The sequence below is a fragment of the Macaca fascicularis genome, chromosome 15, assembly GCF_037993035.2.
Source record: "Macaca fascicularis isolate 582-1 chromosome 15, T2T-MFA8v1.1".
NCBI lineage: Eukaryota > Metazoa > Chordata > Mammalia > Primates > Cercopithecidae > Macaca > Macaca fascicularis.
The window spans coordinates 16,336,344-17,486,916 of NC_088389.1; the positions used below are offsets into that span (position 1 = coordinate 16,336,344).

Sequence of the window (1,150,573 nt, forward strand, 5' to 3'; positions counted from 1 at the left end):
CGAACCCTCTTCAGCTTACAGCAACAGCTCGCCACCCTCAGCTGTCAGATGTTCACAAGTGCCGTCACAGCAAGTCCCGAACATTGGACGTGTCAGTCAGGCCTGCTGTGGCAGCACTGACCCGGGCTGCAATTCCTTGGGTAGGAGAGACTCAAAGCTCTATTCAAAGTCAACCAACTTGAAACTCTGTCTTAAAATCTTCTGGGTCAGCTGATACAAGCTCCACCTGAGCTGCCTGTCCAGGGCATGAAGTCAGGTCATACATGAGTTTAGTTATTTATAGGGGAAAGGTAAAGATCGTATCTGTCCCTCTGGAAAGGCACTGGGATGTCATCCTCAATGTGTGGTGCCTAAATAGCTTCTAGCAGCTGCCTGCAATGGGCCCTCGGCACCCATCACATGGGAAATCGCAAACAGCTGGAGGAAGCACAAATTATAGCTACCAACAGGGAGAACCGAGATTCACTCATATTTTTGGAATCTTCATTTTGAAACCACTATCTTTATGATGGGTGCTATTAAATGCCATGAGAACAATGTCTGTTCTCATACAGTCTGTTTCTCATGCAGTGTGGTTCCATAAAAGGAAAAACTGGTTTTTAGAAACTAAATTTCTGATGATTATTACCAAGAAAAATGTTTTTTATAAATGAAGAAAACAGCTTCTCTGTAAGGAAAGTTCAGTACGAAACTTCTGTTGATATATTTCATCATCACCATATTTCAGGATCTATAAACAAGAAGTTTCAACTCTGCCTCCAGAGAGGCAGAACCAGTACAACAGAAAATAAAAATTTCAACTCTGAATGAGATACACACATAAACACAAAATCAACATATTAACATATCCAAGTAGGCTATGACCTTAGGTGATGTGAGCCGGGAAACGAAGACCTAAAGTGCTTGTCCTCCCCAAAAAGAGGACAGGTCATGAGTTCCTGCCTAGAAATGCCACGTGGATCTGTGGAACTCAGAGAAAAACTTACAGGCTAATTTGCAAGGCTGTATCAATGAACCATTTTTCCTAGGGTTAAAAACACTCTTTTGCTGGGCACAGTGGCTCACACCTGTAATCCCAGCACTTTGGGAAGCTGAGGCAGGCAGATCATGAAGTCAGGAGTTCGAGACCAGGCTGGCCAACATGGTGAAACCCCATCTCTACTAAAGATACAAAAAATTAGCCAGACGTGGTGGCACACACCTGTAATCCCAGCTACTTAGGAGGCTGAGTCAGGAGAATTGCTTGAACCTGGGAGGCAGAGGTTGCAGTGAGCTGAGATTGTGCCAATGTACTCCAGCCTGGGTGACAGGGCAAGACTTCGTCTTAAAAAAAAAAAAAACAAAAAACGCTCTTTTTCTGCCAGGTGTGGTAGCTCATGCCTGTAATCTCAGCACTTTGGGAGGCTGAGGCAGGCTGATCACGAGGTCAGGAGTTCGAGACCACCCTGACCAGCACAGTGAAATCCCATCCCTACTAAAAAAAATACAAAAAATTAGCTGGGCATGGTGACACACACCTGTAACCCCAGCTACTTGGGAGGCTGAGGCAGGAGAATTGCATGAACCCAGGAGGCAGAGTTTGCAGTGAGCCGAAATCACACCACTGCACTCCCGCCTGGGCGACAGAGCGAGACTCCGTCCCAAAACAAACAAAAAAACCCGTTCTTTTTCTAGACATATTTTTGGTTCATGTGCAGAGCTCTGGGGTCTGTAACACTATACTTACTTGTATACATCATTTTCGATAGGCAGCAGATCATAACTCATAGCCTGAAAAGTCAATTCGTGGAGCACAGGGGAGCTGGGGTCAAAGCCTCGATCCAGGATCAGAAGCTGGGAGCGTGCCTTGTCTGGGCCCTGGGGGAAAACAGGGAGATGCTTCACAAGCTACTCAGCCAACTCCGGCTTCTCCACCTAGTGAACCCCTCTTGCAAAGGAGGGCAGCAGGAAGCAAACTCTGAGGTGCAAAGCTATTAATGCAGCACAGAAGTCTACCACTGGACAAGATCACCAAAAACACCCTAAAAGACTCCAGTGTTTCCATTTCATAGCAAGCGCACTTAGAGGCAGATATGAAATGCTAGGAGCCGAAGTGAGTTTCTGTAGGAGTGTGCTGCCCAAGTTCAACTACAAATGGGGCAACCACCCTCCAGTGTGCCCGGGACTGAGCGGGTTCCCAGGACCTGGGACTTTCAGTTTTAAAATCAAGGTGGTGAGGAAACAGCTCTGTATCTTGATTGTAAGATGGTTACATGAATCTATCCATGTGTAAAACTGCACAAGACTGTACACAGAGCATGTGTAAAAACGAGGGAATGCTGAATGAGCTCTGAAGAGCGTGTCAGTGTTGGTTTTCTGGTTTGCTATTGTGCTTCTGTGGGTTTTCCAGGACGTGGGCCATTCAGAGCTGCAATCAGGAAAGCCCTGGCAAACAGAACAAGTTGGTCACCCTGGCCACGCTGAACACATGTAGATCGCCCTGCCCCAGGGGCTTCGGGCATTTCGCTGGAGGCCAGTCCCCGGGAAAAGCAGCACTGACATACACTCTGTGGCAACAGAACCAAGCTGTCTCTGGGACTGCCACACAAACACTGCGGTCCTTGGTAAGAAAACAACGTGGTCCAAGCCAGACTTACCTCCCCCATTGTTGGGTCATCAGCTTTATAGGCATCAAGCTTGTCCTGGATTAGCTGAGCCAGCAGGGCATTGTCCTTGTATTCCCTGACAAAGGAGGAGTGACAGAGCATGAACCACCCAGCACCATCGCCCCCGGGAAAGGAAGTCAAGCAGTGCAGGGGGTTAGGGGAGATGTGAGCATCATCTGTATTGTTGTTTTTACAATGAGAGTATAATTAGAAAGGAAAAGCAAAATAAAACACTTAGCTCAGTGCCTGGACCATAAATAAGTGATTTTCTTATTGCTTTTTTTCCAGAATTATCTAAGTGGAAACGTACATCTTTCCAAGCAGCTTCAGATAAACCACCGCACTTCCACTGGGGGCCCTGACCAGTCAGTCAACCTTTTGCCACGATCAGGCCCCCAGCCTGACTCCCGTGATTCTCACTTCCCTCAGTTCACATTCTCTTGGGTCTTGTATTGTTTTGTTTGTTGGAGAGTGACATTTCAGCTGGCATGGCCAGAACAATGTGAGAACCTTTGAACCTTTCCCCATGGTTGGGTCTGATGGCACTCCCTGGCCCCCACCTGACCTGATGCTGGGCCGGTGGCTGCCTGCCTCCTGGCCAGCGTCAGCACTGCAGCAGCCCTGCTACCAGCCTGAGCTCCTGCTGGTCAGTCAGGAGACGCCACCTAGGTCCCATTTCTTAACTGCCAGCCGGCTTTGTCATGAGTACTAACAGTGGAGGGAAGCCAGGCACTGGGACAGCAACCAAGAGGTGTTTTCCTATGGCCACAACTTCCAGCAGACAATGAGGTCACAGGATGGGTGAACCCATGATCCGTGGCAACACCAAGTTCTTGGTTAACCCAGCACAATGCCTTGGCAGCCTAAGCCCTTCCTGCCCTACTCCTAACCTGCTGGCAGTTACGAGTCTACCTCTGCACCCTCTCAGATTCTGTCCTTACCTGTCCACCCCATTCCCATCACTCTAAGACCAGGCCCTTTGTTCCTTCTGCAGTGGCCTCCTGTTTAGCCACCCCTTCTGGTTTTTCCTTGCCCTGACTCCTGCTCATATTCCAGCCTTCACTTTCCCAGAGTGCTGTGGTCACCCCCCTGTCCAAATCCCCCATAGGTTTCCAGTGATAACCACTGAAGGACATAATCCCAAACCTGACATCCGAGACCTCCAGAATTGGCTTCATCCCATGCCACTGCCCTACACATACACTGTGCTAGACTACCCGTCTTCCCCAAATGTGCCCCACATTTTCCCAACTCCAAGTTTTTGTTCATACCAAATGCAAGAGCCAACTGTACACACAAAATGCTGGCCCCTCTCTCCTCATGAGCCTATTGTCACCTGTGGTCTGCAGACTGGCTTCACCCTTGGCTCAAAGGGCCCTCTCCCCGCTGTGGTTGCCCCCAGCACTTGGCTTGTTCTGTCTCGCAGGGTCGAGCCTGCAGGGGTGCATCTCTCACGCACACCCGCGCTGGAAGGCAATCCCACCCATTCTCCCTGATCATGGGCCGGGTCTTCAGCTTCAGGTGCCCCAGCACTCAGCACACAGCAAGCAGGTGAGGAATGCGTGGCTTTATAAAATCTGAGGAACATGTCCTTTGGAGAATTACTCTGTTTGTGTTTTATCTTACTCTGAAACACCTTTAGTAAAGATAGTATTTGTCTTTAAAGATTAGAAAGACATTAAAAATGGTAGGCAGCCTGAGTTGCAATTACATAGAGGTTCACATTTTCGTTATTCAATAGTTGATTTGTGCTTTTTTCTGCATGTATTATTTTGCTATAGCATTTAGAAGATAACAAAACCATTGGAAGAATAATTTTAAGTGAGAGATGCTCAAATCCTGATCTTCTTGAGACAACTGTCAGAGGAACCTTAAGGCCGGAGGAGGAGTCCAGGCCAGCTCCTCGCTTGGGGGACACACAGGATGCCACTCTGGCAGAAAGGTGCGCTGTCTTACCCCCGATACCGCACAGCCGGGTACTCCTTCAGGGTGGCACACAGGGTCGCGATCTGCTCTGCCAGGCGCTCCAGTATAGGATTCTTCATCTGAGCCTTGTGGGGACTATAGAAGCTTTGGAAAGAGTCAGCAGAGTCCAAGGAATAGACCTGGGGAGGAGAAAAAGTATTAATACATATTGCGAACTATCGGAGTATTCTCCGACCCTGGCAGTGAGTCTATAGAATATGTTCCTGTTTCTTCCACAAATATGTGCTGGGTGCCTACCACGTGCCCATGTGCTAAAGACTTGGGAACTATTAGTGGCCAAAATATCCCTGTCCTCAAGGAGTTTGCAATGTAGTAGGAGAAAGCAGGCAATAAACATAATGAAAAGCGAATTGTGTGGTCCTGAGAAACTGGCAAGAATATGAGAAAATATCAGAGCAGGGGAGGATGTCTAGGAGGGCTGGACAGGGAGGACACCAGGACTCGCTGAGAAGGTGACGTCTGAGCAAGGGCTTGAAGGTGGGATGTTTATCACCAGCAGGGGACTTCCACATGCAGGGAACAGGTAGTGCCAAGGACCTCGGGCAGGTGTGTGTCTCGGGTGCCTGGAGAACAGTGACAAGGCCAGGAGGAGAGCAGAAGGGGTTAGTGTGAGACTACACTGGAAATTGTAAGCTTAGTTTCAATAAATAAGAGACAAGCCAGATACTGTGTGTGACTGCGGGCAAATAAAGGAGCTATTTATGGATTTAATAATACCTTATCTTCAGTAGTATGTTCTGAGTATTTGTCTTTTCTTTCTTTCTTTCTTTTTTTTTTTTTTTGAGATGGAGTCTCGCTCTGTTGCCCAGGCTAGAGTGCAGTGGCATGATCTCAGCTCATTGCAACCTCTGCTTCCCAGGTTCACACCATTCTCCTGCCTCAGCCTCCCAAGTAGCTGGGACTACAGGCATCCGCCACCACGCCCAGCTAATTTTTTTGTATTTTTAGTAGAGATAGAGTTTCACTGTGTTAGACAGAATGGTCTCAATCTCCTGACCTCATGATCCACCCATCTCGGCCTCCCAAAGTGCTGGGATTACAGGCGTGAGCCACCATGCCCGGCCATATTTGTCTTTTCTTTTTCCATTTCTTTTTTTTTGGAGTGTGCTAGAAGTTGAAGATTCTCTCTTAAATGACTGAGTCTTCCATTATCAGTATTCTCTTAAATTCTCATTTATATAAACTACCTTAACCTTTAAAAATGGTATATAAAAAGAGTTTATTACTTTATCAAAATTTCTGAAATATAATATTGTTGAATATGCTAAAGCTGGATTTTGTTCTGTCCACGTAGGGACGGAACACACAAAAGAAAAAAAAAATTCCTTTCCCCAAGCAGGTGACAGGCTTTAGGCCAAGTGAGAAGGAAGCCTGTTTTCAAATGTTCACACTACATCTTATGCATCTCTCTTTCTCTGAGAATAGGTCACTCTCTGGTGTCTCGAAGCTGATCTGTAAAGATCCAATATGCCACAATCATCTTTTAGCTCCATAAAATGCATCAAAGTCCTGTAGTTTTTGTTTCCTTGTTTGGTAAGAAAAGACATTTTAACAACTCTTAAAATACCAAGACAAGTTGTGTCTGTTCTCTCACAATCAGCTTCACCTTTATTTGTTTAATAATTTTGTTTGTTTCCAAGGGAGCACTTTATGGGCTTGGCATTTGGCACTTGAAGTGTTAACGGCTAATGACGGAGGCTGCCATCTGCTCTTTCAGCACATGACAAACTGAGGTTATCTCTACCTAAAAAACAGTCTCCTTCGCAGCAGATGGGATGCTTCTGCTCCCCTCCCTCGCTCTCCTTCCAAGCTCGTTTCTGATTGGCTACTCTGTGGTTATTCAAGGAGTCAGCCGACAAGAGTGAGCACTGAGAGCAAGGATGAAATGCACACAAAGAAAGGCACAAGGCTGATGCAAAGTCAGAAACAACTGGAGAGTAAGATGAGGGCAGGGGGCAGGCCCTATGGAATACTATTTCCATTCAGTAAACATTCACTTATAACCTGTTATTTGGCAATTCAGAGCATGGTACCTTCCCTCCCCCACTCTTTAGTAGGTCCCACCCCACCCTCTCAGAATAAGAGAGGATGCAGATTTCCTTCCCACCCCCTACTCAGGCTCACCTGGGATTCGTATGGGAGAAATGCAATATTGATTTCCGTCAGAGTTTTGATGACTTTGGCTGCTCGAGATTTTACCAGTTCATTAAACAGGGCATCTGGACAAGCTGCAAGCATGACAAAAGACAGTTAGTTGGCTTTCCTGTCCATTTGCTGGTTCATTTAATAGCTGCACACGTACAGTGGGCTCTTCATTTTATCAGGATTTTTTTTTTTTTTTTTGAGATGGAGTCTCACTCTGTCACCCAGGCTGGAGTGCAATGGCGTGATCTTGCTCACTGCAACCTCTACTTCCCGGGTTCAAGCAATTCTCCCACCTCAGCCTCCTGAGTAGTTGGGATTATAGGCACCTGCCATCATGTCCAGCTAATTTTTGTATTTTTGTAGAGACAGGGTTTCACCATGTTGGCCAGGCTGATCTTGAACTCCTCACCTCAGGTGATCCACCCACCTCAGCCTCCCAAAGTGCTGGGATTACAGGTGTGAGCCACCACACCTGGCTAAAATCATTCTTCTACTATATCCTTTCCACTTTCTCAGTGGTGAGTGCCGTGGGAGTTTATCCCTAGAGAGAAGATCTCTGGGTGAATTCTTACTGTTTTATACTCTGTAGATATCCAGGTCAATTCATCTCTCTCTGCATCTCTGCCAGAATCTGAGCATAAAATCCCCACAACATAAGAAAACTAATTCCACGGTAATGACGCAGGTTCTATTTAATACAAAGACTACTGGATTGGAATATCTTTGTAATTGAAAAATTGATGGAAACCTACTACAGCATACAGTGCTGACTGGAAGTCTACATAATGAAATGCCAAGCCTCAGGAAGGTCATTCTCAGCACCAAGCCTGTCAGTCCTGAGAAGAGGTGCTTGTGTGCTATTTTTCAGCAGGAAGGACTGCATGATCTAGTGGGTTTGTATTTGGTGCACTTATTTTTGTCTCTTATGCAATTTATCTTCTGAAGAGAAACTAGCAGATTGGGACAAGCATGGTAACAACCCATTTCTTCCCTCTTGACCTGCCTTAGTTTTGGCTCAGCCCAGCTGTGCAGAAATGCTAACCAGCCTGATGGGACTGGGGACAGCTCTCGGATGTACTCACAGTCAGTGAAGAAGACGTGTGCGGCCCGGTATTTAGCAGTCGGCGGGTCCTTAAAGTCACTGATGAGAGAGTGGACGGACTGTGGACAGGGGGAGAAAAGAGGGACCTGAATCCAATTCTAGAGCCAAATGGGACCTGTATCTGAACTGAGTTAAATCCAATGGCTTCAAGACACTTGCACAAAATCAGGAGATTTTTGATGCATAATTCTAACACTCATGTTTGGCCACAACCAAGTCCTGAGGACTTAAAATTAGTATTATTTCAGAGTTTAGATGAACAAAGGCCTTCTTAGCTCATTCTGGAATGACTGTATCAGTTCTTTGGAGCCATGTAATTAGTTGTTAGGAAGACACCCACAACAAAAGGAAACTGGGCAGAAACCTTCCAGGAGATTCACATTGATGACCTTTTGGCAATTTACTTGTATCTGTAGAAACTCATATGTAGGCCAGTTTTCAAAGTGGAAAGAAAGTGTGGAAATTGGAGGAAATTTATATAGCCTAAGACACCTAAGGCTGGCGTGGTGGCTCACGCCTGTAATCCCAACACTTTGGGAGGCCAAGGCAGGTGGATTGCTTGAGCTCAGGAGTTTGCCACTAGCCTGGGCAACATAGCAAGACCCCCATCTCTACCAAAAATTAGCTGGGCATGGTGGCGTGTGCCTGCAGTCCCAGCTATTTGGGAGGCTGAGGTGGGAGGATCACTTAAGCCCCAGAGGTCGGGGCTGTAGTGAACTCTGACCACACCACTGCACTCCAGCCTGGGTGATGGATGAGACCTGGCTCAAAAAAAAAGGCTGAGCGTGGTGGCTCACGCTTGTAATCCCAGCACTTTGGGAGACTGAGACAGGTGGATCACTTGAGGTCAGGAGTTTGAGACCAGCCTGGCCAACATGGTGAAACCCCGCCTCTACTAAAAATACAAAAATTAGCTGGGTGTGGCAGGGGGGCGCCTGTAATCCCAGCTACTCAGCAGGGTGAAGCAGGAGAATCTTGAACCCGGGAGGTGGAAGTTGCAGTGAGCTGAGATTGTGCCACTGCACTCCAGCCTGGGCAACAGAGTTAGACTCCGTCTCAAAAAACAAAACAAAAATGACAAAACAAAACAAAATCTGCCTAAGACAACTATTACCCAGAAGCAAGGAGTTGGACGTTGTTTGGAAGGTGATTTGAAGTAACCTCCAAAATTATAAGACAGGTAAATCTGAACAGTAACTGGATATTGATAAAATAAAATGAAAGCATAAAATACCAAAGTCTGGAGGTGGACTGCTAATTAGACAGAGTGGGTCCTACCTGAAGAGGGAGTGCCAGGGGGAAAACTAGAATGATGCAGGGCCATGGAACACAGGCTCTGGTTTTCTGCACAGCTGCTGTGTTTAAGAACGCTTAATACATCACTTCTCACTGCATAAACACCACCCTCTGCCCCACCCCACTGTGGATTGCATGCTTAAACAGAGCAGTGTGTTAAATGCGTGCTTAACCTAGAAATGTCAGACAGTCTGTGCCACATAAATCCCAAGCCAGTCCATCTAACCTTAGCCAGGGTCCTCCTCTGGTGGAAGGTTTACCTTCTCGGATGGAGTGATGAGATACACAGCCTCCAGGCTGGGGAGTGGCTCTCTGCGCTTGTTGATATCTTCCACAACTAGACAACAAAACAACCCACAGTGAATAAGAAAACATGATGGGTGACCATAAAACCAGAAGCAATATAGACAGGCTACCTTCAGACTGTTGCAGATAAATATCTACAGTTGGGGGGGGGAACAATCATTCACCCATTCCTTAAAGTTACCACATTCCTTGGGAGTGAATTCCATGGTCTCAACATGCCCAAGATGTTAGAATCTGAAATCCAGGCTGGGTATGGTGGCTCATGCCTGTAATCCCAGCACTTTGGGAGGCTGAGGGGGGCATATCACTTGAGGTCTGGAGTTCAAGACCAGCCTGGCCAACATGGTGAAACCTCATCTCTACTAAAAAACTACAAAAATTAGCCAGGCATGTTGGAATGTGCCTATAATTCCAATCACTCAGGAGGCTGAGGTGGGAGAATTGCTTGAACATAGGAGGTGGAGGTTGCAGTGAGCCAAGATCACTGCACTCCAGCCTGAGTGACAGAGTGAGACTCCATCTCAAAAACAAAAACAACAACAAAGGAAAATCTGAAATCGTATCACACTAGATAGTTCTCACTTCCTATTTCAGTTTAAGTAAATTCATTGATCTGTTCTGAGAGAAAATGGAAAATGCTATCTAATTCTGTCAAGAATGGGTCCTCTGCCTCTTCTTCCGCTTTGTCTCGTCTGCCCTAGATAATCCCAGTTCCTTTAGAATTTCCATGTTGGGTTTATTTACCAACAGCTGGATAGTTTCATTGCTCTCCTCTGCATATCAAATGAAGGCATTCCAACCACATCCTCTATACAAGATTGCTTCCTTCAATAGTGCAAAGATTAAACATTCTATTTGGTTAAAACAAACCATGGGCTTTGGTTTGCTTGTTTCCTCTACAGTTATGTCAGTGACTTCACCTGGAAAGAACAGCTTTTGGGAGAATCTTACCAATCACCTGGTAAGGTTTAAAATGTGTTATCTACTGTCTTCTGGCATGGAGGGAGCAAGGCAATTACACAGGTGCCATTCTTCCTGTGCAGATGATTTAAGTAGATAAAAGCACCACTTTAAAGGATTGTAACATTTATAAAGACTTGGAACATTTAAAGACTTTCACCCCAAATAATGTTCAAATTAATACCAAAATCCCCAAACATCTACTTTACCAGTGGTTATAGATTTTTTAATTTACTAGGCCACTAATACTTGCCCCCAAAATATTTCAGAGCTTCAACATAGGGTTGCTAACTTTTAAATTTTGCTAAGTAAGAACACTTTTTTCTTTTTTTCTTTTTGAGACAGTCTTGCTCTGTTGTCCAGGCTGGAGTTCAGGGGCACGATCTCAGCTCACTGCAACCTCCACCTCCCAGGTTCAAGCGATTCTCTGGCCTCAGCTTCCTGAGTAGCTGGGACTATAGGCACATGCCACCACGCTTGGCTAATTTTTGTATTTTTAGTAGAGATGGGGTTTCACTATGTTGGACAGGCTGGTCTCAAATTCCTGACCTTGTGAGCCGCCTGCCTCCACCTCCCAAAGTGCTGGGATTACAGGCGTGAGCCACTGCGCCCGGCCGTAAGGACATTTTTTTTTTTTTTGGAGACAGAGTCTCACTCTGTCGCCCAGGCTGGAGTGCAGTGGCCAGATCTCAGCTCACTGCAAGCTCCGCCTCCTGGGTTCACACCATTCTCCGGCCTCAGCCTCCCGATTAGCTGGGACTACAGGCGCCCGCCACCTCGCCCAGCTAGTTTTTTGTATTTTTTAGTAGAGACAGGGTTTCACCGTGTTAGCCAGGATGGTCTCGATCTCCTGACCTCATGATCCACCTGTCTCGGCCTCCCAAAGTGCTGGGATTACAGGCTTGAGCCACCATGCCCGGCCGCAGGATATTTTTAAAAAACCACTTTTGGGGGTAGGAGAGAGTCTGTGTATAGTGGAGCGCTCTGAATCCCCGTCTCCCACAGGAAGTCAATTAATGAATCGAGAGATAATAGAACAAACATTTATGTAGAAAAATCAAAAAGATGACCAGAATGAAGAGCGAGGCGGCTGTCTCTGGGATAATGGACCCCGAGGATGGGAGATGGGAGGACAGGGGGTTACTGCTCTTTTCTTAGATCCTTGTTAGCTCCATTTGGTGTTTTTCCCCTTTACTTTTGTGGGTTGTTTTGTTTGTTTTTGCTTTGATAGACGAAAAAAATAGTTTCAAAAATTCAATGAAGAAAATAACATCGTAAGCTCAAAATAGGGGCAAGCCTAGTCTTAAAAGTGACTTGGGGCAGGGCATGGTAGCTCACACCTGTAATCCCAGCACTTTGGGAGGCCAAGGTGAGCAGAAAACTTGAGGCCAGGAGTTGAAGACCAGTTTGGCCAACATGGTGAAACCCTGTCTCTACTAAAAAAAAAATATATATATATATATATATATATATATGTGTATGTGTGTATATATATAGTTGGGTGTGCTGGTGCCTGCTTGTAATCCCAGCTACTCAGGAGGCTCAGGCATGAGAATTGCCTGATCCCAGAGGCGGAGTTTGCAGTGAGCCAAGATTGCACCACTATACTCCATCCTGGGCAACAGAGTGAGATTCTGTCTCAAAAACAAACAAAAAACACACTGACTTAGATCACTAAATGACATAAAAGTCACATCAAAAATTGTGTATATGTGCCAAGTGCGGTGGCTCACACCTGTAATCCCACCACTTTGGGAGGCCAAAGCAGGTGGATCACTTAAGGTCAGGAGTTTGAGACAAGCCTGCCAAAATGGTGAAACCCTGTCTCTACTAAAAATACAAAAATTAGCTGGGCACAGTGGCAGGTGCCTGTAATCCCAGCTACTTGGGAAGCTGAGGCAGGAGAATCGCTTGAACCCAGGAGGCAGAGGTTGTGGTGAGATAAGACTGCACCATTGCCCTCCAGCCTGGGAGACAGCAAGACTAGGTCTCAAAAAAACAAAACAAAACAAAACAAAAAACTGTGTATGCCATTTACAGGACTATGCTTCTGCTGATACATACACTGGATCTGTTGTTTAAAAATGAAGGAATCACATCCATGTGCAACCAAAATGAATACAGACACATGTCTTATGCCCTTTAGAAATGTTGACTCAAAATGGATCACAGACCTAAATGTAAAATGCAAAATTATAAAACTCCTAGAGGATTACATAAAAGAAAAGCTAGGTGGCCTTGGATTTTGCAATGACTTTTTAGATATGACACCAAAGTGACAATCCATGAAAAAAAGAATTGATAAGCTGGACTTCATTAAAATTAAAAATTACTGCTCTGTGAAAGATGCCATCAAGAGAATGAAAAGACAAGTCACAGACTGAGGGCAAATATTTCCAAAAGATACATCTGATAAAGAACTGTTATCCAAAATATACGAAGATCCTTTAAAATTCAACAATAAGAAAACAAATAACCCAATTAAAAAATGGGCCAAAGACCTTACAGACACTGCACCAAAAAACAATATACAGATGGCAAATAAGCATGTGAAAAGATGCTCCATATCCCAGGTCATCAGGGAAATGCAAATTAAAACAATGATACTGTACCACTACACAGCTAGTAGAATGCTCAAAATCCAGAACACTGACAACTCCAAATGCTGGTAAGGATGTGGAGCAACAGGAATTCTCATTCACTATTGCTGGGAATGCAAAATGGTCAGCCACTTTGAAAACTGGTTTGACAGTATCTTACAAATCTAAACACACTCATCACGTGATCCAGCAATCGTACTCCTTGTTATTTACCAAAAGTTATAGCACACATTCCAAAGCGTGAACAAAACATAAACATACAAATAACTATAAGGCAAATGTCTAAATAAGCACCACCCCAGTTAACAAACAAAACCCAACCCAATCAGCACCACATAAGTGCCCTGGCTCCAGCTCACATTCCCCTCTGTCAACACCATTTCCTCTCTTCCCTGCAAACAGAATCATTATCCTCCTTTGAATGGTGAACTCTTCTCTTGAGGTTTTACCCCCTACATCTGCATTTTAAAACAACACAGCTGAGCCCTGCGGTCTGAACTCTGTGGAATGAAGGCTCACTATCAGTGGTCTTGCGTGTCTTGCTGTCTTTGCTCACCGTTGTGTTTATCAGATGCATTCATGTTACTGTGAGCGCTCGGGGCTCGCCCATTTTCATCCCTGTAGAGTGTTCTGCTGTGTAATTGCACCGCAACTGACTTAACCATTCTACACTTGATGTATGTTTTGGTTGTTTTCCACTTGGGGCACCTATGAGCAACACTGCACATGTATTCCTGCACATGTTTCCTAGGCACACATACCCGAGGTTGTCTAGGACACACACCTGACCACAGACTTGCTGGCTCACGGGACATGCCTACCTTCAACTTTTTTTTTTTTTTTTTGAGACGAAGTCTCGCTATGCCGCCCAGGCTGGAGTGCAGTGGCCGGATCTCAGCTCACTGCAAGCTCCGCCTCCCGGGTTTACACCATTCTCCTGCCTCAGCCTCCCGAGTAGCTGGAACTACAGGCGCCCGCCACCTCGCCCGGCTAGTTTTTTTTTTTGTATTTTGTAGTAGAGACGGGGTTTCACTGTATTAGCCAGGATGGTCTTGATCTCCTGACCTCATGATCCGCCCGTCTCGGCCTCCCAAAGTGCTGGGATTACAGGCTTGAGCCACCGTGCCCGGCCTACCTACCTTCAACTTTACTAGATACTGCCAAGTGCTCTTCAAAGGGGCAGACATTCCATCACATAGGAGTTTCCATTTTCCTACCTCCCCACCGTCACCTGGCACTCTCAGAGATTAAATATTCTAATATTTTGAATCTATATCGGCATCTCACACTCTGGTTTGAATTGCATTTCCCTGACCACCAATGACGGTGGACAATTTTCATAGATTGATTGGCCATTTGGATTTCGTCTTTTGTTAAGTGCCTGCTCGGAACTTTTTTCTTTTGGGTGGGTTGGCTTTTCTTTCTTGATTTAACCTTTCTTTTGGCATTCCTTTAACAGACATTGAATGAGCATCTAGCCCTGGATTTGGTGCTAGGGATTCAGTAATGAACAAGATAGCCTTGGGCCTCTCAGGAGCTTCTGGTCTTAGCACACAGGTTGCTGGAAGAATCTAAAATCAAAGGAGATAATAATGAATAGGAAAGAGCTAAGCCTGCCACAGAGAGAAGGCTCCAGTACTGCTCAAGCACAGAGAGCATGCTCACTTGTTATGCCCTCGGTCATGATGTCTGTCATCTTGCAGCAGGAGGACAGCATCCTCATGCTTAACTGATCCACCACCAGCACCTGCAAGGAAAAAGAACGGCATATTGGCTGCATGGCAACTGCTGTGGTTCTCGCTCAGCTTACCGCGTTAGACTCCAAAAGGGGCTCCAGAAGTGCAGAGTACAGAAGAAACCCTATTTCCTATGGACCAGAAGCCCAAGGGGATACATGCTCGCTTGTACCTCCCATACCCTAACTGTTGGAGTTAGAGTTTCCTCTCACTGACCTAATTTTATAAACTTAAAAAAAAAGTTTCTATTTCCCATAATAAAGTAAATACCCATTTTAAAAAGGAAAAAAAATCAGTCGGGCATGGTGGCTCATGTCGGTAATCCCAACATTTTGGGAGGCCGAGGTGAGTGGATCACTTGAGGTCAGGAGTTCGAGACCAGCCTGGCCAGGATGGTGAAACCCCGTCTCTACAAAAATACAAACATTAGCCAGGTGTGGTGTCTCACACCTGTAATCCCAGCTACTTGAGAGGCTGAGGCAGGAGAATCGTTTGAACCCAGGAAGCGGAGGTTGCAGGGAGCCGAGATCACGCCATTGCACTCCAGCCTGGGCAACAGCAAGACTCTGTCTCAAAAATAAATAAACAAATAAAGGAAAATATCATCTACAGCTCCAACATTCAGGGATAATCATATTAGTGAGTACTTTTTCAGGGCATACACTTGTGTTTAAGGGGAGAGTGAACACTACCGCCTGCACATGGGGTCTGGCACGTGGGGACTTAATGAAAGGCATCATCAGAACTGTGCCACTAACACACATGTCAGCTGGGACAGAGTGTACCTCAGCCTAGGCTGGAAGAACAAGAATGCTCCAGTCCTGGCCCAAAAGCTTCAGACCTGCAACTCTTCAGCTAACTTTTCTTATCTTCATTCAGCCCACAGTGGAGAAGAAGCTGGCAGTTAAAACAAGGCTATTTCTCCTCCCTTTTTGTAATGCTATAAACTGAGAAGGAGGCAATAGGAGGTAGACACATCAGGGCAGATAGTGTGGATGAGAAAGCTTTCTGCTGCAGTACAAGGGCCAATTAGTTTTTATTATACAAGGCAGCTTCCTCAAGATTGGTTTAAAATTCACATGTCTACAAGCCCGTCACTGATGGGAAGGGTAAGAGAGAAAAGAATGCTAAAGAGTTCCCATCGGGCCTGGCGCGGTGGCTCACGCCTGTAATCCCAGCACTTTGGGAGGCCGAGACGGGCGGATCACGAGGTCAGGAGATCGAGACCATCCTGGCTAACAGAGTGAAATGCCATCTCTACTAAAAATACAAAAATTAGCTGGGCGCGGTGGCGGGCACCTATAGTCCCAGCTACACGGGAGGCTGAGGCAGGAGAATGGCGAGAACCCGGGAGGCGCAGCTTGCAGTGAGTGGAGATCTGGCCACTGCACTCCAGCCTGGGCAACAGAGCGAGACTCCGTCTCAAAAAAAAAAAAAAAAAAAAGAGTTCCCATCGGATGGCCTCCCCTTGTGGGTGGTGAGGACAGATGTGATGGTTAAAACAAAGGCCCCTGGTGAGACTTCAAAATCCTCCCATACTAATCAGCTCTGTTGTTCCTAGGCCCAATGCACTTGAAACTGCATGGGCTTTTGACTGCAGGAAAACTTAAGGGCTTTCTTGGTTGGTATAAATCCTTCAGCAACATGCAAAAAAATCAAGTAAAACTGCACACTCTTCTGGCCAGTATAATTCTCAACCTCAGACAACCAAGTAGTCCTTAAAATGCTGACTTCATGCATAGGGGGCAGCAGGTGCCACTCCTGTACCACCCACTCCAGGAACCCGGCCCACTCTCAGTTAGATTGGTTTAAATACTTCTTTCAAGTACACTATAGTTTCCAGCACTGCTCTCAATGTTATATGAATAAACGAGCTTACTATTTTTGTCTTATACAGTTACAGTTCAATGAGGATAGACCAGACGAGGGCTTTGAGCCCAAACTGTGCATGGACTCCATGGAGATGCTTTAGAGCCACAAAGGGGCAAGAAGGCCTCTTCTTCCTCTCCCAGAGCCAGCAGAATTATACCTTCTTCTGCTTTACCTAATGGGTTCCAGGTAATGTTTTGTTTGAACAAAAGAGTCAGGCACTGCTAACTGCCTGACAAGGTGGCCTTTAAGATAAGCTCTATGACACACAGACCTCTTAACCAAGACCATATGAAATGTGAGGCAGAGCAGATCACCTTTCTCCAATCCAGGAGCATTCTGTACTCTCTGGACAGCAAAAGCCTTCATTCCTGCCTACAACTTTCCTCCAACTCCATCCCCTTCTGATTTTTCCATGTGAACTCACCTTAAGCCCATTAACTGTACTTTCTACTCACCTTCCATTCCCCCTTCTTCTTAACCTTCTTTATCACATCGTGCATAATCTCTAAAAAAAGAGAAAGAGAAAAAGAGAGAGAGGGAATTAATGTAATATCAAAGACTTCTACACACCTTAGGCTTTGTGTTTCTGAATCATGCAATTCACCAACTGGTTTACTGAGCCATAATCAACCCACCATAAAAATAGTTCTCAGCTGGGCACGGTGGCTCACACCTGTAATTGGTGCTAGGGATTCAGTGATGAACAAGACAGCACTTCGGATCACCCGAGGTCAGGAGTTCGAGACCAGCCTGGCCAACATGGGGGAAATCCTGTCGCTACTAAAAATACAAAAATTAGCCAGGCGTGGTGGCATATGCCTGTAATGCCAGCTACTCGGGAGGCTGAGGCAGGAGAATGGCTTGTGCCTGGGAGGCAGAGGTTGCAGTGAGCCGAGATCGCACCATTGCACTCCAGCCTGGGCGACAAAGCAAGACTCCGTCTCAAAAATTAAAAAAAAAAAAAAAAAGTTATCTTCCAGTCTCCTTAATTCAGTGGTTTTCAAACTTTTTGGTCTCATAACTTCTTTATACTCTTAATTATCGTATTGGAAATTAAACTGAGAAATTTTTAACAATATTAATTCATTTAAGATGATAATAAACTTGTATGTTAACATAAATAGCATTTTAATGAAAAATAAATATATTTGTCATAATAAAACATTTTTAGGGAGACGGCTGGCATTGTTTTACATTTCTGCAACCCTTCTTAATGTCTGGCCTCACAGACATTCTCCTGTCTACTTCTGGATTCTCCTAGCTGCTTCTGCAGCCAGTATGTACTGAAATGTATAACATCTGGGAAACTTCGCCGTGCCCCGTGAGAGAACGAAAATGAAAAGGTAAACCACATCTTGGTCTTAGTATGAAGATAGTTTTGACCTCATGAACCCCCAAAAGGGCTCAGATTTGAGAACCGCTACCTAAAGTTAAGTGGGTAAAAGGCGGTGACAATGCCTCAGGCCGCATGAGCCCCCCTCAAGCTCTAAAAACAGATGTGAGGAGCAGTTGTGAAGCCTTCCCAACCCTGAGCACATCTCCAGAGCACTCTCATCCCCAAATCACCATTTTGATAAGCCCCATTACCTAGAACACCACACACACACACACACCCCCTCCCCACACACACCCCGACCAGCTGTGGAGGCTCTATAGGAAAGTCCACTCTTGCTACTCTGTAAACCCGAGTAACACACGCCCAGAGCAACCTGAAGGGCAAGAGCTGTTGTCAGCACGTATGCTTCAAACAGTTAGACAATTATCTAGGGCTTAATGGTTCCTAAATCTGCTTTCGACTATCTTCAGTAATCACTGAATCATAGTAAACACACACACACACACACACACACACACACACACACACAGAGCAATAAACTTGGAAAACACAGAAAAGCATAAAGAAAAAATTCCAGCCAGGTACAGTGGCTCACACCTGTAATCCCAGCATGGTGGGAGGCCGAGGTGGGTGGATCACCTGAGGTCAGGAGTTCGAGACCAGCCTGACCAATATGGTGAAACCTCGTCTCTACTAAAAACACAAAAATTAGCTGTGCCTGGTGGTGTAGGCCTGTAATCCCAGCTACTTGGGAGGCTGAGGCAGGAGAGTCACTTGAACTAGGGAGTCAGAGGTTGCAATGAGCCAAGATCATGCCACTGCACTCCAACCTGGTGACAGAGCGAGATTCCATCTTAAAATAAAAAAGATTAGGAGAAAAAAAAAAAACAATCAGGCAGGGTGCGGTGGCTCACGCATGTAATCCCAGCACTTTGGGAGGCTGATGGGGGAGTATCACTTAAGGTCAGGAGTTCAAGACCAGCCTGGCCAACATGGTGAAACCCTGTCTCAACTAAAAATACAAAAAAATTAGCCAGACGTGCTGGTGCGCACCTGTAATCCCAGATACTCAGCAGGCTGAGGCACGAGAATCGCTTGTACCCAGGAGGCGGAGGTTGCAGTGAGCCGAGATCCAGCCACTGCACTCCAGCATGGATGACAGAGTGAGACTTCATCTCAAAAAAAAAAAAAAAAAAAATCGAAAAGAAGAATTATCTGTAATCATGTCAACTTGAAATGCATAATTAACATTTTAGTTTATTTCATACTAGTTTTTTCTATGCACTTTTACATAGTTAAGATCATGTTGGCCAGGTGTGGTGGCTTATGCTTGTAATCCCAGCACTTTGGGAGGCCAAGGCAGGCAAATCACTTGAGCCCAGGAGTCCAAGACCAGGTTGGACAACATGGTGAAATCCCATCTCTACAAAAAGTACAAAAATTAGCCAGTCATGGTGGCGTACACCTGTAGTCCTAGCTACTCAGGAGGCTGAGGCAGTGGGACTGCTTGAGCTAGAGGCAAAGTTGCAGTAACCCAAGATCACCCCACTGCACTCCAGTCTAGGTGACAGAGACTCTGACTCAAAAAAAAAATGCTGTAGATATATATATATATATATATATAATTTTATATTATGCTTTTTTCACTTAATGTACTCATTTCACCCATTTTAATAAAAATGCTTACTAGGATTTTAATGCCTGCATAATCTGTCCATGGTCAACAATATTCCCAATAGCCATTTAGACTACTTCACATGTTTCAGCGTAGTGAAAAACTGGAAACCAATATATCCATAATAGGGCAGTGGTTAAGTTAATTAGGTTACATTTGTACAATGGAATACCATGAACCCATTGGAAGTAATAATATGGGAAAAAAATATGTACTCATTCATTCAGACTTTCACTCAATAGGCCTTTGTTGAGTAACCGCTACTTGCCAGCCATTGTGCTAAGCCCTGGGAATGAACAAGATACTATGCTGCTCAGCTCCTGTGGAGCTGCTGCTCTAGGGAAGGAGGCAGTCACTAACTGAAAAGAGCAATTGCATCTTCTCATAAGTGCTCCAAAGTAAATAAATAAGGTGCTATGATTTTTTTTTTTTTTTTTTTGAGACAGAGTCTTGCTCTGTCGCCCAGGGTGGAGTGCAGTGGTGCAATCTCTGCTCACCGCAAGCTACGCCGCCTGGGTTCACGCCATTCTCCTGCCCCAGCCTCCCAAGTAGCTGGGACTACAGGCACCTGCCACCACGCCCAGCTAATTTTTTGTATTTTTAGTAGAGACAGGGTTTCACCGTGTTAGCCAGGATGGTCTCGATCTCCTGACCTCGTGATCTGCCCGCCTGGGCCTCCCAAAGTGCTGGGATTACAGGCGAGAGCCACCACGCCCGGCCAATAAGGTGCTATGATTTTTAAAAAGGGTGTGGGCAGCCTACTTAAATAGGGGGTCAGGCAAGGCCACTCTAAGCAAGTTGGACCTGACAAGAAAGACGTCAGTCAAGAACTAGGAAAAGGAGAAGGAACAGCACAAAGTCTTGTGGAAAAAGGAAAATGAGATTGACATTTTCTGGGAACTGAAGATGATATACACTGAGGTTGGAGGCCAGATCATACAGAGTCTCATAGTCTTTGGTAAGGAGTATGATTTTATATGAAAGGCATTGGAAAGTCATGGAAGGTAAGGATGTGACCTAATGTGCTACAGAGAGATAAGAAGCAGCGGGCAAGAACGGAAGCAGGGAGTGGAGTCAGGAGGCCTATCCAACAGTCCAGGCATGACAGTGGCAGAGGAGATGGTGAGAAGTGGGTAGATTGGATATACACTGTGGAGGTAAAACCAACAAGGCTAGCTGATACACTGGATGTGGCAGAAAAGAAAAGAAACACAGCTAACGCCCAGATTTTTGGTTTAAGACAAGAAAGTGATGTAGAGACATTCAGAGAGTTTTAGAGGGAGGAGAACTGGTCTGTAGGAGAACATCAGGAGTTCTATTTTAGTTGTTTTAAGATTGAGATGTCTAGACACATTCAAGGGAAGATGCTAAATAGGTAGCTAGAGTTAGCTCTTTGGCTTGGAAGCACAGCCTCAGCTGCAGTGAAACACTGGGGACTTATCAAATAGAGGCAGGAGGGAAGGCTGTAGAAAATGACTCTGACAGGAGCAGTGAGATGGACAGACACGGTCTTTGTGGACCTTGACAAGCATTTCAGTGAAATGGTAAGAATGAAGCCAGACTAAAATGGGAGAGGAGGAAGACAAGACAGACAACAACTCTTAAGAAGTTTTGCTTTGGCTGGGCGTGGTGGCTCATACCTATAATCCCAGCACTTTGGGAGGCCAAGGCAGGTGGATCACGAGGTCAGGAGTTCGAGACCAGCCTGACCAACATGGTGAGACCCTGTCTCTACCAAAAATACAAAAATTAGGTAGTAGGCCTGTAGTCCCAGCTACTTGGGAGGCAGAGGCAGCAGAATCACTTGAACCTGGGAGGCAGAGGTTGCAGTGAGCCAATTCTTGCCATTGCACTCTAGCCTGGTGACAGAGCAAGACTTTGTCTCAAAAAAAAAAAAAAAAAAATTAGCCAGGTGTGGTGCCGCGTGCCTGTAGTCCCAGCTACTAAGGAGGCTGAGGCAGGAGAATCGCCTGAACCTGGGAGGTGGAGGTTGCAGTGAGCTGAGATCACACCACTGCACTCCAGCCTGGGTGACAAAAAAAAAAAAAAAAAAAAAAGAAATTTTGCTTTACAAGGTAGCAGAGAAAAGGCATGAAAACTAACAGGGTAGACAAACACTTGGATGCAAGGGTAAGATTTGTTTGTTTTTAAAGATGGGAAAGATTATAGCATTTTTAGTGATGCTGGCAATAAGTCAAAAGGGAAGGGGAGACTGACGATGCAGGAGAGAGGATGGAGCAATGGAAGACTGAAGTCTCTGAAGAAGAGGAAGGAGCTGGAGCTGAGACACAAGAGGAAAGCCTGACCTGGGACAGGAGGCATCCTGTGTGAAGGAGAGGAAAGCCGCAGATGGGCTTGAAGACACAGTGGCAGAGGTGAGGGGTTTCCTTGTTGGAGATGAAGTCATTGGCTGAGTGGGGAAGGGGTGTTATATATGGAAGCTTTGAAGAAAGAAGGTATCACATATCTTCCCAGAGACTGGGAAAGCCAATTTACTATGGAAATGTTTTAGCATTTACAGACAGTACTAAGGACTAATTTGACGGTCATGACCGTGAATTTAAAGTTAAACCAGGCAGCTTAATAATGGTTTTTCCCAATAATGTTCGGCTGTCCAGGTGCAAGAAAGGCCAGTTTCAACTAAGGTTAGAGTTTTCATATATGAGTACAAAAGAGGAAGAAAATGCTCAAAATATATGGCTAAGGGGGAAAAAGCATGCTACAACTATTTTTAAAGCAGATATGCATAGGAAAATTAGAAAAACTCATACCAAAAGCTTATTTTTGTGCAATAAAGTTATAATTAATCTTTACTTGCCAATTTGTGCCTTCCAATGTTGTCCCAAGCTTTCTGCATAAGAAAAATGCTCTCAAAATAATGTGTCAGTGAACATCTTTGTGGCCAGGGCTTTTCTTAGCACAAATTATTCCATTAGGGTAGCTTTCTGAGTATGGAATAAATTGGTAAAACATCTACATGTTCTGGCCTCCTGATAAATTCTGCTGAATTACTTTCCAAAAGTATATCTCCCACCCTCACCAGTACTATGTGGCTCTCCAAATTAACATACTAACTGATAAAATATCTTGAGGTTTACTTATATTAATCTTTGCCACAATGACAGCAGAAAACAGTATATTTCACTCTCTATTTGAATGTATTATATTATTGAGGATGAATGTATTTTCTTGCCACTAAAAATTAATATAAATTCACTGAAAAAAATTAAGTCACCTTTTGATAGGGAAAGGCAGAGATACAATCAAAAACTAAAACCAAGTACTACAAGTGTTAAAAGACACACATAAATTACCGCTGCAGCTGCCACCGTTCCTAGGAAATTATTTCCTTTCCAAAGTTCTCAGGGCATATATTTGTCCTGGGTATTGTTAACAGCTGATTCTAATCCTGCCCTACATTTTTCTAATCCAATACCGAAAAGGAAACAAGGATTAGAGCTCGGTTTAGCATTAAATCAAGTAGCTTGGGCTACCTCCTCACAATCCCGGGCAATCGCATTTCATCTCCTTCCTAAGTCCTCTTCATGTGGAGAGAAACAATGAAGTCTTCTGAAGCGGGTCCAGCCAGGAGGTCTTACTTCCGCATACCAAACCATGTGTATCTATAGCCAAATGCCTGCTCCACCACCCATCTAGTCTACAGAGATGTGTTCAAAAGACTGGGGCAGCTTCAATTTCTCCATAATACTGAAGACCCTAGTGGACTCTGCTTCCCTCATGACCAAATGAGTAAGAAAGCAGGTTCCTTCTCAACCACATCCTCTAGGTCCTGGGTGACTCCCGACCTTGACAAATCTCTGCCATGTCCTGAGAAAAATGACCGGTGGTCTAAGATGATCTGGGACATCTTCAAATGCACCCAATATTTCAATTGGAGTCCCAAAATACAGGCTCCAGGGATCGCTAAAAGGACTGCGCAAGGCTTGCAGCTCCCTATGAAGCCCCACCCTCACAGCCTAGGAGGGACTCACAACTGCCCTCCAAGTGACACATGCCAGATGCCCGATGCCCTGAGCCCAGGGCACATGCAAACACCTGAAGTAGCATGACTAATATTAGATGAGTCAGAAGCTTAGGAGAAGAGAAGCCAAAGTCCTCAACACCACAGGTGATTCCAAGATTCCACACAGTAGCCCCAGAGCACCACACTGCCCAGGACAGAGGCACTGGGATCTACTTTCCCCAGGTTGGGAGAAGTTGCCTTCATGCTGCTGACGCCACTAAGAGAGTCCAACCTCAGCCCACAACTCCCCACCTCTTTTTACCAGTCCAGAGTACAGGGAATTTCCGGAGTTATTCTGGCTCAACAGTAGACGTTCTTCTAAAAGGCATCTTCTTGACTGAACTCCTGGGGTCTGAGGGGGTAATGCTGGCTGCTCAAGCAGAAGTCACCCCAAAAATGCCCAAGGAAGCGCTAAAGTTAGACCAGGGCTGACATCCAGGTTCAGGCATTTGCTGGCTGTGTGACCTTGGCACTTTTGTTTTTGAGAAGAGGTCTCCCTCTATCATCCAGGCTGGAGTGCAATGGCAAGATCTCGGCTCACTGCAACCTCTGCCTCCCGGGTTCAAGTGATTCTCCTGCCACAGCCTCCCTAGTAGCTGGGACTACAGGCACGCACCACCACACCCAACTAATTTTTGTGTTTTTTGTAGAGATGGGTTTTCGCCATGCTGGCAGGGCTGCCTTCAAACTCCTGACCTCAGGTGATCCACCTGCCTCAGCCTCCCAAAGTGCTGGGATTACAGGCTTGAGTTACTGAGCTACCACACCTTGCCAAGTTTAAAACATTTTAAGTTTCAGTTTTCTCATCTGCAAAATTAAAATTATAATACTCTAGTAGCCTGTTGTGAAGATTGAGATAAAATGCTTACTTAGTCCAGTGCCACATATGAGGCACTCTGCAAAAAGCACCTCTTGTGACATCACTATAAAAGCATATTATTCATACAGAGAAAGAAGAAAATTATGAAATATAACTTCCACCAATCAAGATTTTTAACATAATGTAAAAATCCTTAAGAAAACAACTGTGGCCGGGCACAGTGGCTCATGCCTGTAATCCCAGCACTTTGGGAGGCTGAGGTGGGCAGATCACTTGAGGTCAGAAGTTTGAGACCAGCCTGGCCAACATGGTGAAACCTCGTCTTTACTAAAAATACAAAAATTAGCCAGGCGTGGTAGTGGGTGACTGTAACCCCAGCTACTCAGAAGGCTGAGGCAGGAGAATCGCTTGAACTTGGGAGGTGGAGTTTGCAGTGAGCTGAGATCAAGGCACTGCACTCCAGCCTGCGCAACAGAGTGAGACTCCGTCTCAAGACAAAAAAAAAAAAAAAAAAAAGGAAACAAATGTTTAAAATAGTTTTTAAATAAGCATAAAGATATTCAGATAGCAAACTACATGGATATTTCACCAAAAATTTCAAAACTTCTCTGATCTGCAATAAACATGTGAAAACATTTTTGGAATACTGGCACTATCACACCAACGTATACAAATCCTAAATGAAAATATAAAGTTTGGCCCGGGCAACATGGCAAAACCCCATCTCTAGAAAAAATACAAAAATTATCTGGGTATGGTAGCTCACGCCTGTAGTCCCAAATACTCAGGAGGCTGAGGTGGGAGGGTCCCTTTGAGCCTGAAAGGCAGAGACTATAGCAAGCCAAGATCATGCTGCTGTACCACTCCAGCCTGGGCAACAGAGTGAGACCCTGTCTCAAATAGGAAGGACGGAAGGCAGGAAGGCAGGAAGGCAGGAAAGCAGGAAGGCAGGAAGGCAGGAAAGGAGGAAGGGAGGGAGGAAGGGAGGGAAAGAAAGGAAAGAAAGGAAAGAAAGGAAAAAGAAAGAAAGAAAGAAAATATAAAGTTGAACATAAGGACCCCTTTTCCCTTCTGAGAGGGCAGAGAGTGGCCCCTGGCTATCTGTGAGTTAATGCTCAAGCACAAGCAGAGGCCCACAGAAAGCCAAAGGCGTTTTAGTCACAACAGGGCATGCAGGTCTGTGTTTTAAAATTGTTATTATTTAACATGTATCCAAAAATTCAGTCAGATGAGCAAATAAAATGAGTTACAATATTGGTAATATTGATAAATATCTGCAGAAATCAAAATGATTAGCAACATTACAATATTTAGTAAGGCAGCAGATAAAAAATAAATACATGGCTGGGCGCGGTGGCTCATGTCTGTAATCTCAGCACTTTGGGAGGCCAAGGCGGGCGGATCACCTGAGGTCAGGAGTTCGAGACCAGCCTCAAAATGGAGAAACCCCGTCTCTACTAAAAATACAAAATTAGCCAGGCGTGGTGGTGCATGCCTGTAATCCCAGCTACTCGGGAGGCTGAGGCAGGAGAATTGCTTGAACCTGGGAGGTGGAGGTTGTGGTGAGCGGAGATCGCGCCATTGCACTCCAGCCTGGGCAATAAGAGCGAAACTCCATCTCAAATAAATAAATACATACATACATACATACATAAAAGTCAAGAGGACTTTTCAAACAGCAGCAATAACCAGATTATAGGAAGAGGGCTCACTCTTCACCAGTTTACACTGGGCTGGGACTCAGCCCCCAAAGGTTCACTCTGCTGCTGGAAATTCTGCTCTGGAACAACACGTCTGGGTAGTCTGTTCCTCTTTCCTGACAGCAAAGACAGCAACCAAGTTTTTTTGAATGCCTTGTGCGGGGCTGAAGGGTCTCCTTGATAAACAACTGCATCTTCCCAGGTGGAATAAGTTAATGTTCAACAAGATTGCAGGAAATGGCGCAAATACTTGAGAACAAGCCTTCCAAGTACTCTCAAGATTCCTTTCTTGGAAATATCATTTATACAAACACTATTGGTAACCTAATTATAAACCACTTTAACCTTTTGCCTTTACGTAGTTCCTTTTTTTTTTTTTTTTTTTTGAGATGGAGTTTCACTGCCCAGGCTGGAATGCAATGGCACTCACTGCAACCTCCACCTCCCAGGTTCAAGTGATTCTCCTGCCTCAGCCTCCTGAGTAGCTGGGATTACAGGCATGTGCCACCATACCCAGCTAATTTTGTATTTTTAGTAGAGAAGGGGTTTCTCCATGATGCTCAGGCTGGTCTCAAACTCCCGACCTCAGGTGATCTGCCCACCTCAGCCTCCCAAAGTGCTGGGATTACAGGTATGAGCCACCGCCCCCAGCCTATGTAGTTCTTAATAATATGAAAGTAGCACATTCTTGTAAAAAAAAAAAAAATCAAACGATATATAAATACACGGTGAAATTTCCCTCCCTACCCCTACTCTTGCAAGGAAAACAACCACAACCGGTTTCAGGTGTGCCCTTACAGATCCTTTCCTAGGCACATACACCCAGGTGTAGGGAGGTATGCACATGTACACAGCTCTTTGGGATATTACACATACATAAATTGTTCTGCAATTATATTTTCTACTCAATATATTATAGACTTTCTCTTGTATCATTTCACACAGACCTACCACATGCTTTTAAACTAGATAGCATTCCATAGTATGAACATACAATAATTTGCACAAATCTCCTTAAATGTATTCATAAGACAGTCTCTACTTGGAGGCCTAATGACTTATTCCAATCAAATTACTGAGGACTTTATTGTAAACATAAACACTAACACAGGAGGTGAGTAAAATTTTTTTATCTATGTCACCTTGTGGCCTGGGGAGGCGAAGTAATTTTCTTTCTTTTTTTTTTTTTTTTTTTTTTTTGAGACGGAGTCTGGCTCTGTGGCCCAGGCTGGAGTGCAGTGGCGCGATCTCAGCTCACTGCAAGCTCCAGCTCCCGGGTTCACGCCATTCTCCTGCCTCAGCCTCCCGAGTAGCTGGGACTACAGGCGCCTGCCACCACGCCCGGCTAATTTTTTGTATTTTTAGTAGAGATGGGGTTTCACCTTGTTAGCCAGGATGGTCTCGATCTCCTGACCTCATGATCCGCCCGTCTCGGCCTCCCAAAGTGCTGGGATTACAGGCTTGAGGCACCGCGCCCGGCCGGCGAAGTAATTTTCAACAATTCTTCTTTGGGGCTTGAAAACTTTAATGTTGGAAAGAACCTTAGAGATCAGCTAAGGCCACGTCCCAGGTCCCAGGTCCCAGGTCCCAATTTGGGGACTGAGATGCTCCCTGCAGAAGCCAGCCATCTGGAGTGGGTAAGCCACTAACTGGTCACTCTAGCATGAGCAGAAACTATTCTCTGGACCCCATCCGCATGTTCTTCCCACTGCACATGTCGTCTCTTTGGCGCTAGCATGGGCTAGACTCTGACACTGAACCCAGCTGTCCTTTGCTGTGCCATATTGCTATGATCACCTTGATAGAGTAAAGCAAAGGGATTCAAATGGGTTTTGGAGCCAGATGGTTAAAGTTCAAATCCCTGCTTCTCCACTCATTAGCTGTGCCATTGGGCAAGTTATTAAATCTCTGTATGTCAGTTTCTCCATCTGTAAAATGGGAAGGACCACTAATGTCTCATAGGGGTATCATGAGGATTAAATAAGTGACTGCCTGTACAGCATTTAGCTCAGTGTTTACAACAGTACTTAACCCTGTTGGTTATCACTGGCCCCATTATCACCTATTTTAAATAATATTTCTACCTTCCCAGTAAGGAAGAATCTAGTGATTTATTGTTCCTCCATGGGGTTTGTAATATGTTTCCTGTCTTCCTATTTTTTCTCTGCATACATTTTTCACATCTATTCCACAATATTTATTGAACACCTGCTATGTGGCAGACATCCTTCTAGGCATCAGAAAGACCATGATGAGCAAGCTAAACAAAATGCCTACACTCTGGTGTGGAAGGGAGAGACAGCCTATAAACACGAAGAAATAAACATCATCGCCTCAGAGAGTGCTCAAAGGAAATTTGACAGTTTAATGAACTTGCTGGGGGCTTGGAAGAAGGTCCACCATCTGATAATTCCCCTATTGCTAATTTTTTAACCAGTGTCTGATTGAGATATTACAACCTTAGCCAAAATATTTTTCAAAGCTCTTATTAAAGAAAAAACCTGGCCGGGCGCAGTGGCTCACACCTGTAATCCCAGCACTTTGAGAGGCCGAGGCAGGCGGATCACAAGGTCAGGAGTTCGAGACCAGCCTGGCCAGCATGGTGAAACCCTGTCTCTACTAAAAATACAAAAATTAGCTAGGCATGGTGGTGCATGCCTGTAGTCCCAGCTACTAGGGAGGCTGAGGCAAGAGAATCACTTGAACCCGGGAGGTGGAGGTTGCAGTGAGCCTAGATCATGCCATTGTACTCCAGCCTGGATGACAGAGTGAGACTCCGTCTCAATTAAAAAAAAAAAAGAAAAGAAAAAGAAAAAACTCAGCTGGGCACAGTGGCTCATGCCTGTAATCCCAGTACTTTGGGAGGCTGAGGCGGGCAGGTCACTTGAGGCCAGGAGCTCAAGACCAGCCTGGCCAACATGGTAAAACCCCGTATCTACTAAAAATACAAAAATTAGCCAGGTTTGGTGGCAGGTGCCTGTAATCCCAGCTACTAGGGAGGCTGAGGCAGGAAAATTGCTTGAACCTGGGAGGCGGAAGTTGCAGCAAGCCAAGATTGCACCACTGCACTCCAATCTGGGCAACAAAGCAAGACTCCTTCTCAAAATAAAGAAAAAACTCAATCATTAATTTACTCTCAATAACAAAAAAAAAAAAAAAAAACAAATGTCCATAATAATAGCAATATCTGAAATGTATTGAAGGTTGACTATATGGGAGATAGTTCCTTATGTGTTTTACATATATCATCTCATTTAAAGCTCCCAGCAGTCCTCAGAGGTTAAGAATTATATCACCTTCATTTTACAAAGTAAAACACTGAGGCTCAGAGAAATAAAGTATCTAGCAATTGCACAATAAAATGCACTAACCACTTGCAGCCTATAGAGGATACAAACAATATATAAATTAATTTCTTTACCTTAAAGAATTTACAGTCCAGTCTGAGAAAGAAGGCATTACACCTTCAGCACAGTAAGATAAAATGTTACTGGACCCTCATGCACTGCTGGTGAGAATATAAAATGGTACAGCTCCTGTGGAAAACAGGCTGGCAGTTCCTCAAATAACCAAACATAGAGATCCAGCAATTCTATTCCTAGATACATATCCTAAGGACATTAAAACGTATGTTGGCTGGGTGTGGTGGCTCATGCTTGTAATCCCATCACTTTGGGAGGCTGAGGCAGGTAGGTCACCTAAGATCAAGAGTTCAAGACCGGCCTGGCCAACATGGTGAAACCCTGTCTCTACTTAAAATACAAAAATTAGCCAAGTGTGGTGGCATGCACCTGTAATCTGAGCTACTCGGGGCACTGAGGTAAGAGAATTGCTTGAACCCGGAGGGCAGAGGTTGCAATGAGCCGAGATAGTACCACTGCACTCCAGCCTGGGCAACAGAGTGAGACCCTGCCTCAAAAAATAATAATAAATAAATGTTAAAAATAAATAAATAGGCCAGGTGGAGTGGCTCATGCTTGTATTCCCAGCACTTTGGGAGGCTGAGACGGGCAGATCATGAGGTCAGGAGATACAGACCATCCTGGCTAACACAGTGAAACCCCATCTCTACTAAAAATACAAAAAAATTAGCCAGGCGTGATGGCAGGCGTCTGTAGTCCCAGCTACTCGGGAGACTGAGGCAGGAGAATGGCAAGAACCTGGGAGGCGGAGCTTGCAGTTAGCCAAGATTGCACCACTGCACTCCAGCCCAGGTGACAGAGCGAGACTCCGTTTCAAAAAAACAAATAAATAAATAACTTATGTCTACACAAAGACTTGTATATGAATGTTCCTAGCAGCATTATTCATAATAACCAAAAAGTGGAAACAACTCAAACGCCCACTGACGGGTGAATGGATAAGTGCAGTATACAATGGAATATTATTCAGTCATAAAAAGGAGTGAAGTACAATAAATGTCGTCAGACCAAAGAACCTTTAAAACACACTAAGTAAAAGAAGACAGTAATGGTCGGGCGCGATGGCTCACGCCTGTAATCCCAGCACTTTGGGAGGCCGAGGCAGGCAGATCATGAGGTCAGGAGATCGAGACCATCCTGACTAACATGGTGAAACCCCGTCTCTACTAAAAATACAAAAAGTAGCCAGGCATGGTGGCGGGAACCTATAGTCCCAGCTACTCGGGAGGCTGAGGCAGGAGAATGGCGTGAATCCGGAAGGCGGAGCTTGCAGTGAACCGAGACTGCACCACTGCACTCCAGCCTGGGTGACAGAGCGAGACTCCTGACTCAAAAAAAAAAAAAAAAAAAAAAAGAAGGCAGTCATAAAGGACCACATATTGTGTAACGCCATTTAGATGCAATGTCCAGAACAGGCACAGCCATAGAAATTGAAAGATTAGTAGTTGCCTAGGCAGGAGAAATGGGGGTTTAGGGGTGACATATAAGGAATATGGAGTTTCCTTCTGGGGTAATTGAAAATGTTCTAAAATTGATTGTAATGATGGACACACTGTTCTATTAATAGACTAAAAGCCATTGAATTGTACACTTTAAATGGGTGAATGGTATGGTATGTGAATTATATCAATAAAGCTGTTTCTAAAATCATTAGAGAGTTTTAGATAAAAATTTAAAATTCAAACTCAAAAAACTGGCTGGGCACAATGGTTGTAATCCCAACACTTTAGGAAGCCAAAGTGGGAGGATCGCTTGAAGCCAGGAGTTAGAGACGAGTCTGGGCAACAAAGCAAGACCCTGTCTCTAAAAAAATTTTTTTAAAAACAAAAACAAAACAAATGCAGTTATGCTTAATATAAAATTGTTCCATAGCGCCTTCATTTGAAGACAGTAACTCTATCAACAGTTTGTTATCTAGAATAATTTACTATAATTTTATATCTAAATTGTATTTGTGGGAAGTGGGAGAGACCAAAATAGAGATCTCAAATTGTCAGCCTTAGGGCAAGCACTGGGTATCACTCCCTGTTGAATGACAACTAATTAGCCTGGTTATAGTCTGAGAACATTCCTATTTAGGTTTGATTTTTGGATAATGGGTAGTGAGAAAAAAGGGTAAGGGCTAATTGTTTGGAGTTGTCACAAGCTTTAAAACGTGTAGAGATGGGTTAACAATGATTTGATTACATCGGCCTACTGAGCACACCCAAAGATTGCATAAGACTCAAATGTCCAACGCTGTAACATACAAAACCTAGTTTACTGCCAATATCCGGGAGAGTGCCTGATGATAAATGCCTAGTATCCGAGAAACCAAATCCTAACCTCGGACCCATAAAGATACTGGGTAGGGTTACAGAAATGACTGTTTACTTTCTCTTTTAAGGGAGAGTCTCATTTTTTATCTTATATCCCTGTTTCATAAGGTTTGGAGCCAAAAAGTGAAGGAGCTAGAAAATCTCTAAGCAAAGCGTCATGAACCTTCGAAGTGATTAGTAAAAAACAAAAATCTCAGCCACAGCCAGGAGTAGTAGCTCATGCCTGTAATCCCAGCACTTTGGGAGGCAGAGGTGGGTGGATTACCTAAAGTCGGGGGTTCAAGACCAGTCTCATCAACATGGAGAAACCCTGTCTCTACTAAAAATACAAAAAATTAGCCGAGCGTGGTGGCACATGCCTGTAATCCCAGCTACTCAGGAGGCTGAGGCAGGAGAATCACTTGAACCCAGGAGGTGAAAGTTGTGGTGAACTGAGATCATGCCATTGCACTCCAGCCTGGGTAACAAGAGTGAAACTCTGTCTCAATTTAAAAAAAAAAAAAACCTCAGCCAGGCGCAGTGGCTCACGCCTGTAATCCCAGCACTTTAGGAGGCCGAGGCAGATAGATCACCTGAGGTCAGGAGTTTGAGACCAGCCTGACCAGCATGGTAAAACCCCATTTCTACTAAAAAAATACAAAATTAGCCGGGCATGGTAGCTCGTGCCTGTAATCCCAGCTACTTGGAAGGCTGAGGCAGAAGAATCACCTGAACCTGGGAGGCGGAGGTTGCAGTGAGCTGAGATCGTGCCACTGTACTCCAGCCTCGTCAACAAGAGTGAAACTCCATCTCCAAAAAAAAAAAAAAAAAAAAAAATCTCAAACAGGGGCTAGTGGAGATGAGAAATAGGAGTTCCTAGGTATATGTTAGAGGCAGCAGTCACCTCCCCTCAGTTCTAAAGGGAAATTATTTCTTCCTTATGTTGCCTGACACAATGTTCCTTTGGATAAAAGGAGCTGTGAAGTTACAAAATACACACAAATGGAAAAATCAATCAAAAATGGAAACCAAATAATTCATATCTTCTTAAAATCAACAGCTTATTATCATCAATACTATTGAGTTATGTTGATATTTTGAACCAAAAAGACCAAAGAAAGACAAAAATTGTGAAACAGTAACCTTCCAGGGAAGCAAACACTACTGTCACCATATAAAGCTCTGCTATGTAAGGACACCTTTAAAAGAAAGGACTGGAAAATGAGGACCATTTTTATATACCACAGTGATACTAGCATTCAGTTATTTGGGAAGCCTGGGCCAGGCACTATGGCTCACATCTGTAATCCCAGGACTTTGGGAAGCCGAGGCGGGCGGATCACTTGAGGTCAAGAGTTCAAGACCAGCCTGGCCAACATGGTGAAACCCCATCTCTACTAAAAATACAAAAAATTAGCTGGGTATGGTGGTGCACGCCTGTAGTCCTAGCTACTCAGGAGGCTGAGACAGGAGAATCACTTTAACCCAGGAGGCGGAGGTTGCAGCGAGCCGAGATTGTGCCATTACACTCCAGCCTGGGCAAGAGTGAGGCTTCATTTCAAAAAAAAAGATACATGACTACAGCTGACCAGGGAAAAACAAGAAACACGAAAGAAAGAAAAGACATTGCCCTTATACATTACCAACAGCAGCAGACCCCATCTCTTAATGCCCACTTGGCCTGTCAACCTGCATCTGTCCCTGTTTTTTTGTTTGTTTGTTTGAGACAGAGTCTCACTCTGTTGCCCAGGCTGGAGTGCAGTGGCACCATCTCGGCTCACTGCAACCTCCGCCTCCCAGGTTCAAGCAATTCTCCTGTCTCACCCTCCCAAGTAACTGGGATTACAGGCATCTGCCACCAAGCCCAGCTAATTTTTCTATTTTTAGTAGAGATGGGGTTTCTCCATATTGGTCATGCTGGTCTTGAACTCCTGACCTCAGATGATCCACCCGCCTCAGCCTCCCAAAGTGCTGGGATTACAGGCGTGAGCCACTGCGCCCCGCCACATCTGTGTCTCTGAAAAAAGCTTATGCTCCTACTACAGACTCTACGATGGCCGCAGGAATTCCTCCTTCAACTGCAGAAACCCAGAATATGTATCTTGATCTTGGCAGGAACCCAAGATGTGGCCAGCATCTTAAATTGGTAGATGCAGCATTTAATGGCTCCAAATCACATCTCTTGGCTTGAATGGGAGTTTCCCTAAGGACTTAAAGATGAGTCTAAAACTAGAGAGAGAGGAAAAGAACGGAGTGTTTCATACAATCCCAGAAACCCAGCAGCAGACGGGAGACATAAGATCACCTAGTCCAGTGGGGCCCAGTACAGTGGCTCACACCTGTAATCCCAGCACTTTGGGAGGCTGAGGTGGGTGGATCACCTGAGGTCAGGAGTTCGAGACCAGCCTGGCCAACATGGTGAAACCCTGTCTCTACTAAAAATACAAAAAATTAGCCGGGCATAGTGGTATGTGCCTGTAATCCCAGCTACTCAGGAGGCTAAGGCAGGAGAATCACTTGAATCAGGGACGTGGAGGTTGCAATGAGCCGAGGTCACGCCATTGCACTCCAGCCTGCCTGGGCAACAAGAGCAGAACCGCATCTCAAAAAAAAAAAGAAAAAAAAAATCACCTAGTCCAGTGGTTCTCAACAGGGAGTGATTTTGCCCCCCCAGGGGGAAAGTCAGCATTGTCTGGATACATTTTTTATTGTCATAACTAGGGGATACTATGGGAATCTACAACTAGAGGTGAGTAATGTTGCTAAACATCCCACAAGGCACAAGCTCATCTGGCCCAAAATGTCAATAGTGCCAAGTCTGAGAAATTCGGATGCAGCCTATCTTATAAAGAAACCGAATCCAGGAGAGATCACATGATTTATCCATGACAATGGTGGTGACAGTCATCTTATTCTTTTCTTTTTTGAAATGAGTCTCACCACGTTGCCCAGGCTGGCCTCAAATTCCTAGGCTCAAGCAATCCCCCTGCTTCAGCCTCCTGAGTAGCTGGGACTACAGGTACGTGTCACCATGTTCAGCTCTGTCTTATTTTCAAGTCCCAGATTCTGACCAGCCCAATCTGTTCTGCTCTAAGATTGAGCCTGCTTCAGGTCTACAGATCTGAGATATTAGGAAATGTTTAGTCCCGCGCAACATGACAAGGCCATAAGCTCACACTCCCTCTGGAACCCTCAGTTCAGCCGTGCTATAGATGTCAAACCCATGTAAGACAAAAGCCCCAGGGAAGCTTCCAGAAGGCAGGAAATGCCCCACCCACCCATCCACACACACAAAGGGCCAGTGTTAGGAGGGCTGCTTCCTTTCCCCAACCTGTGGAACTGGCTACAGTGAGATACCAGGAAAAGAAAACATCCTTTTGGGGTTGGGGCCAAAGATCGAGCACAGGAAGGAGGTGGAGCTCCAGGAAGAGAAGCCGCGAAAAATCCAAAAGAAACACAGGGTGCACTAATGCTCATGAATATGCAGGCTGTGCGATTTCTCAAGCAATTTCCATATTTTATAGTGAAGATTCTGCTTCTTACGGTATAAAATTGGTGTATTCATTCTGCAATGCCATGATTTGCTGTTTTTGAATTCCCCTGCTAGCCCATTTTCCACCTCATTCTGTTATCTCACATTACATCACATTTGAGCTCTTGGTTGATCATTTTATGTTAGAATGATGAATGGTTTTGTCTGTGCTGGTCTTCTTTACCGATATGCTACACTTGTCTTTTCTTCTCATAGAACATTTACAAAGTTTCCACATGATCTTTCTTCTTCCTTTCCACTGAAATCATCTAGACCAGAGGCTGGTCTCTCAGATCATCTATCTACTTGTATCAAAATCCCAGGCAGGGCAGTCTCTGACTCCCTTCCCTGTGCCCCTAAGGCATGATTTGAATATTCCCCTTGTGTGTCGGGATGAAGGTCTGTGCTGCCCGCCTTCTGCCAGGGGCTGAGTGGGTGGTGGAGAAATGACCGAAGCTTGTCTCTCTACACTGTGTAATTTAGTTAAAAGTTCTGGACCAAAGGTCTCTCCGGTGAGGATGTCTCCTGGGTCCGTGAGGGTCGGGATGCCTCCCGGCTCCGGGAGGGTGTATCCAGTCTGAAGGCATGACCTTAGGCCTCATCTGAGTTCCTGCTTCAAAGTGAGCTGAAGGCTAGTTCAGCATTAAATTCCTGGATTTGTGGCGTTCCAAAACTCTTTCTCTTAGGAGACTCTACTTCGTCTCAGTGAGAAAGAAAAAGAAGTGGCCAAAAGAGCCAGAGGCTCTGCTATGTTAAGAAACTTGGGGCTGGGCACAGTGGCTCATGCCTATAATCCCAGCACTTTGGGAGGCCGAGGCAGGAAAATCACCTGAGGCCGAGAGTTCGAGACTAGCCTGACCAACATGAAGAAACCCCGTCTCTATTAAAATTACAAATATTAGCCATGCATGGTGACGCATGCCTGTAATTCCAGCTACTTGCGAGTCTGAGACAGGAGAATCGCTTGAACCTGGGAGGCAGAGGTTGCAGTGAGCCAAGATCGTGCCATTGCACTCCAGCCTGGGCAACAAGAGCGAAACTCCATCTCAAAAAAAGAAAGAAAGAAACTTGGGTGTGGTGGTCCCCAGTCTCTGGCTGGTGGCTACTCCCCTCCTTCCTTCCTGGAATGCAGTTCTTACAAAAGATAAAGTTGTGTTTTTACATTCTGAGTCTGTTGTCTTATTTTCTACAATAGATGTGTGGTAACTGACTTAGCAGGTCCATGAAAGAGGACTCCTAATCCAGCAGTAGGGAGCAGTGAAAACCAACCAAATGTACACAGCAGAATCCTCAGAAGTTTCAGGAACTGGCAGCACCAGTTCCAGGTGCCTCTGGAACTTAAAAGAATGGGAGGGGCATAAAGCTTGTTGAGAAGCCACTGTCAGCCCACCTCATCCAGTCAGTTCCCAGAATTCTGGTAGCCAGACCTTTATCTCCCAGACAGCAGACAAAAGGAGACCTCTCTGGGGAATCAGAGACCAGGAAGAAAAATCTAAACATGCTGACACTGGGGGTTCCCCAACAAACAGCCCATCCAGATCAGGCCCATCCACAAGGTGAGAGCTCCCAATCAGTTTGTTTTTGTTTCTGTATTGAGACAGGGTCTCAGTCTGTCGCCCAGGCTGGAGTGTAGTGTTGCAGTCTCAGCTCACTGCAACCTCCGCCTCCTGGGTTCAAGCTATTCCCGTGCCTCAGCCTCCTGAGTAGCTGGGATTACAGGTGCCCACCATCACACCTGGCTAATTTTTTGTATTTTTACTAGTGACAGGATTTCAACATGTTGGCCAGGCTGGTCTTGAACTCCTGGCCTCAGGTGATCTGCCCACTTTGGCCTCCCAAAGCACTGGGATTACAGGTGTGAGCACCTGGCCTCGTGACTTTTTTTAAGGGATCTTCTTGCTAGTCAATTAGTGATCATAGAGGAATGAGCCAGTGTCGCCCCCCAGGTAATCCACCCTAAGATTATCTAAGGGAAAGCAAACTGGAAAACATTCTCAGTAGCCACACGATAGCCTCATCCTAAAATCCTGAAGCAGCACTTTGACCCACAATACAAGGAGGTCTGCAGATTAAGTGATTTTTAAGGGCTCTGCCTCACTGGAGTCTATTGTTTAAAGCCTATAGTGTGAAATCCTCCCAGAGCTGAGGGTGACTCTTGCTCACCACCAGTGTTTTGTTTTCCTCAAGTCCTTAGCAACTGGAACCATCAATACCAATGTGTCCAGAGACTGGGCAGGGGGCCTCCTCTCCAATGCTATCCTGGCCACACCAATGCTCAGAAGAAACTGACAGAAGAGATCAGGGAGTTTGGTTCACCTTGTCATACCCAGTATGGGGGTTCCAAAAACCATTTAAGCCTAAATGTTCTTCCTTTTTCCTCCCTTGGCTGCCAGAATGAAGGCTTCTACTGCCATAAAGGAGGCTCATGAGGCTCATCTGCGACTGGATTAGAACCAACTAGAGTCCTGAGCCACATCTAAGCATAGAGTAAGTAGCCTTTATGCCTCCACACACTCCTCATGGCTTATACTTGCCATTGCGACTCTACACTGGTGTGGAACATGAAGGTAATACTGTATCCCCAACAGCTACAGAGAAGAAAAAAATTGGCCAATGTGATCAAGCTAATAGACTAGTGCAATCTGACTTTCTACTCTGGGTCATGGTCTGGACTAGATGCTTCTAAGATCCTTTCCAGAACCAAGATTCTACAATTTGATGCCATCTTTTTATTATTATTATTTTTGAAATGGTATATTAGTCTATTCTTACGCTGCTATTAAGAAATACCTGAGACTGGGTAATTGATAAAGAAAAGAGGTTTCATTGACTCACAGTTCCGCATGGCTAGTGAGGCCTCAGGAAACTTACAATCATGGCAGAAGGCACCTCTTCACAGGGCAGCAGGAGACAGAATGAGTGCCAGCAGGAAAAATGCAAGACGCTTATAAAACCTTTGGACTCACTCATTACCTGAGAATAGTGTGAGGGAAACTGCCTCCATGATTCAATTACCTCTACCTGGTCTTGTCCTTGACATGTGGGGATTAGGGGAATTACAATTCAAGGTGTGATTTGGGTGGGGACACAGAACAAAACCATAGCAGACAGGGTCTTGCTCTGTCCCCCAGGATGGAGTGCAGTGGTGTGTCATGGCTCACTGCAACCTTGACCTCCTTGGCTCAAGTGATCCTCCCACCTCAGCCTCCTGAGTAGCTGGGACTATAGGCATGTGCCACCATGCCTGGCTAGTTTTTGTACTTTTTAATTTTTATTTATTTTTATTTTTTGGTAGAGACAGGGTCTCGCCACATTGCTCAGGCTGGTCTTGAACTCCTGGGCTCAAGCGATCCACCCACCTCGGCCTCCCAAAGTACTGGGATTACAGGCATGAGCCACCACACTCAGTCAATCTGATGCCATTTTACCACAGCATAAAGTCCAAATGCTCAGAGTTTTGCACGTTGACTAACTATAACCATTTCCTCATTTCCTCCTCAAAACAATCCTGAGCAATGAAGTTAACACAGGCAAGTGTTGTCTAAAACACAGGGGCAACACCACAGACAGGAAAACTCCTGAGAAGTTTCCAGCGGCCAAGCCTCCCAGCCTAGAGAGTGGGGGCTGTTCCTAAACTGGAGCCTCCTGGTGGCTGGCTCAGCTTGCACTTGCTCAATTTGAGGTTGGGTCCCACGAGTCACAAAATCATAGACATTGCTGTGAGCCTCGCCTTCCCCCTCAGACTCTCAGGCCTGCTGGCTGCTTTTCCTGTACCTGTTCTGTAAATGCCAGTGTCCCGCGGGGTGGGACCTCTGCCCCCTTCTCTCACTCTCCTGTACATCTGACCTGCCCACACTCTGGCACTGGGTGACTGCCAACGTCAAGCATGTCTGCCTGCTGCCTGTTAGCATCCCCCCTAAGTGGTCCACAGGACCTGCAGCCTGTGCCTACAAAACCTTATCTTCCCCCACAAACCTGTTTCTTCTCCGCCTCTCATCTCAGTGCACAGCATGACCTTCCAACCAGCCGCCCAAGCCAGAAAACTGGGACTCATTTCTGACTCCTCCTCTCCTCTTCCGGCACAGCCATCACCATGACCTGACCCTTCAGCACCCAAAGATGCCTTCAAGTTGGGGTCCCCCTCCCCACCCTGCTGCTCTCTCCCTGGCATAAATCACCATCCTCGCCATTACATCCCCACCCAGGACCAGCACCACAGCCTCCTCCCTCTCACTGCCTCCCGCCCACTCTGTACACAGCAACCAGACAGCATTCTGAACTCACTTCTAACCATGCCTCTCCCGGACTCAAAACCTTCGGTAGCTTCCCACAGCTGCTGGAATAAAGATAAACGACCTTACCAAGGCTAAGCAGGCCCTGGCACCTCCCCGACTGCTCTCCACACACTCCCCACAGCTCCAGGCCGCCAGAGTCTGTCTCATTTTCTTGCCAAACTTAGACCTTCCTCTCCCGAAGGCCCCACGGACTCCATCTCCTGCCTGGCTAACTCATCATCCTGCAGGTCTCACTCTGCCCTGCTCATGCCCAGGTCTTGCTGGGTGCTTCCCACATGCTCCAGCATCACCTATATTGCCCTGTCAGGGCACATTCCTGCTGCATCACCACTGCCTGTCTAAATCCCACAAGGACCCGGTCTACTTAAACACGACTATATCTGCCGCCTGTGTAGCACAGCTTCTGGCACACAGAGAGACGGCACAAATATTGGTTGGATGAATGAAAACAGTTGATCCCAGACCCTACTGAGCCATGCTGAAATGAAAACAGACTATAATTTACGGTCCTGGAGTTCTTGAACATCTCAGAAGAGCACCAAATAAGGGGTCGCTACTGGAGACTCAGATTCAAATCTGTATGAATTTGAATTCACACAGCCTGGCTCCAAAGATTTTTTTTTTTTAATTTTGTTTGTTTTTCTCCACTTTTCCTTATCTCCTTCTAAATTTTTTTCTTTCCAAGAATAAAACAGGTTTTCCTACTGTAATAAATACTTAATATCTCATTCACTTCCAATAAGGTTTGCTCTTAGACTAAATAATTAGTAGACATTAGCGAAAGGTAGAGGCTGGGCGTGGTGGCTAACACCTATAATCCCAGCACTTTGGGAGACCAAGGCAGGAGGATCATTTGAGATCAGGAGTTTGAGACCAGTCTGGCCAACATGGTGAAACACCGTCCCTACTGAAAATACAAAAATCAGCGAGGTGTTTTGCTGCACATTCAATGCGCTCTTTTTGGATAGTAGGTGGCGGGCGCCTGTAATCCCAGCTACTCAGAAGGCTGAGGCAGGAAAATCACTTGAACCCCAGAGGTGGAGGTTACAGTGAGCTGAGATCGCTTCACTGCACTACAGCCTGGGTGACAGAGCGAGACTCTATCTCAAAATAAATAAATAAAACAAAGTGAAAGAGATGGGTGGATGTTGAAAAGAAAAAAGTTTAAAGATCAAGGCGGGTGCTGTGGCGCATGCCTATAATCCCAGCACTTTGAGAGGCGGAGGCGGGCATGCTGCTTGAGCTTGGAAGTTCAAGACCATCCTGGGTGAAATGGTGAAACCCCAACTCTACAAAAAATATAAAAATTAAAAAAATAAAATCAACCAGGCATGGTGATGCATGCCTGTAGTCCCAACTACTTGGGAGGCTGAGGTTGGAGGATGGCTTGAGCCTGGGAGGTTGAGGCTGCAGTGAGCCAAGGTTATGCTACTGTACTCCAGCCTGAGTGACAGAGTGAGACTCCACATCAAAAAAAAAAAAAAAAAAAAAAAAGGTCAGGCATGGTGGCTCTCATGCCTGTGATCTCAGCACTTTGGGAGGCCGAGGTGGGCGGATTGCTCGAGCCCAAGAGTCCAAAATTAGCCTGGGCAAAATGTATTTTCTCTACAGGAAATACAAAAATCAGCCAGGTGTGGTTGCACACACCTGTAGTCCCAGCTAGAATCACTTGAGCCCAGGAGATCAAAGCTGCAGTGAGCTGTGATTTTGCCACTGCACTCCAGCCTGGGAGATAGAGCCAGACCTTATCTCCCACCAACACCCCCCACCCCCCAAAAAAAGAAAAGAAAAGAAAAAAGACATGGAAAAAGGTAAGTAAACCTCATACCTGCTGAAAGGAAAACAGTCTCAGTCACCTCACTCTAACTTTAGCTCTTGCAATAAGCCTCACAGAGAAGCAACTAATTGAGGCAATTAAAGAGGATCATACTAGGGATTCCCAAAGCACTTCCTGTATAGGCAAGCACAGGACTAGGGCTCAAGATTTATGGCTGTTACATTGGCAGTGATAACTATAAAATTTGGCCTGATCACTCCACTAAAGATATTTCATTAGCTGTCAAGCACCTGTTTGTCTCAGAGATGCTGTGTGCCAAAAAAGCCAGGGGGAAAACCTTTCACTGCACGTTCAGTAAGCCCTTTTTGGATACTAGAGGCAGATATGTGCTCTCTTACATTTGATGATGATACCTGAGTCCCAAACCACCACTTAGGGAAATTTTGCCCCAATTTAAACTACTTGTCACCGGTTATAAGAGTGACATCCACAAAGTAAATGGCAATAGCCAGGCACAGTGGCACACAAATATGTCCCAGCTACTCAGGGGGCTTGAGCCCAGAAGGCCAAGGTTGCAGTGAACTATGGATCATGCCACTGTACTCCAGCCTGGGTGACAGACTGAGACCTTGTCTCTAAAATAATAAAATCCAATATTCTTACCATTTCTTTTTTTCCTAATTTGTTATTTTTAATATTAGATATTAAAAATTATGAAGCAGGGCTGGGCACAGTGGCTCACACCTATAATCCTAGCACTTTGGGAAGTGGAGGCGGGTGGATCACTTGATGTTAGGAGTTCGAGACTAGCCTGACCGACATGGTGAAACCCCGTCTCTACTAAAAATACAAAAATTAGCTGGGCATGGTGGTGCATGCCTGTAACCCCAGCTACTCAGGAAGCTGAGGCAGGAGAATCGCTTGAACCCGGCTACTTGGGAGGCTGAAGCAGGAGAATCACTTGAACCCAGAAGGTGGAGCTGCAGTACGCTGAGATCACGCCACTGCACTCTGGCCTGGGCCACAGAAAGAGACTTCGTCTGAAAAATAAATAAACAAAAATAAAAACAAAAACTATGGAGCAGGGGAAAAAATCTATGGGATTCAACCAAAGCTGTATTCAGATGAAAATTCATATCCTCAGATGCTTTTAGTAGAAACCAAAACAAAATTAATAAATTATTCCAGCATTTTATTCAAGAAATTAGAATAACTACACACAATATAGAAGAAACTGATTTTGACGGGGCATGGTGGCTAATGTCTGTAATCCCAGCACTCTGGGAGGCCAAGGAGGGCAGATCATGAGGTCAGGAGATTGAGACCATCCTGGCTAACATGGTGAAACCCCGTCTCTACTAAAAATACAAAAAATTAGCTGGGTGTGGTGGTGGGCGCCTGTAGTCCCAGCTACTCAGGAGGCTGAGGCAGAATTGCTCGAACATGGGAGGCAGAGACTGCAGTGAGCCAAGATCATGCCACTGCACTCCAGCCTGGGCGACAGAACAAGACTGTCTCAAAAAAAATAAAATACATTGTATCCTTTAACTCTTTTAACACCATTCAGTTATTTATTAAGGTACTTTCTGCATTCTGCATTTGGTTATAGGTCTCTTTTTGTTTTTTATTTTTATTTTTTTGAGACAAAGTCTCGTTCTGTTGCCCAGGCTGGAATGCAGTGGTACCATCTCAGCTCACTGCAACCTCTGCCTCCTGGGTTCAAGCAATTCCCATGTCTCAGCCACAGGAGTAGCTGGGATTACAGGCATGTGCCACCACGCCCTGCTAATTTTTGTATTTTTAGTAGAGATGGGGTTTCACCATGTTGGTCAGGCTGGTCTTGAACTCCTGACCTCAAGTGATCCACTCGCCTTGGCCTTCCAAAGTGCTGGGATTACAAGCGTGAGCCACCGTGCCTGGCCTGTTATAGTTATTTGTTAAAAGGGTTTTTTTTTTTGGTTTTGGTTTTGTGTGTGTGTGTGTGTGTGTGTGTGTGTGAGACACAGAGTCTTGCTCTTGTCACCCAGGCTGTACAGTGGTACATCCTAGGCTCACTGCAACCTCCACCTCCCAGGCTCAAGCAATTCTCCCACCTCAGCCTCCCGAGTAGCTGGGACCGCTGGTGTGCACCACCATGCCTGGCTAATTTTTTTTTTTTTTTTTTTTTTTTTGCAAAGACGGGGTTTTGCCATGTTGCCCAGGCTGGTCCCAAACTCCTGGACTCAAACAGTCTGCCCACCTTGGCCTCCCAAAGTGCTGGGATTACAGGCGTGAGCTACCATACCTGGTCAAAAGTTTTGCTTCCTTGTTAAATTGTAAGTCATAAGTTCCTTGAAGGCAGGGATTATGTCTGGTTCCTTTTGCCATTCCTCATGGTGCCTAGACTAGTTTATTACAGATGGCAGGCAGGCAACAAATAGCTGTGGAATTAAATTGCACACGTATAACATCTTCTCAGGTCCCAGACCGTTACAGGTCTTTCCCAAATTTCTCAACATTATGTGTTTTTGAACCCAAAGCTGATATCCTGGTGGTACACACCAGCTTGGCTGATACTAAAATAGTGAAAGTCTTCCATACTTGTTGGTATGTAGTCGCTGCCTTAAGCCCCTCATCTCCCTGCTGCGGGGTTCTTTTTCCTGGGACCCACTGGATATTCCCATAACTCAGCAGCCAAGAAAGCAATACTGGCACAACCCAAGTCACCAAGGTTTTACTCCTGTGTAACAGCAACATCTGTTTGGACGAGTATTTTGTATTTTAAAATCACTTTTGCTTTTAGTTTTTGTTTGTTTGTTTGTTTTTGTTTTTGCTTTTTTTTGAGACAGAGTCTTGCTCTGTCACCCAGGCTGGACTGCAGTGCTGCAGTCTTGACTCCATGCAACATCCACCTCCCGGGTTCAAGTGATTCTCTACCTAAGCCTCCTGAGTAGCTGGGGCTACAGGCACGCACCACCACGCCCAGCTAATTTTTGTATTTTTAGTAGAGACAGGGTTTCACCATGTTGGCCAGGATGGTCTCGATCTCCCAACCTCAGATGATCCACCTGTCTCAGCCTCCCAAAGTGCTGGGATTACAGGTGTGAGCCACTGCACTCAGTCAGTCTCACCTTTGCTTTTATACCTATTCTACCTTCCTATATAGTTCCTAGGAAAATTGGTTTTTTTTCTTCCAAAACCACATCTAGGATATTTTCTTAAGATAATAGGCCAGGCATGGTGTCTCACACCTGTAATCCCAGCACTTCGGGAGGCTGAGGCAGGAGGATCCCTTGAGCCCAGGAGTTTGAACTAGTCTGGGCAACACAGCAAGACCCCATCTCTTAAAAAAATACAAAAATTAGCTAGGTGTGATGGTGTGCGCCTATAGTCCCAGCTGCTTGAGAGGCTGAAATGGGAGGATCACCTGAGCCCAGGAGGTCGAGGCTGCAGTGAACCATGATTTTGCCACTGTACTCCAGTCTAGGTGAAAGAGTGAGACTCTGTATCGGGAAAAAAAAAAAAAATTCCTAGTAAATCTGTTATCAGATAGTGATGATTTTTTTTTCCCCTAAACTGTCTCACAGTTGCATGGAGAAACTGTGACATGGACAGGTCACCCACAGAATTGTATTTAACTTTGAAGTAAAACAAATGCTCATATTTAAGCACCCTCCTCCCTGGAGACCCAGGCTGTGCAATTAAATATTGAAGTTCTCTTTCTCAATGTAAATGTTTTAAACTGACCCTCTTTTAAAAGGACTTCCTTGATGATGTGCATTTAAGCGATACTCCAGGGAAAGTTCAGGACAAAGGTGTCAACTGGGCTAATAGCTTACCTTTCAAGTTAGCTTGCTCTCTTTTTTAAAAACATCTAAAAACTTACTATTCAGATGTAATTCACATACGCTTTGCCATTTTATGTAACTTACTTTTTTGAGACAGGGTCTTGCTCTGTCATTCAGGATGGAGTGCAGTGGCATGATCTTGGCTCCCTGTAGCTGGTCAGAATACTTTCATCACCCAACAAGAAGCCCCGTACCTATTAGCGATCACTACCCATTCTGCCCTCCCCCAGCCCCTGGCAACCACTAATCTACCTTCTGTCTGTGGGTTTGCCAACTCTGAATACTTCATATAAATGGGACCCATTCTGCCCTCCCCCAGCCCCTGGCAACCACTAACCTACCTTCTGTCTCTGGGTTTGCCAACTCTGAACACTTCATATAAATGGGAGCATCCAGTACGTGGCCTTTGTACCTGGCTTCTTTCACTTAGCGTCATGTTTTCTTTCCTTTTTTTTTTTTTTTTTTTTTGAGATGGAGTTTTGCTCTTGTCGCCCAGGCTGGAGTGCAATTGCACAACCTTGGCTCAATGCAACCTCCAACTCCCAGGTTCAAGCGATTCTCCTGCCTCAGCCTCCCGGGTAACTGGGATTACAGGCATGCACCACCGCACCCGGCTAATATTTTGTATTTTTAGTAGAGATGGGGTTTCTCCAAGTTGGTCAGGCTGGTCTCGAACTCCTGACCTCAGGTGATTTGCCTGCCTCAGTCTCCCAAAGTGCTGGGATTACAGGCATGGGCCACCGTGCCTGGCCCTCTATGTGTAATTTTTGAGGCACTGCCAAACTAGTTAACATTTTTTTTACTTTTATTTTTAGATGGAGTTTCTCTCGTCACCCAGGATGGAGTGCAATGGTACGATCTCGGCTCACTGCCATCTCCCCATCCTGGGTTGAAGCAATTCTCCTGCCTCAACCTCCCGAGTAGCTGGGATTACAGGTGTGTGCCACTACGGCCAGCTAATTTTTGTATTATTAGTAGAGTCACCATGTCGGCCAGGTTGGTCTTGAACTCCTGACCTAAGGTGATCCACCTGCCTCGGCCTCCCAAAGTGTTGGGATTACAGACATGAGCCACTGCGCCCAGCCTAAAGTTACCACTTTAAAAAACAAAAAACAAAAAAACGGGGTCTCACTCCGTCTCCCAGGCTAGAGTGCAGTAGGGCGATCTTGGCTCACTGCAGCCTTGACTTCCTAGGCTCAAGCAATCCTCCTGAGTAGCTGGGACTACAGATGGGGGACACTATGCCTGGCTAATTTTTTTTTTTTTTTTTTTTTTGAGACAAGAGTCTCATTCTGTTGCCCAGGCTGGAGTGCAGTGGTACTATCTCGGTTCACTGCAACCTCTGCCTCCTGGGTTCAAGCAATCCTCCTGCCTCAGCCTCCCAAGTAGCTGGGATTACAGATGTGTGCCACCACACCCCGCTAATTTTTGTATTATTAGTAGAGACGGGGTTTCACCACATCAGCTAGGCTGGTCTCAAACTCCTGACCTCAGGTGATCCACCCACCACGGCCTCCCAAAGTGCTGGGATTACAGGCATGAGCCACCGCGCCTGGCAGGCTAATTTCTAAATTTTTTGTATAGACGAGGTCTCACTATTTTGCCCAGGCTGGTTTTGAACTCCTGGGCTCAAGTGAACCTCCCGCCTTGGCCTCCCAAAATGCTGGAATTATAGGCGTGAGCCTGGCCTAAGTTATCTCTTTTTACAAGTCAAATTTCTCTAGTACTTAAGGTCAAGCAGGATTTGCAGTACATTAAATCATTAGTAGAGGGAAAGTGCAAGTTTCAGTGTCTTGTTGGCAGAGCTGTGACTTACCCAGTGTCACCCATGAGTCAGGGGCAGAACTCGGAACAGAATCCAGAGGACCTGACTGCCACTTAGATCCTGTACATTTTTGGAAAAATTTAGGGAAAAAAACATTTTCAAGTATCAAAAATCAAGGAACAGAGGTTAAGAATACAGGCTTTATGTAACCTTAGCACTTTGGGAGGGTGAAGTGGGAGGGTCACTTGAGCTCAGGAGTTCGAGACAAGCCTGGGCAACATAGTGAGTCCTCATTCCTACTAAAAATTTTTTAAAAAATTGGCCAGGTGTGGTGGCTCATGACTGTAATCCCAGCACTTTTGGAGGCCAAGACAGGTGGATCATGAGGTCAAGAGATCGAGACCAGCCTGGCCAACATGGTGAAACCCTGTCTCTACTAAATATACAAAAAATTAGCTGGGTGTGGTGGCACACGCCTGTAGTCCCATTTACTCAGGAGGCTGAGGCAGGGGGATCACTTGAACCCGGGAGGCGGAGGTTGCGATAAGCCAAGATCGCACCACGCACTCTAGCCTGGTGACAGAGCAATATTCCATCTTAAAAAAAAAAAAAAAATTTGTTTTTAATTAACTAAGCATGATGGTGCGTGCCTGTAGTCCCAGCTACTTGGGATGCTGAGACAAGAGGATCGCTTGAGCCCAGGAGGTTGAGGTTGCAGTGAGCTATGATTGCACCACTGTGCTCCAGCCTGGGCGACAGAGACCTATCTCTGGAAAAAAAAAAAAAAAAAAAAAAAAAAGTACAGGCTCTGCAGCCTGTGAACCAGAACACAAATGTGAGAAGACAGGTGTCAAGGTTAAGACTGATGCTCCAGCCAAACCACCAGGGTCCAAATCCTGCATCTGCCTCTTCTCATCTGTGGGACTTAGAGCACATTCTTCACCTCTGACTTCAATGTTCTCATCCACAAAGTGCAAGAAATACACCTCCCTCACAGGGTAACTATAGACATTCAATGAGTTAGCATACACAAAGCACTTAGTTTGGTATTTGGCACTTGTTGATGCGAAATAAATGCTACTTATTAAAACATTATAACAGGGCTGGAGTGGTGGCTCACGTCTGTAATTCCAGCACCTTGGGAGGCCAAGGTGGGTGGATCATTTGATGTCAGGAGGTCAAGACTAGCCTCGCCAACATGGCGAAACCCCCTCTAAAAAAAAAAATATATATATATATATATATATATATATATATATACACACAAAAATTAGCCAGGCATGGTGGTACACACCTGTAATCCCAGCTACTCAGCAGGCAGAGGCAGGAAAATCACTTGAACCCGGGAGGCAGAGGTTGTTGCAGTGAGCCGAGATGGCGCCACTGCACTCCAGCCTGGGAGACAGAGCGATACTCTGTCTCAAAATAAATAAATGCATACATACAAACATTATAACAACAAACTGATAACCTTGGGGAATCATCCTAAACTCTCTAGCCTCCGTTTTCTCAGAGTAGAAGAAGACTAATGAGTATAACTCATGGGATCATTGTGAGGTTAATTAAATGACAACATACGATGTGCCTAGGACAGTGTCTGGCACCTAATAAGTGATCAATAGATTTAGTTTTTATTACAGTTTTTATTCTAAGCAAAGCAGTAATTTTTAGATTTAGATTCAAAGTTCAGACCAATTGATCATAATCTATAACCTGATAAATACTGAAGCCACTTCATAAGAGAGACTGAATTGACTTGGAAAGTGCAACTTTCAAAGATTTCTTTGCCCGTGTATTTATTTGGGGCGGGGGGGGGCTGGGGATTAGTGAGGGACATTGAGGAAAGAGGAATATCTGTCTTTCATAGGCTGGGTCTGACACCTCTGATCTCTCCTGCCAATTTGGCCCTAAAAGAGCTAGGTGGATGATGACTGAACTCACTTCTTGGGCTGCTGAGTACGGTGAGAGGATAGGAGGAGCCGCAGTCCTTAGACAAAGGCCCCTTCTACTCACTTCATCCCCTGGCAGAGAAAAGCAGGGGCAAGGGAACCTTAGAATTCAATCATCGGGGAAAATGTTGGAGGGGTGGCTATAGAGGGGATGATGAGAAAATGTGTTTCTTGACCAGTGATTCAGAATTTTTATGACTAGCTTTGGCTAGTTACATTATTAGAAAGTACATGGTCTGAAGCAGAGAGTTTCTGCTTGCCTGGAACATTAGGATGTCCCCCTTGTTCTAATACTAACCCATAATGAACCCAAATGGACAGGAACGTTTATAGCTATTTTTGTCAGCTGCAATTCTTCAGTCCCAGAGTCTGGGCCTTTTGTGTGTCTCCCTGGTGCTCCAGGATTGATGGCCTTCCTCCTACCCACCCTTCTAGTGGGTTACATGGGGCATCGAGGGGCAAAGTGGACTGGTCTAATGAAGAGCTCAGCCTTTTGGAGCCAGAGAAGCCTGAGTTTGAATTCCAGCCTTACCACTTGTGTGCACTGTTATGTGACTTTATCTGTACCTCAATTTCCTCATCTCTAAAATGGGGATAGTTTATATCTACTTAGGACTTTTTTTTTTTTTTTTTTTTGAGACGGAGTCTCGCTCTGTCGCCCAGGCTGGAGTGCAGTGGCCGGATCTCAGCTGACTGCAAGCTCCGCCTCCTGGGTTTACACAATTCTCCTGCCTCAGCCTTCCGAGTAGCTGGGACTACAGGCGCCCGCCACCTCGCCAGGCTAGCTTTTTGTATTTTTTTAGTAGATACGGGGTTTCATCTGTTAGCCAGGATGGTCTCGAGCTCCTGACCTCGTGATCCGCCCGTCTCGGCCTCCCAAAGTGCTGGGATTACAGGCTTGAGCCACCGCACCCGGCCAACTTAGGACATTTAGCATTAAGAATAGTATATTTGGCCGGGCGCGGTGGCTCACGCCTGTAATCCCAGCACTTTGGGAGGCCGAGGTAGGCAGACTGACTGAGCTCAGGAGTTCAAGACCAGTCTGGGCAACAAGATGAAACCCCGCCCCTACTAAAATACAAAAAATTAGCCGAGAGTGGCAGTGTGCGCCTATAGTCACAGCTACTCATGAGGCTGAGGCAGGAGAATTGTTTGAACCCGGTAGGCGGAGGTTGCAACAAGCCAAGATCGCACCACTGTACTCCAGCCTGGGCAACAGAGTGAGACTCTGTCTCACAAAAAAAAAAAAAAAAAGGAATAGTATACTTAAGTGACTAGGACAGTGCCTGGCACATCATAGGTTCTCAGTAGGTAGTCATTCTTGTCATGACTAGAGCCTGGCACAAGCTGGGGAACTTGGTGGTACTGAGCCAGAACCAGAGATGCATTCTCTGCTTTCCTGTTAATAAAAAATATTTTTAAAACCTTTAATTTTTACATTATAAAACTAGAACACACTATAAATTTTAGAGAAGAAAATCAAATAATACAGAAGTGTGTAAAGTGAAGGCATCTGGTTGCTGGTCTTGCTCTCCTCCCCGCTTTCCTACTGTGTCCTAGCCCAGTTCTGAAGCTCGTTTTCATTCTGGGGTAAGAGAGCCCCCAGGATGGCCTCCAGTGGTCCCTGGTTCCTGGTATTCATGCGCTTATATAGTCCCCTCCCACCTTGTGCCAGGGTTGGTCTGTGTGGATAGGGTATGGTAAAAGTGATGATGGCCCTTCTAAATTAGATTATAGCAACTGCGGTCTCCAGGTCTCCATCTCTTTTGGGTGGCTGGCTCTGGAGGAAGCCAGCTGGCCATGCTGTGAGCTGCCCCAGGCGAAGCCCCTGTGGCAAATAACTGAGGTATCCGGCCAACAGCCTGCTGGATAACTGAGGCCTGCCAACAACAGGAGTGCCATTGGAGGTGGATTCTTCAGTGCTGGTCTGGTCTTGAGATAGCTACAGCCCATTGATTTAACCTCCGGAGGGGCCCTGAGCCACAACCTCCCAGCCAGGTTGCTCTCCTCCCAGATCCTGACCCTCAGGGATGTCTGAGACAATAAATGACCATTGTTTTAAGCTGCTACGTTTTGGTGTAATTTGTTATGCAGCAATAGATAACTAACTGATGTCTTTTGTCTATTTTTATTTAGTTGTTTTTTTTTTTTTAACATTTAAGAAAGCTCTTTACAGATAGATAGATAAATAGATATTGGTCCTTTGTTATATGCTGTAGATGCTTTTCAAGCTTATTGGTCTTTTATATTGCTTTTTGGTGTTTTTACTGAATAGAAGTGTAGTCATATCTGTCAGTCTTTTCCTTAATGTTTTCTAATAATGTTTAGAAAGCTACTGCACAATAATATAAGGAAACGTACATCTGTTATGGTCTACTACCTTTATCATTTTATTTATTTAATCCCTATGGGACTTATTTTTGTGAACATGTGAAATACAGAAGTAAATTTATTTTCCCCACCAAAATGTAGCCAACTGCCTGAATATCGTATGTTGAGTTTTCTTTCCTTTGCTCACTGACTTAAAATGCCACCTTTGCCATATACGGGATTCTCGTCCCGACCTACTCTAGACTTCTTGTTCTATGTCATTGATCTTTTCATTTTCCCCCTTCATTTGGAAGTGCTACAATGTTTTGGTAACCGTAGCTTCACAGTATGTTTTGAATCTGGTAGGTGAAAATTCCCATTTTCTTTTTTTTCAAAAATTTCTTAGCTTCTCTTAGCTTAGCTTTTACCATTCCAGATGAATGTTAGAACTTCTGTAGGAATTTTATTAAATGTATAGGTTAATTTAGCAACAACTGATTTTTTTAATATTCTTCCATAAAGCAACATAGCATTCTTCTCCATTTATGAAGGTCTTGCTAATTTCCTATCAGACTTATTGCTAGAGTTTGTTGTGACAGCACTGTGCTAGATACTAGTTCTTGCCCCCAGCGAACTTATGGTCTTACAATTAGTACAAATCATTTATTAATTTCAATTGTGATAGGAATTACAAATGAATGGTCCAGAAAACGGTGAGTACAGGGAGGCCTGATGGGATTGGGGAGGTGAGAGGTTTCTCTACAGGGACATTTAAACTACTCCTTTTACTTCTGGATTACTAAGAGTTTTTGCTTTGTTTTTAAAAGCAGATTAACTTGTTTTTCAGTTGCTACTGAAAAGATTATATAGTTTTAAAATTTTCATTTCTTAATGTCATTCTAATATTGAACTATTGTGTTTCTGAAACAAGCTCTACTTGATCGTCAATTTTTTTTTTTTTATTGTATAATAGGTTCCTTTTTTTTTTTTTTTTGACACAGAGTTTGGCTCTTGTAGCCCAGACTGGAGTGCAGTGGCGCAATCTCAGCTCACTGCAACCTCTGCCTCCCGGTTCAAGCAATTCTCCTGCCTCAGCCTCTTTTAGAGAAAAGGGCAAGTCTAGAAACCCCATCCAAAATTAGAAGCCAGAATTAACCTGCATCACTGACAAAGGATTTCAACTTTTTTTTCCCCAAAATTTATACCTAATTGTTATAGGAATAGAACTCTATTAACATAATCCCCAATTATTTTCTTTTTTCTTTTTTTTTTTTTTTTGAGATGGAGTCTTGCTCTGTCGCCATGCTGGCATGCAATGGCACGATCTCGGCTCACTACAACCTCTGCCTCCCAGGTTCAAGCGAGGGTTCAGCCTCCTGAGTAGCTGGAATTACAGGCACCTGCCACCACACCCAGTTAATTTTTTATTTTTAGTAGAGACAGGGTTTCACTGTGTTGGTCAGGCTGGTCTCGAACTCCTGACCTCAGGTGACCTGCACGCCTCAGGCTCCCAAAGTCCTGAGATCCAGGCATGAGCCACTGCGCCTAGCCATATTCACCAATTTCATGTAAAATTGCTTTGTTATCTTTGTGTACAATGGGTTTGCTTTATTTTGGAAAGTAAATTCTGACCATGCTGCATATTAATTTTTTTTTACCTTTATGCTTGCTTCTAATTAAAGGTGGGGGAGGGGAATTATGGAGCCACTTGCATAAACAAGGGTTCCGGCAAAATGATGCAAAAACTTGATTTCTATAACACTTGGGGATTTTATCTTCAATGTGTAGTATTCAAATATACCATTTTATTTTACGTTTATATTTACAGAGATGGGGTCTCACTATGTTACCCAGGCTGATCTTGAATTCCTGGGCTTAAGCAATCCTCTCATTTCAGCCTCCCAAAGTACAAATATAACATTTTAAAGAATACAACCTGTAAGATTCTATTCCATATTTCACTACCCTTTAAAAGGATATTGGAAAGAAAATATATATACAGAATAATTAAGTTATTTTTTACTAATGCTACAAGGAAATGCCCACCAAGTTTTACAAAATTAACACTGATTGTGTCAAGTCACTTAACTGCTCCAAGTCTCCATTTCTTACTCATGGGTAAAAGGAGATGTTGACATTAGAGGATCCCTACGGGTCCTCGTAGCCCTAAACACCTGAGAACAAGTATCAGAATCTGTACTGCATGGGTACAACGCAGGTGTTATGATGAGCACCTTTAAAAATTTCGTTTTATTTGGGGCTCAGTTTTTATAACAATTTTCTTCTGATGTAATAGGTGAGGTAAGGTTTTACAACGAGATTTCTCAGTAGGAGTATTTTCTATATATCAATGAAAAGAATGGGGAGGGGAGATAAAACAGCTATGGTGCTCAACAAGAACACTACATGGCCAAAAGCATTCCACAGACAGCGAGCGCTATGATAGGAGAGAATCATTGGAAAGGAAACTAAATTTCCACCATTTTATTCTTTTTCCTTTCTTATCCTCTCCTACAGAGAAAAGCCCAGTTTTAATCTTCACTTAATCCCCAAAGAGACAGCAAAAGCCACAGCAATCCTTACACATTTTTTTGCTATAAAGAAATGGACAAATTATTGACAAGGGACTGTTTTTCCACACATATCACCAATCTGATTTACTACTGAGAACGCCGTTTTGTAAATGTCACCCACCATCAGCCCTCGCTCCGCTGCGGCCACCATTCGCCGCCACCCATTTTTAAAAATCCATTCATGTGGTGCCTTTCATCCAAACCCATAAACAACCATTTCCTCCCTGCCACCGTGGTCTGAGCTCCTGAAACGTTCGGCTACTGCAGGGCCGAGCCCCGCAAGCAGGGAGATTGCAGACTGCGGCGCTGGGCGGCGGACACCGAAGCTCTCCTCATCTCCCGAGTGGTTTCAGGGGTTCAGGACCCTGATAAGTCCCCACCCTGGAAGCCAAGCCCCGGGAAGGGGAGGAGTGAGGTGGCCCCGGCCCAGCAGAGCTCTCAGCCTCCGGAAAACAGGCGTCTCCTCCCCAGGCCGGGGACGGCCCAGTCTCCCAGGTGGGTCCCGCAGGCAGGGACCGCGGCGCGGCCCGGGGCGGGGGAGGAGGACGCAGGCCGGGATCTCGCCCGTCACGACTCACCCAGGAGGGTGGGGAGGAGGAGGGACTGCAGGAAACGGGAGCGGAGTCTGGGCGCTCAGGGAATAAAGACGAGGAAGGGGAGAGGGGACTGAGGGGAAGGTAACGGGGGTGAAGATGGGGGTGCGGGGCAGGATGACGGGCTGCAGGGGGTAGAGGCGAGATGAAGGAGAGGCACGCGTGTTGGGGGTGACAGAGGGGGAAGGGGGTGGGATGGGGAGAGGCGGGAAGGAGAGAGGTGGGGTTAGGTAGGGTAGGGGTGGGGGAAGGGGGAAGGATGGGGCGAGGGTAGAGAAATGAGGGTGAAGGGAAGAGCGGGAGGGAGGGATGGAGGGGAAGGAGGATGCAGGGAAAAGGGAAGACAGGGACGGCGAGGAAGGAGGATGGGAAGGGAGGAGGGCGGGCTGCAGGGGGAGGGTTTGGGTGAAACGTGAAGTGAGGGAGGGGAGAGCGGGGGAAGCCTTCCTCTAGCGCGGGCGGCGCCTGAATAACGGGACCCCGCGGGCCAGGAGCCTCGGGTCGGGGGCGCAGGGCGGGCAGCCCGCTTGGAGGCCCGGGCGCTGCGGGCAGGGGCCGCGCGGGGCTCCTCGGGAGCCGCAGTCCCCGCCTGCTGGAAGGACCCCGGCTCCACTTACTCTCTCCAACCACAGCTTTGAGGCCAATGGGGGCCATGGCGCTGCGCGAGTCTCCCGGCTCCGATCTCCTCCTCCCGCGACGCCTGCGGACCCCGCCGCCTCCTCAGGTGGGCGCGCTGGGCCGGTCGCAGCTCTCCACCCCGCAGCCGCGCTAGGGACCGACTGACGCGCGGACTGGGCGCGGGGGCGCGGCGCGAGCCAGAGCGAGGCTGCCCGGCCGCCGGCGCGCGCGGGGGCGGGGCAAGCCGGGGGCGGGGCCTCGCTCCGGCCGTCGGCGTCACCCACTCGCCTCCGCCAATCGCACTGCGGCCCGGGGACTCAGCCCCGCCCCCCGAGATGCGGCTGGGCGCGAGGCGGCGGCTGGCTGGTGCGGAGCCGCGCCCTCCCCCTCACCTCACGCGCCGCGCGCGCTCGGGGCGCGGGGTACCCAGGCCTCCTCTTTCCCCTCCTTGCTGGGATCCCTGGCCACAGGCTACCGACGCGCTCCATCTGCCTGAAACCCCGCTCGGGTCCTGTCTTTCCTCTTTCTTGGAGCTTCCGTTTTTTCCCTGCCCACGGAAAGAGCTTGGAGGCGAGATCTCTTACTAGCAGCGCCCACTCCCAGCGGCAGCGAAGCCAGGATGAATCCACCCACAATACCTCCCTCTCGCTGGGCACCTGCATCCGTGCATCCACCAACACTGAGTTCTTGTGTCAAACTCCGTGCCAAGCACCTCACGGGCATCATCTCATCAAATCCTCCAATCATTGGGCATTGCTTTTTGTTTTGTTTTGTTTATATTCCTCTTAGCTCATACCTATGGGCATTATTTTTAATCTCCATTTTCCGATGTAAAAACCAAGGCGCCGAGATACTGGAAATAGGACGAGACTTACCTTCAGGCAGCATCCGATAGCTAATGTTCAGTATTCTGTCTCTTTTACGTGTAAGCCGTTATTCTGTTCGCTGGAGCCACAACCAAGTACAAGGCAGAATCTCATCCTGCTTATAGGGCGCTCAGAGTTTAGAAGTTTCTAAGCCCCAAATCTGATACGAATATACTGTGGGACCGACTCTGGTCTCAGTATCTCCTTCCTGGAGTCCGTATTTACTAAAGCGGTCCCAGGTCAGTTTTTGCTCGACTTTCTTTGTTAATAGGAGATACTACTTTGCTTTTCTTTTCTTTTTCTTTTTTCTTTTTTTGAGACAGAGTCTCGCACTATCGCCCAGGCTGGAGTACAGTGGCATGATCTTGGCTCACTGCAACTTCCGCCTCCCAGGTTCAAGCGATTCTCCTGCCTCAGCCTCCGAGTAGCTGGGATTACAGGCGCCCGCCACCACCGCCCGGCCAATTTTTTGTATTTTTAGTAGAGACGGGGTTTCACTATGTTAGCCAGGCTGGTCTCAGATACTGCTTTTGAAATATGGGCAGGGCTTGCTTTTGGCTTCAAAGTAACACAAATTGAGCCAATTAAAAATTTTTTAAAAAGAGAGCTAGTAGTAGTAAAAACCAGTGAATATTCATTAAATATTTGGAATACATTTGAACTAGGTTTTTAATCTTCACATTATTAAGATGTGTAATAATATTTTACAGATGATGAGTTGAGATTCAGAGTGGATAAGTGCTTTATTAGTAAATGACAAAGGAAAGATCCAATTCTAGAATCTGAATTCTGAACCATTATTTTATACCGAGGGAAAAAAAAAAAACTGCTGAGGACTAAGGAGGAATTTTCCAAAGTCACAGAAGCTGAACCAGGACAAGAGGTCACATGTCCTACTTCAGTCACCAGCCCCAGGACAAGCAGATCTGACCATCTTCTCACCATCACCCCAAACTACCCCCAACAGAACCTTCTGATGGGTTCAGAGAGAGATAAGGTGTTAGTGTGTCAACTCTCTATGTCTGGGCCTTGCCTTTTGCCCAGGAAACATATTGATGGCCCCTGGGCACATTTGGAGGAGGAGATAGTGTGAAAATGTGGGGGGACCTAGGATGCACTGGTAATGCCACATGCTTCCTCCTTCACCAGCTGGCGCGTATTAGCAGAGACTCCACGGTGTCTGCATCTGCCATGAAAATATAAATTCGAAGCTGGAAAATTCCTTAGCAGCTAAGGAGTAGGAATGGCCAAGGGCTCCTCTTGTCACTCATCCAGTTGGTGGGTCAAGAAGCGTTTACTGAGTGCGGCCAAGGTCTGGGCCATGTGGTGTGGGTAAGAAGGAGACAACTTCTGCCCTCGAGAAGCTGGTATTCTAGCTGAGGTGACAGACAGGAAACAAGGTTTTACAGCATTGAGTAACTGTTCTGACAAGTGCTGAAGCAGATGGAGAAGGGACTGTGAGAGTGGATAGCAGGGCACCTTGCCCAGTGGACTGGCTGGGGTAAAGTCAGAGCTGGCTTCTTGAGATGGGAAAACGGTGGTAAGAGGGGCCTGGGAGAGTGTCTAGGCAGATATATGGTAGGTGCAAAGACCCAGTGGCAGAAAGGAGTTTGGCTCTTCCAGGAACAGAGAAGGGGCATCAGGACTAGAGAGAAGAAAGCCTGAGGGGTAGGGTGGGAGGAAGAGCCCCCAGGGGTAGGCCTGGATGCAGGAATCCAGGACTTCTTAGTGGCCTGGGATCCGTGTGCAGGGACCTTCTCAAAGGTCACAGCCAATAAAATATAGTAGCTTCTTATTTTCTGTACAAGGAAGGACAAAAAAAAAAAAAAAAAAAAAAAGCCTTTCCTGCAGATGTGTACCTGAGATGTTCACTGGGGATGACAAAAATCAGAACGGATTTTTTTTTTTTTTTTTTTTTTGAGACGGAGTCTCGCTCTGTCGCCCAGGCTGGAGTGCAGTGGCCGGATCTCAGCTCACTGCAAGCTCCGCCTCCCGGTTTCACGCCATTCTCCCGCCTCAGCCTCCCGAGTAGCTGGGACTACAGGCGCCCGCCACCTCGCCCGGCTAGTTTTTTGTATTTTTTAGTAGAGACGGGGTTTCACCGTGTTAGCCAGGATAGTCTCCATCTCCTGACCTCGTGATCCACCCGTCTCGGCCTCCCAAAGTGCTGGGATTACAGGCTTGAGCCACCGCGCCCGGCCCGGATGTTTTTTTAAAGTAGCATGATTGAAAGATAGAGCGGGCTGACAGACTGTGAATTCACCCAGGAATTCAGGTTGGGAGCGCTGATTTGGCACCCAAGACCTGGTTGGAGACCTCTTGACATCTTTGAGTCTTGGTTTCCCCATCTGTGAAACGGGGACAAATAAAACTTCCAGGCCTGTCTCCCAGGGTGACTCCCAGCCAGCAAAATGATCCACTTGAAAGGGCAAAATACGGCTGGGCGCGGTGGCTCACGCCCGTAATCCCAACACTTTGGGAGGCTGAGGCGGGCAGATCACGAAGTCAGGAGATCGAGACCATCCTGTCTAACACAGTGAAACCCCGTCTCTACTAAAACTACAAAAAATTAGCCGGGCGTGGTGGTGGGCGCCTATAGTCCCAGCTGCTAGGGAGGCTGAGGCAGGAGAATGGCGTGAACCCGGGAGGCGGAACTTGCAGTGAGCCGAGATGGCGCCACTGCACTCCAACCTGGGCTACAGAGCGAGACTCTGTCTCAAAAAAAAAAAAAAAAAAAAAAAGGCCGGGAGCGGTGGCTCAAGCCTGTAATCCCAGCACTTTGGGAGGCCGAGACGGGCGGATCACGAGGTCAGGAGATCGAGACCATCCTGGCTAACACAGTGAAACCCCGTCTCTACTAAAAATACAAAAAACTTAGCCGGGCGAGGTGGCGGGCGCCTGTAGTCCCAGCTACTCGGGAGGCTGAGGCAGGAGAATGGCGTGAACCCGGGAGGCGGAGCTTGCAGTGAGCTGAGATCCGGCCACTGCACTCCAGCCTGGGTGACAGAGCGAGACTCCGTCTCAAAAAAAATAAAATAAAATAAAATAAAAATAAAAAGAAAGAAAGAAAGAAAGAAAGGGTAAAATACTCCCTCAACTATCACACAATACTACTCTTTGCTCTGTATTCTTTATTTGCATTTACTGGGAGTTTGATACATGCCAGGCACTGTGCAAAAAAAGCTCTCATGAATTTTCACTGGATTCTCACTACTGCCCTATGAGGTTTGTGCTATTATTATCTCCACGTTCCTGGGGCGCAGAGAGATCAAGTCACTTGTCCAAGGTCACACAGCTCTAATCGCTAAGCCAGGACTCGCGCTCTGACTTCCTAATGACCAGGGGAGAACGTCCAGCGCCCAGACCTAAGGTAAGGTTTGGCTGTGTGGACAGCTCGTTGGAGAGTATCGGCAAAGAGAATCAGCACCCTCGGGAGTTTGGACCCAGGCGGGTCCGCCCCCGCGGCCCGGGCCCAGCGCCAGGGCCAGCCGGGGTAGGAGCCGCAGGATGCACAGGGATGGTCGGCGGCACCAGCCAGCGGGCGTGCAGGTGTGCCCGCAGCTGCGCATGCGCGGCCTGCAGCCTCTGCAGAGCCTGGTGCGGCCAGGCGCTGGGGTGGTAAGAGTCCTGTGATTTACGCACAGGTCACATGACGGCGGGGAGTGCTCCAGGTGGGCCGACCGCAGCAGAGAGGAGCAGGGGAGAGGCTGGCGATCAGGACAGATGGAGAGGGAGCGGCCTGGAGGGACCGAGAACGAGGAGACAGAAATAGCAATGGAGCCAACCAGCGGGGGAGAGGCCACCCCTCCACCGGACCTACTGAGTCCTTCACGCGGTATCACAGGCTTGGCCCCCCTCTACACACCTGGAGCCTGTTGCAGAGCCCTGGGGCCAGTCTGGGAGCTTGACAGCCTCGGGCTGCACCTCCCTCCCTTCTGCTTTTAAGCTGCATCATCAGCTGCAGTGTTCTGTGTTCACCCACATCCCCTCCTCTTGGCCTCTCGGCCATTTGATTTTAGGAGCAGTTTCTAAAGAATTCAACAAGATAATATTTATAAGGTACTTTATCCAGGACTGGGAACCTGGTAAGGCTCAAATGAATGTTAGTTATTAATATCCTTCTTAAAAATGACACATCATTAGGCTGAATTAAATCACTGCTAAATAGATAGGTATGGGTTATGGAGAGTTCAGTCTGCGTCCTGCTTATTTGCTGCTAGATTCATTGGCAAGAATGAAAAGTAATTGTTTCTGTCGCTGTCGCCTCCACCCCCACTACCATGCATACACCTACAAAGAGTGGCTGGGCCTGGACTACTTAAGTTTGAGACATCCTTGCCCTCGAGTGAACTAACAGTTTTTGAGTTTGAGGCCACACTGCAGTATCAAAAAGGCTTTGTTTTCAAAAGCCCAGGTGAGGGCCTCAACTTCAAGGGACCGCAGAGGCCAGGGTAATGTAATAGCACAGATGTAGCCAGCTGCAGAGCACATGACTTACCCAGAGGAATAGTGCTTGCTCAGCTCCAGTCAGTGGTTTCCCTGCAGCAACTGAGGGTCTAGAATGTAGAAATTACGCAACATCTCCCAATGCTTAGGTATTGCAATGGAATTTTTTTTTTTTTTTTTGAGTCAGAGTCTCACTCTGTCGCCCAGGCTGGAGTGCAGTAGTGTGATCTCTGCTCACTGCAAGCTCCGCCTCCCGGGTTCAACCGATTCTCCTGCCTCAGCCTCCTGAGTAGCTAGGATTACAGGTGTGTGCCACCTGGCTAATTTTTGTATTTTCAGTAGAGTCAGGGTTTCACCATGTTGGCTAGGCTGGTCTCAAACTCCTGACCTCAAGTGATCCTCCCCCCTCAGCTTCCCAATGTGCTGGGATTTCAGGCATGAGCCACTGCACCAGGCCAACAATGGATTTTTTTTTTAAACCTGTAACTCAGCCCCAGGAAATCCTGAGGACATATGCCCTGCATGTTAAAAGATGTTACCACACTGCCCAAACAAAACACATATGAGGACCACATTCATTCCCACACTGCCTGCATGCAAACTCTAAGGAACTGGAATACTTCTAGGCCGGGTGCAGTGGCTCACGCCTGTAATCCCAGCACTTTGGGAGGCCGAGGCGGGCAGATCACAAAGTCAGGAGATCGAGGCCATCCTGGCTAACACGGTGAAACCCCGTCTCTACTAAAAATACAAAAAACTAGCCAGGCGTGGTGGCGGGTGCCTGTAGTCCCAGCTACTCAGGAGGCTGAGGCAGGAGAATGGCGTGAACCTGGGAGGCGGAGCTTGCAGTGAGCCGAGATGGCGCCACTGCACTCCAGCCTGGGCAACAGAGTGAGACTCCGTCTCAAAAAAGAAAAAAGGAACTGGAATACTTCCTCCCAAAGTGAGAGGTCGGATTCCCCCAAGGGCAAGAAGAAGGAGCAGCAGATGCCCAGAGAGGCACTGATGCTCCCCCACTCATATAAAGTCCCCTGGTGAGCAGGGCTTTGGACTATGGGTGGGGATGGTGTAAATGGCTGGGCACCAAGCACTAGGACTTCAGCCTCTAGGGCCACAGAGGGGATCCTTCTGCTTAGCCAGGCTCTGGGGCAGCGCGTATTGCCAGTAGGGCCCTCCCCTTTTTCTTGGACTGGTAAACCCTGTAGTTGAAGCTTCTGAGAGCAGCTGATGTGGGCAGCTCAATTTTGCCCAGACTGTGTAAGCTCTTGAGTCCTGGTACAAGCCCAGGAACAAAGAGGAGCCACTGGAAAAAAAAAAGCCAGACATTAGAAGTCTCAGTGACCTTAGCCAGTGGGGGCTTAAAGCGGGTTTTATCCAATTAAAAAAGAAAGAAATATGGAATTTTTTACATCTTAGGTATCAGAGAAAAATTCATACCTTTTAACAGATTAAATCATTATCAAGCCTGGGCATGGTGGCTCATGCCTATAATCCCAGCACTTTGGGAGGCTGAGGCAGATGAGTTGCTTGAGCCCGGGAGTTTGAGACCAGCCTGGGCAACATGTTGAAATCCCGTCTTCACTAAAAATACAAAAATTGGCTGGGCATGGTGGTGCATGCATGTAATCCCAGCTAACTAGGGGCTAAGGTGTGAGGATCGCTTGAGCCCTGGAGGTCGAGGCTCCAATGAGCCAAGGTTGCACCGTGGTACTCCAGCCTGGGAGACAGAATGAGACCCTGTCTAAAAAATAAATAAATAAATAATTGTCAAATCCCAGAGCAAAGAGTTTTCATTCCAACTGGGGAAACTGTTTTGTTCATACATGTTTCGTTTCTGGCCATTTTGGCATTTCAACTGAGCCTGGAGGCTGAGAAGAGAGAGGGGTTCCAATTCAATTTTTATTTATTTATTTATTTATCTTTTGAGATGGAGTCTTGCTCTGTGGTCCAGGTTGGAGAGCAGTGGTGTGATCTCAGTTCACTGCAACCTCTGCCTCCTAGACTCAAGCAATTCTCATGCCTCAGCTACCCAAGTAGCTGGGATTATAGGCGTGCTCCATGACGCCTGGCTAATTTTTGTATTTTTAGTAGATAGGGGTTTCACTATGTTGGCGAGGCTGGTCTCGAACTCCTGACCTCAAGTGATCCACCCACTTCGGCCTCCCAAAGTGCTGTAATCACAGGTGTGAGCCACCACATCTGGCCCAAATCCAATTTTTTTAAAAACAGCATAAATAGGCCAGGTGAGGTGGCTCACGCCTGTAATCCCAGCACTTTGGGAGGCCGAGGCGGGTGGATCACCAGATCAGGAATTCGAGACCGGCTTGACCAATATGGTGAAACCCATCTCTACTAAAAATACAAAAATTACCTGGGCGTGGTGGTACAAGCCTGTAGTCCCAGTTGCTCGGAAGGCTGAGGCAGGAGACTCGCTTGAACCCTGGCGGCAGATGTTGCAGTGAGCTGAGATTGTGCCACTGCACGCCAGCCTGGGCAACAGAGTGAGACTCCATCTCAAACAAAAAACAAAAAACAAAAAACAATTAGCTTGGCTTGGTGACACATGCCTGTAATCCCAGCTACTTGGGAGACTGAGGCTGAAGAATCACTTGAACCTGGGTGGCAGAGGTTGCAGTGAGCTGAGATTGTGCCACTGCACTCCAGCCTGGGCAACAAAGCGAGACTCAGTCTAAAAAATATATATATTATTATTTATCAATTAAAAATAATAAATAAAACATTTTTTAAAAAGAATAGACCCATGCTTCCTAAACTATGCATAGAGGCACCCTTGTGTACTACACTACATTTACAGGAGCATGATAGAATATTTTAAATTTTTACTTTATTTTTTTTGAGACAGGATCTCACTCTGTTGCCCAGGCTTGAGTGCAATGGCATGATCATAGCTGACTGCAACCTCAAACTCCTGGGGTCAAGCAATCCTCTTACCTCAGCCTCCTGGGTAACTGGGACTACAGGTGCATGCCATCACACCCAGTTAATTTTTTTTTTTTTTTGAGATGGAGTCTCACTGTCACACAGGCTAGAGTGCAATGGCATGATCTCGGCTCACTGCAACCTCCACCTCCTGTGTTCAAGTGATTCTCCTGCCTCAGCCTCCTGAGTAGCTGGAATTACAGGCGCACACCACCACGCCCAGCTAATTTTTATATTTTTAGTAGAGATGGGGTTTTACCATGTTGGTCAGGCTGGCTTCAAACTCCTGACCTTGTGATCCACCCACCTTGGCCTCCCAAAGTGCTGGGATTACAGGCATGAGCCACCGCGCCTGGCCATTTTTTTGTATTTTTTATACAGACAGGGTCTCGTTATGTTGCCCAAGCTGGTCTTGGACTCCTGGCCTTAAGCAATCCTCCAGCCTTAGCCTCCCAAAGTGCTGAGCTTATGGGTGTGAGCCATTGTGCCCAGCCTATACATATATATATATATTTTTTTTTTTCTTTCTTTTTTCTGAGATGGAGTTTTTCTTTTTCACCCAGGCTGGAGTGAAGTGGTATGATCTCGGCTCACTGCAATCTCTGCCCCCGAGGTTCAAGCAATTCTCCTGCCTCAGCCTCTTGCATAGCTAGGATTACAGGTGCGTGCCACCACACCTGGCTAATTTTTGTATTTTAACTAGAGACAGGGTTTCACCATGTTGGCCAGGCTGGTCTCGAACTCTTGACCTCAGGTGATCCACCTGCTTCGGCCTCCCAAAGTGCAAGGATTATAGGCGTGAGCCACCATGCCCAGCCCAGCCAAATATTTCAAACTTTGGAGGGAAACATAATTATACTCATCTTTGGGTGAACAGTGTGAAAACAAATAGCTGGAACAGTACACAATTTCAGCCTTAAGCTCTACAACCTTGCCTTCTGTGGTACTATATCTTTACAATACTGGGTTTTCAGCAATCGATGTGATAATGTTACTGGAAAAGGAGTCTCAACTCGGACCCTAAGAGAGGGTTCTTGCATCTCACCAAGGAAGGAATCCAAGACATGTTGCAGAGTGCAATGAGAAGAGATAGTTTATTAAAAGCTACTCTGGGCTGGGCGTGGTGGCTCACACCTGTAATCCCAGCACTTAGGGAGACCAAGGTGGGCGGATCACTTAACGTCCGGAGTTTGAGACCAGCCTGGCCAACGTGGTGAAACCCTGTCTCTAATAAAAATACAAAAATTAGCTGGGCATGATGGCACATGCCTGTAATCCCAGGTACTTGAGAGGCTGAGGTAGGAGAATCGCTCGAACCCAGGAGATAGAGGTTGCAGTGAGTCAAGATAGCGCCATTGTACTCCAGCCTGGGCAGCAAGAGCGAGACTCCATCTCAAAAAAAAAAAAAAAAAGAAAGCTACTCTGTTACAGTCAGGAGGGTGTCCCGAGAAAGTAGGAGGAAGAATGCCCTGTCTTTGTTTAAGTTATTTCTCATAAGGGATCTTGTCTGTGTAAAAGCTAAGCCAAGTCTGTGTCTACGTGCGGGTGAGCAGACAGCATGACAAAATTTATTACTCTATTGATTTAAACTATCCTTAACATTTTAGCGTGTGAGTACATCAAAGCATAACTATAATTATCTTGAAAGCATATATTGTTATGAGTATTGGTACATCTAAACTATAAACATCCCATGACTATGGGTCATGACCAGCAAGAAATGTGCTTTGTTAGTTTCAGGATGGAGCTAAATTTAAAATGGTGTCACTCTGGCTCTCCTAGGCTCTCGCTTCCCTAACAATGAGAAGCAAATAACTCAACTGGCTCAGACCTGTAATCCCAGCACTTTGAGAGGCCGAGGTGTGAGAATCACTTGAGCTCAGGAGTTCGAGACCAGCCTGGGCAAAATGACGAAACCTCATCTTTACAAAAAATACAAAAATTAGCCAGGTGTGGTGGCACATGCCTGTAGTCCCAGCTACTTGGGAGTCTGCTAAGGTGGAATGATAGCGTGAGCCAGGGAGGTTGAGGCAGCAGTGAGCTGAGACCGCATCACTATACTCCAGCTTAAGCAACAGAGTGAGACTCTGTCTCAAAAAAAAAAGGAAAAAAAGGAAGAAGAAGAAGAAAACAAGAAAATAACAAACTACTCATGAAGATCAATGTGGAACACAAAATGAGAGTGTTGGCCAGGTGTGGTGGCTCACACTTGTAATCCCAGCACTTTGTGAGACCAAGGTAGGAGGATCGCTTGAGCCCAGAAGTTTGAGACCAGACTGGGCAACATGGCAAAATCCTGTCTCTGGTAAAAATACAAAAATACAAAAACTAGCTATTCACTGACCACTTGGGTGTAAAGAAAAATAATAATAATTAAAGAAATAATAATAATAATAGGCCAGGCTCGGTCAGGAGTTCAAGACCAGCCTGGCCAACGTGGTGAAACCCCGTCTCTACTAAAAATACAAAATTAGCCGGGTGTGGTGATGTGCACCTGTAGTCCCAGCTACTCAGGAGGCTGAGGCAGGAGAATCGCTTGAACCCGGGAGGCGGAGGTTACAGTGAGCCGAGATCGTGCCACTGCACTGTAGACTGGGTGACAAAGCAAGGCTCCATCTTGAAAAACTAATAATAATAACAAATAATAATAATAAAAGCTAGCTGAGTGTGGTGGTGTGTGCCTGTGGTCCCAGCTACTGGTAAGGCTGAGGTGGGAGAATCACTTGAGCTGGGAGTTTCAGGCTGCAATCAGCCATGATCTTGCCACTGCACTCCAGCCTGAGTGACAGAGTAAGACCCTGTCTCAAAAAGGAAGGAAGGAAGGAAAGAAGGAAGGGAGGGAGGGAGGAAGGGAGGGAGGGAGGGAGGGAGGGAGGGAGGGAGGAAGGAAGGAAGGAAGGAAGGAAGGAAGGAAGGAAGGAAGGAAGGAAGGAAGGAAGGAAAGAAAGAAAGAAAGGAGGGAGGGAGGGAAAGAAAAAGAAAGAGAAGGAAGGAAGGAAGGGAGGGAGGGAGAGAGGGAGGGAGGGAAGAAAGGGAGAGAAAGAATTGGTATCTGATGTGGTTCCAAGATTCCAAGAAAGTACACATATCCCATTAAGTAAGTAATCATGGTGTCTTACTCCATTTTGTGCTGCTAAACAGAATCCCATAGACTGGGTAATTTATAAAGAACAGAAATTTCTCATAGTTCTGGAGGCTGGGAAGTCCAAGATCAAGATACTGGCATCTGGTGAGGGCCTTCTTGCTGCATCGTCCCATGTAGAAGGGCAAAGAGAGGGCAAAGAAAAGGGAGAGAGAGAAAGGGAGAAGGAGAGGGGGAGGAAACAGAAGTTAGATAATTTTTTTTCTTTGTAGAGAAAGGATCTTGCTGTGTAGCCCAGGCTGGTCTCAAACTCCTGGCCTCAAGCAATCCTCCCACTTTGGCCTCTCAAAGGGCTGGAATTACAGGCATGAGCCATCATACCCAGCCCTGATTAGCTATTTCTTTTGACCTAGGACTGCTATGAAAAAAATCACTGAGACATAAAAGCTGCTATGTTTGGGTACCTCTGGCATAGGCAAAGACAGTGTAGTGTGGTGGCATTTAGCAATATTTACTGAGCACTTACTGTGTGCCAGTCATCAATCTAGGCACTGATGATACAGCAAGGAACAAAAGAGAAAAATCACTATGGATAAGAAGCTGATGTTCTAGAGGGAAAAACAGTAAATATCTCAGCGATGGGTTAGGATGTAAAACATAAGTAAAAATAAAAACAATAAAAAGTCAATAATAAACTGATTTATTCATTAGTCAGGGCATGGGCTGAGCATGATGGCTCATGCCTATAATCCCAACACTTCAGGATGCCAAGGTGGGAAGAGTGCTTGAGCCCAGGAGTTAGAGACCAGCCTGGGCAACACGACAACATGGCAAAACCCTGTCTCAACAAAAAATGTAAAAATTAGCCACGCATGGTGGCACATGCCTGTAGTCCCAGCTACTTGGGAGGCTGAGGTGGGAGGATCACTTAGCTCAAGGCTGCAGTGAGCCATGATGGTACCATTGCACTCCAGCCTAGGTGACAGAACAAGACTCTGTCCCTCTCTCTCTCTCAATATATATATACTCAAATGAGTATATATGTATATACTGAGGAATGAGGAAACAGCCATTTGTCCAGGGTCACACAGTCAATAAATGACAGGGCAGGAATTTCGACCCTGGTGTGTGGGAGATAAGGATGAAAGTGGAATGCAGTACTCTGTGGTATGGACTTCATTTCTCTCTCCATGAGAAACCACGAAAGGCTTTCAAATATAGAAGTGACATTTAGCCCAGGCATGGTGGTTCATACCTGTAATCCCAGCACTTTGGGATGCTTGTGAATAGCTACTGCACTCCAGCCTGGGCAACATAGTGAGACCCTGATCTAAAAAAAAATTAGATATTGTGCATGAAGCACTCAGCACATCAGAGTTCTCTGGAAGTGGTTGGTGTTATGGCTTTTTTTGTTTTGTTTTGTTTTGTTTTTGAGATGGAGTCTCAGTCTGTCGCCAGGCTAGAATGCAATGGCACAAACTCGGCTCGCTTGGCCCACTCTGCCCGCTGAGGTGGGCGGATCACCTGAGGCCAGGAGTTCAAGACCAGCCTGGCCAACATGGTGAAACCCCATGTCTACTAAAAATACAAAAAGTAGCTGGGCATGGTGTCAAGTGCTTATAATCCCAACTACTTGGGATGCTGAGACAGGAGAATTACTTGAACTCAAGAGGCAGAAGTTGCAGTGAGCCGAGATTGTGCCACTGCACTCCAGACCAGGTAACAGAGCGAGACTCCATCTCAAAAAAAAAAAAAAAAAGTTCGGGTGCGGTGGCTCACGCCTGTAATCTCAGCACATTGGGAGGTCGAGGCAGGCGGATCACAAGGTCAAGAGATCAAGACCATCCTGGCCAACATGGTGAAACCCCATCTCTAACTAAAAATACAAACATTAGTTGGATGTGGTGGCACGTGCCTGTAGTCCCAGCTACTTGGGAGGCTGAGGCAAGAGAATCACTTGAACCTGGGAGGCGGAGGTTTCAGTGAGCCGAGATCACGCCACTACACTCCAGCCTGGTGACAGAGGGAGACTCTGTCTCAAAAAAAAAAAAAAAAAAAAAAGTGACATTTATTTATTCATCTGTTTAACATTCAATAAATAGTTATCATATGCCTGTGTTAACAAACAAAAATAAAACACCAGTGTTTGTTCACCTGGCAAGTAGCCACAAGGACTTGGGTTTTGATTAATAGGAGTTTTATTACTTGGTACAAGTAAGGAGGGCACTGGGAGTATTCTCCAAAGCAGTATCTCCCCGAAGGAAAGTGACAGGAGGGTTTTAGGGGGTGACAGAGAGAGGAGAGGGTGCGTTATGGCGGGTAGAGGAGGGGTCCCAGTTGCGCAGAGTCAGTGTGTCATCACGCCAGCACATGAGGCTGGCATTAGGGTAATGAAGCTATAGCTCCTCTGGGGTGGAGACTTCAGTATTCTAATGAGGAAAGTTCACTTGAGTTCATCGATAAGTTGCCAGGGTCTGTCAAGCACTGGTTTAAACCAACAAGGTGGCCGATTTCTACAGGGTTTGGGGAGCAACAGGCGGCAGCGCTAAAGGCTGTAAAGCAGGCTGATTGCTCAAGTTGATTAAATTCCTAGAATCCCTGGGGTCCTCCTGCCTGCTTACACCCGCTGTGTGTCAGGCACTCCGCCTGTGCCAAGCACTCCAGGTTGAACTTACAGACATAATCGCGCCCTCGGGGACTTCCAGTAAGGCAGGACTGAGCACTCTGCCAGGGGTGCAACAGGGGATCTAGGAGGACAGATGGGGACACGCAGCCCAGCCTGGGACCTCGAAAGGACTCTTGGGGAAAGGCAAAGTTGAAACTTAAAGGCTGAGCTGGAATTTGCAGGTTGAGGAGGGGCGTGGGAAGCAGAGAATATTCTGAGCAGAGGCAACAGCGTGAGTGAAGGCCCAGTGACCTGTGATCTGGCATGTTCACGTTGGCACAGCCCACTTGGCGGCAGAGTGGAGGCTGGAACAGAGGTGGAGGGACGAGGGTGGGAGGCCCCTGGGAGGCTGGTGCAAGAGTTCAAGCTGGAGACTGTGGAGTCCTACCCTGGGGGCAGGAATGGGAGGGGCTGAACGTAATTGAGACGAATAAGAGTAACACCTCTTGGCCAGAGGCTGAGGCAGGAGAATCGCTTGAACCTGGGAGGTGGAAGTTGCAATGAGCGGAGATCGTGCCACTGCACTCCAGCCTGTGCGATAGATTATGATTGTGACACTGCACTCCAACCTGGGTGGCAGAGTGAGACCTTGTCTCAAAAAAAATAAATAAATAAAATTTAAAATAATAATAATGGCCATGTGTGGTGGCTCACACCTGTAATCCCAACACTTTGGGAGGCTGAGGCGAGTGGATCACTTGAGGTCAGGAGTTCGAGACCAGCCCTGCCAACATGGTGAAACTTCGTCTCTATGAGAAACACAAAAATTGGCAAGGTGTGGTGGTGCGTGCCTGTAATCCTAGCTACTCGGGAGGCTGAGGCAGGAGAATCGCTTGAACCGGGAGGTAGAGGTTGCGGCGAGTTGAGATCGTGCCATTGCACTCCAGCCTTGGTGACAGAGCGAGACTCCGTCTCCAAAAAATAAATAAATAAATACCTCAGCCACCCCAGTAGCTAGGATTACAGGCACGCGCCACCACGCCCAACTAATTTTTGTATTTTTAGTAGAGATGGGGTTTCACCATGTTGGCCAGGCTGGTCTCAAACTCCTAGCCTCAGGTGATCCACCCACCTCAGTCTCCCAAAGTGCTGGATTACAGGTGTGAGCCATCACGCCCAGCTGATAATTTTTAAATAATTCAAAGACTTGTCTGGGTCATGCAGGAGGTGGCTTGGCCAGATTTCTAGCTGAGGTTCATCTGACCCTACATCCATGCCCTTGCTACTGCTGCTCCCACCTTCCCATCAGGAAGCTATAGGACTTGGGTTACAGAGGATGAGGAAGTAGAAACCAGAGCTGGCTCTGAGCGGAGACAGATGTACTACTCCTTCCAAGGGCATGTTCCCTTCCAAGGCCCTGTACCTAATTCTGTATTTGGAGTTTTGTTTTGTTTTTGTTTGAGATGGACTCTCGCTCTCTCACCCAGACTGGAGTGCAGTGCTGCAATCTCTGCTCACTGCAACCTCCACCTCCTGGGTTCAAACGATCCTCCTGCCTCGGCCTCCCGAGTAACCGGGATTACAGGCGCGCCACCACGCCCTGCTGATTTTTGTATTCTTAGTAGAGATGGGTTTTTACCATGTTGCCCAGGCTGGTCTCCAACTCCTGACCTCAAGTGATCCATCCATTTCAGCCCCCCAAAGTGCTGGGATTACAGGCATGAGCCACCACGTCTGGCCTTGTTTTTCTTAAAGAGAGCCTTGGGCTACTGAAAGCTTTTCTAGGTCTTCTTTACAAGACACTGGTGCTGGGGGCGGGTGATGAGGACGCTCAGGGTGCCCTGTCATGAACTGGAGAAGGCAAAGTACTCCTGAGTCAGGATCTTACCCTGCCATGATGCTTCCTGGGTCTAATGATGGGCCGCCCGTCTTCCCAGCCACCCACGGAGCCAGGGAGGATCCCCGTTTTCTGGGGCCTGAAGCTTCAACAATTTGGATGGCTCACACCTGTAATTCCAAAGCTTTGAAAGGTCAAGGCGAGAGGATCACTGAGCTGCTACGACCTGCCTATATTTTGCTGTGAAAAGCAGAGGTGCCTCCCGCTAACTCAACATTAAACACAGGTTGTCTGCCTTGCCAGCCTCCTGCCTCCTCTCCGTGCCCCTCCTCCCTCCCTCCCTCTCCTTTTGTCTCCCCATCCCCGCTTTTCCCCACTCACCTCTCTCCCTGACAGCAGCGCCTCCCCGCCTCCACCCACAGAATCAGGGCCCAGAGCCCTCCCCACAGTCTGAGCAGGACTCCTAGTTTCGGGGGAGCCGGCAGTTTGAGCTCCGAGTCTGGCCCTGCCCTGTTGGTGACCGGGGCAGTCACTTCTCTCTGGACATCAGTTTCCCCATTTCCCATGCACACATAACCTGGGCCCTGGGCTCCTTGTCCTGAAGCACAGCGGGTGTCTCTAGCTCTCCCTAAGTCAGGAAGAAGGTAGAAAAAGGGGCTCATGCTGGGGCCCTGGCTCCCCTCCTCACCATCCACAGCAGCCCTGGCAGTATCTCAGGTGCCTGTCATTGGGTGAGCAGGGTAGGCAGGCTTCGGGTCTCTGGTCTGTTACTGCCCAGACCTTTGGAGCATTCCCATGCAGGGTCTCGCATGGGCCTCCCTCCCCACTTCACAGGGACTCCCCGCTCTGATGCTCTGTCTCCTTTTTTATTTTTTTATTTTTTTTGAGATGGAGTTTCTCTCTTGTTGCCCAGGCTGGAGTGCAATGGCGTGATCCCAGCTTACTGCAACCTCCGCCTCCCAGGTTTAAGCAATTCTCCTGTTTCAGCCTCCTGAGTAGCTGGGTTACAGGCATGCACCACCACACCCAGCTAACTTTGTATTTTTAGTGGAGATGGGGTTTCACCATGTTGATCAGGCTGGATGGTTTTGAACTCCTGACCTCAGGTGATCCACCTGCCTCCACCTCCCAAAGTGCTGGGATTACAGGCATGAGCCACCATGCCGGGCTGATGCTCTATCTCCTTAACCCTCAAATTCTTCCCTCACTTCCTTCCAGGCTATAACCCTTCCCCCACCTGTTAATACATCCCCTATGAATACATCCTACCCAAGTCCTGGGTACATGGAGGAGATGTTTAGGCAGGTGTTTAATACACAAAACAAAAATAAGGGCAGGGGAAAAAAAAGGAAAACCAAACGAAACAAAAATAGCAGCTATTTTGCTGAATGGATCCCCAACCATCTGAAAAGATCTGGGCGGGGCATGGTGGTTCACATCTGTAGTCCCAGCACTTTAGGAGGTCATGGTGGGAGGATTATTTGAGGCCAGGAGTTGGAGACCAGCCTGCACAATATAATGACATAGAGACCATGTCTCTACATAATAAAAATAAAAAATTGATGGGGCGTGGTGGTGTGAGCCTGTAGTCCCAGCTACTTGGGAGGCTGAGGCAGGAGGATTGCTTGAGCCCAGGAGTTTGGGGGCTCAGGGCTGCAGTGAGCTATGATGCCACTGCACTCCAGTCCAGGTACAGAGTGAGATATTGTCTTTTTTTTTTTTTTTTAAAAAGGGCCAGGCACAGTGGCTCACACCTGTAATCCCAGCACTTTGGGAGGTCGAGGCAGGTGGATCACCCAAGGTCAGGAGTTCAAGACCATCCAGCCTGATCAACATAGTGAAACCCCGTCTTTACTAAAAATACAAAAAGTATCCAGGCGTGGTGGCACAAACCCATAATCCCAGCTACTTGGGAGGCTGAGGTAGGAGAATCACTTGAACCTGGGAGGCGGAGGTTGCAGTAAGCTGAGATGGCGCCACTGCACTCCAGCCTGGGCAACAAAAGCAAAACTCCGCCTTAAAACAAACAAACAAACAAACAAACCAGCTTTAAGTCACAATTACACAACTTAAGCTAAACAAAATAAAAATGAAGACATCTGTTTGTGACATCCCACCCTGGAGCCTAAGGACACTGCTTCCTTCCAAGGCAACGAGTGCAGGAACCTGAGTTGTTTTGGCATATTTAGAAGCAGTTCTCCAGCCAGACACAGTGGCTCACGCCTGTAATCCCAACACACTGGGAGGCCAAGGCAGGCGGATTGCTTGAGCCCAGGAGCTTGAGACCAGCCTGGGAAACATGATGAAACCCTGGCTCTACAAAAACAAGACAAAATGAAAACTAGCCAGGCGTGACAGTGCTAGAGTCCCAGCTACTTAGGAGGCTGAGATGGGAGGGTCATTTCAGCCTGGGTATGTCGTAGCTGCAGTGAGCTATGATGAAGCCACTGCACTCTAGCCTGCATGGCAGAGCGAGACCCGGTCTCAAAAAGAACAAAAAAGAGAGAAAAGAAAAAGAAGCAGTTCTGTGCCCTGTTTCACTGAAAGGCTACAAACATAGCCTACCCCCACCCCCACCGCCCTGACACACCCCCAGTCTTTCTGCTGGCAGGTCCCATGGAGGAGGAGGACTGAAGGGCATTGTGTTTTATGTTCCGGGGTTATAGCTTACATTTTTTTCCCCTGGTGTTTTCTTCAGGTGTGTGTGTGTATATATGTGTGTGTGTGTGTGTATATGTATACATATATTATTTTATATACGTGTGTATATATATATACACACATACGTGTGTGTGTGTGTATATATATATATATATTTTTTTTTTTTTTTAAGCAGACCTCTTTACCCTGAAGATGAGTCTTGGGCCATTTGCTCTCTTGGTATGAGATTCCCTATTATCAATACTGCTGGCCCCAATTTCTTTTTTTTGAGACAGACTCTCACTCTGTCACCCACGCTAGAGTGCAGTGGTATGATGTCGGCTCACTGTGGCCTCTGCCTCCTGGGTTCTAGCGATTCTCCTGCCTCAGCCTCCTGAGTAGCTGAGACTACAGGCATGCACCACCACACCCAGCTAATTTTTGTATTTTTAGTGGAGATGAGGTTTCACCATGTTGGCCAGGCTGGTCTCAAACTCCTGACCTCAAGTGATCTGCCTGCCTCAGCCTCCCAAAGTGCTGGGATTACATGCATGAACCACCGAGCCGGGCCTGGCCCAACTTTTGACCGTCATTATGCTGAGTGTCTGTCTTTCTCTCTGAGAAACAGGATCAAGTCCTCTGATAGTGCTATGTCCATCAGCATTCCTAATTCCTGGGTTTTCCGCCCGACTGCAGGAGAAATCCTGCCATGATATAATTGGACCACAGTGGGGTTGGGTTCTATGCAGTTTTTTCCCTCACATTTTAATACACAAGTAATAATGGTATACCTGTGTTTTAAAAAATCTCAAAAAGGAGGCTGGGCATGGTGGCTCATGCCTGTAATCCCAGCACTTTGGGAGGCTGAGGTGGGCGGATCATGAGGTCAGGTGTTCGAGACCAGCCTGACCAATATGGTGAAACCCCATCTGTACTAAATATACAAAAATTAGCCGGGTGTGGTGATCCGTGCCTGTAATCCCAGCTACTCAGGAGGCTGAGGCAGGAAAATCGCTTGAACCTGGGAGGCAGAGGTTGCAGTGAGCCAAGATCATACCACTACACTCCAGCCTGGGCAACAAAGCAAGACTCTGTCTCAAAAAAAAAAAAGAAAAAAAAATCTCAAAAAGGAAATGAAAAGAATTCTTCATACTAAAACTTGTGGGACACAGTTAAAGCAGTACTCAGATGAAAATTGACAGCCTTAAATACTTTCATTTTTAATAAAAGACCAAAAATAAATGAACCTGCCAGGCGTGGTGGCTCACGCCTGTAATCCCAGCACTTTGGGAGGCCGAGGGGGGTGGATCATGAGGTCAGGAGATGGAGACCACGGTGAAACCCCGTCTCTACTAAATATACAAAAAATTAGCCAGGTGCGATGGCGTGCACCTGTAGTTCCAGCTGCTCGGGAGGCTGAGGCAAGAGAACGGCATGAACCTGGGAGGCGGAGCTTGCAGTGAGCCGAGATCGCACCACTGCACTCCAGCCTGGGTGACAGAGCAAGACTCCGTCTCAAAATAAATAAATAAATACATAAAAATAAATACATAAAAACAAATGAACCGAGTATTCGGCCTACGAAATTAGGAAAACAGCAATAAAATAAGAGGGAAAAATAAAATGAAGCCTGACATTAATGAAATAGAAAAAAGATACTAAAAGAATAAATAAATGGGCCAGGTGTTGTGGCTCATGCCTGTAATCCCAGCATTTTGGGAGACCAAGGTGGGTGGATCACTTGAGGTCAGAGTTCAAGACCAGCCTGGCCAACATGGCAAAACCCCGTCTCTACTAAAAATACTAAATTAGCCAGGTGTAATGATGCCTACACCTGTAATCCCAGCTACTCGGGAGGCTGATGCAGGAGAATCACTTGAACCCAGGAGGCAGAGGTTGCAGTTAGCCATGATTGTGCCATGCACTCCAGTCTGGGTGACAGAGTGGGACTCTGTCTCAGAACAAGAAAAAAGGTCAGGCGTGGTGGCTCACGCCTGTAATCCCAGAACTTTGGGAGGCCAAGGCAGGCAGATCACTCCAGGTCAGGAGTTCAAGACCAGCCTGACCAACATGATGAAACCTCTGACTCTACTAAAAATTCAAAAATTAATTGGATGTGGTGACTGGTGCCTGTAATCAAGCTTCTAGGGAGGCTGAGGCAGAAGAATCACTTGAACCCGGGAGGTGGAAGTTGCAATGAGCCAAGATAGTGCTACTACACTCCAACCTGGGTGACAGAGTGAAACTCCAGCTCAGAAAAAAAAAAAAAAAAAAGGAAAAGAAAGAAAAAAAAAGGATTGCGTAGATTCCCCCATCTCCCCCTTCCCCTATGAAGAAGGATGTTTAAGTGTCTGTACTACATGGGCTATTAGGTGGGCCTTCTGCAATTCCCCTGTGCTTTGCACATTAAATACAATTGTATGCTTTTCTCTCCCATTCATCTTTCTATCACAAGTTCACTTCAGCTAACTTTCACCCCTACAAGAACCATCACATGCCCAACGATGTGGCATGAATAATAAGGATGAATGAAGACTCAGGGCTGGGATGTTCCAGCTAGAAATGAAATTTGCGGAGAAAAACGGAGACCCAGAGAGGGAAAGAATCTTATCGGAGATCTCAGAATGACCATCTGTCACAGAAGGACCGTCCGGTCAGAAGAGAATCTACTTTAATTCCACAGACCTGGAAAACGAACCCAGCGGGAGACTATTTCCCAGAATCAGGCGCCACCTGCAGATTGTCAGGAGAAACAGCAGGAGCCTGAGGGCCAGGACTCGGGTGATGGAATCGTTTTCTTCCCCCCCCCTCCCCCGGCATCAGGCTCCGATATGGCTCAGCACAACACTGCTACTAATCTTGGTTTGGGTTAAAATTTTGACATTTTGTCCATCATGGAATTTTTTTGCATTAATTTTGATTTTTTTTTTCTTTTTGAGACGGAGTTTCGCTCTGCTGCCAGGATGGTGTGCAAATCGTGCAATTTCAGTTCACTGCACCTTCCACTTTGCAGGTTCAAGTGTTTCTCCTGCCTCAGCCTCCCCAGTAGCTGGGACTACAGGCACGTGCCACCACACCCAGCTAATCTTTGTATTTTTAGTAGAGACAGGGTTTCACCATGTTGGCCAGGATAGTCTCGATCTCTTGACCTCATGATCTGCCCACCTCAGTCTCCCAAAGTGCTGGGTTTACAGGCGTGAGTCACTGTGCCCGGCCTAATTTTGAATTTTAAACAATTATTTGTCTCGATTACTGAGGTTTTTGGTACCCCCTAAAATTTTACACCCTAAATTTTGAGTACTTCACTCACTTCCCATTCTGCAACTTGCCAAAACTTGGAATCTTCATCCCCCATCCCAGTACTGCCATCTCACCAGAGGACCTCACCTCTTCCATAAGAGTACAGACAAAAACACAAGCCCAGCTGCCGTCCTTCATCTCCCTCCCCGCCTCTACTCCCTCCTCTCTCCTTCCCCATCCCTCCCCTCCGTCCCTCCTTCTCTCCTCCCTCCCTTTCTCCCTTCCTTCCTTCCTTCCTGGCAGGCAGCTATGTTAAACATTCAGGTAGTGTATCTGCCCTTAGACAGCTGTTAAGTAAGGAGACACCTGCAAATGCAATAAAGAGTTACAAGGGCCGGGTGCAGTGGCTCACGCCTGTAATCCCAGCACTTTAGGAGGCCGAGGCGGGCGGATTACGAGGTCAGGAGATTGAGACCATCCTGGCTAACACAGTGAAACCCCGTCTCTACTAAAGAATACAAAAAATTAGCTGGGCTATAAAAAAAAAAAAAAAGCTGGCACCTATAGTCCCAGCTACTCGGGAGGCTGAGGCAGGAGAATGGCATGAACCCAGGAGGCGGAGGTTGCAGTGAGCCGAGATTGCACCACTGCACTCCAGCCTGGGTGACAGAGCAAGACTCCGTCTCAAAAAAAAAAAAAAAAAAAAAAGAGTTACAAGAGGTTTAAATGGCCAAGGGAAGAATTATATCTGGGATTATGGGAGGGAAAGAGCCTGGATGGGCTTCAGCCCAGTGCCCATGTATACCTGCTGCTTTATTCATGTTTGAAACACAGTAAGTTATCTAGCACTTGCTATGTGCCTGGACAGAGTGTTCTATAAGCATGAGCTCATCAGATCAACAGACACCCCCGTGATAGAGACACCACTTTTACCTTCATATACAAATGAGGAAACAGAGGTCAGAGATGTTAAGTCATTCACTCAAAGTCCCTCAGCTGGTAAGTGGCAGAGCAATGATTTAATCTGAGGTCTGCCTGACTCAAAGCCCATTGTCGTCATCATTAGGCCATATGCATTCCTTCAACAAATATTTCTACATGCCTACTATGTGCCAGGACCTGTTCTAGGTGCTGGGGATATGGCCATGAAGAAAATGGCTAAAGATTTATCTCCCATGCAGCATTCATTCTGGCAAGGGAGGACCAGCGATAAAAAACATAATTTCAGATAGAAGAAAAAGAGTTATGAAAAAAACAAAGCAGGCCGGGCATAGTGGCTCATGCCTGTAATCCCAGCACTTTGGGGAGGCCGAGGTGGGAGGATCACTTGAGGTCAGGAGTTCGAGACCAGCCTGGCCAATATGGTGAAACCCTATCTCTACTAAAAAAAATAAAACACACACACACACACACACACACACAAATTAGCCAGACATGGTGGCATGCACCTGTAATCCCAGCTACTCAGGAGGCTGAGTCAGGAGGATGGTTTGAGCCCAGGAGGTGGAGGTTGCAGTGAGCCAAGATTGTGCCACTGTACTCCAGCCTGGGTGACAGAGCTAAACTCTGTCTCATAAATAAATAAATAAATAAATAAATAAATAAATAAAGCAGGGGGTAATGGGAGAGAATAAGTGGGTGGTCAGGAAGGCTCTCTGAAGAGGGGCACTTAAGATGACACGTGAATACTAAGGAATCTGCCAAGTGGCTATTGAGAGGAGTGTTCCAGGCAGAGGGAACAGGGAGTGCAAAGGCCCTGGGGTAGGAGCAAGCTGGGCACGTTTGTGGAACCAACAGAAGGTTGATGTGGCTGGAACACAGTGAACAAAGAGGAGGGAGGGAGGCAAGGAGGTCTAGGGCCATGGCAGTCACACAGGGCTTAGTAGGCCATGAGGAGGTTAGATTTCATCCTGAAAGCAATGGGAAGCCATTGGAGGGATTTAAGCAGGAAGGTGATGGGATGTGATTAACGTTTGTAAAAGATCACTCTAGTCTACAGTTTTTCAACCTTAGTACTACTGACATTTTGGTCCAGATATTCTTGGTTGTCCAGGGGACTGTGCTGTATACTATAGGGTATCTAGCAGCATCCCTAGCCTCCACCCACTAGATGCCAGTAACACAACCACAGTTGTGACACCCAAAGTGTCTCCGGGCATACCAAATGTCCCCTGGAGGGAAAACTTGTCTCCAGCTGAGAGCCACTACTGTACTCATAAAAGTAAAGAAGGGCTGTGGAAGTGTTCCTGATTGATGGAGTCTACAAGACAGGACAACTAAATGCAATATCTAATCTTACACTAACTAGATCCTGCACTATGAGGGCATTATTGAGTCAATTACTAAAATAAGATTATGGGCTGCGCGCAGTGGTTCACACCTGTAATCCCGACACTTTCGGAGGTCAAGGTAGGAGAATCACTTGAGCCTAGGAGTTTGAGACCAGCCTGGCCAACATGGTGAAACCCCGTCTCTATTAAATATACAAAAATTAGCTGGGTGTGGTGGCACACACCTGTAATCCCAGTGACTCAGGAGGCTGAGGCAGGAGAATCGCTTGAACCCAGAAGGCAGAGGTTGCGGTGAGCCGAGATCGCGCCATTGCACTCCAGCCTGGGCGACAAAAGCGAAACTCCGTCTCAAAAAAAAAAAAAAAAAAATAGCTTGAGTTGATGGCATGTGCCTGTAATCCCAGTTACTTCGGAGACTCGGAGGCAGGAGAATCACTTGAACCTGGGAGGCGGAGGTTGCAATGAGCTGAGATCTCGCCACTGCACTCCCGCCTAGGCAACAGAGCGAGACTCAGCCTCAAAAAAAAAAAAAAAGAAAAGAAAAGAAATGAGAGGACAGAGGGGGCTCGAGGGTGAGCCCACACTAAACACCTAGGTGGGGATGCTGGTGACAGACATGGGGAGGTCTAGGGGAGAAGCAGGACCTGTCCCCATTTCACCCGGCCGGAGTCTGGAATTCCTGCCACAGCTGTGTCCAGCCACCACCAGAGGGCAATGGGGCCCTTGATGACCAAAGAGCCAGCCTGAATCCTGGAGCAGGGCAGGGGTGAACAATCCACCTGCAGGCCCAGGGAGCGGGTGGGGATCTGGGGGTGCCTCGGCGGCCTCTGAGCCACCAGGACGCTGTGCTCCTTGCAGCGCAATCTTGTGGGAGGGGAAGGGAAATAAATTAAATCCTAAAACCCTAGAATCTGAAAACTGTCACTGTAGCCATTCCAGTGTTTCCCTGAGGACAGAAGCAGACTCCGTAAGATGGTCCTGGGGTCCTAGGGCCTTGCTGCCGGCCCTCGCCTGCCTCCACTCGACCCCAGCACCCTGGAGAGGGACTGGGCTCCCTAAGAAGGCACTGTACACATGCACGCACGCATGCACGCACGCACGCACACACTCTCTTCAGCTGACGCTCTCTCCTCCCCCAGGCTTCCTACACATCCTTCAGGGGTCCTTCCTCTAAGACCCTTTCCTGACTCAGGCCCTGGGTCAGGGCTATTCCCCCTACTTCTCCCATCACACCCCTCTTTTCCTAAATGTTAGTAGTCAGTCTACCTGGCTGGCTCCTCAGCTCATCTGTGGCTCTGAAGGCTCAAAGAATATTTGTTGAATGAATGAAAGAATGAGTGAAGGCCTGGTGCTGTGGTTCATGCCTGTAATCATAGCACTCTGGGAGCCCGAGGCATGGGGATCGCTTGAGGCCAGGAGTTCGAGACCAGGCTGGGTAACATAGTGATACCCCATCTCTACAGAAATAAAAAGTAAAATTAGCTGGGTAGTGGTGTGCACCTGTAGTCCTAGCTACTCAGGAGGCTGGGAGCAGGAGGATCACTTGAGCCCAGGAGTTGAAGGTTACAGTGAGCTATGATTGCACCACTGCTCTCCAGCCTAGGGTACAGAGCAATACCCTGTCTCTAAAAACAAAAATAAGAAAAGAAACAGTGAGTGAATCTAAGATTGCAAGAAGAAAACACCTCAGGCCGGGCGCGGTGGCTCACGCCTGTAATCCCAGCACTTTGGGAGGCCGAGGCAGGCGGATCACGAGGTCAGGAGATCGAGACCATCCTGGCTAACGTGGTGAAACCTCGTCTCTACTAAAAGTACAAAAACTTAGCCGGGCGTGGTGGCGGGCACCTATAGTCCCAGCTACTCAGGAGGCTGAGGCAGGAGAATGGCATGAACATGGGAGGCGGAACTTGCAGTGAGCTGAGATCGTGCCACTGCACTCCAACCTGGGCAACAGTGCAAGACTCCAACTCAAAAAAAAAAAAAAGAATATCTCAGTTCATCAACCTGTGGTTTTGATGTCAGAGACCTGAGTTCAAGTGATGGCATTGCCACTTGTGAGCTGTGTGACCTTGGCAACTGTCTTAACCTTTCTAAGCTCCAATTGTCTCATCCAGTTACTATAGTTATCGAACAGTTTCAGTGATAAAATGCATGTCAATCTCTTTGCTCAAAATCTCCATATAGTATACGCTCAATAAAAGCAACACAGGGGCAGGGCACAGGGGCTCACGCCTGTAGTCCCAGTATTTTGAAAGACTGAGGTGGGAGGATTGTTTGAGCTCAGGAGTTCAAGACCAGCCTGGGCAACAAAGCGAGACCTCATCTCTATTTAAAAATGAAAATAAAAAACAAGAGGTTTTCATTGTGTGTGTGTGGTTACAAAAATGTAAGCTCTGTGTGTGTGTGTGTGTGTATGCAATAATATCTGTTTTTGCCGAAAAATAAAAATGTCTATATGGAAGGCTATATAATAAACCAATAACCAAATTATTGTTAGCTAATGCCAATGACTGAAATTGGAGGAATAAGGTAAAAATGTTTCTATTGTACTTTATAGATTTCTGTAGTTAGAATTCTTTTCTTTCTTTCTTTTTTTTTTTTTTTTTTTGATATAGTATCTCGCTCTGTTGCCAGGCTGGAGTGCAGTGGTGCGATTTCGGTTCACTGTAACCTCCGCCTCCTGGGTTCAAGCGATTCTCCCGCCTCAGCCTCCTGAGTAGCTGGGAGTACAGGTGCGTGCCACTACGCCTAGCTAATTTTTGTATTTTTAGTAGAGATGGGGTTTCACCGTGTTGGCCAGGCAGGTCTCGATCTCTTGACCTTGTGATCCATCTGCCTTGGCCTCCCAAAGTGCTGGGATTACAGGTGTGAGCCACCGCGCCCAGCCGATGTCTTAATGTCTAACATTAAGCATGTTTTACTTTTTTTTTTTTTTTAAAGATAGGATCTCACTGTCACCCAGGTTGGAGTGCAGTGGCGTGACCATGGCTCACAGCAGCCTTGAACTCCTGGGTTCAAGTAATTCTCCCACCTCAGCCTCCTGAGTAGCTGGGACTACAGGTGCCACCACACCAGGCTAATTTTTTTTTTTTTTTTAATATAGAGGTGGGATCTTGCCCAGGCTTGTGTTAAACACTGGCCTCTTCCCAAAACATTGGGATTACAAGCATGCACAGCATGTTTTACTTTTTAAATAAATAACAGAAAGCTTAAACTTTTTTTTTTTTTTTTTTTTTTTGAGACTGAGTCTTGCTCTTGCTCTGTTGCCCAGGCTGGAGTGCAGTGGCACGATCTCAGCTCAATGCAAGCTCCCAGGTTCACACCATTCTCTTGCCTCAGCCTCCGAAGTAGCTGGGACTACAGGCGCCTGCCACCACAGCCGGCTAATTTTTTGTATTTTTTTTAGTAAAGACGGGGATTCACCACGTTAGCCAGGATGGTCTCAATCCCCTGACCTCATGAACCACCTGCCTCGGCCTCCCAAAGTGCTGGGATTACAGGCGTGAGCCACCACGCCTGGCCCAGAAAGCTTAAGTTTTTTTTAAGTATAGTAAGTATATGAAACAACAGTCTACAACATTAGTCATTAGTCATAAGGGAAATGCAAAACAAAACCACCATGAAATGCCACTGCTCATCACCAGAAAGGTTAAAATTAAAGGTCTGACAATACGAAATGTTGGCAAGAATGTGGAGCAACCGGAACTCTCGTCCATTGTTTGTGAGGGTGTAAAGTGGTAGAAACATTTTGAAAAAGTGTTTGACAGTTTCTAGTAATAAGAACACTTCCTCTATGAACCAGAAATTCCACTCCTGGCTATTTACCCAGGATAATGAAAATATGTGTCCATAAAAAGACTTGTATACAAATGTTCATAGCGTCTTTATTTATAATAGCCAAAACTGGAAGTAAGCCAAGCATCCATCAGAAGGGGAATGGATAAACATCTTGTGGTGGAGCTGTACAGTGGAACACTAAACAGCAATAAAACAAATAAACTACGGATACACGCAACAACACGGGTCAATCACAGACACATAGTGTGATGCAAAAAAAAGCTAGACACAAAAAAAAAGATTGCATTGTTCTTTTTTTAAAATTTTTTTTGAGACGGAGTTTCGCTCTTGTTGCCCAGGCTGGAGTGCAATGGGGCAATCTTGGCTCACTTCAACCTCTGCCTCCCAGGGTCAAGTGATTCTCCTGCCTCAGCCTCCAGAGTAACTGGGATTACAGGCATGTGCCACCATGCCTGGCTAATTTTTGTATTTTTAGTAGAGGTGGGTTTTCACCATGTTGGCCAGGCTGGTCTCGAACTCTTGACCTCAGGTGATCCACCCACCTCAGCCTCCCAAAGTGCTGGGATTACAGGTATGAGCCACTGCACCTGGACTGTGTTGTTCTTTAATTCCATTTTTTTCCATAAGAAATCATATGCCAGGAGTTTAATTGCATTGATATGAAGTTATTGGCTGGGCATGGTGGCTGGTACCTATAATTCCAGCACTTTGGGAGGCCAAGGCAGGAGGATTGCTTGAGCCCAGGAGTTCAAGACTGGGCAACATAGTGAGACCCTGTCTGTACAAAAAATAAAAAAATTAGCAGGGCATGTTGGTGCATGACTGTAGTCCTAGCTACTCAGGAGGCTGAGAGGATGGGAGGATTGCTTGAGTCCGGCAGGACAGAGGTGGGAAGATCGCTCAAACTGGGGAGGCTGAGACTGCAGTGAACCATGATTGTGCCACTGCACTCCAACCTGGGTGACAGAGTGAGACCCTGTCTAAAAAAAATAATAATAATATGTATGAAATTCTATAAACTTAATATAAATGGAATTAAACTGACTTACTGTGATAAAAGTGAAAATAGCTGAAGTGATATGGCCTGAAACAGGAGAGCTTTCTGGGTCCTGGAAGTGTTTCATGTTTTGACCTAGGTGATGGTTATACACTTATACACACAGATTAAAACCTCGTCAAGCTATGCACAAATGTTTGCAGTGTTTTATTTGTTTTTTTTTCTGTTTATTTGTTTTTGAGATGGAGTTTTGCTCTTGTTGCTCAGGATGGAGTGCAGTGGCGTGATCTCAGCTCACCGCAACCTCCGCCTCCTGGGTTCAAGTGATTCTCCTGCCTCAGCCTTCCGAGTGCTGGGATTACAGGCATGCGCCACCATACCTGGCTAGTTTTGTATTTTTAGGAGAGATGGGGTTTCTCCATGTTGATCAGGCTGGTCTCGAACTCCCGACTTAGGTGATCCACCTGCCTCGGCCTCCCAAAGTGCTGGGATTACAGGCGTGAGCCACTGCCCCTGGCCATTGTTTTTGTTTTTGAAATGGCATCTTGCTCTGTTGCCCAGGCTGGAGTGCAGTGGCACTATCTCTGCTCACTGCAACTTCCACCTCCTGGATTCAAGCAATTCTCCTGCCTCTGGAGTAGCTGGGACTACAGGTGCACATCACCACGCCCAGCTAATTTTTGTCTTTTTAGTAGAGATAGGGTTTCGCCATGTTGGCCAGGCTGATCTCAAACTTCTGACCTCAAGTAATCTGCCGGCCCTGGCCTTCCAAAGTGCTGGGATTACAGGCACGAGCCACTGCGCCTAGCCATAATGACGAGTTTTTTTATTTTTTTTATTTTTTTTTATTTTTTTTTTTTTGAGACGGAGTCTCGCTCTGTCGCCCGGGCTGGAGTGCAGTGGCCGGATCTCAGCTCACTGCGAGCTCCGCCTCCAGGTTTACGCCATTCTCCTGCCTCAGCCTCCCGAGTAGCTGGGACTACAGGCGCCCGCCACCTCGCCCGGCTAGTTTTTTGTATTTTTTAGTAGAGACGGGGTTTCACGGTGTTAGCCAGGATGGTCTCCATCTCCATGACGAGTTTTTTTAAAAAGCTAAACAAAAAAGAGTAATACTATATTATTCAATTTCTATAAAATTCTAGAAAATAGCAGCTAATCTATAGTGATGGAAATCAGAACAGTGGGTGCCTGAGAGAGGGAGGGAGGGATTACATGGGGAGAGAGGGAGGGAGGGATTACATGGGGCGAGAGGAAACTTTTGGGGTGATGCATATATTCATTATCTTGACTGTGGTGATGGTTCTATGGATGGACACATCTGCCCCAAATCATCAAATTGTACTTTTTTTTTTTTTTTTGAGACGGAGTCTCGCTCTGTTGCCCAGGCTGGAGTGCAATGGCGCAATCTCTGCTCACTGCAACCTCCACCTCCCGGGTTCAAGAGATTCTCCTGCCTCAGCCTCCTGAGTAGCTGGGATTACAGGCACGTGTCATCATGCCTGGCTAATTTTTGTATTTTTAGTAAAGATGGGGTTTCACCATGTTGACCAGGCTGGTCTCGAACTCCCGACCTCAGGTGATCCACCTGCCTTGGCCTCCCAAAGTGTTGGGATTACAGGTATGAGCTACCGTACCTGGCCAAATTGTACATTTTGAATGCATGCAGGTTATCCGTCAGTTATACTTCCATAAAGCTGCCAAAACATATTTTTAAAACTCATTGCGACTGGTGCATTTGATATATGTAAATCAGGCTTCAACAAGCAGAAGAAAAAGAAAGGAAGAAGCTGTATTTGTACTACTGAGCCTGTTTCCCAGGCTGCACTTCTAGCCTTGCCCAGGCCCCACGGGATCCTTCTTCCTCACTCAGAGAACCCCCCAGAGAATTTCCACAAATCAGCGCCTGGTAGCCCGGCTGGTGCACCTGGCACACACAGCTACTTTCCCAGTGAATCTGTTCTGTCTCCGATGGCCTAATTCAAACACCTCCTCCTTCAGGAAGCCATCAGGCCTCGTGCCACACCCTCCTTGCTGGCTCAAACCTCTATCACGGCCCCATCCACCTTGTAACATCGGAATAGGAATGCAGTGCAGGCCAGGCTTGGGGGCACACACCTGTAATCCCAGCACTTTAGGAGGCTGAGGCAGGCAGATGGCTCGAGTCTAGGAGTTCAAGACCAGCCTGGGCAATTATATCTCTTAAAGAAAAAAAAAAAAAAAAAAGAATCGATGTAGACTCTTCCCATCTTTCACACTAGACACTGACAATCATCACGAGAGAGGGTAACTGCCATTTGATGAGTGGGCCAGGTGCCATCTGTGGATGTCCTCATTGCCAGCCTACAACAACCAGAAGAATGGAAATTACTGGCTCCGTTTTACAAAAAAGGATGCCCAGGCCGGGCGCGGTGGCTCAAGCCTGTAATCCCAGCACTTTGGGAGGCCAAGACGGGAGGATCACGAGGTCAGGAGATCGAGACCATCCTGGCTAACGCGGTGAAACCCCGTCTCTACTAAAAAAATACAAAAAACTAGCCGGGCGAGGTGGCGGGCACCTGTAGTCTCAGCTACTTGGGAGGCTGAGGCAGGAGAATGGCGTAAACCCGGGAAGCGGAGCTTGCAATGAGCTGAGATCTGGCCACTGCACTCCAGCCTGGGCGACAGCGCGAGACTCCATCTCAAAAAAAAAAAAAAAAAAAAAAAGGATGCCCAGAGTGGTGAGAGCCAATCTGAGGCCTCACAGCTGTAATGAAGTTGAGGAACTTCCACCCGCTACTGCTCACTCACCCCGAGGGTGGCCAGAAGCTTCCCTGGATGGGCAGAGAGGAAGGACTTTGCATCTTCAAAACTCTTCAGAGTTATGCAGAGATACCTGACAGGGAGGAAGGGGAGTTACTTTAAGGTAAAAGACATTCCCTTGAAGATTTCCAGAGCAGGACATCCTTAGAGAAAGTAGGTAGCACAGGTAGAAAACCAGGCTCGGCCGAGTGTGGTGGCTCACGCCTATAATCTCAGCAATTTGGGAGGCCAAGGCGGGTGGATCACTTGAGGCCAGGAGTTCAAGACCAGCCTGGCCAACATGGTGAAACCCCGTATCTACTAAAAATACAAAAATTACCTGAGTGTAGTGACATGTACCTGTGATCCCAGCTACTCGGGAGGCTGAGGCAGGAGAATCATTTGAACCCAGGAAGTGGAGGTTACAATGAGCTGAGATCGCACCACTGGACTCCAGCCGTGGCTCCATCTCAAACAAAAACAAAAGCAAACACAAAAACCCACTTAGAACACTGGGAAGAATTTCAGAAGGTCACGGTTGTTATGATCCTCTCCATGATGTAACTGGACAGCAGAGGGGTCTCAGGCCTGAATTTGGGAGTAGAGGGAATATTTCATCCCTTGGCAGGACCAGCCATCTTGACAGGACACCTAGCATCCCTGGATTTCAGACACTAAATGCCAATAACCCTCCCGCTGCCCCACACTCCCCCCTGCAACCCCCCTCTCACAAACATCGGACATAGCCTCCGTAGACACTTTTCTAAATGTCCCCTAGGAGGCGGCACCACCCCTGCCTCCTCACTCAGGGCTCCCTGCACAAATGCGTCGGGTGATGGGGGCTGAATCCAGCCCACACTGCACTTGCCAAGCCAGCTGGGGCCCTGGCACAAGACAGTCCCAGCCTGTTTTCACTGACTTTGCTAATTCTCACAGAGGCACCATGTGGGGTGGGAAGGCCCGGTCCTCGTAACCTCCCTGCTCCCAGGTCCCTGATCAGTCCTTAACACACAGTGGTCCTTGCTCACCTGCGGCCCAGCTCTGGGCTATCTCCATAGCATCCTTTGCCCTGCCTCCCTCCCATCTTCCTCTGGGCCTTCTCTCTGCTCCTACCCTGGGAACTGTCCTCTCAGGAGCGCAGGAGCCAGCTCTCAGCCCTCCTCTCCCGGGCACTCTCGGTACTCAGGAAATATGTTCTGAATTCAGGATTATCCTCGTTCTACTGAGAAGACCTGGAGGACAGAAATCAGCAAGACCTAAAGGGGAGAGGAAGGAGGGCCAGGCTGGGGCGGAGGGGCCCCACCCCGGAGCCCAGGAGCAGCCTCACCACAAGCTGAGTCACAGAAGGCTCAGAGGGCTGCGAGGGCCCAATCGGCACTGCCATCCTGCCCAGGCTCTGAGTCACCAGCTGGTGAGGGGCAGCTGCAGCCCAGCAGGAAACAAAGTCTAGCGTGGAAGAGGTGGGAGGGAGGTGATGGGGCCCGAAACCCCACTCGGCTCGCCTTAGAGGAACTGGGAGTGACTGTCCGGCACTGGCTCAGCAGCAAACAGCTTTCAAGGACGTGCTAGGAGTCAGGAACTGGGCCAGCTCCAGTCCCTTCCTTCTGGGGCTCTCACTTTGGAGGACGGGGTGGATGGGAGGTAAGATTTGTGCACAAGTGCCCAGGACACACAAGGCACACAGGGTTCTTTTTTTTTTTTTTTAGAGATGGGGTTTTGCTCTGTCACTCAGGCTGGCATGCAGCGGAATGATCATAGCTCAATGCAGCCTCAAACTCCTGGGCTCAAGGGATCCTTACTCCTTGACCTCCCAAAACATCAGAGGCTTGAGCCACTACAAGGGGTTCTTTTTCTTTTTCTTTTCTTTTTTTTCCTTTTTTTTTTTTTCAGACGGAGTTTCACTCTTGTCACCCAGGCTGGAGTGCAATGGCGAGATCTCGGCTCACTGCAACCTCTGCATCCCGGGTTCAAGTGATTCTCCTGCCTCAGCCTCCCGAGCAGCTGGGATGACAGGGGCCCACCACCATGCCCAGCTAATTTTTTTTGTATTTTTAGTAGAAACGATGTTTCACCATGTTGGCCAGGCTGGTCTTGAACTCCTGAGCTCAGATGATCCACTTGCCTCGGTCTCCCAAAGCGCTGGGATTACAGGCGTAAGCCACGGCGCCTGGCCGCTTTTTTTTTTTTTTTTTTTTGAGACCAAGTCTTGCTCTGTTGCCCAGGCTGGAGTGCAGTAGCTGGATCTCGGCTCACTGCATCCTCTGCCTCCCGGGTTCAAGGGATTCCTCATACCTCAGTCTCCTGGAAGGGATTTCAGGCACAGGCCACCACTCCCAGCTAAATTTTTTTTTTTTTTTTCAGATGGAGTCTTGCTCTGTCTCGCAGGCTGGAGTGCAATGGTGCGATCTCGGCTCACTGCAACCTCCTCCTCCCGGATTCAAGTGATTCTCCTGCTTCAGCCTCCCGAGTAGATGGGATTTCAAGCACCCACCACCACACCCAGCTAATTTTTTTTGTGTTTTTTAGTAGAGACAGAGTTTCACTGTGTTGGCCAGGGTGGTCTCGAATTCCTGACCTTGTGAGTCACCTGCCTCGGCCTCCCAAAGTGCTGAGATTATAAGCGTGAGCCACTGCAACTGGTCCAACTTTTTTTTTTCAATTAGCCAGGTGTAGTGGTACATGCCTGTAGTCCCGGCTACTCAGGAGGCTGGGTCGGGAGGATTGTTTGAGCCCAGGAGTTTGAGGCTGCAGTGAGCCATGATCAACCCACTGTACTCCAGCCTGGGTTACAGAGCAAGAGGTCTTATCCCTGAAAAAAATAAAAATAAAAATAAAAAAGATATAGCAGAGAAGCCCATTTTGTGTTTGAGAAAAAGCTGAACTTGTAGAATTGCATCTGGAGGATGGTGTGGGAAGTGTGGGGTACTGCAGCTCTAAAGCAGGCAGAGCTATGTATCGGTCTCATCCTCATCTCTTATTTTTTTTGGGGGGACAGGGGTGGACAGAGTCTTGCTCTGTCACCCAGGCTGGAGTACAGTGATGCAATCTTGGCTCACTGCAACCCCCGCCTCTCTGGTGCAAGTGATTCTTGTGCCTCAGCCTCCCGAGTAGCTGGGATTACAGACGTGCACCACCACGCCTGCCTAATTTTTGTATTTTTAGTAAAGATGAGGTTTCACCATGTTGGCCAGGCTGGTCTCAAACTATTGACCTCAGGTAATCTGTCCACCTCGGCTTCCCAAAATGTGTGAGCCACCACACCTGGCTTCATCTGTTACTTTAAAATAACAATAAATTATTTAAAAATAGAGGCTGGGCACGGTGCCTCACACCTGTAATCCCAGCACTTTGGGAGGCCGAGGCAGGTGGATCACGAGGTCAGGAGTTTGAGACTAGCCTGGTCAACATGGTGAAACCCCGTCTTTACTACAAATACAAAAATTAGCTGGACGTGGTGGCACGCGCCTGTAATCCCAGCTACTCAGGCGGCTGAGGCAGGAGAATCGCTTGAACCCAGGAGGCGGAGGTTGCAGTGAGCTGAGATGGCGCCACTGCACTGCAGCCTGGTGACAGAGCAAGACTCTTGTCTTGCAAAAAAAAAAAAAAAAAATAGAGATGAGGTCTTGCTGTGTTGCCCAGGCTGCTCTCAAACTCCTGGGCTCAAGTGATCTTCCTGCCTCAACCTTCCAAAGTGTTGGGATTACAGGCGTGAGCCACCGCGACTGGTCTCATCCTCATTTCTTACTTACACCTCATAGAGCCTCAGTTTCCTCTCCTGTAAAATGGGTGTCCCCCAAAAGCTGTGGTGACCATTCAGTGAGGCAGAAGCTACAAAGCACTGAACTGAACACAGGAGCCTGCAATGAATGGACGCTTCCGTTATCTTTATCATCCTGAAGTTATTTCTCACTCCCCGCCTGTCTGCTGGCACTTCAGTGGCCCCATGCCTGACTTCAGTGCTGTTGGATCCAACCACAGAATTGTGACCTGGGAAGGCGGTGAGGCACCTGCTTCCGGGAAGTCTGCAAGCAAAAGCTCTGCACAGTAGCAGAGGCCCAGATGCCCTGTAGAAAGGACTTTGTATCCCATGATGTGGCATGGCCACTGCAGGCATGAGCATGTTGGTACAGGTCTATGAACAAGCCTGTGAGGTCCCAAGGACCAGGTGGGTCCCTCACTGTCACATTCCCCTCCGGTGCCCAGAATGGTGTTCTGCACAACATACATGCTCCCTCGAGCTCCCATTACGACTGACACTAGTGATGTCATGTCGAAGGAGGACACTCCTGGTCCTCAGAGAGAAAGATCTATTTAATTTTATTTTTATTTATTTATTTTTTTGAGACGGAGTCTCGCTCTGTCGCCCAGGCTGGAGTGCAGTGGCCGGATCTCAGCTCACTGCAAGCTCCGCCTCCCGGGTTCACGCCATTCTCCTGCCTCAGCCTCCCGAGTAGCTGGGACTATAGGCGCCCACCACCTCGCCCGGCTAATTTTTTGTATTTTTTAGTAGAGATGGGGTTTCACCGTGTTAGCCAGGATGGTCTCGATCTCCTGACCTCGTGATCCGCCCATCTCGGCCTCCCAAAGTGCTGGGATTACAGGCTTGAGCCACCGCGCCCGGCCCGAGAAAGATCTATTTAAACAGATAATTGCACACACACAAAATCATGTTGAATGTGCTGCTTGCCATGAAGGAGGAGTTTAGGACACTGGGGAGGGGGTGATAATAATGGCAGGCCTGACCTAGTCAGCGGGGTGGGGTACAGAAATGTCCTCTCTGATGAAGGGTAATTATCTGAGGTTGAAGGCTGAATGCTGCTTGGTGGGGCAAGATGGGGGAAAAAAAAGATTCATGTTTCACACAGCCAGGCACGGTGGCTCACGCCTGTAATCCCAGCACTTTGGGAGCCAAGGCGGGGGGATCACCTGAACTCAGGAGTTTGAGACCAGCCTGATCAACATGGTGAAACCCCGTCTCTACTAAAAATACCAAAATTAGCCAGGCGTGGTGGCGGGTGCCTGTAATCCCAGCTACTCAGGAGGCTGAGGCAGGAGAATCGCTGGAGCCTGGGAGGCGGAGGTTGCAGTGAGCAGAGATTGCGCCACTGTACTCCAGCCTGGGTGACGGAGCAAGACTGTCTCAAATAATATAATAAAAAAAAAAAAAAAGAGGGCCTGGCACAGTGGCTCACGCCTGTAATCCCAGCACTTTGGGAAGCCAGGGTGGGTGGATCACAAGGTCAGGAGTTCAAGACCAGCCTGGCCAAGATGGTGAAACCTTGTCTCTACTAAAAATACCAAAATTAGCCAGGCATGGTGGTGGGAACCTGTAATCCCAGCTACTTGAGTGTCTGAGGCAGAGAATTGCTTGAACCCAGGAGGCCGAGGTTGCAGTGAGCTGAGATTGTGCCACTGCACTCCAGCCTGGGCGACAGAGCGGCTGGAGTGACAGAGAGAGACTCTCTCAAAAAAAGAATCCACGTTTCTTTTTTTTTTTTTTTTTTTTTTTGAGACGGAGTCTCGCTCTGTCGCCCAGGCTGGAGTGCAGTGGTGCGATCTTGGCTCACTGCAAGCTCCGCCTCCTGGGTTTACGCCATTCTCCTGCCTCAGCCTCCTGAGTAGCTGGGACTACAGGCGCCCGCCACCACGCCCGGCTAATTTTTTGTATTTTTAGTAGAGACGGGGTTTCACCGTGGTCTCGATCTCCTGACCTCGTGATCCGCCCGCCTCGGCCTCCCAAAGTGCTGGGATTACAGGCGTGAGCCACCGCGCCCGGCCAAGAATCCGCGTTTCATAAGCCCTGAGGTGGGATGGAGCAGGGCTAGTTTGAGGATGTGAAATCTCAGTGTGGCTAGAGAATGGGGAGGGGAAGCGGGGGGAGGGGCTGGCAGGGGCCCCCAGTGCCATGTCCAGAGTCTGAATTTCTCTCCAGGACAGTGGAAGCCACAGAAGGTTAGAAGTGAGGGAATTGGTAAGATCATATCTGTGTTTTATAACAATTCCTCTGGCTCCCAGTGAGGAATGCATGGGGGGCTGGAGGCAGCGAGGCCAGTTTCCTGGACTTGGGGTGGCAGTAGAGCTGGGGAGAGGTGACAGCTTGGCCACTGAAGGAGTGAGAGGGAGTTTAGCAGCCTGAGGCCAGCCGACAGACGGAACAGGCTATGAGCTTCGGACCTTTCTACCACCCAACAGTTAATAAAGAGAGGCAGTCTGGGCTGGGTGCCAGGGTCCCTTCTGCACAATGGGCCATGCCAACTGGGTAAACAGAGGTAGATACATGATATTCCTTAAAAACAAAATCCTGATTCATTCACACTCCTTGCTGTTTACTGGAGGTGTTTGTTTTTTTTCTCCTGGTCTATTTCAGGTTTGACAGGTTTGTGGGGAGAGCAGAGCTGGGACTCCGTGCCAACTGGGAGGGAGAGGGACTCAGGGGGAGAGAAAGGGCCCCTCCTTCTTCCTACAGGACTAGGAAGGGGTCTTGGGCTGGGCTCGTGAGGAATGCTTTTGGGCAAATCGCTTTCCTTTTCTGGGTCTCGGTCCAAGCTCTGGTTCTGACCGTCTGAACCCTCCCTTTCAAAGCCAAATATTATTATTCTTCGCCCTTGGCTCCCTGCTTCCAAATATGCTTGAGGGTGTGGTGGGGAGGGGAGGGGCGGGGCAGCTTTGCAGGGAGGCAGTGGGCAGAAGCCACTTCCAGAGAAAGGCCTGATGAATCAGGAGCTGTAGGTGGCATTCTCTGTTCAAGAGGGGCAGGCCCAGCAGGTGGGCAGGGAGAACCTTTCCTTTCTGCTCCAGATGCAGACTATTGCCACCCTCTGTCCACAGCCCTGGCATTTCCACCAGGTTCTGGGGCCTGAGCCAAGAAAAGGGGGTGGGAGCCCCTGGTGAATAGAGACAGTGTCCAGAGTCCTAGAAAAAGGACAGATATCTCCCCGTCTTGCAGATTTCAGAAATCCTTGCTATAGAAAGAGCTCTTACAAATCACTAAGAAAAAGATAGACATTCCCCCAGAAAAGCAGCCAGAGGATATCAATTTTAAAAACCACAAATAGCCAGGCTGGATGCAGTGGCTCATACCTGTAATCCCAGCACTTTGGGAGACCGAGGCAGGCAGATCACCTGAGGTCAGGAGTTAGAGACCAGCCTGGCCAACATGGCAAAACCCCATTTCTACTAGAAATACAAAAATTAACTGGGCATGGTGGCAGGTGCCTATAATCCCAGCTACTTGGGAAGCTGAGGCAGAAGAATTGCTTGAACCCAGGAGGTGGAGATTGCAGTGAGCAGAGATCGTGCCACCGTACTCTAGCCTGGGCAACAGAACAAGACCCTGTCTCAAAAAATAAATAAATAAATAAATAAAACCCACAAATGGCCACTAAATGTGTGAAAAGATTCTTCCATTTACTCACAACTAACAAGGGGACATCAAAATGGCCTCCAGCGTAAGGGCAGGAGTTTCCAGCATTTTAGAGTTGAGAAATTCTCTGATGTCAAACTTCCTGGAATCCTTCATAGTGCTGATGACGATGTTTGTTTTTCTTTCCTCAAAAAAAAAAAAAAGGGCAAATAACTTCATTCCTTCCCCACCCAAAGACTGTAACTTTTTTTATTACAAGAATTGATCTATTGACATATAGCAGAGAGAGTTGACTATGTTTAAAGAGCTTTACAACCTTTCCACAGTGAAAAAAAAAAATTCTGTTCTGTATGCTCAAGTTGTCTCCCCATCTGGGGTCCCACCAGTCCATGCCAGGGCCCATCCCTCCTTCCCTGCAGGAAGTCCTAGATCAGCCATCTGGCTTGGGCCCCACAAGGACTCACCTTGTTGCCTTTTGCTCACTCACACCTTTACCTGTCATGCCTTCTCTGTGCCTACCTGTTCCAGTGTGTTTGAACAAGGATTGCTGTATGCATACGATGGAATATATATATACATATGTACATACATATATATATACACACACACACATATGTACATACATACATATATAAAAAGAGGCAAGATCTCATTCTGTCACCCAGGCTGGAGTGCAGTGGCGAGATCATAGCTCGCTGCAGCCTCAAACTCCTGGGCTCAAGGTCTTCCTGCTTCGGCCTTCTAGTAGCTGGGACTACAAGCATGCATGACCATGCCCAGCTAATTTTTAAAAAAAATTATTTACTACGGGGTCTCGCTCTGTTGTCCATGCTGGTCTCAAACTCCTGGCCTCAAGCGATCCTCCTGCCTCAGCTTCCCAAAGTGCAGGCATTACGAGTGTGAGCCACCGTGCCCAGCCTGAATATCATTTAAAAAAAAAAAAATCATGGCAACAATTTATTCAACTATAAAATGGGCTTTATCGTTCCTACCCCAGAAGCTGTGAGGACGGTAGGAGGCAGAAATGCCCTTGGCGTGACACCTGTTCTGTGGTCCATCTCCATAAACGGCAGCTCTTCCTGAACGTTCTTCAAGCAGGCTCCTTCTTGCCAATCAGGTCCCAAGGTATCATCTCCTCTTCCTACCTAGACCACTTTCCTAGATGGCATCCCACCCCAACCCCACTGGTCATCCTATCCCATCTTAATGTTTATTACTCTCTGATGTCATTTTATTTATTTGTTGTATTTTCTTCCCCCAGCATAACACTATAACCTCTATGAAGACGAGGACCGTGACTTTCTTGCATACTGATATATCTCCAATACCTAGACTAGCACCCAACACATAGTAGGTGCTTTCATATTTATTTTTTCACTTTAAAATAAATGGTAGCTCACACCTGTAATCCCAGCACTTTGGGAGGCTTAGGCGGGAGGATCCCTTGAGCCCAGGAGTTGGAGACCAGCCTGGGCAGCATGGTGAGATCCCATCACTATGAAAAACATTTTTTAATTAGCTGGGTGGGGTAGCCCAAGGGTGAGCCTGGAGGATGCCTTGAGCCCAGGAGGCCAAGGCTGCACTGAGTCCATGTTCGCACCACTGCACTCCAGCTTGGGCAACAGAGAGAGACCTTGTCTCAAAAATAAAAATAAAATAAACTTTGTTGAAGTATAATTTTGATACAATAAAATGCATCCGTTTGATGCATCTGTACAGTTTGATAAATTTCGATAAATATGTACTGTTACCAACACCTCAGTCAAGACATAGGACCATTTTTATCCCCCTAAAGTTCCCTCCAGATTTTTTTGCCATCAATTCTCCTTCACCTCACCCCTAGACAAGGCAGTTTTTTTTGGTGTGAAATGAATGAATCTTAAATTGTCAGGGACTGGCCCCAGATTTGCGGAGAGCTATTCACGTAAGTGTATAGCACCTTACTGTTTACAATACCTTTCTCTCTCTTTCTTTCTTTCTCTCTTTCTCTCTCTCTCTCTCTCTTTCTTTTTAGACGGAGTCTCGCTCTGTTTACCCAGGCTGGAGTGCAGTGGCGCGATCTTGGCTCACTGCAACCTCCACCTCCCGGGTTCAAGCAATTCTTCTGCCTCAGCCTTCTGAGCAGCTGGGATTACAGGCACGTGCCACCATGCCCAGCTAACTTTTGCATTTTTAGTAGAGATGGGGTTTCACCATATTGGCCAGGCTGGTCTCGAACTCCTGATCTCGTGATCTGCCCTCCTCAGCCTCCCAAAGTGCCGAGATTACAGGCGTGAGTCACTGCACCTGGCCACCTTTCCACTTTCATCTCATGTGCCTCTCACATATGAAGCCATGGATGGTCAGATGGATTAGGTGACATATGACAGAAGGTCTCCAAAGCAAGAGGAGACCTTCTGGATGCTCAAGTTGCCTCCCTATCTGGGGTCCCAACCTGGGCCAGGGGCCTCACATGGTAGGGAGGCTGTGGGTGTTCCAGGCTTGGGTGCGCCCTGAAGGCTGGGGAAAGGTCGCTGTGGCCCCATCTCTACCCAATCTAGCCTAGGCCTCCAGCCCAGCCGAGAAGATGCCTCTGGTGCCCAGATGCCAGCTAGCTCCAGCTTGCTCCTCCCTGGGCAGAACAGATCCTACAGTTTGGGCTATGGGAAAAATGAAACGAGGTTATCAGCATCACTTGCTTCTGGTTGCGCAGAGAGAATCAGACACTGGGTGCCAGAAGACTTGACCTTTGGCCAGGTTCTCCCTCTGCCTCACTGTGTGCCCTTAGCAAGTCACTTTCTCTCTCTGGGCCTCAGTTTCCACCTCTATAAAAGGAAACTGGTGACCTCCGCCAGCATGACTTCAACTCCACCTGATGATGACTCTTTGACGCATGAATGCATCCCGTGCTTGAAAGGCCGGGCCCTTGCCCATGCTGTCCCCACTCCCTGGAATGCTGTTTCTCAATATCTGCTGTCAAAAGTCTTGTTTTTCAGCTTCCAGTTCTGTTCCTACCCTCTCTGTGATTTTCCTTAAAACAGAATGTTCTGCTCCTTCCTCAAGCTTCTCTAAGCTCTTGAGGGCAGGGACTATGAATAATAGGATGACACGTTCTGTTTATTGAGAGATGATGGACGCTGGTGCCAGACACTATGCTGGGCATTTTGTTATATCATTTAACCCTCCCCCAAAAAGCGTCATTCTCTTTTGACAGACGAGGTAGTTGAAGTTCAAAGAGGTAATGCCACTTGTCCAGGGTCACAGAGGGGAGGGCAGCTTGGGCTTCCTCCTCTTTTCACCCCCAGCATCTAGCAGAGGGTCTGACACACAGGTGTTGACCATCCGTTGCTGAATGACTGGTAAGTGACTGAATGCATGAATGAACGCCCGCATCACTTTAATCCATTTCAAACCTACCTCCTGTGGTGTGCACAGGCCTGAAGTACAGGTGCTCAGCAAATTTAACTGTTATCATCATCACTTCCTGCCTTATGCCACAGTTACACTAAGAGCTGTCCAATAACAGGGTGAAATGCATGAGAGAAGTGGTGAGTGCTTAGTTACCAGGGGTCAACAAGCAGAAAGTGGATGGCCTTGTCCAGGTGCAGATCAGGAGATCTGAGCACCAGCAGCCAAGGAAGGATTGAGATCTGGGGATTCCACTTGTTAACCTGACTGTCTCCCCTGCCAGCTTGGGATGTCCTGAAAGTGAAACACATTCCCCTGGCACTGCGACCCACCCATGCCCAGCCCCACAGGCTGGAGCATGTTGGTCTCCAGGCTTTGATTCCGGTAGTCTTTTGCAAACTGTAAAGTGCTACTGCTTTTTCCTTTTCTGATTTGCTCTGTCCCTCAAGCCGCCTCCCGCGTGAAATGCCCATATGCTGGGCCTGAGGCAAGCCCGCCTGGCACTGGGGCGGGGGTGCCTTCGGGCCAGAGCCTTCCCCACCCCCTTCCTATAGCCATTGTGCAAGACCGGCCGGCACACCTTCTGGGGCAGGTCGAATCAAGGCCAGGGAACTTCCTGAGCGCGGGCAGTGGCGGGCGGGACTGGGGGGGCAGGGGGCACTGTTCAGGGAAGAGGAGGGGGCGAACACCGAATTCCGGTCCGTAGGTCCAGGCGTCCCCTGCCAGTGCCCCACATCCTCCTCGGAGCCATTCTTTTCCCGCGCGGGCACGGTTGGGGAGGGGAGCGGGGTGACACTCAGGCTGGAGTCTCTCAGAGCACCCCCAGTTTTTCAGCTGCCCCCACCAGCCCCGTCTCTTTCTATGCTTAGGTACAGGGCGAGTACGCTCTCCGCGCGTCTCTCCGCGCGTCTCTCCGCGGTCTCCCTTTCTGGGACCTTCTCTTTGTCTCCGTCTCCAGGGCGGTCCCGGCGTCCCCGGCCCCTGTGCCCCGCCCGCCCGAGGCAGCGGAGGGGGCGGGGCATACGGGGCGGGCCCTGGAGGGGCTGGGTGGGGCGCAGGGGTATAGGACCGAGGGCGGGGCGGGGTGGGGCCCGGCGGGCGCAGGGGTGCAGGGCAGCGGGCGGGGAGGGGGCGGGGTTGCCCTGCGGGGGCGTGGCCTGGTGGGGCGGGGCAGGGCGCAGGGGTGCAGGGCCGAAGGCGGGGAGGGGGCCAAGGCTGCCAGCTGGTGGGACCGGGCCCGACCGGGAGCGGAGCCGGAGCGGAAGCCGCAGCCGGGCGTCGGGAGCGTCGGGAGCGGGGGAAGCAGGGCGGGCTGGGTTCCATGGCGCCAGCGGCGTCCGCCTGAGCAGCGCGGGCAACAGCAGAGGCGTCGGCCGGATCGGGCCGCGACTCCTCCTGGCCATGGGGGACGTGCTGTCCACACACCTGGACGACGCCCGGCGCCAGCACATCGCAGGTGAGGGTCGCGCCGCGCCACGCGCGCCCAGGGTCCCGCCAGAACCCCCGGACCACGCCCCCGCCCCGGCCAGCAGTCGGCGCCGGGGCCGGGATCTCGGGGGAGTCAGGCCGGGCGGGTGGGAGCCGCCAGGGAGCGCGCCCCGCGTCCGAGCTCGTTCCCTCCGAGCCTGGGCGCCCCTTCCCGCGCTCTTCTGAGCGCCACCTTTACCGGCTGAAGGGGACTCGGAACCCCTTCTCTCCCGAAACTCCTTCGGATCCCGGGCTTGGCTAACCCCAGCTCACAACCCCTGGCCGAGCTGGGGCAGGGGTCGCAGCCTGCCGCCCACCGTTGACTGTCCCCGCCCAGAAACGTTCCAAGCCCATGCGCTATCAGCTTTGGGATCTCCCTGACCCAGTCAGCGCGCGCTCACCTTCCTCCCCAGCCGTCCCGTCCCCAGCTCCGCTGGGCCCCAGCCCTGGTACACGTGGCGGAGGCTTCCTGAGGACGGGCCCATGAAGGCCCGGGACTGATCCTGGGGAGCGGGGCCAGGGATCGATAGGGCGCCCCGGAGGCGGTGGGGTTCCATGTTCTTTGGCGCAGACAGCAGGCTGCCCCTGTCAGCAGCAGGGGCCAGGGGACTGGTCACCAGAGTGGGGGGCCCTCAGGGCCAGTCGCCAGCCCCTTCAACCCCGTCCTTCAGCCAACCCTGCTCTCAGCCTATTACTGCACAGTGGCCACTTCTTCCAAGGACAGCTGTCCCCAAGGCTCCTGGGGAAGCCGGAGCTGCGGTGGAGGCCTGGGTTCCTTTTCCCTACAGACTCTGGAGAAGGCGGAGATAGGATGAGGATCTCGGCTGCCTGAGAAACTCTTCTCTGGCCGAGCTCTCCTGGCTGGTGGAGCTGCCCTGGGTGGAATCCCAGCATTTGCTTCCCAGACATCTGTCCTGTACACCTTGGTTTTCTCCTCTTTGAAATGGGGTCGGTGCTTTCTTTCTTATTAATGAGTTGTTGGGAGGCTTATGTGGAGTAACTCACATGGCTTGCTTAGCACAGAGCCTGGCATAGGAGAGGCACTTATACGTGGGGTGACGGTTCAGGTGGGTTGCCCCTCACTGTCTAGTGGGCCCTAAGCACCGCGTCTGCCTGCACTTATTTTTGTGTCCTGTAGAATTTCACCACCGTGTTCTCCACGGTCCCTTGAGAGCAAGAAGCCCTGAGAGCAGTGGCCAGGTGTCCTTTAACTCCATGTCTCCAGGGCCGCACCCATGCTGGGCACCAGAGAGGTGCTGGGGAGGTCTGCCAAGTGACTGTGGTCCTGGGCCAAGTCCTAAGGCCAGAGTCCCTCCCTTGTTCTAGGCCTGGGGCTGGCTGGACACAGGGGTGATTGGGGTGATGTGGAAATGAATCAGACCCTCTCTAGCCTCTCACCAGTGTGGAGTGAAGTCCTGGAAAGCCTCCTTGTCGACCAGGCCTGGACTCTGGGAGGAGGAAGGGCCAGGGCGGAGCCTTCCTGTCCCCTCCCTGTCACAGCAGCCTCCTGGGGCTCTGTAACAGTCCCTCCATTCAGGACCTCCTGTTGAGGCCCCTCGAGTGGCCTGGGTGGGGTGTGCCATGCGTTCCGTGGGGTTTTTCCTCTCCCCATACTCAGTGCTGGGCCTCCCTGCCTTCCTGTCTCCTGGGCTGAGAATTGCCAGCCCACCCGCTCTCCCCTGGCATGTTACAGGGGAGTGGACGGAGACCACAGAAGGTGAAGTGTCCTTTACTGGAGAGGGTTGGATTTGTTTTCTGGGTACCAGGCTGGGTGGGAGAAAGTTGTGCCCACTCAGAGCCTGCTGGTCTCTCTCTTCTCCACACTTCAGTGCTATTTATAACCCTCTTTAAACGCCTCGAATTCCTGGTCCAGACTCACCTGAGGAGAGTTCCTGATGTGGAGGGGTGGGGTGTCGGAAGGGGGCAGCCGGGAAGCCTCCCAGCCTCCTCCAGAGGAAGTGAACTGCCTTAGAAATCTCTGCTGGAAGGGAATGAGGGCGTGTATTTGCCATCTCCAGTGATCCAGGCACCTTCTTCACCCCACCCAAGGAGCAGTAGGTACTCTCAAAGCCGGCAATTAAAATTCCAGAGCCCTCCCTACCTGAGGCCTTGTTCTGTGCCCCAGTAGAAATGTCAGAATTAGAGACATCCCTTCCCATACTGCTCTGAGCTCCCGGGCCTGTTAGGGTTCCGAGGTTTGACCTGTAGCTTTGTGTCCGCCCCGAGCAGGTAAGCAGGTGAATGCCAGCCTGCCTGCAAGTCCTGGCAAAGGTCAGGCGTGCTCCCGGCCACGGTGCTGTTTTGCTGCCACGGCACCTTTCATCCTGGGATTTCAAAGCCCCCGGCAAGCAGAGGCTTGTCTCCACACCAGGAGCCCCGCGGGGCTGGTGGCAGGTTGACTCCCGCCTCCTTACACGGGGGAGTGTGCGGGGAGGAAGAAGCTCTAGCCCGGGAGCTGGGAGGCCTGAGGATCCTCGGGCAGGCCACTTCCTCTCCCTGGGTCTCAGTTTCCCTAGTTGTGAACCGAAGTGGGTGGGCTACTCGATGGCTGAAGTCCCTTTCAGCTCTGAGGGTCTAACAGTCCCAAATTTTCCCCACAAATCTCCCCCAGACTGAAGCCAGCTCAAGGTCCCAATATAACTTCTGCAACCTTGGAGTAACATTTTTTTTTTTTTTTTTTTTGAGACAGGGTCTTGCTCTGTCACCCAGGCTGGAGGGCAGTGGCATCATCATAGCTAACTGCAGCCTTGACCTCCTGGGCTCAAGTGATCCTCCCACCTCAGCCTCCCAAGTAGCTGGGACTACAGGCATGCGCCACCATGCCGAGCTAATTTGTGTGTGTGTGTGTGAGACAGGGTCTCCCTATGTTGTCCAGGCTGGTCTTGAACTCCTGGGCTCAAGCAATCCTCCTTTGAGATCAAGCAAGGCTCCTTTGGGAGCCTTGGCCTCCCAAAGTGCTAGGATTACAGGTGTGAGCTTCCCGCCCCTCAGCTAACATCTTTTTAGTTTTTTGGAGACAGAGTCTCACTCTCTCTCCCAGGTTGGAGTCCAGTGGCACAATCTCAGCCCACTGCAACCTCCACCTCCTGGGTTCAAGTGATTCTCCTGCCTCAGCCCTCTGTTACAGGTACGCACCACCATGCTCGACTGATTTTTGTATTTTTAGTGGAGATGGGGATTTCACCATACTGGTCAGGCTGGTCTTGAACTCCTGACCTCAGGTGATCTGCCCTTCTCAGCCTCCCAAAGTGCCAAGATTACAGGCGTGAACCACCACACCCAGTCAAAAATAACAGCTTTATTGAGGCATAATTCACCTACCATACAATTCACCCACCTAAAATGTACACTTCAGTGGTTTTTAGTATATTCACAGAATTGCACAACCATTGCCACCGTCAAAGTTGGAGCGTTTTCATCAGTTCTGAAAGAAATCCCTTACTCTTACTCCCTTAGTAGTTGCTCCTGTTTCCTCCTAGTCCCTCCCAACTCTAGGCAACCACTGAACATTTTGTCTAATTTCAAAAGTAATGTATGCCCAGGCCAGGTGTGGTGGCTCACGCCTGTAATCTCAGCACTTTGGGAGGCTGAGAAGGGTGAATTGCTTGAACTGGGGAGTTCAAGACCAGCCTGGGCAACATGGCAAAGCCCTGTCTCTAGTAAAAATACAAAACATTATCCGGGCATGGTCATGTGGTTCCAACTACACGGGAGGCTGAGGTGGAAGGATTGCCTGAGCAAAAGTAACACATGCACAAACAATTTAAGAGGGTAAAATAAAAAATGAAACTAGCCAGGAGAGGTGGCGGACGTCTGTAGTCCCAGCTACTCGGGAGACTGAGGCAGGAGAATGGCGTAAACCCGGGAGGCGGAGCTTGCAGTGAGCTAAGATCCGGCCACTGCACTCCAGCCTGGGTGACAGAGCGAGACTCCGTCTCAAAAAAAAAATTAAAATTAAAATTAAAAAATTAAAAAATTAAAATAAAAAATGAAAGCACCCTCCATCTTTCTGCCTTAAATGTCACTTCCCAGAAGTCACTTAAGTGTGGTGTGTCACCGTTTCCAAACCTACCTTTCTCTGTACATGCTCATAATAGCTTGGTTTATAAAAAGAGTTTTTTTTTTTTTTTTTTTTTGAGATGAAGTCTCACTTTGTCGCTCAGGCTGGAGTGCAGTGGCAAGATCTCAGCTCACTGCAACCTCCATCTCCCAGGTTCAAGCAGTTCTCCTGCCCCAGCCCCTTGAGTAGCTGGGATTACAGGCGTGCACCATCATGCCCAGCTAATTTTTGTATTTGTAGTAGAGACAGAGTTTCACCGTGTTGACCAGGCTGGTCTCCTGACCTCAGGTGATCCACCCACCTCGACCTCCCAAAGTGCTGGGATTACAGGTGTGAGCCACCACACCCGACTATAAAAAGAGACCTTGCTCTACGCTTCTGTGGTTTGATTTTTTTCACTTGGTAAACTGGTGGACATCTTTCTGTGTCAGAACACACAAGACTACCTCATTCTTCTCTTGGTGAGTTCGTTTCTGTGCATGGATGCTTCATTTACCCAGCCCCTTGTGAATGGACGTTTGGGTTGTCCAAGTATTTTGCTAGTATTCATAGTGCTGCTTGAACCTGCTGGTACAAACCTGGTAATGTTCCAGTATCAGAGAGGCCCTGAAATAAAACTCCTGGGTCACTTTTTTTTTTTTTTCTTTTTGAGACGGAGTCACGCTTTGTGGCCCAGGCTGGAGTGCAGTGGCATGATCTCGGCTCATTGCCACCTCTGCCTCCTAGGTTCAAGCAATTCTCCTGTCTCAGCCTCCTGAGTAGCTGGGACTACAGGCGCCCACCACCACGCCTGGCTAATTTTTGTATTTTTAGTAGAGACGGGGTTTCACCATATTGGTCGAGTTGGTCTCGAACTCTTGACCTCAGGTGATACACCCGCCTCTGCCTACCAAAGTGCTGGGATTACAGGCATGAGCCACCATGCCCGGCCTGGGTCACCTTTTGATAGATGGACACATAGCCTTTAAGAAGGCAGCAGACGTTTGACGCTCTTCTGCCAAGGTGGACCTTAGCATTGAGCATTTTTCTCCTTTTGACAACCAGATATGAGAAGGGTGTCTTAATTACTTATTGAGCCTTTTTCCAAAGTTATTTTAAAAACTTAACCTCTCTTCTGGTTGCGGTGACTCAAACGCCTATAATTCCAGCACTTTGGGAGACTGAGGCAGGCAGATCACCTGAAGTCAAGAGTTTGAGACTAGCCTGGCAAACATGATGAAACCCCGCCTCTACTAAAAATTTAGCCAGGCCTGGTGGTGCGTGCCTATAGTCCCAGCTACTTGGGAGGCTGAGGCACAAGAATCGCTTGAACCCGGGAGGCGGAGGTTGCAGTGAGACAAGATCGCGCCATTGCACTCCAGCCTGGGTGACAGAGTGAGACTCTTGTCTCAAAAAAAAAAAAAAAAAAAATCTACCTCTCAACATTTGGGAAGTGGCTGTAGGTGCCAAGAGTGAAGGGATGGAGGGGTTCCACCTTCTGCCACCCCTCACCCTGCTGTGCGGCTTCCTCATTGCTCCCCTGGACTTTGCAGAGAGACCAGGCTAGCCGGAAGCAGTGCCTGGGCCCGGGCTGCTGCCCTTAGCCAAGGTCTGGGTCAGCCCCTGGGGGTGAAGCATCTGAGGATGCTGGTGACTCTCTGTTGAGTCTTACGTAACATGCTTTTGTTGGCTTTGACCCTGCCTTCCCCTCCATCCAGCCTCCTCTAGTCCCCCCGACTCTGTTCCTTTCCCACTGCTGGGGCCTGAGTGCTGGCCTCGCCTACTCGGAGCTGCTCCAGCCTCCTCGGAGCCTCTAGTCCTTCCCACACACACTGCCGAAGAGACCTTTCTAAACCCACGCTGGGCCATGGCTGCCCTCCCTGCTGTCTGAGGAGTGAAGCAGAAAAACAGGAATAGGAACCACTCACCCGCCATCCCGCAATAACCGCTTCATCCTCTGGAAGTACTTCCCTTCTGTGGCGATCGTTACACTTTGCCGGGACCATGACTCAAGTTTGTGTCTCGCTTCTTTCACTACGTGATTTATAATAAACGTCTCTCCCAGGTCATTAAAACCTCCCTGGAAGCATCCCCAAAGGCTGCATTTTATTCTATTTGAAAGTGTCCCTCTGTCCTCAAATAGATAATCAGGCTCGGGGTGATAACCGTAAAGATTAGCAACGGTTTAACTGAGGACTTGCTATGTGCCAAGCCTTCCTTTGTCTGTGTTATCTCATTGAATCCGCACCTCAGTGGCAGGCCTGGACCGCGAGTAGTCCAAGGCCTTAGCTATTTAAACCACGTTCCGCTATGACTATGTCGTCCGTGGTGTCCAGATTGGGCAGGGGGACACTGTGAAAAAGGCCTCCTAGAGAGGTAAGCTTTTGGAGGTGGGGAAAGGAAGTGGGAGGAGGAACCAAGTGGGAATACAGCACCTTGTGTCAGACTCCCATAGGTTGCACAAATCTATCCCACCCGTCATTACTCAGTCTGAGACTCACAGCCTCTGACCAGCCCCGTTCTCCTTCCCTGCGCCCCGCCCCCCCTCCTTCCCTGCGGGCAGAGCTCATGACTCACTCCACCCCGGGCTCCTGCAAGCATCATCCTGCGGTTGCAGAAATTCCTGCACTGCTTTTTCCTTGCCCTGCCCCACCCCATCCACTTCTGTGCCGGAGGAAGAAGGGTGTTGTGTAGACGCTGCTGGGCAGAGGTTTAAGGAAGGAGTCGGGGCAGATACCTAGGTTTAAAACCGGTGAGGGTGGAGCAAAGCCATTCTCTTCTCCTGGTAGAATCTTAGGGCCTGAGTCATGGAAGGCTACAATCTTTTGATCTCACACATTTTAAAACTGGAAGAACAGGAAGTGTCCACCCCCTGGGACTGGTCCTGTTTTTTTGGAGCTGGGCTGCTTCTGACCCACGAAGGTGAAGGGGCCTGCCTGGTGACATAGTGGATGGTAAGCCTGAAGAAGCAGGGAGACCAGAGGTTTTGGGGAAGGCTTTCCAGTCAGACTGCTTGGGTTCGAGTCCTGGCTCTGCCACTCGATGGACTGGTGTCTGGGGGCAAGTCAGTCACCCTCTCTGAGCCTCACAGCCCTCCTTCCATGAGGATGATAGTTCTGGCATCTCGAGGTGTGAGGGTCAAGTCCCCTGGTCGGTGCAGAACAGTGTTGGTGGGAGGTGACAATACGTGAGTGATAGCTATTATGACTGTGACTTTATTGAGCTAACTTGACACCCAGGGAGATGTGTCTGGTCCGTCTGTGGCCTCTTGAATCCCCTTCTCCCTGCCATGTGTTCCAGGAAGTTGACATGACCCGCTCCCTTCCTAGGCAGCCCTAAATACGAGAACCTTCTTCCCTTCCAAGGTCAGAGGAGCACCAGCCTGTGGCCCTGGACACCTGGGGTATCCAGCGAGTTCTTGGAGGGCGGTGGGATGGGGCTGTGGTTCCAACAAGGTCAGTCACTCGGCAGCAGCATCCACTCTGTGTCTGGCATGTGGCAGTGCACAGAGGAAAAGGGTGGGAAGACGGACGGGAACGTGCTCCCTCCTTGCCCACCCATGTTTCAAGAACGAGGCTCGTAAGCCTCAAGCCTGGTCCCATTGACCACTTGCTGTGTGACTCTGGACCCAATGGCCGTGCCTCTCTGTGCCTTTTTTCCCCATCTGTGACCTCAAGGCCAGTATCTACTCTTGGGAATTCTCTGCCTCTGAAAACCCTTTTGTAGGGGCCTCAAGATGCCTTCCAAAGGCAGGGCTGGATGACTTCTATGTAGAAATAGATGTGCATGCCTGTGAGACCATCAAGGGGTGTGATGAGCTCTGGCCCCCGACACACATAGTCCTTATTTCTTTTTTTTTTTTTTTTTTTTTTGAGACGGAGTCTCGCTTTGTCGCCCAGGCTGGAGGGCAGTGGCGCGATCTCGGCTCACTGCAAGCTCCGCCTCCCGGGTTCACGCCATTCTCCTGCCTCAGCCTCCGAGTAGCTGGGACTACAGGCGCCCGCCACCTCGCCCGGCTAATTTTTTGTATTTTTAATAGAGACGGGGTTTCACCGTGTTAGCCAGGATGGTCTCGATCTCCCGACCTCGTGATCCACCTGCCTCAGCCTCCCAAAGTGCTGGGATTACAGGCGTGAGCCACCGCGCCCGGCCAGTTCTTGTTTCTTGTATTAATTCAATCAATAGTTATTGAATACCTACTGTGTGCCCGGCGCTGTGCCGGGCACCAGGGACACACAGCTGCACAATCACATGGTGTCTGCCTGCGTGTGCTTCCTGGCTGGCCGTCCCTCCTCAGGGCAAGCAGTTTTCCCAAAGGGAAAGGCCTTCCTTGGGAAGGTGTAAGAGAGACTGGCCTGGGGTGGGCCAGTCCTGCTGGGACTCAGGATGGGGAAGGTAGAGGGAACCACAAGGGCTGGTCTTAGAAAGGAGAGGCTTTTGTCCTGACGGTCCTGGGGAGGCCTTGGAGGCATTTTCAGGCAGAAGTGGCACCGGTGGGTCAACTGTGAGTGAGTGTGGATGGGAGGAGATGAACCCTGTGGTGAGAGGGACTGGACCTGCGTGGGTGGGGGTCAGGTGCAGTGAGGGACATGTGTGTACAGAGGGGTGGCGTGGCCAGGCCTCAGTGATGGTGCTGGGCAGGGCTGGGGCGAGCTGATGTCCGTGACTCTTGGCTACAGGGAAACCTGTCCAGATTCTGTAGGTTGTTTTATCAAGGCAGACCTCCAACCACTGGTCTTGCAGCCTCCGCTCCCACTCTTCCAGTAACAGGAAACTCACTCCCTTCCCAGGCAGCCCTGAAAATGAGAACCTTCTTCCCCTCCAAGGGCAGAGTAGAAAGAGGCCGGGAGTCGGAGGACCTGGTTTTGAGATGCTGTCAGGACTGCCCTGTCGTTTGGCAGCTGCCCTCCCTTCTCTGGACCTCAAATTCCTCATCTGTAAAGTGAGCACAACAGTATCCCAGGCCCCCGAGGCTGTTGTGTAGGGTCGGTGAGATGATGTGGCCGGAGCTCTTCGCGCTCAGGGAACATCAGCTCCTGGTTCATCCGCTGTTACCGTTATGTGTGGCTCACACAGGACATTGGCCAAGGGAGGCCCTCCTCTTGTAGACCGGAAGTGCTATGTGTTGGCGTGGGTGCTGGGTGGAGGGTCCACGTGCAGGGGTGGAGGCCCCAGGGGTAACTGGGCATCCAGGAGGCGAGGAAGAATGAACTGTGGTTTGCAAAGTGCAGACCTCATTTTCCCACCCGCCTGTCTGTGGCCAAGCCAACTGCAGCTGCCATCCGTCTTTCCCATGCCCCATGCTGAGCAGAACTATTTGCATCCAGCTGAATTTGTGAAGCTTAGCACCTTCTAGAAAAGGAGTCCCTTGGGAAGAAACCGCCCACCCACTCGTGCTCCACTCACCTGATTTATTCCACCTGCCAGGAGCCCCTGGTAGGTGTGGGCTAGGAGGCAGGCTCCCCAGGATGTGTGCCTGGCAACCTCTGGCAAGCCCTTTCTTCTCTCTGTGCCTCCTCCTCACTTTGCCTATCTGTGCAATGGGCATGCCCTTCCAGCTCTGACCTCTTGGGAACCTGTGGGCCTTGGGTTGCACTGAAGGCACTGAGCAGGTGCAGCACCTCCGTATTGTAGGAGGCCATCTTGCTGTTGAAGGAAGAGCTTGCTCTGAAAGCTGTCCTGTGCCTGACCTGAGCTGGGAACTGGGGACGAAGCAGTGACATGAGCCCTGATCTCGTGGAACTCATGCCAGCCAAGAAGGTTCCATCATGTTGGATGTGCTGTGGCTTATGTTACAAAGTCCGTGGATCTTTATGTTTCCCGGAGTGTATGTTTGTTTCAACACTCAGGCGGCCCATCTCAAGAGGCAGCGTGTCTGGTCTTGACCTGGTGGCAGTATGCTTCCGCCACTGGAAGCTATGTGGCCTTTGGCACACAACTCTCCTCCTTGGAGGTCCAGCTGCCGCTAAGATGGGACTGGTGGTCCCTGCCTTTGGGTTGGGTGAAGGTTCTGGGAGGTGCACTAAGCAGTTCCCGGCCTGTGCAGGGTGCCCAGTAAATGGCAGTTGCATTTTTGCTGAGTTCTTAGGGAAGCTGTGTGTCATTTGCCTGGCCTGTCAGAGATTTAAGGGGTGATTCAGGCATCTAGAGGAGGAGGGAGCTGACAATTGCACTTCTGTTTTGCTTTTTGTTTTTGCTTTTTTTGAGTGCAGTGTTCTCTGGGAGGTGAAGGGTAGAAAAGAGAGCTGGGTTTGAGCTTTGGGGCGGGCAGGCCTGGTGGGCTGGGGGAGGTATCTGCCTCTCACCCAGCCCTGCCTTGATTTTTGAGGTGCTGATGAGAAGTGTCTGCTTTTCTTTTTCAGGCCCAGACCCCTCCTCCTCCTAGCCCTGGAGGACCCCATGAGCTCCTCTAACCAATCCCCTCCTTTTTCTCATGCCTGAGTAAACTGAGACCCAGGAAGAGGAAGGGACATGCCTATGCTCTCAGGGGCACCAGAGCTTGGCTGGAACCCAGGGCCTTGACCCCAGCATGAAGCTTTTCCCTCTCCGACTTCTTACTTTGCCCCCCGCACCCGTGCAGGGCCCCAGATGGCAAGGGATGGCCAGGGAAGGAGTGATTGGGCCGGGTGGGGCTGCAGAACTTATAATTATGAAAACTGGGTAAACAAACAAGCTCTCTGGGAGAGAAGCAAGCCCTGTGGGGGCCTCACAGATGGGCCTGTGTCCGAGGAGCCAGCCCAGGCCTGTCTGTGCACAGACAGTGAGGGGCTGTGTTGGACTTAAAAAGCCAAAGCCACACGCCCCTCCCACCCCCACTCCTGTATTTCAGGCTGCCAGGAAAAGGGGAGGGGGAAAGGGGCAGCCCCTCCTTCCAAGGGGATAGGGGCTGACCCCTTAGGACTCTCCTGGGGTCAGCTCTCCTGGCCCGGCTTGGGGCAGTCACAGCTCACTGTGTGACCTCAAGGGGCGTCTCTCCTCTGGGCCTCAGTTCTCCATCTCTAGAGTAGAGGTGACCCCATCTCTCAAGGAGGGTGGCAGGATGGGGAAAGATTTGAGCCAACTGTTTGAATACACTGAGCCCTTTCTCTCACCCTGACCCGAGGCCAACTGGGATCTCAGAAACTCTTCATTTCTCTCTGGTCAGAGGCAGGGGCCCCTCTTGGAGCAGAGGAGTGACTTTCTCAGTGACCTGAGAGCCGGCCTGGTCCTGGGAGACCAAACCTCCAATCCCGGCCCGGCTAGAGCAGGCTGCCCAGCTCAGCTTTCCTGTCTTCCTGCTGAGACTGTGGCAGAATCTGAGAGGAGCTGTTTCTGGTGCCTGCCCTGCAGGCTGGGGGCTGGGTGGCTTGCCCTGCTTGGAGGCCCCCGGGTGGAGCCTGGCAGACTTCCTGTGCAATTGGGGCTGAGCCCCCGCCCTCCCTCCCCTCTTCCTGCAGTCCCCTGTGTGGTTTCTGGGAATCCAACTCTGTAGATGGGAGGCCAGTCCAGCTTCAGACCTCTGTGGCCTTGGGTGAACTCCTGCCTCTCCTCCAGGCCTCAGTTTCCCCCATGGTTCAATGGAGGGGTTGGATAAGAGCCTCTGGTAGTAGAGTGACCTTGCTACTAACCATGTGTCACCCTCCTTCAGACTGACCCTTCCAGGCTGCCCTGTGTCCTCAAGGTCAAGTCCAGACCCTGAAGTGCCCTCACAGACCAAGCCCTGCAGCCAGCAGCCCCACTCCTGGCAGGTGGGATCAGACTTTTCCTCTGAGCTCCCACAGCCCCTTGGCCACCTGTGTGTACCTGTAGCCCTTCTCACATGGTTGTGATTCTTTTTTGTTTTTGTTTTTGAGACAGGGTCTTGCACTGTTGCCCAGGCTGGAGTGCAGTATTGCAATCATAGCTTACTGCAGCCTCGACCCCTCGCTCAGGCTCCAGCAATCCTTCTGCCTCAGTCTCCCCAGTAGCTGGGATCCCAGGTGTGCACCATCACATGGGGCTAATTTATTTTTATATTTTGTATAGGCAGAGTCTTCGTGTGTTACCCAGGCTGGTCTCAAACTCCTGAGCTAAGCGATCCTCCTGCCTGGCCTCCCAAAGTGCTGGGATCACAGGTGTTTGAACCACCGTGCCCAGCCCATCCATGGTTGTGATTCTTTTTTTTGTTTGTTTGTTTGTTTTTTTTTTGAGACGTTGTCTTGCTCTGTCGCCCAGGCTGGAGTGCAGTAGCGCGATCTCGGCTCACCGTAAGTTCCACCTCCTGGGTTCATGCCATTCTCCTGCCTCAGCCTCCTGAGTAGCTGGGACTACAGGCGCCCGCCACCACACCCGGCTAATTTGTTTTCGTATTTTTAGTAGAGACAGGGTTTCGCCGTGTTAGCCAGGATGGTCTTGATTTCCTGACCTCATGATCCGCCTGCCTTGGCCTCCCAAAGTGCTGGTATTACAGGCATGAGCCACTGCGCCCTGCCCCATGGTTGTGATTCTAATTCCCATCTATGATACAAGTACCTGAGGGCTCACTCACCTTGGGCTCCCCTGAGGTAGACAGGTGGCCTCACAGCTCAGACTTGCTCCACCAGCAGCTGAACAAGTGCCACTAGGTCAGGTGCCGTGACACTTTATGCCTTAGTTTCATTAGCTGTAAAATGGGCGTGATAATACTTCTAACCCACTGGATTGTAAAGGTTATTAAAAAATTATGTGTGTAAAGCATAAGAAATGCTCAGGAGTCAATAACTGTAATGAACATTTATTAGTGCAAATTGTTTTAGTTCCCTAGCAGGAACGAATGAATGAATGAATGCCATCGCAAGGTCCTACAACCTGGGAGCATGGGGATCCCAAAGCTCCATGGATGAAGGGCCTGGTAGGTGCAGAATGTGTGTGTGTGTGGTTGGTGGGGGCTAGTTACAGAGGGAAAGGGAAGATGTGGGAGGGGTTTGGAGTGGTGACATCCCCCCTGCCCTTGTGGAAGGAGTGGTTTGGGCCCCTCTGTGTCTCAGACCCGCAGGCACGAAGCCGTGTGGCCATCCACAACTTCCTTCCTCCTGCCTGTGTTCCTCGAAGCGTGACTCACTGGCTTTGAGCCCTTCATTCTTGTCCTTGAGCCCCTAGGGTGAGGCGGGTAGAGTCCTTCTTGGATTGGCCGGCTCTCTCTCTGAGTTCCTCTCTATTCCTGGCCTTCTGCAGCTTCTGAGCGTGACAGGCAGGGATGGAGGGGTGGGGGTAGGGCGGGGTGGACACCTGGGCCCTGGTCCTGGTGACCCCCTGTGTGTCAGGCCTGGGGCGGGCACCCGCTGAGGGCCCACCCAGGGCTTGGATCTGAGCTGGTGCGGCTGAAACAGCCCAGTCAATCTCACCCTGGCCCTGCCCTTGTAGAGCTCCTGGCTGGTCAGGAGACACACTGAACAATTACCACTCAGTCATTAATTAAAATCATTACCAGAGGGCAAATTGCTATAAAGAAATGGCCACTCTTCCCTGGGAGCTCACGTGTCCCGGGATCTCCCCAGCAGTGCCTGTGGTTTGCTTTCCTGTCACAGAAGAGGAAACACAGCCCCCCGAGTGGGAAAGGGAGGAGGTTCAGCTCTGTGGCAAGTCCTGTGCCCACCTGGGGCCTCAGGATCTCATCACCCGTCTTAGATGTGTGCTGTTCAAGTGATCTGCCTGCCTTGGCCTCCCAAAGTGCTGGGATTACAGACGTGAGCTGCCACTCCTCACTCTAAGGTGTGCTGTTCAGGAGGCCCGGGGTCCGCCACTGGCCCCCCACGGTTCTGGGTGGGTGGGCTGGCATCGGGATTTTAGCCTGGGGACTGTGGAACTGCACTGAGAGCTGGGTTTGTTGTCCTGAATCCCTCCTTTGTGTGTCCCTAGACAGAACTATGGGGTCTGGAAACTGCTGTGACTAAAGTATTAGGACCTTCTAAAGGCTAGGCAGGAAATGGGGGCTGGCAAGGGTGGTCATCCCCCTCCCCAGTCCCACCACCAATATACAGGACAGCAAAAAAGTGGCCCAAAGCCCTGGGAGAAACCCACCCCCACATTTCACATCTAGAATATACCCCATTAGGTAACAAAATGGTTACATTACAGCATGGGGGATGTAATGGAAACAATGTATTAGCGGGCATTGTTCAATGACATAATATGTAGCCATTAAAAGTGATGATTCAGTTTTGTATGTCTGAAAGTGTGTATGTTTGTATAGGCATAGAACAAAATAAGGAAAGAAATTCACCAAAATTGAAATAGAGGTTATTTTGGGGTGGCAGGATAATGGATTATTTAAATTTTTTCATTCTCTCCTGATTTTTTTTGTTGTTGTTTTTTATTTTTTTATTTTTATTTTTTTATAGTGAGTGTATTAAATCAAAAAGAATAACCTGGCTGGATGCGGTGGTTCAGGCCTGTAATCCCAGCACTTTGGTGGCTCACGCCTGTAATCCTGGCACTTTGGGAGGCTGCGGTGGGCAGATCACCTGAGGTCAGGAGTTTGAGACCAGCCTGGCCAACATGGTGAAACCCTGTCTCTACTAAAAATACAAAAATTAGCTGGGCATGGGGGCACGCGCCTGTGGTCCCAGCTACTCAAGAGGCTGAGGCAGGAGGATTGCTTTAACCTGGCAGGCCGAGGTTGTGGTGAGCCAAGATTGTGCCATTGCACTCCAGCCTGGGTGACAGAGTGAGACCCTGTCTCAAAAAGCAAAAAAAAAAAAAAAAAAAAAAAAAGCCAACCCTATTGACTGTATGTAGTGGAACAATTTGATTCCTGTCTGACTTCAGAATCTAAGCCATACTGGCTTGACTGGAGCCCCAAGGGGTTGCAAGCACAGGACAGGCTCCAGAGAGGGGAAGACGGAAGGAAAAATTCTGGAAGAGGGGTGTTTGAGCTGAATATCCGAGGACAGGAGGGATTTTAGCCAGCAGAGTTGGGGTAAGCGTGAGTGGAGGGTGTGGCCTGGCATAGACCCTTGCTTATCCAAGGTGGGGAGCTGAGCATAACCTTGAGTGCCAGGCAAAGGGACTGGGAAGTGGGGAGTCCTTCTCATGAACACTTGTTAGCTGGACTTTAGAACGAGGACTCAATTTCTGTGACAAGGGCATGGACAGCAACAAACTTGTGTTAGGTAGGCTTTTTCTGTGTGCCTAGCCTCTGAGCCCCCAGTGGCTATGAGCAGATAGAATTGTGGTAGTTTAGCCCAGAGATGGCAGATGGATTCCACAAATGAGGAGTCTGTCTCCGTGATGAGTGCTGAAGGCCGGGCGTGGGTGGGGGCAGTGGGATGGTGAGGAGTGGTTGGGTACCATCCAACTGGGAAAGCCTATGGCCCATCAGACCTCCAGTCCAGAGGTGTCCCTGCTAATTAAAAACAATTAGCCAGGCATAGTGGCACAAGCCTATAGTCCCAGCTACTTGGGAGGCTGACGTGGGAGGATTGCTTGAGCCCATGAGGTTGAGGCTGCAATTAGCTGGATCACGCTACTGCTCTCCAGCCTGGGCAACAGAGCAAGATAGGGCTCCAGGCCAGACAGAGCTCCAGGTCCCCAGGGATGCTGGTACCTGGCACAGAACTTGGGTGGCCAAAGGCACGCGCTGCACGAGGCTGAGCATGAGGACTCCATTCTGCTGTGCTTAGGGCTTCCCTTCTGCCTGTCTCCATGAGGACCTCAGCTCTCTGCTTCTCCTTACCCATCTGTAGCATGGGGATGGTTGCAGCTACCTTTAAGAGGGTTGTTGTGAGCTTTATGCCAGGGCCACCCCTGGTACCTGGCACACAGCAAATACTCAGGAAGAATTTCTGTCCTTGGGGTTCAGTCCCCAGCCAGGGAACTCCTTCGCTACTGGAAGAGCCTCAGCAGCCTGAACTTGATGGCCAGGATGGTATTAGATCAGATTGCTTGGCAGTGAGCTCTGACCTCCCCCTCAGACCCACTGTGGCTCCCACCTGCCAGCATCTGCCAAAGGTCAGGTTCTTACAGGTCTGGAGGCTTGACCTTTCAACTTTGAGCTTCCCCAGTCTTCCCCCTTTATTATTTTCCCCCCTTTATTATTATTGTTCTTGTTACATAAGCAATATCTAGTGGTCAAAGAAAATTAGAAAATACAGATATTGGGAAGAAAATGAAAATCACCAATAATCCTACCACCCAGAAAAGACTTTCAGGCACCTTCCTGATACATAATTTGTTCTTCTACCTTAATAGTGGGTAGTGGGCCTCCTCCTTGTTGAATGGATATAAAATATTCCATTATGGCTGGGCGAGGTGGCTCATGCCTGTCATCCCAGCATTTTGGGAGGCTGAGACAGGCGGATCACCTGAGGTCAGGAGTTGGAGACCAGCCTGGCCAACATGGTGAAACCCTGTCTCTACTTAAAATACAAAAATTAGCTGGGTGTGGTGGTGCGTGCCTGTAATCTCAGCTACTCGGGAGGCTGAGGCAGGAGAATCACTTGAACCGGGGAGGCAGAGGTTGCGGTGAGCCAAGATCACGCCACTGTACTAAAGACTCTGTCTCAAAAAAAAAAAGAATATTCCATTACGCCTCAATAGTCTGTATTTTAACTTACTCAGCCAAAGCCTTATTGCCAGGCAGTTAGACTTTTTCTGTTTTTCTTTTTTTGTTTGTTTGTTTTTGAGATGGCATCTTGCTCTGTTGCCCAGGCTTGAGAGCAGTAGCACCATCATGGCCAACTGCAGCCTCAGTCTCCTGGGCTCAAGCAATCCTCCCACCTCAGCCTCCCAAGTAGCTGGGACTACAGGCTTGTGCCACCATGCCTGGCTAATTTTTTTTGTTTGTTTTTTTGAGATGGAGTCTCGCTCTGTCGCCCAGGCTGGAGTGCAGTGGTGCGATCTTGGCTCACTGCAAGCTCTGCCTCCCAGGTTCACGCCATTCTCCTACGTCAGCCTCCCAAGTAGCTGGGACTACAGGCATCTGCCACCACGCCCGGCTAATTTTTTTTTATTTTTATTACAGACAGGGTTTCACCGTGTTAGCCAGGATGGTCTCGATCTCTTGACCTCGTGATCCACCTGCCTGGGCCTCCCAAAGTGCTGGGATTACAGGCGTGAGCCACCATGCCTGGTCTAATTTTTTAAAAAAATTTTCTGTAGAGATGGATTCTAACTTTGTTGTCCAGACTGGTCTGAAACTCCTGGCCTCAAGTGATCCTCCTGCCTCAGCCTCCCAAACTGCTGGGATTACAGGCATGAGCCATGGCGTCCATCTCTATTTTTTCTTGTTGTAAACAATGCTGTGTTGGAAAGCTTAAATCAATTAATGGGATTAATCCATTGATTCCACATGGTTTGAGAGCCTTCTCTGGTCAGTGTCAGGCCGTGTGCTGGGACTGGGGGTGCTGGGTGGGGAGGCGGCCACGGTCCTTGCCCTCCTGGGGACCCCTCTCTGGGGAAGACAGACCCAGCATGGCACACCAGCAGAGGTGGGGGCTAGAACGTCTTTGGGAGCCAGGGAGCAGCCCCAATCCAGACCTGCAGAGTCATGGGAGGCCCAGCTGAGGACACCTGCAGCTGGTGACCTGAGGGTGGGGCAAGCCCTGCACCTGCTGCTGACCGAGCTCATGGAGGGGACCTCTCAGGTGAGCCACAAAGGATACAGGAGGAGAGAGTTACAGGCAGAGGGCAGCTCTGCAGAGGCCCAGAGTAGAGAGAGCATGGGCTTTGAGGGAACCAAAACTTCCCAGAGATCGGTGCTGTGGTTCTTGCCAGCCTGGCAGCAGCTCCCATGTGCATGACACTGTGGTAGTTTTTTTTTTTCCTTTCCTCCCCTTCCCCTTCCCCTTCCTTCCTTCTTTTCTTTTCTTTCTTTTCTTTTTTTTTTTTTTTGGAGTTTTGCTCTTGTTGTCCAGGCTGGAGTGCAGTGGCGCAATCTCAGCTCACTGCAACCTCTGCCTCCCGGGTTCTAGTGATTCTCCTGCTTCAGTCTCCCAAGTAGCTGAGACTACAGGCATGTGCCACCACGCCCAGCTAATTTTGTGTATATATATATTTATTTTTTAGACAGAGTCTCTCTCTATCGCCCAGGCTGGAGTGCAATGGCGCGATCACTGCTCACTGCAACCTCCGCCTCCCAGGTTCAAGTGATTCTCCTGCCTCAGCCTCCCGAGTAGCTGGGGTTACAGGCACCCACCACCATACCCGGCTAATTTTTGTTTTTTTAGTAGAGATGGGGTTTCACCATGTTGGCCAGGCTGGTCTCAAAATCCTGATCTCAGGTGATCTCAGGCCTGATCTCAGGCCTGTCTCGGCCTCCCAAAGTGCTGGGATTACAGGTGTGAGCCACGGCATCCTGCCAATTTTGTATTTTTAGTAGAGACGGGGTTTCACTATGTTGGCCAGGCTGATCTCGAACTTCTGTCCTCAGGTGACCCACCCACTTTGGCCTCCCAAAGTGTTGGGATTACAGGCATGAGCCACCGCACCCAGCCTGTAGTGTTTTTTCAAAGTGCTGTTCCATCTGTCCCTTTGTGGGGTGGGGATCACTGCTTCCCTTTTCTTAATGGGGACACAGAAGCAAAGTGATGGGTGTGCCCCAGGGGAGTGGCTGGCGGATCCAGGCCTTTCACTGGCTCAGCACACAGGGGACAGGGGGTTGAAGTGCAGGATCCGCCAGCTCTGGTTTCGCTGCTCTTTGCAGGTGCCGGATCATTTGACAGGATCCAAGCAGGGAGAGCACGCAGAGGATCTGAGCTTAGGTGACCGCCTTAGTTTCCATGACGGGGTGGTGACCTTTTCTGCTGCTGATGTGTGACCTTGACCTGGCCCAGCCCCAAACCCAGCCCCATCTTTGCAGGAAGGGTCCTGCTCTTGGGCCATACTGGGATTGGAGAGGCCCTGGTTTATATGGCCCTTGGGGGCTGGGAAGTGTCTGTCCCCAAGCTGGAGTTAACCTTTCTGGGAAAATGCCATCCTCCTCTGGTGTCTTAACATGCCCGGGAGACTGAACTGCAGAGCTCCGGTCTAATGTCACACAGTCAGGGGATAAAATATATATGTGCAAAGTGCTGTGCTAGGTGCTGGGCATACATTATGAGTGAGACAGACAGGGTCCCTGCCCTCCTAGGGCAAATGGAGATGGAACAATGAAGTACTAAAGCAAAGTTGTGCTAATGACTAACAGAGGGGTCTGACCTGTGTGAGTGAGCTGGCAATAGTCAGGGAAAGTGCTTTTCAGCACCCTAGGCTGGTGGCTGGGACTCAGGTCAGTTCCATCAAAGCTTAATGGTGGGCTCCTCTGGGACTCCCAATGTGTGGGGAAGGAGTGTTGTCCCATGTCCCAGGTGGAGGGCATTGGGGTGTTGAGGGTTCAGCACCATGGTGTCCAGTCCCTTCACGGTACGGGGAGGAGACAGGGAGCCAGGAAGGGTGAGGGGCTTGTCTAGGGTCACCCAGCAGCAGTCAGGTACCCGGACTCGGGGGCCCAGTGCTCTTAGCCCTGCATCACCACCCCATTTCACTGGCCAGTGATGGGGAGACATTGAGGCGGTCCCCACTCACCCTCAAGGGACTCCCCCGGGGAAGCGAACCAAGACCACAGAGCCTGTTGGCTGCACAGGGTATCTCAGGGAGCATAAATGGGTTCACGCAGGCACCTGAGAGAGAATGGGAGGCTGGCAGGGCTGGGAGGGGAGCCATTCTCCCACCTCCCCTTCTGGCCCCCTCGGAGCCTGAGGACACCTGCAGCTGGTGACCTGAGGGTAGGGCAAGCCCTGCACCTGCTGCTGGCCGAGCTTAGAGCACAGACCAAGGGAGTCTTGTTATTTGAATAAACTTTCCTTCTATCCGTCTAAAGCGTCCCTGGCATTCCAGCCTGGGATTGGGTTTCCACTGACGCAGCAGCAAGCACACGAGTGGATTTTCATATTGGCTCATCTTTCTTGTTCTCTTCTCCCCCTTCTTTCCCTCCCTGGCTTTGAGAAGGCGGAATCCCCCCTCCCCAGTCCCGCTTGCTGAGAGGACCCTGCGAGCCAGAAGCTGTGGGCATGATCCACACATATGTGGGCATATGTGTGTGCACATGTGTAAGTGTGCATATGTGTGTGAGTGGATGCACGTGTGTCAGTCATGCATGTGGGCATGCACATGTGTGAATATGCATGTGTGTGCATACACATGTGAGTGCATGCATGTGGGCGTGCATGTGAGTGTGCATGCATGTGGGTGTACACATGTGTGTGAGTGGTGGGTGAGCAGGGGTCACGAGGCAGTTTGGGAAGGACCTGACTTGGACTTAGGCAAAGGATATTAGCAGTAGAGGATGCTTGGCTAATGAGATGTGTGGGGTTTGTGTATCCGAGTTTAGTCCTTTTCCACTGGGGTTGGGCCACAGTGACTCGCACTTATCAGCTGTTAGTTCTTATTGGAACAGAAGCTGGCATTTACTGGGCTCTTCTGGGGAGTCAGGCAGGGTGACAAGTGCGTCTCACACATCTTGTTTAGTCCTCACAACAACTCTTGGAGGTGGGTGCTCTTTGACCCTCCACCCTCTGCTTGCACACCTGCAGTGATGAGGCACTCCCTACCTCCCAGGGTCCCCTCTCCTTCTGGGCATCTGAGACAGTTAAAAAGCCCTTGTTGGGATCCTGTCTGTCTTCTGTGCATGACTTGAGAATGGGCTCCCTTTGGCTAGGAGAATGGGCTCCACGCTAGGAGCGTGGCTATGGCTGGGCTTCCCCAGCATCTGTTTTCCAGGGAATTGTCCAACTCTAAGGTTTGGGGAGAGGAACGAAGTCCTCCCTCCTTTCCCCAAGCAGCCCCTGTGTGGTGCTCAGCCCATCACAGCTTCGCTCATCACATACCAAGCAAGTCCGAAACTTAATGTTGAAACCCTAGAGGTATTTTCATTAGCATCCATGTGGATGTCTTAGTCAATACAATAAGACAAGAGAAAAAAAGGGAGGTACAAATATAAGACAGCAGGAAAGCCCTCATGTGGTTCGGGAATTGGCGACAACAAAGCACTTTTGGTCTTTGGACTTCTCCACCCCCTAAGGCTGCCTACAGGAAGCAGAGCCTTGGAGAGACCAGGAGCTTGCCCAGGGCCACACATGAGTTGGCAGCAGAGCTGGACGAGGACTCAGGGCCCTTGATTTTCCCAACCAGCATCTCTGGTGACGGATGCAGCAGCTAAGGGAGAGGCGGCAAGGCGAGAGTGTCCTCCTTGCCAGTGTCGCGGAGCAGGGGGGCCATGGTCTGCTGAGGTTCTCAGGTGTGCGGTTTCTTTGGATGTTGGCTTTCAGAAGTCTTCATTGATATTTCTCGCTCCACTTCCCCTTTCTGATGAACTAACCTGAGGGATGAGGGTCCAGAAAGATTGAACCTCCAGCGTGTCATCTTCTAATCTCATGACCTGCCAGCTGAGGGACCAGGGAGCTGCTGTTCCGGTCGCCCTTTTCTGGTCCCCATTGCGTGGCGTGAAACGTGGGACAGAGAAGTACTGTAAGCACTAATGAGAGATGCCACTGGGCACCCTGACCTTTCATGGCCTGGCCACCAATGCTGGGACAGATGGAGCTCCTTCGAGAGGTTCCATCACTGCCATTGATAACACCAGACCACATTTGCCCAGGCTCTGTGGGTTTATTCATTTTATTGAATCCTTATGACACACCGCAAGATGGGGTAAGGTTGCTGGTTCTTTTTTTTTTTTGTTTTTTTTGAGGCGGAGTTTCGCTCTTGTTGCCCAGGCTGGAGTGCAATGGTGTGATCTCAGCTCACCGCAACCTCTGCCTCCAGGGTTCAAGCGATTCTCCCGCCTCAGCCTCCCGAGTAGCTGGGATTATAGGCATGCGCCACTGCGCCCAGCTAATTTTGCATTTTTAGTAGAGACAGGGTTTCTCCATGTTGGTCAGGCTGGTCTTGAACTCCTGACCTCAGGTGATCCGCCCACCTTGACCTTCCAAAGGGCTGGGATTACAGGCGTGAGCCACCATGCCTGGCAGGTTGCTGCTTTTTTCTGTTGTTGTATTTTTTGAGATGGAGTCTTGCTCTGTTGCCCAAGCTGGAGTGCAGTGGTATGATCTCAGCTCACTACAACCTCCGCTTCCTAGGTTCAAGCGATTCTCCTGCCTCAACCTCCTGAGTAGCTGGGATTACAGGCACGTGCCACCATGCCTAACTAATTTTTGTATTTTTAGTAGAGACGGGGTTTCACCATGTTGGCCAGGCTGGTCTCAAACTCCTGACCTTAGGTGACCTCCCAAAATGCTGGGATTACAGGCATGAGCCACCACACCTGGCCAGGTTGCTGTTACTCCCATGTTACAGCTGAGGAAACAGAGGTTCAGAGAGAATTGAGCCACATGTTGCTCAAAGTCCTATAGCCAGCAAAGGGTGGAGTTAGGATTTGAACTGAGATCTTGTTCCAGAATTGACACTGCACTGTTGAAGGGTCATTCTTGACCTAGGACGTGCTGATAAATCTTTGTGGAATGGATTAACTCTTTCATGCATGTTGGAATCTTGGCTTTTCCCAGGTCTTCTGCTCGGCACACACTCCCTTCCCAGTGTCCTACCTCCCCTAGCAGGGACTCTTTGTGTCTCAGCTGCTACCTCCCTCTGGGAGGCTTCCATGACCCTATAGGCTGGGTCAGTCGCCTTCCTGGGCTCCTGTGATCTCCTGTGCTTCTCCCAGCTGGGGCTCCCAGTAATTGTAGTTTTTGTTGACAATCTGCCTCCCTCATTAGGGTACTCTCTCCTGAGTACCCAATGGCCAGGATTGCTGAATGAATGAATGAGGGCAACGTGAACCCTTTCGTGCCCATCGTGATGAAGCCTCAGAGCCTCGCCTGATCTTGGTGACTCGCCCGACATCTGCCATTTTGTCTTGGCCTGCCCTGGCTGATGGAAGACATGGGATCTGGGCTGGGTCCTGTCCTCAGCCCTGCCCCAGTGGTTGTGACCTGTCTGATGGGGCAGGGTTGGGTGGTGACACTGGGGACATCTTGGGGGAAAGGCTCGACCACAGGCTCTTCCTGGATATCTCAAGGTCCAACTCCAGGCTGGACACTGAGGGGAACATTGGTGGTGGGTTCTCAAACAGGCCCAGGGCAGGGATCCAGGCTCGTGGCGGGGCACCTGCCAATGTGCACAAGCCACAGCAGAGCACCCTGGGTTCCCAGTCCAGCCTCCGCGCTGGACGTGGCTGAGAGAAGGGGTATGAGGAACAGCTGGGGACAGGCATGTGGATGCTCCTCTGGGGCCTGGGGCAATTTTGACAGGTGGCTGGCTAAGACTCAGGCTCCTGTGGGGGTGGTGAGGATGACAAGAAAGGAATGAAGGCCGGGGACATTGCGGAGAAAAAGTCAACAGCAATGGGTGACTCCGTGTGAGGGGAAAGGAGGGTTGTGTCTACCCAATTACTGTCATAGATCAGCCTCCGCCTCGGCCGGGGAGCCCTCAGGACAGCAGCCTTGGGTGCCCACCCCCCGGAGTGGGGTCCTGCTCTGGGTGGCGCTGCTGCTGGGGGCCTCGGCACCCCCTGGGCTGCCCTCCCCAGTGAGGATCTGTGTTCCCAGACGGCAGGGATGCCTCATCCTGGGCTCCCAGAACAAGCCGCCACTGTGGGCTGTGGGCTGTGGGCTGGGGCCGCTGCCAGGCAGGCGGGGTCAGGGGCAGGAGGGAATGAGAGGGCTTTTGTTTCTTTCTGTTTGTGTCAAGATGGGAATCGACTTCCTCCCACCCAGGCGGCCTCGAGGTGTAAAGGAAAGGGCAGCCCCACTGGGCGGGTTTTTGGTCACCCGTTTTTTGGGGGGCATTTCTGTGGGCCTCTGCCCCAGCCCCGCCCTCTCCTCCCAGCCCTCCTGCCTCAAAGCTCACCCTTCCCCACCAGACCTGTTGTGGCCCAGCCCTGGTTAAATATTTGCCAACCGAGAAGCGTTTTCAAGGCAGCCTTGTGAAAAACCCCGGCTGAATCCTGGCTCTGTTGGGCCTGCCCTGCCTCGGTGATGAGACCCAGACGGCCTGTGCCCTCAGACTGTGTCCCAGCCCACCGTGGCCTCCCTGCTGACCTGTTTGGTGCCTGAGACTGGGTGCCCTAACACTTGTTCATCAAGCCCCACCCCGGGCCTGGCCTGAGCCGGGTGCTGGGGAGACGGCGGAGGGCATTCTCAGTCCGGGGAACATCTCAGATGAGGCATTAACTGTGGTTGAGGGGAGTGCGGGGAACAGGCCAGTGGCTTTGGGAATGGAGGCCGGGGAGGCCGGGACTTGTCTGGAGGGAGGGTTCTGAGGAGGTGGCACTTGAGCCTGGGGAGGAGAAAGAGGAGTTGGCCAGGCACAAGGAGTGGACGCTAGGAGGGCACTCTAGACATGGGACCCCAAGGCCAGAGGCTGGATGTCCTCCATTGAGGAGGAAGCTGAGGGGCTGAGGTTGCGGTTTACTTGGGTTCGCTGGGTGTGAAAGCCCCGTTCACTTGTTTCTCCCCAAGCTGGTCCAGAGGAGCTGGGACACTCACAGGGCAATGGGATCCTGGGCAGCTTTTCCCCATTTCCCCAGCCTCAGTTTCCCTATATGTCCTAAAGATAGTTTGGACTTGATCTTGGAGGTCCCTTTCCGGGTCCAGTGGCCTGTTAGGGGTGTGTGGCTGGCCCATGAATGAGGCACAGAGCTAACTGTTACATGCATTAGCTCATGTTGCAATTATGATTATAATTATATGCAAATGGGGAACTGAAGAATAGTGTGATGGAGGAGAGGATGTGTGAGCAGGGCCTTGAAAGTCTGGCTAAGATTGTGAACTGTGGAATTGAAGGGAAGGGCGTTCCAGCCAGAGGGCGTAGCGTGGATGAAGATGTGGAGGTAGGAAATGCACAATGGAGGTGAGAGATGCCCAGGGTGTGGGGATGGGAAGGAGAGCAGGGCTGAAGTTACGGATCTTGGATGTGATTCTGTGTAACATGCTTGTGGGCTTCAGTGTGCCAGGCCTGTGGTGACAGATTAGTCCACAGTCCCTGGGGTCATCAGAACCCAGGGAGATCCTTTAGAAAGTGCTTCATGCAACCATCTTCCAGATCTTTCCACAGCCTGTGGAGTCTAGGTTCGGCCAGCCTGGGCTCACACCCCAGCTTGGATTTTGGCTCCCTGCTTGACAGCTGGCTGACCTGGGACAAGGCCCTGGACCTTCCAGCCTCTGTCTTGATGGCGGGTGATTCCCATACCACTTCCTGCAGCTGTTGTCTGGGTCTATGTCAAATGTCATGAGGTGTCCCCAGCCAGCGTGACACCCATTAGCTTCGGGGTAGGGGGGCTCCCTAACTGTTCTGTGCCTTTTTGTTCCTGGCGTGGTGACAGAGCCTTCCTCCCTGGGCCATTTGGAGAGTCGAGAATGATCTCACACTGGAAGACCCTAGCTGAGGGCTGGCTCATGCAGGGTCACACGGCTGTCATTGTCGGGCCTTGGCGTGCTGAGGGATGCTGTCTTTACAGGAAGAGGTTTCTCCTTGTTAATAACTGGCCTCGGGGCCAGGCACAGTAGCTCACACCTGTAACCCCAGCACTTTGGGAGGCTGAGGCGGGTGGATCACCTGAGGTCAGGAGTTCCAGGCCAGCCTGGCCAACATGGTGAAACCCCATCTCTACTAAAAATACAAAAATTAGCCGGGTGTTATGGTGGACACTTGTAATCCCAGCTACTGGGGAGGCTGAGACAGGAGAATTGCTTGAACCCGGGAGGCAGAGGTTGCAGTGAGCCAAGATCGTGCCACTGCACTCCAGCCTGGGCAACAGAGCCAGACTCCGTCTCAGAACAAAACAAAACAAAACAAAAGTGGCCTCAGGGAAGGGTGACCCAGCCAAGGGCCCCTTTAGGGCACCCGAGGCCGGCAGGGGGGGATATGTCAGCCACCTCCCCAAGGAAGGACAGCGCAGTGTACATTTCCTCATCCCCAGGACCCAGCCAAGGGCCTGCTCGGATGTAAGCCTCTGTTTCCGTGGTGAGGAATCTCCGGGGTGTCTGGGGGCTTATTGCTTAGTGGCATGGTGGCTCTCTTTTGGGGGTGGATCTGGCCTGAGATTGTCACTTCTGGCCTGTCGCTGTGGGCTTCCCTTCCTTTTCCACTGTGTGTCAGGCCCTGCCTCAGGAGCAGGGGTGCTGCCTGTGGGAGCCACAGGAGGAACGGACCTTTACTCACCAGGAGACCAGCGGTGGGCGGTGGGAATAGGCGGAGGGCTCCCACCCAGCCTGGGGCTTTCGAGGGGGAAGACACACGGTGGCGCACTGAGGAGTGAGCTTGGCGGAAGACTGTATTCCGGACATGGGGAGCAGCCTCTGCAAGACCCTAGACGACTCGGGCCTGCGGACATGGTGAGGAGTTCAGCTCCATCCCAGCGGCAGTAGGAGCTGTACCACTGGAAGGTTTCTGAGCCAGGAAGCTTTGGGCAACTCCCCTGTGGCCCCTGTGGCCCCTGTGTGTGGGAAGGATCAGAGGCAGCCAGGATGGAGTAGGCAGGACTTTGGTGGCTGCGGCAGGCACAGGACGGGAGTGGCCTGGCTGGGGGGCAGTGACTAGAGGCACAGGCTGGGTGGCCACTTGACTGGCCCCTGGGCGCTGGGGAGCCTACCTCACCCTGTTGGGCTTATGCTAGGGGGCAGGTCATGATGGGGGAGGGAATCCCATAGGCCCTGTTTCTCTCAGGCCCAGAAGGGGGGGTCCCAGGGATCTGCTGTTGCACCCCTTCTTCCAGGGGTGGCTCATGGAGGGACCCTGAATCCATCTCTTGCCTTCTCTGGTGTGGTTCCCCTTCTGGACAGGAATTGACTGGAGCGGGGACACTCAGCTGTCCTCCCCTTCCCTGGCCTGCTGGATTCTGGCTGCTGGCTCAGGCTCTTCTCGTGGATGGGCTGCTGGTCCCCCTCCTGCTGCTTGATGGAGCCTGTCATTACCCCTCCCACCCCCTGCTTCCCACCTGATTACAGGTCCTGAGCAGGAGCCCTGTGTCTGCCCTTTCCATGGAGGCCACCCACGGGCTGGTGCTGCGTGGAGGCCAGGGTGAGATGGTTTTACCCAAACGTCGGTTCCCTGTTCTGAGTTCATGTCATTTACAAGCTGTGTGTCCCTGGAGAATTCGCTTAACCTCTCTGAGCCTCAGTGTTCTCCTCTGGGAAGTGGGGACAGTGCATGAAATAATGAGTGTGCATGTGCGGTGCTGTGCTGGGCACAGAGGTGGTGCTGACAAGTGGCTGCTGCTATTGTGTGTTGATTGTGACAGTAGATGGGGGGCGAGTAGAAAGGCCCTGGGCGAGGCACTGGCCTATGCCAACCCAGCTCTGTTGGACGTGCTGTGTGGCCCTAGGAGAGTGTCACTACCTTTCTGGACCCCAGGCTCTCCCTGCTGTCCCAGGCACATGCTGGAGATGGTGATGCTTTGGACAACTCTGAGACCTGGGAAAATGGAGTCCCTGCCCCATCTCTGCCTCTGCTGGTCCCTGGGCTCTGGGGTGGGTGGGGTCGGCGCCCCCCTCCTTCCCCCCCTCCCCATGCTGGACCTGCTCCCCGTGCCCTGGGAACCAGGCGGGCAGGTTTGAGCCTGCCCCACCCTACAGGGTGCTGCTACCTGCCTGGTTTCAGTCAGCAAACCTCTCAGCCCTGAAACCCTGAAACCGGGCCAGGCCTCGTGGGTGAGGTGTGTCCCTGGAGCCCACTGGAGAGACCAGATGAGCCAGGGATGGGTCTGGCATGGCGCCCTGGTTTGGGCCAAACCAGGGCCTGCGCCGGCGTGCAGCCCCCGTGGTGGACATGAGCTGGATGTGGTCACAGCTGGAGATGACCTTCTTCCTCTTGGACCCACCATCCATGTGGAACAGGGTTTCAGGCTTAGGCACCAGGTCGGGACCAAGGTGCAGATCCTACCTCTGCCTCTTCTCAGCAGCGTGATTTGGCAGAGGAACCCAGTTCTCGGTCACCTGATCTGAAATGTTCTGCCAGTACCAATACCACCTGGCCCGAGGTTGAGCTGAAGAATCGGGGGCATGGGTCCAAGTAAAATGCTTAGCACGGGTGCGGTACACGGTGGCTTTGGGGAGCGTCATGAGAAGGCAAAGAAGGAACTCCTCAGCTTGGCATTTGAGGCCCTCCGGGATGCGCCTTTTTAGGTCGATTTTCTGAGAGCCCCTGTACTCCTTCTTCCATTCTCAGCTCCGCAAGCCCCTCTTCTGTAGCCTCAGTTCCCCCATCTGCACAGTTAGTCTGGTACCCTATCCCCCAGCTCCTCAAGCCTCCAGGCCACCCTGGGGCTTCCCCCGTTCTTGCCCAGCCTCACTATCTGCACAGGAAGTAGCGTGGTCCTTAACGTTGTCAGTTTGGAAAATCAGAGATTAATTAACGTTCTGGCTGCCTTGGCTGCTGTTGGCGCTGGTCCCAGGGTGGGCCAGGCTGCGTGCTCAGCCTGTTTCAAGGGCCTCACTGTGGGTTAGAGGAACCTTGACAAGAGGCATTTCTTAGGAGCCCCCATTGGTGACGTGCCCCCTTCTTGCCAGGGTAAAGGGCTTCACGCTCAGTAGCCTGTTTGTCCTGTCATAACCTAGATATGGCAGATACTGTTGTGCCATTTTGCAGAGGGGAAAATAAGGGCTCAGAGAGGGGAAGTGCCTTGGCCAAGGCCATACAGCTCATAGGTGGCAAAGCTGGGACTTGAACCCAGAGCCCGTGTGTCCATGTCGAAATGGTGCCTTGTTTGCAGGTGGTGGGGGTGCCTAGTCCTCCCCCTAGTCCTTCTGTCTGGCCCAAGGGGGCTGTGATCAGCTGCTGGTCAGAGCTGACTCACCAGCAGCTCGAAGGAGGTGCTGAGGCCAGCATCCTGGTCAGTTCCTGGGGCCAGGGCAGCACTGATTAGATTGTCGTTGAGATTTTTGGTCAGCTGAGCTGACAGGGACCCACCCTCCCATTTTAAAGGTAGGAAAATTAGGGCCCTATAAGGATGAAGCAGTAAGGCTCCAGTGGGTCTGGTGATTCTCCACCAGCTCCGATCCGACGGGGGCCAGTGGAGCTGGAAACCCTAGATCTCAGTCCCGGCTCTGACACCTGCCAGCTGTGGCCTCGGGAAAGTCACTTTGCCCTCTGAGCCTCGGTTTCCTCATCTGTAAAATGAGGAGAGTAAAGCTTTGTGTTGCCTCCTTCTTGGGATCAGGCAAGAACCCAGCAAGAGAATGGAAAACCAGGGCTTTGAAAACAGCACTGTGGGTCCTCATGAGGGGGAGGAATGAGAGGCTTTGTGGGGTGGGGATCTGTGCAGGCTTTGGTGGGAGACAAGGTCCAAAACCCACCTCTTTGCTTTCCAGGCTGTGTGTCTCTCTGAGCCTCACTTTCTTTCTTCCTTTCTTTTTTCTTTTTTTTGACTGACCCAAATTAGATCTTTATTGTCTTTTCCCACATATCTATCATTCCCAAAAGATCAGTCAGCTCGATCCTTAATTTTTCTTACTATGAAATATCTAATACACAGTTTTTGTATAAATTAGCCATTTTAAGTATATAGTGAATTCCAGATGTGATGACAACTCACAATTGCATTTCTTTCTTTCTTTTTTTTTTTTGAGATGGAGTCTCACTGTGTCTCCCAGGTTAGAGTACAATGGTGCAATCTCAGCTCACTGTAGCCCCTGCCTCCCGGGTTCAAGCAATTATCCTGCCTCAGTCTGCTGAGTAGCTTGGATTACAGGTATCCGCCACCACGCCTGGCTAATTTTTGTATTTTTAGTAGAGGTGCGGTTTCACCATGTTGGCCAGGCTGGTCTCGAACTCCTGACCTCAAGTGATCCACCTGCCTCGGCCTCCCAAAGTGCTGGGATTATAGGCGTGAGCCACCACGCCCAGCCACACAACTGCATTTCTTTTTTTTTTTTTCTTTGAGACGGAGTCTCGTTCTGTCGCCCAGGCTGGAGTACAGTGGTGCGATCTCAGCTCACTGCAACCTCTGCCTCTCAGATTCAAGTGATTCTCCTGCCTCAGCCTCCTGAGTAGCTGGGATTACAGGCGCGCATCACCACGCCCGGCTGCACGACTGTGTTTCTAAATAGCCATATGACACTGAGTGCTTCCCGGGTGACAGCCGCTGTGTTTAGCCCGAGTCTCACTTTTCTTCTCTGTCATATGGGATGCTAATACCTGTTGGGATTAAACAGGCTGTGGGCCATGTAGTAAGTTGTCGGTGGCTAGGCACCTATCCCTGGCAAACTCTGGGGATCCAGGGGCAGAGTTAGGAGGACTGGCTTGTGAGGGGGTCCTTCTCAGTCACCCTCAATAGCCCGATAGCGTGCAGCCCTGGGAGACAGGGTTCCAGTCATATAGGGAGCAGAGCCCCTCTAAGATCCAGAGCACCCCCTTATTCAACCAACTTGCTGAAAGGCTTGACTCTCAGCTCCACAACAAACCCACAAGTGTGTGTTGTGAGTTTTGCCCTAGACCTGCATCCCTAAAAGTGGCCTCTTCAGAGGTAGATGCAGCCCAGTACCCATGGAGACACCACGTGGAGACAGAGGCCTGGGATGGGAGTGGCTCCCTGAGGTCCCTGGGCACAGACCAGGACTCAATTCCACTCCCAGAATTCACACGCTGGCCTCTTGGGCTAAGAAGGGAACCAGGACCTCTACAGGCAGGCGCCTTTTGTGATAGCCTCTGCGAGGGGCCTCAACAGGTTTTGTGGACTGACAAGGTGGCCTTTCCTGAGCCGTTTAATTGTTCCGAGCCTCGGTTCATATAGCTGTAAAGTGGGGGTTGTAGTTCCCTGTAGTTCATACAGCTGTAAAGTGTTCCCTCGGTTCATACAGCTGTAAAGTGGGGGTGTAGTTCCCTGTACTCACCTCTGGGCCATTTGAAGAATGGTGTGTCTTGGGGCAAAGAACAGGTGGGCGCTGTGTCTGATGGGCGTGGGCTTACCTCCTGCTGGCAGAAGGCGAAAAGGGGGCAACCAATGGCTCCAGGCGCCAGCAGAGGCTGAGGGTTACGCCAGGGGATCCCAGCCACAGCCAGGTGGGACCCCCCATCACACAGGGCCCTGCTGTCCCCCTCAGCTCCCCCGTGTCTGTGATCTTTGTTTGTGGAAGCCCTCCCATCATCATCATCATTATTTTGTGATTCTTGTCCTGGTTCTTCAGAAAACAAATCTCTACTGGATTATTTCAAACTATAAACGTTATACTGCTAATAAACATTTCAAACAGTCTCTTATGACTGCTGTTCTCAGCTGAGCACTGTGGTGATTAGCAGTGACGTTTATGGAGGCCTGGAGCTGAGCACCTCAACGCTATCCGGTCCTGCAGACCTCAGAGCTCGGGAACGGCTTTGGAGAGGCCCATTTACAAATGAAGAATGTGAGGCTCTGAGATCTGGGCGCTTGCAGGGCTGGCATATGGCAGGGCGGGGACTCTGGCCCTGACTTCAAGCTCCTCACCAGGAGGCCGGGCACCTGGGGCCGCAGGGCAGGCTCCGTGAGTCCTGGCCCACTCCATCCTCTGCCTTCTCACCCAGCAGCACCTGGGGCTGAGTCAGTGCAGGGAGGCAGAATGGATGAGAAAACGTGGAAAGTGACGAAGCTGGCACACACCTTCAGACCGCCCCACCCCAGCCTCTCTGTAGCTCACAGAAGCGAGTGATCCTACCACCAGCTGGAGCCTAACAGTTCCTGGACCCAGGACCTGCGGGCCAGCCCTGCCTCTGCAGATGGGGGCACAGCCTGTTTCTTCTGTGCCCTCTAAGGGGAGGTAGGGGGCCCGTGGGGCCTTGTAGACAGTGGCCAAAGCCAGGACCAGGAGGGTGGCATGCAGCTGGCTATGGCTCGAACCTGATTGCCTCCGTCTGGCTGTGTGACCTCAGGTGAGCTGCTCACCCTCTCTGGCTCACATTCCCGTAACAGGGTGGTAAGTCTGAGTGTTGGAGACCCTGTCTAACATCTGCCCCAAATCCGTAGCGTGTGGTATCTCCAGAGGCTGTGGCAGGAAATGGGGAGTGCTGCTGTGGGCAAGTATGGAGAAAAGAGGGGTACCCGGGCTCAGGACCCTCACAGACACCCAGGCCGGTATGTGGAATGGGAATTTGGGTTGTAAAATCCTGAAGCGACAATGCCGGGGGAGAGCCACTGCAGGGAGCAAGAAGGAAAAGTGGGGTACTGGGTGGGGCCTGCCTGAGCTGCAGTTCCAGAGCTCAGCAGGTGAGGCCCTGGCCAGGCTGGGTCCTCTGGTTGAGCCCCCGCCAGGGCTGTGGTGCCCGCCTGGGTCCTCTTCCAGCAGGGTCCAGCCAGGAAGGCCCCTGCAAGCCTTTTGTCCAGGCTGGTCCCCTCCGAGTGCTGCTGGCCTTTTGGGTCCCTCTGGCCTCCACACCTGGAGCCCCTGGCACCCGAGTCCTCATCTTCTACGTCTCTGGGTTACTTCCTCTGTACAAAGCACGTGGCGGTTCCTTCCATGCTGGCTGAGGACATCTCTCAAGAATGTGCTCGGGGCTACTCCTGCCAAGAAGCTATCCGTGGCCCTGTTTCCCATGGTCCTCCCTTTCCAGCTCTCCCTTGGTTGCCACCCTTCTTCTGAGCGGGGCCGGCTTCCCGGTGCTGCCTGGGCGCCATCCTTAAGGTCCATAACCCCTTGCTAATGCCGTCCCCCTACCTCCAGCGTGGTGCTCCCTCAGTATCCCTCCGATGACTGCCCCACGGCCTTCCCTTGTTTGGACTTAGTAACTATTTGGCTGCTGGACCAACCCCCCCACTCTTCTTACCCTCGACGACATCTGCTTGTGCCAGGCCCGGTGCCCAGGATCCAGTGGTGAGCAAAAGGAGACCAGACCCCCCCCAGCAGAGTTCCCGGCCTCCCTACCTGACCTGTTTGGCGCCTGAGTTCTGAGAGCAAGCCTGGGTAGTGAGCGATTCTGGCTCCACCTGGGGCCAACGTGGCAAACCTAGAGGGAACTGCATCCTGGATCCCTGACCCTTGCCTGGGTCCCCTCAGCCCGAGGCCTGGGCCTGTGGGCAGCACTGCACTGGCCCAGAGACCTGACCTTCAGCCTTGACCTTCAGCTCCCAGCCTGACAGGCAGCGGGTCCCCACACTCCCATGTCTCCCTTCCTCAGAGCTTCCTGCAGCTTCCTCTCCGGTCCATAGCCCTGCCCAACTTGGGCCTCAATTGTCCCTCGATGGGACATGCTGGGCCTTCTCCTGGCTCAGTCTTGCCCTCTTTTGTCCTCCCCAGGCCAGCCCAGGGGCCTTTCTGAACCCAGCTCCTCCTTGCCTGGACTCCATATCTGGACTGTGCTGTCCGGGCAGCTGAGCATAGGCTGCGGTCCGGCAGACCTGGGTTCGAGTCCTCACAGCAATGGCAGCTCCCTCCAGGGCCTGGCTCCCTGAGGGCCACGGTGGCGGACTCCAGCCCTTTGGGATCTGTCTGCGGGCTGGGTGCACTGGGGCTGGCTGGGGGCCCTGGAGCCATGGCCAAAGGACGACCCCTGAGACCTGCAGGCCCAAGCCTGCCCATCCTGCCGGCCACATTGATAGAATGCCCATGGGGTGTGTGGCTTAACTCTTCATCCCTGAAATAGGAAAACAACAGCAGTGGCTCCCTGGGGTTCTCACGGAGGTTCTCTGGGTTCACAAATGTAAAACCTGCCGTAGCACGGTGGCCGTGCCGATGACAACTATGGCACCGATGTTATTGTCAGCTTCCATCCTGTTTTCCTGTTAACCCCAATGTGTGACTCTCTTCCACCGGCCCCCTCTCTGCCTCATCGTTTTTCAAAACAATTCCCATGGTCTCCAAGAGAGTTCTGGTTGTTTATGGTTTTTAAAAAATAGGCATTCAAAGCAAATTCCTCATTCGTTCTCCCCTTCCTACCCCCAAACTGGAATCTGGACGGACATGACCTCATTCCAGGAAACGGGAGCACAGGGAGGGACAGGGTCTGTGGAGAGGGGGTGGGGGCTGTCTCCCCACCCCCATCACCGAGGCAGGGCCCAGGATGTGGGCAGACACGCAGGAAGGTCAAGTGCCTGGGACCCTGGGTATGAGCTGTGAGGCACGGCGTGTGGCATGCCCTCTCAGCCCTCCTCCCAGGCCACCACCTCCTGGCGGGGACCCAGGACTGCATCCCAGCTCCACCACCCACTGGCTGTGTGACCTTATGCCAGTGACTTAACCTCTCAGGGCCTCAGTTACCTCCTCTGTAAAGTGGGGATAACAGTTTCTCCCTCACAGAGCTACAGAGAGGATGGAATGAAATGTTATCCTAACCAGGTGCCCTCGGTACCTGGAGACTGGCCACGGAAGGGGCAGGGTCCTGCCAGCTCCTCTTTTGAGAAAGGACCAGGGCTTTAAAACCTGGAATCCAAGACTGTCAGAGATGGCAGGGCTTGTCCATCATTAAATCCAGCCTCTCAGTGCATGGGGGGAAGCCGAGGCCCAGAGAGGGGAGCCACACAGCGGGCCAGCACAAATCCCAGTCGGGGCGCGAGCTGCAGCTTCTTAGGACAAGGGAGCCTCTCCCCTCATGGGTCTGAGACGCTCTCTGGGCCTCCTCCTTCATCTGAACATGGGAACGCCCAGGAGCACAGGTGCTGAGCCTGATGTGGCCTGGGCCTGCCCTCAAGGCCATAGCACTCACCTGTATTCAGAAACCACGCAGAAGACGGGCGCAAATGGCCAGTGAAAGCAGAAAGGTTGTTCACTTGGTAGAGGCGTTAATTTTAGACTGTTTATTTTTTTATTATGAAAGGAATCATGATTGTAAAATAATTCGAATGCTATAAAAAGGAATAAACAGAAAATGACGTTCACTCTGCACTCCCCACTCCCACACCAGAGGTCCTGCCTTCCCAGCCTGGCATGCTGCCTTCCAGACCTCCTCCACGCACCCAAGCCTAAGTAATCTATATGCACGAATAGGAGGCGTTTTGGTTTTGTTATGTGTGTGTTGAGACAGGGTCTTGCTCTGTCGTCCAGGCTGGAGTGCAGTGGCGTGATCATAGCTCACTCAGCCTCGACCTCCCTGGGCTTAAGTGACCTTCCCACCTCAGCCTCCTGAATAGCTGGGACTACAGGCACACGCCACCACACCTGACTAATTTTTTTTTTTTTTTTTTTAAGATAGAGTCTTTCTCTGTCGCCCAGGATGGGGTGCAGTGGTACGGTCTTGATTCACTGCAACCTCTGCCTCCCAGGTTCAAGTGATTCTCCTGCCTCAGCCTCCTGAGTAGCTGGGATTACAGGCGCCCGCCACCATGCCTGGCTAATTTTTCTGTTTTTAGTAGAGACGGGGTTTTGCCATGTTGGCCAGGCTGGTCTCGAACTCCTGACCTCAGGTGATCTGTCCACCTTGTCCTCCCAAAGTGCTGGGATCACAGGTGTGAACCACCGCGCCTGACCAAACTTTTGTATTTTTTGTAGAGATGGGGTCTTGCTGTTGCTCAGGCTGGTCTCAAACTCCTGGGTTCAAGCGAGCCACCTGCCTTAGTTTCCCAAAGTGCTGGGATTATAGGTATGAGCCACTGCACCTGGCCAGAAAGAGTTTTTTTTTTTAATGAGATGATAGTCAACAGGTGACTCTGTCACTTGCTTTCTTTCCTTAATGGAGTATGAGCCCTTTCCTTTTGTTGGCACCTATCCAGATAGGTCCCTCCATCTTTTTTTAAAAAAATTAATTTCATTTAATTTAATTTTGTTTTATTTTTATTTATTTATTTATTTTTTATGGAGTCTCGCTCTGTCGCCTAGGCTGGAGTGCAATGGCGCAATCTCGACTCACTGAAACCTCCACCTTCCACCCAACTTCCAGGTTCAAGCGATTCTCCTGCCTCAGCCTCCTGAGTAGCTGGGCTTATAGGTGCCTGCCACCATGGCCGGCTGATTTTTGTATTTTTAGTAGAGACCAGGTTTCGCCATGTTGGCCAGGCTGGTCTTCAACTCCTGACCTCCGGTGATCCACCCGCTTTGGCCTTGAAAAGTGCTGGGAGCCACCATGCCTGCCCCCCTCCATCTTTTTACTTTTTACTGTCCTGGGTGAACCCACGTATCCCTAGAGATTACATTCAGCTGCTCCCGCTATGGCCTCAGTGCATATTCGCTTTTGTGTCCTCCTGCGCATTGTTCTATGGGGTAGATTCTTAGAGGTGGGAGCATCCAAGAACAGGACACCCACCCTCTGAAATGGCTGTCCCCATTCCCAGCACCCCCAGCTCTGAGTGACACGGCCTGTTTGTGCATGTCCCCACCAGCGGGGACTAGAGGAAATGGAGTCTTGGTTCTACTTGCATTTGTTTGATTCTCTGTCTGTGGCCATTGCCCGCTTTTCCATCTGGAGGTTTACCCTTTCCAAGGCAGTTGGTTTTCACAGGAAACGCGGGGCTCTGGCCAGAAATGCAGCACAGATGAGCGCGAGGAGCCTGTGCAAACAATTCTACATGCGGGAACTTGGGGCTTTGCAGCCACTCCTGCCTAGGGGAAGGATCGCGATGCCTCAGCATCGCTGAGGACCTCACGCTCCTGTTTGTCCTTCTCTTCCAGAAAAAACCGGGAAGATCCTGACGGAGTTCCTCCAGTTCTATGAAGACCAGTATGGCGTGGCTCTCTTCAACAGCATGCGCCATGAGATCGAGGGCACGGGGCTGCCGCAGGCCCAGCTGCTCTGGCGCAAGGTGAGATGTGCTGGGAGGACTTGGGTGGGTTCTGCTCCTTCTTGCCATGTGGCTTCAAGGGAGTGACTTTACTTTTCTGGGCCTCAGTTTCCCATTGTTACTCTGATGGCCTCTAAGAGTCCCCCCAGCTTCTTTTTTTTAAAATTAATTATTATTTTTTCTTTTTTGAGACAGTCTCGCTTTGTCACTCAGGCTGGAGTGCCGTGGCGCGATCTCAGTTCACTGCAACCTCCGCCTCTCAGGTTCAAGGCATTCTGCTGCCTCAGCCTCCCGAGTAGCTGGGACTACAGGCATGCACCACCACACCCGGCTAAATTTTTGTATTTTTAGCAGAGACGAGGTTTCACCATGTTGGCCAGGCTGGTCTCAAACTCCTGACCTCAAGTCATCTGACCGCCTCAGGCTCCCAAAATGCTGGGATTACAGGCGGGTGTGAGCCACCATGTCCAGCTTATTAATTTTTTTTTTTTTTTTTTTTGAGATTGGGTCTTGCTGTTGCCCAGGCTGGAGTGCAGTGGCTCAGTCATGGCTCACTGCAGCCTCAACCTTCCTGGCTCAAGTGATCCTTCCACCTCAGTCTCTCCAGTTCCTGGGACTATAGGTGCACACCATCACTCTAGGCTAATTTTTGCATTTTTTGTAGAGATGGGGTTTTGCTGTGTTGCCCAGGCAGGTCTCAAACTCCTGGGCTCGAGTGATCCTCTAGCCTCAGCTCCCCAAAAGTGCTGGGATTACAGGCGTGAGCCACCATGCCTAGCCTCCTTCCCACTTCTCAATAGGTAGGTAACCCAGATCGTGTTGTTGAGACCCCTTCAGTCACCGTGGGTGACTCCTCCCAACTCACCTCCTCCACCATCAGAGCTGGGGCTCTAGAGTCTTGATAGTCTCCAATTCAAGGCAAGCTCTTCCACTAAGAGCCTCAGTTTACTCATCTGTCAAATGGGATGAGAACGTCTCCTTCACAGGGTGGTTGTGCCTGAAGCAGGGAAGGCGCTGTCACTGGCCTCATCATGATCTGCTATGATAGAGATAGTAGGATGCTGTTTGCTAAGGAAATATTTGTTGAGTGAGGGATTAGAAGCTTCCTGGCTCCAGCCTGAGGGTCAGTATGGGCCAGAGGATGCTGGCAAAGCCTTCTGGGAAGAGGAACCTGTGATTGACTCGGACATGGGGCTGGGGGCGGGACTCAAGAGATCCTCCCACCTTGGCCTCCCAAAGTGCTGGGATTACAGGCCTGAGCTGCCGCACCTGGCCAAGGCTGAGCCTTTAAGTGGCTCATTCAGGATGGCAGAGGCAGGGCCAGCCCAGGGCCCTTTCTGCTGTGACTGCAGCCCACCCGGTGGAGGGAGGTCAGGACCATGTGTCGGAGCTGCTCAGAGCATCACCTTTGCTTTTGGACCCAAAAAAGGTTGCCTCTTCCCCGGTGTCTTGGTAACCTCTTGACCCTGTGGCAGCAGAGCGGCAGAGGGGCCCGGCTGTGGCCTGGCCGGGGTGTCTGGCAGGTGCGTATCTGTGTGGTAGGTAAAGGAAAGAAAAGGAGGCCTTGGACGCAGCCCAGGTGAGTGGGGCCAGAATGGCTCCCCTGTCTGGAAAGAAATGTCATGGGCAGCCCAAGTCCCTGTAATCCAAGACAAGTGGGCTCTGGCTGAGGGCGTGAAGCATTTCCTCTGCGTGAGGCCTCATTTAAGTCTGGGGAGGCAGGAGTGCACATTTATTGTAGAAAAATAGCAACATGTGAGCAAGGAGAGTGAAATGAAACCACTCACCCACAATCCCTGAAAAGCAGTATTTTTGGTCTCATTTTGCCACTCAGGAAACCGATCATCACAATGCAGAGTTACGATAACATCATAATACTAGAAATAATAATATTAATCACCAGTGGTGATCAAAACAACAGTGGTTTTTATTAGAAACAATAATAGAATACAAATAAAATAAAGCGATAATAATGATAAAATAATAATACAATAGAAATAAGAATAATAAAACAGCAGTTGTCTTTTTGTTTTTTACTTTTTTGAGATGGAGTCTCACTCTGGTGCCTGGGCTGGAGTACAGTAGCACAATCTTGGCTCACTTCAACCTCCACCTCCCGGGTTCAAGCGATTCTCATACCTCAGCCTCCCCACTAGCTGGGATTACAGGCATCCACCACCACACCCGGCTAATTTTTTATATTTTTAGTAGAGACAGGGTTTCACCAAGTTGGCCAGGCTGGTCTGGAACTCCTGACCTTAGGTGATCCACCTGCCTCGGCCTCCCAGAGTGGTAGGATTACAGGCGTGTGAGCCACAGTGCCTGGCTAAAACAGCAGTTGTCTGGTGCCTGTACTGTTTGCTCAGTCTGCTGGCCCCACTCTGAGGGAGGGGCTATGATGATGCCCGCATCACAGATGTGGACATTGAGGCTCAGAGATGCGAAGCTGCTTGTCCAGGCTCTGGCAGTGGGTGGTGGTGCCGAGACAGGAGTCCTGGTTGTCTGACCTTGGGGCCTGTGCTCTCTCTGACCGAGGCACTGGAGAGCTTTGCAGAGTCTAGAATATTTTGCCTGGGCTGTCGAGTTCTCTTTCGCTTCCTGCAGGCCTTCCCATTGAACACGACTCTGCCATTTGAAAGTCTTAAAAATAAAACGCAAACCCACAGCCAGCCACCCATTGCGAGCTCCCCAGGATCTGGGGGTGGACTGGGTGGTGGGGGTTGTTGAGCCTGCCTGGGCCGTAAGCCTGCTTCTGCACAGCCTCCTGCTGGGACTGGCCCTGTCCCTGAGTGCCCGTCCCTGTGTCCTGGGGCTCCTGCCCTAAGCAGGGGTGAGACGAAAACCAGAGACCTTTTGCTAGGGTGTTATGAGAGCTCTGTCTGCTCTTTCTAGAAAAGACAGGGATTTGAGCTTGGTGTGGGCGGTTTATATATAGACCACTGGATATAGACCGCTAAGGGCAGCTCTGCGACTTGGGCAAAGCCCACTTTGTGTGGGGGTGGAGGGAGTGGTAGGGGAACCATTTTCTTTTCCTGTAAATATTTTTATCCCCGGTAGGAAGAAGCCTGCAGGTCCTATTGTGTGAGCACAATGGGCTCTCCTTTTCCACGAGCGTTTTGTGTTTCCCCTTGAAGAGTGGCAGGGAGGGAGCTGCGGACAGGGGGACACGGTGAAGGGGGCAGAGGGTCAAGAGGAGACCGGACTGCAGGGATGTGCCAGGGCAGAGCCAGGAAGTCAGGAAGGTGCAGGCACGATGGCAATCACCCTTTCCCCATAACTGCATCTGAGAAATGTTTCTTTTTGCAAAATGCACCTTATTTATTGTAGAACAAATAGAATTTGCAGAGGAACACTGTACTCCCCTGGGTTCCCTCCCATCCAAGATGAACCCTCTCCCATTGTGGCCTATCTCCTTCCAGAAGCTTCCTGGAGCTTGTCTGCTCAGGACACCTTGCACCTGGCCATAGCTTCCGCTTGGGCCCCCAACCCTGGTTTAAAGATCTCCCTTCTTCCCCATCCCCAGATAAGTCAGTCCCTGAGGATGGGAGGCCGTCAGAGACGCTGAGTCCTACCAGTAGTGGTCATGGTGGTCCTGTGTATTATGCACCTGCCTGTCAGGTGCCAACTCTTACTGTTCCCATTTTACAGATGAGGAAACCGATGCTCAAACTGACGAGACACGCTGTGAGTCAGCCAGAGCTAGGGCTTTGTAGGAAAGTCTGGGCGTTTCTGTAGCCCACGTAGGTCACCAACCTGCCAGGACGTAGGTCAGACATCAAACACCCCCAGACAGAGGCCTCCTCCATCCCCACCCAGATTTAGGGAGGCGTCTCATCAGCCATCAGAGCTGAGAGGCTCTCTGGAGCCACCTTGTTCAAGTTGTCATTGCCCTGAGGGGAAACAGAAGCCTAGAACCAGGGAGAGACTTGCCTAGGTACTGGGGCCCTCGCAGTCCTGGCCTGTAGGTGTGTCCCCTGTCCCTGGAGTGACCGTGGGGCGCCAGTGCCGCAGCTGTAGGTGGGTGGAGAGCAGCCATCTCCCCAGACCCTTCCAAGGTAGCTGTGACTGCCCAAGGCTGGGATGGAGAGGGAGGGCCTGGCTGTGACCGGGCCCTGCATCAGTGCCTGTCCTGGGTTCAAGTCCTGGCATCATCACCCTGCCTGGACCCTGGGTGAGCCCCTCCATGGCTCTGAGCCTCCTCATCTGCAGAATGGAAGAGATGCAGCCCGGCCTCAGAGGCCTTGGGAGGACTCGGGGAGATCCAAAATGGAGGATGTGCTAGGCAGGGGGTGCGCACACAGGCCCTGCTGGGCGGCCAGCTTCATGGGGAGCACCACCTCCCTGGACCTGGGCCTCACTCCCCGCCCCCTCCTGCCCACAGGTGCCATTGGACGAGCGCATCATCTTCTCGGGGAACCTCTTCCAGTACCAGGAGGACAGCAAGAAGTGGAGGAATCGCTTCAGCCTCGTGCCCCACAATTATGGGCTGGTGCTCTACGACAACAAAGTGGTGAGGCCTGGCCCGGGCGCCGCACTGAGCTCCATGCTTTCGCCATGTGTGCCCCTCCCCCACTCGGAAACTTAGGCCCCAGATGCCACCGGCACAGCCTGCACGCAGTCACCAGGGCCAGAGCACAACCTCCGCCCCTCCCCTCCCCCAAACCGTGGGCTGCCCTGGGTGCCCTCTCCAGATGGCAGCTCATTCTTCATCTCGGGAATATCGCTGACTCCTTCTGTCCCTTATAACCAACTGTCACTCACTCCTCCCCATCCCTCCTAATCTCTCTACAGTCCCTCTGGCTCCAGGGCGTTCCTCCTGCCACCTCCTTCCTCACTGGGCTTCCTGCCTCTCCTCCGACCCCTCCCATCCTCATAGGCACAGTGAGCTGTTAGAGGCACAATCTGGCCATTCCTTGCCCCGGCTTGCCCCTGCCCTACGGTGGGTAGGTGTCCAAGAAGGACATCCTATGGGAGCATTGTGCCTTATCTTTTCCCCGAGCCCTTGGGGAAGCCCTACCTGGTTGAGCCACAGACCTGATTTCTTCAATTGTTCATTTCTCCAGAGCAGCCAGAAGGACAGGCCTGTGCCCTGTATTTCAGGGAAGATCAATGTGACAGCAACATAAAGTCAAGAACAACCTCGTGCCCCAGAGTAGTGGTTCTCAACTGGTAGCACGTCCGAATCACCTGAAGGGCTTGCTGAAAGATGCGTTGCTGGGCTTTCCTCCAGAGTTTGGATCAGGTCTGGGGTGGAGCTAAGATTTGCATTTCTTTTTTTTTTTTTTTTGAGATGAAGTCTAGCTCTGTCACCAGGCTGGAGCGCAGTGGCGTCATCTTGGCTCCCTGCAACCTCCACCTCCCTGGTTCAAGTGATTCTCCTGCCTCAGCCTCCCGAGTAGCTGGGACTACAGGCGTGCACCACCATGCGCAGCTAATTTTTGTATTTTTAGTAGAGACTGGGTTTTACCATGTTGGCCAGGATGGTCTTGATCTCCTGACCTCATGATCTGCCCTCCTCAGCCTCCCAAAGTGCTGGGATTACAGGCGTGAGCCACCGTGCCCGGCCTGTAAAGATTTGCATTTCTAATAAATTCTAGGGTGGTGTTGAATATCAGCGACCATGTTTTGCAAATCAGCACCCTACAGTTCCTGAGCTACTTTCAGAAACTGTGTTGTATAGTGATACCTAGTGGCAGGGAGTAGCATGGTAGCCCTGCTGTATGAGCTATTCCATCAGAACTGCTTTCCCCACTGCTACTGGTATAAGTTTCTAGACCTAATTCTCCTCTAGAGGACACTTGTGTGGTGCTCAGAACCTAGGAAGTTGGTGGGGGTAGTTCAGGGTAATGGTCAAATACCCCAGGCTCCGGAGACAGATAGCCCTCGTTCATGTCCTAGGTCTGCTACTTCCCAGCTGTATGAAGTTGTGTTGTGGGTGATCCACCTTTTGGATTGGGAAAATTCTGTGAAGTGAAGCATGCAATACCCTTAGCACAGGGCCTGATATGTAAGAAATGCTCAACTAGTGGAGCTGCTGGGAACAGAGGTAATAGCAGCAGTAGCAACAGTAAGAACCACCACCTCGACCAAGCTTGCTGAGTCCTTGTGGTGTACCAGGCACTGCAGATTATCTCACTCGATCCTCACATGGCTCTGTGAGGCAGGAATGGTTATTACCCTGGTTTTGTTTTTATTTTAAAATGTTTTCCCCATCCTGAATATTCTTGATTCCCTGGTCTTATAGATGAAGAAGCTGAAGCTTAGGCATTTAAGGAACTTTATCCTCAGCATCACACAGACACTACCCAGTGAAGCCAGGAATTGAGCCCAGAGCCAGGGTCTAGGTTGCTATGGATGCCACACTGCTCCAGTCACCATGACAGTGACATTCTCCCCTCTGTTCCTCTCTTGCCTCCTCTTCTTCCTTCCCCTCTCCTCCCCACTTTGGGCCACACTGAGTAGGGCCTTGAAGCCAGGTGGGATTTGGGCTTGGCCACACCCTTAACCCTCAGGGACCATCTCTCTTGCCTCCCTCAGGCCTATGAGCGGCAGGTCCCACCACGAGCTGTCATCAACAGTGCAGGCTACAAAATCCTCACTTCTGTGGACCAATACCTGGAGCTCATTGGCAACTCCTTACCAGGTAAAGGAGCACCCACCCCAGGCCACGATGCCCTGCACAGGCCTCTGGAGCTGGCCAGGGTAGGGGTGGCCCTGAGCCCATTGTTTTCAGCCCCACGTTTGCAGAGAGACCAGCTAGGCTTAGAGCTGTGGATGGGGACCTCGCTGTCTGCCTTTCCCCTCTCCCTAAATCCTTGAGAACCTCCTGGGAGATGTTCAGTGACCTTCCCTCATAAACCTGTGGGTCAGCACTGTGTTAGTCAGGAGTTACTCTTTTTGGCATCCTGCTTTTGCTTCACTTTGGCTGAAATTCCCTAGAAGCCTTACGGAAACAACATTGGCCTCTCTGATGATCCCTGGGAACTAGAGGGCAGGGGACATGCCCGCCTGGGGGCAGGTTGTGCCCCAGGGACTTGAGAGTAGAGTCATGCCTCCATTCTGTGGTGATGGAGGGCTTGGGTGAGCAGCATTCCTGGATTCCAGTGTGACTCTGGCTTTGTTTCACTGTGTCTGCTCGGGCGAGTCACTCCTCCCTCTGAATCTCAGCCTCTTCAGCATCTACAAAGCACAGGCACTAAGAGGACTGCCCTCAGGGTGTTGTGTGGACCCTGAAGGGGCTATGTGCCCAGTACAGGCCAACCCAGAGCCAGGACAGAAAGAAGAACTGTTATTGTCATATCATTAACAACAGCGGCAGGGTCAAACCCAGGACCAGTTATCTCGCTGGATCTTACATATCCTTGAGAATGAAATTGAAGGAGGGAAAAATTCCTTTTGCTGTATTTTGTTCCTCCCCACATGCCTCCCTCCCCATGTGGACACTTAAGCCACACTTTGGCCTCCACAGCCGAAATTTGAAGGGAAACCCAATAAGGTAGTGTTTGACTCTTGAACCTGAGAGCTCTGATCTTGTGTTGTTTTTGCTTTACACAGTTTAAAACCTAACCCAAGACTGGAGTGGATGTGCCTTATTACCCACTCTAAGAAATGAGTCTACACAGATGCTGGACTCAGGCTTTGGGCTGAGGAGGACACAGCCAGAAAGAAGGCTGCTCCCATCCCCCTGGCTTGCTGGTCACCCTGGGACAGGCCGGCCTTCTCTGGGCCTGAGCCTGACCTCAGAGCTGATGCCAAGGGATCAGTTCTCTGCCATCCTCTGGTGGAGGGCAACCACAGAGGGCAGCTGCTCAGTGGGCACTGTTTCCACAGGGACCATGGCAAAGTCGGGCAGTGCCCCCATCCTCAAGTGCCCCACACAGTTCCCGCTCATCCTCTGGCATCCTTATGCGCGTCACTACTACTTCTGCATGATGACGGAAGCCGAGCAGGACAAGTGGCAGGCTGTGCTGCAGGACTGCATCCGGCACTGCAACAATGGTGAGCGGCCTGTGGGTGCAGGGGCGGTGGGAGGGAGAGGCAGGACCTGGGTTATTGCTGAATGGTGACACCTAGTGGCTGAGTATGGTGTGGCAACCCTGCTCTACCAGCTGTTCTAATTTCCCTTCTGCGGTTATAAGAAACCATGTAATACCACCCTTAATCTTCTTCCTTGATCAAAACAGTTTTGTGCTGCTCAGGAAAAAGGTAGGAAATTATTCACAGAGCCGTGTGGTTGTTGAGCCCTTGGACCCTGAGTCACAAAGTCACAATCCTGATTCTCCCATTTTCCAGCTATGTGACCTTAGGGAACTGATTTACCTCTTGGAGCCTCTGTAAAGTGGGGATAATGCCTTGTGTGTCTTAGGGGGTTTATGAGGATTCACAGAGTCTACCTCATGCTTGATAAAGATTTTTGTTGTTGTTATTATTATTATTATTATTTTACCACCAACCTGCAGGGTGATTTGGAAACTTCACTGCCTCCCTCAAGGCCTCATTGTTCTCATCTGTAAACTTATGGGGTGACTCTTCCAGCTCACTCATTTATTCAACAAATGTTTTTAGTATCTACTCTGAGGAGGCCTGGATTTAAGCACTGGAGGTGCAACAAGGGAGCAAGAAATATTCCATGCCCTCCTACGATTGGCAGTCTGGTAGGGGAGACAGATGATAGACAGATGAGGATGCCGGGGCAATGGCTTACGGCTGTGCTGGGTACTGGGTGGAGCCACCCTGGGAGCTGTGAGGGTGTGTGTGTGTGTGTTGAGGGAGGGGTTGATCAGGGCAGGCTCCCTTGAGGAGGTTATGGTTCAGCTTCAGCTGAGACCTGAAGGAGAAGTCCCAGACCTGAAGGAGGAGATGCAGCAGTGCCAGGTCACATAGAGGAGAGGGGAGGAGTGTTCACATCCTGCATAGAGGAGAGGGGAGGAGTGTTCCAGGCAGAGGTAGGCAGCCAGCATGAAGGGAGACCCACAGATGGTAGGGGTAGGCTGGGAGGAGGAACTGCGCGAGGCCCTGAAGCGGGGAGGGGTGACCTGAAATGGGGCTGGAGGGGGGCTTCTGGGGTCAGGTCTGGAAGAGCCTTGAAGGCCTCTAAGGAATTTGATCAGAAGAGCTGAGGATGGTCTTCCAAGGAGAGAGGGGTCCCTGGGGGTCTTTCTGCTCCTGGGGAAGGAATAACCCAGTCCTGGACACTGAACTGCTTCCTGGTGATCTGGCCTGAGGGAAGTTCCTGCCCCTGCTCCACCCTTGGGCGCAGTGCCACATGGTGCAGAGGTGGAAGTTTGCAGGGGACAGAGTGGGCGCCAGTGGCCTCTGGGCTGCTACCGCGGGACTCAGCTCACCCCACCCCTCCTGCCCGCCTCTCCAGAGCCACCTCTGCCCTGTCTGGAATCTGCCAAGCAGGAGGAACCAGGTCTTCAGTCAGGCCAGCCCCTGCCACCTGGGCCCAGCTGCCCACAAAGGGCCTCCTGTTCCCAGGACCCGGGAACTGTGGGCTGGGACTGGGTGGAGGCACTCAAGGCTCTGGCTGCCTGGCCCAGGGCCTCCTGCCTCCCCAGCCCCTGGCCTGGCGCCATCTCTCCAGGTTTCCAAGGCTAACAGCTGACCTGGCCTGGCAGGGTGGGTGACCTGGGCCAGATAGGGAAGGGGGTGGGCACAGAACAAGGTTGGGAAGGGCCACCTCAGTCCCCCATCTGTGCAGTGGGGATGATGATAAGCTTGAGCTCGAGAGATGATTGGGAAGAGCTGGTCTGGGTGGGGCACTTGGCCGTGAGCCTGGCACACACAGTGAGCACTTGGTGGGGAGGCCATGGGGGAGTTCTTGGGTCTAGGGTGCAGTGGACCGGAGGGAGGCCCAAGAGAGCTGCTGGGCCAAGGAATGAAGAGGTGTCCTGTGCCAGGAAGGTGTCCTGCCGAGTGGCCCCTTCTCCCCGGGGCGGGAGCTGACGAGGCTGGTTTCAGGCCTTCCTTCCACCCCACGGACTGTGAGAAAGTTCTCTGCTTCCTCCGTCTTGGAGGCTGGGCTTGGAATTTGTGGAGCCTGGAATTGCTCACTCCAGGGGCTGCCAGGAAGTGGGGGCTGGGGGGAAGGAGGCCAAGCTGGGCGGACACCAGCGGTCCCAGGGACCCCTTCACATCCTGCATTCCTGGAGCAGCTGGGGGTGGCAGGAGGCAGCTGGGGCACTGGCTGTGCTGGGTCCTCCGTGCTGGCCTGGGATGCAGAGGTCAAGGCTCCTTCCTGTCTGACCGTGGTCCCTCCCCCTCTGTCTGCTGCCTGGGAGTGAGGAATGCAGTTTCCTTTCTTGGAAGGTCTCCAGGTCTGGCTGGAGTCCGCTGGTCCTGGGTTCAGGCCCCGCTCTGCCATCCACTAGCTGAGTGGCCTTGAGCAGTAACTGCCTCTCTGAGCCTCCGTTCTTTCCCTGGGAAAAGTAGGGCACAGTGAGCTGAGGATTCAACGAGCTGATGTGTGTGCAGCCTCAGCCAGGCCTGGGGCCTCAGTTTCCCAAGACTGCCATAACAAATACCACAGACCGGGCAGCTACACAGCAGAAATCTGTTCTCTCCCAACTGGAGGTCTGAGTCGAGGTCAAGGTGTCAGCAGGGCTGGTTTCTCCGAGACCTCTCTCCTTGGCTGGTGGCCAGCTGCCTTCTCCGAGTCCTCACAGGGTCATTTCTCTGTGTGCCTGTGTTTTCTCTTCTCAAGAAGAAATGTACTTTTCCTTTTTTTTTTTCTTTTTTGAGACAGAGTCTTGCTCTGTCGCCCAGGCTGGAGTGCAATGGCACGATCTCGGCTCACTGCAGCCTCCGCCTCCCAGGTTCAAGTGATTCTCCTGCCTCAGCCTCCCGAGTAGCTGGGACTACAGGCGCCTGCCACCACACCCAGCTAATGTTTTTGTTTGTTTTTTTTTTTTTTTTTTGAGACGGAGTCTCGCTCTGTCGCCCAGGCTGGAGTGCAGTGGCGCAATCTCGGCTCACTGCAAGCTCCGCCTCCCGGGTTCACGCCATTCTCCTGCCTCAGCCTCCCGAGTAGCTGGGACTACAGGCGCCCGCCCCTGCGCCTGGCTAATTTTTTCTATTTTTAGTAGAGACGGGGTTTCACCATGGTCTAGATCTCCTGACCTTGTGATCCGCCCACCTCGGCCTCCCAAAGTGCTGGGATTACAGGCGTGAGCCACCACGCCCGGCCCCAGCTAATGTTTTTATAGCCAGAATGGTCTTGATCTCTTGACCTCGTGATCTGCCCACCTCGGCCTTCCAAAGTGCTGGGATTACAGGTGTGAGCCACCACGCCCAGCCAAGTGTACTTTTTTTTTGAGACAGAGTCTCGCTCTGTCGCCCAGGCTGGAGTGCAGTGGCGCATCTCGGCTCACTGCAAGCTCCGCCTCCCGGGTTCACGCCATTCTTCTGCCTCAGCCTCTCAAGTAGCTGGGACTACAGGCGCCCGCCACGGCACCCAGCTAATTTTTTGTATTTTTAGTAGAGACGGGATTTCACCGTGTGTTAGCCAGGGTGGTATTGATCTCCTGACCTCGTGATCCACCTACTTCAGCCTCCCAAAGTGCTGGGATTACAGGCGTGAGCCACCGCACCCGGCCAATGTACTATTCTTTTAAAGGCACTAGTTGTGTTGGATTTGGTCCCATCCTCATCCCCTCCATTTAACTTACTTCTTTAAGACCCTGGGACCAAGGGCGAGTGTGGTGGCTCAGGCCTGTAATCCTAGCACTTTGGGAGGCTGAGGTATGTGGATCTCTTGAGGTCAAGAGTTCGAGACCAACCTGGCCAACATAGTGAAACCCCATCTCTACTAAAAATACAAAAATTAGCCGGACATGGTGGCGGGAGCCTGTAATCCCAGCTACTCAGGAGCCTGAGGCAGGAGAATCACTTGAACCTGGGAGGCAGAGGCTGCAGTGAGCCAAGATTGCACCCCTGAACTCCAGCCTGGGTGACAGAGTGAGGCTCTTCTCAGAAAAAAAAAAAGACACTGGGTCCAAATACAATCATGTTCTGGGGTACTGGGGGTTAGGACTCCAGCATATGAATTTGGGGGTGTGGAGACACACTTCAGCCCCTAAGACCTGGGCTCATGGGAAGAGCTCAGGAGGGGTGACCCTGAAACTTGTCACACTTGGAGGCTGGGTGAGTCCCAAATGTCGGGGCTGGCTGGGCTCCCTCCCGCTGTCCTGGCCCTCCGCCTTACCTTCTCGCCATCTGGAAAGCAACCCCTGCCTGCACACCTGGCTTGGTACGTGCAGGATGAAAATTCTCTCTCCCTGTGGGAGAGCCAGCAGGTAACACACTGTCCAGCTTTTCCAGTCAAAACTTGGTTTCTAGGAACCATGCCCTTCTGAGCGGTGGGTGGGGCGTCTGGGGCACCTCCTCCCCTGGCCCAGGTGAGCAGCCCCCACCCAGGGCTCTGCATGCTGCTCCGGCTGGAACATCCCTGCCCTGCTCCTGTCACTCCTGCCTGACTTCAGGTCCCTGAAATGCAGGAGTGAGACTCCCACAGGCCCCCGTCCCCGTCCAGGCAGCTGTGCTGTAGGGATGAGGGCCGGACCTCCCCCTGCTCACTCCCTCCCGGCTCTGACAGGCAGTGATTTCTGTGGTCAGCTGGGTGTGGGGAGGGGAGGGACCCAGAGAGGGGCTTTTTCTCTGCCGGTGGTGACTCAACCTGTAGTCATGGCAGTGGGAGCCTTGGGTTTCTGATGCACAGGCTTCCGTTTCCCCTTCCTGGGCTCTGGGGATGCGGCGGCCAGAGGCATGCGGCCGGGGGCGGGGCCTGCCTGCTGCCTGGCTCGGCAGTGTTTAACCACCTTCTTACCCCAAGTCAGATTTTGCAACTTCCTGCCAGTTGCCTCCTCGGCATTGAATCGGGAGGTCCATGCCTCACTCGGGTTCACCTCACTGGCGTTTGGGTTGCTGACAGCACCAACAATGACAAAAATTCAGAAATGGTGCTTTTCTAGCTGTTATTAATAGTAAATCCTTCCATTCTTTTTTCTTTTTTTTTCTTTTTTTTGAGGCAGAGTCTCACTGTGTCGCCCAGGCTAGAGTGCAGTGGTGCAATCTCGGCTCACTGCAACCTCTGCCTCCTGGGTTCAAGCAATTCTTCAGTGGCAACCTCCCGAGTAGCTGGGATTACAGGCGCCTGCCACCACCTCCAGCTAATTTTTGTATTTTTAGTAGAGATGGGGTTTCGCCATTGGCCAGGCTGGTCTCGAACTCCTGACCTCAAGTGATTCCCCCACCTCAGCTTCCCAAAGTACTGGGATTGCAGGCGTGAGCCACCGCACCCGGCTTCCTTCTTTAACAAAGTTATTCAAGCATCTGTGCCAGGTACTGACCTGGACTCAGTGGTGAACAGGACAGAGGGACAGACCCTGGGCCCAGGGGGGCAGCCAGCTGGCTCCTCAGTTATTGATAAAAAGTGTGGCGCAGGGCAGTGCTGGGCCCTGATCTCCTGTCTCTACACTGTGGCCCTGAGAGCCCCGCAATGGACCTGTGAGACCATTGTTCCCATTGTTCGAAAGATGAAACAGGCTGTTTTGGGTTCAGTGATCTAGAACCAGGCTCGGCAACCTATGGCCTATGGGCCCAGATCAGCCAATGGCCTGTTTCTGTCAACAAAGTTTACTGGAGCAGAGGCTTGCTCGTTTGTTTCTGGATGGTCCGTGGCTGTTTTTGTGCTGTGACTGTAGAGGCGAGCGTTGCGGGAGGGGTTTTATGGCCTGCAGGGCTGAGAATATCTATAGCCTAGCCTGTTCCAGGCAAAGTTCGAAGGGCCCTGATCCAGCAGTCAGGGAGGAACCGGGGCTAGAACAAGGGTCTCTGGGTGCCTCTAGGGCCATTCTGGGTGGCTGCTCATGGGACGGGAGCTTCTAGTCCTGGCTCTGCCACTCCCTTCCCTGTGACCCTGGGTCCGTGGCCTGGCCTCCAACCGGTTGTCTCTTCATCTGTAAAGCAATAAGGCGAATGATAGTGCCCAGGTCTTGGGGTGGTTGGGAGGATTTCAGGAGCTAAAGAGGCACGGGGGGCTGTCTCATCGCTGTTGGTGGTGGGTCATGACTGCTCTTGTCTGTCAGATACAACCACGACTGCTCTAATGACGAGGGAAGTGGGGGTCCCAGCTGCCCCTCCTGAGGTGCATGCTGTGTGTGTGCGGAGGTGGGGGGGTTCTGGTCAGTTGTCAGTTGGTCTTGGTAGAGGCCACTGGGCCATCTGCTGACCTCCTCTCCCCCTCTGTCTCCTGGGCAGGAATCCCTGAGGACTCCAAGGTGGAGGGCCCCGCATTCACAGATGCCATCCGCATGTACCGACAGTCCAAGGAGCTGTACGGCACCTGGGAGATGCTGTGTGGGAACGAGGTGCAGGTGAGGCCAGACGGGCTGGTAGGGAAACCTCAGAAGTCACCCGAGGACCCAGTGGGGGTGGGGGGGGGCACAGGGCTGAGTAGAGAGATGAGGCTCTGGGGTGCTGCTGGTTTGGAAGGAGACGACATGCTCAGGTTTGGACAATTGCAGGGGCCGGTGCTGGTGGAGATACTCACTGTTTTATTCATCACTTACTGGGCATCTGAGTGCCTGGACGGGGCGCTGGGGTGCAGCTGGGAACAATGTGGACACATCCCTGGCCCTCAGGGAGCTCTCTGTCTAGCAGGAGAAACAGACATTTGGCAAATAAATGTACACTTCCATGTGCAGGCAAAGCAGGGAAAGAGTGTGGTAATCCAGGTAGGGAAGGCAGCCTGTGCAAAGGCCCTGGGGCTGGCCCCTGAGTCTGAGGATCCTACAGGATGCCCAGGCAGATCGGTTGGGACCTGTGGCGATGAAGCTCAGGAGAGAGGGCAGTGGGGACGGTGAAGCAATGGGCCAGTCGTGGAGGAGGTGGGGGCTGGAGCGGCCCGGCGTGTGGGAATGCGGAGAGAAACAGGCCATCTGAGCGCTCTCCAGCCCCTGGCCTGGCTTGTGCCTCCTCAACCTAGATCCTGAGCAACCTGGTGATGGAGGAGCTAGGCCCTGAGCTGAAGGCAGAGCTTGGCCCGCGGCTGAAGGGGAAACCGCAGGAGCGGCAGCGGCAATGGATCCAGGTGGGTAGGCCTGGGGCCCTGGAGCGGGGACGGCACCGGCAGCTGGCATGGTGCCCTCAGCCCTGGTGCCAATGCAGCTGCTCTGCCCACAGATCTCAGACGCCGTGTACCGCATGGTGTACGAGCAGGCCAAGGCGCGCTTCGAGGAGGTGCTGTCCAAGGTGCAGCAGATGCGGCCGGCCATGCAGGCTGTCATCCGAACCGACATGGACCAAATCATCACCTCCAAGGAGCACCTTGCCAGCAAGATCCGAGGTAGGCGGCCACCCCCATGCCCGACGGGCCCTCCAGGGCCCAAGGTGGACTTTCTTTTTATTTCGTGACCCATGTAAATTTCACAGCAGTGACTTGCTCAGTGATCATTTGTAAGAATTGGAGTCAAATCTGCACGGTGGTACTCCAGTCCCTGTGAGTTGTTCTGTGGCTATGATTTCTATAAACCCAGATCTTAAAGAGAAAAATTTTTGTTCAGGAGGTTCAAGCCTTCTTTTCATCTCTGACTCATCACAGATTTACCATGTGTCATTTTAAAGGACATTTACTTTCAGCAAGTGTAGCTTTCCTGGGTCGGTTTATTCTGTGTCACCCAGGCTGGAGTGCAGTGGTGCGATCTCCACTCACCACAACCTCCGCCTTCTGGGTTCAAGCAATTCTCCTGCCTCAGCCTCCTGAGTAGCTGGGATTACAGGCACACGCACGCCACCATGTCTGGCTAATTTTTGTACTTTTAGTAGTGATGGGGTTTCACCATGTTGGCCAGGCTGATCTCGAACTCCTGACCTCGTAATCTGCCCGCCTTGGCCTCCCAAAGTGCAGGGATTACAGGCGTGAGCCACCGCACCCGGCCTGTCCTCCTTTCTCTTCCCAGCTAGATGGGATCCTTTCACCGGCGCAGTCCCCATAGCACATCTGCAGAGCGCAGTTTTAGCAACTGTCATTTCCCCATGAGGCATTCTTTTAATTTAATTTAATTTAATTTAATTTAATTTAATTTGTTTTATTTTATTTTATTTGAGACAGCGTCTCACTCTGTCGCCCAGGCTGCGGTGCAATGGCATGACCTCAGCTCACTGCAGTCTCTACCTCCCGGGCTTAAACCATCCTCCCACTTTAGCCCCCCAAGTAGCTGGGACTTACAGGCACATGCCACCACGCCCAGCACATTTTTGTATTTTTTGTAGAGACAGGGTTTTGCCATGTTGCCCAGGCTGGTATCAAACTCCTGAGCTCAAGCAATCCCACCTTGGCCTCCCAAAGTGCTAGGATTACAGGTGTGAGCGACTGTGCCCAGCCCTTTTTATCATTGTTATTATTATCATTTTGACAAGCAGTCTTGCTCTGTTGCCCAGGCTAGAGCACAGGGGCACAATCTCGGCTCACTGCAACCTCGTTTCCCCGGTTCAAGCAGTTCTCCTGCCTCAGCCCTGCAAGTAGCTGGGATTACAGGCACCCGCCACTACGCCCGGCTAATTTTTGTATTTTTATTAGAGACAGGGTTTTGCCATGTTGGCCAGGCTGGTCTCGAACTCCTAACCTCAGGTGATCCACCTGCCTTGGCCTCCCAAAGTGCTGGGATTACAGGTGTGAGCCACTAGGCCCGGCCTGTTTTTTTAAGAGACACAGTCTCGCTCTGTCTTCCAGGTGGAGAGCAGTGGTGCAATCATGGTTCACTGTAGCCTCGACCTCCTGAGCTCAAGTAATCTTCCCACCTCAACCTCCTGCGTAGCTGGGACTACAGGTGCATGCCACCACGCCTGGCTAATTTTTAAATTGTTTGTAGAGAAGGGTCTTGGGTGGGCAAAACTGTCTCTTTTTAAAATTTTTTAAAGAGAGAGAGAGAAGGCGGGGTGGGGGGGTCTTACTGTGTTGCCCAGGCTGGTCTCAAACTCCTGGCCTCAGACAATCCTCCTGCCTCAGCCTCCTGCAGCACTGGGATTAGAGGCAGGAGCGGCTGCACCCGGCCTCCTGTGGGTTCTTGTTTACTACCCAGACCCTGAGTATTGGTTGAGAGCTGGATAGGACACAGACTTGACATTTCTTGTGAAACAAAGAACATTAGCTGGGCTGGGATGGGGGTGAAAATGCTGTGGTCAGAATGTTCTGGAGATGGTCCCCACCCACAAGGAAGAAGCCTTTTACATAATTATGCAGAGCCAGCCAACCGTTCCAGAGAGGATCGCCCCGTGTTTGTAAAAGCAGAGGCTCATTAAATCTACTAATGTAGTTTTCGTTGCTGTTGTTCTTTGTTCAAACGAAGAAGCAAGACCCACCCCAAAGGCGTTTTTTTGTCTATTTCTAGCTTAGCGGAACACTGCTGACACCTCTGGGCTGGCAGTTTTCTTATTTATTTTCAAGTTTAATTTTTGTGGGTACACAGTAGGTGTGCATATTTATGGGGTACATGAGATGTTTTGATCAGGCATGCAATGTGTAATAATCGCGTCCTGGAGAATGGAATATCCATCCCCTCAAGCATTTATCCTTTGTGTTACAAACAACCCAAGTATATTCATTTAGTTTAGTGGGTTTTTTTTGACACTGAGCCCCACTCTTGTTGCCCAGGCTGGAGTGCAGTGCTGTGATCCCGGCTCACTGCCACGCCTGCCTCCCAGGCTCAAGCGATTCTTCTGCCTCAGCCTCCCGAGTAGCTGGGATTACAGGCGCACGCCACCACGCCCAGCTAATTTTTGTCTTTTTAGTAGAGATGGAATTTCAACATGTTGGCCAGGCTGGTCTCAAACTCCTGACCTCAGGTGATCTTCCCTCCCCGGCCTCCCAAAGTGCTGGGATTACAGGTATGAGCCATCGCACCTGTGCAGCCTCTTTTGGTTATTTTTAAGTGTACAATTAAATTATTATTGATTATAGTCACCCTGTTGTGCTATCAAATACTAGGGTTTACTCATTCTGTAACCAGAAAGGGGTCCCGATCCAGACCCCGAGAGAGGGTTCTTGGATCTTTTTTTTTTTGAGGCGGAGTCTCACTCTGTCGTCCAGGCTGGAGTGCAGTGGCCGGATCTCAGCTCACTGCAAGCTCTGCCTCCCGGGTTTACGCCATTCTCCTGCCTCAGCCTCCCAAATAGCTGGGACGACAGGCACCCGCCTCCTCGCCCGGCTAGTTTTTTGTATTTTTTTAGTAGAGACAGGGTTTCACCGTGTTAGCCAGGATGGTCTCGATCTCCTGACCTCGTGATCTGCCCGTCTCGGCCTCCCGAAGTGCTGGGATTACAGGCTTGAGCCACCGCGCCCGGCATGTACCGCATTTTCTTTGTGCATTCATCTGTCATGGACACTTAGGTTGCTTCCAAATCTTGGTTATTGTGAACAGAGCCACAACAAACACAGGAGTGCAGATATCTCTGTGATGGGCCGATTTCCTTTCTCTGGGTATATACCCAGCAGCGGGATTGCTGGATCATATGGTAGCTCTATTAGTTTTTTGAGGAACCTCCAAACTGTTCTCCATAGTGGTTGTACTAATTTACATTCCCACTGTGAACCCTGAACATTTGAGACAGGTCTCAGTTAAATTAGAAAGTTGATTTTGCCAAGTTGGGGACAGGTACTCGTGATACAGCCTCAGGAGGTCCTGATGACATGTGCCCAGGGTGGTCAGAGCACAGCTTGGTTTTATGCATTTTAGGGAGAACTGAGACATCAATCAACATATGTAAAATGGGCTGGGTGCAGTGGCTCACGCTGTAATCTCAGCACTTTGGGAGGCCGAGGCGGGTGGATCACTTGAGGTCAGGAGTTCAAGACCAGCCTGGCCAACATGGTGAAACCCATCTCTACTAAAAATACAAAGCTTAGCTGGATGTGGTGGTGCATGCCTATAATCCCAGCTACTTGAGGAGGCTGAGGCATGAGAATCGCTTGAACCCAGGAGGCAGAGGCTGCGGTGAGCCGAGATCAAGCCACTACACTCCAGCCTGGTCAACAGAGTGACACCCTGTCTCAAAAAAAAAAAAAAAAAAAAAAAAGTAAAATGAACATTGGTTTGGTCTGGAAAGATGGGACAACTTGAAGGAAAAGCAGGACAATTCGATGCAGGCACGGGGCTTCCAGGTCATAGGAAGAAAAGAGACAAATAGTTGCATTCTTTTGAGTTGATGATTAGCCTCTCCAAAGGAGGGAAGCAGATATGCATTTATCTCAGTGAGCGGAGGGGTGACTTTGAATAGAACGGGAGGCGGGTTTACTGTAAGCAATTCCCAGCTTGACTTCGTAATTCTGGAGGCCTAAGATATTTTCCTTTCACACCACCAACAGCTTGTGGTGTGGTTCCCTTTTCTCCACATCCTCATCAGCATTTGTTATTGCTTGTCTTTTGGATAAAGCCATTTTAACTGGGGTGATGTGGCATCTCATTGTAGTTTTGATTTGCATTTCTCTGATCAGTGATGTCAAGTACCTTTTCATATGCCTGTTTTGTGTTGAGCACCTTTTCATATGCCTGTTTTGTGTTGAGCACCTTTTCATATGCCTGTTTGCCATTTATATGTCTTCTTTGGGGAAATGTGTATTCAAAGCTTTTGCCCATTTTAATTGGATTACTAGGATTTTTTTCCTATAGACTTGTTTGAGCTCCTTATGCATTCTGATGATTAATCTCTTGTCAGATGGCAGTTTTCTTAGTTTGTTGCCATAATGGTTTCAGAAAGATCAGGGTCCAATCTCAGAATCCCTTGTCATTTTTCCTGCATGGATTCCCATCTTTATCTACTATTTCTCTGGAATCATTCAGCTTGCTAATATTACCCCCAGTGGTTTTCTTCAAAAATAATATTGGCTCACACCTGTAATCCGAGCACTTTGGGAGGCCAAGGCAGGCGGATCATGAAGTCAGGAGATCAAGACCATTCTGGCTAACAACAGTGAAACCCCGTCTCTACTAAAAATACAAAAAATTAGCCGGGTGTGGTGGCGTGCGCCTGTAATCCCAGCTACTCGGGAGGCTGAGGCAGGAGAATGGCATGAACCTGGGAGGTGGAGCTTGCAGTGAGCCAAGATTGCGCCACCGTACTCCAGCCTGGGTGACAGAGCGAGACTCTGTCTCAAAAAAAAAAAAAAAAAAAAAAAAATTATATTGGCCAGGTGCAGGGGCTCATGCCTGTAATCCCAGCACTTGGGAGGCCAAGGCAGGATGATCGCTTGAGCCCAGGGAGTTTGAGACCAGCCTGGATAACACAGTGAGACCCTGCCTCTTAAAATACTACTACTACTACTACTACTACTAAAAGTACTGATGGGGGCCAAGTGCAGTGGGTCACGCCTGTAATCCTAGCACTTTGGGAGGCTAAGGTGGGCGTGTCACCCGAGATTGGGAGTTTGAGACCAGCCTGGCCAATATGGTAAAACCCTGTCTCTACTAAAAATACAAAAAATATTCACTGGGCCTGGTGGTGTGCACCTGTAGTCCCAGCTACTTGGGAGGCTGAGGCATAAGAATCACTTGAACCTGGGAGGCAATGGTTGCAGTGAGCTGAGATTGTGCCATTGCACTCCACACTGGGCGACAGCATGAGACTCTGTCTCAAAAATTAATAATAGTAATAGTATTGATGGGAAGAGAGAGTTGGGAGAGGGCTGAAAAATTACTTTTTGGGCACTGTGCTCACTGCTTGGGTGATGAGATCAATCCTGCCCATACCCATGGAACAAACCTGCAATGTACCCCTTGCATCTAAAATAAAAGTTGAAATAAAAATGATAATACTATTAGGAGGCTGAAGTGGGAGGATTGCTTGAGCCCAGGAGTTTGAGGCTGCAGAGAGCTTTGATTATTCCACTGCACTCCAGCCTGGGCAACAGAGTAAGACCCTGTCTCAAATAAAATAATAACAGGCTGGGCATGGTGGCTCACGCCTGTAATCCCAGCACTTTGGGAGGCTGAGGCGGGTGGATCACGAGGTGAGGAGTTCGAGACCAGCCTGACCAACGTGGTGAAACCCCATCTCTACTAAAAATAAAAAAATTAGCTGGGCGAGGTGGCGAGCGCCTGTAGTCCCAGCTACTCAGGAGGCTGAGGCAGGAGAATCGCTTGAACCCGGGAGGTGGAGGTTGCAGTGAGCTGAGACTGTGCCACTGCACTCCAGCCTGGGTGAACAGAGCAAGACTCCATCTAAAAAAAAAAATAATAGTAATACAGTAGCCTCCAGCACCTGGGCTCTGGGATGACTGAGAGGTGCTCCTTGGGGAGCCCCTGCTGACCTGGCTCCCTCGGGGCACAGCCTTCATCCTCCCCAAGGCCGAGGTGTGTGTGCGAAATCACGTCCAGCCCTACATCCCGTCCATCCTGGAGGCCCTGATGGTGCCCACCAGCCAGGGCTTCACCGAGGTGCGGGACGTCTTCTTCAAGGAGGTCACGGACATGAACCTGAACGTCATCAACGAGGGCGGCATTGACAAGCTGGGCGAGGTGAGGCCGGCACCGGCCCTGGGAGGGGGTCTCCTGAGAGTAGGTCTGGTCTGTCCCAGAGGACCCTGGCTGTGTGACTCGGGGCAGCCGTTCCCCTCCAAAGCCGTCCCTGTAGACGGGGAGGGGCTGCTGGGGACTAGGGACCAAGGCTGTGCGTGAGGCCAGAGCTGTTGGAGTCCTCATGGGGCCTGCAGTTAGAGGAAAGAGGGAACATTAGCTCCTGGCCATCAGCCTTTAGAAACCAAGAATGGTGCTAAAATAGAAAAGAATTTAACAGAGAAGAGAGGGAAGGAGGGAAACAAGGAGGGAAGGAGAGAAGGGGAGAGGGATGGACGGGCTTCGGGTGAACGATGAGATCAATAAGGCAGAATTCACAAGTCACACGCCGTCCACATGGAGACAGCCTTTGCTCTTACTTCAGTTATCTGGCTGTCGGGGTGGATGTCCTTCCACAGTCTCCATCTTGGGGTGGCTGCCTGGAGCCCACGTAGTTGTCAGATCGAATTTATCCTGTATGTTAGTTTCCTCCTTTACACTCTGAAATGGGGAGTCCACAGACCATAATAATCCCAGAATCTGAGACCTGGAGAGGACGTTGGAGAACATGAAAGCTCTCTCCCAACTTTGAAGCTGAGGAAACTGAGGCTCAGAGAGGGTAAATGACTTGCCCAAGGTCACCCAGCCCCTCAGAAGGGATGAGAGCCTTCTCCCAGCACCTAGGCTGCCTCTCCACAGTGCTGTGCCGCTGGACCGTGCCCTCCATGCCTTCAGAGCCTCATGCTTCTGTCCTGGGCGCTACTGGGTTTACCTTTGTGGCCACCACCACCAGGTGGCCATCCCTGGTAGCAGGCGCCAGCCCCAGGGCCTGGACGTTGAGGACCCAGGCAAAGTGTGTGGTTGGGGGGCTGCCTGGCCACAGAGTGGCCCCGCTCAGCCTCCGCGGCCTGCCCCCTGCAGTACATGGAGAAGCTGTCCCGGCTGGCATACCACCCCCTTAAGATGCAGAGCTGCTATGAGAAGATGGAGTCGCTGCGGCTGGACGGGCTGCAGCAGCGATTTGATGTGTCCAGCACGTCTGTGTTCAAGCAGCGAGCCCAGATCCACATGCGGGAGGTAGACCCGAGGCTACGACCCCCACTCCACACCCTGCCCACCGCCTTCCACAGGCCCCCTCGCCCAGGAGGGGTCCCCTCTGCTCTGTCCCGTCATGCCGTAGCCACGCTTGCCTGGCACACTCTTTCCTCCTCTGCTTGGAACATCTGTGCCTCCGCCCACCTGGCTAATTCTGACTCACTTCCCAGGTCTCAGCTTAGAGACCCCTTCCTCCAGGGAGCTCTCCTTGCTCCCCCAGGCCCCTTCCCATGTTTCCTGTTGCCTTGAGGCAGGGACTGGCCTGAGTGTGCAGCGCTGTGAGTGGGAGAATGAGTGAGTGGGCACAGACTGCTCGCCATGCCTCCCTGGCAGGCCTCGGGGTGGGGGGCTGGCTGAGGATGAGGACTCAGGAAGGGGCTGTGGTCACTCTGGGGGCTTCACATGTCTGCGGTGTGCCCCGCAGCAAATGCACAATGCTGTGTATACGTTCGAGACTCTCCTGCACCAGGAGCTGGGGAAGGGGCCCACCAAGGAGGAGCTGTGCAAGTCCATCCAGCGGGTCCTGGAGCGGGTGCTGAAGGTGAGCGGCCCCACGCCCTGCCCCGGACCGTCCTAGGTGAGGCCGAGCCCCAAGCCCCAAGCCCCATCCCCGGCCGCCACCAGGATTGCTGTCCCTGCAAGGAGGCGCCATGGTCCTCTTGTGCGGAGGAGGACTCGGAGGCTTGGGTCAGACCACTGGCCTCGTCCTACCCTCAGGGCCAGTGGAGCCCACTGACCTGCAGGCCCCTGACCCCCTCGTTCCCTGCAGAAATACGACTACGACAGCAGCTCTGTGCGGAAGAGGTTCTTCCGGGAGGCGCTGCTGCAGGTCAGCATCCCTTTCCTGCTCAAGAAGCTGGCCCCTACCTGCAAGTCGGTGAGCGGCCCCCACCTGCTCCAGCCGTTCGGGCCCTAAGTCGGGGGTGGAGCCCACAGACCTCCTCTACCCTTGGCCCTGACCTCTCATCTCTGCCACCCCACCTGGGCAGGAGCTGCCCCGGTTCCAGGAGCTGATCTTCGAGGACTTTGCCAAGTTCATCCTGGTGGAAAACACGTACGAGGAGGTGGTGCTGCAGACCGTCATGAAGGACATCCTGCAGGGTGGGTGCCGTCCCGGGGTGGGGACTGTTGCCAGGAGGATGCTGGGGGGCAGCTGAGAGGTGGTGGCAGCTGAGGGGGTCAGCTAAGGCACAAAGAAAAGGCCAGACTTGCATGTAGGGGCTGGGTGAAGCCCACCGTTGGCTGTGTGGCCCCAGGAGCGGACAGCCTTGCATCTCTGTGCTTTAGTTTCTTCTCGTGTCCTTGGCTTTGCTGGGAGGCTGGGATGAGTGATTAGATGGCATGTGGTCTGGGCCTGGAGTTAGCATCACAGCCTTGCTGCTTTTAGCAATGAGGCCTGGAATAAGTCACATCCCAATCACAGACCCCCATGGTGGGATGAGACGGGTCTCCTTTGAGCAGAGTCCAGCATGGGGGCGGCTGTGGGATCAGTGCTGTGTCCTGACCCTTCGCCTGTGGCCCTGCAGCTGTGAAGGAGGCCGCGGTGCAGAGGAAGCACAACCTGTACCGGGACAGCATGGTCATGCACAACAGCGACCCCAACCTGCACCTGCTGGCCGAGGGCGCCCCCATCGACTGGGGCGAGGAGTACAGCAACAGCGGTGGGGGCGGCAGCCCCAGCCCCAGCACCCCGGAGGCAGCCACCCTCTCGGAAAAGCGACGGCGCGCCAAGCAGGTGGTCTCTGTGGTCCAGGATGAGGAGGCGGGGCTGCCCTTTGAGGCTAGCCCTGAGTCACCGTCACCTGCGTCCCCGGACAGTGTCACTGAGATCCAAGGCCTGCTGGCCCAAGGTCTGCGGGCTGAGAGCCCCCCGCCAGCCAGCCCCCTACCCAACGGGGCACCTGCCGGGGAGACCCCCCAGCCCGAGGCCGCCCCCGAGGCCTCCTCGCCGCCTGCCTCACCCCTCCAGCATCTCCTGCCTGGAAAGGCTGTGGACCTTGGACCCCCCAAGCCCAGCGACCAGGAGACTGGAGAGCAGGTGTCCAGCCCCAGCAGCCACCCCGCCCTCCACACCACCACCGAGGACAGCGCAGGGGTGCAGACTGAGTTCTAGGCCAGTGGGTCCCTGGCTGCTGCACACGGCACGGGCCGCTCCCGTCTGGGCCCAGGCAGGCTTGGCTCTGAGGAGGATACCCTGGTCTGTGTTGTGCCTTGTAGGTGGAGGCGGGGCAGGGCTGTGTGGCACCACCAGGGAGCGGGCCCACCTGAGTCACTTTATTGGGTTCAGTCAACACTTTCTTGCTCCCTGTTTTCTCTTCTGTGGGATGATCTCAGATGCAGGGGCTGGTTTTGGGGGTTTTCCTGCTTGTGCCGAGGGCGGGACACTGCTGGGGGGCTGGAGAGCCCCTCCCTTCCTGTCCTTCTTCTGTGGCCTCCATCCCCTCATGGGTGCTGCCATCCTTCTTGGAGAGAGGGAGGTGAAAGCTGCTGTGAGGCCAGTGGGTTCCCGCCCACTCACCCAGGGGCTGGCTGGGCCAGGACACGAGAAGGGAGCGCAGTGGCCCCCGGCCCTGCTCCTTCCGCAATTAGGGGTGGACCCAGCCTCGCTTTCCCCACTGCTCTGGAGAGAAGGGGAAGGAGGCGGTCTTCAGGCTGGAGCCAGGCTGGGGGTGCTGCGGGGAGGGATGGGATTTAGGGGGTGCCTCCTGGGGTGGGTGGGCCTGGGGTGAAATTAGAGAGGCCCAGAACGTGCAGGTCTGCGGAGCGGAAGTGTCCTGAGTGAAGGAGGAGATCCCCATCCTGGGGGATGCTGGGAGGGAGTGAGTGAGTGAGATGGCTGAGTGAGGGTTATGGGGAGCCTGAGGTTTTATGGTCCTGTGTATCCCCTTCTCCTGGCCCCAGCCTGCCTCCTCCCGCCCGCCTGGTCTCCCTCTGGTCCCCGTCCCTCTGGTGCTTGGAGCGGGAGCGAGGGGTGTAGTGGAGCTGGGTTCTGTCTTCTGTGGGCCACCCTGAGGTCCTCAGTGGTTGTCTGGGGAGCCGGACGGGGATCCTAAGGGGTACAGGGTTGGGGGGCCCTCCCTGAGGGTCTGGGGTCAGGCTAGGGTTTGACCTGTGCTGCCTCTCAGTCACCAAGTCACCTCCCCCTGAAAATCCAGTCCCTCTTTGGATGTCCTTGTGAGTCACTCTGGGCCTGGCTGTCGTCCCTACTTAGCTTCTTGTTCCTGGGACAAAGGTCAAACCAGGATGGGCCCAGGCCTGGCATTCCCCACCCCAGGACCCCCAGACCTCCCCCACGGCTGCTTTGCTGGGGGCAGGGCAGAAATGGACTCCTTCAGGGTCCCCAAGGTGGGGTCCCGTCCCAGCCCTGCATCCTCCGTGCCCTAGACCTGCTCCCCAGAGGAGGGGCCTTGACCCACAGGACGTGTGGTGGTGCCTGGCACTCAGGGACCCCCAGCCCCCCAGCCCTGGTCTCTGGCGCATCTCTTCCCTCTTGTACCGAAGATCTGCGCCTCTAGTGCCTTTTGAGGGGTTCCCGTCATCCCTCTCTGATATTGTATTGAAAATATTATGCACACTGTTCATGCTTCTACTAATCAATAAACGCTTTATTTAAAGCCAGTTGCCTTGAGTGGTGCTGTGGGGGTAGGAGACAGGGAGGCCTGGGCTGGGGACTGTGTCTAGGCCCCCATATGGCTCGGCTTTCTGGGCTTCTCACTTGACTGCGTGCCTCTATGTCCATGATCTGAGTTCTTATTCCATTTTACAGAGGAGGAAACAGGCTCGGCGAGAAGGGACTTGTCCAAGGTGACCTGCTTTCTGGTGGCAGCTCAGGCAGCTTCCTCAGCCAGACCTGTGCCGGGTGCCCCTCAGGCAGCCTTGGGCGATGGTGAGGCCAAGAGGGACGGCAGCAGGCAGCAGCTTCAAGGCCATTCAGGGCCCTGGGGTGCCCACAGCAAGGTGGGCCCAGGCTTGGGCTGGATCCAAACAATGATGCCGGCTCCTTCAACACTCCCAGTCACACACTACTGTTTACCAAGCGCTCACTGTGGGCCAAGCGCTTTGTGTGCGGGAACAGGAGCCTCGAGAGAGCTCTAGAAAGTGGACACTGTCGTCACTACCATTTCACCAATGTGTAAACTGAGGCCTAGGAAGGTGGGGAACCTGGGCCGAGCTTATGTGGCACAGGAACACCCCTGAAGCCCCCGCAGCTGTTGGGGGTGGGTTGCCCCACCTGTGGGTAGGAACATGTCCTACTGGGTGGGGTGGCAGCCAGTCACCTTGGGGATGTTGGCTTCTCTGGTGCCAGCCTGTCCGTGGTGGCCTAGGGCTTGGGCCTGGGCCTCCCTTGGTCAACAAGGGCTGAGGTGCAAAACACAGGACTGCATGGCCCGAGACCAGGGATGCGGCTGTCCCTTGCTGTTGTCCGTGGCAGGTCACTGAGCCTCGAACTCCTCCATGAGGCCTCCCTGGGCCCTAGTGAGTGTAAGGAGATCTGCAAAGCACTGCGCTCCAGGAGGTAGCCCCGCCTGTCTCAGTCCCCCCCCTCTTGGCCAAGTTGAGCCCAGGAGGGTGCTGGGAGGAGGGGGAACTGTGGGTGGGAAAAGGCCACCCAGCACCTGCCCAGGAAACGACTCAGACGACAAAGGGTGTCCGCCCGCCCCATTCAGTGCACAGGACTGATGATCTCAGTGAGAGGGAAGCAGGCCCAGGCGTAGGGATTTTTCTGCCACCCCAGGACCTGAACGCTCCTGCCTGCTCCTGCGGGCACTGTACTTGGAGCAAGCACTCAGCGCCCCCTGGAGGCCACCAGCCGGTCAGGGCCGCATCACGTCCTGTGTTGAATGCATAGGGCAGCTGAGGGCAACTGGGGCCCAAACACTGGCTAGGACCACTGAGTAAGCTGGAGGCAGAGCCCAGGTGCTCCGAGCAGGCCTGCCACGAGCCCAAGGAAGAGGCTGCACCTGGCTCAACACCATCTGCCAGAAAACGTGTAATCAACGTGCACCCCTGCAGCGAGTGCAAGTGTATATGGCTCCTAGAATTTGCAGTGACCAAACCTGCACAACTGCACAGGTTTGAGGGTGAGGATGCTTCTGGGCCTCAAACCCCGCATCACCATGTCCCAGTTGCAAGGCCCTGGGCATTTACCCCTAATTAGCCTCAGCTGCCTCACTGGGATAATGAACGGAACACACAGGGCTCCTCTGCTCGTGGAGGCACAGGCCGCAGCCATCACGGGCCCTGGCTGCCTCTGGGCCCCGGTCTCTCCACCTGTGAAGGGGACGCTGGGATAACGCGACATTCAAGATGGCCCTACCTGACCTCTCCTTTGGACTGAGGTGGACTGAGGTGCGGCGCGCTCCTGCCTCCTTCCCCGAGAAGAGCTGCCCTCTGCCCTAGCCCCATCCCCAGACCTCGTCCCCTCCCCTCCCTGGGCTCCCATGAGGACCCAGCGATGACTCAGGCCAGCAGCACGCTGAAGACAGGTTTATTGACACTCCTGCTTCAGACTGAGCTACATGGGGTAAGGAGGGACAGATGTGGAGAGCAGGAGGGCCCCAGGGTGCTGGGGAGCAGCAGAGAGGGAGGCCCAGGGGTGCTGGTGCCACTGTGAGTACAGGCCTGCACCGCACGCCTTCCCAGGTCGGCCTCCGCTCACCTAGCCAGGCCCTCCTGCTCCCTTCCCACATGCAGAGTGGGACAGGACTGTGCATGGTCCCCAGATGAGGACCAAGCTCCTGCAGGGGCGGTGACCTTCAGTCAAGACAGCTGGGAGACAGCGGATCCGTGATTAGGCTGGGGCGCTGGCTCCCAGGCTTGGGAGGTGGTGCAGCGGCCTCTCCAGCCCAGCCCCCGGGACCATTTAGACCAGTGGTGTCATGGATTCGGAGCGCCTCTGCCTGGCCTAGACATGCTTGGAGCTCAGGGTGGGGGCTCCTGGGCGATGGGGAAGGGGCCCAGAGCAGGGGGGGGCCTCATACGTGTCTGGCTGGCACAAGGCTGAGCAGGAGCCCGGGCTCACAACAGCCGAGGCAGGGCCAGGACCAGGCCCAGGTGGGTGGGCAGGACTCAGCTGCTGTGGTAGATCCGGAGGCGCTGGACGATGTCCTGGCGGCACAGCGGGCAGGTGCGCAGTGGCTGGCAGCACTGCTGGCAGCAGCAGACGTGGCCACAGTTGAGGAAGATCATCTGGGCCTGGGGAGGGAGAGCGGGAGTATGTGGCAGGCCCTGCTGGGTTCCAGGAGTCCCAGGCGCCAGGCCCTTTTTTTTTTGAGACAGAGTCTCACTCTGTTGCCCGGGCTGGAGTGCAGTGGTGTGATCTCAGCTCACTGCAACCTTGGCCTCCCAGGTTTAAGTGATTCTTCTGCCTCAGCCTCCCAAGTAGCTGGGACTATAGGTGCGCACGACAACACCTGGCTAAATTTTTTGTATTTTTAGTAGAGACGGGGCTTCACCATGTTGGTGAGGCTGGTCTCGAACTCCTGACCCCAAGTGATCTGCCCGCCTGGGTCTCCCAAAGTGCTGGAATTACAGGCGTGAGCCACTGTGCCGGCCCCCTTCGTTATTCTTTAGCATCTTTACCATAAATACCTGATAGTGGGGCCTTTGGGCATTTGAACGCCACAGAAACAGAACAGGCACGGCGGAAAGGGGTAACCTAGTCCTTCTGTTAGCAGTTTGCTGTCTATTTCTCTATAGTTTGCAAAAAAATATAAATACCCATATAAATGCCCCAACTGTTTCTTTCTTAAATAAAACTGGGGATTACATTCCTGCCCTCTGGACAGGGGATGGAGGCCTGTTCAGCCGGCCCCTGCAGGAGGGCACGCAGGGTGTTCAGGCTTCTTCCTTGTTGATGCACTTGCCCAGGCCCTGAACTCCTCAGTCTACAAACGATCCCAACCCGGAGCAGCAGCCACTGACTCAGGACCACACTTTGCCTCAGCATCTCCTGCTTTCAGGAACTGATCCAAGCTCCGCTCAAAGCTGTCTGTAATGCCAAGGGCCGCAGAACAGGGATTATATTTGGAACCAACAGGTCCATCCATATCACGGCATGAGCTGGGTCAACTGGAGACCCTGGAATCATCAAACTGCAAACACGGCTGCTTTTCTAAGTAGGATCCCTCAGTGGAGGCAAAGAAGGATTTATATTTCATTCACCGCTCTGTGTAATTTTTACAATAAGTGTTAATGAATTTTTAAAAGATGATTTTTTTTTTTTGAGATGGAGTCTCGATCTGTCTGCCAGGCTGGAGTGCAGTGGTGGGATCTTGGCTCACTGCAATCTCTGCCTCCCAGGTTCAAGCGATTCTCCTGCCTCAGCCTCCCAAGTAGCTGGGATTACAGGTGTGCACCACCATGCCTGGCTGATTTTCGTATTTTTAGTAGAGATGGGGTTTTACCATGTTGGCCAGGCTGGCCTCAAACTAACCTCAGGTGATCCACCCGCCTTGGCCTCCCAAAGTGCTGGGATTACAGGCGTGAGCCACTGTGCCTGGCCAAAAGATGATTTTCTAAAGCTTCTGCAGGGTAAATCAATGTTGTTGATATTTCATGATTTGGGAAATTTTTTTCCTATTTATTAAGTAGGAACAAAAAGAAAAAAGATCTGGAAAATGATGTGAGTGCAGCTCATATTTGGGTCATGGGATCGGGGTCATTTTTATTTCCTGCATTCTTTCTAGGTGAGCACAGTCTACTTAGATAACTGGAGAAAACACGTTCAGAGACAACCCTATACCTGGAGAATTTGAGGAGGGTGGCCACAGGCAGGGCAGGCGGGTGGGGAGGGCCCCAGACTTACCTCCCGTTCCAGGCACACGACACACTCTGAGGCCTGCACCTCCAGCTCTGCAGGGGGAGCGGATGGCCTCACAGACTCAGGAGGCTCCTGGGGGGCTGTAGGGGTGAGGACCTCACCTGTTGGTGGTTTCAGCTCTGTGGGGACCAGATGGACAGACTGAGCCACGGTCATCTCCGCTGACCCCAACCCCTAGGGGCTCATCGTGGGCCTGCCTGTCCCCATAGTGAGTGAGCTGGAGGGTGGGGGAGCCTCTGCTCTCAGATCTGAGCGAAGTGCTCTCCTTGCCAACACGCTCTCTTCTTCTCTTCTCGGAGCCTCATCTCCCATCTGCAGAATGGGACTGAAGTTTCTCTCTGCAGGGATGGCCGCAGCGCCTGTTAAGTGGGTCCTCTGATCTCTAATGTCCCCGGGACCCTTCAGAGCCACCCTGCAAGTAGGGCTCGACACTTTCAGAGATGAGACATTTGAGGCTCGGGGGCGGGGAGTCACTCACCCAGGGCCACGCAGCCATCTGGTGGTGCAGCCACAGAGCCCTGGGGCAGGAGCTCTCAGTGAAGGGCCAGCTCTTGGCTTCTCACCTGGTTGCCCAGGAGACAGGATGGGCTGCTGCCCATCAGGTGACCCAGGGGAGCAGAATGAGAGGCCCCCCAACACTGCTCCCCTGCCCCCAGCCCCACAGAGTCCCCAGCATGCTGGCTGCTCTGCCCTGGAACCAGCATCCCCTGCTAGGACATCAGAAGCAGCCCTTACAAAATGCGAAGTCTCTTTTTTTTTTTTTGAGACAGAGTCTCGCTCTGTTGCCCAGGCTGGAGTGCAGTGGTGCGATCTTGGCTCACTGCTACCTCTGCCTCCCAGGTTCAAGCAATTCTCCTGCCTCAGCCTCCCGAGTAGCTGGGATTACAGGTGCCTGCCATCATGACAGGCTAATTTTTGTATTTTTAGTAGAGACGGGGTTTCACCATGTTGGCCAGGATGCTCCGTCTCCTGACCTTGTGATCTGCCCACCTCAGTCTCCCAAAGTGCTGGGATTACAGGCGTGAGCCACCACGCCCAGCCAAAACTAAAGATTTTTAAAAGGCTGTTACAACACTAGACCCTCTAAGGGTATCAGTGTTGCCCCCAAGCCATCAAATTTTTTTTTTTTTTGAGACGGAGTCTCGCTCTGTCGCCCAGGCTGGAGTGCAGTGGTGTGATCTCAGCTCACTGCAAGCTCCACCTCCCAGGTTCATACCATTCTCCTGCCTCAGCCTCCCAAGTAGCTGGGACTACAGGTGCCCGCCGCCACACCTGGCTAATTTTTTGCATTTTTAGTAGAGATGGGGTTTCACTGTATTAGCCAGGATGGTCTCGATCTCCTGACCTCGTGATCCACCCGCCTCGGCCTCCCAAAGTGCTGGGATTACAGGCGTGAGCCACCGCGCCTGGCCCCCAGGCTACCATTTTGAGGGAGCTCTCATATATATGTGTGTGTGTGTGTATGTATATATATATATATAATTTTTTTTTTTTTTTTCCAGACAGGGTCTTGCTCTGTCACCCAGGCTGGAGTGTAGTGTTATGATCACAGCTCACTGCAGCCTCAACCTCCCAGGCTCAAGCAATCCTCCCACCTCAGCCTCCAGAGTAGCTGGGATGACGCCTTGCTAATTTTTTGATTTTTTTGTTTTGTTTTGTTTTTGAGACAGTCTCACTCTTTCCCAGGCTGGAGTGCAGGGGCACAATCATGGCTCACTGCAGCCTCGACCTCCAAGCTCAAGCGATCCTCCCACCTTTGCCCCCCAAGTAGCTGGAACTAAGGTGTGCACCACTGCGCCCATCTAATTTTATTTTTTGTAGAGAAGTGGTTTCTCTCTCTGTTGCCCAGGCTGGTCTCAACTCCTGGGCTTGAGTGATCCTCCCGCGCAGGCCTCCCAAAGCGCTGGGATTACAGCCCTGAGCCACTGCGCCCGGCCTCTATATTTGTTTTTTTCTTTTTCTTTTTTGTTTTTTGAGACAGAGTTTCACTTTGTCACCCAGGCTGGAGTGCAATGGTGCGATCTTGGCTCACTGTAACTTCTGCATCCTGGGTTCAAGCGATTCTCCTGCCTCAGCCTCCCGAGCGCTGGGACTACAGGTGTGCGTCACCACGCGCGGTTACTTTTTGTATTTTTAGTAGAGATGGAGTTTCACCATGTTGGCCAGTCTGGTCTCAAACTCCTGACCTCAGGTGATCCGCCCGCCTCGGCCTCCCAAAGTGCTGGGATTACAGCCATGAGCCACTGCACCCGGCCCCAGCTTCTATATTTGATATAAAGTATACCGATTTCTGGGAGTAATAAGAGAATTGTTAGGAAATTGAGGGCTTCCCTTGCCTTCTGGAACTCGGGACAGATCCCACCATGGCCCCTTCCCCAATGGGCACAAGCAGGAAGCCCTGAGCAGCCCAGGCATCCACTCTCTGCATGTGGCCATAGATCCTCATGGCCTATCTGCTATAGAGAGGAAGAACCTGCTTGTTTGGTCCAAGGATGACTCAAACAGTGAGAAGCAGCCGGTCCTGAGGACCACTAGGCTCAGAGGCACTGCACTCCGCTCAGGGTGCAGGGCACCTGTTTGTGACTCCTGCTCACGTGAGGCCTGTCTGCCAGGGGTGACCCCAACTCCTGATGGAAATCTCTTCTGATCTCCAGTCTGAGAGCTGGAGGGTCAGGAACATCCAGAAGGGGTCTGTTCTGCACATAAGAAGTTTAATGACTTTTTGGGGGTTGAGTCAATGTCCCTGGAGTAAAAGTGGCTGCAAAACTGGTGCCTGAAGCTATCCTGGGGCTGCAGTCAGCCCAGCCCCTGGAGTCCCGGGGCCTCCCCACTGAGGTCCAGTCCAGAACTCCACCTTCGCCTCAGCTCCTTTGCCTCTTCCTTGGCTCTGGTTAAAAATGCCCTGCCCAGAGCCTCGCCCAGCCCAGCAGCACAAGCCTGCCCTCTCCTTCACTCCTGCCCTGGCCCCTCACCTCTTCCCCAGGGAGGCAGTCAAGCCCAGTGGTTCCACCATTTGCCAGCAGTGGGACCTGACGGGGGACATGCTAACCTCTCTCCACTTCAGTTTCCTCATCTTGAAAATCAGGACCACAACAGTGCCTCCTCGCGGGGTTGATCCGGAGGCTCCGCAACGCAGTTCATGCACAGCAGTGGGCAGGTGCCGGGCCCCCGGGTCGTGCTTAGCACATGGCAGACCCCAGACTCCACACCTGCCCGTTCTCCCCATGGCCCTCACGACCTGCCTTCGCCCCTTCACAGCCTGTTGTGGACATCTCTCCCTATCCACAGGTGTGCCTCAGGCCCAGCACTGGGCACACTGCAGGCCCTGGGGACACGCTATTTCTCCCTCTAGTCCAAAGTCCCTCAGTGTGTGGATCCCAGCATCTGTAGGGTGAACTGAGGGAAGGCTATGGGACAGGGAGCTGGGAGGGCCCCTCCACTGCTACGTGGAGGTCTCCTGTTCTCCCAATTTGGTGGCCAGTTTTTCCCATCCGTAAAACGGGCTCACTGATCCCTAAGCCTGCTCCTTGGGAGGGAACCTTACCGACCAGCAGGGGCTAGAACCAGCCCTCAGGACTCATCCTGAAATGTAAGCAAATGACTGTCCCCACCAGAGCCCACACATACGGCTGGGAGCCCTGCCCGGAAGAGGCCAGAGCTGTGCTGCTACCTGGCTGGATCCTGGCTGCATCCAGCAGTTCCTGGACTCTCCGGAGGATCTCATGCTGCAGGCCAGCTTCTGAGACGCCCACCTGTAACAGTTCAAGGAAGTGCAGACTGTGGCCTGGGCAGGAGCCTGCTAAATGGCATGAATTACCTGGCACAGGCCCAGGCCCACAGGACCGCTGGCACCTTCTGCTGGAAATGTGGAAGCCTTCCGGGGCCTGGTGGGGCCCAAGGTCAGGATGAAGCAGTGCGGCTCCATAGCTGTGAGGGCAACCTCCCCAGGCCTCAGCCCAATCAGTGTGGCAGGGGTTGGGGGGAAACTGAAGCCCAAAGGGAAACCAGCACTAGCAACAGCTACAGTTTAGCAACCGCTTCCCGGTGCCAGGCTTCACCTGCATACCTCAGCCACTTCCCCACCAGGTGGGGCAGGAGAGAAGCCTGGGAGGCCAAGACACAAGGCAGCAGCAGCACGTGAGCCCCACAGTCCCTCAGCCTCCAGACCCTGAGCGGCACAGCCTGTGACCCTCGGTGCCATCCAGTCCTTTCGGACCCTGGTGTCTACATCTGTCCAGGGAGGGGCAGGACAGTCTCATGGCAAAGAACACGAACTCTGGGGCTATACTGCTTGGAGTAGAGGCCTCACTCTGCTGTGTGACCTTGGGCCAAGTTATTATTATTATTATTATTTGAGACGGAGTCTCGCTCATTCGCCCAGGCTGGAGTGCAGTGGTACGATCTCGGCTCACTGCAAGCTCCGCCTCCCGGGTTCACGCCATTCTCCTGCCTCAGCCTCCTGAGTAGCTGGGACTACAGGCACCCGCTGCCACGCCCGGCTAATTTTTTGCATTTTTAGTAGAGACGGGGTTTCACCGTGTTAGCCAGGATGGTCTCAATCTCCTGACCTCGTGATCCGCCCGCCTCGGCCTCCCAAAAGTGCTGGGATTACAGGCGTGAGTCACCGCGCCCGGCCGGGCCAAGTTATTGCCTTACTGGGTCTCATCTGAAAGATGATAATGATATGTACCCCGCTAGGCTGTCGGAAGAATTCAGTGAGTTTGAATACAAAAAGTGCTTAAAATGGTGCCCAGCACATGCAGGTGCTACAAAGTTAGTTGGCACAGTGATGATCATTCTGTTTTGAAGAATAAGTGGATTAATGTGCTGTAAAGAGCTCAGCTTGTGCCCAGAAAGGAACAGGGGCTCAGGCAGTGCTGTGGCCACGACAGTCTGTGACACCATGGGGCAGGGCAGAGGCTGGATCGGATAATCCCCAAGGGCCTGTCTTGTCCCTCCAGTCTGAAGATCCAGTCTGAGCAGGTCAGCAGGACCCACCTCCCCATGATTTCCCAGTGAGACAGTGTGTAGGGCACACACAGGCGTCTGGGGCAGAAGGGCAGGGGTTCTGGCCATCTGGAAGCAAGGTGACCCTGGGCCATTAGGTAAGGACAGGCCTCACTGAGGACTACACAAGGAGCAGGTCAACCCCCGGCTGGTCAGGACAGTGGCCTTGCATGCCCCTCCTCTCCCTGCGGACGGCTGCTGCCTACCTTGGCCAGGTCCCCGGGGCTCATTTGGCTCAGCAGGTCCAGTGAGAGGCGGTGGTGCGCAAAGATGGGCAGGTAGTGCTCAGCCGACAGCTCCTCCAGGAGGGCCACCAGCTGGCGCTCCATGCCCTCTTCCTGCAAGAAACGTGTACCATGAGCGGGAAGGAAGAAAAGAACCCCGTTTACAACAGAAAATGAAGGGTTTGAATATACATAACCTAATACATAGAATGTACTCGGGATTTTTCCTACAAAAACTCATGTGTAGGCACACAGAGAAAGACAGGCCCAGGGGTTCACTGCCGCTCTGTCTGCAAACCTGAAAATAGTAAGCAACTTGAACATCCATCAAGAGGGGGCTGTTTCAACCGCCTCCCTCGCCCTGCAGGTGCTGGGCAGACAGTGGCTCCTGGCACAGGCTTTGCTCTACTGTGGGCTCAGTGGTCTCTGCCCCGCGCAGCAGTGACCAGCCTTGTCACCCCCCTCACCAGAATGAACACTCCCTCACTCTCACTTCTGTCTCCACTGGGGCTTGGCACAGGATCTGGCATGCTAGAGTCACCAGGAAGGTAACACGAGGCAGAGCATGGTGGAGGCACCACAGGCGCCTCTGGGAGGAGGTCCCCGGGGCTCCCTGGCCGGGGCAGGCACCAGCAGTCCTTACTTGCAGCTTCAAGGACGAGGGCTTCTGGTTCAAAAGCCGTTGATACTGAATCAGCCAGTAATTTTCCTGCCTGGTTTCACTTTTGGCTTCTAACTCCGTCTGCCAGGAATGAAGCAGGCAATGTTAGTTTCAAAACGGTAATAAAACCTGTAATAACAATGATGGTTGCCGGGCATGGTGGCTCATGCCTGTAATCCCAGCACTTTGGGAGGCCGAGGTGGGCGGATCACCGGAGGTCGGGAGTGAGACACCAACCTGACCAACACAGAGAAACCCCATCTCTACTAAAAATACAAAACTAGGCTGGGCGCAGTGGCTCACGCCTGTAATCCCAGCTCTTTGAGAGGCTGAGGCGGGAGGATCACGAGGTCAGGAGATCGAGACTATCCTGGCTAACATGGTGAAACCCCGTCTCTGCTAAAAAATACAAAAAAAAAAAAAAAAAAATTAGCCAGGTGTGATGGCAGGCACCTGTAGTCCCAGCTACTCGGGAGGCTGAGGCAGGAGAATGGCGTGAACCCGGGAGGCAGAGCTTGCAGTGAGCCAAGATTGCACCAAAACTACACTCCAGCCTGGGCGACAGAGCGAGACTCTGTCTCAAAAAAAAAAAAAAAAAAAAAAATTACAAAACTAGCAGGGCATGGTGGTGCATGCCTGTAATCCCAGTTACTCCGGAGATTGAGACAGGAGAATCTCTTGAGCCTGGGAGGCGGAGGTTGCAGTGAGCTGAGATCGCACCACTGCACTCTAGCTTGGGCAACGAGAACGAAACTCTGTCTCAAAAAAACAAAAACAAAAACAAAAACAAAAAAAACAATGATAGTTATGAACTATGCTCCTCTGAGCTGGTGGACAGCACTTGGTACTTTTTTATTTTATTTCATTTCATTTCAGTTCATTTCATTTTTGAGATGGGCTCTTACTCTGTCACCCAGGTTGAGCAGCTGGGACTACAGGTGTGCGCCACCACGCCTGGCTAATTATTGTATTTTTAGTAGAGACGGGGTTTTGCCATGTTGGCCAGGCTGGTGTCAAACTCCTGACCTCAAGTGATCCGCCCACCTCGGCCTCCCAAAGTGCTGGGATTACAGGCGTGAGCCACTGTGACCGGCTGCACTTAGTATTTTACAGAGAACTTTCCCACCCCGCTTATTGTCTATAGTTTAAACTATAGAAATGAGAAAAGCAGGAAGCATCACTCTCTCCAATTTACTGCTGAGACGATCTCAGAGAAGGTAGCTGACCTGCCCAACGCCACACACCTGGTTGGGGGAGCGCCTGAACCTGAGCTTCTGCCACCTGGTACCACACTCTGCCATTCCCTGTGGGAGGTACCCCCTCTGTCTGCCTGTGGGAGAGCAAGCATTACCCAGCCCGGGCTGCCTCCTGGGTGCCAGGCAAGGGGGATACAGGTGCGAAGGACACCTTCAGCTTCTAGAGTGGGCTTCACTGTCTGACAGAGCTGAAAAATGATCAATGTGCCATTGATCATGATTCTTTTTTTTTTTTTTTTTTTTTTTTTGAGACAGAGTCTCACTCTTGTCGCCCAGGCTGGAGTGCAATGGCATGATCTCGGCTCACCGCAACCTCCACCTCCCGGGCTCAAGTGATTCTCCTGCCTCAGCCCCCCAAGTAGCTGGGATTACAGGCATGTGCCACCACACCTTGCTAATTTTGTATTTTTAGTAGAGACGGGGTTTCTCCATGTTGGCCAGGCTGGTCCTGAACTCCCACCTTAGGTGATCCGCCTGCCTTGGCCTCCCAAAGTGCTGGGATTACAGGTGTGCGCCACCGTGCCCGGCCTGAACATGATTCTCTTATTCCGCCATTCGATAACTCTTCGCTGAATATTGCTCTAGGTGCTGGGAATACAGCAGTGAACAAACAATGCTGATAACGACCACAGTGACAACAGGTGTAGCTGACGTGTTCACAGTACCATGTGCCAGACCATGCTGTGCACCTAAAGATGCCATTCATTAATCCTCACAACTCTGTGAAGGAGATTCTACCTCCCAGGTGAGGGAACTGAGGTTCAGGGTGATGAGTAACCTGCCCAGGGTGGGGCCAGGAATCAGATCCAGGCCTGTCTTACTCCAGAGCCCATGCTCAGAACAACGGAGCTGCTCCGTGAGGGCTGGCGTGACTGGGGAATGGGATCAGCGCAGGCGTTTCCCAATCCCTGCTGGGCGTGACTGCCCTTTCGTGGCCCCCTGGACCTGGCCACGCCCACTGCTCCCTTCTGTCTGGGCTGCAGCCCCTCTCTTCCAGCGCCCAGGAGCTGGACGGGCTGTGTTCTGCTGGGACGGTGCTTCCCCCTTTGGTGGTGACCCCCAAGGCCTACAAGGGCAGGAGCACCAGCCACAGCTCCTGGCTGCTACGGCACAGCGCCAAGCCACCATCTGCAAAGTAACCTGATGCGTAGGAGATGGCAGCAGGGCACCGTGAGGAACAGGCAGCTTCCTCTGATGGGCACAGGCTTGCTCAGGCCTCCAGAAGAAGCTGGTCTCTTCTAAACCTGCACAGGGCCCGGCCTAGGACGCAGCTCAGAGGGCGTCTGGTGCATTCATGGTGACACAGGAACGACTCGTTCTTTTCCACCCCAGATGGTGGGCCTGGCCTCTGTCCTCATTGCTTGGGTTCCCACTGGGTCTAGAGGAGACACTCTTAAGGGGGCCTCTGCCACACTGAAAATGTGCCAGTGTCAAACCCATCAGGGGACAGGGGACGGCTGGGCCACTCCGACCAAAAACTTATCAAACGGCCTGCCCTGGACACAGCGAGTCCTGTCTGGAGTGAATGCTCATGGCTGTTCCCGAATACTTGACTACAAAGGCATTCAGACAGCATCACCTGGAAACGTTTAAAAACCAGAAGTAATCCACATACTCAACGATAGGGGCCAAGCACAGTCTTGAAAAAGGACATCAAGGAATAGTTTAATGACTTGAAAAGAATGTGCGGAAACAGGCTGCTCGAAAAGGGTGTGTACCATGGCACGTTTAAAAGGCACACACATGAATAGCTATCAAGATGCATCACAATGTTTGGAAAATATGTACCAAAACAGCAGGAGAGGCTGGGCATGGTGGCTCATGCCTGTAAAACCAGCACTTTTGGAGGCCAAGGCAGACAGATCATTTGAGCCCAGGAGTTGGAGACCAGCCTGGGCAACACAGCGAAACCCCATCTCTATGAAAAATAAAAAAAAATTAGCCAGGCATGGTGGCACATGCCTGTAGTCCCAGCTACTCGGGAGGCTGAGTGGGAGGATTGCTTGAGCCCAGGAAGTCAAGGCTGCAGGGAGCTGAGATTGCACCACTGCACTCCAACCTGGGCGACAGAGTGAGACCCTGTCTCAAACAAACAAACAAACAAACAACAAATGGCACGAGATAATGCTTGGAAATGCAATTATTTTCCTTTGTGCTTTCCAGTTTTTCTTTGATGAACAACTCTTACTTGAATAACAGGTGTTTCTAAAAATGGCAAGTCTGTTAAAGAAAAGTAAACGCGTGTGTGATGCCGAGCACAGAAGCCAAACACATACCAGGATTTCCCGGAGCTCTTCCTCTCGCTGCTGCTTCTCTTTGAGCAGCTGCTGGAGCAGGGAGCTGAGGGCCCAGCGCTGCTCCGAGATCATCTCCTGCAAACAAGACCACACCCCACACCACCGTGAGCTGGCGTCAGCGCAGGAGTCCCGCGGTGGCAGGATGGAGAAGGGCCTGGCCTCCTGCTCACCCGGTTCTCTGCCCAACGCCTCCAGGCTGAGCTGGGGGACAAAGCTAAGATGCCCTTCCCCTAAGCCTGCATCTCTCTTCCTTGTGGGGTTAAGTCAGGCATGGGATCCTGGTGACTGATGACAATGGGATGGTAAGAAACATCAAACAAAAGAAATGACAAGCCACCGGTGCCTGCCTTGGTCTCCCAGACAACAGAGCACAGGGGCAGAAGCAAATGGCGGGGAAGGGTGTGGGGCCCCACACAAATGGAGGTGCGTGCAAACCAGAGCCTGGGGTCCCTGCTCCACTCCCACACCTGCTCTTGGAAACCCCATGGGGGCCCCGACAGCCAGAGCCCTGCTGCACTCGTGGGCAGGGACTAGGGCACCCGCCAGGCACGACGGCTGCAGCTTCTCTGAGACAGCCCCAGTCCTCTCATCTCTGAAGATCATTTCAAGGCTCGCAAAGGGCTTTCCCTTGTTAGCTCAGCCTTCTCCGATGGCCTGATGGCACAGCCTGGGCCTGGAGGACCGCTGTCATCTTACGGAGTAGGGGAAGAAAGCCTAGAGGGGCAGACGCCTGCCTAAGGGCACACAGCACACCTGCGGTGCACCTGAGACCAGGGATCCAGACCCCAGACCCCTCACTGCACTGAGGAGTCCATGGGACAGCTTGAGACTTCTCCACTGAGAACAGACACAGGGACAGTGACAGACCGAAGGCTCTGCTCAAACTCTTGGCAGGGGCACATGTCCTCACACGGCACCCCATCCAGCCCTCTGTCTGCAGCTGGAGAGGCTGAGGTTCAGAGAGGGGAAGGGGCTGCCCCTCCTCCCCAACCTGCCAAGGTTGCACAGCAGGGTTGTGCCAGGCCACACCCAGCTCCCAGGCATCCAGTCCAGGAGGCCAGCTGCCAGTCCCTGCTGCCCTCTCATCTGTGTGGGCAGGACTCCCGGGCTGGAGCCCCAGAGATGCTGCCTGCAGGGAATTACACAGATGCGGCTGGGCCCTCTCCTCCAGACATCCCGGGACACCCAAAAGCTCCAGCCCTGGAGGATGCCCAGGGGCCTAAAGCACGGCCTACAGAGAGAGACAGGAGCTCAGCGGCGGGCCCGCAGCCAGCACAGGAAACGCAGTGATGGAGATGGAGTGGGGGAGCCTTGGCAATGAAACCCTCCTTCCTCTGACCCTCCTGCCTCGCAACAGGCTGAGCACCTCTAACCCTGGCCTGCGCTGGGCCTTCTGGGGCTGGGGGGTGTCCTCTGGTGTCATAGCCACAGAGGAGCTCTGCCCTCTGTCTGCTGGAGAAGCCCTTGACTCCTAGGGGCTGGGAGGGAGCACCAGGTGGGGGTCTCACCACGTGAAGGAGGGCAGGGGCAGGGAGCCCTACATACCTGGAGTGTCTCTGTGTCCAGGGACTTCCTCTTTAACTCCAGCTGTGTCAGCTGCAATAACTCAGTTTCTATTAACTTAATCTAAACAGAAGACGAGACAGGGTTTTTTTTTTAACTCACATTAACCACAGTTCAGTTTTGTGCTGCTACTCTCTGGTGACCAAGTGGGGTCTAAGAAGCCTTTCTAGGGGAGCTGGGGAGGCTCTGGAATGAGGGGAACCTGTAGGCCTGGGAACCTCATCAAGGAGCTTGAACAAGAATTTGTTCCTTCATGGCCTTGTGTTCCTGGGGTCATGAACGTGTTTGTCATGGCCAACACTGTTTACCAAGAGCCCAGCACAGGATCTGTCCTAGAGTGGGCACGGGATAAAGGCTTGTGCAGTGGAGAGGGGGCTTTCCTTGGGATTCAGGCCAGAGTAAGGCACAGACAGAACTATCACCCAGCCTCCTGCTGGTCAAGTTCTCTTGTCCCTCTCGTCGCTGCTGCAGGGGAGAGCAGAGGGTAATGGAAGTGACTGAGTAACAACGGTAACACTAGCTGGTATGTCTTGAGCACCTACTGTGTGTTAGGCCTGTGCTGCACACTTGATGTGTAATATTTCATAAATTCTCTGACTGTTAGGAGGTATTATTGCCTCTATTTTACAGACAACAAAGGCTCAGAGAGGTTAAGTCACTTGCCCAAGGACACAGAGCAGGTAAGTGAGAGATCCCTTTCTCTGGGATGCCCCAGCTCAGGGTTTGAAGGGCAACAGCTGACCTGGTGAAAACCATCTGCAGTGAGAATGTGGGGGCCCTTGCACACTCTCCAGGGTGTGTCTAGGGGATTTTAGCCCTGGGCGGCAGGGAAGGGGGAGGTCAGACCCCACAGCCAGTACTTCTCTATCCTGTGCCCATGACCCAGTGACCCTCATCCCTAAGTCCCTATGACACCACCAACCCCTGGTCAGAGGAATGAGCTTCATGTCCGGCAATGTAGAATTGAAATTAAAGAGGGAAATTAAAAAGGTAAATTGGTCCAAAAAAAAAAAAAAGAAAGAAAAATAGAGAAAGAAAAAACCATGCAAAAATGCAAACTTCAGTGTGCTGAACATGATGCAGGAGCGCTCCCATAGCCTGACGCTCACCTCAGCCCCAGCCCCAGCCCCAGCCCCACTCCGCGGGCGGTGGCCACCAGGCCACATAGGGGGGCTTGCCCAAGGACAGCCTGAAGGTCAGCAGCCGGCCTAGGGGGGATCCTGTCACGTAAGGGAGGGTCTATGAGGAGGACTTCCTCCTCCGGGGCCAAAGTCACTTTTCAGCAGGTGTCAGGACCACCGTGGCTCACAGCCCCACCTGCCCTCTTCTGGGGAAAATACCACATGCCCCCGAGACGCCTCTGTCGGTCTGAGCTGTAGGAGCGCCGGGGCCTGCACTGGCTGCTTTTCCTAGTGGGGAAGTCCTGCCGGGAGCACCGACAGCAGAGGCAGCCGGAGCAGTCAAAGCCACACGTCAGCACCGCCCTCCCTGGCCCAGGCGTGGTGGATACCCGAACAGGCCACGCTCACTGGCAAGACCCTCACCAGACCCCGGAATAGGAGGCCTCCAGGCACCCTCCCAGCAGCCCCAACACAAGGCTGGGAGCAAAGCGAGGTTCTGAGGGCAAGGCCTTGACCTCTTGCTGGGCTAGCAAGCCAAGGAGCTGGGGTTCAAACCTCAACTGCTGTGACCTGCCGCCCTGGAGGGCTACTCTGCAAGTCTCTGAGAGGGCAGGTCCAGGGACCACGGCCCCAGGGCTCACCTGGCTCCTGATCTGCCGATGCATCAGGTCCTTCTTCACTTGGAGTGCCTCGAACGCAGCCTTCTGCATCGCACTCTGCAACACAGACCACCAGCCCTCAGCAGGGGCGTGCCCACACCTTTCCCTGCAGCCCATCTCTGTGAAAAGCAAAAGCTGTGTCCAGAGCACCTGAATGGATGGGTTTTCTTCTGAGAGAGAGATTTCACCTCACTTGTGTAAACCTTAGGATGATATGAGGGGCTCGCTTCGGGCTGGCCTCTACTTGATGCACTTCCGGCATCACACCCTGAATTTCCACCACAGTGGACCGTGTGGGTGCTTTTACTGCCCCGTTTCACAGAAGGGGAAAGTGACACTGAGAGGCATGACTCAGCGGCGCTGGGACACGCACCAAGCCTATCCTGCTCCCGAGTCCCACTTAACCACGAGGCAGATGCCTCCTCTGAGAAATGGAGGATTTTCCTCAGACAAGCTCCACAGACACTAAGTCAAGCCATTTTAGAACAGAGATTGCAATTAGGAAGAAAGGAGCAGGGTGGGATGACAAACACGCAGAGGACAGGGGAGAAAGGGGAGGGAAGAAGGGAGGCAGTGGCGAGACTCCCACGAGGCTGCAGGAAAGAGCTGAACAGGCTCTTTTCAGCTCTGTAATCCCAGCACTTTGGGAGGCCGAGGCAGGAGGACTGCTTGAGCCCAGGAGTTTGAGACCAGCCTGGGCAACACAGGGAGACTCTGTCTCTACAAAAAATCAAAAAAATTAGCTGGGCATGGTGGCCCTATAGTCTCAGCTACTCAGGAGGCAAAGGTGGGAGGATTGTTTGAGCCCAGGCGTTTGAGGCTGCAGTGAACTGTGATCACATCACTTCACTCATCCTGGGCAACAGAGCAAGAACTTGTCTTTAAACAAAAGAGAAGAAAAAAAAGGAAAATAAAAAGCTAAACAGGCCAGGCGTGGTGTCTCATGACTGTAAACCCAGCACTTTGGGAGGCCAAGGCAGGTGGATCAGCTGTGGTCAGGAGTTCATTGAGACCAGCCTGGCCAATGTGGCAAAACCCTGTCTCTACTAAAAATACAAAAATTAGCTGGGTGTGGTGGTGGGTGCCTGTAATTCTAGCTACTTGGGAGGCTGAGGCAGGAGAATCGCTTGAACCTGGGAGACAGAGGTTGCAGTGAGCTGAGATCACACCACTGCACTCCAACCTGGGCAACAAGAGCGAAACTCCATCTCAAAAAAGGAAAACAAAAACACTAAACAGAGTAATATGGACACTGAAGGGAAGGAAGTCACGGGGCCCTTTGTTTCATCCACTCAAGGGCCCTGCCAGGCACCTCCCGAGCACCGCAGAGGTGGAAGAGCAGACAGCAGCACAGCAGGTCTAGACATGAGAAGAGGCCAGAGGTCCCACAGCGTCCTCTGTGGCCTGACCTCCATGGTGTGGTCACCATCACCTCCTGCCACTTAGGTCCTTCCAATGGAGCCTTCTACACAGGATGGAGGTGGGAGCCTCCCAGGGAGCAGGTGGAGGTGCTTCTCTGGATTTTAATGACCAGAAGACCATCCCCCGGGTCCCCCCTCGGCCTCTCTCTACCCCTCACCCTGATCACTTGTACACTTCTATGGTCACAAACCTCTGGGGTCCCACACGCTGTCTAGGAAGGGCTCTGTGTAGAGCTCAGCGCTCTGTCCTGGCTCCTGAACCTCCCTCCTGAGCCCCCGCCCTCAGGCCCTGGGCGAGGACCCACCTCCTGCAGGATCTGGCTGATGGCTTTGTTCTGATCCATTTGCTGCCACGACAGAATCTGCTGGAATCGTTCATCCATTTCGGCCATGCTGCCAGAAAGACAACAGATTCATTCATTCTTGGAATGTTTCCTGAGCACCTACTATGTGCCAGGCGCCTTGGAGGGGATCAAGATAACCCATTTCTTCACGGGACCACACTCATGGAGTACCTGCTGGGAGCCGGGCCCTGGGTGGGGCACAGACATCGAGTCTGTCTGAATCCCATGCCCTGGAGGGAAGGGGATCGAGTCGGGAGCTGGGAGAGAGACGCTTCCAGGTCCTCTCACCCAACCCTCCACCAGAATCCCCTCCACAGCACCCCCCGAAATGGATGCCTGGCCTCTGCCCAGCCACCTCCATGGGTGGGGAGCTCCTGACTCCCAAGGGTGGTGAGCCACCGAAGTGTGACAAAACTGTCCTTCCTGGCATTTTCACCCTGGGCAGGAAGCAGGGAGCAGCCCTTGATTTGGGCACAAGAACCTGCAGCCTCAAGTATGTCTGTGCTTTGGTACCATCTTGTTTTTTTTTTTTTTTTTTGAGATGGAGTCTTACTGTCACCCAGGCTGGAGTGCAGTGCAGTGGTATGATCTTGGCTCACTGCAGCCTCTACCTCCCAGGTTCAAGCAATTATCCTGCCTCAGCCTCCCAAGTAGCTGGGATTATAGGCGCCCACTGCCACGTTTGGCTATTTTTTTGTATTTTTAGTAGAGACGGGTTTTTACCATGTTGGCCAGGCTGGTCTCAAACTCCTGACCTCAGGTGATCCACCCACCTCGGCCTCCTAAAGTGCTGGGATTACAGGTGTGAGCCACTGCACCCAGCCACCATCTTGGTTTTGTTTATTTCATAATAGCAATTATTTTTTTTCCAGTGAGGTCCCTGCTTCACAACAATAGCAAGTATTTATTGGACCTTTATGCACTAGACATCATGCTCATTAACACTCATCAAATCCTCCACCAACTCTAGGGGTAGGTACTATGATTTATCTGATAAGGAATTTGAAGCCCAGGGAAGGAGACTCCCCTGAGACCTCACGGTTAGTAAGGAGAAGTGGGACCCGGATCCAGGTCTGTTTGACCCCTGTGCTTGCAACTCCTAAGCACAGTGTCATGTATAAGGAAACGGGCGAGAAATTCCCACATCTGCAGGGACCCAGAGGAGGCTGGCACAGTTCAGGTGCCCTGGAGGGTGGCAGCTGTGCCAGCCACCTGCATGGGAGGAGAAACAGGCATCCAGGGCTGCTGGCCTGTCCCTGTCTGGGGATCCTGAGCACGGACTGAGTTTTCCCCACTGGCTCTGCTGGGTGCCTGTGGAACCTCCAACAAACCCACAGTGCCACAGTGAGCACAGGGAGCCGGACCCCAGAGAGGCCATCAGCATGAAAGCAACCCCTTCGCTTATCCCTCCAGGGCATCCCACTCCCAACCGTGGGAGTCCTCGGACACTAACGAGTGTACCACAGTCAAGAACACACCCCTCCCCTCTGCTGGGCTCAAACAAATCCTGGCTCCACCACCTGCTGGCTGTGCTTCCTTGGGTGTGTTATACAGTTTCTCAGAACCTGAGTTGCAATTGTAAAATGGGGTTAATAACAATACAGTCCATCCTAGAATCAGTCAGCAAGTGCGGGTCATCGCTTAGCTGAGTGCCTGCCACACAGGGGGTGCACAAGAAATGGGAGTGACTGTTACTACTTTAACGCAGTCCAATGCTGAATCATGGATCCAGCTAGAAAACTCAAGAAGAGCAGCCATCACTTGCCCCTAATGGCAGATAGGAGGCTGGGGTGGACCAGGGCGGGAGGTTTAGTGCCCAGCTCTCATCCCACGGTCTTGGGCCCCAAGCCAGCTCCCCCAACTCCCTCACCTGGGACTCCTCTTCCTTACCTTACCTGGAACAGGCCTGCTGGACCAAGTTCTGCCTCTGAGATTCATAGGCCATCTGGATGAGCCGGTTCTTACAGCTCTCCGTCAGCATCTGCTGCATGGCGGCTGCGGGAACATGAGGTGGGGACAGCTGAGTGGGGTGGCTGTTCCTGGGGCACTTGGGCAGGGATGCAGCAGGGATTTCCACGGGAACTGAGGAAGAGGCCTCCTTGAGGCCTCACCTGGTTACCTACCTGAGAGTCACCTTAAAAAACCCTTTGTTCTTTTCTTTTTCTTTTTTCTTTTTGAGATAGAGTCTCATACTGTTGCCCAGGCTGGAGTGCAGTGGCGTGATCTCGGCTCACTGCAAGCTCTCCCTCCTGGGTTCACCCCATTGTCCTGCCTCAGCCTCCCGAGTAGCTGGGACTACAGGGGCCCACCACCACATCCAGCTAGTTTTTTGTATTACTAATAGAGACAGGGTTTCACCATGTTAGCCAGGATGGTCTTGATCTCTTGACCTCGTGATCCACCTGCCTCGGCCTCCCAAAGTGCTGGGATTACAGGTGTGAGCCACCGCGCCCCGCCTGTTCTTTTTAATTATAAAAGCAACATATGCTTGGAAGGCTAATTGTAAAACACTGAATAGCACATACATAAAATCATCTGTGATCTTGTCATCCAGAAATATTATTCCATTTTGATATATATCCTTCTCAATTTTTATGCGTTTAGGAATTTAAAATATTAAAATAGGCCAGGCGTGGTGGCCCATGCCTGCAATCCCGGGACTTTGGGAAGCCGAGGCAGGTGGATCACCTGAGGTCAGGAGTTCGAGACCAGCCTGGCCAAGATGGCAAAACTGTGTCTCTACTAAAAATACAAAAATTAGCTGGGCATGGTGGCAGGTGCCTGTAATCTCAGCTACTTGGGAGTCTGAGGCAGGAGAATTGCTTGAACCCAGGAGGCAGAGGTTGCAGCGAGCTGAGATCATGCCACTGCACTCCAGCATGGGCAACAGAGCGAGATCCTATCTCAAAAAAAAAAAAAAAAAAAAAAAAGAAAAATCAAAAAATTAAAATAAAAGAATTGAAAGAAAGGACTAGAATAGATATTTGTACACACAAATTTGTAGCATTATTCATAACAGTCAAAAAGTGGAAACAGCCCAAATACCCATTGATAGATGAATGGATAAAGAAAATGTAGAGACTGGACATGGCAGCTCACACCTGTAATCTAAGCACTTATGGGAGACCAAGGTGGGAGGACTGCTTGAGCCCAGGAGTTTGAGACCGGCCTGGGCAACAGAGTGAGACCCTATCTCTTAAAAAAAAAGAAAAAAATTAGCCAGGTGAGGTGTCGTGTGTCTGTAGTCCCAACTACTTGGGAAGCTGTAGTGGGAGGATTGCTTGAGCCCAGGAGGTGGAGGCTGCAGTGAGCGTGTTCGCACCACTGCACTCCAGCCTGGTGACAGAGCAAGGAAAAAAAAAAAAAGAAAGAAAGAAAATGTGGCATATACAGGCAATGCAACATTATTTAGTATTGAAAAGGAAGAACATTTTTCCCTGGTGGGCTTGTGTTTAGAAACAAAGAAATAGAAAAAAAAAAAGGGAAAGAAATTCAAACACACGCTACAACATGGACAAACCTGAGGACATTATGCTAAGTGAAATATGATAGACACAAAAGGAGAAATATTGTATGATTCCACATATAGGAGGTACCTATAACAGTCAAATCCATACACAGAAAGTAGAATGTTGATTCCCAGGGGCTGAGGGGAGGGGGGCATGGGGAGTTAGTGTTTACTACGGACAGTTTCAGTTGAGGAAGATGAAAAAGTTCTGGCGATGGGTGGTGCTGGCAGCTGTACAACAATAATGCCGCAGAACTAATCTATTTTAAAATGAAGGCCGGGCACAGTGGCTCACGCGTGTAATCCCAGCACTTCAGGAGGTTGACGCAGGCAGATCACTTGAGGTAAGGAGTTTAAGACCAGCCTGGCCAACGTGGCAAAACCCCGTCTCTACTAAAAATACAAAAATTAGCCTGGTGTGGCGGTGTGCGTCTGTGATCCCAGCTACTCAGAGGCTGAGGCAGAGAATCGCTTAAACCTGGGAGGCGGAGGTTGCAGTGAGCCAAGAGCACACCACTGTACTCCAGCCTGAGCGACAGGGCGAGGCTTTGTCTCAAAACATAAATAAAATAAAATAAAATAAAGTGATTAAGACAGTACATTTTACATGATGCATATTTTACAATTAAAAAAACGAAAATGGTATCATCCCACTTCCCACTTTTTATGAACACTCCCCATGATAACATGTTAATGGGATGCTAATACCAGAGCGCCACAGCACATGGATCACCAACATTTATTTAAATAATCCTCTATTTGGGAGCATTTGGACTTTCTTTTTGTTTTTTTGAGAAACAGTCTCGCTGTGTTACCCAGGCTGGAGTGCAGTAGCGTGATCACAGCTCACTGCAGCCTTGAACTCCTGGGCTCACGTGATCCTCCAGCCTTGGCTTCCTAAAGCACTGGGATTACAGGCATGAGCCCCCACACCTGGCCCATTTCCTCCATTTTGTAGCTCAGAAAACCAAGGCTTGGAAAAGTGGGGGGCAGTTATGTCCCTAAGGTCACATGGTGGGTGTCTGAATTGGGACTCTGAATCCATGTCTAGGCTGACCCCAGAGCCTGTGCTCTATGGCAGGACTTGACTGCCCCTCTCGAGGGCCAACACTCAGTGCCCTCCATGCATGGCCAACAGAGGGAGGGCCATCCACCCTGCCAGCCCGGCCAGCAGGCAGCGTGCTCACGAGCTCCCCATCCCGAAACTCACAGGCAACCTCACGTCGCCGCAGGTTCTCAGTCTCCTCCTGGGTTATGGACATCAACTGTTCCATTCTTATTCTAGAAAAAAATCCGTCCATTCATTCAGCAAATTTAACATTTCCAACAGGAAATCCCAGCAGCTGAACACCACCTCCTCCAGGAAGGCCTCCTTGATTTAGCAACCTACACCTGGATGAGCTCTCTGGATGCCTAACACATCACAAGCAACCCTTGGGGCCCTGTTCACCTTCAGCCTGTAGTTCGAGTATCTTGTGTAAAAAGATGGACACTCCCTTAGAAAATGGGCAAAAGAAGCAAATAGCCAATGCTGAAATTCAAGTGATCAATAAACATCTGGAAAGATGCTTAACATTACTGGTAACTAAAGAAAGTAAAACCTTTTCACCTACTAGGTTGGTTGAGATGAAGAAAACTGGTAACTGCTGGTGCTGGTGAAGGTGATGATGGTGGAGAAATGCGCACTTTCCTAGCCTGCTGAGAGGAGTGTCAACTGGCAGAATGTTTTTGGGACGGTAAGCTGGCACCTAGCAAAATGTCCTTTAAATATTTCCTTCAAAAATAGTCACATGGCCGGGTGCGGTGGCTCACACCTGTAATCTCAGCACTTTGGGAGCCTGAGGCGGGCGGATGACTTGAGGTCAGGAGTTTGAGACCAGCCTGGCCAACGTGGTGAAACCCCATCTCTACTAAAAATACAAAATCAGCCGGGCCTGGTGGCACTGCGCCTGTAGTCCCAGCTACTTGGGATGCTGAGGCAGAAGAATCGCTTGAACTAGGGAGTTGGAGGTTGCAGTGAGCCGAGATTGTGCCACTGCACTCCAGCCTGGGTGACAGAGTGAGACTCGGTCTCAAAAAAAAAAAAAAAAAAAAAGTTGCTGGGCGCAGCACTTTGGGAGGCCGAGGCGGGCGGATCATGAGGTCAGGAGATCGAGACCATCCTGGCTAACACGGTGAAACCCCGTCTCTACTAAAAATGCAAAAAAAAATTAGCCAGGCATGGCAGTGGGCGCCTGTAGTCCCAGATACTCAGGAGGCTGAGGCAGGAGAATGATGTGAACCTGGGAGGCGGAGCTTGCAGTGAGCTGAGACCGTGCCACTGCACTCCAGCCTGGGCGACGAAGCAAGACTCCATCTCAAAAAAAAAAGATATACGAAAAATTCTGCTTTAAATATAGCCTGTCACTTTTCCGTTAGCAATATGTTATGTTTTCCCTTAATGAGGAATGTTATTCAATAAGACATTTAATGGCTATAGGTTATTCCTCCATACATAATTTATGTAACTAAATAATTTTTCTTTCCAGAAATGTAGATTTCTTTTCTGAATTTTTTTTTTTTTTTTTTAACCTGGAACCACAGGCGTCTGCCACCACTCCTGGCTAAGTTTTGATTTTTAGTAGAGACAGGGTTTTGCCATGTTGGCCAGGATGGTCTCGAACTCCTGACCTCAAGTGATCTGCCCACCTCGGTCTCCCAAAGTGCTGGATTACAGACGTGAGCCACTGCGCCTGGCCTGAACTTTTTATACTAGGAATATAGTTGGACATTATAAATATAGCCTTATTCATGTCTCTGTTTTTCAGGAGTTTACATATGTTTTAATGAACTTGAAGGGAATGATTCTTTGTAATTAAATATCCTCTAAAGAGGTGAATCTCCTTATAGCTTTAGGGAAATGTCCTGGTACAATCCTCTGGAGAATCACAAGACATTCTCTCCTCAAAGCTGCCCTCCTTGGCTGGGCGCGGCGGCTCATGCCTGTAATCCCAGCACTTTGGGAGGCCAAGGAGGGCGGATCATGAGGTCAAGAGATCAAGATCATCCTGGCCACCATAGTGAAACCCCATCTCTACTAAAATACAAAAAATTAGCTGGGCGTGGTGGTGCACGCCTGTAGTCCCAGCTACTCGGGAGGCTAAGACAGGGGAATCGCTTGGACCTGGGCGGCGGGGGGTTGCATTGAGCTGAGATTGCGCCACTGCACTCCAGCCTGGCGACAGTGTAAGACTCCATCTAAAAACAAACAAACAAACAAACAAACAAACAAAAAAACAAACCCTGCCCTCCCCTGGAAGAACACTTACCTTTCATTTTCCAGCGATTTCAAAATCTCGGAGCTTTTCTTTTGTCTGTGGAGAAAATCATAAAAGGTCCTGGCAGTCCCCAGCAGGCCTGTTTCCTGTCTCACTGCCTGGGCTGTGCAGAGGGGCTTAGGAAATGGGCTGGGGGCCCCTTAGCTCCACCACCTAGGAGCTCTGGGTTCTCAGCCAGTTACTGAAACCACTCAAGTCCCAGGTTTCCTCACCTAAGAAATTAGAAGAATAAAAAACCCAGCCGGGCACGGTGGCTCACATCTGTAATCCCAGCACTTTGGGAGGCTGAAGTGGATAGATCACTTGAGGTCAGGAGTTCGAGACCAGCCTGGTCAACATGGAGAAACCCTGTCTCTACAAAAATTAGCCAGGCGTGGTGGCTGTGGTCTGAAGAGCAGAGCAGGAAATGGGATATCTGATAGCTGAGCCTGTAGTCCCAGCTCCTTGGGAGGCTAAGGCAAGAGAATCCCCTGAACCTGGGAGGAGGAAGTTGTAGTGAGCCGAGATCGCACCACTGCACTCCAGCCTCAGTGACAGAGTAAGACTCTGTCTCAAACAAAACAAAACAAAAACAACCCAGCTTCTTGGTGAATTTGTAGAGTTAATGAGAAAATAGATGTAACAAGCTGGCACATAAGAAGCACCCAACAAGTGACCGGTTTCCTGAACTCATGCAGGTACTGTGAAACTGACAGGTGATGGAGGAACAAGTGATTCAGGGTTAGAAAAAGGAGGCCTGGAAGCAGCAGGGCATATGGCTAGAGCCTGTTTCTGGAATGGTCCTGCAATGGACCCCCTCACTAGACTTCTTAGGCTTCTCTGGCACCATGTCTCCCCAGCCCCATCAAGATCTGCTCTCAGTAGCTCCTACCGTGCATAGAGTTTGTTAAGGCAAATCTCACTACAGGTGAATAGCTGACCTCAGTGCAATGGGTTACGTAGAACCTAAAATACTGGAGCAGATGTGATCCCAACTATCTTGTCGAACCCACTCACTTTATAGATGGGAAGCTTGGGACCCAGTGGGGAAGCACTTGCCTGAGGCCACAGGTCCAATCTGGTAGCAGTCTCATGCTAAGAAACCAGACTTTGTAATGCCTGGGTCAGATTCTTTTCTCTGTACGCTGGTGCCAGTTGAAGCACCCAGACTGGATCCTGACAAGGGAAGCCCGGGGCAAGAGCAGAGGTGGTGACGGAGAAACACACTCCTCCTGGCGCCTCAGGGGACTGCCTGGGGAAGGACTCTGGGGCTGGGGCCGAGGAGCAGAGCCCAACCTCTGATTCTCCTGCAGCAGCTTCTGGATCCGGCTGGAGATGTTCTGTTCTGTCTGCTTCAGCTGCTCCTGCAGCCGCTGCCGCTCTGCGTCGAGGTGGCGCTGGTGCTCACTCAGGCCCTGCTCCAGCCGGGACTGCTCCTGCAGCAGGGGGTGGGAGTCCTGAGCCCCTGGGACCCCCTCAGATGCTGTGAAGGGTACTGACTGGGGTTAGGAGGCTGTCTTTCCACCCCGCCTTGCCAGTCCTTTCTGTGTGGCCGCGGGCCAGCTCCTCCTGGCAGGCCTCAGAGTGTCCATCTGCACACGGGGAGGCTGGCCTGGGTGATCGGTAAGGGCCCTCCCAGGTGCTGGGGGACAGAAGGAAGTGACAGCTTCATCCCACTGCCTTTCCACACCCCAGGGACCTCGCCCCAAGCCAGGAGGCCACTGGCTGGGGGGTGCAGCCAGGCTGGACCCTAGCAGGCAGCTCACAAACCTCCTTGACCGTCTGAAGGATCTCATCCTTCTGGCTGCTGCTCTGCTGAAGGAGCTGGGCGTGCTCCCGCTGCCCCAGTTCCAGGCGCCGTTCGAACTCGAGTTTCTCCAGCATCTTCTGTTCCTGCAAGACACAGATCCTGGTGACTGTCAGCACAGGCCCTGGGGGAGTTAGGACACAGAAATAGGGAGAATCCACCCCTCAACACTGACAGTACAGGTTCCAGGTCTTCATGCTGAGCAACCCCCACTCCCCTCCTTCCAGGGCCCAACTGTAATAAAACAAGCCGTTAACAGGAAGAGGCTGGGCTCTAGAGCCTGGGGCTGGGCTCAATCCCTCTGAGCCTCAGTCTCTGCACCTGTCCCATGGATGCTCTACCACCCACCCGAGGCACGTGAGGATGCAGCAGACCGTGCGTGTAAGAGGAAGGCATTACTGTGACCTCTAATTCTGAGCTGGGAAGAAGTCATTTTCTCAAATATTTTCTGAGTTGCTTTGAGATCTTTAATGAGAAAAGAGTGACAGAAGGGTAAAGGCATTTTCTTACCTTCCTCTTCTCATAGTCTGAGAACCTGTTCTGGGAGGAAAAAAAGACAGTGGTCAAGAGAGGGTGGCAGCAGTGGTTCTCCCTGGCATGGGCACCAGGAACCCCTGGGCAGCCTGATGTTATACAGACTCTACAGACTCTGGCCCACCCCAGACTACTGCCTCAGAATGGTGGGGTCAGGGGATGAGGGGATCCGTATTGATCAAGGGCACCAGGTGGTCCCAATGGACACCTGATGAGAACCCCTGGGCTGCCACTGTGTGCGTGGCGCCATAGGAGGGGGGTCTTCAAGACAGTCCTGGGATGCAGCCCTGAGCAGAGATGGCGGTCTGAAGAGCAGAGCAGGAAATGGGATATCTGATGCCCATGGATGTCTGCGTAACACACCTACAGCACCCAGTTTCAGTCCACCAAAATATTCACAATGCGCAAAGGTGTGGGGACAACTTCATGCAGAATTATTCAGAAGAGCAAAAACACTGGAAATAACTCACACATCTATTAGCGTCTGTCCGTAAGTCATGGTGCATCCATATAGTGGACTATTTAACTGCCAACGGGGTGAATGTGTGTGATCCCTCACCTGTATGTAGCACGATTCTACTTTTGCAAAACCATCATCAAGAAAACTCAACTCTGAGCCTATGTGTGTATGTATTGAGTCAAAGGCCAGGAAAGGACAGTCATTAATCAGTCAAAGATGACTACCTCCAGGCAACGGGAGTGCAGGGTGGAAGGGCTGACATTCACTTGGTTTGTAATTGTCTGTATTGTTTAAATTTATTATAAGGAGCAGGTATATTGTTGGAGCAACATTTATTATAAGGAACAATTCTATTATTGATGTTTAATTAATTATTGATGTAATTAAACATCAATACATACATACACAAGAGTTAGGTTTTTTTTTTTGAGATGGAGTTTTGCTCTTGTTGCTCAAGCTGGAGTGCAGTGGCACAGTCTTGGCTCACTGCAACCTCCACCTCCTGGGTTCAAGTAATTCTCCTGCCTCAGCCTCCTAAGTAGCTGGGAAAACAGGCACCCACCATCACACCCGGCTGATTTTTTGTATTTTTAATAGAGACCAGACTGGCCAGCATGGTGAAACCCCATCTCTACTAACAAAAGGCAAAACTTATCCAGGCGTGGTGGCGGGCGCCTGTAATCCAAGCGACTCGGGAGGTTAAGGCAGGAGAATCACTTGAACCTGAGAGGCAGAGGTTGCAGTGAGCTGAGGTCATGCCACTGCACTCCAGCCTGGGCGACAGAGACTATCTCAAAAAGAAAAAAGAAAACAATTCCATTACCCTCGAAAATTCCCTCATGCCACTTCATCATCAAGTCTTCTTCCCACTCCAGCCACTGGCAACTACCTATCTGCTTCCTTTTTTTGTTTTGAGTTTTCTTTTTCTTTTTTGAGACAGGGTAGCTCTGTTACCCAGCGTGGGGTGCAGTGGTGTAATCTTGGCTCACTGCAAACTCCAACCTCCTGGGCTTAAGCCATCCTCCCACCTTAGCCTCCCTAGTAGCTGGGGCCACAGGCACGTGCCACCGTGCCTGGCTAATTTTTTTGTATTTTTCGTAGAGACAGGGTCTCGCCACATTGCCCAGGCTGGTGTTGATTGAGTTTTCTTTTTAAACATAAGAATGGAAATAGACTAGCCCATCCTGTTCTGCAATCTGCCCTTTTCACTAATCCATGCATCCCGGCGAGCCGAGGCTCAAATGCTCCATCTCATGGTGTGCACATGACCCAGGGGCAGCCCCTTCCCATTGACAAACATTTGGGGGGCATCCAATACTACAAATAAGGCTGCAATAAACACTCCTGCAAATGTCTCCTCGTGCAAGCATTTCTCTTGGGTATACATTGAGAAGCGGAACTTCTGGATCAGGGGCTGTGCCCATGAAAATTTTTTTTTTGAGACGGAGTCTTGCTTTGTCACCCAGGCTAGAGTGCAGTGGCCGGATCTCAGCTCACTGCAAGCTCCACCTCCCAGGTTCACGCCATTCTCCTGGCTCAGCCTCCCGCGTAGCTGGGACTACAGGCGCCCACCACCTCGCCCGGCTAGTTTTTTGTATGTTTTAGTAGAGACGGCGTTTCACCATGTTAGCCAGGATGGTCTCGATCTCCTGACCTCGTGATCCGCCTGTCTCGGCCTCCCAAAGTGCTGGGATTACAGGCTTGAGCCACCGCGCCCGGCCTGTGCCCATGAAAATTTTTGACATCTGGAGGGTGTGGTGGTTCACACTTGTAATCCCAGCACTTTGGGAGGCCGAGGTGGGCAGATCACTTGAGGTCAGGAGTTTGTGACCAGCCTGGCCAACATAGTGAAACCCTGTCTCTACTAAAAATACAAAATTAGCCAGGCATGGTGGTGCGTGCCTGTAATCCCAGCTACCTGGGAGGCTGAGGCTGGAGAATCGCTTGAATCCGGGAGGTGGAGGTTGCAGTGAGCCGAGATTGCACCACTGCACTCCAGCCTGGGCAACAGAGTGGGACTCCGTCTCAAAAAAAAAATTAAAATAAAAAAATTTTTTTTGACATCTACTGTCAAATTATCCTCCAAAGTAGTGATATCAATTTTCACTCCCAAGAGCAGTTTATGAGGACACCTGTTTCCCACTCTCTGGCCAACAGAAATTGTCATGTCAAAATGTGTGCCAGTCTTGAGGAAGGAAATGGTATTTCAATGTTGTTTTAACTTACATGCCTCTCCTCTGATTACCAGCAAAGTTGGCATTTTTAAATGTTTGTTGAGACAGAGTCTCACTCTGTCACCTGGATAGGCTGGAGTGCAGGGGCGCAATCTCGGCTCACTTCAACCGCTGCCTCCTGGATTCAAGTGATGCTTGTGCCTCAGCCTCCCGAGTAGCTGTGATTACATGTGCACGCCACCATGCCTGGCTAAGTTTTGCATTTTCAGTAGAGACAGAGTTTTACTACATTGACCAAGCTGGTCTCAAACTCCTGGCCTCAAGTGATCCACCTGCCTCGGCCTTCCAATATTTTTTTCTATTGGGATGGTTTTCTTCTTACTGATTGGAAAGAGTTCTTTCTACGTTCAATCTCTGAATCCTTTAGCAAGTGACTATGTTGCAAATATTTTCTGAGAACGTGAACTGGCACAATTTTCCCATACAGCCTTCTCCTCCCTCTCTAATTCTTGTTGAACTATAAAATAATAATAATAAAATCCCAAAAGCATTCCCAGCAGCAGTGGAAAACGGGAAAGGGTGGCATCTAGGAACCAGAGATTAAGAGTCACTGGAAGATATGAAGCCACATGCCTGGCAGCTGGCACTCCTGCCCGGTGATGGCCTCCCCTATCTACCAGCCAGCTGAGGACCCTGGATCGTGAGCCTTGGGGATGGGGGCAGAGGGTACACCCAAGCTAATGTGGCAAACCCTTTGGGCTTCCTCCTCCATGTCGTCCTGTGCTAGCTTATCGCCAGACCTGACAGGGCCAGCCCGTCACTGGTGCTCACACATGTGCCTGTCTGACTCCTCCACTAGACCCAGAGCATGGTGGGTGTGTGTTCCAGACAGTGAGTGGCATTTAGTTCAGAAGTATTTGCTGAGAGAGAGCAATGAATATTGCAGACACAATCCCTATTCTCACAAAGCTTCATCCAGCATGGGAGACAGACATGAGACAGATCATTTCCCAGAGTTCCTCATCAATTTAGCACTGTGATAAGTGCTACCAAGGAACTGTGCAGGGCACTCTGAGAACACACAACAGGAGACCCGACCTGGATTGGAGCTTCTCAGAGGATGTAATGTTTAAACTGAGAACTGAAGAAGGCTGAGCATGGTGGCTCATGCCTATAATCCCAGCACTTTGGGAGTCTGAGGCGGGAGGATCACTTGAGCCCGGGAGGTTGAGGCTGCAGTGAGCTATGATCGCACCACTGCACTCCAGCCTGGGCGACACAGCAAGACCCTGTCTCAAAAGAAGGGAAAAAAAAAAAAAAAAAAAAGAACTGAAGGATAAGACAAGTGAGTGGGGAGATTCCAGACAGAGGGAGCTGCTTACTCAAAGGCCCTGAAGAGGGAAGAATCGTGGTTATTTCAGGGAACAGAGAGCAGCAGGGCACAGCTTGTGCTTGGCAAGCTGGTGGGATGAGGCTGCCACAGCAGGCCTTGAAAAAGCAGTTCAACTCGTCGGGAGGCCAGTTCTAGTTCTATGGAGGAATCCCGGAGCTGCAGCTCTGAACCACACACCCACCTTCCATTCCCAGCTCCCTCAACACACACACACACGCGCACACACATGCACGCACATGCACACGCACACACATATGCGTGCAGCAGGCTGGCTTGTCTTACCTGCCACTCTAATTCCTCCCTTGAGAATCTGTCCGTGGGCCCATCGGGGCTGTCCCGAGAGTTCTCGGTTCCATCTCGCTCCAGAACAGGCAGCAAGTACTGGGAAGGGGGGTAGTATTCCAGCCCTGACTCTGTAAGAGAGGAGACACAAGCTGACCAGGAGGGAGGAGGCAGCTGAGGTACCCGGAGACACCCGCTCCCACTGCCAGGGCAGCTGGCCCCGCCCTGACTTAGCCACTGCTCTCCTCTTCCCTAGCCTGGGCGCTCTGTGGTTTTCACCGGTCCTAGCCCTGGGCCTGGAATGTGGCAGGTGCCCAGCAAATGTCAGCAGAGTGAGTCAATGGGTACTGGCTACACCTTCCACTCAAGTGAGAATGAGGTGATGAAAAAGCCTGAGATAAGAAGTGAAACCTGGGTCCTAGATCCAGCTCTACCAATAATTCCCTGAATGTGAGACCTTGGGCAAGATGCTTTCCTTTTCTGGCCGTGTATTGTTTTGCCTGTAAAATTCCAAAGGGTTCATACCTTAGACCCACTTCCTATTTGGCTGTTTGTCTTTTTCCCGTTGATTTGTAGGTGCTCTTTATATATTGTAGTTAATAACCTTACGTCTATAATATGTTGTAACTGTCTTCTTCTAGGTGATAACTGGTCTTCTAACTTTGATGATGGTGTCCTTCCGGGGTAAACAAGTTGTAAGTTTTGATGTACTCAAAGTTATCATTTTCTCCTCATGGGAAGGATACAGTCAGGTCACAAGAAATACTAAAAATGGGCAGAATACATATGAAAAATATTCACAGAATCAAGGAAGTGACATTAGAATAATAATGGGCTCTCTTGTTATCCGTCCAATTAGCAGAGTCTTTAAGATAATACTGCGTGTTATGCAGGTTGTGATGGGGGAAAAAGGTCCTCCCAGCCACTCCTCATGGGACGGACACAGGTGGGACCTCTTCCCAGGCACCCTGGGGTGCTCGTGCCCTCTCATCCACCCTAGGGGAAAGTGCACACAGTGACAGAGAGGTGTCGGTTCAAATGTTCAGAACAGCAGGAAACTGGAAATGCCCTCCGTGTTCACCACAGGGATGGCTACGAAGCTACTGGCACCACCACATGAAATCCTGTGACCAGTTTAAGGGGACATTCAAACCATATTATGAGACCAGAAAATACCCAAGACTTTTCTTGAGAGAAAAAAAAAGCAAGGCATAGAATCACATCATATGATATCTTTAATGGTTTCTTTAATGTCTATTTTTATTTTTATTTATTTATTTTCATTTTTTGAGATGGAGTCTTGCTCTGTCACCGGGCTGGAGTGTAGTGGTGTGATCTCTGCTCACTGTAACCTCCGTCTCCCGGGTTCAAGCGATTCTCCTGCCTCAGCCTCCCAAGTAGCTGGGATTATAGGCATGCGCTACCACGCCCAGTTAATTTTGCATTTTTAGTAGAGACAGGGTTTCGGCATGGTTGGTCAGGCTGGTCTCGAACTCCTGACCTCAGGAGATCTGCCCGTCTTGGTCTCCCAAAGTTATGGGATTACAGGCGTGAGCTACCACGCCCGGCCTCTTTAATGTTTTTAAAAAGGTCAAAAAACAAATTATATATATATACACACACACACACACACACACACACACACACACATATATATATATATATACTTCTACATAGTTTAGGTAAATTGAAAAATTATTTCTTGGCCAGGCATGGTGGCTCACGCCTGTAATCCCCGCACTTTGGGAGGCTGAGGCAGGTGGATCACGAAGTCAGGAGTTCAAGACCAGCCTGACCAACATTTAGTACAATATTTTTGTACTAAAAATACAAAAATTAGCTGCGTGGTGGCACACACCTGTAATCCCAGCTACTCAGGAGGCTGAGGCAGGAGAATCGCTTGAACTTGGGAGGCGGAGGTTGCAGTGAGCCAAGATTGTGCCACTGCACTCCAGCCTGGGTGACACCGAGACTCTGTCTCAAAAAAAAAAAAAAAAAATTTATTTCTTGCTGGGTGTGGTGGCTGACGCCTGTAATCCCAGCACTTTGGGAGGTCGAGGCGGGGGGATCACCTTAGGTCAAGAATACAAGACCAGCCTGGTGAACATGGCGAAACCCTGTCTCTACTAAAAATACAAAAATTAGCCAGGCATGGTGGCAGGCGCCTGTAATCCCAGCTACTCAGAAGGCTAAGATGGAAGGCTTCAACCCAGAGGGACGGAGGCTGCAGTGAGCCGAGATCTTGCCACTGCACTCCAGCCTGGGTGACAGAGCGAGACTCCATCTCAAAAAAAAAAAAAAGAAAGAAAAAAGAAAAATTACTTCTCAAGCTGTGTAGTAGGTATACATACGTTCACTCCTTTATTCTTTATGACTAGCATATATCTAAATATTGCATAATTTCATTTTTTTTTTTTTGAGAAGGAGTCTCACTCTATCACCCAGGCTGGAGAGCAGTGGTGTTCATTCCGCCTCCCTTGAACTCCACCTCCTGGGTTCAAGCAATTCTCCTGCCTTAGCCTCGTGAGTAGCTGGTGCCCACCACCGCGCATTTTTGTATCTTTAGTAGAGACGGGGTTTCATGTTGGCCACGCTGGTCTGGAACTCCTGACCTCAAGTGATCCACTCGCCTGGGCCTCCCAAAGTGCTGGGATTACAGGCATGAGCCACCGTGCTCAGTCAAAATCTCTCTCTTTTTTTTTTTTTGAGACAGAGTTTTGCTCTTGTTGCCCAGGCTGGAGTGCAATGGCGCATTCTCAGTTCACTGCAACCTCCACCTCCTGGGTTCAAGTGATTCTCCTGCCTCAGCCTCCTGAGTGGCTGAGATTACAGGCATGTGTCACCATGCTCAGCTAGTTTTTGTATTTTTAGTAGAGACGGGGTTTCTCCATGTTGGTCAGGCTGGTCTGGAACTCCCGACCTCAGGTGATCCACCCGCCTCGGCCTCCCAAAGTGCTGGGATTACAGGCGTGAGCCACCACGCCTGGCCCAAAATCCTTTTTTTTTTTTTGTTAAACACAAGGTCTCTCTCTGTCACCCGGGCTGGAGTGCAGTGGCGCGATCTTGGCTCACTGCAATCTCCGCTTCTTAGGCTCAAGCGAACCTCCCACCTAAGCCTCCTGAGCAGCTGGCGTTACAGGTGTGCCACCAAGCTGGGATAATTTTTGCATTTTTTATAGAGATGAAGTTTTGCCATGTTGCTCATGTTGAACTCCTGGGCTCCAGCGATCCACCCACCTTGGCCTCCCAAAATGTTGGGATTACAGGTGTGAGCCACCTTGTTCAGCCCCAAAACCGTTTTAAAGAAAATAAAGGCTTTGGTCTAGCTAACTCAGCCACTGGCCAGGGTGTACATTGGAATCACCTGTTGCTTGAAGACTCTGATTTGCATATGTGCGGGCTGGTGGCTATGACTGTAGCCAACCCTCTCCACTTTCTTTTAAAGTAAAATATAACATACATAAAGAAGACAGCACAAAATCTCTCTCTCTCTCTTTTTTAAGATTAGTCAAGTGCAGCGGTGAGAAGAGGGGAACGAGTAGAACAAGGACTTAAATCTGTAATTGACTGTGAGCAATCAATCGAGATAACTCATTGCCTTTGGGCCAACCGAGAGCACAGAATGCAGAGCTTGATGAATGTTTAAAGGTGAACACACTCTCATGACCAGGAACCAGTGCTGGTTCAAAGCTCTGTGGTGACTGACATGAGCACGTATTCCTTTGTGTCTGGCTCCTTGCACTCCACATTGTTTGTGAGACTCATCTAGGTTGTTGGAAGGAGCAGTGGCTCATTCTTTCCACTTGCTGTGTGGTATCCACACATGAGTATAAAACAGTCTAGTTATCCATTCTACTCCTGATGGACATTAAAGCTGTTTCCAGTTTGGACTGGTATAAATAGTGCTGCTAGGAACATTTTTGCACATGGCTTTTGGCATTTATTCATGTGCGTCTCTGTTGGGCATTGATATGGTCTGGCCCTGTGTCCCCGCCTAAATGTCTGACTTCTAATCCCCACGTGTTGGGGGCGGGACCTTGAGGGAGGTGATTAGATCATGGGGGCAGTTCCCCCATGCTGTTCTCATGGCGGTGGGTGAGTTCTCATGAGATCTGAGGGTTTTATAAGGCGATTCCCTCTTCACTTGGCACTCATTCTCTCTCCTGCTGCCCTGTGAAGAGGTACCTTCTGCCATGATTATAAGTTTCCTGAGGCCTCCCCGGCCATGTGAAACTGTGAGTAAATTAAACTTTTTTTTTTTTTTTTTGAGACGGAGTCTCGTTCTGTCGCCCAGGCTGGAGTACAGTGGCCGTATCTCAGCTCACTGCAAGCTCCGCCTCCCGGGTTTACGCCATTCTCCTGCCTCAGCCTCCCGAGTAGCTGGGACTACAGGCGCCCGCCACCTCGCCCGGCTAGTTTTTTGTATTTTTTTAGTAGAGATGGGGTTTCACCTAGTTAGCCAGGATGGTCTTAATCTCCTGACCTCATGATCCGCCCGTCTCGGCCTCCCAAAGTGCTGGGATTACAGGTGTGAGCCACCGCGTCAGGCCTATTTTTTGTTTTTTATTTTTGGTTGACTTGTTAGCAGGAAGTTTGTGTTTTTTTTTTCCATTGAAAACTTTTGGCCATTTTAGTGGGTGTGTCGAAGTAACTCTCTGCAGTTTTAATTTGCATTTTCCCATTGATTAAGATGATGTTGTGCACTTTTTTCAGATACTGTTCGTTATCTGTATCTCATCTCTCTCTCTTTTTTTTTCTTTTTGAGATAGAATTTTGCTCTGTCACCCAGACTGGAGCACAGTGGCACAATCTCAGCTCACTGCAACCTCCGCCTCCCAGGTTCAAGCGATTATCCTGCCTCAGCCTCCTAAGTAGCTGGGATTACAGGTGCCTGCCACCATGCCCAGTTAGTTTTTGTATTTTTAGTAGAGACGGAGTTTTACCATGTTGACCAGGCTGGTCTCAAACTCCTGACCTCAGGTTATCTGACCACCTCAGCCTCCCAAAGTGCTGGGATTACAGGTGCGAGCCACTGTGTGGACATTCTCTTGTAAAAATTCTTAGTCAAGTCTTTTGCTAATGTCTTCCTCGTGGATCTGTAGGATTTCTGTTTATAGTCCAGATCCCAGTCCTCTGTTGGATATATATGTATTGCAAATATAATCTCCAACTTTATGGCTTTGCTTTTCTTTCCCTAAATGGTATCTTTTGAGGAAGAGAAATTATATTTTAATCAAACCATTTTTTTTATTTGTTTGTTTTTGTTTTTGAGATAGGGTATCGCTCTGTTGGAGTCTTGCTCCAGGCTGGAGTGCAGTGGCATCATCACAGCTCAGGCTCAAGTGATCCTTCCACCTCACTCTCCCAAGTAGCTGGGAACACAGGCATACGCCACCACGCCTGGCTGATTTTTGTATTTTTTTTTTTTTTTGTAGAGACAGGGTTTCACCATGTTGCCTAAGCTGGTCTCAAACTCCTGGGCTCTAGATCCTCCTGCCTTGGCCTCCCATAGAGCTGGGATTACAGCGCAAGCCACCATGTCTGGCCTTAATTAAATCTAATGTACCAATCTTTTATAATGAGTACTGTCTGCCTCCTGTTTAAGGAAGAGGTTAAAGTTCATTTTTTCCACAGGGACATTCAGTTGATCCAGAATCAGCTATTGAAAAGACCATCCTTCCCCACTGTTTTGCAATGGCCACGATAAGTCAGGTTATCGTAGGCATGTGTGCATGTGTGTCTTGGTTGCGTTCTGAAAGTCCCACAGGTGACCAGAACCACTGAGAACTTCCGGCCTGACAGGGCATCCTGCTCTCCTCCCGCCTCCCGCCAGTGCCGGCTTCGGGTTTTAGCTCCTTCTGCTGTGCATCTCTCTCCTGGATGACCTGACAGCCTCCTAACTGGTCCCCTCCTGCACTCTTTCTTTCCTCCTCCAATCCCTTCTCCTCCCTGCAGCCTAATGACTGATTACATGCTCTCCCACTGGACACTGGGCCCGGGCACGGTCTTTGGCTTCCCCCATCTCTCTTCTCTCTGCTTCCTCACTCCAGCTACACTGGCCCTCTCTCTGTCAAACTTCCCATCAAGGCCCTTCCATATGCATCTGCTGGCGGAACAGCTTTCTGCTTTTTTCTAAATCTTAACCATGACTCCGTGTCAGTGGAGCCACACTCTCAAAGACAGGCCTTCCCCATGGCCCCAAAATATATCAGCCGCGCCACTGTACTCCCATAACCACAGTCTGAAACTCTTTCCCTGTCTAATCGCTTGTTTCGCCTGCTTCCGTTGCCAGACCTCGAACTCCAAACAGGTAGGCACTGTGGCCATTTCTTTCTGTCTCTGCTGTTCCCCAGCCTGGGCTGGCACAGGGTGGCCGTGGGGGTCATGGTTCCTCAGTAAGGGGAGGAGGCGGTGGCCTGGCTTTACCTTTGCAGAGGAACTGCAGGATGGCCGCGGTGCCGGCACCACACACCTCCCGCGGCGGGTAGACCATGGCCGAGGCATCGAGGCTCAGCATCTGCAGACACAAGGGGAACCCGCTTTACTGTGCAGTTCACTACCAGTGCAACCAGAGACCACACGATTTCCTTACCAATTTGTGTGTCCTCTGTCGCCTCCACCCAGCAGGCATGGCCTGAGAGCAGAGGTGACTGAGCTATCTTGTTACTTACAGCTGCATTCCTAGTGCCTGGGATGACTGCAGGCAGGCAGTGTGATACCCTACCTTGTTTTAACCGGAGTGACTCTCCTAGCAGAGAGAGAGCCGGACAGACTCCATTTCAGTTTCTTCACCTGCAGCCCCTTTTACCTCCCTCCCTTAAGGGCATAACTAGTGTAAACTGACTCAAAGCACATGTAGGAACGCACTTACTGATAAGATATAGAGGCAAGCTGCACCAGCAGCTCCTGGGGAGGCCCGCGCGGTGAATGACACACAAAGCCCCGGCATTTATCTCTCTGTGATAGTTTAAGCCCCTGCACCTGGAACTGCTTATTTTTTGTAACTGCTTTTGTAACCAATTAATTTTTTAACTTTTTGACAGTTCTGCTTCTGTAAAAATTGCTTCAGCTAAACTCCCTCCTCCCCTATTTAGACCATGGTATAAACACAAAACTAGCCCCTTCCTCAGGGCCAAGAGAATTTTCAGCGTTAGCCGCCTCTTGGTAGCTGGCTAATAAAGGACTCCTTAATTTGTCTCAAGTGTGGCGTTTCTCTATAACTCGCTTGGGTACAACAGAAGCAAGCACTTTTTTACATTTTTCTAAGACAAGTTCTCCCTCCCATCGCCCAGACTGGAGTGCAGTGGCATGACCACTGCAGTCTCGACCTCCCCAGGTTTAAGCGATCCTCCCACTTCAGCCTCCTGAGTAGCTGGGACTATATGCACGCAGCACCATGCCTAACTCTTGTATTTTTTTGTAGAGGTAAGGTCCTACTATGTTGCCCAGGCTGGTCTCAAAGTTTTGGACCCAAGCAATTCGCCCGCCTCCCAAAGTGCTGGAATTACAGTGTGAGTCATGCACCCGGCCTCTCAGTTCACTTTGGATAAATACATAAGTGAGTGAAAAAAAAGAAGTTATAGGATAGCATATAGCATATGATTCCACTGGCTGGGTGCAGTGGCTCATGCCTGTAATCCCAGCACTTTGGGAGGCCAAGGTGGGAGGATCACTTGAGCCCAGGAGTTCGAGACCAGCCTGGGCAACATAGCGAGACCCCAACTCTATTAAAAAAAAAAAATATATATATATGATTCTTCCTTTGTTAGATAATACATTCATACACTTTCACATTAATATTTTATAGAAAAAAATTGGAGGAATATATATCAAACTCAAAGTGGTTTCCTCGAAAAGGAGATTCTGGGTTACTATCTACATGAAATGCTACTATTATTATTATTATTTATTTATTTTTTTTTGTTCTGTCGCCCAGGCTGGAGTGTAGTGGCGCGATCTCCGCTCACTGCAAGCTCCGCCTCCCAGGTTCACGCCATTCTCCTGCCTCAACCTCCCGAGTAGCTGGGACTACAGGCGCCCGCCACCATGCCCGGCTAATTTTTTGTATTTTTTAGTAGAGACGGGGTATTATTATTATTTTTTGAAACAAAGTCTTGCTCTGTGGCCCAGGCTAGAGTGCAGTGGTATGATCTCGGCTCACTACAACCTCTGCCTTCCCGGTTCAAGCAATTCTCCTGCCTCAGCCTCCTGAGCAGCTGGAACTATAGGCGCGCACCACCACACCCAGCTAATTTTTGTTAAATTAGTAGAGATGGGGTTTCGCCATGTTGGCCAGGCTGGTCTTGAACTCCTGACCTCAAGTGATCCACCCACCTCGTCCTCCCAAAGTGCTAGGGTTACAAGCTTGAGCCACTATGCCTGGCAGAAATGTTTCTTAATATTTGCATTTTTTTTTTTTTTTACAATATACAGTATGAATTTTAAATTATGTAATGACAAATGTTTATTGGCGCACACAGGCAGATGCCTCCGTGTTTATGAAGCCCAGGAAGCAGGGGCCTCAGCTCACAGCCACAGAACTGCTCCGTCCGCGGTGTGAGTTGTGTTGGACCCAGCCCTCCCCCTGCCAAACTCTGACTTCCCATAGGCCCTCCGATCCCACCGAGTGCTGGCAGGCACTGATATCCTCTATGCCTGGGTATCAGGGGAGTTCTGGAAAAGGAGAAGGCCTGGGAAGCTCTGATTTTGCTGTAGCACAAGTGGCTGGGTGGGAAGGGTGGCTCAGGTGCCCCAGCCCCGGCCAGCCCAGCCCGCACACGGTGGGTGTTGAGTGAACGTGCTTTGCACGGGGGAGTGGGAGACTGCCCCAGGAAAGAGGAACTGACCGCCCAGATGCTGAGGGCCCAACAGCAGAAACCCCCATACCAGGAAGCAAATAAACCCCACATGGGTGCTCTTAGCCACCATCAGTAAAGCGAGGTGGCTTAAGGGCACAGACTCTGGGCTATACCAGGATGCTGGCTACAAGCCACGTGTGGCCATTTACGGTTACATTTTAATTAACTGAAAATAAATCTGATTTAAAGTTTGGGTCCATGGTTGGTTGCAGTCACCACATTTCAAGGGCCCAGCAGCTACAAGTAGCCAGGGTGGCCATGTTAGCTGCACAGATGATAGAGCATTCTCATAGTGGGCAGCAGGAGCAGTGACTGGACACTGCTGTGCCACAGACACCGCTGTGGCTTCAGATCCTGGCCCATCGCATGCTGGCCGTGTGTTTGCTTGATCAGGCCCCTTAGCGTCCCAGGGCTGTGGTCCCCTCATAGCCAAACAGGCAGTATTACTGACCTGGGGAGCTGTTTGGTAGGCGGTATGGGTGACACCTGAAGAAGATCTTGCCCACAGTATGGCCTGAACTCAGAATGGTTATCTCACCCTAAAAGGTTTGTCCGAGTTGCCACCAAGAAACTCAAAAGATTTTTTTTTTTATGGAATCAAAATAAAATGAAGTGTCTACGTTGGGTGCGGTGGCTCACGCCTGTAATCCCACCCACTTGGGAGGCAAGGCGGGAAGATTGCTTAAGCCCAAGACTTTGAGACCAGCCTGGGCAACATCGTGGGACCTCATCTCTATGAAAAATAAAAAAATTAGTCAAGTGTGATAGGGTACACCTGTGGTTCCAATTTCTTGGGAGGCTGAGGAGGAGGATCTCTTGAGCCCAGGAGTTTGAGGCTGCAGTGAGCTACGACTGAGTCACTGCACTTCAGCCTGGGTGACAGCATGAGGCCCTGTCTCAAAGAAAAAAAAAATTGAAGTGTCCAGAACTCCTACTAGATGTTGAGGATGGCTTCAGGATTGGGAACGTGCTCTGAGCTGTGTTGTCTAAAATGGTAGCCACCAAGGACCCATGGCTATTTAAATATAAATTAATTAAAATTCAACGAAATCAAACTTTTAGTTCCTGGCTGAACACACAAGCCACATTCCAGGTGCTCGATAGATACACATGGCCAGCGGCTGCTGCTCTAGACAGCACAGTCACTGAACATTTCCATCACTGCAGAAGGTTCCAGTGGGCAGCAGAGAGGACAAGCCATGTTGGCCCGTCTCCCCAGCCGGCCCTTCCTCAGGCAGGAGGGCCCCAGCTGCTAAGGTCAGTCCTTCCTGTGCTACCTCTGTGCTCACCCACACATTCTGACACAGAAGCCTCTGCTCGGCAGGCTGGGCTGGCTGAGAGTGGCGTCAACTCCAGGCCACTCCGGAATGCTGGCCAGACTGCGTGCCACCACGAATGGAGAAGTCCGCGTTCCAGAAGCCGAGTTGTTCAGAGGTGGGGAGCACAGGCATCAGCTTCAGATGGCCTGGTTTACAACCATCTCTGCTGTCAGTGACTGCGTGGCCCTTGGGCAAGTTTCTTAAACTGCCCGTGCCTCAGTTTCTTCATCTACAAAGTAGCACAATAGTATCTGCCTCACAAGAGTTCTGTGATGATTCATGGAGCGATTCCAGGTTATGCCCAGTCTTAGAAAGCCCCAGATGAAGGTGAGCCACCTCATCAGCACGACTGTGAGAGCCACTTTCCCTGAGCAGCGGCCCCTGTCAGTGTCTGTCATAGGCTGAACTGTGTCCCCCTCCCAAGTTCCTATGTGGAAATCCTAATCCCCCGTCCCTCAGAATGTGGCTGTATGTGGAGATAGCATCTTTAAAGAGGTAATTAAGTTAAAAGGGGGTCATTAGGCTGGGCCCTAATCCAATATGACTGGTGTGCTTCTAAGAGGAGGAAATTTGGACACGGACATGTACACAGGGAAGATGAAGTGAAGACACAGGGAGGGAAGACAGCACCTCCGAGCCAAGGAGAGAGGCCTCAGAAGTCACCAGCCCTGCCAACACCTTGAACTTGGACTTCTAGCCTGTAGAACTCCCCTGGCCTGGGTAATTCTGAACCCGCATCCCGACAGCTCCCTACCTCCTTTTCTCCCTCCCAGCTTTCTGGGCCCCGTGTCACACAGGCTCAGCAGCTTCCAACCACATGACTTCCCCGCCCCTCCCTGAGACAACCTGTGCTTCCCACCACCTGCCTCCTGCACCTGGGCTGCCCCTGTTATCCAGGTCTGCTCAGAATCTTTTTTTTTTTTTTTTTGGAGACGAAGTCTTGCTTTGTTGCCCAGGCTGGAGTGCAATGGTGCAATCTCGGCTCACTGCAATCGCCGCCTCCTGGGTTCAAGCAATTCTCCTGTCTCAGCCTCCCCCAAGTAGCTGGGATTACAGGTGTGTGCCACCATGCCTGGATAATTTTTTGTATTTTTAGTAGAGACAGGGTTTCACCATGTTGGCCAGGCTGGTCTCGAACTCCTAACCTCAAGTGATCCACCCACTTTGGCCTCCCAAAGTGCTAGGATTACAGGTGTGAGCCATGGCACCCAGCCCAGAAATCTTATTCCTCCTTCAAGGTCTGGCTTGAATATCACAACTTTTTTTTTTTTTCTCCTGTAACTTTTATTTTAAGTTCAGGAGTACATGTGTAGGATGTGCAGTTTTGTTACAAAGGTAAACATGTGCCATGGTGGTTTGCTGCACAGATCATCCCATCACCCAGGTACTAAGCCCAGCATTCATTAGCTTTTCTTCCTGATGCTCTCCCCACAACCCCGCTCTGACAGGCCTCAGTGTGTGTTGTTCCCCCACCGACAACTTTCTTAAAGTGTCAGCCTCTTCTGGATTCAGCTTTCTTTCTTCTTCTTTCTTAATGTACGTTTTTCTGCCTCTATTATGGCAGCAAAAGTCATATAATTACGAATGTTCACACATTGGCCTCTCTACAAGCTTCCAAGGACCATGCCTTGGGATCTCTGTGTGATCCTGGCACCGTGAGATCAGGGCAGGCACTCAGTAATGTGGGAGAGGGGAGGTGGGCAGGCCAGAGGGCACCCCAGGCAAAAACAGCTTCCCATTTACCTCCAGGGTTCGAACGTGAGCCAGCATCTGCGGTAACCTCTGGATCTCGTTTCCACTGATGTTGAGGGTACGCAGGCTTCGAAGCTCCCCCAGGGTGTCTGGAAGCTCCTTCAGCTTGTTGTCTGCGGAGACCCCAACAGCACAGCTCAACACCCCAAATCTCCATCACCAGCTTCCTGCCTGATGCCCGCTGGGAGCCACTCTGACCTCTGGGGCACACACCAGGTCCTAGGTCCTGAGGTTTCGTAGCATCAAGAAGGTGGAGTTCCGGTTCAAGTCCCCACTCCACCAATTACTAGCCACGAGACTTTAGACAACTGGCTTTGCCTCCCTGTGCCAGTTTTCTCACCTGGAAAATGGGGACAACACTGCTACCCAGCCTTATAAGAACATGGGGAGATTGGAGGTTCAGGTAGATGATGTGTGAGGTCCTCCGCACAGGGCCCCTCACGCTGTAATGACTGAGCAATGGGGCGCCACTGTTGTTCTCATTACTCATATGTTACAGTTGATAAATGGAGGCACTCTGTGCAGGAAGTGCTTAAGGACAGCGAGGAGAAGGCAGAGAGCTGGGTGTGGCGAGCAGAGCGCTCCTGCGGGTAAGGCACCTATGAGGTAGTCTTGGCTCTGTCACCATCCCACTGGGTGCTCTTGAGCTAGTCACATTCGATTTCCTGGGCCTTGTTTTCCTCATGTGTAAACTGGGGATGGTACCACCGCCCTCGGACTGCCCCGTGGACTCCTCGGGAGGCTTGTTGTGTCGCTGGAGATGGAAGCGCTGCTCAGAACCTTACTGCAGCCACACAGCCCTGGCTCCGAGGAGCCACAGGAACACTCCCGACAGCCTGTCTCTGGTTACCACGGAGACAGCTGACCCAGCAGGAGTCAGTCCATTTACAGCGACCCCTGGAGACTGGCTGCCTTCCCGCTCAATGGCTCCGGGGCAGGGCAGTTTGTGGATCCCGGCCAGGACTGCCCAGAGCTGATGGAGGGTCACACGGACACAGCTTCTTGGTCCCTACCTTTAACATTGAGAGTCTGGAGCTGGGTCAGGTTCCCAATGGAACGCGGGAGCTGCATCAGTTGATTCCTTTCCACGTTTAAGACCTAAGAAAAAGGAAGAGGTGGCCAGGCGCAGTGGCTCATGCCTGTAATCCCAGCACTTTGGGAGGCCGGTGGATCACAAGGTCAGGAGTTCAAGACCAGCCTGGCCAACATAGTGAAACCCCATCTGTACTGAAAATACAAAAATTAGCTGGGCATGGTGGCACACGCCTGTAGTCCCAGCTACTCGGGAGGCTGAGGCAGGAGAATCGCTTGAACCCGGGAGACAGAGGTTGCGGTGAGCTGAGATGGTGCCATTGCATCGCCTGGGCAACAGAGCGATACTCCATCTTAAAAAAAAAAAAAAAAAAACTAAAAAGGAAGAGGTGACATGAGAACCCACACACAGACCACAGTGATGACCCCTGCACCCCTCGCCCTGCCAGGTCAGGGCACCCAGGCACTATACACACAAGCCCTTGTCTCCCCCTGCCGGCCCTTGAGGAAGACAGAAATTCTTAAGTTTCTGCTGGAGATAGGAAAAAAACAAAGCTCAGGGTAGTGAAGTCATGTGCTCAGGACAGCACAGCCAGGCCTTGAACCGCTTCTGGCTGAGGTTCCAGCACTCATACCGACCACAAAATGCTCAGTAACTGTCCCACCATCAGGGAGGGAGGGAAAAGGGGACTACAGACTCCGGGATCTGGGGAGGCCGCACAGGAGGCTCTAGTTCCCCCAGCGTTAAGGAAAAGGAAACCTGGCTGCCCCAAGGCTTTGTGATCCACCCAAGGCCTCAGGCTGGTAGTGGTGCTGGGACTGAACCTGGGCTTGTTGGATTCCAAAGCTGTACTCCCTCCAGAAGGTAGCACCTTGAGGTGACCGAGGCCAACAGGATGAAACACTAAGTAACCATTAAAAATAGATGCAATAGGGGCTGGGCTCACGCCCAGCACTTTGGGAGGCTGAGGTGGGTGGATCACAAGGTCAGGAGATCGAGACTATCCTGGCCAACATGGTGAAACCCCGTCTCTACTAAAATACAAAAAATTAGCTGGGCGTGGTGGTATGTGCCTGTAATTCCAGCTACTCAGGAGGCTGAGGCAGGGGAATCGCTTGAACCCGGGAGGTAGAGATTGCAGTGAGCCGAGATCATGCCACTGTACTCCAGCCTGGTGACAGAGCGAGACTCCATCTCAGAAAATTACAAAAAAAAAGACGCAATGGAAAGCTAAGTAGCCATTAAAAATAATGAGAAGATGAATATTTTATGAACCAAAGGATGTTATGAGTTACTGTCAGGTATCCAAAAGCTCCAAATTAGTGAACGCAGCAATTCTATAAAAATACACCTACTGGCCAGGTGCAGTGGCTCACGCCTGTAATTCCAGCAATTTGGGAGGCCAAGGCGGGCGGATCACTTGAGGCCAGGAGTTTGAGGTCAGCCCGGCCAACATGGTGAAAACCTATCTCTACTGAAAAATACAAAAATTATCCAGGTGTGGTGGTGTGTGCCTGTAATTCCAGATACTCAGGAGGCTGAGGCAGAATCTCTTGAACCCGGGAGGCGGAGGTTGCAGGGAGTTGAGATGGTGCCACTGCACTCCAGCCTGGGTGACAGAGTGAGAAAAAAAAAAAATACATACAAAAAGTCCTACATCAAGGTATTTATTGCGGCTCAAAGTGGTAGCAATTGGTCAGGCGTGGTGGTTCACACCCATAATCCCAGCACTTTGGGAGGCCAAAGTGGGTGGATCACCTGAGGTCAGGAGTTCGAGACCAGCCAGGCCAACACGGCAAAACACCATCTCTACTAAAAATATAAAAACTAGCCGGGCGCGGTGGCACACTCCTGTAATCCCAGCTACTAGGGAGGCTGAGGGAGAAGAACCACTTGAACTCGGCAGGGAGAGGTTGCAATGAGCTGAGATGGCGCCACTGCACTCCAGCCTGGGCAATGCAGTGAGACACTGTCTCAAAAACAACAACAAAAACTAAAGAGCCAAGGGGAGGGTGGAGCTGGCACTGAGTGCAGCCTGCTTCCACTGGCTGGAGCCCAGCCAGAACATTCCAGGCTTGAGTGACTGCCTGGTCTCACTAGGGCCATCTGAGGTGGGTTTCTGTTTCCGCAGCCTTACCTGGAGGGCAGTCAGCTGCCCCAGATCGTCAGGAAGGGCTGTCAGCTGATTATCGTGGAGATCTAGAACCTGCAGAAGGAAGACCCCTGTGAGTCTCCAAGTGAGAAAGTCCCTTGGACTCCGGGCTCCAGAGCAGCGCGGAGGGGCTGGGGCCACCTCACACCCCCAGTGCAGAAACAGAGGGCCTGCCCCTCCTTTCCCACTCTGTGTGGATAATTCCCACCTCATTTTCCTTCTCAAACCATTTTACCACTTTCTTATTTTACGTATATTTATTTTTACCGTTGATTGAAAAACTATGCTATAAAACAGTATGCCTAGATACTAATATGTTAAAAAGAAACACCCCATTGTATAAATATATATTTGCATAGAAAAAAGACTTTCAAATATGCGATAAAATACTGATAGTGATACTCCACAGTGTAAAATTATAGATGTTTCCCCTTTTGCTTTTTTTTTTTTTTTTGAGACGGAGTCTGGCTCTGTCGCCCAGGCTGGAGTGCCGTGGCCGGATCTCGGCTCACTGCAAGCTCCGCCTCCCGGGTTTACGCCATTCTGCTGCCTCAGCCTCCCGAGTAGCTGGGACTACAGGCGCCCGCCACCTTGCCCGGCTAGTTTTTTGTATTTTTTAGTAGAGACGGGGTTTCACCGGGTTAGCCAGGATGGTCCTCGATCTCCTGACCTCGTGATCCGCCCATCTCGGCCTCCCAAAGTGCTGGGATTACAGGCTTGAGCCACCGTGCCTGGCCATTTCCCCCTTTGCTTAACTGTACTTGCTAATTACTATTTTATTTTATTTTATTTTAATCTTGAGACAGAGTCTCTGTCTGTCACCCAGGCTGGAGTGCAATGGCACGATCTCAGCTCACTGCAACCTCCACCTCCTGGGTTCAAGTGATTCTCGTGCCTCAACCTCCCAAGCAGCTGGGATTACAGGCATGTGCCACCATGCTCTGCTGGGATTTTTTGTATTTTTAGTAGAGATGGAACGCCATGTTGGCCAGGCTGGTCTCGAACTCCTGACCTCAAGTGACCCACCTGCCTTAGCCTCCCAAAGTGCTAGGATTACGGGTGTGAGCCACTACAACTGACCGCTAATTTTTTAAAAAGGAAAATGCACAAAAAAAGGCCTTGGAGAAATATTTATACATGTGCATACACAGGTACTCTCCACATCCATGGGTTCCATATCTACGGATTCAACCAAACTCAGGTCGAAAATACTAAAAAAAGACAAAAACAAAAACAAAAAAACCCCATCAGTAGTGAACACATACAGGCTTTTCTCTTGTCATTATTCCCTGAACAATATAGTATAACAGATTGGGCCTGTGCTGCAGGGCTCCTCTGAAGGTGCATACCACTCTCCCAAGCTCAGGTCTGTACAGAACAACCCTGGGCTCACACCGCCCACATCTTGTGAATGCCTCCCAGCCTGTCCAGGGAGGAGCTCACAGTCAGCAGGAAGTCCTTCCGGATCACCTGGGCGTCCCTCCTCTTCCTTCTTGCCTGGAAGTGTCAGTTTCCTCGCCCTCTGCTAGCTGACTCGCCATGAGTTTGTCATTTGGCTTTCCTCCTAGCATGTAAACTCCCTGGGGACAGGGCCTGTGGCTGGTCATCTTTGTCACCCTATCCCACACACAGCCCACAGGAGTATCCAATAAACCATGCTGATCAAATCCCAGATTGACAGGTAGATGAGGCCCCACTGACATACAAGAGGCGGCCCAAAGGGAGCAGGTGCTCAGCTGCCGCCTGGAACCCCATGCAGAGCCCCAACTGCCTGGGAGGAGGGCCCGGTACCTTGATGGTTGCCAGACTCAGGAGGCTGCAGGATTTGGGAAGCAGGGAAGTGAGGTGATTCGTGTGGACGATCAGCACCTGTGTGGAGAGATGTGCGGCCATGTTGGGCTGAGGAAGAGAAGCAGGCATGGCAGGCTAAGGGCATGGGAGCCAGCCCAGTGCCCTGCTACGCCCCGCCATCTTGCTCTCCCAGACACCACGACAGGAGCAGGGGATGCGGGTCAGGATCATGAACTCTCCCAATGGGGAATCTGATGCCCTTCCTTAAAATCTGGATCTTCAAGGGTGACAGAGACCTTAGAGGTCTAAACCTTCCATTCTGAGAAGGGATCCCCCTGCAGCCATTCTGATCATAACCTTCCCAGCACCAGCATCTTCACGTGGAAAATAGAGAATAATCAAGTGCCTGCCTCCCAGGGCTGCCATGATGTTAAATACAAGCTCATGTGCAAAACATCCAGAGCTGGCACACGGGCCAGGGCTCAGTCCAGGTCATCTACTCCTATTTTTCTTAGTCATCGACCACTGCCTAACACTTCCAGCACAGACTTGGGATGGTGGCTCACGCCTGTAATCCCAGCACTTTGACAGGCCAAGGTGGGTGATCACTTGAGGTCAGGAGTTCGAGACCAGCCTGACCAACATGGCAAAACCTCATCTCTACTAAAAATACAAAAAATAGTTGGGTGTGGCGGTGGGCACCTGTAATCCCAGCTACTCAGGAGGCTGAGGCGGGAGAATCGCTTGAACCCAGGAGGTGGAGGTTTCAGTAAGCTGAGATTGCGCCACCGCACTCCAGCCTGGGTGACGGAGCAGAGTGTCCATCTTAAAAAACAAACAAACAAACAAAAAAAACACTTCCAGCGCCAAGGAGCTTACTACTCTGTTAGCATGGAACGCTTGTTTTTTTTTTTTTTTCGTATTCTCATTTAGATACTTCACTTAGAGTGCTTCTGCCCATCTGCATTCAAAGCTGCAATGCTCTGCTGAAAAATCATTCATTCCCCTCAGAATCTCCCCTGCGTGACCAGAATAAAAGGGGTGAGTTTCTATTATTATGAACACCGGGGCTCATAAGCCTTTCCTATGTGGCAGGCATTACACTCAGTATATTTCTCTCTCTATCTAACTATCTACCACTCATTTAATTCTCACAGTACCTCGGGGAGGAGAACTATGAATGTCTTCATTTCACAGGTGAAGAAATGGAGAAGTAAGAGTTTAAGGAAGTTGCCCAAGTCACAAAGCCAGTGAGAGAAGGCAGAGTCAGAATGTGACACAGGAAGGTCCAACCCCAAAGCCTACTCTCCTCTCTGTGAAATCACCTGCTGCAGGCCAAAAGCGTAAGAAGCAGAGAGAAAGGAGGTGTCTACGCTGGGGAGACAGCGCCTCAAAGTCCCTTGTGGGTTCAAACAAGCAGACATGCAATAAGCAAGTCTCTGAAGATGAAGTTCCAGCTCACCTTCTTCTGCAGAACTTTGCATGTTGCAAAAGCTCCAAATGGAATCTAAGATAAGATAAAGAAAAGTAAGTGTCTCCCCTCCTGCCAGTGTTTAGCTTGTTCTCTGAGTGGCATTCACGTGAGGAAGAGACAGGCAGGAGGTGAACAAGGGCAGAACGCCACAGCAGGTGGCAGTGCTGAGCCCAGGGGCAAGGCTGGCGAGCAGCGGTGCTGGGGATGTGGCCAGGCCTTCCCCCAGTCAGCTAGCAGGAGACTGCCCTGCCCCACCCACCCTGTCCCCATTGTGAACCCCTTCAGGGGCTGGAGAATGCCAGGCCCTTCCAGCAACCTAGGAGTCTATGGGTACATTTTCTACCTAGACTTCTCGACTCTTGGCGACTATGTTATACTGAGGCCAAAGTACCATCTCAATTCTTTTGCACAAGAACAAAATCTAAGGAAACATCTCGTGACTAGAGGTTCTGGCCTTTCTAAAGCCCTAGTCCACCTCTGTCTTTCCTAGGGACATGTGATCCAAGAAAATGGGACAGATCCAATTCACAGCCCAACACCATGCTCAGTTTACCTCTGAGAGCTCACATTTAGAGATGTCGAGAATGTCATCTGCCCCAGCTTCTTTTGCCTAAGGATAAAAAGAAGTTTTAAAAAGTATTAAGACAAAACATCTTTGCAGAGTGGACAAGCCAGGCAAAGAACATACACGTAAGCAGCAGCAAAGGACCATAGACACTATCTGGTTCCACCGGTCCAGTGAACCAATGACGCCTGCTTTCCCGGAGCTTGAGGCCCAGAGGGATGAGGAACTGAAAAGCAATGACAGTGCGCTCAGTCTACAGGGGAGAAGCACCCTTGACAGGGGACCTCATCTGTTGGGTCTAAGTCAGCTATTTCTTCTGCAGGTGGCGGAGGGAGCATGGCTTGTCGGGGGCAGTGCGGAGGCCTACTCCTTGGGGACTGAGGAGGAGTTGGGATAGAGTTAGAGGAAACCCACTTTCCCTCACCAAACACATCTGGTACTCCAGGCGCTTCCGAGCCTCCTCACTGGGTTTCCGCTTCCGGAAGAAGAGTGGCATCCTTCCCTTTTCGCAGAGCGATCTGGAGGACCCTGGGGCACAGGAGAGAAGTTAGGAACTGGGGAATTTGTCACAGCCCCCAACACCCAGGACAGGTAGCGCCGTAACACAAAATATGCAGCTGGTCTGTTGGACCATGAGTTCCATGGAGGCAGCAGCTGCATCTTTCTAGTGAGTTCCATGGAGGCAGTGGCTGCGTCTTTCTAGTGAGTTCCAAGGGGGCAGGGGCTGTGTCTTTCTAGTGAGTTCAACAGGGACAGCGACTGCATGTTTCTAGTGAGTTCCACGGGGGCAGCGGCTGTGTCTTTCTAGTGAATTCCACGGGGGCAGGGGCTGCATCTTTCTAGTGAGTTCCATGGGGCAGGGGCTGTGTCTTTCTAGTGAGTTCCATGGGGTCAGGGGTCACATCTTTCTAGTGAGTTCCATGGGCGCAGGGGCTGTGTCTTTCTAGTGAGTTTCATGGAGGCAGGGGCCGTGTCTTTCTAGTGAGTTCCATGGTGCAGGGGCCGTGTCTTTTTTTTTTTTTTTTTTTGAGACGGAGTCACCCAGGCTGGAGTGCAGTGGCCAGATCTCAGCTCACTGCAAGCTCCGCCTCCCGAGTTTAGCCATTCTCCTGCCTCAGGCTCCCGAGTAGCTGGGACTACAGGCGCCCACCACCTCGCCCGGCTAGTTTTTTGTATTTTTTAGTAGAGACGGGGTTTCACCTTGTTAGCCAGGATGGTCTCGATCTCCTGACCTCGTGATCCGCCTGTCTCGGCCTCCCAAAGTGCTGGGATTACAGGCTTGAGCCACCGCGCCCGGCCGGGGCCGTGTCTTTCTAGTGAGTTCCATGGTGCAGGGGCTGTGTCTTTCTAGTGAGTTCCATGGGGTCAGGGGTCACATCTTTCTAATGAGTTCCATGGGCGCAGGGGCTGCGTCTTTCTAGTGAATTCCATGGGCGCAGGGGCTGTGTCTTTCTAGTGAGTTTCATGGAGGCAGGGGCCATGTCTTTCTAGTGAGTTCACTGGGGTCAGGAGTCACATCTATCTAGCAAGTTCCATGGGGCCAGGGGCTGCGTCTTTCTAGTACTGGTTCCATGGAGGCAGGGGCTGCGTCTTTCTAGTGATTTCCATGGGGCCAGGGGCTGTCTTCCTAATGAGTTCCATGGAGCCAGGGACTGCATCTTCCTAGTTCCACGGAGTTCCATGGGGGCAGGGGCCACGTCTTTCTAGTGAGTTCCATGGGGTCAGGGGCTGCATCTTTCTAGTGAGTTCCATGGGGTCAGCGGTTGCATCTTTCTAGTGAGTTCCATGGGGTCAGGGGTTGCATCTTTCTAGTGAGTTCCATGGGGTCAGGGGATGCGTCTTTCTAGTCCTTCTGTCAGTGTCCTGAGCCCACAACAGGTGCTCAGTACTCCTTGTTCTTTGTTGACTAAACATTAAGCAGCAGGATGAGGTGGAGACAAAGACAAGCCAGATGACCTGGGTTGGGGCCCATATTTGCCACCAACCCATAGTGAGGTCTTGGCATTATCCTTTTCCTGTTCTGGGGAAACTTAGAGAAGTTTCCTCAGGCGCTTTCCAAGGCTGTTCTTTGGGGACTCTAACAGACTCTGCCAATGAATCACTTCCAGCCCCCTAGACTGTCAGAGCGGGATCAGCAGGAACAAACTAGAGCCAGCCAGGACCTTGGGGAGCTCAACTACATCATGATCAAAGAGACCTCTGCGGTGAATACAAATTAAAAAGCAATCCTCAGCTTACCACCCTCAGTTATTATTCCATTTTATTCTCACCATATCCCTATTTAAAGTGAAGAAACAGGCCGGGTGTGGTGGCTCATGCCTGTAATCCCAGCTCTTTGGGAGGCCAAGACGGGTGGGTCACTTGAGCCTAGGAGTTCGAGACCAGCCTGGGTAACATGGTGAAACCCCGTCTCTACTAAAAATACACAAAGTAGCTGGGCGTGGTGACGTGCGCCTGTAGTCCCAGCTACTTGGAAGGCCGAGGCACGAGAATCACTTGAACCCAGGAGGCGGAGGTTGCAGTGAGCCGAGATCACGCCACTGCACTCCAGCCTGGGTGACAGAGGGAGACTCTGTCTCAGAAAATAATAATAAATAAATAAATAAATAAATAAATAAATAAATAAAGTGAAGAAGCAGATGCTTATTAAGTTCAGTGGCCTGGCTGTACAGCCTGGATTGCAGCCTGGAACCGTGGTCTCTCAAGTCCTGACCTGTGGGATTTGCCCGACTCCTTGGTGCTCACATAACTTGGCACACACGAAGTACACTGTCCTGAACTCAGAACCAGGTGCTCACTGCCTGCCCAGGGCCTGCACAGTGTCTGTAAATATCAGAGCAGGATAAGGGATGGCAATGAGCCAGGAAGCAATCACCCAGGGAAGTGCATGGTGAGCAGCACAGGCTTTGGGATGAAAGAGAACTGGATTTGAATCCGAGATCTGCCACCCATGACCGCTGAGGTCACCTTGGTTCACCTCTCAGAGCCTCAGTTTCCTCATCTGTAAAGTTTAAGTAACCATGCTATCAACACTGGCTTCTGTGAGGATCCAATGACTTCATATATGTCAAGCGCATAATACAGGACCTGGCACACGAGTGCTCAATAAATGTGAGCCACAAAGCACCCACATGCAAGCAGCATTGATTCAGGGCCCACTAGAGGAGCTAGGGAGAAGACAGCCCTGGGAGGAGATGCAGCTGAAGAAGACATACACCCAGTCCTCAGAGGGATGGGCAGAGATGGCAGCTCTGCACCCACAGGGGCGGGGCTGTCTGGGGAGGCAGCCAGGCCTGCAGAGCCAGCTCAGGACCTTCTTGTCACTCCACCTGCCTGCAAGGATGGGGAATGGTTTGAAAACAGCCCTCTCCCATCACTCCCTGATGACCAGCACTTACCCTTCTGCTCCCCAGTCACTAACCCTCCTGCACCCCCTTCCCGATGTGCAGCCCTCCCCCCGACTTCCTCCCAACCACCATCGCTCTCCCACCCCTCCCAGAAGATCAGCTCTTTCCAGGCTGCCCCACATGCCTGTCCCTCCCTTTCCGACGTCCAGCCTAGATGCGGGGGGAGGGCCACATCCATATTTCCTGGGGTGGGGTGGGCAGTGGCTGACCTGGCTTTACGGATGGAGGGGTCCCCCACGTTGGGAACCGCGGGTGCACCCGAGGGCAGGCTGATCACTCGGAGGGCTTGGTCACGGACTCGGGGCCGCAGACCACCCGGCACGGGCCGGGCGGAGCCGGAGTCTGGTCTCCTTCAAACGCAGGTGCTGGGGACAAACTCAGAATCTCAGAAAGTCACGCAGACCGGGATGACGAAGTCTGAGGCTCTAGGAACCGCGGACTCTCAGAATGAAAAGCGGGACTGGATTTCCACATAAATAGACTGTTTTGATAACTAAAGTGCACACACCAAGTGCTGGAGGGGGCAGGGGTCGCTGCGGTACTGGGGTCTCGGAATGGGACAACGGACCCCTCAGGGGAGGGGCGGGGCTCTGGGATTGGGTGTTGGGGACCGGGGTGACACTCACGATAAAGGAGTATGGGAAACAGCCAGGCCTGGGATCACGGGAGCAACCCCTCTTCTCAGACGTCTCCAGAGCGAACTGCCCGATCTCCCTTTCGGAATCTCTACCTTCAGCGCATCGCGGTGCCCAGCTCGCAAGCCGTCAGCCTCAGGCGCCTGCCCACAACAAACATGGCGACAAAAAAGCGTCTCTGGAAGGCTGGGCAGTGACGACAGTTCTCGCGATAACCGCGTTTTCCTCCCTATATCCGGCGTCGTCCGCGCGATTTCCGGCCTCTCGGCGTTCGGCTCGGAGGGGGCGAAGGTGCAACCTTCTTCGGTCGTCCCGAATCCGGGTTCATCCGACACCAGCCGCCTCCACCATGCCGCCGAAGTTCGACCCCAACGAGATCAAAGTCGGTGCGTGCTCTCGTTGTGGCCGGGGCTGCGGGATGGAGCATCCCTCGGCCCCGCCGCGCGTGCAAAGCTTTCTAATATGGGGCTCTTAAAGCCGCTGCCTCCTAGAGGCCTTCCCGGTGCTGCGCCGTCCTGGCCAAGCCTCAGTCTTTCTAGGCCTTAGCTTCTCCACGTGTAGGTGGGGAGGGAGGACCGAACCACCTGTGGCGGCTTGGGAGCCCGCAGGCCCTAGGGTAAGGCTTGTCTTCGGGCGTTTGGACCCACTGGCCTGGGTTCGCGGGCGACGGGGCTCTCTCCACGCCTCCGCGGTGTGAGGTTCGGAGCTGCCCACGCCCGAGGGAGGAGCGGGTGGCCGGCCTCACGCTCGGTGCTGTTTCGAGAAGAGGCAGAGGGTGATGTGTCCAGCCCCGGAAAGACGCTGGGAGGGCTGTGGCTCGGGGGCTCCCTCTGCAGAGACCCTAACCCTTCTTTTCCTCCAGTATACCTGAGGTGCACCGGAGGTGAAGTCGGTGCCACTTCTGCGCTGGCCCCCAAGATCGGCCCCCTGGGTCTGGTACGTCATCCCCGCCAAGGGGCTTGTTTTCACTTACAGAGCAGAGTTAAGCGCCGGCTCGTGGAGTCACGACTGTGCCAGAGGTGCCCTCGTGGCTTGGATTGTCACCCTCACTAGGCCTGAGCCACTGACTAGTACTAGGTACCTTAGGAAGGTCGTGCGTGAAACATCGAACCCGGTGCCTTTAAATTGTAATTAGCTCCATGTGTCTCCACTGTTGCTTTGGGGCACCTGAGGGGTGGGCCCAAGGGGGTTTTGAAGTTAGGAGTGGCTTAGTGACATTGGGCAGCCAATATCTGTATTTCCTCGTCAGGGAAGTGGGCATGGCATTGTTGGGAAGATTAAATGGGGTGTGGGTGAAGATCCAGTGAGTGTTAACAGCTGTGTTGTGGATGTAAACTTAGCAGTTAATGTGGCAGGCTGTGCCTTATGCCTGCTGAGCAACTGCTGGCTTCCCCGTTATTCTGTACTCTTGGATTTCCCTGAATTTCGTTAGGCCTTTATGTAATCCTTGCACAGCGGTCCCCTGTCCCAAATGCTCTTCCCCATTGGTCTTTCTTAACCTGTATCTTAACTACTCTTCCTTGGCCCTTAGCTCAGCTGGCACTTAAGGGACACTTAGCAAATAATCAGACGCCCATCCAGGCAGATGGACGTGGGTGGTCTGACATGGGAACCTAATATTTTGAAAGCTCCTTAGGTGATTCTAATGTGAGCAGGGCTGAAAATCCCCCTCCTTAAGCACATAGGCACTTAGGAGTGGTCTAGATTCCATTGTGGCCAAGTCTGCAGTTTACAGTCCTGGACAAGACAATCCCAACCCCCAATTTATGCTATGGTGATAGCTGTGCTGAAGGTGGGAAGGTGCCCTTAAGTACTTGAGATGTTGCCAAGTGAGAAGTGGTGGGCAGGTTTCAAGGCTGTAGTTCACATCTGGACACCATGTTGATTACATTCCTTTATTTCTAGTCTCCGAAAAAGGTTGGTGATGACATTGCCAAGGCAACGGGTGACTGGAAGGGCCTGAGGATTACAGTGAAACTGACCATTCAGAACAGACAGGCCCAGGTATTTACTTGTGCTTGGTTTTGGGATTGGAGGGTGGGGGGACAGAGGTAGCAACCCTCTGGGATTCCTGAATAGAGTATTTCTGCCACCATTGGTGAGCTGAGTGATTTTACCTTGTTGGGGAGGCTTTGTCAAGAGTATGGACCTAGGGCAGAGACTTGGACAGTGTGTGGCCATGATTTTTGAAAGCCAGCATGCTTTCAAAAGCAGTATTCATTGGAGGTGGAGTATTAACTCAAGAATCTCCTCTGCAGATTGAGGTGGTGCCTTCTGCCTCTGCCCTGATCATCAAAGCCCTCAAGGAACCACCAAGAGACAGAAAGAAACAGAAAAACAGTGAGTCATCTTTTCCCTAGTTTGGTTTTGGTAATGGTTTGTGAGATGTTTGATATATATGGCTGTTTTCCCTTGAAGGAAACCTGGGGTTGACATGGCTATTGGGTGTTGATACGGTTAAGGCTGCTAGAGCCAGGTAGTATCAAAAAGTGCCATATATGCTGGGTGGCTCACACCTGTGTAATCCCAGCACTCTGGGAGACTGAGGCAGGCGGATCACTTGAGGTCAGGAGTTTGAGACCAGCCTGGCCAACATGGTGAAACCCCCATCTCCACCAAAAAATACGAAAATTATCCTGGTGGTGCTCGCCTGTAGTCCTGGCTACTCTGATGACTGAGGCAGGAGAATCACTCGAACCCGAGAGGTGGAGGTGGTAGCAGTGAGCCAGATTCGTGCCACTGCACTCCAGCCTGGGTGACAGTGAGACACTGTCTCAAAAAAAAAAAAATGCCCACGTAGTCCGTGTGTGGGGCAGGCCCCAGTCAGTGCATGTAGGAGGAAGACGTCAGCAACAGTGACCTATAATCAGGAGAGCACATAGAGGCGGCAGGTACTGGGCAGTTTAACTGTCCCTGGCCATTTAAGCTTGTCATTTCTCATCTCTAAAACAGTTTCTGCCATGTCAGATTGTGAAGGCTTGGTTTTGCCCTCAGCCACCCGCCACTGCACCTGACCAGGTCTCTGTTGGCTGGTGCAATCCAGTGGTGAGCTGATAGTAAACCCCAGCTTAGGAAACAGGGTTGTTCTTCATGTGGATGACTCTGTGCCGAAAGCATGGGAACAGCCTAGAAATGAAATGAAGGACACATGGTCTGCTTTGGCTTCAGACTGTAACAGAGCTTTTGCTGTTTTCTCTTCTGCAGTTAAACACAGTGGGAATATCACTTTTGATGAGATCATCAACATTGCTCGACAGATGCGGCACCGATCCTTAGCCAGAGAACTCTCTGGTAAGAGCAGGACAACGTGTAACCGCTGTAACTGTAGTTGTGTTAACATTCTTCCCACTTAAAGGGTGCTCAGTGAGACCCAAGATGGGGTGCAGTTTTCTGAGACTGAAAGAATGGATGGCTCTTAAATTGGATGTGTTTAATCTGGGCATCAAGGACCCATGGAAGCTTTGCATTCAGGGTCATGGGACTAGATGGAGCTCTGCACTTTATTAGGGGAGCAGGAACCTCATTATTTCCATTGCCTGCTATGAACCCCTTGAGTATTCCCCAGTATGAGGATTATGAGAGACTGAGCCAGCACCTCCAGTGTCACCATTTCTTTACTAAAGGAACCATTAAAGAGATCCTGGGGACTGCCCAGTCTGTGGGCTGTAATGTTGATGGCCGCCACCCTCATGACATCATAGATGACATCAACAGTGGTGCTGTGGAATGCCCAGCCGTAAGTGACTTTTTTGCTTCATTTTCCATTGTTACAATAGGGGCAAAAGGGGGGCCACCCAATGTATTCACAGAGATAAGCTGGGAAGTTTTGGAAATGGTCACTGGTGGGGTTGGGATAATCCTTTTAAACTTTCCCTTTTACTGATAGACTTTTTTTCCTTTCCCACAGAGTTAAGCACAAAGGAAAGTATTTCAATAAAGGATCATTTGACAACTGGTGGATTTTTTGGTGTGGCGTCTTCCTTGAGGGAGCTAGCTCCTTTGTAGGGTAGTCAGTGGGGTCAAGGTGGCAGAGCCTGTGGAGAAGTAACAAGCACCTTATAGTGGGTAACAAAACTGCCCTGTATGGGCTGGGCTGCTTCAGAAAGGAAGCTTTTTATTTTTTTTTTGGAGATGGAGTTTCCGCTCTTGTTGCCCAGGCTGGAGAGCAATGGCGCGATCTCGGTTCACCACAACCTCTGCCTTCCATGTTCAAGCAATTCTCCAGCCTCAGCCTCCTGAGTAGGCTGGGATTACAGACACATGCTACCACGTCCGGCTAATTTTTATTTTTAGTAAAAACAAGGTTTTGCCATATTGGTCAGGCTGGTCTCGAACTCCTGACCTTGATCTGCCTGCCTTTGGCCTCCCAAAGTGTTGGGATTACAGGCGTGAGCCACCATGCCTGGCCAGGAAACACTTTTTATAGACTATAGTGAAGCTTTTCCTAAGAAATGCTCTAACACAAAACCTGAACACATGGGGAGTGTAGCTGTCCATTCCTGACCAACTGAAGTTACAGTGGGTTGGGGGCCCAGGACCCGTTTTGCTAGCCATTCCAGTGCACAGCCAGGGCTCAGAACCAGTGATGCAACAAATAAACCTGACCACTCTCCTGGACTAAGGATTAGTCCTGGACTAATCCTTTGGTTCTGTGAAAGTGAGGTTCACGTCATCTGTTTAACTGTAAACTGTTATTCTAACCTTTTCTCTGAGCTCAGGTGGCTTACAGTATTTGCTGTCTCACCTTGTCTCAAGTCTCATCTTCCCACAGTTGTTCCTTCTGATCAACTTTCTAGAGCCTGTGCTCATCACTCCCTTTTGTTTTAAGATGAACCTTGAAGCACGACCTGGGAGAGGATTCTGGGTACTGGAGTAAAGGGAAATGGTGGCCCAGAGAAATTGATTTCCCCTTTATGACTCATTTGTTTGCACATTAGTTTTCGCCAGTGGTCTCTAGGTCAGTGCTTTTATGTCACCCCAGGTTGGAGAACTACCTTAAGTGGAAAGGACTACCTGGACTCCCTGAGTTAGGGAGAGGATTCTATTTCGGATACAGTGGCTTTTGCCTGTAATCCCAGAACTTTGGGAGGCTGCGGCAGGAGCATTCCTTGAGGTCAGGAATTAAGACCAGCCTGGGCAACATAGCCAGACACTTTCTCCAAAAAGCTAGCTGGGTGTGGTGGCTTGTGTGCCTGGCTACTTGTGATGCTGAGGTGGTAGGGTGCGGAAGTGGAGACTTCAGCAAGCTATGGTTATACCACTGCACTCCAGCCTAGGCGAGAATGAGGGGCTGGCACAAAAGCATTCCAGTGTCCTAGAAGGGACTGCACCAAGTCACCAAGGAAACAGTAAATAAGACAGTAAGCAGGCCAAAGGCAAAAGTCTGGATTGCTAATAGGAGGGGAGCACTACTGTTCTCCATGAGGGAGAAAGGAGAATGAGGAGCCAGGGGCAGTTGATGACTCACCTGCCTGAGCCCAGCATGGCTGTCACACACCTGCCCATTCTGGGTGCTTCCTATTCTCCATGGAAAGGGATGTGCCTCCCAATTCATTAGCAGCACACTCTACCCTCAACACCAGTAACCTCTGGGTGGGCTCTTTTTTGTTGAGATGCAGTCTTGCTCTTGCCCAGGCTGGAGTGCAGTGTTGCAATCCTGGCCCACTGCAACCTCTGCCTCCTGGGTTCAAGTGATTTCTCCTGCTTCAGCCTCCTGAGTAGCTGGGATTACAGGCACGTGCCACCGCACCCCACAAGTTTTTGTATTTTTAGTGGAGATGGGGTTTCACCATGTTGGTCAGGCTGGTCTCAAACTCCTGACCTTGTGATCTGCCTGGGTGGGCTCTTTCTAACAGTAACAAGCTCTACAAAGGCTGGGCCTGGCTGTGCTTTTCTGAGTTTTGGAACATCAAGGAATGTTCCCCACCTCAAGGAGATTCTGGTATTTCATAGTTGGCTCTAGAATCCCTTTTCTCACTTGTATTTGTATTTACACCCCTTGCCCCAAATTTGATGGTTTTTCAATCATTTCTGGCCAATGCTCTGAGTTCTTTCACAACATTTCTCATTACTTCCAGGAGAAACTGCCAGCATTGCCCAAAGACTTGGCTTTGATGTAGGAGCCAAGTTCTTTACTCATTGATTTGGTCACTTACTCCGAATAAACTCAGGTTTCTGGAATGCTTACCAAATAAGGTGCTCTGGCCCACTGAATAAAGGCAAACCTGCAACTGAATGGAGCCCTGGATCTTTTGATGCTTGCAGAAAGGTGTTATAGAGCTGAGCGTCCACACACAGCATGTGAAATAGTGGCTATTTACTGAATTGCATGTGCCTCTGGGCTGCAGACTCTAAGTTAGATGTCTTCAGATGCTTTCGAGCCTTTAGCATTTCTCAGATCCTCACCCATCTGTCCTGAGTCGGCATGTCCAGGACTCTCCACTTCCACCATGTTCCTGGTTACTCTCCGGCATGGAGTCTCTGATGTCTGATGAAGGCAGAGCTGCACCGGAAGGCCTTCCCACACTCGCTGCATTCATAGGGTTTCACGCCTGTGTGGATTCTCTGATGCTGACTAAGGGATGAGCTCTGGTTAAACGCTTTACCACACTCGTTACACTCATAAGGTTTTTCTCCGGTGTGGATTATGTGATGTCGAATGAGGGCTGAGCTCTCACTGAAGAATTTCCCACATTCGTTACATTTATATGGCTTCTCCCCGGTGTGGGTCTTTTGGTGGATTATGAGATTCGTACTCTGGCTGAAGGCCTTCCCACACTCGCTGCACTTGTAGGGTTTCTCCCCGGTGTGAGTCCTCTGATGGTTTGTGAGGTTTGCGCTCTGGCTGAAGGCCTTCCCACACGCAGCACATCTGTAGGGCTTCTCCCCAGTGTGAATCCTCTGGTGCTGAATGAACGCTGCGCAGTAACTGAAGGCCTTCCCACACTCGCTGCACTTGTAGGGCTTCTCCCCAGTGTGAGTCCTCTGGTGGTTCGTGAGGTTTGCGCTGTGACGGAAGGCCTTCCCACAGTCGCTGCATTCATAGGGCTTCTCTCCGGTATGAATTCTCTGATGCTGAACAAGAGCTGAGCAGTCACTGAAGGCTTTCTCACACTCGCTGCATCTGTAGGGCTTTTCTCCGGTGTGAGTTCGCTGGTGTTTGGTGAGGTTGGCGTTCTGGCTGAAGGCTCTTCCACATTCACTGCACTTGTAAGGTTTCTCTCCAGTGTGAATCCTCTGGTGCTGAATGAGAGAGGAGCTCTGGCTGAAGGCCTTCCCACACTCATTGCACTCATAGGGCTTCTCTCCAGTGTGGCTCTTCTGATGCTGAGAAAGGGAAGAACAGTAACTGAAGGCTTTGCCACATTCATTACATGCATACGGTTTCGCTCTGTGAGGTTTCGTGATTTCCGAGTTCTTGAAGCGCTTGGTGTGCGTCTCACGTTTGCGAGGTCTTGCTTCCACGGGCACTCTCTGTTGCGGAGAGAGGACTGGTCTCAGGCTGAAGCTCTTCTCAAGCTCACTGGTCCTGTGGTCTGAATCCCCAGGGGGCATCTCTACATGTGGGTCTTGGAATGATTTTTCAGAAAGGGCTTGCTCTAGTGGTGATTCAGATACAATCTTCCAGCCTGAAAAAAAAAAAAAAAAGTGAGAAAAGCCGTTGTGTTCCCTTGGTGGAAGGAAAACCAAAGGCTGAAGGAGTCTGGCCAAGCTCTTACACACACAGGTTTGATGACTCACCTCCTTTCATAAGAGTGTAATGGAGCCTACTACCTACTGAATTCAAAGCCATCATAATGTTGTAGCGCAACGCATTACTCACGTTTGTGGTGATGCTAGTGTAAAAAAATCTACTGCATTGCCAGTCATATGAAAGTATAGCACATACAATTATGCACTGTACATAATACTTAATAAACAACTACGTTACCAGTTTACATATTTACTATACTTAATATATACTTTTAATTGAGACAGAGTCTCACTCAGGCTGGAGGGCGGTGGCATAGTCACAGCTCACTGCAGCCTCAGCCTCCTGGGCTCAAGCGATCCTGCTACCTCAGTCTCCTGAATAGCTGGAACTACAGGAGCACACCACCATCCCTGGGTAATTTTGATATTTTGGAGAGACAGGGTCTCCCCACATTGGCCAGGCTGGTCTCGAACTCCTGGACTTAAGTGACCCTCCCGCCTCGGCCTTCCAAAGTGCTGGGGATTAAAGGTGTGAGCCACTACATCCAGCCTATACTATGCTTTTAATAGTTATTTTACACTGTACTCCTTCCACTAAAAAAAAAAAAGTTATCTGTAAAACTGCCTCAGGCAGGTCCTTCAGGAGGTTTTCCAGAAGGTACTGTTATCTTAGAGATGACAGCTCCATGCTTGTTACTGCCCCTGAAGATCTTCCAGTTGGACAAGATATGGAGGTGTAGACAGTGATATGCATGATTCCATCAGGTCTGGGCTAATGTGTGAGTTTCTTAGTTTTTAACAAGAGTTTAAAAATAGTACTACACACACACACACACACACACACACACACACACATTTTGAGACAGGATCTCACTGTCGCCCAGGCTGGAGCACAGTGGCACGATCATGGCTCACTGCAGCCTCGACGCCCTGGGCTCAAGTGATCCTCCCACCTCAGCCTCTGAGCAGCTGGTACTACAGGCCTGTGCTACCACATCCAGCTAGTTTTTGTATTTTTTGTTGAGATAGGGTTTTGCCAAGTTGTCTGGGCTGGTCTCAAACTCCTGGGCTCAAGCGATCCTCCCACCTCAGCCTCCCAAAGAAAAATGTGTAAAGTAAACTTAGTGTAGCCTTAGTGCACAGTATTTCTAAAGTCCATGTACAGCAATGCCCTCAGCCTTCACATCCACCTACCACTCACTCACTCACCCAGAGTCCTGCAAGCTCCACTCATGGTAAGTGCCCTATACAGGTGTACTATTTTTTATCTTTTATACTGTATTTTTACCATACCTTTTATTTTTTTTTTTTTGAGATGGAGTTTCGCTCTTGTTGCCCAGGCCAGAATGCAATGGTGTGATCTTGGCTCACTGCAGCCTCTGCCTCCCGAGTTCAAGTGATTCTCCTGCCACAGCCTCCCAAGCAGCTGGGATTACAGGCATGCACCACCACGCCTGGCTAATTTTGTATTTTTAGTAGAGACAGGGTTTCACCATGTTGGCCAGGCTGATCTTGAACTCCTGACCTCAGGTGATCCACTCACCTCAGCCTCCCAAAGTGCTGGGATTACAGGCATGAGCCACCATGCCCAGCCTGATGTGGAGTTTCGCTCTTGTTGCCCAGGATGGAGTGCAATGGTGTGATCTCAGCTCACTGCAACCCCCACCTCCTGGGTTCAAGCAATTCTCCTGCCTCAGCCTCCCAAGTAGCTGGGATTACAAGCATGCGCCACCATGCCCGGCTAATTTTGCATTTTTAGTAGAGACAGGGTTTCAATATGTTGGTCAGGCTGATCTCGAACTCCTGACCTCAGGTGATCCACCCACCTCGGCCTCCCAAAGTGCTGAGATTACAGGTGTGAGCCACCACACCTGACCTTGAATTTCTATACACAGTCTTCAACCAGACTGCCTGGGTTCAAATCTGGGTTCCACCTCTTACGTGCTCTCTGATTTTGGGCAAACTGTAATCTTTTAAAACCTTGGATTTATCACCTGTGAAAGCAGCTCCCTCATACAATCACTGTGAGGATTAAATGAGTTAAGACACATAGAGGACCCAGAATGGTAGCTGAGACACAGTAAGTGCTATCTGCGTGGTTGTTACTCTGGACCTTCTCCTTATAAACCATCCTAAAGCATGAAGTAGGCTTCCCTCAGAACTGCAAGTGCACACCAATGCCCCCAGTCAACCAAGAGCACAGAGGCCCCCATTGCAGGCTGAGCGCATCTCCGTGTAACTTGGGAGTCCGATCATCTATGGGTTTGACAGTTTTTAAAAGCAGACCATCTATTTGCGTTTAAAAAAAAAAATCAAAAGAAGAGGAAGAGTGACAAGAAAAAAAGCCAAGGGAAGAAGGGGCAATTCAGAGGACCACGTGATGCTCAGAAACGGCCTGTCCCTCAGCTCACCTCTCTCGAGTGCTGGCTCCAGTAGAAGACTGATGACATCTCAGGCCTGACACACCCCAAACAGAGCTACTCATCTCCCTTTTAACCCAGCACCTTTGTTAATCTTCCTACTTACCCAACTGTTCAGGCCAAAACCTAGGGTCATCCTTAATGCCTCCTCCTCTACATCTCACATCCAATCCACCAGCAAGTCCTGTTGGCTTTAACACCGAAATATGTCCTGACCCCTCTCTTACAGGCCACCATCACCTCACATTCCCATGTCTGCAAGAGCTGCCTCCTAACTCACCTCCCCGCTCCCATGCCTGACCCCTGAATGTCCATTCTTCACACATACGCTGAATTCTTTTTCACCAGTGTCACTTGCCAAATGCTGAATCCTTTTAAAACATAAATCTCATCCCTTCCCTGCGTCAAAACTCTTTAATGGCTTATTTTCTTAGGTGACTAAAATCCAAACGCCTTACCATGGTTCCAGTGCCCCCGCACAATCTGTCCCCTGCACACCACTCTTCCTCGTGTTTACTAAGCTCTGGCCACACGGGTTTTCTAATCCTTAAGCAAGCTCATTCCCACATCAAGGTCTCAACATACGCTGTGGCCCAGAATGTTCCTCTCCTAGGTCTCCTCCACACAGCTGGCTCATCCCCTTCCTTCAGATCTCGGCTCCAATGTCATCTCCAAAGAGTCTTTCCTCTTCATCAGCTCTCCAACAGCTCCCTCCCCTCTATTCCCAACTCAGCCTTGTGCCCCAGTCACTGATCCCTTGTATTGCTTTATTTTCTTCACACAACTCATCACCATAAAAAGTAGATTAGTTACTGTTTGCTGTTTGTGTTCTTCACGAAGATGTAAGCAGAGGCTATGTCCTCATCCCCCGCTCAACAAAGGGGATACATTTTACCCATGGCAGCTAAAATGATGCCAGGTACATACCAAATGCTTAATGCACATTTGCTGATTGATGAATGATGCAATGAATCAGAATTAGTACAACTGGCCAGCAGGGTCTGGGAAAGTGTTAACACCCACCACAGAAGTCCCTAAAATGAGCAGCAGGGAGAATGGCACTTTCAACTCCTGGGTCTGCCACTTGGGAGGGGTAGGGTAGAATAACCCAGGGCCCAGACCCAGCTCTCAGAGGCACAGCGATGCCCAGGACATGCTGTGAGTTAGAGCAGAGGCCATGTTGAGCTCCTCTAATGGCCAGAGTGGAAACTTGCGCCCGACGACTTCTGTTCACTATCATATAGCTTACATAACTCTTCAGTAGGCAACTTTTTTCATATATGTGTTAATTGGTGAAAGAAGAAAGACTCTATCATCTACTTTTTCATATATGGAACCATGACTACATAATTCAGTGGTGTGCCTGGAATCCATGTAGTTAATGCATGGCAAGCAGGGATTTTGAGTATATGTCTTTCATACTCAATGAGGTATTATAAGATATACGTGTATATGCGTGTGTGCGTGTGTGTGTATTTCACCCACAGTTCCTGGCTCATAACTCCCATAGCCACTGCTACAGTCTTTTTTTTTTTTTTTTGAGACAGAGTCTCGCTTAGTCACCCAGGCTGGAGTGCAGTGGCACGATCTCGGCTCATGGCAGTCTCTGCCTCCCAGGTTCAAGCGATTCTTGTGCCTCAGCCTCCCAAGTAGCTGGGACTACAGGCGTAGGTCACCACACCCAGCTAATTTTTGTATTTTTAGTAGAGATGGGGTTTCCCCATGTTGGCCAGGCTGGTCTCAAACTCCTGTCCTCAGGTGATCTGCCCAACTCGGCCTCCCAAAGTGCTGGGATTACAGGTGTGAGCCACTGCGCCCGGCCATTGCTACAGTCTTCTGTTAAAACGTCAGAGCACTTTAGGGCTCAGAACAGACTCTCTCTCTCTCTGACCTCCCCCTGCCCAAGCAGGACTCTAGTCTGACTGTGGCCGTACGACCCTCATTCCAGAGATCCTGCCCCATACCCCGGAGGAAGGAATGCTGCACCGAGGCCAAGAAGAATCTGCACAGGAAGGCTCTGCCGGGTGTCCCCACTAGTCTACTTGTGTTCAATCAGGCCCTTTCTGTCCAATCTCATTACAACATGCTGTCCGTGCTTCAATCACGCCTATCCAGTGAATCAGAGGCCCAGGCAGGCAGGGTTTGGAGAGCTTCCAGAGAGCTGAACACGGGGAGGCTCCCGCAGGGCGGCTGTCCGGGGAAGGCATGAGAGCTCCCTGCACCTTCTCCATACCTCGTCCCATGCATCTCTTCATCTTCATCTTTTTTAAAATAAGTGCTTCCCCAAGTTCTGTGTCCTTTCTCTAACAAATCAATGTAATCCAAAGAGGGGTCGTGGGCACCCCAGTCTGAAGCTAGTGTAGTTCTGGAGGCCTGGACTTGCGACTGGTGGGAAGGGGCAGGGGCCACCTTGTGGGACTGAGCCCTCAACCCGTGGGATCTGATGCTATCTCCAGGTAGACGGTGTCTGCTACAAAATTAATTGCTTGCTTGGTGCGTGGGGGAAAACCCCAGCCCTCTCTGCTCACAGAAGTCTCCTACGTTGACTCCTGCTGTGGATAGGGGCAGAGGTTGTGGTTTTCCGCTCGGGGCACCCACACCCAGAGCTGCTTCTACTGCCCTACACTGCTGCCTCAGAGCACCTCCTCAGCGGAAATACCCCTTTCCAACTCCTGTTTCTAATGATGTGGTGATTTTAACCTTTGGGACCACTGTACTGGGGTGAACAGTGTCCCACAGCATGTCCACCTCAAAGTACAGAATGTGTCCGTGCTTGGAAACAAAGTCTTTGTAGATGTAATCAAGCTAAAATGAGGCCATACTGGATTAGGGTATATTAATGCCCTAAAATGAAGGAAATCCAGACACAGGAGAATGCCACATGAAGACAGGGACAGAGATTGCAGTGATGCAGCTAAAAGTCAACGAACACTGAAGATTGCTGGCAACCACCAGAAACTTGAAAGAGGCAAGGAAAGATCCTTCCCAGAGCCTGCAGAGGGAGCCCGGCCCCGCTGACACCTCGGTTTCAGACCTCTAGCCTCCAGAACTGTGAGCGAATCAACTGCTATTGTTTTAGTCCACCCAGTTTGTGGTTATTTTTTATGAGAGCCCAAAAAAACTAATACAGCAAGCTTTTCAGGGTCTTGAACCCCTCTGAGACTATCATGAACACTCTTCCCAGAAAAATGCAGTTGTTCCCCTCACCACTAAACACTGCTCTCCATTTCTGAAGCTCCACAGAGGACTTCAGTCCTCTGTGTAGACTGTATAGAACACAGAGATGCCCAGGCAGGGGGGCCTTGGGAGAAGAAGGCAGCAGGGCCAGGGAGGCTCCCTGCCACAGGCAGTGTCAACAAGCATGAGTGGTGCCGGGCATGCCACAAGGGTGAGGTATCATGCAACAGGCTGCTTAGAGGATGGTAAGATGGGAAGGAGAAGAGGCAGCTCCATGGAATCATGCAAAGAATGCTCCCGGGGCTTTGTGCCGATTGCCCTATCAGCAGCAATAACTTATAACTCAAGAAATAAAGCAACAAATAGACAGGTTGCATCTCATTTTTATTTATTTTTTTTAAGACAGAGTTTCACTCTTGTTGCCCAGGCTGGAGTACAATGGCATGATCTCGGCTCATTGCAACCTCCGCCTCCCAGGTTCAAGTGATTCTCCTGCCTCAGCCTCCTGGAGTAGCTGGCATTACATGCATCCGCCACCATGCCCAGCTAATTTTTTTGTATTTTTAGTTGAGATGGGGTTTCACCGTGTTGGCCAGGTTGGTCTTGAACTCCTAACCTCAGGTGATCCACCTGCCTCAGCCTCCCCGAGTGCTGGGATTACAGGCGTAAGCCACTGTGCCCGGCCCAGGCTGCATCTTTAGAAACATGTCAAATGTTGTCACCTCAAACTGGTTTAATTCATTTGTACCTTTGATGCCTTAAGTCTCAAACATCAAAAGTGACTGGGTCCCCAGGGAAAAACTGCTGAGGCCCTGCCAGAGGTGGCACCAGGGCAGAGGCTGAGAGAGATGAGGGGAGAGAGCTGCTGTGCATGGGTGGTAAGAGAGATGCACTGGAAACTATGGTCTCCTTTCCTTCTGTTTTCCCTGAGTTTCTTAGTATCGGCCCTTTGGAAAATTCTGGCATGGCCACGCAGTAAGAAAGGAGGAGCAGAATGAATTAAGGGGCCAGGCCGGGCGCGGTGGCTCAAGCCTGTAATCCCAGCACTTTGGGAGGCCGAGACGGGTGGATCACGAGGTCAGGAGATCGAGACCATCCTGGCTAACACGGTGAAACCCCGTCTCTACTAAAAAATACAAAAAACTAGCCGGGCGAGGTGGCGGGCGCCTGTAGTCCCAGCTACTCAGGAGGCTGAGACAGGAGAATGGCCCGAACCCGGGAAGCGGAGCTTGCAGTGAGCTGAGATCCGGCCACTACACTCCAGCCTGGGCGACAGAGCGAGACTCCGTCTCAAAAAAAAAAAAAAGAATTAAAAAAAAAAAAAAAAAAAGAATTAAGGGGCCAGATAGGGTGGCAGCAGGAGCTGTGACACCCAGTGGCATGCGTAAAGCTGGCACCTAGGATCCTCAGTGAGGGAGACCCCAAGCAAGGAATGTGCCAACAAAGATGACTCTTGCTTCCCAACAATAAGGAAGGATACTCTTTGGAGGCCAGGGACATCACATGTGCCCCCAAACACCTCCCAGCCCTGGGAGCCTCCGTAAGGATGAGGTGAGGAAGAGTGTGTTTTAGAGGCAGACAGAGCTTGCTTCAAATCCCAGCCTTGCCACTATCTAGCTGTGAAGCTTTGAACCAGTGAGCCAGCCTCTCTCAGCATCATTTCCTCATCTGTAGAATGGGGTGATAGTGCCTACCTCACAATTGTTATGATAATCAAATGCACTCATGTGTGATTTAAAGGGGCTTTTGCTCCCAAGACTCCCATTGGCTAAGTGCTTGCTCACATACCTGGAGAGGGACTTCGCACGTCTTCGCCCTCCAGCATCCATGTGCCTTCCCTTTGTTCCAACTGGGAGTTCATGCCAGGCTGGGAAACTGGAAGTCCTATTCAACGGGAAAAACAGGCTTTAGAAATTGTAAGTAAGTATGAACAGCCACCCAGAACTCAGGGGAGAGCAAGCAGCCCAGTCGGATTGTTCATTTCATTCAGACGGCAAATACTTACTGAGCACTTACTTGGTGCCCGCACCAGGGGCTACAGCAGTACATAAGAGAGATGGTGCCAAGGTCTTTTTAAACATCCTTTTAATGTGAGAGACAGGGTCTCACTGTGTTCCTCAGGCTGGTCTCAAGTGACTGTTCCGCCTTGGCCTCCCAAAATGCTGGGATTGCAGGTGAGAGCCACCTCACCCGGCCATGCCAAGGCTGTATAAAACATTTCTGGAAGGAGCTAGGAAACAGCCTCAAGGAGGGGTCAAGCCAGGGAGCTAAAGCTAAACTCACAAGTTCCCAATTTAGGAAGATGGAAACTTACTGAACATAGAGGAAATGACCTGAGGGTTACCCCATTCCTCCTGGGAAATGAGAGAATGGGGAGGTGCAGCCTTGGGGAAAGCAAAGGGAAACTGCCTATTTGCCAAGTGGGCATGCAGAGACCTTCCCCAAGAGAACAAGAGGAATAGACACCATCGCTCTGGTACATCACAGCTGTCAGAAGGCCCTACACACTGGAAAGCAAGTGCCATGGATTTTCAGAATTGAGTGAATCGAAATCTTAAACCATTTCCTTACCTAGTAGGACAAGGTTCCTGGACTTTTCTGGTATCCCCTCCTTGTACCTCTCCCTCGGAGTAGACACGAGGCACCTCCACCCTTCTTGTGCAAAAGCTACTGTCACACTGCTGAAGAATGTGGATCCCTGAAAAAACAAGCACATTTCATCTTGCCAGTGGCCTTAGGATCTAGGGTGATGGGGTGGTTAACGTTGGCGGTTTTGGGGGAGCTAGAAAAGTCTTCGAAAAGATTCAGGTCTCTGGGTAGTTGAAGAAAGTGGCCGGCTGCAGTGGCTCGCACCTGTAATCCCAGCACCTTGGGAAGCCAGGAGGCGAGGCAGGTGGATCACTTGAGGCTAGGAGTTCAAGACCAGCCTGGCCAATATGGTGAAACCCTGTCTCTAATAAAAATACAAAAATTAGCTGGGTGTGGTGGCAGGTGCCTGTAAGTCCCAGCTTCTCAGGAGGCTGAGGCAGGAGAATTGCTTGAACCCGGGAGGCAGAGCTTACAGTGAGCTGAGATCGTGCCACTGCACTCCAGCCTGTGTGACGCAGCGAGACTCCATCTCAAAAAAAAGAGAAAGCCTTTATTGATCACCAGCACTGCAGTGCCTAACACTAAGATAATCTGACATACACACACATACACACTCACACACACCACTGTCTCTTGTCTTCACACATTTATAATTCTAGTAGACTTTACGTATAAATAAAGTGTGTGTGTGCGTGTGAAGTAACTGGGCAAAAATTAATGGGTGCTTGGGACTTGAAGGGATAATACAGAAAGAGCAAAATTAGAATGTGAGTTGATACAGTGAAGAGTCAGGTGCAAATTATCAGAGAAATGTGAAAGATGAATTTTCAGAACATTTAACAAATATTTCTGTGAACGCAGATATCACCCAGTACAACAGGAGAGCCAAGTATGCACACAATCAAATGTAGCACGAGTCAAAGAAACAGACTAGTTGCCAGGAGAACAGAAAGGCGGGGAGGAAGGACCACAGAGTGAAGGCAATTACTGAGCTGGCCTTGAAGCAGAAGGTTTCCAGATGGAGCAAGAGAAGGTTATCCAAGGCAGGAGAGGCACCATGAGCAGAAGCATGGAGGCGAGACAGTCCTTGTGTGTTTAGGAAATGGCAGGCAGTTTGGGTGGGGGGATGAAGCGTGGCAGAAAGGTTGTTGAGGTCAGAATGTAAAAAGCCTTGAATCACTTGATAAATGTGATGCTTTTATGCCTCAGGCAACAGGGAGCTGCTGGAAGGCAACTGTGTCTTGAGATGGAGGCATGGAGAGGTGGTTTTAAGAACTTCAACAGTGTCAGTGTCAAGTTGAGAGAGGATCCTGCTTGAGGAGAGGGACTAGATGCAAAGCCAGAAATGAACTTTGTGAGAGAAGAGTTGAGAATGCATCAAAGATGTTTCCTGCTTGGAAGACCAGACAGATGACAGTGTCATCACAAAGAGAAGAAACATGGGAAGAAGGGGTCTGTTAGCAAGGGAACTAGTTTGTTTTGGGGCCCACAGAGTTTAAGGTGGCCATAGGAAATCCAGGTGCAGATGTTCTATCACAGGTGAAAACATGGATCTGGCGTTAGGAGACTCTGGGCAGGAGCTATAAGGCACGCAGATCAGGTGAAGCTGTTCACATAACAAAGCGGCACCTACTCCATGTAATGCATCCTCTGCTAGGTACAGGGCGTGGGGGCAGGGGGAGCCAGATGGAAAGCGAAGAAACGAATCAGGAGATAACACAGTATTAACCTAATGCAGAAATCGTCTCCTGGCCAGGCCTCACAGGAACCTCAAACCAACAAAACGCAACAGAGACACCCATCTTCACCTGCTGTTCCTCGTCTGTTCCCAGCTCAGGATATGGGGCCTTTGTTCACCTAGTTGGCCAAGCCAGCAACCTGGGTGTTATCCTCTCCTTTCGTGCGGCATCAATCCCTATTGATTCTTCCTCCTAATATCATGAGAATTCACCTGTTTATTTCCACTCCCCTACCACTGCCTTGCAAACCAGCAACAATTTCCATATTGGAACCAGTCTCCGGGCCTCTGATTTTACCTGCTCTTCAATCCATTCATCACACCGAGAGGTTTTTTCAATGGAACAAAGAGGGTCACCTTTTAAAATGAAGAAATATTTATGCAGGTGGATCACCTGAGGTCAGGAGTTCTAGACCACCCTGGCCAACATGGTGAAACCCCATCTCTATTAAAAATATAAAAAACTAAAAAATATTTAAAATCTTTGTGCAACTTTAAAATAATCAAGAAAGTAACATCCATTATAAAGATATAATGTCACGAACCAAATAACAAAGGAATATATAATACGTAAAGAAAAAGCTGCAGGAAATGCAAAGAGAAATTTAGAATATTAGGATTTTGAGAGATGTTAAAGTAACTCAGTCATTGACAGCCCAAAGTGAATAAACAACAAAAAGAATAAAGACATGGAAGATGCAACAATTTAATAAGGTTGAGCTGACAGAGCTATCAAACGCTATATCCTGCCATCAGACTGCGCTGGCATTTTGTGTTGACAAGAGACACAAACTCCATCCTCATAAAGCACAGACCAGCCACATAGGCAGATAAAGAAATCAAAATCATAATTTTGGAATATCTAAAAAAAATAAATACACAGCCAAAAACTTTCAACGTAAACAAGGAAGGAAGAAGGGGAGTTAAGGATTCAACTCGAGAAGTTAAAAAATGAATTTTTTTTTTTTTTGAGATGGAGTCTTGCTCTGTTGCCCAGGTTGGAGTGCAGTGGCGCGATCTCGGCTCACTACAAGCTCTGCCCCCTGGGTTTACGCCATTCTCCTGCCTCAGCCTCCCGTGTAGCTGGGACTATAGGCGCCCGCCACCATGCCCGGCTAATTTTTTTTGTTTTTTGTATTTTTAGTAGAGATGGGGTTTCACCGTGTTAGCCAGGATGGTCTCGATCTCCTGACCTCGTGATCCGCCTGAGGCCTCCCAAAGTGCTGGGATTACAGGCGTGAGCCACTGCGCCCGGCCAAAAAATGAATTTTAAAATAAACCTGAGGAAAGCAGAAGCAAAGGATTAATAAAGAAAAAATATATTAATAAAGAGCAGAACTGACAAGGAAATCCAAGAGCAAATTTTAAAAACGAAAATAAAGAGCTAATTACCTAGTCAAGAAAAAAGGACAGTTACTACTCTCATAGGACTATGTGAAAGAAACATGTGTTAGAGAGCAGGGCACTGGCACAAAAACAGACACACGGACCCAGAAAGGAGAACCTGGAAATAAAGCCGCACACCTCTAACCACCTGATCTTCAACAAAGTTGACAGAAACAAGCAACGGGAAAAAGACTCCCTACTCAATCAATGGTGCTGGGATAGCTGGCTAGCCATATGTAGAAGAGTGAAACTGGGCCCCTACCTTTCACCATCTACAAAAATTAACTCAAGATGGATTAAAGATTTAAATGTAGAACCTTCAACTGTAAAAACCATACAAGAAAACCAAGGAAATACCCTTCTCGACCTTGGCTCTGGCAAAGAATTCTTGGCTTAAGTCTTCAAAAGCAATTGCAACAAAAACGAAAACTGACAAGTGAGACCTTACTAAAGAGCTTCTATACAGCAAAAGAAAACTATCAGGGCCAGGCGCGGTGGCTGACACTTGTAATCTTAGCACTTTGGAAGGCCAAGGCAGGACGATCACCTGAGGTTAGGAATTTGAGACCAGCCTAGCCAAAAAGGTAAAACCCAGTCTCTACTAAAAATACAAAAATTAGCTGGGTCTGGTGGTAATCCCAGCTACTAAGGAGGCTGAGGCATGAGGATCGCTTGAGCCTGGGGGGTGGAAGTTGCAGTGAGCTGAGATTGTGCCACTGCACTCCAGACTGGGTGACGGGTGACAAAGTGAGACTCTGTCTCTTAAAAAAAAAAAAAAAAAAAAAACTATCAACAGACTCAACACACAACTGAAAGAATGGGAATAGATATTCAAAAATTTGCATCCGACAAAGGTCTAATCTCCAGAATCTATAGAACTTAAAAGCAACAAGCAAAAAACAACCACGTTAAAAAGCAGGAAAAGACATGAGCAGATACACTTAAAAGACATACAAGTGGCCAACAAACAGATGAAAAAATGCTCATCATCACTAACCACCAGAGAAATGTAAATTAAAACCACGACGAAATATTCTGTCACACCAGAAATAATGGCTACTATGAAAAAGTAAAACTTAACAGATGCCGGTGAGGCTGCAGAGAAAAGGGAAAGGTTGTAACTGCTGACGGGAAAGTTAACTAAATTAGTTCAGTCACTCCGGAAAAACAGTTTGGATAGTTCTCAAAAAACTTAAAACAGAGCTACCATTCCACCCGGCAATCCCATTACTGTGTAAATACTCAAAGGAAAAGAAGTCATTCTACCAAAAGACGCATGCACGCGCGTGTTCCTCATTGTGCTGTTCACAACAGCCAAGACATGGAGTCAACCCAGGTGCCCACCAGTGCTGGTCAAGATACAGAAAATTCCACGTGTGGAATAGGAAATACATGTGGAATACGATGCAGCCATAAAAAATGAAGTCATGTCCTTTGCAGTGACATGGACGCATCTGGAGTCCATTACCTTAAGTGAATTAATGCAGGAAGAGAAAACCAAATACTGCATGTTATCATTGATAAGTGGGGAAGCTAAACACCAAGTATATATGGACACAAAGATGGGAACAAAAACCACTGGGGACTACTAGAGGGAGGAGAGAGAAAAGGGGGCATCAGCTAAAAAACCTATGGGGTACTAGGCTCCCTACCTGAGTGATGGTATCATCTGTACCCCAAACCCTGGCATCACATAATACAACCATTTAACAAGCCTGCACACATACCCCTGAATCTAAACTAGTAAGGTGCAATTATTTAAGAAAAAAAAAAAAGAATGTGTTAGAAATGATTTGGTAAAATGTGCAGTGAAATGGGAGAACGTTCATCGAATTCTACTAAGTGAAACAGAAACATGACAGAGCAGAATAAACCCACTTTGAGAATATGAGCTGGGCACCGTGGCTCAAGCCTATAGTTCCAGCACTTTGGGAGGCTGAGGCGGGTGGATCACTTGAGGTCAGGAGTTCCAGGTCAGCCTGGTCAACATGGTGAAACCCCATCTCTACTAAAAATACAAAAATTAGCCAGGTGTGGTAGGGCGCACCTGTAATCCCAGCTACTTGGGAGGCCGAGGCAGGAGAATCGCTTGAACCTGGGAGGTGGAGGTTTCAGTGAGCCAAGATTGCACGACTGCACTCCAGCCTGGGCGACAGAGCAAGACTCCAAAAAAAAAAAAAAAAAAAAAAAGAAAAGAAAAGAGAGAATATGATGGAAAGGAAAGGACACAAATCAAAATGTTAGATGCTATCTTTTTGTGGGATTAAGAGTAATTTTTAACTTTTTGTGTTTTCTCTATTTTCCAGGTTTTCTGTGGTGAACATGAATTACTTTGTTCATTACAGAAAACTTGTAAAAAACAAAACAAAACAAAACCAACAAGCGGGTGATCGGGTGGGATGGCCCACACCTGTAATCCTAGCAGTTTGGGAGGCCAAGGCTGAAGGATGGCTTGAGTCCAGGAGTTCAAGACCAGACTGGGCAACATGGCAAAACCCTGACTCTACAAAACTTAAAAAAAAAATTAGTTGGGCATGGTGGCACGAGCCTGTGGTCCCAGCTACTTGGGAGGCTGAGGTAGGAGGATCGCTTGAGCTCAGGAGGTCGAGGCTGCAGTGAGTTGTGATTGCACCACTGCACTGCACCCTAAGTGACAGACTGAGGCCCTGTCTCAAAAAAAAATAAAACAGGCCAGGCGCGGTGGCTCAAACCTGTAATCCCAGCACTTTGGTAGGCCGAGGCGGGCAGATCACTTGAGGTCAGGAGCTCAAGACCAGCCTGGCCAACATGGTGAAACCCCATCTCTACTAAAAATACAAAAAAATTAGCTGGGTGTGGTGGTGCGTGCCTGTAATCCCAGCTAACCGGGAGCTGAGGCAAGAGAATCGCTTGAACCCAGGAGGTGGAGGATACAGTGAGCCGAGATCATGCCGCTGCACTCCAGCCTGGGTGATAGAGTGAGACTCAGTCTCAAAAAATAAAGAAAGAAAGAAAACAAACAAATGACAACAAAAAACAAGCCAACCCTACCATTAATATTAGGGGGGAAGAAAAGGATGCCTCCCAAAGTTAATTTCCTACTTACCCGGGGCCCAGCTGTGAGGAGACCAGCAGCCATTCCTTCCTCTCCTGTGTTTTCCTCTTGGGGAAGGGCAGGGTCTGGGGAAGGTAGTACTAAAGAAAGAGAAGAAAACGAAAAAGGTTAAAAGCAGTTTAGGAAGTCACCAATTCTCACTGTGAAGAGGGGACGTAGCAGGTACCAGGGCACGTGGGCTGAATCTGCAGACCTGCAGTGTGATGTAAATTTCTCCATTCCCTCCTACCTCAGAAATTCCATCAACTCAGGCATTAGAGTGTTAACAGACTCACAAGTATCCATGATCCGCCACTCAGCAGCAGTGTGAAAATCATGTAACCTCTCTAAGTCTCATTTTTCTCATCTGCAAAATGGGGATAATAATCCCTTGTAAGATTGCTGTGGAGATTAAAGGAACATACAGACAAAGCACTTGGCAAATGCCCAGCATTTAAGTATACAGCTTAAAGAGATTATCTATTACTTAGTTCTTTGAAGAAAGTGGCTCTGCAAATTTAAGGCATTTGCTTAAATGAAGAGGTCTGGGCAGAGAGTCTCACATCACACCATATATAAAAAGTAACTCAAAAAGAGATCAGAGACCTAAAGTTAAGTAGTAAAACTCTTGGCTGGGTGCGGTGGCTCACGCCTGTAATCCCAGCACTTTGGGAGGCTGATGTGGGCGGACTGCTTGAGCCCAGGAGTTCGAGACCAGCCTGGGAAACCTGGCGAGACCCCATCTCTGTTAAAAATACAAAAATTAGCCAGGCGTGGTAGTGCATGCCTATAGCCCTAGCTACTTGGGGGGCTGAGGTAAGAGGATCGCTTGAGCCAGGGAGGTCGAGGCTGTAGCAAGCTGTGATCATACCACTGCACTCCAGCCTGGTTGACAGAGACACTATTTAAAAAAAAAAAAAAAAAAAAAAAAAAAAAGGGTAGAACTCTTGGAAGAAACCATACATCTTTGAGAGTTTGGATTAGGCAATGAGTTCTTACATATGACACCAAAAGCACAAGCAGCAAAAGAAAAAATAGGTAAGTTGAATTTCTTCAAAATTAAAAACTTTGTGCTCCAACAGGCCCTGTCAAGAAAGTGAAGAGGCTGGAGCCCAAGAGTTCGAGATCAGCCTGGGCAACATGGTGAAACCCCGTCTCTACTAAAAATACAAAAATTAGCCATGGTAGTGCACGCCTGTAGGCCCAGCTACCTGGGGGGCTGAGGTGGAAAGATGGCTTGAGCCCAGGAGGCAGAGGTTGCAGTGACCCGAGATCACACCATTACGCTCCAGCCTGGACAACAAAGCAAGACTCTCCCTCAAAAAAAGAAAAAAAAAATTTAGTTATTGACTGGGTACGGTGGCTCACACTTCTAATCCCAGCACTTTGGGAGGCCGAAATGCTGGCTTAGCACATCACTTTCTGTGTGTGGTTTTTTTTTTTGAGACGGAGTTTCCCTCTTGTTGCCCAGGCTGGAGTGCAATGGCACAATCTCGGCTCACTGCAACCTCCAACTCCCAAGTTCAAGCGATTCTCCTACCTCAGCCTCCCGAGTAGCTGGGATTACAGGCATGCACCACCACGCCCGGCTAATTTTTTTTTTTTTTTTAAGTAGATGGGGTTTCACCACATTGGCCAGGCTGGTCTTGAACTCCTGACCTTAAGTGATCTGCTTGCCTAGGCCTCCCAAAGTGCTAGGATTACAGGTGTGAGCCACTGCGTCTGGCCCTACTAAATTCTTAAATGGGCAAAAGATCTGAATAGCTATTTCTCCAAGCAAGAGATACAAATAGCCACTCCACACATGAAACTCAACATCATTCGTCATTGGGGAAAAGCAAATGAAAACCACAATGAGAGAACACATCACACCTACTAACATGACTATAATAAACAAGATGGAGAATAACAAGTGTTGATGAGGATGTGAGGAAACTGGAAACCTCATACACTGCTGAGAATAGAAAATGATGCCGCCACAGTGGAAAAAGTTCAGCAGTTCCTATGAAAGTTAAACAGGGTTGTATGACACAGTAATTCCACTTCTAGGTATATGCCCAAGAGAAATAAAACATACACACATAAAACTTCACTGAAGAATGGATACACAAAATGTGATGTCTCCGTACAATGGAGTATTATTCTATCATAAAAAGGGATGAAGTACTGACACATGGTATAACCTGGATGAACCTTGAAAATGATGTGCTAAGCGAGACGCAAAAGGTCACATATTGGCGAGGCGCAGTGGCTCACGCCTGTAATCCCAGCACTTTGGAAGGCCGAGGCAGGTGGATTGCCTGAGGTCAGGAGTTCAAGACCAGCCTGGTCAACATAGTGAAATCCTGTCTCTACTAAAAATACAAAAAATTAGCTGGGTGTGGTGGCAGGTGCCTGTAATCCAACTACTCGGGAGGCTGAGGCAGGAGAATCACTTGAACCCGGCAGGCGGAGGCTGCAGTGAGCCGAGACTGCACCATTGCACTCCAGCCTGGGCAACAAGAGCAAAACTCCGTCTCAAAAAACAAAACAAAACAAAAAAGTCACATATTATGAGTCCACTTATTTAAAATGTCCTAGGCAAATCCATAGTGACAGAAAGTAGATTAGTGGTTGCCAGGAACTTGTGGAGAAATGAGGGACTGGGGAGTGACTGCTAAAGGCTACAGGGTTTCTTCTTCAGTTAACAAAAATGTTCTGGAATTAAATAGTGATGGCTGCAAAACTGTGAAAATACTAAAAATCACCAAATTGTTCACTTTAAAAGGATGAATATTACGGTATGTGAATGATATCTGAATAAAACAAATAAATAGATTTGGATTCCGATCTTAGGACAGACCTTTTCTTACTGAGAGTTATCTAACCTGACAGCACTTCCTTTCCTTTTTTGTAGTATGGGGAAGATGACCATCTGCTCTGCTTTCTCAGGTCTCTGGGGAAGACAAAACAAAATGCTGGATGTGAAATCGCACTCTCTACTCCTCAAGTGCAAGACCAAATATAAGGACCTCTTGGCCAGGAGCAGAGGCTCACGCCTGTAATCCCAGCACTTTGGGAGGGGGAAGCCAGTGGATCAATTGAGGTCGGGAGTTTGAGACCAGCTTGGCCAACATGGTGAAACCCCATCTCTACTAAAAATACAAAAATTAGCTGGACGTGGTGTCGGGCACCTGGAGTCCCATCTACTCAGGAGGCTGAGGCAGGAGAATCGCTTGAACCTGGGAGGCGGAAGTTGCAGTCAGCCGAGATTGCGCCACTGCACTCCAGCCTCAGCGACAGAGCGAGACTCCGTCTCAAAAACAAAACAAAACAAATCAAAAACAAATATAAGGACCGCTTGATCTTGGAGACAGCACCAAATTCTGGATGTAAAATTGCACGTGTAGAGTAACAGACCAAATACAGTTGATCTAGGGGGTGAACAGCACAGGTGTTGGTGGTTAAGACTTAAAAGAGGTTGCCTGCTTACACATTTGTTCTGTACCACATTCGGGGTGCTTTCAAAAGTGTTATTTCATTTGAGGATCACAATTCTCAGAGGTAAACAAAGTAGTTAACGTTATTTTGTCCTTTCTTCCATGGAGAAATACGGGTTAAGAGACCTGGCTGGTACCTCACAGCTTTCACAGGAACCTGTGCCTTCTAACTGCAAATTCCCCTGTCCTCCACAACTTCACAATCCTACTGGGCTGGCCTGCCCTCAAACTTTCCCGGGCTTCCAGGGATCCCTGGCCGCTTCGAGAAGGGCTAGAAGAAGAAAAGCGACAGAGGAATCCTCAGGAACCCACTTCTCCCTACTCTCCACTGTCATTGGTCCATCAGGCAGACTGGGGTACGTGGCACAATACTCAGAAATCACGCAGGTATGAGGTCCTCAAACTTTTTTGACCCCCGAATTCTTTACTCAAAAAAGGATTGTAGGGGCACATGTTCTCAGGATCTCCTGGGGCTGTGTCACGGGCAAAGAAAGAAAAAAGGATTGTCTCCAACTACCTGTAAGAGAGATAAAAAGAGTTCTGATCCGGCTCACACAGCGGCAGTCGTGGGCAAACGAAGCAGCAGCCGATCTCTTGACGATCGCTCCCTCTACCACTCCTCACCTCCTTCCTTCAGCATTTGAGTTCCACCTCGCGCCACAGCCTCCCAGCAGTTCTCTGGAAGTCAGGGTCTATCTAGAGCAGCCCCCACCCCGTTCTGCAGGGCTGCTCCGACGGCTCCCAGGCTGGACTCTTCCTCTCCAGCCACTCCCCGTAGAGGCACGGTTTGATCCTGCGGTGCTGGGTCGCGGGAGATCGGACTGGGCCTGCCCAGCTGGGTGTTCCACTCCGTCTCCAGAGTCACAGGTGGCTCGGCCTCAAGCAGAACCCGGTGAAAAAGCCGCTGCCGGCTTTCCGAAAACGACTGGCAACTGGCAACTGTCAACAATTGACCGGCAACCGCTAGAGCTCAAGAACCGCTATGCAGGTACTGCCCAACACCAGGTCCCGGCTCCGGCGCCAGAGGGACGCGCCTGAGTGGCGCCACTTCCGGTCATGCGCACACTCCCCGCGGCGGCCTCACCGGATTCCATTTCCCAGAAGTCACCGCGGGGCTCTGTTTCTGGCCAGTCTCTTTCATTCCTGCCGCCAGGTTTGTGATACACACGCGCTCAGGGATTGTACTTCCCAGAGACGCTTCCGCGTGTGCTTGCTCCCAGAATATATTATCCGTCGTGCTTTTTTGTTGCATACGTCTATAAAGTCCAGCAGAATCCAACGGTACCGAGCTTTGGAGACAGGAAGCGACTTAGCCGCGAGGGATCCTGGGAACGCTGGGTTTACGCAGGCGCCTGTCTTCGCTGGCTCTAGGCACCAGGTTTCCCCTCCGCGGTTCGCTGCGCGCGGTACGCCTGTCCCTGCTTGACCTTCCATTCAGGGCAGTCCCCAGCCACCCTCAGGGTCCTCTTGAGCCGTACTAAAAGTTTGGGAAGACTAAAGGAAACGAGATGTCCCTCAGTCTGAACAGGACAGCCGTGGGTGGGTGGCCTGGGGCCCTCCAAGTATGAAAACCTATGGGCCGGCGGAACCGCTTCAGTCATTTCAGGGGCAGTGTTTGATCAGCGCTTTTGCGGGAGGAGGTTCCTGAATACTGTGTCCCTTAAGGGCTTCCCTGTTGTAGGCTGGGGATGTTTCAGTGGGCTTTCCCTCGAGCCCATTGGAAATAACTTCTCAAGCAATTTTCCGATGATCAACTCCTTTTTATAGGCATTTTGTCCTTAAGGGGAGGGGACTGGGTTACCCAGGAAAGAAGTAAGTATGGGAATTCTAAGGCCCCTTTTCATTTTGTGGTTGTCTCTGTCCCTTTCAATCACAGCTGGTGGCATTTTTGCCAGTGTAAGTTTCTTAATTTTGTGGGTCTTCCTATGAATCTTACTGGGATTCGCTCCATCGGACAAGCCACAGTCACAAATGTCTTTGAGCTAGCCCTTCTCTACCTTGGGCAGCTGTAGTTTGGGGCTTACAGTTTTGTAAGAAGTCTGAAGTGGGTCTTGTCATGCACGTCCGTGTGAAGAGACCACCAGACAGGCTTTGTGTGAGCAATAAAGCTTTGGGGTGCAGGCGGGCTGAGTCCCAAAAGAGAGTGAGATAGGGGTGAGGCCGTTTTACAGGAATTGGATGGGTAGTGGAAAATTACAGTCAAAGGGGATTGTTCTCTGGCGGGCAGGGATGGGGGTTCGCAAGGTGCTCAGTGGGGAAGCTTTTGAGCTAAGAAAAGGAATTTCACAAGGTAATGTCATCAGTTAAGGCAGGAACAGGCCATTTTCACTTCTTTTGTGGTGGAATGTCATCAGGTACGGCAGGAACCGGTACGTGCAGGTCACAGGGGATATGATGGCTTAGCTTTGGCTCAGAGGCCTGACAGGTCTCACTGGGCTAAAATCAAGGTGTCGACAGTGCTGCATTCCTTCTGGAGGTTCCAGGGGAGAATCTTTTCTTGCCTTTTCCAACTTCCAGAGGCTGCCTGCATCCTTGACTCGCAGCCCCTTCTTCCAACTTCAAAGTAGCAACCTCAGCCAGAGTCAGTCCATTGCTGCCCTCTGTATGGTTCTCTCTCCTCTGCCCTCTTCCACTTTTAAGGACCCTCATGGTTAACACGGGGTTCACCCAGCTAGTTGAGGAGAATCTTTAAGGCCAGCTGATTAGCAACCTTAATTCTATTTGCAATTTTATTCCCTTTTGTCATGTAACCTAACATATTCAGAAGTTCCGGGGATTAGGACATGGATATCTTTGGGGGGTGGTATTCTGCAGACCACAGCGGGATTAGAAAACCAGATGAAAGTGAATGGATACCAGGAATTTAGGATCCAGCTGGCTGTGAGGCTGGCAGATGTATCCCAGACCTGTCAACTCTCAGGAAAGCTGCATTCAGAGTGCTTTTTGGATCACTGGGGAGATACCTGGCCTCACTCTAGACTCACGACCTTGGTGGTTTCAGGATTGAATCCGTGATCAGGAAATGTTCCCAGTGTTGCTGATGTACTCCTCCCATGCCTGAGAGTCCTGGATCCCGTCTCCTGAGGAGAGGAATTGGGCTCAAGTGACTAGAGAGAAGTTTCTTGTCAGAGAAATCTTGTTACCTTGAGGAGAGGAAGCATAACTAGACTGGGATGGATAGGACACTTAGGGAAGAGGAAGCGTTTCATATCCCTGGACCAGGAGGCCAGAATGAGGCAAACTTGCCCCTCTGTCTGGCCTCTTGTGTTAAGGAGGCCTGAGGTGGCAGAAGGAAGATAGGAGAAGAGCCCCCAAGGAAGCTCTGGCCAGCCTCAGGCTGTCTCCTTCCCACCCCGCCAATATAGCACATGTGGAGATAAGGGAGCACCCAGGAGCAAGTGCCACCTCTCCCCTCCCAACAGCAGCCAAAAGGGTCATGGCCCTGGATGCCCTAGCTTGGCCGTTGTGTGTCCTGAAGCACAGACACACTGCTTAAAAAGATTCTCCTGGTCATGGTGGCTCACACCTGTAATCGCAGCACTTTGAGAGGCCAAGGTGGGCGGATCACAAGGTCAGGAGTTCGAGACCAGCCTGACTAACATGGTGAAGCCCCGCACAAAAATTAGCTGGGCGTGGTGGCACGCACCTGTAATCCCAGCTACTCAGGGAGCCGGAGCAGGAGAATTGCTTGAACCTGGAGGCAGAGGTTGCAGTGAGCCAAGATCGCACCACTGCGCTCCAGCCTGGGTGACAAAGCAAGAATCCATCTCAAAAAAAAGTGATTCTCCTTTGTCTTGCCTCTCAGCTGTCATAAGCAATCAGTGTCCTGTCCCCTTAATAATGTGGTGGTTCTCAAAGTGGGATCCCCAGGCCAGCAGCAGCATCCCCCTTAAAAGTTGTTAGAAAAGCAAATTCTGGGGTCCCCCTCCATACCTATAAAACAAATTCTGAGGTCAGGGCTTAGCAGCCTCTGTTTTGACAGTCCTTCTAGTTGATACACTGTAAAGTTTGAGAATCACTGACTCAGAGGAAATGGCTTTGTGGAGAAAATAAGCTAGGCCCGGGTGCAGTGGCTCACACCTGTAATTCCAGCACCTTGGAAGGCTGAGGCAGGTGTATCACCTGAGGTCAGGAGTTTTAGACCAGCCTGGCCAACATGGTGAAAACCCATCTCTACTAAAAATTAAAAAAAATAGCTGGGCGTGGTGGCACACACCTGTAATCCCAGCTACTCAGGAGGCTGAGGCGGGACAATCACTTGAACCCGGGAGGCAGAGGTTGCAGTGAGTTGAGAGCTCACTGGGAGACAAAGTGAGACTGTCTCAAGAAAAAAAAAAAAAAAAAGGAAAGAAAATAAATGAGCCATAGGAAAGGCCACAAGACAGCTACTTCCTTCCACAAGCACATGCTGGAGCTCCCTGCCTCTCCTTTTGCTCAGAGCCACACTGCCTCTTAATGGCTTCAGGAGTCACACCAGCCTCCATCCTGCCACACAACCTTTGCACTTGCGGGGCTGTGACCAGCAGCACTCAGCAAGGCTGGCTGCTTCTCATGCATGATGTCTGAGCATACGTCTCAGGAGGGGCCCTCACTTAGTACCCTGTAGAGTGACAGCCCTTGCCGCTCCCGTGGTGACTTTTTATTTCCTTTTAGCATTTTCCACTTCCGAATAAGTTCACATCGATTCGTTTATTTATTTATTTTGTTCTTAATTTAGACATAGTGTCTTGCTCTGTCACCCACGCTGGAGTGCAGTGGCATGCCACTCATACAGCTCACTGCAACCTTGGACTTCTGAGCTCAAGCAGTCCTCCTGCCTCAGCCTTCTGAGTATCTGGGATTATGGGTGTGCACCACCACACCTGGCTAATTTTTTTTTTTTTTCTAAGACAGAGTTTCGCTCTTGTTGCCCAGGCTGGAGTGCAGTGGCACGATCTTGGCTCACTGCAACCTCCACCTCCCGGGTTCAAGCGATTCTTCTGCCTCAGCCTCCCAAGTAGCTGGGATTACAGGCGTGTGCCACCATGCCCAGCTAATTTTTTGTACTTTTAGTAGAGACGGGGTTTCTCCATGTTGGTCAGGCTGGTCTTGAACTCCCGACCTCAGGTGATCAGACCGCCTCGGCCTCCTAAAATGCTGGGATTACAGGTATAAACTACCATGCCCAGCCTATACATATGTATGTGTGTATAATATATATATACATATATATATATATTTTTTTTTTTTTTTGAGATGGAGTCTCACTCTGATGCCCAGGCTGGAGTGCAGTGGCGTGATCTCGGCTCACTGCAGTCTCCTGGGTTCAAGCGATTTTCCTGCCTCAGCCTCCCAAGTAGCTGGGATTACAGATGCACACCACCACACCCAGCTAGTTTTTGTATTTTTAGTAGAGATGGGGTCTTACCATGTTGGCTAGGCTGGTCTCGAACTCCTGATCTCAGGTGATCTGCCCACGTTGGCCTCCCAAAGTGCTGGGATTATAGGCATAAGCCAACACGCCAGGCCAGACCTGGCTAATTTTTTAAAAACTCCCAAAGCACTGGGCTGACAGGTGTGAGCTATGTGTTTACTTCGTTTGTTTGTTTTGTTACTTCTTATTGTCTGCCTCTCTTCAGAAGCTAATTCCCATTAGAGCAGGTGCTATATTCTTTGCCGCCACCATATCACCAGTGTCTACAACTGCCTGACACAGGGTAGGTAGTCAGATGCTGAAAGAGTGAATAAATGATGTTCCCCGAGGGCAGGCACAGGTTCTCCAAGTGCCTGTTTCAATACTCCTCCCATGCCACCACCCCTAGACCCAAGCTTGGCATTCCTTTTCCTGAGTGATCAGGAAGGCACAACCACTGTCCATGGCCTAGTGCGTGATGTCTGTAACTAAGAAAAAGGCTCCATCTTTGCCTCAGCTCTGAGGGGCGGGGCCTCAAAGATAAGGAGGACCCTACCCTTGTGTCGCTGGCCCTTCCTTTCAGCATGTCAGACGAATTTGTAATTTCAACCCCAGCCTTTACCTGCCTTAGCCATAGTTGCTAAGGCAACAATTGGGCCTCAATTTCCTGATAACCAGAGTCCACCAATGGCTGCCATCATCCTGTTATCTCCTGGCCAGCTATTTGTGGCACCATCTCAGCAGTGCCCCAGTCCGGCCAATGCAGAGGAAGTCACCAGGGAGGCTGGGAGGAGGAGCCTCAAGTTTTCCAGAAACTATACATAGCACCTGCTGTGTCACACCTCATATGTGCTGTTCCCTTCCTTTGGGTGCCTCTCTTGTCTCCTGGCCTGCTCTTCTGTCATCAAAGCTGGGCTCGAAGCCTTCTCTGGGAAGCCCCTGCGGATGCGTCAGGCACAATGATCCCTTCTATGCAAGCCCGCAGAGCCTTTCCTGTCTCACTGCTCAGTGACCGACCTGCCCTAAGTCCTTTTCTCCTAGAATTGCTTCCCGAAGACCAAGGAGGGTCTTGGTCATTTCATCTGGTGTTAAGCAAGGTGTGCCTCGGTCTCCCAGTGAGAGCCCGTGCATAGCAGGTGTTCCAACAGCAGGGCCTCTGGGACATCGACAGAATCCTAATGAGCCAGGGCCTGAGACCCATCATCTCGTGGGTGGTCAGGACAGCAGGACTGAGGCCGTGACTCAGCTACAGCAGAGGAAGCCGACCAGACCCTACTGGGCGTCTCCCCTAACACAGGGTCCCATGTGAGGCTGCAGGGCCCATGCCACCACCCCCAGTGTCCTTGAGGGCGAGCCGGGTTCCCCTTCCAGAGGCCATGAGTGCTTGTCACAGCAGCATGTTGGGAAATGGAGTCTGAGGGCCATGATCTGTGCTACCTCCGGGAGTGTGGTCTGGAGGGGACAGAGGAAAGAGGAGCAGAAGCAGCCAGAAACCGAGCAGAAAACCAGGCGCGGTGGCTCACGCCTGGAATCCCAGCACTTTGGGAGGCCGAGGCGGGCGGATCACCTGAGGTCAGGAGTTTGAGACCAGCCTGGCCAACACGGTGAAACCCGTCTCTACTAAAAATACAAAAAATTAGCTGGGCGTTGTGGTGCGCGCCTGTAATCCCAGCTACTCGGTTGGCTGAGGCAGGAGGATTGCTTGCATCATGGAGGCGGACGTTGCAGTGAGCCGAGATCATGCCACTGCACTCCAGCCTGGGCGACAGAGCGATACTCTGTCTCAAAACAAACAAACAAACAAACGAAACCAAGCAGAAGCAGGTTTCACCCCCTTCGCCTCATCCTGCTTTGTCCAGCAGGCTGAATGAGCTTTGGAGCCATAATCAATCACTCTCCACCCTGTTGGGGACCAGAGGCAGTGTCATCCTGCCCAGGCTACAAGGCAGCAGCAGAGAGCGTCACACCTCAGCTGGCGCGATTCTGCCCACAGCCCCAGGCTCAGTAGGTGCCAACCCCAATGGCCACTACAGGTTTGCTGGTTTAGCCCTGGGATCCCGCACACGCCCACCGGGAGGTAGCTGAGTGTGTCTCGCTCCAGCTGATGCACTTCCACCCCTGGTCCCTGCGGGGCGTCAGGTGCAAGTCTCTCCTCCGGTTTGCAGAGCCAAGTTACTCTGGGGCAGGCGCCGGGATGGTATAAGGGGATAGTGGGCGTCCGTGGTCCGTGCAGATTTCGGCCCTGGGCTGGGTAAAGCAACCTTATGCTGCACCTGTCCCCTGGGGCTGTTCCATCCGGTACTCCTCATAATCCTTTCCTGATGGCGCCAGGCTGGGCTTATGGGGCCCCTACAGGACAGTCAATGGGGGCTGGCTCTGGGTCCCCAAAGCATTTTGTGCTCTGATGGGAAGGCTTAAAGGGAAATGAAGGGACTTCTGAAGAGTATGAATCCCGTTATTGGCACCGATAAGTGGGTGCCGGTAGCAACAGCAGGTGGTGTGGGTGGGAGTTGCCAAGAGGGCGCGGTAGGAAATAGAATATAAGGAGAAAAATGACTGAAGATCTCAAATGTCCCTTTATTAACCCCCCTGGGGCCTCCCATCTGCCTAGCACAGCTCCCCACCTTCACCATGACCCCCTCAACCCACACTCTCACCAGTAACAACAGCGGCCATTGCGTGAGCACTTACGCCGTCCCATCCCCAGGTTCAGGTGCTTTACATAATTCTCACCTTTCATCCTCACAACAACTCCATGAGGGAGGTAGTGCCATGATGCCCATTTTACAGATGAAGAAACAGAGGCTGAGAGGGGTCACGTGACTTGTCCAGATCACACAGGCAGTGAGTGGAACAACTAGAATTGGAACTAAGCACACTGACTGTTACCCTCCATGCAGACTCCAGCAGAGGGCAGAGGAGAGAGGCTGAGGAAGAGTTTGAAGCCACAGTAACATGTTGCTTGCCCACGTGTTTACCATCTCTCTTGTAGTCTGGGGGTTGACACATCCTCCTGCCTTCCCTCTGTTTTTTTTTTTTTTTTTTTTTTTTTTTTGCAAACCTTGGTTTGCAGAGGCTGGAGAACAGCCAAGCCAGAGCTGGGAGCAGCCTCCGACCTGAAGCCCCAGTTGGAGAAGTCATCCAGGACAAAGACCAGTCTTCTGTGAGGTGACTGAGAGTGGGTGTCCCGAGCAGAGGCTGTAGTAGTTTAGGGAGGTTAGGCCACTTGCCCAAGCCCCGTGTGGCCTGAGGCATCAAGCAAAACAGCTGCCCCAGTCGTTAGACACCTAATGTGTGCATGAACCTGTCTCGGGTCCTCTTCCTTGGTCCACGGTGTGAACTCCCTGAGAACGGATTTGGAGATGAGGGAATAGGTCCCTCTCAGACACAGCCCATGTGTAACCTTCTGGGGTGTAATAGCTTTGACAACGTACACCCCTTGGCCAGCAATGACACCTCTAATGCTCTAATGTTCCCTCTTATGGAAGCTTCTGTTCAGTTAGGCACAGTCTCCTCTTTTTTTTTTTTTGAGACAGAGTCTTGCTGTGTTGCCAGGCTGGAGTGTAGTGGTGCGATCTTGGCTCACTGCAACCTCCACCTTCCAGGTTCAAGTGATTCTCCTACCTCAGCCTCCCGAGTAGCTGGGACTACAGCCACACGCCACCACGCCCAGCTAATTTTTTGTTTTTTGTAGAGCTGGGGTTTCACCATGTTGGCCAGAATGGTCTCAATCTCTTGACCTCGTGATCCACCTGCCTCGGCCTCCCAAAGTGCTGAGATTACAGGCATGAGCCAGCATACCCAGCTGGCACAGGTCTAACTCTAGTTATACCATCTCTATCTCCAACTCCATCATCTCCCTTTTCCCCACCATCACCATCACCTCTGTCTCCATCTCCGCTACTCATCTCCATCATCTCTCTTTTCTTATGTGCCATTGCTCTCTGCTCTCTCCTCTCTGATGCTGCTATTGTCTCTCTCATCTTCCTCTAAATTTATATAATAGCAAAATTAGCAATAAGCAGAAAACTGGAAACACTGTAAACGTGGAGCAATTGGAGTTAAGTTCTGATGTATTTAATATGGGGTTGACTTCAGTTCTGATATATTTATATGATGAAATAATCCTACATTCAACATATTTGAGTACCTGTCTTTGCCAGGCACCATGACTCCAAAGGCAAAGAAATACTAAGTAATTATTAAAAGGATGCAGAAAGTTTAGTTCAAGATGGTGAATTAAATTTATACATTTACCTCCTTTTCTCCCTTGCCAAATCCCACTGAAATGACATTCGAGATGTATAGAAATGAACACATCCATAACAGAGCATAGAATGGTAGAGAGGTGGGGGAGGGGGAAGGCTTATACCAGCTACTGCAGTTAAGCTACCTAGTTCTTTATTCCTAAATATGGACAACCAAAGCTCAGATATTTGAGATAAACTAGCAGCATAAAAGAGATGGCCCAATATAAATGAGCAGATCAACTGATCCCAGAGGAAATGAGAAAACACAAGACAACTTTGAAAAAGCTAAAGCATGTAAGTAGCTGTATTCCTCATAGTGAATGCCAGGTTTGGTGTGGTGGAGGATGTGAGCAGCTGGAACTCTCCTACACTGCTGGTGGGAATGCAGAATGGTGCAACCACTTTGGAAAACAGTTTGGCAGCTTCTTAAACAAACATACCACATGACCCGCGAGTCCACTCCACACAAAGACATGTATGCAAATATTTATAGTGGCTTTATTCATATAGCCCCAAGTTGGAAATAGCTGCACCACCATGCTGTTACATAGGCTGAAAGAGGTTTCCTCACTACACAAGGGTCCTCCATCATTAATGCCTCTTTAATAAAAACTCTTCTCAAAGCTGCTTTACTTCCAAAGGAAGCTAGAGTCATTCACTGCAAAGGCCATCAAAAGGCCTCACACTCCATTGCTTAAGGCAACAATTATGCTGATAAGACAGAAAAAGAAGCAGCCACTATTCCTACTTCTGTCCCCCATGGCCAGTTTTTCTCCTCATCATCATTCACTCCTACTTACTCTCCCACTGAAGTTTCCACCTATCAGTCCCTCCCCACTCAAGGCAAATGGTTCTTAGACCAAGGAAATACCTCCTTTCAGCCTCACAGTCTCATTCCATTCTGTCTTCCTTTCATAACGTCTTCCATGTGGGTTACAAGCCACTAGCCAGCCTCGTAGAACCTCTCATTTCCTTTAAGACATTTGCCCTGCATTTCACTCCATCTTTGGCTACCTTCCCCTTGTAAGCCGGACCGGGTGTGAGGAGGGGAGATGATAGAAGGATTACAGTGTTGGGGAGTGGAGGGTGAGGAAGAATTGGGACCTGGCTCAGCCTGGCAAGGAGCAGCCTAGGGAGGAGGGGAGAGGAGGATAGAATCCATAGAAAAGGAGGTTTTCTGACGATAGGTCCATAGAAAAGGAGGATTCAAAGGACTTAGAGCTTGAGGTGGAGACTGAAGGAACAGACAGAAGAGAAAGAAGAAAGATTTGGGACAAGTCACATTGGGAGCAGAGACTAGGGAGGGACTAATGTATAAAAGAATGCCTGGACGTCAGGCACCTCAGACCATTTGCCCATTTTACGACAAAAATTATCTAGATCTTGTAGGATGGAGAAATTGAAAGTGCTGTTTTCTGGCTATTTAGAACCATTATTGAGTTTGTATTGGGGCCAAGCGGTGTTGCAGAAGAAAATAAGATGTTTAGGTTTTAGGTCAGGCGAGAGTTGAAGAGGTTTTACGTTTTTGAGAACACAGGCTAAGGGAGAAGAAGGGGGAATGGAGGGTGGAAGGCTGCCCACAGTGAAGGAAGCAAGCCCAGAGAAAAGAGAGGGTAGAGACACGGAGGTAGGGGCGGGTACTTGCCACCCATGGAAAGGTGGTACTTGCCACCCGGGGGCGGGGGTGGTGCTTGCCACCAAGGTAAAGGATCAAGGCAGGCATCCCTGTGGTGATCAGACACCTCTAGAATGTGGGTGAATAATCAGGCATCCCTGCAGTGATTAAACACCAAGGGAAGACTCTTCCTGAGTCCGTGACCGGCACCGGCGTTTTTGGTTCATGGATAAAATGTGTCTCTGTCTCTACCGGAAAAGGAAAGGAACTGAAATTAAGGGAAGGGAGAGATTGAAGGGTAGCGCTGAAATTGAAAGGAGAATGAGGTTGAGGGATAATGAGAGAGATTGGAGAAGAGAGTAAAAAGAGGCCGCTTACCTGATTTAAAATTGTGAGGTGTTTCTTGGGCTGGTCTGAGGACCGGAGGTTGTAGGTGGATTTTTCTCATGGAGGAAAGAGCAGGAGGACAGGGGGTTGATCTCCCAAGGGAGGTCCTCCGATCTGAGTCACGGCACCAAATGTCACACGCATCCATGTGAAGAGACCACCAACAGGCTTTGTGTGAGCAATAAAGCTTTTTAATCACCTGGGTGCAGGAGGGCTGTGTCTGAAAAAGGAGTCAGCAAAAGGAGATAGGGGTGGGGCAGTTTTATGGGATTTGGGTGGGTAGTGGAAAATTATAGTCAAAGGGGGTTGTTCTCTTGCAGGCAGGGGCAGGGATCACGAGGTGCTCAGTGAAAGGAGCTTCTGAACCAGGAGAAGGAATTTCACAAGGTAATGTCATCAGTTAAGGCAGGAACTGACCATTTTCACTACTTTGGTGATTCTTCAGTTGCTTCAGGCTATCTGGATGTATACATGCAGGCTTGGGCTCAGAGGCCTGACAGTTACATGACTGTATACATTTGTCATAAATCATTAGATTTTATACTTACAATTATTGAATTTTAGTTAAGTAAATAATGCCTCAAAGCTGATTTTTTTTTTTGAGACAGAGTCATGCTCTGCTGCCCAGGCTGGAGTATAGTGGTGCGATCTCAGCTGACTGCAACCTCCTCCTTCCAGGTTCAAGCAATTCTACTGCCTTAGCCTCCCGAGTAGCTGGAATTAGAGGCGTGCACCACCACGCTTGACTAATTTTTGTATATTTAGTAGAGACAAGGATTTGCCATGTTAGCCAGGCTGGTCTTGAACTCCTGACCTCAAATGATCCACCCACCTTGGCCTCCCAAAGTGTTGGGATTGCAGGTGTGAGCCACTGTGCCCAGCCTAAAGCTGATATTTAAAAAGTGAAAATATGTATCCTTAGAGAAAGTCAAACAGGCAAGCCATTAAAAAGTGGAGCGCAGGATGCTACAAAAAAGGCACAGGTTTAGAAGATACCAAGGAAACCAGGAAAATTAAAAAAATAATAATGAAATAAAAAGGCACAGGGAATAAGACAGTATTAGAAATTACTGCCAAAACAGAGTGGCGATTTTCATATCAGACAGGGTCAGACCTCAGAACAAGGGGCAGTACCAGGGACGAAGAGGGCCATTTCCTAAAGATAATGGATAGGGCAATCAGGAGAACTGTAAAATCCTAAATGCACAGGTGCCTAAGAACAGAGCTCCAAAGTACCTGACAAAGGCCAACGAACTACAGAGCTGGACTATGCACATGCGGAGATGAGATTCCAACACCCTCTCAGTAATCGACAGAACTAGTGGATGGAAAACCTGGATTTAGAAGACGTGATAGTTAATTTTATGTGTCAACCTGACAGGTCAGTTATTATTCTGGGTGTTTCTGTAAAGGTGTTTGTGGATGAAATTAACATTTGAATCAGTAGACCCAGTGAAGTGGATTGCCCTCCTCAATGTAGGTGGGCCTCATCAATCCCTTGAAGGCCTGAATAGAATGAAAGTAAGGGGAGACGCTTCCTTACTATCTTGAGTGGGGATGAGAGTCTTTTCCTGCCTTCAGATTTGAACTGCGATATTGGTTCTTCCTGGATCTCCAGCCTGCTGGCCTTTGGATTGAAACTGCACCATCAGCTCTCCTGGGCCTCCAGCTGCTAACTCACCCTGCAGACCTTGTGACCTCCATAATCATGTGAACTGATTTCTTTTCTTTTCTTTTTTTTTTCTTCTTCTTTTTTTTTTTTTTTTTTTTGAGATGGAATCTCTGTTGCCCAGGCTGGAGTGCAGTGGTGCGATCTCGGCTCACTGCAGCCTCTGCTTCCCAAGTTCAAGCGATTCTCCTGCCTCAGCCTCCCAAGTAGCTGGGATTATAGGAGTGTGCCACCATGTCCAGCTAAATTTTTTGTATTTTTAGTAGAGACAGGGTTTCACCATGTTGGCCATGCTGGTCTCGAACTCCTGACCTCAAATGATCTGCCTGTCTTGGCCTTGTGCTGGGATTACAGGCGTGAGCCACCGTGCCTGGCCATTATGTGAGCTGATTTCTTTTTTTTTTTTTTTTTTTTTGAGACGGAGTCTCGCTCTGTTGCCCAGGCTGGAGTGCAGTGGCTGGATCTCAGCTCACTGCAAGCTCCGCCTCCCGGGTTTACGCCATTCTCCTGCCTCAGCCTCCCGAGTAGCTGGGACTACAGGCGCCCGCCACCTCGCCCGGCTAGTTTTTTGTATTTTTTAGTAGAGACGGGGTTTCACCGTGTTAGCCAGTATGGTCTCGATCTCCTGACCTCGTGATCCGCCCGTCTCGGCCTCCCAAAGTGCTGGGATTACAGGCTTGAGCCACCGCGCCTGGCCGTGAGCTGATTTCTTATTTCTCTCTGTATATATATCTGTATCTCTCTCTCTCTCTACTTACACATACACCCCCCTGCCCATACACACATACACCATTAGTTTAATCTTTGGAGAACCCTGGTTAATACAGAAGACCAGAAGCAGACTGTTAAACAACTTGACCTAAGTGACATTTATAGAACACTCCACCCAGCAACAGCGCAGTACATATTCTTTTCAATTGCACGTGGAACATTCACCAAGATAGGTCTCAATACATTGAAAAGGATCAAAATTACGTTAAAACATGATTAACAGAACATTTTGTAGAAGAGCTAGAGGATAAAGTAAAAAAAAATTCCTAGAATACAAAGACACTAAAAGAGTATATAAGTGAAAAATTGAGGGAGGATACTGTGCCCGGAAGTACAATGTCTACTAAAAGTTTCAGAAAGAGGAAACAGAGAAAATCAGGGGCTGGGATGCGGGAATGAAGAAGTAAGAGAACAAGTTCCCAGAAGAAAGTATCGAGATTCAAAATCTCGTGGTACCAGAGGCGTTTGAACCAGAGCAACTTCATCCTGAGTAGGGGCGGGGTAAAATGAGGCTGAGACCTACTGGAATGCATTGCCAGACGGTGAAGGCATTCTAAGTCACAGGATGAGATAGGAGGTCATCACAAGATACAGGTCCTAAAGACCTTGCCGATAAAACAGGATGCAGTAAAGACTTAGCTGCCCAAACCCACCCAAACCAAGATGTCGATGAGAGTGACCTCAGTCGTCCTCACTGCTACACTCCCACCAGCGCCATGACAGTTCACACATGCTATGGCAACATCAGGAAGTTACTTTATATGGTCTAAAAAAGGGTGGCATGAATAATCCGCCTCTTGTTTAGCATATAATCAAGAAATAACCATAAAAATGGGTAACCAGCAGCCCTCGGGGCTGCTCTGTCTATGGAGTAGCCTTTCTTTATTCCTTTACTGTGCTCATAAACTTGCTTTCACTTTACTCTATGGACTGGCCCTGTCTCTGCAAAAAAGAAAGAAAAAAAAGTGACAGTAAAATAAAGGCCTTTTAGGCATGCAGAAACTCACTCCCTTTGTACCTGTCCTGAAAAAATGACTGGTATCAGACATGGGAGCCCTGTGAAGGTGTAGCCCTGCAAATTGAAATGGAATCCAAAGAGCAAGGTGTGGAACCCAAGAAGCAGAGACATTAACCCAGGAATTCAATGAAAAGAAGACCTAAGATAACAGCTTTGCGGCAGGTCCCCCAAAACAAGAGGTCAGCAAGGAGAATTTGGCAATGGATTCCATGCAACAGCTAGCCTATTACAAAGAAGACCCCAGTCATATGGTGAAGAAAATGACGTGTTTCTTAAGAAGGAAAAAAAAAAAAAAAGACAAAAACTCTAGGAAAAAAAGAAATCTAATATGTCTTAAATGAGGTACAACCCCAAATCTGGCATTATTCTAATTAACTAATGTTGTATAAGAGAAAATCCATTTTATATTGTTACTTAGAATATTCCTTTTTGAGTAACACAGGCTGACTGACATAGGATTATGTCTTTAAGTCTATTTCATTAGGTTTACAGTAATGATGTTTCTATAACCATAATGTTGTGAACACTTCCTCCCCGCACTCATAAAGAAGGTCTGGGTTTTTTATATTACTAACCTAAAGCCATGTATCAGTGGCTTTGCTTGGCAAAGGATAATTTGGACCCAGAAAGCTTATTCTCAAGGCAGCTTTCAAAAAGTCAAGTGGCAGGGCAGTGCTGTTCACATTTTCATGTGCACCTCCCCATCCTCTCCCCCCACCTCCCCATCACGTCCCCTCACCTCCCATCATGTCCCCCCACCTCCCCATCATCTCACCCCACCTCTGCATCATCTCCCCCACCTCCCCATCATCTCCCCCACCTCTTCATCATCCCCCACCTCCTCATCTCTCCCCACCTCCCCATCACGTCCCCCCACCTCCCCATCACGTCCCCCCACCTCCCCATCATCCCCCACCTCATCATCTCCCCCACCTCCCCATCATCCCCCATCTCCTCATCATCTTCCCCCATCTCCCCATCACCTCCGCTAATCATCTCCCTCCACCTCCCCATCACCTCCCCCCACCTCCCCATTTATCCTTCATGCTTGCTTTGGCCCATGTTAAGCTTCAGTCTGAAGCTCCAGTTGGTGGCAAGAGGGCAGCCAGAGCTCCACATCCATAACCTCCAGGCACAAGGCTGGTGGAAAGAGAACATGTCTCGAATGATTTTCATTTTGCGTATGTATGTATGTATGTACGTACGTATGTATGTATGTATTTTTGAGACTGTCTCGTTCTGTCCCCCAGGCTGGAGTGCAGTGGCACGATCTTGGCTCACTGCTACCTCCGCCTCCTGGGTTCCAGGGATTCTCCCACCTTAGCCTCAGCGATTCTCCTGCCTCCTGAGTAGCTGGGATTACAGGTGTGCACCACCACACCCAGCTAATTTTGTATTTTTAGTAGAGACGAGGGTTTCACCGTGTTAGTCAGGCTGACTCCACCCACCCCGGCCTCCCAAAGTGTTGGGATTACAGGTGTGAGCCACCGTGCCCGGTTGCCCTTTGTATTTTACTTGTGTTGTTAAATGGTTTACAAAAGCACATACAATTTTATACCAGTCTGGAAAAAAAAAGTGCTTGACAAATTGCTACTATGACTTCACTGAGATGCAAAAAGCAATATGGTTCTCACCCGATCAGTGGACTGCCACGCAAGCACTGGCACTGCGGATGCCGAGGTGCGGCCATGGCCATGGGAAATGCCCCTGCACAGACAGGACTCTGCTTCTGGAAGGCCTGTGGGGAAACTGGATTTGCTACAGCTGAGAGTTGTCCAGAGTCCTGGGCATGGTTCCATACATTTCACTGAAATCAGAGTAGCTGCTGCATATCTTCTGGAACTGATCTGATCCGGCGCCTTGCTCTGCCTGGTCCATGCTGTACTTCGAGTCTCCTCGAAAACAGCCCCTGCTCTCTGCCCTCATTGTGTGACTTAATGGGAGATGCCAAGGTGGGCAGGCGCTGGGGCTGCAGGTCTGGGAATTGGACAAAGCAGCCGTGAGATGGGAAGAAGGGTCCCCTCTGCTTAGCGTTGCTAGACAGCATGAGTGTTGGAAGTGAGATCTTTCAAGATAGAACTGAAATTTTTTTTTTTTTGGTGGGGGGTTGGGGTCTTGTTCTGTCTCCCAGGCTGGAGTACAGTGGTGCAGCCTCAAATTCCTGGGCTCAAGAGATCCTCCCGCCTCAGCCTCCCAAAGCACTGGGATTACAGGTGTGAGCCACCGTGCCTGGCAGAACAAAATCTCAACAGAGATGTTATCTCTGGAAAGGGGTGGCTGTAAATAGTTTTATTTGTTTATCCAAGTAAATTGTTGTTTATCCAAATAAATGAGTATTTGTAAAGTGCCTAGGACAGTGCCGAGCAGCTGGTGAACAGCTATAAAAATGACATGAAATCTGTTTTTTAATTTCCCTACAATGAACACATATTAGCTAATTAATAACAAAATTATAAAAGACTTCTGGCTCTATTAGAGTCAACAGAACAAAAGGTTTTGTGGGTTTTTTTTTGTTTTTTTTCTATTTTTTTTAACTCAACAAGATTTGATGGCTGATGACCCAGGGAACTGAGCCCAAGGAAGGAGCCAGAAATGACTTGTCAGTGCCAAGGGTAAGCTTGGCTGACCATGAGCAAGTAAAGCCACAGGGTGTCCTGGGCAGCATCTAGTCCTGGAAGTGATGGGAATAAACCCTCTTCAAACTGAGCTTTGCACAAAGCCCAGAGACACTGACCTGATTTTCTGTGTCAATCTTTATTTGGCAAACAAAGTTCCTTCCCGATAAGGCAGCCGCGTGAGAGGAGCGACCGGGTGCCCAGCACCCAACCTCCAAAAGCACCTCTAGCCTGAAGACAAAGATCCCAGAGGCCCACCTCCCCTTGCACTGCTTTAGTGTTGCGCATGGAGGGCTGACTGCAGGTCTGCAAAGCTCTGAGGTGTGCCCGCGTCCGCAGAGCAGCAGCCGGAGCTGGAGCAGGAGGCGGGTGAGCCTCCTAGCCCCGGGTCGTGGGCTGGAGGGAGCATGCCAGAAAGGAAGAACCCTGCAGACCGAGGCTCCAGAGGGGCTGTGCTCCTGGATTCTGGCTCCCCTGGGGCAGGCGGGGGGGCTCTGGGCTTGGGTCCAGCTCGGAGTCACAGGCTTGCTCCATCCCCTAGTGAGTGGCTGTCATCGCCCCTCAAAATGGGCTGTGATTTGTTCCAGAGTCTTTCCTTTGGTTTCAGGGACACAGAACAAGGTGAAAAGGACACTGAAGATGCAGAAAGTGGAGGCAAGCCAGAAGGCTCCGTAGGGCCTGAGGACCTCCTGCAGAGAGATGAAAGGCCATGGGTGGACGTGGGGAGAGATCAGGAGGCCCCACGCAATCACTGAGGCAACTCCACCACCAGGGGGTCCAGTCCCCTGACCCCAGCCTGCCCTGCCCAAGGCCACAGCCATTTTGTCTCCACCCAGCTCTGGGACATGGAGGACGGTCTGGCATCCAGTCTGATGGCTTGGGCCGAGCACTGTCCAAGATACTGGGGTTGTATGGCTGGGGAAACTGAGGCTCACAGCAATGAAGTGACTGCCTCAAGGCCAGAGACCTGCTATCCAGTGACAGCTGGGCTCCGGCTCCAGGGTCCACAGACCCACCCTCCACCCTCAGCTTTGGCCCCACGGTGAGGCCCCCAGGCGGTTCTTTCATAGTGTGGTGGAAATGGGTGAGACAGGGCAGAGCGAGCATGGCCCCAGGAGCACATGGGGACTCCTGGGGCTACTGGCATGGAGGCAGGAGTGAGCCATCCCCTTCAGTCAGAGCCCATCCCCGCCACCCCCCACCGCTGTGGCCTCCCACATGGCAGAACTAAAAAGGTGCTTCTCAGCTCCTGGTCCTCTGGGACCTGGTGATCTCTCCCTCCTTGAAGGCCTTCTCTTGGCCTCTTGGACATTATCTCTCCTAACAGGACTGTTAGGTCCTTTGTCACCTCCTTCTTGGCTGCTTTTCCTCCTTCCTTTGCTGCCCATCCCCTCCCAGCTGCAGCAAGTAATCTCCACCCCCAGGCATCGGCCTGGCCCCACAACGTGCTCCCTGGGCAGCCCCGCCTAAGTGGGTCCCAGGCTCTGTGCAGACTCCAGGCTGGCCCCTCACTGACCCGCCCTACCACATCCTAACCCACCCCACCGGGGTTCATTCTCGCACCACTGCCACAGCCTTTCCCGCCCTCGTCATAAAGGGGACCGTGTCCATCTTGTTCATTGCTCTCCCTGGCGCCTTGAACGGGCCTGAACATGCCAGGAGACCTGGAGGGCACAAATGACTGAACAAACGACCAGATCATCTGCCCGAGAACTGTCTCTCTGTTGACTGGGAAGCCCCGGGACAGGGTCCACGCCTGTGCCAGTCCATCCGTGAGAAGGCAGCAGCAGGATGAACTGAGTTAATGCTCCCATCAGCCTTAACAGCAAGCTGCTGTTGCTCTCCTCCAGTTTCAGCTAAGGAAGCAGGCTCAGAGAAGGTAAGCGTCATACCCAAGGTCACACAGCAAGGAAGTAGCCAGGGTGGGGCTGCAGCCCAGTCCTGTCAACTCTTCCCACATAGACCTTAGGCTCAAGGCCCACGTTCCTGACGTTCACGAAGGGGAGAGGCCAGCTGTGTTGTCTGACTGCCAAGACAGGCGGAGGACTCCTGAGGGGTCACAGCCTGGATTCCCCATCTGGCCCAGCCCATCTGCCTCCACTTCTCCTTGCCCAAGATAGCCAGTGGCCCAGGCATGATAGGGCTCAGGCCGCCTGTAAGGGCCACGACCCTGGGTCTTCTGAGCAGTACAAGTGGTTTTAGAAAGTGCTGCTCAGCTGACTGCACAAATGGGGTGCCGGGGGAGCCCACACTCACCATGAGGCTGCTGAACTCCTTGGTCACGAGAAAGGCCATGAGCCAGTTGGTGAGGACACACATGCCTGTCGCCACACCCTTGACATGCAGAGGGAAGATCTCTGACATGAGCAGCCAGGGGATGGGCCCCCAGCCCACCGCAAAGCCTGTGGGAGCGAGACAGGCAAGACAGGCATCAGGGCCGGCAGGGCTGGGCTCCTCGGCTCGCCGCAGAGCCAGGAGACCCAGCTTCCCGGCCTGTGGGGCTGAGGGGTCCTGGATCCCAGTGTGGTCCCGCCAGCTCCATGCTCTTTCCTGCCAAGGCCTCTGAGATAGGGTCACAACGGGGCCTGCTCAAGGGCTGTTCAGGGGATTCAGTGAAAGGAAAGCAGAGGAGCCTAGTTCAGCATCTGCATGTGGTCAGAGCTATAAATGCAGAGCTTGGGATCTGTGAGACTAGAGGTGAGGCTGGGGAAGACCCCACCTGCTGGGAGCCGCCAGAGCAGAGCCGGGGGATCGCCTCCCACTCCTCGCCCAGCCTCCCACGGGCCCCCTTACCGGCGATGAAGAGGCACATGCTGCCCACGGCCAGCCAGGCCAGCCCCACGCTGGCATCAACAGGCTCTGCGGAGACAGGCGCCGACAGGGCCATGTGCGAGGAGTTGCCGGGCCCACCCTGCGTCAGCTTGAAGTAGGTGCCGAAGGCGCTCGTGCTGAACACCATGGCCACACCTGCAAGCGGGAGGGTGGCGGTGGGTGGGGCACCCGGGGAATGGCCCAGGGGGCAGCAGCATGGCCTGGATGCCTCTGAGAGGGGCGGGCTCGGCTCCCAGAGAGCGGCCAGCCTGGTGTTCTGGGACCTTGGCTCCAGGAGCCCTGACTGGGTGGCAGCCACCCCGCCTTGGACCTCAGCGATCTGCAAGAAGTTCCTGGAGCAGACCCTCTGGGCCGAGGAAACGGGAGGTACCGGCGCAGCAGCAGCAGCGGGTGACCCTCAGCCCCGACGGTTGTCTTTGCAGCAGCTGCTGGGTACCCATGTCCGTGGGCCGCAGCTCTTGCTGAAGGTCTCACGTGGATCACCTCCCACTCCTCACAATAGCGCTGAGGGAGGTGCTACCGTTACCCCCATTTCCCAGAGGGGGAGACTGAGGCTCAGAGAGGTAAAGTCACTTGTCCAAAACGACCCACAAGCTCCTGAGTCACTTCACCTTCCTGGCCCTCAGTGTTCCCATCATAAGCTGGGGCTGTGACGGTGCCTTCTGGTGGGTTCACCAGAGGTCAAAGGCGTGGTGTGGGAGTACCACTAGCATGGACAGGCCTCCAGTGAGCGCTTGGTGACGAGCTGCCGTCATATCATGGCCGCATTAGTCCACGACGTTTGTCATCACAAATGCTCCCTGTCCTCCTCCTGCAGTGTGGTGGCCTGGGCAAAGGCCCTCCAGCCCATGGCGGGGAGGCTGCTCCGGGGTGAGCCCTCACCTGACAAGACCAGGAGCAGCCTCCGCCCTGCTCTGTCCATGATGAGAGCCGCCACAGCTGTGAACAGCACCTGGATGACACCCACGACGACCGAGGCCAGGCTGCTGTCCTGGGGGAGATGGAGCCCAGGCAGGTCAGGCCGGTCAGCCGAGAGCTGGGTCCCTCCCTCTCCAGGCCTGTGCTGGGTGGCTGGGCCCTGGGCTCGGGGAGGAAGCTCCATCTCTGTGGGGGCTGGACGAAGCAGGCCAGGCAGGGGCCCCTTTACCTTGAACTTGGCCTCTTCAAAGATAGTCTCTGCATAGAACATGACAGCATTGACCCCCGACAGCTGCTGGAAGGCCATCAGGGAGACGCCGATGATGAAGGGCTTGTAGATGCCGGGCTGCCGCAGCAAGGCCGGGTGAAAGCTCTGCTCTGACGGAGACTGGCCATCAGGATTTCTCTCTCCCCTCCCGCGAGGGGCCCCCCTCTATGGCTCCACTGTCCTAAGACTTGGGGAGTGTGTCGGCTGCTCATCCCAGCGCCCCCTCTGTCCTCAGGTGTGCAGACAAGTCCCAGCCTCCCCATGTGTCAGGTGAGATGACCCTCACCTGCCCAGGGCACTTCCTGATAGGTGGGGGGAGCCACAAAGAGGTAATCTGGGCAAAGAGCAAGCTGGGCTGTCCTCATCCCTGCCATGACCAACACGTCCAGCACCTCCCTCAGGTCTGGACGTGGCCCTAGCTGAGCACCTCCTACGGCCCTCCCCACTGACCTTCCCTCCCCACTGACCCCGCCCTCCCCACTGACCTTCCCTCCCCACTGACCCCGCCCTCCTCACTGACCCCTCCCTCCTCACTGACCCCGCCCTCCCCACTGACCCCGCCCTCCTCACTAAGCCCCTCCTTCCTTCCCCCCACTGAGCCCCACCCACCACTGTGAAGCATGTGCTGACTCCCATGTCACAGGGGAAGAGCTAAGGCTTAGGTGAGGGGCAGCGTGGGAGCTTCAAACCCATGCCTGGGTGACTCTAGAACCCAGACTCTTAACCCTCTACCCTGCCCTACAACTCCCTTGTTAAATCCAAGTCCTCAGCTCTGCCTCTGTATCCCCCACCAGGCCTGGCCATTCTCTTCCTGAGACAGAAAGGGTCAAAGCTCGGCCTTTGCTGGTGACTTCGGAGGCTAGGGCCCAGCTCCGTGGGGTTCCAGCTGTCTTGGCGTGCTCTAAGACAGGAAGCACTGGGACTGTCTTCGCTGAGGGTGGAGGGTGGACAGGCACCTCCCTGTCCCCCCAAAGTGTGGCCTTGGGAACAGGCTGTGCTACCCTCCCGTGACTGCTGTCCCACTCCTGCCAGCTCTGCCTCCCATCCTCTCACCTGCTCGGCCCCAATGGGGGGGTCTTCCCAGCCCTGCTCGGAGCCCCACAGGAACCGCAGGGCGGCCATGGCCTCCTGGCGCCTGTGCTGAGTCAGCAGGAAGCGCGGGGTCTCGGGCATGACGCACATGAGCAGCAGCATGAGGGAGGGGGGCGCGCAGCCCAGCACAGCCAGCCAGCGCCACTCCAGCACCCAGCCTGCGGGAGGTTGTTGGGGGGGAGGCTGGTGTCAGAGCCAGGGTGAGCCAGCCTGGGCCTTGCCAGCCTCAAAGACTCAGCTTCAGAGATGGGGCCTTGCTGCCTCTGCACATCTGCCCTCGTGTTTCCTACTGACATTGCCATTATCACAGCTGTTCATGAAGGCACATGGCATGGGCCAACCACACCAGCTGTGGAAGCGATGGTGGGTATGACAACGCGGACAATACTAGGCTACATCTGTTCGGCGAAACATTTATGTAGCCACAGAACAAAGGATGAGGTGTTCGCTGCATGTCCACGTGGTATGATGTGGCACCATTTGTGGAAGAGGTGGCGGAGGGAGGATAAATATGCATATCCCTCGTATGAACAGACTCTGAAGGCTACCAAGAACCAGGCAATGGGGGCTCCCGCAGACAGGAAGGGGACAGAGGTGAGTAAGCTCTTCACTGGACATTCCCCACGCTGGCACTTGAGTGTTGGATCATTTGAATGCATTATTTATTCAAAGTATACGTGAAAGTAGAGAGGTGAGAGGGTTTTGCTGTCTTGATGTATGAAGAACAGCACAAGTGCAGAATTGCCTAGCTTTATATAAAGGTTAAAAGGTTCTCTTACAAAGGGGCCTTGGAATAAATGAGTCTAGGGCATTGTTGCTCTAATTATTAATTTTTCCGAAGCCTAAGGCTTACCCATCCCTGGTTCCTGGTGGAAAAATACCTTTAAGATAGTCATGATGTCCCTATTTTTCTTCTGTGCTGGGGGTGCAGACAATCATTCTATGAAGTCTAGTTGTTGGAACATGATTGCCCCAGTGTGAAGGAACGTGTCACCACCATGTCACTTTGTGGAGTTAACGAGTTCACCCACCCCAGTGGATCAAAACTCACAGAAACTGATCGGGAAAGGTCGGAGAAGCAACAAGCACATATTCAGATGAGCTGAAGATAGTGCCACGGGTGGGTGGACACCTCGTACCTGTCCCCAAAATGATGAATGTCAACGCCTGCACACAGTGGAGACTTCGGTTTGCTCAGGTCTCTCAAGGTAGCCAGATCGCTGGCAGGATTCTGAATTAGGGTAGTTAAGTGGGTAAAAACGAAAGACCAAAGACCTGTGTATCATCCGCCCCGAAGATCCAGAGGGCTTGTGCCCTGGGCCAGGCCATAGCCCGTCAGGCGTCCGAGGCCTCCTACCCCGATGATGCCCATGGTTCTTTTTTTTTTTTTTTTTTTTTTTTGAGACGGAGTCTTGCTCTGTTGCCCGGGCTGGAGTGCAGTGGCCGGATCTCAGCTCACTGCAAGCTCCGCCTCCCGGGTTCACGCCATTCTCCTGCCTCAGCCTCCCGAGTAGCTGGGACTACAGGCGCCCGCCACCTCGCCCGGCTAGATTTTTGTATTTTTTAGTAGAGACGGGGTTTCACCGTGTTAGCCAGGATGGTCTCGATCTCCTGACCTCGTGATCCACCCGTCTCGGCCTCCCAAAGTGCTGGGATTACAGGCTTGAGCCACCGCGCCCAGCCAGCCCATGGTTCTTAAGTCCTTCCTTGACAGTTCTCATTTGGAACCCACTGTTAGGCACTTTTCATGTGTCACTTAATTTAATGGACAGGTACTGGACTAGGTGAGGTTATGCCCATTTCAAGACAGAGAAACTGAGGCTTCCAGAGGTGGTGTGACTTGGCCAAGGTCATGCAGCACATAGGAGAGGCTATCCCCAAACCCAGGATGGTCAGATTTGAAGCCTGCCCTCATTTTTTTTTTTTTTTTGAGACAGAGTCTCACTGTGTCGCCCACACTGGAGTGCAGTGACATGATCTCAGCTCACTGAAACCTCAGCCTCCCAGGTTCAAGCAATTCCTGTGCCTCAGCCCCCAGGTAGCTGGGATTACAGGTGCCCACCACCACGCCCGGCTAATTTTTGTATTTTTAATAGAGATGGGGTTTCACCATATTGGCCAGGCTGATCTCGAACTCCTGACCTCAAGTGATCTGCCCGCCTTGGCCCCCCAAAGTGCTGGGATTACAGGCATGAGCCACAGGGTCTGGCCTCTAAAGCCTGGCCTCTTTCTTTTTTTTGAGACGGAGTCTCGCTCTGTCGCCCAGGCTGGAGTGCAGTGGCCGGATCTCAGCTCACTGCAAGCTCCGCCTCCCGGGTTTACGCCATTCTCCTGCCTCAGCCTCCCGAGTAGCTGGGACTACAGGCGCCCGCCACCTCGCCCGGCTAATTTTTTGTATTTTTTAGTAGAGACGGGGTTTCACCGTGTTAGCCAGGATGGTCTCGATCTCCTGACCTCGTGATCCGCCCGTCTCGGCCTCCCAAAGTGCTGGGATTACAGGCTTGAGCCACTGCGCCCGGCCTGCCTGGCCTCTTTCTAATGAGAACACACCTGCCTCCTGAAGCTTCTTCATGCTGGCCCAGCTTTGCCCCTCGGGGTCGCCAGGACCTGGCCTCCTTCACGTTGCAACTCGCCGACATGGTGAATCCAGTACTGACATTCTAAGGGGACTCGCTCAGCCCTTCAGACGCCTGGGCTGAAGATTCTTACAGGGACCCCCCACTTCTGGAGCCCTCTGGTTTGTCACTGCACAGTAAGGTACTGACCTAACCAGTCAGCCCTTCCCACACCCCTAGAGGGAGCTTCAGGAAAGATGAGGATATCACCTTCTCCAGCTCTCCTTGGAACTCAGTCATAAGACACACCTATTGGCCGGGCGCGGTGGCTCACACCTGAAATCCCAGAACTTTGGGAAGCTGAGGTGGGTGGATCACGAGGTCAGAAGATCAAGACCATCCTGGCTAACACAGCGAAACTCCGTTTCTACTAAAAATACAAAAAATTAGCTGGGCGTGGTGGCACGCACCTGTAATCCCACCTACTTGGGAAGCTGAGACAGGAGAATCGCTTGAACCCAGGAGATGGAGGTTGCAGTGAGCCGCCACTGCACTCCAGCCTGGGTGACAGAGCGAGACTCTGTCTCAAAAAAAAAAAAAAAAAAAAAAAAAGACTCACCTATCCCAAGGTCCCAGGAAGGTGATCTGGAGCCTGGCATGTTGGGCACTGGCTTTGTGACCTCAGACAAGTCCCTTGACCTCTCTGAACCTCTGTTTACACATCTGTAAAATGGCCACATGACCACAAACAGGAAGCAAGAGATAATGACAACTATACCTGCCAGGTATGCCAGGAGGATGCCGACGACGACCATCAGCTGCACACAAGAGCCGAGCAAGCCCCGGACTGCTGGGTAGGCGATTTCAGAGATGTAGACCTGCCAGCAACAAGACGAGGATTTAGGGCTGGGCACAGTGGCTCACTCCTGCAATCCCAGCACTTTGGGAGGCCGAGGCGGGCAGATCATCAGAGGTCAGGAGATCAAGACTGGCCTGACCAACAGGGAAAAACCCCATCTCTACTAAAAATACAAAATTAGCTGGGCCTGGTGGCATGCATCTGTAATCCCAGCTACTCAGGAGGCTGAAGGAGGAGAGTCACTTGAACCTGGGAGGTGGAGGTTGTGGTGAGCCAAGATCTCACCATTGCACTCCAGCCTGGGCAAAAAGAGCGAAACTCCGTCTTAAAAATAAACAAATAAATAAAAATTTAAAAAAAATTTAAAAATTTTAAAAATTAAAAAAACAAACAAACAAAAAAAACGATGAGGCTTTACTCAGGCTCCAAGAGTTCTTAAAACAGAAAGGTCTCAACCATTCAGAGCTGAGGAAAGTCCTTGCGGGGGGTTATGGCAGGTCCCGAGGCCCCTTAGTGGAACCTGCCCAGGTGAGCAGAGCCATCCCCAGGTCCTCACCACTGAAAGGTCTGTGGCAGGCGTTTAAAGGGGATTAAAGGTAACAGAGAGGGCTGCATGTGATGGCGAGGCAGTGGGCACAGAGCTTCTCAGGCCTTCATTTAATGGGCACAGACACCCTAGGTAAAACGTAGATTCCGATGCAGTAGGTCTAGGCAGGCAAAAGATTCCACCTTGCTAACCAGCTCCATGTGTGCCCACCCAGGATCCTAGCCCAGGGCCCACGCTTTGAGTGGTGGCCTTAGACCAGAAGCACGAACTCTCTGCCTCAGTCACTAGGCACTGCTTCCTCCTGAGCCCACAGGCCACCAGGCCCTCACCCATGCATCTAAGGTTATTCCATAGCTTAAGCCCTAACACAGGTGTGTTTCTGCCCAGTTAAAAAAACCACAGACGTAAAAGGTCCAGCTTCTTCCCCACCCTCTTCTGGTCCAGCTGCTGCTGCCAGTTAGCAAATGCTGGTGAAATGAGCACCCAGGGAGGGCCCTGAGTGGCTGCTTTCAACCTCACTTGGGTGAGATACTGTCCACGCCCATGGCTGGGGGCAGTTCATGGGTCACCAAGCTGTCAGGGTCCAGTCCTCCATAAGCCATGCCAGGGGCTGTCTACCCAAAGTCCCACTGAATCCTGACCACTACCTCAGGGACTAATGCCATAATCCCTGTTTTCCAGGGAAGGAAACTGAGGCCCAGGCAGACACTCTGCTCAGGTCAGTGGCAGAACCAGGATTTGACCCAGATGTTCGGGGCTCCCAAGTGGGCAGCCTGGGTCAGGAGGGGGAAAGGGGGAAGATGGGGAAGGAGGGGCTGGCCTGTGACAAAGAAAGGAGAACACAGGCCAGCAGCCTTTGCCCCAGGAGAAACCAGGACAGGAACTTCCTGCTAATTGCAGTCATTGACCCGAAGCCAGGGATGAAAACCATAATGTTGGGAGTGGGCTCCTATGGATCATCTGCAGGTCTGCAGAGCAAAAGATGGGCACGGCTAAGTGGGATAATCCTGGGTTCCAGCAACTGCTTCCCCTCTGACTAGCTGTGGACCCTGCCTGGGCAAAGGACTTCACCTTTCCGAGACTGCATGTCATGACCTCAGTGTAAAATGGAGAGAACAGCAGGATCCTTCCCAGGGTGGACGGGAGGGACCGCGAGATAACGCAGGGACTTCAAGCCTGGCACCTATAAGGTCCCGCCAGGGGAAGCCGCGCCCCTAGGACTGAGGAGCGGTTTGTCCACTCCTCCTCTGTCTCAGGCCGCGCGAGACAGGACACTCGCGAGACGGGACACTCACCGGGGCCACTAGGGAGGCAACACCGCAGGCCAGGCCGGTGAGGAGGCGGCCCCCCAGCAGCATCCACACGTCTTGGGCCGCGGTGATGACGGCAAAGCCGGCCACGAAGGGCACGGAGCACAGCAGGAGGCTCAGCTTGCGCCCGGCGCGGTCCACCAGCCAGCCGCCCAGCACTCCCCCTGCCGCAGCACCTAGGGTCACGATGGCCTGGGGGCGGGCGGAGGCTGAGGAGGGGGCGCCGAAGCCGCAGCCCATCCCTCCCCCCGCCCACGCCCCGCGGGCTCAGAGGGAAGGGGGCGACTCCAGGCAAATGAGCCGGGGCCCAGCGCCCGTCCCGAGGGGAGGGGTGGGGGACTGAGGGGTCCGGCGCTTGTCCCGAGGGGAAGGGTGGGGGACCAAAGAACTCGATGCCCGTCCCGAAAGGCCCGATGCCCGTCTCCTGGGGAAGGGCGGTGGCGGAGGGGCCCGATGCCTGTCCGGAGAGGAGGGCGCGGGGTCCCAGGGCTGGAGGGGCGAGTCCGGGGACTCACCCCGAACCAGGAGGCGGCAGCGTCGTCCAGGTGCGGGGCCGGGGGCGCGGCGCGCTGCAGACTCGGGATGGCCGGGGAGCTGTAGCCGAGCGCGAAGCCGAAGCTGAGTGGGCCCAGGGCAGCGGCGAAGGCGGCGAGGAAGACGCGGCGGCCGCGGGGCGCGCTGCGGTGACAGGACCGAGGGTGAGCTGAGCGGACGCGGAGGGGCGGGAGGGCGAGGCCGCGTCCGGGCCCGGGTTCCCCGGGGCTCACCTGCCGCCAGGCGGCCCCAGAAGCGGCTGGGTTTCCTCTGGGTCCTCGGGCGTCATGTCCGCGGCCAACGCCGATCGGCCAGCTCCGGCGCCTGAACCGCCACCGGCCCCGCGAGTGCGGTCGGCACCGGCCTCTCGCAGCCAATGGGCGGCGGGGGGCGGGGGGCGGTGCTGGGCGGGATCGGAATCGCAGAGCAGAAGCAGCCAATAGGAATGCAAGGCGGGATTAGCGAATGCGCTAGGACCCGCCCTCATATTAAAGTATACCAATGGAAGCATAACGCTGATTAGCAAAACGCGCTGGAACCGCCCCTAGGACGGAAAGGCCCTAGGTACAGGTGGGCGGAGTTTCCGTCTGGGAGCACACAATCACCCAATTGGATTGTAGTGGGAGCCCGTAAACGGGGCCAGAGAGCTGCCTCAGAACTGAGCTGGCCAATGAGGTTGGAGGGAGGAGTTTTTTTTCTGGCACCGCCTCTCAATCTAGCTTCAACCAATGAGGGTAGGGGCGGGGCGAAGGCGGAGCACGTGGGCCTCAGCCCGAGACTTCCCGCCCCCAACTCTGAGAAGCTGCAACTGTCCTGCCGGGTCCGGTTTGCAGTTCCTGCCCCGCGTTAATCGCTGCCCTGGGGCTTGTATTGGAGGTATCTGACCTCTGCCTGGGCCCAGCTCTGCAGGGGAGAGAGCCTCTAAGCAGACTGTCCTGGGCCGCCTCCCTCTCCTCTCGGACGCCGAGACTGGTCATACGCTCCCGCTAGGCTGCTGGCGGCGGAGGCGTGGCCCTGTGCACCGAAACCCATCTTCATGCTTCCCAGATTGCTGAAGGCTCGGGTCTCCAGGTGCTGAGGACCAGTGGTAGGCGGGGTACCCCACGCCCTATGTGTGACAGATCTGGGCTTCACTCCCCCTCTTAAGTGTCACTCACTTCACAGCGAGTCCTGACTCTTGAATCTTCATCTACCTGTCTCCGAATTTTGAGTTCCCTGTAGATTTTAATGCCGCCTTCTCCCCTTGTGCACCCAAGTCAAATGATGAGGCACTGTTGGATCTCACCAGTTGTACCCAATTCATACCCAACACTCTGGTTGCAGGCAGCTGCGGTGGAATGCTGGTGTAATTCTGGAAAGAGCCAGGGCATGGGAGTAAGAGGCTTGGCTTGTAATCCCTCTCTGGGCCTTGTGTTTCCTCATCTCTAAGTGGGGATGACCATTATCTTCCAGGAGAGTTGTGAAGCAAGGTAATGTATATAAGACATATGAAGCACTCAAAGGCTAACCGGTATGATGAAGATAGTCATTTGACATACTGCAGTCACCTGATGGTTCTAGCAAGCAACATTTTTCAATCCTGACCACAAGACTATCTTTAAAGACTTAGGCAACTGCCCTTCTGTACTCCCACAGCATCTAGTGCTTGATAACTCAAGTGCTTGACAACACAAAGCAGTGATAAATGCTGTGATAAGAATAACTCAAGCACTGTATTCTTATCACAGCATTTATCACTGCTTTGTGACCCCTGTTTACTTCTGTCCTTCCCCGATGGACATGACCTCCTCTGGAGAGGAGGCACGTGGTGTTTGCAGAGTGGATCAGGGCCTCAAACTCCCTGGGCAGACACTGCACTTAGATGATTTTCTGTGTGACTCAGCCAGTCAGGTACACAGAAAGCGTTGTGCAGGCAGGGTGCTCCTCACCCTGTGGCCGATGGCTTCCCTTCCCGTGAGTGTGCAGAACTCACTTGTTGGCCTTTGTAAACAAATAATGTTGCCAGAGCAGCCTCTTGCCCCCTTTTCATAGGCAAAGCACCATCAGCCTGATCAGTAGGGTCCACCTTTTGCCCTCGCTACATCCCTTCTCAGACCTGTGACTCTTGTCAAATTGTGGGTAGCTCTAATGCTGCTGATTTGGAAGAATGCTCTAAAATAGTCCGTGGATTTTTTTATGCTACGCTGTGAAGCAAGAAACTTCAGGGAAAAAAAAAAAAGGAAAAACACAGATACAAGCTCATAAAGCTTACAAATTAGTTGAACATGAAAAACACCAGCCAGATCCAGCTGACACAAGGCACTTAGCCTGGCTCTGCATGACAGACATGGGGAAAGCAAGGGCTCTGCAGTCAAAGAACTTGCAGGTTCAAACCATTGCCCCTTTTTGAGCCTGTTTCCTTATTTGAAAAGCAAGGATAATAAAACATAATTCATTAAACTGTTGGTGGGGTTGAGACAGTGTTTTTTCCCCCCTATATAGGAAAAGGGCATAAAAAACATGGAGGAAGAACAGGCATGCTAACTGCTGCAAAGAATATGAGCAGACACACGTGGCTATACACAGCCCCATCTGGGTATACCTAAATACCACTGGCTTCACTACTCTTGCCTCTTGCCTTCTGCCAAAAATGAACCAAGCAACCTTCTGCTTGGGTTATCATGCTGATCTGTTTGCACAAAAGACAGACAGGGGAGCTCTCCCCACAGTGTGCAAGGCCCACTAGGAGGTACGACCCAAACTTCTATAAAATCTGTCAGACCAAGGTCCTGTCAAACTCAGTTCTCCACACTCACAAAGAAGGCCTGCTGGCCGGGCGCGGTGGCTCACACCTGTAATCCCAGCACTTTGGGAGGCCAAGGAAGGCGGATCACGAGGTCAGGAGTTCGAGACCAGCCTGGCCAACATGGTGAAACCCCATCTCTACCAAAATACAAAAATTAGCTGGGCGTGGTGGTGCGCACCTGTAATCCCAGCTACTCAGGAGGCTGAGGCAGGAGAATCGCTTGAACCTGGGAGGTGGAGGTTGCAGTGAACTGAGATCGTGCCATTGTACTCCAGCCTGGGCAATAGAGTGAGAATCTGTCTAAAAAAAAAAAGGCCTGCAGAAGAACTCTTCTGAGCTGCTTTAACGGGGTAGGTAACAGGAATAATGTAAGTAGGAAAAGACAGAATAAAATTGAAATGGCTAGAATAAAGCCAAAGTAAAATACCTTCTTCACACAGATTAAAATATTTGCAAACAATGCTAATGAAACTGGATTTCCCCTTGGGTAGGTGGCTGAGATTTCACTTTCTTTCGCACTTGGCCCAGTCCACATTTCTTTCTGCTCACACTGGAGAAGGAGCCAGGAAAGGCAGATAAACTAAATTATTATCTTCATATCATTTATGTGAAAGAGTGAAGGGGACTCAACAAGAAGGAGGGGTTTGAGAATGCTTTCTTTTTTTTTTTTCTTTTCTTTTCTTTTTTTTTTTTTTGAGACAGGGTCTCCCTCTGTTGCCCAGGCAGGAGTACAGTGGTGCGATCTTAGCTCACTGCAGCCTTGAACTCCTGGGCTCAAGTGATCCTTCCACCTTGGCCTCCCAAAGCACTGGGATTACAATGAGAATACTTTTAACCACAAGGAGTAGCTGTTCTCTTGTTACATTATTGCAGAGTAACAATAAAACCACACAAAATAATCTGAAGACTTTTGACAAGCTCCTATGCCTTAATATTTTTCATGAGATGCAGGGAAGAAGGAGGAGCTTCTAAGATCTAACCATTCAGCTTTTCTCAAGTCTACAGGCAGGAATGCAGCTGGTTCCAATCACAGTGAACTGAAACAGCAACTGGGGCCAAAGGTGCAGAAAGAAAACTTACTTATAATAAAGTTAAAAAGCAATGACTTTTCTTTATAAAAGAAACACATTATGTGACATAAATCAAAACTCTAATGAAAAAATTTTCCATCTAAGTATATAAAATATGAGAAGGTTGCAGTAAATAAGAATGAATATTTTTGATTTATTCAAAGTTTCAATCTAAAACCTCAATGAAATCTACCACCTTTATTACAAGGGGACTGATGGTTCCTGAACAGAAAGAAACAAAGGTCAGGAAAGATGGCACCGGACATTGGAGAGGGAACTGGCCGAGTGTGTAGAAGGTTTGGTCCAATAGATCACTGACAGGCTAAAAGCCACATTTTGTTGAGAAATGACAGCAGAACTGTTTAAAGAGTATAAATCTCCATAAGAAAACTAAAGATGGCAAATGAGATTTGAACTCTGTTACTTCAAGTCAATAATGTCTTCATCGGAGAAAGCCGTGAGCTGGAAGGGGCTGCTGCTGGAGACTGGGCTGCTCTCTCTGTCTGCAACAGGGTCCTGGTCAGAGCTGGTTGAGTGCCCCTCAGGGTTGGCTTCGGAAGTAGAAGCACTTTCCAAGGAGCCTGATGGGATCCTAGAAGAGACAAGTCACTGTAAGAGGATCCGTGGGAGTATTGCGGAACTGGGACTATTTTTTTCTGGCAATTTCCTGTTCATCTGAGCTCATGAGCTTGGCTCCCCAAACCCTCACTGTTATGTGGTAGAGGTGGGGAAGTGCTGGAATGCCAGCCCCATCACCTCAGGGGTTTGTGAGGATTAAAGGCCGAGTGTGTGACACATGGAAGGTGTTTGTGAGGCATTATTTACCTACCTTTCTAAAGTGCAAACCTAGATAACGTCACCCTGCCTAAAACCCTCCCATGGGTGCCCAGGGCCAGAGGATCAGGCTGAAACTCATAACCAAGGTTCCAGGACTGGGCCTGTGACCCCTCCAGCCTTCCAGGGCACCCCGACTCCCTCTGTTTCCTCCAGCTTCTCAGGACTCTTCTCAATAGCTGCATATTAATTTGACCAAAATTAGTTTCCACTTCTCAGGGAGTTAATGCATTCCACAAATACTCATTGGCCTGCAAAAGCCCACCTGACCCAACTGCTGGCCACTCTCGGCCTCACACGGTTCCTGGCTCCGTTCTCTACGCTCAAGTCTGTCCACTCTTCCTCCTGCCTTTTAACTGGCCATGCTAGGCCTGCTGCAGGGCCCTTGCCCTGAGGTTGCTGCTGTCAGAAGGGCTGTTCCCCTAGCTTCTTACCATTCATTCCAAGCCCAGCCCGATGCTACTTCCTCAAAAAGCTTTCCTTGAACTCTCTCTCAGAGTAGACCTTCTACCTGCCAGCCCTGTCACTTCTTTTCCATTTCTTTATAGCACTAAGGGGCCTTGTCAGGTTATGACTTATGAGAGGAGGCTCAGCCTCCCCTGATGTTTGAGACCCTCCCTGCCCCAGGTGTGGGCTGGATGGCAACCCCTTGTTACACATCACCTGCCACGCTGGAATGCAGTAATTGTCTGGACCCTTGTTGGTCTTTGCCACTGGCCTGGGAACCCCTTGAAGGCACAGGTGGGGGCTTAGTCCTTTCCATATCTTAACACATTCTTGGGTGCTCCAAGAATGTATGTTGAGCGAATAAATGAAGCTTGGATATACAAACTTATCACTCTCCACACTGAAGCATGTGTGATGTTGCTTGAAGGACAACAGAGATCTTATAGGACAAATCAGTGTGACTTAATTACTCTTCACTGACATGTGATGCTGAGCTGGCATTCAGATAGGCTGGACTGTGTATGTGCTACCAGTACTGCATTCCTGCATAGACAGCACCTATTTCCCTGCAGTCTTACTGTTTTTTTTTTTTTTTTGAGACGGGGTCTTGCTCTGTTACCCAGGCTGGAGTGCAGTGGTGTGATCATGGCTCACGGCAGCCTTGACCTCCCAGAAGGAGGTGATCTTCCCACCTTAGCCTCCCAAGTAACTGGGACTACAGGCACACACCACCAGATCCAGCTAATTTTTTTTTTTTTTTTTGTAGAGATGGGTCTTGCCGTGTTGCCCAGGCTGGGATTGAACTCTTGGGCTCAAGTGACCTTCCCTTCTCAGCCTCCCAACGTGTTGGGATTACAGGCATAAGCCACCATGCCTAGCAGGCATTTTTATTTTAAAAACTCTCTGTCGATCTGGTGAGGAAAAAGTCTCTCTCCATATATATATGTGTGTGTGTGTATATATATATATATATATAATATAAATATATACATATATAAAATATAAGTCTTGCTCTGTTGCCCAGGCTGGAGTGCAGTGGCATGATTTTGGCTGACTGCAGCCTCCACCTCTCACATTGAAGCGATTCTGCCGCCTCAACCTCCCAAGCAGCTGGGACCACAGGGATGTGCCACCACACCTGGCTAATTTTTGTATTTTTAGTAGAGATGGGGTTTCACTGTGTTGGCCAGCCTAGTCTCGAACTCCTGACCTCGGGTGATCTGCTCGCCTCGGCCTCCCAAAGTGCTGGGATTAAAGGCATGAGCCACTGCGCCCGGCCTGGTCTCAATATATTTGAATGAGCATTTGACTGCTGGTATGTGTGCCCATTTGTCTAGATCCCTCCCCGGCAGGCCTGAGGGTCTGGGTACCCTCAGAGAGGAGCAGGCTGCTGGCCCTCTGCTGTAGCTGCCAAAGGGGCCACTAGTGGCATCATCAATCCACAGAAGGGGCCTCCTGGGCAGTGCTGTGACTCACAGGTCCACCACCCCGAGCAGGGGCCTCTCTGTCTCTTTACCTGTCACTGCTAGATGACCTCACTGCCCCTGGCTTGGGGCCTCCTTGGCTTTCTTCTAACCGCTTCCGGGGTTTTGATTTGGCCTTTGGCGCTCCTTCTGACTTGGGTCCACCTTCATCCGAGAGGCCTGGATTGAGAATCATAGGTCAGAGGGTCACTACCACAGGGCTGCCACGGAGACAGAAAAGACCCTTATTTTTTCTTGGTTGGGAACTGGTGCATTGTTGTGCTAGAGTCAGGAAGAAAGATGATAGAATATATATTTTCAAATTATTGGTTTTCTTGTTGGTAGGTTTTTATTTTCTGATTATAAAGTATACACACATTGCAAAAAAATTAGAGACTCAAAGAGCCTAATGAGGAGAGATCATCTACAGTCCTACCGCTGATAACCCTGTAATTCTCCAATTCAGAGGTTCCGTTTTGCAAAAGCTCAGTGGTTTGTAAACAGTGGTGGGCAGATCAAGCTTTGATATGGAAGACTGCGTTAAAAATAGCAATACATTTATTTTAAAAACACAGTGGAAGGCACCAACTTGACAAACCAATGGACTTTGTCAGTGTCAAGGCCTGCCCTGTCAGGTGGCCTGAATCCCCTCCTCCAGTTGTTTAGGAAATATCACCGCAGGGCAGGGATGTGCTCAGGCCACCTGTCATGCAGATCCCAATCTAAATTTTCAAACTTTCATTTTTCCTTATTTTGTCACTTTCATTTTTCCTTATTTTGTTTCCACAAATCTGAACAAAAAGGTTTCTAACAGTTTAACCTTTTCACACTTATCAGGGGCTTTATGTTTCTCTGGTTTGGCCTCTCATCTTTTTTTTTTTTTTTTAAAGACAGGGTGTCTCTCTGTCACCCAGGCTGGAGTGCAGTGGTGTCACCATGGCTCCCTGTAGCCTTGACCTCCTGGACTCAATTGATTCTCTTGCCTCAGCTTCTTGAGTAGCTGGGACTATAGGCGCATGTCACTATGGCTGACTAATTTTTTTGTATTTTTTGTAGAGATGGGGTTTCACCATTTTACCCAGGCTGGTCTTGAACTCCTGAACTCAAGTGATCTCCTGCCTCAGCCTCTCCCAAAATGCTGGGATAACAGGTGTGAACCCAGTGCCATATTTATACTGAGAGAAAAGAGCTCAACACGTATCTTTCATCTGTTCCATCCACAGACCTGCCCCCACTGTCTAGGGCTGGGAGAAGTAATAAGGGAACTGAACACACACGTGTAAAAACATGGTACATTTCCACTTTGGGATATACCAACATAAAATATTGCCTGAGGACTGTGGGATATAAATCCTTCTAGACACCTTTCTAGGAAATCATATATAGATTGGTACTTTTATTTTTAAAAATGGTATCAGACTAGACATAGTGTTTTATAAACTGCCCATTTCCCCCCTTCACATGGCTTGGGCAGCTTTCCACACCAATAAATATAGATTAACAACATCACTGTTGGTGGCTACACTATAGTGTATTCCTTGGTATAGATGTATTAGAACTTACTTATAAATCCCTTCTTAAAAGGAAAGTTTCCTTTTAAACTCATTGTTTTTGAGGACAATTCATATCCAAAGATAAAACCAGCTGGTCTGTTCACAGACAGTGGAAACCAGGATTGAGAACCATTACCCAGTAGTTCCCTGCGGGTCCTGCTTGCTATTTCTTTGATCTCCATGCGAGACAGGGACAAGGAGTGCGTGACAGGAATGGCAGCGAGGCCCACACTGATGGGAGTGGGTGGGGTGATGACCTTGGAGACTAAGGGCGACTTCAGAGGTCGCTCGATGCTTCTGCCCACGAGGTTTCTAAGTGGAATCTTGTACAGATTTTTTGATTGAATTTCACCTGAAATGTGATTTCAAAAAGAACATCAGAACTTTAAGAAAAGTTCATATTATTTACAAGAGAGTAATCTCTTGTTCCTTAACATAGCATGAAGGAAGACTTTATGTCAGACACTGATCTGTAATGTCCCACTGGGAGGGCTGGCCGGGAGCACTAATTTGAGGGTGCCTGATGGCTCTGCATTTTCTAAAGCATTTTCATGTGTAAATTAGGTAAAATGCACTCGTGACTGCACAGGAAAAAAGACTAGACAAGAAAAGCAAAAAGCTGCCCTGCTTGGGAAATTCTGTGCTTTCTCTTAACTGTGTGCAGTAAAGACGAGTGATGTGGTAAGAATTTATGAAAAGCGGTGTGTTCAAAGCAATGAGGCAACCACAGCAGAGGCCTCTGGGGTTTGCAGGCAAAGCCAGATAGGGTGAAAGACTGCATGTGCTAAGGAATGTGTAGGCTTGATGACTCTGTTCTTTTAGCTATCAAAACCCACTACTGTTAACAGCCCTGAAGGAAAAATAACTGCTGTTGCAAGTTGGAAACTCTATAGCCTTTAACTCCCTTCTTCCTGCTGAAACTTTTTTTTTTTTTTTTTTTTTTTTTTGAGAGGTCTTGTTCTGTTGCTCAGGCTGGAGTGCAATGATGCAGACATGCAATCATGACTTACTGCAGCCTTGACCTCCCAGGCTCAAGTGAACCTCCCACCTCAGCCTCCTGAGTAGCTGGGACCACAGGTGCATGCCATGACAGCCAGCTAATTTAATTTTAGTTTTTGTAGAGACAGGGTCTCACTCTGTTGCCCAGGCCAGAGTGCAGAAGTGCAATCCCGGCTCAATGCAGCCTTGACCTCCGGTGCTCAGGTGATCCTCCCAACTCAGCCTCCCAAGTAGCTGGGACTACAGGCACATGTTACCACGCCCAGCTAGTTTTTGTATTTTTTTTTTTTTTTTAGAGACAGGGTTTTGCCGTGTTGCCCAGCTGGTCTTAAACTCCTGGGCTCAAGCGATCCATCTGCCTCGGCCCGCCAAAGTGCTGGGATTACACGTGTGAGCCACAGTGCCTAGCCCAGTTTGTTTGTTTATTTATTTATTTTTACAATGGAGTTTCGTTGTTATCACAAGGTTTCTTAAGAACACAACCAATGTATTCAGACTGCAAGAGTTCTTTTTTTTTTTTTTTAGACGGAGTCTCACTCTGTTGCCCAGGCTGGAGTGCAATGGCACGATCTCGGCTCACGGCAACCTCCACCTCCCAGGTTCAAGCGATTCTCCTGCCTCAGCCTCCCGAGTAGCTGGGATTACAGGTGCCTGCCATCATGACAGGCTAATTTTTGTATTTTTAGTAGAGATGGGGTTTCACCATGTTGGTCAGGCTGGTGTTGAACTCCTGGCCTCAGGTGATCTGCCTGCCTCAGCTTCCCCAAGTGCTGGGATTATAGGCGTGAGCCACCACACTTGGCTGGTTTCTTTTTTTTAATGGCTTTACATAGTAACTTCTTTAAGCAGTAATCACATGTAGATATTAGACAATGAACTAGAGAAATTAGAGTGGATTACAGATATTAATCAAACAGTAAAACTTGGACATCACCTTCCCCCAGGGAAGAAGGAAATACTGGAGTATCTCGGCCCGGGGGTGTCTGAGGAGAATTGCCGGCACTGGCCCCCTTGGAGCTGCCTCCAGATGAGACCTCATTCACAGCTGCAGTTGCTGTGAAGTATATATCCGACTAGAAAGAAAGAGAGAGCATTACCGGGCTGCCTGGTGTTTTGGGCCTTGCATCCACTGGCCCTCCTGCCATCACTGCAAACCCTCCAACTGGTCCCCATCCTTGGAGCATGCAGAGAAGTGCGGGATGCCGGGGCGAGGGATGGAGGGAGCCTTCCGGAGGAAAGCCCAGCATGGCTAGTTACACTTTTCCGGAGTATTCCACTCCCCGCCACTTTTCCTCATCTATTTGTTGATCCACAATAGAAAATAGTCAATGTTCCACCACACATCTTCTGCAATCACAAACACAGCACACACTTCCCTCACAGGAATCTCAGGCACCTGGAGTGTTAGAATGGGAAAGATCTTAGGGATTCGGTTAGGCCCATTTGGCAGATGGGGAAACGGATTATTCATTCACTGATCCAGCAGATACTCAGGCACACCCGTGATGTGCCGGCGCTGGTGCTGACAGCAGTGGTGTGCTGGATGTGATTTATGAGATCCAATTTTCAGGAATTTTGCAAACTGGCTGTTAAACACACATGATTAGAAATAAAATTATACAAACCTAAATAAACAAAGGCCCTAAATATCCAAATTCAACCATTCCTAATTATTTGACTGTGCTTACTATTACATCTGCTCTGGAGTTATTGACACCAACAGTGTCTGTGGGGCTTGGGGGAGAGATACTGCACCATGGGGGATAACGCACGTCTCCCCAACACCACCTGCAGTGGCGTCTCACTGGAAGCTTGAAATCAATCATGGAGGGACTCTTTACACCATGGAATCCAGCGAGGACTATCAGTTCCACTTTGATTTGTTGTTTTGTTGATTGTCTATACTTACAGTGATGCAGAAAGTACTAGTAATGAACAAGAAATGTGGAAGTGTGTTTAGTCGGGTACAGAAGCTGAAAGAAGTTTCAGTTTAATGACTAAAAGTTGTATGAGGTTGAAAAATAGTTTTATAGCAGATTACCTATCAGATTAAAATTGCAAAAAAATGCGTGGATTGAGATATAACTCCAAGTGTAAAATAATGGTTGAAATGCAACTGTAGACTGGCTATGGATATAAGAATTCAGCAAATATTAACAAAAGCATTTTGTAAGAACCAATTGGCTAAGTGGATTTTTATGATAAACAGCATTTGTATATTTATTATTTGTAAATTGTAAGCTATTTACAATCAATGAATGTACACACATATAATACATACATGCGCATATGTACACACATCATACATATATGTACATATGTGCACACACATGTTTTCCAGAGCGCTGGGGGACCGAAGCACTGAGCACACCACTGGTGCTATGATAGTGAGTAAGACAGCATGGCCCCTGCTCTCACAGAACCATCAGGGCAGCAGCAAAGATGAACAAATAAGCAGTCACCTACCACCAAATGTGATGGATGTCAGGACCAGGGAAGGGAACAGGGGACACAGCGGGGGAGCCAGCCCAGTCTGGCAGGGCTGGGGAGGACTTTCTGGGCCTGACTCAGGGGAGGGGACTGGAACAAGAAGCCCCAGAGTATGTGCCAGTGACAGAAGACATCTTGGAAGGCGTCTTTGTTCCTGCATCCCTCCGTTTTGCCCTAGCTCTTGGTTATGAGGCATGGACTACTCCATGAGCCATGTTTCATAGGCTATGAATTCAAATTGAGGACAGAGGGTGGGAAAGGAAGAAAGATTGCAAGCTCTGACTTTTCTAGACTTGGACTGTCCTCCAGGGCAGCAGTGACGTGAATAACTGACCCAGTCTCTGATCAGGGATATCTCTTTTCAGCGAAGTGCTCCCCAGCGGCCACCAGCACTGACTGACTATTAACAAAGCTGAGGAGTGTTCTGAAAGCCCACGGAAATCACACACGAAAACCCAACAGATCAGTCTGGTTTCAGGCTTTCCATCTCGCGCTGGCATTCTGACACCGGTCTTCATCAGCCTAACTTGACAAGAGGCGGCTTCTGTGCTCGCCTGAAATCCCACAGTGCTGGGGCCCGCCAAACCCCTCAGAGAGAAAATCTCAGTCCTACTCACCCTGGAGGCCACGAGCTGCAGCTGTGGCACGACTGCGGTGTGGACCAGGTTCCCGTTCACCACCAGGCGGATCTCCATGGAGTCGGTGGTGAAGGCCAGGAGATACGGGAAAGCACAGACTGCAAGGGGACAGGAGTGTCACCTCCCAGTTGCTAGCTTGGTGGCTGCGGATGGGCTGTGACTGTCTCATAGTCACACTCACTTCTCTAGAAACTTCCATCTCTCATTCCTCTGGCTGCTTTTCTCCTTCCTTCACATGTGCACGTGGCCCTGATCCTAAGGTAGCCTTGGCTCCCAAGATAGCCTCCCCTCGGTTGCCACACTCCGCCTCCCAGGAGGTGCGCACCGTCACCATGCTTGCTGCCATTTTCCCCTATGGAAACCCCATTGCCTGATCTTCCAGTGAGGCAGCTCACCTGCCAAAGTCCTGTGGGGGAGTCCCTTCTGTTGTTCAGATACCAGCCTGACATTCTCTCTGCAGGCCCAGGCCATCCTGCCTGGGACACTTCCCTTTGGTCGCTCTTCAAGGCCCAGCCCTGGAGGAGCCCTCAGTGCTCCTCACTCCTCCCCTGTGCTCCTCCTGCTGCACGTCTGAGCAGGGGCTGCGTCTTATTCCTCACCGGCCCTCACAGTGTCCCTCAGGATCAATGGGTTTGCTGAGTTATTTGTTAAGGGCTGGCCCCTCTGCTTGAAATGATTTGAATGACACACTGGCTTCCAGGTGCTGTGCCTGCCCTGGCTGCCCTGTGGCACACCTCTTTCTTCCTGGCACTTTGTGTCGTTCCCTCCTTCAGGCTCTCTCTGCACTCTTTCCGTGGATGAGCTCATCTGCTCTCCTGGCTTTCCTGGTGACTCTGCCAACCACATCTATGCCTCTGGCCATGACTTTCAAGCCCCTCCAGTAACAGTTCAAAGCCTCCCTTTCCTGTCTACCAGATCTAATCTGTCATCAAGTCTGACTGGTCCTCCCAGGATCTTAGATCGGTCCCTCTGTCCTCCTCTGAAAATGCTGTCCTGTGCACCTACTAACACATAGCTTTACTGTGAGGACAGAAGAATGAACTGGAACATTCTTGGCTCTGATCTGACTCCCAAAACGCAATGGCCAGTTGTGGATCTTGAATCACAAACACAAAGCATCACTGCTCACGTCCTGACATTTTAGTGGCAGGCAGGTACCTGAGTTTCTATGAAACATATACCAAAGGTGCTAAAAGCACTGTGCTTCTCCCTGAGGTCAGCCAGCATTTTGAGGCTGGAGACTGTACACTTGAATTTTAGAAAAAGGAAAGTGAGGCCCAGAAATGAACTGAGGTGCTGAAACGATAACCAAGTACTGAAAAATGACATTTAATTGCTCTCAAATGCATACATGCTCAGGCACTGAGAGAAACTAGGAAGAACAGTAGAAGACAACAGTCCCAAAAGGGGAACAAAAAGAAAAAAAAATGACAAAGAAAAAGAACGCTCTGAATACTAATCATATGCATGTAATTTATGGCAATTTCGCAGTAAGCCAGTGATTTGCTTACATAGGATTTGCTTACAACAGTTCAGACATATCTATGAAGGGGGAAAGCGTTATGAGAAAGATTTTTCTTACCAATTGCACAGGGAGCCTGGTTCCAACAGAACTGGAAATCTGACGCAGAGGGTTGAACCAAAAAAGAGCCACCATTAAAGGGGCAAACCTTTTTATAGATGCAACTGTCTGCAATGAAAACAACAGCAACTCATTTTTGTTAGAGACAACACTTAAATGACTGCAATTAAATAAATGAAAAACAGGCAACAAGAATAGTATCCTATCTGCTAGTTCTTTATAAATAGCCAGTATGAATACTGCCAAGATGCTGGATACTTAGGGTCAAAGGCCTAAGTATCTGAACCGTCTAAGCCAGAATAATATTACTACTACAAGTAATAAGAGCTGCTGTTTTGGGAGAATTTACTATGTGCCAGGCACTGAGCTTGAAAGCCATTATCCCATTTAATCTGTAGAAAGTAGAAAGATTATCCCACTTAATCTTCACAAAGTAGATACCATTATTACACTCACTTTACAGATGAGAAAATTGAGGTTAGGAGAGGCGAAGTAGTTTGTCCAAAGTCTCACAAGTACTGTGTGGGGGAAGCAGGGTTTGGACACAGGTCTGCATGACTGCAGAGCCCATGTGCTTTATGCCTATGCCCTACTGTCTCCCACACTCGTGAACGGTCAAGAAAGGACACCTGACGGCAGCCCCTGGCTGGAGAATGCCCTCCTGCAAGGCGGATCACACCTTGAGCCTCATTCAGGACAAGGGTGGCGGGAGCCAGATACCCCCCGCAAACATTTTATTATTATTCAAGAGGACTTGAAGCCATATGCTTGTATCCTCTTGCTGAACCTCAACCAGTACTAGATTAAGACAAGGTTCATTCAAGTACATTGTTCCTGGCCTGCTGCAAGCTCTAAACACAGGTCCATGTGGTTCAGACCCTCTTAGAGTGAGAAAGTTCATGGAGAAACAAAGCCCCCATTTATTACAGAAGTTCATCACATTTTAAAAATTTAAATTAAAAAAAATTTTTTTTTAGAGACAGAGTCTTGTTCTGTCACACAGGCTGGAGTGCAGTGGTGTGATTACAGCTGATCGCAGCCTCCCCATCCCAGGCTAAAGTGAGCCTCCTACTTTAAATCCCCCAGTAGCTGGGAATACAGGTGCACACTGGCACATCCAGCTATTTTTTTTTTTTTTCAGTAGAGACAAGGTCTCGCTATGTTGCCTAGGCTGGTCCAACTCCTGAGCTCAAGCAATCCTCTCGCCTTGGCCTCCCAAACCATCATGTTTTAGCCATGCATTTCTTTCTCAATGAAAGACCGAGTTATTATTATTATTATTATTTTTGAGACGGAGTCTTGCTCTGTCGCCCAGACTTGAGTGCAGTGTCTAGATCTCAGCTCACTGCAACCTCCGCCTCCCAGGTTCAAGTGATTCTCCTACCTCAGCCTCCCAAGTAGCTGGGATTACAGGCACCCGCCACCATGCCCAGCTAGTTTTTGCATTTTTAGTAGAGGCAGGGTTTATCCATTTGGCCAGGCTGGTGTTGAACTCCTGAACCCTCAAGTGATCCACCTGCCTCGGCCTCCTAAAGTGCTGGGATTACAGGCGTGAGCCACTGTGCCCGGCCTGAATTTTTATTAACATCATGAAGAATGGATGTTAACAAATATCTGAATGTTAATTATTGACACACAACAACAGGGATGACTCACAGACATAATAATGAGTAAAAAAAAGAAAAGCTAGATATTTGAGTACATACTGTATAATTTCATTCGTTTAAATGTTTAAAGCTGTCTACAGAGGGTAGAGGTAAAGATGGTAGTGTTACTCTGAGAAGATAATGACATGTAAGAACAATATCTTGGATTAGCGTCCCCACCTACATTTTAGAATCACATTTCTAATTTCCAAAAAAAAAAGGAAGAAAACATGATATAATTAACAACTTGATGAGTCAGCAGATACAGAGTTTTGTTGCAATTGGGTCTTGGCTGCATTACTATGTTTACTGTTTGAAAAATAATGAAACCCGGACGGGCGCAGTGGCTCACGCCTGTAATCCCAGCACTTTGGGAGGCCAAGGCGGGCGGATCACAAGGTCAGGAGATCGAGACCATCCTGGCTAACACGGTGAAACCCCGTCTCTACTAAAAATACAAAAAACTAGCCGGGTGAGGTAGTGGGCACCTGTAGTCCCAGCTACTCGAGAGGCCGAGGCAGGAGAATGGCATGAACCTGGGAGGTGGAGCTTGCAGTGAGCCAAGATCATGCCACTGCACTCCAGCCTGGGCCATAGAGCAAGACTTCATCTCAAAAAAAAAAAAAAAAAAAAAAGAAAAATAATGAAACTATTTTAAATTATTAAAAATAACAGCTTTACTGAGATCATTTATAGATCACAAAATTCATCCATTAAAAATGCACAATTCGGGCAGGTGTGGTGGCTCTCACCTGTAATCCCAGCACTTTGAGAGGCTGAGGTGGGCAGATCACGAGGTCAGGAGTTCGAGACCATCCTGGCCAACATGGTGAAACCCTGTCTCTACTAAAAATACAAAAATTAGCTGGGCGCGGTGGCACGTGCCTTTAATCCCAGCTACTCAGGAGGCTGAGGCAGAAGAATTGCTTGAACCCGGGAGGTGGAGGTTGCAGTGAGCCGAGATCGCGCCACTGTACTCCAGCCAGGCGACAAAGCTAGACTCTGTCTCAAAAAAATACAATAAAAATAAAATAAAATAAAATGTACAATTCAGTGAATTTTAGTATATTTACAGAGTTGTCCAACATCACCATGATCTAATTTTAGAACTCTCATCACCCTAAAATGAAACCTCACTCTCCATTTCTTCCCCCTAGCCCTAGTCAACCACTTATTTGCTTCTGTATCTGTGGATCTGCCTTTTCCGGACATTTCATATAAATGGCATCATACAACACATGGCCTTTTGTGTCTGCACTGAGCATGATGTTTTTGAGGCTCATCCATGTGTCAGTGCATCATTCCTTTTTATGGCCAAATAATATTCCACTGTATGAATAGCCTACATTTTGTTGATCTACTTACCATTTGATGGGCATTTGGGTTGTTTCTACTTTTTGCTATTGTTAATAAAGATGCTATGAACATTCCTGTACAAGTCTGTGTGGATATATATTCATTTCTCTTGTATAGATTGCTGGTTTTATGTAAGTCACATGATTTTATTTTATTCAGAATGTTATTTACTGTTAAATACTTTGTATCTATATCTACATCTTCATGAGCTTCGTTATTTTTTTCTGTGTTTTGTTGTAGAATATTTGAGGAAAAAAGAAAAACATAAATAAGGAAATTTTAAAAATCATCTGCAACCCTATGTCCCAGAGAGAAATACTAATATATATATATGTATTTTTTTTACTTTTTTTTTTTTTTTTTGAGACAGAGTCTTGCTCTATCACCCAGGCTGGAGTACAGTGGCGCAATTTTGGCTCACTGCAGCCTGTGCCTCTTGGGTTCTGCCTCTTGGGTTCAAGCAATTCTCCTGTTCAGCCTCCTGAGTAGCTGGGTCTACAGGCGTGCCCCACCACACCTGGCTAATTTTTTTGTTTTTGGTAGAGATGAGGTTTCACCATGTTGGCCAGGCTGGTCTCGAACTCCTGACCTCAAGTGATTCACCCACCTTGGCCTCCCAAAGTGCTGGGATTACAAGTGTGAGCCATCGCACCCGGCCAGTACTGATAGCATTTTGGTACTTCTTCATGTATTTTTATTAAGAATGAATAAGCAACAGAAATGTCATAAAGAAAAACAGAATTGAACTTCAAAATATAATTTGCTTTCTTCACTATATTGTATATTTTCTTCTGTGCATTTTTCTTTTTTTTTTTTTTTGAGACGGAGTGTCGCTCTGTCGCCCTGGCTGGAGTGCAGTGGCATGATCTCAGCTCACGGTGAGCTCCGCCTCCCGGGTTTATGCCATTCTCCTGCCTCAGCCTCCCGAGTAGCTGGGACTACAGGCGCCTGCCACCTCGCCCGGCTAGTTTTTTGTATTTTTTAGTAGAGATGGGGTTTCACCATGTTAGCCAGGATGGTCTCGATCTCCTGACCTCGTGATCCGCCCGTCTCGGCCTCCCAAAGTGCTGGGATTACAGGCTTGGCCACCGCGCCTGGCCTTCTATGCATTTTTCAATAACGTAAGTTTAACTCACTGTATGGCATTTCAGTATCTGAATGTAACAAAACATCTTTACCAGTTTCCTCCTGTTTCCATTTAGTTTCCAAAGCTTTCTGCTTTATAAATGATGTTGTAACAGACAATCAAGAACTCATTATTCACAGTTTGCTGATTATGCCTTAAAATAATTGCCTGTGAGTACACAGGCTGTGTCCATTTAAAATCACATCCTGCCAACTTCTTCCCCAGAAGGCCGTACCATCTAGACCACTTCTAGCAGTGCAGAGAGAGGTGCCTGAATCCATGACTCTGACAGTCTCAGCCAGTCTGAGTGACCAAATCATTTCAGTGATAATTTGCATATTAAAATTCTCAGTGGGGCACCATTTTTCCCATGCCGTTAAAATAATTGGGAAGCCATTAGAATGAGGTGGTCCCAGTGCTGTGAGTTCCTACATAAGCAAACCAAAACCCAACTTAATGTAAAAGGTCATATTCTAGGAGCCAACCAGAAACCGTCAACTAACCTCTAACCCAGGACTTTCCACTGGAATGATCCAAGTAAAGCTACTGCTCCACTTCAGCAAATCAAATACTTTCTTTGCTTTGCTTCTGCATTCACCCTATAAAAGCCTCTCTTTGTTCCTTCGGGTTTGGAGCTGCCTGATTAATAAATCACTGTCATCTGGGCTCAGTGGCTCACTCCTGTAATCCCAGCACTTTGGGAGGCCAAGGCAGGCAGATCACTTGAGGTCAGGAGTTTGAGACCAGCCTGGCCACCATGGTGAAACCCCATCTCCACTAAAAATAGAAAAAAATTAGCCAGGCCTGGTGGTAGGTGCCTGTAATCCTAGCTACTTGGGAGGCGGAGGTGGGAGAATCACTTGAACCTGGGAGGCAGATATTGCAGTGAGCTGAGGTCGCGCCACTACACTCCAGCCTGGGCTATAAAGTGAGACTCCACCTCAAAAAAAAAAAAAAAAAAATGTGTGTATATATATATATATCACTGCTCAAATAAACTCTTAAAAATTGTAATGGGTCAAAATTTATCTTTTAACAATGCTTACTGGGTAACTGCATTTCTTTTTTTGTAAATTATCTGCTCATATCCTTCCCTCATATTTTAACGGGTGCTCATGCTTTTATCTTTTTTTTTTTTTGAGATGGAGTTTCACTCTTGTCGCCTAGGCTGAAATGCAATGGCATGATCTTGGCTCACCACAACCTCCGCCTCCTGAGTTCAAGTGATTCTCCTGCCTCAGCCTCCTGAGTAGCTGGGATTACAGGCATGGGCCACCATGCCCGGCTAGTTTTTACATTTTTAGTAGAAACGGGGTTTCTCCATGTTGGTCAGGCTGGTCTTGAACTCCCGACCTCAGGTGATCTGCCCGCTCAGCCTCCCAAAGTGTTAGGATTACAGGCGTGAGCCACGGTGCCCAGCCGCCTTTATCTTTTTGATATGTAAGATCTCTTTTCATATTAATGATTCTTTTTTTTTTTTTTTTTTTCCCTCTGTTGCCCAGGCTGGAGTAGAGTGGCATGATCTTGGCTCACTGCATCCTGTGTCTCCCCAGTTCAAGCGATTCTCCTGCCTTGGCCTCCTGAGTAGCTGGGATTACAAGCATGTGCCACAATGCCTGGCTAATTTTCTGTATTTTTAGTAGAGACCGGGTTTCACCACGTTGGCCAGAGTGGTCTTGAACTCCTGACCTCAAGTGATCTGTCCGCCTTCATTTCCCAAAGTGCGGGGATTACAGGCGTGAGCCACCGCACCCGGCCTATGCTAATGATATTGGCCCTTTTGGAAACTCACAGATAGTTTCTCCAGTTTGCTATTTCTCTTTTAATTTTATGGTTCTTTCTGGCATAGAAATTTTAAGTTTTGTGTAATCAATTATTTCAAACTTTGTTCATGGCTTCTGCATTTTTTTTTTTTTTGAGACGGAGTCTGGTTCTTTTGCCCAGGCTGGACTGGTGTGCAATGGCACAATCTCAGCTCACTGCAACCTCTGCCCCACTGGGTTCAAGCGATTCTCCTGCCTCAGTCTCCCAAGTAGCTGCGATTACAGGCACACGCCACCATGCCTGGCTAATTTTTGTATTTTTAGTAGAGATGGGGGGGGTCTTACCATGTTGGCCAGTCTGGTCTCAAACTCCTGACCTCAAGTGATCTGCCCACCTTAGCCTCTTAAAGTGCTGGGATTACAGGTGTGAGCCATCGCGCCCGGCTGGCTTCTGCTTCAATGTCGTCCTTAGAAAGGCTCTCTCCACCGCTAAGAGTTGGTACACAGTGGTTCATATTTTCTTTTATAAATTTCAGAAACTGACTTTTTATATTTCACTTTTAATTTATTTAGAACTAAAAACAGAGGCATATATTTACTTTCTCCAAAAGTTTGTCCAATTGTCCCAACGTTATTTTTTAAAAAATTCATCATGTCTCTACAGATTTGAAATGCTACTTTCATCGTGTACATTTTATATATACTTGAGTTTATTTCTGGACTTTATTCTGTTGTATTGAGTGGCTTATCTATTCTTGCACCGGCATCACAGTGTGCTAATTATTGTAGCTTTGCAATAAATTACAATTTTGAAGAAATAACCATCCTTCATGACAAATCTTTTTAAAAATTTTCTGGCAAATCATTCATCTAATCACTCAGCAGATATTTTGGAGTGCCTACTATGTGCCAGGCATAAAGAGAAAAGAATTGGGATTCTGTCTGGAATCACAGTAATTTACTTCATCTGAGGAGAAATATACATCTTTGCAAGATGAAATCTTCCAATTCAGTAGCATAGTATATTTGTCCATTTGTTCAAACTTTTTCTCAGATTCTGCAGTGATGTTGGATTGTCCTTGTCCCAAAATCCATGCGGGTTGGGACCCTTTTGTGGAGGCTAGTTTTTAAAAAACTATCCAATACCTTCTATACTTACTGACTCAATCAGATTTTCTGCCATTTTTTAGGACAATTTTAGGAATTTATTTTCAACTACAAAATTGTTCCTCTTACCTAGATTTCAAAACTTACCATATTTCATTGAATCTAGGATGTCACTGAATAAAAGATGTACCGTTTTTCTGGCAAAAGTAATAAGATATATCATTTAAAACGTCTCATCAAAAAAAAGAAAGAAAGAAAGAAAGAAAGCTGTCCACTATAATTATAAGATGCATGCTAAATTCAGAGATGTTAAAATGTTAAGAGGCCGGGTGCAGTGACTCATGCCTCTAATCCCAGCACTTTGGGAGGCCAAGGCAGGTGGATCACTTGAGGTTAGGAGTTTGAGACCAGCCTGGCTGACATGGTGAAATCCCGTCTTTACCAAAAATACAAAAATTATCCGGGCATGGTGGAGCGTGCTTGTAATCCCAGCCTACTTGGGAGGCTGAGGCATGAGAATTGCTTGAACCCAGGAAGCAGGGGTTGCAGTGAGCCAAGATCGCGCCACTGCACTCCAGCCTGGGTGACAGAGTGAGACTGTCCCTAAAACAAACTAACAAAAAAAAGATGTCATTGGAGGTTACAGTCATCAGAAGGCTTGACTTGGGTCTGCTTTCAAGATGGCACATTCACATGGTTCTTGGCAGAGGCCTTAGTTCCTCACCACAGGGACCTCTCCCTTGAGCTGCTTGAGTGTCCTCAGGACATGGCAGCTGGCTTCTCCAGAATGAGTGACACAAGAAACAATAAGGCAACTACAATGCCTTTGTTGATCTAGTCTCAGAGGTTGCATACCTTCACTGCTACCATATTCTGTTTGATAGACAGGAATCACTAAGTCCAGCCTGCCTACAAAGGAAGAGGAATGATCTCCACCTCTAGGGAAGAAGTATCAAAGAACTTGCAGACATATTTTAAAACCTCCACAATGGACATTTGTGTTGTTTTCAGTTTTGGGCTAATATAAATAATGCTACTATGAATATTTGGATACAAATCTTTGTGGGGACATACAAATGCTTTTTTTTTCCCCCCGAGACAGAGTTTGCTCTGTCACCCAGGCTGGGGTGCAGTGGCACAAGCTTGGCTCACTGCAACCTCTGCCTCCTAGGTTCAAGCAATTCTCCTGCCTCAGCCTCCCGAGTAGCTAGAATTACAGGCATCTGCCACCGCACCTGGCTAATTTTTTTTTGTATTTTTAGTAGGACAGGGTTTCACCATGTTGACCAGTCTGGTCTTGAACTCCTGACCTTAGGTGATCCACTTGCCTTGGCCTCCCAAATTGCTGAGATTACAGGTGTGAGCCACCGTGCCTGGCCTGTGCTTTCATTTCTTTTGCATCCATTCCTAGAAGTGGAACGGCTGGGCCATATGGCGAGTGAATGTTTAACTTTTTGAAGAACTGTTTTCCAAAGTGATTATACCAATTTACATTTCCACCAGCCGCACATGAGAAAGCCATTTTCTTCACATCCTCACCAACACTGATTACGAGCAATCGTTTTCATTTTAGCCATTTCATAGCTGTGTGATGGTATCTCATTGTAGTCTTTAAAATTTTTTTTTTTTTTTGTAGAGATGGAGTCTCACTATACTGCCCAGGCTAATCTTGAACTCTGGCCTCAAGTGATCCTCCCATCTCAGCCTCCCAAAGTGTTGGGATTACAGGCGTAAGCCACTTTGTCCAGCCCTCATTGTGGTTTTAATTTGCATTGCCCTAATAGCTACTGATATTGAACATCTTTTCATGTGCTTATTTACCATCCACAAATCTTCTTTGATGGAATATCTGATTAAGTGTTTTGCCCTCTTTTTAACTGGGTTATTTTCTTATTATTGAGAGTTCTTTATATTTTCCCTTTACAGTCCTGTATGAGATAGGTGATTTGCAAATATTTTCTCTCTGTGCCTTTTCATTCGCTTGTTTTTCAAAGAGGTTCTTACTTTTAATGAAGTTCAATTTATTAATTTTTTCTTTTATGGATTATACCTTTGGTGCGGTATCTAAGAAATTTTTGCCAATCCAAGCTCATAAATATCTTCTATGCTTTCTTGTAGAAGTTTTTATTAGGCTTTAGGTTTTTCCTGTAGTTTTATGATCCATTTTGAATGAATTTTTAAATATGATGTGAGGAGCCTTTCCTTTTTTTTTTTTTTGAGACAGGTTCACTCTTGTTGCCCAGGTTGGAGTGCAATGCCGCAATCTCAGCTCATTGCAACCTCCGCCTCCTGGGTTCAAGTGATTCTCCTGCCTCAGCCTCCCAAGTAGCTGGGATTACAGGCATGCGCCACCACGCCTGGCTAATTTTTGTATTTAGTAGAGGCGAGGTTTTACCATGTTGGTCAGGCTGCTCTCGAACTCCTGACCTCAGGTGATCCACCCACCTCAGCCTCCTAAAGTGCTGGGATTACAGGCATGAGCCGCCGCACCCAGCCTCTTTTTTTTTTGAGACAGAGCCTCACTGGCTGGAGTGCAGTAGCCTGATCTCGACTCACTGCAGTCTCCGCTCCTGGGTTCAGGTGATTCTTGTGCCTTGGTCTCCCAAGTAGCTGGGATTGCAGGTGTGCACCACCATGCCCAGCTAATTTTTTGTGATTTTAGTAGAGACAGGGTTTCACCATGTTGGCCAGACTCAAGTAATCTGCCCACCTCAACCTCCCAAAGTGTTGGGATTACAGGCGTCAGCCATCACGCCCAGCCAGGAGTCTTTCTAAACAGCAGCAAAATCAAAGTGGACAATATTTTTATTCACTCTTCCACCAAGAGGGAGACAGATCATGTCTTATCTCTGCAACCTGAAAGACCTCTTTTGTACTTTTAGGCTTTGATCTTCTTTTTTTAGAGACCAGGGTCTCACTATATTGCTCAGGCCGGTCTTGAACTCCTGGCCTCAAGAGATCCTCCCGCCTTAGCCTCTCAAAGTGCTGGGAAAACAAGTGTGAGCCACCGGACCCGGCCGATTTTATCTTTTTAAAAAGGCTGGGTGGGTGACAGTATAACAGCATCTAGGATAAAATCACTGTAAATAATCTTGAACTCAGCCACTCCAAGTTATAGCACCACTCACACATTTCACCTATGTTCCTAAGCTGTTGTTTTGGTTCCCAGAGTTCATGTAGGCCACCTGATCTCAACCTAATTCACTAAAACATCCACTCTGATGCTTGTACGCTACAGCAATAGCAATACTTGAGGCTTCTTTTCATTTGCTAGGAAGGTCCCTGGTTCCTCTGGTGGCTTGATCTTACTCACTTTAAAAGTATAATTCTCTGAGACTTGCAATCTATGGAGTATTTGTTTTTTCTTTCTTAGGATTTAGCTTCCCAACAAGAAGTACATTCTCTTTGTTCTAAGAAAGTAGCAAGTTTTGTTTCAGCCTGAATATTTCTTCTCTGGCTTTTGAATGACATCAGGCTCACCAATTATCTATTAGGTAACATACAACTTTCTATGCATATCCTCAAAGACAGTCTTCAAAATTTAATTCAGCTGTAATTTTGTTCTTCATAATAATGTGGTTATAGCTAGGTAGCCCCTGCATCTTCTGGAGTCCACCCCTGACTCCATGCTTCCACACTGGGAAGTATATTCAAATGTTAAAATTCCCAAAAGGCAATCAACACAGAAGGTTCTCTGCTTGCATTATCTGGGTACAGTTTAAAGTCTGAAGAAAACTAGCAGATCTAATAAAAAGCCAGTTTTGAACTGTTTCATTTTGTGTTTTTGTCTCTTAATTTGATAAACACATTCCAAAGCTGTTGCCACCAGTCTATGCAAAAACAAGTGTGTTGTTCCTTAGTGTGTCTCAGCATTCAGGTAAACATATATTGCACTATGTAGAGCTAAAATTTACAAAGTAAGACTCAGGGAAACTTAAGGGGTCCCAGAGTTCTTACATAATTTTAATTTACCAGCATAAAAACTACTATTGTCCCTAAAAAATATTGTGTACAAACCAGGTATCATTATGTGGACCACTGTTTTACAAATACAGATTAAGAATACATAGTAGACTAAAAACATATTATCTCCTATAGGAAACACTTCTCATATCCCCAGCCCCACAAACACCCACATTCTCCTACACATCTCCTATAGCACAGAGCACATTGCACCAATTTGTTTATGTGTCAAGAATCCTAGGATGGGGATGGGCAAGGATAGTGTCTTCCTCCTCTAAAATAATACCTGATATATTGTACTTCATTTATATATTCTAAATAAATGAGTGAATGCTTTGAAGAAAAATGAATGAATGAATGAATGAATGAATGAATGTGAGGTATGGATGAAAGTTTTTGGTTAGCCGGCCGTGGTGGCATGCGCCTGTAGTCCCAGCTACTCAGGAGGCTGAGGCAGGAGAATCTTTTGGACCCAGGAAGTGGAGGTTTCCGTGAGCCAAAATCGCACCACTGCACTTCAGCCTGGGCAACAAGAGCTAAACTCCGTCTCGAAAAAAAAAAGATTTTTTTGCATATGTCTATCCAATTATTCTGGTATCATTTGTTAAAAAAGACTCTCTGCCATTGAATTGCCTTTGCACCTTTGTCAAAAATCAATTTACCAAATACGTCTAAATCTATTTCTGGATCCTTTATTCTGTTCAATTGACAAATTTGTTTATGTAATTATATGTGATAACAAAATATATAACACATTATAATGATACAATGTTATTATGTTACTCACTTGATTAAAAAACATTTAAAATATCTTTGTTATGATGAAATAAAAAACTATGACATTGAAAATCTTGAATAAAGTCTTATGACACTTTTTCTGTAATAGCATTTTATATTCTACATAAAATTTGCCTTGAACCAAGGCACAGCTAGCAGGTAAATAGATGGGGAATGTATCCCTCAATCTTCAGCCTCTTCCTCAGAACAAGACTGGTGAGCTGCTCCTGTTGTCACCCAACACTGTGACGCACACAGCCTGCACCAGCTCCCTCCGTGCTTCCCACAGAATCAGGGTACACCTTCCCCTGTCTCCAGGAGTCTCTGGAAGTCACATAGGAATTTCCTATGTGAAGGAAGGCAGGGGGAGGCAGAGGCTGGCTTGGGGAAGGGGGTCCTCACTAGGGAAAGTGAGAGGATCGCATTAGGGTTTTAGGAAGCTGACTCCAGCAGCAGTGCAGAGGGGAGAGGTGGGTTGCTCTAAGACGGAGCCAAATTCCAAGAAATTCTGTGTGTGGTATACTGACCAGGTGAGGAGTGACTGGTCCATAAAAGATAGGCCATTTGGAATGAATCTGAGCTGTGTGGAAAGACAGCTTGGAGATGGGGAGTAAAGGAAGGGAGAAGTCAATTGTGCCAACTGTGTCTCTGGCTTGGCTGATGGGTGGAGGGTGATGCCCTTGCACTGGGGTGGGGCACATCAGAGCAGGAGCACGTGTGAGGAGGAAAGATCTTGAGTTCAGGGTGGACAGGCTGAGTCCGAGATGCCCTTGAGCTGCTGAAGTGGGCTGTATAGTAAGGAGTGCAATGCACTGGTACAGAGTTCAGCAGTGGGTCTGGACTGGAGAGAGCTGGGAGTCAGCAGCAGCACATTGGCGATCAAGCGTGCAGGGAAGAACGAGCATGCCAGATAGAAAGGCGAGGACAGGGCCCTCTGGAATGCCGGCGTTTAAGGGATGACTGGAGAAGAGACTGTGAAAGGCACAGCACTGAAACAAGATAGCCAGAGGGGCAGAAAGAAAGCAAGAGGTTGGGACAGAAGCTGGGAGAGAAGGAAGTCTGAAAAGGATAGTAGACAGCAAAGTCAGAAAGGTGGGGACAGAGAAGTCTCCTTGGGTAGATCTGCCTCTGATACGACTCTCTGACACAGGGCACAGGTTTGGCTCAGTCCAGCAAAGTTTATGGACACCAGCACTGTGCCAGCCGGGTCCTGGGGTCCGGGCCAGAGAGCTGGGCCATGGTCTGGCCTTCTGGGTGTTTGTGGTTCACTGAAGGGGGCTGTCCCCTTTTCTTTTCATGCCATCTGCTTCCTTGTTCCCTTCTCTCTGGGCAGCACACTTTCAACAGCATCCTGTCATACAGAATCCTGTACAGTGTAACAGTTCTTTTCTTAAACTCCTGATATCTCCCACTTCCGTGGGAGAGAGAGGTGTGGAAGCTGGAGCTTCAGATCAAGGCCTGTGCTGCGGGGCAGGAACAGGGGAGGTGACAGTGCCATCGGAAGCTCCAGGAACAAGCACCTCTCCCACCATGTCGAATCTTTTTGGAACGTCCTAGCCCATCGGGGCTTAGGGACTCCTTTGATGTGACCACTGTGCCTTGTAAAACAGTTATCTTAGTGTCTTACAGTTGTGTATCTGACACAGTGAATTAAGACAAAAAGCTAACCACAGTCAAGGGAGCCCTTACTTCCCGAGAGAACAAACGCTCCAGAGAGGACACCTTGGGCACCACGGCCACGGCCGCCTGTGGCTCTGATGCTGTCAGGTGTGGCCAATCCTCCCTCTTCCCACTGTGTCCTGATGGCTTCCACGGATGCAGGGACTTGCTCCAGCAATTCTCCCCCTTTCCCTGGCACCACTAGTCCTCCCTTCCCTATTGGAGCTTCCCCCATGGCCTTACAAACTTACTATTTATCCCACACTTCAGAAAAACAAAAAGACCCTTTGAACGCCCTTCCTGTAGCTATTACACCACGTCTCTTTTTCCCTTAAAGTGAGTCTCTGAACAATCATCTGTGCTCCCAGTCTTTCTCTTCTCCCACTGCCTCGCAACCCCTGTGAACAAGTGTCCCGTCCCCCCTGCTTTCCAGAGACACTCGCTCTTGTCTTACAACTGACCTCCACCTCGCTGGGTCCAAGGGTCCCTCTCAGACAGGCATTGCCGGCTCTGGTGGGGGCACAGGTGAGGATGCCCTCCTTCCTGCGGGCTCCTGGTAATCCCTGCCTTTCCGGGCACTCCTCAGTGTACTTTGCTGGTGCCTCTGTCTCTCCCTTCCCCTTGGTAATGTCTTTAGTTTCATGACTTTAAACATCATTTATATGCTAATGAAAGAGCTCCAGGCACAGCTGTTTCTTGAGAGCCTTGGACTTGCACATCCAGGTCACTGGGCATCTCCACAGGGGTACGGGAAGGCACTGACGGGTCCAGGCTGAACTCTTGAGCTTTTCCTCAAACTTGCTCTTGGCCGAGCTTTCCTCATTCAGGAAGCCGTCTTCTCCATTCCGCCAGCTGCTCAGGCTCCAAATTGCACTCTTCCTTTTTTTTCTGTCTTCCTCTCACATCCCAAATTTGATTCATCAGCAAATTAGCTTGGTTCTTTTTTTTTTTTTTTTTTTTTTTAACTGAACACCATTTAATAAAGAACCAGTAGTGTAAACAGGAAAGCTGCACGAAGATACCATGTTGCCGTGGAAGGCTGGTGCTTGCTGCTGGGAAGCTGAAGGCAGGGGAAGCAGCAGATTGGAGGGACGAGTACTAGATCTTGGTTCTTACATTTGAAATTTTTTTTTATTTTTTATTTTTTTTTTGACAGTCTTGCTCTGTCACCCAGGCTGGAGTGCAGTGGTGCAATCTCGGCTCACAGTAACCTCCACCTTCTGGGCTCAAGTGATTCTCCTGCCTCAGACACTCCAGTAGCTAGGACTACAAGCGCGCACCACCACTCCTGGCTGATTTTTGTATTTTTAGTAGAGACAGGGTTTCCACCTTGTTGGCTAGGCTGGTTTTGAACTCCTGACCTCAAATGATCTGCCCACCTTGGCCTCTCAAAGTGCTGGGATTACAGGCATGAGCACTGCGCTTGGTCTTTATATTTGAAATGTATTTCGGGGTGGGCGCTCACGCCTGTAATCCCAGCACTTTGGGAGGCTGAGGCAGGTAGATCACCTGAGGTCAGGACAAAATTGGCCGGGTGTGGTGACGCGTGCCTGTAATACAAAAATTGTCCGGGTGTGGTGACATGTGCCTGTAATACAAAAATTGGCCGGGTGTGGTGACACGTGCCTGTAATCCCAGCTACTCAGGAGGCTGAGACAGGAAAATCGCTTGAACTCGGGAGGCAGAGGTTGCAGTGAGCCAAGACTGCGCCACTGCACTCCAGCCTGGGCGACAGAGCTAGACTCTATCTGGAAAAAAAAAAAAAAAGAAAGAAATGCATTTCAGACCTGACCTTGTCAGCATCTCCACTGCTGTAGTTCTGGTCCTGCTGCTGTCCTCTCATCAGACATATGCAGTCGCCTTCTCCCCGGTCTCCCTGCCCCTACCCCTTCAGCAAATTCCCCACAGCAGCCAGAATGCTCCTCTTCAACCTTGTGGATCCTGTTGCCTCTTTGTTATTCAGGAGGCTGAGGCAGGAGAAACGCTTGAACCTGGGAGGCGGAGGTTGCAGTGAGCCGAGATCATGCCACTACACTCCAGCCTGGGCAACAAGAGTGAAACTCCACCTCAAAAAAAAAAAAAGGAAGAAAGTCTATGAAGGTTAAAAAACTGAGTTCTGAATAAATACTCTGATGATTCTGGAATAAATAGTGGAAAAATAAAATCTTGTCATGTCAGGCAATGTATTATGGGCTTTACTGGTATCATCCTGCTTAGTCCTCACAACAGTTGTGAGAAGCAGGTTTTGTATTCTTACTATTACTTATCTGGAAGTGAAGACTTAGTGAGGTTAAATATGATCGCATCAAAAACAAGGGGCACTTAGGCGAGCTTTTCTAGTTTTCCTGGCATGATTACCTTTAAAGTATCATGAGTAAACAAAAGAGTTCACCCTTAGCACTGAAATTACTTGCATTAAAGGTGAATGATTACTGGGTGCTAAGGGCAGAGCCAAGTTTTCTTTTTCTTTGTCTTTTTAAACAGTTAAAGATGGACTCTGGTAATAAAAATAGAGTTTTAATTATTTAAAAAACCCAACATTAGTAGCATATTGAACTATTTATACTATTTTTCCCCTAAAGTTTACTATGTGAATATATTTTTTCAAATAACACGTAACTGAAAGTTGCAATCTCCATTGTAAAATATTTTCAACTTTAACATATCTGAGATAAAAATTCCTCCACTTAAAATTTATTTTTAATTTTGCTTTGTTTTTTAATACAGAAAAAAACTTCAATGATACAAATCAGTTTCAAATTTTGGGGAGAGCATTATCATTCTACAGCACCTTGTTGAAAAGGGCCTTTATTGTTCAGGCATCTGTGATCAAGTCAAGAACACAGACTAAACAGGCAAATTTCACATGTGCTGTGTGTGTAGGAATGAGTTAGAGAAGTGACCTGGATGACCGTGGGGAGAGACAACTGGTTTTATTGGGGTTGTTCACCAGATGCCTCCCAATGTCTTGGGAAAAAGAAATATAGAAAACAAAAGCCAGATTTCCGACCCAAAGAAATGGGAGGAAGTGGCATGGTTTGGGGAAGACTGAGGCTATGGGAACCTCTGAGGTTACCAGGGCCTTGACCTTGGGATGTAAAGATACAGAGATGTCAAGATACTTCTGATGTAGCGGATCTATGAAAACAGACACACACTGATCCCATCCTGAGACGAAGTCAGAGCCTGAAGCCAGAAGATGAGTAAAGCCATGGGAAATGGAACTCCCGAGGAAGGGCTCTGTGAGACCCAGATGCAGCAGCCGCTGAGTGAGAAGCCCGGCCTGTTCCAGTCAGCACTGACAAGTCTGGCACAGAGCCCACGGCATCCACATTTGTTTCCATGCCCTCTTTTTGTTTGGGATTAATTCTCCCTCTCTAAAAACCTGCTCTATTTTTCTGTTCTTAACTTCTCTTCCACCTAAAATCCCTTCCAGCCTTTCACACGGTTAAAGGATTAAAAAAATCCAAATCAGTTTTTAAAACATTCTGCCACAAGTTATTCTCATAGATGTCTCAATAAAGTGAAAAGAGCATACTTTAAAAAGATGAATTTCTTACAGAAGTGACTTCTACCACGCAGTCCCAACCCCTCCTTGTCCCCATAAATCTGGAGACGCAGGGCACCGGCAGCAGTGGCGGCCTGGCCCACGGGGTGTGGGAGAGTGGCCCATTCCTGCTGCCTTAATGGGGCCCTTCTCATCACATGGGCCATTAAAGACCCGCTGTTCTGAGGAGGGTGCACAGCTCTGTGCATAAAATGTCCCCAAAGAGCAATTATTGTTGAAGAGGTTCAATCACCTTCTCCTAACTTATTCCCCATAAATCTCTAATTTTGAAAGATGATGTTTATAAAACAACCTTCTCTACTAATAATTAGCTTTCTTATATTTATTAATCAAAGATTAATCAAAACATCTGACCCAGCATCGTCACTCTAAATTGATAAAATCCTAGGCTGAAAAACATGTTTTATGTCTTGTTAGACTGGGCAGCTTTATCCAGGAAAATAGCTTACTTCTTTTCTTTTAGCCTTAAAAAATCCTTTTTATGAAAATGTATTATAATATTAGCTTTTGAAATGCTGAACATCCTTAAAGATACTATTTGATACCTTTGGTCTGCCCAACACCTACCCTGCCACCTAATCCAAACTAACCCAATTGAGGCCAGATACCCTGGGTTGAGGCTGATTTCATTAATACCTGAGAAACAGCAAAATATAGAATAGTGACAGTGGTTAGTTAAAATTGTGGGTGCTGGAGTCAAGACAGCACCAGATGCAAACCCTGGCCCTGCTGCTTAGTAGCCACAAGACCTTGAACGAGTTCACCTCTCGAGGCCTCAGTTGCCTCATCTCTAAACTGAGGATAATAACTGAGCCTGCTGCGGGCATTCATTGTGAGAATCAAGTGAGACAATGACCACAGCATACCGAGCACAGCACCTGGCACACAGTAAGGGCCCCCTAACTGGAAGCCACTGTTATCACCGGCGCATCCTGGAAATAGCACCACAAGCGCCAGTTCTTGCACTGTGTCACCAAGAGGCCTGGTGTGCAGAAGGTATTTTTCCGTTCCTTCCTGGAAGGCAATTACAAACCCACGAATGATACACTGAGTAAATCTAAGGACAATCTTTTTAAATTGCCCAGAAAAAAACCAGTCCATTTTAGCAAATAAAGATAAAAGCACATCCTTAACTTACAGTTGTAACACAACAGCAAACCAGCTTCTCCATCTTCGTACACATCAATAGCTGCAACAAAATTAACCTGCAATGATAATGGGCAACGGTAGTGGGCAGGCTGGATGCTGACCCTGTGAAAAGACTTTTTCAAGTTGTGAGCGTTTGCGGGGGCCGTGGCCCTCTGTGATGCAGGTGCCACGGGATCATGTCTGCCCCACCAGCACCCACAATGCACATCGGGGGCTGGGATTATAATACAATGGAGGTGAGAAAGAAAAGAAAAGAAAAAGGAAAGAAAAGTCTCTCCATTCTTTCTTCTCTGGGACTTTCTCATCATCTTTTCATAGCCGTTGAGAAGCTCTGTGTTTGGTATGTCTCCTCTCTCTATTGAAATGCCTCAGGTTTATATGTTGTGCTCCAGCTCCCAGAGCATTTTCACATGAGTTGTTCATTTCACTCTCACATTAACCCAGAAAGTACTAGGCTGGTGCAAAAGTAATTGCGGTTTTTGCCATTGGAAATAATGGCAAAAACCGCAATTACTTTTGTATCAACCTAATATTATTGGCATTATGGTATAATTATCATTTTACGGAAGATGAAAGTGAGGCTCAGGGTGAAGTCACTTAAGTCCCTTGGCTGGTACACGCCACAGCCCACATCTGAACTAAGATTCCGGTTCTCTTCCAACCTTACCGCTCTCGTACCTCCAGTGAGGCAATCCTTCTGCCTCCAACAGATAAAGCCTGTGCAACTTAAAATCGCCACGGCATGTCTTCACACTTCTATTCTTTCTCTGTTCTTCATGTCAAGAGAGGCAGCATGGTGCAATGAAAAGGGTGTCAGAACACCTAGTTCTGTGGTCTGGGGCAAACTCCTCTCTCTGGGCCTCAGTTTCTGCATTTGAGAGGAGGGCACTCAACCTGATGGCGTCCTTGGTCCTTCTTGATTTTCAAAACTCCAGCCCTCTAAGAGCCTCCTGCTCCTTTTACTTCCTCACTTGTATTCTCAACCCTTAGAGCCTGGCCTCCCGTGCTTCCAGGAAAACCACCCTCTGAGCTCAGCCAAGATCTCCCTCTCCCCAAGCGAAGGCCTGGGCCACTGCTCATCTGTCCATCCTGTCCTCTGCAGCCTCTGACGGGTGACATCTTCTGCCTCCTGCCCTCTCTCCCACCTCAGATTATTCTTCAATTTCTTGGCTCTTCTCTCCTTAGTAAAACCCCACTTTCATAGCTCCAAATTTCACTTTGTGCTCAAAACCCTAAACCACGGGCTCAGGCACACATTCTCCCCAGGGCTGCAGCCCCTAGACTATATCATTTGTTCTCAGATGCAACTGATTCCACATCCAAGTCATTAAAAGCAGGAGGTAGTGGGTTGGGGGTTGGGGGGTTGGAGGGGCACAGACTGGGCAGACAGACAGGAGATCAAGCCCTGTCTAGGCCAGTTACTGCCTCTGTGGTGTGTGGCAAATGGCTTAGCCTCTGGCCTTAGGTCTTTGTCTGTAAAGCAGGCATAATGAGAACACTGACCTTGCTGGATTGTAATGGGAATTCAGTGAGACAAGGCAGAGATTTTAGCACAGGGCCTCACGCATCATGAGCACTCAATGAAGGCTATTGGCTTTTTATCTTCCACATAACCAGCTTTCCTTCTAAACCTCCTCCTTTTTGTTAGCATATCTATTCTCAAAGTCTCAGAGCCATCTCCAACCCAAGTCCAGCAGCAGCCTCTTCACACACTTTCTCAGGTGTCTTTTTTGTGCCCCTGCTGCTGTTCTAGGCTAAGCCCTGACCTGCCCGCAGAAGCACCATGTTGTGGGCTCCTGCTGGCTCCCCTTTCCCAGCCCTTCCATCCACACTGTGCTCCTCCCACTGGCCCTGCACTGACTGACCCTCCTCTTCACTGGTGTCACCAGAACACAGCCTTCACCTCTAAATGGTCTCATTATGGTGCCAAGGCCCCAACTGGCCATCCTCAGTCAGTGCCACTGCCTGGGCTTGGGTGCCCCTTCCAATGGAACCCCCAGTTCTCTCCCATCTGTCATTATCTGGCACTGTACTCAGTGCCATTAGGATACAGAAAAGAATAAGGAATAAGGTGAGGTTCCACCCCTTAAGAAAAAAAAAAAACAGAAAAGCACATAAGTACACAAAACAAGGTATAATGGGGCAAATGCCTCAAGCAAAAGTTGCAGGAGCTCAGCGGGGAGTGACAGTGAGGACCAGTGGCCAAGAGCTCCAGCACTGGCATTGGAGAGAGCTGGGGGTTGTCAAACCCGAAATAATTCCCATGGCTCCTATCATGCCCCGTGTTTTAGGCTCTCTGCAGAGCGTGCCTCACCCTCTGGTGCTCTCTTGTCTGTTTTTCCCTGTGGCTCCCCTCCCCATGAGATCTAAGGCTCATGACGCAAAGGCCTGTCTGTGCTGCTCACTGCTGGCCCCTCAGCATCCAGATCAGGGTCTGGCGGGTGGCAGGCACAGAATAAACTCATCGGATGGACAAGGGAGTAAATGAAGTCCCAGCTCCATCACTTCAGAGGTGTGCACACTCACGCCGGTTGTTTCCCCTCTCGGACCTTCAGTTTCTTCATTTGTAACATGGTAGAAAATAAGAATATCTAGACCTACTGGCTTGAGGACTCCAGGAGGTAACTTATCTAAGCACCTGGCACAGGGCCTGGAGCTTGGTAAATGCTCATCTTGGCTGATATCATTATTTAGATAAGGAACCAGCACCAAAGGGTATATTACATGAAGGACAGTCCTTGAGTACCCTCTGACCCCAGAAAGGAACCTTCCTGGCTCCACCACTTTGACCTAGAATCACTTCCTCCTCAGACGCCCCTGTACATGTCAGTTTTACTTCACTATCTCAGCTAGAGGCTTCGTGCTGCACCCTGTCTGCTCTGCCAGACTGGGAGCTTCTCCACAGGAGGGGCCAAGTGCTACCAGCTTTGTGGCTGGACCTGCCATCCCCACCAGCTGTGGGAACACGGTCTCTGGAGTCAGCCAGCTGGGATCTAAGTCCTGCCTCTGCCACTTACTAGCTGTGTGCTCTGGGGTAAATAAGTGACTTCTTTCTGACTTCAGTTTCCTTTTCAATAAAAATGGAGAAATGGGCCAGCCGTGGTGGCTCACTCCTGTAATCCCAGTACTTTGGGAGGCCAAGGCGGGCCTGAGGTCAGGAGTTCGAGACAAGCCTGGCCAGCATGGCGAAACCCCGTCTCTACTAGGTGTGGTCACGGGCACCTATAATCCCAGCTACTTGGGAGGCTGAGGCAGGAGAATCTCTTGAACCTGGGAGGCGGAGGTTGCAGTGAGCGGAGATCGCGCCATTGCACTCCAGCCTGGGGGACAAGAGTGAAACTCTGTCTCAAAAAAAAGAAGAAATGAAGAGCCCCTCCAAGACATAATGCTTATGACATGCTCTGACCCAGGGCCTGGTACACAGAGGTGGCCATTCAATGGTGGCCACAATTATTATAATTATGGGAGGGTTGACTGCAGTGGGAAAGGTGGAACTAGACAGCCTTTCAGTTTAGAGATAAGGCCTGTGTGTGTGTTTGGGGTGGGGTGAGGGAGGGTAGTAGTGATGACAGGTATGGAGGAAGTTCACGCAGCCTTTTAGACCGAGATCTGTGCACAATGACCACAGATGCCAGGGGGTACTTGGCATCAAGTAAGTCTACCAAGGGGCTCCAACGCTGTGCTGACAGGCAGACAAACGTGGCAATATTCAGAGAGTTGGGCTTCAGGGCAGGTGGTGGCAGGCTTCAGCCCCGGGGCCAGGATTCAGGAACAGGCTTGGACTTAACCACTTCCTCCTCAGGCATGCCACAGCACTTTATTATTCAGACCTTTATTAACACTTATCACAATGAGACCTACTTTATGCTTTGATACAGGTGTCTGTCTCCACCTTGGGACAGGGGCCTGGCGGAGTTCTTGCTCCTAGAGATCCTGATATGACAGGTCTGGCGTAGGACATAGGCATTAAATCTTTATTTCATAAGTTTGATTAAAAATAAGTAGTTCTGGCTGGGCATGGTGGCTCACGCCGGTAATTCCAGTGCTTTGGTAGGCCAGGGAGGGAGAATTGAACTACGATTGCACCACTGCACTCCAGCCTGGGACAGAGCTAGACCCTGTCTCTCTCTCTCTTAAAAAAAAAGTAGTAAGTAGTTCATTTTATTGGTATTTTAAAATGATAACAAATAATATATGGTGGTTGTAAAGATTCAAAACACAGATTTGTAACAAGTGAAGTGGGAACTGTGCCTCCCCTAGCTGGCTCTGCCTTCAGCCCTCCCTGTGCTTCTGGGCTCAGCCCCCAGCTGAGAACCACCGGATTCTGGGCAGATGTCAAGATGAGGACCTGAGCCCTCCCATAAACCAGGGACCCAGATCCCATGACCACGCCTGCAGTTCCTCCCAGAGGAGCCCTTGGTTTTGGGAACGAGGTCAGTGCTGGTGGCTAGAGCAGCGGCAGTGGGTCACAGCAGGCCCACTGGTACAGTGAAGTTGACAGTGACTTTCAGAATGTTGCTTTAGTGCTTCTTAAACATTTCCTCTCTTGAGCTAGGATTGTAATAGAACCCGAGGTGGGTAGAAGCCTGAAATAGGGACCAAGTGGTCCTGCCTAAGAGAGGAGGAATGGCAGCAGGAAGCGAGGCCTGCCCAGTTAACACTGGTGCCCGCAGAGGCGGGCAGGCAGTAAGTGTAGACGGAATGGAGATGAAATTCCAATGACCCAGGCTGTGTCCCCACTGCCCTGGGTGCTGAGCTGCAGGAACATCTTGGTAAAAAGCTAGTCCTGTTCCCACAAGGCCTATTTCTAACCAGCTATTAGAAAACATATAGCTCATTATCTTCTTCATTTTCTTAGGGCTCATCTCCCCAGCCAGACAGTACACTCCCTGAAAGATGAGTGAGTGCATCGGACTAAGCACCTGTGCCTGCTGGGAGCCGTGCTGTCGCCATTCTACCACGGGAGGGCTGTGCATGCTGATCCTCTCAGAGCTAGGAACTAGGAAAGGTTTTTTTCTTTTTCCTTAAAATTTTTATTTTCTTGGCCAGGTGCAGTAGTTCACACCTGTAATCCTAGCACTTTGGGAGGTGGAGGCGGGAGGATCACAAGGTCAGGAGATTGAGACCATCCTGGCCAACATGGTGAAACCCTGTCTCTATTAAAAATACAAAACTTAGCTGGGCAGGGTGGCCGTGCCAGTAATTTCAGCTACTCGTGAAGCTGAGGCAGGAGAACCGCATGAACCAGGGAGTTGGAGGTTGCAGTGAGCCAAGATCGCACCACTGCACTCCAGCCTGGGCGACAGAATGAGACTCCGTCTCAGTAAATAAAATAAAAATATATTTTTTTTCTCTTAGGAAAAAACTTTGTATATTTGTCTTTTTTGTTTTTTTTGAGACAGAGTCTCACTCTGTCGCCCAGGCTGGAGTGCAGTGGCCGGATCTCAGCTCACTGCAAGCTCCGCCTCCCGGATTCACGCCATTCTCCTGCCTCAGCCTCCTGAGCAGCTGGGACTACAGGCGCCCGCCACCTCACCTGGCTAGTTTTTTGTATTTTTTAGCAGAGACGGGGTTTCACCGGGTTAGCCAGGATGGTCCCGATCTCCTGACCTCGTGATCTGCCCGTCTCAGCTTCCCAATGTATATTTGTCTTTTAAAAAGCACATTGAAGAAAGGACAGAAAACTTGAGAGTCATTCCTGACAGCCATCCAAAAAACAAAACACAGAAGTCATCAAAGAAAATGGTTCTTAACCCAATTTATCCAGGGTCTTTACAAATCATAGGAAAAAGAAATCCTATACTGAATTATAGGACATTAAATATAGGTAAATAATAAAAAGATCATATAAAAGAAATTTAATAAAATGATTTTTTCTCTATCGCTACCCTGATGAGTAAGTAAACTGCACAATTTTCAGCCACTTAAGCATGATTTATTTTAAAATAGAACTTGTCAGAAACTTTCTCTGAAATGAGGTGAGGACTTTTCCACTACCAAAAGCTGGCTAAGTCTTAAGAAACTAGTTGTCAGGAAAAGGACTGATTGAACAAGGACCTGCTGCACCACGGCATTTCTGCTTTGTTTGGCTGCTCACACAGCTTTGAGAAGGAAGAAGGGGGTGAGAACTTCTTTTTTTTTTTTTTTTTGAGACAGAGTCTCACTCTGTCGCCAGGCTAGAGTGCAGTGGCATAATCTCGGCTCACTGCAACCTCCGCCTCTTGGTTTCAAGTGATTCTCCTTCCTCAGCTTCCCGAGTAGCTGGGATTACAGGTGCGTGCCACCAGGCCTGGCTAATTTTTGTATATTTAGTAGAGATGGGGTTTCACCATGTTGGCCAGGCTGGTCTCGAACTCCTGACCTCAGGAGATCCGCCCACCTCGGCCTCCCAAAGTGCTGGGATTACAGGTGTGAGTCACTGCGCCTGGCCAAGGGGGTGAGAACTTTTAAAGGACAAACCAGGCAGGGCCCCTGTTCCTCAGAAGTCTGGGTGGGAAGACATGCTGGTCCAGGGATGCCCAGGCAGTGGGGGGTTGGGGGGTGAGGGGAGTGGGTGACATTCCTCTCAGCTTTAAATTAGGAAGTTTCAGGACCTACTCCTTCTCCTAGGTCTATATTAGTATCACCTGAGGGCAGACTTAAAAAATATTGGCTCCCAAGTACCACACACCTCCAGATTCTGATATAATTGGCTTGGCCTGGGGTCAGACACTGATCTTTTTAAAGCTCTCCAAGGGATGACAGCCAGGGCTGCAAAGCAATGAAATATACCAGGGATTCCCAACTTGGCTAAATATTAAAATTATCTGGGGACCATTTAAACATACCCAAACCCATGCCACACTTCAGACCCAGGAAATCCCTGGAGGAGCAACACAGGCAGTAGTAGCTTTTCAAATTTCTCAGATGACTCCAATTGCAGACAAGTCTGGTCACCACCAATATAGATAAGAGAAATGACAGACCACTCTGTGATCAATAACAGCTAAAGACAAGAAGGTCTCCTAATTACATCTAGATTTTTCTATTTCTGATTTTTCTGTTTCTTAAAATCTTGCTCTAATTAGGTCTTAAGTCTTCCTAAAATAGTAATTAGCAATTTTAATGAATATTTATATGGAGCATATTTCCAATTAATACAAACTGTAAAGCATAATTGGAAGAATTCCGCAGTCTCTTTGATTTAGCTGAACAGGACTGGAGGTAGCCTGTGGGTCCAGAAGCCCTCATTAGGAACTACAGTCTCCCTGGAGCTGACATCCCCATTCTGTGGTTTCCTCAGTACCTAGGCCAGAATACTGGCTTGCACTGCATGATGCAAACCTCAATGGCTCACTGACAGTGGGCCTTGTCCTGCCTCATAGAGATACATGGGCTGAAGAACTCTGTGATCTGCTAATGTCAGTGTCAGTGTTGAACGATCGCCAGTGACAGGCTGCCAGGCCTCAGGGTGGTGAGTGCTCACCACTGTCCAGTGAGCGCCAAGGTTTAAACCCCACACAGTCACCTTTAGAATATGAGTGCAGTTTTGGGTGGCCCTAAATTTTGTGCCACACTAGGACATCCTTGTTCTCTGTGTATCAGGCCAGGGGTGTAGACTCTTAGGGCAGATCTGCCCGCTTACTCTCTCCTAATGGGTTTCCACCCCTTCTTCCTTTCCTACTGGGCTTTTAAGGGGGTAGGGAGGGTGCTGTACCCACTCTGGCCACCCAGTCCCCAAAATGAGAGTCTGCAGTCCCTCAGAGGTCAAGCTTATTCTCCAAGTGCCCTCCCAGGAAAAATCATCTAACAAATGCTCTCACTTATTTAGTTATTATATTCAGTCAAAATTTTGACTCTTCATGTCTTTTTTTTTTTTTTTAATTTTAAATACAGACAAGGTCTTGCCATGTTGCCCAGACCGGTCTCGAACTCCTGGGCTCAGGCAATCCTCCTGCCTTGGCCTCCCAAAGTGCTGGGATTACAGGCGTGAGCCACTGTGCCTGGCCTCTTCATGTCTCTTTTATTTGGAAGGATGGAGTGGCAAGGAAAGATCTGAAAACTAAACAGGGCAGTCACATGATAATACATAGAACCATTCTGACCTATAAAAATGGCAACTTCACATAGCTCAGTCTAAATAGTGAATCACACAATACTGATGTGATGAATAGTACATAACTTTAAAGAAATCCAAATCATGGCATCTCAGGGTTAGAAGACACGACGATGATTAGTCTTTTCTGATTCCCACTTGTCCCCACAAACGCTGGCTTACCCTGTTGGCCTCCACGTGGTGGAGCCTGAAGGCTTCTCCTGTGCTCTCGTTCACCACATCAAACTGGTGTCGATAAGCCACACAGATGAGATTGTCACTCTCTTCAGCTGGCCCATCCACTAAGGTCATCACCACGGGAGAGTCGGACAGACAGATCTCCTGTGTGGTTGGTAAGGATACAAGAGACGGGTGAGAACAGAGCAGCCAGCTCCATGCCAAGCCCCACTGCCCATTCCCTCCTTTCAGAGACCACCTTCTCCAGGCTCCTGCAGAGCCTTGTGCTACAGGGAAGAAGGGACAAGAGAGGAAAGTGCCAGGGGTCACATCAGACATCTCCTTTCCATAACCTGTCCTCAAGACTCAGGCCTCTGTCTACTGGAAAGGGTCGAGGCCAGGAAACAATTTAACAAAATGGAATCAACAGTATGGTCTGCTTTATCCCTTACATTGTCTGGTCTTGTCCTGGGATTCAGTGATAGTATTAATAATTGCTAACTAATCTATTTGTGTACTTAACATGTGCTAGGCACTGTTCTCATTGAATCCTACTTATAAGGTAGGTACAGCTACTATTCTGTCTTAAAGGTGAGGAAACTGAGGCTTAGAAGTCAATCACAAAGTTTACACAGGGTAGAGTTAAGATATAAACTCAGGAAATGTCATTTCAGTGCTCATATTACATAAATGTATATGCTGCATGTAAATCTGCATTAAAATAGCTAATCACTATATGAAGAAAGCTAACACCTAACTAGAGCAAGATTTTAAGGTGTTTTAACTTAACTGTCATGCTGCTCTGTCCCCTGAAGTTGAACATTAGCAGAAATTCATAGGCATAATTCAAAAGGCTTTAACTCTAGGCAAAAAATAATTTCTCAGCTCACCAGTAGAAATACTCCATCTCAGTGGCCAATGTTAGATATATTCCATACCTTAATGTACCCTAGTCTTTAAAAGGTAAGAGATGGTGACGTCAGGGAGGGAACTTGAGCCTGGAGGAGGTTTCTCTCACAAGGCTCCCCTTCAATCTCCCAGCAAATCCTGCTGACTGAGGCAAGCAGGAAAGCATTGCCCACTGCTTCTTCCCATCTCTCCTGCTACCAAAGCCACCAACCTTTCTTGCCAGGATCCTGCACTGGTCTTGTTGCAGGCCTTCTTATTTCCACCCTTGGCCTCCTAAGCTCCCCTCTACCCAGAAGCCAGCACAATCTTTTCAAAACATGCCACTTCTCTGCTTCAAATCTTCCAATGGTTTCCCGTCTCACTCAGAGTCAAGGCCAAAGTCTTTGCAATGGCCTGAGGGCTCAAGAGCATATTTCCCCGTTCTCTCTGACCTGCCTGCCTTGTTCCCTCTGCTCTTGACTGTGCCTTCAATAGGACCTCAGGGCCCTTGCCTGGCTGCTCCCTCTGCCTAGAATATCCTTTCCCTAGATATCCTCATCACTCACTCCCATACTTCTTTTGGATCTCTGCTCAGAGGTAACCTATTCAGAGAGGGCTTCCTGGGACATTCTTTCTGAAACAGACGTTCCCAACTCCCTGCTCTATTATCCTTTGTTCCCTGGCCCTCCTCTATATTTAATTTTAGTACTTCTTTCTGCCAGCCATCATAGCTTTATTTGCTTATTTCTGTTAACTGTCAACTGGAAAGTAAACCCCATCAGAAGACTTTGTTTTGGTCATCGCTGTGTCCTTTGTACCTAGAACAGTACCCGTAGATATTCACTGGAATCAATGAGCTGTAGCTTTAGTCTTCTGGGGGAAACAAGAGCACCAGGGTGAGGGTTTTCCTAGTTGGCTACCAAACAGCGGAACAACCTCAGTGGGTAACAAACCCTGGGTGGAAGGACAGAGTCTGCCTCATGGCACCTTGACTGGGAGACAGATGGTTTAAAGAGCAAACCTACCCTGATGTACTGGAATTCTTCAACAGGTGACTCAGACAGGGGAGATAACAATGAGGTGCTGCTGACCCCGCTTGGCTTGTTGTGTTTTCTTGTGATCAGTAGTAGTTTATTCCGAATTGCGACCACAATCCTCAGCTCTCTGCTGTGGTGAGTGTTAACAGCATACAGGTGGCAGCCTGGGCAGAAGAAAGAAATGATGCCCTACATGTGACAGGCAGGTGTGGAAGCCCCTAGGCCTTGGTAATTTGGCAATACCTAGGAATCCTGGAAATTAAACATAACTCAGTGAATGGACTAAGAATATTTCTGATACCAGGCAAAACGGAGACTAGATATTAAAATTAGGTTGAGTTACAGGAAAATTAAGAAAATCCTATCCCCAGCCGGGTGCAATGGTTCACACCTATAATCCCAGCACTTAGAGAGGCCAAGGTGGGCGAATAACCTGAGGTCAGGAGTTCGAGACCAGACTGGCCAACTTGGTGGAACCCCATCTCTACTAAAAATACAAAAATTAGCTGGGCGTGATGGTGGGCGCCTGTAATCCCAGCTACTTAGGAGGCTGAGGCAGGAGAATCGCTTGAACCCAGGAGGCAGAGGTTGCAGTGAGCTGAGATCGTGCCATTGCACTCCAGCCTGGGCAACAAGAGTGAAACTCTGCCGAAAGGAAAGGAAAGGAAAGGAAAAAGGAAAAAGGAAAGGAAAGGAAGTCCTATTTCCTATATTCTAGAGTTTGTGAACTTAACTTCATACCTACTACATGGCATCAGTTAAAGTAATGAGAGCTCCAGGAACCAAACTCTAAACATTTCTTCAGTAACAGATTTGCTAACAGAGTTTAACGCATCTCTAGAACCTGTTATGCAAGGCCTAGCATTTCTTCTAGTCCTCAATGTGTTTGTCTAGCTTTCAAGCTTCTTATGGAAACAGTGATGCTATTTTTGTGATGTTTCCAAACAAAAAACAAACTAATAAGATCAAATTCCTACTCATTTTTATTTTCAGCAAAATGTGGGCAGCGTGAGGGGAAAAAAATGAATTGAATGGAATCTACCAATCTATCAAGTCACCTTTTGTTTTCTCCAACTTGTTTTCTCTGCAGTCAGACCTGCTCTTCCCAGTCTGCTTCCCCTCAAGGCCCTTTTGCAGAGCACTTAGCCTGAAGACAAAGAGGCGAGCATCTTTTCCTAGTGACATAAAAAGGGCAGAGGAGGAGATTAAATGGAAAAGTAAGGTGACCTGAAGGGCCTCCAAGGGCCGACTGTGTAGGAAAACTAGGACTGGAGATGTTCTGGAATTCGGGAGGCACCCGACACCACTTTTAACCGATGCAATTACGTATGCATCCCTTTCCTCCCCACCGCCCCCTGCCACGGCTTCCCTCCCCAGAGAACGAAGGGGCCACTGAGGGATCCCAAGCACTGGGCATCAGGAAAGGAAACAGCTGGCAGAGCCTATGCCGTCAGACCCCGGGGATCTGTGGTGTGGGCCACAGAAGACAACTGTTTTCCTTCCTCCACAGCATGCCACCCGGCAGGGGATACCACCTTTGTCTGCTCTGAGAACCAGAAGGTCCAGGGTCTCGAGCACGTGCATCTGCTTCACTGGCAGAGTTCTGTCAAACACGGACACTGATGGAAGGTCATCTGGAAAAGGAAACCTGGTTACCCATCACTGCAACCCAGCCCATGCTTTCCAGAACCCACCGAATGTGCCTGTGGGTAGTTTTGAACCCAGGTTCTCTCTAGGCAAGGAAGGAAGTCAGCTTCTAGGGCTTTCATAAGCTCTACACAATATGTTCAAGCACTATTCTCCTCCTAGCTCAGGAACAAGTACTGGCGCTTTCTTCCCATAGGCAATTCTATATTCTGAACTCTATATAGGGGGCATAGCAGCAGAAGCATGAGAACGCTATTTGTGTTCATCAAAGAAAAAGCAACATCTCTCAATACCATTTTTTACTAGGGTTGTACCAAAGGCCTGAACACCAAGTTAAAAAAAAAAAAAAGAGCAGCCATTTCTCTCAAGTATTTTCTTATTGTTATGTAATATTTGAAATTACATTATATCTTAGGTCATATTGTATACATCTCAAGAAAGCAAAATTTAAATTTCCTTTTGGATTTCAGATAAATACAAACACACTCTACCCTAACATGTCCTGTGTTTGTGAAAATAGTAGTTTGCCTATACATTTTCAGTATTTTTTCCCAAAGGAATAGGAAATCTCCTTTTTAGACAAAAACATAAATAAAGAGAAGTATCAACTAAATTGCCAAAATAGCAAGAAAAACGAATTGAAGTGGGAATGCTCAGGGAAATCTCCAGTAAATGGATGGTTCAAGACACTGCACTTCCACACAGGATTTGTTGTTGAGGTTACTCACTGGGAATCGAAGTTGCTAACAATTACTTTGCTCCTGGGGGCCCCGAGGACACAGGGGGCTAAAGGAATTACTAACGCTGTTCCATTCAGTTCCGAAAGCAAAAGGGTCTCTTCTGAGATGGATGGCAGAATCAGGGCAAGGCAGAGGTGTCCGGGATGGTGGAGACATTTGGGGCAGAAGTGGCTGGCCCAGTCTTCACCTGCATTTATTCTGCAAATGCTTTGCTGCAGGGTTGGATTTGTTTAAAATGTAGGAGCAAGGGGCTCTGAGGATCTTTTCTTTTCCAGAAATCTAAGTGTGGTTGGGAGTTCATCCCTTCATGGGTGGCATCCAGGAGGGAGCAGAGCTTTCACCATCAGGATTAACAACTATCCCCCGAGTGGGGGAAGGAGCTCCCACTCCTGTAGGCCTGTGAGGGCTCAGAGTTGTCAGAGCACAGACTAAGCTAAGCTTAGTAATATATCTAGGGCTTGTCTCTTGTTCCTCTTAAATATTGGGGTGAATGCAAATTTTACAATAGCTCATCAACCACTTTTCTGCCTCCTCTACCCTGGGCTTCCACAAAATGGAACTAATTCTCAGGGTCTTTGTACTTCCGTTGGGGCAGACTTAATTTTTCAAAACGTGGGATGATCACCCTAATACCCATCATCATAGTTGGCTAAATAACTACAATTATTCCATTTGTGGGAGAAGAGCAGTCACAGCAGGGACAGGTAACATACACTAAGGGCTTTCTCTATGCCAGACCCTAATGCTTAGGGTTTCATATGTTTAACTTAAATGTCCCGATGACCCTACTAGGTAGGAACTTACAATATTCCCATTGAACAAAGGAGGAGCCTGAGGCTTGGTGTTAATGGCTTGTCTGAGGTCACACCTCCAGCATGTGGAGCCCAAGCCTGTGCAAGGACAAAGCCATGCTTTTCACCAGTGTTGGAACATAAACTGGGATGTTGGAGCAGCCCCATATCCCAGTGGATAGAGATGCGGGCACAGCAGCAACAGCACTCCAAGGAATTAATAAATGACAGAGGCCTTTCATTTTACATAGGAACAGAGGTATACATTGTACAGCTGCTGAGCTATGTACAGAGTGAATTAGCACTTATTCTCCATCCAGTCTTTCTCAGATGGCTGAACAAGTTTGTGTACAACACAAGAAGGAAGTGGAGGCAAGGATCTGACAGAGTGACAGGTGGATTTAATGACTGACTGATGACAATGCTTTCCTTCCTGTAATCTCTTTATGAAGAACAATCTTTTAGAACCAGCTTTTCTGTTACTGCAAAACCAAAACACATGGTGAGAGCATATTTAATCAGTATTTAGTTTCCTTTCAAAGTAGGTTTTGCTAACTTAGGATACAAAAGATCTTGATTTTTAATAATGACCTTGAAAGGAGTAGACTCTCAAGGGATATATCTAATGAAATTAAGCAAAGGCTAATGGGATAGAGTGGAACTCAGTCTGAAACAAAATGGATGGACTCACTCATGGCAACAGTTCATAATATGATTAAATGTAGACAAGAAAAAGGTAAACAAAGAAATAAGAGAATTGTGGCTTAAAAGCACAATAAGAAATACAAAGAAGGCCCTGAAGATTATTCTTTTTTTTTTTTTTTAAGCAAAAACAAACAGAAGCATCATCGTACAATAAGGACATGAAAAAACTAATTCAAATCATAAATCTAAGCCAATGGTGGGTATAAACAGCTACACCCACCATCCTGTCGAAGATGACTTCCTTCAAATTTGGAAGGAAGAATTTCCTGGCAAATCACAATACTCCTTATATCTGACATTTCTATTAAATTTTGGATCCTTAAGATAAAAATTTCAGAAAGGAACTTGGTAATTTTGGTTTGGATTTTGCATTTAAAAAAATAGAGGCAACTCAAATAGAGTATTTCGGTTTTAGGCAAGCTTACGAATAGTCATTATGAAGCACGCTTTCTCTTTCCCAAAAGGGCAAAAGGGAAGGAGTGAACATTCTTTAAATCACAAAATTTTTCATAATTATTTGCCCAGGACTATATTTTTGGAAATCTGTGTTGGAGACATTGGTAGAGTTTAATATAATGTAGTTGGTTTAGTGGAAAGAGTCCTGGACTAACAATCACATCTGGGTACCAGTTCCAGATGTGCCACTAACCAGTTGTGAGATCTTGGTTAACTCGCATCATTTATTTAGGCCTCAGCTTGTTCATCCATAAAACTACAGACTGCACTAAACCTCTAAAGTCTGTTTTTTTAATTCCTTTTGATGTTGTTGTTGTTTCACTTTTGGTAAGATCTAAGGATTTTATTACTTTTTTTTTTTTTTTTTTGAGACGGAGTTTCACTCTTGTTGCCCAGGGTGGAGTGCAATGGTGCAATCTCGGCTCACTGCAACCTCCGCCTCCCGGGTACAAGCAATTCTCCTGTCTCAGCCTCCCGAGTAGCTGGGATTACAGGCATGCACCACCACACCCAGCTAATGTATTTTTAGTAGAGACAGGGTTTCTCCATGTTGGTCAGGCTGGTCTCAAACTCCTGACCTCAGGTGATCCGCCTGCCTCGGCCTCCCAAAGTGTTGGGATTACAGGCATAAGCCACCGAGCCTGGCCTACTCTTTTCTTTCTTCTTTTTTTTTTTTTTGAGACGGAGTCTAGCTCTGTCGCCCAGGCTGGAGTGCAGTGGTGCGATGTCGGCTCACTGCAAGCTCCGCCTCCCAGGTTCACGCCATTCTCCTGCCTCAGCCTCCCGAGTAGCTGGGACTGCAGGCGCCCACCACCACGCCCGGCTAATTTTTTGTATTTTTAGTAGAGATGGGGTTTCACCGTGTTAGTAAAGATAGTCTCGATCTCCTGACCTCGTGATCCACTCACCTCGGCCTCCCAAAGTGCTGGGATTACAGGCGTGAGCCACTGCGCCCGGCCTTTTTTTTTCCTTTCCTTTTCTGTTTTTTTTGAGACGGAGTCTCGCTCTGTCGCCCAGGCTGGAGTGCAGTGGTGTGATCTCGGCTCACTGCAAGCTCTGCCTCCCGGGTTCACGCCATTCTCCTGCCTCAGCCTCCTGAGTAGCTGGGACTACAGGCGCCTGCCGCCATGCCAGCTAATTTTTTGTATTTTTAGTAGAGACGGGGTTTCACCGTATTAGCCAGGATGGTCTTGATCTCCTGACCTTGTGATCCGCCCACCTCGGCCTCCCAATGTGCTGGGATTACAGGCGTGAGCCACCGCGCCTGGCCTACTTTTTTTTTTTTTTTTTTTTGAGATGGAGTCTCGCTCTGTCACCAGGCTGGAGTGCAGTGCTGCGATCTTGGTTCACTCCAACCTCCTCCTCCAGAGTTCAAGTGCTTCTCCTGCTTCAGCCTCCCAAGTAGCTGGGACTACAGGCACCCGCCACCACATCTGGCTAATTTTTGTATTGTTTTAGTTAGAGACGGGGTTTCACCACATTGGCCAGGCTGGTCTCAAACCCCTGATCTTATGATCCGCCCGCCTCAGCCTCCCAAAGTGCTGGGATTACAGGCGTGAGCCACTGCGCCCGGAAGGATTTTATTACCTCTTAGCAATCTCATAGAGACATAGTAAAGATAATAGCTGCCATTTAATAAGTTACTACTATGTGCCAACCACTATGTAAACACTTAATACAGATAACTTTAGCCCCTCCTTGTAGTTGTGATCATCATCCCATTTTGTTTCACCAATTTTCATCATTATAAACTATTTTCAGCATCTTAAAAAATTATCCCCAATTTAGAGAAACTCAAGGCTCATAGAGGGTGAGTTTTCTTTAAGATCACAGTTTCCAATCATTTTGTAATTTCAAAAATTATATACTGAATTTAAATTATAAATTTATGAATTTTAAATTATCTGCCTTTTGTTAAGTTCATTATAGATACAATGACTATGGGCACACAATTGAAACACGTATCAAACATGAGAGATGAGGTCAGAAACAGTTCCATTATGAAGCATGGCTCACATCTATCATACTTCAGAAGGCACCGGGCATGGGGCCCTGGCACACAGCAGGTGCTTGGTAAATGTGCCCAGTAAGTGCTGGAGGGAGGATGTATAGGTTGTACTGAAGGATGGGCAGATGCTCCAGTTTTAGGCCATTATGTCATTCTCACAGTGGCGGCTTTGGGATTCTCACAAAATGTCACTATGGTAACCAGAGACTGGGCAGCTGTTTCTGGGCAGTCCGAGGAAATGCCCTTTGAAGACATTGTCTCTGTGCCTATGGCTCCCTCTGAAGCCCAGGAGACAACCTGTTACTAGTGTTTAGCTCCTCTGTCATTCATTCAGGGTCTGGAATAATCTAAAGGGGACTCCTGATGGAAGGGACCCCACCGTCCTTGAGTCTACACCTGCTCTGAAGTTGCACCCTCTCTGGGTGACGGTGGCTCATCTGTGGTGACAGAGAACAGACTAACTCCCCGGGCAGGCTGATCTATCTGGCTGTCAGAATGTGTGATTTTATGTTGAGCTGAAATCTGTCTCCTTGTCAAAATCTTTTTGTTTCTATATCCATCAAAAATGAGTTATCTAAGGTTCTTATGGTTTGTTTTGGAAATCAGTACTTTTTGAATCAGAAATCTTTTTTTTTTTTTTTTTTTTTTTTAAGACTTCGAGAGAGAGAATGTCCCTGAGACAGTGGTTCTAAATAATGTGTCCTTGTTGATTTAAAGTAAAATGTTGGAGTGATAATAAGTATTGGCTGAAAAGGAGATTCTTTTCACAGGTTATTTGATATCCACAGTCCCATCATATATTTTGGGAAGAGAACCTATGGCCCACCCTCCAGCATGCTTGGCTCAGAGTATATTACTTCTTCTTGCCCTGAAAACAAGGGTTTAATTTCATAAGGAAATAAAACTTTGCTAAACTCTCTGCAGACCACACATTTATGGTCCAAAGGGAGTTGGTTGGTGGTCACTCATCTTAGAAGTACTACAAGTTATATGAAAAAGACATTTGTAGGAGCAGCTACTCACTAACCATCCACTAGCAAGACGCCAGCATCAGTGGAAACCAGCAAGGCCTGGCCCCAGGGATCTGCACACACGGCTTCGTGAGGGAAATTACTGCAGAAACACTGGGGCTCCCACGGCTGTGAGGCAATACAAGCATCGGAAGATAAGTGCACCAGAAAAAATACACTGCAGCCCACCAAACGGAAATGTACAGTACCACACCTGAAACAGTAACACAGATACCCCCGTGGGAGCGGAGTCACTCCAAACCCTGGGGTCTGGACTCAGTTACCTTTCTTAGGAAGAAAAGTCTTCTTTCAAATATGTATGCAATAGGAAAAGAGTGAATTCACAGGTTTCTGGCACCATAACCTGTCTCCAATATTATAATGTTTCTCAGGGGCAACTGATGCATTCATAACGGTTTCTAAGCAAGCATTTTGCTTTAACACCTGGGAGCTGGGCCAAATGGTGCCTCTGTTTTAGAGAATTCATATTAGTTTAATCATTAAAGGAAGTCCCACGTTATTCTATAAGAAAGTCAGATTCCTGTGTTGCTGATTCAGCAGATTAATAAAACATAAATGATGCTTTAAAAGGTTGATATTGTTTTCACGTGAAAATGCTTATTGATCCACATAAGATACAAAATCTTAAAGAAAAAATAACAGTTTGTAGAATGCAAGTGCTGTGAACAGAGCTACTCAGGTTTCCGCATGACATATCTATACCGAGTGAACTCTTCTTAGTTCATTTCCATCTCAGCCATAAAGGGGGAGCCTTAGAGCCACATGTGGATGTGTGGAGTAGGAGGCATTGTGTACCGTGATCTTAATCACACCAGAATTGTGGACATTTTCAACAGAATTCTTAACTTCCCTCCAAAGCATTGGATGAGCCTCAAAGAGCTTGTAGAGATTCTCAGGCCCAAGTTGAAGTCTTACATCTTCACTTTTACTCTCAATCAGGCATCAGGGCCCGATGTGTCCCACCTGGGGCTGTAGTAGAGCCTGTGTGTGCACGTGTAGGTGTGTTCTTAAGTACCCAGGCAAACGTGCACTCGCATACTCAAGGTAAAGCGAAGGGCAATGAGGACCACCTTTGAAAATAGCATTAGGGCTGGGGGTAAATACTGTGTGTTACTGCTCTCTTAGAAAAGGAAAGGATGCTCTCCCTTTAGGAAATGCACGGCCTCAAAAAGAATATTCTAATTGCTAAGATGGGACTTGTAATGTTCTAAAAAGATCCCCTAAAGAATGTGAAAACACTTTGTAAATGGAAAAAAGGCTAAACAAGTGCAGGTCATTGATTGAAATGGCATTTCCCCAAGAAAATTTCTGGCAATTCTGAATTTGTGACTTCACCAAGAGAACATAAAAAAAGCAAAGTTAATATAAATGTCAATAGGGAGAAAACACAGACATCAGCATTAGGTAACACCAAGACAGAACAACCAGTTCTTAGTAACAAAATGTTTTCTGCCCAGAGGACACAAGTTTGGAACACTAAGGCAGAAAGAAGTTCTTCCCCCATAAGATCCAAGGGCCCTACAGGATCCACAGAGGTGTCAAGGAGGTCTGTGAAACCCCCCAAATTATACTCAAATGCTGCATATATGTGCCATTTTAACCTTTTTTTTTTTTTTTTTTTTGAGACAAGGTCTTGCTCTGTCACCCAGGCTGGAGTGCAGTGGTGTGAACATGGCTCACTGCAGCCTTGACCTCCTGGGCTCAAGCGATCCTCCCGCCTCAGCCTCCTGAGTAGTTGGGACCATAGGCGTGCGCCACCATGCCTGGCTAATTTTTTTTGGAGACAGGGTCTCACCATGTTGCCCAGGGTGGTCTTCAATTCTGGGCTCAAGTAGTCCTCCTGCCTCAGCCTCCCAAAATGCTGGGATTACAGGCATGAACCACTGCACCTGGCCCCATTTTAATGGGCGGGTGCATGCAGGGTGTCTACTGCTTTTCACAGGTGCCAGTGACCATGTGAAGTCTGAGGAACTGTTGAATACTGGGGTGTGCAGTGTCAGCAGCAAACTCAGATCTGCCCCCACAGTTGCTCTGGTCTGAGGACAGACAGTGTTTGCCATTGCCCTGGACTCCCTTCCATGGGGAAGCCTTCATGTGGATTCCACCGGGTGACAATGTGGTCTCCAGGCCTTCATGTCTAAGTGCAGAGTCTTCCTGGGCTCTCTCTAAGAGCATGACCACAGCTCATGAAATGATGAGTGCTGAAGAGGTGGGCAAAGCCGGGTTCTTTGGGCACAGAACACTCTTGGGAGCAGCAGGGGACTCTGGTCTCTGCAAAGCCAACTGCACAGCAGCCCATGGGGCCTTGTGGAGCTGAGTTTCTCCGAGGGTGGTCTGTGGCCTGCGGGTGGGTTATAAGTACTGACCTCAACAATGGACGCTCACTCTCTGTTATTACCTGGTGAACAAGTTATGGTTCTACAGACTTCTGTTTTTAATATAAGCCTAAGAACTTATTGTTATTAAATCTTACTGGAATCTCGTATCTATAATGTGCTTGGAAACAGTACATTCCTACTGTGCACAGGAATAAGCAGACACTGGAACTGCTGCAGCCTTTGGGAAGGATGCTTTGCCAGTAGTCTTGTCTGAAGTTGGTTGTGGTTTTTAGGGTTAATTATATTTTGAGCTCATCATTTTCCTGAAACCAGACCTCAAAGCACGTAGGATCACATCATCTATATCTTTATCAGTAAGGTAAATGTATTCATAATTATTTTGCTTTTATAATGGGTGATGTGCTATAAATCTGTCCCATTTAACTTTTATGTATTCTGAATGGAGGTACTGTTCTACAATACAAAATCATATTCATAATATAATTTGTGTATTTTTTTCTGTTCTATTCTTGATGATCACTTAGTTTTTACCCCCATGGAAAGTGGAACAGCATGTAGATAAATAGCCAAAGAATTTTTTGGCTGGCTGAGTGAACTGTAGATTAAGCGGTGGTTTTTCAGCTGTGGTCTGCTAACCAACAGCATCAAGATCGCCTAGGAAGCCACTGGAGATGCAAACTTTTGGGTCCCACCCCAGACCTGCTCAACCAGAAACTCTGGGGGTGAATTCAATACACACTAAAGCTTGAGCAACACTGCCCAAGAGCCTTGCTGTTTAAAGCATGTCTGTGGTCAGCAGCACAGGAACCACGTGCAAGTTTGTTGGAAACATAGACTCTTAGCCCCACCCAGACCTACTGGATCAGAACATGCATTTGGTCAAGGTGTCCAGGTGATATGTATGCACATAAAGCTTGAGAGGCCCTGTGGGGCCTGGCCTGCCTGACCAGGTTGGTCCTCCAGCAGCTCTGCTCCATTGAAGCAGCGGAAGGCACGCACATACCATGGCAACACAGAGGCTCTCACTAAATGGCCACTCAGTTTTGTCTAGGGCTTTCCCTGAGGACTCTGCAATAGACATGCTCTTCTTCCTTCTGCTCCCAAACCTTTTTCCAAGAATCTCAATCATTTCATTAATGAAAATGGGAATTCACAGTTCAAATTGAAAGTATCATGAACTCACCTCTTTTTTACAGATCCCTGAAGCTGCCAAGCTTGATGGAGCATCCCCTCTTACAATGGATTTCAGTTTTAGTGCCTTACAGAACAGAGATCTCTATTAAAGCATACCAGGCGGCAAAAGTACAGCAGGATAAACAATTGTGATTTGACAAAAATTTAATAAAACAGGAGTAATTGCAGGCTAACATTTCAGGTTCCTCTACTGACTTGTTAATCAAGAATTGAAGTTAGCTGGACATAGTGAAGCCTTAATGACAGTGTCCCAACCCAAATTATCCAAATGCATTCTGTCATTTCAATTAATCAATATATCATTACTGTGATTTATAAACCAGGAGCATCGAAAAAATACAGATTCTCAGGTCCCGCCTCAAACTTGATGAATCAGAATCTCTGGAAATAAAGTCTGGGTATCTTTAAACAAGAACCAATGTTTGAGAACCTTGTAATAATGCACCTGTTTTGGGAAAAAGCTATCTTTGCCTCTAAGCTTCCCTTGATTACATGGCTTTCCTCTCTCCACCTGCCTTGCCCAACTTTCTACTTTTGGGCCAGAACTTTATTTGCAGCTGAGGGCACTCCTCCTTCTCCATGCTGTGATGTGCGATCGAGGCAGACAGCTGTGTCACCTCCCAGAACTGAGAAATACCAGTGTCACATGCGAGCAGGGCAAAAAGAGAGTGATTTTCTCCAATCTCTGGAATAAGGGGATGACTGGGCACCACCTAACTTGGTGGTGACTTGGATTGTTTCCAAGTCATAGGATTGCAATTCAAGTCTTCTGTCAGTGCCACTGCTAGTCTGTGCTTCCTCCTGCCAGTCATGGGTTCCAGAGGCATTTCCCAAATTGGTTCCTCACTCTTCAGAAAATCCCTAGGAGGCAGGCAAGTGGTCTATGCTCTGTGGAAGAGAGGGGGCCAGAGCTGGGGCCTGTGGCTACTTGCCTCAAGGCAGCAGCATTCCTACCTCTGCAGAGTGCTGCTCTCTCAGTGACGCCTGCAGAGAACTGCACCTACTCGGTTCTCAAAAATCTCACTCGTGGTTGCCACAACAATCCTAAGAGAAATTACAGAGCTCCTACAGCAGCAGGCAAACAAAGTCTTTGCACGTGGGCCATCTGGTTAGGATGGAACTCAAAACTACATGTCTCACAGAAAAGGTTTCAGAAGAAAACCCACCTGCCCTATTCTAACAAACTCTGCCTGGCGGGCCTCCTCTTTCTTCCGTGCTGACTTGGGCGACTCTGGTAAGACATCACTAAAAGATCGTCTATTAAGCATGTTCTAAAAAAGAAAAAAAAGTTATGAATTCCACAAACATTGTTAAGTCTCATCTTCTGGCTTCTCATAGTGCACAAAACTATTTATCCAAATGGTCCTACCTATTTCTACCTTCTGTTTCATTCACTCAATAAGCATTGATGGAGCACCTGCTGTGTACCAGGTCCATGGTAGATGCTAGATTCAGAGTCACTAGGTGGAAAGCCAGCATTGCGTGGGGGCTGAGGACATGGCTTTGAAATCAGCAGACCTGCAGCTCTATCACTTACTAACTTACTAATAGTGTGATCTGGGCCACCACATTGCACAGCTCTGGGATGCCAATCTTACACAGCAGCACCCCCTGGAACACAACCAACTGAATTCTATGAGAATGGTGCCCACAGAGCTGTGCAAATCTGTGGCCCTGTGAGTCGCCTTGAGCAAATCAGTTAATTTCTGAATCTCAGTGTCTTTGTGTGGTTAATACCTGGCTCCTAGGTGCGTTATGAGGTTTAAATGAGGTAATGCATGTAAGGTACCTCGCACAGTGCCTAGTGCATACTTAGTAATGTTAGTTCTCTTTAAAACTGTAGTCACTGAATGGGGTAAGCTCATTCAATCAGCAGGTACTGACTGAGCACCTAGTCCTCTGCCAGATTTTGGGAATGTGATAGACATGGTCTCTTGTGGAGCACAGGGTCTACTGGGAAGACAGATTGAGTAATGACATGTTTAGCACATGTGATCACTGCTACGAAGGGGAACTGTGGCAAGTATATGAAAACATTTAACAGGGGACCTGGCTTCAACTGGGGGGCTAGGGAAGGCTGGCTCAGGCAGTGATGCTTTAGCTGGGATATCATTACTCATCTTGAAGGACATCATTACTCATCTTGGTACCCTCTCTGTATCTTCCCTGACCTTAGGGAATTGACCTTAGGAATTAAGGTTTGCTCTTTAGGGTCCTGGGGTTAGCCTGGCCCAATCCTTGTGAGTAGTTGGGGTACACTGACCAGGCAGAAGTTAGGAAGTGCCTATGAAATGGTGCTGGTCAGCCGGGCACAGTGACTCATGCCAGTAATCCCAGCACTTTGGGAGGCTGAGGCGGGTGGATCACCTGAAGTCGGGAGTTTGAGACCAGCCTGACCACCATAGAGAAACCCTGTCTCTACTAAAAATACAAAAGATTAGTCCGGTGCAGTGGTGCATGCCTGTAACCCCAGCTACTTGGGAGGCTGAGGTAGGAGAATTGCTTGAACCTGGGAGGCTGAGGTTGTGGTGAGCCGAGATCGCACCATTGCCCTCCAGCCTGGGCAACAAGAGAGAAGCTCTGTCTCAAAAAAAAAAAAGAGCACATGTGCACCTGAAGTGATAGGAAGGTGTTGGGTCTCATCAGTGTGGCTATGCCTCAGGCCTATGAAGTGTCTGGGTCTTCAGTAAATGGGAATGCTTGTTTCAGTGACTGAATATGGGGCTGGCCAATAAAACTCCAAAAATAAAGCACCCTATCTCTTTCTACAATCCCACTTTTGCCTACCCATCAGCTCACGGGACTGGCAATGCTGAGTAGTATTACTAAGAACAGCCACCCCAAATAAAGCCGTCTTCAATGTTCCAGAGATTGCTGATTGATACCCAACCTCCCTGTCCCTGGTTTGCACCTTGATTTCCACAGGCCCTGGCTTTCTGGAAATCACATTCCTGTGATGGAAACCCCGTGTCCTTCCTTCTTGTGTAACAATGAGAGACTGTCAGCCCATGGTGGCCACAGCACAGTCCTGACAGCAAGGATCAAGGCGCCTCCTATGTTTTCTCACCAGGGCCTCATCGCTGAGTTGAAGACTGGTGTTCTCAACTCTGACCCCATAAGAAGGAAACACGACCATGGACCCAGAATTACCTTATGCAAATCTGGCATCAAATCCTGGTGTAAAGATCTAATCAACATATCCAGGGTACGCCGACGCTTCTGGGCAAATGTTGGGGTTTCCAAAGTGGCTTTTTCACCATTAATTACTAAAATAAATCAAGTTAAAAAGGGAATTACAAGATATCTCTTGCCACACACACAAAATTGAAACTATGCATGTCTGTTCCTTTCTTTAGTTCTGTGACTGGGAATTTTTTTGTTTGAGGTTTTTTTTTTTTTCTGCTTAGTACTTTGGAACAATCCATTTTAAAGCCTCATTTCGGCTGAATAAGGGAAAAGGTCAAGATTTTTGTTGAAATGCCATTTCCTGTAATCTCAGAGTTTTCAACCTTGCTGCTAAATCCACTTTGGAATTCCAAGACCCTCTGATCCCCGGCTGCCACCTGTCTTCTCAGTGCACCAACCCCTCCTGGTCCTTCCTGGCCCCACACTCCATCTCATCAACACACCCTCCCCATCACCTTGAATCTGCAATTCTTCTGCTATTTCTACTTTCAAATCGTCAATGTCAAATCAACCTAGCCCTTTGTTTCATTTCACCCCAAGTCTTTGATGACGCTGATGAAAGTCCCTCTGTTGACTAGCTCCACTTACATGCTGGGTCCCTAGCGCTGCTGAGTGATCTCTAATTGGTGGTTACAGGTCTTTAGTGGCTCCTTCCCTGCCACAGGCCCCCTACAGTGAATGCTCTCTTCCTGAGCCCCATGCTGCCAACACCCTTTCAGCTTCCAGTAGCTACACCCACTCTGTTGCTGACTCTGTTTCAGATCTGTTTCTTGCTCTCTGCATGATCCCCTGGACTTGAACACATGAGACTCACACAATTTCACATACAATTTCAGCTTTCTGGCTTGATTCGAAAACTCAAGAGTATCTGGCAACACTGGCCATGCCACATGCTCTGAAAGGACTCAGTTGGATGCAGTGAGTACACACTCTCAAGTGTGTCACAGCTTCCAGTGCTCCTGACTGTCCTCTGCTCAGTCCGCCTCCCTTGCTCATGCTCCCTGCCTGGCTCTCCAGCCATCTGAGTTGGGGACCTTGTTCTAGCATTTGAAATAATCAGTATAAACTCTGGAAAAGGACAGACAAAATCATCATCTGTTGCACATGGTTTGCAGTGTCTGCTGCCTCTAACGTGTCGAGGGAGACATCACCACGGACCCTGGTATAGGTTGGAGTATGGGAGGTAACAATGCTGGTGGTCCAGCTGGAAAGAGAGGGAGCCCAGCTGGAAAGCAGAGGGAGCCTCAGTAAAGGTGTCTTTCATGTCTCTGTTCTCCAGAAGAAAATTGTGGAATCATGCCAAGGTCTCTGTAAGGGAAGGGAGGGGTTTCCCATGGAAGAGAGGCTATCAAACAGCCTGGCCAGGACTTGGATGTTTCTGTGACTAGAACTGACACTTATGCTTGGCACTGTCTGTTTCTGTGCAGAAGAAGTCATGTTCGGGACTGTGAAGGAGTGACTGGGGAGACAGGAAGACAGAAGACAGACAACATGTGCCCGTCCCTTGCCCTGGCCTGAGGGACTGGTGTGGGCCAGTACTGGAGTAGGATTGAGACTGGAGGTTGGGGAATACTTGTCCATGGAGGACTCAGTGAGGCTTTGGACTCAGTCAATGCTTCCTTGAGGCCAGGTGACCAGGATGGACAGAGAGAAGAGAGGGGCACTCCAGATGTCTCAGAGCTGCATGACAACAGTGACAGACTTAGGCAAAGGCTGTAGTGGGGAGGAGTTGGGGGTGGCGACAGGAGGCAGCCAGCAAAGCAGCTGCAATACCCAGCATACCTGGCAGGAGGCTGGAAAGCAGTGTCTTCACAGAGGGCACAGACTGAGCAGCGCTGCCAGGACGTGGGGCTGGCAAACTGCAGCAGATGAACCTAAGTAACTTGTTTCTGATCATCAATGACACAGTCCCACCATGGGACTACCAGAAATAATTCCCAGGGGTGCCCTGAGGAGGGATGTGCAGAGCTCTTGTGCTTTAGGAGATGGGGCCTCAGAGTTGGGTATTTGGGTATCACCAGTAGAGTGAAAATATGTGCTCACCAGCAAGTGATGCCTGGCAGTCTGGGTCTACACACATTATGTTCTCATTCTGTGTCTCTCCCACACATGTGCATGGGTGCACATATACACTCACACAAGTGTGCACACACATTCCCCAACAACCCTCCCTATCCCTAAGCATATACCCACAACCACTCTTTCCCCCACCTACATCCCACTCTCTGACAGATACAGATACATATACAAGCAGAGATTCAGCAATGGCTGTACCAGAACACAGGGCAGAAAGGTGAATTTGAGGCCCGAGGGTCCTTAGTGGATGAGCATAGAGAAGCTTCAAGGCAGGTGGCAGGATGGAAGGTGGGGATGAAAACACAGGAGAAAACGCACCCAACACGACCAAAATACTAAACATATGTTGTGCAAAGAATTAACGGAACATGGAATGCTTAAACAATGACATTCCTTAAACACCATCCTGGGAGAATCTGAAGAAATGTATTCTGACAGAACAAACTGCAAAACCATTTCAAACCAGAAACTTACATTTCACTAGCAAAAAGTCCCTGAATTCCTGGTGATCTGTAAACACTGGTGGAGTTGGCAAGGGAGGGCCGAAGAGTGGTACGCTCTCTTCTGAAAATATTTTCAGCCTGTGTAGAGAATATTACAGAATTAGTTGGTTTTTCTTCAAAGATCATCACTTGATATGGTTTGGCTGTGTCCCCACCCAAATCTTCACTTGAATTGTATCTCCCAGAATTCCCACATGTCATGGGGGGGTGATCAGGGGGAGGTAATTGAATTATGGGGGCTGGTCTTTCCCGTGCTATTCTCATGATAGTGAATAAGTCTCATGAGATCTGATGGGCTTATCCGGGGTTTCTGCTTTTGTTTCCTCCTCATTTTCTCTTGCTGCCACCAGGTAAGAAGTGCCTTTCGCCTCCTGCCATGATTCTGAGGCCTCCCCAGCCATGTGGAACTGTAAGTACAATTAAACCTCTTTTTCTTCCCAGTCTTGGGTATATCTTTATCAGCAGTGTGAAAATGAACCAATACACCACTATTCTGTCCTTCCATTTGTCCAGCTGCATATAGGATGTGTCAGGAATATTTGTTCCATGCCCAGGAGTGCCTCCTCTGGTCTGCCAGAGCCGAGGCCACGTCCTCGCTTTCCCCTCTAGCTTAGTCAAGGTGCTTTGAGGGCAGAGACCAGGTCTTCCTGAATCCTTCACGGTCCAACCCATCAAGCCAGGTACCCAGGAAGAACAGCAATGGCCATCACTGAGCACCTGCTGCATACCAGGAAGCATATTTGGTATTTTAAGATACAGTATTGGCCGGGCGCGGTGGCTCAAGCCTGTAATCCCAGCACTTTGGGAGGCCAAGATGGGTAGATCACGGGGTCAGGAGATCGAGACCATCCTGGCTAACCCGGTGAAACCCCGTCTCTGCTAAAAAATACAAAAAACTAGCCGGGCGAGGTGGCGGGTGCCTGTAGTCCCAGCTACTCAGGAGGCTGAGGCAGGAGAATGGCGTGAACCCAGGAGGTGGAGCTTGCAGTGAGCCAAGATCTGGCCACTGCACTCCAGCCTGGGCGACAGAGCGAGACTCCGTCTCAAAAAAAAAAAAAAAAAAGATACAGTATTGCCTCTGACTGTCACTACACCTGCCAGGGTAGTGTCATTACCTTCACTCTACACAGAAAGCCTGAGGCTCTAAGAAGAGAAAACATTTTTTCCAAAGCCTCAAATAAATGATAGAGCTGGGATTCGAACCCAAATATATTTGGCTCGAAGTTCAGGTTCTTTTTACAACATAATACCTTTTAACAGATTAATATTTGAGAACAGAAGATAAGCAGGCAAGAAGGTAGACTAGGAAAGGATGAAGACCAAATATATCAAATCTCTTCCCATGGTAAAGTACCATAAAATATCAAACTAACCCTGACCCCTAGGTCTCCTGCATGGAACAACACCGGATGGAGTAAATGTTTCCTGAAGAGACGGTGGCCTTGAAGAAAGTTTTGTAAGGTGAGGGCACTCATATTAAATCAATCAAGAAACACGTATATCAAGAGTCTTATAAAAATCAATGCTAAATTAACAAGCATGAGAATCAGAACAAGCAATCGAGACAAAGTCATTACCTACCTGTAACTGTCATTTTGTTGATCGTACCTCACTAAGGCAAAAATATCTGTGGTGATGGTTAAGGGAACGAATCACAACACTGATGCTCACAACTGACAGCTTGTGCTCTGAAAATCCCTTGTGCAGAGTCATTCTCAACCAGCGCTTCTGTGCTAAGGGCACCTATCACTCTCAGGTTGGGAAAGAACCCATACTTCTTTCCAAGAGATAGCCCACGGAGACTTATGTGAGGGCACCATGAGTAGGTTCAACGTTTGCATGTGCGTCCTTTGGGGAAAAGGGTTAAATCTCCAAAGCTGTCAGAAAAGCAATAGAAATATAGCTATTAAACAACTAAGCAGTCGGCAAAGCAAAAAGAGCAGTTCCCTCGCCTGGAAGTACAAACAAGATCCCAATAGGAAATTAGTAATACATTTCATCTCACACATTTGGAAAGGGAAAGCAATTTAAATGTTTCCACTGTATACCTTCCCTTTCTCTCCTTTTGGGTTTGGGAGACAAAACAAAACAAGCCTGTTGTAGCTGGTGGCAGATTCTGAGCAGAATCTACTTAGCTTGTGCTGGGTTTGTGGAGTCTAAAATAGTAGGAAAGAATCCATCCAGCTTCTTTCTTTCTCCCACTCTTCTGCCTCCCCTTCCACCTCCACCCACCATCTCCCAACCCCTGCTTTCCTTAGCTAGGGTTATGGAGCCATCAATTCCTTAGTGTCTCCATTTCTAGGTTCCCTGGAATGAATCTGCCTTAATCATCTGCTTGCCCCTTTTCAGGGACAAATGTGCCAAGTCCCAAATCTAAAACATGTAACTCAGTGAAATTCTTAAAAAAAAATGACTACCTCTCAATCACCTGAACAGTCACCTCACCGTCGCTTCTGCTGTGAAGTTGGAGAAGTTTTCTGTTATACAAGAAGAACCACCTCTAGAAAGGGGAAATATTAGCCCTAAATCTCAGGGGACAGGGGCAGATACTACTCAGAAAGCAGGGATGAAAAGGGAAGAAAACTGTAACCAAGGTGCAAGTGCATATCATTTGCTTCCCTACCATCATGGAAGAAAGTTTGGAAACTGTTAACTTTTAAACACTTACTTCCATCCTCTATTTTTATGTCACAAGGAACGAGTCCAAGTCTCCAGATGCCATGAGTCACCGTGGGCCCGTCTCCAAACATGTTTACTTGGAGCCTCCAGGGAAATGAGTAACTCGACTAGAATTTATTCTGAAAATGCTGATTTGTTGCCTTTTGCTTATTATGTACAACTAGTAGAGCCACTAACTTTGGGTTTTGGTGTCATGGCCTGGGACCCAGAGTAACAGGGCCACAACTGAGTGTCTGCTGGGCGGGCCAAGCTCATGCCCCATGCCTGTCTGGCAGAGCTGAGCTCAGACACTGCAGGAGCTTCAGCTCCACTGCTGGACTTTGCCAGCAATATGAGCTGAACAGGGATTAGGGGAATCAGAGAAAAATACTATTAATTCTATCATTTCTCAAATTTCAAGAGATGGTTATACAACAGCTATTACCAGGGCTTAAATCAACAAGGAAAATGATTTTGGCCTTTTATCTTAACTTGCAAGTTTTTATGCCTAAAGCAGATTTCTCAGAGAATTCACTACCTATAATTCTTCTAAATCATTTATGACTGAAGAATAGCAGGAAGTTTTCCTCATTTTATAGACTACCTGAGGAAAGAGACCATATTTCAGGAGTCAAGAATTCCCTGAGAATTAATCCATCTACTACTGAAATGGAAGGAGAGAGGAAGGCGGAACTATACACAAAGCTTAGGAAAAATTCCCCAAAAGTGGGTCTAAATCTAGCATTACAAAACAAGTCCATGACAAGATTTGGTTTAAGCGTCATGGAAGTCCAATGAGGCTGAACCACAGCTTGCCACACTGGAGCATTTACAAAGGCCTAGGATACGTGTAAAGTGGGAACGGATCATGGAAGGCTTAAAGGCAGGAGAAGATTCCTCTCCTTCTTGGAACACAATGGTGACGATATCGTTTCCAATGTGGCGTTTCCTTTCCACCTGTAGTAAGCATAAATAACATCACTGAGAAAGACTCTCAAACATGGCACATTCACAGAGTTAAAAAACCATAACCCAACATAACAAACCACAGCCACTATGACAGAGCCCTGAACTTCAGATATCTTTGACTTCAGGCCTCCCATGTTTTGCCAGCCTAGGCCCTTGCTCTCCAACCCATCTCCTCTGTTCCTATCTCAGTGGCCAAGCTCTGGGGTGGGTCAGGAGTGTCTTAGATAGAGGTTTTTCCCAGCCTGGTACAGCCCATGTAGACACTCAGTGTTAACTTCCTGCAGTGACCTGAAAACAATACTTGTCAACCATCACACAGGACCCACTTATGATATGTCCTGGATAGTCTCATTTTGACAAGACACAAGGCACACTGAGAGAAGGCACAGAGAAGAGGTAACATCTATACAAAATAGTCTCTCAAGAGTCCATGTTGGATAGAAGAATGTTTGAATCAAAGATATTTTAAAAAAGAGAGACAAAAAAAGAGTCTATGAAACCGCACTCGCATACATACAAATACCTATACATGTTTACACATAAACACGCATGCACATTCTCTCTGATCCCTTATTTCTCTAAGGTGACAGCACCAGTGAGAACAGCTCTTCCTAAGATTTGTTGAAAGTTCCAATATAGACCGCCAAAAGCATCCCTAAATTGGCGGGTGCAGTTCAGCTCATATGTCAACCGGCATAGCCTCTAATTCTATGGAACACCCCTAAACTGGCAGCTGCAGTTCAGCTCATATGTTAACCGGCATAGCCTCTAATTCTATGGAATCATAACGGTGCCCTCTCTACATTCACATCACTATTTGATGGTTTGTATGTTCACATGTACCTGCTGCTTGTTCTCTTTGGAATATGGCAACATGGTGGAAACATGAAACATGATCTCATGCCCTTGGTACACAGTATAAACTGAATGTATCCCTGTGGTATCATCTGCAAAATATAAACATGCATTCAGTGAGCACAGAGGATTCAAGCCAAAAGGAAAGCATTTTCATTTGCAGACTAGGGAAATACTGTACACAGGACATTCTCAAAGATCATTCGGATTATCCACCCGCACGGAAGCAACAACCCTCCACTTGATGCAGCCCCTACATGGAAAGGCCTCTTCCTCTCTCCCTAAGCTCACTTGCTGTCTGATTCACGCCTTGCCTCAGAATGGAGGAGGTCATAAGAAGTCCAGGCTAAAGAGGAGAGTATTGAGCTTCCTTGCCTTGCAGTTGCTCTGAGAGGTACAGGATGAAATTAACACAAGATGACACAAACAATTACGTCCATAAACCAAAAGGAAGTGGTATTTGTGACAGAATTGTTTGTGATTAAAAGCAAAGGCTTTACAATTAGGCTGACTTGGATTCAATTTGTCATTGGCTATGTGGCTTTTGACAAGTTACCTCACTTCTCTTTGAGCCTCAGTTCCTTAATTTGAAAATGAGGACAAAAGTTGTATCTAACTCCTAGGGATATTGGGGAGACTCAATGAGATTATATTTGCAAAGTGCTTAGCAGAATGCCTGGCTGTATCAAGGGCTCAGTGGATGGTTGTAATGACCATAACAGAGAGGGTGAGGGTTGGCAGTGGGGGTATGAGTGGCAGGCACTGAAGAATTCACCGTGTGCACTCTACGTGTGTTCGAGTGAAGCTGGAGCCTGACAACTGGGGCCCAATCTCCCATCCCTGCATCTGTCAGTTAGGGCACACTTAGCTCTCCCAAATTCAGAATCCGTGATGCCATGCTGGGCTGGTGGGAAGATGAGCCTCCCAGAGGGTGAGGGTAGCTGGACTCGAAGCCTATCACCACTAGGCCAAAAGGGCCTCACACCCACTGCCTGACTTACCTCAAGGACTGACTGTGAAGATCAAATAAAGAAAAAAAAAAAAAAAAAAAAAAGAAATAAAGGGAAAAGCTAGCAAGGCTACACAAAAATGAGATGGGGAAAGAACTTCCAAACCTAAGCTTGTAATCTTACCTACCTTCCCCGACTCAGGCTCCCATCCTCAAAATGCTTCCTTTCAGGTGTTTCCAATCTCACTGCCGGTGCCAGCCCCACCCAGCTACCCAGGGCAGAAACCCTGAAGTGTCTTCAAGTACTGTCTCCTTTTTCATCCTCCACTTGCTAATTCTACCATGAAAATGGCTCTTGAATTAGTCCCCCTGTCTCCCTTCTGACCTGTAGCCCTCTCCCATGGCAACCCTATCTCTTGTTTGGACTGTTGCCACAGCCTCTGAGAGCAGGTTTCTCCTCTGCCTCCCCTGTCTGCTCAAAGGTACAGATCTAATCTCACCACTCCCCTACCTGAAACCCCTTAATGACAGAGAATAAAAGGCAGACTTATTAATATAACCTCAAAACTCCCTTCAGGATCACGCCCTCTCTCCTACTCCAGGCCATATTGCATCATTCTCAGTGCCTCATTCCCTCCAGCCATAAACAAATTCTCTTAGTTTCTAGAACACACCATGTTCTTTTCTGCCTCAAGGTCTTCACAGATGTTCTCTCTGCTTGGAATTCTCTTCTCCCCTTGAGACCCTCCAAGTACTCCGACTCGCCCCTCCCTCTGGTCACAAAAAGGCTCAGAGAAGCCTTCCCTAATCCCCTAGATTAGGCAAAATGCCCCACAGCACTCTGTACTTTTTCTTCTTAGTTGTCTTCTGTACTTAGTGCTAAACCATTTGATAATTATCTGCATAACATCTGCTGGATGTGCCCGGGACTGCAAGCTCCTAGAAAGGAAGACCCTATGTTGGTTTATCCACTTTTATATCCCCAGAGCCCAGCAGAGTCCTGGCACACAGATGGTGCTGAGCAGTAATATTCACGGGCAGACCAGGACTTCTCACACTGTCCAGGGCTGTGAGGGCTTATTTAGCTTTACAAAGCTCAGTGGAAGTGCCAAAGAGGTCTATGACTCCATGTTGAACAGGGTGTGGCACTCACCTCCCTCCAGTCTTCTCTCATCCATCCCTTCCCCCATCTCTGGTATAAGTTCAGACACGGGTCAGGCTAACTTACAAAAATTATACAAATTACAACAGAATAGATCAAGAGGCAGGCTTACTTTTGGTATCCAGACCGCCACGGTAGCCCGTCCAGCCCTTTAGAGTGATTGTGTCACCCAGAAGATTTAAAAATTTTTGAAAAGGCTCGCTTCCAATTTCTGCAGGAAGAGGTAGAGTATGAGGAAAGTATGGGCATCAACAAGTCCTCATTTTCTAACTATGCGCCGGAATCGCTGCAAAATTAACCAGGCTCTGCCAATTCAGGCGTGGTAAACAGTATGGGGAAGTCACATTTCCTTCCTCCTGAGGACCATGAGGAAGTCCCACAATTCCCAGGACTCCAAGGAAAGGAAAACTGCAGAATCAGATGAACCCAGCTTACTACTGCCAGCCTGGGACCACAGGTGCTTACTATTGCAAAACAAAAATGTTGACTGCTTGCATTCAGAATAAGCAGGTATTTAACAAGAAAACTGTTAAATATTAGGAAGATGACGCCATCTTATAATTCTTCCTCTCATCAAAATCACAGAAAAACCTTCCACTGCTCTTGGGTCTGTGCGGAACCAAATTCTCCAAATCCCACGTGCTCTTCTGTCTCTCCAGTGCAAACAGTGACTGGGTACAAACGAGCTGGTCAATAAATATTTGCCAAATGAATGAAACTGGGCAACGACCTCCCTACAAAATTCACGCTGAAATTGTGTAAAATTATCTCCTCGTATTAAGACTCCAACTCAACAGACAAGCTCCAACTGGCAAGAATGCAACAAGGCAGGACAGGGTCTCTGGCAGCAGAGAGCAGGAGGAGATCACTCACCATTGCTGAACATCTCATCATCAGTGAGCTGCCCATCTTTGGCAAAAAGAACCCCAAACTTGAAATTCACAGAGCCCTTAGGATAATAACAAAAGGTGTTACAGTTAATTTTATCATCACAGCATAAATAGCTCTGAGCTGTTCGTGACTTAGCACAATGGCAGTCACCAGGATGGACAGTCAGGGGATCCCTTCCTCCCATCCACCTGGGTTTTGACCAATGTTAACAGCAATCATTCCTTCATTTTTACAGGTATTTATAGCTTACAGATGAGACTGTATGCCTTTATGAATTAGTTCGTTTGTAATTTCATTACTAAGGGCATCTCTAGGATACCAGTTCTGTTCTGTGGCAAAACAGGGTTCCAACAAATGGCCACAGGAACTCATAGGCCTGGCACCATCTTCCATTCAACCCCTGAGCAACAGTTCAAATCCCAGTCAGTGAAGAAGAGTTCATTGTAATTCAAAGCTTAACATCATCTCAGGCTGATATATTGTGGACTCTTTTAGAAACAGAAATGAAAATTATAGGCAATTTATACTAAAAGCTCATTTTCCCCAATTCCTAAAGATACTCAATCTGAAGAAGTCACAAAACAGATGTGCAAAAAAAAAAAAAAAAAAAGCAGCAAGCAAGCCCAGGCCAAAAGCAAGCAGTAGCTGGTACAAATGTGCAATCTACCACCTCCAACTTTAAACTGAATTAATTCTGATCTGGTGGAAATGATAAATAGCAGCTTCCACAGGGAAGGGAGGAAGACAGAGGAACAGGGTCAGGGAGTGGTAAACAGGGACTCAATCACATGTTTTTTTTTTTTTTTTTTGAGACGGACTGGCTCTGTCGCCCAGGCTTGAGTACAGTGGCCGGATCTCAGCTCACTGCAAGCTCCACCTCCCGGGTTTACGCCATTCTCCTGCCTCAGCCTCCCGAGTAGCTGGGACTACAGGCGCCGCCACCACGCCTGGCTAGTTTTTTGTATTTTTTAGTAGAGAGGGGGTTTCACCAGGTTAGCCAGGATGGTCTCGATCTCCTGACCTCGTGATCCGCCCGTCTCGGCCTCCCAAAGTGCTAGGATTACAGGCTTGAGCCACCGCGCCCGGCCCTCAATTGTATTTTTAATGTTTTGTTTTTTTTTCCTTAAATTGGGTAGTGTTTTGTTTGTTTTTTTTCTTTTTTTTGAGATGGAGTCTCGCTCTGGGTGCAGTGGCGTGATCTCGGCTCACTGCAACCTCCACCTCCCTGGTTCAAGCTATTCACCTGCCTAAGCCTCCCGAGTAGCTGGGATTACAAGCGTATGCCACCATGCCCAGCCAGTAGTGGTTTTATAGGTCTTCATTATGTTATTCTCTATACTTTTTTTTGTACACCTGAAGTATTTCATAATAAACACAAAATAAAATGTTGGAAGAGAATCAACCTCTACAAGATTGGTTGACCCACCACTAGATGGAGAAATTCTTGGTGGTCAATTAAGGGTAGACAAGGGACAAAGATATTTAAAGCACACTGGCCAAAGGGTCAGAGATAGGAAGTCAAGGCAATTGCCAGGATTCAGGATAGCTGGATCTAGGAGTATTAAGAATCTGAAAATCCAAGTTCTTTTTTTTTTTTTTTTTGAGACAGAGTCTCACTTTGTCGCCCACGCTGGAGTGCAATGGAGCGATCTTCGGCTCCTTGCAAGCTCCGCCTCCCGAGTTCACGCCATTCTCCTGCCTCAGCCTCCGGAGTAGCTGGGACTACAGGTGCCTGCCACCACGCCTGGCTAATTTTTTGTATTTTTAGTAGAAGTGGGGTTTCACCGTGTTAGGCGGGATGGTCTCGATCTCCTGACCTGGTGATCTGCCTGCCTTGGCCTCCTAAAGTGCTGGGATTACAGGCATGAGCCACCGCGCCTGGCTGAAAATCCAAGTTCTAAGGCTGTGCATCCAAACATTTTTCTGTCCCCAACACACCTGAGATGCATACTCATCACTAACAGTGGTTTCCTATACAGGAAGAGAGAGGACACTCCCAAACTGACCCCTCCACCTGGAACTCTTCCACAGTTCTGGGGATGACCGGCTCTCTCCCATCATGCAGGTTTCAGCTCAAGTGTCAATTTCCAGAGCCGCCTTTCCTGATCTCCCCATATAAAGCCACCCTCCTTCCTGCTGTTATTCTCCATCAGAGCACCTTGTTTATTCTCCTCGAAGCACTATTTACACTCCGTAAATCTTTTATTGAACTTGTGTATCTGTCTGTTTCTGCCACTAGAACTTGAGTCCTGTGCAGGAGAAATCATACACTCTTTCCTTTCCATTGAATCCCCAGTGTTGACCACAGTACATTGGAAAAGATTAATAAATATTAATGACATAAGGGACTGTATGCATAATAAATGAGAAAAGAAATAAACTTTGTCAGAAACAACTTACTTTTCATACGATGTCTCCAAATGATCGCTGCTTCCTTACAAACTAGCTTTTGATAAATTTCTTAGAACGTTTTCAGGGACCTCTATTCACTTTAGGGTTTTATAGCTTGTCACTTTTCTTTCTCTGTTTTGGAAGTGATGACAGCAACCACATGTCGCAAGGGTCCCTTAAAAAGCTCCTACAGTAATTTGAGGTCTGACATATGACCCTCTTAGAATAATAGTGCAGGAACTACAGTAGTGGTTCTCTAACTTGACTAGGCATCAGAATCACCTGAAGGGCTTGTCAAAATAAAGATTGCTGGGTTCCACCCCAGGAGTTTTCAATTCAGGAGGTTTGGGATAGGGCCTGATAATTTGCATTTCTAACAAGTTCCCAGGTGATGCTGATACTGCTGGCCAAGGGGCCCCACGTTGAGAACCACTGGACTAGAGAAAAAAACAAGAGGCTGTCAGTAGGCCCAGAATCAGGTCCAGCTGAGCTGACAGCTAGCAAGTCAGAGCAGAAGGACTAGGTCAACGACCATAACTATGAGCCATAAACTGACAGCCTGCTAAAGCCAGGAAGGACCCTATAGTCCACTGAGTCCATGCTCCTATTTTAAGACAGGACAGGGAAGTTCAGGGAAGACAGGGACTTGCGCATGGCTGGAACTAAGTGAACAGTAAGACCAGAGCTGGAACTTGGGTCTTCCGACTTTTGATCCGGCATTCTTTCCAATATCATGGCATAACCTTCTCTGAAAAGTTTTGAGTGAAACTGAGATGTACAAGCAGAGCTGGGGCCTACTACCACCTGATCACTGGCCAATGCTTTTACAAGCTTTTATAGGGTTGCTCTGAGACTGGCACCATGCTGCCACATCCCTGCTGAGGACCTCTTCTGCTTCAGGGGGAGACTCCAGAAAGACTGGTGTTGCAAGGTCTTGTCAAGTCTTCATCACAAGTTATTAGGGTCAGACAACAGCAAAGTCTGTAAGGCATCAAGGGTTGCATGATGGGGGTCTTTTTAGTACCTGTGCACCCAAGGGTGTAGGATCTTCAAGGTAGGGAGATCATGTGTCCAAGTTTGCCAAGACAGCCCTGACTGTTATCTGTTTTATCTGTCGTCCTGATGTTGTTAGTAATTACTCTCAAAGGGTCCCAGTTGAAATTATAAATTATATGAATTCCTCCTGCTTCAGGTGGAGGAGATTCCAGAAAGACTGGAAGTACTTGTTAAGTATTGAACCTACTTTTAGAGCCTCATTTAGGTAATATGGTGTCCAGGACTTCCCAAATTATGTCCATGAGTAAAAGTTTTCACCTATCTCCAGAAATCAAGGTATGGCTCTTTATAATGAGTTATTTCATATTTTAGGAGGGGACAGTTTGATCGGGGCAAGTGGACTGTCACAGATAATATTTTAACCAGCTATTCAGAGCTCTTAAGGTCTCAAGGCCAGACCCGGGTCCCTGGAGGAAGGTGCTGCTGGAGGGAATCCACAGGCACTGGGTTTTCTCAGGATGTAAGTCTTGCTCAAACATTCAACATACAGATAAGGCCACATCTGTCATTTCTACCTGGATGGAATTTAAATATTCTAAGTTCTAAATTTTACAAGACAGAACTCAACCTGATTACAAACAAACATGCAGTCACATTCTTGGCAATCAGTAGTATGCTATGAATTATAGTTCTTCTGAGAAAAACAAACTATGAGGGGAAACTAAAGTCTCAATGATTCCAGCAGAATTTTTTGGAACTGAGAAATGATGGCCTTATTCAAAATGAGACACCCCTGTTTCCTTGTTACTCTTGTTTAGGCAATGTCTCCATATTTCTAGGGTTCCACATGTTCCTACACATCTCTCCTCTCTCCATGTGTATTACAGCTTGGGATACCCTGTTCTCTCATGAGGGTGCCTCTCTATGTAGCAAACAAAACATGGATTTCAGGACACTGACATCATTTTACCAAAGTGCTAACCATTCAGGAGCCTCACTAGTATTCTTTATTGGATTCCCTGCCCATCTTTGCAGCTAATAGTTTACCACTAGAATAGGCTGGAATTGGGATAAATGCTCCCAATTTTTTTTTTTTTTTTTTTTTTTTTTGAGACGGAGTCTCACTCTGTCACCCAGGCTGGAGTGCAGTGGCCGGATCTCAGCTCACTGCAAGCTCCGCCTCCCGGGTTCACGCCATTCTCCTGCCTCAGCCTCCCAAGTAGCTGGGACTACAGGCGCCCGCCACCACGCCCGGCTAGTTTTTTCGTATTTTTTTTAGTAGAGATGGGGTTTCACCGTGTTAGCCAGGATGGTCTCAATCTCCTGATCTTGTGATCCACCCGTCTTGGCCTCCCAAAGTGCCGGGATTACAGGCTTGAGCCACCGCGCCCGGCCAAATGCTCCCAATTTATACCAGTTGAGAAGCAGCAGGATTAAATAGAGTGCCTCGCCAAACAGCTCTCAGAGAAGCTCTGGAGGATCATGGCCATTGTTCACACTTCAAGAGGTCATGACAAGTGACTAGTGTCGCCTCAAGCTAATATCCCCTTAGTAAGGAAATAAAATTGAGAAATAAAGAGCTCAACAACTTATTTTTCAAAACTTGGGAGTTTCAAAAAAAGCAGAGGAGGATGCAATGAACAGTGAACAGGCGTTCTTTCAGGGGCTGGAAGTGGTGAGGTCAGGGCAGGGGGAGCGTTCACATTTCCTATCGGTACATTTTCTCTATTGTTTGTTTGTTACAACAAGCATGTGCATGCACTCAGTGGGTGCTCAATAAGTATCTGTAGATTAATGAACAGAGTAATTTTGACATATAAAAGCTATATATAATCCTAATTTTATATAAAATGTAACAAACATATATACCAAAATGTTAACAGCAGTCGTCTTTGTGACTGCAGGTGATTTTTTTCCTTTTATCTTTTGTGTATTTCTTTATTTTTAAAATTTTTACCAGAAATGTGATTATTTTAACTTTTTGCCTTTTACAAATTACACATGAAATCCATAAATTCTCCTGCAACAAACATGAACCTAAGATGGACAAAATATGGATAAAAATGTAGTCAGGCATGGTGGTATAAGCCTGTAGTTCCAGCTACTCAGGAGGCTGAGGCGGGAGGATCGCTTGAACCCAGGAGTTGGAAGTCAGCCTGGGCAATATAGCGAGACCCTCTCTTAAAAATAAAAAAAGCAGGCATCTCCCTTTGTCTGCTTTCTGCTGCATCCCACCCCAGTTCCACTATCCTGCTCAAAAGTAACTCCCACCAACAATTTGGGGTGCATCCTTTCAGCCCTTTCTTTGTATTTACATCTACATGTTCAAGAATCAGCTGAGGTGTCGCTGCCTCAGAGAAACCTTCTCTGTTCAATGTAAAAAACCTACCCCTCACTGCACACCCCACCACTGTGCATTACTTTCTTCACAGCTCTTGGGGTTACTGGTCTTACCATGTTTCTGTTTGTTTGTTTACTTGTGTAGCTTGTCTTACCCCACCAGACTGTGAGCTCCGTGAAGAAGGGACCTTGTCTTGCTCATTGATGTATCCCCAATGCCTCAAACAGTGCATGGTACATGCATGGTAGGTGCTCAATAAGTATGTGTTCAATGAATGAATGAATGAATACACATACAAATATCTGTTTATAAAAACATAATTGGGATTATATGTAAATAATGTCCCATAAGTTGCTTTTTTCAGTAAATACTATGTGGTGGAAATCTTTCCATGCCAATAAGTAAAGGTCTATGTCTTGGTCTATTTGGGCTGCTATAACAAAATACCATAGACTAGGTGGCTTAAAAACAACAGAAATTTATTTCTCACAGTTCTGGAGGCTGGGAGGTCCAAGATCAAGGCAGTAGCAGATTCAGTGTCTGGGGCGGGACCTATTCTGGGTTCACAGATGGCACCTTTTTGCTACATACCCACAAGGTGAAAGGGCGAACAAGCTCCCTTGTTTATAAGGGCACTAATCCCATTCATAAGGGCTCCCTGCTCATGACCTAATCACTTCCCAAGGCCCCACCTTCTAATACCACCACATCGGTAGTCAGGCTTTAACATACGAATTTTGGGGGGGACACAAGCATTCACACCATGGCACTCTATCTCAGTCTTTTTTGTGAGGGTGCATAGTGTATTATATATTAGTAAGTATATTTATGGGTTTTTGATATGTTTTGATACAGGCATGCAACGTGTAATAATCACATCATGGGGAATGGGGTATCCATCCTCTCAAGCATTTATCCTTTTGTGTTACTACCTTATTTTTTCTAATGGCATCATAATATTTCATAATGTATTCATTCAATCAATCAATCAATCAATCAACCACTTGTTCAACCAACAAATGTTTACTCTATACCTTCTATTTTTACTGTTCTAGGACCTTGGAACACAAAATTAAAGAAGTCTCTGCTCTCATGGTGCTTTTATTCTCATGGGGGAGACAGATAATAAGCACACAAATGAAAATACCAGCAGTAAGAAAAAGCAAAGGGGCTAAGGGTGAGAGGCAGGTGTACTGTTCTACACGGAGTGGTCAGGGAAGGTCTCTCTGAGCAGAGGTCCTGATTGAGTGAGGACATCTGGGGGACAAGCATCCCCAGCAGTGGGAACTGTAGGCTCTTTCTGAGGAGATGGAAGAATAAGGAATTCAGTATGGTCAGTGTTTTTCAGTAAACACTGGAGCTGACGACTGGAGAGGTAGAGGGGCCAGATCGTGCAGGCTCCAGCAGGCCAAGGTCAGGATCTAGGGCCTCCCTTTGAACAGGACAGGAGTTTTGAGCAGAGAGATGACCTGATTCTACATGTTTCAATAGGACAATTGGTTACTATCTAGAAACCAGAAGAGAGGGGGAGAGTGGAAGCCAGGAGAAGAGTTAGGAGACTCTGCAGGGCCCAGGCAAGAGAGGATGAGGTGGTATCCCCACACCAGAGTGGTTGTGGTAGAAGTGTTGAGAAGTGTTTGGATTAGGGATATTTTATGAAGAGATGTCACCAGGATGTGCTGATAGCTTAGATATAGGATAAGAGAGAAAGACATGGATTAAGGATTTTTCCAAGTTTGGCCTAAGCAACAAGACAAAAGATATTGCTATTTACTGAGAGGGATAAGATACATAAACCATAATTTATTTACTCTATTGCCTATTAATAATATTTTAGATATTTCCCTATGTTAGTTACATACTTAGAAAATCCAATATATTTATATTTTTAATGGCGGCAACAGGGAATGGCAACATGCAAATAAATTCAGCATTTTGTATATTAAGAGTATCCTAATAAAGCACAAATACCCTACTTTAATGAAAATTAAAAACTCATTACTCACCCTGATCATAAGCTTAACACAGTAAATGTTTCCAAGCAGATTTAAGTAGTTTGTTTTCATAGCTTTATAGCTAGATGCATAGAAAATTCTGAAATATACCTTAAAAATACATGCCAGTAAGGTCTTTCCATGCAATGTGTACCACTGTGCAAATCTACAGGGAGGTTTGGCTGAAAGCAGAGTCTGGGTTCACAGTGAAAGGAGAAGTATATTTACAAACACGGAGGCAGAGCAGGCGCAAATATTTCCATAGAAATACTCACCTCTTGTTCTTCAAGAACCAGCAAGTCCTGTCAAATAAAGTTTTAAAAGTTACATCCAGGCATGACAGTAATTATTTCATTTTCACTTGCTGTGAAAGCCAAGCTTCGGTTTTCTCACACTGACATTTTGAAAATAATTTTAAAAGTTGGTTATAGGAGCTTTGGGCGGGGAGGAACCAACAACTATGACAAAGGTGGGTGCCAAGAGTCTTGGATCTTTTTCCCCGGTAATACCATCTCGTAAGAGCAGCATGGAGCAGTAAACCTAAACAATCCTTTGAATCCCTGCTGTCGCATTCTTAACTGTGTTTGGGCACAAGTCATTTAATCTATTTGGGTCTCTGCTTCCTTCTCCATGGTCCAAGGATAGCATCGGTCTTAACCCCTGTGAAGATCACTGTCAGTGTGTGTAGAAGACCTGGTACACAACAGAGATTTAATCAACCTTAAAGTACTTTCCTTTTCATTCTCAGTCGCCCCATATAAAAGTTTGTAAACTTACTACAGGCAAGTCCCATCTTTTCCAGAACTTCTGAAAAAGTAGATTCTGGCTGATAAGCGGACACCAAAGCCAAGGCTCTGACAGGGACTCTGTGGCTGAGCGGAGGGGGAAGGAATGGCCCAGGTGAGTCATGGGGACAGTGCAGAGGCAACGAGGGTCAGGATGGAGGCAGGGAGGCTGGAGGGACCCTCACCCTCCTTCTGGCCCAGGACTCTCTGGGGAAGAGCTGTATCAACTGGAGATGTGGCAATTCTGAAAGAACTGTAAGAGGCACACAAACCTCCATTTTATTTAACAGAAAGCCTCTTTCATTCAGAACTCAGCCATCTTTATTATTTTATTCTTTTTTTGTTTTTTTAAAGAGACAGGGTCTGGCTCTGTCCCCCAGGCTGGAGCACAGTGGTGCAACCTTGGCTCATCGAGGCCTTGACCTCCCGAACTCAAGCAATCCCCCCACCTCAGCTTCCCAAGTAGCTGGGACTATGGGCGTGTACTATCATACCCAGCTATTTTTTTTGTATTATTTGTAGAGATGGGGTTCCACTATATTGCCCAGACTGGTCTCCAACTCCTGGGCTCAAGTGATCCTCCTGCCTCAGCCTCCCAAAGTGCTGGGATTACAAGCGTAAGCCACCACGCCTGGCTGTATTATTTCTGAATTCTGGGAAAAAATAAAATTATGTTATATGTTTTTTACATTGGGACTTTATGTTTGCATGTCACTGTATATGTCATTACAAAATTCTCTCTTTCCATGATCTTTCTCAACACCTTGTGGTTTTTATTAATTTTTTTATTTTTAGTTTTTATGGGTACATCAGTAGGTGTATATCTCTATCTCTCTCTCTCTCTCTCTCTCTCTCTCTCTCTATGGGGGGTGCAGTTTAATTGTTCCTGAATCAAAGATGGAGGAATTGGATCTCCAGTTAAGGTCATGTGGCCTGTAAGTGTCAGCTCTGAATTTCATGCCCAGTCCTTTTAACACCCAGGCTAGTGCTCCTTCCATGCTAACTTTGGTGAATAAGAAAAGGGTCACACCTCTCAGCTTCTCAATTGCCACTAGCCCTGCAAGCATTAGGACTGGGATGTTTTGCAACCAGTCCCTGGCCTGGCAATACAGGCTGCTCCTCAGTGGGCTAGGCTGAAGGAATCAGAGCCTTGCAACAGGAGTTCCGGTTGAGCTCAGGGCTAGAGTCTCAACACTCAGCTGTAGAGGCAGGAGGGATGTCATAGGCTGTCAGGTTACATTTATGTTGCAGTTTCTTTATTTTGGATTACGTTTGTTCAGAAGCGAATAGTCTTGCAATTTGCCCTGGTTTGCCAATGTCCCACTTAACATGATTCAGATTTTTAAAATATTCTTGTTCCTGAATTTGTGAGCATTGGAAGTCCCCTTTTTGCTGCTTTCTAGTGTGTAATTTTAGCCCAGAAGGTATAATTTTGGCTAGTAATGGTGTTTCTTAATACAGTCCTACTGGCATTGCTTTTGATGTATGCATGATTCTAATCATTAGTTTGAGGCTGACACTGATTTTTTTTCATATATATGAGATTTGGGAGAGTGATTTTACATACACTTTTTAAACCTAGAAATGTTTTAAAAATCAAATTAAGTTCTACCGGTTTTTATAAAATACCTGGTCATTTAGGAAACATCACAACTACTGGGAAACAAACTTGATGGGTAGGAGTGGGAAGAAACACACAGATACTCTGATTTCTCTATCCATTTAAAGCTAGCTTAATCACACATTGCTCCTGGATTTTGGTCAAGGAAAATGTCACTGCACTGGAGCCAGAAACAGACAAATAACATTTAAAAACAGCACCAGCCACCTTCCCTCTTTGTGGAAAGATGCCTTCTTTATAACACAATTGGTTTACTTTCTGTTTACTCTCTGGCTCCTACCATTTTTTAAGAACTCTTTCCTCTCTACCTAAAGCCTGTTGCTCAACTGTTCCTAAGAGAAATCTACAGAAATGTGATGACAGCCTTCACCCTGCATCTCTGAGCCTCACACACATGTGCAAATTCACACACACACGCACACTCACACACACAGAGGACAAGGGGAAAGTTCACAAACGGTTTCTTTTGTTAAGGGGAAAAGAGCCAAAACACAAATATAGGAAAGCATAAAAGTACCTTTTGTTTGGTAAAAACAGGCACAGAGTTTTGTGATATAAATAGGCAGAATGCTGCTATATCTTTTTTTTTTTTTTTTTTTTCTTTTCCTCTTCTAGAGAAATCAGACAGGGATGACTGAGCAGAGATGAGCTCTGCTGAGGGAACTGGCTCAGTAGCAAGAGGCAGAAAGAAGTGTCACAGAGCTGGCTCTGTGGGTTTGGGGGCTCAGTATCTGGGAAGCAGAGTTAGTGTGGGGGATAAGACTAAGGCTTAAAGAAGGATTAGGAATAATAACCTGTGTGAGTGAAGTCATAAGAGCACACGGGTACTCACATATTTATAATTCTAGTTTGTTTTAAAATTTGCTGTAAAGTATCACTTGTAATAAACCTGGATTGCTTAAAGACGCTTACAGTTTAACCTAACATACCCATTTTTGCCTGAGTTCTGTCTGAGGTTGAGGCTGGGTGTAAATACTATTTTAAAAATTACATCAAAACAAAAGATATGGGAATTCACAACTCTCTATATTTGGGGTAAGCCGAGAGTCAATAACCTTATTTTAAAAGCTAACCGTATTTTAAAGATATGCAAGCAAAAATTGTTCATGTTCCAATCAATCCTCCTCTTACTATTTACCTAAAAGCAAATTTGAACATGATGCTTCCTGCTTAAAGGTTCTACTGGCTCCCTGCTGCCTCCTGGATAGAATTCTAACCTGCCTCTTCAGCCTTTTCCCTTGTCACCCATCCCTGGCGTACCCAACTACTTCAATCTCAGCTTCACACATGACGGGCACACTATTAGTGACGGCTGTGTTTGTAAGTTTCAAAGCTAAATTGGTTATAACTACAAGACAAAAGTTTGGTTGACATTATTCTGATAAACCATCACCTAAATTATGACTAAATTTTTTTCACTCCCAAGGCAGACTGTTTTCCCTAAGAAAACAGGGATGGCTTTCTGATACCTTTTATCCTTGATGGTACCCAGTACAGTCTACTACATGAGTAAGAGCTCAATCAACCATGTTTTGATTTATTAATTTTTAAAAAATCTCTTTAATATTCCCTAACATTCCGGGCTGGGCGTGGTGGCTCACGGCCTGTAATCCCAGCACTTTGGGAGCCTGAGGTGGGTGGATCACCCGAGGTCAGGAGTTTGAGACCAGCCTGGCCAACATGGTAAAACTCTGTCTCTACTAAATTAGCTGGGCATGGAGGTGGGCACTTGTAATCCCAGCTACTTGAGAGGCTGAGGCAGGAGAATCATTTGAACCCGGGAGGTGGAAGTTGCGGTGAGCCGAGATCGCATCATTGCACTCCAGCCTGGGCCACAGAGCGAAACCCTGTCTCAAATTAAAAAAAAAATGTCTTTAACATTCCACACAATTCTATATTACTCAGTAAAAAGGGTGGCTTTTAAGCCAATAAGATTTTTCTGAATGTACACCCTGCTAGTCCGTGGACCGAGGACAACTCCGCGGTTCTCAGGAGTGGCTATGCATCAGAATCACTTGAGGAACTTCTGAAAAACACAGATACCCAGGCCCTACCCTACACCCATCAAATCAGAACCTTAGGTGTGAGGTTCTACCATGATGAGTTTTTTAAGTTGCACAGGTGATTTCGCTTTGTATCCTAGGCTAAGGATTACTGATGACCTGTCAGTTCTATTCTAACGCTGTAATCAATTTTGTATCATTATGAAGTATAAAATTTTCTGTTACCTTTTGTATTTCAGGATGAAAAATTTCCCTGGGGCCTTTCTCAAATTTGTCCAGATTCATGGCACTGAAATAGAATGGACAGGATGAGCTGCAGCATGCTGGAAACTTAAATAATATAGAGCAAGACTTGGTTCTTCAGAGAAGCTAAAAAGTAGCCTCTAGAAAAATCACAGCTGTTTTCCCTAAAGGGCCTGACACTCACTCAGAAGATACAAATCAACAAATGAGTGATCAATGAACAAACAGATGAAGGTAACCAACACCACATGTACTTGACTTATATAACTGGCTCCTGGTGACACTCATAAGAGAAGGAGAGAGAGATCAGGAACATCTGTTTCAGGTAACCTTGGCTGCTCTTCCAGATTCTTATTTTTATTTACTAAAAGTGATGAATGTAATTAAGCTTTAACTGAAATTTCTATGCCACATAGGGCAAAAGACCATCCTTAACAAGACTTTTTACAATGTTTTACTTTGGACAAGCAACGTAAATTCCCTTGAACCTAAGTTCCTATAGAGGTAAAACAAGGAGATTGAAATAGATGATCTCTAGAGTTCCTTTCAGCTAATATTCCAATATTTATAAGTGAAAATTAAAAATAATACCGAACTTCTAGAGTACTTACAACACACCAGACACTGTGATAAATGCTTTTCATGAATTGTCTCATTTAGTTCTTATGAGGCAAGTAATATTTTAGCCCCATTTTAAAGATGAGGAAATTGAAACTCAGAAGTTAAATAACAGGATAAAAATCTGGTAAAGAGCAGAGCCAGGACTTGAATCCAGGCTTATGTGACTCCATCGTATTTATACTTTAATTTCCTTTTAAGTTTTCGAGTTCTCATTCTTGTAACAAAAGAAGATAAAATCTTTTCTTCTGCTGGCAGCAACTATAGAATGTGTAGTTTGTCATATCTTTAAAATCTTGCTGTACCTTGCTCTGGCTATGAGGGTGTACTGAAAAGCTAAGCCTTGCTCATACAACTAAATGAAATTGTAACAAAACGAAAGGCCTAGTTTTTAAACAGAGAAGAAAGGAGCTAGAGTAAACTTCTTTTTAGAAAAAAGAATTCACAGAAATCTTAAACCGGTACAATTTAAGGTATTACTCTCCAAGCAAATTAAGATTTATAGTTTCTTGAAAGCAGCAGGATATTTCTGTGCTCAGGAAAAATGTTAGCCTCTTGGTGGAGAGGCTTAACTCAGGCTTTAGAACTGCTCAGAAGAAAAATCAGAAGGCACAGAGCAGACAGGAAGAGGTCTGCAATCTAGAGACCAAATTAAGCTTGAAAGTGTGATATAACGTTTTTCACTTCTTAATCTTGGTTCCTTTTTTTTTTTCCTTTTTGAGATGGAGTCTCACTCTGTCACCCAGGTGGGAGTGCAATGGAGTGGTCTCGGCTCACTGCAACCTCCACCTCCTGGGTTCAAGCAATTCTCTCACTTCAGCCTCCCGAGTAGCTGAGACTACAGGTGTGTACCACCCCACCTGGCTAATTTTTGTATTTTAGTAGAGACAGGTTTCATTATGTTGGTTAGGCTGGTCTCGAACTCCTGACCTCATGATCCCCCTGCCTCGGCCTCCCAAAGTGCTGGGATTACAGGTGTGCGCCACTGAGCCTGGCCTTGGTGCCTTTTAATCAGCCAGATGCAATCCCCAACAGATACAGTCAAGTTTGTCGCTGTAAGAGCCATTTTGGTAAGGATGAGTTGTGGCTATTACGTGTCACCTGGGAACACTGGAAACACATCTACCACCAGGTAGCTGCAGATGAATAGAGAGGAAATCACCAGGGCTATGAGGTAAGCTTTGTCCTTCACACAATAGGGCATTAGTGGTTAAACAGCCCAAGCTCTGAAGTCACAGGACTCCAGCTCTTGATTTACCAGCTCTGAGCTCTTCGTCAGATCCCTTCACCTCTCTGAGGCTCCAATTCCTGATAAGTGGAGTGGAGATAATAATAGATCTACTGTGTGGAGCTAGTTTAAAGACTGACTCAGAGAACATTCATAAAGCATTCAGCACAGTGCCTGACAAACAGAAGCTACCATTACTATGATGTAACATCTTAGCTGGTAACAAAGCCACAGGCTGGATCCAAGTGGTGGCAATCCCTAGGGGAGGCTGCCACCTAAGATAAGAGAGAGATGAGAGGGAGGTGGGAGGGTGGGGGCACAAGAGGCAGCTGAGCAGGCAGCAGCCAGATGTTCCATCCATTTAACGTTCTGTCTGGTGAAGAATAAGTACATTCTTTGCTGACATCTGGGTTTCTATTTCAAGGTGGAAAAAATGGAAGGAAAAATATTACTTGATTATCTTTATAAAACTAAAGTATCTGAGTGCGTGCAAGAAAAAAGAAGCTGGCAACTAATGTAGTATGGAGAGATGTCTAAGAGCAATGCTCAAAATCAGTTGGACCTGGACTCAGGCCTTGGTTCCACTACACACTTGCTTTGTGATCTTGGCGTTCTCTCTCTGAACCTCTATTTCCTCATCTATAAAATGGGCACAGTCATAGCACCTGCCCTACAGGGTTGTTGTGATGATGACATGAGGTGATGCATGTCATGCCAAGTGCTTAGCAAAATGTCTCACACACAGTCAAGGCTCAAGACAATGGAAAGTTAACATCAGAATGATTACAGGAAAAAACAGTGTATAAAGGGCTCCAAATCCACGCATAGGCTTTCTACCCATTAGAACTCACCTTAAGATGGACTTCACAGAAAGAGTTTTTGTGGGACTGTAGGGAAGGCATATTTTCTGGGTACCCTGGAAAAGTCCAAACATCAAATCAGTGACAAGTTCTACAACTTCCTTCTCCAAAAGAGCCCCTCTGGCCATTCAAAAGAAACCCATGCCCAGTCTTTCTCCTTTCTCCTCAAGGGGCATGTATATGAATAAACACATTCTATGACTGAAAACAATCTTGCTCAGGTTTGATAGCGACTTCCAGGCTGTCTCCACCCCAACATGTATGGATTTCAGCATGGCCTTCAACATACAGGTCTTCAGTGTCTTAGGTATTATGGAGAGCACCTGAGCCATCTGAACCAGATGAGAAGGGAATTTGTTTTTCTGGTTTTTTTTTTTTTTTTTTTTTCTGGAGACAGAGTCTGGCTCTGTCACTTAGGCTGGAATGCAGTGGTGCGCTCTCTGCTCACTGCAACCTCCGCCTCCTGGGTTCAAGTGATTCTCCTGCCTCAGCCTCCCAAGTAGCTGGGATTACAGGCATGTGCCACCACACCCGGCTAATTTTTAGTAGAGATGGGGTTTTGCCATGTTGGCCAGGCTGGTCTCAAACTCCTGACCTCAGGTGATCTGCCTGTCTCAGCCTCCCAAAGTGCCGCGATTACAGGCATGAGCCACTGTGCCTGGCTGGGAATTCGGTCTGTAAGCCAAGCATCAAATAAGCCTCAAAGACCATAAGACAACAGTCTCCACATGTTCAATGGGACCCAAAAATAATGTCTCCCAGTCAAAAACTTTTGGAACTAGAAATCTCCTGAATCTTTCAGAGAGGTTTTCATAATGCATGCTTTTATATTTATCTGTGTTTTCTTATTTAAAGTCTCTTTTCTCCTAAATGAGTACCAACTATGACTCATTCATAGGAATACTCAATGAATATATTTTGACTAAAAAGGGAAAGAAGAATTGCCTAACTGATTCAGTCTCACATCCACACCACCCGGAACAGATGAGTGCTATTCTCTTCCTAATCATCTAAGAAGAGGTGACATAGATTTAGAATCCACAAAGGCTTCACACTACACAGTTAGCAAACGGGATTATCATATACTGTACATTTAAAACTTTCTTCCTGATTTTGACTAGTAATAAAATTGTCATCACAAACGGCTAGAGGAGGGTAAGAATGTTTCTTTTAGGGAACAGGCAAAGAAATGTGATTTTTCTTGTGCTATTGGGATATACCTGCCAATTCATCTGTCCAAGCTCTGAACAATAGCAAGGGAGAGAAGTTCTTTGAACTTTCCAAGCCCACGGTCTCTTTGCATAAACAAAACTTTTATGCCTACACCCTCGGAGGCCTGCTACTCTCAGCCCTCTCCAGGCCAGGGAGGAGGATGTCTTTGGAGCGGAGGACGAGAAGCTGCACTAGAGAGAGCCCTTCTTATGGGTTCTCCATTAGCCATGGAAACTGGGCTGGGCTTTTCTTTTTGTAGTTTGTGTTACAGATATTAAATTTCTTTCCAATATTATAGAGGAATATCAAGATAGAAATGCATGTTTTCTGATTCTACAGATCCTTCCCACTGAAACCCGAGTTCTTCTGGGGCTTTGCTTTTTAACTGGCCCCAGCCTACACTGCATCCCCTGTCTAGGAGATTGTCTTGAATCTGCCCCTCTAGCTCAGATCCTACCTTGTCTACCTTTTCTTACCCAACACATCAAAGGCAGTTTTATTTTTATTTTTTTTTTGTAGTAGGCAGGGTCTCACTATGTTGCCCAGGCTGGTCTCAAACTCCTGGTCCCATGTAATCCTTCTGCTTTGACTTCCCAAAGTGCTGGAGTTATAGGCATGAGCCACCATGCCCAGCCCAAAGGCTTTAAAGAGAAGCCTTGGCTTTAAAGAGAAGCCAAGGGCAGCTCAGGGGAAATGTGTGGCACAGCAGAGGGCTCTAGTGCTGCACTGGGTGACAGTGACACCTTCGTGAGCTGCCTATGTGGGTGTGAAACCCAAGGCTCCTGGGATTGTGGGTTTGTGTTTTTCTTCACCACAAACTGGTAGAACTCTTCCTATCTCCTCCCTTTTGTAGCTTCCAGAGTCAATGTTCAAGAAAAATGGTTCTGTGTTCAGTGGAAATACCAAATGCTCAGATAGAGTCAAGTGCATGTACATATCAGGCAACACTCAGTGAGCACAGTTAAGATGCAGAAGTGTACGTCGAAGATTACCCTGTAACAGGTGTGTGTGTGCAGGTGTGTGTCTACATGGACGGATGTCTAGAAGCCTGTTGCAGTGATTATCTCTGAGTAGTTGAATTCTTTTCACTTGCTATATTGTTTGGATGGAATTTTTACAATAAATACAAATCATTTTTCATATTTTATTTGTGTGAGCCGTTTCTGTATATTTAGAAGAAACACAGTAGAGATATGCAAGACTGCATAGAGTTATATGTTTAGCTAGTTGTTTTCTCCTTCCTCCCTCCCTCTCCCTCTCCCTCTTCCTTTCTTTCCTTCCTTCCTTCCTTCTTTCCTTCTTTCCTTCCCTTCTTCCCTTCTTCTCTCTCTTTCCTTCCTTCTTTTTCTTTTCTCTTCCTCTCTCTCTGATTTTGTAGCAACAGGGTCTTGCTCTATTGCCCAGGCTGGAGTGCAGTGGTGCAATCATAGCTCACTGCAGCCTTGAACTCCTGGACTCAAGCCACCCTCCTGCCTTACCTTCCCAAGGAGCTGGGACTACAGGTGTAAGCCCCCATGCATGGCTAAGTTTTTATTTTATTTTTTGTAGAGACAGGGTTTTGCTATGTTGCCCAGGGTGGTCTTGAACTTCTGCGCTCAAGTGCTCCTTCCACCTTGACCTCCCAAAATGTTGGGATTACAGGCATGAGCCACTGTGCCGGGCCTAGCTAGTTTTATAACTGCTTTATAACCTAGAAGATATGTGCTGGCAGCTGGGAGTGCGAGGGCTGAGTCACATACTTCTGTGGACTTCCCATAGCCTCTAGCACTAGTTTTAGGCCAAGAGGGGCTTAATAACTGACCCCTTGTGCCAATGCTCACTTTTGATTTCTCAGTTCCTCCCTCCCTTCAGCACTTCCATCAACGACTGGGAACCCTCTTGCTGTCTTTGACACATAACTGAAGGCCAAGGGAAGAGGTGTTGGGTGAAGGCACTGGCACTTCTCATCATGCCCTACCCCTATGCTGCCTTCACAGCAGTCCTGGGGTTTAAATTCCACCTCCTTGACTTCTCTAATACCAGGTACGAGTAACCCTTGTTTGTCTCGCATTTGTTGCTATGTCTACCTGGAACACTCCCTGATTCCCCTTCTACTCGCCAAATGACTGGCTTCCTTCCATCCTTCAGGCTTCTGTTTGCTGGGCGCCGCCTCAGGAGGCTTTCCCTAAACTGTCTCATCTAAGCAGCGCTCCTGCAGCACGCTCTGTCATTCTCTGTCTTCAGAGTGCTTATCACAACTTATGTCATACAGACAGTATCTTTGGAAATTAAAATAAGCAAATGTTCCCCCTGTATTTGTCTCATTCTGTCTCCTCTCATACATGGCAGTCATCTCGGTGAGGATGTGATTGCTACTTCCTGGAGGAAGAAGATAGACATTGAGAAAGTCCACTCCAGGAAGGTGGAAGAAGAGGGAAACCTACCCTCTCCTGCCTTGAAGGGAGGGAGGGAGAGGGAGGGCGAAGGAGGGGTGGGAGGGAGGAAGGACCGGGGGAAGGAAGGAGAGAAGGGTGGAAGGAAGGAAGGCCGGCCAAGAGGTAGATGCCAGGGTCCTTGATGCCCCCATGCCAAGGACAGGCTTTGAAGGCATTGTGGGATGCTGTAAATCTGTCAAGGGAAGACCTGGAGGCACTTGAGAGCATTTGAATCAGAGGCCCCTTCCCGGGCATGGCCTTGCACAGGAATCTTAAGTCCAGGCAGCACCTGGTTTGAACTTGGTGAAGGGTAGCAACTCAGTGGCTGCAAGTGTTAATGACCAGAAGTATGACACACGCAGGCCTATGGCAACGGTCCTGCCTCCTCACATCTGACCTATGGTTCATAGAGGATGTGCCCCAGGAGGGGATGGAGAGCTTCTGAGAGATTCAGAGACTAGCGGAGACCTGGGATCAGGACAAGGAGTGACTTTACAACAAGAGGCAAATAGTTGGCACCATGGGTTTCAGGGGCAGATGCTTTCCAATGACCCAAAAGAGCCAGAGGAATCAATTATATTTCCGTGGTCAGGAGTTCAGAGGTTGGATTAGTCACTCCACAATGGAAATCAGACAGAACTCAGAGCGCCCATGTGGATCCATGGTTCTCCTCTGCGACCATTAGGTCTCATAAGCCCCCTCCCATGTGCACAAATACCAACCGCAAGAGGAGCAGGAGGTGGCAAAAAAATTGGAAAGGCTTGATTCTTTGCCCAAAAGAGACAGAGTCATCTCAAAGAAAATATTTAAACCAGAAGAGACTAGAATGCTGTAATTGGCAAGCATAAAATAAATAAGTTTTTTTTTTTTTTTTTTAAAGGCCAGGAAACAGTCTCCTGGTGCAGAAAATAAGGTGCTTTGGGCAAAGGCACTGTCAACTTCTCAGAGGTGAATCACAAGAAGACTATGAGGCATGCCCTGGAAGAAACTGGCACACAGTTCCCCATCACAGGGGTTATCTCCTGAAACTGATGCATAAATTTTGCATCAAGTACAAGCCACATACTTACTGTTTTTCTCCAAAGAATTGCACGGTATTGAGGAACACGTTGATTATTTTGGTCAGAAAGGGTCACAGACAAGAAGAAAGGACTCTTCTCTGCATCATTTCCAATGTAGTTCTGATGGACTGGAAAAGAAAGGTTTAGAGCAGTGAGAATGCAACTGATCCTGCCAGTCACAGATGGTAGAGGACACTGCAGGTGGTGTCCAGCCCTTCCCACATGCTCAGGGAACAGTAATCCCAAAGCCAGCTTGGGATGGACCTGATCTCTCTCGGGGGATCATGCATTCTTCTTCCCCTTGCTTGTGACTGGTTCAGGAATGAACATGTGATCAAATTCTGGCCAATGAGACGGGAGGAGAAATCTGCCACGGGGCTTTTAGAGAGGCTTCCTCACTTCTAAATACTGCCTTCTTCTTCCTCTGGACTGGTGGAGTCTAGAAGTGATGCCTGGAATTGCTGAAACCATCCTGTGACCCTGAACCTGGCCAGCCCAAGTGCCAAGTTGCCACACTAAGGATGCAGAAGCAGAAAAAGGGAAAAGGCCTGGGTCCTTGACATTACTGGGCCTCTGAATCCCCCAACCCCAGGGCTTGCCCTGCCTCTGGGTTTTTTGTTATATCCTTTACTATTTGTGCCAGTTTGAGTCAGGTTTTCTGTTACTGCACCTGAAGGCATCCAAACTCATGGCACCATTTTTCTCTAAAGTCCTCACTGCTCTGAGCACTACTTACAAGCATTTGGGAAGATGACGGCTTTCCTGCTGATTTCCTTTTTTTTTAAAATAAATGCTTCTATATCCCCCACACACCAATAAATTTTGCCTGGCCAAAAAAAGGAACTTCTTACAATAATACAGAGTCAGATTTCTTTAAAGGCATCATTTAGGTCTGCTCACTCTCATTTTGTCATTCAAGCATCATATCTACAAATGAATACATTAGCCTGAGAAAAAATTTCTCTAACTCATTTTGAATCCCAAAATAGTGATTATTCTTCCATTCCCCAAATCTTTTGTAATTAGCCACACTCCTGTTTTCCACCTTTCAGTATATTTTCACTTGAGCCCTTCACTTTAAATGTACATAGCTATTAATGACTGAGCTGTTAGTATGTGTCAGGCACTGGGCTTAGTGTTATTCCTGCATCTCACTGAAACTTCCATTCAGACCTATTAGATGTGCACTCGTAATATCTCCACTTTACAGAAAGGAAAACCGCGTCTCAGAGAAATGGAGAGTAGCCAGTGTAAGGTCCTTTGATTAATAATGGCAGGATCAGGATCCAAACCCATATCATGAGTGTCTTTGCCACTGTATCCCCATTGCTCTGCACATTGCCTGGCATGGAGTAGGTGATAAATACTTGTCATGGTTGAATGTATGAATGATGCCAGAGTCTACAGTCTAATGTCTCTCTAGTGCTATACAGGCCCTGGAGCTCAGGGAACCAGTTATCTCCCTCATTGCCTTGAACTAAGTATTCAAAACCCAATACAGACAGGGCAATTGCCTTGTTAAGTCTAAAGTTGTTTTTCCACCCTGGAAAATTCGTCTTCTCTCTCAAATCACTTTTTCAGATGAACTAATCTCCTTTAGCTCTCCAGGAATAAAAATGCCTGTCCATAAAAAAAGGAAACTATGAGCAAAAACTCTTAGGGCTGAGACTCTGAATTGGATCTTTTAATCTACAAAGCTTACTACTGACCTTGAAGTGAAATGCCCTGATGTTAGTGTTTCTAAAATGGCTAGTTTCACTCATATAGGATACCAGAAATTATACTAACACTAACTTCCATTTTGAATACCCTTTCTTCCCTACCACCACAATAGCATAATTACCTTGTCCCAAAAAATATTTGAAATACCATCTGGTGTGGTATTCCGGGTTCTCTAAGTGCACGTCTGTTCTTCGCCAAGTACCAGGCAGAGCAGTTGCATTCTGTAACGGAACAAAGTTGTGACATTAAGAGGCTTATTCAGAAAGAACACATGAAGCTGGCAATGAACCAGAGGCCAAAGAACCAGAAAAATCATTGTTAAAAGCATACGCCGAAGGGCTGTGGCTGCATGTTCTCATTCGAAAAGATACCCTGTCTAAATTCACATCGTGGAAGCATCCAGGAGGCCTTTGGGGTGTAGGAAAAATAACCAGTGAACCAGTGAGTTCAGCTGTTCCTAAAACGGGTACCAAGTACCTCTCCTTTCTGGGCTGAAAGTTCCACAATATTTGGGAGTTGGTGCCCCCTAGAAGAACCCCCTTCTTTTTGTTACCCCTGTAATAGGTACAATTCATCTAGAATCCATCCATGTTTTGGTATTTTTTTTGTTTTTTTTTTTTCCCCACGCATATACATATGTATTTTTCTTAATAACATGAAATTATATTGAATATATTTTGTGGCTTGCTTTGACAATAACTTTTTTACATGTCAATAAATATAATCCTATGTTATTGGCTCTATACCCTTTTATTTATATAGATATAACTAATAATACTGGACAATTAGGCTGCTTCCAATTTTTTTGTTATTGTAAATAACATTCATCATCTTCTAATTCCACGTTTGCATACTTACTTGTTCAATTATTTCTTTAGGATAATTCTTAGAAGTTAAATTGCTTTGTCAAAGGGTATGTACATTGTTGGGGGTCTGCAACACAATGCCAATCTGACATCTAGAAGGACTGACACAAAATTATAGTTCCACCAGCAATGGCTGAGGGTGCCATCTTCCCTATACTGTCAACATTGCCTCTTTACAATTTAATGGCAAAATGTAATCTCAACGTTGTTTTTATTTGTGTTTCTTTGTATACTTTTTTTTTTTTTTTTTGAGACGGAGTCTCACTCTGTTGCCCAGGCTGGAGTGCAGTCGTGCCATTTTGGCTCACTGCAACCTCCGCCTCCTGGGTTCAAGTGATTTGCCTGTCTCAGCCTCCTGAGTAGCAGGGATCACAGGCGAATGCCACCTTGCCCGGCTAATTTTTCTATTTTTAGTAGAGATGGAGTTTCACCATGTTGGCCAGGCTGGTCTCTACCTCCTGGCCTCAAGTGATCCTTGACCTCTCAAAGTGCTGGGATTACAGGCGTGAGCTACCACGCCTGGCCTGTATGCCATTTAGATTGTAGCTTTTCTTCATATTTTTATTGGTCATTTATAATTATTTTGTGGGTTACCTGTTTATGTCCTTTGCCAGTTTTCTGATTATTATATTCTTTTGTGAAATCTTTGAAACAGATTGCAAATAATTTCTTCTGATCAAATTTTTGCTTTTAAACTTGTTCTATGCTATTTTTGGCCACATAGATGTTTTAAAATGTTTGCATAAGCAAATTTTTCATTTTTTTTCCCTTTATGGCTTTTGCCTAATTAGTATCAAAAAGTCCTCCATCCCAGCATTAATGAAACTGTTTACCTCTATATTCTTTTAGATGTTTCATTTTTATAGTTCATTCCTTATCATTTATTTTGATGTATGCTCTGAGGTAAGGACCAATTTTCCCCAAATCATTTGTCAATTAACTCAGTTCTACTTATTGAACACTCTATCATTCTCAATCCTTATAAGGCATTAAATTACTGTTTACAATAAATGTCTGAAACTTGCATCGTATCGGCTGAGACTGTGTTAGATGTCAGTTTTCCTGCATGACTGATGTCACTCTATTGCAGCTTTGTTGACATCTCCATTGTGCCACATATGTAAGACAGACCACTGAAACATGCTCTCTGACTTTGACATGCCTCTAGCGATTTACTAGATGTCTGTGGTCAGTTTCTTTATCATGCTGAAGATGTTTCCTTCAATTAGAAGTTTACAAAGAGGCTTTTCTCAGGAACGAAAATTAAATTTACCAAAAGCTTTTTTCGGGGGCAACTATTGAGAGAACAGGTTAAATGGGGGGAATCATAGTATATAATGTAACGAATGAATCACGAATATAGTAATAGCTCTTCTGGCATTGAAAAGTTCTTAATTTCTGGAATGCACCCTACTAGGTCATAGTATATTATTCTTTTAATAGACTGCTTGACATTAACAAATGATTTATGTATCATATTTGTTTGTGTGATAGATCTATAGGCTTCCTTTCTATTTGTGTTTCTGTCATGCTTTCAGGGTTATGTTACCTTACAAAATGAAATGGGAAGCTGCTCTGGAAATACTGACATGCATTGAGAGAGTGCTAAATGCCAAGTATTAGGCTAAGTATTTTATATTCATTATCTCCAGAACCACCTATCAACCTTATGAGATAGATTCTCTTTTATCCCCCTACTTTCAGATGAGGAAATTGAGACTGAGAGAGTTTAAACATGTTGCCCAACGTTACAGAAATAATAAGTAGTGGAGCTGGAACCGAAACCGGTTCCAATTCCAGAGGTTTCTTCTTTTATCTTTTTTTATCTTAACCATTACGTCTTCTTCTGTGTCCTTTTTTATGTCCTGCCTTTTAAGCCTATTAAGGAGTAAAAACGTAGGTGAAAATTTTAGTATTATTTTGCTTTTATCATATTTTCTGGAATTTAAAAAAACTAGCTATTGCTACATACATATACATTTTTTTTTTTTTTTTTTTTTGAGGCGGAGTCTCGCTCTGTGGCCCGGGCTGGAGTGCAGTGGCCAGATCTCAGCTCACTGCAAGCTCCGCCTCCCGGGTTTACGCCATTCTCCTGCCTCAGCCTCCCAAGTAGCTGGGACTACAGGCGCCCGCCACCTCGCCCGGCTAGTTTTTTGTATTTTTTAGTAGAGACCGGGTTTCACCGGGTTAACCAGGATGGTCTTGATCTCCTGACCTCGTGATCCGCCCGACATATACATTTTTATTTGGAAATAATTTTAAATTTATATAAAAGCTGAAAGAATAAGAGCAGTGTAAAAAAGCATGTTTGCCTTTTACTTACCAGATTTGTCTACAGTTAATGTTTTACCCCACTGGCTCATTTGTTCACACCACCCCCCACATACAAACATACACACATATACAATATTTTTTCTGAACCATTTAAGATTCAGATGTAAAATAATAGCCTTCATCCCTAAATACTTCAATGTGTATTTCGCAAGAGTAGGGCTATGTTCTTACATAATCACAGTAGAGCTTTGTCAACTTTTCTAAGTTTAACATTGATACCATCTGTATTCCAATGTTGTCAATTGAGTCAACAATGTCATTTTAAGCATTTTCTCTCTTCAGTACAGGATCATTTCATTGTTTCTTTAGACTCCCTTCATCTGCAACATTTCCACAGACTCTTTGTCTTTATGACATTGACGTTTTTTTTGGCTGTCACTAGTTTTTTTTCTTTCCAATTTGTATTTTAGGTTGGAGGGGGTGCATGTGCAGGCTTGGTACATGGGCAAATTGTGTGTTGCAGTGGTTTGGTCAACAGATAATTTTGTCACCCAGGTAATCAGCATAACACCCAATACGTAATTTTTCAGTCCTTACCTTCCACCCCTGTAGGCCCCAGTGTCTATAGTTCCCTTCTTTGTGTCTGACATCGACATTTTTGAAGAATGCAGCATCTCCCCCCCTCATTCTGGGTTTGTCTGATGTTTCCCCAGTTAGATTCAGGGTAGGCAGACTTGGCTGGAATACCATGTAAGTGAGGTTTGTCCTCAGCTTATGATATTTCAAAATACCCATCTGTTCCTCAGTGTTGATGTTAATTTTGATCACCTATTCAAGATATCACCTCTTAGTTTTGACCTTTTGGTGAAAGCGTATCATTGGACTTTGTTCCTTGTAGGATTTTTGCATGATTCAGTATCAACGGTTATTTACTTTATAACCATGAACTACTGGCAGTCTTCAGGCCTTTCCACTATGCCACTGCAGGGCACGCAGCGATGGCATGACCCACCAGCCCGCCTCAGGCATCAGCTGACCAGACACAGGGGGAGTCCAGCCAAGGAAGCTGGCCTCAGCCAGACTCCACAGTAGTTGGTATCATGGTCCCATGGCCTCGGATCCTAGGAAGCTAGAGCAGAGCCTAGAGAGTAAACTCTTTTTTTAAAAATTTTTTTTATTTTTTGGATTTTAAAAAAACTTTTATTTCCTTGATACATTAAAAACTTGTTAGCCTTATTAGAAAATAAAGATTAAACAAAAATCACCTGTATTTTCAAATTAACATTTTCATGTATTGTTTCACAATTTTCATTTGCATATATAAAGATCATACTATGCATCCTATTTGGTATCACATTTTCCCACTATGATTATTAATAAATACGTATTTATATCATAACAACTCCATGTATTTACCACATAATCGCACATTATTGTGCTTGATCAGTTGCCTATCAGTTATTTTTCTTTGTTCTACTAAAAGCAACACTGTCATGAACGTCTTTCTCTCTCGCCTAGAGAGTAAACTCTTAAGCTGTCATCAGGACATTTAAACCTCTGGGGCCTCCAAGAGATGCGTGGATGGCACAGAGAAGTTTCTTTTAGGTAGCAGCAACAGATCTTAGTTCTGTGCTTCTCAAATTTGTTAAAATGTGCACTCTTGGGCCCATTATAAACTTCTTCCTTAAGATCTCTATGAATGGGGCACCAGTATCTGTTTTACAAGTGGTTCTGATGAAAACTGAACTTTGAGAAACAATGCTCTACGCCAGTTCTAAAAGAATCCAGCACAGAAAGGGGGGTATAAACTTGGATGGGGCAAAACAAATATAACTTTATTTTCCCTAACTTCGAACTAAAATTTAGTGTTTCATTCAGTTATGAATACATGCAAAAAAACTATAGAATGGACAGTCCTGGTAACCATGCTGACGAAAAAAAAAATCAAAGACATTTTCAAAATTCATTATAGTGATTGCAGATATCTCAAAATACTGTTTACACTCGTCACTCTTCAAAATTACAGTATTTATGAGGCCTGCTGCTAGATTTATTATTTAATGTATTTTAATTAATGTATTTATTTTTTACTGAGACGGAGTCTTGCTTTGTTGCCTAGGCTGGAGTGCAGTGGTGTGATCTTGGCTCACTGAAACCTCTGCTTCCGAGGTTCAAGCAATTCTACTACCTCAGCCTCCCGAGTAGACAGGATTACAGATGTGTGTCACCACACCAGCTAATTTTTTTTTTTTTTTTTTTGAGACAGAGTCTCGCTCTGTGACCCAGGCTGATCTCGGCTCACTGCAAGCTCTGCCTCCTGGGTTCACGTCATTCTCCTGCCTCAGCCTCCCAAGTAGCTGGGACTACAGGTGCCCACCACCACGCCCGGCTAATTTTTTGTATTTTTAGTAGAGATGGGGTTTCACCGTGTTAGCCAGGATGATCTCGATCTCCTAACCTCGTGATCCACCCACCTTGGCCTCCCAAAGTGCTGGGATTACAGGTGTGAGTCACTGCGCCTGGCCACACCTGACTAATTTTTGTATTTTTAGTAGAGACGGGGTTTCGGTCTCGAATTCCTGACCTCAAGTCATCCGTACACCTCAGCCTCCCAAAGTGCTGGGATTACAGGCATGAGCCACCACATCCAGCCTACTTAATGTATTTTAAAATCATATTTATTACTGTATCATAAATTAGGTTTCAAAAATCCTGTCGATAATTATTTCAATAAACTGTTTTCCTTCGTAATTCTATGTATTTAATTTCATGTCTTCTGAAAAGGGGTCTACAGGTTTTACCAGATTTCCAAAGGGATTCAAAGGCATGGAAAATGACCTACAAACTCTAGACTTCCAAAGCACTTGCATCTGTCTGCCTCCCAGAGATCAGAACACTGCCAAGTACCGAATGGAACACCACAGGGAGGCGCAAGGCGCCGCTCAGCATCTCAGAGGGAGAGATGGGACTCCAGAGGCAGTGGCATGCTGAGTACCAACTGTCAATGTGAGGAGTTTTCTTTAATGATGAAAATTCACTGGGCTGGGCATAGTGGCTCACGCCTATAATCCCAGCATTTTGAGAGGCCGAGTTCGGAGGATCACTTGAGGCCAGGAGCTCAAGACTAGCCTGGGTAACACAGTTAGATCCTGTCTTTACTAAAAAATAAAAAAATAAAAAGTAGCCAGGTATGGTGGTGTGTGCCTGTAGTCCCAGCTACTCAGAAGGCTGAGGTGGGAGGATCACTTGAACCCAGAAGGCTGAGGCTGCAGTGAACTATGATAGTGATACTGCACTCCAGCCTGGGCAACAGAACAAGATCCCGTTTCTAAAAAAAAAAAAAAAAAAAATTAAATTAAAAATTAAAATATATTAAAATAAAAGTTACCTATTTCACTTTCCTCTTCACTGAATACTTAACCAAAACACAGGGGAAATAACCCAACTCCAAAAATGTTGTGAGTCTCGCAGAGCAAGACACTTCCCATCCCTTGCTAAAACCACATTTGATGTGGTGTAAAGACAAAAATGCATGCAGGAACTGACAAAAGCAATGGAGACTAGGCAACAAAAAAACAACAAAAAAATCCTGCTTTTCCCGGGACCCTGAAGAAGAACTCTGAACACAAGCTCCAGGTTCTGATGATGTGTAGAACTAGTGGACAGTAAAGTGCACAAAGAAGTGTACAGCCGAAGATTTTTTTTTACATTTACACACCCTCATAACCATTACCTAGATCAATACAGAAAATATTTTCAGTATTCCAGAAGGCTCCCTTGTTCATTTCCCCAGTCATTACTCAAGCACATGCCAAAAGAGAACCACTGTCCTAACTTCTATCATGGTGGATTACCTGCTCTTGAGCGTTACAGAAATGAAATCATATGATGTGTATTCGAGTCAGGCTTTTTATCCTTTGTCATTTGGTCTGCGACATTCACCTGTGTCACTGGTGTGGCAGTGGTTCGCTCTTTCTCACAGCCATGTAGTAGTCCACCGGATGAATACCACAATTTATGCATTAATTCTTCCACTGATGGACATTTGAATTGTTTCTGGTTTTTGGCTATTAATAATAAAGCCACTGGACGGGCTCAGTGGCTCACAACTGTAATCCCAGCATTTTGGGAGGCCGAGGTGGGTGGATCTCCTGAGGTCAGGAGTTTGAGACCAGTCTGGCCAACAGAGCTAAACCCTGTCTATACAAAAAATACAAAAAATTAGCCGGGTATGGTGGCGCATGCCTGTAGTCCCAGCTACTTGGGAGGCTGAAGCACGAGAATCGCTGGAACCCGGGAGACAGAGGTTGCAGTGAGCCAAGATCACACCACTGTACCCCAGCCTGGGTGACAGAGCAAGACTCTGTCTCAAAAAAAAAAAAGAAAAAAAAAAAAAAGAATAAAGCCACTATGACCATTACTGTGTCTGTCTTTTGGTGGATACAAGCATTCATTTCTGTTGGGTATACATCCAGGGACACAGACGATGCGTGTGTTCAGTTTCAGTAGATACTGCCAAAAAAATTTCCCAAAGAGGATATACACACGCTAATTGAAACTCCCATTAGCAAGATATATGAGAGCTCTAGTTGTTCTACATTCTGTGACCAAACTTTTAGCTTTTTAGTCCTTGCATTTCTGGAGTGGGTGAAGTAGTACCTAATTGCGGTTTTAACCTACAATAAATCCTAATTTAAGTGTCATCTATTTTACAAAAGATCTTGGAGATACAGAAGCTCTGTTCCTCCAAGCAGTTTAAGTTGACAATGAAACAGGAACACATTATTTATTTGACATCAACTAGAAAGTTAGGAGAAAATAAGCTGATGAGTACATTTTCCAGATAACTGAAGTTTAACACTGCAAACACTCATGCTTATTTTATGACCTTTAGGTAAACATTTGTGAAAGGCTACAATGGAGGGAAATGAACTCACGTTGCTCCATGCTGAATTCATGCCTGTATATGCCCACAGAGACCCAAAAGTCCTGAATGATTTCTGCAAATCAGATCCAAAGCCCACCAAAGCTTCTCATTGCCTTCATTATCTTCCCCTACCTCCTGCTTATACTTGTGGGATGTGACGGAGGAAGACTGAATCTGGTCAGGATATTTTGAGGAGAATGTAATCAAAATCCATATATGACACCCTGATTTTATTTGAATGTTCTCAAATACTTGACTTTAAGCAGGGAATCCACAAAATACAGACACTCAGAATACAAATGATATCCACAGTTTTAAAATAATTCCTTTGATTTTTCATAGAGTCTATTTCAGAGTGAGTTCAATACATGAATGAAAGAAGTTACGCTGATTTTACTTCAGTTCCTAGGTTAAACTGCTGAGATAACATAGCAGTAGGGAAGATGGATTCTTTTAAAAAACAAACTAAAACTTTTTTAAAAATTACAAATGTAAGCATGAATATAAGCTGATTATAAAAATGTGAAACCACACAAAAATTAAAATCTTTTTCTTTCCCCCATCCTCCATGACCCAACCTGCTTCTTTTCCCTCTAACAACCGTGCTACCAGATTGATCTGAATAATCCAGAATCTTTTTATGCATTTACAAAGATGTGTTTACTTTATACATACATACACACATATCACACATTCACATACATATATACATACAAAAATATATACACATACATAAGCCTATATACACATATGCATAATTTGTTTTCATAAATGGGACAGTAGTGTAGCTATTACACTGAAAAATTTTTCCCCGCTAAAGAAAATATCTTCAGAATATTTCTGTGTCAGTACATATAAATCTATTTTGTTCTTTTTAACAACTACATAGATTCTTCTTTTAAAAAATTCAACACTTCAGTTGAATGAATACAGACTTGTAAAATATGTAAACGGTATATGAGGGCATCGAGTGGAAAGTTAAGGTCCTCCAGTTTCCATCCTGAGCTCCCATTTCCATTCTCCAGAAACGATTACTATTATATTCTTATGTGTCTTTTTAGAAATTTTCTTGCATCTTGACAAGCGTATTTACCATTTTTTGTTTTTAAGAAAAATGACATGATATTAAACAAGTCATTCTGGAACTTGCCTTTATGTCTAACACTGTATCTTAAACACTTTTTTTTTTGTGGTAGTACATATGTGTCTACTTCATTCTAATAGCTACTAACCATTTCATTGTGTAAATGGACCATAGTTTACATAATAATTCCTCTACTGAAAGAAACTGATGTTGTTTCCAGTTTTTTTCCTATTTTAAATAATGCTACAATATACATCCTAGCAATAGAAGGTCTTCCCAAGTGGTATACACATTTTTAATTATTGCTAATTGCCTTCCCAAAAGATTGTACTAATTTACATATCCTCCAACAGTGTATAAGAGAGTCCTCCCCATGCTAAGGAAGATAGATTTGTAAAAAGCTGAAAGATTGTCCCCTCTGCTGCACCATCTACTAATTGATACATACAAGTGAGCTGTAAGGGAGGTCCCCAGTGATCACCCAAGGGTCACACTCATTTTAATTAATAATTTGAATAAGCACACAGATGGCAAGACGAGCACATCTGAAGGTAAAATAAAGCTGCTCAGTGGGTTAGCTAACAGGACAGGTGACAGAATCAAGATGTCACCAAAAAATCTTGACAATTAGGAATTATGAGACACACTAATGAGATTAAATTCAATGTAGACAATGCAAGATCCTACACTTAGATACAAAATACAGATTACTCAAGGACAAGGTCAGGTGGTATAAGGAAGGATTCCCCTCCCTTTTTACCCTTAGGAAATTGAGGCACAGAGACACTGAATTGTAAACTAGAGAGTGGTAGAGCTGAGGTTTGAACCCAGGTTTGTTTGACTCCAAAACAGTCTTCATTATATCATAGTGCTGCTCCACAGCTAAACACCAGCACATGTGAAAAAGATGGGGGGTGGGCCAAGTAGCATATTGTAGGTTCATGAGTCATCAGGGTCCATAAAAAGAGGTAGAGTGTCTACAGCAAGGAAGGCGATGAGCCTGCTCCACTGTCACTATGTGGAGCATGCCCAGAGCCCTGTGTTCAGTTCTGAGCACTTCAGTCCAAAAGGTTCATTAACAACCTCACATGTGTCCAAAGAACAGCAATAAGGATGACAATGATGGAAGTGATCCTGTGTCTTAGGAGGAAAACAACAGATGTCTTATTGAAGAGGGCTCAGACTTCCACTCTGGGTCTATGGAGAACATAAATAGAAATTCTGAGTGGAAAATACAGATGATAGTTCCATGTGCCGCTTCAACTGGCAATAGCGGAGGGAACCACCTGGGTTTGTGAAATGGCTGCAGACATTTCTGAATCCAATGGGGCCAAGTGCAAAGAGACCTAAGGAACAGTGCCGAGTTAAGGCTGATTACCCGCTGTGAGTCCTTTATTGTGGAGTCTGTCCATTACCAATAGGCCACTGTAAGTATATGCCTAATGATGCTAAATGTAGACAATGGTTAGAGAAGAATTTTCCAAATGAATTTGCAAAACTTACGGTAGAAAATTCACCCAAAAAGGGCTGGGCTTGATGGCTCCCGCCTGTAATCCCAGCACTTTGGGAGGCCGAGGGGGACAGATCACTTGAGATCAGGAGTTCAAGACCAGCCTGGTCAACATGGTGAAACCCCGTCTCTACTAATGATACAAAAATTAGCCAACCATGGTGGCACATGCCTGTAGTCCCAGATACTCAGGAGGCTGAGGCAGGAGAATTGCTTGAACCTGGGAGGTGGAGGTTGCAGTGAGCCGAGATCCCACCACCGCACTCCAGTCTGGGCAAGAGTGAGACTATGTCTCAAAAAACAAAACAAAAAAGAAAATGCACCCAAACAAGAAGCTGGAATTAATGAGGGTCAAGGAACAGTAGGGGCAGAAGAGGAGAAGAAAATACAAAAGAGAGATGAAAGGTGTCAAATAAAACAAAGAAAAGAAGGCCATACCAGAAAAGGTTACACAGCCAAAATTCCCAAAGCAGAGAAGAAACATGTAACATGAATGTGTGGCCTCTAACTTTTGAAATTGATCTTAAAAAAGCACAGAGAATTTTTGCTCAAAAAATCTGTGGTGCCTCAGTAACAGAAAAGGAAGAAATTATCATTCATTCAGGGAGACTTTACAGATGATGTAATTGATGCTATTCAGGAAAACTGGCCAGAGGTAGATGATGACAGCATCAAAGATACTGCAGAAGAAATGGTTTCAAAAATTTGTCTGTTTTTAATGACCTGAGCTTAATCTTGATATGGCCAAAGGAGACAGGCCTTTAAAAAAATGTATATATGGCCGCGCATGATGGCTCATGCCTATAATCCCAGCACTTTGGGAAGCCAAGGCGGGTGGATCACCTGAGGTCAGGAGTTCAATACCAGCCCAGCCAATATGGTGAAACCCCATCTCTACCACAAATACAAAAAAATTGGCAGAGCGTGGTGGCTCACGCCTATAATCCCAGCACTTTGGGAGGCCGAGGCGGGCAGATCACGAGGTCAGGAGATCGAGACCATCCTGGCTACAGTGAAAACCGGTCTCTATTAAAAATACAAAAAATTAGCCGGGTGTGGTGGCTGGTGCCTGTAGTCCCAGTTACTTGGGAGGCTGAGGCAGGAGAATGGCGTGAACCCGGGAGGCAGAGCTTGCAGTGAGCAGAGATCGTGCCACTGCACTCCAGCCTGGGGGACACAGCAAGACTCCATCTCAAAAAATACAAAAACAAAAACAAAAAAATTAGCCGGGTGTGGTAGTTGGCACCTGTAATCCCAGCTACTCAGGAGGCTGAGGCAGGAGAATCGCTTGAACCTGGGAGGAGGAGGTTGCAGTGAGCCGAGACTGCACCATTGCACTCCATCCTGGGTGACAAAAGTGAAACTCTGTCTCAAAAAAAAAAAAAAAAAAAAAGATACATGTTCTACAGTAAAACTGCAGATTACCCTCGTCCTTGGCATTTTCACTGTTCTGTGCAAGGCTGCTTATTTTTTTATTGCCAAAGTCAGATAAACAGGGGAGACTGTCACACTTACGCATGTAAGAATTTAGTCAAATAAAAAATTTTGGTCATTTGGGACTGACTTTTCTCTTTTATTTTATTTTATTTTATTTTATTTTTTTGAGACGTAGTCTCACGCTGTTGCCCAGGCTGGAGTGCAGTGGCGCGATCTCAGCTCACTGCAAACTCTGCCTCCTGGGTTCACGCCATTCTCCTGCATCAGTCTCCCGAGTAGCTGGGACTGCAGGCACCTGCCACCACGCCCAGCTAACTTTTTTGCATTCTTAGTAGAGACAGGGTTTCATCGTATTAGCCAGGATGGTCTCAATCTCCTGACCCTGTGATCCGCCTGCCTCAGCCTCCCAAAGTGCTGGGATTACAGGCCTGGCCTGACTTTTCTCCTTCTCTCTTTTTACCTTTATTTTTGGAAAAGCTCTGTAGACTTTTTATGGGAAGCATTTCTGTTGACTATTTTACAGATATAAAGTTGAGTGATTCTTTTTTTAAAGAATTTGAATTTGGCTTCCTCACCAGTAATATATCTTCTTGCTTCTTTGATGTGATAGTCTTGAGATGGGTGAGACTCTAATACATTTGTGGCTGAATTTGCTTCATTGTTAGCAAGTTGACTCTGTGGGCACAATAACATACTGTCGGTAGGACTTTTTTGAGCTACTCTGGAGATTCTTTGGTAAATTATATTAAAAGCCTTAAAACCAAATGTACTGTTTGAACCAGTAAGCCACTTCTTTGATATTATTCTAAAGAAATAACCAGTCTCGCATAAAACTTATGGATGAAGGTGTTCATTACAATATTATTTATAGTATAAAAAATTACAAGTACAAAATGATAGAAATGAACAACTGGGAAATAAAGAAGTGATGGTGCATCATGTGGTAGAGTATCATGCGTATAGTTAAAAACCATATTTTCTAAGAAAACTTGGAAGCAGGCTGGGCATGGTGGCTCATGCCTGTAATCCTGGCACTTTGGGAGGCCAAGGTGGGTAGATCACCTGATGGCAGGAGTTTGATACCAGCTTGGCCAACATGGTGGAACCCCGTCTCTACTAAAAATACAAAAATTAGCTGGTCATGGTGGCAAGTGCCTGTAATCCCAGCTATTTGGGAGGCTGAGACAGGAGACTCACTTTAACCCAGAAGGCAGAGGTTGCAGTGAGCTGAGATTGCGCCATTGCACTCCAGCCTGGGCAACAAGAGCAAGACTCTGTCTCAAAAAAACAAAAACAAAAAAAAACAAAAACAAAAAAATAAAAACTTGGAAACATGTTTGGTGATACCAAGTTGGGGCAGACCCCAGATACATTTTAGACATTTATTACCATCACTATTTTGAGTGGAAGGTCATTCAGAGAGGCTAGAGGTTCTTATTCTGGCTATAAATTGTGTGAGTAATTCTACTAACCAAATAAAAACAATATACACCCACGCTCAGCAGATAGTTTGGGAAATAGCAATTGAAACATGTCTTTCTCACAAGAGAAACTGAACAGTTTTGATGAGTACATTAGATGAATTTAAACTCTAAGTCAGGTGCTGCAAATTGAAAAGAAGACTTACGTTTTAAATTGCTATAGACAGCTTTAAGAAGCGTAGAATCCATGAAGCCATTGTTTATTGCCATGTAAATTACAATCTTGAATGACTTTTTTAAAATAAAAAATGTGTAATAAAGATGTAAATTTTAAAAATGGGATTCTGCATTAACTGAATTTTACTAAACAGAATTACCTGGTGAAGCAAATTTATCCATCAAGATAATTCGGTATGTGTTATGTATGTATTCCGTTGGTGCTAGAAGATGTCTATGTGCCTATATCAACACATGTGACTTCATGTAAAGTTTCTTAATGTTCACAGTTCTTAGCAAATGCAGTTTTAATTCACAGATAGCCAGCAATGGATGTTGTTATACTACAGGAAAATGTAGGATTAAAATTGTCCTTGTGTTAAAGAAGTAAAAAAAAAGAAAATATAGCCTGGGCTCAAGTGGCTCACACCCGAAATCCCAAAACTTTCGGAGGCTGAGGCAGGTGAATCACTTGAGCCCAGGAGGTTACGACCAGCCTGGGCAACATGGCGAAATCCCATCTCTACAAAAAATGCAAAAACTGGCCAGGCGCGGTGGCTCGCGCCTGTAATCCCAGCACTTTGGAAGGCCCAGGAGGGCGGATCACAAGGTCAGGAGATCAAGAGCATCCTGGCTAACACGGTGAAACCCCATCTCTACTAAAAATACAAAAAAATTAGCTGGGCATGGTGGCAGGTGCCTGTAGTCCCAGCTACTTGGGAGGCTGACGCAGGAGAACGGTGTGAACCCGGGAGGCAGAGCTTGCAGTGAGCAGAGATCGCACCACTGCACTCCAGCCTGGGTGACAGACCGAGACTCTGTCTCAAAACAAAACAAAAAAACAAAAACAAAAAATACAAAAATTAGCCAGACGTGGTGGCCTGTGCCTATAGGCCCAGTTGCGCAGGAAGCTGAGGTTGGAGGATCACCTGAGCCATGGAGGTCAAGGCTTCATTGAGCCATCATTGCACTACTGCACTCCAGCCTGGGTGACAGAGGGAGACCCTGTCTCAAAAAAAAAAAAAAAAAAAGAAAAAGAAAATACAGTAGACAAGTGAATTATGTTCAATAAAAAGACCTTTCTAGCAATTAGAGATACTGAAAAATGGAATTAACTGCTTCAGGGGTGTGGTATAACGGGAATACGTATTTGGTCTTTGTTGCTGGTTCCTAGCACAGAGCTCCTGAGTGATAAGGGTGACAGAAGCATCTTTTGTTCTAAGGGGGGGACTCTCGGGGGTTCCTAGATAGCTGCAGGATTGGGGGTGGCTGCCAGAAAGACTAACCCTTGATTAGAAATTTGGAACTTTCAGCCCCATATCCCAACCTCCAGGATGAGAGAGGGTTTGAAGATTGAGTCAGTCATCCATGGCCAATGATGTAATTAATTATGCCTACCTGGCCAGTCGTGGTGGCTCATGCCTGTAATCCCAGCATTTTGGGAGGCTGAGGTGGGCAGATCACCTGAGGTCAGGAGTTTGAGACCAGCCTGGCCAACATGGTGAAACCCTGTCTCTACTAAAAATATAAAAAGTATCTGGATGCAGTGGTGGGTGCCTGTAATCCTGGCTACTTGGGAGGCTGAGGCAGGAGAATCACTTTTTTTTTTTTTTTTCTGAGACGGAGTCTTGCTCAGTCACTCAGGCTAGAGGGCGGTGGCGCCATCTCGGCTCACTGCAAGCTCCGCCTCCCGGGTTCACACCATTCTCCTGCCTCAGCCTCCCAAGTAGCTGGGACTACAGGTGCCCACCACTACGCCCGGCTAATTTTTTTGTAATTTTAGTAGAGACAGGGTTTCACCGTGTTAGCCAGGATGGTCTTGATCTCCTGACCTCGTGATCCGCCCGTCTCGGCCTCCCAAAGTGCTGGGATTACAGGCGTGAGCCACCGCGCCCGGCCAGGAGAATTATTTGAATCCAGGAGGCGGAGGTTGCAGTGAGCCAAGGTCGCGCCATTGCACTTCCGCCTGGGTGACTAGAACAAAACTCCATCTCAAAAAAAAAAAAAAAAAAAAAAAAAAAATCATGACTACCTGATGAAATCTCTGTACAAACCCCTAAATCATGAGGCTTAGGGAGCTTCCATGTTGGGGAACATATTGCAGTACTGAAAATAGGATACAACTGGAGAAGGTATGGAAGCTCCGTGCCACCACCCTCACACCATGACCTATGCATCTCTTCCATTTGGTTCTTCCTGAATTGTACTCTTTATAACAGACCAAACCCTGGTATTGGTCCATAGCCGCTTAGGAACTGGGCTACACAGCCGGAGGTGAGTTGTGGGTAAGCAAAGCTTCATCTATATTTGCAGCCACTCCCCATTGCTTATATTACCACCTGAGCTCCGCCTCCTGTGAGATCAGAAGCAGCATTAGATTCTCGCAGAAGCCTGAACCCTACTGTGAAATGCATATGCGAGGGATCTAGGTTGTGTGCTCCTTATGAGAATCCAATGCCTGATGATTTGTCACCGTTTCCTATAACTTCCAGATGGAACCATCTAGTTGCAGGAAAACAAGCTCAGGTCTCCCACTGATTCTACATGATGGCGAATTGTATAATTATTTCATTATATATTACAATGTAATGATAATAGAAGTAAAGTGCACAATAAGCGTAATGTGCTTGAATCATCCCGAAACTATCTCCCACTACCTGGTCCATGGAAAAACCGTCTTCCACAAAACTGATCCCTGGTGCCAAAAAGGTTAGGGACTGCTGCTTTATAATATATGAGTAATAGTAAAAAAAAAAGTGCTTTTATGAATTCTGTGAGTGATTTTAGGGAGTTATGGAAGCTGAGGAGGAGGCTGTGGTAACGGCTACCTGACTTTGTAGCCAAGTTGGTCAGAAATGTGGAATGTAGGTAACCTGGAGACCCAATGCTTGTGACTGGCTTCTGAAATGAGGAGTCTTGTGGGACTGAGCCCTTAAACCTGTGGAGTCTGACACTAACTCCAGGTAGTTGGTGTGAGAATTGAATTGTAGGACACTCAGTTGGTGTCAGAATTAATTAGTGTCAGGAGGAAAAAAATCCTATCAAGGAGGTATCTTCCTGCTGGAGATATACTCAAGCAGGAAGAGATCAGCTGACTGCTGGCAAAGCTGATGTAGGAACTCATGCATTGGAAAGGGGATTGGCCCAGATGAACTCTAAGGCAGGAAAGAACGGTCCATTCTGATGGATGCCAATCTGAAAACTGTTTACTAGCTCATGACAAGGTATACAAGAAACCTTTATAGTGTTCTGACATGCCTGTGGCATCAAAGTACATGCTCAGTGGATTCATCTCATGAAACAGTCCAGACCAGTCTGGATGACATCCAATTCCTTGATGAGTTGCATAAGGTAGGACCACATATTTAATTTCCTGCAACTGACCGGAAATTAAAAAGACAGTCTGAGAAGCACGGCTCAGAGGCTCAGCCTCATTGGTTGTCGCTGGTAAGGGCTTTCTGATGACCCCATCTTAACTAGGGCTCTTCCTATTTCTTTGCACCATGGTCCTCTGTTTTTGCCACAGCAGTTACCAAAATTTGCAATCCTTCTATGTGTTTCTATTCGTTACTGATGGCTCTCCCTGCCACCTGTAGGTCCCTGGGACCAGGGACCTCAGCAGGCTTATTCAATCCTGCATCCAGGGCTCAGCCTGTTTGGCACTAGGAAATGACCCTATGAATGCCAGCTGAATGAATGTTTTGTCATATTATATGAAAAGCACTCCTGATACAACTTATTTTTTGGTAATGGCAGGCTAGATTATTCAGATCTACCCCTCCCACTGAAAAAACTAAAAGTACTAGAAGAATATTAAAATCATCTCCTTGAAAGCACTGGAGGCCGGGCGCAGCATCTCATGCCTGTAATCGCAGCATGTTTGCAGGCCGAGGCTGGCGGATCATGAGGTCAGGAGTTCGAGACCAGCCTGGCCAACATGGTGAAATCCCGTCTCTACTAAAAATACAAAAATAAGCCGGGCATGGTGGCACGCACCTGTAATCCCAGCTACTCGGGAGACTGAGGCAGGAAAATTGCTTGAATCCAGGAGGCGGAGGTTGCAGTGAGCTGAGATAATGTCACTGCACTCCAGCCTGGGTGACAGAGCAAGACTCTGTCTTGGGGGGTAAAAAAAAGCACTGGAGTGCTTACCAAATAGTAAGAATTGCCAACTAAAACTGAAAGGCAAATGGGAACCTAGAGAGGTAAATGCATCATGAAAGTCTTTTTTGGCTTGAGGATGTTTGTCAATCCCAGCAAAATTGAATTTGGGTTTTGGTGACCTCATGGGGGACAAAGACTCAAATCCCAAGACACACTGGGGTAGGCAAGTCCAACAGGAACCCAGCCCCACATTACGCTAGGATCCCAAAGGGCTACACACTCAAGTAAGAGGGAATCAGAAGAAACCACCTCTACCACCAAAAACTACAAGGAAGTTGTGACAGCACCGAGCAGAGCTGAGCCGGGGACCACCTCTGAGCTGTGGTGGCCACACGCCAGCTTTCACATGTATCTGCAGCTGTAATAGAGCTGAGCGGGGGAGCGTCTCTGGGGTGTGGTAATCTGCAGCACTTGGGTAGTTTAAAAGGTCTCAAGCTGGGTATTTGGTTTAAAGGTATCTGGTAAAAGCAAACATAAGTCCTCCCTACCAAAAAGCAACTCATCTTAGGTCTCATATTATTCCAAAAAAGTAATATTCAGGAATAACAAATAGTACACGATCAGGCAGCCTAGCACACAGAGAAGCACATGACATGAGGAGCACAGGCCAGAGGAAAACAATTAAACAACAGCCACAAAAACTTTGCATTTCGGAATTCTCAGTCGCAGATGATAAAACCGTTACACTACGTTTAAAGAAATAAAAGACAAATTTGACATTATCTCAAGGGAACAGTAAACTATAAAAAGTGACCAAGCAACCTCGGATTAGGCAACGGTTTCTCAGACATAACAACAAAAGTGCAAGCAATGAAAGAAAAAAAATAGACAAACTAGACATGATCTAATCTTAAAGCTTTTGTGCTTCAAAGGACACAACCAAGAAAGTGGAAAGATAAAAACACAGAATGGAAGAAAATTTTTGCAAATCATATATCTGATAAGTGTCTAATTATCCAGACTATATAAAAAACTCTTACAATTGAATAATAAAAGCACAAATAACCCCAAAACAAAATTTGCAATTTGTTTGTTCATAGGTTTGAGAATTTTTAAGCAACGACATATAGTGAGTCCTTTACCGCACTAACAGCTTTAACTAATTCAGAGCAAGCCAGCTGTTTTTTTCCCTCTGGAAGTCAAGTGCCCATAAGGTCTTTTATCAGGCTAGGAAGTACCATTGGCCAGAAACTTCTAACTGAAGACCATCAATACAAAACAGCCAAGGTGCTCCAATGGAGCATCATGCTCAGTAGTTCTGGTGGAAATAAAACCTAAAAATGTATTTGATCCTTGATATTGTATTTCCAGAGAAGCAATCTGAGATAGGAATGTGTTTTGAACACAACAGACTGCAATGATTTGTGAAATCAGTAACTCCCCAAATTGTTCCCAAGACGTTGACTGAACTGCCCAAGGCCACACTGCTGGTGAGTTGTAGGGCCATGATTTGAACCCTGGGAAGACTGACTCTTAAGCCACTTCTGATCATGACCCAAGCACAGGTCATTTCTAACCCCTGACTGGGGCCCAGAACCTATCCTCTGGTGTACAGCAGGGCCAGGTGAGCAGTGTTTGACTGCCAAGTGTATGGTGATTACAGCACCACATGAATGCCCCACTGATGTCTTTCCTGGGAGGTGTGTATTTCCTCCAGACGCTGGACACGGAGGGGCCAGAGTTGTGCTTATATAGGGTGGCAAAGTCCAGTTTGCTTTGTCCATTTCAGGATGGGCTGAAGTTCTGCAAAATTTTGGTAACAGAAAGATGTCTCAAGGTATACAGCCTCCATGGGCTCTCAAAGTAGAAACTCAGCATGGTGACTGCTAGCTTTCCAAGCACTGGAGAGCAAGAACTCAATGCCTCTGTGCCTGGCTTAGCTCCTGAGAACCTTTGGCTGCCTCAGCTTGTGATGATGAGGCTATCTAGTCCCAGGGGCCAGGCCATTTGGGAAGGGCTGTTTCTAAGGTTCAGAAGCAAAATTTTCCATGAGTTCCTTCTATGTGGGTCGGCCGACATCATTCTGGACAAGAAGTATGTGGGTACCTATTCAGGGGTATTCAGCCCCAACTTGGCTAACATGTCAATGCCAAGGGTCAGGTGAATGTATATGGCTAAGGCCAAGGGTGAAAATGAGCAATCACGTCCCAAATGTTGTGGGCTTTTGAGTTAAATTCGTAGCTCTTCACCAAGAATTTGCATTAGGAGGTGGTCAGGAGAAAACCGGCAATGTGGCAGTGATGACAACAACAATAACCATCAATAGCATCATAACTAGCACTTCTGAATGCTTCCTATGTGCCAGGCATAGTGCTAGGAGTTTTACAAGCATAGCGCACTGAATTCTTGCAATAATCTTGAGACAGTTTCTAATTGACAGATGAAAAAAACAGGCTCAGGGAGGCTGGGGTCCTTGCCCAGGGTCAGGGTCAGGGAGCTAGAGCTATGATGAGCTACTGTGCAAAAAGGCAGCAGAGAAGAAAAAGGCTGGGGAGTTTTTGCCATACTCTGCAGTTTAAAGGGTAGACCCCGTGGGATAGAGACGGTAGTGGCAGTTTTAAAGAAAAAAAAAAAAAAAAAGAAAGTCAGGAGAGTGTCTGTGGCTTGCAGCAAGGAAGACCGAGAACCCAGAAAGTAGGTGTGGCCCAAGGAGTGGTAGGCAGTACCAGCCTCTTTTCCTGATGACATTTTGTCATTGCAGTAATTTTTGGCATCTCCCTCTTGGATCCTGGCACTGCTCGGAGGGCCGTGCCAAGCTGATCAGCCTGGCGGAGGAAGTACTGGGACTCGGGGCCATTCACAGAGGGTGGTAGAATTGTCTCTGGCCCCACTGCTGGCAGAACAACTTCCTGTGTCTACCTGGTTTTAACATAGATCTTTTAAAGGGTATGTGTCACCCTATGAATAGCACCTTCCATGCCAGAATACTGACATTTCCCTTCCACTGGCTTCAAGCACAGCTCTGAAAAGCTCTATTTACCTCCTCCAGAACTCTTTCACTGCTGTATCCCAGGCACTGCAATCATGTGCTTGGTGGCATCACAGGAAGTGGGGAGGCTTCCTTACCTCATCTGAAGAGCCATTTTCCACTCTGAATCTTCCAGCCCTTTGGATGGCTCCATCAGCATCACTGGAAATAAGCTAGGGGGGAAAAAGCATTCAATTAGGCAGTATTTACAATGTCTATCTGTATGTAGCTATCCTATAAGTAAGCCACATCTAAGGACACAGGCTGGAGTGCCCAGCCTAGAAGCTAACAGTTTTTTTAAAGCTCTATCAGCTAGGTACTCATACAGTGGCTCCCACTGTCCTTGGGAACCCAAGAGTAACAATGGCTAACCTGCAAGCATGGCAAACAAGAGCATCACATTTAAATTTGAACACATTCCAATACTGATGCTCCCAGCAAAAACAATCTTAATACACACCACATGTGGACAAGTGGCAGTTCACAGATGGCAAGACCGAAAGCCAGCTCTCAAGTTCAGCCGCCTTCACAGGAAAGCCTGAAGAACAATTAGTGGCTGGCAAGAACTCAAGGCTCTACTACCATGAGAGAAAGCGCCTGTGCTTCATTCAGTTTAATACAGTTTCCAAAAGGCCAATTAGTCCCTCCTCAGGCAGGCAGACTGTGTTTTAGCTCTGGCAAGGTGATGCTTGCAAATAGACAGCCTCCAAGGGGCCTGATGTTCGAAAGAGGTGAGTGAACAGACCGGGGCTTGGCACTTGAGTCCTAAAATTACTGACTCAAGATTAACTTATTTTCTCCTTCTAGATTTTCTCAGTAGTGACTCGGGAAAACAACACATCTTTTTTTTAGCCTTTAAATCTACCCACAATTTGCAACAAAGATCTGCCAACAGCAGACTCATCAGAACGCACCTGCCCTGAGGGGCACTTCTCACCTCTCTAACTCAGGGCTTGCTCAGCAAAACAGAAATGTTATTTCTCAGGAAAGATGGTTACCTCATATTTTCACTAGTGCTTAAGAGATACGATGGTATAAAAAATTAATATAAAAAATTTAGGTAAAAACTCCAATGAATTTTCTCAAGGAAAATTATTTAAAAGAGATTGATAAATCTTTCCTATGATAAATATAAAAACAGCATCTGGTATTTGTTGAAGGCCATGCATTCTTTTGCTCTTAATATGTATTATCTCATTTAATTCTCATAACACCACAAGGTAGGCATTATTATTATTCTCATTTATGAACAGGGAAACTGAGGCAGAGAAGGGTAAAACAACGGGCTACAGTCACTTAACTAGTTAGTACAGGTAGAACTGGGATGTGAACAGAAGCAGCCAGACCCCAGAAGCCCACTGTCCTCATCTAACCACCACCCTCCCTAACCATCCTCCAGAGAATGTCCGTGATTAGGTTCAGTTTTTATATCTCATCTTTCTCCTGCAAAATAATTTCTAAAAGCAAATGTTTGGATGACATCAGATCATTACACGATCGCTAAACTGAGGATGAGCCCAAGAGGCTGTGTAGTCATGAATTTCACCTTATCCAAACAGAGGTCTAGCCTTTGCCCTCAGCTTCTGGGAGGTGATCTCTAAGACCTGGGAATGACCTGCGTTAGTGTCTGATTACTTAGGGGCTCTGAGTCACACTGATTTATAGTGAGGGCTTTGGGTCACACAGTATCAGCTCTACCTCCAGAGGGGCTGAAGGCTCAGGTCGGCCATGTGGGTGGTCAGCCACATCTACGGGATCAAGCCCTGCTAAAATCTCTGGATACCACAACTCAGGTGAGCTTCTTTGAGGAGCAACATTCCACTCCGTGCTGATGTTGTCACACATCATTGGAAGGAGGAGTTAACAACTCCTGTCTACAACTCCATCAGGAGTGGACAACGGGAAGCTCTGCAATGGAACTCTTCTGAACTCTGTCCCACGCATCTCTTCCCTTGGCTGATTTTAATGTGTATTCTTTTGTTGCAATAAATCATAAATGAGCTTAACAGCTTTTAGTGAATTCTGTGAGTCCTTCTAGCAAACTATCAAACCTGAGAGTGGTCTTGGGGACTCCTGAACGCTGCAGTAGTTGGTGTCAGAAGTGAGAGTAATCTGGTGGACTGTCTCTAACTTTACAGAGGCCAATTTTAAAGTACAAGAGAAAGATAAATTTAGATATCATAGGATCACTGCCATTTTCACAGGGGAAGTATAGAGGATTCAGCATCAACAGCTTCTTTGTGGGTTTCTACTCACCGTTAAAATAGAGGGAAAAACAAGTAGATTTCAGGTAGAGTACTATTGGCATAGGCTGCCTTAAGGGCTTTGGGAGAAGCATTCTGAGATGACATCTGGACTTGGCAAGAAAAGAGCACTATGATCAATTAATAATGTCTGACATAGGTCTATAGAGACGTGAGACACACCCTCCCCTTACTTGTTACCCCTAAAATAGAGGTTGCTAGAGATAGTCCTGACTATAACTAGTCTCATCTAGGAGTCAAAGGCTTGAGAGAAGAGCTGATAGTCATTCATTCATATAAAAATATAAATTAAACACCATAAAAACACTATATTTTAGACACAGGCATATGCAGTAATGCTCTTTTTCATTTGTTGAGTTTAGAACAAGAAGTATACTGCTTGTCTTGCTTAAAAAGTTCAAGAACAAAAGGAAGAACAAATTTAACGATTTGATGGTAAAAAGAAATGTAGCTCCCTTTGAACTCATGAAATCCATAAAGACAGAGCTCATGCTAATGGGTTTGACTATCACCTTTACCATTTCCCCATCCCCATTCCCATCTTCATTTAAGTCACCAAGTCACCATCATCTGTCACCTGGATGACCACAACCACCTCCTACTGAGTCTAGACACCCATCTACCACTGCTCCTCTCCAAGCAGCTCCTCACACAGAAGCCTGCAGCCCGGGTGATTATGCAAACTGCAAATATGACTGTGTGCCACAATCCCACCTCTATTCCAGCACCCCCACTTCTTCCCACCAGAGGACACATGCTTGGGACTTCCTGGCTTGGAAGGCCCTCCTTTATCACCTTCCCTTAAAAAACCCTACTACTCATCCTTCAGTTCCACCAAAGTCCCCCTCCTTCTATATACCTTCCCTGACCCACTGCCTAGGAAGATGACCCTGTTGTCAGTTCTGGGGACACTCAGCAGAGTTGTGATTGACATTTCTCTGTGTGATTACTTGGTTCACACCTGTCTTTCCTCAGGCGCTCTCTCTGCTCTCCAGCAAACTTCAAAAAGACAGCAACTACATGTATTTGTTCTCACCACTGCATCTCCAGAGCTAAGCACGCCACCTGACATAGTATCCATCTCATTAAATATTCATAAATAAGAAATATGTGAATAGATGAATGCCAAATTTATATTGCAAATGGCCAAAGAGATATACAGGGGTAAGACCTATGCTGGCCCTGGAAACCAGAGAAAGTTCATTAATCATGCAAGAAATGTCAAAGGAATTCTACCAGCTCTATCATGAAGGAAAGGCCAAAGTGAAGGGCAGGCCAGATAACTGGAAGCACCACAGGCTGGGGAAAGTCGGTTGGGCAGTAACTTAATCAAACCATGCAGGTTCACACCAACACCCTGAGCTCATGCTGGCAGGACCTGCCTGAGGGGAAGTGGGTGGGAGGGCAGTAGGTGGGCAGGAGATCCTACTGGTCACACTCAGGGCCAGCACAGAGTGGCAGTCTCAGTGCCCCCCACCCCGGCTGGGTCACACAGGTTGCTAACTAAAGCAGAGGGGGCTGTGGTGGCTGGAGCCTGATGAAGACCAGAACATCAGCTGCCGTGAAAGGAGAAAGTGCCCCAGCAAACTAGGGAATGAAAAAACTAACACTTCAGGAAAAAAATTTTTTTAACACAATAGAGAAGCTGACTGTCAGGTAGCTGTCTCTGTCCATTTTCTTTCTATTATCTTCACAAACCTTTGATCTGGCCAATTACAACTATAAAAAATCTACATTTTCTTTTTTTGGGAGAAGATTTGGCTCAGGAATGACACAATCTCTATCAGAACCCATCTAAATGTCAAAACTGCACAACCTAGAAGCCCTCTCCCTCAATTCATTTAGATGGTACAGAGCTCCAGCTGCCATCAAAATCCACTCTCGCCATTTGTCACAGTGCAGAATCGTAGCTGGACACAAAGCTAGACTCCGTTGCCCTAGAGGTGGCCATTTGACTGAATTAGCTCCACTTAAAGGTGGGCCAAAGCCCACCTAGGTACATTTATGGACCCAGGCCCTTTAGGAGAGGGGAGGTACCTCTTCTATGCACTTTTTCCTTCTCCACTGGCTAGAACCCCAGTGATCAGAGGGATCCTGGAAATTCATGTTGAAGACAGCAGATTTTTCTTGAGCCTGAATGTGTGGTGCAGACCCACCACCCACTTAGAATTCCTGGCTGCATATGAGAGAGAAATAAACGTATTGTTTTTTTTACTGCATTGTGACATTCTAAGCCAACTAATATCCCCAATGAGGAAGAATCAAGAGAATAATCACTGATCCTATGATAAGTTCATAATATAAAATGTAAAAAGTGACCTGAAATATCAGAGAAAATGTTCTATGAAACAGATTTACTACAAAAAGTACAAGAATTTTTTGAAAATTTCTAATTATGTAATAATTTGGGAGCATATTGGATCTACAAAAATGGAACAATCTATAATCAGCTTTCAGATGAAAAGTGTAATTACTGAATTTCAAAATGTAGTGACCGTGGTGAACCAAAAACTAGATACTGAGAAGAAAATGCCCCTAAAGAGTAAATAAGAATATCAGTTTGAGATAAATAGAGGAAAACGATTATGAAAAACAGAGAACATATCTGGGAGAAAGTGTAAAGAATGGACTGGGGGGTTATGAAAGTGGTCCTTGGGCAGAGAACAGAACACAGGAATAAGCAAATTATCTCCTACACTAACCACCCCCTCTAGCAAGGTTCTCTACTAATGAGTGAGACCAAAACTAAAGGAGAGCTACTAGTGAAGGCAGATCAGCCTACATGGTGTGGAAAGAAAGAAGACAGCAAGGCAGTCCGAGATCTTACCCCTCCAGAGCCAGCAAAGAGGAGGGAGTTGTTCAGGTCTCCTCTCACACTGGAATGCATCCAGCCCTTTGTTATTCTTCTGGGAGAAGGGTCCAGAAAAGAGACTTTTGCCTGTGTGCTCAGACCTTTGTAAATAGAGCTCTGTCCACCCAGGAGTTTAGTAATTAGTAAGATGTTTTCTAATCTGATCAATCCAGATCTGCACTCCTGAAGGGTGGAGTGAGAGGGAGGGATACAATGAGAAAGTGGATAAAGAGGAGCCTGGAACTCCTCCTAAAGGTAAACAGAACAGCACAGATGTTTTAATAAATACGAATTGGTTACATTTCCCTACTAAAACAAAAAAGACTTGATTGGTAACCATAAATGAAATATATTAAATACAATAAAGCAATCATGAAAAACAAATGCAAAATAAAAAATATCCTAGGCAAATTGGGACAAAAAGAAAGTAAGGGAATAATAAAATCATAAAGTAGAACTTAGGAGAAAAAGACATCAAATAAAAAAGGTTATTTTATATGGATAATTAGAACCTCCCATCTCCAAAATATAACTATAAACATTTATGTAAATCAATAACATATAATTATAAAACGAAAACTATTATAACTAGAAAGAAGAGTTTATAAAATTATAGTTGTAATGAGAAATTTTAGTACCTTTCTCTCTGATAGGTCAAGGCAAAAACTTGTAAGTATTTATAGAGGAATCAAATAATAAATTTAATAAACATGATTTAATAGACATATACTGACTGTATCAAGGTACAAACAGAGAATACACACCTTTAAAAATATCTAGTTAACTTAAAAAAAACCAACCTAATATTGTAAAGAAAGAAAAGTGAGTTTCACTCTTGTTGCCAGTGGAATGGCGTGATCTCGACTCACTGCAACCTCTGCCTCCCGAGTAGCTGGGATTACAGGCATGCACCACCACGTCCAGCTAATTTTGTATTTTTAGTAGAGATGGGGTTTCTCCACGTTGGTCAGGCTGGTCTCAAACTCCCGACCTCAGGTGATGCGCCTGCCTTGGTCTCCAAAAGTGCCGAGGCATGAGCCATCACATCCGGCCCAGAAAAGCAAGAAAAAGGTCCACAGGACAATATAACATAAAAAACTTATAAATATTCTATAAAACTGTACAGGTCATTTTTAGCACAATGCAGTTGAATAAGAAATTAGTTATCAAAAGGATTTTAAAAACTGAAAATCAGAAAATATACATCTCAGCCTATTGTGCCTATTGTCCCAGCTACTTGGGAGGCTGAAGCAGGATCGCTTGAGACCAGGAGTTCAGTGATATAGTGTGCATGATCACACCTATCAACAGCAACTGTACTCCAGCCTGGGCAACACAGTGAGATCCCATCTCTTTAAATATATGCATATATAAATTCTTGAGTCAAATAGGAATAGTGAAATTAGATACTATTCAGACATGAACAACAATAAAAATAGTACATATCAAAACAGATAATGTGATAGGTGCTATATTTACAGAAAAATTCACATTTTCAATGCTTTTATTATTAAACAAAAAAGGATAAAAACAATGAACTAAGCATTAACCACTTGAAGATAAAAAAAAGAACAATGAAATAAACCCAGGGAAAGCAGGAGAAAGGAATCAATAAAAGATCCGAGCAGAAATTACAAAATTAGAAAGATAGTATAATTGACTAACATATCCAAGATATTCCAAGGCAAGTCTGATTTTAAAAAGCAAAGAATAAAGACAAATACGTATAGTGATAATAAAGAAAACAGAACCACTAAGAAGAAAGAGATTTCTAAAAGATTAAGAGAATGCTATATGAAACTATGCCAATATCATCAATAAGTTCAATGAAATGGAAAATTTTCCAGGAAAACAGACACAATGAAAATTATTTTAAGAAAGAAATCTGAGTAGACCAAAAGCTAGTTGCAAAACTGAAGATCTTGTCAGAATACTGCCCCACAAAGGCAGCCCTGGCTTCTGAGGAGGTGAAGGATCTGATGCCCCACACCAGAGCTACGCGAGAGCCACATGAGAGCCACAGAGTCACAGAAAAGTGGGGCAGTTTCCTTTGAGAAGAGGCACCAGATCTTTTGCATTCATTTTGACGGATCCATTTAGGAAAAGGGTATTAACATATATGTGTAACATCACTAATGCTAAGAAAAGAGGACAGGATTTTTTTTAACTTTATTTGGTCTTTCATCTCTGCTATGGTCATATACCAAATAATCAGATTCTGTGGAAGACCGTGCCCAGGAGGGAGAAAAAGGAAAAAAACACAAAAAACAAAAAAACAAAATTAAATGATCATTCGGCTAGGATCTGCCAGACTGTGAGTGATTCCTTCTGAGTTCTTGCACTGTCCAATACTGTGGCCGCCAGCCTTGTTTAAATTAAATTAAATTTTATTTTTTATTTTTTGAGACAGGGTCTTGCTCTGTCTCCCAAGCTGGGCTGTAGTGGCACAATTATGGCTCGCTGCAGCTTTGACCTCCTGGGCTCAAGCAATCTTCCTGTCTCAGCCTCCCAAGTAGCTGGGACCACAGGCACATGCCACCACGCCTGACTACTTTTTTATTTTTCGTAAAGACATGGTCTCGCTATGCTGGCCAGACTAGTCTCGAACTCTTAGTCTCAAGTGATCCTCCTGCTAAGGTCTCCCAAAGTGCTGGGATTACAGGCGTGAGCCACTGTGCCCAGCCTAGATTTAATTTTAATTAAAATAGAAAACATTCAGTTCCTGAGTGCACTAGTCACATTTCAAGTGCTCAGTGGCTATGTGTGACTACTACACTGGACAGCACAGATAAAAATATTTCCATAATTCCAGAAAGTTCTATTTGACAGGGTTGTGACATGCTGGACATTGATGCAGCTCTGGGTGACCAGAATCAAATTGGTTTGCCATTCAGTTAGTTAAACAGTGAAAATTCATGTGACTTAACATCCTGAGTACAGGCCTTGGTCTAATCTTGGTCTAACAGTTAGCAAAACTAACTGTTTCATTTAACACTGAACAGTGTTCAATATATTAGATGTTTTATCTCAGGAAAAAAAATAAGATCCAAGCAAGAATACTTGTTTGCAGAATTTAACAAATTAATTTTTTTAAAAATAGAAGGCATAAAATGTTACTCATTAACTATAAATAAAAACATTATTAGTTTCAAATTGTAAGCAATTATTATTAAATGAGGATCTTTCTTAGATTAATACAAATACGTAATTTTTCAAAAACAAAAAGCACTTCCTTGTCTATTTCACTGCTTTGTTTCATTGGGCTGGTGCTTGTTTCCGTTCTAAATCAGTGCTGGGATTCCCTATGATCTCTGTTCAGTATGCACTGTATACTCGGCATTCAGGTATATAAATCACAGGAACATTATTTTTACTTAGAAAAAAAACTAAAAAAGGTTATGTAAAGTACACCTTTAAGCATAATATGTAATATTTTCTCCTAGATCCCCTTTCTTTAAAATGAGTGGTTATGAGTATGGGTTTTGGGGTTCAACTGATCAGGTTCAAATATCAGTTCCATACTTGTTAGCCGTGTGACCTTGGGAAAATCACTTAATTTTTCCTCTCTAAATTTTAGTTTCCTTATGTCTAAAGTGGGGACAGTGACTGTACCTACTTCTAGGCTTGTGGTGAGGATTTAATAATGTAAAATATATAATTAGCCTAGAATAGTACTTGGACATAATAAGTGCTCAATAAATGTTATGATGCTATAATATATATTGTAGTAATATGATAGTGATTAATATAAAATGCTTTGATTAGCATGATTAAGCCACTTTAATGCTACATTTAAACTCTTGGAAGATCTGTTTAAATATTTGTCCATCTAGCAAACATTACTGCAACTATTTTTTTCAGGGCCTGTACTAACTGCCGGACAAAGATAAATCCAACATGATCCCTGCCCTAGAGGACTGCAAATCCTAGAGGGAGTGAGAAACACACATACATATAATCAGATAAATCACAATACAACCTGGTTAAATGCTATAACAACAGACAAAAGAACAGGGGACAGACACTGGAGATACCAACTCTGCCTGGGGGAACTGGGGAAGGTTGCATTGCTATAATGCAATTTATTCTGGAAGATGTAGACGACCTTTGAGAAATGATTTCCAACATAAGCAGGTTTATTTAAACTGCAAATACTGGTCAAGAAGGCAGATCCATTTGACCCTGCACATGCAAATTACAGACAGACACAGACACAGACACATTCCTGGTTTAGAAAGTACTACTATTCAGAAAGGAAGAAAGGAAAGTTTAAATGTCTGCATCAAAAAGAGGGGGTGAGAAAAGACAAAAACGTGGGTAGAATGAGCCATCCTCTCACTGCTGAGTGCTACCCTGGGGCCTGTCTCCTGGTCTCTTTTAGTCCACATCCGTGCCTGCAGGGAAAGGCAAGGGAGAAGGAGCCAGTGTGGGGACCAGAGTAGGGAGAAGGGGTGGTTTTTTTCCTCCTCCTCCCACTCTTCACCTTGATCCTATTCTGCCTGTGCCGGGGGACAGGGAGAAGATCTGGGTGACTGGGCAGCTGCGCAGCTGGGGTGCTGAGAGCACCAAGGTGCATATAGAACCAACCAGGTTGGTAAGCAGATTCCCCCGGCCAGAAGGATAAACGGTGGCTGGAGAGCCACCAAGGCCCTGGATCTGGACTCAGACTTTTTTTGTCATCCTTGTCCCTGGCCCCTGTCCTCAGCAAACTCAACACCCATCACTATGATTGATCTGACAACTTGAGTCATGTTCTTCTGCCTTTTCCAATCGAATACCTCCCAACTCCATGGCTTTGCCACCCACTCCTAACTCCAACAGTATCCTCTCCTTCCCACTGGCACAGCTGTGGCATCACAGGACCTACCTCATAACCTACTTGGGCTCTTTTTGGCACGGGTTCTATCCGGGAATCTGTGGTTAATCAGGCTGCACTTACCACCCCACAGATCTTGCATGCTGCTCATTCCTGCTCATGCCACCAAGTCAGGTCACTCGCTCACCCCCTGCCAACTGAACTCTCACTCTTCTTCTGTGTTCAAAGAAGAGTTCCCATCTGACCAGGCCTACAACATGCTCATGCTATATGACTACGGCTAGATCCTCACCACCATCCAATCTTTTGATCCATTATTTTTTTACTTCCCATCACATCACATCCTCCACCTTATCTGTCACAGGTTTCCACTGCAGAAACACCCGTTCTCCTAACAGACGATGTTTCTGCTATTTTACTGAGAAACGTGAAGCAATTCAGGATGAGCACTGTCATGTAGCTTTCCAGCTCAAAATATACCTGTCTTGGCTTTCTAATTAAAATCATATCTGAATAGTAGTCCCTGATACTCCACTTCCCAGTAAAAGACTTGTGAAAATTCACCACAAATTATGACAACTCCTTTGAATGTTAAGAAGGAATGATTGGCAATCCTATGTCCAAAATATCAGGATATTTTCTATTTACTATATGGCCAATGGAGAAGAATCAAGAAACATATTTGGTGACTGGCTTTGTTGCCTGGAACAGAACAAATCTGTGATAATTATGGAAGGTTGGAAGGCACTTTAATCTTCCCCACACCATCTCATTTTAGCTAAGAGACACTGGGTCTTTCAGAAGAGTAAGAATAAAACACTAGGAATCATGTTTTTACTGCATGGGCACTGCATTTTGAGGTAGCCTCACTCGTACAAGCACCTCTTTTTCACAACAAGGAAACACTGGGCAAGAAGGAGGGAGGGAGAGCGAGTCCATATTAGAGAATGCAGTTCTCATAAACCAAGTGTCCCAGGCAGGGAGCGAGACGTGGAGAGTCCTGAGGGCAGAGCATCCTGGGGAGTTCAGTTTCCCCAACATGCCAAGGGGCTGAGGGACATTTAACCTCTTCACAATCTACATTCTGTTTTTTTTTATCTAGATAGCTGGCATTTTATCAAGCTTATGTAAAGAGCTAAGCAAACATTACTTCAATACGCCTCTTTCAACCAGACTGCTATCGGTAGTTCCTAAGCTCCTGTCATGTATAAATTCTAGAGCCACTGGTTCAGAGCAGCAAAAAGCCAAGCATAGGAGAACATCCTATCTCACTCCAGCAGAGGCTTATAAGATAAACACCAACTAGACCCTGGAAACTGATCAAGGAACTTTGTATAATCTCCAGCCATCCAGTTGTTTAGCTCAGAGAAGCTACAGTCCCAAATGAACAATGACAGCTGAGAGCCAGTTATACATTCTGAATGTTGAAAAACAGAAGGTCTGAATAGCTCTTTGTTTTTGTTTGAATTAAAACAAAAATGAAAACAAACAAAAAAAATGGGGGCTATGAAAAAATGCTACACATAATCCTGAAAACTAAAAGAGGGAAGCATAGCTCTAACCATCTTTACTATGAAACCAAAATAAAATTTTAGAATAGCCATTGCTGTCCTCAGGGAGACAGAAGACATGAGCTCTTTGCAATAGTGTAGAAACCTTGTGCAAGTGGGTGAGATAAAAGAGGACGAAAAAATGCAAATGTAGGATTAAAATCTTCACTGGAGGAGGAAAACAAAATGTTAATTTGAGGGAACTAAAACAGTAATATCTCCATCATTTTAGATGCTGATTATAGAATGGAAAGGAACAAAACAAAGTGAAAATAAAAAGAACGAAAAGACAGTCACGGAGGACAGAGAAAAAGGTCTTTACTGTTTTAGGGGAAAAAATAAGCAATAATCAAATATACAATGGAAGAAAACATTCATCTTTGATTAAAGGACTGGGTCTAAGAATCCCAGAGGTGCAATGTTTTAAGGAAAATTAATGAAAACAGAAAGGTATGGAGAAATCATGGGAAACATGTAAAAAATGAAAGATGAGAAGAAAAAAAAATGTAAGAAAAACCCAGCCAGGAAAGGTCATGTGAAACTTTCTGAAACATTTCTTTCTGAAATTGAATTGGAACTGGCTGAGATTTCTCTTCAGAACACTAAAGGGCAAAAGGTAACTGTACTGGTTGATGTGTCCCCACCAAATTTAGGTCCACCTGGAACCTCAGAATATGACCTTATTTGCAAATGGGGACTCTGCAGATGTAATTTGTTGATATAAGGTCCTACCGGATTCCAGTAGGACTTAAATCCATGACTGATGTCTTTATAAGAGAAAAAGAGAGGGTCATTCAGATACAGAGACACAGAGAGAAGGTGATATGATAACGGAGGCAGAGACTGGAGTGATGCAGTTACAAGCCAAAGGGGGCTAAGGACTGCTGCAACCCCAGAAACTAGAAGGGGCAAGGAAGGATTCTTCCCCAGGGCCCTCAGAGGGAAGATGGCCCTGCTACATCTTCATTTTGAACTTCTAGCCTCCAGAACTGTAAGAGAATAGAATTTGGTTGTCTTAAGTGACCCAGCCACCAGTTTGTGATAAACTCTTACAGCAGGCCTAGGAAACGAACACAATAACAGTTCAAAATTTGTGAAGTTTTAAAGGAAAAAGGTGATGACCAGACACTTAAAAGCAGGTAAAGTTGTTTTTGTGAAAGCTATGAATCAGAGACATGCTCAGATATGTAATGATTAAGAAAAGATACCCTCATGTACAGCCTTAAAAACTTACCTGAAACTCCAGGACAAGGACACCTGCAACCATTGCTATTTATGATTGCTTTGGAGGTCATAGCCAATGCAATTACATATGAAGAAGAAAAAAGAGATTTGGATATAGGGAGATGAAGTCATTTACTGAAGACAACTTTATGCCTAAAAAGACTATTACTTTGTTTTTAAGTAAAGAAGCCCAGTAAAATACATAAACCCATTTTGTATACAAATTTAATTACTAAATCAATGTGTACTAAATGTTAATAGTGATTATTTGTAGGATTACATATGAATTTAATTTTCTTCTCTGTACTTTTCAGTATATTTCAAATTTTCTATAATGACTATGTATTCCTTTCATAATCAGAAAAATATATTAAAAAGTATATCAGCATCACATGCACATACACACACAAGTACTATGAAGTAACACAAAAAATTCAAGAAAAAAAGAATTTATTAGATAGATTTTTGGCAAAGCTGATCTTCTGGCTGATTTGTGGATGTCTGGCAATGAGCTAAGTACTGCTGGGGATACAATAAGAAAAGCACCATAATCTCTGCCTACTAGGACAGGTAAGAAATGCCCACAAATAATGACAATGTAAAATATGGCAGGTACCATAGAGAAATGCAAACAATTGTAGGGTTCTATACAGTGAAAGATGACTTTCCCATAGGGGAATCAGATAAGGCTGCATGGAAAAATGAGACTCAACAGAGGCATATTTTAAGAGGGCATTCTAGAATGATGAAAAGGTGTAAGGAAGTCTCAGGCCTGGGCAATGTTGGGTAAAGGTCCGTTTGCTGGATCATGGGCCACACGAGTTAAGTAAGGCTCAGAAATAGGTTGGAGCAAGACTTCAGAAAGCCTTGAATGTCAAGCTAAAGACTGCCTACTTTATTTCATAAGCAAAAAAGAGATGCTGAAGGTTTGCTGTTGTTATTACAGCAGGAATTTGTTTGTCTGAATGCATAAAGATGACGTTGCCAGAGCTGTACATTAGGGAAAGTACTCTTTACAGCATTAAGGAAATCAAAGCTCCCAGGATTAGGTTAATTACATCTGAGGACATGGACAAACTAGATGTAATCTTATCAAGAATTTGTTAAATTGAATTTTTGAGAAGTCAGGGAGAGCAAGAGAAAGTGCCAGAAGCTCAGGGAAAGAGGAAAAGATACCAATGTCACAGAAAAGAAGGTCTACATAGAAGCAAACATCCCTGTTCTTTTCTTACTTGTATTTCTTCAAGAGTCTAAATAAGAAACACATAAGGAATTAAAAGTCACTTTTAAAATGTAAGCTTGTAAAAAATGCACACTACTGAGCCCACTCCAGATATGCCAAATCAGAACATGGGTTTTAAACAAACTGCTCAAGTGATTTTTATGCATAATCAAGTTTGAGGGGCACTGGAGCGGCCTGTAACAGCAGCAAGATCATGGATCTTTCAAGCAAATACAGCCTATTGTGGATGGGGGTTGGGGGACACCCCCTACAACTTACCAGTTGTGTGACCTTGGACAAGTTAATTCACCTCTCTGAATCTCAGTGAACTCATCTGTAAGATGGGGATGATAACAGTACTCCCACCTCATTAGGTCATTGTGAAATGTAGTTTACACATGCAAAGCACTCAAAAGGCTGTCCAACACTGTCCAACACTGTCACGTACACAGTGACGTGAATAAAGAGCAACTGGCCGTGAAATCCATTGAGAATATAGAATAGAACCAATGGGATTTGGTAAGAGACCAGAACATGGCTCTGTGTGATTTCCTGGTTTCTGGAATCAGCAACTGAAAGGAAGATGGGGCCATTCACTCAGCGGTTGGGCACAAGAGAGACAGGGTGAGTTCAGCGTGGGGCATGTTGCAGTTTAGTCGCCTGTGGGTCATCCCACGAGAGATTGCCAGTGGGCATTTAGGCAAATGGGCCCATGCATAGAAATCTGTGGATAGAAATCTGGACTCAATATATGGATCTGGGAGGCACCAGTTTTAAGACAGGGAAAGATTACCCAGAAAGAGTTTGTAGAGTAAGAACAGTGCCTGAGGCAGAACCTGGAAGAGCACCAACATTTAAGGGCCAGGCAGAAAAGAAGGGATCCAAAAAAAAAAAAAAAAAAAAAAATGCTGAGAAGGTAAAGAAGGGAGGCAGGAGGAAAACCCGACAGTATGGAGATGTCAAGAGAGGAGAAAGTTAACAAGCCTACAGAGTTGTCACGTAAGATAAAGACTGACCTGCAATCCCAGCATCGCCTTGGGAGGCTAAGGTGGGAGGATCACTTGAGGCCAGGAGTCCGATATTAGCCTGGATAACATAGTGAGACCCCATCTATACAATCAATCAATCAATTCAAAGTGTTAAAAAAAAAAAAAAAAAAAAAGGCAGAGTTGAGGAATGCCAACTGGATGTGGTAGCAAGGAGATCTCTGGTGACCTTGGCAAGAGCAGTTTCAGTGGAGTGCAAGGAAGGGAAGCATCAAACGGAGAAAGTAAGAAGGGAAACTGTGGAACCATTATGAGGAGCAAAAAGAGAATTTAGAGAATGGCCGAAATGTACTCCCAAAGTAATTAAAAGGCCTTCACATCTATTATGCACACACAGTTTGAGATTATATTTTAAAAGACTGCAACACTATGATAACTACAATAGACCAATTAAAAAGTTGAGGCCAAAAAGCATACAATCCTTTTCTTACACATAAAAGAACCCAAAGTAACTGCTTTAATTACATGGGTAAAATGTTCAACATAAAAATATTGCTTATAGCTCAACTAACAGTGGCAGTGTGACACCACGAGCCAGCCATTTATGGTAAGCCAATCGTGGCAAGCTACGCTGGATTTTTTTGCATGACTTTCCCTAAATTTGATTAGTGAAATAAAAGGGAAGCAAATTTCAGAACCCACGGATGTTCCCCTCTTTAACAAACAGGGCCAAAAGCTGTTCTAACCTGTGGAATGGATATGTGCCCTAAGAAAACAGAAACTTGCCCTGAGACAGGAGAAAGCTGAAAGACAAGGGTTCCATCTTAAGGGCACCAAGAGAGAGGTTGATGAAGCCTCAAATTATCTTGGATCCTGCACCCCAGGGAAACTTGTTCCAAGTTGCCTGCCAAGGGGCAGTTAATAAGTTAAATAGGCTAGACTTTCCTCTGAGGGCCTAAAATAAGAGAGCTTTTTTTTTTTTTTTGAGAGTGAGTCTGCTCTGTCGTCCAGCCTGAAGTGCAGTGGTGAGATCTCAGCTCACTGCAATCTCTGCCTCCCGGGTTCAAGTGATTCTCCCACCTCAGCCTCCTGAGTAGCTGGGACGACAGGCGCGCGCCACCGTGCCTGGCTAATTTTTGTATTTTTAGTAGAGACGGGGTTTTACTGTGTTAGCCAGGATGGTCTCGATCTCCTGACCTCATGATCTGCCCGCCTCGGCCTCTCAAAGTGCTGGGATTACAGGCGTGAGCCACCGCGCCTGGCCACAAGGAGAGCTCTTAAAGTCCACAGCCCATGTGGGGAAAGGTTGGCAAAAACACCAAATTCCTCTTCAACAGCCCCAAAGAGGTAAAAGAGTGGTTTTCAAACTCTACGCATGTTCATGACACATGAACACTACAATTTTGAGGGAAGGCCTGCATAAGTTCAGAAGAAAACATAGGTTCTGAAAAAAGCAACTTTGAGAAAAGAAAATATATTCTATTGCTAAGAGCAGTACATAAAGGTATATTACATTCTATATTTTAATCAAGTTTAAAATTTATTCCTGTTACAACAGATGATGCCTATTGCTGAGCCTGGTCTTGCTTATCTGAAAGTTGAGGCGGGCACATGACAAGCCATGATGCAGGGCAGAGAATGATCCGGTACAAGTAAGGTGTGCAAGGCAACGGCTGTTACCAGACACCAAGAAAGTCTGCGTGTTTAGAAACGTAAGTGAATTTTGCCTCCTGAGTGTATGAAACCACAATCAAGGTAGAAAACTGCTCCACTCAATTTCCTTTGCTGAAGAGTTAACCAGGTAAGTGGTGTGTTCACAGTTTGTATTTCTGGTTATATGAAAAATAAACTATTATACATTGATCAAAATTTGGAAGTGTTTTTATGTACATCAGGGGACCATATCCCATCAGTTGAAGACTACTGGAGTCAAAGAACAGAGACTCCCAGGATACCAGCATAAGGCTGAGGAGCCTCAGATTGTGAGCCGAGCCAAGGTGGCTGCAGGAGAGCAGCACGGAGGTGCAGAGAGACTTGCCCTGAGGAGGAGAGCCTTGAGTGGCACAGGAATGGGAGACTCCTGTGGCCTCTAGGGAGAGCATGAGGAAGTCAGGACTCAGAAAGGAGGGAGTGGGGTGCCTGTAACTCTGGTTTTGAAACTGGAGAGCATGCTGATGTCTGGTATCACTGAGGTGGCTCTTCCCAAGGTTGATTTTGGCTGGGAAAATTTGGAGAAGTTGTCTGGTATTCTTATTACAGCATGTGTTCAGCTGGTGGATTTGTTACAGTTTGTGCCCCAGCTATGCATGTCATTAACACAGCACTCGGAGCTCAAGATGGTCACCAAATGGCTGGTCAGGTGGTGTTAATTCTCCCCAAGTTTTGTTGATCCTAGAAAAATAGGTCATAAAATCATACTGTATCAAAAAGTAGGGTAGGGAGGAGACAAGCGTCAAAGCTATTCTACAAACCAAAATTCTGTCAATGGAGGACAGAAGGATTATGCTGTTAAGGGCTAGATACAGAAATACTTTCATGTTTATGCTCTACTTTATTTTTTAGAAAGGATTTAAAAGCAGCTTACTTACATGTATCTTACTTAAAGGATAAAATGAGACACTGAGCACACTCAGAACAAGGAAAACTCAAGTGTAGGTAAATAAACTGAAAACAAAAGAATGGGATGAGGATGTATGTTATAAAGTCCTTTAAGACTGTTAGAGGTAAGCCACAAATGGAGTTCTGAGCTTCCTAGGAGCCAATGCAAAGAGGAAAAGCCCTTTCATTTACAGGATTCCCAATGCTTACAAGGTTAACAACAAACCAGCTTCTCAGGAGAAGCATGGCACTTTTTGGTCCTGAGAAAAATTTTTTCTCATAGGTCTTTTTAAAGGAGACTCTGTATATGACAACCATAAAATTCTTAGCAGCATCCTACAAGCAACACACCACCAAAATCTGTCTGGCTGCTTCCCACTCTGTCCATCAATGCAGGTTAAAGGCATAATGCCATGGTACAAGTCAAGAAAAGCAAGTCTGAGAGGGGCCAACAAAGCTAGGCTGAGTGTTTGTGGCTAACTTATGGTTGGGCTTGATCTAGGAATTAAATTTAAACCATTTAAGGCATGGGCGTATCTTTGGATAACTCCTTATGGACATTCTTAACAGCAAGGTTTTGTTAAGATTTGGACAAAAAACAGTTTGAAATTGTATGTTGGAATGGAAACCTAAAGCAGAGCTACTTTATGCTTTTGATTAAGGACAGCGGTATTTGTTCTAACGATCAACCTAATTTTCTTAGGAAACACTCTACACACAGCAGGGCTTTAAGAGCATGGGCTTGCAGGCGAAGAGATTAAGCGCAGGGGCTCTTGGAGGCAGACAGACCTGGGGTTAAATGTCACTCCTGCTCCTTCCTAGCTGTGGGACCGCTCTGATATCATCAGTTAAATGGGAATCCATTTAATATTCACAAATGTCTTCTGAGCATCCACAGTGTGTGGCCTAATCAAATAATGCCTACCTCATATGGTTTTTTGTGGGGATTAAATAAATAAATACATCTAAAGTATTCAACAGAGACTGGTACATGGTAAGCGTTGAATAAAATGTTAAAACGAATAATAAAAATAATAAAATAATAACCAGAATATAAGATTTCTGATTCCATTCTAATGTATAAAAAGTAACGATTAAGGTCTCAAAATTCTACATCATCAGAAAACGGTTACAATAATTTTGGCCTGAAAAAGTTTAAAAGTGAGCACTACCAATCACCAACAGGGGCAGTAAAAATATCAAAAAAGCACCAGCCATACATTTAAAACATGGTAACTTGTGGGTGAATGTTCTAAGATATATGTTGTATCTGGAGATATCCACAGAGTTGACTGGGAGGCCAAGGCAGGTGGATCACAAGGTCAGGAGATCAAGACCGTCCTGGCCAACATGGTGAAACCTGTCTCTACTAAAACTACAAAAATTAGCCAAGTGTGGTGGTGTGTGCCTTTAGTCCCAGCTACTCAGGAGGCTGACGCAGGAGAATCACTTGAACCTGGGAGGCGGAGGTTGCAGTGAGCCGAGATCGAGCCACTGTACTCCAGCCTAGGGGACAGAGCAAGAAGACTCCTTCTCTCTCTCTCTCTCTCTCTCTCTCTCTCTCTCTCTCTCTCTCTCACACACACACACACACACACACACACACACACACAAGGGTTGACCTGCTATGTCAGACACAGATACAAACCAGATAAATTTTAAAGAACATCTGTCAAAATTATGATTTTAGCTATAGAATGCTGAAGTCTTGATATTTTGATGTTCCTGAGGGAAATATGCTGGTACCCTCACTAATCTCTCAGTTTGGTAATACTAGATAGAATATAATTTCTCCCATAAAATGCCTTTGAAAGCAAAAACCCTACTTAACCTCGAGTAGAGCACAAAACTGAGTTGTGTTAGGGATGCTGGACAGGCAGTTAAATCACTCATTAGCAAAGCATCGTCTTTCTGTACAACAGTCCCACAGGTATAATTCCAATCCATGCCTGAACAAAAATACAATTTACTACATATCAGACTCCAAGAGTCCTCAGTCAAAACCTCAAATGTTAAAATCTGCAGATGCCAAGCAAGTTCATCATCAACCGTTCTTTTGGTAGTTATTAGACAGTATAGCCAGATACCTTTTGAGGCTACCCTGAGTTAATGACAATGAAATCACGCTATCTGTATAGAGAAGCACTGATATATTTATTTCCTATATAGCAGGGGAGCATGCATGCAGTTCATCTAAATGCAGGTTTGAGTCATTAAGAAACAAGCTTAAAAAGGAATGGACAATATACTACCCTGTTTTATCCTGACTTGAAATCACCAGCAGATCATTACTTACCCAGAAGTATTAAGATACGGGGTTTTATGAGAGTCAGCAGCTGGGCTGGGGAGGGGAGAGGTCTATATCCTGCCGATACCATTTATCATTGATACTGTATCAATTTCCTAGCCATCCAGTTTAAAGGCCAAAAAAAGGATCAATAAAAGCTACAAACAATCTTGTGCTTTTTCTGACAGATTTCAATATAAAGTGATGAAGAATGGTTGATGGTGTGATAGCTGTGTATTGCCCAGAATGCCGCCATGAGAGACAAGACTTGCAATTCATCAGGAAGAAAAATGGCATACGCTTTAGATGAAATGCACTGCGAGCTAATGAGTCTAAGTATATTGGTTGAGGGGGGAATCAAAGAGTCTTGTTTTCTCTTTCCTTTATTTACTTTTGATGAGTTAGGCCACTCTCTAATTTCAATCAAACTGGATCATTCACTCATTCAATCAATAGTAACTAAGTAGCTAATGCTAAGCATTGTGCTTGGTTCTAGAGATACAGTGGCAAATAAACATTATTCCTATTTTTTAGGGAGTTCATAATCTATACCTTTATTTATGGTATTTAAAAAAGTTCAGAGATAAGGGAGTCCATCAGCAGAGGAAGAAATTTTCACTAAGTGCCTTTAGTTTGAGCTTTTAAATTATCGCTATATGAAGGAATGTTAATGAACACATTTGGGAGTTGCAGCTCAGTTCATGCTTTTCTTTGAAACTGACTTGTCTATGTCATCTCCAGAGAAAATCTGCCCTGTCCACAAGCATTGCTGAGGGAATGGGCCTCAAAAGCCATGTTTATAGTCCATGACCCCACTACCCTGAGCACAAGTGTTTGAATCAGGGATAGATAACTGAACAAAGAGGAAACAATCCATAGTATTCTATTTGGAATTTGAAATTAGGATCCAAGAATGAAGAGACCACAGTGGCCAATAGAGCTGTAACCCATGTAAACCATGGGGACTGGGCGGGGGGCGGGGTGGGGCAGAAATCACTTCAGTAATAAAAAAAATGTATAAGAACATAGTATGTGCCAGGCCCTGTGCCAGGTTCTAGAAATAAAACAATGAAGAAGACAGAGTAGTAAGTGGTAAATGAAATGAATATGGATTGTGATAAGCACTGCTAAGAAAACAAATAGGATGTTGAGTTAGAGAATAGCAGAGAAGGGAACTAATGTTCATGGGATGGTCAGGGGAGGCCCCTCTGAGAAGATGGTATTTAAGCTGAGATCAGCCGTGAGAAGCCCCAAGACTCCATCAGTAAGAATGACTAGTAAGTACAGGGATCCTGGGATAGGAAAGAGCTCAGCATGTTCTAGAGACCAGGATAAAGGCCAGACATTTGAGGCACAGTGAGGAAGCGGCATGAAAGAAGGTGAAAGAGAAAGGCAGGGTAAGGATCACATAGGTTCTTGTAGGGCTTGGTACATGGTCTGACCTTGAATTACAATGAACAGCTGAAGAAACATTTTAAGAAGGAAAAGACATTGTGCTGTCAACATTTTAAAACATCATTCTGTCATAAGGACAGACATATGGACAAATGAGATAGAAGGGAAGCCCAGAAACTAACCCTCACATCTATAGTCAATTGATTTCTGACAAGGGTACCAGGCCATTCAATAGGGAAAGGACATTCTTTTCAACCAGTGGTGCTGGGAAAGCTGGATGTCCAGATGCATGAGAATGTAGCTGGACTCTTACCTCACACCACATAGAAAAAATGAACTCAAAATGGCTCAAAGACATAAATGTAACAGCTAAAACCATAAAAGTCTTAGAAGAAAACATAGGGGAGAATCTCCTGGACATTGAATTTGGCAATAATTTCTTGGATATAACACCAAAAGCATAGACAACACAATAAATAATAAATTTTATTTCATCAAAGGCACTGTCAACAGAGTAAAAAAAAAAAAAAAAAGCCACAGAATGGAAGAAAATTTTTGCAAATCATCCGATAAGGGACAAATAACCAGAATATAAAAATAACTCCTAAAAATTGACAGCAAAACAAAACAAAACAAAACAAAACAAAAACACAAAAACCCAATTCAAGAATGAACAAAGAATTTGAATAGTCATTACTCCAAAGAAGATATACAAATGGCCAGTAAGCACATGAAAAGATGCTCAACATCACTAATCACTAGGGAAATGCAAATCAAAGCCACAATGAGAAACCAGTTTGCACTATTACAATGACTATTATTTTAAAAATGGAAAATAACAGATGTTGGCAAGATTGTAGAGAAATTAGAAACTTTGTGCATTACTGGTGGAAATGTAAAATGGTACAGCCACGGTGGAAACAAGTTTGGCAGTTCCTCAAAAAGCTAAAAACAGAATCACCTTATGATCCAGCAATTCCATTCCTAGTTAATATACTCCAAAGAATCAAAAGCAGGATTCCAATAGGTATCTGTACACCATTATCATAGCAGCATTAATCTTAATAGCTAAAATGTAGAAACCACTCAAGTGTTCATTAACAGATGAATCAATAAACACGCTGGGTGCGGTGGCTCATGCCTGTAATTCCAGCACTTTGGGAGGCCAAGGCAGGAGGCTTGCTTGAGTACAGGATTTCAAGACCAGCCTGGATAACATAGAGAGACCTTGTCTCCACTAAAAATAAAAAAAATTAGCCAGGTGTGGTGGCATGCATCTGTAATACCAGCTACTTGGGAGGCTGAGGAAGGAGGATTACTTGAGTCCAAGAGGTCTAGGCTGCAGTGAGCCATGACTGTGCCACTGCACCCCAGCCTGGGTGACAAGGTGAGATCCTGTCTCACAAACAAACAAACAAAACAGATAAATGGATAAACAAAATGTGGTGTATCCATACAATGGAATATTATTCAGCTATAAAAAGGAATGAAATTCTGATACACACTATCACATGGATGAACCCTGAAAACATTATGCTAAGAGAAATAAAACCAGATACAAAAGAACAAATATTTCATGATTTCACTTACAGGAGGTATCTAGAATAGGCAAATTCACAGAGACAGAAAGTAGAATAGAGGTTACCTGGGGCTGGAAACCTCTGTTTTTAGCTTTTTGAGGAACTGCCAAATAGGAATACAGTGTTTAATTGATAAAGAGTTTCATTTTGGGATGACGGAAAACATTCTGAAAGTGCATAGCAGTGATGGTTGTACACCAAAGTAAATGTATTTAGTGCCCCCTGAACTGTACACTTAAAAATAGTTAAAATGGAAAAGTTTAGTTGTGTCTGTTTTACCACAATAAAAAATAAACTAAAAAAGAAAACACCACTTTGGCTGCTGGGAAAAGTGAGCTGGAGAGAGGCAACTGTGCCATCAGAGGAAGCTGTTCTGCAGAGAGGAGAATGATACTGACACAGATAAATGTAAAGACAAGAAAGCATATGGACCAGAGAGAAAGAAAATAGTGGCTTGCTGCCTTTCCATCACATGAGGCGCAGCTGCACTTCCCTTCCGTGAGATTCACCCATATCCTTTCAGTGAATTGCTTTATACTTGACCCAGAGTGAACAGATCTCTGTTCAGGAAACAATCCCTGGTTAAGGCAGGGACACAGCTGAGATCCAGATACAACACAGCCTGGGGACACAGTGTGAGGCTCCTGGTTTCTAAAGCGAAGGCTCCATGAGAGCAGAAAAATGGTTTTGCGTCTCTCCCCTCACTCTCAGTGACTTGCACAGTGCCTGACACATGGACGACCCTCAATAAATATGTGTTGAAAGAATGCTAAGTAGCTCTCCCACAAGTCTGTCAAGATCTGGGTTTCCACCTTCTCATCACCAAACTAAGGCAGGATGGAAACCTAGAGAACTAAGCCCTAAGTCTTCTCTCATTACTGATACGAATGGCCGAGCTTCATTCTTCACAAGACTTGTGACTTGTTCAAGGTCAGGAGAAGTTCATGCTAACATTTCAATTTTATATAATCTTAGGTGCCTTTCTGAAAAGTCTGAGTTCCAAGACGCCCAACACTTATTGGGTTCCCAACAATTTTCATCACACCAGGCGTAAGAAAAGTCAAACTCATTTTTTCATAAACCTATGACACATAATGGTTTATAATTTAATAATACTCTGTTGTTCAGAAGTGAGAGGAAACATCACTCTCCTTTTAAAACACTGCAGTCAGAATTTCAAGAGATCCTCAGATAACAAGAGTGGAGCTCTGCTCATTTCACTTTTCCCAACCTTTCCAACCACCAGCGCACGTCATTTTTAATATGGGAAAATGAGGAATGACCTAATTTTACAAAATTTACACAGATAATCATTTATCACTCTGTTGGCCTATCATATACCCATTAAAATATGACTCTTAAGACTATATGAGAAGACATTTAGAAAATACAGTATAAATGGAAAAAGAGGAATGCAAAATTAAATATAAAATTTCATTATAACAATGTAAAAATGAAGTTTGTAGCTATAAGGACTGGAAGGAACCAAAAGGAGATGAAAACAGTTGCTGCAAGGTAAGATTATACATGGAATTTTAAAATACATTTATATTTTATTTTATAATATTCTAAAAAGTCAACTACAAATACACATACACACAGTCATGGCCCCAGAGGAAAAACAAATGGATGTTTTTCCCAGTGAACAAATGGATTGAACAATGTTTGGTCGATTGGATACCTCATCAGGCCGAGGATAACTGATAACCTAGCTGAGGTCCTCTGGGGCAGAGCTTTTTAACGTGCGATCCTGGGACCAGCAATATCAGTATCAATCTGGGAACTTGTTAGAATTGCAAATTGTAGGTTAACCTCGGATCTACTGAATTTGAAACTCTGGGACTAGGGCCCAGCAATCTATGTTTTAATCAGCCTTCCAGAGAGTTCTGATGTCTGCTCAAGTTTGAGAACCACTGCTCTCAAGTACTTTTCCATTCTGATATTCTGTGATTTCCCCACATCTTTAAAGAGTCCATCTTTCACACCCATGTTATCTCTCTCAAGTAGTATCGTCACTGTTTATACGAGTTCCACATTACTTACTAGGCCAAGTCCAAAGTGTTCACCTGACAGTCAAGGCTCTACTTTTGCTGCTGAATTTTGTCTTTATGTCTGCAGCTAGTTAACATAAACTGTGCTTATGTGCTAAGTACTTTATGTACATGATCTCATTTAATCCTCATAACAACCCTCTAAGGTAGATAATAGAAATATCCCCATTTTATAGATGAGAAAACTGATGCCAAAGGAAGTCCAAGATCATACAATTAGTGAATGATGAAACAAGAATGACTTCAGAGCACATGTTCTTCAGCATTACTGAGGTTCAGAGAAGTAACCTAATTGGTCACAAAGATAAGTAATAGACCTGCTATAGGAACCTAGGCCTACCTGATTCCAAACCTTGCTTGCTTTGTAATCACAAAGCTCTTTGCTAGGCAGGACCATTTGCTCACTGTCTTGGAACATAGCATTGCCAGGAATCATGCTGTTGGCTCATACCCACTGTCTATCCTCTCTGCCACTAACCCACATCCCATAGCTCTCCGCAAGGTCTTCCATGGTGTGTCTCTGAGATCCCTGGCCAGAATGGGTGCTTTCTCCCTTCTCTGAACCCCTGTGGTGCTCTACATGCATCTTTTTCACAGTATCAATTCCTACTCTGACTTATAGCTATGTACCTGCTCCTTCGGGGGAGGTGGTGGTCTAAGTGGTGTGGTGTCACCAGTGACAGACAGAACAGGTGTTGACTGAATCAACTGAGGTATCTTTTATGTGGCTAAATTCATTCTTCACATATTTTACGTGTCTTATCTGCCCAGCCAGAGGAGAGTAAGCTCCTTAAGAACAAGGACCAAATCTTTTACTAATTTTATATTTTCAGCTCCAGGCTAGGTACAGTCAAGTCTATAATATATGCTTGAGTTCAAGTAGAACGCCACTGGTATACAACTCTGGTATAAATTTTTCTACTACTTAAACTCTGCAAGGATGCAGCTTATATTAATAGGGGAAAATTGGGTACTACACAAATAGATACAAGCAACTCATTTTTAATAAATAGAAATAGTAGACAACATCATTAATAGTGTTAAATAATAATCAATACAATTTTATGAGCACATTTCTCTTCTGAAAATTTGTTCAGATTTCCATGTAATTGGAAAAAAATCACATTCTATCTTTAAAAAATATTGAGACTATTATATGCTTTCATTATGGCTCTTTTAAAATGAAAACATACAATCTTTAAAAATCATAGCACAAACCCCAATGTCTCTCATTAAGGAAAATGTAGATATTTTCATTCCAAATATTGATCATCTATAATAGTTATTTATCTAGTCCAACAATATGCTTTTAACAGGAAAAAATAGCTCTCATAAATATTCTAACGCCTACCACATACCCAGAAAGCAAAGATACAGAAAATCAGAATATGTATTTCAATAATACTTAAACCTTGAAAACTAGATTTATAAACTTTTAGGAAAAAGATCATATATAAGTCAAATGCCACTTTTCTTAATTCATAAATTGTTTTATTTAATTATATACACAGAGAAAAATACCAAGCCATAACATATTTTTAACAAACTGGAAGACAAGATTAAAAGTATGTAACAATAAAAACAAATAAATAAAGATGATCAAATTATCATAGCCTTTGTGTAGTTATTTATTCCAATCCAATCCTTACACTGTACCCACATGGTCTAACAGTAAATATACAACAAAAGATCTGATGAGCTTGGCGATCGTCTCTAATCTAAATCAATGTACTACCACTGAACAGACAGCATAAACTTACCAGCTCCACAGATCCATAATGTTTCCTACTGAAATCCCCACGTCTACAGCCTAGGTCTTCCGAGACAGAGCTGGAACAAAAATGCTTCATCAGTATTATACATAGCGATCTGGCCACAAACCTTCTGCAAAAATCAACTACCATTTGCAAAAAGGGCTGCTATGGAAGAGACTTGCAGTGCCCCGGCTCCTCACTGCAGGGGAGCCTCCTTGCAACAGACACAGTCCCCAGCAGCCATTGCAGAGCCTGGCTTTCATGGAGCCCTCAATAAAAAGCAAATGCCAGAGTCATCCCTGGAAGTATAGGCAATGATTGAATTAAATATTTAGTCATTTGGAATCGATTGAAATTTCCAAGGCTACTGGTGGTTTATAATTTCATTTCTGTATAACCAGAGAGGAGAGAAGCCCTGCAGTAAACTTGAGGCAAGGGACAAAGCTGCTGAACCGGATCTTGCAATTATCTTTCGTTTAAGAGAGCCTCTTTGTCCCAAATATGCAACATAAAAATAACCAGCATTATTTAATGCTATATTTTAAGTAAGAGAAAGAAACTTCACAATCCTGGTAGGCTCCACCCCCTATCCCCCTTTAATTTAGGATTTTTATGTGGCAATATGAAAAAAGACCAGAACTAACAGAAAATCTAGTGTCCAAGTATTTTCAGCTTTTTACATAGCAGCAGCTACCCACCCCCAAAAAAGGCTTACATCAGATTTCAAAAATCACATGTTGTTGAAGAGCAATTAAAACAAGGGCAAAATTGTTACTACGTTTTCATCCTGAATGCACAGTTGCACACTCAAAAGGCACATATCTTATTAGTTAGTATATTTAGCACCCAAGCAATACTCATGAAACCACATGAGATCCACAAAATGTAAACAGTTTTAATAAGTTTGGTTCTAATATGTCATGCAAATAACTCTACGATAACATAGAAAATAAAATTATATAGGAATAACATGTTTACTAGATTCAAAATATTTGGGATCTAACATGCAAAGAAAGGTGCATTTAGTACCTTTTCATCCTTCCTTAAACGGTAGGTTACATTTTCTAAATTACAGCCCTCTTGGCACATGCAGAAAGAGACTGACTCTGATGTTTAGCAAGCAGAGAACTGACTTTCTGCCAGGACACTGTTTGACAGGCTCCAAGAAAGACAGCATGAGAGAAATGAGATTAGAGAGTCTAATGGTATTCTGCTTCCACCATCTCATAGAGATGGCTGAATTAATCTTATATGAGAAATTTAACCTTTTGTAGTCCTCTCTCTCTTAGCTGAAAATGGGCAACAAATCAATGTATGCAGTTTGAAAGAGTGTTCCAGAAATTACCCAGGCTACATTCTTGCTTTTAGTGATAAGATTTGCTACCCAAAAATCTCCATAAAAGAATAAAAACCTTCCCTCCATGGACCTCCATGGTCCCTCCAGTCTGTATTAAATATGTCCTCTATGCCCATTTTCTTAGCCCATTTTGAAAACCTTCCTGGAAGCTACTGCCATTGCCCTACATATCAGTCACCAAGCCCGCATTACTGGCCGCTCCAGTGAGAGGAGTGCTGGTGGACTTGGACAGAGATCGGGCACAGAGCGGATGCCCAATGGCTGTTGACTAAATGTTCTGTCTGCCCAGAGTTCAACCCGACGCTTCAATTTCAGCCAGGCCCACTAGGAAATCAACAACAGCAACAGCTTCTAACATGAATAGCCAAGAACACGAAAAAAGTGAGGATGTGGAGCACTGGGTCCTCCCTGTGCTGCCATCAGATCTGCTGAGGGGGTTCTGAGACATGGTGCCGATTCCCTAACTTTACCAGCAGCCAGACACAAACACATAACCCTACATCCTAGACCCACCACCTTCCTTAGATGCCTCACAGAAGGAAAACAATGTCCTATGAAAACAACCAGGGAGTGAGCTATAAAGAGAATGTCCACTGTGTGTTGCCCTCCCTTCCCCCTTATTACATTTCATTCAATATACCGCAGAGGGATGCTTGCTAATAGTGGGAACCAGGCTGACGTATATGGGCTGCATTTCTTGGGTTGTAGGAGGCACTCAAACCAGCCAGTTAAAAAGACCTAGCCACTTCCCTCTTCCCTTCCTACGCTCTCTGGCCTCTAGGCCTGCAGCACAAGGGTTATGAGTAGAGTGGCTCACCCAGAGGTCCAAGGGGAGCTTTGTTCTCCTCCCAAGGCCCAGTGTCTGGCCTACTGCCTGGCACATAGTGGACATGCAGTAAATGCTTATTGCATTAATGAAGGTATTTGTATATCTTTTGAATCATACTAGCTAAAGACTGACAGCACCTCTTCTACCAGGGCAGGCTGCCCACTGCCACCCCCACTAATGAGCCATTATTATTCCCTGCTGGTCATTATTCCCTCAGTCCAGAGTCCTGGCCTATAAGGCAGCCACCGTTATGTGCACGCCAAAACCTGTCCTCCTTTTGTCTTGGGCTTGGATTACATTTTCCAGTCCCTCTTGCAGGATGTGTGGCCATGTGACTGAGCTCTGGCCAAGACAACATAGGCTGAAGTGATGGATATGCATCACTTCCAGCACATCCTCTGAAATGTGCCTGATCTCCTAGCCTGTGGCCAGCTGGACGGAGAGGCTGTAGAGACCTGCAGGAGGGCAGAGCTTCAAGATGGAAAAACGTGGGTCTCTGACCACAGGGAAGGCACACCATGAAGAATGTCTGTATGGAAGGCTATACCACGAAAAACATCTGTACTAGAATATGATGTGAGCAAAATGCAAACATTTAGTTGTGTTAATCAGGTAGAATTTGAGTCTACCTGTTAAAGCTGCCATTTTACCTGAACTAATACAGAAGTGCCATAATAACAACAACCTAAAGTAGTAGGCAGGCAGCAGCCAGTGAGGAAACGGATCTCAGAGGCTGAAGAGATAGAAATCTGTATTAGATGGTAGCAAAATATTTGGTAAAACTTACACCTGCAGTCATTCAGAAGGTGGACCATGTACTCAGCGAGCCTGCAGCTCTAGGGAAAGTGGCTAGAAACAATCAGAGTGAAGCTGAGCACTGGCTCCTCTTGGCTGAACTTAACAAGGTTCTTCACAACGAAGAGACAGCCCAGGAAAGAACTGGAGGGGTTTCAAGCAAAGATAGACGAAAACAGAATGAATCGAGAGACCAAGGGCCTCATGGACTTGAGAAATCAGTTTCTGGATCCCAAACAATAACAGCTCTGGCCAAAGAAATATGGGTAGAAATGAGGGGCACCTCTACCAGACCCAGCCCATAAAAACTTCCCATGAAGGCCGGGTGCAGTGGCTCAAGCCTGTAATCCCAGCACTTTGGGAGGCCGAAGGTGGAGGATTACCTAAGGTCAGGAGTTCGAGACCAGCCTGACCAACATGGAGAAACCCTGTCTCTCCTAAAAAAAAAATACAAAATTAGCCAGGCATGGTGGTGCATGCCTGTAATCCCAGCTACTTGGGAGGCTGAAGCAGGAGAATCACTTGAACCAGGGAGGCGGAGGTTGTGGTGAGCTGAGATTGCACCATTGTACTCCAGCCTGGGCAACAAGAGCAAAACTCCGTCTCAAAAAAAAAACAACAAAAAACCAAAAACCAAAAAACCTTCCCATGAATAATCCTTGGTCTCTTTTCTTATCTGCTAGCTTCATAGAGAGGACTCTGGGGCGGAAGAGGGATACAGCCACAATATGAAGGCGTCTGGGTCTTAAATGACCACATAGAAGATTCTAACCAGGAGTAGCCTCACTGGACTCTGATATGAGTGAGCAATAACTTTTTATTGCCTTAAGTCACTAGGAGTCAGGGTTTACCTGTTACATTAGGTAATTTTATCTTAGTTGATACAGCTCTCCATAGGTAATAGAAAGTAGTGTAAGAATAAGGTCCACAAACAGGGTTTGTCAGAGGGCTGGTGGGCCAGGATGACTCTAGATCAGGGGTTGGCAAACTACAGCCCAATTCAGCCCACCACTTGTTTTTGAAAACAAAGTTTTATTGGAACATAGCCATGCCCAATGGTTATGAACTGTCTATGGTTGCTTTTGGATTATAATAGCCCCGAGTTGAATTGCTCCAACAGAGACCCATACGGCCCACAAAGCCCAAACTATTTACAAACTGACCCTTTAAAGAAAAAGTTTGCCAACCCCCATAGTATAGTCTCCTGAATCCCTACTGTTGGTTTTAGGCCTACCCAGAAACTGATTAGTGTGTCAGTGAAAAAAATTCTGACACCATGTCAGAGGACATGTTGCTCAGACTAGAGTCTGAGCTTTGCAAAAATGCAGATTCCCTGGCCCTATTCTGAGAGGTTGTAAGTCAGTTAATCTGTGATTTTAACAAGCAGCCAGGGGAATCCTGATGCAGGTGGTCCACAAACAATGCTTTGAAACATACTCCTTTTCCAGATGACTCAGGAATCCTGGGAAACCTGTTAACCATTCTGCAGCACTCTTTATAAGGAAGGACAAGGCCTTAATCCAGGTTTCTATCCACGGGAGGAGATGCAATGTAGTCCCTCAAAGCATGGACTTCAGTCACAGATATGGGTTCTCAACCTCTCCGGGCATTAGTTCCTTCATCTGTACAATGCAATTGAAAATATCATCTACTTAGCAGGGTTATAAAGAATAAACAAGAAAAAGCAGACAAGGTTCTAAGCACAATGTCTATTGCCCAGGCTTGAGTGCAGTGGTTTAATCATAGCTCACTGCAGGCTTGAACTCCTGGGTTCAAGCGATCCTCCTACCTTAGCCTCTTGAGTAGATGGGACTACATGCCTGGTTAATTTAAAAAAATTTTTTTGTAGAGATGGAGGTGGGGGGGTCTCACAATGTTTCTAGGGCTGGTCTCAAACTCTGGCCTCAAGTGATCCTCCCACCTCAGTTTCCCAAAGTGCTGGGATTACAGGTATGAGCCACCACATCCAGCCAGCTCTTATTAGTAATATGAATGCCTCTTGGGTTTTTAGAAAGTTGGCATAAGTGGTTACTAAATTTTAAAATAATTTTAAATAAAATGCTTTGCCTCTTATCCCTGAGTAGCAGTAAGGGAGACCCAGGGCCAAGCAGCAGGCTTCTCCGGGCAGCGCTGAGGGTGGCATCATGTTTCAGCACTACATCTCCTCCCTAAAAGCGTTGGCCTAGCAGTTTGACCTCACCTAGAAAATACCTGGGACCCACTGTTGCCACGACAGGGGGAAGAGACTTTGAAACCTGGCTAGAGGAAGTGACCTGAAGTACCAAAAAGAACTTCAAGTTTCCCACAGGCAACGTGGTCCAGGCTCTAAATATAAACCCTTCTGCTTTGGCAATTTAACGTGTGAGGATGCTGAATCACACTTCGCAGGCATGAACATAGCTGAGGACCTCCATGTTAAATCTCTAAATATGGCCTGGGATGAGAGCAAAGATTTCCAGCTCCACGTAGAAGCTAGACAGATTTCCATGATGTAAGTCACATTCCTGGAAAGCAGGACAACCTCCTCCAAAGAGTCAAGAGTTGTTAAAACGGATAAGGAAAGAAAAGGGAGTCAGCCAGCCCCCAAGGGGAAGCCAAACTCAGTGATCCGGGTCATCACTCAACTGACACTGAGATTAGTGCTGACCTCACAACAGACCCCACAAGGCCAGGCCTCAGCAGTGTCCAGGCCTGGTGGAAGAGTTAAGGCCAACAGCGACAAGGGAGACTCTTCTAGATCAGTAGAGAATTTGTAAGAAGTAACAGGCAGTTGTTCAGAAGCCTACCAACAGTCAGGAGCTCTAGGAAAAGGCCTCAGCCACTGCCCCACTATAGGCAGACAGTAAGAAACAGATGGAAGGGATTCTCCTTACTGAGGGACAGAGAAGCTAAACCATGTGCCAGACTGTAGGTTTAGGCTTGTAGGGAACCCAGGGCCTCCTAACAACAGGTGCTAGAATAGCTTCTTGCACAGAAGGGACCAGCTGTCTCTCCTCCTGAAGATAAGTAAAGTGCCACAGAAAAGCAGGGATGTGATGACATTAATTTCTTTTCTTTTTTTCTTTCGAGACAGGGTCTCACTCTGTTGCCCAGGCTGGAGTGCAGTGGCAGCATGCAGCTGACTGCAGGCTTGAACTCCCAGGTTCAAGCAAACCTCCCACCTTAGCCTCTCAAGTAGCTGGGACTACAGGCACGCACCACCACACCTGGCTAATTTTCGTATTTTTGTAGAGACAGGATTTCGCCATGCTGTCCAGGGTGCTCTCAAACTCCTGGCCTCAAGCAATCCATCTGCCTCGGCCTCCCAAAGTGTTGGGATTACAAGTGTGAGTCACCGCACCTGGCCCACATTAACTTCTAATAATGAAACGGAACAATTCTGTCCTCTTGAAGGCCTTTGAGACATAGGAAGTAGGAAGTAAGCAGAAAGATTTCCAAAGCAAAAGGGGACCCAGGAAATCAGGGCACTTTGATTCTTCTAACTCTCCAGACGGTTCCCTGCTCCCCTGTTGTGTTTCTGGGGGTACAATACCATGTGTTCCTCGTACCAGGATCTTAAGTTTACCATCCCTTAGCAAGATCCACCAACCATAAAGTGGTTAGATACTCCTGGATTTGAATTTCAGCTCCATCACACATGACCGCTGTGACCTCAGACAAGTTACTTATCCTCTCTGAGCCTGTTTCCTCATTGCAATGGGAGGTTAAAACAGTATCTGTCTCCATGGGAGGACTGAAAGAGATCATATGGCACACAGTAGTCACTAAATAAATGCTAGTTATTCTAATTGTCATGGATCTTACCTGTCTTGGCCATCACCATGCCCTGATGTACCTTATAGAGTTCCTGGTTCATAACAGGGCACTTGATAAATATTTGTTGAATAAAGGAATTCTGAATAAATTACTACATTTGCTCTACTTGAACACAGGTGGGTTCCTTTCCCTTTCTCTTCTCCCTGCACCCCCCACCAATTGCCAGTATACATTCTCAGACATGCTTTCAAGCACATTTGAAGTTATTGTTTACGTTTTTCAGTCATCTTTCTCATTCTACTTTTCTTTTCTCTAATTCTGGAAAGCACACCTCCTACAGAATCAGTGTGTCCACTAAGTTTCTGAGGCAGACATGTGCCCCTGAAATTTATGTGGTTCACTAACATTAATACAGTCTTGTGGCAATTCACTGCAAGATTCCTTTCAATAATGATCTCTATCAGTGCCTTTACCATTGTATCTCTAAAATAAAAAATAGTAACCATACCAAATGCTGGCAAGGAAATAGAGAAGCTGGACCAGTCATCCATGGCAGGTGGGACTATAAAATTTTAAGCTAAGCCTCTTCAGAAAACAGTTTGGCAGTTTCTTATAAGTGAAATATGCAATTACCATGTGACCCAGCAATTGCACTCTTGGGCATTTATCCCAGAAAAATGAAAATGTATGGTCAACACCCTGCACAAAAATGTTCAAAGCAGCTTTATTGATAACAGCCAAAAACTGGAAACCACCTAGATGTCCTTCAAAGGGCAAACAGTCAAACAAACTGTGGTACCTCCACACCACAGAATATTACTGAGCAATTAAAAGGAACAAACTACTGATGTATGCAACAACTTGGATGAATCTCCAGGGAATCATGCTGAATGGAAAATGTCAATCCCAAAAGGTTACAAATTGTATGATTCATTCTTGAAATGACTGAGTTATAGAGGGAGGTTGGAGGGAGGTGTGGTTATAAAAGGGCAACATAAGATAGCCTTTGGGGATGGAACTCTGTATTTGTCTGTGAATACAGGTAGATACAGGAACCTACACATGCAATTAAACTGCATGTAAAACTGGGCAAATCTAAACATCAGTGGAATGTCTCAATGTCAATTTCCTGCTTGCAATACAGTACCATAGTTACTATAGTTACACAAGACGCTGCCCCTGGGGGAAACCTGGTAAAGGGTACATGAGATGTCTCTATGTTATTTCTTACCACTGCATACGAATCTATAATTATCTCAAAATAAAAAGTTTAACTTAAAATACTGTATCTGAGTTTCACTCACTTAAAAAAAGGTTACTGAATACCTACAAGGTACCAGGCACTGTGCCAGGTGCTAAACCTGAGATATGTGGTCCCTGCTCTCATACAGCTTACAGTGCAGTGGGAAAGAAAGATACAAAGTACACAGGACTTCACAGGAACAAAAATATTGTGCAAGCAAAGCACAATATGTATATAGCAAATCTGGCAAACTGTAAAACAGCCTCTTTTTATCCCCTTCGTCAGTAGCATATGCAGTCTTCGGGTGTGGGTGCCCACAGCAGAAGCCGGGGAGGTCTGTCACACTCTTCTCAGCTCAAGACCCATCATCCAGAAACCTGGGAAACATTACCAACTAAGTGGTTCCTGTGAAGTACGATGCTTGCACACCTGCTCCCTCCTGTCTTAACTCTTCAGTGACAGTGACCTTGGCTTCTCTTTTCCTGTAAGGTCAAGACTTGAGGGTTTTCCAGCCCAGAGTATAATTTAGTTTGGGAAACATCACTCCACATGGGATCTATAAATGCATGACCAAATTGTATTAAATGGAAACTTAATATAAGGAAAATAACTCAGTAGACAACATATGTTGTGGCATACCTCCCTTAACCACCTGCAGATCTACTTCTTTGGGGAAATCCCTCGAAAGTCTGTCTCTCCAGGTTCATAAGGTTTCCCCACTGGGATTCACAAGATCTACCCCCAGCTGTGCCCAGACCCTGAAGGGATGCCTACTATTTGGAACAGGTGTTTCTGCACAGTCCCTAGGTAGCAAGATTCCTAGAGGACACCAAGGTCATTGTGATTTTGCTGCTCAGTGTGGTCTTTTGATATGAGCTAGTGAGAAATACAATGTCCCAGGATCCACCCCAGACCTAAGAAACAGAATCAGCATTCTAACAAGGTTTCCCTCGGATTCATATGCACATTGAAATCTGAGAAGCACTGATTCTAGCTCTTGGTTCTCAAACCTAGCTATGTATCAGAATCACCTGGAATTTTGTCTCTAACTTGTTTTATTATGAAATATTTCAAGATACAGAATAATGAAGAACAATATAATGAACATTACAGATATAAAACTCCTGTGTACCTCTCCCTGACCCCATTTTCATCTCTCCCTCCCCTGAAACAATCACTAATTGGGCTTATACTTCCTGCTCATAGTTTTATATTTATACTATGTACTTACTCATTTCCAATATACTGCATTGTTTAGCATGTTTTAAAAATTTACACAAGTAAATACTATATAGCATGCATATCTTCCTGCAACTAACTCCTCTGGCTGAACAATTTGCTCTTGAGATTTGTTCATGGTGATGCCTGTAGCTCTAACCCACCCACTTTAACTGCTATATGATACCCTGCTGCATCAATGTCCTCCATTCTCCTATTGTTGGACATTTTGGTTGTTTCCAATGTTTAAATAATGCTGTAAAGAACATCCTTTTACATGCCACCTTGAATACCAGTGCAATCATATCCCTAGATTCCATACCCGGGAGTGAAGCTGCAAGGTCATGATGTGTGCACTGTTATTTTTTCTACATAGTGTCACATTCGCTTTCCAAAGTGAGTGTGCCACTTTACCCTCTCATGAGCAGCATATGCATTCTAGTTGCTCCAGAGTCTCGCTAACACTTGGGATTGTCGGACATTAGTTTTTGCCAGTCTGAGGAATATGAAACGATGTCTCACTGAGGTATGGCTTTAATTTGCATTCCTCTGATAGCTCAAGAGCGTGAACATCTTCTTCTTTGCTTATTGGCCTTTTGGGCTATGTTTTCCATGGTTTGCCTCTTCCAAATCTTTTGCCCCCTCCTTTTTTGTATGTTGTTGGTGTTTTTCCAATTAATTGGTAGATTTTTTTTTTTTTTTCTGAGACAGAATCTCGCTCTGTCACCCATGCTGGAGTGCAGTGGCACGATCTTGGCTCATTGTAACCTCTGCCTCTCGGGTTCAAGTGATTCTCCTGCCTCAGCCTCCCAAGTGGCTGGGATTACAGGCACGTGCCACCACATCTGGTTAATTTTTGTATTTTTAATAGAGATGGGGTTTCACCATGTTGGCCAGGCTGATCTCAAACTCCTGATCTCAAGTGATCTGCCTGCCTCGGCCTCCCAAAGTGCTGGGATTACAGGCGTGAGAATTTGTAGATATTATTTGTATATTCTGAATACCAATCCTTTTTTGTTAACAAATTACCAACCTTTTTCTGTTACAACTTCCAGATAGTTGTTTTTCTTTTCAAATTTTGTTTCTGATATCTTTGATCAAGCATTAAGTTTTCAAATTCTAATGTAGACATTTTCAATCTTTTCGTTTATGGTCTTTGTTTTTCTGACTTAAGAAATCCTTCACCATCATGATTTCCTAAAGATAGTCTCTATTGTTCCAGGTAAAAGTTTTAAAGTTTGCTTTATAATTTTTTTCATCTAAATAAGTAAATGTCCAGTTCCTACCCTAGACCTCCTCAATCAGAATCTTCAGGAATGGGATCCAAGCACCTAAATTTTAAACTGAAATACATTTAATAGGTGATTCTGTTACAGTCACCCTAAGAGATGCTGATCAACTCATTTCCCACCCACTAGACGCCAATGAAAGGCATCTTCTCTACAAAATCCCAGGAAGCCATCTCATCTCTCTCTTTCACTGGGTTAGAAGAGACTTCAGAGACTTCCAAGTCCAGAGACTTAAGGACCTTCTAGTGTCTAATCTTTTATCTGCAATTGTGAAGCCTTTACCAGATACTTGAAAAATAGCCATCCAGTCTCTACTTGCACACTCTCAGTGATAAGAAACACCCCCACAACCCAGGTCCTCCCTTCTTCCTGTTAAACAGCTTTTTTCTATATTGAGTTGAAATCCATCACACCTTTATCTCCACCAGCTGGTCCTACACCTACATCCTTCATCTTTTCTTAACTTCTTCACCATCACTCCCACACCCCCAACCACCTGCCTAGTCTGGCACCACTCCCCGCTCAGCACTCCAGCCATACTGCCTTTCCCCTATTCCTTTCCATTTGTTGAGCTGCCCTTAGCTCCTAGAATGTCCCCTCCAAACTCCTCCTTCTTCCTGACTCTCCCTCCCAAACTAGGAATTACAAAGAGGGTATCTGATTAACACCCGCCTCCCCACCTACAATTTAAGCTTCACAATGGGTTCCCTGTTGGTTTTTTTCAGTACTGAGCCTAAACACCTAACATACTATCTGGTACAGACTTAGTATTTGGTAGGGTTTTGTTAAATGAAAGAATGAATGAATGCAAGCAAGTCGGCCAGTCCTTTGGGGCCATATAAAACAAGTTAAAATCACTTGTATAGGAAAGCCCTTCAAATATCTCAAATATCTGAGGAGAGCCATCATGTCCCCTCAGTTTTTTTCCTTCTGTAAAGGAGGCTGGGAGTAACAGGGGAGGGTGAGGCCAGCTATATTGGGGAAGTGTCTAAAGAAGGGACAGGGCAAATACATAGACCAGTTCATAACTTTCTGTAGGGTCAGGCCCATGAGACAATCCCTCGGCTCACAATTCCACTAACAGCTGAAGTGAACTGCCTTATACAGCATATTCATGAAATTCGTTTTTGAGTCAGACATAAAAATGCTATAAATATTGCCTCAGGTTCATCCAAAAAAATTCGTTTCAGGGGTTAATACGATGCCACTAATATAAGTGAACAAAGAAAATACTGTGGGAGCAATCACAGTGAATAAATTGTGACATGGCTCACTAGCTGTCAGTTCATGATGACATTCCCTATGTCTAGAGATTGATGTTTCTCAATACATAGGTAATGCAATTAAGAGGAACTGACTGACACCATAACATTAAAAAATCAATCAGTTACAACTGTCAAAATTCATCCCACTGTATATTTAAGATATCTGCATTTTATTGCATGTAAATTATAGCTTAACAAAAAATTCCAAAACAAAGATCATATACAGAAAATATAGAACTCTGCACTTAAACTTAAATAAATATCTACGTGTGTAGAGAAATTATATGTGCATAAATGTTGCTTGGTATCTACTTAGCCCTGTCTGACTCACCACTAACTCACTGCCTGATCTTAGGCAATAAACATCGCCTTCATGGACCTCAGTTCCTACAACTATATAATGGGGTTTGATGGTTTGATTAACGAGTTAACTCAACAAATACTTATCATCATAGTGCCTTCCCACTGGATTTAATGAAAAAAGACATATGAAGCACTTTCTGTGGTATCCAGCTTACACAATAAATATTTGAATAAACAGGCTGTGTATCCATGCTTCTCATCAACAGAGAAGAAAAAAGTTCTCTGTAGATGTCTAGGGGCAAGCCAGAATTTGCTGTAGTCTACAATTTTCTTGCTTTAGGAACATAACCATCAGGGAAGAAAAACTTTTCCTCTACCCTCTTAGTTTTCTCCCTGAGGCCTGCAAATTTAACTGGAAAAAGACAGATTGACAGAAGAAAAAGTATACAAGTTTTATGTTTAATTTTACATGCAGGGAGGTTCCACAGAAAACAAATAAAAATCCAAAAGGCACTTACACTGGGGGGCTTATACACTATTTTGACAGAGGGTGATAAATTGTGGAGAAGTGACTAGACAAAGGAAAAAGGGTTTGGGGTTTCTAGGGCTGGTAACTTGTTAGAAGGTATATGTGGGGGAAACTAATGGTAGTTAAAGGTTATTTAGTAGCATTTGTCTCATCTCTATCTCCATCTCTGGTGATAGGTGTTGTTCTCCTCTTGGTGCAGGCAAGGGGAGGGGGCATCTTCACAAGGGGAAATTTATGCCCTGCTTTTAGGCAGATAGAAAAAGGGCAGAGAGTTCTTCCTGTGTCTAATTTTTTTCAAATGCCTTCAGCTCAAAATAATCCTTCTGCCAAAGTGGTGTATTTTGGGGCGGCATATTCTGATCCCTTTCATTGCCAATACCAGTATGTGAGAAATTCTTAGTCTCAAACATAAAAATAAATGCTGTAGAACTGACATGAATTTTGCATTAAGGGATCGGGGGCACGGAGCTACTTTTCAAATGGTCTCTGTATTGTATTCCAAATTTCTGGACCAATTTAGGTCCACTCCATGTTATCTGTGCTCTGTTTTTCTTCAGACACATTCAGACCACGTAGTGGAAGAAAAGCAGCTTACTCTGTGCTTTTAAGGTCAAACTATATTTTTGAAAGATTTTCTAAAATGTTTACTTCACTAAGCTGCTCTGATTCTGAGATAGTCTCCTGAAAAAAAAAAAACTATGAAATCAATGGTGATTGAGAGTGATGAGGGAAGGGGGGATGTTCTTCACAGAAAGCAAAATAATAGATAAGCCAAACTTATGGAAACACAGGAAGCAAAAGTATTTGAACTAAGAACATTTATTACTATACGAGATGACAAGAAAACAACCAGCCTGTTTCTAAGGACAAAATTAGATTTATAAAAATGAGTGCTGGCTAAGGTGAATTTAGGGCAGGACAGCCCAAACAATTGCCTTTTGCCTCTTAAAAGCACTGATTAAAAATAGTAATACTATCTAATCCCTATTTATAGTGTGCCCTTATGGTGTGCTGTACTGTACTTTGAGATGAGGTTAGCACCAAAAATGGGTTACTGGTCCTTGAGGAATATGAAAGTTGAAAGAAGTGAAGACTGAAATAGTCAAAGGAATAGAATTCTTAGTAATGGCATAACCTCCTTGAGGAAAAATGATTACTTTTAGCAGTTATTCCTGCAGGGGATGCTGAGCTCAACAGTGAGCATGGCATCCAGAAAAGGGCCAGGACATCCTGGCAGGGAGTGAGACCATCCTCCTCCCTGTTCTTAGGGCACAAGGAGCAGCAACAAACGAGTTCTGTTCTGTGCTTGCAGTCTATGAGCAGCATCCTTAACTCTGTGTCACTTTGACTGGTGAAGATCCGCATCCCTCTCCCTTCTATTCAGTCCACCTCCCTCCCTGAAAATCTTGATCGTGCCTCAGTCTTCACATATTAGCTCTGTTCTAATGACTCTCCAAACCAAATCTCCAACTTGAATCTTTCTCCCCAACTGAAAACTCAGATTTCAAAATACTGGACATGGTTCCATGGATACCCCAGTAGCCCCCAAAAGATCATGTGCCCCTAATCAGACTTACTGCCACTCCTGCATTCCTGACTCTGTTAGCAAAAGGCTGCCCTTTTGCCAGTCACTCAGGCTGCAAAGTTCAGAGTCATCTCCCATGTCTTCTCTCACATCCCACATCGAATCAGTCACCAGGCCTGCTACTGCTCCCACCACCATGTTGCTTTTGAAACGTGTATGACTGTATCTATGTATTTGTATTTTATTATTTAAAGAGATAACACATTCAGTTGGTTCAAAACTCAGAGTATACAAGACTGTACAGGAAAACATCTCCCTATCTTCTGCCTCCCAGCCCCCCATTTCCTCTCCCCACAGGCAACCTTTATTTTTTCTTGTGTAACTCCCAGAGGTATTGTATGTATTTTTTAAAAAAAGAAATATATCTTCCCCTTTCCCCCTTTTTTACACAAATGGTAGCACACTACACACAATCCTACTCCTTGTTCTTTTCATTTAATGTATCTCAGCAATCCTTCTAAATCAGTAACAAAGAAGTTCTTGTATTCCTTCTATTTTTTAGATGGAGTTGCACTCTTGTTGCCCAGGTTGGAGCCCAATAGTGCGATCTCGGCTCCCTGCCACCTCTGCCTCCTGGGTTCAAGCGATTCTCCTGCCTCAGCCTCCTGAGTAGCTGGGATTACAGGCGTCCACCACTACGTCTGGCTAATTTTTTGTATTTTTAGTAGAGACAGGTTTTCTCCATATTGGCCAGGCTGGTCTCAAACTGCTGACCTCAGGTGATCTACCCACTTCGGCCTCCCAAAGTGCTGGGATTACAGGCGTGAGCCACCACACCTGGCCTCTTGTATTTTTTCTTATATTGAGTAGACATACCATATTTTACTTAACCAAGCCCCTAGTTAAAAGGTTTTCAATCTTTTCTATTACTAATGATGCTGCAATGCATAATCTTTTTTTTTTTTTAATTTTTATATATTTTTTAAGACAAGTTCTCTATCACCCAGGCAGAAGTGCAGTGACACAATCACGGCTCATTGCAGCCTCAACTTCCCAGGCTCAGGTGATCCTCCCACCTCAGCCTCCCAGGTAGCTGAGACCACAGGCACACACCACCATGCCCGGCTAATTTTCCTGCATCTTTGGTAGAGATGGGGTTTCACCATATTGCCCAGGCTGGTCTTGAACTCCTGGGCTCAAGTGGTCCACCCACCTCAGCCTCCCAAAGTGCTGGGATTACAGGTGTGAGCCACTGCACCCGAACCATAATCTTGTATATGCCATTTTGCACATGAGAATACTTGTAGAATTCCACCCTGTCATAGTTTCTTGCCCCTTCTCCCTTTTCCATTTTTACTTTCTTTAATTTAGCTCAGACCTTCACTGCTGCTGAGGTCTTCTAACTGGCATCTCTACTCTAGTACCCTTAACTTACACGCAACAAATAGTAAGCACTTTCTACATGCCAGGTACTCTATTAAGACAGGGAAGAAAAAGGGAATAAAAAAGAAAACCCAGCCCCAGCCCAAAAATCCTCACCTGTCTCATAGTTGTTGGAGCTTTGGGAACTTATTAATAAACTAACCCTTTCTTGTCTTTTTGGAATTAGCTGGGAATTAGTGACAGGAGTCAGGCAAATGAAAAACAAAATACTGGCCAGGTGCAGTGGCTCATTCCTGTAATCCAAGCACTTTGGGAGGCTGAGGCAGGCAGATCTCTTTGAGTTTAGGAGTTCAAGACCAGCCCGGACAACATGGCGAAACCATGTCTCTATCAAAAATACAAAAACATTAACTGGGCACGGTGGCACGCACCTGTGGTCCTAGCTACTCAGGAGGCTGAGGTGGGAGGATCACTTGAGCCCCGGAAGTGGAGGTTGCAGTGAACTGAGATCACACCACTGCACTCCAGCTTAGACAATGGAGTGAGACCCTGTCTCAAAAAAAGAAAAAAAAAAAAGAAAAGAAAAAAGAAAAAGAAAATAAGAAATTTCCTTGCTGTCAGTGGTCAGTATTTCATTGGCAAACAAAGCTGAGTCCAAAAGCCAAATGAGCTTTCTACTACTTCCCACAAGTTTAGACCCTGGGGCAACCCTCCTGTGGGAGAGTCTGATCTGCAGAGAGGCAGACACCTGCCAGGTCGGCTGCAAGGGAAATAGTCTCAGGACTGTCAAGCTCCAACAGGGGAATGGAAACAGATGGGCCCCCAGGCCTACCCACATAGAAACAGGAGGCGAGGTAACATACAAGCTCTGTGGGCAACCAGATCCCAAAAGGGAGAGAGGAAAGGAGGCAGGGGACGAGTCAGCCGCCCTTCCTTCCAACCTCTCTCTTCCATGGGAGTAAAGCAGAAGTTTCTTATGGAAACATAAGGGCAGGGGAATAGAATTCCTCCTAACAGTAAACTAAAAGCTACTTTCTGGCACTTGTTTTAAAACACAGTAGCCCTATACTTAGGAACAAACTAGGTATTTCAAAGCTTTTGAAAGCTATTAAAAAGGGTCTAAATACAAACTTCGCATGTTTTCACTTATTTGTGGAACTAAATATTAAAATAATTGAACTCACGGAGGTAGAGAGTAGGAGGAGGGCTTCCAGAGATTGGGAAGGGTAGTAGGGGACAGGGGCTAGTGGAAAGCGTTAATTAGTGAGTACAAAAAAAAATGGAAAGGATGAGTAAGACCTAGTATTTGCTAGCACAACAAGGTGACTGTAGTAAAAAATAATTTAATCATACATTTTAAAATAACTAAAAGAGTATAATTGGGTTATTTGTAACACAAAGAATAAATGCTTAAGGCGAGGGATACCCCAATTACTCTGATGTGATTATAACACATTGCATAACTGTATCAAAATATCTCATGTATCTCATAAATATATACACCTACTATGTACCCACGAAAACTAAAAATAATTTAAAAAATTAAAAACATATCGAAATAACAAAATTGCCTAATATTTGTATAATGCCTTGGTCACAAACTCAAACACATGGCAACTTTGCTCAAAAGATCAAAAAGTAAACTATGGACAGTAGAGGACAGGGAGGCTGGCAGGCAGCAAGAAGCATGGGGAAAGAGAGAATAGGAGGTGAAGGAATAGGAGATAACGATCTGACTTGACAGCATTGAGGCCCTGGATCTAATCAGCCCTGAAGCCAGATCTGTCTCTTTTCTTAGTTTGGGTTCCATGAACCCATACATTCTCTTTTTGGCCTAAGCTAATTTGAGTTGGGTTCCTGTCACTTACAACCAACAAACCCCTCACTAGTCCAGCCTGTAACTGGGCTCTTCAGTATACACAATAGTGAAACTAATTTTCTAAAGTAGACATCAAACCACCACTTGCCTGTCTCAAAAGCCATTCAGCACCTCCCAATGACCCCAGGATTCAGTACAACATCTTGCACAATATGTCCCTCAATTTGACTTTCCAGACTTTCACTACTTCACCACACAAGAGGCAAACCAGGGCAGCTGTTATTTCTCAAAAGTGTGCTGAAAGAGTGCCCCTGCTTTGTGCCTTTGCCATGTCAATCTCGCCATCGAGAATCCTCTCCTCCCCAATCCCTGCCTATTAAAATTGATGCAAAAAAAAAAAAAGGAAAGAAGAAAGGTCTACTCCTTTCTCAAGGTCCATTTGACCTTCTCTCCAAGAAGACTTTCCTAAGTGCCTCCTGTTCCCAAAGATGTTACTGTACCCTTCTTCAGCCGTGACTGCAATTTTTTTTTTTTTTTTTTTGGAGACAGAGTCTCACTGTGCTGCCCAGGCTGGAGTGCTGTGACGTAATCTCGGCTCACTGCAACCTCCACCTCCTGGGCTAAAGTGATTCTCCTGCCTCAGCCTCCCAAGCAGCTGGGACTACAGGCACGTGTCACCCCACCTGGCTGATTTTTTGTATTTTCAGTAGAGACGGGGTTTCACCTTGTTGGCCAGGCTGGTCTCAAACTCCTGACCTCAGGTGATCCACCCACCTTGGCCTCTCAAATTGCTGGGATTAAGGGCATGAGCCACCGCGCCTGGCCCCTGATGTCATTTTCTACATGACCTTTGCTTTATTCTATCTTATATTTTGTGCTTTCTCATCTCAGTGCCCTCTTATTGACAACACCAACTACTCAGCCCCCTGAGTTGAAGCTCTGAGCCTCACTTCCTCACCCCACAACTCATACGCTTACCAGATCCATTCTAATCTTTCTCAAAATACTTCCCAAATCAATCCCATCATTCCTGTTGCTCATCAGAACTCTTAACCTTCATATCTTCTGCTCTGATAGGTCTCCCTGCCACCAGCCTCATCCTACTGAAATCCAGTTGCCTACTGACGCCACTTATCTTTCCAACTTTCAAATCTGAGCATGCTAAGGCCCCGTCTAGAGAGTCAAGACCAATGGCTCCCACTCCCCAATGGGTTGATTTCTGTCTCCCTTCACAGGTTCATTGCCTACCACTCCCTAAGAAGCACCAACTTCAAAGTACGTCTTTGTGGTACTGTGGTACCTAGTGTAAGACCTTACTTGGTGCTTGGTCAACTTCATTGGTGTTCAGCACTGGACTGTTGTTATATACTTCACTGGACAGCACCGAGAAGCCCTGTGGACGCTGCCATCCCATAAATAATTTTCTCCTGACTGCACGCCTGAGTGCGCTGAGGTTAAGAGATGGGCACTGGACCAGACAGACCGAAGTCCAGTCCTTGTTCTGTCACTTCCAAGCTGTGCGTCCCAGAAAAGGCTGGGCCTCCGCACCCTTACCTGTAAAGTGGAGATAACAGCACCTATCTCATTGGGGTTTTGTGAACAAATGAGAAAATGCATTTAGGATGCTTGGGCAAGGTGCCTGGTACACAGGTGATCGATAAATATTTGTTCAATGAATGAGTTAATGAATAGGCAGCCCACAAAATGGTAGTGGTTCTTAAAGACACATCTTTCCAGGGAACCCACTCTCTGGCTGCTTGGAATTTGGTTTCAAGTCCGGCCCCTAAATCTGGGGTCCAGAGCAAGGCCTGACTCCACCCATTCCTACATGCAGCTGGGTGACATCAGCGGGTGAGGCCACTCAAGTCCAGAATCTGTTGCTGGGCTCCTTCCTAAGGACGGAGGTGTGCACACTACCTGGTCCTACCCGGCAGCAGCCGCAGTCCCGCAGCCCCCACCACCAAGCGCGTGGCAGCTTTGCCGTCCCTCCGGCCGCCAATCACCACGGCTCGGTCCCACCCTTAATCGGATTCACCAATAGAGCCGGAAGGCGGACCCTCGGGATGCTTCCGCTGTGCTCATAGGCTCTCCAGTGCTCCTGCCCACCCCTGTTACAAGTCATCCGCGCGGTGCACTGTGGCCCTTGCAGTCTGGAAAGGGGGCAGCGCGGGCAAGCTCCACTGCGGGGACAAGCTCCATTGCGGAGACAAGCTCCATTGCGGAGACAAGCTCCACTGCGGGGACTTTAACTCTTGCCCCGAGCTGCAGCGCTGAGGGTCCTGGGGTTACCTACAAACCCCCCAGACACAAATTCCTTCTCCTAATTAGTGATAAAGAGGGAAGACGGGCTACCCACCCGCCCCACCTTTGGAGCTGATGCCCTGGGTTCCCTCCCTTCCTCTGCAGTGCGCTGGGGCCACCAAGGACCCGCGAGACTGCCGGGTCCATCTTGCTCAGATAATTCAGTATCGCCTGAAATTTGAAGTTACCATTTCAGATCAAGGAGACATTCAATTATCTTATTCACCTGAGAGGCAGTTTCTGGAAGGTGTGGAAGCTCTGAAAAGCCAACAGTGACTCCTGGCTTCGCTAGTTTCCCTTAAGAATCCACCACAGAACTGACCATCACGATTTTATCTAAACAATGTGACCTGTTTACATTCCAAACTGCATCACTTCTTCAGTGCATGATGTCAATGGTGCCCATTGCTTGGCATATAAGGTGCTTCATAATTATTTTGTGTTCACTTATTTGTGGTTACATTTCTTAAAAGCAACGTTTCTTAACGTCTACTACACGTGAGAATCACCTGGGGAGCTTTGTAAAAATGCGAGTTCTTGTGTCCCACCCTAGACCTCAGAATTTTGGAGGGGCAGGGGGGACTTCCATGTTTTTAAAGCTACCCTGGGTAATTTTCACATGCAGCCCGGGTTAAGAACTACTGGTTTACTGTCTATCAACACAGCCTCATGCATGTGAGCCTTTGCTTTGTGGCATCCTCGGTTTAAAGAAGTCTTCTTCCCTCTCTCTTGCCTGATCAGTGCTCATTCTACAAGGCCAAGTTCAACTGTTACCCCTTCTCTTCCCTGTCCTCCAGCAGGTGATGGTTTCCTTTAGTACGTTATTCACGCTGCTTCTCCAGCATCACTGTCATGACCTGGTGACTTGTCTGTCTCCCTGGTTAAGTAGGGAGTTCCATGAGGGCAGACAAAGTATCTTCCTTCATCCACTTCAGATCCACTGAATCAGAATCTCAAGGGGCAGGTCTCAGGCATAAATGATTTTTAAAGTCCCATTGGTGATTCTGATCCATGTCCCTATCTAGGAACTCGCTTCACAAAAGCACTGGGTACAGTAAGTAAGCATAGAAATATTTATTGCATTGAACTGACGAAGTATCTCATTTGTTTTGAAGTCAATCATGTTGTTGCATCTGGCTGCCTTTGATTCCCCCTGGAAAGCTAAGCACCCCTCTCTTGTAGTATCATCTTTATTCATTTACTTATTCATTTATCCAAGTATTATCATACACCATAACAAAGGCCTGGGGATTCAGGAGTAAATATTAAAAATATATAAATATATATATGTATATATAAACACAGTTACCACCCTATAGGCCTTAGAGTCTACTGATGTATTGTCTATTCTAGTTATTAAAATTTATTTTGTATTACATTGGAATGTTTTTGCTTCCATATACTATTTATATTCAAAGGTAGGTAAAATGTCTTATTCTCTAATATCTCCAGTAGGTTGCTGTCACGTAGAAGGCATCCTGTAAATGTTTATTGAATCAAGGCAGCACATTTCATAGAGCTTATTACAATTTGTTAGTATTTATTTGTGTGATTATTTGACTAATGGCTATCTGTCCCATACGCTGCAAGCCCACTGATGACAAGAACTGAATCTATTTTGCTCATAATGTCTGACACAGGACCTGGATGGAGTAGGTGCTCAATGAATATTACTAAATACACAAATAAGAACAGAAATGCAGTCTCCCAACCAAACATTCACTCCTCTCTCCCTCCCCACTATCCCCTCAAAAGTAAAAAGTCTATTCTTCTTAAACATTAAGGGATTTCAAGCTGTAGTGAACATAAGCCCAAACTGAGATGATGCTTCTTTTACTTACTTACAGGTTGACCTGGGACTCTAGTTCAGGGTCTTTCGTTGGCCATGTCTGAAGGGGCTGAATGCCGAAGGAGAGAGACGACTTTGCTTTCCATAGAATGGTTTGTGCCATCTGACTCCCACAGGGCCCCTTCATTAACGGGTCCATCAGTGGGCTTGGAGGCTGGGCTGCTGTCCTGAAGCAGAAGAGTTAGGAAAGGCACTGAGACAGAGAAGAACGGCAGGCCAATCCCTGGCCTGCTTTACCCTCCTCCCGAAGGGCCGCCCCACTGGTAAGCAAGGAGGAGGGCGACACTGAAGCACCCTCAAGACCCAGGGGCCTCATCAAGACCGCATGTGACCTTACTGCATCAAGGAAGGCATTGGGCCATGGAACCATCCAAGTCCTGTTACATCCCTCAGCAATCAGTTAAGTCAGTGGAGTGTAAAGTAAAAGGAGGCCCAGTGAGCATTTGAATAATCACAGACTGTTTAGAGAAAGGCAGTATGAATTGGTAAGGGAAGCTATGTCTAGAATGCTTTCGGAGAATCACTAGTGGTAGGACCTCGTGGCCATCACTGGGGTAGTCCAGGAGCACTTGGTTTATCTCCTAATTGAAAAATCCAAGAAAAGCCATAAAGAGGGCCTAGACTGGCAACAACACTGGAGACAAGGACCAAAGCCCACCATTCAAGAGTAATAGCATATAGTATATATAAGCAGTAAATGCTTGCTGAATTAATAAATGGCTTGTTCATAGGAACAAACTGAGAAATGCATTCCTGAGATGTGTCTGCTCCTTTCTCCGACGATGCATCAAGGAAGGTGGAAAAGGCAGTTGTGGGATGATGGGGCTACTCTATTAGGAAATGTAGGCATCACGCTCTTTCTGACTGGAATTATTTTCTGAGCCAATTAGCTGGGCTCTTCACTCATCTATACCTCACCTGACAGACAAACAAGCCAGAAAAATCCAATTACTTGGAAATGGAAAAATAAAAAGCAATCTTATATAATACCTTGGTCAAGGGGACTGTTTATAATGTCTTTTTAAGAAACATGTGACATCTCTGGATCTCTGGCTGGAGTCCTGAGGGAAGGAAAGAGGCAGGGAGGGAGGGAGGGAAAGGAAGGAAGGAAGGGAGGGAGGGAGGGAGGAAAAAAAATGGCCTAATGGCTCAGACAGGTTTTACGCATGAGAAGGGAGTGCTGTGAGGCTGGAGACCAAGAAGAGCCACCCCACACAAGTTGGGGCTTTGGAATCAGACAGGCACTGGCCACTCTGACAGTTCTATAGTGGTGCCAATTAGACCCAAGGCTGCAGGCATATTAAAAAACAAACAACAACAAAACAGGCCGGTCATGGTGGCTCACACCTGTAATCCTAGCTATCTGGGAGGCTGAGGCAAAGGAATCACTTGAACCCGGGAGGGAGAGGTTGCAGTGAGCTGAGATCGCGCCACTGCACTCCAGCCTGGGTGACAGAGTGAGACTGTCTCAAACAAAACAAAACAAAACAAACAACCCAAAAAAGTCACTCTAATGACCTGTGCCTAATGCAGGAAGAGCTCAAGACTCACATAACCTCCTATCTATCGCCTTTGTCTTCTCTCTTGCCAGGTCTCTCTGGTATTCCTCTTATAAATGATGACCTGGCTTCCCCCATCGCCTTTCCTGGGCCCAGGAGGCCACATGCTGCATACCTGACCCAGACTTCTAGGTAATCACCGTAGGCTGGCTTCAGGCCACTTATCTTGGCAGCAACTAGACATCAAAGGCTCAAGTCACCCACTTATGACAAAGCACAAGAAACCAGGGTTCTGTTATGTTATCAGTTGTTCTTTACCCAAAGGAACCCCGAGTCTTCTAAAACCCAGTGTCACTAGAGTTTACAGCTACCTTAGTGATATACCAACAAATAAATAACAAATCAGGGCTTCGGGATGACAGACATTTTCTTTTTTCTTTCTTTTGAACCTTCCAGATTTATTTCAGTTACAAAGAGAATACTTGTATGCAAAAGATTTATTAAGCAGTGCCCGCAAAAGATACCGTTAAGGGAGTGGAGGAAGCAGGACAGGGAACGAGAAGAAACCCAGTGAGACTTCAGCTTCAGGCAGAACCCTGTGGAGGAACAGCTGCCATGTGACTGATGCTGTGCTGTCCGACTGGGTAGCCACTAGCCACTACTGAGCAACTGAAATGGGGGCATCCCAAGTGAAGTGTGTTACATGCTGGGTTTTGAAGACTTAGTACAAATAAAAATGAATTTAAAACATCTCATTAATTTTTCACACTGATTACATGTTGAATGATATAAATACATTGTTAGAATGATTTTTTTTAAGTAAAAAAATTTTTTTTGAGACAGGGTCTCACTCTGCCACCCAGGGTGGAGTGCAGTGGCATGATCAAAACTCACTATAGCTTTGACTTCCCAGGCTCAGGAGATACTCCTGCCTCAACCTCCCAAGTAGCTGGGACCACAGGTGTGCACCATCACATCTGGCTAATTTTTTAAAACATTATTTGTATAGACATGGGTCTCCCTATGTTGCCCACAGTGCTCTGAAACTCCTCAGCTCAAGTGATCCTCCCACACAAAGTGTTGGGATTACAAGCACGAGCGCCATGCCTAGCCCCTTATTAGAATGAATTTTTATGTGGCTACTAGAAAATGTAAAATCACATATGTAGCTTGCTTTATATTTTGGACACTGATGCTCAAGGTAACTGACATCTCAGAGTTGTCCCCATCTGAGACAAGCGGCGAGGCTTCCATTTCCTGCAGCCTCAGTCACTGGCTGAGGGCCGCAGGGTGGGAGTGAGGATGGGGTGATGTAAAGGCCCAAGTGAATCCTTCAAGCTGTCTACACATGTGGGATGCAGGGGTGCAAAGGCAGTTCACCTGCGAGCACCATTGTGAGTGCTGGAGGTCCATGGAACTCAGGATGGGAAAAAGAGCACAGATCTGTGCAGTAAAGGGACCTGAGGGCATCTAAGGGGACTGACTGACGAGGTCCATGACACCTCCCACCCCACTCCCTTTCCTCTTCAGTATCTCCCTGCCACTTCAGTAGTTTGGCTTCCTACCACTCTTTTCTCTATCTGCAAACTTTTATGCAATATATACGTTTGGACTATACAATGTTCCGTGACTTGCTTTTCTTTCTAAACTAGAGGTCTTGTACATCTTTCTACATCAGTAAATATACACGCATCCTTAATGTGGAATATTATAGAAAGAGACATCCTTACACATTGTTTACATTCTTTTAGCTTTTTAATCTTTAAATACTAAGATGATTTAATTATCTTACCATGTTCTTTTCTAGCCCTTTAATCTTTAAGATTTTATTAAAAATGTAAAAGCCTAGCTCTTTTAAACCTCTTCTCTCATTTATCTTTTTGCCATACTTTACTCTTAGAGTTCTTTTTTTGCACGTTCATCTAATTCTCTGACTTCTGAAACTGTTCAGATTTTGTCTCATCACTGTTAATTTTAATCCATTTACTCATTTCTTTTATCTTTTCTTGTCCTAACTTTCTAATTTTAAAAAATATGTTCCTCTTAACCTTCTGACATATTTTACCTTTATCTTCTCACTATTTAAAATATATAGCAGTTGAAGAACTTCTTGGAAAGAAGTGGAGTACCATTTGCATAGTAACTCCTTGGCACTCTTGGAAAAAAGCAAAAAATAGCTCAATATATAAAGACAACTTATTGAAACAAGAGAGTGGCCAAACTCCATGCTAGAACTCTGAGATCTGCTACATATGATTAAGTGTAGACAAACTGAAAGAGATCACTGAGAGCCTGTACTTCTCCTGTAATGTGAGGGAAATGACCTGGTGTGTCCTGAAGTCCTGGCCAGGCTTGATTTGGAGGGGTGAGGACTGGCAGCAAGGGTGGGATGGGGCAGAGGGTTTCCTCTTCTTTTTGTTTTTTTCACTGGCCCAGCTTTCTAATGAGAAAGGGTGACCTTCTGAGGACAGGCTGAAGAAGAGAAGGATAAGTATGTCTTAGGAGCCACTTAGATCTCTTGAAAGATATTAACGAAAAATACACATGAACCTGCCCAAAGAAAGGCCACAAGTCAGAGGAAATCACACTGACTCACCCAGACCCTCTGTAGAGGCAAGATCCTCTTTGGGGTAAAGGCTGGAAATTCAAGGGAAGCCCTGCCAGGGGGGTCAGATACAGCACAGGAACAGGGAATTGGGTGGACTGATGGGAAAATGTGGGACTGGTAAGAAGAGATGGCACATTCCTACTGCCTCTGTACCCTGCCTGCTTCCTGAGGCCAGACCTCAAGCTCAGGTTCTAAAAGAGAAGATCCAACCATTGCTCCGATAGAGTGGGAGGCAGTTGAGGTGGTTCCATGCACATTATTAGTGGGTGCACGACCCAGGAGAGCTGCTTCTAGTCAAAGATGAACATGCAAGACTACCGAGCACAGGACCTATGAGAAACGGCAGCACTGGGCAGATGCGGAGTACAGATCAGGAGGTTTCCACAGGGAGCAGATGAAAAATAAGACACCAAGAGAACACAGCTTCTCTCAAAACGTCAAATATTGCAATAGGCAGATTTCACAAGGCTCTAGGATAAATATCCCAGAATAAGGTAGGGAAAAGGATGATTCAGTGTGGAGGTGCTTTCTAGGGGCAGTGGACCTGTAGGAGAGGACATGGGGGTATCCCTGAGCAGCTCTCCTATGGAAAGTGTTTTTCTATGTATGTGGTTTCCTATTTGATAGAGGACAGCTCTGAGAAGCAGACAGTTTACAGTTTTCCCCTCCTATCTGTGACTCCCAAGCCCTAGGTGTGCCTTGAGTCTTAGTATTGTGAGTCCAAAGGGATGGGGGCAGAGAGAAACACAGCCTATTTCACAGTTAGGCCTCTCCTCAAGGACACAAAGAAGTAACAGCAGTCTAGAGAACTTGTCTGGGAGCTCCAGATTCGGCCCCTCTAGCTGTGGCAGCCACAGCCAAGCCTGATGAGGCCTAATTTATGAAGTCTCAAAGAGACCACACTTTGGGAGGCTGAGGTGGGTGGATCACGAGGTCAGGAGTTCGAGACCAGCCTGGCCAACATGGCGAAACCCCGCCTCTACTAAAGATACAAAAAATTAGCCAGGCATGGTGGCATGAGCTTGTAATCCCAGCTACTCGGGAGGCTGAGGCAGGAGAATCACTTCCTGGGAGGCAGAAGTTGCAGTGAGCTGAGATGACACCATTAAGCAATCTAGCCTGGGTGACAGGGTGAGACTCCATCCTCAAAAAAAAAAAAAAAAAAAAAAAAGACCATGGAAGAACATAACTATGCCCAAGAGGCATCTCAAATGCTAGTAGGGAGACCCCCTGAATGCAGCACAACAGCAAAAAGGACAAGATCTCAGTTTTGGCTCCTTCAACTTGGCAGCCACTTCACCACCCTGATCACTGACCTTCAGCCATATACCACAGGGAACATGGGAAGCTTCAGGGAGCTACACCTACTCAATTGCACCCTTAGTCTTAAACACGCCTTGTTCTGACTATTCACTGAAAACTCCCTTGACCCAGGCATAAATCATCATTCTTGCAGGTCTTCAAACCAATATCAGCTTTTGAGGTTGGAGTGATGCAGCCACCAAGTAAGCAGCAACCCCTGCAGAGCTGGTGCAATGGGAGGCTACAGTGAGCAGCTGGCTGTCAGTGGACGAATCAGGAGTGGACACCAGATTCTCTGTCGCCAAATCTAAACTGGCCCCCTCCCACACACACTCGTTATATGCTATAACCTCCTACTCCATAGTCCTCATCACTGTCGGAAGTCATCCTAGTTACGCGTTTGTTTACTGGGACATGGTCTTCTCCCTCCACTAGAATGTCAGCTCCATGAGGGGGCAGGAACCTCATCTGTTTTGTTCACGGTGTATCCCAAGCACTTAGCGCATAACGGTCTCCACAAATAGCTGCTGAATGAATACATGACTATGTGAATGCCAAAAGCATTAGAAAGATATTCATCTGGCATAGGGAGAACATGTCAGGTTGATCTGGCCTTTCTTGAATGAGGTCACTGCTGGCTTCAGTCAGGCGGATAGGAAACCTGCTCTACTGCTTTACCAGTCTCTGACAGGCAGCTGCTTTGCGAGGACTGTGACAAGTGCACAGGAGCAAAGACAATCCATCTGCAAAACATCAACCTGGGCTTGATCTATGGAACTGACACTGGGGAATACTTAGTGGCTGGCAGTGCTTCTAGAGATACTTTTTTTCTGGTCATAAAATGCAAGATAGATATTTATGTCCTTAACTTCTGTTTGTGCTGAAACTATGCAATCACTGACACTTATGGTTGGAAAGTCTACCTCAAGCAGCCAGCTGAGGCTGGATTGCCCATTTTTACCTCTTCACCCAATAAGGTGGTTCCTACATGGGCGTGCCAGCTACGCAACAGCACACCCATGTACAGGGAACTTTTGGCTAGTGTGTGACCAACTTTCCATCATATGTCTCATTTATTTTTGTTATGATTGGAGAAAAATACTGTCTGTGGCAGATTCTGTGGAATGACTTGCTCAACACCCACTTCAGTCCCCTTCCATTGTGCAAAAGTTGGAAAGCTAAAACTTAAATGTCCTCAACTCCTTTGCAGTTAGAGTTCTGGATGTGATTTAGATTCCACAAGTCAGATGCACTCATGAGAGACTCTGACTTGGAACTGAGTCAGTGGTGCAAAGGAGAGGATAAAAGCATCGTTTTGGTTTTGCAGACAGTGACAGGGGTATCATGGTTCTAGAGTCAGCAGCTTCTTGATTCTCCAGCTTTCTGAAGTAGCAGTGGTGGCTCTGGGGATCCAGGCAGAGTCGGCAGCAAGGGTCTGTAGTTAAGCCAAGGTGCCAGGAGCTCCTTGCTTCTTGATTGATCGGCTTCTTGACATGATGTGGCAGCTTCCTTTCCTGAAGATAGCAGAACAGAGTGGTCCTAGGAGCTCAGACTGCAGTCGGCTCTCCAGCCGTTTCAACAAACTTGTACACTCTTCATTCCCTGGATCAGTACAACAGCCCTTTCCGCTTATATTGGGTAGAGTGGATTCTGTTGTCTGCAACAGATTACTGACTGATATACCTTTTATAGTGTCTGTCAGATTGGATCGTGAGCTTACCAGTTTAAATGACCCTGTGCAGACTGTAGAGTAGGGCACAAATTTCTTCTTCTGGAGAAAGCAATGAATAACTTCCAGTGGGCAACAAAAAGAGACTGCATATTTTTACTGAAATATGTAGGAATGTTGTCTTTTAGAACAAAAGAGAGCCTGCTCAAAGCACTAGGTATTTCTGCTCAAGCAGCAAAGAAGTGTTGAGGAGCAACCAAAAGAATAGCACACTAGGGTCGTGTGGAGGCTCACACCTGTAATCCCAGCACTTTGGGAGGCTGAAGCAGGGTGAACTGAGGCCAGGAGTCCAAGACCAGCAGGGGCAATATAGTGAGACCTTGTCTACAAAAAGTTTAGTCCTAGTTACTCAGGAGGCTGAGGTGGGAGGATCAGGTGAGAGTATCACTTGAGCCCAGAAGTTCGAAGTTACAGGAGCTATGATCACGCCACTGTGCTCCAGACTGTCTGGTCTAGAGACAATAGATCTAGACACCCTGTTTCTAACAGCACACTAATTGAGGATACTTCTGAGGCCACTGTTACACTGAAGTGTGATTGTGCTATCACTGTTGCTCACCTGCTTAGCATTGTTTCGAGTCTTTTCAAGTTTGTTACCAAAAATTATATTCATAAGTGTGCAGAAAACATAAAATAGTTGAGAAATACTAGTCTAACTTACAGATGCTTTGACATTTCTGATAATAACATTTTTTACTGCGCCTTCTAGTAAGCCATCCTAGCTTGGGGCAGAACTAACTGCAGGAATGTACTTTCAGGTACTGAGTCCACCCAGTTTTAATATACCTCATAGCCACTGTAATTTCAGGTCTAGGCAAGGGCCAATGCTGAGTGGGCCTAATGTCTTTGTAAATGAAACCCTGTCAACTGTGGTAAGGCAGCTGTCATATCCTCCATGAATTTCCTTTTTCATGTAAAATGCTATTCTCCCATATTGATTTTTTCCCTTTTTGGATCACTTCCATCAGATATAAACATCATTATAAAACAAGAGCTAAAAAACCCAAACAAAAACAAATTTTCAACTCACACTCCCTCCACCTGTGCAAAGAGTTGACTATATGCGTTGTTTCCAATCATCTCCTCTCGTTATCTCTTGAAGCCAGTCCAGTGAGATTTTCACCCTCACTGTTCCAAAGAAACAGTTTTGTCAAAGGCTACCAATGGACCAATGATGCTAAACCCAGTGGTCAACTCTTAGTTCTTCATTTTGTTTGACCTATCGACATATGACACAGAAAATCATTCCCTCTGCTTTTCTTAAAAAACAAAACAAAACAAAACTATGAGAATCTTATTTCCCCCAAATAAAAAATGTCAATCACATTATGTATCCATGACACAATGGTTTCACATTCAGGTCTCAAGTCTACATTTCACTTGGGATTTATATGAACAGCTAATCAAAGTCTACCAAATCACAGGTTACCTTTCCTGACTAATAAAGTTTCTGTAGTGATTCTCTTTCCTAACATCTCCTGATATCCCTTTTTCCCACAAAATGTTTACGTTTCCCTATTTCACTGTGATTCACCGTCACATTAAAGAACAAAGCTAAACAAAACAAAAACTTTGGTGCATTCTTTCAAACATTTCCTACCTGAAGATCGATATCTGCTCTGTCCCAAGGCAGCCACCAACCACAGATGGCTATTCAGCACTTAAAATATAGCTAGCCTGAAGTGAGATGTACTGTAAGTATAAAATGCATACTAGATTTTGAAGACAGTATGGGAAAAAAGGAAACTTTCTCAATAATTTGGCCACTAGAAAATTTTAAATTACATATGCAATTCTGTACCCTGGCTATTGCCAGAAGCTGCTTGTTTCTCTACATTTAACACATATGTATATGCTAGGTATCTTTCCAAGTAGAAATACAAATTCACAGCAATCTTTCCAACAGATGATTCATATTATATTGATATACTTCTGATGGACTTAAAACTTTTATAAGTGCTATGGTCTAATGTCTGTGTCTCTCCAAAATTCCTATGTTGAAACTTAATCCCCAATGTGATAGTATTAAGAGGTGGGGCCTTTGGGAGGCGATTAGGACATGAGGGCTCAGCTCTCGTGAATATGTCCTTTGTGACCGTATAGCCGAATCCCAAGAGCTTATTCACCCCTTCTACCACATGAGGACACAAAAGGCGCTGTAACAGGCCCTCACCAGACACCAATCTGCCGGCACCTGGATCTTGGACTTTATAGCCTCCAGAAGTGTGCACAATACATTTCTGTTGTTTATAAAGTACTCAGTGTAAAGGATTTTGTTTTAGCAGCCCAGATGGACTAGGGCAACAAGCAATCCTACAGTGAATATCCTTCTTTGTAAATCTCTTTGGGCAGTCACACCTCATTGCTAACTCATACTTGCTTACTGTCCTCTAAGATCCTAGCTCTAGAGACAACCAGATGTGGGGTTTCTATTTTCCCACATCTCTACACTCTCTGCCTCTGTATATCTCTGCATGCTGCTGTAGAATTTCTCCTCCCAGAAAACCAGCCATGAGTCTCACTGCAAAGGACAAATCTTTTATAATTTTCCTACAGCACTGTTTGTCAGACTTCATCTCTCTTAAGATCTTTAACTCTGGAAACCAGACAACCAAGCATAATCTTTCATATTAACATTCTAAAGCAAAACTAATTTGACTATTGTCTTCCTCCAAAAAGGAAGCTGGTTTGCATTAATTTAAAATCTTAGTGAATAATAAAAGTTGTTTTTTCTCTGCTCTTAGAAGAACAGACATAATATGAAAATTAATTTTCTTCTGCTGGCCCTAAAAGCCCATTATGTCAGCCCAATACAAGACAGCTTTTAATAGTCTTTCCCAAGAAGACTGCTGTTTTTCCAAAAGAAAACTGACAGCAGCAGATTTATTTGTGATTAAATACTTAAGAGCCTGATACAAACAAAAAGAGTAATAACGTAACACAGAGGAATGAAGACTGTGAAAAAAGCTCACATTAAAATATCTGTTCACAAAGCTACCTGAAAAAAAGAAAGTCTGGAAAACTACAAGAAAAACAAACTCTAAGAGTCCCAAGAAACATAAGGAAGAAGAAAAGGAGGCACCCCAATGCATAATGGATAACTGCTCTTTTCTGAACTTATCTTGGCCTGGAAAGCAATATTCAGGAACAAGAAAGCATTTGTCTTGGCACCGAATCTGTTCTCACAAGGCGTGGGTTCTATGCATTACTAATAAGGAAACCACCATGTACAGAGCAATATTTGGGAAAGTAGAAAATGTTTTCCATTTGTAATTCAAAATCATCTGTCTATGGTAGGGCTCTGCACCCACAGTGGCTAAATTTAGCAAGCATAATTTAACCACGTAACTAAGGCGGTCTTTTACAACAAAAACTAAAAAAAATACAGAAACCCCAATTCTGTGACCCTGGGTGGCATCTGGGTATCCATATTTTGGAAAAGCATCCCAGATATAATGACTTTTTTTCTTCCAACCCAATATCCATTCTCTTCTTCTGGTAATAGCACTGTGGTTTTCCTTTGAGAAATCACTACCTCTTGGTCTCTGTGAATGGAAGATTTCAGCACGTGATCAGGCCCAGCCAATGAGCATGTTTCACCCCCTTCCAGCCAAAGCAATTGGTTCAAGGATGACAGTGGAACCCAAGAGAGCCAATGAATGTCAACTCAGGGACATATGCTAGAATTATTACTGTTATTGTTATTTTAAGAGACAGGGTTTCACTCTGTCACCCAGGCTGGAGTGCAGTGGCATGATCCTGGCTCACTGTAGCCTCAAGCTCCTACTCTAATGATCCTCTCATCTCAGGCCCCTGAGTAGCTGGGACTATAGGCATGCAACACCATGCCCAACTAATTTTTATTTTATTTTTTATTTTCTTTTGAGACAAGGTCTTGCTCTGTCACCCAGGCCAGAGTGCAGTGGTACATCATGACTCAGTGAAACCTCGACCTCCTGGACTCAAAAATTTTGGGATTACAGGCACAAGCCACCATGCCAAGTCATGTGCTAGAATTATTGAGAAAGCAGCCCTATATTTCTGCTGGGATCCTACATTGAAAGTAAATCTGGAGTAGTTAACTTTCTTTGACTCGATGAGGAAAGGCCTTGAGAATAAAGTCAACCCAGAAGACGAAGACTACTAATGTCATTATTTAAGCACCTGGAGCCATCTTTTCCCAATGCTTGGTGTCTACCCCAGCATTTTGCAATTGCGGGAACCAATAACTCTCCTTTGCTTGTCATTCATAGCTTTTGACAATATTAAGAAAAAATTTAACTACTGGTAAGGCACTGATATCAGCCAATCAGGAAAGATGCTAATGCCGGCTGGGCATGATGCTTCATGCCTGTAATCCCAGTGCTTGGAGAGGCCAAGGTGGAAGGATCACTCGAGCCTAGGAGTCCAAGGCCAGCCTGGGCAATACAGGAAGACCTCATCTCTACAAAAAAATGTAAAAATCAGCCAGGAGTAGTTGTGCATACCTGTAGTCCTAGCTACTCAGGAGGCCAAGGCAGGAGGATCAGTGAGCCCAGGAGTTCAAGGTTGCAGTGAGCTATGATCATGCCACTGTACTCCAGCCTGGGCAACAGAGTGAGACTCTGTCTCTTAAAAAGACAAAAAGAAAGGATGTTGATGCGTTACTACTCCTGCTTCAGTAGCTGAAGGAGAAGGGTTCAATGGTGATTACAACTGGATTAAGAGCCACCTGATGATTGAGGCTACACCTGAAATCAGCCTACGAACATTGGTACTGCAAGTGGCCATGAGAGCATCATGAGTGATGGGTGGCAAGAATAATGAGGCAAGCTTTGATTTCACTCTCAGGGAAAGATAATGCAGCTGCTCAATACTAAAAAGGCTTGCTTTACGAAGTAGTGGGCTCCTGGACCTTAGATGTAAGAAAGGGAAGCCGGATGATCAACTACAAAGGTTGTTGCAGGAAAGTTCTGGTATTACTCAGAGGGTTGGTTTTCAAAGTACTGTATGCCCCTGGGCCAGCAGTATGGCATTACTTATGAGCTTGTTAAAAACACAGATTTATGGAACCCACTGATGACCTTGTAAATCAGAACCTCTGGGGGTGGGGCCCAGACAACTGTGTTTTAAGAAGCCCTCCTCCTATGTATGTTCTGTTTGAGAACTGTATTAGCAATCTGACTCAGTTTTGTGAGCCCCATTCCACAGATTCCGACTAAGTAGATTTGGGGTGAGGCTTGAGAATTTGTATTTCTAACAAGTTCTTAGGGAATGCTGATGCTGCTGGTCCAGGGACTATACTTTGTCTGAGCAGCTGACCTAGGTGATGTCTAAAGTTCCATTCAAAGTTGAGATTCTTTGATCTTCAGGATTTACCTCACAAATTCAATCCTACTAATATATAACCCTGTTAGTGTGGTGGCTCATATGTGATTTGACCTCCATGAAATATTATAGCCAAAATGACTCAGCTCAGCAATAGAAAATAATTGAAAATAACTGGTTCATCAATTACTTGATCAGCACAAAGGGCAAAAGATAACAGATATATCTTAAAATATTGTTTGCCTGTATTAGCCTCCCTCACACAAAGTAGGTTTTCCTGTATGTTTCACATCTAAACACCCCTAAAAGTTTTGTTCAGCCAATCCTAGCCGTTTCCCTAGGTACCTATTGTCCTTCTCCTCACCCACTCTCTTCCTAAATCCGCAGCTCAAAAATGCAACAAAGCAAAGCGGAACCTTGTTCTGAGGGCAGGGGAGGAGGAAAAACTGAATAGGCAAAGCTGAAGTTTCAATCAGGCAAGGGGAGGAAAAGGTTGAGAAGAATTTTTATGTAAATTTCTTTTTTTCCTTTTTTTCAGACGGAGTTTCACTCTTGTTGCCCAGGCTGCAGTGCAATGGCATGATCTTGGCTCACCGTAACCTCTGCCTCCTGGGTTCATGCGATTCTCCTGCTTCAGCCTCCCGCGTAGCTGGGATTACAGGCACGCGCCACTACGCTCGGCTAATTTTGTATTTTTAGTAGAGATGAGGGTTCTCCATGTTGGTCAGGCTAGTCTCGAACTCCTGACCTCAGGTGATCTGCCTGTCTCGGCCTCCCAAAGTGCTGGGATTACAGGCATGAGCCACCAAACCCGGCTGAATGTCATTTTTGTCCAGAGCAGTTACCATTTACTAAAGCTTTGTGCCAGGTACTGTTTTTAGCACTTTGCATAAATTAGTTCATTTAAAGCTGACAGCAATACTTTGAGGCAGGTCATTTTATAAAGGAGTTAACCAAGGCTCAGAGGGGTTATACAACTTGTCCAAGTTCACATGTGGTGAGTGAAAAGACAGAAGCTTGAACCCAAGTCTTTCTCACTCCAAAGCCCTTGTTCTTTAACACTATCTGATGTGCCTTCCTACAAAATGATGGCAAACACATCTGGGGCAAGTGGTTTAAAAGCATAACTGTCTTATTCTACTGCCTCCAGGTTTCCCCGCTAGTCTCTCACTGCCCCTGCCTGGAGGCCTAATGCCTGGGTGCCCAAAGCCTGGGCTATTCCCTTTGCCTTTACATTCATCAGTTTGCTGTGTCTGCAGGCTAGTTAGTTACCAGAGCTGACATCAGATATTTAGCCAACAGAGTTGCCAAAGTGAAAATAAGGCCTTTCTTCTCCTGATGCCAACAAGATGCTTAGGTAAATATGGCTAAACCAGATTCTCAAAGGCCCTAAACATGAGGCATTTAAACTGCTAGGTGTGGTGACTCCAGCCTGTAACCCAGCACTTTGGGAAGCCGAGGAAGGAGGACAGCTTGAGGCCAGGATTTTGAGAGATCAGCCTGGGAAACAAAGTGAGATCAAGTCTCTACACAAAATTTTAAAAATTAGCTGGGCATGGTGGTGCTCACCTGTAGTCTCAGCTACTCGGGAGGCTGGGGTTGGAGAATTGCTTGAGTCCAGGAGTTCAAGGATGCAGTGAGCTTTGATTGTGCCACTGTGCTCCAGCCTGGGCAATAGAGTTAGACCTTGTCTCAAAAACAAATGAATAAATAAAATTGATATAACAGGAAATGAGAAGGAATTACGGACTCTGGGTAAGGGAGGCTAATCTGGTAACAGGCCCGCAATTGAGGCAGACGCTGTCGCCTCTGAAGAACCTGCAGAACTTTCTGAACATCCACAGGCCCAGTGCCACCCTGGACTTTCTGAATCAAAAGGCCTGGAGCAGGGGTACCCATATGCACCTGTATGGCTAAGACGGTCCACAGGTGATTCTGATGCACAGCCAAGGTTGTGAGGTAATTTGGATTAATGAATTAAGGAGGTAGTTTTTCGAAGCAACAAAAATAAGGGGTGGAGATATAGATGAACATTTATCTGTTTTAAATTAAGGAATTCACTTTTACTTAAGCATAAACAGGGTCAGGCACAGTAATTACAGACTCACGCCTGTAATCCCAGCACTTTGGGAGGCCCAGGTGGGTGGATCACTTGAGGTCAGGAGTTTGAGACCAGCCTGGCCATCATGGTGAAACTTCGTCTCCACTAAAAAATATAAAAGCCAAGTGTGGTGGCGTGTGCCTGTAATCCCAGCTACTCAAGGCTGAGGCAGAAGATTTGTTTCAACTTGGGAGATGGAGGTTGCAGTGAGCCGAGATTGAGCCACTGTACTCCAGCCTGGGTGACAGAGTGAGACTCTGCCTCAAAACAAAACAAAACAAAACAAAACAAAAACCAACAACAACAAACAACAAAAAAGCATAAACAGGAGGAAGATCTGACTAAATTTTAAAACAACCACCACAATTTAAAAAAGCTTTATCAGAAACATAAAGAAAATAAAAAGGCAAATAATAAACTGGAAAAAATATTTGCTACATATTTGACCCAAACAATTAATTTTCTTAATAAATAAATAAAAAGTGCTTCAATTCAATAAGGAAAGCATAAGCATTCCAAAGGAAAACGGACAAAGTGTATGCATCTATATTTCATAAAAATCAGTATAAATCATGGATAAATATAAGGAAAAGTTTCACCTCACTATGAAACAAAGAAATTCAAATTAAAACAAGGTACCACTTTGGCAAATATTTATAAATGATAATGCCTAGTATTGAGAGTGGGGAAAACAGGCACACCCATATGCCTCTGGGAGACTATAAATTGGTACAACTCTCTGGTGCGCAATTTAGTATTATGCTTCAAAAGGCTTTAAAATGTTCATTTTCTTTAAAACGCTTTAAAACGTTTCTTTAAAAGGCTTTAAAATGTTCAATAACTCCCATCACTTCTATAAATTTATGATGACGTCTTTACAAAAGTTGACCTCTTCATAGCTAAACAAATGCACATGGATTTACAGCATCTTTAGTAAGAGTGAAAAACTGTAAGTAAACTACATGTGTCCAGTAAATAAATGGTAACATATCCATATGACAGAACACCAGGCAGCAATTTAAAATAGATTTCAGAAAAGTTTAAGGATGTGTGGAAATCCTTACACGATATTAAGTGGAAAAGCAAGTTAAAACATTAATATAAATACACACACACATAGTTAAGAAAAAAGGCTAGTTAACACCTGGTGGTACTCTGGGTAAATACAAATTTAATTATCCTCTTTATATTTTTCTTGATTTTTCAGATTTCTTCTCACAAACACAAATTAGTTTTTTTTTTATTTTATTGAGATAGGGTCTTGCTGTGTTGCCCAGGCTGGGGTGTAGTGGTGCAATCACAGCTCACTGTAACCTCAAACTCCTGGGCTCAAGTGATCCTCCTGACTCAGCCTCTGGAGTAGCTGAGACTACAGGCATGCGCCACCACGCCTAATTTCTTTTAATTTTTGTAGAGATGGGGTTTCGCTATGTAGTCCAGGCTAGTCTTGAACTCCTGAGGTCAAGGATCCAAGCGATCCTCTTGCCTCAGCCTCCCAATGCACTGCGTATAGGTGTGAGCCACTATGCCCAGCCACAAATTAGTTTGTTGTTTTTCCATCTCACTCTGTCCCCCAGGCTGGAGTGCAGTGGCGCAATCTCAGCTCACTGTAACCTCTGCCTCGTGGGTTCAAGGGACTCTCCTACATCAGCCTCCCCAGTAGCTGGGATTACAGGCGCCCACCACCACACCCGGCTAATTTTTGTATTTTTAGTAGAGATGGGGTCTCACCATGTTAGCCATGCTGGTTTCAAACTCCTGACCTCAAATGATCCATCCGCCTCGGCCTCCCAAAGTACTGGGATTATAGGCGTGAGCCACTGCGCCTGGCCTGCAAGTTAATTTTATAGTCAGAAAAAATGATAATCATTTTTATCCTACAGCTAATAAGATAATGTCATGGAGAACCAAATCGAGAATAAGAAAACTCTGCAGGCTAGGAAATCATTAGTCTTTCAGGTGTAAGGTTATGAAGACAAAGGAGAGGGTAATAAAAGTGGGAATTCAAAGGAAAACATTTTCTAAACTGGCACTGCCCAATATGCTAGACTTTAGTACTAGGCGGTTATTTATATTAGTTAAAGCTAAATAAAATGTAAAATTCAGTTCCTTAGTTCAACTAGCCACATTACAAGTGCTCCATGGCCACAGGTGGCTAGAGGCTACCATAACAGACAGCATGGATTATAGGTTTCCATCACTGCGGAAAATTCCATGGGACAGCGCTGTTCCATGTATTCCACTTCAGGTCTGAGGGATCCAGCTTCCGGCTTGTCTCTTCAGCCTCATCCCTTGGTTCAGTTTCTCACATCCTTCATGCTCCAGCAACAAGCATGTAAGCACCATGAGGACAGAGATCACATCTGTCTGGTTCTCCAAGTCTAGTGGGGGAGACATACTACCTGGGTAACTACACACAGTGTTATGGGGGCTTGAAGACAGGTGCACAGATTATTAACACAGCAAAGAGCTCAATCTGGGGTTCAAGGAAGACTTCCGAAGGAGAAGGTGTGGGCGTATACAGAGAGGAAAGGAAAGAAAATTCTAGTGGAGAAAAGAGTGTGATATGAGTAAGGGCCCAGATGAGAAAGAGTGCAGCACAGAGGAGGAAGCACCAGCAGGTCAGACACTGACTCATACAACACACAGTTGATGTCCCATGGGCCAGGCCTGAGCCAGCTCTGGGCACCCAGCAGTGACCAGGACAGCTCTGTTCCCTGCCCCCGCAATGCTTATATGCCAGGCTCACCAGTACTGCTGGAGCGCCAAGGGTGGGGCAGGGAATGCCAACAACTGAGGATGGATGCTTTAAGGCCAAGTCAAGGGCCCCGCACCTCATCTTAAGCATCCTGGTTAGTTTGCTTTTTATCCTAGCAATGGAACCCTCTTATTGGCCTCAGTGCGGGTCAGAGTCCACATCCCTCTCTCTCTCTGTCCCCCACTCTGGTCCCTACCACTGCTGTGGGCGATGGGGAGCTCCTCAAGGGGTGTTGGCCGCGAAGGGCACAGTCACAGCTTTAGGGAGACCCCTCCCGCGGCCAGCTGGGGTGTGGATTTCAGAGGCGTCAGAACAGAGACTGGAAGTGTGGCTGAGAGGACGCTGGAGTCATCTCCAAGACCTGAGAAAATGGTAGGGCCAACTTGAGCGACGTCGAAGCAGGAGAATCCGTTCCAAATTCAGGGAATGCCAGGGAAGCTGAGGGAGGGCATGCGCCCGGGCGGCGGTCGTCCCGTGAGAGGCCCCGGGGCAAGAGCAGCCGAGGGGCGCCGGCGGCCCGGGCAGAGGCTGGCGTCGCGAGGGAGAGGGGCGCGGGGGCCGCGGGTGCCAGGGCCAGCCGGGGCGCGGAGGCAGCAGGTGTGCGGCTGCCAGGGCACGCGGGGCGCCGGAAGGAAGCCTCCAGTGGACAGAGGGGTGAGCTCCCGACCTTGCCCTTGAGCGTTTACCGGAGGTGGGCAGGGCACGTTCTCCTCAGCCCATGCCCCGCCGAAGCAGCGGGCGTGCGGGGCCTGCCACCGGACCCACGCTTCTGGACGCCGGACACCCGTTCCCTCACCTCCCGCGCGACGGCCCGGCCCCTCCCACAGTCCACGGCCGCTCAGCCCGGGCTCCGCGCCCGGTCTCCTCAGAGCCTCCGCCGACCCTTCCCACGCCGCGGCCTCGCCCCGCTGTCCCTTCACATCGCCATCCCCCCACGTGGCCAGCGCCCCGCCCGGCCGCACCCCTCCCAGGTCGCAGTACCTCGGGCTCTCGAAGCTGCACCCCCTGCGCCGCAGCGCCGCCCTCTTCTGCCGCAGGAGCGCAGCGGCCACCCCGCCGGGCTCCGGCTCCATCGCCCCGGGCGGGGGCCGCGGGCTCGGGCGCACTCGGGTGGGCTCGGGCCTCGGCCGGCCGCTCGGCTCGCACGCCGCAGCCCACGCCCCGCCCCACGCCCCTCGCTGGGCCCAGGCCCCGCCCCGGCCCCGCCCCGAACCACGGCCCAGCCCGCCTCGCGCCTCTTATCCTGGTTCAGGCCCCGCCCAAGCCCCGCCCCGAACCCCAGCCTGCCCGGACCCTCCGCGGGGCCCAAGCCCCGCCCCGCAATCACTCACCCTGGTCCTGGCCCCGCCCCGCGATCGCTCACCCTGGTCCCGGCCCCGCCCCGCACCCGCTCAGCCTGTTACAGGCCCCGCCCCGCGCCCGCTCAGCCTGTTACAGGCCCCGCCCCGGCCCCGCTCTCAACTCCTGCTCTGCTCGCCCCGCGCCCTCAGCCCGGAGCAGGCCCCGCCCACTCCCCGCCCACGCCCCGCCCCGCGCTCCGGTAACGCCCCTCCCGCGCCAGCTCCGCCGGCTTCTTGCCGCCGGCTTTCGGCACCTCTGCGGGGCCCACAGGCCCAAAACGCCCATCCTATCCTTGACTGTCCCGTCCACGACCCCAACCCTCCTGCTGCTTGCCCCTCAGCACAGACCCCGGCCCCGCCCACCTACCCCTGCACTACTGAGCTCGCGCAAGGCCCTCGCCCTTACCCCAAACCTCTGCTTTGTCGAGCGTCGTCCCTTGGAGTTCGGCTCCTCATCGCCTCAGCACCTCCTGGCCCTTTCTATTGTAGCTCCGCCCCTAGGGCCCTCCTTTCCCATGTCCCGCCCACAGGTATGGCTCCGCCCCCAGGAGCCCCGCCTTTTCCCTTCGAAGCTCCCACTGACTCGGTTCCCAGACCAGCTCCATCGCCTCCTCAGTTCTGCTCTGACAGGGCCTGCCACAGCCCCGCCCGGCCGCGAGGCCCCGCCCACACTCGGTGGCCCCGCCCAGCCACCCCTCTCCTTCTGCGCCCTTGTCCAGCCTGCCCGCAGGCTCCGCGCGGGGTAGATGCCCGCACCCGTGGCTAAAGCGGCGTTTCGCCGTCTGGTCTGCGTTGACTCCGGGATCCTGCCATCCATCCCCCTTGATGGATCGCAGGATCTGGTGGCCGTTTGTGGCGCCTGACGCCGTGAGGCTAAGGGGCTGGAGCTTTGCAGGATACCAGTTGTGGGTTCGAGTCTTGACTGTTTGTTTCTAACTGTGACGACCCCCAACCCCATCCTCACTTCCCTAAGTCAAATGCATTCTTCTCAGGGCCCTTGAACACTGCACTGTGACTGAGGGCAGCGACCCCATCTGGGTAAAGCTGGGGCCACCGTGCCGTCTAAATCAGGAGGAGGAGGTAAACTAGGGCTACCTCGGCAAGCGGGGTCTTGTCGTAGCTAGGGAGGTGTGGCTATGCTGGCCTGGAACTGGGATGGTGGAGCAGAGCCCGAGGACTGTGCTGGTGTGGGGGAACCTGTGCTTGGGGGACTGGCCACTGCAGCTTTGGAAGGCACTGGCTGGGAAACTGAGGCAGTCCGGGTCAGGGGATCACATCACCCCCTGGTGCACACTTCCTCAATGACTTCCAGGTTCTTTCTTGGTAAGGCCTGAACTTTGTGAGAGAATGAAGCGGCTGCCCAGATAGCACTGAGAGAAAGATGTAGAGGAGGCCTTTTTATTTCTCCTTCCAGCCCCTCTAGAGATGCCCCTGGACCTCCCCTCAGGTTTCCACGAGATAACCCTTTTAAGACAGCCCTCTTTTTTCTCCAAGCGAGGTATAGTGGAGTTCTGGGCTTTTGCCTAACATCATGAAGTCCTCCCAACATACCTTTTCAGACTTAAAATCCCATTACTCCCGCAAAACCTGTACTCAGTGAGATCGGGTTGCCTTTTTCTCAGCCTCACTCTGCTCCTTCTCATTTCTGTCTCCCTGTTGCCCCCACCCTTCATGTGTTCTGCAACCTCTGAACTGAATCTCCAAATACCCACTGCCCTCTAAAGCATCCTACGTCTCCTGCCTCTCTCCCTGGAGTGCCTGTCCCTTCCTGAGGATGCTGCTCCTGCATGGTTTTGATGCTCTGGTTACGTCCTAGCTGAGTTTTGGGCTCCCCATGCCTCCTTTGTGTCTATCTGAAACAGCAACTGTTTGCTAAGTGAATGTGTGTGACTTTAATAAACTGAGCAGTATTCATTGGAAAACACATTTAATTTCAAAGTAAACAAAGATGTTGTACATTAAAGTATTTAATTAGTGAAATAATTATTATCAATGTAACAAGCTGAAAAATACAGCAACTTGATACAAGACTGAGGTAACAAAATACTTCACCAAAAATCTAAAGAACCCCATGGAGGGCTGGTTGATGTTCAGTGGTTACTGCGGGTGAGACAATTCACAAGAATTAGAGAAAGTCCTTACACAACTGCATGCAGGGGTCTGCTGGAAAAAAAGACAGCCCAGGAGAGTGCAACAGATTTAACAGGAAACGAATTAAAATGTAGAAACTGATTTTCAACTTACTTCGAAGAGTACATAAGAAATTGAAAACTACTCTCGATGCAACATTTTGAATGCTAAGTGGAAAACCATGCATTTTGGCACGAAATTTATTAAAGATTATACCATACTAATTAATCACTATTATTTCATTAGTGAATAGTCACAGTCGTTCAGAAATGGATAAAGAGATTAATGGTTATAAAATGGACAGATGATCTCCTGTGTTGCTGCTGTAAGCGGGGTTTTGAGGCTGCCCAGGGGGTGTACACGCTTGTGCAGCATAGGGCTGCAAGGCAGTCTCAAGTCCATGGTACAAGTTCTCAACACCCAAGAAAATGCAGTTCTCGCTCACATTGTAGTTATATTTAACATTGAAATTAAAAACAGAAACCTATGGAGCAAATACTGTGACATTTCAACCCTACTCTCTCATTCCACCTTTGGAATCCTCGGCATGGCCAACTGCAGCTCTGTGCCTGGCTCTTCTGGGCCAACCAGCCTCTAGGATAGTGACTTCATCCTCACTGCAACTGAACTCGCAGATCAAGAGGCTATTCAGTCTGTTGAGCCTTTTGATGCCTTTCTGGAGCAATCTATGCACAGGATTTATACTCAGGGCTAGGAGAGAGGCAAAGTCTTGCCTAAGGAGATATGTGTGGTGGGGACTACTTGTTTGTTGAGTGGTCAGGTCCATGAGGGCAGGGATCAGATCTGACTTGTTCTTAGCACAGGCAGCACTTGCTAGTGATGCGAATGAATAAATGAATGAATGGGTGGTTTTGTGCAGAGAATCTGTTATTTCTAAAGGACTAGGAGTTTGTTTTTTAACATGAAACCACTTGATATGTAAAAATGATGTAAAGCTGATTTAAGTCATTTACGGGCTCACAAACCAGAAAGCTGTGTTTTTGGCAATGCTCCCCAGTGGTTACGGACATCAGCAGCGTCGGGGAAGGGCTCTGGGCCCCACCTGAGGAACAGAGCAGATGTTGCCTGCAAGTGGTTTCCTGTTTCATGGAGCATTTCCGCCTGTAAAATGGCATCCGAAAAGGTACACCTCTTGGGGCTTGGGAGGTGGGGGTAAGATGATACTGGCCATCTTGGTAAGAAAAAAAATGCACTATAAATTCAATTGGCAAAAGAGAGTGAGTTTCTTCCTAAACAGAATCTCTTCAAGTATCTACTTCCTCGGGTTCCACAGCCTTATAGGGAGGGAGGGGGCCAAAGTCTCTCACTGGGCACAGTTAGAACAAGATTTCTACTGCTCTCTACCAAATCAATCCTCCATCAATATGTCAGTTGCCAGAATGCACTTGACTGATCTTGAATGACAAAACATGTTCAACTGTCCTGGGGAGAGAAGTGAGTTGTTCTTGGGACCACAATGTTACCAGCTACCAACTCCACAGTTGTAGACAACTTTCTGTAACTTTCATTTTGGGATGCCATGATCCATTTGCTTAAAAAAATACAGCATATGCATGCAAGAAATAATCCCTTCAATGGCTTTATAAACATTTGTGCACTCTGGACAGTACAGGAGCAAAAACTAGAAATGCTTCCCTCCAGGGGGAGGGTCCACCCATGGACTTTCCCACCTTGTGACTGGTGCCTGGCCCTCTCTGTCTCAGGCTCACAGGGTTCAAACCAGCACTGGGAAGACAAGCAGCATTCAATGCCTATGTTTGGCCGAGCCGCTGCTTAGAGAGCTGAGTGTCTTCCAGCCTTATCTCCAGGACTCTTCCGGTGTGGTCAAGGCTCTTACTGCTTCTATAAGGCTTTTGCCAACAAAGTCTAAGGAGATTCTTCAAGATTCCGAGCTAAGAATGTTCTTGGGAGAGACGTGGAAACAGACTAAATTAGTGAGAAGACTAAACATTTTGAATTGTGATTGTGCTATTTCAAATTAGGCTGAGACATTTGTGAAAGAAAAGACAAACTCATAAGGGATATAAAATTACCTGTTTTTGTGGTGCCTGAAATTCTGAGGTTTTTGGATTGGCATCTATAATACTTCCATGTGTGAAAAACCCGGACAGTTTGCAGAATGGAAAAATCCAAGGAAAATAGGTAGTTGATGTTCCACATCTTGCACTTTCATCCAAACTTACGACTTTTTAGAAGGTAACAGGTAGAATCAGATTGAATGTAAGTTAAAGTGTTAACACTGCATGGTTCTGGTCAGAGGTGTCTGGAGTGTTTGGCATTGTCATTCAGCCTCTAGATGCTGATTTGAATAGTCATCGGGAGAATGAGGGGCAACATCCGCGTGGGTGTGCAAAGCACCCAGTGTCAAGGTTTGATGGCATCAACTTTATTACCTGGAGTTTCTCTTAGCAGGAAAGTATTCTAGTCTTTGCTCAAAAGGAAGACGAATTACTAAGCACAGTAAGGCTCAACTACAAAATGAGGCCCTGGTGACAATTACTTTCCTCACCAAGTCATTCAGATTTCTAGAGAAGTTGTCATTATTTGGTCAAAATACAGTGGTGGGTCTTTTGGTCGTTTTGAAACTGACCTATTACAGTTTATTGGTGTCGATGTTGTTCTGAAGCACCCAGCCCAGAAACTCTTGAGGGTAGCTTGATGCCCGATCAGTGTGAGCTCTGAATCCATGACAGCTGCAAGGACCCAGAAATTCAGTCTCTTCCGGAAAACTGTTTAACGGTTAACTTCTCAGAGTTAGGATATCCAAATTAAAGGGGAAGCGGGAAGAGAAGATATTGTGATAAAGAGTAATTTATTATTTTGAATAAAAATGTATTTGTGCAAAATAAGCACTTTAAAATGTGACAAAAGGTGACAGATAAGGACGTGGTTCATGTGAGGACCTCCTAACTGAATGCAGAGGTTGGACTGTTCACTCCCCAGGGCTTTGCTCTCTTGTCACACGGTCATCAACAATTGTGCCCTTGGACTTGGAAAATGGAAAACTTGCTGGTGACTGCGTTTGGGGCCAAGACTGGGGAAGCTTAAGGTCTCAGGGTCACTCAGCTTCCCTTCATGATCAGGAATCTTGGTGGGCCCCGCCCTGGCAGTGGAGGCAAAGGGGTGAGATGATGGGGGCACAGGCTTCACCCTGCGGGGAGGGAGAGGTTGGTGCCTCCTGGCTCCTGCACAGCTGATCACTATGAGCACGTCGGTTGGAGCTGCAACGTCACAACTTCCCATTCTGGCATGGTGGGAGGGGTGAGAAGAGGAGGGCCTCAGGCCCTGTTAGAAATGGGGAAGGGAGGAAGCAAGCAGGCCAGCAGCCCAGTCCACAGTCCTGAAGCCAGGTCCTGTCTCAGAAGGGCTGACAGCAAAGAGGCCTGGAAGGGACCCGGGGCCCCAGGAAGCAGGCCTTCCAGATGAATAGCACCCATAGGAACAGAAAACAAGACACAATTTAAGGCATTGTTTGTTTACAGTAAAAGAATGCAAGGGACCCTTAACACAGGAGGAATCTAGGCTCTCACTCTGACCTTCCTCGGTGGACAGGGCTATAACTTAAGGTTAAAGCAGGGCCTCAAAGCCAATGAAGTGTGTGATGTCACAAGTCTTGTGCCAAAATGCATGTTTCTTGAAGAGTTCACACTCGCTCACACACACACGTACAGCACGCACACGCAGAGGACGCTTCGGGGTTGTACAAAATCTGAGGCAGCCCTGTGGGCGAGCAACCCCACGCACTTGGGGTGTAAAAAGCCTGTTCCACAGCTGTTCCTCCTCTCGGGCCCCTCTCGCAGGTTAGTTAGCGCTGTCCACTCTGTGCAGTAGAAAGCACAGAGAACCCAACGTGGGCCGGGTGCTCTCTAGTCGCAGATGCAGGTGGTGGGCCCAGAGAGGGAGAGCGGGGTGTCCAGTCTGGGGTCTGACCACTGCCCCGAGAGGCGGTGCTGCAGAATGAGTGTCATGAGAGTCGCTGGGGACTGACAGGTGGATCCCGCACTGGTGGAGCCCTCTGGGATGGTGAGGCCACAGGCCGTGTCCCCTGAGTCTGGCTGTGAGTTTCCCAGCACCCTGGCTCACAGCCTGTGCCCAGGACTGCTCTTCACCACCAGGCCCAGCCTGGGTTCCCAGAAGCCTCTGAAGTCACGCCACGTCCTGCAGAGACTTACTCAAATGACATAAGGTTTGCAGGTACCTGGAAGAGAAAGCTCGGTCTCTTGTCAAAGTTTCGACCTCAGAGGACAAGGGGTGGTCCCTAGAGGAAGGGACAGGCCTTTCCCCGTGAGTCTGGGAATGAGCAGGTTGGGTAGGGAGAGGGCATGGCAATAACAATAGCCACCCCATGTGAAGTGGCAGCCGCGCACCAGGCACTGCTCGGAATCCACCGCATGCACTGTGTCCTCGAGTCCTCACTTCAACCCCACGGGGCAGGCACTGGCATCGTCCTCATTACAAAGACGAGGAAACTGGGGCTTAGAGAGGTTCAGTACACAGCAAGTAAGCAGCAGGGCTAAGAACCCAGAGCCCACGCTCTCAACCTGTCTCCTTCAGTGGAAATCAAACTGCGCTTGGGGCAGAGAGACAAATCCTGAAGGCCTGAGGTGTGTGCAGAGGATGGGTGGCGGGAGTTGGCAAAGGGAAGCACGGGAGAAAGAGTCAGTTCAGGGATATCAGAAACCCCAAGACCTTCCCATAGCTCTGTGCCCAGGACAAGATCCTAGCCCCCTTTACTGGCGGGACTACTAGCCCCAAGGTCAGAGTGTTTCTGCCAACCTCCAAAGCTGCCAACAGGCCCTCAGCCCCAGCCCTCCTCCATCGGCACTGCTGGGGGAGGATTTGATTAGAAATAATTTCATTTAAAAAAATCCATTTTGGTGTCAGTTTGGTCAAATGATGAATTAGGAAAAAAATGCCTCTCCATGTACCAGGTGACAGTTCTAAGAATGGTCATTAGCAGCACTGTTCACTACAGCAAAAAAGTAGAAAATCAGTCCTGGGATGCCCAACAGAAGAACTAATAACAATGAAATCAGTAAAAATAAATGAATGACTGCTACATGTGGTAACACAGATGAATCCTAGGAACATGTTATAGGAGAAAAGCAAGACACAAGAAAATGCATCGTTATGGTTCTATTTATAAGAAAGGTTTTTGTTTTGTTTTGTTTTGTTTTGAGACGGAGTCTCGCTCTGTCGCCCAGGCTGGACTGCAGTGGCCAGATCTCAGCTCACTGCAAGCTCCGCTTCCCTGGTTCATGCCATTCTCCTGCCTCAGCCTCCCGAGTAGCTGGGACGACAGGCGCCCACCACCTCGCCCAGCTAGTTTTTTGTATTTTTTAGTAGAGACAGGGTTTCACCGTGTTAGCCAGGATGGTCTCGATCTCCTGACCTTGTGATCTGCCTGTCTCGGCCTCCCAAAGTGCTGGGATTACAGGCTTGAGCCACCGCGCCCAGCCTATAAGAAAGTTTTAAAATGCACCCCAGACGATACATGAAGGAATCAAGTACGTGACCGGTAATTCTAAAGGAATAATCAGCAGACAAATCAGGAGAGCGGTTCTGGGGCACAGGTGGGAGGGCAACAAGCCAAAGTAGGAAGAGGCCATGGTGAGGGACAGCATTCCAAGGCCCTGGTGGCTCTGCTGTTAGGCACATGGTGGCAATAGGGTGTTTTATTGCTGTTGTTTATAGCTACACATATATTATAGATAAGGTTTAAGTGTATTCAATGTTAACAAAAACAAGTTGAGGACACGCAGTTCCACAGAATAGAAAATCAATCTAGTCACTGTGATTGTTCCACGTGAATAGATGCATTTCTGTCACACCCTTTCTTACACCCTCCTGGCATTCCATCACACGGATATACTGTGATTCACTTAAATCATCCTCGGCTGTTGAATATTTCAGTTGTTGTCAACTTTTTATTATTACATGTAGCATAGAGTGGGAATATTTGGTTGAAAGTAAATTAGAAATAAAAAGGGGGAAAAGGAGGAAGAAAAATCCCCTCCTCCAGGTCTGAAAATCAGACAAAAATCCTTAAAAATTGTAGCCTTGCCATGCTACACCACATTTGCCAATACACGAAACTGACCCATTAGTGCTCTGCGGGATCCGCCTGCGCTGCCTGCTGGGGCTGCTGTCATCCTCTGGCCGCTTCTCCAAAGAGGGACAATGGGTTTTGCTCAGGGTTACCACTGTGGCTCCTGGCTGGGGCCACCATGCTGCCCAGGCTTCAGGCACAGGGCCCTGCCTCCTTCCCCACACTGCCCTCCATGTGGTCCACCTTGGGACTGTCAGTTCCTGTTGGACCTGGAGCTGCTCTGGCTTCCTGTGTGTGGTAGGTGAGCTTCAGTGTGCTGTGCTCTTAGAGAGGGGTCCTCAGAGCTACTGAGGGACCCCAGACACACACGGTGTGACCAGCGTGGAAGAGGCCAGGATGCTCTTCCTCTCTTAATGCAATCTGAGGCGGCAGCAGCCTCGTTCAGGTCTTGGCACCTTGTCTCAAGGGATCACCTTGACATGGCTGCCGACCAAAACCCTTGTCTTCCCGTCATACGGATGGCCAATTACATTTATTCAATGTACAAACTATATATAAAGCTCTCTAGAAATGATAGAATTACCATTTCTTGTGTATCATCTTAGAACTTTTACACAGACGAGATCATCCTTTCCAAATGTTTTTACCCTGATCTGCCTCTTTCTAAAAACTATCAAGTGTTGCACAACAGGGACCCCCTGAGGGTCACAGAGGCTTCCAGGGTTTTGGTCCTATCAAGAACAATGCTGCAGTGAACATTCTTAAACACGCCTTTGAGCACATGTGTAAGCACATCCCGAGGACAAATCCCCCAAAGTCAGACGGGTGAGTCAAGGGAATCAACTGCAATTTATTTGGAACCTGTGGCACCTGTTTATTCTTGTATTGGTCTTGTCCTGTTTTAGTTGGTCAAGGACTAATTCTGAGAACTTGCTAATTCTGCTTTCTAGCTTCTCATCATCTATAATTTCAATCAGCTGCTCGTGTTTGTCCTCATCTGTGTTACAGATCCTGAATAGGACCGAGCTGAGCACAGAGCCCTAGGACCTGTCGCTGTCACTAGAGACCTCCCTCCAGCTTCCAGAACCACTTGGAGGGACCAAGAAGTCTGTGACTGTGCCTTGTGGCACCATGAAGTCCCCATCCCCCTGGACCCAAATGCCTGGTATGCACTTGCCTTTGCTGAGGTCCCCCAGACTTCAGAGCTGCTACCTGCAAGGAGGCTTGCTGAGTCTACTTCCCGGCACTACCCCCAACTGTCCTCCTTGAAGCGCCACCCTCTATGCCATGCGCCTAGCCCTCCCAAGATGGGCTAGGAGAGGACTCCTGCTTCCCCCACTCCTCCTCTGGCTGATCCCTGGGGAACACACACATGGACACTTAGGGACAGGAGCATCAGTGCTGCCCACCTGACCCCCAGGGAGCAGGAGGCTGCAGCTCGCTCCCATTTGCTGCTGAGGGCAAAGGCAGCCATTTCTCTCACAAGCCTGGACAGCGGGGGATGTGCTTCCGGTCTTTTGCTCAGCTGCAGGGGTTACCAGGGAAGTGGAGGCAGGACAGTCAGGAGGGCTCAGGGGCAACGAGTAGCGAATCAGGGGAGTCAGGCAGACTTGGGTTCAATCCCAGCTCCACTGCTCACTCATGTGGGACCTTAAGCGTGTGTCTGCCCCTTTCTGAGCCTCAGGATCCTCAGCATAAAATGGAGACAGTAAGAGAATCCACCTCACAGGGATGTTGGGAGAATTCAGCCAATTCCTGCACGTGAAGCATTTCATGTAATACCCTTGGTGGGATGGCTGGGGGCGACCAGGGGAGGGGGCCATACCACGAGCCAGGCTCAGTAGGCCAGAGGGGGCCTATGTCAATACAGAATCTACTGGTTCAAACACACTGAGAAGCTAGGGACCCCTTTCACCAGCAGCCTTGCCTGGCCCATGGCTGGCTGTCAGTAAGTTAGCTGCATTATTCCCAAGGGTTGTGGGGCAGGGAGGAGTGAGTGTGCAGTATTCCCATGAAGTCAGCTCTTGGCAGGGATGACCTAAATAGATGCTAGAACCTGATCCTGGGGTGATATCGCAGCTGCTCATAACTATCCCCCAGTGGGTGTTTCTGTGGCATTTCCTATTGTGGGAAAGACACAGGAACCAGATTCAAAGTTCTGGTCTGGAGCTGGGCTTAGTTCTAAGCTGAGCAAGGGGGCACCTTGTCTCAAGGGAAGATGCTGATCAGAAGAGGGTATCTGAGCGTGTGGCTAATGGGCTCTGAAAGAAGAGAACCCTGTTTTCTAAGGACCCTTAGTTCCAAGGGTGGGAGAGGATATTTCAGGTGACAAGCAGGATTTTGGTGACTTTACCTGAGGCCTGTTGCTTTTACATGCATCATCCAAATGCTTGTGCCACAGTATTGCATGAAATCGGGAACCAGTCTGAAACTTGTAAACATTGCCTGATGGATAGAGAAACCATGAGTTAAGAAGAGGGCCACGTAGGAGGGTCAGCTGGTGACTGTGGCATAAAGATAAATGTAAACACGGGTAACTAAACTAGGAAGGTCGGCCCAGGTAAGCTGGAACATGCAGAGAAAGCAGCCTCCAGGGCTCCCTCCAGTGGTCTCTTTGGACCATGGCTTTTAACCATTTTGGGGCCATGGTGCCTTTGGCTGTCTGGTTAAGCCTGCGGACCATCCTCAGAATAATGTTTCCAAATGTATAAAATACAAAGGAAATCGATAATACTCAAATATAGTTACTAAACTCCTAAAAAACAAACCAGTGGTATAATTCTACAGGTGCTTCTATATTAAAGCACTAAGAACAAGATCTAGTACAAGTCTGATACTGTACTGTAATTTCAAAGAGATAAGCGTAAGTGATATTTTGAAATGTCTGTAACAATATGTGATTTCTCTTGGAGATAAAATCACAGGTATTGCTAACATTTTTATTGTTGGATGCTTATACTCATAACTGAAGGAGTCAGAAGTCACTGAAAACAAAGATGCATTTTTTTCCACACCCAAGTTCACAGACCTCTTGAATTCTATCCATGGACCCTGGCCACCCCTTGTGTCACATTTCCTTAAGAAACCACTGCTAATGCGGTCCAGACTGTTGAGGGAGGAACAATGGTAACCAAACTCAGGACACACTGCCACATGTGTGCAACAAATGTGGCTTCAGTCACTTAGACACTGAGCAGAGAACTTGGCAATTTATCTCTTCCCCATTCCAGGATCCTGGAGGCTCCCTTTGTTTCTCTGCTTCTCAGCTAAGAACATTAGAGCCTGACACTCAAGCCATGGTCTCCCCACCAGCACCGCCATCTGCATCGCCCGGGAGCTTGCTGGAAATGCAGAATCTTGGTCTCTACCCCAGATCTGTTGAATCCAAATCTGAATTTTAACCAGATTCCCAGGTGATTTGTGTGCTCATGAACCCTACAGTAGAACATTCCTGTTAAGGTGTGAAAATGCGTGGGGATTTTCCAGCCCCAATCAGTTTGCCTGGTTGGAATCCAATTGACCCAGGCAATTTTGGAGTTTTGTCATGAGACACGGGTTACTGAGGAGACCCGCCATAGTCTGTTCCGAATGTCAATGAAGACAGGGCTACTCGACAGGATGGCATCCAGAATCTCTCCTTCTTCACAGCAGATCGTGAAGTGGGAACCAGGAGGAACTGGGAGACAGCTAGAGAAGGTTGGAGCTTTGGGAAGTTAAAAGGGGTCTTCTCTGAGTTGGCCTTGGATCTGGACACTGCCAGAGTCTCATGGCACAGGCATGTCAGGGATCCCTGAAATCTCCCCAGAGCCAAGACCCTTCCAGCCTCATGGCCCTGCTTCATCCAGCCTTACTATTTATTCCAAGACCGTGAGGCTACAGCTCCTGGAGTGATGGGCCCCAGCAGCCACAGGTAAGGCCGCAAAAAGGATTCCAGCACCCTGTGCCTCGTACCCTGCTCAAAGGACATGCCAACCACGATCTATGCAGCTTTTGTGGACTAGCATGGAGCCCACAAACATCAGAATCTAAAGCAAAGGGAAGGCAGCAGCCTCAAAAGCTCCTAATAACTTCAAAATGCACACTGAGCAGGAGAGAAAACGGGCAGAGAGCAGCTGCAGGCACCAGCTCTGGCCTGCTGCCTACCTTTGTCAGGGTTGTTCAGCTGGAAGATATCTGGGTGCTCGGGGTCATCAGGCAGCTGCACCATCCAGCCCACGATGGAAACCTTTTTGCCAGGTGTGGATTTATACTGGAGGAGAGCAACAACACAGCCGGAGACCCGGGCCCAGCCCTCCACTCCGCAAGGGAGGCCGACCTGGGTCAGGCAAGGCTCCCTCCCTCCCCTGCCACCTTCCCGCCTGCATCCTCCGCAGTTCACATAGATCCCTTTCCCACCACCATCCTCCACAGTTCACAGAGCTCCCTTCCCTACTAGAGGAAGTCCCAGTACTAGAGTCCTTTCAAGGGACTTACGTGTTTTCTGTCTGTGCCCCGCAAGGACTTGGCTCCGTAGTACAGGAGGGTGGATCCTGAGAGTATGACCCAGTACCTGGTCCACGAGGACAGCTACAGAGGAAGGAGAGGCTGAGTGATGCCACCAGGGGTCATGGGGGTAGAGGACCCCTGGCTGATTCCAGACCCAGCCATCCCATCAATGCTACTGCAGGCCCCATCTCTTCCCTGGCCCTCCACCACCCCCTGGCAATGCTAACTTCCACCTAGGACCAAGAGAGGAGGCATCTTCCCTCCCCTCTCTTGCTCCTTTACTCAGGGAGCCCTTCCTTTGTTCATTTTAAGGCAGTGTCGGGCATAATTCCTGAGAATTCAGCTCACTGCATGCCCACTGCAAGCCGGGCCTCTGCCACGCATGTGACTTTCTTGCTGAGACCTCTAGGAGTGAGCACTATTTACAGACGCGGAAGCCCCTGCTGCCCGGGTGGATGCGGCTCTGTACTTACCGCAGGCTTCCGCCCCTCCTTGAGCAGGGTTTTTCTTCTCAGAGGCCCCTCCATGGTGGGCACGGCTGCCGAATTCCCCAGAGAACAGATGCACGGGCCGGTGGGGCTGAGGAGAGACCACCGGTCAGACATCGCCCTGGAGGAGCTGAGGTCAAGCCCCCTCTCTCTCACTGGGGACCACAGGTGCCCCACTACCAAGTCCGAGATGTCCCAGCAGTCCAGACTCAACAGCACAGGGTAAGGCCCGGAGGGGAGGGCCAGGTGGTGACGCATATGAAGGGCCCACCGCCAAGGACTCCCACACCCGTCTCTCTGGGGTGGCAAAGCTCCAGGCTTGGTGACCAAGTTCCTCATAACCCAGGCCCCGATCAGCACCCCCAACCTATCCTGAGGGCTGCTTTTGTTGTGGCTGCAGCCTGGCCGCTCCCTGGGGCTGGTGTGGGCTCCTCCACACCTGAGGAGCTGGTGCCTGTGAAGCCCCAGCTCCAGCAGCCCTTCATTCTGGTGTTGGCAGGAGCCTCAGAGGAGCAGCGAGGAAGGGAAGAGGGTGTGGAGTGACAAGAGGGACACGAGCCCACACGCACCATTCCCCACACCTTTCCCAGGCTCTTCACTCATCCTCTCTCTTGGGGACTCAAGCATCACCTACAGATGAAGGTGTCCAAGGGCATGGCAGCCTACACCTCCCTCCTGAGCTCCAGATCTGCCCACGCCCCAGGAACGGCACCACCCTCTACTGGCTGCTTCAGCCAGAAAGCTGGGGTTTTCTTCTGTTTCGGATGCCCCTGTAACCTAATCGATCCCAAGGATGCACTGGGGATCAGGTACTAAACATGTCTGACCATCATCTTAGCCATCCCACTACACCGTAGGCCACCAGACTGTCCTTTGAGCCACTGCCCAGTGCGCTCCACTGGCCTTCCTGGGTCCACACTGGCCAGTGCCTCCACCCTCCCCGTCTCCTCTCCTCTCCTCCACCCACCCACAGCAAGCCCCTTTTATGGTTCCCTGTCGTTTTTAAGGTCTGAGCCACCATCCTCACCCCTGCTGGATGCTGGATGCGGCTCTGGCTCATCTCATGTCCCTGCCCTCTCTCATTCCTTCCAACATTCCCTCCCTTCCCTTCACTCGAATCATCCAGCCCTTCCTGCTTCACAGCCCACGCTGTCCCTTTGCTGGCAGCACTCTCATTGCCCCTCCACTTCCAATTATTTGGCGAATTCCTATCATTCTTCCAGTCTCTTTTTCAGGGAGGCCCTCCCTGAGCTCCCGAACCAAGTAAGCTCCCCCTCCTCTTCCTGAGTGCCCCTCACCTCCTCTGGGACAGCCAGTGCACCTGGCAGTAGCCTCACGGGGGCAAAGGCTGTGTCTCTTTCTTTCGGCAGCCTCTAGCACAGTGCTTGGCATCCAACACGCCATATAACAAGCTATGTGTCAAACAAATGAACACATGAACACATGGATACCTGTAGACACAGCTCCGGGTTCTGGGAGAGTTCCGAACTGGAACCCGCCAGTTGGGCCCCAGGGTGGCATAGAGACGTCCCCTGCTTCAGAGGAAAAGGGTTAAATTTTAGCAACAGCTTTGAAAGACCAGATGCTCCTGAAGGAGGCAAGAGCACCCCGGACTACATAATCAGTTAGCTCAGGAAGCCCCGCAGAGCAACCTCCCTCCCTCCCCAACTTCTCCCCAGCCTCCTCGGCCACACTGCAAGCACACCTGGAGCTGCCCGGCCAGTAAACACAGCAACCCTCAGAGTCTCCAAGTCTCCAGGTAATTCTTTCAACTTTTTATTGAGTGTTCACCCTTTTTCCAGTGTCAAGAGCATGACTAAAATCCAGGCACGCCCACTTGCCTCAGTTTGGGGCTGAGATGTTTCATAGCAAACACTGTACAGCCCCGACAATCCACGGCAAGTCCACATGAAAAGTGCACACAGAATTGTGGGCAGCCTTGCATGTCAGGCCTGGGGGCCATTCACCAGGACATAACTGGAGCCTTCTGTTTACAACATCCTCTCCACTGGACAGTCTCCTCTGCGGCTCCAGCCAGGCCCCTGCAAACTTGCTCTGTGACCTGCTGCAGCATCCGGGAGTCCATGCTCCAAGCTTGCTCCGTGGGCGGCCCTCTGGCTTTCCTCTCACCTGCACTCCTGGCAGTGAGCCTTTCCAGGGCAACGTGCAGCTGCCTGCTCTGCCTCTTTGCAGGGAGGCACCCTCTTTCTCCTTCAGCCTCTCCTGTCTTAGAAGACTCACGTCCCGTATCCACTTGATGTTCCAACCTTCTCCCCACCCTTGAGGCATGGCCTATTCTCTGACCACAGCTCTTCTTGCCCATTGGTCAGACAACAATGTAATCAACTTAATAAAGTCAGATGAGGCCCAGAGTTCCTTTGTAAGATCCCCTCAGTCCTCCATGGTCAGCCGTAGGTTGCTGCATGTTGCTCTGTGACACCAGCGCCTGTGGGTGGTGTGGGGCCGCCCTCACGCATTGCAGCAGGTACATCGGACCTGCCCAGGAGCCTTTGTCCTCCTCCCAGGAAGGAGCTCTTCTTGATGACCATCTCGGGTCCACTGTCCAGGGCCCAGGGCTGGTGGGAGTCTGATGGCTAGCTGGGATGGCTGCTCCAGGCCCCTGAGCCTCCTGCCCATCGGCTCCTCCTCTCTGGGTGGTGTACCATAGCATGTGCTTGGCCCCCCAGTTCTCTAACATAACAGGTGTCAGGGTGGTCATAGACTGACCCCACCACCACCCATACTGAGCTGTAGCACAGACAAGAGAGGCCCTGGTGTGCTAAACTACCAGGCCACTGGCCCGACGGCCACCTCCCTCTCAGAAAGAGGGGTGGAGTGCAGCGAGTGAATGTGACCCATGCAGATAACCATGAGTCTCTCATTCTGGACAAGTCAAACAGTCACCAACTTCACTGTTACCGACACCACATGCTGGGCACCTCGCAAGTGAGTGCACTAGCACGGCAGGTCACTGCACAAGCCCGTGCAGAAGCAGCACTGCTCAGGGGAACTGGCCACGGCTGCCTCTCGGGCTGCTCTTCTTCCAGCTGTACCCAGGGATTTCTTCTGAGCAGGGTCTGACAATGGACTTTCCTGCAGTGAGATCCTGTGTGGCTTTGTCTGCTACCCAGGGACGTGTCCTCCTCACCTGAGCTGAATTCCAGCTCTGAGCTGCCACCTGTTGGGAGCTGAGGATGGAGTCCACCTTCCCAGGGCCGGGCCCTCTGGCCCCTTGGCCACTTTTCTTCTCATGAGTCTTTTTCCTTGTTACCTGAGGAGAATGCAATGGCAGTGGACCATCCGCAGTTCCCACAGCACCTGAGACAGGGCACAGTGGCCAGCGCGGCTACTTTCTTCCCGTCATTCTCTCCCTTTGCGTGAGACAGTGCGTGGCTTCGTATTTCACAGATGTTTGAAGGAACTGACATCTGTTGATGCAGAGCTTGAAACAAGCATCTTCCAAGCAGGCCAGCCTCATAAGCAGCCTTTCCTCATGTCCTCCCTAAAGGAGTGAGGAGTGGACTGGTGGGGAGCACGAGGATACCAGGGGTCACTGGGGGGCTCTCGACAGACCAAGCAGTCACTAGGTAGCGAGCGCTCACGTGCTCACACGCTCTGATGCCCCTGCAACTTCATCGAGTGCACTCACACTGTCGCCAAAACTTTGTGTAAAGCACCCTTACCCTCCCCACAATGAGGAAACTGAGGCTCAGTGATGTGAACCTACTTGACCAAGGCATGAGTCTTGTAAGCTAGGACTTGAACCCAGGACTGTCTGACTCTGCAGCCCAAGTTCCTCACCACACTGTGAGATGCGGCCTTTTAGGATAGAGGGAGCGGCATCAGCGTCAGCACAGTGGGGGTCTGTCACAGGGACTGGGCCCACTGTGGCCTTTCAGGATAGAGGGAGAGGTGGCAGCGTCAGCACGGTGGGGTCTGTCACAGGGACTGGGCCCACTGTGGCCTTTCAGGATAGAGGGAGAGGTGGCAGCGGCAGCACGGTGGGGTCTGTCGCAGGGACAGACCACCGCGGCTCTTGCTGGCATTCTCTTCTCAGGATAGAGGGAGAAGTGGCAGCGGCAGCACGGTGGGGTCTGTCGCAGGGACTGGCCCACTATGGCCTTTCAGGATAGAGGGAGAAGTGGCAGCGGCAGCACGGTGGGGTCTGTCGCAGGGACTGGCCCACTGTGGCCTTTCAGGTTAGAGGGAGAAGTGGCAGCGGCAGCACGGTGGGGTCTGTCGCAGGGACTGGGCCACTGTGGGCTCTTGCTGGCATTCTCCTCTCAGAGGCTCCTCTACTTGTGGGTCCCCACCTGCAGTCACGCTGCCTGGGATTTGTCAGTGTCTGAGACTGAATGACCACAAGATTTTTAGGCTTGGGGACCTCCCAGGATGGGGCCACCTCCCAGGTCTCCTGGTCCCTTGGTGGCCCCAGTGGAGCGGTCTCCTGGCAGTTGCTGCCTGGCACTGAAGAGCAGCTGCCTCTTCTCAACGGCATACGTGCCAACTACATGCTTTCACACAAGAGCATGCCCAGCTCTGTGAGAGGGGCCCTGTTCTCAGTTTAAGATGAGGAAACCGAGGCTCAAGGAGGCATCACCTTGCTGGCCAGTCATTAGAGACAGAGACTCAAGTGTTCACAAAGGAAGGCTCATTTTCTGGTGCGAGTGGAGGGCCTGTGCCAGGGTGGCTGCTCCAGGCTGTGGAAGTCAGAGCCTGCTCTCTCTGGAGCCAGGGGGAGCGACCCCAGGCCTTGAAGAGCAGCATCAGTGTGACCTTTCTCCAGGCCAACCTTTAGGAACACAGAGTCGGGGTGGAAGTGGCCAGCCTTCCCTCTAGGTGAGCCCTCCAGAGTTGGAGGAGGACCTTGCTGGGCAGGGCAACTCTGGCTGCCTGGCAGGCCAGCATCAGCATAGAGCAGCTAGGATCTTCAGCCACTGGAACCAGAGAATCTGAAAGTGTCTGGAAATGTCCCTGCTTTGAGAAAATGTGTTATTTGAATGTTCAGGGCCAGAAAATGCAAAATGATTGGCTGGTGGTATCAGAGGAACCACAGAAATCATAGATTCTTCTTCTTTTTTTTTTTTTTTTGGTAACTGACGTAAGGGCTCATAGCCCAGAACCACAGACACCTTTCCCAATGTCATTCTGAGAACCTGTGGCTGAACACGGTGTCCTAGGAAGGCCATTTGACTGTCCCCTCTCAGGGATCTTAGGTGGAGTCAGAAGGAGGGCTGAAACAGGCAATTGAGGCTTGCCCAGACCAGGAGCCTGTGGGAACCTGGGTCTGGGGAAGACATCGACTGGCAACAATATAGAACACTTCAGTCCCAAGGGGTGTGCAAGGTGATGATGAGGAGGAGGATGGGGTCATGGGATGATGATAATGACAGGACAATGAGATGACGGGATGATGGTGATGGTGGTGGTGGTGACAGTGAAAGTGGGAGGATGGAATGAGGATGGTGATGGTGGTAACGGTGGTGGTGGTGGTGATGAGACAATGGGTGCCAGGCAATGTGCTAAGCAGGATTCGCTCAGCATCTCATTTACTCATATAACACTGTGAGGCAGGCACTATTATTATCTCCACCTTATAGATAAAGAACCTGATGCTTGGAGAGGTGGAGTCACTTGCCCAAGATCATGACACTGGGAAGAGGCAGAGTGGGTGGTGCTATTGAGGTGGAAGCGGCCAGGGCACTTCCTGGGCCAACAGCATCATGAGCATTCAGACTAGTCAAGCAGGTCTGAAAGGCCATCTTCACTCCATCATTTTCTAGGTACACGTTAGGTTGTAGGTATCCTGGGGATTTCTTTTTTTTTTTTTTTTTTGAGACGGAGTCTTGCTCTGTTGCCCAGGCTGGAGTGCAGTGGCACGATCTCAGCTCACTGCAAGCTCCGCCTCCCGGGTTCCCGCCATTCTCCTGCCTCAGCCTCCCAAGTAGCTGGGACTACAGGCGCCCGCCACCTCGCCCGGCTAGTTTTTTGTATTTTTTAGTAGAGATGGGGTTTCACCATGTCAGCCAGGATGGTCTCGATCTCCTGACCTCGTGATCTGCCCATCTGGGCCTCCCAAAGTGCTGGGATTACAGGCTTGAGCCACCGCGCCCAGCCAGGAAATTTCATTTTAGAAAGCCCTAAGTCCCTGTTTCTGGGCTAGGAGGTTGGAGAGCAGAAAATAATTATGTTGAGGCCTTGGTAATCTTGGTCTTAGTAGAAGTAGGGTCCTCCCCTGATATGGTTTGGCTGTGTCCTCACCCAAATCTCATCTTGAATTGTAGTCCCCATAATCTCCACGTGTCATGGGAGGGACCCAGTGGGAGGTAATTGAATCATGGGGGTGGTTACCCCCATGCTGCTGTTCTCATGATAGTGAGTTCTCACAAGATCTGATGGTTTTCTAAAGGGCTTTTCCCCCTTTTGCTCGGCACTTCTCCTCGCTGCCACCACGTGAAGGAGGTGTTTGCTTCCCCTTCCATCATGATTGTAAGTTTCCTGAGGCCCCTCCAGCCATGCTGAACTGTGAGTCAGTTAAATCTCTTTCCTTTATAAATTACCTAGTCTTGGGTATGACTTTATTAGCAGCCTGAGAACAGACTAATATACTTCCCCTAATCTTCTGTACACAGAGCCCTAGCCTCAAGTCCACAGAGCCTGGGTAGGAGTGCACATGTGGAAGGGCCCAGGCGATGCTATTGATCAGCAGTGTCCACCTGTGCCTGCAGACCCTGGATGGGAAGCCATCCAATTAGGTCATGGCCTATCCTGGCCACTTTATGATGCTTCACCCTCATCTTCAGGCAGGAAGCTACTACCCTGAATTCTGCTGGGCCCTGGGATGTCCCTTCTAGCAGCACTTTTTGAAGGACATTTGCTCTCTACGGGCCACCCACTCTTCTCTGGGCAATGTCCCTGATTCACTAAGTGGATCCCTAGGAACCACGTTTGTATTGTATGTCCCCATCCTTCTCACAGCTGAGTGGACAGGGCAACACCAGTGATCCAAGCCAGGTAAGCCAGATCTTCTCTCCTGGTGATTAGGAACCAGATCTGAGAGGCTGAAAGTGAGGCTCAGTGGCTGGGTGAAACTATCACATGTAAACTTGGGAGCTCTGAGGTATCATCCATCTTCCCCTCTGTGCACTGAGAAGTCCAGAAATCTTGTCTGAGAGAGAGTGGGGAGGGGTAAAGCAGATATGCACAGAGAAGAATGGACACAAGATGGAAGGAGCATCCTGCCCGCTTTCTAGGTGCTGACTCTGGAGGAATTGTAGTTATTGGACAGAGAAGCTGTGGGCAGAGATTTCTCAGCTACCCATGAAGCAGCAGCAGCTGCCTGGCAGGGCTTGAAAACAGAGTCAAGCAAAAGGCCCTGGAACCTCGAGGCCAGGGGTTCTCTGTGCACTATTCTTTCTGCAGACTTCTCTCAGTCTGCTGGCTGGAGCCTCAACTGCCAGACTCTAGTGTTTGGAGCTAAGGGAGTGAGGCAAGAGATCACATATTGGAGAGAAACCCAAATCAGAAGCTGGCAAATTGTCTAACTGGGCTGCCACCCAGAGGATATTTGGTGAAGAGAACCCTAGTGATCCCTTGAGGGGGGTCCTGGGACCTGAAGAGGCCGCAGGCTCTGAGTCATGCACCAAGCTGGGACAGGTGGCCCAGGACTCAGTGTCTCTGAGTCTCATGCAGGAGAGATAGGCCAAGCATACAGAGCACTGAAGCCAGGCACCAGGCAGCAGAATGAACCCGAGGAAACCAGACTCAGGGGAGGAATGAGAGCCTGGGATCCTGGCCTCAGCCCCAGGTGTAGGGGACAGTGAGGTCCTCTGCGGCAGCCACCCTGAGAATGGCCACTGGCATGTCTGCTGCAGCCAAGGGGACCCACCACCTGCAGGATTGCCTCCAGAGCCTGGCCTGCCTCTCCCAAAATACTGCAGAGTCTGGGGCTTGAGGGGCATCCTTGTGACCTGGCAAACCTGGGCATCTACCAGGGTCCTCTGATCTTCTCAAGGAAGGAAACAAGTGTCTTTTAAAACTCAGTTTTTGGGGCAGGAGGCTTGGTGCTCTGTCACCATGACTGCATTTCGCTGGTGCCTCCTTAAGGATGTCAGATGATCCCACCAGCTAAAATGAGCAGGTAAACCTCACATGGGCAGAAGCCGCATCACCCAACTCCCTGAACACCCTACAGCACCACCCCATAGCACTCTGGGGGGCAACTGTCTGCAGTGACCTCTTAGAGGGGCCCCCCTCCAGTCTAGTGTCATCCTGGAGGCCAGCAGGTGCTGGCAGAAATTTGCCATCATTCCGGTCCATCCCTCCCATGATCACTGAACTGCATTTGAGGACATTTTTCTTCCCCCTACCCAGCCCTAGACCCCCGGGTTGCTTTCTTGGTGGGAAGTAGTACCTATCGAGGGAAATTCATAAAAGTCCCCAACTCAGGCTGGGCACAGTGGCTCCTGCCTGTCATCCCATCACTTTGGAAGTGGGGATGGGAGGATCACTCGAGACCAGCTAGGAAATACAGTGAGACCCCATCTCTACTGAAAATTAAAATAAAAAAATTAGCCAGGCATGGTGGCGTGCACCTGTACCCAGCTACTTGGGAGGCAGACAGCAGGATCGCTTGAGCCTGGGAGATCAAGGCTGCAGTGAGCTATGGCAGTGCCACTGCACTCCAGCCTGGAAAACAGAAAGAGACCCTGTCTTAAAAAAAAAAAAGTCCCTAAATCCGTTCCTCAGATGTGGCAGCTCCACCTATATGCTAGATCTTTACTGCGCCTAGCCTCATCACAGGGCTGAGGAATGGAGGCTCAGAGATACTGAGAGCTACCCAAGGGCCTGGGAGGATCAGTGGTCCTAACTTCAGGTCCCCCTGCAAGGCTGGCTGTGCCTTTCACTGTGGAGGTCCACTGAGAACTCCAGAGAACAGGACCTGCCATGGGGCCCAGCTCTCCTGTACGAGACTCTTACAGACACCAAGCCCGGGGCCATCTGTCCCAGCCTGGTGCATGATTCACAGCCCACAGCCTCTTCAGGTCCCAGGTCCCGCCTTGAGGGCACTCTAGGGTCCTCTTCACTAAATGTCCTGGGCTGCTGCTTAACCATCCCCTCCTCCAGAAGCCACCTCTGAGCCCGGTGCCTGATGCAGGTCACCCTGTTGGATCCTGCACAACTGCTTCCCTAACAGGACTTATTTAAGACTCTGAGCTCTGACCCGTTCCCTCACCTCCTCCAGAGCAGGAAGAGGAGCAGGCTTTGTTCAGAGGGTTTTGCACTGTGCCCCCCAACCCTGCCCTAGCCTCACTTCCCTCTCACTACAGGGGCCTCCTCTCACCCTGGGCCTTCCGAGGACCCCCCATCCTCTACTCTTCCTACTACCTGTATTACAGCCTGTGCCTCACACGAGAAGGCCCTTCTACAGAGACGGGCGAGTCCGACCAGGGGAAATGGTGGCCAAGGTTTCATCATCAACTTTGTGGCACTTTCATATTTCAATTGTTAAAAACTGATCAGTAATCATTTCTGATTATGTCTTCTTTTGTACAGTTATATGTTAATTGTTTTTCTGGGTAGAAAAGAAACATTTACCCATCGTGGAAAATCTGAAGAACACAGGGAAAATAAACTCACTTAATAAACGTACAGCCCAGAAATACTCAGGATGAGTGAGACTCTATTTTCATATATACATACATGACCGCCACTACAATTTTGTTCGACTTTTTTAAAACACCTCATTTAAAATCCTTTAACTCGTAGGCTGATATTCTTGTTTTCATCTTAGTGCCAACACTTGCTTTCCCAACCAGGCAGAAAAAGGCATCTGTTCTCCGTTACTTCTGCTCCTGACTAAACGCTCCCTTCCGTGCTGGTTTCCGAGGGGCCTGAGGTTGGCTGGAGATTGTCCTGACAAGCCCACAACCCTCCGCTCCAGGTAACTGAATGTCCTGCGGCCACCTCCCTGCCTCCCTGGGAAAGCGCAGTGTGCTGGGAGCCCCCCTTCTCTCCTTGCCCCTACTCTCCCCAGCATGAGGTGAGGAAGACTGCTGACCAGGGACACTGGGTGGAGTCACAGAGAAGAGCAGGCCCACCCCTGCCCGTAGCTCTCTGGTTCCTGAGGGCCCTGGCACAGGACCACCCTCCTGTCCTCATGCTGGGCCCCGAGGGCAGGGGAGGGTCTTTAAGGCAGCCTGGGGGCTCAGAAGTGACTAACGAACACCTCCCTGCATCTCACTGCCCCTCCCCGGCCCCACAGGCCCTGTGACCTTGCCAAGGCTGACATGGGTGAGGAGACAGGAGGATGAAGAGTAGAAGAGGGTCCCTTTGCTCTTGCACCCTCGTTCTACAGTCCAGTAGGAAGAGGCCCATGCCCACCGAGGGCAGTACAGCAGCTCCACAGGCCTCAGTGGGCTCCAGCTCCTATGTGGAAGCTCTTTATGGCCGAACACTCTGGGGACCCACTGGGCATCTGCAGCCTGAACTCTGGCTACTACCCAAAAAGGAGACATCTACGCGTGTAAACTCAGAGAAGGGAAATTCACCAGACGGGCATGCAGGATCCCACCCTCCCACCCCTGGCCAGACAACAGAAACTCCTGCCTGCCTGCTGACAGCAGCATTCTTGGTGATGAAGGTGTGCCCTCAACCCACCGGAGGTGTGTGTGATGTGGAGAAACTGACCTGGGGTCTCCCTGCCTTTCATCTTGGTATCTGGCTCTATTTCTCTTCCTAGCTTGGGCAGGCTTATTACCAGGGCTGAGGGGCAGGGCACTGGTGGCAATCTTCAACAGAGCTGTTGAAGCTTCAGAGCTGTGGGGCGAAATGCTGTCTCCCCCACCATGGCCAAGCCTCTTCCTCTCCTCTCTCACGCCCTCATTTCCCTGAGTGGGGCCCAGGCCTCCCCTGCACCCTTGGCTCTGGCTCCACAGCCTCTGTCTGCTCGAGCAGTATGACCTGCAGAGAAAGCTGTGTTCTTACAGCATCTGCAGGGAACAGCTGGTGGGGTCTCCAAGGAGGGGAGGCTCTTTCAGGGCAGGTGCTGGCCTCTGCGCCCAGGCAGGCTGACACTCAGTCTTCTGAGGAAGAGGGAGTCTGCTCCCCATTAGAGTAGGAAGATTTGGCCTAGGGGAGAGCTGGGAGTGCAGGGAGGACCTGGAGGAGCTAAGCATGGGGCCCATGAAGGTCAGGAAGAGAGAAGACCCAGGAAAGAGCATGAAGGTGAGTAACTGAAAGAAAAGAGCCACAGGCAATGAAGATTTTCAAGCTACAAGAGGTAAATCTTCCGGCTGGGCGCGGTGGCTCAAGCCTGTAATCCCAGCACTTTGGGAGGCCGAGACGGGCGGATCACGAGGTCAGGAGATCGAGACCATCCTGGCGAACACGGTGAAACCCCGTCTCTACTAAAAAATACAAAAAACTAGCCGGGCGAGGTGGCGGGCGGCTGTAGTCCCAGCTACTCGGGAGGCTGAGGCAGGAGAATGGCGTGAACCCGGGAGGCGGAGCTTGCAGTGAGCTGAGATCCAGCCACTGCACTCCAGCCTGAGCAACAGAGCGAGACTCCGTCTCAAAAAAAAAAAAAAAAAAGAGGTAAATCTTCCCCTCCAACTCTCCCGAGGACTCTCCAGGAAGGTCCAGAATGCTCCTGTGCTTTTGCGAGTGTGGATTATTTCAGGGAATGTAAGAGGCAGTGCAGGTGGAGAGGGAGGTCGGTGGCCAAGGGGCAGCTGGCATCTGCTCATCAGGACTGCACGGGGCCCGGGTCTCGAACAGAGGAGACATCGCAGGCCCACTGGCATCCTCTAAAGCAGGTGGCCTCCTGCTCCCCTCAGCAAGGTGGGGCTGGGCCAAAAGTCATCCTCAGAGGATGAGAAACAGGGCATCCTCCCTGCAGGGCTGTTTCAAGGCTGCTGGAGGCAGAGCTGGGCATCTGCGCCAGCCATGAGACCAGTGCTTGGAAGAGATCCCCAAATCACTTATTCTAGACATTCAGATGGATAGTGATCTAAATGCTATGAAATGCTGTGGCCTATAGTGATCACGACAGCATTGCAAACAGCATCATCTCCCTGGGACAAGGAATTCTCCCTCACCATCCTCCTTCCTAGAAGCTCTGATCTCAGTCATGAGTACTTAGCAGTAACTATACCCACTGCACCCTCAGTAACTAGTGTGGTGTCTGGCAGGGAGCAGTTGCTTCATAGCTACTGAATGAATGAATGAGTGAATGAAGGAATGAGTGAGTGAAAGAAAGAAAGAATGAATGAATGAATGAACAGCAAGTCCAGGTCTAGCTGCTATTCAGGATCTGTGCCTCTGATTGCCATTTGATGTCTTCTCATTGGCCTGAGGCCAGGGGAGGTGCTGGCTTGCCTGAAAGCCATCTCCCTCAGGGTGTCCCCAGGAGTCCCCTGACTGGTGCTGAGAGTTCTGGAGTCTGCCCTTGTGCCTGTCTGGTTCTCCTCCCCACTGCTGGGGTGGCTCCCAGGGTGAAAGCTACTGGCCCATTTGCCTGAGCAACCCCGATAGGTGGGGAGGGAAAAGAGAGAGCCTCTGAGGGCTGGCATATCGTCACTCCCCCACCACCCCCCATCTTGGGTTTCACAGGCAGACAGATGGACTGACCAATATGGGGCAGTCCCCGTATCTGGCCAAGCTGTGGAGCAGTGATGAAGAGGTGGCTCACTGGTCAGGAGGCTGTTGGGTGTGGCTCAGCTCTGTCCACACCAGAGTGTGGAGCAGGTAAGTCATTTTACCTCTCTGAGCCTTGTTTTCCACATGTATAAAACGGAGACACTACGAATGGCTGTTGTGCAGGAGTGCTGAGGATTCGGTACATCCACGCACGCAAAGCACCAGGACAGTGCTTGGCACAGGCCATGCTCAACCAAGAACACTGAGCAGCAGACAGCCCCTCTGCCCTGGGAGGAGTTGCTAGGCAGCACTTATCTTCTCTCTGCTCAATTGATGATTATGGGGACTGAGGAGAGAAGCTTCAGTGCCAGAGGAGGAGTGTCTGTGCGCGTGTGTGCATGTGAGTGCTTATGCACACATGTATATGTGTGTGCACACAAATGTGTGAGAGTGTACATGCATGCATGCATATGTACATGTGTGACAGTGTGGTTATGTGAATGTGTACACAAGCTCATGTGTGAGCGTGTGCCTGTGTATGTGAGACTGCATGCGTAGGTGAGTGCAAGTGTACAGTGTGTGCATGGGTATATGTGAGTGTGTAGGGCGTGTATATGTGAGTATGCATGTGCATGTGTGTGTGTACGTCCAGGGCCCTGGATACTGGTGCATACCTGCCTTTCCTGGACATTCTGTGTCACTGGATGCTTCCAGCCTCCCCTCAGACCCTGAGTCGCCATGATGCCCTTCACCCCTGGTGGTGCCATGGCTGTGGGGGCACCCCCTTTACAGTGTCCCCCGCCTTCCTAGAGATCACCTGGCTCCTGGCACAGGAAAACACCAGTACATGGAGCTCTGCGATGGGAATTCCTGAGCAGGAGGCCTGGGGCCCTGACTGACAGGCTCTCCCAGGAGCCGAAGCTTGGGATCCTCAAGGGATCCTCAAGGGAGGCTGTGGCCACTTCCCTGTCACCAGTGCCTAGCAGGGTGGGGGTCAATAAATACCCAAGGCCTGAGGCCATTAGGCTGCAATATTCTCAGACCCCACCAGGCGGAGCCACATGCCCATCTCAAGACCAGGCCACTTCTTAGGCTTCCGGTTTCAAGAACCCACACTTTTGACCAAATCTACTCCCAGGCCTCCTGCAGCTGTGCCGGAGGAAGAGACTCCTGGATCAGAGGAGGTGTGGGGCTGCTCAAAGCATGGGGGCTGGGGCCCCGACACCCATCCTACTCTGCCATCCTCCCTCCTAGTCAGCCCTGCCCTGGCCAGGCTGCTGGAGGAGCCACAGAGCAGCCTCACCAAGGCCAGCATGGGGTGGGTGGGGCAGGGCCCGTCCCTGCCCGGGGCCTGTCTTCAGCTCCCTGGGCCCTGAGCACCGCCCCTGGGAGGGAGGCCATGCTGAGGCCACACTCACCTTTCCAGCCCTGAAGACATCTCTTCACTAAACTCTGAGCTCTCACTACTGCCTGGAAAAGGAACACAGGTCAATGAGCACAACAGCCTCACAGAAGAGGGGCCCGTCCTCCCGGGTCAGGCCCCTGAGCTCACAGAAGTGCCATAGAAACTGCTTCCTCACATTGGGAGCCTCGATGTACTCGAGTTTTTGCTGCTGCTTGTTCTAACTCTGCTCTGGGAGGGTCAAAGAACCACCCCATCCCACTGTTCCAGGCAGGTCCGCGACTACCTTCCCACTGCCCCCGAGGGCCGCAGCTAACTGCCCACTGGCCCGCTGGGGTCTGGGTCTTCAGGCTTTCTTCTGGGCCTGACCTGGCTCCACCACTGCCTCCCTTCTGGCCCACATGAAGCCAGGGCTAGAACAGGCCTCACCTGGTGAGGCCAAATGAGCACCTCTTCCTCTTCCACAAGGGTCAGGGCTTGACTAGACGCTGGTCACAGCGCAGGTACCTGGCATTAGACAGAAGCCTCAAGGGAGAGCCCCTGCACACCCCTGGCCAGTGGGGTCACAGAGAGGGGCTGGGTCCCACCGTTTTGCTACCTATTTCTCCTTCAGGCCTGTCCCTCTGGGCTGAATGGGTGACCCTGCTTCTCCCAGGCTCTCTAAGCCCTCTTGAAGGAGAGACTTTCTCCTGTCACCCAAGCATCCACGCGCAATGCTTCTGGACTGTCTCTCAGACCTCAGAGGCTCTGAGGTTCAGTGCTCTTTGCCTGAAAGAGCACCGAGGCCGAGCACTGGGAAAGCAGGAGGGAGGGGATCCCAGGCCCCTTGGCATCTGTCTGAGTAATGGCCCTCATCACAGAGGGGAGGACCAGCCCAGCTCCCAACAGGGCACATGCACACATGGCCACTTAATCAGGGCTTTTGGCCCCAAACAGAAAACCAGTTTCAATTCCCCAACTTGAGGAGCCGGGAACCAAACAACCTTGTGATCTCCTGTCTGGACGCTGGACAGCTCTGCATCTGACTCCGTTTTCTGTCTCAGGAAGAGCAAGGCCTGGACTCAGACACAGCTCAGAAAGTTTTCTGGACATAAAACAGCTGTTCTGCTGAGTGCTGTTGGGCCGGCATTCCCCAGAGGGCATTCCTCAGAACCCAGTCCCATTCCAAGGAAGAGGGTCCCATGACCAAAGAATGTGGACACTGTGGACTCTGATGCCTTCTTAGAGGACTCCTCCCACCCACCAGCACAGCCGCATCTCTGGGAAGAAATCTGCACACCTTTGCTCAGCCCAGCCTTTCCCCACGCATGACCTGGAACTCTTCTCCCAAGGCGCACCTCAGAACCCTGGACACATTGTCCTGAGCCGTCGTATAACCCTGATTGGCTCCAAACAGGATGACCTCCTCTGAGGACAGAGGCAGACACAGAACATGCTTGTCAGAATTCCAGGGCGTGGGAGACGGCGACCCCTGGACTCATATTGCCCACGCCCTCTGAGACTGACTTGCTTTCACAGGGACGTGGGAGTGATTCCTGCCTGTTTCTCCTGTCCCCTCCCGCCCCCTGCCCTGGGCCCTCTGCCCTGCAGTCCTCACAAAATCAACTCCCAGCTCGGCAACTGGTCTAACCACCAGCTGTGGGAGGACTCCCTGCTAAGGGAAGCTGACAGACACACAGACACACAGACCACAAAGGCATAGGCACACTGAAAGGCAACGGGCACCAGAGAGAGCACTGGCCTGATGGCAGTATTAACAGGATGGTGCCCACCTGTCTCAGCTGACCTGGGCACTGCAGGGGTACGGACCTACAACCAGAGCTCAACACCAGCCTGAGTCCTAATGTCAAGTTCTTCCTATCCCAGCCTCAGCAGCACAATTTCTGTCTCTTCTGTTGCCATAGCACCATGTCTGGCTGACACTCAGTGATGCAATTTCATCCCTGAACATCAGCTTTTCATCCTCCCTCCTTCTAGCTCCCATTGTGAAGACAAGTACGCAGTGAGAACCCTGTAGCCACCCAGCTACCCTCCCTGGCAGCCTCTCCTGCTTTGCCCTGCAGGGCCCTGTGGGTCATGATCCCTTAGGGACAGAAGCCTGACTGTGGTCCAGTCTGGTCTAGGGAGTTGCCAGCCAGTAGCAGCTGGTCTTAGGAAAGGGTTTGGCTGCTTTTTCTACCTGCCTGCCATGCCACCAGCAGGATGACGACAGATCCAGGGCTCTTCATGAAGCCCACGAGGCTAGGAGACAAGGGTTTCCCTGGCTCTGGGTGGTTCCTGCAGGCAGCCACCTCTGTAGGGAGGTGAGGGGCCACTGGGTCCCCCAGAATGATAGCGCCACTGGGCATGGCACAGTGACACAGAGACAGACACGGAGCACACACTGGGCCTACAGCCCACCAGCCTATCATGTGCAGGCCGGAGACGCTTACCTAGGGAGAGTCCATTGGTGACAGCAGAGGAGGAGGTCAGGGCCAGGCCCCTTCGGGGGCTGCGGGACTCTAGGACACTGTCGTCCAGTAGGTGCCTTGCTTTCTCCGATGGGAATGTCGCACTTTTACTCTCAACTACACTCAACTGACACATCATACTGGAAAACGGAAAGGAAGAAAGAAGGCAAAGCTCCTTATCTATGGAGTGACAGTGGTTACACCTGCCTGGGGGCCAGAGCAGATGGTGCAGCTGCAGGAAAAAGGCCTCCACCCAGAGCCATGGTGTAGCCCAGGCTCTGTCCTCTCTCATGCCATGACCTTGGGCAAGTCACATCCTTTCTCTGAGCCTCAGTTTCTCCATCCATCCAATGGGGATAACGATACTTGCCCTGCCTGTCTCCCAGGTGGCTATGAGGCTCGAGTGAGCAGATGCTGCTTCTGAGTGATGAGGCCGCACAGGTGAGTGGCAGTGGGCCTGTGGCCAGGATGTCTGCTCCTGGAGTCACACGCACCTGGTCCAGGCCCTTGCTCCAATGTTTTTCCACCATTGCAAGGAACTTCACCTTGTTGAACCTCATTAGACTCATTCTCAAAATATGTAATAATAGCACCCACCTCAGAGGCCTGCATGGGGACTCAGGGAGATCATGCTTGACAGGCATGTGCAGAGTGTCTAGCACAGAGGGCTGCTTAACACTCAGAGAGCAACTCTTTCTCCTCCAGCCTTGGAGCTCCTCCAGGACCTGCCTGGGCTGGGCTGAGGCTTGTGCCTTGGAAGTGGTAGATAGGTAGGTAGGTAGGTAGGTAGATAGGTAGGTAGGTAGGTAGGTAGATAGGTAGGTAGGGAAGGAGGAAGGGAGGGAGGGAGGGAAGAAGGAAGGAAAGGAAGGAAGGAGGAAGGGAGGGAGGGAGGGAAGAAGGGAGGAAAGGAAGGAAGAAAGGAAGGAAGGAAGGAAGGGACTCATCTGTTCGGAAGCCTCTGCCTAATGCCCTGGAGACACAGGAACAGTTGCCCCAGCCATGCCGAGGATTCACGCATGTCCCCCAGCTATTGGGCCCCACAGGGCTGATGAGCCAGCAGGTTCACTGCTCTGTAGGCAGATACCATGAGAAACTGAACACCGCCCTGGATGACAATCACTGGTGTCCACTGGACTTTGGGGTTTTTCCATGAGTCATTAACTGGGCTTGGGCAAATTCTCTGGAATGTCACTGCTACTTCCCTGCCCTTCCCTGCACCCTTCCTCCATCAGCTGCTGAGCCTGAGACACCTGTCAGCGGTGTGGAGTCAGTGCTGCCACAGTGCCCCTCAGCTCTTCCCAAGCTCACACCAGCCTCAGGAAAGTGCACTGGCCAGGATTCCAAGGGCTCTCATCAGCAACTCCCAGAACAGGGCAGGGGAGGGACCCAGTCAGCAAGTGTTTCCCTGCACTGTGCCCAGGCCCACGTGCAGGACGGTCTGAAGCCCGGGGGGAGGGCTTGCTCAGTCACCCACTTGTTGCCTAAGCTGTGGCTCTTCCTGTGTCTGGGGACTGGAGGTGTGGGGAGGCTGCCAGCAACAGACGTATCAGGACAGGTGGGCCTCCGGCTGAACCTCGCAGAACCAGAGCCAGCAGAGGGACCTGCAAACAGAGCAGAGAGAGCAACAACAGGGGTTATGATGGGAGGGTGAGGGGCTGCGCAGGCTGGGTTGGGGTGTGGAGGCGGTCCCCGGTTTGGAGTACGGCAACTGGCCCAGCTGTCACACATGGGGCAAGGTTCATAGGAGCCCTGTAGCTTCTTACTCATTAGATATCGATCCTTCACTCTCCATACAGTAATTGACTCCCAAGGCTGACAACCAACTCTCAGGATGGTCAACGTCCTGCTGTGCATGGCACCCCCTGGCCAAAGGGAGGGCACCATGGATGGACATGGGGATAAGCAGCCTAGTCTTGGCCCTGCTTCCCCATGGCATGACTTATCCAAGGACACCCAGCTGGTGAACAGAGGTGAGACTTCAAAGTGTGTCTTCTAGGCCGGGTGTGGTGGCTCATGCCTGCAATCCCAGCAATTTGGGAGGCCAAGGCAGGCAGACCACCTGAGGTCAGGTGTTCGAAACCAGCCTGGCCAACATGGTGAAACCTCGTCTCTACTAAAAATATAAACATCAGCCAGGTTTGGTGGCACACACCTGTAATCCCAGCTACACGGGAGGCTGAGGCAGAAGAATCACTTGAACCCGGGAGGTGGAGGTTGCAGTGAGCCGAGATTGTGCCACTGCACTCCAGCCTGGGCGAGAGAGTGAGACTCCGTCTCAAAAAAAAAAAAAAAAAAGGCCGGGCGCGGTGGCTCACGCCTGTAATCCCAGCACTTTGGGAGGCCGAGGCGGGCGGATCACAAGGTCAGGAGATCGAGACCATCCTGGCTAACACGGTGAAACCCCGTCTCTACTAAAAATGCAAAAAAATTAGCCGGGCGAGGCGGCGGGCGCCTGTAGTCCCAGCTACTCGGGAGGCTGAGGCAGGAGAATGGCGTGAACCTGGGAGGCGGAGCTTGCAGTGAGCCGAGATCACGTCACTGCACTCCAGCCTGGGCGACTAAGCGAGACTCTGTCTCAAAAAAAAAAAAAAAAAGTGTGTCTTCTAACACCAAGTCCATTTCCTTACCTCTGAGCTCTTATACAGCTACTTTCTGGTCTCTGTGTACTCATTAAAAACAAAGGGGCAAGAGCACAGCTAGACAGATAGGGTTCAGATCTTAGGTCTTTCATGTGCTACCTGGGACCATGGATAGGTTACTGAACTTATTCCTTGAGCCTCAGTTTCCTCATCTGAAAAGTGGGAATGATTCAACTCACCTTGCAGGTGGTCAGAAGAAGTCCATGAGGTAATGTTCGCAGACTTTCATAGTTTTTAGCCTTCATACTTAATTTATTATGGTAATTATTACCATGTCCTTCTCAACCCAGTCATGGGGCTAACAGGTCACCAGAGCCAGGGAGTTAGGGGTGCAAACCTCACTGCACTCAATACACAAAGACTGAGGCCGAATCCTTCATGCTGGCCACATCTTCAGCTATGTCTGGAGGAAGGTGACCCTGGCCACCGTGGCACTCTTTAGTTTGTCTGGCTTGCGAAGGGAGATCTTTGAGGTGACTCCAAAGGCTCGCCTAGCTCTGGCTATCTGGGCCAGGCACCAGGGGTGGTTGCTGCCAGCTGAGTGCTCACTTCCCATGAATTGCCTCCTCTGCCGTCCCTTCTCCTTCCCAACCCCAATCTGCACAGGCACCTTCTCCTTCATCTGCCCCCACCAATCCCTTTATTAGGCCTTAGCCAATTTTCTTATTCTCAATAACATTCCAACATGTCACTTCTTTCCTTAGTGCCCCCAGGCAACTCCAAGACCCCAAACCTTTCCAATGCTGCCACTCTTTACTTCAGTGACAACACTGGTTGTCAGGTGGGACCTCTCTCACAGCCACCCTTGCAGTGGCCACGCACACCTCCATTCACACTGGCCTTCCTGCCAGGCCGGGGCCCATCTCTTCTCTCAGGTCCTACCCATCTCCTCTGAGAATTCACTGCCTCACTTTCCCCTTCTCTCTCTGACTCCTTCCCCCAGCCTATAGGCAAGCTCTAGTCTCTCTTTTTCTGTGAGCCAAGGTCCTTCACTGGGTCTTTTCCCAGCAAATGGAGGTCTGCGCTCCTCTAGTCACTCAGCTCTGACTTCTGTACCTAATGACACGTCCACTGACCTCCTTCTTGCCAAACCAATGAAGGCTTGTCAGCATCTCCCAGAGCCCTTAGTACCTGGTGCTTGGGGTCACTCCTTCTCAACATGCCCTCCTTCCTTGGCGGGCGCTATGCCACACTCTCCTGCTTCTCCCTGTGCCTCTTCAGTCTCTGTCACCACCTCCTCTATGAGCTCCTCCTCCTCCTCTAACACCCTTCATGCTGGAGTTGTCTACACAGGCTTCCCTCTTCAGCTCCTGTTTTTTATTTGATTGGATAGCTGATGACTCTTAAATCTTGACTACAGTCCTCTTTTCTTCTTCTTTTTTTTTTTTTTTTTTTTTTTGAGAGGGGGTTTGGCCCTGTCACCCAGATTGGAGTGCAGTAACGCTATGACGGCTCACCGCAGCCTCAACCTCCCCGGCTCACCGGCTCAAGCAACCCTCTCACCTCAGCCTCCTGAGTAGCTGGGACCACAGGACGGTGCCACCAGGCCTGGCCCAGTCCTCTTTTCTGAGCCTGAGACCCATATATCCACCTCTTGGCACTATCCCTCCATCTGCCCTTTCTTAAGATGCACCAAGTGCAGAACAGCTGAGGCTGAGCCTGCAACTCCTTCTTCTGTTTCCAGCCTCGGCTGGAGGCATTGTGTGTTACCCAGTCGCCTGGCCTGGGATGGGAGCCTGCCCTCGGCTCCTCCCACACGGCAACGTGCCTCTTCTCTCCTCCCTTCCCTCCTCACTTGCTGCACAGGCACCAGGGCCTCCAGACTCTGCACAGCCCCTCCCTGCCCGCTTCTCTTGTCACTGACTGGTCTGGGCCCCCATATTTTATTGTCTTCCTGCCTCCAGTCTGATCTTCTAAAATCTAACCCAAGCACAGCTTCACAAGTATTTGAAAAACGTGAAGCTGACCATGTCACCGCCTTGCTTGAAACCATCCATGACATGGTGTTCAAAGTTCTTCCTGACCTGGCCATTTAAGCCAATCTTAAAATCCCGATGGAGGCCAGGCACAGTGGCTCATGCCTGTAATCCCAACACTTTGGGAGGCCAAGATGGGCAGATCACGAGGTCAGGAGATCAAGACCATCCTGGCTAACATGGTGAAACTCTGTCTCTACTAGAAATAAAAAAATTAGCCGGGCATGGTGGTGGGTGCCTGTAGTCCCAGCTACTTGGGAGGCTGAGGTAGGAGAATGGCGTGAATCCAGGAGGTGGAGATTGCAGTGAGCCCATATCACGCCACTGCACTCCAGCCTGGGCGACAGAGTGAGACTCCATCTCAAAGAAAAAAAAAAAAAAATCCTGATGCAAAAGAAAAGGAATAAAGTAGCCAAGACTATTCTGAAGAAAAACAGTGCAAGACTTGCCCTACTGGATGGCAGAACAAAACCTAAAGCAGTAGTATTTAAACAGTGTGGTACTAGGCATGGATGCAGACACAGTTCAGTGACTACAAACTGAGAGCCCGACCTGCTTCCTGATGGTGGTGGCATTACCAGTCAGTGGGGAAAGGAGGAACTTTTCAGGATGGGGGCAAAACCACTGGGTTTCATGCGGAAAAAGACAAAATTAGAGTCCTGCCTTATGTTAAGCAAGTGGATTAATGTGACAAATGTGAAACGCAAAACTACTGGGAAAAAAATAGGAGACAACCATTATAATCTTGCAGAAAGGGAAGAAAGAAAAAACACAAATCCTAAAGGAAAAGGTGAATAAATCTGACAACATTTAAATGTCTGTACCAAAACAACCAACCAAAAATGACATCAAAATCAGTGTTAAAAGGTGAGTCATAGTGTGGGAGAAGGTATGTGTCACCCCTAAACCAACACAGGATTAGCTTTCAGATATACAGAGAACTTCAAATATCTTTAAGAATGGGCAAACCACACAGAGAGAACAAGCAAAAGATATGAAAGGCATATCCAAGGAACAGAATCTCCAAATGGCCAGTAACAATAAGGAAAGACGCTTAACCCCACTGGTAATAATGGAAATGCAAATGAGAGCAAAAGGAGGTATCTATTTATTCCAACAGATGGTAAAAAACAATAAAAAATTTAGCTTGACAATGTATTGCATTGGCAGAGGTGGAGGAACAGGAACTCTAGTTTGGGGCTTATATGCAGGTAAAATATTTGGAAAGCAATGAGCAATGCTGAATAAAGGAAGATTCCCCGCCTTTTATACCTGGTGATTCTAATTTAGGTTTTTACTCTAGAGAAACTCTTGCATATATACATGGGGAGCCACATATACGAGGATGCTCAAGGTGGCATTGTGCGTCATTGCAAAAAAGCTGAAACAAGCTACATGCCCATCAGTAGGGAAATAGATACATGAGCTGTGGTTTATTTAGTCAACAAATTTTACAAAGAGAAGACGACACTGCATCTACAGGTATCAATATAGATAAATCGTAAAAACTTAAGTTTCAGCTTGGGCAATATAGTGAAATCCCATCTCTAAAAAAAAAATACAAAACCTAGCCCAGTATGGTGGTGTGCACCTGCAGTCGCAGCTACTCAGGAGGCTGAGGTGGGAGGACTGCTTGAACCCAGGAGGTGGAGGTTGAAGTGAGCTGATAACATGCCACTGCACTCCAGCCTGGACAACTGAGTGAGACCTTGTCTCAAAAAACAAACAAACAAACAAACAAACCCCAAAACTTATGTTAAGTAGAGAGAGTAAGTTGTAAAATAATGTTTATGGCATTATGCCACTTAGGTCAAATTTTTAAAACACACAAAACAACAGTATATATGTTTACACATAAGTATGCAGTAAAACGCAAAACCTGCACAAGAATAATGCAAATCAGCACAGCAGTTACCTGTAAGGAGGAAAGGGAAATGATGCAGGATGGGGGTAAGGGGCCTTCCCTCCATCTGTAGTATTATTACTTAAAGAAATATGTGGTGAACCTGGCAAAATGTTAACTGCTGCTAAATACGGATGGTGGGGACAATGGGTATTCCCTATGCATTAACTATTTCATTATTTAAAGTGAGACTACTTTAAAAATAGTGGTCACCTACTCTGTGCCAGGTGCTGTGCTGGAATCTCCATCTGCCCGTCCAGATTTGTCCTCCACCCTTCTCCACCCTGTGCCATGGACCAGCGGGCTGCACATGGGGCTAGGTCAGTGGGCTCCCTGGCTCCCTCTGGCTCCTCACTGGCTTAGGCTGATGGGGAGCAGGCTGGGGCACTGCCTCCTCTGGCTCCCTCCCGGCGGAGTCACTCCTGAGAGGTGGCAGTCTGTTTCTAACCCTGGGGTACTGAGCTGTCCTTTGGGGTCCCCATACTCTGCCCACATCTTTGTAAATACCCCATTCTGAAACTCTCTTCCAACCACCCAACTTGAGTGTGTCATTTGTGTTTGCCTTGACCCTGTAGTGCCTTCACATTTAGTCCACACAGCACTCCTCTGAGGTCTATATTATTAGCTTCAACTTGCAAGTAGAGTAGTAGAAGCTCAGTGGGTAGGCATCAAGCATGTGTCTAGGACCTGGCTGGCGATGGGGTTAGGTTCAAGTCTAGGCCTTGTGAGTGCATGGAGCAGACACCTGGGACCACCTGCCAGGCACCTTCTCAGGAAGCACATTCTCCTCCCACTGATGTAGACAGGGGAGGCAATGCCAGTCCAAAGCGGCCTTGCCTGTGGCCCCAGCTGATGGGTCTACGAGTGGACACCCTCCCCAGGACTTTTGGATTTGAGCCTAGAAAGCATTAGAGGACAATCTCTGTTTGATGAATGAGAAATAAGGATGGCCATGTTTCCCTGCTTGTGGTGAGGGAATCTGATCTGTGGTGACAGAAAAGGAAAGTAACCTCACTGAGTGAGGCCACAAAGCAAGGTGGAAGAGAGGTCTGTTTCAGTTGTTCCTGACACCCAGTGTATCCCTGGCCTGGCTGTTCAGCCCTCCTTGGTTTCTGTGAGCCAATGGTTCCTTTTTCTTTTTTTTTTTTGGAGACAGTCTTGCTCTGTCACCCAGGCTGGAGTGCAGTGGTGCCATCTTGGCTCTCTGCAACCTCCACCTCCTGCATTCAAGTGACTCTCATGCCTTAACCTCCCAAGTAGCTGGGATTACAGGCAAACGCCACAATGCCTGACTACATTTTTTTTTTTTTTTTTGTATTTTTAGTAGAGACAGGTTTCTTTAGTAGAGACGAGGTTTTGAGACCCTGTTGGCCAGGCTGGTCTCAAGCTCCTGGCCTCAAGTGATCCACTGATCTCAGGCTCCCAGCCGGAATTGCAGGCATGAGCCACTGCACCCAACCCAATGGTTCTTCTTTTGGTTGAAGTCAGCCAGTCTGTCTTTGTTGCTGCAGTTCAAAGAACCTTAACAAAGAGACCCCACCACCCGACACTGACTCTTGGCGCAGCTGCCTAAATAAATTAGCTTGATGGCAGGAGAGAGGGGAGGCTCTCTGAGGCCCCAGTTCCTGCTTTTCAGATGGCATCTCAAGAACAGGATCTGACAAACCAAGCCACAATAATGGAACTGGAGAGGTGTGACTCTAAAGCAAAGGTTCTTGGCCGAGACTTCACAAACCCAGGAGAGGTGTATGGAAGGCCTTTGAGGTGTACAGAGGACTGAAAGTGCAGCTAAGCTTTTGTATGTGTGCATTTTCCTGGCAAGGGATTCCATGTGGTCATCAGCTTCTCTGAGGCTTGGGAGGATCACGAGGTCAGGAGTTCAAGACCAGCCTGGTCAATATGGCGAAACCGTCTCTACTAAAAAATACAAAAAATCAGCCAGGCATGGTGGCACACGCCTATAGTCCCAGCTACTCAGAAGGCTGAGGCAGGAGAATCACCTGAACCCGGGAGATGGAGGTTGCAGTGAGCTGAGATTGCGCCACTGCACTCCAGCCTGGGTAACAAAGTGAGACTCCATCTCAAAAAAAAAAAAAAAAAAGAGGCTCTAATTCTTAACCAAAGAATGTATCAGAACCATCTGGACAGAGTGTTAGAAATGGAGTTTCTTGGGCCCACCCCTGGAGACTGATTTTGTGGGCCACAGGTGGGTCTGGGCATTGCCGTCAGCCAAAGCTCTCCAGGTGATGCGGCTGTGCAGCCCGGGGAAGAAACTCTGCTCGAAGCGCTGCAATGCAGGCAGGCTCTGTTCCGAAAGAAACATCTCGTGCAGTTGTCCCAGAGAGGAAAAGGAAGAATGAAAACCATCCTGCTTTGTTTTGGTTTTGCACATATTGCTCAAGAAACGAATCCATGTAGAGGGTGGATCTTGCCTTGTTTATCAGCAGCCGTGTGCAAGGGATTACAGTCTCACTGCCTGAGTCACTCTGGCTCCCACCCTGACTCAGAAAAGTGTTTTCTGAAGGTCAAATTGCATTGCTCCTCCCTTGTGGTTTGGAGTGGACTCCAAGGCTACCTGGTGTTGTGGTAGTAACAATCATGATGACAATTACAACCTAATGAGATGCACCCGGCGCCGTGCTCTGTACCTGTGCCACAACACTTGAGGTGGAAACTCTTAGTAGCCCCATTTTACAGATCCGAAAGTGGGGCTTACAGAGCTACAACACGCTGGAGGCAGGACTTGATCCCAGGTGTGCGGCACTCTTGTGGTGGCTGGGGAGGAAGGCTAACTGTTCAGAGGTCAGGTGCTGGTCAGAACACGAGGAGGGAGGAACACGGTGGCCGTATCTGAAGTGATCTAGTAAACAGGAGACACTTCCTCCAGGAAGTCTGTAGTGGGTAAGACCCAGTTACTACCCTTGAGGAAAGGAAGGTGATGGGAATTAGCATCTATTATGCACTGTGTGCCAGACTTGAGTAAACACTTCAAAGTCCTGTTCTTTGACTCCTATGAGGTTAGTAACTTTTATCACCGCCATTTTAAAGGAAGGCTCAGAGGCACTCTGCAGTCACACAGTTGGAAGCTCCAAGTCTCTTCTGGTAACTTCTTTTGGCCCTTCCTGTTCACTCCTGCCTGACTCCTTTTCCCATCTGTCTCCATGTGCTTCCTGCCTCTAGCTCCGATTCCCATGCTCAGTCTCTCCCAAACCCACTGGACTTGCCCTTGGTCTCTTCCATTCAATTCTTGACTCTCCCTGCAGGACTAGGCCTGGATCTGCCCCCTCTTCTTTCGGCTATGGATGGCCCTGGGAGGCATGCCTGGCCTCAGATGTCCCTTGACCCAACTGGAGGAAGGGTGGGGGGCCCAGCAGAAGAGCCTGCAGCTTCCCTGGGCGCCGTTTCAAAGCTGATGCTGCTCCCCCTGCTCTGGGTCTCAGCTCCTCCCCTCTTCTGCATTGTTGACCAACAGCCTGGGTCTGACGCGGAAGCAGAAGAATTCCCATTCAACTGGGCCCCAGGGATGGGGGGCCTCTCTGCCAGTAAATGACACCCTCTGCTACTGAAAGGCCTCATGTGCTTGCCCTGCCAAGCCTGGGGTGGCCACCACGTGACAGCACCAGGGACACGTGTCTTCTGGGACCGCTTGTGAGCTGGGTGGCTGGCAAGTTTGTTTCTCCATGTCTCGGGGCAGGGGCAAGGGTGTGGGTGGTCATAATGCACCAGGGCTCTGGGCTGGCTGAGCAGAGTACAGTTCCTGCTGCCAGCCCCGATATGGCACGGACAGCTGGAAAAACTGACCATGTGGCTTGACTATCTCAGAGGATTGCTCCGTTTTTCCTCAGCATAATTTTTCCATGAATAATCTTTAAAGCTCTTTAAGTGGCTGTTTCTTTAGCAGTTTTATTGGAACATATGAGAACTGACAGTCTCTGTGGGGAACAAGATATCATGTTGAAAAAAAATCTGGTTTTCATTACATTTCTTTCAAGAAAGCAACAGGCTGCCCAACAGACCACTCATTGATTGGAAGAGAAAGGAGCCCGGAGCCTCTGAACAATGGCCTTGGAGTGGACAGGATGATGAAGAGTGACGGCAAAGACTCAGGATCTGAAGGCACACAGGCCTGGGCCCCCACCTGTGTCTGCCACTTGCAGGCTAAGTGACCTTGGGCAAGTCACCTCACACCTCTGAACCTGAATTCTACATCTGCGAAACAGGAATGGTGACCCTGACTGACAGCCTCCCTGTGAGGAATAAACCATACAGCATCCCTCCCTCCTTCATGTGACCAACTTTTCCTGAGCCCTGACCTTGGGCCTGCCCCCGGGGCAGGAGCCGGAGATACTACACTGGATTAGAAAGATGAGTTTCTAGTCAAGTGTGGGAGAGAGAGAAGTAGCCAGGTCATTAGACCAGGAGAGACATCTACTTTTACATGAGAATAGTAACAATAAAAAATACGGTAAAGGCAACAACTATACCAATAATATAACTACAACAATAACGATGGTAATAATGACAGTAGCTAATGTTTACTGAGCATCTACAAAGTGCCAGGAACTGTGATAAATGCTTAGTACACCTGATCTTATTTAAGCCTCACATTAACACTGCCATGCAAGTACTGTTGCCATCTTACTTTTAGGATGTAGAACTGGACGAGGGAAGAGTTCAGGAACTTGCCCGGGTGAGCAGTCAGTGAACAGGATAGCCCTGAGCACGGTGCACGTGAGAACACAGAGGGGACCCCTGGAGGGTCTGATGTCCAGGCAGGTGCAAGAGCTCCAGCAGGAGCAGTGATGGATGCAGACAGAAGAGCATGTGCACAGACTCGGGGTGACAGAGAGCCGGGCCTTTGAAGAAGCCTGGAGTTCAATGAGGGGAAGGTGTAGAGATTTTTAGGAAGGGGCACTGATGCATTCAGATGTGTACCCTAGAAAGTTTGCTTTGGTTGGAGAGCAACTGGATGTTGCTTGACACCAAGACTTGACACCACAGGCTGGGGGTATGAAGGGAGGGGGACTTGAGGTGACCGTCAGTGGAGTGGTATCCTTGGTACTGTCAGGTTTTGGGGACATGATGAGAAGTTCATTTTGGGATTGATGTCTGGAGGCCACTGGGTAGATGAGGAAGACATGTGTTTGGGACGGGAAGCCTCGTTCCCACGGATTTCCAGCAGCATCCAAGTGGCCTGCCTGGGACAGCACTGCCCTATTGAAGCAGCCTGGCAGCCCTGCTGCCGCTCACAGAGTCACTTTCCAAGTATCGCACATCGGAAATTAATGGGAGGCAGCTGTGGCAGAAGGGAAACTACTCAGCTTGGAGTCACAAGACTTGGGTTCCAGTCCAGCCTCTGCCCCACGCTGAGCTGGGATCTCACAGTCAGGTCTCATCCTTCGGAGCCTACATTTTCTCATTGGAGAAGGGAGCTTGACAACTGTGCAACTGGGTGCTCTTGCAGGTGCACTCTGAGCCTCTGGTGCACAGGGTGACTTTTGCCTAATGTGAAGGGGGCTCAGTGTCCTCAGTGTCCCTCCTGCCCATGCTGAGAATCCGGTTCCCAAGGACTCAGGCCCTCTCCAGGTCTGCCAGACCCTGTGTCTTTCCAGGACACCGGGGCCCCTCTGCACAGAAAGTCTGTGTTGAAACCCTTCTCTGGCCAGGTTTCACAGTGGAGCCTGGGAGCTGGTCACTTTCACATTCACACACATTGTTTCTCATACATGCAGCTCTCACGAGTTCTCCCTGACAGCCAAGAGCTGTCTCACACATCACTCAGAGGGCTCAGTTCATTTCCTTTTCTTTTTTTTCTTGAGACAGGGTCTTACTCTGTCATCCAAGCTGGAGCGCAGTGGTACGATCATGGCTCCCTGCAGCCTCCACCTCCTGGGATCAAGCGATCTCGCCTAAGCCCTGAGGAGCTGGGGTTGTGGGCACGCGCCACCATGCCCAGATAATTTGTATACTTTTGTAGAGATGTAGTTTTGCCATGTTGCCCAGGCTGGTCTTAAATTCCTAGGCTCAAGCGATCCTCCTGCTTCAGCTTCCCAAAGTGCTGGGATTACAGGTGTGAGCCACTGCACCTGGTTGACCTTGATCATTTCTTTCTGCAAATGGCATCCAATCACCCATCCTAGGGCAGATTCCTAGGCCACGGGGAGCACGGAGCAGCAGATGCTGGGGCAGCGTGGAGCAGCACATGTTGGGGGAGCTGCTGGTACTCGTGAGGAGCTGGGCCGCATCCAGGCAGGGAGTTGGCCAGAGGTGGGTTTGAGTCTCACCTCTTCTGCTTGACCTTGACCTTGACGTGACAGATGGGAGACTCCAAGAACAAAGGAGATGTGAAATCCCAGAGTAATGGGCCACAACTGGCCTCCTATCCCTGGAGCTCCTCACAGAGGGCCTCTCCCGCCCATCCTTTCTGAAAATATAAACAGGCAGATAGAGTATGTTTCTGGAGAGAAGAGCATGTGCAGAGAGGGGCTACCCCTTGCCCTGGGACTCTTTTTCTACTCACACATAGTTGGGGGGAGTCTCCACAGACCCCTTGGGGAGGTTGAACTATGTCTCTAGCAGTCAGGAGACCCAAGGGAGCTGCTGTGCCTTACTCAGGCCTCACGAGGCCCAACGACTGTGCTAGAAGACAGTGGTGGCCACAGGCAGGTCTGCTGTGCTCACAGGTCTGTTAGAATGAGGCCTCCTATAGACCGAGGTGGCCCGTGTGAGGAAAGCTGGCCGAGTTGAGGGCTGGAGGGGACCCAAGCATCAGGAAGCTGGCAGTGGGCACCAGACTTTGTGGGAGGCATGGAAGGGGCTGCAGGGGTCCCCCAAATAGACTTGCATCTGCCTGGGTCAAGGGACTTGTGGAATCTCTGAAATACCCATGAAAGTGCCTGGGAGAAGAAGCAACAGCGATATCAGCTGCCAGCTAGAAGGCCCTGTGAAATGGTTTGCCCCCTCCAAATCTCATGTTGAAATGTGATTTCCAGTGTTGGAGGCAAGGCCTGGTGGGAGGTGACTGGATTGGGGGGCAGATCCCTCATGAATGGTTTAGCACCATCCCGTTGGTGATAAGTGAGTTCTCACTCAGTTCACGTGAGATCTGGTTGTTTAAAAATCTGGGACCTCCCCTCTCCTCACCCCTGGCTCTCTTGCTTCTGCTCTCACCATGTAACATGCTTGTTCATCCTTCACTTTCTGTAAGCTTCCTGAGGACCTCACCAGAAGCCAAGCAGATGTTGGTGCCAAGCTTGTAAAGCTTGCAGAACTGTGAGCCAATGAAACCTCTTTTTAAAATAAATTACTCAGCCTCAGGTATTTCTTTATGGTGATGCAAGAATGGCCTAACACAGAAAATAGGTACTAGGAGTAGGGTATGAATTAGTACATTTGCATTACTATAATGGGATACCCGAGGCTGGATAATTTACGAAGAAAAGAAGTTTAGGCTGGGCATGGTGACTCATGCCTGTAATCCCAGGACTTTGGGAGGCCAAGGTGGGCAGATCACCTGAGGTCAGGAGTTCAAGAGCAGCCTAGCCAACATAGTGAAACCCATCTCTACTAAAAATACAAAAATTAGCTGGGCATGTAATCCTAGGTACTCAGGAGGCTAAGGCAGGAGAATCACTCGAACTCAAGAGGCAGAGGTTGCAGTGAGCCCAGATCACGTCACTGCACTCCAGCCTGGGTGACAGAGCGAGACTCCGTCTTTAAAAAAAAAAAAAAAGAAAGAAAGAAAAGAGGTTTAACTGGCTCATGGTTCTACAGGCTGTAAGGAATTATGTTGCCAGCATCTGCTTCCAGTGAGGGCCTCAGGAAGCTAAGGCACAAGCCACCATGCCTGGCTAATTTTTTTTTTTTTTTTTAATTTTAACAGATGAGGTTTTGCCATTTGCTCAGGCCAGTCTCAAACTCTACTCTGGGCTCAAGCCATCTGCCTGCCTCAGCCTCCCAAAGTTCCAGGATTACAGGCGTGAACCACCACGCCTAGCCCCTAAACACAAGATTTGCAGGGGAAACATACTCTCTCTGCCCGTGTATATTTTCGGAATGGATGGGCGGGAGGGGCCCTGCATGAGGAGCTCCAGGGATAGGAGGCCAGTTGTGGCCCATTACTCTGGGATTTCACATCTCCTTTGTTCTTGGAGCCTCCCATCTCAGCAGCCTGTCACGTCAAGGTCAAGCAGAAGAGGCGAGACTCAAACTCACCTCTGGCCAACTCCCTGCCTGGATGTGGCCCATATCACCCTATGCTCCAATTACCACTGTATCCTCTCCCCCAGTTGCTGCAGGCCAAAGAGATGGAGAAAGGCCTAGGGAGGGAGAAGGGCCAAACATCCCTGCTCTCTTGCCACAAGCAGCCAGGCCTGAAGCACCCCAACTAGGCTGAGACAAGGAGATTAGACTTAATGTCAGATCAGGTTTTGAGTTCTGATTCTTACATGGAAGTTGCCTTCTGAGGACCAACTGGGGACAATGTGTGTCTCAAAAGTGACTGCAGGAAAGTCAAGGACATGCCAATGTAATGCTTACTTGCACTGTACGGATACATGGAGCTGCAGGGACAGAGCCCAGAGGCTGTCCAGAGCCTTGGACTTGGCAGCTGGTTCTGCCACTTCCTCAGTGCATGAGGCTGGGTGAGCCCCTGCATCTTCACCTGTAGAATGGGGATGACACTGGCCCCACTTCGCAGTGTCTGTGTCAGGGTCACTGAGTGAGTACATGAGAATACTTACGATGGTGCCCAGCAGAGAGTACATGCTCAGTGCAGCTCAGCTGCTATAACTGGTATTATGCAACTCCTGGAGTCTCTGTTTCCCTCCCGTGGAACAGCTGAGGTGCTGGCTTTAAAACCTATCCACAAAGTCTTTGATGCTGCTCCCATTCAGTGGTAGGGTCTACGTCCCTCTCCTTGGATCTGCAGGCCTTCGTGACTGCCCTGAGCAGCAGAGTGTGGCAGCAGTAAGGCTGCGTGACTTCTGAGGCTGGCTCATAAGGGCTCGGTGATGCAGGTTCTACCCTGCTCTCCTTGGCCATTTGCTCTGGGTGAAAGCCAGCTGCCCTGCAGGAGGCTGTTGATACTGAAGCTGCCACACTGTGAGTGGGAGGCCACAGGTAGGTGTTCCACGGCCCCCACTTGTAGCCCCAGCCCCATCTGGCAGCAAGCACTGAGCATGTGAGTGAAGATGGCTCCAGGTGACTCCAGCTCCAGCCCCAGCCCTGTTCAGCTTCCTGACCCACACAGTCTATGCATGTAATAAAATGGTTGTTTCATGCCCTTAGGTTCTGGGGTGGCTCGTGAGCGACAGCAGTACTGGTATGCTGGTGACTGCCCCAGCGGGAGCTCCCTCTGTCCCCCAACCAACTCCCCAATGTCTGGACGGCACCAGAGCCTGCTTGGGCGGCCGCGAGCTAACACTCTCAAGAGGTGAGTGTATGCCAGGCGCTGGACTAAGGGGACTTCCCCAGAGACCCTGTGAAGTATGTCTGTGTGAAGATTCCTATTCCTATTTCTCCAATAGGAAAACAGACTTAGGGGGATCAAACCAACGGCCCAAGGGCCTACAGCTAAGAACTGCTGGAGCCAGGCTCTGAACTGAGCTCTGCCTGACTCCAGAGGTGGTTTCTACCACCAGGCAATACAACAGGGAGACACACAGGTGTGTCAGAGAGCAGTCCTCACAGTGCGAGCACAGAAACCAGAGGCCAAGGCCGAAGATTTTCCTGGACTCGCGGTGCTGCCCAGGAATCTTCCGAGAAAACCTGTCAGTTGGTAAAGCCACGTGGAGGCGGGACTAACAAAATCTGGAAATGTCTTCACCAGTTCCAAAGTACACACAAACATTACTTGCCCTCTCTGGGGGTCAGCGTTCTTTATGATTTTTTTCTCTCCAGGAAAATATTAGTTCATTTATAGAAACTAAACATTACATGTGGAGGGAAAATGGAAAACGTGGCATTCTTGGCCTTTTTTTCTCCACAGACACAGAAACTGAGAAGGTTTCTCCATTTCCTTTCTCACAGCCTATTTGTTGGTATGGATCTGCCCACACATTCATTCTGCAGCGGTGGAAAGTGGGGGCCAGCTCTCTGTGGGGGGCAGGGACCATCCCAGAGACAAAGGGCAGCCTCAGCCCACAGACCATTTCGGACGTGAATCAAGGCCTCAGAGGGCGAGACCTGGGCCGCTGTCAATGCCAGGGCAGGTGGGCTGGGTAGAGGGGTAGAGGTGCGGGCGCTGCCTAGAAGAGGGCCAGAGAGACCGTCTGTCACATTGGTCTCGCCCCTACTGCCTCCTTTCAGTGTGCCCATCCTTGCCCCTGGCAGTTTTGCTGCCTGTTTCCCCCACTAAAATGTGAACTTTGGGGGGCAGGTTCTTGCCTTCTCTCACTGGGCACCTGGCTCACAGCAAGCCCTTGGCCCGGAAGTCTTGGGTGAATGAACGAATGAGCATGTCTTAAGGCCTCTCCTTGACAGGTGTGGGGGGATGTGCCTACTGGAAAGGGCACCGAGCTGAAGCCTAAACCCCCTCCTGAGGAGCCGGGGAAGCCTGCGTTCCTCCCATTCCTGGGACTGCAAGAGGCACATTCCTGTCCCTGAGTCTGGTCGGGCTCCTGCCACGCAGCTCAGTCTGGCTGCCAGGTCCAGAAAGGCCTCCCTGGAGCTGCCCCTCTGGCTCCACCTCCCCAGGACCCCAGGCTGCCCCACAGCTGCAGCAGCACCCGCTCTCTGTCTTATGAGGCTGCTAGTGGGAAGCTGGGACCCCCGAGTGTGTCTGAAGCCTTCCAGGCACTCCTCGATCCTCTGGTGATCAATGAAAACCTTCACATCCTGCTTCCAGGGCTGAAGCCAGGGATTTGGAAAATTGGTCGAAAACACTCCTATAAGCTGGGGCTCGCTCTGCTGTGGAAAACTGCCGGCATCAGCACTTCTCCCAAGGCTGTGCCGAGTCAGCAGCCGGCCCACTCTGGAGCTGCCTCCGAGGACCAGGTGCCTACAGGACCCTGTGAGGAGCTTGAAGAGTTGTGGCTGATGGAGGGATTTCTGTCCTGGGCTCTAGGAATTCTAGACTGGGCCCTTCCTCAGGGGGCTTTCAGTCTGGCAGGGCAGACAGACATAGGCAAATAAGCACACAGCTAACTGTGCCATCACTGCAGAGGGAAGCGCCACGGAGGGGCATGAGGGCCAGTTGCGGGAAGGAGCTGGGGCTAGCATGTGCCTGTAAAAACCAGATAGTAAATAGTTCAGGCTCTGCAGGCCACAGGGTCATTGTCCCAACCACTCAACTCTGCCACTGCTGCATGAAAACAGCCACAGGCAATATGTCAACCCACGAGGGGTGGCTGTGCCCATATGAAAACAGAGGGCGGATTTGTCCCCCAGTTTGCCAGGGCCTGGTTGTTACAGGGCCTGACCTGATCGGGGTGGGGGTGATAGTGGGGAGAAGGCTTCCCCGGGGCAGGGATGTTTAGATAAAAGCTGCAGGCTGATTCAGTGATGAATCACAGAATCAGGCAGAATCACAATATTGACAATTATGACAATCACATCACCACGATCAAGTTCCACCCACCACATGTGTTCTGTGCTGGGCACTGTGCTAACAACACAACCCTGTGAAGGAGGGAGACTTTATGTCCACTTTACAGATGGAGACACTGAGGCTTGGCAGTATGCTGAGTAGTCTGTTTGCACAATTCGGTTGCATTTTTTGCCCCGCCCACTTGCCACTTCTGGTCGGGGGAGGCTGCCCCCTGAGATGCATCTCCTGGACCCTTTGCCCCTAGCTTTCTACTGGATTTGGCCAAGGAAAGGCTCTGGCAGCAGACTGAGGGCTGGAGGAGAGAGAGGCCAGGGATTTCTCTCTGCTCCCTCCTGCTTCCCCCTCCCTGCCCACAGACCCTGCACAGCCAACCACCCTCCAGAACTCAGCCATCCCTGGGGTTGGTAACACTTCTTCCCCATGCCCTTCAGCCTAGGACTCCAACCTCCACAGGACCCTGGGCCGGCCCATGGGTGCCTCGCCATGCTTTACTGGTTCTGTTCATTAAAGTCTCTTCATGTGAACCATCTGGGGTCCATTCTGTCCCCTGCCAGGGCTCTGATGCTGGAGGTTGGCTGGCTTGCTGGTTTCTGCTCTCACATGGCTAATAAACAACAGAGCCAAGTAGAGGTGTGGGTGGATTGTGGGAAAGGAGGCTGTACCTGAGGAGGCTGGGCCAGGGCTGGCTCCTGGCTCCCCAGCTGACTTCCAGGACAATCAGGGGTCAAAAGAGGCCAGGAAATGCAGTGCCTCCTTTCCTGCCTCAGGGCCAAGTGAGTGACCCCATTCTTGAGGCCCCCAATTAGCACTTTTAGTTGTCTAAGACCAGCTCCAGGTCTGCAACCTCCTGGTCTTCTCCCTAACCTTAGCAGGGGGAGCCAGTGTTGCTCAGTGCAGACCTGGGCTGGGGGCTGGGGCTGAGGCTGAGGCGGAGGCAGGGCCCTGGGCTCTTCCTCAGGGAGGAGATAGTGGGGCAGATGGTGGTGAAATGAAGGGACCAGCTGGGTCAGATAGATGCCTGGAGGGGAAGAGGAAGCCTCTGTTGCCATTGCCCTGGCAGGAAGCAGCCTGCAGGCGTGCTGAATGGCTGGTGCTAGGGAGAGCCAGACTGGCAGATGAGGGCTTGGGCTGGAGGTGAGGCTGGAGGCACCAGGGAGGAGGGGGGCCCTCTGAGCCTCAGTCATGAGGCTGCAGCACCAGGACCCCCTCCATACTTGGACCAGTGTACACCAGAGGCCCACCCAGAGCTGCAGCCTGGCTCTTCATCCACCCATCTATCCACCCACCCACTCACCCATCCATCCTTCTCCTCCAAAAACCCTACGAAAATTGAGCATCTACAAAAGGCAGGCATGATGCCAGGTGTGAAGATTTAATGAGGAATGAGTCAGGCCCAGTGACCAGACAGAGAATAATGACAAGTTGTGGTGAGTGCCATAAAGAAGTCGAGAGCTGAAATAAAGGCCGCCCTGAGCCCAACAGGATGAGCAGCAGCAGACCACGAAAACGAGGGGAAGAATGTCTAAGGCTCGAGCGAGGGGCCCGGGGTGGAGAACTTCACAGAGGCCTTGCTCCTCTCAGGCAGAGGTGAGGCTAGGATGTGGCCTGTGGATGGCCAGAGCCACTAGGGAGAGGCAGAGTTGGCTCAGGCCAAGGTGAACACCACCCTGGGCCTGACCCTGGGCCCTCCCACCTCTCCCTGCTCAGTGGCTCCAGCATGGAATCAGGCAGCAAGAAGGGGCACTGGGAGGCGAGTGTTCCAGCGCTGTCTGAAGAGCAACAAGTGTGGCATGGAGACTTCTTGGCATTTAGAGAAGTCCAGGGATGTGGCTCATCCTGTACGGCTATTGAACTGAAGAGGCTGCAAAGGCCAAACAGGCCTCTTAGTCACACTAATTTGGAGGGGACTCAGAAGGACAGACCACCACTTCCATTTTGCTCCAGAATTCTGGCACTATCTCCCAAAGCAATAGGCTAGTCTTTGCTAGCATTCCTTCTGTAGCTCTAAACAACTGCTGTCTCCTACAGTCTTCTGATAGGAACCCTGCCCTGCTCCCTCCCCCTCCCCCACAGGTCAGGTGTAGGTGACTGAGCATCTAAAAGGAGCAATGCTGACCGAGGGGGAAGGTGTTCTAGAATGTCAGAGATGACAAAGTAGAGACAAGACCAGCACTAGGAGCCTTCCTTCTGGCCACCCTTGCTGGGGGCACCTGCCACATATGGAAGGCAATGGATTTGGAAGACTGCAAGAGATATTTTAATACTGGGCTTATGGAAACCCTGTGAACATCAAGTTTCCGCCAGGACTGTCTTGAGGTATAGATAACAGCATTTCCAGAGGCCTCGAGAATCAACCAGCATGTCTCTCTAAGATACCAGACCCGAGGGGTGCTGGAGGCAGGGTCCGGCTTGTACAGTGCAGCCAGGAGAGGCTGGAAAAGGCAAGCAGCCCGGAGTCCCCCCAGGAATCGGGGCAGAGCCTTACTGGGTGGGGCTCATGAGAGGCTGCCATACTGGCCCTATGGGCTCTGTGGTCCTGTGTCCACCAGGAGCTGTTACAGAGGTTGGCCTGGCACCAGAGAGTGAGGAGAGTGGCTTGAGCAGGTCAACGGGCTAGGGGAGGTGTGGCACCAGGTAGCAGCTTGCAACAGCCACCCCCTTACAAACACGGCACATCAGACTCTGAGCTGAGTGCCTTCGAAATAGTATTTTGTTTTTGACATTCCAGCGTTCCTCGGAGGAGGGTTTCATCATCCCATTTTATAGGTTTTTTTTTTTAAAAAAAAAAGAGGCCCAAAGGGGTAAGTCACTTGTCCAAGACTGCAGTGGCCTAGAACCCAGGGTGCTATGACCTACAGCACAAACCAGCGGGAGGAAGTGCTGTTGGGTTCCCCTCGATCCCTCACCCCGCTGACCTCTCCCTGGACTGCCGTGGAGATCAGCTCCTGTCACTGAGAGCCAGTTGGAATATGAGTAAAAGGTAACCATTAAATAATAACGATGAAGCAGCCAACACTGAGCGCACTTTCACAATGTTAGTGTGAGCAGAGCACTTTACAGGCAGGCATGAGCTTACTCAGGCATTACAACAACCCGAGAAGGTAAGTCCTCATATTATGTTCATTCTGTGGATGAGGCCGCTGAAGATTACAGGTAAAGCGACAAAGCCAGGAAACAGCGGAGCTCGGGCTTGACTGCAAAGCCTGGGCTCAAATCACTAGGGGACAGTGTATGTGTGTGTGTTTCACAAGTCTGATGAGCCACCTGCACCTGGTGACACCAAATATCCTGGGCATCCTCCACACCCCTCCAGGGCACACCCCTCCAAGCCTGGGCAGCAGCCCTGCTAAGGGTCCAGAGAGCCTGGAGAAGATGCTGGGGCTTTCTCTACCTTGTGTGTGCTCCCAACTTGGGGCTCTGATCCTGCCTCTCTTGGGGTTGTTCAAGCCCAGGCTCTAACACTCAGGATCTTCCAGGGAGCCCCGGCACAGGGGGGAAGCACACAAGTCCTGCATGATCAGGAGCCTGGGCAGACTGGTGCAGGAGGGCTGTGAACAGGGAGAGCTGAGTCTGCTAAGCTGCAAACTTCACTTGCCCTTGGGCTCCCCAGTCAAGGCCAACTCTGGCAGCCACAATTAGGCTATGAAGCGGGTTTGCTGCCACTCGAGGTAGCTACGATACCTGCAAGATCTTCCTTGGAAGAGACTAGTCTTGGAGAGCTGCTTCCTGGTTCGATTCTGAGCGACAGTCTGAAAACAAAGATTTTCATAAGATCAGATGGGCTCTGGTTTACCACACGGGAACCTATTTGGGGCTGGGAAAAGCTACTATAGTCACAGAAGCCAGGAATACTGTGAGATCTGCTCCAGATCACAGTCACTTCCCTCTGAGGTCTCCAGGGGGTTTCCACAGCCAAGAAACAATGGTTAAGAAAGACAAAGTGAAAAGGACTTGAGTATGTCCTACTGTCTACTGAGCACAGATGTGTTCACTCTGAACCAGCACATTTTCTAGATGAGGAAACTGAGGAGTGGTGAGGTTAAGCAGCTTCCCCAAATTCATAGGATTAGCAAGTGGCAGAGAAGGGGATCAAACCCAGGACTGTCTGACTCTGAACCAGAGTTAGTTTTTTTTTCTTTTTTTCTTTTTCTTTCTTTTTTTTTTTTTTTAGATGAAGTCTTGCTCTGTCGCCAGGCTGGAATGCAGTGGCGCAATCTAGGCTCACTGCACCCTCCGTCTCCTGGGTTCCAGTGATTCTCCCGCCTCAGCCTCCCAAGTAGCTGGCTGGGAATACAGGCATGCGTCCCTACCCCCAGGTAATTTTTCTATTTTTAGTAGAGACAGGGTTTCACCATGTTGGCAAGGATGGTCTCGATCTCTTGACCTTATGATCTGCCCGCCTCAGCCTCCCCTTTTTTGAGACAGAGTCTTGCTCTGTCACCCAGGCTAGACTGCAGTGGCAAGATCTCAGCTCACTGCAGCCTCTGCCTCCCAGGTTCAAGCGATACTCGTGCCTCAGCCTCCCGAGTAGGTGGGATTACAGGTGTGTGCCACCATGCCTGGCTAATTTTTGTATTTTTAGTAAAGACAGGGTTTCACCATGTTGGCCAGGCTGGTCTCGAACTCCTGAGCTCAAGTGACCAGCCTGCTTCAGCCTCCCAAAGTGTTGGGATTTACAGGCATGAGCCACCACACATGGCCTCTGAACTGCAATGTTTAATCATTACACTGCACTCCCTGTCATCAGATGCCCTTAGAAAGGGACAAGGCAATGGACATGCTATGAGGACTGGCCCTCCAATATATCTTTTTAAAGCACTGATTAAGAACTTCTGGGTTAAAATGACAGAGTGAGACTAGATACCAGACTCTCCCTCCCTCTCCTTCCAAAACCAACAAAAAATTATAAAAGCTTATGAGTAAAAGAACTCACCAGGTGCAACTAAACAAGGGTAGCGGAGTAATTTAAAGCCATGAACTTCAAAGAATTACAGTCAAGGAAAGAAAAAGAGGATTCTGAAACTGGACCAAGAGTTGCATCATGGCATGGCTCCTGTCAAGCCCAATGAGGGGTCTCACTGGGTCTGAGTGGGGGTCCTTATCATTCCCTCTGCTGAATGGCACCAGATGCTGATGAAATAGGTCGAGAGCACGGCAGCTCCTCTGATGGAAATGAAGGCTCCATGGGGCGTGATGGGAAACCTGAGGGTATCTCTAGGAATGGGATACAGCTCCCCAAAGAGGTGAAGGACACTCCAACATAGGCCTTTTGCCAGAACCCACATATGTGAAACAGACTGCTTGCTTACTGCCTCCACAGAGCCTGAGCCTTCTACTCCCCCAGGCTACAGAAAAGGAGAAAAACTAAAACCCCTGGACCTCCCAGCTAGCAGTAAGGGGTTCCCCTCTCACACACATGGGAGGAGGGCCAGACATCTCCCCCACCCTCATATGAGAGCCGTGGAACATCCAGACAGAGCCGCTCAAATGGGAGCCAGAAGAAAAGAAATAGTATGGCAATACAGCCAACATCCTCTTACAAAAGAAGGAAAGAACAGGTGAGCAGTGCCCAATGGCCCAACCAAGAACGCAGCCCCAGGAGCAGAGGAAATCCCCGCAAGTGCTTAGAGCAGTGGAACAACTTATTAAAAACACAAGTAAAACAAAACCTGAAAAATGAGACACTAAAACAAAACTTGAAAAATGAGATGAAAAAGGAGATTGAAGACCCAGGGGGAACAAATCCAGGACTGAAATAAGAGAGTGCTGAATGAATACCTAAGTAGAAACAGACAATCGCAGTGACAGCTGATGAACAAGGTGGAGATTGCTGCTGTTAGCAAGAAGCGAATGGATATGACGGGCAGAGAGCATCCAACACGGATTCCTGGAATCCCTGGAAGAGAGAAGCCACGAAATGGCACAGAAGTAGTCAAAGATATGAACAAAAGGAGTTTTTCTGCCATGAAGAAAGATGACGACACCATGGTCTGGGGAATCTGGTACAGAACCCTCTACTCTGAGGCATTCTCTTATGAAGCTTTTGAACTTTAAGGAATTCTTCACCTACCCGGCAGACAAGACCCTTAACAAGAGGAAAAAAACAAAATCAGCTGGGTTCATTCTCCACAGCATCACCCAGAGCCAGAGGCAATGGCACATGGCCTGCAGCACTGAGGGAGAGCAGCAAAGGAGGGCAGCCAGCAAGGCCAGCCCCAGTCCAATGCAGGCATTTCCCTGAGTATGCGGGCCCTGTGAGCACTTTTATTTTTTTGGTGGAGCATTGGTAGGGGGACCTACTTCCTGATGAAATGCAGCTAAATAAGGGACTGATTAAAATAAAGACTCCAGGAACGGAGAAGCTATGGGGAAACAACAGGTGGTAAAAACTGAATCTGTTTACAAATGGTAAACAGTAGGAATTCTGATTCCTGAACATGTTTATGTTATAGACTTGGATTATGTGGTAATAATAATATAACTAACAAAAAGTGGGAAGCTGGTGAAGTAGAGGTTAAGGAAGGGGGAGAGGGCTAATATTCTCATCTTTCATAACCAGAGTTGGCTGACACTGTTCACAATGGAAACCTAGTTAAAATAAAACTTATTGACTCACGCCTCCTAATGTTTTTCCTAACTTATTTTATTATTATTATTATTATTATTATTATTATTATTATTTTGAGATGGAGTCTCACTCTGTCATCCAGGCTGGAGTACAGTGGCACAATCTCAGCTCACTGCAACCTCTGCCTCCCAGGTTCAAGTGACTCTCTTGCCTCAGCCTCCTGAGTAGCTGGGATTACAGGTGTGCGCCACCATGCCCGACTAATTTTTGTATTTTTAGCAGAGACGGGGTTTCACCATGTTGGTCAGGCTGGTCTTGAACTCCGGACTTCAGGTGATCCACCCTCCTTGGCCTCCCAAAGTGCTGGGATTACAGGTATGAACAGGCATGAGCCACTGTGCCCGGCCCTCTTTTATTAACCTTAGAAGGCTCTTTTGGAAAATAATCTCTCTTTTGGTAAACAAATATTTATTTAAAGAGTAGCATTTTTTTTCACATTTCAGTTTTTTTCTGGTTAAATTAAAATGAAATTAAAGTTAGTATGTTAAATTAAAAATAGCCAGTGTAATAGAATCTAATTTTAATATTCTATCCTTCCATCCATCCATCTATCCATCCTTCCCTACATATATATACATTTTCTATGCATAGAAAAATGTCCAAAAGTATGTTTACTTAATGCTAATGGTCATGCTTTCTAAGTAATGGTAAATCGGGTAATTTTTCTTAAATAAAATAAAATAGAATAAAGGCTGTGGGAAATAAAGCACCGGTTGGACCTCTTGGCATAATATCTCCAAAGCGGATGGGGGAGAATGTCAGCAATGCAATGCCACCAATGTAATAACTAAGCCATTGCATCCTTGTGGGTGAGGAGCCAGCCTCCAGATGTGAGTTGGGCCACAGAGTGTGGGTCCTCAAGCAGAATCACAGGCTCTACCCATCTCTTGCCCCTTGGAGCCTGGACCTCCCTGGGAAGGAACTCCCTCAGTGGTCTGAGGGCCGGGGGTGAGAATGCAGGCTTCCTCCCTGGGTCTGTCCACTTTGACCACAACAAAGAGCCTTTGTAAAAAGCCAGGCTGACTGTTGTTTAGCATCAGGTGCTGGGGTGCTCAACGTCCTTCAGAGTAGAAGGAGTAATTACTCATGATTTGCAGCTTGTCCAAAGATTATCTCATGGTCAGAAGTATTTATAGGCCATTTTTCTCTCTAAAGCATATCAGTGTTAATGAAAAACCACTGTCTCCTTTATCACAATACCGGTGCGTAAATGGAAAATATTACCCCAGAAACTAAGTGGGAAAAATTTTGTACTGCAGGGCACTCTTTTCAGGAACAGCAAATGCTTTGTAAATAAATAAAATGAGCTTGCTTTGTGGCAAGCATAATTTTAATGGTAATCTCTGGCTTTCATCTATTGTTGTTACTATTATGTAACATCACATTTTCATATTATATTTTAACAAATTATTATATAAAACAACTAAAAGCATTATGTCTATGCTCCAAAAGAATCACCTAGGGAGCTTTGAAAAAACAAATGTTCGGGCCCCACCCGAGACACAGGGCTGGTTAGAGAGTTTCCCAGGTGACTCTGGTTCATAGCCCCGGCTGCAGACCACTCCTGTAAAGCTGACCAGTGGGCACTGCCTGAACATCCGTTCCCCTTAGGGTCTTTCCTGGTGAGTCAATTGTGGGTAATGTGGGGGTTGCTCTGTTCTCTACTTTTCACTAACTTAGATGAAGACCATGTAGTCTGGCTAATCAAATTCATGGACACAAAACTGGAAGAGATAAAAAATTTACTGGATAACAAGATTCCAGGGAATCATGGCATATTGGAAGCCATCATAAGATAAGATTTAAAAGAATACAGATGCTGCTCAACTTATGATGGGGACACATCCCAACAAACTCATCATAAGTTGAAAATATTACAAGTCAAAAATGCATTTAATACACTTAACCTACCGAACACCATAGCTTAGCCTAGCCTACCTTAAATGTGCCCAGAACACTTACATGAGCTTACAAAATCATCTAACACAAAGCCTATTTTATAAGGAAGTGTTGAATATCTCACGGCATTTATTAAATACCATGCTGAAAATGAAAAACAGACTGGCTGTATGGGTATTCAAAGTACAGTTTCTACCGAATGTGCGTTGCTTTCCTACCACTGTAAAGCTGAAAAACCATTAAGTTGAGCCATCCTAAGTCGGGGACCATCTGGGAACGTGAAGTTGACATTTAGGTGGTAAATGATTGATTACAAGATGGCTGGGACTTGCCTTAATACCAGGACATACGAAAAAGTACTGAGGTTCTTAGTCTCAAGCTGAAAATGAGCCAAGAGGACTTCCAAGCAGTATGGCAGACAGGGTTAACATGAAAAATCCTTCTTTTCCCTCCAAATACATAGAAATGCTGGATGAATTCCCAGATGCCACAGCGAAGAAAGCACTGAAAGCCTCAGCAGGGTTAGTGGAAGATGAGGCCAAAGGGCCCATGGGGTTGTTATGAGAACTGGGTCTACTCCACAGGGGCTCTACAGGGAAGGAGGTAGGGCCTTGAATACTGCAGAGAGCTGAGAGTTATAAAGAATTGTCTCATCCATGAAACAAGCTCTTGGAGATATGGCTAGAAGCTGTCTTGCCACCCAGCACTGTGGGTGGGGGAGTCACTTGTGAGAACCAGAGCACCAAGCCTGTGCCATTCACAGCTGTGGAGTCCAAGTTCATATTATCTGTGCCATGTGGGAAAGCCACACTGAGAAGTTAACACGACACCTTCCTCTGAACTGGGGGGCCTATGAGGATGGGGCAGAGATGGGTATGAGAGCTGTTCAGACATCACCACTGTGGGGCTGTGAGGTCGAAGATCACACTGCACGCATGTGCTTGTGTGTGCTGGGGCCTGGGTGCTACTGCCGTGGACGTTGATAAGCCCTGCAGGTGGCTACTCACTGGTCCCAACAAGGGCTAGGCCACTTGCAGGGACCTGAGTACTAAAGACAAAGGTGGGGCTGGGAGGCCTGACACAGGAGTAGGTGGGGACTTACTTGTAGTTGTCATCTTCCACAAACTTCTGGAGCTCTTCAATGTAGCGTACGGACTTCAGGTACTTCTGCACATGGGGCAGCGTGGTGAGGTGATCTGCAAAAGGTGGACCAAATCCAGAGACGTTAGACTCTCCCCTTCTTTAGGCCCCCAAATAAGAAGTATAGAAATCACTGATTTCAGATGCCCCTGGGATAGCGAGACTCATTCACTCTTCCAGCAGTTGCTGATGCTCTTTGGGGACTGGCCCTGTGCTGACTACTGGAACGTGGTGGTGGGGATCATCAGGCCTGGGTTCTGCCCTCAAGGAGTGCCCCCCAGATGACTAGGCCTTAGTCACCACACTCTGAGGTCACCATGTTTTTTTAGCCAGGAAGGAGGAGCTGTGCCTCCACTCAGATATCAGGGGCTGGGGAAAGATGGCTCTCTGGCCTCCAGAACAGACCAGAGCCAGGTGTCTGTGCCCTAAAACAGGTTTCCACTGGGGTAACTGGGCAAGCCTCCTATACCTACCCACCAGCTGTGTGACATGAATGCAAGAATGAATGAACAGACCCTGCCCAGCCAGGTGTGGAGGCCTAACCCAGAAGCTGGCCTAGACTGGAACTGCTGCATCCTAGGAAGAAAGGGAGGGGTCCAGGCACCTGAACATGCCTGTGCCAGGCTCTGCAGCAGGTAATTTTACAGGAGTCATCTTCGTTAACCTTCACACCTGCCTCATGTGGGAGAAACAATATCCCCATTGCACAGAGGAAGAAACTGTGGCAACCTGCACAGGTCGCATTGCTGGGAAGGGCAGAGCTGGGTTTGGACTCCAGGTGATGGGAGGCTTCTGCCACATGGTGTTGCCCATCTCTGGAGGGACTGGTGTCAGCTGCTCTCTGCAGACCTTCATAGTCACTGCACTCCTTCTGATAGGGCCACTGGGTGGGACAGAACAAGCCAAGAGGAGGAGAGGTGGAGGGAGTAGAGGAGGCCATGAAGAGGAGCAGAAAAGAGGGTGGGGAGGACCCTCGCTTTCTGGGGAGGTGCATCCAGGTGCGGCAGGAGCACCTGATGGCTCTGGCCCTTCATAGCGAGATTCTGAGCAGATCATTTTGTTTCTCTGAAGCCTCAGTGTCCTCTCTGTGAAGTGAGGATGACACCTGTTTCACAAAGCTGATGGTGGAGATGGCGCAGGTGAAGGTGAACAGTGGTGAGAGAGCATTTGCTGGGCTCTCGTGAAACGCCAGGGACTGTGCTAAGGGCTCTGCATGAATCCTATCTCCATTTTCACGCATGAGAAAACCTTCAAGGGGAGAAAGTGACTTTTCAAGAGGCAAAGCTAGAATAGGAACCGGAGTCCATCTGACCCTGAAGCCCATGTCTGCGGTTGCTCTGCTGGCCAGCGGGACAATAAGTGTCCATGTATTTGTGTTGGAAAGGGCCTGGGCCAGGCGAACCCTGCACTGGGAATACAGGTGCCTCCTACCCTTCCTGTCAGAGGAAAGCTGCCCTGAAGTGTGGGAACCCCCACCCTACCTGGGGATGCTGTGCAGGGGCTGGTGAGCAGGGCTCTTGCTTCGGTGAACCCACCCTGGCTTCCCCGTGACATTCCCAAACGGAGGCTGTGGATTTTCTCACACCCTATGCACAGCAGGTGAGGCCGGGTTCCTTCCTACCATCCCCCTTTGGTGCTTCCAGACTTTTACTCCTCTGCCGTCTCGTGAAAGCCTTGCTCCCCAGAGGCAGGTGCCTAGAGCCCCACACCCCATGCACCACACCCCCTTCACGGCTGACTGTGGCTGACTGGCCGCCTGCTCATCAGTGCTAATTCCCAGAAGACTTGAGCACCTGGCTCACAGTCAAGCTCCACACCCCAAGTCTGCCATCTTCTCGGGTAAAATCAATCCCCACATGGATGGCCCATCCAGCATTCTGGCATCATCTCCAGTGATTTTCTCCATCCCTCTTACACACCCACCATCATGGGCACACTGTGGATCTGGCCACGTGCAGCAGAGTGTGGCCAAGTCCCTTACTACATCGATTCCCTTCTCCTAGGCCCACAGCTAGATTATATTTCCTAGCCCCTGTCAGCAAAAGTGGCCTGCACTGGCCACTAAAACCCTGGCCCATAAAACCCACCCTTGTATTGTTCTCTCTCATCCTGCACCTGCCAGCTGGATGCAGTGGAGGATTCTGAGGCCATGGAGATGGCAGAGTCACAGAAGAAAGAAGACTGATCCCCGAATCTGCTTGGAGGAGAGCTGCCCAGAAAGCTCTTCATGAATGAATGACCCAGGAGCCAGAAAGACCTGGGCTCTGCCACTCACTAGACGTGAGATTGTGGATGGACAAGTGACTAAACTGTATTCAGTCTCAATTTCCTCACCTGTAATACAGAAATAGTAACACCTAGTTTGCACAGCTCTTGAAGATCAAACCTATGTATAAAAGGATCTAGTACATGTTTGATGCTCAAGATATTAAAAGGAAGAACTTTGTAATTCTTTTTCTGGTTTCTAGAGCTTTCTCACTGATAGGACCCAAATTTCAATGAGGCAAGATTTCACAATTCTAACAAGGGTACTAACCATAGCTGCAGGAAACTTGTAAATCAGCAATTATTCGAAGAATATTGTTCATCTGATTGGATCTTTGTTCGTTTTCCATGATGCTGCCTGAGGCAGGATATGCAGAATCAATGTAGATTAAATCCAGAAGATAGATTCCTAAAATTAAAGAAGATATTTCATGACGGAAGGAGCTTACCACAAACTAGAACCAAATAGCACAAAACAGTACTGATCTGCTAAAAAAATATAAAGGATGACTTACGGAAAACTGAGATAATCTTTGGACTTTAATTCTAATCCTGATTACTAATTTTTTCACACAGCACTGCCCAACTATAAATCAAACATCTGAGCAACAACCACAATGTATGCCGGCAAGATTTCAGCGTTTCTACTTCAAATACTCTCCAGCAATAAGGCTTTTACCTGCAACCCAACCAGAAAATAACAGGACATGAAAGGGCTGAGCACTTGTGTCTCTTACCAACTGCTGAAGTTTAATAGGTCTAAGGTGCCATGTCCAGGAGAACACCCATTTGGGCTGAATTCAGTTTTTCCTTTATTTGCCCAGCTGTCTGTCTATTTGTCTGTCTGTTCCCCCACCTCCACCTCACCATACATTAACTAAGAAACAAAAGAAAAAATTTAAAAAGTAACGGCTCTCAGTACAAAGGACTAAAGCTAGAGAATTTGGCCAATGGTGCTTAATAAGAAAATAAGATGTGAAATAAAAATACCGCTATGTTACAGAAATAGTAACATCTAGTTTGCACAGCTTTTGAAGATCAAACCTATGTCTAAAAGGATCTTAATAGGATCCATCACAGGCCAGTGATAAGCTGGGGGGATCTGAGGACAAACTGCATGGCTGGGGAAGGGGAAGGGCTGCTGGCTATGCAGCCACTACACAGTTCTTAGCTGGCTGACTAGCTGCAGGGCCGAGCTCCAGACCACCTGGAGATCTGCATGGGCCAAGGATGGAACATCCTTTCAGCTGCCCTCCATGAGCACCGCTATTGTGCCCACCACACTGGCAGAGTTGGGCAGGAGAAGTGACATAAAGCAGAATTCAAGGCAGAAAACATTAAGCAAAGCAAGGAAGAGGGCTTGCTCTAAAAAACAAAAGTCCAGGTGATCGAGAATATCCAATGGTTACAAATTTCTATGCATAAAGAAGTAACACATCAAATTATACATAGTAAAAAAAAAGTTAGAAATGAAAAGTGAGTTCAAGGAAAACACAACCACAGAGGGAGGCTTTGGTATATCTCTTCCAGAATTTATGTAAGTATATATGTATACATCATACACACACATATATATACACACATATATACATACATATATTGATGCAGTGATATAGTATTACAGTAACAAAGTTAACAAGCTTGGGGCAGAGCATGGTGGCTCATGCCTGTAATCCCACCACTTTGGGAGGCCGAGGTGAGTGGATTGCTTGAGCCTAGGAGCTCGGGACCAGCCTGGGCAACATGGCAAAACCCCATCTCTACCAAAAATGAAAAATTAGCTGGGCATGGTGGTGCATACCTGTAGTCCCAGCTATGTGGAAAGCTGACGCACGAGGATAGCTTGAGTCCAGGAGGAGGAGGCTGCAGTGAGCTGAGATCGTGCCATTGCACTCCAGCCTGGATGACAGAGCAAGACTCTGTCTCAAAAAACAAAACAAACAAACAAACAAACAAAAAAATAGGCCAGGCACGGTGGCTCACACCTGTAATCCCAACACTTTGGGAGGCCAAGGCAGGCAGATCACCTGAGGTCAGGAGTTCAAAGCCAGCTAACATGGTGAAAGCCCATCCCTACCAAAAATACAAAATTAGCCAGATGTGGCGGTGGGCGCCTATAATCCCAGCTACTCGGGAGGCTGAGGCAGGAGAATCACTTAAACTCAGGAGGCGGAGGCTGCAGTGAGCTGAGATCGTGCCATTGCACTCCAGCCTGGATGACAGAGCAAGACTCTGTCTCAAAAATAAAAAATAAAAAATAAAAAATAAAAAAAATAGGCCAGGCACGGTGGCTCACGCCTGTAATCCCAGCACTCTGGGAGGCCAAGGCAGGCAGATCACCTGAGGTCAGGAGTTCAAAACCAGCCTGGCTAACATGGTGAAAGCCCATCTACCAAAAATACAAAATTAGCCAGGTGTGGCAGTGGGCACCTATAATCCCAGCTACTCGGGAGGCTGAGGCAGGAGAATCACTTGAACCCAGGAGGCAGAGGTTGCAGTGAGCTGAGATCGGGCCATTGCACTCCAGCCTGGGCAACAGAGCAGGACTCTGTCTAAAAATAATAATAATAATAAGCTTAGTTTTCTATAAATGAAAATAGTTTTTTTCAGGTACCCATGGAGTACAAAACTTGATTAAAGAAAACAGTAAGTCCTAAAAAGTAAATGCTGTATTATCTATTTTCATTGACCTTACTACATCTAGGATTTAACAATAAATACAAGAAAACAAACAAACAAACAAAAAACTAACCATTTGAAAACACACATGCATGCACACACACTCATGTAACTCTTAGGTCAAAGAAAATATAAAAAATCTGTTTGAAGAATTTATTTGAAGACAATGACAAAGAGAATACTACATATCAAAACTTATAGGTTCTGACCAAACTGGCAATCAGGGAGAAATTTATAGCCTTAAAAATTTACTATTAAACAACTAAGAATTATTACAAACATTGGAATTAACTTGGTTAATTACATAAAAGTTGTGAGGGTTTGTGCATGGCTAGATGAGCGCTGCACTAAGAGTTATATGTTCATTATCTGATTTATTCTTCTAACAACCTATTTTACAGAGAAGGAAAAGGAAACTCAGAGAGGATGTGTAACTTGCTCAAGGTCATGCAGCTGGTAAATGATAGAGACAGGAGTCGAACCCAAGCCTGCCCCCTCCAGAGTACACACTTCCTGCCGTTACAGTGGAGCACTGGTGCTAGATACCATGAGTCATTCGTCTGCTTTTAAAATAGATGCACATTGTTACGGGAAACTGTTAAATCACAGAAACATATGCTGATGCTTCTCACAGGAGCCATTTCCACTTCCTTTCTTCCTGGCGGTACCATGTTTCCAAAATTTTAATAATTAGAAATAATTTCCCTTGTAGAGAAGCTCCAAGTTTGGTGAGTTTGAATCCACAGATTTATTCTCTCTCTTCACCTTGTTTTTCTTCTCCCCTCTTAAAAATGTAACTCAGTTACCACCCTGAAGCCTCCGCAACGGCAATCCTGAACATGCTATTACTGCTTCAACTACAACAAAAAGCATCCTCTAGTGCATGGCAGGGAGTGAAGAGATGTGGGACATGGGGCAGCTTTATTCCAGACGCAATGTGCAGACCTCGGTCCAGCTGGCTCAGAGTGGCAGAGTGAAAGCTCAGCCCAGGAGCAGAGAAACTGGAGAGTAGGATGGGGGGAAAGGAAACTTGCTCCCTGGGGATCAAATCCAAGACAGGAACTTCCCTCCTGTCTCATGGGATCCTGCCACCAACCCTGCTAAGTAGGAGGAGAAAACTAAGCTCAGAGAGATTAAGAAACCTGCCCAAGGCCTCACAGCAAGGGTGATGGAATTTGAACCCAGGTCTATCAGGCTGCTGCACCCATGTTCCCACCCACTGGTCATCAGAAACACAGAGGGAGTTGCCTTTTCTCGAGTAACACCCTCAACACGAAAGGTGCACCCTATGCTGCCCTGTGAGGACAGGTGCCGGGCACTGGGCCTCCTCTTGGGTTCCTGGAGGTGGATCGCTGAGTGGTGCTCTGCAAACTGAGGCCCACAGAGTTCATAATTCCCCTCTACAAAACATGCAGATGCTCACACCTGCCTATTCCTCAAGACCCAGGAGTGTGAGCCGAGGCCATACCTGCTGAGGACTGGGTAGAGCACCCCTCAAAAGGAAGCCTTCTGGCTCCAGTGATGTGGGGAGACCTTGAGCCTAGGCAATACCTGGAAAGAACCTCCATATAAATAGCCTTTTCACTCCCACAACAAAAACCACAGCACAAGCGGCAAGTCTCCTACAGTTAATGCTACACAAATCCACAGAAATCTTTTCAGTACTGTATTAGTCCACAACAGAGATACGTATAAGCCTAAACTATAATGAAATCATAAGAATAACCACCTTCCACTTGAACCGTGTCAGGCACAGTGCTGAGTCCTACATGGAGGTGGCACTCCCCACAACTGCGCTCAGACACTTGTTTGCATCAGGCCTAACGCCTCAAGGGCAGGAAGTGTGTCTTGCTCCAGGAGCTCAATCTCCACCATCTAGAACCGAGCACACAGGAGCTGCTTGGTAAATGCTGGCTGACAAAGGAATGCATGAGTGAAGGCATACTTTATTTAATCATACAATAACCTTACGAAGCACATGTTACCCTCGTTTTGTGGCTGAAGAGAGAGCCACCACCGTCAAGTGATGACAAAGAGAGCTAATGCTTACCGAGCACTTACTGGGTGCCAGGTCCTAAACTAAGAGCTTTGCCCAGATTATTGATTCATAAGAAAAATGCTGTTGTCAGGGAGGTTTCATTGTGATTTTATAAGGGAAGAAACTGAAGCTGAGAGTGGTTACACCGCTTGTCTGTGGCCACACAGCTGGGAAGTGGCAGAAGCAGGATTTGAGCACAGGTCTGTCCAGGTTGCCTATGGGCGGTTCTTCTTTTACTCCAGCCAGACCCTCATGTATGGCAGCCAGTGAGGCAAGACAGGGGTGCAGGTGAACCCAAGCTCTGGCTGTCCCTGCCTGATTTCCCCTATGGGGTCAACACTCTCCAAGAGGGCTCATGACTCTACTGTAGCTGCCTCCCCTGTGCCACCTACCACCTGCTACTCTCCACTTCCCTCACACCCACTGTGGTCAGTCTGGTCAGCCCCCAGGTCCCATCATCAGTGTCCCATCCAGTCCTGGGGGCCCTTCCAGCTCTGCCACATGACAAGCAGCTGTGGTATAAGTGAAGCACGGATCCGTGGGGCACGGATCCAGGAGACTCGGAACCCTGGCTCTGCCACTCACCAGCTGGGTGGCCTTAGGCGAGCCTTTTTACCTCCCAGGCCTCAGTTTCCTTGACTGTGAATAAGGGTAATAACAGTGGTTTACAGGAGTCTCCCAGTCCAGGGCCTGGACCACTGAAGTACATAAGAAGCTGAGCTGACCTTACGGCTGGCCCTATTTGAAGCAGCAGCATGGGAGGAACGAGCCCAGCTGGGTTTGCCACAACCATGGATGGCGCCCAAATGCCAACTGCATGGTGGCCACCCCTCAGTTGGACCAGTGCTTGGAGCTGTCACCTGGACTGGGACAGCACAGCTGGACATCTCACTTCCTATTCCTATATACACAGAGTTACTATAGCAGATGACACTGTGATGTTGGCCTTATGAAGATGGACAGTAATGGGATCAGCCATTGGCCCTGGCTGCCTTGGGGCTGGACAGTGCCAGGGACCAGGCAACGCTGAGAGGTGCAGACCTGTTAGGGGAAACGACCCTGACAGTAACAGCCACTGTCTACTCTAGGGAAGTTAGGTATTGCTTTTACCATGGCACCTTGGCAGTGACCCTGTACAGAAGGCACTCCTGTTCCCCACCATTTTACAGACTAGGAAACTGAAGCTTAGTGAAGTGACTTGGCCAAGATCACACAGCTTGCAAGTGAGAGAATCAGGATGTGAATTCAGGACTGCCTGACTCCAAAGATCTGGGACAGAGAGCAGTGCTAGGGGCTGGAGGCTGGGGGCTGGAAGTCATTGGCTGGCACAGGGATGAGGATTACAGGCACAGAGTTGGCGGTGTGAGGACCCCTGCTGTGGCCTGTCTTCCCCCAATCCCCAGGACACTGCTGGCAGCTGGCATCTGCCCCATGGCCATGCCCACCCGCAGACTGGACCTCCTCTGAGACAGATCCCAGACCATGCTTGGGCTCTGCTCCCTCCTTCCATGCCCCACACAGGGCCTGGTGACACTGCTGTAGCTGCCACATGAGGCAGACCCACAGGGCCGGAGTGAGCAGCTCTCAGCTCGCTCTGCTACCGAAGCCCTCCGCAGCTGGGCTGGCCTCAACACAGGGCAGGTGGCCAAACCTGCTTCCTGACGGTGAATACAGACTCCCCACCAGAGGTGTCCACAGGACACCCAGCCCCAAGGAGGGAGTGCCAGGCTGACAAAGGAGGTGCTCTTCTGAACAGACACCTTCTCTGAAGCTGAGGGACACCCATGCTTGATGGCCCAGAGCCTGCTTGAAGCTGGGCGCTCATGGCCTCCCCAAGCCAAAGCCCGCGGCTGGCACCAGGGCTTCCCACAAGCCCAGGGACTCACTGCTCCCTTGTTCTCCCATCGCCACCCCGTCTCACTTCCATCCCGAGTCTGGTTTTGGTTTTTCTCATACAGCTATCTTTTTAATAAGGAAAATTCTGCTGTGTTGAGGGGAAAAAAAACCCTCTACAGCATAAAAATGTGCCACATTTCCATCTTATACTTTCCATTTTTTCTCTCTCCCTTTTTCAAAGTTTGAGATGAAAGACTTTTTTCCATGTTCTCCTGCTCTGCCTTGAAAAGATCACTTTCAAACTTCAGTATTGAGGAGGGCTGGCATCCAGAACTATACTTGTGTGGTTTGATCACATAAACTGTCCTGATAAATTCCAAATGAAATAACAGAGCAGCAGCTCATTAGGGTGTGTGTGCTCTCTTTAAGAGAGTACAAAGCAATTCCATCTACTGCATGATGAGATCTCAGCAGGCGGCCCAGGCTCCCTGAGAAGATGGGGAAGACTGTGAGTATTAACTAGCACCTGCTAATTAATATCCATCAAGCAAAACAGGGCTTCAGAACAAATCCTCATTTAGAGAGTATTCGTTTGGTGAAAGCTGTTGGATGCTTACTGTCACTGAGACAGTTTCCTTGGTCTGCAGAAGGGGGCGGGCGCAGGCAGTCACATGGCAGGTGGTCAGAGGCCACGCTTTCTGGATGAGCACATGGCCTTGTGTATGACTTGGGGTTGTGGCTCATGAATCACAAAGGCACGTGGGCAAAGTCCTGCTGTCTGGACAGAATCCTGAAGTCCAGGGAAGCCAAATCACCTCCTGGCTCCCCAAGGTGAAATGAGGACACAACTATAGATCCCCTCATGCCCTGGGGATTGCCTGGTAATGTACAGGCACAAGGAGGTAACCCACTGTTTGCAAATGTTCCCCCAGAGTGCAATGGCTGGAATAGCATGTGCTGGGGTTCTGACTGGTAGTAAGAAGGGGCATGAGGGGAGGGCATGCATCTGGTTACTATTATTGGCCTTTTTTCTTGCTGGACACTGTGCTGAGTATATTATATGTGTTAGTTCATTTAACCCTTCAATGACAATTGGGAATAGAGACGAAACTGACACTTTTTTCTGCCTAACACCCACTCCCTATTTTGGAAACAGCCCTTGATTTCCTTTTGGGGAAACTGTACCTCCCACACTCATAACCCGTGTGCCTTTGGGGTGTCTGGAGCAATTCCACCCCCTTCTCTGTCCCAGGGGTAAAAACAAATTTTTAAAAATAATTATTTGGGAAAGAAAAAACACTTACCAAATAATTTAGAGATGAAAAAATAAGTTAAAATTAAAATATAAAAATTATCCACAATGATGCAAGGCCATGTAACTACTGAGAGAAAAGTCCACAGCCTCAAATGCTTATATTAGTAATTTAAAAACATTTAAAAAGTGAACTTAGTATTCATTATATAGAACTAGAAAATGAAAAAAGAAACGAGAAAACAATTTAAAATATAAAAGCATAAAAAATGAATTTTAAAAAAATCAACAGTCTAAGCAGAGTGATAAATCAAACTGAAAGTTGGTTCTTTGAGAAAATCAATGAAGTGGACAATCTTTGGTATGTATGATTGAGGGAAAAAAGGCACAGAAGAACAATATTAGGGATGAGAGAGGGGATATGATTTCAAATATGACGAGATGTTAAAATAGTGGTATGTGTAAATTTTTTTTTTTTTTTTTTTTTTTTTTTTGAGATGGAGTCTTGCTCTGTCGCCCAGGCTGGAGTGCAGTGGCCGGATCTCAGCTCACTGCAAGCTCCACCTTCTGGGTTCCCGCCATTCTCCTGCCTCAGCCTCCCGAGTAGCTGGGACTACAGGTGCCCGCCACCTCGCCTGGCTAGTTTTTTAATATTTTTTAGTAGAGACGGGGTTTCACTGTGTTAGCCAGGATGGTCTCGATCTCCTGACCTCGCGATTCACCTGTCTCGGCCTCCCAAAGTGCTAGGATTACAGGCTTGAGCCACTGCGCCCGGCCGGTATATGTAAATTTTACGGTAACATATTTGAAAATCTAGATGAAATGAATGCTCAGTAGGAAAATATATCTTCTCAAAGTTCTCAAGAAGAGGCAAAAAACTTTAATTTACTAATAAAGAGAAAAATATTAATAATGGAGAAAGATACTATTAGATCGGTGTAAAAGTAATTGCAGTTTTTGCCATTAAAAGTAATGGCAACCTAATATAATTAAATATAATTATAAATATAATTAAAATACAGTATCTAGATGATTTTAAGGAACTCACGCATAAAACCCTAAAAGAAAAACTTAATGTTACTTAAACTGTTCCAGAGCAGGAAAAATCAGAAATATCTGCAGTTCATTTTATGATTCCAGCATAACCATTACACCCAAACCTGACAGAGGTGGCATAAAAAAGAGACCAATCACATTAATAAATCAAGATGCAGAGATTCCAAACAAAACATTATCAAACGCACTGGCATGTCCTGATAAAGCACTGAGTTAGACATAGACTTCCTTAATGTGATAAAGGACACATACTAGAAAATTAAAACAATGTTCTTAATATGAAAATCCTATTAAATAGGAACAAATCAAGAATATCTGACACACTGCTGCTATCATTTAACACTATGCTGAATGCACTAGCCAATGTGATAAAGCAAGACAACAAACATGGAATAAATATTAAAGATGCACATCACAGTGTCGTTTTTGTAGGTGATATGATTAGTTATCACATTAGTGATATATTTAGACAATTTAGGATAATCAACTGAAAAACTATTAGAATAATGAAGTTAACTTCAAAATAAATATACATAAATCAATGTCATATAACAGTAATCATCAGCTAGAAAACACAATGGAAAAAAACGGCAATTTACAATAACAGCAAAACTATAAAACACCTGGGTTAGAAATCTGTAAGACCTATATGAATAAAACATATTTGGTAGAAAAATCATATGTAACATTTATTAAAATCAAGTTTACACATATCCTGGGCTTATTAATCCTTCTCTGAAGAACCCATTTTACTAAATAAAGGCACAATTCATAAGAATACAAACCTTTTATCTACATCTCTTTGTATTTGAGTTGTTGCAATGAGAAAGTAACACTTTGGTAGTTAAGGAAAACTAATTAAGTAAAAATAACTGAAGGATTGAAAGAAGATGTAAATAAGTAAGGAAATATATAATATTCTTAGATGGGAAGACACAACATTGCAAGGATGTCGATTATTGCCTAATTAACATATACATTTCATATCTGAAATGACTCCAAAGTTCACTTGGAAGAGGAAATGTATGAAAATAAACATTTTTAACAAGAAGAATGAAGAGAGGGGCTTGTTATAAAATGTGCTGTGATGCCCAGTCATTAGGCAGTATAGCATTGCTACAGAGTTAGACAAATAAACCATCAGCACACAGTAGGGAGCCCAGCAACACATACATAGAGATATAGAAATTTAGTGTACGATGAAGGTATATTTCCAATCAATGGGAAAAGGAACAATCCTTCAATAAATGATACTGAGACAAATGATTATTGATTTGGAAAAATATAAAGTTGGATATCTACTTCATTCCTAAAACAGAATAAATTACAGATAAAATTAGGGAGTTGAAATCTAAATAATACAAGTACTTGAATAAAATACAGGAGAATAATTTTATAATGCTGAGGTACACAAAGGCTGAAGTGTGACGTAAGACCCAAAACCATTAAAAAAAGACTGACACATTGGGGTCCATTTCTTAAAACCCACACACTTCTGCATGATCATATAAAACACCATACATGAAGCTGAAAGACAAATGTCAGAGTAGGAAAAATACTTGCAATTTATAAGACGGTCAATAGTCCTGATATATAAAGAGCTCCTACAATAAATGCAAATAGTGTTATAAAAGATGAGCAAATTGTGGAAGAGTATAAATGTAAATAAAAATGTGAAAGATTCCCAAGACTCAGTAATAATCAAGGAATTACAAACTAAAACAAGATTATTTTTCCCATTTATACTGACAAAGTTCATAAAAATTGATAATACTTAGTGTTGATGAGTGTGCGGAAAAAGTCACACTATACAAGAGTAACTATAGCATAAATTGATAGAAACTTTTGGGAGGAGAATTTGGATGTATCTATCAAAAATTTCAAATAATGTGGTTTTCTATGACCCAGTAATTCCACTTCTAGAAATTTACTCTACAGCAACACTACTACAAATTGGCAAACATTAATTAGAACTGTTTGTAATTTATAATTATACAAAAAATGCATGGTTTATATAAACTATTTCATATCCAAGTAGTGGAACATCACGCAGCTATGGTAAAGATAAAATATATTTCTAAGAACTGACATGTAAAGTTATCCATGATATGTTTTTTTAAGTGAAAAACATCAGGTATACCTATATCAACAGAGAGGTCACACACAGAGAATACATTGCTCAATCTGTTATCGATAGCCATCTTTGGGTGTGGAACTTCAGGATTATTTTCTGCTTTATACAATTTTATATTATTTTAACCTTTAGCTACAAATATGTACCACAGTTTTAGAAGTAAAAAAAAAAGGCAAGATATTTCTTTCTATTAAAGAAGCAAACACTTTTTTGGCAGGGAGAAGGAGAGCAATATGTTAAGCGCAAGAATTTCTGAGTGTTCTCAGCCCCTGGTTGGTCTTTAGGTTTAGATTTAAAGGCCACAGACATTGACTCCAACCTGTTAGTGCTTCCTATCCCCTCACTCATCTCCCTGCTTTTGGTCTCTTCATTTCCAGTCCAGTCTATACCCTGTGATCTTTCTCAAACCCTATTAGACTGTGCCCCTTACCCACTTAAAAATACCCAGGGGCTTTCCATCCCAACAGGCAATGTGAAAACTCCTTAGCACAGCATCCAAGGTCTCTGAGCTCTCCCCCACACTACCTTTCTAGCCTCTTCCTCCACTTCTCATGTAATGCCCCAAGTATGCCAGCCCCCTCCCTGCAGCCCCCTGATGTGCCCTCTGTCTCATGCCTCTGAGCCTCAGCAGAGGGGTTCCTCCCCTTGCCTCTGTGCCTCCTTCTCCTTCCTGGCTGCTAACTGGCTCCTCCTGGGCTCACAGGGCACACTGTCCTTTCCTCGATTACAGCATTTATCGAGGGCAAGGGCTGTGCCTTATCCATCTCTGCGTGCTCAAGGGCCCAGCACCAAGCCTAGCACAGAGGAGGGGCTCAGAAAATGGCTAGGGAAATGACTGGACCCCATGCTGAATCTTTATTTGAACATACACGACTCCCTTCAACCTGGCCTCTGAAATTCTATTGCTCAGTGGAAGGGTGGCTGTGGTTGCCAGGCACCCCACTCCACAGTCACTCTGTTAAGGCACAGCCCCACACTGTGGTATCTGTAAGCTAAATACTCATATTTCTCAGAGTGCTATAAAGGGCTTCCAGAGGAGCTAACGTCACTAAAAGGAAATGCAAGATGATTCCCCCAGTGAAAGCCTTAGAAACCTGCCTCTATATTGGGTAGAACCGAGGCTGCCCATGTGCCAAGGAAAACACTCTTGAGCTTGTCTTTCCAACCCTGGCTCAGAGATTTGCTACTGTGCACAGAAAGGCTCCCCGAACGTCCGAGGCCACCAGGATCCCGGCCAGAGAGTGAGATCACAGACAACCGCTTCAGTCGCCAAAGTATTTTCCACTTCCACCAATGCACTCGTGTATCTGTGACCACACTGTACCTAGTCTTTAAGTATAACAAAAATAATAACGGAGGCAGATGCAAAACTGTCAGCTTTATTCATTACTCAATGGAAACTGTCTAACAAAAGACAACATTCTAAACCTCAATCACCAATCCCTGCATTCTCTGGAAAACAAGCAACAGATTTTCAGAGGGTTAGCGAGATCAAAACTGATTTTCACTTTCTTAAAGCAAATTCTTTACTGATTTTGCTGAAATGAAATACTGAAAGGGTCAAGTTCCTTGGGCCCTTTGGAAGGAAAAAGGCATCTGACTGTGAATTTATTTGTGGTTTTCAGGCTCAGGTGTTTTGATCTCTCCCTGCCTTTCTCAACAGAGATGAGAGGATGTAAGTCCCCATGGGGAGGTCCCAGGCTTTCAGTGGGCAGAGGCTCCTTCTACTCCATGGCAGGAGCCATCTCTGTGGGCTCCATCCTTCTCCAGGACACCCTGTGGACACAAGGCACTTGGCCTGGCCAGATCCAGCTGGCCCAGCAGCAGCCCTGCCTCTTGCAGCCCTAATGCCCTGGTCAGGGTCTGTAGGCAGCGCTATTCCCACCAAGCCTGGAAGCCAAGCTCACCCAGGGCAGGCCAAGCACTCAGCCCTCAGCTCTGCCAGCAGCGGGTGATGGAATAGCCAGTGCTCTTATTAGTCTGGTTTTGTGTGGTGGGGTGGGATGGGAAGGTAGGGGAGAGCCTGGGCCATCACTGGCTGGGGTCAGCTTCAGATTGGAAGGCCCACCTACAACTACTCTCCTTGTATTGCCTCTCCTCTGCCCATGAGACTCAACTCCCTTGGAAAAGGACCCAAGAAACTTGACCCTCTGGACTTTGGTCTCCCGGTCACCTCCTTGAGACCCATCCTTCTGCTCTGCACCAATTGGTGCAGTGGTTCTCCGCACCAATTTTACTCAATTCTGACTTCCCCTTCTGCTGTACCAGCAGGCCTTGTGGCCAATGCTCCCCTCATTAGGACATTCTGGCTACATTGTCAGAGGATGCTCTACAGGGAACAGAGAGGCCAAAGTGGCAGGAAAGCATGTCTGCTGACCAATTAGAAGAAGCAAGGACCCTGAAGGAAGGTGGCAGGTCACTGTGGGGAGAGGAAGCTGCAAGGGCACAGGGTGATGTGCTTAGGGACCAGCTCACTCAGCGATGCGTGCCGCCATCATGAAAGGGTCTTAGCATTACAAATATTCACTGAGGGCCTCCCACATTCTAGACACAGTGGTATACAGGAGAACCAGACAGGCGCAGTCCCAGAACCCATGAGGCATACATACAGCCTGGCAGAAGAGGGACATTCAACAGAGGCATTAATTACACAAACAATTAAGGGCATGAAACTGCTTAAAAAAAAAAAAAGTAATCCTCTAGCATATATTCACTTGGGAGAATCATCCTCAGGTGCCAATGAGAGACCCCAAAGGAATCAAGAGACGAGTGAAACAAAAGCAGGTTGGCCACGTCTTTAGCATTCACAGAGTTCATTCATCTGCTCTCCCCCGGCCCTGGCTACTCTCCTCAACTCCAGAGATGTTAAGTAATCTGCCCAAAGTCACTCTATGACAATGGTAGGATTCCAGCCCAGATAGAACCCACACTCACATACACTATGTCATATGTCATGTTCACATGTAGCTCAACACATACACTGGAGGAAAGATACGAAAACTACGAAAGCCTGAGACATCTGTTTTCAAATCCTGGCATTGCCACTTATTGTTCAGTGTGATTCTGGGTGAGTTATTCAACTCCTGGAACCTTGCTTTCTTCATCTGGGAGATAGAGGTAGTACCTGTAACTTTCTCACAGGGGTGAAGAGGAAAAGAGATAACGCACGTGAAAGGGTTGCAGGCTATCTGGATAATGTTGGCCCTCAATGAAGTTACTTGAGAAAAAAATCCCTGAAGCTTTAGGAGGAGATGGGGTACAGACCAGTTTCTGGAAACCTTCCAGAAGAGACTAGGCAGCCCCTCACAGAGCTTCCCCTGACTTACCACTAAAAACCTCCTTACAAAGACTTACGGACAGACAGCCTTAGTGCTAGAATCTAAGAAATGTAATATACTATAGGGCAGATATACAGGACAGAAATTGAACAGATTTATACCTTATCTCTTGAAATCAAAATAATTCATATCTCCTGGGGCTTTTCCCAAGACACAGTGATTCAAGGCTATCACAACCAGAAAATTTGGGCCAATGACCAGAACACTCACTGCCTAGTAGCAGCTGACTGGAGGGGTTCTAGAATGTTCTGACTTACCCTTTGCCCCCCCATCTTCTCACATTCATTTGTAGATTGTTACTTCCAGAAAAGAACTGGAGTGTGTCCGGAGGGAAGCCCAAATGCCTTGCCTATTAATAAACCCCAAAGCTGAATAGATTTTTCTACATTCAAGGGCACATTCAGGGGAAAGAAAATCCAAAAAGGAGCACAGGAAGGAATACTTCCAAGTAATGGGTTTGAAGTGCATGTAGAAGAAGTAGAGGGATAAGGGAGACCACACCTCCCCAAACAGTCTATTCCAGGATCTGGAAGAAAGTTCAAACAACTTTTCTTTTGAATACAGTACAAGAAGACAAGGCTTCTGTGATAAGAGAGAACTGTCAGAGATGAAACTGCAGGTGCATGCGATAGAAAGAGAGATGTATGAGATATGAAAAAATCAAAGAATACTTAAAACATGGCAGAAGAATTTAAAAAGTAAACATCAGAGGTAATAAGGAGGGAGGCAGACACTGAGGAGATTTGCATCATGGATGTGGTGGGCAAGGTTGGCAAGCTCTCCCTCAGGGCCAATGAAAAGAGAAAGGGAAGAAGGGGAAGAAATAACATAAAGGGATACAGGGGCCTGAGAACAGAGAGATGACCCAGAGAAGGGTGTTATCCTGAATTCAAGTAGTTAACCAGAATGTATTTAGGGATAGAACTCAGAACAAAGAGACCTATCCCTAGACACATTCTGAGTTTATTGGGTTCCAGGAAAGAAATCTATCCCTAGACACATTCTGGCTAAATACTTGAATTAACAAAAACAAAAACAAAAACAAAAACAAAAAACTCTTGCAAAGACTCAGGCAAAACACAAAAAGCAAAAAATAAAAAATAAAAAATTAAAAAACCATAAAAGTAACCCTGACCCTCTTTATTTCCCTTTTCCCTCTGCTGTAATTGAATTATACACTCCACCAGACCAGCTATGATGCCGTATGGTAGCTGCTAGCCTTCCCACCAGCTTCCCTGTGGGAGGAGGAGCTTCTAGAAGGCAGGAAGGACTGTTTATCCATGAAATATTAGTAGACATCTGATGATATGTAAATTGCTTTGATTTTTTTTTAAGCACGATATTTTCCCCTAGGAATTATGGTACTTAGATATAAAGACCCAAAGAGATAGGATTTTGGATGCCATAAAATTCTAGTCAATGCACATTTTTTTCCATATAAATCTACGGGGCTGTTTCACCATCACAGACAGGCGGCGGCAGCAGCTGTCAACTTCTGAATTCACTCTTTTTTTTTTTTTTTTTTGAGACGGAGTCTCGCTCTGTTGCCAGGCTGCAATGCAGTGGCGCGATCTCTGCTCGCTGCAACCTCTGCCTCCTGGGTTCAAGCAATTCCCCTGCCTCAGCCTCCCAAGTAGCTGGGACTACAGGTGTGTGCCACCACGCCCGGCTAATTTTTTTTTTTTTTTGTATTTTAGTAGAGATGGGGTTTCACCGTGTTGGCCAGGATGGTCTGAATCTCCTGACCTCGTGATCTGCCCGCCTCAGCCTCCCAAAGTGCTGGGATTACAGGCGTGAGCCACTGCGCCCGGCCCTGAATTCACTCTTAATGGATCACACCCACTCTAGCCACACTCCCTCGTCAGCAGTCTGTGAAGCCCACAAACTCCTTCTGCAGATGCCACCCAAATCCCTGGGCCAGAAAGCAAGCACTCGGGTGGCTTTTACGGTTGCACCCGATCTGGTGAACTCTGAGGACGAATGCCTTTCTTTGGGGCTCTGTAGTGAGGCTGCCCTAGTAATCCAGTTGTAAGAGCCCAGGAAAGGGCATCTCTGTCGAGTCCAGCTTGAGATGGGGATGAGGATGCCTCATGCCAACTCCCTGAGCACGAGCATCTCAAATGCAGGAAACAGGAGCTTATACTTGGCCATGAAGGGCATACAAATGCCTACTCTGCACGGGCTGCACCTGGTGCAGCTGATGGCTGTGTGGGTGAGGTGAGGGGGTGGTAAAGTAGCCTAGGGATATCAGTGAGAAGGCCCATTTGGAGATTGGAAAGCCTATTGGAAAGCCTAAAGCAATGGTGAAAGAAGACTAATCTGCAAGTGTTCTCTTCAAAGGCTGCAATGGGTACTGGTCTGGGAAAAGGCCTGCTTCTCTCCTTCGGTGAGGGTTCCTGACAGTGATCTGGCCCCTGGTGACCCAGAGCTCACAAACAGGATCACCAGGAGAGGCGGGACTCAAATGAGGCTCCTGGGTCAAAGAAGCTGCCTCAGAGCATGGGGTGGGAGAACAGGAGCCTGCAGGCAAAAGAATGCTGGGAATGGTGACCATGGTCACAAGCTCTGGGCTGAGCAGAGCTTGTACAGTTTCATGGAGTCTTCATTTTGCAGAAGAGGAAAGGGAGGCTCAGAGAGGCTAAGTGGTTTGTTCAAGATCATACAGCGACTGTGTGGCAGAGCTGACACTGCACCCCGGGTCTCACTCTTGAGTCTGGGCCCTGATCCACGGTGTGGCTTCAGCTTGCCCTTCCCATCCTCACCTTATTTGACTGCATGTGAACGTGTGAAGCTACTGAGCCAGGGCAGGGGTGCTGCCATATGGGCTGACCTGAGCCATCTCCTCAGCTCATCTACCAAAAGTGCTCCAAGGAAAGCATCATGACCTTCTTCATCCAGGTGGGGAAACAGGCTCCGAATGGTAGGGTGAGTTTCCCAAGGTCTCTTGGCCCACAGGTGGAGGAGCCGAGGTTTGAATCCAGGTCTGGCTGGCCACAAACCCTGCTCCTTCAACCTCCCGGCCATGGCTGGGTAGACTCTAGGGGCCCACCTGTCAGCCATGAACCTCTGTTTTGTGTTCACACTGGGAGCTGAGTTGTGTGGTCCCCACTCTCTGTGATCCTTAATCCAGTCCTAGAGGGTCGGGGCACAGGCCCTGCCCTCAGAGGGGGCAGATGTCCTGATGGGCACTGGAAACATCTCCAGACCAGAATCGGACTTAGTTCCACGTGGATTACCACGAGCTCAGGAAGACAAGTCCGAATCATAGCTCATCAAACCTCACTGTACAGGCTTATGGTGCCCAGCTCCACTACGTTGCTGGGCTCAGGTCTCTAGAGCCAAATGCTTCCTTCAGTAAGATCCTGGTGTCAGCACCACGCCTACCATGGACCTCACAACAAAGCCTTCTGAGATTTCTCAGCTCCAACACTGGAAGACAACAATAAGACACCAATGTTGACCAGTGGATGAACTACACTCAGAACCAGGAGGCCTGCTGCACTCTGCAATAGCAGCAGCTGCTACAGGACCAAGCGATCCTCTGCAGGCCAGCCTGGACAGGGTGGGGCTCTAGAGCCAGGTGGTCTCGGTGGGTGGCGGGGAATGCTGCCATTGACTTGTGGCTTCAGGACAGTTCCTCGGCCAGAACAGTTCCTCTGGTCCTTAGTTTTGGCCTCTGTAGACAGGGGTGATTAACAACGGTGCCTCCTTCATGTGGAAGTGTAGACAGAATGAGGTGTACATGAGGTCACCGCTCAATAAAGGTTAGGGTGATGGTGAAGACATCAGTAGAAAGTGACAGGCCCAGACTACAGAGAAACAAGGACCCAGGCCTCAGTTTCCACTCCTCTCCATCGTGTTCTCCCTCCTCCAGCCCCACATTCTGTTCCATTCACAGTGAGGGCTGAAAAAGCATGTGACCGCCTTGAGAACAACTTGTTCCCTTGCCCTTGCCTCCTCACTGAACCTCTATCACAGCCGGAGGCGAAATGGGCTCTCTTGTTTGGGGAAGGGGATTCTCCATGGCCGGGAGCCCTCCCTACTCTCTGCGATAGCACAGGAGGTAGGGAGACTTGGTTTGAACATCCAGCCCGCTGGGTGTCCCTCGGTAAACAACCTCACCCTTCTGAGCCTCATCTCATGTGCTCTCACCTCACGTGTCCAGGCTGAGCATTAAATGAGGTCATATAAGCAAACCAACACAGTGCCTGGCACACAGCAGGTTTGTTCATTCATTCAGTCATTCATTCATTTGTTTATTCACCAAGTAGCTGCTCAGCACTTTCTCAGCTAAGCTCTGTGCTAGGCTCACAGGATACAACAGTGAGAAAAACCAGACACTCCCTACTCCCCTCATGGGCCTGACAATGGCCAAGCACTGAAGAAGTGCCTGTGTCCTTCCTGTCTTCCATGGGAGCCCCACATCCAGCACGACGGGTCCCCACCTGGGTGTGCAGAGAGAATCCCAGGCTGGGGGCTCACAGTTCGGGAGGCCAGCTGCAGTCCGGGCAGGGGTGGCAGCCTGGGAATTCTGCTTATCTTCTGGGAAACCACAACTTCTCATACACCAAACCCACAGGTACTGTGCTGCCTCCCACAAAATGTGCTTTATTTCTAAGACATGTGTGCCCAAAAAAGTATAATTATATATCAATAGTGCTACCAATTCCTGGTCTATGTGAAGGGACTCAGGGTTTTACATCTACTGAGGAGGAGTTTAGGGCAAAGTTAGGTTACAGACTTTCCTGTAAGTTCTAAAGGACTTGGGCAAGTTAATATATTTACTTTATCTGAATCTTAATTTCCATTTTTGCAAGATAAGCATAACTCCAACCTTGCAAGGCTGTTTTGAGAATCAGAGTTTTCATGTGAATGCCTTTAATACACCAATAGTAATGATAATGATAACATCACCACCAGTGACTAACATCTATTAGCATTACTGTGTGGCCAGCATCGTGCTAAGTGTTTCTCAGGCATTCATTCATTCTTTTATTCAATAAATATATATCGAGGGAATAGAAAACTCAGAAATAAAGCTGCACACCTACAACCATCTGATCCTCAGCACGGCTGACAAAACAAGCAATGAGAAAAGGACTCCCTACTCAATAAATGCTGCTGGGATAACTGGCTAACCATATGCGGACGGTTAAAGTTGGACCCCCACCTTTCACTGTACACAAAAATGAGCTCAAAATGTATCAAATATTTAAATGTAAGACACTAAACTATTAAAAATCCTAAAAGACAATCTAGGAAATACTCTTCTTGACGTCAGTCTTGGCAAATAATTTTTGGCTAAGTCCCCAAAAGCAAATGCAACAAAAACAAAAATAGACAAGTGGGACCTAATTAAACTAAAGAGCTTCTGCACAGCAAAGTAAACTATCAACAGATTAAACAGACAACCTACAGAATGGGTGATGATATTCATAAACTATGCATCTGGCAGAGGCCTAATAACCAATCTATAAGAAACCTAAACAAATCAATAAGCAAAAATCAAATAACCCGTTAAAAATGGGCAAAAGACATGAACAGACACTTCTCAAAAGAAGACATACAGGCAGCCAACAAACATGAAAAGCTGCTCAGCATCACTATTCATCAGAGAAATGCAACTCAAAACCACAGTAAGATACCATCTCACACCAGTCAGAATGGCTATTATTAAAAAGTTAAAACATCAACAGATGCTGGTCAGGCTGCAGAGAAAAGGGAACACATACACAGTTGGTGAGAATGTAAATTAGTCCAGTCACTGTGGAAAGCAGTCTGGAGATTTCTCAAAGAACTTAAAATAGAGCTACCATTCAACCCTACAATCCCAATACTGGGTATATGCCCAAAGGAAAATAAATCATTTCTATCAAAAAGACACATTCAGGCTGGGTATGGTGGCTCATGCCTGTAATCTCAGCACTTTGAGAGGCTGAGGCAGGAGGATCACTTGAGATCAGGAGTTTGAGACCAGCCAGGCCAACATGATGACATCCCATCTCTACTAAAAATGCAAAAATTGGGCATGGTGGTGGATGTCTGTCATCCCAGCTACTCAGGAGGCTAAGGCACAAGAATCGCTTGAATCCAGGAGGCCGAGGTTGCAGTGAGCTGAGATTGCACCACTGCAATCCAGCCTAGATGACAGAGTGAGACTCTGTCTCAAAAAAAAAAAAAAAAAAAGACACATGCACTCACATGTTCATCACTGCACTATCCACAGTAGCAAAAACATGGAATCAACCCAGGCACCCATCAATGGTACACTGGATAAAGAAAATGTACATATACACCATGGAATACTACACAGCCATAAAAATGAAATCGTGTCCTTCGAAGCAACATGGATATAGTTGGAGGCCATAATACCAAGCAAATTAACACAGGAACAGAAAACCAAATACCACATGTTCTCACTTAAAAGCAGGAGCTAAACGCGGGGTACACATGGACATAAATATAGGAACAACAGGCACTGTGGACTATTAGAGGCGGGAGGGAGGAGGGATGTGGGCTGAAAAACTACCTATTAGGTGGCACGCTCACTACCTGGGTGATGAGATTCATACCCCAAACCTCAGCATCATGCAATATTCCCAGGTAACAAATCTGTACCTGTACCCCTGTATCTAAAATAAAAGTTTGAAATTTAAAAAATAGATAACGTTATCGAGAGTCCACCATGTTCTCCATGCCGCAAATACTGCAGGAAACAAAACCAATATGGTTCCTGCTTTTGTGCAGCTTATTGCCTAGCAGAGGCGTCAGACAGTAAACAAATAACTGCATGAATAATTACTTAATTAAAATGAAATAATATGAACAACAGAGAGTATGTCCAGTCTTCCATTTATGTAAATGCCATTATATATATTTTCTAGATGAGCAAATGAAAGGTCAGAGAGGTTGGGAAGCTTGTCTCAAGCCACAGACCTGGTTTGTGGCAGGGCTAGGCCTCAAATCTCATTGAATAGGAATTATTTTGCCTAGAAGAGTATCAGAGTTCAAAAGCATCTACAGAGAGCTCCACATCTTCCGGGGCTCTACTTCTAGTCTAAGAGCTGCTCAGAGTAAAGGTGGAATTGGAGCAAAAGGCTTGCTGCGCCTCCATGCAGCCCTCCCCGGCCTGAGTCAGAAAGATGGAGGGCTTGGTTCCTTGGAGTTACTTAACCCTGGGAAAGAAGGCATCATGAGGAAGAATTCTAGGTCCTCCAACAGCTGATAAATGAGTTTAGGGAAGTAACTGCCCCATTTTTGAAAACATAAGGGTAGCAGGTATCACCAGCAGGTGACAACCCAACTGGGATACCTCAGAGGAACCCTGGGTGAAAAGATGCAGGTTGTCACAGGACCTGGAGGGTAGGTGTGCCCACCTGGCTCTGTCACTGACCAGCGCTGTGGCCTGGAGTTCCTCCTCTAAAAAACAGGGAGAATAAGAGCACCTCCCTTGGAGGGCCACTGTGAGGGTATACCTCACAGTGAGATAATACTGATGAAGTGCTTAACTCAGTGCCAGGCACGGAGCAGCTGTCCTCCTGTAGACACTGAAAGTCAAGCTGGTCCTCCCTCCAGCAAAGTGGATTTCAACAATGAAATACAACCCAGCTGGAGTGTCAGAGCCCAGCAACTCTATATCTTATCTTGCTTTATATACTGCAAGGTTATTTTTGCCTTACTCACAGATCACCTTCATGATGATTGCCAACATAGTATCTATATTATTATATTTTTTTATTGTGGCAAAGTACACCCACCACAAAATTTACCATTAGTGACATTTAGTACATTCATGCTGTTGTGTAACTATCATCTCTATTTCGTTCTGAAACATTTTCTTCACCTCAAAATGGAACGCTACACCCATTAAGCAAAATCACTCCCCATTCCCCCCTTTCCAGCCTAGGCTACCACTAATGTACTTTCTGTCTCTATGGACTTACTGATTCTGGACATTTCATAGAAATGAAATTGTACAACATGAGACCTTTTGTGTCTGGCTTATTTCATCTGGCATTTTCAAGGTTCATCAGTGTTGCAGCGTGGATCGGTACTTCGCTGCCCTTATGGCTGGATGGTATTCCGCTGTGTGCATGTACTACTTTTCGTTTATCTGTTCATCAGTTGGTGGACACTTCAGTTGTTTCCATGCTTTGGCTATTGTGAATAGTGTTGTTATGAACATTCATGTACAAGTTTTTGTTTGAACATGTGTTTTTTTCTTTTGGGTATAAACCCTGAGTAGAATTGCTGGGTCACACTACATGATTTTTTACTTAACTTTTTGAGGAAAATCATAAGTTTGATGTGTTAATCACATTAAGATAAATACTTCGCTATCGAAGTAAGGTTATCTACAATGCCATCTAAAATCATGAGGACCAAAAGTAGTGCATGCCCACACTCTGGGAAACTCAGATTTCACGTGTTCCCGCACGAATCGTCCATGAGGGCCACTGCTGGGGGAGTACGAGTCCAGGAGCTAATGCTGGGGTGGGGGGGATCCAGCGGTCACCTGATGGGTCAAAAGCACTGTTAGAGGGGGACAGCCAAGGCTCTGACCCAGGGAAGCAGCTCCATTTTCAGGCCTCAGGACTAAGCTTTCAGAACATGGGGTGGAGAGGAGAAAGGAGGTAGCAGAGAAGGAACAAGGCTGAGGGTTCTAGGCTTCAGCACCAACAACACAGATGACTTCACAGCAGAGGCTCAAGGAGGGGATCTGGGGGCTAGTCTCAGGTTGCCCGTCCCATAGCCTAATCCATCCTCTGCTGTGCTTGTGGCCAATTCTCCAGGTGCCCAGAAGGGGAGGGCAAGGGCAGAGCAAAGGGGCTTGCCTTCAGCTTTCTTCAGACATTCTCCAACGAGGAGTCCTGCCCCTACGTGGAGACCTCTGTCTTGGTAATTACGGAGTACCTAGAAAGAAGGGCTGTTTTCAGTGGGAACTCTTTCATCTCTGTCTTAAATTATACATCATGACTTAACGTTAACTCTGATGTCTTCTAGAATTCAAGTGAGACATAAACATACTCCCAGAAGCACAGAGTCTGCATTCATTACTGGGACCACCTTGACCAAATAAGAGGTGTCATCAAGTCTATTTATAGTTTAAACATCTCTCAACCGCCCTTTCTTAAAATCTGTTGAGGTAGTTTCCACATAAACAAGGAGGAATGTCTAGGCCCAATCATCATTCTTTCATTAGGGCTTCATGTTTGGAGGTAGGCAGATGTCAATCAAACCACAGCATGGGGCTACAGAGAAAAAGTATAGGAGCTCTGGGCAGAGCAATGGAGTGAACCGAGAGGTGTAAATTAATAAATAAAAGCCGCCATCTAAAATCCAGTTATCATGGAATTTAAAATAAGACCAGTGTGAAAGCTAGCAGGGTTGTGGTGAAATCGGGAAACCCATATGCTGCTGGAGCAGGGTGGCCTGGTTCAACCTTTTGGAAAAGTATCAGGGATTTCAAAGCCAGAATAATATTGGTATCTTTTGACTCAGCAGTTGCACTCCCAGGAACTTATTCTGAGGAAATAATTCTAAAAGAAGGGAAAACATGGTACACGGCAGGGTATTTATCGCAGGGAAATCTACGGTGGTTAAAAGCAAACAAACAAAAACTTGGAAACATTCTAATGTCAAACAATAGGGAAATAGCGAAGGAAATTAAAATAACTACTTAACAAAAATACGGAACCACAAAGTACTAGAATAGTAGAGTTTTAAGTGCTTTAAAAATTTTACAGTATTGTTATACAGTTTGTGCATTTTAAAAAAAGAGCTGATTAATCATTAAGATATAACTTTCTTCTAATGATTGATATTTACTGTCCAGATTTAATTATTTTCAGAGTAGCAACATAACCACATACATACATACACACACACAAATGTATATAATGTAAATATAAATAAAGAGTCAACAAGCTCAAAAACAGTGGTTTCCTCTCAAAACACCAGGCAATTAACTACACAATGCCTCTTCTCGGTTATTTAATTGGCTGCAAGTGAAATGTCTGTGGTCCTGCCGTGACTCCAGGGTCTTATTTGCAACCCAAGAGAACTGAGCTTGGAGGCCCTCCTGCGGAGGCAGTCATGGACCAGTTGACTCAACCTGACCTGCTTGGACACTCCATGGTGCTTCTCTGCTAGCCACTCTGGCTTCTGCTTCCCTCCAGATGCGCCCATCATGCCCACCCCTCCAACTGCCTCCAGAGTCCTCTTCATCCAAACAATTAGGTGGGATCACATAACCTGGCATTCTAGGCTGTCTGCAGTTTGACCCATCTCACAGACCACTCGCAGCACAGTGTGGCACTCACCAATGAACACACTGCAGTGTATGATCACCTCCCTTTTCTTAGACACTCTACTCATACTGTTGCAACCTGACACCAGGGCTTCCCATACATCTGCATATGAGGCTGGTCTGTAAGGATGGATCCCCTAATCCCCTCTTAGAGGCATTTCCTGCTCTCTATGATGTGATGAGGCATCTAGGGCTCTGACGGCAGGCCAGGAGTACCCACGGCCTTTGCTAGCCTGCCACTTGTATTTTCTCCCAGAATGTTCCAAATGAAGCAACTACCATTTAGAATGCTGCTCCTGTCATTATCAACAGACCTATGCAAGGTTGGATTTTACAAAGGACTGTGGAAAACACCAACTACTATAGTGGAATGGGGTTATGTATTCAATAATACAATTATTGAATACATACTATTATTGAATAATTTATTGAATACATAACCCCAAATGACAAATTCATATCAATGATTCATTTACATATAAAGTAAAACATGCAATAAAAATTTACATTTCAATTTTCTATGTTTAAAATATTTAACATGAAAGATACTTAAAAAACAACTTTAAAAATGTATTAGCAAAAGCCTGCCAATTGTCCTTACTTAGGAAAAAATATTATTTATTCTGAGATTATGCCCTGCTTACATTGTAGGCATTAAAAAGTTCCTTTCTCCAGGAAATGATAAGGATAGGTTTTTTTTTTTTTTCCAATTAAAAAAAAAATTGGCAACCCTGTGAGAGACTCTGAAGTTTCATTTTGAAGCTTCTCTTGCCCATGAAATCCAAAGTCTGGGACCCACTGGCCTGAGATCACACGTGGTTCTCTGGCAGCTGGTTCTTAGGCTGCTGGTTGGCATGGACTGTGCCTGAGTTGGAAACCCCTAAGGGTGCTTCTGAGCAAGGAAAGCGAGATGGCTAGGGAGGGAGGCAGCTTTGCATTACTGTTGGCTGGAGGACCTTTAAAACTTAAAATATTTGAAAGTTAAGTAGTCAGGAATTTCAGTTTGGCACAAAAATCTCAAACTTGAGTTTACTTCTTCCCTCTTTTTTGGTCAGAGTTTACGTCTTACTGTATGGCTGATCGCCTGAACCCCAATCTCACAAACAGCCACAACCCCTGGCATTCCCTGGCACCACCCAGCAAAGCCCTATCTCAGAAGGAGTCTCCCAGATGCTGCACCAGCTGTCCAGTGCTGCTGGAGGAAATCTCCACCACTGCAGAAAGGCCATCGCTCCACACCCTGGACAGCCCTCTCCACATCACCCACCTGGGTCCTCTCCTACTCCCTTTGGTGCCTGGTCTTTCCTAGCAGCTGCCTACCCCCAACTCCCTGCCGTTCAGCCCTGCAGGCACCTTGACTCCTAAATGAATGACCTCAGCTGCCTGCTCCTGCCCTCTTATTGATCTGCCAGGGTTTCCACCCTTCCATCTCTCCAGGGCCTGCCTCTGCAGCACGGCCAGGCTGTCCATCACCTCCATGTTCCACCCTCGCCCAAGTGTCTTCCAGCATGGACTCCATGGCTGCCCCACTCTGTTCTGCGTATCTTAAATGTCTCTACTAGATTTTTTTTTGGGGGGGGTTAAAACTTTTTTTTTTTCAATTAAAAGGGCATTTATGGTCATTCTAGAGAATATAGAAAGGTACAACGAGAAGTCTAACTGCCTGTAATCCCATCCCTGTGAAGTAACTGCTCTTAGGATTTAGGTGTGTCCTCCGCATAAACATACACAACTGTACAAGCTAATCACATGCTGCCATGTGGTCCTGGTGGAATGTTCTGCTGGTGGAAGACCCCAGGGGATTCATCCTTCAGTGGAAGTGGAAAGGATTCCAGTCCAGGTGGGCACCAAGGCACTGTTTTAAGTGCTGGGTGCCCCCAGAGGCCTTTCATGAAGATCTAAGGAGGTAGACAGGGGCTGTTGGCCCCCAGGTACATCCCGTCCAGGCCTTTCTTGACTGCAAATAATCAGAGCTATCATTTTACAGAGGTGCCTGGACGGCTCTGGGGTCTGGAAATGGACAGCCACAGCACGTCCATCTGATCCGTCAGCCAGAGACTGACCTGTTGCACTGCCTTCCAGGGTGCCCCAAAGTCAACTCTCAAGGCAGGAGAAAAAGTGGGAAAAGGAAAAGGACTGGCCTCCTTGGTAAAGAAGAATAGCTGGCCCTAACAGGATAGCCAAAGCTCCCTTTTTCTTTCCTCCCACAGTCTCACTGCTGTGATAAGGGTGACAACAATAATGATAATATACAAAAGCTGACCAGTGTTGAGAACTCCCTGGATGCCAAGCATTGTGACAAGCCATCAACACGTGTCATCTCCGCGTTTCCCAAAGGGTGCACACACGCCACTGAGCGGATGGTGGGTGGCACAGGAATAGGGATTTGTATCTATTGTTAACATGTATTAGAAAAACTACGGCACATCAAACCCCTGAACTCAGACTACGAATAAAATAGACTTCAAGAGAAAAACTGAGCAAGAAAGTTAATAGAAATGGCAAAGGTGGTCACAGATGCCTGAGGTCTGGGAAGACACTGTGTTACCTCACTGACTCCTCTCAGCAGCTGTTCTACCTACATGGAGGCCAAGGCACAGGGAGACCACCTACACCACATGCCTGACTGGTGGTGACCGGGATTAGGGCCCCGGCCTGTCTTGTCAGAGGTGGACCCCCACTGGCCCAGAGCCCTGCAAAGGAGGGTTCTGTTTCTCTTCCCCTTGCCCTTGATGCTGACACCCCCACCCCAGCTGCTATTCACAGAGCTCAAGGCAGATGCTCCAAGTGCTGGGTTATGCCACTGGTCATTGGGCATCCTCTCCTGACAAGCTTCCACTACCAGTCCTGTGTGGGCATCTCAGCTGGCACAGCTGGGCACAAAGTGGGTTGGGCTCATGAATATTTGTGCCACTGCTGAACAAGAGGCCCCATTCCTGAAGAGGAGAAGATGGGGGGGCCTGACCTGGGGAGTCTGCCTCGGACCTGGCACTCACAACTTCCTGAAGCCTCACTAGTCAGAATGAGCCGGGAATGGCAGGTCAGCAGCTTCCGGAGATGGGAACATGGGTGGCTTGTCAACTCATACCTCACTAGGTCTGCTGTGTGTCAGCACAGGACTACGTGACCCACCTTCTGGCCAAAGCTTCCTGTGAGGCAGGGCGAGCCCAGACAACACACTGTTGGCCCTGAGATCTGTCCCTGGCTTCCAGGAAGGATCGTCTTCCATCCCTTCTAAGGACAGAGCTGAGGTGCAGGGGCCAAATTACAGAGCAGCAAATGACAAGGAGAGATAGAAGAATCGGGTAAATCCCAAAGCAGGAATCCCCATCTCTGACAGGACCAGAACAGGAATGTGAAGAATTCTGATTCAGTGTGAACTAAAAATTACTGCTAATTAGAGAGCTATCTACCCCCCAGTAACGGTTACCCTAGTGTATTAATAATAAACTAGTGAGAATGGCTACTGTGAGCTGAGCTCCTGATGGATGTCACACCAGGCTTTTTCTGCATTAATGAGCTCCATGGAGTCCTCATGCAGCTCTCTGAGGCAGGCACTTCCTAGATGCGGGCACTGAGACTCGGGGACACCCGAGGTCACACAACTAGCCAGGGTGTGTGGAGATGTGGACCAAGACTCTCTGTCCTTCGGTGGCTGACCTCCACAGAATTCTGTGGCTCTACAGGGCTGATGACTGGCACCAAGGGCCTTTTCTTTGCAGGAGTTTCTTCTATAGAGTATGTGCAGCAATTGTGACCTTGTCTAACACCTATTCCCTGGAGTGGTGTGTGCCCAGGATGGTTCACGGTTCTGCCTCTTGCACTGTCACTGTGATTAGTGAAGCCCACTGACCCTCTGTTATCCAGACCCTGGGCACCCTGGAGCACTCCTCATTCTCACTGGTGGCTTGATGGCCACAGTGCTCAATAAACACTTACCAGGCTGAGCAGGACCTGGGGTTCTGGCCTCTCTTCCCAGCTCTTCCTTACTGACAATGCAGCCACGGACAAACTGCTGCCTTTCTCTGTGGCTTAGTTTCCTCACTGATAAGTGAGGGGGTTGGAACTCCCAGCTCTAACATTCAAGAACATTTTGATTCCAGAGATTGGAATGCTACACCACATAGAGCATACGTCTGTGGAAATGAACACATGTTCGCTACCCCGGGAAGGCCTCCTCATTCTTCAGCCATGGCCTAGAGCATCCCCGCAGAGCTGAGCCCTCCTGCCTTCTGACAGGGTTAGCTCGCCCATTGGAGGCTCTTACAGGCCCTTGGCCGCTCCTTTGTGATAATCAGTCACTTTGTAATTGAAGGACTCTAATCATACCGGTATTAGTGGTTTCCATTCTCTGAAGGCTACCTGTGAGCTCAACGGGTATTGTCTCCCTGAACCCCATTTACAGATGAGGGACCTGGGCTCAGAGATATTAAACAACTTGTTCAAGGTCAAATGGCCATATCCATCTAACCCCTTAGCCTCTACATGCTGCCTGCTCAACACATGCCCCCATCAGGCTGCAGGTCCAGCAGGGTCAGGGCCCACACCTGTTCTGCTCACACCATGTAGCTCCCCAGTGCCCAGCACAGGCTCTGCTCCACCTCAGTCATACTTCTTAAACGAAAGAAGGGGGAAAAAGATATATAAGTCAGAATCTTTCTGGTTTCCAGTGACAGAAACTCAACTGGTACCAGCTTCAAAAGGGAAAAGGACAGCAAGAACCCTGAAATGGCTCATGGGACCAGAGGCTGCAGCTCTATCCCAGGACAGCCCACTGGCAGGGTGGAGTGGGGGGTAGAGCTGGCAGCCTGCTGCCTGCACGTCTTGCTGTCACCACTCTTCATTGCTGCCCCTCTCAGGGAGTGACCTCCCCACAGTCACTCAGCCTCTCCATGTGGCCCAGGTCAGCCACAGGCATCTGTGGTGTCATCCTGACAGTTCTACAATCAGGGAAGGGAGATCCTCTCTCCCCTGGCTTCGGAAAAACCAAACAATCCAGGCAAGGACTCCAGCTGGCCTAGAGTGGGCCACTAGTCTGGTGGGTGGAGGGTGGAGGGACAGGATACACAGTGGCCCGGGTGGGGCACTAGTCTGAGGCCGTGGTTGGGGCAGCTGGGTCACATGCCCTTCTCTATAATCAGGTGGTAGATGGGCAAAAAGAACAGCCATTTCCTTAGGCAACCTTGTCAAACAGGCCATTATCTCAGTTACCCATGTATACTTTCAGCTTTTTGTCAAACTCAATTCCTATTAATTGTGGGGTAGTTAAAAATATACCCCTCTCCCAAGGCTGAGGTTAAAGTCTCTGACATGGGTCATTCCTGTGGTCATCTGTTCCCAGCCACCACTGAGGTTGCCTCTACACTTGAGACTCCTGGTTCCCATGTCTTGAGTCCCTGCTTCCTCCCTCCCGGGAGGATGACAAGAACAGAGCCTGTGGTGATGAGAATCTAGAGCAGTGTTAGCATCCACTGACTCCATGTAGCCAGAGGCAGAAAAGAGCTTGGGTTTGGAGTGAGCCAGACCTGAATCTAGTCCCTGACCCTTAATCACTAAGACAAAGGTATCCCACCCAGAAAACCAGGTATGCCTCAGGTCCTGTGTGATCACGATGAGGAGATGATGAAGGTGAGGTGATGGTGGGGAGAGCTTGCAAGTGGGGAGTGCCTCTGGGGGCCAGGGCTGAGCTCAGGACTACACGTGTTTGTACTCACTGTATCCTGATGACAACCCTAGGAGAAGACTGTTTTAATTGCTGTTCCATAGACCTTGACAGTGAGGCTCAGAGAGGCTGAAGAGCTCTCCCAAGGCACATAGTCCCATGCTGGGAGCTGGCACGCAAACTCCACTTCTGCAGTGAGTGGTGGAGCAGGAAGCCTCTGGGAGCCCCCAGCAGGGTCCCGGGAAGAGGGTGGGTGCTCCGCAATGCCCACAAGACTCTGGCTCAGCTCCTGCTTTCTTCTTTCCCACTCTCTCACTTCACCAAATCATCTGCTGCCATAGGCCTCCCCCTCCCTGGCTGGCAGTGCCGGCAGGTCTAATGCATTTGGGTCCCCCTTTGGGCTGCAGCCAGCTGGAGCTCAGCGGGTGCTTCTGCCCCTTACTGCCACTTCTCTCAGAGAGTGCAGAGACTTCTTGGGCAACCCTGGGCCTTTGGGCATTTGTGGAGGTTCAGGTGGCCAGACCACGGACTCACAACCTGGGGTCACTGGATGGCTGAGGTCGTTACTACTTTATTGAGGAATCCGGATCCACCAGGGGTAGAAACACAAAATGTTTTCATTCCTCCAACACCCACTCCCCAACTATGCTGTGCTGCCTCCCCTTTCCAATTTTGGGCAGCAAGTCCCTAAATGAAATCTGGGCCAGATTCTGTAACTTTGCAGTCACTTTCCATTATTAGAATAGTCTCATTTCAGGAATTAACACTTGGTTCTCTTTATCTGAAAATTTGACTGAAATGTAATTTAAAGTTCATCTTTGTTCTCCTTGCGTGCCCCTTTCCCACAGTTATGTACAGCTCTGGGAGCTGGGAGGAGGTAGGATAGAGTTCTGCTCTTTACCAAGTCCCCTTGCCTTTGTCTTTGTAAACTTCCTCCCCTACCCACTTCACAGACTCTAGCAGACCCTGGCCGGGGTCCACCCTCTCAAGCAAGATCTGCTCCCACAGGGGTTGTCCGTCAGTGGTGGGGAGGGCCCCTGGTCTGGTTCCCTCAGAGGTAGGTGGCTCCTGTCAAGCTGGTCCCCACAGAGGTGGTGATCTGGGTCTCCTAAGGTTGTCTTTGACTTTGTCCTGGCCCCTCCATTGTGCCAAAGGGCACTCAAGTCTTTCCTTGCCACAGGGGCACACGGCCCTGGCCCCTTCTCTGGGCTGGGTGTCCCTTGCTTGGTGCAGCGGCCACCTGGCTAGCCACAGCTCCAGCCCCTCTCCAGCCTCTGTGCCCCTTCACATGGGGCCACAGCAACTTCTTGGCTCCATGTGGGCCCACCTTGCAAGGGCCCCAGAGACTGGAATGAGAGGGTGGAACCCACTTCTTCCCAGATACTCAGGTCCTTCCAAGTCCTCATGACCCCATGGGTTTCTGCTTTCAGAAATCTCTATACTAGAAACAGGCACCGGTTTCTATGTTCAATGTGACCCAAACTCCAGGGGCTATGTGACAATCTCCCTCCCCAGAGAGGCAGAGAGGACTGAAAGGACACGGCCCCTCTTCTTCCACGCTCCTTGGTGGGCCAAAGGTCTATAGCTCATCACATTCAAGTGTCCCAGGCAGCAGGCCCACCTGTCTCATCTCAGCACTACACTTGCTGCAAGTCTAGGACCCTCTCTCTTCCCCACAGTGCCCATCTTGGACTCACTGGGCCGGAGATGGGGTGGAGAAGGAATTGAGCATGGGGGCTGGGCAGGGAGCCATTACTTTGGTTTTATTCTAACAGACATTATATGATTACTCTCAGTCGTTTAGAAGCTCTCAACAGTGAGCTATGAGTTTTTAAAAATAAAGGGGTAAGACGTTTATTTTTATTTAATATAAGCAGCATGCTTCACAGAAACTGTATACATTGCAACAGTAAAAAACAAAAACAAAAACAAAAACAAAACAGTCAGTTTAGGGAGCAAGACCTTGCTCTGTAACCCCGGCAAGATTCTTCTCTTTTCTAGGGCTCGGTTTCCTCATGTATCTAGTGCAGATTAGAATCATCACATCCATGGTGAGGAGTGATGGACAGGAAGAAACAAATTAACAAAGAGTTTCATATCATACTCAACTTCACAGTAGGCATGGCTGCTATTATTATTGATAGACATTTTCAAAACCCAGAGCTAAGAGGAGGTAATGACATGGGTCTTAGGTGGGGAGAGGATCCAGTCCACTGGCTCAGTATCCTCCAGGCTGCTCCCAGGTCTGGAGAGGAGCCTAGCACAGTGCCAGGCACACAGCAGGCCTATAACATGTATTTTGTTGAATGGGTAATGTCCTCCAAATTCCAGGATTCTATTTATCTGCTGTTTATCAGAAGTGTTCAGAATACAAATTTAAATTGCATTTAGTCTAGCAACCAAAAGAGACTGTGGGTCTTTAAAAAAAGAAAGGAGGAGAGACCCCCCTGTGTGTGGAGGGTGGGCAGCCTTCCCATCCTGGCCAGGCAGGAGCCGGCAGCTGTCTCCCGGCGCCTGCCGGAGCTGGATGGCGGCCGTGAATATTTTCTTTCTTACGTGAAGCTCCTCTCTGTGTGTGCTGAATCACAGCATTCACGGGGGGGAGCGAGGACAAGAGCATTTACTAAGTGGATACTGGGCATTCCCCGGAGCAGCCTGGGAGGCAGGGGCAGGGGACCAGGCCGGGCCAACACTCAGTCAGGAAAGGAGCATCTGACACCCACAGTGGGTGCTGGGGGGCCCAAAGATGAACACTCTGACCACAGAGACCAGGCCCAAAATAGGCCGAGCGTCTGGGGTGTCAGCTGGGATTTGCCCCTTCCAGCAAGTCACGGCTTAAGCATTCTGTTTACCAAACGTTTCTGCACACATAGAAACCAGGATAGTTTTGGTTCCACGTTAAAGAAAATGGTGAGGGTACCCCCAGGGTGAATTTTGAGGTGTTGGAAGCTTCTCTGACAATGCAGGAAGGAGGGCCAAACCTGGGGCTGCCCAGAGCGAGCCTGGCAGAGGAAGAAAGGCAAGGGTGAGCCGGTGGGTGAGTGGGTGGCAGGGTGGGGCTCGTCCCTACTGGGTCCACCCCACCCACAGCCCTGGCTGGCAGGTAGCAGAAAGGGGGTGATATATGCAGATGAAGGTGGCTCTGCAGAGGGGGATGCCACCTCGGCATGCTCTCAAGCTCGCTGAGTAAACAAAACCAGCTGAGCCTGTCAACTCAGTGAAGACTGAGCTGCGCTTCCAAGGGCTGCCAGGAAGAGGGGGTTTCCAGTGTCAGAAGCCTGAGGATCTTTCTTTCCCCACTTTCCCTCTCTGTTAAGCTGCCCTTCTCTCCCCTTGGGGGCTGGGGTTGAGGGTCGGGGGCACTGGGCAGGGCAGCCTCCCCGAGGTGCATGGTGCCTCCTCCTCCCATGCCCTCCTCATGGGGCCACGCCGCTCTCTCCACAGGCTCCTTCCCTGCCCCTTTGTGGGGGTGGGAGGGGAGAGAGTTAATGCTCACCATGTGCCAGCCACGCAGTTAAGCACCTGACATGTACACGTCCTCAATGGTCACGAGAACTCTATGAAGTTGGTGCTTTTTCATCCCTGCTTTGCAGATGAGGACAATTGAAGCATAGAGAAGTGACATGAATAAGGGCACACAGCTAGCATGCAGTGGGGCTGGGATTTGGACCTGAAAGTCTGGTTCCAGAGCCCACAGTCTACCTATTCCAGTACACTGGCCTTCCTGGAAGGGTCAGGATGAGGAGGAGAATGATGATAATGAAGAGAAAATTAAGTACTTACTATATGACAGGCGCTTTGGATATTTTGCGTCATTTAATTCTCATGGCAACCTTATGAAATATGGGTATTATTTTTATAATCCCCAATTTAGAAAAGGAGAAATGAGGCCCATGTTAAGTTACTTGCTCAGGGCCATTCAGCTGGGAAAGGCAGGCCCAGGGTTCAAACCCAGGTCCCTCTGACTCTAGTACTCAGCACTGCACCCTGCACTCATCTGTGACAGCAGTGCTGACTGAGCACCCGCTGGTGTGTGTCAAGCACCGTGCTGGGCACTGGAGACCCAAAGGCAATGAGGTGGCCGCTCCGCCCTTACAGCATGCTGGGGAGGGAAGAACACTAATCCCACCATCGTGTCAATAAACCTAAAATTCCAGGGCGAAGCAGAAGTATACCTAGTCTGAGCCGTGCTTCCGGTGTTTTGTTGTTATGGTGGTAGGTGATTCACAGAAGTAATTTCTGCAAGATGATTTATTACCTTTTTCCAATGTACCTTTTATTTCCTTTTCTGTATCAGGAAAGCAACTGGAAATCAGGGACATGTTAATGAAATCAGTCGAAGGATTTGTTTCACATTCAGACATCACAATGTGGCTTAAACGCTATACTTTCCTAGGGTCAATGACAGAAGAGGGAAAGGGCAAGACAGCGAGCTCCCAGGAAATGCCTGAAAAAAGCCAAACCACATTTTTCCTGCATGATACGTAACCAGCATCTGCACTCAGAAACAGCTCTCAGATGCAGGTCATGGTCACTGCCAGCCCAATCCTGACTCTCCTTCGTGGCAAACTCCTCTATCTCCAGGAGTGGTTCCCACAGCAAGGGCCTCATGTGAACTTGTTAGAAATGCAAATTCCCGGGACCCACCCCAGATTTACTGAATTAGAAACTCGGGGAGTGGGGCCCAGCAAACCTTTAACAAGCCCTCAGTTGATCTTGAAGCGCAAAAGCTTGAGAATCACTGACCTAGGACGGGCTGAAGTGGTGAGCACAAGGACCCGCCACTGACTGGGTGCCTGCTATGTGTATCTCAAGCACACACCTCCAGGAACTTTCACAATAGCTCTGGACATAAACAGGATGATCCTACAGATGAAGACATGAGGGTCGGGAACCTCCCTAAGTTGCCCAACCTCGCACTGCTGGGAAGCTGTAGAGACTGAAGTCTGTTAAGAGTGTGGACTCTGGGTCAAACAGCCCATATCTAAATCCTGACTTTGCTGTTTACTGGCTGGGTAGACGTAGACTCCCTCACCACTCTGAGCCTGAGCTACTGCATCAGTTAAAATGGAAGGCGGATGAAGAGAACTTCTCCTGAGAGGCTCCGTTTTTGAGGACTCAATGAAGTAATCCATGCAGGAGGCCTCCCCGGTGCCAGGCATGTGGTGAGTGTGTAACAGATGGCAGCTGTTGCCTATTACATAAGAACAGAGGTCTTGCAAGCCCCAAAGGCCTGTGAGTACCCAAAAGTGATGTGATCAAGTCCAGGCAGTGAGTCTCAGTTACTTTACTCACAGGAGAGCCCTTTACTAGTTTAGTGACCAGTTATTTTTATTTACAAATAACTCTTGTCAGATTTCTGGAATCTCAGCTGGGTGAGAAGCAACAAATCAGGAGAGGAATGAGAGGCTGCTAGGAAAGTCACAACAAACACGGCTGCCTGGGGCTTACAGGGCTCCTGTCAACAGTGCCCTCCACCCCCACAGCCCACAGTCAAGCTAGTCTATTCAAGACGACTGAGTCACCAAGGAGCTGCCAATAGTGTAATTAGCCAAGTTTATGGAGGCGAGTGCACATATGCATGTGTGGGTCTGTGCAGAAACATAACAAGAATGAATATAAATTTTAAAACACTGTATGTTTAAAGAGCTAACCCTGTAGCTTTCTAGTCAATTCAATTGTCTAACACGACTTGGTCCCCAGGGCCTGGAGAGCTGAGCCTTCTCCATCACATAGGCAGATAACTCAGAGGTTGAAAGGGCAGGCTTCTGGGTGCCAGGCTGGCCAAAGGTCAATACTGACTCATTGTGTGACCCTGGACAAGTCCATTAACTTGAGCCTCAGTTTCTTCATCTGAAAGCTGGGGAATAATAAAAGAACCTACCGTAGCTCACAGGGTTGTTGCGAGGATCAATAAGTGCTCAGTGAATATCATGAATTATTTTTGGATGTCAATACATGCACTGTCTTTCCATAAGCTTGCTTTCCACTATGTCAAAAGGACTCTTTTCTTTGGTTAAGCAGACTTCATATACCAGCTGCAGGCAAAGGAAAAGGCAGAGAAATACTTCTTTGGCTAAAGGACTATTAGTAGTGAGGCTCTATGGCAGTGGTTCTGGGGACACTGACAGATGTGCAAACCAAAATGGGACAACTTAAAGGAAAGATGTCCGGACCCAAGTGTGTGACCTTCAGAGGACCCAAGTGTATTAGAAACCCAAGATAACATGGCTTCAAATTACTAAAGGAAGAAAGCCAGCATTTACTGAGCACTAGGACATCTGTACTCACACTGACTCACTCTTTACTCCCGGCCATCTTGGGAAGATGATATTACTATTTCCAGTTCTTAAATGAGGAAACTGAGACTCGGGGAGGAGAGGTAAATTTCAGAAGTGGTGGAGGTGGAATTCAAACCCAAGCCTAGCTGACTCCTATCACTCGACCATGTCACCTATGGTCCAACAGGGAGGGAGCTGGTGACACACGTGTCCTCACTTGCTCTCTACCTTCTCACTTCCTGTGGGCACCTGCCACAGGCCAGCCCTAACCCAAATCCAGAAAGTAAGAGAGCCCACAGAGGCAATCCCCACAGCCCAGCCAGCGTCTGGGCACAGGGTACGGTACCAAAGAGCGGATCCCGGGAGCAGATGAAGAATACTGAGCAGAGAGGAAAAACAGGTCCCTGCCCCTCAGGGTTCCAGGCCTCAGAGCCAGGATTATCCGGCCCAGCCCAGGGAGGGAAGAGGAGGGTGGTGGGGTAGTCTGGAGGCTGGCAGGGCTGAAGCAAGCCTCCTGCACTGGCTGCCTTTACTCCCTGCAGGGCCTGTGTGGGTGCCCCTGAAACCCCCAATATCAGACCTACTAGTCAGAAAGCTCCTTGCCAGCAGCCCCTGTTGTCCAGTACCGGCACCTCTGTCTGGGGTGACCACACCCTGCTCTCATTCCTGGGAAGCTCACTCTATCAGGCTCTTGCCAGAAGCCCTCGTTTATCTAATCAGCTGCCTCCTTGGGTCCCAGGAAAGATTCACAAGGTCAGCAACAGCTACGCTGCTCTTTGGATTGGGAATTTTAGCAGGTATCTGTGTAAGGGGGTTGGAATCCTCCCCCACTGACTATAAAGCTGCCCTCAGTACCTTGTCTCCTGTTTGGGATATAGGTCCTGTCTGGTACAGACAATGTTCCAGAGGTGACAATATTTTTAAAAAATTTATATTGGATGGGAATTATTTTAAACAGCTTTGGAAAGTTTCTATGAATTTTTCGCTATGAAGAAACAAAACCAGCAAACGAAAATTAAATCTCTACTCTTGCCAGTCCTCAGTCTCCCCTCTTGGGGATGGGGCCATGCACCAGCTATGGTATGAGACAACCGGACACGCCTTAAAATACTGTTACGAGACAAAATGAAAACCAGTCAGCTAAAACTCTCAGCAAATTGTCTTTGGGCAAATTGACCTACAGCCCAACTCTGGTGCTCAGATGGAGCTTAATACGAATATGTGTTGGCTGTTAGGTGACATCCACACTTGAGGAGAGGTGCTGTCCTCACGGGTCCCCTGGCAAGTGAGTTCAGAAGTCACACGTGAGCTAACAACAGGCTCTCAAAGCTGCTTTGTACCCGAGCATGCATCTTGTTACTTTTGGATATACTTGTTTGGCCAGCATTTAACAGTCACAGTGTCCTCAAAGGGCTTTCTGTGGTGCCTGGATATCCTTTGTGACACTGGACAGTAGCACCACCTTAGAATCGTCCCACAAGTCCAAGTCTCCTAACCTCTCCTCACCAGAGCCAGGGAACATGTGGTTCCCCCGCCCGGCATGGTACAGAGAGTCACAGGACCTGACCACGCGCCTTCAAGAGAGGAGGGGACCAGCTGGCTCACACTCAGTCTAGTGGCAGCTGTTTTATTAAATCTGGACCGATGGAGGCTTCTGGCAGTTCCACAGGCTTCTTGATGCTTGGACACTCCCCTAGACCTTTCCAAGGCCAGTTGACCAGGAGAGGAGGGGCTCTGCCTTTTGGCTCCTCAGCCATAGGCCAACCTCACTGGGGCCTTGATGACTAAAACGGCCACACTTCCTTGAATCTCACAAGTCATCAACTGTAATGCATCGCATTCTAGTAAGAAAGAATAAGTACCGCCAATTAGACCATGACACACCACCGATGGTGAGAAGCATCTTGATTGGTCAGAGACCTTAAAACAAGAAGCAGCATGCTGGTATTAAACAAGAGCAACTTTCAGCACTGTTCACGAGAGCAAAGTCTTGGAACCAACCCAAATGTCCATCAATGATAGACTGGATAAAGAAAATGTGGCACATATACACTATGCAGCCATAAAAAAGGATGAGTTCATGTCCTTTGCAGGGACATGGATGAAACTGAAAACCATCATTCTCAGCAAAGTAACACAAGAAGAGAAAACCAAACACCACATGTTCTCACTCATAAGTGGGAGTTGAACAATGAGAACACATGGACATAGGGAGGGGAACATCACACACCGGGGCCTGTCGGAGGGTGGAGGGCTGGAGGAGGGAGAGCATCAGGAGAAATACCTAACGTAAATGACAAGTTGATGGGTGCAGCAAACCAACACGGCACATGTATACCTACGTAACAAACCTGCACGTTGTGCACATATACCCCAGAACTTCAAGTATAATAATAATAATAAAAACAAAAACAAGCGCAATTTTTTTTCAGGACAATTGTGTTCCTCCCAGCTTTGATGCAGATTTTAATCCCAGTCCCATTATTTCCTAGCTGTGTGGCCTGGTACAAGGAACCTCACTTTGCTAAGTCTCAATCTTTTTGTTAGTAAAACAGAATAGTAATATTTCACTCATAGGGTTTTAAATGAAGTGATACCTATAAAATGTTACGCTCAACATCTAGCACATCACAAGTAGCTACACACGGTGCTCCAACAAGGCTTGTGAGGACAGTACACCTCTTTCATCTTCTAGTGCTCAGGTGGTACACTGAGATGTACCAGCCTGGGATCCTGGGGTTGACGTTTCCCAACAGACTATGATCAGAAGCAGGGAGGACAGACAACTGGATGAAGGACGACCAACCAACAAGGCTTATGGCAGAGCACCAACAGCAGCAGGGGTACAGAAGGTTTTGGTGAGAAAACAAATTCAGCTGGGATATGGGGTTCCAGTTCTTGAAATGGAGGAGTAGATTGTTTTGAACAACTACTCTGGTCAATAACAATTACAAACTCTGGACCAAAAATAAAAAATAAAAAAATAAAAAAAAGACCTGCCTGAAATCACTGGAAAAGGAAAGCACACTAGAGCATTTCCCAGTTCATGGTGACACATGGAAGAATGAATCTGAAACAGAAAGCAGTAGTCTTACTGTCTAGGAAGATGGGAAAGGGGTTGGACTTTGAGGGTGGAAACTGAGTGGGGAAATGCCAGAAAAGACAGAACTACAGAAGGGGAAGCCCCAAAATTACTACACCAATTCCCCTCAAATCCTTAGCTAACTCCTAAACCGTATACACATAGAGAGACTCCAACGAGCATGACAGAAAGCAGGAGCAGAGAGGAAGGGGTCTCTGCAACTGCCTGGAGGCTGGAGTTTGGGGTTCAAGTCCTGCCAAGTCAAAGCAGCTTAGCAAATACTTAAGGCATTTGACTTAATCCCAGAAAGGTCATGCTTTACAAGTAAGCCTAGGACTAAAGAGTTATGCCCTAGCACTACTGGCAGAACCAAAATAAACCTATATAAACAAAGTATAAAAACCACGCCCCCGCAAGATCAGGTAATTTAACTGCCTGCTAGAACACAACACAACATTCTTTAGAGGAAGACAAGAAAATACAGAGTGTCTTTAATGTATCATCCACAATGTCCAGTATACAATAAAAAATTATAGACATGTGAAGAAGCAGGACAATATGACCCATAATCAAGAAAAAAAAAAAAAAAGGCAGTAAAATCAGACTCACTAATGAGCCAGATGTTGGAATTAGTAGGCAAGGATTTTTAAATGGCTATTATAAATATGCACAGGATTTTCAGAACATGAAAGACAGAATGAATCAGTGGATATGGAATCCCAGAAGAGAAATGGGAACTATAAAAATAAACTAAGTGAAAATTCTAGAACCAAACATAGTATCTGACATAAAATATTTTAGATGAAATTAACAGCAGATTAGATGCTGTAGAAAAAAGGTTAGCAAATGTGAAGACAGGAAGGAGAAGTGATCCAAACTGAAGCATGAGATGAGAAAAGATAAATAAACAAATGAAGCTTCAGTGACCTGTGGAAGAACAAGTGTGTAACTGGATTTCTAGAAGGAGAGGGGAGAGATAATTGAGCATAAAAAATATTCAAAGAAATAATGGCTAAAAATTCTCTCCACATCCCCAAATTTAGTAAAAACCATATAAGTCCAAGAAGCTCAGTGAACCCACATGGAATAAATGCAAAGAAAACCACACTTAGTCACCTCATGGTCAAACTGCTAAAAAATCAAAGATAACGAGAAAATCTTAAAAGAAACCAGAAAATAAAAGATCCATTATGGATACAGGAACAACAAGGAAGGCAGTTGACTTCTCATCAGAAACAATGTTGGTCAGAAGACAATGGAAAGACATTTTAAAGTACTGAAGGTAGCAGGGAGTTGGGGGTGGGGTGGGGTGGGGTACGGGAAAGAGTCAGTTTGGGATGTGTGAAGCTTCAAATACCGGTGGCACTCTGACAATGCAAGATACAGCAAAACTGCCCCCTCCCAAGTACACCCCTCTAGAACACAGTATACCTACATCCCCTGACCCACCACTCCTCATATATACACAGTCTCCCTGTAGACCATCCCACTGTTTCCAACAGAAAAAAAACTGTAACTGTCAGGAAGGTGGTAAGACATGAAATCATTCTTACTCACTGTGTCACTTACATGAAGAAACTTTGTATTCTACCACCACGTAAATGTCATGCATTTTTCATCCTGACAAAAACTATAAAAAGGAAAGGAAGATTCACTTCTTCTCAAATGCTTTAGTCACAGGACGCTTCTGTCTGATAGGCAAGTGGAAACGTGGGAACGGTGCTCCTCAAGGAGGTCACAGGGACACTGAGATCCAGGAGTCACCAAGTGAGAAGTGTGCTGGAGAGGATCAAGGGGGGAGTGGGGAGAAGTCTGAGGGCAGGAGCAGAAGCAACAGTAGCAATTTCCTGAGCAACCACTAAATGCTGTAGCCAGGCGCAGGGCCGAATGCTTTAGCCCCATCATCTTACTCAATCCTCACAGTAACCCCGGGAGTAGTAGTATCCCCTTTTTTTACAAGTGAGGAAACAAAGTTTCAGAGAGAATAAGAAAGTTGCCCAAGATTAGTGAGAGAGTTGGGATTTGAGCCCAGGTCTCTTAGACTTTGAGCCATGGTTCTTCATCCTCCTCCAGCCAGCAGTTCGTTTATTCACTCCTCTGCACCGGGCTACGCGAAAGGAGGGCTCTACATGGCCTGCACACACCCCTGCCTCAGGGTACTCACAGACCAGTGAAGGAAGTAACAGAAACTACAAGAGCTTTCTGTTGAGCCTTGTACTAAGCAGTGTGCGTTACACTTAACATATCACTTCTTCGTTTTCACAACAGCCCACAGCCCTGTGAGGGAGATCCTCATATCACCCCCATTTTGCAGATGAGGAAAGTGAGGGTCAGAGCAACCAAATGGTAGAACTAGAATCCGACTCCCGAGTTCCCCAGTGCCCAGTGCCACTAATTTTGACTGCCCGATGCCACCAGTGGGGCGGGAGGTGTGCAAAGACACCCTGGTTGCTCCTCCTCCACTGAGGGGATCCCAAGAACTTCGAATCGTGAAAACAACTTTCTTTTAGTAACCAAGGGGCTTGTGCTGGGCTTGTTCCCAGAGGGTGTGAAAGTCCTAGGACCTTTGTCTGTAGCTCACATTAATCCAATCTCCACTCAGTAACTAATGTAGCCTTTAAAAAATAAAACTAACAGTCTCAACACTGTCTTGCTCAAAACTTTTCAGTGGCTCCTTACTGTCTCTGGAATAAAGTACCACCTCTCTAACAAGACCCCATCTTCTCTCCTCTCCTCAGCCACAATGTACTTCTCTCAGCTCCTCTAAAGGGCTCCCTCCAACTGCTCTTGCCTGAGTCTGTCCCAGTTACTAATGCTGTGTAACAAATCACCACCGAAAGTGAGCAGCCGAAAACCACCATCTTATTATACCCATGGGGCCTGTGGGGCAGGAATCTGGAGATGAAACAGTGGAACGGCTGTCTCTGCTCCCCAGTGTGTGGGGCCTCAAAAGGAAGACTCTGCAGCTGACAGTGATGCAGCATCTGGGGTGACTCTCTGACTAGGGGCTAGGATCATCTACAGGCATCTTTCCTTGCTCACGTGTCTGCGGTTGGTGCTCCTGTCAGCTGGGACCTACACTGTGTGTGGCCTCTACACCGTGGCTGCTGGACTTCTTAGGCCCCAGCTTGGCTCGGGGCTTCAAAAGACAGTGCCCTGGTGAACAGGGCAGAGACTGCACTGCTTTTCCTTTCCCAGCCTCAGAAGTCAGGTGGTGCCACTTCCACCACATTCCTCTGGTCACAAGCAAGTCACAAACCCTCTTGGCTTCAAGGCGAGGAGCAGGGACCTCACTGCTCCGTGGGTGAAGTGTCAGGGTCTCCTTGGGGACTGGGAGAGATTGCTTGGGCCATCTCTGAAAGAAGAATCTGCCACAGGGTTGGGAGGGGTGCCTGGTGGTGGGGAGGATGCCTAGGAGCAGGGAAAGTCCCATTAAAGTTTTTCTCCCAGTTTGTTCCCAAACGTCATCACCACCATTATCACGAAAACCTTTTTAAAAAAGCAAAGATACCACCAATATTTCACATGTTCTTTTCCAAGCAGAGGGGCAAACTTGTACCCTGGGGCTCCCTTCCTGGTGCCTGCCATCCTCCTACTTTCTGTATCCCCGCAGGGTGCCCGGCAGCAGGCCTGTCCTCCCACACTGACCGTGCCTTCTCCCAGGCTGCCAGTGCCGACGCGTCTGGAGGATGCTTGCGTTGTGGGGTCCAGTGCCATCCTCTCCTTTCTTACTCTGATTCTGTCAACATTCACAGAGCTCCACCTATGCGGCTGGCTCCATGCTGAGGACTCTGCTGGAGTTCCAGTGTTTGTTCCTAGAACAACAGCCCAACAGGAGGTCACATTTTAATGAAAACACAGGCTAAAGAGGATCACAAAGCAGAGGTTTGGGAGCAGGAGACCCTTGATCCACTCATCTCCAGAGTCCTAAACTCAGTTCAAGGAGGTGTCCTTGACACTGTGCCAAGCTCCGTCCCACGTGACCTCACAGAGTCCTCGCTGCAGCGGTTGCAGGTAGATTACTAGTATTAATTATCTCATTTACTGATGCATGGAAGGGATGCCCAGAGAGGTGAAGTGAATTAATCAAAGTCACTCAGGTGTGAAGTGACAGCTTTCCTCCAGTGCTGCCTCCACCCTCAGCCTGTGGTATTTCCACCGTCCTAAGTAACTGCCTCCTGCTAACTTTGAGCAGCTCCGATGCCACAGCTTCTGTGTGGACAGCCTTGGACTCCCTTCCCCAGGGTTTAGAGATGAGAATGAGGCCTCCACGAAGGGCAGTTGATGGGGAGAGGCGCTCTGGGCTGAGCTGCCCCGCCCGCCAGCCTGGGGCTCAATGGGGCAGTGCCCAACGAAGCATCCAGGGGGAGGACCCGCTGCCTGCTGCTCGCACGCGGCTGCACGCACAGCTGGAGCGGATCTAAACCCATTCCCTGAGTCAAAGGGAAAGCGCTCCGCCTCGCAGCACGCGGGAGCTGCCTGAGCTTTGGGGAGAGGGCGGGCCAGGGAGCAGAGCTGGCCAGGCTGCCCGTGCCAAGGAAGGAGGGGGCCTGTCGAGGCCGCCAAAGCGGGCTGGGCGGGAGGGGCCAGGCCAGCTGGGGCTGGAGCTCGTGTGACATCACCAGGCGGCCCGCCTCTGTCTGGGGCTGAGGGGAGGCCCGGAGCCTTTCTGGGGCCTGGGGGATCCTCTTGCACTGGTGGGTGGAGAGAAGCGCCTGCAGCCAACCAGGGTCAGGCTGTGCTCACAGTTTCCTCTGGCGGCATGTAAAGGCTCCACAAAGGAGTTGGGAGTTCAAATGAGGCTGCTGCGGACGGCCTGAGGATAGACCCCAAGCCCTGGACCTGCCGAGCGTGGCACTGAGGCAGCAGCTGACGCCACTGTGAGGGAAAGCAGGTTGTGAGCAGCCCCGCAGGACCCCTGGCCAGTCCTGGCCCCAGCCTCTGCCGGAGCCCTCTGTGGAGGCAGAGCCAGTGGAGCCCAGTGAGGCAGGGCTGCTTGGCAGCCACTGGCCTGCAACTCAGGACCCCCTCCAGAGGCCATGGACAGGCTGCCCCGCTGACGGCCAGGGTGAAGCATGTGAGGAGCCGCCCCGGAGCCAAGCAGGAGGGAAGAGGTAAGGGGCCAGCTCTGCGGCCATGAGAGGCAGGGGCGAGAGGCAGCTGCTGGCCCCGTGGCTAGGGCTTCCAGAACCCTGACCCTCCAGCTGGGGGTGTGTGCAGCTGGATCTCAGAGGGTCACTCCCTGCTATCACTTGGAGCCAAACAAGGCATGTCCGGGGCAGAACCTGTGGACACTGAGTGGTGTTTGGGGGCACGTGATCATGGGCTGGCATCTTGAGGACTTCATGAGTAAGCCTCACTCTCCTCCTTTGGACAAAGAGCCTTTGGGGTGCCGGCCGGCAGCTCCCGGCATGGCAGGGCAGCTGGGAGTGTGCGTGTGTGTAGGTGTGTGCTTAGAGGGCAGCGGACTGAAGAGCTGCAGAAGGCAGGGGTGGCCCAAGGACTTGGGTAGTCACTTTGAGGCTTTGGATTCCTATGCCCCCAGGTCGGGACAATGTGAGGCAAAGGCAAGCGCTGTGCTGAGGCGCTGGGAGCCCCTGCTCAGAGTTACCGGAGCTGGGCTGCCTCTGCTCACACCCTCCAGCTGGCGAGGAGAGCAGAGGCACCCAGCACGGGAAGGGACGCATCACCCAGGGGCTGCTGCACTGGATGGTACCCCGGGTCTCCAACTGAATGGATGTGGCCAAGATATAGGGAGGATGCGGCTTCCCTGGTACACCGGCAAGGGGACAGCAGGGGCTCCACATACCAAGTCGCCTGAAAGCTCTAAGTATTAGATAACATTTCCAAACAAATTCTTCACTGATCCTTCCCTTCTCCTTCTGTGATGTGTGTCATGGGTCAGCTCTTGCCTCTGCTGTAGGATTATGAGAGCTCCCAGAGGCCAGTTAAGTTACTTGGAAAAGGATCTTCTTTCACCCCAGTCTCTGGGGAAAGTTGAGAATGCCACTTCCGAAGCCGGCCAAATGCTCCCCACATGTATTTTTCCAAATGGAGGCAGAGTAGGGTAGTGCTCATGAGCTGGCTTCAAATCCCAGTTCTTCTACCTACTAGCCAATGGCTCTGGCAGAACACGTAGCCTTTCTAAACCTCAGTTTTCTTATCTGAAACGGGATAATAGTGCCCAGGTGGTAACAATGGCCAGAGAACAACAGCTAACACTTATATTGCACTTACTCTATGTCAGACTCAACTTGTAGAATCCTCAGGACCACCCTATAGCACAGGCATTATTATTTATCCCCATGTTATAGGTGAAAAAACTGAGGTAAAGTAATGTGCCCACGGCTACATGGCTAGTAAGTGCCAGGACCAGGACTCGAACCCAGTGGTGTGGCTCCAGAGCCACTCAACCACACCCTACTGCTTTCTAGGAGAAAGCCAGGCACCCATGCCTAGGAAGGCCTTGGCTTAGTGCCTGGTGTGCAGCAAACCCTGAGCAAACCTTGGTCACTGATAGTTACAAACCACAACAATCAGGATTGGCACAGAGGGAAGGGAAGAGCAGAGACCTGAATTTTTTTTTTTTTTTTTTTTTTTTTTTTTTGAGGTGGAGTCTCGTTCTGTCACGCAGGCTGGAGCGCAGTGGCGCGATCTCGGCTCACTGCAAGCTCCGCCTCCTGGGTTCACACCATTCTCCTGCCCCAGCCTCCCGAGTAGCTGGGGCTACGGGTGCCTGCCACCACACCTGACTTATTTATTATTATTATTATCATTTTTGTATTTTTACTAGAGACGGGGTTTCACCATGTTAGCCAGGATGGTCTCAATCTCCTGACCTCGTGATCCATCCACCTCAGCCTCCCACAGTGCTGGGATTACAGGCGTGAGCAACTGCACCCGGCCAGAGACCCAAATTCTTTCCCTGTTCTGGACATATCCTGCTAGGGTTTTCAGAAAATCACACAAGACAGAGACAATACTGTGGCTACTACCATTGTCCACACTGGAGGGCTTTGCAGGAGCCTGAGGGGAGAGGGAGTTTTATGTCTGGGGTTTGGGTTTGGGGCCACCTGCAGCGTGCCTGCATCCCAGAAGTCCATACTAAGAAAAAGTGCAGACATATTAACAAAAGGATCCAATACCAACTTTACAGGAGGAAGGGCATCCTGCTTCCCACATGGGCACTGCCTGTCTGCCTATTGATTTCCCCACCAGAACCACAGAGGATAAGAAAATGCAGCTACCTTAGTGCTGTGGGAAGCTCACAAAACCAGGAGGATCCATAGTCAGGTCTGCCCCGGAGTTGCAGAGGAAGAGGCGAGGAATAGCCATCACCAAGTCTGGCACTATGGTGGCCATGTCTGGTGGATCTTACACCAGACAATACTGAAACATCTTAGCCCAGGAGCAGAGCTTCTGTCCTGCGGCCCCCTGAGGTTCCAGTGCTCTTGGAAGCATTTTGAAAAGGTGACATCAAGTATTTTGCTCTCTAGCACAAGGCCTCTGGGGCTACTGAAGCCACAGGTTTCCCTGCTACAGTCTGGAACCATGGTGGCTCACTGTCTTCTCTGGGTAGCTCAGGCTGAGCAGAGGCTCTGACTGACTTCATGAGCTTGGCAAAAAAAAAAAAAAAAAAAAAATGGGACTACTTACTACTAATGAGGCAGTCTGGGTGGAACAGACAAAAATGTGTAACGCACATGGTCCAGCAGGGGACTACATGTTATTGCTGAAGCTCACGGGCAGAGCAAATAAGCTGTTCCTCCATCTGGCCCTCCATCCCCCAGTGATTTAGGAAGTACCCACTGGGCTAAGTAAGGCATATACATTATGTCATGTCATCCTCATCACAACACTACATGGTAGGTTCTAGTTTTAGCATTCCATTTTACAGATGGGAAAATTAAGGCTCGAGAGGTTAACTTGCCCAAAGTCACACAGTTACGTGATTATGTGCAACTGGAACCCAGCACTGTCTAGCTCCAAAGTCCCTGACTTCCTCTCACTTCAGTGCCTCAAGATGCCTCAACTTCTCTTCTCCTCACTGTCACTGGGTCCCTGCCCAGTGTCCTCAGTGGCCACATCTGCTCTGGTTGCTGTTCTATCGAATGCTGAACCAAATCCTCTGAAAACCTTGGGCTTATCAACTTTAGAGCACCCCTTGCTCTTCATGGAAGCCTACCTCTGAGGCAAAATAGGCATGACTGTTACCCTTAGAGATGAGCCTCAGCACACTTATGAGGGTACCTGTGGTAATACGGTCAGGGACAAGAGGAACTGAGCTTCGAAACCAGGTTGGCTGACTTGTTCCACGTGCCTGGGTGCTCTGCGATACTGTCTCACCACATCAGCCCCAGGAAACTCCGTCCCCAGCTCAGTGGGCGCAGAGCCTCACTGGTCCATGTGACTGAGATACTATTGATGTGCTTTCTACATCCGTACTTGGAGGCTCCTTTAGGACTGAAGAATCAGAGCTCAGGTCATCGCCTACACTGGGCCACACCTGAGCAATTTCTGAAAAAACATCAGGGAGATGGCAACGGGTAGCTACAATAGAACAAACATAACAGACAGCAGCCCTGCCAAAGCAGGTACATTCAGCATCTGGCCTCTCTGAATCACAGCCCATTTAATCTGGAATGGTCTCAATTGACAGCAGGCAGATGGGGGAGGGGCTCTGCTTCATAGAGCCCACAGCCCAGCAGGACTGGGCAGACAGTAAATAATCACACACACACACACACAACTGTGTGAAAGCTGTAAAGAGGTGGCACAAGGAGCTAAGAGGGTCCTCTAGGTGGGTGGTGCTGCCCCACCTTACAGAAGTGGAAACTGGGGGTCAAGGTGCAGCACCTCTCCCATGGTCTCTCCACTCATGGGCCAAAAAGCGAAGATTGAAACCCAGACCTGTGCTGGTTCCACCCCAGCCTGCTGCCATCCTGGACCACCACACTGTGGCAATCTCAAGAAAGAATCAATTCATTGAATGGCATTTCTTTTTTGTGAATTTATATAAAACACCCCAAATAGAAGAGTTATTCAGCCACAGGCAGCTTGGAGTTTGTGGTGATACCCAGGTCATGTCAGAAGCCTCATTCTGGGGGTAGTTTCTATGACAAAGCTGTGTTCTTTCACATGGACTGTAAGCCATATGACTGAGTCAGTGTTGGGGGTTAAAACATTATGATGGCCTGTTACATGTACACATCAATCATGAGCCACATTTTGGTCCCAGGAATGTTAAAATGTTGGGTGTGGCAGGAGAATCACTTGAACCCAGGAGGCGGAGGTTGCAGTGAGCTGAGATCGCGCCACTGCACTCCAGTCTGGTGATAGAGTGAGGCTCCATCTCAAAAATAAAAAAATAAAATGTTGGGTGTGGGAAGCCAGGCCTCTCACAACTGAGCTATTGTGTCAGTCCATTCTCTGCTGAAATCAGCCTGTCTGGGGCCAGCAGCCCCAGAGCCTCAGCATCCCACTGCTGCCTAGTTGTCCAGACAGGCAGTACCAAGACCACCAAGGAAAAGCCCAGAATGGACTCTGTTCTTATCTTCAAGAGATGCCTGAGGACCTGCCCAGCTCCAAGAATCCTTAAAGTCCTGCCTGAGGTGGTCCCACTCCTACCTCCATGAGGGAGAGGTTGTGTCTGCTTCAGTTACTGCCGAATCTCTAATACTCACTCAGGGCCAGGCAGGAAAGATATCTGTGGAATGAATGAATCAATGAAGCAAGCCTCAGACCCAGGCTCTCAAGCAAGCAAGCTTCTCTACCCCAGGGTGCCACACCATTCCCCTCTCTGTTGTCCAGCCAAGGGCTTTTCTGGGGTTAGGTCAGGTGCCCCACAGCCCCCCAAGTTTCCCCATCTGGGCATGTATGTCTTTGCAAAACAAATGCCTAGTCTCTGTCTCACCTACTACCGTGGACCCCTTGAGGGTAAGGACCTCACCCACCTTGTTCCTGTTCTACCTCCAGCCCCTGGCACAGTGGCTGGAAGAGGAGAAATTATTGGGAAATACGTGATATGAATAAGTTCCTGTTTAGTAACCTAGGTGCCATCCTGGATACTGGGTATTCAGAAGAGGAATCTGCCCTGGCCCTGCTTTTTTTTTTTTTTTGAGACGGAGTCTCGCTCTGTCGCCCAGGCTGGAGTGCAGTGGCCGGATCTCAGCTCACTCCAAACTCTGCCTCCCGGGTTTACGCCATTCTCCTACCTCAGCCTCCCAAGTAGCTGGGATTACAGGCGCCCGCCACCTCGCCCGGCTAGTTTTTTGTATTTTTTAGTAGAGACGGGGTTTCATCGGGTTAGCCAGGATGGTCTCGATCTCCTGATCTCGTGATCCGCCCGTCTCAGCCTCCCAAAGTGCTGGGATTACAGGCTTGAGCCACCGCGCCCAGGCGGCCCTGCTCTTTTAAAGAAGCTGTAGTCAGGAGGGAGATAACCAGATGAGTACAATCTGAGTCTTGGGTGTTCGGTTGGAAGCAGCCACAGCTGCACTTGTGAGCTGAAGGAGGGAGGGAGGATCTCACTGAATGGATGGCTTCATGGTGAGGTCAATTTAGGAAGACAGGCAGGCATCAGCCAGGACAGTGGGGGAAGGTAGTCGAGGCAGGAAGCACAGCACGTGCAAAGGCAGGGAGGCATGACAACACAGGGTCTGTTTTTAAGCAGGACACTGACACGATCAGATGTGGGTGTCAGACAGACAGCCCTAGAGCTGCATGCAGCGTAGACTGCAGGGGAGAGAGCACCCAAAGGCAGGGAGGCCAATTAGGATTGTGCGGTTAAGAAACCTGGCCCTGGAGCAGACAAATCTGGTTCTGGGCCCAGCTCCACCACTTCGTAGCACCATGACCCTGGGCAAGTGACTTCATCCCTTACCTCTGTTTGCTCATCTGTGAAATGGGGATAGTCATAGCCCCTGCCTCAAAGAGCTACCGGGATCAGTGAGGCAGACACAAAAATTGGTTGTCCCAGTGTTTGAGGAACAAGTCCATCCAAACAGCCAAGGTGGCCCTGGTGCCAACTTCTCAACCAGGCCCAGAAAAGCAGCTCCAGGCAAGGCCTGGATTTCCCAAGAAAGCCACCCTGGGGCAGTGCTGTCCACCCAGCCCTTGACTTCTCCCTCTTGTCTAGGGCTTTCCCAGTTGTAGGGCTCCAGAGCACACTAGGCGCTGCCGGAAACGCAGCAGCCAACTCAGAAGCTGGACTCCGAAATGGCTTCTGCAGACTCTTCCCCGCCTCTGTTCTGTTGGCCGAGGCTCCTGGCACAGAGGGCTCGGTGCACAGACTTTGGGGGAATCTCAAAATGGTTCCCAAATAATGCACTGTGAAAAAGTAACAGCAGTGTCCTTGTCCCCCTGGCAAAGGCAACCAGCTCCCCCACTCCCTAACCACATCCCCCTCTACTCTATGATCTCATGGTGTGACCACAACCCGCCTCCTCCATGAACTGCTCCTGGAGCCAGCAACTCACCAATGGCAGGAGCACAGGAACCCAAAGCACCAGGCAGATTCAAACCCCCAATGCTACTCCTCCAGGCAAATCTCTTACCCTGCTTCTCTGACTCCTGACTCCCATCACCCATGACCAGGTAGTAGCAATACACAATGGCTGGCTGGATGGGAAGGCTAAATGGGTGGGTGATGGAGGGCTAGATGGATAATAGATAAATGATAATAGATCAATGGTTGTATGAAAGCTGAACTAGAAGGGTTTGGGAATTGGCTCCAGACTCCCCGGGTGCCTTCTGGTAGGGAACGATTCATAGCATCCTCAGCTGGGAGGGGAGGGCAGTTGGAGATCTGGTTATGCCCTCCCTGGCCTCCAGGCTGATGGTGAATCATCCAGGACAAACGATGCACAGTCCTTTCACCAGGTCCTCCAAGGTGAGGGTGTCACGGCTCATCCCAGATACCCATTTTGGGGTCGTAATTACCACTCGCATGATCAAGCAGCTCTTTCCAACATCCAACAAAACACACCCTTGTGCTGACCTGAAAACTATTTCTACTTAGTCAATAGTGAGTAAGACGCAAGCTGCATCTCAGCCATTAAACAAGCAAGCACCTTTTATTCATACTGGTTGAAGAGACAATCTTGATGCAAGTCAGGGTTTGGACCTAGCAGTTGACAGCTAAATCCCAGTTTTGATATTTACTTCCACGTGACCTTGAACAAGAGACCTAACCTTTCTAGACCTGGGTTTCCTCTACTGCCAAATGCAGACATAATGCCTTTCTCCTAGGTAATGGGACCATATAGTTTGTTGCTCAGTCAGGACAATATTGAGAGTGAAAAGGGGGTGCTATTAATAATTACATAAGACCGCGACCAGCCTGGCCAGTGTGGCAAAACCCCGTCTCTGCTAAAAATACAAAAATTAGCCAAGCGCGGTGATAGGCACCTGTAATCCTAGCTGCTCAGGAGGCTGAGGCAGGAGAACTGCTTGAAACTGGGAGGCAGAGGTTGCAGTGAGCCGAGATTGCCCCACTGCACTCCAGCCTGGGTGATGAGAGTGAAACTCCATCTCAATAATAATTACGTAAGACAACAGACCTCAACCGGGGCCAACCAGGAGGTATGGTCCCCTACTCATAGAGCTATTAAGAGCCAGTGAGATAGAGTGCAGGTGGGCACCCAAGTTCACAACAAACAAATGACAGCCATTATTACAATACTACCGGTCACGCGATCAGCTGGGCCTTTTCCTTCATCTGGATCCTTCCCACATCCTGGATTACCAATTGGTTTGGATACCTCCCTACCAGCACATCATACATTTCAACAGCTTTAGTAGGAACACCTGCTAGCTAATGTTGATGTTTTCATCTGTCTTCTGTCCTGATGATAGGTTCACAAACTTGATTCCTGCTCAGGTCCACCAGACTCACTCAAGCACAGCTCAGGCTTCTAGCTTCCCAGAACCCTGACTTCAGGGGCCAGCTGGCAGTTCCAGATTCCCTGACTGTCTTGGCAGAGGCCTGCTTCTCCAGCCTCCTGCAGTGCTGGGATGCCTCTTCTGGCGGGGACCCATAATTGGCCTTCATCTGTGATCACAGACCAATGGGCAGTGCGGACGGGAGGGCGGGTGGTAAGGGGCTGGTTCTGTAAGTCCTCCAGGCAGGACTACAACCTGGACTGATGATGAAACAACTCCTGAGATCCGGATTTAATTTGGAGGCTTCTCCGGGATTTGCAGGCCTAAGGATGGCAAGAGCACTCCTGTCGTCCTCCTGCCTAGAGGGTCAGAGAACAATCTCTTTTGGGTTTCCTGTCACTTTGGCACTTTGGTTTCTCTTTATTTATAGTACGGTATCTTTGGGGGTTATTCTGGGGTCTGTTAGTGGCTCTGCTACTTAGTAATTTGTGATTTGGGCAAATGACTCACGATCCTCAAATCTCAAGAGTTTCCTCAACTGCAAATAGGGATAAACGTCAGCTTTGCTGTTAGCCTTAAAAGCATCTTTGTGGGCATTAGAAAACTGCTGCAATATAAATATAAAAAACATAAAGACTATGAATGTGAGTTGTGCCCCCTTAAGTTGCACAGTGCACAAGTGGGGCCACCATGCATGGCGGCCCTCAAATAACAGGCCGCCTGCAGGGCTGTTGGGAGGATTAAGTGAGATAATGTATATAAAGTGCTTGAGCCATAGTGACAAGTAGTTGTTGTTATTCTTTTTATTACTGGAACTTTTCTCATTTCTAACCTTTGGGGTGAACTCAAAAGAGGATCCCAGGCCAGCAGCTTCTGCTACAGGGCAGAATACACAGCTCCATCTTATGAAAATGACAGCTCTTCGGCCAGGCATGGTGGCTCACGCCTGTAATCTCAGCACTTTGGGAGGCCGAGGTGGGCAGATCACAGGGTCAGGAGATCGAGACCATCCTGGCTAACACGGTGAAACCCCATCTCTACTAAAAATACAAAACAATTAGCCGGGCGTGCTGGTGGGTGCCTATAGTCCCAGCTACCTGAGAGGCTGAGGCAGGAGAATCCCTTGAATCCGGGAGGCGGAGCTTGCAGTGAGCTGAAATCGCACCACTGCACTCTAGCCTGGGCGACAGAGCAAGACTCGTTTCAAAAAAAAAAAAAAAAAAAATGACAGCTGTTCCCACAAAGCTGCTCCTTGCTTGGGCTGTAGCACCACAGTGGTGAGAGGGATGTGGACACATGATGTGTGGCCCCACCACATCAGGCCAAGCGGCGACACTCAGAGGCAGCCCACCGGAGACTGGGTGGGACCCAAGGCCTGGAGAGGCTGCCTCCCCGTGTGCAAAGGCTGTCACGTGGCACAGTCACACCAGCCTCACTTGTGGGGAAGGAAAACCCGTGCGTGATGGAAACTCCTCACAATACAATGTGGAAAAGCAATTTTAAGAATCGTTTTTATTTTAATTCTGAAGCCAAGGAAAACAGTTGGATTTGCTTTTCTTTGTTGGACACAGGAAAAAAGTGAGGAGCATCATTTTGATGGAGTTGAGTTCTTCTCCAGTCCTAAGATGGCTGGAATGCCGGGGTTGGGGCGGGGGGTGTTTTTTCCCTTGAGATGCAATTAGTTGAATAAATATCAAGAGAGCAAAAGTAAACAAACTTATTACTGCCCATTAAGAACCGCCAAACTGGCAAAAAACTGCTGGGGGGAAGGGAGGAATTGGGGTTGGAGTCTTGGACTCCAAGGAAAATAAATGACTCTGAGGCTCAAAGAGAAGCCCAAAGAGCATGGCCCTTGGTATCAGGCTGACCCAGGTCCTAGGCTCAGGCAGCTTTGGCTGTTATCTGCTGTGTTCTTGGGCAAGTCACCAAGTCTGTCCGGGTTGCAATGTCTCCGTTGATAAAACCGGGGTGAGTAACAACCCACTGGATTACCTGGGACAAAGTATGTCAGGCGCCCAGCACAGTGCCCTGTTCCCTCCCTTCATTCCTGTAATCCAATCAGTTCCGAGTCACCCCACTAAGCTCAGGCCCCACAGAGGTATAACAGGACTCAGAATCAACACAGTTTCAAGAGGTCCCACTGCTAGCAACGTGACCTCAAGTCAGCTACCCCCACACCTTTCTGAGCTTCAGTTTCCTTAGCCTAGAAATGGGCATAACACTAATAAGTCACTCTGAGTGTTGGAATGATTAAATGAGAGAATGTGGATGTGAAGGGCCTGGAAGCCCTAAAGCCCTGTGCAAGGCTTAGTCGAGGAGATGGTGTGAGTGCTTGGCACGCTGCCTGGCCTACGCTTAGCATCCTTACTGTTGTTGGTTTTGCTTCAGCTTTGTTGTTCCTGCTATCGTAATGCTAACGCATTATTCCAATCTCCTGCTTCTGATGTGCTTCCATGCTGCTCACCTAGTGTGCAAGGTGGGTTGGATCACCCCATTTCACAGAAGAAACTCGGCCTTTTAGGTCCCAAGTGCCATGGCAAGAACTCTGCCAGGGAGCCGTGAGAGCCCATGTTTGGGAGAGGATAGAACTCAACCATAAATCTCAAATCTGGAGGTCCAGGAAGGTTTGGAAACCAGCCTTGCCTTGCAGCCAGGTTGCCTCCTGGGCCTCTGGCAGTTTCTTGGCCACAGTGGAGCCCCACGCCCACACGGGCACAGAGAGGTGTTTGTCACCCACTGCCTCAGGTAAGCAGCCTGAAGAAGGCGGTGGCCCTGCAGACGTGCCCTAGCCCAGGGTCGGGGGCGGCTCCTCCCCATTGTTCTGGGGTGGGTGTGGCCACTAGCACAGGGGCAGCCAAAGCACTGTTGGAAACCAGGCAAACACTTCCAAACCCAGCTGGGTTTCCACTGACGTCACTGCAGCCCCACCTCCTAGCAGAGCCCAAACCAGAAGCTCCCGCACACCTTTCTCTGCCTGGCCTCAGAGAGGCCTGAGCGGGCCATAGGAATCACGCTTGGGCTTTGTCATTTAAGTGGAAAACAGCTCAGCAGGGCCCCAGAGAGCACAGGGTCTCTTGGAACTGCTCACTGGCTGGTACAAGGTGGAGCCCAGACGCAGGGTCCTCATTGGAGAAGCCCCCTAAGGGGTACAGGGAGGACAAAATCTGTAAGTCCTGTGTCATACTTGTTATTTTAGCATAGATTAATGTGAAATCAGAAAGTAGTGATGCTAATATCCAGACTAAATACATGTCTGTGTCATCGTTCAGAGTTAGCAGGTTCGAATCCATCAGACCAGGGTTGTTGAGCCCTGGTTCTGCCACCTTCTAGCTTTCTGATTTTGGGCAAGTCACTCAGCCTCATTGAGTCTCAGTTTCCTCATCTATAAAATGTAAACAGCAACAGTATCTACCTTAAAAGGAGATTATGAGAATACGGGAAAGTGGAAAACACTTGCAAAATGTTTAGTACAGGGTCAGGTATATAGTGGACCTCGGTCAATGGATGTTATTAACAAATACATACATAGGCCCTCCTCTGCACAGCTCTGACCTCCTCAGGCAGTCACTTGTCCGTGGGATCCCCGCCCCAGTCTATCCCTCTTTCCAGCACTCCCAGCTGCTCAGCATCTGTTGGCAGGCGTGGCTTGTCATTCCATCAACAAATATTTATTGAGCTCCTATGTATTTCAGGCCACGTGGTAGGCCCTGCACATGGAGCGGTGACCAACACAAATACCCTCTACCCTCATGGAGCTTGCATTCAAGGGAATGGGGCAGGGAGACAGCCTGTATCTGATGGTGATAAGGACACTGCAGGGGGAAAGTGGTGAGGTCACAATCTTCAATCAGCAGGGATGGTCTAACTGAGAAGGTGATACTTCAGCAAAGACTGAAAGAGGTGAGGGAACAATGAAGAACGGGGCCAGGACCAGCAAGTATAAAGGCCCTGAGTCCCAAGTGTGCTTAGAGCACTCAAGGGACAACCAAAAGGCCAACCAAGTGGCTGGAGGAGATGATCGAAGGGGAGAGGGGTCACAGACGAGACCAGGGAGGAAGTGGGGGCCAAATCATAGAGTGCCTTGGAGACCCACTAGCTTTTCCTCCAAGATGGTGAGCCACTGGGGGTTTTGAATAGAGGAGTGACCCCATTTGACTTTTTAAAAAGGACCACTTTGGCTACCAAGTTGAGGACAGAAGGTAGGATGAACAAGGCCGGGGCAGGGAAGCTAGTTAGGAAATTACTGCAAGAGTCCAGGTGAATGGCACAGGTGGGTTGCACCAGGTTGGTGGCAGGGAGGTGGGGAGACACAGGACTCTGAGAATATTTCTGGCAATGTAATTTGGCGGTGAATTAGATGTGGGGTATGAAAGAAAGAAAGGCGTCTAGGATGACTTCAAGGCTTTTGGCCAGAGCAACTAGAGTGGACATTTACTAACACAGGAAAAACTGGGATGAACAGGTTGGGTTGGAGGTATGGGGAAAAACGAGTTCATTTCTGGATGAGTTGAGATACCTAGCAGATAGTCAAGTGGAAATGTCAAAGCAGTAGCTGTATGTATGAGTCTAGAGTCCAGGGGAGAGTTCCAGAAATAAACACGAAGTAATCAGTACTTGAGGGTGATCACCAACCTGACCTCTGGATGAGATCACTAAGGTAAAGAAAATTCTGAGGACTGAGTTTTAGGTCCCCCTCAACAGTAAGAGAAAGGACAGGAATATGAGGATGGATGAACCAGCACAGGCTCTGAGGAGGAACAGCCAGCAAGACAGGAGGCAGGGTGGCGTTCAGGAAAGAAGGTCAAGAAGGGAGCCCAACTGTATTCCGCAGTGTGAGAGGGAAAATATTAATGAGGATCAAGAACTAGCCCTTCCGGCCAGGCGCGGTGGCTCAAGCCTGTAATCCCAGCACTTTGGGAGGCCGAGACGGGCGGATCACGAGGTCAGGAGATTGAGACCATCCTGGCTAACACGGTGAAACCCGTCTCTACTAAAAAATACAAAAAACTAGCCGGGCGAGGTGGTGGGTGCCTGTAGTCCCAGCTACTCGGGAGGCTGAGGCAGGAGAATGGTGTAAACCTGGGAGGCGGAGCTTGCAGTGAGCTGAGATCCGGCCACTGCACTCCAGCCCGGGCGACAGAGCGAGACTCCGTCTCAAAAAAAAAAAAAAAAAAAAAAGAACTAGCCCTTCCATCTGGCAAACAGAGGCCACTGGTGATCCTGTTTAGAGCAACCTAGAATGCAGGGGAGGAGGCAAAGTCTGATGAGGGTGGGCTCAAGAGAGACCAGGAAGAGAGGAACTTTCTGGAAATGGTGAGTGCAGGCAACTCTTTGGAGGCTTTGCTGAAAAGGGGAGCAGAGAAATGCGACAACAGCTGCAGAAGGGATATGAGGTCAAGAGAGGGTTTTCTTCAAGTTGAGAAAAATAACAGTACGATTATAGGAAAACCACGATGATGTTGGGGAGATGGTGAGGACTGCTGGAGCAAGGCCCTCGAGTGGGCAAGGGGAGGGATCTAGCACATGTCCTCCCCTCCCTCTTGGCCCATTTAACTCCTACTCATTCCTCAAGGGTCAGTGTAAAGGGCACTTTCTCAGGGAAGCATTCCTGACCCTCCGATTAGGTCAATTCCCTGTAATACCCCTTTACAGCATGTGACAGTTGTGCTTTCCGGCATTTGGGAACGGCATAATGACATGAAAGCCCCATGAGGGCAGGGGCTGGCTCCATCCTGTTGGTAGCTGTATCCCCAGCCACCAGCATGCTGTCCAGCACATCACAGGTGTTCAATGAACATCTGGTGAAGGGATGAATGGTCCAAGAATAGAAGTGAAGCAAAACTAGAGACACATTCTGTGTTCTGCTCTCTTCTAACTTAATCACGTCGCAGTGGTCAGGACTCTGCTGTCACTGGCTATTACAAATATTTGGATTCAGAAGAACTTGATTGTTTGTTCCTGTTTTGGCTCTGTAGCTTAGCTAACACAGTGACCAGAGCCACGTAACTGGACACATCCTTCCACTGACATTGTCCACTAAAACCTGAATGTATTCCATAACGTGTTGAACGATTCATTCATTTATCAAATATTTGCCCAAAGTGCAACATCCTGGGAATACAGGGTTGAATCAGACACAGGACGTGCCCTCTTGGAGTTAGAATCCAACAGAGAAGATCAAACAGAACTGCTATTCAGCACTGCTGTGATAGGTATTACAAGGGGAAAGTTCAGGGGGTGTGAAAGTATAGAATAGGTAGACTTAACAGTCTGAGAAGCCTAAGGTAGCAGAGGAGGGAGATCAGAAAACCCTTCCTCTGCCTCCCCTCCCCAGCTTGAAGCTGCTTGGATACGGTTCTCAGGCTGTAGGCCAGTACTTCAGCAAGGCGGCTGCGGGCGTTGGAGCTGGCTCTGGAAGTAGCAGGGCCAGGGCCTCCTGCCTTTAGATGCTCTGAGACCCTCCCTCTTCCCTTCTACCTCTGCTGGAGCCTGCCTGTCTCCTCTTGCTTCCAGAATGGCTGCCTGTTCTCTGACTTCAAGAGAATATAACCCAGCATCCTGAAGCTGAGTTTTTGGAAAGCTCTGCCTGCCTGGCAAGAAGGCTGGGATCACTGACAGCACAGGGCACTGACAGTGGTGGGACCGTCACTGATTCTCCCCTCTGTTTACTTTCAGGCTTTCATAGATTCTATTCACAAAGAATAACCACCATTTTGCAAGGACCATGAGGCCACTGTGCGTGACATGCTGGTGGCTCGGACTGCTGGCTGCCATGGGAGCTGCTGCAGGCCAGGAGGATGGTTTTGAGGGCACTGAGGAGGGCTCGCCAAGAGAGTTCATTTACCTAAACAGGTACAAGCGGGCGGGCGAGTCCCAGGACAAGTGCACCTACACCTTCATTGTGCCCCAGCAGCGGGTCACAGGTGCCATCTGCGTCAACTCCAAGGAGCCTGAGGTGCTTCTGGAGAACCGAGTGCATAAGCAGGAGCTGGAGCTGCTCAACAATGAGCTGCTCAAGCAGAAGCGGCAGATAGAGACGCTGCAGCAGCTGGTGGAGGTGGACGGCGGCATTGTGAGCGAGGTGAAGCTGCTGCGCAAGGAGAGCCGCAACATGAACTCGCGGGTCACGCAGCTCTACATGCAGCTCCTGCATGAGATCATCCGCAAGCGGGACAATGCGTTGGAGCTCTCCCAGCTGGAGAACAGGATCTTGAACCAGACAGCCGACATGCTGCAGCTGGCCAGCAAGTACAAGGACCTGGAGCACAAGTACCAGCACCTGGCCACACTAGCCCACAACCAATCGGAGATCATCGCACAGCTTGAGGAGCACTGCCAGAGGGTGCCCGCAGCCAGGCCCGTCCCCCAGCCACCCCCCGCTGCCCCGCCCCGGGTCTACCAGCCACCCACCTACAACCGCATCATCAACCAGATCTCTACCAACGAGATCCAGAGTGACCAGAACCTGAAGGTGCTGCCACCCCCTCTGCCCACTATGCCCACCCTCACCAGCCTCCCATCCTCCACAGACAAGCCATCGGGTAAGTCCTTCTGGGATCGTGTTCCATGTGGGTCTCAGAGCCAGGCACCAGGCTTCCCTTGGCTGTGACCACAAATGGGGGAAAAGCCACGGCCTGTTGAAGCCAGGCCAAAGACGTGCACAATCCCCCAGCAATCCCTTGGGCCGAGCTGCTGGAGCCAGTGGGGTGAGGGCGGGGACCACATTCCTTAGATGGATCCTCAAAGGCATTACCAAGAAATGGAGTTTCAGAACAGGGCAAACATTCTCTGGTTTCTGGCAGGAAAGAACCCAAGGCCTGTAGTTTTCTAGGCTCTGCATGTGATCCCGTGTGTTGGCAGATAGAAGAGAAGGTCTCTCCCGCAGCTCATGCACTGTGCCTGGCACAGGGCTGGCCCCCTGTAAATGCTCACCAAATAAACCATGGGCCAAAAGAAAAGAAAGTATTACCCACGTTAAGAATATGATAAATGCGGCCGGGCGCGGTGGCTCAAGCCTGTAATCCCAGCACTTTGGGAGGCCGAGACGGGCGGATCACTAGGTCAGGAGATCGAGACCATCCTGGTTAACACGGTGAAACCCCGTCTCTACTAAAAAAAAAAAAAAATACAAAACACTAGCCGGGCGAGGTGGCGGGCGCCTGTAGTCCCAGCTACTCGGGAGGCTGAGACAGGAGAATGGCCCGAACCGGGGAGGCGGAGCTTGCAGTGAGCTGAGATCCGGCCACTGCACTCCAGCCTGGGCGACAGAGCCAGACTCCGTCTCAAAAAAAAAAAAAAAAAAAAAAAAAAAGAATATGATAAATGCATTGTAGGGGCTGGGCATGGGAAGGAGTCCTTCCTAAAGCCCACACACTTCCTAGAGTCTGCTGCTGTCTAGAATTTTCAATGATGCTTCCATATGCTCTTACATACACGTTTCATCTTAAAATACAGCCATTCTCAAAATACCGTTATGGGGGAGGAATGGGGTTGCTGGCAGGTTTTAAAGCTTACCCAAGATACTGGCACTGGACATTTCCATGTAGGTTACATAATTAACTCCTGGAGCTCCTTATGGACAGGATGAGTAACTTGCTAATAGGCTTAGGGTGTTCAGGCTAGATTTGCATTCAGGTCTTTTCACTTTAAATATCCGGCTGACTCCTCTACGCTGTAGGACTCTAGGAATCCTCATTTCTGGAAGAAGCAGGCCAGAGGCTTCCCTCTCAGAATGTCAGCACACATCCAGTCCTCTGAAGCTCAGCGCCTTGTTCACCCAGAACACCTGAGCCTTCCCAGTGGGCTGCCACATGAGAACTATATTCATCTCTGCAAAAATGAACCATGTATCTGCTCCAAGTCAGTGCTTTCGGTACCACTTCATTGTATAAGCAGGGAGAGATTTTTACTGAAAATATCCTGCTTTACACTTATTTCACACTTTTAAAAATAACCTCCAGTACTGGGAATAGCAGCTTCTTGCTAATTCCAAAGAGGGGCTGAACCTGACTGCAGGAGGGTGGCCAGGGCAGAGGACAAGGGCAGCATTGTTTTCAGACGGGGCAGGGGAGGTGAGTTAAATGCAAGGTGAACATCCTCTGCAGCACCTAAAAGGAAAGACCTGGCCTGGCTGCAGGGTTGAGGGCAGGCGCTTTGGAGGAGACTGGCCTGGATTCAAATCCAGATTCCTCCACTGATTAGCTCTGGGACATTAGGCAAGTCACTTTGTCCTTCTGAGGCTCGGCTTCCTCATCTGTTAATTGAGGATAGATTAAAATAGTGCCTGTCACTTTAGGAAATGAAATACTACAAAAAAACATGTTTAGCACAATGTTGGGTCCACAGTAAACTACAAGTCTCCTTTGATCTAGGTCTTTTCATCTTAAAACAAGGAGACTGAAATAAACAGTCAGTCCCTTTTTTAGCTCTGGCGTTCCATCTGTACACGTGTCTGCTTTAAATCAGAAGCTCTGAAAGAGAGGGCAGGGTGTGTTAATTTGTCTTGATAGAATACCAAGAGGGTAAAACGTGCCCTTGGGCACCAAAGGCCCAGCTGAATGTTGTTATAACCCTGACTGGAGACAGGCTGGACTCAGTGGTTACTCAACAGATCTCCTCTGGCCTCTCCTCTGCCTAAGTGTCTCTGGTTTCTAACTCAAAACATTTCAGGACATTCCTGGGCTTGAACTAAGCTGGTAGATACATAGTATAGGAATAAAGACTTGGGTTTGCATCCATGCTCTTCCCCTTGGTTAGCTGTTCCCTCACGAGAAAGTTTTAACTCTTCTGAGCCTCAATTTTCTCCTCTGTAAAATGGGGACAAGGGTCATAACCTCACAGTGTTATGCTGTGGATACAATACAATCAAGCATGAAACATTATGTCATGTAGTGCAGCCAACATTTGCTGAGCCCCTACTGCATGCTGGTCACAGCACTAGACTTGGGGAAGCAGGTGACAACTATGGTCCCTGACCTCCAGGAGCTCAGTCTGGGGGAGGTGGCAGGTGCATGAATGCATCTGGGATCCATCCAATGCCCATGATTTCTAGTCCCTAAAATCAGCACATCAGATCTGACAACAGATTTCTCTGAGAGGGAGTATCTGTCAAGGCCAAAATTTCTAAAATCAGGAATGCAGTGAAAACTGGGCTGTCTGATCACTGTGGTGATACCCTGGTGTGCTAAGTGCCCTGGGGGACAGTAAGGTGGCATGACTAATTCTGCCTAGAGGGAAGGGAGAAGTTAGATAGAGGTGGCACTTCTTTGCTGCATCTTGAAGGATTTGTAAGATTTTACCAGGCAGACCTGGGAGTTGGGAACCCAAGTGACTAGTGGATCTCTGATGGAGATGAGTCTTTGCAAGGGCCCAGGGGCACCGTTCCACTCCTGGCACCTCAGATGGTTCAATCTCCTGCTTCTTTGTGTTCACAATCCAGCGTGGGCTGTGTGTATCCAAGGGTCCTGCACTCACCCATCTTTTTTCTCCCACTTAAGAAAGCATGCTGTCATGGGAGGGAATGGCAGTGATTTCATCACAGAGATAACTTGAATGCATTAGAATTTATCCTTTTTTGTTACGTACCAATGTTGGTACTTGCTCATTACTAGTAGATTTCTTGTGACCCATCTCACCACTGAGCTCCCACACAAGGCGCTGCCAGCTGGGATTGAGTGCCTAGCTGTGGAAGCTGAATGGGTAGACAGAGCCCAGGAAGACAGCAGCTGGGGGACGGCCCTGCCCTCTCCTGGTGTTGAGGACTAAACTGGGAGGAAAAAACAGATGGTCTCTCTGCAGAGAACAGTCAGGGCATCCAGTCAGCAGAGAACATTCTTATCAGGTCTGTTCAGAGGGCTTGGAGCAGGTTCTGATCCTGGAAGACAAAACACTCTTCTGTGCTCTCATCCAACAGATCCTTTGTTCTCAGGGACATCACTCGGCCAGAAACACCTTTGCAATTAAACACCTTTGCACCCGAGCCTTGGCAGCTTCCAAACCTTTCACTCAGCAACCTCGGAGCCATGTGCTCTTTTCTTCTTTGTCTGTCCACAGCATGCCCTTCCCAAGGGAGCCATGGTTGCTTATCTGAAGCTGTACTCACAAGCCTGTTCCCAGCCTTACTGAGACAGTAACAGGGTGGCCCCAGGTCAGAATGGCCTGCTGAGAGCCTGAGTGAGGAGGCACAGGCAGCTCCTGGCTTCCCTGCCCCCTGACCTGGGCTTTGTCCTGTGTCTCTCAGGTCTGGCCAGACCCGAAGGCATTTTAGTTAGGATGATGCTGTGATGAGGCCTGGGCCAAATGGCCCTGTCTGTGGTCCTCTGCCCCATGTATCCTGCTGCTGCTATTAAAGAGGAAAGCTACAGCGGTCATTCTCTAAGAGGCAAAGGACAGAGCAGGCACCTGGGTTCTGGTACTGTTTCTCAGACCACCCAAGGCAGAGCCACACGTGTGCCAGCCCCCCTGCGCAGTGCCATCCCAGAGACTGATCAGGGAGGAAACGAGAGTGCCAACAGCAGCTGCCACAGACGGGCTTTGTCAGAAACTAATCTTTAACGACCAAAAGGAGTGAGCACTTTTAGCTGTTTTCTCTCCTGAGAAAGAGAATACAACCAGTTCAGTTTATTTCTCAATGAGTGAAGAAGGGGCCATAAAACCATGAAATACTGGAACTGTTGGGGGCCTCTCAGATCCCCTAGCACGGCCTTCCTGTAACAGAGCCTGTTGGTGGCAGAGCAGAGATCGATCCTGGGACTTGTAACTTGCAGGATATTGAGGTTCACAGAGGTTAAGTAACTTAGCCAAGGGTACACAGCTAGTAAGTGGGTCGGCCAAGACTCAAACCAAAGTGTGTCTTAACTACTCTGGATATTGCACATTTCCACGGGAAGGCTGGAGGGGAACTGGTGTAAAAATCACCCTGTGAATGCTTGACTTGGCCCCAGCTGCCACAGGGAACTGACCTTCTGTCTCTACTTCCTGACCTTCTCTCTCTACTTCCTGGTGCCCTGTTCCAAACAGTTCCTTAAAATGAGCTCTGGGAACAGAGGTGGTAGATTTGTTATTAGAATGCTCATGGTTCTGATAACACAAAACACTGTTGCTACCAACCCACCACCATCGTGCTCCCCGTCCCCAGGCCCAGCAGGAACCAGCCGAGCTTTCCAGCAGAAAGCACAATGTGCACCCGACTCCCAGCAAATGGACCCAACTGAAGTCTACTTTTTAACTTTTATCCAATCTGGACATATCCTCTGGGGTTCCTTCTACTCAGCATTTCAGTGTATAGCTAAGTCTTTCAACATACAGCTAAGTGTGAAGCTTTGATTTCTTTAAATGTTAGCCCTGACTATATAAATATCAGTAGACATGACCTTCCCTTGGGGCCACATTAGGAGGCCCCCACATTGCTTCAGTGACAACAGTGCACAGGTGGAAGCCACCCCATCTCACAACAGATGGGCTATGGCCAGGATGGCATGGACAACTTGAACAAGAGTGTTTTCCTAGATAGATTTTCCACCTGTATTTTATTCCACCCTATAAGGTAGGAAATATGTACACGATTGTGATTCCCCAGCACAATGGTATGTTTTAAAACAGAGAAATATATGATGTTGTAGCTCCCATTCTTTCTGGAGGTCAAACAAGCAACCAGGTGAAAAGGTGTCAACCCATGCGTGGCTGGGTCAGCTCCAGCAGGCTGGGCGTCCAGGCCCAAGCACTGCAGAGAGGTGGAGAAGCACAGGGTGTGTGTGGTGATGGTGGTGAGTGAGGGTGACTCTGCCCATTCTGACTCAGCCTTCAAGGTCACAGGGGCTGAGGCAAAAGCCCACCCAGGACTCCTGCCTTCAGAGCATGTGCTATTTCCACTGTATAATATTTTCTTTTATTCTAAAAGGTTTGTTAAACATAAGATTCCAAATTTAGCACAAACTACATAATCCAGTGATTTCTCAAAGAGCATTCGTTGCTAGCTTCTTCCTAAACAAAATCTACTCTAGGAAGATGGCCCACCTGGATGATGGTTCCAGGAGGGCTAGCTCCCTTACTGCTTTGCTTTCTCTTCCTCTTCTTCTGGTACCTTTGGGAACTGATCACAAAGAGCCTTTTGAGTGTGATGGAAAGCTACCCCTCCATTCCTCAGGCAGTTTTCCAAAGATGACACTTGGCTAAATGCTCAGGGTATTTACAGTCATAGGAGATAAACTATCAACTTGTTACTGTTAAAAAAAAAAAAAACTCATGATCTGGGATCTTGATGCCTGAAAATCCCAAGATTGGTACTTGGCAAACTGAAAGAAATCTAGAAAACCCTAGAGATCAGGCATCTGTGGCCAGCTAAATGGTCATACAAATGGATTGCTGCGGTGAACTTGTATAGTACTAATCCTGAGATGCTGTCCCCCCCAGCCCCCACCCCCATAAAAAAAATAAAGTAGTATTAAGTTAGCCTCATACAAATGCTGGCACCATGCTCCTGGACTTCTCAGCCTCCATAACTGTGAGCCAAATAAACTTCCTTTCTTTATAAATTACCCAGTCTGTGCTATTCTGTTATAGCATCAGGAAATGGACTAGGTTCAGTCTTATAAAAGTGATGAAGTATACACTTTCAGTGGTTTACGCCCACATCAGTGAAGGATGCAGGCAGCAGAGACCTCTTGATGGGAACACTGGAGATGATCTTTCCTACTATCCCCGCATCACCACTGCCTCAACTTCGGCTCTCCCTGGCATGAATCTGGTCAAAGATTATGCTGAAAATCAGCCTGATGGTCCTCATCTTGTATCTCAAGATGAGCCTATGCAGCTACAGGGCCTGGACTATTTATGTGATCCTTTGCTTTTTAAAAAAAATAAGCTACTTTTTCCTGATATTTTTTAATACAATAAGTCAAAACTACTGTACATACAGAGAAAAACCATGCTAAGAGAATTTGTTTAAATTATAAATACAATAGCTCCTAAATGATGAAATTAAGTATCTTAGATGGTATGTCTAGAATAGGGTCCAAATGAACAAAAAATCTACTCATCTGGCACCATCCCAGGCATAATGTGCAGACAGACTACTACAAACTGTCCAGACTTTCCCACAAAGCAGGTTTCCTTTGCCAGGGTTTGGTCTGGATGTGGATTATCATCTGTTGTGGGGTCTCTGTTTCCAGATGGATTTATTATTATTGGTTCTCAGCTGGAAAGCACAGAATGAAGGTAGCAAAGGGGATGCAGCTCAGGATGGTGAAGGATGGAGGGTGAAGGATGGAGGGTTGAAAGATGGAGGGAGGCACACAGAGCATGTAGGGACTCATGGAGTGAGCCTGCAAGGGCTCCTGCCTGAAAGGAGCCCACAGTCTTACTGGGACACAGATCCCCACCAATCCTAATGTGGTGTGATAACTGCAGCACAGAAGGTGAACCTGAGTTCTAATCCCAGATCCTCCACTTTCCAGCCATGCGATCCTCTTGAGCCTTGGCTTTCTCACAGGTGCAGGGCCTTACGAGGATGAAATCAAACAGTGTGCAAAGCACCTGGCACATGAAAGGCTCTAGGTACATGATCATCACCATTCTTATTTTATTCCAGTAGAGATACATATACAAAGCATTTTGGGAACCCTGAAAAGGATTAAGTAGCTTTCCTGGGGTTGGGGAAGGCTTCCTGAAGGAGGTGATGAGGAAGGTAAGGGCCTTGCAGTGCTCTCAGAACCAGTGCCAGTGATAGTCAAGAAATCATGGAGACAAGGCTTGGTGCCAGACAAATGTCCTGTTTTCAGGAAAAGAAAAAGCATGTATACTAGAAATTACATACAACTGGCTTGTGGTCAAGCCCCAGTAAAACTATAGAAAAGAGTACACGAACGGTTCATGAGCATTTGGAAGATTAAAAGTCACCCATGAAAGCCGATGTAGGTTCTTGAAGAAGAAACCAACGAAGCTGATCCATTCTTTGGAAAGGGTTAATAGGCTGGCCAATTAACCAGGGACTGCTACCTGTCCAGTATCTGTGGACTGTAGTCATGGATCTGGTAAGTTCTTCTATGATATGCCTGCAGGACAGCACCACAGTCTCTGACAGAGCCATGGTCACTCTCATTAGTGTGCCTGCGGAAACTTGGGGCACTGCCCACCACTACATCAGAGACCTCCCTCACCCAGAAAGCCTTGGGTGCAACTGGCCACTGCCCCCAGGGAGCCAAGGTGAGCTGCTCACCTCTGCACACAGTGAGACCACCAAAGCCCCTTCCAAACTCTTTTTAAAGATGTCTTTAAAGCCGCTGTTTCTCCTCCTGCCCAGCGGCGCTGGTGGAAACCTAAGAGTGGCGCAATGCTTTGGACAGTGGCCTCTGGGAAGCAGCGCTACAATGTCTGTTTCTCCTGGGGTCAAACAAACAGAAACAGGACCTTTATAAGCCCTTTCTGGGCCCTAAGAGCTCTTATTTGAGAGGCCTCAGGCTGTACCACATGCATTGAAATGACCTACCTCACACATTTAATATAATTTTTACTGGAACAATTTTGAAAGGATTTAATACTTTTGCTTTTAAAATTATTTGGCTAAGAGTAACTCAATTAATTTATGGTTGGATCTAATTTCTCAGTAAACATCAAGCATGTTCAGGAATTCTTGGGAAGTGAAAAAAATCTAACCTACAAATTGTTTTCAAAAGTAATAACATTTTCATGAAGACAAAATTTAACAATTAATGAACTTGACAAGATGTTACACTTTGTAGAAATTTAATTACCACAATAAATTTTGATTTTGTAGTTTTCTTTTCATATTTTAGAGCCAGTAAGTTTTTTGAGGCCTCAAACATTTTCATCAACTCCTGAAACACTCATTGGCCCCAGGCACCATGCCCATTGCTTCAGGACTAAAGAGGACTGAAAGCAGGCACAAGCATTTGGACCTTTTCCCTGGAATGATCAGAAATGATATGTGTGATGTTAACTCTGAGGTTCTGCAGGAACTGAAATGCCTTTGGGACCATACAAGCTACTCCTATGTTTAGGTTATTGTTTTGTACTCTGGTTCACTGAAAAGCAGTGACTGACATAGAATATATATATATATATACGTCCATAACCAAAACCTTACTTTGCCAAGCCTCGGGATAAATGAGATTCGAAGATCCCCATACAACTGCTCCTCACTGTGGCCACCCCGCACACCCCATCCCCTGACCCTGTGTGTCTGTTCTCCTGCCCTCATGGGGTGCCCAGTGAGTCCTGATGCTGGCCTGGGTGGGACTCTCACCTAAGCAGGCCACGTGCCGTGGCACTCAGATGCATTCATTTGGGTAGGAAATTGCAGATCCAATTTCAACAGTTAGTCCTTTCTCCTGTTAGAAAAATGTTTCAGGGAGTGGTGAGAAGACTTTTTGGAGACAGACCATCAGTGAGAGTAAGTGAAAACAGCATACAGTTCTCATTAAAAGCAGACTGCATCTTAATGATAACACAGAAGCTTCTCCCTAGAGCCTGCATATGGACTCAAATATTCACGGGAGCAACTTCCCAGAACTAAGAGCCCCCCAGAACATTTCCCACAGGACTCAGGGTCCTCTGAGTAGCCTAAGGTGGTCAAATTCTGACACCTGGGGCTGGACTCGGGGATAAAGAGGACTGTCGGGCTGCTGGCCAGCCACGGGGTCCAGTTGTGCTGTGGGCAGGAAGGACTCTGCTCCTCCCCCCACACCTCAGGCGCGTCAGGGAGAAGACGCATCCCTCTTGCCCACAGAGGCCGCACTGCTTAGCTCCCAGCCTCAAGGTCAGATATTCACGGAGCCATGTTTTCCTAGTAGGAGGAGCACTGCACTGAGAGCTGATGCAGTTTGTGAGCCCATTTCTCCACTAGGGCCTGGACGGGTAAATCAGGCTGATGCTGGTCCGCCCCAGATCCACAGAAAGAGAACTGTAAATAGGATGTTATGCTTGCCTGGCCTAGGTGCCGGTTCTAACTCAGCTTGACCTGAAAGGCCCTGTGTTGGGGGTAGCAAGCACTGAATCAGCCATCAATCAAGTGGGTCCTCGTTTCCTGGGAGGCCATAGTCCTTGTGTGCCTAATCCCTGTCAAGAGCCCCAGGGAGGAGGAAGGAAGCACCCAAAGCTGATCACCTCCAACACTTACCAGGGTGTGGCAGTGGGGTCCGGGCTGAGACCTGTGTACTTGGTACTCCCCCACTTGCTGATGTCCCTCCTCTGGAGGCCTCCTGACCCCAGACCCTGTGTGCCTTCCCACCCTTGTTGCTTCTCCAGGGAACCACACAGACTCGGCTCAGCCACGGGGCCGCACTTCTCTTCACGTGGAACATTTGGCCACAGCTCCGCCAAGAATGTAAATGTGGTCTTTATAGAGATGAGGTCGGGGCATTCGCTCCACTCTGAGCCCAGGTGCTGCCGAGTTAGTGTTGGCCTGATGCTCTGGGCAGAGCTGCCCTCTCAGAAGGGGCGCCAAGTTAAACACCACTAGGTACTCTGCACTGGTCCAAAGGGAGCGCTTTGCCCACTGCACACTGAAAACTCAGTTTCATTGACAAAAAAGATTTCCATTCTTCACGTTAATATATCTTTGTGGCCTTCTGCACTGAAATTCTGACTTAAAAATATACGGAAAACATCTACTGGTAAATATCTTACATTTAGTCTTGTATTGAAAAGCAAACGTAGTAACGTGTGTGTGGAGGAGGAATGAGTTGGGGAGGTGAACAACTTCAAAAATGTCAGCTTTCATCTATCAAAGGAAACAGAAAGGGATAATCTTCACAGAGCACCTGCCCCAGCTGGCCCCCATGCTGGCCGCTCTTGTGTTCACGACATTCTCAGAACAGCTATGGTCTCCTCCCCATTTCACAGAAGAAGAAATTGAGGCTCAATGAGGACCCAGGCCAAAGTCACACTGTGCAGAGGTGAGGCCATCGACATTGGAGCCGAGGGCTCCTGACTCCAAGTGTGGAGTCCTCCTCCAGCCCTTGCGTCCTCAGCCAGGTCTTCCTCCATCGAGGCCTGACCCTTGCCTGGCCCCCTACGAGGGCATTGTTTATATGGAACCGATATAGATTTTTCACAGTATTATTTATATGTTACAGTTGTGGATTTCTCCTCAAAGTAGGATGCTTTGTCTCTGCTATTTCAAGGGAGCCACATAATTTTACTGCTGATAATTTTTCAATGTTAACTCTTTTTCTGACTAATTTTCATCCATCATTGATGTTTCTGACCTTTGCCACTGGTGCCTTTAATGTGTGAAAAGGAAATGTGTTTGAATGCAGGAGATTTCATAGAGGTCTACTAAGGGTTCTGAGGGAAATTGTGTTTGAATATGTGTTTTCGACAGAAGCTAATGGGGCCTGATTGTCATGTGAAATTCAGTGTACAGACACATACGCACATTTTCTGTAACAGCAGAAAATACTAAACACTTCGACACTATTTGATACCTACTCCATTATTCTAGAAAGCCTTAAAAGAATTACCATGTTTGCCTTTTTTAAAAAAAGAAAAACTTCTTCTACATCATAACAGACACTAGAATAGTTGAAAAATGGGCAAAGAACACCAAAAGGTAAATATGGAAGAAAAAACTCATTAAAGATTTTTAAAAGTTTTATACCTTGACAAAGAACTGTAAATTTTTATGTTTTATTTTGTCGCTGGCTGACTGGCAAAGATTAACATTAGTTCTAAGGACACAGAGCTAAGTCAGCCTGGGTCCCTGATTCTTGAGTTCGCTCTGGTTGGGGAAAAAGAAGAGTACTTTAGTGTGTGAGCTCTGGACACGCCCTGGGTGCATACAACTGCTGGGTCCCTTACCCACCAGGTAACCTCGAGGGGATCCCCTAATGACCACAGGGTCTGCTTTCCTACCTCATAGGAGTGTCAGGAGGGTCAGCTGTGGAAATACGTGCCTCGGACCATAGGAAATGCTCAGTACACACTGGCTATTAATATTACTAACTTCAGTCATGACTCTTAGAGCAAGGAGTTTATAACCTGGGACTTTGGGAATCTATTACCTTCTGAAACTATATACATAATTGTGTGAGTCTGTACATTTTTCTGAATAAAGAATCTAGAACCATCCCCAAATTCGTAAAGGGACTAGTAGCCCCAAAACATTTAAAAACACTTGCCTTTAAATAGAGCCCTTGGTGGAAATGCCAAAGGTAAAACTGAGATCACTGATGGCGCCCACAAAGGCAGCCCCAGCTGGAGCCACGAGGCCAACTGCCACTCCCCCAGCAGCCTCCACAGCCTCTCCCTACGTGGCGCCTCCTTCAAAGGCAGCCTTTACATCTGACAATTCTGCAGCAGTCCTGGCAGCTGTGCAGTAAGAGGCTGGGCTGCTCTCTCTCAGTGGGCGTTATTTTGCAGGCTTCTGCCGGATCTTCCGTCACCAGTATTCGCATCAAACGGCCTCTCCTGTGCTGCTGACTTGGTAAGGAGCTAGGAGGCCTCCCACGCCCACCGGCGCTCTGCTCCAGCTGTTGGGGACAGACTCCCATTCTCTGCCTCCGTCCCTGGGGCTTCAGCTGAACACAACCAAAACCTTTTTCTCCTTCACAAATGCTCTTTCTGGAGGTCTGGCCTCCCCTTCCCCAGGAAGGATACTGAGGGGGTGGTAGGGGAAAGGCGGGAAGTGGCACTGCCAAAGGAAGCAGCTGCTTGTGCCCCATCTGCTACCCAGGGGTGGGGAGTATTGGGTCCTGCCCCATCCTTTGGAGAAGAGGCCTGGCAAAAAGGTAAATGGGTGAGAAGTTTCTCCCTGGAAGATGAAGGGAGAAGCCCCCCGAGTTAACTGTCAGCACCCAAACCAATCTTTCTTCTCGGGGCAATACTGGGCAGTGGGAAGCAAGGAATGAGCGAGACAGCGCCTGGCTTCCCGTCAGGTTCTAGGTGGATGAATGCTCAAACACAAGGCTTCTTCCTGCAAGGCCTCAGGCAGAGCCCACCTGAGATGTCTAACAGAGACCAGAAACCTAAGTCTGTCTGGTTTATAACCATTACCTGTGAACTAGTTGAGCCCAAACACCAGCCAGGAAGGAATGTGAGAAGTGTGACCTGCACCAGAAAAGCTGAGTACACCTGTCACTGATGGGCACCTCCCTTCAACTCCCACAGAAAGAGAAAGGACAGGATCTACAGGAATTCAAGTGGGGAGGAGGTAGTGAGGTCAGCTCCTCCCTCGTTGGGCATCAGAGCAGCCCCACCCTGCCCTGAGCTTCCGCTGCCCAGCACCACATCTGCAGAGGCTGGGACTCAATACACAGTTGTTGAATAAACACACAAATTGATAGAACATATACAATGGTACTTTCTTAGCACTTTCGTCCTTAACCAGTCTCATTGTGGGGATTTTTTGTTTGTTTGTTTATTTTGAGACGGAGTCTCACTCTGTCGCCCAGGTTGGAGTGCAGTGGGGCCATCTTGGCTCACTGAAGCCTCTGCCTCCCGGATTCAAGCGGTTCTCCTGCCTCAGCCTCCCCGGTAGCTGGGACTACAGGTGCCTGCCACCACACCTGGCTAATTTTTTGTATTTTTAGTAGAGATGGGGTTTTACCATATTAGCCAGGATGGTCTCGATCTCCTGACCTTGTGATCCGCCTGCCTCGGCCTCCCAACGTGCTGGGATTATAGGTGTGAGCCACCGCACCCGGCCCTATGGGGAATATTTTGAAGAGACTGAAGCAAAACATGATTTTCTTTCTTTCAGCCATTTTCATCGAATGGCTAGGCCTTGAAGACCTTCTAAAAGTTCCTCAGATCAATGAGAAAGGCCCCAGACTGTCCAGACCCTTGGTGACTCAAGCTTGTACCTTCTTGCTGATGTGACCAACACTGGAACATAAGAAACTGCCTGGGGAGGGCAGAGTTGATGGGCAGGGGTGGTGAGGGCTGAAAGACCTGTGGTATAACACCCATTCCTTCTGACTGGGCTGCCCAAGCTCAGTGGAGTCACAAAGAATCACAGAACCCTCTGGTCTCAGTTTCAGAAGAGAGCCATGGATTGGGCTGTATCCTAGACATCATCCTTTAAGTTTATGAGCCTGCCAGGAAGACCTCAGAATGCATGAGGTCGAGCATCTGGCCCTCATTGAGCTTCCTTTGGAAAACACACAGATTGAGCTGAAAGGGAACCTGGCTCCCTAAAAAGACACTTGAAGAGCAGTGAGTGAATCCCAGGAATATCCCAAAGTCTCTGGCTACATGGCCAAATTCTGGGCATGGCCTAGGCCCCCGTGACTGTGGAAGTTCATTTAGTAAAAGCTGCAGCAGTCATCACGAAGCACTGTCACTGGAAGGGCAGATGTGGAGTCAGAATTGAAGGGGGCCAACTGCACTTGGCCCCCAGAAACAGTAATCCAGCGGAACCGAGTTTCCCTGCAGAAACAAAGCCATCAGAGCCTGCAGGCACTGACCGATGTTGCCACATTTAGTAGGTCCACATCTCTTTTTCCTAATACAATGAACCTGAAAAAGATCACCCCAGCAACTTCTCCCCAAATGATCTCAGTAATCCTGACAACGCTGTATGAGGGAAATCTGATCTCCCTTCTACAACTGGAAGAAACTGAGGGCTGGGAGAAGTGAAGAAGCCCAAAGTCACACTGTGAGGCGGGTGAGAGGAGAAAGTGAGCTTGGAGTGTGGGCATCCTGACCCCCGGTCCAAGGCTCTTGTCTTTATAATTATTTATCAAACTCGCAAAATAAAAATTGGTTACCTCAGACTGTGGGCCTATGGCTCACAGCTGGAGCCTCATCGGAGGTTGTGCCTGCTTGAGGTGCAGCTGGGGGTGTGGCCTGGTGACAGGCAGGTCTGTGATGTATATGCATGTCTGTGTCCCCAGGCCCATGGAGAGACTGCCTGCAGGCCCTGGAGGATGGCCACGACACCAGTTCCATCTACCTGGTGAAGCCGGAGAACACCAACCGCCTCATGCAGGTGTGGTGTGACCAGAGACACGACCCCGGGGGCTGGACTGTCATCCAGAGACGCCTGGATGGCTCTGTTAACTTCTTCAGGAACTGGGAGACGTACAAGGTGAGACCCGGCAGGGGCTGTCTGTGCTGCCCACAAGGTGACTGGCCCACCCTAAGAGAGGCCTGAGCGACCAGTAGAAGAGCCCACTCAGAGGTACATGCTGACCAAGTCCAGGCCAGTGCGGCCCCAACAGCACACATACCTGAGGCAAGAAGGATGCAGACAGGGCCACTGTGCAAACCCACCAGGAGTAGTGAGAACCAGCTCCTCCTCTGACTGCTGCTAGCAAGTGCTGCAGGATAAGAGTTAGTAGAGCAGACCACCACAGCCCCACAGGACAGGGTGAGAGTTTAGAAATGCTGGTATAGGGGCCCAGGAGTGGGGAGCATTTCATTCCCAACAGGGGTTTCCATGGAGAAAGACCTGCTCTCAAAGCCCAGAAGGGGCAAGTCCCAAAGGGCTCCCAGTCCCTGGGAGAATCCCCCAGAGAGTCCTGGTAGGGAACTGTGGCAATGTTCAAGTCCTAATTCCAGGCTCATCCTCTGGGCTCCCTGCTTCCCAGGGAGTTGAAATGCTCATCTGTGTAGCAGGGAAAGTTGCCAGGACTCAGACATACATGGTTCTTCACCCTCTAAACAGAGGTGGCACTAAGGAAGGCAAGAGTGGCTCGGTTTGCCAAGTGCCCAACCCATGCCAGCACCATGCTAAGGGCTTTCATGCGTTATTTTGTTTAATCTTGTATCAACCCCCTGAGGGAGGTTATGTTATGGACCCAGCTTACAGGTGAAAGTGTGGAGTAATTTGCTCAGGGTTGCAAAGCCAGCAATTGGCCCAGTAGTGACTGCAGCTGAGGCCTCTGACACTGAAGCTCACAAACTGCCTGAAGCCATGATGCCTTGCACACATGGCTCTGCCATGCCGGTGGATACCACTAGATTGTAGACCTAGAGGGGAGCCCCAGTGGATGGGACACATGCGTCACGGCTCACACCTGTCTGGTGCATTAGAGTTTACACGTGACCCTCACACACAGCCCATCTCCAGAGAAGGAGGTGAAGCTCCGTGAAGGTCAGGGATTTGTCTGAGGAATGCTTGCTGCGTGCCTACTGAGTGCCAGGCCCTCCACTTGCCCCAGCACACATGTTCCTGCAGCAAGCCTGTGGGGAAGGTAATGTAGCCTCCCTGACGTAAGAACGAGGAATCTGGGGTTCACGTGATGCCTGGCACAGGATAGGCACTCTACATATTTTGAATAATGTGTGAGTCACAGAGAGATTCAGTGGTAGAGTAGGGGTCTGAACCAGGTCTGCTTCATGCTCTGCTTGTTTCCCAGGCCCCTCTATCCAGGGCTGAGTGTCCGACAGCCAGGCCTGCTGGCTGCAGGCACTGTAGGCCCCACATTAACACTCTCCCGGGTTTTCCCCAGCAAGGGTTTGGGAACATTGATGGCGAATACTGGCTGGGCCTGGAGAACATTTACTGGCTGACGAACCAAGGCAACTACAAACTCCTGGTGACCATGGAGGACTGGTCCGGCCGCAAAGTCTTTGCAGAATACGCCAGCTTCCGCCTGGAACCTGAGAGCGAGTATTATAAGCTGCGGCTGGGGCGCTACCATGGCAATGCGGGTGACTCCTTTACATGGCACAATGGCAAGCAGTTCACCACCCTGGACAGAGATCACGATGTTTACACAGGTAGGAAAAGTGGAGTCAAACCCAGGTGCAGGGCAGGGAAAAGAGGTCAACCACAGCCAGAGCCCCTGACTCCAGGGCTTGGAAATGGGAAGATCCCAGGGTGATAAGCAGCTGGGCCAAGCTGCCTGACCCTGTTACCACCCCCTGAGGGTCCCTTCTCCTGCCCACAGGTCCCCTTTACAAAGCTGGGTCAGAGTGGCATTGACAAATTTTTAAAAATGGGGTGAGGAGACATAAAGAGGTATACAAATCACACGTACTAGGGCCAACTGGGGCCAATGCAGAAAGACATGTATTGGGCTGTGGCCTCACCACCTCTGTCCAAGGCACCTGGTATAGAGCTAACCAACTGCGCAGGCTCTGGGCCACACACCTGGGCTCCAGTGCTGGTCCCACCTCCTACCAGCCATGTGTCCTTGGGCATGCTGCTAAATCTCCCTGGGTCTCGGTTTCTGCATCTGAAAAGAAGGACAAGAACTACCTTGCAGGGTAGGGAGAAGGGTAAAGAGAATGTACCTAAAGTGCTTTGTCTAGGATTTGGCACACAGCGAGGGCCCCACACCAGCTGGCTTTCTTCATGGTCACTGTTACTGCATGTAATGCTAGGGCAGTGCTGAGAGAAAGCTATTAAGAGGAAAGCAGATAGGAGAGAGAAAGTGATTTGTCTAAGACCACATGCTTCAAATCTAGGTCTTTACTAAGAAGTCTTTATTAAACAAAAAAACAAGAGAAAAAACAGAAAATTAGAAGAAACATAGATATGGTCCGGCCCCGAGTCCAGATATCAGACTCCCACGTAGTTAATGTCTCCCCAGGGCCAACACCCAGTTTCTTGAGATGAAGCCCTCTCGGCCCTGCCACGCTCCTCACTGAGGCTGGCACCACCTGACGGCTGATGCCGCCCCCAGGCTCAGGCTGTCTGCTCTCATGGGCAAACCCAGTCCTCTCCTGCCTACGTTTCCTATGTGGTATTGGTCAGAAGGCTACTCCCTCCCACTTGAGAAGCGAGCTCACAAGACTGTCCTACAAATGGCTTGCACTTCAGGCAGGCCCTGAAACCTACACACTAAGGTGGAGGGGATCCTCCATGCCAGGTCCCCATGGCAGCCACATTCTGAAGGGTAATTCTCCCAACATCAGGGGACAGGAAGGACATGACTTGCCCATCCCTACATCACACAGATACCTTGTCCACCCACTGACACTGAACTGGCCCAGCCCGAAGGGGCCCTGGAGGAGGAGCAGGCCCTTGTTCTGAAGCAGTAGGGCTGCCGAGGCTTCTAGAAGAGCAGGGCAGGAGGATGACCTTCAGAGCTGGTCAGACCCTGGGACACGGGGCTGCTACAGCCTTTCTGGAGGGCTGCCTCCTTAGGGAGCGGAAAGTGTGTTCTATGATCCAAACTCAGATCTAGCCAGCAACAAAATCAGTGGCTGGCAAGTTCCTTGTCCCCGGAGGTGTGTGGGGCCTCCGCTGGCAAAGAGGAGGCTGGTTATGGTGTGCCCAAGGATCTCCCTGCTATACCAGTCCAACACTGCCACTTGGTCCCTGTGGCCTGGAATCATGACCCAGAAGGACCCCCAGAAAAACTCTGGGAAAACCTGGGCTGCAGCTCCCCCCTTGCTTTCTGCCTCAGACTGAGTGCGACCTCCTCACCTCATCCCATGGCCTCGGCCACCTGCTCTGTTGGGCCCTCCAACCCACAATCCTGACTGGAGCAGCCCCTCCCCTGAGTACAGGGTCCCCAAGCGAGGCCTAGTCAGGAAAGTGGGGACCCCCCTTCACTAAGAGCAATGCTGGCAGATAGTGGCCCCCTCTCCTCCTGCCACAGAGTGCACTGCCCCTGCATGCCCGCGCGCACCTTCCCACAGTTTTTACTGTTGTTCTGAACTGCTTGTCCTTGGCAGCAAAATTCAGCATGATGTGATAATGCCAAGAGTTTTATGGAAATACCTTTCCTTTGTGAAGTAATATAAAAAATTTTTTGGATGGAATACAAGCCAGGGAGGACTGGAGGAGCATTTCTTCTTAAACACTTCCTTTGTCATTCTATGAAGACTCCTGACCCAACCGTTTCAACTCTAAAAATTCCTAAAGAAAAGCTTTTCTCCCTCCCTGCCCACCTCAGGCCATCTCCATTTCCTATCAGAACACAAAGTGTGGAGTTCCCTTGGGGCCTCCTTTGCACCCAAGCCCTGGCTAAGTGTCAAGTACGCATCCTCATTCAATCCTCAGAGCCCTCCTGTGCAGCAGGCGTCATTTTTATTCTCATTTTACAGATGAGGATACAGTGGCTGGGAGAGGTTAAGTCACTTGTCTGAGATCACACAGCTAGTTAGTTATAAAGCTGAGCCTCAAAGGTAGGCCTGATGCATGGCCTCTCACCACCCATGGAGACGGGTCCACCTCCCAAGCGTTTCTGCTCCAGATGCCTCCCAGAGAGGGTTTTGCTGAAAGCCCTGAGCAAACTATGGACACAGGTAGAATGGCCTCCTCCCAGACACGCTCTCACTGCCTTCTCTCTTGCAGGAAACTGTGCCCACTACCAGAAGGGAGGCTGGTGGTATAACGCCTGTGCCCACTCCAACCTCAACGGGGTCTGGTACCGCGGGGGCCATTACCGGAGCCGCTACCAGGACGGAGTCTACTGGGCTGAGTTCCGAGGAGGCTCTTACTCACTCAAGAAAGTGGTTATGATGATCCGACCGAACCCCAACACCTTCCACTAAGCCAGCTCCCCCTCCTGACCTCTCATGGCCATTGCCAGGAGCCCACCCTGGTCACACTGGCCACAGCACAAAGAACAACTCCTCACCAGTTCATCCTGAGGCTGGGAGGACCGGGATGCTGGATTCTGTTTTCCGAAGTCACTGCAGCAGATGATGGAACTGAATCGATACAGTGTTTTCTATCCCTCCTACTTTCCTTCACACCAGACAGCCCCTCATGTCTCCAGGACAGGACAGGACTACAGACAACTCTTTAAATAAATTAAGTCTCTACAATAAAAACACAACTGCAAAATACCTTCATAATATACATGTGTATGAGCCTCCCTTGTGCACATATGTGTATACCACATATATATGCATTTAGATATACATCACATGTGATATATCTAGATCCATATATAGGGTTGCCTTACATACCTAAACACACATACATTCAGTTCTCAGATGTTGAAGCTGTCACCAGAAGCTTTGCTCTTAGGAGAAAAGCATTTCATTAGTGTTGTATTACTTGAGTCTAAGGGTAGATCACAGACTGTGGCTCAACGGAAAGGATCACCCTTGGCATCCGTGTGCCTGGATTCTTCCAGGATGTCTACAATGCTAACCTCTCACATAGAGGTTCCCAGCTTCTTCTCTTAAGAACCCCTTTTGGCACCTAATCAAATTTCAAAATCCCTCCCGCTCCATTTTCATACTTTTCCCCATTCTCAGGACTTTTCACCATCCATCACCCACTTATCCTTTATTTGACACCATTCATTAAGTGCCTTCTGTGTGTCGGTCCCTGGCCATTCACCGCAGTTCAAGGGCCCCTTTCTGCTCTGTTGTGCTCCTCGCCTACCTACTCCTTGCCTTTTCTGTCACACAGCCCCTTCTTTCTAGGCAAGATTCCTCAGCTTCTGAGTAGGAAACACTCTGGGCTCCAGGTTTCTGGTTGGGAAGGGAAGGCCAGGCCAAAAGCTCCACTGGTCACACAGATAATGTACTCGCAGTTTTGTATCTTCCATTCACACTTTAGCCTACATGTCATTTTAGTCTTCACACAAATAATAACCTATCTGGCCAGGAGATAATCGGTTGAACAGAAGTCATCAGATCATCACAGCCCCCAGCTGGCTACAGACCAGAGGTTCCACGCTCTCAGGCTGACTAGAGTCCGCATCTCATCTCCAAACTACACTTCCCTGGAGAACAAGTGCCACAAAAATGAAAATGGGCCACTTCTCAGGAGTTGCTGAATAATCAGGGGTCACCGGACCCCTCGGTTGATGCACTGCAGCATGGTGGCTTTCTGAGCCCTGTTGGCCACGAAGTGTCAGCCTCAGCACTCCCAGGACTATTGCCAAGGAGGGGCAAGGGATGAGTCAAGAAGGTGAGACCCTTCCCGGTGGGCACGTGGGCCAGGCTGTGTGAGATGTTGGATGTTTGGTACTGTCCATGTCTGGGTGTGTGCCTATTACCTCAGCATTTCTCACAAAGTGTACCATGTAGCATGTTTTGTGTATATAAAAGGGAGGGTTTTAAAAAATATATATTCCCAGATTATCCTTGTAATGACACGAATCTGCAATAAAAGCCATCAGTGCTATTTGGATGTATCTACACTCTGTGTTACTGCTTTAGAATGCCTTCTGGGGGTCTCCCATATCAGAGCCTCTTTAAGTAAAACCAGGAGGAGATTTGGCACCAGGACACACACCAGAATCATTTAAATCACACTCACCCTATCTCTGGTTACCACTTATACCCTCAGCCTCCCGAGTAGCTGGGACCACAGTAGTACCACAATAGTACTTCAGGCCAAGATGGCTCTCTGGAGCTCCACTTCCTCACATCCAGCTGTGTCCTGGATTTCTCCACCGGATGTCCTCCAAGCACCTTACAGGCAGTGCATTTAATGCCTGACACATCTTTCTTCTAGGTCTGGTCCCTTTTCACCAAATGGCACCAGGTACTCAATTGCTCAGATCAAAAACAAGGACCTCTCCCTTCCCCTGCCAAGGACAATCCATCCCTCCATGCCAAGCTATCTTGCCTGCCTTAGCATAGGGTCTCATCTCCTCTGCCTTCAACTACTGCACCAGGCTCCAGACCAGGACTCTCCATCTCCCTCATTCCAATCCAACTTCCACACTAGCCGCTAGAACTGTTTCCTTGTAAAACAAATCTGTGGGTTGGGAATTGGTTCTAGGCATGACAGGAAATCCCAAAAGTTAAAGGAAAAGACTAAAAGATACAACTTTTTTCAGAACTCCAATTTTCTGCTTTCCAAGAAACAAAACAAAAAATAAAACGTGACCAAGATTAAAAGGCAAATATCGAATAAGAGAAAAATATTTGAAACATATATAGCAAATACAGAATATTCATGCTATGCTAAAACCTCTTTCAAATCAAGAAAGATGCAAATCCTGTAACAGAAAACTTGGCAAAGTACATGTACACAGGAGAAGACTCACAAATGGCCAGTAAACAAGATGTCAACCTCAGTAGTAATCAGAGAGGTGCTCTAAGTGAAGGACAAACCATGACGTGTTGCCTCTCAGATTGGCAAAGATGAAAAAAATGCCAATATCTATGTTGACAAGGGAATGGACAGATGTGTGCACTATGGATGGACGTATAAATTGACTCCATATTGTTGAAGAGTAATTTGCCAGTGTATATAGCGAAATTGTAAATGCACTTATACCCAGGGCCCCAGCAATCCTTCTACCTAATGACCAAGTGACATAACCATATGATAGCTTTTTCTAGTAAAGCTGCAGTTAGAGAGAGATGCACTGATACGCACTGAAGCCTACCATGTGCTTAGAAACAGGCGTGTGTGGCCAGACACAGTGGCTCACGCCCGTAATCCCAACACTTTGGGAGGCCAAGGCGAGGGGATCATGAGGTCAGGAGATCGAGACCATCCTGGCTAACACAGTGAAACCCCGTCTCTACTAGAAATACAAAAAATTAGCCGGGCGTGATGGTGGGCGCCTGTAGTGCCAGCTACTGGGGAGGCTGAGGCAGGAGAATGGCGTGAACCTGGGAGGCGGAGCTTGCAGTGAGCCAAAATCGCACCACTGCACTCCAGCCTGGGATACAGCAAGATTGTGTCTCAAAAAAAAAAAAAAAAAAAAAAAAAAGAAAGAAAGAAAAGAAAAGAAAAAGAAACAGGCGCATACGCGCGCGCGTGTATGTGTGCACATGCGTGTGTGCATGTGTGTGTTTTACGTCACCTTCACAGAAGCTCTGTGAAGGAGGGATCATTATTCTCACTTTACAAAAGAGGCAAAAATGAGGCCTGAAGTCAGACTGCTGGTAAGAATGCCCAGCAGCAATTAATCCAGAAGGTGCTGGGTGTCAGGCACCAAGTAAGAGTTCTCAACTCCCTTCTCCTAAGCCCCTAGTCAGTTGTTGGGATCACAGTGGAATCTGAATGCTATTTGAGGAAAATATCTTAATCTTGGCCCAGGCTATCATCACCCCTCCACACACATCTGGAGTGGAGCGTGTGAGACATAGGGAACAAGAGCAAAGGAAAACAAGGCCCAACTTTACTGGTCACTGGTCTTGGCTCCAAAACCCCAAACAGAGAGCTCTGGAAAGCCATGCAGGACACTGCAGAGCCATCCTTTTTCTAAACTAGTTAGGATTCAAATGAAAGCAGGTCATGATACCAGCTATTTCTCCCAAACCCCATCTCAATACCCAAGCCTGAATCTTAATCAAACCACACCCAGGCTATATAGAAGGAGAGGAAGGAATCAGCTCATCAGAGATGTGGAGAAAATGAAAGGTGGGGGTCAGCTCACTAAGCTGGTGGAATGGAAGAAGAGCATGGGGCAGGAGGGCTCTGTCCAACCCTAGCCTGGGTACCCAGTGAACTGCTCTACCTGCCAGCAAAGACAGCCAGTCAGCATCCTGGGGACTTGCCAACCAGACCATCCTTTCCTATCCCATCAGTGACCTTTTAAGGCCTACAATCACAGGAGTCCTCCTATTACTAAGTTCTCCATGTGGCTGCATTGCATTTGCAGACCCAGAAGGAAGTCAACAAAGCCCAGACTTTCTCCTGCCCCAGGCAAACCCCTGCATCCCAGTTTTAGCCAATACCTTGGTCTCTTGGGTGACAAGGGGCACCCACCTGCTGGGCTTGTGTGGGGAACAGGGCCAGAAGACAGTGATGTTTTCTGAGCAAGCGACACTGAACAAGACCCTCTCCCCCAAATCTTGCCAATTTGAGCAAGACTGAAAGAGAAACCTTCGAATTACTGAAAACAATGGTAATGGGAGTGTACCATGCTCACAGTTCACACTCTTAGGGGGTTCAAGGTGTCCTCTCTGATTTCCCAAGATCCCCTTGTCTGTTTCACACAGACTTGTCAAGACTCTGATTATAGTAAGAGAAACCCACATGACCAGATTAAGTCAAAAATGGAAGCTTTTAAGTGTAACAACATGTTTAAAAGGTGCTCTTTCTGCCTCAATTTTATCTGAGACTTCAAAGGCTAAGGACAAGATAAAAGCTGCAAGATCATCCCTGCAAAGGGCATGGCCCCGCACTGGCTCTCCAGCATTAGCTGACGGCTTCCCTGACGCTGCGTGAGAAGTACAGAAAGAAGGTCCTGGGGAGGGGAGAGTGAGCTGTCCTTCACGTGTCCCCACCACCACAAGGAAGGTGGGTGTTTTCACCCACCTTCAGTCAAGTGAGAGGGACTTCAAGGGACCATTCCCACAGCCTGGCATGGGCCGGCATAAGCACTCCTGTCTGACTCAGGCCCAGGAACACAAAGAGCAGTGGGAAGAGCGGCCCGCGTTGAGAGCACAAGGCCAGCCCACCGAGGCACAAATTCAGGCTTCCTAGGACCAGCGGGCTGCCTGGATGGTGGGGGTGGGGGCAGGGCAGGAAGTACAGGAGCCAGGAAGGGAGCTATACATGACTCCATCAAAGCAGCTGAGTCAGAGGTGCCCAGGAGGGAAATTCTGAAGCAGCAGCAGCCAAGAGGGGGAAAGGCAGCACTGGGTTGCTTGCACAAGCATCTAGCAAACCCACAGTGCATGAGCTCTGAGTTACCAACAGCTATGAAAGATGGACCCTTCTCTCTCCCTTCTTCCTCCCCTGTTTCCACGGGCCAGAAACTTCAGTGAACAGGTTGGGGAGGCAGCGGGACTGGCCAGGATCCAGTGAAAAAGCTGACTGTGTGTCAGCTAGGTGCTGTGGCTCATGCCTCCCAGAACTTTGGGAGGTCAAGGTGGGAGGACTGCTTGAGCCCAGGAGTTTGAAACCAGCCTAGGCAACATGGTGAGAACCCCGTCTCTACCATAATTAATTAATTAATTAATTTAAAAATTAGCTTGGCATAACGGCATGTACCTGTGGTCCCAGTTACTCTGGAAACTGAGGTGAGAGGCTCACTTCAGCCCAGCAGGCAGAGGTTGTAGTGAGCCAAGATCATGCCACCATACTCCAGGCCTGGGCAAAAAAACCAGACCCTGTCTCAAAACAAACAAACAAACAAACAAACAAACAAGCAAACAAGCTGACCATCTGTCTTCCCCCACTCCAGACCTCCACAGCTGGTCAGCTTTAGGAGTCCAGACTGGCAATTCCTACACTGGACTGTCGGGAATGAGGAATTGTTACAATGGATTGGGCTGTTTCATGCCTAGCACCTGAAAGACCAAAGGACCCGCTAAGTTCTCAGCTTTGACTGGGAAAAGAAAAATCCACAGAGTAGGCTCAAAAGGACACGGGGAAAAATGAGGTTGGTTTCTTCTTACACCTGATTGAGTCCAGCTCATTTAATAAGCTGGTTACATAAGGACACGAGGTATCTCCCCAAGTCCACGGGCAGGGACACAGCTGGGCCTCACAAGGGCCAGGAACTAGAAATTGCCTGGAAAGCCTTCAAGATGCAAGGCAGCAACTTTCTCAGCTCCTCTCCCTTGCTCTTTGCTTTTCCCTTTCCTGCAGGGTCTCTTTCTTTGCTTCTCATCAAGCATCCATCTGTGGACTATTCTCTGCAGTTGTCCCGGCACATGGCACCAGACGGCATTTTTCAGTTTACGTCCCCCTGATCTGAGTGCCAGCACATCTACGTTCCAATGCTGGCTCCCAGATAGAGGATCCAATCGGCCCGGTTCGGGCTGAGTACCCACCCCAACTCTATGGGCTCTGACCGTGGAGCAGAGTTAGGTGGAAGGAACACTGCTGCTGGCGTGCAGTGCCAAGAGAGAAGCAGGGGAAGTAGGTTCCCAAAGAAGGAGGGGTCACAGGCTGGGTCTCTATCCAAAAAAGTGTCTAGACTACACTCCAGATGTTATTGGTCCCCATCCTCTCCAGGACCATAATTTGCCAACCAGACATGACTCATCAGATGGGATCCTATTCCCCAGCCCCTCCTGCTGCTGACCCCTGCACTATCCCAGAAATCACATCCAACCCTTCTAGGGCCAGGGGGCTAACTAACATGACACCTGGCTGTGCCCAGATGGGCTTCTTCCTGGGTATGCTGCCCTTCCTGGATATGCTGTGTTTCTCAATAGGGATACGGGGGCAACAGGGTTCTCACTGATAGAGTCTTCTTAGCTGTATTTTCATGTGGATAGCACTAATACTAGCCATCATCTATAGGGTGCTTTCCATGTGCCAGGCAGTATGCATGGCTCTTTAAATTCTCACAACAACTCTGTGAGGTGGATTCTATAATTACTCTCTCTTCAACATAATAGAAAACTTACATCAAAGAGGTAAGTGAGCAGCCCAAGTGCATGCAGCCTGACACTCAGAATGTAAACTCAACTCAGTCTGATTCCTGAGTTCCTGCCTCTACAGCATCGATCACTACACCCACGGAGGAAGTGAGATCACACTACAGCTCCTATGTCACCCCATATCACTCAGTAATACATCTGAGAATCATGGTGATAGGGAGCCTCCTGCCCATAGCAGTGGATATGTCAGGTGGCCAGCCAGCCTGCCTGTGCAGCAGCAGCAGCTTGATATCAGAAGGTCCCTAGATGTCAGAAAGCCTGTCCATAGCTGTCTGCCTAATTTATCTCAAACAATGGACGTGGAGTAACAAGGGGCAGTGCTGGAGAATGTTCTGCAGCTCCTTGGGCTACCAATCCTTTGCCAGGCTGCAGCTCTTTTTCTTCTTGCCATCTGTCCTACAGCCTACAGACTCATCAGCTCCCTGCTTTGCTACTCCAAACATCCTACTTGTGGATGCTCTGGCAGTCACCAGATGACCAAATCTATCTGGTTCAAGCCCTGGTCCTCATCATCTGGTAACTCGGTTCCAGTAGTGGTGGCTCATCTCCCATATCCATGCCTCCAGGCCTGGCGCTTGCTTACAGGTCTCTCTCAGACCTCAGAGTCAGGCCTGAACCAGCCCTAGTCTGGGATTCTGCCTCTGTGGACATGATGTTTCAATACCAGCCATCCCTGAGACATTCAAGTATCCCTGTCTCTCCTGAATGGCCATCCTGGGCCAGCTCAGCCCACACTAGGAGCCCAGACACAATCTCTCCCATCTGCACGGCATTCCCACAGCGCTGCCACATGCGGCACCTCCTAGGTGGGTGGGCCATCTGCCTGTCCCATGCTGTGCTTGCTGACGGTCATAATATTAATAAATCCAGCTCCATGGGCTGCTCAAGGGATGTTCCCTTCCCCACTGCTACAGCACATCCTGAAGCTGAAGGGCATCTCACAGTACCAGGAGAGGGCTTCCTGGATGAGGAAAGACAGGCCACATTTGCCCTGAGCCTCAGCAGAGCTGGGAATGGCCCAGAGCCTAGAAGGATAGTTAATGTGGAGGGAGTGGAATTAGAATTCCCTTCTGGGGCCATGTGATGACAGAGGCCTACGCCCCAGTCATCTCAACAAGGGAAAAGGATTAAAAGAAGCACACAGCCTTCTCCAAGCCTGGAATGTTGACCAATGCCCAGGCAAGTGTGCAGGGGATGGATTTAGGTCAGCCTCCTCTCCACAGGAACCCAACAGCAAGGCAGTCTTTCTTCATCAATCAGGGCAGTGCAGGCCTGTGCTGGGGACACAGGGAGAGGGAATAAGGACAGATATTCAGGAAGCAGAGGCAAGGGCAGAGGGTGGCTGATCAGCTGGCTGGGAGGCCTGAAGGCCTGGCTGCCTAATTTAGAGCCTAAGAGAATTGGTGGGCAGAGAAATATATATATATATATATATATATTTTAAAAGGCATCTTATGCCTATAATTTTAGCATAAATAAAACATGGTGGGTAATATCTAGTGTTGGTGAGAGTGGAAAAAATAGGCATACTCATATCCTGTTTATAGAAATATAACTGCAAGCATTTCAGAGGCCATTCCAGCAGCAGGCACTGTAAAGTTGCAGAGTTTCTGCCCCAGCAATTCCACTTCCAGCACTCAGTGTTTCAGAAGTACTCTAACAGGAGGGTAAAGACACACAGATAAGGATGCTCCCCACTGCACTACAGGCTGAGCATCCCTTATCCAAAATGCTTGGGACCAGAAATGTTACAGGTTTCAGATTTTTTCAGATTTTGGAATATATGCATTACACTTACCTGTTGAGCAAACCTAATTTGAAAATCTGAAATCCAAAATATTCCAATGAGGCTTTTCTTTGAGCGTCATGTTGACTCTCAAAATGTTTTAGATTTTGGATATTCAGATTAGGGATATTCAACTTGTATATGTAAAAGGAAAAAACTAGAAACAGTCTAAATATTTGTCAATTGGGACACAGCTAGACAAATGAGCACTCATCCAGGCGATATCCAACACGTTGCCCATGCATCTGTGGGTGCCAAAGAGCTACCAGAAAGAACAGGAGAGTTCTAGATTTGCTGCCACTGTACAATATCTATGACAGTTTATATGTGCAAACAACACATATAAAATGTTCCCACTTTGGTTAGAAAGCACAATATCATATGTGCCCCTCCACAGGCACATCTTTTTGTATTCGTGGATCAGAATGTCTGGAAGAACACACACCCATGGCAAACACTGGCTGCCTCTGGCAAGTGGGAGAAGAAGAATGGCACATTCACTTTTTACTTTATACACTTCTTTTCGGTGTGAATAATTTTTATGACAAGCAATGTATTACTTTTGTAATTTTTAAGTTTTTAAAAGAATGAGTGGGCACCAAATGCCTTTCTGGATGGTCACAAAAAAGGATATATCCTTGTTTCCCTTGAGTACTCAGGAGCCCACTGTACACTCCATCAGGGAACAACACAGGCTTCCTAAGGGTAACCTTCCAGGCCCTCTCAGACCCTAATCAGTCATTCCCAGGCACCCATCTTCCTTACAGAACTGCAAGAATTCATCACCTCTCAAAGCAGCAACCACACTCTCTAGCCTATCATATCCCCCCACCTCAAAACTAGCTTTCGAGAGGGGTCCAGTACGTCCTGCTGCCCTAGAGGCCAATGTTATAGTCCTTTACGTGTTGAGTTTTACAGCTGATTTTGTCCCAAAACAGACTGGTCAACAAAGCAATAAATGTGGGGTAGTGATAAAGGTTGTGCAATGTGTTCATTATCCATTGCTGTGTGACAAATTATTCTAAAACTAGGCCCCTTATAATAAACATTTATTATCTTGCAGTTTCTGTGGATTGGGAATTTGGGCATGTCTTAGCTAGGTGTCTCTGGCTCAAGGTCTCTGATGAGACTTCAGTCAAGCTGTTAGCTGGGGCTGCAGTCTCATCTGAAGGCTCACCTTTTAAGCAGAATCTTCTTCCAAACTCCCTCATGTGGTTGTTGGCAGGTCTCAATCCCATGCCACACGGGCCTCTCCACAAGACTACCAAACACAGAGCAGCTGGATTCCTCCAGGATGAATGATCCAAAAGAGAGCAAGAAAGGGCAAGCACTCAACATAACAGGGATAGTCTTTAATGATCTAATCTTGGAAGGGGCATCCCATTATTTCTGTCGTACTTGTTAGAAGCAAATCACTATGTTCTGCCTATACTTAAGGGGAAGAGATTATACAAGGATATGAATATTAGAGAACAGAAATCATTGGGGGCCATCTGAAAAGCTGTCTACTACATGAAATCTTAAGGTTCTCAGGGCCATTGTCCTAACTATTCCTCTCTGCAGCAATGCAAGGAGACATCCCAATGGCCCCAGGTTGGTCCTGCGGTTGCAGAAGCTCCCCAGTCTTTCCTTTGCGCCAGCCCTTTTCTTTATTAGGGCCAGCCCAGGTACAAGGGGACAGTCAGAATGTGTCAGTAGAAGACCAGTGTCCACTCAGTCCACTCTGTCCCCACCCATGAGTCAATGTGCTTCTCCAGGACCTCCCACCAGGAAGTCTCCCTGTTCCACACAGGAAGAGTCCCTAGAGGTGCTTTCCTTCTCAGCTGTGGATTTTCCCAGAGGTTAAAGGCCTGTTCTGGGGAACACAGGGCATATTCTGAGGTTAGCGGTTGGGGCACTGGAGTCAGACCTGGGTATAAGCACTGATCTCACCATTTACTAGTGTGTAAACTTTAACATGAATCTTGTTCATATTTTGCAGCTAGCAAATAAGAGAAACAAACGCCTCCCTCAAAGGAAGGAGTGTTGGGAGGACTGAATGAGATAATGCAGTACAATCACATAGCAAGACACTGAACGTGAGCTTTTGTAATTATTGCTAGTGTTAGTTTCTAACTCGAAATCCAAAAAACTAAAGGAAGTCAAAGAGGAATAGTCATCCTAATGAGTATAAAGACTCCTACCATGAAAACACTTTTTCTTGCACAAAATGGGCTTATGCTCATACCTCGTTTTGTAGAGTCAGACAAAACTTCTTGACCCAGAGAAAAGCTGACTGCAGATCCTCCCTTTGTCCCAGAAGGGACAAATGGGACAAGGTTCTCCTGCTTTGGGCAGCAAAGCATGCAGGAAACAAGCCTTTCCACCTAGTGCTCCTTTCTTGAACCCCACATGTTTTCCTTCCACTGTTTATTTCCATGGAGACGGAGATATTAAAAAGAGGATGTGTAAGTTAAGGCTGGGTGGAACCCCAGCAGTAAGCATGAGATCTTGAGTTAAACTTGGTATCCGCCTGGGATATGATTTTGGGTAAGTCATGAGTCAAGCTGTGTTTTTTTCTTCATTCATAAAATGGGGGTTTTAATAACATCCACTGGCCTTTTGTAAGAAATGAGAAAGACTACAGAGTCCCAGAAAAAGTGTGAATTTTAAGGTAACAAATCCTAAGATTGCAAAAGTAAAGGCAATCTCTTCCCTTCTGGAAGGGAGAGATTTGAAACAAAATGTAGCTAACCACTCTTCAAAATCATGGAAATAGTTTCCTTCATTTTGGATGGGATAGTGGCTTTGAGATCATTCTGTTGACTGGGAAGTATGTTTGAGCCTGGGGTCAAGGGAAGCTTTTCCTTGTTTGCTGGATCCCAGAGAGGGTTGAATGCCTAGATCTAGGGAAGGGGAGATTCGTTCAAAGACTTCCTGGGCTAGCGGTGGGGAGGGCAGGGAGTTGGCCCCTGTAGCACGTGGCCATCGGGGCAGAGTAGAAAAAGGAACGTGGCCTATGGCTCCATGGGCAGGCAGACCAGAATCCAGCCTTAAGCTTTGCTTCGTGGTCTGACAGATACCTCCTCTTCCAGATAAGGCAGGAGCCTGGTTCTACACAGGTCCAACTGGGAAAGGCAGGAGGGGACCAGCGGGAGGGCTCAGAAGTTTGGGGCCAGGCTGCTGGCTGAGGCTCAAGCAACAACCAGGATGGATCTGTGGAACAAATGCGTGCTCCTTGGGAACCGTGGAAACGTGGGGTGGGGAAATGAAAAAAAGGCTGGACTTCCTGCATGTGGAATGGAATTTTTTCAGTTGGGCACTAAAAGCTGGCCAACCTGGGGACAGTCAGTTAACATTATTGCTAATCCTGACAAGGGAAATACCGTGGTCCTAGGGTGGTGGCCCCCATCAAGGGGGCAACGGCCACCACTCAGATCCCTGTTCCGGGAAGCAGCAGCTCTGCCGCATCCTTGGCTTGATCCCACCCATGCTTGCTCTTTCCTCTCTGCTTTAAGGGGGCCCACACTTGAAATGCACAAATGGATTCTCAAAACCAGAGTACAAGGACATGCTATGTGTCTTCATCAGGTATAAGGGATATACTCACTGACAGCTGTTCTAGGTCTCTCCAAAGCTTTGCTCTAAAATGAACTGCTTTTAAAGAGCCTTCCCCCTCCCTGGAAATTTCTGAAATACAGTGACTCATCACAGGCTTCTACAGGATCCCCTAACTGGTCTTCACTCCTCCAGCCTGACCTCGAAGCCACTTGCTGCAGCCAAGGTAATGTGTGTTCAATGCAAATCCAACCCAGCGTGCCCTTGCTTAAAACCCTTTCATGGCTCCCTACTGCTCCTAGGTTGGTCAGAGCCTGGGCTCCCCACTCCCTCCCAACTCCCATGTCTAGGCCCTAAGCAATCTTCCCCTCCCTTCCACTGCAGCTGCTCCACATGACACCCTCCCCCTCATTCTCTACTCTCCAGCCAGTTTTTCTAACAAACATGTTTTTCCTCACTTTAGAGTTCTTGCACAAGCTGTCATCTTTGTGTAAAATGTTCACCTCCCCACCTCTTCACCCAGCTTATTCATCCTTCAGGACTCTACTTCCCTCCAGAAAGCCCTTCCTGGTTCCCCCAGAGTAGCCAGGGCCCCCTTGGTTTGCTCCTTTGCCTTTTCCTTCATAATGCTCAATTCACTTGCAGTTTCTTGTCCAGTGCTGGTGATCACAACTGGACTGTGAGCTCCACAAGGGCAGGGGTGGTGTCTGACTGGGGGGCTTTGGGGCATTTGAGTAAACACTTTTTTGAGCAATGATCACTTCTTTTCGAGAGCCCTTTAGTTTTCCAACAGTTTAGCCCTGTTTATTTTATATTTGGAAAAATTTGTCTTGATTTTAAACTTTAGAATTTATATTTGCAAATAAAGGCTTACTTTCTGAAAAATGGAAAGGTTTGCTTGTTTGAAGGGATAACTTACGTTCTAGACATTTACTTCACTTGTTAGAAGTCTGGGTAAATTTACTGAGAATGTCTCCAAATGTTTTCTTACTATCCAGAAGTGTTAGAATACCTAATTTTTGTTCCTTGAGAGATCATAATTTTCCACACTGCTATGGTTACTTTTAGAATCAGCTCTAAACCATTTAAGATCCATCACATTTCTAATTTAGTTATTTCCTGAAGGAAATAAGTAGTAAGAACACAACACCCCCTAAATCAATACAGCTATTTATAAGCAAATGATGTAGACATTCTTCAAAGCTCTTTGCTTGCTTTTGTTATCATTCCAATCTAACCGGGTATTTGCAAGGAGCTGCTATCAGATAAAATCAGCTGCAAATAATTGACCTATTTCTCAACACTATTTTCACACTTTGAAGTAATCTGCAAGAAACTTTTTGATTCAAAGAGTCTTATTTTATAAATGTAATACATTTTTCCCTCAGTATTTTTTAAAGTATGTTTCATCAGGTACACCCAAGTAGAGCCAACTGGCTCTACAATTTGCATTAAAAGGAGTCAGAATCACACCCACATGGTTAGTAACAAAGGCTAGCACTACATAAAGGCACCTTTACATGGAACAAAGAGACACATATGTGAATAGTCACAGGAGCCCAGTTAGCATATAGAATCTTCCACAGAGGGTTAAAAGAATTGTTACAAAAATAAAGCCCCTAATTGCTATTAGAGGCAAATAACTGCTGAAGCAGCATTCACGGTCTCAAGCAACAGAAGTAACAAAGCAGCTTGAAATATCAGGGACTGACCTACAGTTCCTCCCAGAAAACAGCCTCCTCTCACCCCAAGAGGGAAAAGATCTATAGTGAGGACTTTGCCAGAGAAAAAAACAAATGGTTTCAGATAGTTTTTCCTATGTTGTACTTTCCAGGAATTATATAACTATTCCTCTTTAAATAAACAAATCTGTCCCTGGGACAGGTTGGGTTTTCAAGAATACATAACCTGGATTTGGGTAGGGTATGTCCAAGGCAAGCAGACATGTATGCATGCAGGTGGAACTCCCAGCTGCCTCAGGAAGTCTTGCTTCATTCTTTTTTAAGCAAACTATGGCACCCCATCGTAAACTCTCATACACTATCCCAAGAACAGAGAGCAGGTGGCAGTCACCTCCTCTTCTCTCCCTCTGACTTGTATATGTCAGGATCATTCTGATGCAACATGAGAAATGTAATCCACCTGGTTTAAGGGGAGAGGAAAATAATCATAAGGCTGAAGGGATAAGACTACAGTAGTTCAGCTGGACTCGCTTAGAGTCAGAAGCAGGAAGAATGCAGAAGGATGGAGGCCTCCATGGAGCCTCTTGGGAAGCACCTGCCAGGAAGCAGCAGCTGAGATGAGGTGATCAAGGACATGCAGGGCTGCATCTGTCTAGAAACTGAGGGGCAAGAGGCCTGAGGGCTGGCACAGGCTGACCAACGCCCTTGGAAGCCCAAGACTGCACTGCTTTGTGGTCCCACAATAGAGAATGTCACAAGAAACAGTAGCGATAATTTATCCCCTTCACACAATGTCTGATGGGGGCCACCCACAAGTCATAAATAACCAGAGGACACAGGTGGTAACCACAAGGGTGTGTAGGAAAGTAATGACCTGAATAGGGTGGGGAGTCAGGAGAGGGCAGTGTCAAGAGCTTAGGGCTTATAGCCAGGCCATCTGGGCCCAGTCCTGGCTCTGTTACTTTCCAGTTATGTGACCTTAGGCAACCTCTCACTGCCTGCTTATTCACTGGGCTACTGTGAGCATTCAATGAAATGATGCATTCAAATGCCTAGCAAAGTGCTAGGCACAGAGAAAGCAAACAATGCACAGCAGCGCTCATGATCATCCTTATTCGAGAAAAGAGGCCATCCTTAATGACCCTGGAACACCTCTTCTAGTGGAACCCATGGGCTGCACTAGGCTACCCTCACGGTAATACTGTCACCCTGTCTCTCAATTGATGAGCCTCAGGTGTGGTGGGAATGGACTTGGGAGCTGTGCACAGCAACATGCCCTCCATCTGTAGACCTGAGATGGGGATTTGCCAGTAACCAAGTAGAAAGACACTGCAGTTTATGGTAAGCCAAAGAAGAAAACAAGGAAAGATGCAAAATCATGGGAAAAAGAAAGAAATAGAATTCAATCATATGGTATAAGGTGAAACAAATATGAAAGTGATATATTCCTCTACTAAAAGGCAAGGTTTCTCATGTACGGTCCAACTAAATGCTGTTTGCAAGAATCATGACTAAATCAAGGCAACTTAAAATATTAAACTATCGGCCAGGTACCATGGCACACGCCTGTAATCCCAGCACTTTGGGAGGCTGGGGCAGGCAGATCACCTGAGGTCAGGAGTTCGAGACCAGCCTGGCCAACATGGTGAAACCCCGTCTCTACCAAAAATACAAAACTTAGCGGGGCGTGGTGGTGGGCACCTGTAATCCCAGCTACTCGGAAGGCTGAGGCAGAACTGCTTGAACCCAGGAGGCAGGGGTTGCAGTGAGCCAAGACGGCACCACTGCACTCCAGCCTGGGCAACAAGGGTGAAACTGAGTCTCAAAAAAATAAAAAATAAAATAAAATAAAATATTAAAATCTAAACTATAGTCAAAGGTTATAAAATAAATGCAAATGAATCCACACTGAGATATCATCTTGGGCCAGCCACAATGGTTATTATTAAAAAGACAAAAAATACCATGCCGGCGAGGATATGGAGAAAAGGGAACTACACACTGTTGATGGGAATGTACGTTAGTACAGCCACTGCAGAAAACAGTATAGAGACTGCTTAAAAAACTAAAAATAGAGATACACAATCCAGCAATCCCACCTCTGGGTATTTATCCAAAGGAAAATAAATCATTATGTCAAAGGGATACCTGCACCTGCATGTTTACTGCAGCAGTATTCACCTCACCCAAGATACGGAATCAACCTAAGTGTTTATCAGCAGATAAATGGATAAAGAAAATGTAATATATATACATACACACACACACACACACACACACACACACAATGGTGTACTATTTGGCCATAAAAAGAATGAAATCGTGTCATTTGCAGCAACATGGATGCAGCTGGAGGTCACGATGTGAAGTGAAGTAAGCCAGGCACAGAAAGACAAGGATCACATGTTCTCACTCATATGTGCTAGCTAAAAAAGCTGATCTTATGGAGGCAGAGAGCAAAATGATAGATACCAGAGGGCGGGAAGGGTGTGTGGGTGGGAAGGAGGTATAAAGAGGGGTTGGTTAATGGGTACAAACACACAGTTAGAGAGAAGGTATAAGTTCCAATGTGCAATAGCTGAGTAGGGTGATAATGGTTAACAATGTATTGTGTATTTTGAAGTAGCTAAAAGAGAGGACGTGAAACATTCCCAACACACAGAAATGATGAATACCCAAGGTGCTGGATACCGCCTAATACCCTGACTTGATTATTATACATTCTATGCATGTAACAAAATACCACATATGCCCCTTAAATATGTAAAATATTATCTATCAATACAAATAATGTCTTCACCTAGCCAAAAAAAAAAAAAAAAGAAAAAAAGAAAAATAAGATGTCACACAATTAATATCAGACAATAGAAGTAAAAGCAAGTAACAAATGGAACCAAGATAACTTTGTATGGAGTACTTCACAATGAATCTATAACTGTTACAAACTTCTATATACTAAATATGTAAGGCAGAAACTACTAGAAATATAAGGGGACTGTAACATGTACTTCTTTCTGGATAGATCAAGTTGTCAAAAACTCATAATTTGAACATTACAACGCAATTATAAGATTAATTTGAGACACTGCACCTTCTTTTCCAGCATGCACCACGAAACATGTATAAAAACCGATGTTACATTAAGCCACAAAACGAATCTCAAAAATTAGAGAGGACTATGTTTTTAAAAACCTAAGCCATTCGTACAAGCATTATTCGTAATAGTCAAAGAATGGACACAATTCAAATGTTTATCAAATAAATGGATATCGGGAGGCCAAAGCGGGCAGACTGCCTGAGCTCAGGGATTTGAGACCAGCCTAGGCAACACGGCGAAACCCCGTCTCTACGAAAAATACAAAAAAATTAGCTGGATGTGGTGGTATGCACCTGTAGTACCAGCTACTTGGGGGGCTGAGGCGGGAGGATCGCTTGAACCCGGGAGTTCCAGGCTGTAGTGAGCCAAGATCATGCTACTGCACTCCAGCCTGGGCAAAAGAGCCAGACCCTGTCTAAAAAAACAAATGGATAAATAAAACATGGTACATCTGTACAGCGGAATATAATTTGGCAGTAAGAAGGAATGGGGCAACACGCTTGGGTCCGCTTCCACGCTGTGGAAGCCTTGTTCTTTCGCTCTTCACACTAAATCTTGCTGCTGCTCAAAAAAACAAACAAAAAAAACCAAACAAACAAACAAAAAAGAAAACATGGTGCTATGAGAAAGAAGTCAGTCATAAAGACAGCATATTGTATGATTCGATTTATATGAAATTTCTAGAACAGGAAAATGTGTGGAGACATAAAGTAGATTAATAGTTGCCTAAGGCTGAAGGTGGGAGAGGAGGGTTGGCTAGAGGGAAATGGGAATGACTGCTCATGGGCCTGAGGTTTCTTTATGGAGTGATAAAAATGCTTTAAAAATGACTGTGGTGATGTTTTGCACAACTGTGAATATTACTAAAAACCAGTAAATTGTACACTTTAAATGGATTATGTATTAATTATATTTCAATAAACTTTTAAAACTAAAAACAAAAGCCTAAGCCCTTGAAAACGAAAAAAACACTATCTTAAATAACATTTGCATAAAAGAAAAATTAAAACTATAGAGAGTATTTAAAGAATATCACTGACACCATTACACACCAAAACGTGTAGGATGCAACAAAAGCAGCAATTAGAGGAAAATTTATAGCCTTAACTGTTTTCTATGTTAAAGCGAAAAAAATAACATATACACAAATAAACCAATAATTCAACTCTAGTAGTTAACAGAAATGGCAAAACAACTTAAACTCAAGGAAAACAGGAGAGATGAATTATAAGAGACACACATGGAAAGTTCGTATTTCATTATGTTTAAGATGTCACCTTTTATCAGGTGTGTCTTTTTCTATGTATCACTAAGAAAAACTGCTGCCAATTAAACAATGTCACAATGCTTTGTTATCAATTGCAAGACGTATCCCAATTTCAGAAGTGTTAAAAGGTGGAAAGAAAAATGCACATCTTTGACTGATAAAATATAGTAAACTAAAAAGCAGAAAGACAGTATAACTGAAAACAAATCCAAAATTTCATCTTTGGAAAGACCAATAGACAAGGAGGTAAATTTTAAAAATTTAAAAAAGAAAGAAAACAAAAAATACAAAGTATTAGAAATACTGAACTATTACAAATACTAAGGCAAATATAACCTTATTTATACATATTTATATATAAATATATATATTTCTTTTAGTTTTTTTGTTATATTTTAGTATATTTTGTTATATATTTTTAGTTACATTTGCGTTAGTATTTAGTGTATATACACAGAGATTCAAATTTATAAGATAATACTGTATCATCAAAAAATTAAGAAAAAAACTCTATGCTAATAATATTGAAAATTTGGATCAAATGGACAATTTTCTACTAAAAAACAAATTTTCCAAGTTGGCTTTAAAAAAATTAAATATTTTAATTAATTTTTAATTAAAAGAATTAGAAAATCTAAGTAAACAATGCTCATGAAAGTAATTTTAAAACTGTCAAAAACGTAACTTCAAAAAATTGCACTAGATCCCCTGAAATATCAGGAGTCACTTCTATATAATCTTGGTTTCCCTTGTTATTAGAATTATTTTAGATCATAAAAGATCAAAAGATTTTTTTATAAAATTGGCATAACCCTGACATCCAAACTACAAGAAGTATTTTTCACCTATCAAATTGGCAAAGACAAAAAAGAAAGAAAGAAAAAGGAAAAAAAAAAAAAAAACTATGAAAAAGCATAGTATTTGTAACGTGGGAGAAACAGGCAATTTCATCCCCTTCTGACGAAAGTACAAATTGACACAACTTCTCTGGAGTGCATTTTGGAAATATACATGAAAAGGCATAAGTTTTTGCACACGTTTTGAAGCTGTGCACACTTCTAGGAATTTATCACAAGGTAATAATCATAACTACATGTGGAAAGCTTTTGCAATAAGGATATTCACTGAGACATTTTAATAGCAAAAATGTAGAAACACCTTACATCAGGGGTTCCCAACTCCCCGTTAGGAACTGGGCCACACAGCAAGAGGTGAGCGATGGGCTAGCAAGCATTACTGCCTGAGCTCCACCCCCATCAGATCAGTGGCAGCATTAGATTCTCATAGGAGCGCAAACTCCACTGTGAACTGCACATGTGAGGGATCCAGGTTGTGTGCTTCTTATCAGAGTAATTATCTGAGGTGGAACAGCGTCATCCTGAAACCACTCTCCTCAGCCCACTCTCCATCCGTGGAAAAACTGTCTTCCAGGAAACTGGTCCCTGGTGCCAAAAAGGTTGAGGGCTGCTGTCTTAAATGGTCAATATTGGAGAGCAGATTCGAGTTTGACAAATCCATCTGATGGGACTGAGTCATAGTACCGAAAAGTAGATAACATTTTAAAGATAAAAATAACATTTTTAGGATAGAGTAAACATACATATTTTAGATATGCCCAAATGAATAAGATATGAAGCAAACATCTTTAGGTGAGATAACAAAAGCTATTAACTGTTTTCTCTAATTCCTTACAATTAACATGCATTATTTTCGAACCAGAAAAATTAATAAGCATTACTATAATTGTATTTGTACAAATATGAAATATACTAATAATGCCCAGAGAACCAGAACAGAGGGTTTGTGCTTGACATGCCCCAGTTCAGGAGGATGTGGATGAACTAGTAAGAGTCTTATCACTGTCACTGAGACCCATCTGGGCTGCAGCCTGGGGAACCTTGGGGCCCACAGGTCTTCTATATAAAAAGCAGAACATCCTTTGTATATCACCCTAATCCAGGTTTCCATCCTTGGGAAGTATCAACAGCCTGTTCCAACCCAAGGAGCCAACCAATTGCCTCTTTATCTATGGGCCATGTCGCTTCCTGGAAATTTCTCAAGTAGAAACTGTAAAAACATCTTATTTGGCACAGAGTAGGCTTCTTAAAAAATAATAAGCCAATTCAAACTCCTACCTAGATAGGGAATACTTGGAACCATCTTCAGGCTTCGGATATATTCCCGAGTCCGCTTGTAATTATCTTCTTTTGACATCAGGTAGTCCAATTTCTCAAAGGTAGTCTTGTCTTTTCGATTCAAAAGCTAGAATGAGAAGAAAATATAGCAAAATAAATAAACCAGAAGAAGCTAAAGAGTGGATAACTGTGGATGAATGCTAAAAGGGAAAATCCTAAGTGGCACATCTATGGTGTGTCAAATCCTGGACAGAACTAAGGATTTTAAAAGGCTGTTTCATGCATATGAGGTAGAAGGCAGGACTCGACTCCAGAGGTGGGGCTTGGACACGGGACCAAATTGAGGACTAGCTAAACAGGGACGAGGCAGAAGCAGTTTTCTATGAGATACGCCCACCAGTGTGCCATGTCAGTTTACCACTGCCATAGCAACACCTGGATGTTACCACCCCTTTCCATGGCAATGGCCTGAAAGTTTTTCTAGAAATTTCTGCATAATCTGCACCTTGATTTGCATGTGATTAAAAACACATATAAATATGGCCTGCCTCTGAGCTGCTACTCTGGGCACACTGCCTATGGGGTAAGCCCCATACCACAAGGAGCAGTATCTCTGCTGCTGCTGCTGCTGTACACTGCCACTTCAATAAAAGCTGTTGTCTAATACCACAAGCTCGCCCTTGAATTCTCTCCTGGGCAAAGCCAAGAACCCTCCAGGGCTAAGCACCAATTTTAGGGTTTGCCTTCCCTGCATCACAGAGATGGAAAACTTCAATCTTGTCATCCTCACAGAATCTCACACTTGGAAGCTACCCCCCAAAGCTACCTGGCCCACTGTTCTACATGATGTCAGAATCCCCCAAATAACAGCAGCTTGTGGGTGCAGAGAGCCTACAACAGCAAGGTGCTAAGGTAGAAAAGCAAACTGCTCAGGGTCACCTGAAGACTTATTTCACAGCTATACCAGGTCTCTTTCCCTGCATCCACAGCTATTTGCTCTCCTCACCATCTCCATGGCTGAAAGTCCTAGTAAGTTCCACACAATTCACACGCCCATGTACACAAAGCCAAGCCATCGCTCGAATCCAGGCTACATCCTCCAGATCCCCCACAGCCAACTGTGTCATATTTACACTGGATGTGGTAATTTTAATCAAAAGACGACAACCTTCTTTTCTCTATGCAGTTATCGAAGGGGCAACTTAGTTAAGCAAATACAGAATGAACAGGTATCCAGAGTCAGAGGTTAGGGAAGCAAAACCCTTTGTGACTGAGATCTCTGGTATGTAAAGCTGGCCACCAGGGAAACAGTGGCTCAATGTGCATTTGAAGCCTTCTCAAAAGAAAGGAACAGAAACCAGAACTCCTGGCTTTCAAGACTTTATGCTAAGGACTCAGGCTGTGGTCAACCTGAAAGTCGCAAGTCAAGGCCCAGTGCCAGAAAATGGCAACATGGCTGACTGAACACGGCTTTAAGGAAAGAAGTCTAGGCAGAAAGGCCAGTCTTAAAAGGAGGAGCTGGGGGAGGGGTGGCTGAAGCAAAGTATGAGGCTGATGCTGGCAGCATCCCTGAGTCTAGCTGCCAGGGCCCAGTGCTTCCGGGATTGGAGGTCAGTGGCTAAGCCCAAGAGGATGAATAAACAGAAGCCCCAGGGTTGGAGTCCCTTTGGCCAAGGCGTTCAGACCTCGGTGGTCTGTGCAAGGACCGAGAACAAGAGACCCACCATGTTCATTAGACTGACGTAGGCCAGTGTTCAAAAGCCCCGTCGTGCAATGGAGAGGAGTGGGACAATAACTGCCTACCACCTGGGGAAGCCGTGCAGTTCCTGAGACCTGGGTCTGCAATTCCCAAACTCAGGCCATGTCTGGTGCATTAGGGAGCCCTAGGCTGCTTTGGGAAGGCCCTGCCTGGTTCTTTCATCTTCAGCCTCTGGGGCCACAGAGGATGCAGCCATGAGACAGCCCACCTGCACAGGAGCAGTGGTAGCTTACGAACTTCGGTAAGGAGAGGCAGAAGAATATGCTGAAAGGAAGGTTCTGATGCTGAAGAAGCTGAAGGATAAAAGTGAACTTTTCTTTTCCCACTGGGGAACTCAGGACGTATCAGTGTGGGGATGCTACACAGATGCTCAGGACAATGGCTGCTTAACTGGTTTGCTAAAATGGACAGGGAAAAACACCATCTTCTACTTGCTGTTTGTAAAACACTGTAATATATAATTCATCTAATCTTCACAAAGCCCAGTGGTAAAAATGGAGCAAGGACTTTACCTCCATTTCCAGTTCATAGTCACAAGTATTAATTTTTCCAAATATCTTCGGGGAACTTGATTCAACAGGAGAGAGATATAGTACAGCAATGTGGTAAGTAAACAGAGACTGATAACCCAGACAAATAATAAATGAGCTACTTGGGAGACTGAGGCAGGAAGATTGCTTAAGTCCAGGAGGTTGAGGCTGGAGTGAGTCTTTCTGTAGTGAGTCTTGATTGCATCACTGTACTCCAGCCTGGGGGAAAGAGCAAGACCCTGTCTCTAAAATAATAATAATTATTATTACAAATGAATTATAGGAAAAGGAAGTGTCAAGGAAAGCTATATAGAGAGGCAGCATTTGAAATGAACACTTAAGGATGAGAGATTTGTCAATGAACAATATATACTCAGACCAGAACCAGATACCTAGTGGAAAACAGCCCCGTTGTGGTTTGATTTTGTTTCTGTGGAGACAGAGTCTCACTCTGTCTCCCAGGCTGGAGTGGAGTGGTACAATCTCAGCTCACTGTAACCCCTGCCTCCTGGGGTCAAGCGATTATTCTGCCTCAGCCTCCCAAGTAGCTAGGATTACAGGCATGTGCCACCACGCCCAGCTAATTTTTGTATGTGTATATATATATATATATATTTTGAGACAGAGTCTTGCTCTGTCGCCCAGGCTGGAGTGCAGTGGCCGGATCTCAGCTCACTGCAAGCTCTGCCTCCCAGGTTTACGCCATTCTCCTGCCTCAGCCTCCTGAGTAGCTGGGACTACAGGTGCCCGCCACCTCGCCCGGCTAGTTTTTTTGTATTTTTTAGTAGAGACGGGGTTTCACCATGTTAGCCAGGATGGTTTCGATCTCCTGACCTCGTGATCCGCCTGTCTCGGCCTCCCAAAGCGCTGGGATTACAGGCTTGAGCCACCGCGCCTGGCCAATTTTTGTATTTTTAGTAGTGACCGGGTTTCACCATGTTGGCCAGGCTAGTCTCAAACTCCTGACCTTAGCTGATCCACCCGCCTTGGCCTCCCAAAGTGTTGGGATTACAGGCATGAGCCACATGACTGGCCAAAGAACTGCTCCATTGTTAAGCAAACCACTCACTTCCCTTACTCAGGAGGTCATTCTTTATTAATGCAACATAGAACCCCTTACTTCTTTGGCGATGGCAGCCATTAAACAAATCTGGATGTCCTCCTGACACACACTGTGGCTGGGCCAAGCTGGCTCCCAGGGCTCAGGCAACTGGTTCTCCAGTCTCAGCTGGGGGACTGCCCATGTCCCTTGCCATGCCCAGCCTACCTGCCCAGCCTGTCAAGTGCCTGTATGGACAGCACCTCAGAGGTGATCAGCCTATCTTCTATGCCTCATCCCCAACTTGCCCCACATACTCACACAGACATTCAAAAGCGCTAAATCTAGTTAATTTTACTCATCTGCTCCCTTCTGTGCCTACAAAAGAGACTCAGACAGTATCAGCTTTCTCAAGAATAGTGCATAGGTCACTAGAAGACATCAAAAAACCCTAAACATGTATTTCCCATGATGTATTTGAAAACTGAGAATTTCCTCTAGAAAAATACAGGAATTAGCCAGGAATTAGTAAGACACGGGAAACAGGAAATTGTGGATCCAATCCAGGAGTAGGAAAAGGAGATATGGGATGACCAATGAACAGTAGGCCTTAAGAACAACTGGTCCACATTGGATCAGCCCTAGAAGAGATGTCTCCAGAGAAAAAGTGGCTTGATTAAAAACCTGACATGATGGCACACAGAGGGGAGGGGATACACATATTATATGTAATAAAAAATAAACAAAATAATTTTAGGATTACTTAGATATCTGGTAGATAGGATAAGAAAAAGTGTTTTAAGGCACTTAGAAATTCCAGAAAAATGGGTAGGGCATGGTAGCTCACACCTGTAATTTCACTCCTTTGGGAGGCCAGGAGTTTGATACCAGCCTGGGCAACACAGCAAGATACCATCTCTACAAAAAAATTTTAAGGCCGGGCGCAGTTATTCACGCTGTAATCCCAGCAATTTGGGAGGCCGAGGCGGGCAGATCATGAGGTCAGAGTTTGAGACCAGCCTGACCAACATGTTGAAACCCTGTCTCTACTAAAAATACAAAGATTAGCCGGGTATGGTGGCGGGCACCTGTAATCCTGGCTACTCTGGAGGCTGAGGCGGGAGAATCACTTGAACCCGGGAGGCGGAGGTTGCAGTGAGCCGAGGTTGCGCCACTGCACTCTAGTCTAGGCAACAGAGTGAGACTCCGTCTCAAAAAAAAAAAAAAAAAAAAAAAGAAAATTAGCTGGGCATGGTGGTGCACACTTGTAGTCTCAGCTATTTGGGAGGCTGTGGCAGAAGGATTGCTTGAGCCCAGGAGTTCAAGGTTGCAGTGAGCTATGAGCTATTACAATCCAGCCTGGGCATCAGAAAGACCCAAAACAAAAACAAACAAACAAAACAAAACAAAAACAAAAACAAAACAAAACCAAAAAAAAAAAAAAATAATAACAAAATAAATCAATCCAGGGAAATGACAAAATATTCAAGGAAGGGCATATTATTCATAGTTTACTACTTGACTATATAGTGAGGCATACTTACTCATTCCTAATCATTAAAACACCAAATATTCATTTAACAAAAGTGATTTCGCTATAATGATGAATGTGTTTGAGGAACAAGGGAAGGTGGTTCAGGAAAACTAAACAAACATCTACCATACAAAGAAGTCACCAGATGCTGTCTAAAGCAGATGGGTCAAGAAACTGTAGCAAAAGCACACTGGTAAATATATGGCAGAAACTACTAGAAGAAGCCACTTAAACTGAAAGTGGTTGCCTCTGGGGAATAACGGGGGTGTGGAGAGATGAGTGGTGAGTGTTAATTGTTTCACTAAATCTTTCAGTACTTAGTGATTTTTAAAATTCATGTGTATGTAATGCTGATAATAACTTTTTTAGGTTTAATTTTTTTAATATAGGGTTTGTTTGCTCAGGAAATAACAGCATTTACTCACACGTTTTAAGCTTTCATTACAAGAACCATAAACTGCAAACCTCATCTGAATTTGAGGGTCCCTTAGATTTTAGAGTTTATGGGAAGCCTCAGGAAGAAACCATCAGAACTACATACGAGAAAGTAAATTGTCTGCTTACCCAGAGTCAAACAGATACTAAAACCATTTTTGTTCAAGAAAAGAGATAAGGAAGTAAGGTTAAGGAAAATTTCACTAAGTATAACTTCACTTCTAGTAAAGTTTAGAAGTCTTGGGGCACCCTGAGATTTTCTTCCATAATATTGATCATGATTGTGCTTGACTGTATGATTACATTTGTGTCTCCCTCCACAAATTATGGACTCCATGAGGAGGGTGACCATGCTGGCTACATCCACTCTACTGATCCCTGCATCTGGTATGATTCCTGACACAGAGGAAATGCTGCCAAAATACTTGCTACATAAAAGAATCATGAGAAAAATAACAACAACTGAAAAATCCAATTACTTGGAAAATTTTGAATATTCAAATAATTCCTGGGCAAAAGACCAAATAAAAGCCAAGATAATGGACTATTTACAAGCCATATATAATTAGAATACTGTACGTTAAACTGTGTGATGAGGCCAAAAGCACATTAGGAGGAAACTTTGTGGCTTTAAATTCATTTGTTATTAAACAAGAACTAATATAAATCAACTAAATATTCAACTCAACAAGCTAAGAAAATAGTGGGAAAATGGGAGAAAGAAATCAATGGGTAAAAGTAGAAACTGGCATGTTAAAAAACAAAACATCAAACTAAAAAAAGCTAAACATCAAACCTATAGAAATGATTACTAAACCTAAGAGCTAATTTTTATAAAATATCAATAAAATAGGTAAAATTTCTATTAAAATGCAAAAATATACAACATAGGACTGAGAAAGGGGCTATAACCACATATGCAAAATGAATTAATTTACAAGGTAAAAACAAAGTCCCTGCTTATTAATTTTGAATCACTTTCATGGTGCAAAGGATAAATGGGACTCACAAACCATGAGGTCAAAAGCTAGGAAGATCACAAATCTTGGAGAAATACCTGAAGAAGTGGATGGCTTCTGGAAATTTCCCATCATGCTCTGAGTATCTTGTATGTGGCACTTGTATTTGACTGATCACAAACCACCATTCCCCTTTCTAGTAAAGCAGTTCAAATCTGGAAGTTGTCTCCATGGAGGAGAAAAAAATTTCTCCACATTTTCTTTATGAAGACTTCGGTGTCTTGCTCCCTTGCCTCGAGAGAATATTTCTTGATACATGGAAATATTTATTAGCAAAGAGCCTGCTGCTCCAAATATGTTAAAATTGGCTTAAAATTCCATTTCAATTCCAGTGTCTACTGTTGATACGGAAAGAATTTTTAGTGTTGTGGATAATCTATGGACCAATGGATTCAGCAGACTAAGTACGGAATCAGTAAGGAAACGAACTGGAATTTTTAAAATAATTTTTTACTTCTTTAGATACAACATGCCCATTTCTGAAAAATAAAAAACTACAATGTCACATACCTAATATAAAATATTAGACGCAATAGAGACTACTGTATGTAACATGAGGAAAAATTGTAACTGAAATTTAGTGGTATTCTGGCTAGCTGTCCATGTTTATCTTTGACTAAAGCTATTTTAAACCCTGTATAGACAGAAGTTAATTTGTAGAAAATGTAGTAATGTAAATAATTCCTATTTACAGAAAGGCAAATAATGCCTCATAGAATGCTACTGATTATCACCTTCGGAATAGTGACTAATTTCATATCAATTTTTAAAGTGATTTTAGCCTTCCTTACCTGATTATAAAAGTGCAGTACTCTAGCTTCTCTTTTGATATGGTTGTAATATCTTACTGGTTCTCTCCTTAATCAATGAGTTAAATAAAATCTTTGACAAGTATTCATCTTATATGAGTCATGATTTTATCTTTTTAAAAAATCATCCTGGCCGGGCGCAGTGGCTCAAGCCTGTAATCCCAGCGCTTTGGGAGGCCAAGACGGGCGGATCACGAGGCCAGGAGATCGAGACCATCCTGGCTAACGCAGTGAAACCCCGTCTCTACTAAAAAATACAAAAAAATAGCCGGGCGAGGTGGCGGGCGCCTGTAGTCCCAGCTACTCGGGAGGCTGAGGCAGGAGAATGGCGTAAACCCGGGAGGCGGAGCTTGCAGTGAGCTGAGATCTGGCCACTACACTCCAGCCCGGGCGACAGCGCGAGACTCCCTCTCAAAAAAAAAAAAAAAAAAAAAAAAAAAAAATCATCCTTAAACAGTTACATGCACACATATATACATGTATCCAATCACATGCATATACACACACATACACAATCCTGTAGGACAATTTTCTCATTTATTTCTAATAATTTTTGTTAATTTTTTTATTCCACCCATGGCAACCCAGCAGATATTCCCACAAAGACCCAAGAATAGAGAGCCGGGAGGTTGAGTTTGATCCCCTAACATATGTTTGCCGAGGGCCCATTCAGGGTCCAGATCTGGTCTGGCAGTGGGCAGAGTCAGGTACCAAATACACATCTCATTTGTTCAACCTAGCTCAGCAAGGAAGGATCAGAAACACTACATAGGAGAGGGTTCTCTAGGGGAAGAACAAACCCTATTACCCAAAGAAGGAGCTGCAGGAAGAGACAGTCCTGAAAACAAATCTAGAGGGATTTCAACAAGCACAGATGGGGCTGGAGAGGCCCCAAGGCCGCAAAAGGCATCAGCGCGGGCCTGGAGGTGGACACACAAGGGTTGTTTAAGGAAACAGCAGTTTGGCTAAAGTGGAGGTAAGTGTTGCTTTGCATAAGACTAGAAGAGACAGGGGAGAGATGGAAACTCTCCTTTTGACAATGTGTGGCTTTGACTTGGGCATTTGGATGCCATAGACATGTGAACACCATTTTGACTGCTTATTCTACTTTTCCAGATACTTCAGCTCAACTTGCAAACAGGGGAACAATCACAAACTGCTAAGCATGAACAGTGAATGGAAAAGAATGAGTTGACTATGGCCATGTTTTAACAGAAAATTCCTCGGGCCAGCTCTCGCATCTCTTGCACACATGACTTGGGGCTCTGAGTTGCTGTGTTGCTGGTGGTAGCAGATGCACCGCTGGCCATAGCTGACAGGTTTATGGTTTGTTTTTTAGGGTCAGGAAGTAGGTATGAAATCTTTTGGTGCTTGCTGCCAATGTCGAAATGCCTCTATTATGTCCTCAGCATTCTGCAAGACACTCAGCACCCACCAGCTTACATCATGTGCCACATCCCCAGATGCAAGTTTCTCTCAGAAACACTCATGAGGACAGACCAATTCTCTCTCATTCTAGCTCAGTCTCTCTCCTTCACTCAGAGGCATCACTGAAATACAGGGTTGGAAGTCCACATGATGGTTAAAAACTGGCTGACAAAATATTCATTATCATAAAACTGAAGGTGAAATAAATGCTCAAATGGCAGATCAAAAAGAAAAACTGGCATCGGAATGGTTGTATCTGAGCACAATGCCGCTCTGGAGGAGTGATGGCACAGAGCCCCCATCCTAGCAAGGTGGATGAGGGGTTGAGGGAGAACACTAAAAACTATCTTTAACCAGGGATGTGAAAACCTTGAAACTATGTTTTGGAGAGATCGCTCCAGTAGCGGTGTGAGGGTGGCCCAGAGAGTGCAAGTCCCGAAGCAATGAGACCAGCTGAAAGAGGATGACAGTTCAGGCCATAAGTAAAAGGGCCTGTCATACAAGGATGGAAGCCTCTGCCAATCCATTCGAAAGAGTCAAAAATAATAACAACAACAGGTAATACCAAACCCTCAATATGAGCCAGGCATAGTTCTAAACATTTTTCCAGGTATTTACTCATTTAATCCTCACTGTTAGAGGTAGGCCCAGGGCTCAACTCAGGTGTCTGATTTAAGAGGCCATGCTCTCAATCTCCATGCCCCTCATTTCTTGGTCTGAGGTCCCCACACCAATGCAGATCATCAATGCCAATCATATGTAATATGTACTCAGATCCCTTCGCTGTGTAAGGTACAGGCTGGGGTGACAATTTCTCATAGATGAGTTTTTCCACTCATGCTCCCTTGGGGCTGTCCTAGGCTGGAGAGGGACTTTTTGATGCAGCCATACCTGACGTGTCTCTCTGATTTCTGTGGGTAGCTGAATTCCAGCCCCCATGTGTGTGCAGCCGGACTCTCCTCTCTGTGCAGGCATTACAACCCTAGCTCCCAGCTGCAAAGGCTTATACACAGCAGTTTCTCTGAACTCTGCTCACTGTTTTGACTCTGAGAGCACTTTATTTTTAACACATGGTGACTTCCCTTTCTTGGCTTCTAATTTAGCTTTGCTTGTTGGTTTTTTAATTTGGTTGTATTTTATCCAGAATTTGTGTTTGTGTGTTTGAAGCAGGAGACGGGGAGGGAGAGGCTTATTTCTCAGTCTACCATATTGCCTAAGAGCCTAAAACACAGTCTGTTAAGAGAGTCTTCTGGCACCCACCATCATCTTCCTGGAAACCAAAGTTTGATTTCAGACATGCCAAGTGCGAGCTGTCAAAGGAACATGCAAGCAGAGGGCTCTATGCAGCAGACAGCTAGAACAGGGTTCTAGGGTACAGGAGAGAGACCAGGGCTGTAACTGAAAAGCCAGCCATCACTGGGGTACAGCAGGTGACACTTGAAGCTCCCCAAGTGGATGAGACCACCAAGGGATAGCAAATGGATCAGGGAAGGTGGAGAGGTCACCGCCTTGCAGAAGATCCACATCCACAGAAACAAAAGGAGTCAAGAGGAAGAAAACTAAGCCAAGGGAAAAGAGATTTTTCAAGATGGGAGTTATGAATAGTGTCCAATGTTGTAGCAATGTCAAGGAAGATGAGGGTGCAAATGTCAGCAGATCTGACTGAGAACTTCTGAGAAGCAGTTCCAAGCCAGGCTACAAGGAATGATGAGGATGTGTGAGTGAAGGCTGCAAATGTTGGTTTCCTCTGCATCCATCTCCTTATTGCCTCACCTGACTCACCTCCCACCTGACCAAATGCTCAGAAATGCCTCCAAAAAGCAGCTCAGGCCTATCACCACCTTCTCAACAACATCAGAGGGTGGCTACCACTGCGGCACTGCGTCAGACAAAGGGGGGCAAAGGGCACTTCCTGGATGAAGGACTTTGAATTCCAAAGTATGTGAATGTCACACATCTGCTGTCCTGTGATATTTGCCAAGTGGCCTTAGTTCTCTTAGTACAAGGAGCGATTCTCTGAATTGCACAGCTCAATGACTGTGTCCCCAGATATCTAGGATTGACAGCCCCATTCCCAAGATCGTTCCCCTCCCAGGTCACCACCCTCCAGACCAGGCCTCCTGACCCATCGGCTATGATTTCCTGCCTTTCAAGAACTTCAGTTTTCACAATGCTGCGGCAAATGAGTCAAACTCTTTGGATCAATTCAGTAGGAAAGAGCGAATCACTCTGGGAACATGCACAGAGCAAGAAGAGCATGTACGTATGTGTGCACACATGTGGTGTGTGTGTGTTTACGCACATGCGCACACATGGCATGTCTAGCACCTGACTGTAATTACTGTAATGAGTGACTCATCCATACTCTAGGAATTCCATACCCCTAGATCACTCACAAAGCAGTCAGTCTCCTCTTGAGATCACTCTAATCAAAGAAAAGGTTTCATCAGCTTCTCAGTTGCTCAAGCCCAAAACCTAGGACTCACCCCTCATTCACTTCTCCTCATCTCGACATCTCATCCAGCACACAACCTGTCAGCTCTCCCCAGCATATCCGGTATGAGCCTGCTGTTCTAAAATCCCCAGCCACACCCTGATCCTGCCAACATCCCCTTGCTCCTGAATTCTGCCCTAACCTCCTGAGTAGGCCCCCAGTTTCCACTCTTGGTCCCCATCCCCCACCCAATTTGTTTTCCACAGTAGCAACAGTAATTAAAAACACAAAAACCAAAGAGCAACTGGAAGCCAGATTGTATCCGTCTCCTGTTTGAAATCCTTCACTGCGCTTGGAACAGAACCTAACTCCTCTCCTAGGCTTTCAGCCCAACATGATTGGCCCCGCTGCCCAGCCACTGCCTCGTACGTCCATCTCCTCCTGGCACGCTGAGCTCTGGTCACGCTGACCTCTGAGTTCCTTGTTCACATCAAGCTGATTCCTGTGCAGGGCTTTGCACCAGCCATCTCCTCTGCCTGGGATGCTCATCCCCTCATCTTGGCATGACTGGTTCCTTTTTGTCATTCAGGCCTTGACTGAAAATACATGGCTGAATGTACGTTACGCCTGTACTTCAGCATGACATTAGGGAAGTGAGGCCCTCCCTAATGCCACACTAAAGCAGACACTCGGTCATTCTCTGTCATGTATTCTGCATCGCTTTTCTTCCAATTTGACAGCTCCCTGCTGATCACTTCATGTATTCAATAAACATTTATTGATCACTTCTTCTGCCAGCCAGACTGGGCACGTTTATTCTCCCTGAGTAACATGAAAGCCCATGAGGACAGGGTCCTTGACTACGGCTTCAGAACCTGACATTTGAGAAATGTTTGATTTGCAGAATGAATAAGAGCCACACGGTGATGTGTACTCAGGAAATCAGAATTGGCTGCTACAACTTCCTGCTCAGGTTTCATGGCTTTAAGGGAGCCAATATTCCAAAGTCGTCACAGTGCTGGGGTAAATCATTCCCCATCTGCATTTTTCCAGGCCAGCTATGGTAGCCTTCCTGTTTGTGTATGCAGACAGCATTTATTAAGGGCCTACTGTGTACAGGCCTATGTTCAGTGTCAGTCTGTCCTGTCTAGCTCACCCAGCAGCTAGCACTTAGCAGCCACCCATGGAGAGGCCAACAGGACGCCCTGCCCTAGCTTAATGATCAATTCTCTGGAGGTCATCCATGATGTGGCCAAGTAACAGGTATCCTACCACACCTGTAACTCCCTTCCACCAGGTTTCCCAGATATTCAGGCTTTCAGTGCAACCCACAGGGACGGCACAGAGAGCTGGCCTGCCCTGTCCCCGAGCCCTGTGTGCTAGCTGCATTTCTCTAGCCCCATTTCCAAAGCAGTGTGTCTATTTGTCCCTGCCCTGTGCCCAGCCTGATTCTCTCACAGGTTCTTACCATTAGCAAGCCATCCAACACACCCGCCAAGAAGACGGACTGTGGATTCCAGCAGGACAAGGCTGTGTCATGCTGGTTCTGTCGCTCACTAGCTCTGGATCTTGAACAAGTCATTCTACCTCTTCAAACCTCAGTTTTCCTCCTCTGCCAAACAAAAACTATCACAGCACTGACCTTTGGGGATGTTACGGTTGGTTCCTCCAGTGCCACCTGCACCTCTCTACTCTGTGGCACATGAGGCCTCACCAGTTCCAACTCAAAGGACAAGTGAGCAGAGAGGAAACAGCTCTCTTTGGGCAACATTTCTATGGCAATCTCATACCAGAAATTAATAGCAAAAGAAAGATGCATTGCAACTCAGGACAACACATACAATTCAAACAACAAATGTATAGTGGCTGGGCACCAAGGATACAGAGAAAAATCAACATCATCAACGAGGCATGCAGTCAAAAGGGGGTGGCAGACCTATAAACAAAACTGCAGAGTCGGTGCATGCTCCACCCTGCGTGCTGTTATCAGACAGGTGCATCAAGAATACAGACAGTGGAGTCTGCCATTCCACTGGGGATGAGGGTGATTTGGATGAAATAAAAAGATGATGAGTTTGGCCCCCTCTGTTTCCTAAATGCTCTATGCCAACCGTAGTCCTTGGATTAACAAGACATGTCAGTGAGAGGGAAGAGTCTGATCTGAAACAAAGGCTGAATAGTGGGTTCACCAAGAACAAGCAGCTACCCCACAAGTGACCTTGGAGACCTCATGTTGTAATCCACACAGTGTGTTTCACCTCCTATCTCCCTGACACAATATTGTGGCAGTTGCCATTCTTATTTCCTAGGATGCTGCATCTACCCACCTTTTGCCCTGGTAAGTGGCTCTCTGTAACCAGGGAAACAGCCCTGGCTCAGCCCTTAGGACACAATAGGGAGGTTTCTCAGAATAGGAACAGGGACATGTTGTTGCCCTGAGTCTCCTGCTCTTTGGTGACATGTAATCTTAGCTCCCTGGCATCTTCCTCTTCCCCACCAGCTAAATGCCCACTGAGGTGCAAAGACAGGAGCCAACCAAGGGAAGCAGGGGAGCAACAGAAGCCATGGTATAAACAATCCAAGGAATGCGTGGCCAGAAGGCGTTTGCAAGGCAGCCTTCAAAGTCCTGCTGCAGCTCTCTGGCTCACTGGCTGCATGTCCCCTCCCTGACGGGCCCTCCTCTGACTGCTCTTTCTGCTGCTCGCCAGCAACCAGGTGCCAGGCCAACAGCAGCCACAGCCAAGACAGACCCAAATGCCCGGGAGGTACCGGTAGTCTACCAATCTTATTTTCCAAGTTCCTAATGCAATACTTATGGTACAAAAGGGAAAACAAAAACAAAAATTAAAAAAATAAGAGCCCTCTCTTATTTTGGGTGACAGGGGGTAGGCTGGAATTGTCTTTTTTGTTCAGTAGGGTATGGTGGTTAAGAGCATGGATTCTGGAGCCAGGCTGCTTAGGTGTGATCCCAGCCCTGCCACTTAGCTGTGGGACCCTGCATAAACCATTCTGTGTCTGTTTCCTCATCTATAAATGACAATAGTAACAGTGCCTATCTCAATGGGCAGCTGTCAGAACAAAATGGTTAATATACGTAAAGTGTTTAGGGGTCAGGTATAATGGCTGACACCTGTAATCCTAACAGTTTGGGAGGCTGAGGCAGGAGGACTGCTTGAGCCCAGAAGTTTGAGACCAACCTGGGCGACATAGCAAGTTATCATCTCTACAAAAAACTTAAAAATTAGTTGGATGTGGTGTGGCCTGTAGTCTCAATTACTCAGGAGGCTGAGGTGGAAGACTGCTTGAGCCCAAGAGGCTGAGGCTGCAGTAAGCTGTGTTCAGGCCACTGCACTCCAGCTGGGTGACAGAGTGAGACGACGGATGGACGGACAGACGGACGGAAGGAAGGAAAGAAGGAAGGAGAGAGAGAGAAAGAGAGAAAGAGAGAAAAAGAGAGAAAGAAAAAGAAAGAGAGAGAGAGAGAGAAAGAGAGAAAGTAAGAGAGAGAGAGAGAGAAAGAGTGAGCATTTAGGGCAGTGCCTGCCACATGTTTTTATCTTGGCATATGTGTGAGGAAGAATATGACCCAGATGGCCTGAAAGGGAGCTAGGTGAATATGCCCATGCCTTTGAATGGGTCCTGGGCGCAAATTCCATTCCAGGCTCCCCAAGGAAGTTTCCTCTCTCTCTCTCTCTCTCTCTCTCTCTCAATCTCTCTCTCTTTTTTAGAGATGGGGTCTTACTCTGTCACCCAAGCTGGAGGGTAGTGGCGTAATCATAACTCACTGCTGCCTTGAGTTCCTGGGCTCAAGGGATCTTCCTGACTCAGTCTCCTGCGTAGCTGTGACACAGGTGCACACTACCATGCCCAGCTAATTTTGTGAATTTTTGCAAAGATGAGGTCTTGCTACGTTGTCTAGGCTGGTCTTAAACTCCTGGCCTTAAGCGATCCTTCCACCCCCAGCTTCCCAAAGTACTAGGATTATAGGAGTGAGTCACTGCACCTGGCCTGGAGGTTTATTTTCATTACAGCAAAGAACCATCAACAGGAGTGAAGACCCAGCCACCTTGAGCAGGGCCTGTCAAGCCTAACAGAGTGGTCCTGGGTACTGCTGTGACCTGCTGCTGCCCACTGTCCTGGCAGTACACAGCATCCCCTGGAGGACATCATCGCTTCATCCATGGGCCTGGCCCTATCACTGAGTGGACCATATCTCTGTGCAAGACCCTTAGACACCCTAGCCCTCTGTGCTATCTCTGCCTCCACCAACTGTATAGCTTATAGGGATCATTGAGAGTTACAATATTGCTGACAGTAAAGTCTAGGCATTATGAGAAGATTCAAAAATCATCCCTCTGGGTCCTCACATAGCTCCCAGCAATCCAAGAAACAATAACAGCATCTAAGTGATGGAAAATTCATTTTAAAAAGAAATCTCCAAGCAACTTTTGAAAAAAAAGCCTTACTGGTCAGAATGACTTGGAATCACAGGGCTGGCAGCAACTGCTAAGACCGGTGGCTTCCAAACTTGCTTTTGACCTCCAAAGCCATTGCTCAGTCGAAATTCACCCAAAAGTCCAGTACATAAAACTGATACAAACAGAGCTGCTCTGGTGGAAATAGTGCCCGAACCGCCTGCTTGGCAGCATCTCTCCACAATCTCAGCCCCTGGTGGCGCCCAAGGCAACTCTAAGGAACCCCTGGGACTCCACGAAGCACTGATGGAAAACCAAGAATCTACGCCAACCTCCCCGAGTAGATACGAGAAAATGAGTCGCACAGAAGTCATGCTCTGAATGGCATCTGAATGCAAACCCAGTTTTCTGACACTGGGCTAAAACTTCTCTACTTTGCGAGGACTAGATCTATGGAAAACGGCAATTTAAAGAAACAAGGCTCATTTTCGATCACCTACAACATAATCCCTGAGTATTTTAAAGGCCCTTGAACCAGCCAAGTAGGAAACAGAGCCCAGCCCCACGAACTGGCAGAAAGAAGTTCGGAAATGAGTTGCAGAAGCACATCTGACAATTCCATACAGTTTCTGTCAGTTCCATGGGATATAAACAGGTCTCGAAAGGCTTGTGCTGTGTGGCTGTGAGAGACCCCAGATCAGGCAGGCCAGGAGGTGAATGCTAATGAGCTATGGAAATAGCAATTACTTCCCCCATGTCAGGCACTATGCCAAGAGAAGGAGGATAAAGAGGTCTGAGATATTTTTAAAGTATTTTTACAGCAGAAAAACTTTCCTACAGACTCAATTATGTAACTATCAGACTCCACCTCTGAGCTGAAATTATCCAGGGCCTTAGGAAAAAAACCCGTTTTTTCCTACACGGGGGTCACAGGTTTCTCCAGGGAAACTTAGCGGTATGGCTAGTGACCCAGGGCAGCTGCGAACCATCAGCCCAGAGACCTTCCCAAGGGCAGTTTGGAGCCTGCCAGAGGAAAATTCCAGCCAAGTGGAGGGCAGAAGTCACGCTGCTGACCCGGTCATCACACATGACATGGTGGTGTCCAAGAAGATCCACTCTGGGGGATTCTGACCCCAGCCACGTCAGCACCTTCATCATTCCCTGGTGCCAAAATGGGGATGGGGTCAGTGACGGAGTGAGGATGCCTACAGAACCGTCATCAACTCATCGTAACTCTGCCATTGACAAAGTATAGACAGTAAGAGAAAGGCTGGGGCTTGTGGAATAAAGAACTTCACCAATGAAATGATAGCCGAAATCAGATAGACTTAGGGAGATTAACTTACGGCCCAGGTTTTTGTCAGTCTGAAGATGGGAGCACTTTGTAATGCTGACACCACAGACATGAGAGAATGAAGGTTGTTGAGTTCTAGAAGTTTCTGAAAAAAAGATACGGAATAGATTATTTTGCTGCTATAAACAACAGAACAAAAACATGCTCAAGTGTTACCAAATGTCATATTTATGAAATTCAATTACACTTAAAAATATCTCATGTAGAAAACATAGTTCTAAGGAGTTCATAGAAACCATATGCTTTTTTTCTCTCAAATTGTCAAAAGGTGAGTCTGCATCTAAAACATGTGCAAAATTTCATAAGCTGACTAGTCTGGACAGAAACGTGGCACGGGGTAAGGTTTGATAATGTGCATTACGTCTTTTTTTAGACAAATCTGAATACTGTCCCAGCAGGCTTTTGTAAACTAAAACCCCGACTGTGCCAGCAGCATCAATGTGGGTCTTCTATGATTATCTTAACACCAGAAGGAGACAGAGGCCGAGGAAAGATGGTACCAATAATCTGCATAATCCCTCTCAGCTGGGAAGGCAGTGCTTGGGCTTCCCCATCACTTGACCATGTTCCTTTGAACCAGACCCCAAATTAGTGAGAACATTTGGATTCAATTCAGTCTCAGACAAGTTTCTTACCATGGAGGGAAACAGAATGAGACACAGCCGAGTGTAAGTGCAGAAAAATGCAACTGCTCTGTTCCTGGTTTTATGCTACCGGAAACTTGCTAACAGGATGGGGGTGCCGTTTCTCATTCTTGGGAGTCAGTGAAGTTTGGGTTATTAGGCAGGCTCTATGGAAACAGAAGACCTGGTTCCAATCCCAGCTCCCACTACTTGTGTGTCCTTCAGCAAGTTACCTAATCCTTCTGAGCCTTGCTGTCCTCATACTTAAAGTGTGGAAGGCAATCACGGCACTTCTGCCACATGAGACAGTGCATATCAACTGCCTAGACCAGTGGCTGGTCCCAGGGCAGGAGGCTCAGTACAATGTGAGTCTCAGCCTTGTCTTTTCCCACCCCTGTCACTTAAGTATTTCCAAGCTCAGGTGCCCCTTCCTCTAATATGTCTTTCCTGACCGTGTCCCCAAAGAAGTCCATGCATATCTGTAGCACACTGGATTGTACTTGCTTTGTACTTGCCTCTCTCTCACCCTGGGCTGTTTCCTGAGAGCAGGGACAAAGTTTTATCTACCACCGTGTCTCTCATACCCAGTACGGTGCCCAGCACATCGTAGGGGCCTAGTGAAATGCATAAAGAAAGGAAAAGCCCTTATACTTAGTCCTCACAGCTCTATTCCTGCTTGGAAATTTCTCTCTCACCACATGAGCTATTTCATTTCATACATCTCGTAACATTCTCTAATTGTTTCCTGTGTATAAGAATAGATTATCTAAGTGAGCTGAATTTCATTCCATGTATCTGCATTGCTACACCTGTCACAGAACTTCTTTTTAGAGCTGAAAGGGCTATGGAAAATTATCTAACCCACCCCTTTCATTTTATAGATGGGAAAACCAAGGCCCAGAGAAAGAAAGGGGCTTGCACAAGGAAAGACCCAGGGCACAGAGCCAGCATGACAGTCTGCCACACAGAAAATGGCAGAGATTAAGGAGGGATCACTTTGGATTCCATGGGTGGGCCCCATAAACACATTTCCAAACTGACAGCCCGGGAGGACTGGAACCACATCCTACTTTCTCTTGTGGCCCAGCACAGAACTGATTGACAACAACAAATATCTTAAGCCCAGCACCAGTTCCAAGTACTTCAGGAGAATGCACAGGAAGTAAATGTGGGCCGGGCGCGGTGGCTCACACCTGTAATCCCAGCGCTTTGGGAGGCCAAGGCAGGCGGATCACCAGGTCAGGAGATCGAGACCATCCTGGCTAACATGGTGAAACCCCATCTCCACTAAAAATACAAAAAATTAGCCGGGTGTGGTGGCGGACGCCTGTAGTCCCAGATACTCGGGAGGCTAAGGCAGGAGAATGGTGTGAACCCGGAAGGCCAAGCTCACGCCACTGCACTCCAGCCTGGGCAACAGAGCAAGACTCTGTCTCAAAAAAAAAAAAAAAAAAAAAAAAAGGAAGTAAATGTGGCCATTGCTCTTAACATAAATAGATGATGCACTTAACCTGCCCATGAGGCCAGCAGAGCAGCTTCCCTGAAGGCACAGAGGCATGACTCCGATTCCTGCCCTGCCACTGACTGGCCATGGGGGCGGCCCTGAGCATGGACACTTCACCTCTCTAAGCTCTCCTTCCTCTGCAAATGGAATTATAATCATATGAGCACTGAACATGACCAGGTCAGTAAAGCAGCTGACCATAGCATGGTGCCTGGCTCATAAGGGTCCTCTGTAAAGGGCAGCTTTCCTAGGACCTGGATGGGAAGACAACACATGCATACATGAAGCAAGAAGCGAAACACCCAGCACAATGCTGCAGCCGAGAGTCAGGCAAGCCTGAGTGGTTGAAACCAGTGTATAGGGAGGAGCTGCTGGGCATGAGTGGTCCAGGAAGGCCCACGGGATGGCACAGCATTCCTAGAGATAAGGGAAGAGGAGGGAAAAGGTGATGCCCAACAAGGACAGAACCTATCAGGCCAGGGGGCAGGAGGTGGGGATGGGGGGCTGCAGGGTCATCTGGCCCAGACCTGAAGCTCAGTGGGAGGTGGGTGGGGTCTGCTGACTGCTGACAATATTGTGCAGGATGTGATGATATCACAAGCATTGAGCATTGACGCTAACTAAAATCTATCAACCCCCAGAACTGGCTAAATCTAAAGTAGGAGAATGAATGGATTCCAGGGACAGCCTCTGGGTCCTGCCTTGTGGAGAGACTGTGAAAGCCCAGGTAAGGAGAAGGGCTGGCTGCCAACATTATAGGGTATGGGGGCATGCTGCCAATTTGCACACAAGGTGCTAGGGGGCTGGTGAGCACCCAGGCAGGTCTAACAGCTGGCTCTGCCTAGGGAAGTCAAGCCACAGCACCCTGTTTGAACTGTGCCCAGCAGGCCCACAGCAAAGCAGCTCCCAAAGTACTGAGGAAACATATTTTTAGGGAGGAGGTGTGAGAGAAAAGGGAAAGGAAGGAAAAATAATAATAAAAAGCTTACCTTGGCTATTTTCACAAAATGGCTGAGGATTTCTGCCCTTATTTTTAAAGTCTGTGCTGTTAGAATTTCTCGTACAACCCAAAAACTGACCTGTAGAGTCAAATACACACACACACACACACACACACCAGAAAAGTTGTTAATTGCTGGACCAGCCATGTCACCCATGCCCACCACTGTTCCGGGATTTCCAAGAGGTCAGGAGACTGGGAGAGGACAGCCGGGGTCACGTGAGTTAAAGAGTTCCTCTACAGCACCCAACCCTGCAAACGGGCCGTGTTTTCAGCGTCCTGTCTCCAGCGCACGCTGCAGTGGCCAAGGGAAAGCAGCACTTTCCTCATCATCCGGGGAGAGCTGGGCCTCCGTGACACAAGTCTCGAGAAGAGCTGCTGGGAAGCCTGAGATGAATCAGACTGAATTCCTGCTCAGAAGGATCCCAGTTGTGGGGAGATCATGGATGATGGGTGGATGGAGGGACAGACGGACACATAGCCAAAGGGACATATACATTGGCAGGACCACTTGTGAGGTCCATATCCCCAGCCAGCCCTACGATGAGGAGGATTCATCAATATTTGCACAATTTTAACAAATTTAATTTTTCAGGAGAGGCCCATCCCATAACGTAAATGATATGGAAGTGGAAGTATCTCTTTCTAAGTTCCATAAAGCAATGCAGGTTACAGGGCATGTTTTCCTGGAGACAGCATGCACCAAAAAGGGTATGCTGGTAGCTTTGGTTCAGAAACCCATTCGTGCTTGACCTCTCACATACTGCAACAGCCCGAACCCCTGTGTCTGATGGTGGAACAGGAAAGTCATCTACCAGAGTGGAGCTGACTCACATGGCACCTCAATGCAACGGAAGAAACTCATGCCAAGAAATGCTGGGAAGTGGCTAGCTCTTCCTGTTTATGTTTCACTTCTGTAACAACAGTTCTATGTGAAACACAGATGCCCAAGAGTGCAATGACAGCACTACAAAGAAAGGTGGAGAGCCAGGCAAAGCACGGGGCACAGGGAGAATTAAAAGGAAGGCAAGGCATCTAAAACCCCTAAACTTTACAGGGGAAAATATAGTTAAGGATATTCTAGAGCTAATAAAACAAGCTTACTGCTGCAATAAAATGTATTATCGTTATTGAAATACAGTCACCTTTCAAACAGAAAGCAAAGAAAGAGAAACCAAGATTCAACAATGTGCTTTTTATGTTAAGCAGGAGTATTATAGAAATGTTTTCTCAGTGTAATTATCTGTGGTTGCCTCCAGGACATGACTGGGTTTCCACAGAATCATTTTTTCCAAGGAATTGCCCACAATTAAGTTCAGACTCAATATTTACTAGCCAGGTGCAGAAAAAAGTTTTTCTAAATACAAAATGGAGTGCCCATAAACCTTACATTTTGATGCCACATTATCACACTCAAGCGTGATAGTTTACATGTATAATTTAACAGATTCCTGCATGTCAGAGAATCATATGTTTAAGGCATATTATGGAACACGGAAGCACTGACTCTGGAGCTGCAGCACACATTGTGCAGAGGCAACTCTGAGTCAACAACTCGATTCAGCAGAGTTCCATGAAGCCCCTTCTGTGTGCGGGTTCCAGGCACTGGGAGTCCAGACCTTCCTGAAATTGAGGTGACCAAAGGAGGAGGCAGAATCCTTAAGGAATCACTATATTAGAAGGCAGCTGGTAATCATGGCCATGGAAGAAGTTCAAACAGTAAACCAAAGTATGAGAGAGCTAATAATGATAGAGGAAGGCTTCTCGAAGAAGACAGGCCTTGAAAGATGGGTAGACTTTAAACAAGAGAAGACTGAAGTGTGGCTATATGTTCCATGACCAGGGGTGGCTAGGTAGTGTTGCAGGAGTACTGTGGGTGGGGGTCATGAATGAGGATGAGGGTGGGGAGGGAGAAAAAGACCAGACTGGGTGTGTGGTGGGGAGGGTAGGACTGGTGCAACAAGGTGAGAGGAAGGAGCTAAAACACTATTCTACACAGGGACTTTCAGAGGCTTCTGAGCAGGGTGATAGATGAGATCCTTTGGAAGGATAGAGACACCCATTAGAAAACTGATGCAATGGTCTCAGTGAGATATGAGGAGGTCTGAGCCAGGGCCATGCCAAAGGAGATGGAAAGAAGAGGGAGATAAGGAAGACATTAAAAAGGTAGAATCAGCATAGTTTTAAAAACTTTTTATTTTATTCTCTTTTCTAATGACTGAAGAAAAGAAAACTTAAGCTTTTAACTTCAGAAGTTTGATGCAGAAAACAAGGAAAACAGAGATAAGTACAAAAAGAAAGAAATTTCAGTCTCACATATAGATCAACATTATAAACACTGTGGTATGTGTCCTTCTGGTCTTTATTTTCTTTTTTTTTTCTTTTTTTTGAGAGGGCGTCTCGCTCTGTCACCGAGGCTGGAGTGCAGTGGTACGATCTCCACTCACTGCAACCTCCGCCACCTGGGTTCAAAGGATTCTCCTGCCTCAGCCTCCTTAGTGGCTGGGATTACAGGCATGCACCACCACACCTGGCTAATTTTTGTATTTTTAGTAGAGATGGGGTTTCACCATATTGGCCAAGCTGATCTTGAACTCCTGACCTCAGGTGATCTGCCTGCCTCGGCCTCCCAAAGTGCTGGGATTACAGGCATGAGCCACTGTACCCGACCATCTTCTTTTTCTCTATATAGAACATGTTTGTCTTTTAAAACTAAACTGCTGTATATTAATTATATATCACAAGAATTTTTATAAGTGAATATTCCTCTACAATTTTTAGCAGCTTCCAAGTATTTCATCATAGAGAAGTATCATCATTTTCTTAAATAAACCTCTACTGTTGAATAGGTTATTTCTAATTTTGTTGTAATAATGCTGAGATGAACATCTTTATACATATGTTTGTACACTTTTTATTGAGGTCCTCAGATAAATTCCTGTAAAGTGGAGTGAATAAAAGTGTGTGTACCTGTTTTCAAGAGTATATGTACGGCCGGGCGCGGTGGCTCAAGCCTGTAATCCCAGCACTTTGGGAGGCCGAGACGGGCGGATCACGAGGTCAGGAGATCGAGACCATCCTGGCTGACACGGTGAAACCCTGTCTCTACTAAAAAAAATACAAAAACTTAGCCGGGCGAGGTGGCGGGCGCCTGTAGTCCCAGCTACTCGGGAGGCTGAGGCAGGAGAATGGCGTAAACCCGGGAGGCGGAGCTTGCAGTGAGCTGAGATCCGGCCAGTGCACTCCAGCCTGGGCGACAGAGCGAGACTCCGTCTCAAAAAAAAAAAAAAAAAAAAAAAAAAAAAGAGTATATGTAAAAAAACACGGCCTCCAAAAGGTCTATTTGTTTACTCCTCAACACGTTGAAGCAGATCCATGTTGCCATACACAGGCCAATACCAGTTACTATCATTTTTTTTTTAACTAATTCAGTGGAAAAAAATGGTATTTCACAGTTTCAATTTCACATTTCTTTCATGACTCTTCAGGTGTTTTTTGTTTGTTTGTTTGTTTTGCTTTTTCTCAGTTAACATTTTTTGTTCCAACCACTTATAGGTCATTTGTACTATTTGCCTTCTGAATTGCCTATGCAGGTCCTTATGGAGAACTATCTTTCTACTGGGACATCTTTCCTTCCAACCTCAAACTCCTGGGCTCAAGTATCCTCCCACCTCAGCCTGTCAAGTAGCTGAGACTACAGGCACACATCACCACACCTGGTTTTTGTTGTTGTTGTTGTTGTTGTTGTTTGTATGGATGGGGTCTTACTATGTCACCCAAGCAGGTTTTTTTCTTATTATTGATTGACAAAAACTCTTTGTGTAGCAAATAAAAATACATGTTGTGAGTCATATATTGTACCAAGAGCATGTAGACATTGGTACTCTTATATACTGTTTGGAGGAATGGAAATCAGTAACATTTTGAAGAACAACTTGAACATATCTTTCAAGATGTTTAAGGTATAGTCTCCCTAGAATATTTACCTTATAAAAATACAGAAATATAGGCCGGGCGCGGTGGCTCAAGCCTATAATCCCAGCACTTTGGGAGGCCGAGACGGGCGGATCACGGGGTCAGGAGATCGAGACCACCCTGGCTAACACGGTGAAACCCCGTCTCTACTAAAAAATACATAAAACTAGCCGGGCGAGGTGGCAGGCGCCTGTAGTCCCAGCTACTTGGGAGGCTGAGGCGGGAGAATGGCGTAAACCCGGGAGGCGGAGCTTGCAGTGAGCTGAGATCCGGCCACTGCACTCCAGCCTGGGGGACAGAGCGAGACTCCGTCTCAAAAAAAAAAAAAAAAAAAAAATACAGAAATATAGAAACACATACATACAAGCTTTCATTGAAGCACTATCTACAATTTTTAAAAGCCCATTGATAGCGAATTGGTTATGCAATTTACACTACCACCTCAAACTCTGAAAGGAAGTCACTAAGCTCAGCCAATATTTAATGAGTGGGAAGTTACATTCTACCTTCTTGAGGTCTAATTTACATAGATTATTTGAAATTCTTCTGCATGAGAGATTTGCCGATTCTCTCGCATTTATTTCTATCAGTATAGACTTGTGAATATTTATTTTACACTTTGGGTTACAACTCAATACTGTTATTACATGCTGCTCAAGTTGTTCCAGCTTTGGCCTTCGAGAGTTCTTTCAGTTGGCTCCTGCATCCCTTTGACATAACCCCTGTATTGTTTTTGTTAGTTTGAGCACTTCCTTACCTTCTGGCAATACAATATGCAACAGGCTCATATTCTATATTTCTTGCCTTAGTCTTAAAATTAGTCATTTCTCCAAGGAACATTGGTTCCTTTTACCAAGTAACAGTATTAGAAACCAAGATTAGCACAAGACAGGTATGAAGTATGCTTGTTGCTACTGGGGTATCATCGTTTCTGGGTCCTCTCAGCTGGCAGAGTCAAGAAATGTGTGTGTGTGTGTGTGTGTGTGTGTGTGTGTGTGTGTGTGTGTGTACTAACCCATGCCCATACACATATCTATAAAGATTTCTATATGTAACCATCTACATCTGCATTAAGTTACACATGAGTTCATACTGATGTCTCCAACTGTAACCCATTACCACATGGATCGTTCTAGCCTCCTCACACTTAGCTTATCTGTAATTTCCCACTCCAATAATGAGATTGGTTCCCACCATCTGCCACTCATTTCCTTATACTCTCTAATATTCACCAATTTCTTATATAGTTTGATTCCAGTATACAAGGATAATGGTTTCAGAATTGTTACCCGTCCCCCTAGGGAAACAACTTTATCAAATAGAGTATGATGCTTATACGTAGTTCCTTTGTCTTTAGTCTTATAGGCTCCATTCTATTACCGATTTACTTAGGTCAGCAATGTTTTCTCTCCCCCTCCTTAATGAGGTTGTTCACACATTTATAATAGATTCTTTTGTTACATTCTGCTGTATCATTTTATAACATTATCTGTAACAACATGTAACATTTTGTTACATGTTGTTACATTATAAGATTCCTCAAGTTGAATTTAAAAACTTTGTATATATTAAGGTTTCAGGGGGCTGGGCTAGGTGGCTCACACCTGTAATTCCAGCACTTTTGGGAGGCCGAGGTGGGTGGATCACGAGGTCAGGAGATCGAGACCACCCTGGCTAACACGGTAAAACTCCATTATCTACTAAAAGCACAAAAAAAAATTAGCCAGGCGTGGTTGGGGTTGCCTGTAATCCCAGCTACTCGGGAGGCTGAGGCAGGAGAATGGCATGAACCCGGGAGGTGGAACTTGCAGTGAGCCGAGATCGCACCACTGTACTCCAGAATGGGTGACAGAGCGAGACTCCGCCAAAAAAAAAAAAAAAGTTTCCTCTTGGTGCTATAAAGTTCACAAATGCACTATGTCATGTATCCATCATGATAATATCATATAGTTTCACTGCCTTAAAAAAACAAACAAACAAACAAAAACCCAGGCTTCTCCTATTTAGCCCTCTCCCCTTTCCAAAGCCCTGACAAACACTGATTTGTTTATCATCATCTCTATAGCTTTACCTTTTCCAGAATGTCAAAAAAGGAAATATAAATGTAAAAGTATAATTATGTTGATAACTTGATTGATTTGTTGCTAGCAAGAACATCTTCTTTGCTCTGTAATAAACCAACAATAATGATTCAGGAGGAGGAAGAAAAGAGAAAAGGAATCCTCCATATGTAACCTTTCAAGACTGGCTTTTTTTACTTAGCAATATGCACTTAAGATTCATCCAAAACATAAAGATGAGAACAACAGACACTGGGGACTATGAGAGGAAGGAGAGAGAGGGGGCAAAGGCTCAGAAACTACCTATTGGGTACTATGCTCACTACCTGGGTGACAAGATCATTCATACCCCAAAACCTCAGCATCATGCAATACACTCATGTAACAAAGCTGCACATGTACCCCAAATGTAAAATAAAAGCTGAAATTTTTTTTTTTTTTTTTTTTTTAATATTCGGGCTGGGCATGGTGGCTCACGCCTGTAATCCCACACTTTGGGAGGCTGAGGCAGGCGGATCACCTGAGGTCAGGAGTCCCAGACCAGCCTGACCAACATGGAGAAACCCCATCTGTATTAAAAATACAAAATTAGCCGAGTATGGTGGCGTATGCCTATAATCCCAGCTACTCAGGAGGCTGGGGCAGGAGAATCGCTTGAACCCAGGAGGTGGAGGATGTGGTGAGCTGAGATCACGTCCCTGCACTCCAGCCTGGGGAACAAGAGCTAAACTCTGTCTCAAAAAAAGAAAAAAAAAAATGTTCATCCATGTCTTTATGTGACTTGATAGCTCATTCTCTCTTTTTTGGATGAATACTATTCCATTGTATGGATTTACCATGGTTCATTATCCATTTACCTTACCTACTGAAGGATGGTATCTTGGTTACTTCTGATTTTCAACAACTATGAATAAAGGTGCTATAAACATTTGTGTGCTGTTTTTTGTGTGTGGATATAAGTTTTCAGATCAGCTAGGTAAATACTTAGGAGTGCAGTTGCTGGACTGAGTGTCTCATTTTGCATTCCCACCAGCTATGAGTAAGTTTGTGTTGCTTCAGATCTTTGACGGCAACTGATGTTATCAGGGTTTTTTGCTTGTTTTATTTAGACATTCTAATAGGTATGTAGTGTTTTGTATTTCCCTAATGATAAATAATGTTGAGCATCTTGTCATATGTTTATTTGCCATCTGCATATCTTTGGTGAGGTTTCTTCGGATCTTTTGATCATTTTTTAATTGGGCTGTTTTCTTATTGTTGAGTTTCAAGAGTATATTTTGGATACAAGACCTTTATCAGATATGTGTTTTGCAAATATTTTCTCCCAATCTGTGTTAAGTCTTTTAATTCTCTTTACCATGTGTTTTGCAGAGTGAAAAAATTTAATTTTCATAAAGTCCCAACTTTCTTTTTCTTTCATGAACTGTGCTTTTGGTGTTTTATCTGATAACTCATTAATAAATCCAAGGTCGTGCAGGTTTTCTTCTATGTTTTCTCCTAAAAGTTTCACAGTTTTGTCTTTTACATTTAGGCCTATGATCCATTTTCAATTAATTTTTAGGAAAGGTCTAAGGTCTGTGTCTAGGTTCATTTTTTTTTTTACATATACACACAAATATTTAAATTCTTCCAGCACCACTTGTCCTTTCTCCAAGATCAGCTGACCATATTTCTGTAGGTCTATTTATTGGCTCCATCGACCTATGTACGGGATCAATTCTGTCACCAATACCATGCTGTCTTGATAACTGTAGCTTTACAGTAAGTGCTGAAATCAGGTAGAGTGAGTCCTCCAATTTTGTTCTTTTTCAGTATTGTGCCGATATTTGATATTTGTAAAACAGCTTTCTAGGACTTTGATTGGGATTGCACTGAATCTATTGATCAAGTTGGGAAGAACTGACATCTTAACACTATTGAGTCTTCCAATCCATGAAGATGGAATATTTCTCTATTTATTTAGCTCTAGTTTGATTTCTTTTATCAGTTTTTGAGGTTTCCACATTAACAGAACCTGTACATATTTTGTTAGAGGTATACCTGTTTTTTGTGTGTGTTTTTGTTGTTGTTGTTGCTGTTTTGGTGATATTGTAAATGGTATCGTTTGTTAACTTCAAATTGCAGTTCCTCATTGCTGGTCTAGATGAAATCAACTGACTTTTGCATACTGGCCTGTGTCTTGCAACTCTGCTTACTCACTTCTTAGTTCAAGGAGTATTTTTGGAGATTTCTTTGGAATTTTCTACCTAGATAATCATGTCACCTATGTATAAAGGTCGTTTTACTTCTTCCTTTCCAATCTGTATACATTTTATTTATTTATTTTCTTGTCTTACTGCACTAGCCAGGACTTGCAGTAAGACGTTGCACAGAATGGGTAAGAGAGCACATCCTTGCCTTGTTCCCAATCTTAGGGGGAAAGTATTCAGTGTCTTACCATTATGCGTGATGTTGGTTGAAGGACTTTTGTAGATGTTCTTTATCAAGTTGAAGAAGTTCTGTTCTATTCCTAATTGGCTGAGTTTTTTTTTTTTTTTTTAAATTATGAATGAGTACCGGACTTTGTCAGATGCTTTTTCAGGTCAAATGATATAATAATACGATTTTTCTACCCTAGCCTATTTTACAGTGGGCTACATTAATTGATTTCCAATTGCTGAAGGAGCCAAACATACCTGGAGTATATCCCCAGTGGGTCATGATGCTAATAAATCTTTAATACACATAAGCTATTATTAACACAATTATTGTTATGGTGGTATAGGTAGCACTGGCATTTAGTTACTGAGGACTATGATATCTGAGAAATGCCACAGTGGAATTATAAAAAAAACAGAATAGCTATGGACACAACTTTATTCAGTTAACCAACCATGAATAAAAATAATCAAAGAATAAAACAAAGAAAAACAACAAGAAAAATCCAAGTTTAAGAATACTATTATTTCTTAAGAAAAATCTACTTTTGCCACAAATTTCTCATAAGCCCATTCACAGTTTTCTTAGAAACCAAGAGTTTGAAAGAATCTCCGAGGTCCCACCTATTCCCTGCCCTGACAGCTGGATGGGCTGTAAAGCTGTAAAGCTTTACAGTAGTAAAGCCCTTGTCTGGTCTCTGCCTGAGCCTTCATGGTTAAGAAACTTCCTTATATTAGGAGAAGGCCAACTGCCTCCCCATTTCCATCCCTTGGGCCCTGAACTTATTGACCAGGCCCCATAGATTATGTGTAATCCCGCTTCCCCATTAAGAACTCCTCAATTGCTTGAAAACCTTGATGTCGTTCTCCCTGAGTCTTCTCACTCACAGATCCTCCACTTATCCCCGTATAACATGTTTTCTTTCCCCTACTCTTCTAGTCGCTGTAATACTTACGCCACTCCTGTGTGATAATTCCCACCCTCACCCCTCATGTGAGGCACCCAGAACCAGACTTAACTGTCCAAGAGTGACCTGGATAAAGCTGAGAAAAGCAAGATTACTACACACATATTAGAATGCCTAAAACACAAAATAGCTGACAATATCAATTGCTGGCAAGGATTGAAGCCACACACTCATTCATTGCTGGTGAGAATACAAAATGGGACAGACACAACCTAGCTTGTGCTCCTAGGCATATACCCAGCTGATTTGAAAACCTGGCCAGGTGCAGTGGCTCACGCCTGGAATCCCAGTACTTTGGGAGGCCGAGGTGGGCAGATCACGAGGTCAGGAGTTCGACACCAACCTGGTGAACACGATGAAACCCCATCTCTACTAAAAATACAAAAATTAGCTGGGTGTGGTGGCATGCACCTGTAATCCTAGCTATTTCAGAAGCTGAGGTAGGAGAATTGCTTAAATCCGGGAGGCGGAGGTTGCAGTGATCCGAGATCACACCACTGCACTCCAGCCTGGGCGACACAGCAAGACTCTGCCTCGGGGAAAAAAAAGAAAGAAAGAAAACTTTAGTACACACACACACACACAAATGTTTGTAGCAGCTTTATTCATAGTTGTCAAAACTGGAAGTAACTAAGTAACCGAGATGTCCTTCAGTAGGTGAATGGATGAACAAACCATGCATACAATGGAATACACACATACAAAAGAGCTGTCAAGACATATAAAGTAAATTCATCCATGTTAACTACATATCGCTAAGTGAAAAGCGTCCGTGTGAAAAGGCTACACGTTTATGATTCCATGGTAGAGATGGTAAACAGATCAGGATCTGGATTGCTATCTTCCTCTCCATACCAATCCTGCCCCCTTCTTCCTTGGGCAACTTCAACATCACTGCAAATGACCCTGGCCTCGGATCCCTTGAGCACTTCAACTTTAGCAACTAGACCTCCCTACCACCTGAGTCGCCTCCTTCTTCTTGACTTCCCAGATCTGCTCTACGTCAGAAAACTTCAGTTCCGTCTGGGGCCACAAGCTTTAAATATTCTAGTCCTTACTCTCTCCTTGACCCCCACTGCGTCAGACCTTTCCTCTCACCATGTACGGGATTCCCTGGCAGCCCTTTTCCTTGGAATCCTTTTCCTCTTAAGCAGAACAATCCCCTATCATTTGTCACTTCAGCCTTTTTTTCTTTTGAGACAAGAGTGTCACTGTGTCGCCCAGGCTGGAGTGCAGTGGTACAATCTCGGCTCACTGCAACCTCTGCAAGTGATTCTCCTGCCTCAGCCTCCCAAGTAGCTTGGACTGCAGGTGTGCACCACCACGCCCAGCTAATATTTGTATTTTTAGTAGAGATGGGGTTTCGCCATGTAGGCCAGGTTGGTCTTGAACTTCTGACTTCAGACGATCCACCACCTGCCTTGGCCTCCCAAAGTGCTGGGATTCCAGGTGTGAGCCACCACGCCTGGCCTACTTCAGCCTTTTCTTTGCCACTAGCTAAACTTCCCTTGCATCTTGATCCTTCCAAAAAATCTGCTTTGCCAACCCCTAAGGGGATGGGTCTAACCATCTGCTCTTCCGTGCACCTACTCCTAGGCTGAGAAGTGCAACCAGAGAAAACCATCTACTACCCACATGCACTGGGGCCACTTAGAAAACTACAATGTCTATTTCATCCGGGCCACCATCACTGCCCGAGTCTTGCTGTATTTCCAGCGCCAACTCTCTCTCCTTTCCTGTGAAGCAGCTTTTTTCAAGTTTTCCCCAAACTCATCAATCTTCTCACCCCACTCCTTCCCCGTTTCCCTCCCATTTCACTGATGAAGAAACGCCATCACTCTCCTTGTACTGCACCAACAAATGGGTCTACATCTGCCCCTTTCCTTTCTGCTCACTCAGCTCTTACACTGAAAAGGCACCCAGGTCTTGGCTTCTTCCACCTTTTCTGAGACTCTCTTTCCTCATCTTTAACTTTTCCAGGTCCACTGGCTCCTTCACATCCCTAAGGTTCTGCTCACTTCAAATAACAAAAAAAAACCATGCAACCACCTCCCAGGACTTCTTTGACTCCACTCTCCAGCCACTCCCTTCTCAACTCCCCTTGGAGCCAGTGTTGTAAGAAACACTTACACCTGCTCTCTTCGTTGCCTCACATCTACCACTCAACCTGCTACATCCCTGCAAAACTGCCCTTGCTGCTAAATTCAAAGGACTCTTTTTTAGCCCTGTCTTGGATGACTCATTCTGTAGCATTCCCTCATTTCTGAAACACTGATTTCCAGACACTGCCCTTTCCATATCACCAAGTGTTCTGCTCCCAGGATGCTCTCTCTCTGCCTTCTGTGTGGCCTCCTCTCCTCCGCCCATCCCTTAAATGTCAGCAATCCTCAGGTACTCACTTGGGCCTCTGTTTCTCCTTGGATGATTTCACTGACCCGGGGCCTTCAAATGCAGATGACTCCAACATTTGCATCTCCAGGTTGGACCTTTCCCCGACTTCCAGACTCAAATATCCAATGACCTCCTGCATGCTTCATTCCACATGTCCAAACCTAACTCATCTCTAACTCTCAAAACTGCTCCTCCTTTGTGTTCATTGTCTCAAGGATGGGACTGCCCAAATACCCAAAGAGGACCCTCTTTTACTCTTCTCTGTCATTTCCCTCCATATCCAATCAATCACCAAGAGCTGTCGTTTTGTCTTCTAATATTTTCTTGTGCCCAGCCAGTTTACATCTCCAATCCCTCACACAGATTGAAGGAACAGACCCCACTCTGGCCTCCCTTGCTCCTGCACATGCCTCTCCTCTGGTTTCCCCATCCTAGCATGGACTCCCCTGGACTGGAATCGCCTCCATCATGTTTGCCTCCTACACTCAACTATGAGCTGACAATGGCAAGGGTGACAACTTGTTTACTGTTGACCCCCGAACCAGCACAGAGCCTAGTACATATCCAGTCAATGACTACTGAATAAGCAAATGAATATAACTAGAGTAATGAGAGTCACATAAAAGGGAGCATTACACAATGAGGAAAGAATAACTGTTTAGAGATAGCATTTGGAAGACAGGAGAAAGGTAACATTGTCTCCCAGTCCTGTGGTAAATTAGGTTTGGCAAAGCAGAAGGTTCTATTAGAAAAGTGTTCAGAAAAAAACCAGGAGGCCCCTTAAGCAGATGAATTCACCAGCTATGTAAATTTGAGCAAGTTGTTTCACTTTGCAGAGCCTCTGTTTCTTTATCCATGAAATAACTGTAAAATAGCATGTATGATAGCACGGGTAAAATGCTTAGCATAGTATCCGACTCAATAAGTTCAGCATAAGTGCTCAATACATGTTTTAAAAATAGTGAGTAGGCTCGTGAGCCTGGGAGTTCAGAGGGCAGACAGGACTTGAGAGTGACAAGGTATCAACAGAATGGACTGGGGAGAAAGCTCAGAGCAGACTGGAAGAGCACAAGAGAAAAGAAGGTCTATGATAACTAACTGTCTTCCTTTCTGGCCCTCATTCTTAGCTTCTTCCTTCCAGAACTCCCTGATTTTCCTTGAGGAAATACCCCTTCTCCATTCTCAGTCCATGTGGTCTAGGCCTACCACCTCTCCTCCATAGGAAGGCCTGTTTCCAAGACCTGGCCAATCAGACCTTCATGTCTTCCTGGTCAGAGTGATTAGATCATAACAAACAAGATGGGTCACAAGCCAGGGCAATCTGAGCCACTGAGTCTCAATTCCAGGGCATCAGATAGAGCTACTGAAAAAGCAGCAGGTCTTTTCTCCTGAGGTTGCCCTTGGAATATGATACAAGCCTGGAATTGTTGCTAGCCATCCTGCAACCACAGGGGGAAGCTACCTGAGGTGGAACCAGCTCAGAGGAAAGCAGAACCTGGAGGTGGAGAGAGCAAGACCGAGTTCAGACAGTACTGTCCCCGCTGCCTAGATTCAGCAATATTTGAAGTCAGTATCTCCCTAGACTTAGTTATTATATATAAGCCATGAAGCTCTCTTTTGTGCTTACCTGAGTTTGAGCTGGGGTTTCAGTCATTAGGAACTATAAAATGTGTCCATGAGAAAAGTTGGGAACATTTGGCCCTGTCCAATCTCCATGAATATAAAAAGGTCCTGAGACCCAAAGAGAGGAGGGGCCTTAAAGCAAGTTAGCAGCACAGCCTAGACTAGAACCACGTTTCTCCCAATTCCCTCTTCACCTTTTCCAAAAATTTCAGCATCTTTGTGATACAAGCCCAACCTTGCACTTAGGCCCAAGCCTGCTGGTTTGGTCTTAACCTTCCTTTCAGCTTATAGCTCCCACTACTCTGCCTCTTTGTTTAACCTTACGTGGAATGTTTACTAAGTGTCAAGTACTGGGCTAACCCATTTATATTCATGATTCTTGTTTAGTCTTCAAAAACCACTTGAAATGATTCTTCCTGTTTTATAAATGAGGCCTATGAGGCTGAGAGAGGCCAAAAGCCAACCCAAGATCATACGGCTACTGAGTTGTCGCGATAAGACTCACACCCAGGCCTGCTGGATTCCCTGAGACACAGATTCTCAGCCTATTGTCCACAGACCCATAAATGTCCACACATAAACTTCAGGAAGGCAGTGAACACCCTAAAATTAAATGCAAATTTGTATATCTGTGCAGTTTTCTGGGGCAACATTCATATGTGATACTGTCAGATTCTCAAAAGAACCCAAGACCCAAAAAAGATTGAGAACTTCTGTGCTACACGGTGTATTCCTTGGGGCTGTGACATAGGCCTGGCTCATAAAAGACCTTTAGTGAACTTGGCCAAACTCTTCCATCTCCACCATTCTATGAGCAAATCCCAAGGGACTCAGATCCCATGGAGAAGCAGGCAAGCACTAGCCACCGGGTTTCTGTTTGGCCACAAGAAGCCTCAAATCCCCTGGCAACCTCCTCCCAATCAGCTGATCTTAATATTTCTCTTTTCTTCTCCCAAAACAGTTGGATGCTTACTACGTGCCAGACATTGTGCTAAAGCTCTTCATATTCCATTTATTCTTCATAACAACTGTGCAAGGAGAGCACTACTATTATTCTCAGTTACAGAAAAGAAAGCTGGGGCTCAGACAGGTAAGTGACCTGCTTTCTTTTATTTGGAGTCTAATGAGTCTTGTTCTTACACATAAAAGCTCTGCAAGGAAGGGACGCCAACAAGTTCATCCCAAAGAAGGCAGCCCCAGTGGCTGACCAGGCCTGGCCTCTGGCCAGTTTTCAAACCAGAGCTACCAGGGCTATGTCCAGGAGCTGCTGGCTCTCTGACTGGCTGATGGGCCAGCAGGAAGACCATTTCCCAGAGCATTGTTTGAAAAAAAATGTGACTTTGCTTCTGGCTCATTTCATCACTTGGTCTGAGCTGGACACAACACAATTGTTCACAGAACAAGCTACACCGCCTTTGCCAAGTTGACCTGGCATCCGCGTGCAAAGCAGATTACATCAGAGCCCCCAGCTGCCCCTCCTCTGGGAGCTCTGTGGCTGGTCAGAGGTAGGGACTGAGTTGGCTCCCAGTCAAATAGTTTTAAGGAAACTATGAATCCCCTGACAAAATTCTCACACTTTTTTTTTTTTTTTTTAAGACTGAGCTCAGTTGAAAAGAGACGATTTTTCAAAACAAAGAAAAAAGAAGCATAAGACTTTGGAAATTCTCTTTTCAAAACAAACAGTGTGCAGCTCCTACTCCAGATGCACCTAGGTCTTTCTTGGTTCCTACTATATCTCATCAAATAATAATAATGCTAATTCCAGCCTCAATCTTCAAACTACAAGCTGGTGCCTCTCTGAGGATCCCGCTGGCCTTGCGGTGGAAGGTCAAGGGTGGAGAAGCCTGGAGAGGATTGAGCAACAGTGATGCACAAGATCAAGCATTTCCGAGAGAGAAGGCCCAGCTGGAGAGAGGGCCCAAAGGGAATCCAGGCCCCATCACCCAGAGGGCCAGTCATACATACTAGCAACCTCTAGGCCACTGGCCTCATTTGAAACCAGAAAAATAAGAAGGAAGGAAATCTGTCAACAGTACAATTTGGGGCTTTGGTTTGTGTGCCTTCTCCTGAGGATCATGCAGGTCTGGCTGAGAAATAAGACACCCTACCTCCCTCAGTTGATCCAAGTCTCCAATCATCATTCCAGATCTTCATCCCTGGAGCACAGGTTCTGGTCAGACCAAGTCAGTTTAAAGTAGCGCAGGGCCAGGGATCAGGCCATCAGGAATTCAAGAAAACTCAATTTAAAAGTACTTCCTGAGCACCTCATATATTCGTTCCATACATAGTTAATGAGGGTCTATGATAGACCTGACGTTGGGCAAGGTGGTGGGTAATGAACAAGATAGACATGCTCATGGGGCTCCCAGGCCGGCAAGGAAGGTGGAGACTACAGAGTGATACAACATGAGGACAAACTAATAAAGGACCACACGGAGTATAGGGTACAACGTGGGGATGTGTGACCTCATACGGTCTGGGGATTCAGGGAAGACTCTCCAAAGAAATGATATTCAGGCTGACATCTGATTGGAAGCTGAACAGGGAGGAAGGAAGCTGAACAGGGAGGAAGGATTCTGCGCTGTGAAGACTGCACATAGGGGTCTGACAGGACAGAGATAAGATATATCAGGTAAGAAAAGAAAGGCCAGGAGGATGGAAAAGAGATGAGGCTGAAGGGGTGGACGGAAACAAGATCCACTATGCCAAACCCTGCAAAGCATATTAAGGTACTTGAACCTTAGCTTAACTGAAACTGGAAGTCACTGAAGTGATTTAAGCATAGGAAAGGTATGTTCAGTTCCACCTGCTCTGTGCAAACAGACTACAATGGCACAAAACTGGATAAAGGTAGGGGACTCAGGAAGAGAAGGTGGATCTGGGGCCAGGTGCCTGGAAGACAGCCTTGGGGGGGTTCGCAGCCTATAGGGGACAGTAGCAGATTACTCTCTGGATAGGCACATGCAAGGGGTGTTGCTTACCTGGTTAAACCTCCGGGTAAAGGCCACAACGTTAGGGGCAAGACTGTGTTTCTCCTTCTTACTCCATCCACAGCTGGCTAGTTCCTAGGAAGCACAGAATGAATTTCAACAGTGATTCTAGTTGGGATGCAAAAACACCAGGGGCATCAAATGGGAACATGAGCATGCATGAAGGTGGGAAGGAGCTGACACCTTGGCTGTTCCCATCTTCACCAGGAGGGAGAGGAGGGCTGGGTTTGTAGGTGACGGTGCATCCTGGGACTACCAGAAGTGAGGATAAGTGGAATACTTTTCTCCACAACTCTGGCCATGTTTCCTAGGATTTCTGTGCCAAAAGAAATCCATTGCCACTCTGCCAGCTTCTCTAAGACCAGAAGTCCTTCTTACAATGCAAAGTGTCTGAGGGGGCACAGAAATGTTTTAACCAGCAGAACTCAACCCCGCATAGTTGTGATGCCAGGGCTTCATTAAAATATCTCAGATTTCACTGGCCACATGACATCATACATTCCTGGTGTGAGGAAAGTCCCAGTCCAAGCCCACTGCAATCAAAGAAGCTTCTGGTATGACCTCAGATTCTGTCCTGTAGTTGGCCCCTCCAATCCCTCATATAACCAAAAGCATGCAGAAGGAAAGGTTCCCTTTAATATCTTGTTCGGGGGCCTTGTCTCTTTTTTTCTGCTAGGTTTAGCATTATAATTTGAAGAATTGAATTATCTAGATTTTATTTATCAGTAAGTCTGGCTCTTAGCCAAGGGATGAAAGCTGGACACAATAGGAGCAATCTAATGGGATTACTTGGTGCTACAAAAAAAGGACCAAGGAGAAGCCATCATCCAAACGCCCAGCATTCTCAGTGTGTGCCTTGTGGAGCCCTGACAGAGATTGGAGGAAAGGTAGCAAAGGCTGCAGATTCTGAAGTTCTCCACCTATAAGTTACAAGACCGCTTTTTAAATCCTACCAGGCCTCAGTATTACTAATAGCACTGGTTTTTTGCCATTTACCTAGAGTTTTTGTAAGATCTTTAGTGAGAGGCAGCTGCCCAGCAGCTGCAATAGGTATAGATCAGGGGTCTCCTAGGAAAGCAGGGAGGGGAGCAGTAGGAACAGCCCAGGACAAAACTGGCTGCCAGCAGTCACTTCTGAAGGTCCACGCCTGTCAAACACACCTTAGGACCTGACAATCAGCCATAGAAAGGGGCTTGGTGGGAGCCTGGCTAAAGGTAACAGCAGCTCCTAGTAACAAGATGAATGCCCTGGACATGGGAACACAGAGGAACCGGCCAGGGGCCGAGACGCCTCCTCCTGGTGCCTCACTTCTGTCCTTAAGGTCACCCACACAAGAGAACACAAATAACCTGGAGCCTGCCATGTCCTTCACACCCTCACAACTTAGACTCAAGTTAATAGCAATGACAACAGAATTCACTGGTGCTACCATTTAGCAAGAATTCCCCACACAGCAGGCGCTGGACAGGGCACCTCACCTATGTCATCTCATGTAATTCTCGCCACACCCATTTTAATAAAGAGGTTTCTTTCTCTTGGATGAATATTGTGACTCTACTTCTTTTCAAAAGCAGAGATGAATCTCTTTAAGTTGTAGAAGTTCCAGCTGTTTACTATGATTCTCCTAGTTCTGACGACATATATTCGCACTTGGTTTCTTTTTCTAATTTTTATTTTTGTAGAGATGGGGGTCTCACTGTGTTGCCCAGGCTGGTCTCAAATTCCTGGCCTTAAGCGATCCTCTTGCTTCGGCCTCCAAAAGGGCTGGGATTACGAGCATGAGCCACTGCACCCGGCCTATGTTCGGTTTCAAATGTATGTTTGACCTACCTCAGTTACATGTACTATCTCCCTCTCTTTAAAACACATACTTGAATCACTTTGCAAATATATGTTATTATTGCCCTTTTAAAGTTTGTTTGTGAAGACAAAGGCCTTTCTCCCCAGTGGATCACAAAGCCGGTCCTGGAAAAGTATAGGTTTTATAATAAAATATAAAACCTTACTCATAAAACTGATGTTTCAGGACTGAGGCATGGTTGTTGCCCAATTTCTAGCTGATAACTGCTCCCTTTGTATTTTTCCTAAATTTTTGAATAAATAGCAGAAGTCGTGTGTGTGTGTTTGCACGCACGCATGCACGCAAGCATGTGCATGCATGAATTTAATTCAGACTCTGTGGTCTTATTTCCACACTGTAATAACTTCAGACAACACCCGGAAAGGGAGAAGAGTGGATCCCAGGGTCAGATACTGGCTGGCCATACACCAGCTGCACGATGCTTATCTTCTCAGAACTTCTAGTTTCTCATCTTAAAGTGGGAATGATACTATACTTATCTGTGAAGCTCACTATAACAATTAAATGAGATTAAGACATGCAAAGCACCTAGCATGTGACAGGTACTTGATAAAGGTCACCTGCCTTCCTCTTCCCAGGGAGGTTAAGCAACTTCCCTGCTGTTAAGCAACAAGGCGGTATTCAGACTCAGCTTGAATGCCAAACGTCTTCTTTTTCCCACACCGTACTCTCTTTACTGTCTTGAATTATTAACAAAATCTATTATTATTTCTCTTTCATTTTGCTGATATTATGCAGGCAAGAATCAAAGTTGGTACTTAATACATCTTCTCTAAATTTACTTGGTTTGAACATTTCTAAGACCCTAATTCAAAAACTCTTTGTGGAGTTATTGGGTTTTGACAATTTCCTAAGGAACCTTTTGCACTGGAATGCATGTAACATTTAAAATTAATTAATTAAAATTAACACATCAGCAGAGTAAAACATTATGTTTGAGAAGTACTTTGATAAAATGGAAGGAGTAAAGGATTTTGAGCCAAATATCTCACTCTGAATCCCAGATCTTGTCACTTATTTCCTGGGAAACTCCAGACAAATCACCTCTCTTGGCATCAGGTCCTCCAGTACTAAATAGGAAGATGCTGTAGCTAACCCCACAGAATTGTGATGGAGACTGAAGAAGGCAGAGCCTGACAAGGGAGGTGACATGCGGGGCACAGGGCCTGGCTGACAGCAGATGCTCAAGCAGCCTCTGTTGAATGAATGAAGCATGAGCACTCCTCAGTGTGAAGACCCCCCAAATTCAGCGCAGAAGATTTATCAGCGTCAAAAGAAATAAGACCATTCTATCTGTGCTAAAACAAGTACTGGGCCTTACCGCTTTGGCACAGTTCCTCTTCTGTGTTTGGCCTTACAGGATTACAAGAGATTCCATCTGTGTTAAGTGGGTTTAGGAAAATGTGAAGTAATAGAACAAAACTCTTCCAGTCACTGATGCCTAAAAAAGGTCCACACTGTGGAACTTATTTGAGTGTAATTTAGTTAAAATTGACCAGAGGAGACAAGGCTGATTCTAGAAGGGAGACCAGGGTTTGAGATGAGCCCAGTACAGCCCTGGTAGCTCTGTGTCTGTAGTGAGCCACTGAGCTGCCCAGGGAAGTTCGCACAGCCCTTCCCATGGGCGCTGAGGCCCACATCTTGCCCAGGCGGTCCCAGGCCCTGACTTCGTGGCTGAGCTGACTGAATGTGAGGGGACTAAGAGCTTGTGCAGTCCTTTGCCAGGTGCTGCTGAGACCTTCCTCCTGTCACCACGGTGTTCCTCAGGCTCATCAGGGAAAAATAGACACTATGAGAGGAAAACTTCCTGCCACCAAACTTAAACATCCTTGCATCCTCTCCCTCCTTCTGGCTTTAATGAAAGAGGGGCTTCTTTCGCTGTCTTGCTGCCCCATCCCATTCCTCTGCCTTCTCAGAGACCTTATTCTGATGCTCTCTGTCATCCCTGTACCTTCCACCTCTTCCTCTCCAATTTCTCCTTCCTGCTAGCATTTTAACATGCATTAAGCTTCTCCAATTAATATTAATAACAATAAAAAACTCCTCTCCCAGACCCCGTCCCCTCCAGCTCCTGCTACTTTTCTCCCTCGCAAGAGAACGACTTAAACTCATTCCCCTCTCCTACCTGCCTTCCCTGCTCCTGCTCCCCTGTAACTGTTCCTTCCCCTAAGACAACTTCCCAACTAGGAAATCAGTGCCCCTTCACCGGCCGCTCTTGGCCCCGGCCGTATTTGTTGTCCTCTGTCTTGCCTCTGCTCACTGCATTCTCCTGTTGCTTCCCCACCTTTCGGGCCCCTCATTCTTAGTCTTATTTTCCGGCTGCTCTTTTCTTTTCTGACACAGTCTCCACCTCAACTTGTCTAAGGTCATCTTCTACATTCTTCTATATTTCTCCCTAGAAGATCACACATACCGACTGTTGTGGTTTCAACTACATGTCTGTGTCCAGCCTAAGTTTCTCTCCTGAGCTCCCGTCCAGGATAGCCAGGTACCTCCTGGCCATACCTTCTTTGTCATCCCCAGACAACTGAAAATCAGTGGGCCCAGAACCAAAAGGGTATCCTGACCAGCTGCCTTAAATAAAAAACACATAACAACAAAAAATTCATTTAGACATTCACTCTGACAATCAAAGAAGAATGTTTATCACAAAGACACTGTGGAAATAATCCCCAACTGTGCAAAAACAACTTAAGTCTTAATACCCCCACCTGTAAACACTCCTAGGTGAAAGCAAGAATCAACACTGGTTTCAGCTGCCCCTGCAAAGCTGCTCTGGGCCACACCACCATGAGGCTCACTCCACTAGCTGCCGGTTTTGTGCTTAGAGGTCTGGGAGTCAGATGCCTTGAGGTGGGCTGAGAAAGGCCCAACCCTCACCATGTCTGGAGTCCACCAGGTAAGGCCTTGGGAGAAGAGACCTGGGGAGTGGTAACAAGTCCTCTCTGAAGACCCCCACAGCATCTAGGCCATCAGGCCATAGGAAGCTGGCGTCAGCACATGGCCCTTCCACGTGTGCCTAACTCTCACTGCAGTCATCTCCAAATCACATTCATCAAACGTGTCCACATGGAAAACGCATTGCCTCAAGGGCGAGTCACTACAACAGACTCAGGATCACTGCCAGGCTGGCACCAGCCAACAGCACATCACCACTGGGCTCAATGGCTTTCTTCTTCCTCCTCCCTCCATTTTTCTCCCATTCTTCCCATCCCACCCTCTCACAGGAAGGGAGAAAAAAAAAAAAACAGAAAAGACCTCCCAGATTTGCTTTTATAAATCATCTTCAGAAGAACCGGTGGGACAATTATACACCTAGCCAAAGGAGTTCTAAAACACCCTAGGAGATGGGTGACCCTAGGAGATAGGTGACCCTAGGACACAGGTGACCCTGGGAGATGGGTGACCCTGGGAGACGGGTGACCCTAGGAGACGGGTGACCCTGGGAGATGGGTGACCCTAGGAGATAGGTGACCCTGGGAGATAGGTGACCCTAGGAGACAGGTGACCCTAGGAGATAGGTGACCCAGTAAGACAGTCAGGGAGACAGTGCCAGTTTTGGGGACCTGACCAGAGTGGGTCTGACTGGGGAGTAAGGTATTCAGGGCCTAGACTCTTGTGACAGAGTTAAGAATGGGCTAAGGAGATGGGCAAATTAATAGAGAGTGGCTAGCGTGTCCTTCAGGGACGTCCATGCCTTATCACCCACAAGGAGTCTACATTCTTCTCTATCTATAGTTCACCCCGGGACTGCTGTGGCAGCAGCAAAGGTGCATGATGTCCACACCTTCCTCGTGTGAAAGTCGGGGGTCTAGAGGCCCAAGCAGGAGTAACCGAATTCCATGAAAGCTCCCCACCTGGGATCTGGCAGAAGGGCTGGCTCTGGTCTCAGGAGTGAGCTCTGAGGGCACAAGGGTCACAAAAAAGAGGCCACAGCATATAGTAGTTAAGGACTTACATGGACCAAGGCTGATTCCCTGGCTGTGTGACCCTGGACAAGTCACTTAAACTCTCAGTGCCTGACTTTCTGCATCTGAAAAATGGCATTAATAATAGCACCTCCTTTGTAAGGTAGTTATAGGAATTAAATGGGCCAATATTTGCAAAGTGCTTAGAAAAAAAATGACACATTGTAATGTGCTTATTAAATTAAATAATGCTCACAGGGAAAGGCAGCACTGAGCAGTGGGTGCAGGGGTTGAAAATCCAGGCCAGGAGAGCCCCTGGAATCAGACGGAGGAGGCACACAGGACAGCAGTCCCTGGACACTAGGACTCCAATGGTGCCAGGATGAGAGCCAAGGCCTAGCCAGAGGGAAGCACCAGCAAGATTTATTGAGCACCTACATTGTGCCAGGACGTGTGCTACACACTCCACAGAGACCATCTCATTTTATCCTCACAGAACCCTCACAGTGGATACGACTGCTCTGACCTCCAATTTCTAAATGAAAAAATATGTAACAAGCAGGTAAATTAATTTATCCAGACCACACAGGTAGTGGATGGTAGAAGTGATGGGAGCCCATTCTCACCATAGCCAGAACAGAGCTGCAGGCCACAGCCAGGGCTCCAGCAGGCTCCCAGCCTAGAGGAGAACTGGGTGACATGAAGGAATAGACCAAAGCAGAACCTGGGCAGGCTTCTGAGAGCACCACACCTGAGTCAGGGCCAGCCCAGGAATCAGGCTGCCATGGCCAGAATAGGGCACAGTGCCTCTGGCAACACAGGCAGGGCTTAAAAGACAAAAGGGATAGTAGGATCCAGAGTCAAAATGTCCACAGACACACAGGGAGCTCCTCCGGGAGTGGAGACTTAGGGATATATAGAATCAGTGTTTACTGACTGTTAAAATGGCCTGCTAGACTCTGGGCTAGGGGACTTACATGCCGTAACTTACTGAATCCACAAACAAGACGATGTGATAGGTACCACTCGATGGATGAGACTATGAGACTCAGAGAGACTGCCACATGTCTAAGGTCACACGGCTAGTAAGTGCTGGAACTGGGATTCAAACCTCAGCCTGATTCCAGAGCTCACACTCTACATGGCGTCAGAAAAGTGAGAACTCAGAACAATCTGAGACTACAAAGCAAGCTAAGGGAAGCAAAGAAGCTTCTTGGTTCTTTTAGGCAGCAAATGCGCCATAGTTTATGGATATGCTAACTGGGGAGAATACTCATCTGGTCTGTTTCAGGGAAGACCCATCCACTGGTGGGTGGGGGGTCACATCCACTACCACTAGTTCTCCCCTCGGTAAAATCTGCAGTTCCAGCAGATCCTAATAGTTATTAACAAAATATAATGCTTGTATTTGTATATATTTCACTGTAAACACAATCAAATATCATCTTTTTCTATAACCCTTAATGAGACCATGAATCAAATACGTGAGAGAACAATAAAGTCAGTCCATTATTAAAAACAGGTTTCAAAAGCGAGAAGCTGATTCCATCATCTGTGTCTGTGACAAACCCAAAACCACCTAAAATTGGTGCCATATTAAGTTCAAAATCAGTGGCATGTTCAAATGACACCTGACATACACATTTGCCTAACATCACTCCCAAAACCCCTCTGACAAAGCACAGAAGTAAAAGATAAACCTAAACTAGGAATGAGAACAGAGTGGATGGCACTACTACCCTCATCAAATGAGAGATTTCAACACATTACTGGAGATCAGCATGGATTTTGATTAAATGAAAACAGAAAGTCTCAAGCTAGACTATGTCAGGAAGGGGCTACAGAGGTGGTGAAGTCAGGCTGCCTTGGGGGACCTCAGAGAGGCTCCTGGCTCAGAGTCATTAAGGAACAATAAACGGGGGACAAATGAAAGGTCAGTGTACTGGACACTGTCTCAGCCAGCACCCCCACCTGCTGCCTGCTAGCATCCACCTCCAGGCAAAAAGCAGGATGGGAGAATTAAAGGCTTCCATGCTGGAACCCCCAGAATAAAGGTCGCCTCCTTTTGCTGACAAAAAACTGCACCCTGTGTGCCAGTCCCCACCCTGTCATCCTGCAGTGCGGGCAACCTGCTGTTTCTTGTCCAGGCCACTTGGCTCTCCCAGGCAGACTCCCCTCAGGAGAAAAGCCGGGGGGAAAAATCACAACACCTACAAGCCACCAGTCATATGAGTTAAGCCAACAGAACAGAAGGAAAACCAAGGTAATAAATGACAATGACTTTGGAAGAAACAGAGACAAAAACTTAGAAAAAACCCTCTAATGTACTTAGACACTGTTAAGAAAATGAAATGCAACAGACTGAAAAAACATTTTGTAAAACAAATATCTGATAGAAAAAAAACTTGTATATAAAATATAAAGAACTGTTATAACTCAACAATAAGAAGACAAACAACCCAATTGTGATGGTTAATACTGAGTGTCAACTTGATTGGATTGAAGGATGCAAAGTACTGATCCTGGGTGTGTCTGTGAGGGTGTTGCCAAAGGAGATTCACATTTGAGTCAGTGGGCTGGGAAAGGCAGACCCACCCTTAAACTGGGTGGGCACCATGTAATCAGCTGCCAATGCGGCTAAAATATAAAGCAGGCAGAAAAAATGTGAAAAGACTAGACTGGCCCACCCTCCCAGCCTACATCTCTCTCCCATGCTGGATGCTTCCTGCCCTCAAACATCGAACTCCAAGTTCTTCAGTTTTGGGACTCGGACTGGCTCTCCTTGCTCCTCAGCTTGCAGACAGCCTATTGTAGGACCCTGTGATCATGTGAGTTAATACTTAATAAACTCCCCTTTGTATATATATCCTATTAGTTCTGTCTCTCTAGAGAATACACCAATGTTTTTTAAAAAGTAAACCACATCTGTAATCCCAGCACTTTGGGAGGTAGAGGCAGGAGGATTGCTTGAGCCCAAGAGTTTAAAACCAGCCTGGGCAATATAGTGCAACCCTGTCTCTACAGAAAATTAGAAAAAAAAAAAAAAAAAAAAAAAACACTTAGCCAGGCATGGTGGTGCTTGCCTGTAGTCTCAGCTACTCAAGAGGCTGAGGCAGGAGGATTGCTTGAGCCCAGGAGTTCGAGGCTGCAGTGAGCCATGATCATACCACTACACTCCAGCCTGGATGACAGAACGAAGACTGTCTCCCCCCAAAAAAAAAAAAAAATTAAACAAAAGACACTTTACCAGGTGGATGCATGGACGGCAAGCAAACACAGGGGAAGGTGCTCTATGTCATTAGTCAGTAAGGAAATGCAAATTAACAACAATGGACACCACATCTAGTTCAATCATTGCAAAAAGCACACACGAGTGACAATACCAGGTGCTGTGGAGGATCAGAACAGCCATTTAAGAAAGCAGGTGGGCAGTTTCCCATCAGGTTAGGCACACACTTATCAACTGCCCTAGCAATCCCACTGGTAGGCCCAGCAATCCCACTGGGTAGGTATTTACCCAATACCAATATATGTCCACAAAACTTGTATGTGCATGTTTATGGCAACTTCATTCTCTATTTCCCCAGACTAGAAACAACCTGGATTTCCAACAGCTGGTGAGGGGATGAACAAATCATGGTACAGCCATATAATCCAATACTACTCAGCAATAAAAACAGGAATGAGAGTGACATACACATCAGTGTACATGAGTGTCAACAGTTTTATACTAAGTGAAAGAAATCACACAAGAAAGTACTATGATTTGACTCACATGACATTCTGGAAAAGGTAAACACGACAGAGACAGAAATTAGATCCTTGGTTGCCAAGGACTGGGAACAGGAGGCAAACTGGCTACAAAGGGTCACGGAGAACTTTTGGGGTTGATAGACAAGGTCTCCACATGAGAACACTCATTCTTCAAAATCACCAAACTGTTCACTAAAATGGGTGATTTTTACTGGATGTAATTATACCTCAATAAATATGACTAAGGAAAAAAAAAGAGTCCAACCACAGACAATTGCAAAGGAAGTCCTATAATAACAGCTGTGCAAAAGACTAGAGAACAACTAGTTCAAATTGGAGCAGGACAAAGGGCACCTGAAGGGAAGCCTCTGGGGAAATATAAAAGCAATTAAAAATATAACAGAAATCAAAATATAATACATACCCAGTATCAAGCAATCAATGGATTAAAAGAAAAGAAAAATCTACAGGTCTTGTGAGGCATATTCTCTTTTGAATGGCCCAGGGTTACTAGGGCATGAAACACAATCCTGGCATAGTACATGGCTTGACTACGTGTAACAGTTACGTAGCCGTAATAATAAGTGTTGTTTGATGGTTTTCAGCTTTAAGAGTTCACCTAAGGAAAAGTGTGATGAGTTTGGTGAAGCTCATTAATGAGGCAATGTGAAAGTGTAATCAACAGAAGGTGGGCAGTAGAGAACTGGAGGGAAAGCATAGGAAGTGAGCGGTCACAAGATACCATACAAAGCTGGTGAAACAAGAAATTCAGGCTTTGGTGTGCCAAATAAAATTCCAAAAGTAATCAGTAGAAAAAACAGTTTAGAGTTTACCTTTGGGGAGGGGACTGAGGTAAAGGTTTTTCTTCATCAGCTTTCCTGTACTATTCGATTATCATGTACAAGATTACTTTGAAAAATATAATTTTTAGTAGATGACATTACACATTGTAAACCTCATAAAAATAAAATTTTGGAGTAAATACTCTAAAATATGCCAAATTTTTATAAAATCATAACCTGCTTATAACCTATCAGTGTCAACATTTATAAATAACAAGCAGTTTTCACATGACCACTAGGTGCTTCTGTACTTTTCCTTTTTTTTTTTTTTTTTTTTGAGACAGAGTCTCGCTCTGTCACCCGGGCTGGAGGGCAGTGGCGTGATCTCAGCTTACTGCAACCTCCGCCTCCCAGGTTCAAGCAATTCTTCTGCCTCAGCTTCCCGAGTAGCTGGGATTATAGGCGCTCGCCACCATGCCTGGCTAATTTTTGTATTTTTAGTAGAGACGGGGTTTTGCCATGTTGGCCAGGCTAGTCTCCAAATCCTGACGTCAGATGATCCGCCCACCTCAGCCTTCCAAAGTGCTGGGATTACAGACGTGAGCAACCGTGCCCAGCCCTGTTTCTGTACTTTTTGATGGAGTAATCATGTGAAAATCATGACCAGCTGGACCTTAGGGAAACACACCTGTCCTATAGGAGAGCTGTTAAGGCTAGAATCAAGTGCACACAGGTCCCCTGGTAGCAGAGGGAGGGAGTGTTCGCACTGAGGGAGTCAGAAAAGCTCATGGCTGGTGGGGAACTCACTGCCAGGCACTGTCACAAGCCCTCCCTGGAACAAGACCAGCTGCAGTGAAACATGAAAGAAAAACAGGAAGGAGAGAAAGACAAAAAGAGCAAGGAAGTGAGGAAAGAGGAAGAAAAATTGAAGAAAAGAAGGGAGGAGGAGGAGGAATAAAGGGATTAAGGGCAAGTGGGAAAGGAAGGAGAGAGAGCCATTTAAGTGCCAGGACTGTGCTGGAAAGTTCCACGGTGAGTCAGACCACATCTTGAGCTTCATGTCTGCTCAAAGTGGGGAAAGACAGGAACATAAATTACCACAATTCAAGGCCACAAAGGACAACTGGACTTTCTTGCTTTATTTCCCAAGGTTGCAGTCCTAATAGACACTGCCTAGGTCCAAGCCTTCCGGGAACTGCCAGAGGACTGAGGTATCTTTAGTTCTCTCTTGGATGATGATGATGGTGGTGATGATGATGATGATGATGATGATGATGATGGTGGTGTTTGAAGAAGGGAAAGGGTTGATACGAAAGGATAAAGGAGAAAGGAAGAGAAAAAGGAAGAGACAACAGTGATTGGCAGTTTATAAAGCACATCTACATTCATTTATTCATCAAAATTAAAGTATGTTTTAGGAAATGCAGCAGTGAACAAACAAACATGCTCTTACTTTCATGGTGCTTACCTTCTACAGACGGAGAGAGATTTTATAGAAATCATAGTAAGTCAGATGATAAATCCTGTGAAAAAGTATGAATGAGGATGAAGGTAGGAATATTTGGAGGGGAAGCTTCAGCAGGTCTGTGTGATAAGCTGGCATGGAGTAGAGACAGGAATGAGGTGAGGAAGCAGGCTCTGCAGGTATCTAGGGAAGGAGGGTCCCAGGCAGAAGGAAATGAAGTGCATGAGTCAAAACCCTGAGTCAGGAACACCATGGGATATCTGAGAACAGCAAGGTAGCCCATGGCTGGAGCAGAAGGAGCCTGGGGAGGAGTGGGAGGAGAAACAGTGAGACAGGACAGGGGTGGGAGGCCAGGTCCCAGCCTTAAGGGGAGGCGAAGAGTGGAATTTTTTTTTTATTTTTTCTGCGCGGGATGGGAAAACGTAGGGACTGGGCAGACGTGGCTCCCCAAACCCTCATATGGAGTGTTTGGCAGGCTGTATTGCACTGATGCCATGAGGGAGAGCATGGCAGAGAGGGCCCAAAACCTTTAAGCACCTTCTATACTAGAATCAAGTTTGGTAACTGCATGGGATATTTGCATTTTCTTATGTGAGAGCAATTCACTTTGGTAATTTGAAATAAATACCTGCTAAGGGCTGTGTGTATGGAGAAAGAGAGGAGGCAGGATGGGCCATGGAAAATGAACATGAGGGCCTCCTAAGGCCCCAGAACCCCTGGCTAGACAAACCACAAGAGGGCGAAAGGATCACTGTGGAAAAAATGGTGCCTCCAGTGAAGTCGGTATACACATGTATGTACTCACTGAATAAGCAGAAGTAATTCATCTTTCTCAGCTTTCAGGTCATACTAGTTTCTATAGAATAACAACTCATTTACAGTCACTACTGTTTCATCAAATCCTCAAGCTACCATCTGCTTGGAAAACATGTAGACTTAGGGTCAGGAAGACGATGCAAATTTCCCAAAACCTTCCCTCTCCAGCCCTAGTACTACGTAGCTCTGCACAATTAGAACCAGCTGTCAATGCAGGGCAGCAGCCAACTGCAACCCTGCGAGCAGTCTCCCATCCACGTGACAGAGAAAGAGCCCAATTAGCGACTGAGAGCAGCCGCCAGCAGCTCTGCTCACAAGATTAACAAAACAGGGCTAGGCCCACAGGGCCACATGTTCATTCCACTCTTACACCGGGAACTATGTTCAATTCCCTTTCTCCATATTCTTTGGAAATGTTTTTTTCCCAAATACATCATTCAGATGTTCTCTTTAAAAAAAAACAAAAACAAACAAACAAAAAAAACTTTGCTTTTTTTTTTTTTTTACTAGGGACCTAATACATGTTCATTATAGAAAACCCGCACAATACAGAAAGTCCAACGAAGAACTTTTTTAAAAAATCTGAATGCCTCCTTTTTTTTTTTTTTGAGACAGAGTCTCCCTCTGTTGCCCAGGCTGGAGTGCAATGGTGCGATCTCGGCTCACTACAACCTCCGCCTCCGGGGTTCAAGCAATTCTCCTGCCTCAGCCTCCTGAGTAACTGGGATTACAGGTGCCCACCACCATGCCCAGCTAATTTTTGTATTTTTAGTAGACATGGGGTTTCACCATGTTGGCCAGGCTGGTCTCGAACTCTCGACCTCAAGTGATCCACTTGCCTCGGCCTCGCAAAGTGCTGGGATTACAACCGTGAACCACCAAGCCTGGCTGGTAGGGTCTTATTATATTGCTTAGGCTAGTCTTAAACTCCTGGGCTCAAGCAATCCTCCTGCCTGAATCTCCCAAGCAGCTGGAACTATAGGTTACAACACCCCTATGAGATAGATACCATTATTGCCCCATTTTACAGATGAAGAAACAGAGGCAAAGCTGGAGAAGTTCAACAATTTGCTCAAATCCTCATATGTTTTCAATATGAGAGCCAGGACTAAACCCAGGCCTGTGGCCTCTGGAGCCTGGACCCTCAGCCACAGAGCACATCCATGGCCAGGACGGTGGCTATGCCCACACTCACAGGTGCAGGGGCACACACACGCACACACACTCGCTCTCAACTGAGTTCATACTGTAGCTATAGTTTTATAATCTGCTTTTGTCCTTAATATATTACAAACATTTTCTCACATCTGCCCACCCTTCCTTTTTAGAATTCCTGCGATATACACACATGACATCTCCTAGAAACAATTCATCACATTCATCTTCCTTTGTTTCTGCTCTGAGTTTCAGAAGAAAATTGTACTTTGTCCCTGAATTTATTACTTTGGTTTTCTGCAATCTCTAACTTGTTGCTCACTTTTCCCATTGCAATTCATGTTTCTCAGCACAGCTCAATCTTTCTTAATGTTGATCCTCATGTGCTGCAGGGTCATCCTGACCATTGCTGGGAACACAAAATGAAATTTCTGGAAGTACCTTCTTCACAGGAAGGTGCAGGCTCTAACCTAATCTTTGCACTGCCTTCTATTTCTGACTAACTGAAACTTTTCTATATTTGATGAATATGCTAAAAACCCTGCAAGAAATGAAAAAAGTTAAACCAAAGATTCCAGGACCACATGGCTTTACCAGTGAGTTCTCTCTGACTTTTGAAGAATACATAATACTTACAGCAAATAATTTATACCAGGGCACAAAAAGTGATGGAAAAAAATCCCCAAACTTAACAAGTTTGGCTAAGAAATATAGGAATCAGCTAGTGTTAATAATCAAACAAGCATATTGATAATTCCAAGATAAAAAAGTGATATGATCCTCCCAATAGATACTGAAATGGTAACTGGCAAAATGTAACATTCATTTGAGATTTTAAAAAAGAGAAAAACAATTTAGAAGCTTAGTAGTATCTGTCTCAAACCAACAGCCCTCATTATACGATTGAGAGAAACACTACAGGAATTTGAATTGAAATTATAAACAACCAAACCCCCTTAACACACATTTACCTGTGTAACAAACCTGCATGCCCTGCACATGCACCCTTCAACTTAAAATCAAAGTTGAAAAGAAATAACAGCCTCAACCTGGAAACACAAATGTCAAGCAGCAGAATGGACAGACAAGTTGTAGTACATTTATACAACAGAATATTAGTAAGCAATAAAAAATAATGAACAGCAGCCGGATGTGGTGGCTCACACCTGTAATCCCAGCATTTTGGGAGGCCGAGGTGGGTGGATCACGAGGTCAGGAGATCGAGACCATCCTGGCTAACATGGTGAAACCCTGTCTCTACTAAAAATACAAAAAATTAGCCGGGCATGGTGGCAGGCACCTGTAGTCACAGCTACTCGGGAGGCTGAGAAAGAATGGCATGAACCCGGGAGGCGGAGCTTGCAGTGAGCCAAGATTGCGCCACTGCACTCCAGCCTGGGTGACACAGCGAGACTCCATCTCAAAAATAAAATAAAATAAAATAAAATAAAATAAAATAAAATAAAATAAAATAAATAATGAACAGTAAATGCATGCAACAACGGAAAAAAGAGTAACAACAGCCTTTCTAAAAGGCTACAGCCTTTCTCATCTAGGTTTCTTATCTGAACCACAGAGCACAGAAAATGATTTGAGTGACTGTTTAACTCTCCTGAGATGGTACATTCATTACATACAATGGACCTTCAGGCACTAGGTTAATTCTCTCATGAAATCCTGGTTGAGAAAGGCCTCTGAGGCTATAACCCAGCGATGTCCAATAGAAATATAATGTAATCCACACATTTTAAATTCTCAAATGCCATGTTTTGAAAAAGGAAAAAGAAATGAGTAAAATTAATGTTGATAATTTATTTTATTTAACTCAATATAGTCATGTACTGCAGAATGACGTCTTGGTCAACAACGGACCACATATACAACAGTGGTCCCATAAGATTATAATGGAGCTAAAAATTCCTATCACCTAGTGATGCTGTAGTCATAGAAAGGTTGTAACACAACTCAGTACTCAAGTGTTTGTGGTGATGCTGGTGTAAACAAATCTACTGTGCTACCAGCCATACAAAGGTACAGCACATACAATTATATACGGTACATAATACTTGATAATAAATGACTGTTACTGGTTTATGTATTTGCTATACTTTTCATTGTTATTATTATTATTTTTTGAGAAGGAGTCTCACTGTCACCCAGGCTGGAGTGCAGCAGCACGAACTCAGCTCACTGCAACCTCCACCTCCCAGGTTCAAGCGATTCTTGTGCCTCAGCCTCTGAGTAGCTGGGACTCCAGGCACATGCCACCACGCTCAGCTAATTTCTGCATTTTCAGTACAGATGGGGTTTCACCGTGTTCGCCAGGCTGGTATCTCCTGACCTCAAGTGATCCACCTGCCTTGGCCTCCCAAAGTGTTGGGATTACAGGCGTGAGCCACTGCGCCCAGCCCACTGTTAATTTTAGAATGTACTTCTTCTTTTTTTTTTTTTTAAGTTAACTATAAAATAGCCTCAGGCAGGTCCTTCCAGAAGAAGGCATTATTTTGTTTGCTTGGTTGGTTTGGGTTTTTGTTTTTGTTTTTATTTTTTTTTGAGACAGAGTCTTGTTTTCACTCAGGCTGGAGTGCAATGGCACAATCTTGGGTCACTGCAACCTCCGCCTCCCAGGTTCAAGTAATTATCCTGCCTCAGCCTCCCGAATAGCTGGGATTACAGGCGCACCAACATGCCCAGCTAAGTTTTTGTATTTTTTAGTAGAGACGGGGTTTCACCATGTTGGTCAGGCTGGTCTCAAACTCCTGACCTCAGGTGATCCACCCGGCTTGGCCTCCCAAAGTGCTGGGATTACAGGTGTGAGCCACCGCGCCCAGCCAGAGGAAGACATTATTATAGGAGATGACAGCTCCATGTGTATTACCATCCCTGAAAACCTTCCAGTGGGACAAGATGTGGAGGTGGAAGACAGTGAAATTTACGATTCTGACCCTGAGTAGGCCTAGGCTAATAATGTGTGTGTCTGTGTCTTAGTTCTTAATAAAAAAGATGAAAAAGTAGAAAAAATAATTTTAAAAATACAAAAAATCTTACAGAATAAGGATATTAAAAAAGAAAATATTTTTGTACAGCTGAACAACGTGTAAGCTAAGTGTTATTACAGAAGAGTAAAAAAGATTTTTTTTAAGTTTGTAAAGTAAAAAAGTTACAGTACGCTAAGGTTAATTTATTATTGAAGAAAATTTTTTACAGATTTCGTATAGCCTACATATACAGCATTTATAAAGTCTACAGTTGTGTATTACAGTAATGTCCTAGGCCTGCACATTCACTCACCACTGACCCTCCCAGAACAACTTCTAGTCTTGGAAGCTCTATCCATGGTAAATGTCCTACATAGGTATACCATTTTTATCTTTTACATTATATTTTTATTGCACCTTTTCTATGTTTAACTATGTTTAGCTACACAGATACTTACTACTGTATTACACTTGCCTACATTACTCAGTGTACTCATTCTGTACAGGTTTGTAGCCCAGGAGCAAGAGGCTATGCCTTATCACCTACATGTATAGTAGGCTATGCCATCTAGGTTTGTGTAAGTACACGATATGGTGTTCACACAAGGGCAAAATCGTCTAATGATGCATTTCTCAGGATGCATCTCATCTTTAAGTGACACATGACTGTATATCCAAGATACTATCTTTTCAAAATGTAATCAATAGAAAATGTAACAAATTATTAAGGAGATACTTTCCTTTTTTGTAGTAAGTCTTTGAAATCTGGTCTTTATTTAATATTTACAGAACATCTCAATTTGAAGTAATGACATTTCAAATGCTCAACAGCCACATGCAGCCACCATATTAAGACAACACAGCTCTAACTGATGTAAAAAGACATGACACTGAAATATAAGGCATACTTCTTGAAAAGGAGGGATCAAGGTAGGAGAACCAAAGACAAACCATGAAGCCCCATCAATAAGGGCTGGAGTGAGGTTGGAGTCAAGGCAGGGAGCTAAGAACCAGAGGGCAAGGTCAGCCCAGGACAAGTAGGAAGACTGAACAGATGATGAGACTGCATATGACTGACCTAGGTTGTTTGTATCTCCACTGTCTGAAGTCTGTCCCCACCTCCATGCCTCACCCCTGCAAAAGGAGGTAGGGCTTGTCATTAATGGGTTAAGTAGATACAGCTGCAACTGTTAGAGGCCTTGGGTTATAGGTAGAATGAAATAAATACAAAAAAAGACTACAAGACACAGGCAGCTCACGTTGGCAATTTTATATTTTTATGAGGACTTCCTAAATCAGGAGTTCTGGGTTCTAATCTGAGATGTGTCCTAAACCCCCTCTGTGACTTAAAGTCAGCCCATCCCACTGCAGGAGTTCAGGTTTCTCTCTGTAAAATATAGCAGCACTGGATAGTCTTTGAGATCCTCCCAGGTCTCCCATTCTGTGAGCCTCAGAGAAGGAGGAGCCATATATCTGGCATTACATAAAAACGTTATTAAGTAAGACCTGCCCCTGGAGACTAAGCAACTGCAGCACTTTCCTTTCTCTCAGTGTTTCGAGGGCAAATGGAGAGGTTGAGTCTGAGAGAGACAGTCCAGAAGGGGTGGGGGCTTCTAGGCACTGCACTGTTGTACAGGGATAAATTGGACAAGACAATCTGGTGTGGCAGGAGACAGGAAACAGTGGGGTGGCAGGGAATGAGGGAGGCTGGGAACAGATGGGAGCAGATGAACAGAAAAAAAATGCAAATGGAAAACTCAGGTTCCAGAAAAAGAGACAGCAAGAAGAGAGAAGGAAAAAGGAGAAGAGAAGAAAGGGAAGAAAGGAAAGGATGAAAGAAAGAAAAGAAAAAAGGAGGAGAAGAAAGAGAAAGGCATTCAGGGGCAGAAGGGTTGAATCCCAGGTGAGTCAGGTGCATCTTTTGGAGGTAGAAACGTGGTGTGAGAAGTGCCTGCACATGGAGCAGGGCAGGGAGGGAGGGATGTGATGTCCAGGGCAGGAGAAGAACTTGGGGATAAGAGGGGAACAAATGAGTGGCATACATGAAGTGTCCCACATGTTTTCCATGTTCCCAAGAAAAAGCTGTCTCTGAAGGTTTGCAGGTCAGGAGCAGACACGACCAGACGGTCAGATACCAAAGAGGCAACCTAGGCCATCTTACACCTGGGACCCATCTAGGGGAGGCTGAGACCCAAACCGTGTAGCCCCACATCTCACCAGGCAGGACGAGAATGCATCAGGACCACACTGAGATAACCAACCGCCAGGTCCCCCAGCTCCTCCTCACTTTGAGAGGTGAACAGGGTCCTTCAAGATCTGTTCCCAGTCCTGTTCCCAGGCTGAGAATAATAATACTAAATAAGAACATCAGCTAACAGTTTGCTTACTGTATGTCAGGCACTAGGCAAAATACTTTTCTCACATTATGCCCCTTAATTTTTTAACAATGAGACCTTAAGGAAGGGCTATTATTGCCCCCAGGTTACGCATAACTAAGATTGAGATTCAGAGAGGATAATTAACTTGCCTAAAGTCATTGTAACAAATAAGTGACAAAGTGGAATTCATATCCAGGTCTGCACTCCAAAGTCCAGGCTCTTAACCACAGTGCTGTCAGCCTGGGCAGTCACTGTTACCATGATTTTCTACCAACATTTTTAATAATATTGACTATCTACAAAGTGAATGGCACCACATGGGTTATAAAAGGAATAAAAAGACAGGAAAGGAAGAGAACTATAAGTTACTGCATCTTTCCTACATTCTAGGTACTATATAATGGGGCTTAAATCTACTTTATTTAAGTCTCAAAACCAGAACATAAAGTAGATTTTAGTATTTCATTTGATGGATGACAAGACTGTGGCTCACAGAGATTAAATAACTATGCAAGTTTAGCTAGGTAGTAAATGGCAGACTCCAGAGCCTGACCTCTTAACAAGCAAAGGTCCCAGGTATGATGTAAGGTAACCACACAGGAGACCAGAGAGTAGACAGACATCACTTAGAAAAGGCTGATGAGGTGGGGGATGGGGGCTGTAAAAAATGATGTGCCTAGAGGATGCACAGGGACTGAAGGCTGTCTCAGCTCTAGGGTCACACCCCCAACCCCCAGGGCTCCCCGCAGTGTTGGGCCGGATTCAGTATGGAGCAAGGCAGACTGCAAGAGGGACCACAGGGTAAGTCTCCATTCATCAAGATAATAATTTCCATTCAACATTTCACAGCCAAAGAGTCTTCTCCCCAATCCCAGTAACTCGCTTTTTGATCACAAGCAGCCTGAAGTCTCTAGACAGAGTAGGATTCCTGGAAACAACGCCAGAATTTGATACATTCCAGCAATGGCTATGCAGTGGAACGGGGTGCTGGGCTGTTCTGGCATTTGTACTGTCTGATGTTGGCTACAGATGACTAGTGTGCACACAAACCAAGAGGAATGGCTCTTTCAGGAAAGTTCCCTCTTCTAAAAGGCTCAAAGGAAAAACAACTTTCCAATGCTTGATCTATACAGGGATACTTAAAAGTATGAAGACACCTTTTGGACATTTGAGCCACTAGCCTTCAATGGTGTGAAACCCCTTTTTTAAGGCTGGAAGCAAGACCATGGCAGTGTTCCCAACCTCAGGCCCAGACTGTTGTTTGCCTTAGCTCCCCAGCTCTGTCATCAGCATCCTTTAATCAGTAATGCCCGTCAGTCCTCGTGGAGTGCCTCCTCTGTGACCAGCACTGTGCAAAGCTTGGGAGGACACAGCAGTGACAAGGCACGCTTGGCTTCCAGTGGAGAAGACAGACATCAATTATGAACATGTTGCTAAATGCATAAGGACAAGTTCAGAGTGCAGTCAGGGAGTATAAGAAGGGCTGGCTTAGCTGAAGTAGGGGGACTAGCATGCCAGGCAGAGAGCAGAAAACACACAGGCCCGGAGGTAGGTTCAAGGACCTGTGGGGAGGCCAGAGGAGGTGAATCAGAGAGTGAGTCAGGAGGCCAGAGGAGGGCTGGGAGGAAAGGATAAGTCATTCCTACCTGCACGCCTCCCTTAGAGATGTGGAATCACCCAGAGGCACTGGGGAAACCACTGGAGATGTTGAAGAGGCTCAGTGATGTGGACAGAGATTTAAAACCACAGAGTGGGCAACAGAGTGGGATGGGGCACACATGGGTGTAGAGATGCCCGCTGGAAATTAAGTGCCAAAGTTGAGAGGTAGCACTGGGGACAGACAGGTGGAAGAAGGGGAGATAGGGAGTAGGCACTGACTGGGAGCAGAGATTGTGGGAGAGAGAGGGGGCGTCAATGACAGACACCATGCTTCTGGCCTGACCGGGTGGGCAGGCATGTCATTCCAGGGGTGGGTACCACAGCGGGATTCTGGGGAAAGTATCAAGCTTGGATTGGGGCATGCTGTGACTATGGCACCTGTAGGACTTTGGTTTCCACCTGTTCAGCTTCTTGAAGGAAGCACAGCTCCCAAAGAACACTTGCTCTGCCAGTGCCCACAGAACCAAGGCCACAGTGAACACAGACCACTCTATTCTCCAGTCTTACTTCCCACAAAGCCCTTCACCTTTGCTTTAGATCAAACTAATCTGCTCACTGGTCCCTGTACGTGGCCACTTTCTTCCCAACTGCCTTACCTGTGTTCAAGCTGTTCCTGGTACCAGAAATGCCATTTCTCCCTATCTTGTGTCCAAATTATACCAATTCTCCAGACCACAATGGGAGCTCCACCAGGATGCTTTGTGTGTTGTCCTAGCTGGAAGAATTGGCTCCCCTCCCAGAGAGCACTTTGTCCTCTTTAGTGAGCCCCTTGCAATTATTTAGGTAAATCTCTTACCTTTCCCATTAGACCAGGGATTCCTCATTCATCTTCGAGTTCCCTGAAATACCAGGCAGGGGGTCTCACACATGGTATGTGCCTGGTCAGTAGGTGCTGAACAACTGAGTGATTGATAGGCATGAAATCACCATCCCAAGCAGACCCCAGGAATGCCTAAGCCAGCACCACATGAAGATCATTTGGAAGAATTATCCTCTAATTACATTCAGATCTACAATTCCACTCAGAAACCTCAGACATCTGGCCCCTTGCACACCAGCCTTCCCCCAGATGCCACTCAGCCTCCAAGGGCTGCCTTAGTCTCGGCTTCAGCACATGTGCAGCTGAGACAGCTCAGCCCGTCCTGACCACCTCCACATCGGAACAGCAGCGGCTTTGGGGCTTCCACGGTCTCACAATCACCTCGTGGTGTCACCCGGGTCTGAAATGGACCAAGGGGGCTACAGTCAGGGGCTGACCATAGCCCAAGCCCTGGGTGCTCCAGGTCCAAGAGGAGGGAAGGGTGGCCGAGACACAGGGCTGTTCTCTGTAAAGCGGGCAGGCTCAGGGGGAGATGGTACAAAATCTGCTGCCCAGGGAAGTATCTGGGCATAACATTTTGAGGGGCTTTCCCTGCTTAAAAAGTTTATCTGTAATTCAAAAGGGGGAAATAAACAAAAGAAACAAGAGATGACTACTTATTTTATGAAGTTTTATCTAAGAACTTCATATTTTCTACTGAAGAAAAAGCCAGTCTGAATATAAGATTCACACCCTCAATACCTACACTCAGAAGAAAGAAACAATCTCCAGCCATAAATTAGAACTTTGCTTTAAACTCTCATTTCCCAAGAGAGTCGGGGTTTCAGGGCCCTCCACACCCTGCAATTGGGCCCTGACTGTCTGCCCGTCTAGTCGGAAGGCAAACAACACAGGCTATTTGTAATGACAAGTAAACACTAATGAATTTCGGAGCATGTCTGGTGCTTGCATTTATGGATCATAAAATAATCTGGCTTCTTCCTGCCCCATGCTGACCTGCCAATGAGGCAAACCCAAGTATTTACAGGCAGGCAGGGGCTGCCAGGACCACTCTGCAAGACGGGGGACAGGGGATGGGAGGAGGAACTGCCTATTAATCTTCCTCTTACATACAAATCAATTTTTATGCTCGGATTTTCAGCCTAAATCTTGGCATGTAAAATCCTATGATCCTATAAAAGTATTTATTTTTTAAACTTCTTAGGGTGGGAGGGAGAGTCAACCTGTCTCAGTCAAATATAGGTACAAACCTAGTTAGAAGTTACTAAGATGGCTATTAAAATATCAGCCAGATATAAATAAAGCTTTTAAAATGCACTTTTTCTAGTTAGACATATAATTTGTCTAATATACCCTACTGAATTCTAAGAGTCCCAAGGAAGTGCACTTCCATAAAAAATGGGCTCTTGGCCAGGCACAGTGGCTCACGCCTGTAATCCCAGCACTATGGGAGTCTGAGGCGGACAGATCACCTGAGGTCAGGAGTTTGAGACTGGCCTGGCCAACATGGTAAAACTCCATCTCCACTAAAAATACAAAAAATTATCCAGGCATGGTGGCGGGCACCTGTAATCCCAGCTACTTGGGAGGCAGAGGCAGGAGAATCTCTTGAACCCAGGAGGCAGTGGTTCCAGTGAGGCAAGGTCACGCCACTGCACTCCAGCCTGGACAACAAGAGCAAAACTCCATCTCAAAAAATAATACTACTAATAATAATAATAAAATAAATAAAGAAATAAGGCAGGCTGGGGGTGATGGGCTCTCAGTCTAAGAACACCCTATGCATCTCCAGCCACCAGGGCAAACCCCCTCATTGCCCAGCCAAGATACAGCCCCTGGCCTAGCCACAGAGATGAAGTAGCTCTAGGACTCCTTCCAGCCCAGAGGAGGTCTCGGGGAGCCTCCACAGAACCCAAAAGACCCAGATGGGGCACGGACATATGGGACTCTCCAGAGGCAGACTTTATCCCACAAAGAGTCAGCACATCAGAGACCTAAGGAAGAGTTACAAAAATGCAGAAGGAGCTCTCTCATAAGGGGAATCTTTCTTAACCCCAAAGAGCTATGTAAAGCTTACTTCCTAATGGCCAAGTGTCCCCACATCTGACCCAAGTCATGTACAACTAAAGGCTGCACTAACATGGATGATCTTGAGGCCATCAATTAGCAGGAGCCATCACTCATTCCCTGACTCCTCCGTGGGCTGCCAGCCCACCAGCCCTGCTGCCCTGTTCTTGGCCTCTGCTCAGAAGCCAGCACAATATGAACAAGAAAGGCACTGATGAAAGCAGATAGGACTCTCAGAGCCAGAAGGGCCCCAAGAGGCAAATGATATATTAGGACAAGTGGACGTTGATGGACAATGGCGCCCATTCCTGGCATCTTGAGAGTGCTTGGCTCTCAACCATTCCCACATCTCTGGGAATGGTACCTTGCCCTTAACCCCAGCCAGGGGTGGAATCCAGGCAGTTATTTTGAATGACATGAATCTGAACCCTCCAGGCAATTAATAAATTCCTTGTGTACGAATTTGGAAGCTAGATGGAGGGAGAAAAAGTGAATCAGTCCCTGAGAAAAAGGGACTCAGGAGCTGTAGGGCAGCCACCTTAATACAGGCCGAGGAAGTCAGGGGAGGCAGGAGAAAGGGATGAAGAAGGACAAAGAGGAGAGAGATGAACAAGTAGAGCCTGGCCAGACGTCCAGGCTCTGGCTCCAGCCTCTCCCCACCTCTAGCCTCCATGACACTGCCCTGTGAGGATGGCTAAATTCCTTGTTTGGTCAAGTTGGCTTGCCAGACTCACCTGGTCTCCCACTGTTCTACTCTCACAGCCCTTCAGCATGGTGGCCCAATGAAGGAAAGGGAAAGCTCCTCTCTTGGGGAAAATGGAAACAAACAAGAAAGCACGGACCTCCTCAGAAGAGTCAGGAGCCAAGAAACATAGACCCAAGGGCACAGTTTCCAATTCTGTGGAATTCTATCTCTGTCGACATTCCTGGTGTGCAACTTTGCTTCCCTGCCTTCCTCCAGGGAAGTTAGCAGTTAAACATCAACAAACCCAGGACTGTGGGCTTAACCTTCAAGAAAGTGGGAAGGGCAGAGGCTAAGACAGTATTCCATCTCACAGGTATGCTGGGGACATTTTTTCTAAGGCATAAAGTAGATGGTGGTAGCTTTAAAGAAGAGAAACACCAGCCTAGACTCTTAGGCTCAGAGATTCAAAAAAGTGAGGCAAATTGCCCAAGGCCACAGAACAGTGACTGGGAAGGCCCAAGATTCAACCTAGATAGGCCAAAATCCAGGCTCACAACCCCTTCAGCAGATTTCACCCACCGACTCATCTCCTAGGGCCTAGATCAAAGAAACATAAATAAAGATATCTGTGACCATTAACAATGAAATCAGATCCTTTCCCTGCTAAACGGGCTACTTATACCCACAAACTTCAAGGAAAGGTGGTCCTGTTAGGTGGAGGGTGCTTTGACCTGCTGGTCCCCTTGATTGATTGGAGGATGTGTGTTGGGCCACAGGCGCTGGGGAATCTGAACTGCTCTGTACAGTAAAGGGAGATGGATGACCCCAGGGACAATCCATGATAAAGGATGAGCGGGGAACAAAGAGTCATCCAGGGGGAAGCTGGAAGAGGTGGGATGAGCTAAACGGCCCACAATGATGAGGTATCCAATGTGTATGTTAGAAACAGCGATGCCTACAGTGCCTGTTAAAGCTGACAGTGCAGCTCCCAAATTTTCCTTTCAGTGAAGTCTGTGTGGCTCCCTAATGTTCTATATGACAGATTCTTTGAGAAGAACTTGCAAAAGTGTCTCTACATCACTGTGGTGCAGTGAAAAATGGTACATGTGACAAAAATAAGCCTCTAGGAACTTGCATGGATCTTGAAAGCAAAAAGCCGTTCTAAAGCCATAGAATTGGGATTCAAGATTCAAGAATATACTCCTCAGAGAGACATCTGAGTGACGATTATAACAGCAAATGAAGGCCGAAGGAAAAGAGGAAGAGAAGAAATAGCAGCAGCGGCCATTTCCTGAGCATTATGTTCTACCCAGGATCTCAATTCGTTACACATGGACTCTCCCAGTAATCCGATGAAGTGAGTACTACTGCTTTCACCATTTTACAGACGAGATAATAAAGAGTTTGAGATGTTAAGCCCAGATTTACATATCTGGTTGTGGTAGAGCAGGATCTCAAACCCAGCTCCGTCTGTACCATAACTCATGCTCCTAACCGGGATGTCACCAGTCTCCCCAAAGACAAGGTGCTTGAGCTTCCTTTCTGACTCTTCCCTTCCTTTCTGGAGGGTTCTAGGCAACCAGGGGATCTAATCCAAGACATTCAACTTCACCCCATCCCGCTTTTCCCACAGCTGCCTCTTGTTTCCCTGGTCCTGCTGAGGTCCCAATCCCCAGAAGCACTTCAGCCACTACTGAGGTTCTGGTGGCAAGCCAGTCCCGACCAGATCCCTCCACAAGCCTAGAGGTCCTCCTACAGACAGGGCCAGCGGCAGCTGCTTCTAAGAACCTAGAGTTCTGCCAGAAGGCATGAAGATTAGCTCCATGGAATAGCCCAGCTATTTGAGCAAGAAGTGTACAAGCCACAGAGTCATGCTGCTGGCACAGGACACCTCATGCAGGTGTCACACAGGCACTTCCAACTCAACATGTGCAAAACCAAATTCTGCACATACCCGCCTCACCCCCACATCATCTGGTTTTTTTGACCAGTCTCCCAGTTGCCCAGGCCAGAAACTTGGGAGATATTGTTGACTCCTCCCTCTCTCACAACATCCACATCCACCTTAGCAGCAAGGCCTGCAGAGTACAGCACCTAGACATTCCTGCATCTACATGGGTCACCCTCGTCCACTGCATTATCCTCACACAGACCACATCGTCTTTCACCTAGACCACAGGACAGTCTCTGAACTGCTCTCCCTCACAGGTCTGTTCTCCACAGAGCAGCCAGAGCAATCCTTGTGAGCCATGCAAATCTAATCAAAGCTCTCCCCTGCAGGAAACGCTCCAATGTCTTATTGCTATCAACGGACAATCCACACTGCCCGACCTGTCAGACAAGGGTCTTCGGCCCTGACCCCTGGCTGGTTCTCTGGTTCATCTGCGACTGGCCTCACTGTGGCGTGACCCAGCCATGCTGAAATGTGTTCTTTCAGTTCTCTGCCCTCCCTGTCTTGCCTTCTCTTGCCTCAGGCCTTAGTACATGCTGCTCCCTCTGCCTGAAAAACTCCTTCTCCCCTTTACCAGCTCATTCCTCAAGTCTTGGCTTATATACTATTATTCAGACAAGCTTTCCTGAGCCCCGCACTGTACCCCAGACAAAGCTGGATGCTCCTTCTATATGCTTGTATGGCACGTGTAATTCCTCTGACAGCCCCTACTGTTCTTTATTAAATTGCTCCTCGAGTCATGTCTTCCTTCCATAGACTAGAAGCAATGTGCAGGAATGGGACCTGACAATCTAATATGTGCATTTATGTGCATCTGGTGCCTAAGAAGCACTCGGTCATAGAAGGTGTTGAATAACTAATTGTTGACCAAATGAGTGTTATCCTGTATCAACTAGCTGGAAGTAAAGTGTTTGGAAAAAGTAAGCTTTTCAGAAACTGGAGCTTTAACTCTTCAAGTACAGCAACTTTATTCTCAATGAAAAATTACAAAGCAAATACTATGTGCCCAGAACTATGCCAAGCATATGGGAGACAAAGACACACAGATGCGGTCCCTGCTCTTGGGTCTCAGGAGCCTCTGGTATTCCTAATAACAGTTACAAGCTCCCTCCCCAATAAAATGTAAATAACCAAGGCATGAGAAATGTTGTACACAATTTATCTTAAAGTAAAATTTTAAAAATCTTTTCAGAGATTATTTTCTCTCCCCTCCTCTTTTTCTCTCTCCTCTCTCCCTTTCATGCACAAAAGTTAGTACCAACACCCTAAAAAGAATCAAAAGAAATCCAAATTGTGCCAATAAGATTAAAATGAAAATTATAACAGAAAGTATGCTGTACCCTGGCACAAGAGAAGCAGTTACCAGGGGTGTGGATATGTGGACTCTGGAGCCAGACCACCTAGGTTTATATCTAACTCCACCACTAAGCAGCCCTATTACCTTGGGCAGTTTTATTCACCTCTCTGGGCCTCAGTCTCTTCATTTGAAAATGAAGATAATAAAACTGCCTTCCTTATATTAATCTTGGAAATATGCAATGGGTTAATTCATGGAAAGTTATTAGAATAGTGCCTGTCACATAACAAGCATTCAATAAACAAAGTTCTAATGATTACTATTATTGAATGTAACACTGGAATTGTGAAACACTCCTTGACATTTGGTCAACCTGACTTTTTAAAATTTACGTACCAACGTAAAATTTACATACCAACGAATGCTTGAAAACCCAGACTCCCAAAGGAAAGCAGTGGTATACTAAATCACCACTCCCAAAGCCTATTGACAAGAGTTAGTGAATGTCAGATGTCAAAGAATGCCACCATTCTCCAAGGGTTTAACAGCTGGATCAACACTGCATCCTTTTTTTTTTTTCTCAAGTCCCTGAGGAAAACAACGTCAAGGTTTCCTTCACGAATGGCTTGTTCCCAAAGAAGGACCGTGAATCCATACTCTGTTTTCATGTTTTGCTGAGCAGAAGTTAACCTCAAAAGCAGACAGTAGGAGTGGTGACAGTGGGCATCCTTGTCTTGTTCCTGTTCTTCAGGGGAATGCTTCCAGCTCTTGCCCATTCAGTATGATGTTGACAGTGGATCTGTCATAGATGGCTATTATTACTTTGAGGTATGTTCCTTTGATGCCTAATTTGTTGAGGGTTTTTAGCATGAAGAGATGTTGGATTTTATCGAAAGCTGTATTTACATCTACTGGTCTCTGCAGATTTCTGCTGCTGAAAACTCAGCATGACTCTGTCACTCCCAGGCTGCACAAACATTTCTTCCAGCAGGAGAAGGTTTGCAGACTTGTCCACCCACGTCTCCTCTTGTACAAGGCAGAGTGGCTAAAAATGCCCACTCTTCAGCAACATCTATAATGGTGAATTGAAAGGTTTACCTCACTCACATGGCCAAAAATATCTGATTAAGTAAGCCAAGTCATGAATGAATTCCTCCTTCTCTCTTTTGTGAGTTTTCCTTTCCTTTCAAAGAAAAAAAAAAAAAAAAGGAGAACTTCATTCTGAAGCTCAGTCAAGTACTTCAAGCCTTATCCTTTGGAGAGCCAGTGAACTCCTGTGTAGTCGAAGCAGCTTTCTGTTCTGCTCCATTTCATAAAAAATCCTCCTGAGAAGGCAGTGACTCAAGGCCTGGCTCTGATGAAATCACAGGCTGTCAAAGCAGGCTTTCAGGACCATTGCATTCTTTGACATCAATGCATGCTGACATAGAAAGTCCCAGCCACAGTGACAGGTGGGCCTTCTTGCTTCATGAAACCTACAAAACCAGAAGTATTGCCAGAGAGAGCAGATGCTTCATCTGTGCACAGATAGCCTTGACATTCCTTTCGGTCAAAATTTAGCTTGGCAAAGGAACTGTCTGCCATTTTGAAAACTTTGAAATTTCTCAAAGGGTTTGCAGTATAACAATTCTTCTTGGATGGTGACAATACGCAGGTACAGATGTCAATAGGAGCTGTGTTGCACTAAAACTATCACTAGCAGTTCATGCAAGAGGTTTTTTTGTTTGTTTTTCGTTTTGAGACAGAGTCTTGCTCTGCCACCCAGGATGGAGTGCAGTGGCGTGATCTCAGCTCACTGCAACCTCCGCCTCCCGGGTTCACGCCATTCTCCTGCCTCAGCCTCCCTAGTAGCTGCGACTACAGGCGCCCACCACCACGCCTGGCTAACTTTTTGTATTTTTAGTAGAGACAGGGTTTCATCGTGTTAGCCAGGATGGTCTCAATCTCCTGACTTCGTGATCCGCCCGCCTCGGCCTCCCAAAGTGTTGGGATTACAGGGGTGAGCCACCGCGCCTGGCCGCAATGAGTTTTAAGAGAAATGGCACTGCTGCCAATTCTTTCCATGACCTGCTTCAAAACACCAGAAGACAGGTGAGCTACTCTAGAAATCACATCACTTGACACAGGAACTGCTTAATCTCCTTCCTCTGCTCCAGGCCACAACTTAGCTCAGGCATGTTTAAGTTATGCAGCATCACCAAGTTCTCTCCTGCCACAGTGACTTCTTTTGCTTGGCAATGCAATAAGCAATTTTGAAGGGTATTCCAAAACAAGGCTTTTGTATTAGGGTAAATCTGAGTTTTCAAAAATTTTCAGTCTTTTCTTTTCTTTCTTTTTTTTTTTTTTAATGGGGGTTGTCTTCTTTTTTTTTTTTTTTAATTTATTTATTATTATTATACTTTAAGTTGTAGGGTACATGTGCATAACGTGCAGGTTTGTTACATATGTATACTTGTGCCTTGTTGGTGTGCTGTACCCATCAACTCGTCATTTACATCAGGTATAACTCCCAATGCAATCCCTCCCGCCTCCCCCCTCCCCCCTCTCCATGATAGGCCCCGGTGTGTGATGTTCCTCTTCCTGAGTCCAAGTGATCTCATTGTTCAGTTCCCACCTATGAGTGAGAACATGCGGTGTTTGGTTTTCTGTTCTTGTGATAGTTTGCTAAGAATGATGGTTTCCAGCTGCATCCATGTCCCTACAAAGGACACAAACTCATCCTTTTTTATCGCTGCATAGTATTCCATGGTGTATATGTGCCACATTTTCTTAATCCAATCTGTCACTGATGGACATTTGGGTTGATTCCAAGTCTTTGCTATTGTGAATAGTGCCGCAATAAACATACGTGTGCATGTGTCTTTATAGCAGCATAATTTATAATCCTTTGGGTATATACCCAGTAATGGGATGGCTGGGTCATATGGTACATCTAGTTCTAGATCCTTGAGGAATCGCCATACTGTTTTCCATAATGGTTGAACTAGTTTACAATCCCACCAACAGTGTAAAAGCGTTCCTATTTCTCCACATCCTCTCCAGCACCTGTTGTTTCCTGACTTTTTAATGATCACCATTCTAACTGGTGTGAGATGGTATCTCATTGTGGTTTTGATTTGCATTTCTCTGATGGCCAGTGATGATGAGCATTTTTTCATGTGTCTGTTGGCCCTATGAATGTCTTCTTTTGAGAAATGTCTGTTCATATCCTTTGCCCACTTTTTGATGGGGTTGTTTGTTTTTTTCTTGTAAATTTGTTTGAGTTCTTTGTAGGTTCTGGATATTAGCCCTTTGTCAGATGAGTAGATTGCAAAAATTTTCTCCCATTCTGTAGGTTGCCTGTTCACTTTGATGGTAGTTTCTTTTGCTGCGCAGAAGCTCTTTAGTTTAATTAGATCCCATATGTCAATTTTGGCTTTTGCTGCTGTTGCTTTTGGTGTTTTAGACATGAAGTCTTTGCCCATGCCTATGTCCTGAATGGTACTACCTAGGTTTTCCTCTAGGATTTTTATGGTATTAGGTCTAACATTTAAGTCTCTAATCCATCTTGAATTAATTTTCATATAAGGAGTAAGGAAAGGATCCAGTTTCAGCTTTCTACTTATGGCTAGCCAATTTTCCCAGCACCATTTATTAAATAGGGAATCCTTTCCCCATTTCTTGTTTCTCTCAGGTTTGTCAAAGATCAGATGGCTGTAGATGTGTGGTATTATTTCTGAGGACTCTATTCTGTTCCATTGGTCTATATCTCTGTTTTGGTACCAGTACCATGCTGTTTTGGTGACTGTAGCCTTGTAGTATAGTTTGAAGTCAGGTAGCGTGATGCCTCCAGCTTTGTTCTTTTGACTTAGGATTGTCTTGGAGATGCGGGCTCTTTTTTGGTTCCATATGAACTTTAAAGCAGTTTTTTCCAATTCTGTGAAGAAACTCGTTGGTAGCTTGATGGGGATGGCATTGAATCTATAAATTACCTTGGGCAGTATGGCCATTTTCATGATATTGATTCTTCCTATCCATGAGCATGGTATGTTCTTCCATTTGTTTGTGTCCTCTTTGATTTCACTGAGCAGTGGTTTGTAGTCCTCCGTGAAGAGGTCCTTTACATCCCTTGTAAGTTGGATTCCTAGGTATTTTATTCTCTTTGAAGCAATTGTGAATGGAAGTTCATTCCTGATTTGGCTCTCTGTTTGTCTGTTACTGGTGTATAAGAATGCTTGTGATTTTTGCACATTAATTTTGTATCCTGAGACTTTGCTGAAGTTGCTTATCAGCTTAAGGAGATTTTGGGCTGAGACAATGGGGTTTTCTAAATATACAATCATGTCATCTGCAAACAGGGACAATTTGACTTCTTCTTTTCCTAACTGAATACCCTTGATTTCTTTCTCTTGCCTAATTGCCCTAGCCAGAACTTCCAACACTATGTTGAATAGGAGTGGTGAGAGAGGGCATCCCTGTCTTGTGCCAGTTTTCAAAGGGAATTTTTCCAGTTTTTGCCCATTCAGTATGATATTGGCTGTGGGTTTGTCATAGATAGCTCTTATTATTTTGAGGTACGTTCCATCAATACCGAATTTATTGAGCGTTTTTAGCATGAAGGGCTGTTGAATTTTGTCAAAAGCCTTTTCTGCATCTATTGAGATAATCATGTGGTTCTTGTCTTTGGTTCTGTTTATATGCTGGATTATGTTTATTGATTTGCGAATGTTGAACCAGCCTTGCATCCCAGGGATGAATCCCACTTGATCATGGTGGATAAGCTTTTTGATGTGTTGCTGAATCCGGTTTGCCAGTACTTTATTGAGGATTTTTGCATTGATGTTCATCAGGGATATTGGTCTAAAATTCTCTTTTTTTGTTGTGTCTCTGCCAGGCTTTGGTAACAGGATGATGTTGGCCTCATAAAATGAGTTAGGGAGGATTCCCTCTTTTTCTATTGATTGGAATAGTTTCAGAAGGAATGGTACCAACTCCTCCTTGTACCTCTGGTAGAATTCGGCTGTGAATCCATCTGGTCCTGGACTTTTTTTGGTTGGTAGGCTATTAATTATTGCCTCAATTTCAGAGCCTGCTATTGGTCTATTCAGGGATTCAACTTCTTCCTGGTTTAGTCTTGGAAGAGTGTAAGTGTCCAGGAAATTATCCATTTCTTCTAGATTTTCCAGTTTATTTGCGTAGAGATGTTTATAGTAAGTGTTATAGAGGTGTTATAGTAGGTGTTATAGAGGTGTTTATAGTAAGCCTTCTTCTCATAAATAAGGGCCCCTCTCCCTTATGTATATTCTGGAGGTGGATGCTCCTTCCTGTTTGCAGATGTCATGCAACATTGACAAGAAGCCTATCATTGCAGGCTAAATGTCTGCTTACGAAAGTAAAACTAGAGATTATGGAAGCTTCACAATATATTTTTTTCACTGACATTTTCAACTTAAGCTAAGATCAAATAAACACAAAAAGATGTGTATAATCATAAAGGTAAGTTACAGTTTCATAAATTCCTTTCAAATGGAACATATTCCAGATACTATAGCAGTAAACATAACATAGTGACATGAAAACTGCAATTACCCAGACATACGTAGTAGCACCTCATGCCATCCCAATGCTTTAGAGTAGAATAATGCCTTAATATAATTTAAGAAAAATAATTTGTTTCCACAGAAGATAGTTTTCAAAATAAAAAAAGAGACTTGGCTAGGTGCAATGGCTCATGCCTGTAATGCCAGCACTTTGGGAAGCCAAGGCGAGTGGATCACCTGAGGTCAGGAGTTTGAGACCAGCCTGGCCAATATGGCAAAACCCTGTCTCCACTAAAAATACAAAAATTGGCCAGGCGTGGTGGCAGGCGCCTATAATCCCAGCTGCTCAGGAGGCTGAGGCAGGAGAATCACTTGAACCTGGGAGGCAAAGACTGCAGTGAGCTGAGATCACACCATTGCACTCTAGCCTGGGCAACAAGAGCAAAACTCTGAAAGAAAAGAAAAAGAAAAGGAAAAGGAAAAGAAGGAGGGAAGGAAGGAAGGGAGGGAGGGAGGGAGGGAGGGAGGGAGGGAGGGAGGGAGGGAGGGAAAGGAAGGAAGGAAGGAAGGAAGGAAGGAAGGAAGGAAGGAAGGAAGGAAGGAAGGAAGGGAAAGGAAGGAAGGGAAAGGAAGGAAGGGAGGGAGGAGGGAGGGAGGGAGGGAAAGGAAGGGGAAGGAAGGAAGGAAGGAAGAAGGGAGGGAGGGGTGCAGGGAGAAAGGGAGGGAAGGAAGGAGCAAAACTCCATCTCAAAAAAAGAAGGAAAGGAAAGGAAAGGAAAGGAAAGGAAGAAAGAAACTTTGACTCTGTCTATGGCAAAGTAACTGATACTAACTATAAAAATTGGATAGAGTAACTACAATAACAAAAGCACAGCAATTTAAAGATAGAGAGCAACCAAAGAAGCCAGGATTTGGGGGCTCAAGATGCCAGAAAGAGGATAAATGTGCTGAGGTGAACTCTGCATTTGGTACTGTTTCGTCTTCTGACAACACAAAGTGCTGACAGAGATGCTGGACAACTGAAACTCTCACAGAGTGCCAATAGGAATGTGAAATGATACAATCACTTTTTACCTAGGTGATGGGCTGATAGGTGCAGCAAACCACCATGGCACACATTACCTATGTAACAAACCTGCATGTCCTGCATATGTATCCCACAACTTAAAATTTTTAAAAATAATATTTAAAAAACAAAGAAAGCAAGCAGTTTGGCAGTATCTATTAAGCTAAATATACACATATCTTATGAGCCAGCAATTTCATTCACACATATTGCATCCAAGAAAAATGAGAGCTTATGTCTAACAAAAGGCACGTTCAAGGATGTTTGTGGCATCACTATTCATAATAGCTCCAAACCAGAAACCCAAAATATCCATCACCATTGAAAAAGATAAATAAAATATGATCTACTCACACAATGAATGGAATACTACACAAAAATGAAAAAGGAAAAACTCCTGCTACACACAAAAACATGATAAATCTCACATATATAATGTTAAGTGAAAGAAGCCAGACAAAATGTACACAGTTTATGATTCTATTTATATAAAGTTCAAAAACAGACAAAACTACCTATGGTGATAGAACCGTGGTTACATTTGTACATAGCTGATGACTTGGAGGGGGCATGAGGTAGGCTTCTGGGGTGCTGGTAAGTTTTATATCTTGATCCAGATGGTGGCTACGTTGTTTGCTTTGCAAAAATACACTGAGTTATACCCTTAAGATTTGTGTACCTGATTATATGCACTTTTAAAAATTTATTTAAAAGATAACAGACTTTAACAGATTATCATTTAATGCAAATGTAATAACAATATAGAGATTACAGCATATTTATTTTTATTTATTTTATTTATTATTTATTATTTTTGAGACAGAGTCTCGCCCTGTCGCCCAGGCTGGAGTGCAATGGCGCGATCTTGGCTCACTGCAACCTCCGCCTCCAGGGTTCAAGCTTCAACCTCCCAAGTAGCTGGGATTATACATGTATGCCTCCATGCCCGGCTAACTTTTGTATTTTTAGTAGAGACAGGGTTTCACTATGTTGGCCAGGCTAGTCTCAAACTCCTGACCTCGTGATCCACCCGCCTTGGCCTCCCAAAGTGCTGGGATTACGGGTGTGAACCACTGTGCCTGGCCCGATTATTGCATATTTAGAAGAAAAATGTATGACAACAATACTGCAAAGAATAGGAGGGAGGTAAATAGACATACACTGTTGTAAATGTCTTAAATTATACATAAAATGGTATATTATCACTTGAAAGTAGGTTATGATAAGTTTAAAATATACACTAAAAACCCTAAACCAACCACTAAAAGAAATTATATTTTGTAAGCCAATAAAGAGGTTAAGGTGGAACCATGAAGTGTGCTCAATCAATTAAAAAGAAGTCACACCATGGAATACTATGCAGCCATAAAAAAGGATGAGTTTGTGTCCTTTGTAGGGACATGGATGCAGCTGGAAACCATCATTCTTAGCAAACTATCACAAGAACAGAAAACCAAACACCGCATGTTCTCACTCATAGGTGGGAACTGAACAATGAGATCACTTGGACTCAGGAAGGGGAACATCACACACCGGGGCCTATCATGGGGAGGGGGGAGGGGGGAGGGATTGCATTCGGAGTTATACCTGATGTAAATGACGAGTTGATGGGTGCTGACGAGTTGATGGGTGTAGCACAGCAACATGGCACAAGTATACATATGTAACAAACCTGCACGTTATGCCCATGTACCCTAGAACTTAAAGTATAATAATAATAAAAAATAAATTAAAAAAAAAAAAAAAGAAGTCAGAAAAAGAAGGAAAGGAGAACAAAAAAACAGTGTGAAGTTACTTTTTTTTTTTTTTGAGAGAAAGTCTTGCTCTGTCACCCAGGCTTGAGTGTAGTGGCGCAATCATGGCTCACTGAAGCCTCAACCTCCTGGGTTCAAGGGATCCTCCCACCTCAGCCTCCTTGTAGCTGGGACTATAGGCATGCACCACCATGCCCAGTTAAGTTTTGTTTTGTTTTGTTTCGTAGAGACAGAGTCTCACTATGTTAGGCTCAAGCAACCCTCCTACCTCAGCCTCCCAAAGTGTTGGGATTATAGGTGTGAGCCACCACACCTGGCCTGAACTTACTTTTTTCTCAAGTTCACACCAAACATTTACCAAGACTGACCATATTCTTAGCCACTAATCTTAATAAATTTAAATTAAGTCATACAAAGTATGTTCTCTAACTACAATGGAATTAGAAATCAATAGCAGAGGCTGGGCACAGTGGATCACCTGAGGTACGGAGTTCGAGACCAGCCTGACCAACATGGTGAAACCCCGTCTCTACTAAAAATACAAAAAAAAATTAGCCAGAGGTGGTGGTGCATGCCTGTAACTCAGCTACTCAGGAGGCTGACACAGGAGAATCGATTGAACCTGGGAGGCAAAGGTTGCAATGAGCTGAGATCATGCCATTGCACTCCAGCCTGGGCAACAAGAGCAAAACTCTGTCTCAGAGAAAGGAAAAGAAGGGAAAGGGAAAGGAAAAGGGAAGAGAGATGAGACGAGACGAGATGAGACAAGACAAGACAATAAATCAATAGAATATACCTAGCGATTCCTCAAATATTTGGAAACTAATAACACATCTTTAATAGTTCATGGGTCAAAAAGTAATCAAAAGGAAAATTAGAAAGTTTTTAATTTAATGGAAATGAAGGCACAAAATATCAAAATGTGTGGGAGCAAACCTAGAGCAGCACTTAGAAGAAAATTTATAGCATTAGATAACTACAGTAGAAATGAAGAAAGTGCTCAAATCATTGACTTCAGCTTCTACTTTAAGAAACTATAAAAGAAAAGAAAATTAAACCCAAAGCAAGCAGAAGAAAGAATATGAAAAGAAATCAATGGATCAGAAAACAGAATAGCCATAGAAAAAATAATGAAACCAAAAGCTCTCCTTGAGATCAATAAAATTAGTAAATTTTAGCTGGACTGATCAGGGGGAAAAAAAGCAAAGAGATACAAATTACCAATACAAGGAATGAGAGCAGGCGACATCATGACAGATCCTACAGATATTAAAAGAATAATAAGGGAATATTATGAACAACTTCATGGGAATAAATTTAACAACTTAGATAAAATGCACAGGCTCATTGAAAAACACAACCAAAACTCACTAAAAAAGAAAAAGATAACCTGAATAGTTAGAGAAATTAAACTTGTGGTTTAAAAGCTTTCCACAATGATCTAGCAATCACTTTCATTGGTATTTACCCAAATGGGTTGAAAACTTGTGTTCACAGAGAAATCTGCCCATGAATCTTTATAGAAGCTTTATTCATAATTGCCAAAACTTGGAAGCAATCAAGATATTCCTCAGTAGGTGAATGGATAAACTGTGGTATATGCAAACAATAAATTATTATTCAGCACTAAAAAGAAATGAGCTATCAAGCCATGAAAAGACATAAAGAAAACATAAATGCTTATTACTAAATGAAAGAAGCCAAACTGAAAAGGCTACATACTATATGATTCTAACTATAAGACATTCTGGAAAAGGTAAAACTATGGAGATAGTAAAAAGACCAGTGGTGCCAAGGGTTAAGAGAGAGGAAGAGATGAATAGGTGGTGCACAGAGGATTTTTAGACTAGTAAAACTATTCTGTACGACACTATAATGGTAGATGCATGTGATTATATATTTGTGAAAACTGAAAAATGTACAACACCATGAATTAACTCTAATGAAAACTATGGACCTTGGGTGATGATGCTGTATCAGTGTTGGGCCATCAATTTTCACAAATCCACCACTCTGGGGGAGGATGCCAATAGTGGGGGAGGCTGTGCATGCATGGGGTCAGGAGATATATGGGAATTTTCTGTACTTTCCGCTCAATTTTGCTAGAAACATAAAACTGTTCTTAAAAATAAAATCTATTTAAAAGAAAAAAAAACTTTCCACAGAGAAAACTCCAGATCTAGGTGGCTCTACTGGTAATATCTACCAAATATTTAATAAAGACTCATACTAATTCTATACAAACTCTTCTAGAAAACTGAAAAGGAAGGAATACTTCTCAACTCATTTTGTGAGGGCAGTATTATGCTGATACCAAAACCAGACAAAACCTTCACAGGAAAAGAAAAATATGGATCAACATTCCCCATTATGAACACAGATGCAGAAATTCTAAACAAAATTTTAACAAATCAAATTCAACAATATAAAAAAAGATAATTAATTCATCATGACCAAGTGAGGTTTACCACAGGAATACAAGGTTGGTTTAATATTCAAAAATTAATCAATGTAATTCTCTACAGTAACAGACTAAAAAAGAAAAAACATGTGATTATCTCAATAGATGCAGGAAAAGCATTTGATAAAACTCAAATATCCATTCCAGATTAAACTCTTAGTAAATGAGGAATACAAGGAAATTTCCTCAACCTGATAAAAAGGCATCTATGAAAAACCTACTGCTAACATACATCATCCTTAATGAGTAAAGACCACTTTTCTTCTAAGATCAGTACCACGCCAAGGATATCTGCTCTCTTCACTTCTGCCCAACATTGTACTAGAGGCTATAGCCCATGCAACAAGGCAAGAAAAAGAAACAATAGCATCCAGTTCAGAAAGAAACAAGACTGTCATTATTCACAGAGACATCATCATCTGGGTAGAAAATCCCACATATATTTGGCAAAAGATGTATAAGGCCTATACAATGCAAACTATGTAACATTACTAAATTAGAGAAGATCTACATACATGAGGTGATATACTGTGCTATGGGTCCTTAGTGTTATGAGTCCTTAATACATGGAGTTACATTGTGTTTCATGGTTCAGGTGATGCAGTATCATTAAAATGTCAATCCTCCCCAAATGGATCTACAGATTCAACACAATGACCATCAAAATCCCAGCAGACTTCTTTGGTAAAACTTAAGTTGATCCTAAAGTGCATATGGAAATGCCAAGGATTAGAATAGTCAGAACAATTTTGAAACAGAATAACAAACTTTAAGGACATACACTACCTAATTTCAAGAACAGTAGAAGGAGTGGAAGAGGAGGAAGGGATTGCAAAGAGGTATGAAAAAACTTTTGGGGTGATGGATATGTTCATTATATTGAGATGGCGATGGTTTTACAGATACATACATATCAAACTGTTGACTTTAGTATGCACAGTTTATCATATGTAAATTATACCTCAATAATGCTGAAAATAATCTCATGCTATCCTCGTGTCTTTTTACAGACATAGAAACTGAGACTCAGAGAGGCTAAGTGACTTGACCATGGTCACAAAGATAGAAACCCAGGTCCTTCTTACTCCAGAGCCCAAGCTCTTAAGCTTTAAGCCATGCAAGTAGAAATGCTTTTCTACACACTTGTCATTCATCAAACAAGTATTGACAAGTATTGATCCTGTCATGTACCAGACACTGCTTACTCACTGCTTGCCATAAGGGATATAGCAATGACAGATGAGGTCCTACCCTTGGCAAGCTTTACATACTGCTGAGCCCAGAGCCCTTCTCAGCTTGACTTATTAGCACTGCCTATTGCTTTTCTCCTTATCACATCCCTGACTTCTCTCAAAAATTAAGAAACAATTTGTGACTTTCTGCCATGTACCAGGCTCATTCTAGGCCCCCTCTTACACAATCTTCTTAACTATCATAACACTATGAGATGGGAATCATTTCCACTTTACAGAGAAGAAAACGGAGACACAGAAAGATAAGGGAACTTGCCTATGATCACACAGCTACAGAGTAGCAGAGCCAAGTTTCAAATGCAGACCTTCCTGCCTCCAAAACTTATGATCCTCTCAGTACCCCAAACTTCCTGGGATCATGCAGTTGTTCCCATGACAAGAGTTCAAACAAACCCTCTTTTCCTTGCAGACAAAAAAATCCCAACCAGGCGCCAAGTCCCCAAGGATGAAAACAGCTGTTCACCAAAGGCTCTGTTTTGTGTTATTAATTCACTTAAAAGGAAATTTGGTTTCTAACCAACACTAATGTCATATCCATGCTCAAGAAGGAGGAAAAAAAAATGAGTTTCAAAGTTGCAAAGAGTTGGATCAAATGTGCTGCTGGCCTGTGTGTGTAGCCAGTTCAGACTCCTGCCCCAGTAGCCTCTCCCCACCCTTCAGGCAGGTCTTTTCCTGCGGCTCAGAGAGGAACTCCAGCCCCTACTCTTATCTCCACCATGAAATGAACAGAGTTGAGGGAATTCCTTTTCTACTCTGTTTCCATTGTGACAAGAAATTGTTAAAACAGACCAATTCCCAGAAAATGTGCAAATAATAAATGTGAACTCAGAGCGGTAACAAATTAGACAGCTGTTTAGCCTTTGGGTGCTAAGTAACAACAGCTCTAATGAGTCGTATGCTGGGAGTCATCCTTTCTATGTCTCAGCCCCAACTTGTGGACACCAAGACTGCCCCTACTACCTAATCCAGTTTTTTGAACAAAGAAAGGCAGATAGCATACAAGTGGAAAGGATTCAAGGGATTTCAGTATTATTACTATTGCTACATCCTAAATGTATTCGACAAATAATAAACAACATCAGGCACTGCATTAGGTCACAGGAGTCAGGGATGAAGAGTACTGGCATGATCTCTGCATTCCTGGAGTTCACAAACCAGGAGGGAGACAAACTTTGAACTCATAATTCAAACTTTTAAAAGTCGTAATATCTCAGTACAATGGTGAAAAGTGCCATATGTAAGAAGTGCCACGTGTATGAGGCAGCTATGAGAGGGAACATGAGAAGAAGGAGCACTACCTCGGAGCTCTGACTGCTCGTCATCTCCCGGAGGCAAAGCAGAGCATTCCAGGCAGAAGGCACAACCTGTGCAGAAGTGCTCAGACAGGAGTGAACACCAGGGAGGCTGTGGTGTACACACAAAGTGGTGAACTGGAGCAGGAGAGTCAGGAGGTCTGCTGCTGGCCTATTTCACAGAACCTGGGAGGCTGCATGAAGGTGGGGCTGCATGAAGGGGGATCTGCATCCTAGAAGCAGTGGGGAGCCACAGAGGGCTCTAAACAGGGCAGGCACATGGTCAGACTTTGGCTTTAGAAAGATGTCTCTGGTTCCAAAGAGGAGGCTGGGGGATGGAACTTAATGTGGGGAGACATGAAAAGGCTGCTGCCATCATTCAGAGGAGGGGTGGCAGTAGATTGGACTAGGGTAGTGTAGCAGAGAGAAATGGTCTGAGAAAACTGCCCAGCATGTGACCTGAGAGAGGGGTTTTAATGATGTCAGTGAAACCGATCTCCACTTTACAAACGACTGCCTGCTGGCCACGTTATTCCCTCTTCGAGGGCCAAACACTGTGATTCCAAGGAGCAGCAAAGACACACAGGGTTTGTCCAACGTCCAACACTGACCTCGGCTTTCTGGAATGCCTGCTTCTTCAGAGCAGGCAAACAGCATCCAGACAAAAGGCCAGAGGGTCAGGTTCCTGGACCCACAGGCAGTGTTTTCCTGAACTGCAACGTGTCATGTGGCCTGGAGGAAACTGTGGACTTCTGCAGGGAGCCTTCCATGCCGGCAGGCCAGCCTTTCTGTAAACCAGAAAGGGACCCAACAGATGCTGGTCAAGTCAAGCTCAAGCAAGGTCTCAAGCTCCAGCCTGATACAGGGAAGGGTGAAATCAAATCCCTCTAGAGTAAGTGTCCCACAGGAACATGTCTTTTATCTGAAGAATACCTCCTTTGTCCCAAAACATTTCTGTTAATGCTGCTCTCACCTCCTCATTCTAACCAGAACTGCCTTTTCCTTAAAACACACTTCAGAGGAACTTAGCAGGTTCCCTCCAGGGCCACAGACAATGAGGAAGAGGGAGAGGACCAGCAGGCCTACCCAGACCACCCCTGGCCTGCCTTCCACTAACACTGAGCACCTGGTCTGTGCCTCAAACCTAGGAGTAGATACTGGGGATGTTCTGGTTCCTCGCCTCCAAGGTCCACAGTCCAGACCCACAGCTTGTCTTCTGGGAGGCCCAAGCTGGGTCCTGACACCTCTACTTCCCCTCCATGCTGCTGTCTGCTCTCCCACTATGATGCTCCCTTGCCTGTAGCTCTGGCTTGAGTCTTCCCCTCCTCCCATTCTCCTGCTGTCACCTCCACACACTTCACTAAACTTCTCACTTCTGGGTGCCCCCATGCCTCAATCTCCTCTGTGCTCCACAAAGGCACCGCCATCACACCTTCAAGCACGGAGCCGCCCCACCTCAAAGACCCTGAACTCTGAAATCCTCCTCCCTCCATTATTTCCTGGCTTCCCTCCCCTTCCCCTAACCAAATCTGTGCTTTGCCCTCTTCTTGACTTTTGGTCCTTCAGTGATGATGATGATGATGATGATGATGATAAGATGGGGTCTTGCTATGTCGCCCAGGCTGGCCTCAAACTCCTAGGCTCAAGTGGTCCTCCCACCTTGGCCTTCTGAGTCCTTCAGCCTTCTTTCAGGCCATCAGCTGTCTCTGGCCCTTCTGGCCTCCCTCCCTCCAAGCAAAACATTGCTGATCACCCTGCTTGACTTAACTAGGCCTCCTCCTACCTCTAGAGCCACTTTCTCTGCATCCTTCCTTGCCCCCTGTTCTTCCTTCTGCTCCCTAAGTAGACAGCCCACTTTTCTTCAGGCACACCTACAGCCTGCTTCCTCTCATCTTGGCCCTCGCAGCAGCCGCACAACCAGTGTAACATCAGGCCCTGCCCTTCTCTCCAGTGTGACCACCTTGCCTCATGCAGACCACGGCAAAATCCTCCTAACTAGTATCCCTGACTACAGTTGGTTCTGTCTCAGTTGAAATGAACGTCCTAAAACACAAATCTGTTCATGGTGTGCCCCTTTTAAAATCCTTCAGAGGGCTGGGTATGGTGGCATACACCTGTAGTCCCAGCTACTTGGGAGGCTAAGGTGGGGGGATTGCTTCAGCCCAGGAGTTTGAGGCTGCAGTGAGCTATGATCATGCCATTGTACTTTTAGCCTGGGCAACATAGACAGACTTTGTCTCTATTTTTTGTTTTTTTAAATATCTCAGTGAATGCCCAGTGCTAACAAGATAAAGCTCAAACTCCTTAGTCAGGCACATCTAAGCCTCCCTTCCAAGCCTCATTGCCCTCTCCTGCCAACTCAAACTGCCTGGCCCAACCTGGCTCTCTTGACACGTGTCCATGCTCCTCAAAGATGCCAGGCCTTGTATGTGAAGGTTTCAGTGCAAGGCCCCTGAATCTCTCGTCCCCCCGCCCCACCCGCCAGGCTCGAGGCTCTTTCTTTCTTGCCACCTCCTTTGCTGCTGACCTCACCGTTGCAATGTCCTTGTATTTCCTGGCCACTCATCCTCTGGATTTTGGTCCTGATCTTGCAGGAGAGACCTAGATATACTTCTTACTTCATGACAGACTTCCACTGTTCTCCAAACACCCACATGCAACTGAATCTTTCTGCTTTTGCAATGCTCTTGGCCACCCCATTCTCCTGGCTTCCTTATTCAAACATCCCCTTCTGTGGGACACGCTCCTTGCCTTCCGCCCATCCCCACCCTCACTCTCTCCTTGATATGCTAGCCCCCCAACCCCTGAATACTTCTTGATTACTATTTATTTACACATCTGCCTGACTCAGGTTGGATTGTGCTGAGGTCCCCTTCATCACCTCTCCAGCATTTAGCACAGTAGATTGATGAATGAGTGAAGGCACGGCTGACTACTGGGAAATGTGACAGTGGGGATGGAACAATGTTGGCAGGGGCAGTGAGAAGACTGGAAAAAACACGGCCACTTAGGAAAGCTTTCCACCTCACTGAAATTGGTACCCACTGCCCAATGCCCCAGCTGCCAGTCGGCAAGGGAATGAAACACTGACTTCTGGTAAGCCTTTGGCGTGTACCAACATCCCTGGCAATGATGCCCTGGCAGAGCACAGAACTGAGGGAAGAGCAGGTTCTCTTTTTCTTCTCTCAAGAACACCAGGCACCAAAAGCTAAGCACATCACTTGTCTTTTCAAAGACATTTTGCCTGAAATTCCCTTTCCAACTGCCCCAACTCCCCAAATCACCAATAAGATATGATCTCTTTCAGCCTTCAAGGCCTAGTGATAATGTCCCAACCCCAGGACTGAGTGAGTTTCCCACATGATGTTTGCAGGGCCCCTAGGGCACCATGGTGTATGTCTTGTTCTAGACCTCAGTCTCCCAGCTATCCAGGGCACCAGGATATGGACCTAGGTCTGAAGGATTCCAGGTACCATGCTCTTAAATACCCTGCCACTCAGGTATCACCTCCTCTGGGGCACTGGCTCCTGCACAGGCATCACTGAATATTCTGAGCAGCAACCTCCCATCTATAACCCACATTGCCTATTCAAACTATACATTGGTGAAATGATAGCCACGCGTAACTAGGAACTTGCTTGGTACAGGCACCGTACTAAGTTCTTACATGCCCATTGTAAGGTAAAAGCTATGATTTCCGCCCCCCGCCAAATTTACACATGAGAAAATTGAGGCATAAAGAAAATACATGACTTGTCCTAAGTCTCCAAGCTAGAGGGGTGAGGCTGGGACTCAACCTCGGCTTCATCAGATCAAAGTTCATGCTCTTCAAGCTGTGTGGCTTTAACAGACCCAGCAGCTCAGCTGTGACAGAACCCTGGGTTGAATAAAGCACAGGCTGTGCCCATTTTCAGCACATTCTAAGAACAGCAGTTCCCCCTTGGTGCTGCTCCATGTTAAAACTAATGACAAAAAGAGTTCTGACATTTAGACCAGTCTCTGAGAACTGCTGTGCCTTCAATTCCATAGGCTGGGAACTGGGCATACTGACAGATTTGGCAAGGAGTTCTGGTAGAGACAAAACACCACCCTGAAAACATACCCTTTTAGAAGGCTGCTGCCACCAGGACCTTCAGACAGACCTCCTTTACAATGCAGCCCCTGCTCCGAGCCCTTGCAGCCAGGAATCCACCCAGGAATCCATCCTGCAACCCAATCCACCACAGTGGCAATGCGGCTCTAGGCCACAACTTGTAAGTTCAACACAGCTATGAGATATTATTGCTACAAAGCTGTATCTGCACTAATACACCAATTTTTGATAAACTTGGTCACTCGTTAGAGTCACCAGGGGACAGGGTAGTTATGGTTCCGTATTTGTAACTTCCATTTTCCTTAGTCTCTGCCAATCCTTAACTCACCGTCTGCCTGGCTTCCTCTAAGCCCTGAAATGATGTTCTTTGTGGTCCCCCTTGCAGAAACCAGCAGAAGTCATGAAAAGCCACAGCTCCACTCTCAGTTATCAACTGCATTTGGAAACATGAATCTTCAAAAGGCTGAGCTCACCAGGAAATACCCTTGCTTTGTGGGAAGTGGTTACACCGCAAAACAGACACCCTGGTAATACCGCTCCTTTGATTGGCACCCCCCCCCCCCGCTTGGCAGTGTGCCTCAACACAGCCAGATAATGTTCTCCTGTGGCGCTTCCCCTATTCAGGCATCCATTCACACTCCACTCATTCAACAAATATTTACTATGTACTGTGTTCCAGGTACTGGGATTATGACAGGGTATCTCAGTATGCAGACCCTCTAGAACCAAGTTAGCATAACCCTCCTTTTCTGTCCTGGTGCTTCCAAAGACCTTTAAGGGAAAAGTCCAGCGAGGAGGCCTACTTGGGTATATAAGTAGTAGGAAAGAGAGGAGACAAGAAGTAAAAGAACTAACTGCAAGAAAATGTTAAACTTTGACCAGCAGTCTACTGATTAGTAGTAATACTGGTATGATCATTTTTTAATTATTTTACATATATATGATGGGATAATATAAAAAAGTAACTAATGTTGCTAGGAACCAAAATTGTCATTGTAAAATAAAATATATAAATATCAAGGGAATTAAGTAACAACTCTATAATCTTAGATTTGAATTGGAAAGATCAGTATTATATTTTTACGAGATAATGTAGTATAACGAACAATCCTCAAATCTCAGATGCTTACAACAACATTTATTTCATGCTCATAGGTCTGTAGATGATGCAGCTCAGCTCAGCTCTGCCGGGTTGGCTTTGGCTTGTCTCAGGGTGGAATCTAGACTTCGAGTCAGTTCAGGTCAATTGTAATGTCCTCATTTGGGGACTGAAGATAAACAAGCAACAGTTACTGGTACAGCATGGAGAAGGGAAGTTCCAAGACAGCTGGCCGAGGGTTGCCATGCCTCTCACCAGCTCAGCTCAGATCTGTACACTGCCATGCTGCCCACATTCCATGGGCAAAACCGAGTCCAGGGCCAAGCCCAAAGTCAATAGGGTGGAGAGATATACACCACCCACAGTGAAGGTATGACAAGGTGTAAGGAGAGAAGGAAGAATTATGGAGAAATAATATCATCTACCCTAACTATGAACTCATGACTTCTTCCTTTTAAAAAATAACTATTTACTACTTTTGTCCATGGCAAAGGCCTAAAAGCAATGGCAACCCAGTAATACTGAGTAGTCTTCACCCAGATTATGGTTTCTAAATAATATTCCCCACTAAAAGAAACCCCCTGAAGGAATGCCTAATTCCAGGTCTGCAACAGAAAACATGCAACATAACCCTGGGGATCTTGTTGGGCCAAAAAGTACGGGAAGCGATCAAAAATGAACGGGATCATGTTAAAAAGACACAGGAGCCAACATAAAAGGGATCCTACTGGTCAAAGACAGGACAATTGGTATACCAAAAATAATGGTGACTATAACTGACTGAAACACACAGGATGTATAATAAACATCCACGAGTTCATTATGATGGAGGAGAGAGACTGCTCACCAAAAACAAAAACAAAGCAGTTACACACTCACAAGTCACCATTAAAGGTAAGCGGGGCACCAGCTGCTTACTCGAAAATTGATAATTAAAAGGAAAGAATTAAATATGTACAAGTAGCCCTAGCTGATGAGGAAACATTCTTCTTAAGAATTTCAGCTATAAGAGTCAGGTGTGGCAGCTCATGCCTGTAATCTCAGCTACTGGGGAGGCTGAGGCAGGATAACTGCTTGAGGCCAGGAGTCCAAGACCAGCCTGGGCAACACAGTGATATCATGTCTCTTCAAATTTTTTTTTTAAATTAGCCAAGCATGGTGGCACACATATGTAGTCCTAGATACTCAGGAGGCTGAGGCAGAGGATGGCTTAAGCCCACGAGTTTGAGGCTGCAGAGAGCTATGTCCACACCACTGCATTAGAGCCTAGGTGACATAGCAAGACTCTGTCTCTGAAAAAGAAAAAAAAAAAGAGAGAGAGAAAAGTCGCCATTTTGCTAGGCCGAATAAAATACTCAATTCAGGCAAAGATCATTGACAGACAAAATAATTAGGTAAAAGGCAGATTGTGAACTTTACAATGAAGGAATAAAACAGTCACCACCTGAACTCATCAATAAATCTTCACATGCCAAAGAGCAAAACAACTGGATGTCTCCTGATGTGATATGTGATACCAAGTACCCAGCACCACCTAGGACACATTCTTTCCAAAAAGACTGACCCAAAATCCAATCAAGCCTCTTGGGTTAACTTCTAATTGAAAGAAAATAGGCGACAAGTGAACAAGTTAAGCCACCAAGAGGAAGCAGAATATTTACAATTTAGAATATTACACAGTGCAACTTTCAGTAAGTTAAGCGCATGAGGGAGGAGAGGGAGGATGGACTACACTAGAATCAAAAGGAATTTGAGAAACATAACAACCAACCAAATGCAACGTGCAGGCCCTGGAATTGTCACTGCTGTTAGTGAGTTTTGTTTGTTTCTGAGACAACTGGGGAAATTTGAAATTCCCCCAATTTGATCCTAAAGAATTATTGCTAATTTTGTTAGGTGTGAAAATGCTATTATGATTATGGTAGAAAATAACTTTTTAAAGAGCTACATCTGAAGTTTGAAGGAGGGAAATAATAGGATGTTAGGCATTTGCTTTCTAAGATTTCCAGGAATAAATAAAAAAAGAAAAAAAGAGGTAAATGAAGCAAATATGGCAATTGTTGGATCTAGGTAACAGGTATACAAAGGTTCATTTTACCACTCTGCCTATATAAATCCAGTATGTGTGTATACATATCTATTCGAAATTGTTAACAATAAGAAATGTTTAAAAAGAATAGGGCTGGGCGCATGGCTCACGCCTGTAATTACAGCACTTTGGGGGGCCAAGGCGGGCGGATCACCTGAGGTCAGGAGTTCGAGACCAGCCTGGCCAACATGGTGAAATCCTGTCTCTACTAAAAACACAAAAATTAGCCAGGTGTGATGGGGGGTTCTTGTAATCCCAGCTACTTGAGAAGCTGAGGCAGGAGAACTGTTTGAACCCGGGAGGAGAAGGTCGCAGTGAGCCGAGATCACGCCACTGCACTCCAGCCTGGGCAACAAGAGTGAAACTCCATCTCAAAAAAAAAAAAAAAAAAAAAAGAAGAAGAAGAAGAAGAAGAAATATTTTAAAAGAATACGAAGGACAGGAAGGGGAACTGAGAGGCAGGAAGATAGGAGAACAGCAGGGCAGGGGACTGAGGCAGGAAGGCATGTATCCTAGGGCAAGCCAGAGACTGGCACAAAGGGACACTGGTGGGTGACAACCATAGTCACAGCCGCCACAACAACAACAACAATAGTAATAACAGCAGTAAACTCTGAACTCCTACTGCCAGGGTCCACACCTTGCTCCCATTACATACCCACTCCCATTACCACCCAGCTCAGGCAGTTACATTACCTCTTTGTGCCTAAGTTTCTACATCTATAAATGAAATAATAATTGCACCTGCCAGGGTAAATTGAGGATTAAATGACGTAACACATATAAAGTCTTTAACCACTCAACAAAATGCCTGGTATGCACTACACATTCAAAAATGGTTGATGTTGTTTTACTAGGTGCCAGCCTCTGTGCTAAGTACTCTATATGCATTATCTCATTTCCTTCTCCAAATAACCCTATGAGGGATGTACTCTTACTATGCCCACTCTATGAACAGGGAAACCAAAACTCAGAGAGGTAACATGACTTACTCAAGGTCACATAGCTGGGGCACTGGCAAAGGCAAAATTGTGAAAGTTCCGGAGACTACCTGTATTTGACCTTCTGACCTGAGGCCTGTGGTAAGCAGTCTCCAAGGGGTCCCCCATTTCCTACTTGCTGGTGTCCAGCTGTTGTATAGTGCCCCCCTTGGTGAAGAGGGCTGATCTGTGATACTAATAGAATACCTGTGAAAATGACAGTATGTGAATTCTGAGCCAGGTCATGAAAGTCATTGTTGGCTCCTGTCTTGTTCTCTTGGGTCACTCATTCTAGGAGAAGTCAACTGCCATGCCATGAGGACACTCAGTGGCTCTATGAACAGTTCCACATGGCAAGGAATGGAGGATTCCTGCCAAGAGCCAGGCATTGTGCATGAGCCACCTTGGGAGCAGACTTTCCACCCCCAGTCAAGCCTTCAGATGACTACAGTCCCAGCCAACATCTTGACTACAACCTCCTGAGAGACCCTAAGCCAGGACCACCCAGCTAAGCCACTCTTGGATTCTTCACCCACAGAGACTGAGACAGATAAATGCTTATTATTTTAAGCTGCTAAGTGTGGGAGTGATTTGTTACATAGCAATAGAGGACTAATACAGTAATCATGGACTAAGTTATAATACTTAACATGTCTGAGCTTTAGCTTCCTCATATATAAAACAAAGACAATAACAGCAGGTACATCATAAGATTGTGATGAGGATTAAATGAGACCCTACATCTAAGGAGCCTAGCCTAGAGCCCGCACACAGTAAATGCTCAGGAAAACGTAAACGGCCCACGCTACCCAGCAACAGTCCACATCAGCACCCACCTCTTTTCAAACCTGTGCACAGTGAGCCACTGGGCCTTCAGGGCTTAGGTCAGAGGGCTAGGGAGCCAAACAAGGACACAGAGGCAAGGGTCTGCATGGGCAAGGGTGTTGCCCACCACTCTATCACTGGGAGCTGCCCTCCAGATAAGCACCAGAAACTCAAGGACCCCCATGGCAGGGAGGGCTTTAGAAGCCTTTATGTTTAAATCTCCCCCACTCCTCCACCAATGCAAGTCTCCTTGGCCACACTCTCTGTGCATGCTAATCCCACTACCTGGAACATTCTTCTTCCAGAACCAGCCCTAATACCATCCAAAAGTATCCAGGTCTCACCATAACTCCTTATAGCTTGTTCAAAGCGTTTCAGATCTCCAAGGACAAAAATCATGTCCCTCAGGAACCTTCTTTTTTCAAGCTAAATACCCCCAGCTCCTCATTAATAAGCACAGAGTTGGCAAACAGCATGATGGGAAAGCAGAAACCTGAGCCAGGGTGGAAAAATGACCAGCTAGGAAGTGGCTGATGCCTTCCAGGACAACTCCAGAAGTCCAAATCACCGTATCTAAACCCAGCCAGGATCAATTCTCCAGTTGTGAAGGATCTGAACAGCCTAGGAAGAACTCATAAACTATATTGCTTACAAAGTGGAGGCCTGGTAAGATGGCTGTTTCCACATCAAAAGAGGTAAGAGCCCACTGTGCAGTGCAGGAGTCGGGCTACACCCACATGCAACAGGGGCTGAGAGTTTGAGCTCTAGGCTCAGGGCTCAGACAGGCCTAGTTCAAGTCCTGGCCACAGGGTCCATGGTTAATGTTCTTCTTCTTATCTCTGTGGGCTGAATTAAGGGTAATCTTAGTTACTAGGCAAGAAAAAATCTTTAGAAAATTAGGATTTCACAAAGCAAATTTCTGTCAGTCTTACAATCACTATATAAGACAACTAGAAATTTGAAAATTAGGATTTCACAAAGCAAACTGCTATCGGTCTCAAAATCACTACATCCCTGGTTCTCATCCAACTGGAACCCTCGAGGGTGCCCAGTCAAAAGCAGATTCCTGAGTCCCATTCTAAACCTAAGCATTTAGAATCTCTAAGGATGAAGCCTAGGCATTTGTAATTTTTAAAAAATAATTCCCAAGTGGATTCTGATGCACAGCCAGGGTTGAAAGGCACTGGTCTACAAGTTTCCTGATCTCCTGGGAGCCTAGGTCACTCACAGCACCCATCTTGCTCTCAGACACTGGCCTCTGCATACTTACAATTGTACTTTATTCATGCCCTTCCAACTCTGGGGTGGTCCAGCCACAACATGGCAAGCATCCCCAAGAGGAAAATTTTCAGTTTTCAGTCTGCTAACAATAACAACATCAGCAAAAAAGCTGGGGCAGCTCCCAGGGTGCTTCCTTTGACCACAGTTTTGACAATGAGGAACAAACTCTTCCATTTTTAGCTAACACATTATAGATTCAAAATGTTCAAGTTTGGGGTTTCTCCAGATACCTCAAAGCAACTAGTTCTGAATCCTCACTCCGCCTCAGAATTACCTGGGAAACTTTTACAAAATAGGGCTGATTAGGTTTCAGACTCCCATCAAGAGATTCAAGTTCAGACTCAATGGTCTGTGGGGGATTGTGGGGGAGGGGGCTCTGGGTACCCCCATGTTTCCAAGACTGTCCAGGTGATTCTGATGTGCAGCCACAATTAAGAACCACCGCTACAAGCTACAGTCTTGAAAACAAAACATCTCCACTCTAATGTCTTGTCACAACTTGAACTAAGATATGTATTGATGAGGTACCTTCCAAACTGCAGCGCCCTGAGGAAAAGTATTGGTCTGGCCTTGGTTATGCCTTTGAAGAGGAAGAAGCCCCCACCCACTTCCCTCCTTCCAGCAGCCTGGCAATGATCCCAGTCTCCTGGGCACATGCAGGTTCAGGGCTCACAGCAGGTGGGCTGTCCTCCTTGATGTTCGGATGAAGAAGAAAGCCCTAAATGTCTAAACTGCTCCAGATCAGAGCTAAGCAGAGAACATAATCAGAAATAGCTTCAGTTGAGAACCAAGGCAACCATCACACACCTATTCTACCAAAAGGCTCCAAGAGGCAGTGATTTGATGTTGTTTTTTTATTAGAAAGAATGGATCATACCACATTAGAACAAAACAGAAAAAGAATGGAAGTCAGTCAATTCAAAAAAAGCAAACGAAGCTCTGTTCCCCAACCCTAATGAACACAACACACACAGACACAAGCACACACACAATAATACAATAATACAAATAACTGCCACGTCTTCACATAAATGCTGAACAAAGCTAGTGGTACTAGTTTCCTCCTACTTTTCAGTACGCTACGTGCCAGCTCTCAGAAGGCTTGAACACTGTGCCTTTGTGTTAAGATATGCTCTTTGTCAAAGTCTAAACAGTCACAGTTCTGTAAGAAGAAATGCATTAAGGGTATTCTGGAATTCACACCCTAGTTGCAGCACTTTTTGATCTATCTCCGCAACCACACACCTCTCCTCTGAGGTCTGAACCTCACTCACAAGGCTGGGTCCCTCAGTGTTTGCCCATGTTGACCACATACTCTTGGCCTTAGGTGAATGGACCAGCACTGGACACACGCTATGCTGGCCTGGACTGAAATCTGCTGGTCCCAGTCTGGGGCGGTGACTTAAATGGAGATTATGTAAACGTGGGCCCTTTCGAAAGGCCAAATCAGGTCAAATCAGACAAGAAAGCAGGAGAGAGAAGGAGAGGTAAAAGCAGAGCAGGAAGTAGGCACTGCCTGTGTCCTGGTGGCTCTCTGGGCGCCTGAACTCACTCCATGAATTCTGTAAAGTGCCCCTTTATCCTTGTAATAAATTCCTCTTCAGCCTATTCAGCTGCCTCTTTTTTTTTTTTTTTTTTGAGACAGAGTCTCGCTCTTTTGCCCAGTCTGGAGTGCAATGGCACGATTATGGCTCACTGCAACCTTCACCTCCCGGGTTCAAGCAATTCTCCTGCCTCAGTCTCCCTATTCAACCACTTTGAAATGGATTTTTGTTTACCTGATCTCACACGCGCACACACATACACACACCCTGGGTAAAATAACCAAAACCTTGTTATCAATTGCCAAACATTTCCAGGAATTTTTTTAATACCAAAATCAACTGTTTACCCTTTATTGAATATGCTGTTTCTAAAAATGTACATATGCTTTTTTTTTTTTTTTTTTTTTGGACACTATTTTGCTCAGGCTGGTCTCAAACCCCTGGTCTCAAGCGATCCTCCTACCTAGGCCTCCCAAAGTGCTGGGATTACAGGTGTGAGCCACCACACCTGACCAATATATGCTTTCAATGTAAATATGTACATGTTTGCTACGGCAACTGGTTTCAAAAACAAAAACAAGGCAACCACCAGAATTTGGGATCAACAAAAAGAGAACTTTCTAGAAAAATGTTCCCTGACATCACTTCTTGAAAGTAAACATTTTCAGCAGGAGGAGCCCAGGAAAAGGAATGAGGGTGTCAAGACCTGACTCTCAGGTGTGGAGTCCTGTGGGTACCAACTGCTCCCAGCCCTGCCAGAGTAGCCCAGACAGGAGACATTCTCTGGAAAATCCAAATACTGGGCTCAAAAACATGAGCACCATCAAGAATAGAATGAGGTTTAAGTAGATAACATGCATTTATAGAGCCCTCAAGAGAGAAACTGAGAAACGGAGTCACTCTAACAGTGGCTGACTAAATCCTCGCTGCCCACCCACAGCATTAATAGAAGAGTATAAAGACAAAGTACAGACCTCCGGCTGGATAGCTTTAAACACAGGTATATCCATTAAAGTAATCTGGCTCTGCAACAAAAGAGAATCAATTTTAGAAAATACTGTGCATCAAAGATAACGGTCATGTTACTTTATACAGAGTCATATATATTCATAAAAATTATACTTTCCGCTTTGAGATAAAAAACAAGACAGAATACAGTAAAAAATTGGATACATTTCTGAAATGCCTCTCCTATCCCTTCCCCCTCTTCATAAATCCTGATCCACACCCTTCTTTCTTGAATGTGAGATGAACTTTCAATTTAGGAATTGATAAAAGCTGTTTGGAGGGTGGGCGTGGGAGAAAAGGGAACAGTTTGATTTGGAAATTTTCATACTATTTGAATGTTTATTTCAAGCATGAACTACTTTTGTAATTTTTAAAAGTTGTAGAAACAATATTCAAAATCAGAATGCTAAACAGAAACACTATTACTATAAATTCATTTTAAGGTTGTGGCTTATAGAAATTATATTTTTCTTCTGAAGTCACTGATACTGCCCCTAAATTATATGGTAGAGTGCTATTCAAGATGCACCCACAGACCAGCACGGGACCACAAACTGTTTATTCCACCAGCCCACAATGAGAGAAGTACAGAAGCTGAGAGCAAGCATTTGGAACTTGCATAGCAATTTTTTACATGACCATGACATTTCCATTATATATATTTTAAGTATCTGTCCTCAAATTATTGGAAATGGAAAAAACTAGTACTTCATCACAGCCAGCTTTAAGAGGCAGCAATGTCATCAATAGAGAAGACACACATCAGGTTAAAAGCCTGTGCCCATCATAAGAACCTCATCTGGTGACAGTAAGAGGAAGCATCATGCTGACCATTTTTCAGACCAAGGCATGAACTGAACTGACTTCACATGATCCACCGACCTCCGTGTCACATGGGATGCCAATGTCAGTTAAGAGATGTCTCTGTGAAATGCCAGGGAGAGGAGAGCTGAAGGCCTTTGGATGCCTGTAATGTGAGAAGACACTCTGTCCATTGAACACAGGCCATCCAGGATGACATGATACAGGGAACAAATGGCCTTTGGAGTCTACAGGGCTTGGGTGTATGTCTGGACACTGTCACTAAATGGCAATGTTCTCTTTGACACACAATCTCTCTCAGTCAGGTACCACATCTAGAAAATGACAATAATCCCTATTTTATGGGATCTTGGTGAAAATTCAAGACAAGAGGTAGCATTCCTGGCACCTGACAGATGCTCAGTAAATACATAAGAGAGTGTGTTTATGTGTGTATATCTGAGTGTGTGTGTGTGAGTATATGGTGTGTGTGTGACTGTGAGTGTAAGTGTGTAAATGTGTATGTGTGAGCGTGTACATGTGTGCGTATGAGTATGTGTGTGACAGAGAGAGAGTGTGTGTGTGTGTGTGTGTGTGTGTGTGTGTGTGTGAAAACGGAAGCCACACAGATGGGCGCATGTACTGGCATGTGAACTTACGGTTCCTGACCAATACATAAGCTAGCAAATAAGGGACCATTAATTTGGTTGAATATGCATGCACTGAGGTTGCTCTAAAGAACATGTTAAAAATCCACTGAGCCAGTAAAATCCCTTGTATTAAGAATATATTGGAGAAAAATGGCAAATACACTCGAAGTGGTCCAAGGTCACTGGGTTCCTGAGAAGCACGGGATACAGGCCAAAGCAGACCATCCTTAGGCAGAGTGGAGAGGAAAACATGCAGCTGGCTTCAGTGGAGAGCCTCTTTGTCCTCTCCCAGGAGCTAGCGTTCCCCATGGAAACAGGGGTGAAATGCTGCCACTAATGGAAGCCTGGCTGCGAGGTGGGAGACAGGACCAGGAATAAGGAAGCACTGGAGCAGAATCTGAGCTCTTCTGCCTCCGGGTTCCACCCAACACCTCTTGATGTCAAGGGGACTCTTGACATCAGCATAATGTATCTGGCCCTCATAATCTGAGTGTTGAGTGGCTAGGAAGCCCTGAAGGCCTATAGGTCTATGTTTGGCCTAGAGCTACATGGCGCAAAGCTATGTCCTGAGCAGTGCAAACAGACTGGCATTTCTTCTGCCAGAGCTATCAAGATTGTTAGCCAAGTGCTTTTCATATTTGGATTAAGTCTGCCATCCTAGGGAACAGAAAGGCCTTGTAAAGACAGGAGATTTGAACTGAAAGCTCAGAGGACCTTGGAAATCTCCCCTGCAGTTCAAGTTAACACCCTATCCGGGAGAACCGGCAGGATGTTTGCAATGTCATTTAGGAAAAGAACCAAAAGTCTGCTAATGTGAAAATGAGAAAACTTCCTTTCCATCCTGCCACCAGTGCTAGGGTTTGCTACTGAATTTCCAGATGATTTATTAAAGCAGTGACCTGACATTTCACATTTTTCAGATAGTCCAAGTTTCAAATATTCTGCTCTCTGCTCAGACCATAAGTCAGAAAATGTGTTCAGGTGTTTTATTCAAAACAAACAACAACAGAGGTCACCAGACTTAGACTAGCTAGTCCAAATACATAATGAGGTTTCAGAAGAATCTCTCCTACTTCTATCCTTTCGGTTCTGATTAAAGAAGACAGTGTCTAGAGCAAGGATATTTTGATATAAGATACTTATAAAGATCATCAGATTATCAATTTCATGCCATTTTACTACAAAGCCAAACATATGTTAAAGAGGTTGCTGATGAGTAATCCTTCCCCGGAAGATTGAACCCTCAAGGCCACTCAGTTTTACCAAAAAGGGGTGGGAAGTATGGGTAGGGGGTGTGGTAAGAGGTGAGGTCAGGTCCTGTCACACTTCATAGCCAGCTCTCAGGACCACCTCAGGGCCCTGTCCCTCCCTCAGGAGAGGTACTTTGGTTTCCTGGAGAGAAAAGGCATTTTCTAGGGGCATGTTACAGACTCAACAGAAACATGAGACAAGGAGCCTCCCACTCTTGCTTCCAAGCAGCAAATCCGGCCAGTAGTGGGGCTGAGCGAGAACACTCATAAGTCTCTTAATGCCCTATCCCTATTTCGAGAAATAAAGCGTTAACACAGGATGTTCAGTCAAGCCAGTCACCTGGCAATGGCTTCCTTAAGCCTAGTCCCTTCTCCCATCTCCTACTTCCTCCTAGTCCAGGGCCCTCTAAAAACCCAGGCTTTTAAGGGAAATGCCCGATCTCCACACATCGTTTCTGTAGAGATGAACACCGCAGAGTGGAGCGATCTACTGGAGCACTTCACAACGTGACTCTAACAGAACAGTGCTATTATGTGGATAAATGAAAGCTACTTGGTTAGCCAAAAAGGGAAAAAAAAAGTTTTTTGCACATGTTAAATGTAGTATTTCTCCTAACAGTGGCTGACTAAATCCTCTCTTCCCAGCCTCAGCCTTAGTGTAAGGGTCTTCCAGACCCCAAATAAACAACCAAAAAAAAACCTGTTGCCTTTACCCCACTCCACCAAGGCACGGCCAGGAGGGCTCACAGAACAAAGAGTAATCAGCTCCAAACATCCATTCCTGCTTTGACTCACAGAACCACAGAAAGCCCGTGTCTGGCAATTTTAGAAAAGAGTCGGGGATGGGTCTAGGAACTGTTCTGTTCCTTTTGAAAATTAATCTAGCAGTAACTTATTTAAAGCTTTTTAAACTTTTTATTTTTAAAAAATGTCAAACTAGGCTGGGCACAGTGATTCACACCTGTAATTTCAGCACTTTGGGAGGCCGAGGCTGGCGGATCACTTGAGGTCAGGAGTTCGAGACCAGCCTGGCCAACGTGGTGAAACCTGGTCTCTAATATAACATACAAAAACTAGCTGGGCATGGTGGTGCATGCCTATAATCCCAGCTGCTCAGGAGGCTGAGGCAGGAGAATTGCTTGAACCCAGGAAGAGGAGGTTGCAGTGAGCCAAAATCGCACCACTACACTCCAGCCTGGGAGTGAGATTCTGTCTCAAAAAAATTTTTTTAAAAACTTAAAAAAAAGTCAAATCTACAAAAAAAGTCACAAAGACAAACACTGTATGACTCCACTTACATGAGGTAACTAGAAGAGTCAAAATCACAGAGACAGAAAGTAGAATAGTGGTTGCTGGGGGTTGGGAGGAGGGGGAATAGGGAGTTGTTTAATGGATACAGAGTTTCCATTTTGCAAGATGAGAACAGTTTTGGAGATTGGTTGCGTAACACTGTGATTGTACTTAACACTGCTGAATTGTATAATGAAAAATAGTTAAGATAGTAAATTTTATATCATGTATATTTTACCACAATCAAAACGAAAAAAGAACCACCCCAGAAGTTCTTCAATGTGCCTTGTCCCAATCACAAGTCTCTCTCCCACCAAAAGTAACCATTATTCTGACTTTCTTCAAGTTTTTCAAATAATTTAATCACTCAAGTATATATACCTACACATCACGGGGTAGTCCTGTCCACTTTTTAAAAATCTGAAGAGGTGCTATCTACCTGCCTACCTATCTGTCTATTTTAGAGACAGGGTCTTACTTGCTGTCCAGGCTTGGGTGCAGTGGTGTGATTACAGCTAGCGAGCTAACCTCAAACTTCCGGGTCCCAGTGATCACTCCTGCCTCAGCCTCCTGAGAAGCTAAAACTACAGGTATAAGCCACCACGCCCAGCTAACTTTAAAAAATTTTTTTTGTAGAGATGGAGTCTAGCTCTGTGGCCCAGGCTGATCTCTAACTCCTGGCCTCAAACAACAATCCTCCCACCACCTCCTCCCAAAGCACTGGGATTACAGATGTAAGCCACCATGCCCAACCTGATATGTACTTTTTTTTTTTTTTTTTGAGATAGTCTTGCTCTGTCACCCAGGTTGGAGTGCAATGGCGCAATCTCGGCTCACTGCAACCTCCACCTCCCGGGTTCAAGTGATTCTCCTACCTCAGCCTCCTGAGTAGCTGGGACTACAGGTGTGCGCCACCATGCCTGGCTAATTTTTGTATTTTTAGTAGAGACAGGGTTTCACCGTATTGGCCAGGCTGGTGTCAAACTCCTGACCTTGTGATCCACCCACCTCGGCCTCCCAAAGTGTTGGGATCACAGGCGTGAGCCACCACACCAGCTGATATGTACTTTTAAAATCTCTTTTAATCTACAAATATTCTCTCCATCCCTTTATATTCCTTGTAATATATCTGCTGAAGAATCCAAGCCATTTGACCTACACAGTTCTCCACACTTATGGAGCAGGTCAACGTGTTCTTCCTTTCTTGGTGTGTCTGCAAATCAGCAGCTGGACTCAGGGACTTCATCAGACACAGGTTCATCCCTTTGGCAAGACCGCAGGTGGCAGCATACTGCTTCATCAGGAGGCACACGATGGCTCTCCTTTCGTAATGTTAGTGGCTATTGATGCTCACTGCTTAGATATTTTCATTCACTGGGGTTACAAAATTATGATATTCCAGTTCTTTCATTTCTTTTCCTTTTATTAACTGAACCAATTTAATAGACACTTTCCCTCATCTACTGTTTGGTTATCCAGTGTAGTTAGTTCAAAAGTAAAAGGCAGAACAAATGCTTGATTCTTTCCTTATATTTATCAGTTTTTAAGATGATAAACTGCCCTCCTATTATCATCCAAAGGTGACCCATTGCTTGATGAGTTTCAATCATTTGCAATTATTATCCTTTTGAAGCTCAAATTGTGCCATGATGGGGCAATAGGAGCTACTTCTAGCTAGCTCTTGAGTCCTTTTGCCACGGACCCTCCTATTCCTTTACAGCTTCCTCACTGGGTACTGGGAAGATGTACCAGGCTCATCTTGAACATGTCCTTTCCTAGACTTGGAATCAACCAGTTCTCCAGAAGCCATGGGTTCTTTTAGTACGAAATGCTATTTCAAGACCACAGTGCAGAATTCATACTAATATTTCCAATTCAAAGTCAGGACATTTTTTAAAACTTACTTAACCTCTTCTGTATTATATCTGTATCTCCTTTCTTCTATTTTGAAAATCTTGGTCTCAAGGACACAGAGTATATACTAAGATTCCAGCATCCCATAAGTTTTCATTTACTTTATCCTACAGTCATACTATATCTACCATCTGGGCACACATTCATTACAAACTATACCCTCTACCTTTAACCCTCATTCAGTCTTAATTCCACAAGTAATTGCATGTTTACTGCTCTCTACCTGTCTTTATAGCAATGGTTCTGTAACTATGTCTAAGACTCATTCTCTCATAGACTCCTCAGGAAGGGCTCAGGGGAATAAGATTCTGGGGCCTTGCACGTTCACAACAGTTTGTTTGTGTCCTTTATACTTTAAAGTCAGTTTTGCTGGATATATTATAAATTCTTTGGCTCACTTTTTTTTCTTTCCTTATTTAATTATGTAGTTCTATTTCCTTTTGGCAAAAACATGTTTCTGTCAAAAAAGACTGATGGTAATCTAATCATTTCCTGTATACGTCATTTGCCGTTTTTGCCTACATGCCCAAATAATTTTTTTTCCTTTAAAATCCAGTACTTTGTAAAGAATACGTCTTTACAAATGTAAAGTACTGACCATTTGGGGTTGACATTCTCGGCTTCACAGTGTGCTCTTTCAACATGCAGTTTCAAATCTTTATTTATTTTTTTTTAAATTTCATGAACATTTTCCTAAATTTTAGTTTTAATTATTTGTGAAGTTCCCTTGCCTTTTTGTTCCCTGCTTTCAGGAATTCCTATTATCTGTATGTTGGATGTTCTTTGCCTATCATGAATATTTGTCACTTTTCCCCAAAGTCTTATTCTTTCTTCATTTATTTTCATGTGAAAAAGTTTCTTCCCTTAGGCATTTTCTGTTATGTTTATGTGTTCCTGTGTTCCTTCTAGTTCAAACTTCATTTCCAACAGAATTCTTTTATTTTTAAGTCTTTCCTAAGTTCTGTCATCTCATTTCTGAGATTTTCGTATTTCTGGTTTATGTTCTTCATGCATGATCTTAACATCTCTTAGCTCATTTTAAAATAAACAGTTACAGGTTTTGTCTGTTTTTTGGCAAGTTCTCATTGTCTATAGGGATTCTCGTCTCTTTTTTTGTATAATAACTTTGAATGAGATTTGACAGCAATAATTTCCTGTTGCTTATTTTTATGCAAAATTAGTTTTCCTGAGCTTTTAGAGGGCAATATGGTTCAGAGTACCTTTTCTAACTTCACACAGCTGTGTTTTAGTTTGCTTTCATGTAGTGCTCAACACCACGGCCACTATTTCTTGAGATTTTCTCTCTCTCTCTGACACACACACACACACACACACACACACACACAGACTCTTAGATCATCTTTTGCCACAACTATCTCTATCCTTTCTGATCATTTTGACTCCACTCCATACTGAATTTCTTAGGTATGCAGCATCATTCTAGAAGGGACCCCCTAGTTGCCCAGTTTCAAGAGGTCATAATGGCTATTCCACAGATCATTTCTACTTACCCATTATTTGAATAGTCAAAATCCCTGCCAATTTCAACTGCTATTCCCACCCTGATGCACTGAACTTTCTAGCAAATATCTATTGGCAACTTTGGGGTTCTCCTATTCTCAAGTCTATCAAATACCCCAGTGCTTATTCTGCTTTCTCCTCTACAGACGCTGATACCCTGAAGGTCTTGTGGATGTTGGTGGTATACATTGTGTATATATATACCACTTGTATTTTGGGGGTGATGAGGATAACTTGTCACCTAGGTTTACTACAATTTTGTTCCCGGGTTTCAGGGTTTGCTATCTAGTTGTTCCGAACGTTCATAGTGGGGCAGTGGGGGAATGCGGATTAAGAGAGAATTTAAAAATACGCTACTGCCACCACCATCTTCCCAGAATCAAATAATTCTTTCAGTGGATTTTCATGTCTGGGTTTTTTCTTTCACTAGACAGGAAACTAAAATGCCAGTTGGTCTGGTTCAATTCTAACACCTAGGCACTCCAGTGCTTTCCCAGAGGCCAAAGACTCCAGAGACCTGGTTTCACATGTAAGCTAAAGACACACTAGCTCCAGCAGAGACAGCCAAAGTTTTAGCACTGCATTCTCAAAAAGTATTCACCATCCTTCCCTACAGTCTTCCCAGTCTCAGAAAGGCAGCCTGAAGCAAGCCAAGCAATACCCTACGACTGAGGCTAGAAAACCAGGCTCTGAGTCTCACCAAGGAGTCCTGTTAGGCAATGTTTTCCTATGATGCAGTCTAACTCTCTGCCATTCCACAGAGTAAACAGCTATAAAGGGATTTTTAAGCCTCATTATTGCTTTTTTCATGAAGCTAAAAAACATGACTCTTAAAAGTACAAGTAAACATACATAAATAGAACATAGAAGCTAGGCCATCAGACTGCGAGATCCATGAAGTCCTGTAAAGGAGAGACAATACAGCTTTGTGGCTAACAGTACAGACTCTAGTGTTACACTGTCCAATATGGTAGCCACTACCCACATGTGGCTACTGAGCATTTGAAATGTTGCTAGCACTATAAAGTAAAAACTATACATTGGAGCCAGGTACAGTGGCACAAGCCTATAGTCTGAGCTATTTGGGAGGCTGAGGCAGGAAGACGACTTGAGCCCAGCAGTTCAAGGCACTGCACTGTGGTGTAACTGCACCTGTGAATAGCCACTGCACTCTAGCCTGGGCAACAGAGTGAGACCTTGTTTCTCACATATACACATGTTGGATTTTGAAGACTTAGTTTGAAAAAAAAAAGAATATGAAGTATCTTAATAATTTTATGTTGCTTGTATTTTGAAATGGTAATATTTTTGGATATATATGGTTAAATAAAACATATTATCAGAAGTAATTTCACTTCTTTTATTTTTTAATGTAGTTACTAGAAAATTTTTTTTTCTTTTTTGAGACGGAGTTTTGCTCTTGTTGCCCAGGCTGGAGTACAATGGCGCAATCTCAGCTCACCGCAACCTCCGCTTCCCGGGTTCAAGCAATTCTCCTGCCTCAGCCTCCCAAGTAGCTGGGATTACAGGCATGCACCATCACATCCAGTTAATTTTGTATTTTTAGTAGAGACGGGGTTTCTCCATGTTGATCAAACTGGTCTCGAACTCCTGACCTCAGGTGATCCACCCGCCTCAGTCTGCCAAGGTGCTGGGATTACAGGCATGAGCCACCATACCCGGCCGATTACTAGAAAATTTTAAATTGCATACGGAGCTTACATTGTATTTCTATTGGAAATCACTGGTCTACAGTGCCAGACAGCCCTGGTTTAATCCCAGCTATGCCATGTACTACCTGTGTGAAGAGACAACTTTCTTCTCCAAGTGTTGACTGACTTACCAGTAAATTGGGAATAATAATTATATCTAATTTGTAAGGCTGTTATGAATTAGATAAAGCATGTAAAACATTTAGCACAAGACCTAGACATAATCAGTGTTCAAAAATAAGAGATGTTCTTAATATTACTTCCTAGCATTATATGGGTAATTAGGAGATGAGAGTTTCAGACCTGGCTCTGCCAATACCTTGCTATATAATCCATGTAAGAAAATTAATCTGTCGGATCCTTACTTTATCAGAAAATTGGGAGCTAACGATATGCCTCATTGAGTTGTTGTAAGAATTGAACTCTTCGCCAGGTGCGGTGGCTCATGCCTGTAATCCCAGCACTGTGGGAGGCCAAGGCGAACAGATCATGAGACCAGGAGATTGAGACCATCCTGACCAACATGGTGAAACCCTATCTCTACTAAAAATGCAAAAATTAGCTGGGCGTGGTGGTATGTGCCTGTAATCCCAGCTACTCAGGAGGCTGAGGCAGGATAATCACTTGAACCTAGGAGGCGGAGGTTTCAGTGAGCCAAGATCCCGCCATTGCACTCCAGCCTGGTGACAGAGCGAGACTCCATCTCAAAAAAAAAAAAAAAAAAAAAAGAATTGAACTCTTTCAGGCAATACATATTTACTGAGCACCTACTATGAGCCAGTAATTTTTTGGGCACTGGGAAAAAATGCAGTGAACAAGTCAGATAAGTTCCCGTCCTTAGAAAGTTTATATTCCAGTGGAAGAGATATGAAATAAAAACTTATTATCATATAGGCCGGCAGTGGTGGCTCACGCCTGCAATCCCAGCACTTTGGGAGGCTGACGTGGAGTCCAAGAACTGAAGACCAGCCACAGCAACACAGTGAGATCTCATGTCTACTAAAAATCAAAAAAATTAGCAGGGCATGTTGGTGTGCACCTGTAGCCCCAGCACTTTGGGAGGCTGAGGCAGGAGGATCACTCGAGCCAGGGAGATTGAGGCTGTAGTGAGCTGTGACTGTACCACTGCACTCCAGCCTGAGTGATGAAATGAGATGCTGTCTTGAAAAAAAAAATAAATTATTATTCTATAATGTAATGCTGGGTAGTAATAAGAATTATGAAGAAAAACAGAGCAGAGTTAAGGAGAAAGATAATGATGGAAAGATGCTACTTTAGCTCAGTGGAAGTCCTGAGGACAGACATTGGAACACAGAGTGAGCAGACAACTAAGGAAAAGCCATGAAGACTGAAAAAAGGACAGAGGATGCAGGTGAGCCTGGGGAAGAAAGATAGTGGGAGAGCTTGGAGTTGGGGGCAGAAGAGGAGGCTTGGCCGGACCACAGAGAGTACTGGAGGCCTCAGGAGGAACTCCGGGTCTCATTCTAGTAGGAGGGAGCCACTAGAGAGTCTGAAGGTTTTAAAATGATCCCTTAGACACACTGAAGGAGATGATGCATGTGCCAGGCTCAGTGTGGCCTGGCACAAAGTAAACATAGAAGCAGCCAATGATGGCAGAGCAATGACATGGGGCCCAGCTACTTCCCTTGGCACCCAGGAGGACAAGAAACTTCTTTTACCAAAGAGGGTAGAGAGGACGTGGGTATGGGTTGGAAACACTTCCAGGGTTCTGGAGAGAAGTTCAACGCTTGGACAACACTCACAATCAGATTTGAGGTCACCCCAGAGTCAATATTCTCTCTCTACCATCAAGGTACAAAAGGAGGAAAACAAGTCATGGCAAAACAAGGAGCCAACACTGCTCCACCACAAGGGACTGTCCCTTAGTTAGACCAGGATCAACACACTGTTTGAAAATACATCTTTTTTTAATTTATATTTTTTTAATTGCCCAAATAATATTGTTTATCATTATAGAAAATGGTTATTATAAAAATGTAGAAAGTATACATAAACAAATAGAAAAATTTAATTCTAATTACCTGGAATCTATGACCAAATACTACAGTAAATAATATGTTTGGCTATATAGATCCAGATATTTATGAATATGTAAACAAAAAATCTAGACCTCATGCAAATACATGTCATATGTGTGTTATACATGCTTTTTTTTTTCTTTTTTTTTTGTGAGACAGGGTCTTACTCTGTCACCTAGACTGGAATGTAGTTGCATGATCACAGCTCACTGCAGCTTCAACTTCCCAGGCTCAAGCAATCCTCTCACCTCAGTCTCCTGAGTAGCTGGGACTACAAGTGTGTGCCACCACACCTGGCTTATTTTTTTATTTCCAATTTTTGGAGAGGCAGTCTCCCTCTGTTGCCCAGGCTGGTCTCGAACTTCTGGGCTCAAGCCATCCTCCTACCTCAGCCTCCCATAGTGCTGGGATTATAGGCGTGAGCCAAATCGCCCAGCCTGTACATGCATTTTTAAAATTGCATGTTCTCCACAAACTGTGCTTTAGTCTGCTCCTTTCATTTATATATATATAGCATACAGCGTTCCAGGGCAGTTAATTTCAGGACAGCACCCTTTTTAATGCTGCATTGTATTTCATAAAGGGTGGTACATACTTTACTCAACACAACCCTCTTGTTGGGCATATAGAACGTTTCCAATCTGAGCCAAAAGCCTAAGTGGTGGCTCCCTCTAGTGCCCTGTTGTGGTGCCCAGCCACCCACACCAGCTCTGTTTCACTTACAGCAAACTCCTCTGGGGTCACTTTCAAGACATCGAAGACAACGGCATCATAGCTCTTGCTGGCATAGTCGCAGCTCTGGCCCTCCAGAGAGTCCGAGCTGCTGCTGCCCTGTAGAGAGCAGGGAGAGATGGTGTTAACTGAATGATCTGACTTGGAATCACTGCCTCCCAAACCTCCTTGGAATTGAGGATGGGAGAGCAATAGAATAGTACAATAAAAACAGCTTCTATTGATTAGAGCTTTACCCCAGTCCAGGCACCGTGTTAAGCACTGCATGTGTATTTTCTTCTCATGTGTGCCCTATGAATACACATTATTATTGTTCCCATTTTATAGATAAGGAAGTAGAGGCAATGTTACTTCTCCAAGGTATCTCAGCTATGAAAGGGAAAGCCAGAAAGTAAACTTACTTTTGTATCTATCTGACCCCAAAACACATACCTTCAGTTGCCACACCCTAACTTTCTCTGGCCAGTGTTTTACTGGTGGGGTAAAAAATTTCAGCCCAATCTTCCTTGAGGGAGAACAGGACTGCATGTCTTAGGAGGCCTGAGGAGACAATCTGCTTCATGATGTCTTTTTTTTTTTTTTTTTTTTTTTTTTGAGACGGAGTCTCGCTCTGTCGCCCAGGCTGGAGTGCAGTGGCGCAATCTCGGCTCACTGCAAGCTCCGCCTCCCGGGTTCACGCCATTCTCCGGCCTCAGCCTCCCGAGTAGCTGGGACTACAGGCGCCCGCCACTGCGCCCGGCTAATTTTTTCTATTTTTAGTAGAGACGGGGTTTCACCATGGTCTCGATCTCCTGACCTTGTGATCCGCCCGCCTCGGCCTTCCAAAGTGCTGGGATTACAGGCGTGAGCCACCGCGCCCGGCCCTTCCATGATGTCTTTCGAACATTACCTGGTTTTACCTCTCTTTTTCCTAGTTGAAGTCACTGCAGGAAATTGTTACACAAAATGTGAAAGTAGCTCTCAAGGCTTATTTATCATGCAGGCCACTTGGAATTCAAAGCCTGCTTGCTAATGAGCTGAGAGGTAACCAACTGGCTTTAGAGGCCGGTGTGAAAGTTATATTTAGTAGAGTCCTTTGTGCTAAGGACACTCTGCCTCCTGCATGTATATGAAGGGAGTCTCCCATAAAAAGGCAAGTTAAAACTCCTCAAATGTGGCTGATTTCATGAATCTCAACACTGGGGATCCCAGAAAGTTGAATATACTTTCTCTTTAATTTAACTTCATCAAGCTTAATCAAGCTTACTGCCCAAAAATTGTGCCCTGTTCATAAACGATTTTATTAGTCTCAGCTCACAAAGGAGGATTTTGTGGTTTCCATTAACCTCAACATCTTGGACTGGGATTTAGAGAATATGCTTTTATTAATTCTTCTTTATTTCACTCTTTCCAAAATGGCTATATCTGGAAAAACTCTGTAATCTTCCTGAAAACTAGAGTGTTTTTAGGCCAGTGAGGGAAACCAGTAGTCAACAACTGGAAATGTAAGGTTTAAAAGAGGAGCAGGAACTTAAACCTGTAGATTTCGATAGGCCTGTGTCATCAAAAGATTTTAAAATGAGTCTACTATACCAAAAACTCTTAAAATGATCTTAAGAAGCAGGATACCATAGTGGTTAAGAGCTCTGAGGTCAGATAGGCCTGATTAAAATGCCAGCTCCACACCAGTTGCTATCTGAACTCAGACAAATAACTTCGTTTTACAGAGTCAGTTATCATCTGTAAAATGGTGATATTAAACCTACTTCCCAGGGCTATAGTACGGGTTATATAAAATAAAGCTTAAAAAGTAACTGGCAGAATCTGCCTCCACTCCCAGGAGAGCTGACTCAAGGGGACTCGGGTGAGCTCAGGCATGGCTATTTTTTTTTTTTTTTTGAGTGGGAGTCTTGCTCTGTCGCCCAGGCAAGAGTGCTGTGGTGTGATCTCGGCTCACTGCAACCTCCACATGCCGGGTTCCAGTGATCCTCCTGCCTCAGTCTCCCAAGTAGCTGGGATTACAGGCACCCGCCACCACGCCTGGCTAATTTTTGTAATTTTAGTAGGGACGGGTTTCGCCATGTTGGCAGGCTGGACTCACACTACTGACCTCAGGTGATCCACCCACCTCGGCCTCCCAAAGTGCTGGGATTACAAGCGTGAGCCACCACACCTGGCCCAGGCATGACTATTTTTAAAGTTCCACAGTGACAGGACAGTCTCCCCTGAGGAGAACCTATGCAGAATGAACTTTGGAAAAGTTACAAAGACTTCTGCTGATGCTGCTGGAATTGGCAGTCTACTACATCTCCCAGTCTTATACGGAGATCCTGAGCAGACAATTCTGTACAAACTGTTCTGTACTTCTACACCCACCTTCCAGAAAGCAGAATATATCAGGGTGACAGGATGGATTTTCTTTTGGATGGTATAATGTCATGGTTAGGAGCACCAGCTCGAGAGTCAGGGTTTGAATCCCCACCCACCTGGCAGCTGTGTGATTCCAAGCCAGCTTGTTCACCTGTCTGTGCCTTAGCTTCCTCATCTATAAACTGGGGATAAAATAATAATATATACCTGATGGGGTTATTGTGAATATTAAATTAGACAATGCCCATGGAACATGCAAAAAAGTGCCTGGTATATAGTAAGCAACAAATTATGGGGCTATATGTGTGTAAATGTATCACTCAGTCATTAAAATTTATTGAGCACTTCAGTTATACATGTATTCATCCATTTGCTCATTCAATTATTCAATAAATATTTACTGAGTACTTACCTTGTGCTGGATACACATATATGTACATATACACAGCAAATATGTGTGAATGTGTATAACGTGTATACACATATATACACACTTATATATACACACACACACACACATACACATATACACACACAGACCAGAGAAGAAAGAAGCGTCACTCTAGATGGAAATAGAAGTCTGATTCCTCTAGTTACAAAAAGGAATCCATTCCCAGGATTTCAGGTATTATAACTTTCCAGTGACACACCATTGTATCTGCCCCAAACACACACAATCATACAAGGGGACATGTTCAATCAAAAGCTGCCCCAAGTACATCATTGGTGATGACGATGAGGGTAATGACAATTGGTGCTGCAGTAGCAGCTTTACTTAAACCTATTCCGATTTCAGGACCAGAGATCAAAACACCGAATTTTTTTGAAAGGTTCATAAGAAATGAACTGATTCCTGGCCGGGCGCGGTGGCTCAAGCGTGTAATCCCAGCACTTTGGGAGGCCGAGACGGGCGGATCACGAGGTCAGGAGATCGAGACCATCCTGGCTAACACGGTGAAACCCCGTCTCTACTAAAAAATACAAAAACTAGCCAGGCGAGGTGGCGGGCGCCTGTAGTCCCAGCTACTCGGGAGGCTGAGGCAGGAGAATGACGTAAACCCGGGAGGCGGAGCTTGCAGTGAGCTGAGATCCGGCCACTGCACTCCAGCCTGGATGACAGAGCCAGACTCCATCTCAAAAAAAAAAAAAAAAAAAAAAAAAAAGAAATGAACTGATTCCTGTGACTTTTTGGCTGGTTACCCAGGATCACTTCAAAAGCCCAGCATAACGAGGAGGGCCTTGTGGGTTTAAACCCTGGTATGGCCTGCCAATCTGTCAGAGGAGGAGGCGTTTCACACACAATAGGGTGGTGGCATCCTGGGCCTCAAATGGCACCCACTCTTCCTGCATGCTTCTGTGCCATGACTGAGCGTGGAAAGCAAACTCCCAAACCCCACGGCAGGGGCCCTAGCCCAGGCCACTGCAGACCACCAGTCCTTACAGCCATTTCCTACTGAGCAAGGTAAATAAGAACCCAGGGCCAGTTGGAATGACTTCTGTCTGACTTCATTCCGGAATGTGTGTGACTTATTTATAATCAGCAGCGGCTTTTCCTGGGAAAGGTCTGATCCCTTCTTGCCACCAAAATGGAATGTGGCACTTGCTACGACTGGACTGGGCAGGTATTTGTTTTTCTTTGAAGAGAACGACTTCAGAAAACATGCTGATCCTTAGGACTGACTGCCTCCCAAATCTCACGCCTGGCGTGGCCAGGGGCCTTAGGAGTGCTAAGAATGGTGGTATTCATAGTGCCCTACTGCCTTGCTGTCCAAGCCTCAGCTGGGGCCTGGGTTAGCTGAAAGGAGACCCCTCTACCCACTGTCCCAATTCTTGCAGCCTCAGTACCTGTGGAGTGGCAGAGGTGACCAACACGCTAGCCATCAGACCATTCCTCTTGTACATAGTCTCCAGGCCACAGGGAGCTTCAGGGCAGTCTCTGCAGGTAACATAACCTGTCTGGAGAAGTCCTGCAAGGCAAAGGGGCTCATAAAAACCAGTCTTCAAAACAAATTTATCCCCATCCCCAGGCGAAATTTGTACCAGACTTGAGCAGATCATCTGAGGAGACCTTTAAAGAAAGGTCAACAGCTAGCAGCTTTCAGGCGAACTATGGCCCACAGACACAGTTTGATGGGCTTGTATAGGGTATTGGTATTTTTAAAATTAATTACCAATATTTAAAAATTGGAAGATTTCACATAGAACTCTGGATTTCTGACTTTTCTGGCAATACTGGGCCCATTTTCCTGCATGGTGACCATCAGCCAGCTGAGTGGCAGCTGCCCCTTGGATTGGAGCAGGGCCTTTTAGTCCCCACTTGGCTTGTGCAACCATTTCAGTACGTGCCTGGCCCTTGCAGGCACTAGAGTTTGTGATCTTTGTCTTACTCATTTTGAGACAGGGTCTCGCTCTGTCACCCAGACTGGAGTGCAGTGGATCAATCACAGCTCACTGCAGCCTCAACCTCCTGGGCTCAGGTGATCCTTCCACCTCAGTCTCCCAAGTCGCTAGGACTACAGGCATGTGCCATCATGTCCCACTAATTTTTTTGTGAAGGTGGGGTCTTGCTATGTTGTATGTTGCCTAGCTGGTCTCAAACTCCTGGGCTCAAGCAAACCTCCCACCTCGGCCTCCCAAAGTGCTAGGATTACAGGTGTGAGCCACCGCATCCAGCCTTGATTTTTCTTTTAAAACAAAGGCAGGGTGAAGAAGACAAGCAAATTCTTCTGTGTTCCCCTGGCACCACACTTCTTCATCAATAATAACCTGGGTAATAGCTAACCCCATATAGTACTATATGCCATGCTTGGCATACATTAACTCATCTAACCCAAAAATCCTGAAGTAGGTCCTATCATTACACCCTATTACATGTGGGGAAACTGAGGCAGCAGGGGAGGCAGATAGCTCATTATTTGATGGCTTTGTTCATGCCACCCTATCACCCTGTCATCATTCAAGACCCTGCTCAAACATCCCTTCTTCTGGCTATCATGCCTGAACAACCCAAAGCAGAGCCAGTGTTCTGTCACCCAAGTGCACACACCTATAACACAGCATTTACCACATCACTGAACACAGAAAGCTGTGGCCACTGACAGCTTTTTAGTGGCAAGTGACCAGGAGAGTAGGGAGGGGGTGGGGAGGAAGGCAAGGAGAAGACAAAGACTGGAACCAACTGCAGTTATCCAGGCAAGAGGTAAGGAAGGGCCCCTGAGCTGAGGCTGAGGCAGTCAAGTCAGAGAGGAGCCAGACTGAGAGACGGGAAGGACTGAGACTCCCCAGGCACTGAAGTGGAGGGGAGGCAGAAGTACCAGCTGAGGATGAGACGGTTTTTGGCATGAGGTACCAGAAGGATGGTGTGTCCTTCTTCAAGGAAGGAACAGAGGTGACATAGCAGATTTGGGGGAAAGATGATGAATTTGATTTGGGAAATGCCGAATCTGTGATGCGTATGTGAAAATCAGTCCTGGAGGGCAAGATCTAGCCCAAAGGTCACTGCGAAAGATGATTTGCCTGGATAACTGCAGTTGGCTCCAGTCTTTGGAGGTAGCTCAAAAAGAAGAAAAAGTCAGCCTGATGATATTGACTCCATCTGCAACCCTCCCAGGTCCCTCAGTCACAGGGCCTGGCACACAGCAGTATGCTGTCAAAGAAACAGGGGCGGCCGGGCACAGTGGCTCTGTAATCCCAGCACTTTGAGAGGCCAAAGAGGGCGGATTACTTCAGGTCAGGAGTTCGATACCAGCCTGGTCAACATGGTGAAACCCCGTCTTTACTAAAAACACAAAAATCAGCTGGGCGTGGTGGCAGGCGCCTGTAGTCCCAGCTACTCAGGAGGCTGAGGCAAGAGAATCGCTTGAACCCAGGAGGTGGAGGTTGCAGTGAGCCGAGATCGGGCCACTGCACTCCAGCCTGGCGACATAGCAAGATTCTGTCTCAAAAAAAAAAAAAAAAAGAAAAGAGAAAAAAAGAAACAGGGGCAAGCAACCAAAAAGGAACGTCCAAATGACCCTGGTTCTCTCCTGGTACATCTCCAGTGCTGACAATGGCTCTTCTCTCATCCCTCAAAGCTGCTCCAATACAATATAACCACTTCAGTTATCCCCTCCTCAGTTCTATCCTGTGAGCCCTCTACCTTCCCATTCTTCCCAAGAACACTCAGAAGAACTAGCCCGCCCTATAAACAACATTTGGGAATCAACTGGGAGAAAGCTGACTATGGTTCTTAGAGGGTACCACTGACTTGCTGTCAATTCTCCTAAGTATGATAACAGCGCAGAGGTTAAGTAGGAAAAAGTCTTTATCCTTTGTGAGGTGTGTGTCAACATACAGAAGTAAAGTGAGTTTAAAACTTAGGTTCAAATGGGTCAGGAAAATACACGTGAGTAGAGATAAGGCAAATACAGCAGCATGATAACGATGGCTGAATCTAGACAAGAGGGTATAGAGGAGTTCATCGTATCAGTCTCTGCACTTTTCCAAGTGCTTGATAATTTTCATAGTAAAAAAAAAAAAAAAAAGAGCTGGTCAGGTAAAGTTTTTCCTTAGAGAAACAGCTGAGCTGGAGAGGCCAAAGTCCTCTTTTATGAGCAAGGAGAGGAGACAGGCTGAGAAGTCTCATTTGTTAGTCATTTTTGTCCTGAGAGAAGCCATGTTCGCCGTCACCAAGAACCACAGATCCACAGCTACTGCAGGTTGAAAAAGCAGCTCCACAAAAGATTTGAACAGACATTTCACAAAAGAAGATATATGGGCCAGGCACAGTGGCTCACACATGTAATCCCAGTACCTTGGGAGGCCGAAGCGGGCAGACCACCTGAGGTCGGGAGTTTGAGACCAGCCTGGTCAACATGATGAAACTCCATCCCTATTTAAAAGACAAAAATCAGTCGGGTCGGGTGGCACATGCCTGTAATCCCAGCTACTTAGGAAGCTGAGGCAGGGAAATCACCTGAACCCAGGAAGCAGAGGTTGCGGTAAGCAGAGATTGCACCTTACACTCCGGCTTGAGCAACAGAGTGAGACTCCATCTCAAAAAAAAAAGAAGAAGAAGATACAGGAATGACTAATAAGAGAAATGCCATCAGGGAAACACAAATGAAACCATAATGAGATACCACATCATACCTACCAGGATGGCTATAATTAAAAACAAAAGAAAACAACAACAACAGGCCATAATGAGTATTGGCAAAAATATGCAGAGACGGGACCCTCATGCACTGCTGGTGGGAAGGCAGAATGGCACAGCCGCTTTGAAAGATTGTTTGGTATTTTCTTAAAAAGTTAAATATAAATTTACCACATGACCCAGTAATTCTACTCCTAGGTATCTACCTAAAAAAAGAAAACATATGTCCACACAAAGACATGAACACGAATGCTTACAGCACCATTATTCATAAAAGCCAAAAGCTACAAACCCTCCAAATGTTCATCACCTGGTAAACAGACAGAAAATTCAATCGACACATCCGCAGGATGGAGCACTACCCAGCAAAACAGAGAGGTGACACACTGCTACAGTCACCACACCAACAAACCTTAAAACACATGCTCAGGGAAAGAAGGCAGATGTAAAGGAATGTACTATGATTCCATTTTTAGGAAATGTCCAGAAAAGGCAAATTTAGAGCGACAAAAGTGCACATCACTGGTGGGCCGGGGGCAGGGGCGGAACTGACTACACAAGGACACAGGAGTTTCTGAGGGATGGAAATGTTCTAAAACCGGATCGTGGTGGCAGTTAGCTCTACAAATTCACTAAAAATCATAGAATTATACCATTAGAAGGGGTAGGTTTTATGAAATATAAATTATACTACAACAAAAGAAGTACCTTCAGCTGTTTCATGAGGGTGATCTGAACTTACATGTTTAATTCTTCTCTCCCCTATTCCCCTTGAAATATATATATATATATTTGTTTTGTTTTGTTTTGGTTTTTTAAGAGACAGCTCTGTTTCCCAGTTTGGAGTGCAGTGGTGCAATCATAGCTCAATGCAACCTCAAACTCCTGGGCTGAAGGGATCCTCAGCCTCCCGTGCAGTTGGGACTACAGGCACGTGCCACCATGCCCAGCTACCTTTTTCTATTTTTTGTAGAAATGAAGTCTCACTACATTGTCCAGGCTAGTCTTGAACTCCTGGCCTCAAGGGATCCTCCCACCTTCGCCTCCCAAAGCGCTGGAATTATAGATAGGCATGAGTCACCACACTTAGCCAGGATACTATTAATAAGCAAACAACTTTGAGGAATGTCTAGTGCAGAAGAGATGGCACGGAGGGGAGGGAAACAGCCCCTGGAGGCAAGGAGAGGCTCCCAGGATGGAGTGGCTGGAACCCTCCAATAGAAACTCCCCTGAAAAACCCATACACTTCAAAATGGGAAACCAAAGACTGAGACTAAACATAAATCCAGCTCAAGATTCAAAGGCAGTATAAGGCTGACCAACTCAGCCTGTCTGTGCTAAGCCAAAACAAACCAGCTGGTATGGATGGAACCTGTTCAGATCAGTTCAAACAGGATTAAAGTGATTCAATCCAGGCCTAACAGAGAGTCACCACAGGAGACCAAATGGAAGACAGCCAGCTCGATCCTCTTTGAGTGGATCCAGCCTGTCTCAGGCCCAGGCTGACATGGGCTTGGCTGCTTTCTGGGTGTGCCTGGCACTCTGTAGCTCTTCCCAAGGGGAGCACAGACACGGAGCTCAGTCTGCTCAGCCTGGCCCAAACGAGAGGCCTTGCTCTCCCTGCTTTCCTAACAACTGAATTCTCAAGTCTCAAAGCCTTCAACACAGTTCTCAGACCCTCTTCTGTCACTGGCCATCAGTGCACACCCTCTGCCCATCTGAAGGGCACCACCATGCTACTCACTTCTTCAGCATCACTGGGTGGCTCCGCTCCACACACCAACACCAGCACTAACAGTGAGTGCAGGTGCTGTGCAAGGCATCGGGCTAAGCATCACGTGATTAGCTCATTTAATTGTCACAGCCGCCCCATGAGGTCAAGACAACTTAGACTTCAGGGAAATGGAAGCACAGTGAGGTAATGTGACTTGCTGCGAGTTAGTGGCAGGACTGGGAGGTTCAAACCCTGGTCAGTCAATGCCAAGGCTTGGACTCTTCACCATCCCTGATACTGCCTCTTATAAGAGTCCAAGTGAGCACTGGATGAGGAAATGTGTTTAAAATGCTCCATCAGGGCCAGACATAGGGCAAGCACTCAATCAAGATTATCAGTTACTATTGGTGTCAGTGTTATCCTACAATTTTCTATTCATTTATACCTATTCTTTTTCCTACAACAAACAAAAAATTAAGTGTTTGCAAAAGAACAGTATCATGCTTTGTAAAACCATGGGCTTCCACTGCTGGGAAGGGGATCACCAGCAATGGGTTCCAGGCTCCCCAGGGAGCATAGCTGAGTCCAGGGGTCCAAGTACAGGAGTCCTCTCAACCTGCCTACCCTCCCGCGGTGGCCCAAACCCACCTACAGATGAAGTGTGGCAGCCATAGTGTGTTACCCATTATGCTTTCTATGGGAGATCTGACCTAGAAGGAAAGACAGAGCACGTGTTTCCAATCTGACTCTGGCATGTCTCGTCCCTGACAAAAATGGCCGATTTTATAGGCAGCAACTCTCAGACAAGTGATACTTCACATGCTAGGAAAGCACAGGATCAAGTATAACAGAATGTCCTTTCCAAGGCTCAGAGAAACCCCCACCCACCCAACTTCAGTCCCTGAGGCCTGGCTGAACCCCCAGTTCTGTATCAGGGAGCAGACTCCCATTGAGGGGGTCAGCCTGGCCTAGCCCCTCCCTGAGAACTGCTTCCCTACCCAGAGTGGGCTCTGAAGATAGGGAACTGTGCGTCCTCAGCCAGACTGACTAGACTAGGGTGCCCCCTGGTTCTCCCAAGAACTCAGGACCCCGAGATACTAGTCTCTGCTGGTCAACTAAGCTAAGGTGCCACACCCGCAGGAGTAGACGGTGGCCCCATGCAGGGACAGTCTGGTCAGAGGGAAGAAAGCAGGGGGAGGAAGCAGATGCACAGGCAGGAACTGAAGAAAGAGCCTGTGTCTGAAAGAAAAGGAGAGCAGCCCAGGGCCCTGCGATAAATGCCTCTCTGTCAGCACCAGGCAGTTAAGAGTAGATTTCCACAACACCTTGACCAAGGCTCGTTCCTAAACATCAAGTTTATGCCAATCCACAGGAAACCTGACCCTGAAAATGCATTGGCTCACTGGAAAGGGGAAGACACACACTATTCATTCACTCACTGTGCCCCTACCTCATGCTAGGCACTGTCCTAACCGACAGTTCCTAATGATGTTGTGTCTTAGACCCTTTTGGCAGTCTGGTGAAGCCTCTGGGCTCCTTCTCATAGAAATGTTTTAAAATGCACAAAATTATACAAAAAAAAATTTAAATATACATATTAAATTATTTTAAAATAATTCGTTATGTAGTAATATATGTATTTACATAAGGGAATATGTATCTTTATTACTGTATTCAATAACAAGAACTATTGGGGAGTCTAATAAGTACCATAATTTCAAAGTAGTTATGAGCACAGATGTTCTGGATTGCTCACAAATGTTATGACATGAAAATACCTGTAGGCCGGGCACGGTGGCTCATGCCTGAAATCCCAGCACTTTGGGAGGCCAAGGCGGGCGGATCACAAGGTCAGGAGATCGAGAACATCCTGGCTAACACAGTGAAACCCCATCTCCACTAAAAATACAAAAAATCAGCCGGGCGTCATGGCGGGCACCTGTAGTCCCAGCTACTCGGGAGGTTGAGGCAGGAGAATGGCGTGAACCTGGGAGGCAGAGCTTGCAGTGAGCCGAGATCGCGTCACTGCACTCCAGCCTGGGTGACAGAGGAAGACTCCGTCTCAAAAAAAAAAAAGAAAATATGTGTGATTTCTATTGGTGACCAAGTCCTAGGTACTATTAATATTACTATGGTTCATTGTCTATATTAATAAATGAGAGAAATGCTAAATTTCAGTTCAAAGTTAATGAATGTCATTTTTTCCACCCAAATTCATAGATACTCAAGAACCTCTGTCCCAGGCATTGGGCACACAAGGTGGGCAGGCACAGAAGGTCCCTGCTGCCACGGAACTTACATTCTAGGAAGGGAGTCAGAAAATTCAAGTAACAAAGAAGGTAACTTAAGATACTGATAAATGCCATAAAGAAATGAAATAGGGTGGAAGATGATACTTGCCGGGATGGTCAACGAAGGACTCTCTAAGGATGCGATATATGAGCTGAAACCTTAGGAAGGAGGCAGCCATACAAACCAGTGGGAATATGAGTATTCTTTGCAGAGGGAGCAGCAAGTGCAAAGGCTATGAGATGCACATGAGCCTAGCAGGTTTATTATGGAGGGAGAAGGCCGTGGCTGGAGCTGAGTCACCTGGAAGCAGTGGACAGACAGGCTGGGGCCAGGGCATGAATGGCCTTTTAGGCCATGGTGAGGAGCTGGGGTTTCATTTGGAGTATACTGGAGGGTATGCTAGAGAGGTTTTTCCTTTTTGAGACACAGTCTCACTCTGTTACCCAGGTCCCAGGCTGGAGTGCAGTGGCACCATCTTGGCTCACTGCAATATCCACCTCCCAGGTTCAAGCGATTCTCCTGCCTCAGCCTCCCCAGTAGCTGGGATTACAGGCACTAGGATTATAGATGCCCACTACCACACCTGGCTAATTTTTGTATTTTTAGTAGAGATAGGGTTTCGCCACATTGACCAGGTTGGAGTTGATCTCCTGACCTCAAGTGATCCACCTGCTTTGGCCTCCCAAAGTGCTGGGATTACAGGCATGAGCCACCACACCCGGCTGTGCTAGAGAGTGTTGAGCAGGGAAGTGACATGATCTGATCGGCACTGTTTTGGAAGATCACTTTGGCTACCTTGTGGAGAACTACACTGGAAAGGCCAAAACCGGAGGCAGTTAAGTCAGTTAGGAGGTAACAGACAGCAGCAGCTTGGATTCATGGGGAATGGATCCAGGAGATGTTTTGGAGGTTACACAGACAAGACCTACTGACGGACGACATGCAGGGGGAAAAGAAGAGAGAGGAATCAAGGATGTCTTCTAAGTTTGAGGCTGTTACGAATGAGTAGATGGGGGCCTAACTGCCACACACTGCTTCTTAGTTCATTCATGTGTTTATTCAACACCCACCCACCAGGTGGTTCACTGGAGCACAAAGTCGTCGGTGACCAATGCCTTTGGGGGTCAAAGACGACATTGCTGAGTAGAACCACTGAGCTGGGTCTTAAAGGATGAATGAGAGGTAAAGTGTGGGCTGAGTGTGGTGGGCGCTGGGCATGTGTGTATGCACAGGGGAACAAAGGGACAGGTGCAATACCAGCATGCTGGGGCATGAGTGGCAGGTGTCCTCTCCCACCTTTCCCAGTCCCGTGTCCATCACAGATTAAATGAGCTCTGGGGACACAGCAGCAAATAAGACGGGCAGGACTCCCCATGGAGTTTATGTTTTCACAGATGGAACTACCACCACAATATAGCAACAGCATCTTGCCTCCTGTTCACTCCCTCATCCATTCAGCAAACTCTGTAAAATTTTCCCAAGCCCTGCTCTGTGCAGGGGAGTCACACAAGCCCTGGGCCTCTAGGAGCTCATACACAGTCTGATCACTGTCATTGCAACAATTTATTTGACACTTACTTTGTGTCAGGTGAAAGGATTTATATACATTAAGACCCATTTTACAGATGAGGCAACTGAGGCTCAGAGAGATAAATTAAACTATAGGGGCTGTATTTTTATACATCTACATCAGCTGTGTCACCTACTACACAGGGAGGTAGCCTGGCATAACGGTGGGAGCACCAGCTTTTTTAGTTTAGGCAAATTAGTCAGCATTGCACCAAAAACCCCATTCTTTCTGCCTGCCTTCTGCCTCTCTCACCTCTTACACATACACACACACACACACACACACGCACGTGTACATGCACACACATACTCTTGCTGCTAATTCCTCCCTGGAAACCAAAACACTGCAGGAGAAAAAGTGATTCTCATGATGTAACTTCTTAAGAACGTGGCAGTTGTATCAGAACCACAGTACAATCCCACATCTCTTTTTTCTGCTTATGACAGAATCTGGTCTTGTGTGGGGGGGACTCCTGAAGAGGGAAAGGAAAATCCCATATGCAACCTTGGTTTCCTTCCAATCTTCCAGAATTCTCCTTTAACGTTTCAGGTTCAGGAAACCAAGAAAATAACACGAGACAGTCCAATGCAGACCACTCCTGAGAAGGCATAATAATCACTTTTTCCTAAGCTGAAGGAGGTTGTTTCAAAGAAAATACACACATCCAGTAATGTTCAATTACAAGAAAGTGATTTCTTCCAAATGTTTCAGACAAGTATGAAAATGGATCCCAAACACCATTTCCGAGCCCACTTCCACATTGTGGACGTGCAACTCTCCCACGACTCCGCAGCCGCCTGCTCCTCCCTTCTGTGTTATGCACAGAAGCTAGACAAAGACAAATAGGAAAGTAACAAAGAAGGATTTTGCCACAACCCCTCCAACAATTGTTTGGCCCACTCCACGAACAGTAAGTGTACACGTGTGCACACAGGCATATGCACGCGCACACACTCACTCACTCAGCCACAGCACATCAGATTTTGTATTGCCAAAAGGTTTCCCACTAGGGCACCCATTACTCTGGGTCTGGACCTCCTGCCAGGAGTTCAAGAAAGTCCTCCTTGTGCAGGGATGGCCATGATGTTATCTCTACCTCCTCCCAACCCTCTCCAAACTCTCCAAGCCGCCTTTCCTGGCAAATAGCAGCATCTGGAGACTTTCAAAGAGAGCCTGGCCACGTAAGCATATGTCAGACTGGAACAGCCGTCACTCACTCCAGTGTTTACCGGCTCCCTCCTCGACTCCTTTCAAACTACACCACTCAGCATCCAACATCTGGCCTCTCTCCCAAGAAAGGAGAGATAGTGAGCTGAGGAGGCACCACTGAGTCCAAAGTGCCATGTGGGGCTGGGCCTCCAGGGAGGAGAGAAGTCAGCAGTGCTCAGTAAAGAGGGCTGGCTTTAGAGACAGGGTCCTCCACAGGTTCCAGGAACAAGGGATAGAACTTGGGGGATTGAGCAAGCATGGAGAGAAGGGCCGGGAAGAGCGTCTTCTTGGGGAAGGAAAGCACCTATGTTTACGGAGCTGAAGTAGGGACCGGCACAAACAGGCAGCCATCCTGTGACAGGCGTTCTCAAGCCTGTATGCTGTATGTCCTGTATGTCCCAGGCTCTGTATGCTGAAGCTGAGGAGGCAGAAGGGGAGAAAACCCATCCTTGGCCTCAGGAAATGTACAGTTCAGCCCAGGGATGCCTAACCTTCTCAAGGATGAGGGCTTTCTGAATTTTTATTTTTATTTATTTTATTTTTTTAATGTTTTTTGAGATGGACTCTCACTCTGTTGCCCAGGCTGGAGTGCAGTGGCGCGATCTCAGCTCACTGCAATCTCTGCCTCCCAGGTTCAAGTGATTCTCCTGCCTCAGCCTCCCGAGCAGCTGGGACTACAGGTGAGCAACACCATGCCCGGCTAATTTTTTGTAATTTTAGTAGAGACAGGGTTTCACCATATTGGCCAGGCTGGTCTTGAACTCCAGGCCTCAAGTGATCTGCCCGCCTCGGCCTCCCAAAGTGTTGGGATTATAGGCGTCAATTTTTAAAAGAAAAGTAATTAATTCATGTGCATGGTAGAATTATGTAAACCAGGTAAAAAGGTATAAAATATAAAAGGAAAGTCTGCTCTTCGCAAAGACCCTAGGCCCTGTCCCCAAGGTTAACACAATTCACAGTGTTGGGCAGCATCTTAACGCACACACCCACATAGATATACTGATGTGTGTGGATATAAAGGCATATAAATATAGATGGAAACACACTTTAGAGACCCGCCTTTCAACACTAAAAAAAAAAACAACGTAGTTCTCTTTTTGACATCTGTTAAGGAAAAAAACCTGCTGTAACAAAAAGCTATGTATGATAAATTCACCAACACTCTGGTTTAACAATCACTGCAGTAGATACATATATTTAAATAACAGTAGGGGCTATGCACAGCACCTGTCCTTCATTCTACAGACATGGCTCAGAGCACACCTGGATTTGGGGAGGCCTTAAAATCACCTGTAGCTCAACCCCCACCCCCACCAGGGTAACAAGCTGCAGTGCAGGCTTGACAGGAGCGCAAAACAAGGCAGCTACAGAGCAAGTCAAAGAAGCCAGGTTCCTCCCCGTGGCTTAGGGGACAGAGAACCAGGATCTGAACACTCACCTTTCACTTACTTTGTGCCCTTGGCCAGCTGCTTGACCTGGCCAACATCCACTTTCCTCCTCTGGGGAGAATCATGGTACAGGCTGTGCATCCCTTATTTGAAATGCTTGGGACCAGAAGTGTTTCAGATTTCTGATTTTTTGGATTTTGGAATATTTGTGTTATCTTACCAACTGAGCATCCCAAATCCCCAAATCCAAAATCCGAAATGCTCCAATGAGCATTTCCTTTGAGCATCATGTCAGCACTCAAAAAGTCTCAGATTTTGAAGCATTTTTATTTCAGATTTTCAGAGTTGGGATGCTCATCATGTACCCACTCCTGTACCTACCTCACAGAAGGCTGAAAGGATTAATAAGATGATGTATGTAGAAGTGGCTGGTGCAGAGGCTGGCAGGTAGCGTGGATTCAAGAAATGACAGCTATTGTTTCTGGTAACACCCTCTACCACCACTTCACCTTCCAGGGCAGGAGTGAGCACAGACAATGCTCTCTTAGCCTAAGACCACAAGAAATCAATTTGAAGGTGAGGCAATGAAACAAATGTGAATGAGGAAAATGCATTTCTCTGAAGACCAGGAAAGGGTTCTCTGGTTGGCCGGAGAGTTTTCTTTTAGTCCCTCTATGAAAGGCTGGCTAGAGCGTCCCCATCTCCCACATAAGCATCTACAATCTACTCTGGCAATGGAAGGTTCTCCCCTTCCAAAACAAGGTGCCTGCAGAAGACAGGTGAAGGAGGAAACAATCCTCCCCTGCAGCCACCAGCTGGCAAGACCTGCTTTCTTCCATAGGGAAAGGAGGCACACTTTAGGAAAGTGGGAGGCCACGGGTATTTGTGGGGGTGGGCTTAAAGGGAACATCGAGAAATGAGGGTGAAAGGGAAAGTGAAGAAATGAGGATGATCTACCTCAGACATACCAGATACCCACAAAAGCCCTGGGTGCATCGTTCTGGAAGCCTGAGTAGTGAAGTTTCCCCTTTTGTGTATTAGGAATCACAGTGCACAGTAGCCAGGCCAGGAACTCAACCCCTCATTTCCTTTCCCCAACTCTGTAAAGCCCTCATTCTTTTTTTTTTTTTTTGAGACGGAGTCTTGCTCTGTCACCCAGGCTGGAGTGCAGTGGCCGGATCTCAGCTCACTGCAAGCTCCGCCTCCCGGGTTTACGCCATTCTCCTGCCTCAGCCTCCCGAGTAGCTGGGACTACAGGCGCCCGCCACCGCGCCCGGCTAGTTTTTTTTTTTGTATTTTTAGTAGAGACGGGGTTTCACCGTGTTAGCCAGGATGGTCTCGATCTCCTGACCTCGTGATCCGCCCGCCTCGGCCTCCCAAAGTGCTGGGATTACAGGCTTGAGCCACCGCGCCCGGCCTTTTTTTTTTTTTTTTTTTGAGACAGATTCTTGCTCCACCACCCAGGCTGGAGTGCAGTGACGCAATCTCAGCTCACTGCAACCTCTGTCTCCCAGCCTCCCAAGTAGCTGGGATTACAGGTGTGTGCCACCATGCCCAGGTAATTTTTGTATTTTTGTATTTTTACTTTTTGAGACGGAGTCTCGCTTTGTCGCCCAGGCTGGAATGCAGTGGCGCGATCTCGGCTCACTGCAAGCTCCGCCTCCCAGGTTCACGCCATTCTCCTGCCTCAGCCTCCCGAGTAGCTGGGACTACATGTGCCCGCCACCACGTCCGGCTAATTTTTTTTGTATTTTCAGTAGAGATGGGGTTTCACGGTGTTAGCCAGGATGGTCTCAATCTCTTGACCTCATGCTCCACCCGCCTCAGCCTCCCAAAGTGCTGGGATTACAGGTGTGAGCCACCGCGCCCGGCCAGTAATTTTTGTATTTTTAGTAGAGACAGGTTTTCGCCATGTTGGCCAGGATGGTCTCGAACTCCTGACCTCAGGTGATCTGCCAATCTCAACCTCCCAAGTGAGGCATGAGCCACCATGCCTGGCCAAACCCTCAGTCTTAATCAGAGTCCAGGGAACATTTGCTTTGAGTATTGGCAGGCAATATTGTCTGGAACTAAAAGGGGTAGTGTCTCTGTCCTGGGCCATCATGGACAGAGAATGTTCCTCTCTGTGGAACACGGCCAGGTCTCACCACCTCCAATCCCTCTATCTTGATCCAAGCCACCAAAACTTCCCATCTACTGTGAAAGTCTCTTATGCAGTCTCCCTGCTGCACCCCTGTCCCTTTCTTCATGGCTTACTCTTAATAGAGTAATTGCAAAAGCTAAGTCATAACTTGCAGAACAATACACTAAAAAAAAACACATTTTCCTGTATCTAAAGCATACCCAGCTGGAGAAAAACAAAATGCATCTTCCCCTTCTCCAAACGGAAGCTGAAGAAATACCCTGACTGATAAGAGAAGATGATGTCTGCCCCAAGCAGTGACCTTATCACACAGAAGCAGAAAGCAGGAACTGCAGGAAGAATTCAGTCCACGGTACAAGGTACTGCAGAACCACTTGGGATGGGACCTGAGAACAGGCCTGAGGATACAATGGCAAGAGCACCCTGTGTGCAGTGTCAGGGAAGGACCGACGCACAACGGGACCTCATGGTCCTGACTCTACCAGGGCCAAGTACAGCAGAAATGGGAAGGCAAGAGATGAGGGCAGCAGATTGAGGCTGGGGTCTTGAGGGGCCTGAGGAAGACATCCAAGCACATCCTCAGACTCAAAGAGTTAGCAGAGGGCAAAATATTAAAAATGCAAGAGACGGCCGAGGTCAGTGGCTCACGCCTGTAATCCCAGCACTTTGGGAGGCTGAGGCGGGCAAATCATGAGGTCAGGAGTTCGAGATCTGCCTGGCTAACATGGCGAAACCCCATCTCTACTAAAAATACAAAAACTTAGCTGGGCATAGTGGTGAGCGCCTGTAGTTGCAGCTACTCAGGAGGCTGGGGCAGGAGAATGGCTTGAACCCAGGAGGCAGAGGTTGCAGTAAGCCGAGATTGTTCCACTGCATTCCAGCCTGGCTGACAGAGTGAGACTCCATCTCAAAAAAAAAAAAAAAAAAAGCAAGAGAAAGAGAGGACACCTGACAAAGACAGTCTCAGAGAAGTGTCAGACCCTGTTAGCTGCTTCCCTTACTACTGGAGGAAGGAGTACAGTGGCCCACTCATGCCTCACCTGGAGGAGGGCTGCAGTGGGGAGCCTCCTGGACTGCCTGCTGTGGACAGGAAGACTCACGTCCACAGGGAGTGCCAGCCAGGCCAGGCACCTACACCAACACCTGCAGGGCTGGATGAGACTCTTTCATTCTGTAGGACTGATAAATAGAATCACCAAAACTAGACTCTAAATTTCATCCACCAAGGCTCAGCTGAGACCTTCTGGACAGACTAAGGAAATGTCACAGACCAGAGGAAACTGATGAGACTCAATGGCTGAATGCACTGAGGGACCCTAAACTGGATCCTGAAACAGAAAAGGGACACTGTGGGGAAAACTGGTGAAATGTGAAAAAGGTCTGTAGTTCAGTAAACAGTGTGGTACCTATGTTAATTTCATAATAGCACTGTGGTTATGTAAGCTCTGTACTGTTTTGCAGCTTTTCTATAAATCTAAAATAATCTCAAAATAAAAAGTAAAAAAAAAAATTTAAGGATTCTATAGTCTCGTATCCTATCCCACCCTCCCTCCCAATACTTCCGTTCCCACAATCTCCCTTAGGAATAGGTCTAAAAACAGGGGTCTCAATATTTCCTGTGAAAAACCATTATTGGAGGACTGCAGCCCTGGGTATTGACATTCAGGCATTTTACACCTGTTACGTGTGTGCCAAACAGAATCCATCTAAGGTGGACTGTGGAGGCATGTAGGGAGCAGGGGATCTCAACCTCCTTTTCCCTCCCTCCTAGATCCTGCCAAAGGCAGAAGCATTACTGGTCTGGCTGGTACCAGGCCAGGTCAGGATAGGACCATATCCATTAGTGTCACTGAGTGCCAAAAGATCATCACCTATTCAAGGCCTTCTCTTCTCTCCACTGCTGTTGAGAGGTGTGTGGTAAACTGGGGCCCCTGGTTGAGCTCGGCCCTCCCTGTCTCCTGTGTGCATGCCTAAGGGTGCCCACCAGGCCTGCATGTCCCATACACTGCTGCCGGCTGGCGGATGGTACAGGACCCAGACCCAGATCAAGCTCGGGCAAGTGGGAGGCCCCCATGGGCTGCGAGCCCATTACCTGCTCCAACCCAGCTTTGACCAGAGGGCCCTGTGTTGGGGTGCCAGGCTCATAATGAGGGTCTCTGAGTTCTCCTTGGCTGCTGTTTCTTCTGTGATGAGGTACCTCAGAAACCTTGAGGCAAGGGGTAGGTTGGAAGAATAGGATACCCACATTACATTATTGGGCCTTGTTGACAAATAGCAGAGTCCTGGCTCTAAGCCCTCATTTTCATAATGAACAGCCTGGTCCTTCCCTTAAAATAAGAAGGAAGTTGTCTACAGAGACAGGCAGGGTGGGCAAGGTCTGGTTGGAAAATGGGGAGTGAAAGCGGCCCAGGCAGCAGGAGGAGAAAGACTTCAGGAGTGAAGGGCATACCCCAGGTGACAGGAAAACGGAAAACCTGTGCCCAGTTTCAAAGGCTCTTCAGGGTCAGCCCACATTCCATGGAGAGCACTGCAGGGTTAATGGTGTGGGCTGGAGGTGCCAGAAGGGCACAGGGACAGGTGACACTTTCACATCAACCTCAACTAATAGACTTGGAAGATGATGAGATGAGTCCACACATTTGCCTTCCACTCTCCAGGTCCTGTTTCAAGGACCAAACAAATAAAACATAAGGCTGGCACGGTGGCTCACGCCTGTAATCCCAGCACTTTGGGAGGCCAAGGAGGGCAGATCACTTGAGGTCAGGAGTTCACAATCAGCCTGGCCAATATGGCAAAACCCTGTCTCTACTAAAAATATAAAAAGTAGCCATGCGTGGTGGTGCATGCCTGTGATCCCAGCTACTCGGGAGGCTGAGGCAGAAGAATCGCTTGAATCCAGGAGGTGGAGGTTGCAGTGAGCTGAGATTGTGCCACTGCACTCCAGCCTGGGCAACAGAGTGAGTGAGACTCCATCTCAAAAATAAAAAAGGAAAAAAATCTGCTGCAGCATTAAAATACAGAAAAGGATGACATCAATGAACTATAAATTATGCAGAATGTCTAGATTTCAAGCAAATGGAAGTGGATTAAAGAGAAATCTATGAATGATATCTATCCAGCCATAAAATCAACAATTTCCTCTGTACAAACAACAATCGGCTAGAAAGTGTAATGGTCCAAGAGCCCACTAACAAAAGAGAAAAATATCCAGAAATAAACTTTAAAAGAAATGTACAAAAATCATTTAAAGGAAATTATAAAACCTTACTAAAAGACAAAAAAAAAAAAAAAAGACTTAAAGGAGAGACATTTCACTCCCTTGAATAAGGAGACAGTATTGTAAAGCCATCAATTCCACCCAATCAATCTATAAATAAAATGCAAGTTCACTCCATATCCTAAGGGGATTCATTCTGGAACTCAACAAATTGATTTAAAATTTCATCTGGAAGAATAACTAAAAACAGCTAAGACATTTTCAAAAAAGAACTACAGTGAGAAGGGTCTTATCCTGCCAGGAAGCCACAGTCAGTGATAAATGGCACAGAAACAGAGGAACAGATTCGCAGGACAGGACACAGTCCAGAACACAGGATCCAGTATATGTGAGGAGTAACATAGAACCAACAGGCATTTCAAACAGTGGAGAAGACAGATTCTTCAACAGATATTGATGAAACAATCTACTATTCATTTGGAAAAAGGAGGAATTTGTTTAAAATCTTACTCAATATCACATATGAGGATAAACTTGAGATGGATTCAAGACTTAAACAACAACAAAAAAATGAAAAATACTAAAGCAAACACAGATCAAATTTTTAAGATAATTTGGAGGTAAAGAAGTCCTCTCTAAGAGTACAAAAGCCAGAAAACTACTGGCAGATTTGGCTACATTAAAATTAAAACTTCTATACAGGAAAAGACATCAAGAAAAAAATGAAAGGCAGTCAATAAACTGGGAAAAGGGTGTTTGTGATGTCACATGACAGATGATGAATTAACATCCTTAATATAGGATGGCTCAACACTCGGAAGATGGGTGGACCTGAAGAGGGGGTTTGTTCTCTCTAAACCTCAGCTTTCTCATCAGGTGAAAGAGAGAAACTAAGAGCAGCATCTTTCTTACAGGGCTGGTGTGAGGATTAACATGAGCTATTTTTTCTAAAGCACTAAGCCCAGAGTTTGAACAAAGCAAGGAAATCATCAGATAGACAACCAGAGAGTATGTTCCAGGAAAGCTACTGACTGTAACACTCGCTACAAAAAGGCTAGGAAATCGCTTGAAAACCACATAAATGTGCTCCAGTACAGGCAGTTAGAACCTCCATTCAATGGGATACTAAGCGGCGGATAAAAAGGTGAGGGAGATCAATACTTCCTGACAGAGAGCAATGTCCATAAACTCAGGGCACACCCACTCTCATGCTTTCATTCCATAAATACTTGCTGAAAAGCTAGTATATATCAGGCACTGTCCTAGGTGCTAGGGATAGAGCAGTGAAGAAAAAACCCAAAACCCCCAGTATATTGTAGTGGGGGAAACAGACAAGAAGTAAATCATTCAGTAAAAGATAAGGTTTGCCAGCTGGTGGCAAGTGATAAAGAAAAAAGTAAAGCAGAGAAAAGCAGGCAGAGTGGGAGACAGGTCATAATTTTCTTTTTTTATAACACTTTTTATTTGTAATTTTTGCAGGTACATAGCAGGTGCATATATTTATGGGGTATATGGGATATTTTGATATAGGTATACAATGTGTAATAATCACATCAGGGTAAATGGGTTATCTGTCACCTCAAGCACTTATCTTTTCTGTTACAAACAATTCAATTATACTCCTTTTGTTCTTTCAAAATGTATAGTTAAATTATTATTGACTACAATCACCCTGTCGTGTTATCAAATACTAGATCTTATTCAATTTTCTTTCTATTCTTTGTATCCATTAATCATCCCTCCTTCCCTGACAAACCCCCCCCCCCGCCCCCGCTACTAGACAAGGTCATAATTTTAAAGGTGGGGGGTTATATGAGAAGTTCTCACTGAGAAAATGACACTTGAACATGTTTTAAAATCTTTATAACACATGTGAACACACACATAGAAGTACAGAAGGATATTCACTAAACTGTTAATATCACTGCTTCTTAAAGGCATTATTGTATGGCACTTTTACTTTCTATTTTTGTACACTTCAATATTTTCTGGTTTCTTTTGAAATAAGTATGGAAAACATTTATGAGCGACACAGTGTTTAGGGGAAAAAACTGAAAATGAACTTCCACAGACAAGGATGGCTTGGAGCCAGGTATTAAAGACAGCTGTTCCCAGGTTCGGGTCTGGTGCCTGGTGCTGCAGCACCACCTGGTGGCCAATCACCTAACTACTCAATTTCATACAATCATGTCCAGGAAGCAAGACACAAGATGCACTTTTGTACACAACAGCATAAAAATATACCTGCCCGACGGATCACGAGGTCAGGAGATCAAGATCATCCTGGCTAACACGGTGAAATCCCATCTCTACTAAAAATACAAAAAAATTAGCCAGGCATGGTGGCGGGCGCCTGTAGTCCGAGCTACTAGGTAGGCTGAGGCAGAATGGCATGAACCTGGGAGGCAGAGCTTGCAGTGAGCCGAGATCGCACCACTGCACTCCAGCCTGGGCGACAGAGCCAGACTCCATCTCGAAAAAAAAAAAAATTATATATATATACACCTGCCCGATGGACAGGGACTGGAAGAAATGTGCACAAACACAAACGCTATTCAGTATGCTAGCGTGGCAGGTGGCAGAATCATAGCAGAATTTACGTGGCTTGGATTTTCAAGCATAGGTTTATAATGATGCTTCATTTCTTTATTTCTAACTGTGCAATGGAACAGTCCAACAGGACATCTGAATGTGCTCACTCACTCAACAGAAGTGGAGTGAGAGGCGGACAGGGCAGCACAGATTCATAACCCAGACTATTTGCACAAGGTAAAGAAGTGTGACAGGACCTCAGGGCACAGGTTGCTTGGAAAAGGAGGGGTCAGCCTCCATGGGAGTGCCTGGGAGATAAGATCCCAGAACACTGGCTTATATGAGGAGCCACACCCCTGCACTCAAATAATTAATCATTAATAGCTTGTACACAGATGACTGAACTAGTACCTCCTCGCCAAAGCCTAGAGGCAAATGAAATGTATCCCATAGGTGAGCAGGAAGTGACTTAGATCACACTGAGGACTCTACATAGAATACTGTTTCCTTCCCCTCCACCCAACAGGCCCCCAGCCTGGGTCCATGGCCTTCCTCTGCAGGCTCTCTGCTCAAACCTCTGCAATGCTTGTCACTCTGACTTGCCATTGCGGCTGCTCCCTGCTCAACCATAAGAGCTCTGTAAGGCGAGAGTCATGTCTATCCCATTCACCCTCTGTGTCTATCTCACTCACCCTCAGAGAGCGACAGGACTTGGAAGTCCAACTGTCCTGGGTTTGAATTCTGCTCTGCCATATACCACCAATGTGGCAAGTGTCTCTCGACTTCTATTTCCCCCTCTGTAAAGTGGGGATACAGGATTGTACTCATCTCATGTGGCTGTGGTAAGGATTCATCAATAGCAACAGCTGGCACTCAGGAGCACTGGGGGTACCAGGCACCTGTCTAAGTGCTCTATATGTGTTAAGTTCCTTAACTGAAGCCATCTCTGTGCAATAAGTGTTGACCACAGTGCCTGGCAGGGATAAGTGCTCAAATACTGTTATTTCTTCCCCAGTTTCCAGCACAGTGCCCAGCATAGTCTATTGTGTTCTCAATAAAAATGAATGAATACTTCCCCAGCCTATTATGGAAAAGAGAAAGGTCAGAGTGAGACTGTGATGCTCAAGCCAGCCCATGAGCACCCAAGCTGCCTGGTTCTGCTGCCCCAAAAGGCTCAAGGATGGTACAAAGGGACTGGAAGGAGAGAAGGTGCCTTGACAGACACAAGCGACCCTGCAGGACTGGGGAGCAAAGAGAATCACAGAGCCCATCGGGGGAGCATGTTCTGTGCTGAAGTGCAGACCCTCTGCCAGCCTCTCCCACTTCCAGCCCTTAGAAGTAGCTCCCCTGTAGGTACAGCCCAGCCAAGGAAGGAGAGATTTGTGGATACCACAAAGGTCCCAGAAGGTCATTCGGGCACATCCCTGGCCGCACCCAGCCTGCTTCTTTCACCACCACCAGCAAAAACAGGGGCTAGATCCTCTCCCTAAAGCCCTCCTCCCTCCTCTACTCCTGGCTCTTTCCTACTCTTCCATTCTCATTTAAATGTCACTTCCTGTGGGAAATCTCCTGTGATGCCCTAGGTAGGTCCTTCTCCTACAGCTTTTAGGGCATCTAGACTTCTCCATAACACTCAAAACTTTTGTCGTGAAGTGTGTGTTCATCTTCCTCACTGGACTGTCACAGCTATGGCCACCCACAGCTTCCATGACTCGCAAACCCTTTTCTGAGCAAGCCTACTTTGAAAACATATCCTTATTGCTGTAGCCAAACCCACTAGCAGTGTACAAAGAAGAAGCCATCAACCCACCCTTCCCTGTATGCCCTCCCCCTTCCACCCACCTCACTTTGAGCCGCCAAGAGCACATTCCTCCATGCCTTTCTGCCTGGCAACACGTAACCACGCAGGGCTCATGCCAGAGACCAGGGTCATGCCCTCCATGCCTCTGGGCCCAGACAAATCATGTCAATGGTGAAGCTGCAGGTTTAACAGAATAGAGACAGACAGGGCCTACGGCTACTACACCACCTAAAACCTTGCATTTTCAAAAGGTGTAGAGCATTCAACTGGCCAAAGCAAGCATCAGAGAGGGAGACTAGACAGAGCTCCTCAGGTAGGGTAGCAGAGTTTTTACACCTAATGATATATCCTGGCTTTTTCTCACGCCAATTTATAGAGAGCTTTCCAACACTGCTGACGGGGGCTCCCCTACTTTTCACCTTTGCCACTATAAACAATGATGCAGAAAATGGCATTTATGTACCACTTTTTGCATCGTTGTTTTATTTCTGCAGAAGAGATTCACAGAAGTATGCTGCTGGATTGCCAGACACAGGTATTTCAATGTTAGATATTCTCAGATCATGTTCCCCAAAAGTTGAACAATTCAGACTCCTACCAGTAATGTAAAGGAGCATCTACTTCCCCCATTCACTTGCTAACACTGGTTTTATCCATCTTTGTAACTTTTCTGCCATTGAACCTATTGTTATAACTTGCATCCTGGTAGTGATTATCTTTTGAGGCCAAGTTCCTATCTTTCTCCTTGTCTTCTTTAGCTCCCATCTTTAGCCAAGCACCCCAGGTTCCCTTGCAGCTCAGTGTGTCCAAGCTCTACTCAAGAAGATGCACATGTTAAAGCTATGTAAAACTTCCGAGAAGTGTCTCAGAAAGGAAGGGGCACATCCTTCTCCTTATCTCCTCTGAATCCTGGAATGCGGGTGTGATGACTGGAGCTCAAGCAACTACACTGGGTCAGGAGTCAATCTGCTATGGATGGAAGAGTGGCAAGATATAAGGAACATGGGTCCATGATGTCTTTGATCCCACTATACCAACTCTAGACTGCCCATCTTTTTATTTTTTTTATTTTTTTTTTTTGAGACAGAGTCTCGCTCTGTCACCCAGGCTGGAGTGCAGTGGCGAGATCTCAGCTCACTGCAAGTTCCACCTCCCGGGTTCAAGCCATTCTCCTGCCTCAGCCTCCCAAGTAGTTGGAACTACAGGTACCCGCTACCAAGCCTGGCTAACTTTTTTATATTTTTAGTAGAGACGGGGTTTCACCGTATTAGCCAGGATGGTCTCGATCTCCTGACCTCCTGATCCGCCCGCCTCGGCCTCCCAAAGTACTGGGATTACAGGCGTGAGCCACTGCACCTGGCCTAGACTGCCCATCTTTTTACTTTTTTATGTGATGGTGTAAACCCAGCGTCGTTCAGGCGTTATTACATGCAACCAAATCTAGTCCTAATATAAGTTCTGATCTCTAATAGTCAAAATTGAACCCTTATCTCTCCTTCTGTAACACAATGAATAGCTATGTGGCCATGTTCTGTGTGCCCTATGTTTAAATGCACTTGTTTCCCCACTCTCTCATCCTTCCTCCCAAAGCCTTAGGTATTGTAGAAATGGTTTAGAATTTTTATTCGCAAACTATTATCATGTTTTCCCTTACAATAGATCTCCTTTATTTTTAGAACTCTTCATAATTTAATAATAGAAATTCCAACTCACCGCAGTTTAATCCATTGAGATTAAACTACATGCACTAAAAGATGTGCTATTCCAGCCGGACGCAGTGGCTCACGCCTGTAATCCCAGCACTTTGAGAGGCCGAGGTGGGCAGATCACCTGAGGTCAGGAGTTCGAGATCAGCCTGGCCAACATGGTGAAACCCCATCTCTACTAAAAATACAAAAATTAGCTGGGTGTGGTGGTGCATGCCTGTAATCCCAGCTACTCGGGAGGCTGAGGCAGGAGAATCACTTGAACTATTCGGGAGATGGAGGTTTCGGTGAGCTGGTATCATGCCACTGCACTCCAGCCTGGGCAACAGAGCAAGACTACATCTCAAAAACAAAACAAAACAAAACAAAACAAAAAAACAAAAACAAAAACAAGTGCCATTCCTGTTTCCTGCACTCCTTCCTTCCCTGTCTCCACATCTCTACTCCACTTCCATTGTCCTTGGGTTAGAGAACCTCACGGGATATTTTCCTCGGTTACATTTAATAAACGTTTTGTGCCCTCACATGTTTGAAAATGGCTTTCTTTTGCAATGGCACCTCACTGACATCTTGGCTAGGTATATAGAGAACTTCAGGCCCTCTCCCTTTAATAGTCTGGAGACACCAGCACACTGTCTTCCAGCCTCCAGAGTTGCACAGGGGAAGCCCAAGAGAGCCTAATTCTCTTTCCTTTGGGAAAAAAAAATAATAATATATAAATATGTTCTTGCTACCTCTAAGTACCTCACATTTTCATTATTCCCATTTCTTGTCATTATTACTCTGGATTATGAAATATTTTTCCTTTGACATTCCAAACTACTAATTTCAGTTCTTCATTGACTTTTAGTTCCGGAAAGCCTCTCATATACTTTAATCTCCTCTCTTTGGGAGTTCTCTCCTTGTAAAGTTCTTATGCAGTCATTCCATTCATCCTGCCTCAAAAGCGCCACTGCTGCAAGTATGAAGCTTGGCTTCCTTCTCTCCCTTCCATGGCCAAGAGTCCTTAAATGCAATGTCACTTGCCTGTCAGTGAGTGCAAGTTCTCTATCCCCTGTTCACAACAGACTGCTCGAGCCCCTGCTGCCTTAGCATGCCTGAGGCTCGGGATGACTGGTCAGCTGTCATCCAGGTGGGCCCAGGTGAAATGGGTTAGCAGACTGTGGTCTTCCTAAGAGAAATGGAAACAGATTCTCTGCTCTTTGGTTCCTGTGGTGACAACGGGGGGAGGCAGTCCTCCCCTAGCTGAATGGACTCGGGCCAATTCAGCCCAGATTCCTTGGGACTGGCAGGATTCCAGCAGCCCCTCCAAAAGCATAGGCAGCAAGGGGCAGCTGAGTGCTTCTAATGGAATCCAACTCTAATCAGACAGTGGAGAGAGCTCCACTTCTAGAGCCAGAGACGGACCTTGACTCCAGTCCAACGCTGTCACTTCCTCGCTGTGTGACTTCACAGAAATTACTCATCTCTGAATCTCACCTCTGAGATTACTCCTTTGTTTAAAGCAGGGAGCATACGAGAAAACCAAGACTGGTTGTTTCTAGTATCCTCCTTAGGAGAACCAATCTACTGACATATAAAGTTTTGGGAATGTGCTTCTTCAAAGTACTATATGAGTTACTTACAGTGTTTTAATCATGCAATATCAAAGAAGACCGGGCCCCTGTGCAGAAACGCATCAGAAACTTTACCTTCTGCCTCTTTTGTAAAAACAGGTTGAGAGAAGAGTGAGGCTACCAGAAGAATCTGAGAAATATTATAATATTTCAGCTTTTAACATTTGTTGTGGCTGTTCCTACCTAAACTGAAGCACCTAGGATTCTTCCAGGCAAACACTCTCTTCCTCTTCCCATATTCTCTCGTTAGCTCAAGACCTGAGTGCCATGGGAACACAGGGGACAGATGCTGGGAGCCATAACAGATTCCATGCTGATTTCAGTCTAGTAACATTTATTGAGCATCTCCTGTGTGTAAGGCATTGAGCAAGACACAGACCTTGCCTTAAAAGAGCTTCAAGTCTAGTCGAGGAGATAAGGTAGGAGGGACAGAATAGATCAAAGCAGCACGATGCAATGCAGAATGTGGCCAGGGCCACAGTGCCATGAGGGTTTAAGGAAAGGAGAGCTCCTGCGAACTGGGGAGAGCAGAAAAGCATTCTTAGAAGAGGTGCCAAAGGAGGTGGGCAGAATCTCAGGGGGCAAGAATGGTCCGCAGCGCTGGGGAGGGGAGGTCAACCAGTTCGTAGTTCCTTAAAGACAAGGCTCAAGTCTTCTTTGTCTTCACATTCCTTTACCCCATTCTCCCACGGCCAAACGTAACTCACACAATCAGCTGGCCCTTTTCTGATTAAGGGTCTGAAGCAAGGACAGCTCCAAGTGAGGAAGCGAGGTGAACTGGAAAGAGAGAGGAGGGGGGCTTCTGGATAGGTACAGGGAGCTGACTGAGGTTGACAGGAGGTTGCCCAAGTAAGCCCAGCTGTTGGGGGAACAGACACCAATGGGAACACAAGGGTGACAGCATGACAGGGTAGCAAAAAGAGGTGTGCACAAGGAGAAGTCAGAGAGAGAAAGACAGTTAAAAAAAACCCTCGACAGGAGAAGCAACAGAGAAAACCCCAGAGCTTCATGTGGTGAAGAAGCCCCTAACACATCCCCTGTTGTGTGGCTCGCGGAGGCTGCCCGAAGTCCTGAAATACACTCTGCAGCGCCTCAGTCCCATAGGGCTCCACTTGGCAGGAGGTTTCTCTGACTACAGCACCACCCAGCTCCCCTGTATCCAGTATATACCTGTGGGTGCCCACACGGCACGACCGTCTACTCAAGATGGTACACTTCACTGTGGTCAGCGCACTGGCTTACCAGGAATACATGCTGGGCTTCATAACCCCCAATCAATAGGACATACCTTCCCAGCACGTCTCTTTCCAAACAGTAGCCACTACAAAAGTAGGGGAAATAATTCAATTTACATTGATGTTCCACATGGTTAAGACTTGTCTTTCAAAGCTCAGTCATTTGGACCAGTTACAGTGCTATAAATTCTGACTTCAATCTATTCTTTGAAATGTTAAAATACTTTTGCCATGCATCCATATTTGATATCATCGTTAGCCAACCAGGTGGCAAATCCTCTCCTAAAATCATGGAATTCATCCTATTTGGTCACTATTTTCCTTTCCCATCATGCTTTGGATACATGCTGTGGTAAATAAGCATGTAAGGTGTGCATGGGGAATGAACCCCAAAGAAAAACTGGCTCTGTGGGAAAATGCATTCCAACAGGCCAAAAACCAAGCCCAGGCCTTGGGCACACCCAGCAAGAAGGGACCTCAGGAATGCCTGGACACAAACGTTCCTGCCCCAGGAGCATGTTGCTGTGTGAAAAGAGTATAAAGGCAAGGGAGGGTGGGCATGGCGCGCCGGCCATGCAGGCACATGCAAGCATTGTACACGACGTGCTACGAGCTCAGTGGCCACTGGCTCATCTTGTCTCCCATGGCAGCTGTTCCAAAGCACTCCCTCACCTACCCCACACCTTACTCCACATGTGTGCACAGCCAGGGCAGGCTGGGAGGTGGCAGCCTCACCACCTCCCACACTGACAGAAGGTGACTTCTGCTCCCTCAGGACCCTCCTCTAACCTGGTCTTCCCCTCCCACCTCTGAGAAAGGCATCCACTGAGAGCCAGGGCTGGTGGCAGGCCCTGGACTTGGGGTCCAGTCCCAGCTGCCAGTCAGGCAGTCAGCCCCTTCTCTTGTCTCTGCCACTCCCTTGGTTCTTCTCTTTGCCTAAGAACATCTTCAGAACAGCTTTGACCCTTGAACCCCAGGCTACTTTCCCATCAGACACTCACCCGCTCAGTAACCCCTGCCCGAAGGCTGGGGTCACACTGGAGCCTCTGGGGTCCCAGAACCTCCTGTTGCTAATTGTTGAGAATAGTGGCCTAAGGCTCTCCCACCTCATGGCAGCTTTAACCTGCTCACCAGCCCTCTTTCTGGAGTCGTCCCTCCAGCCCTGATGATGCCCCGTCCCTCTTTCTCCTCCCATTTCCTTAGCCTCGTTGGTCTCCGGCCTCCCCTGCTGGCTCCTTTCTTCTATTTGGATGCCACACCAGCGCTGCCTTCCTTTCGTCCTCTCACCAAGCTTCCTCTTCATTCTACTCAGCCCTCCGGCTGGTTTCCAGGCCCCTGCCCCTTCGTCAGCTTCACCACCACCCTCCCCTGCCCCACATTTCATGATTCTACAACAAGGAAAGCAACCCTAACACAGGCCACCATCTGAATGGCATGAGGCTCACCCACTCACCCAGCTGCATCCACAGCCCGGCCTTGGCTCAGACTGCCCCCTCTTGTGGCAGCAAGCCTTGGCTCACCAAACTTTATGATCCTTCATGACCAACAGTTAAAAAAAAATTAAGTAAAGCACCTCTAACATGTGTATATGTATTTGTAAATTAATTATATGTTCTAATGCTTCCACATTTTTGTTTTATAAAAATGTTTTTATAACATTTATTTTATAAAAATGTTTTTATAACATTTATTTTATAAAAATGTTTCATAACATTTTGTTTTATAATGTACATTATATAATGTACTTTATATAAATGGACTCATACGGTCTATAACCTTTTCTATCTGCACGACCATTATGTGAAATTCATCAGATTGGCAGGGCGCGGTGGCTCAAACCTGTAATCCCAGCACTTTGGGAGGCCGAGATGGGCGGATCACGAGGTCAGGAGATCGAGACCATCCTGGCTAACACGGTGAAACCCCGTCTCCATTAAAATATACAAAAAACTAGCCGCGCGAGGTGGCGGCCGCCTGTAGTCCCAGCTACTCGGGAGGCTGAGGCAGGAGAATGGCGTGAACCCAGGAAGCGGAGCTTGCAGTGAGCTGAGATCCGGCCACTGCACTCCAGCCTGTGCAACAGAGCCAGACTCCGTCTCAAAAAAAAAAAAAAAAAAAAAAGAAATTCATCGGATTGTTTTCATGGGCTTGTACATTAACTCTGACTACAGTATTCCATCATGGGCGTGTACCACGTGTATTATCCCTTCCACTACCAATGGACACTGGGATTGTTTCCAGTTTGAGCTATTACAGATGGTGCTGCTAGAAGCCAGCCTGAGCATGCCTTCTGGTACACATCCATATGCATTTCTTTGTGTCTGTCTCAAAGCTGGGTTGGTACCAAGGAGTGGAACTGCTGGGTCATCAGGTATGTATCTGTTCAGCTTTGATAGATGATGTCAATTTTCCAAAGTGGCTAGACCAATTTATACTCCCATCAGCAGTATGAAAGCTGATCACTCCACAACCTCACCAACATAATATTGTCTTTTTCTCCCTTCATTTTTGCCATTCTAGTAAGAAAGATACCACAAAGTACCGCAATCCCTTTTCAAAATGAGGAGAGTGAGACTAAGTGCTTCTCTCAAGCTCACAAACCCAACGTAAGTTGGAAGAGGCACCCAGGTCTTCTGACTCCGAATATGCTAAGGTTTCCACCATGGCCAAATATTGTTTCCAATGTAACAGCCTAACAACAGAAGAATTCCGAAGCACTAGTAAAAAAAAAACATGTTTGTGGACTATGCTAATCCCAACACATTGCTCCCGACAGGAGAGAGAGAATGTAGTGTCTATCAGCTGAACTTTGAGGCAGACACACAAAAAAATGTCTGGACACATACACCCCAGGTATTGACAATGAGATGATGGCCGTTTCTTTCTTTTCTGCCTTTCTTATTTTTGTACAATTAAAATTTAATAAAAATTATTTTTTAAAATTCAGATATAATTTATCTATATTCATCTATAGAATTCAGTGATTTTTAGCATATTCACTAAGTTGCACAACCATTGCCACTATCTAATTCCAGAACATTTTGATCACCCTACAAAGAAATCCTGTGCCCAACCCATCAGCAGTTACTCCCCACTCCCTCTGCCACGAGGCCCAGCAAGTACGAATCTACTTTCTGTCTCTTTGGGTTTGCCTCTTCTACACGTTTCATATAGCCGGAATCATACGGTACGTGGACTTGCGTCTTGCTTCTTTCACTTAGAATGTTTTCCAGGTTTATCCATACTAGGCATGAAACAGTAGTTTATTCTTTTTTATGACTGAATAATACTCCTTTATATGTACATGCCACATTTTGTTTCTCTGTTCATTAACTGGTAGATATTTGGGTTGTTTCCATTTTTGGCAATTACTAATAATGTTGCTATGACGCTGCTCACTAGTAGTCATCCTCCCTTTCTTCTTTTAGGTAGCCATGGCTTCCCAGAGTGTAGATTACCTTTCCTGGCTTCCCTTACTGCTAGTTGTGGCCGTAAGACCAAGATTAAATGAATGAGATGGAAGAGGTATCATGCCAAATTTCTGGACAGTAGCCCTCAAAGGCTGGAATGCATATGGAAAGGCTAGAGTTCTTGCAGCCATTTTAGGCCATGAAGTCACTTTGGATTTAGAAGCAACCTGGGTCTCTGACTATGCAGGCTCCATACCTACTCTGGCCTAATTACCTTCTGACTTCTTGCAAATAAGAAACTTCTAACTTGTTTATGTCTTTGTTATTTTGCATTTTCTCTCACTCATAGCACAACCTAAAGTGGCTCTCTCACAAGAGAGTGATAAGAGTTAAATGAGAACATATAATACAGATAGCCTTTTTTTTTTTTTTTTTTTGAGACGGAGTCTTGCTCTGTTGCCCAGGCTGGACTGCAGTGGCCGGATCTCAGCTCACTGCAAGCTCCGCCTCCCGGGTTTACGCCATTCTCCTGCCTCAGCCTCCCGAGCAGCTGGGACTACAGGCGCCCGCCACCTCACCCGGCTAGATTTTTGTATTTTTTAGTAGAGACGGGGTTTCACCGTGTTAGCCAGGATGGTCTCGATCTCCTGACCTCGTGATCCGCCCGTCTTGGCCTCCCAAAGTGCTGGGATTACAGGCTTGAGCCACTGCACCCGGCCAGATAGCCATTTTTATATTCCCTCAACAAAGAGTTTAGCACTGCTTTCATATAGTAGGCAACTCAAACATTTGTAGAAATGAATAAGAATCTGGAAAAATAAAGGCAATTTCACTCATTTAAAAAACTATCTTGTCCAGGAGCAGCAGCTTACGCCTGTAATGCCAGCACTTTGGGAGCTGCGGTGGGCAGATCACTTGAGGCCAGGAGTTCAAGACCAGCTTGGCCAACTCCATCTCCACTAAAAATGAAACCCCATTTCTACTAAAAATATTTTTTAATTAGCTGGGTGTGGTGGCACAGGCCTGTAATCCTAGCTACTCGCGAGGCTGAAGCATGAGAATCGTCTGAACCTGGGATGTGGAGGTTGCAGTGAGCCAAGACTGTGCCACTATACTTCAGGCTGGGCAACAGAGCAAGACCCTGTTTCAAAAAAATTAAAAATAAATAAATACCTTCTTTTTTTACCAACTTATTTTTTCCAGGTAAACATCATTAATTTTTTCAAGCTTTATAAAATATCTCATAGGAATTGCCTTAAATCTTTGCCAACATTTGGAGATATAATATTGTCACTATTACTATATTTAAACTTCTTTAGAAAGAGCCAGGAACTGATTAATTGATTTCATCTTACCCATTCAATACATATTTAATATGAGGCTCCTCTGTAACAAGCCTAATTATAACCATGGGGCTTTAGAGTTAAAAAATAAAAAGATAAAATAAAATAAATAAATAAACAAACATTAGGTAAAGAATCCCGGCAGCCAGGCTCAATGGCTTATGCCTATAATCCCAGATTCTCAGAAGGCTGAGGCAGAGGAGCACTTGAGGCCAGGAGTTCAAGAACCTGGGCAACACTGCAAAAGCCCATCTCTAAACAAAAACATTTTTTAAGCTAGGAGTGGTGGTGCACACCTATAGTCCCAACTACTTAGGAGGCTGAGGTGGAAGGATCACTTGAACCAAGGAGTTTAAGACTTCAGTGAGCTATCATTGCACTACTGCACCCCAGCCTGGGCAACAGAGCAAGACTCCATCTCCGAAAAAATAAAAATAAATCCCTGATGCCACTTCCCCACAATGTCTATCCACTAAAATACTCAGGGAAGTAGAAGCGGCAATAAAAATCTGTATCAGCCAGGCACAGTGGCTCACACCTGTAATCCCAGCACTTTGGGAGGCCATGGCAGGCATTATTACCTGAGGTAGGGAGTTTGAGACCAGCCTGACCAACACGGAGAAACCCCATCTCTACTAAAACAAACAAACAAAAAAATACAAAATTAGCCAGGCGTGGTGGCACATGCCTGTAATCCCAGCTACTCAGGAGGCTGAGGCAGGAGAATCGCTTGAACGTGGGAGGCGGAGGTTGCGGTGAGCTAAGATCACGCCATTGCACTCCAGCCTGGGCAATAAGAGCGAAACTCCGTCTCAAAGAAAAAGAAAAAAGAAATTTAAAAGAGAAAATTTCTATCATCACTAAGGACTAAGGTTACTTTGTCCTCATCATCTCCAGGTATTGATTCAGAATCTCTTGCCTTTCTTCTTCGCAGCCAGTAAGACGACTTTGATCATGCTTAATAGTTCCTGGACCTTGTACCTTTCATTTTCTATCATGTCATGTTTTTATGATTCTCCACTGCTATCCTTATCCTCTCGGTGTTCCAGTAATTTTGCCAGTGGATCTGGTTTTCCCTCTCATGTTGCTAATCTCATACTGAACTTGTTACTGTTGATGTTCTTTATTTCAAACATTTATCATATAGGTTAGATTTGGTCTAATGGAGGTATTTACAGAGGTACCCACATGATGGTCATCATCACTATCATCACCATTTATTGAACCATTACTCTGTGACAGGTACTGTGCTAAGCACCTCATCCATAGAAATACACCACCAAATCCATGCAATAATTCTCTAATGAATTATTAGAGAGAAAGTAAGAAAACTGAGGCCCAAAGAGGTTAGGTAACATATCCAAGAACTGACAGCCAGTAAGAGTATCCTTGGCCAGGCGCAGTGGCTCACATCTGTAATCTCAGCACTTTGGGAAGCCGAGGTAGGCGGATCACCTGAGGTCAGGAATTTGTGACCAGCCTGGTAAACACAGTGAAACCCTGTCTCTACTAAAAATACAAAAATCAGGCTGGCACGGTGGCGGCCACCTGTAATCCCAGCTACTTGGAAGGCTGAGGCAGGAGAATTGCTTGAAGCTAGGTGGTGGAGGTTGCAGTGAGCCGAGATTGTGCCACCGCACTCCAGCCTGGGCAACAAAAGCGAGACTCCATCTCCAAAAAAAATAAAAAATAAAAATTCCTCACTGGTAGTATTTGTGCAAAGGCAGGATTTGAACACAGCTCAGTCTGCCTCTTATTCTGAAACATTTCTTTATGTTCTATAGGAGCTGAATAGCTCCTATATGTTCTGTACTGGTACACATATCCCATCATCCTGCCGCTACTTTCTATCCATCTGTTCCCTTCTCTTTGCCCAGCATTTGGGTTTCTCAGCTCAACCAGTATTAATTCCTTTTCTTCTTCCTCTCCTAAGAAGGAAAAAGCATCACACCACGGCAGTCAGTCCTGGTATTAAGGACTCCCCCTCAAGTTAACCCTGATCCTTCTCACTACTCCTCAGCTGTGGCTTTCAGCATCAGCGTCAGCGACAACTGGGTCTGTGCCTCTGTCCTACACTCAAAGGTCTTAGGGTTGAGGGTAATACTAACAACACACACAGTGGATCACAGATCAGTTTCCCACCGGATCTCTCAGATTGAAGGCTCTTCACCTGGTTCTGTAAGCTAAGCTCAATCAGGCATTTAGGCTTATCGGGGGGACAGACTTCCACTTTTACCACTTTAGGATATCACCCCCCATACCACCACCAGCAATCTGAGTAGATCCCAAGTACTCTAACTCTCAGACTCCACCCATAAGTTCCAGAAATTCTATAACAGGCTTTTCCCTGCTACCCAAGCACAGGATATAGAGTGGACCAGGGATGCACCCCAACCCCAAGTCACAGATACCTACCCACATATCACGTTAGTCTAATCTGAATGGTTTAATCATCTTCTCAGACTCCAGCTGTTCCGATCAGCTGCCTTTCCTAGGACCTAGACACACATTCCTGAAGTTGCAGATATATCTGGAACCTCGCAATGTCAGATGGGGGAGGGTGCAACTCTCTGGCTTCAGGGGACAGAGATTTTAGTCCCAAGGACCAGCAATAGAAGGCACAAGAGAATTGCTTGAGAAGGCTGCTAGGAGGCGATGAAGGGTGTAGAGACTGTCTGCAGCAAAAAGCCTCTTTCAGAGTCTTCTGCACACGACAACAAAGGTAACTGAAGCATAACCTCTCATGGGAGACTGGCTCTGACACTAGTGTAAACAAATGTTGACGGCAGGCATGGAAGGCTCAGTTCTAGGAGGCAGGGCAATAATTCCCTAATGAATTACTAAGGAGAAAAATGAGAAAACTGAAGCCCTGCAGGGAAAGAAGTGGAAGTTGGTGCCCTCACCACCAGTTTCCACACCATCATTCTTCCGGTCTTTCTTCCTAGCTGCCCATTCCTCCTCTTGCTTCTTCCCTGACTTCCACTTCCACCTCTCATGCTGATGCTCCCCAGCAATTCAGCCAGGACTCTCATCCACAACCACACAGCCTTCCTGAGCGATCCCATCCTCTCCTACAATACAACTTCAGGGGCCAGCTACCCAAGAATGACCCCAAGTATCTCCTGGGGCATCGGAACCATCTGTGAAAGCCCTGAAACATAAGACTACCAGCCTCCCTCCCCGCAAACACTACAGAGGACTCTGATGCTCTACAGTGTGAGAACCACTGTTCCAGCCTAGATCTCTCTCCCTCAGCCGCAGATGAGCAGGCCAGTTGCGAAGTGGGCGGGTCCACCAAGCGATTCCACAGTCATTCCAAACTCAAAATGGCCCAAACCAAATTCACAACCTTCCCCTACCAACCCGGTATTCCTTTCACGTTTTATAGCTCAGTGACTGGTCCTACCATCTCATGGCACCAAGTGAGAAACTCTGACATCGCCCTTCCTCCCATCTACCAAGTAGGAGAGGCCTCTACATCAGTTTCTTTTGAGCCTGCCTTCGCCTCCCCATCCACCTAGCCAGGACCCCATCATCGCACTCCTGAATTCCTATAATAACCCTCACTCAGCTCCCAATCTCTAGGCCCCTTTCACACCATCGTCCTCCACACTGCCACCAGGACTACAAGTGACAATCCTTCTCTCCTCTTACAGCTTCAGTGATTCTCCACTGACCACAAGACAACACCTACGCTCCTAGGCACTGCCTGCAAGTCCCTCTGAGAACTGACCCCAAACCACCTCTCCAACCAGCTCCTCCTCCCTCCATCCTCCACCACAAACCTCACGCTCCAGCAACACCACACTGCCCACCACCCCTGAAGCACATCATACTCCTTCCTGCTTCTGCACCTTTGTACAATCTGTTTCCTCTGCCTGTATCCTGCTTCACCTGGAAAAATGAAAATCTTTAAGAGTCTGTGAGTCTTACTCAGTCCCATGAGCTTCCATTTCCACTACTCTACTTCCCAAGACACGGTATTATCATTATGTATTTACTTCCATCTGTCAAGTCTTGGTGCTCCTGAGGGCAGGGTCTGCAGTGTCAAGCCCTATTACATGCTTAGTAAATGTTTACTTAATGACTGAAAACCACTAATGAGGTCCAAGTATTCTTCCACACCTTCAAGAAGCAAAGGAAGCAACCAATCTCTAAAGCAATAAAAATAAGGCCAACTGCTATCTTGGAAACCACAGGTAATGTTTCAGTAATAGATGCTTTTGGTGACAGCTGAGGAGTTATGAAAAATGAGTCAGCAACTACATAATTTGTCCATTATTTCTGGCACAGTCCAAGGAAACAAGGCCATGACCAGAACACCGGTCCCTCCCTTGCTCTCAGTGCTTTAGCCATGCTGGCTCCCCAGCACATCTGGAGTCCACCATGCCCTTTTTCCAGCTAGGATGATGGCAGATGCAACCGTCACCTCCCCACCTGGCTAGCTTCAATTCACTTTCAGGTGTCAGCTTAAAGGCCCCTTCCTCTAGTAAGCTGTCTCTGACTCCCCTAGCAGGAAAGCCATTCAATATATGGTCTCTTAGCACCTTATACTCCTCTTTTGCAGACATCAGTGCTATAATTATTATATATATTTTTTAAGAGATAGGGTCTATGTTGCCCAGGCTGGTCTCATTACATTGCCCAAGCTAGACTCAACTCTTAGACTCAAGCAATCTTCCTGCCTTAGCCTTCTGAGTAGCTGGGACTATAGGTCCCAGCTACTGTGCACTGTAATTTTTTATTTATTTATTTATTTTTTTTTTTGAGACAGAGTCTCACTCTGTCTCCCAGGGCCTGAGTGCAATGGTGCCATCTCAGCTCACTGCAACTTCTGCCTCCAGGTTCCAGTGATTCTCCTGCCTAGGCCTCCCAAGTAGCTGGGATTAAAGGCGCGTGCCACCATGCCCGGCTAATCTTTTGTATTTTTAGTAAAGAGGGGGTTTCACCATGTTGGCCAGGCTGGTTTTGAACTCCTGACCTCGAGTGATCTGCCTGCCTTGGCCTCCCAAAGTGCTGGGATTACAGGCATGAGCCACCACACCCAGCCCCTATATTTACTTTTTTATGTACTTGTTATTATTTTTGTTATTTAACCTTGCTACTAGACTGTACGCTAAAGTACAGCAAGGACCAGATCTTTTTATTTATTTATTTATTTATTTATTTATTTTATTTTATTTATTTATTTTATTTTATTTTTTTTTTTTTTGAGACAGAGTCTTGCTCTGTCGCCCAGGCTGGAGTGCAATGGTGCGATCTCAGCTCACCTCAACCTCTGCCTCCCAGGTTCAAGCGATTCTCCTGCCTCAGCCACCTCAGTAGCTGGGATTACAGGCATGCGCCACCATGCCCAGCTAATTTTTTGTACTTTTAGTAGAGACGGGGTTTCTCCATGTTAGTCAGGCTAGTCTTGAACTCCCGACCTCAGGTGATCCACCCACCTCAGCCTCCCAAAGTGCCGGGATTACAGGCATGAGCCACCACGCCCGGCCTGTCTTTTTTTTTTTTTTTTTTTTTTTTTTTTTTTAACCACTGTGGCCTCACACTTGGCATAGCACTGGCACTCAGCAGACCCTGGACAAGAACTGGATGGATGGATGGACAGATGGCCAGATGGGCTGGTAGGCAAGTAGTAGTTATGGAGGACAGGAAAGAATAACGAATAAGGTTACCTTCAGTTATTGGTACAATCCTTGATAATCATCCAGCTCTCTTTGTTCTGACTTAAGCCTCATAACACAATCTCAGATATTAAAACTGGGGCTTCCCTACTGAAAAGGGATGCATACACACCAAAGATATTCCTGTTTACATGGAAAGTGGGAGTCTTAAAGCAAATGGACACATTTGGCATTCTGACTTCATATTCATTGATCTTTCTATATACCAGGTTGCTTCTCTGTTCCACAAGTACTACTGATTATAGAATCTCAGTCCTTAAGAACCCCCCGGGGCCGGGCGCGGTGGCTCAAGCCTGTAATCCCAGCACTTTGGGAGGCCGAGATGGGCGGATCACGAGGTCAGGAGATCGAGACCATCCTGGCTAACACGGTGAAACCCCGTCTCTACTAAGAAATACAAAAAAACTAGCCGGGCGAGGTGGCGGGCGCCTGTAGTCCCAGCTACTCGGGAGGCTGAGGCCGGAGAATGGCGTGAACCCGGGAGGCGGAGCTTGCAGTGAGCTGAGATCCGGCCACTGCACTCCAGCCTGGGCTACAGAGCGAGACTCCGTCTCAAAAAAAAAAAAAAAAAAAAAAGAACCCCCCGAAATCATGATCGTGTTAACAGACCACAACAGACACTGTCTTTTCTTAACTAGCCACCAACACTGGACTAGATATTGGAGCTGTGTGCTAAGTCAAGTTTACGTCCTGTTCCCACACAGTCACGCTGCAGATTCAACAAAGGCCCCTGAAGCAGACACTTTCATCTGAGATAAATGCTTCACCATGGGCATGGTTTATTAGCAGCAGTACAGGAACTGCAGGCAGCTGTTGAGAAACTGTCACATGCATATGGACGTGTTCGAGTTCATGGGCTTCGTCAGGTGGGGAATCAGGGCACCTGAGTATGAAACTCTAGCAAAGCCTCCACCCTCATCTGGAAAGTAGAAAGAGTGGACTCAATGCTTGGTAACCATCAGGACACACGGACACTATATGTGATAAGCACAAAGGCCATAGTGATGCTCATTGCCAAAGTGTCCCATGGCAGATATAGCTAGAGACACATTAAAGAAATAAACTAACTGAAACAACAAGTATCTTCTGAAAACAGCAAAGGATGCTACATATCAATCAGCAAGTAACTTCTAATCTTATCAAAAAAGCTTGTCAGCCAGGTGTAGTGATACTCGGGAGCTACTTGGGAGGCTGAGGCAGGAGGATCGCTTGAGGCCATGAGTTGAAGGCTGTAGTGTGCTATAATCGCACCTGTGAATAGCCACTTTGCTCCAGCCCAGGTGACTCAGCAAGACTGTGTCTCCTTTAAAAAAAAAAAAAAGCTTCTCAACAAGAACACAAATTATAACCCTAGTTACAAGCTAATTATCACAGGTACCAATAATTACTATACTTCAGTCATTTACAGGAAAGTTCAGTATTTTCTGCCCCATAAGCATGAAACAAGACCTTAAACCCATCATTCCAGATTCAACTCAACTCCTCAAACTCAATCACCAGGAAACCGAAACATCTAAAACCAAGGAAACTATCACAACCACCTTTTTCCAATGAAGCCCTGTTGCCTTATCTCACCTGTGACTTCTACAATGAGTGTATCAGAAGCCACACCGTGAGGCAGCCAGGAGCATGAGAAGAGGCATTTGAGGCATTAGGACCCTCAGCTTCTCCCATAGCTACATCTTGGGCAATGTGTTTAACCTCTCTAAGCTTCCGTTTTCTTCTATGCACTTCAAAACCTGCCCTACCTACCTGCAGAATCAACGTACGGCTGGAATAAAAAGTGTGAAGAGAACTTTTTAAGTGTTGTAAAGTGTTGAGATTCTGTATAACGGATGGAACCTCAGATCTAACAACCTTCTCATTTTATAGATTCAGATCAGTCACTGGGAGCCCACTATTTACTCCATTTGTTCACCCAGTAAACATTTATGGAGCATCTACCACAGGCCGGATGCCAGGCTGGGCACTGAGGACCTGCTGGTGGGCAAAACAGCCACAGCCCATGACCTGATGGGACTGCACTGCACCAAGGGAGATCCTCAGACATATCCAGCAATTACCCTAGAAAGCATATTCTTACACCTCACAGGCCATGCTAATGATTTGGTCTTTTTTCTGACAAAAATTAGAAGCCACTGGAGGCTTTTAAGCAAAGGGAATGGCATACGCAGACCATTCTGGCTGCCTTGCACCAGCCTGGGGTAGGCCCTGAATATGCAAGAACAAATGCGGACTCTTACTCTGTAAAGTCTAGAGAACGGTCATGAGGGAGTCACCGGTGAGCACAATTGTACTGTATGCTACGGCAGGGCACACAGTGAGAGAGCTGTGGGAGCCCAGCAGGAGAGCAATCTATAAATGCCAGTGGACTGAAAGTGTTAGAGATATGGTGCCTAGAAAGAAAAAATAAACAGCTGCACAGAGGACTAATCCTCTCTGTAATTCCACATAACGAACTTTATTGCCAGAGAAAGACAGCAAATTGTCTTGAATCTATTAACTTGTTTTCCATAAATATTTAATTATTCAGAAATAGGCCAAAAGCACAAACTTTCCTTGCCCTAGTTATCAGGCTTATACAACAGTGTGTGATAATTACTGTATCCAATAAATATGGACTTAAATATACTCCCTATTCTTCCTTTCATCTCAGATGATTTTAAAAGAACCTATGGCTGTCAAGGCCAAACATTTAAATTTTCTTCTGATTACTCAAAAATTGACTTAACCTTAAAATATATTTAAATTCTGAAGAGGGAAAGTATCATGTTGCATTATTAGTTTATATTTAAGACCAATCATTTACGTGGAATAACAGAATGATTAAACAGAAAGAACTTGAGAAGCCAGCCCCCAGTTCCTAAACGGGCCTGAGACAAAGGCACCCAGAATGGCTCTGTCCTCTCCTTCACCAGTACCCTATGTCTTTGTGGGAGCTGAGGCTTGCACCTGCAACCCCAATGCAGAAAGAGTTCTGCCCGCCACCCTAGACACGCTTGCCAGCTCCCCATCACCAAGTACATGTGTATTTTAACACATTGCTTGCGCAGTAACTCACATAACTTCCATAGGTAATACATTCATACCCTGAGAAAAGCATCCTAAAAATCGTATAACCCTGGGTGAAAAGAGGACACTATTCTAGCTCCCATTTCCTGGGCGCTCACAATGTGCAAGCCCTCTGCTAAGCCCTATTCTGTAGCGTCTCCCTGAAACCCTGTATGAACCACACAAAGGCACATACTATCTCACCTCTTGTATTGATGAGGAAACAGAGGTAGAGTCATTTGCTCAAAGCCACAAGGGTTGTGAGTGATGGAGTCAGGACACAAACCCACATCTGTTTATGTCCCAACTTCAGAGTCTGTGTTTTAAGCACTGCCCTATCTGCCTCTCTGACGCTCAGGAGATCAATCTCCTGCAAAGAAAAACATGACAGATTTGAAAGCTCTACAGAAAAAACAAGGAATGATTTGCTGTTCTGGGTCTTCAGGTCTCTGCGCTCGTCAGCAAGCACAGGCGAGACAAGTACAACTCATGCCTCTCCTTGGGGAAAAGTCACAGAACTGATCAGTGCAGGTACTTGGACAAAGAAAAGGTGTTCACGATGATGATGGGTGAAATGTACCTTTCAGAAGAGCTCATGCAGGAAGTGGGGAGGAAATACTTATAGACAAGCCTATAGACCTGGAGCCATAGTATCACCTGCAGGGCTGGTGAGGAAGGTCCTGAGGACTCCTTGAGCACTTGATGACTTCAGAGTTGATTATTCAGGCGACTTGACCTTCACATTCAATACCTAACTTTCGCCATGACCACGACACTATCACTAGGACCCTGAGGAAACAGCTCAAGAGGCGCTTTTTGGTTCTCCCACAGCACCATGTATAATTACAATAGTGAGCACTCTGTAAGCATTAGCTTCCTGGCAGGCACTGTGCTAAACACTGCACTGCATTCACTGAAATCTTCAACAGTCCTAAGTTAGGTAATACTGCTATCCCCACTTCACCAAATCAGTAAACCAAGACTCAGAGCTGGGAAGACACCTACCCATGGTCACACAGGTTGTCTCTGACAGAGGCAGGATTTGAACCCAGGTCTGCCTGGCTCCGAGCCTGAAACTGCTTGGCTGCTTCACGAGCAGTTCTCTGTTATGGCCAATCGCCTTCAGTCACCTTCTGTTTGTGGGTGACTTCTCCACTGACTGTGAGATCCCAAAGGGCAGGGGCAAAGCTTCATCTGCATGTGTCCAGCATCCAGCACAAGGTTTAGCCCAAAGCAAGAGCCCAGCAAGGCAGGTTAATGAATGCCCACCTGAAGAAAGTCAAGTGTACTCTCTGCTATGAAAGGAGGCCCAGAAACACTCCTCACAGAAGCCAATCCAACCAACTCTTCCCCCGAGTTAAAATCTATGAGCCACCTACTCAGTTCCTTTGGCCTGCTCCTCCACAACCCCAGCCCAAGGCAAGGGAGAGCAGTCATACTTCTGCGGAAAGGAGAGTTTCAGCAAGCATGAGCAGCTCATTCCAGACTTGTCCATTTTTCTGCTTCCTCATCTTGACTTTCAGCATCTGCAACAAATATTTCTTTCTTCCCATCCCTAAGACTTTTTAGGTCAAGTATCATCAGCCATACCCAAAGCCTACAGCTAGCATATAGCACAGCACATGCCTGTCTCAGAGTCAGCACTCAAATATTTGGGGAGTGAAGAAGTATAGTCCAAGGAATGGGTTTCACAGAGACCTGGTGACATATAAATAAGAATCTGCTACCATTTAGTAGTACAATTTGTCTGAGCATAGGTCCATCACACTGTTCAACAAGAGCCTACCCTGTGCCAAGCTCTGGGGACCCAGAAGCAAAGAAAGCAGGAGACTTTCCTTGTGCAGAGTAGAGACACAGGCAAAAAGTCACATATGCGATAACATGACGTGTGCTCTGATCCAGGTACACACAGAAGGAAAGTCAAGGTAGTACAAATAGGAGGGTGCCTGGAAAAATTAAGTAGGTTTCACAAAGGAGTGAAAATTTGAGCTGAGGAGGCATTCCCAAATCACCCCAGGGAGAAGTCACTGTTCCCTGCCTCTGTGACCTCACACAATGCTCACCTCCCACCACCTGGCCCACTATACTGTTTGGTAATCAATGGCTTGTGTGCCAATCTCCACACACAGCATGTGAGCACCTCAAAGGCAAGGACTTTAGGTATTCTCCACGGCTCACCTTTAACTGTCCAGTAAATATCTGCTCACAAAGAATAGAATCTATTTCAGATTATTAATAACATAGCAGCTCATCCTTCTTAAGCACCTACTATGACCTGCTATTGCTGTATGTACTTTGCATTGCATGATCTCACTTCCTCTGCACAAAAACCCCCAAAGACAGATCCTATTATCATTATCTATTTTACAGATATGGAAACTGAGATGCAGAGAGATTAGGTAAATTGTTCCAAGTCACATAGCCAGTAAGTGACAGAGCTGGACTTTGAATCAAGGCCTGCATGGAAAATCAGTTCTCAATTACCAGTGAACAAATCCCTTTTCCTTTCTCTTTCTGTACTCTGCCTTGCATCCAGATACATGGATTGCCCTTTAATCTACTGTTCACTGGGACTAAGGCCACTTTTTTTCCTAGGACAAAGGATGTCTCTTGTTAGGCTTCTAAACAATGACTGCTAACTAATACTGAGTAAACATCATTGAGGAGTGGGGGGTGGAGGTACAAAATTGTGCTTATAGCAGTCAAAAACATTTATTAAGAAGGAACTGTACATACTAACTGACACATTTTCCACTGTTAGAACAACGTCAAAGTAAATCAAGTGAATACATGAAGCAACAATGAGTATGTATAGAATGCTATTCTTTGCGTAAGAGAAAGAATATATAATAAACAAGAAACTGGTAACAGTGGCTGCCTCTAGGGAAAAGGACTAGGAACTGTCAACTTGAGGCAAGACAGACAGTTACTTTACAATTTATTCCCCCACTTGCCTTTAAAAATTCCATGTGTGGGCCTGGCACGGTGCCTCACACCTGTAATCCCAGCACTTTGGGAGGCCAAGGCGGGCAGATCACCTGAGGTCCAGAATTCGAGATCAGCCTGACCAACATGCAGAAACCCCATCTCTACTAAAAACACAAAATTAGCCGGGCACAGTGCCTCACGCTTGTAATCTCAGCACTCTAGGAGGCCGAGGCGGGCGGATCACAAGGTCAGGAGATCGAGACCATCCTGGCTAATACAGTGAAACCCCATCTCTACCAAAAAATACAAAAAATTAGCCGGGCGTAGTGGTGGGCGCCTGTAGTCCCAGCTACTCAGGAGGCTGAGGCAGGAGAATAGCGTGAACCTGGAAGGCAGAGCTTGCTGTGAGCCGAGATCGCGCCACTGCACTCCAGCCTGCTGGGGTGACAAAGCAAGACTCTGTCTCAAAAAAAAAAAAAATCCACGTGTGATTTTTTTACTTGCTCAAAATATAAAATAAAAACTATATTTGCTAGACGTGGTGGCTCACACCGGTAATTTCAGCACTTTGGGAGGCCGATGGGAGGATCACTTGATCCCAGGAGTTCAAGACCAGCCTGGGCAACATAGTGAGACTCCCATCTCTACAAAAAATTTAAAAATTAGCCAGGTGTTGTGGCTCAGTACTTGGGAGGCTACGGTGGGAGGATCATTTGAGCCTGGGAGGTCAAGCCTGCAGTGAGCCCATGACTGTGCCATTGCACTCCAATCTGGGTAACTGAGGGAGACCCTGTCTCTTAAAAAAAAAAAAAAAAATTTTAAACTATATTCAAAGAAATCATTTATTACTGGGCCTTTCCCAAATGCCTACACACATACGACTGCAATCATGAAGAATTATGTATGTTTATGAACAAAAATTGAATGAACTTAATGTGTGATGAAATGGAACCATGCAACAACTGTTGTCTTTTATGTTGAAGTTCTCTAATTTTACTAATGTTACAATATTTTTGTGCAATAAATAAAGTGTATGTTAAAGGTACAGATACCATATGCATAAAAGCAGCAGGGACAACTTGCCACACCTTCTTTGCAGTTAAAGTCCTTCATCTGTTCTTTCAACAAGCATTCAGTGAGCACCTACTGTGTGCCAGGCAAGGTGCTAGACAGACGTTTTTAAAAGAAGAACTAAACAACAGGTCATTGGTTTCCTCCCTCCTGCCTTTGAAGAAAATATGACTAACCAGAAGGCCAGATCTAGAAGAACTCTTGGTGATCACATAGTCTAACACCCTCCTCACTCAGCTAAGAAACCCAAGGTCTGGAGACAGGAGGGGATTTGTTCAAGGTTATATAAGAAATAGAGGCCTCAGAATTCCCTGTCCTGCTCTCCTTGCATGTTACATGCTGTTCTGAGCGGCTTGTGTTGAAAGATGGGCAGGCAGTGAGAGACAGGACAGGACCCTAACCGGGTGGATCAGGTGCCTTCTCCCCTCCTGTCTCATTTATTCTTCATAACAACCTCACAAGGTGGGCATGGTTATCCTTGCTTTACAAATAAAGAAACCAAAGCTCTGTGAAGCTAAGGAAGTAGTGCTGGTTCACTCAGCAGGAGGTGGCAGCCTGCGGTTTCAAACAGACCTGACTGACTTCCAAGTCACAGCTCTTACCCTCCATACTGAAAAGGAAAATCCATTTCAAGAGGAGAGCCATATCAGAGCGCCTCAGATGCAGTATTTTTCATTAATGAAGTCTTTCTCTAGACTCTGAATGCTGCTAATCCCCTCACTATTCAACACATGTTCTAACTCTTCTTTGCCACCAAGTTTGAGCTTTCCTTCTAACCCAAAAAGCATGACGGTCACTCAGATAGCAGCAATCTCTGAGAGCCATTAACACCATTTCTGCCAAGACAGAGTGGGAGAACTCTCACATGCTGCTTCTACGTCCTCTGGGACCTGCCACACAAGCACAGGCACCAGTAAGGGCCTAATCCCCTCAATGCTACTGGGTCACCACTGCAACAACTAGTGGTAATGAGGGAGTCCAGCACCATGGTTTCTGGCCCCTAAAAGTCCCACACTTCTATAGTGGGGGAAAAAAAATGCAGGTTAGTAGAGAAGTATCCACCTACCTTCGCTTCTGTCCATGCAATGAAGGTAGGAGGGAGGCATTACAGTTTGGACTGGTCAACTACCAGCAAGCAGAGGCACTGGGCTTCGAAAGGTCACATACATGGGTATATAACACTCTTCTGAAATTCAGAAAGAGCCCTGTCATCTTGCTTCCTTCTCCCTGCCCCTGTGGGTACACAGTGGAGTCAGGCATTGCCTTCTTTCAGGGGTCTTCTTTTTGGGATTTCTGTGTGTTTTGAGACGGAGGAGTCTCACTCCATCGCCCAGGGTGGAGTGCAGTGACACGATCTCAGCTCACTGCAACCTCCACCTCCCAGGTTCAAGCAATTCTCCTGCCTCAGCCTCCTGAGTAGCTGAGATTACAGGTGCCCACCACCATGCCCGGCTAATTTTTGTATTTTTTTGTAGAAACGGGGTTTCACCATGTTGGCCAGGCTGGTCTCAGACTCCTGACCTCAAATGATCCACCCTCCTTGGCCTCCCAAAGTGCTGGGATTACAAGCGTGACCCACTGCACCCGACCCTCTTGGAATATGGTAAAATCGGGGTCTGTACTTGGATGGGAGCAGAGGGACTTCCATAGCCTCAGGCCTGAGCTTTATGCTCCAGCTCAGAGTCCTCACCGGGGTTGGGGTCTAAAGGTCAGCAAACAAATGTTCTTCTGCTTCCACTTGCCACTGCTCCCTGCGTTGCAGCAGCTCCGTCAGAGGCCTCGCAGGAGAAGCAGTCACGATCTAAGACACAGCTGAGTCTTTTGGGAACTCCCAAAAAAAACCGCATCCCAAACTGCGAAAAGAAAGTGGTCTAGTCTCACCTCTTAACTAGAAACAAACCCTCTCTTCTTTAGACTCTCCAGTCCCTGAATCCAACCTGCCCATCGGCATAAGAAAAGGGAAACTCAACTTTATCCAGCGATTTGCTCAGTAGGCACTGTTTCATCCTATCCTCACCAGGCCCCTGGGAGACGCACAGGCAGGTACTAACATGCTCATTTTGCAACGGAGGAAACAGGTGAAAAACTCTCCCAGGTAGCATAGCCAAAAGCTTCTGAATTCTCATCCCTGCTCTCCCCTCTTACCAGGCTGCCATTTCAGTCTTTCTGAGACGCACTGCTGAGATCTACAGCAGCTTCTGGTACCAGTAGCTAGCAAGCCAGGACCCCTCCAAGCCTCACACTACTCTTCAAGCACACACATGTTTCAACAGCCTATCATCCAATGACAGCCAACCCCCCCGGCTCCCGCATCCTAGCATGCCCCTTTAACAGCAACAGGAAAGCCCCTGAGGTGCGAAAAACAGCGCGCCCCACTTAGGGCGCGGCGTAGCATAGGGGAGGCAGCCGGCCGGTAACCAGGACAGCTGAGCTCCAAGCCCGAGTCAGCAGTGGCACAGGCAGGCCCGGACGGTCCTTCTAGCGGCATTTCCGGATGCCCCCAGAATCCGCAGGGAGCCCAAAGCCCCCGTGCCCACCCCCCTGGACAGCGGAGACGGCGGCCTTTCCTTCGCGGGCGACCACCCACCCTCGCCCGCTCCTCACCTGGGGCCCTGCTTCCGCACCGCAGTCACCCGGGCCCCGCCCCCCGCCGCAGCAGGTCCCTGGACCCCGCCCCCCGCACCTGTGCTTTCCCCAGGTCCGGCGCGCTGGCCGCACCCCGCAGCCCCGCCCACGGCAGCCCCGCCGGCCCCGCCCCCCGCACCTGCAGCCGCGGCGCCCCGCCCAACTGCCTCCCCGGCCCCGCCCCCCGCGCCCGCGCCTCTTCCCCGCCATCCTTCACGCTCCCGGGGACCAGCGCGCCCCCGGCCCCGGACCCCAGAACCCCCGGATCCCGGCCAGGCCCCGGCGCCGGGCACCCGCAGGCACGGCCCGGCCCCGCCTCCCGAATCGAGGCCCCTCCCCGGCTCCGGCGGCCCTCGGGGTCCCGCCCCCCGCACCTGCAGCTCCCTCAGGCCCGGCCTCAGGGCCCGCCCCGTCCCGCCCCGCCGGCCGCGCCTCTCACCGCCGCTCTCCCCGCCGCCGCAGTCCCGGCCGGTCACCTTGACGCGGGCCGCAGTGGCAGCCGCCGCTTCCTCATGGCCCTGGGAGCGGCCCAGCGGCAGCGGCGCCTTCGCTTGGAGGCCGGGGCCGCGCCGAGCCGGGCCGGGGCCGGGCCGGGCGCAGCTGGAGCGCGGGCAGTCGGGGGAGCGGAGCCGGTGCCCAGCCGCAGTAGGAACCGTCCGCTCCAGGGCCTGAGCGGCGGGCCGCTCATCCAATCGGCGCGCGGCGCCAGAACAGCCCCCCAACCAGCTCGTTGCAGGGGTGGAGACACGCAAATCGGCCGGCTGGTCGTGCCACTGCGCAGCCGCTGCATCCGCGGTCCTCCCGGGCCTCGGCCTCCGCGCTCATCTGCAGACGCCCTCTCCGCCTGCAGGGATGCTGCGCTGCCAGCACACTCTGCCCGCCGCCCGCCACCCGCCACGCCCATCTCCTGCCTAGAAATAGCCGCGCATCTCATTCCCCACACGGCCGTCCAGGCCTCAACCACTATCCCCCCTAAATCCCTACCTGGGATTTATCGTTTTCAACAAAAATGGTTTTTTGAGCGAGACATCGCCTTAGTGCCCATTCTTCACAGCTGGGAGGTAGGCACAGAGCCCAGAACGTCAGAGCCAGAAGAAACCTCGGAGATCCTGGGGTCTCATACATTTTACAGCTGGGCAAAGTTAGGCCCAACGAGGTGAAGGGACTTGCCCAAGACCACACAGGCGCAAAGCTGGGGAATGAGCCCGGATCCTGTCTCCCTGCTCCCACATCCTTTACTCTGTGCCAGGCATGATGAGGTGAGCACAGAGGTTAAGTCATTTGGCTAAAGTCGCAGGGATAATAAGTTGCAAAGACAATTGAAGCCAGGTCTGTGAAGCCCTGGAAATCTAGCACCACAGCAAAACTCTTTTCTGCCTCCCACAGAGAGAAGGTACTATGACCTGCCCTACTCCGAAAGATTATTGAACAAATAGAACGTCATTTTGACAATCTTCAAAGTAATTTTGCAGTAATATGAATGAATATGGAAAGATTGGTTACTATGCTTCCCAAAGCTTATGAAAGGAAAAAAGAAACAAAAAAGAAAATAGAGTCAGTAGAAGTTAAACCACCTGTGCCTTAAGGTGACGTTTTTGCTATTTTGTATTAAGAGAAGTTTCTGCTGTTTTGTATTAAGAAAACGGTAATCATCAAAGAAGGTACTTAATTATTTTGCATAAAGAGAGCAAGAGCCTGGTGAGGTGACTCACGCCTGTAATCGCAACAATTTGGGAAGCCAAAGCGAGAGGATTGCTTGAGTTCAGAAGTGTGAGACCAGCCTGGGCAACATGGCCAGACTCTGTCTCTAATAACGATACAAAAATTAGCGAGGCGTGGTGGCGCAAGCTGTAGTCCCAGCTACTCAGGAGAGTGAGGTGGGAGATCATTTGAGCCCGGAAGGTCAAGGCTGCAGTGAGCCTCAAGTGATGGCGCCACTGCACTCCAGGCTGGATGACAGAGCGAGACCCTGTCTCAAAAAAGAGAGAGATACCATCCTGGCTAACATGGTGAAACCCCGCCTCTACTAAAAATACAAAAAATTAGGCGGGCGTGGTGCGGTCGCCTGTAGTCCCAGCTGCTCAGGAGGCTGAGGCAGGAGAATGGCGTGAACCCGGGAGGCGGAGCTTGCAGTGAGCTGAGATCGCGCCACTGCACTCCGGCCTGGGCGACAGAGAGAGACTCCATCTCAAAAAAAAAAGAGAGAGAGAGAGAGAGAGAACAAGAGACAGTGTAGTGCAATGGTTCTGCCCTGGCTCTGCCACCAGCAAGCTGTGTGCATGTGAGCAAGTTACTTAGCATATCTATGTGCCTCCGGTTTTTTTTTTTTTTTTTGGTTTTTTTTTGGGGGGGGTTGTTTTTTATTGTTTTTTGTTTTTTGTTTTCAGATGGAGTCTTGCTCTGTTGCCCAGGCTGGAGTGCAGTGACACGATCTTGGCTCACTGTAACCTCTGCCTCCCAGGTTCAAGCAATTCTCCTGCCTTAGCCTCCCGAGTAGCTGGGATTACAGACGCCAGACACACCACGCTCAGCTAATTTTTGTATTTTGGTAGAGATAGGGTTTCACCATGTTAGCCAGGTTGGTCGCGAACTCCTGACCTCAGATAATCTGCCTGCCTCGGCCTCCCAAAGTGCTGGGATTATAGGCATGAGCCACCGCGCCCCACCTGCCTCGGTTTCTTTATTGAAAGATGAGAATGATAAAAGTAGCCATCTCTTTAGACAGGCTGTTGGCAGGAATTAATGAGATGATACATGGAAGAGGGCCTGGCACCTAACAGGACCTCAATAAACATTGGCTACTATTATATTTACCTGTGTGACTTGGGGCAAGCACAGAAGTGTGTGCAATATACGCTTGCTAAATGGCATCTATACTTTTATTATGCTTATGCATACTTTCTAAGTTTTCTTCAATGAACACAGATTATTTTGTGATATATAAGAAGTTATTGTAAACTCAATTTTAAGATGAGAAAAGGTCATTTAATCTTGATTCTTGATGCTTCCAGAAGGATGTATTCATTCTTTCTACAAATATCTAATGGTTCTCTGCTATGTGCCAAGTGCTACTATAAATGCTGAGAAAACAGCAGTGAATAAAAGAGACAAAAATTCTTGTCCTCGTGGAGTTGACATTCTAGTGGGGTAAGACAGCTATTAAAAATCAATATTTACAGTAGCAGGCTAGATAGAGAAAAGTGCTATGGGAGTAAAATGAAGCAGAGAAGAAGGGAGTTCAGTGTTAAAGATGACAGAAAAGCTTAGATGGTGATAAGCAAGAAACAATAGGTTTCTTAAAGCAATAAAGCCAAGCGCAGTCTGAGAAAGAGAAAGAGAAGGATCTGAATAGTCATTTCTCCAAAGAAGATACACAGTAGTCAATAAGCACATGAAAAAGTGCTCAATATCATTAGCCATTAGGGAAATGCAAATCAAAACCACAAGGAGATACCACTTCACACCCATTAGGATGGCTATGACAAATAAGGTAGACAATAACAAGTGTTGGTGAGAAGGTAAAGAGAATAGAACCCTTGGCTGGGCATGGTGGCTCACGCCTATAATCCCAGCACTTTGGGAGGCCAATGCGGGTGGATCACCTGAGGTCAGGAGTTCAAGACCAGCCTGGTCAACATGGTGAAACCCCCATCTCTACTAAAAATACAAAAAAAACTTAGCTGGGTGTGGTGGCAGGCAGCTGTAATCCCAGCAACCCTCCCTGTAATTCCAGGGAGGCTGAGGCAAGAAAATCGCTTGAACCCAGGAGGTGGAGTTTGCAGTGAGCTGAGATTGCACCATTGCACTCCAGCCTGGGGGACAATAGTGAAACTCCGTCTCAAATAAAAAAAAAAGAGAGAGAATGGAACTCTTATACACTGCTGGTGGAAATATAAAATGGTACAACCACTTTAGAAAACATAAAGTTAGCATATCTGACTCAATATTCCACTCCTACATATCACCCAAGAAAAAATGGAGACAATATGTCCCCACAAAAACTTGTACACAGATGTTCATGGCAGCATTATTCACAATATCAAAAAATGTAAATAACCCAAACATCTATCAAGTGATGAATAGATAAATAAAATATGGTTTGTCTATACAATGGAATGTAAAAGGAAATGAAGTACTGATACATGCTATGACATGGATGAACCTTGAAAATATGCTAAGCGAAAGAAGCTAGACCACATATTATACAATCCCTTTTATATGAAATGTCCATAAGCAAATATGTAGAGATGGAAGGTAGACAAAGTGGCTGTCTAAGGCTGAAGGAGAGGAGGATTTAGGGGCAACAAATTAGGAGTTTCTTTGGAAGAGGATGAAAGTGTTCTAAAATTAATTGTGGTGATGGTTGTAAAACTCTGAATATACTAAAAGCCATTGAATTATACTCTTGCTTTTTATTTTTTTTTTATTTTTTATTTTTTTGAAAATAACAGTCTCACTCTGTTGCCCAGGCTGGAGTGCAGTGGCATGATCTCAGCTCACTGCAGCTTCCAGCTCCTGGGTTTAAGCAATTCTCCTGCCTCAGCCTCCTGAGTAGCTGGGACTACAGGCATACGCCACAATACCTGGCTAATTTCTGTATTTTTAGTAGAGACGGGGTGTCACCTTGTTGGCAGTCTTGTCCTGAACTCCTGACCTCAAGTGATCTGCCCATCTTGGCCTCCCAAAATGCTGGCATTACAGGCATGAGCCACCATGTCTGGCCGAATTATGCTCTCTAATTGGGTTAATTATATCTCAATAAAGCTGTTCTTTTGTTTGTTTGTTTGTTTGTTTGTTTGTTTTGAGACAGAGTCTCGCTCTGTTGCCCAGTCTGGAGTGAGGTGGCACAATCTTGGCTCACTGCAACCTCTGCCTCCCAGGTTCAAGTGATTCTCCTGCGTCAGCCTCCCAAGTAGCTAGGACTACAGGCGCATGCCACCATGCCCAGCTAATTTTTTGTATTTTTAGTAGAGACAGGGCCAGGATGGTCTTGATCTCCTGACCTCGTGATCCACCCACCTCGGCCTCCTAAAGTACTGGGATTACAAGTGTGAGCCACCACACCTGTCCAATATAGCTATGTTTTAAAGTTATTGTTGGTCAGGTGCGGTGGCTCACACCTGTAATTCCAGCACTTTGGGAGGCCGAGGCAGGCAGATCACCTGAGGTCAGAAGTTTGAAACCAGCCTGGCCAACATGGTAAAACCCCGTCTCTACTAAAAATACAAAAATTAGCTGGGTACAGTGGTATGCGCCTGTAGTCCCAGCTACTTGGGAGGCTGAAGCAGGAGAATCACTTGAACCCAGGAGGTGGAGGCTGCGGTGAGCTAAGATCATACCACTGCACTCTAGCCTGGGCAGTACGGCAAGACTTCATCTCAAAAAAATGAATAAAGTAATTAATTAAATAAAGTTATTGTAAAGTCTGGTCAATCCCATCATTCCCATGCTTAAATATGTGTAACAGGATGTGGAGAGGATCCTAGCTGTGCCCACTAGAGTTCACTGTCAAAGTGTGATGTGCTGGTGAAATGGGCACATTCTTAGTATCTGATGTGTTTGAGTCATTCTCAAGAGGGAAAGGAACTTTTGAGCCACAGGAGGAAAGGAGGATTGGAGAAATCACCAAGGGTCAATCCTCAACCCAGCTGTCTTCGTACAGACTTATACTTCATGGAGAGCCAAACTTGGGATGGTTATAACACCGAAGTGTTATAAGGATTAGAGATGCTGACCCATAAGGAAGGTGTGGCAGACAGACTCTAAGGTGCCCCCATAATGCCCACCTCATGATGTCCCTGCCCTTGCGTGGGCAGGACCTGACTTGCTCCTAGCCAATAGAATGAGCCAAAGGCTTTAGGATGTATGTGATTGCATTACAGAAAACCATAACCCATCTTGCTAGGAGACGCTCTTGCTGGCCTTGAAGATCGCCATGGTGAGAGCTGCCCTATAGAGAAGACCATGCAGCAAGGAACGGAGGGCAGCCTCCAGCCACCAGCCGGCAAGAAACTGGGGACCTTTGGCCAGGCACGGTGTCTCACGCCTGTAATCTCAGCACTTTAGGAGGCCGAGGTGGGCAGATCATGAGGTCAAAAGTTCAAGACCAGCCTGACCAACATGGTGAAACCCCATCTCTACTAAAAATACAAAAATAAGCCGGGTGTGGTGGCGCACACCTGTAATCCCAGCTACTCAGGAGGCTGAGGCAGGAGAATCACTTGAACCCAGGAGGCAGAGGTTGCAGTGAGCCGAGATCGTGCCATTGCACTCCAGCCTAGGCAACAGAGTGAGACTCCATCTCAAAGAAAAAAAAAGGAAGGAAGGGAGGGAGGGAGGGAGGGAGGAAGGAAGGAAGGAAGGAAGGAAGGAAGGAGGGAGGAAGGAAGGAGGAAGGAAGGATGAAGGAAGGGAGGGAGGGAGGGAGGGAAGGAAAAAAGAAACTGGGGCCCTCAGCCCAGCAGCCTGAAAGGAACAGAATGCTGCCAATAATCGCATGAGCTCAGAAGCAGATCCTTCACCTGTTGAGCCTCAGATGCGACTGCAGTCACAGCCAACACCTTGATTATAGCCTGTGAGACTCTGAAGAAGAGGGTCTAGCAAAACTGTCCCTGACCTATAGAAACACTGAGATAATAAATGTGTGTTATTTTAAGCTGCCACATTTGGGATAAAATTGTTACACAGCAAAAGAACTAATACAGGCCACAACCCACTCTTTTCTGTTGCCTAAGAGGTAGCTCCTGCTCAGAGGCATCGACACCGAAGTGTTATAAGGATTCTGGAATAAAGTATCCTCCAGATCCTGGCGGCTGGTATCTCTGGGGGCATCAGAAGACAGAAAATAGGGTGCAGGAAAGAGCACTGTCATTAGGGACACAGATGCTTTTCCTGTGCAAAAAGGTACAATGGTGAGGTGCCACCAAGGGGCGTCAGGGAAAGCAGCCATCAATAACGGGAAACAGGAAGGAGGTGGAAGAATAGGGACTGAGAGTGAAATTTTGAATTTGGTCAGTTCTAGGAAACAATCTTGGCTTTTCCACTTCCCATCTATGTGGCCTTGGACAAGTATCCAAAGCTCTTTATGCCTCTGTTTTCTCATTTCTGAGAAGATAATATCCAGAGCACCTATCTTGCAGGGTGCTCCTGAGGAAAAGTGAGTTCATCCTGTCGTGACCATGAGAATGCACCTGGCAGACTTCCAACTATAGGGAGGTTATCTGACCAAGGGTTCAGCTTCTGCACCCTGAAATCCATCAAAGCATTGGCACCAAAGCCATGTTACCCGTGGGCTGCACCCAACGACTGACCATGGCAGGAATACTAAGGCAGGCCTGTCCCCGGGTGACAATGGGAGTCCTCTGGTGATAGATAATCTTTGGCTCAAAGACAGCCCGACAGCCTTGCTGACCCTTTGTTGGACTGTGTGTGGTAGTATGGAATGCTTCCACACACCCCCTTCCCTCTCTTCTTTACTTGAGGTCAGACTTGATTCACAGTCTGATGGCTCTCTCAACCTGTCCCAGCTCCCCGCCCATTTCCCCCTGATAAAATCCTTGCATGGTTTTTGTTTTTCTGAGACAGCATCTCACTCTGTCTCCCTGACTAGAGTGCAGTGGTGCGATCTCGGCTCAGTGCAACCTCCGCCTCTCGGTTCAAGTGATTCTCCTCCCTCAGCCTCCTGAATAGCTGGGATGACAGGCACACGCCACCACACCTGGCTAATTTTTGTATTTTTAGTAGAGATGGGGTTTCCCCATATTGGCCAGGCTGGTCTCGAACTCCTGACCTCGTGATCTGCCCGCCTTGGCCTCCCAAAGTGTCAGGATTACAGGCGTGAGCCACCACACCCGGCCAATCCTTGCATGTTTAATTCTGTTGTGGCACCTGCTTCTTAGTGAACCTGGACAGACACAAGAAGCACCAGGAATAGGCAGCGAAAATAGGTGGTGAGATGTGGATTTGGGATGATTTACCCACTGCTCAATAGGTACAGAGAATACCCTCCTGCTGGAGCACAGATAGTCCCTGGAACAAGGTGGTGGCTCACGTGCTAAAGATTTCACTGACAGCAACCTGGGAAAATAGCCCCATGGAGGAGAATGCTGTGCTGGGCACATATTTTCCAGAGTCTGAAAAATATGGGGAGAACAATGTGGACAAAGACAGAAGAAGTTAGTTGACTGGCTGTGTTGGAGAAGGATAAGGAGAGACTGAGAGCTGTTCAGGGGCAGTTAAGGGCTAAGCATGAGAGCCAGAGAGCTGGATGGTAGCTTATAAAAAGGCTCTTATCACCTGTGGTGGTGGAGGACAGACACAATTGAGTTGCAGGCTGAAGAGGCTCAGAGATGTTTGAATATTCAGGCAAGGAAGGTCTATTGTGTGAAGGTCAGGATCCCCTGGTGGGGTAAACCAAAGATTCTAAAACATGGGATAAGGACATCTGGATGGATATCCCTGAGGATGTTGACTCCACGAGATAAACCCCAGGCCTCTCTGGGCTTCCCAAGCTGAGTTAGGACTGGAGCTATTGCTGTGCTGGAAGATGCTACAGAGGCTCTTCTGCCACAGGTGACACATGCCCCCGTGGGTGGTACCCCTGCTTCCACTCCTGGCTGCCAGGCTGGAAACTAGGATTAAATCCCAAAGTAACCTGGCTGGGGATAGACTGGACCAAACAAGGGAGAACAGAGATCCCCTCCCTAGATTGCAAAAATTAACCGGTTTGTACTGGCACAAGCCAGGGGAGTACCCCTGAGATTGGATTTGGCGGGTACTCAATCAAGGAAGCTGGAATGTAAGATTGGATAAGCAAGAAACCATTCACTTAGGGACACTTTCTCCCGACAAGGGATGTATTTATTTATTTATTTATTTGAGACAGGAGTCTCACTCTGTTGCCCAGGCTGGAGTGCAGTGCTACAATCTCAGCTTACTGTAACCTCTGCCTCCTGGGTTCAAGCGATTCTCCTGTCTCAGCCTACTGAGTGGCTGGGACTACAGGCGCACACCTCCACACCCAGCTGATTTTTTTTTTTTAAGAGATGGGTTTTCACCATGTTGGACAGGCTGGTCTCGAACTCCTGATCTCAAGTGATCCACCCACCTCAGCCTCCCAAAGTGCTAGGATTACAGGCGTGAGCCACCGTGCCCGGCCAGGACAAGGGATTTAATACCCCAGTGAGGAATACAGCTACTGGGGTGGCTCTCAGAAGCCTGGCGAAAACAATGGCCAATTCTCAGTGAAGTGGAAATTCTCTACCATCTTCCTCTACCCTGGCAGATGGCAGAAGTGGGCATGCTGAAACAGACATACGGTTGGTCCTCATTATTCATGGATTCCAGTTCCATATTTGTGAATTAGCCTGCTCACTACAATTTATTTGTATCCCAGAATGAATACTCGCAGCACTTTTGTGGTCATTCATGGACATGCACAGAGCAGTAAAAATTTGAGTCAGTCGATATATACATTCCCGGCTGAGGTCAAACAACACTCTGTCTTCTTGTTCCAACTCTTGTGCTATAAATAAATATCCTTTCTCCATCTATTTAGTGCTATATTTTTCATATTTTTTTGCTTTTTCTGGGTGATTGCACTGATTAAACTGGCCCCGGGTATAGCGCTGAAATGCTCTCTGGTGTTCCTGAGCATGAGCCGGCTATAGTGGGACCTTACTGAGAACATATATGAGTTAGATAAAGCTTCATTCAGGCATAAGTTATAGTGCTGCTGGGTGTGAGTTTCATGTGTGTCTGTGTGTTTTTGTTTGTTTGTTTGCTTGTTTATTTGAGACCAAGTCTCACTCTGTAGCCCAGGTTGGACTGCACTGATGCGATCTCAGCTCACTGCAGCCTCCACCTCCTGGGTTCCAGTGATTCTCCTGCCTCAGCCTCCCAGGTAGCTGGGATTACAGGCACCTGCCACCGCGCCCGGCTAATTTTTGTATTTTTAGTAGAGATGGGGTTTCACCATGTTGGCCAGGGTGGTCACAAACTCCTGACCTCAAGTGATCCGCCCATCTCAGCCTCCCAAAGTGCTAGGATTACAGGCATGAGCCACCACGCCCAGCCGAGTTTAATGTTAACAAATCAACAGTGTATATTAACAAGGTATCTCTAAACAGAAACACATAAAATATCATTATATATTGATACATATATATATATATTTTTTTTGAGATGGAGTTTTACTCTTGTAGCCCAGACTGGAGCACAATGGTGAAATCTGGCTCACTGCAACCTCTGCCTCCCAGGTTCAAGCAATTCTCCTGCCTCAACCTCCCAAGTAGTTAGGATTACAGGCATGCACCACCACTCCCAGCTAATTTTTGTATTTTTAGTAGAGACGGGGTTTCACCATGTTGGTCAGACTGGTCTCCAACTCCTGACCTCGTGATCTGCCCGCCTCAGCCTCCCAAAGTGTTGGGATTACAGACATGAGCCACCGCGCCCAGCCACACCATTTCCACTTGATGATGGATTGCGGCTGCCCACGCTCAACCTTACAGCTTGGTGGATCAGATAATACTCAATGCATGATGAGCAGCTCAGTCACATAGTCACCCACCGTTCCCGCATCAGGTGTTCAATTTCAACAAGGGCTCAGTAGCAAGACATGAGATGTTTCTCAAAAGGAGAAACTTGTCTACAGACAAGGGTATGACTTTGCGGAGGTCTGTATCCTCCTATTGGGGCTTGGTAGAGGCTCCATGGAGCACTCCTATTAACCATATGCACATGGAGCATCAAAGAATCTACTTAGTCATAAGGCCCAAGTGGCAGAAAACCTGGTACTGCAGTCTGGATTTCTCCAGACCTTTCTCTTGCTATAGGTCCCACTCAAAACCAGCAGCTCAACAGGTTACTGGTAACTGGGTCAGAGCAGCTCACTCAAATAGAATATATGTTGTATCCAAAATCCAAAAAGTCTCACCAAGCATTGTGTTTCTTTTTAATGACAAGCAGTGTATGGTGAAACATCTTATTTCACATTAGGAGGAATATCCCAACATTCTCCCAAACCACTGGACCCTCAGGAGCTTCATTGAGGTAGTGGGCCCCTGAATCTTTGGGGGGTTTATTTCCCACTCTTTGGCTCACATGTGTCTAAGATATCTAAGGTACTTGCTATTTCCTGCCCTGTAATCCAATTGTAGAGGAATGGCTCCTCCATGGCACTCTGGCAACATGCACTTATCCACAGAGGCCATGCATTAAAAGCTTGAATTGCGGCCGGGCGCAGTGGCTCACGCCTGTAATCCCAGCACTTTGGGAGGCTGAGGTGGGTGGATCATGAGGTCAGGCGATCGGGACCAGCCTGGACAACATGGTGAAACCCCGTCTTTACTAAAATACAAAAAATTAGCCAGGTGTGGTGGCACACGCCTGTAGTCCCAGCTACTTGGGAGGCTGAGGCAGGGGAATTGCTTGAACCCAGGAGGCAGAGGTTTCAGTGAGCTGAGATCATGGCACTGCACTCCAGCCCGGCAACAGAGCAAGACTCTGTCTCAAAAAAAAAAAAAAAAAAAAAAAAAAAAAGCTGGAATGGCAGCTTACCTAAGTCCTGGAAGAATGCCTTGAAATCCTCTTGGAACATAAGATGGAAAGCTTGTGAGGACTCACCTTCCTATCTTCCATAGGCTATCATGAGATAGTTTCTCATTGCTCCCAGGTTCTGATGAGGTATGAGACTTCCCAGATCAACCCCTCAGAATAGATTGAGCTACACAATCAGTCCTGCAAACTGCTTAGCTGCAGCCTACTATCAGCTTCTTAGTCGCCAAAGATGTTGGCTCCCCATGAGCTATTCTTTTTGCTGTCTGAGTAATAAACAATCTAAAAGTGGCTTATTGTAACTTTGTCAGTTATCAATCACACCTTGGTCTTGACCTTGCTTTATCCTGTATGCTTGACACCAATACACATGATTTATCAATGTAGTCCACCAGTGTGACGTTCTACGGGATATCAAGACAATCAAGATCTCCGTGGACTAGATTATGAAAGAGGGCAAGAGAGTTGAGAAAGCCCTGAGGAGAGATGAAAAAGGTATATAGTTGACTATGTTAGGTTAAAGCAAATTACTTCTGGTGGTCCCTGCAATTTTGCATAAACAAAAAGGACTTTTTGGCCAGGCGCGCTGGCTCATGCCTATAATCCCAGCACTTTGGGAGCCCGAGGCAGGCAGATCACGAGGTCAGGAGTTTGAGACCAGCCTGACCAACAAGGTGACACCCTGTCTCTACTAAAATTACAAAAATTAGCCAGGCGTGGTGGCAGGCACCTGCAATCCCAGCTACTCAGGAGGCTGAGGCAGGAGAATCGCTTGAACCTGGGAGGTGGAGGTGGCAGTGAGCCAAGATCGTGCCACTGCACTCCAGCCTGGATGACAGAGTGAGACTCCGTCTCAAAAAAAAAAAAAAAAAAAAGAAGAAAAAGGACATTTTTCTAAATCGGTATCTGCATACCAAGTACCAAGGACTATGCTGATTTGCTGCAATAGATTCCATATCTGGGATAGTAGCTGCAATGAAAGTAACCATCTTGAGACACTGCAACATAATAAAAAATATATATTTGGCCTTCATCCCTGGTTCCTGGCAGAGAGCTCCTAAAATCTTTGTAATTTCCTGAGTAACAGAGGTGAGAGGAGCATCTTCTGTTATTCATAATAAGCTCCTTTCAACCATACCTGTGTTTATGCTAATGAGATGACTCTTGGTGGGCCCCTAGATAGCATCGGGGTTGGGGTTGGGCACTAATTGCCTGGGGAACCAACCTTGTAATTAGCGGGTTGGAACTTTCAACCCTGACCCCCAACTCTCAGACAGGAGAGAAGGGCTGGAGATTGACTTCAATCACCAGTGGCCAATGATGTAATCCATCATGCCTATGTAATAAAGCCTCTATAAAGTCCCCTAAACTGTGGGCTTCAGAGAGGTTCTAGGTTGAACACATCAAGGTGCTGGGAGGGTGGTGTGCCCACAGAGAGCAGGCCTTCCTGTGGCAGGACAGTTCTCCTTGACAATCACATAAACAGGCCTCCATGACAGTCACACAGACAGGCTGCATAGCCCTCCAGTTACTCAGACAAATTTCCACAGAGCTGCCTTAACATTGAGCAAATAATTAAACCTAGAGAAATCGGTGCCGGCCGGGCACGGTGGCTCAAGCCTGTAATCCCAGCACTTTGGGAGGCCGAGACGGGCGGATCACGAGGTCAGGAGATCGAGACCATCCTGGCGAACACGGTGAAACCCCGTCTCTACTAAAAAAAAAAAAATACAAAAAACTAGCCGGGCGAGGTGGCGGGCGCCTGTAGTCCCAGCTACACAGGAGGCTGAGGCAGGAGAATGGCGTAAACCCGGCAGGCGGAGCTTGCAGTGAGCTGAGATCCGGCCACTGCGCTCCAGCCCCGGCGACAGAGCGAGACTCCGTCTCAAAAAAAAAAAAAAAAAGAGAAATCGGTGCCCAGATATCAAAGCTAGATATGAAACATATGGTCAGTAGGAGCCTTGCAGGGGCTTCTCCCTAACTTGGAGCAAGCCAAAATAACGGAGACAGCCTTCCATTCCTAGTGCCAGGACCCATCTTAGGTCAATGAAATCTGAGACGAGTCAAGGTAACAGAGGCAACTGTGTGACTAGATTTATTGGACCGTCTAAGGCAGCTCTCTGGACCAAGCTGTTAATGAGATAAGATAGAAATAATCACTCCGGTACCACAGTAGACAGGCCTTGAAGGTACTGGTGACTCTTAATTGGACTTAGCAAGCATTCTTCTTGGCCTCTGACCTTCTAATTGAAACAAAATTAGTTATCTATAGTCTTAGGCAAATGTTATGCTGCACATAGGCACATAACCCCAACCTGTATAAGAACTAAGAAAATCGTAATACTTTGAGTTGGTCTGGTGGAATTATCTCCAGCGTTCTCCCTGTATCCAGTTACAGCAATAACTTCCCTTCTTTCTTAGTTTGTCTGCTTCTTGTTATTGTGTCACAAGAAAATGCAGCTGGACCCGGCTCGGTTCCAGGAACATTCATTCCCACATGCCTCATCCCATTCTCCTCCATTTGGCTGTCCCTGAGTTGTATACTTTATATTAAGGCAGTATTAGTAAGCAAAGTGCCTTTCTGAGTTCTGTGAGCTATTCTAGTAAATCATTAAACATAAGAACGGGATTGTGGGAATCTCCAATTGCTAGCTGATTGGTCAGGGGTATGGGAGGCCCAGACTTGTGACGGACATGTGAAGTAGGGGCAGTATTGTGGGACTGTGCCCTTAACCTGTGGGGTCTGCATTAACTCCAAGTAGTTAGTATTGGAACAGAATCAAATCACTTTACACCCAGCTGGTGTCTAGAAAGTTGGAGAATTGGTTGTCAGTATGGAAAAAACAAACAAACAAACAAAAAAAAACCATGCATTTGGTGTCAGAAGTATGAGTAGAAATAGACCACAGTACATCTAATCCACAGATATTCTCCAAGATCATGCCTTTTGTACAGTTCAAACAGGTAATTTAAATGGGAATGAGACAGGAATTACCACCCCTATGTATTTCAAGTCTTTAATGTCATCATTCTCTGCAATTCTCTCTGGGAAAATGATACTACTTTTGGTTAAGTATCCTAGTAAAGGGCCGGGCACGGTGGCTCAAGCCTGTAATCCTAGCACTTTGGGAGGCCAAGACAGGCGGATCATGAGGTCAGGAGATTGAGACCATCCTGGCTAACACGGTGAAACCCCGTCTCTACTAAAAAATAAAAAAAATCTAGCCAGGCGAGGTGGCAGGCACCTGTAGTCCCAGCTACTTGGGAGGCTGAGGCAGGAGAATGGCATAAACCTGGGAGGCGGAGCTTGCAGTGAGCCGAGATCCTGCCACTGCACTCCAGCCTGGGTGACAGAGCGAGACTCCATCTCAAAAAAAAAAAAAAAACTATCCTAGTAAAGAAGAGAAATTCCAAGGGCTTCTGGTGGGCTCTACCTACCATTAACAATCTTCATTCCACAGATCAGGGAGTCAATGTGGATTATTGAGTATGTCTATTCCAATCATACAGTCAAGAACTGCGGAAATGACCATAGGTGGTCGATGGATCTGCCGGGCCCACAGTGGGACAGACTTTGGCCAAAACTCCATTTTTTTTTTTTTTTTTACCTACTCACCATAAGCCCCTAGTTTGTGACACGTGGACTACAGTGGTATTTTGTGTTCGCAGAAATTATCATCATCTAATTAGACCCTGCAACAGACTAAATGTTTATGTTCCCCCAAAATTCATCTGCTGAAATCTTTTTTTCTTTTTGTGACAGAGTCTCACTCTGTCACCCAGACTGGAGTACAGTGGCGCAATCTCAGCTCACTGCAACCTCTGCTTCCTGGGTTCAAGTGATTCTCTTGCCTTAGCCTCCTGAATAGCTGGCCTTACAGGCGTGCACCACCACGCCCAGCTAATTTTTGTATTTTTAGTAGAGACGGGGTTTCACCATGTTGGCCAGGCTAGTCTCAAACTCCTGAACTCAAGTGATCTGCCTGTCTCGGCCTCCCAAAGTGCTGGGATTACAGGTGTGAGCCACCTCCCCTGGCCCTTTTTTTTTTTTGGAGGGGGGTTGCAGACAGAGTCTCAGTCTATCGCCCTGGAGTGCAGTGGTGCAATCTTTGCTCACTGCAACCTCTGCCTCCAGGGTTCAAGTGATCCTCATGCTTCAGCCTCCCAAGTAGCTGGGATTACAGGCACATGCCACCAAGCCCATCTAATTTTCATACTTTTAGTAGAGATGGGGTTTCTCCATGTTGGCCAGGCTGGACTCAAACTCCTGACCTCAAGTAATTCGCCTGCCTCAACCTCCCAAAGTGCTGGGATTACAGGCATGAGCCATCGCGCCTGGCCTCATAAGCTGAAATTTTTTTTTTTTTTTTTTTTGGAGACGGAGTCTTGCTCTGTCACCCAGGCTGGAGTGCTAGAGTGCAGTGGCATGATCTCCGCTCACTGCAACCTCTGCCTCCCGGGTTCAGGTGATTTTCCTGCCTCAGCTTCCTGACTAGCTGGGACTACAGGCGCACGCCACCATAACTGGCTTTTTCTTTGCATTTTAGCAGAGATGGGGTTTCACCATGTTGCCCAGGCTTGTCTCAAACTCCTGAGCTCAGGCAATCTGCCCGCCTCGGCCTCCCAAAGTGCTAGGATTACAGGCATGAGCCACCAAACCCCCAAGGTAATGGCATTTGGAAGGCCTTTGGCAGGTGATGAGGTCATGAGGGCCCTGCCCTCACGAATGGGATTAGTGCCATTATAAAAGAGATCCCCAGAGAGATGCCTTGCCTCTTTCATCATGTAAAGCTATAGTGACAAGACGGCTGTCTCTGAGGAACAGGCCCTCACCCAACACTGACTCTGCCAACACCTTGATCTTGGACTTCCCAGCCTCCAGAACGGTGAGAAATAAATATCTATTGTTTATAAGCCGCCCAATCTATGGTATTTTGTTATAGCAGCCCGAACAGACCAAGACAGAGCCAGTATCTAGCACTCCTCAAAAGACACACAGTCACTTTAGTAAATAGTTACAGGTACCTTGGGTGCCAGCACTGGAGAATCCTTTCTCAAGGAAACCTGATCCCCTTTCCACTATGGGGCTCTAGGGCTATGAACTGGCTTCAGTCCACCTAGGTGAAAAGTTACAACTTCCTATTATGGGCACTTAAGTTGAGTTTCTTTTTTTGAGATGGAGTCTCGCTCTGTCGCCAGGCTGGAGTACAGTGGTGCCATCTCAGCTTACTGCAACCTCCGCCTCCCAGTTCAAGCGATTCTCCTGCCTCAGCCTCCTGAGTAGCTGGGACTACAGGCTCGTACCACTATGCCCAGCTAATTTTTGTATTTTTAGTGGAGACGGGGTTTCACCATGTTGGCCAGGATGGTTTTGATCTTTTGACCTTGTGATCCACCTGCCTCGGCCTCCCAAAGTGCTGGGATTAGAGGCGTGAGCCACCGCACCCGACCAAGTCGAGTGTCTACAATTAGAAATATTTTCTGTTATAATGATGAATCAAATAATATTTCAATAAGCTACCTGTTTCATCCCTGGGGATGCCATGATTAATTAATCACCCATGAGATTCCCTACAGGTCATAACATTCTGATTGCCACTGTGTTCTTGTTGCCCATGGTGGTCCTTATGTCCACCTTGTCTGGTATTTTTTTTTTTTTTTGAAATGGAGTCTTCCTCTGTCGCCCAGGCTGGAGCACAGTGGTGCAATCTCAGCTCACTGCAACCTCTGCCTCCCAGATTCAAGTGATTCTACTGCCTCAGCCTCCCGAGCAGCTGGGACTACAGGCGTGCACCACCACTCCTGGCTAATTTGTGTGTGTGTGTGTGTTTTTTTTTTTTGTTTTGTTTTTGTTTTTTTTTTTTTGAGATGGAGTCTCACCCTGTCCCCCAGGCTGGAGTGCAATGGCGCAATCTCAGCTCACTGCAACCTCCACCTCCCAGGTTCAAGGTATTCTCCTGCCTCAGCCTCCTGAGTAGCTGGGATTACAGGCACCACCACTACGCCCGGCTAATTTTTGTATTTTTAGTAGAGATGGGGTTTCACCATATTAGCCAGGCTGGTCTCAAACTCCTGATCTCAGGTGATCCACCTGCCTCAGCCTCCCAAAGTGCTGAGATTACAGGTATGAGCCACCACGTCCAGCATTTTTTGTTTTTGTTTTTCTTTTTCCTTTTGTATTTTTAGTAAAGATGGGGTTTTACCATGTTGACCAGACTGGTCTCGAACTCCTGACCTCAGGTGATCCACCCACCTCAACTTCCCAAAGTGCTGGGTTTACAGGTGTGAACCACCGCGCCCGGCCTCTGCCTCGTTTTTAAGGGCTGCCTGCCACTTGACTTTTGTCACCATGAGTCCCATCATCCTCAGTGAATCCAAGTTTCAGCCAAGTAACCTGGCAAACTGTGCCACTTCTAGCTGCACGAGCTGGCACAGTGAATCCAGGCTGTCCGGTCAGGGCACCCATATACATAAATTCAGCCCTGGGCCGGGCACAGTGGCTCAAGCCTGTAATCCCAGCACTTTGGGAGGCCGAGACGGGCGGATCATGAGGTCAAGAGATCGAGACCATCCTGGCTAACACGGTGAAACCCCGTCTCTACTAAAAAATACAAAAAACTTGCCGGGCAAGGTGGCGGGCGCCTGTAGTCCCAGCTACTCGGGAGGCTGAGGCAGGAGAATGGCGTAAACCCAGGAGGCGGAGCTTGCAGTGAGCTGAGATCCGGCCATTGCACTCCAGCCTGGGTGACAGAGCGAGACTCCGTCTCAAAAAAAAATAAAATAAATAAATAAAATAAAATAAAATAAAATAAATTCAGCCCTGTCCAGTGTTCCATTCTGTCCTCCTTGGTCTAACCACTGCCAAACACACTCCTTAGGTTTTTGTGATATAAATGGCAAAATTATTTCAATACACGGCAAGATCATTTTGTAGTATTTACTACCTCCTTCCAGGTCACACTTTGTATTCTGAAGCATGCTGAAATCTGATGCTAGATACAATTGTAGGGGTGATGAAGCGGTAGATGGAGTGGGTCTTGGAGAGAATGGACACCTCCATACAAGGCCACTGTCCCAGGTGAGATGATTGCTGGCCTTCAAGCAAGGAAGGGATTTTCCTCTCAGACATGAGAAAACAAACCGTGTCCCTCGCACAGAAGGGAGGGAGGCTCACAGACATTCAGGGGTTTGGGGATTCTCAGATGTATCTGAGTCTGCCTGGATGCCCCACTCAGGCTCTCAGGATTCCAGTCTTTCTGAATCAATGCCCTACATTTTTCATGAGACATGTGGCAAGGCTGTGAGTTCAACTAATATTTTAATCCTGCAGCCCACAAAGTTTGGGTCTGGTTTTCACTGAGGTTGACCCACACCTCAAGAAAGAAGAGATGCACTCAGATCCATCATAAAAGCCGTGGATTCTCTAACCATGACTCGAGCCTGAAGCTTCCCATTTTCTTTCTGTAAGTGCTCTAGTGCAGTCAGAGAAAGCCATTCCTTTCTCAGCCCTTGAAGTTCGTATTCCTGCCTATCGGTAAAAGTGGCAGCCACATTTCATCAACATCAACTTCAGAGGATCATTTCATGAGTCACGATGCTGCTATATGCTGTGCGTTTCCAACTTGTGCTTTCCCATTGGCAAGTGAGGCAGCAGTGCATTCAAGACTAGGAGAACAACCAAACCTGTCCCAGAGTCCCATCCTGGAGAGACCAGCCAGAGCCTAGGCAAGAGAAAGAAATCAGCCAGGTGTGGCCGGGCACCGTGGCTCACACCTGTAATCCCAGAGTTTTGGGAGGATGAGGCGGGCGGATCACGAGGTCAGGAGATCAAGACCATCCTGGCTAACATGGTGAAACCCCGTCTCTACTAAAAATACAAAAAATTAGCCAGGTGTGGTGGTGGGTGCCTGTAGTCCCAGCTACTTGGGAGGCTGAGGCAGGAGAATGGCGTGAACCTGGGACGCGGAGCTTGCAGTGAGCTGAGATCGCGCCACTGCACTCCAGCCTGGGCGACAGAGCGAGACTCCATCTCAAAAAAAAAAAAAAAGGCTGAAGGCTGGTTTGCGTCGACATGGCGGTTTCCCTGAGTGTCTTGCTGGGGGGGCGCGTTTGCGCTGCCGTCGCTCGCTGTGGGTTCGCGACCCGGGGGGTGGCGGGCCCAGGCCCTATCGGCCGGGAGCCGGACCCCGATTCCGACTGGGAGCCGGAGGAACGGGAGCTGCAGGAGGTGGAGAGGTACCGGCTTCTCCTCGGGCCCTCAGCTTGAAGCTGGGCCTCGCGCCCCGGCGCCCCAGGCTGCGCCCCCTTGGCGCCGAGTGTCCTGCCGCTGCTTGCGCGGCGGCCCTCGTTTCCTCTTACCCGTTGTTAGTCGCGCAGCGTGAGGCGTTCAGCTCCCCAGGGACCACTGGTCCCTTCATTAGTGACGTATTTCATCATTAGTTTAGAGAGTTCGGCATGCTTACAGGCAGTTATTGTTCTAGGTGTTAGCTTTCTGGGTGTACAGAGCAGCTCTAAGCCGGCAACACGGCCCGGTTGCCCTTGCGATCAAAGAGAAGAGGGCTGGGCGCTCCATGATTTAGCCTGAGGCTCTTCAAACATCCATTCTGCTTCCACGCATGGCTTGTGCCATTGGTTCTCTTCCCCCAGCACCCTGAAAGGACAGAAAAAAGCAATCCGATTCCAGAAAATTCGGAGGCAAATGGAGGCGCCTGGTGCCCCGCCCAGAACCCTGACTCGGGAAGCCATGGAGCAGAGCCGGTATTTACGGGAGGAATTTCCAGAGTCCTGGTCGGTTCCCAAGTTGGCTGAAGGCTTTAATGTCAGCACTGATGTGATCCGAAGAGTTTTAAAAAGCAAGTTTGTACCCACATTGGAGCAGAAGCTGAAGCAGGATCAAAAAGTCCTTAAGAAAGCTGGGCTTGCCCACTCTCTCCAGCAGCTCCGGGGCGCTGGAGATACCTCAAAGCTGCTCCCTGCAGGCCACTCTGTATCAGGCTCTTTGCTTATGCCAGGGCATGAAGCCTCATCCAAAGACGCGAATCACAGCACAGCTTTGAAAGTGATAGAGTCAGACAGTCACAGGACACATATACCAAGGAGATGGAAGGGAAGAAATAAAGAAATCCAGCACCTGGAGGAGAGCTTTGTGCCTGTTGCTGTACCCCTAGGTCATCCAAGAGAGCTACAGAAGTACTCCAGTGATTCTGAGAGCACCAGAAGAACTGGCAGTGGTGCATTGTCAAGTGATCAGAAGCTGGAGGAGTTGAAGGCAGAGGAGCCGGGTAACTTCAGCAGCAAAGTAGTGCAGAGGGGCCGAGAGTTCTTTGACAGCAACGGGAACTTCCTGTACAGAATTTGAGTCGGGGCTTGGCTTGTGGAGACGCCTTGTGAAACACAGCTGGGCAAGGAATATATATGGAACAGCCTGGATTTCTACATATGGAGAAGCCACCTTAGAATAGGAAGAAGTGTTGAGCCTGGACTGTGGGAGGAAAAAACTGCGTGGATAGATTCAGACTTCCTGTAGTAGTGCCCCCAATCTGACCTCTGTTGATCTTCAGTACTCACTCTTCTTGCTTGGACACTCTGTATGTTGAAAACCAGCCATGTTGCATGTGTTGTTACAATTTTCTGTGATACTTGCAATTTATATTTGAGAGGAAGTGGAAAGTTTGCCTTCTGACCTCATTTCCTTCTTGATCAGTGAACACTAACATTTTTGGGACAACTTAGTCAATTGTTTTGCTTACAAGCAAAATAAAGTAAAATGTAGCAGTCAAAAAAAAAAAAAAAAAGAAAAGAAAAGAAAGAAAGAAAGAAAAAGAAATCAGCCAGGTGTGGTGTCTCATACCTGTAATCCCAGCACTTTGGGAGGCCAAAGTGGGTAGACTGCTTGAGCCCAGGAGTTGAAAACCAGTCTGGGCAACATAACAAGACCCCATCTCTACAAAAAATACAAAAATTAGCCAGGTGTGGTGGTGTGCACCTGTAGTCCCAGCTATTCGAGAGGGCAGGCTGGGAGGATTGATTGAGCCCTGGAGGGTGAGGCGGCGGTAAGGTGGCACTGAGCCATGATTGCACCACTGCACTCCAGCCTGGGCGACAGAGTGAGACCTTTTCTCAAAAAAGAAAAAAAGAAAAAAAAAAAAAGAAACCAAAAACAGAAATTGCACCGGTGACTTCAGCAGAGATAACTTAAGAAATGGGTTAAAACTGGACTGGCAGTCTAAGAAAAAATGAAAAGGGATCACTAGACTGTGAGAGGCAATAACTGTGGAAGGAAGCTACCCTCCCTTGGGCTGGGTGAATAAAAGGCAAGGGTTTGGGGTTACTAGGATTTAGAGGTTCGAAGAAGGGACCCAGCTTAATACTGGGAAAATAGGTTATACTTCTCTCCCAGTATTGCCATATTAATATATTTTTCTTTTTAAAATCAACTTTATTAGGGTATAATTAAAATAAAATATTCCCACTTTAAATGTATAGTTTGCTGAGTGTTTTTTGTTTTGTTTTGTTTTGTTTTGAGACAGAGTTTTGCTCTGTTACCTAGGCTGGAGTGTAGTGGTGCAATCTCAGCTCACTGCAACCTGCACCTCCTGGGTTCAAGCAATTCTCTTGCCTCAGCCTCCCGAGTAGCTGTGATTACAGGCATGCACCACCACGCCCAGCTAATTTTTGTATTTTTAGTAGAGACGGGGTTTTGCCATGTTGGCCAGGCTGGTCTTGAACTCCTGACCTCAAGTGATCCACCCACCTCCTGAAGTGCTGGGATTACAAGCATGAGCCACTGCTCCAGGCCCACCACCAGTCATTTTTTAAATCTAAGTGACAACTGAGGCTGTGAGCTGTTCAGGGGCAGGGACCATAAAGACTTTATGTCTGTGGCCTAGGGCCTTAGCAAGCACCAAGCACTGCATTTTAGTGGGGCTAAAGACAGACTCTTTATACAAGCCTAACTATCCAAGTGGACTCAGATAAATTTGAGAAGCCTGGACCCCTGAATCTCTCAGAGCTTCCTTCCCTTCTGTGGGAGGGATGCAGCTTGCCCTCCCATGTCTGAGAGAAAAAGCCTTTCCTTGCTCGAAGACCAGTAATAATATCATCTGGGTCTAGAGAGAGGCACAATCCAAAAACACAACTACAAAGGAAGTCAGACTGTCTTCTGAAACTCCAACTTTAAAACCAAGTGAAGCAAGCAGAATTATGATACGCAAAGACACCTTAAAGAGACAAGTTGGCCAGGAGCAGTGGCTCATGCCTGTAATCCCAGCAGTTTGGGAGGCCAAGGCAGGGGGATCACTTGAGCCCAGGAGTTCAAGACCAACCTGGGCAACACAGTGAGACCCCATCTCTACAAAAAAAAAAAAAAAAACATTAACCAGGTGTGGTGACACCCACCTTTAGTCCCAGCTACTTGGGAGGCTGAGGGAGATCGCTTGAGCCTGGGAGGTCAAGGATGCTGTGAGATGTGATCACAGACCACTATACTCCAGTCTGGGTGACAGAGTGAGACCCTGTCTCATTAAAAAAAAAAAAAAACAGACAAGTTGACCCTCAGGCTAAGAAAACTTGACTGTCCTCTGAAAAAGAAAAAGATAACCACTCTAACGGAGGAGTGGATTCTTTAGAAGGCAGGTTGCGGCCGGGCGCGGTGGCTCACGCCTGTAATCCCAGCACTTTGGGAGGACGAGGTGGGCAGATCACGAGGTCAGGAGATCGAGACCATCCTGGCTAACACGGTGAAAACCTGTCTCTACTAAAGATACAAAAAACAAAATTAGCCAGGCATGGTGGCGGGCGCCTGTAGTCCCAGCCACTCAGGAGGTTGAGGTGAGAGAATGGTGTGAACCTGGGAGGCGGAGCTTGCAGTGAACCAAGATCGCACCACTGCATTCCAGCCTGGGCAACAGAGCGAGACTGTCTCCAAAAAAAAAAAAAAAAAAAGAAGGCAGGCAGGTTGCTTGGTCACAGAAGCATTGTAAAAGGGTCATCAAGGTTCACGTTGGAAATGCAGAGCTGAACACCAGGAACGGGCCCTCCGTGTGTGTGTCATCTCAGGCCACTCTCCTGTGCTCCAGCCACTTTAGCCTTTTTCATTTCCTTGTATATGTCAGGATTCTTCCAGCCTCAAGTCCCTTGCACGTGCTGTTCCCTCTGTTTGAAATGCTTTTCCTTCCCTGCCACCCCCCTTACCTAGTAACTTACCATCAGGTTTCTTTCAAGTGTCACTTCCTGTGGCTCCCACATGGGGTCAGATCCTCCTGTCATAGGCTCTCCTGGTTCCCTCCACCTTTTCTTCATTGCATTTTGTGATTATGTGCTATTCTGGCCATGTGATTCATGTGACTGATGTTTCTCCACTGCTAAACTCAAAGCTTCCATGACGGCCAGGCTGTCAGCTTTGCTCTCTACTGTATCCCTAATGCTTAGCACAGGTTTGGGACATGACTGACAATATATATAGGGCAAGCTATGAAGCCACATCCCACTTCACACCACCTCAATGTTGTACAACCCTGCCCAACTGAATCTCCAGAAGTCTCAGTTTCCGCTTCTGTAAAATGAATAGAATAACAGTATCTACCTCACAGAGTTGTTCTGAGGACGCAAGGAAATAATGCATGAAAAGTGCTTAGTATATTGTTTGGCCAGGCACAGTGACTCATGCCTGTAATCCCAGCGTTTTGGGAGGCCAAGGCAGGTAGATCACTTGAGGTCAGGAGTTCAAGACCAGGCTAGACAACATAGTGAAACCCTCTCTCTACTAAAAATACAAAAATTAGCTGGGCATAGTGGTGGCGTTATCCCAGCTACTTGGGAGGCTGAGGCAGGAGATTCAATTGAACCCAGGAGGTGGAGGTTGCAGTGAGCCGAGATCACACCACTGTACTTCAGCCTGGGCAACAGAGCGAGACTCCATCTCAAAACAAACAAACAAACAAACAAACAAACTGCTCAGTGCCCATTAAATGTCTAATAAATGGTAGCCATTCATGTTAGTACTACTAGAAGTGGCTGAAAAGAATGTGGTAAATATGTCTGATTTTTGCATTCCACTAGGTCTCTGAAATTTAACACGGTGGCATTCTAATTCTATATGTCAGTTTTACACGTAGTGACTATAAGTCAGTGACAGATTCAGATCCACTTTCCCTGTGTCTCAAAGATAGATTTCTAGGTCTACAAGGCTGAGGACTAGCCCCAGACCCTGATGAAGTTCCCAAGGCCATCTACCTTGGAGATCCAATTTATTGACCTGCCCTTGATACAAATGGCATTCTCTGCAGCAATATTCTTTTAACTTAGACATTTCTACAGTAGACACTCTGTAAGTGTTCACTGAATTGAGTTCTACTGCCTCCCCATGGTCACAGGGTAAAATCCAAATTTCTCAGCTTGAAATAAAATACACCTTAATATCTGGCTCTAGCCACCCTACCCACCCTCATTTCCTAATTGCCAGCATTTACAAAGTGTTCACTAAATTTTATCTCATGAAATATACTATCTCATTATCTCATTCAATAAAAATAGATATCTATATGCCGGACGCAGTGGCTCACACCTGTAATGCCAGCACTTTGGGAGGCCAAGGCAGGCAGATCATCTGAGGTCACGAGTTTGAGACCAGCCCAGCCAACGATGTGAAACCCCGTCTCTACTAAAAATACAAACATTAGCCAGGTGTGGTGGTGCGCGCCTGTAATCCCAGCTACTCAGGAGGGTGAGGCAGTAGAATTGCTTGAACCCGGGAGGAAGAGGTTGCAGTGAGTCAAGATCACTCCACTGCACTCCAGCCTGGACAACAGAGCGAGACTCGGTCTCCAAAAGAAAAAAAAGTGATACCTATAGGTATCAAATATAGAGACCATTATTTATACATTATGTAATGTAACAGCATATCTTGCATATACATATGTATACTTTATTTTATTTATTTATTTTAATTTTTTTGAGACGGAGTCTCACTCTCACCAGGCTGGAGCACAGTGGTGTGATCTCGGCTCACTGCAACCTCTGACTCCCCGGTTCAAGCGATTCTCCTGCCTCAGCCTCCCGAGTAGCTGGGACTACAGGCGTGCACCACCACGCCTGGCTAATTTTTGTATTTTCACCATGTTGGCCAGGCTGGTCTTGAAATCCTGACCTCAAGTAATGCATGCACCTTGACCTCCCAAAGTGCTGGGATCACAGGCGTAAGCCACTGTGCCTGACCACATGTGTATACTTTGACTTAAATAGTCTCACACAACACAAGTTCTTTTTTAAGTTGCTTTTCCACACTCAACAATGCGTCATGGATATTTCCCCATGCCATAGAGGTTTATTTACACATGTATAAGTCATTTTATTATCATTATTATTAATTATAGAGATGGGGTCTTGCTTTGTTGCCCAGGCTGGTCTCAAACTCCTGGGTTCAAGTGATCCTCCAACTTTGGTCTCACAGAGTGCTGGGGTTACAGACACGAGCCACGCGCCGAGCTTACAACATTATTTTTAATGATTCCCTAGTATAGCATTGTAGGAATGTACCAGATTTATAGATAGACATTATAGTGGCTTCCAGCTTTTCAATATTTTTTTTTTTTTTTTTTTTGAGACGGAGTCTTGCTCTGTCACCCAGGCTGGAGTGCAGTGGCCGGATCTCAGCTCACTGCAAGCTCCTCCTCTCAGGTTCATGCCATTCTCCTGCCTCAGCCTCCCGAGTAGCTGGGACTACAGGCACCCGCCACTTCGCCCGGCTAGTTTTTTGTATTTTTTTAGTAGAGACGGGGTTTCACCGTATTAGCCAGGATGGTCTCGATCTCCTGACCTCATGATCCGCCCGTCTCGGCCTCCCAAAGTGCTGAGATTACACGCTTGAGCCACCGCGCCCGGCCGCTTTTCAATATTATAATCAACACTAGGATGAATAAATTTGTACATCTTCAGTTACTTAGAGTATCTCCTAGATTGAATTCTTAAAAGTAGTACTGCTATATCAAGGGAGTGATACATTTACAATTTTGAAACATGATATGAAATTACCTTCCAGAACTTGTTATACCAGCTTATGTTTCCAACAGCAGGATATGAACGTCCCATTTTCCCCTACCCTTGTCAATGCTGGGTATTGCCAACTGAATGGGTAGGAAAGTCGGCTTTCATTGTTGCTTTAATTGTTTTCTAGTGAGGTAAAACATCTTTACCGTGGATTATATTTATTAGCCTTCAGTATTTCTTTTGTGGATTGCTTCATGTTCTTTCCCCTTTTAAATGGGAGTATTCATCTTTTTTCTTATTAATTTTATAAGCTCTTTGTTCTATATGTTGCAAAGTTTTTTTTGTCTTAAATGTATAGTTTACATTTCAATTATGTGGGGGTTTTTTTGTTTTGCTTTTACTAAACACATTTTACATTGTATATAGTGAAATCTATTTTTCCCCTTAGGATTTCTTCTTTTTGGTCTTCTCCTTAATAATATCTTCCCTACTGCAAAACCAAGTAAATCTTCAACTCCTTAAAAAAAAAAAAAAAACTAGGCTGGGAACAGTGGCTCACGCCTGTAATCCTAGCACTTTGGGAGGCTGAGGTGGGCAGATCACAAGGTTAAGAATTCGAGACCAACCTGGCCAATACGGTGAAACTCCATCTCTACTAAAAATACAAAAAAAAAAAAAAAAAATTAGACAGGCATGGTGGTGCCTGTAGTCCCAGCTACTCAGGAGGCTGAGGCAGGAGAATCGCTTGAACTGGGGAGGTGGAGGTTGCAGTGAGCCGAGATCATGCCACTGCACTCCAGCCTGGGCGACAGAGCAAGATGCCATCTCCAAAAAATAAAAATAAAAAATAGGCGGGGCGCAGTGGCTCACCGCTGTAATCCCAGCAATTTGGGAGGCCGAGGCAGGTGGATCACGAGGTCAGGAGATCAAGACCATCCTGGCCAACACGGTGAGACCCTGTCTCTACTAAAAATACAAAAATTAGCCTGATGTGGTGGTGCACTCCTATAGTCCCAGCTATTTGGGAAGCTGAGGCAGGAGAACTGCTCGAACCCGGGAGGTGGAGGTTGCAGTGAGCCGAGATCGTGCCACTGCACTCCAGCCTGGTGACAGAGCAAGACTCCATCTCAAAAAATAAATGAAAATAAATAAATAAATAAATAAATAAATGAAATGTTTTAAAAAACTAGTTTATGGTTTTATTTTTCTATAATTAACGGTTTAATTCACCAGAATTTTGTTTCACGGTCCTGTTCTTTCTTCACCTAGCTGGGCCTCCTCCCTCAGACTAGGACTCTTCTGGTCCCTCCTCCATCCAGCAGGATATAAGTTCTAAAGGGACCTCCAGATTAGCCCCAGGCAATCTCAGGCCTAGGCTGAGGCCTCCACTTCCAGGAGGTATGCACTGGTTCTCCCTTTGTTCTGCCCTCCAGGACCCAAGCGAGTGACAGTCGTTGTGCCAGGGCAAGTCCCAGGTACAGAATACCCTGTTCCTGAATCCTCTGCCCTCTTTAGATCTCTCAGGGTTGCCAGGCCTTTGCCAGCCCTGTGGGGGCCGTTGATGAGGTTCTGCGGGCCTTATCTTCCACACAGAGCCACCAGGAAGGGAACCACTCAACCCTTTCCATCTGGGCCAGACCATTCTATTCAGATAATGCCTGACACTTCACAGGGGTGCTGGCCTGGGAACCACTTCCACGAGTACAATCACAGAGAGTTGTGGCTTTATCTTCATGGTGGAAGGCTCTAACACTCACAAGGCCTGCAGATGGCCATGCCCTGACTACGGTCGGAAGTGGGGTCTTTCAACAGAGCCTGGTGGCAGGAGGTTCCTGGAGGCCCGTTCTGGGGGAAAGTCAGGGCGGGGGGGCGGGGGGGGGGGCGGGCAACACAGTGGAAGAAAAGAAGGGAACTAGTAGTTTAGCTATGGAACCTAATAGCATTCCCATTTTACCACCAGCCTGACCAGGGCACAGGAGAGAGACAGGGCAAGAAGGAGAGAGAGAGACCAGAACCTGGAAAAGCCACTGTGATGAAAGGGCAAAGAGGAGGGTGAGACTAGCAACCGTCCCAAGCGCCTTCCCTCTGCAAAGGTGATACCCAAGCAAGGCAGGAAACCCTTTTCTCAGCTGAGGTGGCACCAAAGCCTGGGAGCTGAGGCCCAGCTCCTTGAGGAAGCCCGAGCACCCTGGAGAGCAGGCAGAATCAGTGATCAAAGCGAGAGGAAGCTCTCAAAGGGAATGGATGGCATGAGAGGCCTGGGGGAAATTCGGATGCAAGACGCTCAGAGCCCAGATCTCTGAAAGTAAAGGTGATGGCTGGCTTCTGATTCTCACCTGAATATCTGGAGAGGGAAGGGGAGAGAGGGAATGGGCTGAAGAGGAAAAAAAGAGGATTTAGAAAAAACCCTGAAGACAGTACCCGTCCCCAGATGTGTGATGAACAGATCATCTGGCAGGGACAGGCTAGTTAAAATAACAGTCACATAAACGTAATTTGCTTGCCAAAGAAGTGTTCCTCCAAGTTATGGGTTCCACCACCTCGGTTCCAAGAAAATTCTGTTGGAAACAGGTCCCTAAACTGGAGGGGGTTGGGCAGAGACAAAGGGCAGATCTGTCCCCACAGCCTGGACTCCAGGGAAAAGGCGATAGCCCAGAGACACATTTTGCCTAGGGAAGCCCAAAGAAATGGCTAGACAGACAGACTGGATTTTGTCACTGAAGGCTTTTTTTTTTTTTTTTTTTAAAGACAGAGTCTTGCTCCGTCGCCAGACTGGAGTACAGGGGCACAATCTCGGCTCACTGCAACCTCCGCCTCCCAGGTTCAAGCGATTTTCCTGCCTCAGCCTCCTTAGTAGCTGGGACCACAGGCGCCCGCCACCACGCCCGGCTAATTTTTGTATTACTAGAGACAGGGTTTCACCATGTTGGCCAGGATGATCTTGATCTCTTGATCTCATGATCCGCCTGCCTCGGCCTCCAAAAGCACTGGGATTACAGGCGTGAGCCACCATGCCCAGCCATCACTGAAGATTTAAAACACGCTGTGGTCCCATGGAGTAGAACAGAGAGCAGAGGTGCAAGCTCCAGGGAGGCAGATTTGGGGCTCATCCAAAACTGTCAAATTTGCAGAGTCCCTTGGGAGGCAGCTGGTTTCCGAAACTGGAGATTACGTACGTGGAGGACTGTAGGAGCCCCAGTACTGGCAGGCCAGGTAGTAACTCACCTGTGAGGTCCTTTTCCCACCGTTAGGAAACTGCAAGGTCTTCCCCTTCTACTTCCAGCACTCTGGAAAAGGGAACAGAATTCAAAAGGATCTTCACTCTCACTGGTACACCTAAAATGCACACATAGGCTGTGCACTTTGGGAGGCTGAGATAGGAGGATCACTGAGACAGGAGTTCAAGACCAGCCTAGGCAACATGGCAAAACCCTGTCTCTACAAAAAATTAAAACATTAGCGAGGCAGGGTGGTCCGTGCCCATACTCCCAGCTACTTGGGAGGCTGAGGTGGGAGGATCAATTGAGCCAGGGAGGTCAAGGCTGCAGTGAGCCACAATCATGCCACTGCACTCCAGCCTGAATGATAGAGTGAGATCTTGTCTCAAAAAATAAAACACACACACACACACACACACACACACACATGCAGGCACCAGTGAGTGCTAGAACAGTGAGGTTTATTGTATATCTTTGGCCAGGCAATGCACAGCAACCACACAGCACGGGCTCCACACATGATCCCAAGTTGATGTGGTCTGTAATGCCTTTCCTTCACCGTCACCTCTCTGCCATTTCTTTTGTGTTCTGAAGTTGTAAGCCCTATATGCTGACAAAAGATGTGCAAGGTAGGTCTGCTGTGAAAAACTGAAGGAAGGCCGGGAGCGGTGGCTCACGCCTGTAATCCCAGCACTTTGGGAGGCTGAGACGGGCGGATCACGAGGTCAGGAGATAGAGACCATCCTGGCTAACACGGTGAAACCCCGTCTCTACTAAAAAATACAAAAAACTAGCCGGGCGAGGTGGCGGCTGCCTGTAGTCCCAGCTACTCGGGACGCTGAGGCAGGAGAATGGCGTGAACCCGGGAGGCGGAGCTTGCAGTGAGCTGAGATCCGGCCACTGCACTCCAGCCTGGGTGACAGAGCGAGACTCTGTCTCAAAAAAAAAAAAAAAAAAAAGAAAAGAAAAACCGAAGGAAAACATCATAGAAGATGTTGAGTAAGTGCCATTCAGCCAGGAAGGTGGCTCACACCTATAATCCCAACACTTTGGGAGGCCAAGGCAGGAGGATCACTTGAGCCCAGGAGTTTGAGACCAGCTTGGGCAACAAAGTAAGACCCCATTTCTACGAAAATAAAAAATCAGTCAGGCATGGTGGCGTGTACCTGTAGTCTCAGCAACTCAAGAGGATAACGTGGGAGGATCGCTTCAGTCCTGGAGGTCAAGGTTGCAGAGAGCTTTGACCATGCTACTGCAGTCCAGCCCAGGTGACAGAGCAAGACTCTGTCTCAGGACAAAAAAAAAGAAAAAAAAAAAAAAAGCCACTGAGGATTGAAGAGCTTTGAAGGAAATGGTCCAGGAAACAGAGGTGAAGACTAGAAGACAACTGGGGATTAGTGGTTGTTCTGTGACATTATAAAGAATGTTCGTAAACACCCCTGAAGCCACCCAGGCTTGGCCAACAATTGTAGGAATTATAATTGGAAGAAACCAGAGTAAGGATGGGTCTGACATCAGGACAAATGAAAGATGAGCCAATGACTGCCAATGGCCTTTGCCAGCAATGCAGTTCAATGTGGTCTACACAACATCTGCTCTGACTCAGTGCGTTGGCCTCAGTTGATGCTCCTATTTCCAGGACTCCACCCCCTTGGGATAATCCTCGAACCCTGCTGGAGGAGAAGCTCACCCGTTTCTTGATGTTGGGCTATTTTTCCAGCCTTACGGAGTAAGCAAATTCATCAGAAGCCACTGCCTGACATCTCAGAGTCACCAGAGTCAAACTGGGGCTAACGAAGGCAAGTGGCTTGCTAAAAGTCACGGTCAAAGGCAAGGATGAAAGCCAGACCTTCAGTTATGCTAGCCCATGCACTTTCTCCATCATTCCCTTGCCTCCCTCAGGAATCCCCGGGTCCCCAGCTAGCAGGTGAAGCCGGTTCCTGTACAGACCTTTCCTCCTGTGCCCCATCTCACCACCCATCTCACCCCAGAGGCCTGGTGAGAATTCGCTTAACAGCAGCCCTTACTTATGGGTAAGGAGCAGGTCACCTCGCAGTCCCACAGGAGCTGAGGTCAATCTTGCCTGCATCCCAGCCAGGCTGCCTTGTGCGACCCTTCGGGAGACACGCATTAGCTCATTCACTCAACAAACACCGCCGAGTGCCTACTGTGGTGCCGGGTCCTGTGCTAAGGATACTCGAGGGAGAGAAAAGAGTTTATAAACCCTGCTGTCAGGGAGCCTCCAGGTTAGAGGGAGAAATACTAACTGAATCATCTCGCTAATGAATATCCAATTACAAACTGAAATAGGTGCTCCAGAGAGCAGGAACACAGTTCAACAAGTGCTATGTTAGAGAGGCCGGACCTGGAGGGCTGCTGGCGGGAAGAGGGGGCCCTGGGCTGGTACCTGGAGGAGGAGGGGGAGTTAACTGGCTTAGTGGAGACATGAGCCTGTGCAACCCCACACTTTGTGGACAACTGAGCAAGGCACATTCTCTGCAGGCGCGAGGGGAAGGCATTCACCAGCGATTCGTTCTGGGGGCGCCTGGGTGCAGACCAAGGCCGACAATGCAGTCGCCACACAAGAGGTCAGAAATACACTCGCTTCTTTCTCTTCTTCTCAGCACGATAGTGGCACAAGAGCTTCTTAGGAAACCCTAACCTTTCAAAAACAGTGATTACAGAAACTATGACACTGCAGATGTTTGTCAGAGCCAGTGACACTCACCAAAGCTCAGGGGGCCCATGCAGAGGGAGACCACAGCACATGTGCTCTAGCAGCATTTTTATTTACAAACAGCAATGTCCATTGACTTTATTTATACCATAAAAAAGCCATTTACAAGCAAGAAACAAGAATTCAGAACAAAATTAAGCAGCACTGAAATATTCATGTCACAAATCTAAAACAAAGTGAATACAAGAGTAAAATATCATTTGAATAAATAGTCTTAAATTCATGCTATAAAATAATCCTTAATGGCAAGTTACTAGTTGATACAGCATCCGCTTAGCTAGCTTCATTTACTTCATATGGTGATGAAGTGTGGAGTTGTGAGGTTACCAGTTTATATTGCAAGATAATGACACTGTGTTAAGTCATTCAAATTGCTCAACCATTTATAACGGAAAAAAATGTTAGCCCTACTAATAAAAGTGGTGAGAGAGATGGTTTTCACATTAGGAAAATGGTCATTCTCAAACAAACCAGGTAAGTTTACCTCTTACAATAGTCAGGGCAGCAACCAAAGGCTTGGGCAGCAAGTCCAAAGGTTGAATTCACAGCATACTTGTCACTGAGGGGCAGCAAGAGGTCTGTGGACTGAATCTGCTACAAGGAGAGCCAGGCAAGGCTGACTCCAGGACTTGATCAAGAACTACAATAGCCCTGTCTGTGCCAGACCCAGGGAGGAAACCAGAGAAAGCAGGTTCCCTTCTGGGCCGAGAAGTCAAGCACTGGGCAGAAACAGTGGGAACACTCTGGCACTTACTGAAAAAGACGCATGTGACATGTGACAACCATTACAAATTTGGAACAATGTGAATGACTTTTCTGAACTTTTAGTTCAGTTGCACTGAGTAATATGAAATCTATGATTTATGAACTAGATAGTTTCATATAAAGAATTTACATAATTCCCCAATACTTTCATATATAAAATTTAATAAATAACCCTGACCAGTCTAGAAGCACCATTCAAGGGGCATGTGCCCTTGGAAAATAGTTTAGGTGTTGCATATTTGAGTCCCTTTCAGTGGAGGCTTCACAGGAAACCATTACAGAATTTAACAATAACGAGGACAACAACAACAAAAATCACAGTAACTAAGAGAAAAAGTTGATAAAATAAAATACATTGATCTCTTTAAAGTAAAGCTCATTCACATAGATGATATTCCCCCCAGCCCTTGTTTTGTGTTCCTGCAAATTTTTCCTAGAGTCTAGGCTGTAAGAACAAAAATAAAAACAAAACCACACACAAAATATGCAGGCCTATATATGGTCTGGGCTAAGGGAAAAACAAAGAGTTGGTTATATTTGCTAGCATTAGAAAAGACATTTACTCATGCTCTGGAAGATTTAAAAATTATCAATTTCGTTCTACAGTATATTCTGCTCAACAGTGAACCGACAGTATCCTTTCTGCTGTTAAGAAAAAACAAAAAAACAAAAACACCTAAACTAAAAAAAAAAAACCACAACTGCCAAGGCAGAGCCAATTGGTTGGGAGGCTTTTTCCACTGACCAAAAAATTAACTTGTCTCCATATACTGTATTTACAAATATAATTTCTAAATGTATTTACAGCTTTAGTAGAAATTAGAGGGTAGAGAACTGATTAGAATGAAAATAACTGTTGAAAACCACAAACATTAGTAAAAGTATAAAATTCTTTGTCTTCACAGTTTGTAATAACGGGCTAAGTATCTCTAGAAAAGGACGCTGTCACTGTCTTCACATTGTCTAATAGTGAAAAGGTAGCTCAAGAAGAGACTCAATTATGAACAAGCCTATATGAATTCAGGATATATTTTACCGTAAAAGATTTCTTCACATATCACTTTATCTTAATTGATTTCTGCATCTGTTATAAATGAAACACCTAACCTAAAACTGTACAGAAATAGGGACTTTGCTTTCCAAAAAGAGTTGCTCTAAGGAGTTACACAGCGTACTTCGTCTGCGGAGACGTGAAGTGAACTTCAGGGAGAGAATGTTTCGGTTCTGTGGTCATGTTAATCCTCCTGACACATCCTCATGCGGCAAGGCACAATTAATTGCTGCTGCCCGATCTGAATGGAGTTAATCTCTCACCAGTCACGCCCCTGGGAAGCATGACAGTGCGAACGCTCAGAGAGGCTACACAGCTCCGTGCTGGCCTAGGCGCTGCCTCCCTCGAAGCCCTGCGGAACTTTACAGTACTGTGTTATGGCTTGAGAATTCATTCTTAACACTGCGAGCAGTGGAAAGGGTAAAGTGTTAGCAACACGAATGGGAGCAAGTAGAACTTGCAAAATGTGGAATCATGATTCTTAGAGAGAAACTCAATCAATTTTCTGCCCCTTAACAGTCCCATTACAATGTTTGAACCTGAACTGTACAATCAAAGCAATGGATATTTTTGTCAAAGACAATTTTGGATAAGTCACTCTTTGGTAAACTCAAACCAGTTAAACAGATTCACAAATACAAAGAACTCCATGTAAATAAGGTTAAGACGGACAATGCCAAGAGCCAGGACGCTGGAGGTGCCCGCACCAGGTGCCCTCCCTCCTCACTGTCTCTCATACCACGGAATGCTCTGGAGACCTCGCTGAAGGCCCCAAGCCTGAGTGAAAAGGAGGTTCCTTCCCTGAGCTTGACCTCTTATGTCCTTGGATTTGGGCATTTCTTGTCACAAACTTAATTGGTATCACAACACAAATTTTTTGCATTCAATTAAAAAAAAAATCAAAACCAAACTTATTCATGTAAGGAAAAAAAAAATCACAAACATTTACCTGAAACCCCAGAACATATTTAAGTGGGTAAACACTTGGGGTCCAGCCTCCCCTTGAGGCACGCGGCTTTAACAGGAGTTGAACAAGTGCTTCAGGGAGAGAACAAACCCCTACTTAGGCAGTTTGACGAGGAAAAAGGCATACTATATACCCGATTTAGCAAAGGCCGCTCCTCGGGAGCAGCGGGATTAGAGTGTAATCTGTAGGGAGTTAACACTGATGTGTAGCGCAGCAGTTCACACGTGAACAGATCCTGTGTGCTAAAGAGATGCGACTGCACAGCTGCCACCCCTGGGGGCTATTACACACAAAGGGCTTGAATGACTTTTTTTTCTCAAAACAAAAAACAAAAACAAAAACAAAATAACAATCCACCATTGGTATTTTAAGAGCCAAAAAAGCACAGAAAACCAGCAAACATCAAATTCTGTATTCCTTTAACTTCTAGCCTCTGAGGCTGGTCCTTTGTTCGTTTTTCTTTTAGGTGGCTACACTGTTCTCCTACGGAGGTGCACTGGTTGTGCATCTCAGACCCCAGGTTCTCAGCCAGATACCAGAACGCTGACATCCCACAGGCAGCCTGCAGCACAAACTCACCACCAAACCGCCTATAAAATTACTCTCTGCCAGAGTTTACAGTACCGAAGCAATCTTGTAAAGCCTGTTTGTGTACGTGAACACAATACAGAACTGAAGACATTTCCGAAAGTACTAATAAAACATTATTCAAATAGGACTCAGGTATCTTTTCATACAGTAATGTGTTTGCCAGCACATGCTTTTGAGGTCTCTTTTCAAGCTACGAACTCAAGAGAGGAAAACAATTATAATTCATTATTACCATTAGATTTCACATTTTCTACAACTATACTGACCTAAAAAGACACTTAACAAAAATAGCACCACATGACAAAAAATGGTGACACACAGATTTGGTGACACACAGAATATCTTAGAGGGCTTTTAAACTGTTGGTTCTTTAAGCAGGAAACACTGAGAGAGTGGGGGAGCCACTGAGGCTCTCATTAGCACACACAATACTAAGATAGATATATTGCTTGCAATTCCCATAGAGTATAGCTTTACAAAAAGTACAAATTCTAAGTTCTGCAGTTTCCCTGGGAACTGCATGTAGAAAAAGTTGCTGTGCACCTGAACTGGCTGTTTGAAAAGAGAAAGAAAAAAAAGAAAAAAAAAAAAAAAAACCACAACACTGCTTGGAGAATTTTGTAGAGAGAACTACAAATCCCTTTCCTTAAGTGCGAGTGAGTACTAACTCATGATAGAGAGTGATTCGATTTAGTTACCTGGTATGTATGTTTCTACAGTACGGAATGAAGGTAGATTTGTAGGCCAGTAAAAACCTTGAAAACCACTGCTCCTTTGGGGTTGGCTAATATAACACTACACTATGTAAAAAGGTCAGCACCACAGGTCATCCAGCTTACCTGCTGGACAACTAACAAAAATTCCAAACGGTTTCCAACTAGAGTTGAAGAAATTTTATGGCATTTGGTTTATGTATTTGTTATGAAGCAGAGCTGTGAACACTGTGATTTGCTTTGCTTGCTTTTGGACACAATGATTAATATAAACCTACTAACATTCTTTTGTAAGGGAAATGAAGGGGCAAAACCCTAACATATTAGGTAGGGATGAGACAGACTCAGAAGCCCTGTTCACATTGTATTAAATTATATATTCCTCTTACATTCACCTCAACCAGAATAAACTCAAATTTGAGAATGTATATATACTATATATATAATAATAGTTTTATTATATATATATATAAATTGTCTAACTACCCCCTAAAAGGAATTTTAAATTAGAAAAGGTTACCCATTTGCATCAGCTGACGGCATCCTAATCTCCCTCCACGGAAGTGCACTGCTGCCAGCGCACACAATGAGACAGAGTATGCCTCTTGGCAGAGAATGGAGGGTCAACCAGTTGGCATAGCTAAATCACTGGCAGGTTTTGGATTAAGAGTTCAGCCAAAGAGGAATACTGTCAGCCTGTGTTTTCCCTGGATGCGTTGCCCTTCATGCTTTGAGCTCCTTCGGGGAGGGAGGGCAGGGGAAAGGATAAACACAACGAAGTGTTCCATCCAGAAACTTTAGAAAAACTGCCAAGAGACCAAGAGATTTCCAGATGGTTGGGAAAACCAAAGATTACAACAAAGCAAATCACAAATATGCATTGATTAATGTGCTTTGTTTGGGTGCACTTCTTTACCATCTTAATCGGGAGCATCAGACACTGTGTGAATTTCCATCCGGGAATCTAAGCCCATCTCTGAGGCTGACGCGTCATTTTCCAGTTTCTGTTCCACGTACACATCTGTTCTCTCGGGGGACTCAATGCGACTCCTGACTTCAGCGACGCCCGGGTGGTTTTTCCGCAGGTGCTGGTTGAGGGTACCTTGGAATGGAAAGCACTTGCCGCAGATCTCACAGCGGAATGGTTTATCATCTGTGTGGCCCCGGATGTGGTACTCCAGCTGGTCCTTCCGTGTGTACTTCTTCCCGCAGAACTTGCACACAAAGGGGGTGATTCCCATATGGAGTCGCATGTGCCTGTCAAGGCTTCCTTTCTGGTTGAAGGACTTTCCACAGTAAATACAGATCAACCTCTCATTGTACGGGTACCAATGCCCTCTCGCACTCCTCTCCCGGGGGCTGCTCTCATACCCGGGGTTGTTCATCATGGCTTCACTGTCAGAGCCCTGCACCAGGCCCTGCAGGTCACTGTGCAGGTGGACAGACAAGGCCCGCTTCTGGCGGGCACGCCCTCCTCGGAAACAGCTCAGCATGGACCTGGATGGGCTGGAATTACTCAAACTTCCAAAAGCTTCTGAAACATTGGTTGGCTGTGAGGCTGCTTGGGAATAGGAGTATGCGTGCTGGAGCACAGAACCATAGGAGCCCACATTCACTGCCACAACTTGTTCCCCATCAACCATCTCAGTGTGGTACCCATCATCACCCAGGGAGGAGCTGTCGGAACAGCTGGGCCGGTCGGACTTCTCCATCTTCACTTTCACCTCGGTGATCTGGCTCTCCCTCACCAACAGGTCTCCTTGCTCATGGTCCCCCTCTATCTGAATCTCATACTCAGAAACGCTCCCACTGCTCCCACGGTCTGAGTGCCCCTCCTCCTGTAAGCGGCTGCGCAGAGCTTTGCTGGGGGTCGTCTCCATCCGGAGGTCACTGCTTGCGGTGGGCTGCCGTCCCTGAGAGCAATATGGAGGAGAAATCTCCACTGGGTTGGCAAAGAAGCTGCTGTCTTTGACACCGTTCCGACTCTCGGGATTCTCTTCAGCACCGACGGTAACAGAGTCAACATCTCCAACGCTGATTTTAGAATGGATGCTCTCTAGGATCTGCGTGCACTTGTCAATGACACACTGCATCTGAAGAAAGCTGGCTGCAGTCAGAAAACTGACAACATCCTTCAGCTGCAAGGACATTCTTCCAGTGTAACAAAAAGAAAGCAACTGCTCAAACACATTGGGATTTTTAATCACTGATATTGACAAGCCACTCATGGTACTCAACGCTGAATGGTCCCGGAAATATGGGGAGCTGGCAGCAAGGACTGCTTTGTGGGCTCGGAATGGCTGACCCTGAATGTGTACAATGATGTCACATAGTTTCCCCTGCAGGCGGAGTTCGTTTAGCTGGCTCAGAACGGTGCTGCTGTACTCGGGCACATCAAACTGAATAAAACTGCTGCTGTCCATTTCTACTGACATGAAGCGTACTCTGCGGAGAGAGAGAGTTGGCATCATTCACCAGTGACTCCTCACTAAGTACAAGTGGCATAAACACAAGCTTACAACGACAATACCATTGTGGCTATCAAACCTCCTAAAATCTACCTGAAGCATTCTTCCCCTTGTTTTAGTCTTGCACGTTTTGGTTACTTCACCAAAAGCCAAATAAACTAATGATCAATTAGCCTAGTGTCACCGTTGCCTAACATTCATCTTGATCAAAAGTAAAATATTTTACACAGAGTAGGACTATTTTGGCTCTGAGAAATCGGTATTCTTTTAGGACAAATATTTCCCCATTTCAAGTACTTTTGAGGGTTTGAAGTACTTTGTGAAAAATAACTAAATTCAGGCCAGGCGCAGTGGCTTACACCTGTAATCCCAGCACTTTGGGAGGCCAAGGCAGGCAGATCACTTGAGGTCAGGAGTTTGAGACCAACCTGGCCAACATGGTGAAACTCCATCTCTACTAAAAATACAAAAATTAGCCTGGTGTGGTCAGGCGCGGTGGCTCACGCCTGTAATCCCAGCACTTTGGGAGGTTGAGGCAGGTGGATCACAAGGTCAGGAGGTCGAGACCATGGTGAAACCCTGTCTCCACTAAAAATACAAAAAAAAAAAAAATTAGCCGGGCACGGTGGCGGGTGCCTGTAGTCCCAGCTACTTGGGAGGCTGAGGCAGGAGAATGGCGTGAACCCGGGAGGCAGAGCTTGCAGTGAGCCAAGATTGCACTACTGCACTCCAGCCTGGGCGACAGAGCGAGAGTCCGTCTCAAAAAAAAAAAGAAAAAAAAAAAAAGAAAAAAAAATTAGCCTGGTGTGTTGTTGTGCACCTGTAATCCCAGCTACTAGGGAGGCTGCAGCAGGAGAATCACTTGACCCCAGAAGGCGGAGGTTGCAGTGAGCCAAAAGCACACCACTGTACCCCAGCCTAGGTGACAGAATGAGACTCCTTCTCAAAAACAAAAAAAAAACCAAACAAACAAAAACAAAACTAAATTCATCTAAAAATGTTCTGTCTTACTTGTGTATTTCTGATTGGTATTTTTCAACTATGCAGCACACTGGATACAATAAATGGAGCCAAACCCTTTTCAGTATTACTGTCTTGATTTGTGTGTTTGCCCTTCAGCTGTGTACACCTTTATATCTCTTTTGGGTTGGGTTGGTTTGGCTGAGACTTAGTATGCTCAGTCTCCTTCAGTGCAGTATTATTAATATTATTATTACTTTTTTGTTTTTTTTTTTGAGATAGAATCTTGCTCTGTCACACAGGCTGGAGTGCAATGGCATGATCTTGGCTCACTGCAACATCCGCCTCCTGGGTTCAAGTGATTCTCCTGCCTCAGCCTTCTGAGTAGCTGAGACTACAGGCACCCGCCACCACACCCAGCTAGTTTTTGTATTTTTAGTAGAGATGGGGTTTCACCATGTTGGCCAGGCTGGTCTCGAACTCCTGATCTCAAGTGATCTGCCCGCCACAACCTCCCAAAGTGCTGAGATAACAGGCATGAGCCACCGCACTCGGCCAAGACAGTATTTTTAAACAGTAGTTATTTTAGACAACAGGAATGAAAGGGTGACGGACACATCAAAAGGTGTGTGCCACAGCTGTGGTACACCTACAACAGATTTCCTTCCTGTGGCCTAAACATGTGCAGCACCAGACTGCTCAGAACTACTTAAGTATATATAGTCCAGGCTCCATCCTCTCACCCAAACACAACAAAACCAGATCTAACAATTATATTTTAAAACCTGACCAACAGAAATGTAAATACCTCCTAAGTATTAGATCAGAAAAAAATCTAAATGGAATAAAACTACTTAGACAATGAGAAAACACATAAAATCTGGCTTCAGGAGTGAAGTTTACTCATGTCTTCAACTTACTTGAGAATGTATCTCCAAAAAAGAGATGGACAAATACATGATAAAGCAAACACAGTAAAAAGTTAACAATTGTAGAGTCTACATGGTGGATATTTGGGCACTTATTGTGAAATTCTCTCACCTTTTCTGTTTGAAGTTTTTCAAAATGAAATGTTGGGAGTTTTGAAAAAAAAAAAAAGCTGTAACAGGAAAAGTCAGTGCCTTAAGAGTTTTAATCATTAAACAATCAATACTAAAAATAAGTGAAATGGCTGAACTCAGGAGGTCAGAAAAGGAAAAACAAATGATGCCCAAAGACAGTAGGAAAATAACTAATACAGAAAAACAGCACATAATCACAGAGGGAATTTTTAAATTTCAAGACAAGACAACATGCAACTAAATCTAAGACTCTCACAGGAAAGGATCAGTTAAATGTGCCTAGATCATGTCCGAACTTTTTTTTAAATCACATCAAAATTTGAGTTAAAACATTTTAGTCAAAGAGGAATACTGCGCCCTTATTTATCCTAGATTTATGATTGAAATCAATTTGAAATCTGTATGAAATGAACATATTTTTAGGATAACATAAATTGGCAGAACTAAATAAGAAACAGAAGTGCCAAGGCACAAATGATCTTCAGGCCGTTCACACTGTTCTAGATGCATGTAAAAACATTTAAAGCATCTCAGTTCATATGGCACAAATCTGATAGCAGAAGATGACAAATAGCAGAAAGAAGAAAACTGTCTACTTCATCTAAATAAATAGATTTTAAAGTCCTAACAGAAATGCTAGCAAATACAACCTATTAAAATAATATATTATGACCAAGAACAGCTGTTTCACAAATGTAAGGATGGCTACATGTTCAGAAATAAATAGACGAATATAATTTGCAACATCAATAAGTCAAGGAGAAAAACCCATATGACCAAATCAATATTATGTCAAAAATGCATGTGACAGAAAGTTAAATGCCCTTTCAGAGTAAGGGGAAAATACTCAATAGGCTAGAAACAGAACAATAGTTTCTTAATATAATAAAGTGTATCCACTACAAACCAATGGCAACATTATCCTTAAAAAGGAAACACTGCGTATGTTGGTATACTTAATAGGGAAAAGGAAGGAAGGAAGGAAGGAAGGAAGGAAGGAAGGAAGGAAGGAAGGAAGGAAGGAAGGAGGAAGGGAGGGAAGGAAGGAAGGAGGGAGGAAAGGAAGGAAGGAAGGAAGGAAAGAAGGAAGGTAGGAAGGAAGGAAGAAAGGGGAAGGGGAAGGGGGAGAAAAAAGGGAACGGAAGGAAGGAAGGGAGGGAGGGAGGGGGGGAGGGAGGGAGGGAAAGAAAAAAAGGAAACATGATGTGTGCATTTCCCAAAATGTATTTAGTAGAACCCAAGCCCAAGAGCTGGCCCCAATATCCTCACCTCCTAGGGATTAAAACACACATTAGCATAATATCCTATCTGAAAAGTCCTATAGACAGGAATCCTGCTTAACTCAGCAGTTCGCAAACTCATTTAATGGTGGAACTGTTCTCTCAAGGTACACATATTAATATTTCCCAAGAATGAGTGTTCCCTGGAGCACACTTCGGTAAACACTTTAGTAAAGTCATTCCCATCAGTGCCTGGGAAGATATACAAGGTTATCTGCCATCATGATTCTTACTTAACATTATTTTAGAACTTCTAGCCAAAGCAACAAGACAAGGGAACATTAAGGCAAGCAGCCATTAAAAAAGAGACAAAATGACTATTACGTGCAGATGTAACACGCAGATTATTTACACAGAAGCCCCAAGAGAATCACTTGGAAAATATTAGAATCGGCATCTACTAAGTGGAGGGTTTCAAAAAATTACACATAAAAAACAGGTAAGATAATGACAATAAGGTGCAACCAACAATATAGCAACAGGAACTAGAAAATACCTAGGGGTGGGGGAAGATAAGCAAAAAACAGGGTCAACAAGAAAAATACAACTCACTTTAATACGGACAAAAGCCTGTATAAATGAAGAGAGGGAACATGGTTCTGGCGGGATGATTCGATACTGTAAAGAGAGACACTCTACCCCCAAAATTAATTTATAAATATAACATAGCCTGATGAAATCTTTTCTTAGAAACCTGACAAAATGATTTTAAAATTCATCTAGAACACTGTGGTCCAACATAAATATAAGACACTGCATGTGTAATTTAATGTTTTCTAGTAGTTACATTTTTTAAAAGTTAAAAAAATAAATTGTAGTAATATGTTATATCACCCAACACATCATTGCAGCATGTAATCAATATTAGAAAGCTGAGACATTGACATTCTTTTCACACTAGGTCTCTGAACTCTGATGTGTATGTTACACACAGCATGGCTCGGTTTGGACTAACCACATTCCATGTGCTCAATAGTCGCATGTGGTCAGTGGCCACCAAACTGGATAGTGCAGATCTGGAATACTAAAGAAATGTTAGAAATAGACAAATACAACCGAACTTACAGATGTCAAAATGTATGACTGGGCTATAAGTCATCGGCTAAGTATGTATTAAGTGTCAGGCACCAGGGATCCATCGGAGTTTTAATTTTCTCATCATAAATCATGATAAAAGCTCTGAGATCTTTCACGATGGGGGAGTGGTCAGAGAAGCCTACATGAACAACTGCTATTTTAAATAAGAACTAAAGGACAAGTAAAGGTTAGTCAGATACATGTGGTATCAGGGTGCTGCAGGGAACCTGTCCAGACAGAAGGAATCACACGTACAAAGGGTTGGGGAGGAAGGACATGCTGGAAGTGTGTACACAGCTGGAACAAGGCGCAAGGGGCAGGACAGAAGCCACATGAGGTTGTCAAGGTAGAAATCAGACTGAGATGGCCTCATGGGCCATTTCAAGCAAGTAAAAAGGGGAGAATTACTGAGATAAATGCTGCTTAGAGAATTTGAATTAATAATAAATTTAGATACTTCTTCACAGCATACCCCAAAATAACCTCTAGAGGTTTTTCTAAGCACACAAAGATACCAGAAGAAGAAATGCAGATTTAACTACAGAAGAAATACAACTTTTATATGTCTAAAAAATACTTTTTAGCAAAAAAAAAAAGAGGTAGAAAACAATAAAAAATACTTAAAACATAAACAGCAGGCTCTCACAAATCAATAAAAGCCAAATGGAACAACTGAAAAAAGCGACTATAAACAGACGCTTTTAAAAAGAAATTAAAATAGCCTTTAGACGTAGAGAAAAAATGCTTAGGCCGGGCACGGTGGCTCACATCTGTAATCTCAGCACTTTGGGAGGCCGAGGCGGGTGAATCATCTGAGGTCAGGAGTTCGAGACAAGCCTGGCCAACCTGGTGCAACCCTGTCTCTACTAAAAATAAAAAAATTAGCTGGGCGTGGTGGCAGGCACCTGTAATCCAAGGTACTCGGGAGGCTGAGGCAGGAGAAATGCTTGAACCCTGGAGGTGGAGGTTGCAGTGAGCTGAGATCGCACCATTGTACTCCAGCCTGGGTGACGGAGCGAGACTCCGTCTCAAAAAAAGAAACGAAAAAAAAAATGCTTAACAACTTTATCAGTAAAGCAACATCAATATGAGGCCAGGCACAGTGGTTCACGCATGTAATCCCAGCACTTCGGGAGGCCAAATTGGGCATATTGCTTGAGCTCAGGAGTTTGAGACCAGCCTGGCCAACATGGTGAAACCCAGTAAATACTAAAAATACAAGAATTAGTAGGGCAAAGCGGTGGGCACCTGTAGTCCCAGGTACTTGGGGGGCTGAGGTGGGAGGATGGCTTGAGTCCCGGAGGCCAAGGTTACAATGAGCTGAGATTGTGCCACTACCCTCCAGCCTGGGTGATAGAGTGAGCCACTATCTCAAAAATAAATAAATGCATAAACATGAGACAAAATACTTCTTTCTCAAATTGGCAAAACTTATAAAAATGCAACTCAGCTGGCACCTAACAAATAGTCAAATGTTACCTATTCATCATAGCATTCTCATGACATGGGGTGTATAAATAGTGACTTTTGGAATGCAAGGACAAAAGGAAGGTGGGTTCGGGCTTTTCAAAGGTGTGGACTGCAGGGCGAAAACCAGTACAGAAAGGAATGCAACAGAGCATTTCTGAAATAGAATGTACAACTGAAAACGGCTTCCCAATGAGGCTTCCTTCTCTGTGTGGTTTTTTCTTATCTGCTTTGTAGAAGAAAGGTGGAGAACAACACTTGAAAGATAATCACTGAGAAAAGTGGAACGCCACGATTAACACCTAAGAAAGGGATTCCATTTTTCCGCAATATGAGAAAGGAAGTGCTTTGCTCTCCTCTCCCTTACATTAACACTTCCTTTCCACAGTGACAATGAGATTCAAAGATTCCCCCCAGAGCTGCTAACAAGCCACACTCTTGAACAAGAAGCTTCTAAATGACTGGCACATAGTGAACTTACAGTTAATTTCAGTCTGAGCCATATGACCAGACTAAAGGGAGAGAAACTCATCATCGATCACAAGTTCTACACCCCATGTGTGGATTTGTCAGGTCCAGTGATCCCAGGATAGAGGAGGTCAGAGCCTCTTATGTAGGCACACTTCAAGTTCAAATGTGATCCTCTATCCTTCTGTACTGGCAGTTTTGCAACATGGGCTACTCACTGGTTTCTTGAAGGTCTTGATTTTCTCCCCTGTGTGGAATGTCAGTGGGTCTACACCTAAGTTAGATCAATTTTGAATTATATTTTTTTCTTAGAGACAGGATCTCACTCTGTCACCCAGGCTGGAGTACAGTGGCACAATCTTGGCTCACTGCAGCCTCAACCTCCTGGGCCCAAGCTATCCTCCCACCTCAGCCTCCTGAGTAGCTAGGACTATAGGCACACACCACCATACCCGGCTTTTAAAAAACTTTTTTGTAGGCCGGGCACAGTGGCTCACACCTGTAATCCCAGCACTTTGGGAGGCCGAGGCAGGTGGAGCACCTCAGGTCGGGAGGTTGAGACCAGCCTGGCCAACATGGCGAAACCCTGTCTCTACTAAAAATACAAAAAAAGAATTAGGCGGGCATGGTGGCCGGCGCCTGTAATCTCAGCTACTCTGGAGGCTGAGAATCGATTGAACCTGGGAGGTGGCGGTTGCAGTGAGCCAAGATCATGCCATTGCACTCCAGCCTGGGCAACAAGAGCAACACTCCGTCTCAAATAAATAAATAAATAAATAAATAAATTTGTAGAGACAGGGTCTCACTACATTACCCAGGCTGGTCTCGAATTCTTGGCCTCACTCCGTCTCAAATTAATTAATTAATTAATTTATAGAGACAGGGTCTTACTATGTTACCCAGGCTGGTCTCGAATTCTTGGCCTCAAGGGATCCTCCCACCTTAGCATCCCAATGTGCTGGAATTACAGACATGAGCCACTGCACCTGGTCAATTTTTAATTAATTTTATCTTTAAAATAAAATATATGCATATGGTAGAACTTCAGATCATAGAACAGAAATAATAAAACTTTCCCCCAGCCCCTCTTCCCAAAGATAATCACTGGTAGGAGTTTTGGGGTATTCTTTCAGAGAAAATTCAAAACATCTATCAGCATAAACTGTTCTATACCCTACTTTAAAGAAATGTATTTAATATATCTTAAAATCTTTCCGCCTTAATCTCAGCACTTTGGGAGGCCGAGGTGGGTGGATCACGTGGTCAAGAGATCAAGACTACTAAAAATACAAAAATTAGCTGGGTGTGGTACGGCACGCCTGTAATCCCAGCTACTAGGGAGGCTGATGAAGGAGAATTGCTTGAACCTGGGAGGCGGAGGTTGCAGTGAGCCAAGATAGCACCACTGCACTCCAGCCTGGCGACAGAGCAAGACTCTGTCTCAAAAAAAAAAAAAAAAAAAAAAGAAAAAGAAAAAGAATCTTTCCACAGCAGCACATACACATTGACCTATTTTTTTCTAACTTCATAGTATTCCATTGATGGCTATATCACAACGTACTTAACCAGTACCCAGCTGATACTAAGATAGCCATTACAAACACAGACTGTCACCCCACAACACACACACACACCCCTCAGTTACATCTGGCTTTCTTATGTAAGTAAATCTGTAGTCTCAACTTCTAGCAGAATTGTGGTAAATTTTTCATTTCAGTTGATAATGCCAAATTACCCTCTAAGAGGCAGCAGCAATTATCCATTCACAGGGAAGGGCCTGCTCCCCCATAACTGTCAGCAATGGGTATCGAACCGTTTCACTTTTTCAGCCAAACTGATAGGTGAAAGATGTACCTCATTGTTTTGATGTGCTTTTTTTTTTTTTTTTTTGAGACAGAGTCTCACTCTGTCGCCCAGGCTGGAGTGCAGTGGTGCAACCTCTGCTCAAGGCAACCTCCGCCTCCTAAGCTCAAGCGATTCTCCTGCCTCAGTCTCCCTAATAGCTCAGACCACAGGTGTAAGCCATCACACCTGGCTAATTTTGGTATTTTTAGTAGAGACAAGGTTTCACCATGTTGGCCAGGCTGTTCTTGAACTCCTGACCTCAGGTGATCCACCCACCTCGGCCTCCCAAAGTGCTGGGATTACAGGCATGAGCCACTGTGCCCGGCTGCATTTGTTTAATTATAAATGAGGTTGATATCTTTTCTCATGTTTAATGGCAATTTGTCTAAGTTTGTCTTTGAACAGCCTACTCATATCCTTTGCCCTTATTTGCCTTTTTTATTGATTTGTCAGAGCTCTTCGCAAATTAAGGAAATTAGCCTTTTGTCATATGTGCTGCAAGTATTAGATTTAATTGCAATCACTAAATGGCACACTGACTGGGAATTTAAATTATTTTTCATACATTTATAGGAAATATTCACTCAACATCAATCTCTTACATACAGAAAACCAAAGGGAATTCAAAGATGAATAAAAGTCCCAGTCTTGCAGTTTGATAGAGGATTAATGCAGATTCCTCACCACTCAGAGAGAGATGGGAATGGAATTCATTTTTGATAATGCAGAGTAGTGATTTATATGTTTTTCATTTAGATTAAGTTTGCAGCTGCCTCAGAAAACAATAATGAATTTGATTATTCCACTCACTAAAACCATCAGAACCAGAATTCTTTAATTCAGAAGATTAATCATAGGTGCTTCTGTCACATTATTCTAGGCAAAAAACCACACCCAAATTAGACATTTACATTGCTATTATTTTAATTTAAAAAACAAGCACATACAAGCTGAATTTACTTTCAGTATCATTAATACATATTTTAACAAAATTTTGTTTTTGTTTGTAAAAACTATACTCTGGGAAAAAAATGTGAAATACTTCTTTTAAAAAATACACATGGATAGAACTTTGTTGAAACGGTTTTTTGGGAAGTTCAAAATTGTCACCTTCTCAACTTCTTCACAGGTCTCTTCGGTTCACTCAATCGATGGAAAGACAATCTTTCTGCTCTTTCAATTTCTTTAATTTCTTACTTCTGAATTCTTACTTTCTTACGAAGAAAGAGAATAATTTCACACCTGTGGAATAGCTTTCACCTCACACACAGCTTCTGCCGTGATCACATAAGGCCACCACTGGTCTCCCAGGTAGCTTCTGGGAAGGACCACCTCTGATGTGGGCAGGACCGACATTCTCCTACTTCCACGCACCCAGCTGCCCCCACACCAGCCTGGGCAACTATAAAAGGGGATGACTGCCCCTGCTGCCACACCCCTCAGCCTTCCCCCTTTACTTGGCAGAGTCACTCCACCACCATCATCATCCGTGACCAGCTTTTACTGAATGTGATACATGCCAGGCATGTCGTAAAGGCTTAGGATGCAGTATGTCTCTGAATCCTCCCAACCTGTCCCTTAAGGCAGGTACTACTGCCCCCATTTTAAAGATGAGGAAACCAAGCAGCTGACTTTCCCAGGACCCTTCGGGGGTATGCGCATCCAGGCCCCCACACAACAACCCTTTATTCCTAGCAAGCTTGCCCCACGTTACATTCCTGCCCTAAGATGGTGTCAAGGAAAGGGATGGAGATGGGGCGGGGGGTGTAAGTGGGCACACATCCTCCCTACTGCTGCCCAGAATACAGAAGGGCAAATGAGGGCATTTTAGTAATATACATCAAGATGATATCTGCATATTCACTGTGACCAAGCAATTTCAGCCGTAGGAATTCAGTGAAGCACCCTCTTTGTAGAGCAAAATCTCCCTCTTTTCTAGACCAGAATCACCGGCAGAGGTAAGGGTTATGAGGAGAAAAATGTTCCAGGCGGGCCCCTGCGGCCACCGGGTATCACGCCCTCCATATTCACAGCTTTGATCCCCCTTTCCTCCTCAGAGCCCTGGACCCTGGCTCATTCTACTTGCTTTAAATAAAAAGCTATCTTTACATGCAAAAGCCTCAATTAATTAGAAACCACAGATCTAGGGCTCAAGTAAACCGGTCCTTTTGGTGTTTGAAGGTGAAAGTCACAGAGAGCAGATGCTGCCAAGAAGACACAGGGTTCAGCCCAAGTTCAACAGAATTCAAAGCAGCATTGAGCCCAGCGCCCTGAAAGCAAGAGCAAACTGTGAGGGGCCCTCCAGGACTGACCAAGCAGTGACGAAGCCAAGTCTGAAAGCACCAGAGAACGGCAGACAGGGAAGCCAACTGCAAAGGGGAGCGCAGCTGAAGGCGAGCAGCTTTGGGAGAAATGAACACACACTGCGGAGTGACAGCCGGCTGGGCAACCAGAGCAGGAGGCCACTCACACAGTGAGGCACTGTGGGTACAAGCCACAGAGAGAGCGGCACTGCCTGGAAATGACCGCACGAGCCATCCTGGGACACTCCTCCCACAGACCTGAAGTCCAAAGCCAAAGCGAGGGCTCTGGAAATAAGCATGCATGGCTGCGCTGAAAAGAAAATTAAGGTCTGATGCGAGACCATATGACGACAGGCTTGGTAAGTAATGCTGCTTGACATCTTCGCAAGATCCCACTCAAAAAAGCTACAGAATCCATCACTGCGCCCATGCATCAGGACAGCAAAAGGCTGCTCTGCAACAACACACAAGGGAGAGATAACCCCAATCCAGGTTAACGCATTTTACCCAAAGGGGCTTAAGAACAAAAAGCCACTTGAAAAAGACAGGAAAAGCAAGTGACCATCATGTCACATTCATGGCTGATGCTGAGAAGGGTGAACAGAAACCAGTGACTCAAGCCCCTGCTCTTCCATTCAGCTCCTCGCCCTCACTGAGTTAATAAAAGAGGCAAAAAGGCAGTAACTGCCCTTATATGTAATATTAGAGGGTCATATAAAATACCATGACCCACCAATGGCAAACACAGCTCCTCTGAACTTTCAAAGGTGTCACATGTTAACCAATTTCGTATAAAGCACCAAGGAATGTGTGGAGGATCTTATTACTTTCTCTTTAATGCCATTCTATTCCTATGCCAGTATTTTAAAAAGATTTATCACGAAAAAAAAAAAATGAAAGAAAACATGGGTGAATTTATTTATAATTCTGACATAAAGGCCCTTCCAAGCATGACATAAATCTCAGATGCCACAAAGGCAAAGACAAATACATTCGACAACATAAAAGTATATGACAAAAAAAATACCCCTTCTCCCCAAAAGCCAAAAGATAAATGATATACTGAAGAAAAATATATGCATATTTGACAAAGAACTACTTTCCAAATTCCTTAATTTATAAATCAAATTAGGTGACATACACAAAAAAACCCTATGGGAGAATGGGCAAAGGATACAAACAGTTCAAGAAAAAAAAGAAAAATGACAAAAAAAGAAGCAAAGATGCTAAAATTTACTTCTGATTAAAGACGTTTGAAATACAAAAAGAAAAAATAATGAGATACCATTTTTAACCCATCAGCTTTGCACACAGTTTAAAAGAGCTGGCAAGTGTAGTCCTGAGGAATGAATAATTTGGTAATATCTATCAAAATTTAAAAGGCATTTACCATTTGGTCCACAAATAACGGGGAGGAATTAAGCCTACTAATATATAGGACTTACAAAAGTATAGCAGGAGATATATAATGAAAATAACCACTAAGAATTTTTCTTTGCTATAGCAAAAAAAAAAAAAAAAAAAAAAAAAGAACCCCCAAAGGACACTGGTTTCAAAAAATATAATCGACAATGAAATACTATGCAACTATTAAGACTGGGTAGATGTATATGCCTTGATATGGAAAGAGCACTAAGATTTGGCCAAAAACAGCAAGATGTAGACTAATATGTATGCATATATATCACTCCCTTCATGTACATTTTGTAAAGGAATTATATTATGTTGCTTGCTGTATCCATTCTGAAAGGAACCACGTGGTACTATTAATGGTGGTCACTGTGAGGAAGGACTAAGGACTAAGGAGAGGGAAGGGAAACAGACTTTATACCTTTGCATTTCAAAAATCAAATAACTGTATTATTCTCACTAGTTTTTTTTAAGACATGTAGGTTAGTACCTACAAATATATAATTTTTTAAACCACAGAATCTAGAGGAGAAAGATGGGCTGCAAATGGATAATTATTATATCAAGCAGACAGTTATAGAGGCAGAAACAAAGAACTACAAGGAACAATACAAGGCTGATTACTCTTGACCAAAAAGATTTTTAAAAAATCAAAATAGAACAAAGGAAAACTTCATGGAGGAAGATATTTTTGAACAAGGCCTTGCATTTCAAAGGGAAAAGAAAGAACACTCCAGACAGAAGGAAAAGCAGGAACAGGGCACACGGGAAAGCAGACAGACGGCGTCTGGGGTAGAGCAGGCAGCGTGCGGTGGCCCCGGCTCAGGGACAAGGAAGGCCACAGAAGGAGAAGGCCACAGTCGGAAGGTGGAGGGTCTTGAATACTCAGAGAACAGAATTCTGGCGGCAGAACCCGGAGACTGAGGCATGATGTCTACTTGGAGGCCACGTAGCTCAGCCAGGACAAGCTGGACTCAGGTTTTCCACAGGGTCCTGGGAAACATGGGGCTGCAGCTAGAGAGAAACATTAGACCCGAAGATACTGATTTGGGAGTGACCATGTACTGACTGAGGATTGTTGTGGTAAGATGAGGTTACTCAGGGAGAAAAAAAAAAAAGAGAGAAGGCTGAGAATAGAAAGGGTGTTTGCTCCTAGAAAAGAGGAATGGAAACAGCACCCGATGAAAGGGGTAACCTCCTCACCTAGCCCTCTCCTCAAGCCTTTCCATTGACTAGTTTTGTTTTTGTTTTTGTTTGTTTTGAGACAGAGTCTTGCTCTGTGCCCAGGCTGGAGGGCAGTGGTGCGATCTTGGCTCACTGCAGGTTCAGGTGATTCTCATGCCTCAGTCTCCTGAGTAGCTGGGATTACAGACATGTGCTACCCCGTTCAACTAATTTTTGTGTCTTTAGTAGAGATAGGGTTTCACCATGTTGACCAGTCTGGTCTCTAACTCCTGGCCTGAAGGGATCCGCCTGCCTCAGCCTCCCAAAGTGCTAGGATTACAGGCATGAGCTACTGCGCCCAGCCCCATTGACTAGTATCTTTAAGTAAAATTCGGCACCACATATTCTGTTAAGCTGTGAGGAAACTAAACAATGGAAAACTAATGACATCCTCTCACACTGCTGACCCATTCTGCAGAGAACCTAAAAATAAGAAGGGACTCTCAGATGCCATCTAGGCGAAACACCCACCCGGGCCTTAAAATCTCTACAACTTCCTTGGATAAAGCCTTGCAACTGTCTCCATATATCAACAACCAGAACAAAAGTAAAAATGTAAAAGCTGAACAATGAGAAACGTGCCGATTCTGTGCGACTCCTCGCTTCTGAGCTTCCACTCCTGGCGGTGAGCTCTCTGAGGGCAGGGACTGCGTGCCCAAAGCCCAGCACTGTGTCTGGGGCAGAGAGGCTCTCAGTACATGTCAGCTAAAACAAGCTAGTGGCTCAAGATCCATGGACTGCCACTACAGCCGCACCCTCAGCTCTGAACTTTTCCTTCTGGAGACCCCAGAGATGCAGGATAGTCTCTGCCAACGGCAAAATCTAGCAAGGTGGCTTATTCCAACCTAACCCATAAACACTCTAATTTGCTCCACAAGATGCTACACTTTGTTTAAAAATATCCAGTTACACTTCCAAGAAAAGAAAGGAAAGTTACAAATTTGGAAGTTGTTTAAGGCACCAGGAGGTACCCATTATTCTCAATCAAGATGCTCATGATTCCAAACCCAGATTTGCACCTGCTGGCTTCAGTCACTTGCTGATACCTGAGACACAGCTCAAACTAGGCTTTCTCTGGCAGGCACTGGAAACCTGAAGATCCCTAATTTTCACTTTCATACGAAGTCATTAAAAAGACCACAGATTGAAGCACTGCAGACAAAAGTCATGGTAACAGAAGTAACAATTATTAAAAATAACTTTTCTAGGTATTTCTGCCTGGGTCTAGATTAAAACCAAAATTGAGCTGTCATGAGCTACAATCGAATCTTTTAGAAAGCAGGAGTCAAATAACACCAGGGCTGCGTGAAACATTCTGGTGCTACTGAAACCCAATGCAAGAAAAAAAAATAAATAAAATGGCATTCTGTGATGGATATTCATGAAGCACTCATCCTAATTTAAAAGAAAACAAGTTTAGAGTTCTTACTGCATTAATTCATGTGAGCCTGAAAGAACATTTTTATCCAAACTGTTACATTTCCTACCAAGGCGTTAACATTCTCCAGGTCTGCTCAGATACACTAATTCCAAGAGGGTGCGATTTGTCTTTTAGTCAATGCAAAACATCATCAGAAGCTTCTTCTGAGCTTTCCAAGCAGGAGAGGAATGGCCTCTTTAATTTTACTAACAATGACAAGGACTAAGCGTCAATAGGCTCCTACTGTATACAGTATGGTAAGTAAGCTCTTAGACTAAGAGACACTAAGAGGCTGCAGTTATCCCCATTCTACAGATGAGGAAGCAAACTCAGAGAAGCTGAGAAACTTACCCAAGGTCACTCAGCTAATGACTGGCTGAGCCAGGATTTGGACCAAGATTTGTCAGTCTCAGACTCAGAACTATTATCTCTTACAAGATTTTAATCCAGGCATATTGATGAGATGTAGGATTTTTATTGGTGCTGGATTCTTACTGATTGTCTCCAAGTAGAAAGAGAATTCTCACTGAAGGATGTTCCACCACACAGACAAAGTCAGGCTGGGTCTGACACTGTGACGATTAAGGGGTCACAATATGTTGTACCTCAAGTGGTCTGCAGCCATTGCTTTGCAAAATGTCCATGATTTTTACTTCTGTCAGTGAAGTAGGCAAAAAGATGTTTCATATTTTAATCATTAATTGAGAGGATTTGTTTCAGATAAAAGAATAAGCTTTCTTAAGGCAAAGAATTCAAAAATATTAAGGCACAGCATCTTATCTGCTTACTGCTAGCTAGCATTTCAGGGGCACTGGCCCTGGAAAATACATTAAGTCCTGCCTCTTATGACAAAAGGATTAGAAAAGCTCACCTGGACTTGCATCCTTCCATGAGGTTTTCCTTGCCATCAACATCAACCAGAAAATAACCATTAGAAATTTAACTGCGTTCAGTTGATGACCTTCACTAAGCTAAATTCAGCAGTTTGTCAGCTACAAAACATTAAACAGACACAATTAAGAAGTTTGAAAGACATTAAGCAGAATTTAAACTACAGTAACATGAACATTAATGGGAATAAAACATAAAGATGGCATTCTAGATTCATGATACTGACATTTTAGACAAGTGCTGCAAAAGGCAGGCAAAAGTGGGGGGACACAGAGATGCAGAAATCCCAAACTCGGTGGATACACCGTTCAGCAGCTGATCACTTCTCCACCTTGATAAATGTACACCCAATAATGGCAATAACAATAATGAAAATGTACTAAGCAGTTACTAAGTGCTGCCCATTTTTCTACTTCATATAGAAGTTCATATACCATTTTCGTTTACAGTTCACAGTCACCCTATGAAATGGATTTTATTATCCTCCACACCGCAAATAAGAAACGGAGGCTCAGAGGCATTAAATTGCTCATCTTCACAGAGCTGGGAAGTAGACTTGCCAGGATTCAAACCCATGATTCCAAAGCTGCTGTTCTTTCCCCACAGTCTCCGAATGAAGAATCACATGACTTTTCTCTTTTCCCATGATCAGAGGGGAACGTTTTAAAGTTTCAAAGATTCGTTTTGTGCTTTCTACACCCTAAGAGGGCAAGCTGAAAACATCCACCTTGAATGGTAGCATTACATATAACAGAAAGTTGACAAAAACAGATTCTCCTTAAAAAAAAAAAAAAAAAAGGTAAATTACAAAACAAAACAACAAGTTGTTTACCAACAAAAATCAGGAAGTATTTGAGTACCTATTATAGAAGTCCAGCCCCAGCATTAGACACCATAAGGGCTCCGAAAGGAGTATTAAGACACAATGCCCTTAAAAAATCTCCCACTCCGGCTGGGACAAGAACAAGTTCAACAGCCAAGGAACAAGTGCTGAATCCGAGTGCCACAAAGCCATGGGGGCAGGGAAGTCAGGGAACACCCACTGGAGGAAGTGTATCTTCAGCAGGGGCTTGAAGGAAGTGAAATGGAGAATTTGCACAGAGAAAAAGGAGGTCAGAGCTTCAGAAGGGGGAACAACAGAAGCAAAACCCAAGAAACCGTAACTAACTCAGTTCTGCAGGGGAGAGACATGGAGACGCAGAGAACTGCGTTCAGGTAGGTGGGGTGGGGCCAAACCACGGAGAGTCTTGAAAAGACGGGGTGGGCGGTGGCTGGACACACCGTGGCAGGCAAGAGGCCACTACTCAGCTTTGAACAGTGGTATAACTGCCATGGCCTCTTAACTGATCTCCTGGCCTCTAGCTTCTTCACCAATGCCTTCAGTAGTTTCAACTTTGACCTAGTGTTCGAGTTCTTTGAGGAACTAGCCGCGGCCCACCTCTCCTCCTACTTCCCTCCTATATGAACCCTTCTCTGCCAGGAGACTGGTCTATTCACGAACTCCATAGGATCACTGGGCCTGATTCCTCTTTTCCTATCCGAATGCTACTCATCCGTTAACACCGGCTCAAATCCCGCCTCCTCACTAAGCCCTCCCTAACCACTCGGCCTACAGTGACCTCCATCTCTCCTTCTTAATTCTACAGCACACAGCCTTGTCTCATCAAAATTACCTTCTCATAGGTAATGTCTCAGCACCCTGTGTAAAGCTGCTTGGAGACTGTAAGTGTGCCTTCTACTCCTTTCCCACCACATGGAACAGCATCTTGACATTTAATAAGCAAGCAAGCACTCAACTATTTTTTGACTTCCTATAGTAAGTTTGGCTTTAGCATAAAGGAAGGATGGGGGAGGGGGGAACCTCTGGAGTCAGAGACCAGCTAAGAAGCTGTTGCAATAATCCAGATGTGAAGCAAAGAAGGCCTGGACTAGGGAACAAAGAGAAAATGGGCAAATATAAACAACAAGAAATTCTGCATGCAAAAACTCGGCGGAATGTGATTTACTCCTGCTAGGGACAAAAGCAAGGGATGAATGAGGATTAAGGTGAGGTTTAGAAAACGCTTCTTGAAATCATTTTAAAGCCTGTCTGAAACGAAATGCAGTAAGTGGCTTAAAAAGTCCACACTGACAAAGTCTTCAGCGAAACTGCCCAGTATCTTGAACCAGGGACAGCCCTTCCAATTTGAGACATACACGGAATGGCAGAGCCAGAAGGGTTCTTAGAGAGTTAAATGAAACCCTCAATGATCACATGGGGAAACTGAGTCCCAGCATGGAAAGGACTTGCGGAACGCCTCCAGACAGAGACTCCCAGATGAGTGCCGCCCTGAAAGCACAGCCACTTGGCCTAGAAGGGCACTGTTTACACCCCCGGTCAGCCCCAGCCCAGCCCTCCGCAATGGCAGGACCAACTGAGCGCGAGTGACCATGGAGACGTCTGGGGCCAAGCGCAACCCGTCGCCGCCGCCTGTTTACCTGGAGAAAGGCTGTGGCGTGAGGCAGTGGCTCCGTGGCAGCCACCCGAAGGGCCGACCCCCTGCCCGGCCGGCTCTCCAGGGAACTCAACCATCTGACCTCCCTCCCCGTACAAAAGGGAGCGCCCCCAGGGCTAGGGGCCCGGAAGCTGGGGATCCCAAGACGCCCCGGGTGGAGGCTGGGGAGCCCAGGGCAGCTGCCCGAGCGCGACCCTCGGCCGGGCCAGCGGCGCCCGGACTAAAGACCGAGCACAGTTGGCCCCTCGGGGGCGCGCGCCTGACCCCAGCAGGTGCCCGGGCCTCCGGACCGCGCCCGGCCTCAGCTCCCGCCCGCGCCGGCCGCCAGCCCGCGGGACTGACCAGGCGCGAAAGCTCCCGCCCCGCCGCACCCAGAGGGAGCCGGACAGCGGCCCGGGGACTGCCCCCCGCCCCGCCGGCCCCGCCCGCGCCTAGTCCGCTGCTCGCCGCCCCCGGCCAGCGTGCCTCACCTGCGCAGAGCGCCGCGCTCACATCGCCCGCCCGCGGCGCCCCCTCCGCCGCCGCCGGCGCCAGGCCCGTCCCCGCCGCTCCGGCTGCCGCCCCAGCCCGCGCCCCCCGCCCCCGGAAGCGCTTCCCGGCCCCGCCCCCTGGGCGCCCGCGCTTCCGGGCAGGCGCCGACCCGGGTGGCGGCGCTGCGAGGCGGACCTCTCGCCAGGGGCTGGGATCCTGAGTCCTGCCCGGTTGTCGTCCCAAAGCCTCTCCGTGGGCGAGCGGCAGCCTTGGTCTGGACCCCGGAGTTCCGACTCCGGGGAGCGGCGTCGGCTCTGCCTTCCGCCCGCGCTCTCCTCGGCGCCCCCTGCTGGCGGGAGGAGGGCGGCGCAGTGGGGCGCGTTTCAGGGGCTCCCGGAATCGAAGGGGTGGGAGAGAGCCCAGGGCCCTCGACCCCCCAGCCCAGCCCTCTCTTCCAAGACCCTCGCTCCTGCAGCTCTTCAGGCTCTTGCCACGCACCGGAGCTGCACCTGGCAGGGCAGCTGAAGGCAGCAAGGTGCAGTGGTTAGCAGCAGGGCTCTGGGGAACTGCCATAGGGGGTCTCTTAACTTACGACCTTGGGCCAGTTTTCTCTCAAAACGGAGGTGGCTCCCGCCTGTAATCCCAGCACTTTGGGAGGGCGAGGCGGGAGGATCAGTTGATCCTAGGAGTTTGAGACCAGCCTGGGCAACATGGGGAGGCCCCATCTAAATTTTTAAAACTTAGCCAGGCGTGGTGGCACATGCCTGTAGTTCCAGCTGCTGGGGAGGTTGAGGTGGGATGGTCGCTTGAGTCCGGGAGGTCCAGGCTGCGGTGAGCCATGATCGTGTCACTGTACTTCAGCAGTGGTGAAAGAGCAAGAGCCTGTCTCAAAAACAAAACAAAACGGCGGTGAAAATTCCCAGCTCACTGTTATAAAACCCATTTCACAGAGCATGCCTCAAAAAATGTGCATTTCCAGACCCTTGGGAACACCCCAGTCTTCAAACCGTTGGGTGGGAGTGGGAACCTCACCCAGCATTTTCCTCTCAGCTTTAGATCAATGTAACAGCCTTTGAAGAGCTTCCCGTTGCATTTTGGTGCACTCAGTAGTTGTGGCAGAGGTTTATTTTCCTTTTTCTGGCTTTGTAATAAAAATAAACTAGGAGGCAAAGATACCAGCTCCTATTCAGGATAGAAAGCTGCTGAGACGTCCTGATGTTACTTCATCCTTTGCAAGCAGGAACTGTCTCGCCAGGATCCATCCAGTGGTCATCCTCCAATAACAACAGCTACCCCTTGTCAAACACACCATGCAGGGCACTGTGTAGACACTTGACAGCCATGACCTCATTTAACACAACCTAAGGAGGTGGCGATCTATTCCCGTTTTAATCCAAGAGGGAACTGAGGCTCAGAGAGGTTGAGTGACTTATCCAAAGTCACACAGCTAGTAAATGGCAGACTTGGGATGAACTCCCTTGTCTCTCTGCCTTCTTATAGCAACAGAACATCCAAGCATAAGATTTTAGGCAACCCGCCTACAACTGCAGGCACCTGGGCAGACAGGTAGTCTCGCTCTTGAATTGCTAGTGCACTTAAGTTGTTTTCTTGACATCTGTCCCCAAGGGTGAAATATGTGTGCACCCAGGGCACAGGAATACATCATCTTGTCAGGTCAGGTTTACTCCGGACTACTGAGCTGAATCTTTTTTTTTTTTTTTTTTTTTTTGAGACAGAGTCTCACTGTTTCCCAGGCTGGAGTGCAGTGGCTCCAACTCGGCTCACTGCAAGCTCTGCCCCCCGGGTTCACGCCATCCTCCTGTCTCAGCCTCCAGAGTAGCTGGGACTACAGGCGCCCGCCACCACGCCCGGCTCATTTTTTGTATTTTTAGTAGAGACGGAGTTTCACCGTGTTAGCCAGGATGGTCTTGATCTCCTGATCTCGTGATCCGCCCGCCTGGGTCTCCCAAAGTGCTGCGATTACAGGCGTGAGCCACCGCGCCCGGCGAGCTGGTTCTTATGCCCAGAGTTTTTCCTACAGATCAGCCTTGGGCCTCATCATTTTAACTGATTTTTGCTAAATTTGTTGGTAAGAGGGTCTTCTTGACTGTGATACAGTGTTTGCATGTCATTAAGGACTGTAAAGACTAAAATAGAGGCCAGGCGCCGTGGGTCACGCCTGTAATCCCAGTATTTTGGGAGACCCAGGCGGGCGGATCACGAACTCAGGAGTTCGAGACCAGCCTGGCCAACACGGTGAAGTCCAGTCTCTACTAAAAATAAAAAAAATTAGCCGGGCGTGGCGGCACGCGCCTGTAATTCCAGCTACTCGGGAGGCTGAGGCAGGAGAATCGCTTGAACCGGGGAGGTGGAGGTTGCAGTGAGCCGAGATCTCACTATTGCAATCTAGCCAGGGTGACTGTGGGAGACTCCGACTCAAAAAAAAAAAAAAAAAAAAGACTAAAATAGTTCCTGAGTTTTTGACCCTCCACTGCCAAGTGTCTCAAAGTTGTTGGCCATCCGTCTGTCCTTTGGGTGCTGGGTATTTCCCCCTCATAGTTTATATTTACTCTCCCACCTAACTGGGTTACCAAACTCATCATTTATATATTTTTCTAGCCCCTGCTTTTTTTGTTCTTGTTGTTTAGCTGATTGTCATGGTCTCTACTAATTTTAGTTAAAAAACTGTCACTCCTCCACAGTTGAGGTGCATATGTGTTTCTGTTTTCCCATAATCTTTGTGGCAGTTTTGAATGATTTAACCCGTTAGCTCCCTTGAAATCAAGAAGTCTACGGAGCGATGCACGAGTCTCATTTTAATTTATTCCACAGTTATCCATTTTCCCCAGCAGCACTTATGAAATGTTCAAATTCACATTTTGTTGAAGTTTGGGGTTACCCTTCAATCCAGGCGGGGTTTTCTAGCCGGGCGGCAGAGTGATTCATGCCTGTAATCCCAAGCACTTTGGAAGGTTGAGGCAGGAGGATCACTTGAGCCCAGGAGTTTGAGACCAGCCTGGGCAATATAGTGAAACCTCATCACTACAAAAAAAGAAAAAATAAAATAAAAGCTGAGTGTGGTGCCATGTGCCTGTGGTCTCAGCTACTTGGGAGGCCGAGGTGGAGGATCTCGTGAGCCCTGGAGGTCAAGGCTGCAGTGAGCCGTGATCACCAGTCTGCACTCCAACCTGAGCATCAGTGTAAGACCGTGTCTCTTAAAAAAAAAAAAAAAGGTGTGGGGCTTCCCATCGTGGGGGTCAGCCTATGTGGGGGTGATGGCTGATAGCTTACCAATACTTGTGTTCTGCCTTCTCTTCTTCCACAGCACATGGTGAAAACACATCTCCAGCCTCCTCACCATTGTCAAGTGTTAATTGAGGTAGCCTGTGAGGTGCTTGGCATGTGTGAGTCTGCCGTAAAAGTGAATTCCCTTCCCATTCTTTCCTCTTCTCCCCCTCCTTGGACAGATGCGGCCTGAATCTCCGCTTCTCATTTATTCCAGATTCCTGAGCACTTGGAGAGCCAAGAGAGCCAGGTTACAACTGGTCCCAGCTTCTCCTTCTGGCCTCCACCAGGGACGCTTTCTGTCGGAAGTCCGGCTGCAGGACTTGGCTCTGGTCCACCTGGCAATCCTCAGAGTTTGGCAAAACCTGTTGACTGTTGGCACCTGTTAGTCTTTATACACACATGTAACTCATGTGTCTCCCTTAAACAAAATATTATATGAATTATTTGGGGTTTCCTCATTCTTCCTCCTCTCACCAGGACCCACTAATGTGTCCCTTCCACCTACCTCACTACCTGAACAGTACCGTCGAAGGGGAAGCCCGTCTCTCCAAACAGTCCCAAGATGTCCACTGACTTCCAGATCATTCCAGTAGGTCAGGGTTCCTTCCACCTGGCCACCTCTGCAGAGGAGAGTGAACATTCCTCCTGGCTCAGGGAGGGCACTTCCTTGGAGAACCCTCTGACACTCACCATCTTTGCAGTGGGGACCAGGTGGTTGGTTGACCCCTCAGAGCTTCTCTTCTTCACGTGTTAGATGATGGTGAGGCTGAGGGGTGTGATTTGAAGAGCTTCCTTTCCATAATCAAGACCGGGCAGTAGAGAATCCTGTGGCTAAGCAATGAGGCGGATCTGGGTCTAAACCCCAGCTCAGCCGCACAAGACCTCTGTGACCTGAGATGAGGCAAGACATTTGACCCTACTGAGCCTTGACCTCCTCGTCTATGTAGCAACGGGGATGGTACTTACCTCAGTGGGCAAATAAGATAATAATTTAATGTTTTCAGAATGACATACTCAATAAATATTTTTGATCAGCAAGAAAGCAAGGGAAGGCCGGGGGCAGTGGCTCATGCTTGTAATTCCAGCACTTTGGGAGGCCGAGGTGGGAGGATTGCTTGAGCACAGGAGCTCAAGACTAGCCTGGGCAACATGGCAAGACCCCTTCTCTACAAAAATTAGCCAGGCATGGTGGTGAGCACCTGCGGTCTTAGCTACTCTGGGATGCTGAGGTGGGAGGTGGGAAGATCACCTGAGCCTGGGAGATTGAGGCTGCAGTAAGCTGTGATGGCACTGCTGCATTCCAGCTTGGGCAACAGGGTAAGACCCTGTCTCAAAAAAAAAAAAAAAAAAAAAGAAAGAAAAGAAAAGAAAGGAAAAAGGAAAGGAGGAAGGGAAGGAAAGAAAAGAGAAAGGATGGTCTCAAGAGCCGCCACCCATTTCCATGAGGCCACTCCTCACTTCCTGGAGAGATGGCTTGCCCTCTACTCTCCGCCTGTCTCCCCTGTTCAGCTTCCATGTGGGTCCTGCCTCTCTCTGACCTGAGTCCTGCTGACACCCACTGGGCCCAGGTGCTGCCTCCGAAGTTCCTCCCCTCTGTAATTTTCTTCCTGGTCTACTCCCTCGTGGTTTCCTGCTGGTTCTCCAGCACTTTGCAACTGACTCTCCTGGCACTCTGCACTTCTTTGTAGTAATCACAATGGTAATTAATTACTTGTACAATTATGTGTTTAATAGCTGTGTCTCCTACCACTAGCCAGTAAACTCCATGAAGATGAGAACTTGTCTGACTTCTTTCCTGCCATTTCTTCAGTGCTTGATACTTAATAAATATTTGTTGGATTAACAGATAATGAGAGGCTACCTGTTTTTCTTCTAAGTCTATGTTCCCTGAGGGCAAGGACTGCTTTATCGTTCCATTTTCCCTGCACCTTACAGAGAACCTGGTACTGAGCGGGCAACACTGTTTGCTGAATGAAGTGAGTGAATGAATGAATGAATGAATGAATGAATGAAGTGAATGAATGAATGAAGTGAATGAATGAATGAAGTGAATGAGTGAATGAATGGAGTGAAAGAATGAATGAAGTGAATGAATGAATGAGAGACTGAAGCCCATTTCTCTTCCCCTTTTACCTGTATCACACTTAAGACTGGTTCTCCCCTCACTGTAAATGCTTTCTTGGTCCTAACCAGCCCCTACCTGGAAGCTTCCCTTGACACATAACGATAATAGGTAAGAAGAGAGAGAGATGCCTTCCACATTTGTAGGGAATCCTCATTAGAAAAACAGGATTTTCAGGCTCGGTGCGGTGGCTCATGTCTGTAATTCCAGCACTTTGGGAGGCCAAGTGGGGCAGATCACAAGATCAGGAGATTGAGACCATCCAGGTAACACAGTGAAACCCCATCTCTACTAAAAATACAAAAATTAGCCGGGCGTGGTGGCGGGCGCCTGTAGTCCCAGCTACTCAGGAAGCTGAGGCAGGAGAATTGTTTGAACCTGGGAGACGGAGGTTGCAGTGACCCGAGATCGCACCATTGCACTCCAGCCTGGGTGACAGAGCAAGACTCCGTCTCAAAAAAAAAAAAAAAAAAAAGAAAGAAAGAAAAAAAAGAAAAATAGGATTTTCAAGAAATCTGCATGGACCTCTCCACCCCAGTTCCTGCAGAGGACACACTTACGCGGTCAAAAAGGGTGCCTTCAACAGGACCCACTTTTTCAACACAGGGCAATTTCCTCTCAGTTTTCATCAGAGCCATTAATTGCAAAGTTTCACAACCACACTCGCAGTATTGTGGTGGGCAGTGCTGTGTGCTGGTTAAGAGGGTGGAGGGGTCTTTAAAGTTGCCGTGGGTGCATCACTTAATCTTTTCTACTTTTTCTTACTCATCTGAAAACAGGGACTAATGTCACTGAATTTCTGTTCTGGAATCAGAGGACAAGTTACAAGCAATGCATCTATTTAATATGGTTGTGTTTTTTGCCCCAAAGGCCGTCATTACTTCCAGAGTATAGCTCCGAATCAATGGCATTCTTGAAAGCTATGTCTCAGGGTGGACTGATGTAACTCACATTGCATTTTCTCACAGGCAGTCAGAAAAGTGACGACATCTTCAAAGATCTAGCCTGGTTTAAAGCGGTGACTTTGTGCTGTAGGTGTTAGAAACCAGGCAGAAACCTGCTGAGCACACCCTGGATTTCAGTGAAGGAAGCCAACCGCACGTGAACAGCATTCACGCCGCCACATGTGTTTAATCTAAAGCCAACATCCTGTCCATCAAACATGAGACCAGAAACACTGCTCGCCTTCGCTCAGAAGTCAGAGGGCTTTGCAGGATGACTTTGATGACCAAGGCTTTTTAAATAAAGATACCTGGGAAGATGTAACCTTTTCCCTCTAAGTAAATTTCCCTAGAGCAAATAGTTCCACTGACCTTAGACATGACTTCAGGGCTCTCCTCAGAGCTGAGAGCTATTTAAAAATAAAAGTTACGGAATCTGATTGCTTGAAGACCTCACTAAAGATTTCAAATGTGAGGATCTGGAGGGTAGGAGGGGAGGGAGTCTCTCTTTAATCTCTTTCCTTTTTCTTTTTTTTTTTTTTTCCTTCTGCTAGTCCTTTATTCCCTTCCTCCTTACAAGAGAATCAGAATGGAGAGGAACCCTTTGGGGATAAAAATCCCAGGGGGCTATGAGATCATTGTCCCAAGCACTGTGGAGGAGGGAGAGTCTGTCTTTGCTTTTTTTCTTTTAATAAACTTTAATGAGGTATGATGAGTCTTGACCAATGTACACATTTGTTCACTGTCACCATGACCTTGCTTTTTTTTCTTTTTTGAGACAGAGTCTCACTCTGTTCCCCAGGCTGGAGTGCAGTGGTGCAATCTCAGCTCACTGCAACCTCTGCCTCCCAGGTTCAAGCAATTCTCACGCCTCAGCCTCCCAAATAACTGGGATTACAGGCATGCGCTACCATGCCCGGTTAATCTTTGTATTTTTAGTAGAGACGGGGTTTCACCATGTTGGCCAAGCTGGTCTCAAACTCCTGACCTCAGGTGATCCGCTCACTTTGGCCTCCCAAAGTGCTGGGATTACAGGTGTGAGTCACCGTGCCTGGCTGACCTTGCTTTTTTGATTTTTGCCTTTCTTCCTGGCTGAGCGTGAACAGAGTACTCAGCATCTGTTTTAACTCTGCTTCCTAGAGTCCCCATGCATCCTTGCCTTGCTTGTTCAGGCTGTGAAATAGTCAATGAAGGAGTCCCAATCAGGTGAGATCACCATGCTGCACGCAGACCCTGCTGCGCAAGGGAGGCCTACGGTGCCAGGGAGAGCCTGTCATGAAAACTACTGTTGCATGCTTATTCATTCAACAAATATTTATTGAACTCTTACTAAGGGCCAAGCATTGCTCTAGAAGGAATGTGGATATAGAAGTAGACAGGGGAGGGTGGTGCAGTGGCTCATGCCTGTAAATCCTAGCACTTTGGGAGGCCAAGGCAGGCGGATCACCTGAGGTCAAGAGTTCGAGACCAGCCTGGCCAACGTGGTGAAACCCCATCCCTACTAAAAATGCAAAAATTAACCGGGCATGGTAGCGCATGCCTGTAATCTCAGCAACTTGGGAGGCTGAGGCAGGAGAATCGCTTGAACACGAGAGGCGGAGGTTGTAGCGAGCAGAGATCGCGCCATTGCACTCCAGACTAGGCAACACAGCAAGACTCCGTCTCACCAAAAAAAAAAAAAAAAAAAAAAAAAAAAGAACTAGACAGGGGAAAGACTCCATGCTCTTAAGCTTACATGCTATCTCATGCTTTCATGGGAAGGAAAGGCATAGAGTAACCGTGTGTGATATGCTAGATGGTGAGAAGGGGTGTGGGAAAAATGAACTGGGAAAGGGGAACACGGGAGAAGAAATACATTGCCAATGAGGGTGTTTTAATACTAGTTTGAATTCTTACTTTTCTTCTAGTCTTGCCCTACTCTATGAAACAAGAGGAGGCTCACGGATGTCAGGGGAGCAGGGATCCCTGGTACCATTACCTGCCTTCCTCACCATCTTCCTCTCTGCTGATGTTGAGCTGGGGTTTACTTGAGCCCTGTTTACTTGCCCTGCTCTGATCAGTCCCCTTCTGCTGGCTCCGCTGGAATCTGCTCCTCATCAGCTCCTGGGTGCCCTTTGTCTCCCGGTCCCAGCTCGTCAGTCCTGCTCCCCATCCCTGGCCTGAGTTTCACTGGCCTTGTTTTCACATTGAGTGCTTCTGCTGTTACTGGGCAGTTGATTTCTTTCACTGCATTTCCAAGATTGGGCACACGTGGTAAAAACCATGGGACTTTGGGCAAGTTAATCAGACTCTCTGAACCTCAGGTTTCTGCTCTGTAAAAATGGGCATCATCACAGTACCTGTCCCAGCTGGTTGTTAGAAGAATCCCAGGAGATAGCAGAGGTCAAGGGTCTGCAGAACCTTGCCCTTAGTTGGTGGTGGGTCAATAGGAGCTGTTGGCATATGAGGGGCAGAGCAGATGGTAGCAATGCAGGGGACAGTGAGGGAGCAGCATGGTGTGGAGGTGCCTCCTGGCTTTGTTTCCCCCTGCCCTCCTTCAAGCCTCCCCCTCCCCCACTCCACCCCTGACTTGCTGTCATTCTGGGCTCCCCTTTCATCATGGAGCTTAGCTCTGTGGAATCTTTGCCTCTGGCCACTCAATGAGAAAACTCTTCAACTGATCTGCTCCCTCCCTCCCTCCCACCTCATAGCCTGAAGAGCTGTCTCTGTTCAAAGGGGAGGATGTCTTCCTTGTCAATCAAGACTCCAGAAGACTGTGGTATCTTGGCTCTTCCTTTATTTCTAATTCCCTGGCTTGCAAGACACCGTTTTTCTCCCTGAGAGTAAGTAGCTTTTAGAACTTCCAGAAACCTTGGTGCTCACTGCCAAACTAGTCAGTAGGTTAAATTCATCCAGAGGACTTTTTTTTTTTGCAGAAAGAATCTCAGTATCTGTGCTTCAATCCCTCCTCCTGGCTGGAACCAAAGCAGGTTTTAATTTCCAAGCCCAGAGAAGCCTGGCTTAGCTGACAAAAATATACTAAAAGACTTTCCCTAATACCTGCCTCCAGGACTCACAGGACATTCGGATACATGGGTAACCTGCACCCATTCTCTTCAACAGAACTTTCAGACCTGAAGTCTAGTTAGGGGTGGTTCAACTTCTGGTCAAGCAATAAATTAAGGACACAGTTTCCATTGCCAAAACTCACGGAACAAAGAAGATCCTTAACTTTTCTGAGCTTCTGTTTCCTCATCTATAGAATGGAGATAATTGTTTGATCCCACAGGGTTGTTGGGAGTAGCCCTAGGAGATGATTGTACAGTGCTTTACGAAGTGCCTAGTGTGTGATAAACATGCAATAGACAGTAGTTCTTACATCCAGGTTGGAGTTTTATTTTCCTGCAGCTTCTCTATCACGCCCAACTTACCTGGGAACTATCACACTGAGCCTGGACATCTGCTGTCAGGCATAAGCAGCTTAACAACAGGGACCTTGTCTTGCTCTCTCGTGGTTCTTAGGAGTTACCAGCATCTCCCATTGTCACGGGCATCCTGCGATTTGAGGGCAGGGACTGTCTTATTTCCCACTGTGGTCCCTGAGCGTAGCACCAAGCTGGGCACAGGCAAGTGTTCAATAAATGTTTTAAAATAAGGAACAAAGGAAGGACAAAAAGAGGTCAGGCTCCCACTAGGATGAGATGGCTTGGAACCAGGGAACACAGATTCGTGGCACCCTCCGGATTAGGCAGCATTCCAACCACCCTGCCTGTAGGCAGACCATCTCCCACCACGCCAGCCTTCCTGGGTCCTTATGCCAATATCATCTCAAAACTGCTGCTCACCCTGCGTTTCCATACAGTTGAAAAACAGGCAGAGTCCACTTGTAAGAGAACCAACGGTGAAGCACCAGGGGGGCTGGGTGTAACTGACCCCGTTCTCTCTCCCCGTGGGAGAGTCACCTGCAACAACCTCTCCTCCATCATCACTCTTGTACCCACAGTATGTTCCAGAAACCCACTTGTGGGACAGCGATTCTTTTTATTTTTTATTTTTATTTTTTTGAGATCGAGTCTCGCTCTGTCCCCCAGGCTGGAGTGCAGTGGCACGATCTCGGCTCACTGCAAGCTCCGCCTCCCGGGTTCATGCCATTCTCCTGCCTCAGCCTCCCGAGTAGCTAGGACTACAGGCACCCAACACCACGCTGATTTTTTGTAGTTTTAGTAGAGACGGGGTTTCACCATGTTAGCCAGGATGGTCTTGAGACCAACCTGGACAACAAAGGGAGACCCTGTCTCTACAAAATAACATTAAAAAATGTTTGCTAGATATAGTGGCATGTGTTTGTGGTCCCAGCTACTCAGGAGGCTGAGGTGGGAGGATTGCTTGAGTTCAGGAGGTCAAGCCTTGGCCTCCCAAAGTGCTGGGATTACAGGAGTGAGCCACCGTGCCCGGCCTGGACAGCGATTCTTTTCAGTGAAATGGATGGAGCATTTCTTCATGTTTGCTGATATCTTAGCTTTAGATTCCTCTACCAGTTAACCTTCTTCAGCAGAGGCCGGGCGCAGTGGCTCACGCCTGTAATCCCAGCACTTTGGGAAGCCAAGGAGGGCAGATCACGAGGTCAGGAGTTCGAGATCAGCCTGGCCAACATGGTGAAACCCCGTTTCTACTAAAAATACAAAAACTAGCCGGGTATGGTGGTGCATGCCTGTAATCCTAGCTACTCTGGAGGCTGAGGCAGGAGAATTGCTTGAACCTGGGAGGCGGAGGTTGCAGTGAGCTGAGATGGCACCATTGCACTCCAGCCTGAATGACAGTGAGACTCTCAGAAAACAAACAAACCAAAAATCTTCTTCAGCAGAAAGGCCTTGAATTCTAAATCACACTCCAAAGACAGTCAGATCATAGCCTTCTTGATCAGGAGGCTATGGAGGCCCAGAAACTCATGAGAAAGAATTTAAAGCAAAATTGTACACGTGGCCTTTTCTTTGCTCATTACGGTTTAAGCCATATCGTTTTGCCCATGCAGCTCCCCAGATACCTATGGTTACTTGCTTGTGTCATGTTCCTGTAGACAGGAATGCTATGGTTAGCAGGATGAAGATTGTGTACAACTATCTTAATCATAGCTGGAACTGTCTGCTGTGGAGTATGACACTCTAATGGAACTTGAGCTGTGACTTGGGGGGCCACCCCCTTTAAAGGACAAATGAATTCAGAACGAGTGTGGGGAATTCCAATCACAGGCAACACGGACAAAGTTCAGAAACATAACATTGAGAAAAATGAAGCCAGATGCAACAGCATTTGCTGAATGATTTTTTTTTTGAGTTGAGGTCTCACTCGGTTGCTGGAGTGAAGTGGTGCAATCACTGCTCACTGAAGCCTTGGCTTCCTGAGCTCAAGCGATCCTCCCACCTCAGCCTCCTGAGTAGCTGGGACTACAAACACACACCACTATATCTAGCAAACTTTTTTTAAATGTTATTTTGTAGAGACAGGGTCTCCCTTTGTTGTCCAGGTTGGTCTCAAACTCTTGGGCTCAAGCAATCCTCCCACCTCAGCCTGCCCAAATGCTGGGATTACAGATGTGACCCACCGCACCTGGCCACTACAATCCCATTTATATTGAGTTCAAAGACAGGTGAAACTACTCTATAGTGCTACTAGTCAGGATAGGTTACCCTTGGAAAGAAGAAGGAGGGAAATTTTGAGCTTCATGTTTTTTGATCTAGATACTTGGTGACATGGGCACATTCATTTTGTGAAAATTCATTGAGTTGTACATTTATGATTTGTGCTTTTATGCTTGATCATACTTCAGTTACTAAAAAAAAAAAGTGAATGTGGCCAGCAGGAAATCCTGAGGTCCATAACTGAATCACACAATGATAATGCAAGCTTTTGTGTAAATTTCTTTAAGTTTAAACTAACAGCGCGATGGAAAGAATGGTGCATTCAGTCCAGTTCTCTTGTGTCCATAGGGGTCATTAAACTCTACCAAGAGAAAACCTTCCTTTTCTAGTGAATAAGGGGTGGGGGGGAGGGGGAATGCTTATCCAGGGTCTCTTCCTTGGATCACTGTCTGTGCAAGTTCCGTATCATTACCCCCGATGGAGGCCAGGGGTCAGTAGCTGCTGGAAAGTGCAGCTGTTACAGGAGAAAATCTGTAAGAGCATGTAACAATTTTGCCTGGAGCGGATAAGGGTCATATTTGGGGAGGGGCTGCCAACCACAAAGGAGGCTGCCCTTCCACCCGGCAGAATCCCCCCAGCCCCCAACTCTGATCACAGGACAAGCTGCCTCCTAGGCATTTGGTAGAATAACAAGTTGGCTTTCATCCTGCCCAAGGTAGAGGGAGGCAATCTGGGGTCCAGACTTCTGAAAGGGAGGTTTGTGACCCTGATAAGATGACTCAAAGAACAAGAGACTGTTTTTAAAGTCAGCCAAGCCAGTCATTTCTCTAAGTTCCAAAAGCAAATCCAGCCTGAATGACCATGGGCCTCCATTTGCAGAGGGTGCAAAGACCAGGACGCGCAGAAGCAGCTCGGCTAGGGGTGCAGTATAGGGTGGCTGATGGACGGCCCGGTCAGACAACTTTAGCTTGTGAACAGTGATCAGTTCCTGATCCCAGGTGCCGCACGCCAGCTGTGACAGATGCTCACGGGCCAGGCTGGTGGAGGAGCTGCAGGAGCTTCTTTGTGGCTCAGCACATTTTAGTCCCCAAGAGGGGAGAAACTTGAATGTGACAAAGCTGACCTGCGACACCCAGTAATTTCTTTTTCTTTTCTTTTTTTTTTTTTTTTTGAGACAGAATCTCGCTCTGTTGCCCAGGCTGGAGTGCAGTGGCGCGATCTCAGCTCACTGCAAGCTCCGCCTCCCGGGTTCACGCCATTCTCCTCAGCTTCCCAAGTAGCTGGGACTACAGGTGCCTGTCACCACGCTTGGCTAATTTTTTATTTTTATTTTTAGTAGAGACAGGGTTTCACCGTGTTAGCCAGGATGGTCTCGACCTCCTCACCTCATGATCCACTTACCTCGGCCTCCCAAAGTGCTGGGACTACAGGCGTGAGCCACGGCGCCCGGCCAACACCTAGTAATTTCTGAAGCGGGTCCTGCCTGGCTTGGGAGTGGCTGGTAATGAAACATCTGTATTTACTGGATGATTGAATTTACAAGAGGCAACACAACCAGTAAGGGTGCAGTTTCGTACATTTGTAGCTCTCACCAGAAGAGGAATTGGGTATCTCTGGATCTCAGGGAGTATTTTGATCTCCCCATTCTCTCACCCTGCTAGTGCCACTCCCAAGCCTGCCTCAAGACCATAGGAGCCTGCTGTGACCTCAAATGAACAAGCACCAGTTGGGGGCCAGGCCCTAGGCTGTAAGGAAACAGAAGTAAGCTGATCTCGCAGCCCTGTGGTCCTCACAGAACTAGAAATGTGCTCTAAATGATGCCTGTGTGCAGGACACAACCTAAGCTTTATGGGGTTCTAAGGAAGGACAGATGATGCTGGGCTAGAAGGGCAGAAGTTTCTTAGAGGAGTTGGCATTAGAAATAGCCTTGCCAGCCGGGCACGGTGGCTCAAGCCTGTAATCCCAGCGCTTTGGGAGGCCGAGATGGGCGGATCACGAGGTCAGGAGATCAAGACCATCCTGGCTAACCCGGTGAAACCCCGTCTCTACTAAAAAAAAAAAACAAAAACAAAACTAGCCGGGCGAGGTGGCGGGCACCTGTAGTCCCAGCTACTCGGGAGGCTGAGGCAGGAGAATGGCGTAAACCCGGGAGGCAGAGCTTGCAGTGAGCTGAGATCCGGCCACTGCACTCCAGCCTGGGCGACAGAGCGAGACTCCGCCTCAAAAAAAAAAAAAAAAAAGAAAGAAAGAGAAATAGCCTTGCCTAGGCTGGGCACGGTAGCTCATGCCTGTCATCCCAGCACTTTGGGAGGCCAAGGCAGGTGGATTGCTAGAAGCCAGGAGTTTGAGACCAGCCTGGCCAACACGGCGAAACCCCATCTCTACTAAAAATACAAAAAAATTAGCCGGCTGTGGTGGCATGCGTCTGTAGTCCCAGCTACTTGGGAAGAGACACAAGAGTCACTTGAACCCAGGAGGTGGAGGTTGCAGCGAGCAAAGATGGTGCCACTGCACTCCAGCCTGGGAGACAGAGCAAGACCCTGTCAAAAAATAAAAAATAGGCCAGGCATCGTGGCTCATGCCTGTAATCCCAGCACTCTGGGAGGCCGAGGCCGGTGGATCACCTGAGGTCAGGAGTTGGAGAACAACCTGGCCAACATGGTGAAACCCTGTCTCTACTAAAAATATGAAAAATTAACCAGGTGTCATGGCACATACCTGTAGTCCCAGCTACTCAGGAAGCTGAGGCAGGAGAATCTTGTGAATCTGGATGGTGGAGGTTGCAGTGAGCCGAGATCATGCCACTGCACTCCAGCCTGGGCAGCAGAGCGAGACTCCATCTCAAAAAAAAAAAAAAAAAAAAAAAAAAAAAAAGCTTTGCCTAACTGGTAGGATTCTAGCAGGAGGAGAGAGGGCAAAGGGGGTATCCCAAAGGGTACAGCATTAGCAATGCCTACCTCCGGACACAGGGGAACGTTCAAGGAATATGACATTTGGCTGCAGAGTAGAGTAAGTAGGATGCAGAAGTGGGGAAGGAAACAAACCAGAAAGAAAGTCCAAGCCTATGGTCTGGACTAGGCATAGGTCTACAGTACGTATGCTTTGGCAGGAACTGGGAAACCCGTGGAGGTTTCTGAGCAGCCTGGCGGCATGAGGTTTTTGAAAAGTGAGGCGGATAGGAATGTGTAGGATGACGTGGAGCGGGGAGGCCAGGCTGCAGCAATCATCCAGGTGAGAGACAATGAGGATAGACGGGGACAGCCACCTTCCAGGTATGAAGGACTGGACCTCTGAAGTATGTGTGTGGGATGGGGTTCTTGACATTCCCTGCCAGCTGCGCTTCCCTACGTGAGCCTCATGGAAAGGAGGACATGAGCATGGCTCATCCTGAGGATGCTGGTGGAGCAATGCTTGGGTTATATGAAAGGAATTGCTCCTTGGAGTTTCGCTGGCATACATGACTAGAAGGTTGGGTGACCACTGCCAGAGGCAAAAGTCCCATGGAAGAAAACCAGATTTAGGAGCCTCTGCAGTGCTTGTTCTCAGATGGCCCTACTTAGGCTAACAACAGCCCCCCATTAGGCTACTAGGAGTTGGGTTTGCCTCATTTCATCACTGACTTTGAATTTGACCTACCTGGGCTCCTGGTGGCTCCTCCCTCCAGGCACCTGTTCCACACCCAGGAGACCATATTGGTAAGCCTATTATTAGCCACTCAGCCCACGTAGGGAAGGCAGCGCACACACCACGTCCTAGATCCTATCATTCAGGCTAATCTTCCTGGCAGCTCTGATGAGCTCCTATGAAATCAAGTCCACTGCTCCTCAGCCTGGAATGTGCAGCCCTTCGTGACCTGGTGCAGCAATGCGGTGTCATCATCGTGAGCTGGGATGCTAGTGTCAGACGACCTAGTTCAGAATTCCAGCTCCATCACTTAACCTGTCTCAGCCTGTTTCCCCACACCTGTCAAGCTGGGTTGTAGTATGGACCTAATGATATTACACATCTGGAAGGTAGCACAGAGCCTGGCATAAGTAAATGCTTGCAAGTTGATATCCATTACTATGGTACCAATCTGGCCCCCAACCTACATTTCCTACTCTCTTTCCGCAGCTACCTCCACGCTTTCCCACCTCCATGCCTTTCTTCACACTTTGGTGTTGGTGGTGGATGCCCTCTTCTTCACTCCAATCCACATTTCCCAAGGTCAGAATTCCACCCATTCATTCTTCCTGCATCTTTCCTAGGTATTCTGTTCCTACATGAGAGTGCGTGGTACTTCTCATTAGCATTGGAGAGGGACCACTCTTATCTGTCTTTAGAATGTGAACTCCAGGACAGCAGGGATTTAAAAAATCTATTTTATTTACTGCTGTATCTCCAGTGCTTAGAACAGCACATAGTATTAGGCTCTTATGGTTTTCTGAAAGCATGACTCTGCCTACTAGATGGATAGTGCTGTTTGAGTGTCTGATTTATTCTACAGCTTCCATGCTGCCCTTGTGAAGTCGACGTGCTGAACTATGGCAGGTGAAACATAAGAAAAAGGTTCTGCTCAAAAAGGGGAATGGCAAAAGCCTAGGAGGCAGAAATAGAAATCTTTGATGGGGAAGTTTTGCCCCTTTTCAAAGTCAGGTGATAAGTTATGAGTTAACTGAAAGCGCCCAGCAAAGGAGATGTGATTGAAGGTAGCTACACAGCTATTCCAAGAAGTGGCCTTAACTTTGGTCTTGTCCTGCAGATCAATTAAGCTCAGTAGCTTGGACCACATTCACAGTTAAGAGTGTCCCAGTTAGGCCGGGAACAGTGGCTCATGCCTGTAATCCCAGCACTTTGGGAGGCTGAGGTGGGTGGATCACGAGGTCAGGGGTTCGAGACCAGCCTGGCCAACATGGTGAAACCACATCTCTACAAAAAATACAAAAATTAGCCAGGCATGGTGGCGCATGCCTGTAATCCCAGCTACTAGGGAGGCTGAGGCAGGAGAATCACTTGAACCCGGGAAGCGGAGGTTGCACTGAGCTGATATCACGTTACTGAACTCCAGTCTGGGCAACAGAATGAGACTCTGTCTAAAAAAAAAAAAAAAAAAGAAAGAAAAAAGAGTGTCCTAGTTACCAAGCACAGTTAGCTTTGTTTGAGAATTGTTCTCTTTAAGTTGATGGTTAAATTTTATTTACAGGTCTGGAGTCTTAAGGTTTAGCCAATTATGAGACACAGACAGCAAAGGACCTATCTCCTTTGTGTACTGGAGTGATTTTCACAACCCCTGAAGACAGGGAATCGCCATTGTAGACCCAGCCCAGAGTCAAAGCTGACGGTCAATAAATATTTGGTAAATAAAGGAGTGAATGACTAAGCCAAAGAACAGACTCTGGAAGGATATAAAGCTACTTTTGAGGTCTCCCATATATTTGCACTACTACTGATCAATTGTACATTTTTTTGAAGAACAAATATAAATGCATTAAGCATTACTGAATTCATAATAGTTTTGTGATTTTGAATTTTTCTTGACCAACTATTATGTGGTGGAGGGGACACTCTGCAAAATTTTCTAATGTCCAAAACAGGCCGGGTGCGGTGGCTCAAGCCTGTAATCCCAGCACTTTGGGAGGCTGAGGTGGGTGGATTGTCTGAGCTCACGAGTTCGAGACCAGCCTGGGCAACATGGTGAAACCCGTCTCTACTAAAAATACAAAAAAAAAAAAAAAAAAAAGCCAGGCATGGTTGTGCGCACCTGTAATCCCAGCCACTCGGGAGGCTGAGGCATGAGAACTGCTTCAACCCGGGAGGCAGAGGTTGCAGTGAGCCGAGATCATGCCACTGCACTCCAGCCTGGGCAACAGAGTGAGACTCCATCTCATTAATAAATAAATAAATAGATAGATAAATAAAAATCCATCATTCTACAGTACTTGAAAAGACTGGAAACAGTTGTCCTAAGATGCTTCTGAAGCCCCTGCCAGCAGAACTGCATGGCATCTTCTTGGCAGAGCTCCTTGTGTGAGTCACAGACTTCACTCCTGCCCTTTCTAACTTTGGGTGGTCTGAACAGGCTCACACCATACTCTTCAGAGCTGATTCACACGAAACAGTTTTTTATTACGTATAACCTCCTAAGTTATCTAGCCCACATTCTGTGTTTCCTGACTACAACGTGCTACTGTTAGTTGAAGCTCAGATTGGTGAAATCACAATCTGAAAGTTGTCCAAAAGCAACTTTCGGTCCTTAATCGATTGCCACAAATTTCAGTATTAGATGAAGCACCAAATAACATGTAACCATCTGCTTTAGATTGTGCCAAAACCTCACTGAAAATATGCCCTTCTAGAACAAGCTTCCCAGCAAAAATTAACAAAATTAGTCACTTTTTACAACTATAGGTCTGGTATATTTAATCGAGAATGTGTCAATTCCATTTGTTCTACCTCCAAAGCTAGTTGCCAACTGTCATTCTCTTGACACACACTGACTCTACCAGAAACCCTTTTCTGATCAATCCCACTGCCTTCTTCTGCCTGACTTACATAAACCAGTGACCAGTATTTCAGCTAAGTGTCTCCTGAGATATAAAATCTTTCATTTGGGTTAGAAAAGAAGACCCATACTTATCTCAGAATTCTCAGCTAACAGGCAATTTTGGCAACACTTAGGTGACATTCAGTTGGAAGAGGGCACTTTGTAAGATTGTCGTGTGCCTGTACTTCCTAAGATCTTGGAAGCAAAAAGTCCATGGCTATAACTGGTAGATAAAAGACTCAAGAGTGAATCTGCATTCATTTAAAAAAAAAAAAAAAAAAAAAATTCAGCAGTATTGATTGAGTGTGGATCACGACTGTGCCAGGAACGGGCAGACAATGAAGTCATAGTTCCTGTTTCAGAGGAGCCCGCTGTCTAGCAGGGGGCATGTGGGTGTGTGTGGCAGGGAGGGGAGTGAAGAACGGATGGTATATACAAAATTACAAAGTGACAAGTGCCACAGCAGACCTAAGTTCAAAATGAAATGGGGCCAGGCATGCTGGTTCACCCCTGTAATCCCAGCACTTTGGGAGGCCGAGGCAGGTGGATCACTTGAGGTCAGGAGTTCTAAGACCAGCCTGGCCAACATGGTGAGATGTTGTCTCCACTAAAACTACAAAAATTAGCCAGGCGTGGTGGGAGGCGTCTGTAGTCCCAGCTACTCGGGAGGCCAGGGTAGCGGAATCGCTGGAATGCAGGTGATGGAGGTAGCAGTGAGCCAAGATCATGCACTCCAGCCTGGGGGACAGAGGGAGACTCCATCTCAAAAAAAAAAACCAAAAAAACCTGAATCCCAGCACTTTGGGAGGCCAAGGCGGGTGGATCACAAGGTCAGGAGATCGAGACCATAGTGGCTAACACAGTGAAACCCCATCTCCACTAAAAATACAAAAAATTAGCCAGGAGTGGCGGCAGGCGCCTGTAGTCCCAGCTACTCAGGAGGCTGAGGCAGGAGAATGGCGTGAACCCGGGAGGCGGAGGTCGCAGTGAGCCGAGATTGCACCACTGCACTCTAGCCTGTGCAACAGAGCGAGACTCCGTTTCAAAAAAAAAAAAAAATTGAAATGGGATCACTGAGTGGTAAGCAGCTGGGTGGGATGCTCAGGGAAGGTGTCACGGCAATAATTTTTGCAGAGTCTACAACAATAGAAAGGAGCTCACCCAGGACGGGAAAAGTCAGAGGGGAGTGAATAGAAAAGAGGAGGAGGGAATATTCAAGACAGAATCATCATGCAAGAGCCAAGAGAAGCCTTAGGAGAGTAGCCAGGTCCCAAGTGGGGAGCAGAGGAACAGAACCAACAAGAGGGCTGATGTCAGATCTGGAAGGGTCTTGGAGGCCAAGCTGAGGAACTGAGATCCTGTCAGGCAGACCTCACGTGGGAGACGATGGCATCAGATCTGCTTAGGAGGCGGCCTTGGAGCAGTCAAGGGCAGACGACTACATGTGGAAGGGAGGCTGCTGTGAGGGAGTGGCTGTGCCGGAGCAAATAGGAACAGGGCAGGCCCGCCTGGGGCCCAACGACCCGGAGATAAGCAGGTTCTGCTGGTGTTGAGACCCACAGTCTCTTGGAGATAAACACTGGGGCAATGGTCAGGGGCCCAGATAAGCCCTTGGCCTTTGGAACCCCTCTCTAGGGCACCAGCAGGCAGAGTGGGGTTTCCTCTGATGTTCTGGGCCCTTGGGCCGGCAGTCACAAGATAGCAACAGGGTACATGTAGCTCAGTGGGGCCCAGGACACCGGCTGCCTGGGTTTCTTACATCTGTGAAAGTCAGTGTTCTCCTGTTAGGTAGGGACAGCAATGGCACCTACCTGGCAGGGCTGGTGTCAGGGTGAAGGTTGAATCCATGGAAAGCATTTAGAACACTGCAGAACACAGTGGGCCCCGGGGAAACGTAAATGCTAGCAAGGAGTGAGTGCTTGGCCACTGTGGCACGTGAGATTAAAACTGCTCTGGATGGTGAGGAGGGGTCAGTGCTCCCTTTCCCCGCCCATTCCTTGGAGTAGGCCTTGATGAAGCTTTTCTACTAGTTTGAAAATCACTGGACTTTGCATTCCTGGGGTTAATTTCTACATGTATTTCCTAAACCCGAGGGTTCAAGTAGGGTTGGTTAGCTGCTGGTGCCAGGCCTAGAGCACAGTCTGGGGGTGGAGTCTCTCTTTCTCCTCAGAGAACACAGTGCAAGAGCCTGAGGGGGATCCGGCGAGTCACCCGCCACCTAAAGGCTTCAGTAGGACAGCCTGGTCTAGGTTCTTTTTTTTTTTTGAGACGGAGTCTTGCTCTGTTGCCCAGGCTGGAGTGCAGTGGCTGGATCTCAGCTCACTGCAAGCTCCGCCTCCCGGGTTTACGCCATTCTCCTGCCTCAGCCTCCTGAACAGCTGGGACTACAGGCGCCCACCACCTCGCCCGGCTAGTTTTTTTGTATTTTTTAGTAGAGACGGGGTTTCACCGGGTTAGCCAGGATGGTCTCGATCTCCTGACCTTGTGATCTGCCCGTCTCGGCCTCCCAAAGTGCTGGGATTACAGGCTTGAGCCACCGTGCCCGGCCCTGGTCTAGGTTCTTGCTCCCCAGCATCAGAAGCTGGGCTTGGTGCCCTGAGAGGGACAATTGTCTGCATCTCATTCCAGACATAGACATCCCTGCTGGCCCAGGAGTAAGGCCTTACACAGGGGTTCCCCTGAAGAAGAAAAACACCTCGCCAACAGAATAGGAAGCTGTCAGCCTTTCCCACTACACGAGGCCTGGAAGGAAATTCTCCTTCATGGTTCTGTTATAAATGAGTTAATCCAAGTTACGTTCTTAACACATGTTAAGCATGCAGTGCATCTTCACTTAGAGCTGTTATTTTTACTCCATAATCCCAATTTTTCTTATATCTATTAAAGTCGGCATGGTGTTTAGTGAGTTGAGTGGGTGTTCAGAGTCCAATAAATATATAGAATTGCAGTAAAAAAAAATTCTCTCCAAGAAAAATTCTCTTATATTCTTCATATTATGAATAGACAAAAGAGATTCACACAATATGACACACTGTATGTGAAGCAAAAGAGTCCTTTCTAGTTTGGCTGAAGGTCACTTTGCTGTCATGTTAAAGCCCAGAATTTCTAGCTAAGCCAGATCCTGCAGGAATTCTAGCAGCATTTACAGCATTGGCATCCATCTATCCTGAGTGGAATGCTGTGCAGTTGAGGATCTTTCCCGAGAATCCTAGGAAGTGAGATTTTATCACAGCATTGCTAATCCCAAATTAACAAGACGGTGGCAGTTCTAGAGGCAGCCTTTAGCTTCCATTAACAAAGGTTAGCTGTTGCACTAAGCAGACCAGAATACTCTGGGGAGTAACATAGTATCTTATTAAGTTATAAATACATTTAATGGCTTTCGTATTGGTTTCTTATTTTGGAATGAGGAAAAAAAATAGATCTCATAATCACCGTAGTCTAAGTAAAAAGCCACTTTAAAAAAAATGTGTATTTACCTACAATATTGTTTATGAATTATCTTTTTTTTATAGAGCCCACAAAGTCCCTCAAAGGACAGCGGTAACTCTTCCAACTACTTGCAAGGCTAAGTTTTGGTTTATTTGGAAGAAATTAAAACTAGTACAAGATTTTAAAATCAATTTTTTTTTTTTGAGACAGAGTATCTGTCGCCCAGGCTGGAGTGCAGTGGTGCAATCTCAGCTCACTGCAACCTCTACCTCCTGGGAGAAGCGATTCTCTTGCCCCAGCCTCCTGAGTAGCTGGGATTACAGGCATGTGCCATCACACCCGGCTAATTTTGTATTTTTAGTAGAGATGGGGTTTCACCATGTTGGCCAGGCTGGTCTCGAACTCCTGACCTCAGGTGATCTGCCCGCCTCAGCCTCCCAAAGTGCTGGGACTCCAAGTGTGAGCCACTGCACCCAGCAAATTGTTTGGGTTTGATTCAAACAAGTCAAACCAGTTCAGAAAAAGTCCCCAAGACTCCTCTCCCCACCAGTACTTCACTTTGTTTCCCTGTTAAAGGAAAAAAATGTTATTTGCACCCAACGTCACTCACTGAACTTTAAATGTAGAGCATTTTCTTAAAAAGAACTTAAGAGTTGGAACCAAGGGTACAGAGTTCTTATCCTTCACTTACCTGCACTGAGAAAGTACATTTTTTTTTTTTTTTTTTTTTTTTTTTGAGACGGAGTCTCGCTCTGTCGCCCAGGCTGGAGTGCAGTGGCCGGATCTCAGCTCACTGCAAGCTCCGCCTCCCGGGTTCCCGCCATTCTCCTGCCTCAGCCTCCCGAGTAGCTGGGACCACAGGCGCCCGCCACCTCGCCCGGCTAGTTTTTTTGTATTTTTAGTAGAGACGGGGTTTCACCGTGTTCGCCAGGATGGTCTCGATCTCCTGACCTCGTGATCCGCCCGTCTCGGCCTCCCAAAGTGCTGGGATTACAGGCTTGAGCCACCGCGCCCGGCCGAGAAAGTACATATTTTATATCATTTACGGAATAACAGACTGTTACAGCAAGTTCAAGCTTAACTCATTTCGAATGACCTGCTAACTGGTCCACCGACTGGGCAAATTCTAGAGCCCTGAACCCTCCAAGATGCCCAGGGATGGGGACTGTCTCAAGGACCGCTTCGGTGGTTTGGTGGGAAGTTGGCAGTCCCTGCGCTGACTGTGACGGAATCAAAATAACCGCACAGGTGTGAAATGCTCCATGTGGGTGACACCCCTCACATCCCACCCACTTCTGTTCCCAAGCACAAAGGAACCACTCCATCTTCTTTCTCCTCACAAGAACCGCAGCGCTGCTCTCCTTCAACCCCACCGGCCTCCACCCCGGGGAGAGGCACGTGCCGTGGGGACACCTGCTTCCCAGGTGTGCACGGCTGGTACCCAGCGCCTCGGCGGGGTCCTCTGCAGGGCTGAAAGTGGGGGTCACAGAGATCACCATGCTGCAGGGACTGAGCTACTTGTCCTTGGTCAGGATGGACAAGCCCTGCCTCAAATAAAGGCTGGAAGTGTTTTTTTCTGGATGACTTCTTCCCCATACAGAGAATGGTTAATCTAGCTGAGGCAATCTGGAGTTGGCTTCCAAATCAGCAATGGGGAGGGGGAAGAACCTCACAACAAACAGTGGTAACAGAAGGTTTGTGTGGGAAGGTGGTTGAGTTTGGTCTAAAACAAGCAGTGTCTCTGGTAATGAACTGTTGTTAGGAAATACCCGGCGCTTGCAGCCTTTGAAAGAGCACCACTGCTGCTTCTAGAGGGCAGGGTTGTCGGGGTAGGAGAGGGCAAAGTGAAGGGAAGCGAAGACCCAACGAACACTAAAGTGCGTGGAGGTGACAGAGCAGTGGAGATACCCACCGCCAAGCGTGCCAGCCGCGGATCACACAGAGAAGCCCAGCTCCGCTCCGGGCGCTAGACCACCTTTGGTATCTTACCTATCTTTTCTGAATCAGTTGGCTCACTGGTAAAATGAGGACACCTAAGCTATCAGCCAGGGTCCTGGCAGGAGACAGACGGTACACTCAGATGGAGTGACCAAGGAGAGTTTCACAAAAGGACTATTTACAAAGGGTGTGGGCAGGGTTAAGAGACTCCATTGAGGACAGTGACGTACCCGAGGCCTGGCAAAAGCAGGGAGTGAGGACTGAGACTGGCTTGAGGGGACGAGGAGAGGGTGTGGCTACTAAACCCCACAAGCTGCCTGACAGGACTTGTGGGCCTTGGCAGAGGAGCCCAGCCACCGCCAACCCACAGCTGGCGGGAGGGAGTCGGGAATGAATTCCCTGACTTCCCTGTCCTCTCATCTGCCAGGCTCCATCCAGAGTGTCTCTGGATCCTGACCAGAAGCCAGGACAGGTCCCCAGTGGCCAACCTCCTGGAGAGAAGCGCACAGCAGGAAGGGGACCCAAAGGGACCCACAGAGAGCCTCTAGCACACCTCAAGTACCCGATGGGGCCAGTGGGGGTCTAAAATATTACTATAAATGCCTGCCTGGCAGTCACTCACTGCCCATTGGATCAGATTATTTGGCGTTTACTTACCAAAAGGCCACCATATAACTGTATTCTCAGGTGGCAAAACCCAGAGTCAAATAAGATGTGGTCATCTACTCATAGTGAAAAACAAAACTTTTACAAAGTTGACAGATAACATTTATTAAAACATGTCATACAAAAGGGCATGATCTCTTCTATAAGAAGAAAATATTAAACATTAACATTCAATTAAGTAAAACCATGCTGTACACTGAAGACAGCAATATATAAAGACAAAACTATTCAACTTTTGCAACATAGGCATAACATTTCACAAAATATCAATAAGATATGCACCTAATGATAATCTGTTTATCATCAAATGGTTTTGTGGCCTAAGAGTCACCTGACTTGCATAAATAAAGTACTTTTCTGGACGAAACATTGGGAACCTCATAAAAGGAAAGAAGGCAGCAGCAACTAACATGACACAGGCTTCAAGCAAAAATTAAAAAAAAAAAAAAAAAAGTCACATTTGCAAAATGTGTTCCAGCATCTTCCCATAGGGTACTATCAGTAGAGATTTGAAATAAGAAACTTGTACCTTTAAATATGTAAGTAGCAAAGAAAAAACTCCAGACAAACCCTGGTTTCACTGAACAAAGTTAGTCACCCACTAAAGCAACCTAAATCACAAAATTGGCGGCACGGGAGGGATTGGGGATAACGTGATGCTGGTTTCCAGCATCCCCAAGTTATCAGAGAACTTCCAAAAGCAAAAACCTGGCCTCGCTGTGATGGCACCCTCTCCACGCCCACCCAGGAGGCCGCAGCACATCCTCTTCCCCAGGGAAAGCATGGCTTTGCAGCTTCTGCTCTGTCTCAACTTCACTTCCACAGCAGCTCGGGGGTGTGTGAGCCTCTCAAGGAGGGAGCCCCAGAGGCTAAGCAGCTTTCCCCAGTGGTTAGAAGCCAGCCTTAGGGTCAGGTTAGTTCAGCAAATGCCCACTAGAATGGAGGGGATCCTTTTGGGCAAGCTTTTAAAGTCGTGGCCAAAAGGGACCAGAGGAAGAGGAGACCTAGAAATCAGAATCAACAGGCTGGGGCCCTGGAGCGCCTGCAGGCAAGTTACACAGCCCTGCAGGGTAAGTTACCGCAGTCCTTCCTTAGTTAACGGTGACAGGCACTTCACCATGTGGATTACTATCATGTGTGTATCTAAAGGTAAAAGCATGGTATAAGTATGTTTTTTTTTGTTGTTGTTGTTGTTTTGAGACGGAGTCTCACTCTGTTGCCAGGCTGGAGTGCGGTGGTGCAATCTTGGCTCACTGAAACCTCCGCCTCCCGAGTTCAAGTGATTCTCCTGCCTCAGCCTCCCGAGTAGCTGGGATTACAGGTGCGTGCCACCACGCCCGGCTAATTTTTGTGTTTTTAGTAGAGATGGGCTTTCACCATGTTGGTCAGGCTGGTAATGAACCCCTGATCCACCCACCTCGGCCTCCCAAAGTGCTGGGATTATAGGCGTGAGCCACCGCGCCTGGCCCCAAGTATGAATATTAAATACCACTGGTGGTGCCTTGAAGCCCTTTCCCACGGGGATTGAAGAAAAACCACAGTTAAGACTCAAAGTAGGGGACAAATAGCTTGGTTGTAGGCCACTGACGTGATCCCTGAAAGATTATTTGAACAATGTTACCCATAACTACCCAAACTCATTAGGAAGGATAAAGATTTTCTAAAGCTATACTGAGGTGAAGAGAAGAGACTATTCCTCCAACCCAAGGTAAAAACCAGAGTTTACAAAAATTCACTTTTAATATTCAAATGAAAGCAATCCTCTTCTCCTGCCTCTCTGAACATGGCCAGCATTTCAGACACCCTACCACCTCACAGGCTCTGGCTGCCTGATAAAAAAATCCCAATTTTTACCAAAACCTCAAATACCACAACAAACTTAAAAGAACAGATGTGAGCAACTTATTTAAGTTCTACGTTTAGTAGCTGATGGACGCATAAGGCTTTCAAGAAGACACTCTTCTCTTCACAACATATTAAAAAGTCCTAGCACAACCGACTGCTTCCAAAACTACCACCCAAGCGTGCCACCACTCTCGGCTGAACAGAACTCTTCCTCATGACGAGGGCACTACGCTGACTTCAGCAGAACTGAAGGACCACAACTCTCCCGGGAGAGCTGTATTTTCACTTCTCAGACTCTTCTCCCACAGTGTCCTAATGATCATGTGAGTAGTACAATGAGAAACAGCACACCAAACCTTCCAAACAGGCAGGAAACGCTCTGCTAACACCATGGGAGAGGGTGATCAGTTGTTGGCAGAACAGAATGGCATCACCACTTTAGTACTGAAACTGGTAATAATAGAACAATTTCTCCTCAAATATAATGGCTAGGATCATACCTAAACCCCACTGGCCTCTACCATGAGAAAAAGGAGACATTAGGCTTGATTGTACAGTCCCCTCTGTATACATGTGTCAGGTACACAGAGAAAAGACTGCTAACCAGTAACGTTTCAATACTAAGAGAAGCTATTAATGTGGTAAACAACCAAGAGGTAATATCTAGTTTCTAGGTTTAAAAAAAAAAACTATATATATATATATTTATAATAAAGTTTTAAATACAAAGTGCTTTTTATATATCGAGAATGATACAGTGTTGTGAATAAATCCCTGTTTGTAATCTTGCTTACAAGAGTTAACTGGTAAATAAGTATTTTCCTTCCTCTTTCCAGACAAATGTTTAATGAGTAAACACCTTGGTGTTAGGAGCTTGAGAATCAGAGGCCATTGCCAGCAATGTCTATTACATTACAGCAAAGCCAAACTTTTCAAATAAAATGTCACCCCAAATCCAAGAAAAGTTATTTTTATTTTAAGGAAAAACGTTTTTATTTAGAAGTAAATAACCGAGTACGTTTATGGAAAAGATGACATAGTAGTAGCACCCTGTCCTACCCTGGTGATAACCTCAGGTACATTACACAGCTTAAAAGCATGTGTAATATACCTTTCTTTTTAACCTAAACCATCTAGCTGATGGGCAGAAAAGGTCTCAGAATAGCTGCTGGTTTTTTTGTCGTGTTTTTTTTTTTCTGGTCGGCATAGCTTTGTGGACTTGTAAGTTTAAGCAGCTTTATCTATAATTTGGGAGCATGATTCTGTAGACTACTTTGCTAAACTTAGGACTCCTTTTAAAAGCACATTCTGGCGCTCATAAAGAACTGGCAGTATTAGCTCAGTGTACCCCCTAAAGAGTATCTCCCCCACCTTGAAAGAGTGTATTTTCAAGATTCTCCTTGGGCACGTTTTTTCCCCTTAAGTATAATCACTCATAGAATCCGGCCTATCTGCCCTCTCACTCTGGTTGGTGGAGTGTCACCTTAGCACTCTATGAACTGCCGAAGTTCACAGGGAACTCTCAGCCACAACTTGGGGCTCCTTCCCACTAAGTGTGGTCATGGACCACCCTCTTTGTAAAGCACCATAATCTAAGACAGAGCAGGGGCTGCAGCGGCCCGTGGTACCATGGTCAGTCACAGCAGCTTGGTGTCTACCAGCCACAGAGCAGACCCCACTGCATGGAGGCTACAATTAACCAAACAGGATTTGGGAAAGCAAACCAATGAGAAATACCTATCTCTGGCACCCTAGAGAATTACAATCAGATACAAATGTCCAAACTCAAATGTTAGAACTAAAATACAAAACACTGCCTTATCAAGAGTCTGAAACACCTTGTGACAGTAGTGGCATCTTACAGAAACTGACAAGGGCACTATGTCAGCCTTGTACCGTAAGTTATCTGTTTCATATTTAGAACGTCATTCTCTTAGCATCTCCATAGTTTTAGTGAAAATATCCTTTAGAAAGAATAAAACCAGACAACAGAGCTCTGTTAACCAATTTCTCATCCTAGGAATCACATTAGTTGTAGCTTTTACATAAGTAGCACTTCCTTCAGGGAAATAGCTATCAAAACAAATCCACATTACCTAAGTATCTATAGCAAGAGCAAAATAAAATTTCAGCATGACCTTGTAGTAATGAGTGATCCAAAGCTGCTGCCACCCGAAACGGAACTGGTGGGTGGAGTCCAGTTCCAAGTGCAGGTGTATCTGTCCACCTGTTTCAATCACAACCGGTCAGAAGGTTTCCCTTGCCAGCTGGGCGGTGGGTTAACTCACCCCATTACCCATTCCAGGCCAGGACTGGAACACACAAATTTGAGGAATTAGATTTTTTTAATTGGCCTACTTAGAGCTGGTCTTTCAGAAATATCTTCCTTTTTTTTTTTTAAGCTTCTCTCATAATAGCAAGTAGCACGCATCATCTGTGCCCAGATTTGCATTAATTACCATAGTTTATTTTTGTGCATGCCACTCAAGGGCCAGATCCTATTTTTAGTTAGCCTCAGTTGTATTCTGCTCAGCCTTTGCAGCTTCATAGGACTTGGTACAAGAAGTCACATGCCGGTGGAAACTGTCCCTCCACATAAACCTCTTTGCACAGATATTACACTCATACGGCTTTATGCCCGTGTGAATTTTCATGTGGCCCACGAGGTGGTGCTTCATTTTGAATTTCTTACCGCAGACGCCACAGCCGTAAGGCCGCAGACCGAGGTGCATGCTCATGTGCCGATCTCTCTGACTCTTGTGAGTGAAACTCTTCCCACACTGACAAGGATACAGCTTGTCGGTGGCTGAGAATCCTAAGTGGGAAGCTTCTTCTTTAATCCCTGTTACCATTTCAATATTCTCACTGTAGCCTGCTGCGAGGGCAGCCTCCTGTCTGTGCCCAATGAGGTTCCCGTCCGACCTCTCTCCGGAAAACTCTTCCATGGAAGAGCCATAGAAATCCACCTGCTCATCATAATTGCTTTCATCAGCCTGTTCATCAAACTCGGCTTCCACTTTCTTCTCCCCGATGTGGAAGTCCTCCTCCACTCCCGAAGGCTGGACGGTGTGCTCGGTCTGCACGGTGTTGATGGACTCTGTGACCTGATGCTCGTCGTAGGCCGCGTGCACGTCCATGCCCTCGCAAGCCTGTTCTAAGCGCTCGGGCTTCACGTGGATCCAGCGTTTGTGAGCCATGATGCTGGGCTTGCTGTACATGGGCCGGGTGTAGTGGAACTCGGCGCTGTCGCTGGCGCCCTCCTCCCCATCCTGGCTCGCCATTTCCGTGCTCAGGCGGTCATGCTCTGTGGACGAGTTGCTGGGCAGGTATTCGTGCTCGGTGAGCTGGGATGACAGCTCGTCTTTGGTGCTCTCCTCTTCATTTTCACCATCCCTCAGTTCTTGGGCTTTGGGAAAATCAGTATGACCCCCCGAGCCCAGCTCAAAGCTCTCTACCAGGCCATTGTAACTACTGCTGCTTGGTGACTGGTGGTCACTGCCATGATTTAGCTTCTGACAAAGGACTGTAGGGTTTCCCTCTAAAACTTCAGTGCATTTGTCTACCACATGCCACATCTGGAGGAAGCTTGCCGCTGTCAAGTAACTAACAATTTCTGGAGCGGGCATTACTAGACGTCCTGTATAGCTGGACAGGAGAATGTTCTCAAACACTCTTGGGTTCATCACATCAGGCAAAACAATTCTCCTGCTGTTTTTCAGGAGTACCTGGTCACAAAAGTAGGGTGAACTGGCAGCGAGAACGGCTTTGTGTGCCCGGAAAATGTGGCCTTGGACAACAATGGAGACGTCACATAATTGTCCTTGCTGGCGCTGCTGGTTCAGTTTCTGTAGGATGGTGCTGGAAAAATCAGGAAATTCTACCCGAAAAGAGTTTGCTCCAGGCTCCATTTCATCACAAATCTTGTTCGGTGCTACAAGAAAAAGAAAAATTAGTACTAATTCCAGCCCAAAGATAAATGTATTTTATCCCCTTCTCCATCCTTAAGACAAGTTCCAAAGTTCCACAAGGTCCTCTAGCCTATGGGCCCCCCGGGATTCAATCCCTAGGGTAAAGCTTGCAGGTGCAAGTTTGCCAAAGGCAGGACTCACCACCGCTCCTTGTGGAACTCCTGATTTTGGCTCTGTGTCTGTGGGTAAGAGGACGGAATCCAGTGACAGGATTTGTAAGCTATACAAATCTCCCAAGTAAAACCAAGTACTGTAAATATTTACAGTTAAAACAAACGATACCCATTCAAATTATACATATATATATATATATATATTTTAATGAAATGGGGTCTTGCTTTGTTGCCCAGGCCGGAGTGCAGTGGCACAATCATAGCTCACTGCAGCCTTGAACTCTTGGGTAATCAAGCAATCTCCTGCCTCAGCCTCCTGAGCAGCTGGGACTATACGTACATGCCACCATGCCCAGCTAGTTTTTTTTTTTTTTTGAGACGGAGTTTCGCTCTTGTTGCCCAGGCCGGAGTGCAATGGCGTGATCTCGGCTCATTGCCACCTCCACCTTCCGTTTTTGAGCAATTCTCCTGTCTCAGCCTCCCGAGTAGCTGGGATTACAGGCGCCCACCACTACACCTGGTTAAATTTTTTTTTTTTTTTGCATTTTTAGTAGAGATGGGGTCTCACTATGTTGGCCAGGCTGGTCTCAAACTCCTGACCTCATGATCCGCCCACCTTGGCCTCCCAAAGTGCTGGGATTACAGGTGTGAGCCACCGCGCCTGGCTGCCCAGCTAGTTTTTTAAAAAAATTAATTAATTTTTTTTTTTTTTGTAGAGACAGGTGTCTCACTTTGTTGCCCAGGTTCGTCTTGAACTTCTGGCTTCAAGTGATCCACCTGCCTCAGCCTCCTAAAGTGTTGGGATTACAGGCATGAGCCACTGCTCCTGGCAGAATTTTTTTTAAAGAGATGAGGTCTCACTCTTTTACCCAGGCTGGAGTGTAGTGGCACCATCATAGCTACTGCAGTCTCGAACTCCTGGGCTCAAGTGATCCTTTCACCTCAGCCTCCTGTGTAGCTGGGACTATGGGTATACACCACTGTGCCCATCTCAAAATGACAGAACTTTTAAGCCTCAGATTTAACTGCTATTTGACAGGTTGTGGTGAGGGTGGGAGAACAGAATAGAGGGAACAAGGAAAAGCATATGCAAAGGCTCTGAGGCAGGAATGCATTTGGCAATTGCAAGGAACTGAAAGGAGACCATTAGACTAGAGTACATTAAGGGAGTGAGGGGCCCGGGGGCTGGAGCAGTGAGGACAGGACAATTGCACCTTTGGTCTTTCACCACTAAAGGGGCACAGTCACTCAGGCCCTGAGCTTTCTCCAGCTGCTGCCAGCATTTTAGCTAAGGGCTTCTGAGGATATGAAACTGAATGAAACTGCAAGGTGAGCTATTTTCTTATCTGGTGATCTCCAAACTGTCTAAAGAGTTATAGACCAAACACGATAGTTAAGTAGTCCCTGCTACCGAACAGAGTCCATCAGAAGACAAAGTTATAACAAAGAATAAGGCATTGCCTGTGTTGCTACGGTAAATATATTCTGTGGGGTAAGTCAAACATTAGAAATAATTCCTAACAATGGCACACAAGATGAGCTGTGCTAGAGATCCTGCCCATACTCTGTAATTCCCCAAAATTCTGTAATTAAAGCAAAAAAACCACCCAAACGATTTATCACTGCTATATGTCACCTTGCTCTGATACTATATCCAAAGATTGCTAAATTATCAAGTTTTCTTTTTTTTTTTTTGAGACAGGGTCTCACTCTTGTCACTCACGCTGGAGTACAGTGGCGTGATCACAGCTCACTGCAGTCTCAAACTCCTGGGCTCAGGTGATCCTCCCATCTCAGCCTCCTGAGTAGCTGGGACTTCAGGCGTGCACCACCATACCTGGCAAATTTTTGTATTTTTTGCAGAGACAGGGTTTCGCCACGTTGCCCAGGCTGGTCTCAAATTCCTGAACTCAAGCGATCTGCCCACTTGGCCTTCCAAAGTGCTGGAATGACAGGCGTGAGCCACAGTGCCCAGCCCCAAGTTTTCTAAGTATAAACAGAGCCAGACAACCCAGACAAAGACTGAAAGCCATCTTCGAGGGATAGGGAGAGATGACGAGAAGAAATGAAGGTTTCTTGAGTAATTATGATTTGCTAGGGACTGTATACCTTTTTTCACTTAATCTTTATAATTTACTCTGCAAATGTAGGGCTTGATTGTGTGAAGTTCAGCTATTTTAAGAAATTTTCCCAAGGTTAAAAGCTAGTTTTTATTACGTTGAGCTGTGAATCCAGGTCTGGATGACTCTGAAGTCTCTGTGACTTTTCCTATCACATCACTCTGCCTCCTCTAAGATGCCAAAAATGCCAGATTAGGCACTAATAATTTTAAAAGACAGCATTTTTAGAGTGAAGTATTACAGTTTTATACATCTTAAAACATTTCGTAGTAATTTAAAACAAAAATACATCGTGAAATAAATGATTTAGGTATTCGTAATTTCAAAAAGAAAAGTTGACTATATAAATGAGTAGACTAAAAGTATGTAAATTCTGGAAACTACATCTGGGTGAACAGATTCTCTGCTAGATCTCACCACTGTAGAATTTTGTTTTTAGCTATTTGAAAAAGGGGGTGTGGGATAACACATGCACATGTAAAAAAAAATTTATAGAAAGGTGTAAAAAAAATCTCTCCATCATTTATTCCTAGTCTCCCCCAAAGGAAATCACCATTAAACTCCTGTTTATATTTCTAGAAACTTCTCTGTGCATATATCAGAATAAATCATATACATCCTTTAAAAATCCCTACTCAACTGGGTTCATTACCTACATTTTATTCTACACTTAGCTTTTGTCACTTAATATATCTTGGAGATCTTCCCACATTAGTACAAGAAGAGCTAACTCATTCTGTTTAATGGCCACATAGCTTTCTATTATATGGATGTATCGTAATTTAAGCAGTTCTCCTCTTACAGAATTTCAGTTGGCAGGGGTTTTAAAATCACAAGCAATGCTATAATAGGTATTTCTGCATAACTATCTTGCATACCTTTGGAAATATCCATAGCTTAATTTCTACCAGTGGAACTGCTGGTTTAAAAGGCTGTGCATTTGACATAGCCTTGAACTCTTGGGTCATCAAGCAATCCTTCTGCCTCAGCCTCTCCAGTAGCTGGGACTATAGGCATGCTACCACGCCTGGCTAATGTTTTTAAAAAATTTTCTGATACATATTACCAAACTACTTGCCAGAAAGGCTGCACCAAGTCACACCCTCACCAATAATCAACACTCTTACCAAGACTGGATATCATTTAACAAGAAAAATAAAGCCTGCCTATCTTCTAAGTGACATGATTCATTCCTGCATTTCCTTAATTACGAATGAGGCTGGCACTCTGTACTTAGTTTACTGGTCATTTGTTGTTTTCTCTTATAAAATCAGTCACATCCTTGATGCAAATAAATTGGGCAATTAATCTTATTGATCTGTAGGGCTTTTTGTAAATTCAGGAAGTTAACTTTATCCTATGTTGTGATTTTTTTTCAGTTAGCTGATTTTACAGATTTTTTTGCCAAGATGAAATTTACATAAAATAACTACTCTTTGCTTTTACTCTTTGCTCCAGGGTTTGTGTCAGACATAGGAGGGCATTTACACCTCCAAATTTATTATTATTATTATTATTTCGAGATGGAGTCTTGCTCTGTCGCCCGGGCTGGAGTGCAGTGGCCGATTCTCAGCTCACTGCAAGCTCCGCCTCCCGGGTTTACACCATTCTCCTGCCACTGCGCCCCGCCCAAATTTATTATTTATTATTATTTTTTAGAGATGGGGTCTCACTGTGTTGCCCAGGCTGGTCTGAAACTCCTGGGCTCAAGCAATCCTCCTGCCTCAGCCTCCCAAAGTGCTGGGATTACTGGCCCAAAATTATTTTTGAAAATAAAAATGAAGGCTGGGTGCGGTGGCTCACACCTGTAACCCTAGCAGTTTGGGAGGCTGAGGCAGGCGGATCACGAGGTCAGGAGATTGAGACCATCCTGGCTAATACGGTGAAGTCCCGTCTCTACTAAAACTACAAAAAAATAGCCGGGCGTGGTGGCAGGCACCTGTAGTCCCAGCTACTCGGGAGGCTGAGGCAGGAGAATGGCGTGAACTTGGGAGGCAGAGCTTGCAGTGAGCCGAGATGGTGCCACTGCACTCCAGCCTGGGCGACTGAGCGAGACTCCGTCTCAAAAAATAAATAAATAAATAAATAAACAAATAATAAAACCTTTAATACATGGGAGTTTATTTTGGCATGAAGAATAAGGTTGGGACCTAGCCCCTTTTTCTCCAAAATGGCTAGCCTATTTTTCTAACACTATTTGTCAAATAACCTATGCTTTCTTCATAAAGTGCAGGTATCTGTTGTGGAATTTTTGTTTGTTTGTTTGTTTTGAGATGGAGTTTCACTCTTGTTGCCTAGGCTGGAGTGCAATGGTGCGATCTCAGCTCACCACAACCTCCGCCTCCCAGGTTCAAGCGATTCTTCTGCCTCAGCCTCCCAAGTAGCTGGGATTACAGGCATGTGCCACCATGCCCGACTGATTTTGTATTTTTTTGTTTAGTAGAGACAGGGTTTCACCATGTTGGTTAGGCTGATCTCCAACTCCCGACCTCAGGTGATCCACCCGCCTCAGCCTCCCAAAGTGCTGGGATTACAGGCGTGAGCCAGCTCTCCTGGCCTCTGTTGTGGAATTCTAAATGACTGAGAATAAGACATTTAAAATCCGTTCTAAAAAAATAAATGCCACAAGGGAGGTTATGGAAAATGGTGGAGTCAGAAGCTCCATGGGTCGGTCCCTCCACCAATACAATCAGGAAGCTGAAAAAATGATCAAAATCACGATTTCAGGACTCTGGAAGCAGATTAGACACTCACAGCAATCAAGAGAGTGCTGGATGAAGGCAGGCTGCTGAAGCTCAGGAGAGACCAGTGTGCATAAATCCCCATTCCGCAGCCCTGCCACACGCAGCCTGCAGGAAGGTGGCCTGTGTTCCCACAGCAGCTGGCTCATACAAGGAGTGGGGGGTGGAGGAAGGACCTTGTCCTCCAAAAATGTGCGGTTGTGCATTTTGTCCAGTCTGGCAAACTTGCTCAGCTTTGTTTTGGCCCCCTCAGGCTGCAGTGGTTTCCCTGGTGGCACCTATCACAAGATTTAAGACACCTACACCTACATCTGTACACTCACATACACAGATCCAGACAGTTAAGAAAATCTTCCAGGTCACAGGCTGGCTGCATGGATAAGAGAAAAAAAAACTCAAGCAACTACATACAACAAGGAATAGAGACTTCACAAAATAGGGAAAGTCATTGTACAAACAGAAACTGTAACCTCACCAAGTCACAAAAGCAATCCCTGAGGCGGCGTAGAATCTGATTTCCAGAGTTACCACAATATCATACTCCAAAATGTCCAATTCTCAACAAGAAAGTAAAAACATACACACAAAAAGGAATATACAGTGCACTCACAGGAAAAAGAATCAGAAACACTGTCACTGAGGAAACACCAACACTAGAATCACACGTCGCAGAGGTTAAATCCACTGTTCTAAATATGCTCAAAGAACAAAAGAAAATGATGAATAAGGAAAATCAGGATAACAATGTCAATAAGGAGACAGAAACCATAAAAAGGGGCCAGGAGGCCAGGCACGGTGGCTCACGCCTATAATCTCAGAACTCTGGGAGGCCGAGGCGGGCGGATCACGAGGTCAGGAGATGGAGACCATCCTGGCTAACACGGTGAAACCCCGTCTCTACTAAAAAAATATAAAAAATTAGCCGGGCATGGTGGTGGGAAACTGTAGTCCCAGCTACTCGGGAGGCTAAGGCAGGAGAATGGCTTGAACCCTGGAGGTGGAACTTGCAGTGAGCTGAGAACATGCCACTGCACTCCAGCCTAGGTGACAAAGCGTTACTCCATCTCAAAAAAAAAAGCGGGGGGCGCCAGGAGTAGTGGTGGCTCACGCCTGTAATCCCAGCACTTTGGAAGGTCAAGGTGGGCAGATCACTTGGGGTCAGAAGTTCGAGACCAGCCTGGCCAACATGGTGAAACTCCATCTCTACTAAAAATGTAAAAATTGGCCGGGCGTGGGCCGGATGTGGTGGCTCACGCCTGCAATCCCAGCACTTTGGGAGGCCGAGATGGGCAGATCACCTGAGGTCAGGAGTTCCAGACTAGCCTTCAACAAATACAAAAATAAGCTGGGCGTGGTGGCGGGTGCCTGTAATCCCAGCTATTCAGGAGGCTGAGGCAAGAGAACTGCTTGAACCCGGGAGGTGGAGGTTGCAATAAGCCAAGATTGTTCCATTGCACTCCAGCCTGGGTGACAAGAGCAAACCTTCGTCTCAAAAAAAAAAAAAAAAAACCATGGCTGGGCATTGTGGTATAAGCCTGTAGTCCCAGCTACTCAGGAGGCTGAGGCATGAGTATCGCTTGAACCTGGGAGGTGGAGGTTACAGTGAGCCAAGATCACGCCACTGCACTTCAGCCTGAGCGACAGAGTGATGCTCTGTCTCAAAAAAAAAAAAAAAAAGAAAAAAAGAAAAGAAATTATAAAAAGGAACCAAATGGAAAAAGCTGGAGCTGAAAGGTACAACAATGCATTATGGGCTGGACTGCATTTCCCCGCTGCCCGTCAGTTCACACACTGAAGCTGTAATGCCCTGCACCTCAGAATCTGGCTATATTTACAAGTAGAGCCTTTAGGAGGTGATTAACCTAAATGAGGCCATTTAGATGCACCCTAACACAGTATGATGGGTGTCCCAATAAGGTGAGATTTGGACACACAGAGACACTAGGGATGCACAAAGAAAACACTCTGTATGGGCCCAGTGAGAAGGAGTCATCCGCAAGCTGAGGAAGAAGGCCAGAGAAGAACCCAAACCTGCTAACATCTTGATTGCAGACTGCCCACTTCCAGAACTGTGAGAAAATACATTTCCATTGCTTAAGCCACCCAGCCTGTAGTATTTTGTTACAGTAGTCGTGGCAAACTAATACAAGCTGAAATTACATGTTCATAAGAGGGGGTTCAATGGCATGCTTGAGCAGGCAGAAGGAAAAAAAAAATTAACAAACTCAAAGATAAGGTAAATAAAATTCAGTTGAAGAGTAGAAAGAAAGAAGAATGAAGCAAAATGAGCTGGGCACAGTCACTCATGCCTGTAATCCCAGCACTCTGGGAGGCTGAGGTGGGAGGATCGCTTGAGTCCAGCAGTTCGAGACCAGCCTGGGCAACATAGTGAGAACCTGTCTCGACCAAAAATACAACAGCCAGGCATGGTGGCATGCATCTGTAGTCCCAGCTACACAAGAGGCTGAGGTGGGAGGATCGCTTGAGGACAGGAGGTTGAGGCTGCAGTGAGCCATGTTCATGTCACTATACTCCAGCCTACATGACACAGTGAGACTCTGTCTCAACAACAACCACCACCACCACAACAAAAGAAAAATGAACAGAACCTGAGGTGCCTGTGGGACACCATCATACATATCATGAGAGTTTCAGAAGTAGAGGCACAGAAAACGGCTGAAAAACAATGGGAAAAAATACATAATGGTCAAACACGTCTAAAAACTGATAAAAGATTTGAATCTACACATCCAAGAAGCTCAACAAACTCTAGGCAGGATAAAATACATTACAGTCAAATTGTAGAAACAGCCAAAGCCAAAGAGAATCTTGAAAGCTGCAAGAGAGAAGCTCCTAGTCAAGTAAAAGAGATCCTCACTAAAATTAACAGCTAATTTTTCATCAGAAACCATAAGCAGAAACCATATGGAGGCCATAGGCAGTAGGACAATCTATTTAAAGCGCTTAAAAAAAAAAAATCTGTCAATTAAGATCTGGCAAAAGTATCTTTTCAAGAATGAAGGAGAAACTAAGACATTCCCAGAGAAACAAAAGCTAAGGATGTTCGCTACCTGTAGACTTGCTCTACAAGAAATGCTAAAGCGGTCCTTCAGGCTGAGATAAAAGAACGGCTAAACAGAAATTCAAAGCCACATAAAAAAGCTAAGATTGCTGGTAAAGGTTAACTACTCAGGTAAATATGTAAGTCACCACTGGTTGGGCTCAGTAGCTCATGCCTATAATCCCACCACTTTCGAAGGCCAAGGCAGGTGGATCATTTGAGTCAGAAGTTATGATCAACCTGGTCAACACGGTGAAATCCCATTTCTACTAAAAAAAAAAAAAGCAAAAATTAGCCAGGTGTGGTGGCATGCACCTGTAATACCAGTTACTCGGGAGGCTGAAGCAGTAGAATCACTCCAACCCAGGAGGTGGAGGTTGCAGTGAGTGGAGATCGCACCACTGCACTCCAGCCTGGGCAACAGAGTGAGAATCTGTCTCAGAAAAAAAAAAAAAGCCATCATTGCTGTACTTTCGGTTTATAATTCTTTTGTTTCTATATTATTTAAAAGGCTAACGAATGCATAAAACAATAATTATAAATCTATGTTAATATACGTATTATACAATGTATAAAAATGTAATCAGTGACAATGACAACATGAAGGTGAAGGGACAGGAGATATACTGTGCTGTGACTGTACTAAACCTAAGTTGGTATTATTCAAGGTAAGTTGTTAAAAGTTTAAAATGTTAATTGCAAACCCCAAAGTAACTACTAAGAAAATAATGAAAAACATACACAAAAAGAAGAGAATCAAAATGGTTTACTGCCAAACAAACCCAAAACCTCTAAATAATAAAAAATATGATGAGGGCAATAATGGAAGAATTGAGGAATAAAAAACGTGTAAGACATACAGAAAACAAATATCTAAATTGTAAAGTGAATCTTTCCTTGTCAGTAACTGGATTAAAAAACGACTCATCTACGTGCAGTCTACAAGAGACTCACTTTAGCTGCCCAGGTGAGCACGAGACTCACTTTGGATATAATGACACAAAGAGGTTGAAAGTAAAAGGATGAAAGAAAATATTCCATGTAATCGCAACAAAAAAATGGTCTGAGATGGCTATATTATTAGAAATGATCGATTTTAAGTCAAAAAAGGTTACAAGAGACAATTATATGTTGAGTAAAAAGGTTCAATTCTATCAAGAAAATATAACAATTATAAACATATACACACCTAACAATATAACTCTAAAATACACGAAGTAAAAGTGGATAAAACTGAAGGAAGAAATAGACAGTTCTATAACAATAGGTGGAGACTCCAATACCCCACTTTCAAGAATACACAGAAAAAAGCAGACGGAAGATCTATAAGGAAACAGAAGACTTGAACAACATTATAAACCAGTTAAGCCTACTATAAAGACATATACAGGCATACCTCAGAGATATTGTTGGTTCAGTTCAAGAACACCGCAATAAAGCAAACAGCATAATAAAGTGAGACACACAAATTTTGGTATCCCAGTGCATATAAAACTTACGCTTACACCTTGCTGTAGTCTGTTAAGTGTGCAATAGCATTATGTCTAAAAAAAACAATGTACTCACCTTAATTTAAAAATACTTTATTGGCTGGGCGTGGTGGCTCACACCTGTAATCCCAGCACTTTGGGAGGCCAAGGCGGGCGGATCACGAGGTCAGGAGATGGAGACCATCCTGGCTAACACGGTGATACCTCGTCTCTACTAAAAGATACAAAAAAAATTAGCCAGGTGTGGTGGCAGGCGCCTGTAGTCCCAGCTACTTGGGAGGCTGAGGCAGGAGAATGGCGTGAACCCTGGAGGCAGAGGTTGCAGTGAGCCAAGATCGCACCACTGCACTCCAGCCTGGGCGACAGAGCCAGACTCTGTCTCAAAAAAAAAAAAAAAAAAGAAATTTATTGCTAAAAAATGCTAACAATCATCTGAGCCTTCAGCCAGTTGCAATCCTTTTGCTGGTGGAGAGTCTTACCTTGAGTGGATGGCTGCTGACTGATCAGGGTGGTGACTGCTGAAGGGTAGGGTGGTTGTAGTAATTTCTTTCTTTTTTGTTTCCCAAGATAGGGTCTCGCTCTGTTGCCCAGGATGAAATGCAGTGGTGTGATCATGGCTCACTGCAGCCCTGACCTCCTAGGCTCAAGCAACTCTCCTGCCTCTGCCCCCCAAGGAGCTGGACTACAGGCGTGTGTCACCATGTTCAGCTAATTTATGTATTTTTTGTAGACAGGGTCTCACCATGTTGCCCAGGATGGTCTTGAGCTACTGGGCTCAAGCAATCCGCCTGCCTCAGCCTGCCAAAGTGCTGGAACTATAAGCATGAGCCACCATGCCTGGCCTGCCAATTTCTTAAAATAAGACAACAGTGAAGTTTGCCACATCAATTGACTGTTTCTCAAAAGATTTCTCTGTAGCATGCAATGCTGTTTGATGACATTTTGCCCACAGAACTTCTTTCACAAAATTTGAGTCAATCTTTTTAAATCCTGCTGATGCTTTATCAATAAAGTTTATATTCCAAATCGGGATGTCCAATTTTTTTGGCTTCTCTGAGTCACAGTGGAAGAACTGGACCGCACATAAAACACACTAACACTAACCATAGCAGATGAGCTTTAAAAAAAAAAAAAAAAAAAAAAAAAAAAAAAACTCGGCCAGGCATGGTGGCTCATGCCTGTAATCCCAGCATTTTGGGAGGCCAAAGTGGGTGGAGCACCTGAGGTCAGGGGTTCGAGACCAGCCTGGTCAACATGGTGAAACCCCATCTCTACTAAAAATACAAAAATTAGCTGGGTGTGGTGGTGGACGATTGTAATCGCTTGGGAGGCTGAGATAGGAGAATTGCTTGAACCCGGGAGACGGAGGTTGCAGTGAGCCAAGATCGTGCCATTGCACTCCAGCCTGGGCGACAAGAGAGAAACTCCGTCTCAAAAAAAAAAAAAACAAAAACAAAAACAAAAAAACTCATGTTTTAGGAAAGGTTACAAATTTGCGTTGGGTCACATTCAAAGCCGTCCTGGGCCACAGGTTGGAAAAGCTTACTCTAAATCCTTTGTTGTCAATAATGTTCACACCATCTTCACCAGAAGTAGAGTGTATTTCAATAAATCACTTTCTTTGCTCATCCCTAAGGAGCAACTTCTCATCCACTCAAGTTTTATCATGCCTTTGCAATAATTCAGTCCCACCTTCAGGCTCCACTTCTAATTCTATTTCTCTTGCTATTTCTACTATACCTCCAATTAATTCCTCCACTCAAGTCTTGAGCCCCTCAAAGTCATCCACGAGGGCTGGAATCAACTTCTGTTAATGTTGATATTTTGATTTCCTCCCACCAATCACGAATGTTCTTAATGGCATCTAGAAGAGTGACTCCTTTCCAAAACATTTTCTTTTTTTTGTTTGTTTCTCTTTCTTTCTCTCTTTCTCTTTCTTTCAACAGAGTCTTGCTCTGTCGCCCAGGCTGGAGTGCAGTGGCACAATCCCAGCTCACTGCAACCTCTGCCTCCCGCCTTCAAGCGATTCTCCTGCCTCAGTCTCCTGAGTAGCTGGGATTACAGGCATGTGACACCATGCCATTACACTAATTTTTGTATTTTTTTAGTAGAGACAGGGTTTCACCATGTTGGCTAGGCTGGTCTCAAATTCCTGACCTCAAGTGATTCACCCGCCTTGGCCTCCCAAAGTGCTGGGAGTTACAGGTGTGAGCTACCGCGCTGCCTCCAAAACATTTTCAATTTACTTTGCCCAGAGATCCATCAGAGCGTCAGAGGAATCACTATGGTGTGACTGTGGCTCACTGCAGCCTTGACTCTCTGGTTCAGGTGATCCTCCTACCTCTGCCTCCTGGGTAGGTGGGAATACAAGTGCATGACACCATGCTTTGCTAATTTTTTGCATTTTCTGTATTGACAGGGTTTTGCATGCTGCTCAGGTTGGTCTTGGACCCCGAGGCTTAAGCAATCTGCCTGCCTTGGCCTCCCAAAGTGCTAGGATTACAGGTGTAAGCTGCTGCACCTGGCTCAAAATGTATTTCTTAAATAATAAGATTTGAAAATTGAAATTACTCCTTGGTCCAGGGGCTACAGAATGGATGTTGTATTAGCAGGCATGAAAACAATACTAATGTCCTTGTACATCTTCATCAGAGCTCTTGGGTGACCAAGCGCTTCTCAATGAGCAGTAATGTTTTACAAAGAATATTTTTCTGAGCAGTAGGTCTCAACAGTGGGCTTAAAATATTCAGTAAAGCATTCTGTAAACAGGCTGTCTTCAAGCTTTCACTGTGCCATCTAGAGAGCACAAGCAGAGTATACTTAGCATAATTCTTAAGGGCCCTAGGACTTTGGGAATGGTACCTGAGCAGTGGCCTCAACGTAAAGTTACCAGCTGCATTAACCCCTAACAAGAGAATTATAGCCTGTCTTTTGAAGCCAGGTGTTGTCTTCTCCTCTCTAGCTCTGGAAGTTATAGATGGCATCTCCTTCCAATAGAAGGCTTTTTCATCTACATTGAAAAATCTGTTGCTTAGTGCAGCCATCTTTACCAATTATCTTAGCTAGATTTTCTAGATAGCTTGCTATAGTTTCTACATCAGCACTTGCTGCTTCACCTTGCACTTTTACTTTATGGAGACACTTCTTTCCTTAAATCTCATAAACCAACCTCTGCTAGCTTCAAACTTTTCTTCTGCAGTTTCCTCACCTCTCTCACAGCCTTCAGAGAAATGAAGAGAATTAGGGTCTTGTTCTGAAGGCTGTGGCTTAAAGGAATGCTGTGGTTGGCATGATCTTCCATCCAGACCACTAAAACTTTCTCCATATCAGCATTAAGGCTGCCGCTTTCTTATCATTCACGAGTTCATTAGAGTAGCATTTTCAATTTCCTTCAAGAACTTTTCCTTTGCATTCACAGTTTGGTTATTTAGAACAAGAAGTCTAACTTTTGGCCTCTGTTTGCTTTTGACATGCCTTCCTCACTAAGCTTAGTCATTTCTAGCTTTTGATTTCAAGTAAGAAGCATATGACTCTTCCTTTGACTTAAACACCAGGTCATTGTAGGTTTATTAATTGGCCTAATTTCAAGATGGTTGTGTCTATGTTCAAGATGGTTGTGTCTCAGGTAACAGGGAGGCCTGAAGAGAAGGGGAAAGATGGGGGAATGGTGGCTCAGTGGAGTAGTCAGAGCACATATTTATTGTCTAAGTTTGTTGTCCCTTATGGGTGTAGTTCACGGTGCCTCAAAACAATTACAATAGTAACATCAAAAAATCACTGATCAAAGATTACCGTAACAGATAAAATAATAATGAAAAGGTTTGAAATATTGCAAGAACTGCCAAAATATGACACAAAAACACAAAGTAAACATGTGCAACAGGAAAAATGATGCTGATAGACTTCCTTAATGCAGGGTTGCCACAGACTATCAATTTGTAAAAAAAATGCAGTATCTGCGAAGCACAGAACAAGGTATGCCTGTATATGACGTGTCAACCACCAAGTGCACATAGGACATTCTCCAGGATAGATCATGTGTTGGACCATAAAACAAGTCTCAATACACTTAAAAAGACTGAGTCTTTTTTAAAATACAAAGCATTTTTCTAACCACAATGAAATGAAAGTAGCAATCAGTAAGAGAGAAAACTGAAAAACTAATAAATATGTGGAAATTAAACAATACCCTTAAAGACCTATCACTATTAAGGGCATTGACTCTCTCAATAAAGAGATCCTAACCTGATGGCTTCACTGTTAAATTCTAACAACATTTAAAGAAGAACTGACACCAATCCTTCTCAAACTTTTCTAAAACACTGAAGAGGAGGGACCACTTCCCAATTTATTCTATTAGGTCAGGAGTACCCTCTGATATGAAAGCCAGACAAAAACACTATACAAAAACTATAGACCAATATCCCTATGGACACTGGAGTAAATATCAACAAAATACTACCAAACCAAATTAAGCAGCATATTAAAAGAATTATACACTACCAGCAAGTGGGATTTCTTCCTGGAATGCAAGGATAGTTCAACATACGAAATCAATGAATGTAACACAAATTAACAGAATAAAGGAAAAAAAAAAAACCACGTAAAACACATATCATCTTAACTGATAATCGAAAAAGCATCTGACAAAATTCAGCACCCTTTTGTGACAAAAACACTCAAGAAGTTGGGCATGGTGGCTCACGCCTGTAACCCTAACACTTTGGAAGGCCGAGGTGGGCGGATTGCTTGGGCTCAGGAGTTTGAGACCAGGCTGAGCAGTATGGTAAAACCCTGTCTCTACACAACTGCCACGTGTGGTGGTTCTCATCTGTAATCCCAGTTACTTGGGAGGATCACTTGAGGTCAGAAGTTTGAGTCCAGACTGGATGACACAGCAAGACCTTGTTTCTAAAAATAAATAAATATGTATTTTGTAATTAGCCAGGCATAGTGGTGCACAGCTGTAGTCCCAGCTATTTGGGAGACTGAGGCAAGAGGATCATTTGAGCCCAAGAGTTTTAGGCTAAAGTGAGCTGTGATCATACCACTGTAGTCCAGCCTGGGTGACAGAGGGAGATTCTGTCCAAAAAGGGAAAAAAAAGAAAAGAAAAAGAACTACAAAACACTGCTGAAAGAAATTAAAGACACAAATAAACAGACATCCCATGTTGTTTATGGATTGGAAGACATAATATTGCTAAGATAACAATACTATCCAAAGCAATACACAGATTCAAACCAAGCCCTATCAAAAATCCTTGCCCTTAACTTTGGGTGAATATGGCATTTATCCATATTCTCTGAGCTGCAACATGCTAAACTTCTACAGGTTTTTCCATTACAAACTCATACGCAATTGTGACCTATACTGAGAGTATAGCTGTTGTTTCAGTTATTTAGATGATGTCATAGAAGTAATTAATTAGCTCACTAAAAAACCTCATGGAACATTATATTCAATGTACTATGGGGGACTTCAAAGACAATCAAGAAATGTCACAGCCCAGCCGGGCATGGTGGCTCATGCCTGTAATCCCAGCACTTTGGGAGGCTGAGGTGGGCAGATCACCTGAGTCCAGGAATTCAAGACCAGCCTGGGCAACACAGCAAGACCCCATCTCTACAAATATACAAAAATTAGCCAGGCATGGTGGCATGCACCTGACACACTAGTTACTCAGGAGGCTGAAGAGGGGAAATCTTTTGAGCAGGGGAGGTCGAGGCTGCAGTGAGCTGTGACTGCCACCACTGCACTCCAGAGAAAGATTCTGTCTCAAAAAAAAAAAAAAGATATAGTGGAAAAGGGGCCAAGTTGAAGGGAAACTCTGGCCTGAAACTCCACTTCTTATTCCAGGCAATTCTGACAGGATCAGTAACACTCTTTCACGTGGGGCCCAGAGCTAAAAGCCAGGGACAGACAGGTCCTGCAGATTGGCAAAACTCAGAGGTGGGTGGTATTAGAATACCAAAGGTTGCACATATTGCCTTGGCAGAAGGAAAAAAATATTAACATAAGGGGGTGGGGCTCAGTAGCCCCAAGAAAAGAGATAAAGGCATAGCCATCATTTGCCAGCTGGGCCAAAGACAACAGAGGGTCCTGGCATACCAATTTCACCAACTGCAAAGAAAGTACACAGAGCTCAAGCTCCCCTGAGAGTGCCTAAGGCCTAAGGCCTACCCCTTCAGCCCCACTCAGCTAATCCCAGATGTCAATGTGGTTCAGCCCTACGTCTAGCTTAAGAACTAAGAGCTGATTCTAACAATATTCAGGTATACAGCAAGGGACCCAAAAGCAAATTTCAGACCTGAACAGAAATTCAGGTTTCCCTCTCAAGAATTAAACAAAATAAAACCAACACGGGGTCTGTGGATATATTCCAGAATAGCAAAAAGGAAAAAATGGCAAGAAATAGACAAAGAGCACATTTTAAACAATTTTTAAAATGTGTTTCACAAACTTCATGAAAACAGTCTCTGAGTAAAGTATAAGGAAGATGAGACAAAATGGCAGAACGATATGAAAAAAAGGGTGGCCTGAATTAATGATAGGGTGTCATGAAACTAATATAGAGCAGAAATTTACACAGGCGACAAGAAGCAGAATTACAACAGTAAAAAAAACGGAATCGATAATGTGGAAGGCACTTTGGGGACCTTCTACTAAAATACAGGAAAAGGATAAAAAAATGAAAACAGCGAGAGAGAAGATGATAAAGCAGGAGAACAGAGAAGACAGATCAATGTACAGCCCGTTAATGTCCTTGAGAGAAAGAACCAAACAGAGAACGTGAAATAATAAAAAATAAACTTAATTGAAAAAAACGGCCCTGAGTGGAAAACCTTGAGTATTCAGAAAAGCCTTATCTCAGTAGTGGGGACAAATTAATTCCAGACAAAATGCAGTTCTGGTCCTGCCAAACAAAGCTTAAAAACAAGCCTCAGAAGGATCAAACTGTTTCCAACTTAATTATGTTCCAGAATGAAACTTGAGAACATTTACATAATACAAAAATATCCAGCACCGAACAAGGTAAAACTCATATCTGACATCAAATTTAAAAATCACCAGGCATGCCAAGAACTAGGAAAATATAACCCAGGATACTGAGGTGGGGGTGGGAACCAATCAACAGAAACAGATCCAGAAATGACAAGAGATTTATACAACTGGTAGACAATTCTACATTCTATATTTTCAAGAAGGTAGAGAAAAGATTAAGCATGTTAGGCAGAGAGAGGGAAACTACTGCAAAATAAAAGAGAGACCCAAATAAAACATCTAGAGATTTAAAAAACACACAAACATACATTGGGATGAGAATAACAACAGAATTAACACTGCAGAACATTAGTGAACTTGAAAACATGGCAACAAAAACCTACCCAAAATAAAACACAGAGGGAGAAAAAGGCAAATAAAAAGGGAATAGAGCATCAGCGAGCTGTGAGACAACTTCCAGATGCCTAACGCAGACATGGTTGTGGTGGGGAAGGCAAAAAGTTTTATGTGATAAGCTATGAGACACATGAAAACAATATATATATATATGTATATGTTTTATATATTGAAAACTATATATATAAAAACAATACACACACACACATTTTACACGTATGTGAAAACAATAGCCAAAACTTTTTCAAATTTGATGAAAACTACAAATGCACAGACCTAAACAGCTCAACGAACTCCAAGCACAAGAAACATGAAAAAAACTACAGCAAGGCACATCATAACCAAATCACTTAAAATCAGTGGAGAAAATCCTAAAAGCAGCCAGAGAAAAAAAGACCCCTTTAGTACAGAGAACCTCAGAAGCAATGCAAGCCAGGAGACAGGAGACCAGCATTTTTAAAGTACTGAAATTAAGGTGGGGAGGGGTGGAAAGGCCTGTCAACTTAGAATTCTATACCCATGAAAATATCTTCCAAATGAAGGGAAATTTATTTTTTTCTTTATTATTATTATTATTTTTTTAGACAGAGTCTCGCCCTACCGCCCAGGCTGGAGTGCAGTGGCGCGATCTCGGCTCACTGCAAGCTCTGCCTCCTGGGTTCATGCCATTCTCCTGCCTCAGCCTCCCAAGTAGCTAGGACTACAGGCAACCGCCACCACGCCTGGCTAATTTTTTGTATTTTTAGTAGAGACAGGGTTTCACCGTGTTAGCCAGGATGGTCTCGATCTCCTGACCTAGTGATCCGCCCACCTCGGTATCGCAAAGTGCTGGGATTAAAGGCGTGAGGCACTACGCCCGGCCCAAAATACTTTTTCAGACATAGAAAAGTTGAAAGAACTTATCACCAAAAAGGTCAAAAGTAAAAAAAAAAAAAAAGTCACCTGATCACATGAAAACAAAAGTCAAGCAACACAATACTAATATCAAAGTAAATTTCAATGCAAAAATCATCAGATAGGATGAAAGTTTATTGTTAACTGATGAATCCTATAATTCACAATGAAGTTTATTCTGTGAACATTTACGTGTCAAAGTACAATGTTAGAAAATAAGGCAATGGTAACAGAAATGTAATTGTAGCAGGAAATAAAAGTATCCCTCTTTAATTCTTAATAAATCAAGTAGGCAAAGGATAAGAATCTATAGATTTAGACAGCTATCAATAAAGCTAATTTAATGCAATACCTATATACTCTATAAATAATAATACTCCTTCTTTCCTAATGTCTGCAGGACGTTTATAAAAATGATAATATACGTGGCTACAGAGAAAATCAATAAAGCAGAAATGCACAGGGCACATTTGATTACATGTGACTATACAATGGATTACATAATATGATAAAACTAGAAATGTTAAAAGTAGAGGAGGAGAAGAGGACCAGGGAATAGGGTAGGAGAAAATTCATAAATTTTATACAAAACTCTGGTATCAAAACTAGCCAACAACAAAAAACCCTACAAGCCAATCTCATTTATTAGCATAGAAAGAAAAATTATAAATCACATGGCATTCTGGTTTGTATAGTTCAATCTCTTGTGGGTTTGGTACATTATAAGGATGATATGTTGAAGAAACTGAGTTATTGGTCCCATCACAGTAAGGGCAAGATCCTAGACTATGGTGAAATTACCATCAGAAAGGCATTTCATTTCTCCCTTGGCTCTCTTCCACTCAAGACTAACTCTGGTGACACACACATCATTACCTGTGCTTCCTTCTACGAGTGACAATGAGTGATGGGAGACAAATCTGGAAAAAGCCGAATGAGAAGTCTGCATTGGGCAGCATTGAAAACTTTTAAGTGACATGTTGTGAGGCATGGTTAAGGAAGGCTGATCTGCTCAAGGACTAAAGCAGGATAAAGTCTGAAGCAGAAATTAATTATAAGATTTCAACAAGTATAGTCTAGGTAATAATAAAAGTAACAGTGGGGCCGGGCACGGTGGCTCACACCTGTAATCCCAGCACTTTGGGAGGCTGAGGCGGGTAGATCACTCAAGATTTCAGGAGTCCCAGACCAGCTTGGCCAACATGGTGAAACCCTGTCTCTACTAAAAATACAAAGTTAGCCAGGCATGGTGGCACACACCTGTAATCCCAGCTACTCGGGAGGCTGAGACGGCAGAACTGCTTGAACCTGGGAGGCGGAGGTTGCAGTAAGCCAAGATCATGCCACTGCACTCTAGCCTGGACAACAAGAGCGAAACGACGTCTCAAAAAAAAAAAAGCAACAGTGCGTATGGAAAAGGGGTGGCATTGATGAGACTGACAGAACTGGTCAACAGGAAGATACAGCAGTAGCACAAGGTGTAAATGATACCATCAAGAAAGTGAACAGACAACCCACAGAATGGGAGAAACTATTTGCAGATTATGTGACTAATGAGTGACTTGCATCCAGAATACCTAAAGAACTCTTATGACTCAATAATAAAAAGATACATAACCCAACTGAAAAATAGATAAAGGATTTGAAGAGACATTTCTCCACAGAAGATATACAAATAACCAATAAGCATATGAAAACCGCTCAACATCATTAGTAATTAGAAAAATGCAAATCAAAACTACAAAACACCCCTTCTCACTCACTAAGATGGCTGTGAAAAGTAAGACAGACAGTAACAAGTGTCGGCGAGGATGTGTAGGGATTAGAACCCCCATACATTGCTGGTGGGCGTGTAAAATGGTACAGCTACTGTGGAACAGTGTGACAGCACCTCGGGAAGTTAAACATAGTTACCACGTAATCCAACAGTTCTCCTAGGTACATACCCAAGAAAAATGAAAACATATGTCTACGCAAAAACTTGTACATGAATGTTCATAACTGCATTACTCTTAAAAATCAAAAAGTGAAAACCATCATAAGTTCCATCAACTTATGAATGGATAAATAAATGGGATATATCCTTAGAATAGAATATTTGGCAATAAAAAAGAATGAAATACTTATAGATGTGACAACACGGCTGGCACTTGAAAACGTTACGCTAAATGAAAGAGGTCGGACACAAAAGGTCATATCGTGTATGGCTCCATTTACATGAAATGTCCAGAATAGACAAATCCATAGAGACAGAAAGTAGATTCGTGGCTGGGGGTAGAAGAAATGGGGAGCGACTGCTAATTGGGTTTCTTTGAGGGGAGACAAAAGTTCTAAAATTAGATTGTGGTGATGGGTATACAAATCTGTGAAAATACTAAAAAAAAAAACCCTCTTTATTGCTTATGAATTATGTCTCTATAACGTTGTTTAAAAAAGAGTAATGTGGCCAGGCGCAGCGGCTCATGCCTGTAATCCCAGTACTTTGGGAGGCTGAGGCGGGTGGATTACAAGGTCAGGAGTTGGAGACTAGCCTGACCAACAATGGTGAAACACCGTCTCTACTGAAAACACAAAAATTAGCCGGGCGTGGTGGTGGGCACCTGTAGTCCCAGCTACTCGGGAGGTGAGGCAGAAGAATCACTTGAACCCAGGAGGTGGAGGCTGGAGTGAGCCGAGATTGCCCCACTGCACTCCAGCCTGGGCGACAGAATGAGACTCCGTCTAAAAAAAATAGAAATAAGGCCAGGCGTGGTGGCTCACGCCTGTTATCCCAGCACTTTGGGAGGCCAAGGCGGGGGGATCACGAGGTCAGGAGATCGAGATCATCCTGACTAACACGGTGAAAGCCCGTCTCTACTAAAAATACAAAAACTTAGCCAGGCATGGTGGTGGGCACCTGTAGTCCCAGCTACTCGGGAGGCTGAGGCAGGAGAATGGCATGAACCCGGGAGGTGGAGCTTGCAGAGAGCCGAGATTGTGCCACTGCACTCCAGCCTGGCGACAGAGCGAGACTCAGTCTCAATAACAAATAAATAAATAAATAAATAAAACAAAGAGTAATGCAAGGCAAACTGATGTACCAATGCTGACTTTGAAGTTTCATGACTGAGTGACTAGGAAAATGTCATCATTAATAGGAAATAACAGCAACTACTATTTATGATACACATATACAAATAAACTGCTTCATACAGACATTGTACAAAGTCTATGCAAAGCACTTTAGATGTTCTGTCTCACTTAATCTTCACAGCAACCCACTCAATAGGTATTTTTTACTTCCATTGTACAGAATTGGAGATAGACAAAAAAGCTAAGCAACTTAAGGTCATGTAACTGGTAAGGAGTAAAGTTGAGATTTAAATCCAAAGCACTTGTTCAGGCCCACTATAGTTTAAGAGGTAGAAAGAAAAGGTGAATATAATTTTTTCTTTTTTTTTTTTTTGAGATGGAGTCTCCTCTGTCGCCCAGGCTAAAGGGCAGTGGCTCCACTTCGGCTCACTGCAACCTCCGCCTCCCAGATTCAAGCAATTCTCCTGCCTCAGCCTCCTGAGTAGCTGGGACCATGGGTGTGTGACACCACGCCCCGCTAATTTTTGTACTTTCAGTAGAGATGGGATTTCACCATGTTGGCCAGGCTGGTCTCGAACTCCTGACCCTCAGGTGATCCGCCCACCTCAGCCTCCCAAAGTGCTGGGATTACAGGTGTGAACCACTGTGCCTGGCTGTGAATATCACTATAGTTTGAGAGTATGGAAAGTAAACATGAATATCATTTTCACAAATAATCTAAATAATCTTATTATATACAATGCATTCATAAACTTTAGCATACTGACCATCCTTAGACTTAAGATGGCCCAGGCCAGGCACGGTGGCTCACACCTGTAATCCCAGCACTTTGGGAGGCCGAGGCAGGCAGATCACCAGGTCAAGAGATGGAGACCATCCTGTCCAACACAGTGAAACCCCGTCTCTACTAAAAATACAAAGAAATTAGCTGGGCGTGGTGGCCAGTGCCTGTAGTCCCAGCTACTTGGGAGGCTGAGGCAGGAGAATCGCTTGAACCCAGGAGGCAGAGGTTGCAGTGAGCCGAGATCGCACCACGCACTCCAGCCTGGGCAACATAGCGAGACTCCATCTCAAAAAAAGAAAAAAAAGACGGCTGGGCACGGTGGCTCATGCCTGTAATCCCAGTACTGTGGGAGCATGAGGTGGTGGATCACCTGTGGTCAGGACTTTGAGACCGGCCTGACCAACAAGGCGAAACCCTGTCTCTACTAAAAATACAAAATTAGCCAGGCATGCTGGCAGATGCCTGTAATTCCAGCTACTCTGGAGGCTGAGGCAGAGAATTGCTTAAACCTGGGAGGTGGAGGCTGCAGTGAGCTGAGATCCTGCCACTGCACTCCAGCCTGGGCGACAGAGCCAGACTCTATCTCAAAAAAAAAAAAAAAAAAAAAAAAAAGATATCAGCAGTTTTATGTCACTTTGCACATGTATTTTATTTTTTTTAATCCAATAGCAATAGTTCTAAAACAAACACATCAATCCCAGCCTGTTCCACTCTGCTTCTTAAAAGCTATTTGGCTTTTTAAAAGCAGATGAAGGGCAACATACTGAAGAAATCTTGAACTAGATGACCTTCAGATTCCCTCCAACTTTGATGAGTTTAATAGCAGCCACTATTTATTATTCAGCTGAGGAACTCTAAGTCAAATTTTATACGTGATTTAAACACCAATTAAACATCCTAAAAACACAGATGACAGCAATATAATAGGAAAGCAGACCCACCAGTTACTTATTGTGAAGTCCTTCAGAGATTTCTTTAATCAGAGCATATGGTAATTTGCAGGCTTACTATAGAAAGCACATTTAAACATAGTAAATGTTGCTTCAGTAAATTTAAAGCCTGGCACAAATGTACAAAAATACCAATTCCCTATGCCTACTCTTTACATTAGTGAAATGCTTTAGAGTTCACAGAGCGCACTATGTAAACCTACATTGTGCAACACTCCCGTATCATTGCATCCTTTTGAAAGATGAGTAAACCGAAGCTCAAATTAAAAGACCTGCCCATGGTTACACACCTCAGAAATGGCATGTCAGGATTCAAACAGCAGCAAAACTCCAAATCTAACATTTTTCTAAGTTAAAAAAAAAATCACTTGGCAGAAAAATTTATCTGACATTAAATGTTCTATCAGTGCAAAGTATGTCATTGGTGGGCCTTAGAATGCGTAATATCTCTTCAGAAGAGAAGAAAGAATCTTCTGGTCTAGAGGAATTAAATATCTTAACAAAATACATTATTAGTTTTGCTAAAAGAGAAATGATTACAGTAAGTAATTTTTAACAATGGTATTATGAGCAAGTTTATAGCTTACCTAATGCAAAGCTGTATTCCTGGGATAAAGTTTCTTATGCCATGGCCATCAAAAAGCAATATGAATAGAATGAGGAAGAAGAACCCATTTCAGTTTTGCTTCAAATTAAAATCACATTGACTTCTGGAAGGAAGAGTAACAGTGAAAATGTAAAAAAGATGCTATGTACATGTATATTTGCTAATAAACACTGGAGATGTACATTAGTGGCAGAAAGAAAAGTAATAAAGACTGGCATTTTTGGTTATATTAAATTCATTCTGCAACTTTGTAGCTCCTGCCTTTGCATTTTTTTTAAAAAATAAACTTATTTTGTAATAATTTTAAATTTTCAAAACAATTGAAAAGACAGTGCATAATTCCCGTATACCTCTCATCCATTACTGTGGCATATTTATTAAAATTAGAAAACCAACATGATCAATGACTATGTAATTTTGCAGAATTAACATATCCTTTGGAAGAGCGCTATTGGTCTCCTGACCATTGTCAATCAGTATTCTTCTATTTTTTTCCTAATTAGAACACTTTGGCCAAATAACTTAGTAAAATCTATTTTAAGATGTGTTTTAAAAAAACAAGCCACCTGCTTTATGAAGTTTGATTCATGACTCCCTTCAATTTTAAGCCACGGCTGAATGTTTTACTTAAAAATTTCCAGGACAAACATTCCATTATAGCAAATTCTCTGAGATTCAAAAGAGAAGGTAATGTTCTAGAAACTAACCCTCCATTCATCAGTCATCCTTCCATCAAATTTCAATAAAGCCAAGGAAATGTTTTTAACTGTGCCCTCATGTGCATTAGAATTCAGGATAAGAAGTTGAAATCAAGAAAGCAGAAGGCAGAAACAGCACTCATTTCACAAAATTAACAACGTATCGACAAATTTTAAAAAATCTTATGTCCTCAATATGTTACAAGTAAGACAAAAGCCCCTATTCTAACTGCAAATATAAACAGAGTGAAAAGGAAAAGTTCAGGTCCAGCACAGTGGCTTACACCTGTAATCCCGACACTTTGGCAGGCCAAGGCAGGTGGATCATTTGAAGTCAGGAGTTTGAGACCAGCCTGGCCAACATGGTGAAATCCTGTCTCTACTAAAAATACAAAAATTAGCTGTGTATGGTGGCAGGCGCCTGTAATCCCAGCTACTTGGGAGGCTGAGGCAGGAGAATCGCTTGAACCTGGGAGGTGGAGGTTGCAGTGAGCAGAGACTGCACCACTGCACTCTAGCCTGGGTGACAAGGCGAGACTCCATCACAAAAAAAAAAAGAAAAAGAAAAAAGAAATGGAAAAGTTCACGAAAATGATACTATTCAATTAATTTTCAGACATGCATTTTTTCACATTTTAAAATTCCTGAAATCAGCATGTGATCACCAGGTGGCAGTTTTAATAGTTGTCACAGCCTGAGGCAATGACAGCGAACTGCTGAGGTCCTCATCAATGTTCTTGATGACACAAAGGATGACACGCTAGAAAAAATATGGACACACTCTGAACTGAAAAGTATAAAGAGTAGAACCTGGAATGTTAACTTTAATGAATACTTTAACCAATTTATTCTTATTTTTCCTTTGTATATACATGCATTAGCATAGGCATTGATACCATTTTTTAGTGTCTAAGTTTAAAAGTGTTTTCAATAATAAAAAGTCTAAACGATAAGAGCGCATTAAGCCATAGTTTAATTAGCAGGGTTTCTCTCTTCCTTAGTGGTACATGAAATAATCAACAGCATCTAGCATTCAATGAAATAAACTAGTAATTCAGTTGCGATATCTTATTAGAAAGTTTAATAAACTACCTTAAAGGCAAAGAGCTTAAATAAGAGATTTTAAAAAACAAAAAACCCACAAAGGCATCCCCCATAAGAAAACTCAAGAAATAACACATAATTTTGCATTATAATAAAAGGGCTATTTTTCAACCTTATGAGTTTTCTTCCTGTGAAGAGTATAATTATCAAGTATCCTACTTATGAGCAGATTCTTGCACTGATTCCAAGAAAGGCAGAGGGAAGAGAGCCAGGGCAGAAAGTAAGTAGAAAGCTTGAGGAAGATTTTAACCATATCCATTTAACTAAACTTTTCTAAGAACCTCAGCTGTACCCACTGCTGTAAAGAGAGTAGGAATCAATAAACCCAGGTTCAACTAAATGTTCCTAACAACTACAGAATGAATTTTGAAAAATTACACGTAAAAGGAGCTTATTGGGCCGGGCGCGGTGGCTCAAGCCTGTAATCCCAGCACTTTGGGAGGCCGAGACGGGCGGATCACGAGGTCAGGAGATCGAGACCATCCTGGCTAACACGGTGAAACCCCGTCTCTACTAAAAAATACAAAAAACTAGCCAGGCGAGGTGGTGGGCGCCTGTAGTCCCAGCTACTCGGGAGGCTGAGGCAGGAGAATGGTGTAAACCCGGGAGGCGGAGCTTGCAGTGAGCTGAGATCCGGCCACTGCACTCCAGCCTGGGTGACAGAGCAAGACTCCGTCTCAAAAAAAAAAAAAAAAAAAAGGAGCTTATTGGTTTCAGGAGTCTCCAATGAATACTGTTTTTGTTTTTTTTGTATTGTATAAAATATACATAAAACTTTAAGACTTAACAATTTTAAGCATTCTTAAGAGTCCAATTCAGTGAAGTACATTCACAATATTGTGCAATCATCACAACCCATTTTCAGACTTTATTCATCATCCCCCAAAACTCTGTTCTGTATCCATTAAGCACTAACTCCTCTCTCCAGCCCCTGGTAAACTATTCTACTTTCCGTCTCTTAATTGGTTTATTCTAGGTACTTCATTTAAGTGCTCTCAAACAATATTTGTCCTTTTGTGTACGGTTTATTTCTCCCGTGGTACTTTTGTAAAGCAAATAATAAATCCCCGATTATTAGGTTTCTTACAATTTAACCGAAAATGCTGACACAGTCTCTGAACTAAGCATGCAGCTCTCCCAGAAACTCTGCTACTGTTCCAGTAGCCCCAAAGATCTCAGTCTGATCCTTCTTTAGCCTGTAGACAGGCCAGTTAAACAGCTGTAACTCAAAGAGCAGGCTCCAGAGATCCCTGGAGACCATCCCGTGGTTAAGTGGATGGAGTGAAGGGATTTGGGAAGCTGTGCAGGCCTGAAAAACCACAGGCGAGAAAAGGCTAGGACTCATCAAGCTGCTCTGGCCCCAAAATGGGCCTCCTGTCTCCCTGACAGACTCTCCTGCACTCTGACACTTATGTTGGGCGGCACCTGTCAGAGCTGAGGCCAAACTGCGGTCGAATCACTGAGAGTGTCACCAGTGCAGGGAGCTTCACGGGGTCATGAGTCACCTTCCATGGCTCAGAGGTCTGGGCAGCCCTGCCCTACCCAGACAAACTCAGCTAGGAAACAGAAACAAGAGGAAAAAAAAAAGTTGGAAGAAAGAGAGAAAAACAGACAGATGGCCAAAAAGCTAGACTGACAGGCCCTGAATTAGAGTAAGGGCTGAGTGGCAGAGACAGGGTGAACAGACACAGAAGCAAGGTGGAGACAGATATGAAACAGGATCCATATACCCCGAGAAAGACAAAGTGGAGAGAAATATCAGGTTGACAGGGACCTAGCTGAAAGACAAAAAGGACAGGTTACAACAGGTGACAGAGACAGCAACCGGGGTGAAACAGAAGGGAAAAGAAGATCAGAGAAGTCCAGGCGCAGTCTTTCTGCCAGCTCGGCTCTTCAGGCTTCACGCATTGGTGGCTCGAACCCGAGGCCGTCAAGCCGCGCCCACCCTACGCCCCGAAAGGCCAGCGGACGGACGGGGGCAGGATCTCTAAGCGCTGTGGCCGGCGGAGCTCCGCTGCCGCGAGGGTGACCTTGGGCGAGAAGCTGCCCCAAAGGCCTTGGTATCGCGGTCTGCGCGCCGTGTGGGCAGGAGACTGCGGGATTCGGAGCTGGGGCGCCGGGACCCCAACCTTCCGCGCGGGGCTTTAGCATGCCGGTCCACGGAATGGGCCTGGCGGGGCAAGCGGCGCGTGCGTCGGGGCCTGCAGAGGAGCCCTTAACTCCCCCACCAACTTCTCCTCCCTTAGCCTTGCCGCCCGTGGTCCTGGCCACTCAGTACCTGCCAAGGGCTCAGCGCTCACATCCCCCGTCCAAGGGATCCTCTCCGCCGCCGGCGCAGGCCTGTTCTAGCCTTCGCTGCCGCAACAGATTCAGCCTGTGCCTCAGCCCCCGGAAACGCTTCCCGGTCCCGCCCCCCGAAATTGACAGTGCTTCCGGGGGTGCGCCAGAGAGAAAGAGGAGTGCGCATGCGGGATTCACTGTCTGAGCTGGGCGTCCGGAGAGAGCGCATAGGTAGCGGGCGCCTGCGCAGTACAGTCTGGAGCGGGTCAATCAATTTTAGGGACTGACTAAGCTGTTGAAAATAGGGGAGCAGATACCGAGTTCTAAACCTTCTTGAAACCTTGACATAGGCCAGGCGCGGTAGCCCACGCCTGTAATCCCAGCACTTTGGGAGGCCGAGGCGGGAAGATCGCTTGAGGCTGGAGTTCGAAACCATCCCGGCCAACATGGTGAAATCCTGTCTCTACAAAACATGCAAAAATTGCTGAGTGTGGTTACTGGCGCCTGTAGTCCCAGCTATTTGGGAAGCTGAGACAGGAGAATTGTCTGAACCCGGGAGGCAGAGGTTGCAGTGAGGCGAGATCATGCCACTGCACTCCTGCCTGGGCACAGAGCAAGACTCTTAACAACAACAACAAAACAAAAACACCTTGACCTTCTCCGTCTCTTCTCTAAACAAACAAACGAAAACCTTGACCTCAGTTTGCCTGGCGGAGATTATCTCCAAATCCATTTCTGCCTCCACAGCACCCATCCAGCTTTTTGGCATGTAGTAGATGTTCAGTAAACGTTCAATGAAAGGACCAGTGCCTTTCCGTGGGCTGCGTTGTGCTGGGCACTGGGGTCACACAGATGGTGGGACAGAAACGATCTCTCTAGCTTCCAGTTCTCCCACTCCTTCCCCAAACCCTCCATCCTTCTCACCCCTTTCTTCCCCCTTGCCCCACCACGTTAGTGTAGAAGAGAGATAGGTCTTATAGCAGTGGGACTCTTACCTTTGGACCCGTTTATAGACCAAGTGCCCTCTTTGTGGAAGAGCTAATTTATACCTGAAATCCAGGCAGCTGAAGAGATGTGGTCATAATGCCTTCTGGATTTAGGGTGGATGTTCTCCTGGGCTAGACATGCCCTTTTGATATTGTCTGTCTTAGTTTAAGCTGATTGGCTTCCCAGCTATTATGCCTGTCTTGCTTGTTGTTGGGCCCTAGGACACAGGAGTGTAGCTTTTCTAGAGAGAATTCTACCAAAAAAAAAAAAAAAAAAAAAAAGAAAAGAAAAAAGAAAAGAAAAGAAAAAATTTCTAGAAAGCGAAATGAAAGAAAACAAATATGGAAGCACAGAAATGGGAATGGATGCAGAACAGCTTGTCAAAGATTCTACTTAAAACATGTATGCTCCAGCCCCCCCGCCTTTTTTTTTTTTTTTGAGACAAAGTCTTGCTCTGTTGCCCAGGCTGGAGTGCGGTGGCGCAATCTCGGCTCACTGCAACCTCCGCCTCCCAGGTTCAAACAATTCTCCTGCCTCAGCCTCCCGAGTAGCTGAGACTACAGGTGCCCGCCACCACGCCCGGCTAATTTTTGTATTTTTAGTAGAGACAGGGTTTCACCATCTTGGCCAGGCTGGTCTCAAACTCCTGACCTCATGATCCACCCACCTTGGCCTCCCAAAGTGCTGGGATTACAGGCATGAGCAACTGCGCCTAGCCTAGTTGAGTATACTCTTTAAGTGTTTTGCCACTTTTATTCCTGCCTCTAAGCAGACCTGAAGTTTGGAAGTTCAACTGCCATCATGTGCCTATGAAGTGGTAAGTAAATGCTAAGGCTGGCAAAGCAGGAAGATTGAGAGAACCTAGGTCCCATATGACATTAGGCCACAGTGCCAGCTTTGGACACCCTTAAGTGTTTTGTTGCATGAGACAAATAAACTTCTTACTTGGACTTTATTTCTGGCAATATTGAGGACTATATATTTCCAAATATTACTGCAACAAAATAGATAAAATTGCTAGAAGAAATATTTAGAATACCCTCTTAAACGCATGGATACACTTGCAAAAAAAAAAGTCAGGAAAATTATCTGAAGCTAGGAGGAAAACAAGAACACAGGCCTGGGAAGTCAAACAATTGATGTTCAGAAATTACGCAGAGGTAAAGTCTGCATCTGTTCTGATCCATTGGTGCATGCCCTGTACTGACAAATATTTTCAAAATTATCTCTGGAGATAGGTAAACACCGATACTGCTACCAACTATAGGAGCATTCACCTGGGTCCAGACAGGATTAAAGCCAAATTGCAACATCAGGTTGGGACTCAAGAAGAAATATGTCCTCAGGTGAAGGATAAACTACAGGGGAAAAAATCTGCCATACAGAGGTAGGCAGCAGTTAAAAGCTGTCTCTCTGTGCCTTGGTTCTGAGCAGAAGGGGAAATCATTCCCCTGGAGGATTCATGGCTAAAACAGTCTGACTATCACATGGCCACACAATTTGCATAGTTCAAAAGCCCACAATCTGAACATTTTAATTTGAAATGAACCTGGGGAGGTGGTGCCTACAGTATTTGGCCAAAACACAAATCTCTGAAAGAACTTGCTGGCAACCCAGGCTTCAAAGAATTCCCACAGATAGGGTTCTAAATAAATATGAACTCACAACCGGAAACCACAAACCCCCTAAGGAAATAAGCAGAGAAGACAAGCAGTAGAGGTGGATCCACACCAGCTTTAGATATTTGATATTTTAGAACCACAATATAAAACAAGCATGCTTAGAAAAACAAAGGGGCTAAAAGCACAAGTATCAAGAAACTCTTGAAAAATTGCCAGGCAGCTGGGCATGGCAGCTCATGCCTATAATCCCAGCACTTTGGGAGGCTGAGGCGGGCAGATCACCTGAGGTCAGGAGTTCAAGGCCAGCCTGGCCAACATGGCGAAACCCCATCTCTACTGAAAATACAAAAAAAAAAAAAAAAAAAAAAAAAAAAAAAAGAAAGAAAGAAAAAAAATGGCCGGGTGTAGTGGCTCGTGCCTGTAATCCCAGCACTTTGGGAGGCTGAGGTGGGCCGATCACCTGAGGTCAGGAGTTCGAGACCAGCCTGGTCAACATGATGAAACCCTGTCTCTACTAAAAATACAAAAATTAGCTGGGTGTAGTGGTGCGTGCCTGTAATCCCAGCTACCCAGGAGGCTGAAGTAGAAGAATCTCTGGAACCTGGGGCGGGGGCAGAGGCTGCAGCAAGCTGAGATTGTGCCACTGAACTCCAGTCTGGCGACAGAGCAAGACTCCATCTCAAAACAAAACAAAACAAAAACAAAAAAATTAGCCAAGCGTGGTGGTGGGCGACTGTAATCCCAGCAACTTGGGAGGATGAAGTGGAAACATGAGATTAAAAAAAAAAAAAAAATCTAGTTATACACTACTTAAAACACAAACCTAAAGAAAATTTGAGGTCAGGCATGGTGGCTCCCACCTGTAATCCTAGTACTTTGTGTCATGCGCATCTGTGTGAAGAGACCACCAAACAGGCTTTGTATGAGCAAGAAAGCTTTTTAATCACCTGGGTGCAGGCGGGCTGAGTCCGAAAAGAGAGTCAGCAAGGGAGGTAAGGGTGGGGCTGTTTTATAGGATTTGGGTAGGTAAAAGAAAATTCCAGTCAAAGGGGGTTTGTTCTCTGGCGGGCAGGAGTGGGGGTCACAAGGTGCTCAGTAGGGGAGCTTTCTGAGCCAGGATGAGCCAGAAAAAGGAATTTCACAAGGTAATGTCATTGCTTAAGACAAGGACTGGCCATTTTCACTTCTTTTGTGGTGGAATGTCATCAGTGAAGGCAGGGCAGGGCATTTTCACTTCTTTTGTGATTCTTCAGTTACTTCAGGCCATCTGGGCATATACGTGCAAGTCACAGTGGATGTGGATGTGCAAGTCACAGGGGATGCGATGGCTTGGCTTGGGCTCAGAGGCCTGATACTTTGGGAAGCAGGTGGATCACTTGAGCCCAGGTGTTTAAGACTAGCCAAGGCAACATGGTGAAACCCCATCTCTACAAAAAATGGTGTGGTTGTACGCACCTGTAATCCCAGCTACTTGGGAGACTGAGGTGGAAGGATCACCTGAGCCCAGGAGGTTGAGGCTGCAGTGGGCCATGACCATGCCACTGCACTCGAGCCTCGGCAACAGAGTGAGACCCATCTCAAAAAAGTAGAAAAAAAGAAAGAAAAGGAAAAAAAGAAAAATTGGGGTAAAGGAATGGCAAAAGAGATTCTGTGCTGGTTAAATTATATTAACATCTGATAAATAAGGATGGTTGTGGCAGCTTATACCCCTAATCCCAGCTCTTTGGAAGGCCTAGCTGAGAGGATCACTTAAGGCCAGGAGTTTGAAACCAGCCTGGGCAATATAGTGAGACCCTGTCTCTATAAAATTAAAAAATTTCAGCCTGAGCAACATAATGAGATGCTCTCTCTTCAAGAAATAAAAATATTAGCCAAGTGTGGTGGCACACATCTGTGGTCTCAGCTACTTGAGAGACTGAGGTGGGAGGATTACTTGAGCCCAGGAGATCAAGGCCACAGGGTGCCATGATTGCACCACTGCATTCCAGCTTGGGCAATAGAGTAAGACCCTATCTCAAAAAAAAAAAAAAAAAAAAAAAAAAAGCCAGTGTGGTGACACCTGTAGTCCAGGTACTCAGAAGGCTGAGGCAGGAGAATCGCTTGAGCCCAGGAGTTTGAGGCTGCAGTGAGTTATGTTCACGTCACTGCACTCCATCCAGCCTGGGCAACAGAGCGAGATTCAGTCTCAAAAACCAAAAAACACTGGATAAATAGACTCTAAAACAAAAAGCATTTCTAGAAATATGTGGTAGCTTATATTGTTGTTTTCAATAATTTGGTGGCCATCCCTGTGAGAGGCTTTACTTCCCATCCCATGGATGTCAGGCTTGGTCACTGAAATGTGAGTGGAGGTTATGTGTGCACTCTGGAGCACAGCTTTCAGAACCATTGCTCTCTCCCTCTGCCACAAGAAGAGTGTGTCCCGGGTGGGACTAATTATTCTTCCTGCCTGGGTCCCCGGTTGAAGAGAATATAGAATAAAGAATGGAGACTGGGCGCGGTGGCTCATGCCTGTAATCCCAGCACTTTGGGAGGCCAAGACGGGCGGATCACGAGGTCAGGAGATTGAGACCATCCTGGCTAACATGGTGAAACCCTGTCTCTACTAAAAAACACAAAAAAATTAGCTAGGTGTGGTGGAGGGCGCCTGTAGTCCCAGCTGCTCGGGAGACTGAGGCAGGAGAATGGCTTGAACCTGGGAGGCGGAGCTTGCAGTGAGCCAAGATCGCGCCACTGCACTCCAGCCTGGGCGACCAGCGAGACTCCGTCTCAAAAAAAAAAAAAAAATAGAATGGATAGTGCCACAAATGACATACAAAAGTCATATAACGTGAGAAATTAACCGTTTGTAAGCTGCAGAAATTTTTTTTTTTTTTTTTTTTTTTTGAGACGGAGTCTCGCTCTGCTGCCCAGGCTGGAGTGCAGTGGCCAGATCTCAGCTCACTGCAGGCTCCGCCTCCCGGGTTCACGCCATTCTCCTGCCTCAGCCTCCCCAGTAGCTGGGACTACAGGCGCCCGCCACCTCGCCCGGCTAGTTTTTTGTATTTTTTAGTAGAGACGGGGTTTCACCGTGTCAGCCAGGATGGTCTCGATCTCCTGACCTCGTGATCCGCCCGCCTCGGCCTCCCAAAGTGCTGGGATTACAGGCTTGAGCCTCCGCGCCCGGCCTATTATTATTTTTTGAGACGGAGTTTCGCTCTTGTTGCCAGGCTGGAGTGCAGTGGCGCAATCTTGGCTCACCACAACCTCCGCCTTCTGGGTTCAAGCGATTCTCCTGCCTCAGCCTCCCAGGTAGCTGGAATTACAGGCGTGCGCCACAACACCCAGCTAATTTTGTACTTTAGTAGAGATGGGGTTTCTCCATGTTGGTCGGGCTGGTCTCAAACTCCTGACCTCAGGTGATCCGCCTGCCTCAGCCTCCCAAACTGCTGGAATTACAGGCATGAGTCACTGTGTGCGGCCTCACTAATATATTATAAAACATACATCAGCCGGGCGCGGTGGCTCAAGCCTGTAATCCCAGCACTTTGGGAGGCCGAGACGGGCGGATCACGAGGTCGGGAGATCGAGACCATCCTGGTTAACACGGTGAAACCCCGTCTCTACTAAAAAATACAAAAAACTAGCCGGGCGAGGTGGCGGGCGCCTGTAGTCCCAGCTACTCGGGAGGCTGAGGCAGGAGAATGGTGTGAACCCGGGAGGCGGAGCTTGCAGTGAGCTGAGATCCGGCCACTGCACTCCAGCCTGGGTGACAGAGCGAGACAGCCTGGGTGACAGAGGGTCAAAAAAAAAATAAAATAAAATAAAATAAATAAATAAATAAATAAATAAAACATACATCATTTCCAGGTGGGCACTTTAAGAGCGAGTGAATGATTCATGCTATCATGCTGTTACTATGGCCTAACTTGGCAAAAGATGAGTAATACAAATAGGTGATTTATAATGAGAAAAGGTTAAGCTCACCAGGAGTACATAATACTTCTAAATCGTATCCATATAAAAATACAGCTTCAGGCTGGGTGCAGTGGCTCACTCCTGTAATCCCAGCACTTTAGGAGGCCGAGGTGGGTGGATCACATGAGGTGAGGAGTTTAAGATCAGCCTGGTCAATGTGGCAAAACTCCGTCTCTACTAAAAATACAAAAATTAGCCAAGCATGGTGGTGCACGCCTGTAATCCCAGCTACTTGGGAGGCTAAGGTAGGAGAATCACTCGAACCCAGGAGATGGAGGTTGCAGTGAGCTGATATCGTGCCATTGCACTCCAGCCTGGGCAACAAGAGTGAAACTATGTCTCATATATATATATATATATATATAATATATATATAGCTTCAAACTATCATTTAAATATTGATACAACTATAAGAAGAAATAGACAAATTCACTCTCATATGGAGATTATGCAACTCATTAGTTGCTATGGTTTCAGTGTATGTGTCCCTTCAATATTTGCATGTTGAAACCTAATCTCCAAGGTGATAATATTAGAAGGTGGGGCCCTTGGGAAGGTGATTTGTCATGAGGGACCCACCCTCATGAATGGGATTAATGACCTTATAAAAGAACTGCATGGAAGCTGTTCACCCTGTTTTGCCCTTTCTGCCCCTTCCATCCCTCCCACCATGTGAGGACACCACTGTCCTCCTCTCTTTCAGGGTGAAACCTCTCAGCTTTCAGGGTGCCATCTTGGAAGTCGAGGGTGGGCCCTCACCAGACACAAAACATGCTGGCACCTTGATCAATAACTGGCTCATGGTTATGAACCTTCCAGCTTCCATAACTGTGAGCAATAAATGAATGCTATTTTATAAATTACCCAGTCTCAGGTATTTTGTTACAGCAGCACAAACAGACTGAGAGAGGATATAGGTAGAACTCTGCACAGAAGAACTGGATAATGTACATCATTTTATTATATGACATGTTTAGAACCATTATAAAAATTGTGTGGTAGGCCATAAAGCAACCCCCCAAAAATTTCAAAGAAATAAAATCACCTGGGTTATGTCTCTTACCTCAGTGGAATTCAGTAAGGAATTGACAACAAAATAATACAAAATATTCCCTATTTGGACACTTAACAACACACATGAAAATAAGTAACAGGTAAAGAATTAAAAAAGAAAGAAAAAGAGAGAGAGAGAGCGAGAAAGCAAGCAAGCAAGGAAGGAAATAAGTAACAGGTGGCTGGACACGGTGGCTCATGCCTGTAATCCCAGCACTTTGGGAGGCCGAGGTGGGTGGATCACCAGGTCAGGTTTGAGACCAGCTTGGCCAATATGGTGAAACCCCGTCTCTAATAAAAATACACAAATTAGCCGGGCATGGTGGTTCACACCTGTAATTCCAGCTACTCGGGAGACTAAGGCAGGAGAATTACTTGAACCCAGGAGGCAGAGGTTGCAGTGAGTCAAAATCACGCCATGGAACTCCAGCCTGAGCAACAGAGCAAGACTCTGTCTAGGGGGAAAAGAAAGAAAGAAAGAAAAATAAGTAACAGGTTAAAAAAGAGATCCTAATGAAAATTTTAAAATATTTATAATTGAATGATTATAAAAACACTACCTTCCAAATCTGTGTTGTCAGCAAAAAAAGTTTTAAGGGGGAAATTTATATCCAACAATTCTGATAAAAGAAGAAAGGTCTAAGTTAATGAGTTAATCACTTTAAAGGTTAGAAAAAGGAAGCAAAGTAAACTCAAGGAAAGTGAAAGGAAAGACATAGGAAATGAAAAGGTAAGTTTGTATATTAATTAGAAAACAGAGATACAGGCTGGGCGCGGTGGCTCAAGCCTGTAATCCCAGCACTTTGGGAGGCCCAGATGGGCGGATCACGAGGTCAGGAGATCGAGACCATCCTGGCTAACACGGTAAAACCCCGTCTCTACTAAAATATACAAAAAACTAGCTGGGCGAGGTGGCGGGCACCTGTATACCCAGCTACTCAGGAGGCTGAGGCAGGAGAATGGCGTAAACCCGGGAGGCGGAGTTTGCAGTGAGCTGAGATCTGGCCACTGCACTCCAGCCTGGGTGACAGAGCGAGACTCTGTCTCAAAAAAAAAAAAAAAAGAATGCAGAGATACAATAAGGAAGACCAATAAAGCCCAAAGTTAGGTTTCTGAATTGACTAATAAAACTGATCTCAGGCAAGACTGATAAGATATATATAACATAGAGAAAGATTTATGGAGATATCTTTGAGATATATATATCATAGATCATAGCGAGTATCTCTCAAAGATATCTCTGGAAATCTCTCTGTATGTATTATCTACCTAGAGAAGAGAGAATAAACAAACCTCCTATTTAAGCCACTGTTTTGGGGATTTTCTTTTGTTTGCAGACAGATGTTTTCAACTGATAAACCAATCAGTTTGAGAGCAGACTGTAGAGGCAAGAGGCAAGTGCAGAGTTAGCTATTGTTAAATAATAACTGCAAACTTAGTGGATTAAAAGGATAATAATTTGTCCTTCTTCAGCTTTAAACTGCATCTCTGGTGGAGCTTGGTTTTTCTGTCTGCAGGATGGGGGCCAAGTCTGCTCCACGTGTATTCATTTAGGCAGGTCCAGGCTAAAGGGACAGCAGCTACCCGGGAAAAGCTCGTCTCATGATGATGTCAAAGGTGCTAAAGCGAAAGCCCTACCCTGCAAGCACATTTTAAGCCTTCATGGATATCTTATTTGCTAATATTCTATTGGCCGATGCAAGTCACATGATAGCCCAAAGTCAAGGGCAGGAAGTGCACTTCACCTCTAGAGGGAGAAACTAAAACATCATATGAAAACAGACATGTACACAGGGAGGGGTGAGGGATTGGGAACAATAAACCAATTGACCAGAGTCGCCATCTTACAATTAATTGTTCAAATTCCTCCCGCATGAAAAGCACATTCACCTCAATCCCAAGACCTTCCGAAATCTTATCGAGACTTAAAATCCTCATAAGGATCAAAGTTCAGAGTCTTGTGATCTACATCGGATCCAGATGTGGCTCCTCTGGGTTCTAAAACATCTGTGAACTAGAAAGACAATTATCTGCCTTCTCACCCTCACACCCAACACACAGTGATGGAATAGGAATAAGATAACTGCAATAAACACTCTCATTTGAAAATAGTTGGCCGGGCGCGGTGGCTCAAGCCTGTAATCCCAGCACTTTGGGAGGCCAAGGCGGGCGGATCATGAGGTCAAGAGATCGAGACCATCCTGGCTAACACGGTGAAACCCCGTCTCTACTAAAAATACAAGAGAATTAGCTGGGCGTGGTGGCGGGCGCCTGTAGTCCCAGCTACTGGGGAGGTTGAGGCAGGAGAATGGCGTGAACCCGGGGGGCGGAGCTTGCAGTGAGCCGAGATCGTGCCACTGCACTCCAGCCTGGAGCACAGAGCAAGACTCCGTCTCAAAAAAAAAAAAAAAAAAAAGAAAAAAAGAAAATAGTTAAGAATGGGAGGCACATAGCAGTCAGTCACTGGTCAACAGCAATTCCAAACTCCCAGTGGACAAATATTGCCAGGTCTCACTATGCTAGGATTAAGGCCCTTGATTTCTCCTTGAGAGTAGCTCCTCAGTCAATTCTCTACAGCTGTTGTTGCAACAACTCCCTTGCTTAATTCTGAAGCATGTCTTGAAGATAGCATTGAAAAATATGCACTTTTTTTTGGTGGCTGATCAGCTTTCTCAGGTTGCTACATTCCCAGAGAGGGTTGGGGAGATCTCGACTGGGCGCGGTGGCTCATGCCTGTAATCCCAGCACTTTGGGAGGCCAAGGTGGGTGGATCACGAGGTCAGGAGTTCGAGACCAGCCTGGCCAATATGATGACACCCTGTCTCTACTAAAAATACAAAAATTAGCCAGGCATGATGGTGTGCGCCTGTAGTCCAGCTACTCAGGCGGCTGAGGCAAAAGAATCGCTTAAATCTGGGAGGTGGAGGTTGTGGTGAGCCGAGATTGTGCAACTGCACTCCAGCCTAGGTGACAGAGTGAGACTCCCTCTCAAAAAACAAAACAAAACAAAACAAAACAAAAAAAAACCACAGGAAGAAAGTTGGAGAGATCTCTGCCTCTTTCCATCCAGACTGATGGCACTTTTGCTAGTACATAGCCCTTAAAGACATTATAGATTTTCTATGTATTTGATTCCAGTCAACTTCATAAGACAAAGGTATACTTTCTCAACTTGTACCTCTTTCTATAGACTCAATGTACTTACTGGCACGTTAGGGGTGTTAAAATTTTGTGGGACCATACCCTTAATACCTCTTAATCTTTCTAGAAGACTTTTTGTCAGCTGAAAGAATCCATGCCCTTGATTTGATTTTTGTCCCCAAATTGTATTTTGATATAAGAATCTTTCACTGTCTGGAGAGGTTGGACGTTAGAAATCTTTATTTTTCCAACCTAGCAATTTCTGGACTCCATGTTCTCCCTAATTATTGCTTGTGAAATTGGCCATTATTTTTTCTGGGCACATCTCCTTCTTATAGTAGTGTTTTTTTCAAATTTATCTAACGTAAAGAAAGTCCTACTTTTTTTTTTTTTTTTTTGAGACAGAGTCTCTCTCTCTCGCCCAGGCTGGAATGCAGTGGCATGATCTTGGCTCACTGCAACCTCTGTTTCCCGGGTTCAAGCAATTCTCCTGCGTCATCCTCCTGAGTAGCTGGGACTACAGGCCGCGCCACCATGCCCAGCCAATTTTTATATTTTTAGTAGAGACGGGGTTTCTCCGTGTTGGTCAGGCTGGTCTCAAACTCCTGACCTCAGGTGATCCACCTGCCTCGTCCTCCCAAAGTGCTGGGATTACAGGCCTGAGCCACCGCGGCCAGCCAAGAAAGTCCTACTTTTGACATTTTGCCTCTAAATGTCTTCTCCCAACTCTAAAACATTTTTCTCATTCAAATCTTCATACACAGGAATTTTACTAAATGTTTCCCACTACTTAACACAGGCTGCCTTTTCCTGTTTCCTGTAAGTTTTCTCACCACTTTCCAGCCCCCTGTAAATATTTCCTTGTTGCTTATTGCCTGGTCCCAAACCCAATGCCTCATATTTGAGGTTTTTATTATGGCAGGCTCCCAGTTTCAGCACCGATGACTGCGTCCACCTGTTGTTATTACAAAACAATCTACCGCAAAGCTCAGTGGCTTACAACAGTAATTACTTATTCTCATTCGTGTGTCTGCCGATCAGTTACGGGCTGGCTGGTTTAAGCTGGGCTCAACTGGGCAGCTCTGCTTCAGGCTGTGGGACCAGCTGGACACCTCAGGAGTTGTGTGGGGAGCTACTGGGAGAGACACCCTTTTGTTGGATGGTGTGGGAGGATGCAAGGTCAGGAACTGTTGCAGCCATTTTATTTCTCCTGGAGTTGCAGGAGCCTGTGTGAGGGGGCTGGAAATGAAGTTGACAGCAAGAAAGACATAAAACACAGGTAGAGAAAAGTCAGTGTCTTTTTTTTTTTTTTTTTTTTTTTTTTTGAGACAGAGTCTCGCTCTGTCGCCCAGGCTGGAGTGCAGTGGCGCGATCTCAGCTCACTGTAAGCTCCGCCTCCCGAGTTCACGCCATTCTCCTGCCTCAGCCTCCCTAGTAGCTGGGACTACAGGCGCCCACCACCATGCCCCGCTAATTTTTGTATTTTTTTGTAGAGACGGGGTTTCACCGTGTTAGCCAGGATGGTCTTGATCTCCTGACCTCGTGATCCACCCGTCTCGGCCTCCCAAAGTGCTGAGATTATAGGCGTGAGCCACCGCGCCCGGCCAAGTCAGTGTCTTGGTGAGAATCTGGATCCAGCTTCACCTGACCAGACCCAGGTGAACCAACACATTCCCTTCATTGCTCATCACTTTGCGATTTTGTTTTTGTTTTCGTTTCTTTACCACCAAGACAGTCTTAACTGATCCACAGGCTGTGAGGTGGTTGCTCTGGGGAGTGGTCGGAGGACTCATCCGCTCTTTCTTCCAGGGTTCTGGCTTTTGGGGCATGCGTGCACATGTCTGGGTAGACGTTCTAAGCTGCACGGAACAGAAATGGAGTCAGGCTGATTACAGTAGAAAAGGAATTCACTAAAGGAATCTGATCCCCAAGAGGACTGGAAAATGGAGCTCTGTGACTATGCAGCCAAGCCACACCCACAATCAGGCCACAGAACTGGGGTGGCCAGAACACCGCTGCCACCACCATGGCCGCCGCTGTTGCCACTGTGGTTGCTGTTGCCACCTGGATCCCCGATCCCCTCCAGCCTGCACTGCACTGCCCCTGCTACTTTGGAAGCAGATCTTGCTGCCACCACTGCCCTCATGTGCCACTAGCTGCCGAGTCAGAGTCCTCTGGTTGGCTGAGCCTGGCCCAGCGTCTGCTCCCTGGCTGCAAGCGAGGCTGAGGAAGCAACAAACTGGCCCTTTGGGCTTCTACAGTGGGACGTAGCTTCCACCTCTCTCCAAGTTTCGGAGAATGGGGGATTCCTCAAACACAGGATGGGGTGTCATGCTAGGGAGGAAAACACTCAATACAGGGCATGAGGGATTGAGATCAAATCGAGACAATGGCTTTAGCTTTATTCCTGGTAGATCTAAATTGGAGAATGCAGCTAGAACCTGGGGCCAAAATGGGGCTACCGACTCTTCCCTGCCCCCTCCCAGAACTGAACTTCTTTTCTATTTTCTTTTCTTTGTTCATTTTTCGAGACAGAGTCTTATTCTGTCACCCAGGCTAGGGCGCAATGGCACAATCATGGCTCACTGTAGCCTTGACCTCCCTGGCTCAGGTGATCCTCCCACCTCAACCCCTTGAGTAGCTAGGTGTGCCACCACCTGCCCAGCTAGTTTTTTGTAGAAACAAAAATACAAACATGGGGTTTCCCTGTGCTACCCAGGCTGGTCTCAAACTCCTGGACTCAAGTGATCCATCCACCTTGGCCTCCCAAAGTGCTGAGATTACAGGGGTGAGCCACCATGCCCAGCCTCCAGAACAGAATTTCTCTCCTGGCTGTAGGAGAGCCTTCCTCCTGGAGCAGGGATGCTCTGCCTTGCTGAGATACTGCTTGATATCGGGAGCAGAAACAAGGGACAAGTTGTCCATGAGGGCAAATGCAGGGGAGGCTGGTGTCCGAGCTGTCACCTGTCCTCTGCCTCCCCACACAGAGGGACATAGGGGTAGGATTCTCTAATGCTATTTCCATTTGGGGTAGAAAGTCCCATCCATTTCCCAAAGAGGAAACAGCACAAAAACACGGTGTGGTGGGATGAGAGGGGGCATGAGGGGGTCAACGGGAGGCAAGCTTACGCAGGAGGCAAAGTCAGTGATGCAAATGAGAATAGTAGACATTTGCATATTAACTGTATAAGGATGCATATTCTTTTTTTTTTCGAGACAGAGTCTTGCTCTGTTGCCCAGGCTGGAGTACAGGGGTGTGATCCCAGCTCACTGCAACCTCTGCCTCCCAGGTTCAGGCGATTCTTCTGCCTCAGCCTCCCGAGTAGCTGGGACTACAGGCGCCTGCCACCACACCTGGCTAATTTTTTGTATTTTTAGTAGAGATGGGGTTTCACTATGTTAGCCAGGATGGTGTCGATCTCCTGACCTCATTATCTGCCCGCCTCAGCCTCCCACAGTGCTGGGGTTACAGGCGTGAGCCACTCTGCCAGCCAGGATGCATATTCTTAACATCCACACAAAGCTATGCACTCTCATTTGTCCTTAGATATTGACTCCTCTATATGGATTTTTTTTGTCCTGCCATTTTTTTTTTTTTTTTTTTTGAGACGGTGTCTTACTCCATTGTCCAGGCTGGGGTGTAGTGGTGCAATCTCAGCTCACTGCAACCTCCTCCTCCCAGGTTCCAGTGATTATCCTGCTTCAGCCTCCCAAGTAGGCTGCTTCACCATGCCTGGATAATTTTTAGTAGAGATGGGGTTTCACCATGTTGGCCAGACTGGTCTCAAACTCCTGACCTCAAGTGATCCACCCACCTCGGCCTCCCAAAGTGCTGGGATTACAGGTGTGAGCCACCATGCCTGGCCATCCTGCCACTTCTGAAGGACATGTGACAGGCTAGCTGTCTTCCATTTGGCTCTTCCCTCAGATCCTCTCTGCCTCCCCACCCCAAGTCTGTGTCTGGGGGGCTAATTCATATGGACTCTTGTGTCTGCTAACTTCCAGCTGGTGTGGCCCCAGGGATCCCCACAGGAGATTGAAGGGAAGGAGGAGTACATTTAAAAAATTATTTTCCGGGCTCCCTTCCCGTGAAGTCCCTATGGGCTGGCCACAGCCCTTGACCCAGCCTCAGTTCTGTCAGTAGCTCTCTCTCTCTCCAGGTCCCCTCTCTGCACCCCTTCAAATTTAGGGTGGTAACAGTCCCCAGTGTTCCTAGCCGCAGGGTACTAAATCATGCCTTCCGTGTTGCTTTTCTTAATCCCTGTTCATACCTGTGTAAATAACCTCATTGCTAAACTGTCCTCAATTACTCAGCTTGAGTGTGTCATCTGTTTCCTGCTGGTACTGGAATGATATCTATGGAGTCTGGAAACACTTCTCCACCCAAAGAAAAAACAACAGCTCACATGCACCAGCAAATAGGACTTCAGTGCGTCTCAGATTCCTGAATGTGAGGGAGGCGGTAGGGAAGGGTAGAGAGTGTGACAAACAGAAGGCACGTGACCACTCATACTCCAGCCTTTTGTTGCCATGACAATGACAGCCCAGTGTTGCCCGTTCTTCCCATTTTTTCAAGAGTAGCAAAACATCAAGACTTTTAAAGTAGTACCTCTTGAATTTTTTTTTTCTTTTTGAGACAAGATCTCACTCTCTCACCCAGACAGGAGTGCAGTGGCACGATCTCGGCTTACCGCAAGCTCTGCCTCCTAGGCTCAAGCAATTTGCCTGCCTCAGCTTCCCAATTAGCTGTGATTACAGGCACACGCCACCATGCCCAGCCTGTACCTCCTGATTTTTAAATGTTGGCTCAGGCTGGGCATGGTGGTTCACGCATGTAATTCCAGCACTTTGAGAGGCCGAGGTGGGCGGATCACCTGAGGTCAGAAGTTTGAGTCCAGCCTGGCCAACATGGTGAAACCTCGTTTCTACTAAAAATACAAAAATTAGCTGGGCATGGTGGCACATGCCTATAATGCCAGCTACTTGGAAGGCTGAGGCAAGAGAATCACTTGAACCGGGGAGGCAGAGATTGCAGTGAGCCGAGATTGTGCCACTGCACTAAAAAAACAAACAAACAAACAAAAAACAAAGGTTGGCTCAAATTTTTTGAAATCTTGGTGTGAGCCAGGCAAACAATGCGGTGGCTGAACTTGGCCCTGGATCACATTTTCAGTCTCTGTTCTCAGCGTACAGTGTCCTGCCAAGCCCCAAACCCTCTATGGTGCAGAGAGCCTATGGGAAGGACCATAGTGACAGGCCATCAGTGAGACCCTCAGGACCTAGTGGTGGGAGCGGAGAGGCCTGGCCATGCCGCCTCCTCCACAGGTGCTCCATGGTGTAGCCGCAAGCTCCAGTTCCTGCAACGCTGCTCCGCAGCCTGCAGCCTCGCTGTGCTTGTCTGGTCCATCATGTCTAATACGGGTGTCAGCAGAAAGTAAACTAATCTGCTAGGCTGTAATTTGCAAACAAAACATTTTGTGGCAGTAACTAAACACAGCATTATGTTTTAATTGGGTTTTTTAAATGTTTTAAAAATTATTTTATTGTGCAGAAGCTGGTATCCAAAGAGCTATAACTCCTTAACTAACAGTATGCTAATGTAATACCCTCTAGTCTAGAGGTTCTTGACAGCTGGGGCATTTGTCTTGATGCCCTTAAACCTATGTACTTTCAGAGTCAAAGCACTACACTGCCTTCCCACCACTTGAATAGGGAACCCCAGTACCACCTTCTGCTGCATTTTGTCCTGGCTTTGAAAGAGAAACAAAGCTATTCATCTTTACTTTATTGTACTTATTCATTTGTTTGTTTGTGTATGTATGTATGCATGCATGTATGTATTTCTTTGTTTAATGAACACTTGTGTACTGCTATCTATGCCTTTTGCAAATATTAGCCCAGTGAATTCTCTTACAATCCCTCGAGGGAGGTGCTATTCTTAGCTCTCTTTTTACAGATCAACAAATTGAGGCACAGAGAGGTGAAGTAACTTCCTGAAGGTCACACAGCTGGTAAGTGATGGCGATGAGGGTCTGGCTCCTGAATCCACAGTCTGAGCTACCTCGCTGTACTGGCTCATCTTTCTGCCTCCAGCCCAGTTCCTGAAGCCCCCAGCCCACCCATCTTCCTGTCCTCTTTCCTGCCACTGCTCTCTCATCCTCCAGACATTCACTCATTCCTTTGTTTTATGAACATCAAGTGTCTGCTGTGCACCAGCCCCTAGGCTAAATGCTGGGAACCCCACATTGAGCTGTTCTGACATGGTTCTTGACAGATGGGGCCCACAATCTAGGAAGGGAAATAGCCTGATGCCCAGGTACCTCCATCCCTTGAAACAAAAGGAGTATAGTCAGCCCCAGGACTGCCTATGAGCACCTGTATTAGAAAAGGATGCCCCAAGTGGGCCGGGCCCAGTGGCTCACACCTGTAATCCCAGCCCTTTGGGAGGCTGAGGCGGGCAGACACAAGGTCAGGAGATCAAGACCATCTTGGCTAACATGGTGAAACCCCATCTCTACTAAAAATACAAAAAATTAGCTGGGCGTGGTAGCAGGCACCTGTAGTCCCAGCTACTCAGGAGGCTGAGGCAGGAGAATGGCGTGAACCCGGGAGGTGAAGCTTGCAGTGAGCTGAGATCGCGCCACTGCACTCCAGCCTGGGCGACTAGCAAGACTCTGTCTCAAAAAAAAAAAAAAAAAAAAAAATTAGTTCATTTGTGTCTTGTATTGTTGAATCATAATATTTCTTTACATATTCTGGATACTAGACTCATATATATGATGTGCAGACATTTTCACTTTCCCAATACTGTCCTTTGAAGCACAAATTTTAAGTTTTGATGAAGTCCGATTTATCCATTTTTCCTTGGGCTGGTTGTGCTTTGATGTTATATATGAGAAGCTATTACCTAATCCAGAGTCACAAAGATTTTATATCTACATTTTCCCCCTAAAAGTTGTATAGTTTTAGTCCTTACATTTAGATATTTGATCAATTTTGAGTAAATTTTTGTTTACAGTGTGAGGTAGGGGTCTAACTTCATTCTTTTGCACGTGGATACGCAGTTGTCCCAGCACCGTTTGTTGAAAAATTTAAACTTTCTCCCATTGAATCGTTGTGGTACCCCTGTTGACAATCTATTGACCGTAAATATATGGGCTTATTTCTGGAATCTCAATTCTATCCCATTGAACTGTTATCTATCTTTATCCTAGTAACAGAAGGGTTTTAAATAGAGGAGTGACACACCTACTTTGTATTTTAAGACTGAAGTGGGAGAGATCTGTAAGGAAGCTACAGCAGTTGTCCATGTGAAAGATGTTTAAGGTGGTGGCTGTGGAGACTTAGAGGAAAGGGCAGATTTGAAGGCCATTTAAGAGAAAGAACTAACTGGTCTTGCTGAATAGTGAATGTGCGAGTGAGGGGAAGTTGTCCAGGACAACACCCTGATTTTTGGCATTGGTAACTGGGTCAACTATCATAGTGGCACTATCATATACCCACTGCAGGGGAACATAGGATAAGAAGACCAGGTTCAGGGGAGGAGGCTGAGTTGAGTTTGGGACATGCTAAGTTTGAGGAGCTAGTGGAATATCCCAATGGCCATGTTCAGGAGGTGTTTTTGTGTGAGATTCCGGAGCAGACCAGGCTAGAACCGGAGATGTGAGGCTCATCCGCACATAGGTGGCTGGAGAGGCAGAGGACTGCAGGAGCGTCAGAGAGGATTGACCACATGAACCCTGATTAAGAAAGAAAGAAGGGCCAGGTGTGGTGGCTCACTCCTATAATCCCAGCACTTTGGGAGGTCAAGGCAGTCAGATCACTCGAGGTCAGGAGTTCGAGACCAGCCTGACCAACATGGCGAAACCCCATCTCTATTAAAATTACAAAAATTAGCTGGGCATGGTGGCGGGCACCTGTAATCCCAGCTACTCGGGAGGCTGAGGCAGGAGAATCATTTGAACCTGGGAGGCAGGGAGGCTAAGGCAGGAGAATCATTTGAACCTGGGAGGCAGGGAGGCTAAGGCAGGAGAATCATTTGAACCGGGGAGGCAGAGGTTGCTGTGAGCTCAGATCGTGCCACTGCACTCCAGCCTGGGTAACAGAGTGAGACCCTGTCTCACAAAAAAAAAAAAAAAAAAAAAAAAAAAAATTAAAATTAAAACAGAAAAAGAAAGAAGAGGGGCTTAGGATGAAGAACAGGAGCCTCTCATTTACCATGGGATCTTTAATTCCTGATCCCAGGTCCTCCTAGGCCCTGGTGGCATTTCTAATTTTCAGTGTTAGAAACATCAAATTCTCACTTTAGGGCATTAGCCAATCCAAGTAGGTTTCCGCTTTTTTTTTTTTTTTTCCCCAACTGGAACATTCTAACTGCTTTGGCTAGCCTACCTCCCGGTTCTCCACTTCACCCTGATGTGGCATTCGGTGAGGCCAGATTCTGGCATTACAGAGGGGAAGATGTAACTGGGCCCACTTCTAAGGCCTAAGAGACAAGGATGAAGGCTGGCAGGGAGTGGCCTGTGTCTGAACAGCCTTCTTGCAGAACTGCTGGCTTGGGGTGCTGGGATAGTCTAAGTGGTGATAAGGGGAATTGCAGTGGAGGAGCCAGTGTGACTCTCTCACTTTCCAACCCTCCCACTCTCTCCTACCTGAAGAAGGAGGGGCAGCTTCCTGATTGGTATTCTATGCCCTCGATGGTCTGCTTCTACCCCCCTCTCTGGGAACTCCTCCCACCCGTCTCCTTCACCTTCCAGCCTCCACACCACAAGCCTCCCGCCCCAATACCACAGACCCCTATCACACTGAACTTCTGTTTCCAGAAGGGGTGCTGTATTACTCCATTTTCACACTGCTGATAAAGACATACCCAAGACGGGGAAGAAAAAGAAGTTTAATTGGACTTACAGTTCCACATGGCTGGGGAGACCTCAGAATCACTGTGGGAGGCGAAAGGCACTTCTTACATGGCGGTGGCAAGAGTAAACGAGGAAGAAGCAAAAGCGGAAAGCCCTGATAAAACACATCAGATCTCATGAGACTTATTCACAATCACGAGACTAGCATGGGAAAGACCAGCCTGTATGAGTCAATTACCTCCCCCTGGGTCCCTCCCGAAACGTGTGGGAATTCTGGGAGGTACAATTCAAGTTGAGATTTGGGTGGGGACACAGCCAAACCATATCAGGTGCTGTAACACAGTAGGCTCTGGAACTGGCCTGTTTGGGATCAAATCCCAACCCCACATCCTGTAATTTGTATACCCTTGGGAAAATGACTGAATCTCTGAGCCTCAGTTTCCTCAGCTGTAAAATGGGGTCATCACACTGGCCTCAGAGGAATGTTGTGGAGACTCAATGAGAATGCAAAGAAGCCCTTAGCACAGTGCCCAGTGTCTACAATGAGCTCTGTAAACATCAGGAGGGGAGGAGGAAACGTGGGCTGGGGACAGAGGAGCTGCCACGGTTCCGATAGCTCTCCAGTTCTTGGTTCCAGACCCTCCGGGACGCCTGCAGGGAGTGAGTGTTGCTGCATATGGCGGAGGTGGAGGTCCATTTCATGTTTTCCACATGGGTACTCAATTTTGTCCCAAAATTACTTATCGAAGACTCTCTCTGTCCCCCACTGCTCTGTGGGCCACCTCGGCCATGGATCATGTGCCCGTGTGTTTGAGGGTCTGCTTCTGGCTTCTACCTTCCCCTCTGTTGGTCTTTGTGTCTGTCCTTGTGCTGAAACCACACTGTTTTAATTACTAGAGCGTTGTGATAAGGATGGCCTGACCCCTGCTACCTGTTGCCCTTGAGAACCTCTCAGCTATTCTTTTTTTTTTTTTTTTTTTTTTTTTTTTGAGACAGAGTCTCGCTCTGTTGCCCAGGCTGGAGTGCAGTCGTCGGATCTCAGCTCACTGCAAGCTCTGCCTCCCGGGTTCACACCATTCTCCTGCCTCAGCCTCCCGAGTAGCTGGGACTACAGGCGCCTGCCACCTCACCCGGCTAGTTTTATGTATTTTTTAGTAGAGACGGGGTTTCACCGGGTTAGCCAGGATGGTCTCGATCTCCTGACCTCGTGATCCACCCGTCTCGGCCTCCCAAAGTGCTGGGATTACAGGCTTGAGCCACCGCGCCCGGCAACCTCTCAGCTATTCTTAGCCAGATAATTTTTAAAAAAAAGTATGCCAAGTCTCATCACTCCCAGGCTAGTCTCCTCTGATGGCTTATTAAAAGGAACTAATGCTGGGAATTTGACAAGGCCTTAGGAAGGGCTGGAATAAGGCCCATGTTGCTGCTGGAAGCCAGGCAGTATTCTTTCTCCTTGCCCAAGCAGCTTTTCTCTCCCTAACCTGCCCTTACTCTCAAGTCTTTTTTATATCAATTAACCTAGACCCTCTAGCTTGTTTACGTGAGATTTGCCATTCACCCAGAATCCCCACAAGAGAAGGGTGGCCAGGAGCTGAACCAGCAAGCAAGACTCCTCCTTTCCCAGAGCAAGGGTGTGGAAGGGGAAGGTGGCTTCTCAAACATCAATCATTTTCTCTCTGGACACCGTCCATTACTAAAAAGAAATAAAACGGTGCTCTGGCTGGGTGTGGTGGCTCACACGTGTAATCCCAGCACTTTGGGAGGCCGAGGAGGGCAGATCACTTGAGGTCAGGAGTTCGAGACCAGCCTGGTCAACATGGCGAAACCCCGTCTCTATTAAAAATACAAATTAGCTGTGGTGGTGCACACCTGTAGTCCCAGCTGCTCAGGAGGCTGAGGCAGGAGAATTGCTTGAACCTGGGAGGCGGAGGTTGCAGTGAGCCGAGATCGTGCCATTGCACTCCAGCCTGGGCGACAGAGCAAAACTCTGTCTCGAAACAAAAAACTGTGCTTCACTGGCCCTGATTCTTCAGTCCCCCTGCATGTGTGCCCTTTGCCATGTAACTTCGTGGTCTTTCCCACCAAAGGTGGAGAATGCTCCCACCCTTGACTGCTCTTGGCCAGTGAGATGTGGTGGAAGAGGTGTGGGCCTCATTTTAGTGACTATCACCTCCAGGTGTCCAGTTTTGCAGAAATGTGAGCCATGAATACTTCTTGGGCTCTATTTCCAGCTTCAATCTCCACATCCATCCACTATCTCCACTCCTGTCTCCTCTGCCCTTGTTCAGGGCCCCTCCCCCAACCCCATCCTCTCTCACCTGACTACAGCGGCTTCCAAAATGGGCTCCCTGACTCCAGCCTTCCCCCACCCTGCTCCCTAAACTGCGATGCGCACCGTACAGCCCGAGCGGTTATTTTATTTTATTTTATTTATTTATTTTTTTTGAGACGGAGTCTCGCTCTGTCGCCCAGGCTGGAGTGCAGTGGCCAGATCTCAGCTCACTGCAAGCTCCGCCTCCCGGGTTTACGCCATTCTCCTGCCTCAGCCTCCCGAGTAGCTGGGACTACAGGCGCCCGCCACCTCGCCCGGCTAGTTTTTTGTATGTTTTAGTAGAGACGAGGTTTCACCGTGTTAGCCAGGATGGTCGCGATCTCCTGACCTCAAGATCCGCCTGTCTCGGCCTCCGAAAGTGCTGGGATTACAGGCTTGAGCCACCGCGCCAGGCCGCGGTTATTTTAAAAACACAAATCTGCTCATGTTCCTCCCTACCTCTCATCTCTCCATGGTGCCCCATGCTGTAAAGCTGCAGGTTCAAATCCAGTAGCCTCGGAACTTCTGCTGCAGTCTTGTCTTGGGCCCTCCCCATTCTCACTCCTTTCTCCTCACACTGGCTTTCCTTTTTCTTTACTTTTTTCTCTCTTTTTTGACATGGAGTCTCACTCTGTTGCCCAGGCTGGAGTGCAGTGGTGTGATCTCGGCTTACTGCAACCTCCGCCTCCCGGGTTCAAGCAATTCTCCTGCCTCAGCCTTCCAAGTATCTGGGATTACAGGCACCTGCCACCACGCACAGCTAATTTTTGTATTTTTAGTAGAGACGGAATTTCACCATGTTGGTCAGGCTGGTCCCGAACTCTTGACCTCAAGTGATCCGCCTGCCTTGGCCTCCTAAAGTACTGGGATTACAGGCGTGAGCCACTGTGCCTGGCCCCCTCATACTGGCCTTCTTTCCATGTTTAGTTTCTGGAAGATGTCAAGCATCCTCCTACCTTACAGCCCTTTCACCTGCTATTCCTTTTGTCTGGGATCCTCGCCCTCGTTTCATCTTTTTGAGGAGATACTCCTCTTCAGCTTTTCAAGTCTTGCTCCACATGCCACTGCCTCTGGAATGCTTCCCTGGCCCCCCCATATCTCAGTTTGGGGCCCTTCCTCTTTGCTTCCAGAACACTCTGCCATTGCCTTAGCACCGGTCTTTTTTTATTCATTCCACAAATATTTATTTTGCACCTACCATGTGCCAGGCCCAGTGCGATGGTGAACAAAATGATGTGCTCTCTGCCTGCTTGTAATTTACATTCTAGTTGCGAAGGCAATTTTTTTTTAATGGGTGAAAATAAAAACAGTTGTTTCAAGTGACAATACATTCAATGAAGAAAACGAAACAATGGACTGGGCTAGAAAATAGCAGGGCGGGTGTACCTTAGAGAAGGTGGTCAGGAAATACCTCTGTAAGGCATTCCCATTACATGGAGAACTTTTTTTTTTTTTTTTTTTTTTTGAGACAGAGTCTTGCTCTGTCGCCCAGGCTGGAGTATAGTGGCGCGATCTTGGCTCACTGCAAGCTCTGCCTCCTGGGTTCACACCATTCTCCTGCCTCAGCCTCCCAAGTAGCTGGGACTACAGGCTCCCGCCACCATGCCCGGCTATTTTTTTTTTATTTTTATTTTTTGAATTTTTAGTAGAGATGGGGGTTTCATTGTGTTAGCCAGGATGGTCTTGATCTCCTGACCTCATGATCCGTCTGCCTCGGCCTCCCAAAGTGCTGGGATTACAGGCGTGAGCCACTGCGCCTGGCCAACATGGAGAACTATTAATTAGAGGAGAAATAAAGGGAGCAGCACTCCAGGCAGAGGAACAGCCTCTCAAGGAGCTAAAGTCAGAAATAACTTGGTTGGCCGAGCATGGTGGCTCACGCCTGTAATCCCAGCACTTCGGGAGGCCGAGGCGGGTGGATCACTTGAGGTCAGGAGTTCAAGACCAGCCTGGCCAACATGGTGAAAACCCATCTCTACTAAAAATATAAAAATTAGCCAGGTGTGGTGGTGCTTGCCTGTAATCCCAGCTACTCGGGAGGCTGAGGCAGGAGAATTGCTTGGACCTAGGAGGCAGAGGTTCCAGTGAGCCGAGATTGTGCCACTGTACTCTAGTTTGGGTGACAGAGTGAGACTCCATCTCAAAAAAAAAAAAAAAAAAAAAAGAAGAAATAACTTGGTGTATTTGAGGAACTGAGACTCATGTGGCTGGACTGTGGGGGATGGAGAGAAGGGGAGAGGAGCACTAGAGGAGGCTGGTGAGAGCCCTAGCCTCGTCTAGGTTGTAGACAGCCTTTTTTCAATGGCAAGGAGATTAGAATTTATTTGAAAGACAATGGGAGTCATCAAAGGCTTCAAGCAAGGAATTGATCTGATTTTCATCTTAAGATCAGATTGGCCATTGTGGGAAGAACAGATTGTGGAGGGCAAGGGGTGGCTTGGAGATTCTGGTGGGATGCTTCTGCAAAAGGCCAGGGAGTGGGACTTGAACTGAGGGGCTCAGGCAGGCTGGCACTGAGAGGGTAACGATGATGGGCCAAGGATGGGCATCCACGGTGTGCTTTGGAGGTGGGACGGATAGGCTTTGCAGAAGGATTGACTATGGGCATGAAGGAAGGGGAGTGATCAAGGGAATCCTCTGGCTTTGGGGTTCTCTCACAGCCTGAGCGTTTTCATCTGTCAAATGAGCACAGCAGCAAGATCACAGCACCCGCAGCGAGATAGCAAATGTCAGTGATGTAGGCCAGGGCTTGGCACACAGTGAATGCAGGTGAGGGGCCTCCCTGATCCCCAGACCCCCATGATACCCAGGCCCCCATGAGCCCCAGGTACACCCGGGTTATCATGCTGCGGTAGGTCCCCAAATATCCGAGTCTGTGTCCGATTTCTCCCTAGACCCCGGGAGAATGACTGAGTGAACAATTAAAAAGCCGAAACTGTGTTTTTGGAATGTTTCTGGAAGCTCCAGGCCTGATTGTCCTGGAACCCCTCCTCTCTCTCCCTGCTCAGAACTCAAAATTGGTCTCTAGCTGGCCTCCGGGGAAGCGGCAGTTCAGCGCACGGCCAGCAGATGTCGCTGAAAGCTAAGGGAAGACGCCCCCTCCCCCGGGCCTCCTCCCGTCCCCTCCCGTTTGCCAACTCCAGCTCCCAGGCTGCCCTTCCAGCAGGGGCGAGGCGCTCTCGGCTGTCTCCTGGGAACCCAGGCCCATTTTGTAGAAGCAGAAAGAAAGCCCGAGACCCTGCTGGGATCCCTGGTTGGGGCCTTACACCTCGGAGACCTCCCCGATCTCCATTCCCTGGCCTCCCTCCCAGTGTAAATAGGGCACAAGGGTCCCAAGTGAGAGGAGATTTTCCTCGGAAGAGCCACTTCATCTGTGAACAAGGAACTATGAAACCTCTTAGAGCAGCCTGTGACCTCCCCGTCCATCCTGTGTAAAATATGAAATAAGAGTTTTAATTACCAAGCTTGGAAGGCAGCCGACGTGTTTAATATTTGATTCTCCGATGCTTGTGCTCCAGCCGTGCCGGCACTGACAGAATCAGGGTTTCCCTTGGGTTGGCGCTAAATGTGCTTGGAGAAGGGCCAGGCAGCCCGTTTCCCCATCACCTGGGAGCCTCTTGTAGCCCGGCCTGGACCCAGGCTTGCCCTGGTCCTCCCACTCCCTGAGGGACCCCTGCTAAGGGAACCTGGTCTCCCACCCTAAGGCCAGGACCTGGAGCTCTATGAAGGCATCTAGTAGTGGACTCAGCCCAGCTCCTGGCAGGGGGTGGAAGTCAATGAAGTCAGGCAGTGAGAACAAATAGAGGGGCCAGACCCGTAGACTTGTTTTTGTTTGTTTGTTTGTTTGTTTGTTTGTTTTGAGATGGAGTCTCACCCTGTCACCCAGGCTGTAGTGCAATGGTGCAATTTCGGCTACTGTAACCTCCACCTCCCGGGTTCAAATGATTCTCCTGCCTCAGCCTCCTGAGCAGCTGGGATTACAGGCAACTGCCACCATGCCTGGCTAATTTTTGTATTTTTAGTAGAGACTAAAAATGGCCAGGCTGGTCTTGAACTCCTGACCTTGTGACTTGCCCACCTCCCAAAGTGCTGGGATTACAGGCATGGGCCACTTCACCCGGCCTTTTGTTTTTTTGTTTTTGCCTTTTGTTTTGAGACGGAGTCTTGGTCTGTCACCCAGGCTGGAGTGCAGTGGCACCATCTTGGCTCACTGCAGCCTCTGCCTCCCAGGTTCAAGCACTTCTCCTGCCTCAGCCTCCCCAGTAGCTGAGATTACAGGTAAGCACTACCATGCTTGGCTAATCTTTGTATTTTTAGTAGAGATGGGGTTTCACCATGTTGGCCAGGCTGGTCTTGAACTCCTGACCTCAAGTGATCCACCCACCTTGGCCTCCCAAAGTGCTAGGATTATAGGCATAAGCCACCGTGCCCGGCCCAAACCTGGGTTTGAATTCTGTTTTCCTGCAAGCTACTCAGCCTCTCTGGAAATCACTTTTATTATTCATAAGGTAGAGAAGGTACCTCCTATGTTATGGGTTGTTAATGGTAATAGATTGCCACTTTCGAGGCTCAGTACGTGCCTGGAGGCCTGCTAAGCTCTTTGCATATACTAAGTGCTTGTCATTCAAGCTCTGCCAGGTGGCTAAGATGAGATTTGAACCCAGTACATTCTGACTCCAGAGCTTATGACTCTGAAAGCCTATATGCAAAAGCACTAGGGATTTGGAGCTTGAAGGGGACAGGGCCACCCAGTCTCAGGCCTTAGTTTGTCCTACACTGCAGCCCCTCCTCCTGTCTCATAGACAACCAAGAAGATTGCAAACGGGGGCTCAGGACAGGAGCCCAAACCAAATCAACCACTTTCCTGTTTATTGTTGCACGTTTCTACTTCCTGAAGAGAGGTGGTGAGCAAGCAAACTGCATTTGATTTTGTGTGTGTGTGTGTGTGTGTGTTTTGTTGTTGTTGTTTGGAGACAGGGTCTCACTTTGTCACCCAGGTTGGAGTGCAGTGACATGATCTTGGCTTACTGCAGCCTCGACCTCCTGGGCTCAAGTGATCCTCCTGTGTCAGCCCTCCAAGCCAAATAGCTGGGATACAGGTGCGTGCCACTATGCACAGCTAATTTTTTGTATTTTTTGTAGAGACAGGGTTTTGCGATGTTGTCCAGGCTGATGCATTTGCTTTTTGATGAGTTGATTGCCACCTTCAGTGTGAGTAGCGTTTGAGGGGCCATCTTGGGACTAGCCACGCACCTTGGTTTGTCTTTAGACCTACGCACCATCCCTTTTCCAGCTGGCTATAGCCAAGTTAATGCCCGTGTCACCTCCCTAACAGAGCACAGTTCATGGATGTTATGATGGGGCATGAGGAGGTGCATCAGCAGTTGGAGTCACTTGTGTTAAAATATAACCAAGGCTGGGCGCGGTGGCTCACACCTGTAATCCCAGCACTTTAGGATGCTGAGGTGGGCAGATCATGAGGTCAGGAGATTGAGACCATCCTGGCTAACACGGTGAAACCCCATCTCTACTAAAAACACAAAAAATTAGCCGAGTCTGGTGGCACGTGCCTGTAGTCCCAGCTACTTGGGAGGCTGAGGCAGGAGAATCGCTTGAACCTGGGAGGCAGATGTTGCAGTGAGCTGAGATCGCGCCACTGCACTCCAGCCTGGGTGACGGAGAGAGACTCCATCTCAAAAAAAAGAAAAGATAACCAAGGCCTGGCGTGGTGGACCTCGCCTGTAATCCCAGCACTTTAGGAGGCCAAGGTGGGCAGATCACAAGATCAGGAGATCAAGACCAGCCTGGCCAACAGGGTGAAACCCCTGTCTCTACTAAAAAAGTATAAGATTAGCCGGGCATGGTGGTACGTGCCTGTAATCCCCGCTATTTGGGAGGCTGAGGCAGGAGAATTACTTGAACCCGGGAGGTGGAGGTTGCAGTGAGCTGAGATCGTGCCACTGCACTCCAGTCTGGGCGACAGAGCAAGACTCTGTCTCAAAAAAAAAAAAAAAAGAAAAAGAAAAAGAAAGAGAGAGAGAGGTGATGAGAAGCTCATTTGATCCTCATCAGATAGGCTCATGCTGGTGAAGACACGGGGACGCAGGAACTCTGGTCCTGGAAGGAGAGTGAACTGGTGCGGCCATTGTTGAGAGTTCGCAACCCATGCCCAGGTAATTCCATTTCCAGGAACATGCTCCAGAGCAGCTTGCACACAGGCAGACAAAGACACTTGCTTGAGGATATTCCTCCTGAAAGCATTTATTTTTGCTGGCCAAGGGATGGAAACAACTGAGTGTCCACTCGTAAAAGAATGGGTAGGTTACTGATAACATAGGCAAATAATGAAACCCCATGCCGCAGCTCCATGGAATAAATGAGAATGATGTGCTTTAGCTCTAGAAGATGGTAAAAATGGAATGCCAAACAAGAAGTCCTGCAAATCCTACCTATGAATGCTGCAATATATGATTTCATGGACACGCACACACACTGACGACAGAAGAATGTTTGCCTGTGGGAGAGGGGAGAGAGACGGGAGTGGGTGTGAGAAAGTGGGTGGAAGAATCGAAAACAAAAGAAACACACCCGAGGACCCACGTGTGGTCTCTCGTGATTGTGAGCTGAGCTGATGGTCGTGATTGACCTAGTTCCGAGCATCTGAGGTCCAAAGCGACAAAGAAAAAAAGTGGGGGGGGGGGGGGCGAGGACTTCGATGAGCTTTTTATAAGGCTCAGAAATGGTTGGATGTTTGGGGATTTTCCAAACTAGGCCAACAAATACGTCATTAAACTGTATCGGAATTGGTTACTGGGATCCTGCTGGGCCAGGCGCATTCCAGGTGTGTAGTGTGGCTGTCTCACTGTATCCTCACAGCCCCACCTTGAGGTGTCACATCCCCATTTCACAGGAGGCTCAGAGAGGTGGGGTGAGCTTCCCCAGGCCACCGACTTGCAGTGTCAGCCCGGCCTCTGCCATCTGCCTCCCAGCCCAACCAGGTCATCCTGGCACACTGTAGGGTTCTGAAAATACATTTCTCCGGGATGGCCTGGAGGTGGTGCTGCTGCAGCTGGTCCAGGACAGGTGAGCAGCCTGAGCCTGCGAGATGGGGTGGAGACAGATCTTCAGGGAATGTTGGAGTGTCCCCCTAGGCTTGGGCGGGGCCCTGCTCCCCAGTTCTGGGGGCAACAGAGATGCAGGAAGAAGATCCAGGCATTCATTCCCAGCCAGGAGAACTTCTCCCTGGAATTCAGAAGCCTGTGGTCCATTCTTCGCCCTCCCCCAGCTCCCAGGAGAGGGACTGAACATCCTCCAGGAAGGAGACCAAAGACCCGGGCTCTGGCCAGGTGCATTGGCTCATCCCTGTAATCCCAGCACTTTGGGAGGCCAAGGCTGGTGGATCACAAGCTCAGGAGTTCGAGACCAGCCTGGCCAATATGGTGAAACCTCCGTCTCTACTAAAAATACAAAAATTAGCTGAGCGTGGTAGTGGGCGCCTGTAGGGAGGCTGAGGCGGGAGAATCTCTTGAACCCTGGAGGTGGAGGTTGAAGTGAGCCAAGATTGCACTACTACACTCCAGCCTGGGTGACAGAGGGAGATTCTGTCTCAAAAAACAAACAAACAAACAAAAAAACCTGGGCTCCATGAAGATAGCTCAGGGTCAGGATTCCAGGAATGTGTGCACAAAAACCTGGGTCTGCATGTGACAGGAACCCCCCCCAATCCTGTCTTGTCTTGTCTTGTCTTGTCTTGACTTCTCTTCTCTTCTCTTCTCTTCTCTTCTCTTCTCTTCTCTTCTCTTCTCTTCTCTTCTTTCTTTCTTTCTTTCTTTCTTTCTTTCTTTCTTTCTTTCTTTCTTTCTTTCTTTCTTTCTTTCTCTCTCTCTCTCTCTCTCTTTTTCTTTCTTTCTTTCTTTCTTTCTTTCTTTCTTTCTTTCTTTCTTTCTTTCTTTCTTTCTTTCTTTCTTTCTTTCTTTCTTTCTCCTTCCTTCCCTCCTATTTCTTGTTTTGAGATGGAATCTTGCTCTGTCACCCAGGCTGGAGTGCAGTGGCTTGATCTCGGCTCATTGCAACCTCTGCTTCCTGGATTCAAGCGATTCTCCTACCTCAGCCTCCCGTGTAGCTGGGATTAGAGGTGTGTGCCACAATGCCCGGTTAATTTTTTTTTGTACTTTTAGTAGAGACAGGGTTTCACTATGTTGGCCAGGCTGGTCTTGAACTCTTGACCTCAAGTGATCCACCCGCCTCGGCATCCTAAAGTGCTTGGATTACAGGCATGAGGCACCATGCCCAGCCCAGACCAAGTGTTTTTCCTGCTGCTTATCTCTCCGAAAAAGAGCTGGCCCTGGCAAGAAACAGATGCCCTGCACAGGGACACATCTGCCTCGCAGGCACTGAAAGGGAGGGAAAGCTGGCAGTGGGGTGGGGGCAAGTCAGCTGCATCTGTTTCTTCTGTGATGGGGCAAGGGGAAGGCACAGTCAGCTGCTCTTCCAGCATCCCACTGGCACAGCCTGAGACAAAGGCGTGGGTGCAGGCAGTTTACTTGGGATGTGATTCTAGGATGAAGGGTGACAGGGAAAGAAGAATGAGGGAAGGAAGGAGAAAAAGTCGGGGCAAGGATGCCTCACTGAGTTCGCAGCTTCTATAGCAGGGGCTCCACTCCTCCAGGGCTGCCGTGAAGGGTATAGACGCCTCCAAGAATGATCTGCCAAGAGGATGGGCAGGGGGATGTCCTGGGGCACCCACTCCCTGCATTTCCAGGTCTCACTGGAATACAGGCTGAGCACACAGCCATGGTGTTGCAGCAAGGGAGAGACACATGGAGTTTGCTAGAGGTGACATTGTTAGCATGGAGGAGTCTGCGCTTGTGTGGAACTGTCCACAGCAGCTGCAGCTGAAGTCCAGGACAAGTGGAGAGGATGGGACACAGGACCCTGGCGTCCCAGAAATGTGCCTCGATGCTCCCTCCACCTCAGGGTCAGGAACTATTACTGCAGCCCTTCCCTCCTAGAGCGCAGGACTCTCTCCTGAGCCTCCAGTCTGCAGACACAATTGGTCCATTGATCGACATTTGGCTCTCCAGATGCCTCACAGTTTCCTCAAACCGAGAGACCAAAACCAAACTCAGGACCTTCATGTCAAACCAGCCTCCCTTCTAATTATCCATCCCAGCATCCACTCAGGTGCCTAAGTGGACAAGCTGAGACCCACCCTTGAATTCTCTGCCTCTGTCATGCTCCACCTCTAGTCACCAATTCCTGTGAATTCCATTCACCTGCCTGTTTTTCTCTTCCTCCAGCCTGCCCATCCTTCCTTCCTTCCCTCTTTCCCTCCTTCCCTCCTTCCTTCCTTCCTTCCCTCCTTCTCTCCCTCCCTCCTTCCTTTTGTCCTTCCCTATCAAATTAGCCCAGATTAAAAAGAACAAAGCTCGCTGGGTGCAGTGGCTCATGCCTGCACACCTGTAATCCTGGCATTTTGGGAGGCCGAGGTGGGAGTTTGAGACCAGCCTGGCTAACATGGTGAAACCCCATCTCTACTAAAAATACAAAAATTAGTTAGGCATGGTGGTGGGGGCCTATAATCCCAGCTACTTGGGAGGCTGAGGCAGGAGAATCGCTTGAACTTGGGAGCTGGAGGTTGCAGTGAGCCAAGATTGTGCCACTGCACTCCAGCCTGGGTGACAGGGCGAGACTCCATCTCAAAAAAACAAAACAAAACAAAAAAAAAACCAAAAAACCTTTTGGAAGCAAACATAGCAGGATACATCAGTAGTCACAAATGGTGTTACCTTTTAGCCTAGTTAATCCACTTCAAAGAATCTATCCTGAGAAAATAAAGATATTCACGGCAGCAGTGTTTATCCTAGCAAAAACAAAATAAGGCAAGACAACTAACGACAATAGCAAAAAGTTGGCCACAACCTAGACGTGAATGCTTCGGTAATGGTTAATTTCTCCGCGGTCCACCTTCTTCATGCTAGGCATCCTTCAGGGCTATTGTTCTCTGGGCATCTGCCCTGTGGTATCTTTGCTTCTCGTGCTACCTGCTGTCTGCTAAGGTAACCCTGGAAAGAGGGCGTGGGAGGTAATTAAGATTAGATTAGGTCATGAGGGTAGGGCCCTTATTACAGGATTAATGCCTTATAAAAACAGGAAGAGGCTGGGCGCGGTGGCTCACGCCTGTAATCCCAGCACTTTGGGAGGCTGAGGCGGGTGGATCACCTGAGGTCAGGAGTTGGAGACCAGCCTGGCCAACATGGTAAAATCCCACCTCTACTAAAAATACAAAAATTAGCTGGGCGTGGTGGTGCACACCTCTAATCCCAGCTATTTGGGAGGCTGAGGCGGGAGAATGGCTTGAATCCAGGAGGCAAAGGTTGCAGTGAGCCGAGATGGTGCCACGGCACTCCAGCCTGGTTGACAGAGTGAGACTCCATCTCAAAAAACAAACAACAAACAAACAAAACAGGAGGAGATACTGGATGTCTCTCTCCTCTCTGCCACGTGAGGGCACAGTGAGAAGACAGCTGTCTGCAAGAGGAATTGGACCCTCACCAGACACCTGATCTTGGACTTCCCAGCTCCATAACTGTAAGAAATAAATGTTGTGGCCAGGCACGGTGGCTCACCCCTGTAATCCCAGCACTGTGGGAGGCTGAGACGGGCGGATCACCAGGTCAGGAGATCGAGACCACCCTGGCTAACACGGTGAAACCCCGTCTCTACTAAAAATACAAAAATTAGCCGGGCGTGGTGGCGGGCGCCTGTAGTCCCAGCTACATGGGAGGCTGAGGCAGGAGAATGGCATGAACCCGGGAGGCGGAGCTTGCAGTGAGTGGAGATGGTGCCACTGCACTCCAGCCTGGGCGACAGAGCGAGACTCTGTCTCAAAAAAAAAAAAAAAAGGAAAGAAAGAAATGTTGTTTAAGTCCTCCAGTCTATGGTAATTTGTTACAGCAGCCTGAGCTGAGACACTTTCAAAGCTCCCCCCTTCTATACCAAACCTTACCCCTTAGTTCTAATGGAATAAGATTTGGCATAGAAGGGCAGAGTTTGATGCATTCTAATTGCTTAATTAATTTCTCTCATCCAAGAGAATTTAAATTAAAATTAAATTTTCTCCTTAAAGGAAGAATAGTGAAAAAAAGGGTGAGAGACGCCATGCTAAACTAGGGTGACACAGCGGCTACCGAGTCAGACATGGTCCCTCACTCTGCAGAGCCCACATGGTGGCAGGGAAGGCAAACATTACATTATTACATGATGACTAAGTGAAAGTAGCCAGACCCAAAAGGCCGTATACTATAGAGTTCACTTATATGGTATCCTGTAAAAGGCAAAATTATAATTACAGAAATCAGAACTGTGGTTCCAGGAGCTGAGTTCTGAGGGGTGAGCAGAGATTGCTATTGTCACATAGTGAATGTTGGCAGAGGGCAAAAGTGCCTACCAAGAGGCTGTTGAAATAGTCCAGGTAGGCCGGGCGCAGTGGCTCACGCCTGTAATCCCAGCACTTTGGGAGGCCGAGGCGGGCGGATCACAAGGTCAGGAGATCGAGACCACGGTGGAAACCCCGTCTCTACTAAAAATACAAAAAATTAGCCGGGCGCGGTTGTGGGCGCCTGTAGTCCCAGCTACTCGGGAGGCTGAGGCAGGAGAATGGCGTGAACCCGGGAGGCGGAGCTTGCAGTGAGCCGAGATCGCGCAACTGCCCTCCAGCCTGGGCGACAGAGCGAGACTCCGTCTCAAAAAAAAAAAAATAGTCCAGGTAAAATAGGACAGTTCCTTAAACTAGGGTAACAGTAGTGGAGATGGACAAATGTGGACAGAGTCTAGAAATATTTGGGAACTAAAATCAACTGGACTTGGTGGCCAGTTGGACACATGAGATGGGGAGAGCCAGGGGGCCGGGGGCCTCTGGCTTCTGGCTTGGCCAACCGGTTGTATGGTGGCATCTTCTGAAATAGAGAACCCCTGGAGAAGGGTCAGGTTAGTCGGGGGAGACCCTGTGTTCATTTTCTCCAAGTGGAATTTGAAAGTATCTAGGAAGAGAACAAGTGTGGTTAAGGAGGCACCATCATGCTTCTCTCCATCCAGAGGAAAGTTCCTGAACCCCAGACCATATCTAATGGGATCAGGGATGAACCAGCTGGGCTGGGGAGAGCCAGTTCAGCAACCTGAGGTTTGAAATGAAACACAGATGGAAGGAGAGGAGATGGACATAGGGACCACAGGACAGAGATTCTTTCCCTGAAGGACACATGCTCGTGTTGCTGACACCTCAGCATGGCCCCGGTTCCTGCCCACTCTGGAGTCTGGCTGTTCAGTTTTTCCTTGGATTCTGTGAGATAATCTAACATTCTCCCAAAAGTCCCTGTTTTTGATTAAACTAACCTGAATGAGTTTCTACTCTTTGCAACTTCTTTTTTTTTTTTTTTTTTGAGACCGAGTCTCGCTCTGTCGCCCAGGCTGGAGTGCAGTGGCCGGATCTCGGCTCACTGCAAGCTCCGCCTCCTGGGTTTACGCCATTCTCCTGCCTCAGACTCCCAACTCTTTGCAACTTCTAAGACCACCACAGAGACCAAACATGGCTGTTTGATTTCTGTGCCCTTTTTGAAAGCTCTCTTGGTCTATTTGCCAGATCGTCCACTAGCATTTTAATTAGCTTTATGGTATTTAATTTTGTAAGGCAAGCCCCCCATTATGCTCCTTTTTTTTTTTTTTTTTTTTTTTGAGATGGAGTCTCGCTCTGTCGCCCAGGCTGGAGTGCAGTGGCCGGATCTCAGCTCACTGCAAGCTCCATCTCCCGGGTTCACGCCATTCTCCTGCCTCAGCCTCCCGAGTAGCTGGGACTACAGGCGCCCGCCACCTCGCCCGGCTAGTTTTTTGTATTTTTTTAGTAGAGACGGGGTTTCACCGTGTTAGCCAGGATGGTCTCGATCTCCCGACCTCGTGATCCGCCCGTCTCGGCCTCCCAAAGTACTGGGATTACAGGCTTGAGCCACCACGCCCGGCCCCATTATGCTCCTTTTACTTCCCGAATTTCTTGACTATTCTGTGCAATCATTGCACCAAATGAACTATAGAATCAGTCTCTCAAGATAAAAAAATTCATGTGGAGATTTTCACTGAAATCACATCAAATTTATAGATTATTTGAGGGAGCATTGACACTTTTACAATACAGTTCAAGAACAAGATCAGTTTCTCCACTGATTCAAATCTTTTTTTAATGCTTTTCATTCAACTCCCGAGTATATCTTTGCACATTATTTTGCTAAGCGTGTTCTTTTTTTGTTCCCCTGATGCATTCGAACGTGTTATTGCCGGCGTAGAGAACAGGCATTGATCTTGATATATTTATCACCTTGTGTCAGCTTCTACAGTCAATGCTGTGATTAGTTCTTATAGGTTTTCAGTTTCTTTCGACTTCTCAGGGTGAGCAAACACATTATCTATAAATAACGAGAATTTTGTTTCTGCCATGCCATGGGTTATCTTATTCACGTGACTGGCACCTCTAGAATAAAGGCAAGTGACAGTTGTGATAGCAGACACTTTTGAAATGTTGCTGCCTTGAATAGAAAGACCCTAATGTGATATTTCCAAAACTGTCATCTGAAGAACACAGATCAGAGGATGCTAATAGTTGTATTGAGGATGAAAAGTGTTCTGGGTCCAAATAACTTTAGAATATACCAGGTTAAACAAAGACAAATTTGTTTCTTTACTTTAATAGTAATCAGAAAATCTGACATTGACTTGCCTCGTGGATGTGGAAGAAGGAGATATACTAAGTAGCATGTCTTGAACTAATTTGACCACTGACATTTACATGCTGCGCCCTTCTTGTTCAACATCTCCTGTTAAGTAGTGTTCTACAGGGCAGTACTGGAACTGCTGTTCTAAGAATTCACCGCGAAGTATGATGTTTGCTGTGATTTCTGGAAAAAGAGTTGTTGGGTAAATAGACAAGTACTTTCTATAGTGGTAAGACTATTTTCTTCAATTCCTGGTTTATTGAGAGTTTTTTTTTTTTTAATTAGAAATAGAAGTTAATTTGCTCAAATGGTTGTTAAATGTCTATGGAAACGGTCAACAATTTTCCTCTTCTATTGAGTGACTGATTTTTTTTGGAGACTGGCTCTTGCTCTGTCGCCCAGGCTGGAGTGCAGTGGTACATTCTCTGCTCACTGCAACCTCTGCCTCCCAGGTTCAAGCGATTCTTCTGCGTCAGCCTCCTGAGTGGCTGGGATTACAGGTGCGTGCCACCATGCCCAGATAATTTTTTTTGTATTTTAGTAGAGATGGGGTTTCACCATGTTGCCCAGGCTGGTCTTGAACTCCTGACCTCAAGCCACCCACCTGTCTCGGCCTCCCAAAGTGCTGGGATCATAGGCATGAGGCACCATACCCGGCCAATTTTCCTTTTAAATTAGTATAGTGAAACTCCACCATAATGCATTCTATGTGGTTTAAAATATCCCGCAGGATCAAAGAATCACATGTGGTGGAGTAAGCCCCAGCAGTCAGCAGGCCCCACACTCCCAGGGTCTGTCTGGTTGTGGCATCTCATGTGCCCCTGCTTCAGCAGCAGATTGCTGTCTCCTGGTGGTTGTTTGCAGCTATAACTTAAATATCCATGGGGAAGATTCTAAGCTGGGCTGGCTAAGACTTCTAGGATAGGAGCGGCGATTCCACAATCCCCTAGGTTATTTGGTACTAATTTTGTCAAACCAATATACGGAGATTGGCTTGGAAGAATCCCAGGAACACAGGGACTCACCTTCTGGTCCCTGCTCCCGGAATCTGAGCTTCCTGTCCTGTCTTGCCTTCCTCTCCATATCCCTCCACTCTCCCCACTCAGAAATGGAGAAATTTAGTTGATTCCGGTTTGAGAACTTGGGCTGTGGGTGAAGAACTCAAGCCAACTTCCAATGGCATCATCAAGGGGCTTAGTAATTATTTATTTATTTATTTATTTATTTATTATTGTTATTTTATTTTTCATTTTTTTCTGAGACGGAGTCTCGCTCTGTTCTGTTGCCCAGGCTGGAGTGCAGTGGCACAATCTCGGCTCACTGCAACCTCTGCCTCCCAGGTTCAAGTGAGTCTCCTGCCTTAGTCTCCCGAGTAGCTGGGATTACAGGCGTGAACTACCACACACTGATCATTATTTATTTATTTATTTATTTATTTATTTATTTATTTATTTTGTAGAGACAGGGGTTTGCCATGTTGGCTAGGCTGGTCTCACACTCTTGACGTCAAGTGATCTGCCTGCCTCAGGCTCCCAAAATTCTGGGATTACAGGTGTGAGCCACCACGCCTGGCCTTGAAATTATTTTTTAAATGAATACTTAGTTGAATGCTGTGTATCAAATACTTAACTAAATTCTTCAAATGAATAATTTAAATTGACTCCTCCCATCCCTCTGAATTAGGTATTATTATTTCCATTTTATAAACTAGAAGACAACCAGAGAGGTTACATCACTTACCCAGGTTACCCAGCTAGTTCCTAGTGAGTAGTGAAGTCAGGTTCAAAACCTGGCAGTTTACGTCCAAAACCCATGTTCTGGAGTGAAACCAACTCTACCCTTTGCTTCCAGGAATAAATTTGATAATAGTGTGCTACCCTTTTTACTCGATTCTGTTTGCTCACATGTTTTTTAGAATTTTTGCAGGTAGGTGACATTTTTCAACAAAGTTTTCTTTTTTTGTGCTTTGTTTTGTTTTGGTGTCAGGATTATCCAAGATTCATAAAACAAATTGAAAATTTTCCATATATTTTAATGCTTTTTAGTACTTCGAAAACATTTTAAGGAATTTAGGCAATATCTGTTTGTCAAATGTTTGCTACTTCACCTGTAAAACCATCTGGCCTGGGGCCTTTAACAATTACCTTAAACTTGTTACATTATTAATCATTTCTGGTTTCTCACTATTGAGTCCATTTGAGTCATTTATATTTTGCTGAAGTAATTATTCTCTCTACCTAGAGAAGTTCAGATTTATTAGAATAATAAAACATAGTTTTAGCTTATGATTTAAAAAACTCTCTGTATCTTTTTCTCTCTTTTAAAGATCTAATCTTAGGGTTGGGTGCTATGGCTCATGTCTGTAATCCCAGTGCTTTGGGAGGCTGAGGCAGGAGGATCACTTGAGGCCAAAAGTTTGAGACCAGCTTGGGCAGCAGAGTGAGACCCCGTCTCTACAAAAGGAAAGAAAAAAGAAAAGAAAAGAAAACAAAAGAAGAAAAGGGAAAAAAGATCTCATCTTCCTCGTGATGTATTTTTGTGTTTTATTTCTTTTCATTTCTTCATCAGAATTATAAAAAACGTAATAGTAGTAGAAGTAGAGAAATATCATAGCAAATATTTATAAAGTGTTTGCTCTGTGCCAAGCACTGTTCTAAGCTATACTAACACAATTTTCATAACAACTTTATGAGTTAGGGGCTACTATTATCTAATTTTACAAATGAAGGAATTGAATCACAAAATTAGTAAGTGCTTTGTCTAAGAGTACACAGCTAATAAATGTGGAGCTGGGATTTAAACCTAGGCAATTTCTACTTTTATGTTTCTACTTTTATATTAATTTATGCTTTCTATTTTTAAATTTTTCTTCTTCTAATTTTTTGAGACAAATGCTTGGTTTCTTTATTTGTAATCTTTTTTCTTTGTTAATAAAATTATTTAAGGTCATAGAGTAAGTATGAATAAAAATAACCCATGGGCTCTGATATTATTGATCTTTAGAAAGAACCAGCTTTGGCTGGGTGCGGTAGCTCATGCCTGTAATCTCAGCACTTTGGGAGGCCAAGGTGGGCGGATCACGAGGTCAGGAGATCGAGACCATCCTGGCTAACACGGTGAAACCCCGTCTCTACTAAAAATAAAAAAATTAGCTGGGCATGGTGGCAGGCGCCTGCAGTCCCAGCTACTCGGGAGACTGAGGCAAGAGAATGGTGTGAATCCGGGAGGCGGAGCTTGCAGTGAGCCGAGATGGCGCCACTGCACTCCAGCCTGGGTGACAGAGCGAGATGCCGTCTAAAAAAAAAAAAGAAAGAACGAAACGAACCAGCTTTTAATTTTAATTAATTAATTAATTTATTTGAGACGGAGTCTCACTCTGTCGCCCAGGCTGGAGTGCAGTGGCGTGATCTCTGCTCACTGCAACCTCTGCCTCTCAGGTTCAAGCAATTCTCTGCCTCAGCCTCCCAAGTAGCTGGGATTACAGGCACCTGCCACCATGCCTGGCTGATTTTTTTGTATTTTTAGTAGGGACGGGGTTTCACCATCTTGGCCTGGCTGGTCTTGAACTCCTGATCTCGTGATCCACCAACCTCGGCCTCCCGAAGTCTTGGGATTACAGGCTTGAGCCACTGCGCCCAGCCCAGCTTTTTATTTTATTGATTATCTCTATTGCTTTTCTGTTCTTGATTTCATTGATTTATGCTCATAATAATTTTCTTCCTTTTTTGTTTTGAGTTTAATTTGGTCTTTTTCTAATCTTTCAAGATGGAAGCCTATATATTTCATTTGATACCTTTCTCTCTTTTTTTGAGACAGGGTCTTTCTCTGTCACCTAGGTTGGAGTGCAGTAGCCTGATCACAGCTCACTATAGCCTCGACTTCCCTGGACACAGGCTCCTGCCCCAGCCTCCCGAGTAGCTGGGATCACAGGTGCGTGCTACCACGCCCAGCTAATTTTTGTATTTTTTTGTACAGGTGGACTTTTGCTATGTTGCCCAGGTTGGTCTCAAACTCTTGGGCTCAAGCAATTTGTCCACCTTTGCCTTTCAAAGTACTAAGATTACAGGCATGAGCCATGGTACCCAGTCTACTACCTTTCTTTAGTTTTCTAATATGAGCACTTAATGCTATGAATTTCCCTCTAGGCAATGTTTTAGCTGCATCTCACAACTTTTTGTATTGTAATAAAACACATATACATCAGAAGAGAAGGTAAGAAATTTTTAAAAACACACACATAGCTTAAGATCTATAGTATTAACAAATTTTTAAATATACATAAAACAGTACAATATTGCTAACCATTGTTGGATAACATATCTGGAACTTTTTCATCTTGCGTGACTGAAACTCTATACCCATTGCACAGCAGCTCCCTATTTCGCCTTTCCCACAGTCCCTGGCAACCACAATTTTCCCACAAAATTTTGTATGTAGTATTTTTATTTTCACTAAATTCAAAATATTTTCTTTTTTTGAGATGGAGTCTTGCTCTGTCCCCCAGGTTGGAGTGCAGTGGCGCAGTCTCGATCTTGGCTCACTGCAACCTCTACCTCCCGGGTTCAAGCAATTCTCCTGCCTCAGCCTCCCAAATAGCTGGGATTACATAGGCGTGCCACCATGCCCGCTAATTTTTGTATTTTCAGTAGAGACAGGGTTTCGCCATGTTGGCCAGGCTGGTCTCAAACTCCTGACCTCAAGTGATCCTCCTGGCATAAGGCCTCCCAAAATGCTGAGATTACAGGTGTGAGCCATTGTGCCTGGCCCAAAACATTTCCTAAATTTCCCTTGAGACTTTCTTTTTGAGCCAGGGGTTACTTAGAAGTATGTTATTTAATTCTAAAATATTTGAGGATTTTAAAAGATAGCTTCCTGTTATTGGTTTTTGGTGTAATTATTTTATGGTCAGAGGACATTATATTCTCTCTATTCTTTTACAAGTGTTAAGGTTTGTTTTATAGCCCAGAATGCAGTTTATCTAGATGAATGTTTTACTCACACTTGAAAGAATGTATGTGCTGCTCTTGTTGAATGGAGTGTTCTATAAATATCAGTTAGGGCGCATTGGTTGAGACTGATGTTCAGATCCTCCATATCCCTGCTAATTTTTGTTTATTTTTTCTGTTGGAGTGTTTAACTCACCAATTGTAATAGTGGATTTCTCTATTTCTCATTTTAGTTCTCTCAGTTTTTGCTTCGTGCTTCTCGAAGCTCTGTTGTTACATGTGTAAACCTTTAGGATTTTTATATCTTCTCGGTGAATTAACCTTTTTTTTTTTTTTTTTTTTGAGACAGAGTCTGGCTCTGTCGCCCAGGCTGGAGGGCAGTGGCTGGATCTCAGCTCACTGCAAGCTCCGCCTCCCGGGTTTTCGCCATTCTCCTGCCTCAGCCTCCCGAGTAGCTGGGACTACAGGCGTCCGCCATCTCACCCGGCTAGTTTTTTGTATTTTTTAGTAGAGATGGGGTTTCACCATGTTAGCCAGGATGGTCTTGATCTCCTGACCTCGTGATCCACCCGTCTCAGCCTCCCAAAGTGCTGGGATTACAGGCTTGAGCCACCGCGCCCGGCCTTTTTTTTTTTGAGACAGTCTTGCTCTGTCACCGAGGCTGGAATGCAATGGTACCATCTCGCCTCACTGCAACCTCCCACCTCATGGGTTCAAGAGATTCTCTTGCCTCAGCCTCTTGAGTAGCTGGGATTACAGGCACATGCCACCACACCTGGCTAATTTTTTCATTTTAAGTAGAGACAAGGTTTCACCATGTTGGCCAGGCTGGTCTTGAACTCCTGGGCTCAAGAGATCCACCCACTCCGACCTCCCAAAGTGTTGGAATTACAGGCATGAGCCACACACCTAGCCTTAACCTTTTTATTATTATGTAATATCTCTCTTTGTCCCTGGTAATATTGCTTGTTTTGAAGTCTACTTTGTCTGATATTAATATAGCCACTCCAGCTGTCTTTTGATCGGTATTTACATGGTTTAACCTTTTCTATCGTTTTACTTTTAATCTATCTATGTAATTATATTAAGGTGGGTTTGATGTAGAGAGCATGTAGTTGGGTCTTGTGTAAATGTGTGTATGTGTGTGTTCAATCCAATCTGATAATGTGTCTTTTTTTTTTTAGATAGTCTTGTTCTATCACCCAGGCTGGAGTGCAGTGGCACGATCTCGGCTCACAGCAACTTCCACCTCCTGGATTCAAGCGATTCTTGTGCCTCAGCCTCCCAAGTAGATGGGATTACAGGCACGCATGACTATGCTTGACTAATTTTTGTATTTTTAGTAGAGATTCAGTTTCGCCATATTGGCCAAGCTGGACTTGAACTCCTGGCCTCAAGCGATCCACCCACTTCAGTCTCTCAAAGTGCTGGGATTACAGGCATAAGCCACTGCACCCAGCCAGTATTGTCTTTTAATTGGTGTGTTTAGACCAGTCTTCTGGCTTTTGCAATAGCACAGGTGACTAAAACTCTAGGAGAATCTATTGTATAGCTCCACATGGCTTTGGCCATCCTCAGGGTAATGCAGAGAGAGAAAAGAAAGAGAAAAAGCAAGGGCGATTCCCCCCTCACACACCCTATTCCTGGTTCATCTGGCAAGAAAGATGGGTTTTCTTTGGGGGTTTTGGGTGTCTGTGCCACCACCCCTGCCACCATAGTGTAGCTTTCTGAGTGGTTCACCCTTAGGACAGATCGAAAGAGAGAAAAGAGAAAAAAAGATACTATATACTCTGTAACTCACAAGAGGCTGCTTTTTCAATTCTCCGTTCAGGAAGATGGGTTTCTCTTGGAGGTTTTGTTGCCTGCGCCTGCTACACAGTTCCAGATTTGGGCCACCCTCGGGTCAAAGCTGGATGATAAAAGAGGAACACAACCCTGGAAACTCACCCCATTAGGGTCTTTCTTCAAGTTTTTGCCCCTCTTGCCAATCTACTTGTTATTTCCTGAATCCTCAGGCAGTGCTTTTTGTATTTTGTCCAGATCTTTTAGTTGGCAGTCAGTGGGACAGAGAGGCTGTGGTGACGCGCACTGCCTTGGCCAGCATCAGAACTCCAGTGTAGAATTCACAAATTGAATTGGTGTGTGACATAGTTACATATGCTTAAGCTATTACTGCGTACTTCTAAGTTGTTATTTATTTATTTATTTATTTATTTATTTATTTATTTATTTTTGAGACGGAGTCTCGCTCCGTTGCACAGGCTGGAGTGCAGTGGCAAAATCTCAGCTCACTGCAACCTCTGCCTCCTGGGTTCAAGCGATTCTCCTGCCTCAGCCTCCCGAGTAGCTGGGATTACAGGTGCATGACACCACACCAGGCTAATTTTTGTTATTTTTAGTAGAGACAGGGTTTCACCATGTTGGTCAGGCTGGTCTCAAACTCCTGACCTCAGGTGACCCACCCGCCTTGGCCTCCCAAAGCGCTGGGATTGCAGGTGTGAGCCACTGTGCCTAGCCTTTTTTTTTTTTTTTTTTGAGATGGAATCTCACTCTGTCGCCCAGGCTGAAGTGCGGTGGCGCGATCTTGGCTCACTGCAACCTCCGCCTCCCGTGTTCAAGCGATTCTCGTGCTTCATCCTCCCAGTAGCTGAGACTACAGGCGCCTGCCACCAGGCCCAGCTAATTTTTTGTATTTTTAGTAGAGATAGGATTTCACCAGTTGGTCAGGCTGGTCTCAAACTCCTGACCTCAGGTGATCTGCCCGCCTTGGCCTCCCAAAGTGCTGGAATTGCAGGCGTGAGCCACTGTGCCTGGCCCTAAATTGTTCTTTAAAATGGCATGCCAATTTACATTACACTAAAGCTCTAAAAAATCTTCTCTTGATTTCCTTACCAACAACTGATATCCAACTTTCTATTTTTTCCCCAATCTATTGGGTGAAGAGAAATAGTATCTTGTTGATTTGATTTCATGTTCTATGTTTGCTAGTGAAGTTGGAGCATCTTTTTATATATTTTCAGCCATTTATATATCCTCATTTGTAACAAAAAAAAAAAAAAAAAAAAAAAAAAGTCCCTTTCAATCCTTTGCCCATTTTTCTATTTGGTCATTTGTCTTTTTATTATTGATTTGTTGAAATTGCCTATGTAGTTTCTACTCTTTGGAATTTATCAGGGTTTACTTTGAGACTCATTACTTAATCAATTTGCTTATATGTTCTGTGAGCATTGGAAAAAAAGGAATTCCCTGTTCAAATTCTACCTAGATATATTAAAACAATCTTGTTAATTTTGTTATTTAGATTGTCTTTATGATTTAAAAAATATCTGACCTGTTAAATTTTGAGTCAGGTGTTTTAAAATCTCCCACTCTGCATGCTTTTGTAAAATTCTCCTAGTTTTTCAATTTTTGCTTTTTGTTTGAGATGGAGTTTTGCTCTTGTTGCCCAGGCTGGAGTGCAATGGCACGATCTCAGCCCACTGCAACCTCTGCTTCCTGGGCTCAAGGGGTCTTCCTGCCTCAGCCTCCCCAGTAGCTGGGATTACAGGCATGCGCCACCACGCCTGGCTAATTTTGTATTTTTAGTAGAGACTGGGTTTCTCCATGTTAGTCAGGCTGGTCTCAAACTCCCAACCTTGGATGACCCGGCCACCTCAGCCTCCCTAAGTGCTGGGATTACAGGCATGAGCCACCACGCCCGACCTCAATTTTTGCTTTTTGTTTTATATATTCTTTTCAGTATTTCTGCCCATGTATCTGTCTGATTCAGATTCATGGTTAATCAGCCACTCAGTGATTGAGCAGAAAGTCTGGGTCCTGTGAGGTGGCTCATGCCTATAATCCCAATGATTTGGGAGGAGGAGGCAGGAGGATCGCTTAGGCCTAGGAGTTCAAGATCCTGTCTCTACAAAAAAAAAAAAAAAAAAGAGAGAGAAAGAAAAAGAAAAAAAAAATAGGAGTAGTGGCTTGCATTTGTAGTCCCAGCTACTCAGGAAGCTGAGTAGGAGGATACTTGAGCCCAGGAGGTTGAGGCTGCAGTGAGCCGTGTTCATGCCACTGCACTTCAGCCTGGGAGTCAGAGTTAGACCCTGTCTCAAAAACAAAAAACAAAAGCACGAACTCTGGTGATAGGGTACATGGGTTCAAATCTTGGTTCTTCCCCTTACAAAATATGTAGGGATAGTGTAATTACTTAATCTTTCTAAGCTTTAGTTTCCTCATCTGTTAAATGGGGCAAAAAAGATAGCATTTACCTCACATAATTGTTATGAGATTAAATGAAATTATGTAAGTGTTCAACAAATGGCGATATTTTCTTGATGACTGGATATTTTATCAATACAAGTATAAAAAAAAAAAATCTCAGCCAGGCATGGTGGTTCACGGCTGTAATCCCAGCACTTTGGGAGGATGAGGCGGGTGGATCACCTGAGGTCAGGAGTTCGAGACCAGCCTGGCCAACATGGTGAAACCCTGTCTATACTAAGATATAAAAATTAGCCAGGTGTGTTAGTGTGCACCTGTAATCCCAGTTACTCAGGAGGCTGAGGCAGGAGAATTGCTTGAACCCAGGAGGCAGAGGTTGCAGTGAGCTGAGTTTATGCCACTGCACTCCTGCCTGGGCGACAGAGCGAGACTCCGTCTCAAAAAAAAAAAAAAAAAAAAAAAAAAAAAAAAAAAAAATTCCCTCAGTTCTATTTAATGCTTTCCTTCCCTTGAATTACACTTTTCAAAATATGAACACTGCCACACACTCTTTCTTCTATTTGGATTTCCCTGGAATATATTTATTTTAGATTTTTCATAATTATTTAACTTTGGAAGGAATCCCTTGTAAAGCTTAATTGAGGTAGGCAGTCTCCAAAAGATGGCCACCATAAATCCTTCCTGTGCCTATCTCGTGCCTGATGGATCTGCCCGTTAGGAGGTGGGGTCTGTTTCTCCTCTCCTCCAATACAGGTGGCCTTGTGTCTTGCCTTGACCAATAGCAAACAGAGGAAGTGGCATGACGTCAGTTCTAGACCTGGCCTTCAAGCAGTCAGGTGACTTCAGGTTGTGTTGGGGAAACCAGCCGCCATACTTTAACTAAACTGTGAGGAATATTAAACTGTGAGGCAGGCTAGACAGAGAGGCCACAGTGCAGGAGCACAGAGGCACCGAGTGAGTAAAACCTTGGACTGCTCAGCCCAGCCACCCGCAGGATGGAGCTTAATGAGTGAGCCCAGCCCATGCCCTGTGCAACAAAAGACGCCCGCCAAGCCATGCTGGCATCCCAGAGCTACAGAATCATGAGAAATAACAGTTCATTGTTGTTTTAAGTTTGGGGGTGGTTTGTTTACTCATCGGGAAATAACTGGAAGTAGTTTTTCTGTTTTATTTAATCTGAGAATCTTTGTTTTTTAATAGGAGAATTTAACATTAAAAATTTTTTTCAGTTAATAATTGATCTTTTGGGGTTTTCCTTCCGGATGCAACAGTATGATCTTGTTTTTGACACCTTGGGTTACGTTTCTGTTTCTTTCACTGTAGTGTGGTTTCCATTTTTTTTTCCTTATTAGTTTGTACTGTAGTGCCTTGCTCTTTCTTCTTTTTCTGTCCCCCTTTTTGGGTAACTATATATGCTTTTCTACTAGTTTTTTTGATATAAAAAATTAACATTTAAAATTATGGTTCTATCAATGTCAAAAGTTAAGTGGTGCCTATAACCTCTCTCTTGCTCTTCAAATAAGAGTTGTCCTTTACAGGCCGGGCATGGTGGCTCGCACCTGTAATCCCAGCTCTTTGAGAGGCTGAGGCGGGTGGATCACCTGAGGTCAGGAGTTCGAGACCAGCCAGGTCAACATGGTCATACCCCGTCTCTACCGAAAATACAAAAATTAGCCGGGCATGTTGGCGTGTGCCTGTAATCCCAGCTACTTTGGAGGCTGAGGCAGGAGAATTGCTTAAACTTGGGTGGCGCAGGTTGCAGTGAGCCGAGATTTCACCACTGCACTCCAGCCTGGGCGACAGAGTGAGAATCTGGCTCAAAAAAAAAAAAAAAAAAAAAAGGAGAGTTGTCCTTTACAATGTCTTAATGCCTCTTTCCTTATCATCCACGCTTCAAAAGCATTATTAAATTAACAATAAGATAAATTACACATTATTATTAATTGTTCGTGCCTCTTATATTTCAATAATCCTTTTTGAAAGACTGCATAAAATTCCACAACCACGTTGTCAGCCATTAAAATAAACTATCGGCTTCACAGTTTTGATTTCTTGCTCATGTTTCTTGTAGACCAAATTTTTAAAAATACCTTATTTTGACTAGATACTTCTTGAAGTAACTTTTTCAGAAAGGATATATTGGTGGTACAGGTCTGAACTGCTTTTGTCTTTTATGAACATTATTCTGACTGGGTATGGAATTCTAGCATCAAATAAAAAAATAAAAAGAATTCTAGCATCAAAATCCTTTTAGTTCCAGAACTCTGTAGAAGATGTCTTCTCTCTCACACTTAGTATGGTAAATTTGATATCCGCTGCCAATTTTTTATTCCTTTCCTTGTCAATAGCCTGTTTTGTGTATCTGTTTTGTCTATCACCCACTAAAGAGGGTGAACTACACGCAGCATTACTAAAAAGCAGCCCTTAGAAAATTCATATCTTGTGCCCCTCTCAAGAGGGCTTGGTGGTGGCATTCAGCCATGGGTCCCTAGAGGTCAGGGAGGAGATTTAAAATATTTAATAAGCAGTAGGGCAGCGGCACTGAAGCTGAACATCAGGGCAGTGCAGTGCCGCCAGGATGCCGCGCAAGTGTGGCATCTCAACCCTGGCTGGCAGCCTCCTTTGAGCTGCTGTCCCCTGGCACGGTCCCCTTGTCTGGCTGCCTTCTCTGTAGTTCTTCTCTTCCCTGACTGACCCCTCTGTATTTACAGAATCCTGGTTTCTAATGTGCAAGTTTCTATGATTAAAATGCAGCAGCCACTGTTTTGCTGCTGTTACTCCTCTCTCTTTCCCATTAAAAAATCATTGCAGTTACAGAAGAAATACGTTAACAGACGTGCAAAAAATGAAAAGTGATTCCTTGAGCTCACTCCAAGGTAAGCACTGTTTAGTAGTTTAGTATGTCCTTTAAGAACTTTCGATGGGATGCAGTAGCACACAACTCTAATCCCAGCGCTTTGGGAGGCCAAGGCAGGTGGATCGCTTGAGCTCAGGAATTTGAGACCAACTTGGCAACATGGCAAAACCCCATCTCTACAAAAATTCAAAAATGAGCTGGGTGTGGTGGTGCACGCCTGTAGCCCCAACTACTCAGGAGGCTGAGGTGGGAGGATTGCTTGAACCCAGGAAGTGGAGATTGCAGTGAGCTGAGATCAGACTTTGTCTCAAAAAAAAAAAAAAGAACTTTGTCGATGCACACAACACTCACTTTTTTTCTTTTCCAAAATCGGAATCATACTAATTCTCAAGTTCTATAAATGTGTTGTTAATTGAGTCATATTGTGGACATTTTGCTAAGTGCACATTCATATCTACCTCGGTATCTCCCCCGCTCCCCCCCCCTTTTTTTTTTTTTGAGACAGAGTGTCACTCTGTTGCCCAGGCTGGAGTGCAGTGGTGCGATCTGAGCTCATTGCAGCCTCCACCTCCTGGGTTCAAGTGATTCTCCTGCCTCAGCCTCCCGAGTAGCTGGGATTAACAGGCATGTGCCACCACACCTGGCTAATTTTTGTATATTTAGTAGAGATGGGGTTTCACCATGTTGGCCAGGCTGGTCTCAAACTCCCGACCTCGTGATCCGCCCACCTCAGCCTCCCCAAGTGCTGGGATTACAGGTGTGAGGCAGCGTGCCTGGCCTACCTCACCCTTTTAAAACCTGAGTACTATTCCGTTTGTGTTTAAAATGCCACTGTCTAACAGAAATGTAATGTGAGTCTCACATGTAATTTTAATTTTCTCATAGCCATGTTGAAAAAAATTCAATGAAACAAGTGGAATTAATTTTAATAATATATTTTACTTAACTTAATGTGTCCAATATATTACAATTACAACATGTAAACAATATACAATTATGAACAACATAATTTACATTCTTTCAGAATATTAAGTCTTTGAAATCTAGCATGTATTTTACACTTACAGCGCATCTCAATTTAGAATAGCTATTTTTTTTTCTTAAGGAATGGGATCTTGCTCTGTTGCCTAGGCTAGCACGTAGTGACACAATTATAGCTCACTGCAGCCTCAAACTCCTGGGCTCAAGTGATCCTCCTGCCTCAATTCCCCAAGTAACTGGGATTACAGGGTACCTGACTAATTTTTTTTTTTAATTTTTTTTGTAGAGATGGTGTCTCACTTTGTTACCCAGGCTGGTCTCCAACTCTTGGCTTCAACCAATCTTCTCACCTTGGCCTCCCAAAGTGCTGAGATTACAGGCGTGAGCCGCCATGCTTGGCCCTGGACTAACCACACTTTAAGTGCTCAGTAGCCATATATGGCCTGTGGCCACTATACTAGGTGACATAGGCATCAACCGTAACTTATTTACCTGTGGGCCTGCTGATGGAAATAAAGGTTGCTTCCAATTTTTGCTATTCTAAGCAATGCCACAGTAAACATTCTTATGCTTATCACATTATACATGCATGTGATTATTTCTTTTTTTTTTTTTTTTTGAGACGGAGTCTCGCTCTGTAGCCCAGGCTGGAGTGCAGTGGCTGGATCTCAGCTCACTGCAAGCTCTGCCTCCCGGATTTATGCCATTCTCCTGCCTCAGCCTCTCAAGTAGCTGGGACTACAGGCGCCGCCACCTCGCCCGGCTAGTTTTTTGTATTTTTTAGTAGAGATGGGATTTCACCAGGTTAGCCAGGATGGTCTCAATCTCCTGACCTCGTGATCCGCCCGTCTCGGCCTCCCAAAGTGCTGGGATTACAGGCTTGAGCCACCGCACCCGGCCGCATGTGATTATTTCTTTAAGATAGATTTATAGAGATGAAGCTTCTAGGTCAGAGAGCGTCTGCATTTTATAGTGTCGTAGATATAGCCAAATTACTCTCTCATAAGGCTAAACCAATTTATGCTTTCACCAGCAGTACATAAGAATGATGGTTTCCCCACACTCCGCCAAATTGGAGGGCATTTCTTTTAAACAGTTGGTTATCTGTACACTGGTGCAATGTGTTGCATCACAGAGCGGGAGATTCATTTTCAAAGCTGCATTTTCCCCAGCTGGTTACCATTATTGGTCAGATAGAGAATGTGTTGGGCTGTGTAGATGACAGAAAACCCAACACACGTTGGCTCAAACAAATAACTTATTTTCTCATGTAAAAATATGGAGAGAGGTGGCTGCTTACGGTGGTTGATCTTCAACCTCTCCTTATCCCTTCAAAGCTCTTTCTCTCTTTTGGCCAGGTGCGGTGGCTCATGCCTGTGATCCCAGCACTTTGAGAGGCCGAGGCGGGCGGATTACCTGAGATCAGGAGCTTGAGACCAGCCTGGCCAACATGGGGAATCCCTGTTTCTACTAGAAATGCAAAAATTAGCCAGGTGTGGTGGCGGGCGCCTGTAATCCCAGCTACTCAGGAGGCTGAGGCAGGAGAACGGCTTGAACCCAGGAGGCAGAGGTTGCAGGGAGCCAAGATCAAAAACAAAACAAAACAAAACAAAAAACAAAAAAAACCTTTTCTCTCTTTCTAACTCAGTGTTCTTAGCAGGTGGGCCTCTCTCTCCTCATGACTGTCAACTTGCACTCACTTTTTTTAGGGTCACAAGGTAGCTGTCCACTCCAGACAGCATGTCTCTGTCCCTGGGAGGGTGGAGGAAAGGCAGATGACACCAGCTGCTTCTTACTCGGAAGCCACCTGGAATACTCACATTTCATTGTCAAAACTGGATCTCATGGCTATCCCCATTGCAAAAGAGCCTGGGAAAAAGAGTAACAGCTTTCTGGCCTATAGTGGATGGTGGCAAGGGTAAGTGAGATTGGCAATGGCTGATTGATTGGACAAAAACAGTGTGCTATACCATCTACCCCAATTATAGGTCTGAGGCCTTCATGTAAAGAATCCCATGGTTGAATTTAGGGCCACAGTCCTTGTTCTGGTCATAGCCCCTGGCTGCACTCATCAGCCTGACACCACCATGCCTGCCTTCTCATTGTAGTCTGCTTCAAAACACAAATTTCAGGGATCCTTCTGGGTCCCGCTTGTGGCTGGAGAAGAGGAGCTCCTAGGAAGAGTGCTTAGGCAAGGTGCAGTGGCTGACACCTGCAATCCCAGCATTTTGTGAGGCTGAGGCAGGTGGATTGCTTGAGCTCAGGAGTTTGAGACCAGCCCAAGGGCAACATAAGGAGACCCTGTTTCTATTAAAAAAAAAAAAAAAAAAAGGCCGGGCACGGTGGCTCAAGCCTGTAATCCCAGCACTTTGGGAGGCCGAGACGGGCGGATCACGAGGTCAGGAGATCAAGACCATCGTGGCCAACACGGTGAAACCCCGTCTCTACTAAAAAAATACAAAAAACTAGCCAGGCGAGGTGGCGGGCGCCTGTAGTCCCAGCTACTCGGGAGGCTGAGGCAGGAGAATGGCATAAACCCAGGAGGCGGAGCTTGCAGTGAGCTGAGATCCGGCCACTGCCCTCCAGCCTGGGCGACAGAGCAAGACTCCGTCTCAAAAAACAAAAACAACAACAACAACAAAAAAAGACAGAAGAAGAAGAAAAATTAGCTGGGTGTGGTGGCACACACCTGTAGTCTCAGCTGCTCAGGAGGCTGAGGTGGGAGGATCAACTGAGCACTGGAGGACAAGGCTGCAGTGAGTCAAGATTGTGTCACTGCACTCCAGCCTGGGCAACAGCAAGATTCTGTCTCAAAAAAGAGTAAAAGGGCCTGGTGCGGTGGCTCATGCCTGTAATCCCAGCACTTCGGGAGGCCGAGGTGGGCAGATCATGAAGTCAAGAGACGGAGACCATCCTGGCCAATATGGTGAAACCCATCTCTACTAAAAATACAAAAATTAGTCTGGGCGTAGTGGCTCACGCTTGTAATTCCAGTACTTCAGAAGGCCAAGGCAGGAGGATCACCTGAGGTTGGGAGTTCGAGACCACCCTGACTAACATGGAGAAACCCCATCTCTACTAAAAATACAAAAAATTAGCCAGGCATGTTGGTGCATACCTGTAATCCCAGCTATTCAGGAAGCTGAGGCAGGAGAATCACTTGAACCCGGGAGGCAGAGGTTGTGGTGAGCTGAGATCACACCATTGCACTCCAGCCTGGGCAACAAGAGTGAAATTCTATCTTTAAAAAAAAAAAAAAAAAAAAAAAAAACGGCTGGGCGTGGTGGCTCAAGCCTGTAATCCCAGCACTTTGGGAGGCCGAGGCGGGCGGATCACGGGGTCAGGAGATCGAGACCATCCTGGCTAACATGGTGAAACCTCATCTCTACTAAAAAAAAAACAAAAAACTAGCCAGGCGAGGTGGCGGGCACCTGTAGTCCCAGCTACTCGGGAGGCTGAGGCAGGAGAATGGCGGGAACCCGGGAGGCGGAGTTTGCAGTGAGTGGAGATCGCGCCACTGCACTCCAGCCTAGGCGACAGAGAGACTGTGTCTCAAAAAAAAAAAAAAAAAAAAAGAGAGAAATACAAAAATTAGCTGGGCATGGTGGCATGCACCTGTAGTCCCAGCTACTTGGGAGGCTGAGGCAGGAGAATCACTTGAACCTGGGAGGCAGAGGTTGCAGTGAGCTGAGTGAGATCTTGCCACTGCACTCCAGCCTGGGCAATAGAGCAAGACTCCATCTCAAAAAAAAAAAAGGAAAGAAAGAAAGGAAAGAGAAAGAAAAAAAGAAAGAAAGAAAGGGAAGAAAGGAAGAAAGGAAGAGAGAAAGAAAGAAAGAAAGAAAGGAAGAAAGAAAGAAAGAAAGAAAAAGAAAGAAAGAAAGAAAAGAAAGAGAAAAAAGAAAAAAAAAAAAGAAAGCAAGAAAGCTCACAATAGGCAGCTTCTGACTTGGTTCCTAATGACCTCACATTCTGATGTTCACGCCCTTGGGTGTTCACCTCCCCTTGGGAGTGACCTGCTTCTAAAGAATATGAGATGGCAAAAGTGATGAGATGTCATGCCTGGAATTAGGTCACAAAATACTTGGCTTGCTGCCATCCCCTCTCTGTTGCCTTCTCAGCTCGGGTGCTTTGTGATGCCAGCTGTCATGTGGGAAAGGCATGTAAGGTGGGACTGAGGGTGCCTCTGGCCAACGTCCCACGAGGAACTGAATTCTGCCAACAGCCACATAAGTGAGTTTGGAAGCAGATCCTTCTCCAGTTAGCCTTGGGATGACCGCAGCCCAAGCCAACACCTTAATTGCAGCCTCTGAGAGACCTCGGAGCAGAGGACCCAGCTAAGCTGCACCTTGTAGGAGTCCAGACCTGCTACAAGCCATGATATAACAAATGCTTTTGTTTCAGCCCCCTATGTTTTGGGGCAATTTGTCACGCAGCAGCAGAGAACTAATCCAGTGCTGCTGGAAAACCGTCTCCTTGGGAGCAACCAACTGCTTTCTCGGTATCATTTTCCTGCCCTTTAAAAATTCACTCATCTCACACAACTTTAGGGCAAGGGTAATTGTAATCAAGAGGAAAAAGTAATTTACAGACATTCAGAGGACAGAGAGGTGTTGTGCAAACCTGTCCCATCTTCTCACATTTTCTGATGAGTTTCTTGGGACTTCATCTCAGGAGAGAGGCCAGGGATGGAGCTCCCCTTGTTGCCAGGAGGACTCCTACATCCATGAGGAATACTCCTGACTTTTCTCTGCATCCCTCACTGATTCTGCCCCAAGGCAGGTGAGACTTGACTGTGCATTTGGGAGTAGGAACTGAGCCTGCACCTCCCAACCCCTGTGGGGGCTCTGCTGACCCATTGGCCTGCCTGCTGGGAGGGTGCCTGCTGCCTGTTCGTGACAGGGGTACTGCAGGCAGCCCCAGAAGCCTCTGCCCATCCCTGTGAGTGGAAGGGGCAAATTCAGTCCAGGAGGAGCGTGAGGAAGCCCATTGGGTGGCTCACGGAGCCATGCTCTCCAATCCGCTTCGTCAGTCACCCAGACCGTATTTCACCTGTCTCTGTGACTTCTTTCCCATTGCTTCCAAGCTCAGAGGGAAAGAGAGTTTTATTGGTTGTCTCTACCCCCAAATATCAATAGGTGTATCCAACATCACTGAGTTTTTAAATTTTTTATTTTTATTACAAAAATTTTTTTGAGATGGTCTTGCTCTGTTGCCCAGGCTAGAGTGCAGTGGCACCATTTCCACTCACTGCAAACTCCACCTCCAGAGTTCAAGTGATTCTCCTGCTTCAGCCTCCTGAGTAGCCAGGATTATAAGCGTGCACCACCACGCCGGGCTAATTTTTGTATTTTTAGTAGAGATGGGGTTTCATCATGTTGGCCAGGCTTCTGACCTCAAGTGATCTGCACACCTCGGCCTCCCAAAGTGCTGGGATTACAGGCATGAGCCACTGCACCCGGCCCCAAATCACTGAGTTTTTAATTGAAGATATGAAGCAAGTTTTGATAGAAAGAAAGAATCAGGCCGCTGGGGCACAGTAGGTGGAGGTGCGAGGGGGGTGTGTCTCCTTTGTGCCTTCGTGTCCCTGGGTTGTCCCTGACACAGGGGTGCCTGTGAGCGAGTGGGTGTGTGTGTCTGTGTCTACAGCTGCCCGTCTCTCTTCTATACCAAGGACAGGGACTCCTGGGTCCTCTTCTGGTTCTGGCTTCTCTCTGGGTGGGTGGGTCTCCCCAGAGCCTGGGGAAGGTTTTGACTCGACACAGCGTCCCTTCCCTCAGAGGCCCAGGGCCCCGCAGAGCAGGCCCTGCTCTTCCAAAACACCTGCCGGCCAGCACCCACCGGAACTGCGGTGCAGGGTTTGGAGTGGGCCCCCCAAGCTGCTCCTGCCCCTGCTGCTTCCCGGCATCCCCCATGTTCAATGTGTGATTTTTTACGATCGATCTTATATCCGGCACAATCAGATTTATGGCTCCTGCATCTTATGAAATTACACAGATGTTGCTGCTCTGCTTCTCTCCAGGACAGTAAAAGGCAATAACGTTCTTGCAGATTTCGACAGCAGGCAATTCAATAAAGGGCCATGTATATTTTATAAGTACAATAAAGACGAGGCTCTGTGCCCGCACTGCGGCCCGCCAGGGCCCGGCACTGCATTGGCCGCCACCCGCACCCCACCTTTGCTGTCTGCTTGTCGATCAGGCCTCTCCCCCCTCCGTCACACAGGGGACCAGGGAGATTTATCCTTTTTCTGATCCATTACTTAAGTTTGGCTCCAGGGACCCTGCAATGGGGGCTGTTTAAAATTTAAAGGTGTTTGTGGAACTTAATACTTTCCTCCCCCTGATTTGCACTATAAAATTTTATCTATATTTTTGTTGCCCCATAAAACGTTTCTATCTTATCAGGACAGCTTGTCCTTTTACGGGCAAAACCATAAATACCTGATGAGGTGAGGGTTGGTGGAAGGTCTCACAGAGGAGTCCCGTGGGGAGGCAAGAGAAGAGAACTCTTCCCAGGTCTGCCCCCGACACCCTGGGTGGCCCATGGTGAGCCGCCATCCCTCCCTTAGACTCTGTTTCTTCACCTGTGAAATGAGGAGCACCATAGCATCCACTACACAGGTGCTGGACCCGCTACACAGGTTGCAAGGACTCAGGGCAGCGTGGCACCAGATGACTTCACTTGGTGCCTGGCATAGCATGTGCAAAGATTTAGAGGAGGGAAGAGTCTAGGCGTGTTAGGGGGACACGTTGGAGCTCTGTGGAGGGAAGTGGCTTCCTCCCCAGGGTCAGGATGACTGTGCCAGGCTGGGCTGGGAGCAAATCTGTGTGTCAGCTTGGCAGTCACTTACCTCTCTGGGCCTTGTGTTCTCATTTATAAAATAGAGGTGTCTAAGTTCCCATCTCATTGGGGTGTAGAGTGGATTAAGACTTACTGCAATGCAGATGGCTCAGAGCCCCACACATAGTACCTGCTTCCCAGATAGGATCACGTGGGGCTGGTTTTGTTTGTTTGTTTTTTGTTTTGTTTTGTTTTTGAGACGGGGTTTCACTTTTGTTGCCCAGGCTGGAGTGCAATGGCATAATCTCAGTGCACCACAGTCTCCGCCTCCCAGGTTCACTGCAACCTCTGCCTCCCAAGTTCAAGCGATTCTCCTGCCTCAGCCTCCTGAGTAGCTGGGATTACAGGCATGCGCCACCACACCCAGCTAATTTTTGTATTTTTAGTAGAGACGGGGTGTCTCCATGTTGGTCAGGCTGGTCTCGAATTCCCGACCTCAGGTGATCCGTCCGCTTCGTGGTTTTTTTTTTTTTTTGAGACAGAGTTTCGCTCTCTCCTCCAGGCTGGAGTGCAATGGCACGATCATGGTTCACTGCAACCTCTGCCTCCCAGGTTCAAGTGATTTTCCTGCCTCACCCTCTAGAAAAGCTGGGATCACAGGTGCCCACCACCACCCCTGGCTAATTTTTGTATTTTTTTAGTAGAGACGGGGTTTCATCATGTTGGCCGGGCTGGTTTCAAACTCCTGACCTCAGATGATCCACCTAAAGTGCTGGGATTACAGGTACGAGCCACTGTGCCCGGCCACATGTGGCTGTTGTTATTGTTATTGTTATTGTTATTGTTATAAACCAGCTTCCCAGGGAGGAAAATATAAGAAGGTGCTCACTCTCAGAGGTATGTAAGTGCAGGGTGAGCACCTCCTTTTGCACTCTGTGGTTTACTTTGTGCCTGGCCCAGCTACCTAGGACTCTTCCACCTTGGCTGGTAGGCAGATGTGCCTGGACAGAAGCAGGCACCTGGGATTCAGGCAGCAGGAGCAGTTTCACCTTCAATAGAACCAACACTTCCTTGAAGTCTAGTCAATATTGGGACAAGATCAGACAAATCCTGTTGGGGCCAAGCCAGGCCTGTCCCTTGCAGGTGATATTCATATGCCTGCTTTGGGCCCGGTGCTCGCTGGGCACTGACAGTGTTGAGGATAATCCAACCTTATCTCTGCTCTCAAACAGTGCCCAGTCTAGTCTGGCTGTGTGGGGTGGTGGTGAGTGGCATCAGAAAAGACTTCACAAAGGAGGTCAGTTGAGCTGGACCCAGAAGTGGGCAGAGCATTCTTCAGGGGGTCCCAGCATGGATCACAGCATGGAGTGTGGAAAGGATCAACTCGCGGGGGCCGAGATGGCAGGTCAGTGTCTGGTGAGGAGTATTTGTCCCTTGAAGCTCCTGGTGATCAAGGTGCAGGTGCAGCTCCTCAGGGAACCAAAGCATAAACAAGAGTCAGTTAGTGCCTCCCAGGGAATGGGAGGAGTATATCATCTCCAGACGAAGTTCAAAGCCCAGAGGTGTGAGGTTGGGACCTCAAATGCTGCCGCGGCTAACCTCAGTGTGGTCAGGGGCTCCAATGGGTCTAGCTAGAACTGCTCCAGTGTTAAGTACAGTGGTCCTCAAACTTAGATTTGTGCTAGAATCCCTTGGGGAGACGGTCACGTGCCTTTATCCAGTCCTTCCTGCTCCCAAGAGCCACAGCAAGGGAAGCAGGATTGGGCAGAGGGTGAAGGTGAACTGCCATGTAGGAAAGCAGAGACCTCAGCTGATTGTGCCAGGAGCTTTGAAGCTGGGACAGCTCAGAGATACTCTGAGTTGAAGCTGGGCCTCCTCTGTACCAACCAGTCACTGAGCATGTGTCATCCTGAGGAAAGGATTGTAACCTTGGAGGAGGCAGGTCCTTCCAGCCAAGGGCAACTCCCAGGAAGGGAGGAGTTTAGTTGTAAGCTGTCAGCAGGTGACACTTCTGGAAGCTGAGTGAGTGCCTTGGACCTGAGGGGAATCTTGGCAGCTCATCACAGCTGCCATGACACCCAGGTTTGCCCTGTCAGTGGGGATGGTTGGGCACCCATCCCAATAAAAATCCATTGACCTGTTGATGGACCCTTAGGTTTGTTCCATATTTCCAACACAAAAAAGATAAATGTTCAAGGTGATGGATATCCTAAATGTCATCATTTGATCATTACATATTGTATGCATGTATTGACATATCACACATACCCCAAAAATATGTACAACTATTCTGTATCAATTAAAAAATTCAGACCTGTCACCTCACACTCATTAGGATGGCTATTATCAAACAACCCCAGAAAATAGCAGGTGTTGGTGAGTACACGGAGAAATTGTGGTAAAATATCCGAAACAGGCTAGGCGTGGTGGCTCACACCTGTAATCCCAGCACTTCGGGAGGCCGAGGAGGGTGGATCAGGAGGTCAGGAGTTCAAGACCAGCCTGGCTAAGATGGTGAAACCCCGTCTCTACTAAAAATACAAAAAAATTAGCTGGGCATGGTGGTGAGTGCCTGTAATCCCAGCTAGTCGGGAGGCTGAGGCAGATAATTGCTTGAACTCAGGAGGCGGAGGTTACAGTGAGCTGAGATCGCACCACTGCACTCCAGCCTGGATGACAGAGCGAGACTCTGTCTCAAAAAAAAAAAAAAAAAAGCGTGAAACATAAACTGTTTCATCTTAACCATTTGTGAGTGTATGGTTCATGGCATCAAGTATACTCAGTGCACAAGGGTTATAGTTGGTGGGAATGCCAATGGTGCAGTTGCTATGAAAAACAGCGTGGTGGTTCTACAGAAAATGAAGAATAGAATTATCATGTGATTGAGAATTCTGCTTCTGGGTTTATACCTGAATGAACTGAGAACAGGAACTCGAAGAGATATGTGCCCGTCCATCTTCATAGCACATTATTCGTAATAGCTAAAAGGTGGAAATAAGCCAAGTGTCCATTGATGAATGAATGGATAAACACAATGTAGTATATCTATATAATGGAATACTATTCAGCCTTAAAAAAGAAGGAAATCCTGGCACATGCTATGACACAGATGAAACTTGAGGACATTATGCTAAGTGAACTAAGCCAGTTACAAATGGATAAATACTGTGTGATTTCACTTATATGAGGTACTTAAGGAAGTCAGATTCACAAAGACAGTAGGATGGTGGTTGCCAGAGGATGGAGAAGGGTAGATAGTGAAGAGTTAGTGTTTAATGGGGACAGAGTTTCAGCTTTGCAAGATGAAAAGAGTTCTGGAGATGGATGGTGGTGAGGGTGGCACAACACTATTGAACTTAATATTCAATATTAAGTATTGAATATACTTAATGTCACTGAACTCTACATTTAAAAATGGTGAAGAGAAATGGTGAAGAAGAGTGGTGAAGATGATCATTGTATGCTATGTGTATTTTGCCACAATTAAAAATAAATCAATGAAAAAAAATTTAGACCTGGGTCGGGTTTGGTGGCTCATACCTGTAATCCCAGCTCTTTGGGAGGCCAAGGTGGGCAGATCACCTGAGGTCAGGAGTTCGAGACCAGCCTGGCCAACATGGTGAAACCCTGCCTCTACTAAAAATATGAAAATTAGCCAGGTGTGGTGGTGTGCACCTGTAATCCCAGCTACTCAGGAGGCTAAGGCAGGAGAATCACTTAAGCCCGGAAGGCGGAGGTTGCAGTGCGCAGAGATCACACCATTGCACTCCAGCCTGGGCGACAGAGCGAGACTCCATCTCAAAAAAAAAATAATAATAACATAAATAAATAAATAAATAAAAATCTAGACTTGGAGGGGCAAGAGAAGGTGTGTTCTGGGCACTTCTTTTTCAGGGTAATGTCCCCTTTCCAAGCATGCATCTCTGTGAGAGCAGCTATCTTGTGCAATGTCAGTCTGATCCCATAAGCTCAGAGGACGGCCAAGGGGTGGGCTGTGGGTAGATTGTGTTCTCAGGGAAGCAGGAACTGAGAAAGGGTTAGGAATGCGAACAGTTTGTTGAGAAGTACGCCTGTGAAAGGAGAAAGGAGGAGGAAGTGGGAATGGGCGTGTGAGCCACGAGATGGTGGTGCAAACCGACAAAGGCTGTGCCCGCCCAGTGGAGAGCTCCAGAGAACAGTGATCACAGTTGGAGGAGTCCTGTGTTGGGCCCATCCACCACAGTCTTGTACAGTCCATTGTTGGGACCACCCCAAGAAGAGCATGACCTTGGCTGCGAAGCTGAGGCAGACCCGAAAGAATGAATAGTTAGGGTGTGGCAGCTAACTCCCCTCCTTGCAGTAGGGCAGCAAGTTCTTCCTTAAAGGGAGATCTAAGTGGTGGATCTCCACATCTACCATGGCCAGTGTCCCAAGCTGAGCCAGTGATTCCTTTCCCTGGATTTAGGATCTTGGATCTAGAGAGGGTTGAATCAGGGTCTCCTGATGGCCTGGGCTGTAACATGGCCAACTCTGGAGCCCTTGGTAGACAGGTGTCCTGTCCTATGGACATACGGGCTGAGGGGCAGGGGAAGTTAGTTTATAGTGGGAGTGGAGGGTGAAGCGGGTATGCAGAGAAGTGGGATGAGTAGAGATGGAGAGAAGCCCACACACAGCAGTCCACTCCCAGGATCCAGGGATTGAGGTTCAGCCGAACCCCTGTCCTTCCTCAACTTGGTTGTTTGCTATTTTCTTCTCTAGGATTCTTCCAATAAATCCCCCTTTTTGCTTAAACTAGTAGATTTTTGTTTTGTTTTGTTTTGTTTTAATCACAATGACTCAGAGTTTTAACTAATACAGGGAAGAGGAACTGGGGCTGGAGGAAGAGGAAAAAGAACAACAGAAACAAGAAGACTAAGAGGAGGAGATGGAAGAAGCATCGCTGCCCAGGGATGCTGTGCTGTCCTGAGGGTGTCTCTTGGGGTTCATCACGACCTTACCCAAGCTGTGGCTGCTCCCTCCTGGACTCTGGGTACTGATTAGTAAAGGTGAGGATGGAACTGCACCGAAGACTCCTGGTCTGCACCAGCCTTGGGGTGACACTTTGGCTGAACACTCAACTCCCAGGGACCAGGTAATCTGCTTTCCTGGCAGAGACTAAGTGAGCACAAAAATCCTGCTGTCTTTCATTAAACCCTAGAAATAGTAGAAAAAGATTTATAAAGTAAGTTGATGAAAACAAAAGTGTACTCAAAAACAAAAAAGAGAACGTTCTGAGCAATAGAAATAGCAAAATAATAGAAATAATAAAAATAATAGAAAAAGAATCCCTAAAAGAAGGAACCAGCTAAAGTCACAGCAGTAAGAAGGAGGCTGTGCCACCACAACACGTGTTGGGGGCTCCTCTCCAAAGTGAGCGTCAGCTGAGAATCAGCCAACACCCAGGGTGCCAGTGCTACCAAGAGTGAAGAGCAGCAGTGAGCTCAACAGGCGGAGGACACACCCAAGGAAACAGATGAATGAGCAATCAGAAAAGGACTTTGTCCCATCACTTGGGGAGGCTGAGGCGGGTGGATCACTTGAGGTCAGGAGTTCGAGACCAGCTTGGCCAACATGGTGAAACCACGTCTCTTCTAAAAATACAAAAAATTGGCCGGGCGCGCTGGCTCACGCCTGTAATCCCAGCACTTTGAGAGGCCAAGGTGGGCAGATCGCGAGGTCATGAGATCGAGACCATCCTGGCTAACACAGTGAAACCCTGTCTCTACTAAAAAACACAAAAAAATTAGCCGGGCGTGGTGGAGGGTGCCCGTAGTCCCAGCTACTTGGGAGGCTGAGGCAGGAGAATGGTGTGAACCTGGGAGGCAGAGCTTGCAGTGAGCCAAGATTGCGCCACTGCACTCCAGCCTGGGTGACAGAGCGAGACTCTGTCCCCCCCACCCAAAAAAAATTAACTGGGTGTGGTGGCACACACCTATAATCTCAGCTACTCAGGAAGCTGAGACAGGAGATTCGCTTGAATCCGGGAGGCAGAGGTTGCAGTGAGCCAAGATGGCGCCACTGCACTCTAGCCTGGGCGACAGGGTGAGACTCCACCACAAAAAAAAAAAAAAAAAAAGAAAAAAAAAAAAGGACTTTGAACTAAGGATAGTTGTGATGATAGAGATAAAGGAGGGAACCCCATTTATGGAACAATACAAATAGGCATTAATAAAAAAGAATCTGGCTGGGCACATTGGCTCATGCCTGTAATCCCAGCATTTTGGGAGGCCAAGGTGGGCGGATCGCGAGGTCAGGAGATCAAGATCATCCTGACCAACATGGTGAAACCCTGTCTCTACTAAAAAAATACAAAAATTAGCCGGGCGTGGTGGTGTGTGCCTGTAGTCGCAGCTACTCAGGAGGCTGAGGCAGGAGAATTGCTTGAACCCAGGAGGCAAAAGCTGCAGTGAGCCGAGATCGCACCACTGCACTCCAGCCTGGGTGACAGAGCAAGACTCTGTCTCAAATAAATAAATAAATAAATAAATAAAAATAAAAAATGTAAGGGCGAAAAGGTTGAAAGATAATAAAAAAACAGATATAGAATATATGACTTTCAAACTTGAAGAGGCAGAAAAGCCAGGGGGAGATGAGGCCAGACAGAGGGGCAGGAGGGAGACCAAGATGTGGGAGGAGGGTGACTGAGAAACGGTGAGGAGAAAGATCACATACAATATATGTGATATGTACAGATATATAAACACACACACACATTCATGTGTGTATACATACGTGTGTATGTATTAGGGAGATAGCAGCAGAGGGAGACAGAAATACAGAAAGAGAAGCATTGAAGTGGAGACAGAGAAACTGAGGGAAGGATAGAAAGTGAAATGAAGGCTGGGTGCTGTGGCTCACACCGGTAATCCCAACACTTTGGGAGGCTGAGGCAGGCAGATCACTTGAGCCCAGGAGTTCGAGACCAACTGGGGCAACACGGCGAAACTCTGTCTCCACCAAAAATACAAAAATAAAATACAATAAAATCAGCCAAGCATGGTGGTGTGTCTGCTGTCCCGGCTACTCGGGAGGCTGAGGTGGGAGGATTGCTTGAACCTGGGAGGCAGAGGTTACAGTGAGCTGAGATCGTGCCCCTGCGCTCCAGCCTGGGTGACAGAGTCTCATCTGTCACCATTTTTTTGAGACCCCACCTCAAAAAAAAAAAAAAAAGTAAAATGCAGAGAGAGAAAACAGAATACGGTGAGACGGAGAAGGACAAACAGAGAGACCCAAATGCAGAGGCATCAATGGAGATAGAGATGATACATAAAGACAGACAGACTGAGATAGGAAGAAAGAGAGAGGGGGAGAAAGAGAGAGAGAGAGAGCGGCTGGTGGGTGGGGGCCGGGAAAATAAAGGACAGGAAGAAGGAGAAAGTCATAATGAGAAAGAGGAAACAGATGGCAACAGAAAGTGACAGAGACGGAGGAAGAGGAGACTGAGAGAGAAATCATGAGGACTAAGGAGAGGTAGAGGGAAGAGGAGGCAGAGGTGGGGCAGCGTTCGGGACCGCCAGCTCCCTTGTCTGCAGGGAGGCTGACACTGGGGAGTGGCTGACTCCCCCCACCACTGGGGACCACCCTCCCACTGCCACTGCAGCCAAAAAGTCCCCTTCCCCCATCCCCTGGCATCAACCAGAAATCAAACACAGGAGGCAGGAATTTGGGGACAAGTATTCCTCATTCAGAACAGAACCATTAATGTATTCTAAAAAGCTTTTTAGCTGTGGCCTGCTCTGCATGTTATTAATTTCTTTATTACAGATCTTGTTATTTTCAGAGGTCCCCAGGGACCCATTAACAACGGGTTTTTATGGGAAAGAAGTCGGTTAAAGTGGTGGGAATAACTGCTCCTCAGCCCTGAGTCAGTAATCGGAGTTGCACCGAGGATAATGTAGGCTGTTTTAATTTCCAAAATAGCAACAGTTCAGACATTTAATTGCAGTTTTATGCCCTTTTTTTCATGCTGCCGAGTGTAAAATATGTGACCAGTAATATATAATGGCTAACCACTGAGCCGCAGACTGCCCCAGCCTCCTTATCTCTCCTGGAGACGGGAACAGGGAGGAAGGAAGGAAGGAAGGAAAGAAAGGGAAGTGGAAAGAAGGGAGGGAGAGAGGGGAAAAAGAAGACCCTGAGCATGTTTCACTGATCTCAAACCACTGTGTCGATTCAGTTCTTTCCAGCATCTTCTTCTCTTGCACGTTCTCCTAGGCCCTTGCTCCATCTCTGTATTACTTTTTTTTTTAGACGGAGTCTCGCTCTGTCACCCAGGCTGGAGTGCAGTGGTGCGATCTTGGCTCACTGCCACCTCCGCCTCCGGGGTTCAAGTGATTCTCTGCCTCAGCCTCCTGAGTAGCTGGGACTACAGGCGCCCGCTACCATGCCCGGCTAATTTTTGTGTTTTTAGTAGAGATGGGGTTTCACCATATTGGCCAGGCTGATCTCGAACTCCTGATCTCAGGTGATCTGCCCGCCTTGGCCTCCCTAAGTGTTGGGATTACAGGCATGAGCCACTGCGCCTGGCCTGTATTGCATATTTTAAAAACTTTATATTTTTTCCTGTTGCCTCCACATCTCCACAAACAGGCTGCAGAAAGCACCCTGCCAGGTGACCTGTGTGATAGGGTAGACTGTGATCTGGTAACATTCAAATCCACCAATGAAATTCCAAATTCCCTTGCACCTTTTCTTGTGCACTTCACCCTGACCCTTGATAAGGGCACTCAACCACGAGTCCTCCTGCAGTGATTCTGTCTCTCCAGGAGCTGTGAGAATAATACACATTCTTTTCTTGAGCCTCTCCTATGTCACCCACTGTGGCCCCACCTAACTGACCATCACCTAAAAGAAGACAGAATAATCTCCTAGCATGGCAACAGATGTTTAGGAAATCTTTTTTGCTTGTACATGTGAGCTTCTCAGGTGACACTGCAGGGGGCAGTGGTGGTCCCAATGATGAGCATGCCACAGGGGATTGTTAGGCCTGTTGACGGGAAAAGCTGTTTGTCTCCTGGCACCAACAGGCTCAATGTCTTTTCTGATTCCTCCTTCTTTTGTGTGCCAGGCTCCAACTACTTAAAACCTTCTAATTTGTAAGTTTCACAAAAGCTGATATTGTGTTGGTTCTGAAGCCTAACGCAGTGCCTGGCCCATGGGGAAAATCTGTTGAAGATTTCCATTTTCCATTTGGTTCCTGCCATCCTGGCACCCAGAGTGGAGCGTGAGCTCCTTCTATGGACACAGCCTCTACTTTCTCTTGTGGTCAGGGTACCTCCCATTAGTAAGCAGCTCTCCAAAGTTCTCAATTCCAGCTGGGCGTGTGGCTCCTGCCTGTAATCCCAATGCTTTGGGAGGCTGAGGCAGGAGGATCGCTTGTGGCCAGGAGTTCAAGACTAATCTGGGCAACATAATGAGACTCCATCTCTACAAAAAATAATTTTTTAAACCTGGGCGTGGTAGCACACACCTGTAATCCTAGTCATTTGGAAAGCTTTTGAGGCAGTAGGAGTACTTAAGCCTAGGAGTTCGAGGCTGCAGTGAGCTATGATCATGCCACTGTACTCTAGCCTGGGCAACAGAGTGAAACTCTGTGTCTAAAACCAACCAACCAACCAGCCAACAAACAAAAATTCTACCAAAGTCCTCGATTTTACACAATACCAGTTGACGGCTGTGAACCAACTCCCTTTTCTTGATTCTCAGGAGAGGGCCACAGGCCAGGTATTTACCATGTAACATGTGTCCCTTGGGCATAGCTGATTAAACCAGTTGTGGACACAGGACCCAAGCCGAGACCATCAGATTCTCTCTCCATGCCATTTGGAGAATGCTTTAACAGAGCGATCTAGTCTCAATCGGCATCTGAAATAATAACTTGCAAGTTTATGAGCTCTAAAGCCATTATATTCCCTGTACTGCAATGTTCTAGTGCCAACTTGGTTAAGCTATGAACTACCGCTCCCAGAATCTCCTTCCAGGGGACACTGGACCAAGACACAGGAGGTGGCTGGAAGAAGTGCAGGAGTTGCCATGGTTCCCTGATTGTCATTGTGGTCAAGTATGGTTACAGACAGATGCTGAGGTGCCCGGTGGGTCCCAACCTGTCTTCCTCGTTCTCTGCTCCACAACCAGCTCTTCTTGTTCACCAGGAGCAGCTCCATGTCCCCTACAATGTGCTTAGCTGTGGACTCACAGAGGAGGAGCCACCAACAGGCAACAATATCACACGGACCTCCCTAAAAGGACCCCTTTGCAGTCCCATTTTTAGTGGCTCGATGTGCTTGGTTTCGATTCCAGCCGAGCCTCCAATGCATCAGGAGGAGGATGACTTAGTGACTATGCCTGTGATCCTCCAGTTCCCCCCATGACCTTCATTTCCCTGGCTCTAGCCACATTGTTCAGGCCTAATCCCTGTAATAAATCTTTAACCTGTAACACTCACGGTGGCTTTGCTTCCTTAACCAAACCCTGACTGATAGAGTTATTGATACTAATGATGCTTTCCAGGGAAGAGAATGTTAAGGATGGGAATGTTCTATGGTTCTCCGATCCGAGTAGATATAGACGAATTAAGGATACTGCTTTTAGGAGTAAAGAGGATGCCGGTGGTTGATGGCACGTGCTGGAGAGGAGCTATTAAATTATCATCTTTAGACCCTTGGCATCAAGGCCTACAGAAGGCATGACTTTGGTTGACCAAGTAACTACTGCCATAGAACATTTTGGTGGAAATAAATGGTACAAGGATTCAGGAGTTGGTTGGTTGCTTCTTTTCTTTTCTTTTTTTTTTTTTTTGACAGAATCTTGCTCTGTTGCCAGACTGGAGTGCAGTGATGCAATCACGGCTCACTGCAACCTCTGCCTCCTGGGTTCAAGTGATTCTTCTGCCTCAGCCTCCCAAGTAGCTGGGACTACAGGCACGTGCCACCATGCCTGGCTAATTTTTCATATTTTTAGTAGAGATGGGGTTTCATTGTGTTAGCCAGGATGGTCTCAATCTCCTGACCTCATGATCCGCCCTCCTCAGCCTCCCAAAGTGTTGGGATTACAGGTGTGATCTACCATGCCCGGATAATGTTTGTATTTTTTAGTAGAGACAGGGTTTCACCATGTTAGCCAGGATGGTCTCAATCTCCTGACCTCATGATCCGCTTGCCTCAGCCTCCCAAAGTGCTGGGATTGCAGGCATGAGCCACTGCGCCCGGCCGGTTGGTTGCTTCTAAGTGCACTGGAAAATTTGGAGAAGATGATGACGAGTGCAGGGCTTTAAATTCTCAGATCAAGAAATGCATAAATAATCAAGAAGCACTTCCGTCTGCTCTGAAAAAAAATCTTCACCTCCTGGAGCTGCAGGTTGATTTCTAAAAACCAAACTCTAAATCGATTCCCTTGGGTAACTAAATTATGATGCTGATTGAATTTACAACCTTGGAGGGTCTCATGTTAAAGTTAGAGGTCATTGATTGAGAAGGAGTGGGACCTTAAAAATTGGGGTGGGGATATCTGGGAAGATTCTGATGAAGCTAAGAACCTTGAACTCCCAGTCCCACCAAGCTTTTTGTCAGTGGAGGCATCCTTTCCTCTCCCTCTGGGGAGTTTACTTACCACTTGCCTGGAAAATCTCTAATGGCCTCTCCTGAGGTGATATTCCTACAGGGGAATGGCTGTCTTCCTCAGGACCTACACCACCCCCACCCCACACCCACACCCATTGCTTCTAGAACTATAACCAGACTCAAGACCCAGCAAGCTTCAGGGGATCAAGCACAAAGTGTGACTCATGAGGAGGCATTGTGCATACAGAAAATAATTGTAAGGTGTCTCCAACTTGTATCAACATAGAAATGGACCCTAACTGTCAGATTTTGGTGGGAGCAATATAATGTAAAATCTGGCTGCATTTATTGATATGAATGTATAAGTCAAGAGTCCAGATTTATTGCAGTAATCTGAGGGGCTGAGAGGGACTCTAATAGTTGCTCAGTTGGTTGATTGAAACCTGGATCCAGATATGGACCATACTGAATAAGGATGAAATTTCATGACTTCTTTGATACACTATAGAGGGAGATATCCAAAACTTAGGGACAGAAAGCTGGAAGAGATTCATTATTTATGTCCTACTAACCCACCCCCTCTCTATGTCTCCCAGGAGGGCCCTAAGTGTATGCTCACCAAGGCTTTAGGAGATAATTAGCTCACCAATAATTAGTTTTAGGAAATAATATGCTCACCAAGGTTTTAAGGAATAAGGCCAGGTGCAGTGGTTCACTCCGGTAATCCCAGCACTTTGGGAGGCTAAGGCAGGAGGATTGCTTAAAGCCAGGAGTTCGAGACCAGCCTGGGTAGCATAGTGAGACTCCATTTCTACAGAAAAACTTAGTTGGCCATGGTGGCACATGCCTGTAGTCCCAGCTACTCAGGAGGCTGAGGCAGGAAGATCACTTGAGCCCAGGAGTTCAAGGCTGCAATGAGCTTGATGATCAAGTGACAAAATGAGATCTTGTCTCAGAAAAAAAAAGGAAAAAATAAAAAAAGGAAAAGCAATGCATAGGTATTGATGAGGGGAGTCTCAGCAACTCCAAAGAGTTCCATAGTATCAATTCTCTGCAAGAGAGGAATTACAGTGGGAAATGATGCCATGAGCCATGAAACTGAACTCTTTGGTTCAATAGGGATGATGGGATCCTGGGGTAGCAGGGACCAAGTGGTAGCACTTAACAGAGACAAGGTGGGCATGATTCCCATAATGGACAGTGAAGCCAAAGCAGTATCCAGAATGGTCTGATCTGAAGAATGCTTTAGCATTGGTAGTTGATTATTAAAGTCTTGCTTGATTTAGATAAGCTAAAAAGCTCTAGGTCTGGTGAATGGAAGTCTAACTTGAATCAACACAAGGAATGCTACTGCCAAAAGTGTGTACGGCAACTTTTTCAATACATCATGACTCTTCCTCCTAGACTTTCCTAAAGGGCCCAGCAGCTGTTTCCCAGGGTGACTATACACTGGGGAAGCGGAAAGAACCAGACTTTTGGAGATGACTGCATGCCTGGGGACCCAAAGTGACATCGTGGTTCACCAGTGAAAGAAGGGGATTACGGCAATTGGGTGATTAATGGAGTTTTGGCTGTGTCAGCCTCACTGTGTGCCTGGTGGGCCTGCAAACAACTCTGCAGTATCCACATCATCATATCCCATCAATCCCTCAGCAAGCAGAAGTGTTTTGTACTAGGTCGGGTGTGAGTGGATCTGAAAGGCACAAGTGACTCCTGGTTCTGCTACTTTGCTTCCTCCTTTTCAGTCTGTACCTGTGTAGTCATGAGAAGTTTGCCAGTGACCAGTTAACTGAGAAAGAAAACATTTGGACTGGAAAATAAATGATTCTGCAAGACAGACTGGAACAATCCATAGGTGGACCACTGTAGTACTAAACCACTCTCTGGGGTGATTCCGAAGAGCAGTAGGAATGGGAAGTCCTCCCAGCGGAGAGTTGAGAAGTGCTCCTTATTGTTCATTTCTCCTGGAAGGAGAGCTGGCAAGACTATAGATCTGCGATGATTAATACAAATTAGTTGCAGGAGGTGGCTAATGGTTTGGTTGGATGGTCAGGGACTTGGAAAGAACAAGATTGGATAGCTGGCGACAAAGAGATCTGGGGAAGAGATATGTGAATAAACCTCTCTAAATTGTCACATGGTGTGAAGATATTTGTGTCCATGTAAATGCTCGTCAAAGAGCAACCTTAGCAGAGAAGAATCATAATACTCAGGTGGACAGGATGCCCCATTCTCTGGATTCCAGTCAACCTCTCTCCCCGGTTACTCCTGTATGGGATCATGAACTAAGTGGCTATGTAGGCAGGGATGGAGGTTTTTCATAGGCTCATCAACATGGACTTCCACTTAACAAAGCTGATCTGGCCACAGTCACTGCTGTGTGCCTGACCTGCCAGCAGTAGAGAGCAATACTGAGCCCCCAAGATGGCCTCATTTCCCACGGGCTCCATGTGGTGGCAGGTTGGTTATACAGGCTACTTACAGCGTAAAAAGGGCAGCACTTTGTTGCCACTGGAATAGATACTCTGGATGTGGATTTGCTTTCTCTGTTCACAATGCTTCTTTCAAAATCACCATCCACAGCTGTCTTAGTCTGTTTTTTGTTGCTATAAAAGAATACTACCAGAGACTGGGTAATTTACAAAGAAAAGAGGTTTATTTGGCTCATGGTTTTGCAGGTTGTACAGGAAGCATGGTGCCAGCATCTTCTTGTGGTGAGGGCTACAGGTTACTTCTACTCATGGCAGAAGGTGAAAGGGAGCCATATGTGCAGAGAGCATGGCGAGAGAGAAAGCAAGAGGGCAGGAGACGTGCCAGGCTCTTTTTACTGATCAACTCTCATAGGAACAAATAGAGTGAGAACTCACTTGCTCCTAACCCCTGAGGAGGGCATTAATCTATTCATGAGGGATCTATTCCCATGACCTGAATATCTCCTATTAGGCCCAATCTCCAACTTTGGGGATCAAATATCAACATGAGATTTTGTGGGGACAAAGAAAGCATATCCAAACTATGGCAACAGCCTTATCCACAGTCATCGCATTCTGCACAAAATCACTTTTAACCAGAGAAAACTCATTTTACGGAAAATGAGTAAGTGTGGCAGAAGGCTCCTGGCTCGTGGAATTCACTGGGCTTATCAGGTTCCCCATTACTCTGTGGCAGCTGGCCTGATAAAACAATGATATGGCTTTTGGAAGACTCAATTATGACACCAGGTATGTGGCAACATCTTGTAGGGCTAAGGCAGAATCTTCTAAGGTACAGTATATGCTCTGAATCATTGTGACCAATATGTGGTCTCATTTGTTCTATAAACAAGATTCAAGGTCCTGGAATCAAAGGGTGGAAATGAGAGTGGCCCTTTTCACTTTTACCCCAATGGTTCACTAGCAAAATTTTTGTTTCACGTCCCTGACGCTTGGGGCTCTGCTGGTTTAGAGGTGTTGGTTCCAAAGGGAGGAATGCTCTCATCAGTGGACATAGATGTGGTTTCATTAAATTGGAAGCTGAGTTTGCCACCTGGCCACACTGGGCTCTTCACACCAATGAACTAACAGACAATGAAGGATTTATTGTACTGTTTAGGTTGATTGATACAGAAATCAATCCAGAATTTGGATTTCTATAATAAGGTCAGGGAGGAGTATGTGTGGAATACAGAAATCTTTTGGGGGTACCTCTTGGTAGTCTCATGTCCTGGAATAAAGGTTAATGAAGAGCCACCACATCCCAATAGAGACAAGGCTGCTAGTGGCACAGACCTTCAGAATGAAAGCTTGGGTCAATCCAGAAGGCAAGGAACCACAACCAGTTGAGTGTTGATGAGTGCAAAGGGACTATGAACTTGGTGGTTTCAGAAGGAAATTTTAAAACTGATGATAACTATGTCACCCATTGCAGAAATAAGGACTGCAGTACTTTTGAGTATTTCTTTCATACTTTGATATAAATATATGAATATACATATATATAGACCAATTCCTCAGAAGAGTTGTACTCTGAACGTGAAAAGTTTTAGGAATTCACTGATTTCACATATTTTCCTCTTATATATTCATGAGAGTAATATATGATAAACATCTATGTCAAAATAAATCTTCTAATAGGTGCTTTTAAAAAGCTTTCAATAAGTGTAAAATTGAAGCACTGCATCAGAGTTTTGTTAATCTCATTCTTTCTTGTAAAATGCATTTCTATATTTATTGAACATGTGGCTTTTGTCCTTTATTCTATTAATATGGTACATTACATTGATTGACTTTCTTATGTTGAACCAACCTTGTATTCCTCAGATAAATTCCATTTAGTAATAGTGTATACTCCTTTTTAAATGTTAGTGGATTTGGTTTGCTAATATTTTGTTAAGAACTTTTACATGTATATTCATAAGAGATATTGTTCTGTACTTTTCTTTTTGTGTGATTTCTTTGTCGGAGTCTCGGTATCAAGATAATACCAGCTTCATTAGAATGCATGGTAACATTTCATCTTCTGTTTCTTGGAAGACTTTGTAAAGGATTTGTATAAATTCTTCTTCAAATATTTGGTAGAGTTCACCAGTGAAGCCGTCTGGTCCTAGGCTTTTCTTTGTGGAAAGTTTTTTATTTCTAATTTGATCTCTTTGTTTGTTATAGGTCTATTCAGACATTCAATTTTTAAGTTTAGATTCATTAGTGTGTGTCTTTCTAGAAATTTATCCATTTCATGTAGGTTTGTTAATCTGTTCATAATAACCCTTATATTCATTTTTGTTTCTATAAGGTCAGTAACATTTTCTTCTTTTTTTATTTCTGATTTTAATAATTGAATCCTTTCTTTTCTTGATCAGTCTGCTAAAGGATTGTTAATTTTGTTGATCCTTTAAAGAAACAACTTTTGGTTTTGTTGATTTTTCTTTGTTGTTTTTCTATTCTTTATCACATTTATTTCCATCTTAATCTTTATTGTCTTTTTCTTTCTGCTGTTTTGGGGGTTTATTTCATTTTATTTTTTCTAGTTTCCTAAGGTGGAAGTTTAGGTTCTTGATTTGAGGTCATTCTTTCTAAAAACATGCATTGACAGCTATAAATTTCCCTCTTAGCACTGTTTTAGCTAAGTTTGGAATGCTGTGCTTTTATTTTACTTCATCTCGAAGTTTTTTTTTTTTTTTTTTTTTTTTTTTTTTTTTTTGAGATGGAGTCTCGCTCTGTCGGCAAGGCTGGAGTGCAGTAGTGCAATCTCGGCTCACTGCAAGTTCCACCTCCTGGGTTCACGCCATTCTCCTGCCTCAGCCTCCCGAGTAGCTGGGACTACAGGTGCCCACCACCATGCCCAGCTACTTTTTTGTATTTTTAGTAGAAACGGGGTTTCACTATGTTAGCCAGGATAGTCTTGATCTCCTAACCTCGTGATTCGCCTGCCTCAGCCTCCCAAAGTGCTGGGATTACAGGTGTGAGCCACCGTGTCCGGCCAACTTCATCTCAAAGTATTTTCTAATTTTCCTTTTGATTACTTCTTTGACCCACTGGTTATTTAGGACTGTGTTGTTGAACTCCATTGCGAATTATCCAAATTTCCTTCTGTTATTGATTCATAATTTCATTTCATTGTGGTTGGAGATGAGATACTTTGTATGATTCATATACATACTTGGTTTTGTTTGTTTGTTTGTTTGTTTTTTGAGACACAGTCTCTCTCTGTCACCCAGCCTGGAGTACCGTGGCACGATCTTGGCTCACTGCAAACTTTGCCTCCCAGGTTCAAGTGATTCTCGTGCCTCAGCCTCCTGAGTAGCTGAATTACAAGTGTGCACCACCACGCCTGGCTAATTTTTGTATTTTTAGTAGAGAAGAGGTTTCACCATGTTGGCCAGGCTGGTTTTGCACTCCTGACCTCAAGTGATCTGCCTGCCTCAGCTTCCGAAAGTGCTGGGATTATAGGGGTGAGCCACTGCGCCCGGCTGATTTCAATATTTTTGATTTGTTGAGACTTTTTGGTGACCTGAGAAGAACGTGTACTTTTCTATTGTTGGATGAAATGTTCTATTGATGTGCGTTAGGTCTAGTTGGCATATTGTATTTTTGAAGTCTTTATTTCTTTTTTTTTTTTTTTTTTTTTTTGAGACGGAGTCTTGCTCTGTCACCCGGGCTGGAGTGCAGTGGCCATATCTCAGCTCACTGCAAGCTCCGCCTCCTGGGTTTGCGCCATTCTCCTGCCTCAGCCTCCCGTGTAGCTGGGACTACAGGCGCCCACCACCTCGCCCAGCTAGTTTTTTGTATTTTTTTAGTAGAGGCGGGGTTTCACTGTGTTAGCCAGGATGGTCTCGATTTCCTGACCTCGTGATCCGCCTGTCTCGGCCTCCCAAAGTGCTGGGATTACAGGCTTGAGCCACCGTGCCCGGCCAGTCTTTATTTCTTTGTTGATCTTCTGTGTAGATGTTCTAACCATTATTGAAAGTGGGTACTAAAGTCTCCAACTATGAGGATTGTCTATTTCTCCTTTCAATTCTGTCTGGTTTTGCTTCATGTATTTTAGGACTCTGCTATTAGGTGGATATATGTTTATAATTGTGACATCTCCTTGAAGGATTGTTCCCTTTCTTATTATATAGTGCCCTTTGTCTCTAGTAACAATTTTTGTCTTACAGTCCATTTTGTCTAATATTAGGATAGCTACTTTAGTTCTCTTTTGGTTAATGTTGGTATGGTATATATTTTTCCATCCTTTATTATACTATCAATCTATTTGTATGTTTAAATCTAAAGTTTGTCTGTTATAAACAGTATATAGTTGGATGTTTTTTTAAAAAAAATACATGTTTCTCCCAATCTCTGCCCTTTAATTGGAGTGCTCAATCCACTTACATTTAATGTAATTACCGATAAGGTAGTACTTAAATCTGCCATTTTGCTAGTTGTTTTATATATGTCCTATGACTTTTTTGTTCTTCTATTCCTCTATTACTTCCTTATTTTGTGTTAAATATATTTTTTTTCCAGTGTATCATTTCATTCTCTTGTCATTTTTTACACTTACTTGATTTATTTTCTTAGTGACTGCTCTAGGGATTATAACTAACATTTTAACTTATAACAATCTAGTTTATATTAATACAACTACAATGGCATACAAAAACTTTATTCCTACATGTCTCCATCCCTTTCCCCTTCTTTGTGCTATTATTTTCATACAAATTACATCTCTATACATTGAGTGTCCATCAGCACAGATTTAAAATTACTGCTTTATTCAGTTGTCTTTTTTTTTTTTTTTTTTTTTTTAAGATGGAGTCTCGCTCTGTCACCCAGGCTGGAGTGCAGTGGCACGATCTTGGCTGTCTGCAAGCTCCGCCTCCCGGGTTCACACCATTCTCCTGCCTCAGCCTCCCAAGTAGCTGGGACTACAGGTGCCCGCCACCGTGCCCAGCTAATTTTTTTGTATTTTTAGTAGAGACAGGGTTTCACTGTGTTAGCCAGGATGGTCTCGATCTTCTGACCTCATGATCCGCCCACCTCGGCCTCCCAAAGTGCTGGGATTACAGGTGTGAGCCACCGTGCCCGGCCTATTCAGTTGTCTTTTAAATCATATAGGAGAAAAATGTTACAAACAAAAAAATGCATTTATACTTTTTAAAAATATTTTCCTACCTTGTTACCTTTACCAGGGATTTTTATTTCTTCATGCAGATTGGAATTGTTGCTTAGTGTCCTTTCATTTCAGTCCTTCCATTGGCGGGACTTCCTTTAGTTATTTCTTGTAGGGTTATAGCAGACCTACTAGTAATAAATTGTCTAGGATTTTTTTCTTCATGAGGAAATGTTTTAGTTTCTCCTTCATTTTCGAAGGATAACTTTGCTAGATATAAAATTCTTGGTTGACTTGGTATTTTTCTTTCAGTATTTTGATATGTCATCTCACTGTCTTCTAGCCTCCATGGTTTCTGATGAGAAATCAGCTGTTAATCTTATTGTGGATCCTTGTCTGTAGTGAGTCACTTTACTTTTTGTTTTGTTTGGTTATGTTTTGTTTTGTTTGAGACAGGGTCTGTCTCTGTCTCCCAGGCTGGAGTGCAGTGGCATGATCATAGCTCACTATAACCTTGACCTGAGCTCAAGCAATCCTCCTGCTTTGGCCTCCCAAGCAGCTAGAACTACAGGCATGGGACACCATGCCAGCTAACTTTAAAATTTTTTGTAGAGACAGTGTCTTGCTATGTGGCCCAGGCTGGTCTCAAAGTCCTGGCCTCAAGTGATTCTCTCACCTTGGCCTCTCAAAGTGCTGGGATTACAGACATAAGCTACCAGGCTGAGTCTACTTCTGATGTTTTTAAGGTTCTTTCTTTGTCATAGTCTTTTAATAGTTTATAATATGTCTAGGTGTGGATCTCTGATTTTATCTGACTAGGAGTTCATTGAGCTTTTTGTATTTGTAGATTAACATTTTTAACCAAATTCAGAAATTTTGGAGCCATTATTTCTTCAGATACTATTTCTGTCCCTTTCTTACTCCTCTCCTAGAACTCCCATTTTACATATGTTGGTTTGCTTGATAATGTCCTGGAGGTCTCTCAGGCTTTGTCCATTTTTCTTCATTCTCTTTTTTTCATTTTGTTCTGTTTCTCATACTAGAGAATCTCAATTGACCTATCTTCAAGTTTATTGATTCTTTCTTCCACTTGTTCAAATCTGCATTGAGCCCCTCTAGTAAATTTTTTACTTCTGTTATTTTACTTTTTGACTATTCTATTTGGTTCTTTCCTATAATTCTTTTTTTGAGAAGGAGTCTCATTCTGTCACCCAGGCTAGAGTGTAGTGGCATGGTCTCGGCTCACTGTAACCTCTGCCTCCTGGGTTCCAGTGATTCTCCTGTGTCAGCATCCCAAGTATCTGGGATTGCAGGTGTGTGTCACCATGCCTGGCTAATCTTTGTATTTTTAGTAAAGACAGGATTTCATCATGTTGGCCAGGCTGGTCTCGAACTCTTGACCTCAAGTGATCCTCCTGCCTTGGCCTCCCAAAGTGCTGGAATTACAGGCCTGAGCCATACTGCACAGCCCTTTTCTATAATTTCTATCTCTTTATTGATATTGATATTCTCTACTTAATAAGACATTATTTTCATACTTCACTTTAGTGTTTAGGTGTGGTTTCTCTTAGTTCTTCGAACATACTTAAAGTAGCTGATTTAAGTTGCTTTCCTCATAAATCCAATGTCTGAGTTTCCACAGGTACAGTTTCAATTTATTGCTTTTTTGCTGTTTGTGGGCCATATTTTCTTGCTTTTTTTTTTTTTTTTTTTTTTTGGCATATCTCAATTTTGTGTTGAAAATTGGCCATTTCAAATAATTTAATGTGGCAACTCTGGAAATTCAATTCCTCCTCTCCTTTCTGCCCCCAAGGTTTGTCTCTGTGGTAGCTTTTTGTTGTTTGTTTAGTGACTTTCCTGAACAAATTCTGCAAGGTCTATATTCTTTGTCATGTGTGGCTACTGTGACATATTCCTTGTCATGTGTGACTACTGAAATATCTGATTGGTTACCTTAGTGGGCCAGGTAATAGCTGTACAGACATTTTCTTTTCTTTTCTTTTCTTTTCTTTTTGAGATGGAGTCTCACTCCATCGCCAGACTGGAGTGCAGTGGCACAATCTCGGTTCACTGCAACCTCTGCCTGCTGGGTTCAAGCGAACCTCCTGCCTCAGCCTCCCAAGTACCTGGGACTGCAGGTGCACGCCACCATGCCCAAGTAACTTTTGTATTTTTAGTAGAGACAGGCTTTCACCACGTTGGCCAGGATGGTCTCGATCTCCTGACCTCATAATCCGCCTGCCTCAGCCTCCCAAATTGCTGGGATTCCAGGCGTGAGCCACCGTGCCCGGCCAACATTTCCTTAAATGCCTGGAACCAATAAGTCCCCACATCTCTTTGAGGGGCTATATTTGTGTATATGTGTGTTTTGGGGCTTGCCTTCAGCATCCAGACAGGCAGCGTACAACTCCACTTTTACCTTCACTTCCTGCTGACACAGAGCTTCAAGCTTAGCCAGAGGTGAGAGTTTAAGGCCTTCCCACATCTTTCCTGAGCATGTGCACAGCCCTACAGATGTCTCTGGCTTTCTTGATTCCCTGGAATAAGTCGGAGCTTTTAAAAGGCCGCCTATTGTCATCTCACTGCCCAGATTTTCCTTTTAAGCTTTTTGGTCAGCTTCTTGCTTGCCCCAACAGCTACGGCAGCCTCTGGCACCCAATGTTCAACAATTGCCTCTTATTTTTTGGGCACATGGGCCTAAAGAAAAGTTATTTTCACCAGGTGAGCTCTGAATCAGGTGGAATAAAGATAGCTTTGTAAGTGGGATCTTCTGTGGAACCACCAAACAAGTCAAATAATGACAGTTCTCTGGGAATGGGACTTTGAAGTGCTCCAACCCTTTCTGTCCCTTCCACTGGTTACCAGGCTGTTGATTTTTACTATAATTGCAGTTAAAAGGCTATTGAAGAGCTGGGGACGGGGATATTGAAATAGGATAAGTTAAAATGCCACAGAGCTCGCTGTTCTTACTGAGATTTAGCTGTTGGTTTTTTTTTTTTTTTTTTTTTTTAAATACTCCCAGATTGCTGCACGCCTTTGGTTAATTTCCAGAGTTCTCAAAGAGTTGTTTCTGACAATTGTTGCCAGTGTTTTCATTGCTTTTATGAAGGAAGGAACTTTCAGAAGACCTTACTCTGCCATTTTTGCTGATGTCACCCCCTTTTTTCTCTTAGGGGACCATAAAATAATAGTGTTTCTTACAATTGCTGAAATCTTAGGTTTGATAAAATATGGTAAGCCTTAGCTGTAAAGCATAACTAACTAACTAATGGGAGAGTTAAGAGTAAGGGGAAACTAAAAGCTAGGCAATAAAGATACGGATGATGGGACTGACACATGAATTAAATATCAGTCCTCCTATTATTACGGAGATACTGATTATTATCTCTTGGCTTTGTTATGTAAATTATGTTAAAATTTAAGGATAATTACTCAAATAATATAAATAGAATATATCATTTATGAACCAGTAGCGGAAAAGGGGAAATGATTAATTCAATGGATGACAGAAGAAAAGAAATAAGAGACAAAGAAAAGTATAGTGAAGAGACCCATGTAGACATAAATAAGATGTTATCAATAGTTCTAAATAAAATGATACAGTAAATATGAGCAAATTAAATCCATCCACTAAAAGACGGAGATTTTCGGACTGGTTTAAAATTCAGCTGTAAGGCCGGGTGTGGTGATTCACGCCTGTAATCCCAGAACTTTGGGGGGCCGAGGTGGGCAGATCACCTGAGGTCGGGAGTTTGAGACCAGCCTGACCAATATGGATAAACCCTGTCTCTACTAAAAATACAAAAATTAGCGGGGCATGGTGGCGCTTGCCTATAATGCTAGCTACTCGGGAGGCTGAGGCAGGAGAATCCCTTGAACCTGGAAGGCGGAGGTGGCGGTGAGCTGAGATCGCGCCATTGTACTCCAGCCTGGGCAACAAGAGCGAAACTCCGTCTCAAAAACAAAAAAACAAAAACAATAACAAAAAAAAAAAAACTTCAGCTGTAAGTGCTCTTTCCAAGAGACACATCTACAAGAATGACATGGGCCGGGCGCGCTGGCTCAAGCCTGTAATCCCAGCACTTTGGGAGGCCGAGGCGGCGGATCACGAGGTCAGCAGATCGAGACCATCCTGGCTAACGCGGTGAAACCCCGTCTCTACTAAAAAATACAACAACAAACTAGCTGGGCGAGGTGGCGGGCGCCTGTAGTCCCAGCTACTTGGGAGGCTGAGGCAGGAGAATGGCGTAAACCCGGGAGGCGGAGCTTGCAGTGAGCTGAGATCCGGCCACTGCACTCCAGCCTGGGCGACAGAGCGAGACTCCCTCTCAAAAAAAAAAAAAAAAAAGACATGGGTTGTAGAAAATGCATGGAAAGAGACAAACAATAAGTAGATAGTAACAAAAAGAGAGCTGGTACAGCAATGTTAATTGTAAACAAACTTCAGGGATAAGAGAACTATTAAGAAAAGTGGGTGGTAATTAATGATAAAATGAACTTCCCAGGAACATATAATACTGAACTTGATGTAGCCTGAAGTGCATTAAGCAAAAATGGACAGACCCTCAATTATACTCGGAGATTTTAACACTTTTCAGGAGAGGGAATATAAAAAAAAAAACTAGTAAAGATAAAGAAGATATAGAACACTAAATAACAGAATTAAGCTAATGTAAAGAATCCATGTAGAATTCTGAATGCAGCAAATGGAGGATATACACTCTCTTCCTGAATATGTGGAATGTTTGTAAAAATCGACCCATTCTAACACATAAATGAAGAAACAAAAATAATCAAGAAGAACTATTGTGCAGACCCCATGAAATTAGCATTTAATTGTAAAAGGCTAACTAGAGTGCAGGACTACCTGTAAATAGCTAGTGGGTCAAAGAAGGAACTATAACATCCCTTACAAAAATTTACAAATACCACTGAAAAACAATAAAAGCTCTACATAAGAAAATGTGTGGGTTTCTGCCGAAGTGGAACTTAGAACATTATAGTCTTAAATACCTGTATTAGAAAAAACAAGATGACCAACAATTGAACCAAATTTTCAACTCAAGAAGACAGAAATGAACTAGAAAACAAAGAAGGAACAGAAATTACCACCAAAGTCAAAAATTAGTTATCTGAGAAGACTAGTAAAATGGACAACCTCTAGCAAATTTAATTAAGAAAAAAAGAGAATATTTTTCAAAGGGACATATACAGTAAAGATGAAAATGATCATAAGGGACTACTTTGTTGTTGTTTTTGTGGTGTGTGTGTGTGTGTATGTGTGTGTGTTTGAGACGGAGTCTTGCTCTGTTTCCCAGGCTGGAGTGCAATGGCGTGATCTTGGCTCATTGCAACCTCCGCCTCCCAGGTTCAAGTGATTCTCCTGCCTCAGCCTCCCAAGTAGCTGGGATTACAGGTCTGAGCCACCATGCTGGGCCCATAAGGGACCACTTTGACTCTTTGCCAAGTCATTTAAAAACTTGTGTGAAGGCCAGACGCGGTGGTTCATACCTGTAATCCCAGCACTTTGGGAGGCCCAGGTGGGCGGATCGCCTGAGATCAGGAGTTTGAGACCAGCCTGGCCAACATGGGGAAACCCCATCTCTACTAAAAAACCAAAAATTAACTGGGAGCTTCTGTCTCAGCTACTTGGGAGGCTGAGACAGAAGAATCACTGGAACCTGGGAGGTAGATGTTGCAGTGAGCTGAGATTGCACCACTGCACTCTAGCCTGGGTGACAGAGTGAGACTCTATAAAATAAATAAATAAATAAATAAATAAATAAATAAAAATTGTATGAAATGAAATCCTTTTTAGAAATCTAAAAAGTGATCAACATCAGCTTTGGGAAAAAAAGAAAATTCAAGTAGATCTATAACCACTTATATAACCACTTAAGAATTTGACCTACAATTAAAACCTCATGGCCGGCCAGACACAGTGGCTCAGGCCTGTAATGACAGCACTTTGGAAGGCCAAGGTGGGTGGATTGCTTGAGGTCAGGAGTTCCAGACCAGCCTGGCCAACATGGTGAAACCCCATCTCTACTAAAAATACAAAAATTAGCCCAGCATGGTGGTACACACCTGTAGTACCAGCTACTCAGGAGGCTGAGGTGGGAGGATCGCTTGAACCCATGAGGTTGAGGTTGCAGTGAGCTGTGATTACACCACTGTACTCCAGCCTGGGGGACAGAGTGAGACTGTGTTTCCAAAAAAAAAAAAAAAAAAAAGACAAAAACAAAAAAAATCTCAGAACTTGGATTTATTTTTAGGTGAGCTTTACCAAAATTTCAAGAAACAGGTAACTCCTGTCTTATTTAAACCGTTTCATGAATAGAAAGAGAATGAACCCTCACCTCCATCTCTACTGTGACTAAGAAAACTTTGATATGTGATTAGAAGAAACAGTAAGAGAAATAAAAATGACAGGCCAATCTTACTTATGAACATCGATGTAAAAATCCTTTAAAAATGTTGGCAAAATGGCTGGGCGCGGTGGCTCACGCCCATAATCCCAGCACTTTGGGAGTCTGAGGAGGGCGGATCACGAGATCAGGAGATCGAGACCATCCTGGCTAACATGGTGAAACCCCGTCTCCACTAAAAACACAAAAAATTATCCGGGCGGGGTCGCGGGTGCCTGTAGTCCCAGCTACTCAGGAGGCTGAGGCAGGAGAATGGCCTGAACCCCGGAGGCGGACCTTGCAAGTGAGCCGAGATCGCGCAACTGCACTGCAGCCTGGGCGACAGAGTGAGACTCCATCTCAAAAAAAAAAAAAAAAAAGTTGGCAAAATGAACCTTAAATCTTATACTAAAAATACACCAACACTAAATTAAATTTATCCCAGGAACACAAGAATAGCTAACTGCTAGTAAATCTATTGGTTCAATCCACTACATTAACAGATTAAAAATAAAAAGAATTTTTAATATCAATAGATGGAGAAAACCATTTGCAATAATAACAAAATATTTTAAACTCTTAGAAAACTACATATTACTAGAAAAACTATATTCATAGAAAAGCTGATATTAAAGAAAATGTTTTAACCAGATAAAGTGAACCTATCACAAACCTACTATAAAATAAGTGGTGAAATCTTAAAAGCAACCCCTTTGATTTTGTACTGAAGAGGAATAAGGATTAGTGATAGGAAAGGAAATACTAAATTTGATATTATTCATTTAAAAATGATCTATTGAAATAAGCACTGGGAGATACAGAAGTAAGTAAAACAGAAAAATTTTCTGCTCTTAAAGAGCTTACATTCTAGTGCAGGAAGCAGGCAAAAATAAACGAACAATTTATATCAGTCCTAAGAAGAAAAATAATGTAGAATAATGGAATAAAGAGCACTGTATGCATGTGTATTACTTTATATAGGAGGTCAAGGAAGGCCTGTCTGATTAAATGATATTTGAATAGAGACCTGAAGGTTGTGAAGAAATGAACTATACAGATATCTAGGATAAGTAAGTTCCAGGCAAAAGGAAGAGCAAGTGGAAGCATCTTTGATATGATTCTCTACATTGAAAATTTACAAAATATATTAGAATTAAGAAGAGAATTTAGCAAGGTTGCTAGATACAAGATAAATGTTCAAAAATCAGTTGGGTTTCTATACAACAGCAGAAACCAATTAAGACATATAATGTAAAAAAGAAAAATATTTAATTTCCAATGGCAACAAAATCCACATAACAATAATTAAATGTAATGGAAGATACACAGACCTATGTATAACATAAATTACAAATATTAATCTAATAATATTGAATGAAGCCAAATCTAATAACATTTAATAATTAGTATCTAAGTAAGTGGACTGTGTTTATGAATGAAAAGACTTAGTATTGTAAGAATAGTAAGACTCCATAAATTAATATAGAAATTAAATGGAACTCCAACCAAAGACATAGCAAGTTTTTATTTTGTTTTTTCTTTTTTGAGACAGAGTCTCGCTCTGTCGCCCAGGCTGGAGTGCAGTGGCCGGATCTCAGCTCACTGCAAGCTCTGCCTCCTGGGTTTACGCCATTCTGCTGCCTCAGCCTCCTGAGTAGCTGGGACTACAGGCGCCCGCCACCTCGCCCGGCTAGTTTTTTGTATTTTTTAGTAGAGACGGGGTTTTACCATGTTAGCCAGGATGGTCTCGATCTCCTGACCTCGTGATCCACTCATCTCGGCCTCCCAAAGTGCTGGGATTACAGGCTTGAGCCACCGCGCCCGGTCAGCAAGTTTTTTTTTTTAAGGAAGTCAATTAATCTTAAAATTCCTGTGAAGATAAGAGCCAAGAACAGTCGGGACAATTTTAAAGAGGAGGAACAAGGGGGAGGGTAGGTACATACTTAGCTATGCTGTATTAGGGTAACACTAGCTGCTGAAACAAACAAACCTCAAGACATGTTTAAGGCTCAAGCATAATAAAAGTTTATTTCCAGGCCAAGGGCAGTGACTCACACCTGTAATCCTAGCACTTTGGGAGGCCGAGGTGGGAGGATCACGAGGTCAGGATATCAAGACCATCCTGGCCAATATGGTGAAACCCCGTCTCTGCTAAAAATACAAAAATTAGCTGGATATGGTGGCATGTGCCTGTAGTCCCAGCTACTCAGGAGGCTGAGGCAGGAGAATCGCTTGAACCCAGAAGATGGAGGTTGCAGTGAGCTGAGATTGCACCACTTCCCTCCAGCCTGGCGACAGAGTAAGACTCCATCTAAAAAAATTAAAAAATTAAAAAACAAAATTCCCAGCTGGTGTAAAATCCAAAATGGCTGTTTCTGTTCAGTGGGCAGCTTTCTTTATGTAGCAGTTTGGAGACTCAGGCTTCCATTCTGGGATCCCATCTTTCAAGGTCATCATACTTGTTTGCGTCAGGTTATGGGAGGGGAAAGAGAATGAAAAGTCATGCATGAGAGATTTTATGGGCAATGCCTAGAAATGGTGTATGTTGTTTCCATTCACATCAGTGGTCAGAACTCACTTAAGTGGCCACATCTACTTACAAGAGAGGTTGTGAGATGGAGCCCAGTTGTGGTACCAAGAACAAGCAGAAATAGGTGTAGTGAGGAGCTAGCCAGTCTCTGTTGCATCTGCCCACCATAAGATTTCTTATACAGATACCATCATTAAAATTGTGTGGGTGGGGCAAAGGATAAATAAGTAGATCAACAGAACAAAAAGCAGAGCCCAGAAACTGACTTCCATATGTCAGAGAAAACTCTGCATGTACTCGTGACAGCTTCACTAATCAGTGCAGAAATGGGGAACCATGTAATATATAGTGCTGGAGAATTGGCTATCAATATGAAAGCCAATATAAAATAATATATAATATTTGGAAGGTCATATAGAGCAATAAATTCTAGGTGATTGAAGACCTAAATGCAAAAAAAAAAAAAAAAGTCAAAGCATTTAAAATAAAAGAAATCAGCTGGGTGAGGTGGCTCACGCTTATAATCCCAGCACTTTGGGAGGCCAAGGCAAGTGGATCACCTGAGGTCAGGAGTTTGAGACCAGCCTGACCAACATGATGAAACCTCATCTCGACTAAAAACACAAAAATTAGCTGGGTGTGGTGGCATGCGCCTGTAGTCCCAGCTACTCGGGAGGCTGGGGCGGGAGAATCGCTGGAACCTGGGAGGCAGAGTTTGCAGTGCGCTGAGATTGCACCACTGCACTCCAGCCTGGGTAACAGAGCGAGACTCCATCTCAAAAAATAAATAAAATAAAATAAAATAATAGAAGAAATTATTATTATTATTATTTTTGAGACAGAGTCTCGCTCTGTCACCCAGGCTGGAGTGCAGTGGCATGATCTTGGCTCACTGCAAGCTCCATCTCCCAGGTTCATGCCATTCTCCTGCATCAGCCTCCTGAGTAGCTGGGACTACAGGCACCCACCACCACGCCCGGCTAATTTTTTGTAGTTTTAGTAGAGACAGGGTTTCACTCTGTTAGCTGGGGTGGTCTCGATCTCCTGACCTCGTGATCCACCCGCCTCGGCCTCCCAAAGTGCTGGGATTACAGGCATGAGCCACCGCGCCTGGACAAAAGAAATTATTAAAGAATATCTCATGGTCTTGTTTACGGAAAAGTTTCTTAAGCATTGGAAAGAAAAAGAAGAAAGAGAGAAAGAAAGGAAAGAAAGAAAGAAAGAAAGAAAGAAAGAAAGAAAGAAAGAAAGAAAGAAAGAAAGAGAGAGAGAGAGAGAAAGAAAGAAAGAAAGAGAAAGAAAGAAAGAGAGAGAGAAAGAGAGAAAGAAAGAGGAAGAAAGGAAGGAAGGAAGAAAGGAAGGAAGGAAGGAAGGAAAGAGGAAAGGACAGAAAGAAAAAAGAAAGGAAGGAAGAAATAAAAGGAGAAAGGAAGGAGAGAAGAGAAGAAAGGAAGGAAGGAGGGAGGGAGGAAGAAAAGCACCAACTTTGAAGACTGATAAATTTGACTCTTCATTCTGTTCTATTGTTTTATTTGCCTATCCTTGTGCCAAAACCATTATATATAAAGTCATCTTAAATTTTAAAAAGTATTTACATTCCATTTAAGTACAGAAAAAAATTATCAAAATTACTAAGAGTTGATTTTGTATGTTTTGACCATGAAAAACTAAGAATGTGCAGTGATAGATTTGTTAATTAGCTTGCTTTGATCATTCCACAATGTAAACATATATCAAAAAATCACATTGTACCCCATAAATATATAACATATTCAGTTATTTTTTGTCATCTAAAAATGAAATAAAATTCGAAATAACACTCTTCAAAAGTATTTTAAAACCACAAAGTGGGAGAAAATATTTTCACAATAAAAAATTTAAAGGATTTATATTCAGTTTATGTAAACAATTTCTCCAATCCAATAAGTTAAAGACGAATAACCAGCAGAAAAGTAGACAAAGGGTGTGAACAGCAAATACGCAAAGGAGAAAACGGGAATTTCCCAGAACAAATTAAAAGATGCTCAACGTCATTCATAATTGGGTGAAGACAGTTAAAAGATTAACAAGATATCGTATCACATCCTTCAAATGGGCAAAAATTTAAAAGCCTGGCAGTAGCAAGTATTAGCAAGGACATGGAGAAACGAAGACTTGCACACTGCTGGTGGCAGGGTAAAATAGGGTAACAACTTTGGGGAGCAATTTGGAAATACAATTTGACAATATACACACCCTGGCACCCAGGAATTCCACTCCTTAGTGTGTGTGCCAGAGCCATTTTGCTGTAATGCACAAATAGACGTGCATGAGGATGATCACTTGTAATTGTAACAAAACCAGAAAACAATCTGTAGGTTTACAAACAGTGGAGTAAATAAAGAAATTTCGGTCATTTTGTACAATGGGCTACTCATCATCAGATAAAAGGAATGAACTGAAGCTACATATATCAATGTGGACAAATCCTAGAAAATAATGTTTAGTGAAAAGTTGGGAATGATTCTATTCAGGTAAATATGTACATGATAGTTTATGACAACTTATGCAAATACATGAAATCATGCTACATTTTTATAGGTACCTTTATAGTAAAAGTGTAAACATGAGAACAGGCAAAATAAACAAAGTTAAGAACAGTAGTTGGCCAGGCGCAGTGGCTCACACCTGTAATCCCAGCACTTTGGGAGGCTGAGGCGGCCGGATCACCTGAGGTCGGGAGTTCGAGACCAGCCTGACCAACATGGAGAAACCCCGTCTCTACTAAAAATACAAAATTAGCTGGGTGTCGTGGTGTACGCCTGTAATCCCAGCTACTCAGGGGGCTGAGGCAGGAGAATCGCTTGAACCTGAGAGGCGGAGGCTGCAGTGAGCTGAGATCGCGCCACTGCACTCCAGCCTGGGCAACAAGAGCAAAACTGCATCTCAAAAAAACAAAAACTAAACTAAAACAAAAAACTGTAGTCACTTCTGAGTCAGTAGGCATGAAGAAGGTAATAAAAAGAGACAAGGAAGGCACAATCAGATAGATATAATAAGGCAAAAATCTTTTTCATTTTCTTTTTTTCTTGAGACGGGGTCTTGCTCTATCACCCAGGCTGTAGTGCAGTGGTGCAGTCACAGCTCACTGCAGCCTCCACCTCATGGCTCAAGAGATCCTCCTGCCTCAGCCTTCCAAGTAGCTGGGACTACACGTGTGCACCACCATGTCCTGCTAATTTATTTTATTTTATTTTCAGTAGAGATGATGTCTCGCTATGTTGTCCAGGCTGGTCTCAAACTCCTGAGCTCAAGTAATTCTCCTGCCTCAGCCTTGCAAAGTGCTGGGATTACAGGTGTGAGCCACTGTGCCGAGCTGGCAAAATCTTGTTTGCCAAATATGGGTGATGAGCGGAAAGGTTTTTATTAGGTTATTCTCTATTCTTCCATATGTATGAAATGTTTTATATTTTAAAACTTTAATAAAATTTCTGAAGATCCCAGGGAAGGAGTCTGGTTGGCCTATCCTGGGTCAGTTGACCATTTCTGGACCAATCACCTGTGTCATGACAGAACACGGTAGCTTGTGCTCCAGCCACACATATGCAAGCGGGCTGGGGCTGGGGGCAGTGACCTTGAGAAGAGAAGCAAGCTGTTCAGACAGTGCCAAAGATGCCCACTGTATGCTGGGCCCAGGGGTCTAAGCAGCCATGATATCTGGGAAATTAACCAGGGTGCCCATCAGAATCTCCTAAGGGCACATTTCGGGACTCAAACTCAGACCTGCTAAGTCAGAATTTCCCAGGACCCCCACCTTACTTTCTTTCTTTCTCTTTCTTTCCTTCTCTTTCTTTCCTTTCCTTCCTTCCTTCCTTCCTTCCTTCCTTTCTTTCTTTTTTTCTTTCTTTTTTTTCTTTCTTCTTCTTTCTATTTTTTTTCTTTCTTCCTTCTTTGTCTTCCTTTCCTTTCCTCCTTCCTTCCTTCCTTCCTTCCTTCTTTTCTTTCTTTTTCTTTTTTTTTGAGACAGAGTCTCGCTCTGTCACCTAGGCTGGAGTGCAGTGACATGATCTCCGCCTCCTGGGTTCAAACGATTCTCGTGCCTCAGCCTCCCTAGTAGCTGGGACAACAGGTGCTCGCCACTACACCTGGCTGATTTTTTTTTTTTTTTTTTTTTGTATTTTTAGTAGAGACAGAGTTTCACCATGTTGGCCAGGCTTGTCTCGAACTCCTGACCTCAAGTGATTTGCCCTCTTCGGCCTCCCAAAGTGCTGGGATTACAGGCATGAGCCTCCGTGCCCAGCCACCAGCCATCCATGTTTAAAAAAAAACAGATCCAGCAGTGGTTCTGATGGAAACCCTGGATAAAGAACAATCATCTAAGACCCTGGGTTCCAACCATGCTGTTGAATCCCTGGCTCAGGTAAGCGGGAACAAGCCTTTACCTGCCTAGCATGTGCAGGGGTAGGAACTCCTTCCTTATGACAGACAATCCCTGGCCTTTCCAGCCTGTAGCCACACGGAGACAAAGGAGAGGGCACTGTACACAGGTGGACTGGTTCTGGGAAAGCTCCACTCCCAGACTTCACCCTCTAGTAATACCCTTGGCCTTAACCACCCACGTTGGCTCCTCAGGGGTGTGGCTTAGCGGTAGGTTAGGGAAGAGAGGAACCTGAGCTTTCCTAGAGGCCAAAAGTGTTCAATGTGGTGATTCTCCAAAGCTCCGCTGTGTGGTGAAAAAGAATAGTAACAAAAACAATGACTTCCAGAGCACTTCCGAAGTGCCAGAGACTGTGCAGAAATGACGTGCCCAAAGTCCCTAAGCCAGGGGGTGGCAAAGTCAGGATTCAAGTCTAGGTCCTTCATTCAGACTCCCTAAGTCTTAATCACTAAGTCTCTCTTAATCACTGTGCCATAGGAACCTTGGGTCATTAAAGACCCTTCATGGTGTGGCCCAAACCGGTTTCCTCTCCTTACTGCCTGCCTGCCCCAGAGAGTGTACCCTCCTCCAAGCACATGGAGCACCCTGTGGTGGCAATGCTGCTGCTGACAGCTGCACGCCTTTCTTCTTACTGTGGTCCTTCCTGCCTGGTGCCATCTATGTGGCAAGGCCTCATTGTTCCTCAAGGCTCTGCAGGATGCACCAGGCTCTTGGCTGCTTACCTCTCTGCCTCCCCTGTTTCAGCTGTGCGCTCTCAAAGGTGGGGACCGACTGACTCATTTCTGTATCCCCAGCTGATCAATAAATTGAGGGTATGAGTGATACACGAATGACTGAATGAATGAATGGTAACGGTGATGGGAATCAAATGGCAGCAACGCAGAAGAGGGAGATGCGGTGCCTGTAACCATGGTAACGATGATGTCGCTGAGTGATAATGTTAGGAAGATGGTAACCATGGTAACACTGATGGTGAGGCCTGCTCTGACAGTCCTGGCGCTGCAGCTGCCGTGGTCCATGCCAAGCCCGACCTGCTCAGTGGCGGAACAAAATGCTGAGCACAATTAGCGACTGCTGTTCTGTTCCCTGTCCCAAGACCCCCGCCCAGGGCTGGGTTTCACTGTAGTCACACCCTCTTCCTGAGTGGCTCCGAGACTCAGGAAGGAACACATGTTTGGTGGGCGAGGGGAGGGGGGCGTGCAGCCTGCATGCATGTGTATGTGCGTGCGCGGAAGAGGCAGTGTGATGGGCAAGTGGGTAAGGTATGGTGTGCGCTAAGGGCAGACTTGCTGGTGCGAACGCCAGGAGACTGGCAAGAGGAACGGTTCCCTGCGTGTGCGCCGGGTAGATGCGTGGGGGGCGCCGCGTGAGTGTGCCGGTGGCTTGGGAGTCCGGCGGCCGCGTGTGTGGCAGCGGGGCGGTGTTTCTGGGAGGGGCGCCAGGTTCCGGGCTGGGGGGCGGGGAGCTCCGCCCCATCCATCACCCGGAGAGCAGCGAGCCAGGCGGATATCACAGTGTCAGGCGGCTCTGCTCGCAGATCTTATCCTCTTCATTTCCGCCCGAGCCGAGCCCGCCCGCGCGGGCTCCCTGAAGGCTCCATCCATCACCTGGGATCGACGGGGCGGCCCGTGGCGGGGGGTCTCAGACTGTGCGGGGAGGGAGGGAGCGGCGGGAACCAGACCCACCATGGACACCGAGAAAGGAGAGGGACAAGTTGTTAGTGGGGCGGGGGTTTGGGGCTTGCTTTTCCACGCGCGGGAGGGGACGCTCTCTGCCGTGGACGGGGATTGCTACTCGGGCCAGCTCGGCCCCAGCCTGGGACTGGGGCCGTTGGCTGGGTCCCGATCCCCGCGTGCCTGGGGCAGCGCGGGGAAGGGAGAGGGGCCTCGCCCGCCCGGGGAGAGGCTGCTGTGCGCGGGGCCCACACCTGGACCCTCCGGGGTGACCCGGGGTCTGTGCAGCGCGGGCGGGGGCGGGCGCCCCGGGGGGGAGGCCCTATTTCATTTCCCCGCGCCGCTGAGGTTTCTGCGAAGTGTCTCTCTCACCTCTTTAAATTTTACGGCGCTTGGCCAGTGGCCGCCGGGCCCCGCCCTGGGGAGGAAGCGGGTGCGGGCTCTGGGAGCCTCCCCGGCCGAGGGGTGGCCCCACCAGGCCGGGCGTGGGTCAGGCGCGGGACGCCCGAACTCCGAGGGGCGCCCGGCCTGCGCCCTACTCTGGTTCCCAGGGCTTTCCCGGAGGGTGTCTGGACTGTTGGGGCCCAGGGGGCGGGGCTGGCCTCGGAATGTCTCAGGCAGGGCCCCGCCCCATTTCTGGGCTCCTTCTCGGGCCACGCCTCTCCCCTGCTCCAGGGGAGCGCAGCGGGGTGGACGGTGGGAGTGGGCTGCTGGGGGAGGGAGTCAGAGGAGCAGAAATGCGGGCCAGCCTGGAAGCCCAGTTGCCACCGCCACCCCCAACTTCCCCTGGAGGCAGAGTGGTGTCCCCAAGACCTGAGTCAGGGCGGAGTATTCCAGTCGAGCCAGGCAGGCCAGCCAGGTCCCTGAGGCCGGCCCGGGTTGGCACCTGTCTGGAGACCAGGTTGGGGGCTGGAGGGAAAGAGAGGGGCGTGGGGTGGCCTCTGGGCCCCAGCGCTCTTTCCTCAGAACCCTGAGGTGACAGACCAGTATCGATCTGGAGACAGTGGGGAACCTGCCCTAGATGTGGGCGTGAGAGGCGTGTGGCCCGGGGGTGGGGTCGAAGGAGGAGAGGGGCCTGAGGGAAGAGGGTCTGTGAACCACAGAGGGGTGAGGGAGGAGGAAGGGTGAGCAGAGGGCACGGAGGGTCTGAGAAGTCACTGCCCAAAGACACAGAGTCAATAAGTCAGGAGTTGAACTTGGTTCTGTCTGACTCCCAAGCCACCTTAGAGTTGCAGTCACGAACTTGATTCCTCTACAATGTATTCCTTATTAATTCAGCCCCAGGCTACACAGCAAGCTGCCACAGACATAACTTTGTGACATGCATGTAACCAGAACAAGGAAATGGGATACGGAACAGAAATTTGGTTCCACTGGTTTGGGAGATGCAGGGGCCAGTGGCCCGGAGGTGCCTGGGGTGCCCCCTACAGAGGCTATGGGATGCCAGGGCTGGTGCAGTGCAGTGTGGGTGGGGCCCGGGGGCAAGATTGCAGCTGTTACTGCAATCTGTTACAGAGTGACTGGAACCTACCAGAAGCCTCCAGGCTGAAGAAGGCTCTGGAACTTTCTTTTTCTCTATTGACCTGGAGAGAAAATGTCCTGAATGTCACACTCCAGGGAGCTCAACCCCAGTATCTGTTTGAGGAAAACTGGTCACTTTCACATGAACCAGTGGGGCGGTGAATGGCCGTCCCTACCCTAGTCCCTCCCCGCTCCTGTGCCCCTCTCAGGTTGATGCTGCCATCCTTTTTGCCCCAATATCTCACCAAGTCCAACTGCTCCAGTCTGCCGCCCCCTCTTTTTTTTTTTGAGACGGGTTCTGGCTCTGTTGCCCAGGCTGGAGTTCAATGGCCTGATCTTGGCTCTGCCTCCTGGGTTCCAGTGATTCTCCTGTCTCAGCTTCCTGAGTAGCTGAAATCACAGGCGTACACCATGTCCAGCTAATTTTTTTTGTATTTTTAGTAGAGATGGGATTTCGCCATGTTGGCCAGGCTGGTCTCGAACTCCTGGTCTCAAGCAATCTACCTACTTTGGCCTCCCAAAGTGCTGCAATTACAGGCGTGAGCCATGGCACTGAGTCAAATCCGCCCCTTCCTTGCATATCCCCTCAGCTACACCTTTGTGTTCGTTACTGTGACTTCTCTTCTGCATTATCTAAAGGGGCTCTTTGCTGGGTTCACTGTCTCCTATCCATCCTCAATGCCATAAAGACAATAAGGCCATGTCACACTCTTCTAAAACCATTTAAGGCTGCCCACTCTTTCCAGGATAAAGCCCAAGTTCACAGCAGTGTCCTACAAGCTCCATTGTGACTCTTCTCTGTGGTCAACTTTCCTGCCTCCCTCCCCTTGTTTTACTAAAGTCACTGCTGTTTTGTTCCTCTGAGCCCACCACGTTGTGCTTCCTTCTGCCTGTAATGCCCTTCCCTCCCTTTTCTTTTCTTTTCTTCCTTCCTTCCTTCCTTCCTTCCTTCCTTCCTTTCTTTCTTTCTTTCTTTCTTTCTTTCTCTCCCTTCCTTTCTTTTTTCTTTCTTTCTTTTCTTTCTTTTTCTCTCTCTTTCTCTTTCTCTCTTCTTTCCTTCCTTCTCTTCTCTTCTCTTTTCCTTCCTTCCTTCCTTTCCTTTCCTTTCCTTTCTTTTTGAGACAGAGTCTCACTCTGTCCCTGGGCTGGAGTGCAGTGGCACAATCTTGGCTTACTGCATCCTCCACCTCCCAAATTCAAGCGATTCTCCTGCCTCAGCCTCCCAAGTAACTGGGATTACAGGCGCCCGCCACTATGCCCAGCTAATTTTTTGTATTTTTAGTAAAGATGAGGTTTCACTATATGATGGCCAAGCTGGTCTCGAACCCCTGACATCGTAATTCGCCCGCCTTGGACTCCCAAAGTGTTGGAATTACAGGCGTGAGCCACCGCACCTGGCCCTTCCCTCCCTTTTCTACCATGCTAATTTTCTTTTTTGCGGCTTGGCTCAAACATCTTTGCTTTGGAAAGCCTCCTTGCAGGGAGCACTCGCTCTTCTGTGCTCTCATGGCCTCTGTGCTCTCTTGTCTCCTGGTTGTAATTGGCTTTTAGGGCCTGTCTGAGTCTTGCACTAGCCAGATAGCTCACCGCAGGCAGGGACCCTCATCTGTCAGAGGATCCTGAGAACCTGGCCAGAGGAGGTGTGAAAAGGCTGTTGCTGAATGAAAAAGGTAGAGCTGGTATTGTGTGGCACCTAGCAGCAGGCTAGACTCCAGCCTGTTTCTGGACTTCCCTGGACCTGGGACTCTGGGGCCATCATAATTGGGGTTTGGGCAAAAAGAAAGGGGCTAGCAAGTGGCATTGTGGCTAGTTTGAACATGACCCCTTCACACAAATTCTTTCTCTTCTGAGCCCCCCTCACACTGTCCCCAAGGCTGCAGGAGACCCACCTGTAATGAGGGCTCCAGATTCAGGAATGTTCCACTCACTGCCTGTGGCTTTTGCATCTCATCGCACAGGGTGACTGGTTGCCATGGAAACCCAAGTGCCGGAAGCGCCTGCTGGCTCTTTCCCAGGGTGGGAGGAGGTGCAGGCTGAGTGGCCCGTGCAGACTGGCTGAGTTGGTGCTGGGTGCCTGGGGCCTTCTCACTCTGGGCTGGGCTGGGTCTCCTCATTCCTCCTTAGCAGAAGTTTGTGGGTTTATCCCCGAGCATTGGCCAAGGCTGCAACCCTGAAAATACATTTCCTTTTATGTGGGGAGCAGCAGCCTCTGGTTAAAACACTCAGCCTGAGTGTTGTGTGGTCTCCAGCAAGATATTTGATTTTATGAGCCTCAGTTTTCGATCTGTCAAATGGGGATCCCAGTAGCACCATGGAATTTCTACTTTTGGCAAGATGGCGGACTAGTGCTCTCAAAGATCACCCCATGAAACTATAACTGGATTCTGCGTGAATTACGAAAACAAGGCCGTGTGCGGTAGCTCACACCTGTAATCCCAGCACTTTGGGAGGCCGAGGCGGGTGAATCACCTGAGGTCAGGAGTTCAAGACTAGCCTGGCCAACATGGTGAAACCCCATCTCTATTTAAAAAAAAAAAATACAAAAATTATCTGGGCATGGTGGCGGACACCTGTAATCCCAGTTAGTCGGGAGGCTGAGGCAGGAGAATCACTTGAACCCGGGAGGCGGAGGTTGCAGTGAGCTGAGATCACGCCACTGCACTCTAACCTGGGCAACAAGAGCAAAACTCCGCTCCAAAGAAGAAAAAAAAGAATTAGGAAAACAAAACAAATAAAAAAACCATCATTTTAATACATTGCTGGACTTTCTAGAGAGTAATGGAAATCTCTAAGGACTAAATGTCGTCTGCCAAGAAAAGCGTGGCAATACAGTGGGGAACTGAAACTAAAGCATGAAACGTGGACTAACAGGGAAACAAGAAAATAGAGCTAAGTGATGAAATAAGCACTGCGATAGAGAAATTAAGTCTAGGGCAGAGGCAAGGTGAGAGAACTTGAGACTCCTGCCTTGTGCCAGGGTCACTTAAAGGTGGTTAAAGTCCTCCCAGGTTAATAGCAGCTCCTTGGCTCCTGGCAGAAACAAATGCCAATGCCTCAGTAGGAATGTACCTCCAATGTAGGCCCTCAGGATTCCCACAGATTAAGCTCAACAAAATATGAGCTCACAGTCAGTGGTCACCAAACTGCACGGAAATAAGCCGCTATGAGTGAGAGTCAGCAAATAAAACAATATGCGTAGACATACCCCTTTAAATACTTCAGCTGTTGGAATGACCAACTACAGAAAATAACATAATTATGCAGAAAATAAGAAATGCAAGATGAATTCACACACCACACACACACACACACACACACACACACACACACTGAATGCAGAATACAAATCTATCAAAAATGTCCAGGAAGATTGGAAACTAAACCAAAGCAGAACTTGCATAAATGAAAGTTATAATTGATGATACAAAAATCTCATCAGATGATTAAATAGCAGATCGGATGCAGCTGAAGAGATAATTATGAATTATTAGGTTGATGCAAAAGTAATTGCGATTTTAGCCATTAAAAGTAATGGCCAATACTGCAATTACTTTTGCACCAACCAAATAGAAAATGGATCTACCAAAGTACCTATTTCTGCATAATTTGCAACACAGAAAAAGGAGATGTAAAATATGAAACATGCTTAAGAGAGAGGGAGGGAAAGATGAAAAGGTCTACTATATAACTGAGACCCACAGGAAAGAATAGAGGCAGAAAAGGTGAGGTAACATTCAAAGAAATAATGGCTGATAACTTTTCAGAACTTATAAGAAACATGAATTCACACCTAGGCACACTGTAATAAACTTGCAGAGGCCAAAAGATAAGAGAAGACCTCGGAATCAATCAGAGAAAAGAAACAAGCTGACTGCAAAAGAATGACATTTAAAATACTAGTAACTGAGGCCAAGGCAGGTGGACCACTTGAGGTCAGGAGTTCAAGACCAGGCTGGCCAATATGGTGAAACCCTGTCTGTACTAAAAATACAAACAAATTAGCTGGGTGTGGTGGTGCACGCCTGTGATCCCAGTTACTCAGGAGGCCGAGGCAGGAGAATTGCATGAACCTGGGAGGCAGAGGTTGCAGCAAGCAGAGATTGTGCCACTGCACTCCAGCCTGGGTGACAGAACGAGACTCTGACTCAAAAATAAATAAATAAATAAATAATAAAACAAAATACTAGTGGCTTATCAACAGCCACCATGGAAATCCCTAAGAAATGGAAAAATATCTTCGGAGTCCTAAGACAAAGTAATTATCATCCTAAACTCGTACACTCAATATAACTACCTTTTCCTTTTTTTTTGAGACAGAATCCCACTTTGTCACCCAGGCTGGAGTGCAGTGGAGTGATCTTGGCTCACTGCAGCCTCCACCTCCCAGGCTCAAGTGATCCTCTCTCTTCAGTAGCTGGGACCATAGGTGCATGCCACCGTGGCTGGCTAATTTTTAAATTTTCTGTAGAGATGGGGTTTTGCCATGTTGCCCAGGCTGGTCTCCAACTCCTGGGTTCAAGCGATCCTCCTGCCTTGGCCTCCCAAAGTGCTGGGTGTAAGCAACCACGCCCAACAAGTGTAACTATCTTTAAAGAATGAGAACAAAGTAATGTTATCTTCATATGAACCAAAACTGAGGGAATTTACCACTGTTAGACTTTTACTAAAGGAAATGAAAGGAAAATGATCCCCAAAAGTAATTCTGATATACAAGAAGAAATGATGACAAAAGAGTTGGCAAACATGTAGGCAAATCTAAGTAAGAATTGTCTGTATAAAATAGTATCAATAGTAATAATAATGTCTACTTTGAGGACAAAAAAGAGCAGAACTCAAATACTGGATATCAGTTGTATGCAAGTTGGAAGGCATGATTGGAGTTAATATCCTTTAAGTTCCTTGCATTATTCAGGAGGATAAGATAATTACTAACTTTAGACTTTTTTAAATTCGCAAGGCAAAATTTCCAGGGTAATTACTAAAAGAATAAGAAAGGAGTATGAAACTACCAAATATGTACAGGAAAATAAGTGGAATAAAAGAGAGAAAATCGTCATTTTTTTTCCTTTTTTATATTAAGTTTAACTCCTTCCTTCCTTCCTCCCTTCCTTTGCCTTCCTTTTCTCTCTCTCCCTTCCTTCCTTCCCTCCTTCCCTCCTTCCCTTCCTTCCCTTCCTTCCTTCCTTCCTTCCTTCCTTCCTTCCTTCCTTCCTTCCTTCCTTCCCTTCCCTTCCCTCCCTCCCTCCCTCCCTCGCTCCCTCCCTCCCTCCCTCCCTCCTTCCTTCCTTCCTTCCTTCCTTCCTTCCTTCCTTCCTTCCTTCCTTCCCTCCTTCCTCTCTCTCTGTTTCTCTTTCTCCCCTTCCTTCCTTTTCTCTTTTCTTTTCTATTCTTTTCTTTTTTTCCTCTGTCACCCAGGCTGGAGTACAGTAACACAATCATAGCTCTTTATTAACTTGAACTCGTGTGTTCAGGGAATCTTCCTGCCTTAGCCTCCTGAGTAGCTAGGACTACAAGTGCATGCCACCAAACCCAGCTAATTTTTAAAATTTTTGTAGAGACAGGGTGTCCTTGTGTTGCCCAGGCTGGTCTCCAACTCCTGACCTCAAGAGATCCCCCCAGCTTAGGCTACCAAAGAGCAGCGATTATAGGTGTAAACTACCACATGCCCCCATCCACCATCAATTTTTTAAAAAGTAAAAGGAGTAACAAAAACTATAAAAAAGATGGGTGAATCAAAAAGAAGGCACAAAGTTGGATGGCAAATGCAAGTCCACATGTATCACTAGTTTTTGGGGAATGTAGATGTGCTACTAAACTCCTTAGTTAAAAAAAAAAAGAGGATTATCATATGTAAGATGTAATTTAAAAATTCAGTATAGATTGCCTACAAGAGCCACTCCTAAGATGCAAGGACACTGAAAAGCTGAAAATAAAGATATTCAAAGGGGTATGTCAGAAAAATACCAATCAAAATAAGAGTGGCTTTGTTAGTATCAAAAAATAGTCATTAAGGTCAATATTAGTATAAGAGATGAATAAAGTTCCTAATAATGATAAAAGTTCTAGCGCATGTGGAAGATATAACAATTCAACTAATAAAGTAGCCTCAAAATATACAAAGCTAGAAGGGATAGAAGCACAGAGAAAAATTGATAAATCTATAATTATTATGGAAGAGTTCAACATATCTCCTCTAACTATTGATATTTCAAAGTAAAAATTAAGAAAGATATAGAAGGTTAAAACTACTTAATTAACAAACTTGAACAAATGGACATAAATCCTAAATCCAACAATTAGAGAATACAAATGTATTCATAAACACATAGGGAATTTATAAAAAGTGACTGCATATTGTGGTCAGAGAACACAATGTAATTCTCAGCAGGGCATGGTGGCTCACATCTGTAATCCCAGCACTTTGGGAGGCAGAGGTGAGCAGATCACGAGGACAGGAGTTTGAGACCAGCCTGGCCAACATGATAAACCCCGTCTCTACTAAAACAACAACAACAAAAATATAATGTAATTCTGATCAAATTATAATAACTAGTATACAGATCATGTTTCTGTGACTCACAATGCAACTAAGTTAAAAGTTAAAGACAAAGCAATAAAAAATTCCCATATGTTTATAAATACGAAAAACATTACATTGAATTTTTTTTTTTTTTTTGAGACCAAGTTTTGTTTTTGTTGCCCAGGTAATCCACCCGCCTTGGCCTCCCAAAGTGCGGGGATTACAGGCATGAGCCATCGCGCCTGGCCCACGCTGAAAATTTAAAAGATACTTAGAACTGAATGGAAATATTACATATCAGGCCAGGCAGGGTGGCTCACATCTGTAATCCCAGCACTTTGGGAGGCTGAGGCAGGCAGATCACTTGAAGTCAGGAGTTCGAGATCAGCCTGGCCAGCATGGTGAAACCCCATCTCTACTAAAAATACAAAAAAATTAGCTGGGTGTGGTGGCACATGCCTGTAGTCCCAGCTACTTGGGAGGCTGAGGCAGGAGAATGGCTTGAACTCGGGAGGCGGAGGTTGCAGTGAGCCGAGATCACGCCACTGCACTCCAGTCTGGGTGACAGAGCAAGACTCCATCTCAACAACAACAACAAAAAAAATTACATATCAAAACTTATGTAATGATGCAAAGCAGTAATTTGTGGAAAATTTAGAGCTTTAAATGCTTTTTTAAAAAGGCTAACAACTAATGAGCTAAAGCATACAACTTAAGACATTAGAAAAAGAACAACAGAGCTCAAAGACAGTAGAAGAAAGGATACAATAAACCAATTAAATAGAAAAATAAAGACAAAATAGAGCGAATCAACAAAGTGAAAAACTGAAAATCTTTGAAAGACTAACAAAATAGATAAACATTTGGCAATAGTTATAAAGAATAAAAAGATACATGACATAAATAAGTATCATTAAGAATGGGAAAGGAAATATTGCTACAGATGGAGCAGAGATTAAAAAGATAAGAGAATATCCTGAGCAGCTTTGTATTAATACCTTTTAAAACAGACGAAATGGACAAATTCTTTCAAACACAAAACCTACTAAAACCAACTCAAGAAGAAATAAAAATCCTGGATAGTTTCATAGCCATTAAACATAATTAGGTGGTAGTTAAAATATTTTTACATAGAAAACACCAAGCACTGGTCAGGCATGCTGGCTCACACCTGTAATCCCAGCATTTTGGGAAGCTGAGGCAGATGGATCACTTGAGGCCAGGAGTTTCAGACCAGCCTGGCCAACATGGTGAAACCCCATCTATGCTAAAAATACAAAAATTAGCCAGGTGTGGTGATGCAGACCTGTGGTCCCAGCTACTCGGGAGGCTGAGGCAGGAAAATCGCTTGAACCTGGGAGGTGGAGGTTGCAGTGAGCTGAGATCGCCCCTCTGCACTCCAGCCTGGGTGACAGAATGAGATTCTGTTTCACACACACACACACACAAAAAAGGTTTAAAAACAAAACAAAACAAAACACGAAGCCCCAATGATTTTAAACATTCAATGATTAGATATTATCATTTTATATAGACTCTTCAAGAGAAAAAAAATGAGGGAACACTCATCAGCTTACTTTGTGAAACAAATATAACCTTATCACCCAAACCAGGACAACCTCATGCATGTACCTAGGTGCAAAGATCACGAAATAATAGTAGAAAACTGAATACAACAAAACACTTTAAAATGCATGGCCAAACTGGGTTAATACCATGGATGCAAGGGTGGTTAAACATTAATACATATTATATATCAACATCATATTAATATCAGAAATGTAGCTTATATATTACTTATATAAAACATTATATTACACATTAGAATATCATATATGTCATATAATACTATTTTTATGTGTATGAAATGTGTAAATATATGCAGTGACAGTGGGTTGAAGGAGAAAATCTGTGTAAAAATGCATTTAATAAAAAGCAATACTCTTTCATGATTAAAATTTGTATCTCACTAGGTATATAAGGGAATTTTTTTAAGTTGCAAAATTTAGCAAAATCACACCTAGCAGTAAAAAGTAAAAAGCATTCTCCTTAATAGAACAAGGCAAGGATCCCAACTGATAGCTACCTAATCAACATTTTATTGGAAGTTCTATCCAAGGTGTTTAAAACAAAAGAAAGAAAGAAAATGTATAATGATTAGAAACAAACAAAACTATCATTACTTCCAGATTATATTATTATCTACGTAGAAAAATCCAAAGTAATCTACTGAGAGTTATTAGAATTAATGAAAAAGTTAATCGAGGTGGCAGGATATAAGACCAATATTCAAAACTAAATTGCTTTTCTCCACACTTGTTTATAAAAGTAAACAATTCAGGAAAAGACAATATTTAAAATAGCAACAGACAGAAAGGAATCTAAAAATAAATCTAATAAAAGTTGTGTAAGACCTGATACAGGAAAATGACACAACTTTATTTTTAAAAATTAAAGAGCTGGGCATGGTGGTTCACGACTGTAATCCCGGCACTTTGGGAGGCCGAGGCATGTGAATCACTTGAGGCCAGGAGTTTGAGACCAGCCTGACCAACATGGTGAAACCTCATCTCTACTAAAAATACAAAATTAGCCAGGTGTGGTGGCTCACACCTGTAATCCCAGTTACTTGGGAGGCTGAGGCAGGAGAATCACTTGAAGCCATGGGGCGGAGGTTGCAGTGAGCTTAGATTGCACCACTGCACTCCAACCTGGGCAACAAGAGCGAAACTCCATCTCAAAAAAAAAAGAAAAAAAAAAAGAAGACCTAAACAACAGGGAGATTTATTCTTTTCAAGGGGGGAAAGACTAAAATTGTCCATAATTTTATCAATTCTCCTTATATTGATCAAAAGAGTGTTTACAATTTCAATCAAAATCCAAACCGAATTTTTCAAGGTACTTTACAAATTTTCTAAAACGTATTCGGAAGAGAAAAAGCTCAAGAGTAGTTGTACACTCCTGAGGAAGAAATGGTGGAAGAACCGGTTCTAAATGCAATAGAGACATTATAAAATATTAGTAGTTAAGATTATGTGGGACTGGCACAGGAATAGGCCAACAGAACAATGTAACAGTAATAAATATACTGATGGGAACCTGACATATTACAGGACTGGTATTTCAGATTGCCAGGAAAGTCTGGACTATTCAATGTAGGGTGCTGGGATCATTTGTTATCCACATGGAAAAATAGGACATTGGATCCTTCCTTCATCTCTACCCAAAAAATAAATTCTCGTGAGCCGAGATTGTGCCCCTGCACTCCAGTCTGGGTGACAGAGAGAAACTCCATCTCAAAAACAAAAACAAAAACAAACGGAATGTCATTAATACATAGCTTAGTGAATGGTGGCAATGTGAATGCAGCAATGTGGGTGAAAGCTAGAAACAATCTTGAGGGAAAAAAGAAATTAGCAGAAGACTACACATATATGATATCACTCATATGAAGCTCAAAAACAAGCAAAACTGAACAATATATAATTAGGGGATCAGAAGTTATTTTTTAAAAAGCAAGGCAACTGGCCAGGCACGGTGACTTACACCTGTAATCCCAGCACTTTGGGAGGCTGAGATGGGAGGGTCACTGGAGCCCAGAAGTTAAAGACCAGCCTGGGCAATATAGGGAGACCCCATCTCCACAGAAAAATAAAAATAAAAAATTAGCTGGGTGCAGGGGTGTGCACCTGTAGTCCCAGCTACTTGGGAAGCTCAGGTGAGAGAATAACGTGAGCCCAGGAGTTCAAGGCTGCAGTGAGCTGTATTTGCCCTACTGTACTTCAGCCTAAGGGACAGAGTGAGATTCTGTCTCAAAATAATAATAATAATAATAATAATAATAATAATTAGAAATAAATAAATAAAAACAACCCACTGATAAACATACAATGTAATATAGTGATTATCTTCAGGGGTGCGATAGGAAGATGGAATGGAGCGGAATACACAGGAAGGCTTAGTGGTTTTGACAATATTCTAGTTCTTATGGTTGGCATTGGCATAGGTATTCATTTTATTATGCTTAATAACTTACGTCAATTGTATATTTTCTTTGTGTATGTATCAAATATAACACAGTGAAAATAAACTCCAGTATTGTGCTGCTTTTATTTTATTTTATTTTTTCAGACGCAGTCTCGCTCTGTCCACCAGGCTGGAGTGCAGTGGCGCGATCTCGGCTCACTGCAACCTCTGCCTCCCGGGTTCACGCCATTCTCCTGCCTCAGCCTCTTGAGTAGATGGGACTATAGGCACCCGCCACTGCGCCCAGCTAATTTTTTGTATTTTTAGTAGAGACAGGGTTTCACCGTGGTCTCGATCTCCTGACCTTGTAATCCACCCGCCTCGGCCTCCCAAAGTGCTGGGATTACAGATGTGAGCCACCGCACCCGGCCTTGCATTTTTTTTTTTTTTAAGAAAGATAAGAAACAAACAAAAAGGCAAAGGAAGATTGTTAAATTAAGGGCTGTACAAAGACAAAGATAGAGTAGATTAAGGTAAACAAAAAATAATGTAGGAGTATCAACAATATTATCAAAGTGGAATTCAAGGCCAAAAGCATTCAACAGAACAAAGAGGGACAATACTTAATGAAGAAGGATACATCCTTCTCCAAGGACATAAAACAATAATAAACTTCGTTGTATCAAACAATACAGCAGCTACATATATATCAGCAGCTACACACACAAATATATTCATATACACACATATATGTATATATATGTATATGTGTATATATACACACATATATGTGTGTGTGTGTATATATATACCTACCTTCTACCTTCTCCAGTGATTTGGAAAGGGGCCAAGGAGTATGGCCACGCTCCCTAGTGGTCCCAGTCTAGCCTTGTCCAGCCTCTCAATCCCAGCTCCTACATCCGTTCCTATACCTAGCCTCCCCATGGGATGATCCCTGCTCCTTCCTGCTTCTCCTGACCTGCTGCATTAGCTCATGCTGCTAGTAAAGACATACCAGAGACTGGGTAATCTATAAAGAAAAAGAGGTTTAATGGACTCACAGTTCCATATGGCTGGGAAGGCCTCACAATCATGGTGGAGGGTGAAGGAGCAAGGGCAAGTCTTACATGGCAGCAGGCAAGAGAACGTGTGTAGGGAAACTGCCTTTTATAAAACCATCAGATCTCATGAGACGTAATCACTATCACAAGAACAGCACCAGAAACCACGCCCCACCCCGCTATGATTCAATCAGCTCCCACTGGGTCCCCCCCATGACATGTGGAGATTAAGGGAGCTACAATTCAAGATGAGATTTGGGTGGGGACACAGCCATACCATATCACCTGCCTACTGTTGGCCAATTTTTTTTTTTTTTTTTTTGAGATGGGGTTTTTCTCTGTCACCTAGGTTGAAGTGCAGTGGCATGATCTCTGTTCATTGCAACCTCCATCTCCCAGGCTCAAGTGATCTTCCTGCCTCATCCTCCAGAGTAGCTGGGACCACAGGTGCATGCCACCACACCTTGCTAATTTTTTGTATCTTTGGTAAAGATGGGGTTTTTCCATGTTGCCCAGGTTGGTCTCGAACTCCTGAGCTCAGACGATCCACCTGTCTCAGCCTCCCAAAGTGCTGGGATTACAGGCATGAGCCACCATGCCCATCTGTTCACCAACTTTCTAGGCTCCTACACTACCCAATGCCCTCTCCTGAAGGTCCTTTATTCTGTAAAAAGTGAACCCATTCTCTTTCTTTCCCTTCCAGCTCTGTAAAGCATTTCCTAGCTGTGCTTGGTCATGTGACCTTAGCAAGCTGCTGACCAGTCTGAGCTCTGCTCTTCCTCTCTGAACAGCACAAGGCAAGGATGTAAGGAGCCCAGACTGTTCCTGTGTAGGGCTGGGATGGGCCAAGAGAAGGAGCGTGGCTCTCCGGCCCTCAGTCTCCCTCTCTCCCTGTTCCTCTTGTCTTGTCATGTCTGAACCAACCTGCTGGCTGGTGCCCAGGGAGCAGCTTAGGAGGGGCCACACCTCCCAGCCCTGCCTCTGAGTCCTCACTGTGAAGAGGCCTTTACGCCTGTCCCTCAGGCCACTCCAAGGCACTCCTGGGCTTGGCGCCTGCGTTGGTGAAGGCTGCCCCACCCCACAGAATGGCATAGTTGCAGAAAATTTGAGGCTTTTCCTGTCTGGGTCTGTCCTGGCTTTTCTTCTAGGCAGAGTTGCTTATTTACGCTGGTAACCTGCTCTCAGGAACTGCTGTCCACCAGCTCTGTGACCTTGAACAAGCCCTTTCACCCCTCAGAGCTTTGGTGTCTTCATCTATGGAATAGGGATAATAACACTCTGAGTGAGAATTAAATGAGATAATGCCTGGGCCAGGTGCGGTGGCTTATGCCTGTAATCCCAACAGTTTGGGAGGCCGAGGTGTGGGGATTACTTGAGGTCAGGAGTTTGAGACCAGCCTGGCCAACGTGGCGAAACTGCCGTCTCTACCAAAAAGTATCAAAATTAGCCGGTGTGATGGCGCATGCCTGTAATCCCAGCTACTTGGGAGGCTGAGGCAGGAGAATCACTTGAACATGGGAGGCGGAGGCTGCAGTGAGCCGAGATCACACCATTGCACTCCAGCCTGGGTGACAGAGCAAGACTCCATCTAAAAAAACAGAAAACAAAAAAAGAGATAATGTCTGAAGCACTGACCCATCGTGGTAAGTACTCAAAGCCCAGCAGCTATCGTCATTGTGTTCATCTTTGTTATTACCACTATTACTAGGTGTTGGCCGGGCGTTTTATAAGCAAAAAGATCAAATGCAATAAGTTGCCTTCTTACAGAATTGCAGCTTCACTTCATTTTTGCAGAGCATGATTGCAGTTTTCTTCCCTTGTCACAATCATTCTGTTTGTGGACATTTTTGTGATGGGTATAAACTGATTATTTGCTTATAAGTAACTCAGCACCAATAATCCACTTTTTCAATTGAACTCTGTAGCATGTGAAGTACCCCGCTGCCTGTCCCTGAGGCACAGACTCAAGTTCCAGCTGTGGGTAAATGAGAGTTGTCCCTGCTCTGTGTGTGTGAGGGGAGCCAGCGGAGACCCCACACCAGGCAGGTGCTGGTGGACCACGAGAGCTGTGATGGCAGGAACCTCTCTTGCGGCGATGATATATGTTGTCCATTGTGTATTTTACATCAAAAATCATCATTTTCATTTGTTCCCAGGAAATCTCTTGACAATATCCTGTTGGATGCAATTTGTGGAAAAAATGTCGCCAAAGCAATGCCTCCTCTTAAAAACCAGCTCAAAATCCGTGCACAGGTGAGGTGTAGAGTTTTTGCAAACCATGTTTGTATAAGTGAGGCAGAGTGATGTTGTGAAATGTGAAGGAGAAAGTGCAAAGACAGTTACTGTGTGCTGTTGAGAATCATTTTAGCTACTACCTTTTCTTGAGCACTGATTTTTATACCAGAAACTTAAAAATATCTCATTTATTCACTCCAAAACTCTATGAGATGGTGTGGGGTTTAAACAGGACTCTTTGGTGACAAGTGACAGAGACTCAAACTAGCTTAAGCAGTTAGTGCTTTATTGGCCATTTGTTAGCCCTTTAATGCCTCCCTAAACTGAAGCCTTGGGGCCGCCCCTCTCTCTGACTCTTTTCCTTCTGCCTGTGAACTGGCCGTGAGCTCTAGGGCTCCCCCGCGTGGCGAGGAACATGGCTGAGCGCATCCCTGCACTGTCATCGAAGAAGGGGCCCCGACTTCGGCTTTGGACGGGTCACAGGGAATGAGGTGCTCTGGCCACCAGGCTCAGAGCTGACTGACTGGCAGGCACAAGCTCCCACTGCCTAGGCCTCGATGCCGCCTCTGGCGCGGTCCGTGCGGTCCCGGGAAGCCCAGGTGTCTGTTCCCTTGACAGCTGCCCATCAGCCTCAGAGATGGGGCAGGGAAGGCTGGTGTGACAGGAAACACAGCTGGCAGAAGCTTCCCTGGCCTAAAGGAGGTGTCCACCTGCTCTGGAGGTATCCACAGGGGACGGCTCATTCCCTGGATGGATGAGTCTTGCTGTGGTCGGGGACCCCCTCATGTGCCCCGAAACGGTCCTGGGGAAGGGGAAGCTGGTCTGGGGCCTGGGGAGGGCCTAAGCCTGTTGACCTTGCTCGAGGGAAAAGGGGCTGGCTGGGCTGGGGCTGCGGGTGGGGGTAGGAGGTGGCAGCTCAGGGGATGGGGTGGGAGGTGGGCGGTGGCTGCTCAGCTGTCCCCTACTTCCTCCTCATGGCCCTCCCTCTGGGCTCGGGGAGCGCAGTAGGCAGGGGCCAGGGTGCTCCGGGTAAGCAGCGCCCCCCAGGCTTTTAGCCTTCCTGATCCTCACCATCCCCAGCAATGAAGCGGGTGGCAACCGTCCCCGCCGCACAGGTCGGCGTGAGGAGCCCGTGGGTCGGGCATAACAAGGCTCCAAAGCGGTTGCTATCGTTTTTGGTTTTTCCCTGCCCATCTCCCTCTGTTTTCCTCCCGGACGTTTGTCTCTGCACTGCCCCAGCCCGGGTTCAGACCCCAGCCTGCCGCTTCCCAGCTGTGTGGCCTCGGGCAGGCTCCCTAACATCTCTGCGCCCGCTCTCCTGTCCTGTGAAATGGGAATGCGCACTTCCATCCACTCAGGGTTGCGTGAGGAATCCACGGCGTCCTCGGTGAGCAGCACCCACGCAGTGCAAGGCTCACAGAAGCCTCCGCGGAGGCGGCGTCCTCGCTCCCGCCTTCTTTGGCCACGATTAGGAGCCCTCCGCAGTCCCCGCCGCCCCTCAGCGCTCCGCCGGCCACGTGGGCTACACCTGAGTGACTCCCGATCGCCACCTCGTGGCCTGACGGGTGACTGCAGGTTTGTAGCGAAATTCAAACGCTCTTCGGGTCTGTTCTGGGGATTTAACAGCAAAGCGCCCCAAGATTTGATACGGGGACGGGGGTTGGGGGCGAGGAGTGAAAGCGGAATGCTCCCCACAGCAAGCCACCTGTACGTTCGATGCAGAGGGAAGATGCACCAGGGGCCGCTTGCCCCTGGGCCCGTTCCCACGGGATTCTGGGCTTTCTGTGCTATGGCTGAGCTACTGGGATCAGTTTTCCCAGTGAAGGAATGAAGGCTCTTGACACCACGGTGGGGGAACACCCAGGACTCTAAGGAATTAAGAATGTACATTTTCTTTGGGAAGTGGGTAAAGAGGTTTTTGTCATTCCTCTTTAGGCCATGTTTGAGAATACACACACTCCTTTGTATTTCCAGTACCTCGTAGTGTGCTCCTTTTATTCCCTGCTAAATCAAAGAACAGGATGTGACGTGTTAAGTGTCTCTTGCTACCAAGGACCTGACTGACCCTGGCATGCCCAGTGTGGTAGTGCGGGGGCTCTCACCTTCTGCCACCTCCAGCCTTCAGACTCTGAATACAAGTTGCCTGTGCCCTGCTGCCCCAGACTCCTGCAGCTCCCGCCTCTGAGCCTGTGCTCCACCTGCCCGCCTCCTCTCACCCCACGCATGCTGACTCATCTTTGCAGGCTCAGCCCGAACGTCCCTCCTTTAGGAGGCTTTCTCTGCTTTCCCAAGCACAGCCATCAGCCTGTCACTCGTTGAGTCCCTGTAAGTCTTTCTCCTAACTCCTTCTTAGGCTCCGCCCAGGTGGGCTGGGTCTGGGGAGGGTCTGCCAAGCCAGGGCTGAAGGGCAAAGTGAGAAGCAGCCCAGGGCAGGTCTCCCTTCTCCTGTTAGGCTGCAGGGGTTGCTCTGAAGTCAAAGCCATGAACAGAGTCCCTGTGTCCATCAATGCCTGGGGTCCAAGTCTGCCTGGCATAGAGTCAGGGGACACTCATGCCAAAGAGGGCTTCTGGGGCAGACCAGCGGCAGTTGGAGGACAGGGAATCCTGGAGGAATGGGGGTTGGAGGGCAGTGTCCTCGTCTTCCAAATGGACATAATTTGCCCCCAGGGCTGCAAGGTGTCAGTGAGGCAGGACACAGGAGGCTCAATCAGTGTCAGGTGCGTGAGAGTGCTTCCCAAGTGCTCCCTTCCCTGCTGATGAGGAAGCAAGAGGAACCAGTAGCCTTCTCCCAACGCTCTGCCTCTCCACCAGCTGACCACCCTGCAGGCCAGGCATTGACCTGCCACTGCACTGCCTGTATCCGGGGTGCCACTCACATGGCGCTAGGGATTGCATGGCCCTATGCGGTAGCCCTCCTCCTGACTGTTCCCCGCATGCCCATCTGTCCAGGCTGATTGTCAATCTGTACAGCTGCTGCACATACCTCACCTTCTCCAGTCTGGGATGCGTGACAGGGGCTGGCAGCAGTGAGGGGTTCCAGAGGCAGGACTGGGGGCTCTCAGAGTCATTGAAGATAAGTTTTGTAGGGTACCTCAGAGTCATGTTCCTTGCCTGGGATCTCTCCTTTCTCAACTCCACAGGATCCATGGCCTAAACCTCCAACCCCAAATTCCTGGGAGGAATCATTCCGGAACAAGTTACTCTCCAAGCCTCAGTTTTCTTATCTGTACAATGGGCTAGGAGCTGTTCTGAGTTGTGAGGGCCAGTGGGCCAAAGTCTGAGGCTGGCAGGGGCAGGCATTCCACTAGTGTCCGTCCTGTTTAACATTGGCCCCTGGGATGGGCACAGTGGCTCTCTCCTATAATCCTAGTGCTTTGGGAAGCCAAGGCAAGAAAGTTGCTTGAGACAAGGAGTTCAGGACCAGCGAAGGCAACATAGACTTCATGTCCACAGAAAAACTTAAAAAATTAACTGGGCATGGTGATGTGTGCCTGTAGCTCCAGCTACTCAGGAGGCTTGAGTTGGAGGATTGCTTGAGCCCAGGAGTCTGAAGTTTAGAGTGAGCTATGATTGTACCACCTCACTCCAGCCTGGGTGACAGAGTCAAAATTAAAAATCTGCTCCCAGAAAGGGGGTTCAGAGGGTGACCGCTTATTCCCCGGGACTCAGCATACATTTTCTCTACCAATCCATGCCTTTACCTTCTGGGCTAGGGGAAGAAGACAGGCAGGTGACAAGGGAGAGACGGATTAGCACAGCTCCTCCCCTTCACCCCTCACTCCACATTTTTCAGTGACAGGATTTTAAATGGTTGCTATAGGCAAGAGAGCTGTCAGCCCATTATGGGCGAGGGTGGAGCTTAGAGGGCTCCTCACATGGGCCCGGCCTGTGGCTTGGACAGGAAGCCTCATTAATCCTGCCTTTGTACTGTGCAGTCTGGGCTGAGCGACTTGATTTCTCTGAGCCTCAGTGAAGCACTCTGAAGGTAGGAGTTTCCTTGTTCCCGGGGCCCTGGGCCTGACCTGGAGGACCGGATCACGGGGCCACAGAGTCTGGCCTTGGGGAGGCAGCTGGGATGGTGGTCAGGCCATGGGTTTGCAGCTGCACCTGGGTTCGAACCCTGGTTCTGCTGTCCCTTGCTAGGTTTGCTGCACTGGGCTGGTCGCTTTCACCTTCCGAGCCTCAGTTTTCTCGGAAACAGGGGGACCTGCCTCTTGGGGTTGTCGGGGTATAGATGAGGACATGAACCAGAGGTCCTCCACGTCATTAGACTCTGGAGGCAGCTGGAACCGCCCAGGGCGGGCTGTGAATGGCGAGCCCAGAAGAGGGTTCAGGGCAGGGCCTGCCCCTAGGGGTCACTGGTTCCCACGGGCATCCAGAGGGATAAGAGATGGCCTTTGGGTGGTCTGCGCCACAGGTGTGGGGAGAAGAAGCCGGGGAGCAACCAGAGGGCTGGTGGAAGGGAGAGAACACTGGGGCGTCAGGTCTGTGGACAGGAGGCCCAGAGGCCTCTCAGATGCAAACATGCAAAGATAGGCAATGACGCCCCGTGTGGGATGCAAACATCCCCACCAGCAGACCGCCACACCAGGGACGCGTGTCTTCAGGTGCAAAGACACGTGGCCTCGCCAGGAGACACAGCCATGCACGATGGCCTGTCACCTGCAGACCTCCAGCTTCATGCAGGACATATCCAGGCAAACCGGTCCACAGAGCTATTCCATAGACACACACACGTCCACACATGCACACACACCCTGAGAATTTCAAGGAACGCACCTTGAAAACCAAATCCCCTCGAGTCTCTGCCATCACCCCCACACTCCCCATCCCTGCCACCATCTCTGGAGACCCCACAGCCACATCCCATCCCAAGTCCTCACGATTCCTCAGGGTTTGGCTTCAGCTTCTTCCTTCTCCCATGCCTTACTCCTCTGGGGAGCTCATCCATCTCATGCCTCAGTGGCCAGCCACCTGGTTGAAGACCTGGGTGCTCAGCATCCTGTCCGGTCACTTTGAGGCCCAGCCCTGGCCCAGGATGTCTCCACTTGGATGCCTGGGGGACCCCCAGCTCACATGCCCAGACCACACATCTCCCCACTCCCTGTGCCTCCTGTGCCCCCATCTCTGTGATCCAGGGACCTAGATGTCGCCTGGACTCCTCCCTCACCAATATCTCTGGAATCTGCCCTCTCTTTTCTCCCCACTGTTGCCACGCTAGTCAAAGCCATCATCACCTCTCACCTGGTGACCCAACTGACCTCCCAGCTTCTATCCAGTCACCCTGCTCTAATCGGATCTGTTCTCTACTTAGCAGCAAGGCCCTGAATGGTCTGGCCCTGCCCTCAAACTTTGTTGTTCTTGCAGTTTAGGAGATTCACAAGATTTTGCCTGCCTCTGAGGTTTTGGACAAGCCTGGAATGTTCTCAGACACCCCTTCTCACTCCCAGTCCCCCCAGTGCCAGGTAACTTCAGATCTCAGCTTAATATGTAGCTTCTTCCAGGAAGCTTTCCATGATTCTCCACCCGCCAGACGAGGTTGGGTACCTGAGTAACAGGGTTTCTTTGTACCTCAAGTGAACTCACATCACACTGTTGATCTCCTTGAAGCAGGGATAGCCAATCCCCAGTTCTCAGCTTGGTGGCTGGCACTTAAGGGGCCTTCATAAACACTGGTTGATTGAATGAATGAAGTGTTGGAGAATGGGGTAAGTGAAATGGAGATGGGGCGAATGCATTTCTTTTAAGGTTGGAGATGACTCACGGTTGGGATGAGACAAGAGTGGAAGAGAAGAGAATCACGGGAGGGTTGGGCAAGAACAGGGACCTCAAGGCCTCCCACCTCCTGACCTGCTGTCCCTGGTGGCCGTCAACAAATCTGCTAATGTCGCATGCAGGACCGGCCCAGGCCCAGGCCAGCCCCTTCTTCCACCCAGGCCCTGCCCACCAAGGAGAAGCACCACAGGCGTGTACAGGTTGGTTTATTTACAAATATACTGATGTCTCATCTTTTTGTTGTTTCCATTTCTGCTGTTGTGGGAAGAGGTGGAAGGTGAGAGTGGAGGGCAGGGTGGGGGTGGCGGTGTGGTAAACGCTAATAAATAATTTAACAATGACAAGTTATTAAATAAAATGTGTTTGGGGATGGCGGGTGGGCAGTGAGAGTCTGTCTGTACAAGGAAAACAGGAATGCCGGTGGCCCATCCCCACACCTGGCTGGGCTGGGCTCCCATGAGACCCCCAGGTGGGGTCGGGGGATCTAGCAAAGAGGCTCATTGGCAATGGCGCCTTCCAAGGGCCAAATGTCGGAGTGGTCTTTCCTGCTCCCCCAGTCCCCAGGCCACATGTGCCCGCGTGTGGGTCTGTGAGCCTCCGCGTGCATCCAGGTGTGAGTGTGTGTGTGCGAGCGCGTGCGTACGAGCGTGGAGCCCTTTCCCCACAGGGCAGACTTAGCCCTAGAGCTGCAGGCTCTCCCTCACCCTAGGTGGTGCCCAGAGCTCAAGGATGGAGCCAGGCAGGCATCAGGCAATCCTCCTTCCCGAGGCTCCCTGCATGCGACACGAAAAGGGCATTCAGATGGGGGCGGTGGAGAGGCAGCCTCTTGCTAGGAGGCTGCAGGGTTTCCCAAAGGAGAAGAGGCTTGTCTCTGTCAGGCCCTGCTCATCTGATGCAGTGCCAGGGCCTTCCCACATTCACCCACCCTCAGGAAGCCTCCAAAGATGCCCAGCCACGTGCACCAACCCCCTCTCCAGGCTCTTTCCAGGCTGTGCTGGTACCTTGGTCTGACCCTTGTGAGCAGTGTCTCTGGGTGACCTCCCTGTGCGTTTCCCAAGATAGCAGAGTACCTGGGAGGCTTCATAGAGGAGGCGGATGAGGCTCTGGCTGGGGCCATGAGCCCGGCTTGTTGTCCCTCCTCTGCCCTGTGTCACCTAGGGTGATTCTTTCCTTTCTGCGGCTTGACTTCCCCAGCAGGGAAGTGGAACTTGGCCTTTTGCCAAGACCCCCCCCCCACCCGCCCACCTCTCATTCTTTTTTGCTCTGGAGACCACACAGTTATCTCCCTCTTCCCACCCCAGCCCCCTTAGTGATGAAGGTTCCATGTCATGGCAGGGGCGAGGGGTGGTCCTGGCTACTCCCTGCCCAGCTCCCAGCCGAGGCTGCAGCTGCTCCCATGAAGTGGGAGAAGGCTGCCTGGCCCTGCAGGCTTCCGCTGGGTGGCCCTGAACACATTGCCTCCCTTCTCTGAGAAATGGGTCCCTGCCATGTCTGGACTCTGGCTGGGCCGGACAGTCTGGCTTTCCTTCTAGGAGAGACCCCCCAAGGGCAGGCCATGCAACTTGCTCATCTGTGTGCCACACACAGTCTGGGGCTGGGCGGGGTGGGCGCTGGTGTCTGGGAGCCTGTGGGCAGCAAGGCACAGCACAAAGGGCTCCGAGCCACCGCTGACAGGGTGCCTGCAGCACGAGGAGCTCTCTGAGGTCCCTTCTGGCTTTGTCTGTGGGTCACAAGTGTGCTGTCCCTAGACCAGCTCCTGGCATGGGGTCCTGACTGGATTTGGGGGCTTGTGAGGCCCCGGAATGGGAAGATGTGACCCCAGCGGCTGGCAAGTTTACTAAGAACAATTTGTGACCCCCTGACCTGGGTCATTCACAAACCACAGGGGACAATGGGGCACAACGTCCCTGTTCTCAGCTCAGCTCTGTCAATAACCTGGACCTTGGACAGGCCTCTTTCCCTCTCTTGCCTCAGGGTTTCCAGCTATAAAATAAGGGGCGGATGAGATGACCGCTTCTGATTTCCCTTCCAACTTATCGGGTCTGAGAGAGAAGGGCCGGGTCCTCTGTAGGGGTAGGGTGTCTGCCCCTGCATCTGCCCAGAATGTCCCTGGCACGATTCAGATGGTGCATGTGCAAAGGGAGAAAGAGGGGTGTCTCCCCAGAAGCCAGCGCAGCTGCTGTCCAGGGACCCATGGTGGCACGGACCCTGGGGGGCTGAGGCAGCAGAAGTCCAGGACATCATCTGGGGTCCTTGGAGAAGCTTGTTTGTAAGAGCTATAGAAGGGCCAGCTGGCTACTGGGGCCCGATGGGTGGCACGAGGCCTCATGTCAGGCGAGGAGGTTGGCCCAGGACACTCTGGGGGGACTGAGTTCCCCAGCAAACGGGGGAGCAAAACCACAGAACAGATTGAGCTTGGAGGATTCCACAGATCCAGGCAGAGGGCCCCAAAAGTGGAAAGGGACATTCATCATCCTTACTTGCTCAAAGGTTGGACCAGGCAGACTTTAGGGTGGTGGCCTAGGGCTTGACTTCAGAGTTAAAGGCAGAGTTGTGAGCACCTGAACAAGGGGACACAGTGGTCACCGGGGGACAGGGTGGGCTCACCAGTCAGGTCCCAGCAGCCCAGCCTCCTTGCTCGGACAGGGTTAGAGTTGAGCGGGCTGGGGTTGGACCTAGTGCACCTGGCTTCCAGCAGGGCGCCTGACACCATCTTCTGCAATCGCCCTGGAGGAAGGGGGCAGGAAATGCAATTGGAATGTGTCCCCCAAAGAGGGTGGATGAATGGGCCAATGTCAAATAGGCAGAGGCCACCGTGGTCCACACACCTCAGGCGAGACACCCAGTGCCAACTCCTCACTGGGCAGATGTGCTGGGAGAGAGCAGAGCAGTGGTCACAGAATCAGGGTGCAGAGCAATTCCACAGGCTGGAATCAATCGAGTAAGAGGGAATGGAAGAGGAAGGAGGTCACAGTGCCTCCCTCAGTCTAAACAGTAAGTGCCCCCATCCTGCATATACACAGAGAAGAGATGTGGCTTAGCTGTCCCTTGTGTGTGGGGCCCGGGGATTTAGTTACAGCAGGGCAGTGGGAATCTCTTAAGGTCATGTGGCCAAATCATTGTGTTTTGGGTCACATTAACAGAGGCAGGGTGCCACAGCAGGAGAGGTGATGTGCCTGCTCACTTCTGGCCGGCTGACATCAGTGAGAAGGTGAAGTGATACCTGCTCCACATCTTTAGAGGGACAGCTAGAGGCCCGCAGGGGGACAGTATTAAGAGGGAGAGCCAGGGAAGCCCGGCTCTGGGATGCAGGACGGCACAGCTGCCTTGGGCTTGTTGACCTAGTGAGCTCCTTGTCCCTGTAGGTATGTAAGGGGAGGCAGCAGTGGCAGGGGAGAGGACCACATTGCAGATGGGGTGCCCAGCAAGTGCTTTTGAAGTCCCTGACCACATGGAGGCTCTGCTGTCTGGCCTGATGCTACCTGGTTCTGGGGGGTCCATCTGCCTCTAGAGTTGGCGGGGCCTGGGGCTGCCCTCCCTGCCCCCCATCTGGACCCAGGCTGGGATACAACTGGGTCCAGTGCTTCAAGCTCACCTCTTCCTCTCCCCTTCCTCCCTCTCCAATCGCTCTTACTAAGTGGGGGGGTCCCCTGCCCCTATCTGGCCTCCTTATCCCTTTCTGACAAGGCAAGGCAGACCCGCTGAGCATCCCTGTCCCTTCTGGTGTCCCCACACAGCTGTGTGTGTGTTTTCCTGGGTTTGTCTGTGAGTTTGCATGTGTCTGCACGTGGCTCTCTCCCTTTGTGCCTGCCTAGGCTCAGGCCCCGAGCCCGCCCCCGGACAGTGCCTCCCCCTCAGGCCCCTCCCCACTGCTGCTCCAGATTCAGGCTGGGGGGGTGCGGTACCAGGCAGTGGGCCTGCCCGCAGAGGCCACCCCTGCCCTTGCTGGGGCACAGGTACACACGCTTCTCAGGTCACTGCCTCATGACGCCATTGTCCTGGGGCTTGCATGGAGGGCCATGGACACAGAGAGGACATTTAAAAAAATAGAGAGAATTTAAGCTTCCCAAAAAAGAGATGGGGAGGAGGTGATGGAGGCCAAGGTGGGGCTGGGAGGCGAGTGGCCGTCGAGAGCTCTGGGTCCCTGGGGATGACAAGGTCTCTGGGGGCAGGACACAGCCCCTGCCCAGGCTGTGCCCATCTACCGATCTGGCTGTACCCAACGGGCAGTGGTCAGGCCCTGCCGGCCGAGGGGAGGGCACCGTATGGCTGTCTGTAGTCTGTGCGGAGAGCAGGGCGGGGGTGGCCAGGCTGGCGGTCCCCCCCAGGCCCCTGCCCAAGCGTCCGTGCGCCCAGCTGGCCCTCAGGAGGCGAAGTAGGAACTCTGCATGGAGTAGAGCCGGTCGATGGGGTTCCCCACGCGGGCCTGCAGGGAGCCCACGTCTGAGGAGCCGAGGAAGCAGTCGCTGAGGCTGGTTAAGGAGGTATCGCTGTCGATGTCGTGGAAGATGGAGTCGTTCCCTGTGGGGGGCAGAAGGGGTGTCAGGACCGGGGTGCAGGCTGGGGCTCCTGGGGGCCCTGTTTGCCCTGTAGACTGTGTGACTGGAGGCCAGGGAGAGATAGGAAGGCCTGCTGGCTAGTGCAGGCCAAGAGGGGCCGGGGCCCTTCCTGTCAGCAGGAGACAGGAGGGCTGTGCTGGCCATGCTGCCTGAGCCCTGGGGCAGCAGGTGGCTGTTATGTCCCCAGGTCTGCCTGGCCTGGCAGAGGGCAGGGGCTGTGCTGGGGTGGGCGGGTGGAGGTAGGGCGGCTTACCATAGGGGTTCATGTGGTCACCTGGCATTTGGGGCGGCGTGAGGCCCTGCTGGAAAGGGTCGCTGCTACCGTAGGGGCTCTGCTCCATGGCCACGATCTGCTGCTGCGGTGGGGCCAGCGGCGTGTAGGAGGCCATCATGCCCTCCATGCGGCTGGACAGGACCTCTGGGGGCACAGTGAGCCTTCACCCACTGGCCTGGCCCACGCCCTCCCAGCTACACCCCATGGCCCGGCTTCACCGCAGCCTCCCCAGTCTGACCCCCTTCTGACTGCCCAGGCACCCCACTCTGGCTGAAGCTGTCCGGACACTGACTCCCCATCCCCTTCCCCAGGTGCACATTCCAGCTCCTCCTCCAGACACAGTTTACCAAAAGCCAGAGGCCTCCCCTCCCCGCTCTTCCTTCCTCCCACCACTTCGCCCCTCCAGGGGATCCAGGGAGGAGGCAGACCACACACAGGCAATAGTGATTCTGCCCTGCATCTGGGAGCACCAAGGTCCCAGACCCAGGCCAAAGAGGCCCTGGGAAGACTTCCTGGAGGAAAGGGCCCTCACGCCGATGTGACTTTACGGCCGGGCGCGGTGGCTCAAGCCTGTAATCCCAGCACTTTGGGAGGCCGAGACGGGCGGATCACGAGGTCGGGAGATGGAGACCATCCTGGCTAACATGGTGAAACCCCATCTCTACTAAAAAATACAAAAAACTAGCCGGGCGCGGTGGCGGGCGCCTGTGGTCCCAGCTACTCGGGCCGCTGAGGCAGGAGAATGGCGTGAACCCGGGAGGCGGAGCTTGCAGTGAGCTGAGATCGCAGGGGCTCGACAGGCCGGAGCAGGGGAGGCAAGCCAGGCTGAGGGGCGGCAAACGCATGGACGAGACAGACTGCCGGGTAAGTGAGGGTGCAGCACGCGGGGGAGCCCTGGGGCGCCGAGCTGGGTGGGGGTCCCCGAGACCACTGGGAGCCGCGAGAGGGTTTGGTAGACAAGGGTGAGAAAGGCTGGAGGAGGAGATCCAGGCTGGGGCCAGTGGGGGAGGAAGTCAGAGGAAGGGTGGGATCTCTGTCAAGGTGGCTGTAGAAGAGACAGCTCCTAGGAGGGTGCGAGAGACATGAGAAGACTTCACTCCCCAACTGGGCACCTCAGCGGTTCAGCAGCATGGGATGAGAAAGGTCAGAGGTGACTCCTGGTTCCTGGCTCGACAGGGCGGATGGTGGTGCCATTTGCAGAGAAGGGTGGGGAGGAGCCGGGCATGCCATATGCATGTGGGCAGGATGGAGGGTACGGCATGGGCTGGGATGAGCTGGGGGGACTGTGGGACCTTCTCAGGGAGGCTGTGTCCAGGAAGTAGCTGGGAACACTGAGGGGTGAGACACAGTCCAGGACCTGGCTGGGAGACCAGAGGCAGTGACTGCAGCCCCAGGACGGGCAGAGGGGGAAGCGAGGAAGACGCAGGCGCTAAGGCTGTGTCCTTAGAAGCCCAGTCCAGCCTGGCCCCCAGTGCCCGGGTATCTGCCCATTGGTGCCCTGGCACCTGCCCAGAAGCCTCCCTCTCACCAGGGCGCAGGCAGCTGTCTCCCGGCCACTTCAGCAGCCCCAGGGAGCTCCCTGCTCCTCCCTCATGGCCTTGAAGGCCCAGGAGACCAACCCTGGCTCAAGATTCTGATATGGAAACACGGTTTTTGGTAAAGCCCAGTGATGAGGGGGCCTGACTCATGCCCCTGAAACTGGTCCCTCCCAACTCAGCAGGCCCCTCACGCCCTGACAAGCTTTGTCTGCAGAATTCCAGCAGGGGGGTAGTGCCATCCTGTTAAAGGTACAGGCTTTGAGCTCCAGGCTTGGGGCTGAGGTCCAACTTTGTGCCTTACTGGCTGAGGGATCCCAGGCAGTCCCTCAGTTTCCTCATCTGTGAAATGGGACATGGAGATACCCTTCCTTGCAGTGATCTGCGAGGACAGGGCGAGATGGGGTGTGCTGAAGGCCGAGACCCGTGTCTGCGCGCAGTGAGTGTGAGGAGACCGTTGCTGTTTTGACTGCAGAAATTCTGCCAACCCTCCAGGCCGCCACTCTGCCATCTCTCCTCCCTGGGTCCCCTAGTCCCCATGGCTTCTCTATTTCTCTGTATCTCGCAGAAGTCCCCTGGGATCTGATGGCCTTGGTGGAAGGCTTTTCAGAAGTTTTGTTAAAAGAAACATGCCAGGCCCCTTTGTCCCTAGCCCTGGCCCAGGCTCACCCAGCCCCAGCCCCTGCCCCAGCTCACCCGGGCCCAGGCCCAGCCCCAGTCCCGGCCCTGGCTCACCCTGGCCCAGCCGCTGGGAGTTCTGCTGCTCCTGCTGCTGCTGGTGCCGTCGCGCCAGCTTCTTCATCTGCAGGGATAGCGCGGTTCAGGCCGGTGCTGCCCCTCGCCTCCAGGCACAGCCAGCCCTACGCCCCCTGGACCACAGTCTTCTGGCTGCCCCCTCTACTCCCACCCTACCCGGGGCCAGGGCGGGTGGAGGGCGTGGCCTCTTACCTTTGCTCTTTGGTTCTGAAACCAGACCTGGACCACACGCACACTGAGGCCCGTCTCAGCTGCCAGCGTCTCTCGGACCTGGCCCAGAGAGAGGGGGATCAGGTCAGGCCATCCAGGGGCAGCAGCTGGGAGATGGCGGGTTTAGGGGGATGATGGGATGTGCAGGGGATGGAGGATGGAGGGATGTCCCTGCCCCCAGCAGGAGCAGGGGGTGGTCTCCAGAAAGGCAGTGGGTGTGCGGGCACCAGCCTCAGCCCTGCCCCCCGGCCGCCCCTCACCTTTCGGCAAGGCTTGGACGAGACCTCGAAGGAGGCCTTGAAGGCTCTTCGCTGCTGCGTGGTGAGGATGGTCCGGGGTCGCTTGGGCCTCCGCGGGTCCTTCCCGTCATCCCCGCTGCCCTTGCTCTGGCTGCCCTGCCCCTTGGCCGGCTTCATGTCCCCATCTTCATCCTCGCTCTTCACTGTGGGGGACACAACCCGGCCTGTGAGGAAGGGGTGGGGGCAGCCTGGGCCTCAGCCTTGTCCCCTTAGGCAACCTGCTGCTCAACAGGAGCCTGTCTCCTCTGTTGATACCTGCCATGGCTCCCCAGTGCCCCCAGGATAAGGTCTCCTTCCCTCCCCCGGCCCACAGGCCCTGCCTCGCCTGGGCCCTGCTCTACCCTGCGAGTACACATGGTTATGCACATGGCTGTGTGGATACACACGAAAGTGTGCAAGCAAAGACATGCGCCGCAGATATTCACACAAGAGTGCTAGTGACCACAGTGTATGCACGCACACACTCACGATGCACACTCACCCGCTGGCACATGCACATGGGCCCACAAAGGCCTTGCGCATGCAACTCACAGGCGTATTCACACATACGGGCCGAGGCTCACAGGCAGGAACGTACAGGCCTGCACGCATCTGGACAGACACACACAGCGTGCGGAAGCATATGCACTTGGACCAGCGCTACAGCCACACCCACCACACACACAGGGCACTTCCCTGCCCCAGGTTTGGGTCTCAGAAATGCCAGCAGCCCCAGATGGATGGCCAAGCCTCCCCAGCCACCACTGGGCCTCCCACTGCCCCCACCCAGGCTGGTCTCCTTTCTTCAGTCCTGTTCTCCTTGGAGCGTGAGGAGGGTGATCTGCTCCCACTGAGACCCCCTCTGCTGGGCCTGGCCAGCCTCTGCTCTTCCTCAGGAGCCATGGGGCTGGCTGCAGCGGTGCCCTGCCCAGGGATGGGTAGGGACAGATGGTGCTGGGCTCACTGCCTCCACGCAGGCCCTGGCCATGGAAATCCCTTCCCATGTGGCAGATCCTGTTGCCAGAGGGCTCCAGGTTACCCATGGGGCCTGGCAGACCGGGACACCTCCTCTCCATGCCTCCTGTTCCAGTCCTTCCCCACTGCTCCCAGGAACAAGGGCCGAAGCCACCTCCTGGCCTTTCCCTCCTTAAGGCTCACTCCTGGTTGGGCTCGCCCTGTCTGCCAGGAGGGCTTCAAACTGGCCTTGTCCTTTTGGGGGCTAGAGCACAGTAGGGAGGGTCCTTCACCCTGGGAAATGGGGTCTTCTCCTCTAGCAGAGAGGACCCAGTCCCCTCCTCTCGGCTGGGAAACAGAGGCTGGCTCGGGGCTGTTTGCTTCCCACTGAAGGCTCCAGGGGGCTGAGGAGGGGAGGGCACAAGGGAGAGCACATCAGATCCCTGCCTCTCAGGCATCCCCAGCTTGTGGACCGGGTGCTGGTGAAGATCCCTGTGGAGCTGGGCTGCGGGTTGGAGGGGGGGCATCAAAGCAGAGACGGCAAGGGGGGTGGGCCAGAGAACAAGAGGTGTGTGTGCACACAAGCACAATCCACAGTACATGTGAGCATGTGGACAAACATGTATGTGCAGCCACGTGGATCGGTGTTCAGTGCACAAGTGTGCTGTGTCATGTGTGTATGTGTGTGTATGCTTAAGTGTGTATACTTGTGTGTGTGTACCTGGGTGTGGCTTTTGCATTCCCAGATAGGTGAACACATATCTCCACATATATGTACATGTATCCAGGCTCAGGGTAGGGGTATTCGGGCGTGCATTTTATGTGTGATGTGTACACGTGATCACACATGTGTTTATGTGTATGGATGTGTAGGTCTCGGGGCAGTGAACCCGGGGGCATGCACGTTCGTGTCATGTGCACGCAGGTGGACACATCGGTGCGCATGTGCATCTGGATATGCATGCGCCGTCTGTATGCAGCTCAAGTCCTGGAAGGAGGAGGTAGCTTCTCCAGCCGGGACTCCCCTCCAGGACACCCCTGTGAGCCCCGTCCCCGAGGCCTGCCCCCAGCTCAGGCCAGGCCTCACCGGAGTCGGACTCGTCGGGGCTCACAGAGCTGAGCAGGTCCTTCTCCTTCTCGTAGTCACCCTTGCACAGTAGCTGGCCCTCCTTGAGCACGAACTCGTCGCCCTTGCGTAGCTGCCGCTCACACACGCAGCAGCAGAAGCAGCCCAGGTGGTACACGCACTCCAGCGCTCGCATCACAAACTCGGTAGGGGCGATCTTCTCCATGCAGCCGCTGCACTTGGCCGCGAAGAGCCTGCGGATGCACAAAGCGGGTGTGTTGGCTGCGCTCACAAGTCCCTCCCAGAGGCCACTCCCCTCGAGGGCCTCTCCCTCTTGCCGCCCTGACCCTCAGGCCCAGGTGGGAGGGAGAGGCCTTCCTTGGGCACCGGGCCAGACAGCAGAAGGGCCCTGCAGCCCTATTCTGCCCACAGGCCCCCAGAGGCCCTGGGGTGGGCGTTGGCATCCTGCCTAGAGTCACCTGTCCCGGGCATGGCAGCTCAGGGCCCTTCCAGCTCAGAGACATGGTGGCCACTAGAGGGCAGTGTGCAGGCTCCACCCAAACTTTCCCTGGGGGCCAGGTCAGCCCCTGTCTGGAAAGGATCCTCTCTTCCTCAGCTCCCTGGTCTCCCTCTCCTCTGATCCTCCCTCACCAACACATCCAAGCAATTCCCTGCCCAACCCACTGCCCAGCCTGGGCCCCTCCTCTCCTGCCTGAGCAATTGCCTGGTCCCCTCTCTGGGCTCCTGGCCTCTTCAATCCTTCAAACCACAGCCCACACAGGGGTCGTCATACACACAGGAGCCGGGGGATCTTTCTAAAATACAAATCGGATCAAGCTGCTTCCCTGCTCCAGACTCTTCCATGGCTCCCTAGTGCCCTTAGGAGACCATCTGAGCTCCTGAGGCTGGCACTCAAGGCCCTTCATGATCTTGCCTCTTCCCTCTCTACCCTCTGCTTCCCCAGGCTGCAGCCCCAAAGAACAGCCTGCAGTTTCTCCAGAGCCCCATCATGGCAGCCTTTCAACACATCTTTCTCTGTCCTTTGGCTTGGCTAACACCTTCCCATCCCTCTGTCTCAGCTTATGCATCTCCATCACAAACAGATATTCACTGAGCACGTACACAGTGCCAGCCCTACTCTAAGCATCTTATGTGCAGAGATGCATTTAATCCTTGCAACAACCCTACAAGAAGAGAATGAACATTAGTCCCATTTTAGAGATGAGGAAATTGAGGTGCTAAGAGGCAGAGTCACTTGCTCAGAGTCACATGGGTAAATGCTGGAGGCAACTCCCAGGCTGGGCCTAATCCAGCTCCCGTATGACAACGTGGTCCCATCTCCCATCATCTCTGCAGACAAATGAGGGCGGCGGGGGCCGGAGGGGGTCTCTGGGCCCTGGCCAGCACTAGCGGGAGGGGCTAGGCAGCACGGCCCCTCCTCTGCTGTGTCTGCTGACCGCTCCTCCCGACACTCCTCCACCCTGTCACGTGTCCTGCTCTGTGGGAACTCAGCTCAACAACACTTTGATGGAAAAATTTATGAAGAATCAAATTATTGCTGCTGGGAGGGAATTAAAACCATTTTTCATTCCCGGCGTCCCCGGGCCACGTCTGCGGGCGCCACCTTGGGAGCGCTGTGCACATCCCATCTCTCTTTATGGCCCGCCATCACGGGCACAGATTACAGCTGCAATTCTCTACTAATCGGTTCTGGAACAGAAATGGCCATAAATGGGAGGCACTCGCCTGCCTCCCTTCCCGGGGCTGCCATCAGAACCGCCCACGGCGAGCTGGTGGAGTGAAGTGGGTAGGGCCGCTTTGAGCTCTGCATGCTGCCTGGGCACTGGCCAGAGCACTCAGCAGGGGGCACCCCCAGTGACCCCTGCCACCCACCTCTATTCTACCCAGCAGGCTCCTACTCATCCCGCAATGCCCAACTCCAATGCCACCTCCTCTGGGAAACCTTCTCTGATGCCCCAGTCTGGGGGAGGTGGCCTTCTCTATGCTCCCCTGAGCTTCCCCCAGCCTCAGTTTACTCCTGTAAAATGGAGATGTCAAGCCCTTCCTGAAGGCTGTTGTCAGGATTCGAGGATGCTGAGCATGTAACTCAGTGCACGGGTATCATAGCAGAATGACAATGCATGTCCCTGCTGGTGCCCAACTCTACCAACTTTACTGGGGTTCCGTGAGACAGGACCTGGTCCCATCTGATCCTCAAGCGGGGGCCTCCATGAGTGTTTAGAGTAGGTGAGTAAGGGCCTGGGGTGAGCTGAGGCTGAGGCCAGGCTCTGCTCTGGGCATGCTGGACCCCACCAGCCTGCAGGGCATGGCTCTGCAAGGGGAATGTGGGCTGGATTCTGGCTTTAATTTGGCCCTCTGGCTGAATCCCCTTGTTCAGGGCACAACCTACCCAACTGTCAGTGATAGCTTGAGGCAGAGGCCCTAGGAATCTGGCTGGCTGTCCAGCTCTACTGAGGGGCTGAGGAAGGAGCCTGGGTTTGTAGAACCTGGTGTTCTGACATGGAGGGTGGTCCTCCCCCAACCCCCACTGCCCCTCTGTCCCCTCCCTACACTCCACCTGACCTAGTGGCCACACTAAGATCTGCAGCCTGACCTCTGTGGCCTCTGAGTGAACAGACACTGGCCATGTCGCTGCTAGCATGGCAGGGCCAGGGTCTCAGGGTCCCAGGCCAGGGTCAGCACACCTTGGGTGACTCCTGGAGAGGAGACCTTCTCAGGCTGGGGAGAAGGCAGCAGGGCGGGTGACCTGCATTTGCAGTCAAAGCCACAATGCTGGCTGTGTTTCGAACAGCCGCTAATGCCTTGGCAGCAGGGGGTCGATTGCTACTTTCTCCAAACTCATCAACACAATCTATTATTAATACTTCTCCAAAGGCTCGGTGCCGCCATTACGGAGGCAGCGCCAGCCACTCAGGGCATCATCTGTTATCTAGATTGCAAAAACTCGGGAAATAAAACAAACTGCACGCACTTTATAAACAGCGTGCGCCATCCGTTTGGTCTCCAAGCATCTCTCCACCCAATAAAACATCGGGGGGGATGCATGAAATACTCACTCCCAATTATGGGGCTGCCTTTGTCTACTGTGCTGGGGTGAGAGCGACTAATGGCGTGTGTGGGAGAGGTTGGGGATACCAGCGGGGTCCCCTCTTCTCTGTGCGTCCCCATTCCCCCTCTCTTCGTGCCTCCCACCACGGAGGACTATGGAGCCAGCCACTGAGAAGCAGGCCCAGCCACAGACAGGTGGCACTGGAATCACAGGGACTTGAGTTCCATGCCGTGTCCCATCACTTGCTAGCTGGTGACCGGGCAAGTAATTTGTCTTCTCGAGTCTCAGCTCACTCATCTGTACAATGGGCTGGACAACATTGCCTGCATCTCAGCATGTAGCGAGTTGTCAGTGTAAAGCAGCGGCTATGGCGGGCACAATCTCCATAACTTCCTCACTGTGCGGCTTTAGGCAAGGCATTTGACCTCTCTGAGCCTCAAATTCTTCATCTATAAAATGGGAATGATCAGGCCGGCACGGTGGCTCACGCCTGTAATCCCAGCACTTTGGGAGGCTGAGGTGGGCAGATCACTTAAGTTTAGGAGTTCAAGACCAGCCTGGGCTGGGTGCAGTGGCTCACGCCTGTAATCCCAGCACTTTGGGAGGCCGAGATGGGTGGATCACGAGGTCAGGAGATCGAGACCATCCTGGTTAACACGGTGAAACCCCATCTCTACTAAAAATACAAAAAAATTAGCCGGGCGTAGTGGCAGGTACCTGTAGTCCCAGCTATTCGGGAGGCTGAGGCAGGATAATGGCGTGAACCTGGGAGGCGGAGCTTGCAGTGAGCCGAGATCGCGCCACCGCACTCCAGCCTGGGTGACCGAGAAAGACACCGTCTCAAAAAAAAAAAAAAAAAAAAGACCAGCCTGGCCAACAGGTGAAACCCCGTCTCTACTAAAAATACAAAAATCAGCCGGGCGTGGTGGCGCACACCTGTAATTCCAGCTACTCAGGAGGTTGAGGCAGAAGAATCACTTGAACCCGGGAGGTGGAGGTTGCAGTGAGCCGAGATTGTGCCACTGCACTCCAGCCTGGGTGACAGGAGGGACTCCGTCTCAAAAAATTAAAAAAATTTAAAAAATTAAAAAAAAATGGGAATGATCATCCCGACCATGGGGTTTTGGCAGGGGCTGGATGTATTTAAAGCCCTCGGCACCACGCTGGCATGAAGAAGGTACTCCATGTTTCTTTTGTTCGGTGTGTGCCCAAAACGCCGTTGTTGCTCACCTTTGCTAGGGTCTCCATAATTCCTGGAGGCAGCCTCCCTGACACTGACTGGGTTTACAGGGCCCCACTGTGCCTCCTTCTCACCACCCCGGGTTCTGGCCAGTCCTTCTAGCTTGTTTGGCCTGATCTGGACAGAGCACTCCTGGCTCCATTATCAGTCTCAGAACATTATTGAGGACTAATAATGCTCAGTTATCAGCTACCTGCATCACCTCATTCAATCCTCACAGAACCCTCAAAGGAGGATGCTGTTTCCATTCCCATTTTACAGATGGGCACAGAAAGGTGCAGAGGCCGGGTCACTCCTTCAAGGTCACACAGCAGCATCACCAGATACTCCAGATACTCCAGATACTCCCTTCCTGATCTGTGAATCTCCGTGTGCCTTTGCTCATAAGCCGCCCTTATCCTGGGCCCTGGCTACCATGCCCGTGTCTGTTTGTTCCTGAGACTTGGGGCCCGATTCACCCCAAGTTCTTATTACTTAGCACGAGCCCAGCCTCCAGAAGGTGGGGCTGGCCATACACATCTCCCCCACCTCCAAACACATTTTTCCCCTCCGTGGTGTCATCTGATATTATGGAGTAAGAAATTCCATTTTCAGGGATGTCCCTCCTTTGAAGAGTCCAGGCTGTGAGAAGATAGCTCCATATCCTCTGAGTTTTTATGGGTTTATTTGTTTAATGCTCAATTTATTAAACTTATAAGGCTAATAAACAAAACTCTGAAAACCAATTTTTTCAGGAGCATTTGAACATGGATTACAAATCTGATTAATTTCTCTTTTTTTTTTTTTTTTTTTTTTGAGGCAGAGTCTCACTCTGTCGCCCAGGCTGGAGTGCAGTGGTGCAATCTCGGCTCACTGCAAGCTCCGCCTCCCGGGTTCATGCCATTCTCCTGCCTCAACCTCCTGAGTAGCTGGGACTACAGGCGCCCGCCACCACGCCCGGCTAATTTTTTGTATTTTTTAATAGAGACGGGTTTTCACCGTGTTAACCAGGATGGTCTCGACTTAAATCACTGACAACTGCAGAGACACACAGAGTATGGCTGATTCTTTCACCTCCAATAACATTGGTTTTCCTAATGTTCTGGGAGCACTCCAGCTTCTCCAAGCAGGTCTTCATGCCCAGATCTTAGGGTCCAGACAGCATGCACTGGGCTTGGAATCCCAGCTCTATCACTTCCTGGCACTGGAATCTTGCACAAGTCCCTTCTCTTGAGCCTCTGTCCCTAACTGTCCAGTGGAGATGATGACAGAGACTGCTTTACAAGGCTGGACACAGGAGATGGGCTCAATAAACGGCAATCATGATCACTGTTATCAACTCTCCAGGACTTCCCGGACTTCCTGCTTGCCACCCTTGCTGAGTCAAGATCTCCTACCCTCCTCTGAGGGTGCCATTCCCATACCCCATCACTGCCCTTTACAGTTTATGTGGCTCTTCCTTGGGTTCTCAGAACAATTCACACTTCACGCTCCACTCAGGTCTCTGTACTCTCAGCGGGCCTCTCCCAGCCCTCAAGGCAACCCCGTCCAGCCCCTCTGCCACAGCCTAGGGGCAACTCCCAGCCTTTGTCCAGGACACTGCTACCTCCCACTTCAGAGGTAAACCAGAAGGTTAGGAGAGAGACACCCAAGGTTTGGTCTTGCCTCCTCATCAAGTTAAATTAGATTACAAACCCTCTTCATTTCTGAATGTCCAAGAGCACCCCAAAATGTCAGGATAAGCCCAAAGACCTCGCTGTGGCACTCGAGGCCCCACCCACCCCGTGACACCCGGCTCTCGCTGCCAGGCTTCTGAACCGCTCTCTGAACATAGCAAGTCCCTTCTTGCCTCCTTAGTGCTTAAAATTCCATCTGCTTCCAAGGCCTGGCTTCTCTGCCCCCTTCCTTTGCTTCTTGCTAAACTCCTCTTCATCCTTGAAGACCCAATTCAAGTGTCACCTCCTCTGTGAAGCCTTCCCTGATACCCAGAATCCCAGCCTCTCTCTAGTTATTTGTGCGTCTGATGTCCCGAGCAACCTAGAAATCAGACACTGGGTCTAATTTACTGGCATGGAGGAGGTGGTTAGTGTTTGTCAAATGAAGGAACAACCTTGTGTGAAATGAAATGGGCAGCCAGGTAGCACAAGAAAACGCCAGGCATTCTGCTCCTAAGGGTCTGAAACTGCCACCGTGTAACAAGGTAAGTGAACTCGCCCTCCCGCCCCCAGCCCCTTTACAAGGATACAACTTGGGTCCAGTTTGTTAAATTTGTATCAGTGGAGTTCCACGCATGCTTCCTGCAAGGCTGGGAGTCCCCAACCCCCAAAGCACCCTCATCCCCTGTACCAAGGGAAAGACCCCGGGGGTACCATGTTTGTACTGATTCTTATGACCGGAAGTGATTGGATCAGGCCTGGACATCTGATTCAAGGGGGGCCAATCAGACCCTCTGTCCTGTGTGCCTTCCTTCCCCTGCTCACTCAAGAGCTCTGTCAGCCCCCACTCCATCTTCAGTGGCTCCCACACCTCCATCGCCAGCTGCACAGCCCTGGGTGATTCACATCCCTTCTCCAAGCCTCAGATTCTTGTTCTGTCAAATGGGGGTTTGACCTGTCCCTCCCTGGGTAATTGAGAATCTGGTGATTTTAACCCACGTGGGAAGGCTTGGCCCAGCGTCTGGCACAGGAAGGATCTCAATAGGTGTGTGCTGTCTTCTCCTCCCCAATCTAAGTCTCTGGAACTTTCTCTTCCCCACCTCCCATTTTTGTCTGAAGCCCCGTAATTGCACTGTTGGGTTTCTGCTCTCCCTGTCTGTCTGTCTGTCTGTCCCTTTATGGGTATGCGCGGCACTGGGGACTAGGCAGATTCCAGGCTGATTTCCTTTAGGGCCGCTCCATGCCCAAGACCCATGGCCCCTGCAGCAACCACTGCTGGGAACACCCTCCTCCCTCCATGGGGACCATGAGGTTTGGTCCTGCAACTGCAGCCCTTCTGTTCCCACCGGCTACACCCTCTCACATTCACCCAGCAAACACCCGTGGAGGCTGACTCTGGGCTGGACGCGTGGAAGACACTTGGGGCATGGAGTTAGATGGAATCTCATCCTGTAGAACACATGCTTGGATGGGGTCCTGGGGCATGCTGGGCAAGCAGAGGTGACATGACACATACTTAAGAACCTGGTTCTGGAGCAGAAGGAACGGGTTTGAATCCAGGCTCTGCCACTTCCTGGCTGGCTGACTTGGACAAGCCACCCCTGCTCTCTGACCTGGTTTTTCCCATTTGAAAGCTGGCGATCCCAATTCCCACCTTACGGGTAATCATCATAATGTGTTGACGTCCCTGTGTCACACCTCCTTCCTAGGCTGGTGGCGAGGTGCCCAGGACGGCATGGCTGTAGAGCATGTCGGACAGTAAGCACTCAGTGTGGTGGCTGAGGTTATGACTGTGGGCGGGACTGGGCTCTGATGATGCCGGCTGAAGGATGAGCTGCAGTTCACAGGAGCTAGGGGACAGGACCCTAGACACTCCGGAGGTCGCCGCTGCTGCTGCTAGAGTCAGCCTGTCACTTGGAGAGGGAGCCGCCTGGCCTCCTCCCTGCCGGACTCGCTGACATCTCCCCCACGTGCCTGCCGCGTCCTTATCATTCCGGGCGTAGCTGTTTTTTATTTTGAGACAAAAAAGGGCCTGTTGATGGGGATCCAACTCAAACCAGCTGCAAACATCTGCTTTGATGCGGCGGCCGCGGGCCGGGCGGGCGGCGGCGGGAGCCGCGGGCTGGGGCCCCGGTACGCGCGTCAATCACGCGGCTGGAATGCGAGGCGAGGCGGGCGCGCTCTGCGGGCCTCGCGGGGCCTCTCCCAGCCTCCCGGCCTCCCCAGGCCTCCTCGCCGCGTCGGGGCCGGGCCTGCAGCGAGGGCTGCCCCGGCGCTTCCTGCGGCCCGGGCGCAGACGCAGCTGTGCGGGGCCGCCGGCCCCTCGGCCCTTTGATCCGCGCCAGGGGCGCTGTCGGGAGCCCCCAGCCGGGGCTGGAGGTCACGGGCCAGGGACAGGGAGGGACGGGCACAGCCGGGAGCCCGGGGAGCCATCCCGGGCCAGCCTGGCCAGGGAGGCCCACATGCACATTTGGCGATTCCACAAATATTTTTCTTTTCTTTTTCTTTTTGTCTTTTGTCTTTTTTTTTTTTTTTTTCTTTTTTGAGATAGAGTCTCGCTCTGTCACCCAGGCTGGAGTGCAGTGGCGCGATCTCGGCTCACTGCAACCTCTGCCTCCTGGGTTCAAGCGATTCTCCTACCTCACCCTCCCCAGTAGCTGGGACTACAGGCACGAGCCACCGCGCCCGGCTAATATTTGTATTTTTAGTAGAGACAGGGTTTCACCATGTTGGCCAGGCTGGTCTTGATCTCCTGACCTCGTGATCCCCCCACCCGCCTCGGGCTCTCAAAGCGTTGGGATTACAGGCGTGAGCCACCGCACCGGGCCCCACAAATATTTCTTTAGCGCCTGCTATATGTGGGTCAGCGCTGTCTGGAGGCGGGGCTAGAGCAGCTAGCAGAGAGACAGCCCCTCCCAATGCCCCCACCCCCAGTTCCTTCTTATCGGTGGAGGACATTCTCATAGGCGGGAGGACAGTAACACTGATCTATTTTAACACGTAGATAAATCCATTTCATATAGAGTATGACGAATGGTGACTACAAGGCAAAGAAGAGTGAGACAGGGAAGAGAGATGGGGCTGCAGGTTTAGAAGGGACAGTCATGAATGAGACACACATTCCAGCAGGCACCTGAGGGATGGTATCTACGATATCAGGGGAGGTGGTTCCTTGCAGAGGGAGCAGTCAGTGCAAATGCCCTGGGGAGGCCGGGCTCCGTGGCTGACCCCTGTAATCCCAGCACTTTGGCAGGACGAGGCTTGTAGATTGCTTGAGCCCAGGAGTTTGAGACCAGCCTGGGCAACATGGCCGAAGTCCATCTCTATCAAAAATTAAAATAAATAAATAAATGAAAAATAAATAAATAAGAAGGGCCCTGGGGACCAAATATCTGGGGTGTGGCTGGAGCAGATGAGTGACAGGGGACAAAGTGCAGGTAGAGCTGGGGGGCAAAGGGGACAGATCACATGAGATAGGGACCCTGGGAAGGTTGTGGGGGGGGGGCTGTGATCTGATTGGTGTTTTATTTTTTAAAGTTTTTATTTATTTATTTTTTGAGACAGTCTCGCTCTGTGGTCCAGGTCAGAGTGCAGTGGCGTGATCTTGGCTCACTGCAACCTCTGCCTCCTGGGTTCAAGCGATTCTCCTACCTTAGCCTCCCAAGTAGCTGGGATTACAGGCATGCACCACCACACTCGGCTAATTTTTGTATTAGCCGAGAAATTTCACTATGTTGGCCAGGCTGGTTAGGAACTCCCAACCTCAAATGTTCCACCCACCTCAGCCTCCCAAAGTGTTGGGATTACAGGTGTGAGCCACTGCACCCGGCCCTGATTGGCATTTTAACCAGGTTCCTTAGGCACCTGTAGGGGGGCACCGGGTTAGAGGGAGGAGCAGGGAGTGGCTTTGGGAAGTTAGTACAGTGAAGGTGTCGGCTCAGAGCCAGGAGGGCGGGGGAAGCCTTGCAAAGGCAGACAGGGGCCCGAGAGGAAGCAAGAGAAAGGATGGCATTGGGGATGAGTCCAAGATCTCCCGGTCTGAGCACCTGGAATGACGGAGTTGCCACTAAAGGACATGGTGTCTGTGGGGAAACAGGGGAAGAACAGGGAGAGCAGCCCTGGATGTGTTAAGTCTGAGCTGCCCTCTAGGCAGCCATGTGGATAGGTCCAGGGGCAGCTACTTGTGTGAGGCTGGAGTTCGGGGAGAGGTGCAGGCTGGAGATGCTGTGTGGGGGCTGCTAGGATGGAGACACATCCAGAGATACACATCACACAGACACACTGCTACAGGGTGGGCAGCCGTGTCCATGTGGCTTGGCACCTGACCACTGGTTTCCCACCTTTGGGGTTCTGACTTCTGATGGGTGATGGGGATATTGAGGCTTCTGTGGGGACCAGACCTTCCCTGGTGACAGACAGGTCAGGTGCAGGTAGGAGGTGGAGCACCACATCCCTCTGACCATCCTTCCCTGCATCCTTTCTGGCTGAACTTGGGACTCTAGTCCAGGCTAGAAGAGTCACAGGAAGTCCTGGGCCAACCGGGCATCAGGGAGGTTGCGAGTTATGATGCGCCAGGCACTGTGCAAAGGGCTTTACCTGTACTATTTCATGACCTTTGGGTTTACCCTCTTCCCCCTTCTTTCTGCCCCTTCACTAGTGAATTCAATACATTTGATGATTTGGTGATTCACCCACTTATCTAACATATACCCAGCACCTACTATGAGCCAGGCCCTCTCCTGGTCTGCAGTAGGAACCTTCTCTTCCCACCTGCTCATCAAACCATTTGAGCTAATCCCAGGTACCTTCCCCCATTCTCACTGAGGTCACCAGCTCCTGGTTACCAAATCCAACATTCATTATTATCGTTATTATTGCTTACTATAATGTACTGACTGTTTCCCACATAGCAGGCTCTGGGCTTTATTTGCCCATGGGCTCCTCCTCTATAAGACCCCTGCGAGACAGGCATCATTCCTCTCTTTGCTAGAGAAGAAGGTGTTGAAGAGGGTACACAGCTGCTTAGTGTCTGAGCTGGGGTTTGAGCCTGGCACATTGGGTCTCCCAGCTCCTGCTCATCCTCCCAGTCTCTGTGCTTGGTTTCCTGGACCTCCCTGTCCTTGAAGCCCTTTCCTGCTTTAACCTCATCTGCCCTGGCCACCTCCCAAAACAACTCCACACTTGCCTCATCAGCACGGAGCTGCTGGGCCTCTGGCCTGGGCTGGGGGCACCACGGTTATAGGGTGATGATGGCACCCACAGTCCAGAGGGCTGACAATGCACGTGGAAGGTGAGAAACCCTGGGCCATGGGAGGCAGACGCCTTTAGATTTCTCTCCAGGGCCCTGCATGGCCAGAATAGGCCAGGCCCAGAGCCAGGTGCCCAGGAAGGGGTGGGAGATCCACAGCAGTCTGAAGACATGCAAACTCAGCCTGTGGAGGGCAGAGTGGTGTGGCAGGAAGGACTTTCTGGAGACTTCAAAGAGTTCAGAGGATTCCAGAGGGGGAAGTGTTGGGGCTGGGATGGGAATGTGTGTGTCTGAGGCCAGAGTCAGGCTCTGTGTAGAGGTGGAAAAGCAGAGAGCCCATTCTGGGAGGGGGAAGTTGAAAAGCAGCAATGGCATGAAGGAAATGGAGGCCATTTTCAGGGTTAGGAAGATAGTGGATCAGGTTGGGAGACAGTGGGTCAGGTTGGAGTGTGGGCGAGAAAAAAAGATCAGGCTGGACACCTTGTATGTTGGGCTTAGGAGGACAGGTCGTATCTCTCTTGTTCTCATCAAATCATCCATTTATTCACTCATCCATCCATGTATCCATCCACCCATGCATCCACTCATCCGTCCATCCACCTACCCATCTATCCACCTGTCCCCCATCCACCCACCCCCTCAACCATCTATCCACCCATACAAATATCCACGTGTGCATGCATCTATCCTTCCACTTACCCATCCATCCCCCACCTATCTATTACCCATCCCCCACCCATCTATTACCAATCCTCCATCCATCCACCCTCTCCACCAGCTACCCATACAAACATCCATGCCTCCATCCGTCCAACAAATACTTAGCTACTTGCTCGGTGCCAAACCCCAACTAGTGACTCAGTTCCTCCTGAAAGGGCAGAAACTTTCGCTATATGATTTGTCTTTTTTTTTTTTTTTTTTTTTTTTTTTTTGAGACTGAGTCTGGCTCTGTCGCCCAGGCTGGAGTGCAGTGGCCGGATCTCAGCTCACTGCAAACTCCGCCTCCCGGGTTTACGCCATTCTCCTGCCTCAGCCTCCCGAGTAGCTGGGACCACAGGCGCCCGCCACTTCGCCCGGCTAGTTTTTTGTATTTTTTTTTTTTTAGTAGAGATGGGGTTTCACCGTGTTAGCCAGGATGGTCTCGATCTCCTGACCTCGTGATCCGCCCGTCTCGGCCTCCCAAAGTGCTGGGATTACAGGCTTGAGCCACCGCGCCCGGCCGATTTGTCTATTCTGTAGGCACTAGCGAGCGTCCACCATGACTAAGCTCTGTGCTAGGTGATGGGGAATCAGCAGGGTCACAGTCTTCAGGGGGCTCCTGGTAGAATGGGAAAGCAGTATTCCATGTGAGCGGAGTGTCAGATCTCCAGGGTACCACTAGAGTGTCCAAGTGGCTGACCCAGCTGATACTTTGACTCTGCCATTCTGACTTTAAGGATTTTGGACTGCTGTACATAGACCACAGCATTTTAATTAGGGTTATAACAACACTAATAAACCTTCTTTGAGCAAGTGTTTTCTGGAACAAACGCCATTAAAGCAATTTTTTGATCAATGTTCTTTCTAGTACGGTCAAATAATTTTCTACTTTGCCCATTATTTCCCTGAAATTATTTTCATTGAGATAAATTATTTTTCATGAAAAATTTTCCATAAAGCTTTGCTCTAGCATCAGGTTCTTGCCCGTATTGGATCCTGCTGATGGAGTCTTTGGTTAATTTGTGGCCGGTGACACATCTTACCGTGGTCATCTCACTGTTGTTATTTACATTTTGTATGGATGATTTTACCAAGTTAAATTTTCCCCAGGATCAGGATGGGTGGTTTTCAACGTTAACAAAATTACCAAAGTTTATTACTACAAATTTTACCAGGCAGGTGATAAAAACATGCTCAGGGTAAAAACCATGGGGTCGAGACAGATTTGGGGGTGTCATATGTTGGGTTCAAATGTCCGGCTTCAGCTGGGGCACCACAGACTAAGGGAGCTCCTTCTTGCCCATCAGAGACTCAAAGACAGTGACACCTCCCTTTCTTGGTTAGGCTCCTGTGGTAGCTTCTCCAGTCTTCCTTTCTTTTTCTTTCTTGCTTTCTTTTTTTTTTTTTTTTTGCGATGAAATCTCGCTCTGTCACCCAGGCTGGGGTGCAATGGCACGATCTTGGCTCACTGCAACCTCCACCTCCCAGATTCAAGCGATTCTCCTGTGTCAGCCTACCAAGTAGCTGGGATTACAGGCACAGGCCATCACGCCCAGCTAACTTTTTGTATTTTTAGTAGAGATGCGGTTTCACCATGTTGGCCAGGCTGGTCTCAAACTCCCAACCTCAAGTGATCTACCTGCCTTGGCCTCCCAAAGTGCTGGGATTACAGGCGTGAGCCACCGCACCCAGCAGTTTCTCCACATTCTAATCACCCTCTGAATGAGCCTGAGTTTATCCTTACACGTAAGCCCTTGAGGCATGAAATCCAGTAGCTCTGTCCTCCAGAGGGAAAGACCAACCATCTCCTCCCTTATTTCCCAACCTATGCTCCTCTGAATGCAGCCAGAGATAGCACCAACTTTGTTAGCCCAGTCATGGAGGGTCTTACTACCAAGTCTCTTTCCTGAGATCTGGACTAAGCTTCCTCCTCCCCGCAATGTCCTTGAGTACATGCCCTGTGTTCTGCTCGAATGTTTGAACCCAGGCTGTGAAAGAAGCTGGCAGACGCTCCTAGTAGACCTTACACCCACGGGAACCAGCCCAGCCCTGTGCTCAGAGCTTCACACTTAGGGGTCTCACCGAGACCACTACCGGAGGTAGGAGTCTCTTCCTTCCATGGGTCGCCCACCTGGTGAAATGCAGAGCTGGGGTCCCAGGTCAGGGCTGGTAACCACCACACTCTCCTGCCTTCCTGGAGGTTGGGAAGGTAGTTGGAGACCGGGAAGCAAATGACCCAGAGGTTTGGGAGCCTGACACCTGCTTCTAGCCAGTGGCCTGTTGTGCCGGGCTTTTTGTGGGGACATACCAGTAGTGGGTGGGCAAGATGAGTCCCCTGGCTGAGTCATCCACAGAGGCCTGAGAGAATATCCTGAAACGGGGGTGCCAGAGAGGGGCAGGACTCCCTGCTGAGCCCAGGGGAGCCCGGAGAGGAGGGGGCAGGAGCAGGAATTAAAAGGAGGTATATGAAAGTGTGGGTGCCACTCATTTCCTGCCAGAGACAGGGACCCTCTCCCAGGGATGGAGAAGAGAGTCTGGAGGAACACATCCCTAGGTCTCCTGCACTCTGGCTGGGGACAGGCAAAGGGCAGGTGAGGCAGGTCGGGGCCCGGCCTCCGGGACAGGCAGGGCATGCCGCCCACCCATTTAGTGGGTAACTGATCACTCCACGCCCCGCCCCAGCCGCCCGCTGCCTGCCTCAGCCGCTTAATCACTGCCCGCCCGGCCGCATTAGCATAGTAATGGCCTTTAAATTGAGCCTCTTTGTTTTTTAATTAAGCTCCCAGCAGGTACAGAGAAGAGCGATTATTGAGGAAGCTGCCAGTGCTAATCGCCCGTAGTCATTTGACAATTAAAAAGCGCCTAGCTTTAACCCTTTCCCCTCGCCCGCAGCAGTTCCCCAGCATTTACCCAGCGCCAACTGTGCGCAAGCTCTCCCTACGGGATCTGCGGACCCTACCCCTGGCAACTCCGAGAGATCTGAGTGGTATCTGCCAACACCTCCACTTTGCTGATGAGCAAACTGAGGCTCAGAGAGGGGAGGTAACTTGTTCAAGACACCCAGCTTGGGCATGCAAGAACTCGGGCGGAGGAGGGGGGAGACAGGTTGCTAGAGAAAGTCAGCCACCTGGTCTTTGCACCTTGTCCTGCGCTCTGCTTGGAATACTGTCCCACTGTGAGTCTGGCAAAATGCTTCTCATCCTTCAAAGGCCAGATGGGCACTTCCCAAGCCCCACGGCATGGGGTTCCCAGGGTATCCTCCTCTTCCTGCCAGTTCATCCATTTCCCCAAATACTGATGCAGTGCTTACTGTGTGCCAGGTGCGGTGCTGGGTGCTGGGGACAGCAGCGAACAAGTCGCTGGGAGACAGCCCATCCTGGGGACTGTGGTGGGGAGCGAGTCAGAGAAGGCCACTTTTCGGAAGACAGAGATTTGGGCTGAGACGGCAAGAGGAAGGCGAATCAGCCAGGCAAGGATGGGAGGTGACGGAGAGGCCAGGCAAGAGAGAAACACTGAGTGCAAAGGTCCTGCGAAACAATGAGAATCAATGAGAAATAAAAGGTGCAGAGGGCTGCAGGGAAGGGAGGCTGCCTGGAGCGAGAGGAAGCTGGGGGAGTGCAGGAGCCTGCCTGTGTGTGCAGGGTCTTACACACTATCTACTTAACATTTTTTTATCTTAAAAATAATTGAATTTGTTTTCGAAGAGGTAATGCATTCCATAATTTAATACTGAAATGTACAAATACAAAAGGGTGTTCTCTGCATCCTCCTCTACCCCATGCCTAGCCATCGGTCCCCTCTCCAGAGGCAACCCAGGTCTTTCATTTGACCCTCCTCCAGAGATATGTCACACATACACAAACCCACATACACCAAGCTGAGTGCATCTGTCATTCCCCTCCCTGGCCTGGTTTGGGGCGTATTTTGGGGGTTTTGTTTTGGTAATGAGGACTGATTGGGATTCTAGTCCACTTTGTTTTTCATACAAACACTAATATGCTCTACAACCGCCACCCCCACCCCATGATTGGAGATGACTCTACATCGGGACAAGAGCACCTGGTTTTACAGCTGCCTGATCCTCTATTGCAGGGCAAACCCTAATTTATTTAACCCATGCCCTGTTGATGGCCTTGTGGGCCATTTAAAGGATTTTTGTCTTAATCTCAAGAGCCATGGGAAGTCATTGAAAGGTTTTAAGTAGGGAGTGGCTTGAGTGATTTACATTTTTGAAAGATCCTCTGTGGGGAGACTCACTAAGAGGTTCCAGGCTGGTGCCCTGCAGGTGAGAGGCACAGCGGGTCCTGGCTGGGGTTGCGGAAGTGGGAGGGGTGGGTTACCATAGCCATGCAGGGAGTTCCTGAAGTGGACAGGGGTTTTGGGGGTGAATGGGAGAAATGGGGTGGCCCTCTCGGCCCTGTCAGGTGGCTGGTGGACGTGGATGGGGGAGCCCTGCCTGAGATGGCAGCACAGGGTGGCAGATGGGGGACCACGTGGAGATGCCAGGCAGGCAGTCACCTGGCTCACTGCACTGACTGCCAGCACAGCATCCGTTCATCCCTGGGTCGGGGATTTCCCCACGCCAGGCTTTCTGATGCCGAAGAGGAGACAGATGGAGCTTAGCTGCCCCACAGGTGGCCCCAGGCCCCATCTCTGCCTGTTCACACTTAGCAGGGGCCTGTTGTTGGTGTCCCTGAACACCCCCCCAACCTCCTCCACCTCACACCCCAGGCGGAGCAGGAGTCCCTGAAGAGGAGCAGCCCTGAGAAAGCCTGGCAGTGACTTTTTAATACAGGAAGAGGAGCTTCCGCAGGGCACGGTGTTGGGGAGAGGAGGGCTCCAGACACTCAGAGACATATTCCGGCCCTAGTCACCACTGGGGGAGAACCCGTTCTCCTCTGTCCTTGGCTCCCTGGTGGGGGGAGGAGCAAGCTGTTGATGCCCTGGAGCCCTCCTCACTCTGTCCCTGACTCAGAACTAGAGGTGTCCCCCTAGAGAGGAGCTGGGGGCACAGCCAGGACCACCTTCTGGCTGTCTTGTACCCCATAGACACACATAGCAGTGCAGGCAACGAGGGGTTAACAGTCTGCCCATCCCCATCTATCAGCCAGCATCTCCCAAACAGACAGACAGACAAGGCAGCTGTCCAAACAGGCCTGTGTACCTGGCCACGGCCGCAGAGAGGACAGGGCAGCGGCTGTTTACTCTGCTCCCACCACAGGCGCACACTCACACACACACTGGCAGGCCATTTCCATCCAATCTCCCCGTGGGGATGTGCCCTCCACCCCCGCCCCTCCCACCACCCCTGCACAAGCAGATTCCTAAATGCTCATCTCCCAGACAAGGGCTGGGAATCTCCAGGAGTCAGGGAGGAGGTGAGGTGCCCAGGGAGCACAGTGCTGGCCCCTAGCCTTGCCCCTGATGCTCCCTCTCTGCCCAGAGTGGGGTGGAGTGTCTCAGAGCCTGGGGACCTGGTGAAGCTGCGTGCCTGGGGAACGACCCCCTCAAAACCCCTCTGGTCTGTTTGGCCCCAAATCTGTGTCCCCTTGTCCATCTCCATCTCCCTGATGGTGCCAACAGCTACCTTCTGCCCTGCCTGAGGGAGCCCTAGGTTAGCCTCTTTCTACACTGGGCCCTGAGCTTGACCCCATTGGCCTCCTGTGCGGCTCTCAGATCTGCCCAACTCCTTGGCGCTGAGTTGTTTGTGGGGCCTGGTGTGTCAGACATCCAGAAAGTCCAGCCAGCAGCAGGCAGAGCCCTCCCTACCCTCTGTGGGTGGTTCCCCATTCACTCTGACAGGTCCCCTCTACGCCCTTTCCCTAGAGAGGGGCTCCCTGTGGTGTCGGGGGCTCCCCCAGACCCCAGCATGGATGCCTGCTGTGAGCCAGGCTCTGGGTCGAGCTCCTGGAGTTCTCATCTCCTCTCCACCCTGGAAGGCAAGGAGAATGAGTCTTCCCATTTCTCAGATAAGAAAACTGAGCCTTGTGCCAAGCCTCACAGCTACAAAGTGCCAGAGCCCCCAGTAAAAGATAGGTCAGCGTGTGGTCGGGCAAAAGCCGAAAAGAGCCTCTTGCTTTGTGTGTTCGAGGAGTCCACAGGCGGGCAGCAAGAGGTGCACCATTCTGACCAAGTCCTGTGCCGGGTGCCATGTGCCTGGGCACGTCACTGGCCTCACTTCTGGCATCACTGGGTCCGGCAAGTGATAAAAGTCAAGGCTCCTGCTTACCAGTGCCTCTGGGAGGGAAGCTCCTGCCAGCCTCAGCTGGCCAGGACATGGTGCAGCCAGGATTCTGTCCTGGGCTGTGTGCGCCCCCCTCCCTAAGGCCAGGCCCTGGACTGTTCCTCAGCCCCCCCGCACCCCATGTGACATCTTTACGGCACATGCTGGGTCTGAGAAGGCCTGAATGGGGCGAGAGGGAGGCAGGACATCCCTCAAGTAACGGATTGTAAATTCCTGGGCCCCGGCTTTCCATCCCTAACAGCCCCTCCCGAGCTCACAGTGCCTGTCCCTTCGCAGCCAATTTAAATGAGGGCTCCCAGACCCGGGGCGTAAAGCATTCCAGACTCGGGAGAGGGGCAACTATTGTTTCTCTGGGAAAAAAAATAAAATAAAATAAAATAAACTGAGTCTCTGCAGCTTCTAATCACTCTCACATGTGCTGCACAGGTCCCGCCAAGAACAGCCCTCTACAGTGTGTGAGCCCCGCATGGGCACAGACCCTGCCTCACCCTACAGCCTGTGAGGGAGGCCCCTGATCTCCATTATTCCGTGGGAGAAACTAACGCAGGGGGAGCTGCCAGACACTGGCTCTCATTTGGTCCCTCTAATAACCTCACACTGTAACTCATGATCCCATTCTACAGAGGGTACAACTGAGCGCCTTGCGCAAAGTCACCAGCCAGTACTGGGCCAGCCGGGATGACCTCCAGCAGACAGGCTCAAGGGATTTGAACCCGGTCCTTCCGACTCCAGAGCTGGAGACCTTCACCCCTTGCGGTGTGGCCTCCCTATGTGAGAAGCATCCACTGATCCCTTGGAAGGAGCCCGGCCCCAGCAGCCCTGCCCCAGGCAGGTCCCACCACAGCCACAGCTGGGGCCCGGGAGCATCGAGGCTGGTTTTTAATAAGGAAGATGAATTTACTTGGAAGTCCCAGTCCAGGAGAAGGGGGCGGTGGAGACTGCCGACCTTGATTCCCTCTGCCCTTCTGGAGGGAGGGGAGTGGAGGCCTGGCCAAGTGGCCTCTGGGCCGCTGGGGGCCTGGGCTGTGGGGGGCCGCTGCCCCGGCCTGGAGGGAGCTGGCTCACTCTCTCTCCCCGAGTAAGCCCACAGGATATTACACTGCCTTTGTGTGCCTGGTGACCCAGCTGCTGGTTATTGAAAAATTCCACCGCTCGGCACAGGGCAGGCCCGCTGACCCCTCATCCCGGGGCGCGCCTATCTTTCAAAAGATACAGGATTAGAGAGCCAGAGCCGGCCTGGAGCGGTGCCCCGCCTGGGGTGTCTGTGTTTTCGCGGCCTCTCGGGATACTGGCTGGAGTGGGCTCTTGGCGCAGGATTTAATTAGTTGGAATCAGCCTGCGATTACTGCGGCGACTATTTACCCAGCCACTCTGCAGTCTGAGCTGTGCTCGGAACAAAGATGGGCCCCTCGGCCCTGGCTGGCCAGGCCAGGGGCCCCAGCTGAGCCCGGGCCCAGCTGCCGGGAGGGGAGGGCTGTGGGCCTGGCAGGCCTTCTGCCGGCGCACCTCATTTAGCTGATATTTGTGGGTTTTCGCAATGCAAAGCATCTACGTGGGGCTTTTAAAAAATTAAAGCATCTCAAGAAATTTATGACCGATTTCCGAGCGGGGTCCCCTCCCCCCAGCTCGGAGCTTGGTGGTGGCGAAGCAGAGCTGGGTTTACTGGGGTGGGACTGAATTCCTGTTGACGGCTGGTGAGCTAGGCATGGGGCTGTGCCCGGGTGCCAAACTCTGGAGAATAGGGGAGGTTCCCCAGCTGATGGTTCTCTTGCCTCCTTCTCTGCCGCCTGGGATGGCCCCTGGCTGTGTATCTGTCCTGCTGCACTCCCCTCCAGACAACCACAGTGGTGGCAGCTAGTGTGGGAGGTCTGTGTGAGCTGTGCTCCCAATCCTCATGCCCACCCACAGCTACGCCCACACCCACACCCACAAGAATTCACCTGTGACATGCACAGTAAGTCTTTGCTTACCCTTGTGGATGGGTTCTTGGAAACTGCGACTTTAAAAGAAATGCCATATAATGAAATAAACTTTTTTCATCTGTGTTATATGGAAACGTTATGCGAGGACCTGCTGTCTGTGGTTTCGCTTAATGTCACAGTTTCCAAGAACCTATCCAGGAGGGTGAGGGAGGACTGACTGTACTGCCACCCACAGCACCCAGGTAACATGTATGTGTGCACACCTGTACTGCCTGTGCCAACAGTCTAAGCCCTCACCAGTGTCTACCCACACATGCCTGCCAATACATATGTGTATGATGACAATATGTGTGCATACCTGTACTCAAGCATGTCTAGCTACTCACACCTACCTGTCCATCTGCATCTGCCCAAGCCTGCTGTTTACACGTGCCCACATACGCCAGCACAATATGCCAGCAAATCTGAGCTCGTCTGCACCCATATGCACACATACTGGCCACATACACTCACATGCACACTCACACGCACCAAGGATGCGTATGTGCACAATTCTATAGGCTGCTCTCTGAGTGTGCTCACACATTTACACACACAAACTGCTGATGCATTTGTACATGCACAAGCACACGTTTCCACCCGTGGGGAGTCTGCTGCCTCTACTCATGTACGCACATGTCTAGCCATGGGAGGCGGCTGTGGGGGCTGTTTCAGGGCTCTGCCCCTTGGAGGGGGTCACTCAGACCCAGCGTCAGGTGACTGCTCTGGGGGCCCAGCTGGTATATCCTGGGAGACTGAGGCACACGCCGGGGACTCTCTTGGGAACTGGGATTTGGGTTAGGGCCCTCTCAGTGCCAGGTTTCCGGAAAAGTTGCTAGGATGGGGGTCTCCTCGCTGTCTGCTGGGTGACCTCGCCCCTAGTTGTCACCAATCCTCCGCCCAGGAGCCCGGCCTTCAGCCTCCTCGGAAGGCTTCATTTCTCTCCTGCCTCCTCCACTTCTAACCATGGCCACTGTGGTTCCTGTCCTGCCTCGTGGCCTGGGGAGTACCTGGGGGCCATCCTGGGGGAAGGGCAGAGGAGAGGACTGCCCGGATCCAGAGGAACTTTGGGCTCTGATGACCTCCTTTTCTCCCTGCCCTGGAGACAAATGACCCTAGCCCTCATCCCATGGACACACACCTTAACACATGTGCACACATATGAGGTGACCAGAATGGCACCTACTTACACAGAGAAACACATGGCCATATACAGAGGCACACACAGGCACTTGGGGTCACACACAGTGTGCACAGACACACGCAGAGGAGCACAAAAGCCCCAGGTAGACACTCACATACCTGAACACGAGATGCTGGACAAACAAGGACACATCAAAACGAAGACCCCCAGGCCCACACAGATGCCCAAGCAGGCCAGACACACGTGAACACACAAACACACACACGCTCATACAAATACACAATGCAGACCCCAAGGAAACTCTTTTCTCAGAAGTCCAGGGAGGCCCAGGCAGAGAGGGCAGTGACCCACCCACAGTCTGAGACTGGTGGGTGGCGAGGCCAGGGCCCCCGACTCACGGGCTGGCCCCTCCCTCTCCCTAGCCCTCATCCGCCGGGAGTCCTCATATCCACAGGAGCCCTCATCCCTGTCTCCACCCTTGCGGCCAGGCCCTGTTTCAGGCCTCACTGTCTTGGCCCCAGGCAGCCCATGCCCTCTCAGGTGCACCCTCGCCACGTGGAATGCCCTTCCGCCTTCCCTGCCCATGCCAGCCACAATCTTCCTCTCATCCCCTCACCCTCTGCCCTCGGGGTCCAGGACTGCTCAGGGCTCAAGCTGCCAGAGAGCCCCTTGGCAGGGCTGGACCCCAGGCCTGCTGCCGCTTCCGTGTCCATTTCTAAACAGCAAATGAGTCTGGCCGTGACTCAGTTTCCTCACCCAGTCAAGCATTCTTGGGCAAGTGCAAACATGCTTTTCCCAACTGTGGATACAAAGAGCCAGGTTCCAGAAGGCCCTTCTCCCTGCCTGTCTATCATCCCCTGCCAAGCACCACCCAGGAGGGCCTGGTGGATGTGGGGTTAGGGGGACAAGAGGTGAGTGGGGCCTCTTTGGGGTCTGAAAGATGTGGATTTAAATCCTGCTTCTGGGCCAGGCACAGTGGCTTATGCCTGTAATCCCAGCACTTTGGGAGGCTGAGGTGGGTGGATCACCTGAGGTCAGGAGTTGGAGACCAGCCTGGCCAACATGGTGAAACCCCATCTCTACTAAAAATACAAAAATTAGCTGATTGTGGTGGCGCATGCCTGTCATCCCAGCTACTCAGGAGGCTGAGGCAGGAGAATTGCTTGAACCCAGGACACAGAGGTTGCTATGAGCTGAGATGGTGCCACTGCACTCCAGCCTATGCAACAGAGGGAGACTCCATCTCGAAATAATCAATCAATCAATCTTGCTTCTGTATTTGTGTCTTAGCTTTGTGACCCTGGGCCCATGACTCCCCTTCCAGAGCCTCAATTTCCTTGTCTGTAAAATGGGAGGTTATGATCTGCCTCTGCAGCGTTCTGGTGAAGGTGTGATGAGACAGTAAGCGCTGAGTGGCCAGGACGGTGCTCAGGAAGTGACAGCTTGACTCAGCCACCTTCTCCAACCCAGATGAACCCTTCCCTGCAATGCTGAGATCTCTGCAGGCCCCTGGTCTCAGTAAGAGTCTCTGTCCCTGAGCCCCAAACAACAAAGTACTTCCTCAGCAGCTCTTCTTCCGCCCCCCATTTCCTAACCTGCAGGACACTCAGCTCCTTTCAACCCCTCAACCTGCCCTCCTCTCACCCTCCCTGGCCAGCCCCTGCTCTGGCCACACCCAGTGCGACTACATCATCACCTGCACTTCCTTCCTCAATCAACCTGCTTTCAGCCGCCTCCGCTTTCCCTAAGCCACCACTCGGCTAAAAACAACACCTTCCAGACCCAAGTGTCTCGTTCATTGATTTATTTATTCAACTGGCCCTCGCTTACTGAGCAGCTACTATGGGCCAGGCACTGTGCCAGGGGCTGGACAACTAAGCTCACACTGCCCTCTGCCACCGGCCACCTTTGGCCATCCCTTTCTTCTGGAAACTCTATGAAGGCACACGGTCTTGGTCTCTCCCCAGAGACGTGCAGGTTCCTAGTTCTCCATCTGCTCTTAAATGCCAGGACCCTCAGGGTTCTTGTTCTCTTATGGCTTTGAGTGTCATTTAATGCCAAAAGCTCTCAAACCACCACCTCCAGATCTATAGCACTGACCCCTCCGTCAAGTTCCCACCCTCTCGGGGGATCCGGACCCCTTTACTGGCCTGCCTCCTGGGCTGCTCTGTAGATGCCTCCAAGGCAGCACCGCCCAGTGTGTTGACACTCCAGCTCCCGTCATGTGGCACATGTGCATTAAGATATATGTACCAGGATGCTCACTGATGTATGGTGTGTGTGACAGCAAAGCACTGGCAGCTGCCCAAAGGGCTGTGAGTAGGGAAATGGGTTCATAAATCAAAGTTCACCCATTCCCTCGACTGTTACGTCGTGGCTGCAAGATACAGCAAATCTGTGTGTACTGATGTGCGCAGGCGTTCTCGGTGTATTGCTCAGTGGGACAAGCCAGTACAGAGCAGAGCAGTTTAGAGAAAATATGGATCCCGGCTGGGCACGGTGGCTCAAGCCTGTAATCCCAGCACTTTGGGAGGCCGAGGCGGGCGGATCACGAGGTCAGGAGATCGAGACCATCCTGGCTAACATGGTGAAACTCCATCTCTACTAAAAATACAAAAAAAGAAATTAGCCAGGCGTGGTGGCGGGCGCCTGTAGTCCCAGCTACTCCGGAGGCTGAGGCAGGAGAATGGCGGGAACCCGGGAGGCGGAGCTTGCAGTGAGCCGAGATCGCGCCACTGCACTCCAGTCTGGGCGACAGAGCGAGACTCCGTCTCAAAAAAAAAAAAAAAAAAGAAAATATGGATCCCGTCAAAAGGAAAACCAAGTGGATGTGCGCAGAACATGCTCCTACATTGTAGGAAAGGCCTGGAACATGACCCATCCGTCAACTGACTGCCTCTGGGAAAGGGGTGGGGGAAATGGATGAAGACTGTCCCATTTTGTTTGACTTCTGCTTTGCCTGAATTTATTTTACGAGCAACAATGATTTTGTACCATAAAAAAGGACAAATCTATAAGAAATACAGAGAAGAAAAAAAATGACCAATTTGTCATTTCTGCCTAAGCTCAGTTCCCTCTGACCAGCTCTTCTGGAAGTGACACCACTGTTCTCCCAGGGCTGAGAGAGAAGAAACCTTGAATCCTTTGCCCAGGCCTCTTCCCCTCCCATTCTTCCCACGCGGCCCCTCTGCAGGCCCTCATCCCTGTACACCTGCCCTGCCCAGGCCTCCTTGTCACCTCTGCTGTCTCCTGTCTCTTTCAGAATGAAAATCAAAGTGCATCACAGCCTGCTCAGAAGTCTTCAGAGTCTCTCCACTTACATGCAACAGGACAGAGCAGCCCTGACTACCCAGTGTGTTCTCAGCATACAGCACATAGAACACGCATACGTAAAGCACATAGAACGGCGCCAGCAAGGTTATTATTAGCATTGCTACTATTGTTATTATTATTTTTTCTTTTTTTGAGACAGAGTCTCGCTCTGTCGCCCAGGCTGGAGTGCAGTGGCATGATCTCGGCTCACTGCAAGCTCTGCCTCCCAGGTTCACGCCATTCTCCTGCCTCAGCCTCCCGAATAGCTGAGACTACAGGCGCCTGCCACCACGCCTGGCTAATTTTTTGTATTTTTAGTAGAGATGGGGTTTCACCGTGTTAGCCAGGACGGTCTTGATCTCCTGACTTCGTGATCCGCCCGTCTCGGCCTCCCAAAGTGCTGGGATTACAGGTGTGAGCCACCACGCCTGGCAGCATTGCTATTATTTTAACAACCTGTTTTTCACACTTCCCTTCTTCCTTTTGCCCTCAATTTCCTTTCTTTGCCCTCACTTACTTTTCCACCCTCTGTCTCTCTTCCTGCCTCCCTTTCCTCTTTCCAGAAATGGATCTGCAGCTCCAGCCACACCATGGCAGGCTCTCCCTAATCCCATCAGCCTCCATCACCTGGCTCAGCTGCTCTGGACTCTGAGGTCTGTGCCCTCAACTCTGCACCTTGGCTCTCCCTGTCCCCTCTACTGGGCCTGCCCCTGCCCCTCCAGGGCTGTCAGCTGAATGCTTTTCATCCTTCCAGGCTGGATTCGATGGGCGCTTCCTTCAGGGAGCCTGCCCGCTCCCAGCATCTTCCAGTGGGCTGCCCCCAGGAGGTGGTGAGCAGAGCACTAGGTCTGGGTTCAGACCTGTCTTGTGCCTCTCAGCAAATCTCTCAAACCTCAGTTTTCCCATCTGTAAAACAGGCCGGACATAGAAGCTGCCTGGTAGGTTGTTCTGAGGGTTACTGAGGCGCAGGGCAGAGCGCCTCGGCACAGCGCCTGGCTCGGGAACCTCTGCGTGGGAGCTGCCATGACAGGCCTCCTCCTCTGATCTTTGTTCACTAGCACATCTCAGCCTCTTTGCGCATGCTGCCTTCTGGGTTCCGGTCAGCGTCTGCATTCACCCTGGGGACAACGGTGTAGCCCTTGGGGAGGGCCCACATTGGCCTTGTTGGGGCTGTGCGGAGGTCTCCACGCAGGGGGACACAGCTGAGCTGCCCCGGGCTGGCATGGGTTGGCCCCACCGAAGAAGAGGGCTACCCGGAGGGTTGGTAGGGGGCAGCTGGTGCCTACTCTGTTCAAAGGCCAGCGATTCTCCACGGCTGGTGAAGCGGGTGGGAGGATGTCCTGTGAGCCCCTCCTCCCAAAGAGACATCACCCAGGGGAAGGAGTGGTCCAGATCAGAGACAGGGCAACCCCGCCCCTGCAGCCCAGCACAAGGAACACCGGAGGCGCTTTTGTTTCTCTGGTAAGAGGAGCCTCCCGCCTCCTCCAGACTCACCCTCCCAGAGCAGCCCCGCTGGTCGCCGCTGCCGAGCTCCAAACTGGGTGAGCCTTTTCTCCAACACTCAGTAAATACTCAATACTGCATTAAAGCAATAAATAGTCATTTTAAGGAAACCGAGACTCAATTTAGCCACCAGAGTCAGGAGCAGCGGTTAGCAGGGCTGCGGAATGTCACTGCACAGCTGGCAGCCCCGCCCCCGCCACCCCAGCCCCGGCTCCAGGGGGAGGCCCAACAATGGGCCGTGCCAGGCTGCACCGCCCCTCCCCCCAAATCAGGTTACGATGGACCGTGGAGGAGGGGGACCGGCTCAGCCAGCAGCTCCAGGGAGCTGGAGGAAGCCAGAGAGGCGCGAAGGCATGGAGGAACACCCCACCTCCACCTGGGGATAATAATAATAAAACTAACAAGAACAGCAGCACAGGCAGGAAGAAGACAAGCAATTCCTGAACGGACTGAATGGACACTTGCCCAGCGCAAGCACAGCGCTAAGGACGGTACAGGCATCCCTGTGTTTACTCCTTCAGCCCCTCCAGTGAGAGAGATACTTTCATCCCAACCTTGTAGGTAGAGACACTGAGGCTCAGGAAGCTGAATTACTTTGGTCAAGGTCAGGAAATACTTGCACAACGTGTGCATTTATTTATATTTTTCGAGACGGAGTCTTTCTGTCACCCAGGCTGGACTGCAATGGCGTGATCTCAGCTCACTGCAACCTCCGCCTCCCAGGTTCAAGCGATTCTCCTGCCTCAGCCTCCTGAGTAGGTGGGATTACAGGCGTGCACCACCACGCCCAGCTAATTTTTGTATTTTTTAGTAGAGACGGGGTTTCACCACATGGTCAGGCTGGTCTTGCACTCCCGACCTCATGATCTGCCCACCTCAGCCTCCCAAAGTGCTGGGATTACAGGCGTGAGCCACCGCGCCCACCAACTTGTGCATTTATTAAGTACCTAGTACGGGCCTTGTGCTATCTCCGTGACATGTTCCCATTCTACAGACAAGGGAAGTGAGACTCCCAGGGAAGGAACTTGGAGGTGACACCTCTTGGCTCCTTGCCCACATGGTCCCTTGGCCTGGTTCAAGGGGAAGGGGTATACTGCCCCCCCAATCCCTGGGCCTGACCGTCTGTTTGGGTGGGGGATTGGGTTGGGCTGCCTGGGGGAACTTCGGGGGCCTGGTCCTGTGATTTGGTCTCCAAGTTATGTGGGCGAAACAAACAAGGCTCCTCTGTGCAGGGCTGGGGGATTTGTGCTCACCGCCATGGAAACTACACAGAACGTGGGGGGAGGGGAGTGTGGCGCGGCTCCCCTTTACAGATGTGAGACACCCCCCACAGCCTCAGACCTGGGGCCAGCTGTGGGTGGCCTGGAGGCGGCTGGAGGCAGACGAGGGCTGGCTGGACAGGCATCCTCCACCTGGTATCCCCTGGGCTGGGGTTGGGAGACAAGAGCCTGGCACAGGACTCAGACTTGGGCTCCGTGGGTGCAGCTGGCATGGGAGGCAGAGGAGCCCTGGCAGTCAAGATGTGCCAAAAATACCAGGCAGAGATAAGAGCAGCAACTCCTACCCACTTGGCTAAAAATAGCCCCATACTGGGAGGCAGAGAGGCCCCCGGGATTCCCCGAAGACAGCTGGCCTGCTGCCCCTGCCCCATGGGTGGCCTGGTCTGGGATGAGCCCATTTCCCAAGCAGGGCAACCAAAGCCAAGGAGAGGGCAAGGGCCAAGCACATCATCTTGGGAAAAGCATTCTCAAGTACCGTGTGTTGACTATGTGCCAGACACTGCCTGGCAAGCGATCCACAAGCCTGGTGTCAACCAAAACAAATTGAAATGGTGATAACAATGGAGGCAGGCGTTAATGTTTACTTCGTACTCATTAGGAGCCAAGCACTACTCCTCCAAACATCGTATGTGTTTATCTCATTTTAGAGACAAGGATTACTATTATCCACATTTTATAAATGAGAAAACTGAGGCTCAAAGAGGTCAAATCCCTTGCCAAGGTCACACAACTGTAGAAGTGGCAGAGCTGGGATTTGAACCCAAGTTCCTCTGCTCTCAAAATTCTTTTTTTTTTTTTTCTTTTTCTTCTTCTTCTTTTTTTTCCTTTTTTTTGAGAAAGAGTCTTGTCTTGTTGCCCAGGTTGGAGTGCAGTGGTGCAATCTCGGCTCACTGCAACCTCTGCCTCCCGGGTTAAGTGATTCTCCTGCCTCATCCTCCCAAGTAGCTGGGACTACAGGCATGTACCATGCCTGGCTATTTCTTTGTATTTTTAGTAGAGATGGGGTTTCACCATGTTGGGCAGGTTGGTCTCGAACTCCTGACCTCAAGTGATCCACCTGCCTCAACCTCCCAAAGTGTTGGGATTACAGGTGTGAGCCACTGCACCAGCCTCAACATTCTTAAGCCTTAGGTTGTTCAGCTGAGGCCAATAAGGCTCAGAGAGGGACATTCGCTTGCCCTGGGTTGCACAGCAATAGAGCCAGGACTGGAACCCAGGGTTTTCTGACTCCCAGGTCCAAGCTCCTCTCCAGATCCCAAGTGAGTCACCATTGCCAACGCCACCCTCCTTGCCAGCAGTGTGTTTGGATTGTGTCTGTCTGTCTTCCTGACGGGTAGTCCTGCCTCTGCTCCAGCCTCCTCTGTCTGTCGGGTCCCATTTGAGCTGAGGGCACCAGGCTCCCTATCTGCCCCCAGTGGCACAGCCCCACCTGGAGGAAGCTTAGGCAGGGCCTAAGCTGCCCTGTCTAGACACTTCTTGAAACCCGGCAGCGGTGGCCGCTCTCGTGGGCCTGGCCTGGCTGAGCCCAGCAACAATGGGCCCTCTGTGCCCAGCTCGGGGCCTGCTCCAACAGGCCGCCCACCGGCTCCCAGCCCAGCCCACACTTCCATCCATACCTCCATACCTCTCTGGGCCCCTGTGCCCACCCTGGGAGCAGGCCTCCTTCTTCCCGAGGGCAGGGCGTGGGAGCCTCCCACGGCTAGACCAGGGAACTGGTTCTGCAGAATTCTCAGGGCTGCTCTCCCAGACTGGGCTGGGAGCCAGGAGGTCTCCAGGGGCAGGAACCAGTCCCTGCCACTACCCTCAAGCAAAGAGATCCTGGCCCCACTTTATAGCCGAGGAAACTGAGGCTCAGAGGGAATTCCCTGACAAGGATCACTGGGAACTACACACAAACGAATGTCTCCTGAGAAGGTATAGTGATGATAATCATTATTATTATCAGGCCACCGTGTACTGAGCAGTCACTTGTCCCGGGCCTATGCTAAGCACCACACAGGGGCCACTACTCTTAATCAGCACAGGCTCCCAGTACAAGGCACCATATTAACCCCATTTGTACAGACGAGAAACCTGAAGCCCAGAGAGGTAAAGACACTTGCATAAGGACACACAGCGGGCAAACAGCAAAGCAGGGACTGGTAGCAGCAGCCCTGTGTCTGTCTGACTCCAGTTTTCTTTATCCTGCAGGGTGCTAGGTGGGGGAGGGCTGAAGGGGGCTGGCTGCCCCGCAGGTGTCCCATGCCCAGTGGGCCTAGCGCAGGAGAAAGGCCCTTTCCTGCTGCAGTTCCGCCTCCACAATCCCTGCATTGTTGATTCATTAGGTAATTTCCCTGGAAGCACCAGCTGTTCGGAGGGTAGGGAGATGACTGATTGAGGCGGCTGAGGGCTGCAGGGGCGACTGGGTCAGGGGGCGCTGCAGGCCTGGCTAGGTGTCCCCCCTCCCCTCTGCAGCAGCCACACCTTGCAGGGAACCCTCAGGTCTCCAAGGATAGAGAGGGGCAGGCCCAGCACCTCCCATTGGGGCCTGGCATTCTCAGGTGCCTGCTCAACTCGGGCCACAGCCACACTGCAGGCTGGCCGGTGGGGAGGGCGGGGCCCCACTGGGCTCCACAGAGCCCCAGGCTCCTGGTGGCCCAGCTGAGCTCGGGCAGTTGGGGCAGGAGGGAGGGGCTCCCTTGTCCAGGGTTCCTCTGAAAGCTGCCTCTCCATGGCCTCCGGGGCTGGCCCATTAAACCTGCTCCTGCTGCCCCATAAACAGACAGCAACCATGTGCTTGGGCTCAGCCTCCGTGCCCCCAGTGGCTCTCCGCCCACCATACCCAGAGCAGCTGCTCCATCCTGGCTGCCTAGTCTGTCCTACTGCTCAGAAACCCACTCTGGCCCCAACAGACAGAGTTCCTGGAGAGAAGCCAACAGGGCCTTGAAGGGGGTCACACATGAGGTGTCCGCACTGGCCTGAGAGGTCGCCCTGCACGGGGCATCCACGCTGGCCTGAGAGGTCGCCCTGCACAGGGCGTCCACGCTGGCCTGAGAGGTCGAGAGGTCACTCTGCACGGGGCATCCACACTGGCCAGAGGGGTCACCCTGCATGGGGTGTCCATGCTGGCTTGAGGGGTCGCCCTGTGTCAGGGTGTCCACACCGGCCTCAGCAGTTGTCCTGTGTGTGGGCATGACTACTACGGTTAGAGGCTGCCCTGTGTGAGGCTGTCCCATGTGGGATGTTTTCCAAATTTCCATTCTTCTTCCCCTGGCTACCCTTTACCCATCCCAGATCCCAGCTCTTAGTTTAGGCGTTGCTTTTGTAGGGACATCCTCTTTGAGGTCCCTTGACTGGTTGAGCGCTCCTGCTCTGACTCTCCAGCAGCCGCCTGTGGGTCCCCTATCATGGCATCTCCAGAAATGCCCCGTCACTGCCTGTTTCATCATGTGTGTTGAGTCCAACCCAAGAACCACAGCAGGCATTGACTTCGGCTGGCTTGATTGGAGCTGCCTCCACAGCCACACTAAGGGCTCGGGAAATACTGTTGTTAGGTGAAAGAAGGGGCAGATAAATAGAACAGTTGAGTGGAGATCACCCCAGGGGTTCACATCAGCCTTTGCAATCCCCCTGACATGGATTTCAAACTCTTCTATGGGTTTACCATGTTCTAGGCTTTGATACAAGCCTTTCACAATGTTAACTCAGTTAACTCTCACAGTGACCAGTGGAGGTGGCTACTGCTACTAACTCCGGTTTACAGATGAGAAAACTGGGGCACAAAGAGTGTAAGTGACTTGTCCAAAGTCTCACAGTAGTCGAGCTGGGGTTCGACCCCAGGCCACCTGGCTGCAGCATCCACATTCATTGCCATACTATTTACACTGGCCTTAGAAGTCACTTCTTGGGCAGCTCCAAGCAGTTGTACATGGACCACAGAAAGCTAATATGGCCTTGGCCACACCAGGACAAACTATAAGGTTGATGTAGACACACACATAAGACAACCTCTGAAGCCAGTGTAGACACCCCCACACAGGACAACCTCTGACGCCAGTGTAGACACCCCGACATGGGACAATCTCTAAGGCCAGCGTAGATACCCCCCACACAGGACAATCTCTAAGGCCAGTGTAGACACCCCACACAGGACAATTTCTAAGGCCAGTGTAGACAAACACACACAGGACAACCTTTGAAGTCAGTGTAGACACCCCCACACAGGACAATCTCTAAGGCCAGTGTAGATACACACACAAGGTAACCTCTGAAGCCAGTGTAGACACTCCCACACAGGACAATCTCTAAGGCCAGTGTAGACACACACACAAGATAACCTCTGAAGCCAGTGTAGACACTCCCACACAGGACAATCTCTAAGGCCAGTGTAGGCGCCCCCACACATGACTACCTCTGAAGCTAAGCCAGCATCATCAGGGCCAGCAGAGCCCCTGGCCTGAGAGTGTGTGGAGAGGCTGGATGGGCCATGCCCGCCCTGATAGGATGAGGAGGGATGGGGGCCTGCAAGGCCGACCTAGCCCTGGCCCAGCTGGAGCACAGGACGGCCTCCTGGGGACAGCGTGAAATTGCCATTCTCCACTAAGGGGCCGCTGCTGGAGGGAGCCTTCCCAGCCCAGCTGGGAGAGGGTCAGCAGCGCCCCTGGACATGTTCTGCCCAGGCCTGGGACGCTCCTCACCACCTGCCCAGCACTGGTGGCCAGGACAAGAACCAGACAGGCTTGGGGCACGAGTTGCCTGAAGCTGTCACTCTCTCTGGGGGTAGGGGGCCCATTCAGGCCTATGACAGGGCCCTTCTGGGGCTAGACAAAAGGCCCCGGCTCCCAGCAACAGACAGTAAGAAGTGTGCCTGTGAGTGCGTCTGAGCGTCTGCATGTGTCTGCATGCCTCTCTGTGCGTGCATGAGGGAGAGGATGCCCCGGCAGACCCCAGCCCTAGAACGCCCGCCTCTCAGCCCTCTGAAGGGCCCCTCCCACCCTGTATCCCAGACTTGGATCAGGCCTGCCTCATCCTATGGGGGGTCTCTGGGTGCCTCTCGCCTCCCGTACGGACTTCTCATGTCCCCAGGAAGTCCTCCTTCCCTCCACAGCAAACTAGGCCTGATAGGGACAGGGGGCTTTCCGAATTTGAACCCCCGGTCTCTCCTGCTGCAATTAATGCAAATGACTTTCCCAGGTTTGGGCTTGATAATTTGATTATTTGTTCGGCATTTATCTTAAGCAAAGTGGATGACAAATAACTGCAAACTAATGTGATAAAAGCCATTTATAAAGCTGCCTCGTTCGGGGGCCTTCCCCTAACTATTTATGACAAGGTAATAACGCTGCCGCGTGCGGCCGCCTGCCTTTAAATTGGTTACTTAGAGGCATGATGGATGAGGGGCGAGGCCACCTTCTTCTGAGGAGAGCTCCTGATTTCTGATCTCATTTTTGAGGATAATGAATTATATCTAATTAGTCCTTCCCAAATCTAATCAGGAGCTGGGAATGTGGACCAGAGGGAGGGGGCTGGCAGGCGGCAGGGAGGGCAGGGGGTCAGCAAGAGGGGTGCCCCGGGCCTGGCAGCCTCGGGGAGGGCCAGCCCAGTTTGAGGCTGGCTTGCTGCTACCCATTCCCCACACCCTGGTCAAAGGGATCTAGAGCTGATAAGTCCCTCCCTCATTTTAGAACCTTCTTGACTCCCTTTCTCCAAACCCCGAGCTTGGCATTTGGTACCCTGTGCAGACTCACCCGCTCCTGCCCTGTTGCACTCCTACAACCCAGCCCCCACATTCCCCAGACACAGCCCCCTGACCTCTGCACTTGGCTGGGGATTCCCTCTCTGCTCTTCATACCCAGGAGTCTCCGGCTTGGCTTTTCCCACTCAGGTCCCTTGGTCCCTCTTCTGAGACCTCCCCATCCCGCTGCTTATTGCCCCAAGCAAGGACCTAAGTAGAGCCCCTTGCCCATCCTCCTCTGGAAACTCTAATCACTGGACAGCTAGCCCACACTGGACTGTGCTGCTAAGTGAGGCAGGCACCCCTTCTTCTGGCCAGACACAGCCCTGTGCCAGGTGAGCAAAGTACCAGGTGGAGTCCAGTCCCCCACTCACCCCTAGGCTGGGTGCCTTGATGCAGGGAACATCCTGCATCACAGAAATGGACAGCCCTAGGTCATCTCACAAAACCGGGAGCTCCCTGCGGTTCCCTGACTTATCTTGGTACGTTCTTCATCTCATACGCTGGCTGGCGCATAAGCAAGTCCTCACTGGTGGCCGAATGCTTGCCTGAATGAATGAACGGATGCATCAAGATCCTCCCACTTCCAAAACTCTGGCCCGGGAGCTGCAGAGCCAGGGCATGCATGCCCCTGTGGAAATGGCAAGGACTCTGTGGTGAGGACGCCCAGCCAGCCTTCCTGAGGAGGCTTCTGGGATCCAAAGTCTCTGGATCTCCTCCCTCAACCCCAGTCCTGACCCCAGAAGCAGGCAGGCAACCCCTGCTCCCAAGGATCAGGTGATCCTGGAAACACGTCACCACTGGGGAGCAGGCTTGCACGTAAGCAGAGTTCTTCTTGCAGAGAACTGAAAGTATGGTCAGATTCTCAAATATGCTTTGCCTATTTCATGCATGTTGTGCATCATATCAGATACCTGACCAAGAAAGATATTTGCCAGCATTTTATGCTCTATCATATTCATGTGTTTAAATGTCATTATTCCCCTTCACCATCTGACAGTCTTATGTTCACTTTGGCAAGCTGGTGACGTCTACCTTTGTGGGAAGAACGTTTCTTCTTACTGGTAGTAGTGCTTTTATTTTGCCCAGTTCTCACTTGTTTTACTTTCTCCAAATCTCAGAACAAAATGCAATAAAATATTGAAGAAAACTGCACAAGTGCTGTTTAAAAGGTGGCAGTAGGGCCAGGCAAGTGTTAGGTGATCAGGGCCATCCCTAAGAGCGTGAATCCTCCCATCAGGTGATAGGCAAAAGCCAGATCTGGGGTAGAGGGAGGTTTGGGGGTCTGGCACACAGAAGGTCAGAGGGCCTGGTGTCTTTCCCTACTCAGTGCTTCTCAGTTAGAGGTGATTTTGCCTCAGGGGACATTCAGCCATGTCTGGAGACATTTTGGATGGCCATGCACTAGGGGATGCAGTGCCAGTGGCATCCTGTGAGTGGCAGCTGAGATGCTGCTGGACACCCTACATGCATAGGATAGCCTCCTGCAACAAAAGCATGAGTTGACCCACCACATCAACGTGCTGAGCCTGAGAAACCTTGCAGTCTACCTGTTTTAGACTCCTGTCAGAGAACTCAGCTCTCACCTGCCAAGAGCGTGAAGGCTTGAGGGATGGGCAGGAGGAACACGCCACGGCCCTCCAGCTAGGCTCCCACCTCTCCCCATGTCCCAAGAGTTCCCTGAGGCATCACATCCCTTCCTTCCTCAGCATAGTGACCTTCAGAAATGTCTCCTCCAAGTGGCTTCTGAGCCTTTGCCCTTGTCTGTCTGAAACCATGAGCCTGGGGAGATAGCCTCTGAAGATCTATCTATCCTATCTATCTATCTGTCTATCTATCTATCTATCTATCTATCTATCTATCTATCTATCTATCTATCTATCTACCTACCTACCTACCTACCTACCTACCTACCTACCTGTCTGTCTGTCTGAGACCAGATCTCACTATGTTGCCCAGGCTGGTCTTGAACTCCTGAGCTCAAGTGAGCTGCCTGCTTTGGCCTCTCAAAGTGCTGGGATTACAGGTGTGAGCCACTGCGCCCGGCCTGAAGATCTTGTTTAATATTTCACTTCAACAGAGGTGCTCATTAACACCTGTCTATTTTCCATTCCTCATCTAAGGAAACTGCAAAAAATAAATTTGGTAAAAGAAAAAAAAAGATTCTCCCAATGAACTCATCAGCCTCCTGTGGTCAATGTGAATTCTCTCTCTCATCCCATTTTTCCTTCCATCTGGGCTGCCAGGATGCTCAGAGTTCAATTTAATCCTCGACTTTAGTGGAGATTGGCCTGGGCATTTGACATACTTCCCCAGCACACTCTAGGGATTTGATCCTCTGCTTTTATTTTTGAGAACCTGACTGACTCTTCGCCTCCTCTCGGAAGCTGTCTATACCCGTTTGGGAAGTAGCAGGTGTGCATCATAAACGAAAAGACAGTCCAACATCCACAGTGTAGCTGCGCCAGGTACTACTTTCAATGATCAAAACGGTAGCACTCAACTTTGTGAGCACACTAAAAACTGCTGAATTGTACACTTTGAAATGGTGAATTTTATGTTATGTGAAATTTTATGTTATGTAAACAATACCTAAAACAAAACAAACAGCACAATTATATCTCCATTTCCAAGGAAAGCTTAGCAAAGTGATTCACCCAAGGTTGATTCATTCATTCAACAAGCATTTTTTTTAGCCCCTACTATGTGCCAGGTATTGCTCTGGGTGCTAAGAATACATCTGTGAACAAAACAGGAGAAACCTCTCCCTCCTTGCTGCTTACGTGGTGGAGGGCCTCTCAGCTAGTAGGGGACAAAGCCGGGATTCCACTCCATGACACGGTCACCTTAAAGCTCCCCTTCCCATCTGTTTGTCTTCCCTCTTGAGACAGAATTCCTCTGTGCTGGGCAGGTGTCCCTGGCCAGCTCCCTCAGCCCCACCGGCATCCTCCTCCAGCACCTGCCACTGCCTCCAATGCTGGAGGGGTGGTCTAGGGCAGCTGGGACCCTTAGATCCCCCCATCGAAGGGGACCACCATATCGGGTGAGGGACAAGGCTCACAAGGCCTCCAGGGCCGAGCAGTGGTGAGGGCTGAGCTGTGGACAACCTCCTGACAGTGGCCCGAGGCCAGTGAATCTTTGGGTACCTCCAAAAAGTTGATTATCCCGTGGCAAAGCACAAGTCTTCGTCACATTCACTCCCACCACCTCTTCCTCTGCTTCTCCCAGGAGTGCATGAGGAAGATCCTAACACCACCATTTCACAGGGTAAAGGGACTTGCCCCAGGTCACAACAGGAAGCAACAGACCCGGGACTGGGTGTCACAACTGTGGGGGATCGGGGTATGGCAGTGAGTGCTGGGTGGGTTGGCAGGACCAAGCCTGGGGGCTGGGAGCCCAGGTCCAGTGGAGAGAAGGGGAGAGGTCCAGAAATGATTAGTAGGGTGAATGTCTAGGCCTGGATGGCCAACCATTGTCTTGATGCAGGGGGTGGGGAGTAGAGATGAGAGATACCGAGGCTGCCCACTCCTCTTCTCATGGGCCCACCCGGCTCTCCGTGGCATGCTCAGAGTCTGGCATCCAGCAGTTGCTCCTCATTTCCTTCTCTAGAGCCAAGTACTCAGACCTCGGCAGTAGAGTCACTGGGAAAAGACAGAGGGCACATGGGAAAGGCTCCATTCTGGGATGTGTGGCTACAGTTTGGGCAAGAGAGAGGCAAAGAGTCCCTCCTTCTACCTGCTCCAGCCCCTGGCTGACTGCCTCTACCCTGAGTGGGGCAGACCTGGTAACTACCACCAACCTACCTGTTCATCATTCACACAAACTAGATTCAGGTGCCCGTTCCCCACCTCATAGACAGGCTCACCACACTAAACCAGACACAGTCTCTGCCTCCAAGTTATTTGCTGTCTCTGGGGAAGGCTGCTGAGTAAACAGACCATGACAATACGTGAAACCAGGGCTGGAGTGGGGGAGGCACAGGGGTCTGTGGGAGCCCAGCCAGGGGGCAGCAACCCCGAGCAGAGTGTCAGGGAAGGCTCCCGGGATAGGATGCTCAGCTGAAACCTGCGCCAAGGGCAGGAGCTGCCCAAGAGGAGGAAGCTGCCAGGACAGTGTGGCATCTCGGGAGTGGCTCAGAAGGGCTAGAACAAACACAGAGAGTAGAGACTGGTGGGATGAGTAGGGCCCCAAGAGCGGTATATTCCACATTCTTCTCCTAAGAATGGTGAAGCTATAGGGGATCGGGGTATGGCAGTGAGTACTGGGTGGGTTGGCAAGACCAAGCCTAGGGGCTGGGAGCCCAGGTCCAATGGAGAGAAGGGGAGAGTTCCAGAAATGATTAGTAGGGTGAATATCTAAGCCTGGATGGCCAACCATTGGCCTGATGCAGGGGGTGGGGAGTAGAGATGAGAGATACCAAGACAATGTCCTAATGTTCATCTTGGGGGCCTGGGAGGTGGAGGTGCCATTTAATAAGATTAAATAACAATACAACACAACACAACCCAGGAAGCTGGGGATGGAGGATGGGAGTGTGGTCACGAAACGGCAACAGGAGGGATCCTGTGGGGGCAGATCCAGAAACGTTCACATGTGATGAATTTGCACAGTACTCCATGCACAAACACACGCAACACTGGAGAAGTCTAAGTACAACTGGCACTGTGTGGATGTGGACGTCCTAGCTGTGATGTTGTCCCATAGCTGTGCAAGACTGGGCAAAGGGTACAGGGACCTCTGTATTATTTCTTGCAATTGCCTATGAATCTACAGTTATCTCAAAATAAAAAGCTGAATTAAAATGCATCTACTTAGGGCCAGGCATGGTGGGTCAAGCCTGTAATCCCAACACTTTGGGAGGTCAAGGCAGGCAGATCAATTGAGCCCAGAAGTTCGAGAACAGGTTGAGCAACATGGCAAAACCCCATCTCTACAAAAAAAAAATACAAAAATTAGCAGGTGTGGTGGCGCTCACCTGTAGTCCCAGCTCATCGGGGTGAGCTGAGGTAGGAGAATTGCTTCAGCCTGGCAGGTCAAGGCTGAAGAGCGCTGTGATTGTGCCACTGCACTCCAGCCCAGGTGATCAAGTGAGACCTTGTCTCAAAAAAAAAAAAAAAAAAAAAAAAAAGCATCTACTTGAAACAAAGCACTGAGAGGGGAATGGGTTTGGATTTGGGATGGGGGATGGGTTTTAAGCTAAGTCAGCTCCTAGCACAAAAAGACCCAGGCCTCACTCTGTTTCTATCTTCGGGCAACCCTGGGCGCCTTTGCTGGGTTTGTTTTCAGTCTTGCCCAGCCCTCAGCTGGCCCATCCTGCTGCCCTGATCTAGTCCGTGCCTTGGCCTCTCCACAGGCTCTTTCTTCTCCATCAACATTTTCTGGGGCCACACCTCAGCATCCATGGAGCCTCTTTCCCATTGTCCCTGCTGTGCCCACAAGTGAACTGTGATGCCACAACCTCTGCTCCTGACCCATCCCCTTGTTCCCACAGGGTCCAGGTATTTCACTCTGGAGACAGGACGCAGGTGGGACTGGCAGGGACCTCCATCATGACGGACGCCAAGCAGTGCCCATCCAGTACAAGCCCAGATCTGAGTCCCTTCTTTTTCTTGTGCCAAGGGCAGATGTACTCTGTGCCCACCCACACACACACTGTCACGCACAGGTGGGAGCACAAACTGGCCTGGAGACATGCACACACGGATAGAACTGCAAAGACCATGGGGTGCACACTCATGTAGCATTAGCGGTAGCCATGTTCCCGCGTGGACACCCTGGAGCCAGCTCCGCCCAGGCAGCCGCGCCCCCACCTGCAGGAAGGCTTCCCTGCCAGGTGCAGTTATCGCTCCAAACAAACCCCCAGCTGATAAGGAGACTGCCTTTGAACGGGAGCCCTTCCCTCCTCTGTGATCAGATAAGCAGGCCAGGAAGAAAGAGAAAATCCCCCCCTTTCTCCTCCTCAGACTCCTGCTGCTCCACACAGGGGCTGCCTGGGGGCCTGCAGCCCCCCTCCTGCCACGCCCCCTCTCAATCATGCCTCGGATCACAGGATCACAGGCACCGTGACAGGCAGCTCCTCCGGTTTGGGTTTCAATCGGGGGAGCTGCAGCCTCAGGCAGCCAAGCTGGGCCCCTCCACCTGGGTCTGAGGGGCCACTGGGCCTCTGTTGTAAGGACCCTGCCTCAAGGGTCCTGGCTGTTGGGACCCCCAAGCCTTGGAGTATCCCACTGCAGGCAGGCCCACCCCATCTCAGGCCACTATCTGAGACCTGTGGTTTGGTTTGGGTTTCTTTTTGTCTCGATAGCCCCGGCTTGCAGGGTCCCCATTGAAACTAGATTATGGGATCCTCCACCTAGGACCCTGGCTTGTAAGGTCCTACTCACAGGGGACTCACTAGTTTGTGGGATTCCTCAGAGCAGACTCGGCCTGTTGAACTCGCAGCTCAGACCCTGGTCTGTGGGATCCTCATCTCAGAGATGCTGGGGACAGGGACCCTGTTCTCAGAGGCTCTAATCTCTGTTCATGTTCCTGAATCTGGGTCTGTGGGACCCCTCTCCTCCCTGCAGCGAGAACTGAGTCAGCCTCAGGAGAGGAGCGGGGGCCCAGGGGAGAGGGGTCAGGCAGTGGGTTACAGGGCAGTGTTCCCACGGCCCTGCCTGGGGCTAAGGCGTAATTAGAGGTCTCAGGTGTGTGTGTTGTGGGGGGTGGGCTCCAAGGGCCTTCGTTTTGTTTATCCTTCACAAAGACCCCCAACAGGAGGCCACTGTCCCCTTGAGACAACCCTGCAGTCTCAGCTCTAGGCTGACCCCCGCCCCCTGTGCCCCACCCCCTGCACCTGCCAGTTGCCTGCTGAGGAGGATGGCAGCCCTCGGGGTCTGGGGATGGATAGGCCAGGCTGCTCTGCCTGGGGCAGCTTAGAGCCACCCCCAGTCCCTCCTTCCAGGTGCCTCCCCCACTCAGCTGACTCAACAGAAAACCCCATGATTTATTTATGCCCAGGAGCAGCCTCTGCCCAGGATGGAGGAGGATCAGTCAGCCCCAGCGAGGAGAGAAGGAGGGAGAGAGATGGGGAGAGAGATGGGGAGAGAGAGATGGGGAGGGAGAGGGGGGCAGGCCCTTCTCCTCCACCCTGGAGCCCCATCCAGGCCCTGTCCCCATGTCCCCACATCCTACGGAGTCCTTCCCCATCATCGCCTCATCTGGGCCTTAGCAGACCCAATTACTTATAATAAACAATTCCGTTTATCTTTATCAGAATCATTATCTAAATTGGCTACATGACACATACTGTTCGCTAAGTGCGCCCCGGGGAGGAGGGGCCATAAAAGCTGGGTTCTGCACTCCGTAATTATCCCTCTATGGGCCATAAACCATTACACTGGTGTTTAAAATAGGTATGCCGAGCAGTTTCCCTGCCCGAGGAGGGCTGCCCAGGGCACCCACAGAAAGGATGCCCGGCAAGTTTTGCTGCGGCCAACAACTTCCAGCTGTTTGGAGGCTCCCAGTGAGCTCCTGCCTGCCCCGGTCACACTGGCCTCAGGAAGGGTGAGGGACTGGCCTGAGCGGTGGGCAGTGCCGACGGGCCAGGAGCGAGGGGGCCACCGGGCCTGCCTGGGGCTTTCCCGCTGCCCTCCCGGCATCATTAACATCCTCTTTCCAAGACGACTGGCTCTTCTCCCTGACCACTGCTGACTCGGGTTTCCCTCGCTGTTTGCAGAAGCGCCTCCACCGCCCGTGGGGCTGGCCTCCCCTTTATCGTCCCCAGGGAGGGCCACATCAGCATTTCACCCATGATTAAAACAAAACAAGGCCACCCCCTCGGAGCTCCTGCCTGCCTCTCAGCTGACCGGCCAGAGCTGCGGCTCTGGTCTCAGCTTCCCAGAGGCCTCCGCTCCCTCTGGCCCCTGGAAAAGATGACCGAGGTCTGTGACCCTACAAATGGCCCACATCCCTGGCAGCCAAGTCCCTTGCTTGACGTGCCAGGACACGCTGCCAACTTCGGGGCAGGGCAGGAAGCTCCTTATCTGAAGTCTCCTATGCCCAGCCCTCCTCAGTGGGCTCAGGAGTCCCCAGCGTGTAGGACCAACAGAGACAAAAGGCTGCTGAACAGAGGGGCTCCTGGCCGCTGCCTCTGCTGGGGGTTGTAGGAGAGGATGAACAGGGGCTCACCAAGCTGAGAAGGGGAAGAAGGAACATTCTCAACAGCAGGCACAGCGGTGCCAAGCTTTGCAAGCAGGGATGAAACTGATGTTTGAGAACAGTACAAAATTTGGTGTGCTTGCAACAGTGGCTCTCTGCCAGGCTCGGTGGCTCACACCTGTAATCCTAGCACTTTGGGAGGCAGAGGCGGGTGGATCGCTTGAGCTCAGGTGTTTGAGACTAGCCTGGGAAACATGGCGAAACCTGGTCTCTACAAAAAAATATAAAAATTAGCCAGGCATGGTGGCATATGCCTATAGTCCCAGCTACTCAGGAGGCTGAGATGGGGAGGATCACTTGAGCCCGAGAGGCAGAGATGGCAGTAAGCCAAGACTATGCCACTGCACTCCAGCCTGGGGGACAAAGCAAGACCCTGTCTCAAAAAAATAAGAATAAGGCTGGGCGTGGTGGCTCACGCCTGTAATCCCAGCACTTTGGGAGGCCGAGGCGGGCGGATCACGAGGTCAGGAGATCGAGACCATCCTGGCTAACATGGTGAAACCCTGTCTCTACTAAAAATACAAAAAATTAGCCGGGTGTGGTGGCGGGCGCCTGTAGTCCCAGCTACTTGGGAGGCTGAGGCGGGAGAATGGCGTGAACCCGGGAGGCGGAGCTTGCAGTGAGCCGAGACTGCGCCACTGCAATCCAGCCTGGGCGACAGAGCGAGACTCTGTCTCAAAAAAAAAAAAAAAAAAGAATAAAACAACGGAGGTTCTCAAGATAAGGTTCCCCCATCAGTGGCCTCAGCATCACCTGGGATTTTGTTAGATATGCAAATTCTTGGGCCCCAGCCCAGACTCACTAAATCAGAAACTGGTGAAGTAGGGGTGGCAATCCATAGTTGAACAGGCTTGCCAGGGGATTCTGAGGCCTGCTTGAGTTGGAGAACTCTGGTTCTAGAGCACACAAGGGACGGGGCTGGGAGGACACAGGGAGAAAAAGCAGAAGAGATGCCTCTGGAAGATTCCTAGAGGTCTTGAGTCCCTGCAAGGGTGGTAAGAGCATGGAAGGCTTTTAAGCAAGGGAGTAACAGGACCAGACCTTAAAAAGTTCACTCTGACTTCAGGGCCAGGGAGGCAGACAGCAGGCAGTGAGGCTAGGAAGAGGCTGATGCAGTTGTTCAGAGAGGGATGGGGAGGCCTGGGATAGGGGAGGCGAAGGGGACGGAGAGAAAGGGACAGATTTGAGTGATGGTCAGGGGATCAAATGTTCAGCCTGTGGGTGAGGGAGAGGGAGGACTAAGGAAGACACAGGTAGCTTAGATGTAAGAACCTGGGAAGATGGTAGGTGCCTCTCACCAAGACAGGGAGCAGGCAAGCAGGCCAGGTTCTAGATGGGCAGGTGTGAGGACCCTGACTTCAGATCATGCTGCCTCTAAAGGACCACCAGAGCCTCCCATGTGGCATGGCTCGATCTGGGTGGACCTCTGCCTCTGGGAGTTGCCCATGTGCAGAGGAGGCTGCAAGCCATTGCCTCCCTCCACCCAATTATCTGAACCCAACTTCCAGTCCCTACTGTCACAGCCTCCTCAGTCCTGGTAACCTCTATGGTCCTAGGCAGCCTTGTCACCCCTGGTGCCTCCAACGGGCAGCCCAGCATCCCCCAGATTCCAGCCCTCACCTTCACCTGAAGAGTCATCACCCACGCACCTGTCCATCCATCTATCCATCCAGCTTGCTGTGCCACCAACATGCCCAATCTCTGTGCTCCTTGCTTTATACTAATGATCGTCCTCAGTCCTCTCATGCCCCCTGAGAGGGATAATTAACACCACTTTACAGATGAGAAAATCAAGACTGGGAGAAGCCAAGTCACCTGCCCTGGGTAGCACAGCTCACAGGAGGGAGGAGTTGAGATTTGAAGCCAGATCCTGCCCCCAACACTCCATCAAGACGGTGCTTGCATTTTGCTCTAGCACAGAGCCTGGCCTGGTTCTCCCAGGGCAGGAAGGAGCCAGTGCCAGGGTGGGCAGACCTGCAGGCCTGGGACCTGCCTTTGAGGGAGGCCAGGGAGCCTCGAAGCCTCCTTAATGCACCCATAACTCATTCCCTGGGGTTCACTAATGTTCCTGGCTATTAGTGCTGAGCACAGCTAAGCAAACTACAAAATATTCCTCCGACTCAACAATCAATTTCCATATTGTTACAAATGGAGTCCACACCTGCCTTGGTTCATTTTTCTTCCAGGCCCTTTTTTCTCCCTTCCCTTTTCCCAGTTCAGTGAGGAAGTCATTACTGGGTGTTATGAATTTCACAATGTGCTGAAAAAATAAAAATGTATAGTGCATAGAGTCAGGGCCTTTCCCATCACCCAGGGAGCTGCCAGGGTCAGCAGAGCAGAGGGGGAGGGCACAGATGGCAGCTCCCTGGGGACAGGAGGATGGAGGGTTGGGGGCAGATGTCAGATCTCTGGGGAGAGAGGTCTGTGTCCCTGTGAACTCACCCAGACCATGCCTGGAACTGCCACGGGCTGGCTGCTCTTGAGGCTTCGGATTTCCCGAAGGACACAGTGTGGGCTTGCGGAGTTGGACCTGGGGTTATGCTAACATCCCTGGGCTTCCCCAAGAAGCTAGCAACCTCATGCTTGGGCCAGGGCTCCACACTGCCCCGTGCAGGAGCCATCAGTTCCAAGGGTCCTCCCTGCGTGGCTTCCTGGAAGGAACTGCTGGGTCATGGATTTCCCCTGGAAGCACACAACACTTCGGCAACCTGAGCCACTGACCATTCTTAAACCAGGCAGGTTTGAGTGAAAGTCAAGGGGTCAAAAGGCCAGGATGCAAGCCCCACTGTCCATCATCAGGAGACTAGTTAAATGAATGCTGTGCCAGTGCACCGTGAGGAGGAGCTGAAGGCGCCAAGGTGAAAGGAACGGGGAAGTGAAAAATGCAAGCTGCCAAACAGTGTGTGCGGCACGATCCCGGTGTGCCTCAAAGTTATGCATGTAGAATAGAATGTAAATGTGGAGAAAAATGTCCAGAGGAATTTATTCCACCTTCTAAGGGAGCTTATCTTCAGGGACTGGGCTTGGCTGGAGTAGGGGGAAGGATCTTTTATTTCTTTGCTTATATAGTCTGTATTATTTGAATTTTTCCTAGCATTTTTTTTTTTTTTCTTCTTGAGATGGAGTCTCACTCTGTTGCTCAGGCTGGAGTGCAGCGGCTACTCACAGGGGCCCTCATAGCACACTGCAGACTTGAACTCCTGGGCTCAAGTGATCCGCCAGCCTCAGTCTCCTGAGTAGCTGGGAACAGGTGTGCACCATACTGCTTTTGTAATAATTTTTAAGAGGCTATCTGATCAAAAGAGTCATCTCATTTGTGTCCTCTTACATAAGACCTTCCCTGATCCACCAAAGCAAAATGTGTTAGTCTTTCCTTTTAGCAACCCCTTGAACCTTAACGCTAGAGCACCTATCACACTGTCTGTGTGTTCCACTCCCCTACCCCCTTGTTAGACTGAGACCTCAGTGTTAGGAGCCGGTTGTTCAATGTACCTTAGCGATTCCAGAGCCAGCACAAGGAGCAGAGGGTGAGCGTGAACAGGAACCTTGTCTGCTGTGTCTCAGTGAAAGGGCAGGGTCTGCACAGGGCAGGAGCTTGACAAAAATTTGCTGACTGGACCAAGAGTCTGTTTCTGGGAACATGGTCTCTGGCAGACTCTGCTCATCTGCCAGAAGTAGAACCCAGGGGCTGAGGGGCTCATCTTACAGGTGTGCAACCTGGCTCTGGCCCCATGGGAGAGGGGCAGGCTGCACCTGGCCACCTGGCCAATCGATCTGTCCCTTGGACTACGGGCCCCCGAGGGCAGGTGATGCCTGTAGGTTTCACTGTTGTGTCTTTATTTGCCTAACATGGGGTCTGTATGAAGTGGATCCTCAGTGACTACTGCATGGATGGAAAGACAGATGGGGGGAGGGAGGAAGGGATGGATGGATGGATGGATGGATGGATGGATGGATGGCTGGATGGACGGACGAACAGGAAGACTGATGGACAGGTAGGCAGATGAGTGGATAGATGAGTGGATGTGTAGGTAGATGGATGGATACGTAGGTGGCTGGATGAGTAGGTGGGTGGATAGAGAAATGAGAGTGGGAGGGGTCAGCACACACCTTCCTGCTTTTTTAAGACATGCAGACTTCCCTCTTGTCATCCGTGTTTTACCCTGACATGTCACTTCATATCACCATAGAGCAAAAAGGTTTTCTGAGAGGAGGAACAGAGTTTGGCCCAACGTTCTGCCCTGATCACACTGCCAAGAAGGCAGGGATCTCAGACCTCAAATGAGAAGTGAGCCAGGATTCTAACCCTTTCCCCTGGGGGAAAGGTTTCCTGGTTTAATAATCGGCTCAGGAAGTATTTCTCAAGTGCCTAATAGGTGGCAGATACGGTACCAAGCACGCTCTGTGAGCCAGAGCAGGCCCTACCCGCACTGGACTTCTATCTCAGGGGCACGGTGGGGCTGTTTCCCTGACCCCCCTCCCTCAGTGGCTTCTCCCCCACCCCATCCTCCGCAAAGCAGTTTGGGTTCCAGAGCCCTCTTGCTGGAAATCCCCTGTGGTTCCCTTTGGACTCGAGAGTCAACTCCAACTCTTACACATGGAACTCATGAATTCCAAGGACAGAGCCCACTTCCTCACTAGCTCCTCCTGGAATGGTTCTCCGGAGACATCATCCCCTGCCCTCCCTCCTTGTGTGCTGCTTGCCAGCACCATCTCTGACTTAAGGGATCTACACTGTTGACTTCTCCTCCAAGGATCTTGTTCCCCCAGCAGGCTGCCCTGTGTGGTTGTGTAGGTTGTTCACTAAGCAAGATGCTCCTCAGAGGGGTGAGTGGGTTGAAATTCAGTCTGTGCTCAGCTTGGGAACGATGTCCCTTGCAGGAAGGGGTGGGTTAGAGATGGCCCTGCTCCCTGCCTGGCCCCAGGGCAGACCTCAAGCGCAGCAGGGATTTGGGATCCACGTATGTCTCCCTCACAAGACTGACAAGACTGGGTGCTCCTCAAGGACAGGCTCCGGGTCTGAGTACTCCCCATGTCCCTCTGCAGGGCTGACGGGGCCAGGGGAGGTGCCAGGGAAGAGGTCTGCCAGGGATCAAGCGTAGAGTTCTGGAGAAAGGTGCGCACCTGGTGTGGGAGAGGTGGTCTCTGGGAGGTGGGATCCCTGGTCTGAGCGATGCTCTTCCACAGGGACCTCCAGCGGGGCAGGGAAGCAGCAGGGGCAACCCAGCTAGATGGACACGATTCAAAGCGAGCTGGAACAACGCAGCGCAGCAGGACGCCTATGCCGCTGGGCCAGGTGGGACAGAGGAGCCGAGTGCCTCCATAGGGTGGGGGCTCTATCAAGGCAGACTGACAGCAGGTGGGCTGGGAGGGCAGGAGAAGCCCCCAGGCCCTCCGTCCTTGTCAGCGCTTGGCAGGAATTCTAAGGAACTCAACATAATTGCTGAAAGGGCCTGTCTTGGTTGAGAGAATCGCAGGTGAAACACGCCTGTCTCCACCAGCTCCCGCCTAAGGAAGCTGCAGCCAGGAACTTCCCTCAGCTTCAACCCCCGACTACATAGCCTGCGAGGGTTGTGGTCCCATTTTACAGACGAGGAAGCCTAGGCTCAGGGAGGGGCAGTGACACGGCCAGAAGTAGCAAAGTAGAGTTCTTACTCGGCTGAGCCGGAGGGCAAAGCTATTCTCTTCCCCGTGCAGTTTCATGGAGGGGCCATTCTGAGCATTTCACTCTATAATCCCACAATGCAGGGGGCCACGGGGCTTTGCAGAATGAAACAAGGAGCCTCAGACTAGGGAACAATTGATCCCCAAAGATAACTGTCCTAAGGCCATGGAAGGGCGGGCACTCCCTACCCCCGTCCTGGAGAAGGGAGCCAGTGATGGGGAGAAGAATAGCGTGGGAGAGAGTGAACTTCCCCCCTCCCTCTTCTGAGCCTGACCCCACCATCCTCTGTTGGCCATTAAGCTTAAATGCTGACTTGGGAGGGGCCAGTCGGTTGATCAATAGCTCACCCAACAAACAGGTTTTTCCAAACTCGCACTTTATGGATTTCTCTCCTCATCTCATTCTTTAATCCTGACAGCTGCTGAGCTGATGGGGGAGACTCTCCAGCCTGGGAAACGACTTCTGCAGATGCCCCGCCGGTGGGGGCGCGGGACACCCAGGACCCGGAGAGATCCGCACGGGCCCACCAGCCCCGTTACCTGGCAGGGTGAGATGACTCCCACCTGGCCTCCAGATGGCCTTTATCAGCCGGGCCTCTGCTCCTCTCTGCTGCTGGGCAGTGCGGGCCAGTGGCTGAGACTCCCATGGCGGAGCCGGCCAGACCTGCTTCTGGTTCTGCCCCTTTCTGGCTGTGAGACCTTGGCAAGTCATTTGACCCCGAGCTTCAGTTTCCTCATGTGCAAAGTGGGCATAAAAGTGGCGTCTACCTGGTAGGGCTACTGTGACAATTCAATGAGAAAACACAGTGCCTGGCATGCAAGAAGTGCTCCATAAAGGTTATACTGTATTGATTCAAGTTCGTCCCTTTTTAAGACCCCAGGAGCCCCTCACCCACCAACAAGTACTGAGGAAAGATAGGGGAGTCCATGGACACACCCTGTGGCCCTGTACTGACAGGTGGCCAGAGATCCCAGGATGCTCAGGACAGTCCTGGCTTATAACTGTGGTCCCAGCATAATTACTAATGACATCCCCTTTTGCTTCAAAAGTGTCCCAGCTGGGATAATGAATGATTGATACGTACACCTAATTTGCTGAGCTGCTCAGTTATGTCAGGGACAAACAGGGTATCACTAAATCTTGTCAACAATCCAGGGGAGTAGAGATTGTGCTCCACAGTCACAGAGGAGGCAATGGAGGTTCAGAGAGGTTTTGTGACTTGCCCAAGGACACACAGCAGGAAGTGACTGAGCGAGGGTCACACTGCTGAGTCTGCATGACCCACTGCACCATGCCGTCCCCATTCATCTGTTCTGCTGGCTCTATCAAAGGTGCATTGAGCCTCAAAGTCAGAGAGTTGGCACTCCCAGGGGCAGATAGAGGCCCTGAGACCCCCAGTTCCTCCTGCAGCTGTCTGGAATGTACCCAGCTCCTCACCCCACCACAGGCAGGTTACTGAGAGCTGATCCAGCTACCTGGAGAACTGGCCCCCGGCCTCCACCCCTAGCCCCCAGCTGTGCACACAAGTCAACCTGACCCGGGATAACAAGCTGTGAAGATCTTATCAGGTCCCTGATGGCTCATACTGACACCAGCAAGCTGTCCCCCTGCCCACGGCAGCCTCAGCTCCTCCCAGGCTGGGGAATCCTGTTTTCTTTCCTAAGTGGAACATCAGATTACTCAGGTCTGATTTCACTGACTGGGGGTGGGAAGAGGGCGCAGTCCACTTAACACCTAGACTCAGGGTGAGGCCGATTCCCGATTTCCCAGGCTGCCAATCCGTCATCCCTGGACGGGGTCCCAGTCCACACCCAGGAATGATGGGGTTTCAATCTGTTTTCCCTTCCACCCCAGGGTGGCAATTTCTGAAAGAGCAGAAAGCCAGTCTGTCTCATGCCTCCAAGACAAGGAGAACGATCTGAGATGATCAACAGAAGCGTTTCTTCCCCCTTGTTTCACTCCGTTCACTCAGCAGACCCTCCCCAGTGTCTATGTTATGGCAGTAGAGACCCACCCTCGAGGAATGCCCGCACAGTGAGGGAGACGGTGGCAAAACCACATGACAAGGGCTGGGGCAGCTGGGGGTGCCCAGAGGAGTCAGGGCCAGCCCCTCCAGGCAACTGAGGCAGCTCTTCAGCGGATGACCTGGGAGAAGCAGAGTTTGCCCAGTGAAGAGAAGGGAAAAAGCGTTCTTGGTGGAGGGAACAGTGTAGACAGGGAAAGTGGGAGTTCGGTGGCGCTGAAGCTCTGGTGATAGCACTGAGGGCGGGTGGAAGAGAGACGGTGAACCACCTGAAGCCCTGGCATCGGGGCTGCAATCTCTCTGGAAGGGGCCAGGAGATCTTGGAATGGCTGTGAGGAGAGGTTTGGGACACAGGCTCTGGGGACCTCGCTCACTCACGCACACATGCACTCACTGGTCCGCTCAGCCAGCTGCGTGCTCGGGAATCTTTCCCAGGCTCGGGTGTGCCAGGCCCTGTTGTAGCAGCAGCAGGCAGACTGTGAGCAGGACAGACCCTGCTCCAGCCTCCTAGACTGACCAGGGACAACATATGAGCACAGATTGCCTTGGCATTAGGTGCCAGGAGACACACCACAGAGCTGTGGGGTGGAAGAACTGTTCCAGGTGGCGGGAAGTGGTTGTTGGGGGAAGCTGTGAGTTCTAGCTAGGACCCCAGCAGGAATGGGTCTGCTCTGAGGCTGTTGCGTCATCTGTAAAATGGGGATAAGCTGGTCCCTATCTCAGAGTTCTGAGAGAATGTGGGTGAAGTGCTCTGCCCAGGGCCTCACCGGGGTAGGGGCACATCAGCTGTGACCACAACCGCTCATGAGTGAGTGGCAAGAGGCTGGGGAGGGGCTGGTGCTGTGGACAGCAGCTGTGTGGAAGGTGGATTGGATCCAGCAGAAACGTGGGAGAGATGGTGAGACTGGAATCCTCCAGGAGGAGGGAGAAGACAGCCCCCGTGGGCACAGGATTCCCTTGAAGACAGGACCTCCCCAGTGCAGCTCAGCAAGCAGCCTGGTGGGTTCTGGGGGTGGGACTGGCTCAAGGACAGAAACTTGAGCTGCTGAACAGGAGTGGGAAGAGGCAAGATGGGGAGGAACCCAGCTGGGTGGGGGTGGTCTCCCCCTGAGCAGGCGCGCCTAGCCCAGCCCAGCCCAGCTCAGGCCCGAGAAGACCATACTATCAGGCACCACGGCTGAGTGCAGGGCCCATGAAGATACGCATACATGGGTTCATGTCCTGTTCCTGCTATTAGCTATGACCTCAGGCAGGTGACATAAAATTCTCAGAGCCTCAGTCTGTGCCTCCGTAAGACGAGGATACTGATGGTACCTATGCTTCCTGAGGATGCAGAGAGGTGATGCTTGCCAGCATTTAGCACAGTGCTCAGCACACAGTAAGTGTTCAGTCAACGGCAGCTTGAATTATGACTACAATCTCAGAGGCCTGGACTTCAGACTCCTCTGCGCTCCAGGAAAGGGGGCTTTCCAGACCAGAACTTGGGGCCCACAGACCAGAGGAGCCTGCACAGACCTCCCCAGAAGGCCCACGGCTGTTTCCCACAGCTCCCTCCACATGCCCCCATGCCAGGCTGCCTGCCCAGCTCTGTGCCCCATGGAGAAACTCAATGTACTTGTCTTGGACCATTTCCGCTGGTCACTTCCAGGCAGGTCACTTGGAAGCGCTTCCGGAGTCTCTCTCAACTTCTTTTCTCCAGAGGCTGTTTTAGAAAGTCCAGAACAATTGCTGGTAGTCCAGCCCAAGCTGTCCTGCTATATGGCTCTCCGAGTGTCCCCTCTGACCCCACCCTGCTATCTGAGGGCAGAAGGCCACCCCTGGCTGGCCACCCAGGCTGCAGACTCTCTGTCAGGAAAGCAGGAAGCTTAGCTTGGGGGAACTGCCCAAAGAGATGGCAGCCTCCAGCTTGCTCTGGGACACCAGCATCCTCTCTGCCCTCAGTCCAGCCTGAAAAAAGGACCAGCACAGCCTCCAGGAACTGAGCTCTGGGATTGTAACCAGCCCTGGTCTATCCTGGCCACGCTCCCACACCTACCCTTCCCAAGGAGGCCAGGACAAGAAGGAGAGATGCAGCTAGGGACAGAGGCAGAGACATGGGAACTTGGGAAGAGAACACATGTGGTGAACATGGTGAGACCCCACAAGGACTTGTCACATACATGACAGGCATGTCACAGAATCACCCCCATCCTCAAAGGCCCAGGACTGGTGCAGCCCCTGCCCTCAGATACAGGACACAAAAACTGGTGCCAGTGAAGGACTGCTCTTCTCGGCTCTGCAGCTGCCCAGACTGGGTAGGACAGTCACCTGAAGCCACTTGGAGGGGTCCCATAACAAGGTCTACAGGACACAGAGCTCAGGATACCTGAGGCACAGGGCTGCCTGCTGGCCCCTCTGCCTGAACCTTGGTACCACCACCAGCACCCCCACACCTCAGCCCCAGCTCCCCAGGCCAGCCCTCAGAGGTCCCTGCTCCAGAGGCAGCAAACATCCGGGCCCCGGGGCCTAAAGGGCTCCCTCTTCAATGGACACATCTTTAAATATATACAATGGGGTGTTCTCTTTTTTTCCTTCTCCCTTCTTTCTATACATTGGGCTCTAAAATCTGGGCCATCCTGCCACCCGCATTAACTGCGTTAAGGAGGAATTATAAAAAGAAATCAAATTTCCCATAGCATTTGAGCGCCATTAAAATGCCAAACAATAAACTACCAGGCTGCAAATTAGATCAGTGGAAATATCAAACACATTGAGGTATAAAATCCATAATTGCATTTAGTGGCAGCCGTCCCTGGAGAGGCCCTGCTAAAGATCATCACAGCCCCGCATATGAGAAGCTATTGACAGAAGAATAAAAATCGACAGGCCAACCAAATAAACCGCGCGGGCCTCATTAAATATTCAGCAACGGAAATTTGACTATCCTGGGCCTCTCCCCTTGGTCCCATCCTGAGCCCTCCTCTGCCCCTCCTCAGTCACTAACAGCTTGCACAGGCAGGGCCAGGGGAGAGTGTCGGCGGCAGTCGGTGGGAAGGGGCCAGGCTGCGCAATAACAGGGGGACTCCGCCGGGATTATTATTGCTGGGCGCGTGTTATTAGCTTTCACCCCAGAGTAGGTGGCCCGAAGTCTTTAATTAGGTCATTACAGGGTAATTTCCAGGGAGGTTTTAACTCCTTAGCAGCTGAAAAGCCTCCAGCCCAAGCCCAGTGGAGCTTAGGGTGAGACCCTCTAGGCCGGTAGAGGGGTGGGGCATGGGCCAGGCTTTGTTCAAGGCCCCTGGAGAATCAGATTCACCTGCTCCAGGCCAGACAGATGATGGAGGGGCAGGTTGGCTGGGAGCCCCATTACCAAGCCCTCGGGGACTGGCCCCAGGATGCAGAGGGACCCTCACCCGGCAAAGCGGGGCTCCAGCCCATCTGGGGGCCCCATCCTCTGGGGATAGCTTATGGCTCTGCTCCTGCCTCACTGTCTCTCCCTCCCCTCCTCTCTTTCCTCTTCTTTTCTCCTGTCCAATTATTCCCTTCCTTCCCCTCCCTTCCCCTCCTCTCCTACCAGCCTCTTTTCTCCTCTCCAATTCTCCTTTCCAACTCTCCTTTCCCCTCCCCTTTCCTCCTCTCCTCCTCCTTCTCTCTCCTCTCCAATTCTCCTTCCCAATTATTCCCTCCCTCCTTCCCTCCCTCCTCACCTAGAGCCGGGCGATCCGCCCCTCCCTCCGTCCGCACCTAGGAGCTGCCATGTATAATGCATGCAGTGGAAGCGCCCAATAGGATTAGGCACCTCCGCCCGTCCTGGGGAGAGAAAGTTTATGTAAATGACTGATGACAGCGCTATTGTGTGAGGAATATCAATGGAGTAATTACAGTTACATCGGGCGCCCGCGCCGCCGGCCCGTGTTAATTTTTCACCGGCTCCCCCGGGAGAGATCGGAGCGCGCTCCGAAGAGCACAGCTAATAATGGGAGCTCCGAGCCGCCGCTGCGCCACGCGCCCCGAGGTCTTTCTGAGCAGACTGCTAAGCACTGGCTGTCTCCCCGGAGAGCCGAGAACAGAGATAAAATGATTAAAAACTGCCAAGCGGGCCTGGCAATCACTCGCTCCGCTGTCAGCCCCAGACAAGACAAATCTCTGCGATTTTGCTCTTCCCTCCTCTCCCTTTGTGAGCCCCCGAGCTGGGACATGGGGGACCGGGTGGGGTCGGGGTCAGCTCCCCAGGGTGGCAGGGCCGCGGGCAGGGCAGCCAGTGGCAGCGGGGAGGGCGCTGGCCCCCTGGGCTGCAGGCTGGTGCAGAGGCTGCGGGGAGTCCTGGGGAGCCCCGGAGGTCTCGCCGTTCACCTTGCTCCTCCCAGGGAAACTCCATCCGGGCACACCTGTCAGGGCACACCTGTTGGGAGAGATGGGCAGGCGCACCTGGGAGGGCACAGCAGTGGGGCGCCCCCACAGGAGCATACCTGTCGAGACCCACCTGCCAGGGACACCAGCAGAGAGGGGCTCACCTGGGCCAGGAGCTCCTCAGACTTCGGGAACCTGCCCCCTGCCCTGGAACTGCTGCTCCCTCTCCCCATGCTTCCCCACGCAGCCTGGGCGCTTCCAGACCCTGAGATCCCAGCCTGGACAAGGTTCCCTGCCATGGGCCAAAGCAGGTCCGGGCAGGGCTGCAGAGGGGGAGGTGTGGGGTTTGTGCCTCCTCTGGAGGGTTTAGGGCCCGTGGTGGGAGGGGGCCCTGGGTGTCCATCCCTTTGGCCCTGAGGCTACAGCAGGGTCAAGTTCCTGAGAAGACAGAGAGGAGGGGAGGGGAGGAACTGCCGCTGTTCCCAGTACAGGGTTGGGGGTGGGGGGGCGGAGACGGGACAAGTACCACAGTCCCTGAATCCAGTCACCCATCATCACCCTGCCCTCCCGTGCACGTGAGAGAGGTAAGAGGAAATTCCCACCGAAACCTGGGCTGGCTCTCAGAGTCTTGGCCAGGGACGCAGGGACGTCACAGTCCAGGAAGGGCCATCTGCTGCTCTGCCTGTCACACTCAGCCCACGTCCATACATCACACCCGCAGGGCCCACAGTGACACAGGTGCACACCCTCCCCACGCCCTGATACATTAGCCCACGATGGCCAACACCACACGGACACCCAGACTCACACAGCATCCTCAGGATGAGCCCGTATGCCACACACCACAGAATCACCCACAACCACACACACACAAATGCACACGCACACGCCTGACTGCACCAGTGCACACAGATACAGGGTACCCTGAGCTGTGCTCACAAAGTGACAGGCAGGCACCCTGAGCCACAGGCACAGAGGGTGACGTGCAGGCTCAGGGACACACCCACAGCACACACAGGGACACACACACTGACACAGGCGCCGCCCCTGCCGTATGCTCTGGCATCTGAATTCAGAAGAATAAGCCAGAGTCCCCAAGGAGGAGCTGAGCCTGCCTCTCCAGATGCTGCCGGTTCCAGAGCACAGTGCCACCACCTACCACTGCCTGTGATCAGCTCAGCTGCAGCGGGTAAGGCAGGTATGCTTGAAGCAGCGACAACTCCCTGACTGATAGCACGGGCACAAAAGCTAAGCAGAGCTTATGCTGGTGACCTCTGGCTAGGTCTGCCAGGTTGGGCCAGTCCAGACCAGGCCGACAGCTGCCTACCCTCTTGCCCAAGGCTTCCTGGGTCCCACCCAGGGAGTATGGCCAGAGAGGTGCCATCTCACCACTTGTCATGTGCACACACATCTCTAGAGACACACTCGCACATACGTGTGCCTGCATGCATGCACACAAAGACATGGACGCCTGGTGCCCACTGAGATCTGAACTGCACATATTCACTGAGTCTCTACCATGGGCCATTCCCTGTGCCGGATGCTGGGTGACAGCCCTGACCTAGAGGACAAGGTCGGGCTCTCATTCAGCGCAAATCCCTGACACCCCCTACACACACCTATGCACAGGTGTACTCACAGTCATGTGAACTAGGGTGCACAAACTTGAACACTACCTTGTAGCGCCCCTCTCCCCGTGTCCACAGCCTCCATTCACTCTCTTCTCTGGCCCCCCACATCCCCTTGCAATCCACACAGCAGCCAGAGTGCATGTTCTCACCTCAAATTTGACATGACACCCCCCTGCTTAGAACCCTTTCATGGCTTCCAGGGGCCCTGGAGTAAAGGCCAGACTCTCTAGCACAGACTTCAAGACCTTTTGTGACCTGACCTCTCCAGGCCCTTGTGCATGCTGATCTTTGCCTGAAACCTGCTCTCCTGCCCTCTTTCCCTGGATAATTCCTCTGCTTTCAGCTTCAACAGCTCTTCCTCCACGAAGCCCTTTTCCATCCCCTAAGACTGGGTGAGGAGCCCTGTCCTCTGGGACCACAATGTCCTGTATTCCCTCTATCAGGGCCTTTACAAGCTACTTCCACTGGGCAGGGCTGTGTCTGCCTTGTGTCTTTAGTACCCAGGACAAGGCACGCAGCAGCTTCTCAGCAAATATCAGAAAGGAGGAAGGGAGGAAGCTGCTTGTGGGGTCGTAGCTCCTGAGTGAGAGTGGGGCCTGCAGAAGGCTTGGGTCCAAAAGGGTCATAAAGGGGAGGGCTCCAGTATGAAGGATACCCAGGGAACTCATCGGGCTGTCTTCTAGCAGGAAGTGGCTGTCACTCCCATCATTCGTCCCCAGTGCTGGTCCCTGGGCCATGGGAGTGGGACGCCTCTCCCTGCACACCCCTGAAGGGCTGGCAGCCCACAGGGGAGGTTCTGGCTCAGCCTGCAAGTGTTCAGTTAAGCCTCAGGCCCTCCCCTCCTTTCCTTTGAGAGGCCACAGCCCATGACACCTAAGATGCGCAGCCCTTGGTGCTCTTTAGTCAAGGCCCAAATCCAAACAGCTAGGTGGCCTCGGAGCAGTTACTTAACCTCTCAGAACTCCAGTTTCCTGAGCTGCAATTTTGTGAGACTTGGATAATAATCATCTAGCAGCTATCATTTCCTCACTCGCCGGAACCCCTGATTTGGGTTTTTAGCATAACAATTTTACAGGTGAAAAAAAACAAGCTAAATGGCAGAAAGTGATGGAACCAAGGTTGAGACCACCAGCCTCCTCCGAAACAGTTATTCCCCTAAATCTCAAAGGTCATGTGTGTGACTGTGCTGTGACATCAATCATCAGCGTGGCTGGGCTTGTCAGCCTCCACACCTTTGCCCAGGCAGTGCCCTCAGCCTGGAGTTCCCTCACCATAGCATCTCCTCCGATTGCAACTGGTTTTGCAGAAGCTTCTCGTGCTCACCTCCTCTATGTAGCTGTTCTCAGTCTTCCAAGTCCCAGCGGTCTACCTCCCCTGCCTTTGTGTAAGTCCCGGGACATCTTGCCTGCTCCCTGTGTTGGCCATGAGCGAGTGGGGTCAAGCAGCTGACTAGAAGAGGAGTGCGAGGGCTGGGGGAAGTGTGGACAGGAGCTGGAGTCAGACCTGGTGGTGAAGCTCCCCAGCCGTGTGGCCCTGGGTAAGTAGCCACTGGGTTCTGGGTGTCAGTCCCCTCATCTGTGAAATGGAAATGACAGTAACACCTGTCTCCCAGGCATGTCAGGAGGCTTCATCTGGTGCTCGTGCCTGGCTGGCATGCAGCTGGTGCTAGGGCTTAGAAGCCAATCTGCAGAGCCACACTGGCACCAGCTTGAGGGTGAGAGGCCAGCCAGGGGCAGAGAGGAGAGGAGAGGGAATGGTGAGCCCTGTGCTTCTAACAGGCCACAGGCTTCCGTGTCTCTGGGCTTTGGCTCACACTGTACCCCATAGCTGCAAATCTCTCCTCCTCGCCTTTCCTGACTGTCCAAATGTCACCTGCCTGGTAAAAGCTCTCCCACCTCCCCAGGCAGCACCCCTTCTTCCAGGTACGCCTGCAGCAGGACCCTCCCATGGATTAATCGCTACAAAATTAATCCCTACAACAACCTGGACAGTAGGAACAGCTGTACCCATTTTATAGATGACTAACTTCAGGCTCAGAGAAGTCAAAGGACTCAAGATAGTGGCTCGTGGATGTGGCATTGGCCGGGGATGGGGGGGCCCCAGAACCTGGCACCAGGGGCTAATGCAGGAGGTGCGCAACTGAAAATCTCCACGGGGACAGTCCCTGAACACCTACTGTGCACCAGGTCTGCTCCTGGCATCTGCCGTCCCTTGGCTAGACTCGCCCTGTTCAGCACCATGGTGGCAGCTGAGGGCACGACACTAGTGTTTTCTTCCCCATGCCTTCCTGATACCCACACAGGGTGTGGAGGGAGGAAGTTCCACATGTGGTTCTGGAATGCTTGTATGAAACTGACGCTGTCTTCAGAGACCTGCCCACTGAGGCCTCTCCATGGTCCCCCAGTCACTGCTGGGCAAGGAGGCTTTCCAGTCTCAGCCTTCACCACCGTGACTTCCAGGTGCCCTCTTGTGCCCCATCCTGCCAAAGTTGGTGCTTCTCCTCTGGGTTTCCCTGCCCGCTCCTCATCCCAGGTAGGCCAGGCTGGGACTCTCTTGCTCATTTGGGGTCCTGGCGTCATTCCAGTCCTGCCTGGAGCAGGGGTCCTTCCGGTTGGATGAGCGAGCTGGGCTTCCTTCTTCTCTCCCTCCTGCCTTCCCCAAACATTCACTGAGTACCTATTGTGCCAGGTGCATCCCTAAGGTATCAAAAGCGGGAACCACAGGGGGAACGAGGCATCTCAGAGGTCAGCTGGCAGAGGGGTCACACAAAGCTGTGTGAACTTGGACTGCCAACTACCCTTGCTGTGCCTCAGTCTCCATATCGCTGAAATGGGGATAAAAACAGACTCTGCCTCACAGGCTATGAGGCTTACGGTTGACTGAAATAATGTGATCCTTAAATCAGTCTGCACAGGGTAAAGGCTCTGGAAATAACAATCAAACCCTCTTCTTCCATCATGCTGTATAATTATGTGCCTGCTGTATAACCATGTCAGGAGTGGGCAGTCCTTTCGGAGGAGGGGAGAGCTACAGGGAGGATGTGCTGGTGGGCTCCGTGGCTTCTGCCCACTCCCCGTCTCCCAGAGGGTACTAATTTTGCCCCTCTATCCCCTAGCCTGGCCCCCATGTCCCAAGGTTTCAGGAAGGAGAAGAACGCTGCCCCAGCTAGTCCCCAGGATCGGCCAGGTGTCCTCCCAGTTGTCTTGTGGAGCCAGAATGCTGCAACCCACCCACCCATGCCAGGCAATAAGCCAGGACCAGGGAGCTTCATTCATCAAGATGGACAGGTAACCACAGTTCATTCATTCATGCACAATGACATGACACATGGACACACCTACCAAGTACCAGGCCCTGTGCCAGGCTCGGAGGTGCCCTGGGCAGAGGTTCTCAGACCTCAGCATGCAAGCCTTCCCCCAGGGGCCATCTGGGAATGCAGATTCATGGGCTTCACCTCGAGGGTTGGAGTTCTTTCACAGACCTAGGATTCTGCATGTTTAACACGTGCTGCAGGACAGACCCAAGCCTGGAGGACAGGGGTGGGGCTCACGGCCAGAGAGACTCCATGAAACCGGTGACTCTTGTGCCAGGCCTTGGGAGTAGGGAGAGTTTTCCAGAAGAAAGGATGATGGGCCAGGGGATGCCTCCTGGGCAACCACCACAGCCTGAGCAAGACCTTGATGTGGGCAAGTGTCTGAGACATGCAGGAATGGCAGGTGAGCTGGGGGCTTGCCTGCAGGGCTCAGCACAGAATGAAAAGGCAGGGGCAGGGCCACTTGTTCAAAAATTAAAAATTTCAAGAGTGTGAGAGCAGAGCATTAAACCAAGCTAAGGGCCCTTCTGGGTGTGGGGCCCAATGGGGCTGCACAGGTCCAGCCGGCTCTTCCAGGGACCCAGCTAAGTGGGTCACCCCTGCTGGGACCAGCCCAGAGTGCTTAGGACCCCAAGGCCTTAACCAGGCAGCCGAGTACCTGGGTTCCAGCCACCCCAGCTCCAAGCCCCAGGCCTCTGTGACCCTCCCTGTGCCCTGTTCCCTCTCCGGTTCCCGCAACTACCCTCACCTCCAAGGTGGCAACAGCCTCCTCCTACCGATCTAATCCCAGGCGCATGTTGTCAGCATCAGCTCCATAAAGTGCCTCTCCAGTTCCTGTCACTGCCCTGTCCAATAACCTTCAATGGCTCCCTCCTGCCCACAGGATAAAATCCAAATGCCAGAGCAGAGCTGCGGGCTCCTGCCCTGCTCTGCAGCCTCCAGTCCCAGAAGCCCCTCCACCAGACTCACTGTCCCAGCCCACCCATTTAACCCCCAATATTCCCGCTGCCAGGGCCCCCTCCTGGAATGCCCTCCCCAAATCCTCCCAAGCTGCAGCCTCCCATCTTACGGGCACCTGCCCGTGGTAAGCTGGCACACACTCTTGCTGCCTTCTTGTGTGACTAATGAGGCCCCTGCCCACAACCCTTCCCTCTAAGAAAAACGGCTCCAATGGACTGGTATGGCTCTTTGAACACAGCATCTCATCTCACTCTTCCCACAACCTGGAAGGTAGGTTCTTTTTGTGCATTTTGCTTGCGAGGGAGTGGAGACTCTGAGAAGCTAAGGAATTCGTCAAAGGTCACACAGCTAGAAAGAGGCCAAGCCCAGAGTCCAGCCCAGCTCCTGACCCTTATACTTTCTTTCAGTATGAACTGAGCACCTACCGTTCCCTGTTCTAGCTGAGACTCGATACATATGGTCAAAGGCGGCCCCCTTTGAGGCCCGGCACAAAGGACTGTGGGAACATCAGTAACAAAATCAGCAGGAACCACTCACCTAACGAGGACTGGCAACTGCTCCCTCTGTGAATCATCCTTACCCGGAGGCAGGGGTCTGATCCTCAGTAAACTTTGAAGAAACGGAGGCACAGAGAAGTTAAAGCCTCTAACCTAAGGTCACACAGCGGCAAGTGGTAAAACCTGAGGTTCCAACGCACTGGTGAAAAATCTGGTTAAGTTCTCGGCCTCCCAAGGAAATCAGTTCTGGGGTCACAAAATCCAAGAGCCAATATCTGCAGGCACACAAGAGTGTGCTGGCCTGATTTCTGCTCAACTCTGCCCTCGCCCCCATCCCCAACTCACCCCACCCACCCAGGTAGCCTAGGAGCTCTCTGAGGGCAGGGTAGGCCTGCCCCATCCTGGCCTAGCTGAGCGAGCACCTGGCTAGGAAGCTGAGCAACTCAAAAGGCCTCCCAGCTGGACTCCTGGGAATCAGCAACCCAGACCTAATAGGCATTAGGTCTCTTACCTAATACCTCTTCTTCCTGACCTCCAGCCACGAGCACTCCCCAAGCAGAGCACAGGGTTGGGTCCCTGATACTCCATGTGCCCCAAGGCAAGATGTTTCCTTTTACAAATCATTATTAGTACTATCATTACTGTTATTTTAATTTAAATCTTTTGACGTTCAGGCAGATGTTTCTCTGCAGCCGTAAGGGCATGTCTGTGGGAGGATGGCACCTCGGGGACTGGCCTGAACTCTTGCCACGTGGGACAGCCCAACCAGTGGGCGGCCAGCTCCATCCTCCTCCAGGGGTCTGTCGCTGCTCACTTATCAGGCTGACATCCCACAGGGGGGCCACTGCCCTGCCTGCCCCTTCCGCTCCACGCCTGCCGACTGGAACCAGAGCTGGAGGGGTGGGCAGGCGGGGGCACGTGGGAGGGGGCTGAGCCCTCACCACAGGCCCCTTTGCAGTTCAAAGTGACACATTCAGGCAGCCGTCCCTTCAAAGGCCAGACAACGCCTGCCCTGAATTGCTGCACCGGCAGCCCGGAGCCAGGAAAGCACTGCAGGGGTAAAGGTGGCCCTGTGAGGGCTGGCCACGCTCCCATCCATGGGATGGACTTCCACTATCCTGGGCAGGAGGGCAGACCCTGACCGGCCCCATCCTGTGGTGTAATCCTTGGAAAATCACCTTCCCTCTCTGAATCTCGCTGCTTTCACTCTGTATTGGCAAAGTACTGAGAAGGCACTCAGGGGTGGTCATGCATAAAGCTGACAACACTGATGACGAAGATGATGATTCACAGCCTCTCTCTGAGAGGCACCGCCCCAAAGACAGGCTACCTGAGTGTGGTTCCCATCAGCTGCTCACTAGCTGTGTGACCTAGGGCGAGACACTTAGGTTCTCTGTGCTTTAGTTTCCTCTTCTGTAAAACGGGGCTCGGAAGGGATGATGCCATGCCTGTTTGGCACCAGACAGGTCACAGATAACAACCCTTTCCCCAGGGCTGAAATGTGCCCTGCCTACTGCCAGGAGAGTTGGTCAGGCCAAGTCAGACCCACTGAGAAGGCTCAGTGCAGGTGCTCCCTCAAGCCTGGGTTCCCGGGAGCTGAGAAGTGGTTCCAAGGGCAGGTTGTGGCACCCACAGATGCTAACTCTGTGCTGCATAGACCCCCACTGGCTGTGTGGCCCTAGGTGTGTGGCTTCACCCCTCTGAGCCCCAATTCTGTCACCTGGAAACCCAGGCAAACAAGAGTGCTTTTTTTTGTTGTTGTTGTTGTTGAGACGGAGTCTCGCTCTGTCGCCCAGGTTGAAGTGCAGTGGTGCAATCTCGGCTCACTGCAAGCTCCGCCTCCCGGGTTCACGCCATTCTCCTGCCTCAGCCTCCCGAGTAGCTGGAACTACAGGCGCCTGCCACCATGCCTGCTAATTTTTTTTTGTATTTTTAGTGGAGACGGGGTTTCATCGTGTTAACCAGGATGATCTTGATCTCCTGACCTCGTGATCCGGCCGCCTCGGTCTCCCAAAGTGCTGGGATTACAGGCGTGAGCCACTGCGCCTGGCCAACAATAGTGCTTTTAGGAAGTCTCATCAAGATTTAGGGTGCCATCTGAAGCTGGCAATGATCAGCTTGCCATTGGGGAAATCACTGCACCCAGGTCAAGCTTCGATGTTGGCAAAATGGGAAATAATATTAATAAAACCTGCCCCTAGAGCAGTAAGAAGATTCAGTGAGCGAATCCCCATCAAAGCCTTATCACAAGCAGCATGAAATGAACACCGGCCATTCATTAGGAGCCATTTCTTCAACAAACAACATTGAGTTGCAATACCAGGCCACCACCGGGGCACCAATCCCAGTCAGAGGCCAGACTCCACCCTCCCAAAAGGCTGCTGAAAGTTTTCTCATGACACAGTGCCTGGGTTCCATTTATCAGCTGTGTGGCCTCGGGCAAGTTACTTAACTTCTCTGTGCCTTGGTTGTCTTACCTGTCAATGAAAATAATAACGGAAGCCATGTCGTAGTGTCATTAAAGCATGCAAAGTGCTGAGAGCACTGCCTGATGGATTACAAGTGCTAAACAAGCATCAGCTGGGGTTATTATTGCTGCTGCTGTTGTGCACGCTCCAGGTCTTCCCTGCCCTTCAGAAAGCATCGTGCAGCTGGGCTTCCTTCTGCGGCTCACAAACTCGGGAAGTGTTAGCTCCTGAGAGGTGCCCCAAGTACCCTGCAGAATGGAGGCTTCTGTGGGCTTCCTCTCTGGTCTGTTTCCCTAGCAGCTGGAACGCTTGGAAAAAAAGCACCCAGCCTGCTGGGCTTGTCAAAGCAGGGCTGGCTTTACTAGAACCAGGTTTGGATGGTAATTTTGTGGTCATAACAACTATTTTCCTTACATACTGCTATAGAAAGGGGAACCCCTGCTTTTTTTTTTTTCTTTAACCTAATTGAAGACACTATCAAGTGTAAATACGCTGGAGTTTTTAATAAAAACACGATGGAGAAAAATATTCAAAGCTCAATAATCAGAAGCAATTTGCGTCGCTAGCAGAGATGTGTCATTCCTCCCACACCCCCCTCCCCGCTTGGCTGTGCTCTGTGCGGGACTGGCTTTGGGGATGGCAACTTTAGACCTATGGCAAAAATAATGAACAGCAGTGAGGCTTAGAGATAGCCTGAAAAATATCCTGGAAAAGAAAAACATATGCCAAAGAGTGTGGTGTAAAAGTCATATTTCATGCCTGACTTTAGAGAATGTTAATAAGGATTAGAACCATACTCCAACAGAACAACTATCAGTCAAGGCGGGGTAATTAATTTCGCTTCAGATCTCTGTTTGGGAAAATGAAAGCGGTAAGTGTTGTTTCGCAGCATAGGGATTCCATCGCACTAGAACAACCCAAAGAACTTCCAAAGCCATGTCCTGAACCCAGCTGAGACCTGGCTGTTGCTGGTGGCCTCTCCTGATCTGTCGCCTTGTAGATTTGGGGACCTTTTCCGAATCATAACAATATCAAACTCTTTTTTCCCCCAGGATTGGCTAATAAATATGATTAAGATAACACGACCCAAACCACATGTCCTCTGCTTGGCCTGCAACATGTGGAGGGCAGATGTGTCTTCCGTGCACAGATGACCCAGCCGGCTGCTCCCCCGAGGCAGGGACCCTGGGAGACGGAGTCTCAAGAGGTCCCAGCAGTCCACTGGCCCTCTGAGTACCCAGCCAGGCCTCTGGCCTTCCCATGACCCACTATAGAGAGAAAGGGCCAAGCCCAGGGTGTCTGGGAGTCAGAGACAAGAAAGATGGTGGGATGTGGCACTGTCCTCACCTGGTTTTTGTCCCCCAAGGTCCCAGTTTAGTAGACAGAATTCCCAAGTCACGTGACCCCATGTTATCCAGAAAACTCTCAAAATACTTTCATTGTCCAGGTCCACTTGTCACCCCCTCTTAAAGAGCTGGGATTGAAGAACCTTCCCGTCCCTGAGACCTGGGCCCAGGGAAGACAGAGTAGGCCAGTGTTAAAGCCAGAGTCTGGGAGAGGGTTCTCGAAAGGACTGTGGAGTTGCCACACAGCCCCCAAGCCTGGTAGCATGCAGTTTGGGATTTCCGCCTCTGCTCTGCTACCACAGGACAAGTCGTGGCTGCACTTGGACCTTGGTCTTCCCCTTTCTACTGGGATCTTGAAGAGCCCTTCAGCTGGGATATCCTAAAGCAGCCCAAGGTCCCTGTGAGTGTGGCCCTGCTGTACTCAACTGAGGTCACTGGAGGTCACGCAGGAGGCCGGGCCCTGGAAATCAGGCCAGGGAGGCCTGGGCCTGCTGAGGTTGACAGCCCTGCTCCAGCTCTGGGGAAAGAAGGGGAGCAGGCTCAGAGGCCAGGGCTGGTCAGGGAAGAGCCCCTCCCACCCTGACCAAGCAGGGCTCTCAGCACCAAGGCAAGGCTCTGGGCCAAGGCATGAGTGAGCCTCCTTCTCTGCTTTCCCTTGGGGACAGGAGGGAGAAAATAGAAGAGTCCCTCAAAGTTAGCTCAAGCCAAGCAGAAGGGCTCCAGCTGCCAGGAAGAAGCAGGGCATTCATTCTATCTAGAATCAATGAAGTCAGAAGTAAGCAGGCTGAGGGCAGGGCAGGGCACCTCTCTGAGTAAAAAAGGGAAGAACGGTACCTAGGGGAGGGGCACTATATCGTGGATGAGCCTCAGCTGCCTGCAGGGCAGGGACAGGGTAACCTGGCCACTGGGAGGAGGCTAGAGGGTCTCTCTCCTGCTGGTCCCTGCTCAGAGGTCACTCTGGAGACCAGGCACATCAGGCTCCTCCTGAGCCCAGTAAGATCAGGACGACCTGGCCGAGGAACCCTCTGACACTAGTCTCCGAGGCCTCCTTTCCACTGGGGCCGACTGGGCGTGGACTGTTGCGTCCAGACCCTAATCAACGCTCAGGCGGGGGCCTCCCCCAAGACCAAGGCCTCTTCCCTGCGGAGGAGCCCGGACGGACGGGCGGACGCTGCGGTCCCGGTCGGGCTGATAGGAACCATCTGCGTTGTCTTAGGCCGCCCTTCGGCCCACTGTCCCTCTGAACTCGGCCGGTTCCCGCGGGCCGTTTGATGCTCGCAGGGTCACAGACCCCCGCACACAAATCACCGCCGCGGGGCTGGGGGTGGGGCGGAGGCGCTGAAACCTAATCCGCAGAGTTTGCTCCGCCGCCGCCTCCTCGCTCCTTCCCTCTCTCGCTCGACGCCCCCCAACCCCCCCTTTCCAAACAAGGCTTATTTTTCTTGCCAAAAAAACAAAGTTGGTATCAAGTGTTTTGAGGGAGAAAGTCTCTCCCCCACCCCTGACCTGGAAGGAAGGGCTGGTTGCCGAATGAGCCGGGATTGCAGAGGGGTCTCCAGGAGAGGACAGGCGGGAGGTGAGCTCGGGGCTTCTGGCTCCGTCGGTCCCCTTCCCTGCTGTCGCCTGCCCGTCCCATACTTAATGGCAGCGAATCTCATGGTCTCCGGCCCTGCCCTATCCCTCTAGTCGTCCTGCCCAGAAAGGGTTTCCTCCATCGGAGTTCCCCGTCCCTACGCTGTCAGAGATGGAAGCATCACTTCCTGCTCCTTCTCCCTCCCTATAGGAGGAGGACAGCCCTTGCCTGTCGCTTTTATGAGGTGACACCCTGCTCTCAGCCCGATCCTCCCTGCGCCCGGAGTCTGGGCTGGGCGCGCAGGAGACTGCGTGCACTCTGGCATCCCCGACCGCTGCCAGGGCGCACGGGGACTCAAGAGCGGATCCTCTACGAGCTCTAATAGGAGGCCAAGGAGCGGGGACATCAGAGACAAATTCCTCCGAAGTCCCCCCTCTGGTTCCGCTGACTGGAGCCTTTGGGCTGAAACCCCAGGAGCTCCCCACCCCTGTGTCCATGAGGGGAGCAAAACGGAGCCCCCGGGGGCACGCAGCCTTCGTTTGCTGGGTGTTGGTTTTGCTTTTGGTTTTTTCAGCCGGTGCAGCGACCCGGAACAGCGCGGCCGCTTCTCCGACGCCCGCGGCTCCCCACTGCGCCCAGAGGCGAGCGCCGCGGCTAAAGCCCGAGCCTCGGCGCCCGCTGCGCCTGCCGGAGTTCTGCTTGTCCGAGCAGGCAGCGGGGCTCAGGCACGGCGGCGACGTCGAAGGGCCAGTCGGCAGACGGGGCTGGGTCTCCGCGGCCAGGGCGCCGCAGGAAAGCCCTGCAAACGGTGGGACGAAGGTGGTGGCGGCGGCGGCGGAGGTGGCGAGAAAGGCGCCACGGGCCTGGCGGAGAAGCGGGTTTCCGCGGGGGTCGAACAAAGGAATTCGCCCTCGGAAGAAAGGGGCCGAGCATGCAGCCGGGAATGGCCAACCCTGGAGACCTGCAGGAGTGCGAGCGCTGCGACATTAGTCCCAGGGATCCAACGAAATCTGCCCCGCTGAGGGCCCCAGCCTGGCATCTCCATTCGGCCTCTCTTCTGGTCAATCCCGCTTTAATGGGGGTGTGGTGGGTGTGCACCCAGAGTGCCACCTTTCCTGGGAAAAGGGGACAGAGCAGGACCCGTGCTCTCGGTCAGAGAAGGCAAAAACATCCCACTAACCCTCCCCCCATTCATCATCTAGTCGTGGGGTCATTGTCCCCATTTTCCAGACGCTGCCAATTAAGGCACCCGCAAAACCACCCCTTCCCCCGCCCCCGCAGCAACGCTCCGGCTCCTGAGGCCCAAGCGCGCTAGGAAACGGAAAGCGTCAGTGGGCCACAGGGCCGGAGCCCCCTCTTCCCGCGGCCCTCGGAAGGGGTGGAGGGGACACGGTTGTAAGGTGCTCGGCTTCTTTTCTGTGCTTGACATGAATAAGGGGATTAGGACTGCAAGTTTCCGTCGTTCACTCCGTGGGACAAAGGGCCCCGCGGTTTGAGCGGCACAGCCTCTGATTAAACGACAGAGCCCTGTCACTCAGCACCATCCTAGGTACTTGTGTTCGTGACATAATCTTATTAGAAGATAAAACCGGCGAAATCCTTTTCATAATGAAAAGTTACATTTAATGGCCGGACTCGCCCCCCACCTCCCTCCCCGGAGCCTGCTCGCCTTTCCCCGTTGCTGTTGGATATGGCTCGCCTATAATTGGCATTTAAAGCACCAAGTCCGGGAGAAAAACGGGGTTTAGGGTTTTTGTAATCCCCCTAAACTGTCTTTGTTCGAAATCTCCACAGATACAAGTCTGTTAAGAGTAAATATTTGTGGATTGATACAACCACATTTCCCCCCTGCAAACCAAATCCAAAAAAAAAAAAAAAAAAAAAAAAACCCGCCGCTCGCCGCCCTCGGGCTGGGGCGCAGGAGGGAGGGGGCTGGGGTCTGCCCTAGCGTCCACGCCGGGAACTCAGGAACTCAGCTTTCGGGCCGCCTGGTTGCCTCCAGGAGCTGAGGGACTTTGCACATTTCTCAGGCGGGAAAAGGGTCTTAGATTCTCCCCCGCAACCCCTAATTTTCTGTTCTCTCAATAAACAAACCTCCCTAACTTGCTGCTTTCGGCCAGCCCGAGGGGGTCGGCGGGAGGGCTTGGGGAGGGGCGAGGGCTGTGCTCAACAAGAAATGAAAATGCCAACTCTCCCCGCCAGCCTTATTCCCTCCAGCGGGAGCCTGCAGTGGCTCCTAGGAGAATCACTGGCTCCTTCTGGACCGCGGAAGGCCCCACCCGGTAGGGCACCCCGAGCCCAGCCCAGGTGAGTCCCCAAGCCACCAAGGGTCCCCGAAACGCTGAGGAGCCCGAAGGCTGCTGTAGGGCCCCGGACTCCAGGCTCCAGCCCAGCCAGTCTCAGGATCGGATTCCTCCATAAATCAGCGGCCGGGTGAAAGGGCTACGCTTTAGAAAGGGCAGGACCGTGTGCGCGTATTAGAGCGCGCGGTTCCCAAATCCGGGCTAAACCCTTGGTGACACCGAAATTCATCAACCGCCGCTGGCGCCCGCGACTCGGCTGCGGAGCCCAGGAGCCTATGCTTGGTGTCATCCCACTCCCAGGAAAGGAGAACGTGGTGCACGAACCGCCGAGAGTTGGGCCTGGAGGGATGGGCGGGTGGAGGCCGCTGAAAGCCGCCCCATCCGCGTGTCCGGACGTCGAAGGAAGCTCTCCCGCCCAGGGGAAGGCAATTATTCTAACCTTTTTCTTCCTCTGACCAGGGCTGGCCCTACAGGGGGCAATCCGCACGGAGAAGGTCAGTGACACTCTGCCTCCCAGCCCTCGGGGTAGCGACTCCTCCTCCCCACCCTTGCCAGGCTGGGCGTTCTGGGGGAGATTGGCAACAGTGTAGAGCCTGCACCTTCCGGAAGGTCGGCATAGGAGGACTTAGAGAACCCATCCGGCTTTGGGAGTTGGACCCGCCTGGGGGGAAATCTGCTACAGGGTAACTCTGGGCCGGGAAAAATCTGCTACAGAGTAACTCTGGGCCTGGGGGAAGTTGTTCAAGCTGCTCAGCCTCAGTTTCCTCCCCGCACAGAGCTGGGACGGTACAGTCAGTGAACTTCACAGGGGCTCAACAAACGCCAATGCCTTGCCCTTCTAGATACACGACTGCGTCCTGCCTCCCTGTTCAGTAAGGCTGTGCTCCTGCAAATTCACATCTACACTGACCATGCTCAGGAGCCTCTTGGAAAAAATGGGACCTACGTGTCTCAGTAGTAATGAGGGCCCATCCACAGGCTGGCCTTGGCTCCGAGGAGCAGCCCCTGGCATCCAGACGGGCCCCATTCCCTTTTCAAGGTAAAAAATAAATAAATAAATAAAAACACAGGCCCCCAACCTGGGTGAGGAGCAGAAGGGTGGGCAAGACCCCTCTGGGAGGCCTGTTCAGGAGGCTGCACTTTCTGGGCCTCCCACACAGGACAGACAATGCATTCCTGCCAGACGGGGCTGCCTTGGGCTCATTTCCCAGCAGGAAGGAAGAAAACATACATTGACTGCATGCCCAACACCGGCTGGCATCTGGGTTTGTTCCACTTTATTCTCAGAGCAACCCTGTAAGATTGGAATTACCATCCCCTTTTCACAGAAAAGGGAACTGAGGCTGAGGAAGAGCTGTCAGTCCTTCCCTAAAGGCCCTTGGCCTTTGTCACTAGAAGATGGAGACATTCTGGATCCCCATTCTGTAACTGCTAACAAGCTTGCTCTTCCTTTGATAAAGTGTGCCCCACTGCAGGACCCCTCCATTTGGAGGAGGTCACCCCAGAGCACCTTGATCCTCTGGAACCCCAAAGGCCTGGGCAGCTCAGTCCTGGTCCGGTGCCCACACCCAACAGCCCAGTAACTATAGCAATCCAGGAGTCACATGACAAGAGTCAGAGAGTCCCCTTGGAAGGCAGGAGGCGGGAGAAGGGGGAACAGCAGTCACACCCAACTTGTCCCGTCCCAACCCAGTGCTGCTCCTCCCCTCCTGTCACTGCTGCTGAAGCTCCTCAGGAGGTGCTTGGGGGAGGGACCCCTAACGGCCCTGTGTCCAAGCATGCTCAGCTCATCTTCAGCTACCCAGCAGCTCGGTGGCCTCCTCATTCCTGCCAGACCCAGTGGGCATCGCTGTTGCTCTGGGTGGCCATTACAACCTTCCCCAGCTAGCCACCTCCCCACAGTTCCCAGGAAAGCCTCTCTCACCGCACTGGCCTGGCCAGGAAGCAAACATCTTTGTTTCTTCTGGAACCGGGCTCCAGGAACCGGGTTTTTCCTTCAGCAACACTTCCCCCCAGTTCACCAAGTGCCAAGGCCAGCCAGGTGCTCTGCCATCAGCCAGGACATTTGTCCAGGGTTGGTCTGAGCCAGGCTCCCAATTGAGACAAAGCCTCCCTACAAATGTACCCACACATCCCCAGATCCCCAGCCCCTCATCCTCCCTTTGGGGCCCTAAGGTCAGCAGGGCAGGTCCAGCGGCTGCCAGTCAAGATGCTGAGCAGAAATGGATACAGTATTATCCAGGGAATAACAAAGGAAGGGCCCACGCTGAAATTTATTTGTACTGATCAGGCGAAGCAAAGGTAAAGGGCAGAGAGGAAGTGCTGTCAGCCGGCCTGAAACCCAAGAAAGTTGCCATTGCGAGCACAGTGGCCCCTTATGCCCCACCACTCCCCACCGCAGCAGTAGTTAAAGCAAACACAGGCCCTTCACTGCTCCGTCAGTTACACCTTCCCCCCAAAATTACACAAACTTTGAAACATTTTTCTGAGAGAAGATGGATGCTTCAGGAGACTTGAGGTCAAGGCTAGGCTGTTTAAAGTATATTATTAACAAATAAACATTTACTGCAAAAAAAAAAAAAAAAAAAAAGAGAGAGAGCGAGAGAGAAAAACCCTATAGGCCACCGGGGAACCAAATCATGTTGCTTTTGGCATCAAATGACAGGAGACATTTATGACATGAATGGAGAACACCAGCCGATTGATGAAATGGCAAACGTCTGCCACTTTGCTTCCTCTACCTTCGTGAATCAACTTTTTCAAATATGGTTTTCAGCCTTAGCCCTCTCTCACTACCACCGTCTCTCCACTTCTGACTGCAGTGGCAATAAATATATATAATTTTGGTTTTGCTCTTTGCTGCCATCAGCACAGAATCTGGTTGGAGAGGGCCAGAGGAACTTCCGGCTGGGTCAGCCAGAGAGCCAGGGTCCTCGGGCACCCCCAAGTGACTGACAGCTCACATGTGGCTCCTTGTATGAGTGGACTATCCCTCCCTTCCTTCCTCCCCTGGCTGAGGCTTGATTGTGGTGTCCAACAAATTGGAAGTTATAACTCATGTTGGTGAGAGTATCCTCCATCCTTCAGCCTAACTGATGCCAAAGTAGGACTGGTTTTTTTCCCCTTCCTTTTCTTTATTTTTTAGAAACTTCAGAGCCGCAGGACAAAGGCGGCTCCTTGGAGAAGCATCGCCAGCCACCCATGGGTGGAAACCTCACAAGGCCACAGAGCCTGAGCTGAGGGGACTTCTGAGCTCCTGGAACGGTGTTTCTCCACATTTTAAACCTCATCTTCCTTCTGAGAAATACACAAATCCCCGGATCTCTCCCCCACCTACCCCCTTCTCCATTGGCTGAGCTTTATTTTCTGTGGCTTCAATCACAAAACAATAAGTACGAACAGTTCTTCAAATATGAATTATTAAGCTTTTCCAAGCTATATGCAGGCCCTGGAGATGCCAATTGTTTCCTGGTGGAAATACTGTTGCTCTGGACCACCCTGTCTGTCCCCCAAGGAGAAAGAGCCCAGCACACCCGGCCACCCTGTTGCAGCCCTTTCTGATAATGCAGTTGGCATCTGTGCACACCCACGCAATCAGGTTTTCTACCTCTCTTGAGGTGCAGGAGAGGATAATGGATTCCCCAGAGAATGAGGTGCAGGAGAGGATAACGGATCCCCCAGAGAATGGAATATTTATTGGAGTTCCACCAGGTGCCTGTGTAATCCTCATAACCACCCCGCAAAGTCACATCATCATCCCCAGTTTGTTGATGAAGCCCTGGCTCAGAGATGGGCAACCACTTAGCGAAGATCACACAGCTGCTAAGATTTGGGGCTGGGAGGTGAACTCAGGTCTGACTCGGAGTCTAAAGCTCTTTTCATGGCTGAGGAAGACAAGACTTTCACAGTGTCCTATGAAAGGAAAGGCAATGGCTTCCCCAGGGTGCTCCTCATCCTCCCTGAATGGAGAGGCTGAGGGTAAACCTTGTGTACCATGGAACCTGGGTTTAGAACCTGTTGGCAGTGTGGTGTGTGTCCTCGGAGACAAGGTATTCCCTGCCATGCTCATGGTGAGAACAGTAACAGCAATAACTTCCAGAGTATTAATAACAAGCCAGGCAAGATGCCAAGTCCTTTGGGGTACCTTATCTCAAGTCCTTATAAGAATACGTGCCCCCAGCAGATTAAGTCCCCATTTCAGAGGAGGATCAGGTAGGTGCCAGGGCCATGTGGTCTCTTAAGTCTGGCTCCAATGGACAGGGCAGGAGAGAGCTGACAGTAACCAATCACATACCCCAGAGGAGATCCTCCCAGCCTACTTACCCCACTCAAGAAAAATAGGGCAAACAAATGAGGCCACACCAGCCCAGCGCCCGGGGAGTTGAGGGTGAGCCAGGAGTCACTGTGAATAATGTCTCCGTTCAGCAGCAGGGGACTGCAGCCCCAGGAAGGCCTGTGCTTACCCCATTGCACACAGCCAAGGTGCTGGGGTTAAATGGAGAGGTACCCTCCAAAGGGCCAGAGAGTCCCCAGACTTGGGCTGCCAGGGTGGGCCCTTTGGGCCTCGGCCCCCAGAGACAGCACCATAGAAGCCTTTTTGTAAGGCAAAGTCCTGGCTCCTCCTCCCAAGCAGACAGTTTCCAGGACAGGCGCTCTGCAGCCCTGAGTGAGTTTGATGGTTGGGGCAGGGGGGCTCGCTGGTTGGGGTACACACGGAGGAAGGGGTGCTGCTTGAAGCGGCACCCTGCAGGGGAGCCTATGGGAGGCCTTCCAGGCTGGGAGAAGTAGCCAGAGAAGGCCAGAGGCTGACTGCTCTCCCCCTGGGCCACACCCGAACGCGGGAGTTGGATGGGGAGTGTGGGGGGAGAGGTGAGCCTCCCAGGAAGGTCTTTCCCGGGCTAAACACTTCCAAGGAAAGGAATGTGCAGGGCAGAGCGGTTGGGCCACTGGAGCCACAGCCAGCTGGGGGAAATTTTTAAAAAACTCACCCCAGGACTCAAGAGGGCTTTTTGTGAAACTCAATCAAAGCCTGGATGCTCCCCTTCTGACAAGCTGGGCACATCCTACCTGGGCAGGCGAGCCCAAAGGGCCCCCGGCGGGCCCGGCGGAGCCCTGGAAGTCTGTGCCGCCGAGAGGCTCGGCCGCCCGGGCAGGCCCTGCGGGCGGAAGGGCGCCGCGGCCCCGCCGCCGAGGTAGGAGCGCGGCCCGGGCCGCAGCCCCGCGTCTCGCCGTGCACAAAGGCGCCCGCTTGCACCCCAGCGGGTCTCGGGTCGCCAAACCTGGGAGCTGTCTTACAAGCGATTAGACTCCATTTTGTGACAGATTTTTGGACTCTCCCACCGACCCTCCCCCCTTCCGGAGCCTCCTCCAGGAATTCTCCACCTCTTCAGGATAAAAACCCTTTCCAGACGAGCGACAGACGGCAAGAAAAGAGAGTTACATAATTCTATTTGGCCAAGCCGCCAAGAAAAAAAACATGGGAGGGGAGAACGTGCCTTATTTTTCATTTGTTCTCCGGTGGAGGACGGTGAGAGGTGTTCCTGATTTGGGGGAGGCTGCGTTTCCTCTCCGTTTCCTAACCGGTTTTCTGTCCGAAAAGACTGCTTTTTTGTTGTTGTTGTTGTTGAAGGATCCCCCAAAAATCACTCATGGGGAAAAAGCAGACTTTTGGAGTTAAGAGTGAAAATGCCCAAACTCCACGGCCGGCGCTCTCTTCTGCCCGCCAAGGATGTACAAAAGGATTTTTATCAAATTCAGCTCAATGTGCCCCAGTGTCAATTAATTACCCCCGTGGTGCGTAAAAGAACTTGGCACTTCTGGGAGTCTGGGATCTTTGAGAACAAATCGAAAGGAGGAAGAGACACTTACTAAAAACGGCAACCTCTTTTTAAGGATGGAACCCTGCAACTCAACCAGGGTTGAGGACACATTTTTCAGAAGTTGTGTTTGGTTGGGGGGTTGTTAATTTCCCAATACCGCTGACGCACAGACTCGACAAAATCAAGAAGGCACGTTTCTGTGCCCGCTTGCCTGGATTCTTGTCTGAAAAGCATTTACACACAAATGAAATAAATATGCATCTGCAATTCTCAAAGAAAAAAAGAAATGTAAATAAAAAAATTTTTATTGTGCAAAGAACATCCCTTTCCAGTGAGCTGCTGCCTGCCTGGAGCGGTGCTCCATCTCCCTGTGAAACGACTCACTGGGTATTTGTCCCCAAGATTGTCTTGATAACAACCACCCCACAACCCCACCCCCAGCACATCCTGCCCGCCGGCCTAACACAGATACCTAATTGGCATTATTGGAAAAAACGGAATGAGGGAGGAGGAGTGAACTGTCCACAGCTAGAATAATGCACTCCCCACCCCAGGCTTCAGCCCCACAGGATCCAGACTGAGTGAGGTCTGCCGACCTGAGATTTGCCCTGTGCCAAAAACCATTCCCAACACACCGGACTGCACTGAAGAAGCCGGCTCTTAGGTGACTTTCTTTTTCTTTTTAAAACAAATATACTTTGGACAAAGCAGTCACAAATGTTTAACGTTTAATTGTTTTGTAAGATGAGGTGGTGAGCCGCTCATCTCTAAGGTAACATCCAGCTGAAATTTCATGACTTTACCATTCTGTGCCTGAAGAACCAGGGGGTATCCTTTCTTTTTTAAAAATAGAAGCTCCATAAATAATTATGGCGAGTGGGGGGAGGGCAGACTACGTACAAGCGATTGGAAAGTCTTTTCAACATATTTTGTTTTTTTTTTTTTCTCTTAAGCCGTGCAAATGATTCGGAGGCCTGTTTCTAGTTTCCTGGGCCCCCTTTCCCCCGTGTTGTCGTCCAGGCTGGTGGCTGAGCTGGGTGTAAGTGGCACTGCCAGAGCTCGGGGTCAGGCAAGCAGAGTGTGGCCAGGGGTGCAGGGCGTGGTGGGGAGGGGGTTGGAGGCTGGTGCACCCGGCAGAGGGGCTCCTCTAGCCGGCCCAGAGCCCACAGCCACATCTACCCCAAACTATTTTCCCCATTCAATTTGTGCTGCTCTATGCTTGGGCTGTGGCTGAACCTACTGGCCGCCTCTCCCTCTCCGGGAACTAGAATCATATTAGTCCAGAGCACAGCACAAAGCCGACTGACGGCAGTGTGCCTAAATCTGGGGTGCTTCCTACTGAGAGGAAGGCCTCAGCTGCACTCTGGGACCAGCAAAACAGCAGACCCTCTGAATGGACTCCAATCTCTACCCAAAGATCCCTCAGCTGGAAGAAAGAGCTAGGTGCAAAAAGCAGCTCAGGCTCAGCCCCCAGACCACCAGGCACAGCCAGAACCTTTTGGGGTAAAATCCGACGCACTCTCGAGGGCTCTGGCCTGCACTATTTCCAGGCCTCAGTTTAACAGTTGGGCTGAGCTGCTTTCCACTAGGCCCTGGATTTGGGGACAATCCGTGGGCAGAGCACGTAGGTTGCACTCACCAGGAGGCGCCGGCAGCCCAGCTTTTCTTTCCCTGGAGGCTTGGGCATACAGAGCCCTCTCTGAGCACCAAACCACCTAAGCAGCCTACCGGCTCTGCAGCCTCATCCAGGACGGTTTTCTGCCATCATTAAAAACTTTTGCAGGCACCCACTGTGTCTGCAACAGGGCTTTGGGGATCCCCACACCCCTCTTTCAGTTGTGCCTTCTCACTGCCTCCGTCCCAATTGCATTGCCAGGCAGAAAACCCAGCAGGTCAAAAGAAAAAGCCTGCATGTACTGTTATCTGTCCCCAACCCCGGCCATACAAATCCAGTCTCAGCTAAGAACTAGTTAGCAAGAAAGGCTCAACCCACATCTCTGGCCTCAGCCCTGAGGTTTGTGTTGTACCAGGGCAGAGCGGGCCAACCCCCTCCTAATACACACTACCAGAAAGGAGGCCTTCTAGGGAGGGCTGACTGGGTCCGCTCCTCACTCCCATTGGGAGCCCCAGATTGTAACTTGCCACCTTTTGAGGTCCTCTTCCTAGAATGCTTCTCCAACCAACGAAAATTGCCAAGTGCAAAATTCCCGCATGGAACGGTTTGGGGAATATGGACATTCTTTTCTCTCCATCAGGGACTAAAAGTGCAGCAGGGAGCCTGACAGAAAGGGGGCCTCCCTTGCGGCTCAGGCCGTTCAGTGCCCAGCGCTCCACCTCCTGGCTCCTGGTTCCTGGCTCCAGGCTCCAGGAATCCCAAACCCCCACACACCAGGCCCTTGAAGCAGTCCGCCAGGCCTGGCTCCCTAAAGCACTGTTTTCCTCTGGAAATAAATTTTGGGTTCCCAATTCAGGCCTCCGTAGGGCCAGACCCTACATCCCAGGACCCAGGCACCAAATCCCTCAGCCGGCCCAGCGGAGGATTCCGGGACAACCGATGGCAACTGCGGGCCGTCCGGAGGCTCCCAGGACCCCATCAGTGCCGGCTGGGCTGGGTTGGTCCGCACCAGCCCCAAGACGCGCAGCTCTCGGAACCCTTGGAACTGCCTGGCCCAGTCGCGCACAGAGCCGGCGGCAGAGCGGGCCAGGGCCGGGCCCGGCAGGGGGCTGACCGGGCTCGAGTGCCGGGCGGTGGCGGGGAAGGAGGACGAGAAGCGCTTACTGTTGGTAGTCTTGTTTGCAGTACAGTTTCCGATCCCGGAAGTAGCAGCTGGTGGTGAGGGCTTGCTGACACGCCGCGCACTGCAAACACTCCTCGTGCCAGGACGACTCGTTGACTCGCATCAGGAAGCGGTCGGAGATGGGCCGCTGGCAGCCCTCGCAGACGGCGGGATGCGGGCAGTCGGAGCCTGCAGCGCACAGGGCGAAAGCCCGGCCGTCAGCGCCGCCCGGCCCAGCCCCGGCGTCCCGGTCGCACGGGGCCCACAGCCCCCGGCCCCGAGGGCTCGGGCCGCCCGGGATCACCTCCTGCCGCCTGCGCTCCCCGGACTGCCGCGCCAGGGGCCGGGAGGCCCCGGCTAGTCCGCACCGGTCCGCGGGCTCCGGCGTGGAGGCCGCGGGCCTCGAGCCTTGGCTCGGCGCTGCGCTCTCCCCTTCTCCGGAGAATCCGCGCTCCGTGTTAAGACAAATGAGGAGCACGGCACGGCGCAGGGTGGCCGGCTGGGACCAAGACAGGCGAGGTGAGGCTGGGACGCTCGCTGGCTGACACGCCCCACGGTGGCGTTCGTGGTCTTCTGTCCCCGATCTCCCCCAAATCTGTGGTTCCAGTGACCAGGGAGACGTTTTTCCTCTTAGAATCTCCCCCACCCCAGGTGACCTGGCGCCTCTCCCAAGCTCACCAAGGTGATTGCTAGGTCCTCCATCACCCCTGCCACCCGCCACCTACCACACCGGAGTGGCAGCTCTAGAACCTAGGCCTGTAAAGGATGGTGGGTGGCGACTGCAGCTGTCCTGTCCCCTCAGGACCCCTGCCGGAGGCGTGCTTGCGGCCCTCTGGTGATCACTCCAGTAGTCCTGTCTTTCTGCCCCCTCCCCATGTCCTGTAAACCCATTTCCTTTATCTGTTGGCCCGGACGCCCCTGTCCCACGCCTGAGACCATTCGGGCGTTCCGACCCCGCACTCACCCAGCAGCACCCCCAGAGTGGCGGGCCCGGGGCGCAAGGCGTGCTCCTCCATCTTGATGCCGTCCAACATCTTGGCGCAGTCCGTCTGCCCGCGAGGGAAGCACCTCTCCAGCGACTCGGGACCTGTTGCTATATCCATGGGACGCGGGGCGCGCTGCGGACCCCGCCGGCCGGGCTGCTCGCCCGCCGGCCCGTCCACCCGCTCTCCGCCGCCGCGGCCCTGGAGCCGGGGAGGCGCGGCCCCCGCAGGGCAGGGGTTGCGCCGGCTCCCGGCGATCGTGGAGCGGCGACGCGCTGGCCCCGGGCCCCGGCGTCGTGCGGGCGGGCCGGGGCGGCTGCAGCCCGCGCCGCACTCTCCGGGACACTTGCAGCCACGCGCGCCGGCTTCTCTGTCACCTGCTTGTCAGTCCCGGAGCCCGGCGGCGGCGGCGGCTGCAGACCCAGCCGCGGGGAGGAGGCGGCGGCGGCGGTGGCGGTGGCGGCGGCGGCGGGCGGGGGAGGGGGTGGGGGTGCAGGGGCGGCCCCGCGGGCGGGGAGGGGGCGCGCGCGGCGCAGCGGGGTCCCGGGCGGGGCGCAGCGGGCCGCGGGGCTCCGGGCGCGCTCCCCGCGCTACTCCAGTGCCATGGTGCGCCCGCGGAGCCGCCGGGTTTAGAGCTGGGGCTGGCGGCGGAGGGATACGGGCCGCCTCACCTCCCGAAACTTCCTGACATTTGAACCCCGCGGCCCGTATCCCTGCGCCGGGATGCGCCGCCGGCTCCACGTCAAATAGTGCCGTCCCGCCCCCCCCGCGCGCCCTGGGGCTCCGCGCCCCCGGCCCGCGCCCCGCGCAGCGCCCGGCCCCAAGCGCAGGCCCCGGCGCCCTGGCCCGGCCGGCTGCCCCGTGGGCCCCTCGCAGAAGTTTTGATCGCCTTCGAAACAAATCCCTCTGCTCCACCCCCTTGAAAAATTGATTTGGGAGTTTGGGAGCGAAGGCTTTCTTTTTTCTCCCCTGCCTTCTTTATTATTAATATTTTGTAAAGCTCCAGCGCTACGAGAAGTGGCCCCGAGCGAGGCCAGACTGCACGGACGGCGGGGAGCGCGGCGGCTCCGCCAGGGGACGGCGCCGGCCCGGAGTGGACACTCGGGGACCCCCGACTGTCGGCCGAGGTAAGTCGCGGGGGCTGAGTCGGCGTCCCCCGGGCGGCGGCGCCTGCTCGGGGCGGCTTGATCCGCGGAGCGGGCCGGCTCCCGGGAACGAAGGATGGGGGCTGGCAGAAGGTGAGGACGGCTGGTCCTGAACTCGTCCAAGGGGGGCTCAGGCCCAGGAACGGGGAGTGGGCCCAGAGTGTGGGTGAGGGGTCTGGAAAAGCTCCGGGCCTGGCAGAGATTGGGCGGAGGACTGAGCCGATGGGAGGTTGGGGCCCCGGGATCGAGAATGGGGGACACTGGGCCGACAAGGAAGGTCAGGCCTGGGTTCAGGCGACCGAGAGTTTAGAGGACAACTAAGGCTGGAAAAGGGGTCCCCGGGCAGGGGCGGGAGACATGGGCAAGACCCGGGCTTCCTAGGGTTTGCAGTGAGGGGCGCTGGGAGGGAGTGGTGGCCCCAGGGTAGCGGCTCTAAAGAGATTAGGTTGGCTGCCAAGATCGGCGTCCTTTGGTGGCCCGGGTGCCCGGCCAGGGGTCGCTGGGACGCGCGGATCAAGGACAGTGCCCTGACCAGCCTGGGCAAAGTGGGCCTCGGCAACTGGACGCTAAAGGCCGGCGAGATGGAGCTGCCGACTCCCGCGCCAGCCGGGCCTGGCACCCGCGTCCGGTGCGAGAGGCCACTGCGTCGGACCGGCTGTCTGCGGCCCGTGGTCCCCACCGACGCGCGTCTCACCGGGGAGCAGGGGGGCGAGTGCGGCCCGGGGTAGCAGCGAACTGACCCCCGCGATTCGCTGCGGGGCGGCCCCGGCCCCTCCCGGAGCAAGGCAGCGGCGCGGAGCCGGGCGGGGGCGGAGGGCATGGGGGGGCGGGTCCCCTGACCTCGCTGGAGGCGAAAGGGCGGATCGGATTTGGAACCTGCGGGAGGCTTGGGTCAGAAGTGGCTCCCTGCGCCGCGGGGCCCCGCGGAGGGGCCCGGCTTTGTGGAGGATTAGAGGCTCCCGCCCCACCCTACCTGCGTGTGTGTCGGTGGGTATCTATGTGTGTCTGTGCGTGTCGGGCCCCCGCCCCTGCGGCTTTTGCCTCCGTGTGCACCTTGACTCTGCACACACGGTATGTGTGTCCCCGCAACCTTCCAGACTCCCAGGGGGTGAATCTGTGGATCTTTGTCTGAGTTCCCTGCACCCGTGTGTGTGTGTGAATGTGTGGGTCCTTCGTGCCTGTGTCTGGTGTGTGTGTCTGCATCAGTCCGTGCAGGGGCCTAAGTCTTTGTGCGTGTCTCAACCTCTGTATTGTGTCTGCGATCCTTTTCTGTAGGGGTGTCTCTGTCACCTTTGCGTTATCTGTGCGTATCTCTGGGGTTCTGAATGCTTCTGTGTGCTAGCGTGTCTCCCAGCGTGTGTGTGTGGGGGCGGGGTGGGGGGCTTTGTGCCTTCTTGTGTTTCTGGGCGCCTTTGTGTGTCTAGGTCGGGGAAAGTGGACGAGTAAATGTGGAGTTTCTCTCCCACATCTTGGTCTCCTCTTTGCTTAACCTGGAAACCCCAGGCCTGGACCCGCGAAGTTGGGCCTGGGCCTGGGCCGTTTTCTCCGGGCATCTGGGGCGCGGGCGCGGCTGCTGCAGGGAGAAGCCGGGCGGGCAAGGCTTCGGCGCTTAGAGCCAGAGCCCCGAAGCGCCGAGCCCGGCTCGGGGCCGGCTGGCGGACCAGGCACTTTCTGCCCTCTGCTGGCCGCGGTCAGTCCCTGCAACCGGGGCTGGGCGACCACCTCCAGGCGACAGTCCTCGTTCCAGGCCCAGACCCTCTCCCTCTGCTTTAGGGTGCACATGGGAATCCTCTCCAGTCACAGGCCCTGCACCCCCAACTCCTGGCGCAGGGTTCCATCCCCTCCTCACCTTCCGTGTGCCTGGCCTCTCCTACCCTAGAGCTCTCCTTTCCCCCTCCTTGGCTGAATGAGGGCCCCTGCGACCTGGCCTCCCAGGCTTCTCTAACCCTTGAGTTGGCGTCCAGTGCCGATCCGGGGCCGCTGACTGTGCCTAGAGGCACATTCCCCCGGCAACTCGAAGTCCTGATCTCACGGCAGGAGGACTTGTGGGCAGTCCCACTCCGTGCCGCGTCTGGTCTGTCCTGGGGCGCATGGATTCTCAGCGCCTCTCCCGCGCTCCTGCCAGTCATATCCCACGCCACCAAGGCGGATATAGGGCGGTCTGCCGCGATGCGGCCCGCGCCCAGGTAGGGGTGCTGGCTGGATGGACGCCAGAGCCTGGCTGCCTTCTCTGATCCCGGGTGGGGCTGCTGAGTCCACACCCCTTGGGCCCCTCTCCATGCGTTCCCCGCTGTCCATTCATTCCCCCTACACACACACACACACACACACACACACACACACACACACACCCTCCCTATAGGCCCCGTTCCTTGCCCTTTGTCACTCCTCGTGTCCCGTTCTCCCTGCTGAGTTGGCCAGTCTCGGGTCCTTCGCACGCAGACGCGCAGAGGCCCCAGGTCTCTCCAGCACAATCGGGGCTCCTGCGCCTCTTCACGGCTTTCGTTGCCGAAGAAGCGGCCGACCGGACGGCACAGCAGGGGCCGAGGCCCAGAGCCGGCTCCTGCCCGCAGGCGGCGAACGGCACCTTGCTCCGCCAGGCTACCGCGGGTGCGACCTGGGACCCGCAGATTCTCCCGGGCGCCTCCGGCCTACGACGCGGGGGCCGCTGGCTCCGCGCAGGCGGCTCCGGGATGCTCTCCCGCTCGGATTTCAGCGGCAGAAAGAGCCTCGGATTCTCTCCACCTGGGGAAAGACTGAGTCGGAGGCTCCGAATCACTGGAAGAAGCCAGAATGGAAAAGGAGGCTCTGGGCCGGGGGTCCCGGCTCCTTCCAGTCTGCGGACGCCCCGGCTCCACTGAGCCGTGCCCTAGCCCCTCTCCTCTGCGCTACCCTCTTCCCTCGGGCACGGCTCTAGGATTTGCCCTCCCCCACCCCACCCAGCCCTGTCCATCCCGCCCCGGGCTGTCTGGACTGTTTTGTGCTTCTGACCAGAGCCAAAGCCACACTGCCCCCTCCCAGTTTACCATCCCAGCTGGAGGCACGGATCTGGGGCAGCGCAGGGTGCAGTCCTGGCCAGGTTCAGAGGAGTGGGAAGACAAGGACCAGGAGCTGCGAGTGTCTCTCCACTCTGCCCGGAGAGGCAGGGCTGCAGAAAGCCTGGGCCGTCCCACGCTGCTCCGGCGCCATCAGCCCTGTCGAGCCTCAGATCCTCGAGAGGCGATCAGACTGGGTGGACCAGAGCCGTCCCAAGCAGTGGGCCGGGTTGGGGGCTGATATTCCTGGGAGGTGGCCCCGGGTCTAGGGTCCAGGGAGAACCACACTGACTCCGGAAGTGGAGCGAGAACACCCAGAAACAGCGCTGGAAACTTTCCAGCCAGCAGTGACCATGTTATGCTTTTTGGACCCCAGCGTGGCTGGACCCCCAGAGCACTTGGGCCAAAGGGTCAGGCCCCTTCTCAGCTAGAGATGGCCATGTGTGATCGTCACAGAGTAACACGGCCACCTTGCCGCAGCGCGGTGCAAGTGTCTGTGGTCTTGCTGTGCCGGTGGGAGACCTCACAGCGACCTTGAACCCAGGTGGAGGCCCACACAGAGGAGTGAGGGGATGGGGCTCAGCTGGGGTCCTTTGAGTCAGGACTGGGAACTGGTTCTCCCTCCCATTGGGGTTTTCCAGCCTGATGGGAGAGGGGCTGCAGGGAGACAAGATTTGTGGCAGAATTTGCTGGTGAGGCAGAGCTCGGGCTCTGAGGCTGCGCACAAGTGTGTGTGTGTGCGCGCGCGCAGCCGGGAGACAGCCAGCCCCAGCAAAGCTCCTAAGTCCTTCCTGCAGCTTCCCCTTCAGTGGGTAGGGGTTCTGGCCACAGACCCATGACTTTCCAGCACAAGATCTGGGTCGTTAGTCATGGGATTCCTCCACCGTGGGTCAGGAGACTGGGCTCCCTTAGAGCCCAGGCTGCTATCAGCTCTCAGGATTGGAGCTCTGAGGGAGACGGTGCCCTGGCTGGGTGGCCCAGGGCTGAGGTCTGGCAGTGGCTAGGAGTGGTCAAGAGCAGGTCTTGGGGAGCCACCCAGATCTGGTTCAGGATCTGGCCGTGGGACTTCAGGAAGGTCCTGTCCTACTCTCCACACTTCAGCTTCCTCATCTGTCCTACAGGGTTGTGGAGAGGCTGAAATGTAAGTGGTCACCACAGCACCCAGCACCTACCAGGCCTCTATACATATTTGGTAAATAATTGGATGGACACTTTGGGAGGCTGAGGTGGGTGGATCATGAGGTCAGGAGTTCAAGATCAGCCTGGACAACATGGTGAAACCCCATCTCTGGTGAAAATACAAAAATTAGCTGGGCATGGTGGCACGTGTCTGTAATTCCAGCTACTTGGGAAGCTGAGGCAGGAGAATTGCTTGAATCCGGGAGGCAGAGGTTGCAGTGAGCTGAAATTGCACCACTGCACTCCAGCCTGGGTGACAGAGCAAGACTCTGTCTTAAGTAATAATAATAATTGGATGGAAGAGGGGCCTTGCTACCAAGACTTGGGGAAATCACAGCTCCCTCCTCCTCCTCCAACCAGGGCTTGAGGGCAAACAGACCCCTTGGGCTCAGGGCAGGTGATGCTCAGCTCCAGGCAACTGTGTGCTGGGCATGGGAGACCTCCAGGCAGTGCCCAGAGGCCTGGCACAGCCTTCACCACTGGCCCTGCTCTAAAGCCTGGGCCTGCAAGTAGCTGCTCAGAGCTGGACCCTTGCAGGCACACAGAATTAGGGGCGTTAGACCATTACATCAAAAGCAACCATGTGGGATTCTCAAGGTGTCACTTATTTTTAAAATGTATTTTCTTCAAGAATATTTGGCTTTCTTGCCAAATGGATGGGCTGGATTATTTCTGCAGCCTGTCTGGAACCGGGGGCTTCCCCAGCTGAGGACCGGAGTGAGAGCAGAGAAGGCCCAGGATTGTATTATTTGAAACCATAAAAGCCACATAAGACACTAAGAATAACTCGCAGAAAGGCATTTTCTATAAATTGGACACAGAGTCACAAAACCCAGAAAGTTCCTTGGTCTCTCTCTCATACACTCGTGGCTGGGGACGGGGACCCAATGTGGGGCTGGGGCCAGTGCCCATCCTATTTTATCTTTATCTTAAATCCACTTCAAAATGCTGTGGCTCGGCGGATTGAAGGTTCGCCCCTTCCTGTAATGATTTGGTGTCTAGTAATGTTTTTATGAGTGTGCAAATGCATGCATTGGATGAGCATTTGTTTTGGTTAGTACCACTTTATGTTAGGAGGTGTGTTCATCTCCTGTTGGCCCTCAGAAAAGAAAAGAAAAATAAAACCAAGGCTTTGGACCAGGCAGAGGGATGGAGCTGGGGCAATTCCACTGCCAACCACAACCCCTGTGATGTCAGGGGCTCTTGGGCACCAGTGACACTACCAGTTGAGTTTGTAGCCTCGTGGGGGTGATCAGGGCTGGCAGGTGGGCTTGGTGAAACCCAGATTCTAGGAAGCCTTTTTTGGAAATATAACTGGGTCTGCCTGTTGCTTTTTTTTTTTCGTTAAAGACAGAGTCTTGCTCAGTCAACCAGGCTGGAGTGCAGTGGTGTGATCTTGGCTCACTGCAACTTCCTCCTCCCAAGTTCAAGCGATTCTCCCACCTCAGTCTCCCAAGTAGCTGGGATTACAGGCACACGCCACCATGCCTGGATAATTTTTTTTGTATTTTTAGTAGAGACGGGGTTTCACCATATTGGCCAGGCTGGTCTCAAACTCCCAACCTCAGGTGATCCACTTGCCTCAGCCTCACCATATTGGCCAGGCTGGTCTCGAACTCCCAACCTTAGGTGATCCACTTGCCTCGGCCTCCCAAAGTGCTGGGATTACAGGCGTGAGCCACCACACCCAGCCTGAGTCTGCCTTTTGATTACTGTCCTCTGGGCATTCTTGGTAAAGTAAAATGTATAATAAGGGTGAGTTTTAGGGGGACTTTATCATTTAAGTGACAGAGCTTGTCTGTTTCTCTAGAATGTGAGCTCAGCAGATCTGGCCAAGAGGAACTGTGGCTGTCCAGCCCGCTCTGGACAAGGCAGCAGGGTGGGGCAGGATGGGCGTTCCTCCTGTGTGGCTGAGGAAGTACCTGCCCGCTAAGGGGGTCAGGGGCCAAGAGCACCTGTGCCTGCCTCATGTCTCCAGCCCAGAGTCAGAAGGCAGCCTGCAGGTGTGTTGAGCTTGGCCCCCGTAGGTAGTCTTTCTTCCCAGCACTGCAGCCTTGATTTGTTTTAAAATTATTCTAGCATTTTTTTTTTTTTTTTTTGAGACAGTCTCGCTCTGCCACGCAGGCTGGAGTACAGTGGCCAGATCTCAGCTCACTGCAAGCTCCGCCTCCCGGGTTTATGCCATTCTCCTGCCTCAGCCTCCCGAGTAGCTGGGACTACAGGCGCCCGCCACCTCGCCCGGCTAGTTTTTTGTATTTTTAGTAGAGACGGGGTTTCACCGTGTTAGCCAGGATGATCTCCATCTCCTGACCTCGCAATCTGCCTGTCTTGGCCTCCCAAAGTGCTGGGATTACAGGCTTGAGCCACCGCGCCCGGCCTTTATTCTAGCATTTTTATTGTAGAAAAGTGCACAAAGCATAGGATTACAAAGAGGACATTCCCATGCTACCAACACCCAGATTAAGAGAGAGAATGTTGCTGGCTTCCTGAAATCCTTCATGTCCCCTCCCAGGCACCACCCACCTCCCTCCAAGGAAACCACTATCTTGGTTTTGCCAGTTTTGAGTTTTATATAAATGGAATCATCCTATATACTTCTTACCATACTTTAATCATGAGATTTTACATGACAGTTTTGCATGGATTTTTCTCCTGAATAATCAGAGGAGGTCTGATCGCTTTGGACCCTCATTCCAGCAGCATGCTGACAAGCTGGACCTAAATTTGTCCCTCCCACCTCCATCCCAGGCAGGACACCCACTGGATTCCGTTTGCCAGGGAGCATTTGTCTTGGTCACTCTGTCAATGTTCTTCGGCTTCTCCCCTGGTCTTCAGCCCATCCCCAAAAGGGATCACTGGATGTACACTGGGGAACTGCATCCAGAACCTTCTCTCACCCCACCCCTCCATCTGCATCCAGTACCCTCTGAGGCAGAGATCAGGCGAGGAAATTGGCACCTCAGAGAGGTGAAGTCACTTGCCCAGGGCCACACAGTGTTGTAAAGGTCAGATCCTGGATTCAAACCCGACTGGCCTGACTCCAAACCCCAGGCTCTTGTCATCTCCCCACAAGGCTCCCTCCGGCATCCAGACCCAGGCGTGAACAGTCCCCTCCTGCCTCCTTCCAGTGGGGAGGAAGCTGGACTTTTTCCAAAGGAAACGCTGGGAAACACAAAGCCCCAAACAGAAAACAGGGCAGGGATGGTTCCCAGGCCCTGGCTGCCTAACCTTGGGTGATGCAAGTCTAGTCTGGGCTAGGCTGGTCTGGACTGGTGCAGCCTCCCCAGATGCGTCAAGGGAAGGTGGCATCATGCCATGCCCTGAGTGTCCACCATGGGCCAGGCACTTCATGTGTCATTCCCCAATACTCACAATGTACCTGTGAGGTTTGTATTATTATTTAGCCCCATTTTACAGATGAGAAAACTGAGGTTCAGAGAGGTTGAATGTCCTGCCTTAGACCACAGCGTCTGAGTGGCTGAACTGGGTTTGAATGCATTGAGAATGGCTTCCATGTCATGACACTGTGCTACCCTGACACTGTGCTACCCTGGCCCTGTTCTTCTCCTTGGCCTGCCTCTCTTCTCGAGCGACCTCCACTCTCCTGTGGTCGTGAAGCTGTGACCAGGTGCTTCACCTTGGGTGCTTAAAGATTCCAGAGTCTGACTGGCCTGGCTTGAGGTTTAATTGCAGGAGCCACTTGCAAAATCACCAAGTGGCTCCTGCAACTAAACCTCAAGCCAGGCCAGCCAGACTCCAGGCCTGAGGTGGATGGCCTCAGTCTGCTCATCTGGAAAGTGGGGATAATATTACTGCTTTCTATTATTTATTTATTTATCTATTTATTTAGGTTTTTGAGACAGAGTCTCACTCTGTTATCTAGGCTGGAGTGCAGTGGCATGATCTCGGCTCACTGCAACCTCCACCTCCCAGATTCAAGCCATTCTCCTGCCTCAGCCTCTTCATTAACTGAGATTACAGGTGCCTGCCATCACACCTGGCTAATTTTTGTATTTTTAGTAGAGACGGGGTTTCGCCATATTGGCCAGGCTGGTCTTGAACTCCTGATCTCAGGTGATCCATCTGGCTCAGCCTCCCAAAGTGCTGGGATTACAGACGTGAGCCACCATGCCCGGCCTACTTTCTATTATTATTTGGAGGTTTAACAAAGTCTGTGGACTTTTGAATCTGGAAGAATTAGCAGTGGTCTGTTAGAGTGGGAAGAGGGCTCACGGATGTGCAGAGGTCCTGGAGCAGGAAAGAACTTGATCCGCTGGAGGCCCATGTGGCTGGGTCAGAGCAGGCTCTGGTGTGGCTGTAGGTGTGGACAGTGGCCTGACCACAGAGCACTGTAGGTCACAATGAGGGGTGTGGACCTAAACCTCAGGGGAACCTGAGTAGGAGCCATGGAAGAGTTGAAACAAGGCAGTGTCCCGGTCAAGTTTGGTTTTTAGGAAGATCTCTCAGGCCGCGGTGAGCGGTGAGAGGCTGAGAGGTGAGCGGTGAGAGGTCCTGGAGGCCAAGGGATGAGGCCTTTGGGTTTCAATATCCCTTTTGTATGGAATGAGGTTGGGCGGTCCACAGACCAGACCTTATCCTCCAATTTCCCATAGAGGCTGCGTTTCCAGATTCAGGGTTTCATGTTACACAGAGTTATTCTTTCTGGAATGTGTCCCCCAAGCAACCCCGCTGGACCCTCTGTGGAAGGAGGGGCTCTTCTGAGTGCAAGATTCGCATGTATGCAAAAAAGCGAACATGCCGGCCCTGCGCCTTGCTAGTGTCTGTCCCTGAAACAGACCAGCAACCAGCGGACAAAGCAGTGCCCAGGAGTTGGGCCAGGCTGCAAACATCAACAACAACAGTAATAGTAATAATAGTAACCTTTATTGATAAAGCCTCTGACCTAGAGTGATCTCATGGAATCCTAGAGTAAGCCTGGGACATAGCTGTCATTACCATTGTATGGATAAAGAGACTTGTGGGAAGGAGTGCCTTGTCCAAGGTTGCTGAGTGGCAGAACAAGGCGGGTGGCCGCAGCCCTGACACTGTCACCTGTGGGCTGGGCAGCCTCAGAGGGGTGGTGAGTCAGGCATATTGTTGAGCTCTGTGGGATCTAGACAGCCCTGCAACTGTCCCCAGTGTGCAGAAAAGCCAGAAAATTCCATCTTGGCGTCCTGACCTCCACCTCCGCTCCAGCTCACACAATCTGCCCAGTTGAGTTATTCTCCCTGGAAGAGCTCGGCAATTTGGGCTTTTCCAAACCCAGCAAGAGCCTCCAAGTCTAGAATCCTCCCTGTGGCCTCTCCCTGGCCTTGTCTCTTCCTCCCTCCCCTTGGCTCTCCACGCTACACTGAGTGCCGAGCGCATCGGCCTGGTTCTGTTTCTCAAGCTGCTCATACTCTGTCCTGCCTCCAGCCTTTCAATGGGTCATTCCCTTCACCTGGAAAGCCCTCTTCACTCCCTCTTCCTAGCTTACTCCTATTCATCCTTTCTGTCTGAATGTAAAGGTCACCTCCTCCTGGAAGCCTTCCTTTACCTCCCAGGCTAGCTTAAAGCTACCTCTTGCATTTTCTCAGCAACCTGTGACTGTGATTTTCCATGGTGAGATGGGGTTGCATGTCATATTCTTCCTTTTCTTTCTTTCTTTCTTTTTTTTTTGAGATGGAGTCTCACTCTGTTTCTCAGGCTGGAGTGCTGTGGCACAATCTTGGCTCACTGCAAGCTCCGCCTCCTGGGTTCATGCCATTCTTCTGCCTCAGCCTCTAGAGTAGCTGGGACTACAGGCACCCGCCACCATGCCTGGCTAATTTTTTGTATTTTTTAGTAGAGACGGGGTTTCACTATGTTAGCCAGGATGGTCTCGATCTCCTGACCTCGTGATCCGCCCGCCTCGGCCTCCCAAAGTGCTGGGATTACAGGCGTGAGCCACCGCGCCTGGCCTGCATGTCTTTTTCATTCCTCATTCTATGCCCTCGCAGTCTCAGAGAAAAACCCAGGAACGATGAGAAAGGAGTGATGGGGAGGTTGCCCTTCAGTGTCAAAGCAGTGGAAGGGGATCTATGAGACAGAGAAGGGACATGTACCCTTGTATATTACATAGTCCACGTTGTGCTGGTTCTGTAGTTGGGGATATACCTTTCCCATGTAGATCAGCCAAAGACTCAAGGCAAAAAGCAACAGGCCAGCTTCCCACTGGGACCCATTGTGGGGGCAATTGTGAGGTGACAGTCCCGAGGGGACTCTGCAAAAGGAAACCTGCATTTTCAGGATATGGGGGTACAAGAGCTTTTTAAAAAATATGTTTTCTACCATTTGTTTGAGCAGCTCTTCCCATTTATTTATTTATTTAGAGACAGCCTCCATCTGTCGCCCAGGCTGGAGTGCAGGGGCGCCATCTCAGCTCACTGCAACCTCCGCCTCCTGGGCTCAAGTGATTTTTGTACCTGGGCCTCCCGAGTAGCTGGGATTGCAGGCATGTGCCACCACGTAGTAGACATGGGGTTTTGTCATCGTGGCCAGGCTGGTCTCGAACTCCTGACCTCAAGTAATCTGTCTGCCTCGGCCTCCCAAAGTCTGGGATTACAGGCTTGAGTCATTGCACCCCGCCATCTCTTAAGTTTTAAATAAAAGAATATTAACAGGTGCAACAGAGCCTGGTATGATGACTTGGGCCTGTCGTCCCAGCTACTCAGGAGGCTGAGGTGGGATGCAGTCTTTTGAATGCAGTTCGAGGCCAGCCTGGGCAACATGGAGAGACCCTGTCTCTGAAAAAACAAAAGTGTGTGTGTGTGGTGGGGGGGCAACAAAATACAAGCTTTTTAAACAGTAAATACTCTCTGCGTTTAGGAAGTGCCCTGTTGGAGAGGAAAGAAGGCTTTGTGAGAATCTTGGAGCCCTGAGCTCTGGATACTCGTGTCTATGTGGAGCCCAGAACAGTCCAGGACTTTCTGAGAGAGCCAAGGGTGTCTGGGGGAGAGCCTGGTGGTGATGGGAGATGATTCCATACATGCCTGAAACATGCCAAGAGCAATGGGAGATACCTTTATATTTTCCTAATTAAAAGATAGCCGCCCCAGGACTGGGCACAGTGGCTCAGGTCTGTAATCCAGCACTTTGAAAGACAGAGCTAGGAGGATAGCTTGAGGCCAGGAGTTTGAGACCAGCCTGGGAAACATAGAAAGACCTCATCTCTACAAAAATTTAAAAGTTAGCCAGGCATGGGGGCATGTATGTATAGTCCTAGCTACTCAAGAGGCTGAAGTGGGAGGATCGCTTGAGGCCAGGAGTTTGAGGTTACCACTGCACTCCAGGCTGGGCAACAGAGCCAGACCTTGTCTCTGGAAACAAAACAAAACAAAAAAACCCAAGTATTTTTTGGCCAATTTAAGTATATAAAAAACCCTCACAAACTCAAGACAATGAAACTGTCACATACCTACTTAAAAACTACATTTACGAGTTTGGTACTACCTGCAAAATTACAATTTTTATTGTAATTTTGGATGTTTATAGCAATAACCTGAAAAATAGGCTTAAAATAAGATCATATAAATAAACATTGGTTTTTCTTTTCTTTTCTTTTCTTTTTTTTTTTTTTTGAGACAGTCTTACTCTGTTGCCCAGGCAGGAGTGCAGCGGCATGATCTCGGCTCACTGCAACCTCTGCCTCCTGGGTTCAAGCAGTTCTTCTGCCTCAGCCTCCAGAGTAGCAGGGATTACAGGCACCCACCACCATGCCTGGCTAATATTTTGTATTTTTAGTAGAGACAGGGTTTCACCATGTTGTCCAGGCTGATCTCAAACTCCTGGTCTCAAGTGATCCGCCCGCCTCAACCTCCCAAAATGCTGGAATTACAGGTGTGAGCCACCGCACCCGGCCTTGAATATTGCCTTTTCCTGTAGTTTCTGAAACAATTTAATTTCAAACCCTTCACCTGCATTTTTTTTGTTAATTTTGGTGAAGTATACATAACATGAAATTTACCATCATCACCATTTGTATGTGTACTGTTCAATGACAGTAAGTGCATTCCCGTTGTTATACAACCATCACCACCATTTATCTCCAGTACTCTTTTCATTTTGTAAAACAAACTGTATGCATTAAAGAATAACTTCCCAGCTGCCCTGACCCTAGTCCCTGGCAGCTACCATTCTGCTTTTTCTGTCTCTGCATTTGACTACTCTTAGGTACCTCATGGAGGTGGAATTGTACATATTTGTGCATGTGTGACTGGTTTATTCCACCTAACATAATGTCTTCAAGGGTCATCCATGTTGTAGCATGTATCAGAATTTCCCTCCTTTTTAAGGCTGAATAGTTTATTATGTGTATATATCTCAGATTTTGTTTATTCATCTGCCAGTGGACCCTTGAGTTGCTTCTGTTGCTTCATTATTGTGAATAATGCTGCAGTGAACATGGGTGTGCAAATATCTCTTTGAGTCCCTGCCTTCAGTTATCTTGTGTATATACCCAGCAGTGGTTTGCTAGACCTATAGTAATTCTATTTTTAAGTTTTTTAAGTAACTGCTGTACTATTTTCCATAGTGGTTGCACCATTTTATATTCCTTTCAATAGTGCACAGGGTTCCAATTTCTCCACATTCTGTTTTTGTTTTTGTTTTTTGTTTTTGTTTTTTTTAATAGTAGCCATCCTAGTAGGTGTGAGGTGGTATTGCATTGTGGTTTTGATTTGCATTTCCCTAATGATTAGTGAAGTTGAACATCTTTTTTATGTTCTTATTGGCCATTTGTATATCTTCTTTGGAAGGATATCTATCCAAGCCCTTTCCCTATTCTTTACTCTTTATTTATTTTGAGATGGAGCCCTGCTCTGTTACCCAGACTGGAGGGCAGTGGCATGATCTCAGCTCACTGCAACCTCTGCCTCCCAGGTTCAGGCGAATTCTCCTGCCTCAGCCTCCGGAGTAGCTGGAATTATAACTGTGCACCACCACGTCCAGCTAATTTTTGTATTTTTAGTAGAGATGGGGTTTCACCATGTTGGCCAGGCTGGTCTCAAACTCCTGACCTCAGGTGATCTGCCCACCTCAGCCTCCCAAAGCGCTGCGATTACAGGCATGAACCACCATGCCCAGCCCCCTTTCTCCATTCTTTAATTGGGTTGTTTGGTTTTTTTGTGGTTGAGTTGTAGGAGTTCTTTATATATTCTGGATATTAACTCCTTATCAGGTATATGGTTTGCCAATATTTTCTCCCATTTCATGGGTTACCATTTCACTTTGTTGATTGTATCTTTTGATGCACAGAAATTTTACATTTTGACAAAGTTCAATTTATTTTTTCATTTGTTGCTTGTGCTCTACCTGCTCTGTGTGTGTGTTTGTGTGTGTGTGTGTGTGTGTGTGTGTGAGAGAGAGAGAGAGAGAGAGAGAGAGAGAGAGAGAGAGAGGGACAGGGTCTTACTCTGTCTCCCAGGCTTGAGTACAGGGGTATGATTTTGCCTCACTGCAGCCTTGAACTCCTGGGCTTAAGCAATCATCCCATCTCAGTCTCCAGAGTAGCTGGGACTACAGGTGAGTGCCACCACACTGGCTAATTTTTGTATTTTTAGTCGAGACAGAGTTTTGTCATGTTGCCCAGGCTGGTCTTGAACTTCTGGGCTCAAGCAATCTAATGGCTTCATCCTCCCAAAGCGCTGGGATTACAGGTGTGACTCACCTTGCCTGGCCTCTATCTGCATTTTTGAATCTGTGTCCTTTGTCATTACCAGGCCACTTTTTGAGATGTCCATCATTTTCTAGCGCATCTATCTCCAGTTCTCTAAGTTGTTTGTTACAACTTCTTACAGGGTGCTAAAATTATCCCAAGCCAAAAATAACTGTTTGCTGAACATTAGGCTACTAGGTTACTTTTATTCTTCTGGTAGTTATAAATTCATAATCTGCACACCTTTTTTATTGTGTTATACAATGGGCAGTAAAAGGCTTGTTTGCAACAATATCCATCCCCTGTGTGCACGAGACCACACTCCCTGGAGAAATTCTAAAGCTACAACAAAATTACTTTATCTTTCTTTTAGCCCATTTGTCAGGTTACTGCCATTAACATCCAAATTGAGCATCTAGTGAGGCCATTTCAGACTAATGCATCTTTCCCAAATAGCATTCTATTGGTCAAAATGAAGTAATTGGGAATGTGTCCCATAATACAGCATACTCTCTAAGCAGTCAAATCTAAGGAATAATTTTTGGAGAAAAGCCCTACTTTATATTCTGTCTAGGCTCTAATAACCGTAACAATAACAGCAATAGAAATAACCACCATATGTTGGATATCACTGCAGCCTGGCACTGAGCTCACCGCTTCACACATACTCTTACACTGAATCCACAAAACAGCCTGATGAGGAAGATTCTCATTGATATGGTTTGGCTCTCTGTCCTCTCCCAAATCTCATCTCCAGTTGTAATCCCCATGGGTCGAGTGAGGGGCCTGTAATCCCTATATGTCGAGGGAGGGAGGTGATTGGATCATGGGGGAAGTTTCCCTCATGCTGTTCTTCTGACAGTGAGTGAGTTCTCAGGAGATCTCATGGTTTTATAGTGTTTGGAAGTTCCTCCCTCACTCTTCTCACTCCTGCCGCCTTGTGGTGAAGGTGCCTGCCTCCCCTTCGCCTTCCACCATGATTGTGTTTCCTGAGGCCTTCTCAGTCATAAGAAACTGTGAGTCAGTTAAACTTCTTTTGTTTATAAATGATCAAGTCTCAGGTATTTCTTTATAGCAGTGTGAAAACAGACTAATACACTCATATTGTTCCCAACCTACAAATGGGGAAATTGAGGCTCAGGCAGGTAAAAGGCACGTGCCCACCAGCCACGCAAGTACTGATGGGTAGATCTGGAATTTGAACCCATGTTTCTCAGAGACCAGGCTCTTGTTTGTTTGTTTGTTTGTTTATTTTTGAGACAGAGTCGTGCTCTGTCACCTAGGCTGGAGTACAGTAGTGTGATCTCGGCTCACTACAACCTCTGCCTCCCAGGTTCAAGCGATTCTCCTGCCTCAGCCTCCCGTGTAGCTGGGATTACAGGTGCCCACCACCATGCCTGGATAATTTTGTATTTTTAGTAGAGATGGGGGTTTTACCTTGTTGGCCAGGCTGATCTTGAACTCCTGACCTCAGGTGATCCGTCCGCCTCAGCCTCCCAAAGTGCTAGGATTACAGGCATGAGCCACTGTGCCCAGCCTATTTATTTATTTATGTTTATAGACATGGAGTCTTGCTATGTTGCCCAGGCTGGCCTTGAATTCCTGGGCTCAAGTGATCTTCTCGCCTAAGCCTCCCAAGTAGCAAGCTCCTAATCATCACATGACTCTGCCTTTATCTATAAGATTTATGCCTGCCGTGAGTGCCCTAGCACCACACATGCCCCAGAGAGAAGCCTGCCCAGGTAGCTGGGTTTGCAGTGCTCCTACCTTGAACCTGCCAAGTCAGCTGCAGTGCTGGGGCCCAGACCCAGCCTTGTTCCCTCTGCCCCATGGTTGCTGGTCCTTCCTGGGATGCAGGCTGATCCAATGAAGGCACATCCCATGTGGCTCCTCCTCACCCCTTCTCAGGCAGCTTGGAACTAACTCACCAACACACTTGGAAGGAAGGAAAGAATACTGGGAAGAAAGCTGCCACTCACTCTGGCCACATGTTACACACAGTGATGACAACATAAAAACATCCGAGGCACAAGAGATCCTGGTTGCCTCTGGCTTTGTTTTGGAAAAGGAGCTTTCCAAAATGTTTACTTCTGGTAAGCTTTTTTTTTTTTTTTTTTTTTTTAAATCATGGAATATTTCAAACATATATAACAGTAGAATAATGCACTGGTTACTCAGCCTCAGAGTGACAACTCAAGCCCAGTCTTGTTTCCTCTACTTCCCACCCCGATACCCTTATCTCATTGGGTTATTTTAAAGCAAATCCTGGCCGGGCGCGGTGGCTCAAGCCTGTAATCCCAGCACTTTGGGAGGCCGAGACGGGCGGATCACGAGGTCAGGAGATCGAGACCATCCTGGCTAATGCGGTGAAACCCCGTCTCTACTAAAAAAAAATACAAAAAACTAGCCGGGCGAGGTGGCGGGCGCCTGTAGTCCCAGCTACTTGGGAGGCTGAGGCAGGAGAATGGCGCAAACCCGGGAGGCGGAGCTTGCAGTGAGCTGAGATCCGGCCACTGCACTCCAGCCTGGGCGACAGAGCGAGACTCTGTCTCAAAAAAAAAAAAAAAAAAAAAAAGCAAATCCTAGGCACCATAACGTTTCAACCATGACTATTTTGGTATATATTTCTAAAAGATAAGGGAGTCTTTAAGAGGTAATAATAGCCATAATACCATTATCACTCCTAGAGAAATTGTCATCGAATTGATCTAGTCAGCATCTACAATTTCCCTGATTGTCTCATACATGTTGTGTGTTTTAAGTCTCTAATCTATAGTTTCTAGATACCCAGAAACTAATTCTAGATTAGTTTAAGTCTCTAATCTATAGTTTCTCTCTCCCCACATCTCTGTCTCTCTCTCCACCTCTCCACCCTTGCCATTTATTAATACTTGTGGAAGAAACCCATTGTTTGTCCAGCAGCGTTTCTCCCAATCTGGATTCTGCTGCTTGTATTCCTGTGGGGTCCTTTAACATGTTTCTCTGTCTTCGGAATTTCCTGTAATTAGATCTAGAGGCTTGATCAGATTCAGGTTCAATTTTTGGCAGCAATACTTCATAGGAGGTATTGTGCTGTGTCCTTTTGTCAGGAGACCCTTAATGTCTTGTGATCTCTGTTTTTGGGTGAAGTTTGTAGTTGTGGATATTCACTGCCTAGATTCATTATTTCATTAAGGATTGCAAAATGATGATGCTTTTTTTTTTTTTTTTTGAGACGGGGTTTTGTTCTGTTGCCTTGGCTGGAATGCAGTGGTGCGATCTTGGCTCACTGCAACCTTAATCTCCTGGGCTCAAGTGATCCTCTCACCTCAGCCTCCCAAGTAGCTGGGACTACAGGGATGTGCCACCACACCCAGCTAATTTGATGTTCTAATCCTATCTTCCTTCTTCATTTATTAGCTGGAATACTTGAAAAAGGGCGTCTCCTCGTTAGCTCTTTAGTTACCCCAAGGCACAGTATGCTCTCTTCCAGTATATACACTATAAACAATGAAAGACTTAGTTCTTTAATGGTTTTCAAATAATGAGTTTGTTTCCTAGCATCCTAAGAGGCTTTTTTAAATTGATTTTTTAAAAAATATCATTATGGGGCCGAGCTTGGTGATTTACACTTGTAATCCCAGCACTTTGGGAGGTTGAGTCGGGAGGATCACTTAAGCCCAGAAGTTCGGGACCAGCCTGGACAACATGGCAAGACCCTGTCTCTACAGAAAATACAAAAATTAGCCATGGAGTGCATGCCTGCAGTCCCAGCTACTTTGGGAGCTGAGGTAGGAGGATTACTTGAGCACAGAGGTCGAGCCTGGGCAACAGAATAAGACCCACGCCCAACTCTCTCAAAAAAAGAGTGTCATTATGAATATAGGGACTTAATGTTATTTGATGTGTTTCAGCCCCCTGTGATTCTTATTCTTATTGGTGCTCAAATGATCCTATTCAGCCAGAGAGAACCTCTTTGGATTGGTTCTTGATGTCTTTGACCCCAGCTGGCTTTGATGGCTTCCTTGTTTTCTGGAACAGCAAGTTCCCCCAGACTCATCTTGTACATTTTCTACCCCAAACCTGGAATGAGCCGTCTCTCTAAGGAGTCCTGGTTCCTTTCAGTGAGGAACATTATTTAGAAAGCACAATCTTGTTTTATGCAATGCCTATTACTATTGGGTTGGTCATTGTTTCTGGGCATTTTGAGTGAATAGACCTCAGAAATACATTTTTTAAAAGGTAAAATGCGTCATAAATTATGCTTACCCAAACTTGGAAGCAGCCAAGATGTCCTTCAACAGGTGACTGGGTAAACAAACTGTGGTACAGCCAGACCATGGAATATTATGCAGCACTAAAAAGGAAGAGTTACCAAGGCATGAAAAGACACAGGAGAACCTTAAATGTTAGGTGGAAGAAGCCAGTCTGTAAAGGCTACAAAGATGATTCCAACTATACGAAAAACCAACACTATCAAGACAGTAAAAGATCCATGGGGCCAGGCACGGTGGCTCACGCCTGTAATCCCAGCACCGTGGGAGGCCAAAGAGGGCAGATCACGAGGTCAGTAGATTAAGACCATCCTGGCTAACATGGTGAAACCCCATCTCTCCTAAAAAAATACAAAAAATTTAGCCGGGCGTGGTGGCTGGTGCCTGTAGTTCCAGCTACTCAGGAGGCTGAGGCAGAAGAATGGCGTGAGCCTGGGAGGCGGAACTTGCAGTGAGCCAAGATCACGCCACTGCACTCCAGCCTGGGCAACAAAGCAAGACTCCGTCTCAAAAAAAAAAAAAAAAAAAAAAATCCATGGATTCCCCGTGTTTGGGGGAGGGAGGGCTGGAGAGGGGGAACACAAGGGATTTCTTTAGAGTAGTGAAACTGCTCTGTATGATATTATAATAGTAGATATATGTCATTATACATTTGTTCAAACCCATAGAATGTAAATTAAGAGTGAACTTGAATGTAAACTATGGACTTTAGTCAACATCTCATTATTGATGTATCAGTTGTAACAAATGTATGCCATTATGCAATGTCACTGGTCTGATTTTTAAAAAAGAGCACGCCATTACTGACAGATGTTCACAATAGGGGAAACTGGGAGGGGGTGGGGGAGATGAAGGGAACTCTCTATTTTCTGCTGAAATTTTCTGTAAACCTAAAACTGCTAAAAAAATAAAGTCTACTAATGTACTTAAAAAATCATGAGTTCATATTGACATTTCTAATTGAAATTCAGGTTTACCATGTTTTTACTTAGCCTCGTCTGTTCTTTCTCCCATGAGAAACGCCCTTTCTTTTCAGTTCCCAGTGAAAGATAAACTCATCTGTTGAGTCTCATTTGAACTTCACCCACTCAGATAAGAATGCCAGTACCATCATGTCTTAGTCCATCTGGGTTGCTGTAACGAAATACCTTAGACTGGATAATTTATAAACAACAAAAACTTATTGCTCACAGTTGTGGACGCTGGAAGTTCAAGATCAAGGCCCAGCAGATTTGGTATCTGGTGAGGGTTTGCTCTCTGCTTCAAAGATGGCAACATCAGCTGGGCACCTTGGCTCATGCCTGTAATCCCAGCGCTTTGGGAGGCTGAAGCAGGTGGATCACTTGAGGTCAGGAATTTGAGACCAGCCTAGGCAACATGGTGAAACCCCATCTCTAGTTTAAAAAAAAAAAAAAACACACACACACACACAAAAATTAGCCCAGCATGGTGGTGCGCACCTGCAATCCCAGCTACTCAGGAGTCTGAGGCACGAGAATTGCTTGAGCCCGGGAGGTGGAGGTTCTAGTGAACTGACATTGCGCCACTGCACTCCAGCCTGGGCAACAGAGTGAGGTCTTGTCTCAAAAAAACAAAAACAAAAGCGAAAAACAAAGATGGCGCCTTCTAGCTGTGTCCTCACATGGTGTAAGGGCAAAGGGACGAACAAGCTCCCCCCAGAAGGGCACTAATCTGATTCATGAGGGCAGAGTCCTTATGACCTCATCACCTCCTAAAGGCCCCACCTCTTAATAGGTTTCAACATAGAAATTTTGGGGTGACACATTCAGACCACAGCACCCCAACACTATGATTATTATTTTTTTTCTTTTGTAGTTTATGTCTTTATTTTTGCTTTTTCTTTAGGGAATGTCTTATTAGGGAGGGACAGTCAAAATGACTGCGTTTTAGTGACCTGGGGTAATTCTCTGTGTGGTGATGTCACCAACTTGCCATAAGTTAGCTTTTTGGGTTTGTTTTGCTTTTGATATTTGAAGTTTCTTTTCCAAGCATTTCACATTATTTAATGATTATATTAAATATTTGCCTGGTTTCCAAGTCAGGTCTACAAAGCAAGAAATATTATGAAAGGTCTGTCTCCCCCTCCACCCTGTTTCCTTCCTTCTCTCCCTTTAGAGAAATGTTGCTGCTTCAAGTTTTTGTTTTGTCTTTCCATTTTCAAATTTAATGCCTCTACTTTTCTTAGATAAATGGGAGTATAAGCTACATAGTCTTCTCCCAAATTATAAACCACATTTTTTCAAGTCAAGCTCCCGATGCTTGCAGAGGAAGGCCTGACCTCAGATGTTGCACATCATCATCATCTACCCAATTTGAAACAAGTTATTTCTGCTTTTTGTCAAGGGTCTATTACTATTTCTAGGCATTGCTTTTGTTTTGTTTTGTTCTGTTCTGTTCTGTTCTGTTTGGAGACAAGAGTTTCTCTCTGTTGCCCAGGCTGCAGCGCAGTGGCACAGTCTCAGCTCACTGCCACCTCCCCCTCCTGGGCTCAAGCGATTCTTGTGCCTCAGCCTCCCAAGTAGCTGGGATTACAGGAGTGTGCCACCACACCCAGCTAATTTTTGTATTTTTTGGTAGAGACAGGATTCTACCCTGTTGGTCAGGCTGGTATCACACTGCTGACCTCAAGTGATCTGCCTGCCTCGGCCTCCTAAAGTGCTGGGATTTCAGGCGTGAGCCACCGTGCCTGGCCAAGGCATTGTTAATTGAGCTTTCAAACAACCCCAATGGGATAGGTATTATCTCTGGTTTTTGTAGAAGAGGAAACTGGGGCTCAATGAGCTGAGATTTGAACAAGTGTCTCCCTGATTTCACTTACTTGTTCATAAATATTTCTGCAGCACCTGTTTCAGACCCCATCCTAGGTACTAGGATACAGAAATGACCCACAGAGGGTCCTGTCCTCCTGGAGCTCACATCTAGTGGGGTCATCATGTCTGAGCAGACAACTGTGGTATGGGACTGTCCATCTGCCCACCTCCTGCGAGGCAGCTCCTCAAAGGAATCTGCATCTGATCCACTCTGGGCGAGAGCCCAGCACAGCTAAAATCAGCAGATGTTTGTTGAATGAATAAGTAAATAAATAAAGTTAAAAAAAAACCCACAAAGCTTGAAGTTGTTAATTGAAGTGTGGTGCCTCTGAAACTAGCAAACTTTTGTAAAAAGTTTTAATAACATTTAAATTATGAATGTAATATACTTTATTATAGAAAAATTGGAAAGCATAGAAAAGCACAAATGAGAAAATAAAAATAATCCATAATACCAGCCCTCAGAATTAGCTTTTTTTTTTTTTTTTTTTTTTGAGTTGGAGTCTCACTCTGTCACCCAGGTTGGAGTGCAATGGCGCCATCTCTGGCTCAATACAACCTCCGCCTCCCGGGTTCAAGCAGTTCTCCTGCCTCAGCCTCCCAAGTACCTGGGATTACAGGCGCCCACCACCACGTCCAGCTATTTTTGTGTTTTTAGTAGAGACAGGGTTTCACCATATTGGACAGGCTGGTCTCAAACTCCTGACCTCGTGATCCCCCTGCCTTGGCCTCCCAAAGTGCTGGGATTACAGGCTTGAGCCACCATGCCGGGCTTTTATTTTTTTAATATTTATTTATTTATTTTGAGACAGAGTCTTACTCTGTCACCCAGGCTGGAGTGCAATGGCGCAATCTCAGCTCACTGCAACCTCTGTCTCCCGGGTTCAAGCGATTCTCCTGCCTCAGCCTCCTGAGTAGCTGGGATTACAGGGAAACACCACCATGCCTGGCAAATTTTTTGTATTTTTAATAGAGATGGGGCTTCACTATGTTGGCCAGGCTGTTCTCGAACTCCTGACCTTAAGTGATCAACCCACTTCTGCCTCCCAAAGTGCTGAGATTACAGGTGTGAGCCACTGTGCCTGGACTTATTTTGGTCTTTTTTCTGTAGAAACATCCTTTAAGAAAAAAATTGGGATCATACCATCTACATAGCTCTGTTGTTTGCAATGAGAAAAATCTGTAACAATGCATCATGACCATTTTCCTAAGCAAATATCCCATTAAAGCTAAGCGTCTACTTAGAGATTGGATTTATTTTTTGCCAGTGATGACATCCTTCCCCACATAAAATACTTATGAACTCAAGATTAAGGCTGAAATCACAATGGAAAGAATAGCAGGCTTTGAGGCTGCACGCTGTGCTTCAGTCTCAATTACACAGTCCTTCCCCAGCAAACGCCAGGGAAATTCGACGAAGACATCCGCCGGGGGGATCAGTCTTCCTTGGCCCCTTTAATATTATGAGTTGTATTATCAGCACAACTGCTTTCTGCAGTTCCGAACTTTGCAGGTACCACTAAAATTTCCTCTTGGCTGCAGAGAGGAACTATCATACAGTCATTAGAGCATGTGATTAAGGGCTGGCTCTGGAGTGGGACCTCCACCTAAGTCCTGCTCCACCTGAGATGGTTGTGTGACCTTGGCAAGGGACTTCACTCTGTTGACTCCAGATTCCTCATCTGTAACTCAGGGCAGCTACTGTACCCACCTCTTCAGGGAGTCATGAGGAATCAATAGCACAGTGCCTAACACATAAGCCAGCCATAAATATCAGCTATTGTTATGACAACTTGTGTGTTTGGAGCTTCTGCTCTTATTTTCTGAGCTGCGCTTGCCATTCGCTGGTGTCAGGGCTGCTCTTGGCAGCTTGTCTTGATGGGAAGATAATCCAGGCCTTATGAAGTACCTGGATGACTGCCATCATCTTGCCTGGAGGCACTGGGCATGGGCATCTCAAGCATGCTCTGACCCCACCTGCACCTTAAGCAGCCACGCACCACAATTCCACAGACAGAGGCTTATGATTTTATTTTATTTGTTAACAAGTTCATTTATGACATGATTACATTCATTATGATGATTACTATATATAAAATCAGGGGAGGCAAGATCATGTCATAAGTAAGTTTATGGTCTTTGGAGTTAGACAATATGGGTTCAAATCCCAGCCCTCTTACTTAATTTTTTTTTTTGCAGCACAGAGTCTCACTGTGTTGCCCAGGTTGGAGTGTAGTGGATCATGGCTCACTGCAGCCTTGACTTCCCAGGCTTAAGCCATCCTCCCATCTCAGCCTCCCAAGTAGCTGGGACCACAGATGGCATGTGCCACCACGCTCGGCTAGTTTTTTTGTATTTCTGGTAGAGACAGTGTCTCGTCATAATGCCCAGGCTGGTCTCGAACTCCAGAGCTGAAGTGATCCACCAGCCTCAGCCTCCCAAAGTGCTGGTATTACAGACGTGAGCCACTGCACCAAGCTATTTATTTGACTTTGAACAATTTCCCATCTCTGAGCTTATCAGTTTCCTCATCAGTAGGTTGGAGATCATAATTGTGAATGGCTTTATTTTCCCCCATCTAGCATCCATTACCATGATTTTGCTTTTCCTTTGGGAGAACCAATTCTCTCCCACCCTGAACCGTGATTCAATCCTGGGCTCTGAGTGGGGCATGTGACCCAGGCTTAAGCCAATCAGAACACTCGAGCATCTGACCGCAGAGATTCGTCTGTGGGTGGTCATGTGACTCAAGCCAGTCCAATAGGAGGAATCTCCAGGCTTTTGCTTGAAACACTTCTTTTCTATGGCCTTGCTGGTCTGAGGGTGTTAGAGCTGCTGCTAGAAAGCCATCTTGCTCCCAAGTGGGACTGGTTGTCTGAGAATGGAGCTGCAATAGAGGAGGTAGAACCAAGAGAGCCCACAGTATGTGCATAACTTTTGAGCTCCTGCATGAAACTGATCATGATTTTCTATTGATACAAGCTGATTAATTTTCTTTCTTTGCTTAAGCCAATTTGAATTGGGTATTCTGTCACTTTCAGCTGAAACAGTCCTGGCTAATAAAACAATAGTATGTATTTCCTAGAGTTAAAAGGAGTAGACAAGGAAACATATAAATCTAAAGCCCTCGATACACAATGCCCTTGGCACAAAGTAAGTGCTTAATAAATGGGAGTTGTTTATATTCGTTGTTATAAATTTAACTGTAGAAAAACAAGAAAGTACAGGTAAAACAAAAAGACAATCAGGAAAAACATTGCTTTTTTTTTTTTTTGAGACAGGGTCTTGCTCTGTCACCCAGGCTAGAGTGCAGTGGCGTGAGGCTCACTGCAGCCTTGAACTCCCAGGCTCAAGTGATCTTCCCATCTCAGCCTCCCAAGTGGCTGAGACCACAGGCACGCACCATCATGTCTGACTTTTTTTAATTATTATTTTTTGTAGAGACAAGGCCTCACTATATTGCCCAGGCTGGTCTCAAACAATCTTCATGTCTTGGTCTCCCAAAGTTGTGGGATTACAGGTGTGAGCCACCATGCCTGGCCCAGGCTATTCTTAATCTCACCTTTTAGAGGTAGGTAAATATTTTGAAATATTTTTGTTCCGGACATTTTCCTATATATGTGTATTTATATAAGTGCCAAAATAGGATTGCTCTGTAATACTGTTCTGTAGCCTGTTTCACTTGGATATAAATCAAGCACATTATAAAGATATATCTGCACAGCACAGCCATTCATAATGGTTGCATAGCATTCTATGTTTTTGTTGGCTCTTCAGATGATCTCTAAATTATTTTTGTACAAATAACTTTGTGATGGCATTCTCATCATCAATCTATATCTTTGTGGAATATATATATATATATATATATATATGTATATATATATATATATACTTTTTTTTTTTTTGGAGACAGTCTCACTCTGTTGCCCAGGCTGGAGTACAGTGGTGCGATCGCGGCCGACTGCAACTTGAACTCCTGGTCTCAAGCAATCCTCCTGCCTCAGCCTCCTGAGTAACTAGGACTACCGGTGCATGCCACTACGCTCAGGTAATTTTTAAATTTTTTTCTGTAATTTTAAAATTTTTAATTTTTTAAATTTTTTTGTGGAGATGAGGTCTCACTGTGTTGTCCAGGCTGGTCTCGAACTCCTGAGCTCAAGTGATCCTCCAATCTCAGTCTCCCAGAGTGCTGGGATTACAGATGTGAACCACTGCTTGCCAGATTTTATAATTGTCTAATGATAAGTTTCTAAGGGTAGGAGGGCCGAATCTGGAAGTTTTAAAGATGGAAAAACCTACATTGTAATTTTTATTGAAATGTTTAATATTTGAATAAAGTACATTATTAAGGATTTAAATGTCTTTCCCAGAAAGTGGGGAGCCCCGCCCTGTGGGCTTTAAATCTTGTTCCACTTCAGACATTTTCACAGTTCTGACGTCATGAATATTGTGTGTGACCACCCAGCACAGGAGGGGCTGTGATTGCCAGAACGCTGACATCAACAGCCTGTGGGGACACCAAGCTGGATGTGGCTCGCTCTGAACATCTGCCTCTCCTCTCAGGAGACCTAGCTCCTTGCAGAGCCTCATTCTTCTAGGTGTTTCAGGGCGATCCCAGTGGTAAGACAACATGCACCCATAGATGAGTCCTGGTTGCCCCTTGATTTTGAAAGGAAAAAGTATAATTGCATTTATTTCCAAATGACATGCTTATCTAGGTAGAAAATCCATCGTAACCTACAGAAAAGCAACTAGAACTAATAGGCAGGTTTAGTGAGGTTGCCAGATACAGGATCAATATACAAAAATCAACCGTATTTCTATCTTCTGGTGATGAACCATCATTAATTCAGTTTTTTTAAACAGTGTGATTGAGGTTTTCATATAAGTTCTGGTTACATTTTACACCCCCTCTTTCCTCCCTCATCCATGCTGCCGTTGCACTGCCAGACAAAGTTCACCACCACGACCACTGGTCATGCCAGAACTCGCAGCTTCTGACTGCCTCTGAGCCTCCTTGGCCTCTTAGGGACAAGCGATGCTGCTTCTGTCATGATGGCTGCCACTAATCCACATGGCTCCACTTGGCCTGCTCTCCACGTGGAGCTGCTCCTCCCTGTGGACTTCCTGTGCTCTGATGACCTTGGAGGAAACGGCAAGGCCACTGGCTCACACTTGGTTAGGGGCCCCACAGCAAGATGGCTTGGGCACACGAAGGGCTAGAGTTTAGAGAAACGGGGCTTCCTTCTGCATAGCCCCTCTTCTCTCCACACTGTCAGGAGACCTGTGTCCACACTGCTGTCAAGACTGCCATCTGTCCCCCAGAGCACCACCTTGTGTCCACACTGCCCTCAGCTCCCCAGCCTGGGCTGAGCCCAACTCGCTGTTGCTAGCTCTGTTCTCCTGGGGTAGATCCTTTCTCAGGGGCTTTCTGCTCCTCCTCAGAACCCTGCCTTGTCACCCAGCTCTCTTGTCTTCCTAGGCTGGCACGTATCTGAGCCCCCTGTTGTTGTGCCTCACGTTTGACCCCAGTAGGCTGCCCAGTCCTTGACCAGATCGTCCATTCCCTGACAGATGCAGAAATGGAGACTCAGGGGGCCCCGACCTGTCCAAGGCCCCAGCAAATAATGACGGAGCTGGAGTTTGAACCCATTCCTCCCTGATATGCCAAGTTTCGTGCTGGTTCTGCCATGTCCTCCAGGGCCAGCTCACTTCCCGCCAGCTCCCAAAATCTGGGATCTGTCAGACTTTGCACGGGGAGGCTGGTGGGCAAAGGGGTGTGAGATGGATGAATGCGCCCTGTGGTACTTTGTGCAAGGATAACCCCTCTCCGCATCCCTGGCCTTTAATCCATGCATCCTCCATCCCTAGTGCCACCCGAGAGCCTGAAAATGCTGCCCCCAGGCCCAGCTTCCTGCCCCCAAGGCTCCTGAGCCTGGAGCCCTCCACCTGCCTCAGCAGGGCGGTGTTGGTCTGGGGCTGGGTTTTGACAGGCAGCTGAGCTCACCACGCTCCAGGCCCGGCCCCCTCCGTCCCCCACCCCCATCCCAGCTGGTTCCAGAAGGGAAGCAGGGGTGGGGGCAACTTCACAGGGAAACTTTTGTTCTTGCCTAGAACAGACATGGGCTGGGGACCGAGCTTCCCCTTGGCTGCCACGGAGACCGGGGCCACTTGAGTTCATGTTTATTTTCACAGTGTGGATTCCATGGAGATAATCGGCCCGGACAGGGAAGCCCTGGGAAGCGGGCTTTGGCCTCCGTGGAGTGCCTACTACGTGCTAGGCCGAAGACAGACAGAAGCCAGTGGAATCTACAAGACAGTCCTGGGGACTAGATGCTGTGCCGCACTTGCCTGAAAAAGAGGCAGCCAAGGTTCAGAGAAGGGAAGCCACTTGCCCAGGGTCACACAGCAGGTTAGCAGAGAGCTGGAAGGGGAGGCTACTTGCTCCTGGGGGTCTTCCTACTTTGTGCCTGAGTTACAAGCAGAGTAATGCACTCTCCCTGAGGCTTCATGGAGAAAGTGCTGCCCAGAGCTCCAAATGGGCCAGGGTTCCTGGAGCAGGATGGACCAGAGCATAGGCGGCTCTTCCAAGACAGAGGCTCTAACCTAAGCTGAGGCCTTGGGCAAAGAGTGTAATTCTCTGAGCCACAGACTCCTCTGTGAAACGGGGCTATTAATAGTATTTGTTTCATCACAGGGCTGGCATACAGTAAGAACTGAACGATAACCAGTGCTAATGTTATTATTATTACTGTTGCTAATATTATTATTACTGTTGCTGATGTTATTGTTTTTACTGCCATTCTTCTGTTTCACCCAGTCCCAAGCCCTTGGGCTCATCGTGGGCCCCAGGAGTCTCCAATAAGATCCATCAGTGCCTTTCCGAGTGGAAGCTTTTTCTGCTGAATCCATGAGGGATGGGAGAGGAGGGCCGGTCGTGTCTGAATCACTGCTGCTGGCTGCCCCTGAGGAACATCCCCGGGGCAAAGAATCACCCCAGCCCTCCTTGGAGGCCTACTGCCCCTCACTCTGAGCCCTGCCAGCCCTGGTCCCAGTCCTCCCCCAAAATCCACCCTCCATGTTTTTTATTGATTTTTCTGAATTTGCTTTTCCCATCAGTTTATTTCACGTCTGAAATATACCTCGAAGCCCCACTGCATCCAACTCACTAAGCTGGACTTGCCAGGTCAATGATGAACACGCCAGTGAGACCAGTGTCTATGCAGGAGGACCCAAGGAAACGGCCGAATCAAAACCCAAACATGGAACCAATAAAATCCTTAACCTGACACTACAAACTTCCCACAGACTTCAGAGAAATACCTCAAGAAGGGCACAACCTTTTAGTTTCTCCCCAAGGCTACCTCCTCCTCCAGCGGGGTCTTTCTAAAATACAGATTTGACCTTGTCACTTCCCGGCTTCAAAAACCCTTCAATAGCCCCTCAGTATTTATTATTCTTATTCACTAACATTTATCGAGGTCCTCTGCTCGCTGGATCCTTCGCTGAATGCCTTTCGTGTGTTTGTTCCCGTGGGGCAGGGACCACTGCCCTCCCGGTGTCAGGGATGAGGGAATGGCGAGGTGGGGACACCGTTCAGGGTCACACAGCTGGCGAGTGGGATGCAAACCCAGGTTGGTCTGGATCTGAAGCTCATCTGCCTTCCACCTATCTGCTGCCTGGCCAGATGCCTCAGCCTGCCCTTGGGGATCCCCCACGACCTGGGACTGATGTCCCCCAGCCTCACTTCACATCATGCCTCCCTCTGCCTTGTCTGGGTTGACCCTCTCGCTCATCACTTCTGCCCTTCAGTCTCAATGTGGAAGCTCCAGCATCCCCAGTGGCCTTCAGACCTCAACCCGATGTCCTCCCTGCCTCCGGTAATCTGACTCAGACTTGAACTTCTGAATCACAGCAGCTCTTCACGTCTCCCATTTTGAAATGAAAACCCTCCCTGGACCCCAAGCCTCCTGCTAGTTACCGTCTTCCATCTCTCTTTCCATTTCCTGGCAAGCCTTTAAAAGACGGGTGTGTGGCCCCTGCACTTGTCCACTTCCTCACCACCCCCACCTCTCAGCAGCTTGCTACCATCTCTCACCTGAAACGGCGGCTGGCTCGGCTGCCCCCACCCTGTGGGTTGTCTGGTCCCTTTGCCAGGCTTTTTGGCTTCATCCTATACCCTTAACGTTCCTCTTCCCTGGCTCACCACCTACCCCCTGGCTCCTCCTTCTCCAGCTACATTTTGGCATTTCTTCTTTTCTGTGTCCCCATACTGGTGTACCCCAGCATTCCAACCCAACCTCCATGGTCAGCTGCCTCCTGGTGTCCTCACTGGGACACTCCCCAGACCCCAGCGGCCTTCTCCCCATCAGGTCTCCTCATGGGCCCCATCTCCCTGGGAGGCATCACCGTCAGCCACCAGCCAGGTGTGACGCCCAGTCGTGCTGCAGACTTCTTCTTCTCATTCTCCACTCCTCCTCCTGCAAGTCCGGTGCCAAGTCCTGTCCATTCTACCTGTGTATCTCGGGACCCCCCTCGTCGGCACCCCCATTCTGGCTGCCATATTCTCTTACTCCTCTCTGGTCTCCCATCTCTAACCACCCCCCTTCCAAGTTCTGCTCCCTGCTGGGCACAGAGTGACCTTTCTCAAAAGCAAGTGTGATCTTGGCACGTCCCTTCTGTGGCTCCTTGTCACTCTCATGAAAAAACCCACCTCAATAAAGCCCATTGTAATCTGGTCCCTGCCACTTCTCAGTCCTACTGTCTCACTGTGGCATCTTGGATTGGTTCATTAACCTCTCTTGCCGGTCTCTGATGCTCTAGAGCAGAATGAGCTACTGGCACTCCAGGCTTTCATGCCTGCTGCTTTTTTTTTTTTTTAATTTTTTGACAGAGTCTTGCTCTGTTGCTCTGGCTGGAGTACAGTGGTGCAATCTCAGCTCAGTGCAGCCTCCACCTCTTGGGTTCAAGTGATTCTCCTGCCTCAGCCTCCTGAGTAGCCAGGTTTACAGGCATGCACCACCATGCCCGCTGATTTTTGCATTTTTAGTAGAGATGGGTTTTAACCATATTGGCCAGGCTGATCTCGAACTCCTGACCTTAAGTGATCCACACCTCGGCTTCCCAAAGTGCTGGGATTACAGGCGTAAGCCACCGCACCTGGCCTTCATGCCTAGTGCTTTTATGTGAGCCTCTCCTTCTGTCTCCAATACCCTTCCTCTCTGGCCTTCCAGGCTGACTGCTGTCCCTCCTCAAGTCTTCATGCAAATACCACCTGCCCTTGATTCCCCCTGGAAGACTTAGGGCTCCTTCTCCTGCAGTCCTTTCAGAGCTTATACAGGCACCCATTAAAGTGAGTATTTATGATATTGTAACAGTCTTGTCATATCTGTCTGCTGCCCCTTCCCCCCACTGAACTGGAAGTTTCTGGAAGGTAGGACTCAGGGAGGATTTCCTTCTGGGTCTTTTTGTGCTCAGCTCAGGGGTTGGCATGGAGGAAAGGCTCAAAAAATATTTGTAGAATTGCCTTCAATTCAGAAAAAAAAAAAAAAAGGCGGGGGAGCCGGGTGCGGTGGCTCATGCCTGTAGTTCCAGCACTTTGGGAGCTGGAGGCAGGTGGATCACCTGAGGTCAGAAGTTTGAGACCAGTCTTGCCAACATGGCAAAACCCCGTCTCTACTAAAAATTAAAAAATTAGCCAGGCATGGTGGCACACACCTGTAGTCCCAGCTACTTGGGAGGCTGAGGCAGAAGAATCGCTTGAACCCGGGAGCAGAGGTTGAGGTGACCGAGAACTGAACTGAAAGTTTGAAGGGCCCCCTGAGTGGGCTGGAAGGACGAATAGCCAAGGGCTGGTCAGTTGAGGCTTCAAACCAGAGACAAACTTGGGATCTCCTGGGCAGTATCACTCAACATCCTCCTCTCCAACACACATCCTGGGGTGCAGAGTTCTGCGAACTCTGGAACTAGAACCCAGCTTCCAGTGTCCTGGATGAATTGAGGTCAACCTTGCCTGAGGCTTTTGGAGCCAGACAGGACTGGCTTTAAATCTCTACTCAGGAGGCTGAGGCAGGAGGATCACTTGAGCCCAGGAGTTCAAGTCTGCAGTGAGCTATGATTGCACCACTGCACTCCAGCCTCGGCTATACTGCGAGATCCTGCCTCAGGAAAAAAAAAAAAAAAATCAGCTCTTCTTCCCAGCTGTGTGGCCTTGAATAAGTTTCTTCACTTCTCTGAACCTGTTTTTCCTCTTGCAACTTAAGAATGATAATTTACGCCTGCAGAGCTGTGTGGATTCAATGAGGTAGGTTCCGTGGAGTAGCTGACCCACAGGGGGCACCTCGTGGGTGCTCAGGAATTGCTCATTCATACGGTCCCACAGCCTCAGTGCCTCCCTGCACGGCCCACCCCCTGGCCTTTCACCACCCCCAGGGAGATCTGGCTGGCCAGAGGTAATTGCTGATGAGGACACTCGGGTTCAGAGAGATCAGGCTTTTTACCCAAGGTCACACAGCCAGTGAGTGATGCTGGGATTTGAATTGAGCCAATCTCTTAACCATAGGTCTACTCTGTGTGTCCTTCCCAGGCCAGGCTCACCTACGCATTCCCGGTTTAGGTGAACTCGGAGCGTCCTGAACTCGGAGCGGCCTCTCTCACAGCTCTGGGAGCCAGGCAGGCTTCCCCGCTTCCCCGCCTCCCCTCTGCCCACCGCTGGATCTGTTTAAACTAGCCGAGCAGGGTGAGGTGGGGAGGCGGCGGAGAAGGTACGGAGATGTTTGTTTTCCTTGGGGGTTTATATCAACATTGGTCTTGACATTTCGCCTGTTATTATGTGTGGCTCTTTAGAGGGTGAAATAATATTTTCTTTTGCTTGAGAAAAGGACAAAGTTCAGACAGAGCTCTTGGCCCCAAATGGATTTTCCTCCTTCTCTGCTTTCCATGTGCCATAGCTACTTGGAGTTCCGGAGAGCCATTTCTGTGGGGCGGACATCCTCCCTGGGCCACGGGTGCGATCTGGGGCTGCAGACAGCCACCGTGTGCTGTAGACACGACCTGCCCTCCACAGGTTCACCCCGTGCTCTAAACACCATCTGCTTCCCAAGGATGAGGTTTGTGGGACACTGGTAGCTTCCATGGGGTCACCACCAGTGTTCTCTTGATATCTACAGGGTGTGCAGGCTTGCTGTGTGCTGTGTGAGTCCTTCTTTCCTTAGACATACTTGGGGAGCTGTTGTTGGTACACTGGCAGTGTGTGGGTACGCTCTCTGTGCTGCTGGCACCCTGGACACGTCAAAGGGTGGCAGATACAGGTAGTACGGGTGGCTTATCACAGGCAAATCTCATAGGCACTAGGGGTACCCCGTGAGCTCCAGAGAATGTCAGTAAACATCAACCAGGTGCCTGGAGATGTAGCCATTCTCCAATATCCGTGGAGAAAGTCTTGAGGTCCAGGTACACCATGGGTGTTAGGGTTCTGTGCAGCATGTGGGAGGGCAAACACCGGCCAGTACTCTCAGGGTACGGAGACCTCTGTGTGCCCTAGAGATGCCCACTGGGTATGCCACAGATCACTGTAATGACAGTCACCTTATGGCTACAGCCCTCATCATAGTTTGTTAGGACAGCCATGGAAAGTACCACAAACTGGGTGGCTTAAGACAATAGAAATTACTCTCCGTTCCTGGTGGCCAGAAGTCCAAAATAAAAGGGACAGCAGGGTTGGTTGCTTCTAAGGCTCCAAGACAGAATCAGTTCCATGCCTTTCTCCCAGTTGCTGGGAGTTGCTGGCAGCCTTTGGTGTTTCTCGGCTTGTGGCCTTATCACTCCAATCTCCGCCTCTGTGGTCACGTGCTGCGCTCCCTGTGTGTGTGTCTCTATGTCTGAATCTCCTCCTTTCTCTTATAAAGACATGAGTTTTTGAATTTGGGGCCCACCCTAATCCAGTATGACCTCATTTTAGCTTAACTAATTACATCTGCCAAAGACCCTATTTCCAAATCAAGTCACATTCTGAGATTCCAGGTGGATGTGTTTTGGGGAGATGCTGTTCAACCTAGTACATTTCCCATTGCTTGAGCTCTGACTGCAAAGAACCAAGTTAAATCCCTTATACATATGACTTCATTTAATCCTCTCACACCCTGAAGAGGCGGGTGTCATCGGCCCCATTTTATAGTCAAGCAGTTGAGGCTCAGAGGTGAAATTTCACTTGTCTGGGATATACAGCCACAGTAAGGGGGTCTAGGATTCATGCTTAGGCCTACTGGGGTCCCTCACCACACTGCCCTGACAACACCCTTGGGGACTGAGGGCACATTTCTTACATATTCTGCACCCTCTAAACCAGGGTTTCTGTTGGCATTTGGGACTGATTAATTCTTTCTTGTGAAGGGCTATCCTGTGCATTTATGATTAAGTGTCCCTGGCCTCTACCCATTACATGCCAGTGGCACCCTCCCTCCAGTTGTGACAACCCAAAGTGCCTCCAGACATTGCCAGATGTACCTTGGGGGCTAACGCTGCCCTGGGTTGGTAGCTGCTATTCTAGGCCCACTCTTCCTGGAGCAGATGTGGTCTGTGTAGGAGGACCAGGGCTTGCCTCTTTGGTCTGACAATGAAGGTTCAGGGTCGCAGACGGCAACAATAATGAAGATGATGGTGATGATAATGTACGTGCCGGGCACTCTACTTGCAGTATCTTATTTAATCCCTGCCCCAACCCCAGAGGGACCCACAGTGTGGGGCTGGTGAATGAGATCATGGAAGCTCAGCACCTGCTTAGTGCCTGAGAGGCACTTTGCAAAGGAAAGCGTTTTCCATTTTGCAAAGGAAAGCCCATGTCCTCAACACCCCCAACCTGCTCCTGGGGCCTGGGAATCCTTCCTGGGATTGCCCCGTTGATTAAAACGTTCAAGGCAATCCAAGTTCCTGGGGAGGAAGATCTGCTTCTGGATTGCTCATACTGCTTGGTGACTGGTGGACTTCAATACGTGCTTCTCTGTTCGCCTTCACCACCTTTAAGGGCAAGCTTCCACCTGGGTGGATCCCAAACGGTAACATCCTAGTTGTATTATTTATTATTTTTCTTTTTAGATGGAGTCTTGCTCTGTAGCCCAGGTTGTAGTGCAGTGGCACGATCTCGGCTTACTGCAACCTCTATCTCTCGGGTTCAAGCGATTCTCCTGCCTCAGCCTTCCAAGTAGCTGGGATTATAGGCACATGCCACCATGCCTGGATAATTTTTTTTTTTTTTGTATTTTTAGTAGAGATGTGGCTTCACCATGTTGGCCAGGCTGTCTTGAACTCCTGATCTCAGGTGATCTACCCACTTCGGCCTCCCAAAGTGCTGGGATTACAAGTGTGAGCCACTGCGCTTGGCCAATTTTAAAATATTTATTTATTTATTTATTTATTTATTTATTTATTTATTTAGAGATGGGGTCTTGCTCTGTTGCCCAGGCTGGAGTGCAGTGGCACTCTCTTGGCTCACTGCAGCCTCAACTGCCTGGGCTCAAGTGATCCTCCTACTTCAGCCTCCCAAGTAGCTGAGACTACAGGTACGTACCACCATGCCTGGCTAATTTTTTTTTGTATTTTTATTTTTATTTATTTTTTATTTTTTATGTTTTTGAGATAGAGTCTTGCTCTGTCACCCAGACTGCAGTGCAGTGGTGTGATCTCGGCTCACTGCAACCTCCACCTCCTGGGTTCAAGTGATTCTTCTGCCTCAGCCTCCTGAGTAGCTGGGACTACAGACACATGCCACCACACCAGGCTAATTTTTGTATTTTTCGTAGAGACAGGGTTTCGCCATGTTGGCTAGGCTGGTCTCGAACTCCTGACCTCAGGCAATCCACCTGCCTCGGCCTCCCAAAATGCTGGGATTACAGGTGTGAGCCACTGCACCTGGCCATTTTTTGTATTTTTAGTAGATACATGGTTTCACCATGTTGGCTAGGCTGAGCTTGAACTTCTGACCTCAGGTGATCCACCTGCCTTGACCTCCCAAAGTGCTGGCATTACAAATGTGAGCCACTGCACTTGGCCAATTTATACATATATATATATGCATTTTTTTTTTTTTTTTTGAGATGAGGTCTTGCTCTGTCGCCCAGGCTGTAGTGCAGTGGCACTATCTTGGCTCACTACAGCCTCAACTACCTGGGCTCAAGTGATCCTCCCACCTCAGTCTCCCAAGAAGCTGAGACTACAGGTATTTGCCACCACCTGTAGGTAATTTTTTTAATTTTTTGTTTTATGTTGCCCAGGCTGGTCTCGAACTTCTGGGCTCAAGCAATCCTCCTGTCTTGGCTTCCCAAAATGCTGGGATTGTAGGCATGAACCACTGTGCCAGACCATATCCTAGTTTTAGAAAGAGCAGCTTCTCTACCCAGAATACAGACCTGTCACCTTATTAGGTCATCTCTTCTAAATATGTCTGATCCCAGCTGACAAATAGAGAAGCTGGGTTGCTCAGTCTAATGTTCTGAGCAGACCGGGCAGTTTGGTCAGGGCTTTAACAAATACTTACTGCACACCAAGTTCACACCAGGCCAGGTTTTAGGCATTGGGGATGGAGCTCTCAAGGAGCCTGCAGCCTAGCTGGGCAGAGAGGAAAACAGAAGCCGATGAACAAATGAACAAGATCCTTAGGTGCATAGAAGACACAGCCAAAAAAGTGAGCCAGGCACTGAGATGGGGAAATGGGGGCTAGGTCTGGAAGCAGGCGGCCCAGGAGGGCCTCTGCTTAGCCTGTGCTCCCCAGAAAGCAGGGCCTGAGGCAAAGGTGTGAGTGCAGGCACTTCATGGGGTGTGTGATTCCAGGGAGAGTGTATTGAGAAAGGAGGCGGGCAGATTGCCTGAGGTCAGGAGTTTGAGACCAGCCTAGCCAACATGGTGAAACCCCATCTCTATGTGAAGGTGATGTGGCATCAAGCTGGCCACTGCATCTAGGGACAACTGGCTGCTCAGTCCCACAGGACAAGCTGCGGTGTCGTGTGAAGGACATCTCAGGACCATCCAATCTGGGGGAAACACTGGCACCAGCCCCTCATGATCAAAAGTTAACTCTTCTTGGCCGGGCGCAGTGGCTCATGCCTGTAATCCTCACACTTTGGGAGGCCAAGGTGGGCGGATTGCCTGAGCTCAAGAGTTTGAGACCAGCCTGGGCAACATGGCAAAAATCTATCTCTACTAAAAATACAAAAAATTAGCTGGCTGTGGTGGCAGGCGCCTGCAGTCCCAGCTACTTGGGATCCTGAGGCAGGAGAATTGCCTGGGAGGGGGAAGCTGCAGTGAGCTGAGATCGTGCCACGGCACTGCAGCCTCGGCGACAGAGTGAGACTGTCTCAAACAAAACAAAACAAACAAAACATAAGAAAAAGTTAACTCTTCTAGAATGTCGAGGTTGCATACTTGTGACCTCGGAGTGGGTTCCACTGTGCAGTGTCCCATGGTTAGCTCCAAGGCAGGAGGTGAGCGGAGCGTGGGCCCCACTCGACGGAGGCACTGTCCTGTGTCCTCTGCATGGAGCTGGCTGGATCCTATGCAGAACCACATGCCACAACAGAGACAAAGACCGGAACAGGTGGAAGATCTTGTTGGCATCCAGAGTGCTCAAGAGTGTCCAAAACAGCTCACTGACAAGGCGCCATTTGGGCTGGGACCCAAGATGAGAGTGAAGGAGCCTTATGCCTGACCCTCTGAGCCACCTATGAGGAAATCTTCCAGAAAGAACATTGTGGTTATGGCTTTTATCCATCATTTCTTTTAAAACATTTATTTAGTTTTTTTTCTTTTTTTAGAGATAGGGTCTTGCTATATTGCCCCGGGTAGTCTCAAATTCCTGGTCTCAAGCAGTTCTCCTTCCTCAGCCTTCTGAGTAGCTGGGATTACAGGCACGAGCTGCCACACCCAGCTATTGGTCTTTTCTTTTTTCTTTTCTTTCTTTTTCTTTTTTTGAGACGGAGTCTTGCTCTATTGCCCAGGCTGGAATACAGTGGCATGATCATGGCTCACTGCAGCCTCGACCCTCTGGGCTCAAGCAATCCTCCTGCCTCAGCCTTCTGAGTAGCTGGGACTACAGGTGCATGCTACCACACCCAGCTCATTTTTAATTTTTAGTGAATGTGGGGTTTTACCATGTTGCTCAGGCTGGTCTCAAACTCCTGGGCCCAAGTAATTCTCTTCCCTCAGCCTCTCAAAGTGCTAGGATTACAGGCCACCATGTCTGATCAACTGGTCATTTCTCAACCTTTGGGGTGACCTGGGACCAAGCCATGTGAGCTTAGCAGGTTTCAGATGCCCACAGAGAACCAACTCTGGATTCTGCAGAGTCAGAGCCAACAGGAGGTGGCCCTTAGGAAATCAAAGACCAGGGGTGCATTCCGGTTGGGATCGTAATGATTTGTTGATGATTATAGATGATTGTGGTTACTCTAGAGCAGTGCTGTCCAACAGAAATATAGAAAGTACATGTAATTTTGAATTTCTTGGAGCCACATTCAGAAATAAACAGGTGAGATTCATTTTAATAAAATATATTATTGGCTGGGTGTGGTAGATCAGGCCTGTAATCCCAGCACTTTGGGAGGCTGAGGTAGGTGGATCACCTGAGGTCAGGAGTTTGAGACCAGCCTCGCCAACATGATGAAACCCCGCCTCTACTAAAAACACAAAAAAGTAGCTGGACATGGTGGTAGGTGCCTATAATCCCAGCTATTCAGGAGGCTGAAGCAGAAGAATCGCTTGAACCCGGGAGGTGGAGGTTGCAGTGAGCCAAGATCGTGCCACTGCACTCCAGCCTGGGCAACAAGAGAGAAACTCTGTCTCAAAAAAAAAAAAAAAATCCTTGTATATATATATATGTATAAATCGGCCAAGTGCAGTGGCTCACACTTGTAATGCCAGCACTTTGGGAGGTCAGAACAACTGGCCCATCCTCCTGGTGAAGTTGCTGAAAATCAAATGCAGAACCTTATCCTGTAATTGAATTACAGCACAATAGAACTCCCAGCCTTGAAGGGAGTTTACTGTTAAAGCAAGGGCATTGGTTGGGAAAGAATGGGATCTTGTGTTGGGATGGGGACATGTGGGAAGACTCTGGTGAACCTGGGGACATTGAGCCTCTAAAATTCTCAAATCTTCTTTGCCAGTGGAAGAATTCTCCCTATCTCCAAATTGACCTCTCTACCCCCAGTGAAGTTGGCTTCCCACTCCTAGCAATAGTGGCCTCCCCACCTCTAGGGACAGTGGCATCCTCATCCCCAGTAGTATCAACCTCTCCAGCCACATTGGTGTTGGCTGCTCCATCTCTGTCTGAGGGGATTCACCCTGCATTGCTGGAGGAGATGATAATGGCCTCCTCAGGCAGTTGCTATGCAAGACAGTGCCATCCCCACTACCCCTCTTTGCTTCTAGACCTGTAACTAGATTCAAGTATGAAGTATGCTGCATTCCAAAAGAACTACTTGAGTTTTCTAATTTAAAAAAGTCAAAATCTGGAGAACATGTATGAGGATGGATATCAAGGGTATGGGATAATGATGAAAGGAACATAAAGTTGGATCAGGCAGCATTTGTTGACATGGGCTCACTAAAGCAGAGATTCTGCATTTAATGTGGCAGCTTAGGGAGTCAGAAAGGGCTCTTACAGTTTGTTTGGTTAGTTAACTGAAACGTGGACCAAAAGATGACCCACTGTGAGTGAACTGGAAATGCTTGACCTTCTTTGGCTTAATGTAGAGGATGAAATCCAGAGTCTAGGCCGGGTACGGTGACTCACGCCTGTAATCCCAGCACTTTGGAAGGCCAAGGCAGGAAGATCACCTGAGGCCAGGAGGTTGAGACCAGCCTGGCCAACATGGTGAAACCCCATCTCTACTAAAAAAAAAAACAAAAATTAGCTGGGCGTGGTGGCATGTGCTTGTAATCCCAGCTACTCGGGAGGCTGAGGCAGGAGAATCACTTGAACCCGAGAGGCAGAGGTTTCAGTGAGCTGAGACTGTGCCACTGCACTCCAGCCTGGGCAATGGAGCAAGTCTGTGTCTCAAAAACGAAACAAAACAACAAAAAAAGAAATTCAGAGTTGTAGGGAGATGGGAATGCTGGAGTGTATTTGTCATTTAAGACCTGCTTATCTACACTGGGAGAAATCTAGGATATACCTGTTATGGTTTGAATGTTTATGTCCTCTCCAAAATTTATATTGAAACTTAATATCCATTATGGTGGTATTAAGAATTGGGGTCTGTTGGGAAGTGATTAAGCCATGAAGCCTCTGTCGTCATGAATGGATTAGTGCCTTATCAAAGGGCTGGGAGAACTAGCTTAGGTTCGTTTTGCCCTTCTCACTTCCACCACGTCAGGACCAGCATTCCTCCTCTCCAACAAGGGGCACCATCTTGAAAGCAGAAAGCAGCCCTCACCAGACACCAATCTTTCCAGCACCTTGCTCTTGGACTTCCCAGCCTCTAGAGCCATGTGAAATAAGTTTCTATTCTTTACAAACTATGCTACTCTCTAGTATTTTGTTATAGCAGCGGAAACAGACAAAGACAATAACTTTCACCAGCCATTGGAGAAATATATTTGTGAGGGGAGCCCCAGTGTCTTTGAAGGATTCTGCAATCACTCTTCTTTGCAGGCCACACCTTACAGTGGGAACTACAGCCACTCAACTGGAAAACCTAATGCAGTGGGAGCAACTGGATCCTGGGGTGGCAGGGGCTGAGTGGCAGCACTCAACTGCCAAAGGCGAGGTGGGCGTGGCTACTGTGATGGGCAGCAGAGTCAAAGCAACTATCAGAATAGTCTGACTGCACAGTCCTATGACATTGGCTTGTTCATCATGGTGTCCTATAAATGAAATGGATAGGAAACCCACTAAATTCTTACTAGATGCGTATAAGAAGAAAAGTTCTGGGTCAAGTGAACAAAAGTCTTACATCATAAATACAGTGGGTCACGACTCCTTGATCAATTCCCAAATTTATACACTCAGCCAGTTTATATACTCAGAACAACCTGAATAAGGGAGGCTGAGTCCCTTTGGGGAAGGACCCTGGTACTCTACCCCAAATTTATACTGTTAACCTCTCTCCTAGCCTTTCCCAAAGGGACCTACAGCCTTTTTACCAGAGTAACTGTGCATTGGAACAAAGGAAATAATCAGATTTTCAGGGACTGCTGGATTCTGGCTCTGAACTGACACTGGCACCAGGAGACCTCACATGTCACTGTGGCCCTCCAGTTAGAGCAGAGGCTTATGGAGGTCAGGCAAGCAATAGAGCTTTAGTTCAGTTCTGTCTTACAAGTGGGTCCCCAAATCCACCCTGTGACTATTTTCCCAGTTCCAGATGCATAATTGAAATAGACATACTAGCAGCTGGCAGAATGCCTACAGTGGTTTCCTGACCTGTGAAGTTGAGGGCCATTGTGGTGGGAAAGGTCAAGTGGAAGCCATTGGAACTGCTGTACCTACAAAAATGGTAAATGAAAAGCAATACTGTATTTCTGAAGGGATTGCAGATGTTAGTGCCACCATCAAGGACTTAAAAGATGCAAGGGTGGCAATTCCCACTCATCCCCTTTCAACTCTTTTATTTGGCATGTGCAGAAGACAGATGGATCCTGGAGAATGACAGTGGATTATTGTAAGCTTAACTAAGTGGCAACTCCGATTGCAGCTGCTGTACCAGATGTCGTTTCATTTCTTGAGCAAATTAACACATCCCTTGGCACCTGGTATGTAGCTATTGATCTGGAAAATGTTTTTTTCTCCATCCCTGTCCACAAGGCCCACCAGAAGCAGTTTGTCTTCAGCTGGTGAGGCCAGCAATATACCTTCACTATCCTGTCTCAGGGGTCTACCAACTGTCCGGCTCTAGGTTATAATGAGCTCACAGGGATCTCCATCACTTTTCCGTTCCACAAGACACACTGGTCCATACGTTGATGACATTAGGCTGATTGGACCTAGCGAGCAAGAAGTAGTAACTACTCTAGACTTATTGTTAGAGTGTCAAGGCTGGGAAATAAATATTACTAAAATTTGGGGGCCTTCTACCTCAGTGCAATTTCTAGGGGTCCAGTGGTGTGGGACCTGTTGAGATATTTCTTCTCAGGCAAAAAGTTGTTGGAACTGGCCCCTCCTACAACCAAGAAAGAGGCACAATGCCTAGTGGGCCTTTTGAGATTTTGAAGGCAACATATTCCTCATTTGGATGTTTTGCTCCAGCCCGTTTACTGAGTGTCCCAAAAGCTGCTAGTTTGAGTGGGGACCAGAACAGGAGAAGGCTCTGCAACAGGTCCAGGCTGCTGTGCAAGCTGCTCTGCCACTTGGCCCATACAACTCGGCAGATCCAATGGTGCTCCAGGTGTCAATGAATGGCAGGGATGCTGTTTGGAGCCTTCGGCAGGGCCCCATGGGTGATTTGCTCCACAGGCCTTTAGGATTTTAGAGTAAGGCCTTGCCATTATGTGCAGACAATGGCTCTTTTTTTGAGAGATAGCTCTTGGCCTGGTACTGGGCCTTAGTAGAAACTAAGCTTTGGGTGGTCCCTAGACATTTGACCAGGGTCCACCAAGTTATGCGACCCCTGAGCTGCCCTTCATGAACTAGGGCACCAAGTCATAAAGTTGGGTATGCACAGCAGTGCCTCATCATCAAATGAAAGTGGTATATACACAGTCAGACCCAGGCAGGCCCTCAAGGCACAAATAAGTTACATGAAGAAGTGGCCCAAATGCCCTTGGTTCCCGCTCCTGCCATTCTGCCTTCTCTCTACCAACCTGCACCTGTGGCTCATGGGGACTTCTTGTGATCAGTTGATAGAGAAGCAGGAGACCCTGGCCTAGTTCATAGCTGGTTCTGCACAACATGCAGGTATCACGGGAAAGTAGGCAGCTGCAACACTGCAGCCCCTCTCTGGGACATCCCTAAAGGACAGTGGTCAAGGAAAATCTTCTCAGTGGGCAGAACTTCAGGCAGTGCACCAGTAGTGCACTTTGCTTGGACAGAGAAATGGACAGATGTGCGATCGTAAACCAATTCGTGGGCTGTAGCCAGTGGTTTGATTGGATCATCAGGGACTCGGAAGAAACGCAATTGGGACATTGGTGACAAATTTGGGGAAGAGATATGTGGATAGACCTCTAAATGGGAAAAAAGTGTGACGGTATTTGTGTCCCATGTGAACGCTCACCACAGGGTGACCTCAGCAGAGGAGGTCAAGTGGATAGGATGACCTGTTCTGTGGATACCAGTCAGCGTCTGTCCCCAGCCATCCCTGTCATCATCCAATGGGCTCATGAACAAAGTGGCCATGGTGGCAGTGATGGAAGTTATGCATGGGCTCAGAAACATGGATTTCCGCTCACCAAGACTGATCTGGTATGGCCACCTCTAAGTGCTCAATCTGTCAGCAGCAGAGACTAACACTGAGCCCCTGAGATGACACCATTCCCCAGGGTGAACAGCCAGCTACTTGGTGGCAGGTTGATTACATTGGACAGCTTCTATTGTGGAAGGGACAGTGTTCTGTCTTTACTGAGGCAGACATTTACTCTGGATATAGATTTGCCTTTCCTGCAGGCAATGCTTCTGCCAAAACTACCATCCATGGACTTAACAGAGTGCCTTATCCACTGTCATGGTCTTCCACACAGCATTGCCTCTACCAAGGAACTGGTAGAAGTGCAATGGGCCCCTGCTCATGGAATTCACTGGTCTTACTATGATCCCCACTGTCCTGAAGCAGCTGGTTTGATGGACAGTGGAATGGCCTTTTGAAGACTCAGTTACAGCACCAGCTAGATGGCGATAGCTTGCAGGGCTGGGGCAAGATTCTCCAGAAGGCTGGATATGTTCTGAACCCGTGCCTAATATATGGTCCTATTCTCCCATAGCTAGCATTTCTAGTTCCAAGAATCAAGGAGTGGAAGTGGGAGTGGCACCATTACAAGTGACTCATCAGCAAAACTTTGTTTCCTTTTCCCAGGGCTTTATGCTCTGTTGGCCTAAAGGTCTTAATTCCAGAGGGAGGAGCACTTCCACTGGGAAACACAACTGTCCCATTGAACTGGAAGTTAAGATGCCACCCAACTGCTTTGGGCTCCTTATGCCTCTGGGTCAACAGAGAAAGAAGGGAGCTAGCTATGGTGTTGGCTGGGGTGATTGATCCAGATCACCAAGGGGACATTGGGCTGATGCTCCACAATGGAGGTAGAGAAGAGTATGTCTGGAATGCAGGAGACCCCTTAGGACATCTCTTAGTATTACCATGTCCTGTGATTAAGGTCAATGGAAAATGACAATAGCCCAATCTATTGGACTATGAATGGCCCAGACCCTTCAGAAATGAAGGTTTGGGTCACCCCACCAGCTAAAAAACCATGACCAGCTGAGATGCTTTCTGAAGGCAAAGGTTGTACGGAACAGGTAGTAGAAGATGGTAGTTTTCTGAGACGAAATTTCACTCTTGTTGCCCAGGCTGGAGTGCAATGGCATGATCTTGGCTCACCGCAACCTGCACCTCCTGGGTTCAAGCAATTCTCCTGCCTCAGCCTCCCGAGTAGCTGGGATTACAGGCATGTGCCACCATGCTTGGGTAATTTTTGTATTTTTAGTAGAGATGGGGTTTTACCACTTTGGTCAGGCTAGTCTTGAACTCCTGACCTCAGGTGATCCGCCCGCCTCGGCCTCCTAAAGTGCTGGGATTACAGACATGAGCCACCGTGCCCAGCAGAAGATGGTAGTTATTAATGCCAGTTTAACCACGTGACCAGTTAGAGAATTGAGAACTGTAATTGTCATGAGGATTTCCTCCTTCTTTGGTTATGAATACATTTGTGTTTTTATGCATATATTAAGCAAAAGTCCTTGTTTTCTTTCCTCTCTTATTCCCTTATCATGTAACATAAGATTTATTGGCTTTGTATCACTATTCAAGTGTTGTTAATTTCACATCATACTATGGAAGTTACAGGATATCAGGAGAGGAGCAAACACCACTCAAGGACTTTATCTCCTTTTCTGGGGAAGGAAGGGATTAGAGCATTTTCGTTGTGCACAGGACAGCTATGTCATGTTCAGTGGAACCATGACCTTATTATTGTCTTTATTTAGAGATTAAGTATGGCTTCGGAAGATGTCTATGGATGCCTTGTTGACAAGGGGTGGACTTAAGATGGTTAATTTTGTGCGTCAGCTTGACTGGGCTAAGGGATGCCCAGGTAGCTGGCAAAACATTATTTCTGGGTGTTTCTGTGAGGGAGTTTCTGAGAAGGAATAGCATTTGAAAGGACGTCACTCTCACCCATGTGGGAGGGGACCACGCAGTCTGCTGAGGGATTGAATAGAACAAAACAGCAGAGGAAGACAGGATTTGCTCTCTCTTCTGGAGCAGGGACATTCATCTCCTCTTGCCTTTGGACAAGGATGCTCCTCATGCCTGAGCCTTTGGACTTGGGTTGGGGCTTACACCATTAGTCCCTTGGTTCTCGAGTCTTCCAGCTTGGACTGGAACCACACCACCAGCTTTCCTGGTCCTCCAGCTTGCAGATGATAGACGTGGGACTTCTCAGCCTCCAAACTGTGTGTGCCAATCCCTCATAATGAATCTTTCTGTATATTTATATATGGAGATCCTATTGGTTTTGTTTCTCTGGAAACACTGACTAATACAGCCCTTTACCCAGCTTCACTCCAATGGTAACATCCTGCAAACTATGGTACAGTATCGCCACCAGGCAACTGACTTGATACAAGCCACAGGGTTTATTCAGATTACCCTATTTTCCTTGTACTCATTCGTGTGTGTGTGGGTGTGTGTGTGTGTGAGAGAGAGAGACTGAGAGTTCTGTGTGTCTCATGTGTAGGTTCATGTATCCACCACAGTTAAGATTCAGAACAGTTCCATCACCACAAGGATCCCTCATGTCTTTTTTGTAGCTACACCCACCTTCCTCCTGTATGCCCACCCTGCCACTTCTGACGTCTGGAAACCACCAACCTATTATTTTCTAAAATGTTGTCATTTCTGGCCAGGTGCAGTGGCTCACGCCTGTAATCCCAGCACTTTGGGAGGCTGAGGCAGGTGGATCACTTGAGGTCAGGAGTTTAAGACCAGCCTGGCCAACATGGTGAAACCCCGTCCCCGTCTCTACCAAAAAATACAAATAAATTAGCTGGGTGGGGTGGTGCATGGCTGTAGTCCCAACCTCAGGAGGCTGAGGTGGGAGAGTTGCTTGAAACTGGGAGGCAGAGGTTGCAGTGAACCAAGATCACGCCACTGTGCTCCAACCTGAGTGACAGAGGGAGACCCTCTCTCAAAATAAATAAAATAAATAAAATAAAATAAAATAAAATGCTGTCATTTCAAAAGTGTGTCATATAAGTGCAATCATATAGCATGTGATCTTTTGGGATTGGCTTTCCTGTTGAGTGATATTCCACACCCCATGACTTTCAGTGGGTCCTGGTACCCTCATGGAGGGAGGGGCCACACACACATCCTCAGTGTGCACCTCATGGCCAGGGGTCTGTTTTATGCAGATTAATATTTAAATGACCAAGGGTAAGGTTAAAGTTAGGGTAAGAATGACATAAGATAATGTATGTAAAGTGTTTGGCAGAACGACTGGCAGATAATATATACCCAATAGACATTAACCAAAATAAAGTGCTCTAATGCACAGAAAGGAGGATTAAGCCCTCCCAGTCCCATATCACGGAACATAGATTTTTATCCTAGAGATGTTTCAGAGATGGGTTGTCCCGGTTGCCCGCTGGGAAGTAGAGGGACTAGATTCACGTCCTGGCCCAGCTGCCTCCAGATTCTGGATGCTGATCCATTGGCCCTGATGTCGGAGGCCGCAGGCAGACCACCCATACTGGCCTGATGGGCCCCAAGACTCTTAAAGGACCTCCAGCTGCAGAGCATGCCCTGCACCCTGACCACTTCCCTTCTACCCTGGTCCGAATTGCCATCACATTCTGTCTGAAGAGACAGCAATGGCTCATGACTGGCTTCACTGCTTCTGTCTCTTAGAGTTCAAGTCAACACACATCCTACTTCTGCTCAACCAGTGCACTGAGAGTAGAAGTTCCAGCCTCATGACCATTTGCAAAGCCCCGTGTGACCTGACCTGCCCTGGTCTCTGAGCTTGCTCTGCTCTAGTGTCTCCTTTCCTGGATGTGTTGTGCAGGTGCCATCCTCAGGGCCTTTAAACTTGCTGTGCCCGCTACCTGGAAACCTCCTCCCCCAGATGTCTGTGTGGCGGCACTTCCCTTTGGCCACCCTATTTATAACCTCTTAGTGATTCCCACCCCAGCATTCCCTACCCTCCTTTCCTGCTCTGTTTTTCTCTGGAGTACCTAGCACCATCTAACCTACTGCTTATTAATGTTGTGCACTGCCTGTCTCCATCCCCCACTTTACTGGAACATGAGTTCCGCGAGGGCAGGGACATTGGTCTGTGTTGTTCACTGCTGTGTTGCTGGAACAGTGCCGGGTGCATGGCAAGGCATGGAAGTGCTCAGTGAACGCCTGCATGCGGCTGCACATGCAGCTTGGCATCCATTCTCTTGGGCACGAGTTGTACTTGCTGCAGAAACAAAACTCATGGCTACATTGGATTCCCTGGCGAAGATTTAAGTCTCAACCCATTCCATGCACTGAGCACACTTCCTGCATCATGATCGCCACGGTTACCCAAAGTCCCGAGTGGCCCTGGCTCTGGACCTCGCGCTGGTTGGTGCCCATTTCCCTAAGGACTCAGCCCTGGTCAGCTGCAAATTGGCTCGTGGGGAGAAAGAGAGCTGCTTGGACCCTTGTTTTTCAACTCAGGCCATAGGGCAGAGACCTCCCCGGGTTCCTGATGCCACTGGTCTTACCCCCTAGTTGGGTCCTTCAGACTCCATTATTCCCAGTAGAGCTGTGGAGATGGCGGGGTTGGGGGGTGGGCATATGCCAATCGAATGAGGTCCAACTGTGGGCCATGCCATCATCATTCTTAACATCAACCCATGGGATGCAGGCACCACCATTAACTTGACACTTGAGCCCCTGAGACCCGAATATCTTGTCAAGGGCTCTGCAGTAGGCGGTTGAGCTGGGGGTCCACCCGGCCGCCTGCGGCCAGCATCTGCAGTGCAGGTGGGGGTGGGGGGGCTTGGGCTGATGTCTGCAGGTCAGGGGCCACGGTAGGCTCTGAATGTCCCTGTGTCCCCAGAGCCACCTGCAGGCCATCTATGATAAGGCATGCACAGGAGGCTGGGTGGGCTGGGAGTGACGTCCAGACCTCCAGCTAGAGGGGGCCTCTAAATACTCCCTGGGACTCCACTGGGCATGGATTTCTCCGGGGCCACTCCCTTCGAGTTTTATTTGCTGCTGAAATGTAGGGGCTGGAGCGAGCCCCCACACCACAGCCTGCCCAACTGGGTGCGCCTGGACTTCCCCTCCCACTGCACAGGGATGCTGTGCATGGGAACCAGGAGCGCTGTCCCTGGGCAAGGGCAGGCTGACCAGTACTGTGGGACACAGACGGGGAGAGGTTGGGATCAGCCAAACAGTGGCCCGGGACCCAGGGCACAGTGCTAGGCATTCCCCTAAACAGCGGGCATGAGTTTCAACCAGACAGGGTCAGGGCACAGGGGGTTGTGGCTGGGGACATGGCTGGACAGTGGCTGGTGACAAGATAGCACTACAGATACAGCGGGACAGTGCCTGGGGATACAGCAAGTTGGGCTCTGGGGAGGCCTGACCTGGAGCTGTCCCTGGTCCCTCCCCAAGTCCCTCAGTCCTGCCCTTCCCCCGCCCTGGCTGCTGCTCCCTGCTCTGCGGCTGCCATGCCACTGTCTGATGCCTTTGAAATCTTATCTCTCATCTTGTTCTCTGTTTCCTCCCTGTCCAGGCCTCATCTGTCTCCAGCCTCCCACCCCCTCACCTGCTTCCCATCTGTGGCCCTTCCCTACTCTCCCTGCCCTGCTGGCCATCGCCTTGGCCCTTCCCTACTCTCCCCGACCTGCTGGCCATCGCCTCCATCCTGCCCTGTTATCCGGCTCCAGTTCTTCCTTACCCATCCAGGGTAAAAGTTCAGAGCCATGGGTTAGGACCCTGCCTGCTGCCTGTTGCGTGCCCCACACCCTGTACCCTAGACCTGTTGGTCCTTCCTTCCCTGCACTGGAGACATAGGCTATCATCCTAGGAGGGCCCTGTCCCAGCCCTCAGGCTTCCCAGGGTCCCCAGCCAACCCCTGCTGCTCCCTGAGGCTGGGTTCCCAGGTCTCCTCCTCCAGGCAGCCTTCCTGACCCTCCCAGACCTTCCCAGAAAAGGCAATGCCACCTCCTCTGAGCTTGCCCAGCCAAGTGTGTCGCTGGCTTTTGCCTGAGTCACAGCTGCCTGGATTCTGCCTCGCTTTAGCCTGTGACCTCCCTGAGGGCAGGGACAATTCCACTTTCCTTGCCTCTGTACAGAGAGGGAAACAGGCTTGGGGGCAAGGTACACTGTCTGCCTGGAACACCAACTCCTCACAAGTCTAGCTCCCTTGCACGCTGCAGGGCTTGGTTTCAGTGTCAGCCTTCAGCAAGGCTGTCCTGACCACTCGGCTAACGTGGCTGTCTCCCACCCCGGCCCCCACCCGTCCTCCACCCCTGCACCCTGCTTTCCTTGGATGCTTCACGTCCTACTTTACAGAGAAAACAGATCAAAATGCCAAGGGGAGCTAAGAGTGGGTCAATTGGGGCGTCCATGGTGCCTCAGGACACCAAGAGCTCCCCAGCTCCCTGCCTCCCACCAAAGCCAGGAGTCCCAGGGGTCCCAGCTGCCCCCGGGGGCCTCCATTTCATGGAATCAGTCTCCCCGTATAGCCCCAGACTGTGTGGTTTCAAGTCCCAACCTTACCATTTAGTAGCTAAGTGATCATGGCGAGTGCCTTCTCTGGGTCTCGGTGTCCACACCTGCATACTGAGGCTGGTAATGGTGCCTGTCTCAGGCGCAGTGAGAACTAGTGAGTTAATGCTCGTAAAGAACCTGACACATCATAAGTACTCAATAGCTCCCCTTGCTCCCAGACATTGCAGGCATAGCAGCAGCAAAAACGTAGCGACGATCATGAACTTGAATATGAAGATCACCTTCATAGGGTATTAATGAGAACGACTTACCAATCCTTTTCATTGCCATGAGCCTGGTCGCTCCTGAATGCTTTATAAACAGTATCTCTGGACTCCTTTCAACCCATTGGGAGGTATAGACTTTTTTTTTTTTTTTTTTTTTTTTTGACACGGAGTCTCATTCTGTCGCCCAGGCTGGAGTGCAGTGGGGGCGATGTCTGCTCACTGCAAGCTCCGCCGCCTCCTGGGTTAACGCCATTCTCCGGCCTCAGCCTCCCTAGAAGCTGGGACTACAGGCGCCCGCCACCACGCCCGGCTAATTTTTTTGTATTTTCAGTAGAGACGGGGTTTCACCGTGTTCACCACGATGGTCTCAATTTCCTGACCTCGTGATCCACCCGCCTTGGCCTCCCAAAGTGCTGGGATTACAGGCGTGAGCCACCGCGCCCGGCTGGGAGGTATAGACTCTTATTCCCATCTTCCTGATAAGCTGCCAAGATGCATAGGGCAGACAAGCCCAGGTCACACCACAAGTCTGCAGGCAGCAGGGTATAGAGGCCAACAGTGGGGCTTCAAGGCTGTAGGGTCCCTGGTCTGATCTAGCTCAGGTACTTCCCACTGGGTGACCTGGGGCAAGTCATACTCAGCCTTAGCTTACCTATCTGTGAAATGGGTATGAGAAGGCCTTTCCTAACCGAGCCACAGTGAGCATTCAGAGCATTCTACAGGCTTGCTTACTGAGCATTCAATGGACTGTGGCTGACAACAGAAGCTTCAGACTGAGCTTTGCCCCAACCTGTCTGGCCCCGAGTATGAGTATTCCTACCCCATGGCCCAGATTCCCAAGAATGCATGTGGTCCCTTCCTGCTCTGCCAGGGACCCTCAGTCCTCTAAAACTGTGAGTACACCCACCAGGGGTTCTGGGGACGAGGTCTACAGGCCACTTGGAAGCAAATGGGGCCTGAGCTCTTGGGCCCAGAGCCCACATTGAACTTAATTGAAGCATTTGCATCTGCAAAGTGGAAACCTAAGCAAAGAAGGGAAGGTCCCTGGCAGATTCTTCTGTTCATTCAGATTGTCTTTCTCTGCAGTGCATTGCTGGCTGATACCTCAATGACTAGATAATACAGGGCTGCCCGGGGTGGGGAGTAACCTCCTGGACATGAGCCTGCCACTGCCCTGAACCTTCTGTGGCTCCCACTGTCCACAGGAACCAGCCAGGTGCCTTAGCTAGATGGCAGCTCTGGAGCCCACACACCTGGGCCCTTTCTCTGCTGTGGGACCCTGGACAAGGGAAACTCTGAGCCTCAGTTCCTCAAATGAAAAATGGAGAAAATATTATCACTTTACAGGTTTGCCTGGAACTAAGGGATTTCCCAGGGTATGGGATTTTCAGTGCTAACACTTGGAAAGTTCCAGGCAAATTGGGACGAGCTGGTCACTTTCAAGGTTGCGAGGGTGAGAAGGAGAAAATGCACGAAAAATGCTTAGCACAGTGCTGGGGACTCGGAGGTGCTCAATCAATGGTAGTGACAACTGGGGCTGTGTGTGCACCACACTTTGCGGTTTACACAACCCTTTCCCGTCTGTTATTTCACAAGCCTCTGGCCATCCTGCCTGTTCTCCCCGCTTTAAAGATGGAGTAGGCAGCATGTCTGGGTCACACAGGGGAGGAGACAGGACGCAGGAACTCACCTCACGTCCCAAGGGTGGTTTGGCCTGGGAGAGTCGTGCTCAGCAGATGATGCTTCTCTGATATGGGAGCCCACAGTCTGCTGGACATGAGGGCAGCCCTTCTCTCTATACGCATACAATTTTTTAAACTGTTAGAACAAATAAACAAAGTTGCAGGGTACAAAATCAATGCACAAGAATCAGTAGCATTTCTAGATACTAACCACAAACTATCTGAAAAGAAATCAAGAGTCAATTCCATTTATAACAGAGAGCAAAAAAAGAAACTGCTTAGGAATAAGTTTAACCAAGGAGGTGAAAGACCTGCACGCTGAAAACTCCAAGACATTGATGAAAGAAATCAAAGGCTGTTGTTTTAATAAGCCTTTTAATACTACAGTCGGTTGTGAGATAATGCTTGCTTTGAAAACCAAATTTGCTCTGGCACAATTAATTAATTTATTCATTTGGGAAAATTTGAGCATTACTCGAATTTCCCATTTTCTTATGCATGATTTTGTCTGCAAGAAACACTAGGAATATTTCATCCAGCTGAACTAAGTTGTAGGAATATACACAACACATACTCCCCTTCAATTGCTACTATAGCTAACTCCATTCACCATGCATGTGAACCACACCCATTCAGATCCCTTATTAGGTGCATCATATTACTCTAAAAGATGAGCAGCAATGAATATGTACACCTTGTGTTCGTTGTCACACCAACATTGGTCATTTCAGGTTTTTTTAAAATTTGCTGTTAAGTGTTTAAAATATTTATTTTCTAGTCATTATGAGTCAAATCAATGTGTGTCACTGATGAAGTATTTGAGTGTCAAGCCCCTAATCTCATTTCTGCCCTGTGATTTTTTTTTTTTTTTTTTTTTTTTTTTTTTTTTTTTTTTTTTAGGTAGAGTTTTGCTTTTGTCCAGGCTAGAGTGCAATGGCATGATCTCGGCTCATGGCAACCTCTGCCTCCCAGATTCAAGCAATTCTCCTGCCTCAGCCTCCCGAGTGGCTGGGATTGTAGGCGTGAGCCACCATGCCCGGCTAATTTTGTATTTTCAGTAGAGATGGGGTTTCTCCATGTTGGTCAGGCTTGTCTCGAACTCCCGACCTCAGGTGATCTGCCTGCCTCAGCCTCCCAAAGTGCTGGGATTGCAGGTGTGAGCCACTGCATCCGGCCTTGTGATGTGTGTTTGTTGCTAGTTTTTGTTGTTGTTGCTAGTGTGTATCTTAAAAAATTAATTGACTTAATTTTTTAGAGCAATTTTAGGTTTACAGAAAAATTGAATGGAAAACACAGAGAGTTCCCGTATGCTTTGCTTCCCTTTTATTAATTAACATATTGCATTAGTGCTGCATGTTTGTTACACTTGATAGGCCCATGTTGATACATTATTAACTAAAGTCCATAGTTCACATTAGAATTCACTCTGTGTTGCAATTCTATGGGTTTTGACAAGTATATAATGACATGTATCCATCACGATAGTATCAAAAAGAATTGTTTCACTTCCCTAAAAGCCGCGTAATGTATCCATCACGATAGTATCAAAAAGAATTGTTTCACTTCCCTAAAAGCCCCCGTGCTCCATCTATTAATCCTTTCCTTTCCTACCCCCATCCCCAATCCTTGGCAACCATTGAGCTTTTGCCTATCTCCACAGTTTAATCATTTCTAGAATGACATATAGTTAAAATCCTACAGTATGTAGCCTTTTCATATTGACTTCTCCCACTTAGCAATATGCATTGAAGATTTCTCCCTGTCTTTTCATGATTTGATAGCTCATTTCTTTTTATTGGAGAATAATATTCCATTGTCTGGATATACCATATTTTATTTATCTGATCACCTACTGAAGGACATCTTGGTTTCTTCTAACTTTTAGCAATTACGAATAAAGCTGCTATAAATACCCAAGTGCAGGTTTTTGTGTGAACAGGTTTTCAACTCATTTGGGTAGACAACAAGGAGTGTGATTGCTGGATCACGTGGTAAGAGTATGCTTCGTTTTATAAGAAACTGCCAAACTGTCTTCGAAAGTGACTATAGTTTTGTATTCCCACCAGCAATGAATGAGAGTTTCCTATGCTCTGCATCCTCACCAGCATTTGTGTTGCCAGTGTTGTCTATTTTGGCCATTCTGATAGATGTGTAGTGGTGTCTCATTTTAGTTGCAGTTTCCTAATGAGGTAGGTTTGGCCTCTTTTCATATGCTTGTTTGCCATCTCTGTATCTTATTTGGTCATGTGTCTGTTCATGTCTTTTGCCCATTTTTACATTGGGCTGTTGGTTTTCTCATGTGTTGAGTTTTAAGAGATTTTTGTGTATTTTGTATGCCAGTACTTTTTCAGATATATGTTTTGCAAATATTTTCTCAAAGTCTGGCTTGTCTTTCCATTCCCTAAACAGTGTCTTTTGCAAAGCAGAAGTTTTAAAATTTAATAAAGTACAACTTATCTTTAAACAATACTTTTTTTGTATTTTTTTAGTAGAGATGGGGTTTCGTCTTGTTGGCTAGGCTGGTCTCGAACTCCTGACCTCAACTGATTCAACCTTGGCCTCCCAAAGTGCTGGGATTACAGGTGTGAGCCACCGTGCTCAGCCATATATTTTTAGTAGAGACAGCCATATATTTTCTTTTTTTCTTTCTTTTTTTTTTTTTTTTGCTCTTCACTCATTCGCCCATTTATTTGTCCATTCATCCATGCGTTGTCCTGTCCATGGGTCCATTTCACTCCAGGGTAAAGACTAGAGGGTGGATGGAGGTGACTGGGAGTGGAAGGGCAGGCTGCGATCCTGGAGGAGGGTAAGGCCCTCGGTCCTCATTGCTGCCAGGCTTCTGTCCCCAAGGACAGTGCCCCTAAGGACTCAGTGAGGTAACCCACAGAAGGGCTTAGCAGAGTTTCTGCCCTGGTAAGTGCATAGCAAGCGTCAGATAACAACACGAAGTGTATAATTCATGAGAACAATACACTTCACAAAACGTTTCCCACTCCAGGATCCCGTTAAATCCAAACAATAGTACTAATTCGGTAAGTGGTTGTGATTCTCCCTGTGTTCCAGATAAGGAAACTGAGGTCCCGGTCAGCAGAGGGAATTGCCCACAGTTGTCACAGAGATCGTGGTGGTGGTGGTAGGGGGGTTGGGGGGCGGTGGTGGTAGCCGGGCTGGTGGGACTGGCTGGATAGCAGACCTCTCCTGTCCCACCTGACCACCATCCAGCCTGTTCTCTCCTGACCCTGCCCCAGAACAAACTTTATCCTACCGTCCACCAGTGCCATTCCCCACTGTCTGATTTTTTTCTTCTTTTCATTTTACTTGTTGCTAGTAGAAATCACATGATTGGATTTCTTGCTTATTATCCATGTCTCCCACAGAAATATCAGCTCCAAGAGGACAGGAACTTTGTCTTTTGTGTTTACTGACAAATCCTCAATGCCCAGGCAGGTCGTCAGAAAACACTTGCAGAATTATTTGATCCTCTCTTAACGGGACAGATGAAGCCTGGTGCCAGCTGTGATGTAGTGCCCCATTCCAGCCAGCAGATGGAAGCAGAGAACAAGGCACCTGACGCGTGGAGCCCAGGTGAAGTGCACAGGTTTGACCTTCAGGGTTGGCAAGAGATGGGGAGCTTCCGGCCGTGTGTGTTGCGGGGGTGGGGGGGGTGGTTATGCATCTTCTTCCACTTTCTCCCCCTAACCACTGGCCAGGCCTGAGGATCCCAATCTGATAGAAGGCAGCCTTTTCTAGTAAAATACAAAAACAGTTATCATTGATTAAGCACAAAATCAAGCCAAATACATTGTTTCATTCTCACAACAGCCCCATTATTAGTGTCATTCTGCAGACCAGAAACTGAGGTGCCATAACATGCCCCAGGTTACACAGCCAGTGGAGCACCAGGACTGGAAGGTGACCTGGGACTCATTCCCGTCACCACCACGAGATAGGGCCTCCAAGCTCCTGTTGCTCTATGGTGGACTTGGGGGCTGCCCAGAAGGAGGTGAGCTCCTCATTGCTGAAGATGTGCAAACTGCCGGGTAGGTGCCTGCTGGAGAGGATGTACGGGCACCCAGATGCCCAAAGCCCCTCCTGGCCAGGCAGGATCCAGAACAAAATGAAGTGTGGGAACGTCTGCTTCAAAATTACTAAGAATTTCAACACAATGACAGGAGAGTATTAAACCAGGGGCAGGACCTTTCTGAGTTCCACGGTCCGTGTGACCACACAGGTCCCGGGCCCTCCAAGCCAGATCTTTTGGGACGGAGGAAGAAGTGTGAGGAACGGGTCTCAGGGTCATCTCAAGGTCAGTACCATGCTAGGGGCCTGAAGGGACGGGCCTTGTAAAGTCAGTGGGATGGAGAAGACAAGGAGTGGACCCGAGTCCCCTCCAGTCCGAGTCAGGGAGCCCGCGGAGACGTCAGCAGTCCAGCTCTGCAGGAGTTCAGGGAAACGTCCCCTGCGCACATTTCTTCTGGTAAGACAGGGCCTGCATCCCCGCACATTTTATCTTCCCCTGCTGCCTGTGATTTATCTCTACGTGAAGGGCTGGGGCGGCCTTGGAGGCAAAGGGCCCTTCTGATGCTCCATGAATCTTTCGTTTGCCGAACTTCTGGCCACTCTCTGCGCGGCCGGCCGGGCCCACCACTTCCTCTCCGCCAAGTGAGGATTAGGGAGTCATAAAACAAGGGAGCCAAATCCCCGGCCGGCAGAGCGCACACATGGGCCTCAGATGCCGGCGGAGAGATGGAGAGATGGCGGCTGCCGGGGCTTGAGCCTCAGAGGAGGACTCTTTCTTTGGGGGCCGCTATTTCCAGGTCCCTGCTCCATGAGGGGACTTCCCGGCCAAGCCTGGGGTCAGAGCTGGTCAGGACCATTCCTAAGGGGGACAGAAGATCCCAGCTGGAGCCAGAAGTGGTCCCGGCCCACGCCAGGGGGAGAGGGGCTCCAGGCTGAACGGAGTGTGCGGGCGGCCCTCAGAAGAGGGGAGCACCCGCCATGTGCTGGGCACCGAACGCATGTCATTCTCATTCCCCCCCGGGGGTGCCATCCTGGGGCTCCTGGGGAGAAGCCCCTTGCCAAGGCCCAGAGCCAGGAAGTGGTGGGGCTGGGATCTGGACACAGATGAATAGACAACAAAGCTTTACACCAAAGAAAAATATTAAAACCATTATATTGAAAAACAGGTTATTTATTTCCTAAATGTTATCTATTTTTAAAATCCTATTATAAAAGGCATCCGGTAAACAATTCAAAAGTGGTATAAAATAAGATAATAAGGCTTTGAAGGGTCTGTCTTCCTCTCTCCCTCCCGTGTTGTCCACAGGTCCCTGGCCCCAAGAAACAACCACTGATACCGGAAACTTATAGATTTCCAGAGAGAGTCTACAGATTGAATACCTGCTATTTCTCTTTTTCTCTTCCATATAAATGGTACCATTCTGTGCACAATACCTGCACCTTACTTTTTTTTTTTTTTTTTTTTTTTTTTTTGAGACGGAGTCTCTCTCTTGTCGCCCAGGCTGGAGTGCAGTGGTGCCATCTCGGCTCACTGCAGCCTCTGTCTCCCGGGTTCAAGTGATTCTCCTGCCTTAGCCTCCCAAGTAGCTGGGATTACAAGCGAGAGCCACCACACCCAGCTAATTTTTGTGTGTGTTTTTTTTAATAGAGACAGGGTTTCACCATGTTGGCCAGGCTGGTCTCGAACTACTGACCTCAAGTGATCTGCCAGCCTCGGCCTTCCAAAGTGCTGGGATGACAGATGTGAGCCACCATGCCCAGCCTGCACCTTTTTTCTAGTTTCTTCTTTCTTCTTTCTTCTTCTTTCTTCTTTCTTCTTTCTTCTCTCTTCTCTCTTCTTCTTCTTCTTCTTCTTCTTCTTCTTCTTCTTCTTCTTCTTCTTCTTCTTCTTCTTCTTCTTCTTCTTTCTTCTTCTTCTTCTTCCTCTTCCTCTTCTTCCTCTTCCTCTTCCTCTTCCTCCTCCTCCTCCTCCTCCTCCTCCTCCTCCTCCTCTTCTTCTTCTTCTTCTTCTTCTTCTTCTTCTTCTTCTTCCTTCTTCCTTCTTCCTTCTTCCTTCTTCCTTCTTCTTTCTTCTTCTTGCTTTTGAGACGGAGTCTCCCTCTTGTCACCCAGGCTGGAGTATAATGGTGCGATCTTGGCTCACTGCAACCTCCGCTTCCCGGGTTCAAGTGATTCTCCTGCCTCCGCCTATGGAGTAGCTGGGATTACAGGTGCACGCCAATGTACCCGGCTAATTTTTTTTGTATTTTTAGTAGAGTTGGGGTTTCACCATGTTGATCAACCTGGTCTTGAACTCCTGACTTTGTGATCCGCCCACCTCGGCCTCCCAAAGTGCTGGGATTACAGGCATGAGCCTCCGTGCCTGGCCAACTTCTTTATCTTAATATATCCGGGGAACTTTTCCATGTCAGAACATAAAGGGCTGCCTCATTCTTTTAAAATTTTTTATTTTTGTTTTTTTAGAGACAGGGTCTTGCTCTTTTGCCCAGGCTGGAGAGCAGTGGTGCCATCATAGCTCACTGCCGCCTCGACCTCCTGGGCTCAAGTGGTCCTCTCACCTCAGCCTCCTGATGCCTCATTCTTTTCAATGGCTGTATTGTGTACCACCATAGAGATGGAGTGTATCAGTTAGCTGTTGCTGGGTAACAATTCGAAAACTTAGTGGTTTCAAACTAACCATGCATCGTATCCTATGTGTCTATGGGTTTGGCTGATCTTGGCTGGGCTCACACAGGCATGTGTGATCAGCTGGCAGGTTGGCTGGGGACTGGCTGGTTGTGGGCAGCCACAGCTGGGCACCTTGGCTCTCCTACTTGTGTCCCCCACATCCTCCAGCAGGTTGCCTGGACACAGGCCCATGGTGAGATGGGCACACCAAGCGATACTAGTGCTGCAGGGGCAAGTGGAGTTGGCTGGCAGTACCCAAACCTCTGTTTGTGTCACATCTGCAAACATCCTGTTGGTCAAAGAAAGCCACATGGTAGGGGAAGATTCAGGGTGGGAGGGGACCACACGGTTACTGGTCAAGTGTGTGAAGCTATTAACTTCAGGCCATTAGAGTCACCTGTCTCCCATATAGAGCTTAATTCACCTAGACCCTTGTCACTGAGGATGGGGGCACCAAAGTGCCCAGGCTGCATACTCCCTCCTGCCTGGGGGAGTAGCAGGCCTGGCATGGGTGAAGCGAGGCATAAGGGGCTGGTCCAGGGAAGGGCCTCTGCTGTGTAGCCACTCGACCCCTACCTGGAGCAAGTTAGGGTTCAGGACCATGCACAGTGCACCCTGCCACCTCCCAGCTTCAGAGAGTGGCTGTTATACCCCTGGGGGCAGATGGGGGCCAGAGCTAACAACTGCCTGGGTTAGCTCTGCCCATGCCAAACCAAATGAACCCAGCTGGTTTTATAGCCCTATAGTATCCCAGGGCACCCCAGGGGAAAAGGTCTTCTTCCCTCATTGCCCATTCTAAGGGGCAGTGCCCTGAGCTGAGCCCTGGAGACCCAGACCAGTGGGAGAGACACAACCCAGGTATCGTCAAAAGTTTTGGGGGATTGAATGGCTAGGTGCGGTGGTTCATGCCCGTAATACCAGCACTTTGGGAGGCTGAGGCGGGTAGATCACTTGAGGTCAGGAGTTCGAGACCAGCCTGGTCAACATGGGGAAACTCCGTCTCTACTAAAAATACAAAAAAATTAGCCGGATATGGTGGCACATGCCTATAATCTCAGCTACACAGGAGGCTGAGGCAGGATCCCAGGAGGTGGCGGTGTGGTGAGCTAAGATCGCGCCACTGCATTCCAGCCTGGGTGACAGGAGTGAAATTCTGTCTCAAAAAAAAAAAAAAAAGTTTTGAGCAATTGAAAAAGAAGAGTGACTAACCCTACCATTCTAGGATGGGCATTTGGGAAGACTTCCTGTGAGGAGGGGGGAGGGGACAAGTGCTCTGGGTTTTAAAGGATGAATAGGAGTTCATCAGCAGACCCAGGAAGAGAGGGGAGGGCATCCTAGACGGTGGACACAGCCAGTGCTAGGAGTGGAGGTACAGGAAGGGTTCAAGGGGCAGCAAAGTGCAGGTGCCCTGAGGCTGGAACGAGCACCGAGGAGAGACATGGCCAGAAGTTCTAGAAAAATATCTCCAACCTCAGAGGTACATAGATGTGCAGGCAAAATTAGTGCTTCTCCAGGCTCAGATGCAGTGACACTTCCCGCAGGAGCCTTCTCTGATCCCAGCTAGCTGGATCAGTGCCCCTGTTGAAGGCTGTTGAGTGAACAGTGTTGCAGTTATACGTGGGGTTCAATATCGCCCATGTGCTCTCCTGTTTAGTATCCATCTCTCCCCTCAGTGTCAGGCTCCCGAGGGTCAGGACCACGTCAGTCTTGTCCACCATGGCTTCCCCAGCACCACGTACAGGGCCTGGCACAAGTAGGGGCTTGCTCAGTCTATACTCAGTGAATGAATGAATGAATGAATGGGTGAACAGGGAAAGAACAGAAAGAAATGAGCCTCAATAGATAATAATATTGCATTATGGGTCATTTCCATGTTCTTTTTTTTTTTTTTTTTTTGAGACAGACTCTTGCTCTGTCACCCAGGCTGGAGTGCAATGGCGTGATCTCAGCTCACTGCAACCTCCACCTCCTGTATTCAAGCGATTCTCCTGCCTCAGCCTCCCGAGTAGCTGGGATTACAGGCGCTTGCCACCATGCCTGGCTAATTTTTGTATTTTTAGTAGAGATAGCGTTTCACCATGTTGGCCAGGCTGGTCTTGAACTCCTAAGCTCCAGCGCTCCTCCTGCCTCGGCCTCCCAAAGTGCTGGGATTACAGGTGTGAGCCACCGCGCCGGGGTTTCATGTTCTTTTTATAATCTGTCCATTAATGTGTTTACCCTGATTTTATTTTATAATTAAGTAAAAACCAAATCCACATTATTATTATTATTATTATTGAGACAGAGTTTCACTCTTGTCGCCCAGGCTGGAGTGCAATGGTGTGATCTCTGCTCACCACAACCTCCGCCTCCTAATTTTGTAGTTTTAGTAGAGACAGGGTTTCTCCATATTGGTCAGGCTGGTCTCGAAATCCCGACCTCAGGTGATACGCCTGCCTCGACTCCCCAAAGTGCTGGGATTACAGGCATGAGCCACCAAGCCCGGCCTTATTATTATTATTTTTGAGACAGGGTCTCGCTCTGTCATCCAGGCTAGGCATCACCGCCTACTGCAGCCTCAACCTCCCAGGCTCAAGAAATCCTCCCACCTCAGCCTCCTGAGTAGCTGGGACTACAAGTACACACCACCATGCCCAACTAATTTTTAAATTTTTTGTAGAGATGGAGTTTTGCCATGTGGCCCAGGCTGGTCTTGAACTCCTGGCCTCAAGCAATCCTCCCACCTCGGCCTCCAAAAGTGCTAGGATTACAGGCATGGCAATTGCACTGGGCCCAAATCCACATTATTTTGACAAGAGAATGAGAAGTTGTTCTGGTGCCCAGTGGAGAAGAGACAAGCAAAAGGTTAGAAAAGGTGGTGGGGAGGCTGCTGGCATGCCAGGTGTGGGGTGATGCAGGAGGGGGGATTACAGGGGACTATGAGGGCCAGAGCCTCAGTTTCCTTATCTGGGAAATGGGGCTAAGGGCCAATCATGTGCTTAAATTACAACGTTCATATAAAAATTGCAGTCATTTATGGATGCTCACTCCACGCCCTTCACTGCCTTATTTGTTAATAACTCCCCCACCCCCACCCAAGACCATTAGCTCCATTTCCTAGCTAGGGAAACTGAGCCTGTGGTCCATTGAAATCCTAGTTCAGCCATATTCAAGCGATGTTACCCGGGCAGTTGTTCCTGAGCCTCAGATAGTTTCCCTGTCTGTAAAATGAAGACGATAACAGTCCCTACTTGGCGGGGCTTTGTGGAGGTCGTCGGATTGTGTACGTGAAGCAGGGTGGGTTGGTGTATGTGAGCTGTGTCTCATCATCAAAGCAGGGAATGCCTGCTTTGAACCAGGAAAACCTGGGAGGGGGGACCAAAGAGCTGAGGTACTGTCCTGGGACCGCAGTGCCAACAAGCGACTGAGCCAGGATCCCACCCAGGTTTCTCTGTCCCCAGAGCTGGGTCCCTGGGGTGGAGGCTCCCCTGCTTAGTGGGAGCTCTGGGTGGCAGGTGTCTCCTGGTGCATAGTGGGGCTGGGCGTGAGGGGCCCTGCCCAGAGCCCCTCGCTGGTGTTGCAGCAGGAGCAGGGGCAGGGGCAGGGGAAGGGTCAGGGATGCTGGCCCCGTCGAGGGTTTCAGGGCCCGTGTGTCCAGTGTGGCAAGCGGTTTCCCAGCAGCTGCCACGCCGCTAATGGAACTCCCTTTGTAGCAATCTGCCGTGATAACAGACAGGTTTAATTAAAATGAACACACGTCCTCCTCTGCAGGAAGGCTGCGGCCAGGATGTGGGGCCTGCGATGAAAACTTAGCTCCATAAAGCCCGCACACAGGCATGGGTGCCCAGAGCTGCCTAGTTTTTTAAAAGGAGCGCACCCCGCCCCCTGCCATATCCATATTATTTATCGAGTTAATTTTGTCTACTGGCTGCAGCATGAACCAACTCCGAGCCCCTGAGCCCTGACCCTGACTTGTCTCCAACTCCCAGGCTGTGCCAGGCACAGTCTTGCCTCCTGTGGGGACAAGAGAGGCCGGGAATGCCTGCTTTGAACAAGGAAAACCTGGGAGGGGGGACCTGTCCCTGACTGTGATGTTGGACAACTGACTTAGGACTCTCAGAGCTTCTGTTTCTGCATCCAGGAATGAGGCAGAGGCTGATGCCGCCTCCGGAGGCTAAGTGAGGTCTGAACGAGGCAAGGGGAAAGGTGCCTGGCGCCTGGTGGGCACTTGGAACGTGTTGGCTGTTGTTATCGTTGGAGTGATGACCACTAGTGGTGGGACTGCTGGATGGAGCCCAGGGGGCCTTGGCGAGAGGGTGGCTGGAATGGTTGGGGAGGCCCAGGCTGGCCCTCAAACTAGTAGACATGGATACTTTAAGAGTGGAATTAAAGCTAGGCATTGTGGCTCATGCCTGTAATCCCAGTACTTTGGGAGGCCAAGAAGGGTGGATCACCTGAGGTCAGTAGTTCAAGACCAGCCTGGCCAACATGGCGAAACCCTGTTTCTACTAAAAATACAAAAATTAGTCAGGCCTGATGGCGGGCGCCTGTAATCTCAGCTACTTGGGAGGCTGAGGCAGGAGAATCACTAGAACCTGGGAGGTGGAGGTTGCAGTGAGCCGAGATTGCACCACCACGTTCCAGCCTGGGTGACAAGGTGGAGACTCTGTCTCAAAAAAAAAAAAAAAAAAAAAAAGAGTGGAATTGAGAGTGGAGACTTTGGAATCAGAAAGACTTCCGTTTAAATCCTGGTTCTGCCACTTACTACCTGTGTGGACCTGGCTGAGTGAATTTGTCCCTCTAGGGCTCTGTTTCCTCATCTGTAAAGTGGGGATGGTAGTAGAAGCTTCCCTGTAGGGTTGCAGCCTGAGGAATCCATGAGCCAGGGCACACCTGGCACCACATGAAAGCTCAAAGGGCGTGTGCTTGGGTGCTGTGGTTGGTAAGGCTGACTCTTAAAGCTGAGTGACGAGTTGTGACTTTCTGGCCTGGCCCAGGGCACAGTTTCCCTGGAGTTCTGACGCCAGCACCCAGCAAGGCAGAAGGGACCTCCTACGTGTTGGCTCCCCGGGTATCCACCGCTGTCAGGCTGGGGATGGGGGCAGCCGCCTCGTGGCCAGATTGGTGGCCTGATAGCAGGGACTCTGAGACAAAGCTATCGGAGGCAGTGACAGGATCCTGAATGGGCTTCTCCGTGCAGGCACAGAATTGCATTCGCTTGGATTTAATTAAAAAGACTCAAATCTTTCTGATAATCCTCCCAGCAACGGCTAGAGCAGGGCCTGAAGCCAGCTCCCTGGCAACGGCGCATCCTGCTGATAAAGAACTCTTGTTGGGGGGGGCAGTGAGCCCCCTCGCCTGGCCCAACATCCGCTGCTATCAGCCCTGCCCATCGCTCAGCAAGAGAGGGACGGGGAGGCCGGAGAGGCAGCTGCTGCCGCCACCCCACCCCGCACTCCCAACCCTTGCTGTGCACGCTGGTGTGCCTCTTTGTTCATGGGTGTGCACCCTCTGCCCGGCACCCACATCTCCCCCAGAGCAGCTGCCCACCTCCTGCCGGCCGCTGCCCCCACACCATGCACCTACATGGAGGCTGGGCTGCCAACTCTGGTGCCTGTGGAATGGGCAGGTCTCTGGCTCTGCTCAGAGTCTGAATCCGATGAAGAGGGTGGCAGAGGACATTCCCTCTGCTGTGTCCCTTGTTCATGGATTTTGACTTGTCCTAAGCCCCCGCCCTACGTGTTCCTGCCACCCACTCCCATTTATATATGAGTCCCCAGCCCGGAGCTACACAGACTGCAGGGATCAAGGGATGTCTGATGACTAACTGACTGAATGAATGGATGGAGACAAGCCAGCCTGACTCGGGACAGGCTGAACCACTCTCATGTCATAGCAATCCAGGAGTCTGGTCCTGGCCCTTTAACTTCGCCCTTCCCTTGATCCCCTGCATGAAGGGTCTCAAAGCCTCCCACCCGCTCAGCCTCCTCCTTGCCGCGTCTCACTCCCAGCAGGTGAGGGCTGAGCCCTGGATGTCCTGGTGATAGGAAGCCCAGAGGAAAGGGTGACATTGGCTGGGGAGGGGTGGCTGAAGGGCCCTGGGGTCTGCGTGGCTTGCCCTGGACACTTTTGCAAACCCACAGACAGCATGGCTGTCTGTCCCTGGTTTTCCCATATCTACCAGACACCCTCTACCCCCAGGCTCAGCCACCCATGTGGGAGATGGGAAGGTGCCCTGCAGTGGGCATGGCCAGAGAACACTCCAGGGGGACATGGTTGGTCCCCTTGGACATGACCCTACATCGGCACAGGTGCCCCTGGGGTGGGTTTGGCATCCGATTCCTCCTGAGACTCCAGTGCCCACCCCTGCTGAATGTGGGTCGTGGTGAAGGGAAGGTTGAGCAAGAGGCAAAAGGATGCAGTGGTGCAGAGGTGAGCCTGTGCCCTGGGTGAGGCAGCCCCATCCAAGGCCTAGTCTCTGCTGAAGTCTGGCTCCTGAGCTGTGTGGCAGGCCAGTGACTCGCCTTGTCTGTGCCTTGGTTTCCCCACCTGCACATTAGAGACATCTGGCCCAGGGAAGTGCTGGGTTCCATGCCAGCTCATCACCCCTGCCCTGCCCACCAGTCCACTGTGTGCCCACATCCTAGAAGTACCTCTACTCAACACATCTGTTCTCCTGACCTCTGGAGTGTCAATTACCTGAGCCCATCACAGCCTAATAGAAGGAAACAGAAGTTTGGGCTTCAGCTCCCCCAGACCAAACAGTGAGGCCTGGGCTGAGTCTTTCGCCTCCGCCTTCTTCTCCGGCACCCACCTCACCCTAGAATATGTTGCAATAGATTTCAAATTTAATTACTTAAAATATGTAACAATTCACATGGCTAGAAATTATTTCTAGACAGACCCAGATGACCCCTACCTGTAAACAGGACCCAGGTGCACCTTGGAACTTGGAGGCCGTGAAAGCTTTGGTAGGAGAGGAGAGGGGACAGAGCCCGGGTGGGACAGCAAGGGCCAGGGACGAGGGGAGGGTGGCCAGTGGCAGGCTGCAGGTGGGCCTTGTGATGAGGTGAAGGCATGGACTTCTGTTTGGGGCCTTAAGATGCCATGGAGATTCTCACCTGAAGAACCTGGCCACCTTGCTGAGGGGAGCAGGCTGGCTCTGGATGGGGAGGGATGAGGGCAGAGGAGGGGCCAAGGGGAGGGCAGGAGGGCTCTGGTGAGGTCCCCTCTCTGCATGGCTCAGCTGCAGGGGGCATGGCACAGAGACAGGGAGCAAGATTCTGCCATGGGGACCAGGGACAGGGAAACCAAGGTACACGGGGCTTAGCAGCTGCCCCACCTGGGCCTAGAACATCCTCCTTTCCGTTCAATTCTCTGTCTCCCACCAAACTCCGAGGATCCTTCTTCCATCATCTCCAGGGCTTAGTGCCAGTGGCTGCCCTGTTCCAGACCATTCCCACCCTCCCAGCCCAACAGGCTCCCAGGGAAGGCCTCCAGGGCGGGAGCCAAGAGAGAGGACCCCGAATGGGCTTCAGAGACCACAAACTACTCCTATAGCTACTGGGTATTACTGCTATAATTATAAAAGATGACCAAGGGAAGGCAGGAGGGGAGGGAGGAGGAAGGGATGGGTGGGAAGGGGCACTCCTGTGCACTGAGCGCTTGCCCAGGACCAGCATGGGTTGGGCGTTTCCATGGACATTTCTGCCTAACTCACACAGCAACCCAGAGACACAGACACCACCTGAATGGTTTGGCTGTGCCCCACCCAAATCTCAAATTCCCGAGTGTCATGGGAGGGACCCAGTGGGAGGTAATTGAATCATGGGAGCAGGTCTTTCCTGTGCTGTTCTTGTGATAGCGAATAAGTCTCACGAGACCTGATGGTTTTATAAGGGGGAGTTTCCCTGCACACGCTCTCTCTTTCTTTGCCTGCTGCCATCCATATAAGACGTGACTTACTCCTCCTTGCCTTCCACCATGATTGTGAGGCCTCCCTAGCCTTGTGGAACTATACGTCCATTAAACCTCTTTCTGTTGTAAATTGCCCAGTTTCAGATACGTCTTTATCAGCAGCGTGAGAAGAGGCTAATACACCATCCCTATGCCCCCTTCACAGAGGAAGAAACTGAGGTGCAGAGAGGTTGGGGGTTTGCCTGAGGGCACACGGCTGAGAAGCCAGACTTCAGCAGAGGCCAGACCTGGGATGGGTCCGCCTCACTCAGGGCACAGGCTCACCTTGGCACTACTGCATCCCTTTACCCTCTCCTTCAATCTTCCCTTCACCCCATGTTCAGCAGGGGCAGGAGCTGGGTCTCAGGAGGAATCAGATGCCAAACTCACCCCAGGGGCGCCTGTGCTGATGTAGGGTCACATCCGAGGGGGACCAACCATGCCCCCCTGGAGTGTTCTCTGGCCGTGCCCACTGCAGGGCACCCTGCCACCTCCCACATGGGTGGCTGAGCCTGGGGGTAGGGGGTGTCTGATAGAGATGAGAAAACCAGGGACAGACAGCCATGCTCCGGGGAGCTGTGGGTTTACAGAGGCATGTCCAGGATGAGCCATGCAGACCCCAGGGCCCTTCAATCACCCCTCCTCTGGGGAGGGCAATTGTCAAAGGAAATGTCACTCATTCATCTGGTCTTCCTGTCACCAGGACATCCAGGCCTCAGCCCTCACCTGCGGGGAGTGAGATGTGATGAGGAGGGTGCTAAGAGGTTGAGAGGTTTTGAGACCCTTCATGCAGGGGATCAGGGGAAGGGCAAGGGAGGAAAGCTCGAGTTTAAGGGCCAGGACCAAGCCAGGACCCTCCTCCCCAGATTCCAAGATGAGGCTCCTGGCTGAGCTGAGGCTCTGGGCAGATTTAAAAGCCTCCAGCCATGCACTTCTTAGGGGAGCAGGGAGGACTGGCATTATTCTAATGGGTGTGTGATGATTTCTTATTAATGTGTAAAAATCCTTTGAGAGCCAGCAGTTGCAGGGTGTGAGGGTGTGGTCAGGGTAGCACCAGCCTCCCTGGGCATCAGGAACCACATCTGTAAGAGGGGGTGGTTCTAGAGTGTTCCCCTCCAGCATCCTGTCCCCAGAACGGACTTGGAGCACCAGCTGCAGCTTTTGGACCACAGGAGATGGGCCGAGAATAGAGCTGGGAGGGTGATGGGAGTCCAGGCAGGGTGAGGAGTTGATCCGGAGACCCCAGGATTTGGGGTGCAAGACAGTGGCAAGCTATTTCCAGACCCCCTTGTTTACGGGGGTGTGAGTGTGTCTCTGAAGACACACCCGGGATAGGTGTCCACGGGTAGGAATGTGTTGGGAAGCAAAGTGGGGAGGGTGTCCCAGACTGGGGAGCTGCCGTGCCAAGGTGTGAGGGGCCAGGCCTGTTCCAGGAAGAGTGAGATGCTTAGTCAGGGGGCACAGGGTTCAAGGGAGACAAGTGAAATATGACTTTGGATCTTTAGACCACAGTGCACACGGCCACCTCCAGGGAGTCAACCAGCCTGGGCTAGGGCCTGGCAATGAGTGTTTTTCATAAGCTTTCAGGTCAGTCTGCTATTGTTCAGAATGGACAAGAGAGCAGTAGGCAAGGACTTGAGAGGGGGTCTTCAGTGGGGGCATGTTCTGGGAAGATGGTGGCCCCCACCTTCCACAATGTCACCAGATCCTCAATCTCGTAGCCTGTTAACCAGTTCATTAGTCATCCATTTCATAGAGAAATAATGTTTTGTTTTGTTTTGCTTTTTTTTTTTTTTTTTTAAATAATGGAAACAGGAAAGTAAGACACATGATATGTATTTATTAGGGAAACTTTAGGGAGAAAACAACAAATAGAAGAACATAAAAACCATCCGTAATCGTCTTACCTAGGGACCAGGGCCATTTAAGATATGAATGTGTATACTCCAGAAATATGCACTTAAATGTATTCAACAATTATTTATTATGCCCCTACTTTGTGTGCAAGAGTGGAATGGGGCAATGGATAAGCCAGGTACAGGTGAGAAATATACACATACACATAGATATTCGTGTGTATATTTATTTCTATTTTATTTATTTATTTATTGTTTTTTTGAGACAGAGTCTCGCTGTGTCGCCCAGGCTGGAGTGCAGTGGCGCGATCTCCACTCACTGCAAGCTCCGCCTCCCAGGTTCACGCCATTCTCCTGCCTCAGCCTCCCGAGTAGCTGGGACTACAGGCGCCCGCCACCTCGCTTGGCTAGTTTTTCATATTTTTTAGTAGAGACAGGGTTTCACCGTGTTAGTCAGGATGGTCTCGATCTCCTGACCTCGTGATCCGCCCGTCTCGGCCTCCTAAAGTGCTGGTATTACAGGCTTGAGCCACCGCGCCCGGCCTATTTTATTTATTTATTTTTTGAGACGGAGTCTCGCTGTGTCACTGGGCTGGAGTGTGGTGGCATGATCTCTGCTCACTACAACCTCCACCTCCCAGATTCAAGTGATTCTCCTGCCTCAGATCCCGAGTAGCTGGGATCACAGGTGCCTGCCACCACACTTGGCTAATTTTTGTATTTTTAGTAGAGATGGGGTTTCACTATGTTGGCCAGGCTGATCTGAAATTCTTGACCTCAGGTGATCTGCCTGCTTGGGCCTCCAAAGTGCTGGGATTGTAGGCATGAGCCACAGCTGCTGGCCTATTTCTTTCTTTCTTTTTTTTAAAGATGGTATCATATTATTTGCACTATTTAGTTAACTGATTATTTTTGACAGGTCTCCAATGTGAAAATAAATGCACATATATAGCATAACTTTTTTGTTTTAATATTTTTAAATAAATCATAATACAAGCACCATATAAAACCTTAAAAAACACAAAAAGCTATATTCTCCACGATCTACTGTTAACGTTTTGGGCATGTTTTCAGAATTTTTATGAACATAAATGTTTTTATGTATATTTCACAGCTTCAAACATACTATACATAGTGTTGGCATTTTGTTTTCTTGCCTAACTATAGTCTGGAGATGGCTCAGGTCAGCACCCAGAGATTTTTTTTAATACTGTTTAGAATGGGTGTGCAACAGTTTAACCATTTCCTTAAATGTTTAGCTTGTGTCCAATTCTTTACCTATTTATAAACAGTGCCTCATTGAATTCTTTTGTGCATGTATCTTATTTATTTCTCCACAATACATTCCAAGAGGTGGAAATGCTAGGTCAGAGGGTCTGAGTATTTTAAGGGCTGTTCATGTATGACGCCTCTCCCAGGAGGCTGCACCAATTTATTCCACTGCTGGCAGTGCATCAGAGTGCCTCTTTCCCCACAAACTGGCTGGCACTGGGTGTTAGCATTGTTTTGAATCTTGATCAGTTTGATAAGCAAAACATACTATCTTTGTGTAGTAATTTGCCTTTCTTTGATTCTTTGCGAGGTTGGGCATCTTTCCTTACACATATGGAATTTTTTTTTTTTTTTTTGATACGGAGTCTTGCTCTGTCACACAGGCTGGAGTGCAGTGGCACGATCTCAGCTCGCTGCAACATTTTCCTCCTAGGTTCAAGCCGTTCTCCTGGCTCAGTCTCCCGAGTAGCTGGGACTACAGGCATGCACCACCACACCCGGCTAATTTTTGTATTTTTAGTGGAGATGGGGTTTCACCATGTTGGCCAGGCTGGTCTAGAACTCCTGACCTCAAGTGATCTACCTGCCTCCACCTCCCAAAGTGCTGAGATTATAGGTATGAGTCACCTCGCCTGGCCAAGTATGGATTATTTTTATTTCCTCTTTTGTGAACTGCCTGTGTCAAATTAGTACTAAATTTTAGATTGGTAAGAGATATCTATATGTAAATATAGTCCCTTTTTTCTGCCATCTATCTACCTTTCCTCTCCTCAATTTAGAATTTATCTCTTCTAGTTTGCTCATTGCAATACTTTGATATACCAAATATGTAATATTTGTATGTAAAAATAATAAAAAATTATTTAATATTTATAATGCAATAATGTAAACATAGCAATTAAAACTTTTTTTCTTGTTTTCGTTTTTGGAGTCATATTTAGAAACATCTTTCCTACATTTAATATTATATAACTATTCACCAATATTTTCTTCTGGCAATTAAACAAATGTCCCCCTAAAAACTTACATCTTTAATCTGTCTGGAATTTATTTTCACATAAGGTAGGGATTTAACTTTATTTTTTCCCAATGTTTCCCCTGATGTTTCCACATTATTTATTAAGCATTCTATTATTTCCCTATTGAGTTGAAATCTATCCTTTACTATACTCAATTTCCATTGTCTTTTGGTCTATCTGTTTTTTATTTTTTTAAATTTTGAGATGGAGTCTCACTCTGTCACCCAGGCTAAAGTGTAATGGTGCAATCTCAGCTCACTGCAACCTCCACTTACCGGGTTCAAGCGATTCTCCTGCCTCAGTCTCCCAAGTAGCTGGGATCACAGGCACCCACCACTGCACCTGGCTAATTTTTGTATATTTCATAGAGACAGGGTTTCCCCATGTTGGCCAGGCTGGTTTCGAATTCCTGACCTCAGGTGATCCTCCGGCCTTGGTCTCCCAAAGTGCTGGAATTACAGGTGTAAGCCACCGTGCCTGAACAAGTCTATCTTATTGACACATGTGTCTCTTTCTCTATCAGTATCTTCCTGATTTAATTTATATAGTTTTATAACATATTTTGTTATCTTATAGGCAAATTTATTAATCCCTCTTTTCAAAAAATTCTTGGTAATTCTAATACATTTGTATTTCCAGGTGAACTTTAGAATTATTTAAGTTGAAAAATAAAATTCCACTGATATTTTGTTTGTACTGGTGTTAAATTTGTTCATTACTTTGGAGAGGATGGACATTTTTATACTAATCAATCTTCTCATACCAAAAAAAATGCTCAGTTTTAGAAAACTTCTCCCCAGTGATTTAAAAGTTTTTCTAGGCTGGGCGCAGTGGCTTATGCCTGCACTTTGGGAGGCTGAGGCGGGCGGATCACTAGGTCAGGAGTTCGAGACCAGCCTGGCCAACATGGTGAAACCTGGTCCCTACTAAAAATACAAAAATTAACTGGGCGTGGTGGCGCTTGCATGTAATCCCAGCAACTCAGGAGGCTGAGGCAGGAGAATCGCTTGAACCCGGGAGGCAGAGGCTTCAGTGAGCTGAATCTTACCACTGCACTCCAGCCTGGGCAACAGGGTGAGACTCTGTCTCAAAAAAAAAAAAAAAAAAAGTTTTTGTATGTCCTCAGTAAAGTTTTTTAGTGTTATTCTTATAGGTCCTACACATTTCTGGTTATGCATTTAGATCCTTTTTTTTTTTTTGAGACAGGGTTTCGCTCTGTTGCCTAGGCTGGAGTGCAGTGGTGTGATCATGGCTCACTGCAGCCTCAACCTCCTAGGCTCAAGAGATCCTCCTACCTCAGCCTCCCAAGTAGCTGAGACCATAGGTGTGCACCACCTTGTGTGACTAATTTTTTAGAAGTTTTCGTAGAGATAGGGTCTCCCTATGTTGCCCAGGCTGGTCTTTAACTCCTGGGCTCAAGCCATCTGCCCACCTCAGGCTCCCAAAGTGCTGGGATTACAGGTGCGAGCCACTGTGCCTAGCCCATTTAATACTTTTTAATGGCCTTTTAAAGTGGGATTTCCCCATTATATTTTCAAACTGCTTGTTATTAAAATATAGAAAACTTACTTATTTCTGCTTTTCTAACTACTAGCCATTTTGCCAAACCCCTTTTTAGTCTTAATAATTTCTGCATGATTATTTTGGATTTTACAGGCAAATGACATCTTCATCTGAAAATAGCGATACTTATTTTTCCAATATTGTACTTCCTGCTAGGTCACTGTCTGTCGTGATTATCTGAGCTGTGGGTTACAGTCTATGGTCCTGAAACCAGCAAAACCTCCTGTGTGGCTGAGGATCAACCTCTATACCCAGGGGTGACCATAACCAGAAGAGGACAGCAGCTTCCCCTTAGACACAGTTTTGCTTTCTGTGGTTTCAGTTACCCATGGTCAACTTGGTCCAAAAATATTAAATGGAAAATTCCAGAAATAAACCATTCCTAAGTTTTATTTATTTATTTAGTTAGTTAGTTAGTTAGTTTGTTTGTTTGTTTTTTGAGATGAAGTCTCGCTCTGTCGCCCAGGCTGGAGTGCAGTGGCGTGATCTTGGCTCACTGCAACCTCTGTCTCCCAGGTTCAAGCGATTCTCCCACCTCAGCCTCCTGAGTAGCTGAATTACAGGTGCGTGCCACCATGCCAGGCTAATTTTTGTATTTTTGGTTGAGATGGGGTTTCGCCATGTTGGCCAGGCTGGTCTTGAACTCCTGGCCTCAGGTGATCTGTCTGCCTCAGCCTCCCAAAGTGCTGAGATTACAGATGTGAGCCACCATGCCTGGCCAAATTCCTAAGTTTTAAATTGTGCAATGTTCTCAGTTGCATAATGAAACCTCTGCTCTGTCCCACCTGGGATGGGAATTATCTCTTGGTCCAGCAGATCCACAGAGCCTCCGCTACCTGCCTTCATGACCTGCCTGCTAGTCACTTTGTAGCTGTCTCAGTTATCAGATCAACGTAGTGGTTTCATGATGCTTGTGTTTAAGTCACCCTTATTTTACTTCATAATGGCCCCCAAGTGCAAGCGTACTGTGCTTGATTTGTAATTTAAACTTTATCCTAAGTATGTATGTACAGGAAAAAAAATAGTACAACTAGGGTTTGGAACTATCTGAGGTTTCAGGCATCCACTGGAGGGCTTGGACTTTATCCTCCAAGGATAAAGGGGGACTGCCGTATGCAAATGTGTTTGTGTCATGAAGACAAAAGGAGGAGGACAGCGGGCCAGCATCCAGCATCCCCAGAGCAATGCTGTGTTACACAGGCGTCCTCATCAGCAGCCAGGTCTGGTGCACATACCTGCCACGATGTTCACTCTTTTTCTTTTCTTTTTTTTTGAGACAGAGTCTCCCTCTTGTTGCCCAGACTGGAGTGCAGTGGCACAATCTCAGCTCACTGCAGCCTCGACCACCCAGGTTCAAGTGATTCTTCTGCTGAGTACTTGGGATAACAGGTGTGCACCACTATGCCCAGCTAATTTTTGTATTTTTAGTAGAGATGGGGTTTCACCATGTTAACCAGGCTGGTCTCAAACTGCTGATGTCAAGTGATCTGCCCGCCTCGGCCTCCCAAAGTGCTGGGATTACAGGCGTGGCCACCATGCCTGGCCGGCGTTCACTCTTAAGTACAAAGTGTGTATAATATTTAGATTGAGAATGGGCATTACGAGAGATGGATAATACAAACAGACTTTCCTCATCTGAACCTGTATTCCTGGAATGATGTATTAGATTTTTAATGTTTTTTTTTTCTTTTTCTTTTGAGATGGGGTCAGTGGCATGATCACAGCTCACTACATCCTTGACCTCCTGGGCTCGAGCGATCCTCCCACCTCAGCCTCCTGAGTAGCTGGGATTACAGGTGCACGCCACCATGCCTGGCTAATTTTTGTATTTTTTGTAGAGACAGGGTTTTGCCATGTAGCCCAGGCTGGTCCCGACCTCCTGGGCTCAAGCGATCCACTCACCTCAGCCTCTGAAAGTGCTGGGATTATAGGCATGAGCCACTGTGCCCAGCCAATATTTTTAATGTTTCCTACTTTCTCTATGATAGCATTTGATTTTGTGTGTTTCCTCATCACTCTTTATAGATGAGATTAGTCATCTGTGGGGTTTATAAAGCTGTCTTTGTTGAGTTATGGATTAGATTTGTACTAAACTCACAAAATTATAAGTGAAACTTCTCATCTTTTGAAAAGTATAAATTACGTGTACACTATTCTTTCAGAGAACTGATAGAATCATCTGGGCCTGGTGCCATTTTAGGCTTATCTTTTAAAAACATTTGACTATGCCACGTGCTTGCAACAGTTTCTCAGTGATCACAGGATAAATTGCAACTTCTCTCGAATGACATTAAAGGTACAGCATGATTTACTCTGCCTCAGCTCTTACTATTCTTCACCTCTCTTTTGCTACCCTGGCCACGCCTAGCTTCTGGAAGTTCCCCAACCCTAGAGTGGGAGAGTCACAAGAGCAGGGACCATGTTTGTTTTATTTGGGATGGATTCTCTGGCACCCTGTAGAAGCTTACCTTTGACAAGTATTTGTGGAAGGACATTCACTCTGATAATATCACTGTATCTTTTAGCTCATGTCAACACATGTTCACTGAGCATCTTTCTTTTCTTTCTTTTTTGTTTTGTTTTGTTTTGTTTTGTTTTGTTTGAGATGGAGTCTCACTCTGTCACCCAGGCTGGAGTGCAGTGCTGTGATCTCAGCTCACTGCAATTTCCACATCCCAGATTCAAGCAATTCTCGTGTCTCAGCCTCCCGAGTAGCTGGGATTACAGGTGCATGCCACCATGCCTGGCTATTTTTTTTTTTTTCTACTTTTAGCACAGATAGGGTTTCACCAAGTTGGCCAGACTAGTCTTGAACTCCTGACTTCAAGTGATTCACCTGTCTTGGCCTCCCAAAGTGCTGGGATTATAGGCATGAGCCACCGCACCTGGCCTCTCTGAGCATCTCTTCTGTGCCTGATCATGTGCTGGTCCTGGGGACAAAGATTCCCAGCCTCTGTCCTCAAGTTGCTCTCTGGCTATTGGGGAAACAGGTGGGTAAACAGACCTTTCAGTGCATTGAGAGGGGCGTGCACGGGCCTAGGGGAGCACACAAGAGGCCACCTGATCGAACCTGGGAAGGAGAGATTAGACGTGGCTTCCTGGAGGAGGTGAGCCTGGATTTAGTCTTACATAATGAGGAGAAGTAGGGGGTCATTCTAGGATGAGGGATACCATGAGCCAAAGAGCAGAAAGAAGAATCGTCATCTCTCATTGGAAGATAATTGTAGCCACCTCCTAGCCTGTGTCCCGGGATCTGCCCAGGACTTCCAAATCAGCACGGCAGCCAGGGTGAAGCCTTTGAAATGTGTCTGTCACATCACTCCCCTGCTGAAAACCCACTAATGGCTTCTTAGCTCACTCCAGATAAATTCCAAAGTCCTAAGCATGAACAATCAGACCCTACACAATCTGGCCTCTGTGTTTCTCTGAATTTACCTGGTCACTCCATCCCAGCCACTGCTCTTCCTTAGAAAAACAGTCTCAGCTCGGGGCCTTTGCACTGGCTGTTCCTTCTGGCCGGAGATCCACACCTTCCCTTTCTTAAGGTCTCTGCCCAAAGGTCTCCAGTGAATAAGGTTGTCCTTGACTTCCACATAACACAGCAGCTCCCACGGTGACTGTCTTGGTCTTTATCCTGCTTATTTTTCTCCTTGCTATTAGGTTGGTGCAAAAGTAATTGAGCTTTTTGACATTATTTTTAATGGCAAAAAACGCATTACTTATGTACCAACCTAATAACAATGCCGCCTGATATTAGACACACACAACGCACACACATACACACACACACACGCACACGCTGCTTTTTAAATTAAAATTCGTTTTAACCTACTAAAATGAAAACTTCAAGAGAACAAGGATTTTGTGTTGTCCACCCTGTAGCCCCAGTACCCGGAATAGCATCTGGAAGAATGCCGTCCCTCAATGTGAGCAGTTTGGCATGGCTGGGGCAGAGTGCACCCAAGGGATGGGCAGGCGATGGCACTGTGTACTTCTAGGCAGTAGCAGGAGGCCGGGCAGAGCCTCAGATGATGGCCGATGAGCCCGGACCTTCTGGAGGTGACCAGGACCCAGGGAAGGGTGACAGGGTCAGTTTCATGCTTGGGGATGGTGGCAATGCCCGTTTGGAGGAGGGCGGGCTGGAGGGAGGGAGTGAGATGGGCAACAGTGAGAGGGAATGACCCCAGTGCAGACAAGAAATGGTGAAGGAGGCATGACGGCTGCCTGGGCTGCTGGCCTGGCTGTGGGGGATGAAGATGCCATTCTCTGACCCAGGAGGCCTCACGGAGGAGATTCTGTTTTGGGTGTCTAGGAACCTGGGCCATGGGGCTCTGGAGCTCAGGATAGAGGTCTGGACTAGTAGGAGTGGTTTAGGGGTGGGGACATGGGGAGCATGACATCACTGGTATTGTTGTCATCATCACTCAAATAATCTTCAGCAAAACAAACTTTTATTGAGTGCTTAGTGTATACCTGGCACTACACTCAGAGCTGTGGGCGGAGTTCTTTCTTGGCTTATCTCTATAACCTAGTAACATGCTGCTACACATCTCACAACCTGCTCTCTGGAGGGAAAAAGCCCTGATTTGTGGAGTTTGCCCATGTCTATGGGGTAAATACTCCTACTATGGCTGATTTCAAGCTATGAACATGATGGAGCACGTGGAGTTAGGCACAGATGTGCCACAGCCGCCATCACGTGGCATTTCCAACACAGATACAGTAGGTGTGAGCTTAAGGGCATAGATGATGGGAAAGTGAAGTAAACGTACAGGAATGGATGAGTTTGGAGTGTTTATTACCTTTTATTTGAATATCATTTATTTAAGTGTACATAATTTAAATGTTTAACAAAGGCTGTGTTTAACAACCAGCTTGTAACATTAATTCTTGAAAATGTAACTAGCAGCTCTTGCAAACTGACATGGACCGATGCCCGCACATCACTGCTACAATCTCAATACAGACACAGTCATCAGGGAGGGGAAGGAAGCTCACCCGGCTGGTAAGTGGTAGAGCCGGTGTCCTTGAACAAGCAATGTTCTGTCCCTGAGCATCAGTTTCCTCACCTGTGAAATGGGGACAATAAAATATCCCTTCCGGGTGCTGTGGAGGTTTAATAAACCGATGCTTATAAAGCAACTGACATATAGTAAATGCTTCAAAAGTGGGGACCTGACCACTAGCGTATTATTGTTATTTTTATTTTTTTCATTTTTGAGACGGAGTCTCGTTCTTTCGCCCAGGCTGGAGTGTAGTGGCACAATCTTGACTCACTGCAACCTCCGCCTCCCGGGTTCAAGCGATTCTCCTGCCTCAGCCTCCTGAGTGGCTGGGATTACAGGAGCCTGCCACCACACCTGGCTAATTTTTGTATTTTTAGTAGAGATGGGGTTTCACTATGTTGGCTAGGCTGGTCTCGAACTCCTGACCTCAAGTGATCTGCCCGCCTCAGCCTCCCAAAGTGCTGGGATTACAGTGTGAGCCAGCATGCCCGGCTGTGTTATTGCTATTTTAATACTAATAACAAACTCGGGTCCTGCCCTCAAGGTATTCATGGTCTAGTGGAAGGAGAGGCCAATGATAAGACATACACATATTCATAGGATTCCAATTCACGCATTAAAGGAAGGCTTCCTGGAGGAGGATGTATTTGAACTGGGCCTTGCAGGTTTGGGAGAGGGTGGGTCCACGTGAGTCAGGGTGAGGCTGTACTGGCTGTCGGCCCACAACAAAGAGAGGAGGGAGGTGGGGATGCATCTGGAACCAGGACCAGGTGAGAGTGAGAGGAGGCTGGAGCCCACGAGAAGAATGCTGGATGGAGAGATGGAGTCTGCATTTTCGTCTGAGGGCAGCGGGGAGCCATGGCGGGCTGTTCAGCAGGGTATGACAGGGTCGGATTGGTCTCTTGAAACATCACTGTGACTGCAAAGGGGAGGAGGACCAGGAGGGGGCCCCAGTGGTGGTGGCAGAGGCTGTCCCGGGGGCGTGGGGATGGCAGCCCACCCATCTGGGCTCCTTCACCGGCCTGAGTGGTGCTGGGGTATCCCTTGACCCCTCCCTCCTGTACCTACTGGAGAGGGCAAGCAGGACTCCTCCCCCACTGCTCCAGCCCCAGCCCGATAGCTAATCCTGGTGACACCGGGTCCTGAGGCTGGGGCGGGGCAGCCGGGCAGCTGGCCTCAATTAGCTGGGAGCCGGGTCTGGACAGTGTCATTAGGAGAAAACCAGAGCCTGCCCATAAACTCTAATGAATGCATTAATGGAAGGCTTGTGCGCCTCAAAGGGGAAAAAAAAAGCAAGTCTAAATAAAGTTATTAACACAGCCCACCTGTGTTCGGCTCTCGGCCTATATTGTTCAAATAGCCCATTAACTCCTGAAGCATCCAATCTTGAAAGTGAGCCCTGCCTCTCTGAAGCAGACGTTTAACTGCATTCATATAATTCAATTAGATTCCGCAGTCGTGGTCCAAAGGCATTCTCCCGGCTTTCATCTCAGTAATGGCCTGCAGGCTGGAGCGGGACACAGGGGGTTAAAAAGTGGGGCTCGGAACCTGCCATTTGGCCTGACTCACTCCATCACCCCGAGGGCCCTCCAAATGAGTTTCCTGGGGCGGTGCCTTCATCACTGGAGCACACTCATGGATGGGTTTCCGGGCCTGGGATTCTCACTCGGAGCCCTCTCGTGCGCTCTGGATCCAGCATCCGGCCCCCACGCCCCTTCTCCCGCTCCATCCCCCTTGTCCAACGAGGCAGCACAGCGGCGGACCCCGACTCCACACAGCCAGCCCCATTAATAAAGAGTTAAGAAAATTCATTAGGAAGTAGGTCTTTTATAGATTCCGTTAAAGCCTTCTTCCTACTTCTGTCACTGAGAAAGGATAAAAATCCTTTTATCACTCTACAACTTGTTAATGTCCCACCCCGGGAGCACTTCATCTGTAATAAACATCTTCACAAAATATGCATCCCCAGGGAGGAGCCGTTAATTTCCTCAAGGCCTCACACATGTAAGGGATTTTATTGCCTGCAGGTGCTTCATGATATTGTGTGAGCTTCTAATAAACGTCCAGTAAACCGCAGGTAGCGCCTCGGAGAGAGATGGACCCATGCACCTGTCCACAAAGGGCCTCCACGCACCGCGCCTTCACCTTCTGTGGCCCAGCCCTGGCACGGTCAGCTCCTGAGTCCAGCCTGCCCCTGGGGACACCCGCAGGTAAGGTCCGACTCTGAACTCCTTGACCCTCTTATGGAGCCTGGGGGACCCTGAAGGATCCTGGGGGATCCTGGGCCTCACTGCTGTTTGATGCCAGGAAAATCTCATCCTCAAACCTACACACCTTAGCAGGAATCGCAAACACGCCAAGACGTTCTCCTTTTTATTTCTTGGTTTTCTCTCCTCGTTCGTTTTGGAGGTGTGACCCCTGTTACAATCTGCTGGGAAAATGTGATTGTGAACAAATTTAACTTCCTATTTTCTTAATAACTGAGATAGAGGGAAAAGGGAACTTACCTCTCTTACATGAGTGTGTTTTGCGTATCTTAAGGGCAGTTTTTGGGATATTAAAAATAATTGCTAGGAAAATACGTTGTAGCTCAGTCACTAGAAAAAAGATGACTAAAGGAGTAATTAGAAGTTTGCATTTAATAAAAATCTCTCTGGGATTCTTTTCAATTTTTATCACCAAGTGAATCGTGACGTGTGTGATAGGTGTCTGTGCAGATGTGCTTTGTGGCAAGGGGGAGTCGTGGATGCCACCAAGGGCCCATTCCTAGCCCTGTGAGTTGCAGAGCAAGACTTGGGGTCTGGGGGTTCAGAGAGGCCTGTGGGGAGGAGGATGGGGGATGGCCAAGGTCAGTAGCAGGAGACCAACAAGATGGCCTCTCTAGTTCTTTCCAGAATGAGGTGCCTCTGAGAACCGGGTGTTGGGATGGGGTGATCCCTTCTAAATCAAAAACAGCTTATGCTATCTTTGGACAAAAGACAACTGGCATTTCTGGGACACCTTCACAGTGGTGGGTCTCTGAGGGACGTGACCTGAGGCCAGGATGGTGGCTGGAGCTTCTGTGAGCTTGGTTTTCATTCAGGTCTGTAAATGCTGAGTGTGGACGGTTCAGCCCACCAGGCCTTACCTGTAGGTGCCCATGTCAGCTTGGCGCACACACCCTGCTCACGGGGTGGTGCAAAGGAACCCAAGCTAGGGAGAGAAGGGAGAGGGCCACTGGATTCAGCCCTCCTGTGGCCCTGTGACTGGCAGAGACCTCTCTCTGGGGCCTCGGAAGCTTCTGGAAAGAGGAGATCCCCAAATGGATTTTGGAAGTGTTGAGGAGGAAGAGCTAACTTGGCCGTGTTTACGGGCCCCTTCTTCCCTAGGTAGGAGCAGGCTGCAGCGGAATCCAACAGGCTCAGAATCCAGGACTCTAGGGTCGAGCAAAGCCGGACAGCTGAGCCCCTGGGCGTGCACATTCCTGGCCTGGGATG

General features: G+C 48.0%; 13 protein-coding genes, 6 long non-coding RNA genes, 1 other non-coding gene and 1 pseudogene across 131 annotated transcripts in view; 11 read left to right on the plus strand and 10 right to left on the minus strand.

Annotated features, from left to right (window-relative positions):
• Positions 1–55,324, minus strand: part of STXBP1 (syntaxin binding protein 1) — an 80,346-nt gene extending 25,022 nt beyond the window's left edge. For both annotated transcript variants that reach the window (XM_005582167.4, XM_005582166.4), the window contains exons 1-9: positions 55,161–55,324; positions 17,104–17,153; positions 14,706–14,787; positions 9,435–9,511; positions 7,859–7,937; positions 6,756–6,859; positions 4,602–4,750; positions 2,637–2,721; positions 1,727–1,857 (exon numbers count right to left, since the gene is read on the minus strand). In XM_005582167.4, the coding sequence (XP_005582224.1) occupies positions 1,727–1,857; positions 2,637–2,721; positions 4,602–4,750; positions 6,756–6,859; positions 7,859–7,937; positions 9,435–9,511; positions 14,706–14,787; positions 17,104–17,153; positions 55,161–55,197 (794 nt within the window). In that variant the 5' untranslated portion in view covers positions 55,198–55,324. The remainder of the gene's footprint in view (positions 1–1,726; positions 1,858–2,636; positions 2,722–4,601; positions 4,751–6,755; positions 6,860–7,858; positions 7,938–9,434; positions 9,512–14,705; positions 14,788–17,103; positions 17,154–55,160) is intronic.
• A 3,840-nt stretch (positions 55,325–59,164) lies between these two features.
• Positions 59,165–60,196, plus strand: LOC135967366 (uncharacterized). Its single transcript, XR_010581426.1, has 2 exons — positions 59,165–59,397; positions 59,672–60,196. It is a non-coding gene; the product is annotated as an uncharacterized lncRNA (long non-coding RNA).
• A 22,990-nt stretch (positions 60,197–83,186) lies between these two features.
• On the minus strand, positions 83,187–87,939 carry LOC123569061 (uncharacterized). 3 transcript variants are annotated; one of them, XR_010581428.1, is made up of 4 exons: positions 87,795–87,939; positions 87,042–87,150; positions 86,691–86,775; positions 83,187–86,243 (listed from the first exon to the last, which is right to left on the minus strand). It is a non-coding gene; the product is annotated as an uncharacterized lncRNA (long non-coding RNA). The 3 variants fall into 3 exon arrangements; XR_010581427.1 differs by having other exon boundaries at positions 87,710–87,939; XR_006692575.2 differs by having other exon boundaries at positions 87,042–87,939.
• A 10,709-nt stretch (positions 87,940–98,648) lies between these two features.
• NIBAN2 (niban apoptosis regulator 2) lies at positions 98,649–161,778 on the plus strand. Its single transcript, XM_005582168.5, has 14 exons — positions 98,649–98,887; positions 135,412–135,542; positions 139,903–140,031; positions 142,059–142,164; positions 143,352–143,519; positions 149,781–149,896; positions 150,508–150,612; positions 150,705–150,867; positions 156,846–157,033; positions 157,991–158,146; positions 158,589–158,705; positions 158,934–159,041; positions 159,154–159,265; positions 159,691–161,778. The coding sequence occupies exons 1-14, from the start codon at positions 98,833–98,835 to the stop codon at positions 160,275–160,277; spliced, it is 2,241 nt and encodes a 746-aa protein (XP_005582225.3). The 5' UTR covers positions 98,649–98,832; the 3' UTR covers positions 160,278–161,778.
• Positions 161,779–163,636: 1,858 nt separating this feature from the next.
• Positions 163,637–217,133, minus strand: LRSAM1 (leucine rich repeat and sterile alpha motif containing 1). 23 transcript variants are annotated; one of them, XR_012424373.1, is made up of 26 exons: positions 216,971–217,133; positions 216,554–216,709; positions 213,362–213,465; positions 212,926–212,982; positions 212,361–212,405; positions 210,899–210,976; positions 209,093–209,161; positions 206,936–207,020; positions 205,914–206,035; positions 200,420–200,510; positions 193,994–194,124; positions 189,661–189,690; positions 189,114–189,236; positions 188,640–188,779; positions 187,356–187,400; positions 185,258–185,328; positions 182,430–182,534; positions 180,501–180,588; positions 178,757–178,831; positions 176,977–177,057; positions 175,411–175,506; positions 171,861–171,959; positions 171,200–171,331; positions 169,657–169,738; positions 165,972–166,105; positions 163,637–164,359 (listed from the first exon to the last, which is right to left on the minus strand). XR_012424373.1 is itself a non-coding variant. In XM_005582169.3 (26 exons), exons 3-26 carry the CDS (start codon positions 213,431–213,433, stop codon positions 164,234–164,236), a joined length of 2,172 nt encoding a protein of 723 aa, XP_005582226.2. In that variant the 5' UTR covers positions 213,434–213,465; positions 216,554–216,709; positions 216,971–217,133; the 3' UTR covers positions 163,637–164,233. The 23 variants fall into 23 exon arrangements, 15 of the variants coding, with proteins under 15 accessions (XP_005582226.2, XP_045228600.1, XP_073872593.1 ...); XR_012424371.1 differs by having other exon boundaries at positions 210,899–211,006; XM_005582169.3 differs by having other exon boundaries at positions 182,435–182,534.
• A 107-nt stretch (positions 217,134–217,240) lies between these two features.
• RPL12 (ribosomal protein L12) lies at positions 217,241–220,931 on the plus strand. The gene is made up of 7 exons (XM_005582173.4): positions 217,241–217,365; positions 217,842–217,915; positions 218,885–218,983; positions 219,238–219,319; positions 220,184–220,270; positions 220,603–220,715; positions 220,887–220,931. Exons 1-7 carry the CDS (start codon positions 217,329–217,331, stop codon positions 220,890–220,892), a joined length of 498 nt encoding a protein of 165 aa, XP_005582230.1. The 5' UTR covers positions 217,241–217,328; the 3' UTR covers positions 220,893–220,931.
• Positions 219,977–220,106, plus strand: LOC123569271 (small nucleolar RNA SNORA65). Its single transcript, XR_006692911.2, has one exon. It is a non-coding gene; the product is annotated as a small nucleolar RNA SNORA65 (small nucleolar RNA).
• A 315-nt stretch (positions 220,932–221,246) lies between the features above and the next one.
• On the minus strand, positions 221,247–243,573 carry ZNF79 (zinc finger protein 79). Of its 7 annotated transcripts, none has more exons than XM_045372673.3 (6): positions 243,158–243,573; positions 239,067–239,155; positions 234,666–234,788; positions 232,840–232,966; positions 232,057–232,152; positions 221,247–224,607 (listed from the first exon to the last, which is right to left on the minus strand). In XM_045372673.3, exons 5-6 carry the CDS (start codon positions 232,127–232,129, stop codon positions 223,439–223,441), a joined length of 1,242 nt encoding a protein of 413 aa, XP_045228608.2. In that variant the 5' UTR covers positions 232,130–232,152; positions 232,840–232,966; positions 234,666–234,788; positions 239,067–239,155; positions 243,158–243,573; the 3' UTR covers positions 221,247–223,438. The 7 variants fall into 7 exon arrangements, with proteins under 7 accessions (XP_045228608.2, XP_065386110.1, XP_045228607.2 ...); XM_065530038.2 differs by lacking the exon at positions 234,666–234,788 and adding an exon at positions 238,029–238,144; XM_045372672.3 differs by having other exon boundaries at positions 243,051–243,573.
• LOC141408603 (uncharacterized) lies at positions 230,650–232,918 on the plus strand. Its single transcript, XR_012424385.1, has 2 exons — positions 230,650–231,279; positions 231,614–232,918. It is a non-coding gene; the product is annotated as an uncharacterized lncRNA (long non-coding RNA).
• A 59-nt stretch (positions 243,574–243,632) lies between the features above and the next one.
• LOC102124375 (uncharacterized) lies at positions 243,633–266,171 on the plus strand. Of its 4 annotated transcripts, none has more exons than XR_012424381.1 (6): positions 243,633–243,939; positions 254,498–254,564; positions 260,407–260,619; positions 260,858–262,129; positions 263,900–264,538; positions 265,063–266,171. It is a non-coding gene; the product is annotated as an uncharacterized lncRNA (long non-coding RNA). The 4 variants fall into 4 exon arrangements; XR_012424382.1 differs by having other exon boundaries at positions 243,633–243,686; XR_012424383.1 differs by lacking the exon at positions 260,407–260,619.
• On the minus strand, positions 260,371–271,543 carry SLC2A8 (solute carrier family 2 member 8). 5 transcript variants are annotated; one of them, XR_012424380.1, is made up of 10 exons: positions 271,399–271,543; positions 271,147–271,309; positions 270,617–270,823; positions 268,694–268,793; positions 265,322–265,518; positions 264,230–264,378; positions 263,965–264,073; positions 263,044–263,217; positions 262,507–262,652; positions 260,371–260,939 (listed from the first exon to the last, which is right to left on the minus strand). XR_012424380.1 is itself a non-coding variant. In XM_065530034.1 (10 exons), the coding sequence occupies exons 1-10, from the start codon at positions 271,452–271,454 to the stop codon at positions 260,802–260,804; spliced, it is 1,434 nt and encodes a 477-aa protein (XP_065386106.1). In that variant the 5' UTR covers positions 271,455–271,543; the 3' UTR covers positions 260,371–260,801. The 5 variants fall into 5 exon arrangements, 3 of the variants coding, with proteins under 3 accessions (XP_065386106.1, XP_073872600.1, XP_065386107.1); XM_065530034.1 differs by having other exon boundaries at positions 264,230–264,373; XR_012424379.1 differs by lacking the exon at positions 263,965–264,073 and having other exon boundaries at positions 264,230–264,373.
• A 3,611-nt stretch (positions 271,544–275,154) lies between these two features.
• On the minus strand, positions 275,155–447,135 carry GARNL3 (GTPase activating Rap/RanGAP domain like 3). Of its 32 annotated transcripts, none has more exons than XM_065530039.1 (32): positions 446,922–447,135; positions 444,149–444,248; positions 441,886–441,983; positions 427,868–428,038; positions 406,417–406,486; positions 379,931–380,005; positions 359,087–359,186; positions 357,253–357,371; positions 352,548–352,612; positions 349,833–349,896; positions 345,474–345,500; positions 337,459–337,534; positions 336,698–336,796; positions 334,463–334,566; positions 333,499–333,607; positions 331,574–331,619; positions 329,964–330,070; positions 327,378–327,493; positions 325,394–325,498; positions 324,217–324,291; positions 320,691–320,802; positions 314,852–314,950; positions 314,375–314,491; positions 313,305–313,480; positions 311,398–311,556; positions 303,130–303,196; positions 285,027–285,134; positions 283,424–283,542; positions 281,251–281,389; positions 279,454–279,669; positions 277,818–277,944; positions 275,155–275,612 (listed from the first exon to the last, which is right to left on the minus strand). In XM_065530039.1, the coding sequence occupies exons 4-32, from the start codon at positions 428,008–428,010 to the stop codon at positions 275,441–275,443; spliced, it is 3,111 nt and encodes a 1,036-aa protein (XP_065386111.1). In that variant the 5' UTR covers positions 428,011–428,038; positions 441,886–441,983; positions 444,149–444,248; positions 446,922–447,135; the 3' UTR covers positions 275,155–275,440. The 32 variants fall into 32 exon arrangements, 28 of the variants coding, with proteins under 28 accessions (XP_065386111.1, XP_065386112.1, XP_073872608.1 ...); XM_065530040.1 differs by lacking the exon at positions 446,922–447,135 and adding an exon at positions 446,157–446,283; XM_074016507.1 differs by lacking the exon at positions 446,922–447,135 and adding an exon at positions 446,157–446,283 and having other exon boundaries at positions 427,864–428,038.
• On the plus strand, positions 369,416–370,321 carry LOC102126443 (density-regulated protein-like; annotated as a pseudogene).
• Positions 447,136–448,425: 1,290 nt separating the features above from the next.
• On the minus strand, positions 448,426–758,153 carry RALGPS1 (Ral GEF with PH domain and SH3 binding motif 1). Of its 34 annotated transcripts, none has more exons than XM_074016520.1 (20): positions 757,960–758,153; positions 711,660–711,781; positions 707,457–707,564; positions 695,523–695,573; positions 641,709–641,792; positions 625,283–625,372; positions 622,159–622,251; positions 605,411–605,537; positions 506,452–506,589; positions 503,878–503,971; positions 497,930–497,997; positions 477,657–477,783; positions 476,162–476,319; positions 473,746–473,797; positions 461,140–461,220; positions 459,674–459,779; positions 459,189–459,281; positions 458,859–458,964; positions 457,069–457,160; positions 448,426–452,864 (listed from the first exon to the last, which is right to left on the minus strand). In XM_074016520.1, exons 2-20 carry the CDS (start codon positions 711,714–711,716, stop codon positions 452,835–452,837), a joined length of 1,755 nt encoding a protein of 584 aa, XP_073872621.1. In that variant the 5' UTR covers positions 711,717–711,781; positions 757,960–758,153; the 3' UTR covers positions 448,426–452,834. The 34 variants fall into 34 exon arrangements, 30 of the variants coding, with proteins under 30 accessions (XP_073872621.1, XP_045228579.1, XP_045228582.1 ...); XM_045372644.2 differs by having other exon boundaries at positions 461,140–461,223; XM_045372647.2 differs by having other exon boundaries at positions 458,859–458,940; positions 757,923–758,153.
• On the plus strand, positions 550,642–586,745 carry ANGPTL2 (angiopoietin like 2). Its single transcript, XM_005582183.5, has 5 exons — positions 550,642–550,961; positions 565,405–566,270; positions 580,581–580,774; positions 582,141–582,411; positions 584,939–586,745. The coding sequence occupies exons 2-5, from the start codon at positions 565,454–565,456 to the stop codon at positions 585,136–585,138; spliced, it is 1,482 nt and encodes a 493-aa protein (XP_005582240.2). The 5' UTR covers positions 550,642–550,961; positions 565,405–565,453; the 3' UTR covers positions 585,139–586,745.
• An 18,933-nt stretch (positions 758,154–777,086) lies between the features above and the next one.
• Positions 777,087–778,865, plus strand: LOC102130270 (neugrin-like). The gene is made up of 2 exons (XM_005582191.5): positions 777,087–777,274; positions 777,686–778,865. The coding sequence occupies exons 1-2, from the start codon at positions 777,111–777,113 to the stop codon at positions 778,395–778,397; spliced, it is 876 nt and encodes a 291-aa protein (XP_005582248.3). The 5' UTR covers positions 777,087–777,110; the 3' UTR covers positions 778,398–778,865.
• Positions 778,866–790,010: 11,145 nt separating this feature from the next.
• On the minus strand, positions 790,011–815,025 carry ZBTB34 (zinc finger and BTB domain containing 34). Of its 4 annotated transcripts, XM_065530052.2 has the most exons (4): positions 814,906–815,025; positions 812,167–812,717; positions 811,921–812,041; positions 794,947–796,511 (listed from the first exon to the last, which is right to left on the minus strand). In XM_065530052.2, exons 3-4 carry the CDS (start codon positions 811,938–811,940, stop codon positions 794,987–794,989), a joined length of 1,545 nt encoding a protein of 514 aa, XP_065386124.1. In that variant the 5' UTR covers positions 811,941–812,041; positions 812,167–812,717; positions 814,906–815,025; the 3' UTR covers positions 794,947–794,986. The 4 variants fall into 4 exon arrangements, with proteins under 4 accessions (XP_045229755.1, XP_045229756.1, XP_065386124.1 ...); XM_045373820.3 differs by lacking the exon at positions 812,167–812,717 and having other exon boundaries at positions 790,011–796,511; XM_045373821.3 differs by lacking the exons at positions 811,921–812,041; positions 812,167–812,717 and having other exon boundaries at positions 790,011–796,511.
• Positions 815,026–815,053: 28 nt separating this feature from the next.
• LOC123569181 (uncharacterized) lies at positions 815,054–820,044 on the plus strand. The gene is made up of 3 exons (XR_006692773.2): positions 815,054–815,441; positions 818,232–818,310; positions 818,409–820,044. It is a non-coding gene; the product is annotated as an uncharacterized lncRNA (long non-coding RNA).
• Positions 820,045–839,513: 19,469 nt separating this feature from the next.
• ZBTB43 (zinc finger and BTB domain containing 43) lies at positions 839,514–872,683 on the minus strand. Of its 5 annotated transcripts, none has more exons than XM_065530053.2 (4): positions 872,559–872,683; positions 868,459–868,581; positions 854,849–854,983; positions 842,236–845,210 (listed from the first exon to the last, which is right to left on the minus strand). In XM_065530053.2, the coding sequence occupies exon 4, from the start codon at positions 845,185–845,187 to the stop codon at positions 843,784–843,786; it is 1,404 nt and encodes a 467-aa protein (XP_065386125.1). In that variant the 5' UTR covers positions 845,188–845,210; positions 854,849–854,983; positions 868,459–868,581; positions 872,559–872,683; the 3' UTR covers positions 842,236–843,783. The 5 variants fall into 5 exon arrangements, with proteins under 5 accessions (XP_005582253.1, XP_005582255.1, XP_065386125.1 ...); XM_005582197.5 differs by having other exon boundaries at positions 854,849–854,986; XM_005582196.4 differs by lacking the exon at positions 854,849–854,983 and having other exon boundaries at positions 839,514–845,210.
• Positions 872,684–983,462: 110,779 nt separating this feature from the next.
• Positions 983,463–1,070,217, minus strand: LMX1B (LIM homeobox transcription factor 1 beta). 2 transcript variants are annotated; one of them, XM_005582201.5, is made up of 8 exons: positions 1,069,820–1,070,064; positions 1,068,858–1,069,044; positions 992,926–993,158; positions 990,867–991,048; positions 990,589–990,666; positions 990,376–990,442; positions 988,106–988,249; positions 983,463–987,793 (listed from the first exon to the last, which is right to left on the minus strand). In XM_005582201.5, exons 1-8 carry the CDS (start codon positions 1,069,956–1,069,958, stop codon positions 987,636–987,638), a joined length of 1,188 nt encoding a protein of 395 aa, XP_005582258.2. In that variant the 5' UTR covers positions 1,069,959–1,070,064; the 3' UTR covers positions 983,463–987,635. The 2 variants fall into 2 exon arrangements, with proteins under 2 accessions (XP_005582258.2, XP_045229752.1); XM_045373817.3 differs by having other exon boundaries at positions 985,650–987,793; positions 988,085–988,249; positions 1,069,820–1,070,217.
• Positions 1,070,218–1,070,610: 393 nt separating this feature from the next.
• LOC123569180 (uncharacterized) lies at positions 1,070,611–1,101,331 on the plus strand. 2 transcript variants are annotated; one of them, XR_012424395.1, is made up of 3 exons: positions 1,070,611–1,070,965; positions 1,095,871–1,096,005; positions 1,098,153–1,098,688. It is a non-coding gene; the product is annotated as an uncharacterized lncRNA (long non-coding RNA). The 2 variants fall into 2 exon arrangements; XR_010581437.2 differs by lacking the exon at positions 1,070,611–1,070,965 and adding an exon at positions 1,099,077–1,101,331 and having other exon boundaries at positions 1,095,878–1,096,005; positions 1,098,153–1,098,369.
• The last annotated feature ends 49,242 nt before the right edge of the window (positions 1,101,332–1,150,573 follow it).

Bases quoted from the DNA above. Each gene is read 5' to 3' on its own strand.
- NIBAN2 (XM_005582168.5), top strand. From the start codon at position 98,833: ATGGGGGACGTGCTGTCCACACACCTGGACGACGCCCGGCGCCAGCAC. The intron at 140,032-142,058 runs GTGAGGCCTGGC...TGCCTCCCTCAG, and splicing joins TGCTCTACGACAACAAAGTG to GCCTATGAGCGGCAGGTCCC. The intron at 158,706-158,933 runs GTGAGCGGCCCC...CGTTCCCTGCAG, and splicing joins TCCTGGAGCGGGTGCTGAAG to AAATACGACTACGACAGCAG.
- LRSAM1 (XM_045372667.2), bottom strand. From the start codon at position 213,433: ATGCCACTCTTCTTCCGGAAGCGGAAACCCAGTGAGGAGGCTCGGAAG. The intron at 211,007-212,360 runs GTGAGCTGGAAC...TCTCTTCCTCAG, and splicing joins GCAAAGTTCTGCAGAAGAAG to CCCAACATGGCCGCACATCT. The intron at 182,535-185,257 runs GTGAGTTTCGGG...ATGTTCCCGCAG, and splicing joins GCGGCGACGTGAGGTTGCCT to CCGCCATGCAGCAGATGCTG.
- RPL12 (XM_005582173.4), top strand. From the start codon at position 217,329: ATGCCGCCGAAGTTCGACCCCAACGAGATCAAAGTCG. The intron at 217,916-218,884 runs GTACGTCATCCC...CTTTATTTCTAG, and splicing joins AGATCGGCCCCCTGGGTCTG to TCTCCGAAAAAGGTTGGTGA. The intron at 220,271-220,602 runs GTAAGAGCAGGA...TCTTTACTAAAG, and splicing joins CTTAGCCAGAGAACTCTCTG to GAACCATTAAAGAGATCCTG.
- ZNF79 (XM_005582176.4), bottom strand. The intron at 232,967-239,066 runs GTAAGTAGGAAA...TTGTTTTTTCAG, and splicing joins TCCTCACAGCTGGGCCCCGG to GGATCCACATTCTTCAGCAG. The intron at 232,153-232,839 runs GTAAGGAAATGG...CCCGTTGAATAG, and splicing joins CAGGAACCTTGTCCTACTAG to GACTTCCAGTTTCCCAGCCT.
- SLC2A8 (XM_065530034.1), bottom strand. From the start codon at position 271,454: ATGACGCCCGAGGACCCAGAGGAAACCCAGCCGCTTCTGGGGCCGCCT. The intron at 265,519-268,693 runs GTATAGTTGTCA...AACCTCCCGCAG, and splicing joins CCTCCTGGCATACCTGGCAG to GCTGGGTGCTGGAGTGGCGC. The intron at 262,653-263,043 runs GTAAGGGGGCCC...TCGCTCCCACAG, and splicing joins CATGTGCCTCTTCATCGCCG to GCTTTGCGGTGGGCTGGGGG.
- GARNL3 (XM_015436528.3), bottom strand. From the start codon at position 446,248: ATGGAGCCGGAGCCCGGCGGGGTGGCCGCTGCGCTCCTGCGGCAGAAG. The intron at 359,187-379,930 runs GTAAGGAAGCCT...GTTCCGTTACAG, and splicing joins AAAATGGCTCTTCAGATGAG to AATGCAACTGCTCTGCCTGG. The intron at 279,670-281,250 runs GTGATGTCCAAG...ATCACATTTCAG, and splicing joins TCCTTCTTCCCTGGGGGAAG to GTGAAATTCAATCAAAAAAT.
- ANGPTL2 (XM_005582183.5), top strand. From the start codon at position 565,454: ATGAGGCCACTGTGCGTGACATGCTGGTGGCTCGGACTGCTGGCTGCC. The intron at 580,775-582,140 runs GTGAGACCCGGC...GGTTTTCCCCAG, and splicing joins GGAACTGGGAGACGTACAAG to CAAGGGTTTGGGAACATTGA. The intron at 582,412-584,938 runs GTAGGAAAAGTG...TCTCTCTTGCAG, and splicing joins AGATCACGATGTTTACACAG to GAAACTGTGCCCACTACCAG.
- RALGPS1 (XM_045372664.3), bottom strand. From the start codon at position 711,716: ATGTACAAGAGGAATGGTCTGATGGCTAGCGTGTTGGTCACCTCTGCC. The intron at 506,590-605,410 runs GTAGGAGTTTGA...CTTTAATTTTAG, and splicing joins TCCAAGTATTCCCTATCTAG to GAATCTATCTTCTGGATTTA. The intron at 461,224-473,745 runs GTGAGTGTGGCC...TTTCCTCTGAAG, and splicing joins ATGTCTTCAGGGCTGGAAAG to CAGGGGACGTCTCTATGCCA.
- LOC102130270 (XM_005582191.5), top strand. From the start codon at position 777,111: ATGGCGGTTTCCCTGAGTGTCTTGCTGGGGGGGCGCGTTTGCGCTGCC. The intron at 777,275-777,685 runs GTACCGGCTTCT...CTCTTCCCCCAG, and splicing joins GAGCTGCAGGAGGTGGAGAG to CACCCTGAAAGGACAGAAAA.
- ZBTB34 (XM_045373820.3), bottom strand. From the start codon at position 811,940: ATGGAAGGATGCAAGTCCAG. The intron at 796,512-811,920 runs GTGAGCTTTTCT...CTCTCTCCGCAG, and splicing joins ATGGAAGGATGCAAGTCCAG to AGTACGCTTCATGTCAGTAG.
- ZBTB43 (XM_005582198.4), bottom strand. From the start codon at position 845,187: ATGGAGCCTGGAGCAAACTCTTTTCGGGTAGAATTTCCTGATTTTTCC.
- LMX1B (XM_045373817.3), bottom strand. From the start codon at position 1,069,958: ATGGATATAGCAACAGGTCCCGAGTCGCTGGAGAGGTGCTTCCCTCGC. The intron at 1,069,045-1,069,819 runs GTGAGTGCGGGG...TGTGCGCTGCAG, and splicing joins CACTCTGGGGGTGCTGCTGG to GCTCCGACTGCCCGCATCCC. The intron at 987,794-988,084 runs GTAAGCCGCCCT...TGCCCCCCACAG, and splicing joins TGACCACATGAACCCCTATG to GGAACGACTCCATCTTCCAC.